Source organism: Ochotona curzoniae, unplaced genomic scaffold, assembly GCF_017591425.1.
Source record: "Ochotona curzoniae isolate NIBS_2020 unplaced genomic scaffold, NIBS_Ocur_1.0 scaffold_2453, whole genome shotgun sequence".
NCBI classification, from domain to species: Eukaryota; Metazoa; Chordata; class Mammalia; order Lagomorpha; family Ochotonidae; genus Ochotona; species Ochotona curzoniae.
Genome location: NW_024467094.1, coordinates 12764757 through 13892936, shown reverse-complemented (window position 1 = coordinate 13892936; position 1128180 = coordinate 12764757). Strand labels below are relative to the sequence as shown.

The following is a 1128180-nucleotide window of genomic DNA, read 5'->3' as shown; positions in this document are numbered from 1 at the left end:
ATAAAATAAATCTTTAAAAAACAAAAAAGAATTTACAGGAGTAGATCCCTGTGCATACAGCTTTGCATAGGCTGACCATTTGCAAACTGGTGACAAAAATCAAAACTTTAGCCTAGTGAGGCACAACTTTGAGCCCCAAGAGTCCAAGCTCAAGTCCTGGGACTTCAACATTGCAGACTTCAAAATAGCTGTCCATGCAATGCATTGCCACCAAACAGAAGAAGTACAGGATTAGGGACCTCAGCAACTTAGTTCATCTCACGTGCAAGGCAAGGACTTTAACTGCTAAGCTATCGTGTCGGCCTGAAGACATTTTTCTCTTGCTCTTTGTGTAACTACACCTTTCAAATAAATATTTTTTTAAAAGACTTATTTATTGGGCCTGGCTTGATAGTGTAGTGATTAATGTCCTTGCCCAGGATCCCATGTGCTTGCTGGTTCTAATTTCGACAGCCCCACTTCCTATCCAGCTCCCTTCCTGTGGCCTGGGAAAGCAGTAGAGGATGGCCCAAACCCTTGGGACCCTGCACCTGCTTGGGAGACCAGAAGAGCTCCTGGTTCCTGGCATCGGATTGTCTCATCAGATTGAATCATCGGATGGAAGATCTTATTCTTTGTCTGTCCTCTTCGTATATCCGCCTTTCCAATAAAAATAAATCAATCCTTAAAAAAAAAAAAAACTTAGTTATCTTTATTGGAAAGGCAAATATACAAAGAAGGGAGAGGATAGAGGAAGATGTCCCCAAGTGACTGCAATGGTCGGAGCTGAGCCAATCCGAAGTCAGGAGCCAGGAGCTTCTTCCAAGTTTCTCACACAGGTGCAGGGTCCCAAGGCTTAGGGCTGTCCTCGACTGCTTTCCCAGGCCACAAGCAGGGAGCTGGATGGGAAGTTGGGTCTCCAGGATTAGAACCAGCACCTATAAGGGATCCTGGTGCGTTCAAGGAAAGGACTTTAGCTCTAGGCTATTATGCTGTGCCCAAATAAATATTTTTTTTAAAGTACTTTTCCAAATTAGCTATTAATAACTAATTAATAAAGCTGTTATATGAACTACACACAATATTTCATTTGATTATTGTCTCCTCACAAAATACAAAATTTCCCCATGTTATCCTTCATGGGAAAATTCTTGAGAATTTAAAAATGCATTTTGACTGTTCTCCTTCAGTCCTATGTGCCATCCCTGGAATTCTTCCACAGTTTTATCCAAATCTAGCATAGCCATACTTTGTTGGAATTTCTTGGGTGATTTTGCATGTGTATATTTAAGTTCCTCATCTACCTGTTTACCCAGAACATCTTCCTTCACCCAAACTACAATTGAAATTGCATTTCCCCTCACTTTCCATCAGACTCACATTTTTCTGCTTATTGGCTGTCCCTCTTATTTGTTCTCTGGGTACCCATATGCCCAAAGAACATTCAGAATATCCTGTTCCTTCCATCAACAGAGCAGGCGGCCTGGAAGCTGGAGCCTGGCACCCTTTGCAAACCATCACTATGCGTGGCTCTGTCAATCCTGGCCATTCCAAAAGCCTCTGTTCCTGCTTCAGCAACCTGGCAGGGTGCATCTCTCCACTCCTCCAAGTTCACCCCTTTCTACACCATCAGTTTCTTTTTCTTTTTAATTTTTTCTTATTTTAAAAAGATCTACATATTTTTTATCATTTTTTTTATCACTTCTCAGCTGTTTGGCTAAGATAAAGTGACGATTTATGTATTTATATTTAAAAGTCAGATATATAGAGAGGAGGAGAGACAGAGAGGAAGAGCTTCCGTCCGATGATTCACTCCCCAAGTGGCCTCAACGGCTGGAGCTGAGCCAATCCAAAGGCAGGAGCCAGAAGCTTCTTCCAGGTATCCCACGTGGGTGCAGGGTCCCAAAGCTTTGTGCCATCTTCATCTGCTTTCTCAGGCCACAGGCAGGGAGTTGGATGGGGAGCGGGGATGCTGGAATTAGAACTGGTGCCCATATAGGATCCCATTGTGTTCAAAGCAAGGACTTTAGCCGCTAGGTCATGGCACTAGGCCTTTCTCATTCTCTTACACTCACTCTCCATTTAAGCTTTCCCCCAAACCACTGTACTGAAATGTCCTGTCACTAATCTCTCTCTCTCTTTCTCTCTCTCTCTCACACACACAGAGGTTCAAATGGCCCCAGGTCACCAGTGTATTAGTCCTATGACAGAAATTTTTGTCCAATTTGCTCAGTGCCTCAAACAAATGCACAGGATTTGCACACACTGCTTACTATATCCGCATATTGACAATTCCTGCAAGATTTTTGTTTCAAGAGTTTAAGAAGCTTCAGAAGGTGAAGAGACTCAAGGACACAAATGGCTCAAGATCCTTCCGGTTCCTAACAGCCAACTTGCAGGTTCCAGGTGGCTAAGCAGATTCCAGATTTTTCTCTAGATCAAAACAGGCTTAGAGAATATTAGAGGGTTACAAGGGGCCGGAGCTTCTGGGGGGCAGAGGGAGGAAGGGAGAATCAGAGTCTGTGGCTCACCCCAGCACCGATCTGGGCCCCCTCAGATGCAGGGCAGAGCAGTAGCCTAGAGGCTTTAGTCCTAGTCTTGTACACTCCGGTTCTAATACTGGTAGCTCCACTTCGCATCCAGCTCCCTGTTTATGGCCTGGGAAAGCAGTCGAGGATGGCCCACGGTCTTGGAATCCTGCACCCATGTGGGAGACCTGGAGGAAGTTCCTGGCTCCTGGCTTTGGATAGGCGCAGCACTGGCCGTTGTAGTCACTTGGGGAGTGAGTCATCGGACGGAAGGTCTTTCTCTCTGTCTCTCCTCCTCTCTGTATATCTGACTTTCCAATAATTTATTTTTATTTTTTAATTTTTAAAAAATTTATTTATTTTTATTGGAGGTGCAAAGCAGAGGTGAAACCGCTAGAGGCCGCGCGCCCAGATTGCCCAAGCTGGAACGGGACTAGGAGGGACCCCCCACTAGCCAGAAGTACTAAGGAACTTAAAAACAAAACAAAACAAAAAACAACCTGCCCACAGTCGCTTTACCCTCCCACTGCTCATGGGAGATGGAGTGCTTCAGGAGACGGCGCTATCAGGGTTTTTAATAGAATAGACAGAAGAAAGAACTATCACGCGTACGGAAAATCCTCTGCGTTCTGCAAACTCCCACAGACTCTAAGTTCTACACACGTTTCCCTTTCCTCCACCTCGGCCGTTCTGCAAAGCTGTTCCTCCTGACTAACTCCGGCATCCCGGGAGGCTCGGCTCTGCGTGGGCCTCTCTAGCTCTCTTCTCGTTAGTTCGTTGGCCTCTTTGTCCAATCGCAGTTGCGCTCCTGGTCGGCTGCTAGGGTGCATTGCGGCTGTCATGGCTGCCCCCAGCCGGCATGGGGTTGAGCTTGTTCGAGCGGCCTTAGGGTTCTGGCGGCTGAGCCCCCGCGCTGCGAGGGACTGGATGGCCCCGCTGCCCTCGCTAGTAACCAGCTGTCAATGGAGGCGCGTGTCCTGTGCCGTGGGCGCGGCTTCTTCTGGTCGCCGCCTTGCCCCAGACTCTGGCCGTTCCAGCCAGGTCTCAGCCCTGGACCGCTTACTCGGATTCCCTCAGCACGACAGTTCTCTCACTGCCTGCGTTCCCGCCGTATCCACGCATAGAGGTAAAGGATCCCGAGAGATTTTTCCCGCAACTGTCACGGTTCTCAGTACTCAGGAGTTTCGCGTCAAGGAAACCCCTGCCGTCTCCGGAAAGAGTCTGATCCTGTTTTAAGTTAGTTATTTTGACATCCTGAGAGAGGAATAGCACGGTGATATTAGTATCGGGCAGTTTGCAAGGGAAAGGCAGCCGACCTGACCATGAGCAGAAACACTAAGGACACGAAATTAAATCGTCACAGCCAGCCACGTGGAAAAGGATCCAATAAATGCTTGTAAGACAGTGAGTTACACCTTGGAAATAGCATGTCTTATTCTTCAATTAGCAAAGACTCGAATCAGGTGGGGAGGCTGGATAAGCAAACAGGCCATTACCGCACAATGTCAAGGAGCTGATGCAGAAGGATTGAGGAAACTAGGCAGCACTCTTAGCGGAGTGAGATGGCCAGGACCTGGGGGAAATTCTTCTAATCTTCCTGTCCTTTATGCCGGCACATACATTTCCCAGCTGCAGAGTAGAGATACCTACAGTAATTGAGTATAAAAGTGCCAACTACTGGGACTGGTGCAATAGCTCAACTGGCTAATGTTCTCATTACAAATACCTGGATCCCATATGGGCACAGGCTTGTGTCCTGGCTGCTCCACTTCCCATCCAGGTCTCTGCTTGTGGCCTGGGAAAGCAGTGGGGGATAGCCTAAGACCTTGAGGTCCTGCAACCACATGGCAGACCTGGAGGGCATCTTGGCTTCTAGCTTTGGATCAGCTCAGCTCCCACCATTGCAGCCATTTGGGGAATGAACCACTAACCAGATGGAATCTTTCTCCCTGTGTCTCTCCTTCTCTTTGTAAATTTGCCTTTCCAAAATAAATAAATAAATAAATCTAAAGGGGAAAAAAAGTAAGTACCAGCTACTATGCTGAATTGTTTTTAAACAAGTGCTTATTGTCAAGGGAAAGTTATAAAGAGGCAAGTTCGAACTGTTAATATCAACTCCATTTTGCAAATGAGGAAATTAAAGGTCTTAGGCTAGAAAAGTTAAGTTAGTCACATCAGCAAATTCTGGGCCAAACTAAGTCTCAGTGTCAGGGCTAGGTAGCCTCAAGTTGGTGCACTGATCTTGTGTCACTGCTTTCTTTGTGAGCGTGGAGACTGAGCACCTGAGAAGGAATGCAGATCCCACTGTGTCTCACTGTTCTCACCCACACACAGGTGAGCAGGATCTCCTGTTGAGCCACCCCCCCGACATGCCTGAGAATCCCCGGGTCCTACGAGTTGTCATTCTTGGAGCCCCAAACGCAGGAAAGTCGACACTCTCCAATCAATTGCTGGGCCGAAAAGTATGCTGCGCCTCTGTCACAATTCTCCCTTTCCATCCCATTTGTTTCTTTACCTTCATATGTGGTCCTGATGGGAATCTAGCATCTTACTGGGACTTCTTTGTTCCTGACAGGTATTCCCTGTCTCCAAGAAGGTACATACCACTCGATGTCAAGCTCTGGGAGTCATTACAGAGAAGGAGGCCCAGGTGGTGCGTACCTATAAAGGGGATTCTGGGAACAGGATGGAGGGTAATTCTTAGATTCACTTACCTGAGGGAAGGCTGGTTCTTCCCTGAGGCCTGTGTAGTTCTCTCTCCTTGCCTTTGACCTCTGCTCCAATAGATCCCATTTCTTTTTTGCTGCTTTCTAATCTCTCTTTTAGTCACAGCCATATTTTTTCTCCTGTCTGCTCTGGAACTCCAACAATGCTGAAATGTAAAAATTTAAAAGTCACCAACAGCTTGGCCAAGAAGGGAAGGCTAAGAAGAGATGGCCTCTCTCCCCAACTCTCCAGTCTCATCTTTTCTCCTGGCTCTGCGTGTCTCTCTTCCCTGTGCAGGTTCTGCTCGACACACCTGGCATCATCAGTCCTGCTAAACAGAAGAGGTAGTGGCTTTGGAAACAAATGGTGGTAGCAGGGAGGAACTGAAGCAGGGATGGGGAAATTCCATCACAGCAACTGGATACTCCCCTTTATCACATCCCATCATTCATTAGGGTTGCAACCGTCATCAAACCCTTTACTACCTCCTATCTGTTCCGTAGGCACCATCTGGAGCGCTCTTTGTTAGAAGATCCATGGAAAAGCATGGAATCTGCAGATCTTGGTTAGGTTTAAGAATATGATGCTTTTTATTCGTGGCAATGTGGAGGGAAGGAGGATGGCCAGAGCCTATGCCATGAAAGCTTTCATGGGGACAAGAGGAAGAGTGGTCATGTCCTTGTCCTTCTGCCTCCTGTTCCATCTTCTAGTTGTAGTCCTTGTGGACGTCTCGGACAAGTGGACTCGGAACCAGCTTAGCCCCCAAGTGTTGCAGTGCTTGACTCAGTTTGCCCAAGTCCCCAGCGTCCTTGTCCTGAACAAGGTGAGCACCGTCCACCCAAGGAAGGGATCTACCTCTCGCCAAAACAGCCATCTTGCTGACCTCAAACCCTTTGCTCTTCCTGCATGCCCAGGTAGATTGTCTGAAGCAAAAGTCAGTCCTCTTGGAGCTCACAGCAGCCCTCACTGAAGGTGTAGTCAATGGCAAGAAGATCCCGATGAAGCAGGCCTTCCGTTCAAGCCCCAACCCAGCAGCTAAGGGCTCCAGCACACAGTCCAGGGAAAACCCTCAGCGGACTGGCTGGCCCCACTTTCAAGAGATCTTCATGTTATCAGCCCTAAGCCAGGAGGACGTTAAGATGCTTAAGGTCAGTTAGCCTTGGTCATAGTCTAGCCCTTGGTTTTTCCCCTGTGGAGAGAGGCCTCAGATTTTCTCCTGAAAACCAGAGTAGGAAAGTTCTGGCTGGTGTGACATAACCACCCATTCTCTCTGGATCCACAGCAATACCTCCTGGCCAAGGCTCAGCCCGGACCCTGGGAGTTCCACAGTGGAGTCCTCACTAGCCAGACACCTGAAGAGATCTGTGCCAACATCATCCGAGAGAAGCTCCTCGAGTATCTGCCCCAGGAGGTGCCCTACAATGTGCAGCAGGTGTGGTCCGAGGGAAGGGATCAGGCAGCCTTTGGGCTGAGCAAACACCCAGAGCAGTACAGCTGATACCAGCGAGGCAAGGGGATGGGCTGATGTGCCTGATGTCCCCCTGTGCAGGAAACAATGGTATGGGAGGAAGGACCAACCGGGGAGCTGGTAATCCTACAGAAACTTCTGGTGCCTAAGGAATCCCATGTGGTAAGTGAGGGTAGGCCCAGGAGAGAGACAAAGACTTTCCGCAGGCAACCCTGTGAGCAAAACATGGCCTTCTCTTTGACCCACCCCCAGAAGCTCCTGATTGGTCAGAAGGGCCAGATGATCTCCCAGATTGCACAGGAGGTGGGCCACGACCTCATGAACATTTTCCTCTGTGATGTCCGGATCCGCCTCTCTGTAAAGCTCCTCAAATGACCATCCTCTACTGCCCCTCTCAAGGCTGACACAGGGGAAGTGCCGCTTTCCTGGAGGCCTGACAAAGACTTGTGAGAGTCCTAGGTGCTGGCTGGCGGGCCTGGCCTTGCCAGCCACTGCCCTGCCATGATGCCTGCTGGAGAAACCTCAGCTCACCACCAGGTTGTTCTGCCTGGTGCCACAGCTACTTTGGCCTCAGAAATTGGCCCCTTGGTGGGAGTGATGGCACCAATGGCATTGGGCCTGTGGTTTCTCCACCAGTTGCCAGGTGTTAACAGTGAAGATCTCTTCCCCCAGGAAGCTGTTGAAGGGTCCAGGTCCTGAGTGAGACAGCACCTTGCACCTGTTCCCAAGACTATAACTTCTCTTACCACTCCCTGTCCCCAATCTCAGATGCTAAATAAATAATAAATAAATGAATAAATAAAACAAGCATTGTGGTTCTCATATTTATTATTATTTTGGAATAGGAAAGAAAACATAACCTATCCTCCCCACCCTCGCCTCCCTCCCTTTCTGGCATTCTGTTGCAGAGTCTTGATCTCTCTTCCTGGCACCGTCATTGGGTACAGCAAGAGAACCGTTACCATTACTAAACTCAGTAATGGTAACGGTTTCCTCGCCATCCCCTAGTGCACCGGTGGTTGGCAGGCTGTGACAGGCTGAGCGGTGAGCCCCTTGGGTTTGCAGCACCTCCCCTGTGTCTTCAGCAGGCTTCAGAGATGGGGGTGCCCGGACTAGTACATCATCTATACTGTAGTGTCTCATCTCAAACTTACAGTATACGATGATATCCCAGCCAGGGCCCTGCCGGGGATGCAGGAAACAGGTCGTGGAGGGCGCTGCAGGCTGAGAGAGCCAGGGGGCTGGGTAGATCAGTCTGGGTCAGGGCTGGAAAAGGAGGTTTCCTCCCACCCCCCAACACCTAGGTCCATAGCTCCCTCCAGGGCCAGCATCTTGATTCTCTGCTCAGGAGATAAGGGTAAAGGGACTAACCCAATGAGGGCCCTGCAGAGCTAGGATCTGTTATTTCTTAGGGACCCAGGACCAGGTTAACAAGCCAGAGTTTAACGAAGCAGAAAATTCTAGTCAGACCAAGAAGCAGAGGGACACCCAGAGGAGGAGCACTTACCCTCAGCTGTGGCTGGTACCAAGCAGGCCCTACCTCTGCTCTCCAACTGCTGGCTTTTTAATCCACCAGCTCCTCCCCTTGGGTGGGGCACTTTTCCCGGGTTGTAGAAGGTCCTGCCTCTTAACTCTTCCCATGCTGGTAGCTATGGAACAAGGACCACTGTCCCTTCTCCCTATAGACCTTTACTATTACTTTGAGACTGCTGCCCACAATAGCAGCGGGTCTTCCACTGGGTGGCAAGCATTGAAAATTACTTGAGTCGCCACCTCTGCTTTCTAGAAGGATCTGCCTTAAGCCAGAATGATGGAATCACAAACCCAGGCACTTTGGGGTGGGATGTAGGTGTTCTGAGAGCTTAACCATTAAAACAAATCCCTGTCCATTTATTAGATCTACTTTCACACTTTTTAAATTTGAAAGGCAGAGAGACACAGATCCTCTATCTGCTGGCTCATTCCCCGGTGCCTGCAAGCATCAGAACTGAGCCAGGCGTCAACCTGCAGCTCCATCCAGTCTCCCACACGGGTGACCAGGAACTGTTGGATCAGAAGCAGGGACTTGTTGCTCCCATCTGGAGTGCCAGTGTGCCAAGTGGTGACTTACCCACCATTGTGGCTGTCGCCTTCATATGATTGTTGAGGGATATTATTAAATCTAATAGTCATCCTTAACTCCCATCCCCAATTTAGGGCTGAATTGCTGGTCCAGGGTTTTTGGGTTTTTGGCATTTTCTCCTGCTCCCATGTTTTGGATTTTCCTGGTGGATGAGGGAGGGTTAGCTGAATCTCTGCAGGGCGGGTAGGCTCCAGGCAGCCAGGTCTCCAGAATTTGTCCTCAGGGCAAGCTCATTGGACCCTTCAGTCTAACTCTCCTCAGGCCCTATCTGTGTTAAAGCTGAGCCTAAGGTGCCCAGAACTAGTCAGGCAGGGAGAGTCCTTGCCTCCCAGGCTGCTGGCAAGGTCTTCAGCATGGGGAGTGTTGTGCTGGGAGGTGTGAAGGTAGTGGGCACCCAGCTCTTGTGAGGTCAGCCTGAGAGATGGAGGGGGACCTGCTCTCCAGAGCCCAAAGTACTTACCAGGAGAATCCTGTCTCCAGGGTGGGCGGTCCTCTGGGGAGCACTCCCTGCTCTTCACCGGCGCTGCATTCCTGGAGGCAGTGGGTGTCCTCTTCTGCAGGAATGGACTAGACTCGATGTGAAGTAGAAGCACAGACCTCATCCAGTGTGGGTTCTTCAGAGGTGTTCTAGCTCCTTCTGCCACAGCACTGGAGCACATGCCTTCCTTTCACTCGGTGTTGTCTTCCCTCCTTCCTTGGCCAGTTAACCCTGTTGTCTTCAAATAGCCAGGGTCGATGTCGACAAGGAAGTCTTCCTTTGTGGCATAAATGATTACTCACTTTCAGCATATTTGATCTTGTACTCACTGAAGCCTCTCTTCTACACTGCTGTACAGTGACTAGCATCAGTTAGGCCTAATGTGATGTGAGGGAGAGAAACCTTGACTTGGGCAGGAAGGCACAGAGCTGTGGCTCTTACAGACAAACCACTTCTCTTAAACCCTTCCTGTTCTCCATGGTAAATAGGAATAATGACGTCCCTGATGTACAGTGTTACCACGCAGCCCGTGAAGCACTTAGCACAGGACCAGGGCTGGTCCATGGAAGTGGTTCAAGCAGATTAATTCTCATCCTTTCCCACCCTGACACCACAGGTGAGGCCAATTATGGACAGTTAAAAGCCATGGCATATTCTTTAAAAAAAAAAAAAGTTATTATTTGAGGGCCTGGCATGGTAGCCTAGTAGCTAAAGTCTTTCTTTGCCTTGCACACAGCTCCACTTCCCATCCAGCTCCCTACTTGTGGCTGGGAAAGTAGTAAAGGACGGTCCAAAGCCTTGGGACCTTGCACCCACATGAGAGACCCGGAAGAGGCTCCTGGCTTCAGATCGGCTCAGCTCTAGCTATTATGGCTGCTTGGGGAGTGAATCAACAGACAGAATATTTTCCTCTCTGTTTCTTCTCTTCTCTGTATATCTGACTTTCCAATAAAAATAAATAAATCTTTTAAAATTCTCTTTTTAAAAAAACCCCAAAACTGTATTATTTGAAAGGCAGAATGACAGAGAGAGGGGGAGAATTTCCATCTGCTAATTTACTGCCCCAATTTGCAACAGTCCAGATAGGGCCAGGCCAAATCCAGGGTCCAGGACTTCCATCCTGGAGCTGTCAACTGCTACCTCCCAGACATGTTAGCAAGAAGCTGAACCAGAAGCTGAGAACTCTGATATGGGATACAGGTGTCATGTGGCAACTTACCCACCGCACCACAATACCTGCCCTCATGGAATATCTTTTTTTTTCCCTTAAAAAAGGATGTATTTGTTCATATGAAAGGCAGAGTTACAGAGAGAGAAGGGGAGAGAGAAATCCTCCATTTGCTGGTTCACTCCCTAAATGGCCATAACAACAAGGACTAGTTTAAGCTAAAACTAGGAGTTTCATTGGGGGCCCCTGATGTGGGTGGCAGGGGCCCAAGAACCTTGGCGTTTTCCTCCTGTCCAGGCCGGATCTGAAATGGCACAACCATGATTAGAACAGGTACCTGTGTGGAATACTGGCATTGCAGACAGCAGCCTAACTCACTAAGCCACAAGGCCAGCCCCTTGAAGGGGGCTCAGAACTACTGAGAGCCAGATTTAGAAGAAAAGGGTCCTGACTGACAATCTCAATACCACCACATTCAGTTCTGTGACGCACCTATTTTGTTTGGAAGGAAGAAAGAGCTCATCCTTCTATTGGGCCACTCCCTGGGTGCACACAATAACTGGTCCTGGGTCAGGGCAAAGGCAGGAGCCTAGAACTAAATCCAGGTTTTCCATGTTGGTGGCAGGAGTCCAAATACATTGGCGATCACTGGCTGTCTCTCAGGGTGAACTCCAGCAGGGAGCTGGAGTGTCTGTGGAACCTGGGTTCAAGTGCAGACATTCTGATGTGGGATGCAGCATGTAGCTGCTCAGTATGCCCACCCACTGCAGCCCATGGCTTTACACCACATGCTTTCATACTCAGTCTCTCAAATGTATAATGTGAGTTAAAACTGCCTTATTTATCTGGTGATTGTGAGCACTAGGAGCACTCATCTCAGACCCCCAGAGCACAGCCAGCTCTCAGGATGCTGTTGGCCTCTCTCACTCCCTTCTGTCCATTTCACCACATGACAGTGCAAACTGTGCATGTCTGAGTCTCCCCACGTTGTAAAAACCAAGTAGGAAAACATGGGTGAGAAAGCATCAGGAACTAGGTGCTCTAACCAGGCAAGGAATCACCACTATGTCTGCTTCTGCCTCCCTACCACCCCCTTTCCTGTCCTGTCCCTAACTTGCAAGGCCACCCCTACTCAGAAACCCCATAAACAGTTCAGCCCCTTTACTGGTCTGAGAGAGCTTTATGCACTGAGCCCAATATTTATGTCACTCACTGTCTAGACCCCCACTCCAAAGGAAAACACAGGCAGAACCAAGGGGTTGTGGAGGTAGAAGAGGGAGTCCTCAGGCAGGTCCCGGCTGGGGGCCGGGGATGGGGCTGCTATGATCAGGGTGTGGGCTGGAGGAGTCTGGGCTTGAGGGGTAGTCTGGGGGCCCTGATAAGTGGACATAGGGCTATCAGGGTGGGGACCCAGAACCTTCTGCTTATCAGCAGGCTGCAGGTGCCAGAGCAGGACCTTAGATGCTTACCCCCCTCACACCCCAGGCAGCCTCATGGATAGCTGGTCTTCCATTCCTTTACCTTCCTAATGCTCCCCTTCCTGCCTCTGGACCCAGGAGCTCGAGTCCCTTGGTTTACTGTGGATCACCTGGAAAGCCTGGCCAGCATGGGGCTGGGGGAACACCACTTAAGTCCTTGGGCCTGACCTCAAATTTTGACAGCTTTTGTTTCAGACCAGGAGCACCTGAAGCCGATGCAGGCCACTCTGGGGCTTTTATCCTTTTGAAGTCTCTGACTCCAGGGCCTCCACTGTAGCTTTATGGAACTGACTCTTGCTTAGAACTTCTCAGTAAATGATGAAACCAGGACCAGACCAAATCCAGGAACTAGGACTTCCATCCAGGAGCCGTTCTGCTGCCTCCCAGGCACGTTAGCAAGAAGCAGAACCAGAAAACACTGATATGGGATGTAGGTGTCTCATGTGGCAACTTAACCTTGGGCATGTTTGCAAGAAACCTTCAAAATTTGGCAATCCAATCCTCCATGTGTGTAAGAGAAGACATTGAGGTCCAGGGAGGGAAAAAGAACCACCCAAATCCTGAGACTCCTCCACCTGCCAGCACCAGGGACTAAGGACAAAAGACAAACAGAAAGGGCAGTAACAGATATCCACAGGTACACAGAGGGACACACATAGTATGCTGACCTCACTCTCACACACATACACATATACACACATGCCCACACAGGTAGATACCCAGTACATAGAGAGACGACATACATACAAGATTTTTATTTATTTGAAAGGCAGAATGACAGGGAGAGGGTGAAATAGAGATTTTCTTCCATCTGATGGTTCCTTCCCCAAATGTTCCTAGCAGCTAGAGCTGGGTCAGGCCAAAGCCAGAGCTTGGAACTCCATCCAGTTTTCCTATGTGAGAGGACTTGGGCCATCTTCTGCTGCTTTCCCAGGCACATTAGCAGGGAACTGGGCCAGGGGCAGAGCAGGTGGGACTGGTGCTCTGATCTGGAATGATAGTGTTACAAGCTGCAATCAACCTGCTGGGCCGCAAGCAACAAACCCTGGAATCCCCAGCTTCTGAGTCCACTTCTGTCAACGCATCTTGGGTGGGAACACGTGATGACTCAAGTCCCTGGGCCACTGCCACGCATGTGGGGGACCTCTTTGCCCAAGCTGGGTCACCTTGATGTGTCTGTGACACTCCATCTGTCCCTCTCTGACTGGGTTTCAGAGTGACTCCTTCTGTATCCTTCATCCTATTCTGGCAACTTTCCTAATACTTTCAACTCCTCTGTGAATGGAACCCTTCGTTTCATTTTCCTCCTTGGCCCAGCACCCTTCCCAGGCTTTGTCCTTATACTTTACGCTGAGCAGATGCTGCTCCCTGGGGACAGCATGTGCTCATCACTAAGCATGTCCCACCATACCCCATGCAGCCCTCAGCCCCACAGGTGACACACATGTTCCCAGAGCCCTGAGGAAGGTCACAGGCATGGCTTCCCCGTGGGCTCTGCATGTAGCCATCAGTTTCCAAAAGACAGCTGCATGCCCAGTAGAGAGATTCAGGCTCAGGCAGGCTGTAGCAGAGCAGTAAGAGACGGGAACCCAGATTCCAGCCCCCAGGCTCTGTGCACAAACCTCCATGACTGTGTCTGTGGGATCCCTTTTGAGTTTTCAGAAGCAATGTGCTCCTTCCTCAGATGTGCCAGTGACAAGTAATGTGATTTTGAATATATCACTTACTTCTGCTCTGCAAGCCTCGGTATTTGAAACAGGGATAACAAAGACACCTATTTCCCAAGACCCTGGGGGAAGATTCAGTGGGTGGGAAAGCTGCTCAAGGACACTGGCATTTCCTCCTTATGTCCCCTTCCTGGGACTCCACCTACCCATCCCATCCCTTAAACATTTTTTCCCCCAGTTTATCCCAGTATTGCCTTTCTTGTTCACTTGACAAGTGCCCATGATGGCCAGGACTGAAGTTTCACGTGCCAGACTGAAGCCAGGAATGGGAAACTCAGTCCAGATCTCTGCTCGCATATGGGTGACAAAGACTTGACAATCTGAGATATTATCTGCTACCTCTCAAGGTCTGTTTTAGCAGGTAGTTGGAATCAGAAGTGAGAGCCAGGTATCAAACCTGGCACTACCATGTGGGACACACACACGCATCTTTAAAAAAATAAGGATTCATTAGATTTATTTAGGTAGAGTTACAGAAAGAATCTTCCTTCCCCTGGTTCACTCCCCAAACAGCTACAACGGCTAGGTGGCTGGGGCTGGGCCAGGACAATACCAGGAACTTCATCTTGGTCTTCTGCATGCATTCCCAGGCGCACTGATTGGATCAGAAGTGAAGCAGCTAGGACTCAAACAAGTACTCATAAGGAGTGATAGCATCACATGCAGCAGTTTAACCCACCATGCCATAGTGCCAGTCCCAGCACATGTATCTTAATTGTTGTGCCAAATGCCTGCCCCTTTAATCAACTGCTTAAGGGCCCAGCGCGGTGCCTTAGTGGCTAAATTCCTCGCCTTGAACGTGCTGGGATCCCATATGGGCGCTGGTTCTAATCCAGGCAGCTCCACTTCCCATCCAGCTCCCTTCTTGTGGCCTGGGAAAACAGTTGAGGACGGCCCAAAGCCTTGGGACCCTGCACCCGTGTGGGAGACCTGGAGGAAATTCCTGGCTCCTGGCTTCAGATCAGCACAGCACCGGCCATTGAGCTCACTTGGGGAGTGAATCATTGGACGGAAGATCTTCCTCTCTGTCTCTCCTCTCTGTATATCTGACTTTGCAATAAAAATAAAATAAATCTTTTATAAAAAAAATCACTTGTTTAAGCCTCTTTCACTGCTGCTCATGGTCAGCTTCAACCCAGCAATGGTTCCCTCTCCTTCCTCTGTCTTCCTATGCCCTGTGAGCCACTCACACTCATTCACAGTTCCGAGGCCCCATGCCTTGAAACACTTGCTCATTTCCCTGACTGCTCACAGCCGACAGGGCAAAGTCACAGTCTGGAATTTGTCAGAGACAAATGATGGTGGCCTCTGCCCAATCTTGGAGCCTTGGTTTCTCCATATATATTTTTTTCCCTCTGATGGCTTTGAAGAGTAGACAAGATAGAAAGGATGGAGATTTCTAACTCAGAGTCTGGCCCATAGACAGCAATTCAACAAATGCCATGCTCCTTCCCTTGAGGAATTGCAATGGACTTTCCTACCCAGTGGTGCGTATGCTCACACAGATACCTGTGTAGACGTATGTGACAGTGTGTCCCTTGCATACCTGCTGAGACATGAGTCAGAAATGGAAACTTTCCTGTTAACCCCTCCTTAAGTCCATGTTCATCAGTAACCGGTTCCTACTCTTTGGATTAACGGACCTCTCTCCTGCCCCACACCCAGATTTGGGTCATGTCCCCTCCAGTCTCCAGATACCCTCTTGAAGGAACTATTGGGTTGGAAGGACCCCCAGGGAGCCTGGATGTCCCTGTGTCCTCAAACCCTTCCCGCCATCAGCCAGTAACTTTGCCTCCATCCCTCCCTGCCAGGACGACCTGCCCATCTCACAGCTGCACTGGGAGAGATAATGTATCCTGGACAGCCTGGAGAGATAGGCAGCTAGACAAGGCCTCTTGGTGACAGTTCCACCCACTGTGGAGGCAAAGGCTCCAGGACCCTAGCCTTAACCCACTCTGTGCTGGCCCCTCAGATCTTGGGCCTCAGAGGGGCAGGGAAGGAGTAGGTCTGTGTCCCTTACTCCAATTCCTAAAGCTGGAACCATGAGAACCAGGAAGTAGGGAAGCACATCACCTGTGCCCTAAAGGAGCCCAGTCAGCATGCTGGGCCTGGGGAAGCCCCAGGTGAAGAGGGGTGACGAGGGCAGGTCTCTGATGGCGTATCATCCACTCACCTCTCCCCAAGATTGGCTCCAGGTACTGAGATGCAGGCCTGGTATTGCTGGTATTGAAGGCCTGGAAGTCCCTTGGTTACAGCACAGACACTGTTAAAGCCTCTGCCCCACACCTACATCACTTCCCTTCCTCCTCTCCAGCATCCTTCAAGATTCTTTCAGGGGTCAGCACCATGGCACAGTGAGCTAAGCCACCATCTACAATGCTGGGATGCCACACTTGAGTGATGGTTTGAGTCCCAGCTGTACTGCTTGCAATCCAGCTCCCTGTATATCTGCTGGGAAGGCAGTGAAAGATGGCCCAAAGTGCTTAGGCCCCTGCCACCAGGCTCCTGGGTTTGGCCTGGCACAACCCTAGCTATTCATTGTGGTTATTTAGAAATGAACTAGTGAATGAGGATCTGTCTCTCCCTGGGTTCCAGGTACTGCAACAGATATGGAACTATTATAAAACTCTCTCAGATAAATAAATACATTTTTGGACCTGGCGCGGTGGCCTAGTGACTAAAGCCCTATTCTTGAACACATCAGGATCCCATATCGGCGCTGGTTCTAATCCTGGCAGCTCCACTTCCGGTACAACTCCCTGCCCGTGGTCTGGGAAAGCAGTTGAGGATGGCCCAAGGCCTTGGGACCCTGCACCTGTGTGGGAGACCTGGAAGAAGTTCCTGAAACCTGACTTTGGGCCGGCATAGCATCGGCTGTTACAGCTACTTGGGGAGTGAATGAGTGGATGGAAGATCTTTTTGTCTCTGTTTCTTCCTGTATCTGCCTTTCCAATAAAAAATAAATAAATCTTAGAAAAAGAAGAACACACACACACAGAGATCTTTCATCTTTCACTGAGTCACTCCCCAGATGGCTGCAATGACTGGGACTAGGCCAGGAAGAAGCCAGGATCCCGGACTTCATCCATGTCTCCCACGTGGGTGCAGCATACTAAGCATTAGGAACATCATCCTCTGTCACCTTCCCAAAGTATTAGCAAAAAGCTGGACTGTAAGTGGAGTATCTGGGACTTGAATTGGCACCTATATGGAATACTGGGAGTGCAGGTAGCAGCTTAACTTGCTGTGCCAAGCACCTGTCCCCAAACTCAATAACCGAACCTCTTCTTTGATTAAGATTTATTATTTTTTTTAAAGATTTATTTTATTTTTATTGGAAAGGCAGATATACAGAGAGGAGAGAGACAGAGAGGAAGATCTTCCGTCCGATGACTCACTCCCCAAGTGAGCACAACGGCCGATGCTATGCTGATCTGAAGCCAGGAGCCTCCTCTGGGTCTCCCGCGCGGGTGCAGGGTCCCAAAGCCTTGGGCCGTCCTCGACTGCCTTCCCAGGCCACAAGCGGGAAGCTGGATGGGAAGCGGGGCCGCCGGGATTAGAACCGGCGCGCACATGGGATCCCGGGCATGCAAGGTGAGGACCTCAACCACTGCGCCACCCTGCCAGGCCCCAAGATTTATTATATTTTTTAAATATAATAAAATATATTTTTATTTTGGGACCTTGCACCCACATGGGAGACTCATAAGAAGCTCTTGGCTTTGGATCAGATCAGCTCTGGCCATTGAGGTCCCTTGGGGAGTGAATCACCTGATGGAAGATCTTCCTCTTTCTCTCTCCTCCTTTCTGTATATCTGACTTTCCGATAATAAATAAATAAATCTTTAAAAACAAAACAAAAGACCTTGAGCCACTACCTTTTACCTCTAAGTCAGTAAAAACAGCTAGATGGAAAGCAGTTTCCAGGACTTGAGTTTGCATTCCAGCAAGGTATGTGAATGACCCAAGCTAGAGCTTAACCTGATTACCACAGGACTGCTGCTAATTAACTTTTTATTGAAGTAGGAAGAGATTTTACAAAGATCATGAAAAAAAATGAAACTATAAAACAAGTTTATTTTGGTGCCCCAACTTTTGAAATCCGTGCATAGTTTTTTTCACAATATTTTCCCTAAACTTTTTGAAGACCCACTTGCAGTGTGCATTCCAAAAGTTTGTGCACCAAGATAAACTTTATCTCTTAATTCAATTTTCCATGAACTTTTTGACGTATCCTTGAACAAGATACTTGGGAGTCCAAGTGAATTATCACAAAGTGAACACACCCATGTAACCACCACCCAGAGCAAGAAACCAAACATTGTCAGCATTTTACGAAAATATTCTCTGTCACTCTTTTCTCCCCAATGGTGAATTCGATACTGACTTCTAATTTCATGAGTTGGTTTTGCTTACTTTTTGGATGTTCTGTAATGGAATTATACCATAAGTAACATTTTTGGTCTGTCTTCTTGCACTCAACATTATGCTTAAAGGTTTATTCAAGCAGTTATATGTAGCAGTAGCTGCATAATATGCCATTTCATGAGTAAAATATCAAACTTTTATTCTACTGTTGATGAATATTTTAGCTGTTTGATTTTGAGGGCCATGATTTGTAATGATGCTATGAATATTTCTGTATTACTTTTCTATATATGTTTCTGCACAGTGAAATGTTTTAGTTAAAGGGGATGTTCGGGCTCACTTTAGTGGATTATTTTTGTTTTCAGGTTTGGCATTGCAGTGCAGCATGTTAAGCCTCTGCTTGCAATCTAGTACCAGTTTGAGTCCCAGATGCTCTTCTCTGATCCAACTCCCTGCTAATGTACCTGGAGAGGCAGTGGAAGATGTAACAAATACTTGAGGGTTCCTGCCAATCACATGTAATAACAGAATGAAGTTCTTAGTTCTGAGCTTCAGCCTGGCCTATCCCTTGCCAGTGAAACCATTTGGGGGATCTGTCCAATAGATGGACACACTCTCTCTTTCCCTTTCTCCCTCTTTTTTTCTTTCAAGATTTATTTTTTTGGAAAGGCAGTTTTACAAAGAAGGAGAGCCAATGAGACCTCCCATCCACTGGTTCATTCCCTAAATGCCTACAACAGCTGAACAATCTGAAGCCAGAAGCCTCTTCTTGGTCTCCCATGCAAGTGCAGGGTCCCAAGGCCTGGACCATCTTTTGCTGCTTTCTCAGGCCACAGGCAGGGAGCTGGATGGAAAGTGGAGCATTGGAACACCCAGTGCCCACACTGGATGTCAGTTTTTGCAGGCAGAGGATTTGCCAAATAGGCCATTGTATCAGCCCCCAGTCTGCCTTTTGAATAAACAAATAAATCTTTAAAACATGATTATTTTAAAGGTACAGAGACATAGAGAAATAGATCTTTCATATACTGGTTCACTCCCCAGTACCCACAACAGTCAAGCAGAGGTGAGCTGGGAGCCCAGAATGCAGTCTAAGTCTCCCACTTATGCTGTAGGAAGTGGTTGGGCCATCAGCTACATTAGCTACTGCCTCCCAGAGTGTACACTAGAAGTAGAGACAGAACTTGAACCCAGACACTCTGATACAGGGTGTGGGCATCCTAAGCAGGATCTTAACCACCATGCCAACTGCCCATTTCTAGGTCTATTAGAATTTGCCACACAGACTTCCAGCACAGTTGCATGGAGACACATTCCTACCGGCAGTGTATGAGAGTTCAATCATTTCACATTTTGATTTGCACTTGGAGTTGTCAATTTCTTCCATTTTAGTCATTCTGGTGGATGTGAATTTGTATCTCATTTGGTTTTCACTTGCATTTCTCTGCTACCTAATGAAGTTATGCATGCTATTTACATTATTAATTACTATGTTACAAACCATCCCAAGTCTTAGAAGCTTAAAAAAATAAAGTCTCACACCGTTTCAGAGCTGTGGATTTTAGAACGTTGTCTGGGACTGAACTGGCTTGGGGTCTTTCTTGCCTATGCAATCATATGGAGGCTGCAGAAGCTGGGCCTGGCCAAGTATCACTCATCCTGGTCCTTGGATCTGGGTTTCCTCTTAGTACACACTGCTTCATGGTGGCTAAAGGTCTAAAGAGAAAGATTTCCAAGGGCCATTGTCTGGTCTAGCAGTTAAGACACTGGATGAAATGCCTGTGCCCCACATCTGAGTTCTGACGGTGGCTTCCTGCTGCTGCAGACTGTGGGAGGCAGCAGGTGATGGCTTGAGCAGTTGGGTCCCTGTCAGCCAGACAAGAAATCTTGATGGAGCTCAATGCTTTCAGCTTTAGTCTAACCCAGCCACAGAAGCTGTGGCATCTTGGGAGTGAATCAGTATAGGGGAGTTCTCTGGCTGGCTCTCTCTCCTTGCCTCTTAAACAAGAGAGTGGAGAGAGAGGGAAAAAGAGAGGAGGAAAGGGGAGGGGAGAGAAGAACAGATTGAGGGGAGGGAAAGGAAAAGGAGAAGAGAGGAGTGGTGGGAAGGGAGGAGAAGAGGAAAGGAGAGCAGGAGAGTAGAATATCCAGTAAACAAAGCAGAAGCTACAACACTCTTTATGATGTAGACTCAGAATTTAGTGTCACTTCTGTCCTGTTCTATTGACTTAAGTAATTAGAAAATGCATCCAGGGCCCGGTGCAGTGGCCTAGCGGCTAGAGCCCTTGCCTTGAATGTGCCGGCACCCCATATGGGTGCCAGTTTTAATCCCGGCAGCTCCACTTTCCATCCAGCTCCCTGTTTGTGGCCTGGGAAAGCCGTAGAGGACGGTCCAAAGCATTGGGACCCTGAACCCACGTGGGAGACCCAGAAGAAGTTCCTGGTTCCTTGCTGCTGTTGGTGCAGCACCGGCTGTTGTGGTCACTTGCGGAGTGAATCATCAGATGGAAGATCTTCTGTCTCTCCTCCTCTCTGTATATCTGACTTTGCAATAAAAATAGATCTTTAAAAAAGAAAATGCATCCAAGGGCCAGTAGTGTAGCACACCATATTATGCTTACGCCTGCAATGCTAACACCTCACATGGACACCTGGCTGCTTCACTTCAAACTCCCTGAATGCAACCAGGGAAGCAGAAGATGGACTCCCACCCATATGGGAGACCTTGAAGAAGCTCCTGGCTTAGGCCTGGCACAGCTCCAACCATTATGCCCATTTGAGATGTAGGAAAGCAGATGAATGATCTCTCTACCTGTAACTCTGCTTTTTCAAATAGATAAAGAATTTTAAAAAATCTTTTTAAAGAAAAATTAATCCAGTTTCAGGGGAAGAAGGCATGGGCTCTCCCCCAAGTGAAAGAACTGACAGAACTACAGTGTGAGACAATTATATGGAATGGATGGTACTGTCATCACTAACTTTGGAAAATACGCTTTGTCTTACATATCTACATCTAACAACTGGACATTCTGTGTACTAAGCCTGTCATTGGGCTATTTTTCTGCTTTTTAAAAAAGATGATTTTTTTTTTTTTAAATCGGAAAAGCAGATGTACAGAGAGGAGAGACAGAGACGGAGATCTTCCATCTGATGGTTCACTCCCCAAGCGGCAGCAACAGCTGGAGCTGAGCCAATCTGAAGCCAGGAGTGTCTTCTGGGTCTCCCTTGTGGGTGCAGGGTCCCAAGGCTTTGGGCCGTCTTCGACTGCTTTCCCAGCCCACAATCAGGGAGCTGGATGGGAAGTGGAGCTGCCAGGATTAGAACCGGCGATCGTGTGGGATCCTGGCACGTGCAAGGCAAGGACTTTAACTACTACGCTATGGTGCCAGGCCCCATAATTAGTTTTTCAATCAAGAACCTCTTTTAAAGAGAATTTTAACAAACATCACTTTAGGAGAATTGGTGTATTTGCAACAGCGAGTATTAAAATTCATGGGCATGGCATATTAAAGGATTTTTTAATATTTATTTATTCTTAATTGAAAGATTTACAGAGAGATGGAGAGATAGAAAGATCTTCCATCCAGTGATTCATTCCTCTAGTGGCTGCAATGACTAAAGCTCAGCCAATCTGAAGCCAGGGGCCAGGAGCTTCTTCTAGGTCTCCCATGCGGGTGCAGCGTCCCAAGACTTTGGGTCATCCTCTACTGCCTTTCTAGGCTACAAGCAGTGAGCCTGATGGGAAGTGGAGCTTTGGGGACATGACCCAGCACCCATATAGGATCCCAGTGTGTGCAAGGTGAAGAGTTAGCCACTGAGCCATTGTACTGGGTCCATAGAGGCGGTGTTCTCTTTTTTTTCTCATTCTTGATATCAGCACTTCCTGTTATAAACACATCTAGCACCTGAGTTCTACTCACCGCCTTCAGTGATCCCAGGGGCCTTGACATTTCATTGGCAACAGTGATGAAAAGCAACCAGATTTTCCACTGCCTTTGCCTCTCTTCCATTCTTTTTTTTTTTTCCTTTTAAGATTTATCTATTTTTTTTTTTTTTTTATTGGAGAGGCAGATATACAGAGAGGAGGATCTTCTGTCCGATGATTCATTCCTCAAATGACCATAACAGCTGGAGCTGAGCCAGTCCAAAGCCAGGAGCCTCTTCCGGATCTCTCACGTGATGCAGGGTCCCAAAGTTTTGGGCCATCCTTGACCACATTCCTAGGCCACAGGAACATAGCTGGATTGGAACCGGTGCCCATATGGGATCCTGGCACGTTCAAGGTGAGGACTTTAACCTCTACTCTATTGCGTCGGGCCCTTCCATTCTTTTTGTGGCTGGGCATTCAGAGTGATGTCCCTACTGAATTATTACTTCTTCGTAGCTCTTCTTATATATACTGAGAAGTTGTTTATTAGATATCTACAATGTAAACATTTTTTCTGATCATGTGTTATTATTATTATTAAAGACTTATTTTTCATTTGGAAGGCAGAGTTATATATAGAAGAGACAGAGATCTTCTATCCACAGATCCACTGGTTCACTTCCCAAATGGTTGCAAAGATCAGAATTGGGGTAGTCCCAAGTTGGGAGCCAAGAGCCTCCTCTAGGTCTCCCACATGTGTGTAGGTATCCAGCCAGTTGTGCCAAATTCTGCTGCCCTCCTAGGCACACCAAAGGGATCTATATTGGAAATAGAGCAGCCAGGACTCAAACCTGTGCTTATAAGGTATGCAGGTACTGCAGACATAGGATAAGCATAGTATGCCACAGAGGAATCAAAATGTAAATTCATTTTAGATATAAAGCAATTTTGAAACCTATAGTTTAGAAAGAAGGGTTTTGTGTGAACTTTCTGAAGGCTCTTCATATGGATTGAATTGCAAACTATCTTGCACAAAAATAACTTTCATTCTCACTTTAAGAGACCGAAAAACACAGGAGAGTGAGAGACACAGCGCTCCCATCCACTGGTTCACTATCCAAATGCCTACACTGGCTAGGGCTGGACCTGACCAATGGCAGTGGCCAGGAACTCAATCCAAATCTCCCACATGGACTGGATGGCAGGATCCTAATTACTTCAGCCATCACTGCTGCCTCTGAGGTCTGCATTAACTGTAATGATTCCAGGCATGCCAATGTAGAATGTGTGTCTTAACTCTTGGGCCTTCTTATTTTCCATAATTTTTTTGAAGTATTGTCATATTTTGTCCAATATGTTAACATATTTTATGCTTTTCTGAATTTGTATTTAGAGCAACAGCGAGATCTTCCAACTGCTGGTTCATTCTCCAAATGTCCCCAACAGCCAGGGCTAGGTCAGGCCAAGGCCAGGAGCCAAAAACTACAACTAGGACCCCTGTGGTTGGCAAGTAGCTTTCATCTACTGCCTCCCAGGGTGTACAATAGCAGGAAGCAGGATGAGAAGCAGAGCAATGGGGCCTTGAACCAGGTACTCCCAAGCAGAGGTTCAACCTGCAGTACCCCACACCCATTCCTTCTAGTTCTTGGCTAAGGACATCCTGCCTAGGTTAAGGTCATGAAAACACCCCGACTATCCTGCAACCCTTACAGTTTGTTTTTTGACATTAAGTTCATTATCCATCTCAAACTAGTTTGGTACATGAAAGGTACATGAAGGTAGGGTTTCTGATTTCATTTTCCTCTATATAAATCCAGGTGTTCCAGCACCAATTATTGTAGATTTTCTATTTTTGAATTGTCTCAGTGAAAAGCCCAAAATATGCTTCATTAACATTCTAAGGGGGTTGTGGTGTTACTGGCACCATGGTGTAACACGCTAATCTTCAACCAGTGGTGCTGGCATCCCATATGGATTCCAGTTTGAATCTCAGCTTCTGATCCAGGTACTCCCAAACAGAGGCTCCCTGTTAATGTACCTGGGAAAGCAGCAGAGGATGACTAAGTCCTTGGGGCCCCGTACTCATGTGGGGGATTTAGAAGCTCCAGATTCTTGGTTTTGGATCAGCCCACTGTGGCCATTTGGGTAGTTATCGGATTGAAGACCTCTACTCCTGTCTCTGTAAATCTGCTTTCCAAAGAAAACAAATAAGATTCTCCAGGATGACCTCAGTCCTGCTCCTGCTCTGCTGGAGGGGTCTCCATGTTCCCTCCTCATTGCTCTTCCCACCACCTCTGTCCTGTTCCTGCCCCACTAGAAAAAAAGGAATAATAATAATAATAAAAAGATTCTACCGGATGTGGAAACAAGTCTGTGTCCTAATGTCACCTACCAAGGTTCTTGCTCACTTAGCTGCTTGCTTCCTAGTACATAGATCCTGCTGTTCCTTTATCACACCAAACACTCTGGGTAGAAAGCCTACCCTTAGGCATGCTCATGACTCATCCCTGTACTTTCCTCAGCGCCACTATCTCAATGAGGCCTTCCTTGGAGCCCAATAGCTCAGTACCCTCCCTTCTGCTTCTTTCCCTGTTTTTTCTTTCCTCATTATTACTGAGCATTTTCTAGCACACTGTACATTCAATTTTTACAAATCTTTTTGATCTATAGGTAAGCTGCAGAATGCACTATACTGCTCATTGCAGTCTCCCCATCTAACACAATGCCTTGCACAGAGCAAGTATTTGACATGATTGTAAAATGAATAAAACTACTGACACCTATGGAGGTAAAACTGTCCAAAGTTAGATAGGTGATACCAACAGATCTGAGATTTAAACCAAGCAGAGTTCATGCCCTCAAGTCTTTGGAGGTGGCTCCAGCAACTAAGTAGCACACAAGTGCAGAGAGCCTGGTAGTCCCTGCCACCTTTTCCCCTTTAGACCAGCTTCTTGGTCAACCACCACCAAGTTCCAGGCTGCTCTTGGAGGGCAAGGCCAGTGTGCTAATGCCCCCCAGTGGCAAGGGTGGGAAAGGACAAGTTGAGGGCAGCCTTGAGACAGAGGAACCTGATTGGTTGTTGGTTCCCTGTTTCTCCTGTCCCAGAGATAGAGCATAGGAGGTAGGCAGAAGAGATTTTTATTGGACTAGAAAGGGCAGGCAGTGGGGCAGTGCAATATCCAAGCCCCAGACCAGACATGCAGCATCCACATGCAGGAAGAGCTACATAGGCTGGGGCAGGCCTGGGGGTTGGGGGTTAGGGCCCAGGACTGTGGGAAACCCACAGCATCCACACCAGAGTGCTTGAGCCCTGGGCTTTTCTGCCTCCACTGGAACAAGGAGACAAGACTGGGCTGTGTCCCCATGGCTGAAACCTTATCACTCTGGCCAGGAAGATGGCACATGGGGAATAAGGTCTGGCCAGTCTATAGCACTTGATTCTATACAGGGTTGTTACAGCCTTGCCCGTGAGAAGGGTCTGGCACCCAGGGCCATGCAGCCATAGCAGAAAGAGGATCTACACATATTCTTGTCCCCAACAGGGCTAGATCCTGATCCCAGAAAGGCTTAGTCCACGCCTCACCCCACCTAGCAGGGACATGCCCATGAGGAGGCTCTCCCTGAGCACAAGCAAGGACCTCCTAAGGCAGTAGTGGAGTGAGGGAGCTGTTAGACGGGAGGCCTTGCCCCTGTCCCTGGGGTAGGGAAGAGGGGGCAGAAGAGCAGGTCTAGGCCTCAGGAGAGATGATGGAAGACTGGGATCTGTAGCCATGGCTACCCAGGTCTAGAGGGGCAGGAGTGAGAGAGACTATGGGCTCCCCAGGGGAGGACTTAGGCTGGGAGGACCAGGCCAGGAGAAGGGAAGAGTGGTCAGCCCATCCAGAACTCCTGCTGAGCTCTGTCCAGGGCCACAAGAAATATAATCAGATGCACAAAGAACTTCAAGGCACCAGGATATGAGGAGCAGCAGGGCCACCCCGCCACAGACAGTGATTACAATAAACATCTTCAGCCTAGGCTACGTGATGTGCACAGTGAGGAAACAAACAGAGGAAGAGACCCATGGGGAAACTAGGTGGAAGACACATGAGATGAACATGGCAGTGAAAGTGAGAGTGTTGGAGAGCAGAGGAAGGGGAGACAGACAGGAAAGGCGGGAAGACAGTAGAGATGGCCTGAACACGCAGCACTTCTGGTCCCTACAAATAAGGCACCAGAGTCAGTAATGTTTCCGTTGTTCCTGTGGTGGTAAAACAGGCGCCGAAGGGGACAGGCCTGCGGGAGCCTCACACCTGTGCACCGGTGGCCTTCTTGATCAGGGGTATCTGCAAAGATGAGAGATGCCATGAAGCCTTGGTGCTGGGTCTCTGGGCCTCTCCACTGGGCCAGCAGGCATGTGGGCGGGCACGCACCTTAGACAGGTCCACACCCGTGAGGGCATGCACGGAGGCAGGTAGCTCGGCCAGCAGCCGGTTCACTTCTGACGTCACCTTGCTGTTGTCCCCGCTGAGGACTACAATCTCGTCGACTTTGGTTAGAGGAGCTGCGATTTTGGCGGCGATCTAGGAGGCAGGGTGGGGAGCAGAGCATGGTTGGTGCCAGGATACTGTCCACGCACTTTACCCATCTTCTCTCCATCCTTTCTCTGCCTCACCCAAACTGCTTATTTATAAGCTATGGTATGGGAGAGGCCTGTGGTCCAGGGGTACCGGGGCCTTCTGAGAGAGTTCTGTTTGCGCTGAGCATTTCCTGCCCCATTCAACCCTTCCAGTCTGTGACTGCTACAGACAAGGCCCATAGAAGCTCTGGCTCTTATCCAGCTAAACAAGTGAGGACACGCTGCTCCCAGGTCCCAGCCTGGAGCAGGAGCCTTACCTGGGGCAGGGCCTCCAACACCAAGGCCATCTTGGCTGCATCCCCATACTTCTGGTAGGCCTCTGCCTTCAGCCTCATCCGTTCGGCCTCAGCCTTGCCCATTGCCTCGATGACAGCTGCCTCCGCCTCTCCAATTTTGCGGATCTTCTCGGCCTCTGCCTGTGCCAAGAGGACCTGCTTCACCCTGAGGGAGCCCAGGCAGGCAGGTGAGTGGCAGGTGCTAGGCTTCCCTCCAGCCCTCTGGTCTGACAGCTGCCAGGAGTGGGAGACAACTGAAGGGGGTGCCCAAGGAGAGGCTATTGGCTCCCAGTTGCAAGGGGGAGAAGGACCTAAATAAGCTTTTGGTACCTCTCTCCCTGACTTGGTCATCCTGGCAATATTCTTCCAAATGGTGGCTGGTGAGGTGCAGGGGGTGTGCTGATGGCAGAGGAACCTAATGGGCCCTGCCTATAATCCCGCTCCCCATCCTCATGGCTCTCACTTTTCACCCTCAGCAATTTGCTGTATGCGATGGGCTTCAGCTTCGGCAGGCCGGCGAACAGTGGCGATGAGCTCTTTGTCTGTGCGCAGGATCTCTTGTGCCTCCACTGCGATCTGCTTCTTGCGCTGCACCACCTCAATCTCGATCTCTTCCTGTCGGATCTTCTGCTGCTCACGGGCCCCTTGCAGCTCATAAGCCAGCTGGGCTTCGGCAGTCTGTGGTGGGACAGCCAGCATGTCAGAGCCTGGCCATACAGTGCTGAGCCCTGAGTTCTAACCCAGGCTGCCTGGCATGGCTTCTCACCTTGATGTTGACCTCCTCACTGAAGGCTGACTTCTGTAACTCAAAGGCTCGCTTGGAGTCAGCAATCTTGGTGTCTGCCATGAATTTGACATCTAACATCTCTTTCTTGCACTCGGCTTCCTGGGGGCAAGAAGGGAAGGTACTAAGTGTCTCCCCAGGAACTACGGTCCCATGGTCCCCCAAGGCCCAGTCCCTGAGGGTGGGGAGAAAATCCCACATACCCGGATACCCGCATCCCGCTCAGCCTCGGCGACACCAATGTCAGCATCTCTTTGTACCACGGCGGTCTGTGTCTTGCCTAGTGAACTCAGGTAGTCTACTTTGTCATACACATCCTGGGGAGGGAAGGGGAGTTGTGGCAGGCAAGAGTTATAAGTCCAAAGAGGGCAAAACTCCCACATCCCAGATGCATGCTGGGGGACATGGCTCTCCTGGCACACATACCTTGATGGTGAAGCTGAGGATCTCAATGCCCATGCGGCCTACATCAGGTGCTGCCACCTCCCGCACCAGCTTGGCAAACTGGTCCCGGTCCTGATAGATCTGCTCCACGGTCAGGGTCCCTAGGGGTAGAAGGGTCACAGGCTGGCTCCACAGAACCCCCAGTCACCTGGGAAGGGAGATGGCATACAAGACCAAGTCTGGGCACATGCAGGGGTTGTGCAATTCTGGGCTGGGTTTTGTTGGGATCTTTTCAACAGGGTTTAGCACCCGAACAGCACAGACTGGGGAACTGGCAGAGAGTGCCAGTTGCCTGAGCACATGGGAGCCTCCAACTCCACCCCATTGCCCTTTCCTTCACTCAGGTCATCTGAATTTTTTTTTTTAAAGATTTACTTTATTTTGGGGTTGGCGCGGTAGCCTGCTAGCTAAAGTCCTCACCTGCATGTGCCGGGATCCTATATGGGTGCCCGTTCATGTCCCTGCTTGTGGTCTAAGAAAGCAGTAGAGGATGGCCCAAAGCCTTAGAATGCTGCACCCACATGGGAGACCCAGAAGAAGCTCCTAGACCCTGGCTTTGGATCAGCTCAGCTCCAGCTGTTCTGGCCATTTGGGGAATGAATCAGCAGAAGGAAGATCTCTGTCTCTCCTTTCTATAAATCTGCCTTTCCAATTAAAAAAAAAAGATCGACTTTATTTTTACTTGAAAGGCATAGTTATAAAGAGAAGGGGGGACAGAGAAAAAGAGAACTTTTCCATCTGCTGGTTTACCCCCTAAATGGCTGCAATGGAAAAGCTAGACTGGTTTGAAGCCAAGAGTCTGGGGTTTCTTCTGGTCTCCCACATGGGTGTAAGGGCCTAAAGACCTGAGCCATCCCTCTGCTGCTTTTTAAGGCCATAAGCAGAGGTGAATGGGAAGTAGAGCAGCTAGGACACAACCTAGAGCCCATATGGGAGTGGTTGATGTTTCAGGTTCAGAATTAGCCTGCTATGCCACAATGCCAGCCACAAATCATCTGAAGTATTGACATGAAGTACTAGCAGAAGGAGTGTTTCTACTTGACTCCTTGGTAGGACAGTTCCCCTGCCTGTCTCAGGACACCTCCATGGCCCTAGCCTGGGGACCCCTCAAGGCTCGTCCAAGGCTGGGCAGGACTCACCGAGGATGGACCGCAGATGTCCCTCCAGGGTCTGCAGGACGACGTTTTTGATGTCTTGCACATTCTTACCCAGGAATTGCTCACAGGCCACAGCTAGGAGCTCCTTCTCTGTCATGATCTTCACCTGCCAGGGTCACAAAGGTGCCTGAGCCAGGCTGTAGAGGAAGAGTGAGACCCCAGACCCAGAGGAGTGGAGGCTGGGGGCCACACCCCTGTCCTCCCTTCTCAGAATGGAAGGCCCAGGGGTCTATGAGAGTGGTCAGAGTTTATCTGAGGTCTCTCATGGGGAAGACAGGCAGTACCGGGAGTTCTCCTTACACTGTAAACTTGGCCTTCACTGGTGGCCCCAGGGCCTGACCTGGCCTCCCGGGCACCTGGGTCTCACCCCTCCACTGCTGCAGCCAATTGCTCCCTTACTAGCTGAATATAGGCTCCCCATGGATGGGAGACTTTCAGGCTGAGGAACAGGGTAGGAGATGGAGAATAAGCAAAGCAGGGCACAGCCACCAAGCCAGAGCAGGCGATGGGTCCAGGGAGCATCCTTCCCAAGATGCTCAGTCAAGGCCCTCACCAGAGGCTCACCTGACGCTTGAGCCTCGTTGCCCTGGGAAGTCGAGAGGGGGATTAGGGGAAGAACCCCTCACTGAGACCTCAGTCTGTGACTTACAGAGCCTAGCGTTTCCCTGCCTCACGTGGCCTCTCCCTCTGGACCCCTTCCACCCCCTTCCTGGGGAACAGGAGAATCTAGGCTTGGTATTTCCAACACCTGCAAAGAATGGGATGGGGTTAGTCAGACAGGAGCCCTCAGCACTGGTTCTGTCCCTCGTAGGCCGCTGAGGAGAGAAGGGGTGTCTGTTAGTCCTGCTGGGTGGCCAAGGGAGCTGAGTATGTTCCAGTAGCAACGACCCTCTCAGGAAGTGGGGGCAGGGGCAAGGGCTCCAGGGAGACTGCCCCTGGCTGCCATCCTTTCCTCCTCCCACCGACCCCAGCATGAGGACGAGGCAGCTCAATGGACATGCGCAGGGCTGCTGAGTTACTATACCTGGGCGACACCCGTCACAGTTAAAGCTACCCCCTCGGCCGTCTCTACGTCCTCGCAGCGGGGCTGCAACGTCATAATCTCTAGGGAAATCCTGCCAAGAAATGCAAAACAGGGGCATGGGTCTTGAGAGGCCCAGGGCCTGAGGGCCTGGGGACAGAGTCCAATGCCTCACTGTTCCAGCTGGGCTGGGCCAAGGGTCCTTGCGAGGGTCGTAGCTGGGAACGTGTGAGAAGCTGAAGAGCAGACAGAAGGTGCAGGTAGCACCAAGGGAAGGGGAAAAATGGGCTATGCATGGACATGTGTCCTCTGCTCCAGTCAGCCTGGCTTGAATGGCAAGGAAGAGGAAGGAGGAGGTAAGCAGCCATGGTGACGCAGGGCTGGGGACATCTAGGTATGTCCTAGGACAGCAAGCGAACGCTGGTGTTTCATGCTGTGTGTGAGGGGGCGATCCATGGGTGCTGTGTGAGCATCCCTCAAGGGCCCTTACTCCTTCCATGAGTCTTCCCTGGATCTTCTCCCCACCCCAGGCTGCTCCGGGAGGCTACCTAGAAAGCTCTGCCTGGTAGGCTGGTAGGCTGGTAGGCTGGGGGTCTGAGCATTCCTAGGTCAAGATGATTCTGTACCTGCCCTTGACCAAGGAAGCCTGTGTGATCTCTCCATTTGGCAACAGGCTATGATTACAAGTGTACTGTCTGACATAAGGCCCATTACAGTCCGTTTGGCAGTAAGTATTAGCTCTAGAAAGAGGGGCTCTAGCCAGTTTGACTCTTTAAAGGACCATAATCACTGTTTAACAGGACTCAGGCATCTGCAGATGGTTCTCCTAAGGGGAACACAAAGGGGGAGAAGGCCATTCCAGGGTATGGAAGGGGGCCTTGGCCCTGCCGTTCCATACAAGGGACCCCCTGAACTGGTTCTCAGGCCTACACAGTGATGCTGGCCCTCCCATGGCCACAGCACTGCTGAGACAGGGATGACCTCTTCTGATCAGAGCTGGCAGGATGGGAGACAGGGATAATGAGGCAGGACATTTTGCCTGAGAAGATGGAGGGGTAACTTAATGCACAGGGAGGAGGAGGGCTGGCCTGCATCCACTCCAGGGACAGAGGCCTTCTAAGGCTGACGGCTGTATTTCCAGGGCCTGAGATCAGGGAGGTGTTCAGCTGGAGAGCTGGTGAATGAAGAGAAGATGATGGAAACACGTACCTTACAGAGAAAACTGGGGTTGCCCAACCTAGCCCAGAACTAATCCACCAGCAGCGGCCACTTGATAATGAAGGCTTGGCATCCAAGGACAGTCCCTGGCCAACCAGAAGCCTCTGTTCTTTCCCCACTCACAGCCCTAGGGGACAAGGGCAAGAGATCTAAATGTCTGCAGGGATCTATCCTGACACCCAGAGCAACAGAGGTAGGAACAAAGGGAAAGGAAGTATGCTCTCCATCATCCAACTCCTGCCTTCTGGGCCCCACCGGGCAGCAAGACAAAAGGTTAGAAACAGAGGAGGAAGCAGGTGGGTTATTACCTGTGCAACCCCTGTTACGAATAGCGGGACCCCCTCCGACGTCTCAATATTCTCACAGCGACACAGGATGGTCATAACCTCCAGAGACAGTCTGAGGAGCATCCGGGGAATAGGGAGAGGTAGGGGCAGGAAGGGGTAGGAGGGGACACAGCAAACACACACAGTGGTTACCAGATAAGCACTGATGCCTGATGCCTGGGGGTGGGGTGGGGGTGCTCTCAGGACTTCAAACCCCCACTGCCAGTTCAGTGAGGGCCTAAACCCTTCCACCAAGCAGCTGCTGGGCCAGGGGGAGGATCCTGGGGCAGGAGGCTTGAGCGCAGGGAACCTGTGTTGCCTGTCTCCTCTCTTTCCCAGAAGACTCCTCTCACCCCCTGGGAGATACAGCCTCAGCTCCTACCATAGCATGCCAGCCCAGAGATTACTAAACCACAGGAAATACAGACTCCTGTTCAGAATACAAAGCCTGTGCCAGCAATACAAAAACCTCAGAGCTAGGGCAGGTACTGTGGCACAGTGGGTTAAGTTACCACTTGGGAGACCTGTATTCTATCATCAGGGTGCTGACTGAGTTCCTGCTCTTTTGTTGCTGATTCATCCTTTTGCTAATGTGCCTGGGAAAGAAGCCAAGCATTCAAATATACGGGTCCCTGGCAACCATGTGGGAGACCCAGATGGAGTTCCTGTTTCCTGGCATTAGCCTGCTCCAGCCTGGTTGTTGCGGGCATTTGGGGAGTGAACCAGTGGATGGAATATCTTTCCCTCCCTCTCCTTCTCCTTGTCACTCTGCCTTTCTAAATAAATAGATCTTTCAGGAAAAAAAAAAAAAAAAGAAAAGAAAAAACCCCAGAGTTTGTATTACACATGGCTCAGAAGGTGACAGACAACTTAAAGCCAAAAAAGTCCAGAGAAAATTTGAAATTTTCTGGCTTGGGCCTGGAGGCTTGGACAAAGATTGGGGAAGAGGGAATGCTCCTGCCAGGGTATTCACAGGGCCAACTGGAGATGACAGAGTAATCTGCTCTGGGATTTTTGAAGCTGGGCAGGGGCAGAGAAAGAGTACTGACGGGCCTGGCACAATGGCTAAATCCTTGCCTTATAAGCACTGGGATCCCTTATGGATGGTGGTTCTGGTTGCTCCACTTCCCATCTAGCTCTCTGATTGTGGCCTAAGAAAGCAGTCGAGGATGTTCCAAAGCCTTGGGACTCATCACTCAAGTGGGAGACCTGGAAGAGGCTTTTAGCTCCTGTGTCAGATCAGCTCAGCTCTGGCCACTGCAGCCACTTGTGAGTGAAACAATGGAGAGAAAATCTTTCTCTCTGTATCTCCTCCTCTATAAATCTGCCTTTCCAGTAACAATTACAAAAAATACTGGCAAAGAAAACAGGCACCCAGAAGTGACCTGACCTGGCCTGCGCTAGCTGTGTAACTGAGCATGTGTGGAGTGGTAGGTTAGGCAGAGGCCAGGCTGTGGACACAGCAGGTCTCCTTAAGGCAGGAGAAAGTAGGGAGGAGAAAAGGCTGAGGCTTAAGGGCCAGGACCAGGTGGATACAGGGATGGGAGAAGGAGGCATTGTGGAGTCCCCAACTCAACTCTGCAAGGGCTGCTCTCACAAACATGCAAACATGCAAAGATTGGTTAGTTTGAGCCCCAAACACTAGCACCCTTGGTCCTGCAAGGACTCTCGACCCAGCACATACAGGAACCCATCAAGCTCTCTTCTGGGGAAGGTGAAAAGGAGGCAAGGAGGGAAGGAAGATAGGAGGGTAGTGGAAGCCGCAGTTCAATGCCAGGGGTGGAAATGCACAGATAGCAGAGGGAAGGAGGCTCATGTCAGGGCCATGAGGTAGCACAAGAAGAAGCAGCCAAAAGCAGCAGGCTGGAGTTCACTGAGACTGAAGCCTGGCTGAGAAGGAGGGGTGAGTGACATGCCAAAGATGGTTGTTCAAAGTGCCTCAAAAGAGAGACTGAGCTTTCAGGCAGATCTAGAAGCTTCTATCCTGACTCGAGAGGCTCAGTCTATGTAGGAGAGGGGGAGGTAGACTACCCCCAGAAAAGGGAACAAGAAGGCTTGGGGTATAGGCTCTGACTACCCAGCAAGTAGGACCAGAGGGCAGTGCCAGAGTCTGGTCTGAGCATCTTCCTAGGGTGAGGTCAAAGTCTTCACCTCCACTTCTCAACTCCATCCCCACCATCGAGGAGGAATGACCCTGCTATTCCTGGAGCTCTGCCACCTTGGGCAAGAAGGGAGAAGGTGCAGCAGCGTGACCTCTTACCAGGCTGCCTGGGTCACTCCACAGTGTGATTCTCTCACGTGGAAGTCCACTACTGAGGACTCTGATTGACACCTCTCATCTTGGATGAGAAGAGCCCCTGAGACTGCTCAGCTCTGCTAGGGTAAATGGAGAGGAGGGGTGGGAGAGTGGAGGAGGTTCCTAGAAACCCAGGAAGTTACCAACCTGTGCTGTGCTTCCCACTTGCCACCTGCAGACACCCTCAGATCTCAGGGCACCTCTCTGCTGACTGCTGGGCTTAGAAAGGGGGATTTCCAGTGGAATCTTGAAAGCTTTTCCTCTGGGATAACCGATCTCCTTGCAACACACCCACAACTCCATAGCTCTGCTGTACTTGTTGCCTGGGTTCTGCAAGGATCTGCCCCAGGAATGGGGTGATAGTGGAGAGGTGGCTGGCCTGCCTCATCTCCTGGGGGGCAGTGAGGGTGCAGAAGAGGCCAGCCCACTGGTGGCACCAGCCAGTGGGACCAGAAGGCAGGCACTCTGGAAAGCAGAGTTTTCCTTCCTTGGTGAAGTCTTTCAAGTTGACTTAGGAGGTCCAAGGTGTTTGCCTAGCCCAGCATTGGTTCATCAGTTCCCATCCCCTTCTCCTCATCCTTAATCCACCCACTATTCAGCATCACAGAAGCCACTTCTGATGGTACGGTGTCCCCCACGTTCCACAGGGTCTGGTTCCAGCACCCTCATAGATACCGAAACCCCTGAATGCTCTAGTCCATTATGAAAAAATGGCACAGTATTTGCACATAACCTGTGACTATCATGTTGTCAGAGTTCTTTAAATCACCTCTAGATGATTTCTGATGGTTAACATGGTATAGTAAATGTTCTAGAGATTGCTGTACTGTGTGTGGGGGGAATAATGTCAAGAAATAAGTCTGCACATATCTGGCATGTCTGTGGTTTCTCCCAGTATTTCCCGTTGGTTTAATCTAGGGACGTGATACCTGCAGGATGGACACTGACAACATGTCCAATCCCTGCCACTTGGCCCAGGGTCTGCACTGGCAAGGCTCTGTGTATGCGGTGTCTTCAGCATTTCTAGAAGCTTCTATTCCTGGCAAACATCTACTCTAAAACAAGTGTACAGCTAAGAATTCCTTGATAACTTACAGCTGGAATTGGGAATCTGAGATTCTGCTAGGGCAAGACCTTGAATTCTCTGTGATGGAAATGATGTCACCTCTGGTGGAAGAAAGAGCACGCAGCAAGGGGAAGGGCCGACCGTGCTGCTGTGCACATCCCAGGTCAGAGTCAGCTGTTCCACCTGCTGCTTAGGAGACTTCCACTTCCGAATGGCAAGTGGTGAATGGCGGGGACTCCTGGTTGACTTGTGGGGTGGGTGGGTGCAGATGACGGAAACCCTTCTCTTTCACACTCACAATTATGACAGGTTTTGGGGATCCCAGGCTCTTACCTCTGAGTGTCGGAGATACACCACCAGGCCCAAGCCCAGCCGCCATAGACGTACTGTTTATAGTCGGAACCACAACAGCCCCCTGGAGAGCAAAGCAAACCACTGCTGGTGAGTTCTCAGGTCTTTCCCCCTCCCCAGTTCCCTGAAGGCAGCTTCCCAGTAACTCCTGAGGTGCTGAGTTATACATAAATGGGGGACAGAGGAGTTCCCTTGGCATTTAAAGGACTTACACTCTATCTGGCAGGCAATTTGCTTCAAAAGGCTATTTAACGAACACTTCCAGAGAAAGAACAGGAAAGTGGGTGGGGCTGGTCTGGGAAAGCATCCATTTTTCACTCAGCTCAGAGTGTTCTTTTGCACCAGATACAGAGCAAAAAGACAAAAGTCACATCCTGAAGGCGGGAAGATGAGGAGGAGGAACTGCTTCCTGATAGAATTACTGTAACACCAAGTGGTTCACCTGCTATCAGCTGGTGCAGTGGGAAGAAGGGTGGAGACTAAGAAAGGCACCTTGCTCCCCCTGGCAGCCACATCCAGGGAAGCTCCTGCCCCCAGGCATTCAGAGTGGCTCTGTTGCCCTTGTGGGAGTGAGTGGGAAGGCAAGGCCTCAAAAGGAAATGTTTCCTGTAAACTGGGTATCAGCCCGACAGAGCATGCCATGAAGCCAAGACCCTGATCCAGTGTGCTCTCTTTATAGAAATGGAAACAGACTGGAAGGATAGGATTTCAGCAGAAGCCCGAAGGTGTCATCACCTCTGTGTTCACAAGCTTGGGTTTTCCTGAAAGCCTCTGGTGCCTGCCTCCCAAGAGCAAGCTCTGGGACAGTTTTACGTAGCTGGGTTACAGTGCCTCTGAGGATTCTGGAAGACGTGGGTGGGGCAGCAGATGGCACATCACAGAGTGTGTGGGAGTGACTAGGTAAAAACTGCATGTTGGAAAAAAGAGGCTGAGGTCAGAGGGAATGGGCAGAAGGCTCCTACAGTAACCCAGGTGAGGCATGGCAGCTGATATGGGGTACCTTGTAGAGCAGGCTTACCCAAGAATGTGTCTCTCTGTGAAGACAGAATCTTCCAGACCCACACTGTGTGATACTGCAGTCACAAGTTACATGTGGTGTTTGTGCATTGTAAATATGGCTGGCTATGCCCAAGGAACTGAGTGACTAATTGAATTTAAATTGCCCTGTGTGGCTAATGGTGTACCACATTAGACAGTGCACTCTAGCACCTGGGTTTGGGTTGGGTGTTAAGGTCAGTGACCATAACAGGGATGATGGAGGGGAGAACCAAGTTGGGTGAGAGTGGGGATGGTGACACAGTAAGCCAAGCCACAGCCTGTGACACTGGTATCATATATGGGAGTGCTGATTGGAGTCCCAGCTGTTCTGCTTTAGAGCTTGTTCCCTATTAACACATCTGGGAAGGCAGCGGGAAATTGTCCAAGTACTTGGGCTACTACTACCCATGTGGAAGATCAGAGAGAAATTCAGGCTTCTGGCTTCAGCCTGGTTTTAGTACAGCTGTGACCATTTGGGGCAGAACTAGCAGATACAAGATCTCTCTCTATGTCATTCTTTCATTTATTGGAAAGGCAGATCAGATTTACAGTGAGTAGAGAAAGAAAGATCGTCCACCCACTGGTTCACTCCCTAAGTCGCTGCAACAGCCAGAGCTGAGCCAATCTGACGTCAGAAGCCCAAAGCTGCTTTTGGGTCCCCCATGTTGGTGCAGGGTTCCAAGGCTTTGGGCCTTTTTTAAGCAGGGAGCTGGATGAGAAATAGAGCAGCCAGGACATGAACCGGCGTCCACATGGGATCCTGTGCTTGTAAGGTGAGGATTGGCATCTCCACCTCCCTATTGAGTAGGGAGGGTTGACATCTGAGATTGCTCATAACCAGCCAACTCAGTGTCTTGGGTCTGCCATGATGCAGAGTGCTAGTGCAGGCTGAGCACCTCTAGCTGCCAAACCCCAAATCCAAAATGCTGTAAAATCCAACAAGAGCTGTAACAGAAGCTCCAACATGATGACACAAACAAGAATTCTGTATCTGCCTCAAGGAGGGTCACAGTGAGAACATAATCGCACCAGAAATATCATATAAAATTATGCTCAGGGTAGGTGTACAGGTATATACAAAACACACAGGAATTCTGTGTTTAGATTTGGGTTTCCTACCTAAAATATCTCCATCTGCATAAACAAGCATCCCCCAGGGTGACACATTCAAGATGCAGTGTGAAACGCCTCTGGCCCAGAGCAGTCGGATAAATGACACCCAAGCTGCAGGAAGCACCAGAGGCACAGGGATCTAAGAGTAGCCCCACCCAGTGGGGGCACAGGCACTAGGAGGCAGACTTCCGGTGTTTCTTTTGGGTGGAAACATCCGTTCAACATCCAGCATAAGCCATTACAGGCTTCTCTGGCCTGGGAGGCAGAGTAGGGAAAGCCTCTGGAGGACAAGCAATCTGAAACCCAAACCATCTCAGGATCAAGTGGGGAGGGAAGAGGGCCAACAAGCTCCGCTTTAGTCCACTTTCCAGGCCTGCTGGGGGTTGGGGCACGCTGTCTGCAGCCAGTGCCAGGAGATGGCTCACTGTGCTCTGGGAAGTTGTGAGGAGGGAAGGGGTAGCAGAACACTGCATGAGTCTACTCTTCACCTTTAGTCCTTGACCTTGGGAGCCGGCCACCTCCTCTCACATGGGGCCTCCCACATGGGGCCTCCGCCAGGGGCAACAAGGCCAGGTTTTCAAGGGCAGCAATACAGTAACAACAGCAAGTGGGACTGGTGGCCTGCCCCACCCCTAGAAGGCCTCATCCTCCAAGCTCCCTCTCCCAAGAGTACAGTTAGGTGCCTGTAGGTGGCTGTCTCCCATGATTGCTCCAGTTCTCACAGCTGCTGACCTGCAAGTCTCTCCTACTTTAATCTCCTGTTTAAACCCAACTCATTCTCCCCTGCTCTGCTCCCAGTCAAGTTGAAGAAACACAAGTACATCCAAAGCAACTTCTCAATCTCTCAGCCTTGCCCAGACACAATTTATACTCTGCTCTCCGAGTAACACCCTGACTTCCTGCCACCACACCCCCATCATCATCTTCTATTAGCAAGATCACACTTTGCAGGCGGGTTTCAGTCTTTTATCCACTAACCTTCTTCAGTGGTTTGGCAATCCCTAAGGATCCCTCCTCAGAAAGTTTAGATACAGGAAATAAAATTCCTAAGAAGGGCAGACATTTAGCCTAGCAATTAAGATGCCAGGGGGCCTTAGCTCAATTACCTGGTTATATATATACACATACATATATATTTACCTCATATATGTGTGTGTACATTTAAGGTTTGCAGGTTCATTTGAGACAGTAGTACTCAAGACAGATCAAGTCATTGGGTATCTACATTCCATATGGGAGACCAAGACTAAGCTCCCAGTTCCCAGCTTCAGCTAGCTCAGTCCAGGCCTGTGGGCTTTTGAGGGAGTGTGTACCAGTATGTAGGCACACACACTATTTCTTTCTACCTGTCAAAACAAAAACACACAAGAGGGGCTGCTGTTGTGCATAAGTTGGTTAGGCTACCACTTGTGACACAGGTATCCCAGATCAGAGGGCCGACTAAAGCCCTCCAGTCCAGCTTCATACTCTGGCACTGAGGAAGTCAGTAGAAGACAGCTTAAGTACTTGGGCCCCTCCACCCATGCGAAAGACCAGGATGGAGACTTCTGGCTCCTGCCTTGGGCCTGATCCAGCCCTGGCTGCTATGGATATTTGGGGAATAAACCAGTGGGTTGAAGATCTCTCTCTGTCTTCCTCCCCCCTCTGTTATTCTGTCTTTCAAACCAATTAATCTTATAAAACAAACAAGGCAGGCATTTGGCGTGGTTGTTAAGGTGCCTCTTAAAATGCTTGCATCCTACATTGAAGTACCTGGTCTCAAGTCCTGGCTATTCCACTTTCGATAGGGCTTCTGCTAAGGTGAATCCTGAAAGGGCAGTAGATGATGGCTCACATACTTGGATCCCACTACTCATGTGGGAGACTCATTGAGTTTCAGGTTCCAGCCCTGTTATAGTCATTTGAGAAGTGAAAAAGGTAGGTGGAAGAATCTCTTCCTCTCTCTCTGCCTTTCAAATAGAGAAAAGCTACTTTAAAAACAATAGAAACAGATATTAAAAGTTATCAAAATGTTAAGACAATCAAGAGTATTGTATAATATTATACATAATAAGCTGCAGCTGGAGATCTAATTACTACCTTAACCTCAAAGCAGCAATGAGCATAAATGATTTTCAAGGCACCTGCATCAACTGTAGTATATTAGGGAAAAACTTGCTAATGCTGCCAGGGATTGCTGTCAGCACTTACAAGAAACACTATATTTTAGCCACAGTTGGCAAAAATAACAACATACTCTCTTTCTCCCCCAACCTTAGGAAGACTTCCCCTGGCAAATGTTTCAAAGCAAGAGAAAACATTTTTTCTTTCTTTTCTTTTTCTTTAATTTTACAGAATGAAGGAGGGATGTTAGATACTGAGAGAAAGGAGATGAACATGAGTTTTCCGCAGAGGCTGGGCTGAGGTATAAATCGAACAGCAAGGGGTACATGGCTGTGCCTGGAGAGTCCATGACCAGTGCCTTGATTTCCATAAACCCCCAGGTCCTACTGTCAGACACTCCCTCTCTCCGCCTACCTTTTTTGGTTTTAGTGTCCTTAAATTTCGGCATGCTCCCTTTCCCATCTTTACAACAGCTTTCAAAGAATGTGAACATTTTAACAAATTTCTGAAAGTTGCATAGTTTTTTTCATAATATGTATTTTCTATAAGCTTTCTATTCAGCATCTCCTGGACCTCTGCCCCAAGCATTAAGTTTCCTGTAACCATAAGACAGACAGACAGACAGACAGACACACACACACACACACACACACACACAGCTAGTACAGTGGCTCAATGGCTAATATTCCACCCTGTGGTACCAGCATCCCATATATGCGCAGGTTTGTCCCAGCTGCACCACTTCCAATCCAGCTCTCTGCTTTTGGCCTAGGAAAGCAGTGGAGAATGAATCAAGTCCTTAGAACCCTGCACTTATGCAGGAGCAGAGAGATTGCTGATTCAGCTCTAAGTGTTGCGGCCACATGGGGGGATTGAACCAGCAGATGGAAGACCTTCTCTATATCTCCTTTTCCCTACAAACCTACATTTCAAATAAAAATAAATATTTAAACAAAAAGAAAAAAATGCTAAAAACAAACAGAAAAGCCAGGCACCGTGGCAGGTGGTTGGCACAGTGGTTAAGACACTGCAGCCTGGGACTCCCATATGCCATCTGAGCATGCCCAGGTTGGAGCTCTGGCTCTGGGTCCTGGCTCCAGTCTTCTGCCTTGGTTAGTAGTGGGGGTGCAGCTCAAGCACTGCGGTTCAGGCTGGAGTTCCCAGCTCCTGGCTTCCACCTGGCATAGTCCCAGTTCTTGTGGGTACTTGGGAGAATGGGTACCAAGGGATGGGAGATCTCGGTCTCTATGTTCTCAAAGAATTATTAAAAATATTCAAAAAAGTGTTGGGTAGAGTCCAGTTTTTACACGCCTTCTCTAGGTGTGAGGGTTGGTAAGCGGATCCCCGCCCTTGGTTTTCTCCCTCTTGATCTTCCACATGTGGGGTCTCTTCTTTCCCTCACATAGTACGACTTCGGTCAGGGATTGTGGGGAGATGATCAGGTGGAAAGAGTCAATTAAAAAAATTTTATTTGAAGGACAGAATGAAGACAGAAAGATAAGACAAACAAGATCTTCCATCAATTGCTTCACTCCCCCAGATCTTCATCCAGGCTGCCTCTATGGGTGGCAGGGGTCTAAGCAGGCCATCTTCTCTGCATTCTGACACATTGCCAGGAAGCTAGATTGAAAGCAAAGCAGCTCTGACTGGAACTCCCATTCCAAAAGGGGTTTCCCAACAAAGGGTCCAAGAGATTGAATTTTTGATTCAAACTGAGCCTGAGGCCCAGCTTTTGGGGTGAAAGCTTTTCAAGCATGTGCCAGTCTAACGGACAGACTCAGAGATTCTAACCCTCTCTACCCGCTTCAGCAGCCAGTCCTACCTGCTTCGCACACAGGCTGAAAAGCAGTAGAGGGAGGTCACACTTGAAGAGCTCCTATCGCCTCTCTGACAACACAGTCCCTTCCACAGAGCCCAGGGCGGGGGAGGGGGGCAGGCGCTACCCGACGCGGCAGCTAGAAAACACTGAGCCCCCTCCGAAGGGTTCCCAACGCGCAAGCTAACAGCAAGCTGAGGGCAGATCCAGTCTCGGCCCCTCACCTCTGCCACCCCACCCTTGGAGCGGCAGTCTCTGAGCCCCAAGGCATACATCCTAGTGTAACATTTTGCAACTGGAGCCTCACACTCCACAGCCGGATTTCCCAACCTGTAAGAAGCGGCGCCTGCAGGGCGGGCCGTGCCAGGAAGGCTCAGCAAGCCCCAGCTTGCTCGGAATTAACGGGTCTGACTGAACCCTGAGAAAAGGGCCCACGTCCCGGCCCCTCCCCCACAGGCACCTGCCGCTAGGGCTGCGCGCCCAGGAAGTCAAGCCCGACCTGCCCAGTTCTGGTCACTACTGACTCGTCGCCGCTCCCCTCCCCCGAGCCCACGGCTTCCAGGGCGGGACTCCCGTAAAGCCCACCGCGGAGCCTAAGGGAGGCCGTGCCTGAGGAAAAGGAGGCGGAGAAAAGAGGAAATAAATACGGGAAAACACGCAGCGGGCGGGCGGGGCAGCCTCCAGTGGGCGTCTGAGGGGCGCGGGGGGCTCTCCGGCCGGAGGATGAAGGGAAGCTCCCTTCTAGAAGGGTCTCAGGTGCGGCCGGCGTCCAGCGCAGCGCAGCGAGCTCGAGCCCAGCCCGCAGCGCCCCCACCCCTCCCCGCGGCCCTCCTCGGCACCGGGCGCCCCTCACCTGAAACCACCAGCGCCTCGTTGGGCCCCACCGTGTGGCAGTTGCCCATGGCGCGGGCGGGACGCAGGGCCCTGGGCCCGGCTCCGACGCGGACAGCAGCAGCGGGTCTGCAGCGCCCGGCCGCACCCAGCCTACGCCGCCACCCCCAGCACCGCCCGCTCGCGGCGCCCCTCCGTGGTCGCAGCCCCGCCGGAAGTGTGGCGCCGGAGGGCGGGGCCGGCCGGCCGAGAGAGGCAGGGACGAGCGCGAGCGTCGCGGCCAGCACGCTTTATTGCTTGGGACTCCGTGGCGATGGCGCTAGGTCGCTGCCTAATCGCACTCCGCGCCTACAGATTTCTTGGGGAATCACTGCCCAGAGAGCCGGTCAGTCGACGAAGCCCCGGGTTCGAAGCCCAGCGCCTGCTCTCAGCTGGCTGTGAGACCTGGAGCGGGAGTCCCATCCGGCCTCCAGAGAAGTGGAAGGTAGCTGAGCCAGCTAGCTGGTCTGCTGAAAGGGCTCTGTTATTGTCAGTGTCAGCAGGGCCACCCTGGCCCTGCTCCAGCTTCCAGCACAATCACTGAGGGTGGGGACTGGCAAACTGCCATTCAGGGTTAGCAGGCCTCCCACTCAGTCTGGGGTCCCTCTGTGGAAGAAATGTCAAATGGCACCCATTACTTGGAACAGAGCCATCTGGGACACACCTGGAGGACCCCACAAAGCAACCTTGGTGGCAAAGCCCTCAGTGCCTAGGGTCCATGTGGGTCTAGCTTTGGTGGGCAAAGGCCACCAAGTGCTATGGGAAGCATCCCAGCCTGGAGCCTAGAGGTCTTGGGACTGAGGTTCAGCTTTAACCGGAATTCGCTGGGTCACCTTAGCCCAGTCTGGTGAGCTCTTAGGGCTCGGGGAGGGTTCAGAACTGGTGGCCTCTTCTGTGTGGGGGCTGTTCCGAGATGATTGGGCCCCTGGGTCTTCAGACTGAGGCTCTTCTTGAGGTTCTTCATCCTCATCCCCAGGCCCAAGCCCTGCCAATCTTTTGCTGGCCTCCCACAGCCGGTGGGCTGCCCGGTCATCTCGGGCAGCTGGGGAGACCTCCTCCACGTGGCAGTTGGCAAAATATCTCCCAGTGAGGGGCTCAAGGCCCTCTTGCAGAGCACAGTACAGGGGAGTCTGAGCACCCCCTTTTGGTGCTCGGAGCACCAACCAAGCCACTGGACGCAAAAGTGGGCGCAGCCATCCAGGGACATGGCGCAAGAACAGGTCTGAGTTCACAGGGCCTGTGGGCAGGAAGAAAGACAGGAGTTGTCAGGATAAGGGTCAAAGGGACTGGGTGGGGAGTAGAGGACACAACTTTTTCTAGAGCAATATCCACCCCAGGCATGCAGGGTCCCTAAACCTAACATCACTCATTGCTAAAGGAAGCCTCCTTCCTTCAGGAAAACTGCTTGTCCATCCAGCTCTCCCAGATTTGCGTCATGCTGGGTCCCTGCTTCCATGGTTTTGTTTCTTTCCATATTTTCTTTTAGCTTGAGCCCTGTTCCTTTGTGTAAACAACATTTGTGAAGGTATAGCAACCACTGTTTGGACATTAGGAATGTGGACTTGTATTAAGGCCTAATGTTGCTGGCATCTTGTAATGAGCATTACACAGTGATTTCCTAAAATGCAGGAATGCTAACTCATATGGGTAGGGCAGATCTCATACAACCTGTAAGGAGTTATTCGAATATCCCACCCTGGACCCGGCGCCATTTCTTCTTCCTCACAGCTCAGGAAATTCGGCCAGTCCAGCCATCCACCAATCAGATGTAACCTGAGAATTCCACCTGAGAATCCCAACCCCAATCTTCCAGTCCCTTCCCCAACCCCGCCCACTCACCAATCATCCCTAGGCATTCAACTGCACTTGCCAATCCCCTGGGGCCTGCCCTCAATCCATCCCAAGCCCCACCCCCCACACCTGGCAGACAAAAAGGCCCCCAGGTACGGCTCCCTCTTCTTTGCTCTTCCCCTCTCTCCTCCTTCTGGCCTCCCTTCCCCCCTTCTCCTTTTCCTGCCCCGCTGGAATAAACCTCCTAAGATACCTAGTTGCGTCTGGTGTTTTCAGCTCATGGTAAAGAACCAGGTTGTGGGAATTAGCTGCGCGTAAAGTATCGTAATATTGTATGAACTAGATCTAGTACTCTAACCCTTTTTAAATAACTAACACAACCTATTTCCTAAAGGCAAAGAAGAGTCAGAGCACCAATGGTTTACTCAAAGAGTAAATACCACAATGCCTACAGCGGACTGCCAGCCCCTCATGACCCAGTCCCTCTCTGCAACACTATCTCTTGCCATTTTTCCCTTCTCTTTATCCACACAAGCCTCCCCTGAGAACACCAGAAACTTCTGCCCATAGAGCCTTTGCATTTACTCTTTATACTCAGCAAATGCTTCCTGAATGAATGTATGATTATTAGCTATCATTATCATCATCGTTATCATGTTCTTCCGGGGGAGAGCCTGGATCTGCATCTCATGGGAACCTGCCTTATACTCTACCGAAGCTGTGGTGTGAGAGGAAGAATTGGAAGACGATCTGACTGTAAGACCATCCCTCCCTGGACAGGGTCTTTTCTGCTCGAGATTCTGTGCCTTAGTGAGAGGAAGGGGGAAGCACAGGATGGGGCAAGGATAGGAGAGGGAGAGTCAGAAACAGCCAAAAAACCTGGCCTTACCTGGGTGAGCTGCATAGCAGGTGACACCAGTGCCCTCAAGCTGGTTGGCAAGCTCCCGGGCAAACAACACATTGGCCAGCTTACTGTCGGCGTATGCCCGCAGCTCCTGCTGCCAGCCTACAACGGGACGGTCCAGGCAGGTGAAGTCAAGACGTCCACGTCGGTGGGCAGCCGAGGATACTACCACCACACGGCTGGGTGCACATGTCTTCAGCCGGGGCAGCAGCAGGTGTGTCAGCAGGAAGGGGCCCACGTGGTTCACCCGCAGCAGCAGATTGAAGGTCTCCCGAGTCCGGCCACAGGAGCTGATCCCTGGGAGAGGAGCTGGCTGTGAGCTGCTCCACAAACAGCCATCAGTTTACCCACAGATCCCCAGAACGAACTGGCTGGGGGAGACAGTTGTCCTTGGTCATTCCCCACATCCCCCACAGGGATTGCTGCTCCTCACCGGCATTGTGGATGAGGATGTCCAGCCGTGGCTCTGAGCTCAGGAACGCAGTGGCAAAGGCCCGCACTGAGGCCAGACTGGCCAAGTCCAGGGCCATGAAGATAATCTCGTTGTTCCCACTCTCCTGTGGAGGACACAGGCTGGTTTGTCACCATGCAAATTCCCTCTTCTTCTTTCTCTCCAGGCCCCAAATTCTGAGTCTCCCTCCAAATATTAACATAGGCCCTAAGGGCATTAATGTAGTGGAAAAGCGTGTGGATTTAAATCCTGACGTTGCCTCTTAGATTGCAAACTAGGGCCAAGAAAGTTAGTCTCTGTGGGCCTCAGTTCTCTCACTGTAAAATGGTAATAATAATATTTAATAAAACTGAAAGGATTAAAAAGCTGATGTATGTAAGATACATGCAATGAGCATTATGTTGGAACTTGCCATTATTATTATTGTCATCCCCTTTCGCTATTGCTATTCACCCTGAAATCTGTAGCAGATTCTTACTGGTCTTCTCTTACCTTCTGACCCCTCCAGTCCAGGCATCACATAACTACCAAGGGGGTTTATTCCAAGAGGCCAATCTGACAGTCCAGGGCATGCCAGGGACCCGCTGCTGATCTTGCTGCCCACCTTTAAAATCCAAACTCTTCCCAGGATCTCTCAAGCCCTCCAGAAGTGGCCTTGGCTCACCCTTCCAGCCTCTTCATTCTGCTTCTCTGCCTCCTACTTCTTGTTTCTGCCTTGATAACTCCCCTCTCAGCCCCCAGTTTTTCTAATCAGGTCAGCTGTGCTGCCTCTGGGTCTTTGCATGTGCCATTCCCTCAGCAGTTCCCTTCCTTTTGTTTGCCTTAACTCCTACTGAGCCTTTGACGTCATAACTGCAGTTACTGCCTTCAGTCTTCTCCGCAGCTTGGCTCTGGCTCCCCTTCCTCGTGCAGAGCCCTTTGCACCCCGTCTTCTGGGTTTAAAGAGCTCCATTCGCCTCACCTGGATATTAAGACTGTGTCCCGATGTGGCCTGGGCTCACGGGCACCCCATCCCTCCCCCGCCGCCGCCTTCCCTCACCTGGCGGAGGTCGAAGGCGGCCGCCTCCCCGCGTTCCCGGCTGCGGCAGGCCAGCACCACGCGCGCTCCCCTGCGCGCCAGCTCCAGCGCTGTCATCTTCCCGATGCCGCTGTTGGCGCCTGTGGATGACGGGCTAGAGCTGAGCTGAGTCGGGTGGGCCGCTGCCCCCAGCCACCCTGACCGCCCCCGCAGCCCTCACCGGTCACCACGGCGGTGCGGCCCCGCAGGCTGCCGATGCCGCCGCACGGCGGAGCCTTTACCAGGTTGTAATAGATTAGCACGTAGGCGCCCAACAGCAAACCGGCGCCCAGCAACAGCGCCTCCATGCCGGCGGCGCTTCCTGGCTCCCGCCCGTGGCCCGCGCGGTCCTGGATCGTCGCCCAGAGGCTGCCGATCAGCCCGTTCGGGCCTGGAAAGTCAGGCGCGCCTGGGCCTTCCGAAGGCGGAGGTAGGCAGGAGTGTTTGTGTGTGCGTGCGTGTGCGTGGGTGCCCTGTGAGCGCCCCCTAGGCGTGCGGCCGCGTGGACCCTTTCAAGTGTGTGTGCTCATCACGGCCACCCCGGGAGGGCGCGCTAGGTCCTACGTGTCTGCGAGAAACCTCTGGGTGTGAATGACTTCCAGGTGTGGGTGTGTCCTCGGGCCCCAAGACACACTGCAGGCTGGTAATTCTGTGCTTGGGAGGTGAGGGAAGCCCTTTCAGGCGTAGGCGTGCTGTGTAGTCATCCCAGCGCCTTTGCTATTCTGGCCGAGAAACTTCTGGAGATGTGCGTGCATGTTCCTGTGTCTCTTCAAATATCACCAGTGCAGGTGCCATTTTTCTTAACACTTTAAAATAATGTATTTGAAGGGCAGGGAGAGGCCGTGAAAAAAGGTTTTGAGTTGCACAGTGGACTCAGGATTTAAATTTTATTTGCTATATAGCTTTCTCTGGAGAAGAAACTCAATTTCTTATCCTCACATCTAACCCTCAGCTTTTGATTCCCAGTTCTCCCCATACAGGCCAGAGGTGACTCTGTGCTCACAGTGGTATTGGCAGTTAACGACTATGAGGAATGGAAGGTTCACTCATTCCTTCTTTCCACTAGCCAGGTTCTGAGGGGAAACAGGAAGAAGTCTTTGTCTTTCAGGAGTGGAAAACAGGGAGATCCCATCACAATGGAAGAAACAACTATGATGCTGAGGAGGCATTCCTGACCAGGTGGGAGGAAATCACTGCTGCAGAAGTCATGATCCAGGACAGTTTCACAGCCAGTTGTTGCACTTTAGTTAGCCTCAGGAATACTGGGCATATGTGTATTTCTGCTGTTACCAGAAGCCCATCAGGCAGAACAGAATGACTGAGGCCAGACTGTCGGAGGAGTGGATGGAAGCTGGACAGCCCCAGTTCCAGGGTATGTTACCCCACTTAGCTGCACTCAGGGTTCAATTGTAGGTGCTGTGGGAAAAGGCCAGGGATAAACTGTTTCTTCTGTGTCACCAAGGCAAAATCCTGATACCCCAAGTATACCTGCTCACCCGAGGTTGTTCTGAGGAGACTGTCCTTAGGAAAAACTCCTGGGGAAGATTCTCAGGCCTGGGGGAGGGAAGGATGGAGGCTGGTTGATGAGGACTTCAGAATTAAGGTGAAACAGCAGACTCGGCTTCTGAAGAGGAACTGCCACTGTAGAGGAGTCAACATTGCAAGTCACTTAACTATGAGCGGTGTGTTTCTAAGGACTGGAGGGCTCTCCAGAGGATACCCCAACCCCACATTGAGTAGATGCACCCTGTAATTTTCCACTGTTCTCCACCCAGCTCGAGCTTCTTTTCCCCAATGCCTTCCCTCACTCTCCAATTTCCCACAGGGATGGAGACCTGTTCTAACAGTCTCCCACCTGCTGGACCCACACTGAAAGGAGGGTCCTCTAGAGGTGATGACAGGTAGGACAGACAGGCAGAAAACATAATTTGAAATCTTTTTGTTTTTTTTTTATATACAGAATACAGGAAAGTTTCTGTAAAGTCTAAAACATTACAATTACTATGTACATTGGTACTAGTTGTGGGGGTGGGAAGAGAGGGAGCCAGGGGTTGGAGGAAGAGGAGAGAACAAAAAAAGGAGACAAAACAGATTTACGACAAAACATTTTTGCTACAATAGACAATTTGAAAACGCTCTACCACATGTAGTACTGTACACAGTTTTTAAAAACATTGAAAAATGTCATCACTAGATGTATTTACACAAAATCCAAATACTTTTCCTTATTTGAAATAAAATAGATGGACAGCCAGAAAAAGAATCCATTTCTCATTTGTCCATAATACACAGTAGCTACCTGTAGTGCAACCGCTGCAGAAAGGGAAGTAACTCGGAGGGTGGGAACTGTGGAAGAGGGGTGGGTAGCGCTTTATATTAAATAAAACAATGATATTGTATAGATTTTGCTGTATGAAAACTGTATTTTTTTCTTTTAATATAAAACTATTGTCACTGCCACAAAATAGAACAAGTTTCTGATTATTTTACAACGGCGGGCGAGGGGGAGGGAGCAGAAGGTGGGTGGGGAAGGGCTTTGTGTCGGAGGAAGTGTCCAGGCCACAGGTCTTCCCCTCCCTGCCCACACTGTTCCTCAGCTCGGGTCTGCCGCTTTCCCATGAAATGTTGAGTACAAATATATGTGCAAATGCCCCCTAGAACTTGAGAAAAGAGAAAGTTTTTTTTTTCCCCTTAAAAAACAGTCAAAAGGTTTTCTTCATTTCATGCAAAGATTGTAGTTGAAGGGTTTCTGGTAGAGTCTAAAAAACACCGGGCTTGGTTTGTGTACATTTTTGCATTGCAGGAGTCTTGGGTGGATAGGCCAGTGGCGGGGTGGCCACTGCCCTAGGGAACAGAGTTGGAGCGCAGCACAGGGCCCTGGTGAGGCTTGAGAGAGAGTTTCTCTGCTAAGACCCCATCCTGCAGGAGGCTGGCATCGCCTTTGGGCTGTTTGGTCGCAAATTCAGTGATGCTGAAGACGAACTGCAGGCAGCCCAGCTTGATGTAGCTGCCATGGTGCAGCAAGGCCGTGCCCTCCCAGCCGGCCCCACTGCCCCCAATCAAGCTTGAGCTGCTGGCTTTGCAATTGCAGGGCCTCCGCTGCGGCCCCTGTGCCTGGGAACTCATCATGGCTGCCTCCTCACTTGGCTCTTCATCCTGTTTCTGGTGCCGGCGGCGCCCTGGGAAAAATGGGGATGGTCACAGGAAAGGAAAAATGTACAGCCAACCCATCTGGGCTGCTGGCCAAGGTGGGGCCCCCGCATCTCCCCACTCCAACTGTTGCGTGACTAGGGGTGAGGGATGCTCAGAAAGAGTCTGAAGTTCCCAAATAGGGTTGTAAACAGATGTGGGTGGCTCAGCACTTGCTTCTCTGTAGCCTTCCCTGGACCCACAAGCAAGGAGAGCTTAGCCAACAGGATAGGGAAGGCAGTGAGTCACAAACACCCTGCCTTAGCTTTGGGGCCACAGGCCTTTGCTCCAACTTACTGATGACACTCTGCACTTTGGCAACAATACTGCTTGGGGGGGTTGGCGGGGTCTTCTCAGAGAAGTCACAGGAATACAGCACATTGTCCACCGTTGTCCCGTGCTCACTGTAGTTTAACAGCTCATAATGTTTGGTATTCTGAGGAGGAGGAGGGGAGATAAGATGTGTGGTCGGCTGCGTGGGGCCTGGGGTTAGGGGAAGAGAGGACATATGGAGAAGGCTGTGCTGCTCTACCTAGGGAGCTCTCCCTATCTGCCCTCATCAGGTCCCTAGACCTGTAAGAAGGGAGCTTGGGTTATACCTCCTTGGGGAACCCCTCCTTCCCACTGTACCGCACCCCTTTTCCCCTACTGATCAGTCTCTTTCTTCCTCAGCACTGGCTCCATTGAGACGATGCACACTGGCACACACCAGAACATAACTCACAGGGCTTGGTCTTTCTGTGCTGGTCCCCTCCCCTGCTTTAGGATTGGCTGCCCATGATGCACCTGTGACCAGCGTCAGGCAAAATGGTAATAGCCCTGCTCCTAGAAAGCAGGCAGCACTGCAGGATGCCCTTCCACCCCCAGATTCTTCTCCAGGGAGGGAAGTGGGGACCCAACTCCCACCCACCCCAGAGCACTCAACAATAAATAAATAAACAAAATAAAGTAAAATAATAATCATAAAAAAATCCCAGTCTCTGAGAGAGGCCCTAGGTTGGAAGCACTCCCTCCCACCCCACGTCTGTCCTCACCTCATCGTAAAATATGCAGGCGTGTTTCCCGGACACGTAGTTACAGTGACCATAGTTTGTAAGGCACACATCCATGTCAGCTCCTACAAGGTGGCAAGAGTAGAGGAAAAGGAAGGCAGAGAACAGTCTGTAAGGTGTACGTGTGGGACAGGTGAGGGAGAGAGGAAGGTAACTTTTGTATAGGTACCAGTAGAGATGCCAAGGGGAGGAAAGGCTCAGGGCCCTCTCCTCATACTTTTGAACAAAACTGATGTCTCTTCCACTCTCCTGCCAGCGGATCTGCTTCTGAATATATGGCTGCTACCCAGAGGGGCAAAGTGAGCTACCGAAGAGAACACAACACGGGAGTATCATTTCTGTTTGGGGATTAGGGCTAATTTGTCTGCCTCGTGTGCCAGCTGTGGGGCCAGGTATGTGTGAGCTGATGGCTTCTGCAAAGACCCCAGGGACAGGCATTTGCCCTCTCCTCAGTCTCTTCCTATAGTGTTTATAGGAGATACTACACTGTACTCAGATAAAGCCAAAGAGCCTGAGCCAGGGAAGTGCTTTATTAGTCCTCTTATTTGGTCATCCATCGGGTTACACCAGTCACCTTGGCAAAGGGCTTCTCTCACCCTTTTCTAGGCGTGTCAATCTTTTAAAGGCCCAGACAAATTCAGGCCATAATCCCAGCTTCCTGGCTGGCTCACCTGTCCCGATGTAGAGGGTTCGATAGCACATGTTCACAGCTCCTCCCAGCCCCAAGAGGGGGTAGAACACAGCTCGGGCCTGTACCTCCTTTCTTTGTACTGTAAGACAAACACAGAGACAAAATAAGTCAGAAAGAAAGAACCTGTGATGCAAACAGTAATCAACAAAAGCTAGACCTTTGGTTCAGGGCCTGGGGAAAATCCCACTGAACGACTCATTTTTCCAAACTCATGCCTGACACAGAACCATTTTAAGGTAAGGTTCTTTCTCTTCCCACTCATGTCATTCCCAACATGGTTGTCGAGGGAATTATCTTTGAGGATGGTCATGCAATTCATGGACAGCAGTATTTAAGCTCCTAGGATATGGGTTGGCCATATCCTTTGGGATATGAGATATATGGGATATCTCAGTGGGCATTACACAGACAACACAGGGGAAGGCAAAGATTAGTAGTTCTCAAATTTAATGTGCAAAGAAACCACCTAGGGCTTGTTAAAATGCAGCTCCGAGTCAGCTAGTCTAGGTGGGCCTGCGTTCTGCATTATTAATAAGCTTTCAAATGATGCAAACGTTGCTGCTCTAATGATCAGGCTTTGAAGAAGCAAGGCTCTAGGAAACTAACGTTTAGAGATATCCACGCAGAGTTAATCATCTGGGAAGAATTTCTAGGAGCCTAGCCTGCTTGTTATTCTACTTGACCTTCTAAAGTTCCCTCTTGAGCAATCCTTCTAATTGAAATATTTGAAAGCAACTCATCAGAAAGCACACCACATATACCCAAAGGTATGGGCAGCTGCTCAGCTGTCTTGAAATGGACTCGTATGAAAGTAAGTTACTTTCCAGTGTGATCTGCCATCTTGTTCCTGCTCTGTGGGAGGTAGGATGGTGGGCTTTACTGAACCATTCCAAGGCACACAAAGAGATATGAGATACTAGAAGCTGAGTTTCTCTATGGAAGTAGGTGGCTAACCACACACAGAGGGGAGAGTTGGCAGTTTACTGGCAGGTGTGTGCATGCGCACCTTCTGTGTGGTGCCCTCCGGAAGCCAGTGGATGTGTTCCGACACTGCCTGGTGAAGTTTGGACCCGGGAAGGGAAAAGCTGATGTATTCTCTGCAAGGCCAGAAACTTGATCAGCTTCTCGTCCAGCATATTTATCTCGATTTCTATTAATCAAAGAAAAAGATTAAAAAGCAGCTGAGGTGGAAATGGAATATGGAAATAATTAAAAGTCACAGAGCAAACAGTTCAGCACTTCTGAAATTCAGCCACATGGCACTGAATACAGAGTCAGGCATCTCGCCACATGACTTCAAGTAAACTGGTCCTAGAAAGGCAGAGCAAAAGAAACCACTTGCCTGTCTAAAGGGACAGGCTGGTTGTCTGGCTTTGAGACTTGGGTTTCTATCCACTCTCCTCTGTTCACAGAGGTCAAGATCTGTCCCCGTTCTCCTTGACTTTGGGGGTTTCCCAGAGATGATTCCTCGACTTAGAGAAGGAAGCTCCTGGTTTTGTTCTGAAGGCCAGGCGATCTGCTAAAGTGACTTTGTTCTTTGTTTTCTGGTTCGTCTTGGCTCTGTTGACTCCCTTACAGATACATGCATGTGCAGAAGACAGAACTAGCTTTCTTAATCCAATTTTCTACCCAAAGTGATACTCCACACACAAGCCCCCATGCCCTAGTCCCTTGAGATCAGGTGTTCATCCCTTTCCTTCCTCTCTGAAATGAACCACCAGACAGACAGGGATGGCCCCGACACCACAGCAGCCGGCAGGACAGAAGCAGCTCACTTACTCACCTCCGTTGACATCCATAAATGCTCGAAGTGAGTTGGTGAGGTCCACCATGGCAGTAGAGTTGGCTGGGAAAGAGGGTACGGTTAAAGCGCTTCCTATGGATAACGTGCCGGGGCTGACCTTGCCATCTGGGGACGGAGCAGGAAAACTTGTTACTTACGTCGCCCGAGGGAAACCCACTGATCCAATCCCCCACTGCTGAGACAGGTCTGGATTTCGGACCAAAGGTGACGTTCCCTTCTTGATTCTCAACTCATAGGCTCTGGAACTCCTAGAGCTAAAAACGTGTGGTGAGGAAGGGCAGATGGAACGACAATGCACCTGGGCACGCAGCAGTCTCCAGAGCAGAGAGCCACTGCAATGCACTGTTCTGGGAAAGTGGTGGGGCAGCTTCATTTTCTGGGCCTGGTCACCTCCCTGCTGCCTCTATCTTATATCCTACCTATTGAAGAAGTCTGACTCAGTGTGCAAAATCTATCCATGGTGGTAGTAAAAGATATAGACAGGAAAATAGCCTGAGAGCAGGGCCATCCTGGGACCAGGAGACCCCATGCAGAGAAATCAGTCACCTGATTACCCAGACTCCCAGCTGACTAGGAGGCTGACTTCAGTTCAGATGGGAGACCACAGGGGATTTCAGCAGTATCTGAAACTTGGTTCAGACGCTGGGGGTCAGTAACTTTGGGGTCGCAAGAGGTTGCTAGGGGAAGGTAGGCAAGCAGGCCCCTATTCATCTAAGTACTTAACGGATGGCCCTTTGGGATGGAGTCTGAGAGCAAATTTCTAGGCCAGACCAACCCCAGTGGGCATCCCACTCAGCAGCTACTATATAAGACAGTGCTACTTGTTGTCCCCGTTTCCGATATGGTAGCTTCTCAAATGAGCTAGCTCCAGTCTTACGTGGAACATAAAATTGTAAGGCTGTCACTTAGACATTGGTGATCCAGAGAGCATGCACTACTTCTGAAGATGACATAACAAAACAAGTAGAAGCATATGGCCTGGAAGGTGGGAGGAATCAGGACATCCAGGTTGTAGTTCCAATCCTGCCGCTGACTTTGTAGGTCACAGTTAAGGAAATCATTTGAGCTCTCAGGGCCTAAGCACTCCCATCTTTAAATTGGGACAGGTTCACACATGCTTTCTCTTCTATTACACAAACAGGGTGGGGAGAACACAAACAATAGAGATCACAATCCTATACGGCCAGCACTGTGCCATAGAGGGTCAAGTCAGCATTTGTGATACTGGTGTCCTGTATTAGGAGTACTGATTTGAGTTCTGGCTACTCTCTTCCAAGCTAGCTTCCTACTAATGTGCCTGGGAAGGCAGTGGTGGATGGCCCAAGTATTTGGGTCCCTACCACCCATATGGGAAACCTGGACGGAATTTGTGGTTCTTAGCTTTGGCCTGGTCCACAGCAGGCTATTGTGGCCATTTGGGGAATGAACTAGCGGATGAAAACTATGTCTCTCCCTTTCTCTGATACTCTGCATTTAAAATAAATAAATAAATAAATCTCAAAAGAAAAAAAAAAAAGTCCTGTGCAATATTCACAGGAGTGTAAGTACTTTAGAAATTTTAAGTCTTACTTGCTGGGCAGAATGTAAAATATCAAAATCACCCCAGCCTAAGCAGCACTCACCTGATGATGGCGCTGGTGAGCAGAATCGCTGGTTGGCTCCTGTGGCCAAGATCCCATCTCCTGCTGCTTGAGGGGGAGTAAGCACCCGGGTGGCATTTTGGGGTGATCCCAGTGGCCTTGAATCTGTCAACGGAGGTCCTATCTGTGGTTGGACAGTCTTTCTTTGCAAAGTGCTGGTGTTCTCAATGCTGGCACAAGAGCTAGGAATGGAAGGGGGCAGGCTTGGGACAGGAACCAAACTCCTCTGGGGGCAAGAGCTAGGGCCAGTGGCATTCTCTGTCTTCACAATGATGCCGACGGTGTGGTTCGGAAGCCCCCCAGCCGCTGGTGGCGTGAGGGGCCGGGGCCAGCCTTGCCGGTGTGAGAAGCTTGGTAGGGGGGTGCTGGCGCCTGGAAGTCGCCGGGGGTCCGTGGAATCAGTGGGGCTGTTGTAGAGGTGAGGACCATTGGCTTTCACCTCTGTGTTCACTGGCCCATTGGCAGTCCCACAAGGGGCTTTCTTGGATTTTTCCGCACAAGAACTGCAGCTGATGTCCTCTAGGGCTGAGGGCTGGTGGGGTGGAGAGCAGCTCATGGAGTTTTGGGTGCTAAACCCTGAGGGGCAGGACAAAGGGTAGTGGGCAGCTGTAGGTGCCTTGTCAGCTGTTTGCAGGGAAGTGGTGATTGAGCTGTCAGTCACAATAACAGGCTTAATATCAGCCTTCTCTGTCTGTTCAGAGTCCCACTGCGAAGGCATCTGCTTAGCAGATAAATGTTTCAATATGCTGCACTGGAGCGCAACAACACTACAGAGCCACTGCAATGGAAGGAGAGGAGAGGATGGTGAGAGGCCTGGGAGGCGCTGATCCTTCCCGCCACAGCAGAGCCGACAAGCACTGTTTCCGAGGTCCCGTGGTCAATGCCCAGAAGGGGTGTGCTTGACTCCTGATAGGATTCCATTTCCTTTCCCAAGCAAGACTTGTTGGTACCGTCAGCAGGCAAACCTGGTCAGCAGAGCGTGGGATTTGCACTTGGGCTCTGTCCCTAAGGCTCACCTTGTGACCAATATTCAGCAAGAACCCTAGACACTTGTTGCGGTCCAGCATCATCGCCTCACCTATCTACAAGAGCTACTCGTCTCTTTCTACAACACAGATGTGCCCATCTGATAGTGTACTGGGACCGATGGAGAGAAGCAGACCGTTGACTGTAGTTCTGTCTTACTTGCCTTTGGGATCTGAGCCAGTGGTTGTCTGTGGAACATTTACTGGGGGATAAGGGCAGGGGTTGGAGGTATGGAGATGGGAACAATACTGAGGCTACTTTCAACACCAGCTGTGTGAGATGGCAGAAGACTGATTTGGAACCCAGCCCTGTCCTGTCTTCACTCACCTCTTGTTGCTCTGCCTGGGTAGCTAAGTGCTCAGAGTTCAAAAGGTGCGTCTGTGATTCCTCAGGGATCCCATTGCAGATCAGCTCCCCATCCCGAATGGCCGCGGGTGCAATGAGAGGGGGTGGAAACTGGTACTGAGATTTTATAGCATCAGGAACCTGTTTAGGATGGACAGAGGGAAGGAAGGAAGGATGAAATGCCAACATGTGCAGGTGCTTCTGCCCTACTACACTGCTCTGTGGTCCTGTACCCAAGGAACCATCTACTGAGGACAAGGAGGCCATGTATGCCACAGCTTGGCTGAGTCCCCTGTCTCTGTGACTGACACATGCACTGGACTGAAAAGGCACAGGCATGAAACTTGGAGCCCCCTAGTTTCTTTTTCAAGAACTAAGGACTGCAGACCCCAGACACCATTGTCACTTCTCTTCTGCATCAGCCTAAAAACATCTGACTGGACAGGGCTTCAGAGTGGTATTCTAGGTTCTTATTGCTTAGAGTCAGGTATGGGAGATGGGTAAGCAATCACTGAAAGAGATGCTAAATGAGGTCTATTCATGGTGAAATGCATGGCACGAGGTCTCACTCTAGCTATGCATGCAATCAAATGATAGCTTTCTTCATCATTCATTCAAGACGCATGAAACAACGGAAGACCTCTTTTTTGGACAGACAGAAGATCTTCTTTGAATCATAGCATGCAAGAATGAAAGAGTCACACAAGCCAAGAGTCATTCATACATTCGACCAACATTTATTGAACACCACTTCCTCAGTCGGGGCTCTGTTTCAAGTCCTAGAGATCCAGAGGTAAACAAAATTCAAGCCCTGCCCTCAAGGAGCTCACAGTCTAGTGGAGAGAAAATGGAAATACTGTTCTATTCTATAGCAATAGAGGAGCAGGTGCTTAGCCTACAAGTTAAGAAGTCTCACGAGTAGGAGTAGTCTAGGTTCCTGACTCCAGCTTTCTCCTATGAGGCTGTGTGCGGCAGTGCTGACTTAGGTAGTTGGGTTCCTATTACCCACATAGGAGATAAGCCTTAGCTCCTAGCTCCCAGTTTTATAATGACTTCATTCCTGCTATTATAGGCACTTGGGGAAACTGGACCAGCAGACCAGGGACTCTGTCACAAACAAACCCATAAAGGTGTGAGTGTTTATTTTAATTTGGCGGCCAGGAAATATGATTATAGAAGATTTTATAGGAAGTAATTATTTGAGCAAATCTTGGAGGTTGAAAAGGAAGCTGGCAGACATGGAAGAAACAAGAGAAGGAGAGGAAAACATACAGCCCAGCACTGTGAAGTAAGCGAATTTGGACAACATCCAGTGAACCAATAGATTTGGTGACCAGGTCCTTTTAGAAGAAAGGAGCTAAAAATGGTTTCTAAGATTTTAGACTTGTGGGACTGGGCAGAGATCACAGTCATTAACCGAAACAGCTAACATAGGAAGAACTAATATGGAAAGGTGGAAGACTTTTAGTCTTGGGCAGATTGATACTGAGGTAGCTGTAGGATAAGCACACCAGATATGAGGAGAAAACCACCGAATACAGAATTCAGAGTCATCTCCCTGCATTAGCCAGTGCAATGCTTTTTTGGAGATCACCAGGAATGCAGCAGTTGGCTAGTTTAAGGTTGTCCCCATGCCATTGCCTGACAAGAGTGAAGAAATAGGTGGAACAAAAATCTACAACACAGACATCAAGTTTTCAGCAAGGAAAAAGGTTAATGCTCTGGAGAGAGCTGGGGTTCACTGCTGTCCTATGGTGCTCCAGTTCTCATTTCAATCTCCAAGTGCAAAATGCTTTCCAGAGAGCTGATGCCCTTGGATTTTCCTCACAATAGCAAAAATACTTTACAAATGCGTGTTCCTGTTCTACATGGTACATGACACTCTGGGTTGCTTTTCAATCTGTTTGAGACAGGAGATATATCACCTCTAATATTCCTTACATTCAACTAAAAACACTTTACTTTTTAGAAGATCTGTGTTTCCACTGAAGTATAAATATTTACTCAGGAAAGAGTTTGTTATACAATTTTCAACAAATAGCATCTTGCTAGAGCCAACACCCTCTGGGGGTGATGGGAGTGGTGCGATTGATTTCATAGTGTGGCTGCCACCAAGTGGCCATATTTCAGAATTACTGATTTCTGTTGGCACAGAGGATTATCAGATCAATTAAGAGAAAAATGAGTTTATATTTGGGTACACAGTGATGGGCTAAATTAAATGAATGAGGCAACTGAACATCACCAAATGTGATCCTCAACATCACTAAGTTATTCAATGAAGGACATTTTTCTGTTAATTTTTGTGGCCACTCTCAAGCAACTATCATACACAAATGTTGGATATTATATCAACACTGCAATTTAGGCTACTGGTTATATAACATCATTTTGATGATGTAATTGGTTATAGTTTAAAAAATTTTTCCTTTAGATATTTTCCTCTTAAGCTATTTAGCTATGAGCAGCTCCTCATTTTTCATGTAGCACTCTCTGCTTAAGCAGTCCCATTTTTAGCTAACCAGATAGTTCTGAGACAGACATCTCACGAGCAGAGATGGGATGTGTCAGGCAGCAGGAGCAGCACTAACAGAGCACTTACCCTTCAGAGCACTAGAAACTGGCAGACTTTCAAGGCTGACTAGGGGCTGGCCTCCATAATCATCACCACTACCAGCTAGTACTAAAACATAAGTACTTGCCAAGGCACCACACACATCTCCAGGGGTTCAGTCTCTCCTTATCTATAAAACTGGGACAATTCTTTGTCTATCCCACAAAGGCCCAGTGACCACTATCCTTCCATTGGCACCAAGCTGTATCTCACCTTCAAACTTCTTCTTTTGACAGACTGGAGCACACGGCGATTAGGAGGGTGTTTCTTATGGATTCGGTTCAGGAAGTCCACTTTGACAACGTGCTGTGAAATGGTGTCCTGGAAACGATCAAATACCTGACACCGATTACTCAGTGTCATATTCTTCTGGTTCAGCTGGGGACAAAGCAAACACAACCATGTGATGAGGCTTGAAAGCCAACCCTATCTAGCTAACCCTATTCTCTGGGGTTAAAAAATATGCTTAGGGCAGTGCTGAGCTGGAGGAAATAAAGCTGGCACCTTCAGGGCAGCATCCCATATGGGTACCCAAATGGCTGTTCCACTTCTAATCCAGCTCCCTGCTAATGTGCTGGGAAAGCAGCAGAGGCTGGCCCAAGTGCTTGGGACTCTACACAGGAGATCTGGCAGAAACTCCAGGCTCCAGAATTTGGACTTGCCCAGCTCTGACTGTTGTAGCCACTTAGGGAATGAGCCAGTGATGGAAAATCTCTCTTTTCTCCCTTTCAATAGAAAAGCAAATAAATACTAAAAAAAAAAAAAAAAAAAAAAAAGAGAGAGAGAGAGAGAGAGAGAGAAAGAAAGCAGATGTCCTTTGCCAAATGGGTTCCAATCAGGGGACAGGATGTCAACACTCCTGTCAGAAGGCCAGGACCATGGCTGAGAATCTGTCCTCCCTATTCAGTGGAGTGGTTCACATTCCTGTTCCCTAGAGGGATTTGAGGGACAGAAATGAAATTCTGCTTTAGCACAGAGCATCCTTTGTCTGGGGACCCTAAGAGTAGCAAAAGTTTCAGAAGACACACACACATGCTTTGGCCCTCAAGAAACCCAGATTCCCTTTCAAACAAAAGGGACTCTGACAGGAAGCAGAACTGTGTTCTACACAGGGGCATAGCTGAGTGCTGGGTCAGCACTATCCTGTGTGTCCTGCCTTATTCGTAGTCTATGATACCCTGGCTTTTCAGTTAACACACTTTTTGTTGTTCATTTTTTTTTTTTAATTGGAAAGGCAGATCAGATTTAGAGAGAAAGAGAGATATTAAGAAATAACTTCCATCCGCTGGCTCACTCCCCAAGTGGCCATAACAGCTGGAGCTGAGCTGATCTGAAGCCAGGAGCCAGGAGCTTCTTCCAGGTCTCCCATGTAGATGCAGGGTCCTAAGGACTTGGCCCATTCTTTACTGCTTTCCCAGACCATAAGCAGGTAGCTGGATGGGAAGTGAAACTGTTGGGACATGAACCAGTGCCCAAATAGGATCCTGGCACTTGCTAGGCAAGGATTTAGCCATTGAGCCATTATACCAGGGCCCAGTGAATCCATCTTAATATCACAGTCTTCTATGGGGCAGTGTGGGGGAGTAGTGAGCTCGGAAGACTATTAGAGGCCAAATGGAGGGAAGTAAATAGAATTCCTGCAATTACATATGCAAGGCATATTGAAAATATGGCCCCTCTTCTCTTACATAGCTATCTATATACTTTCACCACCCACTCCAAAAAAATGTTTTACAGAGAGGGGAGGGAGGGAAGGAGGGAAGGAAGGAGAGATCTTCCCTTCACTGGTTCATTTCCCAAATGGCTACAACAGCTGGAGCTGGGCTGGTTCAAGTCAGGAGCCAAGAGCTTCTTCTGGGTCTCCCCTGTGGATGCCAGGTCCAAAGCACTTGGGCCATTCTCTGCTGCTTTCCAAGGCACATTAGCAGGGAGCTGGATCAGAAGTGGATCATCTAGGATTTGAATCAGTGCCCATGTGGAATGCCAGCACTGCAGGTGGAAGCTTAACCTATGCGATGATGCTGGCCTCGATCTACATATTTTAATTTAAAAGAAAAGAAGGATCTGTTGTGGTAGCTTCCTAATTAGTAAATTAGGTCAAACATTTAAATGGCTAGCAAAAAAAAAAAAAGCCAACTAATAATTTCTCAAAGCTGGAACAATGTAGTTTAAAACTTATATTTGGGGACTGTGATGCAATAGGGCTAAGCCTCTATTTGTACTACTATATGTCAGAGCGCAGGTTCAGGTTCTGGCTGCTCTACTTCTGATCCAGCTTTCTGCTAATGATCCTAGAAAGGCAGCAAATAATGGTCCAAGAGCTTGGGTTCCTGTTGCCTATGGTGAGATACAAGGATGGAACTTTCAGTTCCTTGCTTCAGCTAAGAACAGCCTTGGCTGTTGTGGCCATTAGGATAGTTGAGCAGTAAATGAATAGTTCTTTCTGTAACTGCCTGTCAAGTAAAAATAAAACCTGGGACCCAGTGCAGTAGCCTAGTGGCTAAAGTCCTCACCTTGCACACCTGGAATCCTATATTGGTGCTGGTTCGTGTCCCTGCTGCTCTACTTCCCATCCAGCCCCCCGCGTGTCGCCTGGAAAAGCAGCTGAGGATGGGCCAAGTCCTTGGGACCCTGTAACCGTGCGAGGACCTGGAAGAAGCTCCTGGCTCCTGGCTTTGAATTGGCTTAGCTCCGGCTGTTGGGGAGTGAGCCAGCAGATAGAAAATCTTTCTCTCTGTACTTCCCCCTCTCCGTGTATCTACCTTCCCAATAAAAATAAATACGTCTTTAAAAATAAATACATAAAGACAGCTAGTATTGTCGGCAACGGAGTTAAGATTCTACTTGGATGCTGGCATCCCCTGGTTGCTGTGCTTGGTTTAGCCCCCTCCCAACTTTCCTTAGAAGACAGCTGAGCATGGTTCAAGTGCTCAAGCGGATGCTACCTATATGGGAGCTCAGCCCGTAGTTCCTTACTCCTACCTTCAGCCTGCTCCAGCCCTGGTTTTTATTGGCACTCAGGGAGTGAGCTAGTGGATGGAAGACCCAGCTCTCCTAGTTTGTCTATAGTATTCTGCTTCTCAACCTAAAAAAAAAAAATCTTTCAAAACAAAACACTTCATATTTGAGTCAATTGCTACAATAACTTTCTTTCTGGCTCAGCAGGAAGCAAAACGAAACACTGAGTCTCAGAGAGAAGCTTCCTCCTAGATAACCTTTCTCAATGGCTGAGGCAAAATAATACTAGGTAACTTCTCTTTCAAGTGTGTGGAGTCAAATAACACTATGTAGCTCGTATGTTCCCTACATGTGTAACTTTTTTTTAAAAAAAAGATTTATTTTATTTTTATTGGAAAGGCGGATATACAGAAAGGAGAGAGACAGAGAGGAAGATCTTCCGTCCGATGATTCACTCCCCAAGTGAGAGCAATGGTCGATGCTATGCCGATCCGAAGCCAGGAGCCTCTTCCGGGTCTCCCACGCAGGTGCATGGGCCCAAAGCTTTGGGCCGTCCTCGACTGCTTTCCCAGGCCACAGGCAGGGAGCTGGATGGGAAGCGGGGCTGCTGGGATTAGAACCGGCGCCCATATGGGAACCTGGGCATGCAAGGTGAGGACCTTAACCACTGCGCCATCACGCCGGGCCCCATGTGTAACTTTTTAAACTGAGGATGGCCTGGGAATACACACAGTCATCCCACAGTGATCATTTTTGACAGATAATGCTGTAATCTTTTTCATTCAGAAAGGCTGTGCTTAGGAAGAAATGTCCCCAGAGCCTCTATTTTGGACCCTGTTAGAGAATAGCCTAATTGCCTCTAGCAGGGTTATAAACCTCCTCTGATGCTGGTAAATGATGCTTCCTTTTAGCCGTGGAAGCAGTCCCTGGACTGCCCAGAGAGAAGGCAACAGGACCCTCTCACAGCATCCACTGATGTAACTCTTACATGCCGCCATCCAAAGGTGGGACAGGGAACTGACATAGTCAACCATGTATTTACTCAAAAAGTTGGATCTAATAAGCTCTATTTAAGGGCTATATCATCAACTATCTAATATTCTGGGAGAAATTATTCAAAAACAAGTATTAGTGGTTATGTTTGCCTATGCAAGCTAATAGCACAAGGCATTATGGGGAAAGGCAAAATAAACAGCTGAGTTCTGTCAAAACAATCAGAACCGAGTAGGATGGTCTGCAGAAGTGGGCATCTGCGGGATTATCATGAACTCTGGCACAAGGCTGACCTTAATATTAAGCTTTCTACCTAGTCAGTTCATACTGCAGCTGAGCCTGCAGGGGACTGAATGGCCACTGCTGTGCTTACCACCACATGTTCGATGTGATTTGGACACATCCATCTGCCCAGGGGCATGGCAGTGAGCGGTGGCTCGAGGCAGTCCATGTGAAACAGGAGGGGGCAATAATCACACTGGATAAGAGGGGCCACACGGCAACTCCTGCAAAAAAGAGACGTAGGCCATTTCTGTGGCAAGATGGGAAAACACACACTCATTTCCCTCATTACTCTTAAAACACTGCATCATATCACACCCCCCAACCAACCATTCAGTTTCATTCACAATGAGGAAGGAGAGGAAGCTACCATAGCTCTCTTTTCTAGGCATGCCTCTGCAGAAGTGGATGTTTATTTGGAATATGGGAAAGTAGTTGTCAGAGCAGAATGATCAATGCCCAACAGAATGCTTTCCTGGGGGAAAGCAGATAACTCTATTCTGATCTATTTACTTAAGAGAGTGATTACCTTTCTTAAAAAAAAAATCACTAGAAAATTTCCACAATCTTAACTACAGGGGAGAAGAAAAATTCTGCCTGAAGCTATTGGAAGAGCTGACAAATACTTACAAGTGTGCTGGGAAAATGGTTTTGTAATGTATTCAAGTAAACATAGTTCAAGGGATGCTTAAACAGTATGATTTGCAACAATACTCCTTGGGTCCCTGAGGTGTATGTACTAAAGACACAGGGTTCTACTTTAGTTCTCTACAACTTCTGCCATATAAGATTTTTTTTGATGGCTCCTTTTTCCTGCTGTCTTGTTCTGACCAAAACACAGTCCTTCTACCACATCCAAGCCAACAAGTCCTGCTTTGGTAATTGAAGTGGCTGGTTTCTGTCACTGAGGAGATCCTATTTGAAGGAAACCAGTGTCCCAGGGAGGAAACAACTGGGGCAGTCCAGGAGCTTCTGGAAGGCGTCCAATGCTACACACACTGACTTCCATGGAAACTTGTACTACTTTTAAACTTATCTTCATGATTTGAAAATGTTTTCCTTTTTCCAAAGACTTATGTCCCTACTGACCAGAATCCTTCCTGCTAGCTAGTCTAAATATCTCATGCCTCAATCTGAATCTAATTCCTCTCTAGCTTTTATCATCAGAGTTAACACATGTCTTCTGCAGTTCTTTAGGGACTGTGTTGCTAACACAGGCAGTGAGTCAGTCTCTCAGGTGCTCATCAGAATGAATAGGAATGTCCAAATTTAACACATATGGTTTGGAAGAGTTAATGTAAAGAGAGAGAGAGACACACACAAGAGAGAAATGCCATTTGCCACATATGAGGAACAGTCCCTTGGTGCCAAAGAAAATACCTGTTACACGTGAAACAGACTTTGACCGGTAAAGGAACAAGACCATTGTGATCTAACTCATGCTGGGTCTTCTTAACATTTTTCCCTGTGGTTTCCTCTTTTCTTCTCCTCTTGCTAGAACCTGGAAGAGAAATCAGTGGTGCTGAATTATTCCTGGCTTCAGAGCTCCCAGCCTGGGATACAGAAACAGAATAAAAGGAACACACTATGGCCTAGACATGGAGTTTTTCCTGAGGCCTCTGGGGCTAGTTAAAGCAGGAGGTGGGGGTTGGGAGAGGAAGAGAGAGTGACTGAGAAGGGGTGGAGAGGAGTAGACTGAGACCAAAGTTAGAGCTGTGATAGGAAGTCACCTCTGAGGCAGAAACACTCCTCCCCGTTTCACGAACATTAAGCGGTCAGAATGTTAGGTTAGATCCTGGCAAATCAAGAACTGCAAATGTCCAGTTTAAAAGGTCCAAAGACTATCCTGTGGGGCTGGCTGGGGAAGAGGTCACAATTGCTTCTAAGTCAACCAATTTTTTAAAAACAGATTTATTTTATTTTCATTACAAAGTCAGATATACAGAGAGGAGGAGAGACAAAGAGGAAGATCTTCTGTCTGATGGTTCACTCCCCAAGTGAGCGCAACAGCTGGTGCTGCACTGATCTGAAGCCAGGAGCCAGGAATTTCCTCCAGGTCTCCCACACGGGTACAGGGTCCCGAGGCTTTTGGGCCGTCCTCAACTGCATTCCAAGGCCACAAGCAGGGAGCTGGATGGGAAGTGGAGCTGCCGGGATTAGAACCAGCGCCCATATGGGATCCCGGCACATTCAAGGCGAGGACTTTAGCCATGAGGCCACACTGCCGGGCCCAACCAATTTTTATCTAGCAATTCTAGTGGGAATTTAAACACACATCTATACATGTGTACAGTGATATATATATTCAGTTACTTGTTTAAGCACTTCTTATAGTAACAAAAAGATTAAATTATAGCACATCTGTATAATAGATTACTATGCAACCGTTAAATCACAACAACAAAACAGAACATTTCACACTGTTATGGAAATATCTGTAAAGCATATTATGAAGTAAAAAAAAAACCAAGATATAAAACAGTGTAGCTGGTATGTTGCACCAGGTTAAACTAAAAGCATGTCTTCATTTACTTATATAGGCACCAAAAAATTCTGGGAGGTTACAGAAACATAAACCAGTGGTTATCTGTGAAAGGCAGGATGGAAGAAATTAGGCAAGTGGCAGACAGAGATGGGAAGGAAAATTTTCCCTGTAAGGCTTTTTTATATTTTTAAACTTTTGAATCATTTGACTCTAGTACCTAGTTTAAGCAGAAAATATTAGGGTCTGGCACAGTAGCCTAGTGGTTAAAGTCCTTGCCTTGTACGTGCTGGTATCCCATATGGGTGCCAGTTCATGTTCAGTTTGCTCCATTTCCCATTCAGCTTCTTGCTGGTGACCTGGGAAAGCAGTGGAGGACAGCCCAAAGCCTTGGGACCCTAAACCTGCTAGGGAGACCTGGAAGAGCTCCTGGCTTCAGATTGGTTCAGCTTTAGTCATTGCTTGGGGAGTGAATCAACGGACGGAAGATCTTCCTCTCTACATATCTGACTTTCCAATTAAAAAAAAAGAAGAAGAAGAGGAAGAGGAATAATAATAACACACTAGAAAGGGGCAGGAATGGAGTTGAGACTCAGAAAATGGAAAAAATGAATATATGCTGCAGTAGTTGAAACTGTCAAAGATTTCTCCAGGCATAACTGGGAGCCTGAAACAGTGGCTCCACTAGTACTGCTCTTCTGCTAGACGGCAATCTTTGCGGGAGGCGAGTGGAAGGAAGAGATATGGTGATGTTTAGCTAACCTGGTAGCGCAGTGGTACAAGTCAGTTCATTGGGTAACTGAAACTGGGTGGGATTCCGCTCCATGGCGGCAGCAATCAGCAGCTCAAAAGGCCGCCTCAGCTGTGGCTGCACATAGTCTGGTTCTGCTGCAACTGGCTCCTCGTCCACATCAATGATGTCCTCATCAACGTCATTCTGCTCGGAGGTGGGGGTCTCTGTGCTGGCGTTGGATGTAGGCGTACCAGGCCGGCTGGCTCTTCTTTCCATGATCCGGGCATGTGCAATGGCCTTGAGTTCAGTTTTGCTAGCTGATCTGTCCAACAGGTCAGTATCACTGCTAGGGGATGTAGTCCGTTTGCCAGATTTGTCTACCAGTCCATTGACATGGCCTAGCTCCTTTTTCTGCTCTCGTTTCTGTGCAAATGAAAAGGCAAGTCCATCACAAAAAGTGCCACAAAATAGAAAGAGATGGCTACTACAAAATCCTGCTAGACCACTAGCCAAGATGACCTAAATCTCATACTTATCAGTCATCCATCTGGGGACTTGGAAAACTGGTTTGCTTAAGTTGACACAACTGCACTGAAATAAACCTAAGAAAACTTCTGAAGCAGGGAATCACCAAAAAGCATGGAAAATTAGGGATGATTATAAAGATTATACACCATTAACTTTTTACCACATGTCACACACCTTCTAAACACAAAATACAAGGCAAAGAACCAAAAAGTTAACACAGTGAGAATGAATTTAATGAGAAAACAGTAAAGTGAAAAACAGTAAGAGTACCATAGCGAGAATCAATAATTGCTGGGGTTTTCCTTAGAGCATCTTGACCTTCTGAATGATTTTAAAAAATTGGTTCAAAAGAAAAGAAGTTCATGAAAGCAACAGTAAAACGTAAAACAGGCTGAGAGCTACCTATTCAGGGAGGAAAGGAGAGTGCCAACATGTGAAGTGCATTTCAAGGTTGGAGGAGTGGTGTGTGGCAAGGTGCAGCTCTGCAATCATGGGATCAGAGGATAGCAGCTTTCAAAGTTTCAGTTTTAAGGGAACTTGGCAAGTGGCAATTCTTAGAAGGTGAGGAAATAGACTAAATATACTCAACAGTATATTTGGGTGACTGATAATATAATTTCCTATGGGACTCCAAATAGTGTTCAAGTGAAAGTTTAACACTGGTCTCCAGTCAGGAGATCTGTGACTTTGTCCCAGTTCTGTCACTGACTCCTTCTGACCCTGCGTAACTTTGGCCTGACGAGCTGAAATTTCTCTCTATATAATGTCAGACCAGTAAAATCCCATTTATTTTCCTTTTCTCAAAGACATGGTAGAAATAGACAGGTCCATATACATGAAAGCGAGGGTTCAAAATTGGGAGGAACACCTATCCTCCACTCAGAATCACAATAGACCTGAACATCAGTTTGGCCTGAGGATGCATCATTTCAATCCACTTTAGTGAAAATACAGGAGGCCAAAGGGGAGTAGAGGTACTGGTGGAAAAAGCAGATTTGGCACTGGTAGGCAAAGAGGTCCATGTGAAAGCAGGTCAGAGCAGCATCTCAGGAGAATCACCCTATGTTAGAACAAGGCATAGTATAATCCCAGTAAATAGCTCTGCTTCTAGAAAACTTATAACAGAGCTTTGGAATTAGTTCAAATCTTGGCTTTGTCAATGCCTCTGAATCCTTGGAGGAGTTGTTCTACACATCTGAGCCTTAGTCTCTTTCTAATTTGGAGATCTAGGGGTAGGCACTGGTGGAGTGTTTACCATACTGATTGGGATGCCTGCAGCCCACATCAGCTAGTGCGTGTAGGGCCTAGTCCAGCTCCCCTGCTGATGTGAAGGGAATAGGGTGACAACCTAAGTACTTGGGTCCTTGCTAAATCTGGATTGAGTCCCTTGACCCCAGCTTTGACCTAGTCTGGCAGCAGGGGTCCCATCATCTCTGCATTCCAAATAAATAAAAAACAAATAGGACAGAGATCCTGGACTGGCACACTCTGAAAGTTGCATGGATTAAACCTGGCATATGATGGGAACTAACCCAACATAAATTACATTTCTCTAGCTTCTTTTCCTGGTTTTACCACTTCTCCTTCCCCTCGTCTTGACCCTTTCAGGCCCAGTTTCTTTTGAGTGCCAAGTTTCTTAAAAGTCCATAACTGGCAGGTGCCTCTAACTGTCCTGTTCTAAACTAATTGGGAATATATAGTAATAATCTTGGAAAACATAACAACCTGGTTTGTGAACTTTAGGAGAAATCAAACTAAAGCTGTGATTAGGTGGCTGACTTGACTTTGGCTTGCTTTCTATTAGGAATCCTTGTGCATATATTTGAAATATGTCTAATTGTTTACCTTCTTCTCAAATGCCAAAAACTGTGCACACTCAAACCACAATCTCTGAATCATCTCATCCTGTTTCTGCAACCAAGGAAGTCATCATGCATTGTGACATCATGTTCTGGGGCCAGGAAACAGAGGTGATGTCACAAGAAAGGAGAGTGGGTTGGTGTGTAATTAGCAGGAGAAAGAAGAGAGTAGTTTACAATCTAGAGAAAATTCTAACCCACAGCTGATAATTTGAGGTCAATCATTACCTGAGTAGAAATAACCTTACTTCCTAAGAACTGAGCTCTTACACCCCACAGCAATTCTCAAAGTAGGAAATAATGAACAACATTCTTTAAAAAAAAAAAAAAAGTACAGAATTATCAAAGCTGAGGGAAAGGGAGCTAAAGTTTGATCAGGCTATTTGGGGTACAAAATGTGTTCAGAATCTTCTCTCCTTAATATATGTGGCCAAGTCTATCCAGTAACCTATATGCCTTGGAATGAGAGAAAAATTCTCTTCCTATCAATCTGGAGAAGCAATCTTCTTCTGCCATGAATAAGGCAAATACATGAAAACTCAGACTTCTTGTCACTAATAACTAAATGGAGGATTAAACTAGCACATCTCTTCTGTCTGTTTCAGCAGCCCATGTTCGAATTTTTAAGCCCTATTGGATCCCCAACTTCACAATGGTGAAGTGGAGGTGATTGCAGGGCTAAAAGAGACAGAAGAACTGAAAACACCTTCAGGGCCAGGCTGTCTTAGTTCTAGCATATCAGTGCTCTAGTTTTGACACTCTGAGCAAAGCTTTCAGAAAACAACATCATTACCTTTCGGCGAACAGTACACCGGTGACACATCCACTCTCCAGGCGGCAACATCTCTTCACTCAGTGGAGGGTTACTGCAGAGAAAGACAAGCGCAAGACTAAGAAACTAACCGTTTGATGCAGCATGAAAATGCCTAGCCAGGATTAGTACAAAACTCTGTCTCCAACTCCTGTTTTGACCAGTCTACAGTATTGGAAGGATTCTTTCATTCTTTTTTTCATTGGAAAGGCGGATATACAGAGAGGAGAGACAGAGAGGAAGATCTTCCCTCTGATGATTCATTCCCCAAGTGAGCGCAATGGGCTGATACTATGCCGATCCGAAGCCAGGAGCCTCTTCTGGGTCTCCCACGCGTGTGCAGGGTCCCAAAGCTTTGGGCCGTCCTAGACTGCTTTCCCGGGCCACAGGCAGGGAGCTGGAAGGGAAGCGGGGCTGCCGGGATAGAACCGGCACCCATATGGGATCCCGGGCGTGCAAGGTGAGGACCTTTAACCACTTGCGCCACCGTGCCGGGCCCCATTCTTTAAAATGTTTATTTGGCATCATTTATAATGGTCACAGCAACAAGCAGCATCCCTTTATCACACCCTAAAAAATAGGTCAATCCAGAACTACTATCACTGTACCTACAGGAAAAATTGCAAAGAATTTGAGTCTAGACAATCATTCGTAAATTCTGCATCACTGCTAAATCACATCACCAAAAAGTCCTTTGTATTGTGTTAGAGATAAAGTTCTTCATTTGCTAATCAAGTCAAGTCACAGATGCAAGTTCCCGGGTCCCTTTCAGGTAAGCATCCTCCTACTCAAATTGAGATGGCTATTTCTGGCCTGTCAAAACCTTACTATTCATCCTTTAAAGCCTGCCTCAGTCAGCCTGAGATGAATGAAAGATACCTGCAAATTCTTTGTTTTACCTCCCATCCACAACTGGGATTGCCATGTAGCTTATTTTCACCAACTCTGATAGCAGAGGTGACAGTGTTATAACTTCCAATGCTGGGTCTTAAGGTACCTGTTCATACTTTTCTATGCCCAGAATGTTTCTTCTCATAGCACAACTATAAGTGATGAAATGCCACAGGAGACTTGATTCACTCCAATACTCAGCTTCAGCTGAATTCCAAGCCAATGGACAGCACCAATTAAATACTGCCATGTAAGTCTTGGATACATCAGCTCAGTTGAACTTTCAAATAACAGCAGCTCCAGCCAAGAGCTTGTGGAGCAAAAAACCATCCAGCTGAGCCCTTACAACTGTGAGGTAATAATTAGTTTCTGTTCCAAGTTACTTCGTTTTAGGGAAGTTTGTCATACAGCAACAGAAAAACGAACACAGCCACTCTGTGAGGTCTTTCAAATTACTCATTTATCATAGACTTGTGTATGTTTCAATTCTCTTTTGGCACTTCTCAGGTTTTGCCTTATGAGTCACTTCCTGCATTTTTTTTTTTAAATTAGAGGAACAAAGACAATCATTGGGTCTCTTCCCTTTTTTTTTTTTTAAGATTTATTTATTTTTATTGCAAAGTCAGATAGCCTTAGCGTATCACCCATCCCAGGTCCCGAGGCATGCTCCGAGGGTTCTGCTGAAGCAGTTTTGATAGTTTAACAGTTCTGAATTGTTGCCAATCTCACTGTTCCAATCGCGATGAAATCTATTCAGAATCCACTGGCTGACATAGTCTCTTCATGGTTGGGGTTCTGAGATCAGCAGTTCAGTTGGGGGGCTCTCCAAAGAAACTTCATCTGAGCTAATCCCAGACCTGATTCTTGTGTGTGCTTGCCAGTACAGACAATTTTAATTAATCTGTCATTAATTGTATGGGTTCTCATTACTGAGTGTCCTTTGCACTTTGGCTCTAACCTGATTCCTGAAAAGAAGGAGCATGTCTGAAATCCCAGCATATCCTCTGTGTTAAAATAAGTGTCCCATAAATGTTGAATGAATGAAACACTGGTCTTTTCATCCAAGGTGCTGGGTTTTTGTTTTTGTTTTGTTTATGTGTTCCCTTCATGTAACAGATGATAAATTACTTGCTTTTTGTTTGTCCTCCAATGTGGTGTTCAGTGCATCTGTTAGCAAGCAATGGAAACAAAGTAAATACTCACTGATTTAGAATGAAATGCTTGACCTCAGGGTTAAAAAGAAAAAAAAAAAAGATACCAAATGGACACTGCTCTGTCCTACTTGAAAGGAAGAGCTAGAAGAGACAGAAAGCCACTGATTCATTCCACAAATGCCTACAATACCCAGGGCCATGTCAGGAGCCTAGAGTTCCACTTAGGTCTCCATCCTCGTGGATGATAAGGGCCCAAATACTTCAGTCATTATCTGCTGCTTCCCAGAATTCACTAGCAGGAAACTGGGTTGGGAATGTGATAGCTGAGACCCAAATTGGATCAAAACCCAAGGTAGGATCAAAACCCAATGCATGTCCTAAGCAGTAACCTAACGTGCTGTGTCACAGTGCATATCTCAGGGAACTGCTAAAGGTGCTTAGAAAATCGCTCACACTCAAGATTTGAAAGAACGAGGAAGCTTTAATTTGGATTCTGCTAATTGGCATAAAGTAAGCCTGTTTCTTCACCTGTATGATTTGAGTAAGAATTCATTATGTCTGTGTGATGGTGAAGATAAAACAAGAGCATCTGTTATAATATTTTTTGAACTGTGAAACACTACATGTAAGGGGAAGTCATCAATTTGCTCTTTCTAGGCTTAGGATTAGGAAGAATGTTGATGACAAACAGCATTGTCTCATTACAGTGTTTTCATGGTTTGCACTGATGCACAGCTGAAAATCTGATAGAGTAACCTTAGCATTACCTGGCTCTTTTAATGTTTTTTTCTTTTTGTCTCCCAGATTTATTTTTATTGACAAAGCAGATTTACAGAGACAAAGAGATCTTCCATCTGCTGGTTCATACCCCAAGTGGCCACAGTGGCCAGAGCTGAGCCAATTGAAGCCAGGAGTTTCTTTTAGGCCATCCACATGGGTGCAGAGTCCCAGGCTTGACACAAACCAGCACCCATGTGGGAGACTGTGCTTGGAGTTGGAAGACAAGCCAATTGAGCCATTGCACCCCTCAATGATTTCCTTCTGTAAGGAATGGCCTTTGGGACCAACATCATAGCAATAGCATGCTAAATATCTGCCTATGGAGCTGGCATTCCTTGTGGCTACCAGTTTAAGTCCCAGCTGCTCTATTTCCAGTCCAGCTCCCTGTTAATGTGCTTGGAAAGCAGTAAAACATGGCCAAAGTGCTTGGCCCACTGCACCCATGTGAAAGACCCAGAAAAAGCTCCTGGTTTTGGACTGATCCTGCTATAGCCATTATGGCCTTTTAGAGATTGAGCCAGTGATATCTATCCCTGTCTCTCTGTAAGTGCATTCCAAACAATTTTTTATATCCGCTAGCACCCTACCTTCAAATTGTTTAAAGAGAAATAAAAGAAATTATGGGCAGGGCAATTAAATAAGAAACTGAGGTCTGGGCCCAGTGTTATGGTCCAATTGGCTAATCCTCCTCTTACAAGTGGCAGGATACCATAAGGGTGTTCGTTGATGTCTCAGTTGCTCCAGTTCCCTGCTTACGGCCTGGGAAAGCAGTGGAGGATGGCCCAAAGCCTTGGGAACCTGTATCTGAGTGGGAGACTGGAGGAAGGTCCTGGCTCCAGGCTTTGGATCAATTCAACTCCAGCCATTCTGCCACTGGGGAATGAACCAGCAGATGGAAAATCTCTGTCTCTTTTGCTCCTTTCTGTAAATCTGCCTTTCCAAAAAAATAAATAAATCTTACAGAAAGAAAGAAAAAAAAAAGGAGCAGCAATTGAGGTCTGCAAGTACAAACTTTGATTCTTTCATTTCACTGTTTTGTGATTTAGTGTTTTTTGAGTTCCTTAAAAGCTTTTGAGTATCTAGCACAGGCTTTGTGAGTATCTACCAGGCTTTGTGCAGGGTGCAGAGTTACAGAGGTAAGTTAGGCACGGACAGGTGGATTCAGGGTTACAATGGTTTGGCACAGAAATGCTCCGGTGGAATCATGAGAAAGGTTCCTAGAGAGAACACCTGACTTGAGTCTCAAGTTGAAGGAATAGGGGAAGGGTTGCATGATTATGGGTACCAGCTCTGGAATGAATGAAGACATAGCACTAAAAAACAGTATGGGTAGGGTGGGGAGTCGGCAGACTGAGCTAGGGAGAGAGGCAAATTTCTGGTCACATAGATCTTATTTGCAATATAAAAAAGTTGGAACATAATTTTGTAATGGATACAGAAAGGGCTCCGTTGAAAGCTCTTTGTAGTCAAGAGTGATATAAAAAAACTCGCTCTACCACCAAGTTCAAAAACAGATGGGGTAAGGTCTGAAGGACAGCCCGAGAGACCAGTTACATCTTTTTTTTTTTTTAAGATTTATTTATTTATTGGAAAGTCAGATATACAGAGAGTAGGAGAGACAGAGAGGAAGATCTTCCGTCTGATGATTCACTCCCCAAGTGAGCGCAACGGCCGATGCTATGCCCATCCGAAGTCAGGATCCAGGAATTTCTTCCAGGTATCCCACACGTGGGTGAAGGGGCCCAAAACTTTGGGCCGTCCTCAACTGCTTTCCCATGCCACAAGCAGGGAGCTGGATGGGAAGTGGAACTGCCGGGATTAGAACTGGCGCCCATATGGGATCCCGGCACTCCTTAGGCGACAACTTTAGCTGCTAGGCCACGCTGCCGGGCCCCCATTAACATCTTGATGAAAGATCTCAGTCCATACCTCCCTGCCTTGCTCTTCTCTGCTCTACATGTTTGATGTTGGGTTTCTCAGCACAAAGCCAGAGGCAGAGGAAAAGAAATAAAGAGAAGCAAAATCAGAAGTGACAGCCTTTAAGGTTAATTGTGATTTGACAGCTGCTGAAGCATAGCAGAGTCTGTAGACCTTTGCAGATTACAGGCTTGTGTTTCATTAGGTTTGGTATTGCCTATTGCAGATATATAGTAGAGAAAACTCAGGAAGACTCTGCAGGTGACCATTCACTGGTGGTCCTCCAGAGCTTGGAGACCTGTCTCAGTAGACTGCTTGCTCCAATTTTCTGCTTCTTAATCGGCAACCTCCTAAGATTCCACTAAAGAAGCAAGTAGATGAGGAAGGGATGAACTGCGAAGGCTTGGTACATATCTGCTGTGTATGTGCCCCATGATCCAGAGAAACATGGCAATGTATAAACTAGGAAAATCTGCCATGTCAAGTACTACTTTAAGTAGAAACAATAAGAGTATAGCATTAAGCCCTGGAACTTAAAGCAAAATTCCTGCATAACTTGAAAATGCCCAGGAAATTTTTCTTTAAACTATTTGTCACATTTGTTTAAGGAGATTTTTATCCTTAACATTCTAAGTAAACGATGTCCAAGAATCAACAGTAAGAAAATATTGTTAATTTATTTGAAAGACAAAGAAACGGGCATAGTCTTGCATTTTTCTTTTAAAGATTTATTTATTTATTTTTTATTACAAAGTCAGACATACAGAGAGGAAGAGAGACAGAGGGGAAGATCTTTCGTCTGATGATTCACTCCCTAAGTGATCCCTACAGCCGGTGCTGCGCCTATCCGAAGCCGGGAACCAGAACCTGTTCCGGTCTCCCACGCGGGTGCAGGGTCCCAAAGCTTTGGGCCACCCTCGACTGCTTTCCCAGGCCACAAGCAGGGAGCTGGATGGGAAGCAGGGCCTCAGGGATTAGAACTGGCACCCCATATGGGATCCTGGCGCGTTCAAGGAGAGGACTTGAGCTGCTAAGCCACCACGCTGGGCCCCAGCCTTGCATTTTATTGTGATAGTTTGAGTCCCAGCTGCTCTTTATTTGATCCAGCTCCTTGATAATGCACCTGGGAAAGAAAGCCTATAGGATAGGTGGTACAAATGCCATTCACATAGAAGACCTGGATGGAGTTCCTGGCTCCCAGCTTCAGTCTAGCCTAGCCCTGGCTGTTTCAGTATGAATCAGCAGATGAAAGGTTGGTCAGTGTCTCTTACTCTAACTGCCATTCTGCTTTCAAAACCTTAAAAAGTCCTGGCCTTGGGCCCGGCGCGATGGCGCAGTGGTTAAGGTCCTTGCCTTGCATGCCCAGGATCCCATATGGGCGCCGGTTCTAATCCCAGCAGCCCCGCTTCCCTTCCAGCTCCCTGCCTGTGGCCCGGGAAAACAGTCTAGGATGCCCCAAAGCTTTGGGACCCTGCACCCGCGTGGGAGACTCGGAAGAGGCTCCTGGCTTCAGATTGGCTCAGCTCTAGCCATTGTGGCCGCCTGGGGAATGAATCATCAGAGGGAAGATCTTCCTCTCTGTATATCCGCCTTTCCAAAAAAAATAAAATAAATCTCGAAAAAAAAAAATTGCACTTGTCAGGATCCTGTATGGTTGTCGGTTCATGTCTTGGCTGCTCCACTTCCCATCCAGCTCCTTGCATGTGGTCTGGGAAAGCAGTCGAGGACGGCCCAAAGCCCTGGGACCCTGAACACATATGGGAGACCTGGAAGAGTTTCCAGGCTCCAGGCTTTGGATCAGCTTAACTCGGCTGTTGAGGCCAATGGGGAGTGAATCAACAGACGAAGACCTTCCTCTCTGTATACCTGCCTTTCCAATAACAAAATAAATCTTTTTTTTTTTTCTTAAAGTTTCTTAAACAGAAACTTCAGTTTACACCCAGTTGTAGGCAACTGCCTAGTTTGCCTTGTACCTGGGCAAGTGTTACACTGCTGGGAGAAAAGCAGCCAATAGCTGGCAGGCATTCTAAGCCTGGTTAATGCCAAATTTGTATTAACTATGCTAATATACCAGGATGGATGCTTATTCCTTCCTCTCTTCTTCTTCTTTTTTTGTAAAATAATCAGGGGAGGCAGGTAAGGAATGCCTTCTGAGATCTTCCAAATATCATACCACTGCACTCAAAAGTGGGCAGAGGAGCTGAGAAGAATTGGTTTAGAGGGAGGAAATCAGAGGGCATGTCTGGATCAGGCCAGGGTACCTGCACGTGTGGGAGACCTGGACTAGGCTCAGTAGCGTCACCTGCCACCCACTAGTGCTCACAAAAACTGCTACTGAGGGGCATGCCTGGCTAGGCTAGGCTGCAATACCCACCCTTGAGTGTCAGGGCAGGAGTTGGGCCACATCAAACTGGGCAATAGCACCCACCATAATATGAGAGAACCAGATCTGAGGGTGGATGCTGTAAAGGACTTGTGGACTTTTCTCTGTGGGACTATACCACCTGACAGTTTATGTGGAGAACTTGGGACTGTGATGGGTTAAGCCAGGCAGGACTACAGAATTCATGTGTCAAAAACCCACCTGACACTTGTGGGGCCTCGGGTTGGGAAAAGGCCAAATGGGATGAGTCTCTAACACACCCTGGCATATGTAGTTGCCAGAACTGGTCCATTAGGTCAGAAATTAGATTTCAGAATTAGTATTTCTAATAAATTTCCAGGTGCTGTTGACCTTGGGACCACACTTTAGTGTGGTCTGTACTGGCTGCCACATGTGAGTCAGGTCTGAGATTACCCCAGGTGAGGGTTTTTGGGGGACTCCCTAACTGGATCACTGGACTCAAATCTCCAGCCACAGGGAAGATGATAGAATTATGATCAAACCTTGGACCACATGCATGTGTCAGGACTGGGCTTCCTCAATTACTGATGCCTATGCAGTGGATAGCATGCACAGGTGCATATAGGAGACAAGAATGCCAGGTTGTTTAGGCCTGCGGAGGATGTTGAGTGCCATGTCAGAAGATGGAGTACAGAATGGGCTAGACAATTCTCCTAGCTGAGCTTTGGCAGGAGTGTCTGGGTGAATGGATGCACTCGGGTGGACTGTCAGCCAGTGGGGTGGACTATCAGCTGGGTGAGGCTCCCCCTTTGTTTCCCCCCGACCCCAGATACAGGGAAAAAAAGTGATAATATTAGTGTGGAAACAATGGCATTACCCACTTTCCTGTAGCCTTTGACCCTTTGTACCCTAATCAATTAAGTAAGATTATTAAAAAAAATGACAAATTAATTCTTGCTACACAGGTCCTCACGGGACTCAATCGCTCATGAATGCAAGATTCAAAGAGCCGCCCAAGAAGTCTGGTCATTTGGTACCTGAAGGTGACAAGAGTCTCTTTCCTAAATTTTTCTTCCAATTTCTTTTCACAACTCAGAGCTAGTCAACCAATGATAATTCAGTCAGTAACTTTGAAGACAATGAAATTAATCTTGAGGAATTTAGGAGGAAGCCATAGCTTCACAAACAGGCATCTCTGTATATTTCGATAAACTACCTTGGGAATGCATAGTTAAGTCCATCAAAAGCACAACACTGAAACTTCAGATTCTCTCTAGAAAACTGTGCAAGTCTTGGAAAGTTGGGTCGTGGAATGTTTGTCTTTCTGTATCTTTAGGTAACAGTGTGGGAGAGGCTCTCATTTACTTTCAGTCTTAAAGGAACTGTGTGGGGCCCAGCTCAATAGCATAGTGGTAAAAGCCCTCGCCTTGAATGCACTGGGATTCCATATGGGCGCCGGATTAGAACCACTTCCTATCCAGAGCCCTGCTTGTGGCCTGAGAAAGCAGTGGAGGATGGCCCAAAGCCTTGGGACCCTGCACCCACGTGGGAGACCTGGAGAAGCTCCTAGCTCCTGGCTTCAGACTGGCTCAGCTCCAGTTGTTGCAGCCGCTTGGGGAGTGAACCATCTGATGGAAGATCTTCCTCTCTGTCTCTCCTCCTCTCTGCATATGTGCCTTTCCAATAAAAATAAATAAATCTTTAAAAAACATGCCTTTAAAAAATAAAGATTTTGTGTGACAGGCACCCTTCTCCACAGCTGCAGGAGAGAACTTTGTAAAGGACTGCAGCTCTTGCACTCTTGCAGAGCACCTTCCCAATCCTGCTGTTGTGGAGCAATTTCCTTCCAGGTCATGTGTTTAAAAGCCCTGTCCTGCAACTCCTGGCTAGACAGCAGCAACTGTTCACCGCCTTCCAATTCACTGTTTATTTTAACCACTACTTGACCTTAAAGGCATTCTGTCAGCTGTAAAGTAGAACAACAAAGCTTTGAATCTTCAGAGATCATGTACAATTGAAGGACAAGCTTCCCAGAGTTCTGGGAGGCCCCATAGCCCACCAACCACTAACAGTAGTATTTACATACAAACTGCTTACAAAACTGGCTGAGGATAATTTCCTTTTTAAAGATTTATTTATTTGAAAGGCAGAGCTACAGATAGAGAAGGAGAGACAGAGCTCTAGCATCCATTGGGTGAAGCAGCTGGGTAGTGTCCCAGGCCAAAGTGAGCAGCCTGGAACTCCAACAGGGTTTTCCACATGGGTAGTGGGGGCTCAAGTACTTGGGCTATCTTTCACTGCTTTTTCCTGGCATGTTAGCAGGGCGTTGGATGAGAAGTGAAAGAGCCAACACTCAAACTGGCATTTAACATGGGATGTCAGTATTGCAGACAACAGCTTAACAAACTGTATCACACATTGTTGGCTCTGAGGCTATTAATTTTCCAAAATTAAACTTTAAAAAAAATTATATATATTTTTATTGCAAAGTCAGATATACAGAGAGGAGGAACTTTCATCTGATGATTCATTCCCCAAGTCACCACAACGATTGGTGCTATGCCAATCCGAAGCTGGGAACCAGGAACTTCTTCCAGGTCTCCCATGCAGGTGCAGGGTCCCAAGGCTTTGGGCCGTCCTCTATTGCTTTCCCAGGCCACAAGCAGGGAGCTGGGTGGGAAGTGGAGCTGCTGGGATTAGAATTCGTGTCCACCTGTGATTACGGTGCATTCAAAGTGAGGACTAGCATGTAGGCCACAGTGTCGGGCCCAAAATTAAAACTTCTTTAGGGCCTGAAGCAATGATCAATGGCTCAATCCTTACCTTGCAAGCACTTGCCAGGATCCCATATAAGTGCTGGTTTGTGTCATGGCTGTTCCTCTTGCCATCAGCTCCTTGCTCTTGGCCTGGGAAAGTAGTGGAAGCCTTGGGACACTACACCCACATGGGAGACCTGGAAGAAGCTCCTGGCTCCTGGCTCTGGACTGACTCAGCTCTGGCCATTGAGGCCAACGGGGAGTGATTCAGAGGATGGAAGATCTTTCTCTGTCTCTCCTCCTCTCTGTATTTCTTTCTAATAAAAACAAATACATCTTTTTTTTTAAGATTTATTTATCTATTGAAAGTCAGATATACAGAAAGGAGGAGAGACAGAGAGGAGGGTCTTCTGTCCGATGATTCACTCCCCAAGTGAGTGCAACAGCTGATGCTATGCCGATCCTAAGCCAGGAACCAGCAACTTCTTCCGGGTCTCCCATGTGGGTGAAGGGGCCCAAAGTCTTGGGCTATCCTTGACTGCTTTCCCATGCCACAAGCAGGGAGCTGGATGGGAAGTGGAGCTGCCGGGATTAGAACTGGTGCCAATACGGGATCCTGGCGCGTTCAAGGCGAGGACTTTAGCTGCTAGGCCATGCCGCCGGGCCCAAACAAAAACATCTTTAAAAAAATTTTAATGGGCCTGGCTTGGAAGCCTAGTGGCTAAAGTCCTTGCCTTGCAGGGTCCAGGATCCCATATGGGCACTGGTTTCGTGTCCTGGCAGCCCTGCTTCCCATCTATTTCACTGTTTGTGGCCTGGGAAAGCAGTCAAGGACCGACCAAAGCCTTGGGACCCTGCACCCACGTGGGAGACCCTGAAGCAGCTCCTGGCTCCTGGCTTTAGATTGGCTCAACTCCAGCCACTGTGGTCACTTGGGGAGTAAAGCAGTAAACGGATTTTTCTTTCTGTCTTTCCTTCTCTCTGTATATCTGAATTTCCAGTAAAAATAAATAATAAAATCTTAAAAAAAATTAACTTCTAGAATCCCATAAATAATCCCTAATCTAATAACTTTTTCTAGCAATGATCAGAATATCCAGATCAGTCTATTTCTGGAGTCATCCAAGAGAAAATGGCAAACCTTACCCCTCAGCTAGCTACAATGTCTATAGCCGCAGACCTGTATTTGTCAAACATTTAAAGCTCAGATCCAGATGATCCCAACTCATAGCCAAAGGACAGAGTCCAGTTTTAATGTAGAAGGCTTTTCTCGACAGGGCTGGAAACAGAATGGACCCAGCAATCGTAACGACCAGCATGTGCATAAGCTGATTGGTGTGATGGACGGTGTTGGAGTCTGTACTAGCAAACTCACTCAAGAATCATCTGGAATCATCTCAGATGAAGTTTCTTTGAAGATCCCTCCAACTAAACTGCTGATCTTAGAACCCCAACCATCAAGAGACTGTCAGCCAGTGGACTCTGAATAGGTTTCATTGCGATTGGAACTGTGAGATTGGCCGCAATCCCAAACTGATGAACTATCAAAATTGTTTGAGCAGGACCCTTGGAGTGTGCCTCCTATTGGGGATCGGGGATGGGTGGGAGGTTGGGTGGGGCTTTTCCCTTTGTTACTCCCCTATCCCCAGATATAGGGAAAATGATAATATTAGCGTGGAAACAATGGTATTATCCACTTTTACCCTGTAGCCCTTGATCCTTTGTACCCTAATCAACTAAGATTATATATATATATAAATGTAATCTCTCACCATCATTGTGTATTAGTGAATTCATTGAATTTATTGTCATTAATTTTTTTGTTTTGACAGTGTTAAAAAAAAAAAAAAAAGAAGGCTTCTCTCAGAGCTGGCATGATGGCTAATCCTTCACCTTCAAGTGCTGGCATCACATATGGTTGTGGGTTGATGTCCTGGCACCTCTACTTCCCAACCAGCTCCCTGTTTGTGGCTTGGGAAAGTGGTTGAGGATGGCTCAAAGCCTTGGGACCCTGCTGGGACACCTGGAAGAGGCTCCTGGCTTCAGATCGGCTCAGCTCCAGCTGTTCTGGTCATATGGTGAGTGAATTAGCAGATGCAAGATCTCTGTATCTCTCCTCTCTGTGAATCTGCCTTTTCAATAAAAAAATTTGAAGAAAAAAATAAAAAAGCTGCTCTCATTCACTAATGCACTAATGAGGCTGCAGCTCATCTCTGCAAGTAGAGGATGCTGGTAGTTGTCATGGTTCTTGGCTTTCTAATTAAGAGGATCTATTTCAAGTCATATACCAATGTGCTTGATCTGAGTCTAACCTCCCTCATCTTCCTTGCCTATTAATACATGTGAACCTGCACATTAACATTTACTTCAGATTTAGTCACCACCAGTGGGACCTGTTGCTCCATAGCACAGTGTTAATTACCCATCCAGCACAAGCAATTTTTCAAAATGGAACTGGGAGATAGACAGGGGAGGGTAAAAAGAGAACATAGGAAGGAGGGGAGCGGTGGAGGGAGAGAAGGAGACCATGAGGTAGAAAGGCTGCCTTCCGTTTCAGAGACCTCTGCTAATTTGTTTTACTGATTAAAAAAAACAAAAACAAAAACCTATGCTGGACTCCAGATGTTTTCTGTTTCAAATACTGATGTGTAGCTTGCACTGTCCAACCACCTAAGAGATTGTGACTTTTTTTTTTTTAAGATTTATTTTTAGGGCCCGGCGCGGTGGCGCAAGTGGTTAAGGTCCTCGCCTTGCACCCCCGGGATCCCATATGGGCGCCGGTTCTAATCCCGGCAGCCCCGCTTCCCTTCCAGCTCCCTGCTTGTGGCCTGGGAAAGCAGTCGAGGACAGCCCAGAGCTTTGGGAACCTGCACCCGCGTGGGAGCCCCCGAAGAGGCTCCTGGCTTCGGATCGGCATAGTATCGGCCCGTTGCGCTCACTTGGGGAGTGAATCATCGGACGGAAGATCTTCCTCTCTGTATATCCGCCTTTCCAATGAAAAAATAATAAAAATAAATCTTTAAAAAAAAAAAAGATTTATTTTTATTAGTTTTTATTGGAAAGGCAGATATACAGAGAGGAGAGAGAGAGGAAGATCTTCTATCCGATTATTCACTCCCCAAGTGAGCGCAACGGCCGATACTATGCCGATCCGAAGCCAAGAGCCTCTTCCGGGCCTCCCACGCGGGTGCAGGGTCCCAAAGCTTTGGGTCATCCTCGACTGCTTTCCTGGGCCACAGGCAGGGAGCTGGAAGGGAAGCTGGGCTGCTGGGATAGAACCGGCGCCCATATGGGATCCCAGGCGTGCAAGGTGAGGACCTTAACCACTGCGCCATCGCGCCGGGCCCGATTGTGACATTTTAAAAATAGAGCCAATGGCAGCCTGACACATAAAAGTTTCACTTAAAGGGGCCCGGCGCAGTGGCGCAAGTGGTTAAAGGTGCTCACCTTGCACGCCCGGGATCCCATATGGGTGCCGGTTCTAATCCCGGCAGCCCCGCTTCCCTTCCAGCTCCCTGCCTGTGGCCCGGGAAAGCAGTCGAGGACGGCCCAAAGCTTTGGGACCCTGCAACACGCGTGGGAGACCCGGAAGAGGCTCCTGGCTTCGGATCGGCATAGTATCAGCCCATTGCGCTCACTTGGGGAGTGAATCATCGGACGGAAGATCTTCCTCTCTGTCTCTCCTCTCTGTATATCCGCCTTTCCAATGAAAAAATAATAAAAATAAATCTTAAAAAAAAATTTCACTTAAAGTAAAACCTTTGATGTGTATCTTAGGACAAAAGGATGAGTGGCTAAAAATGTTTAAGAAAGAATACACTCCCTTTTCTCTTCCTAGACTGACAAAATATTCTATCTAATATAAATGCTTAACAGGAACAACATGCAAACAGCTTATCTATATACAATGCATCAACAGCCTTGTGTTCCGTTCTAAAAGAGGTCTTTCACATGAACTGGTAGGGGCCTTCCTGTCAGAACCCATCATTCTCCAGGAATCAGAAGCTCTCTAACCATTTATGGCAGTTTCCATTGAGATAAAATATCAGACTGACAAAGATTGTACTCCCCCCACCATCTTCTGTATGTCTCCTCGCCTGATTTTGGTAGAGGGAAGAGGTGTTCAGCAAGCAAACAGTAGCATTGAGCACTTTTGACTTTTAATTTCACAGTTCATGGGTCTCATCAATCCATCTGAGGTCCACTCTCAGATAAAATTCCTGCAACTATATTTAACAGCACTGCGTAAAACCAACTGCAAAAGATAATACATGCTTAGAACAGGCCTACTACTACCACTCAGAAGAGCCCTGCTCCCCTTACTCAGCTCGGAAAACAGGTTGGTAGTAGCCAAAATGGGGAGTAAGGGTGACTGCTGACAGGACCACAATTATGTCTCAGGCTCCCAGTGGCCATTTTGATCTAAAAGGGATCTTTTGATGCAGAGGAAAAAACCTTTCACAGACGAAAAAGAGAGGACCTGGAACAATGGCTTAATTGGATAATTCTCCCCTTGCAAGTGCCAGCATCTCATGTGAGGTGCCAGATCATGTCCTGGCTGCTTCACTTACGGGATTCTAGAAATTAATTTTTTTAAGATTTTATTATTTATTTTTACTGGAAATTCAGATATACAGAGAGAAGGAAAGACAGAAAGAAAAATCCGTTTGCTGCTTTACTCCCCAAGTGACCACAGTGGCTGGAGATGAGCCAATCTAAAGCCAGGAGCCAGGAGCTGCTTCAGGGTCTCCCACATGGGTGCAGGGTCCCAAGGCTTTGGTCGGTCCTTGACTGCTTTCCCAGGCCACAAACAGTGAAATAGATGGGAAGCAGGGCTGCCAGGACACGAAACCAGTGCCCATATGGGATCCTGGACCCTGCAAGGCAAGGACTTTAGCCACTAGGCTTCCAAGCCAGGCCCATTAAAATTTTTTTAAAGATGTTTTTGTTTGGGCCCGGCGGCATGGCCTAGCGACTAAAGTCCTCGCCTTGAACGTGCCAGGATCCCGTATTGGCACCAGTTCTAATCCCAGCAGCTCCACTTCGCATCCAGCTCCCTGCGTCTGTCCTGGGAGAGCAGTGGAGGATGGCCTAAAGCCTTAGGACTCTGCATTTTTGAGGGAGACTCAGAAAAAGCTCCTAGCGTTGGACTGACTCGTCTCTGGCCACCGAGGCAACTTGGGGAGTGAGCCAGAGGAGGAATATTTTTCTGTCTTTCCTTCTGTGTGAAAATCCGCCTTTCCAACAGAAATACATAAATCTTTAAAAAAACAAAACAAAACAAAACAAAACAAAACAAAACAAACAAAAAAAAGTAGTGGGAGGAGACGCTGCCTGATAGCCTAGCAGCTAAAGCCCTCGCCTTGAACGTGCCAGGATCCCATATGGGCGCTGGTTCCAATCCCAGCAGCTCCACTTCCTATCCAGCTCCCTGCCTATGGCCTGGGAAAGCAGTTGAGGACAGCCCAAAGCCTTGGGACCCTGCGCCCACGTGGGAGACCTGGAAAAGCTCCTGGCTTTGGATTGGCTCAGCTCTGGCCATTGCGGTCACTTGGGGAGCGAATCATCGGACAGAAGATCTTCCTCTTGGTCTCTCCTCCTCTCTGTAAATCTGTCTTTGCAATAAAAATAAATAAACCTTAAAAAAAAAAAAAGAAAAAAAAAAGGAACTGGTGCTTGGCATGGCAGTTGGGATACTGCTTGGGATGGCGGCATCCCAGATCAGAGTACTTGGATTCAAGAATCATCTCAGCTTCCAATTCCATCTTCCTACTAATGTGTACCCTGAGCAGGAGCAGGTGATGATCTAAATATTTTAGTGGCTGCCACCCACTTAAGAGACCCAGATGGAATTCTAGGATCTTGACTTGAGTGATCCAGTCCAAGTTATCACCAGTATTTGTTGAGTAAATCAAGACCTCTCTTTCAAATAAAAGTAAAAAAACAAGCAAAAAACCAAACCAAAACAAAAAGAAAACAAAACAAACAAAAAAACAGGAAAGAAGAAACAAAACTAAATGCAGCTTATGTTTTGAACAAGCTATGGGGTGCTGGGTAAGTTTAAGGTTAAAAAACAAAAACAAAAACAAAACAAAAACAGAAAAACAAAAAACAAAACTAAGGGGCTAGTATTATAGCATAGCAAAACAGCCAACACCTGCAAGACCAACATCTCAACGGTTCCAGTCCTGGCTGTTGACTTTCCCATCCAATTCCTTTTAGTGGAATGGGCAGACAGCAAAGGATAGCCCAAGTGCTTGAACTCCTGTACCCACGTGTGAGATTAGAGGAAGCTCCTGGTTCCTCGCTTTTACCTATCACAGTCCTAGTCATTGTAGCCATTTGGGGAGTGAGTTATCAGATGGAAGATCTCTGTCTTTCCTTCTCTCTGTAATAACTCTGCCTTTCAAATGAAAAACATTTAAAATTAAACACTGTACAAATACACTCAGATTTAACAGTATATACTTTCAGCCAGTTTTCCCTGGACACTTGTATGGACAGCTTTTATCTGCATGTATGGTCTAGTTTTCAAAGGCAGAAAAGATGGCCACATCGAAGGCTACTGAAGAGATGAAGCAGAACAGTTATGGGGTGCCTGAACCTTCAGCCCTTTCTGTTCTTCATCCTAGCTAGTGACTCTAATGTCTAATTACAGCTAATGTCCCAAAGTACAAGGAAAAGTACAAGGACCACTGTTTTTTTCATGCAAAGCCTCAGTGACAGTGTTAACAAGGAAACCAATGAAGTGCCAGGCCATTACAAACGCCCCATTGAGACTCTTAGTCAGTTGCATCACTTCCGCAGGCATACAGTCCTTTCAAACTAGCCGACTGTGCCCCTAAGTTTTATCGCCTTCTATGTAGAACTGGCTTGTGGTATCCTCCCAGCAAAGGACACCTGGAGGAGAGTGTTACAGGAAAGAAGGGAGGAACAGCAACAGTTACACCAGGTGTTTTCCTCTGCTAACTATTCTACAAGCTGAGTCCCAGTGCCGCAGAGCTTGATCTATTGCTGGCCTGGTTTCTTTTACAAACCTGGCTTCCCCACAATGGAAGACAGGCCTCCTGCAAACATTAAAAAAAAAAAAAAAGATTCCATGTATTCACTTCCTGGTAGATGATAGAGTCCAACTACTTAAAAAGGGTTGACATTCTGGCCTCAACAGTCATTCTCTAAAGTGCCTAGGTAAAGTTCTATTGGAAGAATCAACTACTGCAACTCTATTCCAGAAGAGTCTCAAAGGTATGGAAAACAGGGTATCAGTTCTGTTGCCAAACCTCAGTCAGCTACAAAGAGAAAGGAAACAGGTCACATTCCTCTAACAAACACGGCTCAGGATCTGGACTAGTTTATGATTTATAGATACTGTATGTAAAAGTCTATAGAGGCTCAGAAAACTAATAATCACACTAATAAATTCTTTATTTAAAGCCCAAGTGCATCTAGAGAACAGCTTCCTCTTAAGACCCAGCTGATTTTCCCTAAGGACAGATTTCTGCTTCGTTTACCCTCCCATGTTAGTGTCTATGAAAAAAGGAATGACAGAATCCCATATGGGCCATAACAGCAAGGACTGATTTCTAGCCTTTTACCCTTACCCTCTCCCATCCCCCAACACATAAACCTCAGCACCCGCCCTACAGTACTGTGGTAATCTCCTGGGCATGCTGTCAGACCATGCTGTCATGGTTTGATGCCACAGTTAACTGCTGACTTGGGTTTCTGAAGCCTTCCAGTTTATACCCCCAGTGACCTATTTAGGAGTTGAACATACTTCTCAGAGAAAGAGTGCCATGATTTTTCCCTTTAGTCCACTTTTCTCTCAAATAGTCCCTAACCAAAGAATGAGCACCCTGAAAGTCATCATTCATAGATATAAAAGGTAAGATTTGAGGTATGCCCATTGAGAAATGAATAAATCACTCAAGCCTTGGGCATAAGTTTTGCCAAGAAAAATTAAGTGCAGGTAGTGTTTTTTTAAAGATGTCAAAGGTGTCTGATATTATTGAATTAGGCTGTTCTTTTTGGCATGAGTTTGACACCTTAGAATGGCTAAGTGTCATCTATGCCACATAGAAACATGAAGTCCACAATGGAGGGATTCAGCAAAATAAAAATTAATGTAATATAATTTTCATAATGTATTCTGACCAATAACTGATGACTGTTAAATTAAAAAGCTCCCTCCCAGCTCATCATTCCAGGAGTACAGGGATAGTTGAAAGAAAACTATAAATTTGGGGAATGGCATGGTGGTAGAAGTATCCAATATGGGTGGCTGTTTGTGTCCCTGCTTATGGCCTGGCAAAGCAGTGGAGGATAGCCCAAGTTCTTGGGATCCTGCACCCACATGGTTAACCAAGAAGCTCCTGGCCCCAGCTTTGGATCAGCTCAGCTCTGGCCACTGCAGCCATTTACGGAGTGAACCAACAGATGGAAGACCTTTTCTCTATCTCTCTTGCTCTGTGTAAATAAAATAAAATTTTTAAAAAGACTTACTTTCATTGTAAAGTCAGATATAGAGACGGGAGGAGGAGATAGAGAGAAAAATCTTCCATCCAATGGTTCACTCCCCAAGCAGCCGCAACGGCTGCAGCTGAGCCAATCTGAAGCCAGGAGCCAGGAGCTTCTCCAGGTTTCCTACACGGGAAGCGGGGCTGCCAGGATTAGAACCAGCATGTACAAGGATCCCGGTGTGTACAAGGCGAGGACTTTAATCACTATGCTATCGTGCAGGGCCCACTTGGAATTTTCTCATTGGGGAATTCAACACTGGCTCTATGCTGTGGTGCTCCCCTTTCCTGATGGGTTAAATCAATGATTTATTCTTTTGTCAGCATTTATCATAACCTTCAGCTTTTGCCTCTCCACCACTGTGCTAAAACTTCATCTTTGTTTCAGCAATGATACCTAGATTTAGAAATATCCATGGATTAAAAGATGAAGACTTTGATCTCTGGAAATGGCAGACAGAGAAAGAGGTACCTTCTCATTCTTCTTAATTGCTCTCAAGTCATGGGAATGCAGACAGCTTTATGTCCTGGGCACAATGACAAATCTGAAATACCAAAGAGCCTTTCTGAAATTTTGTCTAAGACTTGTACTAAAAACAATGTCCTCCTCTTTCAGGAAGCTGGCAAGGGGACAGGCAAACCCTGTGCTGTGTCTTGTGGGGGGAAGCCAACATTATGCAGAAGTGCTCTTGTAAGTGTTACTCATTGAATGGCAACACACCTGGCCGTGTTGTACTCCCTGGGGCTTCTAGGTCAAAAGAGGAGATGGGGGGGAGGGTAGGTAAGAGGAGGGAGGAGGGGGTAGACATTTTGTTTTCTATTCTAATATCTACCATCTTAAAATAAAAATGCCATTTCCAGGAGACTGTGCTGCACTAACATAAGGGGGCCATCATAACACCAACCAGAATCTTTCACCAGGGTGGCTTACCTAACCACACACCAGAGGAACGACTGTCCCTGGGTCTCAGGTAAGACAACAAAGGTCAGAGATAGATTTCAACACTTTAACTCATGATCAAAAATGCCAATATTCAGCTTCATCTGCTTCCTACTATTCTCACTTGCAGGAAAAAAGATGTACTACTTCCACTAAGAAACAGGACACCTGTATTTCTAGGTGGCCAAAATCTGTGAGAGAATCAAAGCAGACTCTCTTTTTATGAGCTATGTAAAATTCGTAACCAAGTATTTTCTGTGCTGTCTCCCTGTTTACTAACCACCTAATATTTGCATTAAGATGATCAGGTGAATTTGCTGCAGGCAACACTTTCTTATTCTTGTTCACTGGACTTAAAAGACAGCACATTAACTGATCCAGAGTTATTTCTACCCCCAAGCTGTTAGCAATCAAACTGAGCCAATTAAAACTCCTTCTTAAGCCAAGGGCTTCCACATATGAGAAGTGTTCAGACACAGAAACTTTCTCTCATGGCTGGTGAGTACCAGGTGGGCATCTTGCCTGCAGCCAGGCGGTTGGTTTTGTATTTCCGCTAGGGTAATTTCTGGCCTCAGGCGTCTCTGCTAGGAAAGATCACCCAGAAAAGTTGAAGCAACAAAGTACCAGAACCCATTGTAACATTTTGCCTTTGAGATGTAGATCCTGACTGGAACTCAGAGGAAACTTTTTATTCAATTATTACATCAATAACACAGGTACAGATATTAGTGTGCCCTGAAATCAATAAACTTTATCTAGGTAAGACAAAATAAATATGTGTATGTGTAAAAAAATATCCCACAAAATAGCAGAACATTGCCAATTAAATATCTGACAAGGGATTTATAGTTAGTATGTACCAGAGCACTTCAAAGAATTTGTGTAAAATGGACTTAAAAGTTTATACTGTTGCAATATTTTTAAAGCCCATGCATATGAAGTCTTCTTAAAGCTCATAAAAATTGCTATAAAAAACTGCATGTAAAAAAAAACTGCATGTACTTCAAATTTCTGTACCAACATGAACTCATCCTTAATTCCATTTTACATGAACTTTTTGAAGAATTTTTTTAAAGATTTATTTTATTTTTATTGGAAAGTCAGATCTACAGAGAGGTAGAGACATAAAGAAGAGGATTTTCTGTCCATTGAGTCACTCCCTAAGTGGCTGCAACTATTGGAGCTGCACTGATCTGAAGCAAGGATCCCGGAGCCTCTTCCTGGTCTCTCATGCAGGTGCAGGGTTCCAAGGCTTTGGGCCATCCTCGACTGCTTTTCTAGGCCACAGGCAGGGAGCTGGATGGGAAGCGGGGCTGCCGGGATTAGAACCAGTGGCCATATGGGATCTCAGTGCGTGGAAGGCAAGGACTTAGGCCACTAGGCTATTACACCAGGCCCTTGAAGAACTCTTGTATAATGGACCCTCACAACTCAATAAAAAAACTAAGTAAAACGAACAGATTCTGGATATTTCTCCAAGCAAAAATATGCAAACAGAGAATAAAAACATGAAAAGAGGTTTAACTTCATTAGCTATCAAGGAAGTGCAATTCAAAACCACAAGGAGATCCTCCACATCCACTAGCATAGCTGTAACCAAGACAGTAACAAGCACTGCTGAGCATGTGCAGCTGGGAGGAAAGTAAGACGCTGCAACAGCTCTGGAAATCCCAGCAAGTTCACCTTTATTCATCTAAGATATGAAAATATGTCCACCCAAAAGTCACAACAGCAAAAAGTAGAAACAACCCAAGTGTTCACTGACAGCCGAACAGATAAAAGAATGTAAACAATGGAACATTGCTCAGCCAAAAAATGGAATGCTGTACAAATCAATGTTACAAACATGAGAGGTTCACTAAGTGCTTGTATATAATTTTTTACTTTTCACTTGTAGTTTTACTTACAATTGAATAAAAATTTATGTGTTTCACACAACACATACTAATGACTACCTGGATTCCTTTGCAGTTCAGATTCCTCTGATCTGACAAAAAAAAGAAAAAAAGAAAAACTCTTGCAGGCATATGTGACCAAGAATTTATCACAAACCAATAGGAATGCTATCTCCAGTATCTCCAAGTTCAAACAGAGAAGTACCTAAACATGTCTTTAGCACATTTTTTGGTTTGTAAGCACTCCAAACAGTCCATTTGTAAAATATTCAAGAGCCTTGAGGAACAGCAGAGGTTCATGAGATTATAACTCCATCCTGGTTTTTTTTTTTTGAAGGGAGGAGTTACAACAGAGATCTTCCACCCACTAGTTCATTCCCCAAATGGCTGCAGCAGCTGGAGCTGGATCAGTCCAAAATCAAGAGGCTCTTCCAGGTTTCCCATGTGGGCACAGGGGCCCAAGAACTGGGGCCATCTTCTGCTGTTTTCCCAGACTATTAACAGGAAGCTGGATCAGAAGTTGAGCAGTAAGAATTCAAATCAGCACCTTCACGATGCCAGCGCTGTAGGCAGAGCCTTATCATGCTATTCCATGGTGCTAGCTCCCGAATCCTACTTTGACTATCATAATTAACTCTGGGATAGAACCAAAACAAAACATTCCCCACAACCAATAGTTCTTGCTTTAAGTTCATCCAGCATTTCTGATACTTTCTTTTTCAAGCTAAGCTATTTGTGCCACACACATTTTTTTTCTTGTGACTGGCGAGCAGAGCCAGTAAGAAGGAAGCTAAAAACCTAGAACTTATCTGAGTCTCTCAAATGAGTGGCAAGGACCCAAGTACTTAAGCCACCACTGCTGCCTGACAGGGGACACACACAGGAAGCTGGAATCAGAAGTGGAGTCAGAACTCAAACCCATGTGAAACAAAATCTGGGTGCCATAGCAACTTCCTAAATGTTGTTCCAAATATCTGTCTTATTGCCTGTTTTTCACAGATTTGTCTATCTGAAAGGCAGAGCGAGAGCAAGAGCTATTTCATCTTGTTGGTTCTTTCCTCAGATGATCACAAAAGCCAGAACTGGGCCAGCTCAAGGTAGGAACCAAGAACTCCATATTAGCCTCCCACATGAACAGCACTTGGATCATCATCCACTGCCTTCACAGATGCATTAGCAGGGAGCTGGGAAGCAGGAATCACGACTCCAACAGGCACTTGCATGCATGTATTGCAAACAACAGCTTAACCTGCTATGTCTCAATGTCAGTATCCTATTCTTATATTTTTAAACAGTGACTACATTATTTAAAAGGCAGAATTAGAAAGAGAGGGAGAGACAGCGTTTCCTTTATTGGTTCACTGCCTAAATGCTTGCAATAGTTGGGTCTGGTCCAGGAGGAACCCAGAACTCCACCCAGGTCTCCTGCATGTATAAGGGCCCAGGCACATAGGCTATTTTCCATTACTTTTCCTTGCATATTACTAGGGAACTGGATTGGAAGCAGAGATACTGGAACTCAAGCCAGCATTCACACGGACTATTTGCATCACAGGCAGAAGGCCTAACTGCCAATGCCGGTTCCAGTGACTACCTTTTAGTTAACGCACTCGTAAGAATTAGTTCTTGAGCCACATTAAGCTTAAGAAATATGGGGCCAGGACTGTGGTGTAGTAAGCTAAGCCTCTGCATGTAGAGTTGACATCCCATAGGTGCCAGTTCATCCCCTAGCTGTTTCATTTCTTATCCAGATTCCTACTTAAGGCCTTGGAAAGCAGCTGAGGATGGCTTGAGTCCTTGGGCCCCTGTACCCATGTGGGAGAACCAGAAGAAGCTCTTTGACTCCTGGCTCAGCTCCAGCTGTTGCAGCCATTTGGGGAGTGAACCAGCTGATGGAAGATATTTCTGTCTCTCCTTTTCTCTGTAAATCTGCCTTTCTAATAAAAATAATGAATCTTAAAAAAAAAAAAAAAAATCCCGGGCCTGGTGCAATAGTGTAGTGGTTAAAGTCCTTGCTTTGAATGCCCGGGATCCCATATGGTTGCTGTTTCTAATCCTGGCATCCCTGCTTCCCATCCAGCTCCCTGCTTGTGGCCTGGGAAAGCAGTCGAGGACGGCCCAAAGCCTTGGAACCCTGCACCTGCACGGGGGGACCCAGAAGAAGCTCCGGGCTCTTGGCTTCAGATCATTTCAACTCTGGCCATTGTGACCATTTGAAGAACGAACCAGTGGATGGAGAGAGACCAGGCCAGCTGGATCCAACAGCAGGGAGTTCCATCTGGGTTTCCCAAGGAGGTGGCAGGGGCTCAAATGCTTCAGTCATTCTCCACTGACTCCTGGGCTCATTAGGGGTAAGCTGGATCCAAAGCCTAGAGTAGCCAGACTCTGATATGGGGTGTAGGAATCTCAAACAGCGGATTACTTGGCTGTGCCACCATAATGCCTGTCCCCAAGATACATTTAGCCAATGAATTTCTTAAAAAAAAAAAAAAAAAAAAAAGTATTTTTCTTTAGAAAGGCAGATCAGATTTATCGAAGGAAGAGAAACAGAGAGAAGGATCTTCAAACAGCAGGAATCAACAGGGTGGTCTGTGGCTCAGTCGATAAAGCCACCACCTGTGTTGCCTGCATGTCTTTTGAGTGCTATACTTCCGGTCCAACACCCTGCTTGTGGCCTGGCAAAGCAGCAGACGATGGCACAAAGCCTTGGGACCCTGCATTCGCATGGGAGACCCGGAACAAACTCCTTGCTCCTGGCCCTCAGCTACTGCAACTATCTGAGGAGTGAACAGGCAGATGGAAGGCCTCTCTATCTCTCCCTTTTCCTAACTCTGCCTTTCAAATAAACAAATAAACCTTAAAAAGAAAAAAAAAAAGTTTGAAAAGCAAAGATTTTCCATACTAAGTTTTATATCCTATGTGTGAAACCTTTGTTATGACTCACTGAAAATAAAATATGCAAAACTCCAAGCTGAGCTTAGTTTTGCTTGTGCACAGAGACCTTTTTACTCTCGTTCTTAGAAAACCTCATTTTGGATCTCACTGCCAATACCAGAGAGAGGAAAGCCAGCCAACAATTCCAAATATAACATGCGGAGGCAAATGCTACAGAAATCTGTCTGACGGGAAGGGACCATGCTGAGGTCTACTGAGGTAGATGCACTTCTCAATCAGACTGTTTTAGGTCCCTCAGTCTGAAGCAAAAATTTCATGAGAAAGCAATCAGAGGAAACCAGCCAGTTTCTAGTCAGCCTCATTACCAATGCTCTAGGATAATCACTCTTGCTAGCAACAACAACCCTCCCCATCTCAAACAGAAAGATGGGTCAGTAGCAGCTAAAGCTTTACCAGTTATTCTAATTTTAAATGGATTTTAGAGATCAGTTCACAGAAAACACAATTTTCTGAAAGCTCAACTTATGACTTAATTATGAAAAAGGTCAGGTTTGTAGGGGAAAACTTAAAAACCCATTTCTTCCCAATTCTCCCCTCTACTTTACTCTGATTAACTGAAACACCATTGAACTTGGATAAAATGATCACACCATCTTTTAAACAAATACAAAGCTAGCAGCTCTCTGAATTTAAGTCTTCAGTGAGGTCACAGTACCAAGCCCAGGACATCTTACTCCCTAACCTAGATCATTACAGAAAACTCGGAAACTATGCTCCCAGTCTAATTGGAAAGAGGCAATGTTCCTCCTGAAGAGTACTGGCCTCTGAGAAAAGACAGGACAATTAAACAGCTTATGTGCCAGTCATTTCCTCCGGTCGTTTATGTTAGAAAAATCCCCTGTGGTTTATGGCTATGTCATGAAGCCCAGGAGGTAACGCTGGCTTGAATCACTTCTGGAACATTTTACTAGATCCGGTTCACAGTGAAGGAGACTGGTGGAACAAGGACTGCCGCATGGAAGTCTGAATGCAGAACCATTGCAGCTGTAATGACGACCTACCGCACTCACAAAATTCCAGCTTCACTCTTAAACATTCTCTACATAAAGGAAATTATAATTACTGTGCTTATCTAAACAATTCAGTCTTAGCCAGCTGGAAAGCAAAACTACAGCTCTATGTCCTAACCTCACTCCCGTATGGTACACGGAAGTAGTAAAAGGACAACTAATGAAAACACACTCGGGAACCAAACATTTTTGGAGATGCTAACTGCTTGACCTACCTACTCTGGTTCAGTAGGTTAACAGAATATTTCACTCTTGAAGTGTGGGGTAAACCTCATTTATTGAAGGAAACTCATCTAGGAAATTCCTATTTTAAATGACTTTGATTCTGCCATCTAGAATGTTTCTGTGATTTAGGTAAAAACTCTGATAAAGTCAGTTCAGTCCACTGGTATCTTCAAAGGAAGAACTGGAGCTGTGAAACAAGTCCTGCCTCATTTACCACAGCTGTCAAATCTCTGCTTCCCAGTTCCCATTCATGAGCTCAAACGGGTGGGGGAGTTCAATGAAGCACTCAGCCTGGGTGAGCCCGAATCTCACCATCAGCTACCCTCCCTCCCTCTCCTTCCAGCTAGAAAGTGTTACAACGTGACAAAATACAAACCCATCTAATTAAAAAAACAAAACAGAAACAAAAACAAAAACCTCAGCTTAGCTTTCAGAATTAAAAAGCCTGATGTCAGGGTGGGCGATTGATGTGAAGGTTAAGATGCTTGGGATGCCTGCATCCTAAATCTGAGTACCTGGATCAAGTCCCAGCTCTGCTATTTTTTTTCTTCAATATTTATTTATTTGAAGTGCAGAATTAGGCAGAGAGAAAAAAAAAATCTTGCATCAACTGGGTCACTCCCTAAATGGCTATAACAACCAGGGCTGGGCCAGGTTGAAGCCAGTAGCCTCATTAGGATCTCCCATGAGTGGTGGCTGGGGACCAAGGGCTCGAACCATTTTTCCACTGCTTTCCTACACACATTAGCAGCAAGCTAGACCAGAAGTGCGCCAGCCTGGAATAGAATATGGGCCTACAAGAAACGCCAGTGTGCTACAGGCTGCAGCTTAACCCAATAAAGCATTTCACAGCTGCCACGGCACAGGCTGCCCAGCTCTGTTCTTGAACCAGCTTCCTGTTAATGCCTAGCCTGAGAAGCAGGAGGTAATGGCTCCAGTAGCTGGGGCTCTGCCACCTGCATAGCAGATCTAGACTAAGTTCCTGGTAGTTTTTGATGACATTTGGAGAATGATGTAAGAATTTCTCTGCCTTTTTAAAAATTAAAAAAAAAAAAGTGAGCCTTATCTTATGCAAATGGCATACTTTTTCCAATTCTGAAGTTTCCACTAATTCCAGCTTTATTAAAAAAAAATCAGATTGAATATAAAATTTATCAAATTAAAAAAAATTACTTTCAAGATTTATTTATTTGGAAAGGAAGACACACAGAGAGAAGGAGACACAGAAAGACCTTTCATCCACTGGCTCACTCCCCAAGTGACTCATTGGCCAGAGCTGAGCAGATCCAAAGCCAGGAGCCAGGAACCTCCTCCAGGTCTTCCATGCAGGTGCAGGGTCCCAAGGCCTTGGGCCATCCTTTACTGCTTTCCAAGCCATAAGCAGGGAGCTGGATGGGAAGTGGAGCTGCATCCATGAACCAGCACCCATACGGGATCCTGGCACCTACAAGGTGAGAATTTGGCCACCAGGCCATGGTGCTGGGCCCTATTTATTTTTATTGAAAGGCAAATTTACAGATAGAAGGAGAGACGCAGAAAAAGATCTTCCATCCATTGGTTCACTCCCCAAATGGCTGCAATTCTGGAGCTGAGCTAGAAGCTTCTTCTGGGTCTCCTGCATGAGTGCAGGATCCCAAGGCTTTGGGCCATCCTCCAGTGCTTTCCCAGGCCACTAGCAGGAAGGGGCAGCTGGGACACACACCAACCAGAGCCCATATGGGATCCCGGCACTTACAAGGAGAGGATTAGCCAATTGAGCCACTGCACCAAACCCTTATCAAATTCTTAATTAGCAATCATAGTTAACACCCACTTTACCTCAGAGATAAAACTGGCCGTCACATTGAGTCAAGGGGTCCACAATTCTAAGCTAGCACATATCTCAAGAAAAAATGTGCACGGCTGATACTAGTACAAGCAACCACAGTATGTCCGGGTCCAAATCTCTCCTGTGCTCAGGAATCGAGCAAGCAAAACTTCTTCAAGTCGATTACACCTTAGGGCAAGTAAAGGCTAAAAACCACAGGCCCTTCCTGCTATTAGTCATGTCATAAAAATTTTAAAGCCAACAGCAAAGCTTTCCCCAGGATAATCATTTTTGCCCATGCAACATAACAAGCCAAGAAGAGGTGCCCTCCTGGACAAAACAATCTTGGGCATCTCATAGGAGCTTCCTATCCAACTTCTGACCAGACTTCTTGGTCCACCATCAATCTTGCAATAAGTGCTTCAAACCTACAATTAAGTACGACTATCATCCACAATCAGAGAGCATAGGAATGGAACTGAGGAGAGAGGTAAGATTCCCTTTCGCCCCAAACAGGGCTTAAAAAAAAAAAAAAAGCAGCGTCAGAAAGCGGGCGAGAATACACAAGAACGGCCTGCTCCTCCCAAATGCACGCCTCAGTCCACTGCCCCTGAATCCACCAGAGCCCACGCACCCTAGGCTGGCCGCACAAAAGTGGAAAGCAGAGAGCTAGCTCTGTGTTCTCAGTAGTAGCTCAGGTTTTCAAAGCTCTTCTTCCCAGTACTGTTCTGACTGAGCTGCAGAAGGATCAAGCTGCCGGTGATCAACCTAGGTCCCTCCCTCTCTTCTCTCTGGTCTCTCCCCTCCCGCGTTCAGCGTGGGGAGGGGGCGAGAAGCGAACATCTCAGCTCCTTAAAAACCCCTTTTTGGATCCCCAGTACACAAGCCTGCCCCGGCAGCAAGGAATTTTGCAGCCAAGGGCTCACCAATCCGGGCAGGAGAAGTGAAATCGCAGCCCAAGGGCAATTTTAATTGTCTAACCCGGCCCGATTTCCTAAGAGGCAGCTGCGGGGGGGCGGGGGGGAGGACGCGGAGGGGAAGCAGCTCCGAGAGGCAACAGGGGGCAAAGCGAGGCAGAGAAAGGGTACCACGGCGGGATCCCAGCCCCAGCTCCCAAGGAGCTGGCGCAGAAAGGACTCCAGGCTTGCCCGGACTGTTCTCCAAGAGACGTTTGCAAATCATATATGCAGCCAAAATGGCGCTGAGAATAAAAATATAATTTAAAGGCAGGTCGCCATATTGTAAACACAGAGGCAAAGACGAGGCCGATTCGAGACAACCCTCCATTTCTTCCACAGCCGCAAACGCAGGGTCGCGAGGCCTGCACCAGGGCGGCGCGGGCCGCCAAGGGCTCGGCGCACCCACCCACCGGGAGGAGAGCCCGGCCGGCCAGGAGCCCCGAGGGCGGCGGGCACGCGGGCCGGCGAGCGGCACTGGACCCGGAGCTCCTCCCCTTCCTCCCCCGCCACCGCCGGCCGTGCCCAGCCGGCTCGGTCCCAGCTCCCCCGGCGACTTGCAATCCAGATGGGACTGTGCTCACTCCTCCCAACCCCCACCCCGGGGTCCGGACGCAACGCTGCTCCCCACCCCCAACCCCCGCCCCGAAACGGCCAGATCCCAGCAGACACCTGGGGGCGGGGAGGCGCTCGCCCAGCGGCTGCACGGCGCAGCTAGCGGCTGCAAGCGCCCGTTATTTCGGCAGGCAGGGGCAGGCCAGGTGAAGGAATGCGCGGAGAACGGTCCGCCGAGGGGCCCTGGAGCGGCGCCCAGACCTTACCAGCACTGGAGATGGAAGGCGGCCGGGCAGTGGTCACAACACAGGAGGTCTCCCCCTTCCTTGCAGCTATCGCAGCTGTCGTGGTTGGTGGCCCTGCCGCTTCTCCGCGGCTCCTTCTCGGGCTTGCGACTCCGCTTTTCCGCCTCATCCGTCTTGGGGGGAGCCAGCAGAGCTTGGATTTGCTGCACACACATACAAACGGCGTGTGTGCACACGCGGAGCTCCCGGGCGCTCCTCGGCCCCCCCGGCACGCCTTCGCCGTCACCCAGCCCTCTCCCCCCTTTTGTCCTTCTGCCTCCCATCCCGGCTGCTCCCAGAACCTCTCAGCACCCCCGGAACCAGGGGACGCCCACCCTAGCCGCGTCCCTGCAGCGCAACACAGCAGCTTCTTCCAAATGGGGAGGCTCAGGACCGGGGGATGGGGAGGAGGGTGCGCGGTTCCCTTCTCGCCACTTCCTTGTATGGACAGTGGGGGACTCCAAAGCCTGGCTCGGGAGAGGCCCGAAGCCCGGTGCCCGGACGTGCAGGGGGAAGCACAAAGGGGCCGACGAGAAGGGGGTGGGGAGACCCGCCGGTGCAAGGAGATGGAGTGGGCTGGCGCCTCCGGAAAGCGAATCGAGGGCGGCGGGTCGGTGAAAACTGCTGCAAACGTCCTCCAAGGCTGAGTTCAACCTCCCCCTCTGCCCCCCAAATCGCAAAGATGGGAGGGAGAGGCTGGGTGAGGAGGGCACCCCCCTCTCCTGGCCCTCTGGCGCTTCGAGCTTAGGGCCGGCTTTGTGGGGTGGAGGGCGGAGGTTCCCTCCCGGCGCCCGGGTGGGGGAGGAAAGGGGATGAGGAGGGCCACTCTTACCTCCATCAGCCCCCCCGACGTGTCCAAGTCGTACACGATCGTCTTGGTCTCCATTTTCTCCCACATTCATCCACCTCCCGGGCTGGGCGCTCTCGGCTCCGGTCCCCCCAGCCCCGCGGGGAGGGGGGAGGCGGGGGGAGGGGGTGCTCCTGACCCCGGCCCCTCTTCTTCTTCTTCCCCGACTTCCTCGCCCTGGCTCCCCCCCACCCCCCGGCCCCCAGTCCCTGGGACGGCAGCGTCCTCCCTGCGGGCCGCGAGGGGGGGAGCGGCCCCTCAGCCTCGGCCCGGTGGCTGGCTGCACGGTGGGTCCCGGCTCCGGGGGGCGGCCAGGCCTCGGCGGGGCCTAGTCCCACGGGCTAGAGCCGGTGCTGGAGACGGCCGGTCCGGCCAGGAGGGCTGACGGGCGCTGCCATTCCCGGGGCTGGGGGGGGGGTGGGGAGGACCGGAGGCGGGGTGGGGGGTGAGAGGTTAGGTGAGGTTGTGGTACGTGAGGTGACTCGGGGGGGAGGGTGATGGGGGGTGGTCCCCGGGCTCCGCCTCTCGCCGCCGCCGCCGTCTGCGTCCCGGCTGCCGCGCACTTGGCGCAAACTTACCGCGAGCGCCCGCAAAGCCACCCGCGCAGGCGCCCCGGGATCGCCGCTGGCCGCGCGCAACCGCAGTGACAGCCGGCGGCCAGGCTCCCGCGCAGCCGCGGTGAAGGGGCACCCCCCGGCGCGCAGCCGCGCTGGCATTCGCCCGGCGCTGCGGAGCCCCGCCCTCCTGCCCTGCGCCGGCGTACTGAGGGAGAGGGGCGGGGCCGCAGGTCGTGCGCAGGCGCCTGGGGACGCTCCGCGGGGTCACGGCGCAGCCGCAGGACCCCGAGGACGCTCCGTCCATTGGTGTTTGTGCGGGGACCTAGAGGCCTCTGCGCCCGCGCAGGCGTGCTGGGGAGGCTTCCCTCCCGCCCCGTACCGACGCCGCCGCCTCCCGCGCAGGCCCTAAACAAGGAGTCGGCTCCTTTCGCCATTTTGGTGCTGGAATCAGGGCTGCCATGTCTTTGCAGTCCCGAGACGACGCGGACGGGAAGGAGCAGGGGGTGTTGGGTGGAGCTGGCGGGCTGTGGGTGACGGCAGTGTTCATAGACACGGTGTGTGCACTGGACAGTCAGTTCCAGTGCCAGGTGTGGCTGGACCATGCCGCCATGTTGGTAAAGAGAGAAAAGAAAGGGCAGTGCGACGGTGCTGGCCTTGGGGATGGCGGGCTGGGAGGCTGCCGGCTCCGTGTCCCGCCCTGAGCGCTGGCGGCTCCTACCCGCTGCTGCCCCGCGCTTGGCCCCGTCCCCGGAACCTGAGCAAAACACGACTTTGTAATGCCTGACAACGCCCAGCCGCTGGCCCGCACAGGACTCCCACTCCCAGGGCGCCTTGCGCCATGCCTCGCGCGCCCGGCACCCTGGGAACACGCGTTGCGACGGGTCCGATGGATTGTGGGAGTTGTAGTTCGGAGTGCTTGAGACGTCCTGAACCATAGGCTGGAGGAAAGGAGTCATTTGCTTCTTGGGAAGGTATTCCGTGCTGCATGCTGGGATTTGTAGTCCTTGGAATGCTGGGTGGGGAGGCGCGCTCTCCTGAAGGGCTCTCGCCCTTCTGCCGCCTATGGTCACAGACCGTCGGTTACTGCTGCCCGACAGCGGATGAAGCATTGAAGAAGGAGCCACATCGTTGTGCCCAACAGTGGGCGTTTCAGCAGCATGACTGACAGCTGCGTCCTGCCCCACCTTTAATGGGGTGTCACACGGCATTTTTGAGTGTTACAACTGGAAAGTGCTAAAAGACCATCGGATTTAATTCCCTCGTTTCCAGATGCACAGAAATGCCACATAATGAATGTATGGAAGCTCTAGGAATGGTACTTGATTCAGCCCCAATTGTTCCTTCATGTGTATGAACACATCTCTTGATAACCAGGCCAGACACTGTTCACTCTAGGTATTCATTGTACCTGGAACACTCAGAAAAATGTGCTCCTGAAGGATGGGAATATTAGGGTCTCTTTTTCTGATGACGCCCCTAGTGGTTGGAATGAATGATAAAATCATGGAGGAGTGCTGGAGAACACAGGATCCAACAATAGACGGTATTAGCTGCGGGCCAGAGATGTGACCCTTAGAGGGGAGGACTGAGTTAAATTGCTTGTGTGGAAGGGATCAAACCACTAAACAACTGAAACTTCATGTATCGTCTCTGGTTCGTTCCTGCTACTCAGGGCCCAGCTGTGCTGCTGTGCCGGCTGCAGACATGCCAGGGCAGATAAACCATTGGCATACTTCACATAAAGCAAAGCTTTGCTCTGACCAACTTCAGGAGCAGCCACTGAACTAGTGGGGGGAGGCACGAAACCTGACTCTGTTGGCAAGTGCCAGGGGTAACTAAGCTCTCCACAAACCTTCCTCTTGGAACTTGAATGAGGTCAGGCCAGAGGGGGTCAGGAATCAGTGCCACCTTGGAGAGCTCTGGCCCTGGCCCTTCAAAGGGGATTGAAGAAAGCAGGTGGGATATAGACTGGCTTTGGAAGTGACCTCTGGTGGCTAATCTAGGCACTGCACTCTGCAGGATGGGAGTCCCCCCCCCCCCCTCCTTGAACGTGGCTTGAGAGCCAAGAAGTGGGCTGTGCCGGTGGTCATGGTCAGGATCTCGCTGTTGGAAGGCTGTAAGGTGCACGATGCAGGTTCTAGTATTGATTCAGGAGTTTCTGTCTTCGGGTTTCCTTGGATAGGCAGAGTGACAGAGAGAGAGATCCTTCCATGCAGCGGTTTACCACTCAAATGACCATGATGACCAGGGTGTGGCTGGATCAAGCGTCTCTCACATGGGTGGCAGAGGCCCGATTACTTGACCATCTTCACTGCCTTCACAGGAACATCAGTGGGACGCTGAACACAAAGTTGAATAGTCGGGACTCAAATTGGCATTTTGATATGAGATGATGGCTCTTCGGGCAGCAGCTTAATCCACACTGTGTGTCACAGTGCTGGTCCCTCCTCCAGAAGTCCCTGCTGCTTGCCTCCTGTCCTTATTCTGGATGATAGCTGCACTCGGCACACCTCAAAGTGTGGAATATCCACACTAGAAAACAAAGCTGGGCAAACACTTCTCATCTCAGAGTTTGCTAAGGACCATAGGGAAGGGCAGAAGTTCAGCAGATCTTTCCCAGACACCTCATAGAGCCAAGGGGGCAGAACTTCTGTCGAATTTAGGAGCTAAACTCCCAACAGCCTGGATTTTCACTTGAGACAAAGCCAGACCGAAGTCTCAAGTTCAGGTGTTCAGTCTCTAGTCCCTGTTCTCCCTTCCCAATCTTGCCTTATTAGGAAGAGAAGGAAGGAGAATGCGTCAGTGTTCGTGAGCCTTGTGAGCTAGCTGGTGGCATTGAGAGGTCCTGACCCAGCAACCAGGAGGAAGTGAGGGCTGCTTGAGCAGTTGGCTTCCTGGGTTCCCACGCATCTGCCATAGCAGCCATTGAGGCATCTCCTTTTGCTTGATAGCGATGCAGAGACCTTAATGAGGACAGTGGTGCCTGCCCACCCAGACATCACTGGAGGGTCCATGTCCCATCCATCTCCCACCTCCTTCCCCAGTAAGAAAGCAACATGCATCTGGCCATTGCTTGCTTTTCTCCAAAACACCATTTTAATAAGGAAAAGACAGAAATAAAAGATTGTTCTGTGGCTGGAGCCCAAACCCCATATAATACAGTGTATATACAAAGTGGCCTTCAGCCAGCTCCTGCGCCTCTCACTGAGGCTCTCTGACCCCCTGTTCATACCAAGTTCCTGATCCTCGCAGGAACATACCTGCCAGCTCCCCTTATCCCACAACACAGTGGCTAGGAGGGGAACCCAGGAACTGGCCAGGCCTGGAGGAGTAACTAGAGGGGAAGAGGATGTTTGTAACAGCCAGACAGATGTTACAGGATACTCTCCCTCTCTTCAGGGTGTGGACTGCCAGGGGAGCGATGATGGGGCATCCTGCTTTGGTGTGGAGCATGAGGGCCCAGGGAAGCCCAACCTGAGCTTGGGATAGGGTCCTTGATTGAGCTCCTGAAGTTCCTGGAGAATTAGTGCCTCCATGAGAGTGAGGCAGGAGGCAGAACTGTGTGTGCCCCAGGACTTTAGAGGAAGACTAAGGTCCCCCTCCCCACGACCGAGGGGCTACTGGTGGCATGCCTGGCCCACCCAGAGGTCATCCTTAGAATGTGAGCCCCTGGCAAAGGCCCCGTGAGGAGTGCTCTGGTGCAGTCTCCAACCCCGATACAGGATTCACGTGGAGAGGGGTGCTCCTGCTGGACCTGGGACTGCCAGACAGGAGCTCTGGGGCACAGGGAAGTCAGGAGGGTGCTGGCTGCTGCTGCATGTGCTCAGGAGGCAAACGCCCCCCATCACAGGCCCAAGGAAGGTCCCTAAGTGGGCAGCAGTGTTAAGAAAACAGGCCATGGTGGGCATTGCAGGTGGGGAAGGGCTGGCAGCATCTCTTCCCAGATGGTATATACAGCAGGCAGAGGGGCAGCAGGAAGCAAGGAGCCCTGCTGCTGGCCTGGGATGCAGGGAGCAGGCTCCCATGGGCTCCCCCTGCCTAGATGGAGACCTCATATTCTCTCAGCTCCTGCAAAGGAAAGAGACTGCTGGGAGTTGGAAACCTGAGTAAGATCTGCCAGACCATAATCCACCTGCATCAGGAAAAGGGGGGAAAGTGAGAGGGCTTAGCAGGAACCTCAGGGAGCAGGTAATGGGGACCCGTGGGGGGGGGATCGAGGCTGGCAAGGGTACTCACGCCAGTTTCATAGGTCGGATTGTCAAACGCTGACTCCACAGTGACGCGGCTATAAGGGCGGGGGCAGGGATGTGTTCCAGGAAGCTGCAGAGGGCTTTTTCCTTGGAGCCTGCGGGCCAGAGAAGTTTGACTGTGGTGTGCTGGGCAGGAGTGAGTCAGGTATGTGGAGCAGAAAGACAAGCCAGACTCACCTGGAGAAGTAGAGGTACACACCTCCCACCAACAGCACCATGGCCACCAGTGGTAAGAAGATAGCAGCAGCAATGTGGGCAGCATCCAGGGTGCTGGCGGCTGTGGGGGCCTTGGCAACTGGGAAATGGAGAGTGCCTTATTCTGAGCCCACTACCCCCCAACCTTGCCCTTGCCCCACCCCCAACCAGGGCATCTGGCTACCAGCTCTTCCCAGTGGGCTGGCACAAGGGAAGGCCCTTCTGGTCTCGGCAGGCCCTTTTCTTTCTCTGCCCTCTTTCCTTGAGATAACCACAGTCTGTGAACTGTGAGAACCAGGGGCAGGGAGACCACTTCCCTGGCCCTCCCGTGTGGGGACTCACCATCCAAGCTACGGCCACCGTAGAACCCATCCAGAGAGACTGGAACAAGAGGGGAGGATCAAGAGTGGGTGAGTCCACTGGACCAGACCACTCATACAGGGAGCAGAGGTGGTGGGCTGGTCAATTAGGGCAAGGACTGGTCCAGGGAGAGCCCTCTCCAGCGTTTGTCTTGGGGTAAAGCAGGGAGCATGGGCAGGTGGTCCTGGGTTGGGGCCTTGGATAGCTTTGCCAGAGCAGTTCCTGGGCTTGACAGGGTTTTGGGAGTGTGGGGGCTGGCAGAGCACTCACCAGCCCTACAGATGGGTGGGGAGTCACTCCAGTGTGAGGGGTGTCCGGGCACACACTTGATGCTGGCCTGGCCCTGGAGCACGTAGCCAGGGGCACAGGAAAAGTGGACGGTGGAGCCTGCTGGGTGTGCATGCTTCTCAGGACTGCGGGCACCATTCTTGGGGGCACTGAGCCCATGGCAGGGCTTGAGCTGTTCCACTATGAAGCAGGCAGAGGTCAGTGAAGGAGGCCAGGTTCCTGGGTGCTGGCAGCAACATCTTTTCTATTCTGCCAGAGGCCTTTCCCTCCTACCCATCTGGCACTTACGGAGACATTTGGGGGCTCGATCACTCCACTTGGGGCTGCCAGCCTGGCGGTCATGGCAGGTGAGGATGGCACTACCCGTCAACACAAAACCCTGGTCACAGATGTACTGCACGGTGGCTCCCACTGGAAAGTTGGGGCCGGACACGAGGCGTCGGCTGTGCTCCACATCCCCAGGGTCATGGCAAGAAGTCACTGAGCAGGGGGAGGGACAGAGGGGTGGTCTGAGGGGTACTCAGCCAGGTCCAGGCTGCTCTGGCTGTGTCACACGGCTCTACCCCCTATTTCTCTGCCCCTTCTATGTTGTGGCTGTGTCCCCTTTTCATCCACTACAATCAAGAAACCCTGACTGTCCATGTACCAGGAATGAAATAGTTACAGAGCACTGGGTTGGTAATCTCTTGAGAAGGTATTATGCCAACTTCACAAGTGAGGCAACTAAGCTTATTCCTAAATGCCAGAGGGAGCGGGGCAGGGAGCACGGGAGCTAGATACTCACCCCGCTGGCACGAGGGCAGATCCTCACTCCAGCTCAGGTCCCACTGGCACATGAGGACGCTGGGTCCCACCACCTGGTAGCCAGGGTAGCACTGGTAAGTGACCACAGTGCCGTGTACCAGCTCCGGCTGTGATGTGCTCTTCCAGCCATTGGGGATCTCCGGCAGCTCCGGACACGTGTCGTTGCGAGGCACCTCTGGGGGCACGAGAAAGCCAGATGTGGGTCGTCAAGCAGCACCAGGGAACCACGGTAGCCCCCTTGCCCTGAGTGCACTCCAGCTCTGTCCTGTTCAACCTGGACCCAGACCGGCCTGGGCAGGCTCAGGGCTCCATTCCTCGCTGTCCATTTCCAACATCACTCTGTCCCCTGCTCCTTTTAAGGTTGTCATCAAGGTCTTGGCACCTTGGCCAGTTCCTCAAGCCTGAGAGTCAGGGCCTGGTAGTGTGAGAGAAATTGTCACCTCTAGTACAGACTGCTGGGAGGCTAGCAACTACCTTCTTTAAATTCTCAACTTTTCTTGGGAAGTTCTTCCTGCTGTTTACCCTAAATCCCTCTTGCTGTAACAGAGGGTTCCCTGTCTCTTTATGCTGCTGCTCAGGGAAGATGGGGGACAGGACCAGCTTCCTTGAGGTGACACCTAGAGCCCTCCCTTGTTGAGAGGAGCAGCCGGACCCCTCTGGCTTCTGACCATGCCATGGTTCGGGTTCTGTGTTGTGTTCCAAGTAGGGTGGGAAAGGAACAGGGACAAGCTTACCAAAGAAGTGGATGACAAAGCCCTGCTGGTAGCCCAGGACCGAGGTCCCAGGGTCCGACTGGAACTGAATAGTGACATCAGCCATGGAAGTAAAGAGCTTGACATGGCCCCGGGGCCCTGAGTACTGGCCCAGGACCCGAGCTGTCAGGTCATCCCCGTCATAGAAGGTCAGAACATCGCCAGCACCTATGCGCAGCCTGTGGAGGAGGACAGTCGGGGTAGGCGGGTCTGGAGGTCCCAGGAGTGGCCAGGCAGGTGACATCCCAGACCATCCCCGGCCATCCCGGGTAGAGGCACTCACACTCGGATGTCCAGCATGATGCGCTTGTCCTCTTCCACATGCACACCCCAGATGCAGTCTTGCCCGCGGCCATAGGGCTCTGGCCAGTTGGGGGAGAGTACCACACCGGCTGAGTCTGTAATCTCCCCGCTGCACACAGCTGGAAGACAGGGGAGGCCCGGGGTGGAGGCAAGAGGGCTGGTGTATGTCCCCTCCATGTTCCCTCTCCCAGTACCATGTCCTGGGACTGCCCATCCTCTGCTGGGAGCCCCTGCCTGCTCCCCATCAGGGGAAAACCTGAGTCACCTTGTCCCAGGGCCCCTGTGGCCTCAGGCTCTGAGGCTGGCTCTCTGGTGCCCACACACCAGTGCTTACTGACCTCGGCAGGCAGGCTCTGTCTCATTCCACTGGGGATCATGGGGGTCCACGCACTCGATGATGATGGAGCCCTGCTCCAGTGTGTAGCCAGGGTCACAACTGAACTCCACAGTGGTGCCCACGGGGTAGGAGGGTGCGCTGCTGCTGAAGTTGCCGTATTTGACAAAAGGCTCATAGCAATGGCCCTGCTGGAAGGCTGTAAACCACAGGCCCCGCCTGGTTCAGCTCTCCTGGTCAACACAGGGCCCAGGTGTTCTACTTCCCTCCCTGGAGCCTTTCTGCCTCTGAGAACAAATGTCTACAGCTTGGAGTAGGAGTGAGGGGTGAGGGTGCAGGGACAGCTCACAGGGACACCCATGCCGGGAGGCTTAGGGACCTGGCTGATCACCTCGAGTACACAAAAGATGCTCAAGAAATGTTATTTATTTTTAATGAATGTTTGCATGTGTAAATGGTTCTAGATGGTCTCTTGCAGCCAATTATTCTTTCCTAGAAGGGCTTGGTGTTCTCATTTTCATTCCCTTAACCTACAGGGCCTGGATCCAGGCATGGGTTTCCTGCAAGGGGACAAAAGGGAGGGGCAGGCAGAGGGGTACCTAGGTGCCACATGCATAAGGACTGGTGTGGAAGGGGTGATGGAGATGGGGAGGGTGCAAAGGAAAGAGGCTAGTCCCAGATCTGCTTACTCCACCATATTGGGTCCCCACAAGCTCACCCTCATAGCGCAGGGCCATGCCTGCCGCTGCCCCACTGCTGTCAGTACTGAGCTCCACAAAGAAGTGTCTGTTAGAGCTGAGCAGGCCCTCAATGGGCAGGTATTCCACCTCGTAGGAGTCATACACAGGCGGGGCTTCCACGTTGTCTCCGTTACGAATGATGAGCCTGGGCCAGGAGGGTGGCAGCTGTGTGGCCGGTGGCAGGCCCAGGTGGGCTGTGGCCCGAGGCTCCGGTAAGGGTCCTTCCAACCAGTCGTCACCAAGCCAGGCATTACTCCCCTCCCTGCCAGGACAGCCCCTCACCTGTCATCATCCTCGGCCAGAGACACCTTCTCAAAGTGCAGGTGTAGCCGCTGGCCCTCGGGAGCCTCCAGCAGCCAGTGGCAGGTGAGATTGTTGCTGTAGTTGCCGGGGAAGCCGGGAGACACGATGCGGCCGGTGGTAGCATTGCGGATCACTCCACCACAGGCAGCTGGGACACAGGGACAGAATGTAGGGCACCTGGTCTGATTGTGGGTAGCCCCACAAGCCTCCCACTCTGTGCCCTCTGTGTGGGTGCAAACATCTTTGTTGTCGTGGGTCTGAGGTCATTCTTTTAGCCCTGAGAGCCTAAGCTCCAGGCAGAATCCCTCTTATTTCCCCCTGCTACCCGCATACAGCAACCCTGGCTGTAGGTAGAGGGGTTACTGCCTGGAAGGGCAAGTCACTTTCCATCTCTGCTGGCTCCCCTAGGAGGCCCTCCCCAGCCCATTGAAACCTGCTATTTGCCTAAAGCCGGTTGTTTGTTTGACTGTCCCTTGATCAAGACCCCCAGGGCAGGGATGGGGCAGGAAAGGTCTCTTCACCCCAGGCCCAGAGCTGGCATTCTGTGTTGGCTGAGTGAGACGAGTGACTACACTTTGGGTTAGGAGCAAATTGAGGACAAGGAGTGCCCAACGTGCATGCCATTATCCTAAAAGCTCACGCCCTTTACTGCTGCCCACGGGCACTTCCTGAAGAAGCTTTTCTGGGTGTTTTTAGACTGACCCTTTTTCAGCGTTGACCCCTGGGATTTTTTTTTTTAATTTATTTATTTTTATTGCAAAGTTAGATATACAGAGAAGAGGAAAGACAGAGAAGATCTGTCCGGTGATTCACTCCCCAAGTGATCCCTACAGCCGGTACTGCGCCGATCTGAAGCCAAGAGCCAGGAACCTCCTCCAGGTCTCCCACACGGGTGCAGGGTCCCAAGGCTTTGGGCCGTCCTCGACTGCTTTCCCAGGACACAAGCAGGGAGCTGGATGGGAAGTGGAGCTGCTGGGATTAGAACCAGCGCCCATATGGGGTCCCGGTGCGTTCAAGGTGAGAACTTTAGCTGCTGTGTGCGTTCAAGGCAAGGACTTTGCTTCGCCAGGCCCAATCCCTGGATTTGAGGCTGTCCTGTCGCTATGGAAGAGCTGACCTGGCAGTGAGGATTGAGGGTTACTCAGTCACAAGCTTCTGGCAGTTAAGTGCAGCCAGGAAAGAGGAGGGTGGCTGGTTGCAGGAAGGGCTTTCCTCTCCTGGTTTCAGCCAGCTCTCAGAGGCCACTGCCAGGAGTTGCTGCTGCTTCTCTGCATTCAGGGCAGACCTGCCATTGGAACTGCCTTTCAATTCTCCTGACCAACGCCCCATCCTTTGCTTCCAGTTCTTCAGTAGGTCTCTCTTACGATCAGGAGAGGGTTCAGGCTCAAGCTGACATTCAAGTCCTCCAGGAACCCCACTCTCCTGAGCACCCTCCCCCCCCCATGTCCACTCAGTAACTGTCCCACCTCTGCACCCCCCGCGGAGACAGCTCCTACTGGGGGGCAGCTCTCACTCCTCCCTCAGTCTCCAAGCCCCACAAGCTGACCCCACCACAGCCTCTCTTCCCATCATAGTTCCTTAGCACCAAGAATGTATCTGTCCAACATAGCTCTGGCTGTGACTGGCACCTTGGAAGAGATTACAGAATGAGAGAAGATTCTAGAACCCAAGCTTACTCACTCCTACCCTACAAAAGAAAAAAAGAAAACCCAACTTGCCTCTCTCAGTTCGTGCCATGTGCTCTGTCCTTCTTTCTCCTACAACCTGTTTTTCCGTCGGAGCAGTCTGGGCCTCCGGAGCACCCAGGACTGGTGGCAGGGAGTTGTGCCACTCGCCCCTTTTCCATGTTGGCGTCCCTGTAACTCCCCTCCTCTCCGTTCCCAAAGTCCCCCGTCTAATTTCAGCCCTCGTGGCTGGCTGGCCTCCCGGTCTGCAGATATCACCTGGCTGGCTCTCCTGAGCTCCTCGGCCTTCCTCTCAGAAACCTCCTTGTGGCGGCTTCCCCGCTGATGCTGCTGCCATTCAGGGTCTTCCCACTGCCCCCTCCACATTGTCTCAGACTTCAGCTGACCCTGGCTGTCTTCCATAGCCTGGAGCATCCTCATCTTCCATGTTGTTTAGGAAGCTTTCTGAAATGCTTCCCTGAAGAATGAATGCTTCCAGGACAGACATTTGGGCAGTGGCTGGGACACCACGTGGGGTGCCTGTGTTCTGTATCCCTCTCCACTCCAGCTCCCTGCTGATGTGAACCCTGGAAGTTGTCACCCAGGTGATGGTTCAAATAGCTGGGTCCCTACCACCCATGTGGGAGCCTGGACTGAGCTCTGGGCTGCTTGGCTTAGCCCTGGTTCTTGTGGGCATTTGAGAGATCAATTAGCAGGTAGAAGAATTCTGACTCAGTCTCTTTGCCTTCCAAATTAAGTGGAAGCAACTTTAAAGTATAATTTTTTAAAAGATTTATTTATTTTTATTGGGAAGGCAGATATACAGAGAAGAGGAGAGACAGAAAGAAAGATCTTCCATCTGATGGTTCACTCCCCAAGAGACTGCAATGGCTGGAGCTGAGCCAATCTGAAGCCAGGAGCCAGGAGCTCTTCTGGGTCTCCCATGTGGGAGGGTCCCAAGGCTTTGGGCAGTCTTTGACTGCTTTCCCAGGCCACAAGCAGGGAGCTGGATGGGAAGCGGGGATGCCATATGGGATTCTGGCACGTGCAAGGCAAGAACTTTAACCACTACGCTATCGCACTGGGCCCAAAGTATAATTTTTAAAAGGAATGATTGTGGGGCCAGCATGATAGCTCATTGACTAATCTTCCCACCTACTACAAGCACTTGTGTCTCATGTGGGTGCTGCTGGTTCACGTCCCACGTGTTTTACTTCCCATCCAGCTCCCTGCTTGTGACCTGGGAAAGTAGCAGAGAATGGCCCAGAGTCTTGGGACTCTGTACCCGTGTGGGAGACCTGGAGGAGATTCCAGGCTGCTGACTACAGATCAGCTCAGCTCAACCATTGTGGCCATCTGGGGAGTGAACCAACGGGTGGCAGATCTTTCTCTCTGTCCCTCCTTCTCTCTGTAAATCTGATCTGCATTGCCAATAATAAATAAATCTTCCAAAAAATAAATAAGAAGGTGTGATTGCCACCTCCCCTCCCAGGTCACTTTAGGTCTCTTCCTTGGTACTTTTTACTTCCTGTCCAGATGTCGGTGACCGACCTCTGGGTGTCCTTCTGCCCATTCCCCGTCTTCCAGGACCTGTGGGCGTTTGGATGACATAATCTCTGTGTAGTTCAGTCTGTGCCTCCACACAGCAGGTGCTCACTCAGTGCGTGGCAGGGGGATGGCACCAGGAGCTGTTACCATTGCCTGGCTTCCTTATAGGAGAACCAACGAAAGGGCCAGGCAACCACCGGGAGTGGGGTGAGTCTCCACTGCAGTCCTGCCTCCAGTCCTGAGCCCTGTCTCCTGGGGCCACTCACCGATGCAGACAGGCTCCCGGGAATCCCAGAAGGGCTGAGTGGCATTGAGACAGGTCATGAACCTGGCACCCTTCAGCTGGTAGCCGGTCGCACAGTGAAAGCGGGCGCTGCCCCCTGGGTGGAGACTGGTGACTGTCACATCCCCATAAGAGGGCCGTCGGGGAAAGCGGCAGCTCAGGAGATAGGCTGCAAAGAGAGAATGAGGGACACCGTTATGTGGGGTGGTTTCAGGACAGGAATTGTGGGGACGGTGGCGGGGGGGGGAGGCCTGTGGGAATTCCGCCAACCTGCCTAGAGGTGGTGCCATTTGGAGCCAGATCTCCATGCTTCGTTCATGCAGAACCCAAACGTAATCTCCTGTTAACATGCACCCTGGGAGACGACAGTTGTTGCCTAAGTGAGTGGGTGGGTCCCTACTAGCTGCATGTGCGGCCTGGATGGAGTTGCAGGCTTAACTTTAGCCCAACCCGGATCTAGCTGTCATGAACACTGGGGGAGTAAACCAGGGGGTGACAGTCTCTCTGTTTTTCAAATAAATGATTTGAAAAGAAGAAAAATTCTGTAATATTCATTGAGGTATGTTAAAGGCTCAATGTCTGGATCCAGTGCAATAGCCTGGTGGCTAAATCCTTGCCTTGCATGCACCAGGATCCCATTTAGGCACCAGCTTGTGTACTGGCTGATCCACTTCCTATCCAGCTCCCTGCTTGTGGCCTAGGAAAGCAGTGGAAGACGGCCTAAAGCGTTGGGACCCTGCACCCTTGTAGGGGACCTAGAAGAAGCTCCTGAGTTCTGGCTTCGGATTGGCTCAGCTTCAACTGTTGTGACCACTTGGAAAATGAACCAATGGACGGAAGATCTTTGCCTCTCCTCTCAAAATCTGCCTTCAATGAAAATGAATAAATTTTAGTAAAAAAAAAATTTTAAGCTTGATGTCCAAAGTTATGGACTACTTTTGCAAAGAGGGTGAGAAGGCAGAAGAAACTTCCTGGAAGCTGGGAAGTTGCCCTGGGGAACTGGTAGCTTTTGGAGTTGCTATACCAAGTATGACCACATGGTGGCAGCAAATCCTACAAAACTACCTGGAAAAATAAAAGCCTGAGGCTGAGCTGGTGAGGCAGTTAAAACCAAGAAATCCAGCCTGGGTTTGAGAGGTGGGAAAGAAGGCCTACAGAGGGTTAAGGAGAAATATTGGGAGAAATTTTGGGCTGCTGGACCTGACAACCCTTGGGATAATAGGAGAGATGGGGTTGAGACTAGGGATCAACCTCACAGAGCTCATCAGGTGTCCCAGCCAGCCTTCTCATGTATATGGCAAGGGGTGTCCTTGGGCAGACCAAAGTCCAGAAACTTAAGTTTTGTGACTTGCACCCACCCTGGCCTCAGCTTCATCTCTGTGATGGAGATGATTCCTGCTTCTCTGTCTCCCAGGAGGTCCTTGAGATGACGGCCACTTAAAGGGGAGCATGGCGACTGGCAGATGGCACTTGGACATGTTCAGGAGGTGGACTCTGGGCTTGAACAGAGCCTCCCCTCCTCGCCGTGCCACCTTGAGTAAGCCAGCCATATTCTCTGTGTCTCAGACTCCTGGTCTCCCCAGCCATTTAAAACACTGCACCCCATGTTTTAGAGGGTGGGTGAGAGGATGCCTGGGCAGCGCCTGGTACAGAGCAAGCACTCAACACATCAGCCTGCTGCTACTCTTGATGTTTTGGGCCCTAAAGGCCTCTCACAGCCTCATGTACTTTCTACCTCTAAAATGCCTTCACACGCTGCTACTTGGTGTCCACCATGTACTTGAGAGAAAGGCAGGGTGGGTTAGAAGTTGTTAGCCCGGGACCCGGCGCGGTGGCGCAGTGGTTAAGGTCCTTGCCTTGCACGCCCGGGATCCCATATGGGCACCGGTTCTAATCCCGGCGGCCCCGCTTCCCACCTAGCTCCCTGCCTGTGGCCCAGGAAGGCAGTCCGCGGGGGAGAGCTGGAAGAGGCTCCTGGCTTCGGATTGGCATAGCATCGGCCGTTGCGCTCACTTGGGGAGTGAATCATCAGATGGAAGATCTTCCTCTCTGTCTCTCCTCTCTGTATATCCGCCCGCCTTTCCAATAAAAAATAAAATAAATCTTAAAAAAAAAAAAAGAAGTTGTTAGCCCATTGTCAGATGAGGAAATCCGAGGTTCAGAGAGACCCTGCCTCACCACATGACAGAAAGTAAAGAGTTAGAACTTCTGGCTCTGAATCCTTCTCTACCTCCTCTGCCCTGGTTTAGGTAGCAGTTGGGGTTCAGGGACCGGCATCGTGGCCGCCTTCTGTGACATTAACTGCTCCACTTAGAACCCAGCTCCCTGCTAATGGCCTGGGAAAGCAGCAGAAGATGGCTCAGGTCCTTTGGCCCTGCATCTATGCAGTGACCTGGCTTTGGGCTTTGGTTTCAGCCTTGCCCGCAACAACCAGATAAAGAGGAATGGAAAATCTCTGTCTTTGTAACTCTGCCTTTCAAAGAAATAAGTAACTTTGAAAAAAAAAATCTCAATTCAGGGGTCAGAAAAACCTGAGAACAACTGCCAAGATTGCCCTGGGTGGTTGTCGCAGGTAGCTCTTCATGAGATTCTGGGGAGAATTCTCCATCAGGATGGGACAGGGTGGGGGAAAAGGGTACGGGCCAGAGTGGGAGGGGCTGGGAGCTCACTGACACCCCCGGAACTAGATACTAGCTTAGCACCTGCACCACCTGTGGGGTGAGGGCCCTGAGGGGTAGAGAGGTCCCCCATTTCACAGATGAGGAACCTGGGCTGAGATGGCTGCAGAGGATGAAGCCCCCAGACTCCATAGTGGGTAAAGTGCCACTTCCCAGGATGAGCTTCTCCCTGTTGCCATGACAACCATTCCCGGAGAGCCTGCTCCTCTGCAATCTGTCGAGTTATTTTCTCACTGGCGTCTGTTTCTGGGGCCAAGTTCAGTGCCAGGAATGTTGAGGATGGAGGAGCGGGGTGCCTGTCGGCTCCCCCCTTCCTCCTCACTCTCCCTGAGGCCGTGGGAGGGAAGCTGAAGATTAGCCCTGCCAGGAGACCCTTGTGTGTGTGGAGGGGGGCATCCTGGTGATGTCAATATCAGCTTGGACAGCTCCTGGCTGGCGTGGGTATGGAGCCCCTCTCCCTTCTCCTGGCACCCTCTTCTTCCAGCCCACAGAGATGCGCGTGTGAGCACACGCTCCTCCTGTTCCCATCTCTGGGATCAGGGCTAATTACAGCCTATAATTAGGGGAATTACACTCATTAAGGAAAGAGCTGATCATTGACAAAAACTGGGCCGAGGAGGGAGGGCTTCTGGGAGCCGAGAAAGAGGCAACACGGGCCAGTTCTCCCAGTCTCTCCTTGGGGTCCGCTCCCCCTTGCCGATCTCCAGCGCTGCCATTCAGCCACCTTTGTTTGCAGGCAGAGGGGAAGTCTAAAGTTCTGGGCAAAGGAATTTGTAGCAAGACAAAAGGTTTCTGTGGCGTGAAATCGTGCTGGCTGCCCGGGACGATTGATGAGGCTGTTCAGGAGGCTGGCCCAGCTGCCTAGATGCTCACCCTCTCCCAGAGGGTACCTTGCCTCTGCCAACCCTCTCCCGTGGCCAGGATCCCTGTTGCCTTGCCACGCTGCTCCCCGTGTGGGTGAAGAAGCCAGAATAGGGCAAGTGCTTCTTGGTGGGGGGCGACGGGAGGTAGGGTCTGAGGCTCCCCGTGGAGCTGCCAAAGTGGTCTGTGACAATGTGAGACAATCCCATGATTATTCACACCAATTATTTCCCTGTTAGCCCGCCCCAGTTAACCTGTGGAAGAACGCAAGCTGACTTTGTGCCAGGGATGGGAGTGAGCAGGAGGGAAACAAGAGGGCGAGCGGCAGAGTTCAAAGCTCTCCTCTCTGTCTCTGTCCTCATCCTGCCGGACGCTTCATGCCAGTGTCTTTAATGGAGCTTGTGCTAAGCACCGGACATGCAAGGCTTTGTTTAATTTTAACCTTGACCTTGTGGAACAGGCACTTTGCTTTCATCTTATGGCAGAGGAAAAGGTGGGCCAGAGAGGTCAAATGAACTGTTCAAGGTCAACAACCAAGGAGAAGGTGCAAAAGCAGTCAGTCTGTGATGTCCCTTCACAGGACGCCACCTTTCCGGAGGTGTGCTGAGCTGGCTGGAGCAGAGGCTGCTTCCAGGCTGGCAGCTGAAGACCTTGGTGGTCACTGTCTGACCCTTCTGACCTTGACACTCATACACTTGAGTAAAAGGGATTCTGAATTGTTATTGCCTGTTTCAATGTCTGCCTCCTCCCATGATTCTGAACTCACTGAGTGCAACGATCTTGGCTGGTTCATCTTGACATCGCTGATGATCAGCACACACCTGGCAAGGAACAGGTGCCTAGGTGAGTTTACTAAATGAATGAATGAGGTACAGTGTGCACGCCTTGGAGCTACCTGAGCCTGAGTCAACCCCAGCTCTCTGTAGGGTGGTGGATCCAGAGGTGTCAGCTGTGTGATAGTTCCCTTGGGTCTGAGCTTCACTGGACACCTGTGCTCTGTGGTGCTAGCTGCTGGCCCCTTCCTGCTCCCCTTCCCTCTCCCCCCCAGGAATGTGATGCACACCTGAGACCCCTCCCCTGCAGGAGGGAAGCCAGGCAGGTTGTTGTTCCTCAGCTGCCCTTACCTTGGTAGTGGAAATGGAAGGTACCAGGCCCAGCAGGTGATGGGAGGCTCTGAAACCTCAAGGCTGCTTGGTGGGTGGGGCTGCGGATGACTTGGCCTCGAAACAGGAAAGACTGGTTGGCCAGGGGTAGTGGGTCAGGCCCTCCCAGACCCTCCACGGTTAGGGTCTCCCCTTCCTGGAGGCTGATGTTCTGGACCTGCCAGGAGATTAGAGAGCAGTCAGATTTGCAGCCCCAGGATCAGAGGCTCCACAGGCCCCTGAGTTAGGCACTTCAGTGCAAGAGGAATTCATCTCAACAACTCTGTGAGCCACGAGCGGACCTTCAGAGAGATTTAGGAAACTACCCGAGGTCTCGTGGAGGTTCTTAGCAGAGCTGGGATTGGAAAGCACATCCTTCTGTGCGTCCAATACTTTTAACACACATCAGTTGCTTCCCATCCCCTCCCCTTCCCTGACTCTGTTTTCACATCTGTGAAGTAGGGACAGGATTGGGTGGCTGAGGGCCTGGTCACTCATGGGCAGTCTTGAGGCTCAGGCCCCTGTGCCCAGCTTCCTCTGGCTGCCCTCTCATGCCCAGCTGCCCTCCTCCTCCAGCTAGTAGCATCCTTGGCTTCTATTATCAGGGAATGTCCTCACTAGGCACCTGGCTCCTCACTGTCACGGCTGAAACAGGTACCAGGAGTGTTGCGGTGCTGCCCTGCCTACACGGCTCACTCGCTCTTTCCTCTACCCTGACATTGCCTGAGCTGCAGCTGGTTCTGACCAGTGTTGCATTTAATTCAAATTCCTTGTTTGTCCCTTGAGGCTTTGTCCTCTGTGGCCCCACACTATGCCCTTCTACACGGCAGGCATGATTCTCCTCTCTCGTCCTTCCCTTCACTCCAGTGCTTTCCTTTGGATGTCATGGACTCCTCCATCCTCAATTCCCACAGCATACTCCTGGGCTCCCAGTTTCCATGCAGTCTAACAAGATCTGGGCTCCTTCCAGAGGGGAAGGGGCAGTTTGGCTCAGTAGAAGCTGTCAGTACTGGGGTGGGGGCCTGATGCCAGGGGCTCCACCCTGACCACATGGTCTTGGGAGAAGTCTGCTTGCTATGTAAGTTTCTGTTTCCTCATTTGAGGAGACAGCCTTGAGTAGATCTTTGCAGCTTAGACTATAATCCGTGGGCCAGCAATATCAGCATCATGGGAAAAGCAGTCTTAGACCCCATCACCGAATGCCTAAGTCACAATCTGCATTTTAACAAGATCCCTGGGAAGCTCAAAGCCCCCATCTCCGATTTCTGTGTTCTGCAAGGTGTCCACCATGCTGCCCTGAGGCAGGGCCTTCAAGAGCCAACCCTGGGGCCAGCTTGGTGGGACCTAGTGAGTTACCAAATCCTCTCCAATCCTACCTCCCAAATGAGCCAGTTGGCTCCCTCTCCTTTTTTGTTCCCATCTTGGCTCAGGTCACTTCCTGCCCATTGTTCCTCTCCTGAGAATGGTCTTCCAGCCATCTGTCTCATCCCTCCTACCTTCTCCAACTCAGCTCCGGGCCCTGGCTGCCTCAGATAAAATCATGTCTGTCTCTCCTCCAAGCCCTGCTGGGGGCTTCAGTTTGCCCAGATGATGAGGACCAAACTCCCTGGCCCACAGCTGCCTCCAGGGGCTTTGCCAGTCTCACTCATTTGCCTGCTCTCCTTCCCCAGTCCCCTGGGGCCTTTGCACAGGGAACTCTACTCCTCTTCCGGTGATGCTGGTTATGCTTTGAGATCTCAGGGCCACTGTCTTCTGCTTCCCAGGCCAGATCTGTCAGTCCCTCTAGTTACGGCTGTCCCTGACAGGCAGTTTATTCATTAAAGCCTGCACTGGCATTTGAGGCCACAGGCTCTATCACTGTTTGGTCTGAATCAAGATGGGTAGAGAGTTCTAGCTGGCATTGAGGGTACAGGTCCTGTATTGAAGTTCTAATTTAAGTCCTAGCTACTGGGCCTGGGAAGGCAGCAAAAGGTGGCTTGGACCTGTGTACCCATGGATGAAGTTCCTGGCTCCTGGCTTCAGCCTGGCCCATCCCTGACCAACTGTCGTGGTCATTTGGGTAGTGACACAGCATATGGAAGACTTCTCTCTATCTTTCAAACAAATAAAATGAACATTTAAAAAATAAAATAAACAAATGAGTAGAGATCAAATGTGTGGCCACCATAGGCCAAGCCAAGTCCAAGGAGATGACCACTGCCAAGCTCAGAGTGGGTGCTGAGAACAGATGTACCCTGGGGTCTCCAGAGAGTGTAGCTGGGCAGGGAGGGGAGACTTGAGGAACCTTTGGGGCTGATGGGGAGGCTCAAAGAAGAGTGCTGGGGTCCCTTCTGAGCACTGCTGTCTGTGAGAAGTGCCCCGCCTGCCTGGCTGCTGGGGCCATTTGGGCGGGAGCTCCCTGACCATCTGCTGGGGACACTCCACAGGGAATCCCTGCAGCAGGCGGAGGCTGGATGAGGTCCCTTCAAACTTGGAGACTCTGATTCTAGAGTTGGGGAAACAAGACTCACACACGTGGAATCCGTAATTACCGAGAGATGCCAGGCAGCATATAATTCTGCTTTAAGTGGCACTGAATGCATGCAGCAGGAATTCTGCAGGGGAGAGCCCTGTGCTTGGAGGCTCTGGGAAAGCACATGGAACAAGCAGGTGGGGCTCAGAGCGACTTGGAGAAGAGGGGAATACTGGGGGAATGGGGAGTGGGGAGAACATTCATTGCAGGGAAATCCCTAGGAAAGCAAAGGCACAGAAGGAGAAAGGAATTTATTCTTTTCCTCCGAGGTGCTGGCTTAGTTTCCCTATATACCTCTAGCGTGGCCTCTAGCTTCTTGCTCCTGCTCCGGATCCTGCTGGCTTGCTGGAACCAAGGTCAGCGGCAGCAGTACTCATGATTGCTATTAGAGGAAAATTGCTGTAGTGTAGACACATCTACAATGTGTCAAGGCGTGTACTCCAGTACACCATGCTTTATGTATCTTCTTTCATCTTCCCCACAATTCCACAAGGTAGGTGCTAAAATCCTCTTAAGTCAACAGAGGCTCAGAGAAACTAAGGAACTTGTAAAAGGTCACACAGCTATTAAGAGACCACATCTTGCTTTGCCAGAAGCAAAGATAGCTTTCTCCCTTCTCAACCTCGTGGGCACATCATCTGCAGAAATAGATTCCTTGGATGTCTTAATTTCCAAGCTTCAGCACCCCCAACCCCAGGTTTAGCAGAGAGGATTACAGACTGGCCTAGTAAGATGTTGGGATTTGAATTCCCCCCTTTGCACCTTGTAAAGTTGGGAATACTGGGAATCGACATCTGTGGCTCCTTCCTGTCTGGGGGAGGCATGACCCACCCCCCCAGCTGGCCTGGCTCCTATCCATACAGTCCTGTGTGCTCTGCCAGAAGCTGCCCATAAAGCTCTGGCCCCTTGGGTTTTAAGCACCCACTTGCAGGCCTGCCGCAGTGGCTGCAGTGTGATTTGTCACTTGTTTGAGGGCCAGGCTGACAGGGGCCAGACAGGCCTGGGTGTCCGACAAGGGAGGGGATGAAGTCTTGATGCAATTTGCAGGCATCTGAAGCGCCTGGGAGACAGATTGAAACGTCAGCTCTCTTCATGAGGGCTGTCTTCCTGTACCCCCAGCCAGCCATAGCAGGGGGAAGACAGGAGCCGGATGATTCCCGCAGGACCCTGGACTATCTCATACTGCAGCCCATGGAAGGAAGCCAGTGCTTCTAAGGATAGGGAGTGGGGAGAATTCAGGTTGTTGTCTTGCCTGGCCCATTGTCTCTGTGGAAGCTGCCAGTCAGGCCTCCAGTACTACTCTCTCTGGAGTGACCCCTCAATGAGGTGATGCCAGTGACAGCACACAGTCATGCACAGGTAGGTGAGTGCCTGGTTGCTGTCCTCCCACCCCACCTAACCTGGGTGCTGGTCTGGCCACAGCCCTGCTAGGCTTTCTTGGTCACCAACTGCATGTATACTCTGATATAAGCTCATCTGCATACACACTGGCATGTGTGATATATTTGCCCCTCACACAAGGCCCTTGTAAGTTTTTGCAGCCCTTTCATATCCACTGTCCTCTGGTGGAGCCTTAGAGAGGGAGACAGGACAGGCTGCGTTCACCTACTTTGCAGCCAAGGGTCCCCTGTGACCCAAGATCAAAGATCACTTTTGGTTCCACAGTGAGCCCAAGGCAAAGCAGGACCCCTGGTTCCTGACCTAGTGCATGTGCCTGTTCCTGCTCAAAACTGGGAGAGCTCCAGCAGCAAATGGGGTTGGCTGAGAAAAGGGTCTGAGGAGGCCTCAGGACAGAAGGCTACCAGGCTCTGTTCTAGATCTGTCTAGTGCTACACCCAGGCCAGTCACCTAGGTCAGGCTGTTTGGTCCTGGGATGCAAGCCTGGCTCCATCACGGGCCAGTTAAGAACTTGTCCTTCGCAACAGACCTCAGGTTATCCCATGAAGTGGGGAGGATGCTCTAGCCATGTCATGGGCATAAAGAGGCAGATGCTGGTCATAAGAGACTCAGCACGGAAAGTCACAGAAGTCCGTCTGTGTCTCAGAGCTACCCAGGCCCCATGCTGAGGAAACGTTGCCATCTGCTGAGGTGATAATTGGCTTTGTAGTCACCTCACTCCAAGGTCTGCCAGGGCTCTGCCTGGGAGGCACTGTACCTGGAAGCCACCTCTCCCTGCCAGGGTCCAGGACTTGAGATGCCAGCACTCAGTCAGGCCCATGAGAACCCAGAGCAGAAGCCACAATCAGGGACTGGCTGGAAGGGGCTTTGTTCATCCTTGGGTTCAAACTTCTTTTATGGGGTATGGGGAGAACTGGGGCCCAGAGAAGGCCAGGAACTTAGCCAAGTCACTGAGAAGTGGGCTGTACAGTCAGGATGAAGCCCCAGGCTTATATGCCAGCTCCCTGCCCTTCTGAATGGGACTTCTGGAGCATCTCATGGGGTAAGATCTGTTATAGAGATTATGGGGAAGAAGCCGAAATTCAATGGGCCAGACCTATCTGTGCTGTCGCCAACCTCCTCAGATGGGCCTTTCTGGAGCCAGCAATTAGAACCTTGCCCAGAAACGCCACTCTACACGCCTACTGGCCAACCCTGGTGCCCATATCAGGCCTGGCCATGGCCCAGATGAGAAGGGCAGGGTGTTCTGGCCATCAGAGTGACAGCTGGCTTGGTGTAGGAAAGTTGTGTGCCAATGGGGCCACCTGGGGCATGAGGGTAGAGACTGTGGGCAGCTGTGTCCAGGCTCCAGATGGCACAGACAGCAACTAAGCCAAGATACAGTCTGGCAGTGGGAAGGCCCTTGGCATGCCAAATGCAGTAAGAGGCATTGAGCCCTCAGGGGGTGCCCGGCTGGCTGGGGAAAGGATAGGGTCTGCTTGGACCTCAGGCTGATGCTCACCCATCATGAAGGACTTTGCTTTCCTGGCCCTCCTCAACCAACTCCCAGGTAAAGAAGGTAGGCTTCTCTGATCATGGAGCCTGCCCTGCCACCTCTCTGAGGGCAGCTTGGAGCCTCAGCTTGAGAGGGCCCCAACCACTGTAGCCTCCTGAGGGGAGGTGGAGAAAGGGGAAGGAGCAGATTATGGGGGCTGTGGGCCAAGTTGTGCAGAACTGGGCTTTTTAGGGAATTCTGATCCCTCAGAGGCTGCTCTTCCACAAAAAAAGGGACTTGAGAGGATCTTGCCCAGGGCCCCAAACTTCAGGACAGCACTGTAGTCATAGGACAGGGGCTCAGCATAGTGTCTGGCTAACCTACTGAGGCATGTGGTCTGTGGGTCCTTGAGACAGTCCACTCTCATGGCTCCTCCCACGTCCTTACCAGACCCCCAGGCCCTGTCCTGACCACCCACCCTGTGCAGTGGGGGTGGACTCATGGAGCCCCAGGCAGGGATTTATCTGTGGTGGGGAGAAGCCATAGTCAGTCCCCTCTCCCCAGCACAGCCTGGTTCCACTGCCAGCTCGAACCAAGCTTCTGGCCAGAGCGAAATCTGCAAGTCTGACCCTCACCCCTATGCAGCAAAACTACTTGTCTGGAGCAGCCAGACCAGCCATACCCGCTGCTCCTTCGCCCAAGTGTGGGTGTTGATTGGCCTCCTGTGGGCCTCAGAGTGGGTATGTTGTGCTTCATGCTAAGGTGGGTGGGCTGCCTTTCTTGCAGTCCCCACACTCATGTGCTTCTCAACCCTATCCCCGTCTGTGGTCTTTGCTTCTGACCTCTGTCTTTCTGCACCCTGCATTGCCAGTCTGTGTCCTTGGTGGTCAGTGCACACTTAGAGCTCAATTTATATTTGTCAGACAGACAAATCCACTCATGCAAAACCACATAATAATAATTGAGAGTGACTTTATGCTAGTTCCTTTCCTTGACTGGGCCCCAGTTTCCCCAACTATCCAGTGAGACTGGTCTATAGTGTCAGTGAATCTTCAGGTCCCAAGCGGCCCTGCGGGGTGCGGCTAGGAGGCCTAAGTAGGGGCAGAAGTTGCTGGATCCTGTCCTGGGAAAAGAACCTTAGATCGTGCTGCAGTCCTGGCTGACTCTGTCTCTTGCTCCTCCCCTAAACTGGGCACTGATCCAGTTCTGGCGCCACCCTCTCAGGCCATCAGGAGTGACAAGGACCCCAATGGCGCTGCTTCTATGGTGCCAGGATAGAGGCTGGGGCCCACATCTGCTATGTTTCCCAACAGCAGGCTGGGGCTGTGGCAGGTCTTCCTCTCAAGGTTGCCTGGTAACGGCTTTTTCATTCTGATGAAAAAACTGTGGCAGAACCAGACAACGCACGGATCTACTGGGAGGGTAGGCATCCAGGGTGGGGCTTGTGTCTGGAACAGGGCAAAGATGGGCAGAGATAGCAGCTTCTGTTGCAGGGAGTACCAGAGCTGGTATCAGGGCTGGTACCAGGGCTGGGTCTAGTCGGACTCTGGAGGCTTCAATGGGTGTGGGAGGCTCGGGAGGCAGGTGGAACCAGTCTGGGCCTGCAGGGGGGCACGTAATCTGGCATCTGCCCCTCATCTCCTTCTCTACACCTGCAGCTGGCACCTTCCACCCTGTGAACCACAGCTGGTGCCACCTCTCATTAGGTGATGATTTTACATTAATTACCTTAATTAAGCGACACTGAGTGCTAATGGCTTGGAGGGGTGGCTGTTCCTAATTACCCTGCAGTCAGCCCAGAGTTGGGGGCACAGGGCTTGGCAGAGCAAGAGCAAACAGTTGCAGAAAGAAGGGGAGAGAGTCAGGAGGTCTAGGGGTTCCCTGTCTGCAGGCTTGGCCTAGGGACCCTGACCTGAGTCCCAGGGAGAGAGCAGAAAACACAGGTATAGCTAGCTCCTGGCCCAGTTACCGGGGCCTGTGTGGGCTGGGCTGGACTGGAGGAGAGGTCCTGCCCCACAGACTCTCCTCTGCTTCCTTCTCTGTGGCTCCTCAGTCCCTTGCCTGAGTCCCTCACCTGAGCATAATGCCCCTCCTGCCCATCCAGTCAATTTCCATAACCTAGGCGGAGGGAACATTTCCCTTCCTTCCTCCCAACCTTTCCATTCAGAGGGTCTGTGGAGAACCTGGTCTGGGCCCTGTCCAGCAAGGTATCTTCCAGGAGCTCACCATCTCTGGGAGTAAGTGGATGGCGATAAACAGATTGACAGAACACAGAGTTAAGATAAGGAGTGCCCTGGGACTGGAGATCAGGACAGAAATCCCAATGAAAGTGATGCCAGGTGTGAGTCCTAATAGCAGGTGAGGTGAGCTGAGGGAGCAGCAGGTGCAACTGGGACTCTTGGGGAAAGAAGGTTCAGCCCATTCAGCTGCAAGGTAGCATGCATGTGCGTGTGTGTGCATGTGTGTAAGTGTGTTTTCATGGTAGACCCAGGGAACTGTCTTTGAGCCAGAAGCTTCGTGGGAAATGCGAGGGACAGAATGCAGGTGCAGAGTTCATACTCACCCAATCCCCTCCCCAGTCAGGACTAGAGCTCCCTCCTCAGGCTCCCCTGGGCCCCTGACCAAACCCCTGGAGAAAGAGGATGGCCACATCTGTCCCTCCTGCAGCACCTCTGGGCACTGCTGGCCTGGAGTGTTGCCCACCCCACTCCCTGGTGCACACAGGAGAATCTAACTAGGCTTTAGGATCATGTCCCAGTCCCAGATGTGGGACTCCCTCCAACTGACATGTCCCCGACCCTGCAACATGTGCCTTTCTGGGAACCCAGAACACAGCAGCCCCCACTGGGGCCCCACGCAGAGCCAGGTCACTCACCTTGATTTCCACGCCATAGCCAGGGTAGACGGAGATGTAATAGAAACAGTCCAGGCTGACACCAGGGGGTGCACTGGGGGATCTGGGGGCATCCAGAGAGCCCTCTGGTCCTGAGAAATTCCAGTTACAAGGGCCTGGGAAATAGGAGGAGACACAAGGCTAGGCCAAGCTTCGGAGACAGGTCCAGCCAGGGCTGAACTTGTGTGTACATGTACATGTGTATTTATGTGTGTGTGCGTGTGTGCATATATGTGTGTAGTCTACCTCCTCACCCTGGGTGGAGCAATGGTAATTCTATTGAAAGAAAGGAATTGCTTTTTATTGAGCCCCTATAATGTGGGATCTCACCTCCCATTCACAGTGGTCCAGGGAGGTGGGTTTTCTTATCACTGCTTTACACACAAAGCTCAGGGAGAGTAAATAAATACCAGAGCTGGGGTCGGATCCCAGTACAAAGACTCTGACCTGGCGGCTGGACTGTGGTGATGGTGGTGGTGACGATGGTGGTGGTGGTGGTGGTCTCCTCATCGTCCCCTGAAGTGGTGGCTGTGGCAACTATCCCCTTGGTCCTGAGCCCCGTGGTCTGAGACACGGGTTCTGGAGCCCATGGCCTGCCCATATCTCCAGGACCCTCTTGGGTTGGGGTCCACGCTCGGCTGGGAGGTGTGGTATTGGGTCTTGCTCCTGGGCCCATTGTGGGCACTGCCATGCTGGGTCCTGGTGGGAGGGGAGCCGTGAGGTGAAGCTCAGGGAGTTCTGATTCCAGGCCCCAGGGTCCCTCCCTGGACTGTGGTGGAGTGGGAGCGGCAGCCACAGCTGGGGTGGGGCTGGTGAAGACAGGACGGTTGTCCTGGTTGGCCAGGCGGGGCAGGGGACTGGGAGTGAAGGGTGTAGGTGGGTCAGGCTGGAAGGGCAGTGCAGGCCTCAGCTCCTCCTCCCGGCCCTCCAGTCCATCTTGTAGGAATTCCTCCAGCAGCGGGTGGTGATTAAGTAGCTTCAAGGTTGGGGCCGTGGTGACAAAGTGGACCCCATGGTCTGGCTGCTCCGGTGTAGGGGCCACGGTCAGTTCCCCATCTGCCTCCTCCATGCCTGCAGCCTGCCCCTCCCCCAGAATCGGGGTCTGAGAGGAGAGTCCTGAAACGAGAATGGATTATCAGAAACTTCCCCGTTGCTTCACAGTGAGCAACAGCCAGCCCGGCCCAGGCGACTAGGAGATCCATCTCTCCGTTGACAGAGCACCATGGGGAGTGTGCTCACTGTTGAGAATCATGGTGCAATGGCATCTCAGAACAGGGAGTGAGATGACATGGCGTACTTCAAGCATGTCACCCTCTCTCCTTCAGCACTGGAGGCAGATATCATTAATGGATCATTGCATGAATTCCAGCTATCCTCAGATTTGGCCTCAGAATCCTTCTCAACACAAGATTCCAAGCTGCCATGCCTGGTACTGGAATTCAGTATTTACCAGTCCCAATGCTGCCTTATTTTACTAACGAAGGTAGGCCAGGGAAAGGAGGCATCTTACTCAAAGTCACACAGCCAAGAGCAGAACTGCGAACAGCACCAACCCTCACTCCACCGACTTTTCTGCCTGTGAGTACAGGGCTTCCAGCTCATTTCCCGATTTCAGTGAGCTGCTGGTCCTTAGTCCCAGAAGATGCCTCATGTATTTGGGATTTTATCTTAGATTTCCTTAGGAGTGCATGACCTCTATGTTAGGTCCCACTTCTTTTACTTCTCAGAGAAGCATGTCTTTCATCCACTTTCTGGTTTTGATGGTGCAGGCAGATGAACAGGGTGGGGAGCAGCCAGGAGCTACAATTAGGCAGATGTGGCAGGTACTGTGGCCCAGCTGCCTAGGTCACCACTTGGGATTAAGTTAAGTTGCTCAAATCCCACCTGGGATTGTTGGTTCCAGTTCCCATTGCACACAGCTTCCCATCCAGCTTCCTGCTAATGTACCTGGGAAGGCAGCAGAAGAGGTTCAAGTGCTTGATTCCCTGCCACCAACATGAGAGGCCTGGATGGAGTTCCTGGCTTCTGGCTTTGACCTGGTCCAGCCCCAGTTAGGAAGGGTTTCTGGGGAGTAAACCAGCAGACAAGCAGACAAAAGGTCTCTCACACTCTGCCTTTCAAATAAACAAATAGCTAAATAAATCAATCTACCTTTTAAAAAAAATCTATCTATGCTTTAGGGAGCTATGTGACCTCAGGTTAAAAAAAAAAATCTAAATTCTGCGGGCCAGTGCTGTGGCATAGTGTAGTATAAGCTGCTGCCTACAAGGCCAGCTGCCCCTAAGGAACACTGGTTCAAAGCTGGGCTGTTCCACTTCTGATCCAGCTCCTGGCTAATGTACCTAGAAAGCAGTAGAAGACAGACCAAGTCCTTGGGCCCCCTGCCTCCCATGAGGGAAACCCAGATGACGCTTCTGGCTGCTGGATTCATTCTGGCCCAAGCCTGCCCATTGTAGCCATTTGGGGAATGAATGAAATGTTCATCTGAGGATGAAATGTTCATTTGATTCATGAGGATGAAAGACCTCTTCCTTCTGATCCCTCTCTCTCTGTGACTCAAGTAAGTACAGGAAATCTTAAAAACAAACAAGCAGAAACAAAAGCCTCTAAATTCTCCCAACCTTAGTTTTCTCATCTGTAAAACAGGTTTTTCACTTAATATCATTTCCCTTCTCCATAGGATGTCTCCTTGAATTCCCTTTTTCCTTCTCCTATCACTACTAGTCAAGATCTATCTAGGACAGGGTCTAAAACAGGGTAAGGGACATCTGGGGGCCAGTGTTTGTGCTGGCTGCCCATGTGGGTGCTGGCTCATGTCCTGGCTGCTCCACTTTTGATCCAGGATTCTGTTAATTCTCCAGGGAAAAGCAGCAGTAGATGGGAGCGCCAGATGACACTTCTGGCTTCAGGCTGACCCAGCTCTGGCTGTTGTGATCATTTGGTGAGTGAACCAATGGATGGAAGATTTCTCCCTCTGTGCCTGCTTTCCCTCTCTCTAACTTTGCTTCTAATACTGAAAAAATATAAATCTTTAGAATTTTTTTCAAATGAATAAATCTTAAAAAAAAAAAAAGGAAGGGGAGGGGGACATTTGGTATGCTACCTACCACAATCTCCTCCCCTCATTCAAAATTAATCAATTTTGGTTATTTCTTGCTGAAGTCACATGGGACTTCAGAATCCTTCTCAACACAGTTATCCAGACAGCCACAATCAATCAGTCGGGCAATGGAGAATGAAACTTATGCTCTGCTCTTGACGATGTTGCTGTATTCAACCACAGAGCCAGAGAAATGATGCATACACTGCTTGTGGCCCACAGGTTCCCTAGATCCTTAACTGCCAAGAAAAGGTCAATGGATGCTGGCTCCAGATCCAGCCCACTCAGAACCTTGCCAGCTCTGAGACAGCTGGGAGGATGCTCCTAATCCTTATAGCTTTCAAAATGGCTGCACAAAGTCTGGAAGGGAAACACAGCCAGGGCGCAATCACAGAGTCTGCACGGAGAAGGTAGGTCCCTCCACACGTCTGGTGGGGGGTGGCTGTCATTCCACAGGCTCACATCCACCCTGTGGATTGGCAGGCGTGAGGAAGTGCCAGATGGCCGACATTCTGCTCAGAAGTCCACGGCAGCTCTGATGTGTCAGACAAATGGGAAGAGGGGAGAAGTTGAGGTGCGGGAGGCAAGTACAGGTTGGAGGGCCTTTAGTTCCTTTGGGTCTTAGAGGCCTGGGGACCCCCAAACCCTGGAAACTAGGCCCAACCTCACTCTCTCCTGTGATGCCTATGGAGGCAGCCCAACTGTGTCTTGGCAGTCCATGGCAGGCACTGATAACACAGTATCTAAACTAGATGCCCAGCCAGGCTCATGCGCCCGCTAGAGCAGATGGTCTGCCAGTGCCCTATGTCTTTTGTCTGAGTCAGTGATGGAGAGTCCAGGCAGTGCCTGCGACATGCCAGCCTGGGCTACTCTCTTTGCTCAAAATGCACTCCCCCGCCCCTAGATGTCACAGGGTCTTTGCCAGGTGATCTAAAACTGATCTCGGCACAGCACAAGGAAGAAAAGCCTTTCCTGCCACACAGACTGGAATCCCCTGGGCTATGTGCATTGCTCACATGTCCACCTCCAAAGCTGCCCAACAAGAGGTGTCACCCACGGCTCTCAGGGTGGGTACCTGTGGGATTCTTCCCTGGCGGAGGGAATGCACTGAGGTTCCCTGACTCAGGAAGTGACTGTGCCGAGCATTGCTCACCAGCCACTGCTGGCTGCTGAGTGGGTGCTGAGCAATGGAGCAGGGCTAATGGGCACCTCCCGTCACTGTTGAATGCACTGATTGTGTTATCTGGGGGGACCGAACACTTGCTTAAATGGAATCGAGATAGCGTATCAAGCAAGAAAATTGATTCTGAAATCAGCTGCCACTTGGTCCTGGCAGGTGCCACCCACAGTCAGTCAGAAAGGGTCAGATAACCTGAGGAAGATGAGCTAGGTCTGGGAAGGGTGTATCCAGATGCCTCAGGAATGCTGTTGGAACCCTCTAGGTTCCTGGAGTTATGGCCAGCCAGGTCAGAGGTTGCTGTCTGGTTGGCCTGAGGTCACGTGCAGGAGCTGACATAGAGGAAGAGTGGGATCCAGGGCCCTGTAGGAGACGTCAGGGGCCCACAGGCTGGTCTCATATACTCCTACTGTGTCAGCTTTCCTCCAACTGTATTCTTCAATTGGTACTGCAACTCTGAGAAATGGGACTCTCACTCCTGCCCAATAAAGAATCCAAAGCCTGGAGAGGTGAGACAGAGACTTGCCTGAAGTCTCACAGTGCTGGACCTGGAATTTAAACCCACTTGGGGGCTGGCACTGTGGCATATTAAACTAAGCCAGAGCTTAAAACCGACTCAGTTCAAATCCCAGCTACTCTACTTCCAATCTGATTCCTGCTCATGTATCTGGGACATCAGCAGAGGAAGATAGCCCATGTGGGAGATCCAGATGAGGCTCCTGGCTTTTGGCTTTGGCCTGGCTCAGCTCCAGCCTCTGTGGACATTTGGGGAGTGAACCAGCAAATGGAAGATCTCTTTCTGTCTCTCTTTCTTCCTCACTCTTCATTTCAAATAAGTAAGAAGTGGCAGTGGGGTCACTACTTCTGGCATCTGGGACTCAGGTTGAGCCTGAATGGGAACCACATCCTCCAGAGCCTTTCTGTCTAGGATACTGGAACTCCTATTCATTCCTGAAGCACCTGAGTGTGGAAACATGACAGAGACCATGGGACAGAGGGAGGCAGAACTGGGTTTCAGTGTCAGCTCTGCCACTTAAAAATCGGGTGTCTGGCGCAGTAGCCTAGCGGCTAAAGCCCTCGCCTTGAATGCTCCAGAATCCCACATGGATGCCGGTTCTAATTCCGGCAGCTCCACTTCCCATCCAGCTCCCTGCTTGTGGCCTGAGAAAGCAGTCGAGGATGGCTCAAAGCCTTGGGACCCTGCACCCAGGTGGGAGACCTGGAAGAGCTCCTGGCTTAGGATTGGTTCAACTCGGCCATTGAGCTCACTTGGGGAGTGAATCATCGGACGGGAGATCTTCTTTCTTTCCTCCTCTCTCTATATATCTGACTTTGCAATAAAAATAAATAAATCTTTTAAAAAATATATTAAAAATCAGGTGTCTGGCAAGTCATTGTTCAGGGCCTTCACCTCTTCCCTGAAAAATTGGGCACTTTGAGGGGTTTTCTGAGAATCAGAACGCTTTAGAACAGCAGTGTGTGTCTGAGGTATACAGAGACTGTCCCCATAAGTCAGATAATTTCCCACAATCCCATCCACAGGTCCCTCTGGTGCCACATACAGGGGGACATTCTCTGGGCAGCTCTGGGCTGCCTCGCCCAAGTAGACTGGCTGGGAAATCCCTCCCCACCCCCACCACCAGCATCACCACCCCACCACCATTGGCCATCCCTCCCATCTCCCACAGGAGGCAGCCCAGGGGTTTCCACGTAGCCCCTGCCTGCTTGGGCCCTCCCCCCACATTAGCTCTTAAGCTATGCAAATAGACATCAGAGGGAGCCCTGTTTAAAGAATTTAGACGCAATGAAAAAAGGCTTTCATCGGCACTAATGAGCCATTCAGGATGCCTCCCCAGTGGATTCTTTGCCGCACTGGCCTGTGCCGTCCCCCTGCAGCTCCTCTTGGGACAGGAGGTCCTCTTTGCCCTACTCCGGCCTGGGCCTCCAGGGGTGGAAGTGTAGAGCCCTATCCTGCAGCTGGGTGGGGCTAGAGATGAAGGTTCAGTGCCCCAACCCCACTAGATCTGGCCAGGATTGGAGAGTAGCACCCAGCCTCTGTCTAGCGGAACCTATAAGCTATCCGGCACCTGCTCACAGATGGACAAACTGAGGTTCAGTGACGCCCAGGGTAAAAAGCTGTGGGCAGTGGAGTCCCACCCCAAAGGTCCACAACTCCTACCCGCTGTCCTGCCAGGAGAGAGAGGTTCTGTCCAGGCCTGACTCCCAACTCATGGTACATACCTGCAGGTACATGGGGAGCATGGACATCACTCCTCCAAGTTCTGGAGGTGAAGCTGGCCCAGCCCTGAGAAATGAGATTTTAATGGGACCCATTTATTATCCCATTAAAATTAATGAGTTTATTCTGGAGGTTCCCTGGCCCCTTTCAAGTTTTAATAGGGGATCAGTGAGGGTTGGCCCCCAGCAGGTCCCTATTATCCCATAGTGCAAGAGAGGGAGAGGGACTCTGGGAGGAACAGTGCCTGGGCCCCCAGAGCCTGAGTTCCTCAGTGACAGTCTCATTAGGCCCAGCCTCACCCCTGTAGTGAGGGGTGCCAGCCAGAGGGCCCCTGAGGTCTCAGATGTGGTTCTAGAGGCTTCTAATTTCTTCTTTTTAAAAATTTCTTATTGGAAAGTCAGATATACAGAGACTAGGAGAGACAGAGAGGAAGATCTTCCCTCTGATGATTCACGCCCCAAATGGTCAAAGCTGTGCTAATCTGAAGCCAGGAGCCAGGAGCTTCTTTTGGGTCTCCCACTTGGGTGCAGGGTCCCAAGGCTTTAAGCCATCCTCAATTGCAGGCCAAAAGCTGGATGGGAAGTGTATCAGCTAGGACATCAACCAGTATTTATATGGGACACCCTAGAGGCTTCCAATTTCATGTGCTACTGAACTAATGACCCTTTGGCACTCACCCATGTTCAGCTTCTGGGGCCAGGTGGGAATTTGTTATTGACAAAGAAGTCAGCTTCACCAACAGAAAGGGAAACTGAGAACTACCACTGGGGTACAACTTCTCCAACATCACCCTGAAGCCATGGTAGAATCAGGCTGAAGAACACTGGACAGCTTGCTGCCTGTGGTCTCAAGCCAGGCAGCTGAGCTGGGAATAGCTGCCATCTACTGCCTCTGCATTCGCTGTGTGCCAGCCACATGTCGGGACCCCCTTGTGATTTCTCCTCCTCTCCTTGCTCCAGGGAGACTCATGATGGCAATAGAGGCAGATGATAGGGTCCAGTATGGTTAAGTTACTTGTTTACAATCACACAGACTATAAGTAGACCCTGGGACTGGAACCAAGGGCTGAGCAGCCCCACAGCTCAGCTTTGTCCCCACTGATTCCACTGGCTTTCAGCTCAGCCGGGGTGCTGCTGCCCTAGGGTTCTTGTACTAGGAGACCAGTAGCTTGTAGTAATGGGGAGGGAAGTTGTTAGGGTGGACACACAGAAAGGAAGGTTTTCAGGGCCAGAGCAGGTGCTGGTCCTCTTTAGTCTTGTGGTTCATATGATTCTGTCTTTCGCTTACTCAAACCCTACCCATCCTCCAGGGTCCAGCTCTTGACCCCCTGGGAAGCCATCCATGCTGGACATTCTGCTGACCATTTCCTGGTAACTCCTCAACCATACAGTTGGGCAAGAATCCAGCACCAGGCATCTTTCTCCCCATATATTCACCCATAAATATTGACATTTAGTTCTAGGTACAATGAAGAATGGGCTCAGGGTACAGTCTCCAAGACCAGATTCTGTCTGCATACTCAGCAAGTATGCTGCTCCCCAAAGCCCCTGGCCATGGGCCAGCAGGGATGGGCAGGGGTGGGTCCTGAAGGGAGCAGATGGGCAGCCAGCCCTTGGCAGTGCCCCAGTGCAGCCCCAACTGGCAATCGGTGGGGAGTGTCTGCTGGCAGCAGCTGGCAGGTCCCCTCTAGACTACCACCCTGTCATTGATCATCTTCATCACACTCTCTATTCATCCCATCCTTGCTTTTCTGGTCACCCCTCTAGGTCCAGTCAAATATGAGTTGCTTATGTGAATGGGTGGAGGTTGAGAGGTGGGCACCTCCTCTTGGCAAGGCTCCAGCTAAGGAAGTGGCTGTTTCCCAGAATATGAACCCTGTCACCTTTGCCAACATTTCCCACCTCCCTGACAGGCCCAGGAGGAAGCTGAGTCCATAGGGTTTGACCAGGTCCAGCAGCAAACCTGAGACAGGGCTGGCTGTTGGGATGTCAGAACTAGGGAGGCACCTGGCCTGCCTACATTGAAGAGTGGGCTCTCCATTGGGTATGTCTATCACCTTGGGCATGCTTCTGGGGACAGAGAACTCACTGCCTCCTGAGCTGCTGGAGTCAGTTATCTTACAGGTGGGTAACTCCTGGGCTTCAGCATCTTCAAGGTTAGGATCTTATCGACAGACACAAAAAGCATGGCTAGGACCTCAATGGGAGGTAGTGGGCATCGGCTAGGAATAGGGCCCCCTGTCCCACCTCTAACAGGCAAGTCCCTTGGGAAGGGCCATTGACAGATTGCCTACCACAGTGCCTGCCAGCATTCTGAATGTCCAACCAGAGTTAATTCACTGGGTCCCCCAGGAACTCTTGTGAGATTTGAGTTGTTACTATCATGTTTCACAGAACAGGAAACTGGAATCCAGACATGAATAGTTGCCAAGCTTGCCGTTTAGAATGTCTCAGACTCCCACCTGGCTTCTCTGGCACTGGAGAGGCACTGTCCAGTAGGACTTTTCCCAGTGATGGAAATGTTTGTATTTGCATCTCTAATATGGTAACCGGCAGCTGCGCTTGGCTGTGTAGCTCTGGAAATGAGGCTGGTGCAAGCGAAGAAAGTTTCAGTTTTCTTCTGTGTCAGCGAGTTTACATTTACACAGCCCACAGCAGGCAGCTACCATGACAAGAAGCACAGCCTCTGTTCCCTGGCTTCTCGGCTTCTGAAGTATCGGCCACCTGACAGGCAGAAAAGCCCAAGGTGGCACTTCTGAAAGAGACCTAAGACAGGATGTCTGCTTTCTTCCTTCTGGGTCTGGGGACCTGGGACTGACACTGGGCAGGGAGGGAGGTGACGGGGAACTTCAGGACCTTCTAAGATTTGTCCTAAGGATCTCAGGAGAGCTGGCCTACCAGTTGCTCACTGTCCCCCAAGGACCATACTGGTTCCCCGGCACTGGTGAGTGCCGGTGTCAAATGGGTAACTGTGAGAGCCCAGGTGGAGCCCGGTGAAGAGGATTTTGGATTTCATGGGTAGAAGGCACACAGAACATCTGCCCTCATATGGTCTGGCCCAGGACTGGGTATGTGCCTGTTCTTTGGAATGCCTTCTGTGTCCTCCTGACTCACCCTCATCTCACTATCCAGTTAGCAGCACAGAGAGTGGGGGGCCTCTGGGACGGTTCTGGAGCTGGCTTGAATGGCTGCTTGCCTTTGGGACTAAGGTAGAGCACCCCCATATGCCAAGCATGCTTTGGGTTATCATGCCTTGGAGAGCTGGCCTTGTTTGTGTAGAATCCACACTGTCCACTGTGCAGGTGAAGACACTGAGGACAAAAGGCAAAGCAAATCATCTTTGTTCATGTGAAGAAGCAGCAAATAAAGGGTTTGGCTAGGTCTGTCTATGCCCCAGCCTGAGATCAACAATTCTACTGCAGTTGTTGCTGTTTCTTAGAATCTATGTGCTCGTGTGCATGACTGGATGGTCATGTGTGTACATAAGGGTAGATGTGTGTGTAGGCATGTGTATATATGAGGGTAGATACATGTATAGGCATACATGTGTATATATGCATAAATGTGTATCTGTACATGTGTGCACGGGGGGAAATATGTGTATGTATACTTGAAGATAGATACATGTGTGTAGGCATATGTGTGCATATGAGGATAAATATGTGTGAATGTGCAAGTTCAAACACATGTTCAGGCTGCAAATCATTGTCATTTGTCCAGCCCATAATGCCACGTGGTGGAACCTGGTTTTGTTCAGGTTCTAAAAAGTCCTACCTCCCAGACAAAGGGGTGCACTTCTGCCCAACACATCTATTGGGTTTTCTCCTTTTCATTTTGTCCTTTTCTTGAATTTTAACCTGGGGTTATCTGTCTTGGACAATTCCTCAGGTCTTGAGTAAGTGGCAGGGGTGGGGGGACACTGGTCCTGGGCTGTGGCTGGACCAACCCTCCTGGCCTAACTGTTCCCTCCTTCCTCTGAGGCTGTGACGGGGGACCCAGAGTGGAGGGAGCTCCCAGCTAACTGCCACATTCTCTGCTTTCCAATTTAAAATCTAATATGGTCTTGCCACTGCAGAGCTGGGGGCTGGAGAGGTGATTAATGAGGCCTTGGCTGCGGTGTCACCTGCTGCGTTCAACACCTTCCCCTGCAGCCTGGTGTTCCCCACCTCTGTCTGCTGGCCCTAGGGACCTAGCCCTGTTTGCCACGGCTCCTGGGACTCTGCAGGTGACTCAGAAGCTGGCATTCTGTGATGGGGGAATTGGGAAATGAAGGGATGGGCCTGGGGATAGTCAGTAGAGCAGGCCCCTGCCCCTGGGTGGGTAGAAGGAATAGGAAGAACCACAGGGGCTCTAGGGTATCATCCCATCTAGCTGCCATACCACATCCTGATTATGCCAGGCTTGGTCATATGGCCAGGGCAGTGGTCTGGGTAGGGGAGGAGGCAGGTTCTAGTTTTTCATTATTCTTGGAGGGGTTTCTGTTCCTGGGTTCCTTTTGTCCATCTGCTACCCTCAGGCCCCTTCTGCTGCAGTGGCTCTGGATGGAATGAGGAGCCACTTGCTAGTTTCAAGGTGAATAGAGAGTGATGGGTAGAGGGACATGGCCTTGAGCTAGGTGCTCAGGGCACAAACCTCCCAAGTGCCAGCGGTTCCCACTATCACCACCATGTCAGTAGCAGAGACCGTATTTCTCTGAATGTGAAACCTTGGAAATGTCAGCTGGGATGAGGAAAGCTGCAGACAGGAACTGCATTCTCTCTGGAGCTATAGTGGCCAGCTCAGCTCAGCACAAAGGTAAAGTTAGGGCACAGGGCTCACTGAGGGAGAACAGGTATCCCCTCTACCCTGTCCTGCTGCCCAGCTGCAGACACCTGGCAAGGACAGTCTCTCCCAGCCACAGAGCAAGGCAAGGCAAGACCATGAGGTGCTAGGGTCCAAGAGCAGGTACCTTCCTGAACCTCTGCCAGCCTCGGGACTATTGCCCCCTCCTTGGTCCTACCCTAAGGTTTAACAGCCAGCATTACAGAGGCTGTTCCCAATAGTGAGTACTCCTCTGAGCTGACCACCAGCTGATAACCCCAAGATTGTGCAGTCTTGGGTAAGATGAAGGAGTTTGTTCTATACACGAGGACCAAACTGACCTCCTTCTGCCCTGTGGCTGCTCTTTGTTCTGCTGTATCTGGGAAGAAACGAATTATGGGAGCTTGACCAGGGAGGAACCTTGAGCCTAGGGCTGCTGGGGCTACGTTGGTTTTCAGTGCTGAAGTGGGTTCTGACCCACTTGCTCTAGAGATCCCTATGAGTCTGTTCTTAGCTGCAGGGATTAAGGAACCAGGCAAGGTCTTGTCACAACCGTAGTTCCAGTAGGGGACACAGCTGCCACTGGCTGGGTGACCTTGAGCTTGTTTAGCCCTCTCTGGGCCTGTCTGGTTATTCAGTTGCTGATTTTAATTTTAGCCAGTTTTTCACTAAGTGGGATAGTCATAACTTCTCTCTTATTGGTGGCCAACCTCAGGGTCTGATGGAGTTTGTAGATGGGCAGGGACAGAGTGGGAACTATGCTTTCCTTCCATGTGCACTGGAGCCCGTCTCCTCACCCCTATCTGTTGGTCAGTATTTGCTCAACATCCAGGTTAGGCTATGTGATGAGAACACACAGGTGTTGAGTGTGTATATGGCATGTGCATTCACACGAGTATGCATGTTCAAGTGTGTGCATACATGTAATTGTGTAAGTATAAACAAATACGATTGCATTTGAGTATGTGTGTATGTGGTATGTTAGTGTGAGTGTATGTGGTGCACAGATGGGTGTGGGGGACTCTGAGGGAGCACCGGCGTTTAGAGCATCTACTGTGTGCTAGGTCCTGGCCACCATTCACCCATATTATCTGATTGGTCTACCCCAGCCCACAGGGCCAGGAGCTGACACGACTTGCAGAGGTGCTAGCCAGGAGGCAAACCTTTCCCCACCTGCCTGCCCCCACCCGCCACAAGCCATTCCTTCTCTGTTGAGCTCAAGAGACAGACTGAAGGACAGATGGAGAAAAAAGGAGAGACAGCCTGAGGTCAGAGGACAGGCAGATCCTCAGGAAAGCCAGGACTGTCTTCCCTGGAGTCCCTTGGTTCAGGCCTCTTGAACTGCTCTTCCCTCTTCCCTGCCAACTGTTGCCAGCTCCCAGAGCAGCTGGGGCAGTGATGGGGGCGTCACCCTGGAGCCACAGGGGCCTGGTGTTTTGGCAGACCTGAGCAGAAGCAGGGCCTGATCTCCCTCTGGGAGCGTGAGGACAGCACCTGGAGCCCCTGCCTCTGCCTCGTCCCAAGCATTTCCCTCCTCCCCACTTCCTGGTGCACCAAGCCCCTCTGCTTCTTCTAGCTTCTATGATGGCACAAACCCTGGCCTTACTTCCAAATGGCCTAAGGAGGAGTCCCTAAAGGCCTGGGCTCTATCCTTAGGGATTTGGGGTTTTGGGGAGTAGAAAAGGTGGGGGGATGGCACAGAAGGAAAGCCATTTGATATTTTCTCTCAACCCTAGGCAGGTGGGCTAGAGTTTAGACTTTCTCAGGATGTGCACCATCCCCATCCCTCACCTGGGGCCTAGCCCAGGCTCTCCTTATCTCCATGGCCTTACATGAATAAGGGGAAGGGGACCTCACCTGCCTGGTACCATAGCCTAGAAGGCTGTCCAAGTCTGCCCTGTCCCTCCACTTCCCCAGCTAGCCTGAGTGGAGGAGGGGAAGGAAGGGGTGCAGGTTGCTAAAAATAGCAGCAGCTCCAGCTCCAGTCTCCTTGAGGGGTCAGCAGAGCCTAGGATTGGGGAGGAAGAGAGTGGCCTGGGCTGTAGGGGAGGCAGAGAGACCAGCCTGAGCCCCAGGTTGCAGCCACAGGACACTGGACAGAGGTCACAGATGCTAGAGACAGGTAGAAAAGACAGGCAGACGCCCAGAGACATGGCTACCTCCACACTGGGGCCTTCTCCCACAGAACCTCAGGAAAACAAGAAGGAGCCAGCTGAATATGCTCCAGCCCTCACACCTCTCCTTTACTGCAACCTTGCTTTGACCTCCAGTTTGCAAGGCCTCCACTGAGCTGGGTGTGTGGGCACCTTGAGTTGGGAGGACCAAGCTCTCCTCATCTGTGCCCATTTGGTTCCTCTGCTTAAGGCTCAGGGCAGGGAAGGACCAGAGAGATCAGAAGCAATCCTAAGAACTGACTAGACATGGGCACCAGCTAATGGCTGGGGGTATGGGAGCATCACCCTGATCAAGCAGGAGGCTTTTTTGTTCTCCGGCCTGGCAGGCAGAAGGGAGGAAGGAACAGAGGTGACATTGCAACCCCAGGGCAGGACCAGGGCTGTGTGACAGGATGGGTAAGCACTGAGTGGGCAGCAGGGCAGATGTGGGGGTGGTAGAGATGGAATCTGGATAAGTAAAGGCATGATCCACTTCTTCCATGCACCTTGTCAGGTGCCACCTTTGTACCTTTATCCAGAGGATCCAGGGGCTCTTTGATCCACACAAAGTGACTCCATCCCCACATTTCCTCTAACCAGGAAGAAATCAGGACCTCATAACAGCAGGGGACCTGCCAGCTGCCAGGCCAGATGTTCCCAGTCGCCAGCACATCTCCTGGATGTAAATGATCTCTGAGTCAAGTTCCCCCTCCCCTGCCCCCTGCAGTGAGTAGCGAGCCAGAGTGAAGCACCCTGGACCCAAATTTCATCCCTCTGCACTGCTGATCTCACCTTCCTGGACTGACAGGGCCAGACATGCGCTCACGTTTATGGCTGACACTTGCCTGCACAGTCCAGCTCGGGCTTTCCTGGGAACATGACCTTGCCCCTCAGTGGCCAAGTGACAAGCCCCTCCTGCTGGATAGTTCTGGCTGTCAGAGGATGCTTCTCAAGCAGGGTTTCTGGTTCCTTCTCTGTTGCTACCCTCTGTTTTTCTTTAATGCTGATGCCTCCATGAAAGATGTAGGACAGGGGCAGGTACCACAAATTCCCAAGGAAACTGAGGCACGGGAGGTGACCACAACTTATCCAAGGTCACAACACCAACAAGAGTTTGTACTAGATTCAAAATCTGCTATCCTGGCCCCCTGGCCAGCATTCTTTTGATTTAGGGTGTTTTGTTTGTTTGTTTTTATTTTTTCTCTCTAGGACTTTCCTCTCTCCCTGAAGCACAACTTGGCTCCCTACTCTGCCCGATCCCTCCCTCCCTCAGGCTCTGGGACTCCCTAGGCACCTGCTGGCTGGTGGGATCCAGGCCAGACACTCAGCAGGTGGCTGCTTGGGGGACAAAGGAGCTGGTGCTCAGCTGCTGAGCCTGGAGGGAGGGAACGAGGGGAAGCGAAGCGGGAGGGCTCTGGGCTGGTGTGGGGGGCAGCGTCTGTTTCAGTGCTTTTAACAAGGAGCCAGCAAGCAAAGAGGGGCAAAACGGTATGCAAATGAGCATCTGTGGGGCAGGGGAGAGACATGCAATGGTTCAGACCCGTTTCACAGTCTTCCTTCCCCCTTCCTGTGTTGACCAGCTGATGAGAGGGGCTGAGAGCAGAAAGGAGCTTGTGCAGAGGAGAGTAGAAGGGGTTGAGGGAGACGCTGAAGCCAATGCCAGGGTGTCAAGATTCTGGTTGGGGTGTGGGCTTTGGGCCTGGTGGGTAAGATGCTATCTGGGATGTCCATATCCCATATAGGAGTACCTAGGTTTAAGTCCAGGATTTGCTTCTGAGTCTAGCTTCCTGCCAATGTGCATTCTGCAGGCAGCAGGTGATGATGGTTCAAAGTAGTTGGAACCTTACTGCCCATGCGGGATACCTGGATTGAGTGCCCAGGTGTCTGGCTTAGGCCTGGCTGTTGCAGACATTTGAAAAATGACAAACAAAAGCACCCAGCTAGTCCCTTATGGAGTGCACTGGTGACAGAGGCCCGCTGTTTGAATTGTGCAGCACACAGGGATTGAGACCAGGAGGGGCTGTGCACCTGCTCTGCCATGGTAGGTATAAGGCAGTCAGGTTCAGCAGAGAGGGGAACAGTGGCATGGCCCAGGAGCCCCAGAGACTGTCTGGGCACTCCCTCATAGACCCAAACACTAGCCCCTTCTGCTACAGATGAGAAACAGAGGCCAGAGTTCCCTGTCCTTCTGAAGGTCCAAGTAGCTGTATTATATAATGTGCCATTTGGCATTTCTTCTGGACCTCAATTAAAATCACAAGGCACTGGTCTGACCAGAGAGATGGTCACAGCTGAGCTTATTACAGAAGCAGCCCTGCATCAAACAGGTAGACACTGTGCTGCATTGCTGCCTGTTAGAGCACCTGGTAGGTGCTGAGTTGGGGGTTATGGGTAGAGAAGGGGTAAGCAGATGAGGGAAGGAAAGACTAAGTTCTTGATGGGTGATGGGTGGCGTTTGGTGTTTGGGGAACACAGTGATCAGGAAAAGGAGGATGGGAGGACAGGAATTAGCAGCAGGACTCGGGATGGCATTCCGGGTATGTAGGCTGAGTAAAACAGCAGAGGTTGGGCTAAACAAGCGGTGAGCAGGGTCTAGGAGCCCCTGCCCCCAGTCATACTCACTGCATCTTCCCATTGCCCCCCCCTTCCTGCTCAGCCCCTGCTTACCTCTTGGCAGAGCCCCTTCTTCCTGCTGGGAGACCCAGTCAGGACCTTCTACCCCAGCCCCTCTCTTCCTGCCAGAGTGCCTGCCAGCAAGGCTGCAGATCTGCAGCCAGAGACCCGGATTGTTGTTGGAGAAGTGGCAGGTTTGTTTGCTCCTAAGCCCGCTGAGAAATCTCCACAATCAATGGCCAACAACACTCTGCCTGCGGCTGCAGCATCGATCCTCCCCTCCCAGGGCTGGCAGCTGGGGCGGCAGGTAGGCAAGTGGAAGGGAGAAGGGGCAGGCTTGGGCCTCCCACTTGGGGGCTGGCCCTCAGCAGAGGCCGAGATGGTGGGGGCAGGGCAGCCCAGGATGCCAGCACAGTTGAGACTGGTCCTCTCACATCCCCAAAGGATAGGGTAGTCACTCACCCAAGGCCTCAGAGCGCAGGTCCTCTGACTGCCTGGTTCCATGCTCTTTCCTGGCCTCCAAGTGCTGGGAAGAAGAGTTTGTTCCTTTGCCACCAAGGACCGAGCAAGCTAAAATATCCCTAACCTTCTGTCAGTAAGGTTGAGAGTAGACAGCAGCAGGAATGTGCTAGGATAAAGTTAGGGGCTATTTATGCCTTGAGTCTGTCTTACAACACAAGCTAGGACTTGGCCAATAAAAGGCAGATAATAGCTTCTATCTCATAGAGAGGATATGAGGGCTAAACGAGCTAATGTGTATACAGCACTTAGTGGAGGGCCTGGCACAGTTGGTACCTAATAAATGTTTGCTAACACGGTTGCTGCTATTATTATTGTTTGGCTAGTGACAGTCTCCTGGCTTCTGCCTGCCCGTTCTGAAGCTTTATGCTTGGCTGGACACCGTGTTGGTTGAAGCTGCATTTTACCAAATGAATAGACACTTGGGAGCAGCTCTGCTACTGACTGGTTGTGCTGCCCAGGGTAATTTCAAAACTCAGTTTTCCCATCTATGAAGTGGGAGATGATTAATCTTATCTCATGAGTATTAGGAAGAAAAGGCAGGTGCAAGGCTTGACCAGTGAAATCTGAGACCCTGGGGGTTCTGGGCCAGACTCCATAACTCAATACACAAATGGCAGATTGAAGCACACCAGAATCAGCCTTTTTTTTTTTTTTTTTTTTAAATAAAAGAGCTGAATTACTGAGGTCCTGGATGATTTGTAGTTGTGGGTTCCTACTCTCCACTCAAGATCATGCAAGATGCGCATGCTCTACTTCCAATCCAGCTACCTGCAATGTGCCTGAGAAAACAGTGGAAGGTGGTTTAAGTGCTAGAGTCCCTGCACCCAAGTAGGAGATCCTGATGGAATTCCAGTCTTCTGGCACAGGCCTGGCACAAGCCTGGCTCTTGTGGCCATTTAGGGAGTGAATCAATGGTAGAGTTCTGTGTGTGTGTGTGTGTGTGTGTGTGTGTGTGTGTGTGTGTGTGTGTCACTATGTCTTTCAAATAAATAAATCTTTAAAGAGCATACAAGCGCAGAGCTGCTCCCAAAGGTTCATATCAATCCCTTCCAGGAGCATGAGAGTGTCTAAAGCTGAGACAGACGAGAGAGCTAGAGTGACAGATGACAAGTAACTGTCCGTCCCTCACCTGGGGCCTGCAGTTCACCCGCGGCCTCCCTCTCAGCCAGCAGGGCTGGTGAGTGAGTGCTGTGAGTGGGACCCTGGTCCTAACCTCTACCAGTGTCTGCCTCACTAATTTATTCTTCCTTGTGACAGACTCTGTGCGGGTGGAGACACAAGCATTCACGCGGGACTGGGAGGGGGGCTTTGGCTTACTCAGAGTGGCCAGCATAACCCCACCCCCAAGCCACCTCAGGCTGATAGCATGACAGTTTAATTTGTAGAAGGAAAAAACTAAGTAAAGGCTATAATTTACAGTTGGGATAATTGGCCAACTGTTAGGAATAGAAAAAAAAAAAAAAACCAACACACAATCTATATAAAAATAGTATGCTTGCTACGCAAACTCAGCTTTAAGACACAGCCCAGCTGCCACGGTCCCACTTCTCTTCTAAACAGCCAGCTGACCCCACATTTCTTCCAGACAGGCACAGTGGAGCTGCCCCAAGATAAATAGGGTGGGCCAAACAGACTTGGGGTCTTTTCTGAGTTCAGTCCTTTTGCGGGGGAGTATCAAGCAACCAGGCACTTGTGACCTAACACAGGAGAAGCCAGGGCATGCTGGGAGAACAGACGTCCCACCTTTCCAGATCCAGGCTGTAGGCATATGAGCCTTTCCCTGCAGAATCATACGGTAGGTGCCCTTTAAATGCATGCTGAAGAGTTACTTGTGCCAGCTTAGCCGATACTTGAAGCATAAGGTAGAGTGAGCCAGGTTGGCCCAGGAGGGAAAAGAATTTCTAGCAGAAGAAATGCCAAGAGCTCAGAAGCTGTTGAGAACTTGGCTAGTTTGGGAAAGTGAAGCTGAAACTCCTTTCATTTGGTTGGCTGAGCAGGCTTCCCAGAACTGCTGCTTCCTGTGGGGATCTGGCTTGGGAGACCTCCTAGTCTGCTCTCTACCTCTCAGCTGCAGACCGGGGCTGGCAGCATTGCCTCCTCTGTTTGGGGAGGGCAGGGCATTGAGGACTCAAAATTACTCTGCATGATATGACAAGCTCTTTGAGGCCCCAGTGTGCTCCTGGACTTGGCCACCATGGGCTGGTACAGCCTTACATTCAAGGCTGCAGAGGGTGGAGGCCCAGAGAGGGCTGGGCTTGTAACCATCTGGGTTGAGAGGTTCCCTCACCCAAGTTAGCCCTGTCTATGGCCTTTCCCTTGCTGTTTAGGGATGGAGTTGGATGGAGTGAGCAGTGTGGAGGACTGAGGCTTCAGAATTCTGCCTGGGGTGAGGGTGCAGCATCCTGAGCAGAGCCCAACCAGGCAGAGGAGACCTGATAGGGCTGAAGTTGGGACAGAGATGGAGGGAGGAGGCTGCAGGACTTAGGACTGACCCGGAGGGAGGGGTTGAGGAGGCGGGCTATCTGATAGGCCCTCACCTATCAGGATGGAGGATGAAGGATGCTCAGTTCCTAATTAAGCCTAGTTTCTAATTAAGCCCAGCCCCTGTATCTCCTTGCTCCCCATTAGCACCCCACTGCGTCAGTCCCCAAGGCACTCTAAGTTGCCATCCCACTAAAGAATCCAGGATGGCCGCCAGAACCTGCCAATTCTGTCTTCCTCCTGCTGCTCCTGGCATTCTCGGCTCCTGGGGGATCCTTGGAAGCCTCCTGCCCACCTTGCCAGTCCCTATCTCTGAGTAGAATCTGGACTGTTCTCCCATAGGGCCTCTTTCATCACTTCTGGATCCCCACATACTAAGTGAGGACTGGAGGCAGGGTCTCCTGGTAGTTTTGGGAGCAGCCCCCAGACCCAGTGATGGGCTACCAGGCTGTTGGAAACCAGCACCTACCCAGGAGTCTGCATGAAGCAGTAATTACCATTTTAGGTTAAGGCAGGCCTAGTTTGTTAACTCTTGCAGTGCTGGCTCTCGGGGAAGCCAAGTCCTCCTTCCCCTTCTCCCCTACCTCCTCCGTCTCACCTCTGAGACACCATCCCTCGGTTTTGGGAAGATGAGCTACTGAACTAGCCACCCCACGCCCCTCTTCCTACCACATTCTCAAGCCAGCTCAGAGAGGTGGAGCAGCTTATCCAAGGTCACACAGCCATGGGGGGCAGCCACCATCTATGGAGACCCCACCTCAGTTGGTCTCAGCTGCTTCTACCTTCACAATCTCCCCAGGCCACATCCACACATGCAGAGTTTAATTAACTTTATTGATATTCAGAAATTAGGAGAATGACTAAAGGTAATTGCTCATTAAAAATCATTAAACTGACACAGCAGGCCTAGCACACACACACACATACACACACAGTCCCTCCCCTGCGGCCTCTTTCCTCCACTGTGGCAAGATCTCCTGGGCACCGCCTGCAGGTTGGGAGCCCACTGCATCCCTAAAGCCTGAGGCTGCAGAGACAATGGGGGACTAAACCTGGGGGTGGGGCCGGGCCAGCCGCCCCACCTCCCCACCTGGGCAGCTGCCGCCTCGCTGCCTCAGCTTCAGCAACTGGTCCTAGTCCCAGGTGTGAGCACAGCTCCAAGGGCTGTTTTGAGGCCCCAGGCTGTGAAGCTGGGGAACACGCCTCCCCGCAGCAATGGCTGACTGCCCGAGGCCTTTGCTCCGAGTGGCTTGCCTTGGCGCAGCTCAAGTCCTAGGAGCTCCCAGACGACCAAATGTACTGCTTCCTGGTGAGACGCCTTGGCAGCCCAGCTGGGAAGGCAGCAGCTTCTGGTCCAACCAGCTCCAGCCTCCATTTATGCCCTCTCACCCCTTAGGCTTGGCACTGTGGGCTGCTTCCTTGCCTCCCTGGTGGGGCAAAACGCCTTATCCTACACTGCCTTCTGCCTCACAGGTCTGTCCCTTCAACAGATCACCCCACAAGCACTGGAGATCCTGCCGGGTCAGAGAGGGGGACTTGGGAGAAAGACTCAAGGACTGCAGGGGATCTACACGCCTTCCAGCCCTCAAACCTACACCCGCAGCGTGGGAGTGTTCGGAGCTCCAGCCAAGCTAGCCTTCTTCCTGGGGATGGGCAGTCTCCCTTCAGCCCTGCAGGGTGCTCTCTGTTAGCTATTGCACCCCCACACAAGGGCCCCACCCCTACTCACTATTGAGCCTTCACTACCCCAGCATGCAGGCTTTGCAGGCAGACTCCACCCTCAGAGAACCCTGATTACATTCACTTGGAGACAGATCCATATAGCCAAACCCCAGGCTCCATGCCAGGGTCCTGAGCTCCCAGGGAGCTGCCCGGAGGGAGGACGTGGCCACCCTGAGACAGAATCCAGACGCTGAGGGACATCCTAGGGCAGCCTTCCTCCCTGTTCCCCTTCTCAGCGTGTGGCTTGCAGGATTCTGTCTCCTCCCCCAATCATGACCATATGGTCTAAGTTCCCTGTGAGCCTGAGGACTGGACTTGGCTTGGGCAGCCAGGTGGCAGGGTAGAAACACTGGGATGTCTGTGCCAGGGGAGCTAGAGGCTCAGAAACGGGCTTCCACGACACAAGAAAATTGTGCCACAGGAAAATTGTCATCCAGGGGCCAGCCCAGTCCAGTAGTGCTGCGCTGACCTCCAAACCTGCAGGGCAGGGGGATGGGTGGTGGGTGGAGATCCAGCACAGTGGCTGGAAACCCCCACCTTTCTCCCTTCCCACCAGGTGCTATCAACCATACGGCCAGAAATGGTATGTCTCACTCCAACTACAGTTCTGGCCACCTCATCCACTCATCCATAACGACTGGAGAAGGACATGGGTTTCTGTCGGTGTAGCCAAAGCTTGTCTGTGCTGGGACAGCGGATCCTGACACAATTCACACCCCTCACCCCCATCCTCTTCCCAGGCTCATTTGATCCCCACTCCAGGGCTGCGTCCCTCAACCCCAGACCGGTGAAGTTGGGCGCTGGACTCGGAACAGAGGGCTGGGAGCCGCAGGGTAGGGAACCGTTCCTTCCCCACGAGTCTGCTGCCGGGATGAATGGGGGCCAGAAAACAAGGGAGGCCCGGAAGGGAGGCAGAGCTCCAGGCGTGTGCGCTGTGTGTGCCGGCGCAAGGAAGGGACTTCGGGGAGGACGGACGAGCTCAGCTGCTGCAGCTCAGGACACAGAGAGGAGTTGGACGGGAGGCTCTGAGTTTCTCCCCAGAATTGTGCTCCAAGCTCTTTGGCTTTGCAGCGCCAAGGTACAGGGAGGTGAGCGACGTCTCAACCTCAACCTATTTGCTATGTGGTCCCTACCCTCTGCAGTGAAGATACGAGGGGCCCCAGAACCGGCGGCAAAGTCGAGCGAAGTTTGGAGGGCGGCCGGGAAGGCGCGATCACGGTTCGCCCAGCAGGACCGTCCCGACTCACCACCCTGCGTGCCCCCGCGTGCGCCCCGGCGCCCTTAGACGCCTGGAGTGTGGCGAGGTAGCGCGCGGGTGAGCGTGTGTGTGCGGGGAGGGGGGATGGCGTGATGAATTGCAGCAAAGAAATCCCATTAGATCCGGGGAGATGATTAAAGGCGAGGTCTCGGCCGGGCGCGAATGGCGGGAGCCGCGGCAGCTTCCCGCCCGCGGAGCCCTCGCCCCGCCCGGTTCGGCCGGCGCCGGGGGGCAGCGCAGCCGGCGGAGCTCTGTGCTTGGGCTGGGTCTCCCGGTCGCGCGGGGCTGGCTGCCAGAACAGTCCTCTCCGGACGCCCCCCCGGGACCCCACCCTCGCCTCCGTCCCGCCGCCGGACGCCCGGGGTCTCCTACCGTGAGCCAGGAGCGCCAGGAACGAGGGCAGGAGCAGCAGGGCTGCGGGGCGCATGGTGCCGGTGGCGGCCGCGCCCCGGGCGGGGGGCCGCGACTGGAGGGCGGGAGGCCCTGCGGGGCGCGGGCGCAGCGGGGCAGAGCCGGGCCGGTCGGGAAGAGGGAGCCGGGCCGCCGCCGCCAGCGCCTGACGGGATCAGCACCACGGCCAGCGCCTGGCGTCGGCGCCGGGGACCGCCGCGCGGGGCTGGGGGCGGGGGCGCGGGAGGAGCGGCTTACCGTAAAGTCGCAAGCAGAAGCGCAGCGGCCCCAGCGGCAAGGCGCACGGTCTCCCGCGTCCCCGCCAGCCCAGGGGAAACACTGCCCTAATAATGGGGGCACGTGGCCCCTGTCCTTCCGCGCCGCCCACGCTCAGCCGAGTCCCCCATCCTCTCCCCCATTAGCAGATGTGTTTGTCCAGGTATGGGTTTCGGGGATGCCGGGGATGGTTCTAGTCCGATTTTCCGTGAGTGAGAGCAATTTCTCCTCACCTTCCTCTACCCCATCCTGGTACCTGAGGGCGCCAAGGGCGACCTAGGAAGATATCCACGAGTGAGGCAGCTGATGAGGCCCGCGTGCCCTTGTGGCAACTCCGTCCCGGGCCGATAATGAAGATGGCTTTTGAGCGTACAAAGGACAATAAATTATTACTTTGCGCTCAATAAATGCCAGGGCTCCAGGCAGCTGCATCAGCAGCAAACTGTGCTCACAGAAAAGCTTAATTATCCTGATATTATAGTTAAAAGCCAGTGGCACTCGCGTCCTAGGGAGACATTCTTCATTTGGCAGGAGGCAACCTGGGCCAAGCTGTGGGCAGCTGCAGAGTGTCCCCGGGTCCCAGTGGCACGAATCTCCAGGATACTGCCCTGGCTCCTCTGCAAGGACCAGAGAAGCCCCGTTGACAGCTAGTCGGCACAGACTTTTTCTGCCAATCCCTGCTCAGGTCCTTGGAACTGGCAAAGAAAATGAGCCAGGTGTGGGGAGGGGGTCCCCAGGGCTGCTTTAGAAAGAGACTTGAGGGATGCTCAGGGGAGTAGCCAGGGAGGGTGAACCATTCCAAGGAGTGGGAAATAAGCTTCCAGGGCTCTCCACTTGGGACGAGGTGTCCTTGTGAGACAGTCACGGCTCTGCCATCCCTAAGGCCACTGCTAAGACAAGGGTATCCCTGATGAGGGATACCTCTGGGCTCATCAATGGATGCAGGAAGGTGTGGCCCTGTGGCTGATACTCCTAGCATCCTGGGAGACTCGCCCGGAGAAGGGCGGCTTGGGGCTTGATTTATTTCTGATGAACTTGGTTCTTCCTTGATGCTTCCAGTCCCCACTCATTGTCCACTGCCCTTCCTGACCTCACCACCCTCAAGAACCAGGGGGCACAACTTCTGCTGTTATTCGTCAGAGAACTTAAGCCCCCATGACACTCCCTTTCCTTTGGCTCTGCTTGTGGCATCCTTTCCAGAGCCACATTTCTGCAGTTCTGGGGTGCCACCTGAACTGACGTGCACAAAGCCAGGCAGCAGACAGGTGGCGTGCAGCATTAGCGCAGTAGAGACCCTCTGGACAGCTGTTTTGAGAAGCCGAGTACAGGAGGCCAATGGAGAAGGGTGGGTGGCAAGAAGGGTGGCGAATTGACAGAAGGAAGGATCAGAGGTGAGGAGAAGTCAGGAAAGAAGGGACTGTGGAGTGGGACAAAGCATTACCAACAGAGGAAGGGAACAGGCTCAGGGTAGAAGTTTCTGGGGCTGAGAGAAGTTTGGCTAATGTGATATTCCTCCTTTTCTCCTTGAAGCTATTCCTGGACTCTTCCCACACCCTGGGGTCCCTCAGGACTAGACATGGCCCATGGGTGGAACTTGCCAGAATGATTTTTTTTTTTCAGATTTGTATATTTTTATTGGAGAGTCAGGTACACAGAGAGGAGGAGAAGTAGAGGAAGATCTTCCGTCTGCTGATTCACTGCCCAAGTGGCTGCAACGCATGTGGGTGCAGGGTCCCAAGGCTTTGGACCATCTTTGACTGCTTTTCCAGGCCAGGGAGCTGGATGGGAAGTGGAACTGCCAGGATTAGAACTGGCGCCCATATGGGATCCAGGCACATTCAAGGCGAGGACTTTAACCGCCACGCTGTTGCACCAGGCCCACAGAATGATTCTTTTTAAGATTTATTTATTTGGGGCCCAGTGCAGTAGCTACAGCCCTCAACTTGCCTTGCCAGGATCCCATCTGGGCTCCAGTTTATATCCTGGCTACTCCATTTCCCTTTCTGCTCCTTGCTTGTGACCCGGGAAAGCAGTAGAGGTCGGTTCATAGCCTTGGGATCCCAAGTGGAAGACCCGGAAGAAGCTTCAGACTCCTGGCTTCTGATTGGTTCGGCTCCAGCCATTGCAGCTACTTTGGGGAGTGAAGCAGCGGATAGATCTTTCTATCTCTCTTTCTCTCTGTAAATCTGCCTTTCCAATAACACAAAAAATCTTTTAAAAATTTTTTAAAAAAGAAAAAAATGTTTGAAAGTCAAGTTACAGAAGAGAGATACAGAGATCTTCCACCCACTGGCTTACTCCCCAAATGATCTCAATAGCCAGGGCTGGGATAGGCCAAAACTCAGAGTCTGGAGCTTCATCCAGGTCTCCTGTAAGGGTGCGTGGGGCACAAGTACTTGGACCATACTCTGGCATATCAGCAGGGAGCAACCAGGATGTAAACCAAAACCTATATGGGATGCTAGTATTGCAGGCAGTGGGTGACTTTATTGTTTAATGTTATGATATCGGTCCCCACCTGGGTGATTATGGGAATTGTTTCCAATTTTTGTTTATTTGTTTAATTGAAAGGCAGGGTGAGATCAGTCTTCTATCTGCTGGTTCACTTTCCAAATCCCTGCCATATCCAGGGCTGGGTGAAGCAGAAGCCAGGTACCTAGAACTCAACCCATGTCTCTCACATGGGTGTCAGGGACCCAAATAATTGAGACAACAGCTGCTGTCTCCTGGGATACACATTAGCAGTAAGCTGGAATCAGGACCTAAGCTGGGGCTCCAAGTCAAGCACTCTGACGTGGGGAGCAGACATTCTAAGCATATTCTAACTGCTATGCCAAATGCTTGCTCTGGGAATTTGGAGGCTGATGGCAGGCTTATCTAATTCTGCCAACACCTGGGCAATTTGATGAGCTAGACACTAATCATAAGATGGAGGGGAGCAGAACTGGCCAGAAACTTGCCATGTCACCATCCCTACTGCCTGAACTAATTTACACGTGTGGGAATCAGTAGCTTGGGGGGTGGGGTGTAGTGGTGGTGATGGTGGTGGTGATGGTGGTGATGGTGTGTTTATAAGGCAGACTATGAATTCCAGGCAACAACATTCTGCCCTGAGCTCAAAGGATGGGTTCATACTGCCTGATAGGACTAATAATGCACCTGGGCTGTCCCTCCCTCCTAGTGATAGTCAGCGTTACACGTTAGGATGAGGCAGCGCCTGGACAGGTAGGAAAGTAGTGCAGTTTGTCAAATATCCTCCCTCATGCTTTTCAATGGATCATTCTGCCCAGATTTTGGCATTACCCACAAATTAAGAGCAATAAAATGCCCAAGAAGATTTAGCTGTATATAGGATTTGCAGGCTTATAGGCACATTGGGAAGTGGCATGTTGGGGGACTTGCCAGGGGTTCCCCCCTTGGTTTCCTTTTCCCATTTTCTTCATATACCTCAAATGTCTCTTTATCCCCTGTCTCTAGCTTAAATGTCTGTCTTCAAGCAGTTGTGACTCTGTGAGGATATGGGCCATGTTTGTTTTGTCTACCTCTAACCAAGTCTAGTTACCACAGTGTTGCAGATAATCAATATTTATGAATAAATGAGGAGGTGGGGAGCATCTACTGGCAGGTAATTGGTGCCAAATAAGTGCTGTGAAATAGTAAATAGGAGGCAAGTTCTTTTGGGAAGGTCAGTGAAGGCTTCACATAGCAGTTGGGTGAAATCAAGTGAAAAATATATTTAAAGTTATTTTCATTTTACTTGGCTAGTGTCTGTCTATGAGAGATACAGAGACAGAGGCAAAGAGATCTGTCATCCATTGGTACACTCCAAATGCCTGCAGCTGGCAGGGGAGCACCAGGCCAAAGCTGAGCACCTGGAGTTCAGTTTGGTTCTTCCATGTGGGCATGGTAAGGACTTGAGCCACGACTGCTGCCTCCCAGGGTGAGCATTATCAGGAAGCTGGATTAGAAGTGGAGAAGGTGGGGGCCAGTGTTGTGCCACAGTGAAGAAAGCCACTATTTAGGATACTGGCATCCCACTTCTCATCCAGCTCCCTACTAATGGCCTGGGGAAAGCAGCAGAGGATGGCTCAAGTACTTAGGCTGCTGCACTCATGTGGAAGATCTGGGTGAAGATGCCGGCTCCAGGTTTTGGCCTGGCAAAGCCCTGGCTAATGTGGCCATCTGGGAGTTAAAGCAGTATATAGAATCTCCTCTCTCTTGCCCTCCTTCCTCTCTCCCCTTGTCTCTTTGTTTCTGCAACTCTGACTTTCAAATCAAGAGGAAGGACATCAAAGATGAGGGCATGGCTTATGGAAAAGCAGTGGAAAATATTAGGCCTTTGGGGTCAAGGAGATTGGGTCTGGTGGAGCAGCAGGTCCCTGTGGGCAAGCAATAGGAAGGACTGGAACAGGCTGGGGCCAGGCTAGGAGAGGCTTTGTGTCCTCTGAGCTGCAGATATCCCTGGTGGCCCCCGTGAAGGGGTAACCCCACTGTGAAGACCTGTGCATGCAAACAGGGGACTATGAAATCCTTAAAATGGGGTTTGAAGCACCACGGCCAAGTGGGTAGGAACTGCAGAGTTTCCTGCCAACTCAGAAGAGGGGGCTGTCATTGCTGACCAATGGCTGTATTAAGACTGAAAGCAAGAGACAGGAAAGGAGGGTTCTTTAGTCCCTGTGACTCGTGAAGCCCCTGTCCAGGTAGTGCCAGACATCCCTAGAGAAGCCAGCCTTGCCTCAAAACAGCTCATCAATTTGCAGGATCACAGGCACATTGGTGACTTATTTTGAAGTCTCTGCTGGGATGACACTTGCTTTCTGAGCTAGAGAAGGAGAAAATTACTCTCCTCCCCAACAGCTTTCAAGCCAGAGCTCCATCTTCGGTGGAGCTAAAGGAGTTGTGGGGTTTCCGGGAAGCAGGGGCAGGGGCTGCCATCCCACTCCAGGGCTGCTTGCTCAGCTCGACCCACTTATTGGAGGGGACTCCCAGATTTTAAAGTGTGTGGAAAAGTCAAGGGCTCCTGCCAGGCTTGCTGGCTTCCCAGAAAGGAACAGTCTGAGGCTAGGGGCAGGAGCAGGGCCCTGCCCTGGTGATCATAGAGTCCTGGCTCCGGAACCTTTGCTCCCACTCCAGGAGTGGGACCAGTTGTAACAAGGGCCTAGGGTGGATGGAGACAGCAGCAGAAAGTGGTTTGAAGTGAACTAGTTTCCATCTCCAAACTGAAGCCTCCAGCCTGCCCACCACCCCCAGCAGAGGCCTTTGATTCTCCACAGCTCCATAAATGTTTAATGCCACCGGCTGGGCAGAAATGAGGCAGGTACTGGAACAGCAAGACTGGGGCTGGGAGTTAAAATCCACGATGCTAGCTAGATGGTTTTCATACAGAAGCCCTGGGATGGGTTGGAGGAGGCTTCTGCCCTTCCCATGAGGAGGGAGAAATCCCAGGGTTCAAGTTTGTGGCACCAATAAAGAAAAATCTTTGAAAAACACCAAGAGGCTGAGAATAAAACAAATAATCAATTGCAGAAACCCAATGCCTGGTTTGATTGAAGGAGAAAGATGGAAAGTTAAATGACAATCAAATGCAAATACAGCTCAACAAACACCACAGCAATTACCCAGCGCAGGAACCACATGGTGCTTGCAGGCAGCGGGGGTTGGCAATTTGGAAGCCTGGGTCTGTGCAGAGGTGATGGGCATGGGGCTATTTTAATGGACAGTTAAGTAGATGCAAAAAACACTGCATCTACTTTGCATACATTGCTGACAAGTGGGGAACTGAATCCTGGCATCCAGATGTAGGCTGTGCTACCTTCTGGGCTGCCCCTACCTCATTTCAGAGTGGAAGAGGCCCCGAGTGCCTAAAGGTAAGGACTGGTGTGAGCAGCAGATCAGAGCATCTGAGAGGTTCATGCTGGCCTCCAGGGAGGACTCTTGACACCAGCTGGTGCTGAAGATGCAAGGGCTATGGCTGAAGGGAGCCTGAGGATTCCTTCAGGAAAGGCTCAAGGCTCTGGCCTTTCAATAGTCCAAAGGCCTCCGTAAGGGTGGCCTTCTCCTCCAGATTTGCATAATGCTTTGCATCTCATTTGAATGCTATTAATTTGGTGTCAGACTAGGTTGGCACCAAGTAGGAAAGAGAACAGCTGGCCTTCTCCCTCCCTGCTGTACCTCTGGGGTTACTTTGAGTATAGCGCCTTCCCCAATTTAGTGGGAGGGGGGAATGTAAGGGGCTCCATCTCCACTATTCCTGTAATGGTGTGGTCATTTGGGAAGTCTCTTGGTGAAGCTGATTCCTAAAAGCCAAGGCTACTTGGGCAATGTGGCCACCTGCAGAGTTTTGCTGAAGGACACAGAAAAGGGCTCCCCAAGGTCATCTGTGTCAGACCCAGAGACACCACAGGAGGATACTGGGAGCCTTCCTAAGCAATCAAGGCAATGTGGCTTGGAGAGAGTCCAAACACAATAATCAGGAGAGGGAGGGCATGAAGACAGGTGATAATCCCAGAGAAATATAGAGGGCTCTGGAAATGAAAATACTCTTAACTCAATATTTCTCATGCTTGAACATACATAAAATACAGCTGTGGCATTGGGTCTAGGGTTTAGGGTGCTGCCATGAAACTGGGGCCCTGGTACCAGGCTCATGGCCATGTGATGAAAGTGGGTGTTCACGTAGGGTAAGCTTCTGAGAAAGGGGGGGCTGTGGGTCCCAGGTACATCTTGTGGACCACCCTGCCCCTGCTAGACACAAATCAGGGGCTACAGTGAACTAGGGGTAGGGTAGGTGGGAAAATTTTTACCAGGCTGGCTGGAATGCCCATCAAAGGTATGTGAGCTTTTTCCCACAGGAGTCTGCCTAGAAGATCCTGTGGTCTTGATCTGTAGCCTTGACTAATAGACTGGAGAACATTTACATATAGGATAAGGCAAGGAAAAGACTGGCGACAGAAACCTTGTCTCCCTTTGTCATCCCTTGACAGCATTCATCTGGGGTCAAATCATGGTTGGGGGCAAAAAACGCTCCCCCATTTTTTTCGTGCCTGAGCTAGGACTGGAGAGTTGCTTTGGATAACAGGAGAAGACAATTATGTTTTCTCCTTTTAAGAGCAAACTCAGGCACGAAGCTTTGCGGTTATGTAAGGGATGGACTTAGAGCCGATTCACATGTACAGAAGAGCTTTAAGCATTTCCTTTCCAAAACAATGACCACAAGCATTTAAAGCAAATTCACAGTAATTCTCTATATTCCCCATTTTTAAAAGGAAGTTGGCCCCTAAATCTGGTGAGCCTGTTCTGATCTCTAAAAATAAGCAAAACAGCACCATTTATTTGCTGTTGCTAGGCACTGAGCTGGAGAATTTAATTACATCCTTACAACAATCCTGTGAGCTACATATAGTACTGTTTTTATTCCCATTTTAGAGATGACAAAACTGAGGCCCTATGATTACTAACTAGTTAGTGGTAGATTCATGACACCCCACTAGGTCAGGGCAGAAGTTTGCAGGAGCAGGAGGGGGCAGGACCACAGGTTCCCTGGGCCTCTGGCCTTTGCCCTGGATTTACTTGCAGGAAGAGGAGGCCTGTACCAAAACGGATGGGTCCCTTGAAACTGGTAGGACAGGGCTCCTACTTTATCTGTTTGACAGATATTTATTGAACACTCACTCTCTGCACACTATCGTGAGTGAAAACCACACTATTCCTGCTTCCCCAGAGCTCATGGTGTAGCATGCCCACTGTGGAAAGCCTTCCCTGAAAAGGCAGTGATGTGACTAAGAGGGAAGGGAGGTGCACTGTGCAGAGGAAAGTGCATGTGCTCAGGCAGGGAGAACTAAGCAATGCTGAGTGTGGCACAAGTGTGGTGTAACATGCAGCTGCACAGGCAGACACGGCATGCCCACATTTGGGGAGAGGGGTTACATACAACCTTTAAGCGCCCTAGCTTCTCATTCAACTGTCCATCTCTAATCATTTTCCCACCCAAGTCATTCACTCATCCCTCTTTTTCACTGAACGAGAGAAAGTTAACCTAGTGCTTTGTGTGTGACAGGACTTAAGCTGGCTCCTGCAGTGGCTAGAGCTGTCCAGGACCCCTATGTCAGGGAGGGGCAACAGAGCCACAGCACTACAAAAGAAAAATGAGCCTCCTCTCCAGGGAGATCTTGCAGCTATAAGTCTCTTCCTGGTGTCTAACCCTTTTCCTTTCTGCTGCAATGGTAATGACTTTGGGCAGCCCCGGCAGTAGGGGGGAGGCGGGTAGTGCCCTTACTGTCTCTTTGCAATGACCCTTCCTTTGGGTCTCAGAGGCATCACAATCCCAGGAAAACCTAGGCAAATTGACATAAGATCTCCCTTGGGATCCTTCAGGATCTAGCTTCAGGTCTGCCCTTCACCATTTCCTTTGCTAGGCACCAAAATAGACTGAAACCTCGAGTGGCCCTCAATTCTAGCCATACATTCCCACCCCCAACTCCTCCTTGAACTACTTGTCCTCTGCTTGTGACATCACAATGGTATCTATGGCAACTGATTGTGAGGTCACCAGTCCTTAAAGCAACAGAGTCTGTGTGTCCGGACAATGGCCTGGAGGAGAGAGGGAGAACACAAAACAGAGGCTGAGAGCAAAGCCTCTCCCTCCCTCCTCCCTCCTGCTCTGGGGAAAATGAAAAGGCCACTTAGGAGCTATGGTGCAAGAAAGACACAAGCAGCAGGAAAAGCAAGGTCTATTAGAAAGGGAGAAGTAGGGAGAAGTGGAGGGGGTGAGGGGGTGGGCGCAGAGAACACCCTGTACAGTCCCTGCCCCCAAACACCCAGCCATGTGCTTGTCTTGGGTAAGTTCTGGAGCCTTTCTGAATGTCAGCTTCTTTATCTATCTATCTGTCTATCTATCTATCTATCTATCTATCTATCTATCTATCTATCCATCTAAACAGTGTTGCTTGTCTCGCAGATGTGTTCAATGATGTAACTGAAGGATAGCTTGGCACATAGCAGGTGCTTGATAGTTGCTTATTTCTGTTTTAAAGTTTATATTTTTGAAAGACAGTAACAGAGAGAGAGAACTTTCCAACTTCTGCTTCAGTTCCCAAATGGCTGCAACAGCCAGGGCTAAGCTAGGCTGCAGCCACAAGACTGGCCTCCCATGTGACGGTAATGGTCCGAGTACTTGGGCCATCTTCCATCTCTTTTCCAGAAGCATGAGCAGGGAGCCGGAACAGGAGTGGGACAGTTGGAACTCCAACTGGTACCCATCTGAGATAATGGCATTGTGAACAGCACCTTAACCTACTGTATGCACCACCACAGTACCGGCCCCTATAGTATCCATTTTTAAAATGAGGGGTCAAGGAAGCCATGTAATTTGCTCAAGATCACCCAGTGTACATGCATAGCCCCTATAATCTTTTTTTAAGGTTTGTCTATTTTTATTGGAAATTCAGATATATAGGGAGGAGGAGAGAGATAGGAAGATCTTCTGTCTGTTAATTCACTCCCCAAGCGGCCACAACAGCCAGAGCTATACTGATCTGAAGCCAGGAGCCCAGAGCATTTTCTGGGTCTCCCATAAGGTGCAAGGTCTGAGGCTTTGTGCCGTCCTTGACTGCTTTTCCAGACCACAAGCAGGGAGCTGGATGGGAAGTAGGCTTCCAGGGCCCGAACCAGCACCCATATGTGATCCTGGCGCATGCAAGATGAGGACCTTAACCACTAGGGTACCAAACCAGACCTGTCCCTACATTCTTAACTCCTCCATTACCCCTTAGCCCCATGGGCCCTGGTCCATCCGTCTGTGTAGCCTTGTCTGCCATCCTGATTTGCTTCCCCATTACTCCCTCCCACCCTCCCTATTCCTCCATCTTCCCACTGAGTCTGTGTCCACTGCAGCCCAAACAACGCATACTCTTTCCCTACCAGCCTCAGCCTCCTGCCTCCCCTTTTGCTGAATTAAAGCTGCGGCTGCTGCCGCCACAGCTGAAGCCACCACCGGATCCCTTGCTTATTTCAAGTCCTCTGAAAGCTTGTTGAGTTCTTAACTTATTAAAGATAAGCACATGGAAATAGGGAGCAAATCTCTTTATTTATGACATAATCTCCAGCCCAGAAAAGCGGCAGGAACAGTGTTGCCTATATTAGGGAACCAATAGGAAAAAAATCAATTAGATCCGCCAGAGTGTTTTGCTGTTAACTTTCTTCTGATGTGTCTCTTAAGGCTGGTGATGGGGGTGCCCACCAGCAGTGGCACTGGAGGACAGAGCGCTTGGTGGAAACAGGGAAGGCAAGGGGACCAGGCTCTCAGAGCAACATGGGAGCTGCTCCGCCTCTGGTCTCCTCTGCTGCAACTCAAACCTCAGGCAGGAAGTCCTGCTGCTGATTCAACCTCTAAGTCTCTTGCTGCGATGGCAGGTCCTATCTTCAGGGGTAGTGAAAGTGTGCTGTTGCTTCTGGTACACTTGAACCTCAAGACTGATCATGTCTTTTCTAGGTCTACTCGGGGGCAGAAACTTGTTCCTGCGAGAACAATATCCTGATTTCTGGTAGAATCTTCTTCTACCAGGTTAGTGCAGCATCAGATCTGCAGCCACTCCATCCTCATATCCACCTGCCTGCAGCAAGTCCTGGCCACCTTTCAGAGACATGGTCCACATCATCTCTGGGATGCTTCTATAGTAACTCCAGATTTCATCTCTTCCAAGGTTGGGCATTATGGCTTGGTTGGTAGTTTTCCCTCTGCAGGTGTTCAGTGAAGGTCCATTGACTCAATAATGATAATAGTGCCATTGCTTGGATGCCCACTCTATGCCAAGGCCATGAAGGGCAGATGTTTTGTTCCTCTGCTGTTCCCTGAGGCAGAAGAGTACAGAGAATTCTTCCAGTTTGGTTTGGCTTGGTCTGGTCTGGTCCGTCTTGGGGTCAGGAGCAGCAGCTGCAGTGCTAAATAGTGTTTGGCCTAGTGATTTCTAAGTCTCACGCTGAAGTGCTTGGGTTCAATTCTCAGTTCTGGATCCTGACTTCAGGATGCAGCTGGTGCAGTCTCTGGAAGGCAGCTGGTGATGGCTCAAGTGGCTCAAGGTTCCTGCTGCCCATGCAGGAAACCTGCGTTGAGTTCCTGGTTTTGTTAGTCTATCTTTCTCTGTCTCATCTTTCTGCCACCAGAGGAGGGAACAGACTCAGAAAAAAGGGGTAACTAGGTAAATCAGATACCCAGTGTTCCTCCACTTTTGATCACCAGGAAGTTCTTCTTGAGGTCTAAGCTCAGCCTCTCCTGTTCCAGCAGGTCCTGGTGCCCTCCTACTGTCACCCAAGCAGAGAACAGCATCCCAGTCCATCCAAACTTCTGTCAGAGCAGGAGTGTCCACCAGCTCTTTGCACGTTGCTGACTCAGAATGAATATTAAACACCAGACTTCACAGAGGCCAGCCCTGCAGGGCAGGCAATGAACCAACCCTGCTCATGCCTGTTCATTATTATAATTAATATTGAGCCAGAGTTGGTGGCAACCTCGCCCTCGCCAGGTATTTGGGCTATTTTAGAAGCTTATTCAGATCAATGTCAGGCAGCTCCGAATAGATAAACTCCCCGCCATCCAGACGAATCAATTGCAACACTGCCGTCACAACAAGCCCAAGAAATCAATCTGATTTCAGGCGACATGGTAACTCAGCACTGGGCAAGCGGGTTTTAATTTCCGCGTGGCTGAGACCCGGCTTCCTCCACTCGCTGCAGCTCCCCTCTTTCCCAAGAACACAGGTGCTCAGGGTCCTCAGAAGGTTCAGGCCAAAGGAAGCATCTGTATGGGGGACAGGGTGCCCAGGAGGCTGTGCGATTTGAGGAAGGCCCCCGAACCCCTAGACCCAGGAGAAGCTGACTTAGATCTGCTGCCAAGATCCTTGTCTTGCTAGTTTCAGCTCTGATTTTCCGCTGCCCTCTGCAAAAACCAAGCCTGGAGGCCCTTCTGGGCTGCTTCCCAAACCAGGGAGCTGCTGAGAGGTAGGTAGTCTGCCTCAGGCTCCAGGATGATAGCTCCCGTCCTGGTCTGGGGGATTGATCAGGAAGGGCAGGGCAGCAAAAAGCTCACTGGACAGACATAGCTGCTGACCTGGTGCTTGTTTTTATGCAGGTATGGTGCTAAGCAATGCACATGCATCATCTTCTAAACCCTCAACTGAAAGAGAAACAACTGAAAGAGACAGGTAGCCATGATCCTAATTTTGCAAGGCTGAAGGTGTGGGTGGGGTGGGGGTAAAGTTCAGAGGGGTTAGGTCACTTGTCCTGAATCACAGCCTATAAGGGGCAGAGAGAATTTTTTTTTTTTTTTCAGAGCAGAAATTTGAACCCTTATCTTTTAGGCCCCGTTGCCTAGGATCTAGCTGCCGCACAATGCTAAAGACATCTGAGGTGCAGTCATTCCCCTGCCTGGACGCAGCCAATTAACGGTAGCCAGGTTTTTCTTGCAGGCTGCCCAGGAAGGTGAGCCTGAATTTCATGTATTCTCACAATCATCAATTATTCTCTGACCTTTCTCCTTCTTTCTTCAGGCACTGAGCTGAGGGTGCTGAGGACATGAGAGGGTCAGGAGGCTGAGCTGGCCCACACTCCAGCCCTGTACTCCTCACCCTACTGGAGCAGAGAGGGCAGGAACAGGAAGCAGTGTGCTGAGGCTTTGGAGTCAGCAGGTCTGGGTCCAAATTCCAGCTCAATCACTTATTAATACTCTCCCCCAACACACACACTTCGCCTGGGGCTATTCTCAGCCTCTTGGACATCATTCCCTTGCAGGTCTGTTTGCTTGGGATGATGGGGCTGAGCCAGATGGGGAGGACTCTGGGATGCACACGCACGTCATTTGTGTTGGATTCCTTTCCCCCCTCATTCCCTGCGTGGCCAGTTCTCAGTGGCCCAGGTCAGGGCTTTTCAGACACTTTTTTTTAAAGAGTTATTTATTTGAAAGGCATAATGACAGAGAGGAAGGGGAAAATGGGAAAGAGGAGAGAGAGAGGGAGGGATAGAGGGAAGGAGAGAAAGAGGAGAGAGACAGAGAGAATCTTCCATCTGCTGCCTAACTCTCCAACTGGCCATTATGACCCGAGTAAAGCCAGGAACTCCATCCGGGTCTCCCCCGTGGGTGAAAGAGGCACAAGCATTTCAATACATCTTTTGCTGTCTTTCCAGGAACATCGGTAGGGAGCTGGATTGGAAATGGAGCATTCAGGCCTCAAGCTCCCAACCCCATGGCAGCCCCTCAGGGGCCTCCACAGAGCCCTGGCTGGGAGAGGGTGTGTGGTGGTGGTAATGATTTCCTGGCTGCAGGAATGCCACCACAAGCGTGTTCTGGGTTTGGAGTATGACACACAAGCACAGATTGGGTGAAGTGCCCCTGGCCATGGAGAGGCTACCTGTATAATGTCTGTTCCAGGTTTAGACATCACAGATGGGGAGGTGCAGATCTGGGGCCGGATGGACGGTCCTGGAGTGTAAAGGGGGAACTTCCACCTAGCCAGGGGAGAAATGGGCCTGCTGGCTCCTAGGAAGTCGATGCCTGTTCAACAGGCTGAGCACCGGTGTCCTCCCAGAGTGGAAGGGAGAGTAGCACAGGACAACACACAGCTACTAAGCTCCTGGGGGTGGTGGTGGAGAGAGGCTCCCTCTCCTCCCATCATTCCGTCTAATGTCCAGTCCAGAACAGGAGAGAAACCTACAGGACAGCAGGAGGGAATGGGATTAACTACTGGGAAGGACTTCATGACTCATTAGCTTTGTCTCTAGGCTGGGTTATGAGAGGCAGTGTGCTCTCTCCGGAGAGGCTTCCAAGTGGGGTCTTAGTTCAGTGTGGCCCCTGTGGCTTTCACCTCTTGAAAGCTCCTGAGAGCCAAGTCAAATTTGAGTGCGTGTGGCTTTGTCTTCTGTCACTTTTATATTCTGGGCAGGGTACAGAAGCTAACCAGTGTCCTAGTTCCCCTCCTCAGAGGCCAGCAATGAGACCTGTTTACAGGCTTGACACAGACAAGCAAATAGGGACACAGGTTCTCTTTCCCTCAGTCTTTTTTTTTTTTTTTAAGATTTATTTGTTGGAAAGTCAGATATACAGAGAGGAGAAGAGACAGAGAGGAAGATCTTCCGTCCAATGATTCACTCCCCAAGCGGCCACAACTGCTGGAGCTGAGCCAGTCTGAAGGCAGGAGCTTCTTCCAGGTCTCCCCCGTGGGTGCAGGTCCCAAAGCTTTGGGCCATCCTTGACTGCTTTCCCAGGCCACAGGCAGGGAGCTGGAAGGGAAGCGGTGCTGCTGGGATTAGAACCAGCACCCATATGGGATCCTGGCGTGTTCAAGGTGAGGATTTTAACTAGTACGCTATAGCGCTGGGCCCTTCCCTCAGTTTTAATACTCAAGCTGCAGCAGGCCCTGCATACTATTTGCTGCCTTGTTCTGTCACCTGACAATGTATCTTGGATTTAACTCTGAGTCAGTACATAAAGAGCTGCCTTACTGTCAGGTGTCAGGTTCACAGGGTTCGCAGGAGCTCAGAAGTAATCACTTCTGGTTAGATTAGCTCCACATTTCCGTTTATGACATCCCAGCCTATCAGAGAGGGCAGGCAACCTCTCCAAGGTCACTCAGCAAGGACCAGGGGTGCGCGTCCGGCTTCTCTCCCTCCTATGTCCCCAGCTTCTAACCCAAGCCATCTGGAGGCTGAGCGATGCCCAGACAACCCGTCCCTAATTGAAATGCTCTCCGCGCTGCGCGTTTGCGATCCGCATCTGGCGCTGAGCACGGACAGCGCGGGCAGCCGGCCGGGCGGTGGGGGCCAGCGGCGGCTGGGCGCACACGTGGGTGCGGGCGAGGCCGCTCTGATTCCCCGGGAAACCGCGCGCCGCGTGCTTCCCCGGTAATGAGCTCCCAAGGCCCGAGGTGAGCTTCCCCCGCTGCTCATACGGCAGTCGCGTGGCACCAAAGAACACGGGTACTTTTTTTTCTTCCGTGCCTGACAGCTCATTAGAAGAATTAATTTACTCCAGCGTTTGCAGTTTAAAGGACATTATTTACTGGTTAATTGTTGTTATTACAAAATGTTAAATATCATTATTTATTTCCTAGGCCCTGACAGCTTCGCTGACAGGAATGTATTAGGTGGGACTGTATTCCGGTGGGTGGGGTAAGTGTTAGGGGGCAGGTGCCCTAAGGCCTAGGTCTGCAGGCAGGGCTGGCACTTCAAGAGGCGGAGCAGAGGGGCTGCTCCCTGGCCCACCCCTCCTCATCTCCCATTTCCTCGCAAATTTAATGTGGGGTCTCAGAGAGGGGCTGTGGCTGCAGTTTGGGAAGTTGCTGCCAGAACTTTTTGGGTTTTTCTCTTGAAGGTTTCTTTTCAGAATGTGCTTCTTGGGACCACCTTCCCCATCTCACAGAATTTAAGAGCTGGGGGTGGGGTAGGGTGGGGAGCATAGTGGTCAGATTGGTAGTTGGTGGCCTTCAGGCTTGGCATCACCTAGGAACTTGAGCATGACATGTTCAGGAGCCTTCACACATGAACCCAGAGTTCTGGCTTCTCCTTAAAAATTATGTTGCCTTGGGCCCGGCGCGGTGGCGCAAGTGGTTAAAGGTCCTCGCCTTGCACGCCCCGGGATCCCATATGGGCGCTGGTTCTAATCCCAGCAGCCCCGCTTCCCTTCAAGCTCCCTGCCTGTGGCCTGGGAAAGCAGTCGAGGACGGCCCAAAGCTTTGGGAACCTGCACCCGCGTGGGAGACCCGGAAGAGGCTCCTGGCTTCAGATCGGCATAGTATCGGCCCATTGCGCTCACTTGGGGAGTGAATCATCGGATGGAAGATCTTCCTCTCTGTCTCTCCTCTCTGTATATCCGCCTTTCCAGTGAAAAAATAATAAAAATAAATCTTAAAAAAAAATTATGTTGCCAGACTTGACTCCCAGTCATGCTACCATGGGGGTTGATCAATGGTTTAGAAGGGGTCACACCTGCTCCTACCCTGTGCTTCCCACATTATGTTACTTGCCTGGCCCATGTGGACCCTTGTGCCTTCAAGCCCTGGCTGTGCTCATGAGCACCTAAAAGGAAGAACTTGAGCCCAGAGAGGTCGAGTGTGCCAGGCCAGAGCACCCTTCTCTGCTGCTCCCCCAGTGTCCCTGCCCTCCTCCTAAGGGTCTGGCTTCGAGTGAATTCTGGCAGCCTGAGGGCTTGAACAAGAGGCAGCCTAGTGGGAATTCACAGGGCTCATAGCTCTGTGCAGCATGTTTATTCACTCTGTAAGTGGTTTCTGAGGACCTACTGTGTGACATCTGAGAGCAGGTATTTGGCACAGGAGTTAAGATGTCTGTATTGGAGTGCCTGGGTCCAAGTCCCAGCCCTGCCCCTGATCCCAGCTTTCTGCTAATGTGCAACCCCGGAGGCAGCAGGTGATGGCTCAAGCAATTGGGACGCTGCCAGTCACATGGGAGACCTGGACAGGGGTCTAGACTCCTGGCTTCTACCTCAGCCAGCCCTGGCTATTGCTGGCATTTGGGGGAGTGCTTCTGTGAATGAAACGTCCCTCTCTTTCAAATAAAAACAAATAATTTAAAAACTGATTTGAGGGCTCAGTGTGGCAGCCTACAGCTAAAGTCCTTGCCATGCATGTGCTGGGATCCCATATGGTGCTGGTTCATGCACTGGCTGCTCCACTTCCCATCCAGCTCCCTGCTTGTGCCCTGGGAAAGCAGTCGAGGACGGCCCAAAGCCTTGGAACCCTGCACCCGTGTAGAAGACCTGGAAGAGGCTCCGGGCTCCTGGCTTTGGATCGGCTCAGCTCTGGCTGTTGTGGCCACTTGGGGAGTGAATAGGGACCCTGTGCTCTGACTGGGCAACAGTCCTATGGGCAATCTATGACCATCACCCATCTCTCATGGGCCATCTGTGGGCAAGGCTGGATCCCTTTCATTCAACAAGTGAGGAAACGGTGGCTCAGCAGCAGACAGCCAGAGCTGGGTGCTGATGGATGAGCTGAGCCCAGGAAGGAGAGGGAAGTCTTGTCTCAGACCAACACCGAGCCTAGGAAGTGTAGCTTTTGTGCACAGACTTCAAACAATGACCCCTTTAGACAAGGTCTTAGGTCCCACCCTTTCCTCCCCAGGAACCTGACAGCAGCAGGTAGCCTCAAGGAAAACCTGGAGAACCAAAGGGAGATTAAAAGTGCTTTGAAAAAGTACGAGAGAATGGGCTCAACGAAGCCATGACTGTTGTTGTAAATTATTATCAGGTTATTTCTGGCAGGCAGCCTGGTTTATTTTAGACCCACCTCATTTCTTCCTAGTTATAGGCCCCAATTCCTTGCCTGGTGAGACAGAAAGAGACGAGCGCCACCGGAGTGAATCCTGAGCAGATACAGAAACTGTAACCACAGCACAACGGATTTTACAGATTCTCAAAATATCAGGGCTTGCCGTCCTTCGGAGGTCTTCTCCACCAGCCCCCTCATTTCATTTTACTGCCATATTAAATTTTTAAAAATTTTATTCATTTTTGGAATAGGTACTACGTGCCCAAGGAGCAAAATTCTAAAGGCATAATAAGCGAGTGCACTGTGAATAAGTCTCTCCCACTCCTCAGAGCAGCCAGTGCCATCCATTGCTTGTGTTTCATTGTATTTAAAAATAGAATTGTTTCCCTTTTCTGTTCATGTAGGAAATACAATAATTCCTGCAGAAGAAAATCAAAAAATCATCTGCAATCCAGCTTTTAGAGCTGAGTACTGCTCACATTTTTGGCATATAATCAGCCAGCCTTTTCTCTTTGCACAGACACATGCATCTATATTTACAAACTTGCATAACCTGGTTTTGTCACTTGTTTACATTAAATATGATTCTTCAAAAACAAGGCTTGCAGAGGATACATGCTGAGATGATGACAGCGGGCACATTAGGGGTAGTAATGAGACGAGGTCAGGAGTAAGGGGAACTTGACTATTATTGGAAATTATTTTTAGAATGAATTTCTATTTATATGCTACTTCCTCCTGGTAATCTGCTAGAATCTAATTTTATTTATGTTAATCATTGTTATTTTTCAAACAATATCTTTTTTTATTTATTTCAAAGGCAGAGAGACCAAGAGGGATCTTCCAGCAACTGGTACAGCCTCCATGTGCCATATGCCTGGTATAGCCTCCATAACACCCAGGACTGGGCTGACCTGCACCAAGGACATGGGAGCTCACTCTGGCACTTGGCCTATCACCTGCTGCCTCCCAGGAAGCCCATTAGCAAGAAGCTGGATTAGGACAGAGGTGGTACTTGGATTTGAACCCCCCATACAAACACTGTGTCTTAACACTCAGCCTTAAAGTCTATTTTTTTTTTTAAAGAATTTTTGGTTTAAGTTATTTGAAAAGCAGAAGTGTCAGAGAAAGAGGAAAAGAGAGAAAGGTCTTTTATTTGCTGGCTTATGCTCCAAGTGCATTCAGCAACTGAGGATTGGCCAGGCTGAAGCCAGGAACTCCATCTGGGTCTCCCACGTGGGTGGTAAGGACTCAAATATTTTGGTTATCATCTGTTGCCTCCCAGGTACCTTAGCAGAATGTTGGATCCGAAGCCAAGGAGTTGGGTCTTAAGCTGAGGCACTCTGTTAGAGGATGCCAGCATCCCCAGTGGCGGCCCCAAGTGCTACAATGCTCACCCCTAGAATCCAGTTAGAGGGATACTATTTAACCAATCCTTTATTACTGTGATTTTTTTTTAAAGGATCTATTTATTTGAAAGACAGAGCACTAGCAACAGAGACCAAGATCTATCCTCCATCCACTGGATTTACTCCCCAAATGGCTGCAACAGCCAGGTCTGGGTTAGGGTAAAGTCAGAGCCAGGAATTCCACTTGGGTCTCTCACAGGATGCCAAGGGCCTAAGCACTTGGGCATCTTCTGCTGCCTTTCTAAGTGCATTCACAGGGAGCTGGATTCGTAGGGAGCAGAGCAGCCAAGATTTGGCATTGCTAACAGCAACTTAACTCACTGTATCACAACACTGGCTCCTATTGTGATTTAATTTTTAAATTTTTTGTTGGAAAAGCAGATATGGAGAAGGAGATACAGAGAGGAAGATCTTCTGTCCACTGCTTTACTCCCCAAGTGGCTGCAATGACTGGAGCTGAGCTGATGTGAAGCCAGGAGCCTGGAGCTTCTGCCAGGTCTCCCATGCGGGTTCAGGGTCCCAAGGCTTTGGGCCATCCTCGACTGCTTTCCCAGGCCACAAGCAGGGAGCTGAAAGGGAATGGGAGCAGCCGGGTTATGAACTGGTGCCTATATGGGATCCTAGCACATACAAGGTGAGGATTTAACCACTAGACTATTGCACTAGGACCCACCTATTGTGATTTTTAAGGTGTTGCACATTTTGCTGTTATAAGCAAAGCTGGGACAGACATTTTTGTACATCTTTGCATGCTTTTTCAGTGTCTCCTTGTTAGTCAAAGGGCAGGTTTACTTTAAAGCATTTTAATCTATCCTATGAAATCCCCTTGCTTTTAGGTAGTTCCCATCTCCCATTCCTCTAGCAGTGCTGGTTCCACAATCCCACACACACTTATGGTTTGTGGGACACAAAGGGGAACTGATGGGAAACTGACAGTTTCTTCTCTAGATATAGCCGTCTAGAATGCTGGCAGAAGCGTGGAGGGTACTAAGTGCCCAGAAGGAAATTGGGAAGATCAAGGATTGGGTGCAGAGCCCTCAGGCAGGTGGGGCAGGGGCCTTCACAAGTCCAAATCACAAGGCCAGAGTGTCCTGCAGCAAGCACTCTAACTCAACTCAGATCCTTCCCACAGGTACCCCAGGCATCAAGGTGAGGAATTCCTTTGCATCAGCAGCAGCAGCTTTGCGGAGCCAAAGGAACAGCTGAGTTGGTTCCTCTTGGAGCTCTCTCAGCCATGAGTTTCAACCCTGAAGCTCACATGACATATGGAGGACTTTCCAGGATCACCGTCTCAGCTCTTGCCTCCTCTAAGTGTCAGTCCTCTCTTTGATTCCAAGTGCCTGTCAATGTCCAATTCTTGTGGGCTTTACTCATAGCCTTTTCACCCTTTGATTCTCTGGGAAGTTGACCCATCTCATTTGGAAAGCTCTAGGAGAAACAAGATGGACACAAGATGGACTTGTTGATTCAGAAGATGGCTTTCAGGAAGCATCTGCTCCCCTTGGGAGCTTGGCTTCTCCTCAGTAGCTGAGGTTTCCTATTGATGGGGCGAAAAGAGAAAGCCCAAGATTGCATCTCATTGGTGAGATGAATAATACATTTGAAGCATCTCACAAACTGTGTTTGATCCGCCTAAAGCTTCAACCGTTAGCGTATTTCTCTTTATCCCCAGCAAGGGAGGGCTAGGAACTGTCAACATTTTCCTTTCTGCCTAATTTGTGCCTTCTCCATAAAAAGAAAAACAGGGCAGAAAAGGAGGCAGGGAAGGTGGGCGGTGACACACTCCACGGAACAATGCAATGAGCCACAGGACTGGAGGATGCTCTCATGCCTGGGAGCCCCCAGCATGGCCAGGACACAGCAAGAGGAAGAAGACTGGGCAGAGGGTCTGTGCAGTGTGTGATGAAGCTCTTCAGGGGTCTAGTTGCCCCTCAGAGGCTGGCCCCTGGAAGGGTTCATCTCCAGTGTGTCTGGTGGGAGGCCAGTGGGGGAAGTTGAGGTTTGTTAGTTGCTAAGCACCCATAGTGTTTCCTTGCTCTCTTGGGAGGCAGAGGATATGTGTCTTGCAAACTGCTGCTGACTGAGCTCAGGGGCCAGCGGTGACCTTGTGTTTCAGCCTACAGGTTTCCAGCCCCCTACTTGCCTGACCACCCTGGTGCTTAGGATCCTGCCCACAGTGCCAAGGAGGGGAAGGGTAGGGCTGCTGACTGCCAAGTCCATCTTCTTCATGGCAGTGCTGTTCTCCCTCAAAGCCTGCCATTCTTTGCCCAAGCTGTCTGCTGTTTTGCAGGGGAGCAGAGAGAGGTGGGTAAGAGCCTGGGCTCTGGAAGTGGGCTGCTGCCAAGGCTCAGAATCTTGGCTCCTCCACTGAGCTCCTCACCATGCCTCCATTTCTTCATGCATAAAATAGAGATGTTAGCAACAGTATCAACCTCAGGGTTGTAGCAAGGATCAAATATATAAAATACCATTAGGTTCTAGAGCTGCAACTGTTGGTGGGGCATACTCTGCTGAGGTATTAGCTCTTATTCCCAGCACAGCCCTCACTATAAACCTCAAATCTATTCTGTCTTCTCTTGTGAGACTGCCCATCTCTGTTCCTACCTTATTTCCTAGTCCCTTCCTTCTCTGCTCAACCTGGTTTAGGGCCCCCATTATTAGACCCTCCTTTCCTGATGCTCCCATTTCTGGAAGCTGCCCTCAGCCTCCCTATCGTGCCTGTCACATGCATCAGACTTCACCGAGCTTTTTGCTTGATTTCTAATCGGTTCTCTCATTCCCATGGACTTTGCCAGTTTTCATGCTTCTTTTGTCTCCTGCAATGGCCAGTTCAGAAAACACCCAATCTGTGGGGACCCAGCAGTCCATTTTGAGTGCACCAATAGCGATGCCTTCCCTGGAAGGGAGACAGAACAGATAACCCCCACAAGGGAGAGGGGCTAAGGGATGGAAGATCCAGAGTAATTCTCCTAATAACTGCCCATGTCTCTCCATCCTGAGCCAGGGATCCACTGTATTTCATAGGCTTCCCAGTCCAGTTCCCTGTGGAGAAGTCATGTATTGTGTCTTCATTGGCACTTATACACAGCTGCCCATTTGCAAAGGAACACCTTGGAATTCTCAAGTGTGGGACAGGGCGCAGAAGTCACCCACACAAATTGTGAAAGGAATAAACCTCTTAAAAGTGTGGGTGGTGAAAGCAAGGTCCTTGAGGGGTAGCACCTCTCCTGGCAGGGTAGAGCACTCCCATTGGTCCCCAGCAGCCTGTCCGTCTTGCCTGCCCAGTGCCCCCAAGCCCTTCTGTTCAGGCCTGGCATCGCACGCACAGAGGTGGCATTCCGCTCAGGAGCTCAGAGCACAGCCAGGGAGGCGGGCATTGCCGGAGAATCGATTTGCGGGAGCAGCGGGGGCTTTCTCTTCCTCCTTACTTCCCTGCTCTTTGATCTGCCCTCCCTCCATAGTCCCATTTCTTCCCTCCTCCTGCCCACAATTTCTCCCCATTTCTCTCCTTTAGCCTGATCCTAGCTGCTTCCAAGAATGGAAGCAGGCAGCCAGTTCTTTGTCTGCTTGCTTCATCTGGCGTTCGGGGTGGGGGAGGCAGTCCCAGCCTCCTACCCTAGTCATGAAGCACACCGAAGTCATGATGAAAGGACACACACACACACACACGTGGATTTGAAAAGCAAGAGCTAAACCAGAGAAAAACCAAGACAGAGGGGGAGAGGCAGAGAGAAAGACAAGATCAGAGCATCAGAGAGACAGTGAAAGACAGAGACGGGAGAGTCAGAGACGACAAAAAAAAAAAGGGGGAATTCAGCAAATTAAAAATTTTACAACCATCCAGCAAGTCTGCAAAAATGATCTTCCCTGCGGTCTTTCATTTATCTCATTATCTGACTCCTAATGTGCTTTTTCCCCCTTTTCTTTTCTCGCCACACTTGGTGCAAAATCTTATTAGCTTTTTTTTTCTTTTTTTTTTTTCCTGGCCGGGGCTTCATATAGTCTTTTTCATTACATTTCCTAATAAAAGCAATCACTGGGACAGCACGGCTGGAGGATTAAAAAGCTACCTCAGCAGCCTCCTGGCCAACAGAGCCATGGCTAACGGTGCCTTGTTCACACCGTGTGCTGGGGAGCTGGCTGGCCCAGGCAGGCAGGGTCAAAGGAGCAAACAGGCTGTGCCGTGGGAGGATCTGGGCTGGGGTCCCAGGCTCCAGCTGTCCCTCCAGCTTGTGAAGGGGTCCCTGCTTGGAGCTGTTAGGAGCATGCTGGACAGGAACACCTGTGGTCAGTCCACCTGGCTCCAGTCCTTTCGTTCCTATTGAGAAGAATTTTGGGTCTTTCTCTTCGGATTTGGGCCTTCCCTGTCATGAAGTCTTTTGAACAGTATCTGTGATATCAAATCTTCACCTTTCGAGGTTAGAGTTAGTTGGTTTTTTTTTTTTTATTAATAAAATTTATTTTGACATTCTTTACATAGTTAGTTAGAGTAAGAAGGTTCAAGGGCTACAGGAAAGTGGATAATACTAGCATGTTTTCTATATTGTTACCTTCATGTTTATTTTTTATTTTTTTTTATTAATAAAATTTATTTTGATATTCTTTACATACTTAGTTAGAGTAAGAAGGTTCAAGGGCTACAGGAAAGTGGATAATACTAGTATGTTTTCCATATTGTTACCTTCATGTTTAAAAGGGGGGTATTAAGGGAGAAGGCCCACCCAATTTCCCACCCTCCCCAGGTCCCGGATGTAGGGCATGCTCTGAGGTTCTTGCTCAAGTGGTTTTGATATTGCCACAGTTATGAATCGCTGTCAATCTTGCCACTCCAAGCACTATGAGGTCTTTGAAAAATCCACTGATTGACATAGTCCATCATAGCTGAGATGGTTGGTTGACCCGTTCTGTCTTCTCTCTTTTCTTCATTAGGGTTCTGACTCCAACATTTAGATTAGGAGGATCTCCAAAGAAACTTCTTGTATGTGCTAACAAGTACAGGGCCTGGCACCGTCCATCGCTCCAGTCGCTGGTGGTTGTAATTGCTGGGTTGGTTCTGTTTTCACTCCCGACTTCCACTGGAACCAATGGGTGTTGCAGTCCAGCCTGGTTCTGCCCCGCACATACTTGGCCCTCACATAAACCAGTGGGAGCTGCAGCCTAGTTGGAGCGACCCACAATAACCCCCACCAGGCCCGCCCCCTACCCTGGTTTGCCAGTAAGTGTAGCAGTAATCCAGTCTGTCCCACACCCCATTCCACCCCAGCCGCTGTCTTAGTTTTATGTCCTCCCGTGGAAGTGGTAACCCAAGAGGGATGAGCCCACTATTTCCCTCCCAGGCCTCTCCCACTCCCAGATTCCAGTTGATGCTGCCCAAACAAACCTCGCCCACTTTAATTTTGTTTGCACCAGTAGGAATAATCCGCCGAGCCCGGCTTTTCCCTGATCTAGTCCACATGAGGTGCACAGGTGTGGTAGCTCTGCCTAGTCGGGTCTGCCCCCATCCCAGCCCATGCTCTCCTGCGGAAGTAGCTGTCCTGCAAAGGAACCCTCCCTTATTCCCCTGCTGGCTCTGCCCACTTCCTTTCTTGTTCTCAGGCTGGTTGGACGCTGCGGTCCCTTCCGGTACAGGCAACCTCACCTCGGCATTCCATATTGTGCACTAGTCTTTGTTGCGACCGAACCTGGTTCGACCCACACTGGTGCCTGGATTTGCCAGTGGATGACGTGGACAGATTCAGCCTGATCTTGCCCCCACATCTGCCAATTGTATGCCAGTGGGTAGCTTTCCATGGCCTTTTCTGGGCTGTTTCCTATCATGTTTCTTGCGCTGACCTGCCGGGTCTGTGTCCTGCCAGAGGAGTTGCCCAGGCTCCTCCATCAGAACCTCTCCCAATGCCAGGTTTCACGCTTACCAGTGGGTCCATGAGCCAACCCTACTCAGTCCACCTCCTGTCATAGCAGGAACTGTGGCTTTTCCTGACTGGCCTTCCACCCAATCTGGTTCTTGCTGTTGGATGTTTCAGCCCAGCCATGGTTTGTCCTTACGCACGTATGGCTCACACATGGCTCAGTAGGGGTTTGAGACCTTGCCTAGTCCATTGCACATCTGCCCTGGTCCTCCGGAACACCAGGGGGAGTCAGGGTCCGGCCCGGTTCGGTGCATCCGATCGCAGTCCACACTTGTGCCAAGGGAGACTACAACTGTATCCAGATCAGAACGCAGCCCCCCTTCCAGGCCACGCGCCTCTTGGTGGGAACCTCAGCCCAGCTAGGGTTGTCCCCTTTGCTCCCCAACCAGGTCTGTTCCCAGCCATAGATCACTCGCATGCTAGTGGTTGCTGTGACTCAGCTTGGCACAGCTCCTCACCTGTCCCGACCTCTGCCTTAGACACTGTGGCTTCGCGTCCCAGGCTCCCACAGACCAGTAGGTACAAGAGCCTAGCTTGGAATGACCTTTGCTCCCTCCTGGTTTCTAGTTTTACTTGTGGGCTAAGGTTTGCTCAGTCATACCAGATCTACTCTGTTCCCTACCAGTTGACACATTAGCCAGCCGTTGGAGCTACTTTTGCAGGATAAGCCCCAAGCCCAGGCTTCTGCATGGACTGGTATTTGGTACTCAGCATTATTAGTGATTACAAGTTTTACAAAGGAAGAGTTACTGCCTGTTTCAGGTCCGAGAATCACAATGGGTTCAACCTGGAGCTAATTAAGCAGCGACTCAAAGAACCAAATCCCCAGAGCTCCCCAGCCGGGCAGCCAGCAGGCGGAGCCTGGCACCAATGGCGCACTGGCTGCCCGGGAACGGCTCACCATGTGCCCATGGCGGCCGTCCGGGATCCAAGCATGAGACGCCCCGTCCTGAGACCCACCTAGAGTTAGTTTTGTTATCAAGATGTTTTTAAAAAAAAAAAGAGTGGTAAAAATAAAATAATACCAAACTTACCAAATCGATTATTTGCAGAGTGCAGGTCAACAGTGTTAAAGGACAGTCACCCTGCTATGAAGCCATCATCACTTTCTGTGGCCAGGACTTTGTCATCGACCCAGAATGAAACTCTGGTCTCTCTAAGTGGTAACTTCCCGTTCCCTCTGTCCCCGGCCCCTGCAAATCACCATCACTTCCTGGTGTGTGAGGTTGCCTACTTTAGGGACCTCATTGTTGTGTCTGACCCTTAATTTTGTCTTTAAGGATCAACCATATTGTAATGTGTCAGAATGTCATGCCTACGGTGGGCATTGGTCTGGTGGCTCAGACACCTGCATTCTGTGTTGGAGTATCCAGGTTCTGTTCCTGACTCCAGCTCTTGATTTTAGCTTCCTGCTCTTGTGAAACCTGGGAGGCAGTGGTGATGGCTCAATTGGGCCCCTGCCACCCATGTGGGAGGACTTACTTGGGCTTCATTTCTGGCTCTCAACTTTGCTGTAGCCCAGCCCCAGCCCATGTCCAGCTGTTGCTGGAACTCTGCCTCCAATAAAAAGTTTTTTAAAAGGAGTGGAATATGGAATTAAAGTTTACAAATATATTTTAAAAACACTATTCCTTTTTAAGGTTGAATAATATTTCGTTGTATACATATACCACATTTTGTTTATTCTACACTTTGTGAAAACAAGAACGTTTCCACACTGGAAAAATGAATAGAAGACTCACCTGGATTCCTCTCCCTTTTGTGTGTTTTCATTCCTCTTTTGCTCCTCATTACTCATCCATTCCTTTGCCAAACAATCCCGTCCTCCGAGGGCTGCTCCGAACTGCTCCAAGAAGGCATTGGCTGAGCCTCTGGTATTTGGCAGAGCATAAGTCACAGGGAACAGACCTGATAAATCAAGGCAAAGGAAGGATGTTCCTATAAAGCAACAGGACGTTTTATAGCCTGGGCCATAAACAGGCCCTGGAGGAATTTCCCATGTCACCCTCTGAGATGACTGGGCCACACACAGAGCATCCCTGGATTAGCTACTCTGCTTCTCAGGGGGCCAACTTGGAGAACAGTAGTTGTTCAGAAATGTCTGGCTTGGTGTGTTCCAAAGCAGAGGTACAAACATCAGATTAAAACACACGTTTAAATGTCTGGTTGCACGGGGGCCATCCCTGGCTAACTGCTGCTTCCCTCAGGAATGTGGCCAGGGCTCTATGACTTGGCTGCAAGCAATATTTGTCAGGAACCAGAGAGCAAGGCAAAAGCAGGTGAGCCCAGTTGGCAGGGGTGCTTTACAGAGATTCAGGCATCTGTGCTCACTGCGCCTCAAGTTGCTCCATGGACTTGCCTTCATATCAGCCTCTGGTCTGATTAGTAAAGAAAAAGCTGTGACTCAGGGTGCCCCCCTCTTTTTTTTTTCTAGACTTACTTATTTGAAAACTAGAGTTAGAGAGAGATCTTTCATCTGCAGGTTGATTACCAAATGGCTACAATAGCTGGGACCTAACCAGGAACCTAGAACGCCATCTGGGTGCCCCAGTGGATACAGGCACTAGGCACTCAGGCCATCCTATGCTGCTTTGCTAGGTGCATCAGTAGGGAGATGGATTGGAAGTGCAGCCCTGACGTGGAACGCTGGCACCACACTTGATCAACTATGCCCCCACACAGCCCCTCGGATCCTTTCACCTCTCCTTTCTTTCTATTCTCCTCTAGGACCCATTTCCTCTAAGTATCTGCCAGCGTCTTCCTGCTCCTGGACCCCAAGAGGAGGCAGGGTCTGCTTAGACTGAATTTCTTTCTTTCCTTCACTTTGTGACACAATCCCTGAAGCGCAGACCTGGTTTTATCCCTTTTTCTCACTATGCAGACACAGGAAGTATTTCTTTACCAGGTGCCCTTTGTTGGTACACACACACACACACACACACACACACACACACACACACACACACACACACCTCTGCTCCACCAGCATCACCTTTGCTTGAACACTGCCTCTCTTTGGAGAAGCTGCCCCCTCCCTCCCTACAATGCTCCTGGGGGCTTTTATTTTTCTTTCATTTCCAGCTCCCTATCAATCAAGGAGCAGAGGAAACAGTGGATTGAGCTCTTGGTGAGCAGCAGCAGCAACCAGCAGCTGCCAGGGCTGTGGGAGCTCCATTGCTGGCACTGACGTTTACAAATGGAGCATAGAATTCCAGGAGGGACTGGAATCAATCACCCCTGCTCCTAAGCCCCCTGGGGCAGTTTTAGAATTGCTCCCCACTAGGGGCCATGCTCTTTTGCTCTCTTTCAGGAAGGGGAGAGAATGTTGCCTGGTGCATAGCACAAAATAAGCCACATTCTCGCTCATTTTTTCAAAGAACCAAGCCCAGGATGCAGGACCCAGGAGCAGAGTGTGCTGCGGTGAGAACCCTGGGTATGGGAAACACTGGGAAGTGCCGTGTTGGGCTTGCTGGCCCTGCGGCTTCTACTTTTTTTTATATAATATTTATTTATTTTTATTGGAAAGGCAGATTTACAGAGAGAAGGAGAGATAGAAAGATCTTCCATCTGTTGGTTCACTCCTAAAATGGCTGCAACGGCTGGGGCTGAGTTGATCCAAAGCCACTAGCCAGGAGCTTTTTCTGGGTCTCCCACATAGGTGCAGGGTTCCAAGAAGTTGGGTCATCCTTTACCTCCTTCCCAGGGCATAAGCAGAGAAGTAGATGGGAAATTGAGTAACCATGACATGAACCGGCATCCATTAAGGATGCTGGCACTTGAAGGTGGAGGATTAGGCTGTTGAGCCACATTGTCAGCCATGTGGCCATGAAGCTTCTGAGTGCTCAGTTCTTTCACCCACCAAATGGGGTTAAGGGAGCTGGTGCTATGGTGTAGTGAATTAAGTTGCTGCCTGTGAAGCCAGTATCTCATGTGAGCACTGATTTAAGCCCCAGTTGCTTTGCTTCTGATCCAGCTCCTGGCTAACGTGCCTGGGAAGGCAGCAAGGTTGCCATATGCCTGGGCCTCTGACATCCATGTGGAAGATCCAAATGGAGTTCTGAACTCCTGGTTTTGGCATGTACTATCCCCGCTCTTTGCAGTCATCTGAGGAGTAAATCAGTGGATAGGAAATTTCTGTCATTCCATCACTCTACCTTTCAAAGTGAACAACTCAAATCTTTGAAAAATGGACTGGAATGGGCATTTGGTTTAATAGTTGAGTTACCTACACCTTGTTTCAGAGCCTCTGGGTTGGAGTACCAACTCTGGTTCCAGATTCCAGCTTCCAGCTAATGCACATCCTAGGAGGCAGCAGGTGGAAAGTGCTCAGGTCCCTGATAACTATTTGGGGCACCTGGATTGAACTCCTGGCTCCTTGCTTCAACCTGGCCCTGTCCCAGCTGTTGTGCACATTTGGGGAGTGAACCCATACATGGGAACTTTGTCTCTCTGCCTCTCTATACAAAATAAGATGGGTATAAAAATAGAGTGCATGCCCACTCCTCAGAGCTGCTGTGCCAATGAATGAGACACATGTGAAGAGAGCTCCCATGATCCGGGACAAGCTCCTGTGGTGTGTGAGGGTTCTGTAAGTGCTTAGATGAGGAACAGGGCTGTTCAACCCCCAGGATGTCCAAATTGTTTTCTGGATGAGCTCCAGACAGCCCCTCCCTGGCCCATTCCAGGAACCTCTGCCTTCTCCCTTCCTTTAAAAATTCTGGGCAAGGAGCCCAAGGATCTGTTCCAAACACAGCTGGAACCTTCCCAATGTCTTTTCTAAATCTTTCTTGCTTCTGCCCCTTTAAGCAGCAAGAAATGAAAGGTGGACAAGTAAAAGAAGTGAGAGAGAGAAAATAAAGCCAAAATTCCACTCAGGAGGAACTGGCTGCCAAGGACAAGGAAGCGGGCAGCAGTTGGTTAATGTTCAGCATACCACTGAGAACTCGCCACAGTCCTCTCCAGGTTCTGCACCCTGCTTGGTGAGATGACACCCAGCATGGGACCAACAGCCCATTTCCTTTATGGTCTCTGCATTTCCAGACACTGCATCCCACTCCCCTCCTGCTCTCTGGCATGTCTGTGGATTTCAATCCCCACTCAGGCCAAAGCCTGTCTGTGTTTGGGAACGTGGGAGCAGGCAGGACACGGATGATATCCAGAGTCCACCCCTGAATCCCCTCGGGAGTGCACTCATCCATATGGTTTTCTGTTAAGCCTTTTTTTTTTTCTATACATGTATTCTGCCCAGCTTCATTCCCCAGAGGCAGCTGCTGTTGCCAGTTTCTTGCTATCCTTATGGAGAGAAAATGGATTTTCTTTACCTGTGTGTCCACCGTTTTTCTAAAGGAGGTGAGGTGCTGCAGAGGGCCAGGCTTCTTTGCTGTTCTGTGCAATTCAACTCTGGTAGGTAATTGCCTCCTCATTTCTCAAAACAAAACCATGCAGGAAGCAAGACCCTCTGTGAGCTCTAGGTGATCAACCCTGAGGTGATCACAGCCTGTACCTGCATCCACTTCATTAACACAGTCTTCTTTTTAAACATATATGGCGATTCCCTAAAAGGCGTTCTGGTCAACAACACACTCTTCTACCTCATCCCAGGTCCCCATGACACTGAAGGGTCCCATGTATACAAGCCCCTTCCGTCCAAGTCTGGATCTTGCTCCCATGCAGGCTGTTGTTAAGAGAGTAGCAGATGATGACTCAAGCATGTGGGATCTTGCCATCTACCTGGGAGACCCAGATGAAGTTCCTGGTTCCCATCTTGGGCTTGACCCAGCCTGGTTGTTGTGGGCATTTGGGGAGTAAACCAATGGATGGAAGGTATGTCTCTCCTGCCTCCTCTCTCTGTGACTCAGCAGAGAAGTCTTCTATTTGCTAGTTCACTCCCCAAATGGCCATAATGGCCAGAGTTGGCCCAGCCCAAAGTCAGGAGCTTTTTCTGAGTCTCCCATATGGGTGCAAGGGCCCAAGTATTTGGACTATCCTCCACAGCTTCTCGGTCACATTATCAGGGAGTTGTGTTGGAAGTGGAGCAACTAGGACTCAGAATGGCTTGCTCACATGCCACAGTGTTGGCCGCACAACTCTCAAAGAGAATCTGTTAATCCCAGCTACTTTGAACCTTAATTTTGCTGGTTTGGTGGAGGAACGGGAGTAGAAATTCAAATGCAGAGTCTGCACTTTGTGGAGAGTCTGCTATATTCTCCCCTCAACCTATCGAGGCCCCAAAGGGCTACACCACAAGGCTATAGTAAATTATAAACTGTCTTGTTCCCACTGCCAGGGCTGTTGGGAAGTTGGATTAGAGAGTTCTGGGCTGGTCATACCTCTGGTGAATACAATTCTCTCTAGGGGGAGATTCAACTTGGATTATCCCAATACATTCTGTTCAAGCAGTTGTTAGAGTATCATTAAAAATAGGCAAGTCTGCAAGAAAATAAAATTCAGGAGCAAGGATCATAGAAACAAGAGACAAATGAGGAACAGCTGTCTTAACACAATCATCTAACAGAAGCCCTAGCACAATCATCCAACACAGACTAAAATACCATCATGTTTAGTTACTGTGATCAAATCAACAAAACAAGCAGGTTAGGCTGCCATCTCTGATGTGATATGTCGTATGAGTGTGGCTCAAGCCTTAGCTATTCCATTTTCAATCTGGTTCCTTGCTAATGTGCCTTGGAAAGCAGCAGAAGATGGCTAAAGTACTTGGGATTCTTTACCCATATGGGAGACCTCATGAAACTCATAGTTTGTGGCTTTGGCCTGGCTGTTGTGGCCATTTGGGCAAGTGAACCAAAGGATGGAAAAGTCTCTGTAACTCTGCCTTTAAAATAAATGATTAAATCTTACTTTTATTTTAAAAATATTAATTTTTATTGGGAAGGTAGATCAGATTTATGGAGAGGAGGAGAGACAGAGAGAAAGGTGTTCTATCCACTGTCTCACTCTCTCAGTGGCCACAATGGCTGGAACTGAGCCATTCCATGAGCCAGGAGTTTCTTATAAGTCTCCCACATGTGTGTAAGGTCCCAAGGCTTTAGGCCATCTTCCTCTGCTTTCCTAGGCCAAAAGCAATGAGCTGGATTGGAAGTGCGGCAGCGAGGACACAAACTGGGATCCTAATACTTGAAGTCAAAGTTAGCCAAGTGAGCCACTGTGCTGGGCCCTAAGTCTTACTTTCAAAAAACCAACCAAACAAACAAACAAAAACTTCCATGGAAAAAATGATGCAATCAACAAAATGGACTTAAATGCAAAACTGCACAGAAATTCTCAAAAACGGAATCAATGGATTTCAATTAAAGCTCAACTTATTCATTTAAAAACATTTCAGATGAATTGGATCGTGGCGGTAGCAAAGAAGAAGGTAATAGGGATAAATTACCCAGAATGCAACATACAGGGGGAAAAAAGCAGCTTGAGGCTTGAGAAGACAGAAGACAGGAGATATATTGTGTCAAAGTCTAAAAGATGTTAATTAGTGTTCTAGAAACAGAAGAACAAATAGGGCAGAGGCAAGTAAGCTAGGAGATACTGGCTGGGAGTTTTCCAGAATTGATGAAAGGCACCAGTCCACAGAAGCCAGAGAATCTCAAGTCCCCCCTCAGCCAACAGACAGCAGAGGAGGCTGCAGTCTCAGAGTTGTTTTCCTAGCTGCCATAGGCGTGAAGTCTGATAACCCCAACCCAAACCTAATCAACTTCCCTTAGTCCTCTAATCACTATTCCCCAGCCTCCTAACCCCTAACTGGCCCTAACCAATCAGAAGAAAGAGCACTGAGGGCCCGGCGCGGTGGCACAAGTGGTTAAAGGTCCTCTCCTTGCACGCCCGGGATCCCATATGGGCGCCGGTTCTAATCCCGGCAGCCCTGCTTCCCTTCCAGCTCCCTGCCTGTGGCCTGGGAAAGCAGTCGAGGACGGCCCAAAGCTTTGGGAACCTGCACCCGCGTGGGAGACCCGGAAGAGGCTCCTGGCTTCGGATCGGCATAGTATCGGCCCGTTGCGCTCACTTGGGGAGTGAATCATTGGACGGAAGATCTTCCTCTCTGTCTCTCCTCTCTGTATATCCGCCTTTCCAATGAAAAAATAATAAAAATAAATCTTTAAAAAAAAAAAAGAAGAAGAAAGAGCACTGAGCTTCCCATCAACAGGCAAAGTCATGGCTTTGATGCTGGAGATTACAGGGTTCCTGGGGCCTTTTTTTTTTTTTCTTTTGCCTTGAGGCTTGCCAGGCTTTGGCACTCAATTCCATCTCTTAAACCTTTCTCTCTTGACCTGGATGGGAGGAATGAGGCTCATGAAAAAATAATAAAATAGTCTAGGATGGGCTTAGGAGAGCTCCAGGCATCATGACTCAGACTGGCTTTGGGATGAGGCTGGAGTCCATAAGAGACGGTGGGGACTGACAGTGACTTCCAAGCTGCTCTCAATTCCTGCTTTCCAACAAATCTTTCCTTTGATTCTCTGCCTCCATGACCTTCTGTTTGGCAGCACAGCATGGGCAAGACCTGAGCTGCCCTGTCTGTCTCCCTGCTCCTATAACAGCAACATCAGCAGGCTTAGCTAGAGAGGTGGCCAGGGAAGGCAGCATTTGCTTAGAAAGTACAGAGTTCTAGACAAATGGGTCCCTGGAGCCCTTCCTCCTGCTGAATTTTGGTTGCCACCTGGCACCTGTCAAACTAACCCAATCCATGCACATTTCCTGTTCCCAGCCCTCACTCTTCCCCCTTCTCCATACCTCAACGTGTAGGGACATCAGGCTGTGGAGCCTGGGAACGCCATGGATGGCAGTTGCTGCTCCAGAGTAGGGAAGGCATGTGTCCAATGTCTGTTGCAGACACTATGACCTGTATCTGGATGCCCATATGTGCAAAGACACCTGTTGTTAAGTGTATAACTACACATGTGCTTTACATAGGATAAGGATAGAGACCTGGAGATAGGTTGAAAAGATTGTAGTGTTTTCCCCAGGTAATTTTTTCCTTAAGACAAATGAAAACCACTGGCCCATTACTGAAGTTTCCCCTGCCTGTAGATCTGAGAGTGCCCTTTCATAGGAGTGTATCCCTCTTCAGGTTGAATATGAGGTTTGTTACAATTCTAAGGACTTTTCCTATTTTCCTCTCTTTCCTAGAGCCTGCCTAGCAACTGCACTTTCTAAAAAAAAAATTGAAAAGTAAAGACCCACTCACCTTTTCACTCCTCCTCTAGTGCCTGCAACTGCCAGCAGGTGCTTAGCTAAGTTGAAGCCAGGATCTGGGAATTCAATACAGATCTCCCCTATGGGTGGCATGAACCCAACTACTTGACCCATCACCCCTGCCACACAATGACAGCATTAGCAGAAAGTTGGAGTCAGAACAGAGCGGAGTGGGGGAATCTAGGCACTCTCAGGTACCTTTAACTGCTGAGCCACTAGCCTGTCCTTCACACGCTTAAAACTTTTTATTTATTTATTTATTTGAAAGGTAGAGAAACAAAGAGAAAAATCTTCCAATGCTGACTCATTCCCCAAAAGCCTGTTACAGCTGGGTCTGGATAAGCCTGAAGCCAGGAGCCTGGAACTTCATCCAGGTTTCCCAGGGAGGTGGCAGGGGTACAAGTATTGAGTCATCACTCTGCTTCCCAAGGTCTTCATAAACAGAAAGCTGGATTGGAAGTGGACCAGCAGTGGCATTCAGGGACTCTGTAGGGGATGTGGGCATTGAAGTGTTGTGATGTAAGCCCTCCACTAAACACCCATCACCACATTCACATCTTGAAGGAGCACAGTTGACTCATATTTCATATTGAACAAATGCAGAAACAAAGTCAGGACAGAAGCAGGCACCAATCTCTGGGTGCTCTCACCCCTCACCTCCTGGTCTGAAAGCATAATGGGCAGCTCACAGAAGGCACTGTTAGCTTTAGGTAAACATTGCTGTGCAGAACAGGTATCTGGCTCTCCCTGAATTCCAGTGGGACTACAGAGCCACCAAAGTCCAGGGCACCTGTATTAGTCACAGAAACCCACTATCCATCAGCCACTACATATGGATGCCCTCTCTGTCCCAAAGACACTCCTGCCCCGCCCCATGGAAGAACACCATGTCATTGGGAAGAACATGCCAACTCCTCCAGGTGATGTGGATTGCAGTCTAGATAAAGAAAAGGGAAATCTTGAGGTGTTGTAGACTATGCTACTTACTGAGATAAAAATAATAATAATAAAAAAAGGATAGATAGTGTAAGCATGTTTGCATACCCATAGAGCATCTCTGGAAATACACAAAAGAAAACAGTAACGGTGTCGCATCTGATCGGGAGAACTGAGCGCTGAGGCTGGGGTGGGAAGGAGACCTCCTTTTCACAGTGTTCTCTTTTGTACCCTGCATTGTTGTTCCATATGTATGTATTACCTAGGAAAGTGACAATAAAAGGAAGATGCCCCCCCTCCCTTAAGGCGCTTAGGGGAAGGCGACATGCAAACCATCACAATACAATGTGTTCATTGTTATCACGGAGACTCCCTCGGGTGGGAAAGGAGGATAAGGGAAGCCAGTGGCGGGAGGGAGTCTGGGCATTTGGAGTCACCATGGTGAGCCTGAAGCCAGGGCACAAAGAGCACAGTGAGCAGGGACCCATGCGGGAGCTTGCAAGAGCAAGCAGAAGCCAGAACACAAACTGCCGTGTGTGCTAAGGAGTTTAGATTTTATCCTAATAGCAAACGGGCAGCTACGAAAGAATTTTCAGCAGGAGTGCTCTGTTCAGATGTGCTGTTTGGAGAGATGACTGCAGCAGGAAATGTGGAGGCTGCATTAAGAGCTGCAGGGATGGAGTGGGGTGGGGGGAATCCCATGTGGGGTTGTTGCAACCGTGGAGGTGAGTGAAGGTGGATGGATAGCTCAGGGCAAAGGCAGCAGGGCTGGAGGAGGGATTCAGGCTGAGGCAGAAAATGGGGCAGCAGGTGTATGAAGAACGGTTGTTCTCAGTTGTTTGCTTGTGCTGGCATCCTCTGCACATTCAGTGCCCCAGACATCCCTGGCAGCTGGTGGGATGGGTCTGCAGGGGCCCTTCTCAGCCTGCCTGCCTGCCTCCTTGCCCCAGGCTTCAGCTCTTTGGCAAAACAGGGCAGAGAAAAGCGAACAGAAGCCGCTCCCTCGGCATTCAGTTCCTAGGTTTCTTTTCTCTCTCTCTTTTTCTGTCTCTCAATTTGGGTCCTCTCATTATTTCTGAGCTGTACAGCTTGCTGCTTCCCTGGCTCAGCTTCCCCCCTCCCACATCTGCAGAGTGTCAATCAAGCCATCAGATGAGCAGTTCAGCGTCACATCCCTGTGGCGTCTGTGCCCCAGGACACGCGCTGTGATTGCTGACACACAAGCAGCAAGGTGTAGGGCTGCTGGCTCTCCCTTTAATAGTCTTCCGATCCAGAATGGGTGTTAAAATGGAATTTGAGGGGATCACTTTTCCCTGCCTGCCCCTGTCAGGACATCGGCAAGGACGGGCAACCCTGAGAGACTGGGAAGCCTTCAGAAGTCGATTTGCTTTTCATTTCAAGGTTGGGCCGTGGCCAGTGTCTGCTTTCGGAGGAGCTGTTTGAAATTCTTAACAAGAAGCAGGATGCTTGAGTCCAGGAATCCAGGGCAGGCATGTGAAGTGGGATTGGGAAATGGAATTGTCATTTTATCTCTGAAGGGATATTATATTAAACAGGGGAAGGGGGTTGCACGCTGCTTCACTGCTTCCCTGGAGAACCAAACAATAAGAAATCTCGGGGGCAGCAGGAAGAACTGAGATGAGAACAAAGAACAAACTTCCCCAGGCTCTGGAACCCTGGCCAGGGAAATCTGAAGCATCTGCTTCCCTGGGGGAGTTGTTCTTTTACCAGTTGTGAATGGAAATACAGTTTTTATAGAGTATGGGAATTAATAAGCATTAAGCTCAACTACCTCACCAAATTCTCTTCCAATCTTTGATAATACACACACTCACACACACACACACCTCATACTTGGGATCCACATATCACTGTTTCTGGTCCTCAGGCTGGCCATTTGCAAACAGCCATGTGGCAGGTACCCCAGAGTGTCACTTGTAGAGTCTGTTTGACTATTCCCTGTGGTGAGGTTGCTTCCAATTTGTAAAATATGTATTATAAAAGCGGTGATACACGTGTCTTCCCATAAATGCCTTTTTATCCCCTTACATGATGGTTCCCCAAGCAAAATTTCTAGGTCAGAAGGTCTGAATCAGGGTGGGCATTCAGCCTAGGTTGAGATGCCAGTTAAGATGCCTTGGTACCTTGGGGTCAGTGATTCCATATTAGACGTGAGCATTCCATGTTAGAGTTACCCCTCAGAGTCCCAGCTGCTCTCCACATTACCACCCAGCTCCCTGGTAAATGCGCCTGAAGATGGCCCAAAGTACTTGGACCCCAAGCCACTTACATGGGAGACTGAGATGAAATTCCAGCCACCTAGCTTTGGCATGGCTCAGGCCTGGCTGTTATGTCATTCAGAGGAATGAACCAGCAGACAGTTGAATCTTTCTTGGTGTTACTTTGCCTTGTAAATCAAATAAATAATTTTTTTTTAAGTGAGACAGTCTGGTCCCATATCAAAATGTCTGGTGTTTGACACTAGTTGGCTCCTGACTTGCTAATGCAGACCATGAAAATCAGTGGCAGATGGCTCAAGTGACTGGGTTCCTGCGACTCACACGGAAGACCTGGAATGTGTTTCTGGCTCCCAACTTCAGCCCTATCCACTACAGGCATTAGGAGAATTAACCAGAAGACAGGAGCTCTCTTTCTTTTAATCTCTCTGCTGATTAAGTTAACATAAACTAAATTTGAACAGCAACATGCGAATGATCCACATTGTTTCCCTGCTCTATTTCTGTTGCTGCAGTACTGACAGCAAAAGATCTGGGCATTTTTATTTGTTTTTGCTCATCAAATAGGCACACAGTAGTACCTTTGTTATTTAACTCCCTTTCTTTCTCTGTTAGTGAGACTGGGCACAGGCTCATGTGAGGATTTATTATCTACTTTTTCTTGGGTGCAAACTGCTCTTCTTCTCTGACATCTCATCAAGAAAAACCCAGGGGCTGACCTTACAGATTTGTATCAAGTCTTTCTGTACTTAAATAGTGTATTTTTATTGCTGATATCTGCCTTTTTTTTTTTTTTTTTTTTTTTACTCTGGGAAGACATTTACACAGCTAGGGAGACAGATGCTTTCCTGTTCCTTACGGGGTGGGGATAACAGGGTGTTGACAAGACTTCTGGACTCCAACTTTTTTTTCAGAAGGAAGCACAAGCTAGTCAGATGGTATCCCTCCCTGGGTGTCTGTATTCCTGGGAAAGAGAAGAATGCTGAGGAAGCTAGTTGTCAAGGCCACTTTAGGGGATGCTTCCTGTTGTCACATGTGCTTCCCAGACCCTCCCACCTGCCATACGGCCATGTAAGAAACAGCAAATATTAAAATCAAGATCACTGTTATGAGTTTTTGACTAATCCTCACTATAGCACAGTGGTTAAAAGAGGGCTAGAGGCTGTGCTGCAACATAGCCAGCACAAACAACGGCTGTCACTGCGGAGCAGATTGCTGGCTAAGGGCCTAGCACTCGCTGGAATGTGTAAGATCTGGATCTGGGAGTGGGCCTGGTGGGGGAACTTGGGAAACTCCCCCTGGTGGACCGTTGCTCCCACTGGTGAGTATGTGAATCAGGACTGGGTGTTGGTCAGGCCAGGCAGGGCTGCCTCACTTGTCTGCAGGTGTGTGGATTGGCTCTGTAGGGGGCTGACCAAGCAGGGCCAGGTCAAACATAGCACACTGGCATTTGAGGGAGCCAGGATAGGGTAAGGGCCATTCCGAGTTAGCCTAGGCTAACATACCTACCAGTTTGCTTGAAAGCTAGGGATGGAGATAGGCTGGGCACGGCTAGGCTGCAGCACCCACCAGTGAGAGTTGGGACTGGAGGTGTGTCAGCCCAGGCTAAGCTGCAGCAGCAACTGATAGCAAAGGCCAAGCTGGGTGATGGGTTATATCAGGCTGGCCAGAGCAATCACTAGCATATACAACATTTGTGGCTGGGAGTAAGCTTGGTTGGGAGCTAAGGGTCTGTAGTTTCCACTAGTGAGCATGACAGCTAGAATGGTGGGTGGTGAACTGGGCTGGACATGGCTGCAGCATCCCTTGGCATCAGTGTGGACTGGGTCTGCAGTGTGCCAGACTGGGCTATACTCTAGCACTCACTGATGCTTGCAAGAGCCAGGGTAGGTATAGGACAGGCTGGGCTAGGTCTTTGAATACACTGAACACTGGACACGAGGGAAGACCAGGCATGGCTGGGCTGTAGCACCCCACAGTAAGAACCATAATGGGTATGGGCTGGTTGGGCAAGGCCACTGTTCTTGCCAGGACAAAGGGGGACCAAGTCAGGCTGGCCAAGCACCCATCAGAGTATGTGAGATCCACTACTGGGAGGTGACCTGATAGAGGAGCTTGGGTAACTCCTTTGTCAGGATGCAGTCTCTGCAGGTGAGTACAAGAACTAAGTCTGGGACAAGCCCAGACCAGGCCAGGTTATAGTACCTGCTGGTATACATGTGGCTCATGTCAAGGGGTGGGCCAGGCTGGGCTAGGCTGAGCTAGGCTGGGCTAGGCTGGGCTAGGCTGGGCTACTTCACAGTACCTGATGGCAGATGTGAGAACCAGGAGAGGGTGCAGGACAGGCTGGGTCAGGTTACAACATCAGCCAGTTCACATTAGGGCTAGAACTGGGGGGTTGGCTGGGCTGGGCTAGGCTGTAGCACCCACTGATGAATGCCAAGGTAAGGTGAGTTATGCTAGTCTGGGCTGCAGCACTCACCAGCATACATAAGACCCAGAATAGGGGTGAGGGGGAGCCTAGTAGAGGAGCTGCTGCTCCTGCTGGTGGGCATGAGAGCTGGGACTGGGGGTAGACCAGGTTGGGCAGGGCTGTAACACCCACTGGCTTGCGTGTGAACTCAGTTAGGGGGAGAGCCAGGCTGGGCTAACCAACTGTATCCACTGGTACATGCATGAGCCAGAGTAAGTACAGGCTGACTGGGCTTTGCGTCAACATCAGCTGGCAAATGCTGGTACTAGGGGCAAGTGCTATCAAGCTGGACTGCAGAACCACCCAGAAAATGCAAGATCTGGGACTGGAAGTGGGCCCAGAGGGGAAACTGTGGTATCTCTTGGATCGACTTCAACTCCCACTGGTGAGCACGTGATCCAGGATTAAGGGTAGGCATGGCTAGACAGGCAGTGGCACTCACTGGCATGAGTGTGGGCTGGATAGTTGTGCCGGTTGGGTTGAGCTAGGCTCCAATGTTCATTGTTGTGTATAAGAGCTGAATGGGATATGGGACAAAGGGGAACAATTTGCTGCATATATTGGCATGCACAGGAATCAGGGCTGAGGGTAGGCCTAGTGTGGGTTATTGGGGATTGCTCCGACTAGGCTGTTGTTGCTGCTGGTGTATGTGAGGGCCAAATGTGTAGTGGGCAGAGTTAGGCTGGGCCACAGCATCCATTGGTTTGCATATGAGATGGGGCTGGGAACAGAACTGACCAGGTGAATGCAATTACCAGTGTGTGTATAGGCTGATGTAGGTGTTGAACTAAGCTAGACCCCACACTGGCTAGTACACACAGGGGTCGGATTAGGGTCATGTCTGGCAAGGTTTCTTTAGGGACCCCTTCCAACTGGATCACTGGACTCAGAACTCCAACCACAGTGAAAATCACAGGATCTGTGGTCTGAACATGGACTGCTTGAGTCAGAACTGGGTCTCCACAGTTGTTGAGGCCTGTGCAGTGGATGGCATGCCCAGCTACTGATGGGGGACATGAAAATAGTTCATGAAGCCTGCAGAGGATGTCTAATACCATGGAGGGCAGTATAAATCAGACAGCTCTCCTGGACAAGTATCTGGGTGAATCAAGACTCTAAGGTGTACTATGTCAGCCAATAGACATTTCCTCAATAGAATTTCCTCAACCTTGGAAAAATGAAATCAACAGCATCTCAGAACTATCAAAACCACTTAAACCTCAGAACATGCTGCACATTGGGGACTCCAGGATGACATGGAGTGGCCTTCCCCCATTCCTAGGTCCTGATGGGGTTGAGTTACTGGGAGTGACCCTCTTCCCTTCTCTCTCCATTTTTCTTTTTTCCACAAGAAAAAAAGATTGAAGGCAGATGTCTCATTTACCTTCTCCCATTCTTTGCTCCTCCCCACCCTAATTGCAGGTCCACATGAGCATGCATCCCTCTCACCTATGTAAATATCATTAAAATAAAATGAACTTGTTATTAAAAAACAGAGAGAGGGATAGGAAGCAGACAGAGCTTTTCACCCTAGCGTCTATGGACACCAGGCAGGTTGCTCTAAGTTACAACCTCTCTAAGCATTTCTATCTGTGGCTGTTAAAAGGTGTTTTAGTTATGCATTTTTAAAAAAATATATCCCAAGTAGCCATTTTATAAGAACGCTGGCATGGGTCAGGAATTCAAAGGGACATGATTGGATAATTCTACCCCATGCAGCCCTTCCAGGGTCACTTAGCAATGGTCAGTGGGTGACCTCCCTGAGCTCCAGGGTCCTGGATGGCTTCATTCCTCTGCGTGCTTCCAGGGCCTCTCCACACAGTGTCTCCTACAGGGTAGCTGGATTTTCTTCTTCTTAAAAGATTTACTTATTTTTATTGGAAGGTCAGATTTATAGAGAGAAGGAGACATAGAGAGAAAGATTTCCATCCTCTGATTCACTCCTCAAATGGTCACAACTGGCACTGAGCTGACCTGAAGCCATGATCTAGGAGATTCTTCTGGATCTCCCACATTGGTGCAGGGTCCCAAGGCTTTGGGCCGTCCTCTACTGCTTTTCTAGGCCACAATCAGGGAACTGGAAGGGAAGTGGAGCAGCCAGAACATGAACTGGTGCTCATACAGGATTCAGGTGATTATAAGGTAAGGATTTTAGCCATTGAGCCATTGTGCTGGGCCTGGTGCTCTGAGACAGGAACTCAGTGCTCCAAAACTGGAAGAGGAGGCTGCCAGTCTCTTAGGGGTCAGAAAGACTCATGGTGTCACTTGTGCTGTATTCTGCAGGTTAAGCAGTCATAGAGCAAGTGAAAAGCCACAGAGAATCTGGAGACATCTCTCATCTGCCAGAAGTGGCGATGAATGTCCTCTACGGCTGTGAGAACTCAATGAGATAATGCACACAGAGGCAGATTTACAAGGAAGCTAATGAAATTTCAACCATGGGGCTTCCTAATTGAATGCTTCTCTTCCAAGTCTTGGCACCTCATTTTGTATTTGTAATTCTTCTTTCCTTTTCCTCCTTTAAGAGAACCTCCAGATTGTTTGCGCATCAGGTCCTTCCAATCCTGGCTCTGTCCTGAATGTCTGCTACAGCACTTAGCTTGGCCTGGTGGGAGGCTCAACCTGACAGTCCCTTCACACCCCAGGCTGTTACTCCCGTCTCCGTGCCTTAGGAGAGGGCTCCTCCTTTTTCTCCATCCTCTCCCATTTTTCAAAGGTCAGTTTTTTTTTTCCCCAAACCGAAAGTAAAGCACACTGAGAATAATTTCATAATCACAAAACTGCCCTCCCAATTGGCCCCTGAATCCACCCCCTGACCTCACCACCCACAAGAGAGGAGGGCCTTACACCGGGCAGCTTGCCAAGCTCTTTGCTGGGCCTGTAGAATCTCCAAAGGAAATCAGGCTGAAGAGAGGAAAACCAGCAGGGGGAGGCAGCATTCCCAGTGCCCAGCTTGGTCTAGGAGGCATTGAAATTCCAGGGCCGAAGTCCTGAGACAAAGATCATAATGAGACAGGAAGGTGGCATAGGAAGGAGCCCATTTGCATGACAATAATTGAGCCAAGAATAGAAAGCTAGAGGGATGCAAGGGTGAGGTTGGCAGCTGAGCTGGGCTAAACCTCACAAATCAGAATACCCAGCTCTGCTCTGCAGGGGAGGCGGAGGCTGAGCCCTGTGCCAAGCTGTGGGGGGAGGGTAAGTGAGGGCAGGACTGGCCCCAGGGGATTGTGGGAACACTGGTCAGGCTGGACTTTGCCTTCCTCGGCCTATTTGAGCGCAGAGCCTGCCATCTCTGTGGGAATTCTGCTCAGAGGCTGTAGAGCCAGCTAAGAGGGCAGCATGGCTGCTCAGAATGTTCTTTATGATGCCATTGTGATCGGGGCAGGCATCCAGGGCTGCTTCACTGCATACCACCTGGCAAAACACAGGAAGAGGGTCCTCTTGCTGGAGCAGGTACTGTGTCTCTTCTATATGCCTGACCCTAAGGCTTGTCTGCCTCTCCCCCCCTCCAGGCTATGGGGTGCTGCCAAAGGGCCTGAATAATCATGCATTCTGTGTAATTTGTAGCTGAGCTGTTTGTGGTGTTCCTGGGAATACAAAGCGAGTCTCCCTTTCCTTAGAGCCACATTAGATTTCCAGGTACTTCTATTCTTATACTGCACCGCCCCCCCAGCTCCTATCCAGATTGAGAAGCATTCTAGACCCTGTTCTCTTCTTTCTTGCCACCCTGATCCTTCTATGATCAAAAGGTAGATACAGCCCAGAAAAACAGCCAGTTCTGGGGCAGTCTTAAATAAAGATCACATTGCAAAAGGTGACATGTCAGCCTGTTGGGACTTTTCCCCTTGCTTTCCTGGTTTCTCACTCCAGCACCCAGCAAAAGTTTGTGTTTCCCACCACCTCTGGATAATAGCAGCTTCCCATTTGGCATACAGGAAGTAAGACTTACACCTTATGTGGCTGCAAAGGAAAGGTGATTCCAGACAGTGTAGTCTGTAGTGACTGCACATGTGTACATGGGCTTGAGATGTTTGCAGGGTTCTTCAGGTCCATCCCCCAGAGAGGCATCTGTCCTGGTGGACTCTCTCTTCCCATTCTGCCCAAGCTACCCATGCTGCTTATGGTTTACCCTGGCAATGAAATGGAATGGTTGGAAATTTTCGTGTTAATCCTCAAAGCCCAAGAGATCCCTGGTGCATCCTCTTAGGAAACTCAGTCTTTTGCTCTATTCCAAGGGGGTTCTTTCAGCCTCAGTGATCTGTAACCACAGACATACAGCCAGTATCAATTTCTTTATCTATAAAATGAAGGGACTAGACCAGAATGATCAGGAAAGTTCTTCTAGTTCACTTCTCTATGAAGTGGGGTGAGCTTAGAACAGATAAATGCAGACTAACTCGCACAGGGACTTGGGGTATGAGTGATGTTTGTAGAAAGGAAGTATAAGTTAACATGGCTATAGAACCTGTCTTGGTGGCTGTGTCAGCTGATTGGCCATAAAGAGAATCTGGAAAATCTGTATGGAATTATCTAGAGTAAGAAGCAGCTCTTGGTTGTGCCCCATGAGATGGAGGCTGTTAGGGGTGACGGCTTCCACTGTTTCTCTCATTCTCCAGTTCTTCCTGCCACACTCCAGAGGGAGCTCCCATGGACAGACCCGGATAATCCGAAAGGCGTACCCTGAAGACTTCTATGTCCACATGATGGATGAGTCCTACCAGCTATGGGCCCAGCTAGAGCAAGAAGTTGGAACCCAACTGCACAGGTGTGCAGCGGGAGGAAGTCCTTGAATATTGGGGTCCACACCTGCGGGAGCTTTTGGCACTTGGGGAGGCAGGGCCAGGCCCAGTTGAGATGGAATGGGAGGTTTCAAGGCCACGGAGGGGCCAGGCATATGGGAGACTTCTGCTTCCCTTGGTGATAACCACCCCTCAGGAAGCGAGGCTCCTGTGGAACTGTCTTCCACACTGGCTTAGAGCCTGTATGCAAGTCTAGCAGTGGCTGTACTGGGAGAGTATAGGACAGATGCCATGGGTGGCCACCCAAGGCAGAAAGGCCTGCATGGGATCTGTGAGATTTGCATCTGTGTCCTCTGCAGTGCCTTCAGAGACTCAGAATAGGGCTTGGGACAGAGCAGGAGGTTGCTTTGTATTCCTGGGAGTATCCTACCTTTTCATGCTGGGTCCTTTCCCTTCATCTCCATAGTGACCCTATTCAATCACATCCCATAAGAACAGCGCTCCTCAGGCTGCAGATAGGCAGTGAACCTGCACTTGGGGCCCCCCATAGACTGCTCCCTCTATCCCTTAACATCCCCCCCATTGACCTTTCAAGCAGAAAACTTGTGTTGCATCAGGAACTTTAACCACCCAGTCTCCTTTTTTTCCTCCTCTGTGACTCTTAACCGAACTTTCTTTACATAACCCTGGTTCTAGCCTTCAGGGTGGCAGTTGTTTTAATGGCCAAGAACCAAGAGGTTAGTGTTCTGTTGCAAAAACACCATTAACTTAAGAACAAAGTGAAATCCATTATGCAAATACAGTCAGGGCAGCTAATTACACATTTACTCAGAGGCAGCTAATGCACCCAGCACCTTAATAAAGAAGCGACTTGCCGAGGGGTGGCATGGCAAAGGGACCCCTCTTTGTGTATCTGTGGATACTGCTGAGTCTTCAGTGCTAAAAGAACTTCCCAAGACCTTGAAGAGCACACTTTTTCCCAGCAGACAGTGAAGCAGCTGTCAGCAAAGTGTTGGAATCTTCCAGAAGGAAGATGATGATGCTGTAATCACCAGACTTTGGTTTGACTTTGTGTTCTTTCCACTCTACAACCTTGGAGAAGTTTCTTTTTTTTAAGGTTTATTTTATTTATTTGGAAGGCAGAGTTACAGAGAAGGAGAGAGATCTTCCACACACTGGTTCATTCCCCAAACTGCTGCAATGGTTGGGGTTGAGCCAGGACAAAGCTAAAATCCTGAAACTCCAACCAAATTTGCCACGTGGGTGACAGGGGCCCAAGCACTTGGGTCATGTTGTTTTCCCAAGCCATTAACAGGGATATGGATAGGCAATGCAGCTGGGAAACGAATTTGTGCCTACATGGGATGCTGGCATTGCAGGCAGCAGCCAACTCATTGCACCACAATGGCATCCTGCAAGATGTTTCTTTATCTCTCTGCCCTTTTTTCTTTTTCAAAAGATTGACTTATTTTTTATTGGAAAGTCAGATATACAGAGAGGAGAAGAGACAGAGAGGAAGATCTTCCATCCAATGATTCACTCCCCAAGTGAATGCAACAGCTGGAGCTGAGCCAATCCGAAGCCAGGAGCCTCTTCTGGGTCTTCCAGGTCTCCCATGCGGGTGCAGGGTCTCAAAGCTTTAGGCCGTCCTCGACTGTTTTCCCAGGCCACAAGTAGGGAGCTGGATGGGAAGCGGGGTTGCCAGGATAAGAACTGGCGCCCATATGAAATCTCGGGGTATTTAAGGCAAGGACTAACTACTAGGCCATTGCGCCAGACCCTCTATTTGCCTCCTTTTCTCATAGGGCTCAGTGAGGTTAAATGAAACTTCGGTGAAATATTTGACAAAGTGCCTAGCACCTTTCAATAAGTGACAGTCATTCCCTGTTCTGATCATCATGTCTTGGATCACATGCAATGATTGTAGGACAGAAGGAATGGCAGCCTGAGGTGGGAGATCCCATAATCTCATAGTCCTCCTTTTTGGCAGCTCAGGAAGTGAGAAGTTTTGGGAAGCAGTTAGGCCTGGCCCTGACAATACTCAGCCGTGTGATATGTAGCTGTGAGTTACATATCCCCTGTGTGTTTAGACTCAATTTTCTCATGTACCAAGTAGGGGCTATTGTATGCGATGGGCCTAGAACAATGCTGGAAAGTCATTGTCACCTTCCATAGGAAACTAAGGGCTGTGGAAATAAGTATGGTACCGGTTGAGCATTCTTTTTTTTTTTTTTTTAAGATTTATTTATTTTTATTGCAAAGTCAGATATACAGAGAGTAGGAGAGACAGAGAGGAAGATCTTCCATCCTATGGTTCACTCCCCAAGTGGCCACAATGGTGGAGCTGAGCTGATCCAAAGCCAGGAGCCTGGAGCTTCTTCCAGGTCTCCCATGTGGATACAGGGTCCCAAGGCTTTGGGCCGCGCTCTGCTGCTTTCCCAGGCCACAAGCAGGGAGCTGGATGGGAAGTGGGGCTGCCGGGATTACAACCGGCACCCATATGGGATCCTGGACGTGCAAAGTGAGGACTTTCACCACTACGCTATTGCGCCAGGCCCAGGTTGAACATTCTTAATCCAAAATTCTAAAATCTGCCCAAATCCAGAACTTTTTGAGCACTGACATGACGCCACAAGTGGCATATGCCACACCTTGTATCAGGTGACTGATACGAGTCTAAATGTGTGTGCCTGTCTAAACTTCCCTTGAGGGTGAGTGTAAGGTGCACATGAAGCATAAATGAATTTAGACTTGGGTCCCATTCCCAGAATACCTCATTATATGTGGTATACTGGATAAGGTATATATGACTTGCATGATAGTACCTCAAATGTCCATGGAAAGGGCCAGGCGGCATGGTCTAGCAGCTGAAGTCCTCACCTTGAATGTGCCAGGATCCCATATGGGCGATGGTTCTAATCCCGGCAGCTCCACTTCCCATCCAGCTCCCTGCCTGTGGCCCTGGGAAAGCAGTCGAGGACGGCCCAAAGCCTTGGGACCTTGCACCCACATGGGAGACCTAAAAGAGGAAGTTCCTGGCTCCTGGCTTCAGATCGGCGCAGCACTGACCATTGCGGTCACTTGGGGAGTGAATCATTGGATGGAAGATCCTCCTCTCTGTCTCCTTCTCTCTGTATATCTGACTTTGCAATAAAAATAAATAGATCTTTTAAAAAAAGTTCATGGAAAAATGGAAATTTTATTTGCATGTAAAAATTTTGAAAGCTTTTTCACAATGCATGTTTTCCATACTTTTTAAAGATCCCATCCCCTCATATGCATGAACTCAACCTTTTGTACCAAAATAAACAGTTCTTGTATATTTTTCCATGAGCCTTTCAATGTACCCACATGTACATCTCATTTCTCCTCCCTGTACCTTTGGAGAGGGTTGCCACTGAGTCATCAATGTCAGCCATTCATGCATACAACAGCATGCCAAACTCCTAGTCAACCAGCAGAGGTTTCCTGTCTGTGGCCATACAGTATTTGAGGCTTCATGGCCCTGTGGTCCATTACAGCTGTTCAGCTCTGCCTTCATAGTGTAAAAGCAGCTACATACAAGGTATAAACAAACAAACCTGGAAGTGTTGCAATAGAACTATTTATAAGCATTGAAATTCGGATTTCACATAATTTTTCTGTGTTATGAAATAGTATTCTTTTTACCTTTTTATCAATCACTTAAATTATCAAAAAATATTGACTTTAGGTGAGAAAAAACACACAGAAAGCCCAATTTGGTCTCTGAATTGTAGCTTCCTGGCCCCTGATCTAGGAGATTCCACAAACTGGTGATCTCATCCCTTCTACTGTCGCTAAACAAGTTCCTGTCTGAATCATCTGGGGTCAGAAGACTGAACATCAGAACAAGAAATATCATAGGTCCCCTTTTTTCAGGGAAAGTGAGACTAAGCAACAGTCATGGGATATTGGGTGCCTGATGGGACAGCACCATAGGACATCTTAAAGGAACATTCTGGAACAGTTCTAGTGATTAGGAGGCTCCATATTCCACACAGGTATATCAGGATTCCGTTCTGCACTGACTCCAGCTTCTTGCCAGTGTGCATCTTGGGAGGCAGCAGGTGTTGCCTTACATAATTGAGTTCCTACCACTTATGTGGGAGACCTGGACTGCATTCCTGGTTCTTGGCTTTGATTCTTTTCCTATCTCCAGTCTGAGTCATTTGGACATTTAGCAAGTGGACCAGAAGATAGGAGCAGGCTTCTGTCATCGTTGTACCTCTCAAAAAACCCACAACACAACACAACACAACACAACACAACACAACACAACACAACATTTTGATGCCTCACAGCAATTATGAAAAATGAGGAGTGATGTGAACATAAACACCTTTCAGCGTGCGTAGTGTTGTTGCTGCTGCTATTCTGTTATTAACATGTCCTTTCTTGTAGTTAATCTGATTTACTGAGATGCACTAACTTTATTTTATTATTTTACTTAGTAGGGACACAGGGCAGAAGCTTCTCATATTGAGTGGCATTTGAATACATTTCTACCTTTGGGCCCAAAGCCATTTTACTGTCTTTCACTTTTACTCCTAAATCTGATTTTCTAAATGATTCATCATTTTTGTGGTTCTTCTCCCTAGGTTCTTCTGAAAAAAAAAAAAAAAACCCAGCACAATACTGTAACTAATAAATATGGGCATATTTCATGCTATTTGATGATGATTTCAAGGAAATCTTGAGGAGGTGCTACTTAAGGCAGCTCTTTTTATTCTGTTCTGCTGCGTCCTGTGACAGCAGCATACTAAACACAGGTGGGCTCAGACTATTTGCATATATTCTGGGAACAGACACTGACACATGTGTCAGATCACAAGGTCTGAATCTTTTGTGATGTGTACAGGCACAACGCAGACACCAACAGCAAAGCCCAGTGCTGTGGCCCCTCTCTCTCCTGCCCTGCCTTCTCCCTTTGAGTCCTACTATCCAGCTCCTGACCCAGGCTGCCCCTGCTTAGCTGACAATATCAGACAAGATCACAGCCGTAGGCAATACAGCTGCTGGCAGAACCTGGTGGCCCCCTCCGCAGCTGCTGCTTCCTGTGTCTGCGAAGTGTCTGGCTTGTCAGCCACATCCCCTCCCTGGAGCAGTCTCTGTTAACCAATTCCACCTCGGCCCACTGAGCGGAAGATGAAACGCAGGGAGTGCCTCCAAAACCAACAAAGACAGCAGCCATTACCAAGTCGCTTCCCCAAGGTGTCTCAGAGAAAGCTGGCTTGCCTGGTACTCTTAACCCAGACAGGGAAACACTGGAGCCTGGGGTGGGAGACAGCAGGTGCAGGGAGCCGTCTCCTCCCAAGTCCTCCCCACTGCATTGTGTACCCTGTCTGGCCTCAGTAACTGGTAGAAATCCATGATCACCAACTCCCTATATCACATCTGAGAAGTTAGGCTGTAGAGGAGTCAACAAGGCCCTGGGGAGGAATCTTCAATTACTTGCTCCTGGTGCTAGACCAAAGTGAAGTTGGGAGGAAGGAGCAGCGCATGCCTGTGCTCTTGACCCAGCTGATGGGCGGCCTGGGAGTTGGGAGCGGCAAATATGCCGGGGTTCTGACTACATGAACACTGGCTTTTAGCCCTCCTTTCCAGGCCAGCCCTGACCAGTCATTTTCTGATCTTGTCCCCTCACGCATAGCCCCATGTGGATGCCCTTGTCTCTTTTCACCCTTTTCCTTCCCAAATTTGTAGCTTTGGTCGGAGCACAGCAGAGAAAGAGGAGGGAGCATAGGGGTGAGAAATTGACACAGAATAAGCAGTCTATTTATTGGGATCTAGGAAAAGCCATTAAGAAAATAAGCACTTAAATGATTTTCAATCTGCCCATGGAAGTCATCTATCTTTATACTGGGGGAAAAGGCCCGTTCTCCGATCCTGGTTTTGATTGACTGATTTCCAATTCTCTAAGCATTTCCCATAGGAGCGTCTCACCTATCTCCCATAATGACAGGCCTTTGCATTTCCAGGCAGTGTTTTACATTTATTTCCGATTTGCTCATAATGGTCAAAAATCTCTCTCCAATCCACGGCATTTCTCTGGCAGTGCATGGTTTCCCTCAGGCCAAATAGCTCGGCTGTGATCCACGGAAAATGAGAATTTCCCAAACGCATCTTAGGACCAGGGGAGGGTCCGGCATCTCAGATTCAGATGGAAAATTTCCCACTGTTAGATCAATATCTGGGCTAAGAAATAAATGCCACCAGGGCAGAGAGCTGGAGCAAAATGATTACAATCGGCACAATTACATTCACCGGCAGAATCAGCTCGCTGATTACGCCCAGGGAAGGGGAGCTCCCGCTTCATCCGCCACAGGACGGCTGTGAATTAGAACGTCACTCAGCATTTCATCATCGGCCAGATTCACCCGTTACCTTGGCACGCGTTCATTTCCCCCGTTCAGTACAACCCTGTAAGAAGGCTTCTCTTTTTAAGCGAAGAAGGAAGGAAGGTAGAAGGACAGAAGGGAGGAGGAAAGGAATTATAAAAATACATATATGCATATATGTCTGTATGGGGTCGACATTGTGGTGTGTAGCAGGTAAAGCTGCTGTATGCTGGCATCCCATAGAGGAGCTGGCTGGAGTTCTACCTGCTCCACTTCCCCTCCAGCTCCCTGCTAGTACATCTGGGGGAGCAGTAGAGGGTGTTCAAGTGTTTGGGCCACTGCCACCAACCTGAGAGATCTAGCTGGAGTTCCTGGCTTCAGCCTGGCTCAGCCCTGGCAGTTACAGTCATCTGGGAAGTGAACCAGTGGGAGGCAGATTTCTGTCTCTCCCTCTCTGTGTAACTGTTTCAAATAAATACCTACTATTTTTAAGATTTATTTTTATGGGAAGTCAGATTTATAGACAGAGGAGAGACAGAGAGAAAAATCTTCTATCTGCTGGTTCACTCCCCAGGTGGCTGCAATGGCTGGAGCTGATCTAATCCAAAGCCAGGATTGGAAGCAGAGCAGCCAGGGCATGAACTGGTGCCTACATGGGATCCCAGTGCATGCAAGGTAAGGATGTAGCCACTCACTAGGCTACTATGCTGGAACCACATACTTTTCTTTAAAAAGAGATCCCATTTGGGTGCTGGTTCTCATTCTGGTGGCCACACTTCCCATCCAGCTTCCTGCTTGTGGCCTGAGAAAGCGGTAAAGAATGGCCCAAAGCCTTGGGACCCTGCACCCACGTGGGAGACCTGGAAGAAGCTCCAGGCTCCTGGCTTCGGATCAGCTCAGCTCTGACTGTTGTAGCCACTTGAGGAGTGAATAAATGGATGGAAGATTTTTCTCTCTGTCTCTCCTCCTCTATATATATCTGAATTTCCAATAAAAATAATTTTTTTAAAAAAGAGAGAATGTGTGTTTGTGTGTGTGTATGTGTGTGTGTGTGTGTAAATCTCAGAGAATATGAGAGACCCAGGATGCTATACATGCTATAGTGCAGGGAGGGGTCACAATACATTGCTTTGACATAAATTTCTAGGCCTGGGGTCAAACATGGCATCTGCTTAGGCAAGTAGGATTTCCTAGAATCCTACCCAGCTGGGACCCTATTGGCGAAAAGGGCTCAAGAACATGTACTAGGTGACTGTATCGCTTTAGGATCTTGTTGACCAAAGCATTTGCTAGGCAAGTTTGTATTACCTGAGAACCAATCACAAGTCCTTTAGGGGGCTACAGAGAAGAGGCTGTCAGCAAGCTGCTGGGGATCGCGTCAGCCTTGCCTCTGAGGAGCTCTGAAGAGCAGAGGCTCTCGCTGCTATCTCACTGTGCTGAGAGCTGGGGAGGCGGGGCCATGGCGAATGGATTGGGCACGCTGCGCTGCTCTGTGTACTGACACCAGCCCCAGGGCCCAATGTGTCCCTCCCACCTCCCAATCGTCTCTTTAATCCCCCCAACCAGATAATGTGGGATTTGGAAGCATGTAATATCCATGAGACTCCATTATAGGCTATTACGAGCTTTTCACGCAGCACCTGGGGATGTACCCGGCTGGTGCTGGTCAGTCCGAATGTGCAACCAGAAGGAGCCACAGGATCAGTTCTGGGGGTCAGAAGGACCCTGCCCTCTGCTTAGCTCATTTCCTGCCTAAAGGGAGCGTTGGTCTCTTGTGGCAGGGAGGCAAGAAGCATGCAAGAGAAACAGCTTTCACTGCTTTGGGAAGGATGGAGGGAGGTGCTGAGAGAGACATAATCACTCAGTTTATGTCCAAAGCCACAAGGGACCACCCAATGCCATTTAACTGTGAAGGTGCCTTTGGCATTTGGGGTGGAATTTTGAACGCTTAAGGTTTAGCATCCCTACATGTGAGTTGTAACTCCAGACACTGTAACAATTATAAAAATGACCCATGCCTTTCTACCTTTTGGGTAGAGGGGGTGGGTACTGCCCTGATGTGGAATCTGGGCCCAGAGATGGGGCAACCAGATTCAGGTCACATCAAAGTGATGCCAAGATCACAGCCCAAACTGGTTTAAGATCTTCCCACAAAAATCAGCCTCTGAGAAGAAACAGAGAGGCAGAGACAAACCAGGAGGAAACAGTGCATGGCATGACAAGAAGATGGGGGAGCTGTGTCCTGGGCTACATATAGAGTAGAGGGATGGGAATAATGAGGAAGGGGAAGACATCTCACCAGACTGGCTGAATGCACATCATCCTGAAGGGGTAAAGGTGAAAGGGATGTGGCATCTCTGTTTTCAGGTGCAGGACAGAGTAACAAGCAACCCAACAGTGAGAGACAAGACAGGCTTGCAAATGGGCTGGACAAGAGATGGAGAGTACTAGGACTCTTGTGCCCGAATCTGGGTGGCTTCATTTCTTCTCTCAGTGTGAGGGCTCATTCTCCTCAGTAGCTAGGCCTGGACCTGGTACCCTCGTAGATGGCCTTGGACCTTGACATACACCTTCATCCAGGTGGTCATTCTTTGTTTTTACAGGCACACTGGACTGCTGCTGCTTGGAATGGCAGGGAATCCAGAACTAAAGGCAATGCAGGCTACACTGTCGAGTCATGGGCTGGATCACCAGTATTTTTCATCTGAAGAACTGAAGCAGCATTTCCCAAATATTCGGGTCACCAAGGGAGAAGTAGGACTCTTGGACAAGTCTGGAGGAGTTCTTTATGCAGACAAGGCCCTCAGAGCCCTCCAGGTGACCTGTCCAGCCCTGGGACAATATATCTCCCTGCTCTTGGCATCCTGAATCCTAATTGGCCATCCCAGGATCTTCCTCCAGATGCCTGCAGGCTTCTGTCTTGATCTGCAGAGCCATTTTATGTGTCCTGTTGGTCTTTTTAGTTAGGGATAGGGATCCAGATTCTACACTCTGTTCTTTGCCCTAAGTGAGAGGCTCTTAGTTCACCAAGGCAAACACAAAGAGAAAAAATGTGCCTTTCCCTGTTCTTGTTCCTTCAGGATGTGCTTTGCCAGCTGGGAGGCATGGTATGTGATGGAGAGAAGGTTCTGGACATAAAACCAGGTCTGCCAGTCACGGTGACAACCACCTCCAGGAGCTATCAAGCCAAGAACTTGATCATCACAGCAGGTCCCTGGACCAACAGGCTGCTCCGTCCCCTGGGCATTGAGCTACCCCTCCAGGTGGGGAGAACTGAAAACCTGAGAGTAGATATTTAAGTAAAGAAGCCTGGGAGGCTGACAAACTCAAGTTTGAGTCCTGAACCTGCCATTTGCTATTGGTTGACCTTGAGAAAATTAGCTCACCTTGCTGAGTCAGTGGTTCTTCCAAATTGCACTCAAAGGCCAATGTTGGGCCAGGGCCAAAGTTGGGAGCCAGGAACTCGATCCAGATCTCCCACATGGGCTTCCTGAACCATCACTGCAGCCTCGAGGGTCTGCATTAGCAGGAACCTGGAGTCAGGAGCCAGAGTGGAGAACTGAACCCAGGTACTCTGATGTGTGGCACAGGCATCTTGGCCAGCATGCTAAACGCTAAACGCTATGCTAAACGCTCACTCCCTCCTTGAACTTCTTGAAGATCCTTTGTCAAACCTTTAGGAGATGGCCTGGCTTTAATAACTAGCTAGTGTCATGAACTCCTGCAAAGAGCAAGAAGAAGGGCTGGGGTGCAGGTAAGAGAGAAAACAAAGAACGGGGGGTGAGACAGAGAGTCCAGAGATCTTTGTGTATCATAAAAAAAGCAAGCCAAATGATGGGAGGATTGCTGAGCAAGGGTGGACAAGCAAAACTGGGTTTCTAAGCTTGTGGTTGTGCTGCAGCACCCCAGAAGGTGTTGTTCTCATGGTTTAGAGTATCTGTGGCTTCCCCTTCACTTCTCACTCCTGTCCCTTCTTCAAGACCCTGCGGATCAATGTGTGTTACTGGCGAGAGATGGTTCCTGGGAGCTATGGTGCTTCCCAGTCCTTTCCTTGTTTCTTGGAGCTGGGCCTGACTCCCCACCACATCTATGGGCTGCCCTCCAGAGAGTACCCAGGGCTCATGAAGGTAAGTAGAGGTGCCCACAAGATGGGACTCCTTCACAGATGCCTTCTAGGTCCCAGTGGGTAGTACCCCAGCTGTCCAAAGGCCCTACAAAGGGTATCCTTCCTATGCCAACACAGGGTAGGGTGGGACCAGGCAGCTGGGCAACTTCAGGTAGCAACAAGGAGCCTGTGTCAGACAGAGGATGGTGGGATGCTAACAGGGGCCATCCTGTGTAGGCTGCTGCCCCCTTGTTGATGTGTGTAAGTGGAAGGCTGGCTGTGTCACTCACATAGCTTTGATTTGGGGACAGATCTGCTATCACCACGGGGATGCCGTGGACCCCGAGGAGCGCGACTGTCCCACAGCATTGACAGACATCCAAGACGTCCAGATCCTGTGCCATTTTGTCCGAACTCACCTACCTGGCCTGAAGCCAGAGCCTGACATCCTGGAACACTGCATGTACACAGTAAGGGGCTGGTGGTCCCTGCAGCTCCCTAGCTCCTGCTACAGATCTGGAGATCAGTAGAGGAAGGCAGGTGGACCTCATGCTGGCTGGGCCTGACTCTGACCCCTGATACCACGAACAACTTTGCAACAAGCGAGCTGAGCTCTGTGGGTCGGCTTTCCTCTCCCAGACAGGGCCCATGAGGGATTATTCGTATTCTTTTTCATTAGGCAATGAGCTAGGCCTGGCAGTCCCTGACGATAGTCCCCAGAAGAGCTCTAAAAGGGTTTTTGGCAAGATGTGCCTGTTGAGCAGGCCTCAGGGACAAAGAGAAAAGACAGATGCCATCAGAGCCTGAGGCATCTTGGCTAGAGTGGGTTTGGGAGGATGAGCTGAGCACCTACTGTGTTCATTGCTCTGCAGGAGAGACAAGGACAGATGGACAGATGGGGAGACTGGCATCCAGAGGGGGCTGGCAGGTAGACAGCAACCCACTCTCTGTCCCTATTCTCCCTGGAAAGAAACCCAGTCCAAATCCCCTTCCCTCAGAGCCTGTGGTTTTTCTTCCTGCCTTTGTCCTGAAAGCATACAGGTGTGAATGTTTCTTTCTAGAACACCCCTGACAGACACTTTGTTCTTGATCGCCACCCAAAGTATGACAACATAGTCATTGGTGCTGGATTCTCTGGTGAGTTGAGGAGGAGGGGGATGTGGTGTTCTTAGAGTTGGCAGTTCTCAAGGCAGGGCCAGATGGGTTCTTCCTCATGCTCAGCTGTCCACACAGGTGCTAATGCCTGGCTCTGAGTAAATAAGGGGGTTGGAAAGTCAGAGGGGCTCTGGGACAGGACCAGGAGAGTCAGCCCTCAGTGTGGGTCAATGGGGAACTGGTCGGGAGTCCAGCCTGCCTGCCTCTGAATGCTTGACCATTTTCTTTTCTTTCCCTAGGGCATGGATTCAAGCTGTCCCCTGTTGTGGGGAAGATCTTGTGTGAACTAAGCATGAAATTAACCCCATCCTACGATTTGACACCTTTTCGAATCAGCCGCTTTCCTGGCCTGGGCAAGGCTCACCTTTGACCTCCTATCTTTGACCTCCCTTCTGTGCCCAGGATCCCTAGGCTGTGTGAGAGACCTTGCAGAGAAGTGGCCCTGACATGTCCCACTTTCCTCCTGCCTCTATTGGATCCTCAAATGGTTTAGTCAACCTACTTTTCCTGTCAAGATCCCCAATCCTAGTGACTTCCTTACTTCCGGAAGGTCAGTTCCATAGTCTATAATCACAGAGGAGCAACATCGAGATGAACATCGAGATGAACATCTCAAAGAAGGAGGGGGGCACAAAGACTGGCCTAGGGGACTAAAACAGTTTCTAAAAATTCTCTTCACTGGACATTCATGAACTTGGCACAAATTTGTCTAAGCCTGCTCGGGGGAGAGTAAATAAGATAACCTCTTATATTTCCCTACCACGTTCCTTTCCCTTAAACTACAGACAGTCTCCATCACAAACTCTTAAAAAAATTCAGCTGATCTTAAGTGCACCATAAATGTTTGTTGAAAAAGAATTGTGGAACAAACAAATAAATAGTTGCATTTCATTTAGGTCTGTGGTGGGCTTTCTGTTCCATACGACCTCATTTCTTGTGAGCTCTAATTGTCTAAATGAGCACCACGGAATGCTGAAAGTCTTTATCTCCTAGACTCACAGCACCCCCTTTCTCTGCAGCCTTTGTCTCATCTTCCTCCTCTCTCTGGTTCTATAAAGGTGCTCAGCTCCCCAGTCCCTCATTAAGGTGTATTGTCAGGTCCTTATGAAGATGGAGCTGTTATACCAGGAAGAAAGAGAGACACACTCGCTTAGAAACCCTGTTCAATGTTTGAATGTTAAATGTGCCATTTTATTATCATTAGGATTGCTCCCACTTAATGAAACAGCATTAGCACGGGTCGGCTGGCCTCCTTGCACTAATTGCTTTGCAAAGGAACAGGCTCATAACCACCCCAGGGTGGGTGGAGGGGTGAGAGGTGTAGGCAGGGGGTCCAGCAGGGTGGGGTTCACACAGATAATCCCTGAGCAGGAGGATGTCCAGGTGAGGCTGTCCCAGAGAATAGAACACACAGATACCCCAAGGAGTGAATGGCTGAGCCTGGGTGGGGTGGGTATGTCAGGAGGGCTCACTGAGGAGGTGGCAACAGGAGCATGAGTCAAAATATTCCCAAAGGAAAGACAACAGCGAGGAAATTACTCTGCAGCTGCTGGAGTCCTTAACAGCCTAGGCACATGTATTAGTACTGATTTCTCCAGCGAGGTATAAAAGGCAGCCAATCCTGTCAACCCCACGCCAAATCTGTTTTGTGTAATCTCAGATGGCTCTCTGAACCTCAGCCTCTGTAAAATGGGAGTAATCATTTATATAAAACGGACTAATCATGCTGGCCGCCTACACAGAGCTGTGTGAAGATCAAATGTGCCATTCCTCCTCTTGTCCAATGCACACACGTCTGTTGAGCCCCTCCGTATTCCAGGCACCGTGCTAGGGCATTGTCACAGCTACTGTCACTGCACCAGTGAACAAAGGAGACAAATCGCTGTTCTAAAACAGTACAGGTGTGCATTTGTTTATGCCACCACTTGCCACGCCAGCATCTGAAATGACTACTGGTTAAAGTCCTGGCTGTTACACTTCCTATCTGTGGCCAGAGTCATAGAGTTCTAGAGATGGGTTGCCTAATCATATAGATGTCCTTGAAGCTGTTACACTGTACACACAAATGACAAAGATGGCAAACTTTGTGTTTTGTGCAATCTACCACAATTTAAAACATTCCTGTTCTTGTGGTTCTTAGGACAGCGAGAAGACAGATAAGCAGTACACACAAGTGTCTACCATCATACAAAATGTGTTAAGAAGTTGATCTGGGGAAGGGCACAGTTGAGGGCTGAATCTGCCCTGGTAGCTAGGTGCTTAGGCCAGGATGCCCTGAGGAGGCAGCATAGCAGCAGAAGAGGAGGAGAAGCTGTGAACCATGTAGATGTTTGGTTGCATGCAGAAGAGTGTTACCAAGTGCAACACAAACTATTGTGTGATCACTGAGGGGGAGAGAAAAACGAGGCACCAAGAGTGAGCCACGTGAGATCCCACCAGCTCCTAAACTGACACGTTGGGGAAAGGGGTGTTGCGGACGTCCCCATTTGCTGTCTGCAGCTCTCTCTGTGTCTTTGCTCAGTGCCACCCTCCTCCCCCAGCCAGCTGCAGCTTCCCTTCCAAAATATCTAGCCTTGTTCAGCTTGCTGGTAACAGCTAAAGGAGGGGACCAAGTGTCTTGTGGAGGCTGGGAAAGGACAAGTGGGGGATGCTACCAAGCCGTGCCTGAGCTGGCGAAGGCCTTTACAAATGAGCCCTATGTGTCGCAGAAAAGGAAAGAAGGGGAGTGGCAGCACTGAGTGAGGCAGGGTAGTCTGAGACCAACAAGGAGCCAGGCAGCATGCAAGAAGGCAAGCCAGGACCTCCAAGGACACAAAGCCAAAGGAAATGGGCGTGGAGCTCCCAAGTGGGAAAAAGCAAGTTTTTAAAGGTTTATTATATTTGTAAGGCAGATAGCATGCAAAAGAACACTAACTCTCATCTGTTGTTTGACTTCCCAAATGCAGGCAATGACTGGTGGTGGGGAGGGGGAGCGGCTAGGCCAGGCTGAAACCAGGAGCTGGGAATTCAATCTAAGCCTCCCACAAGGGCAGCAGGGACCCCAGTATTTTGAACATCACTGCTGCCTCCCAAGGTCTAGCTTGAGTCAGGCACTAGAGCTGTGGACAGAACCCAGGCACTCCAATATAGGGTATGGGTATTTTCAGCCTGTGTCTTAACCACCAGGCCAAGCTCCTGCCTGCAATGTGCATGCTTCTTGGTTGGAGCAGGTGATGAATAGAAGAGAGAGGAGGTGCAGGGAATAGCCTATGGGTGAGGGGGAGAGCAAACGTCACTGTAGGAGGAGTTAGAGACACGTTGAGGGTTTCAGTAACATTGAGACTTTGCCCAGACAGACAGATCAGAGTCAGCTGGCTGTAACCCTTTTGCAGGAATGTGGCCAGCCACCCCCTGTCAGGCAGCCCGTATGTATCCTCAAGATGGAAGAAAATCAAAATCAATTGGGTAGACAGTAAGAGACCTCTGAAAGGTTAGCCAGGGTCTGCACAAGCTGTAGGGGAGAGATAAGGGCAATGAAGAGAAAGAGACCAGTGTGGTTGCCAGCCAGTCTAAGGAAAACAGAGGCAGGCTAAAAATAGAGTGGGGGCAGGGAGGGAGTGAGCCTGACCAGAAAGGCAGGGAGAGCTGAAGCAATCAATGCTTCGCAACACTGACCCAGTTCTTCATCTCGCAGCCTCATAAACCATGGTGGTGGGGAAACAGGGGAAATTGGTGGAGGGAGAAGGCAGGGAAGTCACTGAGGTTCTAAGGGGCAGGAGATGGTGGGGTGTAAGTCAGTGACCACAGTGAGGGAAGAGAGGATGGTGTGTTGGTGTTAGCATGAGCTAGTTATAATAGTGCCAAAGGAACAAGTTCAAGAGCTTAGGGAGGGTAAGGCTAATTTGGAACGAGGTTCAGCCATCTAGACAGGTAAAAGCTTGGGGCTGGTATTGTGGCTCAGTGTGCAAAGCTGCTGTCTAGAGCACAAGCATTCCATGAGAGTGCCAGTTGGAGTCCTGGCTGCTCCACTTCCAACTCAGTTCCCTGCTAATGTGCCTGGAAAAGCAGTGGAAGATGGCCCAGATGTGTGTGTCTCTGTCACCCATGTGGGTTTGGCCTGGCCTAGATCCAAACCTAATCCAACTGTTGTAGCTATTTGGAGAATGAACCAGTGGATAGAAGATTCTTCTCGTGCTCTCTTTCTCTCTGGTTTTCAAATGCATAAATTTCTTAAAAATGAAGAAAGGTAAAAGGAGGCAACAGGTGGAGTCAGTCTGGAACCAGTGGGCTGGAAAGTGACTTTATGCCCACATTTTATTCCTCAGGAGAGGATCAAGGTGAATTTGGCCATTACAGTGGAGGCATTTTCGCTGCAACAAGAAGGACTTAGCTTAGACATCAAGAAATCCTTCGCACTGGTAGATGTGTGAGATACTAAAACACGCATGTGAGCACTTTTATGACAGTCTCTCCTTGGAAACCTTAAAAAACGAGAGTCCATCTACAAAGAAAACTGTGGGGGTGGGAGTGTAGGACTTTTTGTTACTCTGGAGATGGAGATCATTTTTCTGCCAAGGGCCACGTGGGTATTTAAAACACCATTCGCAGGTTATACACAGTTACCAACTGAAAAATCAGCCTGCTACACATATATTGAATTTCTAATCCTGTCTACAGTTGCCTTCTTAGGCCATACCAAATGATTTCACAACCCAGATGCTCCCCACCCCTGCCTAAATAGGGTTCATTGGCAGGATCCTAAGACAAGGAGAAGGTGAGCATCCAGAAGAGCGGGTGTTCCAAAGTGGACGGGACATGTAGGCCTGGGACAAAGGGCTGGATTCCAGCAAACAGGACCTAGTGGCATGTACCCAACTTTGAATAATAAATAAGCTCAGCCCTGGGGTTCCTCGTAAGCACTGCTCATCTGCATCTTCATTAAGCTTTCTAAATGATTCCGCTCCCCCTACCCGCCTTCCCCAGCCCCTGCCCAGCCTGCCCCAAGCATCAGGGTAGCTGATTGCTCATTATTTTAAACTAGATTTGTTTCACCAACATTCAGTGAGGCATGGAGTGGGGGACACAGGAGGGAGGAATGAATCCAAAAGGCAAGTGCAGTGCAGGGGTGGGAAGCGAAGAGCAGAAACTGCCGTGAGCTTCATTTTCTACCATGTTCCCAGGGCCAGCATCTTAAGGCAAGAACGGTTTCCCAGATTTCCCCAAATGTGCTGGGTTCAAGTTGCACTCAAATCCCTGGGTTCCCTTACATCTGTTGCCAAGCCCCTGGCAGGCCCCTTGCTCAGCTCCAGCGCAGCCAGCCGGAGCCACTTGAGCAGCCAAACCGCCGAGTACAGCCCCCGGGGAAGTTCTCACTTTTTTCCTGAGGCAGGAATTTTGCTATTTTCAAGCAAAAGGAAAAAAAAGTCTGCTATGCTTGCAAGGCAAGAACGAGTACCAGGCATATTAGAGGAGCCAGAGCAAGGAAGAAGCAGCAAGTCTGAAGGGAGGGCAGCTGCTGTGTGCACAGAGATCCAGCCCACCTTGAAAGAAGAGCCCGGAGACAAGGCAGCCATCAACTTGTCCAAGCAGGCTTCTGGAGGCCGTGCCCTCAGGGCTGGTGGGAATGGGGAGAGGCTAACAGCTTGGTGCTGGAGGAGTTGGTAGAAAAAAAAAAAAAAAAAAAACCACCTGGTGAGCTTTGCAAATTATGAAGTTTGCCCCTAATAAATCAGTAAATCAGAATCCCCTGAGAAGAAGATCCCTTGGGCACAGAATTTTTTGAAAAGCTCTTCAATTTTGTTTGGCTCCTAGTTTGAACTTTTACATATTCCATTACTCATATCTATACAGTAAAATCAGAGAAATTAAAATACTGACTAGCTATTTGATATTAAGGAACTGGTGATTTTTTTCTTAAAGATCTATTTATTTTTATTGGAAAGTCAGATATACATAGAGAAGAAAAATCTTCCATCCTCTAATTCACTACCCAAGTGGCTGCAATGGCCAGAGTTGAACTGATCTGAAGCCAGGAGTCAGGGGCTTGTTCCCAGGGCCACTTGTGCAGGGTCTCAAGGCTTTGGGCCGTCCTCAACTGCTTTCCCAGGCCACAGGCAGGGAGCTGGATGGGAAGTGGAGCAGCCAGGACACAAACCGGTACCCATCTCGGATCCTGGCACATGCAAGGTGAGGACTTTCGCCACTAGGCTACTATACCAGGCCCTGTGATTTTTTTTTTTTAAGATTTTTAATTTTTATTGGAAAGTCAGATTTACAGAAAGACAGACAAAGATCTTCCATCCATTGATTCATTCCCCAAATGTTGTCACAACAGCTGGAGCTGAGCTGAGCTGATCTGAAGCCAGGAGCTTCTTTAGGAAGGTCTCCCACATGGATGCAGAGTCCCAAGGCTTTGAGCTGTCCTCTACTGCTTTCCTAGGCCATAAGCACAGAGCTGGATGGAAAGTAAAACAGTTGGTACACAAACTGGTATCCTGGCACTTGTAGGGTGAGGATTTAATCAATGAGCCATCATGCTGGGCTCTTATTTCAGTTTTCTAAGATTTATTTATTTGTAGGGCAGAGTAAGAGGGAGAGATTGTCTAGCCACTGGTTTGCTCCCCACAATGGTCAGTGCTGTACCAGGATGAAGCCAGGAGTTTCTTCCAAGTCTCCCACATGGATGCAGGAGCTCAAGCACTTGGGCCAGCTTGGCTTCCTTCCCAGGCCATTAGCAGGGAGCTAGACTGGAATCGAGTGGCTGGACTCTAACCAACAGGCATATGGAATGCTGGCTTCACAGGTGACAGCTTAACCCACTACGCAACAATACTGGTTCCCTGATTATTTAAAAGATTTTTATTGGAAAGGCAGATTTCTTCACTCAACCCAACAACACAGCCTCAGAGCCCCAGAAGAGTTCCCTGAGCATATTTCTCAGGGCTCTGCCCTCACCTTACCCATCTTTATCCTTAGCCCCGGGTGAGATACACATCCCAGCTCCAAGTTCTGGACCAAACCTTAGCTTTGACCTATGTCCTCCTTGGCCATGTGATTTAGGCAGTACCTAAAAATTTCCTTCTCCCCAGGTGAATAAGTACAAATTGATTTTTAAAAAAGATTTATTTTTATTATTTTTTTATTGGAAAGGCGGATATACAGAGAGGAGAGACAGAGAGGAAGATCTTCCGTCCGATGATTCATTCCCCAAGTGGCCACAACGGCCGATGCTATGCCGATCCGAAGCCAGGAGCCTCTTCCGGGTCTCCCCCGCGGGTGCAGGGTCCCAAAGCTTTGGGCCGTCCTCAACTGCTTTCCCAGGCCACAGGCAGGGAGCTGGAAGGGAAGCGGGGCTGCCGGGATAGACTGGCGCCCATATGGGATCCTGGGCGTGCAAGGCAAGGACTTTAACCACTTGTGCCACAGCGCCGGGCCCATAAATTGATTTTTTAAAGTTCTAGTATATTGTGAAACAGTTGTGTTTATCATTTGTGGGTACCTTTTATGATGTTGGCTTGAGGTTTTTTTTAAAGGCAGATTTATAGAGAGATGGAAAGACACACACACATAGAGAGAGAGAGAGAATCTTCCATCCACAGTAATGGCTAAGCTGAGCTGATTTCGATTTCAAAGCCAGGAGCCAGGAGTTTCTTCAGGTCCCCCACTTAGAGTCATCCTCTACTGCTTCCTAATGCCACAAGTGGAGTGCTGGATTGGAAGTGGAGTTGCTAAAACACAAATCAGTGGTAATACGGGATTTGACCCTAGCAGGCAGAGGATTAGCCTGTTGAGCCACAGTGCCTGCACATCCCTCTCCCAACTGTTTTTTTTTTTTTTAAAGAACAATTTAATTTTGTTTGAGGGACATATATTCAAGTATTTCCTCATGAAGTGATATCAGATCTAGGGTCAGCAAAAATAATCTGTCATAAAGAATGGGGAAATATGTTGGCAGCATGGATGAAGTGAGATTCACCTTGCTAACAACCAAGCCTGCATGGCGAGGAAACAGGCTCTTCAAGTATTCCTTTCATTTCCTGTACAGCAGCCCAAGCAACAGCTCCTAACAAGTGCTTGTAACAAGCAGCTAGGCAGAGCAGTCCTGAGCCAGGCATTAGGGAGGACAGGAGCCTCCTTGGAGCTGATCTCCATAACCTGCTCTGAGAACAGGTTTGCAGACCCAAAAATAAAGAGGGGTTGCCCTTGGCATCCTGGGCCCTGGGCTCAGGCAGCACAGCAGGGACCACTTAGGAGAAAATAAGCAGCAATTAGAGATGCAATTGGGGGCCTGAGGGCTGTGCTAGCTTCTTGCATGTATTCCACACAACCTCTGAGGACCCACACCCCCACTCTGTGCATCAAGCCTGGTACCCCAACTGAGATGAGCAGCCTGCTTGAGGCACCCAAAGCAAGCTATCAGCCCAGCCCTTCTCTCTCCCACCTGCCTGGCTCCACAGGGAGCCAGACTCCTATCTCAGCACCCCACTGCCATCACCACTGCTTCCCTAAGCTGTCCCTGCCCTAATAGGCTCATCTGCCTCTGCCAGGGAAAACTGGCCCAGCTGACCTCTTCAGGAAGGGGAGAGGAGGCCAAGTGCCAGGTCCCAGAATCACAGGCACCCCAGCACCCACTGACATTGTCAGGGAGAAAAGGCCTTGACCCTATTTGCTTGTCATACCTGTAATTAACAAATCCCGCATTCCCAAGTCTCCCCATATAGAATAAGGAGGGCGTCTCACGCATCCCCGTTGTCTCCGTGCGCTTTCAAGTAGAACTATTTGCGTAGTCCATGTAAACGCCCACCTCGCAGTGGACCGCAATCCCACACTGGGCACCACCAGCTGGGGCCTCTTGCTCCTTTGAGGCTCTATCAGCCTCCTCTGCTCCACTCCATCACCTCCCTCTGCTAGCCTCTGGGGGATGGGGGTTCAAGAGGGCTGGAGGGGATTGAGAGAGTTTTGGAATCAGTGCCTGCCATCACCCGCAGCCGTGAGTTATTTCAGCGCCAATGTTTGTCTCGAGCTGATTATTCCAGCCTGAGAACAGGTGGAGCAGCCTGCGGTGGCTTATTCGTCAGCCAAGGCCATCTGTTCCCAACAAGCTGAGATTTGTAGCTGATTTCTACTGGGGAGCAAGGAGTGGGGGTGGGGAAGGAGGTGGAGATCATGAGGGGTGGGGTGGGATGAGGACTGACTCCTTCCAGACTTTCCGGGGGTGCCCCCTGTGTTATGGATACCTCCTTCTGTGCTCAGAGAAGCTCACGGGTCACCTGACTTGGCAATAATCTGTTTTCCATGGGGGGTAAGGATGAAATGAAGTATTAGAAGCAGGAATCTGCCAGCCAGGTACAAACTTTGGCCACTGAGCCATGTCCTCTCTTACAGATCTTAGAGAAAATAAAATATAAAACCATGGCACCAATATTCTAAATGACACTCAATTCTTGGCTCCTCATTCTAGTTCTAGCATCAGCCCCTTCATCAACACAAACGGCCTTACCTGCGGGGCTCGGGCTGTGAGGGAAGGCAAGCTCTAGATGCTCACCCCCACCCCCACTACTCCACCTTCCAATCTGCTCCTCTTCCAGCTTTCACTTCCAGCCATGCCAACAAATGCCTGCTGCTTTAAGAATGGCTTTCCCTGAACAAGGCATCTAAGCAGTTTCTAAGCTGCTTTGCCACATGGTTTACCCCCCTCGGCTAAGATTTATATCTATGAAATTCCATGAAAGAAACGACTCATGCAGTCACACAAACATGACAGTTTGGGGCCTACTTTGGCACTGGTGCACACACCTGTATTGACTTAAGGAGAAAAATTTAAAAAAAGATTGGGTACCAGTGTTGCAATGCAGTAGGTTAAGCAATGGCCAGCACTGGTTCCAATTCTGGCTGCTCCATTTCCAATCCAGTTCTCTGCTAATACACTTGGAAAAGCAGTGAAGGATGGCCCAAGTGCTATGACAGATCTGGGCAGAGTTCCTGGCTCCTGGCTTTGGCCTGGCCAAGCCTAGTCTGAGGCAGCTGTTTGGGGATTGAACCAGCAGACGGAAGAACTCTCTGCTTCTCCTGCTAATAAATATTTCTTAAAAAGAGATTATGGGACCTAGTGTTACAGTTCAATGGCTAAATCCTTGCCTTGCAAGTGCCAGGATCCATATGGGTGCTGGTTCATGTTCTAGCTGCCCCACGTCCCATCTAGCTCTCCGTTTATAGTCTGGAAAAGAGGAGAATAGAGGATGGCCCAAAGCCTTGGGACTCTGTGCCTGCTTGGGAGACTCAGAAGAAGCTTCTATCTTCTAATCAAAGTTTCAACTATTGTGGCCACTTTGGGGAGTGAATGGATGGGAGATTTTTCTGTCTCTCCTTCTCTGTAAGTCCGCCTTTCCAATAAAAATAAATAAATCTTTAAAAGAAAAAAAAAGATGTAGCGACGTACATTAGAAGCACAGACTCTCCATCTATAACCCCGTACAGTTTTCAGAGGTCCCTAATTATGCAATGGTCACATTTTCCCAAGTACTTTTGTCACATGCATAGGTGATCTTAGAGGCTCAAGAACAGAGCTGGGAGACCACCTTCTGTTCTGGTTGGTTCTCTAGTCTTTGTTCACCAGTCCCTGGAAGCAGAACTTTTTGTCATTAAACCTGGCTCAGTGGTTGAGCTCATGGCTCACCAGAGAGAGCAGTCCACCATCCCCAAGTGAACTGTGGGACCCACAGAGGCAGTGCCAGACCCTTGTACGTCCAGTGTAGATGCCTTCAGGGAACAACCACTCACCAGGACCACTCCAATGCTCTCTGCAGCACAGCGGTCCCACTGGAGCCAGAACCAGCCCTCCAAAGGGGTGCCAACCTGCAAGTAATGCCTGGCCCCAGGGTCACAATATGCCAGGAGACCCATGTCATGCAGACACACATGTTAATATTTGCCTGGCTACTAGTCACTGACCTTTCAAAGATCAAATGTTTCTGAATCCATTGGCTGCTTCTTTCCCATAAGCAGAGTCTTTGTTTTGTTAAAAACCCTTTACAGGGGCCCGGCGCGGTGGCACAAGTGGTTAAGGTCCTCACCTTGCACGCCCCGGGATCCCATATGGCCGCCGGTTCTATCCCGGCAGCCCCACTTCCTTTCCAGCTCCCTGCCTGTGGCCCGGGACCCCGCTTCCCTTCCAGCTCCCTGCCTGTGGCCTGGGAAAGCAGTTGAGGACGGCCCAAGGCTTTGGGACCCTGCACCCACGTGGGAGGCCCCAAAGAGGCTCCTGGCTTCGGATCGGCATAGTATCAACCCGTTGCGGCTCTCTTGGGGAGTGAATCATCGGACGGAAGATCTTCCTCTCTGTCTCTCCTCTCTGTATATCCGCCTTTCCAATTAAAAAAAATAATAATAATAAAAATAAATCTTTAAAAAAAACCCTTTACAGAAAAAATCCTCCACTTTAAAATTCCCTTGAGTCCTCTCTTCCCAAATCCATTTGCTTCTTCTAATCTAGTCAGATCACAAATGTGGCACTGAACATATAAAAATTTACAAAATGTGGACGCTCTGACTTTTAAGCCACCTCAAATATAATTTGCCTCAATGGTGTCAAGACGTATGTCCTTTTAAAACTTTAAAAAAAATATATAAAACTGTCATAGCTGACTTTTGATATTGAAAGCAAATTCTATCTTCACATACAAGCATTCTGCCCAGGATAGCTATGTCACCAATTTCATTCACAAGGCACACACCCTTTTTTGGAATTTTCCCTATAAATGTGACCCATCCCTGGGACACGGGCTATAGAAAATTCAATTTCTCTGTCAAATTCCTTCTAAGCACATCTAGTATCCTTGTTAACACCAAGGTGGCTATTGCTTTGAAAATCTCTCCTCTCAGATCCAATTGCAGAGAAAGGCCTGAATCGTTCTGTTGTGGCTTCATGAAATGAGGCTGAAGTGAATATGGCTCAGAATATGCATTCTCGGCCATGTGGGAGCGTTATTCATATTGTTGGCAATGTGGGAGGGACGTGCCAATGCAATAATGTTTGAAGGCAAGATGCGCTGAAATTTGTAAAGAGCGTGGCGAATGTGTGGTAGGTTTCTCTCCTCAGCTGCCCAGAAGTGTTTCCTTCCTCAGGAATGTCAAGCACACAGCGACTTCGGACTCTCCGCCCCTCCCTGCCCAGTACGGGCGTGGACGCCTAGCCAGGGGCCAAAGCACTTACCTGGGAAGATGATGCCTCAAACGTTTCCTCAGAAGTCGACAGTTTCTGAACTTAGGATGGTGAGGAGGGTGACAAAGTCCCCATGCGTGTACACTCCTATCTGGCCTTCATCATGAGACCGAGCGGGCTCCTCCGGCCCCGTCATTGCCTCAGCCTCGACTCAGGACTTTCCAGAAGCCCTGAAAAAGGCGGGAAAAAGCACTACCCAGTTGCCTAGGGGGCAGGCGAATCCTCATTAAAAGGGCAACGGCCTGGGTAGGGCCCTTGGCTGCTATTTAAGACAGCTATTTATTGCCCCCTTAAGGGGCGTGGCTTCTAGGAAGTGTGGGTGGAACCTTCAGACGGGGAAGAGCCAAACACCCTCATATGCAAATAAATCTGAATATGGTAATAACTTGGTTCCCAGTGAACTGCAGGTGTCCAGGGCACCCGCCTGGAGAGACAAAGCAGGCAAGGAGGAAAGAAAATGAGAGGATGCCAGGAGGAAAAGGAGCAACTGGACAAGCAGACTGGGAGAAGACATCTCTCTGCCAGTCCCAGAACAGTGCAGTTCCACTGGCACCACCCGTGGGTCTCCTCAATAGGGGGTGGTTGAAGGGTCGGGACTGGAAGATCTCATTGACTGGAGTAAAGAGCTCTGAATTTAAGAGGCAAAAGGATCATGCTGGAAGATAGCTTTGAAAAGTGACGGAACTTGGTACATTACCAAGCACATTCCTGACTGCCCACCCAGCTGGAAGTTTTAGACAGGACTATGCCCTAGGGGAAGATGAAAGGAGTCAGGGTGGCCGCCAGTTATTAGGCAAGGACAAATCGCTGTGGACTGCCTTGGAATGGGTTGCCTTATAAAAGGTGGTGAAATGTCCCAGCTTCCCTGAGAACTGGCTCAGAGGAAGTAAAAGGGGTAGCAGATAAGACTAGGGTGAGATTTAAGACAGCACATTCTCCCAGGGATGACAATGGAACCCTATGGTCTCAGTCCCCTCCCTTCTGCTCCTGCAGCCTTTGAGGATCCATCTCCCTCAGGTTCCGCACAGCTTGCCTGGAGGACTGGGATGAAGGAGGTGATTTTAAAAAATCCCCGTATTTCAGGTGGGAGGTTCTTGACCTGGATGGGCCTCCTGGGCTGTCTGGTGAGGGTTAGGGCTGAGGACCACAACTGCTCTGGTTCCGAGGCCCTGGGGCTGGTGGTGGTGCAACAGTCATCGTGGCATCTCTTGCAACACACTCCCTGCCAAATTGATTCAAATTGGCTTGGATATGAACATATGATTAAAGGAGCGGCGCGATTCATTTATCAGGAGAGATTAAAGAGCAGCATCTGCGCAGCCTAGCTGGGGGACAATTAAGGAGCAAATCGCTAAGTGTCTGTGCCACCAGGCATGGGGGCAGGGGACGTGGTAGGGGGAAGACAACTGGGATCATCTACCAAGGGGACAAAGGACAAAAGGAGGCAGGTGGGGGTGGGGGGGTTCACTGCTTGCTGCTGTCTACTCTGGAGTCCCGCCGGGCCAGAGCTCCTGCCTATGTCCCACAGCGAGAAGTCGGAGCAATCCGGAAGGTCTACAATTAGAAGGGAATATCGAGCGAAGTGCCTCTTGAGCCTGGCACAGGGCAGATCTGCTGCTTCGTAAGAAGCCCATGCATTTTAGCAACCAGGACTGCTGCAAGGGTACAGGCAAGGGCAAGGGCACAGACGAAATGAAAATGCACTTTGGTGACCCTGTGGGTCCCAGGATGCCCGTGGAGAACTGACATCCACTCCTTTCAAGCATGGAGCTCAGCGCCCTGGCCAAGAGGCTTTGCTTAGAGAAGGACCTGGCTCATGGAGTGAAGTCCTCTGTCCTCCCCAGACGGCCTATGACACATTTGTATCACCATTTCCCCCTGCCTCAGGACCTTAAACTCTTTCTTCCTGGTATGGTTGTTCCCCAGAATGTCTGCCTGTGGAGGCATTATCCTTTGTTTTAGCCCTAGGTAAAAAAATCTTCCCCAGTCCCCTCCTTTTATCCAAAGAGAATACCTCCCTCCAAAACATGCCCAAAGTTACATCTTTGCTCTTCGATAGCATCTCATGCAATCACTCCACATGGCTCTGCTGCAGCTCTAGACCACAGCCCCTGAAGGACACGCACTGTTCTCCCTCATCCACCGGAAGCTGGCAAACACTGACAGGTGCAGTGTCTCTGTGTTGTGCCTGAACTTATCCATACCTAGGACCTAGACTGGTGCCTGGAGCCCAGCTGGCAGCCATGAAATACTTTTCCAAAGCTGAGCAAATGAACACATACATTTTTGGATGTGGACAAAGACCTCTCACCCTAGGTCAGGGTAGCAGAGGTTGGTGTTGGATTTTTCCCTCCTGTCCAGCGGAGGCCTGACTCATGTGGGTGCACAGAGCAAAGAAGCAGTCTGCAGACAGCAGGGAGTCAGTCCTGCTACTAGCATGACTAGTAGTGGAACTGAGGCTGGGCCAATCTGAACCACAGCTCGCACATCCCATCTCTCACCTCTACCTGCCCCGGAGGAGCTGCCAAGGCTCTCTGAGAAGCAGAGGGCAGAGTGAGCTCTCCACACTCTCAAGACCACAGTCCCCTGGCCTGAAGGAACAGCAGGAAACCGGCATCAGCAGGAGGAAAAGGACCTTTATTCCATACCTCAGAGAAGAGGGGGAGAGAGCACAGGCCAGGGAGTCCAAATCAATTGCAAGAGACAAGGAGACAGCAGATGGAAGCAGCACCAGACACTGCCCTTGGGCCCCTGGAGGAGCTGGTGGGACTACCTTTGGGGTGGGGGCTGGGCCATTCAGACTGCAGGTAGTCCAGTCTGGGAGGAGAACGTCGGGGCAGGGAGATGGGAAAAAGAAAACAAAGCAGGCTCAGGTCATAGGGCAGGAATTCATATCCAGTCCTCCTCTGCACTGGCCAATAAGCCCCCTTCAGTTCCTCCCTTGACCAGCCCTTAGCCCCAGACCTTCCCTCTCATGGGGAGCTTACAGCCCAGGCTATAAGCGGACAGGGGCAGGGAGGGAGGCAGTGCTAAGCCCCATGGTTCGCATAGGTGGAATGGGTTTTCTTTTAAATAGGTCATTGCACTTCACACACTGCTAAGCGGGGAGGGGCGAGGGGGGGGCTGGTGCACTGCTTCCCCTCTGCGTGTGGGGCTCGTTTGGCCCCAACCAGAAGCACCTGAGGGCTCTCCCCGAGCTGATTCTTGGATGCTAGTTCCTGGTTCTGCCTGGCAGCCTCTCCAGCTGCACAGAGAAAGGAGCCGCCTTCCCAGGAGTGAAGCCTGGAGAGGAGATTCCCCGGTGGTTCCCTGGGTGTGGGTGGGTGGGGGAGGCCCAGCTGCTGCCGTCGCCCCCTCCCACTCCCGAGGATGCAGCTGCTATGGAGAGGTTGGGGATTTAAATTAAAAAGTAAAAAGACAGCAGGCACTGAGAAAAGAAAGCCCTCGCCCTCGCCTCCGGGTGGACCCGGCAACTGAGACTGTCCCAGTCCTCCGTCCCTGAGCAGGAGGCCCCGAGCCGGAGGTCAGCGGGCCAACTCCATGAGGCGCCAGGCCACCTGCCACGGCGGCGCCATGGGCCAGGGTGCAAGCCAGCGGCGCTGCAGCTTTGAGGCAGGGAGGAGTCAACGGTTCTCTTTTCAGAAACTCTCTCCCACCTCTTCCATGTGGTGACGTCAGACACCCACAGCCTGGTGGAGAGCCATCCCACGCTGAAGAGGGTCAGCGTGTTCCGTGTAGAGCAGCAGTCAGCTGGGGGGTAGGGACTGATGCCCCTCACTGCCACCTCCTGGGCTGCAAACTGCTCCCCTGGGCTATGCATGGGTCTCCGTCAGCTTGGCTTCTGTGTCGCTGTCGCTGGTATAGTTATGGGAGTATTGTGCTCTGGAGGTGCTGTCGACAGGGTCAGGCTCATCATCTGACCGGTCGTGGGCAGGGGACTTCCAGTAGCCGGTGGGGCTGCAGGGCAAAAAATGTGAAAGACACCAGTGAGTATCCTTCCTCCCCTTCAAGTACCAAAGCCCCTGGCTCTGAGGAGACCAGCAGAGCCTATCACACCCCCAACCAGAGCCACAGGGCCAAGCAGAAACCAAGCCTGGCTTTACCTAGAAGGCATTGCAAACAGCACAAGAGGCAAGTGGTTTTAACCCCCGAAAGCTTAAAAAAGAAAATCCCAGGAAAGGGATGCTGATACACATGGGGCTAAGACATGAGTGAGCTTGGGGCGTCAGGATCCTCTGCCCTGGACATTTTGATCTAGCAGCTCCTGAGTGGAACTCGGGGATTCTGCATATCCAATACCCGAAGGTAGCATGACTTACCCAGGCCTTGGGGCAGGGGTCTATGACTAAGAGCTGTGGGGCTCCTGGACAAGTTAGTCCTAAAGAAGTTCTGGTTTTTCTGTGAAGGAGGTGTTTTCCTCCTTCCCCACGTCTTTCCTAGACCCTGACTTCGTAAGGCCTGTGAGAATTTCTGCTCACGAGGTATACAGGCTTAGGTAGTAGGGATGGCAAGGCTCATCTCAGGGTGGCCTAAAGGGAATGACCCCTTTTCTCGGCATGACCACCCAGCACTGTGGAACCTTCATCAGGCTCTGGGCACTGTGGCTCCAGCTGTCCTCTGTGTGGAGCAGCCCGGCCCACTGCAGAGAGTCAGATTATGACACCTGACAAAGGAACACAGGGTCACATCTTCTATGTATTTCTTGTACACAGGAATTCTGGGAGTCCAACTGCCTGCAATTCTGCCTTAAGAATGTGAGGAGAGGACCCAGTGCAATGGCTCAATGGCTAAATCCTCGCCTTGCAAGAAGTGGGATCACATATGGGAGCCGGCTCCCTGCTTGTGGCCTGGAAAAGCAGTAGAAGATGGCCCAAAGCCTTGGGACCTTTCACCCGTATAGGAGACTTGGAAGAAGTTCTTGGTTCCTAGCTTCAGATCAGCTCAGCTCCAGCCATTGCGGACACTTGAAGAGTGAACCAGCATCATTCTCTAAATCGCCTTCTCTCTGTAGATCTGTCTTTCCAATAAAAATGAACAAATCTTTAAACAGATGAGAAGAGTCCAGTTTCCTGGCCCTTTGAGAGTTTCAGCCCCAAACGCAAGGAGGAGGAAGGCGGGGCTTCACCAAGAAAGACACATTCTTGGTTTTCTCTAAGGTTTCCACGAGATCCAAAAGGCAACACAGAGTTCTGTGTAGGATCCATGAGCCTAGGCATCCTAGCTCTGCCATCTGGTTCTGTATCATGACCCTGGGAAGTATTACAAGGAAGCTGTTTCAGAAGACGAGGCATTGTGTCCAAGATCATAAGGCCTGGATGTGAACCTGAACGGGGACTCAGACCGCAAAGCCTCTGAGAGGGCACCCTACTGTCCTGCTGGATGGGGTGACCTTAGAAGGAAACAAGACGAAGGCTGAATTCTCTGCATCCCAGGGTGGGGAGGAAGAGGCAGACAGAATCCTTGTTCAAATTATGCAAAGTGGTTCAGGGATGGGGCCGCCTGGTTAATAGTTACCGTATTTCTCATGAATGAATTACCATTTTTAAAAGATCCGGAATAGCACAAAACACATTTCATACAAACCAGACTGAACATAAATGAGTCTCACTTGGATGGGCCAGAGGCACTTAAGGACTCTGGGGTGTCTCTGGGACAAAATTACGAAGCTCCGTGATGACTGTATAACATCAGAAAAAAAAAGTGGGGCTATTTTAGCTTTAGGGCTGTTTGAATTCTAAATTAGTGGGAGGCAGATCTTTTTTTTTTTAACGTCAACTTTCTGGGCACTTGGTGTGGAAGTCTGCTGATAGGCAGAGGGGTGCCTGGTGGAGGCAGGGCTCCAGATGCAGATGAGTCGGTGCTGAGAGCTGAACCTTTTCACCCAGGTCGCGTCCCCTTCTTCAAGGCTTGGATACACAGTTCTGGTAAGATGCTGGCAGTGGCCCAGGTGGCCAGGGCTGTGGAGCAATCAGATCATCTGGGTATGCCCCTGGGGCGCTCTCTGGCCAGTCTCCACAGTGGCTTCTACAGCCACAGGCACCAGAGAGCCCATGATCGGCAGCTCTTCTCCTCTCTAGGGTAGGAGCTGGTGCTGGCAATTTGAACATTTTAACCAAATTGTTTAAAAAGCTTTCCGCCCCACAAGCCGGTGTCTCCTTCTCAGCGCTGTCACAAACAATTTGGTAAATAAGCTAATTCCTGCTGGGAGAGCCTGGGGTGGCAGCTCCCCTCCCCTTGACTTTGCTATGGATGCTGTGTTTCAAATTCTAAATGCTCCCTGTTCCTGCTCACCAGATGGGAAGCTAAGCGACAGTTCTGCTTGCCCCACCCTCCAAATCAGTTAACGTGTTGGCAAGGACCTCCCTCCACAGACCCTTTTTCCCTGCTGGCTCTGTGTGTTACTGGCTGGGTTCTGCTGAAGTGTGCTTCTGCCCAGCTCAGCGCCATCCAGATCCTGCTCTTCAGAGGTGGTGGCTTCCTGGAGACCTGGTGGGATTGTGTGGCTGGCTGGTGGCAGGAGCAGGCTTCCTATCTTTTGTTGGAGCTGGGGTCAAGGGTTGCAGTGGGTTGAGGGCACTAGGGTCTGAAATCTGCCAGTCCTGCGTCGGGTGTGAGATAGCCCGGCTAGGGCTGTGTCTGCTTCTGGAGGGGAGGGCACAGCGCACAGAAGAGTCAGGCCCTCGGGGCTTGTAGACCTTTCCTTCCCTTGGTCCATCAGCTGACTTCCTGCCCGGGACTGGAAGGGAAAGGCTGAGATGCTAGAACAAATATTTTGATCCCTGTCTTTCTGCCTGTGGAGCGGACAATGGCTGGCTCTTAATGCAATGGTGATGCTTTTTTCTGGAGTATCCTGCAACTGGTGCAGGGGGGGAGTGACACAGCAGGGCTGAGCCCAGGGGTTGGTGTCTAAGCAGCTCAGGTTTGAAGAACAAGCTGGTCATGAGTCTGGTCTGGGTTTGAGTGCCACATCTTCCCACCCCACTAGCCATCTCCAAGCAGCTCTGATCCCATGCACTTCTTTACACATAGGTCTCTTGTGATAAAACACATCTAAAGAAGATCTAGCCGCTTCACAGCATAAGCATGCAATGGGTGTGTTAGTTCATGCACATGGGACACAAATAGTTATGCCCCAGGGGGGCTGCACTTGACTCCCAGCCCTGCCCTAGGAAGGGACTATGCCTGACATAACTGGGGTGAGCCAAAAGTCATCACCCACCAAGGGAACTGGCAACAATGGGCCCCCAGTGAGTCAGGCTCTGCCTTTCTTCCACGGTGGGGGTGTGTGCAGAAAGGGTCCTACTGCCAGGTCTCTCTCCCCATGGGAGGAGAGCCGGGGGAGGAAGGAGAGCTGGGAGGGGACTGTCACTCAGTAGGTGCTAATTTCTATTCATTAGAGCTTCACAAGATAAGCAGTGCCAAGGGGACGCCCACATGGGGGATGTGGGTAGCAGAGCTGGTGAGGGAATCAGGCGTCTCCAGGGCTGCCATGGGGTGCATGCGGTGACAACGTGGGCTGCAGCCTGTGAACCTTGTCCTCAGAATTTTACCAGGAAGGGAGACAGCTCTGCAGGGTGGCAGGTGAAGAACTGAGCAAAAGGTCCATAGTAGCTTATGGTCACTGACATACTAGCCTGAGGCCAGCCTGTTAGGGCCACGGACAAGCACCACCTGAAAGGGTGCTGCCTGGCATACAGTCACACCACAAACCCCATGGCCCCTGCACTGGGCCATGTGGAGACATCAGAGCAAGACTCCATTCATATCCTGGCCACTTCATTTCCCAGCTGTGTGACCTTGGCAAGTGATTTAACCGCTGTAAGCCTCAGATCTCTCATCTACGTAATGAACTAAGGAGATCTTTGGTATGAGCTTTTGAGGAGTAAGTGAATAAGGCGTGCTGGGGATCTAGACTGATCCCCTAACCCAGGGTAATTACCACTACCCGCAGGGAATTCAGCCAACTGGCTAACTACCTATCTTGACCCCTGGTCCCCATGGTACCTCTGAGGCCAGGCGGCCCAGGAGGAAGGCAGGAGTGGGGTCTGAGATAGTGGCCAGTGGGGGCAGGGAGCATTAGTTCACACTGGTGGGAGGGACACGCCATGCTGCACTCCGTGTCAGGTGCCACCTACTGCACTAGTCGCTCTCAGGCCGATACAGGTAGCGCATCATCAGGCTGTCCACCTCTTTCTTTCGCTTCTTCTCCTCCTTCCTCGATGGCCGCTGGGCCCGCCCAGCCTCCTCACTCTCCACTGCTGGGCCCTTCTTCACGCTTGAGCGGCTGTGGCTGGAGACAGTCGAGCCACTGGATGAGGAGGAGGAGGAGGAGGAGGAAGAGGAGGACTCGGACTCGGTTCTTTTCTTTCTCGACTTGGACTTTTTGCTCTTCCTGGAGCGCCCCTTCTTGTGCCGCTTGTGCTCTGAGGAGTCACCAGAGCTGGAGCTGGAGCTGCTCCTTCTGCTCCTGTGCTTGCTGCGGCTCTTGCGGCCACTGCGAGACCGGGACACGTCCGCCGCGGAGGCTGAACGGCGGATGCTGGTGGCTCGCTCAGGGGGGTCGAGCCGAGCGCTCCGGGCACTCTGGATGCTCTTCCGGTCATCATCCTCAGAGTCAGGCTCCAGGCTGCTCCGCTGGAACGGGACAGGTTTGTAGCTCAAGACCTCGTTGATGGCAGCCTCCAGGTCAGGGTCCAGGTAGGATCGGCGGCTCACCGGGCGGCTGCTGGTGCCCTGGGGCTCAGCAGTGGCAGAGGTCAAGCCGCGTGGCACAGACAGACTGCGGGCCAGTGATGGGTGGCTGTACTGGGAGTGCGCCTCGCTCAAGGCCACACTGGCTCCATCATCCCATTCATCCAGGCAGCTCCGGCCCAAGGACAGGCGTGAATCAGGGCTGTCACGGCCCAGGCCAGAGACCCGGCTTGAGGAAGGGCTGATGGTTCTGGGCAGGCTGTCAAGGCGGGAGGTGCTGCGACGGGCGCTCGGGGAGCCAGACAACGAGAAGCTCAGGGAGGAGCGGGCCCCTTCCTCACCAGAGCCCCGCCGAGTGGCCGAGGACGCCCGGCTCACCGGCGCAGAAACAACAGAAGCCCCATCCATGTCTGAACCCCAGCGCTTCTCCAGCCTGCGGCCGGCTCGGCTCCCGGCCTCGGAGGAGAACACGGAGCTGCACTCGTCAGGGTCTTCCCGGGGCCCAGAGGTGCGGGGCCTCCGAGGGGGCCTCTCAGGGGAGGCCGGCCGCTCGCTCAGCGTGGAGAAGAGCGAGTCCTCATCCCCCTTGCCCCCGATGGAGTCTTTCAGGGTGAGCCGTTTCCGGTAGCTCAGGGAACTCATCACAGAGGCCGGCCTATCCTCCACCCCCTTGCCCTCCTTAGGGAGGACGTTGAGGGCCGATCTGTGGGAGGGAAGGCCCAGCATGGGGGAGAGAGAGAGAGGAGAGAATGAAGAGAGAGAAAGAGAGAGAGCGAGAGAGGAGCAAACATTAAACCTGGAGAATCAAGACCAGGGGGCGGGAGGCAAAGGGGAGAGAAAACGCAGCAGCCTGGCAGAGTGGTGGAGAGAGCGTCGGAGGAAATGAAGCAAAATAATTTGCGTCAGTGAAAATAGCTTCATGGAGAATGTCATGTAAATTAGACTATTGTTCTATTTCATCACTTTTCCCCCTCTAAAACGTTTAGTTCAATTTATTTCATTGTCAACTACCTGGAGCCTCGTGCTATGCCGTGGTGAACGGCAGTGGGGCGGGGAAAGCGGCATTATCTGCAATAACAAAATGTTGTTTGGCCAAATAAATTAAACCAATTAGAGGGGGGTCTGCTGGCTGCTTGGGGTGAGTGGCTGGACTTGGGGAAGTGGCCTCTGGGGAGTTAGACAAGAGGGGAGCAGTAGTACCTGTTCTACCCAGTCTAAATGCTGTCTAGGGAAGGTGTGGGAAGGGTGCTTTGGAGGAGCAGAGTCAGCCTGAGGTGGGGGGGACGGGACCCTGTGTAAGGGGACAGCAGGAGAACGGCCAAGGACACTGCCAGCCTGGCCAGTGGCTAAGGATGGGGAAGGGGCACCCAGACCCAATATCCTAATACCACAACCATGTGGAAGGCAGGGCAGAAAGTTCTTCCAGTGAATGGGTGTTTGCAGGAAGTCTGGCGGGTAGGCGGCAATGAAAGACTGGAGGAAGAAGAGAATGGGCAGAGAAAGACAGCAGTGTGTGCCTGTGGCTGGAACCACAGTCAGGGGAACCAGTGTCTTTTTGCTGCTAGTCCTTCCTATTAAGTCAGCTGAGATTCAGCCAGGTAGTTCAACCAACATTTGTTGAGTGGGTATGTGGGAATGAAGATAAACTTGTACCAACCCAAGCCTCCTGCCTAGGAAGAAAACATTACCTGGCAAGAACAAGGGAGACACAGCCCCTGGCTAAGCAGTGGCCGAGCCTCTCCTATGAGGGGCACACACCCAGCCCTCACAGATGCCAGGTGAGCAGTGCGGATGGCATGAGGCCTGTCCTCTTGGCATCACAGTGCTGCCTGTCTATTTCTGGCAGCCTGAGATGGCTTTTTCCTCACAACACAAGACCACCCACTCACCTGGAGCTCTTCAAGCTGCCATCATCGGAGGCTGCCTTAGACAATCCTTTGTTTTTTGACAACCAAGACTTGACCCCATCGACCCGGTCCTCCAGCTCTGAGTCCACATCCGAGTCTCCCTCACTGTCAGGAGGAGAAAGCAGGAAAGTGGGCAAGGTTGGGTGGGAGGTGAGCCCTGGCTGCTCGGGAGGGAGAGCTGCAGGGGGACAAGGGCATAAAAAGGGCAGGGGCAGGTGGCATGCACGTTGTGAGATGGGGAGAAAACGAGAAGTTAGGTGAGCACATCATCCCTAGAAGCCTGCCCTGCTCAGTAGGTCACATGGTGGGTGCCCCCAATGACAAGCAGCCAACCACCCAATGAGGAGAGAAGACCACCCCGCTCATCAGCTACAGCCATTGATTTTTGGTTAAAAGGAGGTATCCTGGGCCATTCAGCTACTCTGCGAGGCTTCTTCTGAGGTTCCCCATCTGCCACTCCCCAAACTGGGGGGAGATGGCTGCTACCATTTTCCATGCCTTTGTTCCAAGATCCAGGCTACAAGCTGTACGTGACTTCCACTTAGTTTGCACTTGGTCTCCCTGGCTGATAGCATCAGCCATCTGGGCACTGGGTTAAGGAAGCCCAGGCCATGTCCTAGACCCACCCTGTAGCCTAGCCAACCTCCCTGGCCCTTAACAAACAGAAAAAGGATGGAGATTTGGGGGACGGGAACATTAGCATTTGCCAAGGAACTAAACAACAGATCTAAGACAGAATTGCCCCTAGAGACCCATGTGGGCTCATAAAGTCCCGTTTGGGGTTGTTTCTCCCAAATTTCTCTGTCTCCCGTCAGGTAGCCTGCATCCATGAGTCTCTAGCCCTTGCTCCCTGGTGCTGCTTCAGGCCACGCTGACCCTAGCACTTTCGGGAAACCCAAAGGAGTCAAAGAGAGCCTCATCACAAAGCAGGTGGGGTCTGGAGATAGCGTCTGTCTGCAGATGCTTCTAAAATCCTGCAAAATGCCTGCTCTCTAAGTTTGCCTGCCATTGATAGGCTAGTATTTCTCCTTGATGTAAATTTCCTTTCATCTGTGTCAACAGGAACAGCCCCATTCCTGAATTATGTTCTTGAATAAATAGCCACATAGGCACGCACGCGCGCATCCACACACAGAGGCACACACACACAGGGAAGCCACCAGACCTTGTTCTGGAACTGTGAGCGAGCCTGACTTCATGATGGCTGGATGTGTGGTGGTGGGGTATAGAGGAAGAATGCAGATAAATAGGCATATGCTATGAGCTTCCGTCACATATACAATGGTAACCAAGATGAGGCTGGCTGATGCCCTGGGCAACCAGGAGTTTACCAGACAGTCCCATATCCACTAATGCAAGCCGTGTGCCTGTGTGAGCCCAGCAGATTTACTGCAGTGTGCAAGCCCCCACGGAACGCCAATACCACCTGATTTATGCACCCATGCAAAAAACCTCCCTCTCTAGCTCCGGAACCTGTAATTTATCACCGCTGTTCATAACCATATTGATTGCCTTTAGAAAGGAGGTGCTGTATGCATCGCAAAATCTATGTCTACATGTTAAAAGCGTTTCTGTATAAATCTCCCTTAATACCGCGCTGTTTACTGCTTTCATTAAGGTTATGGCAATAACAACTGTATCTCTAAGTAAATCGAAACATTATTTTTCTGCCCGCCTTAGCACACTCGCTCGATAACTTGGAGCTGGGACCCAGGGTAACTAAGGAAGGAGCCACATCACTTCTCTACCATCAGGGTGAGCCGGCTCAAATATGGATGTCTTCATGTGCCTGTATGAGTGCAGGCTGAGGCATGTGTACATGTGTGTGCATGCGTACGCCTGACAGTGGTTTAAAATGGGCTCTTCATTGTACATTTTATCAGCCCTTGGAGCCCCTACTGCCCATGGATGGCAAGGCCAGAACACACTGGAGACTGATGGTTGTGGGTCCACAATACGAATTCTCATCCCTCCATTCAGAAGGGGTTAAGGAGCTGCCCTGCCTGCTCATGCCTTTCCTTCAGCTGTAGGCATCTGGACAATGTTTAGGTTCTTTTCCTTAAATAATCAGGCCCGTAAACAAACTCCAGGGGCAGACAGGCTCAGGGGGCAGTTGAAATTTTAAATGGCCGGAATTAAACCTCGCGTCAAATACAATTTATGTCCGGGCTCATGTGCTATTAGTTAACTGGGAGCCGAATCACAGGGGAACAAACAAACGGAGACAGAACGGCAGGGGATATTAATTGTGTGTGACAACCGGGCTCCAGCGGCCCTCTATCACTGTTACACACTATTACATTTATCATTAGCTCTCCTGGAGTCCCCTGCACTGGCGCCAACCCATCCTGACCAGGGGAGGAGGCATGCCAGGCAGGAGTGAGTGCTGGTGGGTGGGGGTGGGGGATGGGAGAATAATGCTACAAGAGAACAACCAGCTCCCCAAACCCACCCTGCCCACAGCCTTGTTCCCATGCACTTGCTGTTCAGCTCCCGCTCAGGGAGAAGGGGTGGGTGTCCCTGGCTTCCTGTTCCCTGACAGATAGTACCGACACGGTACCTTGGTCCCTCTACCCAAGGTGCCCGCAGAGAACAGAGCAGCAACAGCAGAGAAGCCCTGATGAGCTGCCTGAATGAGTCCTCCCAACAAAGTGACTGTCAGGGCTTTCTCCTCCCGCCCTTCATGAGAAGGCGGTGGACCTTTAAGACAAAGCACATTCTCTTCTTTATGGCAGTGCTGGCTGCACAGGAGCCCAGGGATGCTGATTAAGTCCTGCCCAGACCCAGACCAGGGAGGTGGATGAGGGTGCAGAGGGTTGGACTCAGCAAGGCAGGCTGGGTCCCACCAAATGGGGCTAAGCCCCCTTCTCTGACGGGGCCCTCCAATCCTGCCCACCAAGGGTAGAGTCCAGCAAGTCCTGGACTTCCAGAGGAGCACACTTCTGCCCTGGCTGGGGTCCAGCTTAAGGACAGAGTCTGCGGTGTTAGTATTAGAGACCAGCAAGGGACAGAGTGTGGGAGGCCGTGTGGCCATGCGTGCCGCATGCAGTGGGGGCCCAGCGGGGAGCCCAGGGTTAGGGGTGGTTAGACACCCGCGAGGAGAGGCAGAGAGCACATGCGCTCTGGTCCTCACAGTTTATTCTTTCTTTTCTGATACTTGGTCACCATGTCCTGCAAACTGGAAACAGAAAGAAAATGGTGGGCAAGGGGGCCGGAGGAAGCAGATGGGATCATCAATGGACAGGCCCAGGTGGACCCCTCAACTGAGGCCTCCTCTTTCCTCAGCAACAGCTGGCTCTGCCTGGCTGGGGGCAAAGGAGAAGGGGAGGAGTGACCATAGCCTGTGGCACTGATATCCTGTTTGCCCCCTCACATCAGAGTAGGTTCCCAGGATGGGTATAGGTCTTGAAAGCTTCTCCAGGGCCAGACCTGTTCCCTCCCACCTCCCCCTGCCACTCTGCTGCTCTTCTCAGCCCAAGACTTTGTCTGCAGCCTAAGACAGCAAATCTCTCTCTCTCTCCTAAACCATTCCCTGGGTGGGTTTTATGAGAGCAAATCTCTGGCATGGTAACAAGGCACCGTAGCCTTTAAATCTTGCTCTCCCCAGAGTGGACAGGCGCCACTGGAAACGTGGCTAAGCGGGGGGATAACTCATCTCAGACAGGCAGAGGCAGGGAGCTGGGTCCTCAGGAGGCAGTGGGGAGGGGATGGAGACAGCAGGGACAGTATCTGCCTTCTTTAGTCCCTGCCAGCTGGGCTCTGGCAGCCAGGGTAGAGTGGGGTGGTGGCTTGGTAATGGGGAGACAGGTGGGGGTTCTGCCTGGAGGCCTGGTCCCAGGGTGTCAACAGGCCTCTAGACAGGCTGCAGGTGCCATGGAGGGTGCCCCCACCTGTTGATGAGGTCCTCGTTCTCATCACTCTCCATCTCGTCCTCAATGGCAGCCTGCAGGTCACCGATGCGCTTGAATGCCAGTTTCAGGTCAGCCTGCAGGCTCTGATTGGCTGCCTCCAGGCTCTCCAAGTCCATCTCCTAGGAGGGAGGTGAACAATCTGGTGTGCATTGCTGGGGTGCCCCAGCCACCCAGGAAGAAACCTGCTCATGTGTCCCCTGGCTGGAGGAGCTGCCTGAGAGTTGCTTAAAACCCGCACAGCCTCCCTGCTCTGCTGTGCTGGGCTGTGGAGGACTGGCCCTACCTGCTGGAGACTCCGGGGTCATCCCTGAGCCGATCTCTGGTCATGCTCCTCCCTCCTCCAGTTCTCTAACAGAGAACTCCCTACCCCCTGCTCCCCACCAGCCTGCGAGGAGGTAGACGTCCAGTAGCTGCTCAGCGGGCTTCCTGAGACCCCACAGAGGTGTAGGGGTGGCAATACCAGTTCGTGCTTCTTGCGGCTCGCCTCGGCCTCCTTCCTGGCAAGCTCGCCCATCTCCTCCTTCGTGTCCCGGAGCTGCCGCTGAAGCCGCTTGTTCTGCTCCTTCTCCCGGTTTTCAGCTGCAATGCGCTGATCCCGCTCCTCGGTCAGCTTCTCCATGTTCTCCTTGAGCCGGCTGGCCAGGCCCTGGATCAACAGAAGGGGAAGATGGGTCCATCAATCAGGCAGAGAGAGAGGTGGGCTGAGGTAGGGTTCTGTGTCAGGAGCCCTGGGGCCCAGCTCTGGCTCCACCACTCATTGTCTGTGGCAGGAAAGAAGCTCAAATCCTCAGCAGCTTCCGTTGCTTTGCTGTAGGGAGAGGGGGTCCTTGAGGACCGAGTAAGGGAGAGAGAGATCTTGAACGCCCCTCAGCAGATGAGTGTGCTGTTCCTATCAGCAGCAGTACCCACATGGACGGTGGGCCTTGGGTGGGTCTGGGCCTGCCTGCTGCTGGGCCCTCCCTGCTCAGCAGGGCTTTTCTCTGAGACCCTGACCCCAAAAGATAGATGCTGTGCTGAGGGGTAAGGGGCCTCCATGAGGGCTCTAGGGTTAGAAGGTGACCAAGCAGGGGTGACTCCTGTGCCTTGCAGCAGGATAAAGAACAAAAAGTTGCCAGAAGACAGTGCAGAGGCAGGAGTGAGAGAAGGACCCTGCATCTAGCACTGACCCTCCTGTTACCTCTGTCTGCCCCCAAGCCTCCCTCCGCATATCTAAAATGCCAGACTCAGGCCATGTGTGGTTAACACTGACAAATCTGGGCTACAAGCTTGCCTTTCAGAGAAACAGAGTAGAAGGAAGGGACCAGGTCCCAGAGCAAAGGGTACAAGTCCAGTAGGGGGGCCCTGCAGCTGCTGGCCCAGGGGCTCATTTGCCTGCCCCCAGCTCCATGCCCTTGGACAGCCTGCTGAGACCTTAGTGTAAAGTGGGTTTCAAAATATGATCCTCACCCTGGGGTTGTGTGGGCAGAAAATGAACTACTGCGCCCCCATGTAGTCTAGTTTTCCTGGGTACTAGGGCTTCAACCAGAGGCTGTCACGCCTTCTGCTCACAGCAAGAACATCAACACCTTCCTGTTTCCACCCTTCCCTGCATCGATATGGAAGGCAGGAGGATGCTCGGCCTCCACAGTGCAACCACAGCACCCAGCCCTGACAGCTAGGATGTAGGCCAATGTGGGTGAGTCTAGAAGCACAAGGAAGAGGGGGTAAGCCAGGGAGAGTGCTTTGCTGCCTCCTGCCTCCTCTCTCAGCTGTGCTGGGGAAGTGTGAGGAAGAGAAAGCTTGGAAGTTGCAGGGCGGAGGGCTAGTAGGACTGAAGAGCATGGAGGTGAGCAGAAGGGAGAAGGGGAACAGACTGGGGAAGAGAGTCAGCCTGACAGGAACAACGTGCAAAGGGAAAGACAGTCAGGTGCAGATGGAGAAGAGGGAAAGGCAGAGGCAGGAAGGGTGGGAAGGAGTGAGGGAAAAAGGGCATCACCAGGCAGGGGAGAGGAGGTGCGGCAAGATGAGAGCAGAGACTTCAGCCCTCACACAAGTGCTGCCGCCCGCTGCATATTTATGACCCTGCCAGCGTGCAGGGGGATAGGCGGGGTGGGGGTGGGGGGAGCGTGTGTGCAGGAAAATATGAAGACGAAAAGCTAAGCTGCTCTGGTCCCTTGGCAGAAAGCAAGCACGGAAACGGAATATAAAGCAGGCCGGCTCCATGGCGCCCATGGAGGACCCCCGCTCCTGCAGCAAACCCAGCAGCTTGGCGGGGCCTCAGAGGGGCGCCCGGGGCCTGCCCAGCTCCATGGAGCAGAGCATGCAAGCCGAGCATGCGTGGCTCCTGGCTGCTCAGGTTACAGCTGGCTGTCAGGGACAGCCCTGGCTGGCTCGCTGCAGACCCACCTCCAGCCGTTTCACTTGGGTCCTTTCGAACTCCAGGCGGGTCTCCAGCTCCCGAATCTTGGCTTCCTGCCTGCTCACAAGGGACTTGTCCACCATGGACTGCTCCAGGAATTCCACCTGGCTCTGGAGAGCTTGTAGCTGGGGAAGAAGAGACGCCATGGGAAAAAAAGAACTGAGCCCAGGGAGGGAGGCGTAGGGAGTCGGGCCAGGGTGTCACCACAGTGGACCGGAGGGCTGGGATAGGGCAGGACACAGGGGCAGAGTGGAGGGAGGGGGCTTCTCAGCTGCCCCAGGGCTTGGCACAGATTCTGCCTTCTGAGAGAAAGGAGAAACCTAAGGCCCAAGGAGCCAACAGACACACAAACGAGGCACCAAAGCCAGAATGTCTGTTGTGGTAATGGAGCTCCAAGCCCAGCTCCTTCCATCAGCCTGTACTGCCTGTGGCAGAGAGAAGTGCTTGGTTTTCCATCCTGGGAATGTGGGGGCCCTCCCCATTTGTGGGGTCCCTCACCCTCTCTCTGTTAGGAGAGCCCGCTTCCCACCTTCTCCTGCAGCTCTTGCTTCTCCTTGTTGGACTCTTCGAGTTGAGCTTGGAGGTCATTCATCTGAGCCAGGTCCCGAGAGGCCTGGAGAAGGGGGTGAAGGCATTGGGGTGCAGGGACCTCTGTAAACAAATGCCCAGCCCCCAGCCCACACGGAGGATCCGGCGCCTACAGAGAAGTGGCTGCACTGGGGGCCGTGGGGGAGGTCCGCAGGATGGCCTCCACAGCTGTGGTACCTGTGCCACGGCCGCCTTGTGCTTCTTCATCAGTTCGTTCATGTCCTCCTGATCCTCCTCCAGCCGGTTCTGAATCTCATTCTTCTCACGCTGCAGGCGGCTCAGCTGCTCCTCCAGCTGGACGGAGGCAGAGGCGGATCAGAGGGCACGGGGGTCCAGAGTGCTAGCCCGAAGGCTCCTGGTGGCAGGATGGGGCCTCCTCCCACATCACTCCAATAGGTAGGAGAGCGGCCAGAGTTGGGGAGGACCATGGGAACCAGGCCCACCCTGGGGAGAGGGCTCCAGGACCAAGGCTGCTTAGAGAACTGTGTTGTGCTCTGGGCCAAGGGAATGACGACGGGAATGGCTGTCTCTGCAGCCTGGGCAGACCCTGGGCTTCTGGGCTAAGTGACAGCTGCTTTCTGGCAGCTCCTGGGAGGCTAATGAGAAGGCAGACAAAGCCTGCCCGGAACAAACGACCCATCAGCCCGGCACGGCCAGCCCAGGCCCTGACCCGCACACTCTGGCTGCCTCAGGCCCGGTAGGAGGACTCGGTAAGCTCCCTGGCTCCCTGGCTGGGATTCTCCCCTGGGACCGCCCACTCCCCTCAGCCCAACCCCCACAGCCAGGCCACTTCTGGGGTTGGGGGAGGGGAGGAGACAGCCAACAGCAGCTTCAGGAAATGAATGAATCTATTAGCCTGTAATTCCAAACCAGAATGACTGCGTTGGCTCCTTCTCGGCCCCATCCATCTTGTTACTGGGCTGTGGGGAACTGGGGGAAGCCTCTGCCAAGGAATTTATGAACTCGGATTTAAATAAAATGGTAATTTTATAACAGCCTTTTTTAACACAATTAAGGAATTTGAATTACTCACCTGAAAACTGCTGAGGGGAGCACGGATGTCACAGGAATAAGCCCAGCCCATGAGACTGGTATCGCTCAGCAGCTGAGGGACTGCGGCCAGTGGGCCGTGATGCCTACCGCCCAGCCTGGCCTCCTTCCCCGCCCTGAGCCCTGCCCAAGGAGCTACCAGTGGCTGCAGCGAGTGGGGGAGGTGGAAATTAAAAGGGAGGCATTAAATAAGAGCTCTAATTAGCTGCCGCCTGGGCTTGTCAGTGGGCCGGGCAGGGAAAGGGGAGGGCGGCCGAGCCATCCTGTCCTCTTATCGGTGCTTCTGCTAATCTCCAGGCACCTGTTTACATCCCTCAGCCACATTAGCTGCCTTTATTTATGGTGTCGGGGCCTGCAGCCAAGCTCCCACAGGCAGGTGGTTAAACGGGGAGACGGGCCCTGGCCGGCTCCCTCATCTACCCGCCCCTCTCCAAGGCCTGTGCTCAGAGTGGGAGAGACAGGGAATGGGAGGCCCGCTCTTCTGGCAGAGAGCCCTGTGGTGAAGGAACCTGTTCAGAGTGCATGGAGCCACCATCGCGGCTGCATTCTCCCTCAGCACCGCTCCCCCCGCCCGCCCCGGGCCCTGCCCTGCCTCCACTGCACCCTCACCGCAGTCTTGGCTTTGGCGATATCATCAATCTGTAGGTGCAGGTCTTCAATTTCCACCTCCATGGCTTTCCGCGCTTTGACAGCTGCTGCACAGGTGAACTCTGACTCTTCCAGCTGCACACAGGCCCCACCCCCGCCCCAGAGAGAGGCGTCAGCCATCCACTGCAGGCCGGAGGCTCTGCAAGCTGCTGGCAGGGCTGGAGGAGTCCAGTGGCTCTCCTCACCTTCCTCCTCAATGCATTTAGACCACAGGGCTGTGGCCGTGTTGTGATGCAATGGCATCCCCTCCTCTGACAGGGACAGGCAAGCATCGGGCCACACCCACACCACACACTACCACACTGCATGGCACACAGACCCTCGGGAACCTGCCTGCTGGGAGTGGATTCTTCCCACCACTCTCCTTCAAAAGCTGCTGAGAGGAGCGAGAGGGAGTGAAAGAGAGTGGGCACCTGGTTCTTCAGCTGGGCGATCTCCCGCTTGCTGGGCGCGTTGTTCTTCAGGTGGTCCAGCATGATCTGTGCATCAGCCAGCAGGGCCTTGGTGCGCTTCAAGTCTTTCCGCAGCCGCTTCTCTGACTCAACATCTCGCCGGCTCACCTGGGAAGGGAGAGGACTCCAGCGGTGGGGACTCTGGGCTGCACCACAGGAACTCCCTCCTGTCTACTGCAAGTCCACCCTCACCTCACCTCAATCCCATAGTCCCCATATGAGCAGTGACATGGGAAGTGCCAGGATCAGGCCAGCCAGTGAGAAAGACCTGGGGGTGCCAGTGCACAGGACTGCCCCACCCCTAGAGATGGTCATAGGTGCTGCAGAGCCCTCTCTGCTTACACTGGGCCCAGCTTCCCGTTGGCAGCCCCCCAAGTCACTGGCTGCAGGTGTTTACCTGATCGTTAAGTGCCGTGAGCTTGCCCTCCAGTTCCCGCTTATCCCGCAGCACCTTCTGCTTGTCTTCATACTCCTCCTCCAGCTGCACTTCCATCTGCTTCAACTGCCCAGGAGACACAGACCCATCTGCCCAGAGCCACACAGTCCCCTTCCCTTCTGGTCCCTCAGCCCAGGAAGCCAGTGGAATAGGGCTGAGCCTGGACTACCCCTGACCTCTGACCCTGGAGTTCAGAGCAGCCTACCAGGGGAGAGGTGCTGGCCAGCCACAGTAGGAGGTTTCATGGCAGGGTGAGCCTGTGGAGCGGCTAGCAAGGAGTGCTGGCATAGAAAGCTGGACACTCCCACTTCTCAAGGGCCCAAGCTTCTCTGGACTTGGAAGGAACACCACCCCAGCCAACACCAGCATCCCAAGACCCTTGGTCCGGCAAGATAATGGCAGACCACATGGCTAAGACAGGAAAAGCAAACCTCTTGCTGGGACGGATGCTTGTTCTAGCAGTTCAGACACTGGGATAAGATGCCCCTTCCCCTATTAGTGCTTGAGTTTGACACTTGACTCTGTTCCTGGCCCCAGCTTCCTGCTAAGGCAGATGCTGGGAAGCAGAGGTGACGGCTCAAGTAAATGGAAGACGCACATTGAGTTTCCAGTTCCTGACTTTGGCCCTCCAGGAGTGAGGGAACACCCTTTCTCATCCATCTTCCTTGGTTTCTCTCAAATGATCAGCATTGAATTTAAAAAGAAAGAAAGAGGGGAGGGAGGGCGGGAGGGAGATAGAGGAAGGAAGGAATGCCAGCCCTTACTTGGAAGCTGCTGTGGTGTAGGAGACAGATGAGTGCCCAGGTGCCTCACCTTCTTTTGACAGGACTGCCGGGCCTCCTCCACTTCCTCATCCCGGCTCTCCATCTCCTTGGTATGTGTCTGCCTCATCCGCTCCATCTCCATCTCAAGACGCAGCTTGGCCTGCAGTGGTTGAGAATGGGGTCAGAGTTCCATTCTCAGCAGCCTGCTGACTCTCTCCTGCCTCGCAGCCCTCTCAGATCTCAGAGCAGGTGCACCCAGCCAGGTTCCTTGACTTGCATCTTGCTTCCAAGGCAGCAAACTTCTCTAGAAATGCAACTCCCTTTACTAGGTGTCTGGCATTGGCCCACAGACAGGCTGTTGGGGTGGGGACAGCTCTGTAGCTTTTCCACTTGGCCTGCAGGCTCCAGCTCCCTCAACTGACTGGGGGATTTAGTGGTAGGCTGGTGGGGTGGCCCAGGGCCCTTTGGATCGTCCCACGCTCCTCACTCCTAGAGCTTGATCAAGTTGTGTTTTTGTAGAAATCTCTGTGAGAGCTTAATTGTCTTCATACTGTGGCTGGCACAGATCAGGTGCTCACTCAACATTCTGTTGAGTAGGTGAGTAAGAGAGCAAATGGAATAGATATGGGATCCTGCCCTCCTCTGGCCCTTACCCAGAGTTGGCTGTGGGGTTGCTGGCACCTCTGCAACACCTCATCCCTCCCTTGGCCAAGCCCTCCGGCACCTGTTCCAGCATCTGGATGGTCCCCGCCTGCTCATCTAGCTCCTCTTCCTGATCTTTGACCTTGGCCTCCAGGTCTCGAAGCTGTTTCTTGACCTTGGCCAGAGAGGCCTCATCCTTGGATTCTTGGGAAGAAATGTCCTGGAGCTCAGCCTCTAGAGAAACAACCTTCTGGGTAAACCCTGCAATGTCCATGTCTTTTTCCTGGGAGCAAATGAGAAGACAAGGTTGGGGCTGGATGGTGAGGCGGATGGGACAACGTGCAGATGGTGGAGGTTCCACCCACCTCCAGCTGCTGCTTCAGGCTGAAAGCCTCAGCTAAGAGCATGTCCTTCTCCCGCTGCAGCTTCTCCCGCTGTAGCTTCTCCCGCTGAGCCTCCTCGTGTGCCTGTGAGAGCTCGCTGTCAAACCTGCAAGGGTGCAGGGCAACTCTGTCATGTGCAGGGAAGACAGCCAAGAGTTCGTGTCACGGACATGCACAGGACACCTGCAAGGCTGAGGTGAGTGTGTGCTGTCTTCAGGCGGGAGTGCTGGTAAGGTCAGAGGTCACAGGTCAGGCTGGGGTTTGGAATGGGGGCCACTTCATTGAATGAGCCCTTTTATAAGATGGACTATGGGGACTCATAGCCTGGGAAAGGCAGAGGGGACCCTCTCCTTAGGACTCAGGTCTCTCCACCTTCTATTTCAATAGAACAGAATGAGGGGCCAGGGTGAGGGAGGAATGGGAACCAGAACGAGTACAAGTACCTCATCTCACTCACGCCATACAGGGTAACTTGGCAACTGCAGATAAAGCTGCTGGTTGCTGCGCCAGCCTCTGGGGTAGGCACTGGCCAGATCCACCTGCCCCAGCAGTCCCCTGTCCCTGACACTCCCTGCGTGGGTCCAGTAGTCCCCAGCTGGCCATGTGCTCCAGTGGGCACATAGCTCAGGGTCTCTGCTCCTTCATTTCCTAGACTTGGGTTTCCCGCCCATTGATTCTGAATAAGGAGTGAACCATGGCTGCAATTTCTCTTAACACTGTTCCTGAATAGTTAACAGGTTCCCATGGAGACTGAACAACTCCCCCCACTACTCCCACCCCACATCTGAAAAAAGTAAGAGAACCCCGGGTGGCTGAAAGCTAATAAGTTGCCCAGCGGGGAGTGTGGCAACATGGTAAGGAGGCTGGGCTGGCTCTGGCATCAGGGTGCTCAGAAGGGGGAGACCCACTGAAGGTGTCAGGCTTTGTGTAAGAGGGCAGGTGAGGTGTGAGAGGAGGAGAGAAGCAGATCCTGGGGTCCTTGGGTGCTGGAAGGAGCCCAAGGCCTTCCTGCTTCCCCTTGCCCTTCCCAGGGTGGATGGCTGCCCAGTGGGGAAGGTGGTGGTGTATCTGAGAAGCCGGGGGTGACCCAGTGTGGCTCGGAGAGCCATGGTTGGGAGGGCTGCCCCTTCCCAGAAGCAAGGGTGCCTCTGCTAAGAAGCCTTCCCCTTCAGTGGGGAGCCGGGGACCCCCACTGCTGCCAGGGTGTGTGGGCTCCTCCATGTTGCTAATAAAGGCACCCCATTCCCTTCCACAGTCAGGGAAATTAATTTAGATTGGATTTTCTCCTGTGAGGCTGCCCTCCCCCCCTCTGAGTCATTACCGTAATGAGATGGAAGTGGTGCGGTAGTTTAGCCACGACATGAGTCGTAAGAGTGTTTGTGTAGCTGAGGCAAGCAGGTCTGGGGCCAGGCTGGGTGGGGGTAGGGGGCAGGGATGGAGGCGGTGACAGGTGCACACCTGGGGAGCACATCTAAGAGTGGAGGCCTGTGCAGGCCTTTGATGGAGATCTGGTCTGCATTTCTCCTGGAGGTTGGGAGTGAACTTCTGTTAACCTGCCAAGACCTGTGACCACACCGGCAAGTCCACCAGTCAAATTGAGGTCCTCCTATGGAGGAGATAGAGGAAGCCCTGTCTGGCTGCTCTAGAACATTCTCTGGGCCTAGGGCAGGGGCCCACTCACCTCCTCTGTTTCTTCTCCAGCTCGTGGTTGCGGACCTGCTGGCCCTCCAGGTGTAGCTTGGTGTCTTGCAGCTCCCCAGTCAGCCGCTGGCATTTCTTCTTCAGCTGCTGCAGGGTCCGCTGGCTCTCATCACTGTCGGCTTGTAGGTCCCCAAGCTAGGGGGTCCAGAGGGGTACACAGTCAGCAGTATGGAGAGCAAGGGGACACCCAAAGGGGAGGCACAGAGTTGCGGTCATCCTGGGGACGTGAGGAGCTCTAATGGTGCCTGTACTGAGACTGGCTCCTTACAGCGTCTGCCTGCCTCCGGCCAGACAGCTGGGCAGCACATGGTCCCTCCCAGGCAGGGGCCCCGGCACTGCCCATTGCCTTACCCGCCTCTCCAGCTGCCTTTTGCTTTGCTGCTCCACCTCCAGCTTGTCTTCAAACTCCTGCTGCAGGTGCTTCTTGGTGAAGTCCACCTCTCGCACTGCTCGCTCATACTTCAGCCGCCACTCACCACCTGTGTGGTTGGGGGCAAACGTGGGAGGACAGAGGTGAGAACAGCCCCAAGAAAGGAGAAGGGTGGGGCAGTGGGAAACCACAGGTGGAGTCAGAGAGGTCCCTGGGTACGTGGCTGGGAAGCCCACTGGGAGAAGACTATTGGGAGGGTCCTTATTCTTCCCATGTACTACCAAGTCAGGACCCCGAACCCATACGTTGTCCCTATGGTGATAACTCCCTGCATTTCCTGGTGCCTCTTCTTTCTCATTTGTTCCTTGCACGTTAGTCTTAGAATGGTCCTCCCGGGAAGGGGAGGCAGGTGCGGGGCAGGTCATGAGGGCCTGAGGTAGGCTTCAGTTCAGGCCATTGCCGAGCTCCCCCTGCCTCAGACTCACCGGTGTCATCGTCGTCTACCTCACCATTGAGCTCGGCCGCCCGGATGAGCCGGGCCTCCATCACCTCCATTTCCATCACCTCCATCTGCTTTTTCAGGGCATCGTACTGGCCCTACAGGGGTGAGGATGAGAAGATGGCTATTTCACCCGTACTCAGAACCACCCAAAGGCCCTAGGCAGGCACAGGACCCCACTTTCCCTGGGAGGTCGGGCTAGTAGTGAAGCTGCCAAGTGTCTTTGGGGGATGCAGTCACAGCTGCTGTCCTCAGCCCGGCCCCGCACTCACCTGCAGTTCTTTCATCTCCTTCTCCGCTCGGAGCCTCTCAGCAGTCTCAGCGTCCAGCAGCTGGGAGGTGGACTCCCCAGTGTTCCGTTCATCTGTCAGTTCCGATGTCAGCTCTGAGATCTGGGGTTGGGGGGAGAGACATACCTCCAGCTGCAGCACCTGCCTTGCATAGCCAGAACCACTGGGCAGGGCAGGGGCGGATCACAATGATGGTGGGTCCATCTGCCTGGTGGCAGCCACCACTCACCCGGGTCTCTAGCCGGTCACTGTTGAGCCGCAGCTCATTCCGCTCCTTCTCCACCTTCTCAAGCTTCCCTCGCAGCTGCTGGATCTCCTCCTGGGGAAGTAAGGAGGGAAAGTGGCCTGGGGTATTTCAAGGAGTCAGGGCTCTGGGTCTGCACCCTCTGGCACAAAGCTGGGGCAGCTTGGGTCAGGACATCAACTGAGAGGCAAGTCCCCAGTAGAAGAGTAGCTGCTGCCCAGAACTCCTGTCCCTAGACCCTGAGGAAGTCCTAAATTGTATCCTCAGGGGTGCTAGCACCCCAGAGGGACCCTTGTCTGATGGGCAGGGCTCAAGAACACCCACTCTCTGGACTAAACCTGGGGTGCCTGGGAACCATGATATTCCTTACGTCCTTGCTCCGGATCTGCTCCTCCGACAGCTGCACTTCAATGAGGGGCCGCACGGTGGTGAAGAGCTTCCACCAGGGCCAGTCCTTCACTCCCCTGTTCTTCTTGATGTTCTTCTGCACACAGCGGATGGCCAGGTCCTGGATCTGCAGTTGGTGGGAGGGGCAGGGTGGAAGGCAGGGCTCTCAGCTGTCCCAGCTGAGCCTGGCAAGGATTCTCATCCCCTCGTGCCACCAGCATTGCCGTTGGGGGGCTGCTTATCTGGTCCCCAAACACTTCCCCACCCCCAGCCCACATTTCCCTCTCAGGGTAGGGAGCACGGCCCTGGGCACTAAGCGCCCCACCGTCATTAGGGATAATCTCATCTGCTTTATTTGCTGCCTGATTATTTCCAGCACCCTGGCCTAGCTGTGCTATAAAACCTAATCTTGCTGAAACACAAGAGGCGGCAATACTGGCTGGTTTATGGACTTGCTAATAAGAAAAGGAGTCGCTGACACAGCTCCTTAATCTTCATAGAGCAGCCTATGGTGCAGAGCCCACCTTAGTCTGGGCTCTGCTCCCCAACCCCTCCACCCAGCCCTCCCACCAGGCCAAAGGGCCTTGTGCTGCATACACTAGCCTCTGGGAGCTGCCTGCTCCCTGCCCTGGCCAGGGAATGGCATTCCAAGATTGCCCACCTCTTCTCCCTAGGTGGTAATTACCCAGCACCCCAAGCTCAGCCTCCCTGCCCTGTACTTGCGGGAGAGCCCAGCTAGGCTGGGCCAGGGTAAGGGCAGTCTTTAGAGCACCTTTCTCTTCTTGAAGTGCTGGCGGGCAAGGTAGCCCCTGCAGGCTGCCTGAAACAGGGTCAGATGCCTACTGGTCTGTTCATCCCGCTGCTCTTCCAGCCGTGCCAATGTGCCTGCCCGGAAGAACACCTGCAGAGAAGCAGTTTGGTGAAGGCCAGAGTCTGGACCGTGGATGGTTCTGCTGAGGGAAGGTGAGGAGCTGGAGGAGCAGGCAGGTCGGGGAGTGTGCCCGTGGGCTTGGCAAGAGCCTGAAAATCCACTTGTCCAGGAAAGGAGGGCGGAGTGAGAAGAGGCCCTGGGAAGGCTAAGCCAGAGGGAGGCTGGGATGGGAGGAGCAAGCCGGCAAATCTAACTTCCAGGCCAGAGGAGAGGAGAGACAAAGGAGAGACCCCTGGGGCAGGGGAGGACCCCCTTTGGTCAGGGCAGCCATGGCTTCTTCCCCTGAGGATTGCAACAGCATGGCCATGCCCTGTGCCACACCCCACTTAGGGCCCACCCACTGTACAGCCAACAGGAAGCAATAGGGAGTTGCTGTAGGGGAAGAGTGGGACAAATGGCGGCAGTGGTGGTAGGGGGCTTCTGCTCTTCGGATCCCCACCTGTGCTCAGCTTCATGTAAAGGCAGGCTCCTCTATCAGGTCCCAGCGCCCCACCTCCACCCACCCAGGTTTCAGCTTGTCATGAAGAAGTCAGTGAGGTGGGTGGAGTTGGCAGGGAAGGCGACCTGTCATACAGGTTTGGGGGGTGAGAGAGCTTGCAGCTGAGTGCCCAGCAGCTGAGCGCCCCCACACCCAGCCTTTCCTCACTACTCTCGCTGCCCTAGGATGGCGCCAAGTCAAGGTTCCCTGCTCACAGAAGAACAGTGAGGGGCTGGGGGCAGCCAGCCAGGGAGTAAAGCACTCTGGTATCCTGGAAGACACGTAAAGGCATGCTTGGGTACATACAAACCTCTACCTGGCACCTGGTGCCGAGAATGTGTGAATGCCAAGGGAAACAGGCAAGGCAAATGATCTCAGAGGCCCCTTTAAAGGCAGACATGAGAAGAGGGCTTAAGCTTTCTGCTGAGAAAGCCATGCTATGGGCCCATTCACACTCCCTGCTGACTCTGTGCCCGACAACACAGGACTAAGGGCAGTCTCCCAGGGCCATCTCCTTCACTCTAAACTCATTTTACAAAGTCAGAGGCCCTTAGCCCGTGCCTGCCCCTCCAGAGTCCTTTCCTGCACCCTCAAGATCCTGTGGTCATAAAAAAAAAAAATAAAGATCCTCTGGTCTCTGATAAAGGGCCCTCCCCATGCTGAGGCAAGGTGATGGACACAGGAGCCCGCCTTGCTCACCAGCTGCTGCAAACCCACAAGGCCTGTGTTTTCTTCCCCTGACCAGATGTGAGTAGCAAGCATCTGGCTTTGCACCTGGGACACCAGGAAACCCTGGGGCTCCTGGATGATGCAGGACACAGAGGAGCTGTGCTGGTAGCTAGGGAGAGGAACAGCCCAAACAGGCCCTTTCCTGTTCAAGTTGTGCCTGAGAAGCTGGGATCAGGCTTGGATGAGATGCCACCCCCAGTGCCAGCCAGCAGCAGCCCAGCCTGCTGGAGGGCAATAGCCTGGGGGAGAAGTCAGGTGTGAATGGAAGGAAATCCTTGATTGCAGGCAGTTCCAGTGAGGAAGCCAGTGGGCCAGCAGAGGCTGAGCTCACTGGGGAGGTTGGGGGAGGACAGAAGCCGGACTCAGAGGGTAGACGCAATAGGAAAGCATAAGCCATGACTCCTCAGGCAGGATGGACACAGAGCACGGGGAAGGCTTAGTAACCTTCGAGCCTGTTCGGCAAGATTCCACCTCACATACCCCATGGGGCCGAGGCCGAGTCCTGCCTTTCTGCTGCTGGGTGGCCAGGTCCAGACCCCTGTATCTCTGGTGCCCCACTGCTCTCCCACCCCCACCCTCGGAGCACACATGCAGGAAGCTACTTGTGCAGGGGCCCCAGTTCCATGCGGAGAGGCCCACACTCCACGCAAGACTCCCTGCCTGGGGGTGGGAAGCTCCTGCTGACATCCAGGCAGAGGTAGGCCTGCCTTTCCATCAGCATGTTCCATTCAGGTGAGGAGTCTGGCCTGGGCAGGTAGTGGCAGCAGAGCCTGCATAGCTGAGTCCTGTGTGCTCCTCTGGGAACCTGGCCGCTTCAGGCAACTTGCACAGGTGCTCTGCCCGTTTTACGGATGGCCTCTCTGCTCCTTTCCACTCCCCACGCCAAGATTTAGGCCAAGTTCAAGGCCACCTTCCAACACACACATACCCATTCCTAACATTACAGAGGGTGTTCATGGCACAGGAGCCCGTAATTCAGAGTGGGTGAGTCACATTTACTGCCCCCCTCTGCTTGCCCTGAACCAGAACATCTGCCTCCCTGGCCTCTGGCCTGGAGTGCGCAGCTTGAGTGGAGGGTAGAGGGAGGAGTGGGGCTCAAGACTCCGATCAAGGGGCCGTCAGGGAGGGCAGGCCTGGTTGTGCCTGGTGGGGTGGCTTACCCGGCTAAGCCCCGGGCAGCAGCTGCTCTTCTCCAGGTCCAAGGACTCTAGCAGCTCCTCCACGGCCTGTGGAAGAGAGACTTCTGTCAGGCAGCCCACGGGGGTGCCTCCTTTCCCCTTATCTCTCCCCTCCTCCTCCCAGAGCATCTGTTGTCTATTCCATGAGCCCTCCCACTGGGCTCTGTGGTGTCAGGCACTGTGCCAGACTTGGGACATAGGAGTGACCACCAGAGGAATGAGCTGTCTCGTTGGGGAGCAGAAGTTGGTGAGGAGGAGGCACCTCTGTCAGCCATGGGAACCCTGTGAGGTCCCCTGGAGGTGACGCTGTTGGTACTGAGTGTTTAGCTAGACAAAGTAGGGCAAGAGCATTCCAGGCCCAGGGACCAACATGAGCAGAGGCCTGGGGGCAAAGGAGCGGGAGGAATGGAGGAGACACGGAGCGGATCACCCTTAACTGCAGGCAGGGGTCAGGAGGGTTCAGGGGAAACTAGAGAGGCAGGCAGAGCCACTATGCTCCAGGAGCCCTGCAGGCTTCTCTCGGGCAAAGATGTGACCAGACTGGCGTTCTGTAATCCCATTGGCAAATGGGTGGAAGACAGGGAGCGACCCCACAGGGAGTTACGTCAGAGAAGCTGGAGTCAGAACAGAAAGGGGTGGCAATGCCAAAGGAGGAGGAACCCAGGGCCACCTGGAGACCCCTACCTTAGGGGTGAATGGACTAAGGTGACCCCAACCTTAGGGTGAATAGACCAAGGTGAGGAGCAGGAGAGAAAACAGAGCCTGCGCTATGTCTGTCGGCACCTGCTGAGAATGAGGTGCTTCCTCCGCCCAGGGCGAAAGGCCTGGCAGTGGCTGGATGGAACGCGTGCGCGAAGCTCAGAGAGAAGCCGGCAGAGGTATTGATTGGGAGCCGTCGATATATATGTGGTAATTGAAGTGATGGGTGTGAATGAGGCTGTGTGGGAAGAGGCAGAACAGGAAACACATTTGGCCAGGAAGAGTGTACTGAAGAGGGAGGCCTTGACTTCAGGGGTGAGTGCCGAAGGGCTCAGAGGAGGGAGCAGGGAACATGGAGAAGCTGAGCAGGGAATGTGGTGAAAAAAGGGGGGTGCAGCAAAGGCATGTGGTGCCAAGACTGAAGGTGAGAATGGAGAAGTGCCATGGGCAGGTTCAGGGGTTAGGCAGCCAGCCTCAGGCAGCTCTGGTGGAGGAATGGATGGCTGCCTGGTGCTGGGGACACATCAGGGTCCCCAGCAGGAGAGGTGGCACCACACGGCTGCCTTCTCTCAAAGAGCTGGGTTGGAGACTGTCCCCATGGAGAGAGAGCAGAGTTGGGGACCTCTGGGAGAGACGGGGGTGGGGGCGAGGAGGGGCCTAGTGGAAGGGGAAAGGAGAAAGCAGCTCAGGAGGAGGGCATCTGAAGAAGGCAGAAGGTAAAACCTCATTTTATCTGACTCTGGGGGCAAAGGCACCTGCTGGAAAGAAGACAGGATCACCGCAGTGGGGGAGACTCAGGAGAAAGAGAGAGAATGGAGTGTCTACAAGGGGAAAAGGCCACAGCAACCTTGCTGGGCTACCTCCTGGGCCTGCCTAAGGTTGAAGGCCAAGAGCCTGCAGGAACCCAAGGTACACAATCTCCACCCACTCCAAGCCCTGAGAAAGCCAAGAGGAGGAGCGCGGACCCCAAAGGCAGGTCCTGCAGGGTTGGGGGCAGATGGTGGCTGTGCAAGGAATCACAGGGATGTGGAGGGTAATGGAGTCCAAGCAGTTGTAGGGCTGGACAAGAAGATGATATCTAAGGGACAGGACAGAGCAGAGCAAACAGGCATCCTGCGAGAAGGGCAACAAGACATCCGGGCTCTAGGCTATGGTGAGGGAAGGCCATACCACAGCCTGGGACCTCCAGGTAAGGTGTTGGGTACAGCCCAGAATAGGAGGCTGGGAAGGAGGTGGTAGGTCAGTGAGAATCAGGTGTGAGATGGGTCGTCGGCCCCCACACCTATAGTGGGTCTGTCGGTGGACAGTGGGTCTCTGAGAGTCTCAGAGGAGTAGGCCTAGGACTTGTGGGCCAACAGAGAAAGGTTGGATGGATGGGGTGGGGGCAGGGGAGCTTCCTGCTCTGTCTTGCAGAAGAACTACCCTTGTAGAGGAACCTCCGCAGGGTTGAGGGGCACCAGGTTGGGTGCTGGTTGTGGTGCTCAGGGGAGAACAGGCTCCATTCAAGGATCCCTTTAGCTGCCTGGGCAGATGCTTCTGGGATAAAGGGCATGGCCTAGCATGTAGAGGTATTCCCTCTGCAGCTTGGCAGCCAAGGGGCCAGGGAACACTGCACTTGACCTGGCATCAAGGAAGGTATCTTGTCCCAGCCACGACAGTTTCCTGTGATGGGAAACCATCCTACCCCTGTCCTCCAGAGAGGGGGAGTGGATGCTCTAGTCCTGTGATCCATTCCCTTGGGTTCACCCTCCACAGGGCTATAGCTGGTGTCCCTGTACCAGTCTTGGGCACCTCAAACTGGGAGCCTAAGTGAGGCCAGCCTGCTTTCTCTGGGGAAGAGCAGCTGACGGGAGCAGTTTGGGAGGGGCAGTGGAGCAGGGGGACACTATAGACCCACACCTACCCGCCGTTCGTCCACCACGATGTAGTTACGGCCATGTTTCTTGGTGAGGTGTGGGGCCAGGACATCAAAGCGACGGCGGAACTCAGAAAACACCATGTGGTCAGGGTAACCTGGGCAAAGCGGCCAGAGTCATTGGGGACAACTCCCCATCTGCTCCTCTTACACCTGCCACCCACAGGTATGATGGACAGTGGGTGGGGAGGAGACTGTGGGGATGGGGGGATATGGGGGACAGACCTGCAGAGGAGAGCTGAGCAGGAGGAGGGTGGGGGACAAGGAGGGTGCTCCATGGTGGGACAGGTGCCTCTTTGTGCATAAGGCAGGGAGGGCAGGCTGTGGGGATTCTGGCTGGTCTCTAAGTGCTGTCTAGCCCCCAGTTCAGTGGCTCTGAAAGAACCCAGAGGGAGTGAGGCCTAGCCCGCATGCGCTATCTCTCAGGAAGCTGTGGCCTTGGGCCTCCAGCTCAGCCTCTGTGGGTCTTGGTTTCCTCCTGCACGGAAGGCGGGGGATCAAGTGGGAAGGTGCATGGAAGATCCAGCTCAGCTCACCTGGTGGGTACTTAGGGAGCTGTCCACAGAAGTAGAGGACTCAGGGCTCCTCTCCCTGGCCCACCTTGACCTAGAGCCCGAGGCCAGGCAACCAATAAGCTTGTGTAGATTATCATTCCCTAAGAGTGACTGGGCCCATTGTCAGAGTGACAGTATGGTTGGGAGCAGGAGGCGACCCAAGTCCCATAGATCTCACTGCTGCCCATGGTGAGGGACTCACAGCACCACTGCTATTTCAAACTGAATTTCAAACCAGAAAGGGGCTCTTAGGTCAGACCCAAGTCCTCTTTGAGACACAGAAACCCAGGCCTGTGAGGCAGAGTGGCTGTCCTGCCCAGGGCTACAAAGGCTGCAGCTAGAAGTGGAATTGAACTCCAGGTCCCGGGGCTCCCGTCGGCCGGCTGGGGCAAGGGGCTGGCTCCCAGATGTGGGGCCTCCTGGCTCTGGGAAAGCCTCCAAGTGGAAGATGAGGCTGATGCATGTGCCTGATAATTGAGACGGGAGGCGGGGGCTGCTGAAAGGCCAAGACAAAGTGAGCTATTGATTGTATCTGAATTGCAATTAAATTGATGGGCCAGGATAGCAGGTCCGGACGCCTGGCATCTTAATTAATCATCAGCGCTATCGATGGTGGCTGGGTGCGGGGGGAGGGGCGGCCACCGGCAGCCTCATCGATCTGCTTGTTTGAGTAAAGCACATTGATTTTGGTTCAGAGTGGTAACAGTCTGGTTTTGAAATAATAAACACCAACTCCATATCCCAACGTAGGGACAGATCGATGGTTTACTTAGAGCAGGACAGGGAACCCGTTTCCTGGCTTAGGCTGACTCTGGGGGATCTGGCTGGGGGTGGGTGGGTGCCTGCTTGCTTCTCAACTGAGGACAAAACCGCAAGTGCCCAGGAACTCAGTCCCAGGGCAAACAAACCCTCACAGGACAGGCCTGCCTGCCTGAGCCGAATCCAACAATGCTATCTATGTGTGAGTTGTGCGACCTCAGGTTAATGCCTTAATGTGTTGGAGCCTTGGTCCCCTCATCAGGGCAGGATAATGGGGGCCTGGCACAGGAGATGATGAGTGTGGAATGAGTTATGGACAGGGAAAGTTTAGAATCAATCGTGCGTAATGACCTTCATGTCCTCCTCCGGGCTCCCTCCCACAGAAGGGTCCACAAGAGATAAGTCTGTGTAACCTTTCTTGGGGAGCTTAAGCACTTGGGAGAAATTTAGCACCTCATGTTCACTGGGCAGGTAGCTCTGGGGTCTGCTGCTGCTTGGGGCAGAGCTGAGGTCAGACGATGTGTGGTGAGGTATTGCGGGGTTGGTTAGAAAGTGGCCACAGCGTGGAAAGCAACAGAGAAAAGGACGGGCTTTGGGCTGGCAGTTGTGGTGGAGGCCGGGGAAAAGACGGGAGCAAGAGGAAGAGGACCAAGCATCACTCCAGCAACCCCACGGTGCCCTCTGGGACAAGCAGCCAGGTTCAGAGAGAAGGCAGCCTCACCTTGGCGGTACATGCGCATGGCGTCTAGGAGACGGGAGCCACGGAGCTGGGCCCGCAGCAGGGGCACGTCAAGCTGCAGGGGCCCAGCCTCACAGGGGTCTCCCGGCGGCAGATCCAGCTCACTGCTGCTGCTGACCCGGCGGGATGAGGCTGACCGGGGCTCCCCGGCCCAGCCCTCAGCCACAGGCAGGAAGCAATGCACAAAATGCATCTTGGACTTCTTGATGGTATCAATGAGGGCGTCCTGCCGAGGGGGAGGGACCTGTCGTCAGTGGGCTGTGCAGGCTGAAGCATCTCCCCTCCTCACAGGACAGCAGGTGTCTCCACCACTGGCCAGGACGCATGAGCCTGGAAACCTCTGCCCCTGCCAGGTCTGGCTGGCTGTTCCCAGGCTGCAGCATGGAGTCAGGGCGGGCATGGATGAGCTGAGTATGTCTGTGCCACCCAGCCCGTGAACTTATTTGCCTGTGCTGCCCTGTGGGGACAACAGGGACCGGTGCTGGTTCACTCACCACCTGCAGCTTGATCTGAATGCACAGGGATTTCTTTTTGATTGCGGCCATGCCTGTGGTGAAGGTCTTGCGCACACTGGTGGCCCGGCGCAGTGCCAGCTGTGAGCCGCCCTCCAGCCCCGCGATGGAACCTGACAGCACGCTGGCGCCGCCCGCCCGGCCCAGGAACAGGCTGCTGATGAGCTTCCTGTCAGGGCAGGGAGGATGTGTAGGGAAGGGAGCAGAGAAAAAGGGCTTTTGCTTTGCTCAGTGTTGTCTGCCAAACTCCCTGAAGTCTCAGTCATCAACCGAATAAACGAATGAATGACGGTTTATGTCACTGAGGGGCCTCAAAGACTGCTGCTGCCTTGCTTGCAGAATGTGGGGCACTAATTAAAGGAAAAACTCCAGGCCCCTCCAGCCACGTCTGTCCCCCATTTCTACTCTATGAGCCACCCATGCACCCCCCAAGGCCTTCTGGCCTTGGGTCTCTCTCTTCCCTCTAGCTGTTTCTCTTGCAGGAGGGGACTTGGAGACAACTTTTCAGGACAGGGAACCCTGAAGGTGGTTGTGAGGGGAGTGGGGCTCTCACTTTTGGGAGTCCTGCAGGAGCCGGGGGGCATTCTGGGTGGCTGGGTTCTGCTTGGTGTAGCCCAGCCAGCCAGCCACATTGTACTCCACCCAGTTTGTGCCACGGCCGTGGCCCAGGAGGAAATGGTGTGGTTTGTTGCTGCGCAGAAGGGGACTTTGGCCTGAGGATGGGAGAAGCAAGATATTGATTGATTGATTGTCAGGGCACAGGATGTCCCCAGTGGCATCCCTCAGACCCTGACAGGACCCCCCCCTCTCCACGCATGCCTCCCACCTTTCTTGTCGCCTTCCTGGGGGCCATAATAGGAGAAGAGGCGCTCCAGGAGGGTGTCTTCCTTGGCCCCTGGCACCAGCGCCTCCTCTTCCAGCAGCCATAGCAGGCCCCTGGCCTCGTCCGTGCGAGCCAGTGAGCGTACCTGCAGAGAAGGCAGGAAATCCCAGCTTATCACATGGAGCCACAGGAAAGCAGCCAGATGAGGTCCCAGGTGCCATCAACATGCCACACACACACACCCACCCTGGCCACTCATTCACTGCTGACACCCTGGAGCAGGGAGGTGGCAGTGAATGGAAAGAGACTTGAGGTGAGAGTGAGACTCACAGCAACACAGGCTTCCTGTGATGACTTAGGCTGCTGACACCCAAATCCACATCTTGGGCCTCTCCATCCTCATGCCATCAGAGGTCACCAGGGGCTCAGATGTGCCCCATACTGCCTGCTCCACCCCGCACCCACCCCCGGCAGAGGCAGTGGCACAGGGCAGATCCTGCTGATACTTGGCAAGCCTACGTCCCCTGTCGGAGAGCCTGAGGCAGTTTCAGCTCCATGTCTGATCCAGCTTCCTTTGGATGTATTTCCTGGGAGGCAGCAGGTGGTGGCTCAAGGGCTTAGGTCCCTGCCATCTATATGTGGGAGACCCAGAGAGAGTCCCAGGCTCCTGGCCCCGAGAATAGTTGCGGGCATTTGAGGAATGAACCAACAGATGGAAGATCTCTCTGTCTTTCTCCCTCTCTGTCCATTTATTTTATTTTAAACAAACAAACAAACAAAAAATTCTAAGGAAAAAAGGGACAAACTCTGCAAGGCCCTGAGCAGGAACGTGGCATCATGGAAGTTCCCAGGGAGTGTCAATGTCTGTGGGACTAACAGGATTCCCTGTGAGGGGGCAGCCCAGGAGGCCCCAGGTCACTGCAGGTAAGACCCTTGCAAGACACGAGCTCAGGGACCAAAAGCATAAGATGGGTAGTTTCACAGGTGGTGGAAGCCAAAATGGGCAGAGTTCAGGCACCTGGAGAATGAGTGTCCTTCCCCAAAGGAACAAATACCACTCGGTAGCCACCAGTGTTGTCCTTGAAGAGCACTGTCCCTGCTCCCAGGTCCTGAGTTTTCAAGAGAAGGCGGACATCTTGGATTCTGGTTTCCAATACTCTGTGCAGGCCAAGCACACCAGGCCTGTGGCTATGCCTGGCCTGAAGGCGCCCATGCTGTGGGACTCCCATGGCGCCTCGGCAGCAAGGATGGAACTGCCCCCATCCCAGTCTTTTTTTCTTTTTAAGATGCTACTTATTTATTTGAAAGGTAGAGTTACAGGGAGTGGGTGAAGATAGATCTTCCATCCACTGGTTCACTCTCCTGATAGCCAGCTAGGGGAGGGGCCCAAGCCAGGAGCTTCCTCCAGGTCTTCCATGTGGGTGTAGTGTCCCAAGGACTTGTGACATCCTTTGCTGATTTTCCCAGGCCATTAACATGGAGATGGATCAGAAATGAAGCAGCTGGGACATGAACTGGTGCCCGTGTGGGATGCCGGTGCCACAGGTTGTTGCTTAACCCACTGCCCCATGCCTGCCCTCTTTTGACTTGGCTTTTATAGTGTAAGTATGCTTTTCTATGACCCCAGCTGCCTGTGTCAGCTCTCCCAGGGGATCAGCATGGTAACCACGGACAGCTGAGGGCAGGACTGAGTGGCAAAGCTGGCAGAGGGGACTCGGCAGGCAGGCTCACGGAGGTCCCTTCTTCAGAGGTGCAGCTGCCTGAACCCAAGGCTCACAAACAAGGGACACCCATATAGAGAGGGAGTGACCAAGCCTCATGCAAACACACCATCCAGCCCACTGCTGCCCGGAGTCCTGTGTACTGACATCCCCTGTCTTGAGGGAGGCCACCATAGGTAATCAGGTGTCAGAGAAAGCAAGCCCAGCCTCTCTGGGGAGACATGCCACTTAGGCACATTAAGCCTTTGTCGCCAGGGGACTCTTGCTGTCCTCAGAGCCCTGCCATTCAGTGTTGGCCAAGCGAGTTTCCATGTGAGGATGAGCAGCAGGGAAGCAGGCATCAAAGCAGAGGAGGAGAGCACCCAGTTCTCCCAGGCAGTGCCTGTATGTTTTCCCCAAGGTGGCCAGGCCCCCAGGGTACCAAGATGCTCAGGACACTCATACCCAGGGTGACAAAGCTGACACCCCAAGTTGAAAGGTATGGGTTTGCATCTATGCCCCTCCCGCCCCAGGCTGCATGACAATTTGGCACATCCCACAGAGTGAGACGCTGCCTCCCTGCCCACCTCCCCTCGCTGTATCCCTGCCCCTCATGGGACTGGGAGGAGGGGATAGCTATGTCCTCAGGACTCAGGCCCTCCTCACTGACAGCAGAACCCCGAGGTCTCAGACAGGTCCAGAACAGGGGTAAGAAAGGAGGCACGCCTTCCTGCTCAGCTGTAACACTGTGGGCAGGGCTTCCGTGGCACTTTCCCAGACAGACAGGAGTGTCACCAGGCCCTGCTGGCCACCGGGCCCTCCCTCATCTCTGATAATGGCTTAGGCAGGGAGAGGCCCTCTTAGGGGCAGGGTGGCAGGAATGAGAGATAAGGGGAGCTGGGTCCATTGACGTGCCTACCAGGGACTGATGGGAGGCCTGGTCCACAACAGCCACCGCGTCATCCGTGGTCGGCTCCGGGTCATCAAACGCCACCTCGATGTTCTCCTAGGGAGAGAGACAGGCAGATCAGTGCTGAGCATGGGTCTAGGGCAGGGGTGCACCCAGTGAGCAGGCCCGAGGAGCCTGGCAAGGTGCTCTAGCACCTCAAATACACGCTGCATGCTGCCTTCAGGCAGCTTGTCTCAGATCCAGTGCCCACCCTATGGTCTTGTCACTTGCATCAGACGGTTGGTAGTGCAACCAGCCTATGCCCAGTGTCACAGTTACTGGAGAACATGTAACAACAGTGGGCTGGCTCCTCTCCAATGCCCTCGCTGGGCAGGCAGCATTCCTAGCTCCTCCTCCTGCTGGGGACACCCTCTGATGGAAGGGAAGAGAGGGAGGGAGGGAGCGGTGAACACAGGCTGTGGCACACATCAGGCAGCAGCTGCGTACTGGCCATACAGAGCCCAGGGGTGCCTTGAGAGAGGGGACTCCAAATGCATGCCCAGCTTCCCTGAGAGTAAACATCCCATAAAGGTCAGAGGCCAGGCCCAAGGCGGGGGGGATGGGGACGTGCACCCAGAGATCACGGGCTGGGGTAGAAGAGGGCTCAGGGGAGTGGGCAGTGAGCAGCAGTGAGATGGGGGGGGGCTCCCTGCGGGGTCTGGGACAAGGGCTACCTCTTTATATCTCTCCAGCTCCTGAACGAAGGTGCGCTCGTGGAAGAGCCCATGTAGCCGGTCCTGGGCGTAGTTGTGACACAGTTCCTCAAAGCAGGCCCCCCGGGCTGAGCCCCCCTGCTCGGGGTTCTGGAATCCTGGTGTGTCCACGATCATCACAGAGCACAGCGAGTGCTGGCTGGACTTGAGGGCCCTTTGTGGAGACAGCTGGGGTCACAGCTGGCCAGTGGTCACCACCACCCAGGCAACCCTAAAACACCCCGAGCCAAATCCCCAGCCCGTGCGGGCGCCTGACCACGAGGACAAGTGAGTCCGATGCTGCATGCAGGATGCAGCTGGCCGGACCCCTCCTCTGCTGGGGCCCTGTCTGGCACACACCTGTTCACCAGGGAGACGAGGAGGGTGAAGAGCTCGCTGTAGAGGCCGGACGCCATGCCCTCCAAGCACTCCAGTGCACTCAGCTTGGAGCCTGTGGGGGAAGGGGACTGGTTCTAGCACCCTGTGCCCTGGAATGCTCCCCTTCCTACCCAGGGTCCTAAGTTGGGCTCTGCCCTCTCCCATGGGCAGAAGCAACTCCCATTATCTCCTGCAGTTTCCCAACCTCCAAGGGATGGTAGTGAGCCCAAGGGGAGCAGGGAGCCTGCCAATCATGTCTACCCGCAAGGGGTTCAGGGTACCAGTGCCATCTCCCAGGCTGCTCTCCTCTGGGCCCTGGCGGAAGGAGGTGGAGCGCTGCAGGCTGCTGCCCTTGTGCTGGTGCTTGAAGATGGCTGAGGACAGCTCCTCCAGGCCGCAGCCCAGCAGGTATGCGGCCTTCTGGGCCCACTCGTGGCGGGCAAACTGTTTGCGTCCGGCTGTGGGTTGGGGGGAAAAAAGGATCTGGCATCCTGGGTCTTTCTCCTTAGGGACCCTGATGGCCACCAAGCCCTTGTGCTCCCTCATTCCCACAGGACCGGGCATCGGGCATCTCCTGGAGGGAAAAATCAGCCCTGGGGACTTGGAGCTGACAGGGACAGCCAGCCACCATCAGCGAGCATTTCCTGGATCCCTAGGCAGAGTGGGAGAGGAAAGCAGTAATTCCACATGCTGCCACCGGAGGGCACTCAGCTGCAAGAATCCCTTCTCCAGGGCGTTCAACTAGGGAGGGGAAGGACAAAGTCAGGCTGAGGCAGCACAAACACCCAGATGCGGCTGCCTGGGGTGTGGAGGTATCATTCCAGCACCTCCCTTCCCTTTCTGGGACATGTGAGAACCCCCCCTCTTATTCTCCTCTTACTGCTAGGGCAGACCACAAACACCCACGTAGGCCCAACAGTGGGGAGGCAAAAAAGCCACAGGGCATAGGGTGCAGCCCACACAGAGCTATGTGAAGCAGCCAACCAGTATCTAATCACAGGAATTAGGGAAAGCTAACAAGAAACAATGGTTTACCTTCAGTGGCTTCTGTAAGGCAAAGGACCAGCATGCAGCATGCAAAGGAAAACAGTGTGTTAGCAAACGGACCTAACGGGTCACGGCCCAGGGGAGGACAGGAGGAGGCTGGGGCTTGTGAGGATTAGCGGGCAGGAAAACGAGGCCACATTCAGACCTGGGGATGCATAGAAAGATACGCACCCAGAGACACAGACACACACACAACCATACACGCGAGTGTGCACATTAACCACTCAGACCCCTCAATGTTCCCATACACACAAACACCTAACCCCACACAGACACACTCACACAGGGACAGGCATAAGGTTTCAAAGGGCTGGATATTACTGCAGTGACACATGCAGAGGGCACAAAGACACCGTAATATTCATTCTCTGTCTCTGTCTCTGTCTCTCTCTGGAAAACACAGGAAGCTCTGAGGCCGTGACCATGCTCAGCAGCAGGGCCCATGTCCACCTGTGCTCAGAGCTGAGGAGGGTGAGGGGACACCCCGGTTGTCATCTCCTCAGAGTCCATCCAAGGCTCTCCCTCAGGACTTGGTCATACGCCACCTGCCTGCCTCCCCTACAACCTGGGGATTCTTTTGGAAGGTTGCTTGCTAGGAATGCCACCCGCTGGCATCCTAACCTCCACGCACCACCACCAGGATTCCCACTCAGCAGCCCAGCCCCTTTGCAGCCCAAAGAGAGAAAACCAAAGCCCAGGGCGCCATGGAGGGCCAGCACTCCTTTCCCTAAACAGGAGAAAGGGGTGGAGAAGTGCTCAAACCACCGCAGGCTAGTGCAAGCTGCATGGGTACAGCAGGACAGGGTGGGGGAGTGGGGAGACCACAGGATTCTTCCAAGGTCCTGCCATTCAAAGTGCGAGCCAAGCCCCAGCAGCATTCATTTATTTCATGGTGCCTGCTGCCCCCTAGTGGTCTTCAACCCGGAATGCAAGAGGACAAGCAGCAATGGATCCCAGTGAACAGGAAAGATGACTCTGGGACAAACAGGCCTCAGAAAATCCCAGGAGACAGGCACCTCCACCTCAGCTAGGCGCCATGGAGGGTACCCCGACCGGCTCCAGGACCCGGGTGCAAAGCATGTAGGAGAAGCAGCAGCTACTGCCAGGCCCTTGAAAGAAGCCTCATGGACCACAGGCTCCCCTTGCACCTTCAGACCTGAGCTTCTCCCCAGATCAGTTCCCTCTGCTAGGACAGAAAAAGCCTCCAGCACCCGATCCGAAGAGAGCCAAAGCAAGCACCAAGACAGGGTCAGGCAGTCCCTATAGCCCCGGCAGGCTACGGTCAGTTACCCGTGTGCTCCTCGAGTTCCTCTGTCAGGAAGGGAATGAGAAGTCAGGACACTGCAGGGGTGCCTCGAGGAAGCCCACTTCCCTCCTCTCACCTTGGTGGTCCCCACCCTCTCTGCTCCTCCCAGGGCAACCGGTCCCTGCCAGCTAAGGCCACTATGGGCAGAGTCGTTTCCTCCAACCCAGGAAACCCCGAGGCTGTGGCAGGTGGGATCAGATGGGAACACAAGTAGAAGAGGGGCGTCTGGCTGCCAGGCTGCCAGGTAGCTGACCTTTGGTGGCGCCAGCAGCTCCCAGGTGGTAGATGGCAGCCAGGATGAGCCAGCAGGCCTTCTGTTCGTCAGCCGAGATGCCCAGTACCTTCATGGCTGTCTGCAGCTTACTGAACTGCTGTGCTGCCTTTTGCTTCTCCTCTGGCTGCAGAGACAGTTGGAGACATGGGCTCCACACTTCACAAGGGCTATCTCTCCCAGTAGACCTCCCCTCGTGCTGCAGGACCCTGGGGAAGGCCTGGCTTGGGTGCAGCCATCCACAGCCTACCACAGAACAACAGAGGTGTCTTTTGTGCCCAAGGCCTGGGACCAGGCCTGTCTCCCCAGTTGTCTCACCTTGGCCAGGGGTACAATTCCAAACACGTTGTTCTCTGCCAGGTGGTTCAGGTGGAGCTCTGTCCTAGGGGTATAAACGAAGCGTCAGCACAGGCTGGCACGTAGGCCAGCTGTTCTCCAGGCTGGAAATGGGAGGTTCAACTTCTGGACCCTGAACACCTCTGGCTCATCTCGTCTGATTGTCAGGCCAGCTGCTGTCACCTTTGCTAACTGACCTGGCTGCCCAGTCAGAGTGCCAGCCTCCTTAGGAGAGGTTTCCACCATTGAATTTATCTGGACAATAAGATGCTGGACTCTATGCTTGCAATGAAAGAATCTTAACTGATCTTTAACTGTAATACTGCAACAAGGTAGAGGAATCCACCATCGGGGGAGGGTATGGGGCGGACTTGGGGGAATCCCAGAGCCTATGAGACAGTGTCACATAATGCAATGTAATCAATAAAAAATAATATAACAAAAAAAAAAAAAAGGAGAGGTTTCCAGAGATGCCCTGGGGAGAGCAGAGCCCTGGTTAGAGCAGGGCACCTGCCTGAAGTGGGGGCAGTTGCTGCAACAGCAGGAGACGCAACACCTGGGGCTGCTCAGCCTTGATCAGCTTTTATCATTTCCAGGGTACACAAATGTTGGGTCCAAAGAGGACAGTATGGTGGGGGCAGCCCACAGCGGGCAGGAAGGATAGACGAAACCCTGGGCTTTGGGCCCTGATGTGGAACTGCAGAGGCTGTGTGAATGTGGGCAAGTCGGGGAGCAGCCACATCCCTTGAGGGCTCTCCTCTGACACCCAGCTCCTTGGAACACAATGATCCCACTGGTGCCTTGGGAGCGCCCGGGAGTCCCTGTGCTCCTCGTACACAGCAGCGAGGCCCCGGAACCTGGAGCCAGGAAGCTCTGGGGCAGGGGCTCCAAATCCTTTGCTTCATCATCCCCAGGGCAGAGCTCAGACGCACAGCAAACAAGCAGTCCAAGACACGATTGTGTGGTCAGGTTCCTCAGTGTTTCCTCTGCCCTAGCTTACCTGAGCGTGCTGTCCGCACAGGCCAGCAGGTAGTAGAAGACATTGAACGTGGCCTCGCTGGCAGGGCGTCGGGCCACACGTAGCTTCTCCAGAAGCATCGTCTGTGGCACAGGAAGAAGAGTGAGAGAGGATGGTGGTGGCACTGAGGGCTGGGAGCCAGCAGCTGACCCTGTTCCCAGGGTGAGCCCAGTCACCCACCCAATACCAAACAGGGCAAAGAGCCAGAGCTAGGTGGAAAACGAGAGCCCAGCTCATGAAGGAGTCCCTGGAAGACCTGCCCAGTGCCCAGAGGACAACCTTCCTGGGAGATAGGAGCCTGTGAGTGCAGGACTCTATCCTAGGCCTGACTTCACAGACAAGCTAATCCTCTGCTGGGTATCAGCCCCCAAGAGACATGGGTCTTTATGAGCATGGGTCTCAGAAAGTGGGTACTGCCGGGGCCCCAGCAGCGGGCCCCAAGCCAGGCCAGGGTCCCTCCAGGAGGTGTGGAGCACAGAGTGGTGAAGGCTTAGCTTGGAAGCCTGGTGCTGGGGACAGAACAGCAGGAAAGAGCCTGTCTCCCAGGGGAGGGCAGCCTGAAGCCTGGGTGGCATCCCCTCACCTGGATGGAGGCCGAGGCCACCTGGCCAGCTTGGTCAAAATCCAGGGAGAGGATCTGGGAGAAGCGCGTGGCATTGCTGTTCATGACAGAGGGGCTGTTCCCGAAGGCTTCCAGGAGTGTAAACAGAGCCTGCCACTTCTCCACTGCAGGACACAGGCTGGGGGTCAGTGCAGCCCAGGGATGGAAAGCTGGGAGCAACTCAGACCAGGTCTGCCCGGAGACAGGTGGCCGGGGGACGGAGGGGCCAGGCAGAGAAGGAGCTGGTGCCCAGGAGCGTCCCGCCTCCCCACTCCCTTCTCACCCATATGCAGTCTTCTCAGTTGTCCCTGCCTTACCAGAAAACACCTTGTTCCCGCTGCCCGCAATGGTGGCCAGGTACTGCACCAGGTGCTGGCAGTTGGTGGTCTTGCCACTGCCACTGCTGCCCAGCAGGATGATGGACTGATCCTGTCGGCTCATCAGCATTGTCCTGTATGCAGTCTGGGCCACGGCATAGATGTGGGGTGCCATGTCCTCTCGCCGACACCCCTTGAACATGTGCATCACCTTTGTGCAGGGGAGGGAGATGGAACAGGGAGGCTCTCAAGCAGTCCCTCTAGGACCACCCTGCAAACATAGGCACTCGCCCACTCCTGGGCTCCATCAAAAGTGGGGAGGCCCTTCCATCCCCTCTCTCCAGAAGTGACCTTCTGTCTAGGGTCAAACACAAAAGTAGTCAGGAGCCCAGTGGAACCCAAGGAGGGTGGGTAGATGGGGTCTGCAGGAGTGGGGACCCTACCTTCTCGGAGTACACAGCGGGGGCCCCGCGGGGGCTGAGGACCAGCAGGCTGGGCCCGGCATAGGTATGCTGCAGGCTGGCACCATAGCGCTGCCGCAGGGTGTGCAGCACGCTGGACTCATTGAGGTACACCAATGAGGCCAGGTCCTCCAGCCGGTCGCAGGAGGGAGCATTCGCCTGTGTGACAGGAACAGCGGGTGGGTGATAGCGGCGCAGAACCTCATCTCCACTGCCAGGGGCAGCAGAGCCCAGTCCAGCCCACCTCCAGCACCCTCCAGCAGCCTCCTGCGAACCTTCTCTATGTCATCTTCGTCCACGTCCAGGACTGTTCCGTCATGGTCTAGCTTCACGCGCACCTTCCCCTCGGGCAGGCTGAGTTCCTCCGATTTGAGCTGAGTGGCTGCAGAGCAGGGACCCACAGCTGGGTGCAGGCCTCCTCTTGGCCACACCGTAAGTCTCTTCCTGCTCATCTCCCCCCATCCCCCAGCCCTGACCTGACCCAGAAGGCCACAGTCACAGAGACTGGAATCCCAGGAAGTAGACATTGGCCCGGAGACTCACCCAGGGAGAAGCCGTCCTTATGGGCCAGCCACACCTTCTCTGTCTCACACCAGGCCTCCTCAGCTGCAATCTGCTCTTCCGTCTTTGCCTGTCGGTGGAGGGACACACACACAGACACACACACACAGACACACAGAGTGAGACCCTGCTGCGGAAGATGGGACAATCAAGGTAGCAGCAGAGAGGGGAAGGCAAAAGGGACAGCTCTGTGGCACGCACAGAATGTGGGGACATTAGAGGTGTCGGGGAAGCCAGGAGGCAATGGTGGTTCTTGAGGAGCCCTATGGACCAGGACCCCGAAACAGGGAACAGGAGCCCAGAAGGGAGAAGGCCCCAAAAGGCTCTGCTTCCACCACCTTCCTCCCTGTCAAGCCCAGTCCAGATCCCAAGCGCCAGTGACTGGGTCTGCCCCCTTATTACAAATAATAGGACCCGGTCAGCAAAGTGAAGAAAGGGCCATTCCTTAGACACCAGGGGCAGGTGACTCCCTGGTAACACAGAACAACAGGCCGGCCCTGAGCACTGGCCTCAACCCTGGCTTTCACCTGCCCGGGAGCATACATGGGGCTCCCAAATCCTCCTCCCCTGGCCAGGAGGTGACCGTCACACAGAACTAGTAGACATGGCAATGCAACACAAGGGCATGAGGCAGCACAGCCAAGATGGGGGCAGGATGGCACTGTTGTCTCACGCAGAGAGGGACCTGATGCTGCATGGATGGGCTTGGAAGGTGGCCCCTGACTAGAGACGAGCATTCACAGGCACTGGCAGGCCGGGGGGCTGACAGGGTACCCCTGTAAGTGGGACACCTGAGCTGGAGAGAGACACAGCTCATGTGGGGTGCACAGCAGGAGGTGGTCTGCCATGCACAGCCCATCAGCCCCTTTTGTTGGTGTGTGGACAGAAGAGCAGAAAGTAACCAACGGCTCAACTGGTGGCCAGGAGCAGTCCCCCATACTCTTGGAGGGTCTCAGCTAGGAGGTACATTCAGACCCCAAGAATCCCTCATCCCAGATATCCTCTCCTTGGTCAAGGTCAAGGCCTAGACACTGTTTTGTGATGGTGACCCGAGGGATGGGGTAAGAAAACACAACAGGAAGGGTGTTCGCTGTCCCATTTCTTGGAGTTGGAGGAAACTGAGGTCATGGTCCCAATCCCAGGTTGGACCCTGACCTGTTGGGCTGGGGCTGCCCTGCCCACATGGGGGTTTAGCTACACCAGCACCTGGGGACCCTCCCGCCACCACAGGCCAGGAAATCAGTGTGCAACTGCACGGTCACTAGGGGGCTGTCAACATTCTGTTCGTTAGATGGGAGCATTTTCTAGTCAGATACGAAGCTTCATTTTAAAGTTGTAACCACACTTCCCTTTTTTGAAGGCGCGTATAACCTTTGGATCAGGTACAACCTGATGCATAATAATGACATACCAGGACCAGGACCCACAACTGACAATGAACATGGTTTTCTCACATTGGCCAGGAGGTGGAGACAGAGACTAAAACATCTTTAAGCCTGGGCTGGGGAGGAGGCAGGGATCCAGGTTACTGGGTTTTCCCAAAAGAAGAAACAACCAGAACCCTCCTGGGCTCCAGTAGCTGAGAATCAGGTACACAGGGGCCACTGGAGCAGTGACGCTTAGATATGGCCTCCCCAGGGGGTCCCTGAAGAGGAAGGAGGCCTTACTCTCCAGCATGAGGCCCGGGCGCAGATGCCAGCCCAGGTACAGCCCGGGGGTGCTGGGTGGTCACTGGAAGAAGCAGAGGGCTCCGGGGTGGGGCAGGAGCACCCTACCTGGCTGTGGGCAGGAGGGGCAGCCTCAGAGTCCAGCTAACAGCAGCAAAAAGACAGAGAGAGAAAGAGAGAAGGAAGAGGGGTGAAGACAAGCAGACCACCATGTTCCCTTCAGCCAAACAGCCCTCTCCGCCGAGGAGCCAGCGCTCTCCGTGGCCAGGGTGCTTGGTGCCAGGACTAGCAGCTGGCCTGGGCAGCAGGGCTGCATCACATCAAGGAGAGGCCCTTGTGCGCATCTGACCTCATGCAAGATGCGGTCCTGAAGGCATTCGCTCCAGCCAGGGCAGGAGTCTGCCCTATGCGTCGAGCCAGGTTCTCCTGAGCAGGCCATTCTGTCTATGCTCAACCAGGCTTCTCTTCTATCTGCCTATCAAGCTTACCACACCCGCAGCCTGGTCCCTCGGGAACCCTCTGCCTTAGCACCAGGGCACTTACCAGTTTAGCTCCCTCCCAGTCACCAAACATCAGCATGGAGCTGTCCCCGGCCACCAAGCAGATGCCCAATGGTGCCACTCTGTGTCACGGCAGCCTTTCAGATATCACCCCCACACCTCTTACACCCCAAGGGCACCATCAGCCCAAGTGCAGGACCCCTTCCTCAAACCTCCACCTCACCCTGTATGAGGAGGATATCCTGACCCCACAGTCTTCAGGGATATCACCCATCTGGGCCCAATCTGGAGCCACCTGCCACCTGCCACCTGCCCAAGGCCTTTGCCAGGCAGAAGGGGATCCAGATGTCAGAAATGGACAAGGAGTTAACAGGTCCCACCTGGGCCTTGAGAGCCTGGGCATCGAACTTGGACATCATCAGCTTCCTGCCTTGCCACCCAGGAGGCACGGGCACTAAGACATGGCTTGGAGGTATGAGGACAAGGCCAGACAAGGAGGCTGAAGAGAGGCCATCCCCTGTGCATTGAACTGGGGGCTTCCTGAGGGATGACCCTCTGCCGACACAGCCCAAGTGGGGGCCCATGGATCACTGCAAACCTCCCTCCCACTGCTGGCCACTCCTATACACACACAGCCCGATCACCAGCCTCCAGACAGAAGGCCAGGGACCACACACACACAAACGACAGAGGTGGCATTACAGAAGCTGTGAAGATCCTCTCAAGCCGCTGGTGTGCCTCCTCGGCAGGGGTCAGCAGGACCTCTGGGGCAGCTTCCGCCTAAAGGTCAAACCGTTATCAGCCCCAGCCCAGGGGACAGTGGACGCTCAGCACACTGAGATAGCAGCCCAGGAGGATACAGCGGCCCAATGCGGGAGTAGAGCAGTGCTGAGGAGCCAAGCCAGGCGGCACCAGGGGTTTCTAAACCAGCAGACAGGGAGAAGGGATGGACACCTGGGAGTCCTGACTGCCTTGAGGGGCCCGTGATCCCACTTAACCTTTCTTGTCCCCGCCTTGGACTCAGGTGACCAGTAGCTAGGTTCCAGCTCGAGGCATGACTCATTCCCCAATTGCAGCAAGAGAAAGAGGGACAAGGAGACAGAGGGGGCTGGTGGCCAGCCAGAGGACAAACTGGCAACATTCCCACTACCTCTAGCATCTCCAGGGGGAAAAGGTGCCCCGGGCAACTGCCAGGGGACTATTTCCCTCGTGCCCTCTGAGCCAGAAGGACTGAGGGGAGCCGCACATGGCTTCCAAGTGCTGTAGTGCCTAAGGGAACCATGCCCAAGACTGATTCCACAAGCTGGGGAACTCAGGAGCTGACTGCTGGACAGCTGGGCTTGCAGCATTAGGCAAGGGGATTCTCATCTTCGCAGGGACTCTTCACACCCAGTACTACCCCCAGGTACAACTTTACAGTCTCCAGAGTGGCCCCCAAACAGAGGATTTTTGTGAACTATTTGGGTGACAAAAGCTATTTTTCTTCTGTTCTCATGCAGGTTTTGTTTAAAAGACGTGCAAATGTTTGTTCCGAGAGCTGCTATGTACCCAGTGGGACTATCCAGTACAACGGTCACTCCCTTCCAAGGACTTCCGAGAAGAGCAAGAAGGCAGACCCTGCTGGAGACGCAGACCCAGGCCATGCAATGGGAGCCAACATTGTCATTCTGCCCCGGCCCAGACCTGCTTAAGCCCTGACCCTCAGCTTGGGACCCCGGGCCTCCAGCTGGCACTGTGTGGCCAGAGACCAAATCCCTGAAGCTCAGTGTATCATCGCAACCCAGTAGCATGCTGGTTAGCAGTGCCCAGGCCACCATGGGGCCTGATGAGGATAGCCATGCAGCCTGGGGCCACTGCCACCTGCCCTTGGGCCAGCCTCTTAAGTCAGGCGGGATCTGCTCGGGTGTGGTGAAGCAGGTGTGAGGTTAGTGACACACTCGAGTACCTCCTGCCGGACACCAGGGGTCGGTGACTTGGACTTCGGCTCTTCGGGGAGGCTGGACTTGGGGTCAGCCAAGTCTGCTGGTGGGGCAGGGGAGCCTGGCTTGGCTGGGGAGGCCGGTGGCTCCTGGCTGGAAGGCTTCTCACCCTTCCCAGGAGATGGCTTGCTGCGGGGTTTTTGTTCCTTGCCTTTGCCCCGAGACATCAGGCTCCGCAGGCCCACTGACAGCTCATCCTTGGCCGCCTCCTTCTTGGCTTCAGACTTGGGCGGGACAGGGGGAGGAGGTGGAGGAGGAGGTGGTGGCGGCTTGGGACCAGGGGTTGTCTTCTCCCCTTTCTTGCCTCGAGCCGGGTGCTCAGGGGACTTGAGCCCCCTGCCTGGAGGCTCCTTGGCACTACCGGGCTCCTCACCTGGCAGCACCTTGCTCACCACCTTCCTCACTGCATTTGCCACCCGTTTCCGGGACAGGCCCTGGGCCTCCTCGCCTGGGCCCTCTGCCGAGGCAGCCCCCAGGCCGTTCATGGCAGGGGTGGGCATGGGACTCGTAGTTTTCTGGGGAGTTGTGGAGGGTACCGGGCTGATGGGGGGCTGAGGACTCTTAGATGGGCCTCCGCCGTCCTTGAAGCTGCCCTCGGGCTGTGGTCACAAAGACATGGGGAGACGTTAGCACCAGCCCCTGCACCCCTGCCCACCAGACACAGGAGAAGTAGGGAGGGAGATGGGGCCTCTTCTATCACCTGCCAGACAACACACAGCTTTGAGTCTACCCCCAGGAAGCCTCTTCCCGATTCCAGAGAATATATTTGAGTTTATCATTGGGTACAGGCGCCACCTGCTGTTTATCCCCAGGCTTAGCATGGGACTGTGAAATGGGAATGTGAGACACCATCCAGGGCCCCTGAGGCACCCCAGTCACTGGCTGGCACTGCGTTATGGTGGCAAGAAACTGCCTTCTCCTTTGCAGCCCAAACACAACCCGGGTCACAAAGAAAAGACAATATCAGGCCCAGGCCTGACTTGAACTGACTGCCTGTCTGTCTGCATGGGCCTCGCTCTTCCTGTCATCGCTTGGTTCTGGCAATCAGTCCCAGAGCCTGCCCATTCTGAAGACAGCAGTGGTCAGGGAGCTCCTCCTATCCCCGAGACACGCTCCAGCTCCTTGGACCTTTGGCCACGGTTCACCTTCACCCGCACTCCCAGCAGCTGCAGAGAGCAGGGCTGGCCACCGCGAAGCGCCCACTGCACCTGCCTTTCTCCAGCCAGGCTCTTTGCAGCATTCCTCCATTCCTCCCGCAAGCCTCTGCAGTGTTTAGAGCCCTCCAAGCTCCCAGGGTGTCCAGACACAATGGGCAGGAGAGGAGGTAGCTGCACCCCACATATGGTTACTCCCTGGAGGGATCAGAGCTCTATTCTGTCCTGAGTGGGGCTCCTGGCTCGACTGGGCTCTTCCTATGTGGGCCTGCAGTTGGAGCCAGTCCACTTGCTGCCAAACCTTCCCTCACACGCTGGCCAGGGACCGTCCCCAGGGACAGCCACTGGGAAGACCAGGCTGGCAAACGGCAGGGCAGGGTTTTTTGCAAAGCCAACCCCACGTTGCCCGAGGGACATTAGGTCAGCCTGGTGTGTAGGTTGTGACTGGCCAGGCAGCGACCTGCCACTCACAGAGTGATCACTCCTCACCATGATCTTGGTCCAGGCGCACCTGGGCATTGGGCTGCGTGGAGGTTGATGTTCATGCCTGCAGGGACTGTGGGGAGCTGCTCACAGAGTGCCACATGTGACTGCCACACAGAGAGCCTGCCCCAATCTCAGGGTGGAGCTGAGGCCTGGCCCTCAGTCCAGACATAGTGTTTAGGGTGGCTCTGCTGGAGGGGGTAGGAGGGAGGGCGGGCTTCAGAGTGCCTCTTCCTCCACCCCTTAGGCCAAGCGCTCTCACAGGCATGCCAGGGCACTATGGAGCCAACTGCTGGCCCTCCCTGCTGAATCCCCTCCCTTTCCTCCTTCCATGCCCCCATCCGAGGATGACGGCAGTGCCAATAACTAGCAGCACTTGCCCTGCACCTACTATGTGCAGACACTCCTTCAAGAGCTTTGTACATCATTCCTATATAGCTCAAACACCCAGTCCCACTTGTCTCAGACTCTTCCTCTGCTATTGCGGGCTGACCCGGCAGGGCTCTCCACACACCAGGAGGAGGTTGTGGTGCCTGACCAATGAAACCATCTAAGAAGTGGTGGCTGGTGCCGGGGTAGCTGGGACAGGGACCCTCTGGGCACAGAGGAATGAATCTGTTTTGTGACCTGGTCATGTTCCTGGGCATACCCACCCCCTTGTAGTAACTACACACTTCCAGACCCATCTATCCATCCAGGAATTAGACCTCCTCCTTTGTCTCAAAAGTCCATCTTTATTCAAGGTCTATCTCGGAGGGCAGTGCGCAGCTGCAGCCTGCTCGGGGTCACCCGTGCCCAGCAGCTGACAGGGCTTTGGAAGAGAGAGTGGCAGCTGCAGTGAGAGCCCTTGGAGCCCTGGGCTCAGGGCGTCCAACAGCTGTCATTCGACCTCCAAAGAGCTCGGGACGCCACAATAACTAAGGCGGGTGACTGCAGGGGGTTCGCAGGAGGTTAGGGGAGATCCCCACAGCACCTTCAACATCCCAGGCTGGGCCTGACACCATGCACTTTCTGCCCTTTCTAGTCAAACCACAGCAGGACTGGCAAGGATGGGGCAAGCCCAGCCCACCTGGGTACACACACACACAGAGGGTCTCGGCGCAGCACTTACAGCCCCTTCCTCCTTGCCAGGGGGGGCAGGCTTTGGCAGAGTCTTGTCCTCCTCTTTAACCTGGTTGGGGGGAGATAGATGAGGCAGTCACTGGCGGGTCAGAGCTGACAGACAGCACTCAAGTGACATGGCCTTACTGTCCCCAACAGCAAAAGCCACCTCTCCCCACCCCTGCCCTGTGGGCTTCAGCATGAGGGGTCCTAGGCAACAGTGGCCCCACCATGGGACCAGACCATCCACAGCGACTGCAAGAATGAAGAGCCTCTGTGGGGAGTGACAACCCCTACACTCTCCGTTGGTCCCAGTGACCTGCCCCCTTCGCCCACTGGGGTTGTTTCAGGAGGTCCACGCATGAGTGACATGGTGGCTTTGAGTACACAGTCACAAGAAGGACCCAGTGAGTTCAATAATGCTGAACTACAAGGCATTCAAAGCTCCGACTAGTAGGAGGGTACTTGAAAAAGCCCATGGAAAATGAAAGGGAGAGACATTTCAGGGAAAAACAAAAAACATTCACTTGAGGGGTTCTTAAGTGGGTCATTAAAAACAAGCATCATGGGGTCCAGCGAGGTAGCCTAGCACTTAAAGTCCTCGTCTTTAATTGGCCAGGATGCCATATGGGTGCCGGTTCTAATCCCGGTAGCCCCGCTTCGCACCCAGCTCCCTGATTGTAGCATGGGAAAGCAGTCAGGGACGACCCAAAGCCTTGGGAACCTGTGCCCATGTGGGAGACCTGGAAGAGGATCTGGGCTCCCAGCTTCGGATTGGTATAGCTTTGGCCATTGTGGCCACTTGGGGAGTGAATCATCGGATGGAAGATCTTCCTCTCTGTCTTTCTCCTCTCTGTATATCTGACTTTGTAATAAAAATAAAACAAATCTTAAAAAAAACATGCATCATGAAAAAATCATGCAAGGAGTTTCAATTTTCTCTTTCATTCTCTGTAAACGTTTTGAAATCCCCTGTGGTGGTGTGAACAAAGGTTGCTGATCCAGTGGCTGAGGGAGAGTGACTGAGGCCGGCATGGGTGCCCGCAGAAATGGGCGAAGAGGGTATGGGTGGCCCCCTCATGCTGGCACTGGCCAGGCCTTGTGCCTGGGGCCTGAGGGGATTTCCCTTGGCTCTTAATCCCTGCCAGACAGCTGAGCTTGGGCTGCAGGCAGGACACGGGGCATCGGGCACCGGCAGGCAGTCAGGAGGTCAGATATTCTCCCAGCCTCAGACCCGCAAAACTGCCAACCCTGCAGCCGAGGGAGGGAACCCCCAGGCTGGGGACAGGGTGCGGCAGGAGAGAAGCTGTGGTCCCAGGAACTGGCTGTCCAAGGCCAGAGAGAGGGGCAGAGTTGGGAAGAACAACAGACCCCTAACATGCCAGGTAAAGGGACGGACGATGTGGAAGCTCTGAGGGGCCTTCAGTTCCGACTGGCACGGAGGGCCTGGAGCTCGAGTTCCAAAGAGTCCTCTCTTCTCCTCACCAGCAAATCTGCTGCCAAGGCCCTGCCAGTCCTGTGGCAGTCTTTGGGGGTTTCATTTCTGTTCTTTCCCAGAGGTGGGCACGTGGAGGACAAGGCCTGTCACCAACCCCACCGGATCCTCTGCAGGCTTTTCTTTCCTGGCATGAGGGAGGAGTCCTAGAAGAACTCTTAAATTCCTAATGGATTGGAAACATCCAGAATCATTGACATTATCCACCTGGGGGTAGGAGAGTCTCTATTTTGGACCAGTGTCCCGTGGGAAATTTGAGCTCCAATTAGCTACCTTGGGGCACTGATCAACGGAAGAGGAAAAATGGCAAATATCCCCCAGAGAGGACTGGAGCAGAGAAGGGGGAAGGCGAGGTGCTGGTGCAAAGGGAACTGAGAGCAGCAGAGTGGGGGGCTGCACCTGCTGTCCCCTCCCCTCAGTCCTGCCCGCGGGTAGGCACACCATGCATTAGAGGTTAGAGGAAGAACGAGAAGCTCGCAAGCCACACACACACACTCATTACTGGATGCAGTGCTGCTAGCTCAGGCTCGGGAATGGCCCAGAATCCAAGTCCAATCCGCGTCCTTCAGGAGCTCCAAATGGGACCCCAAAGGGCCAGCCCCACGCAGGCAAGGCACTGGGGCAAACACAGCTGCCCCCAAAGTGTCTGGGACGCCACACCCAGCTCTGAGCTCAGCTCTGGATTTAGCCTCGGGTTGACTCATGGGTCCCTCCCTGTCCACAGGGTTCTGGCGGTGGTAGGTCATAGCCCAGCCAGGGACTGTACGCGAGCACAGAGGCACGCCCAGGGCTGCTGCAGCCTGGATCATCCTCTGCACCCAAGCGGCTGGCTCGCTCTTGGCTGACCCTGTCTTGGTCCCTTTTCCCGCTGCACACCTCACCTCCACAATCTTCTAGAGGTCTCAGAACCAAGTGGTGCCCAGCAGCCCCTACACAGCAGCCCACAACCCCGGGAGTACATCAGAGCAGCATACCGAGGGTGCAGGGTTAGCACAGAGGGGCACCAGAGGGACAAAAGGCGGCTCAGGTTACCCGAAGTGGGGAGGAGCGTGACTCAGCACTGGAGCCCATCAGGACAAAGGGGTGAGTTCACCAGCACCTAGTCATTCTCCAGCACCACACACATGCCCAAAAGCCTGTTTCTAGCTGCAAGCACACCATGCCAGATGCAGGGAAGACACAAAGATTCTGAAATCCAACTTTCCTTTTGCTCCCAGAAGGCGAACCTTGATGAAAAGGCCATGATGCCCAAGGTAGCCTGCACCCTGGGCCGGAGGAGACAAAGAGGGGCAGGGTTTCTCAGGGACTTGGTGTCTTCCTAAGGGCCGGGACCTCCCAGGGACAGACACTGTAGGAGAGAAGGAGAAAGGAGGGAGAAGGAATGGGAGAAGCAAGGTTACCAAACTCAAAAGGTCACATACAGGGTAGGGAAGTGATGGGGAAGGGGGCCACAGCACACAGAACTTCCTACCCTTGGAGGCTGTGTGTCCTTGAATAAGCCTATTTCCCTCTCTGGGTCTCTGTGGAGGTCGAGGGGCTGAACCAGTGCGGAAGATGGCTAACGTCCCTCCTAGGTCCAGTACTCAGGGAGGCTGGGAGAGACATTCCTGATCTTCAGACCACAAACCACATACCACAAAGGTTGAGGGACTGTGACCCTGGATGGGCCTAAGGCAGCTGTTATGCTGACCTGGCCACTCTGCTTTCTACCTGCAGGCCACAGTCATGTGCCTGTGACTGGGAGGCACAAAGGAGCCCCTCACGCAAGCTGGAACCCAGGGTTGCCCTCTTGAAAACCAGCCGTCAGAGTTCAACTCTGTTCATGAAATGGTCTCAGCTGTAAAACCAGTTCAGTTCAGTGGGCTTTAAGAACTGGTCCACTCGGGCCCAGCGGCGTGGTCTAGTGGCCAAAGTCCTCGCTTTGAATGCGCCGGGATCCCATATGGCGCCGGTTCTAATCCCGGCAGCCCCATTTCCCATCCAGCTCCCTGCTTGTGGCCTGGGAAAGCAGTCAAGGACGGCCCAAAGCCTTGGGACCCTGCACCTGCGCGGGAGACCCGGAAGAGGTTCCTGGTTCCCGGCTTCGGACCGGTGCAGCACCGGCCATTGTGGTCACTTAGGGAGTGAATTATCGGACGAAAGATCTTCCTCTCTGTCTCTCCTCCTCTCTGTATATCTGACTTTGAACTAAAAATAAAACAAATCTTAAAAAAAAAAAAAAGAACTGGTCCACTCAAGGTTGGTTTGTTCTTTTCATGGCAGAGAGAGCGAGTACTCCCTCCACTGGCTTACTTCCTAAATGCAGGTAACATCAGAACAGAGCAGCGGCTAAAGCCAGGAATTCAATCCATGCCTCCCTTGAGGGTGGCAGGAACCCAGTCAATGGGCAGGCGTTGCTGCCTACAGCCAGGCTCTGGTGCTGGCTGTGGAATCCAGGCCCTCCGAGGCGGGACACAGGCGTCTCAACTACTCGCCCACGCACCCTTTTTTATTATCCTAACAGTTAGCAATGGATTTAGAGTTTAAATTAGAAAATTTCTGGTTCCATCAATGTTACTAAGATTTATTTGAAAGAGTTACAAAGAGAGAGGGCAGGGGAGGAGAGACTGTCTATTCTCTGGTTCATTCTCTTGATGCCCACAGGGTCAGCACTGAACCAAACCAAAGGCAGAAGCATCTCCGGGTCTCCGAGCACTGGGCTAGGGAGCTGGATCAGAAGGGGAGCACCTGGGACTCGAATTGCCACTGACAGGATGGATGCTGGCATTACAAAACAGCTGCTCAATCATTTATTTTTAATTTGGTTGGCTGACTCTGCTTTGCTCTAGCTCCTTACTAATGCTCCTGGGAAAGCAGTGGCCCCACACCGCCCACAAAGGGACACAGTTGCAGTTCCACGCTCTTGGTTTCAACCTGGCCCAACCCTGGCTGGTACAGTCATTTGGGGAGTAAACCAACAGATAAAAAAGATTCTCTCTCTCTCTGAAATTTTGCCTTTCAAATAAATATGTCTCGAGTCTGGCACAGTAGCCTAGTGGCAAAGTCCTTGCCTTATACGCACTGGAATCCAAATGGGCACCAGTTCGAGTCTCGGCAGCCCTGCTTCCCACCCAGCTCCCTGCCTGTGGCCTGGGAAGGCAGGTGAGGACGTCCCCAAAGCGTTGGGACTCACGTGGGAGACATAGAAGAAACTCCAGGTTCCTGGCTTTGGATCGGCTCAGCTCTGTCCATTGTGGCCACATGTGGAATGAATCAGCGGACAGATCTTCCTCTCTGTCTCGCCTCGTCTCTGCATATCTCTCAATAAAAAGAAATAAATCTTTAAATAAATAAATAAACGTCTCTCTTTTTAAGTGTTCAATGAGCTCGTCTGCTCTATGATCTCTTGTTCACTTTTTCAGACTGTCCAGGGAGGTCCCACCTGCCCAGGGATAGTCAGCCCACTGCTTTGCATCAGCCGCTCCCTATGAACACGAATCCTTGGAACACGAATGTGGCCTTCTCCCCAGAAGAAACTCCCTCTGCAACTTTCGTGCAGAAGAGCCTGGATTTGCTCCTTTGCTTCCTTAACGCCAGATTTTAACTAAGATGGATGTGCTGAGGATCAAAAGCAAGTCACGGGGCCCGGCGCGGTGGCACAAGTGGTTAAGGTCCTCGCCTTGCACGCCCGGGATCCCATATGGGCGCCGGTTCTAATCCCAGCAGCCCCACTTCCCTTCCAGCTCCCGGCTTGTGGCCTGGGAAAGCAGTTGAGGATGGCTCAAACCTTTGGGACCCTGCACCCTTGTGGGAGACCCGGAAGAGACTCCTGGCTTCGGATCGGCATAGCATCGGCCGTTGCGCTCACTTGGGGAGTGAATCATCGGACGGAAGATCTTCCTCTGTCTCTCTTCTCTGTATATCCACCTTTCCAATAAAAATAAAATAAATCTTACAAAAAAAAAAAAAAAGCAAGTCACGAGGGCTGGTGTTGTGGTGTAGTGGATTAAGCTGCTTGCCTGTGATGCCGGCATGCCACATCAGAGCACTGGTTTGAGTCTCAGCTGTTCCACTTCCCATCCAGCTCCCTGCAAATGCACTTTGGGTGGCAGCAGGTAATGGCTCAAGCCTTTGGGTTTCCGCCATCTATGTGAGAGTCCTGGACGGAGTTCCGGACTCCTGCTTCCCACCTGGCCCAGCCATGGCCATTGTGACCATTTGTGGAGGGAACTGGATCATTCCCTTTCTGTCACTCTGCCTTTTAATCTTGTGATTATTTAAAAATGTATATGAATAAAGTGAACATCTTTTCACTGGATTATTGTTTATAGTCCTTGCCTATTTTCCTTCTGGATTGTGGTCTTTTTATTTTTTATTTGCTGAACTCTTTGTTTAGCAAAACCATAAAGCTTCTACTATAATGCAAGTTAAAAATATATTATCTTTAAAAAGTTAAAAATTAATGTCAAAAATGTTGAGAAAAAAAAAAAAGGAGCCATCTTTATCCAATGCAGTACAGCAAAGAACTCCCAAGATGGCAGCCACAGCTGTAACACAGCCCCTGCCCGAGCAGCAGGGCGTCCAGGGCCAAGATGTCTCTGATCAGTTCCCTTTTGATAAAGTCCAGCTATTTCCAAAATGAAGCTGGAATGAATGCCTACAACAGGATGGGCCTGGACAAGGTATTTAATGTTGATTTTCTAGGTACATCTGATAAGGTTCTCATAACATGGAAGTACACTCCATGATGAGAAAAAAAAAAGATTGAGAAAGAGATGAAGTCACAAAGTTAGTGAGTGGTTTGCATTTAAACCAAGCTGGTCTGACTTCAGGGCCTGTGCTCCGCCTCACTGGACTGTCCTTCCTGGTAGGTTCAGTGGGCATCAGAAGGACTGAGTCATCTTTCGCAGCCCAATCTGGCTGACACACTCGGTCAGCGGGTAGGGGTCAGCGCCAAGTCATGGCTAAGTGGGCAGTGCTTAGAAGTGGTTAACCTTCCACATAGAGTTTCCGGATGTGTGGAGGGAGAGCCCGCCATGCTCCCGTGCCTCCCTCAGTGCTGCTGCTGAGCTGCTCCCTTAGGGGGAAGGAGAAGCCAACAGCGGGGAACAGGAACGCTCAGGATGAGCCGGCTGCAGTGGCGATGGGCCCTCCCTGCTGAGTCCCCATGCCTTCCACGTAAAGACGCCAGCAAGGTGAGGCCACATGCTGGCAGACCGGGGTTCTCTGCACAAGCCCAGCCAGTCTCTTCCCCCAGCTGCAGGTTATTGAGAGTCATGCTCAACTGTCTCGACCCCTAAGGGTGCAGTCCAAACAAGCACAGGGGGGAATAATCTCTGAATTTAGCAACAATAAATAGATTGCACACTCAATGCCACGGCTTTAGGAGAGGGCAAGCACACTTTCAAAGAGCTTAGCAGCTCTGTGGATCAACAATAGCCACAAAACACAGCATCCCCCAGCGTGGCCATCCCAGCCTCAAGAATGGAGCTCTAATGAGCTGCCTTTAAAAAAGCAGGAAAAGGGCCTGGCATGATGGCTCAATTAGCTAACCCTCCTCTTTTAAGTACCAGGATCTCATATGGGCGCTGGTTTTTGTCCCAGCTGCTCCATTTCCCTTCCATCTCCCTGCTTGTGGCCTGGGAAAGCAGAGGAGGATGGCCCAAGCCTTGGGACTCTGCACCCATGCGGGAGATGCAGAAGAAGCTCCTATCAGATCAGCTCAGCTCCAGCGGTTGCAACCATTTGGGGAGTGAATCAACAGAAGGATGATCTTCCTCTGTCTTTCCTTCTCTCTGTAAATCTGCCTTACCAATAAAAATAAATCTCAAAAACAAACAAACAGACAACAAGAAAAAAACCTGTAAACCCAAACCCAGGCAGATGTTCGTGGACACATTCTAGATGACAACTCCAAATTGGAAACAACCCAAATGCCTAGAATCGGGTCACGGTTAGGTGAACCACAGTGCCAGTTCAACACACTATTACATCGCTGTTAAATGGTGACAAACTCACAGACAATGCAACCATATTGAAAATTCCACATAAAATCACATCAGTCAAAAAGCCTGGAACTTAAATGGTTCGCAAATAGTGTTCATAATATTCTTGCAAACTATTGAATTAGTCACAAAGGAGATACTTCGTGTTTATTTGGTTATGTGTTTGTTACTTACTGCTTATTTTTATTGTAAAGATTGCTAAGTAGTGAATAAAAAAGAAACCACCAAGGAGGCAATAGCTGCAAGCACTTGTTCTCAAAGATGAGAAACCCAAGAAGCAGGCTGAGGAACCATCCTTGGTGACCCCCAAAGACTCCTGTCTTTCAAGGAGGGAGCTGGGCTGGACTTCACCCCCACAGCTCCAGCGGGGGCTACACTCCATCGCTAACTTATTTCCTCTGTGACCCTCACAGAACAGCACCCCGTGCCAGGCAGCCTCTTAGGCCAGGCCAAGTGTCCAGGTCAGACCCTCCCACTGTGAGTCCAGGAGCAGCAGGCGATCCTGAGGGGTGGGGATGAGAGTCTCTCCCCTTCTGCCACAGTTCAAGCTCTGAGAGAGAGCAGCCTGGCCTTTTCCTCTCCCTCCTCTCTCCTTTCTCATTTGAGGCACAGAGACCAGCTCCCAGGGGACCCTTTCCCTGCCTGTCCCAGACTAGCACCAATTCATCTCAGGCACAGAGCAGAGGAATAATGGAGTAGGAGAAATCACCCCTGTGGTTATGGTACTGCACTGAGTCCTCCATGAGTATCACCCCATGGGAATCTCACAATACACCCCTGCAGATACACGCCAGTGTGACTCCTGCCTCACGGAGGAGCAAAGGGTGGCTTCGGAGGTCTAGTGTCCAAGCCCAGCCCTCGCCCTGCTTTATGCACCTGTGCTGTTGTTCGTCCATGGTGGTGGTCGCTGGACCACAGCTCCCCTCTGCCCATGACCTGAGTATGCTTTGCAAACAGAGGGGAACGCTATGGGGAGGGGCCTCAAGACCACGCTGCAGGCCCAGTATGATAGTGTAATGGTTAAGGTCCTTGCCTTGAACGCGCCAAGAGCCCATATGGGCGCCGGTTCTAATCCTGGCAGCTCCACTTCCCATCCAGCTCCCTGCTTGCGGCCTGGGAAAGCAGTCAAGGACGGCCCAAAGCCTTGAGAACCTGCACCCACGTGGGAGACCCGGGAAGAAATTCCTGGCTCCTGGATTCAGATTGGCGCAGCACCAGTCGTTGTGGCCACTTGGGGAGTGAGTCATCAGGCAGAAGATCTTCCTCTCTGTCTTTCCTCCTCTCTGTACATCCGCCTTTCCAATAAAATAAATAAATCTTTAAAAACAAATCTATATTAAAAAAAAAAAAAAGACCACACTGCAAGCCAGAGGGAGAGGTGAAAGAGTTTGACATGGACACCCATCGACACCCTGAGCCGTTTGTGGTCCAAACTGCAGCCAATCCCCATCCACCCCGCCCCCGCCCTCCGCTCCTGCCTGCCCTGCTCAGGGCGGAACAGAAAGCAGTCAAGTGTTGGTCGTTGTCACTGCCGGCCTGGAGGAAGCAGGTGCACTGAGACTGCTTCCTGCTGCCCCTGCAGTTGCAGAAGGGCCTGAGTTTCCTCCAACAGTGCAGCCTGCTGGAGTCCTCCCTTCCCTAGAGACCCTCACTACCCGCTCTTGTGTGCTCCTTGTCATCCACCTGGCCAGCGTTGTGTGCAGTCCTGAGTCTGTGACCCACCTGGTACTGATGTCCCTGGTAGTCCAGGGTGAGGAGGGTAGTGAGCCTGGCTAGGAAGCACCTGCCTCTTACGGTGGGAGCTCTCTCTGTGCAGCACCTCTGCCCACAGGCTCCTGGGCACTATAGCCAGTTGGTGCAATCTGTGGGCTCAGAGAGATCCAAATGGTCACAGGCACATCTTGAGCTCCTTCTAATGCACCTCCACTCCAGGCAGGCCTGGCCCACACACTCTGCCAAGTGCTGACACTACTGAAAACCTTACCCTTGGTGGCTAGGAGGGATTGAATGATTGGGGCCAAGGTGGGGGCAGGGGGAAGACAGAATGAACAGGGTGGCAGCTTAAGTCTCTGTTCACTTTCTTTTTAAAGGAACTTACTTCTCTGGAGTAATTGCTGCTAAAAGAGACTTACGGATGGCCAGGGAAGCCCGAGATGCCATCTATATGCACAGAAACGGAAGAGGCCATGCTGGGACGGTGAGGGGGTCTCTAATGGGCCCTCCAGTCAAGGCCCTTCTCCCCTGACTTACAGGAGTGGGGGTGGGGGAAGATGTAGCAGCAACACAACACAGCGACAAGATTTCTCAGGGCCTGACGGGGCTGGATTGAAGGACTGGGAAGAAAACAGCATTGCTAGGAACGAAGAACCCCCCCCAACAGCATTGCTAGGAACGAAGACCACCCCCCCACGCCCCACAAGCTCTGTGTTGAAGGCATGTCTCAGCCTGCAGACCTGTGGGTGCCACCCAGGGTTTAGAAGATAAAGCCCCTCTAAAGCTCCCAAACTTATGAGTCAGGCCCAGAGTGCTGGGTCCCAGTCTCTTCTTCTCTCCAAAGGCTTTTGAGTTGAGGCTGTTGGGGCTAGGTAAACCCCTTCCTCACCCAGAGGAGCCCTGAGCAGCCCCACCCCTTGCTCCCCACCCACTCCAGCCACATCTGGAAAAAAAGGCCCCTCCTTTCCTAAATCAGGAAAGAGCATGAGTGGGACGTTTCCGGGGTGGGGGTCAGAGGGACACTCACCCGCATGGCCTGGCCCAGAGCAGCCTGGAGCAAGCAGTCTCCTCTAGCGGCTGCTCCGTTAGAGCTCAAAATAGCTCGGCTGCAGCCCCGCCCCGGGCGCCGCCCTCGACGAGGCCCCTCCCGCCGCCAGAGCGGCCTGACCCTGGTGGGAGCCAGTGCAGAGAGCCCGCAGCCTGCAGGATGGCAGTGCGGACCAGGTACACAGGGCGGAGCAGGCGGCACAGCGTCCGGGGTGGCAGGGAAGAGGAGCAGGCTCCTGGGGTAAGGGTCAGTGGTGGAAGCAGGATGCATGGGAGTGTCAGGGAAAGCAACAGGGAGGGTGGCCTTTCCTACTGACACATATCCAAGCTCCCTGGACAGCTGGGCTGATAGGGTCCCTAAAAATAGCAGGGGAATTTGACACCTGCAGCCCCCCGGGTTCCACAGGCCAAAGCTGAGACAAGCACGGCACATGCACACACACACACACTCCCCTGCATGCAGGAATGCTCTATTGCTGCCCCCATGTTCTTGAGAACACATAAATCACAGGCCTGCTCCAGCCATCTAATTACTGTGGCAGAAGCCGAGACAGCCGCTAACATCACATCCAGTAGAACACACCGGCGCCCTCCCTCCACCCCCCAAACACACGCAGTGTGCCCAAATTGCAGCCGCACAGCCGGGTCCTTTGGAGTCCAGCCGGAGGGGAGCCGCACACGCCTTGCCGGAGGCTGCTCTCCCTGCCTGGCTGTCATAAACACACTGGGGCAGAGAATCAACTGTTCCCTCCTCACACAACACACCGGCCAGCCCCTCCAGACTGAGGCCAGTGAGAATCAACTGCCAGGGAAGAGCTGGCCTTGTGTCCTTCAGGGAGAGAAATCCTGGCTTGGCCTTCCGGTCAGCAACATGGGAAGCTCAGTCCGGAGCTAGGATGCACACAGACACACCCACATACACACACGCAGGTTGAAAAGAAAGCTGGGGGCAGGATGGGAAGAAGCCGAAAGACAGGCAGGGTGGATCTAGGAAGCCCTGGCTAGCTGTAAGATCCACTGGGTCCGGGGTCCATTCTACTTTCTCCAGGAAGACGGGTCAGTGCTGCCTCAGAGGACCAAGGCCAGCACTCCTCCCACCACACACGGCACACGAAGCCCAGGTCCAGTCATCTGGGCCACTAGGACAAAGCGCTCTCCTGCCTCCGCCTGCCAGGAGTGGGATGTCTTCCCAGGGGGATGCCTTGCTGTCACAGGTCTCCACATAGCTGCGGCCTTTTTAGTACAAAGGTGCCGCGTATACTGCTCACTGAAATATTGGAGGGGGAGAAGGGAGGATGGACATTGATCACAGGGTTTAAAATTGTTTGCCACAACCACATCTTATGTCAGAGTGCCCGGGTGCAAGTGTTGGCTCTGCTCTCAATCCCAGCTTCCTGCTTGTGTGAGCCCTGAGATGAGGCCATCATTGGCTTACCCCGTCCGCCATATAGGAGACCCAGAATGAACTCCAGGCTCCTGGCTTTGGTTCAGCTCAGCCCTAACTTCTGCAGACATTTGGGGAATGAACTAGCAGATGGAAGATCTCTGTCTATATCTCTCTGCCTTTCAAATAGAAATAATTAATTAACAACAACAACAATACAAACAAGGCCTACACGGTACCCCTTCTCCACCATTTGTTGATTTAATTGACCTGGGAGGGAGGCTTGAACACTGGATTTCCTACAAGCTCCCCAGGAAGGGCTAGTGTTATGGCATATCAGCTTAATCCTCCAGCTGAAGCACCAGCATATGAGCACCAGTTGAATCCTGGCTGCTCCACTTCTGATCCAGCTCCCTGCCAGGGAAAGCAGTGGAGGACGGCCCAAGACTTGGGACCCTGCACCTTTGTAGGAGACCCAGAAGAAGCTGCTGGATCTTGGCTTCAGACAAGGCCTGCTCTGGCCATGAAGGCCATTTGGGGAGTGAACCAGCAGATAGAAGAAGATTCTCTCCTTCTCTAATTCTGCCTTTTAAATAAAAAATATCTTTAGCTTCCCAGGTGATTCTTATGTGTAGCCAAGACTGCGAAGGGCTCAGTTCTAAGGTCAGCAGAGACAAGCCTCTTTGTTAAAATGAATGACTTAGTGGAGTGACCATGGGCAGGGAACTCACATGGCCCTGCTCTGTAAGACTGTGAGATTGCTCTATGAGAATGACTCTGCTTCTCGAAGGCTGGTCCCAGACCAGCAGCACCCATGGCACCTGGGAATATATTAGACCTGCAGATTCTCAGGTCCTACCCCATTCATGTTCTAACCAGGCTTCCAGGTGATTCTGCTGCACAGTACACACTGGGACCCACGGCTCGACGGGAGTTATCCACAGTGTATTTTGGTTGTGGCTGAGGCCCCCAGAGCAGACTGCCTCGCTCAACCTCAGCTTTTCCAGGTGGTATACTACAGAATGGCACCTCTCTGTGCTCCAGCTTCTTCACCTGTAAAAGGGGAGAACTACATCATCTACCACCTAGCTTTGGAGTAGAGCAAAAGGAACCACTCCAGGGACTGGCATTGTAACACAGTGAGTTAGCCATCATCTGAGATGTCTGCATTCCTTTTAAATGCACTGATTTGAGCCTTGGCTGCTCCATTTCTGATTCAGCTCCTTGCTAATGACCCTGTGAAAGGAAAAGAAGATGGTTCCTATACCTAGTGTGGGAAATGCAGATGGAATTCCTGACTCCTGGCCTAGCCCTGGCTGTTGCAGCTATTTGGGGAGCAAACCAGACAATGAAGACCTGTTTGTCTGTCACTCTGCCATTCAAATAAAATAAATCTTTAAAAACAAAATTGGAACTAACATGCAATGCTACAAGAACATTGTCCAGTATGTTGGTTTTCCATAAAATTCGTTTCTATCTAGTTCACTAGGGGGACACAATAAGAGAGGAATTGCTGTCACAATTTCCAGGTAGTTAAAGCCTATCCCCAGAGGACAAACTGTTTTCTATTTTAAGTGTCTTCTAAGCCCTATTACCGTGACCATAATAAAAATAACAAGCATTTTAGAGACATCTCATTAAGTAAGACCCTTTGAATTCCTCCCAAGGTCTTGATCCACCTCCATCCACGTCCCGTACCTACTGCCCCATGATGCCTCCCAGCCTCTCAGCAGCAGTCCAGGCCCTGCTCCACCAATGCTCCAGGCCTCTCGCCAAGGGCACCAGGCACTGCAGTCACCCTGACACCTCAGAAGTCCCCAAATCAGGAAGGCCAGATACCCTTTGTGGCTGTGTATCTGCTTTTTGGCTCTTTGTTGCCCATGCTGTTGAGCTGTCACATGCCTGTCTCCAGCAGTCCTGTTTCTTGTTGCTGGGAAGCCCCTTAACCAGGTCTGATAAGAGTGTTAAAAGCAGAATGAGTGGAGGCCAATGAGCCTGTGGGCTTTCCTGAGAGTGAGGGGTTTGGGGTTTCCATGAAGACTGGGAGCCCTCTATTGGCTGCCCGTGGGCCTTCGGGAAGGGGACACCTGGGTGAATGCAGCATCACTCTAACTGCATCTTCTGATTTGTTAGTAAACACATGCCTACTCGCACTGCCCTTTTACTTAAATAAGGCTTTTCTTAAGATTTACTTATTTTTATTGGGAAGGCAGATTTACAGAAAGATCTATCCGCTGTTTCACTCCCCAAATGGCCCCAATGACTGATTGGAGCTGAACCGATCCAAAGCCAGGAGCTTCTTTCAGGTCTCCCAACAAGTGCAAGGTCCCAAAGCTCTGCGCTGTCCTCTGTTGCTTTCCCAGGCCACAAGCAGGGAGCTGGATGGGAAGTGAAACAACCGGAACACAACCAGTGCCTATATAGGGATGCTGGATTAGCCAGTTAAGCCATCGCACTGGCCCCCAGTTTGCCTTTCAGATAAACAAATAAATCTTCAAAACATCTGTGTTTGAAAGGCAGAGACAGACATAGTTCTTTTATTTACTAGCCTATTCCCCAAGTGCCTGCAACACTTGGGCCAGGCCAAAGGCAGGAGCAGAGAACTCCATTTGGGTCTCCCACACGGTTTACAGGGACCCAAGTGCTGGAGCCATCACCTGCCCCTCCCAGCAGGAAGCAGGAATCAGAAGCTGAGCTGAGTCCTGACTGCAGGCTCTCAGATACGGGATGCAATTATCTCAAGTGATTTCTTTACTTAGCTAACATCTCTTTTGTGGCCAGATGACTGAACCCTGTCCATTCTGCCTCTTGAGGAGTTAGGTATTCCCGAGGGAGATTTATTTCAAGCAGGCTCATGCCTCCTTCCTCCCTACGCCCCACCCCAGTGGAAAGTGCAGGGAAGCCTGGGCTCAGGCAGCTCACTTACCTCCCTGCCTCCCACAAGCGGTCTCTCCCAAGCTGGGACATGGCCCAGGATTTAGGGACCCCAAGCCATGGCTCTAGGGGTGCCCCCATCGCTGGCCAGGTTGCCTTCAGGTCTCCTTGCCTGCCTCCAAGGATGGCCATCACCTTCAACCTGGCTCCTCCACTCTTCACAGCCCCTTGCCAGCTGCCTCTCCCTGAATCCTGTGCACTCTCGGTGATACTGCCCACCACCATTGCCTGCCAGCGCTGCCATCACAGCCTTTACCCACCAAGGCATCTCCACCGCCCCCTCTGCTCCCTGCCTGGATGAAGCCTTCACTAAAACCCAAGCCCCGCCAACAGCAGAGTCCTGGCAGACATACACACCTGCCTCCGAGTCCCAGTGTGGCCTCTTTCCTGTTGTCTGACCTAAGGGGAATGGACTCTGCTTCTTAGAGTTTCCATTTTTTATCCCTACCCCCCGCCACCCCCCATTAGTTAGACACTACTTAATGAGGTTGTGAGACTAGAAAAGACAGTACATGTCAAGCACCTGGCGTTAGGCTTGGCACTTTGTAGGCAGTGATTAAATGACTAATAATATCATTAAATCATCATCAAAAACCACAGCACTCGCTGTCTACACCTAAACGCAACACACACAGTGGTTTGCAATACACTGAGTATACTGCTGAGTTTCGTAGTGGGAGTCACCCACTATGTGGGCCTGGATAGTAACGTCAGGATACGAGGCAGAGACAGAATAATAATAATAATAATAATAATAACTCCTGAAAACCCCTCAAATTGCCCGCAAAGTACAACACACGTGGCTTTGTACACACAAGTCCCCTCTTTAACCAGTTTCACTTTCCAGTGGTCTTAGCTCCCCATTGTCAGCTGAGGTCCAAGAATATTAAGTGGAAAATTCCAGAAATAAGCAATGTGTAAGTTTTTTTTTTAAAGTGTATGCCATTCTGAGTATGGTAATGAAATCTTCCACCACCCTGCCCAGTCCTGCCCCTCTGTCCAGCATACCCACACTGGCCGTTAGCCACCTCAAGGATCACACGGGCTGTCGTGTGATTAGTGTGTTTGGGTCCAGGCAACACTTTTCCTACTTAATAATGATCCCAACATGCAAGAACAGTGATGTTAGCAATTTGTATGTAAAAGGGGAAGCCATAAGCTGCTTCCTTTGAAATGTGGAAAATAACAATATTCTGAGATGAGAACATATCCACAAGCTTTTACTATTACAATTATTATAATAATCGTTCTGGTTCATTTTTTTAAAAAATACGTATTTATTTATTTTTATTAGAAATGCAGATTCACAAAGAGAAGGAATGACAGAAAGATCCTTCGTCCTCTGGTTCACTCCCCAAGGTGCCACAACAGCCAGAGCTGAACTGATCTGAAGCCAGGAGCCAGGAGCTTTCTCTAGGTCTCCCACATGGGTGCAGAGTCCCAAGACTTTGGGCCATCTTTGACTGCTTTCCCAGGCCACAAGCAGGGAGCTGGATGGGAAGTGCAGCAGCTGGTACATGAACCAGTGCCCATATGGGATCTTGGTGTATGCAGAGCAAGGATTTAGCCACTGAGTCATTGCACTGGACTCCCTTTTTAATTATTAGTTATTGTTGTTAATCTCAATATGCCTGGTTGTTTTTTAAATAGCATTTTGCTACATATATATATATTTTTTAATTGAGTGGCAGAGAAACAGAGAAAGACAAAAAGTATCATTCTCTCACTCACTCCACAAATGTCTGCAAAAGCCAGGACTGGGCTAGGTTGAAGCTTGTAGCCAGGAACTCAATCTGTGTCTCTTTGTGAATGCCTGGGACCCAGTCTATGAGCCACTGCTTGCTACCTCTCAGGGTATGCATCAGCAGGAAGCTAGAACTGGAAGCATATCTGGGACTCCTGTCTAAGCCTGCTCTCCCCGAGGACAGGGGTCATATCCTGCTGCTTTTTTTTTTTTTTTTTGTATCCCATTCCATTGCCTACACTAGCACACAAACTGGCAATCAACCAAAGTCCACTAGATTTAAACAACCCACCCAAAAGTTGCAATCACAATTAGTGGAATAGGGCAGAATGGGGAACAAGAAGCTACCCACACCAGTCCACAGCTTCAACTACTCTGCCCTTCTCCAGGTTAGTGCAGAGGCTGAGCTAGGGGCAGGGCAGGGCAGAGAGGTCATACAGAACTGGAAGACAAGACCAGATGGGAGGTTCTGAGGGGGCTCAAGAAGTGGGGCACTATAGAGAAGCACCAAGCCAGCTTCTCAGCCTCCCCACACTGGATCCTGAGCTTCTTGAGCCCGAGGTCGCGCTGTTGGCTGTGAGATTCCTGCACCCGCTGAGCCTGGGGCCGCTGCCAGCACATGTCCGAGTGAAGCAAGACAAAGCAGACATGGTTCTTGGTTCCAACAAACACATGGAGGGAGAGGGCAGACAGGAGCCACAAATGTGCCCCGGTCACCAGAACACAGATGAGCGGGTGCTCCGCGCTCCCATGATGGGCAGCGGTAGTGTAAGGGCCAAGATCATTTCCACTTGTAGGTGGGAGGACAGGTTACAGATGGGCAGATGGCTAATGGTGTGGAGCAAGGTTGTAAAAGCTGGAGGAATGTGTAATGTGAGATATGGGATGAGGACAGGAGGGAATATCAACACAGGCAAAGGCAAGGGCAGGCTGCATGGACACAACCCCTGTAAGAGCACTGGACCCACATGCTACATACTGTCAGACTGCCTCTCTCTGCTACTACTGAAACCAGCTCACTGAATGTAGCATGGTGCAGTCAGTCCTCTGGGGTCCCCAAACACCAAAGCCGTGTGGTGATGTGCCTCCCCCGTACATAATAACACCTTGATGTTCACTCTTAAGGGGTTCTTTCCCAGGAACTGTAGGCCTGGAGGAAAAGAAACTTCCACCTGAGTGACAGGTATCTGCTTCGCCATCACAAAAATCCCCCCAAAGAACACAAGTAGCTGACAACAAAGGCTGGCAAAGGGTGCCACAGACCAACAAGGAGCCTGGATGTGAGCTGAGCAGGCCCCCTTCAAACTCAGCTTCAGTCTTCAACAACCCTTGCCTTTAGCCCAGGAACTCGGTAATGGCTCCCAGGCCCATGGCTCTGTGCTTTGTAATGAACACCTACTTTGTTCTGGGCTCTGACTGGCAGGTTGCGAGTCAGGCAGGTAAGCCTAGTCTGGGGGTTCTACAGCAATTCCTCAGACCAGTTCTGGGCTGTTCTATAACAGACAACAGAGAGAAAAACAATGAGAGAACAAGCTGGGGAGAGAGCTAACCACGTTGCTTTTGCTGCCTGCCTGCCAGGCCTCCATTCTCAAGTACCTAGTTCACCATGTGATTAGGGCTGGCCAATTGGAACATCACACTATGGTTCATGGCCAGCAGGGAACCCAATCAGCGTTAAGAACTTATTGGTATAGGGCCTGGTGTGGTAGCCTAGTGGCTAGAGTCCTCACCTTGCACGTGCCAGGATCCCATATGGGAGCTTTTCTAATTCGGGCGGCCCCATCCAGCTCCCTGCTTGTGGCCTGGGAAAGTAGTCAAGGACAGCCCAAAGCCTTGGGACTCTGCACCCGCATGGGAGACCTGGAAGAGCCTCCTGGCTCCTGGCTTTGAATAGGCTCAGCTCCAGCCGTTGCGGCCACTTGTGGAGTGAATCATCAGACGGAAGATCTTCCTGTTTGTCCCTCTTCCTCTCTATATCTGACTTTGCAATAAAAATAAGTAAATCTTTTTAAAAATCTTAAAAAAATAAAAACCAACCTATTGGTATAATGAAACTCTGGAATTACTGAAATGACAGTCACACTTCTCTTCCCACATGATTTATCTGAGAACACACCAGCCTGCAAGCAGAGCTGCGATACAGCAGAGGTCTGGAGCCTGGGTTCTCTGCTAAAACCTTTCAGAAAAAGCTCAGCTGCTGCCAGTTCTACCCCTGGACTTGTCAGATGTCTGAGCCAAGGCGGCCCTTATATTTGAGGTAGTTGTGCTATCATTTGCATCTGGAAGAGCTGTGCCTGGCACAAGAGCCTCAAAGCATATCCCAGGCAGCCCCTGGGGCGGGTACAGGATGGTTCCATTGGTTCACAAAGCCCTGGGCAGTAGGTGCTGGCAGCGGCAACTGTGGACCAGGAAGCTGAGGTGGACGCAGACTAAGTCACTGCCTGCGGCCACACAGACTGCAGCTGGCAAGGTTTAGACAGCCTGGGAAAGAGGGGGAGTGAGAGCAGGCAGCTGGAGGGCCTGAGTGAACCTGTGCTCTTGGGTGTCAATCCCACCAGAAAACCAAAGTGCATGGGGAAGCAGGTGGCGACAGCAAAGGATCTGTTGGACCCAGTGGCTCCAGGGGGAGGTGTGGAAAGGGGGCTGGGGCAAGGGAAGAGGAAGTGGAACTTTCAATTCATTGTGCAAAGCAGAGAGGCTGAGTCAGGGGGAAATGGGTAGTTTGGAAAACAGTGAAACCAAAGTGGTATTTCATATCTTCTTATTTTAAAGATTCATTCATTTTCATTGGAAAGTCAGATTTAGAGAGAAGGAGAGACAGAGAGAAAGATCCTCCATCCTCGGGTTCACAAAGGCCACAATGGCCAGAGCTGAGCCAATATGAAGCCTGGAGCCAGGAGCTTCTTCTGCGTCTCCCACGTGGGTGCAGGGTCCCAAGGCTTTGGGCCATCTTTGACTGCTTTCCCAGGCCACAAGCACGGAGCTGGATGGGAAGTGCAGCAACTATAATACAAACCGGCACCCATATAGGATCCCAGCAAGGCAAGGACTTCAGCCACTAGGCTACCATGCTGGGACCATATTTAATATCTTAACAGACAATTCCTCTGACCTGTTGGTCCCCCAAGTTCCCTTATAAGTGAAAACTTAATTTCTCAAAAAAAAAAAAAAAGAGTGGGGCGCTATAAATGCGGTCTCTGTAAACGGATGCTAATTGCATAATACTTGCACTACTAATTTGCAGGGTATAGGATCTCTCTGACGAACCCAGTGTTTAGAGAGCTTAGGGTGAGTCCTGTTTCAAGGGCTGGATATCAAGTCCTGTTTCAGTCCTCAGTGCCAGGTCAAATGAGCTCTCCCCAGTGGCCACCAGAGAGGCTCCTCAGCCAACCCCGGGCTATCACCCGTCCACCTGTCCTCCAAGGAGACGCTGGGGCAAGAAGGTTCAAGTTCCTGAGAGGGGGGAGTGGAGGGAGCTAGCTCTAATTCCCGTGTGTACGTGTGTATAAAGAAATACCTCCTCGGGCTGGCACGGTTGCCTAGTGGCTAAAGTCCTCACCTTGAACGTGCCAGGATCCCATATGGCCGCCAATTCTAATCCCAGCAGCTCCACATCCCATCCAGATCCCTGCTTGTGGCCTGGGAAAGCAGTCAAGGACAGTCCAAAGCCTTGGGACCCTGCACCCATGTGGGAGACCCGGATGAAATTTCTGGCTCCTGGCTTTGAATTGACACAGCTCCAGCCATTGTGGCCACTTGGGAGTGAGTCAACGAATGGATCTTTCTGCCTCTCTGTCTCTCTGTATATCTGACTTTGCAATAAAAATAAATAAATCTTTAGAAAGAAAGCAAGAAAGAAAGACAAGAAGCATCATTCTCTCACTCACTCCACAAATGTCTGCAAAAGCCAGGACTGGGCTAGGCTGAAATGGCCCAAGGTTGGATGCACTCAGTACCCTCGGAAAGTGCTCGGGGGTCCCGACTCAGTCCTTCCCATGCCCCATGCTGCCTGGGTGTGTGTGCACAGGGCCAGGCCTGGCACAGGCGCTGGGAGCCCGGGGACACGGCCTTGCGGCACCGCTCGGGACCAGCAGGGGGCAACCGCGCACTTCTCGTGGATTTCACCAGCCGGGCGGCCTCGGGCCCCGCCCCCAGGAGGCGTCCCCGGGGAGCCCGAGGCCCAAGGGGCTGCGGCCACAAGATGGCCTCCCGCCTCACACCCACTTTGTTTCCAGCAGCTCCCTGCCCCCAGAGCCTGGACATTCAATAAACGCCATTGATGGGGTATAATGAATGAAGGAATGCATGAAGCCTCGCAGAGGGACAAGCCATCATGACGGCCAGCAGGCATGGGGCATAGTCACAGATCACCGCCCCAGGGGTGCTCACTGGTGGCACAGCCCAAGGTTTGCTCTGAGCCTGGCGCCAAGTCACCCTACCTTGTGGGCAGAGTCCACACTCACGCAGGGCTGCCTGGTCTAGTCCTGGGCCAAGGCCAGGAGTCAGTCCCCAGATCCTAAGGTACTCGGAGCTGGCAGCAGCAAGGACCACCCGGCGGGGCTGCTCCCTGGCGCGGGGCTGCTCCCTGGCACTGGGCTGTGGGGTTTTTCCTCACAGCTCTGGGGATTTCCAAACTGGCCCTGCTGGCCAAGATCCTACAGGGCCCGGGGCCAGGAAGCAGCCTGAAGGGTGGCTGACCTGAGCCCTCCTGGCCCCTGTACCAAATCTCACTTCTGAGTCAGGCCCACACACCTCAGCTGCCACTGCCACAGTCAGACACTGAATGAGGAAGGATCGGTGGGCCACCGCTCCCCAACCCTGGCCACTCGGTGAATGAATTCCTCAAGACCTATGTGCTCATCCCGGGAAGCCCCTTGGCGGGCTTGTTTCCAGAAACTCTCTGGAGTGAAAAGTAAAGGCAAAGCCAGTCTCCTCAGCGGCAGGCAGGTGGGAGGGCACCACCTCCTTACCCAGCCTCGCAGCCCTCCGCCCCCGCGCCAATGGCTGCCAAGGCCGCCAGGCGTGTGCGCACCTGTGTGCTACAAAGCTGGGCACAAGCTACGCCAGGAGAGGAGGCAAGTACTGCCCGGCCTGGAGTGGCACATGGCCAGGGCCTGCTGGCCCTGGGCTGCACAATTCCAGAGCTGGTGAGGCAGAGAGACAGAGAGCACCTCGGAGGATTCAAGAGCTGGTGAGAGAGAGAAAGAGAGAGAGAGAGAACGAGCCAGGGAGGACAAACCTTCCTTCCCTGGCGGTTAGGGAAAGTGTCCTGGTGCCCAGCCCCAAGTCCTTCCTTGGGGCCTGTCTGGGCCTGCTCTGTTGAACACTGCAGCTGCTAGCCACATGTGGCTAGTGAAAGTGAAGTCAAAACGATGAGTTCAATTACAATAAGGTAAAATTAAGAATCCAGGAATTCTAGGATTCAATCTAGGGATTGAGATGCTACTTGGAACACCTGCAGTTGAAACTGGAGTCTTGGTTCTGTTCCCAATCCCAGCTTCATGGGATCAAGGGGTCAGTACTGAGGCTGCTGGTGGTTGAGTCCCTGTCACCTCATGGAGCCCTAGATGGGCCGCCTGGCCCCTAGACTCAGCATGGCCCAGCCGTGACTACTGCAGGCATATGGAGGGCGAACAGCAGATGAAAGACCTCTCTTTCTCTCTCTCTCTGCCTTTCAGATAAATATAGGTTAATAAATAAATACAGATAATACATTGTAATATGTAATATATAACATATAAGTTGTATAACATGTAATATATATTATATAGTATATAATGATATAAATAATAAAGATAATAAATAAATAAATATAGCACAGGGTCCAGTGCAAAAGCCTAGTGGCTGAAGGTCTTTCCTTGCATGTGCTGGGATCCCATATGGGTGCTGGTTCACATCCCAGTGGCCCCACTTCCCATCTAGCTCCCTGCTTGTAGCCTGGGAAAGCAGTTGAGGACGGCCCAAAGCCTTGGGACTCTGCACCCTTGTGCAAGACCCAGAAGAGGCTCCTGGCTCCTGGCTTTAGATTAGCTCAGCTCCAGCCGTTGCGGCCACTTGGGGAGTGAATCATTGGACAGAAGATCTTTCTGTCTCTCCTCCTTTCTGTATATCTGACTTTCCAATGGAAAAAAAAAATCTTTAAAACAAAAAGCAAGCACAAAACTCTGTTCCTCTTCATGCCAGTCTCATGTCTGGTGGTCAGTAGACACCTATGGCTGGTAACTATAGGAACATTTCCTTCTTTGCAGAGTATGCCACTGGGCAAGTGTGGTCTAGAAGTTTCCCCTTGCACTTGTCCTGGTCACACTTGCCAAAGCTGCCATCACGTGATGCCCCTGACAACCTGCTGCTCCCTCCCATCCCTGCCCCAGAGGAGGAGGGGCAGTCCCCTACCCCCAAGCATCCTGTCTCGTTCCCTAGGTCTCAAAGAGCAGTAGAGGAGGGGGGCCCTGTGGTCTGTCACAACCACTCCCTACCCGGGACTGGCCCTGGCCAGGCCTGAAAGCTGAAGCCAGATGCCTCAGGCTGAAAGGGAACTGGAATGGGATCTGCCCCCACCCAGGGTCCTGGGCTTGAGAGAAAGCCCCTCAGTGCCGCACAATGGTTCCTTGTTTTTGCAGTCTCTGGGCCACGCCTGGCTAAGACATCTGGAATGTGGTGGCCTTAGGGCTTCCCCACCAGGAGCAGCAGCACCCATCTGATTGTCAGTGTCCCAGAGAGAGAAGGCCCAAGGCAACCCTGAATTCTCAAGGGCAAATAAGGCCAAAGAAGCCTTGTCAAGGGCAGCAGGATATTGCTCCCATGGGGCCAGGCCCCTCTCCCTGCAGCATGAACCAAATGAGGAAGAGGGATCCAGGAGCACTGGGGGAGTGCACTCTGGCATGCATGGCCTGCCAGGTGTGCCCAGGTAAGCACCAGCAGCTTGGATCCACAGAGTACAATCACTGTGTGTGCCAGAAGGGCCCCCAAAAACCAGCAGTTAGGGCTGCTCTTCTGTTCCAAGCCACATTCAGCTCAGTCCTAACCCAGACAAGTCGTCAGGAGCAAGATGGACATGAGGAAACCGAGTAAGCTGCAGAACGACCCAAAACGACAGGCCGCCTGTTCAGCTGTTCAGGCAGGAAGGAAGAGACCCGGTGTGCCGAGACGACTGGCATCAGCTAAGACTCTAGCATGGGCTAAGGCACAAAAAAGGGCAGCTTTAAAACTGGATTGTGATGTTGCTGAAAAATTATTGTAAAAACTGGCATCAAAGTACAGATTGGCTTGGAAACTGGGGGAGAAAGCCACTTTCTCCCAACTCCCCACGTGGACAGGTGGCCGTGAGTAACCTTGGACCTGTCCGCTATCTCCATCTGAAAACCAGCCTGGGGACAACAGTCCAGCAGCTCCCTGCCTGGCCCCTGGGCAGAGCTGAGTCACCAACAGGAAGAGGACAGGTGTCCTTGCCCCCAGTGACAGGTGCGTCCCCAGCTAGCAAAGACAGCTCAATGATGCTGTGGATGCTCGCTTAGGAGCCTTCACGGTAATCCCTCCACCCGTCTTACCCACAGCATTCCTTTCCACCATTTCAACTACCCACAGTCAACCGCAGTCCAAAAACACTTAAATGGAGCTGCTGGCATCGTGGTGAGGTGGTGGGTTGGCTGTGGTTTGTGAAGCTGGTATTCCATATCAAAGTGCTGCATTGAGTCCCAGCTGCTCTGCTTCCAATCCAGCTCCCTATTTATGGCCTGGAAAAGCTCTAGAAGAGAGCTTAAGTCTTTGGGCACCTGCACCCAGTAGAAGACCTGGCTCCTGGCTTTGGATCAGCTCAGCCCTGGCAGTTAGGGTCATTTGGGTAGTGTACCCGTAGATGGAAGATCTTTCTCTTCCTCTTTCTCATGTAGCTCTGCCTTTCAGATCAATAAATCTTTAAAGAAAACCCATGCAAAGGAAGGACTCCTGTTGTTCCCATTTTATAGAAGGGGCGAATGAGGCACAGAAAACTTCTATCCTCTGCATGGGGCCACTGAGCCATCACTAGCAGAGCTGGGACACAGACCCAGGGAGTGTGGCGGGAGCCTGGGGCATGATAAAGCATTAACATTCCACACGTGTAATCACCTCTCCTGTCTCAGACGCCTTCTTCTCCTTCCTCTTCCCCAACAAGCCGAAAGCAGTTCTACAGCCAAATCCAGCCCTTCTACCCATCCACCCAGCTTCACATTTGCAAAGCATCTGTTTCTGCAGCAGAAGTTCTCAGATTTTGAAGAGAAAAGGTGGGAGATGAAAGGTCGAGGGTCCTTTATAGCCTAAGTCTCTCTTCCAGGGACAGAGAGACCTTCAAACCAGTAGCCTAAGAAATACAAAGTGGTGGGACAGTGAGTCCACAGCCCCAATTAAAGTAGCACCATTCCACCCTCCCCGGCCGCAGAGACCAAGTCCTCCGGTTTGATTATGACTTGTTCTAGATAGAGAAGGTGGGGGGTGGTTAGAAAGGCTGGAAGCTGATGGCAGAAATGCTAAGGCTCTGGGAGAAAAGGACAGCCCAGTCTAGATTCTCTGTGAGTGCATGTGTGTGCAACTGTATGGATATACACACGTGTGAGCCCTGTATCTGTATGTATGCTTAGCACACGTGTTAGTGTATTATGTGAGTACATGTATGTGTTATCGTGTGTGTGAGCTGAGTGTCTGTGGTGCCCAGGCTGGGTGTTCTACCACAGAACCCAGCTTTGTGATTCTCTTCCTCCAAATCAAGGCCAAGTAACAACATGTGGAGGCGGGAGCAGTGCAGAGCCCTAGCAGAAGCGTGCTGACAGGCATCTGTGCTGCCCAGGGCAGTTCCCCCTTCCACAGGGAAGTGAAGGCATTGTGGGTGGGGTAGTCGGGCTTGGCTGCAGCCTCACTCCTGCTTCTGTCCCCAGCCCCACCTAAACAAGAAACTCCTGCCACCATGCAGAAATGCTGAGGCTATTTCTTCTGGTTCCTGGGCCATCACGTCACGGGGACTCTGCTAGGCACAGCCAAGTGCTGAGGGAACAGGGATGTCTGCCAGATTCCAGGAAGTCGGGCCACAGCAGTCCCCAGGTTTCTCAGGCTCCAGGCCCAGTCTCCCTCTTGCCTCTATCGATCTTGACGCCAGGCCAAGCATGGGGGACTTGTCCTCACCCTGTGCCTGGGTCTTCAGGAAAACCTGCGTGCCTTCTGCAGAGGGTACAAGGCTGTGCCAGGCTCAGCACAGGCCAGTCCTGCCAGAGCCTGGAGCACCAGGCACACAGGCTGCCAGCCTGGGCAGCTCCGGGGAGGGCGAGGCAGCCGATGCCAGGGCTTCTACCATCAGCACGTCAGCCTCACTGCCCTGCCAAACCAGTCCACAAGTGCTGGAGGTGGGGCCATGGGGCAGCAGGATGCAGAGCCCCAGGAAACAGTCACATAGGAAACAGCATCACACTCCTCCCTCTACTGCGCCCCTGGAAGTTTCTGCTGGACTGTACAGATCCATACTCCCTGCAGGTGACGGGGCTGGACATGAAGCTGAGGAGGCCACAGGGAGCTCTGGCCATGGCATGCTGCTGACGGCGCTGTTGCTGTTGGCCTCCAGTGATGCCAGTCAAAGCACTGGCACAGGACCAAGCCCACAGGGAGGCATGAAGCAGAGGTGCTGCAAGGACAACACAACACCTGCCCCCGACATTGTCTACACCTGGGAGACATTCACACCAGGCCCTCCTTCCCCACTTATATTCAGCCTTCTCTTGCCCCAGAACCAGGGGAAGCCTCCTCGTCCTGCCACTCAAGAAGAGAGCCTGGGAGGTGCCCTGCGAAGAATCTCCTCCCTGTGTGTCTCCTGCTCGCCACAGGGCCTCGTAGTACGAGAAGCCAGAGAGAGAGGGAGGAAGTGAGTCAGCTTCTTGCAGAAATGGGAATGGGAAGGAGGGGCCAACAGAAAGGACATCAAGGGGCAAAGGGCACTGGGGCCAGAAAGGTCACCAAGAAAGAAGCAGGCTCTGGAGGTGCTGGGAGCCCACAGGGTAAAGGACAGCTAGCTACAGGTGACAAAATCGGCAGAGCTACTTCCTGCCAAGACTGGGGGGCCCCTGCGGGCCAGGGCTGGCCCCACCTGAGGATGGAATCCAAGGCACTCCCTTCCTGACTCACGCAGGACTAGAGGAAGTGAGGCCTTGCAGGCCACAGCCAGCCCTGTGCCCTCCTCACCCAGGTGGAGTCTCTGGTCTCCCAGGATTCCTCCTGCTGTGCCACCAACCCACCTTCCTGCCAACCTCCCAACCACAGGGAGGTGGAGGCTGAGTCTCCCAGAGGGACATGCACCTGGGGTCCGACCCCCCACATAAGCAGGAAAGCTGGGACTGCTGGGACTACCCAGCCCCTCCCCTAGCCCAGGGGAGCTGTCCCCCAGGCCTCAGCTGGAATCTGTGCAGACTCTCAGGCTGCTGACATTCCAGCACATTTCAGCCCCTGGAACGGAAGGCAGCAGAAGGGAAGAGAGAGCCTGGATCCCTGCTGGCCACACATCCGCCCCTCCAAGACCTGCAGCTAGACACCATGGTCCCCACGGGACCCTGTGTCTCCTTCCTACTCAAGTCTGTCACCCTCGCCAAGACTCCGGTGCAGGGTAGGGGGCAGGCTGTCCCTTGAGACCCTTTGCTCAGTCACCAGGATGCCTCCACAGCCCATTTCTCATCCATGCCTGTGAGATGCCAGTCCCTGAGCACACAGGAAAGTCTATGGGTGGAGACATGACAAGGTAATATCCTACAAACTAGTTACAAGGCCAGGAACCAAAATCATGCTAACAGTGGTAGACCAGGCAGAAAATGGGAAACCACCTTCCCTCCTTCATCAAGTATCCATGGCTCTCAGGCTGCCACATCGTGGAAGTAATCAGATAACTGGTTATAATTCCAAGGAGTAATTGGGAAGGAGAAGGGTGCAGTGCACAGCAGGAGGGTTGGGAAAGACTAACTGAGGATGTGCCAGAACAACTGGGGCCAAGGTGTGTGGGTAAACATGCCAGGTAGGGCCCAGCAGCACAGATGAGGTCAACAGCAAGGACTGCCCCGTGGCAGCAGCAGTAGCAGCAGCAACAGCAGCAGGAGCCCTGCCCTGCACACGCCCACCACCCACCAAGCCCTTGCCTCCCCGCCTCCATTCCTGCATGTATACAGAGGAAACCACAGTGCATAGACTCCCTGCCATGAGGAGGAGTCTACCCCAGGTCAGGGGTAACATCTGGTAGGAGTGGAAACCAGCTACCCTAAGTATTGCGGGGATCAGCAAAGGGCCAAAAAAGGCAGGAGGAAGAAAGTCCTTGCTTCCCAGCCCTGGATGAGTCGGGGCAGCAGTGCATCCAACTCTCCCTGGGGACCACACCCAGACGCTGCCAGGGCAGGTGTGCCTCCCTTCCTAAAGCTTCTCCACCACCTGCTTGGCCACTCCAGCCTGCAGAGATACTGAGTCCATGGCCACACCATCCGCAGAGCCCGAGGGGTACACCCATCCTGCCTTCCCCTCCCCTCGAGGGAAGACAAGGAAGCAGAAAGGTTTCAAGTGACGATGCAGCCAGGCTCGAACGGGCTGGGTTGGGCTGAGCAGTCAGCTGTACAAGGCTGTTCTGAGCCCACCTCCACTGCCCTTACTGAGCACGCTGGTCCAGAGCCAACAGCCCAGTGGCACACCTCACAGCTGTGCACCCCCCTACAGCTTGCTCACCTATAACCTGTGTTCTGGTTACCTATAGCCCAGTTCCCCCTTCCCCTGTGAAATAGTGCTCACGGCAATGCCCACTGCATTGTGTGTGTGTTTGTGTGTGTGTGTATGCACGTGCACGCATAGGGGGAAATCAACAAGTGAATACATGTGAAGCATCTAGAACCCTGCCTAACACACAGTGGATGGGCGCCGGCCAGCTACTTGCCCTACCATTCCTTCTCCTGCCTTCAATTGGGGCATGTATTCATCAGCCCAGCAGGACTTCTCTGAGGGACCCCACTGTGACCCACGGTGCAGAGTACCCTCCCTCCATTCTTCCTGGACGTCAGCTTCTGCCAGGGCAGTACAATGTGGCGGGACTGCAAACAGCGACAGAGGCAGAGGAAGGGAGCCAGAGCAATGGCCCAGGTCTAAGGAAATAGTTTCCCAACCAGCTGGGACCAGAAACTGAAGACAACAACAACTCAAGCTTTGCTGACCATCCCCTGGACTGAAGAGAACACAACAGAACCTACCCTAATGCCTCCCTCCCACCCCCAACTGCACGGCAGGGGACTGAGCACCCCCCCCCAAAACAAAACACCACTCCTCCGCCATTTTCATTTTGTTCCCCTCTATCTTCCCTATCATTTTCACACCAACCCCACTGACCATTTCCATACACTTATTCTCCAGTCTTCCTTCCCATCATCATTTTCTCCCTTCCCATATGTTCACTTTCCCCCACTTCTACCCCCCTCCTTTCCCCATCTTCATCACACCAGACCTTCTTTTTATTTACACCCTCCTCCTCTTCATGTCTTTATCCCATCATTCATTCTCTCTCTTTTTAATATTCAACTTTTCATCCCATACTATAATATCATCCACATAATAAACAACTATATCTCCCACCCCCCAACCCCCACTCCCCCCCACCCATCCTTTTATAAATCTCATCACAAACCCTCAAACATATCCTTACAAAAAAATATCTCATATTATTTTTCCTATGTTTTCATTCCCATTTTTCATTTTCCTATTTCCCCGCCATTTTGTTTTCTCATTCCCCACACATCCTTCCTTTGTCATGTAAATTCCCCAACCCCCTCCCATCCCTCCCCTCATCCATATCCACACCTCCCCAACACCCATTTAATCAAACCCATACTCTTCACCTATTTTTCCATTTCACCCATCCCCCTTCACCCCTCTTACTATTCCATGTTCCCCTCACCTCCTTTTCACCTACGTCATCAATATTCAACCTCTTCCTTCCGTTTTTTCCATTCACTTCTTCCCACATTCCATTACCAAGCCCATCTTAAAATTACCCATTTTACAAAACAATTCATTCATATATCCCCCCCCCCCCCCCACTCCCTCAATCATCCTACCATCTCCCCTTCCTAACCCACCCTCCTTCCCCAACACCTCCACACCACTCCCCCCCCGTCCATCTTTTTTATCCATCCCCTTCCCCTCCCCTTCACACCAGTATTATAGACTCTGAAGCCAGAGGTGCCTGAAGCTTTGGCATAAAATAAAGCAAAAATGTCCTGCTTACAACAAAAACAAAAAAACAACCCCCAAGCTCTCTAAGGATCATCTGGAGTAAAATTAGGAACAGAAGCATTCTAGAACACTGAGCCAGACAGCCCCCAGCTCCTCTGCCATTGCCAGCAGCCCCAGGAGGAGCCCCATGCACACACAGAGGTCCGACAGGCCTGGAAGCAGCATGGCGCCTGGGCTCCCCACGGACTGCCCCATGGCGCTGGGGGCAAGGTGCACTAGGCTCAAAGTCCAAGGGGGTTCTCCTGTCCCTCACGTCCAGTCTGGTCCCTGCAGGACCACAGGGGACCAGGGCTGCAGGCTTGAGAAGCAGAGAGAGGACAGGGAATAGCCTCCATCTCTCCCTCCTAGGGCCACCAAAGCAGCAGGAGGCCCAACAGGACAAACCCAGCCCAGGAGCAAGGATGGGGGACACTGCAAAATTACCGGCCCTGGTTGGCTTTAGAGATCGAGCAGAGGAAGGAACACTAAGTGTTCTTGAGTGTTAATCCCAGCCCAGATTTCACATCAGCGAGTGCACCCCAAATGCGCATATTGTGGGTGAGGACCCATGAAACACAGCATACAAAGTGAAGCCAAGGCTCTTCAGAGCCCCAGAGACGGCAGGAGTGAGGTCCCCTTCCTCAGCTCAGGGAGGAAAGCACGCATCCACACTCAACCTCCGCCAGCTTGCCTCCCCTTCCTCTTGGGCAGAACAAGCCACTTCCTCCTTCCCAGCCCACAGGGTCCCTCCTTCCTGCCCCACACCATGTGCCTGCACAGCCTCCTGTGACCACAGCCATGGCGATCCTTCTCTTCTCACAGGGGCTCAAGTTTCCCACCCAGCCTTCCTGCAAGTATCTTGGACCCAGCTGGGGTTTTCAGAGCCTCATTTTCACCTTCCCACTCAGGGAACCCTTGGCCTTCAGCAAACTTTACAGCAACCGATGGACTCCCCAGAAGAAAGGGAAGAATGAAGCCTCTTCCCTCAGTGTGGCAGTCGTGCTGGGTCCCTCCTCTCCTTCAGCTTCCACGCCAGTCAGTCGTCAAGGCTACAGCACCTGCCTCCATTGCTTGGGTTTGCCTCATCTCTCCAAATTCACAGCTTCTACCAAGTTCAGGGCTCTATGCGAGTCCTGGCAAGAGCTCTCTCACTTTTCTCACCACAGCTACCCTTAGTGTACCCTAAAGCACTTCCCACAAGGAGTCAGAGAGACTTTCTAAGATCTGCTTTCAATCACTCCCAGATTTAGAGGGCTTCCTGACCCTTCAGTCCAAGTTCCCACTGCCTGGCATGGCTCACAAGGGCCTGGGTGGCCTGGCTCCTGCATCCCTCTTTTATTTATTTATTTTTTAAGGCAGAGCAACAGAGAAGGACAGACATACAGAAAAAGAGAGAGAGAAAGAGAGAGAATCATCCTACCGCTGGTTCATTCCTGAAATGGCTATAATAGCCAGGTTTGGACTAGGCAAAAGCCAAGAGCCAAGAATTCCATCCTGGTCTCCTGCATGGGTGTCAGGAGCCCAGGGACTTGGGCCATTATTCACTGCCTTCCCAGGAATTATCAGGAAGATGAATTAGAAGCAGAGCAGCTGGGACTGCAACAGGCACTTGAAATGGAATGCTGGTGTCACAAGCTGCCCAATCTGCTGTGCCTCAAACACATCCTCTCCCCAGCCTCTAGGCAGTGTCTCTTATACATTTTCCCTTCCTCCTGCCTCCCAGCCATTCATTTCCTACCCAGTTATCTGCTTTTGCAGGCCCATGTCCTGAGACTCCGCTCAAAGCCCCTCTTCCATGTTGCCAAGAGCCCTGGCCTGGTTCCTGTCGCTGAGCTGCTCAAATACAGTGTTGCTCTCTGGTACTTGACCATCTCTCCACTCAACTGAGTTCCTCAGAGGTCAGGATGATGTGCTGCTCAGCACCAGACCCCATGACCGGGCACACAGCAAGTGCATAGCAAATGCTTGTGTCATGGGTGGGTGCCTGGAAGGATGAGCGGCAGAACAAAGAGCTGCTTCTCAGGCCTGCTGGCTGATCCACCAGACTTCACATCACTCCAACCACTGTGCTCATCCCTATTCCTCAAGGCACCCTCGTCCAGCAGCTACAGGGACACGTTAAAGAGGTGCGAGTCCAGCATTCTAGACCCACATCAGGTGAGAGGAAAGCCAGAGAGCTGTCTTTCCCTGGGGCTTTCTGAGGTGGCCTTGGAGGGAAGTCAGAGGCCCTGGCCCAGCCTGTGTGCAGACAGGGAACAGATGGTCACTCAGTGCCTTGGAGCTCCCCAGGGACAAGCAGCGTGTGGACACTGTTGATGGATGGCCTGACGGTCAGGGTGGCCACCGGAAACCGTCCCTCTGGGGCTACTGTCATGGGGTGTCCCGCCCAGCAGCCCGGAGGAGGCTAGAGGACACTTGTCTTGGCACAGTACCGGGAGCAGAAGTAAAGCCAAGAAAAGAGGCGGGAGTGGGAGGAAGAGGAGGAGGCAGAGGTTAAGGTTAAGGGCTGCTGAGCAGGCTGCAGCACTCCCACGTCAGCTCCTGGGGTCTGGCCCAGGAACCTGGAAATGCAGGCTTCACCCTGCCCACCATCTAGCGGGGAGGTGTAGGGGAGAGGGGGCTTTTCTCAGCCTGTGCCTCTTGTTCCCCAGGATACATGTGGGGACAGGACTGCCCCTGCTCCTTTGCCAGGTGATCCCTGGGATGCTACATGGGGAAGAAGTTCTCTGCGCACCTTGCCCCTTGGAGGCCTGAGTGAGCCAGCATTTCAGGGATGACAGCTGTAATGGGGAAACCTCACAGGCCACCTACCCACCTCCTCAAGGGATGGGAGAGCAGCCCCCAGCTAGAAAGAGAAATGTGAGATGCCAGGAGATGTGAGAAGACCTGACAGCAGCTGGGATGCCAGGCCCATGGAGCCCTGCTATGGTCCAGCTGGAGGCTGACAGTAATCCCCTGGGTGAGTCATTCCTGAAGAAGAAAATTCCATCCGTGTAATGGCAGTGCCAACCAGGGGAAAATGCAGAGGGCCACGATGACATGTTGGGGTCTTTGGTTCTGAGATAAAGGCCTCTCCTCCTCTGCTCCCACCTTAAGTCATGGCTCCCTGGGTTGAGCCTAGCTAGTAGATGGCACACAGGAGGTACCCAATGTGTGTTTCCAGAATGAACAAGTTTAGGTCCTTTCCTGGTTCCACATACGCTCCCTCCCAGTCATATCATGCCCTGATCAACAAAACTGCCTAGACCCAAATAACCACACAGTAAAGGAAGGCCTGGAGCCTCAACTAGCACTTCCTGGCAGGGACGACCCCGCCACTCCGAGCATCTAGAGGTCCAATGTGCTGCTAGGGTGAGCAGCCATCCTTTGCACTCAACTGCTTTCCCTGGGATTGGACCCTGTCAGCTTCCTCTGCACTTCCTTTCATTTCTGACATCTGGCTGGTTGGTCACTTAGTGCTGAAAAACCTTAGCCAGGCCACACCCATACTGGGCTACAGGGAGCAGACCTGGGCAAGTCTAAAATCATAGTTATGAGGAAGGAAGGCTAGAAGTCAGCTTGTCCTTCATGTGCTGTTTCCAGACAGGACATTCCAAACAAAAACAAAATGAACTTTCAAAAAAAAATTATTCATTTGCTTATCTGAGAAGCAGACAGGCAGGGAGAGCTTCCATCCACTGGTATACTCTCCAAATTGCCTGTAGCTGTGTTGGATCAGGTCAAAGCTGGGAGCCAGGAACTCAATCCAGGCCTCCCATAGGGTGATGGCAACTCAATTCCCTGAGCCATCACCTGCTACCTCCCAGGTAGCCGGAAATGGAAGCAGATCTAAGACCCAAATTCACCCACTTGGAAATGGGATGTGTGTGTCTTACCAGCAATTCAACTGTTAGGCCAAACACCATGAGCCCTGCTTCTCTGCTGCATGCTGCTGTGTTGTATAAGCAGGAGGAGGGGAAAGCCCATAAGAGACTTGTGCCCAGAGCTGGAGAGAGGAGGATACCTTTGAGCAGGGGGCACCAGGTGGTGTCTCAGCGATGGTCAGCACACATGTGGTGCCTGTGCATCAGATCCCTGACCTTCCCCAAGGCTCCGTTTTTCTTCTTCAGAGCACAGGGAGCCAAGCTATCCCTACACCAGTCCCATTTCATAGGAATAAAATCTAAGAGTCTAACCATGGTTTATAAGATTCTCCCTAGCCGGTTCTCTTCACCTAGCAGCCAGCTTCTCACACACATGGAAGCCACCCCTCTGGAAGCTGCAACCACAGCAGCTAGATGTCCCAAATGTCCACGTCAGCCCAAGATTGAAATCATTTACCTTTTTTTTTCCTTCTTTCACCTTGGAGACCTAAATAACATGGTGATTTTACATTCTAGTGTCCAGATTGTCTCTCCTAGCTGCAAGGGGCACATGTCAACCCACATAGCGCTACTGAAGCCTCAGCAAACACAGTGCCCAGGCCCCTGCTCCCTCTTTACATCAGGAAGCTGAACACTTGGCTGGCAATCTCCAACCCACATCAGACCCTTCTTGGGGACTCTGATATGCAGCTAAAGGTAAACCAGGATACAGCCCAGCCCCAACTGCTTATGAAAATCAGTCATCTCAAGCCAACAGACACACAACACTGGAGACAATCGGTAAACCATGAGGCCCAGCTCGGCCATGAGAAACTGACTCAACAGTAAGCTTCTGGGGACCCTCAGGCACTCGTCCTCAGACAAGGTACAGAGAGACACAGGTGGCCCAAGTGTGGCATGGCTTCCCTTACTTCCCCACAGACTACTTGAACCTCTGCACCTGGATACCCCCCAACAGCCACCCCGGCTCACCCTGGCTTCCCAAGGGAAACACTCACATCAGCTGGCTCCCTGCGCACTCCCTCGCCGCTCCGCAGCCAGCTCCGGCTGAGCTCACTGAGCTCTGGGATGGGCTGCACCTTGAGCCGCACGCTGTCCCCTGACTGCCGGATCATCTCCACAATCTCATCCCTGGACTTGTTCTCCACGTTGTTCCCATTAATCTCCACGAGGCGATCTCCTGGCACTAACCCCAGGGCCAGGTCCTTGGTGCCGGCACCAGGCTCAGCAAAGTGAACCACGCGCCTGTAGGCCTGGCCCTCCGGGCCCCGGTCCAGCATGGTCGTGCGCCGTAAGGAGAAGCCGAAGTCCCCAGTGGGCCGGCGCTGTAGCTCCAGCTCCCGGATGGCGGGGGGTGGTGGAGGCACCACGGGCGGCAGGCGCAGGTCAGCTGGAAACTTTTTGGTTACCAGTTCAGGGACACGAGTCCGGAGCCCCGACCGAGGGATACCTGGGCCGGGGTATTGCATCAGCTGTCCCTCTATTGTCCTCACCTCTACCTGAGGCGAAGGGGCAGCTGAGTGCTCTGAGGGGGTTGAGGTTTCTGACGCGCTCTCGTCCCGACTACGCTGGGAAAAGGAGAAGCGCTTGGCAATCATCTGTGAGTTCTGCTTGGCCAGTGAGCCAAACTTGGCCGCCCGCTGCAGCACAGAGCCCCGGAAGCTGCCCTCCTCTCCCTTGAGGTCGTCGCTCGAGCTGGCCGTGCTGAGGTGGCCCGAGTCCAGGATGATGCTGCCGCGATTGCTGTCAGAATCGATGTCGGTGAGGTGCAGGTCGGAGCCACTAGCCACCTTGATGGGGATGGGGTTGGAGATCTCCAGGCGCGTCTTGGACTCGCGCTTGGAGGAACGGTTCAGGTTGAAGAAGCCACGGCGCAGGCTCATCTCCTCCAGGCTCCTCAGCTCCGCTGCTGACATGCGCTCCTTTTTCTCCTTCTTCTCTTTCTTCTCCTTCCGCCCACCATCTTTGTCCTTGTCTTTCTTCATTAGGTGAAACATGGTGAAGGTGCTGGGCTAGGGGTGGTACCCCCAGAGAATTACAGGTGTTTGTCAGACGGCCTCTGTACCCCACCTTGCTGTTGCAAACAGAAGCACACAGAGACAGGTTAATTGAGCAGTCACTTCCGGTGTCTCCAGACCAGGCATAACCTACTAAATAGGCACAACCCCCACTCCCTGAGTGCTGGCCAGACGGATCTGTGTCACCCAATACCAGCCCAGCTGGAGCCAGCACCTTGACTCAATAGGCTAATCCTCCACCTGCTAACACCGACATGCCATATGGGCACCAGTTAGTGTCCTGGCTGCTTCACTTCTGATCCAGCTTTCTACTTTTGACCTGGGAAAGCAGCACAGAATGGCCCAAAGCCTTGGGAGGAAGCTCCAGGCTCCTGGCTTTGGCTCAGTTCAGTTCTGGCTGTTGCAGCCATCTGGGGGACTGGAAGATCTCTCTCTGCCTATCCTTCTCTCTGTAAATTTGTCTTTCAAATAAGAATAATTTTTTTTTAAAGATTTTATTTATTTATTGGAAAGTCAGATATAGAGAGAGGAGGAGAGACAGAGAGGAAGATATTCCGTCTGATGATTCACTCCCCAAGTGAGCGCGACGGTCGATGCTATGCTGATCCGAAGCCATGATTCAGGAACTTCTTTCAGGTCCCCCACATGGGTGCAGGGTCCCAAGGCTTTGGGCCGGCCTCAACTGCTTTCCCAGGCCACAAGCAGGGAGCTGGATGGGAAGTAGAGCTGCCGGGATTAGAACCGGCGCCCATATGGGATCCCGGCGCGTTCAAGGCGAGGACTTTAGCCACTAGGCCACACCGCCGGGCCCATCAAATAAGAATAATTTTTAAAAATCTAAAACCAAACAAACCAAAACTAAAACCAGCTAATTTAATCCCCATAATATTCTTAAAGTTGGGTGCTGTGATAACCCCACTTTACAAATGAAAGAAACTTGAGGTTTGGATACAGTAGTAAAAAAGTCCCAACTTCCAGGTGTGACTTTGCTCTCAGTCCCTGAAGGATCACAGCTCAAGGGTGTAGCTCTCAAGACACCTGGCCACCTAGCAAGAGAGTGCATCAAGTCAAACCTGGTTCTGGATTGAAGGAAAAAGGCCTGGGACTCTGACCCCCTCACCCCCTGCCCCCCCAGCCCCATTGCCAGGGTCCTGAAGTAACACATCCCACCTGCAACGGGACTCTGCTAAGCCTGTAATCCCTACAGCAGCATCCGCAGAAGCTGCCTAACAGGAGACCTCAGAAGAACCCACACTTACTCAACATCCAGTGTCAGACACCTGCCGTACACTCTCTGACCCTCACAGGCTTCCTAGCTCTCTCTGTTTCAGAAATTGACTTTGGATTCCTTGTCACCCAGCTCACCAGAACTGATGCTGAGCTTCTGGGAGCAAACGCTGTGTTCCATCTAGGCCCTGGGTGCCCAAAACAAAGCGGGGAGGAAAGGAAAGGGAAGTTCCAGACTATACAGCGGACAGGCAGCTGTGAAGTGGGGGAGGGGTGGGGTCTGCTGGATAAACAGGATCCTGAAAACCTCACATCCTTTTCCCCAGGCCAACACCTAAATATAGACTCGGTAAGAAAGTTGTGGCAATGCAAATTCCAACTCCGGGGCACATGCACACACGGTGCCAACCTACCCACAACCCACGCACACCCAGCTCAGGGACAGGACTGAGAAAAACCTGGTTGGAGTGCAATTTGGGAGTGCCTCTCTGGTTGTAAACAGCAGGAAACAACAAGTAGAAATAGGCTACACCATCTAATTCAGAATTAAATGTAATTTTTTTCTCTCTCTCCAGGAAAGCCTCCCCCCTTCAAGTTCCAGACACAGGATCTACTTGGAAGCGGAAGTGCTTCCAGCAGTGGCCTCAGGCCAGGCCCTGTGTGTCCTACTCCCAAAAGCAAGCATGGCTTTCCAGATCCTCATTCCACTAGGAGAGTACCCCCTCACCTACCCAGAAAAAAACCAGAAAAATCCTTAAGGCCAGGAACTCCCAAGGGCTAATTGCTTTCCCTTGCTAGCCCTGGCGGCTCCTGGCAGACCAACACATCTTCCCTGTAAAGCAGTACTATCCACAGAAACACAATTCAAGTCACAGAGGTAATTTGTAGTTTCCTAGAAGCCAGGCTATAAAAGGTACAAAGAAACAGGTGAAATTGACTTTGATTATATATTTGCTTAATGCAATAAATCCAAAATACCATCATCTCAATGTGGAACCTATATAAAAACATTGAGATGTTTGTCATTCTCACTTCCATTTAAAGTCTTTGAAATGTGGTATGCAGTTTATGGTTCGAGCACACCTCAGCTCAGACTAACCACAGCTCAAGTATTCAGTAGACCCATGGGGTTTGTGGTTATTGAATTAGACACTGCAATTCCAGAGAATTCTCCAAAGAGATGGAAATCTGGGCCAGTAACCAGTTCTCTATGGACTTAGCATGAACCCCTTTCCCTCTCTGACCTCCGTTTCTACTTGACAGAATGAAGTTCTCTCTAAATGTTTTGGTTCTAAACGCTCCCTACACAGTGCCTGGGAGCTGCAAGAAAGGAAAACCTGGGGCTCAAAAGACTTACAGGGGCAGGCCTTTGGCCAACAGTCAGGCTGCTGCCGTTACGGATGACCACATCGCAGATGTAGGTGCCTAGTTCAAGTCCTAGCTCCTCCACTTCTAATCATGCTTCCTGCTCAAGGTGAACCCTGGGAGGCAGCAAGTGATGGCTCAAGGATGGACCTAGATCCCTGCCAATCACATGGATGGTCAGGGTAGAACTCCAGAATTCTGGCTTGGGCTTGCCTGTTGTGGGTGTTTGTGGACAGAAGATCTTCTGTCAGTCTGTCTCTCTGCCGTTTAAATACACTGAAAATAAGTCCTTGAGGAAGAGGTATACAGTCTGGGTAGGCTTGCCCAGCTGAGTCTGTGCTAATTAAAGTGAGGCAGTATCTGACAAGTGGTACCTCTCTCCAGGGCTCCACTTGAACAGGCACAATCAATCTCTCTCCCTCTCTCTCTCTCTCTCTCTCTCTTTCTCTCCCCTGCATGTTGGACAGGAATGTGGCACAGACATGGGATCCCTGGCCGGTCACTACCCTCCTCACCCTTTGCCTACCACAACCCACATGGTCTTAAAGGACTTATTGAGAAGATGGCTCCAGGGGGACATAAGGAGCAAATACAGACAGAAACCTGCCTTTGAGACTTGGAGGAGACAGACAAGAATATCTCAGCCACAGCTCAACCACTGACTGAATGGGTAATCCTCACTCCACAAGCCTTACCCACTCCTGGCTTTTGGCTGGGGACAAGAAAGCTGAGTAGTATCAATGGAAAAGAGCCCCCAGAGTTCTGGAATCTTTGGGTTGAAAAGGTGTCTGAGGAGTCGTTACACATACAGCCCTGCTTCACTGCCACTGCAACAGCACAGGGAGCGCCCTGGCTAGAGAGCTTAGGGGATCTGGCATCTAGGTCTGGATCTGCCAACAAACTATCAGGGAACCTTGGGCCTGTCACTTTGCTCAAGGTTGAATGATATGACCCAGGCTTCTTCTAGCTCTCAGATTCCAAATATGTCAGTCTCCTGCGGATACAGGTCAGTGATTAGCCATCCCAACCCTGGAACTTTCCCTCACCATTCTGCCTACCACTGCCACCTGCACAGCTCACAAATCAGCCCTGATGAACAGCCATCCACAGTCTCCAGGCCTGGCTGGGGCCTGGTTCTTTCTTAAGCTCCATGGCTGGAGCCCCCTAGCTAATGGGAGTCCTTACTTGCAAGCCCAGATCTGTGATGCAACTGTGGTAAACAGCTGCTGTGCCTATGCTTCTCAACCCCTGATCTAATTGAGAACTGGGCTCCATCACCTTCGTGTAAACCTTAGACTTGCCAACATTGTCTGTCCTTGGCTCCAAAATCACCGACAGCTCTGACTCCACCACCTCCTCACCACTCCCTCCTCCAGGCTACAGTTTCACCCCTCCTCCCTTTCCTTGCTCACCCTCTCCCTTCATGCCCGTGAAGGTAACTTTTCCATTTTTTTAACCTCTTCCTCTGCCTTTTTTTCCTTACATCACTGTCGGGAGCCTTACCTAACTGAAAGTGGAGGAAAGGTATGTACATGAATTAGGATAGATACTTACATTAGTTTCACCCCCTCATCCCTAAAACCAAAGGCAAGGGTAACCTGTCAATTCAGCTGCTTTATCACTTTATAAGCATCTTGAAGCAAGGAATATTCAATTCAAAAGGGAATTGATGTGATGTGTCAGCAACAACAGGAGATAAACAACTTACACATTAATACAATGGAATACAACTCAGCAAGAAAAAGGAAATAGCTATTGACACACTCATCATCAGCAATCAGTCTTAATAACACGCTGGTAAATGAGAAGATGAAGCCAGGGACAAAAAGCAGATCTTGATAGGATTTCAGTTCTATGAAGTTCTAATGTAAGCAAAAGTAATCCAAGGTGAAAAGAAATCAGAACAGCAATTCCCTTCTGGGAACAGAGGTGAAGCCTGCCTGGGAACCAGATGAGGGAACTTTCTGGGGTACTGGCCATGTTCTGTATGTTGATAGCTCCAGGCATTTGTCAACTGTCATCAAACAGTGTACATAAGATGTGTGCATTTGTTGTGTGTACATACTTATTCAAAGGATCCAAAAACTGTAAACAAAATATTGAATTCCAGATCATGCTAAAACACTGACGGTGAAGTATGCAATTGACTTTCAGATGTGTCGAAAATTAGACATAACTTCATAGCTGAATCAAGGGATAAGTAAATGACAAATTGAAAATTTTTTTCAAAATTTATTTTTATTTATTTGAAAAACAGAGTTATAAGGTTGGGGGTGGAGGAGAAAGAGAGCTCTTCTATATGCTGGTTCATTCTCCAAATGGCCAACATAGCCAGGACTGGACAAAGCTGAAGCAAGCAGCCAGGAGCTTCATCCAGATCATCCATGTGGGTTTGAGGAGCCCAAGAACCCATTTTTCACTGCTTTTCCAGGCACCTCAGCAGAGATTAGAATTAGAAAAGGGCTTGGAGCAATGGTTCAATTGGCTAATCTCCCTCTTGCAAGCGCTGGAATCTCATATGGGAGCTGATTTGTACCCTGGCTGCTCCACTTCCCATCAAGCTCCCTGCTTATGACCAGGGAAAGCAGTCAAGGATGGCTCAAAACCTTGGGACCCTATACCAGAAGAGGCTCCTGGCTCCTGGGTTCTGATCAGCTCAGCTCTGGCCATTGCAGCAATTTGGGGAAAGAGCCAGTGGATGGAGAATCTTTCTCTCTGTCTCTCCTCTCTGTGATTCTGCTTTTCCAATAAAAATAGATTTTGAAAAAAAGTAGAGTAGCCTGGATTTGAACAGGGAGTCCTATAGGATGCTGGCACTGAAGATACGGCTTAACCTGTCAGCCACAACGCAGCCCCAAGAAAAGAGTAACTGCAGAATCTAGGAGGTGTGGGTGTGGGAGGTATTGACTGTAAAACTCCTTAACTTCTCAGAATGCTTAAAAATCTTTGTGATAAAACGTTGGGGGGAAATATGTATCTAACAAGCACCTAGAGAAGGTGAAAAAGCTAAAAGGAAGTAAGCCTAGTGAAAGAGCTCAGACTTCAGGTCAAAAACTTGAAAACAAAAAACAAGTCCATGACAAAGCAATCTAGGGCAAGCCACTTAAGTCCGCTATACCTCCATCTCCCTATCACATCATGAGTAATGTATATAAGACTTTAATACAAGGCCTAGCTCATGGAAGGTCTCAGGAATTATATCAACAGTCACACAGCACACTCTTCATCCAAACAGGATGGTGGAGAGGCTAACAAGAGTACACAAAGAAACATCAGCACAGATGCAACAAAAATGAGATAAGACCGTTACGGGGAGAAAGCAGAGCTCAAGGAAGTGAAGGCCACCCAGTAAGTGCAGGCCAAGCTGGGAACACACTGGTAAGAGCCATGTGGCTTCTGCCAATGATGCAGGTGGTTAACTCATAGAAGAGACACGACGGCCAACCAAACGTGAACAGGTACTCTGCCTCAGTACTATTCATAGACATGTGAAAGAGAAGCATACTGTGTCTTACTTGGCAGTTTAATAAAAACTATTAAGACTGATACCATCCAAAACTAGAATAGGAAGCAGAGAATTCCCTATATGTTGCTGTGAGTACACGTTGATACAATCTTTTGATATTTATGTATTTATTTCATCTATTTGAAAGGCAGAGTTACAGAGACACAAGAGATAGGGAGAGAGAGAATAGGAGGGGGAAACAAAGAGAGAGAGGAGACCTTCTATCTGCCAGTTTATTCCCTGAGTGTCCTGCAGTGGCTAGGCCAAAGGAACCTAGAACTCCATCCATGACTCCTACCCAGCTGGTAGGGCCCAAGTGCTTCAGCTATCATCTGCTGCCTCCAAGGATGCACAAGCTGGCAGCTGGATGAGAAGCACAATACCTGGAACTCCAACCAGCACTTCTATATGATACAGAGGGTCCCAAGTGGTGCTTAGCCTTCTGCATTATAGTGTTTATCCCAGTATAATTTTTAAAAAGATTTATCGATTTTTATTGGAAAGGCAGTTCAGATTTAAGGAGAGAAAGACAGAAAGATCCTCCACCTATTGACTCATTCTCCAAGTGGCTGCAACAGCCAGAGCAGAGCTGATCCAAAGCCAGGAGCTTTTTCTAAGGGTCTCCCACATGGGTACAGAGTTCCAAAGCTTTGAACCATACTCAACTGCTTTCCCAGACCACAAGCAGGGAGCTGGATGAGAAGTGGAGCAACCGGGACACAACCATCACACTGGGCCCAGTATAATTTTTCATGAGGGCAAGTTGGTGCTGTGTATGACAGTATTTATAGGGGCTGGCATCATGGTGTAACAGATTAAGCTGTCAACGGCAACACTGGCATCCCACACAGGTGCCAGTTTGAGTTAAAACTGCTCCTCTTCTGATACAGCCCCCTGCTAATGCACTGGGGAAAAAAGCAGAGGCTATCTCAAATCCTTGGGCCTCTGCATCCACATGAGAGACCCAGAAGAGCTCCTGGCTTTGAAGTGGCCCAACCCTACCCATTGTGGCCAATTGGAGAATGAAATAGCAGACAGAAGGTTATCTCTGTCCCTCCTCTCAGTGTAACTCTGCCTTTCAAATAAAAATAAATAAATCTTAAAAAAAAAAAAAGAGTTAGATTTGTATACCCCAACCTGGAAAGGTTCCATACTATAGTGTTATATAGAAAAAGCAATTTACAGGGTAGGATAGAACATCTAAAAACTACACATACATGTGGATATGTACAACATGTCTAGAAAAATAATGCTCTGGGAAGAGATCTGGTCAAAGCAAACTTGGGTAATGCATACATTGTTTCGTTTTTTTATAGTAAGATTATTATTTTGATTTTTTTATAGTAAGAATATTTAGCACTCTGTGTGTATGTGTGGCTTTAAATGCTTTGAGTACTGGGATTATGAGAAAATTTTTTCCTGCATGTTCTTTTCTTCCCACAGGAAATAATATTTACATTAATGATATTTTAACATAGCACACTAACCTATAAATATATGCCATCCACATGTAAGTCATACATAGGACAAGCCTTTCAAAAACAGTGTGTAAATATCTATTATGAAACTGTATCTGCTTATCTCTGGAGCACATGGGGCAGAGGGACTAATGCCTCAGCTTTCTACCCCATGAACTTCCTACAGACTGAACAGCTTTCAACACATGTTGTTTTCCTGTTTTTAAAGATAAAAAATTTAAAAAAAAAAAAGAGGAGAGGGTGCTGACAAAAGGAGTGAGCAGAGCCTTGGCCTCCAAGCTGTCCCAGGCTTTGCAGTGGTCACTTTCTGGCTTGTCTTGTAGTCTGGAAAGTTCCGGTAACTTGGGGGACTCAGTTAACATAGATTTCACTGTTGTCTTGTGGCTTTCAGTGGGGACAGATTTAAATGGGTCACTCTGCAAAGCAAAAGCCCCAGGAAAGGAAACTGCAAATGCTCACATCCAAGACAAGGGCGCCCGGACTCGCCCTTGGTGGGCAGATCCCCAGTCCCCCAGCCCCCACTCATAAATAAATACAAAGGAAATACTCTCCCCTGAGAGCCGTCCTCTTTCCCTCGGCCTCTGACCTCCCAGAGTGACCCGCTGCCTACAGCCCGGGGGCCCCAGGCAGGCACTACCGGCACCCAAGGAGTGCAGAAGCGACCCTAGGGCGTCCTGCAGCACCTGGCTTGGCCCGGCCCAGCCCCGAAGCAGCGGGCGGGTGGCGCCTGCCGAGCCTGCTCCCGCGGTTCTGCTGAGCTCCCGCTGAGCTCCGTGGCGCCCCATGACTCACCGCCAGGTCACACGGAGCTTATCTGGCTCCAGGTGTGCTCCCTAGCTCCCGACCGCCCGCCTCTCACATGACAGCAGCCGGCCCGCCCGATGCAGCACCAGGAGCCGGGTGGCAGGCGGACTCCCCAGCAGCCGCAGCCCGCAGTGCTTCCCGACACAATATGGTCTGGTCTCTCCTGGAACGCCAGGAGCCCGCGGGTCCCAGGAGAAACAGCGGTAGGAGAGGCGCCAGCAGCCCAAGCAGTCCCCTGCGGCCCTGCCGGTACACCGTGTGACCTTGAGCTAGTGGTGTCCAGGCTCCTGGCCTGAGCTCCTTCAACTATCAATCTCTGAGGGCCAAGGAACACAGACTTGGCCCAGAGCCTCTGCCCAGAGGTTTTCAGAGCAACCGCAAACTGCAGGTTCTAATCCCGCTCCGCCTCCACGCTGTGTGACCTTGAGTCCGTCATGCTAGTCTCTGAGAAGCCAGAGAATAATAAAAATAATCCCTCGTAAATGAAGATAAAGTGCCTGGAGGAGGGGAGGGGCTGTAGTCCCCATAACACCACCAGTCCAACAACCCCAGCCCCTTCCCTAAGTGGTTTGAAGCCTCCAGGGAAGGTGGATAATTTACAAGACACACAATTCCAGCCTTGAGACAAAGGGCAAGGAAGGTGGGGGGGGGGGGAGAGTGGGCCCTCCCTATCCCACTACTGTCTCTGCATACCACCTTCTCAGTCACCTCAAACACTGGTGATTGACACCTCAATAAAGGTGGAGGAATGATGGGGTGAGGGGTGGTGGGCATATCTTAAAATCCGCTCCAGGCCCAGCTTGAAGCAGAACTTAAATCTGCATGGAGCTGCATCCAGAGTCCAGGCAAAATCTGTCAATCATAGCACAGAGTGGGCTTGGCCCAACCACCCGCTGAAGAAAACAACCTTTAAGTCAGAGCCCCCAGCTTTAACCCACCTGGCTAATGGGAGGGTGGGGGAAATGGGAAGCCCAGGTCACATGGATGCTGTGGTTCCTGCCTGTGGCGCCCACAGCAGCTGAGGGAGTTTGTTTGCACAAATCTCTGGTCTGAGGGAACAAGAACAGCTTCACTGTCCTGGAGACCAGGTCTGGATCCAGGCGTCCTGGGTTCCAGCAACTCCCAGCTCCTGCGCTGCAGGTGGATGCCCCACCAGTCCACCTCAGAGTTCCTTCCAGGTCCAACTTCTGTAGGATACATGCAGCCCTCCCTGAGCAGCCCAAAGCAGGGCCATGAAGGAGCTGCAGACAACAGGCTGGCTGTCCACACTACCCAAGAGTGAGCTTGACAGCCCAGGTGGGAGGCAAGAGGGCTACTGGGAGAGCCCGGGGATGGGAGAGAAAGTCCTTGGCACAAGCCCAGGCACCTGAGCCAAACCATGGGAAAACAAACAAATTTGACACTGGCAGCTGCCAGGCACACTATCATCCACTGTCCCAAGTTCATAGCCCCTGAAAGAAGTGCCCCCCCCCCCCAGCCAACAACCCCTCCCCTGGCCACCCCCACCCATACTCCTTCTTACTCTCCTGGAAATGTCCTTCATATAGTAGCTTACCCCCAAAGCCATTGTCTTCCTGGAATCCAGGCCTCAAACTCCATGTCCTCAACCCCAGATGGACAAGCACACCTCCATCCACAGCTATATATAACCAGTCCTGTCACGTCCAGCAACCAGGAGCTGGTTTCCTGGAAAGTACTCATCACAAAAGGACAGAGGGGAAGCTACGGAGGTGGCAGGCCATGGATGAGGCTGGTCAGGAAGCCCAAGGCCTCAGGAGAGCAACTCTCAATAGCTGCCGAATAGAAAGGAACCTCTGGACCAAAAAAGGGTGAGAAATGGTGGGCCAGACTTGTTGCCATGACAACAGGACACGAACCAGCTCAGAAAAAGGTTTCCAGAACTGGTAAGCACCAGGAAAGGCAGCTGATTCAGTATCCTCCAGCATCAGTGTCCTGCTGTGGTGCTCTGTCACCCACAGTGACCTGCTATCCCTGCCAATGTGCACACACACACACACACACACACACACACACACACACAGAGGCCTCCATTTCCATCTCCATTCACAAGGCCTCCCCAGCTGCAGACATATCAGGGACTTTGAGAGACAAATCAAAACCAAACCCAAGAATCACAAGTCACTGACAAGGTGGAGTGGGGTCAGGGTCAGGGGGCCAGTTCTTAATTCTGGGGGACTAGCAGGGGCAGGAAGGCCCTGGCCAGGAAGATGCTTCCCAGCAAAGTGGTCTCCCAAACCTTGAGGCCAAGCCCACACCCCACAGGCCAAGTGAGTGACCAGGACAAATAAGCCCCAGTTCAAAACACAAACTGGCTGTCTTTCTCTCCACCACCACCCCCTCCAGCCCCCAACACACACACACTAGCTCATTCTGGCAGCAGCAGCCTTTCTCACTAATCAGCAAGACACATGTGTCTCCCTCCTGGGTGCCACCTCCAACCGCCCCCTCCACAAAGCCCTGCTCCCCCATGAATGTGTGTCCCCACAAGCCTTATCTCAACCGAGAGCATGACCCACTCCTCACCAGGCTTGGTACCCACCTCCCCTGGCACAGGGGCTGTTCACCCGCATGGCAGGCCGGCTGGCCCTACTACCTCCCCTTCCCATTGGTGAAGCAACTGGCATGACAGGTTCGCAGGGCGGGGCGTCAGGGCGGGCTCTCCCTGAGGCCTGGGCCGCCCCGGCAGCCTGACCTTCCCACACTCACCCCACCCCTCAGTCAGCAAGGTGAGGTGAGCAGCCAGTCACAGGGGAGCGCCCGTGCTCCCTGAGACACCCACCCCTCAGTCCGCCGTCCAGGCACCCACCCCACCCCCACCTCCTGTCCCAAGAGGAGGGGGCCGGCCGGGAAGCGGGGTCTCCATTGTTTTGCCAGCTGTCTAGCAGCTGCTCCTTTGAGTGGAGCCCGCTGGCGGCCTGGCAGTGAAAGGGTGAAGGCCGCTGGGAGGGATAAAGGGCTCGGTGGAGGTGCTCTCGGTCCCCACCGCCTTCCTCAACGCCTCGTTTTCTGGCTGTATTAGGGGTTCCCGGGCCTGGTCCTGGGAAGCCCCCCACCCCCGAGGCGACTGCCTGCACTCCGTAGCTCTGGGTCACCTGGGCTCCTCCAAACCCCAAATCCCCACCCCACCCCCAAAACTGAAGGCCACCCTATTCTGCCACCCTGCGTCCCTTAGGCTGGCCAAAGGGGACCGGCGCTGCCCTCTTTGCCCCTGCTAGTCGGCCCCAATCCCCGCGCGTCGAGCTCCGTGGCGCCGCCAGGGACGGGAGCCGGGAGTCCGGGCCACTGCTTCCAGCGAGCGGCCAGGGGGAGGAGGAGCCGGCGGGCCCCGCCGCCCGCCCGCCCGCCCGCTCGTCCAGAGCTCGCCCCGCCGCCCCACCGGGCAGGGCCCGCCGCCGACCGACCGCCCCCACCACCCCGCACTCACCGGCCGCCGGAGCCCGCCCGGCAGGCAGCAGGAGCGGAGACGCGGCATCCAGCGGCCCCGGCCCGGAGGGGCTGGAGCGCAGCGCGGCGCACCACAGCGCCGCCCCCCGCAACCGCGCGCGCGGAGCCGAAAGGGAGCTCCCTGCTGGCGGCTGCGGGGATAAACTCCCGGCAACCCGCGGGCGCGCCACCAGACGCGCGCGGTGCGCCCACTGCAAAGGCTCTGTCCGCTGGGGGCTCCGAAGCTCCGTTTGCTGAGCCCGTGAGGCCCCGCCTGGAGGTCCGGCCTGCGTGTGGGCCTCAAGGCTGCTGAATGGGCACAAGAGGTTCTGTCCAAGGCACACTCGGGTCTCTCTGCTGGCTGTGCCCAGGGTAAGTGTTGGCCAAAGCCAGCGACTTAGTCTAGCTGGCCACCTCTTCACAGGTTAAGGCACAGCTTTGCCTGGTGTCAGTGGACTCAGTCCAGGGCAGGTAGCCCTGCCCGGACACACTCCCTAAGATGACATCAAGCTCCTGGTGACCCTGTCTGACAACTCTGTTTCCCGTACAGCTGCTCAAAAGGTGTACCAAGGTCAAAGCATACGAGTGCCCAAGGTCGCAGTGTATCTGGGCTCAGGGGTAATGGTATACCAGGGCCCAGAGGTCACCGTGTGTCAGAGTTCAGAGGTCACGGTGTACCAGGGCTCAGAGGGCTCAAAGAGGTAGTCACTCCCTGAAGCAATCCAACAATGCCAAGATCAACACCCTTCAGAAGCTCTTTGGAATGAAGTCCCTCTCTGGGCTGGCCACATCCTGTACATATCAAGTGAGCTGCAGCACCCGGCAAGGAGAGATTTCAGACCTCCTGGGAGATCCCAAAGGACACTAAGAGACCAGACCTCCAAGACAGATGCCACATCCTGAGTTAAGAGAGAGAAAGAAGCAGATATTTCCCTGGGCAGTGTCTGGGATGGAGAGAAGGGAGGTACCCCAGAACGGGGAAGAAATCAGGTGGGGAAATACGGGACAGAAAGTATAACAGACAACAGCAGGTGGCTCTCATCATAGCCCAAACAGAAACTTTTCAGGCAAAGGTGGCCTGACCTGACAGATCAGGGAAGACCAGAGCAAGGTGGCACTGCGGTATGTGCATATTGGATGAGGGGAGGCCATGCTATTCAAGCTCAACTCAGCAAACATCCACTGCTGCTGAATGCCAAGTGCAGCTCCAGGCAGTGAGAGGGGCACAGAGAGAAATCAGACCTGCGTGGTGTCTTCAGACATTCACCTGGAAGCAGGTGGAGGGGAGCAGTGACAGCAATACGAGTCAGCAGGCTGTCACAGGTGCTGCAATGGCTGTGTGGCCTGGCAGGAAGAGTAAGGAAAACCCCTCGAGGACTCCGTATTCGGGCAAAACCTTGAGGGCCAGTGAGGATGACGACTATCACTACTGCTTCCTGAGCACCTACTAGGAGCCGGACACCATCCTTAATTCTTTGTAACACACTTGTCAAGAAGACATGAGTATAAATAGGAATTGAGTGCATGGACTCTGGAGCCGAGCTCAAATCTCAGTTTTCACATTTCTCAGTTCTGTGTTACTGGGCGGTTTATAAAAACCCTGTTTCTGCATCTGAAAAATGGGGTAATAGCAATGCCACCTTCCCTGTGTTTATTTTGAAAATGGCCCAGTCTACAGCAATCTGGAGAGCAAACCCATGGATAGAAGCTCTCCCTCTGTCTCCTCTCTCTGTAATTTATGTAGCCCTTGACCCTTTGTGTCCTAATCAACTATGTAAAGATTATCAAAATAAAATAACAATAAAAAATTTAAATAGTACAACGACACTGAAAGACACTTTCTTACAAAAACTAAACGTATTCTTCACCATCCAATCCAGCGACCAGACCACTAAGTATTTACCAAAATAAATTAAAAGTTTACATCCACACAAAAGCCTGCACACAATGTTTATAGCAAGTTCATTCATGAGTGCCAAAACTTGGAAGTAACTAAATGAAACTCAGTAGGTGACACGGTAAATAAACCATGGTGCAACCTGTTAACAGACTATTACTCAACACTAGAAAGAAATGCGCTTCCCAATCATGAAAAGAAGGAAAACCCAAATTCATATTTCTCATTAAAAGCCAATCTGAAAGCATCTCAGTGATTTCAATTACATGATATTGCAATAAAGGCAAAACCATGGAAACAGAGCCAGAAGTTAGCGGGAAAGAAGGGGAGATGGGACAGTACCCTGTAGGACACCAGAGGGGTGGATACAAGTCACTGTACATTTGTGGAAATCATGTGATATACGCCACCACAGCTCATGTAGACTCATAGACTGTGGGTACAGCGATGTGTCAGCGTAGGCTCACTGGCTGTAACATAAGGACAACTGGTATAGCATGAGGAAGAGGCGAGAGGACAGAGGAACTTTGCCCTTACCATTCAGTTATGCAGTGATGCTAAAAAGGCTTGAAAAGGCAGACACTGTGGTTGAGTCCGTTAAGCTGGTGCTTGGGACACCTGCAATCCATATCAGAGCGACTGTTTCTGATCCAGCCTCCTGCTAATGTCCTGGGAGGCAACAGATGAAGGCCCAAGTACTTTGAGCCCTACTACTCATCCAAATGAGAGTCCCAGAGTTTCTGGCTCCTGGTTTAGTCCTGTCCCAGTCCCAACTGTGGCAACAATTCAGAAAGTGAGCCAGCAGATGCTCTCTCTCCCCTTGACACTTTGACTTTCAAATAAACAATTTAAAAATAATAATAATAAATGTGGGGTCCGGCATGGTGGCCTGGTGGTTAGGGTCCCGTGTGGGTGCTGGTTCATGTCCCAGCAGCCCCACTTCCCATCCAGCTCCCTGCTTGTGACATGGGAAAGCAGTTGAGGACAGCCCAAAGTCTTGGGACCCTGCAACCATGTGGGAGACCCAAAGGAGGCTCCGGGCTCCTGACTTTTGATTGACGCAGCTTTGGCCATTGTGGTTGCTTTGTGGAGTGAATCAGCAGTAATAATAACAAATGTGGTAAGAAAAACCACTTTCATCAACGGAGCTGACAAAACTCTGGACCAGGTACTCGGTTGATCTCCATAATTACCCTACTGGAGAGACATTAGCATTAGCCCCATTTCACCAATTAGAAACAGGCTTAGATAGGGCCACCTGACTAATGGCCACACAGCCCACACACTTGCTGCATCTGAGCCACCCCACTGGGCTGCATCCTGAGAGTGGTGTGGAATGGAGAGTGCCAGAGGTGACGCAAAGAGGACGCCTGATTGGCAGCTGTCCACAGCTCCTTCACCTCTTGAAACCTTGATTTCCTCACCTATAAAGTATGGATAATAATAGTGCCTGCCTCGTAATAGTGTGAAGATAAAATAAGCAATTAACGCAGCACTTGCAACCTCCTAAGTGGTTAACAAATGTTAGCTATCATTAGTCTCTCTGGCCCTCTATTTCCTCATCGGTAAACTGGGGGCTGGTAATAATATGTATGTATGACAAAAAGTTCCTGTAAGGCTTGGGAGAAGCAGCAAACACAAAAGCATGTAAAATACTGTTTGTTATATGGTAAGCTGTCATAATAGGGTCTCCCAAAAGAATGGAAAATAAGCAATCCTACTTTTAAAAAGCCCACAGATCTGCCTATCAGCTGGTGTTGTTCAGATGACAAAAGAAAACCTTTATATTGTTCTTCAAAATGCAGTTATAAAAATGAAAAACAAAGGCCAAAAAAAATCAAAATGCAGTTATTAGCTTAAGATCTTTTACTACTTTGCACAAAAGGTTGGACTGTGAATAAACAACACTCTAAGGAACTTTAAGCTAAATTTTTATAAGACAATATCTGCTAAAACTCATTTCAGGGGTCAGTGTGGTGGCATGTCAGGCTAATCCTCTGCTCACACATACCATGTGGGCACCAGTTCATTCCCAGCTTGTCCACTTCCTATCCAGTTCCCTGCTTGTGGCCTGCGAAGGCAGTGGAGGACGGCCTAATCCCTTGGGACCCTGCATTTACATAGGAGGCCCGGAAGAAACTCCTGGCTCCTGACTTTGGAGCAGCCCAGATATGTATATTCTAAACAATATATGTTAACAACATATATATGTGTATGCATATATTAGTGCTGGTCAGGAGGTGCTGTAACTCAGTTAAATTGTACCCAGGTTAAGAAATGTTTTCTTTTGGGAAGTGTAGATACATATGAAAAGAAACCCCAGGAGCCAGCATCCTATGGACACTGGAGTCCGGGCAGCTCCACTTTTTATTTATTTATTTATTTTTTAAAATTCATTTTATTTATTTTTATTGGAAAGACAGAGAGAAAGATCCGTTTGCTGGTTCACTCCCTAAGCAGCTGCAGTGGCCGGAGCTGAGCTGTTTTGAAGCCAGGAGCCAGCAGCTTCTTCTGGGTCTCCCACATGGATGCAGGACCCAAGGCTTTGGGCTGCCTCGACTGCTTTCTCAGGTCACAAGCAGGAAGGGAAGTAGAGCAACTGGGATACAAACCGGTGCCAATATGGGATCCTAGTGTGTGCAAGGTGAGGACTTTAGCCACTAAACTGGGCCTAGTGACTGCTCCACTTTTAATTCAGCTCCATGATAATGGCTGGGGAAAGCAGTAGAGGATAACCCAGGTGTTTGGGCCCCTGCACCCACATGGCTCCTCATCTCAGTCTAGACAAGGCCTAGCCCCTAGGGCATTTGGGGAGTGAACCAACAAATGGATGATCTCTCTATCTCTCTGTCTGTCTCTGTCTCTCTCCCTCTTTCTCTGTTTTTCCTTCTCTCTGTTACTCTTTCACATTTAAAAAAAATTTTTTTTAAGTAAACCCCTGAATGCTGAATAATCCCCAAGTGTCTGCTACACAACTTCACTAGTTATCAACTCACAGAAATCTATTTTCAAGCATCTGCCATCTCTTGATACTAAGTAGAACTTGGCAGCAAATCCTAGATGGCACATTAGTTCATCTGAAAATATTTCAACAGGCTCTCCAGCCATGAGCCAGCACCGCAGCTATGGCTCAAGTCATGAGACAGTCAGAGAAAATGGTTCTGAAGACAAAAGACCTTAGTCAGGGCCCTGTTTCAACCATTTAAGTTCCCTTGGAGCTTAGTCAAATGACTTAACCTCTCAGTTTTCACTCCTGTAAAGTTGGTGCTATGAACTCCCAGCTCCCAAAGTTGTTGTAAAGATTGACTGGGGTTATATGATAATCAAGCACTCTATGGAGACAGAGCTTTTCACTACTGCTTGAGTAACTGCCAAAGGATCAGCCTAGGGCTTAGGCAATGAGCTCACTGGAAAAGCAATGCCTTCAAAGGGGAGTTACTGGGCCCAGTGCAATAGCCTGGTAGCTAAAATCTCACCTTGCATGTGCCAGGAACCCATATGGGCACCAGTTCAAGTCCTGGCAGCTCCACTTTTCATCCAGCTCCTTGCTTGTGGCCTGGGAAAGCAGTGGAGGACGGCCCAAAACCTTGGGACCTTGCACTGCGTGCAAGACCCGGAAGAAGCGCCTGGCTCTTGGCTTCAGATTGCCTCAGCTCCAGCCATGTGGCCACTTGGGGAGTGAGCCAACAGATGGAAGATCTTTCACTATGGCTCTCCTCTCTGTAAATCTAACTTTCCAATAATAATAAATAAATCTTAAAAGCAAAAACACAACAAAAAACAAAACGAAGTTACTGGGGCCGATATGGTGGCATTGCAAGCTAATCTCCCACCTGTGGTTTGTGTCCTGGCTGCTTCATTTCTGATCCAGTTCTATGCTAAGGGCTTGGGAAATCAGCAGAGGATGGGGACCCTGTACCCACATGGGAGACTAGAAGAAGCTCCTGGCTTCCAGCTTCAGATCAGCCCAACTTAGGTAGTAGCAGCCATTTGGGGAATGAGCCAATGGTTGGAAGATCCACTAGAAATTTTGCTTCTTTCTCTTTGTAATTCTTTCAATTTGATAATAAATCTTTTAATTAAAATAAATAAATCTTACAAAAATGCTAGTTACTCTGCACCTAAACTTTTCCTGACATCACCTTTAGTAAGGTAAGCTGGAGGGGAACCAACTGTCCCGGCCTGCCTAAGACTAAAAGAATTTGCCAGATGTAGATTTCTGGGCTAAAACTGAGGAAGTCCTAGGTAGGAGCTGGACACTCAGGCAGTAACACATCCCGGCCCACAGTTAACCAGTTCGAGGGACTGCCTCTCAGATCTGCAAATCATGGCCTATTTGATTTGCTTTCCTTCACAGAATGTGAAGAGCCACATCCTCAGGATCTCATTGCTGAATGTACTTCCCTCTTTGACCTTCAGTGCCATAATTTTTCAGTAATTTTCTTTATGCCCTCTGCTTTTACAATCCCTACAACCCCTCCTTGGGAGACCTTGTTCTTCCCAGGAGCCCCGACCACTTGCCACACAATAGTTATAATGTCCAAGCCGCCGTGCCTGGTATTTTCACCATCACTCACAAATATCCCAAATTAATTCTATCTAAGCCCACATAAATATGCAACTTTCTTTCCCCAACTTCTTTCTTTGGCTGGAAATCCACTCTCCCTGCCTCTTCCTACTCCTTCAGCCTCTACTCACTCAGGCACTAACCCCTATTCTTCCCTTCTCCCTGTCTGCATCATCTGTGCGTCCCCCATTGCTGCCACCTCGTTCAGCTCCTGGAGCTGGCCAACTGCCACAGTCTTCTCAGTGTCACCTGTTTCCACTTCATCCTTTCCAACCTGTTCACCATGTTCTCTCACCAGGATGATTAACCTAAAATATCAATATGATAATTTCATTCCCTAGTTTGAGATTCTTGAAAGACTCTGAATGGTCTAGCAGAGTGGTCAGCAAACTTTTTAAAGTGCCGGATAATAAAGAGCTTGAGCTCTGCTAATCAAGCGGCCTTTGTCTCCACACTTGGCTCTACTGTTGTAGCACAGAAGCAGTCACGGACCACACATAAAGGAATGAGCATGGATGTACTCCAAAACAATTTGATTTATAAAAACAGATGGTAGGACAGATTTGGCCCGAGGCTTTTAGTTTGCCAATCCCTGGCCCAAGGAATCCAAGCTTCTTGGCAACAGGCTCTTTACAACCAGCAGCCACGGGAAATAACTTACTCTTCCCTCTTCCTCTTCACTGTGCCTTTGTACCTGCTGCCCTTTCAATTCAAAACACCCTTTCCCAACTCCTGTGTCTAAGGAGTCCACTGATTCTTTAAGATCTGGTCTCCCTGTTGGCTCCTCTATGAAAATGCCTGGCAATAAATAAATCTTAAAAAGTGTTGGGGAGTTGGGGGCAGCATTGTAGTATAGTAGCTTAAGCCTCCATCTGTAGCCCCAGCATTTCTATGAGTGTCAGTTTGACTCCCAACTGCTTTTCTTTTGATCAGGCTCGCTAATAATGTGCCTGGTAAAGCAGTAGAGGAGTGCTTGGGCTCCTGCACCCACGTGGGAGACTGGGAAGAAGATCCAGCTCCTGCCTTCAACCTGGTCAAACTCTAGTCTTTGCAGCCATTTATGGGATGAACCAGTGGATGAAAAATCTCTATCTCTGTGTAACTCTGACTTTCAAGTAAAATAAACAAAGCTTCATGAATATATGCATCTTAAAAAAAATCCACCACTTCTTCAGAAAGAGCTGGCCCTCCCTCAACGCTTCAAGACCAGTCTTATTCATACTTCTACCTCCACTCAGTGTCACACACAGTGTGGGAGCTGTGAAGAATAGTCACAGCCCTCACTAAGCCATGCATGGGTTCTCATTTAACATTCTTTGTTACTCTAATGGGAGAAACCCTGTTGCTGCATTCATCTCATAGACAGATGAGAAAGGGAGGCTTAGACAGCTGAAATGACTTGCCCAGGCCATGCAGTTAGTATATGCAGAGCCAACAGAAGCTGGCCACTGAAGTCTATAATTCGATTATCAAACTCTACTGTTATTTGCTTAATGAATCAATATTCATGAGTAATATGCGCAATATCAATGAGTAATATGCTTAATGAAAATTTGCTTCCAGAGACTCAAGATGATGGCATAGGGTGTAGATACATTCAGGAAAATGGAGAATCATTAGACAGGGTGAAGCACAGGGAGCAAATTACAGGAAAAGATAGGGATGAGGCAGTGAACAGGGGGTACCTAGAGACTCCTTGGACAGAGGGAAGAGGAGGCGATGGCAGAGCAGTGTTACAGGGAGCAGAAAACTCACCAACCACGGCTGAGCAGCAGTCTGGACTACAGTGGAGAGTTTCAAAAACAGAGTGAATAAAGCGAAAGAAAGAATCTCAGAATTGGAAGATATTTCCTGTCACCAGGGGAAACAAAAAAAAACCCTGAAAACAGAGTTGGGTCAAGCTAAAGAAAGTATTCAAAATTTAAAAGATAGGATTAAAAGGCCCAACATAAGAATTATGGGATTTCTGGGCCCGGTGGCGTGGCCTAGCAGCTAAAGTCCTCACCTTGAATGCACCAGGATCCCATATGGGTGCCAGTTCTAATCCTGGCAGCTCCACTTCCCATCCAGCTCCCTGCTTGTGGCCTGGGAAAGCAGTCAAGGATGGCCCACTCTTTGGGACCCTGCACCCATGTGAGAGACCTGGAGAAGGTTCCTGGCTCCTGGCTTCGGATTGGCTCAGCTCCAGCAGTTGCGGCCGCCTGGGGAGTGAATCATCAGACGGAAGATCTTCCTCTCTGTCTCTTCTCCTCTCTGTATATCTGACTTTGTAATAAAAATAAATAAATCTTCAAAAAAAAAAATAAAAAGAATGAAATGATACCATTTGCAACTAGATGGTCCCGACTAGAGACTGTTATGCTCAGTGAAATAAGTCAATCCCAAAAAGACAAATATACATATATATTTATATTAGAGAGAATATATATATATATATATTCTCCCTAATATAAGAAAGCCATCATGCAAATTGGAATGTATAGTGATGGGATAATACAGACTACCATATCCAGATGTGAGGACACAATGCAACAGGCTTCCAAATCAAAGATGAACTCCTAATGAAACTGTTGGACACATCTAGACAAAGGGCACACTTAAAAAACAGACTGGTGGAATTATAACTCCTTATGAAGGACTATACTGATATAACAATAATGAGGAGAATCAGTCGGGTGGTGGGAACTGGATGGTGGTGGGGAATTCCAGACTCTACAGAATTGTACCATAAAATTCAAAATTTTAAATTTAAAAAAAAATGAAAAATTTACTTTCACAGCACAAGATGTCAGGATGTGACTTCCTCTCGGGAAGAGATCCCAGGTTCCAGCTGAGGAGAAACATGAGTCCTCTAACTAACAGCAAGAAGGGAAGCAGACATATGCCGCATTTCCGCTGTATGCCAAGCACAGGACAAGACACTCTAGGACCACTCCCATGGGAACCCTGCTGCTATGCCTGTGCTGTAGACCGGGCTAGAAGAAGGCAGAGAGTTTGGTCAGGACTGGTCAACTGAGTAGGGTCAGAGAAATTAAAACTCAGGGCTCAGTGGCTCCATAAGTGCACACTGTTGCAAACAAAGAGGCACCAGCAGAGTTTCCATATACCCCACACAGCGCCCAGCAGATCCTGTGGGCTGTAACGCACAACTGCCACTCACAAAAGGAAGGGAGTCCTCCCAGCAGGGAAAGGAGAAAAAGCAAATTATGTTTCTATTATTCTTTTCTTGGAGAATGACTTCATATAAAAATCGATTTAAACTGTTCGCTTTAAGATAGCTTTAAAAGTACATTTTATGTTATATAAGCTCATGTGTTATAACAACAATTAGCAAATGTAAATAGTCCATTTGGTGCTATTTGCTTTAAAACTTCAATGCAGTTTAGCACAATGCAATGTAAATAACAAAAAAAAAATCAGGAAGGAAGCTATGTGCTCTTCTGTTTACATAGCACGGTATCACTCAAACTCAGTCTAATCATATGGTAGAAATTCCTGCACAGCTCCCCCCTTCCCAGCGGCATTTCCATGCATTTTTACTATGTGTTTATGACATAGTGAAGGGCCTCATGTTGTTTTAAATTATTATTTTGCAACCTTATAAAAATAATGCTGCATTGTTTTTATTCTTCTGAAATTTGTCTTTTCTCTTCATTGAGAGATTCATATTAATACAATTTGGTTCTAATTTACCCCTTTTCACTATTGTATAATTTCCACTATGTGAATATACCACAATCTAATTATCCATTCTTCTGTTGATGGATGCTTTTGTTTTTTTCTGCTAATGCAAATGATACTGATGTGGGCATTTAAAAACATATCTTTGTCATAACTTTTAATTTGCTTTTATATATTGACAGACAGAGGGAAACTTCTCATGTTCTGATTAATTTCCTCAAATACCCATAAGAACCAGGACAAGATCGGGCTGAATCCAGGAGCCCAGAACTCCATCTGGGTCTCCCACATGCATGGCAGGGACCCAATTACTTGAGCCCTCACCTGTTGCTTTTGGAGGTATACATTAACAGTAAGCTGAAATCAGCAGCAGAACTGGGAATTCAGTCTATTATGCCAGTACGGAATGCAGGTGTCTCAAGTAACATCTTAGTTGCTACACTAAACACCTGTCTCTTAAAACATTTCTTTAGACCCTAACTGTGCAAGAGACCTTCTGTGGCATATACAAGGACACTTTAAATAATTGATGAAAGTGGAATTAAAATTAAGTTCATTTTGGTGCAAAAAAGTTGAAATTCATGTATATAGGAGGTTTTCAAAAAACCATTAAAAATGTATATTATAAGAGAATTGTGCATGGGTTTAGGAAAGAATTGCTGGGTCACAAGAGGTTCATAGCTTGAGTTACATTTGATATCATCACCTCCTCACACCATAGACATCAGTAACCCGAAGCCCTAGGAGGACAGCTTCAGCTGCAGCATGTAAGATGTGCATTAGACCTGGGCTGGGTGGGTAGGGGTGGGAGGGAGCTTCCTTGATAAAGGATTGTTAGAAATCTGTCCATGTTGCAGAAGGAGCTGGAAGATTGGCTGTGTCTTCTGGTCTCCCGACATGCTTTGGGTGTAGCCCTTTCAGGACTGAGTCTCTGGTTCTACCCTAAGGATATCAAAGATACTTAACTCTACATTTGTGAGGTGAGCTGTGTTCCACGAAAAGTACCAAGTCAGGGGTCAAAATGTGTATTCTTTTCCTGCAAAGCACATCCTTACCACCTTCTTCCTTGCAGACGAAGAGCAGAGACAGGCAAAGCTACACAGCTGGAGGGGTTTAAGCAGCTCTTCCAGGCTGCAGGGAAGAAGTCACTGTGCAACCAGCAGAGGCTGGAAGAGGCACTCATGCTATTTTGTGTAATTGTCACAACAACCTGTGAAGTGGATATCATTCATCCCTTTAGGCAAAGGGAAGCGATCCCCAGACACCAAGTAGCATACCCAAGTTCACTCAGCCAGTAACGGGCAGAAAAGGATTTGAACTTGTTTCAGTTCTGAAGATTCTCAAGTCAAAGATCTCCAGGAGGATACCCAGAAGATGGGTGGGTGATGAAGAAGCTAGGAAGCTTCAGGAGCTTATGGGAATCACTGGGTCCCAGGTTGAAGGACTTGGGAAGCAGTTAGTTGTAAGCTGGAACTGGGGGAGGGGACAGAGGAGGTGCAGTGCAGGCACAGAGGAGCTTGGCAGATTCAGGGCAACAAGACCAGAATCCTGAACAAGGGAGTTGACTCAGGTTTTGACCGGGAGGAGAAAGGTGTAGGAGAGCCCAAGAAGATGGATGTCAGGGCTTGGCTACAAAGCATGAAAGCAAGTGACAGAAAAATTAACAGCTGTTTCCCTATTTGCATTTTAACTTGAGTGACATAAACACACACACACAAGATAGGGAGCTCCAAACCTCTGATTCACCCCCAGAATGCTAAAGTAGTCAGGCCTGGGCCATGAGTCAGGAGCTGGAAAGTTGACCCAGGTCTCCCCTGTGGGCAGCAAGGACTCAAGGCCTTAAGCCATCACTCTTGCCTCCCCAAAATGTACATTAGCAAGAAGCTGGAATTCGAGTGGAGCCAGGAAATGAACCCAAGAACTCCAATATGGAATGCAGGCATCCCGTGTGTTATCTTAACCACTAGCCCAAACGCCTGTCTCTAATCTTGGATTCTCAGTGGACCAGGGAGCAAGACAAAATCAGGCCTTAGGTAGCAAAGGACAATACAATGGCTGATATTTATTGGTACCAGTAACTAACTAATCTTCACATCATTTTTAAGAGACAGATTATAATTCCCATTTTTCAGGTAAAGGAACTGGTTACAAAGAAGTTAAGCAATTTGTCAAACGGTACACAGCTAGTAAGTGGCACTGCTGGGACTTGAACCCAGTCTAATTCCAAGAGGTTCCATCTTTTTAGAAAATAATTTTAAATTATTTATTTATTTATTTATTTATTACTTTAAAAACAGAGCAACAGAGAGTGAGGGAGAGAAGAAAATTTTCCAGCTGCCAGTCCACTCTCCAAATGGCCAGGAGCTAGAAATTCCACCCTGTTTCCCACATGGGTGACAGGCACCCAAATATTTGGGCCATCATCAATTGTCTTCTGAGGCGTATTAGTGGTAGTTGGATCAGACAGAAGCAAAACAGACAGGACTTGAAGTGGTGCTCTAACACGGAATGCTGGTACCATAAATATCAATATAACATGGCGTGTCACAATGCTGGGCCCCAGAGGTTTCAGTCTTAATCATCCCTGGAATACCACGTCTGTTGAAATATTGGGTCCTTCAAAAAACTCATGGAAAATGGAGTTAAAATTTAAGTGCAAAATTAAGTAAATACAATCATATATAGTGCCTTTATAATATGAATTTTCATGAAGTTTTTAGAGATTTTTTTCAAATGCATGGATCACACTGCAATATTATTTGCACAAATATAAATGTACCTTTTAATTCCATTTTCCACCAACAATTTTTTTATTTAAAAAATCTTTTTATTATTTATTTTTGTTGGAAAGACATATCAGGTTTATGAAGAGAAGGAGAGACAGAAAGATCTTCTATCCACTGGTTCACTCCCCATATGGCCACAATAGCTAAGCACTGCAGACCCAGCCCAGTTACCAGATTTTCTATGCAAATCTTCATCTGCCTCAAGCCCGTCAAGGTCATCAAACAGGGGAGATGCCTGAGCAGTTCTCACAATCGGAGGGAGGCCGAGGACACAGAATCCCAATCCAAAAACAGAACCAGGAGCTTCTTCCAGGTCCCCCACTCATGTACAGGGTCCCAAGGCTTTGGGCCGTCCTTGACTGCTTTCCCAGGCCACAAGTAGAAGCTGGATGGGAAGTGGAGTAGCCGGGACATGAACCGGTGCCCATATAAAATCCTGGGCACTTGCAAGGTGAGGAATTAGCCATTGAGCCATCATGCCTGGTCTTCCACCAACAATTTGAAGTTCTTTTGAAATATCTCCTGGAGGAACCAGGATTCTCTACCTGCAGCCCTCATTCTCTCTTCTCCACCCCCTCCCTACACACATACTCCTCAAAGAGCAAGCAAGAGAGGTATGGGGAGGGCAGAATTGTGCTGGGAGGTGTTGCCTAGATAGAGCTCAGGTCTCTGCTGTTACCCTGAGCCAGTTGTGAGCCACGCTTTCTGGGCAATGACCATCAGGGAGACTGGCTGAGGAACAAGGCATGGAAACAGCACCTCCAAAATGAGTCTCAGGGTAACCCCAGAGCAACCAAGACCAGACACATGCTCTTATAATCAAACCTTTGTTCAAATAACTTTAACTAAATAGATTTGGGGGGCTTCCAGCTTTCCTGGGCTTTTTCTTCAGCTCTGAAGTGTTGTGGGCATATTTCTCCTAAGATACTCTAGCAGACACTCTGATTTTGGGTTATTTTTTGTCCAATTTCCCGGGTGATGCATAAATAGGGGTCACTGTATCAGAGTCTGAAAAAAAAAAAAACCAGATGTCACACATCCCTGTTCCTGTTCATTGCCTGCCCTTTAAAACTTCACATTGGGGGGAAAAAGTCATCTTCCTTTACATTTCTGCAGCTACTAAATGCTGGGCACGCACATCCCTCACCTCTATCACAACCTCCTGTGGGGCAGGTGTCTGGCACAGCACATTCCATATTGCAGTGCTTATGTTCAAGCCCTGGCTCCTCCACTTCTTGTTCTTTATTTAAAAATAATAAATTCATTTTATTTTTGATGATGTTTACATAGTTGAGAGGGATGCATGCCCATGTGGACCACCAACCAAGGTGGGGAGGTTCAAGGAATGGGGAAAAGTGGATGAGACAACTGCCTCCAATCTCCTTTCTTCTGGTATCTGAGGAAAGTGGAGAGAAGAGAGAGGACCGCCCTTGCAATCCAACTTCACCAACACCCAGGAACGGCGGAAGGCTACCTGATGTCATTCCAGGGTCCCCTGTGGAGTATTCTCCAAGGGCACTACTCAAGTAGTCTTAGTAGTTTTGAAATGCTGCTGATCTCGCCGCTACAAGGTTGAGGAAATCCCTTCAAAGTCCATTGACTGATACTCCCCCAGAGTTTCACTTCACCCAGATACTTGTCCCGAGAACTGTCCAATTTGTTCTGCCCTCCACAGTACTAGATGTCCTCTGCAGGTTTCAATGAACTGGCCATCACATCCCCCATGAGCATCTGGGCACATTGTCCACTCCACAGGCCGCAGCAACCGTGGAGACCCAGTTCTGACACATGCATTCCATGGCCAAACCACAGATTCTGTAATTTTAATCAGGATTGGAACTCCGAGTCCAGTGATTCAGCTGGGAACAGCCCCCAAAGAAACATTGCCAGAGGAGATCCCAGACCCATCTTTTGTGTGTGCCAGGCAGTGTGGGATCTGGCCCAGTCTACCACCCATGTCAGCCCCTACACACACTGGTGGTTGTAGTCACCCAGTCAGTTCTATCCCCAGCCCCATCTCATATACAAACCAATGGGTGCTGTGGGCTAGCCTAATCTTGTCCACCACACACTCTACCCTCAAATACACCAGTGGGAACTGCAGTTTAGTTGGAGAGACCCCCCAGCCCTGGTTCCTGTGCATTGCCAGTATGTGCAACAGACTGGTCTAGTCCGTCCCACTTCCTATTCAATTCACATATACGTTAACAGGTGTTTGAGCGTAGCTCAGCCTAACCAACACCACTATCTAGCCCATACACATGCCAGTGCCAACATCTGTCTAGCCAGGCCCACTCATAGCTCTGGTTCTCATGTTCACCAGCAGGAGTTGCAGCCCATCAGAGAGGTACCCACAGTTTCCCTACTGGGCCCACTCCCAGCCCCAGATCTTACACTTTCCAGGTGATTCTGAGGTCAAGTCTGACAGGATTTGCCCCAGTTCCAAGCACTTACCAGCTGATGCTATGGCACAGCCCAACCACTCTGCACTTATTCTGGCTCATACCTGCACCAGGTTAGCCCAGCCTGGCTCCCCCCACAACCTAACTCACATGCAGGCTGAAGGGCTTTATAGCCCAGCCTGATTTGCCCCTGATCCCAGCTCTCTCACTAACAGAAGCAGTGGTCCAGCAGGGGAGTCGCCACAACTCCCCAAACTGGGCTTGTCCCTATTCCAGGTCTCATGTGTGCTGGTAGGTACTGGGACCCAGTATGGCATACCTTGGATCATGTTGGTATCTACCAGTGGATGCTATAACCTGGCTCAGCCTGGCCTACCTTCAGTTCCAGCTCATGCTGGCAAGTGCTATAGTCCAGCCCAGCCAGCCCCCAGTCCTGGCCCTAATCTGGACTAGCTGGTGTTTCAGGCTGTCCCTCACTGTTTCCTGGACTCACATCTGCCAGAGGGTGTTATGAACTGGCCCAGCCTGGCCTGCCGCCAGACCTGACCCAGCCTGGCCTGCCCCCAGACCTAACCCACACATATGCTGGTGGGTAATATAACCTGACTTGGTCTGGGCTGCTCTCAGCCTTGGTTTTTGTGCTCACCTGCAAGGACTGCATCCTGACAGAGGAGTTACCCAAGCTCCTCTATCAAGTCACCTCCCAGTAGCAGATTTCACACACACCAGTGGGTCCTTGGCCCACCTCTGTCCTGGCAGGAACAATGGCCTTGTCCAACTGGCCCACACCCATTCCAGTTCTTACTGTTGGGTGCTACAACCTAACCATGCCTGGCCCACCACCAGACCCAACTCTGGTATGGTACACCAGGTCTAGACATCTACCTCAGCCTGTCCTACACTTACCCTGGCTCTTGTGATCATCAGCAGGTGCTGGAGCCTAGCCCTTTCTGGTGCACCCCAGATCCAGCCTATATCCATGCTGTGAGGGCTGCTGCAGCCATGTCCAGCCCAGTTTGCTACCCCATTTGAGTTGTTGTACTCATTAATGGGAACCACAGACCAGCAGGAGTGTCCCCTTAGCTCCTGACCAAGGTTACAACCAGCCACAGATATTGCACATGCCAATAGTTGCTCCGACCCAGCCCAGCATAGCCCATCACCCATCTTGGCCTTTTCCATCAGATACTGCAGCATGGCTTGGCCTAGCCCATTTGCAGTCCCAACTCTTGCTTATGAGTGCTATAGCCTAGCCCAGCCCAGCCTGCCCTCATCCCTGGCTTTCATGCATACTGGTAAGTATGATAACCTATCCTAGCTTGGCATGGCCTGTGCCCCCCGATCCTGACTCCTTCACATGCCAGTGTGCTATGGTTTGGCGTGGCCCTTCTTGGTCTACCTCCTATAGAGCCAGTCCACATGCTTACAGACAAGTGAGGCCCACCTTACCTGACCAACACCCAACCCTGACTCACATGTTCACTAGTGGGAGCTATTGCCCATCAAGGGAGTGCCCCAAGTTTCCCCACCAGACCCACTCCCAAACCCAGATCTCATGCATGCCAATGGTGTTGGGCCCTTACTTGGCTGTCTGCCCTCCAGTCTCAGCCTTCGTGTAAGCTGGTGGATGTTGCTGCCTGGTCTGCCTTATAGCCAATTCTTGAGTGTGTCTGTGAGTGCTACAGCCTGGAGCAGCCTGGCCTGTTCCCAACTCCAGCACCCATGAGTGTTGGTGAGTTCCATAGTCATGCCTAGCTCAACTCAGCACCACCCCAACCTGAAGCAAACCAGCAGTCACACAGGGGTGAGCCCACGATACCTACAGAATCGGCTTGCAGACCCGGCTCTCTTGAGTGCTGGTTAGTGTCACAGCACAGCCTAACATGGTCTACCTCCTGCCTCACTCCCACTGGCAAGTACTGTAGTCGAGACTTCCAGCCAGGTCCCTAGCCATGGCTTTTATGTGTACCAGATGGCAGTGGTTAATACCAACAATCCCAGCTCAGCTCTCCCACATGAGTGAATATATTGGTTTCGTCCCTAAGGTACTCTGGTTTTCCTCCACTAAACCACCCAGTTCAGCCCCTCATTTACCTGCAAGTAGAGTAGCCAGGTTGGTAGAAATCACCCAGAGTCCATTCCTTACCTGTCACATTCTCCGTCAGCAGTTCTCCCTCCCACACACCTTCAGATCTGCTCTCCTGAGCAATCCACAGTCCCCCATGCCTGTTCCTCTGGTGGTATGTTGTGCTAACCTGGGGGCTTGCCTGCTCACCCAGTCTATGCACACTTGTATGCGGGTCCCCAGACCCTGTCTGTTGGCATACTGGCGTCTGATGCCCACATATCTTAAAAAAAATAGAATAGGCACTATGCTGTCATACTGGTATAGTTCACACAAACTTGGCATTACCAGGTCCAGGATGCCCATCAGCTATTAGCTGTTTTTCTCCCAGCCTAGGTACAATGTAACCTAGGCTATTGCCTATAGCTGGTTGAGCGGGGTGGGGTGTTCCTCTATTTTTGATACAGCTTCCTGCTAATGAACACCCTTATAAACAGCAAGTGAATGCTCAAGTAGTTGGGTCCTTTTATGCCTACCACATAAAAGACTTGGGTTGAGTTCCTGGCCCTCAGTTTGAGTCCTGGCTCCTGCAGACATTCTGGGGAGTGAACCAGTGCACAGAAGATCTCTTTGTATCTTTTTCTCTGTGTGTCTTTTTCAAATAAAATGAAAAAACTATATATATATATATTTAAGTATTTTCCTTTCAGCCTCCCAAATAAATACATAAACACAAAATTACTTCAAAAAGTTTGTGGAAAGGTGAAGTGCAAAGACTCATTTTGCTGCAAAGCCTTATAAAATGCACACATATATTTTTCCCCCAACACTGATTTCCCATGCATTCTTTATGGGTGTCCTCCCGCAGCAGCAGGAGGTGTGTGGTGTGAGGTTAAAGTCCAGATGAGCCCTCAGCCTTCAAAGGCTCTCATTGCCCTCTCTAATCCCCTGCTACCAAGTCTGGCCTCTTTCCCTTAAGGTCAGGGAGCCACTGCCTCTGGGGTCTTACCTGTCGGCTGCTGCCTCTCAGTCTGTTCTCTGCTCCCTGAAAGCAACAGTGGTACTCAAGATACCTGGAACTTCCTGCTCCTCCTGGCAGATGCCAACTGTGGAGATATCCATGTGCAGCCTATGTTGGCTGCCTGTGGAAGTGGGCTAGCGGCTGGAAGCTGAGGTACAGACTTAGATGCCCAGCGTCTTTGAGCAGGTTCCTTTCTTCCTCTCTTAGAGGTGATAAAAACATTTACCTCAGGAGTTGTGCGGCTTACTTAATAGATATGAAAAACAGTGCCCACCCAACACGGCATAAATGCTTCATTCACCACAGACACCGAGATGCTCCGGAACCCTCTCCGTGTCATAAGGAGGGCACCACTGTCCAAGTTCCATCTCCACTGTTCCCCTCGAGGCCTTCCTTTTGCTTCGTTCCCTTCTGGAGTTGGTGACCAGGCCCGCTGGCGCTGCCTCCTCAGGCGGCACACCGCGACCCTCAACCAGCCGAGATGCTTTTTTTCTCTCCCTAAGGCAATCTCGCTGGTCTCCGGAGAAGCCGCTGAGCCGCCTCCGTGGCGGTTCCTCAAATCCAAGTCTGGCCATTTCTTTATTTCTATCAGTCTGACATCTCCCCGCTTAACAGCCCCCTCTGGCCCTCTCGCCCTCGTCCGGCCCTGCTGCCGCCTTGCACCCAGCGTCCTCTGCCTGGACAGCCCCCTCCAACCCCCCACCGGGGTCCGCTCATTGCACTCCCTCGGACCCCCTGCCCTTCCTCTCCTGTTCTCTGGGAGGCGGGCAGGGTTTCTTAAACAGCCAAGTTCTCCCTCAGCTCCCAATGTCCACCTCAAGCAGCTCACTGCAAGACGTTGCCCTGGCCCTGACCCTGACCCGGACAGAATGGGCCAGCCCCGCTGAGGTCTCCAGGTGGAGCGTCTGTCTGCTGAGCGCGGAGTCGGCCATCTCTATACTTCCCATACTAGATGATGGGGCATCTGATGGCAGGAGCTGTATCAGGCCTGTGGCTGGATTCTATTCCTGATAAACTCTATGCTTTAACAAGAACAGTAGTCGTTTGTTATGTGTGAATGAGTGACAGAATGAATGAGAAGATGACAGAATTCTGCCATCCTTGGGCAAGCTCCCAGAGCTACAGAGGGAGAGGTCCTTCAATAGTTCTGACCTATCCGCACTCCCAAAACCCTCTCAGCTTTTTCTTTCACCCCAGTCCTACTAGTCTTCTTGACACCCACTTCCTCTGGCAGGGATGGGGTCATTGGATATTTGTGACATCATTCCTAGGCCACATAGAATTCTCAATTTAAAATTGGCCTGCTACAGACTTAGGGGCTTTTGAACTCCACCTGCAGTTACCTGAACACATTCTCCACCTCTGCTTTGCAGTGTCTTCCCTGCCGATTCCAACCAACCTCCAAAGCCTCCTCCCCTACGCTCCTTGCCCTCACTGCTGTCCTGAACCACACTGGCTGGAGTGAAGCAGCACCGTAACGCCTTTGCCTACTGTTCTGTCCTACAAACCTGGGTAGAACCAGAAGAGCTCACCCACTGTCTCGTGACAGAAAGGCCAGAGGAGAGGGAGGTTCAGAAGGAAGACCTAGGACCCAGCACCATAATACAGTGGCTAAAATCCTTGCCCTGCAAGTGCTGGATTCCAAATGGGTATCAGTTTGTGTCCCAGATGCTCCACTTTCCTTCCAGTTCCCTGCTTGTGGCCTGGGAAAGCAGTAGAGGAAACCCAAAGCCTTGGGACCCTATCCCCGAGTCCAGACCCGGAAGAAACTCCTGGCTCCTGGATTTGGAACAGCTAAGTTTCAGCCATTACAGCCACTTGGGGGAAAGAACCAGTGGATGGAAGATGTTTCTGTCTCTCCTTCTCTGTAAACCTTTCAATTTAAAAAAATAGATAAATCTTTAAAAAGTAATTATAATGAAGTCCTGGCAGACTTTATGCAGAGCACACAATTCAGATTTCTACCACTGTGGCTCTGAAGAGGGGTTAGAAGAATTTGGGGAGTTAGAAGCACTGTGGGAGCCAAGTCTCATCCAAAGTCCAGGCTTGCACTAGGGAGATCAGCAACTAGCAAAGCAGTCACTGGACGTTAGGGGAATGGAGAGCTATCGTTTAGTGGGTACAGTTTCTGTTTGTGGTTTTGAAAAAGTTCTGGAAATGGTTGACAGTGATGGTTGCACAACACTGGTAATCTGCTTAAAGACACTGACTTGTATATGTGAAAATGAAGGAAGTATTGAATGTTAGATATGTCTTCTTTTTTAAGATTTATTTATTTATTTATTTATTTTTTTAGTGCAAAGTCAGGTAGGAGTCAGGAGGAGAGACAGAGAGGATGGTCTTCCATCCAATGATTCACTCCCCAAGTGATCATAATGGCCAGAAATGCGCCGATGTGAAGCCAAGGAGCTTCTTCTGGGTCTCCCATGCAGGTGCAGGGACCCAAAGTTTTGGGCCATCCTCAATTGCTTTCCCAGGCCACAAGCAGGGAGCTGGATGGGAAGCGGGGCTGCCAGGATTAGAACTAGTATCCATATGGGATCCCGGCAAGTTCAAACTGAGGACTTTAGCCACTAGGCCACCGCACCAGGCCCTAGATATGTCTTTTTAATCACACACACACAGAGTCTGGTAAACAAGGAATCTTACCCAGTAGCTGGCACCTGGTAGGAGCATGATGATAAACAAATGCTATTACCCTTATTCCTGGCTGCTTGTCTCACAGCGTACCCAATCCCAACCCATCTCCCTTAGCTCTTCAGGAAGAAGATACTGGGAACTCCTAGACAGATTGTTCAAATTCCTCTCACCTGAGGAATAGGAGCTACTATGGAGATGGCACCTTTGGGAGCCTTATTCTTGCCAAGCAAACACAAGAGAGTTAATGGAGGACAAAACCTCTTGTCCCTCATTATTCAAATAGTTATCAATCATCTGGAGGGGCAGTGGGCTCCTGGTTTATCCTGCCCCATTCTGGTCTCAGCTGTCTCGGACACTTGCCTTCTTACTCCCCGCTGCCGCTGCACAGAACCAAAGCTCTGGCTCCTTCTCAAGCCCAAGAAAACTATCCCTGAGTCCCAGCCCCTCCCCTTGACTGCAGCCCTGGCAGGAGAAAGGAATCAAGCAGACACAGGAATAGTGAGGAGGAGAAGCCAGTTGGCCCAAGAAGACAAAAGGGATTGAAGAATTCCTTTTCTACCTCCTTTGAGGCTAGAGGGTGAAACATTCTAGAATAACCTGAGGAGTGAATGAGGTTAGATGCTTCCAGTTGCCAGAGCCCTAAGGCAGTAGCAAAAAACACCATCTCCCAAGAGAACGTTGAAAATGGGGCATAGATCTATCTTTTCAGGCCAGTGTTTCTCAGCTGCAGTTTTGACCTCAGCACAGTGACACTATGGACAAGATCACTCCACTGTGCGGGGCACTGTACTGTGTCCTGCAGGTCCTGCAGCACCCCTGGCCTCTATCCACTCAACAGTAACACCTTCCCCACCCAAGCTGAGATGATCAGAAAGTCAGTCTAAAGGTTTCCACCTCTGAGAACTGCTGATGCAGGCACAAACTCCTGGAGGTAGGGAAATGAACAAGCTGACCTTTGGATCCAAAAACTAAAATGCCACAAGGAATAGGTGTTGTGACCAACTGAGCGCCACGGAGGGGAGCCTGGATCCCATATCAGGACATCGTGAGCTCCTGCCAGCTACCCACAGTCACAGCACCAGGGCCGTACAGTCAGGGGGGGTGGCTGCCTGGGTTTTTGGCAACTGTAAGCCTTTCCAGGCAAATCCCCTCCACATCAAGTGGGCAGATCCTTTTCCTCCTCCCAGCACAGACCTGGAGTTGGGGGCGGAGAGGCTGCTGGGAAGGCATTCTCAGGGCGTGCCTGGGAGTACCATAGAAAACAGAAACCAAGGCCTCGAGAGAAGTTTCTTAATTCTGAATCTTTGCATCTCTCTGCCCTCCTTCAACCGTAGAAAACTGGGCCAGAGCATGGCATTTCCCTAGCCCCAAATCTGTTATGGACTTCTCTGTTTGCCTTAGATTCCAGTGTGGCCTGGAACAATGCCTGATATTGTCTTTACTGAATCCTGTCTTTATTGAAAATGTTACTTTTGGGCCTGGTGCAGTAGCCTAGCAACTAAAGTATTTGCCTCGCACTTCGGGATCCTATATGGGCACCAGTTCTAATCCCGGTGGACTCACTTCCCACCCAGCTCCCTGTTTGTGGCCTGAAAAAGCAGTCAAGGACAGCCAAAAGCCTTGGGACCCTGTACCCACATGGGAGACCCAGAAGAGGTTCTTGGCTCCTGGCTTCGGATTGGCATAGATCTGGCTGTTGTGGTTACTTGGAGAGTGAATCAATGGATGGAAGATTTTCCTCTTTGTCTCTCCTCTCTGTATATCTGACTTTGCAATGAAAAATAAATAAATCTTAAAAAAAGAAAAAAAGATCTTCCATCTGCTGGCTCACTCCCCAAATAGCAACAATGATTGGAACTTAGCCAATCTGAAACCAGGAGCCACAAACCCCTTAGGGACTCCTGTATGGGTGCAGGGTTCAAAGCTTAAGCCATCCTCCACTGCTTTCCCAGGCAATAAGCAGGGAGCTGAATGTGGAGCAGCCAGGACACAAACCGGCACTCTTATGGAATGCTGGCACTGGCCAGTGGAGAATTAACCAGTTTAGCCATTGTACCAGCCCTCAGCAAAGAAGTTTTTAAATATGTGCCCATATGCATTGTCCATTGGCATCCACTTATGCTGCTGACATCACTACTGCCTATCCTATCAGACCTGCCATATTGGTTAAACCAGTCACAATCCCACCAAGATTCAAGGAAAAGCAACACAAACTCCTCAAAGGGACGATTATTAAAAATGAGAGGATCCTGGGGCCAGTGTTGTAATGTAGTGGGTGGGGCTCCACCACAATGCACCAGCATCCCATATGAGTGCTCATTCAAGTCTGGGCTACTCTACTTTCAATACAGCTCCTTGCTGATGTGCCTGGGAAAGCATCAGAAGATGGCCCACGTGCTTGTGTCCCTATAGCCACATGGGAGAACAGAAAGAAGCTCCTGGCTTCAGCCTAGCCCATCACTGACCATTGTAGCCATTTAGGGGAGTGAACCAGCAGATAGAAGATCTCTCTTTCTGTCCCCATGTCTCTTTTCCATCACCTTGCCATTCAAATAAATGAATCTTTTTCTTTTTTTTTTAATCTGAGTACTTACAGATCTATTCCTTTCTAGCACTCACATGGAATATTTGACAGCCTGCTATGTGTAGGTTACTTCCTACCTCCTCTAAAGCAAAAAACCAACAAAAAGGCAGTTGACTGCAAACAGGGCCCAGTGGAACATGCTGCCAGCTGCCTGGCAGCAGCCTTGACATCCTTCACCAATTACTGAACTTAGTTCTTTTTCCCTTCAACCTTCCAGAAAGCTCTCCTTCAGCGCCTCAAGCCACTCCTGGTCCAATCCACTTACCCACCAGTAGATCATTTTCTTAAAGAGCAACAAGAAATAAAAATGATCTGTACCCTTCCCTTTTGTGTGACATTTTATCTACTTTCTCCAATAGAAATGGCATTTATTGCACAAAAACCATGTGGTAGGCACTGAGCCAGGTTCTAAGGCCCTAGGACAAAAGCAGCCTGCCCTCCCCAGAAATGCAGGGAAGAGAGTGAACAATGGGATTTGAGATGCTAGACCCACACAGGAGCTGCAGGGACACAGGAAAAAGTGCATGAGTGGGGCCCGGCACGATGGTGCAGTGGTTAAGGTCCTTGCTTTGCACTCCCGGGATCCCATATGGGCACCGGTTCTAATCTCAGCAGCCCCACTTCTCATCCAGCTCCCTGCCTGTGGCCTGGGGACCCTGCACCCTCTTTGGAGGCCTGGAAGAGGCTCCTGGCTTCGAATTGGCTCAGTCAGCTCCAGCTGTTGTGGTCGCTTGGGGAGTGAATCATTGGACGGAAGCTCTTCCTCTCTGTCTCTCCTCTCTGTATATCCGCCTTTCCAATAAAAAATAAAATAAATCTTTTTAAAAAGTGCATGTGTGTGTGCATATGTTTGTGCATGCGTATACACATGTATGTGTATGTGCATAGGTGTGTTTTCAGGGAGACCTTGGACCCTGTGAAGTACTCATAAAGCATCAGCACTGGGAGGGATCTCACAGACCAGTTTATCCTGCTCTTTCATTTTAACTGTGTAGACTCTGAGGCTAAGAGAAGTTGATTGACTTGCCCAAAGTCACACAGTTGGTAAGAGTCACAAAGCCTAAACTGGAACAGAATGTCAAGCTTCCTCCAGTTTCTGTTCATTATTTTCTTGCTCTCTCACCCACTCTTCCTGCTAAGGTTATTCAATAATAGTGGTTTACTTACTTTTCTTCCTTTTTTTTCTTTTTTTTTTTGAGAGAGGGGGTGAGGGAGAGATGCTTCTATCTACTGGTTCACTTCTTAAATACCCAGGACAGCCTGAGCTGGGCCAGGGCCAGAACCCAAAGATGGGAATTCAAATCAAGTTTCACATGTGGGTAGCAGGAATCCAACTACATGAGCCATCACTGCTGCCTCCCAGGGTCTGTTCTAGTAGGAAGCCAGTGTCAGGAACAAAGCCAGGCGACCTGGCGTGGGTTGCAGGCATCATAACTACTAGGCCAAATGCTCACCACCCAGGAATGATATCTCAGGAGGTTTAAGTGCCAAGCTCTTTGCATGGATCGATGCGTAGATTACTCATAGCAACTTTGAGAGTTAAGGTCTGCTTTTATCTTCCCTTGAGGCCATACAATTAACATGCTAAAAGATCTAATTCAGAATTTAAGTCATCAGTATATACTGTTGTGTACACGGGTAAAAAAATAAAATTACTTAGTAGGGCTGGCATTGTGGCACAGTGGGTTAAGTTGCCTGAAATGTCAACATCCATATAAACACCAGTTCAAAAAGCAGCTGCTTGACTTCCAATCCAGCTCCCTGTTAATGAACCTGGGAAAGCAACCAAAAATGACCCAAGTGTTTGGATCCCTGCCATCCACATGGGAGGCTTGGATGGAGTTCATAGCTCCTGGCTTCAGCCTGGCCCAGACCCAGCTGTTGTGACTATCTGGAGAGTGAGCTAGCAATTAGAAGATTCTTACTCTCTCTCTCTTTCTCTCTTTCTCCCTCCCTCCACCCTTCCTTCCATCCCTCCCTCCCTCTGTGATCTCTATAACTCTGATTTTCAAATAAATAAATCCTTTTCAATAAAATCACTTAGTGGCTTTGTTTAGCATCCCAGACCTTACCCCCAAAATTGGATTATCCAGGTCTGGAATGAGTAAGCTGGAGTCTGTCTTTTCATCATGCACCCTAATTGAAGAGGACTTACCACCCCTTGAACCGTGCTCTGAAAAACCCAGTTCTGGTGGGACTTAGAGTCTTCTGGTCCTTCTCTGAGATGTCCTGGTCCCCAAGGAACTAGGACTCAGGAGTGGGGTGGGAATGAGGGTGTATGCCCCCTGGCGGCCAGAGACAAGAGGCCAGGAGCTGCAGTCCACAAGGTCCCTAGTCAAAAGCACAAATGTGAATTTTTCTAAAATTTAATTCTGTCAATATTCCTGAGATGCCACTGTGTGCCAGCACTGAGCCAGTGTAGCACACAATACACTCAACAGAAATAAGACGTTTCAGGGCAGTCTTCTCCCAGGTGATTGCTCTCTTGTTTTCACTCACTGATGCAAAGACCTCAAGTACCAAGTACAAGCTGCGGGATCTTGTTCAAGTATTTGTATCTGACAACACGTGGCTGTTCCTGTTAAGTTGTTGGGAAGGCAGCAAAAGAGTTTGCTGAAAACGACTGAAGCCATACTCTGGAGTGATACTACAAGAGAGTATGCATTTGCACACAGCACAAATGGCCCTGGCTTTGGTGTCATGCCGAACCTCCTCTTTGTTCAGTCTCTACAACCCTAGGATGTCCGTGCCACCTCTCTGAGCTGCAGCTGCCTCACCTGTTCCATGTGAATTATAATCCCTACTTTCTAGGGTGGGAAGAAAAATAGAATAGCCTCTTAGAACAGTACCTAGGGTCCGGTGTGGTAGTTTAGTGGCTAAAGTCCTCACCTTGAACGCACCGGGATCTCATATGGGTGCCGGTTCTAATCCCGGCGGCCTCACATCCCATCCAGCTCCCTTCTTGTGGCCTGGGAAAGCAATCGAGGCCAGCCCAAAGCCTTGGGACTCTGCACCCGTGTGGGAGACCTAGAAGAAGCTCCTGGCTCCTAGCTTTGGATTGGCTCAGCTCCGGGAGGATCTTCTTCTCTGTCTTTCCTCTTCTCTGTGTGTCTGATTTTCCAATAAAAAGAAAATAAAAATCTTTAGAGAAAGAAAGAAAAGAAAGGACAGCATTTACACAGGATAGGTTGGTGAATCAAATCTGTAGCAATTGGTATGTTCTTCCTAGTTCTAGCAGGAGATCATGTTTCCTAGTATCATGATATATAAAGGATACCTACATCGCTTTGAAAAACAACAGTAGTAATTCCCAATCCAGTATAACTGAGGGACAAGATCTTTTCTCATCCGGAATCTCCCAGGGGTAATCCATGGACATTAAAACTCTTCCTTCTGGATTGGAAGTGGTGTTGGGGGTAGAGTGGGATAAGCAGCACTGTGGTGCCAGCATCTCATATCAGAGGGCTAGTTTGAGTTCTGGCTGCTTTCATTCTTTATTCGGCTCCCTGCTAACGTACCTGGGAGAGTAGAAGAAGATGGTCCAAACACTTGGCCCTCCAGGTGAGAGACCAGCTTGGAGTGTCTGGCTTCTGGCATTGAACTAGTTCAGCCTAGGTTAACAAGGTCATTAGGGAAGTGAGCCCTGGGATAGGAAGATTCATTCTCATTCTATCTTTCTCTGCATTTCAAATAAATATTTTTAAAAAGCACTTCCTACCTTGTGGGTAGGAGTGTAAATTAATACATCTTTGGAAAATTTGTTTGATAGTATCTCCTAAAACTAAGCATATTTACGACCCAACAATTCCATTTCCATAAGGAATGCATATACCTGTTATCCAAAATACACATGTACGAGTGTTCATAGCAATACTATTTATAATAACCCTACAGTGGAAAAACACAAAGTGCCTAACAACAACAGAAAGGATGGAAATGTGATGTTTTTGTAATATAATATACAGTGATATTATACAGGATATTACACAGTGATGAGAATAAACAAACTACAGCTGCGTCCAATGACATGGGTGATGCTCCTGAACATGACATAAGCTGCCAGATTCTGAAGACTATGGATCCCACAACTCCTTGAAGCTAAAGCACAAAATGGTCAAAGTGTATCGCCACTGTAAGAAATCAGAACAGTTGCCTTTGGCGGATAGTGGGGATTAGAGGTGGCCTACAGAGGCATCCAGGAGGGAGTTACCAGCACTGCCATTTCTCCATCTTGGTAGCACTGGCACAGTAGATGCACTTTGCAAAGACTCCCTTGGGCAGAGCATTCAAAGCAGGGGTATGGAATTTGCTTGGGATGCCCACATCCCACATCTGAGTGCCTGGGTTCAAGTCCCAGCTTTGCTCCCAATTCCAGCACTTTGCTATGATGCACTCTGGAAGCCAGTGATGACTTACGTCAATGGGTCCCTGCCACTCATGTGAAACACCCTGATTGAGTTCTAGGCTCCTGGCTTCATCCTAGCCCAGTCCTGGCTGTTGTGGGTATTCAGGGAGAGGGTAGGAGATCATGTTTCTCTGTCTTTTCAATAAAAGGGCAGTGGGGGATGGGGGGAAGACAGAAAATGCTCTATGAAACCTCCCATTAAAAAAAAGTCATCAGATTGCTGGCCCATGTTTTGTGCACTTTTCTAAGCACTTCAGATTTCAAAAAACAGGTCCCTCATGACCTGTCACTGACTACCCTAGGACTCACTTATCACTAGAGCTCAAGTCCCACTGGACATTAGTAACAGGAATGCAATGCCCCTCTGGGGAGGGGAGATGTGGCCTCAGGCCCAGGAGTTGGATCCAGGTCTCTTGCTCAAAGACAAGAACAAAAGGGTTGCCTTGTAGATAAAACAGGTTCCAGAAACAACTGCACCATTAGCTGTGGGACTCAGCAGGAGAGCCAGATAGCTTCCTGGAGGTGATAGATGGAAAAATCAGACCCCCAACTCTGCCAGTCCCAGAGGTAGGACCTGAATACACCCACAGCTGCTATTCTTGGTTGTCTTTGTTTGTTTGTTATAGGTTTATTTATATTTATTGGACAGGCAGATTTTCAGAAAGGTCTTCTATCCACTAGTTAACTCTCTCAAGTGGCCACATTGGTGAAAGCTCAGACAATTCAAAGCCAGGAGCTTCTTCCGGGGCTCCCATGCAGGTGCAGGGTCCCAAGCTTTGGGCCATCCTCGACTGCTTTCCCAGGTCACAAGCAGGGATCTGGATGAGAACTGTAGCAGCTGGGACTCCAGTTGGCAACCATGTAGGATCCCAACATTCGCAAAGTGAGGGTGTAGCCACTGAGCCATTGCACTGGGCCCTCTTGGAAATTGGAAAGTACAGCCAGGACTTGAACTCAGGCACTCTGACACAGGATGCAGGAGTCTCACACAGCATCCTAATTATTGCAACAGACACCCCCAGACTTGCTGTTTGAGAACCCCAAACCAAGAAATTATAAAACCTGGGCCCAGCATGATAGTGTAATGGTTAATGTCCTCGCCTTGCATGCACCGGGATCCCATATGGGCACCAGTTCTAATCCTGGCAGCTCCCCTTCCCATCCAGCTCCCTGCTTGTGGCCTGGGAAAGCAGTTGAGGATGGCCCAAAGCCTTGGAACCCCGCACCCGCGTGGGAGACCCAGAAAGAAGTTGCTGGCTTGTTGCTTTGGATTGGCGCAGCACTGGCCGTTGCAGCCTCTTGGGGAGTGAATCATCAGATGGAAAATCTTCCTCTCTTTCTCTCCTCCTCTCTGTACATCTGCTTTTCCAATAAAATAAATAAATCTTAAAAAAAAAAAAAAAAAAGAAAAGAAATTGGGCCCGGCACGGTGGAGCAGTGGTTAAGGTCCTCGCCTTGCACGCCCGGGATCCCATATGGGTGCCGGTTCTAATCCCGGGAGCCCCGCTTCCCATCCAGCTCCCTGCTTGTGGCCTGGGAAAGCAGTCAAAGACGGCCCAAGGCTTTGGGACCCTGCACCTGCACGAGAGACCTGGAATGAAGTTCCTGGTATCCAGATTCGGATTGGCACAGCACCAGCCATTGCAGTCACTTGGGGAGTGAGTCATCGGACGGACGATCTTTCTCTCTATCTCTTCTCCTCTTTGTATATCTGACCTTGTAATAAAAGTAAATAAATCTTTGAAAAAAAAAAAAACAAGTTGGTGTCGTGGCTCAGTGTCTTAAGCTATCACCTGAGACACCAACAATCCATATGAGTGTTGTTTCAAGTCCCAGTTGTTCCATTTCTAATTCAGTTCCCTCCTAATGGGCCTAGGAAGACATCAGAAGATGGCCCGAGTACTGAGCTCCTGCTGCTCATGTGTGAGACCTGGATGAAGCTCCTGGCTTTACCTTGGCCCAGTTATTATAGTCATGTGGGGATTTGGATGTGGGAAAAAGAAAATTTTGAAATACTATGAAGAGGCAGCAATAGTGGAAATGAAGCATAAAAATTTATAACAAATAAAAGATTAAAAAAAGTAGGATGGCAAAACTGCTTTATCTTCATATTGTTCAATATATACAATTTATTATGTAAGTCAGCATTATTTACTTGTATGTATATAGGCAGATTTCAAATATACAATATTGAAAAAAAATGTGATCTTCAAAATCTGTGTCATTACATTAAAACTGGTCTGGAGGGCAGGTCTGGTGGGGTTATTGGGAGTCACTCTGACTAGGCCACAGCACCTGCTAACATGTGTGAAGACCAAATCTGTGGTGAGCTGGGCTGGGCTAGGCTGCAGTACCCAAAAGTTCATGTGAAAATTGAGGTTGGGGGTGGAATTGGCCAGGTAGTTGTATCCACTGGTATATACATTGGTTGGTACAGGTGACAAACCAAACCTGACCCTGCACTGGTGCATACAAGAGTCCAATCTGAGGGCATCCCAGGTGAAGTTTTTTGGAGAACCCCCAGCTAAAACACTGAATTTAAACCCAGGCAATAGGGAAAACCACAATACATGTGGTATGACCTTGGAGTGCATGTATCAGGCAGGACCAGGCCCCCTCAGTTGCTCATGCCTGAGGAGTGGACAACATGACCAGATGCATACGGGGGACATGACAACCAGCTCAACTAGACCAACAGAGGATGTTGAGTGCCTTGGAGGAGGAAAATCAGAACAGGTTGGACCACTCTCCTGGCCAAGTTCTGAAATATGGTTCTGGTCATGGGATGCACAAAGGTGGACCTGGACAGTCAACAGACCTTGGAAAGATTTTCTCAACTCTGTTGCAATGAAGCTAACAGCATCTCAGAACTATCAGAACCACTCGAGTAACATCCTTGGAACACTCTTCTCCACACTGGGGTCTCTATAGTGTCACCAAATGACTGTCCCACATCACTCAGTGCTGATGCAGTTTGACAACAAGGAGCAGTCCCCTCCCCTTCCCTTCCTTCAGACACAGGGAAAAAAAATTGAAACAATTTTCTCACCCACATTCCTCCAGATTTAGATTAAGAGGGGTATCCAATTAGGGCATGCATCACTCTTAATTATGTAAATAATATTAAAATTAAAATTAAACAAACCAAAAAATTGTGTTATGCATATGCCAAAGACCAAAGGAATCTTCCAATTTAAAATTTTAATTATTTAAAATTAAATTTAAAAATTAATTATTTGAGCCATGCTAGCAGTCATTAAGCTGTTGTGGGTGACTCACAGCAACCTAGTAGTACACTTGTAGGGATTGGGGAGTGTGGGCTTGCAGGGAGTGTCGGGGAATGGTGCTGGTGAGGGTATGCAGAGACCTGGGGGCTCATGATGAGGCAGGCAGAGCGAGCCTGGTGATTTCTCCACTTGGGTGGTCTGTGGATTGTTTAGGGAAGGGGATAAGAAGCTTTGTGAGAGGGAGGACCACCGGGAGAGTGTGTTGCAGTTGAGGAATGACTTCTGAGGGACTTCCATCAATAGGCCGCTGTATTTGCAGGTACGTAAGGGTACTGAGACCAAGCACTTTGGAGGGGGGATGCTGAAGCACCTCTATGGGTCACACCAAAGCACCAACCCACATGGGAAACCTGAGCTGAATTAGTTAGCATGGATCACCACTGATCACCACTCACCAGTGCACATTAAAGCTAGGGGAGGGAGGGATAGATCACAGCACCTGCCAATGAGAGTCAGAATATGGGATGGGTAATGTTAGGCTTGGCCATGACACTAACCAGCACTTGACAGAACCAGGTCTGGGGGTAGATTCTGTGGCAGATATGTAGGCCTGGCCTGTGGAACTACAATTTTCACTGGTTTGCTCAAGAGCAGGGGGTAGTGAAGGGCTGAGCTAGGCATGACCATTGAACCCTCCGACACTTATGGGTACATGGGCTAGTCCAGGCTGTAGCACCCAGAGGTGCATCCGAGAATGGGGTGTGGGGCAGACTGAGCTGCAACATCCACCAGCTCAAACGAAGGCCAGGACAGAGGGAGCAGCCTATGCCAAGCAAGGCCTTGCATCCACCAGCACATGTGAGATCTGGATCTGGGAGTGGGCCTGAAGGGGGAGCTTAGGAAACTCCCTTAGTGGGATGTAGTTCCCACTAGTGAGCATGTGATTCAGGACTGGGTGTTGGTCAGGTCAGGCAAGTTAGCTTCACCCACGTGGGTTGGTTCTGGAGGGTGGTGGACTAGGAAGGCCAAGCCAAATCTTAGTTCACCAGCATGTGCAGGAGCCAGCCTGGAATACAGGTCATGCTGAGCTAGGTTATCACATCTACTGGTCTGCATAAGTCATTATGGGAGCAGACTGGGCAGGGCTAGGCTGCAGCACCTGCCAGTGAGAGTTGGAACGGGGGCAGGCCAGGACAGGACAGGCTGAAGCATCCAATTGCAAAGGCCAGGATGAGGGGTGGATTATTCCCAGCTGGGTCAGAGCAACTACTGGCATGCACAAGATCTGTGGCTGGGAATAGGCCTGGTTGGGGTAAGGGGTGCCCTGCCTGGGTTATGGTTCCCATTGGTGAGTGTGAGGGCTGGAATAGGGGTGGTAATCTGGGATGAACATGACTACAATGTCCCTTGGCAAGGATGTGAACTGGGTCTGGGGAGTGCCAGACTGGGCTAGACTCCAGCACCCACTTGTGCTCGTGAAAGTCATGGTGGGTGTAGGACTGGCTGGGCTAGGTCTCAGCACCCACTGAACCATGCAAGAGCTGTGTCTGGGTATGGACTATGTGTGGCTAGGCTTTAGCACCCAACAGTAAGAACCTGAATGGATGTGGGCCAGATGGGCAAGGCCATTGTTTCTACTAGGACAGAGGTGGACTAAGTCAGGCTGGGCCCAGGACTCACTGGTGTGAGTGAATCTGCCACTGGGAGGAATTCTGATAGAGGAGTTTGGGTAACTTCTTTGTCAGGATGTAGTCCCTGCAGATGAGTGCAAGAACCAAGGCTGGGAGCAGCCCAGATCAAGCCAGGTTACAGTACCCCCCAGCATATGTATGAGTCAGGACTGGCACAGGCCAGGCTGGGCCAGTTCATAACATTCACTAGCATATGTGAGAAACAGGAAAGGGTGCAAGAAAGGCCAGGTTGTTCTGCAACACCTGTCAGTTCATACTAGGGCCAGGACTAGGGGTTGGCTGGGCTGGGCTGGCATAGGTAGCAGCACCTACCAGCATGAGCTGGAACTGGGGGCAGAGTGGGCTGGACCAGGCTACAGGACCCACCAGCATGAGCTGAGCTGAAGTAGGCCATGCCAGACTGGGTCCAAGCACCCGCCAGCACATGTGAGACTTGAGGGATAGGGTGCAGTGTGAGTTTGATAGGGAGGCAATAGGGAACTCTTCAGCTGGGCCACTGCTCCCACTGGTGAGTGTGAGTACTGGGACTGGGGGCAGACCAGGCAAGGCAGGACTACAACACCTGTTGGCCTGCATGTGAACTGAATTAGGGCAAGAGCTAGGCTGGGCTAACCAACTGCATCCATTGGTGTAGGCATGAGCCAGAATAAGTGCAGGCTGGCAACCAAACTTGGAGCAATTGGTGAAATGGAGTTGGAGAACTGAGGACCTATTTAAGTAGCACTGTTAGGGTGGCAGAATTAGAAATATTCAGCCTAAAGTTGGACACAGTAGTGAGAAAAAGAGGTGTTGATATTGATTCCTGAATTCCTGGCTTCAGCAGCACCGTCTCTGAGACAGGGAATGTCACAGGAATTCCAGGTTGGGCTCAGGAACAAGAGTGGAGATAATGTGGACAGCTTGTATTTTGGGTTTGAGGATTGCTGGAAGTCATCCAATTGGAGATATCCAGGAAATAGATGACGACTCATAGATGATGCTGGGCTGAATAGTGTCTCCCCAAAATTCATGTGCACTTGGAACCTCAGAACATGGCCATATTTGGAAATAAAGTCACTGCAGATGAAATAAGGTAAATGAAGATGAAGACATAGTGGATTAGAGTAAATGCAACAACTGATGTCCTTTTTAATAAGGTAATTGGAAGACACAGAAGGACACATCAAGAATGCATGTGTTGGGCAGACCTAAGAGTGGCAGCATCTCCTTTTTTTCTTAAATTTTATTTTTGATGATGTTTACAAAGATGATTAGGATGGGAAAGGTCAAGAGTTAGAGGAAAGTGGGTGAGATCATTGTTTTCACATTCTCTTTTTATTTTCCTGTATCTAGGGGACAGGGTGGGGGAGATAAGGGGAGAAACCACACCCAGCCTCCTAACCACCTCCTAACCTACCTGGGATGGGGGGCGGACACTTGATGTCATTCCAGGGTCCCCAATTTGGGGCATGCTCTAAGAGTCCTGCTTACGTGTTTTTGATAGTTCAGCAGGTCTGTATCGCTGCTGATCTCACTGCTCCAAGCACAATGAAATCCCTCCAGGATCCACTGTCTGACATAGTCCACCTTAGAGTCTCCGTTTACCCAGTTATTCACTGCCAACTCTTGACTGGAGTAGTTGATTAATTTGTTTGGTCTTCCGTCCTCTGTTATGGTACCAGGTGTCCTCTGAAGGCACCAATGACTGACATATCCTTCATTTGCATTTGGATATGCTTTCCACTGCTCTGCCTAAGCTACTGAGGGGATCTCTTCTAATCCAGTTTCCTGTTAATGTGTCTTGGGAGGCAGCAGATGACAGCCCATTTACAGGGACATCCAGATGGACTTTCTAACTCCTGCCTTTAGCCTGGCCTAGCCCCAGTTGCTATGGGCACTGGGGAGTCAACCAGCCAGTAGATGAAAGATACTCTATCACCTATCACTCGCCCTTTTAACTAAAATAAATAAACCTAAAAGAAGGAAGAAAGGATGGAAGGAAGGAAGACAGAAGGGGAGGGAGGGAGGAAAGAAAGAAAAAGAAAGAAAGCAGCAATGGGGAGAGGAGCAGCACTGTAACACAAGTTAAACTACCGTTTGGGATGCCTGCACCACATGTTAGAGTGTTTGAGATTGAGGTCCACCTCTCTTTCTGATCCAGTTTCTTATTTGTGTGCTGAGAGATGGAGCTGACTCAGATGCTTGGGTTTTTGTCACCTATGCAAGTGACCCTGATGGATGTTTTTATTCTTGACTTTGATCTGGCCAAGTCCTGGCATTTGCAGGGAGTGGGCAGACAGATGCAGGATCTGTCTCTGTCTCTGTCTTACTCTACCTTATAAATAAATGCATTTAAAAAAAAGTTGGGTTCAGCACTGTAGCCCAGTGGCTAAAGTCCTCGCCTTGCATGTGCCAGTATCCCATATGGTGCTGGTTCATGTCCTGGTGGCCCCACTTCTCATCCAGCTCCCTGCTTGTGGCCTGGGAGAGCAGCCGAGGATAGCCCAAAGCCTTGGGACCCTGCACTCATGTGGGAGACCCAGAAGAGCTCCTGGCTTCTGGTTTCGGATCAGCACAGCCCCAGCCGTTGCAGTCACTTGGGGAGTGAATCATCGGACAGAAGATTTTCCTCTCTGTCTCTCCTCCTATTTTTTCTGACTTTGTAATAAAAATAAATAATAAATCTTAAAAAAAAAAAAAAGAATCAGGTTTGGGATCATCTCAGATGAAGTTTCTTTCTGAAACCCCACAACTGAACTGCTGGACTCAACACTACAACCATGGAGGAAATTGCAGCTTCCATGGTCTGACCATGGAGTGCATGTATCAGAGCTGGGCCTCCTCAGTGGCTTAGAGCAGTGGAAAGCATATCCAAATGCACATGGTGGATATGGCAGTACACCGGAGCCTGCAGAGGACAACTGGTACCATAACAGAGGACAGAGGACTGAACAAATTGATCAATTACCCCAGCCAAGAGTTGGCAGTGAGTAACTGGGTAAACAGAAACTCTAAGGCGGACTATGTCAGCCAGTGGAGTCTGGAGAGATTTCATTGTGTGTGGAATGTCAAGACTGGCAGCAGTACAGAACTGCTGAACTATCAAAACCACTTAAGAAGGATCCATGGAGCATGCTCCACATTGGGGACCCTGGAACGGTTGGGAGGTTGGGTGTGTCTTCTCTCCTTATCTCTCCCATCCCCCTAGACACAGAAAGAAAAAACCAGAATGTCAAAACAATGGTCTCACCCACTTTCCTCTACCTCTTGACCCTTTGCACCCTAATCAAGTATGTAAAAAATATAAAAAATAAAATTTATACAATTAAAAATAGATAAATAAAACTGAAACTGTAAAAAGAAAGAAATCTGGTGAGATTGAATGAACTGCAATACTGCAGAAATAGAACCAGACAATGTGGGCTGTGGAAGACAGACCCTTAGGACATGGCCAGGAGCAGGTAACAGTTCATTTATGCCTGGAAACAGAGAACTGGGTGCCCTTAGAAAGGACTCAGGAGAACTGGAGGCTAAATTTACCTCCAGTATTCTACTGCAGAGCATGTGTCACTGCCTTTTTCAAGCATTTTCTTTCCTGTTGAAAGAGATGTCTGAGTCCCTGGGTCTAACTCGTGCCTTCTCCACTTGCCATTCAGCTTCCTGCTAATGCACACCCTAGGGAGGCAGCGGATGAGGGCTCAGTTGCTTGAGCCCCTGCCACCCATGTGGGAGACCCAGGCTGAATTCCAGACTTCAACCTGGACCAGCTCTGGCTGTTGCAAGCATTTGAGGACTGAACTAGCAAATGTGAGATTTCTATGTCTCTCTGCCTCTTAAATGAAATAAGAATAAATAAATGAAAGAAACAAAAATAAAGAGGTCAAAAGGCACAAAGTGAAGAGGAGCCCCCAAAGCAGCCCCTCATGGGGGTGGTGGGGACCCGCTGAACGCTGAGTATGCCCTTTGCTTTGTACTCAGCCTGCTTTTCCCAAACAACAAAAGTGCTGCTCAGCTGCCTGGCCAGCCCCTTTGTGTTCTTTGCACAAAGTGCTGAGTCCAGGGGCTTCCCTGGCCCCATGACCTCACTCCCTGCCTCACAGAGCCCAGAGGCAAGGCCAAGGGGCCCAAGCTTCCGTAGAGATCTGTTGACCACCTCCCATGCTTGCCACACAGTCCTAGGGTGAAGAAACCTAAGGTTCAGTTTTTCAAGGTGACACTTATGGGGCTGTCACAGATGCTCTTTGTCTAGCTCACTACCCCCAAATCAACAGCCCATCCTACCGAGCAGGCAGCTGTCCCACCTGTTTATGCCACCTGTGTGTGGGCTAAGAGCATATTTCACCAGCTGGGTCCCCAGTCCATAGTTGCCCTTCAGAACACCAGATTGGCAGAGCAGGCTGCTGGAAATACTAGAAAATAAGAAAACTGAAATTAATGTGATCTTCTCCAAATTCAAAGAGAACATCCTTTTTTTTTTTTCCTAATAAATGTTCCTCAAACTCCTGCTTGCTTCCTCTTGTCTATGAGAATCCAGCACTGCATGCTATCGAACTTGGCACAAGCCATAAAACAGCTTCCACTTAACAGTTCTGAGTACTTAATATGGCCCTCGACACCTTTACCTTCCTTCTGATAGTAAGTCAGGGATTACAATTCTACTTCATGACCCAAGAGGAAAATAAAAGAGGCTTTGGAGTTAGACACGCAATGAGGTTTCAGCTAGATTCCCTAGCCTGGAACTTGGCCTTTCAGAATCTCAGTCAACTCATGTATCTTTAAGATGGGTGTTATCACAAGCATCTCTACAGGGGTGCTGTGAGGATAAGACAGGCACTGTCTGGCTCACAGTCAATGCTCAATCAGTTCTTGTTACGATTATTACATATGGACACAGACCCAAGCCTATCTCGGAACAAGGGACTGCAAGCTGGCTGCTCCCTTTGCTCCCGCTCCTTGGATGGTGCTGCCTTAATTTCTCACAAACGGATAGGACTGAGGGCTGGAGCTCTGAGGTTCCAACCCAAGTGGAGTAGGAGAACAGCAGTTCCAGACAAAGCTAGAGAGGGGGATCCTCGAAGTTGGATGAGAACTATATTGAGTTAGATTCAGAAAGCTCGGAGGTTAGTGCTGAAGGTCTGTGAATTCTTCTGGAGCCTCTGGGACAGAAGGTAACAGAGGAAAAGAGGAGGACAGGCTACAGCTACTGGAGTCGGGGGCGGGGTACTTGATGAATATTTGGAAGTGGGTTTAAAAGTAATGGAGAACCTCCACCCTGAACAATGGTTTTTGAGCACAATGTTTTTGGGGCTTTTCAATAAGCAGCTTCATATTTCTGTAAAAGTAAAATTAGCTAAATCAATCCTCATTGTATTGACAGTTCAGTAGAGTGCATAGCTCCCCAGTAAGACACCAATAGTATATAAAGCACACTTTGCCTTAGGCCAGTTGTGGGAGAGGCTAGAGGGCCATGCTTTGCTGGCTGCTTCTAGCAGGAAGGACTATAGCATGATTGCTCTGGTGCCCCCAGAGTCACAAACCCAGACATTTGTTCATTCACTAAAAATATATTCATGGAGCCAGGGGCTCTGGGCTCAGAGCTGAAGATTTAACAAGAAAAGAGAGAAGCTCCCTGACCTCACAGGGCAGAGCTTAGTAAAAACAAACAAAACAAAACAAAACAAACAAAACTAATCAGCCTAGTGCTAGGCGGCTCAAGTCCTCACCTTGCATGCACTGGGATCCCATATGGGCGCCAGTTCTAATCCCAGCAGTCCCGCTTCCCATCCAGCTCCCTGCTTGTGACCTGGGAAAGCAGTTGAGGACGGCCCAAAACCTTGGGACCCTGCACCTGCATGAGAGACCCAGAAGAGGCTCCTGGCTTCTGGCTTTGGATTGGCTCAGCTCTGGCTATTGCAGTCACTTGGGGAATAAATCATCAGACGGAAGATTTTCCTCTCTGTCTCTTTTCCTCTCTGTATATTTGACTTCGCAATAAAAATAAATATTTTTGAAAAAGCAATCAGCTTTTTTATTTTTTTGTTGTTGTTGTTTTTCAAAGATTTTTTTAAATTATTTTTTTGGAAAGGCAGATATACAGAGAGGAGAGAGACAGAGAGGAAGATCTTCCGTCCAATGATTCACGCCCCAAGTGAGCGCAATGGCCGATGCTATGCCAATCCGAAGCCAGGAGCCTCTTCCGGGTCTCCCACATAGGTGCAGGGTCCCAAGACTTTGGGCTGTCCTCGACTGCTTTCCCCAGGCCACAGGCAGGGAGCTGGATGGGAAGTGGGGCTGCCGGGATTAGAACCGGCGCCCATATGGGATCCCGGGCGTGCAAGGCGAGGACCTTAACCACTTGTGCCACCGCGCCGGGCCCAGCTTGTTAATTTTCAAAAATCACTGACAGCAAATACGTTTACAACATTAAAATTCAAGGATGACAAGAAGAATGTCTTATGAGAAATTTTGGTCTGTACCTGAGCCTCAAAGGCCTCAATTCCCCTCTTGGAAGCCCAGTATTTCTGGTTTCTAAAGTAATTTCTACAGCATGGTCACCTTGATCACTGCAGAAGCACAGGATTTGAAGGAGGTTACTGAGCCAATCCAGGACTTAGGAATGAGGAAGTGAAGAAATGACCCCCAAGTGTTTTCCTAAGACCTCCCAAATCAGAGCAATCAGAGCATTGGTGTGAGTCCCAGCTGCTTCATTTACCCAGTTCGCTGCTAATGTTCCTGGGAAAGCAGTGGGTAATGGCCCAAGTCCTTGGGCCCCAGCAACACACTTGGGATACTGGAGCCCATTGTGATCCCCCAGTAACCCTGTCTCTTGCCAGCCTTTGGACCAGGCATCCCCAAGTTACCAAGGCAGCAGAAACAGCCCCGAGTCAGTGTATCTTACTTAACGTCAGATTGAAATGTCCACAATGTTTTTAGTTCTGAGAAACAATTATCTTTAATGAAATTTGAGGGACAGGCTTGAGAGATTAAAGGATTGTGACAACTTTCTATCTCCTTCCAAGTTAGGTGGGATTTTCTATGGTATCTGTCACCAGAAAGAGAGAGAAATAAGTAAGCATAAACCTGTAATACATAAGATAAAGATCACTTATTTAGGGTTGAGAGAGGCTTGGAAGGCTGTGTTACTTGAATCACACATCTTTCATTCCAAGGCTATGGGGAAGCCAAATTCCTATCTCTCTTCTTCACCAAGTCTCTGAACACTCAAGAAGGCATGCTATCCTGTAGGGTACTACAGGCACAGTACTTTGGGGTCACGAGAGCTTCAAAGACTTAACCATATGTGGGTTCAAATTTGTAAAAGAAAGCTACAGAATTAAAGTGAATATTGAGAGCCCAGCACAGTAGCCTAGTGGCTAACGTCTTTGCCTTACTTGCGCCATAATCCTTAATGGGTGCCAGTTTGTATTCCAGCTGCTGCACTTCCTTTCCAGATCCCTGCTTCTGGCCTGGGAAAGCAGTCAAGGTCGGCCCAAAGTCTTGGGACCCTGTACCCATGAGGGAAACCTGGAAGAAGCTCCTGGTTCCTGGCTTTGGATCGACTCAGCTCTGTTGCAGCCACTTGGGGAGTGAACCAGTGGATGGTAGATCTTTCTTTCTGTCTCTCCTCTCTGTAAATCTGACTTTCCAGTTAAAATGCATAAATACTTTTAAATGAATATTTTAAAAGGATAAACAGATTTGTGTCTACTACACCATAATAGAATCCAGCTCTTACATACTTATATAGTTAGAATAAAGATTCTCTACAACACCATAAATCATCCCCCGCCCCCAATAAAGTGCAGAATCATAGTCATCTTTTCATCGCTTTAGGCAACAAGACATGCATGTCCTGGAGGAGAGTGAGGTTCGTTTTGATGTGTATGATGTGGCATGGTGTCTGTTGAAAGAGGTCTTGGGAAAATCCTGGGGTGGTATGAGGCACATGGACAAGGAGAAGGACACTACAGAAACCCCACATCCTCACTTCCCAGCTCTGAGATGAAGGCCACAGCAGCCAGCCTGACCCACAGCAGTGGGGCCTCTCTAGGTTTCTGAATCCCCACTTGAAACAAAGGCCTGAGGGACGCCTACCCAGCAGGCTGACCCACCTAAGCTCTGGGGATCAGGGGGAACAAAGGCACAGAGAGTACAGAATGCTGACAGGGCCAGGGGCCGTTGGCCACAGGGCTATAAAGAGAGAGGCTGTGGAGGAAGTGACACCAGATGGAGACCCAGACTGTGCAGCAGGAGCTGGGTGAGTAAGGCCCTGTGGGTGCCCTTGTCCTTCCTTCCTTCCCCTGAAGAAATACGCCCAGGATACGGCCCAGCTTTTCTGCCTAGTGGTCTGCTAAAGGAGCTGGAGAAGAACAGGGCCGCCAGGGCGGGGGCGGGGGCGGGGGCGGGGGCGGGAGCCTTCACTTGTCACCCTATAAGGAGTTACTGGTTTGGCAACAACCACTGCTATAGCAAGTGTGGCTGGGTGCTCCAAAGGGATGGAGCCCGCAAGATATGAGCAGACTTCTGGGCACAGGGAGGAGGGACAGTGGGCAGGATCTGGGGAATGTTCCTTATTTAGAGATGTTGGGTGGCCACCAAGTTGACATGCACCAGTTGCTGGGCCTGATACCAGGCAAAGGGAAGGGCTCTGGGTGGCAGAGTCAGGAAACCTGATGCACACACAACTGGCTGTCTTCTTTTCTTCTACACTTCTTTCCTTGACTTGTCCTATTCACTGTCTACTGTCCTCTAGGAGCCTCAGTGCGCTCATCTCATCTGTAAGATGGAGATCATCATAGCATTTACTTCATATTCATGTTATGTAGATGAAGTACATTCATGCATGTAAACCATTTAAAGCAAACCTTGATATTAATGCCTGGAAGGTGTTTAGAACAGAGCCTGACAGAGGGAGCTACTGCTAAGCGTTCACTAGGGTGGTTACCCTCTTTTTCTCTTCTGCTTTCCTTGAAGACTTATTCAATGTCCCCCTTTGTCTCCAGTCACCCAGGAAACTCACACCATGCCTAAAGATGTCCATCCAGAACAAACTTATAAGAATCCAAATCAATACCATGATAAGGGCTAGTAATCAAAGGGTATAAGCAAGTGGCTGCAAGAGGGAGTACGCAGGAGGCTCCCATGAGACTGGGTCGAGGCCAGGTGCATGGAGGAGGTAGAGAAGCAGGGAGGGAATGAGATAGCCACACTGCAGCTGCTCAGTGTGAGTGCTGTGGGGAGCTAGGTGAGGAAGAGCACAAGAAGGCTCAGAGCCCAGGGTGCATACAGGGTGGAGATTCTTACCTTGCTGGGTGTGCGACAGACAGGTCATGGGTCTAGATCAGATGGGTGACAAGATATTTATATTGGGATGATTCAGAGCAAGGATATCACCTAGAGGCAAGCAGGACAGGTGCTCTACCTTTTAAAAAATTTACTTTTATTGGAAAGTCAGATACATAGAGAGGAGAAGAGACAGATAGGAAGATCTTTCATCCTATGATTCACTCCCCAAGTGGCTGCAATGGCCAGAGCTGAGCCAATCCACAGCCAGGAGCCAGGAGTCTCTTCCAGGTCTCCCATGTGGGTGCAGGGTCCTGAGGTTTTAGGCCATCCTCAACTGCTTTCCCAGGTCACAAGAGGGAGCTAGATGGGAAGCAGGACTGCTGGGATTAGAACTGGCACCCATATGGGATCCCAGTGTTGAAGGCGAGGACTTTAGCTGCCAGGCTAGCACGCCGAGCCCAGGTGCTGTACATTTAACACAAAGGTACAATCCCCTATGCAGTCTTTACGTAGGTGGTTGCTGCTAGTCTTTCTAATAATGTTGTATGCAGAAGTGGAAAAAAAGCTAGTAAGTGGGCAACAGAGCCATGACCTCAACCGAAGTGTGTCTATAGCTTTTCTTGTTTTCAATATTTATTGATTTATTGATTTAAAAGACAGAGTTACAGGGGACAGGGGACTTCTATCTGCTGGTTCACTACCCAAATGTGCACAATTGCTAGGGCTGGGCCAGGCTGAGGCAAGGAGACTGGAACTCCATCTATGTCCCCCACCCCATGCATGGCAAGGACCCAAGCATTTAGGCCATCTTCCACATTAGCAGGGAGCTGAACTAGAAATAGAGCATTCAGATCCTATCTAGTGCTCTTATGGGATGCTGGCATCACAGTGTGCAGCTTCATCTGTTGCACCACAACACTGGTCCTTGTCTAGGACTTTTCAAGCTTCTTTTAACTGCTTGCTGCCCGTACTCCCTCACCTCACTCCCACCCCAAAGGCCACAATGCTGATGTCTGTTCTGTTTTCTAGAAACCCTTCCAACCACCAAGATGGCTCAGACCAGCCCTATGCCAGGGTCTCTAGGACCGTGGAAGGTAAGCCCACACCCATGACACATGAAATGGAAAAATCCAAAAGGGTTACAGAGAATTAGGCACTGGGGCTGTGCTTGTCTTTGAGTGACCCACCAATGAGACATTGGTCTGTATGGGAAAATTCCACTCAATGGCAACATGCTGTTGAAAGCATATTTTCTTGGGGTGCCTGTTTGGACAGAGAAAGGATGACCCCGGAATCCGCTGATGAATGGGAGGCAACACCTAGTTCCTGAATCGATTTTCCTCTACACTGCTAAAACCATGTTTAAAAAGAGGAGTCCAGAGGCAGATCATGCCCATGGAGAAAATGAGGGGCCATTAAATATAGAGATTTGCCCACAAATGCCAAATAATTCACAGACCCCAGGTCTACTGATTCTCCCACCTGAGGGAACCATGGGCTGAAGTACCTGATCCCTGGGCCATTTAATTCTTTGTATCCTCCTCACTGGGCCAACTCTGAGACCAATTCACAGCTTGGGGAGCTTACCTCTGGCCAGGTATAAGAGCAGAGTTCTAGTTGAAGTTATGAACAGGGTTTATCACAACTCTCCTTTTGCATTTCAGATTCCTATAGCGGGTGTGGGGGAAAAACTAAGAAACAGTTGCTCCAGAATCCTGGCCCCTGTGCCACATTTATATTAGAAGCTTGTTGGAAAGAGTCTACAAGTTCTAGGTCTGCTGCCCATTGTGCTATCAGCCCTGGCAGACCATTCCTATCACAACCCAATCCCCTCACAATGCATCCCTAGTCTAAACCTCCAAACATCATCAAACAGTAGTGTTAATCTGAACCCCTCCCCTACCTCATCCATACTTGGAACCCCTCCCCTACCTCGTCCATACTTGAAGAGATCACATCAGGCATCTGGTGCCTGGTGTGATTCCTTAGGGTGACACACAAGTCAAGCCATTGGTCTGAGTCTGGTCTTCCTGATGTACCATGTTCTAGCTCATTTGCCCCACTTAATCCCTTTTCAGATAACCATCTATGATCAGGAAAACTTCCAGGGCAAGAGGATGGAGTTCACCAGCTCCTGCCCAAATGTTTCTGAGCGCAGCTTTGACAATGTCCGGTCTCTCAAAGTGGAATGTGGCGCGTGAGTATGAACCTCAGCGGAACTGAAGCCCCTTTGTTTTAGGTCCCTTCAGACATAGAGCCATGAGGGAGGTAGGAGTAGAAAAGAAAGATGCTCCCCCAGACTGCAATCTCTCTTCAGAGAGGCCTCCATAGTGAAGTAATTTTAAAAGCAAACAGCACCTGCACAATTTGGAAACCCAAAGCTTAGAAGGAACAAGAGGTCCTTAGTGGCTTCACATTGCATTTCAGGGGATTAAAGGGTTATAGTTTATTAATGGGTGGAGGCAGTGACAGTAATCAGTGCTGGGTGAGTGGAGCCCACAGTGGTGCTACCTAGGAGCTCTGAGCATACTCACAGGACTTGCTGAATAAAATAAGTAAACCGGGTACTGTCAATTTACAACCTCCTAGTGGGTAACTTTAGGCCTGAATGTCCCTGAGCTGAGGCATCAGAATGAAGCTCTTGGGTCCTTTAAAACAGTAACCCCTTAAGGCAACATCAATAATTGAGACCCACCCTGTGATAGACTCAGCTGAGCTGTTTCAAGAAAGCATATGCATTTGGAACCAGATCAACCCACAGCATGACAAGGAAATAAATGATAGCCCATCAGTTGGCTATTCATCCTTTAGCTTTCTTAGGAATAAAACAGGCTTTATTAGAGATGAAAAAATAGTTACTAATTCCAAAGCTGGGGTTTCTGATAGAGAACAGGAGACTTGGAGAAAAAGATTGGCCTTGCTAACACATCTTACTTAGACCAATGAAGTAATCCCAAAACAAATATATTTGCAAACCTGCTGGTGTATCTGCCAGCTTGTTCCCAACTTGTTGTGATCAGTTTATTATTTTGTGTGGTTCTGGTGGGATTGGCTTGATATTTTATCTCACTGTTATCTAAGCTGAGACCACAATGACTTTGGACACCATGAGCAAATACCATTTTATCTTTGGCAGCTGGATTGGTTATGAGCATACCAGCTTTTGTGGGCAACAGTTTATTCTGGAGAGAGGAGAATACCCTCGCTGGGATGCCTGGAGTGGCAGCAATGCCTACCACATTGAGCGTCTCATGTCCTTCCGCCCCATCTGTTCGGCTGTGAGTCCTTGAAATTTTTACTTCTGCCTATATGTGTGACAGATGGGACATGAGAGGAAGTGGACAGAGCAACATACATGTTACTTTCCATTGGTTATGCTGCATGTGGTGGGAAGGATTAAAGTAAAAACAGAAAAAAGTAAAATACTGCTCCTTCTTTCTGTGCAATTTTTTTCTAACAGGTGGCAAATTTCTTTAAAAGTATGATATTCTTACTGGTGGCATAAAATGGATATTCAAGAATCCAATTTAAAGTGCTTTAAGATGACAGTGAAAACAGTGTGGAGCATAAAGTAAATCCTTGGCCAACTCAATCTTAATCTGCACTAGCATTCGATTGCAAAAGCAGAGATAATTTAAGGAACTTTTCAGTGAGTGCCAAATGACTGCAGAAATGGGAGTCTTCCAGTATCTCTGGCCTGCATGATCTGTCAGTTTCTGACACTAAGATTAACCAAAAATACATCATACTGGGATAGTGCTTGGAGACTCTAAGCAGAAGCAGGGTGGCCTTCAGAGGTGTTCTGAAAAGGATCTCCATATTGTGAGCAAGGCTGGCTGGGCTAAAACTTTCCAAATTTTCAGTCTTTAGTAAGTAATTTTTCTGCTTATTTTAGTTGCTGATGATGCCACCTTAATTGTAAGTCCTACCAATATTCAATGATGATCTAAACAGCTCTAAACCTAAAAAAAAAAAAAGTTTCCCATCTGGAAATGATTACATACTTTTAAAAATTCTGCTTGAGAGAGACGACGATGGAGCAGGAGTAACCTCTACCAAAGCTTTGAAATACTCCATCACCGGCTTCACTCTCCAAATACTCACGATGGCCGTGAAGTCAAGAGTCAGAATGCAATATAGGACTTCCATGTGGGTGGAAAGAAAATGATTAACCAAGCCAATCCTGTTTCCCAGGTGTGTACCTGCAGGATGCTGCAGTCAGGCAGGGGAGCAGGAATTGACACTTCCAAAATGGGATGTCTAGATGAAGGCCATGGTGTGGTGTAGCAAGTTAACGCCACTCACTGCCTGCCACACCAGGATCAGAGTTTGAATCCTGGTTAATCCACTTCCAATCCAGCTTCATGCTAACAAGCTTGGGAAAAGCAGTGGAAGATGGCCCAATTTCTTGGATCCCCACACTCATGTGGCAGACCTGAAAGCCGCTCTGGGCTCCTAACTTTGACACAGTCTTGAACATAAAGGCCATTTGGAGAGTGAAAGCAGCAATGGATGGAAGATTTCTCTTGTGTGCTGTTTCTCCCTCCCTTGACGGCCTTTCAATTAACATAGTCTTTAAGAAAAAATGCTATAATACCTACTCTTCACCTCACTCTTTAAAATGTTCCATCTTCATTTTATTTGAAAAAGAGAGGAAGAGACATCTTCTATCTTCTAGTTTACTCCCCAAATGACTTAACCACTAAGGCTGAGAACTCAGTCTGGATCTCCCACGTGGGGTGCAGCCATCCAGGTATATGCTACAGGTATAAACTGCAAACTGCAGGAAGCCAGACAGGTAGACCCAAACCAGGCACTCCAATATGGAATGCCAGAAACCCAATGGCAGCTTCAACCACAGCACCAAGTATCTGTCCCTCACTTTTCCCTTAAACCACACTTTCTTCTCTCAGGCTCAGAAGACATACATTAAAATGTATAAACCCTAAATGCACATTTGGGATTTTAAACATGTACAAACAAACCATCATCAAACATGTTCATCCTCCCACTAAGTTCCTAAATGCCCATTTCCAGCCAATTGGTCCCTTACCACTACTACCGGGGTCAGTTTTGCACACTTGTCAACTTCATGCATGTTAGCCTTTGCTTTTCTACTGCCTTGTCATATTCATACCCCCTACTAGACAGACAGGCTATTTCCAAAGAAATGTGCATACCCATAAATTTGGTTCTATTGGGGCACCTTTATCCATGTTAAAGGATAATAATCTCGTGGCTGATTCTGTCACATCTTCTCTGGTCTTTCACTGTTTCAGTATTCTATCAGCTGCTTGACTCTTTAACTGTTATGGTATTTAAATTTAACAGGACTATGGCTAACGTTCCCCCTTATCTTTGTATTGCCTGAATCATTTTACATTTAATGACCATGTACTTCCTTTGTGTATCAGTTTTGCAAACTATTAAAAGAACTGGGATACTATAACAAAACTAATTACTAAACATTTTTAAACAATTTCTGGAATACAGAATCACAAGGAGTCTAAGATTACCATCTTTGAGAAAGAAAACTTCATTGGACGCCAGTGGGAGATCTGTGATGACTACCCCTCCTTGCAAGCCATGGGCTGGTTCAACAATGAAGTTGGTTCCATGAAGATACAATGTGGGGCGTAAGTGCAAAGACACAGTTGAAGTACACTTCAAAGTGACTACTTCAGGTGTAAACCCTGTGAACATTAATACAGCTAAGTCAGATTTCATATATTAGCCTGATAATAGTAGGTCATAGATTACTTATTGATATCCTATTTTTCTCTCCAGGGCACCACCACTATGAATATATTTATGTTGACCACTCACACCCTTTTTCACAACCAAGGTTCACTAACTAGTTGTAGCTCTATTACGCTTACGAGCAGTGTCAGACACATTTTGGATGGTCATTGTTTGCTAATCCTAAAAAGTATTCTGAACCATTGTGCAGCGTCCAGAATTAGGTTTGGAGTGCTGACCAACCAGGTTCCTACACTTTTAGTAATGTAATGTGTTTTTGCAATTCCCAGCTGGGTTTGCTACCAGTATCCTGGATATCGTGGCTATCAGTATATTTTGGAGTGCGATCATCACGGAGGAGACTATAAACACTGGAGAGAGTGGGGTTCCCATGCCCAGACTTCCCAGATCCAATCGATACGCCGTATCCAGCAGTAGTGGATTAAAAGCTCCGAGAGAGTTCTGCAAGCATGATACCTTGCTAATTACTCTAGAATGAAGTTTTATGTTCTGCTCACCAGACATTGCTTCCAAATGTTAGTTGCTGAAATCCACAATAAATGTCATTTAAAAAAAAAAACTGGTAGACTGAATTATGCGTTACACAAATCATACTTAAGTGATTATTTTTAAAACAAACTTTAATAAAAGAGCAAATTCCCTTTGTGTCCTTAGAGGTCACTTCGTAAGGACAGTTATTACTTCTTCTCTAAGGTCTGTAGTGACCGTTCTTTCCACCCCCTAACACTAACGTTGATGCCACCAGCACTGACTTTCTCCTCCAAGCTTTTCCAAATGTGTCCTGCTATGTATTCCTACATAATGTTTCAAGTAAATCCGTACTATCGGCAGCTTAATTCCTTAGCTCCATTTTGGTTTGCTATCCCAATTCAAAGAGCTTATAGTTAATGTGCTGCAAGTCTGTGCAGTTGCTTTAGCAGTTTGAACAACCCAATAAAAAACATGACTGTAGATTTAGGATCTAGATCAATTGCACTTCTGACCCTACGTGAAAAAAAGGAATTACTACCAATGTCACCATACATTCATTAAAAAATTTACTTTTAATAATTAAAGCACACCAAAATTAATACAAACACCTTAGAAACTTTAAAACTTTTTATTCAACAACATACACTTAGTCTCAATTTGAACTACAAATTTCTCAAGGTTTTTTTTTCTGATAGAATTAAATCTGGATATTTTGTAGTGTTGTCATTTTTACTTTTAAAACACTGAACATGAAGTAAGACATCAAAAGGAAGATTATCATGTAACTGACACTTCCTCAGAATCCATGACATCAAAAAAAAGCTGTGGCAAATCTCTAAGCATAATGGGTAAACTTCTGGCCATTTTTTCTATCTAGAAGTCTCCCCTTGACCCCTTAAACTGGGAAAAACGAACATTTACACTTTTTTTTTCTTTTGTTAGGGAATGGAAAATAGCCTCTAACATAACTACAGTTCACTATTCTTTCCCCTAAAATAAGAGGAAATAAAGCTAAATCCCTATGCACACAAAACACAAGCTATTCTGCTCCTCCAACATGTTTTAAGACTGAACGTTTAATATATTTGTTGGAGGAGCAGAATAGTTTGTGTTTTGTGTGCTCACACATAGTGAAATGCTAAGATGATGCCAGCTACACTCCTGCCTTCTAAGGCCTCAACATAATGGACCACCTCGAGTCCTCGCTATTAGACCATTATAAACTGTCATTATAAACAGATACCCAAAGTTTTGTTGTGTCTTTAAAGTCAACAACATACATCAAGAGCACACTTGATGTCTACACACACACAAAGTGTAAAATGGAGACATGGGGGGGGATGCTATTAGTATTACCTCCTACTTAAGCTTTTAGCTTCTCCCACAGGTCCTGAAAAAGATTTTTTTTAATAATCCAAAATGAATTGACAAAAACTGCCAGTTTAAACAACCAAATACGCATACATATGAAGTAAAGCTATTTAATACATGCAGACTGCAGCACCTGAAGCAAATGTGTCCAATCTCCAAACTTGTTCTAGTCAGGTTGGTTAGTTTTTCTAAAAAAAAATATACTTTTGAAGCAACCTGCTTTTTGAGTTGTAAATTATTCTAATCTCAGAGCAGCCATTCAGTATGTTTTGATGCTAAAGCAATAAAGGTAAAAATGCTATCCTACCTTTAAACCAGCTTTAAGACAAATCAAGAGTTCTATGTGGTAAAGGTCCTTCCTTCATTTCAGTCTGAACTACTTCTCATTTCTGTTCCATCAAATAAGCAAAAATTCCACTGAGGAACAGCATCCAATGGCTTGTAAAGCTGATGAAACTGTCCTGTTTCAAGAAAAGCCCTTTAGTAATACAAGTCAGGTTCCCATTTAAACTGAACTTTAATAAAACAGGAGCCAATTTACCTCTTTTCTAGTTTCACTGATGAGCTATCTCAGAACTGACTGAGCCATTTTCAAAGATGCTGAAGCTAACAGCAAAGTAACGAACAGTTAGGTCACTTTTGGTAATGACACACAAATTAAAACTTTCAAAACATGTGCATAGCTTTATTCATCTACTTAGATCTAACCTTTTCACGGAGCTTCGGCAAAATTCGAGTGTGCAAAATGCATTTCTAAAACGTAACGCAAGCAAAGCTTTTCACATTTACACTGGCAGAAAATACAGAGAAACTAACAAGTCACATTTGGGAGAGTTCAGATTTTCTTTTAATGACAAGAATTGCACAGTTTATTATTTTGAGACAGTTGTTGCAGACATAAATATTTAAAATCTTCTAAGCAAGGTGCTTTAACAATAAAAAATTTTAAAGTTGGTAAAAGCCGATAACTTGGTTCATAGCTCATACAGAATTCCAAATTAAAATGGACTTGATTATCTCCCTAAATTTTGAAAACAATGTTTATAACACTTTTTAAAGTAACACTAAAAGAGACAGCAAGCTGATACTTTTTTTCAAAGCACACAAGAAATGGTGTCATCACATTACTTGAAGGTGCTGGAGGTGGGGGGGAGAGAAAGAGCAAGAAATTCTTTTACTGTTTCCCACTACAGAACAGCCACTAACACACTAAAAACAAAAAAGAAACAACAACAAAAAAAACCACTTCCCCAGTTTATAAAATAGTTCCAGTTTGACAAGGTCTATAACTTTAAACAGAGAGCACCAGTTGGGCAATAGAATGAGCATTTCATACTGCATAAAGATCAGTGAGTGGTAAGAACCATCAACTATCTCAGGCATTACTACATGGCCTTTCCAAAAAATTTCAATATACATGCAAGGCACATTGATATAAAAATAGATCTCTGGCCAACAAATATATTAAATAAGCAAATTAAAATTTTGGCTTTACAATATTGGCAACATCAAAATATAACCAGATAGCTTTGGACCACACTCTTTATCATATTCTTCTATCCCATTTGGTGTTTTCCCCCCACTGTCTTGGGTTTCATCTCCTTCAAGTTCGAGTATGTGCTTGAGAAAGGATTTTTCCTCTTGTCAGGTAGCACTCCTATTCTACTTAAGTTTATCCTTCCTAAGTAATAGACTAGAGAAGCAGGATTAGTTGGGAGTTGTCATATCTGATTAGACTACATATGTGTGGATCATGGCAGCATTATTCCTCCTTTGTATGTAGAAAAAAAATACCCAGCTTATATATTAGGTAATTGTTTTCTTTCTAAAAGATCAGCAAAAACCAATGATGGTTCTTTTAAGCCATTCTTGCCAATTCCTTTCTGAGGCAGAGAGGGAGCAATGAACAAAGCTTAGAATCAAAATATTTTCAGTAGTAGAACACCTTAAGGCCAAAAAGTGTAGTATTAGCCGAACTTTTATTCCCTTAAGTTAATTGTCCTTCACCGGCCAATAGCAACTGTGGATTATTCGCTTGTACTGATTCCCTCTCAGAGAATATAATTCATTCACTTTTGTTAGTGGCTGTGCTATAGGAAATATCAAAGCAACCTATGGTATATATGTATATGTATGATATATAGAAATGTAGAAAGTGCATCACATTCTTGATTTTCAGTTTCTCATAGCAGCAGAATTAATCTAAGACAGAACAGTTGTATCTTCATCCTAAAAATGCAACTATACCTAATGAAATGTATTTGAGATCTTGAAAGATCCTTTATAAAGAATAAATGAAAACACACTAAGACACATGGACAAACTAATGGCATTCATTCATATTTACATATTATAACCATTGTTAATACCAATCTTTACATCCAGCAAAAGAAATACGCATTTAATAAAGCAATGTTACTAGAGCAGTATCCATTTTTGGAGCCTTTGTTTATTAGCACCTGAGGAAAAAAGGGTGTATGGAAAGCTGTACAAATTATCTCAAGTTGGTCTGTAGAATACACTTTATATACAGTGGAAGTAAAACTTAATTGGAAAATGTTCATAACTTTAGTAATTATAACGTTTGCAATTTTAATAAGGCTATAAAAAAGGGATACTGCAGTATTATAAAAATGGCTTTAGAACTCTGGACATAACTGAAATTTTATGAATAGTGAAATCTGAATCAACAACCAACATCACATTTGATGGCTGTTCCATAGTTCCTAACTGCTATTGATATTCTCAGCAATGCATCATCCTGGGTATTTTTTATTATGCAGGCAACTTAAAAAACTATTCCTTCTATTGTCTGCATTCTTTAACTACTTTGAGCAGCAAAATGGTGTGAATTTAGTGTAGAACCCTGTAGAGCAGTGCTTTTGAGAGGTAATGATTTACCATTTGTTAAACCAACCCAGGGTGCTCCTGGCTGTCACACATATGAACCAATTTTGAAAAGAAATATTTTAATATATCCAAAGCACAAGATCATCATTTTTCACCAAAGAATACTGCTACTGTCAATCACATTAATAATACCAACCTTAACCTATGTGCCTCTGGTCTAGTTCTCTGCCCATCCTTTCTAAACAAATTGGAAAGAAGGGAGATAAACCTGTCCTACCCTCTTTTAAAGACAGCAAAGTTACGAGTGTTCTAGCAAGTTCTACTTTGACTGACAAAGAGCATCAACAGATCTGATGACAAAAATTTACTCTCCATCACCTCTGTATCTGGTCCCTATACTGTATTTGTTCTTCAGTCAGCCAAAGTACTTAAGAGTGATCATCCTTTACTAAAGGACACAGCCTGGTGGCACAACCACAGTCCCTTAGCAATTGGACCATTATCCTATTTCTCTTTAGAAGAATGAGTCCCTCCTTATTCAGTGAAATTTTAAAAAGTAAAATCTTATTAATTTATTTGCCTGTGGTCATTTCATACATGATGAACAAGTTCACACTAAATGGCTTTTTTGTGTTTAAGTTTACAGCATGACAAAACATAAATCATTAAATGCTTCTGATGAGGGTTAGCAACCAGCTTAACAACCAGGTATGAAACTATCACTGCCATATACTATTCTGTGACACCATTTTGTTTTTTGGACAATTTCCATACTTGAGTTTTATCATATTCCAACTAAAAACTGTTATTTGAGAAAAACAATGCAGCATTTTTTTTCTGTATAGTTTTTGCAGGTTTTGAGCAATGACTAGGTAAGCAGATTAAATAGGACAGAAAAATTCAAAAGTGGAGAGAAGCTCCAGCCATTTATTTCAAGAAGGAAAAAAAGCGGTCATTAACAAAATATCTTATTACTGGCTATCCCCTCCTAGAAAGTAGGAGGAAAAAGAGCGACTACAGTTTCTGTAAATACACTTCATGTGCAGGCTCATCACTAAGAAGGTTATAGGAAAGGCTATGCAATTAACTTCAGTTCAGCAAAGTGGGAGTGAATAAAAAGATAAATACACCCTGTCTTTTGTGGGGAGGGGAGATTATTCAACACATCTACATGAGAGTGGTATGTGACACAGACACCTACAATCAGGACAAATTGTTAAAGAAATCTTCATCAATAATTAGTATCTTCATAGCTATTAAAAAAATAGGTCATGATTTCATTCTTAGTGCCATTTTTCAAATACTACCCTTTTAAAGAATTTAAACCACCTGACTGTGTAATGAAAACAAATGGCACAAAATAAATACAAGTTTCATCCTCTGAATACTAATATAACATCTTACACATATTCATTTACTAATTTTTAACATCTCCATCTTTCCCTCACATACAAGCACTCAACACACACACACACATACACACACACACACACCTTTTTCAGTCTTTATAATGGAGGGATTTTTTAAATAGTCCCTCTAGACTGTATTTGGTTTATGCTACAGTACTAATACTCTGAGTTGAAGGAAAATTCATTATGCCGAACAGTAACACATTAATGTTATTTAAATGTGCTAAATTAATCACAGCTGAAGTTTTAGAAGCTTACACAAAAATAATCAGAAAACAGATCAACTCTTAACATTTTTTTTAATAAGTGCTCTGTAAGGAATTGTGTGAGGACCTAAGGAGAAAGATTGCAACAAGTAGAATTAAAAGTGTTACCAATCAGCACAAAGGAGATTTGTCTCAAAGTCCTGCTTGAACCTAGGCAATTTAGTCCATTAAACCAAGTGCCCAGAAGATACTGATAGTTTATATGACAGGGCAACTAGGGTTCCCAGAAAGTTAACAGACGTTCTTAGCTACTGTATACCTCTAACTATATTATTAAGGAAATTTTAGTGGAAAAATCAAAAGTGAAATGTTGCATTGTTTCATTTAAAAGTGAGACTTTAAAAAACCTTTGGACAAAGAGAGAAGGGACACATTCTCGTTTTGGCTTCTCTGAACATGGAGGCCTAAGGGATATGGAAGGGAATTAGAAAAGTGACAGCAATAAAGATATTTAAGTGTTGCTTCTAAGTTAAAAAGCCCAATTCAGACAGGAGTTGGATCTTTTTTTTTTTTTTTTAAATAGACATATTCACTCAACCTCTATGTCACAAACCCAGAAAGTTTCGTGTGAGCTGTGGGACAGAATAACTTTAAAATCCCAGGCAAGCAAAATGGACATTTAAAAAAGGGAGGTGGAGGGTCGGGGATCTGGCCCTAAGGCGACAAGTGGTTACACAAGGCAATTGAACACACAGCAGAACTTTAAAACCTGTAAAACAAACTGGAGCCTTTTTTTTTTCTTTAATCAACCTTATGTATTTTTTAAAAACTTTTTGAAATTTTTTATTTAAAAAACACAAACACAGACTCTTCACTTCAATATGTGGTACGTTGCATTTTCCAGTTTGTTCAATGCTTTAAAGCTCAAGGATGCCTCTACTCTCAATTATACATGGGCCTGAAGCATCCTAGCTTTTGGCAAGCAGGCAGGAGACTTGAACAAAAAATAAGAACAAGGCAGACTAAAAGCAGGGCACATCTGTAAACATATTATACATTTGAAAATTACAATTACCAGTAAAAGTGATACAGCTTACAGGTGACATGAAACTATTTGGAACTGGCCTACCACAAGTTTCTGAACCTGGACTGATACAATAAGTTATTATATATATATATTATGTATAAAAAGTTTTGTTTACATCAAGTGGAATTGGCAATCCATGCTCATACTCTTAAAAAAAATTCTAAGCAGGGCAGAAATCCGGACTAAAAAGATATTTTTCCTATTCTATGTTGAGTCCAATGTCTTCTTTCATGAACTACTTGTTAGAAGTCTCAAATAATCAACAGAACAAGAAAACCCATTCACTCTACAGTTGCTCACAACTGGACATTTCTTAAGCAAAGGAGTAGAGCAAAAGTAGTTACCCTCTCCCAAATACCCCCAGGAGATCCAGTCTACTTTTATTAAAAGACTACAACTCTTTAAATAAATGCCCTGCTACTTTAATCTGTATTTAACATACATGGATATACTAATTTCTCTGTGTGTGTGAATGTGATGCTGTCAGGCCAGAGAACTTGTTATTATGCCACTAACAACACCCAATCTTAAATTGGACCTTTAATTTCTGCACACACACACAAATTTCTTTTAGCATGCTATACACAAGCTGCAGTCAAACAAGATGGCAATGTGATGGTAAGACAGGGCTAATACTTTTCTCTGCCCAAAAGATAATTTCCAGAATTTCACATTATTTTCCTTAAAAAAACCCATTTTGCTCTAGTAATAAAATATATTTATTAAGATACAATTAGAAGCTAATAAGCTTAGAAGTACGATTTGTACACCATCTACAGGCAGGATCTTATTATTTCCTCACTATCTAAAAACATGAAATTTTAATTTTCATGGGCATCCCCCTCTTTAGATTTTGCTTAGAAATTAAGAAATTTTACAGAAAGATACAAAAGTTTCTCTTAAATGTTTGATGAAAAACAGAAAACAGCACATTTAGTGTTAGTTGACAGAGAGCAAGTCTGGAGCACCTACAGATGAAAAGCAGAGTATTTTTGCTCCCAGTTACACAATTACATTAAAATATGGTCAAAGGGACTACTTTTTCCACATCTCAGCCAATTGCTTGTTCTGTAACTTTTCTATTAATGACAATCATGGATTTCTCAGTTGCTAAAGTCCAACATGCTATCAAGCCAAGTTAACCAGGTATCCACAAACTATTCCAGAACTGTAGCACTTCAATGCCCTCCCCTATTCCCATCCCTTAAAAAAAAAAAAAAAAAAAAGAAAGAAAAAGAAACAAATATCCCACCCCCCCCAACATCCTACAGAGGCTGCTTAACTTCTGGCAAGACATGCAAATTATATTCGCTAAAAAAAACAAAACACATATACCCCTGCAAACTTCAAGGCATTTATCCAGAACTGTTGCAGGGTTAAAGTAAAAACAAAGGATCAAGGGAGGAGTAGGGGAAATGTTGAATTATTCTGGGTTCCCCGTGATTAGTGTATCAATTCAGTCACAGAACAAGAATAGAGATCTTTTAAGTGGATTTGCCTTTCCAGTGGGTCATTTGTTGCCCAAGTTGATGACAGCAGGAACTTCAGAACCACGCTTGTTAAGTCTGTATTCATTAATCACTTGCATTCACACTTAAAAACAAAAACTAACAAAGAAGAAAAAACTATGCAGTACCGGAGATTAAATAACCATGTGTAGTCTCTTGAAATAAATTTGATTCCTTAAGAAGTCTAATTACTTTCAGTTGCCTTTTTTTTAAATAACTATATATATATGTATATATATATATATTTGTATATATTATCCTGTGATTCTACTTATGGTTCCTCTGCTGCGTTGAAGATCTAGGAGCATAAAAGCCTTGTGTCCCCCATGAACGGTGGCTCTAATGCTGCAGAAAGGTTACGATTAGGCAGTCGGGTCCTTCACTGATCTGGACTATCCATGGCTTCATTGTAAGTGATTATCCTTTTGGGATCTGGAGAATTAAACAAATAAATAAGGTTGAAATATTTTTGTTTCAACACATCCCAATCATTCAAATCGCCCTCTTTTTATAAAAACACAATCTAAAGGTCATTTATATTCTGCATTAACACACACAATCCAGTAGTTGTTTTGCATTTCAACAGAATTGTAGCAACAATGTCTTCAAGGTTTCAACTTCTAGACTAGTCATAATTCAGCACATTATTCCTAACTATAAAATTAGTGTATTTTTAAGTGGTTGGATGAAGAAAAAGGCTAAAGTCATTAATAATTCAATATGGAAATAACTGGATATGCATTTTTTCTAAGATTTGCTTCTTCATTTGAAAGATATCTTCCATCTACTGGTTCACTCTCAAAGTAACTGTAATGTTCAGATAGGAGCCAAGTTGGAGCCCAGAACTTCTTCTAGATCTCCCACTAGCCGTGACGGCGTGGCCTAGCAGCTAAAGTCCTCACTTTGACCGCTCCAGAATCCCATATGGGAGCTGGTTCTAATCCCAGCAGCTCCACTTTCCATCAGGCTCCCTGCTTGTGGCCTAGGAAAGTGGTCAAGGACGGCCTAATGCTTTGGGACCCTGCATCCGTGTGGGAGACAGATGGAACATCTTTCTCTGTCTCTCCTCCTCTGTTTTTCTGACTTTTCAATAAAAGCTTTTCAACGTATACATGCTTTAATAATGAAAGTAGAACTTGCAACTTATGAAAAAAATATATCTAGAAATTATACTCAAGAGTTCAATCTTAACTCAGCTTAAGACTCTAGTTTGGCTTGTCACATTTGGGTTGCAGGAAAGCAATTTGTATTTTCTTTTCAAAAAGTATATAGCCCAGATGTTTCTGTAACTATTATTTTTCTAAATTATCTCAATTTAATTTCTTCAGATAGCCCACATCTACACTAAAATACAGATAAAAAGTATCCAAAGATAGAAACACTCATTCATGCTAGTATCCCAGGGTTTCAGCCCTGGCCAGTGTGGGTATCTGGGAGTGAACCAGTAGATTTTACTTTGCTTTTTTTAGTCTCTGGCTCTCAAATAAAACTAACTACATTTATTAAATAACTTAAAAATACAAAATCTGTTTTTGGTAGGCCACTGTTTATTATTCCCAAACACAATGTCCTGTGATTATTAATTAGTTACGAATATACCAAGTCATCTATCTAAACATTCTTACCTTGCTTCTGTAAATTCCAAATAGATTCCATTTCTGCAAAGGAAAAAAAAACTGGTAAATGCTGGGTTAAAGTTATAGTTGAAAACAGAACAATTCTGTGACAAAGCACTTGTCATTTTAAGTTAATCACAAAAAAAGTTATTATCTGAAATTGGTATAACCACTTTATTTTCCAAATAGCAGATATGCAGAAGCATTTGTATAAATATTTTTCATAACACATAAAACATTTCTCATAACATTTCATAATTTTTTTTAAAAGAATCTATTTTTATTGGAAAGGCAGATTTACTGGGAGGAGACAGAAGGAAGATTTTCCATCTGATAGTTCACTCCCCAAGCAGCTAGAGCCGAGTCAACCCGAAGCCAGGAGCCAGGAGCTTCTTCCAGGTCTCCCACACGGGTGCAGGGTCCCAAGAGTGGGCCGTCCTCGACTGCTTTCCCAGGCCACAAGCAGGGAGCTGGATGGTAAGCGGGGCTGCCAGGTTTAGAACCGGTGCCCTTATGGGATCCTGGCATGTTCAAGGCAAGGACTTTAGCCACTAGGCTATCATACCAGGCCCAACATTTCATAATTAAGAACATCAAATGCTCCTTAGCAAAGAATCATTCCAAATATAGAGAATCATTCAGCAAATCTGGTTAATTAGACTTGATGGTTAGCTTATGCATTCAGCCAAGTTGCTTTAAAAACATCTTTAACCTTAAAGTCAAAATGTCAACAATTATGACGGCATTTAATCCTCATTTGGTCCAATTTCATTCAAAATGTCTAATGTATTTTCACACCTTAAAGATAGCCAAACAATGATGATACAGAGGGCAGCAGAACTGTAAAACAATGGATGACTACTGCACTACAACCTTCAAAGAACAAGTAATGGGGTCTGTGTTGTGGTGGAGCAGTTTAAGTTGCATCTTGGGACACACGTGTCTGGTATCAGAGTACTAGTTTAAGTCCTATTTCCTCTTAACAATGTGCCTGGGAAGGCAGACAATGGCCCAAGTAAATATAGGGACAGTCACATACGAGACCCAGACGGAGTTCTTGGTCCTGGCTTGGAGAGCAAATCTGCACATGGAAGCTCTTTCACCCTGATCCCAGACATGGGGGGCGGAGGGATATGATTATATTAGTATGGAAACAATGGTCTTACCCACTTTCCTATAGTTCTTGACTTTTAGTACCCTAATCAACTATGTGAATTATCCAAAAATAAATAAAATAGGTTAAAAAAATTTCAGACCAAGAGATTATTATTCAAATGATTCTCTTATCCAGTTAAATTCCATTCAATTTATTTCTGTGCAGCGATTTCTGGTTAAACTAAAGCTGGGAATAACATTCTGCCACCTGTCCAAGTTTAGTTGTACACCTAGGCCTTCAAAACTGAATAGATTCTATGCAGATAGGTAGGAAAATTCCTTGTCATTGGAGTTCTATAATCAATCTACTTGGAGGAAAAAAGGACATTTTCAGGAATCAAAATTTAGCCATCAAGATCACACCAATCACTAATACAATGCCCAATATCCCAATAAAATCCTCAATTTTTAGTTCCATACCATAAAAAATAGATGATGCCTGTCTTATATGGTCTAATAGGTTAAGCCACCTTTTGCAACCCCTAGGGACATCACTTTGTTCCTCATATCTCAGTTCCCTCCCTTCTAATGCACCTTGAAAAGCATTGGGAAGATGGCTCAAGAACCTGACATCTTACCATTCCACATGGGAAACCTGAATGGGACCTCTCGGTTCCCGATTGCAGATTGGCCCAGTTATTCAGAGTGAACCAGAGCATGGAAGGTATCTCCACACGCTTGTACCACGCCCAATTACAGCTTTCAAATAAAATAAAAAAATCCCAGAGCAACAGCCTGCAAACTGGGTGTCTACCCAACGCTGTGTATACAAATTAAGGTTTACTGCAAGTCACACCCACTGTTTACATACGACCTATGTTGGCTTTCACTCTACAAAGGAGAATCAAGTACTAAGTAGCTATCAATAAGATCCTATGATTCTCAGCACCTAAAATTATATTATTTAGCCCTTAATACAGCAAGGACATTAGTACTTGTAGCAGTAGTAGGGCTGAAAAAGTCCCAAAACTGCATGAGTCAGAGGAAGAACCAAATTTTATGAAAGATACACAGGTTCTGGCGTGCTGGCCTAGTGGTTAAAGTCCTCGCCTTACACACATAGGGATCCCATATGGGCGCTGGTTCCCATCCCAGCTGCTCCGTTTCCCTTTCAGCTCCTTGGTTGAGGCCCGGGAAAACAGCAGAGGATGGCCCAAAGCCATGGGACCCTGCACCCATGAGTGAGATATGGAACAAATCCCTGCCTCCTGACTGAATCGGCTCAGCTCCAGCCATTGTGGCAACTTGGGGAGTAAACCAACAGAGTTGTCCTTTTTCTTTGTAAATAGCCTTTCCAATTAAAAAAAAAAAAAAAGACATACAAACGGGCAGGTGCAACAACTCAATTGCCTACTTCCCCACCTTCAAGCACCAGGAATCCATATGGGAACTAGTTCATGGCCCAGCTGCTGTTTTCTATCCAGCTCCCTGACTACGGTCTAAGAAAGCAATGGAAGATGGGACCTTGCACGCACATGGGAGAACCAGAAGAGGCTCCTGGCTTCTGACTGGCTCAGCTCCAGCTACTGCAGCCATTTGCAGAGTCAACCAGTGGATTGATTATCTTTCTGTCTCTATAAAACTGCTTTTCCAATAAAAATAGATCAGTCTTTAAAAAAAGAAAGGAAGGAAAGAAAAGGAACAAATTAAGAAATCAGGACTCCAAGATAACCTTTGAGGAACAGAGGAAAGTCTCTCACCCAAGGTTATATTGACTAAGTCAAGGAAATTAAAAATATTTAGAAAGAAAGGTTTTAGATATCTTGTCATCTACCCTTCTCTCTAGTCCAATATTACTGCTGTGGATTCCTGAAATTGTCTCTAGTGGTCATTTTGTCATGTCTTGGTCTCTATTTTCTACAATACGACTAGCACTACCTTCCTTAAAAAACAATGTGGGGCCCGGGGCGATGGCACAGTGGTTAAGGCCTCGCCTTGCACGCCCGGGATCCCATATGGGCGCTGGTTCTAATCCCTGAAGCCCTGCTTCCCATCCAGCTCCCTGCCTGTGGCCTGGGAAAGCAGTCGAGTACGGCCCAAGGCTTTGGGACCCTGCACCCGCGTGGGAGACCTGGAAGAGGCTCCTGGCTTCGGATTGGCATAGCATCGGCCGTTGTGGTCACTTGGGGAGTGAATCATAGGACTGAAGATCTTCCTCTCTGTCTCTCCTCTCTGTATATCCACCTTTCCAATAAAAATAAATCTTAAAAAAAATATAAATAAATAAAATAAAAAAACAATGTGGGCTGGCATTGCAATATAATGGGTTAAGTAGCTACCTGCAATGCAGACATTGGATATAGGCACTAGCCCCACTGTTCCACTTCCCATCCAGTTTCCTGCTATATGGGCCTGGAAATGCAGTGGAAGAGGGCCAAAGTGCTTGGGTTCTGGCTTAGGAGACCTGAATGAAGCAACCAGTTGAGAAATAAACCAATGAATTGAGGATCAGTCTCAGGGGCCCAGCATGGTGGCCTAGTGGCTAAGGGTCTCGCCTTGCATGCGCCAGGATCCCATGTGTCCTGCTTCCCATCCTAGCTCCCTGGGATATTGGCACCACAGGGTGGACTAGCTTGCTGCACTACCATGCAGGTCCCACTTAAGTTTATTCTTTTCCAAATAGGCCTGTTAGAAACTTCTCCTGTCCTTTAGTTTTTCCAGTTTGACTATATTCAGCAAAAAGCACACCATAGTTAAGTAAATTTGAATTAAAGTTAACTAGAAATCATCTTAAGCAGACAATTATCTTTGATTTATTGGTTTTAATCCTACATCCCCAACTTCAAGTTATAAATCACAAAACGCCTATCTGTGTAAAATACCTCTAAATGCATACAAAAGAAATTTAGAAGCCAACTTGGCTTTGTTATTTTTCTTTTCTACTCCTATATTTATCCTAATTTAGTTTTTACTTCACAAAGGTAAAAACCTGGATGCTCAACTGACAGATTACTGGAGAAAGAGGATCTCAGAAGTCTTATATACATTTAGATGCATTCTATATTTAGAGAAAAACAGGGCCCCTTCCTAAACATATTTTTAAAAATTCACAAAATTGCAGCCAGTGTAGTGTAACAGGCTACTCCTTCACTTGCATGCATCAGCATCCCAAATGCATTTGGGTTCATGTCCTGGCTGCTCCACTCCTGACCCAGCTCCCATGGAGAGACCAGAAGTGCCTGGCTCTAGACTAGCTCAGCTCTGGCCACTGTAGAACCAGCATATAGAACATCTTTTTGTCTCTCCTCTCTGTAGATGTGTCTTTCTAATAAAAATACATCTTCAGAAAAATTAAAATTGCCAACATATGCAAATATATTATCAGAAAGATGTAACCCTGCAATCATTCATGAATCAAAAATATCTACTACATTAAAAGTCCAGACTCTTTTGTAAACATCCCTAGATAGCTTTGGCATTCAGTAGGCCATTATAGCTATTTGGGGAATGAACCCATGAAACAAAAAAAGTAAACCAGGACCAGCACGGTGGCTAAAGTCCTCACCTTGAACGTGCCAGGATCAAATATGGGCACTGGTTCTAATCCTGGTGGCCTTCCAGCTCCCTGCTTGTGGCCTGGTAAAGCAGTCGAGAACAGCCCAAATCTTTGGGACCCTGCACCCATGTGGGAGATTCAAAAGAAGTTCCCGACTCCTAGGTTTGGATTGGCGCAGCAGGAGCTGTTGTCTCCACTTAGGGAATGCATCATCGGATGTTAGATCTTTCTGTCTCCTCTCTGTATATCTCACTTTCCAATTAAAAAAAAAATCTTAAAAAAAAAAAAAGTAAAATTTGCTTTAAAAACTTTTGTGTCATTTCTTTTCTACTTAAAGTCTTTAAACAACTTATGATTTGGAACTGGAAGAGAGACAAATGTGAGTTTTACACAGTACGCACTGTTTAGGATGCTGCATTGGGAGGCTCACATCATGTGTAAGTGCTTGAGTTCAAATATTAGCTCCGTTCTCTATTTCACTTTCCTGCACATGTGAACTCTGAAAAGCAGTTTATGGCTCAAGTCATTGGGTTTCTGCCATCTACAAGACATATCCAGACTGAATTTTTGTCTTCTGGTTTCCACCTGACTCAGTCCCAGCTGTTGCAAGCATCTGGAGATTGAACCAAGACTTGGAGTGATTGCTCCCTGCCTTTCAAATAATTAATAAAGTCAGATTTTACAGACACTTTCCATCTGCTGGCTCACCCCCCAAATGGCTACAATGACCAGAGTAGAGATCATCTAAAAATACCCAATTTATACTAGCAAACAGTGACCAGTGCAGAAAACAGCGGCAAAGAAAGAAGGATTATGCCAACAAAGTAGTTTCTTATTCTCTAAATATATACAACGAAAGAACCCCTGTGCTGCAACGGGCTGGGCCTGCAGTGCGAGCATCCATTGTGCAGTTGTTCAAAGTTCAAGACCCAGTTGCTCCATTTCCCATCCAGCTCCCTGCTTGTGGCCTGGGGAAAGTAGCAGAGAATGGCTCAAGTCCTTGGGACCCTGCACCCATGTGAGAGACCTGGAGGAGTCTATTTGGGAAATGAACCAAAGCATGGAAGATCTTTCCTTCTGTAGCTCTGCCTTTCAAATACTAGAGAGCTGTTTAACATTTGCTGATGACGTTTTAAATGTCTAAGCTGGATAATGGAATGAACCAGCTACCTGGGTGCCTTATCACCCATACGGGAGACCTGGATAGAGCTCCTTGTCCCTAGAACTGGCCTGGCTCAGACCTAGCTGTTGCAGTCATTCTTTCCTCTTTGTTGCTTGGCCTTTCAAATCTGAAAAAGAACTTTAAAAAAAGTATCACAAGGTAGATCTTTCATTCACTGGTTCACTTCACAAATAGCTGCAATGGCTAGAGCTGGAGCTAGGCAGGTCTAAAGCCAAGAGCTTCAAGATTTTTCATACGGGTGCTGGGACCCACATATGTGGTCATCTTTCCTGTGCTTTCCCAGGTACATTAGCAGGGAACTGGATCAGAAACAGAATAGCCTGGACTGGAACCACTGCCCATGGGGTGCCAGTGTTGCACGTGGAAACTTAGCATGCTAAGTCACAGTGCCAATCCCTGAGACAGCCTTTCTTTTTTTTTATATATAATAAAAGCAAAATGTACCACCCGAGATACACATGATGCTCCTGACCCAGCTCTGGCTGTTGCAGTCATCTGGGAAGTCAGCCAGCAGATGTAAGATCCCTCTATCTCCTCTAACTTTGCCTTTCAAATAAATAAATGTTTAAAAACAAACAAGCAAGAAAGCAAACACCACTTTGGAACCAGTGTTTTTGGGTTAGCAAGTGAAGCTGCTGTGATGAGTGCATCCCACATACTAGTTCATCTACCAGCTGTCTACTTCTACTCCAGTTCCCTACCATCAGTTCAGATAAGCAGAAATGGCCCAGGCCCAAAGTTTAGGATCCTGTACCCACATGGAGATCCAGAGGAAGCTCTTGGATTTAGCTGGGCCCAGGTCTGGTCAATGCCTCCTCTGCGGAGTGAACAGGCAAGGACATCACTTGATAAGCGATTTTTCCACATAAACTTAAAAAAAAAAATCAAAATATACACCACTCCTAAAGTGACATAACTTACCGATAATTTCCAACCTAAATGCCTTAAGATTTTTTCTTTAAAGTTAAAAGACTGTATAGTTTTAGGCCTAATTTGCACTTAATAAGAGACTGCTACAAACAGGAGGTAAAAAAAAAGGCATGTAGTTAGTGGGTAAAACTATTGTCTGGGATACTGGCAGCCCCTATGAGTGCTGTTCCTGCTGTTGCACAATGCAACTGGGACAAGTAGAAGAGAATGGCTGAAGTACTTGTGCTTCTACTACTGCCCACATGAGACCTGCAAAGCTGGTCGCTTTGGCCTGGCCAGGTCACAGCCACTGAAGCTATCTGGGGAATAAATCTTTGGCCCTTCTTGTTTCACATATAAAGAAAGAATACTTTTACAGAAGAAATTCTGCTTTTACAAAAGAAATTCCAACAGGCCTAAATGATTATTACATCTTAGGACCTGAAAAAAAGTTCACGTATTAAAAAGATCTTCAGATCACCAAAAATGCTAGGATAGTAAACAGAAAACTAGTGAACAAATGGATCACCTAGTGGAACAATTTTACACCTGCCAAAAATTCAACCTGCTGGGCCCGGGACAGTAGCCTAGTGGTCAAATCCTCCCCTTGCATGTGTTGGGAATCTCATATGGGAACTAATTCCTGTCCCTGCTTGCTGGTCTGGGAAACTGTAGAGGATGGCCCAAAGCCTTGAGGCCACGTGGGAGACTCAGAAGAAGCTCCTGGCTCCTGATCGGCTCAGCTCCAGTTGCTGCAGCCACTTGGGGAGTGAACCAGAGGATGGAAGATCTTTTTGTCCTCTGTAAACCTGACTTTCCAATAAAAACAATACACACACACACACAAAACCTGAAAGAAAGGAAGAAAGAGCAAGGCATTTCTTTTCACCCTCACTGTCCTAAAAACAGCTAGTTCCAGGCTAAAACTGATTTAGCTCAAAAAAACAAAGCTGGAGAACAAGTAAAGATAGGTATATTTCCCCTGCCAGGAGTCATTTTAACTTCCATAAGGCAATTCTACTGTTTCCCCCTTTTTTCAAGGGAGAATATAAGGAAGACACTAGTTTATTGTACTAAATAAATGCTTTCCAGGTTGTAAATAAGGAAACCTATAAAGCATTAAATTTCTTCAAAAGTCACATAAAAATTTCATCATTCATCTCTGAGACAATGATTTCCATGGAAAATATTGTAATTATCTCACACCCACAATCTGATATGCTTATCACTCTCAGCAATTCCAAGTCATGCCTAAATGAGCCACTGTTAAAGTGGGAATGTGCAATTTATGTTAACTGTGTACATGCAAGCACATGGTTCAGATGCTACAAGGGGGCAGAGGTGGAAATGGTATAAGGACTTAAAAGCCCTATCCTCAAAAGCGATAATCATTAATTAAAATATCCTTACTTTTCATTAAGAATTTAAATTATAGCTATGCCGCATGGCAAATTTTAAGACACAAATAAATCACATTCTAAGAAAGTTATTGGTGTATTGAACATATCCCATCAAGGGCTTTCGAACTATAAAAATGACTGACTTTCAAAAGCCCAGTGCAATTGCGCTTGTCACTGTAACTTATTTTCTAAATTATATCCAAAATGCATTATTCCTTCTTAAAACAGAAGCAGGACAAAGCATGGTAACCTACTGGCTAAAGTCCTCAGCCTTGGATGCATAGGGATTCCATTATGTCCTGGCTGCTTCACATCCCATCCAGCCTGAGGCCTGGAAGAGCAGTTAAGGGCAGCCCAAAGCCCTGGGACACTGTACCCTAGTGGGAGACATAGTTCCTGGCTCTAGATCAGCTCAACCCTGGCCGTTGTGGCCATTTGTGGAGTAAATCAGCAGATGGAAGATCTTTGTCTCCGACACTCCTCTCTGTAATTCTGACTTTCCAATAAAGATACATCTTTAACAATAATAAAATCTTAAAAAATACAGGACAGGAAATAACTGCCCCCAAAACATAATTTTTGAAGAGCTCATGAGATAATACAAGGTCACTCCTCTGGGCAAGCACTACCTCTAATCCTCCAGCCACAAAGAAGGTAAATAATATCTGTCACATAAGCAATGTTTTTGAGTTGGAAAAATGAGCATTCCTTCTGAAGTTTTACCATACTATTGCCAAATACCCTGAATGAAGCATTTGAAGTTCTTATCCATACTGTCATTCTCAATAACCTCTGAAACAAATCTTCCAAAATTTACTCTTAATTCAAATCAAAATAAGTTAGCTGGTAAAAATTTTTGTATAAGAAACAAGTAATTACCTTTAGTGTGATATACAATAGCAGCCCTCAGGTCAAAAGAACCCCAGCTATCATTTCTTTCTAGGCCTCTCTGGTATCTTTGTTCTTTGGCGGAGCCTAATAAAGTGTTCGTAGGAGAGGCCAAAGGATTTTGATTTTCTATCTCGTAGTCCTTTGAGAGAAACACTAAAGCACCTTGACTACTGGTGTCTGCTTTTTGCAGGTCACCTATATGACTGGGTTCCAAGGATAAGGCTCCACTCTCATTAGTAGTCCCAGGTTTTAGAATGCTACTCAGAACTTGAGGACTAGTCCGTTTCTCCAGCTCATAAGCCTTGGGAAACACAGGATGCTCAGTTCCTGAGGGGATTATTTCAGCACCCTGTGAAACCAAAGTAGCAGGATATTCTCCTTGAAATGTCACTTCCATCACTTTATGATCTGATGACTTCCCAATAACAGTCTCAGGGCCAGCACTGGGCTCATTTATAAATGATAAGCCCCATTGATTTTGGAAGATATCCCCCAGGTTTTGCTGATCGGTCTGAGAGGGCAGATCCACTTGTGCAGTGCTCAAAAGCACAGTTTGCATACTGGAAGGATAAATAAAAAGGCTAGACTTAATTTGTTCAACAGCTGCTGAAGTTAGACTCATGTCCTGGAGAACTGAATCAGTCCCAGAAGAAATGGGTGTTAAAGTATTAGCAGCAGTAGTAAGCAGTGGCTGACCCCCTGGAGGATACACGCTTGCATCAGTTCCTGCTAAAACGGGCCCATTAGAAAAGTTGGCAGAAGTAACAGATTTCAGTGCCGACATAGGAACCTGGGATAACCGACTTGAAGAACATTGTGTCTGACTTTCTCCAGTAGATGATGACGAAGACGAGGATGAAGATGGTGACACAGAAGAGTTCTGTATGGTTTTGTTAAGGTTTTCCTTAACTTTGCTTGCATAACTTATTTTAGGAACAATTTTAGCACTGCTGTTGTCCACTGGGAAAACTGGAGGTGGTTTAAATAAGGTCCACGAGTCTTCTTTGGAAGCCACAGCTGAAGCATGCTTTCCTTTGGGCCGATCATCAAATTTTTTGCTGCTCACACCAGGTTTAATATCTGAGCTTTTCCGAAGCATATCACTCACAGGTTTTCCTCGACTTGCTCCTCCAGGCCCAGTTTCATACTTCCAAACGGGCTTTGAGCCATCTACTCGATTTCCCTTTTGTTCACTATAGTCAGGCTTGAAAGTTTCAAGTCCCTGTTTTAAGGTTGGGACACTGGTCTCTTGTTGCATTATTTTGTCCTGCACTAAATTAAGGTTTTCACAACCCTTGGCACTATTGCGCCTAGCTTTTCTTTTCTTAGGAGTAGTATATCCGCTCTCCGATCCACTACCATCATTATCTACGCCTTTGCCCATATAACCATTTGCAATATAGCCTGAATTATTTGTTACAACACCATTTGGAATTGCTACAGCATCAGTCTTATCTAGAGACTGGTTCTCTCCGGATTTGTTTTCATAAGACTTCCCATTCTTTCTGTCCATACTGTTCTTCTGAATGAAATTCTTGGTTTTAATTCCTGCCTTGCCAAAGGTGCTGGCCTTTAAAGTCTGCTTCAGGCTGGGATCTACAGCTTGCTGGTTGCCATTGAGGACCCTGGAGATAGGGTTGGTAACTTCATCAGAACCCAGACTCTTTAAAGATATTTCTCTTTCTCCAGCATTACCATTTAGTTCACCATAGCCTAGGAGGAAAACAAAGGTTTTTTTAAAAAAATAAAATCATTAAACACATAAATTATAGCACTACCTAACATTTAAGGACATACTTATTGTATGTTAGACCCTACCATGAGCTGTGGTTTTTTTATTTCACATCTCTGTAAGACAACTTGTGATTTTCACTCCGTGGATTGCAAAATGAAATCTACTGGTAAGCAAGAGGCAGAACTGTGTACTGTGTGACTCAAAACAGAGAACATGATCTCTTAAATTTATGCCATATCACCTCTCATCTAACAGAATCAACCTACCCATCATTCTCATAAGGCTGTTTAAAAAATTTCTTTATAGGGCCTGATGCGATAGCCTAGTGGCTAAAGTCCTCGAGTTGAACGTGCTGGGATCACATATGGGCACTGGTTCTAATCCCAGTGGCCCTGCTACCCATCCAGCTCTCTGTTTGCGGCCTGGGGAAGCAGTTGAGGACAGCCCAAAGCCTTGGGACCCTGCACCTGCTTGGGAGAGCAGGATGAAGCTCCTGGCTTTGGACTGGAGCAGCTCTGGCCTTTGTGGCTGCTTACGAACTAAACCATCAGAAAGATCTTCCTCTTTGTCTCGCCTCCCCTCTGTACATCTGCCTTTCAAATAAATAAATAAATCTTAGAAATTTCATTATATAGTTAGGAACAGAGCTACCCTCTGGGCAAAAATCAAGTTTTGTCGATACAATACTTATTAAGACTTAATTCCAATGAAACCACACATGGGCGGTGATCAGCACAAGCGGTTTCTATTATGTCAGTCAAAGATTCAACGTAGGGCCCAGCGCGGTGGCGCAGTGGTTAAGGTCTTCGCCTTGCACGCCCGGGATCCCATATGGGCGCCGGTTCTAATCCCAGGGGCCCCACTTCCCATCCAGCTCCCTGCCTGTGGCCCAGGAAAGCAGTTGAGGATGGCCTGAAGCTTTGGGATCCTACACCCGTGTAGGAGACCTGGAAGAGGCTCCTGGCTTCGGATTGGCATAGCATCGGCCATTGTGGTCACTTGGGGAATGAATCATTGGACAGAAGATCTTCCTCTTTCTCTCTCTCTCTCTCTCTCTCTGTCTCTCTTCTCTGTATATCCGCCTTTCCAATAAAAATTTAAAAATAAATCTTAAAAAAAATTTCAACGTTTGTGAGGTTTTTCTATAGTAGCAGAAGATCTTCCTCTTTGCATATCTGACTTTGTCATAAAAATAAATCTTTAAATTCATTTTGACACTAGACCATATTTTAACACATGAAACATACCTGCTGCTACTAATCCTTAATACATATTTTACTTTAGATAAACATTCTCACAGTGATGGAGTACCTTCTCCAGATCACAGAGTAGCACAATCTAGTCTGCCTGGAATACACTGTTTCCTACCACCATGCAACACTGCGTATTGAAGAGATTAGTGAAGAACCACTATGAAAGTTACTAGGTACTAACAAACCAAAGAGAAGGATATTTAATTCCAAAAAGTGTTAAAGAAAAATATCATTATAGACCTTCATACAAAGGCAGTTTATTACCATGGGAAACTTATTTGGGCAAACTTGTTCTATCTACATTTACCTGTTCCCAAAGCATCCTGAAACCAAACATTAGAAAGCAACATACAAGATAATACAAATATATTAATTTTATAATAGCTGTTTTGGGAAGAGTATTTCAATAGGAGTATTATTTACCTTTACCATTTTTATTAATTTTTTTTAATTCTTAAGATTTTTGGCCTGTTAAGGCTAAAAGGCATGTTTGCATATTCGTTGTAAACTTTTATGCTTATTACCTAAATGATAAATACCAATAGATTTAACCAACATCAAGAGTTCTCAGAATAAAAAAATAGAAGTCTGGTAACTGTTAAAATAACTTTTTGTGGATTTGGGAAGTCACACTAGACTTGCCTAAAATACATCCTTGGAAAAAGCTGGTATCGATAGACAAATAAAGGCATTTTCTTCTACTGTGTTGTAACTTTAAAAAACATATTCACTTCCCATCCAGCCCCCTGCCTGTGGCCTGGGAAAGCAGTCAAAGACGGCCCAATGCTTTGGTACCCTGCACCCACGTGGGATACCCGGAAGAAGCTCCTGGCTCCTAGTTTCGGATTGGCTCAGCTCTGGCCATGGTGGCCACTTGGGGAGTGAACCATCGAATGGAAGACCTTCCTCTCTGTCTCTCCTCCTCTCTGTACATCTGACTTTGTAATAAAAATAAATAAATCTCTAAAAAAAAATTTAGACATGAGAGAAGAGACTTGAAAAAGGTGAGTTATTTTCCCTTACAAAATAAAGTTCCTCACTATTTCACCCTTGGGCACTTCTGGATCAAAAAGATCTATACCATGTAATGTGCTAAACAAACATTTGTACCTTGAACCCATTAGTCATAACTTCAGATGTTAAAGATAAGCTATCTTAAATGCCAAAAAAATTCCAATGTCCAACCTAAGCTAAGCCAACACAAAGACCTATAATTAAATCTTATCAACCATTATCAATACTTAGAAACTACCAAAATAATGAACAGACCTCAGAAGCCACTTATACTCCCACCCTCAAGGTTTAAGGATAACATATAATTAGGCACAGTAGTTTAATGGTTAAGGTCCTCGCCTTGAATGTGCCAGGAACCCATATGGGGGCTGGTTCTAATCCCTGCTTGTGGCCTGGGAAAGCAGAAAAGGACAGCCCACAGCCTTGGGACCCTGCACCCGTGTGGGAGACCTGAAAAGCAGTTCCTGACTCCTGGCTTCGGATCGCCACAGCACTGGCCATTGCAGAGTGAATCAGCAGATGGAAGACCTTCCTCTGTTTCTCCTCCTCTGTGTACATCTGCCCTTAAATAAATAAATCTTTCGAAAAAAAAGTTTCCTTTTAAAACTTAGCTATTTTAGAAAAACAAACATTACAGATTTACTAAAATAAATGACTGCTAGCGTTTTTATTATGTAGGACTGCTGGAAATGAACTCAGCAAAACTTCAGTACTGATAAACCTAACATTTGGAGTATTAACTGAAATTACTCAACACATTTGATCTTCCGGTGCGCCCTCTTCTGGATAAAGAAAAACGGTTACTCTTTATAGGTTTGTGGGTAACGGGTCATAAAAGCCCACTCCTAACTTTTTATCAATGCATTTCAAAAAGTTTTTAGTTATTAGCATTACAGACATCAAAGCAACAGTACTAAATTGTTCACCTAACAATTTATATGTTCCCAAAATTGTTAACTTCATTCTTCCCTTTCAGGGTAAGACATTTTAAGGGATGACACCTTGGACAATTCAGGATGTTTCTCTATGTAGAAAGGAGTCCTACACAGGTATATTAACCTGATAAAATACATTTTTTAATTTGAAGAACATCATGTGTCAACATCACCATAATATGGCAATTCCACTACACAAGTTCCCACAACTCCTAAAAAGAAAAAAAAAAAAAGGGAAAAATCTGACAATCAAATTTCAGTGTTCCAAGTCTGCAACAGAAAAAGCAGGTAGTTTTCCCCAGCTCTTAACTGCTTAATTTTGACATGCTGGATTTGATATTTACTTTGACATCTACTTTACCGTTTTCATTTCTCCTCAATTTACAAAAGAACCCTTATCTATCTTTCGCTTTCCATGTAACGTTTGCTTAAAAAATTGACTTAAGTGATCGATACCACTGTTTAAATGTGAAAAACATTTTTTTTGCATTAACACGGAAAAAAGAACTCATCTAACTTCGGAGAGATCCAATCTCGTGGAGGGGCCACTTCAATTTACCCTTAAGGACGAGGAAAGAGGGGTCAAAAAACTCACCTTCTTACCAGTCCACTCATTTTCTTTTAAATCCTCCCCTTCAGACATGAATCATCCCAACCCTACAAGACTAAGTGTTGGATGAAGAGAATACAAGGTTTTTTTCGGGTTTTTTCCCCCCTTGGTAGAAAATGAACAGCTAAAAGCCAAGGGCCCAAGTGAAAACCTCAGAGGCGGAGTCATGAGCGAACCTGGCAGGAGAAGGTTCCTGTGGCAGAGAAACTCGTGACCGGGGAGCAGGGTTCCCGCTGGGTACCCCACCCGGCCTCAGGCACCGCCTCTACCCAAAATGAATCCCCCGCCGACCTCTCCCGGCCCTTGTGAACCAGAAACGCCGTGGCGGCCGCCGCCCGGGGCCTCCTTCCCTCTCGGCTCCGCTCCGGGGCGGACTCCCCGCCCCGACCGCCCGCGCCTCCCGCCGCACCCGGGAGCGGGAAACGCGGCCGCCGGCGCGCGGGGCCCGGCGCAGGCCGCTCCCCTCGTGGCGGCTTCCCTCCCCCACCTCAACCGCCCCCGCCCCTCACCCCAGGGACCCGCCCGGGGCCGCGCGGCCGCCACCGGGTTACACAACCCGGGCCGGGGGGAGGGGCGGCCGCGGGGCGGGGGGCTGCGCCAGCCTCCCGCAAGACTTGGGGTGCGAGGGGATGGCCAGCGGGGGGCCAGGGTCACCCGGCTGCGCTGCTCCGAGTGCCCCGAAGCACCCTTCCCCCTCCGCTCCTCAGTGGGCCAGAGTCGGTGACAGGAATCGGCTTCCAACATGGCGGACAGGAAGCGGCCCCGCGAGGAGGAGAGAACATTCCAGCCGCGCCGGCTCTGGGGGGGAGCGGGCCCGGGGCCTCAGGGGGAGCTGCGGGAGCACGTTGCGGGGGTCTGGCGCCTCAGAAGGACGCCTAGGGACGGAAATGACTCCGGAGAAGAGGGGTCCCAGCCGCCCCCCCAGACAGGGAACCCCAAGGCCACAGGTGGGCTTGCGGTGGCCGGTGAAGGAGGACACTTCCTCCTCCCAGCCCACCCACCCTTTCCTCGGCGCCTGCCCAGGGGTCTCGCGACACCACCCGAGTCAGGATTCGCTAGGCCTTCCCGAGTTACACACCTCGAGGGATTGGGGACGGGTGTGTGTGGCGGGGAGGAGGGGGAGAGGAGATTCAGCTCATCTCGGGGTACCCAAATGGAGGTAACTCTACGGCTGCAGGGAGGTGCACGGGAAGGAAAGGAGAAGGGGCTCCAGGGCCTGTCCTGCGGGTCTCCCTCCGGCAGGGGCGGGGGCCGGGAAGGTCACGCTGGCCTGGTTGGGCCTCTCCCTAAAGCCCGAAGGGAAGGGGAGCGAGCTGCAAGACCCCACTACCCGGCCGAGCCTCGCGGGGATGAAAAGGGGGCGCTAACCCACGCCCTGAGGGCGCGCGCACACTCCACACACCCCGACCCTGTCCGCGCTTTTCTGATCTAGCCCCACCCCCAGCTCCCCGTCCCCCACCCCCAACCCCTTCCCCCACCCGTCCTCTCTCCCGGACCTGTTTTCTTCTTCGGCGTTTCCTGGTGCTGGAGGGTGTGCTTCTGCTCATGTTTCAGCGGCTTTGGCTGGGCCTTGGGGCTGCCCTCGGCCCCATGCTGCAGGTACTGGTGAGGCTGCTGGTGGTGGTGGTGATGATGGTGGTTGTGGCTGTGGTTGTAGAAATAATAATGGTGGTGGTGGTGCGGCTGCTGTTGCTGTTGCTGCTGGGGATGATGGTGCGGGTGGTGGTGGCTGTGATGGTGTTGAGGCTGTGGCTGGCCGGGCTTCTCCTCCATTGAAAGCGGCTGGGACTCCCGGGCTGAGGCTGCAGGCTGCTGCACCGTCAGGATCTGAGACTGCTTCTCAGGGCTCACTCAGTATATCTGAGCGCGTCTCGCCAGCGCACTGGTTCAGAGAGCGAGTCTGCAAGATTGGCAGCCGCGCTCCAGCAATCAGGAGCCACGCTGTGCCGCAGGCCCCGCCCCCAGGCCAAATCCTCTTTCCTTCCTTTTCGCCTCTCTGCCTCCTGGCCAACGCCGCTTACCCTGTGCAACCTCACAGGGCCGGGCCTTCAACGTCAGCACTATGGCTCTCTCTTCGGTCGCTTTCTCTCTTTTCACCACGCAGTCTGCGAACAGCACTTTCTACACTCTTTGCCGGCAAGCAGTGTAGCAGATTCCACGGGCGATTCCACTGGCGCCGGGAGCCATCTGTTGGTTTTGCACCTCCTAGAATTTGTTGGCTTTTTTTTTTTTTGCATTTTTTTCCGAGTACCCAGAGAACAAGCTCAATTCCCTCAAACCTGAGACCACTAAAGGGGGAATGCAAAAAACAGGAAATTAATACATTTTTTTAAGAATACAAGAGCTTCACAATCCAGTAGATATTTTGTATTCTGGATTCATTTTGCTTTGTATTCATATGCTAATCTCTTCCTTTCCACGAAGGGATTATAGTGTTCCACAATGGGGTATCTGTGTAATTTTCTAAAAGGGCACAAAGGGTTTAAATCATTGTTTCTTTGTAGTTCGAGGCAAGGGAGAGCTGGAGGAATGAAAATCTATGCTGAACATTTTTAAAAAAAAATTAAACCCTGTAGGTGAGGTAAATTGCGGAATCAAAATAGATTTCTTAATGTTAACAATTTCAGGAGCAAAGGCAGTGAAAAGGAGACTAACTACTTAAAACTTATGAAGTTGTTTGGAGGTGTTTTTTGCGTTTATGGAAAATATTGGAATTCAAAGAACTATTCTTGCATGTTTGTACTATTGATAGAATTTTTCCTGTATTATCACTTCACAGTGTGTTTGCTTAAAAGCAAATGTTGAAGTCCTGATAGTGGTGTCTGGGGAGTGAACAGAGTTGTGATGGGGAGGAACATGGGGGTGTCCTCTGATTATGTATTTAGTTGAGTTAGGTAATGATTATGTATTTGCTTTGTAATTATTTCTTGAATATTCATTTCTAATATGCTTTTATATATACTTTATATTGATTTTTTACATTGTGGTAAAATATACATTACATAAAATTTACCATCTTAACCATTTTAAAACATGTAGTTCATGGGCATTAAGTTTCCATTTTTGTACAGCCACCATGCCTATCATCTCAAGAACTTTTTTCTTATTTTTTTAATTAGAGGTTTATTTATTTTCATTGGAAAGGCAGACTTACAGAAAAAAAAGAGAGAGGTCTTCCATCCACTGGTTCACTCTCTAAATGGCCGCAACGGCCAAAGTTGAACCCATCTGAAACTAGGAGCCAGGAGCTTCTTCCAGGTCTCCCACATGAGCTCAGGGTCTCAAGGACTCCAGCCATCCTCGGCTGCTTTCCCAGGACACAAGCAGGGAGCAGGATGGGAAGTTAAGCAGCTGGGGCAAGAGTCCACAACCATGTGAGATGCCAAGCTTGGAGATGGAGGATTAGCCATTGAGCCGTTGAGCTGACCCCCTCCAGAACTCCTCGTAACGTTTGAATTTATTCTAGGAACATCACATTAATGGGATCCTGCAGTATTTGTCTTTTGTAACTGCTTATTTTACTTACTATGCTCTCTTCAAGGATCATTAATGTTGAGCCTGATAACAATTTCCTCTTTAAGGCTGAATAAGATTCCATGTTATGTGTAATGCCTTTTGTTAACCCATTCATTCAACAGTGGGTTTTATATTGTTCCCTCAATAGCTGATATATTTTACATTTTTTTTTCTTTTGAGATTTTATTTGATTTTATTGGAAAAGCAGATCACATTAACAGAGAACAGGAAAGACAGAAAGATCTTCCCTCTACTGGTTCAATTCCCAAGTGGCTGCAAGTGGCAGGAGTTGAGCCCAGCTGAAGCCAGGAGCTTCTAGATCTTCCTCTCAGGTGCAGAGTCCCAAGGCTTTGGGCTGTCCTTTGCTGCTTTCCCAGGCCACAGGCAGGGAGCTGGATGGAAAGTGGAGTAGCAGGGATTAGAAGTGGATTCTAAATGGGATCCTGGCACCTGTGAGGCAAGGGTTTAGCCCATATTTTACAATTCTTTTTTTAAGAGTTATTTAATTTTTATTACAAAGTCAGATATACAGAGAGGAAGAGACATAGAGAGGAAGATCTTTCATCCGATGATTCACTCCCCAAGTGAGCGCAACGGCCAGTGCTGCGCCGCTCCAAAGCCGGGTACCAGGAACCTCCTCAAGGTCTCCCACACGGGTGCAGCGTCCCAAAGCATTGGGCCGTCCTCCTCCTCGACTGCTTCCCCAGGCCACAAGCAGGGAGCTGGATGGGAAATGGAGCTGCCGGGACCAGAACCGGTGCCCACATGGGATCCTGGCGCATTCAAGGCTAGGCCATGCCACTGGGCCCTATATTTTACAATTCTTAAAATGGGGTTGAAATTAGACAATAGAACATGAAAGGAACAAAGAGAGCTTGCAAGCAAAAAGAATGTGCTTTGGAATAATGAGTGTTAGCACAAAGGTGCATTTGAAATGTAAAAGCCTATTTTTAATAGCAGATGTTACTGAATCCAAAAAAACCAAGGGCAGAACTTGATGTGTTCTAAGGATTTGGATTTCCCATTGCTAAGTTTTAAAGAAAGGTCTCCTGGAGGTACATTTACCCAATTTAGAGAGCAAGACTCCAGTTATTGTGTGTCTTGGTAATTATATACGTATCTTTATCATTACATAATTATTTCATCATTTCTCCATAACTAAAAAGTGTACATGTAGTTTTTAGAATTCTTTTTAAATTTATTTGTTTGTTTTATTGGTAATGTAGATCAGAGAGGAGTCAGAAAGATCTTCCATCTGCTAATTCACTGTACAAATGGCTGCAGTGGCTAGAGCTGAGCTGATTTGAAGCCAAGAGCCAGGATCTTCTTCTGGACTCCCACACTCAGAGGGTCCCAAGGCTTTGAGCCTTTCCTCACTGCTTTCCCAGGCCACAAGCAGGGAACTGGAAGGGAAATGGAGCAGCCGGGATACAAACTGGTGTCCACATGGGATCCTGGTGATGCAAGGCAAGGATTTAGCCACTAGGCTATCTTGCTGGGCCCAAAATATGAATTAAAAAATAATAAAAATGTAAGTTAAACATATCTCTTTCCTTCTTCTTGATTTTCTGAAGTGCATTTTTGTGTTTGAGAGTTGCCATACATTTGAAATACCTTGCACGCCTGGAATCCCATATGGGCACCGGTTCATGTCCTGGCAGCTCCACTTCCCATCCAGCTCCCTCCCTGAGGCCTGGGAAAGCAGTAGAAGACAGCCCAAAGCCTTGGGACTCTGTACCGGCATGGGAGACCTGGAGGAAGTTCCTGGCTCCTGGCTTCGGATTGGCAAAGCACCGGCCATTGCGCTCACTTAGGGAGTGACTCATCGGACGGAAGATTTTCCACTCTGTCTCTCCTCCTCTCTGTATATCTGACTTTGTAATAAAAATAAAAATCTTTTTACAACATATTGTAATTCACGTATTGGCACTATGACATAGTAAGTTAAGCTTCCACCTGCAGTGCTGGCATCCCATATAGGCTATAGTTTGAGTCCCAGCTGCATCAGTTCTGATTCATCTCCCTGCTGATGTGCCCAGGTAAGCAGCAAAAGATGATCCAATCCGTGGGTCCCTGCACCCATGTGGGAGACCCAAAAGAAGCTCCCGTTTCCAAGCTTCAGACCAGCCCAGCCAGCCCTGGTGTAGGCCAATTGGGGAGTGTGCCAATGTCTATTCTCTCTTCTGTAGAAATGTTTTTCAAATAAAAATATTTTTTAAAGTAAGAAAAAAAATCTAATTTAGACAGGTGTTGTGGCTCAACAAGTTATGCTGCCCAATACTATACCTATATTGCATGTTAGTGTTGGTGCTAGCCCTGGCTTTTCCATTTCAGATCCAGCTTCCTACTAATGTTCCTGGGAAGACAGCAATGATGACCCAAGGGCTTAGGTCACTACATGGAAGAGCCAGATAGAGTGGTAGAGCTCCTGGATGCTGACTTTTTCCTGGACTAGTCACGGCTGTTGCAGGCATTTGAAAAGTGAATCAGTGGGTTGGACATTCACTCTGTCTTTTTTTTTTTATTAAGATTTTATTTATTTTTGTTGGAAAGGCAAATCAGATTTATGGAAAGAAAAAGATACAGAGAGAAAGATCTTCCATCTACTGGTTCACTGGACTGTGGAGGATTAGTTTCTGAGCCATCATGCCACCTCTATGTATGTATGTATGTGTATATGTATGTATGTATTGGAAGTCACAGAGAGAAAGAAACACCAAGAAAGAGATCTTCCATGCACTGACTGACTCCACAAATGGCTGCATTGTCCAGAGCTGAGCCTGTCCAAAGCTGGGAGCCAGGAGCTTGTTTTGGGTTTACCACATGGCAGTAGGTGCCCAATGCTTTGGGCCATCCTCTGCTGCTTCCCCAGGCCATTAGCAGGGAGCTGGATTGGGACTGGAGCACCCTGGAGTAGAACTGGTACCCATATAGGATGCTAGTGTCACAGGTGGAGGATTAGCCTGCAAGCGTCTATAAATGTAATTCTAGTATAAAATCTTACTTGCATAGTATTCACATTAGAATTACAATCCTAATAAGAAAATATCTCTCTCCTTGGGAACAAATTTTATTTTTATTTGAAAGGAAGAATGATTAAACAAAGCAAGAGACAGAGATTTTTCATCTATTGGTTCACTCCTCCCTCCAAGTGGCTGCAACAGCATAGGCTACACCAGGTCAAAGCCAGTAGCTAGGAGTTACATGGAAGTTTCCCACATGGAGTCCCCCTGTTTTGGGAAGTGAATCATTGGGTGGAAGATCTGTCTCTTTGTATCTCATTCTCTCTGTAAACCTGCCTTTCCAATGAAAATAAATACTAAAAAATAAAATAAAATGCAAAATGACAGAGAGAAAGATCTATTATCTGCTAATTCATTCCCCCAAGAACTCACAACCATCAGAGCTAGACCAAGCCAGGTCTCTCATGTGAGTGGAAGAGACCGTCACTTAAGCCATCATCTAGTGCTTCCCAAGGTGTGTGTGAACAGCAGGCTAGAAGTGGAGTAGAGGTGGGACTTGTACCAAGACACTTTGATAGGGGATGGGACAGTACAAGCAGCAGCTTTATTGCTTTGCCACAATGCTCACCCCTAGGCAGCTTTTAAAGATTTGTTTATTTGAAAGGCAGAGTGACATAAAAAGGCGAAGAAATACACACGCGTCTTCCATCTGTTGTTTCTTTCACCTAATACCTACAAGAGCAAGAGCTAGCCAGGCAAAAGCCAGGAATTCCATCTAGAGTTTCTGTGTGGGAAACAGGGACCCAAGTTCCTGAGCCATTATCTGCTACCAGGTGCAATATTAGGAAACCCACTATTAGATGAAAATTACCCAGCACCCAGGATTCCTTTTTTGTTTTTCTTTTAAAAATTTATGTTTATTATTATTATTACTCAATGGTAGATTTACAGTGAGAAGGAAACACAGAGAGAAAGATCCTCGGTCCACTGGCTCGCTCCCCAAGTGGCCACAACTGCTGGAACTAAGCCAATCCAAAGCCGGGAGCCAGGAGCTTCTTCTGAGTCTCCAATGAGAGTGCAGCATTCCAAAGCTTCGAGCCATCCTCCACTCCCTTCTCAGGCCACAAGCAGGGAGCTGGATGGGAAGTGGAGCAGCCAGGACACAAATCAACGCCCATGGAAGACCTAGAAGAAGCTCCTGGCTACTGGCTTTGGCCTGACCCACTCCTCATCATTGGGGCCATTAGAGTGAACCAGTGGGTGGAAGATCTCTGTGTCTCTCCCTATCTCTCTGTAACTCAGCCTTTCTAATTAATTAATTAATTTAAAAAATAAATGACATACTTATCTTGTTCTCTGAGATATCTCCAGAAATTAATAGTGTCTGGCATGTGCTAGAGACTCCTATGTAATGTGTTTTATTTAATATTTTATTTTTATTGGACAGCCAGATATACAGAGAGGAGAGATAGAGAAGATCCTCAGTCCCTTAATTCATTCCCTAAGTAGCTACAGTGGCTAGAGCTGAGCTGATCCAAAGCCAGGAGCCAGGAGATTCTTCTGGGTCTCCCACACGTTGATGTAGGGTCCCAAGGCTTTGAGCCATCCTCTACGGCTTTCCCAGGCCACCAGCAGGGAGCTGGAAGGAAAGCGGGGCTCCTGGGATGTGAACCGGTGACCATATGGGATCCTGGTGCATGCAAGATGAGGACTTTAGCCACTAGGCTACTGCACCAAGCATGCTCCTATGTGTGTTTTATCATCGTATTTTCCTCAGCTTATCTGTGCCAGCAAAATACAGCTAATATTGGACACATTTTTTTCTTCATCTCATATCCACTATTAAAAGCAAATAGCTACTTGTTGTGTAGGACTGATGACAGAGAGAGCCATTTAGCAACATTATCCAAAAGCAGCTGCCATGACAAGAATCTTAGTAAAGTCTCTTTTTTCATTCCAAATTCCAGCTCGGACAATGATGAGGAATGTCTGGTTCTGAAAATTCACAGAGATATCATGAAATCAACTCACAAGATAAAATGCAAATAGAAAATTAACATCACAAAGGGGGAAGCACACATTTTGCCTAGTCACCAGGCTAGAAATTACAGGAGCCAGTGAATATCCCACACTTACCAAGTTCTAAAAGTCATCTATTTCTTATCCAAACCACATGTTCCTTATAATCTCCTTCAGGGTTTCCATTAGTGAAACTCTTCACTGGCTAGTTCTCCAGGCCCAATCCTGAGTTCTCTTTTCTGTGTTACTCGGTCTTCCTAGGGCTCACCCATCTCCAAGGTTGGAATACTATCCCTCAGTGTTCACGCCCAACACATGTCCCTATGCCTCTCTTCTAAGCTCCAGATTAGGAGCTGCCTACGTGTCAAATTTATCAAGTATAAAATTGAACTCTTATTTCTTTTTTTTTTTCTCCAAATCTCCTTTTCCCTAATTTTCACCATCTCTAATCATACCATCACTGGTGAGCAGTTGAACCCAACAACCTGGGACTCATTCTTAATTTCTCTGTCTGTCTCACACAACCAGTTAATTCACAGTACTGTTATTTACTGTACCTACAAATATATTGGATTTATATCTTTCTACTTTTATTACTTACTAAACTATCGCCAATAGCCACCTAGCAATTTTCTCTACTTCCATCCTTAACTTCCTACCCGTTTCCCCACAAAACAGGTGGGATAATTTTAATATATGAATCTAGGGGCAGTTTTTGAGTTGCTGCTTGGGATGTCCTCATCCCATGTCAGAGTGGCTGGCTCCACTCCCAATCCAGATCCCTGCTGGTGTACGTTCTTGGAAGCCGCACATGATGGCTCAAATACTTATGTCCTTGTCATCCCTTTGGGAGATCCCGGCGGAATTCCAAGCTCCTGCCTTCAGGCTAGTCCTGCCCCCAAAATTGCAGGCATTTGGGGAGTGAGCCAGAGGATGGAGGATCTCTCTCTCTCTCTCTCTTTCTCTCTCTCTCTCTCTCTCTCATAAAAGTGGAAACAAAAATTTAAATATATAAGATCTAATCATAGCATTCTTCTCCAAACTCATGCACGGTCACCTAGGTCACTACATTATAATCATTTGTGGTAGCTTTCAGGTCTCTATGAATGTCAACAACTTTAAGAATTCTGCTTATTTCACTTAGAATGTCTCTCCCTTTGCTCTTTCTATAATAAATTCCTTCTTATCCTAACGCTTCATATAAATGTTACTCCAAAGAGCCTTTTCTTTTTTTTTTTTTCCCAAAGAGCCTTTTCCTCTCTCCACTTTATAAACAGATCTTTCCATTCTAACTCCTGTCTGCATTTATCATTTATCATGTATGTGTCCTTTACTGCATTACAAAGTCAGATATACAGAGAGGAGGAGAGACAGAGAGGAAGATCTTCTGTCCAATGATTCACTCCCCAAGTGACCACAATGGCCAGTGCTGTGCTGATCTGAAGCCAGGAGCCAGGAACTTCCTCTAGGTCTCCCACACGGGTGCAGGGTCCTGAGGCTTTGGGCTGTCCTTGACTGCTTTCCCAGGCTATAAGCATGGAGCTGGATGGGAAGTGGAGCTGCTGGAATTAGAACTGGTGCCCATATGGGCTCGCAGTGTCTTCAAGGCCAGGACTTTAGCTGCTAGGCCACGCCACCAGGCCCACAGATGGAATTTCTTTCCCAACCGGTTTTGACCCATGTTTTCTTGAATCTGCCAATTTAGAACCTTTGGCTACTGAGTGCTGATAGTATTTGACTAATATTCCTTACTGGATCTAAAGTCCCATGAGTATAGGAACCACTAGCTGCTAGTGCAGTGTCTGGTATACATCAAGTTTTTAACTAACTGTTGAGTAGTCAGGGTGCTCTGTTATGTTGGGGTTTGTGGGTTACAAGTGTGATGCATTCAGACAACATTGTACAGAGGAAAGCAACTCTTATTCCACTTACAAAAAAAAAGTTGCTATTCTAAGACTAATGGCATACAGAACTCCATATTTATCTCCATCGTGCAGAAACAGCTGCAGTGTCACAGATCTTAGTAAAAATAATATTTTCTCCATGATTAAGAAAATTTTGTAATTTACAGAAATTTCACAAAGAAAGTATAAAAAGGATTGATACTATAAAGAGGATAGAACCCGGAAAGTTTTACCATGAACAATAAGATAGTTTCTTTAAACTTCAGAAATAACTATAGCTTTTTTTTTTTTTTTTGGCCGCTTTCAAATCATCTCACAAAAATAGACAACATCTGCTGCTTGTGCTGGCCAGGGGACAAAAGCTGTTTATGCAAGCATAATTAACCCACCCAGAGGCCCCCATTTCCATGAAGAGGGGAGGTGGATGAATTTTAGATAAACCTAGCATTGATTGTAATTTGACCTAACAAAAAAGAGGGGTCATGTCTTCCACTCAAGTCTTACACAACATGGCAATATCCAAGGCCAGGTCCCTCTCTGACTGTTGCATATGTTTTGCATACCCAAATTTCTCAGCAACCAAGTCTCATTTGCTATCTTCAAGCAAACACTCCTTGAGTTAGCTTGAAAGTGCTCAAAGGTACAATAGCATTCAAACAATAACAAAGAAAGTCCTCGAATTTCCTTAGAACCTATGTTTGAACAGTTCAGGGAATTTCTACTTTTTTTTCTAGTGCTTTCCCTGTCACACTATGATGTAAGGAAATCTAAGTGTTAGAGAACCTGAAGTTCAAATAGTTTGTTCAAAGCCACAGTAAAATTACATATCCCTATCAGATTCTGTTCTTGCACTTCCCACTGGATATGTAGCTTCCCAAGGGGTTTGAGAACTTCTATGAAAAATTTTAAAGCTACATATAATTATGAGTCTTGAAATGTTTCTATCCCTCTTAATATAGAGAGGGATAGATGAAAAATGTTATTTTGTGGTTTTTAAATAAGAAGTCTTTGTGAGGACAGGCTTCTAAATTGTCTCATTCTAAATTCACATAGAAATGTTCAAAGGAATAAAAATAGAGGGAAAATATTCCCCATGCCAGAAACTTTGAGAACTTTCTGGTACTTAGAATGCAGGACCACACTAGAAGGAGGGATCATCTTAAGACTCTGCTTCTCAGGGCCTGGCACAGTGGCCTAGCAGCTGAAGTCCTCACCTTGAACGCGCCAGGATCCCATATGGGCGCCGGTTCTAATCCTGGCAGCTCCACTTCCCATCCAGCTCCCTGCTTGTAGCCTGGGAAAGCAGTCCAGGACAGCCTAGAGCCTTAGGGCCTTGCACCCGTGTGGGAGACCCAGAAGAGCTCCTGGCTCCTGGCTTCAGGCCGGCATAGCATTGGCCGTGTGCTCACATGGGGAGTGAATCATCGGATGGAAAATCTTCCTCTCTGTCTCTTCTTCTCTCTGTACATCTGCCTTTCCAATAAAATAAATAAATCTTAAAAAAAAAAACCCACTGTCAATCCTTAAGACGGGATGGACAAGTAGAGAATTCTATCTGCTAAGTTAGGCAAATGCAGAAAAATATCAGATATAAAAAAGCTGCTGTCATTCAAAGGATATAGTTCCCTTGGAAAAGTTGGAGAAAAGTGGCTAAAATAGCCGATTCAGAAGCTCCAATCACCAAAAGTAAGCATATCCCCTCCTGCGGAATATATTCCCAATTTCTTCATTGTTCAAAAAATGAACCAAAAGTTTCATGGAAAAATGGAACTAAAAGCTAAGTTTGGGGTGGGTAGTTGGCCTAGCAATTAATGTTGGGTCAATGCGATGGTCTAGTGGCTAAATCCTTGCCTTGCAAGCACCGGGATCCCATGTGGGCACTGGTTCGTGTCTCACTTGCTCAACTTCCCGTCTAATGCCCTCCTTGTGGCCTGGGAGGGCAGTGGAGGATTGCCTGAAGCCGTGGGATTCTGTACCCACATAAGAGACCCACAAGAAGCTCCTGGCTCCTGGTTTTGGATCAGCTCAGCTCTGCCTATTGCAGCCACTTGGGGAGTGAATCAGTAGATGGATAATCTTTCTCTCTGTCTCTCCTCTCTGTAATATCTGACTTTGCAATAAAAATAAATAATTCTTAAAAAAAAAAAATGTGGGCCCGGCGCGGTGGCGCAAGTGGTTAAAGGTCCTCGCCTTGCACGCCCGGGATCCCATATGGATGCCGGTTCTAATCCCGGCAGCCCCGCTTCCCTTCCAGCTCCCTGCCTGTGGCCTGGGAAAGCAGTCGAGGACGGCCCAAAGCTTTGGGAACCTGCACCCGCATGGGAGACCCGGAAGAGGCTCCTGGCTTCGGATCTGCATAGTATCAGCCCGTTGCGCTCACTTGGGGAGTGAATCATCGGACGGAAGATCTTCCTCTCTGTCTCTCCTCTCTGTATATCCGCCTTTCCAATAAAAAAAAAAAAAAATGTGTCCCAGGCCCAACATGGTACTAAGTCCTTGCCTTGTATGTACTGCAACTACATGTGGGATCCCATTCGTACCCCGATTGTTCCACTTCCCATCCAGCTCCCTGCTTGTGGCCTGGGAAAGCAATGGAGCCTTGGGATCCTGCACCTGCCTGGGGGACCTGGAAGAAGCTCCTGGCTCCTGGCTTTGGATTGGTTCAGCTCTAGCTGTTGTGGCCATCTGGGGAGTGAATCAATGAATGGAAGATCTTTCTCACAGTCTCTCATTCTGTCTATATATCTGACCTTCCAATAAAAATAAATGAATATTTAAAACAAAAGCTAGTGATATAAAAAACCAGTGATGACTCAAGTAATTGGTTTCCTTCCACCACAAGAAAACCTGAATTGAATTCCTGACTCAGCTTTGTACCTGGCTCAACATGGCTGCTTTGAGCATTTTACTTCTTTTAAGATTTATTTATTTATTTTTATTTTTATTTACTTTTAAAAAAATTATATATTTTTTATTACAAAGTCAGTTATACAGAGAGGAGGAGAGACTGAGGGGAAAATCTTCTGTCCAATGATTCACTCCCCAAGTGAGCCTCAACAGCCGGTGCTGTGCCGATTCGAAGCCAGGAACCAGGAACTTCTTCCAGGTCTCCCACATGGGTGCAGGGTCCCAAGGCTTTGGGCCGTCCTTGATTGCTTTCCCAGGCCACAGGCAGGGGGCTGGATGGGAAGTGGAGCTACCAGGATTAGAACCGGCGCCCACATGGGATCCTGGCGCGTTCAAGGCGAGGACTTCAGCTGCTAGGCCACTGTGCCAGGTCCAAGAATTATTTATCTTTATTAGAAAGAGAGATTTACAGAGAGAGGAGAGTCTGAAAGATGTTCAATCTGCTGTTTCACTCTCCAAGTGATGCAATAGCCAGAACTGAAGGATCTGAAGCCAGGAGCTTCTTCTGGATCTCCCATACGAGTGCAGAGTCCCAAGGAATTGGATCATCCTTCACTACTTTTCCAGGCCACAAGCAGGGAGCTGGATGAGAAGTGGAGCAACTGGAACAAAAACCAGTGCCTATATGGGATCACAGCAGTTGCAAGGTGAGGATTTATCCACTGAGCCATTGTGCCAGGCCCTGTTACAGGTATTTTTTGGAATACAAAGTAGGTCAGGGGAAGTACATTGCAGTGTAGCAGCTAAAGCTACCTCCTGCATGCTGGAATCCCGTATGGGCACTGATTAATGTCCCTGCCACTCCACTTCCCATCCAGTTCTCTGCTAATGCCTGGGAAAAGCAACTGAACCTGACCCAAGTGCTTGGAACTCTGCACCCCTGTGGGAGATCCAGAAGAAGCTCCTGGTTCCTGCTTTCATCCTGGCTCAACCTTGATTATTGCCCTTTCAATAAATAGTATATATTTTACAAAGTGCAAGTTGGGCCTGGCGTGCTAGTCTAGTTGCTAAAGTCTTCACCTTGCAAGCACTGGGATCCCATATAGGTGCCAGTTTGTTTCTCGATTGCTCCACTTCCCTTCCACCTCCCTGCCCTTGGCCTGGGAAAGCAGTAGAGAAAGGCCCAAAACCTTGGGATCTTACACCCACGTTGGAGACCCGGAGGAAGCTCCTGGCTCCTGGCTTCCAATCAGCTCAGTTCTGGCCGTTGCAGCCACTTGGGGAGTGAATCAGCAGATAGCAGATCTTCCTCTCTATCTATCCTCTTCTGTGCATATCTGACTTCCCAATAAAAACAAATAAATCCTTAATTTTTTTTCATTTTAACTTGTTTTTGGTGTTGTTTACATGGTTGACAGGGATGCACATGCATGAAGACCACTGATTCGGGTGGTAAGGATTGGGATCTGGGGAAAGGTGGGTGGGACAAATGCTTCCAATTTTCCTTTTCCTCCCTTTTCTCCTGTATTGGAGGAGGGGCTAGGAATGGGGAAGATGATCTTCCCAGCTGCCAAACTTCATCAGTACCCAGGATGGTATATGTCCATTTGAAGTGTTCTTAGAAATCTGATGTGAGGAATGTTCTGAGGGTATCACTTGAGGGGTTTTAATAGTTCTGAGAGTTGGTTGTGCTGCTCCACAGTGAAAAAATTCTTCCAAAATCCATCGGCTGACAGAGTCTACCCTAGTGCATTCACTTACCCAGATAATTACCGCTAAAGATTGGCCAGGAGAATTATTCAATCTATTCTGTTCTCTATCTTCTTACAGGACACTCAAAGTTCTCTGTAGGTTCAAATGTGCTGGTCATCATGTCCCCTTTATGCACCTGGGCATGCTGTGCACTGCATAGGTGTTAGCAATTCAGGAGGTCCAGTCATGATACATGCATTCCAAGGTGGAATCACATATCCTGTGATTTTCTTTGTGGCTGGAGTTCTGAGTTCAATGGTCCAGTTGGGTTGTGCCCCCAAGAGGATTCACCTGGAGTGATCCAAACGTAATTTTTGCATGTGTCGGACAGTACAGGGTGTGGTTTAATTTGTCACCCATATCAGCCTATGCATACAATGCAATACTAATTTTCTGTTAATTTTTTAAAGTCCTTCATGTTGAGTAATTCAAATTAAGACATTAGGACACTCAGAAGGGCAAAAGAAGTAGAAGCATAAGTAGCAATTAAGTAATTTTCCTGGGGCAGACCTTTTGGCCTGTAACACTGGAATATCTTGCAGGCACCAATTCAAGTCCTGGCTGCTCCATTTCCAGTCCAGCTCCCTGCTAATGTACATGAGAAGGAATGGAAGATGACCCAAGAATTTGGGCTCCTGCACTTATGTGGTAGACCCAAAGGAAGATCCTGGATCCTGCCTTTGGCATGTTCCACCCTAGCCATTGTGGTCATCTGGGTGTGAAGCAGAGAATGAAAGATCAATCTCTCTCCCTCTCCTTCTATGCCTTTCAAATAAAAATAAATCTTAAAGAAAAATAATTTCCCTAACACTTAAGCCTACTGGCCAAATGAATGAAATTAACAAGCATCTAGACTAACAGGTGATTTTTAAAAACATCTGAAGGATTAGGAGAAGAAAAGCCTTCAAGAATTTAGACAGGTGGGAGACTTCCGGCAGCCTGCAGGCTGCTGGGGGTTCTCAGGCTGGGGTGTCTTCATGCTCAGATCCCTGACTCCAGCCACCACGTGCACATGGTGAGCTGTCCTTGGGCCTGCCTGAGCTCCAGGGGCTGCTCCCTTTGGGGTGAGTACACCCAGTGGGGAAGTCTTGGGGACTGGACGGGCCCAGGGCCCACCCTCCGCTCTCATTGAGTGGTGGATGGGATTGGGGAGGTGTGCGACCTTGGGCCTAGGGGGCTGAAACTTCCGGCAGCCTGCAAGCTGCTAGGCGTTCTTCATGCTCAGATCCCTGACTCCAGCCACTGAGTACACATGATGAGCTGTTCCCGGGCGGCCAGCACATCATTTGGCATCAGGCTCTACCTGCTGGCTGCCTGGCAGCGAGCTCTGGGGTTTTGGTTCTTTGAATCACTGCTCATGTAGCTCCACGTCGAACCCACTGTGCTTCTGGGATGGGACTCAATCCTAAAGATTCCCAACGACAGAGTAACTTTTCCTTTGAAGAACTTGTAATCACTGAACAATGCTGACCACCAAACACCGGTCCATGCAAAACCTAAGACTCAGCATTTGTCTAGCAGGATCATATCCTATTACCTGACATGATGGTGGGTCAGGAGACAGGTCATATTAGACAGGGCCACGACATTAACTAGCACGCTAGAGAACCATATCTAGGGGTAGATTCTGTGGGGGATGTGTAGACCAAACCCTGTGGAAATTCTAGCCCCACTGGTTAGCTCAAAAGTTGGGGCGATACTGGACTAGGCTAGGTGTGACCAAGGAGCCTGCCATCAATCACAGGTTAAGGAACCGACAACAGTCTGGACTGGTCAAGGCAGCATCACCTGAATGTGCATCCTGAATAGGGTGTGAGGTGGGCCAGCCTGCAACGTTCACCAGCTCATACAAGGCCAAATGGAAGGCCAGACTACGCTGGCCACTGGCCTAAAACCCAATGGCATATATGAGAACTGGGTCTGGGAGGGGATCAAGTGGAGGAACTTGGGAAACTCCCCTGGTGAGTGATAGCTCCCGCTGGTGAACATGTGGTCCAGACCTGGGGGTCGGACAAGCTGGGCAAAGTAGCTCCAACAGCTGGCTGTTTGAAATGGTAATGGAACGGGGCATTCCAGGCAGGACTGAGCAAACCTTAGAACATAAGTAAAATTAGAAACCAGGATGGAGCACAGGTCATGCCAAACTATGCTCTTGCACTTACTGGTCTATGTGAGCCAGGGACACTAAGCCACAGTGTCTAAGGCAGGGGTCGGGATGGGTGAGGGGCTGTGCCAAGCTGAGTCAGAGCAACCACTGGCATGTACATGATCTATGGCTAGGAACAGGCCCGTGTTCTGATCAGGATACAGTTGTAGTCTCCCTTGGCACAAGTGTGGACTGGGACTGGACTCACCAAGCTGGGCCATACTCCAACACCGTCTGGTGTTCTGGAGGACCAGGCTAGATGTGGGACAGACTAGGCTAGGTCTCAACCTCTACTGAGCCATGTATTAGCTGTATGCGGGTATGGACCAGCCATGGCTGGGCTGAAACATCCAACAGCAAGAACCAGATTGGGTTGATGGCCAGCTAGGAAAAGCCATTGTTCCTGCTAGGACAGGAGGTGAACTGAGTAGTGCTGGCTCATGGACCCACTGGTATGCACAAAATCTGGCATTGGGAGAGGTTCTGATGGAAGAGCCTGGGCAACTCCTCTGGCAGGACACAGACCTGGCAGGTAAGCACAAAAAGCATTACAGGAAACAGCCCAGAACAGACCATGGAAAGTTTACCACTGGCATACATTTGGCATGGGTCAGGGGCAGACCAGCCTGAATCAGTTTACGTCATCCACTGGCAAATCCGAGCACTGGAACAAGGGGTATGGGTCGAGCCAAGATTGGTCACAACAAAAACCAGTGCACATTACAGAATGCCAAGGTGAGGTTACCTGTACCAGATGTGACCACAGCACCCAACCAGCATGCGTGAGAACCAGGAAGGGAGGGGGCGGAGCTGGCACAGGGACTAAGGGAGGGTTCCCTTGCTGGACAGCTACTCCCACAGGAGAACGTGAGCTGGGATGGGAGCAGACCAGACTTGGCAGGGCTATAACACCTGTGGACCTCATATGCCAGGCTGGGCAGATTGACCCTATTGATGCAAACTACAATTAGAGTAGGTGGGGGTTGGTTGGGCTTAGCCGCAGCATCAGCTGGCAGAAGTTGGCACTGGGGGCTAATTCTGTGGAGTTAAACCACAAGCAGCTGGAGAGTTCATAATCCGGGAATGGGAGAGCCCTGGCAGAGAAATAGTGGGCTCCTCCCTCTTGGGTTACCACTCCCACAGGAGGGCACGAAAACTAGGACAGGGGTTGAGGTGGCTAGATAGAGAGACACCCAACAACATCTGTGAGGGCTGGATAGTTGAGCTGGTTAGATGGAACTAGGCTTTAATACCCACTGACATGTACGAGAGCCGAATGGGATGTGGGACAGACTGGACTAGTCTGCTAAACATACTGGCAAACCAGGGTAGGGGGCAGGCCTGGTGAGGGTTATTGTGGGTCGCTCTGACTAGGCTGCAGCTCCCATTGGTTTATGTGAAGGCCGAGTATGTGCTGGGCAGAACCAGGCTGGACTGCAACACTCATTGGTTCCAGTGGGAGTCAGGGCTAAAAACGGAACCAACCCAGCAATTCCAACAACCAGCTGATAGGGGCAATGGACTGTGCAGGTCCCTGTACTTGCAAGTACATACAAGATCTGGTCTGGGAACACCTCAGACAGAGTTTCATTTGGGATCTCCCCAAGCAAACTGCTGGACTCAGAACCTTAACCATGAAGAGACAGAGGACAGAACAAGTTAATCAACCACCTCAGCCATCCGTTGGCAGTGAAAAACTAGGCAAATGGAGACTCTATGATGGACTATGTCAGTCAGTGGGTTCTTCAGCGATCCCATCGTGCTTGGAGTGGCAAGATTGGCAGCGGTTCATAACTGTTGAACTATCAAAACCTCTTGAGCAAGACCCTTGGAGCATGCCCTTGAACCTTTTTACCCTAATTAACTATGTAAAGATTGTCAAAAATATAATTTAAAAATGGGAAGAAAAAAAAAAAAGAATTTAGACAGGGAACCCAGTGCAGTAGCCTAGTGGCTAAAGTCCTTGTCTTACATGTGTCAGGATCTTATATGGGCACTGATTCTAATTCTGGCTGCCCCACTTCCCATCTAACTCCCTGCTTGTGGCCTGGGAAGGCAGTCAAGGGTTACCCAAAGCCTTGGGACCCTGCACCCATATGGGAGACCCAGAAGTTCCTCGCTCCTGGCTTCAGATCAGCCCAGCACCAGCCGTTGTGGCCATTTGGGGAGTGAATCAATGGACGGAAGATATTCCTCTTTGTCTCTCCTAAAATAAATGTTTTAAAAAATTGAAGAGATAAAAAAAAGTATTCAGACTGGAAAAGAAAGAAAGCTTATCTCCAGGGGACAAAAATCTAGTTGAGCTCAGAAATCTGCAATTTTGTAAGATACAAATCAATAAAACATATCTTACAGAATTCTGAAGGAGATGTTTGGAATTCAAGAATGCTACACTTACCCAAGTTATCACGCAAGTATGAGGGCCTAAAAAGTAAGTGCTTAGATATAAAAACTCAAAATGACACCAATCAGGTTATCTGTTATGAAAGTAAAACAGCTCAAAGATATGCTTCTGTGGAATGAAAAGCTAAGAATAAATGATATATGCATAATGGAACTTTATTTAAATGTCTAACGTTTTGTAAGAGAAATTGCATAATATTAAAAAAAAAGAAATGTCCTCTTCCAAAAAACAGACACAGTCTGAAAGGGCAGACCACACAAACCTAGCTGGGAGAACTGGGGACTGGAGATACAGAATGAGGGGAAATAAAAGTATGCTAATCATTCTGATAGTGCTCAAGAGAAATCAAGAGTCATTGTTTCATTGTGATGTTGAAAATAAGGGATGTTTATTCTATTTTAAGGTAGGCACTGGTTTTAGCACAATGGCTCAATTGGTTAATCCTCACCTTGCAAGCGCTAGCAACCCATATGGGTGCCAGTTTATCTCCTGTCTGCTTTATTTTCATTCTAGCTCACTGTCTGTGGCCTGGGAAAGCAGTGGGGGCTGGCCCAATGCCTTGTGACCCTGCATGTGTGTTTGTGAGACCCAGAAGATGCTCCTGGCTCCTGGCTTTGGATCAGCTCAACTCTGGCTATTGTGGCCATTTGGGGAGTAAACCAGTGGATGGAGGATCTTTCTGCTTCTCCTTTCTGTAAATCTGCCTTTTCAATTACAAAAAAAAAAAGAAAGAAAGAAAAAAGAAAAAAAAGGTAAGCACTTTTAGAATCTAAATAGGATCTATGATTTTCCAGGCTTTGAACATATTTTTTTTATTATTTGCACAGGGGAAAAAAAAAGATTTATTTATTTTTATTGAAAAGGCAGATCTAAAAAGAGAAGGAGAGCTAGAAATATCTTCTATCTGCTGGTTCACTTTCCAAATAGCCACAATGGCAGGAGTTGAGCTGATCCTAAGCCAGGATCCAGGAGCTTCCTTTGGGTCTCTCGTGGGTACAGGGGCCGAACACTTTGGGCCATCCTCTGTTGCTTTTCCAGGCAGTAAACAGGGAGCTGGATGGGAAGTGGAAAATCCAGGACATGACCTGGTGTCCATATGGAATCTGAGTTCTTGCAAGGTGAGGACTTTGCCATTGAGCCATTGTGCTGGGCACAAGACAATAGGATTTTTCAGTGATTTTGTTTGTTTTTATCTCCTTCATACTTTTCAGAAGTTTCCAAAATTCCTATGAAGAACATTATTATGCTTACAATTAGAACAGAATAGACCATTAATTAAAACTATTTTCCAAAGTTTGCCGAGATATCACTACAAATAGAATGAATGTATTATTATCACCCAAAAGCAATATCCATTCTTAGATACCTAAAATTCCCAACATTATCTATAAAGGCAGCAGTATTTTTTCATTTAGCTTGAGGTCAATTTTAGCAAAACAAATGTCTTTTTCTTTGAATGGTGAATGCCTTGGAGTCACTCCAGAATAATATTGAATTATTCACATTGAATAGTGAATGCCTGGAGTTACTCCAGCATAATATGAAATCAACTTCATTTCAGTGACAACTTTCAAGCCTAAAGTCCTGTAAGTTGAATCAGTTTGGCACATGTATCCGCTCCCAAAACAGCTCTCCAAATTTACAGATATTAAAGGGGTGACACTGGGAGATGAGACATCCCAGACAAAGGCTACCTCATCTTGAAGGTAGAAATTGGAGGTAGTAGAAGATAGGAACCCAACACTAATCCTTAAAACGTTGCTAGTAACATCCATTTTCCCTCCAGCTAACCTTTACTACAGTGTGCATGATAAATAGCATTTCATTCATTATTTTATTCCTCCAATTAAAATGTATTTACAAGCCTATCATAGAAATAGCACTGTTAGGCACTGCTTTTATTTATTTTTTTAAAGATATATTTGTCTTCATTTGAAAGGCAGATTTACAGAGAGATCTTTCATCTGTTAGCTCACTCCCCAAATGGCTGCAATGGTCAGCACTAGGTCAGGCTGAAACCAGGAGTCAGGAGCCAGAAGCTTCCTCCAAGTCTCCCACATGGGTTCAGGGGCCCAAAGACTTAAGCCAGCCTCCACTACTTCCCAGTCCATAAGCAGAGCGCTGGATCAGAAGCGGAGCTGCCAGGATTTAAATCAGTACCCGTTGTGGGATAAGGAGTTGATTAGCATTCCTTAAACTGCGCACCTGCAGGAAATGGGCTTGGAGCTAGGAGAACCTGGTCTAATCAGACTCAACAGCATCCTATTGTTCTGTTAAAGGGCTTGGGGGAAAAGTATAAAAGGCTTAATAAAGGGAGGCTTTGGGCCTGTGGGGTGGCCTGGTGGTGCCGGTTCTAATCCTGGCAGCTCCACTTCCCATTCAGCTCCCTGCCTGTGGCCTGGGAAAGCAGTTGAGGACAACCCAAAGCTTTGAGACCCTGCACCCACATGGGAGACCCGGAAGAGGTTCCTGGTTCCTGGCTTCGGATTGGTGCAGAACCAGCCGTTGCAGTGGGAGTGAATCATCGGATGGAAGATCTTCCTCTCTGTTTCTCCTCCTCTCTGTCTATCTGACTTTCCAATAAAAATAAATAAATCTTTAAAAAAAAAAAAAAGGGGGCAGGGAGGCTTCGGAGAGACTTCCACCATGACTGGTCTCCTGTCTCTGCTTCATCCCCAGACCCTCGCGTTGTCCACATTACTGGCTCTCCTGGCCGGAACAAGTACCCATATGGGATGCAGGCAGAGCATTAGCCTATACAGACCCCCCTTTTAAAAAATATTTATTTTATTTTTATTTATTGGAAAGTCAGATATGCAAATAGAAGGAGAGACAGAGAATATTTTCCATCTATTGATTCACTCCCTAAGCAGCTGCAACAGCTAGAGCTGCGCCAATCCGAAGCCAGAAGCCCAGAGCCTCTTCCAGGTCTCCCACACGGGTGCAGGGTCCCAAGGCTTTGTGCCATCCTCCACTGCTTTCCCAGGCCACAAGCAGGGAGCTGGATGGGAAGCAGAGCAACCGGGACATGAAGTGATGCCCATACGGAATCCCAGTGTGTGCAAGGCGAGGACTTCAGCCACTAGGCTACTGTGCCAAGCCCAAATGAAGCTTTTTTTTAAAAAAAAAATGGAGGCAGTGTTGTGGTGTAGCAAATATAGCTGTGGCCTGCAATATTGGCATCCCTAATGGGTACTGATTCAAGACTTGGCTGCTTCACTTCTGATCCAGCTCCATGCTACTGATCTGAGAAAGCAATACAGATGGTCCAGGTGCTTGGGCCACCTGATTATCCTGAGCTATAGCTAGTGTTGACTATTGAGGCCATCTGGGGGGTGAACCAGTGGTTAAAAGACCTCTCTCTGTGTCTCATATTTCCCTGGTAACGGACTTTTGGAATAAAATATGGGGCTGGCCCTGTAGTACGGCAGGTAAAGCCATTGCCTGCGGTACTGGCATCACATATAGACCTGGTTGCTCCACTTCTGATCCAGTTCCCTGCGATTGTGCCTACAAAAGCAACATTAGATGGTCTAAGTGCTTTGGCCCTTTGCCACCCATTTGGGACACCTGGAAGAAGCCCCTGTATATTGGATTCGGGACTGGCCTAGCTATAGCTGTTGTGACCATTTGGAGAGAGAACCAGTGGATAAAAGGTTCTCTCTTTCTCTGCCTCTATCTGTGTAACTGTGCCTTGCTAATAAATAAATAAACCTTAAAATAAATAAAATAAAATCTTTCAAAAACTTGAAAAAGAGCATAATATAATGATACAACAGATGACAACAGAACAGGTCTGTCACTTAACTGATAACACCCTTGCTGGGTCTTGCTGCAGCACCTTTCCAATTAGATGAATGAATGTCCTTCTCAAATTGCATGTGAAAATTCATTGTATTTTATCTATAAAATACTTGCTTTTTTGGTGATGTCTTTTTTTTTTTCTCTTAAAATACACTTTCTGAGACTGAAGAGCAGGAAGTTCCCACAAATTTAGGAAAGCTAGAGGAGAGAACTTAATTCTCTCATTTACAATTGTCACTCAGTTCCAGAAGGCTAATTATGATCATGAGCTAGGTCATCTATTTTTATTAAAGTAAACTGTTATTTTTCAAGGAAATGGTCTATTTGAGGCTTTCTCATGGGAAATCCAGTAACTTAGCCTAAGAGCTGCATTGAGAAGTTTCTAGATCTTTCTGGCTTTCATTAAAATATACTGCAACTTTGTACCTACAGCACCAAATAAGTGTTAGAATGCAATGGACAGGAATATACGCAGAGTCTCATCCTGACAGCACTCTGGACAGCACTAACTCCCTTGTCCAGGAACAATGCTGACCACTTACTTGCATGCAATGGCTCAGTTAAGCCCTGCAACATTCCTCTATGCTACAGTTAATTCTCTTTATTGATGGTAGTTGTGTTTCATAAAGGGTCATGAACACCTAACTAGTGAATACCAAACTTCTGTTCCTAAGAATAAATAAATCTAAAAAAAAAAAAGAATAGGGCCCAGCGCGGTGGCGCAAGTGGTTAAGGTCCTCGCCTTGCACCCCCGGGATCCCATATGGGCACCGGTTCTAATCCCGGCAGCTCCGCTTCCCTTCCAGCTCCCTGCCTGTGGCCCGGGAAAGCAGTCGAGGACGGCCCAAGGCTTTGGGACCCTGCACCCGCGTGGGAGACCCAGAAGAGGCTCCTGACTTCAGATCAGCATAGTATTGGCCGTTGCGCTCACTTGGGGAGTGAATCATCAGATGGAAGATCTTCCTCTCTGTCTCTCCTCTCTGTATATCCGCCTTTCAAATAATAAAAATAAAACTTAAAAAAAAAAAAAATAGTAGACAGGGGCCCGGTGGCACAGCCTAGCGACTAAAGTCCTCACTTTGAATGCTCCCGGCAGCTCCACTTCCCATCCAGCTCCCTGCTTGTGGCCTAGAAAGCAGTTGAGGAGGATGGCCCAAAGCCTTGAGACCCTGTACCCACATGAGAGACCTGGTAGAAGCTCCTGGCTCCTGGCTTCGGATTGGCATAGCATTGGCCGTTGCGCTCACTTGGGGAGTGAATCATCGGCTGGAAGATCTTCCTCTCTGTCTCTCCTCTCTGTATATCCACCTTTCCAATAAAAAGGAAAAAAATAAAAATCTTTAAAAGATTTATATATTTTTATTACAAAGTCAGAAATACAAAGAGGAGGAGAGACAGATAGGAAGATCTTCCGTCCGATGATTCACTCCCCAAGTGACCACAAGGGCCGATACTAGGCCGATCTGAAGCCAGGAGCCAGGAGCTTCCTCCAGGTCTCCCACGTGGGTGCAGGGTCCCAAGGCATTGGGCCGTCCTCAACTGCTTTCCCAGGCCACAGGCAGGGAGCTGGATGGGAAGCGGGGCTGCCGGGATTAGAACCAGTGCCCATATGGGATCCCCGGCATGCAATGCGAGGACCTTAACCACTTGTGCCATCGCGCCGGGCACTATAAATCTTTTAAAAATGCAATAAAACAAATGAAGATTTAAAGAAATAAGATAGAGACACTAAACTTCAAGTACATTTAGTATATGGCTAAGAAGGGGGATAAGACAGACATTGAGTCTACTCAGTGAGAATCTATTTAGCATGCAGTTGGCAGGGATGTTCACAAAATTTTTATTGCTAATGTTTCTGCTAAAGTTTGTCAGTAGATATAGAAATCAGAAAGAGTACATGGTAGCGTATATTTTTGGTATTATGCCAAAGAATGGAATGGTCATTATAAATCTTTTGGGAAAAGATTTTGTGGTGTATTAGGCAAAACAGTTCAAATGGTGAGAAGTGTCAAGTCAAGGCTTTTATTCCAGCCAGTGCACACCATTACATTTCAGGAAACAGTGTGTCAAGCTTCATGTATAAGCTGACTAAGCATTATTTATTTGTTTATGTGAAAAACAAAATTAAATGGAGAGAGGGAGGAAGAGAAAGAGAATCTTCCATCTGCTGGTTTACTCCCCAAATGCCCTCAACAGTCAGAACCAGGCCAGGTTGAAGCCAGGAGCCAGAAACTCCATCTGGATCTCTCACGTGGGTGGCAGAACCGAAATATTTCAGCCAGCATCTGCTGCTGGTGCACCAGGAAGAGGCTGGCTTGAAAACTCAGAGTAGCTAGGACTGGGTTGCATACAGAGTGGCAGCTTGATCATTATATCACAATGCCCATACTAGAGATCTAATTTTCTTTTTTTTTTCTAAGATTTCTTTTTATGATTATTTAAAAGACAGATTTGCAGACAGAAAGACAAATCTTTCATTTGCTGATTCATTCCTCAAATGATTCAACAGCCAGAGCTGAGCCATTCCAAAACCAGAACCAAGAGCTTCTTTGTGTCTTGCATGTGGATGCAGGGGGGTGAGAACTTGAGCCTTGCTTTGCTGCTTTCCCCACCTACAAACAGGGAGCTGGATTAGAGGTGGAGCAGCTGGGACACAAACTAGTGCACATATGGAATGTTAATGCTGCAGGCTGAGGTCTAACTGACTACCATGGCACAGTCCTCTAGAACTATTTGCCTTAGAGTAAGTATCTCAGAAAAACCTGTGAACTAAGAATTTCTCCTAACCTCTTTCTCAGGTTGATATTGTTTGCAAATAACAAAGCAAAAACTCCAAATCAACAGTAAGGAGAATGTATAATTACTTTACATGAAGGGTTGCAGGAAAGGTGGTTATTGGGTTGATTATTGTTGAAAAAAAAATGCCCTTGTCACAGCTCTATGTCTTTTTTCCATCATCTGCTCTGTCTTCTTTAGAGTGTTGCTTTTATCTTCAGGCTTGTCTCCTAGTGACTGCAGCTCCAAAGGTCACTTTTAGACACATCCACTCAGAAAAAAAAAAAAAAATGAGCCACTGTATGTATTCTCTTGGTGTCCTAACTTTGGCAAGGAAATTCATTCCCCAAAGGTACTTCCTCATTCCTCAGCAAATATGTTTTCATGTATCATTGGCTAGAATAATATCACATGCTCATGCCTAGACCATGGTTGGATTCATTCAATAAAAATTCACCTCCTAGGGGTTGGCATTGTGTGCTGGTGCCTGCAACACCAACCTCCCATATGGGCAGCAGTTTGAGTCCCAGTTACTTCACTTCCAATTCAGCTTCCTGCTAATGCTCCTGGGAAAGCAGCAGAAGATGGCAAATGCATCTGAATCTACATGGGCTACCACACTGGACCTTGACTTTCAACACCTTGCACTATGAAGGAGTATTTTGTAGAATATTTCTCAATTTTGGCTTATCCAATGACTCATTTTGATTAGAATTAGGTAACATAGGGCTAGCATGGTAGCCTAGTGGCTAAAGCCCTTGCCTTGCATATGCCAGGATCCCATATGGGTGCCAGTTCTAATCCTAACAGCCCCACTTCCCATCCAGTTCCCTCCTTGTGATCTGCGAAAACAGTTAAGGACGGCCCAAAGCTTTGGGAAGCTGCGCCTGCGTGGGAGACCTGGAAGAGGCTCCTGGCTTTGGATCAGCTCACCTCTGGCTGTTGTGGCTGCTTGAAGAAGGAATCAACGGATGGTAGATCTTCCTCTTTGTCTCTCCTCCTCTCTGTATATCTAACTTTGCAATAAAAATAAATCTTTAAAAAGATAATAATTATATAATGCATTTTGGCAAGATTACCACAGGCATGATGCTGTGCTTTTCCCATTGCATTTTTATCAGGTGCTACATAATTTCCATTTATCTGATCACTGATCATGTTAATATTGATCACTTGATTCAGGTTATATCTGCAAGGTTTCCCCACTGTAAATTTATTCTTTTATAAAATTTGTAACTATTAAGTAATTTGTGGAGAGATATTTTAAGACCAAGTAAATAGTCTGTTCCTCATGAAATTTTCATCTACCAGTTTTAACATCTATGTTTCTTGGCTGACTTCACAACTACTGTGATGATTGCCACATGCTGATTTTCTAATTCCAGGATTCCGTCTGCATTTATTGGTTGTATTTGGCTATAAAGAAAACCTTTCTAGTCTTCTCATTTGCTTACTCATTTATTTACTTATGTCAGTATGCACTCATGGAGTTCTATTTTATATAACCCACTGCTTTATTCTGATGTTCTTATTGTATCAGATTTAGGCTCTTAAGCTAGCTTCTGTGTCCTTTTTTGACATGTCTTAACCATTCTTTTAGTGGCACCTTATTAAATAACTAATTTATCTATTATTATTATAATTGTTAATAGATAAATTTTCCAAGGTCATCTTCTACTTCTTATAACTCAACCCTGCAATCAGTTACTTCTCCTTGCATCTCTTTTTTTATATTTTCTAAATTTATTTTTATTTGAAAAGTGGATTTTTTAAAAAAAATCTATTTTTATTGGAAAGACAGATTTACAGAGGGGAGATGTAGAGAGAAAGACCTTCCACCCAATGGTTCACTCCTCAAGTGGCCATAATAACCGAAGCTAAGCCGATCCAAAGTCAGGAGCCAGGAGCTTCTTCATGGTCCCCTACATGGGTGCAGGGTCCCAAAGCTTTGGATCATCCTTGATTGCTTTCCCAGGCCACGGGCAGAGAGCTGCAAGAGAAGCAGAGTAGCTGGGACACAAATGGGGACCATATGCGTTCCTGGCTCATGCAAGGTGAGGACTAGTAACTAAGCTACCACGCCAGACCCTGAAAGGTGGATTTTTACATAGAGTGCCTTCCATTCACTGCTTCATTCCCCCAAATGGCCATAATGGAGCTTCCTTCTAGCTTCCCACTTGGTGTGGGGGCCCAAGGCCTCGGGGCATACTCGGTTGTTTTCCCAGGTTATAGCAGAGAGCTGGATTTAAAGTAGAGCCACCAGGGCTCAAACTGGTGCCCATATGGGATGCTGTCACTCACCATGCCAGCCCTCTTCTTGTACCTATTAACAGAGAGTACTACTTAGAAACCAAGATATGGACATTTGTTGAACTCATTGCTATTAGGTTGTTGCTGCTGTCTCCTCAAAACATTTATTTTGAAACTCAACCCCTAATGTGATGATATTAAGACATTGAGCCATTGGTAAGTTTCTAGGTTCTAAGAGTCAAACTCTTGGGGATGGGATTAGGGCCCTGATAAGAGAAATCTGGGGGATATGTTTGCCCTTCTATGTGAGAGCACACAAAGGAATGGGGCCCCTATCAGATGCTGAATCTGCTAATAACTTGATCTTGAAATTTCCATAACTGAATAACACCTTTTGGTTGTGTATAAATCCCCTACTCTAAGGTATTTTGTTATAGCAGCTCAAAAGAATCAAGACAATATTTTACACATACACACACAAACACACAAACACACATATGAAAGGTCATCTAGAAGTTCATATAATGAAATGCTATGTATGGATTTCAAATGTTTTGAAATTCTATTTCTCCATGAAACTTTCAAGTCCTCCTTTATATGTGTGTATATGCACATATGACTTAACTACATATAAATTCACATTTATTTACTTTTTTAAAGATTTATTTTATTTTTGTTGGAAAGTCAGATATACAGAGAGGAGGAGAGACAAAGAGGAAAATCTTGGGCCCGGCGCGGTGGCGCAAGTGGTTAAAGGTCCTCGCCTTGCACGCCCAGGATCCCATATGGGCGCCGGTTCTAATCCCGGCAGCCCCGCTTCCCTTCCAGCTCCCTGCCTGTGGCCTGGGAAAGCAGTCGAGGACGGCCCAAAGCTTTGGGAACCTGCACCCGCGTGGGAGACCCGGAAGAGGCTCCTGGCTTCGGATCAGCATAGCATCGGCTCGTTGCGCTCACTTGGGGAGTGAATCATTGGACGGAAGATCTTCCTCTCTGTCTCTCCTCTCTGTATATCCGCCTTTCCAATGAAAAAATAATAAAAATAAATCTTTAAAAAAAAAAAGAGGAAAATCTTCTGTCCACTGATTCATTCCCCAAGTGAACGCAATGGCTGGTGCTGCACCAATCTGAAGCCAGGAGCCCAGAGCCTCTTCTGGGTCTCCCACGTGGGTACAGGGTCCCAAGGCTCTGGGCTGTCTTCTATAGCTTTCCCAGGCCTCACACAGGGAGCTGAATGGAAAGTGGAGCAGCCAGGACATGAACCATTACTCATATGGTATCCTGGTTTTTGCAAGGTAAGAATTTAGCCAGTTGATCCACCACACAGGGCCCCAACCCCTATATTTTAAAAATTATTTCTTTGGGCCCGGAGCAATAGTGTAGTAGTCAAAGTCCTCATCTTGAATGCCCAGGATCCCATATAGGCGCTGGTTCTTATCCGCTTCCCATCCAGCTCCCTGCTTGTGGCCTGGGAAAGCAGTCAAGGACAGCCCAAAGCCTTGGGACTGCGCCCGCCTGGGAGACCTGGAGGGAGCCTCCTGGCTCCTGGCTTTGAATTGGCTCAGCTCCAGCGTTGCGGCCACTTGGGGAATGAATCATCGGACAAAAGATCTTCTTCTCTGTCTCTCCTCCTCTCTGTATATCTGACTTTCCAAATAAATAAATAAATAAATCTTTTAAAAAATTATTTCTTTTCATTCTAGGGTCCAGCAATTGGACCACTGCTTGGGATGCCTGCATTCCATATTGGAGTTCCTGAGTTCAAGTCCTGACTGCACATTCCAATTCCAGATTCCTAATGATGCATGCTCTGGAAGGCAGTAGCTACTGGCTCAAGTAGTTAGATCCCTGCCACCCATGGGAAGGACTCAGACTGAGTCCTGTCTCTGGTTTCTACCATGCTGGTTGTTGCAGGTATACAAGGGAGCAAATCAGCAGATGACAGATCTCTGTGTTTGTCTTTCGAATTAATACCAGGACAGTGCAGTGCTGAAACAAAAAACCACGAACTCCATTCTGGTCTCCAGTGTGGGAGGCAGTGACCCAAACTGCTGCCTTCCCAGAAACATCAAAAAGAAGCTGGATGGGAAACAGACCAGGCAATACTCAAACCAGTATTCCAGTGTGGGACTATGCTACAATGCTGACCCCTGCTTCTGGCTCTTGACTCCAACTTCTAGTTAATGCAGACCTGGGGAGGCAGCGGTGATGGTTCAAACAACTGAGTGTCTGCTATCCTCATGGGAAACTGGAGGTTGTTATGGGCATTTGGGGAGTGACCTAGCAGATGGATATTCTTTCTGTCTCTTTCTGTTTCTAAGATAATGAAACGAAAATTGGTGTGGACAATTAGGGTTAAGCTGATGATTGGGATGTCTGCATCTCATGTTAGAGTGCTTGGATTTAGTGCTGGCTCCACTTCCTCTTCTAGCTTCCTGTTAATGCACACCTTGGATGGGAGCAAATGATGACATAATTCCATCAACTCATATGGAAAACACAAGTTCAGTTCCTGGCTTCAATGAGGCCCAGCTCTGGTTATTGTAAAGGGAATTGTATTGGGGAATAAATGAACAGATGGGCCCTCTCACCAAAAGTCTCTGTTTCTCTGTTTTCCAAATAAACAAATATTTTTTAAAAGGATCTAGAGAAAATTTAAAAAATTAATTGTCATAAAAATCAGATCATTGGGTGAGGGGGCAGTATTGCGGTTAGCAAGATAATCCTTTGCCCTGTAGTACCAGCATCCCATATGGGTGCAAAGTTGAGTCCCAGCTATTCCACTTCCAGTCCAGCTCCTTGCTGTGGCCTGGGAAAGCAGTCAATGGTTGCCTAAAGCCTTGGGACCCTGCATCTGCATGGGAGACCAGAAAGAAACTTCTGACTCCTAGCTTTAGATCAGCTCGCTCCAGCCATTGCAGCCACTTGGGGAGTGAATCAGCAGACAGGAGATCTTCCTCTCTGTCTCTCCTTCTCTCTGTATATATAACTTTCCAATAAAAATAAATGTTTAATAAAAAAGAAAAGAAGAAGTTTGGGGCTGACATTGTTGGATGGGAAGTGGGGCCACTGGGACTAGAATCTGCATCCAGATGGGATCCTAGCACGTGCAAGGTAAGGACTTCAGCCACCAGGCTACTGTGCTAAGTTCAAACTTCTCACTTTGTAAAAAAAAATTTGTTCAAAAGGCAGAGAAACAGACACAGAGATAGACAGACATCCTCTGTCTGCTGTTTCACTCTCCAAATGTCCACAACAGCCAAGATTGGACCAGGCCAAAGCCAAGAGTCCAGGATTCTAATTATCTCTGCCATGTGGATGACAGGAACTCAAGCACTTGAGCCATCATCCTAATCCTCCCAGAATTTACAATAGCAAGAAACTGGAACTGGAACCCAAGCTGGGACTCAAGCCCAGGCACTATCACACAGGATCCAGGCATGCTAGACAGTGTCTTGACCCCTATGCCAATAGCCTGCCCTTCATCCCTTATTTGTATATTGGAATGCTACAGTGACAGTATCTGGCATTTCGACTCAGCTCAGTTTTTTTTTCTTTTGAGATTTATTTATTTTTATTGGAAAGTCATATATACAGAGAGAATGAGAGACAGAGAAGATCTTCCGTCGTATGGTTCATTCCCCAAGTGACCGCAACAGCTGGAGCTGTGCAAATCTGAAGCCAGGAGCTTCTTCCGGGTCTCCCTCATGGGTGCAGGATCCCATTGCTTTGAGCCATCCTCGACTGCTTTCCCAGGTCACAAGCAGGGAGCTGGATGGGAAGTGGAGCTGCTGGGATTAGAACCAACGCCCATATGAGATCCTGGTGCGTTCAAGGCAAGGACTTAAGCCGTGTCCTTCCCTCAGCTCAGTTTTTTGTTTTTGTTTTTATATTTTAATTTCAAAAGCAGAGTTACAGACAGAAAGAGAAGTAGAGAGAGGCAGATAGAGATATTCTGTCTGCTGGTTCATACCTCAAATAACCACAACAGCCAGGGCTGGGCCAGTCCAAAGCTAAGAGTGAGATGCTTGTTCTGGGTCTCTCAAGTATAAACATGGATCACCACTCTCTGTTGCTTCCTCATTAGCAGGGAGTTGAATTGGAAGTGGAACATTTGGCACTTGAACTGATGCCATATGCTAGCACTGCAGGCAGCAGCTTAATCCCACTCTGCCACAGCACCAGTCATCCCAAATCCAGATTGTTAATACCCCTTGAATGTTAAGACAGTGCTGCTGCTGAAACAGCAGCACCATCCAGTTCTTCCCTGACAAGTGGCCGGATTTAGATTGTCAAAGCAGTAAAGCAAAAACAGGTGGAAAGAATGTTCCAAAAGTCTTCTTTAAGATAAATGGTAAGGATAATGTTTACCTAGGAGACGACTTTTTTTTTTCTAAAGGCCATGCAAAGGATAAAAGGAGGAACAGTGGAAAGAGCTGCATCCAATTGCTATGGCAACCAGAATTTTACAAATAAATACTTCAGCATAGCTTGTTTCTTGAACAAACTGACCTGTTCTTTCCATTTGTCAACCCCCTTCTTGTTTCTGCATCCTCTCTTCATTAGTTTACACCTATTTCTACCATTCTTCAAGACAAAGGGGAAGTACTCCCTTCTGAGGTATTTTCCAACCTGAATAAATCTAGCAGCATATTGTTTGTTCATCAACTGAGACAGGAAGTATCCCTATTTTGTATCAAGAACTGAGTGTTGTCATATGGAGCCCCTAGGAAGTATGGTAAGACAGGAACCTCGCCTCAAATCCTGACAGTCAAAACAACACGGATCTACTGATGATTTTCTTGACTCGCTGGTTTTTTCTAATATTCTCCTTCCTTGTATGCTTAAGAGAAATGCTGCTCTAAATTATAGGAAATATGGGCAACATTTGGGTCACTTGTATTCTTATTCAACTGACCCAGTTTGGACCCAGTCTCCTTTCCAGCCTAAGCTCTCATTGGTCTCCTGTGCTTTAGCCAAACACGTCTACTTGTTCCTGGCACACATACTTCTGTGCTGGCTCTTGCCTTTCTGCCTGGAATGCTCTCTTCCGTTGTCTCCATTTCTTCCTTCCATTGCATCAAACTCTCCTCTTTTCCTGTCTCAAGCCATATTGCACTTCTTCCACCAAAGCCTTCTCTAATTTCCATAGCTTTAGAGAGTGTGCTTTTTTGTGTTCTTTTCTAGTATTTGTACTTGTTCATGTGTATCTTCCAACACCCTTCCCCCGCATTGGCCCCTGCCACTCCCAGAACGGGATAAGCACAGGCCTTACATCTTCCATGATTTCCCACAGCATCCCAAGCTATATACAGTATTTTTAGTTACATGTTTTGTTTAGTTTTTGTTGATGTTGTTACTTTTAAAGATTTATTTATCTTTATTGGAAAGGCATATATACAGAGAGAAGGAGATACAGAAACAAAGATTTTCCATCCGCTGATTCACTCCTCAAGTGGTCACAATGGCTCGAGCTGAGCCGATCAGAATCTGGGAGTCAGAAACCTTCTCTGGGTCTCCCATGCAGATGCAGGGTCCTGAGGCTTTGGGCTGTCCTTGACTGCTTTCCCAGGCCACAAGCAGGGAGTTGGATGGGAAGTAAAAGAGTTGGGACATGAACCAGCACCCATATGGGATCTCAGCGCATGTAAGGTGAGGACTTCAGCCACTAGGCACCGTTTTGTTTTTTGAAAGATTTATATTATTTTTATTAGAAAGGCAGATATACAGAGAAAAGGAAGGACAGAGAGAAAGATTTTCTGTCCATTGGTTCACACCCCCAAGTGGCTGCATTACCTAAAGCTAAGCTCCAATCATAAGCCAGTGTCTTCTTCTGAGTCTCCTATGTGAGTGCAAGGTCCCAAGGTTTTGGGCCATTCCCTACTTCTTTCCCAGGCCACAAGCAGGGAGCAGGATGGGAAATGGAGCTGCTGGGACACAAACTGTTGTGCATCTGGAATCCCAGTGCATGCAACGCGAGAACTTTAGCCACAGACCCATCAGGCCCTCTTTCCTTTTTTTGTACCCAGCCTTTAGCTCGTAACTTGGTAAGTAGTGAATGCTCCAAAAATCGCGTATAAATAAATTTTTAAAAGATGTTTAATTTATAAGATAAGACTAACTTAACGTGAAAAGTATAGTGAGTAGTTACAGGTGCTTAGAATTCACTCATTCAGCAATGATAAAGGAAAATGAGAATTAAAAAAATTTTTTATTGTTGAAAATGAAAATATTTACAGAGTTCACTTTTATGGTGGTAAGAACAAAATTAACAAATATAAAAAAGAAATACAGTAAGCTCAGATAATGATAAGTACTATGAAGGAAGTAAGTGGGCAATGAAATAAAACTACTTAATGTAATGTGATACTCAACATATTATTTGTAGGGTTTCTGAACCTTTACACTGTTGACATTTTGAACTGAATAATTCTTTCTTGAAAGAGGCTGTCCTGTGTTTTAAGTCCCATCCCTGATCTCTACCCACAAGATGCCAATAATAGCCCTTCTGGCTGTGACAATGGAAAAAAATTTGCAGAGAGCAGGCATTGGGTTAAACAGTTAAGATGCCACATGTGTTTCAGTCTTGGCTCTGGCTTCTGAGTCAAACTTCTTGCTAATGTGGACCTTGGGAGGTAGCAGTGATGACTCAACTAATTGGGTTCCTGCCATGCTCATGGTAGACCTGAATTAAGTTTCTCATTCTCAGCATCAGACCCAGCCTAACCATAGCCATTGCAGGCACTTGGGGAGTGAATCAGAGGACAGAAGATCTTTCCTCTCTGTCTCTTCTCCTCCCTGTATGTTTGACTTTCCAACAATAAATAAAAAGATCTTTAAAAAATCTAGGAGCTTCTATACATCCATTTAACTTTAGCCTACATGTGGTTTTGATTTACCATGTTTAAACCATTACAGTACTTTTTCATTTAGTTTCTACCAGTTATAACCAAGCTCAATTCTTTGTTTTTCAACCCAAATTCCTTGGGATAGGGAATCTGAGTGGTCTAATTTATTTCAGATTTCCTGTTCTTCAGGAAGACACAGGAAGGCCAGGTTCACTAAAAATGGATATGGGTGAGAAGGTAATGACTAACACATCTACTGAAGCTGGAAAATTTCTTTGTTTTAATAATTTAATGCCAGTGTTGTGGTTACCCAGTGGTTATCATTGCTTATGATACCAGCATTCCATGTCAGAGCTTCTGTTTGAGTTCCTGCTGTTCCACTTCTGTTCCAGCTCCATACTAATGAGTCTGGGAAAACAGTGAATGTTGGCCCTGCCACACACATAGGAGACTTAGATGGAGTTCCAGGCTCTTGGCTTTGATCCAGGCCAGCCCCAGCCATTGCAGCTATTTGGGGAGTGACCCAGCAGATGAAAGTTATATTTCTCTGACTGTCCCTCTCTCTGTGTCACTCTGTCTTTCAAAAAATAAATAAATTATTTAAAAAATATATTTGAGAAGCTGGCACCATGGTGTATCAGCTAATCTCCTACTTGTGGCTCCAGCATTCCATATAAGCACTGCTTTGAGTCCACGCTGCTCCACTCCTGGTCCAGCTATATGAAAATGTGCCTGCAAAGCCAGCTAAAGATGTCCCACATCCTTGAGCTCCTGTACCCATGTGGAAGACCAGGAAAAAGCTCCTGGCTCCCAGCTTCAGATTGGCTTAGCTCTGGCCATTGATACCATTTAGGAAGTAAACCAGAAGATGGAATACCCCTCTCCTCTATGTGTGTCTGTAAAATCCACTTATCAAGTAAAAATAAATAGATCTTTAAAAAAATGTATTGGAAAGGGTTGGCATCATGGTATAGCAAGCTAATCCTCCACATGCAGCACCAACATCCCATATGGTGTGGGTTTGAGTCCTAACTACTCCACTTCCAATCCAGACACCTGAAAATGTGCCTGGGGAAGCAGTGGAAGATAGATGGCCCAAGTGCTTGGGCCCCTGAACTCACATTGGAAACCTGGAAAAGGTTTCAGTCAACTGGCTTAGGACCAGACCAGCTCTGGAGGTTGTGACCATTTGGGGAGTAAGCCAGTAGATGGAAGAGCTCTGTCGCTTCTCTCTGTGTAACTCTGCCTTTCAAGTAAAAAGTGAATTTTTTAAAAAACATTTATTTATTTATTTATTTATTTTGGAAAGTCATATTTACAGCGAGTAGAAGATACGAAGAGAAAGATCTTCCATTTGCTGGTTCAATCTCCCAAGTAGCCGCAAAGGTTGGAGCTGAGCTGATCTGAAGCCAGGAGTCAGGAGCTTCTTCCGGGTATCCCACATGGGTACAGGGTCCCAAGGCTTTGGGCCATCCTCGACTGCTTTCCCAGGTCACAAGCAGGGAGCTGGATGGGAAGTGGAGCTGCCGGGATTAGAACTGGCGCACATATGGGATCCTGGCGCGTTCAAGGTGAGGACTTTAGCCACTAGGCCACGCTGATGGGCCCAAAATAAGTAAAATATTTTAAAAAACGAAAAGTCACCTGCATCTCACCCCGGAGAATTTGAATTCAAGTCCTGGCTTTAACTCCTGAATTCAGTTTCCTGCTAATACATATCATGGTAGACAGTGACATCTTTTAATTTTATAAGCTATAAATACATTACATGTAAAGTATGAGTAGACATCATCTTTTTAAAAAAAGATTTATTTATTTGAGGATATGAGGGCGATATGGCTGTGACATCTGTCATCCCATTGATGACCAGTGTTGATTCAGCTGACCTGGCTAGACTTGTGTACCCCTCCTGCCTCAGTGACCCCTATACCTCTGTCCCAAAGCTGCATACTTGATATGAGAGGACGACAAGTTTCCCCACTGAGAAGGACTGGTCATGGTCAAGGGTATACAAATAGGCTGTGCTCCCCTGCTACAATCTCCAAACAACCAGTACCGAGCCAGAGCTAAGACAGTAGCCCTGCATTCCATCCAGGTCTGCTACATGTGTGATAGGGACCCAAGTACTTGAGCCAACATGTGCTCTGCTACCTCCAAGGATATGCATTATCAAGAAGCTGGAATGAAAAGGAAAGCCAGGACTCAAAGCCAGACTCCAATACAGGATACTGGTGTCTCAAGCAGAATCTTAACGTTTTGGCTTGGCCTAGCCCTAACTGTTGCTGGGAGCAGATAAATCTCTGTTCTCTTTTTTTCCACCATTCAAATAAATGAAAATAAAGAAAATAATTTTAAGAACAGAATTACATTATATATCTTATACAATTTATTTTTAAACTCAAACATGTACTAAAACCTAGGCTCAGCATGGTAGCCTGTGGCTAAAGTCCTCACCTTGCATGAGCCAGGATAGCATTTGGGTGCCAGTTCGTATTGAGGCTGCTCCACTTTCCTTCTAGTTCCCTGCTTGTAGCCTGGGAAAGCAGTTGAGGATAGCCCAAAGCCTTGAAGAAGCTCCTGGCTCCTGGCTTTTCAGCCATCGCAGCTACTTGAGGAGTGAAACAGAAATAGAAGTTTTTTCTCTCTGTCTCTCTTCGCTGTAGATCTGATTTTCTGATAAGAATAGACAAATCTTTTTAAAAAATGTACTAAAACCTTGTTATTTGAATGACTCTGTGATAGATTGGGTGGTTCAAAAGTAGATGAGGCACATGTCTGCCCTTGAGGAATCTCCTGTTCCACTGAAAATCAGACAATACTCAGAAGCAAGTATGCCACAATAACAGAAAGCTATAATCAGGCTAAGCATAGGCTACCATGGAGCAGAGAACAGGCACAAACTAATTCTTTTTGTAAGTGAGAGAAAGGAAAGCTGGAAAAGTTCCTGAGCTACTGCTTAAAAATAATTTTGTGGAGTGTGGTACTAGAATAAGGAGATGCATATAGATCAATGCAATAGAAATTAGAGTACAGAAATAAACCCTCACATTTATGATCAATTGATTTTCAACAAGAACGCCAAGATAATTCAATGGCAGAAAGAAAAGTTTTTTCAACAAAAGTTCTGGGACAAATGAGTATCCATCCATAAAAAACAAAATTTGATGCTTTTGCAGTATGATACACAAAAGTTATCTCAAAGAGAATGATAAATGTAAAAGTTAAATATATAAGAATGTTAGAACACATATTGAATATGTCGTTGTGGAATTAAAATATTATTATATAGAAAATTCAAAGTACAAGTAATACAATAAAATAGAGTAGTCTTCATAAAAATTAAAATCTTCTGTTCTACAGTGGAAAGTCATTCAGAAAGTAAAAGGATGCTTGCCAGAATGAGAGTTAAGATTTATAAATCATGGACCCATCACGATGGCTCACTTGGCTAAATCCTCACCTTGCAAACGCCAGGATCCCATATGGGACTGATTTATGTTCTTCCTATCCAGGTCTCTGTTTGTGGCTTGGGAAAGCAGTCAAGGACAGCCCAAAGCCTTGGGACCCTGCACCCGCGCAGGAGACATGGAAGAAGCTCCTGGCTCCTGGCTTTGGATTAGCTCAGCTCCAGTTGTTGTGGCCATTTGTGGAGTAAACCAGCAGATGGAAGATCTTTTTGTCTCTCCTTCTCTCTATGAGTCTGCCTTTCGAATAAAAATAAATAAATATGTTTTTAAAAATTTTTAATCGGGCCCAGTGGCGTGGCCTAGCAGCTAAAGTCCTCACCTTGAACGCGCCTGGGATCCCATATGGGTGCCAGTTCTAATCCTGGCAGCTCCACTTCCCATCCAGCTCCCTGCTTGTGGCCTGGGAAAGCAGTCGAAGACGACCCAAAGGTTTGGGACCCTGCACCTGTGTGGGATACCCGGAAGAAGTTCCTGGCTCCTGGCTTCAGATCGGCATAGCATCAGCCGTTGCTCTAACTTGGGGAGTGAATCATCGGACGGAAGATCTTTCTGTCTCTCCTCCTCTCTGTATATCTGACTTTCCAATAAATAAATAAATCTTTTAAAAAAAATTTTTTTAATCATGTGTCTCAAAAAAGAACTTATGCTGACAATAGGAAGAAAGGTGCAAGCGGACATTTTGCCTAGTGATAAGATCCTAATTACGATACTCATGTCCCGAGACTGGGGGCAGCCTAGGCTGGGCTCAGCTGTAGCACCCACCAGCATGAGCTGGGCCTGGGGGTAAACCAAGCTAGCCAAGCTGTTGAATGCTGAGGTGAGGCGAGCCATACCAGACTGGGCCACAGCACCCACCAGCATACATAAGACTGGTGGGGATCAACGAGGTAGGGATCTGTGAGAAATCCTATTCTGGGCCACTGCTTCCACTGGTGAGTATGAGACCCGGGCAGGCCAAACTGGGCAGGCTGGCATGTGAGCTGTGTTAGGGGGAGAGCCATACCGGGCTAAGTGACCATATACACTGGTGCATCATGAACCAGAAGAAGTGCTGGCTGGTTGGGTTTTATTGCAGCATTGGTTAGCAGGCGCTGAGACTGGGGCTAAGTCCTGTCTGGCTAGACCACAGAATCACCTGGAAAGTAGGAGATCTGGGTCTGGTAGTCAGCCTAGTGGGGAAACTGTGTGTACCCCTCTGATGTGCTGCAGCTCCCACTGGGGAGCATGAAAACTAGGACAGGGGTTGAGCCTGGCTGGACAGACCACCCACCTGCATGTGTGGGCTGGATAGTGGGGCTAGTTGGGTTGAGCTAATCTCCAACACTCATTCATGTGTATGGGAGCCAAATGGAATGTGTGGCCAACTGGAGCAATCTGCTGCACATACCTGCATGCACAGGAACTGGGAGTGGAGGAGGGCTTTGTGAGGAGTTTTTGGGATTGCTCAGATTAGGCTGCATTTCCCCATTGGCATGCATGAGGGTGAGTGTGTGGTGGGCAGGATTAGGTGGGGCTACAGCATCTACTGGTTTGCCTATGAGATGAGGCTAGGGACATAACTAAACAGACAAGTGCAACCACCAGTGTGTGTAGGCTGGTGTGGGTAAAGGAATGAGCCAGACCCCACACTGGCTGGCACATGCAGGAGTCAGGTCTGAGGTCACCTTTAGAGAAATTTCTTTAAAAAAAAAAAAAGATTTATTCTAGAATTTTTATTGAAAAGTCAGATTACAGAAAGAAGGAGAGACAGAAATATCTTCTGTCTGCTGGTTAACTCCCCCAAATGACTGCAACAGCCAAAGCTGAACGATCTGAAGCCAGGAGCCAGGAACCTCTCTGGGTCTCCCATGCAGGTGCGGGGTCCCAAGGCTTTGGGCCATTCTCAACTGCTTTCCCAAGCCACAAGCAGGGAGCTGGATGGGAAGTGGAGCAGCCAGGACACAGACCAGTGCCCAGATGCGATGCTGGCATATGTAAGGCGAGTATTTAGCCACTAGGTTATTGTGCCAGGCCCTCTGGTGAGGTTTCTTTGGTGACCTTCCGAACTGGACCACTGACTCAGAACTCCAACCACGGGGAAGATCACAGGATCTGTGGTCTAACTATGGAGTACCTGTGTCAGAACCAGATTTCCTCAGTTGTTGAGGGCTGTGCAGTGGACGGCAAGTCCAGATACACATAGGGGACATGACAATCATTGTGGCCTGTTAGAGGACATCTAGTACCATGGAGGGCAGAACAAATTGGAAAGCTCTCCTGGCCAAACTTTGACAGCAAATATCTGGGTGTGGAAACTCTTAAGGTGGACTCTATCAATCAATGGACCTTGGCAGGATTTCTTCAACCTTGGAGGCACAAAATCAACAGCATCTCAGAACTATTGAAACCACTTAAGCAGTATCCTTAGAACATGCTCCATATCAGAGACTCTGGAATGACACAGGGGGCAGTCCCCCAGGTACTGATGCTGTTGGGCTGCTGGGAGCTGCCTTCTCCTCTGTACTTTCCCCAGAAACAGGAAGAAAATAGGAGATTGGACGCAGTTGTCTCTTCCACTTTCCCCTATTCCTTTACCTTCCCACCCTCATCAATGGTCCACATAGTCATGCATCCTTCTTATCTATGTAAACATCACCGAAATAAAATAAATTTATTATTAAAAAACATGCTCATGGACTATGCTGAGGTACTTGGGTTCAATATCTGACTCTACTCCTGGCTCGCGGTTGGTTTCTTGCTAGCTTGCTTGCTTGCTTTCTCTCTTTTTTAACATTTATTTATTTTATTGCAATGTCACATATACAGAAAGGAGGAGAGATAGAAAGGAGGATCTTCCATTCAATGATTCACTCCTCAAGTGACTACCATGGCCAGTACTGCACCAATCCGAAGCCAGGAGCCAGGAACTTTCTCTAGGTCTCCCCTGTAGATGCAGGGTCCCAAGGCTTTGGGCCGTCCTCGACTGCTTTCCCAGGCCACAAGCAGGGAGCTGGATGGGAAGTAAAGCTACCGGGATTAGAACTGGCACCCATATGGGATCCCGTCGCTCCTTAGGCGACAACTTTAGCCGCTAGGCCACCATGTTGGGCTCTCGTGATTTCTACTAATGCAAACCCTGGGAGGCAACAGTGAAGGCTCAGATGATGGAATTCCTGTCACTCACACGGGAACACTGAATGGAATGTCACCTGACCCTTATCATTGTCGGCATCTGGAAGTGAACTAGCGGAGGGGTGCACTCTCTCTCTCTCTTTCTGTCCCCTCTGCCTGCAGCCTCTCTTCATTTTTTCCCTTTGTCTCTCCTTCTGCCAATAAATTAAAATAAACTATAAGTAACAATAAAAGGGACAAATAACCCAATTAAAGCATTGAAAAAGAAAGGAAGGAAAAAAATAACACCATCTTTGTCCACAGGTATGATTGTCTATGGAGAAAACCTGAGAAAATTGACCAAAAGGGTCCTGAAACTAATAAACAACTGCTCAGTTACAAGACACAAGACTAATGTACAAAACCTAATGACTTTCCTACATACCAACAAAATCAAAAGCATAATATCAATGCTGGCAAGCTGGTTAAGCTGATGATTACAAATTTGGTATCCCGTATTGGAGTGTTTGTGTTCTGATTATTCTACTCCCCATCACATTCCTGCTAATGCTACTGGGAAGACAGTGGAAAATGGTTCAAGCATTTGGACCCCTGGCATTCATGTGGGAGACCACCACGAGGTTCTGGCTATTGCTACCATTTGGGCCACCCAGCAAATAGGTGTGTGTGTATGTGTGTGTGTGTGTGTGTTTCCCTTTCTCTGTGTCAATCTTCTTTTCAAAAGATAAATTAATGGGGCGTGTACTATGGTATAGTGGATAATGCTGCTGCCCGCAACATAGGCATCCTAAATGGGCACTAGTTCAAGTCCCAACTGCTCCATTTCTGATCCAGTTCCTTGCTAACAATCTAGGAAAAGCTGCAGAAAATGACACAAGTTCTTGAACCCCTGCCATCCATGGAAGAAAACTGGATGAATCTCCTGGCTCTTGGCTTCAGCCTGGCTCAGCCCTGACTATTGCAACCACTTGGGGAGTAAACCAGTGGGTTAAAGATCTCTCTGTTTCTCTCCCTATTTCTGTAACTCTTCCTTTCAGATTAATAAATAAATCTTTTTTTTAAAAAAGAAGAAAGGAAGTGAGATGGTAGTATATTGGATGGATTATTACACATAGCAAGAAATGGCAACACCTTCCACTTAAGTATTTTCAAAGGCAGAGAGTTTAACATAAGTGCACTTAAATGGAGAGAGGAAGCCCCAGGAACTGACGCTGTACACAATGATACAACAAAATAAACAAACAAAAAAGAAAACTAGATTATAGTGGAACTTGCAACATCCTGGTACAAGCTCTGATCATGTGATTATTCTTTCAACCCTCTCTCTGTTTGCATTTTTTTTTCCTGTGGATCTCTGATGGTTAGACCCATCGGAAATGGACCACATTAAAAACTGCTGGTGGGGCCCGGCGCAGTGGCACAGTGGTTAAGGTCCTCGCCTTGCACCCCCGGGATCCCATATGGCCGCTGGTTCTAATCCTGGCGGCCCCTCTTCCCATCCAGCTCCCTGCTTGTGGCCTGGGAAAGCAATCGAGGACGGCCCAAGGCTTTGGGACCCTGCACCCGTGTGGGAGACCCAGAAGAGGCTCCTGGCTTCGGATCGGCATAGCATCGACTGTTGCGCTCACTTGGGGAATGAATCATCAGACGAAGGATCTTCCTCTCTGTCTCTCCTCTGTGTATATCCACCTTTCCAATAAAAATAAAATAAATCTTTAAAAAAAAAAACTGCTGGTGGGCTAACCTATCAGGATCATAACTGGTAACTCATAAACAACAGACTCAAATCAGCATTAGACAATAGCAAAACAACAAAGGCATATGGGGGAATCAGGAGCAATTCCAGCAACCTCTTAACAGGAGGTCATATGCACAGAGCCGGGGGTGGCGGGGACCCCAGAGTGGAGCAGGCAGACAGGAGGAGGCTTGTATCCCAACCCTGAAGACTCCCAGATCCTCACCAAGGACTATCAGTACGAGCTCCGAGGACTACATCCCAACCGCCAAGGAGACCACGGGGAATTGGAGTACCTTCGGAGGCCGAGAAATCTGAGGTCACCCACCTCCATTTGGATCTCCCACATGGGATGGAAGAAGCCCATACCCTGCCTTGCAGGATCCAAGGTCATTGGAAGGACAACCAGGAGCACTGAGCGGTCCGCAGAGACAAAACAGTAAACTTCCTTCGGGACTAGGGAGAGGAGCTTTCTCTGGTTCTTGCCTGGTTCTGACTTTGGGTCCCCACCCTCTCTCGTAATGACCATCAGGATCGCTCCAGAAACCCCCCAAAACAAACTAACAAATAAACAAATAAACAAACAAAAAACCCCTAGAATAGATAGAGAACAACAAGGAAAGCTTAGAAACAGGAAACGGGCAGTGGGAATGCACTTATAACTCACTGGGTGGGACACAAAGATTAGTTACTCCTCACTAGGGTTTTGAAGATTTCTCTGCACACCCCTCCTAAAACTGTTCACCTAAACTGTTGACATATGTCTTGTTAGAGTTATAGAATTAGACTACCTGAAAAACAGCCAGGTTCTGCAAAATCGTGCTTCAACGCTATAAACTGCTAAATACTAAAATTAAAATAGATATGAGACAGCTGAATAGCAATCTATAGCCATTTTAAGGTGTATAGAACCCAGTTGTATATAAACTAATAATTGTAATGTCAAGGTAGAAGTCATAGGATGTGGTTCAGAACTTGCACTCTTTTTTTTTTTTTCTCTCTCTAACATGCTGGTTACACAATACCATGTCAACTAATTCCATTACGTTATAAATTGTTACTGATGTAATGTCGGGGTTTTTAATTGATTGGGATGATACTCTGTCGGCTCTACCTTCAGACCAGAGACAGTCTCCCCAAGAAACTGCTGAACTTATCTGGACAATAAGATGCTGGACTCTATGCTTTGTAGATGCTTGCAGGGAAAGAATCTCAACTGAATCTGAACTGTAGTAATGCAACAAGAATCCACCATGGGGGGGGGGGGGAGAGCGGGTTTTGGGGAGGGAAGGGGGGAATTCCAGAGCCTATAAAACTGTGTCACATAATGCAATGTAATCAATAAAAAATAAATTAAAAAAATTTTTTACAGAAAACATGTATTATGAAAAAAAAAAAAACCTGCTGGTGGGCCCACCGTGGTAGCCTAATGGCTAAAGTCCTTCCCTTGCACATGCTGGGATCCCATATGGGCACTGGTTTGTGTCCTAGCTGCTCTGCTTCCCATCCAGCTCCCTGCTTGTAGCAGTCCAAGACAACCTTGGGATTCTGCACCTGCGTAGGTGACTCAGAAGAAGTCCCTGCTCCTGGCTTGGGATCAGTTCAGCTCTGACCATTGTGGCCACTTGGAGAGTAAACTAGCAGGTGGAAGATCTTTCTCTCTCTCTCTCTCTTCTGTATATCAGACTTTCCAATAAAAATAAATAATTTTTTTTAAACTGCTGGCATACTTTTTATTTAGCCCATAACTATTTACCTTTTGGGACAGGTGATTTGCCTAGCAGTTAATACCTGAGTTGGATTGATCACATTCCATATTGAAGTGTTTGGATTCAACTCCTATTACTATTGTGCACCCTGGGGAGATAGCAGGTGACAGCTCAAATTAGTTTGTTTCCTGTCACCCACATGGAAGACTTAGGTTGAGTTTTTAGCTCCAGCTTCAATCTGTAATGGCATATGGGGAGTGAAGATCCATGAGAGCTCTGTATGTCTGTCTTTATATCACTCAAAATGAATCCATAAATAAGATGGGTTTGTGTTAACGATTTATTTTACTTATTTTGAAAGTCAGAGTGTAGAAAGAGAGGGAGAGATAGAGATCTTCCACCCACTGGCTTAATCCCCAGATGGCCACAGCAGCCAACACTGGTCTAGGCCGAAGCCAGGAGCCTGAAGCTTCAGTCAGTGCTTCCTCATGGGTGGCAGCAGTCCAAACACTTGTACGATCTTCTGCTGCATTTCCTAGGCCATTAGCAGGAAGCTGAATTGGAAGTGGATCAGCTGAAACTCTAACTGGCATGTCTGTGGGAACTGGTGTCAACTTTATTCACTAAACCACCAAATGAATAAGATTTTAGATGTTTACCTTTTGCTTTTATGTAGAGTTATTATCTAATGAGCCATGATTAGGTTAACAAAATTACGTGACACAGTATTATCATCCCAGGTTACTTTTCTCAGAAGGAAATAAAGGTAGATGGGAACTAATTAGGAAAACATGAAGTTAATATATAAAGTGGGGCATGCTTTATTGTGCAGCAAATTAAGCCCCTGATTATTAGGACATTTCATGCCACATCTAATCTGTGGGATCAATCCAGCTTCCTACTAATGTGCCAAAGGAGCAGCAAATGACCCAATTACTTGGGTTACTAGACTCTTATCTATTTATTTTTTATCCCTTAATCAGTGGAATGTGTGTCCCCCAGTATTGTTGCAGGGGATAGTCTTCACTCTCTTTCTTTTTTAAGATTTATTTTATTTTTATTGGAAAGTCAGATACACAGACAGAACCAGAGACAGAGAGGAAGATTTTCCACCAATGAGCTCTGGGGAGTTGGGGTGATGAAATATTACCTAGGGACATCCATGGATACGGACACCATATGTGAAAGTGAGTAGTCCAACAACAGGGCCACAGTACTGGCTCATAAGTGAGGGGACTGAGACCTGGTGGTAGGGAGGGGAGAGATTGGAAGGTCTGTATGGGTCAGACTGATTCATCAGCCCAAATGGGAGTCCTGTGATGGGCTTGTTAGTGCAGCGCATCACTGACCACCACACGCCATACCACATGACAGCTATGGCTGGAAGCCAATCTGGCAGACTTAGATCCAAGTACTTGATTGAGTGTTGCAACAAGAGACAGGTCACATCAAGCAGGGCCATGACACTAATCAGCATGCCAGAGAACCAGGCTAGGGGGTAGATTCTGTGGGGGATAAGTGGGCCCAACTCTAGGGAACTACAAGTCCTGCTGGTTAGCCAATGATTGGCTGGGGTAGTTGGTTGGGGTAGTTGCTGTGACGGATGTTGGTCACCCTGTGAGGATCCGTATTAGGACCATCTGGAACGTGAAGACCCCTTGTGAAGTGTTCTCTCAATTGAGTCGAATCTTGTGCTAAGAACCAGAAGTCCTTCACGCACCATGTTGAGTACCAGGGAAAATGTTACCAGAAAAGTTTGGTGGGTTCTTTCCTCAGCTTAGCAAAGAAATAAAAAGCCAGGAACTGGGGAAAGCACTTATCGGAAAGGACTAGGAGATGGGATGCCTCTTAAAAGGGGAGAAGGATCTCCAAACACCATCACTTCTGCCATAGCCCATGCGTTAGAAACAAATCGTCACTCCTGGGCCCGGCACCATAGCCTAGCAGCTAAAGTCCTCACCTTGCACACACCAGGATCCCATATGGGCACCGATTCTAATCCAGGCAGCTCCACTTCCCATCCAGCTCCCTGCTTGTGGCCTGGAAAAGCAGTGGAGGACGGCCCAAAGCTTTGGGACCCTGCACCCGTGTGGGAGACCCGGAAGAAGTTCCTGGCTCCTAAGCTTTGGATCAGCGCAGCACCGGCCATTGCGGTCATTTGGGGAGTGAATCATCGAACGGAAGATCTTCTTCTCGTCTCTCCTCCGCTATGAATATCTCACTTTCCAATAAAAAACAAATAAATCTTTAAAAAACAAAAAGCTACATCTGATTTTCTAATAAAAATAAATAAATGGCCAGTGCTGCACCGATCCAAAGCCAGGAGCCCAGATCCTCCTCCAGTTCTCCCACGAAGGTGCAGGGTCTCAAGTCTTTGGGCCATCCTCGACTGCTTTCCCAGGCCACAAGCATGGAGCTGGATGGGAAGCAGGGTCACTGGGACACCAACTGATGTCCATATGGAATCCAGGTGCTTGTAAGGCAAGGACTGTAGCTGCTAGGCTACTGCGTTGGGCCCTATGTATTAATTATTATTTTTTAATTGGAAAGGAAAGTGACAGAGATCTTTCAAGTGCTGGTTTACTCCCTATATGGCTACAACAATTGAGGGCTGGGCCAGGCCAAAGCCAGTAGTAGGCAACTCCATTCTGGTCTGCCACATGCGTGACAGGGACTCAAACACTTGAGCCATCACCTCCTACCCCTGCTCGGCCCACCCCACAGTGCACATTATCAAGCAGTTGGAACAGGAGCAGAGCCACAACTCCCACACACAGGCACTCATATGGAATGTGAACACCTCAAGCAGCGGCTTAGCTGCTCTGCCAAACGCTAACCCTAAGGATGTGCTTAAATAAAATGGCATCCCTTATTTATCGTGAAAGTCAGGTTTGTTTTGCTCTATTTATTCATTTACTTATACATAGATGGCAGTAAAAAATGCCATGAGTGTATGTCTATGTCTACATCCTTTTTTCCTGAGAAGGCAGTAACGTTTTTACCTACTTCTGCTTCTCATCCAGCTCCTTGCTTGTGCTTTGAGAAAGCAGCTGAAGACGGCCCAAGTCCTTGGGATCCTGTATCCACATGGGAGACCCAGAAGAAGCTTCTGGCTCCTGGCTTCAGATCAGCTCAGCTCCAGCCTTTTCAGCTGCTTGGGGAGCGAATCAGTAAATGGAAGATCGTCCTCTCTGTCTTTCCTCCTCTCTGTATGTCTGACTTTCCAATAAATAAATAACTTTGAAAAAATATATAATGTTGGGCCCAGCATGGTGGCCTAATGGCTAAAGTCCTCACCTTGCAAGCATCGGAATCCCACATAAGTGCTGATTCGATTCCCAGCAGCCTGCTTCCCACTCAGCTCCCTGCTTTGTGGCGTGGGAAAGCAGTTGTGGATGGCCCAATGCCTTAGGACCCTGCACTGGCATGGGAGACCCAGAAGAAGCTCCTGGCTCCTGGCTTTGCATTGGCTCAGCTCCTGGTGTTGTGGCTGCTTGGGGAGTGAATCATTACTGCTCTCTGACTCTCCTCCTCTCTGTATTTCTGACTTTGCAATAAAAATAAACCTTTAATATATATATAAATAAATATATAAAAATAAACCTTTTATATATATATTATATATAATGTTATCAGGCCTGGCGTGATAGATAGCCTATTGGTTAAAGTCCTCATCTTGTAAGCACCAGGATCCCATGTGGGTTCCGGTTCATATCCTATCTGCTCCACTTCACTTCGCTCGGCTTGGTTTGTTGCGGTCGCTTGGGGATGAATGAGCAGATGGAATATCTTTTCTCTCCAACTCTCCTCTCTGTATGTCTGCCTTTCCAGTCAAAATAAAATAAATCTTTAAAAAAATAACGTTATTAGTGGAAGTCTACTATCCAATTAGTGATCACTTCTTTTCCTTAGTGTTTGTCTATCTGTAGTTTTCTTTGGTTTTTACATTGTCATTATTTTATGTCTTTAATAATATAAAACCTGACAGTTAATTTCTTATTGGAACTTGAAATCTTCTCATTTAAACTGCCATGCACTCTCTTCTTCACTCCGCCATCGTGATACGTGGCCTGGAGTCTTCCTCGCCATGTCTTCTCACAAAGACCTTCAGAATCAAGAGATTCCTGGCCAAAAAACAAAAACAAAATCGTCCCATTTCCCAATGGATTCAAATGAAATAACTCCAAGAGGAGACACTGGAGAAGGACCAAGCTGGGTCTGTGAGGAACATATTTTGTGCTGTATCAACATCACTATCCACTGTATCAAGCTAAGGATGCCACCATCGTATGGACAGCTGGACACGTTTGCTTGAGACCCCTTAGTAGTGGGTTGGTTCAGTAATAAATATATGAGACATTTTTAACTATAAATAAATAAATGAATAAATAAACTGCCATGTATCTTTTGGAATGAAATACAAATACCACAGTAACAACCGGTTTTACCTTGTTTATTGTACCCCAGCTTTCATGATCCATACTGGGATCACTGACATATTTAACAGGTAGTTTTTCTCACCATTTCCCAATTGCACTAATAATAAGAACTAATCTAGGCAAGCTGCTCTACTTCCCTTCCAGCTCCCTGTGTGTGGCCTGGGAAAGCAGTAGAAGACAGCCCAAAGGCTTGGGACTCTGCACCCGTGTGGGAGACCTGGAGGAAGTTTCTGGCTCCTGGCTTCGGATCGGCAAAATACCGGCCATTGCGGTCACTTGGGAGTGAATCATTGGACGGAAGATCTTCCTCTCTGCCTCTCCTCCTTTCTGTATATCTGACTTTGTAATAAAAATAAATAAATCTTTAAAAAAAAGAACTAATCTGCACTGAATAATTACTCTGACTTTACGGAGTCTCTATTGGTAGCCATGGTACTATGTTTAGCATCCCAGTATTACTGGGATGGGAAAAAATGAAGGCTAACAGAACTAAAATAACTTGTCCAAGACTCATGAGCTAGATATAGAAGAGCCAGATTTGACTTAAACCCGTGTCATTTTTAAAGACATACTTTATTTTATTTATGTCTTTGTTTAGGCAAAATTTACAGTCATAAAATTCACCTATTTTAAGCACACAATTGAATGGTTTTAGGTAAATTTGTAGAGTTGTGCAACCATCACTATAATTCAGGTTTTAGAATATTTTCCTCATGCCCCAACGTGCCCTTCTCATTTGCAGTCAATTCCTGCTCCTACCCCTAGTTCCAGACACCTACTAATCAGCTTTCTGTCTATAGAGGTGCCTTTTGTGGAACTTATATAAATGGATTCCTACACTGCATGTGAATAGAATCTTTTGTGTCTGGCTGTTTTTATTTAGCATGAAGTTTTCTGAAGTCCATCTGTGTTGTATGGCGTGTCTGCAGTTAATTACTTCTTATTGCTGAAGTAGTTTGTTACATCCATATACCATATTTTGTTTATGTATTCACCAGTTGACATACATTCACCTACAAACGTTTGTGGGGACATACATTTTCATTTCTCTTAAGCAGTTCTTAGGAGTGAAATTGCTGAATCATAAAGCAAGTTTATTCTACGCTTTTGGTTAAAAAAAAAAATTCCCAAACTGCTTTCTAAATGTCTGTATCATTTTATATTCTCATCAACAGTGTACAAGTATAAAGATCACTTTTTCACATAAAACTTGGCATTGTCACTCTCTTTTAGTATAACCACACTATTAAGTATGAAGTGGTATTTCATTGTGCCTTCTTTAAAAAATTGTTTATTTCATTTGAAAGAGAAAATGATAAAGGGAGATAGATACTTTTCATCAGTTGATTCACTCTGCAAATGCCAATAGCAACCAAGCTAAGCCAGACCAAAGCCAAGAGCTAGGAACTCCATGCAGATTCCCACCTGGGTGACAGGAACACAAGTATTTGGGCCATTATCTACTGCCCCCCAGACACATTAGCTGAACTGGAATCAGAGATTAGTCAAGGCTAAAACTCACACTGTGATATGGGATGTACTTCAATTTACTGTGCCACAATTCCTGTCCCTTGTTATGATTTAAATGGTTGTTGCTCTAAAGACAAACAATGTTAAGGGCTTTTAAAATTGTTTTGAAATTTATTTTTATTTATTTTGAAAAGCAGAGAGACAGAGAATCTTCCATTCCTTAGCTCATTTCCCAGATGCTTGCATTATCAGAGGCTGGACCAAGTTAAAGTCAGCAAACCAGAACTCAACTAGGTCTCCTATATGGGTGGCAGAGACCCAGATATGTGAGCCATCTCCTAATACTGCCCATGTGTATGTATACATATACAATGTATATACACATGCACATACATATATATGTGTGTGTTTATATATAAGGAGAGAGAGAACCTCTTTGGTGAGAACCAAATGTTTCCCAAACATACCATACATAGTATCGCTTCTCTTTTTTACTATTATATTCATAAAACCAAAAGTGTCAAGTTATTTCATTATTCCAAATTTACAATTTTAAAAAATCCAGCTCTAGCTTTGGATTCCCTATAAGGCTAATCCTAGCTCCATCTTTCTACATTCCCTATCCCTCATAGTCTTACGCATATAGTAGTAACTCAATAAACGCCTATGGATCTGTTTATGGATGGACTTTACCTTGGTTAAAACTTAATTATTCTAATCCCTTTCTGGAATGAAACACTCATGAGAACTCATCCTGAGATGCTACATTTGTTCTTAGCCAAAGGCTGAGAAGTAATTCATCCTGAGACGAGTAAAACAAAATAAAACATTAAAATACTTATCATTTAGAATAAGACACAGATACGGGCCCAAATAGTACACAAGTATATTATTTGCAATTGTATCATCATTTCAGGCACAAATATAACCCAAAGGCCTAGTATTCACTTATCTGCTAATTTCTTTAATAATTGTTGATTGAGATGGGTATCAACACAGCAGTTAGATGCTTGCATCCCATATCAAAGTGCATGAGTTGGAGTCCCAGTTCTGTTTCCACTGTTGCTCCCTGCTAATGTACTGTCTGAGAGGAAGCAGGTGCTGATGCAAGTATTTGGGAGACCCTGAGGGAATTCCAGATTTCAAAATAACCTCACCCAGTCTTGGCTGTTGTGGATACTATGGGACTGAATCAGTGAATGGAAGATTTTCTTTTTCTTTCTCAGTCATTTAGATAAAATGAAAATAGCCAATTATTGCCCATTGCCAAGGTATCAGCCAAGAAATAACTTATTGTTAGAGGGAAAATGGGTCCTTTTATCTATTCATAACAAGATAAGACAGAGCATAGGTCTAAATAATAAACTGGTAAATGCTACAACAAAAGTAACCAACAAAAGAAAATGATGTCAGGAAAGAAGTGACTTTGATTTGACTCTTTAAGAGAGAATAGTAACCAAATAAATTGTGGGCTTCCTAGTTGGAGTCTGGCCCAACTTTGGATTTTTTCTTTTTTTTCGTATCTTGGTCAGTCAAAACTCTGATCCAGTTTTGGACTCAGTAAAATAGTCAGGGCACAAAACAAACAAACAAACAAAAGGGGTCCTTGACTGACCTGATACTGGGAAATTATCAACAACATCACTTCCCTTCTCTACTTCCCTCTTCTGGACCAACTTCCAGTCATTACTCTAAGTTTTTAGGAAACATAGTTTTAGAAATCAACAATGGTGGAAAAGCATGAAGACTAGAAGGACGTGCACCTCTTGAAAAAGGCTCTCTTTAAGCAATCAGCTCTCTCAAGTCTAGAGAGCCCAATAGCCAGTGACTCTATAGTAAATAGTTCATTGTTCCCACCTGAAATTTAGGTTTTTAGAGCCAAAAGTCCTGCCCACTGGTATCACTTATTGGTTATTTGATTTTAGTCCAAAGTGACTTTTAGTTAAGCCTCTTTTTGAAGCCTTCATCTGGAAAAGGAAATGGCCAAGAAAACAGGGAAAATATGAAAAATAATATTCTTGAAAATTGTTACTCTGAGTAACTCTAAACAGGAAGCTATTTTTTTGCTACCACTAACCTAGTGTGATGAACCATTGTTGGAACCACTCATCATGCCAAAATCTTATTCTCTTTAACATAAAAATAAGTCATCTTTAATTCTACTATTCGTGTATATTTACTGAGTATTTTCTATGTGCCGGTAGTGTTTCCAAGTGCTTATTATAATAATGACTACTTGTAAATAACAGTTTCTGGGGCCTGATGAGATGGTTCAGTGGATAAATCCTTACCTTCCAAGTGCCAGTATCCCAAATGGGCACTGGATCATGTCCTGGCACTCCACTGCCCATCCAACTCCCTGATTGTAGCCTGGGAAAGCAATGAGAGATGGCCCAAAATCTGCATGGGAGACCCAGAAGCAGCTCCTGGCTCCTGGCTTTGGATCCACCCAGCTCTGGCCATTGTGGTCACTTGGGGAGTGAACTAGCAGACAAAACATCTTTCCTTCCTTCTGTGAATATAATACGCCTTTCCAATAAAAATAAATAAATCCTTAAAAAAATAAAAAAGTTTCTGGTTTAACTGTTTATCATTACATCCATAGGAAACACCAGTGGATTGCCATTTGTCTTAGCCTCTAGGGGCTGCTGAAACAACATATCATAGACCAGGGGACTTAAATACTACATACGTGTTTTTCACAGCTCTGGAGGCCAGGAACTTCAAGATCAGTGTCTGCAAGACCAGGTGAGGGCCTTGTTCCTGTCTTCACCTGGTAGAGAGAAAGACAGCAGTCTTGTCTTTTGTCCTTGTACGTGTGAGGACACTAATTCTAGCATGCTGCCCTACTCTCAAGATTCATCTAAACAATAACCTCCCCAAAGTCTCACCTCTCAAATACCATTACATGCGGGGTTGAAGTTTCAACATGAGTTTTGGGAGGACACAAACATTCAGCCCATAACACCATTTTAGGGTCCTAGCTGCACGTTAATCATGTAGAGCTTTCAAAAAAGATCAGGGCCAGTGCTGTGGCCTAACCAGTAAAAACGCTGCCTGAAGTGCCAACATCCTGCCTGTGAGTCCTGGTTGCTTCACTTCCAATCCAGCACACTGCCAACAGCCTGAGAAAGCAGCAGAAGGTGGTCCAGTTTCTTGGGGCCTGTGCACTCACATGGAGACCAGAAAAAGCTTCTAGATCCTGACAATGGCTTTGGATCAGCTGCAAAATCTGCCTCTCCCTTTTTTTCTCCCTTTATCTCTCTGTAACTCTGCTTTTCAAATAAATAAATCTTTAAAAAATGTATATTAATGGGTCCAACGTGATAGCCTAGTGGCTAAATCTTCGCCTTGCAACTGCCAGGATCCCATATGGACACTGGTTCATATCCTGGCTACTCCACTTCCTAACTAACTCCCTATTTGTGGCCTGAGAAAGCAGTAGAGGATGTCCCAAAGACTTGGGCCCCTACACTTGTGTGGGAGACCTGGAAGAGGTTCCTGGTTCCTGGCTTTAGATTGGCTCAGTTCCAGCCTTCAGGCCACTTGTGGAGTGATCTAGCGGATGGAAGATCTTCTCTCTGTATCTCCTTCTTACTGTATAATAAAAATAAGTATATATGTAAATGAATCTTTAAAAAATATATATTAGTAACAACACACTAGATCAGCTGACAATGGAGTGCATGTGTCAGAACTGGGCCTCCTTGGTTGCTGAAGCCTGTGTAGTACATGGCATGCTAATGCACATGGGGGACATGAAAGATCACTGAAGCCTGCAGAGGACATCTAATATCATGGAGGGCAAAACAAAACGGACACTTCTGGCCAAGCTTCAACAGCGGGTATCTGGGCAAGTTGAGACTCTGAGGTGTCAGTCAACAGACTTTGGAGGGATTTCCTCAACCTTGGAGCATCAAAATCAACAGCATCTCAGAACTATCTAAACCACTTAGGCAGTGCCCTCGGAATACGCTCCACACCAGGGAACCTAGAATGACATCAAGTGGCCATCACACATCCTTGGGTAGTGGTGTGTTTAGGCTGCTGGGAGCAGCTATCTGCTCCTTTTTCTCTCTCCCCCCAGAAAAAGGAAGAATAGAAGGGAAGATCAGGGGCCCAGCGTGATAGCCTAGCGGCTAAAGTCCTCGCCTTGTACACCTGGGAACCCATATGGGTGCCGGTTCTAGTCCCAGCAGCTTCACTTCCTATCCAGCTCCCTGCTTGTGGCCTGGGAAAGCAGCAGAGGACGGCCCAAAGCCTTGGGACCCTGCACCCATGTGGGAGACCCGGAAGAAGCTCCAGGCTCCTGTCTTCGGATCGGCTCAGCTCCAGCCGTTGCAGCCATTTGGGGAGTGAATCATCGAACAGAAGATCTTTTTCTCTGTCTCTTCTCCTCTCTGTTTATCTGACTTTCCAATAAGTAAATAAATCTTTAAAAAAATATGAAAGGAAGATCAGAAGCAGTTTCTCATCCACTTTTCCCATTCCTTGACCTTTCCTATCCTAATCAGTAGTTCACATGGGCATGCATCCTTCTCAGCTACATAGACATCAAGAATTAATCTATTATGAGAAAAATTTAAAAAGAGAAAAAGTTAGTATTCACATTTGTCCTAAGTAATAAACATTTGCGTTTCTTTTTTTTAAAGATTTATTTTTATTATTTTTTCATTGGAAAGGCGGATATACAGACAGGAGAGACAGAGAGGAAGATCTTCCATCCGATGATTCACTCCCCAAGTGAGCGCAACGGGCCGGTACTATGCCGATCTGAAGCCAGGAGCCTCTTCCAGGTCTCCCACGCGGGTGCAGGTTCCCAAAGCTTTGGGCCGTCCTCGACTGCTTTCCCAGGCCACAGGCAGGGAGCTGGAAGGGAAGCAGGGCTGCCGGGATTAGAACCGGCGCCCATATGGGATCCCGGGCGTGCAAGGCGAGGACCTTTTAACCACTTGCGCCACCGCGCCGGGCCCAACATTTGCGTTTCTTAAAAGTGCTAGTAGTCAGTCAAAGGAACTCTACTTCCTTCAGTTTTTTAGTCCATTTCTTCATTTATCCATTTTTTCATATGAGAAACATACAAATCAAAAATTCAAGGATTAGATTTTTAAAGGGTGTTATATGGCTTTTGAAGAATATACATATGAGTCATGATTAACTCATTTACCTTTGTTCTGAATCAATTGGATCTCATTACAAGTATTGGGAACAATCTCTGGATATTTTTCAAATAAATTCTCTAATAAATATGATAATTCAGTTTTGGATCCTGTTGACTTTGGAGTTCCAACCAGAGTTATTTATAGATTGACTCCAAGTGATTTTGAGCTAAGATCTACAGGGTCACTATAGAGAATTCCAGACTATGGATAGGTAATATAAGGGTAAGAGGGGTCAGAGAGAGAGTGCCAAGGCTGGAGTACACAGAAGACAAGGTACTTTCTTGCCCAAGAGCTATTATTACATGAGTTTCAGAGACAACATTCCATCAACAATTGAACTGGAGCTAAGGACAGATGCCTTACTGGACATATGAGATCCAGATTGTAACAAAAAATTAATTAATGTTTATCAAAGGAATAAGATTAATGTGGTAGCTATGTCCTTACAGCAGGAATGGTTAAAGGTGTAGAAAAATAGTGTTGAAGTAGATAAAATCACTGAAAGATAATAGGGGAAAGAAAAACAAGTCAAGAACAAGGACAGTCTGAGACTGATCTGATAGAAACTGAATGGAATGATTATAAGAGAAATTCAGGCTAAATTATGAAAGTTCTTAACTATTCTGGGAAAATATAAATTAAGGAAACGTGTTTAATGGCTGTTGCTCATGCCTGAGGAGATTCTGCAGGAGAGGCAGCCTGCAAGTTTCCCAAGCATTTGGTGATATGATTGCGCTTACATTGATATTTTCCCATGGGTCTCTTCAGGACTGGCTAGGAATTTCAAAACAATAAACTATCTAATAAAATGCCATTCAGTCATTGGGAAGGACTCTTGTACAAAATGGCCAGTTGGGTCTCTATTAAAAAAACTTTGAAAAGGGCAGACTTTTGGCCTTCAATTGAGACACCAGTTAGGATGGCTGTGTCCCATGTCAGAGCACACAGATTCAGTCCTCAGCTCCAGTTCATGGCTTCCTGCTGGTGCAGGTCCTGGGAGCCTCTCGCACGAGCTCTAGTGTTGCATTCCTATCATACACATCCATGTTTGAGCTTCTGGCTCCTTGCTTTGGTCCCACTGACTATTGTGTGCATTTGGAGAGCAAATTGGCAGATGGGAAAGCTCTAGCTTGCACTGCCTTTCAAAGAAATAAACAAATAAAATTAAAACCAAATTGTAATAAAAGAAGATGAAAATAAACTCTTTGCTTACAGTTTCTGTGGGTTTAATTAAAACATATTTCTATGGGTAAGCCAGGCCATTCCACAAGCAATATGGATAGAGTAAATCTGAAACAACAGAATGCTTATCCTCTACTTCCTAAAGGAGAGGTAGGACAATTTGATTGTAAGAATTTAGGCATGGGCCCGGCGTGGTGGCGCAAGTGGTTAAAAGTCCTCGCCTTGCACGGCCGGGATCCCATATGGGCGCCGGTTCTATCCCCGGCAGCCCCACTTCCCACCCAGCTCCCTGCCTGTGGCCTGGGAAAGCAGTCGAGGACGGCCCAAAGCTTTGGGAACCTGCACCCGCGTGGGAGACCCAGAAGAGGCTCCTGGCTTCGGATCGGCATAGCATCAGCCCGTTGCGCTCACTTGGGGAGTGAATCATGGGACGGAAGATCTTCCTCTCTGTCTCTCCTCTCTGTATATCCACCTTTCCAATGAAAAAATAATAAAAATAAATCTTTAAAAAAAAAAAAAAAAGAATTTAGGCATGCAGGACCTGGCACGATAGCGTAGTGGCTAAAGTCCTCGCCTTGAACACACCAGGATCACTTATGGGATCCCATAGTAGCGCCAGTTCTGATTCACTTCCCAAGTGACCACAACGGCTGGAGCTGAGCCAATCCAAAACCAGCAGCCAGTAGCCAGGATTCTCATTGGGTCTCCCACAGTGTTGCAGGATCCCAAGGTTTTGGGCCACCCTCTACTGTTATCCCATGCCACAAGCAGGGAGCTGGATGGGAAGTGGACCTGCTGGGACGCGAACCAGCACCCATATGGGATCCCCACACATGCAAAGCAAGGACTTTAGCCACTAGGCTATTGTGCTAGGCCAAATCTTTTCTTTTTAAAAGATTGTTCATTTATTAGAAAGGCAGAGGGGCTGGCACTGTCACGTTGCAGGTTCAGCTGTAGCCTGAAGGGCTGGGATATCGTGAGCATCAGTTTAGTTCATTCCTACCTGCTCCGTAGGGACACAACATCCTGGGTCCCTGGGCCCATGTGGGAGGCCTGGATGAGTCTCCTTGCCTCTACCCGCTCAACCTCAGCCTTGTTTTGGGGAGTAAGCCTATAGATGAAAGATCTTTCTCCCTTCTCTTTCTGAAGGAAACTGTTGTAGGGTTTTTTGACCACAAATATGGCAGCAACCTCAATTCTTGTCTCGCAGGAAAGAAGAATCTTCGTGCAGACACAGTTTTAAAGCAAGATTTATTAGAAATGTTGAGAAGAGAGACTCATGTCCTAGTGACGATGAGACCATCCACGTCCTCTGAGGTCTTGGCCACACCTTCAGGTGGGCGGCACCAGCATTGCCCACCCATTTCTTAACTAATTAGGAGACCACCAATGGGAAACATCTTAGCTGTTAGGCTCCCGCCCAACAAGGAGGAGTCAGAAAATGCTTAAAATCCCAAGACCCTTCCAAAGCACCCTTTGGTGTCTCTCTCTCCCTCCTCTTTCTAGAGGCACCCCACCTTCCGACTTCCTTTCCGGGGGGGTGCTTCCCCTTCCTTCCCTTCCCTGCTCCCTGGTCCCTTCACAAATAAACTTTTCTGTTTGCAACAGGTTCCCGGCTTTTTATTTCTATACTAAGCTGAGGAAAGAACCCACCGGGCATTTCTGGTAACAACAGGAGGGGACTCTGAGATAGGAAGGACCCTTACCCCCTGCCATAGTGGCAGAAGGAAAAGTGGAAAAAAGAGACCCTAGTCCTCTGCCATAGTGGCAGGAGGAAAAGGAAGAAAAGAAAGTCTGTATTAATGGTGGAGAATGCATCTTTTAAAGGTTCCCCTCAAAGATGTTTCTCCATAAACAAAGAAAATTGCTGGTTTCCATGGTACCTGGCCTTGGGACAAAAGGCCAGAAAGGTGTCACTGGCCAACTTCCTTGGTCCCTTTCTAATGATAAAGAGACCAGTCTGAAGCCTCCCCCTTGGCAATGGCCGGAAGACAGAATGGGGCTGAGGCTTCAGAAAGGGAACAGATATGTTAATGTCGCCCTTAGGGAAGCATTCCTGATAAGATATGCACTTGTCTCAGGAGAGATGTGCTCTGGTGAATCCAAGACATGGTAGGGAAAATATCCCTTTATATTTGAGAAAATAACAATGACTCGGGGACCCAGAAAGGCCTAAATGCCTACTACCCAGTGTAACTCCTCTCACAAAAGGAAGGAAGGGAGGAAGGAAGAAAGGGGAGAGAAGGAAAGTAAGACAAGAAAAGAGAGGAAAGAAGAAAAGAAAGTCAGGCAGAGTTACTAGAGGGGAAAGCACAAATTTTTTTCTCTGGGAGAGAGATCTTCCATCCACTGGTTCACTCCTCAAATGGCCATAATCGCTGAGGCTGAGCAAGACCAAAGCCAGAAGCCTGGCTCTCTGGATCTCCCATGTATTGTATGTGCCAGTGTGACAGTGGCCTAGGCACTTGAGTCATCTGCTTTTTTTAAGATTTACTTTTTTTTTTTAATTAGAAAGTCAGATTTACAGAGTGAAGGAGAAACAGAAAGATCTTCCATCCTCTGGTTATTTCCCCAGGTATCCACAAAGGCTGGAGCTAAGTTGTTCTAAAGCCAGGAACCAGGAGCTGCTTCTGGATCTCCCATGTGGGTGCAGGGTTTCAAGGCTTTGGACCATCCTCCACTGCTTTCCTAGGCCACAGGCAGAGAGCCAGATGGAAAATAGAGCACCCTGGACATGAATCAGTGTTTATATGGAATCCCGATGCATGCAAGGTGAAGATTTTAGCCACAAGGCTGCCATGCAGGGCCCAAGCCATCTGCTTTCTCAGGCACATTAACAGGGAGATGGATCAGAAATGGTCTAGATTGGCAGCCAAGAACAAGTTCTCAGAGGGGATGCTGGCACTGCAGGTGATGATTTAAACCATTGTTCCACAACAATGGACACCTCGTTTGAATATTTGAGGCATTGTTTCTTATTTGAATTTTATTCCTGAGGAAACTGAGGTCTAACGAATTTCAGTGTTATACAAATTATCCACTTAGCACGATACAATCACCCTCAAGTGCACACCTGTAATTTGATGCAAACACAGGCATGCATACAAATGCAAATATATTTACAAGTCTAATGTTGCCAGTCTCACATTTCCTGGCTCTTATACCTGGCTTTGATGACTCTGGAACGGCACTGTGGCTTTAGCAGAACTGGCTGGAGAAGCATTTGTTTTGCTAGAACCATTGGGCTGTTTGACCCAAGAAGTTGATGCATTGCAAGTGGCAGAACACTGCCTCTAGAGCCTCATGCAAGCCATTTAACAGTCTTTGGGCCTCAGTCTCCTCATCTGTACAAAGAGGGGGCTAGGTTACTTCTCTATTCTGCTCTGAATCTAAACAACCCTTGGGCCTACTGCCTGCCTACTACCTCATATAGGCCTTCCTCTACAAACACTCTCGGCCCCATGGCAACGGCCACTCAGCTCTCAGCAGCTTTGGTATGCGGCTCTACTCCAGCCTGCACTACTATTTCCATCCCAAATTCCTGGATGAATAGAGGGCTTGGATGGGGGAGGGATCTGTTGGTCAGAAATCTTAGAGCCCCTGGCTTTAAAAGAAGTTCTAGAATAAACCGTCTGTGGGTGGTGTGTATGTGTGAAATTGAAAAAAAAAAAAAACAGCATCAATGTTTAATTCACAAAATCACCCTCTTAGGTGATACAGAAGCCTTCTCAGTGCAGATGAAATTTAAAGGGTCACTTTGCCACTAAGTGCTGAGTCAATGAGTGAAGGAGACAATGACCCAAGTTCTTTAAAACTGGAGCGGATGCCAAAGAAATGTTGCCAGAGGATGTTTAAATCAATCTGGACATTGGAGAAGCAATTCTAGTATGTGTTACTAAGCTGTATAGGTTAGTAAGACTTATTAGAGCTCAATCTTAGAACCTGAGGACTCTGGGGCAAAGGGACTAAGGGTAAAAGAGTGAAAGAGAATATATCTTTTTAAAGAAAACAGGAAACATTCTTGCAAAGGCTGCCCGAAATAAAGGTATATCAAAAACACTGCAGAACATGGAATGAAAGGCTTAGGGGAAGGCATTTAACATAGCACTTAGGATTCCCACATCGCACATCACAGTGCCGGGTTCTAGTTGGAGCTTTGCTGCAGATTCTAGCTTCCTGCTAGTGTATGCTCTTGAAGGCAACGGGTGATGGACTTGGGTCCTTGACACCCACGTGTGAGAGAAACGGACTTTGGGCTCCTGGCTTTGGACTGGCCCAGCCTCTGCTGTTGCAGGCATTTGGAAGTGAAGCAGTGGATGGAAGATCTCTGTCTGCCTGTCTCCGTCTCTGCTTTTTAAATAAAATGAAAATAAAAATTTAAAAATATGTTTATTTTGCTGAGGCAAAAAATTGAAATCCAGAGCAGGTGTTGTGGCACAGTGGGTTGGGCTGCCTCTTGAGACAGCTGAATCCTGTGTTGAAGTGCCTGGTTCAAGTCCCAGATACTCCCAATCCAATACAGCTTATTGATAAATTTGTGTAGGAAGCAGAAGACATGGCTCAAGTACTTGAATCCCTATCACCTGTGAGAGTTAGATAGCATGTCTGGCTGTTGCGGGATTTGGAGAACAAACAAGTGGATGAGAAAATCTCTTTTCCCTGTGTTACCATCTCACTGTCACTCTGACCTTCAAATAAATAAATCATTTTTAAAAGCTGAAATCCACACATACCTGTACATGCCCTGCCATCTATTTTCAAGCCTTTGCAAAACTGTTTTCAGAGTCTGATGCTCTAAACAGTGCAAGAGTGAAGGTGAGAATGAAATTCACAGAGAGCTGGAGCTTCTGCTTCTTCTCTCTTATCCTTTTCTTTTCTTTTCTTTTCTTTTTTTTTAACAACTCAGATGTGAAGGAAGTCAATGCTCACTAGGATACTATATATATATTTGTGATTTATTTATTTTTACTGCAAAGTCATATATACAGAGAGGAGGAGAGACAGAGAGGAAGATCTTCCGTCCAATGATTCACTCCCCAAGTGAGCGCAACTACCGGAGCTGAGCCAATCCGAAGCCAGGAGCCAGGAGTTTCCTCTGAGTCTCCCATGCCGGTGCAGGGTCCCAAGGCCATGGGCAGTCCTGGGATACTACTGTATTTGAAGAAACGCCCGAGAGGGAAAGAAACACAATGCACACTTCACCAAGTTCCCACCTGAGGGCAGCAGTGTCAGCTTTTGCTGACTCGTCATGGCTGCCGACTGGGAGATCTGCACCGCAAAGGCACAGGAGAGCGACTCAGAACGCGGATGTGGGATGTGGGCTAGGAGGTTGCGAACCAGGCTAATGAGAGTTCCCGGAAGAGAGTTGTCATGGCTGTGTCTGTGAGCTGGAGAAAATCAGAATGAATGGAGAGTCCACCAGAAACTAGCAACAAACTTCCTGTGCGATACCGGAGCTACGACGCGCAGGACACATCAAAGCTGACTGGTCCTTTATTGACCTGCTGGAACTTGCTGTTTTTCATCTGGCCGCTAGAGGGCAGAATATGAAAAGATGAGGACACTCATTCTCAAACTGCTTTGCAGTATATTCTTCACCGTAGAGAAGTGATCTTGCTAAACTGCCAGTCAGTCTAGTTCCCTGCTTGCACATTTTCAATGGCTCCAAGAAGATTTCAGAACAAAGTCTGAACTGATGAGAACAGCATACAAGGTTCATCTCAAAATTCCCTGATCTTCCCTACAAACTCCATCCTTTAGCTTCCTGCTCCCTAGCTAACATATAAATCCTTGGTAGATGTAATACAAAGAGTCTTCAAAATGTTTAAGAAAATGATATGAAAAGGTAAGTTTACTTCGGTGCAAAAGGGTTCTGAACTCCATGTACGTGCTGGGTGTTCACAGAGGTACAGGCACTCAGTGACGCTGCCACTCAGGATGCCCACACCTCATTCTGGAGTGCCAAGGTTCAGGTCCCAGTTCCACTTCTTAGCCCAGCTTCCTGCTCACACAAACTCTGAAATCAGCAGCTGAGAGCTTAAGTGGCTGGGTTTCTGCCACCCACATGGGAGACCTCCTGACCACCCACAAGGACCTCCTGACTTTGACCTGTCCAGTCTCTGGTTGTTACAGGTATTTGAAGGAGTGAACTAGGTAGTGGGTGGACTATAGCACTCTCTTTCCTTCTGTCTGTCACTTTCCAAGAAATAACCAAAATTGAAAAGATAAAAAGTGTCATGAAGGGCCCGGCTCAGTAGCCTTAGTGGTTCAAGTCCTTACCTTGCATGTGCCAGAATCCCATATGGGCACTGGTTCATTTCCCAGCCGTTCCATTTACCATCCAGCTCCCTGCTTGTGGCCCGGGAAAGCAGTCCAGGACGGCCCAAAGCCTTGGGACCCTGCACCTGCATGGGAGACCTGGAAGAAAACTCCAAGCTCCTGGCTTCAGGTCAGCTCAGCTCTGGACATTGCGGCCACTTGGGGAGTGAACTAAGTAGACAGAAGATTTTTCTCTCTGTATCTCCTCCCTGTAGATCTGCCTTTCCAATAAATAATTCTTTAAATAAATAAATCCATGATATCCTTAATGTGACCCACACAATAAGCATAATTTAGCTGTCGTTTGGTAGTTACATGATTATAAGGTTATTAGCTCTCACTGAGGTTTGATTCCTCATCTGAAAATGTAAACAGTAATTATTTGTACCTCTTAGAGTTGTGGGCAGGATTCAATAAGCTAATATACATCAAATGACTAGCATAGTGTTCAGTTCTGTGTTCAGTAATTGGTAGCTATAACTGTTAGATCCTTAACAAGGTAGTCCTTGCCTACCTCTTGGGTTTCCCCTAAAACGTCTTCCAGATCCTGGAATGTGCCATCTCCCTTTTTATTCCTAGTCCTCTTTGTGGTTGGAATGTGGAATTTCTTTCCTTTGAGCATCCCTTCTTGATACCCCATGTCAAAGAGGTCTTGTATGGGCGCACACAGCATTGTCTGACATTTATCATAGCATTGGTTACCCGTTCCTGACATAAGGACTGACATTGAGTAATCCCTCCCTGTGCTCTCTTCTTTCTGTTCCACACAGAACATCATGACTGCTACTTCCAGATTTCCTTTCCCAGGGAAGTGTTTCTAGCTACAATTTCTGTGGAAGAGTTGACCCTGGGTAGCTATGGCCATGGTCCACGGAGATCCTTTTACTTTGGTGAACTGGCCCAGAATTGGCATTTGATACCATGATGGCCAATTCATTACCTGGGTAGCAACTGACAACATGTCTGGCAACAAACAAACAAAAAGGGTCAGTTGACTAAATTCTCTCTTTCTTGTTTGATTAAGATGAAAACAAGAGCTAACACAGCAGCTGAAGAAAAGCCATAGGATAAACTCAGAGCCTTGAGGGGTGAAGGCAAGTGATGAGCTAGCAGAAACCGCAAGGAGGAGCATCCATATCATGTGGAGAATGAGGCATCAATCACCAGTGGTAAAGAGCTCCTGCCAGGAGGAAAATGGCCGAGTCATGCTAATGACTAAGCATCAGGGCAGAAATACCAACAATGCTTACTATTGCTTTTCTGCACTGTTAGCTTTCCTGAGTTTTCTCTTTACATACACCTTTTTTTTGATTTTTTTATTTCAATTATTTGAGAGGTAGAGAAGGAAAAATAAATCTCCCATTCTTAGTTCTTTCTCTCTCTCACTCTTTCAAATAATAAATCTTTAAAAAGAAAAGAAAAAGAAGGCCTAAGTACCTACATGGAAAACCTAAATGGAGTTCTTAGCCCCGGCTTTGGCCTAGCCTAGGTCTGCTGTTGCAGATACGTGAAGAGTGAATCTGTGGATGGAAGATGTCTATTCCTCTGTCTGCATCATTCTACCTTTCAAATCTTTTTTTTTTTTTATTTTTATTATTTTTTTATTGGAAAGGCGGATATATAGAGAGGAGAGATAGAGAGGAAGATCTTCCATTCAATGATTCACTCCCCAGGAAGCCGCAACGGCCAATGCTATGCCGATCCGAAGCCAGGAGCTCCTTCCAGGTCTCCCACGCGGGTGCAGGGTCCCAGAGCTTTGGGCTGTCCGGGCCACAGGCAGGGAGCTGGAAGGGAAGTGGGGCTGCCGGGATAGAACCGGCGCCCATATGGGATCCCGGACGTGCAAGGCAAGGACCTTAACCGCTTGCGCCACTGCGCCAGGCCCAAATCTTTTTTTTTTTTTAAGATTTATTTATTTTTATTGGAAAGTCAGATATACAGAGAAGAGGAGAGACAGTGAGAAAGATCTTCTGTCCGATGATTCGCTCCCCAAGTGAGCGCAATGGCCAATACTATGCTGGTCTGAAGCCAGGAGCCTCTTCCAGGTCTCCCACACTGGCGCAGGGTCCCAAAGCTTTGGGCTGTCCTTGGCTGCTAGGCCACGCCGCCGGGCCCTACCTTTCAAATCTTAAAAAAAAAATTTTTCACCAAAGTCGTTCTAAGTTGATGCTATTTACTCACATTTTACAGATGGGAGAAGTGAAGCACAAAGCCTTGACAAAAATTTCAAAGTACTTAAGGTTAAGTCCCTGCCTGGGTCATCAGATTCTCATATGAGCACCAGCTTGATTGTGAAGGTTCTTCTTCTTAACTAGCTCTCTGCTAATGCTCCTGGGAAAGCAATGGAAGACAGAGCAAATGCTTGCATCCTTGCTACCTTTGTGGGAGACTTGGTGTTCAGGCTTCAGCCTTGTCAGCCCAGGCTGTTGTGACCACTGGAGGAGGGAACCAGTACATGAAAGATTTCTCTGTGTCTCTCTCTCTCAATCTCTATGGCTCTGACCCATAAATAAGTGGATAAGTAAATACATAAACAGCAAAGTAAAGGGTATAGAGAATATTCACGTCAAGAAGTTTGACTGCCGAGACCTGAGCTGCAGGGGAATGCAAACATAGGGCAGTAGCTGCTATGAATATTTGTGTACCTCCTTCACACATTGTGTGAGGACATCAAGGTGGCCTTTGCCGGGGGACGTGTTGAGTCTGGTGGTTAGGAGGCTCACATCCTCTATCAGAGCGTCCAAGCTCAAGACTCTGCTTTCTACTACCAGTTACTGCTGGTGCAGACCCAGGAGGGCAGCCAGGAGTGGCTTGTACTTTGGTCCCTGCCGCTCACGGGAGACTTGTAGGAAGTTTCTCCCTCCTGGCTTTAGCCTGACCCAGCCCAGTCCGAGCTGTTGCAAGCATTTGGGGAGGGAGGGAGGGAACCAGTGTACGGGAATTCTCTTTGTCAGTTTCTCAAGTAGAAAAAAAAAAGCAAAAAACCAGAAACCTGCAGACAAACCAATGGATCCTCATGCACTTTGTGAGAAATCAGCTCGCAGTCCTACCCCTGAAATATCAAATACCCAGATTCTTCCTACAGACACAGAAAAATGAAATTTAAATGAAAAAGAACATGCAGATCTATTTTGCAATTCTTTGAATCCTTAGAGGTGCTAATGCCTGATGTGTGGGTCATATTTTCAGTCTAGGTTTAAAAATATTTATATATTGTATTAGAGCACGAAAATCTTTCATCAGGGCAAAGCAGCAACTCTCAGTTATTTCAAACACTGACAGTTTCTCCATAAAACCAACAATCGAGAGGGTAGGGAGGCAGGGGAGGGGTGGGTATAGAGTGACTCCACTTTGTACTATGGTTTTTAAAGGAGTTTGGCTTTAGGGAGCTCTTGCAGATGCCTTTATTGGCAGCGACAGCCCATTTCTTTTGGGTTGCCATGGAAACAGGAAGCCAAACCAGAGGGTGGGGGTGGGGGTGCTGATTAGTGGTGAGTGACAAGAAATCAACTGAAAGGAAAGCTTTTTGAGGGAAGCCTGGCTGGTTGTGGTGTGGGGGTGCTGCAGGATGTTTCTGTATTGATAGAAGGTAAATAATGCCTGTTAGCAGGATGAATACCTAAGCAGCAACACCCCAAAGAATCAGGAAGGCTACCTTAGGGCTTCTTAGCATGGCTTCTTCCTCCTAACTGCTTGTATCTCTGAGCCAATGACCAGAGGAGAGGTCTGCAGCTGGCAACAGTTTGGTATTAAAGCATTCTCAAGTATTAACGGAGCTCTGTAGGAACAAGAACAGTCTGTGGATTCCTCAGAGTGAGTGAACTGCTGAAGCTGCCTGCACCTGAGTAACATTCACCAGGGAGGTGAATACGATTTGTGTTAGGGCTGAATTCCTGGTGACACAACCATATGGCTTCTGCTGACTGCCATTCTCGAGTGTGCTCCTTTTTGGGGAGCAGCTAAGTGAATAGAGGATTCTGCTTTCTTTACTGTCAATGTTAATCCTGCCCCTATCATCAGCTGCCACTCTTAAGTGACCTCTCAAGGTGTCCCAACCTATCCTGCCAGCTTGAAACCCTGCCTGAGATGAAGGGCCTCCTTCCCCTTCTCCAAGTCATTTTCCCACATCTCTGATTTTTTTTTCTCCCTAGAGCAGGAGGCTCCAGGGGACCCACAGCTGACTCTGCCAGGCACAGAGGGTTGAGTCATCCTGCAGGCGTCAGAGCTGTTAGCAACAGCTCTGCTGATCTGTATGCAGCTCCAACTCCCTCTCCAGCTCAGAGTTTTGGAGCCGTCTTGTTCAAAAGTAGAGAACAGAACACAGATGGCTGGTAACAGGATCCCACAGGGGCCTCCTTTCCCACTGAGCCCATCCTGCTAATCCTTTTACAGAAGAGAAAATAAATGGTGAATGGAGAAAAAAAAAAAAAAAGGAGGGGGATGGAATATCGGCCTTTACAGGCTCAGTGGCCTTGATGGAAGATCTCTAGCAACCCCAGCTATCCTTGAAATTTCTCAGACATGTTCTTTTTCAGGTCCTTTTCCTCCTCTTCTACTTTCCTTTCATTTTTCATCTTTTATTTCCTCTTCTCTGTAGTATCGTTGAATTCTTTGGTTAAAAAAATCTGTAGTAAAGTTGAATCCTTTAGTAATACTTTTTCTGAATGCTTTCTCTTCCCATGAGGCAATTCTAATGCATATATGTACTAGAAAACCAAAAGCACTGGAAGTTAAGAGTGGCTGATTTCATCAGCTTTATCTCTTAGAAGTCCCCTTACAAGACCCAGCATTGTAGCGTAATGGAATTGTAAAAAAAAAAAAAAAAAAAAAAGCCACTGCCTTCAACACTGGCATTCCATAGGGTCGCTAGTTCAAGACTCTGACCATTCAACTTCTGATCCAGCTCTCTGCTAATTCTCCTGAGAAAATAGCAAAGGACAGCCCGAGTGCTTGGGTCCCTGCACCCATGCAGGAGATTTGGAAAAGGTCCCAGGATCTTGGCTTCAGTCTGGTCCAGCTCCAGCAATTGCAACCATTTGGGGATTGAAACAGTGGATGATACATCTCTCTCTCTCTCTTTCTGAAATATTAGCTGACAATAGCCAACCAATCAATTGTAATAACAAAGTTCCCTTAGAGCCTTTTCTTCCACAAAGAAGCACAATGTACTGCAAAGAAACCTGCCTTTTGAGCCAGCAAGAGGTATGTTTCAAAGACTGCTCTTAAAAATAAACAAATGAATATAAAATATAAAGTTCTGCTCTGAGGGGAGGGCATTGTATTACAGGGGTTAAGTCACTTGGGACATCTGCTTTCCATACTAAAGTGCCAGGGGTTGCGTTCTACCTCCACTTCCAATCTGGCTTCTTGCTGTTGTGCTTGGAGGCAGCAAAAGATGGCTCAAGAACTTGAGACCCTGCCAAATATGTGAGAGACCTGGATAGAGCTCTAGATTTATCTTATTTTCAAGTCCAAGGAACAGAAAGGGAGGGAGAGAAAAATAGAGAACAGGGACAGGATCTTCCATCCACTGGTTCACTCCTCAAAAGGCCGTTATGGGCTAGATCAGGCTGACATCAAGAGCCTGCACTCCCACTGGGTGGCAAGAGCCCAAGCACTTGGGACTTCTTCAATTGATTTTTCAGGAGCATTAGCAGGGAGGTGGATTGGAAACAGAACAGTTGAGACTGGAGCAAGCTCCCATATGGTATGCTAGTGTTGCAGGCAACAGTTTAACCTGCAATGTCACAAACTCAGACCCACCAATAAATAAATCTTTAAAAAGAAATTCTGCTTCAGGAGGTGGGTATTAGCTACAGCTCCTAAGTAGCTGCTTGGGATGCCCACATCCCTGGTTCTGCCCCTGATTCTAGTTTCCTGCTAATGTGCACCCTGATAGGTAGCAGGTGATAGCTCAAGTAGTTGAGTCTCTGCCCACTGCATGGCAAGGAGTTTCTAGATTCCTGGTTTCATCCTGGCTCAGCCTCAGCTGTTGCAGGCTTGGAAAGTAAATCAGCAAATGGAAGATCTCTATATCTGCCTTTCAAATTAATTAATTAGTTAATTAATTAGAAAACAATTCTTTTTTTAAAAAACAATTCTTTTTAAGAAATATTTATTTTTATTGCAAAGTCAGATATACAGAGAAAAGGAGAGACAGAGAGGAAGATCTTCCATCCAATGATTCACTCCCCAAGTGACCGCAACAGTTGGTGCTTTGCCGATCCGAAGCCAGGAGCCAGAAGCTCTTCCGGGTCTCCCATGAGGGTACAGGGTCCCAAAGCTTTGGGCCGTCCTCAACTGCTTTCCCAGACCACAAGCAGGGAGCTGGATGGGAAGCAGGGCCTCAGGGATTAGAGCTGGTGCCCATATGGGATCCCAGGCGTTCAAGGCGAAGACTTTAGCCACTAGGCCACGGCACCGGGCCCTAGAAAACAATTCTTACTGAGTGTGTAAGGTTGGCATTGTACCTAATCTCTCTGAGTTCCTGGTATGTCATCTAACTATGCATGAGTAAACAGGAGTCGAAACTTTGCCAGTTGACTTACAGATTAAATTAGATTAAGGTAAGACTTACATAGTATCTGCAACGTAACAGGCACCCAATGAATAGTAATTCTCTCTTTTCTATCTGATGTTTTGAGTATAAGTCCCTGTTTTTAGGAAACTGAAGAAAAAGAACTATCCCACTGAAAAAGGTAGCATTTATGCACTGCTGATAGAATTGTGGAAAGGAGAGTGGGAAATGTGTATGTGATTTGCTAAATGACTTTTGTAAAAACTATCAAGTAAGTACAGTAATGCTGCTTTTCCATAATTTAGGGGTTCTGGTAAAGACTGCTGGCCTCAAGCTGCTGTAAAAATAGTTTTATAGTATTTTCTTTAGAAGAAAAGATGCTTGGGTTGTGGGTCCAACATTGTGAGATAACAGCTTAAGCACTGCCTGTGGCAGTGACATTCCATAGCAGAGTGCCATTTTGAATACTGAATCAAGGAAAGCAGTGGAAGATGGCCCAAGTGCTTGGACCCCTACCGTCTATGCAGGAGACATGGATGGAGTTCCAGGCACAGCCTAAGTAGCCATTTGGGGAGTGAAGCAACCACGAAGATCTCTTTCTGTCTTTCCATCTTGCCCTGCCCCCTACCTTATGAATAAATAAATAAATAAATATTTTCACTTGATCTTAGCCAAAAGGCCAAGAAGCGATAAATATAAATCTTAAAAAAAAAAAAAGATGCTGTGTTGCTGATTGACTGTGTGACTTGAGGTAAGTTATTTTTCCTTTCTGGGTTTTACCTGAACAAAAGATCATCATTCTTTTTCACTTCAGGAAAAGGAGGAGAATGGGCTAAATTTGTGTAAGTCTGGAAGAAAAGTTAACTAAAGGATGATATTATCCTTGGTACTAAGGAGATCCGAAGTGTTTGTGCAATCAGGTCAAATGCCACTGTTCAATTTATGTGATTACCAAAGACTCAGCTGACACAGGTTTGTGGTTTGACATGGCTCCTTTGTTCTGGATAATAAACATGTGTAATGTCAATTACACTAATGTGTTTTGCTCTAGTTGAAACAAGGAGGCTGATGATGAGGCCGGGACACCATACCTCATTCTCTCTGACCAGGCACTCTCTGACAACACGTTTTTCCTGTCTCTCTTTGTAACTGGTAATTAGGTTCTCAGCTGAGCTGTCAGGAATCTTGACAGCCGTCATAGGCAGTCATCACCTGACAATTTACAACTTCGGGCTTTTCACAGCTGGCGTATTCCTTCCCAAGAAACCAAAATTTCTCAGTAGGATGCCCCTCTTACCATTTGAAGAGTGTTATCTGAGCAATGATAGCTTCCTTAATATATATTATATAAGTCCAAATCAGACCATTGAGTTTCATGGTGATAAAGTGATAAGTATAAGTATAAACTGACTCTATGGTTTGGTGATAGAATGGGAGTCATCAAAGCCTTAAGTGATATAGAGCATGAGAATTCAGCCTCTCAGAAAGGAACAAAATTAGTTAATAAAGCTGCTTATTTTTTTTTTAAAGTCCAACTCCTCTACACATAAGAAAATTGAAAGAAATGGACTCAAATAGATATTTGTTTAGCTATGTCCATAGGGAAAATATTCACACACACACACACAAAACAAGGTAGCCTGGTGGCTAAAGTCCTTGCCTTGATCCACTGGGATCCATCCCAAATGGGCATTGGTGCTAATACTAGCTGCTGCACTTCCCAGCCAGCTCCCTGCTTGTGGCCTGGGAAAGCAGCAGAGGATGGCCCAAAGCCTTGGGACTCTGCACCCATGAGGGAGACCCTAAAGAAGTTCCTGGCTTCAGATAGGCTCAGCTCCAGCCATTGTGGCCACCTGGGTGATCTTGTGGCCACCGAAGATCTTTCCTGTCCCTCCTTCTCTCTGTAAATCTGACTTTCCAATAAAAATAATTAAATCTTTAAGAAAAAAAAACAAAAGAAAATATTTACAATATCAGAGATGGAGACAATCCAAGTTGTCTATTCATCTATCAACAGATGAACAAATATACAGAATGAATTTTATACATACTATGGAATATTATTCAGCCTTGAAGAGACATATACTGCAACATGGTTGAACCTTGAAGCCACTACATTAAATGAAATAAGTCACCAAAGGACAAATTGTGTGTGCTTCCAATTAAATAAGATCCCTAAAATGGTCAAATTCTTTTTCTTTTCTTTCTTTTTTTTATTGGAAAGGCATATATACAAAGAGGAGGAGAGACAGAAAGGAAGATTTTCCGTGTCCGATGGTTCATTCCCCAAGCAGCTGCAATGGCTGGAGCTGAGCCAATCTGAAGTCAGGAGCCTGGAACTCTTCTGGGTCTCTCACACAGGCACAGGATCCCAAGGCTTTGGGCCGTCTTCAAATGCTTTCCCAGGCCACAAGTGGGGAGCTAAATTGGAAGTGGGGATACCGGGATTAGAACCGACGCCCATATAGGATCCCGGGTGTGCAAGGTGAGCACTTTAACCACTACACTATTGCACCGGGCCCTAATGGTCAAATTCTTACAGAAAGAAAGAATGCTGGCTTTGTAGCCCGGGACAGATAAAATGGCAAGATAGTATTTACTGGGTACAGTGTTTCAATTTTGGAAGAGGAAAAAAGTTCTGCAGAAAGGTTTGTGATGATTGTACAACAATGTGAATATACTTAGTGCCACTAAACCGTTTATTTTAAAAATGGTTAAACTGGTTAATTTTATTATATATAATACACATATATTTATTTTATATATTATAATATATGTATATACGAAATACATATTTATTATATATTATAATACACATATATTATATACATATATGTAAAATACTGCAATTATACTACAATTTCTTTTAAATCTCATCCTTTTGGGACCAGCGCAATAACTTAGTGGCTAAATCTTTAACTTGGAACTGTCAGGATATCATATGGACACTGGTTTGTGTCCTGGCTACTCCCTGCTTGTGCCTGGGAAAGCAGTCAAGGATGACTCAAAGTCTTGGGTTCCTGCACCTGCATGGGGGACCCAGAAGAAGCTCCTGGCTTCTAGCTTCAGATCAGCTCAGTTCTGGCCATTGCAGCCACTTGAGAAGTGAACCAGTGAGAAGTGAACATCTTCCTCTCTCTCTCCTTCTCTGTAAATCTGACTTTCCAATAAAAATAAATAAATATTTTTTAAAATCTCAATTTTGGGGGGTTTAAATGATGTAGGTGATAGATGAGAAAAAAGTCAGTTCTTCAGCTGGGTTAGAAGTGTCTTAGATTGGCTCTCATAATGACTAATTGTGGTAGTGCACTGCGAAGGATGCTACACTGTTCATCTTACCGCTGCTGGCTAACAGATAGTGCAACTTTGTCTGGTAATTGTGCCTCGACATTTTGCAGAAAGCCAGTTTCCCTGCTCTTGACAGTCCGTGGGTCCTTTGTGTCCCTTTACCCCACATCCCAAGGATGATGCACCTTTATCAGTCCTAAACCAATGTACACAGCGCACAGCATTCCCCAAGTCAGGTTTGAAGATGGGCATGCGATTCCACCAGAGCAAATAAGTGCAATAGCATTTTCTCTGGTATTTTGGGGAATAAAATTCTCTTCTCCTCCCAACCCTGAAATTTGATGATGATACCAATAGCAATGATATAATAGTTAATACTTATTGAGTACTTGTCCTATGCCAGGGAGAGTTCTAAGCACTGAATTTATTTACTCTTCACAATAATTGTGTTAGGTATATATGATTATTATTTTCCTTTTACAAGTGGTCTCACAGGCAGTGGGTAGTGAAGCCAAGTGTTGCATTTAATTTTCACTCTGAGCTACTATATTTTATTGCCATATGAGAATGTAAGGATTGTAAACGCTGTTGAATCTTCCTATGAGGCACCAGACTACCAGAAGCAATGTCCTGGAGATTTATGTGTTTGAACAGCAAAGCTACAGAGAGAAGGAGAGACAGAGAGTGACATCTTCCATTCATTGTTCATCCCCCAAATGGCCACAAGAGCTGGGGGTTCAAGAGCCTAGAATTCCATCCAGGTCTCTCATGGAGGGGCACAGCCACAAGCACTTGGGCCATCTTCTGCTGCTTTCTCCAACGCATTAGCAAGGAAAGAGATGAGAAATGGAGCAGCTGGAATTTAAACTGGTGCTCATATTGGATGCTAGTGCTGCAGGCTTAATTTACTGTGTCACATTGCTGGTCCCAAAACCAGAACATTTGAACCCTGGAATTAACTCTTCCTGAAGCCATTCTTAATACTGGACTGTGTGCTATTGTGCAACAGAGAAAGAAAAAGAATTCTTTTTTTTTTTTTTTGGTTAAGATATATTTGTTTTTATTGAAAAGGCAGATATACAGAAACAGACACAGAGAGAAAGATGTTCTGTCTGCTGGTTCACTCCCCAAGTGGCAGCAATGGCCAGAGCTGAGTTGATCCAAAGCTAGGAGGCAGGAACTTCCTTGGGATCTTCCACACGGGTACAGGGTCCGAAGGCTTTGGGCCATCCTCTACTGCTTTCCCAGGCCACAAGCAGGGAGCTGGATGGGAAATAGCTGGTACACAAACCAGCGCCCATATGGGATCCCAGGTGTGCAAGTTCGGGATTTAGCCACTAGACTATTGTGCTGGGCCCAGAATTCTAATTTTTCTTGAGCTTCTTTTGGTCTTCGTTCTCTGTCATTTACAACCAGAGTCCTAAGGGATAGAATTGTTTATGTGTTGGCTTTTTCTGAAATTCTGAGCTTCTCAAAGTAGGAAGCTCTTTGTTCATCTCTATGCCCACAGAGCCTATCATAATATATCATATATAAATATATTATAGTACATATGGCCCAGCACAGTAGCCTAGTGGCTAAAGCCCCTCCCTTGCATGCACCAGGATCCCACATGGGTGCCAGTTCTAATTCCAAGCAGCTCTGCTTCCCATTTAACTCTCTACTTGCAACAGGAGAAAGCAGTTGAGGACCGCCCAAAGCCTTGGGACCCTGCACCTGTGTGGGAGACCTGGAAGAGGCTCCAGGCTCCTGGTTTCAGTTCCCCTCTGGCCTCTGTGGCTGCTTAGGGAGTGAATCAGCAGACAGAAAATCGTCTTCTCTGTATATCTGACTTTCCAATAAAAATAAAATAAATTTTTATGTATATAATATACACATACTATACACAAACATGGTAGTACCCTGTGGAAGTCACTGTCTCGGTACTATTGTCTGGCTGATGAGTATGTCTAGGATCCTGCATATGTTCCATGTTTTCTGTATTTCTAAAGTTATGAGAGTATTTGGAAGGCACCCATCTCTCCAACGGATGGACACCAGAATTTCACCTAATTTGGTCCTGTGAACATATTTTATTTTTTTTTAACTTTTTCCATTTTTTTAGATTATATTTTTAACAATCTTTACATAGTTAATTAGGGTAAAAAGTTTCAAGGGCTACAGGAAAGTGGGCAAGACCATCATTTCCACATTGTTTCCTTCATGTATCTAATGTAAAGGGGGATTTTAAGGGAGAAGCCCCACCCAGTCTCCCACCTGCCCCAGGTCCCCGATGTGGGGCATGCTCCAAGGGTCTTGCTTAAGTGGTTTTTATAGTTTAACAGTTATGAATCACTGCCAATCTTGCCACTTCAAGCACGATGAGGTCATTGAAGAATCCACTGATTGACATAGTCAATCTAAGAGTCTCCATTTGCCTAGTTTTTCACTGCCAACAGATGGCTGAGGTGGTTGATTAACTTGTTCTGTCCTCTGTCTCTTCATGGTTAAGGTTCTGAGTCCAGCAGTTTGCTTGGGGAGATCCCAAATGAAACTTTGTCTGAGGTGTTCCCAGACCAGATCTTGTATGTACTTGCAAGTACAGGGACCTGCACAGTCCATTGCCCCTATCAGCTGGTTGTTGAAATTGCTGGGTTGGTTCCGTTTTTAGCCCTGACTCCCACTGGAACCAATGAGTGTTGCAGTCCAGCCTGGTTCTGCCCAGCACATACTCGGCCTTCACATAAACCAATGGGAGCTGCAGCCTAGTCAGAGCGACCCACAATAACCCGCACCAGGCCTGCCCCCTACCCTGGTTTGCCAGTATGTTTAGCAGACTAGTCCAGTCTGTCCCACATCCCATTCGGCTTTCATACATGTCAATGGGTATTAAAGCCTGTGAACATATTTTGAGCTATACTTCTGTGTGTCAATTCCAACTTACAAGTACATATTACAAAATGAATGTGCCCTGCCTGTGTTTCAGAGTTGTATTGTAGTAAAGATCAAGATATCACAGAAATCGGGCCCGGCGCGGTGGCGCAAGTGGTTAAGGTCCTCGCCTTGCACGCCTGGGATCCCATATGGGCGCCGGTTCTAATCCCGGCAGCCCCACTTCCCTTCCAGCTCCCTGCCTGTGGCCCAGGAAAGCAGTCGAGGACGACCCAAAGCTTTGGAACCCTGCACCCACGCAGGAGACCCAGAAGAGGCTCCTGGCTTCGGATTGGCATAGCATTGGCCGTTGTACTCACTTGGGGAGTGAATCATCGGATGGAAGATCTTCCTCTCTGTCTCTCCTCTCTGTATATCCGCCTTTCCAATAAAAAATAATAAAAATTAAAAAAAAAAGATATCACAGAAATGAAAATTCTCTACTATATCCAAATGACAGTGACTTTTATTAAGCTGACTACAAGAACTAATATATTCTACTTTAGCTTAGCATTCCTTCAAAATCATGTCATTTGACATCAACAGAATATTTCTATTGGGTCCGGTGCAATAGATCACTAGGCTAATCCTCCATCTCCAAAAGCCCAGCATCCCATATGGGTGCTAGTTTGTGTTCCAACTGCTCCACCTCTGAGCCAGCTCCCTGCTCTTGGCCTGCTCTTGGCCTGCTCTTGGCCTGGGAAAACAGCAAAAGATTGCTCAAAGCCTTGGGTTCTGACACCCATGTTGGGGACCCAGAAGAAGCTCCTGGCTTTAGATTGGCTCAGCTACAGCTGTTGTGATCATTTAGGGAATAAACCAATGGATAATAGATCTTTCGCTCTTTCCTTCTCTCTGTAAACCTGCCTTTTCAATATAAGTAGATAAATCTTAAAAATATATTCCTATTCTACTGGGAATAGTTCTATTCTACTTGTGGTGAGCATCTGTTGTACTTGTCTGTTCAGAATGTCTCCCTCTTGCTCTGGGAAAAAGTACCTTACATTCCTTTTGGGATTTTCCTCTTCAGGATTCTATGTCGTTCTTGTGGGGGTGTGACTCTGAGCCTCTTGTCACAGGATGGGCACACAATCAGAGCTGGGGAATTCAAAGTATCTCACCCCTTAGTGAAGCAACTGCATATGATACAGGGTCCAAGCTGGGTCACACGGAGACATCTCTTTGGATTTTATATACTATTAAGCGAGAATTAGGGACCCAGCTGCTCTACTTCCGATCCAGCTTCCTGCCAATGCGTCTAGAGAAGCAGCAGAAAATGGCCCAAGTGCTTGGGTCCCTGCACCAATGTAGGCGATCTGGATAAATTTCCTAACTGCTGGCTTAGCCTGGTCCAGCCCTGGGCCATTATTGCCATTTTCAGAGTGGACCAGTGGGATGGAAGATTTCTCTGTGTCTGTCTTTCTCTTTCTGTAACCCTAACTTTAAAAAAAATAAAAAATAAGTTTCAAAAAAAGCTGCTCCATTTCCAACCTAATTCCCCCCCCCCTTTTTTTAAGATTTATTTATTTATTGGAAAGTCAGATATACAGAGAGGAGGAGAGACAGAGAGAACAGAGAGAAAGCTCTTCCATCCGATGATTCACTCCCCAAGTGAGCGCAATGGCCGATGATATGCCGATCCGAAGCCAGGAGCCAGGAACTTCTTCCGGGTGTCCCACACGGGTGCAGGGTCTTAAAGCTTTGGGCAGTCCTCCACTGCTTTTCCAGGCCACAAGCAGGGAGCTGGATGGGAAGTGGAGCTGCCGGGATTAGAACCAGCGGCCATATGGGATCTTGGCGCTTTCAAGGCGAGGACTTTAGCTGCTAGGCCACGCCACCGGGCCCCAACCTAGTTCCCTTTTACTGGATGGGAAAGTAGTAGAAGACTGCCCAAGAGTATGGGCCCTCCACCCACAGGGGAGATTCAGATAGAGCTCCTGGATCCTGACTTTGACCTGGCCCAGCCCTGATCCTTTGCGGAGTGAACCAGTGGGTAGAAGATTGATCTCTCTCTCTTCTGTCTTTTCCTCTCTAAATCTGCCTTTGAAATAAATAAAATAGATATATATTTTAAAAATGCCTGCATTCCATCTAGGAGTACCTGGTTTTGCCCCTTATCTCTGGCTCCTACCAATGTAGATCCTGGGAAACAACATGTGATGACTCAAGTGGCTTTGTTCCTTCCAGGTATGTGAAAGACTTGGATTGAGTTCCTGGTTCCCACCTCCCACTCCAGCCCATTGCTGGCCATTGCTAGTACTGCCAGAGTCAACCAGTAGACGGGAGTATTCTTATTACATTTCGCTCTGCTTCTTAAATAAAGATAAATAAATTTCAAAATTAAAAAATTCTACTGTGTGTAGACAGCATTCAGTTTTAGAGTATATAAACTAGATAGCAGCAGTGGGAAGCACATGAGAATTCAGATTTACCAGTTATATTCTCCTCCTCAGTGCTGACACATGCAACTTGATCACAATATATAATCTATAGGGAAATATCCCTATAGATTTGGGAGCTGATATGGTATGTGCTGAGATGGATAAAGGAGAGATTGAAATAAGCACCCAACAAAATTCTTTCAGTTCCTTTCCAGTTGCAGAGTCTAATAACTTTTTTCTTTTTTCTTAAGCTGATTTAAATGTTAACTGTCATCTGAATGACTTCTTGCTAATACAGTATTACTACTTAACAAACTAAAGTCCAAAGAGGATGCCCTGAGGCAAGTCCAGGCCAATAAAACAACAACTTATTTTATGCTTCGATTTCCAGCTGTTTATATTTCATATTCTACATGACAGAAATCTGGTAGGAATTTGTGAAGATTTAAAAAAAATTCTAGCAGATGTCAGCCAAAGAGAAGTGTGTGACAAAATCACCGATTGGTCCTGAAGATACATTCCAAAAACCTCTCAGTCCACAAACATGCTGCCCAACCCTTCCCACAGTCACAGATGTTGCCGACAATCACAACTGTGATGCATCAATTATGAGGGCTGCCAGGGCGTAGTGTCAGAGCAGTGGGATGAATATTTACCTCCTTACACATACACAATAGTAGCGAATCCCTTAAAACATTTCTCATAGGCCAAGCACAGGGCCAACCACTTTTCTTGTTATCTTTTTGATTCCTCATAAAATCCTCTGATGGGAGTAATGTAGGCCCCATTTTACAGATAAAGAAAGACATCTCAGTATGGTTGTGACAATGACACCAACTAAACACACCCATGACATTAGTAAGTGATGGAGGTGGAGCTCTAAAGCCAATGTTTGTTGCTATTGCTGTGTATTTCCATCCACTGCTCGAGTTCTTCAGGGCTAGATTTCTTTTAGACTCCAGAGTGGCTACTTTAATTTATTGATGGCTTGCTGCACATGCTTATCTGATAGATACTTGAGACTGAAAGGTTTCTGGGTCAGGACTTTCTTAATCTGAACTGAATTCTACTGTCCTTCCAGTACTTTGGTTTCCTATTGATCTATTCCTATGAGTTAAAATGAAATAATTTGGGGCTGGTACAATACCTCAACTGGCTAATCCTTCGTCCTCAAGTGCCAATATCCTATATAAGAACCCAGTTCATGTCCTGGGCTGCTCCACTTCCCATCCAGCTCCTGGCTTGTGGCCTGAAAAGGCAATAGAGGATGGCCTCAAGTCATGGGACCCTGTACCTGCATGGGAAACCCAGAAGAAGCTCCTGGCTTCAGCTCTGAGTGTTGAAGTCATCTGGGGTGTGAACCAGCAGATTGAAGATCTCACTCCATCACTGCTTCTCTCTGTAAATCTGCCATTTCAATAAAAATAAATTTTAAAAAATGAAAAAAAAAAGGAAAACATTTCTGTTTTCAGTATAGGGTAAAAAAATGACAATTATAAAGATGTTTATAAAATGTATCCTATTAATATGAAAGTCAGAACTTGCAAGGAATTCCTCACATGACCATCTTAATTTTCCAGCCCATGAGACCATTATTCATAGCAGACATTCTTCTGTAGATACACCTGTGCAAGATGTGCCAGCAAGATTGCAACTTGCTTTAGATGGTTGGTCCTGGCAACTTAAAGATAAAAAACTATTGAGGCACTGATTACACGCTAGGATATACTGAATGGACTTTCAGCAATATATTTATCTGACAAGGAAGGACTCATTCTTAATTTTTTAAATTGGTAATTCTAAGACACCTCCTTCTCATTTACTGTTCACTGATATACTCACATTTATTGATTTTTGCCTTAACTCTTTTTTTTTTTTTAAAGATTTATTTTTATTATTTTTTTTTTTTTGGAAAGGCGGATATACAGAGAGGAGAGACAGAGAGGAAGATCTTCCGTCCGATGATTCACTCCCCAAGTGAGCACAACAGGCCGATACTATGCTGATCCGAAGCCAGGAGCCTCTTCCGGGTCTCCTGCATGGGTGCAGGGTCCCAAAGCTTTGGGCCGTCCTCGACTGCTTTCCCAGGCCACAGGCAGGGAGCTGGATGGGAAGTGGGGCTGCCGGGATTAGAACCGGCACCCATATGGGATCCCGGGCGTGCAAGGTGAGGACCTTTAACCACTTGCGCCATCGCGCCGGGCCCGAAATGATATTTAAAAGGTATGATATTGGCACTGTGGCACTGTGGTTATGTTATAATAAAAATCCTTGTTAGAGGCTTTATGCTATACACATTGAGCTATATATTAAAAAATAATCAAGGGAGCGGTTGGTTTTGTGAAATAGAAAGTTAAACAGCTTTCTTTGACATTGGTTTCACACAAGGGTGGCAGTTTGAGTCCCAGTGACTCCACTTCCAATTTAGTTCCCTGCTAAAGCACCTGGGAAAGCAGCAGGAAGTGGGTAAATACTTGAGTCCTCTCATCCATGTGGGAAACTTGGATGAAACTCTTGGCTTCAGCCTGACCCAGTCCTGGCCACTGTAGCCATTTGGGTAGTAAATCAGCAGACAGAAGATCTCTGTCTCTCCTCTCTCTCTGAAACTATAAATTTCAAATAAATACATGAAAAAAAAAAAGTACTCCAGGTAGGGGTTGGGCATGTTATAGCATCTGCTTTCCTGATTGCAATATCTACTTCCATGGTACTCAGCCACTTTGCTTTTGATCAGCTTCCTGCTTACAAACACCATAGGAGGCAGGAGATGACAACTCAAGTACTTGAGTTTCTGAAACCTGTATGAGAGACCAGGATCAAGTTATTTGTTTCTGGCTTTAGTCAGGCCTACTTCTTGCTGTTACCAGCTTTTGGGAGAGGGAGGGAAAGGTGAGCTAGCAAATGGAAGACCTCTCTGTTTCTCTGTTTACCTTTCAAATGGGGGGAAAAAAAACAGAGAAGAAGAAAAAGAAATGTGTTTAAAAAAATACGGTTGGGGCCCGGCGCGGTGGCGCAAGTGATTAAAGGTCTTCGCCTTGCACGCCCGGGATCCCATATGGGCGCCGGTTCTAATCCCGGCAGCCCTACTTCCCTTCCAGCTCCCTGCCTGTGGCCTGGGAAAGCAGTCGAGGACGGCCCAAAGCTTTGGGACCCTGCACCCGCGTGGGAGACCCAGAAGAGGTTCCTGGCTTCGGATCGGCATAGTATCGGCCTGTTGCGCTCACTTGGGGAGTGAATCATCGGACGGAAGATCTTCCTCTCTGTCTCTCCTCTCTGTATATCCGCCTTTCCAATGAAAAAAATAATAAAAAAAAAAATAAATCTTTAAAAAAAAAAATAAAATAAAAAAATAAAAAAATACGGTTGTGGGGCCTAGCGTGATGGCCTAGCAGCTAAAGTCCTCGCCTTGAATGCTCCAGGATCCCATAAGGGTGCTGGCTCTAATCCCAGCAGCTCCACTTCCCATCCAGCTCCCTGCTTGCGGCCTGGGAAAGCAGTCCAGGATGGCCCAAGCTTTGGGACCCTGCACCCACGTGGCAGACCCAGAAAAGGCTCTGGACTCCTGGCTTTGGATCAGCTCAGCTATGGTAGTTGTGATTGCTTGGGAAGTGAATCATTGGATGGAAGATCTTCCTCTCTATCTCTCCTCCTCTCTGTATATATGACTTATTTTTAAATATTTATTTATTTTTATTGCAAAGTCAGATATAGTTTTCATCATAGTGTTCTTCCACATATTTAGTTAAATTCCTAGATATTTAAGATTTCTCTCCTTTATTTTAAAAGGGACTACACTTAACAATTTCTTTCTCAGCCATGGAATTATTTGAGTGCACAAGCACCATAGACTTGTGTTCATTAATTTTATATTCTGCTCCTCTGCCAAAGTCTCTTATGAGTTCCAACAGTCTCTAGACTGTGTTTTTTGGTTCTCCTGTAGTGTCACAGAAACAGAGAAGATCAAATGAACAGAATAGAAACACCAGAAGGGAGTCCACACATGTATAGCCAACTAATCTTTGACAGGAAACCTGAAAACAATCCAGGGGAAAAGCTGGTCTCTTCAACAAATTTTGTTGGGACAAATGGATAGCAGTCTGCAGAGGTAAGAAGCAAGATCTGCATCTGTAGCATTATACAAAAATCAGCTCTAAATGGATCAAGGACCTAAGTCTACACCCAGAAATCATCAAATCATTAGAGGAAAACATAGGAAGCACTCTCCAAGATATAAGAAATGGAAAAGACTTTTTGGAAAAGACTCAAATAACTTATTTGGCAGTCAAAGCCAAAATAAACAAATGGGACTACATCAAACTAAAAAACTTCTGTACAGCAAAGGAAACAGTTAACAAAGTGAAGAAGCAACCAACGGAATGGGAGAAAATCTGCACACTATACAAGTGACAGGGGACTAATATCCAGGATTTACAGAGAGCTTCAGAAACCCAGGGAAGGTTAAAAAAAAAATCAACAAAAACTTGTGAAGAAATAGGCGAAGGGAATGAACAGACATTTTTCAAAAGAACAAATGCAAATGGCTAACAGACATATGAAAAGATGCTCAGGCTCCCTAGCCATTAAGGATGTACACACGAAAATCACATTGAGGTTCCACTTAACTCCAGTGAGAGTGGCCTATACTCAGAACTCTAATAACAACAACTGCTGGTGTGGATGTAGGGAGAAAGGTACTCTCCTTCACTGCTGATGGGAGTGTAGGCTAGTACACCACTATGGAAATCAGTATGGAGAGTGCTTAGAGAATTGAAAATAAACCTGCCTGGCCCGGCTGCGAGGCCTAGCGGCTAAAGTCCTTGCCTTGAATGCGCCGGGATCCATTTGGGTGCCGGTTCTAGTCCGCCAGCTCCACTTCCCATCCAGCTCCCTGCTTGTGGCCTGGGAAACCAACGCCCAAAGCGTGGGAGACCTGGAGGAGGTTCCTGGCTCCTTGGTTTGGATCAGCACAGCTCTAGTTGTTGCAGTCACTTGGAGAGTGAACCACCAGACGGAAGATCTTCCTCTCTGTCTTTCCTCCTCTCTGTATATCCAACTTTGCAATAAAAATAAATAAATCTTTTTTAAAAAATATGAGGACACCGGTTCAAGGTTACTTTTAAACTTGGCAAGATCAATCCTAGTGGAGGTGGAAGGACACACAATTTTTCCAAGAAGTTTGGCTGTGAAGGGGAAGAGAGATGTAGGTAGTCATCTTTTTGGTTCCCATCTCAAGAAGAAGGGGAAGTTGCCATTGGGCGGTGGTTGATGATATAGGTGAAAAGAGGAATGACAGGCATAGGGGAAGGACCTTTACTACAAAAGAGAGTATTCAGAACAAGTCATAGCTACATTCCATTGAAAGAAGCAGGAACCTTTTTATTTTTTAATCCCACCTTACTTACTTGGTTTACTATAAGTTGCAATCATTGTTTCAAAGTAAACTTTTGTTTGTAAAATTCACACATGGGGCCAGCATTAAGACACAGTGAGTCAAGTTGTTGCCTCCATGCTGGCATCCCAATAAGTGTGCCTATTAGAGTCCTTGCTGCTCCAGTTCAGATTCAGCTTCCTGCTAAAGCACGTGAGAAAGCCACAAAACACGGCCCAAGTGCTTGGGTCCCTCACCCATGTGGGAGTCCTGGATGATGTTCCTGACCCGTTTTCAGCCCCAGTCACTGTAGTTATTTGGGGAATAAACTAGCAGATGGAAGATCTTTCTCTCCCTGTCCCTCTCTCTCTTTCAAATAAATAAATAAATAAACAAATAATAAACAAACAAATAAGTCTTAACGAAACACTTTCATAACACAGTTCCATTTCTTTCTACTCTATTTATCATTGTTTGGTTGTTTGAAGAGCCATCATTTAAAAGGTCACATTTTACTTACAAGACAGAGGAGAAGGAGCTCTCTCACCCAACCACTTCTTCCCTCCAGGCCTCCAGTGACTGCGTAGCAAGGAGCAGGAGCTGTAGCAGGGCATATGTGCATGTGGCACAAAAGCTGGCCCAGGACCACAATTGTTTATTGTTTAGAACTAAATTTTAGTCACCCTCCCCCTTTTTTTTTTCAATATTTATTTATTTGAAAGGCAGATTTACAGAGACAGGGAGAGAGAGAAAACAGACAGCTCCCCCATTGGCTGGTTCATCTCCCAAATGGCCCCAACAGCCAGGCCTGGGCCAGGCAGAGCCTGGACACTGGAAGTCCATCAAGGTCTCCCACGGGGGTGGCAGGGACCTTAAGCATTCAGGCCATCTTCTGCTGTCTACCCAAGATGGAAGTGGGAGCAATTTAATGTGCTATGCCACAACCACCCTTGACCCCCTAGGCGTACTTGTCCATTCATTCTTCAGCAATTAAGAACCACTGAGGAAATGTTTCCCTAAAAAAAGTTTCTCTCTGAAAATTGAGGTAGGCTATACCTCTGTCCTGCAAAAGTCCCTGGGACCCTTTAGTTTTTGCACGGTTCTTGTTTTCAAAAGTCTCTCATTGATCTACTGAATCCACAAAAGTATTCCAGGAAGTTTCTGGCTATCACCACAATAACAGGGTTTTTTTTTTTTTAAGATTTATTTATTTTTATTACAAAGCCAGATACACAGAGAGAAGGAGAGACAAAGAGGAAGATCTTCCATTCGATGGTTCACTCCCCAAGTGAGCACAACGGCTGGTGCTGTGCCGATCCAAAGCCAGGAGCCAGGAACTTCTTCCATGTCTCCCACACGGGTGCAGGTTCCCAAAGCATTGGGTTGTCCTCAAATGCTTTCCCAGGCTACAAGCAGGGAGCTGGATGGGAAGTGGAGCTGCCAAGATTAGAACCAGCACCCTTATGGGATCCTGGTGCGTTCAAGGCAAGGACTTTAGCAGCTAGACCACGCCGCCAAGCCCCAATAACAGGGGTTAAGATTCGCATTCCAAAGTCTTACTGCTGTTCCAAAACTATAAAGTATTAGGATCTTAAAAATTTAACTTCATACTGATTTTACCTCAGAATTCCATGAAGGGTCCAACTGAGGTGTGGGAATAGGATATTAAACACGTCAAGGTGAACTTCTCATTCGCATTCAATGAGAGGCGGATGCCTTGAGAGGGGGAATTCAAACTCTTTTCTCTCACGTTTGCGGGTGGAAATAAACGTATCTGATGTCCGCGTGGCCTAGGAACTCCCGGAGAGGACTGAGGCGGGGAGAGCTGGACAGAGGCAGGGAGCCCAGGGCCGCCACGGTGACTCCGCCCAGCGCAAGCCTTTGCGCGTTCTCGTGAGAGAGGGCTCGTGCGCGCGCGCGTGTACGTAGTCGTGCCTCGCGCAGGGTCGGGCCTGTCAGGCGGGAAATCTCGCGAGATCGGAGACTGGGATGACTGTCGGGAGGAGGGGAGTGGTGTCGGGGAAGGGGGGGGAACCTGGGCAGCGGCCGAGCTCTGTGGCTTCAGGGCTCGGAGAGAGGGAGGGTGGCAAAGAGAGTGAGTCGGTGCCGCTGCCTGCCTGAGGAGAGAGGAGGGGTCCCGCCTGCCCTGCGCACTTCGCAGGCCCAGAGCGTGAGGCACCCGCGAATCTCTGAGGCCCCGCGGCCCCTGGGGACCCCGCCCCGCCGCCCGCTGGCCGGCCCGCGGCCTCTCTTCCCTTTGTGAGCGCCCCCTTCCCAGGGGTGGTGGTGTTGGCCGAGGACTGCGCGTGGGCCCGCCCGCCGAGGGGCCGCCGCGGGGAACCGAGAGGGCCTCGGCTGTGTGAGGACTGGAGGCGGCCGAGGCCCGGGACGGTTCCCCCGAGGCGGCGGCGGCGGCGGCGGTGGCGGTGGCGGCGGCTGCGGCGGCAGCTCCCGGCACTTCCCCGCGCCATCTTAGCTGAGCCCCAGGGCTGAGGGCGCCTCTTCGACCCCGGTCGTTCCCTCGCCCCCCCCCACCCCCTTGCCCCTAGTCGCAGAGCTTGGGCTGGGCGGCTCGCTGGGGCTCCGGGGTGTGGGGGGGGTGCGGCGGTCTGTCGCCGGGCCCCCTCCTCCTCCTCCTCCTCTTCACTCCTTGCCCTCCAGCGTAGCGGCCACCAGAGCGCTGCAGGGGGCTGTGCCTGCCTTCCCCACCCCAGACCTGTTGGCGAAAGGGTAAGGGCACCTCTGGTTTGGGTAAGGGAGACATGGAGGGGGCGGGGAATTCGGCCCACTCAGGCCTCAGTGTGGGAGTGAGGGTGGGGGAGGGAGACAAGGAGGGTCTGTGATTCCGTGGGTGGGGTAAAGAAGCTGGTGAGCTGGGCGCCCTCCAGTTTGGAGGGGCAAGAGCAATTACATTTCTTTTTCCTGAGGGTCACCGGAAGGGGCTGTTTCCAGGAAGGTGTGGCCCTCCTAGGGAGACTGGGTTAATGTGCACCCCAATTTAAAGGCGCGAGGTTCCTTTCTCTTCTGGTCCCTTTTTTTTTTTTTCTTTTTGCCCCCGCGCCTTCTTTGTAGTGTCTGTAGGTTCTTGGGAAGGGAGATTGCTCTGGATGTGCTCTTGGGTGGGTTCCACCCCCCTCCCCAAAATCTCAACTCCTCCTGAAGGGGTGACAGGATCGTTTTTCCCCCCTACCCTTCCCCCTTCCCCATCCGCTAGCCTACTGCAATGCTGCAGAAGTCAAAGGCAGTTTCTTCATACACAGATCCATGTATACACTCAAGGGAGGGGGAGCAAGAGAGGGAAGTAATGGCGGTTTGCTCGGAAAGGTTACCCTTTCCCTCGGTTCCCTAACAGTACCGTCTGTAGTACCATTCCTGTGCAATCGGCCTGTGAGAGGTCCAGATATGTGTTTCTGTTATTGTTAGGGGATCTAGCCTCTTAAGGGGACCCTTGTTACATTGGAACAGTTGGAGATTTCTCTTGCTCTCTTTTTTTGAGAGATGTCTGATTTGACATGTTTTTGGTGAGCAGGTTAGGTTTTTATTAGCATTCCAGTAAAATTTTCTACTGCTCCTTTCTCTTTTTCCTTCCTGCGAGTTTTGTTGCACTTGAAGAGTTACTAAGATTATTTCTTACATACAAGCCATGTGATGGACGTATCCGCTGAGTTGTATATCTCTAAGGTTAATATTTTGTGTAATTAAAATAGGAATCTTCTGAAAATAATTAGGTTGAAAGCCTTTCTATAGTAAATGCTTTAAAGCAATGAAAAATAATAAGCATTACCTAATTATGTGAAGGTGGGTCTGTATTCTGTCATTTTTTGGTTTTCTTTGCTTTCTATTTGTTTTAAAACAGATACTTGTTGGTTTTGTCCTTAGAGTAGAAATAAGTAAAAATGTTTACATTCTGGAAGTGTGTTGCCAAGTGCTGTTTTTGAACAAAAAGTGGTCTTCATGTTTTGAAATAGTTTCGATACACTCTCGATACATTTTTCTTTGAGTGTTTCAATTTGCAGGTGAAACTGCTCTGAAACAGTCCATCTATGAATCTAGAATCAAATGAGTTTTTTCATGATGTTATGAAGTGATTAAAGTACATGTGGATTGTGTCTTGATATTTTACCTACAAGATGGATTTTGGATTTTGTCTTAGATTTTGAACTTAGTTGGGTGACTTATGTTTAAATACCTCCAAATGCCACCTACATTTATGTTGTCATTAAACAACGTTCATGACAACTTTCTTGTTGTCTGAGCATTGCTATTTCAATACAGGGGTTTAAAGATGTTAATAGTAGTGCTAGGCACAAATTTATTTTCATCATATTTTCTGATTGTGGTGTAGTAGATGTGTTAAATACATTTTTTTCCTTAACAATGGAACTCTCTTTGCCTTATTTTCTTTAGCTGTTTATCTCAATTCATTTAAATGAAACAGTACTATTTATTTTGGATATTTCATTGCAGAAAGCTGCAGTTGTGATATGTGGATGTATAAAACTATACCATAGAACCTAATTGGTTTGTTTTTGATAATGTGTATATGGTAACATATAAATTGCATATATATTCTCAGTAAAGAGTGCTTTTACATTGGAAAGATGCAGGAAGAGTTTATTCATAAAAGCTACAAAAGTTACAGACCTTTACATGATATAGGTTAACTACGTGCAATATTTTAGTATGTTAGTAGAACTAAGAGCATTCTTTAAGAGACTGCAAAAGAAATCCTTTTTTCTGTAGCTATAGGAACTGTTTGTGAAAGTGATAAAAGCATGTTCTTCATCAATTAGGTAAATTTATTGTTAAGGAAAAACTGCTCGAAGGTTATTTCAGATGACTACCGATGCCACTGTCAGAAAGAGTATATGGAGCTATTCATCTGAGTTGATTCCAGATTAGTATGGCACTTCTTATGTTTCTAAATAGTTCATCTACAAAATGGCAGTATACATCACTTCCTGTTCTTTCACAACTGGCTCTTTCTCTGGATTCTCTTTTAATGACTTAATTTTTGGCATTCTGATATCTGATTTGTTAATTTGGTTCTAATTCTCATGTTTTATAGATGGGAGAATTTCTAAGAATCAACTGGGTTTAGAGAGGCTTTATGTAGTCTAAAATTACCTTGACAGTAACAAAACATTTCTTCCAAACTAAAGAATAGTATCAAACAAGTATAAACTTTGGGAAGTTTTAAAGGAACACAGAAGTGTTTGAGACCAAAAGTTGGAATAGAAAGTAATTACTATATTTTTTTTAAGATTTCATATTTAGATTAAAGTCTTTTCATTTTTATTTGAAAAGCAGAGACATATCCTCATCTGCTCGCTTACTCCCCTACCTGCAGCAGCCAGCACTGGGCTAAGCTGAAGCCAGGAGCCCAAACTCAGTTCAGTTCAGTTCAGTTCAGTTCAGGGACACAAGTAGTTGAGTATCATCTGCTACATTAGAAGTGCACATTAGCATGAAGCTGGAAATAAAGTAGACTTGGGGGCCTGATTAGATGGTTCAGAGGCTAAATCCTCACTCTGTATGCACCGGGATCTTATATGGGTGCAGGCTCGTGTTCCAGCAGCTCCACTTCCATTCTAGCTCCCTGCTTGTGGCCTGGGGAAGCAATAGAGGATGGCCCAAAGATTGAGACCCTACACCCATGTGGCAAACCTGGAAGAGACTCCTGACTTTAGATAGGCTCAGCTCTGGCTTTTGTGGCCACTTGGGAAGTGAACTCGCAGGCAGATCTTTCTTTCTGTCTCAGGCACTGTGGTACACTAAATGCTCACCCCATTTTTTTTAATATAATGCAGATTTTTGAGGAACAGTGTGTCTGCTAATTAAAAAGATTTATTTACTTTTATTGGAAAGACAGATATACAGAGAGGAGAGACAGAGAGGAATCTCTTCCATCCGATGATTCACTCCCCAAGTGAGTGCAACGGCCAGTGCTATGCCGATCCGAAGCCAGGATCTAGGAACTTCTTCCGGGTCTCCCACACGGGTGCAGGGTCCCAAAGCTTTGGGCCGTCCTCGACTGCTTTCCCAGCCACAAGCAGGGAGCTGAATGGGAAGCGGGGCCGCTGGTATTAGAACCGGTGCCCATATGGGATCCTTGCGTGTTCAAGGTGAGGACTTTAACCACTACACTATCGCTTTGGGACCCTGCTAATTTTAAAAAGTTTATTATTATTATTGAACTAGTATGTGGAAGATCTCTTTGTATTTTCTGTATCTTTTTAAATTTATTTTTATTGGAAAGGCAGATTCACAGAGAGGACAGAGAGAAAGATCTTCTATTTACTCCCCAAATGGCTACAATGGCCAGAGCTGAGCCGATTCATAGTCAGAAGCCAGGAGCCTCTTCCAGGTCTCCCACACGGGTGCAGGGTCCCAAGGCTTTGAGCTGTCCTCTACTGCTTTCCCAGGCCATAGCAGAAAATTGGATCAGAAGTGGACATGAACTGGCTCCCATATGGGATGTCAGTGTTGGAATGCAAAAGATTAACCAATTGAGCAAGTGTGCTGGTTCCCAAATTAATCTTAAAAAGATTTCACTGGATATTTGTAGATATGACTGTTTAGTGAGTGTGGAAGTTAACTAGTGCCTACTTGTCGCCCTTGCAATTAAAGTTAAGATTAGTGTGTTTTTTCCTGAAAGTAAGTTCTGTGTTTTACATTTGGCTCATTTGTATATTAAAGTCAGTTTCTCATTTGTATCTCTCTCTGTTAGGAGTCTCTACTAGTACCACTCATACTGATTTAGCTTTTTAGGAATTGGGGCTTTTTTAGACAATATGTGGATGAATTTCTTCTAAAGTGTTATTTCTGCAGTCAAATACTGCATAAAATTTAGATTGTTTTATTAAAACCATGTGCCAGATATTTGTTCATCTGCTTTTAGGTACTGCTTTTCTGTTCTTGCTCATGGGTAGAGACTTTTTTAAGTTATCTTCACAATTTCCTATTGTAAAACATGAAAAGATGAAACCTATATCTATATTTATACTTATGCCTATATATCTTTATCTATTTAAAGATTTATTTATTTGAAAGACAAAATTACAATGAGAGAAAGAGAGAAAGATTTGTATATCTACTTTTACACTCTCTGAATGACCATAATACCAGGTCTTGGCCAGGTTGAAGCCTAGAACCTGGAATTCCATCCAGGTCCTCCATATAGGTGGCAGGGGCCATCTTCCCTTGCTTTTCATATGCCTTTAGCAGGGAGCTGGATCAGAACTGGAGGAACAGTGACTTTCTTTGGTATGTGCAATGCCAGCTTTCCCAGCCTATATTATTTCATTCTCTTATTAAGTTAAAGTGTTCCATTTTTTCCTGGTTAAGAATGGATGGCTGAGGTGGGCATCATGATGTAGTTGATAGTGTTGCTTTCTGTGTTGCCTGACATCTCAGGGATGCCTAGCAATTCAATGCATATTATATATATATATATTTATTTTTATTGGAAAGTCGGAGAGGAAGAGAGACAGAGAGGAAGAACTTCCATCCACTGATTCACTCTTCAAGCGGCAGCAATGGCCAGAGCTGAGCTCATCTGAAGCCAGGAGCCTGGAGCCTCTTCTGGGTCTCCCACATGGGTGCAGGGTCCCAAAGCTTTGGGCCATCCTTGACTGCTTTCCCAGGCCACAAGCAGGGAGCTGGATGGGAAGCAGGAGCTGCTGGGATTAGAACCAGCACCCATATGGGATCCCGATGCATGCAAGGCAAGGACTTTAGGCACCAGGCTTCTTTTTTTTTGTAAATATTTATTTTGTTTTATTTAAAGTCAGATATATATAGAGAGGGAGAGACAGAGAATAAGATCTGTTCATTGACTCACTCTGCAAGTGGCCATAACGGCTGGAGCTGAAATCCAAAGCCAGGAGCCAGGAGCCTCTTCTGTGTCTCCCATGCAGGTGCAGGAGCCCAAAGCTTTGAGTCATCCTCCATGCTTTGCCATGCCATGACACAGGCAGGGAGCTGGATGGGAAACGGGTTTGCTGGGGCACAAACCTGCACCCATATGGAATCCCAGCATGTGCGAGTTGAGGACTTTAGCCACTAGGCTACCGTGTTGGGCCCGTGGGCTGCATTCTTAATGACAAAATTAAGTGACCTGTTAAAGGAGAGTTTCTTAAAATATAAGTTAACTGAGAAGTGAATAAAGTATGTAAGAATATAGGGTACTTGCATAATTAATATAAACAGCCTGCTGAAATTGCCGGTGTCAGTTGTGTGTTGTTATTTTAAATATTTATTTTCTGTTTATTTGAAAGGCAAAGAAAAAAAGATCTGCATCTACTGGTTCACTTCTCACATCACCACAGTGGCCAGGGCTGAGACCCATCAAAGCCATAAGCTTGAAATTCTACCTGGATCTCCTATGCGTATAGCAGGGGCCTAAGCATTTTTGTCATCTTCTGCAGTTTTTCCAGGCACATTAGTGAGGAGTAGTTTTGGAAGTGGAGTAGCCTAGACCCAAACCAGCTCTCATGTGGGATTCAAAAGTGACAGCTTAACCAGCTGTGTCACAACACTGATCTTGAGTTTTTTCTTCTCATAAATTATTGGATTAAGTATTTCATGCATATTTAGAAGTAGCTGGCCTGCAGTATTTAGAATGACATGCAAGATTTAGTTTTTGAGAAGAAATTGTCATAATGGAATGGAACCAAACTCTCATTTGCAACCACCAATTCTAATAATAGAATTGGTACTTAGTATGTTGTTGATATTGTTATTGCAATTATGATTTGAGAAACAGTTTTCATCTACTGGTTTACTTTCCAAATGTCCATGGTGGTTGGAATTGAGCTCAGGTTGAGCTGGAGCCAGAGTCAGGAACCAAGAACCAGGAATGTATCCAGGTCTCCCATGTGGATGGCAGGGACCCAACTATTGAAGTTATCACCTGCTAGAGTTTGCATTATTAGCAGGAAGCTAGAATCTGGAACAGAGCCAGAACTGAAACCCAGACATTCTGATAGGAAACAAAGAATTCCCAACTGGGAACTTAACTACTAGGCCAAACATCTGTCCGTTCCTAATATATGTGTTTTTTTTTTTTTTTTTAAGATTTAATTTTAAATTTTTATTGGAAAGGCAGATATACAGGAGAGGAAGATCTTCCCTCCGATGATTCTCTCCCCAGCCGGCTGCAACAGCTAGAGCTGAGCCTGTCTGAAGCCAGGAGCCTCTTTTGGGTCTCCCACCAGGGTGCAGGGTCCCAATGCTTTGGGCCATTCTCGACTGCTTTCTACGCCACAGGCAGAGAGCTGGAAGGGAAGCGGGGCCGCTGGGACTAGAACCGGCACCCACATGGGATCCTGGGCGTGCAAGGCGAGGACCTTAACCACTTGCGCTACCGTGCTGGGCCCAATGTATGTTCTTTTTAACCCTTTTTAAAAGTAATTTTTGTAAACATGTGGAATACATAATTTTATTTTATTTAAAGATTGATTTATTTTATTACAAAGTCAGATATACAGAGAGGAGAAGAGACAGAGAGGAAGATCTTCCGTCTGATGATTCACTGCCCAAGTGAGCGCAACGGCAGGTGCTGTGCCGATCCGAAGCCGGGAACCAGGAACTTCTTCCGGGTATCCCACACGGGTGCAGGGTCCCAAAGCTTTGGGCTGTCCTGGACTGCCTTCCCAGGCTACAAGCAGGGAGCTGGATGGGAAATGGAGCTGCCAAGATTAGAACTGGCGCCCATATGGGATCCCGGGGCGTTCAAGGTGAGGACTTTAGCTGCTAGGCCACACCGCCAGGCCCTAATACTTTTTTTTTTTTAAAGGTTTATTTTTGAAAGAACAAAATGATGAACAGGGACAGATACCTTTCATGTGTTGTTGGTTCATTACCTCCTAGCATCCACATCAGTGGTGGCTCAATGGGCCAAAGGCAGGAACCAGCTAGGTCTCCCACATATGTGATAGAATCCAGATACTTGGGTCTTGATCTGCTGCCTGACTAGGTACTTTAGCAGGAAGCTGGATAGGAGGTGGATGTCAGACTTCGTCTCAGACACTCAGATATGGAATACTGGCGTACCAGGTGGCTACTTAGTTTACTGTATCATAAAGCCTGGCCACTGATTTATCAATTTAAAAAATATTTATTTGACAGGCAGAGTAACAGAATGAGAGGCAGAGAGAGATCTTCTATCCATTAGTTAACTTTCGCTTGGTAACAGAGCCTGGGCTCCATCAGGCTGAAGCCAGGAGGCAAGAACTCCAGCCAGCTCTTCCATGTAGGTGATGGGGACTCAAGTGCTTGAGCCATTATCCTGCTGCTTTCTGGTAGAGAACTGGAAGTGGAGCAGCTAGGACACAAACTGAGACCCATTTGGGATACTGGCATTATGAGCTGTGTTTTCACCCAGTATGCCGCAACAGTGTTTCCCTTTCACTGTATCTTATTAACTGTGCAACTTATCTAATTTTTTAAGTTTCAGTTTTTCTTTTTATAACCATGTGTACTTTATTGAGTTATCCAATTTACATGTGAGGATACCTCAAAAAGTTAATAGAAAATAGAATTGAAAGATGCACGCATTGTGCAAAATGTTTTTGTAATTCGTGCTTAGTTTCTTCAGGGTATATACTTTCAATGAATTTTTAAAGCCCCCTGGTAGAATAATTGTTACTTATTGCTTGATGCATAGTAAGCACACAAATTGTTGACTGTCACATACTAGCTACTTAAAAAATGTTTATGAATGGATACAGACACTCTAATATTTTGTCATGAACTGCATACATAATTTTGAATTTAAGTTGGATTTATACTTTTGAAGTTTGACAACTTTTGAGAAACATCATTAGGATATCAGAATAGTTTACTTGCTGCTTGCTATTTATTACTTAATACTAGTGTGAATTTTTAATCTAGAGGTTTCTTTTTCATTTGCTAGATTTAAAGCCTGTCCTCCATCATTTCCTTTATTACTTTATTTTCTTGTTTAAGAAAAATTTGGAAGCTGGCATGATGGCTCAGCTCTGTAATCCTCTCCTTGAAAGTGCTGGCATCCTATATGGGCACCAGTTCTTGTTTTGACTGCTTCACTTCCCATCCAGCTCCCTGCTTGTGGCTTGGGAAAGCAGTGGAGGAGGGCCTAAAACCTTGGGACCCTGCACCCATGTGTGAGACCTGGAGGAGGCTCCTGGCTCCTGGCTTCAGATGGCCCAGTTTCAGGAGTATAACCATTTGGAGAGGAGTGAACCAGTGGATAGATAGAAGGTCTTTTTGTCTCTCTTGTCTGTAAGTCTGCCTTTCCAATAAAATAAATACATTTAAAAATTTTGATATCACACGACTTCTATCTGGAACTCTTTTTTTCCATCCTGGCCTTTGAAGGTGTTCAAAGTATTCACGTTCTTCTAAGCTTTTTAATTTAAGTGTCATTTGTAGATGTATTCATCTTAAAAGTGGTTTATGCTCTAAAGTGTACGGATTCAGCAACCTTTGATTCTTATGTGTTGCCAAGACACTGTCCCTGCTGTGGTGGAATTAATTTTACCTTCTAAATTTTTCTATCTTCTAAATAGTTTTCTCAAGGTAGTTTTTCATAGGAAAGGAGTTTCTTTATGATTGTCAGTTCTTATAAGTTAATGCTTTCTAATAACTTGTGAATTCAATTTAGTGAGTCATAATAACAGTTAAAAAAATAATAGGGATATCAGAATGTAGCACATAGGTAAATGGAATGGTAAGCATTATTAAGAAGATGCTGCCAGGGCTTGAGCCTCTGTCACCTGTTGTGGGAAATCAGGAAGAAGCTCCTGGTTCCTGACTTTGCCCTGGTCCAGCTCTATGGTTGAGGCTGTTTGGCAAGTGAACCAGTAGTTGAAAGATATCTCTTCTTTTCTGTCACTATACTTTCCCATAAAAAAATAAATCCTTAATTTATTAATCACTTTAAAGATTTATGTGTTAGAAAAGTAGAGTAGCAGAAAGCAGGAGAGACAGCTTTATTTGCTGATTCATTTCTGAGATAGCCACAAAGACCAGGGCTGGGCCAGGCCAGTCAGGAGCTGGAATTCCATCTGAGTCTTCCACATGGGTTGCCAGGGCCCCGGTATTTGGACCATCTCTTGCTGCTTTCCCAGGTGCATTAGGGAGCTAGATTGTAAGCGGAACAACCAAGATTCAAACTTGAACTCTGATATGGGGTGCTTGTGTTATAGGTTGCAGTTTATCCTGCTGTATGACACTGGCCATTGCCACTGATTTTTGGAATTTTTTTTTTTTTTTCAAAAGCATCTGTGTTCCCACTTTCTCTTATTTTATATTTGTAGAATTGGATCTACTGGACTGAGTACCATTAAATGGATATTTGTTCACAGTAAAACTAATCTTAGTAGGTTAACTCATTATTTCAACCTATTGAATTATCCTAGGAGTCTAATTAATGCCCACTAAGTTTGTGATCTTTTTTAAGTTGAGAACATTTACAGTTGGCTACTATTCTGTACTTTTTCATGTTTTCTTCAGTTGACTTGCATGAATATACCTTGGCATTTAATTTTTCCTGTTCCAATTTCTGTTTTTCTCTGTCAAATAAATATGTAAATCTTTAAAAAAAAAAAGCATTTGCCTTCCTTCCTTGTGCAGGAAGCAGAATTTTTATTTATTTATTTAAAAGGCAGATTTGGAGAGACAGAGAAAGATCTCCTATCTGTTGATTGGCTTCCCAAAAGGTTACAACAACCGAAGCTGAGCCAGCCAGAAGCCAGGAGCCTCTCCCGGACTGCAGCGTCTCAAGGCTTTGGGCTTTCCCAGGCCTCAAATAGGGAGCTTTCCTTTTCTCCTTCCTGTTTTTCTCTTTTCCTTTTCTTTCTGGCTTTTTTTTTTTTTTTAAAGTTTGAAAGGCAGAGTTTGAGAAGAACAGAGAAATATTCTATTTGTTGGTTCACTCTTCAAATGGTCCTAAGAGCTAGGATTGGGCCAGGCTGAAGCCAGAAGCCAGGAACTTCTTCCAGATGTCCCACATGGGTGCAAGTGCCCAAGCATATTGGCCGCCTTCAGCTGCTTTTGCAGGCACATTAGTAAGAAGCTGGATCAGAAGTGGAGCAGTAAAAATTTGAACTGGTGATGATATGGGATGCCAACACTGCAGGCAATGGCTCAACCTGTTACACTGTAACACCATCCCCATGCATCTGTATTCTTTACTATTAGCGTATAATTGTGCTGTGTCCCTTTTCGGAGTGTCTGGTTATAATGCACAGCTATGGCTGTTAACTCTAACTTCCTGTCACTGCAGACCTGGAGAGAGATGGGTGATGGCTTTAAGTAATTGGATTTCTGCTACCCTCCTGGAAGACTTAGGTTGAATTTCTGGTTCCTGGCTTTGGCTTTGTACAGTCTTAGCTTTTACAGGCATTTGAGGATTGAAACAAATAGACAAGAGTGTATGCATGCATGCTATCTCTGAAATTAAAAAAAAAAATTTTTAGTGGCTTTTTAAAATTTTATTTTTATTTTTATTGGAAAGGCAGATATACAGAGAGGAGGAGAGACAGAGAGGAAGATCTTCCATCCGTTGGTTCACTCCCCAAGCAGCTGCAACTGCTGGTGCTGAGCCAGTCTGAAACCCGAAGCCAGGAGTTCTTCCGGGTCTCTCCCACAGTGCAGGGTTCCAAAGCTTTGGGCCGTTCTTGACTGCTTTCCCAGGCCACAAGCAGGGAGCTGGATGGGAAGCAGGGCCGCCATGATTGGAACCAGCATCTGTATGGGATCCTGGTGTGTTCAAGGCGAGGACTTTAACCACTATGCTATCGTGCCGAACCTGTTTAGTGGCTTTTAACAAGGCAGTATTTGTTAGGGTGCAATTTTATGTTAGGCAATGTGAGGGCATAATTTTTTTTTAAAGATTTATTTATTTTTATTAGAAAGGCAGATATACAGAGGAGGAAAGACAGAGAGGAAGATCATCCGTCCGATGGTTCACTCCCCAAGTGGCTGCAGCAGCTGGTGCTGTGCCTATCCGAAGCCAGGAGAAGGAACCTCTTCCTGTTCTCCCATGTGGGTGCGGAGTCTCAAAGCTTTGGGCTGTCCTCGACTGCTTTCCCAGGCCATAAGCAGGGAGCTGGGCGGGAAGTAGGGCCGCTGGGATTAGAATTGGCGCCTCTACGGGATCTCAGCATGTGCAAGGTGAGGACTAACCACTATGTTCTTGCGCCAGGCCCAGCATGATTTTTTTAAGGTTTATTATTTTTACTAGAGTTAGAGAGGGAGAAACAACTGACAGAAAAAGAGAGAGAAGAATGAATGAATGGGTGAATGTGAATCTTTCATGCGCTGGCTCTCTCCCCAAATGGCCACAATGGCCAGAGCTCGGTGGGTCTGAACCCAGGAGCCAGTAGCTTCTTAGAGGTCTCCCATGTGGGTGCAAAGGCTCAAGGGTTTGAGCCATTCTCTTTTGCTTTCCCAGAGCTTTAGCTGGGAGCTGGATTGAAAATGGTTCAGCTGGGACTTGAGCTGGCGTCCATATTGGATGCTCCCACTGCAGGTGGATGATTAGCCTGCTGTGTCATGGCACCAGCCCCAAGGTATGATATTTTTTGTTCTTGATACACAAGCTGTTTTAATACACAGGTTTTGGACCCAACACGGACGCCTAGCAGCTAAAGTCCTTACCTTGAACCCCTCACAGCTGAGACAGGACAGGCTGTCAGTACCAGAAACTTGGCACTCAATCCAGTTCTTCCAATTGGGTGACAGGGACCCAAGTACTTGAGCCATTATTTACTTGCAAAAAGCTGGAATTGGAAGTAAAGCAGAGATTTTATTTCAGGCACTCACATATGGGGATGTGAGTGTCTCAAGTGGGTGCTTAACCTCTGTGATAAACACTTACCCATTTGTGGTTCCTTATGTCCTCTACTTCCTTGTAATACTTGGCAGTATCATTTCCTTCCTCCTTAAAGTGTTTTACTGGTGGTTCTTTCTGACTATCCTTAACTGTAGATGACTGTAACAGTTGGTATTTTCCACCACTTTGTGCATCATAATTTTTTTTTAAGATTTATTTTTATTTGGAAAGTCATATTTACAGAGAGGAGAGACAGAGACAAAGATCTTCTGTCCAATGATTCACTCCCCACGTGGCCGCAGTGGCTGGAGCTAAGCAAATCTGGAGCCAGGAGCCAGGAGCCTCTTCTTGGTCTCCCACATGGGTGCAGAGTCCCAAGACTTTGTGCTGTCCTTGACTGCTTTCCCAGGCCACAAGCAGGGAGCTGGATGGGAAGTGGAGCAGTTGAGATACAAACCAGTGCCCATATGGGATGCCAGCATGCGCAAGGCGAGGACTTTAGCTACTAGGCACCTCCCCACCTTTCCCTCGAACCCCCCATAATCTTTTATACATACTCAAGCCTATCTGAGATGTTTTGGATATTTTATAGGTGTATCAGATTCAAAACATTTAAACTCCTCTTGTTCATCTCTTTCTGACGAAGGTAACATTTATTTACATACCCATTTCAGTGTTAATAATAGAGCAGTTTAAAAAAAGTCAATGTTACCAGGATATAATTTATTAATAGTACCTAGGTTAATGGATGTAATGATCACCATAATGTCGATACAGAATGCTTGCGCTTCTTCCAAATTCCCTAAGCCCGTTTGCAATCTGTGTGTTTGTGTGTGTATACATATATATATTAGTATAAATGAGTTTTGTTTTTTCTAGAATTCCATAGACATTGAATTATGCAGCATGTCTTTTGGAGAATTATTTTTGATTCTTTTCTTTTATGTTCAATGACTACATTATGAAATCATGAGGTTTCCTATTTTGAACTGTGTTTCATTCTTTGTTTTCTTTTCCAGAGATTTGTAACATACTTAGGAAAAATTACTTTTTACTGTTGCAAAGCCTTATTCAGGTGCAAGAGATATAAAAATGATTGTGTAGATGGTGTACTTGTGAGTGAGGTAAAATAGAGGTGCTGACACTGGTGAGAAAATAGTGTAGCCACTGAAGTTACAAAGTGGAGAGAAAGACTTGCTCCTAGATGCCTTCTGTCCTTATCAGCTCCATTTTATTTAATTTTACATTGGCATCAATTTTATTTCTCTTATTTTTAGTATCGTTTCCATAGTTGAGAGGGAAACATCTAAATGAAATGTATAGAGATGAAAATTAGCAAACAGTTATTTTCAAGATATTTTCAGGTTTTGTTCCATTTCTTGAAATGTATGTGCCATATGCAATTGCATTTCTTGTTGCCAAGAACTAATAGAACTCCTTTTTTTCGTTTTCTTAACTGTTTTTTTAAAAATGTGAATGATTATAGTTTATGCCTCTGACCTTACTGATGAATTCTATCTTAGTTGTTTTTAACAGACAACTGCAGTTCCTTTAATGCAAAATACCCAAAACTATTTGAATTAAATCATGTCCTGAGTGGGAAATATATAGTTTTCCCATTATCCTGCTGTGTGTGTTAAAACATATTTTATTTTTGCTCCAATGGCTTAATGTGAAAAGCTCTTACAGATATAGTAGATCTGTCATGTGGTTAATCTTGTTTAAGCCAATTCATTAACTGTGTACTGATACTGATACTGTTTTTTTTTTAATGGATTTTATTCTAGGTGAGTTTTTTACAATAATGTTCATCTAAAATAAAAACTACATAATGAAAATAATTTAAAAATAGCCTCATGTGGGCCTCTGGTTAGGGTGAGAAGGTTCATGTGCTAAGGAAGGTGTGTATTACAAATCTGAGGGTTTTTTTTATTGTTGTTTTTGTTTTGTTTTGTTTTGTTTTTTTCCCTCGATTGTCCACAGGGGAGGAAAGTTGGGGAACAGTCATTTGAAGATGTTTTAGAGACCCTAGTGTAGGGTAGAGTACTCCAGGGATGTTGCTGGAATGATTTTGATAGTTTTGAGACATTGTTGGTTTCTGTGCTCCAGGATTGAGAACATCTTTCCAAGACTAAGGTTACCTTAGTGCATCCACAGACCAAGACTGCAAAATCTTGCTGCAAAGCTTGTTCAGGAGAACTGTCCACCTTGTTCTGCTTTGCATCCTGTGACAAGGCAGTTAACATCCCCTGCTGGCCTAGATAAACTGGCCATCATGTCCCCTGTGTGCATCTACACATGCTGTCCACCACACGGGCAACAACAGCAGCTAAGGAGTCCCAGTCCTGTGACACACACTTAAAGGTTGGATCCCGCATCTTTTAATTTTCCTGTGTTCAGGATGAGTCCAGTGGTCTAGTTGGGAAGTTCCCCAAGAAACCTCACCTGGACTTCAGACTTCATTCACTTCAGACCTCAGACTTCATTCATGTGTGTGCCAGTCAGTGCAGCGTCAGGTTCAGTTTCGCGCACCAGCCGATGCACATATCAGTGGATGCAAATGCCTAGTTAGTTCCACATCAGCCCCATATCTCCTGTGAACCAATGGGTGCTGCAGCCCTGCCCAGCAACCCCCACCACAGTCCTCATATATACCAGTGCATGCCGCAGCCCGGTTGAGGCGATCTCCAATAACTAGACTTACTCCCTGCTCCAGTTTAGTGCATGCCAGCTTCTGCTGTGGCCAGGCTCACCCCATTCCATATCCCATCCTGCTCTCATGCACACCCATATGTGTTGTGGCTTACCTCAACCCACTGTGCCCCACAGCCCAAGCCCTCGTGTTTGCCAACAGGGGACGTCACCTCATCCAGCTTGGCCTGCCCCTAGCCTTGGGTCTTGTGCTCACCAGCAGTAGGTACAGCCTAGCAGGGGTGTGCCCTCAGTTCCCCTACCAGGCATGTTCCCAGCCCTGGATCTTGCTCTAGACTGACATGACTTGTGTGCAGTCCTGGCACTTGCCAGCTGGTATTACAACCTAACCCTGCTGTCCTGTACCCATTCTGGCCCTTGTTTTCATGTGTGCTGGTGGGTATGACAGCAAGCCCAGTCTGGTGTGCCTCCAGTCCCATTTCACCAGTGGAAATAGCATCTCAGCAAAGCAGTCCCCAAAGCTCCTTTGCCAGGTCCGCTCTCAGCCCTGGGTCTTGTGTGTACCAGCAGGTGCTACAGCCCAGTCTGAAATGGCCTGCCCTCCATCCCAGCTCACTGTGAACTGGCGGGTGTTATGGTCCAACTTGGCCTGGCCTGCACCCTGTCCTGGCTTTCACTCATGTTAGCGAGTGCTGTGCATGGACACTATCCAGCCTGTCCCCAGACCCCATTCACACATTTGCCAGTGGGTGCTGTAGCCCAGCCTGCTCTAGCCTGCTCGCAACCCCAACTCTCATACTCCTGGCCCTGAGCTTCATTTCAGTCCCTGCTGCTATAGGCAGTTTATATTCTTGTTGCTGGCTTTAGTTTGTATTTGTTTTATTAAGTACTCATAGATATTTTGTGCTGTGTATGGAGTGGTGAAAAAGTTTGTCATGAATACTCTTTTTTTAAAAAGCTATTTGTTTTAAAGAGACACAGATATTTTGTGCACTGTTTCACTTTTCAAATGTCTGCAGAAGCCCAGAATGCAATCTCCTGCCTGGGTCTCCTGTATGAGTGGCAAGGACCCAGCTACTTGAGGCATCATCTGTTGCTCTGTAGAGTTCTTATTGGTAGGAAGCTAGAATTGGAAGCAAAGCTGGAACTTGAAGTCAGAAATTCTGATTTAGCAGTTGTGTATCCCAAGTGTTGTGTTAACCACTGTACCCAATATCTGCATCGTGAGTGAATGTTCCTGTTGCTCTATAAACTAGTGCAAGTTTCTTAAGCTCCCTGGACTTCAGTTTTATTATCTGTAAAGTAGGAATAATAATTTCACTTATAGTTATTTAAAATTTTTTGTTGATGTACTAAGATGGAGGGTGGCAGTGAGGAAGGGATATATATATATATATATATATATATAATGTATATATATAGACTACAACAGACCAGCACCAGGATTGAAACAAGCCAAAGCCAGAAACTAGGAACTCCATTTTGATCTTCTCAGTTGTTGGTAAGGGCCAAACACTCTGCTGCTTTTAAAGGCACATTAGCAGGAAGCTAGATCAGAAGCTGCAAAGCTGAAAATTGAACTGGCACTCTGATATAGGATGACAGCATTGCAGTGATGGCTTGACCTGATGTATCACATTGCTTACTCCTAAATAGTTTTTATTTTTAAAGATTTATTTATTTTTATTGGAAAGTCATATATAGAGAGAGGAAGAGAGACAGAGAGGAAGATCTTCCCTCTGATGATTCACTCCCCAAGTGACCACAATGGCCGGTCCTGTGCTGATCTGAAACCAGGAGCCAGGAACCTCCTCTGTCGCCGTCCTGCAGTGATGGACTTGGTGCATGGAGCCGATAATAACGTGTGGACCCTGACTGATGGTCAAAGCCGAAGTTTATTAGTGTCATCAGACTTTATATAGTCAGGGTCATATGGGATAAGGGAGGAAGTATTGAGCTCATCAACAAAAGCCAGTAACAGTTTCTGTGCTTGTGTTTGGAACTCTTTTTATCTTGTATATTCCACCAAGTGTTCTCACACACATACTGTCCATTCAACTGTTCTTATACAAATGATATCCAATCAGGTATACAAAAGGTAGCCATTCGGTTGTTCTCATGCAAATATTATCCAATCAACTGTAATCCTGTGCTTGCTGACCCTCTAGGGTCACAATGTCCTCCTATACTCCTCCAGGTCTCCAACACAGGTACAGGGTCCCAAGGCTTTGGGCCATCCTCCACTGTTTTCCCAGGTCACAAGCAGGGATCTGGATGGGAATTGGAGCTGCCAGGATTAGAACCGGCGCCCATATGGGATCCTAGCACATTCAGGGAGAGGACTCTAGCTGCAGGGCCACTGTGCCGGACCCAATAGTTTTTTTTTTTTTTTAAAGATTTATTTATTTATTGGAAACTCAGATATACAGAGGGAAGGAGAGACAGAGAGGAAGATCTTCCATTCGATGATTCACTCCCCAAGTGAGTGCGACAGCCGGTGCTGTGCCAATCTGAAGTCAGGAGCCAGGAACTTCTTCCAGATCTCCCACGTGGGTGCAGGGTCCCAAGGCTTTGGGCCATCCTCAACTGCTTTCCCAGGCCTCAGGGAGGAGGCTGGATGGGAAGTGGAGCTGCTGGGATTAGAACCGGCGCCCATATGGGATCCTAGCGTGTTCAAGGCGAGGACTTTAGCCGCTAGGCTATGCCGCTGGGCCCCCAATAGTTTTTAAAAAAATACTTATTTTATTATTTGAGAAGTAGAGTTACACAGAGAGGTAAAGACAAACATGTGCTAGTTTACTCCCCCAAAATGGCTCCAGTGGCTGGGACTGGGCCAGGCCAAAGCAAAAGCTAGGAGCTTCTTCCTGGTCCACTCGGTTCCAGAAACTGAAGCACTTGGGTCATCCTCCACTGCTCTCCTCGGCACATTAGCAGAGGAGCTTGATTAGAAGTGGACCAGCTAGTACTTTTACTGGCATCCATATGGAATGTTAGCCCTGTAGGTAGAAGCTTAACATGGTTTGCCACAGTGCCATTCCACAATGGCCAAGCTGAACTGCCTCCAAAGCTGGGAGGCCCAAGGCTTTGAGCTGTCCTTGACTGCTTTCCCCAGGTCACAAGCAAGGAGCTGGAAGGAAAGTGGGACTGCCAGGATACGAACCAGTGCCCATATGGGACCCCAGTGCATTCAAGGTGAGAACTTTAGCTGCTGGGCCACCGAGCCGGGCCCTCTTTTAGGTATTCTTGGTGAATGCCGGGACCCAAGCACTTTGGCCTTCCTCTGATGCTTTTCCCAGGCCAGTAGCAAGGAGATGGATCAAAAGTGGAGCAACTGCAACACGAACTGATGCCCATATGAAATGCCACAGTGCTAGCTGCAACTATGTGATTTTTTTTTTAATTAGAATTTACGGGCCCAGCGCGGTGGCGCAAGTGGTTAAAGGTCCTCGCCCTGCACGCCCGGGATCCCATATGGGTGCCGGTTCTAATCCCGGCAGCCCCGCTTCCCTTCCAGCTCCCTGCCTGTGGCCTGGGAAAGCAGTCGAGGACGGCCCAAAGCTTTGGGAACCTGCACCCGCGTGGGAGACCCGGAAGAGGCTCCTGGCTTCGGATCGGCATAGTATCGGCCCGTTGCGCTCACTTGGGGAGTGAATCATCGGACGGAAGATCTTCCTCTCTGTCTCTCCTCTCTGTATATCCGCCTTTCCAATACAAAATAATAAAAAATAAATCTTAAAAAAAAAATTAGAATTTACTTATTTTAAAAACAGTGATAGGGCCCGGTGCTGTGGCCTAGTGGCTAAAGTCCTTGCCTTGAACACGCCAGGGATCCCATATGGGTGCCAATTCTAGTCCCGGCAGCTCTACTTCCCATCCAGCTCCCTACTTGTGGCCTGGGAAAGCAGTCGCGGATGGCCCAAAGCCTTGGGACCCTGCACCCACATGGGAGACCTGGAGGAGGTTCCTGGTTCACGGCTTTGGATCGACACAGCACCGGCCGTTGCGCTCACTTGGGGAGTGAATCATTGGATAGAAGATCTTCCTCTCTGTCTCTCCTCCTCTCTGTATATATGACTTTGTAATAAAAATAAATAAATCTTAACAACAACAACAAAACAAACAAATGGAGTGATATAGAAACAGAATTTTTCCATCCACTGAATCAGTCCCCCAATGATTGAAACAGCTTGAATTGGGAAGACTGTAGGAACCATCTTTGTCTATTAAGTAGGCAAAGATAGGATTACACCCACTGAGTCATCACGCTGGGCTCTTTTTCTTACCCTCCCTAGATAAACACCCACAATGGTGAAGGCTGGCCCACACTGAGCTAAGAGGTTCATGTAGATTGCAGGTGTTGGGTTAGGCCTGTCAACAGTTTGCCACCTATCTTCTGGTGCTTTTCCTAGGTGACTGGGATGTTGGAATTGTAGCCTGGTTCTATACACATTACATGGTTAGTAAATACATAAATATCGTGGTAGTTTTTGAGCTTTAATTTGAAGAAATGAATATAAGAAGAATTACGTAGTCAGTGCCTCTGAAATAGTGGACGGGAGGTGATTTGAAATCAAGGAAAACTGTAAGATGTGATGAATTTAATACAGATTGAACTGAAGTGAAGTAGCTCATACGTGTATGTTGTTATTATCAGAAATGATGAGTTTTGATGTTGTCCTGAAAAAATTCAACAGTTCCAAGAGGAAGGTACATGCTATTTCGGGAGGAAATTATGGTTTCTGTGAAAAGGAATAGGCGACACAGGTTAAACAGATTAGGATTAGCTTTTCAATAATTTCAGTGGATACTAAGGTACAGGTGCTGTTTGGCATTCTTCAGTTGCTGGCAAAGAGTTACATGATTAAAACAAAGAACACTGGTATAGAGTTTGGAGCTAAAAAAGGAGATAATTGAGGAATATAGGCTTTGTATTATTTGGTTTACATGCGAAAGATGTGTTCCTAGTGAACTCTGTTCTGTCTCTAAGAACTGGCTAGTCCTGGGATGAAGTTTTCCAGTTTCAGAATTGCTCCATGTGCTAGAGCATCAAGAAAACAGAAGGGCCATGTGTGGTTTCCTAGTGATTAAAGTCCTCACCTTGCATGCTCTAGCATCCCACCTGGGTGCCAGTTCTAATTCCAGCTGCTCCACTTCCCATCCAGCTCCCTGCTTGTGGTCTGGGAAAGCAGTTGCGGATGGCTCAAAGCCTTGGGACTCTGCATCCATGTGAGAGACTTGGAAGAGGCTCCTGGCTCCTGGCTTCAGGTCAGCTCAGCTCTGGCTGTTGTGGCCACTTGGGGAGTGAATCAGTGGATGGAAGATCTTTCTGTCTCCCTCCTCTGTAAGTCTGACTTTCCAATAAAGATAAATCTTTAAAAAAAAAAAAAAGAAAAACAAGATATAGCTAATATACTTGGTTCAGCTGGGTATAGTTTTCTGTATGATAGTGTTTGTTGAGAATAAAATTGAACTTAAATGAATGTTTGGTGACAGACACAAATTTGGCATGAAGCAGGCTTAGAATGTCTGCCAGACGTTGGCTGCTTTTTTCCCATCAGTGTAATACTTGCCTTAGGTTCGGGGAAACCTAGGTAGTTACCTGCATCTGGGGGAAACTGTTAGGTTTTATAGAAGAGATCCAAAACTTTATAAACTGGTGTACAGATGTAGAAATGACTAGTACAACAAGAATTTAAAAATGTTAAAATATTTACTGTAGAAGAAAAATCACATTTTTGAAAGCTTCATGGGCTTAGCATTGAAGTCAGATTTGAAAAAAAGATATTGTAGGTTGTTTAACAAAGTAGAAAGTTGTGGTTGGCATTTTGTTTGGCAGTTAAGCTACTGCTTGTGATGTCTGTGTGCCATGTTGGAGTCACTGGGTTGGAGTCCTTGATGTGCTGTCTGTTCCAGCATCCTACTGATGTGTACCTTAGGGGGCAGCAGGTAATGGTTCAAATATAGATCTTTGGCACCTACGTTGGAAGACCCAGATTGAATTCTGTGTTCCTTCAGCTCTGTGGACATTTTGATGGGAGAACCAGCAGATGGGATCTCGCTATGCTTTTCAAAAAGAATATGTGAAGTAGAATATGGTGTGAAAGGCTTTAATAAACATTTGTATCAGTTAGGGACAGATACATGGAAAGTAAGGACAGGAAAGGAAGGATGTAATCAGATTTTGGCATTGTGAAATGTTGTGTTTAATGATTTAAATTTTACTCTATAGGCATTACTGTATTGAGTTATATTTTCTTTTTTTATTTTAAGATTTTTTATTTTTAATTGAAAGTCAAATTTACGGGATAAAGGAAAGACAGAAAGATCTTAAATCCACTGGTTCATTCCCCAAATAGCTGCAGAGCTGGAGCTGAGCCAATCTGAAACCAGGAGAAGGAACCTCTTCCAGGTCTCCCCTGGGGGAGCAGGGTCCAAGGCTTTGGGCCGTCCTCAACTGCTTTCCCAGGCCACAAGCAGGGAGCTGGAAGGGAAGTGGAGCAGCAGGGATATGAACTGGCACCCATATGGGATCCTGGCACACACAAGGTGAGGATTTTAAGCACTAGACTACTGCTCAGGGCCCTACCTTTTTGAAAAAGGTAAGATGAAAATTGTGCCCTAAAATCACTTAGCTTTGAAAAATAAAAACATGGGCCCGGCGTGATAGCATAGTGGTTAAAGTCCTTGCCTTACACGTACCAGCATCCCATATGACCGTCCGTTCGAATCCCGGCTGACCCACTTCCCATCCAGTTCCCTGCTTGTGCAGTCGAGGACAGCCCAGAGCTTTGGGACCCTACACCCACATCGGAGACCCAAAAGAAGCCTCTGGCATCAGATCGCCTTCAAATCGGCTTCAGATTGGCTAAGCTCCAGCCATTGCGGCCGCTTGGGGAGTGAACCATCAGATGAAGATCTTCTCTGTTTCTCCTCCTCTCTATATATGACTTTGCAACAAAAAAGAATAAATTTTTAAAAAACTATTAGCAAATTGTTCATCTTACTGCATGTATAAGCCCCTCATTTCATTCTTTCCACTTGATTATTCTGTGTGAATCTCAGGTACAGTATAATTTTATATTTAAAATTATTTCCAGATATACCGCAGGGCCAGTTTTCATGTGGCCTTCAAATTAAAAATATCCTTTTTTTTTAATTTTAAAATATTCATTTATTTTATTGGAAAGGCAGATATACACGGAGAAGGAGGCATAGAGAAAAATATCTTCCATCCTGTGGTTCACTCCCCAAGTGGCCATAACGGCCAGAGCTAAGCTGATCCGTAGCCAGGAGCCAGGTGCTTCTTCCAAGTGTTCCACATGGATGCAGGGTTTTAGGACTTTGAGCCATTCTCTGATGCTCTCCCAGGCCAGAAGCAGGATAGGAAGTGGAGTAGCTGGGAAATGAACTGTTGCTCATATGGGATCCTGAGTGTTGCAAGGTGAGGATTTAGCCAAGAGAGTATTAACCCTTCCTCCCCCCCACCCCCCGCCGCCTCTTTTTTTAATATGCTGCATAGCAGCCAGTCTTGTCTCTCTGAGGATGAGATATTATACATATTTTTGAAGCATTCTCTAGGCACCCCACCTGGATATTGTAATTTTTTAAAAAGATTCATTTTTTTTTAATTGGAAGATTTACACTAAGGAGAGAAAGAGAGAAAGATCTTGTGTCTGCTGGTTCACTCCCCAAATGGCGACAATGGCTGCAGCCAGGCCAGTTCAAAGCCTGGAGACTGAAGCTTCTTGCAGGTCTCCTAGTTTGATTCAGGAACCCAGGACATTGAGCCATCCTCCATCACTTTTCCTAGATCACATGCAGGGAGCTGGATGGGTAGTGGCGTAGCCAGGACACTACCATTGCCCATATGGTATACCAGTGCTGGCAGATAGAGGATTAGCAAGTTGAGCTGTTGTACCAGCCCCAAGAATATCTAATAATTTGTTAATTATTTGAGAGGAAGAGAGATCTTCCAACCTCTAATTCATTCTACAAGTGCCTGTAATAGCCTGGTTAGGCCACATGGAAGCCAGAAGCCAGGAAGTCATTCTGAGATTCAAATTTGGGCACTGTGAAATAGACGTAGGCATCCCAAGGAGTAAGATTTCGACCTTTTCTTAACTTTCTTTTTTTCCTTTTAACAGCTTCTTGTTTGAATCATCCATGCCAAACACAGTTTTATGTAATTTTAAAAATTTAAATCTCTTTTTTTCTCTCCTTTTTTTTTTTCTTTGCTTAACAAATATTCTGCTTTAGCACTTTAATATTTTGGGGTTTATAATTGCATCCTGATCCTGAAGTTGTCAATTAATGTGTTGCTCTGATCTGAGCATTATATTCCATGTTAATTAGTGGTTAGATAAGGAAGACTTGTTAAGGTGACACCTGATCTTTTTCTCAGTTTTGGCAAGAACATGAAGTATTTTGCACTTTCCCTTATATTTCATGGGGAGCCCTTGATGTCTTGAATTTTTTGGTATATGATATGAAACTTGATTAGTAGGTTCTGGTTTTGTTTTTTTCCATAGCTTTTCAAATAAAGGCATAAGTAGCCATGGGTAATGATTTAGACGATATGTTGTTTTGTTAGTGGTATAATGATGATTTGTTCATTTTATAAAGATTATTTCCAGCAAAAAAAACCCTGCTGTTTTCAGAAAATGGCAAGTCAATGTTGATTATTTCCTCTGAGTGACTTGCTAGCATCTCCAGAAATCATCAGAATATACTTTCTTTTAAAGGCTTATTTTATTTTTATTGGAAAGTCATATAGAGAGGAAGATCTTCCATCCCCTGATTTCACTCCCCACATGGTCACAACAGCCAGTGCTGAACCAATCCAAAGCCTGGAGCCAGGAGCTTCTTCTGGGTCTCCCACTTGGGTATAGAGTCTCAAGGCTTTGGGCCGTCCTCGACTGCTTTCCCAGGCCACAAGCAGGGAGCTGGATGGGAAGTAGAGCAGCTGAGGTTAGAACTGGCACCCATATGGAATCCTGGCACATGTAAGGGTGAGGGTTGTAGTTGCTAGGCTACCTCACTGGCTGCAAAATAAACTTTCTTTAAACTAATCTGTACTGGTAGATCGTAGTATGCTTGATACTTCATTTTAGTTTTATTCCAGTGTGATTCCCAAATTGCTTTATTTTTGACAGTGGAAACTTCAACGTGGCTTAGGAGTCTTATTTTGCATGCTTTTAAAGTATTCTTTCATAGCTTTTTTTCCCCCTTTCATTTCTAGTTTTTTCTTTCACTTATCTATACATTTCCTTTCCAAACTCTTAAATCCATTGCCACCAATTCCTTGGTTTGGTTGTTTTAGTGGGTAGATCTAGGAGTTAAATGTTATGCTTTAGTGTAAATTAAATGATTCAGGCTGATGCCTTAAATTCAAATTATGGATGGAACAGTTGTTTTCAAGATTTGTTTGTGTTTATTGGATAGGCAGAACAGATTCACAGAGAGAAGGAGAGAGAAAGATCTGTGTTGGCCACAACAGCCAGGGCTGAACCAATCTAAAGCCAGGAGCCAGGAGCTTTTTCCTAGTTTTCCATGCGGTTGCAAGGGCCCATGGCTGTGGGTCATCCTCTATTGTTTTCCCAGGCCATAAGCAGTTGAGCTGGGTGGGAAGTAGAGTAGTCAAGATATGAACTGGCTCTCGTTTGGAACCCTGGTGCTTGCAAGGGAAAGGTTTAGCCTCTGATCCATCGCACTGGGCCAGGAAGGAAAGTTGTGTTTTTTTGTTTGTTTTTGTCTTTTAAGATTTATTTACTTTTATTGGAAAGGCATATATACAGAGAAGAGGAGAGACAGAGAGGAAGATCTTCTGTCCGATGGTTCACTCCCCCAAGTGACCACAATAGCTGGAGCCAAGCCAATCTGAAGCCAGGAGCTTCTTCCAGGTCTCCCACGCGGGTGCAGGATCCCAAGGCTTTGGGCCGTTGTCAACTGCTTTCCCAGGCCACAAACGGAGCTGGATGGGAAGGGCCGCCGGGATTAGAACCAGCTACTATATGGGATTCCGGCAGTGCAAGGCGAGGACTTTAGCCACTATGTGCTGAGCCCAGAAAGGTTTTTACTTTGTTTTTTATGTTAATGTTTTTTTCATCTTGGTTTCTCATGACATTAATGCAGTTACTCATGTGTTGTATCTCATAATTATGTACATAATGGTTGCAGAATAAAAATTCTAATATGATAATAACTACAACAGTTTAATAAGTGTAATTTTTTACCTGTTGAGATTCTTCAAAGTAGCAAATGCAATGTTAAAAGTTGAGGTAATTTCCAGGGCTGGTGCTGTAGTATAGCAAGTAAAGCCTTTGCCTACAATGCTGGAATCCGGTATTGGGTCGGTTCAATATCAGGCTGCTCTAGTTCCCTTCTGCCTCCCTGCTAATATGCTTGGGAAAACAGCAGAGGATACCTCAAGTGCTTGAGTCCCTGTACCTATGTGGGAGACCTGGAAGAAGCTCCCAGCTCCTGACTTTGGACCGGCCCAGCTCTGACATTTTTTGAGTGAACCTGCAGCCATTTGGGAATAAGCCTCTTTCTCCCCTCCCCCACATTGTTTTACCTTTCAAAAAATATAAAATTCTCTTTAAAAAGAAGAAATTATTTCATTCTATATAGTTATACCATCTATGTAGGCATAGTTAGGGGAATCTGTTTTAAATTGACTCTGACTTAACCACTGTTAATTTTCTTTTTATTCTGAATTAAATCTGAGTTTATTATGGTATAAAATATTTACAACATCAAACTCAAATTTGTAAAACAGAGTACATTCAGAGAAATGTTGCTTAGATTCCCATCCTCTCCACCTCATCTCTTTTCTTTTCCTGTAGGTAACCATTTGAAATAGATTTTTACTTACTTTTCATTGTTTTTGATGTCATTTTCATATTCTTTCTCCTTCAGTGAAAAGTTGCACATTATATACACTGTTCTGCATTATTTCTTACAAAAAACATAATTTGAGAGTTACTCTAGCATATGTGGAATTATTCCTCATTCCATTTATTTATTTCTTTATTTAGAAGGTAAATGACCAGAGAGGAGAGAGAGATAAATAATCTATCCCTTGATTCACTCAGTCCAAATGTCCACAACAGCTGATGCTTGACAGAGCTAAAGCTAGGAGGTAGGCGCTCCATTGGGTGTGTGGGTTGCAGGGTTTCAAGTATTTAAACCATCATAAGCTGCCTCTCTGGTGCATTAGCTGCAAGCTGGATTGAGAGTAGAGTAGCCAGGATTTGAACTTGCACTCTGATATGGATGTTGAAACAGGTGTTTTCGTCTGCTGCCTCAATGCCTGCCACATCTTTCATTCCCTTTTGTTGCTACATAAATCTCTGTTGTATGGGTCAGGATTTGTCATATTGGCCCAAGGGACATATTTGCTTTAATGCTATGTGTGTGTATGAATATATCTGAGAGGCAGAGAGAGCAGGCATGTGTGAGAGCTCCTATTTGCTTCTATTTACTTCTCAGGCCTAAAGTGATGGCTACTGGAGCATGTCCAGCACTGGGAGCTGGACTAGTCTAGGCCTCTCATGTGTTAGGAATCCACTCACTTGAGCTGTTACTGTTGCTTACCAGGAAGCTGAAGTGAGGAACCACAGTTAGGAATCAAACTTGTACATTCTGGTGTGTACTTTGTTGTCTTAACTACTATAGTAAATATGACACACCGCCATATAACTACTTTATTTCTTCTTGTCTCTGGGGGAAGGAGAGAGATAAAAGGGAAGCCATATCAGCCTTTCAAATGTCCCAGTACTCGCGGATGGGGAATTGCCAGTATCAAACCATGGTCCGAATGTGGTATATATTACAAGGGTTCTGCCTGAGTGGTTTGGATTGTTGCTGATCCAAGGATGAGGCATCCCTCCCAATGTCCATTGGCTGACATAATCAACCTCAAGTCTCTTTTCACCCACACTTTTGCTGTCTTCGTTTAGCTGGGGTAGCTGTCCAATCTATTTTGTTCTCCTTCCTCTGCTGTGGTACCCAGTGTGCTACCATATTCTCCATATGCATCAGGGTTTGTGTCCACTTCTTCACCTTTTTCACTTGGAGGTAAACTCGAGGATCTGGGTCAGGAGACCCGAGCACCACTGGATCTCCTGCTCCAGGGTTCATAACCCTGATACCTCAATCAAAGGCAGGCCCCAGGACCAGCAGGTGACCCAAGTCCTGCTGGATTCCCCACCCCCTGGTGCTCACAAATCTGACACCCACCTCACTATTGGGCCCCTGGCCCCAGGCCAGGCAACCCAAGCCCCTCCAGATCTCCTGCCTCGGGGCTCATATACCCACCACCCACTGACCCCAGGTTGTCATAATTTGCCTCACTTCAGCATCCACTATTGTGTTGCACAGCCTGGCTCAGTCCAGCTTTCCCCCAGTTACAGCTCCTCCTGGTGGGTGCTGCCGCCTAGCCCAGTCCAGCCAGATCCCTGTCCCAGACCCAGTTTGAACTGGCTGGTGTTGCAGCTCAAATCGATCTGGCTCCTTCTGCACCCTATCCTGATTCTCAGATTTACCAGTGGATGTTATGAATTGGTCAAGCCTGGTCTGTCCCCAGACCTGATCCATATGTATGCTGGCGGGCTGGGATGCTCCTTGCATTAGTTATTGTAATCATCTGTAGGGACTGCATCCTCACGAAGGTGTTCCCCAAACTCCTGCATCGGATCTCCTCTTAGTGGCAGATCCTTGTGCACACTAATGGGTCCTTGGCCCAGGTTGACTTTGTCTACCTCTTGTTCTGGCAGGAATAGTGGTCTTGCTCAACTGGCCCACACCCATTCTGGTTCTTACTGTTGGGTGCTGCAGCCCAGCCACACCTGGTCCATGCCCAAACACAGCTTTTGCATGGTTTAGTGGGAGTCAGTACCTAGCCCAGCCTGTTTTACACCCACTCTGGCTCTCGCGATAACCCTTGGGTGCTGGAGTCTAGCCGTCTGTCACTTCCCAGACCCAGTCAGCACCTGCACCAAGGAAGGCTATAGCTATGTCCAGTCCAGCACACTGCTCTCAATTTAGCTCTTGTGCTCACCAGTGGGAAACCCAAACAGCTGGAGCATAACCTTAGCTCCCCAGCTGTACCTGTTCACATCCACAGCTCTTGGGTGTGCTACCGGAAATTGCAGTTCCACAGGTGTGAGACCACATATCCCCAACAGATTCTGGTACCAGACCTGATTCTTTCACATGTTAATTATTGTCATGATCCATGCTAAGTTCACCCTTCCCCTGTTCTGACTGTCCTTGTTTGGTACTGTGATCTTGCCCTGCCAAGTAGTTCCCAGCCTTAGCTTTAGTGTGTGTCAGTGAGTGGTGCTTGGTGATGGTCAGTGCTAGCTAGCCCAGCTCAGAACTCCCCCATATGCTGGTACTTGGATCTGACCGTTAAAGGCCCTCCTGTTTCCCCTCTCCAAACTGTTTGTCTCAGTCCCCTCACTTACCTGTAGGTACAGTGGCCTTGTCCATGGAAGTCCCTAAGCAGTAATTCCTCACCCAGGCATGAACACTCAGATCATGCTGTGTTACTGGTTGTCCTGAGGGCTTGATTCAGCGTCGTTGGTGGCCAGGGCCTCCCACCTGACTCCTTTCTTAAATTTTTTTGGGGGAGGAAGCTCCCAATGCGATGGCACAGTGGCTAAATTCTTGCCTTGATTACTCCAGATCTAATATGGGCACTGGCTTGTGTCCTGGCTGTTCCACTTCCCATCCAACTCCCTGCTTGTGGCCTGGGAAAGCAGCAGAGGACAGCCCAAGACCTTGGGACCCTGCACCCATGTGGGAGACCTGGAGGAGACTCATGGCTTCAGATTGGCTCAGCTCCAGCCATTGCAACCACTTGGAGAGTGAACCAGCAAATGGAAGTTACTTCTCTCTCCTTTTCTCTGTAAATCTGCCTTTCCAATACAAATAGATAGATCTTTAAAAAAAATTTTTTTTTGAGAGACAAAGAAAGCTCTGATTTGTTGCTTTACTTTCTGAATTCTAGCATTGCCAATGCTGAATCAAGCTGAAATTGGGAGTGGTTACCAAATTACTTCAGCATTACTTATTATTTCCCTTGTTGCACTTTGCAAAACTAGAAGCAAAACCAGGATGAAATTCAGGCATCATGATGTGAAATGTGGGCTGCCATCTGACAACCTCCACCACAGGTCAAATATCTGACCCCTGAATTAAATGTTTTTTTTTTCTTACATTTGAGGATCATTGAGAGATGGAAATTGTCGTCTTGTTAGAAACAGACTGTTTTGGGGCCCGTCACCTTGGCCTAGCAGCTAAAATCCTCCCCTTGAATGCACCGGGATCCCTCATGGGTGCCGGTTCTAATCCTGGCTGCCCCATTTTCATCCAACTCCCTGCTTGTGGCCTGGGAAAGCATTCGAAGACGGCCCAAGGCTTTGGGACCCTGCACCCGCTTTGGAGACCCTTGAAGGATCTGGGCTCCTGCTTTGGGTCAGCACAGCACTGGCTGTTGTGATCACTTAGGGAGTGAATCAGTGGACAGAAGATCTTCCTCTCTGTCTCTCCTCCTCTCTATATCTGATGTTCCAATAAAAATAAAAAAGTCTTAAAGAAAAAGAAATACTGTTTTTAATACTCGTTGTTTCTTGCTGACTGCATCAGATTAAATACTCATTAAGGATTAATGTAAAGGTCTCCCAAGATTTAAAAAAATTTGAAGTTTTATACTTTAGTAGGTGGGGGAGGTTTTTTGTTTTTTTAAGATGTATTTATTTATTTGAAAGGCAGGGCTAAAAAAAAAGAGGAAGATACAGAGATCTTACATGTATGTGCTGGTTTACTGCCCCAAATGGCTGCAATAGCCAGAGCTGGGTCAAGCCAAAGCTAAATGCCAAAAGCTTCATGTGTATCTCACATGAGTGTAGGGGCCCAAACACTGGGGCCATCTTCTGCTCTTTTCCCAGATATATTAGCAGGGAGCTACGAAGTGAAGCAGTTGGGATTCATTAGTTGGCAGCTTTATCCACTAAGCCATAATATTGTTCATAATATTGTTCCAGGGGAAAAAATTTTTTTTAAAGATTTATTTATTTTTATTGAAAAAGGCAGATACACAGAGAGAAGAAGAGACAGACGATTGTTCAATAATTCACTCCTCAAGTGGCCACAACAATTCGAGCTGAGCCAATCTGAAGCCAGGAACTTCCTCCAGGTCTTCCACGCGGATGCAGGGTCCTAAGGCTTAGGGCTGTCCTACACTACATTCCCAGGGAATGCACCCATATGGGATCCTGGCACCTTCAAGGCGAGGACTTTAACTGTTATGCTATCACTCCGGGCCCCCAGGAAAACATTTTTAAGTGTCATAGATTATGCTAATCTTCAGTCGGATTTAGGAACCATTGTAGATGATCACATTGTGTTTACAATGAAGTTCTAGCCCTGAGAATTTTGTAGGGCTTGTCAGTAAATTATATCAATTACTCTTAATAACTTCTGGTTTTCTTTACTGTTTTCTTATTTTGCTACAGTAGTTTATGTCAGCGTGGCTTCATTCACACAGATGAACCAAGGATTGGGATAGGAGTATAAAATTAGAATCAGACAGCTGACTGCCCAGCAGGATGCCATCAACCAACAGAGCGGGCAGCCTAAAGGACCCTGAAATTGCAGAACTCTTTTTCAAAGAAGATCCAGAGAAGCTCTTCACAGATCTCAGAGAAATTGGCCATGGAAGCTTTGGAGCAGTGTATTTTGTAAGTATCAAAAGCTTGATGTCAGTAATGTCAGAGCAAGATCAATAATGTGAAGAGATACAGACTGAAGATTTTTTTAAAATTATACTCTGAAAATACTATTTTGACACCAAGTATGTTCCTTTATACATCAAGAAAACAGTGGATTGTGTGGCAGGTACCAACTGTGTATCCTTTAATTAAATACTGACAGAGTATATACCAGTAGATTGCACAGGTTGAGAGCTTAATTCCCTTAAGACTCTTTGTCCCCATATGATGTAACATTCACAAGCTCCAGGTTGTATCACCAGTACTTCTTACAGATCAGCTAAAATCTTGAGGTTCTCTACTTTTTATTCTTTATAAGCTAGCTTATAGACTTTAGGGAACCATAGTTACTACTGTAAAGCATATAGACATACAGGTCTGGAAATATCCATAATATAGGACCTTTTGCCCTGTTATACCATGTATATACTGGGCTATACCATCCTCACAGCTTGTTAATGTGTTCTTATTTGCCTTGCAGGAAGTCCCTGAATTCAGTGCTTTGGGTTTTTATGGAGGCTTTAATTACATTATAGTAACTAGTTGATTAAATAATTAACCATTGGTTATGAATTCAGTCTTTTGCTCTTCCTCCCGGGCGTGGGATGGAACTGTAAGTTCTAACCCCCTGAAATTAGTTGTTTTCTCCTGGCAACCAATCCACCATACTGTGGTTATCCATGGGTTTTCCAGAATTCATTTCATTAACATAAGCTCAGATATGGCTGAAATTTGTTTGTTATAACTGACAAAGGACTGTCCCTGTTACTACTCTGGCAGCTCTGGAGTAATTTCAGAAACCAAGAACAAAAGGTTATATATTTTAACAGAAGATATTGTTGTAGGAGATCAAAATATCCCACCCAAAATATATTTCTTTGATGCATATGAGTTGGGTATTTAGAGAAACTGCAGACCTCTTCAGACACAGAAAAGGTTCTGAAAAGCTGTCCTTTTAAAAAGTAATTTATGTCATTTTACATTAGTAAGATAAATAACAGATAAAGGCAGAGCCTTTTTTATTTGATAGTTCACTGCCTTCAGGTTTTTTTGAAATATCTTCCCACTGGAGTAAAAGATTTGGGGTCTGATATCTGGTCAATAAGTTACCACAGATGGATTTTATTGGGAGTGTTACTTGGGAGGCTCTATGTACATAAACAGAATAATAGAACAACTTTTGTTCACTTAGCCCCCTGTATATATTGCTCCCACCACCACCCAACAGCTTCAATTCCCTATTCTATCTGAAGCTCAATGCTGCTTAAACTTTCACTGTCTATCCCTTTGTTGAGACTCCTATTTTGTAAACAGCTCCTGGGTTTTTGCACATTAATAAATTTGTATGCTTTCTCTCCACTTATCTGCCTATTGCTAATTCATTTTGTAGACAAATACTGTTAAACATTCCAAAGGAAAAAAATCAGAACCTTTTTACATAGTAGTTCCTACCTTATCTTCAGAGGATATATATTTTTTTTAAGATTTGTTTTTATTAAAGAGATAGATTTACAGGCAGAAGAGACAGTGAGAAAGAGCTTCCATCCACTGGTTCACTCCCTAAATGGTTGCAACAGCAGCCATTTAACAGTGTCCATGCCTGCATTGTTGGAAAACGCTTCAACAACAATACAGTCAACTTGTGACTGTTCATGCAGGACATCCATTGTAAAACTAGAGGGAAATCAATGTGGAGGGGGGAGGAACCTTGTGGAAGGGCACGGGCAACCCCGGAACCTATAGAACCATATCATAAAACAAACCAAAAAAACTAAGAAAAAGGAAAACTAAGGGATTCAAGGAACAAAAAATTGGTTCTATCAACTAACTGTTTGGCATACTCAGACTTGAGCTTCAGATACCGATACCTCACTGGGGAAAAAATGACAATAATTGTTTAATTCCTGCAGGAATTACCACAGTAATTCAATGAAAATGCATGCAAAGCAATTAAAACATCCACATGGTATACATACGTAATATTCAAGAAATTATTATTCATTTTGCAAGGAACCAATTGAGGATCAATTCTTTTTTTTTTTCATTTTTTATTATATTTTTGACAATCTTTACATAGTTAATTAGGGTAAAAAGGCTCAAGGGCTACAGGAAAGTGGGTAAGACTATTATTTCCACATTGTTTCCTTTATGTATCTGAGGTAAAGGGGGATATTGAAGGAGAAGCCCCATCCAGTCTCCCACCCGCCCCAGATCCTGGATGTGGGGCATGCTCTGAGATACTTGCTCACGTGGTTTTAATAGTTCACCAGTTATGAATCGCTGTCTAACTCGCCACTTCAAGCACGATGAGGTCGTTGAAGAATCCACTGATTGACATAGTTCATCATAGAATCTTCATTTGCCCAGCATTTCGCTGCCAACATATAGCTGAAGTGGTTGATTGACTTGTTCTGTCCTCTGTCTTTTCTTGGTTAGGGTTCTGAGTTCAGCATTTCGATTGGGGAGATCACCAAAGAAACTTTGTCTGAAGTGTTCCCAGACCAGATCTTGTATGTACTTGCAAGTAAAGGGCCCAGCACAGTCTATCACCTCGATTAGCTGCTGGTTGCAATTGCTGGGTTGGTTCTGCTTTTAGCCCTGCCTCCCACTGGAAACAATGGGTATTGCAGTCCAACCTGATTCTGCCCAGCTCATACTCATACCTTGCATAAACCAGCAGGAGCTGCAGCCTAGTGAGACCGACCCACAATCACCCCCACCAGGCCCACCCCCTGTCCCGTTTGCCAGTATGTGCAGCAGACTAGTCCAGTCTGTCCCACATCCCATTCAGTTCTTGTACATGTTGATTGGTATTGAAGCCTAGTTCCATCTAACCAGCTCAACTATCCAACCCACACACATGCTGTGCTTGCGGGTGCTTTTCTGTCTAGCCACCCCAGCCCCTGTTCTGGTTTTTGTGCCCTCCCGTGGGAGTGGTAAACCAAGAGGGAGGAGCCCACTGTTTCCCTCCCAGGTCTCTCTCACTCCCGGATTATGACTCTCCAGGTGGTTCTGTGGTTTGACTTGACAGGATTAGCCCCCAGTGCCAACTTCTGCCAGCTGATGCTGTGGCTAAGCCCAAGCAACGCTTACCCACTCTAATTTTGTTTGCAGCAGTAGGAATAATCAGCGCAGCCTGGCTTTTCCCTGATCTAGTCCACATGAGGTGCACCGGTGTTGTAGCCCTGCTTAGTCTGGTCTGCCCCCATCCCATCTCGCATTCTCCAGTGGGAGTAGCTGTCCAGCAAGGGAAACCCCCCGTATTCCCCTTTTTGAGGACCAATTCTATGACAGGTTGAGGACTTTATCTAGACCTGGACTCAGCAAATGGTTCATGGGCCAATTCCAGCCCATTCAAGCCCCTCACATATATCCATTTTTGTACCATCTGGGGTTGCTTTTGCATTAAAATGGCAGAGCTGAATCCTTGCAGCTGAGACTATGTTGCTAAAAAATTCTAAAATATTGGGGCCAGCGTGGTGACTCAGCAGGCTAAATCTCTGCCTTGCAGTGCTGGAATCCCATACGAACCGCTTTACTTCTCATTCAGCTTCCTCCATATGTCCTGGGAAAACAAGGCCCAAAGCCTTGGGACCCTGCACCTGCATGAGAGACCTAGAAGCTCCTGGCTACTGGTTTTGGATTAGCTCAGCTCCAACCATTGAGGTCATCTGGAGGAAAAACCAGTCTATATAAGATCCTCTCTGACTCTCTTTAGCTCTGTAAATCTGACTTTCAAACAATAAATAAGTCCTAAAAATTTAATTTTTATTGGAAAGACAGATATACAGAGAGGAGAGACAGAGAGGAAGATCGTGTATCCAATGTATCACTCCCAAATGGCCTCAACAGCAGGAGCTGAGCCAATCCAAAGCCAGGAGCTAGGAGCTTCTTCTGGGTCTCCCTTGTGGATGCATGGGCTCAAGGCTTTGGGCCATCCTCTACTGCCTTCCCAGGCCACAAGCAGGGAGGTGGATGGGAAGTGGAGCATTCGGGACACCCTTATGGGATGCTGAAACATGCAAGGTGAGGGTTTAGCCACCTAACCATCATATTGGGCCCTAGTCATTTTTCTAATAGGTACAGTGCATATCCAGTTGGCAAAAGGATAGTTTTTAATAGATAGTACCAGAGTAGCTGGACATTCCTATATGAAAATTAACTCATACTTCATGCCTTATGCTGAAAGTAATTTGAATCGATCATAGAGTGAAATATAAAAAATAGCTATGTAAAACTTCTAGGATTCAACACCAAAGAAAATCTTTGTTACCTTTGGTTATGTAGAGTTCACAGACATGACACCAAAATCATGATCCATGAAAGACAAATTTATAAATAGAAGTTTATTAAAATTTAAAACTTTGCTAACCATCCATAATATGAGTGAAACCTAAGTGGAATACAAACAGTAACAAGTGCCTTCAATGTAAGATTGTTATTTATTTGGTGAACGAACTTTGTTTATTTGGTGAACAAACAATCCTTGTAGGCAGTTAACCTGAATAAGATGTCCGTTAAGATTCTCACATCAGAGATCCTGGGTTCAGTGCCCAGCTACAGCTCCTGATACTAGTTTCCTGCTGATGTAGACATACTTGTAACTCATGTAACTGGGTTTCTACCACTTACTTAAAAAACCTGGACTGAGTTCTGAGTTACAGCTTCCAGCTTCAGCCCAGCTCACTGTTACTGCAGACGTTTGAAGAGTATATTGTTGGGTGGGATTTGTCTCTCTCTCCTTCTCTGCTTCTCAAACGAACAACAAAAAAAAATTGTTTTTTTCAGTATGCTGTTATAGGATACTATAGGCAATAACATTGTTTCTGCAGTAAATTAGATCAATACATCTGTCATCTCCCTCAGTAAGAAGCAGCTGAAAAGTTCCTAATAGCATAGAATTTTATTAACTTTATAATACCGTAAAATTTTATTAACTTTAATCTTAATACTTTTTCATCCTACATGTCTGATATCTTGTGTCTACATTTCTGTGTTTTCTCTTCCCCCTCAAAGCAGTTTTTGTCTCCTTTTTGACATGATAGCTCACTGGTGCTTTTATTCTTAAAGAAGTAATTACCCCCAATTTAATCTGTTAAACTTGTCCCTCCCCACTTTTTATTTTAGGCACGAGATGTGCGTACAAATGAAGTGGTGGCCATCAAGAAAATGTCATATAGTGGAAAGCAGTCTACTGAGGTAGGTTAAATATATATGTTCTTATGTTCTTACTGTCACGTTAGAAAAAAAGACACCGTTTTCAACTGCAGAGAACGATAGGATTTATTATTTTCTTTGACATGCAACATACAGAAAGAAATGTATACAAGTGTTACATATGTCTCATTTGTATACTATGTTACCTAGAACTAACTATAGGATCTATGTATCACTAGGTGTCAGCATCACTGGCATCCCCAAAGATTACCATTTATGCTCTTGATTTTAACTCTTTTCAAGTTTTGTACATGATATTCTATGTTCATTGTATTTTTCCATATTGGAAATAATTTTTGTAGATGTTTAAAAGTTATTTAGGGCTGGTCTTGTGGCACGGCAAGTTGAGCTGCTATATTAAAAACTGATAACCTATGTCAGAGTGTCTATATGAATCCCAGCTGCTCCCTGCCAATGCACCTGGGAATATAGAGGAAGATGGCTTAAGTGCTTAGGTCGCTGCATTTCATTTGGGTGACCAGAATGGAGTTCCTGGCTCCTAACTTTGGTCTGGTCCAGGCCTGGCTCTTATAGCCATCTGGTGAGAAAATGAGAGAATGGAAGATCTCTGTTTCTTCTCTCTGTGTCACTGTATCTATATATATATATATTTATAGATAAATAGATACAACATTTTAAAATGTAAATATTTTATTATTATTTTTTTAAGATTTATTTATTTAATGGAAAGTCAGATATACGGAGAGGAGGAGAGACAGAGAGGAAGATCTTCCATCCAATGATTCACTCCCGAAGTGAGCGCAACGGTTGATGCTATGCCGATCCGAAGCCAGGATCCAGGAACTTCTTCCGGGTGTCCCACACAGGTGCAGGTTCCCAAGTTTTGGGCCGTCCTTGACTGCTTTCCCAGACCACATGCAGGGAGCTGGATGGGAAGTGGAGCTGCCAGGATTAGAACCAGCGCCCATATGGGATCCCAGGTGTGTTCAAGGCGAGGACTTTAGCCACTAGGCCATGCCGCCAGGCCCTAAAATGTAAATATTATTTAATGTCTTTAAAATAAGTTTTAATAGAAAGTAGAACAATCTGAAAAAATACATTATTGCTACTATATTGAAAGGCTTTATTTTAAGATTTTATCAGAAAAATAAAAGGACAGAGATTTCGTCTATCTACTGGCATTCTTTCCAAATGTTTGACGCAGCCAGGATCCAGGAACTCAGTCTAGGTTTCCCTTGTGAGTGGCAGGATCTGAGTTACTTGAGCCATCACCCATTCCCTCCTACAGTGCATATTAGGAGGAAACTGAAATCTGAAATGGAACTGGCAGTGAAACCCAGGTACTCCAGTATGGAATGTAAGCATCCCAAGTGGCACCTTAACCAGTTTAATCATTGTGCCAAAAGCCCACGTCAGAAGGACTTTCAATTTATTAATATCCTAGGCTTTTTCTCCAGATTGCATTTATTCTACTTAATTAAGAAAGCTTATTGATGGAATTTTATTTTATTAAGATTTATTCACTTTTATTGGAAAGTCAGATATACAGAGAGGAGGAAACACAGAGAGGAAGATCTTATATCTGCTGATCCACTTCCCAGGTGGCCACAACGGCTGGAGCCAGAAGCCTCCTTCCAGGTCTCCCACATGGATGCAGGGTCCCAAAGCTTTGGGCCTTCCTCGACTGCTTTCCCAGGACATAAGCAGAGAGCTGAATGGAAAGAGGGGTCACTAGGATTCGAACCAGCACCCATGTGCATGCAAGACGAGGACACCAGCCACTAGGCTACTGCGGCCATACTTACAGATTTTAATCTTTTAAAAATCTGTCTTTCTGGGCCCAATCGCTAAATGGCTCAAAGGCTAAATCCTCACCTTGTGAGCACCGAGATCCCATATGGGTGGTTGTTTATGTTCTGGCTGGTTGAATTCCTAACCAGCTCCCTTCTTGTGTCCTGGGAAATCAGTGGTGGAGGCTCTAAACTTTGGGACACTGCACCTGTGTGGGAGACTTAAAAGCTCCTGACTTCTAATCAGCTCAGCTTGGGCATTTGTGGCCATTTTGGGAATGAACCTGCAGATGGAAGATCTTTTTCTGTCTGTTATATGTAAATCTGACCTGCCGTTCTAATAAAAACAAATAAATCATTAAAAAAAATAACGATGGGGCCTGGTGGCATGGCCTAGTGGCTAAAGTCCTCACCTTGGACGCCTGGTATCCCATATGGGTGCTGGTTCTAATCCCAGCAGCTCCACTTCCCATCCAGCTCTCTGCTTGTGGCCTGGGAAATCAGTCGAGGACAGCCCAAAGCCTTGGGACCCTGCACCCGTGTGGGAGACCTGGAAGAAGTTCCTGGATCCTGGCTTCAGATTGGCATAGCACCGGCCATTGTGCTCATTTGGGGAGTGAATCATCGGATGGAAGATCTTCCTCTCTGTCTCCTCCTCTCTGTATATCTGACATTCCAATAAAAATAAAATAAATCTTAAAAAAAAAGAAATAAAGATGGTAATCTTCATAATATGCATATCTTACAATTAAATTTTAAAATTCTTAAAATTGTAGATTGAAACAAAAATTGTTAAAATTTATTTATTTTTATTGAAAAGACAGATCAGATTTACGGAAAAAAGCATCAGAGAGAAAGATCTTCCATTCAGTGGTTAACTCCCCAACTGGCCAAAACCACCAGAGCCAAGTGGATCAGAATCCAGGAGCCAGGAACAACTTCTGGATTTCCCATGTGGGTGCTGGGTCCCCAGGCTTTGGACCATCCTCTAGTATACATATAACCTGTCAGTGGACATTTGAGTTTCTTTCATCTCTTTCCTTAATTAGGAATTACATTGCTTGAAACATAGTAAACATATTTTAGGGTTTCTGCTGTCATTTCTTTTTGGTGTATGCCCAGAAACAAAATTGCTGGATCATTTTTAAAAGTTTTTTTTTTTTCCCTACTAATTTTTGGACTCTATTTAAGTCCCGGTCAAAGATCCAGTGTGGTAGCCTAGCAGCTAAACTCCTTGCCTTGAATGTGCTGGGATCCCATTTGGGTGCTGGTTCTAATTCCAGCTGCCCCGCTTCCCATCCAGCTCTCTGCTTGTCGCCTGGGAAAGCAGTTGAGTACGGCCCAATGCTTTGGTACCCTGCACCCGTGTAGGAGACCTGGAGGAAGCTCCAGGCTCCTGGCTTCCAATTTGTTCAGCTCCAGCTGATGCAGCCGCTTGGAGAATGAATCATTGGATGCAAGATCTTCCTCTCTGTCTCTCTTCTCTGTATGTCTGTCTTTTCAATAAAAGTTTTTGAAAAAATCAATCTTTAAATAAAATGCATGGAAATTATAAAATTACAGAATTTATTTCTCAACATAAGCCCTGAGCCATTTATACGTAATGATACCAGCCAGTTCGGTCATTGATAAATATAATCATGTTAGAACAGTGTATTATTAAGAAAAATGGGTTACCATTAAAGATTTATTGTGATTGAAAAGCAAAAATAAGTTAATAGGTGCCAAATCCAAACTCCAGGGTGGATTGCTAATGAGTTCGTATACAGAGTTACAGAATTATTACTGTTCAGGACAAGAACTTTATGCAGTGGTTAAAGTGATTCTTGGATTGCCCACATTCCATATCAGAGTTGAATTCAAGTCCTCACTCCACTTTGGATTCCAGCTTTCTGCTGATGCACATGTGGAGCAGTCCATGATGGTTCAGATAGTTGGTCCTGCCTCTGTATAAGGGACCTGTTTGACTTCAGGTCTCCTGGTTTAGGCCTGCTCCAACTTCTGCTGTTGCTGGCATTTGAGGAACAAGCTAGTGAGTGGGATATCTCTGTCTGTCTCTCTGTTCTTGTACATTTCAAGTAGGTCAACTTTAAAGCCGTGAAACATTTTCTGAATTTAGCATTTTATAGTATGAGTTATGCATTTTATATAAGGCACTGAGAACATGTTTTATTGTATTCTGTTTGAGGAATTGTGAAGTAATATAGGAGGCATTGTAATAGTTAAACTTCCTTTTATGCTACTCTGCTCTGATTTAATCATGGTGAAACTTTAAAAATGAGAATAAAAGCAAAAAATAGGAACTTACTTATTTAAGATTCATTTATTTTTACTTAAGAAAACTTATTTACAGAGAGATAGAGAAACAGAAAGGGAGAGGTCTTCTGTCCACTAGTTCACCTCCCAAATGCTGCAAGAGTCAGAGCTGAGCCGATCTGAAACCAGGAGATAGAAGCCAGAAACCTCTTTCTAGTCTCCTACAAGGGGACAAGGACCAAAGAACTTGTGACATGCTCCGGTGCTTTCCCAGTCCATTGGCCTGGAGCTGACTGAGATGTGGAGCATCTGGGACACAATCCAGTGCCTACATGGGTTGTGGCACTTGTGGGTGGAGGAATATCCTGTTGAGCCACAGCACTGCCCTCTCTCCCCCACCCCGTTTGCTTCTTAAGATAAATTGGTTAGAATACATCCTCCATTTAAAAAAACTATATTTATTTGAAATACAAACAGAGAGGGAAGGAGAGACCAACAGAAAGAAAGAACAGAAGAGATCTTCAAACCACTGTTCACTGCCTAAATAGGCATAATGACTGGACTGGGCCAAGCCATGGATGGCAAAAGAACTGATGCCCTTATAGAATGCTTGCACTGCAGGCTGTTGTTTATCTTGTTGAAGCGCAGACTGGAACCTTTTTTTAAAAAAAAAAAAAAAACCAACAAAACTAAGTTTTATTTATTGAAATTGACAGAGTAACATAGTGGGTAAAGCCACCATCTGAGGCACTCTCATCCCATAACTTCCTGTTCAGGTCCTGGCTGCTCTGTTTCTACTCCAACTTCCTACTGAAGTCCTGGGAAAAGCAGTGGAAGATAGCCTAAGTCTTTGTGTCTCTGCACCCATGTGGGAAACCTGGAAGAAGCTCCTGTCTTCTGGCTCCAGGCTAGCCCAGCTGCAATTGTTGAGGCTGTTTGGGGAATAAATCAGTGGATGGGAAATATCACTGTCTGAATGACACTCTCTTCTCCCTTCTTCCCTCCCTCCCTCCTCTTTCTGCCTTTCCAATAAAAGAACTCTTAAGAAACTTTTCTGGGCCCGGCGCAGTGGCCTAGCAGCTAAAGTCCTCACCTTGAACACGCCGGGATTCCATATGGGTGCCAGTTCTAATCCTGGCAGCCCCACTTCCCATCCAGCTCCCTGCTTGTGGCCTGGGAAAGCAGTCGAGGATGGCCCAAAGCCTTGGGACCCTGCAACCGTGTGGGAGACCTGGAAGGAGCTCCTGGCTCCTGGCTTTGAATCAGCACAACATTGGCCGTTGTGATCACTTGGGGAGTGAATCATTGGATGGAAGATCTTCCTCTCTGTCTCTCTTCCTCTCTCTATTTATATATTTGACTTTGCAATAAAAATAAATCTTAAAAAAAATTTTTTTCCCCCTTGGGACCAGTATGACAGCTCAGCAGGCTAATCCTTCAGTTGCAAGTTCTGGTGCCCATGTGGGTGCCAGTTTTTATCCTGGCTGCTCTATATCTGATCCATGGGAGACTGGAAGATTTCTGGTTCTTGGCTTTGGATCAGCTCTGCTGCAGCCATGGTGACCACTTGGGGAGTAAACTGGCAGATGGAATATCTTTTTATCTTTCCTTCTCTCTGTAAATCTTTTTTTTAAATATTTGTTTATATTTATTGCAAAGTCGGATATACAGAAAGGAGGAAAGACAGATTCTCTGTAAATCTGCCTTTAAAAAAAAAGATAATAAAAAGTAATGGTTTCTTTTTTATGGTTTCTTTTTTAAAGATTTTTTTTTACACACAGGCACACACACACACAGATTTAATCCTCTGGTTTATTCACCAAATGACTGTAGCAGCTCGCGCTGAGCCTGACCAAAGCCAGGAGCCAGAACTTCTTCTAAGTGTCCACAGCATAGCATGGACCCAAGCACTTTGAGCAATCCTCTGTTTCTTAACCAGGCACAAAGCAGGTAGCTGGATGGGAGGTGGAGAAACTGGGACTCAAACCAGCACCCTTTAGAATACTGGCATCACAAATGGTGGCTTAACGAGCTTTACCACAATGCTGGCACCAGCCTAACTCTTTAAGGTTGTCCCAGAGTAGTTTAAAACAGAAAGTGTGTCTGGATTTCCTGATAATATCTGTGAGTAAATCTCTTTGTAAATTAAAAAACAAACAAAAAAATCTCTTAGTAAATGGTAGAAGAAAAGGATTTTATACTACTTTTTTTTTTTTTTTTAAGATTTATTTGTTTTTACTGGGCCCAGTGTGATAACGTAGCAGTTAAGGTTCTTGCCTTCAACGCGCTGGGATCCCATATGGACGCCGGTTCTAATCCCGGCAGCCCTGCTTCCCATCCAGCTCCCTGCTTGTGGCCTGGGAAAGCAGTTGAGGATGGCTCAAAGCCTTGAGACCCTGTACCATGTGGGAGACGCAGAAGAACCTCCTGGCTCCTGGCTTTGGATTGGCTCAGCTCCAGCTGATATGGCCACTTTAAAAAAAAAAATTTTGTTTTTATTGGAAAGTCAGAGAGACAACAAGGAGGATCTTCCTTCCGATTATTCACTTCCCAAATCAGCGCAAAGGCCAGTCCTGTGCCAATCCAGAGCCAGGAGCTGGGAACTTCCTCCAGGTCTCCCACACAGGTGCAGGGTCCCAAGGCTTTGGGGCGTCCTCCTAGGCCACAAGCAGGGAGCTAGATGGGAAGCAGGGCTGCCAGGATTAGAACTGGCACCCATATGGGATCCTGGTGTGTTCAAGGCAAAGATTTTAGCCACTAGGTCATCACACCGGTCCCACTACTTTTATTTTGTGTGTGTGTCTGTGTGTGAACTTTTATAGTAACTAGTTAGTTGTTCACTAGCATTTCAAACTCTGCATATAGGAACTTAATATGTGCATACATTTAAGTTTTATTTTATTTTTTGAAAGGCAGAGCTGCAGAGAAAGAAACAAAAAGAAATAGGACTCTTCTATCTGCTGCCTTATTCCTCAAGTTTTGAAAACAGTTTTCCCACATGGTTACCCATGGACTTAGGCGATTTTCCACTGCCATCCCAGGCTCATTAGGAGGAAGGAGGCTCAGAAAAGGCGAAGCCAGGACTCAGACTGTGACTTATATGGGATGCCAGCTGTGTGAGCAGCTGCTTTACTGGCTGTACCACAACACCAGTCCCAGGAACTTAAATTTCAGAGGAGTTTCTTTATTTGAATTAGCAGCATAAACACACTGTAACATTTGGTAGATGAAAAAAGCCAAAACCACAGTAGGTAAACTTCATAGCTTTTAGGTTGTTCTCTTATAGAATTGTAAATTAATAGAGAAATGTTAGACTGAAGAAAAATCACTAAATATGGTATATGTAAATTTCAGCAGCAAGCTTCATATGTTGTGATTGTGAAATTTTACAAGGTTCCTTGCTGATAAATTTCATCAAAATCTAATCTGTTGTAATTCAAAAGCATTTTGTAAATCAAATAATTAAATTGTAAACTATGAATATAATTACTTTTTAAAAAAATTATTTTTACTTGATTGGCAGATTTTGCAAAGAGAATTAGAAAGGTCTTCCATCCTCTGGATCACTTCTCAAATGGCCATAATGATCAGAGCTTGAGCTGATTCAAAGCCCGGAACCAGGAGATTCTCTAAGTCTCCCACATAGGTGCAGGATTCCAGTAGTTTGGACTATCCTCCACTGCTTTCTCATAGAACAGAATCATAAGTGGAGCAGCCAGGACATAGACTGGTGCCCGTATGGGGTTGCAGTGCCACCATTCTCTGGCAACACCAACCCCTAATAAGTTATTTTTTTTTTTTATCAAAAAAAAATTTGACATTTCATCTAAGAATTACAAATTAGGGTGTAGTGTGTTAAACTGCTGCCTGCAACAACAACATTTTGTATGAACAAGTTTTCAGGTTGACTACTTCACTTCTCCCCCAGCCTGGGAAATCAGAGGATGACCCAGAGGCATAGACCTATGCTCCATATGGGAGACCTGAATGGAGTTTCAGGCTCCTGACATCTAATTCTGCCTTCCAAATAAATAAATCTTTAAAAAATTAAAACTAGAGTCCAGCGCAGTAGCCTAGCAGCTAAATCCCATATGGTTGCTGGTTTATGTCCTGGCTGCTCCACTTCCCATCCAGCTCCCTGCTTGTGGCCTGGGAAAGTAGTGAAGGACAGCCCAAAGCCTTGGGACCCTGTACCCTCATGGAAGACCCAGAAGAGGCTCCGGGCTCCTGGTTCCTTGCTTCAGATTGGCTCAGCTCCAATCATTGCAGCCACTTTGGGAGTGAATCAATGGATGCAAGATCTTCCTCTCTGTCTCTTCTCTTCTCTGTATGTCTGACTTTCCAATAAAAGAGAAATAAACAAAAAATTCAAACCAAGCAAACGTTTATTTTGTATCCTTAATTAGGTTGGCTTGTTTTATAGCTTTCTTAGAAAATCCCAATTGATAATTTTTCATTCTTTTTCTCCCCACAGAAATGGCAGGATATTATTAAGGAAGTCAAGTTTCTACAAAGAATAAAACATCCCAATAGTATAGAATACAAAGGCTGCTATTTACGTGAACACACAGCATGGGTTTGTATCTCTTCTGTCTTTGCAATTTTAGTTATAAATTTGGAATGACCTAATTCAGACTGTCTCAGACTGATTGTGTAAGACGTGTGAAGATACCTGAAATATTTTTTTATACTGAAAGAGCAAGGGCACCATTTCCTAGATATCCTATGATCTCCATGTAAAAGGCCTTCCATGAATTTTTGTGGTTGCACTCAGTATTGTGAAAACAATTTTACTCATTGATCTTTTTTGTAGGAATACACTGTAATCTGTTATACCAGGAACAACTTGTAATTCTAAAAATATAAAATTAAGATGCTATTGTGTACGAAGTACAGATTAATTTTGTCCTGTTGTTACTGTTGACATGATGTGGTAGTAATCATATATTGTTTTGTGCAAAATAAGTTGCATCTTTAGGACAAAGATTAAATTTCTTTCAATAGGAATTATCTCTTATTTTGAAAAATAAATAAGTCACAACTAATTATTTTAATATTCTCAACTTACTGTTAGATTTCTAATATTTGGTAAATTTTAATTCAGTTTAATTTCAGTAATAGAGGCTGTGATGTGTCATAATTCAGACTAAAGTTGAAGCAAAAGCAGTGACATTGGCGAGGTTACTACTCTGTGATGGGTCTTCATTTATGAAACAAGGATAGATGTGCGATTTTCCTTGTAAGGTTATTGCAAGGATGTAGTTGGTTATTAATTGTGTTAAGTACCTGGCACATAGGTGATACTTTGTGTTTATTTTATATATTGATTTACCAAATTTCTGAATATATTACTTTCTCAGGTAAATGATGACTAGAGTTTGTTTTACCTTAATTTTCTTGACTTCCAATTAATATTACTTAATCTTAATTAGAGCCTTTATAATAATGTATATTAATGTTTTTATGGCTTTTCTTTCCATATAGCTTGTAATGGAATATTGTTTAGGATCTGCCTCAGATTTACTAGAAGGTATGTTTCCTTTGATAACTAAGAAAGTGTTTTGGCAGGCATTTGACATAGTGGTTAAGATTCCCACACCTCACACTGGAGTGTCTAGTTTTGATTCCTTCCTCAGTTTATGCTAGTATAAGCACTGACAGGCAATGATGATGGTTGTATTAATTGAATTCTTGCCTTTTGTGTGTGAATTCTGGCTTGGATTCCCAGTTCTTGGCTTCCTCCCAGCCCAGTTATAACCATTGAAGGCATTTGAAAAGTGAACCATTGAATGGGAACTTTTCTGTATCTGTCTGTGTCCTTCTGCCTCTGCAATTAAAAAGGATTTTTAAATATGTTAATAAAATAATTTTGCTAGAAATTGTCTAATGTTTAATAACTACTAATAACAAAATTAGAGAAATACAATTTTTCACCTTTTTTAGATTGTGAGCATAGTAGTATGTGCTGTCCTTATTGAATACTATACAGTCAGTAGCATAAAGAGGCAAGCTATCTCTTATGACTTTACAGGCATTTTTCTGGATTCTTTATCATACAATTTGTTCTCTTTCTGTATAAGATCAAGATAGAGAAATGAGAATAAAGGGAGAACATGTGGTAGCTGTCTTTCATAACAGCTGGGATGGTCACATTCCATTTGGAGCAGACGGGTTTGAGTTCCATCTCTGTTTGCCCTTCCAGATGCAGACACCCATTGATGGCTCAAATTGTTACGTCTGTACTACCTACATGGGAGACCTGGATAGAATAGAATTCTGAGTTCTGTTTCCCAGTCTACTTGACAATTGCACACATTCATTTGGGAAATGAATTAGCAGCTAGGAAATTTCTGTCTCTCTTTTTCCTTTTTCCCCCTCTGCTGCTCAAATAATTTTTTAAATGCACGCTGTAGATTTTTTTTTAGACTTACTTGTTTTTTATTGCAAAGTCAGATATATATAGAGGAGGAGAGACAGAGAGGAAGATCCATTCAATGATTCATTCCCCAAGTGACCGCAACGGCCGGAGCAGAGCCAATTCAAAACCAGGAGCACAGGAGTTCTTCCAGGTCTCCCATGTGGGTACAGGGTCCCAAGTCTTTGGGCTGTCCTTGACTGCTTTCCCAGACCCAGCAGGGAGCTGGATCGAAAGCGTAGCAGCCAGGATTAGAACCAGTTTGCATATGGGATCCCAGTGGTGTGTACAAGGTGAGGACTTCAGTTGCTAGGCCACCAAATGGGGCCCAGATCAAATAATTTTTTTAAAAATAATTTCTTTTTTATTTTTGTTTATATCATCATCAAATAATTGTTACGTACTATCTAAAAGAAGAATTGAGATTTACACTTTAACAACTGGTACAACTGTATAATAATTAGAAATTTCAAGAATTTTATCATTTTGTTATAGAAGTTTTTCCTTTCTAAATGTCAGCTTTTCAAAATTGCCCACATATTAGGGAAGTAAATTTATAGGGCAAAGATGTTCTATGTAGTAATTATTTTTTAAATACACTCTTATTTTAAGTTCACAAAAAGCCATTACAAGAAGTGGAAATAGCAGCAATTACACATGGTGCTCTTCAGGGACTAGCCTATTTACATTCTCATACCATGATCCATAGGTAAGTGCTTTGATAATTATTACATATTGACAAACAAATGACTTATATCTATCTGTTCTAGAATTTGTTAACTCTGAAGTTTCTATTGACTACAACCAATTAGAATTATAAGAAATCATATTGTTTTTGGATTGTCGGTGCTTTAAAAAGAACATCCTGATGTGTTTGATCTCTGTTTAAGATACATCTTAATTTATTTACATGTGCTGCTGGATCTTCTCAAATATGTTCACTTCATGGGTTTGTGATAGAAATTGAGTTGTAGAGTCATTTAATTTGCAATCTGGAAGAGGTGTTAAGAATCAGTCTTTTTTTTTTTTTCTTACTTTACATTTGAAGAAATGGGTGCCCCAATTTGTGACTATAATTTCCCAAAGTTTATGTAGATAAGTGGATTAGAGCTAGATGTAATGGTCAGCCTTTTGTCTTCCTGGTAACTTGTAATACCAGATTTGTTCCATTGATTCCAATCAGAGTAAACAAAAGCTACTTAAAACTGTGCCTTTGAGAATTAATCTTTAGTAATCTTTGATGAAAAAAAAATTAGTAACTTTGAGGTTGTCACATTTTGTAATGCTTTTATGTCACTGGTATTGATTTTGGCTGATTTAGAAGAAAATACTACTTTGAAACTATAAGTGAAGCAGTAAAATATGAACCAGTCGGTATTAAACTATGTGATAGGGCCATTGTGAATTAATGGGCTGTCATTTTTTTTTAGAGGAATTATTAAAGCCCAATGGAAATCTATACATAGTAAATAAGTGAATGACAACATTGGGACTTTAACTGAGGGCTGTTTGAATCACAAAATATTTCTAATTTTTTTTTTTACAAAAGAAAGGAAAATAGATTAATTTAGTGTTTGTGTGTAGGACAATACTACAGTAAGAATTGACAGTCAGGAAATTTAGTTTTTCTCTTTAATTTTTGATACATTTAGATACATATAATAGTGCATATTAGACATAGAATCCCATTATAAAAATACTCATAATTTTATTAGATTGGAAATATAATACTTATGTTGTTTCAGAAAGTTGAGTTTCAAACTAAGTCTGAGATTGCTAATATTATCTGTATGTTTTAGAGTTTCTTTTTCTTATGTCTTAAAAACCGTGCTAAGGCTTGAAGATGATACAGTCCTTTTTTAGAAAACCAGCTTTATAGAGGAAATTTCTTTGTTCTTGTTTTATATTTTCCTTTAAAGTGGAGTCTCAAGAATTCTTCACATTATGACATTGTTGTTAGGTAATTAAAGTATATTTTAAAAGCCATGGTTTGTATAAATAAACATTTAAATGTAGGTTATATGCTGTGATCACCTAATTTTCTGTTTATTATTTTTTAGTGGTATTTCTCTTCACTTTCAGAAAATCATTACTCTGTCAGTATGCACACTTGTGTTCTATCTCTTTTATCAACCCTTTATCACAGTTGTTAGATTCTCACATAATTATTTTGATTTCTCTTTCCCTGTCTTGTGAATTTACTTTTTGTCAATTTTACACACAGTCTAATAAAGGAAGATAAGTAATTTTCTGTTTTTAATTCCAGAGATATCAAAGCAGGAAATATTCTTCTGACAGAACCAGGCCAAGTGAAACTTGCTGACTTTGGATCTGCTTCCATGGCATCTCCTGCCAATTCTTTTGTGGGAACACCTTATTGGTAAGCATATTCCTATCTGGTGTTAATCCATCTGACTGAAATAGTGAAACATGGTTGTATTTATTTTAGATGTGGGTTTTTTTTTTTTTCCTTAAAAGCACAATGTTGTTTTTAGATATTTTTATTTTAAACATTATACTTAGTTTTAAATATAGATTTAGTATGCTGCTGCATTTTTTTTTCATGTTGTCCTTGCAATATTTACTTTCCTAATACCTTTTGTATCATAAATTGGGTGTGGGAAGGACAAATTTGAAACAATCATATGGGGGAAGAGATAGACATGGTAAGTGGTAATTTGGGTCTTTTATTTATATTGACAGTATATAACTGTTCTTTAGACAAAGAATATTTAAATACTGAGGTCTGGAGATTTCCCAGTTTTGTTTTTAATATTTTAATGTCAGGAATATCAAACATACTTGAAAATAGATTTTGTATGTACTTATCACCCAGCCCAACAACATCCATTGATGGCCAGGACTGTCTTATGTATTCTCTTCCCTTCATTCCCATCCCATTATTTTGAAGCAAATCCAGACATTATCTGATTCCATTCATAAATAAGTAGGGCCAGACATTATGGCATAAAGGGAAATGCCCCTACTCTGACATTAGCGTTCTATACTCTGCTTGTTCTCATCCTAGCTGTCCTACTTCCAAACCAGCACCCTGCTGCTGGTCTGGGAAAATCAACAGAAGGTGACCCAAGCGTTTGGTCCCTCCTATCCCTGTGTGAGACCTGGATGAAGCTCTATTTGCTGATTTACTCCCCAAAAGATTGAACAGCCAGAGTTGAGCCTATCAATAGCCAGGAGCCAGAAGCTTCTTCCAAGTCTCCACATGTGTTTGCAGGGTCCCAAATTTTTGGCCATCCTGCACTGATTTCCAAGGCCATAAGCAGGGAGGTGGATAGGGAGTGGAGGAGTAGGACCAGCTCCCCTAAGGGATGCTGGTGCTTGCAGGGTGAAGATTTAGCCATTGAGTCATCATGTCAGGCCCACAAGCTATGATTATTTATTTAGTTCTTATTATTGTGGGCAGTATTTTTTCAAGTTGATGAAAGAGGTGGTAACATTAAGGTAAACTTCAATTTTTCAATTTTTTTTTTCAAAAAAATTGATTTTCATAAAGAGATGCTATGACCAAAATATTTGAGAATTGCTTGCTTATAAGATACTAGACTGCAGTTTTGAACAGATGCAGAATACAGCCCTACTTCTTTTTTTTTTTTTTTAAAGATTTATTTATTTATTGGAAAGTCAGATATACAGAGAGGAGGAGAGACAGAGAGGAAGATCTTCCATCCGATGATTCACTCCCCAAGTGAGCGCAACAGCTGATGCTATGCCAATCCGAAGCCAGGATCCAGGAACTTCTTCCAGGTCTCCCACGCAGGTGCAGGTTCCCAAAGCATTGGGCCATCCTCGACTGCTTTCCCAGGCCACAAGCAGGGAGCTGGATGGGAAGCAGCGCTGCTGGGATTAGAACTGGTGCCCATATGGGATCCAGGCGCGTTCAGGGCGAGGACTTTAGCCGCTAAGCCATGCCGCCCGGCCAAGCCCTACTTCTTTGAGATGGTTTTGAATGAGCATGTCAGATGGTGAGAATGCATATAATATTTTTAAAGATTGTTTAATTTGTATGATATTCATAGTTAGATAAGGGGAAAAAGTGAGAGAGATCTTCCATTTGCTGGTTCACTTCCCAAATGGCTGCAGTAACTGAAACTGGGTTGATGCGAATTCAGGGGCCAGGAGTCTGGCCCTATGAGTCTCCCATATGAGTGCAGTGGTTTAAGGACATAGGCCATGCATGCTCTGCTATTTTCCCAGCCACGTTAGCAGGGAGCAGGGTGGGAAAATGTGACATCTGAAACTTGAATTGACACTAAATGGGATGCTGGCCCCATCCATAGGTAATAGATTTACCACTTTTCCACAGTGCCAGTCTCAATATCATATTTTTATTAGTGTTACTGAATGTTACCTCCTAGGTGGACCTTTAGCCTGGTGGTGAAGATAGAGGTTAAAATATCCATGTCCATATCTGAGTATTTAGATTCAATTCTTGGCTACTGTTCCTCATTCCAGATTCCTGCTTGTACAGACCCTGGGAGATAGTAATGATGGTTCAAGTAATTGGCTTCTTCTGACCCACATCTGATACTTGAACTGCTCTTGGATATAACCCTGGCCCATTCCTACCATGTGGGCATTTGGGGAGTGAGCGTACATATGGGAGTTTTCTTTCATTTGTCTGTCTCTCTGAAGCAAGTAAAAGTTGTTAAGATATTTACATACAACCTCTGATGTGCTTATTTCTCATTTTAAAGCTTTTTATGTCGATATATTGACTAGAATTCAAGCTATGTTCTCCATGTTGATGGTTACTAATTTTCAAAGAATTATACATTTTTAAATTTTAAATGAACATTTGATTATTTTTAGGATGGCCCCAGAAGTAATTTTAGCCATGGATGAAGGGCAATATGATGGCAAAGTAGATGTATGGTCTCTTGGAATAACATGCATTGAACTAGGTAAGTATTGTTTCCTATGAATTATGTTTTAAACAAAAGAGAATCCAAGCACTCTGGCCATCCTCTGCTGCCTTCCCAGGCATGTTAGCAGAGAGCTGGATCAGGAGCAGCTAGGACTTGAACCCATCCCAGGTGAGATACTAGGCCACAAGGGAATAGGCTACTAGGCCATAGTGCCAGCTCTGGGGGTAGTAAAGACCAAAGCAGAGATCACTTGGATAGGAAATTGGAAAATGTTCAAGAAAATCAGTGAAATTAAATTTGAGAAGATTGATGAAATGTGGTAAATCTCCTATATAGATCAGGGAAGAAGGAAATCTAAATTGCCATGGTCAGGAAGAAGAAATGATAGTCACTATAGATTTTACAGGCATTAAAGACAATAGAGAAATAATTACATGTCAGTTTCATAATTCAGATAAAATAAACATGTATCAGTATTAAATGACTGCTTTAATAGATGTAGTGTGTTTTCTTAGGAAAATGTTCTTGTTTATAGAAAAATACATATTCATATGTAGAAATAGTGCAGTATCAGGTTAGAAATTTATTCTCAGTTAATTCATTTGAGATAGTTCTTGACGTCTACTCACAGTTTTTGGATTTTTTTTTTGTGTTAAGCTTAATATTAGTTCAAAATGAGAACTATAACATATTTGTCTGCCAGGATTTCATCCTGTATAACTGTTCTTTGTATCAGTGGGCTCCTGTCTCTGTCTACTACCTCGCCATGGAAGATTTGATAAACATGAGCATGAACCTCCTGAGGCCCCAAAACTATCATTTTTGTTGGTAATGGTTATTATTTTAAAGCAGTCAGTGATGGAAATGAGCACTAGTTCTCTTAAATGGTCCATGTAAGTGCTAGTTCAAGGAATGAATCACACATTATTGAAGGCAGTTCAATTTAAAGTAACTTTAGCAACTTTGAAATAACATCACCTGTGATCTTAAGGTTGAAATATTCTTGAGGGCCTGTGTATGCTAGTATACTGCTCTGAGTAGCTGTGTAGCTGTGAGCAAGGTGCAAAGTCAGAAAGAAAAGGAAGAGAATATGAAATCCTCATCCCAAAGTAAAATCCAGTTTCATCCATTTTTATTGTGAATAATTGCTTCCTGATGACTGATCAGGCTAACCAAGATCTTTGGCAGTGGAGAGAAGTCTAAGAAAATAATTTCAATGGTGTGGTGAAAATTTCTGTCTTATTCTGTAATATTGGTATCTGACTATCCTTGTTTTTTTTTTTTAAGATTTATTCATTTATTGGAAAGTCAGATATACAGAGAGGAGGAGAGACAGAGAGGAAGATCTTCCATCCGATGATTCACTCCCCAAGTGAGCGCAACGGCTGATGCTATGCCAATCCAAAGCCAGGATCCAGGAACTTCTTCTGGGTTTCCCACACAGGTGCAGGGCCCCAAGGCTTTGGACTGTCCTCGACTGCTTTCCCAGGCCACAAGCAGGGAGCTGGATGGGAAGTGGGACTGCTGGGATTAGAACCAGCGCCCATATGGGATCCTGGCGTGTTCAAGGCGAGGATTCTAGCCACTAGGCCATACTGCCAGGCGCTTGACTATCCTTTTTATAATGTACAATTAAGCACTTTCCCTACCATGATTAATAAATGTTATCCAGGCTCCATTGCCAAGATTGTTACTCAAGATGCCAGTTTAGGTTTTAAAGATGGAATTCTGCCTTTTGGTTTTTGAGTATATATAGAATGTTGATAGGATACTTTACTAATATTGATCAGACATGGAAATTTTAGAAATCCAAAAATACACATATGGTATAAACCCAGTAATTTAACTAATTAAAAAATAATAAAATTAACAGTTGAGTGCATTTCTGTAACAAGCACAGATTGTAATAGGAAACTTATTTCTTTTACAGCGGAAAGAAAACCTCCTTTATTTAATATGAATGCAATGAGTGCCTTATATCACATAGCCCAAAATGAATCCCCTACACTACAGTCTAATGAATGGTGAGTATTGCTAAGAGGTATATTGCTCAGTATTATATTAATGAAAAGCTGTTCATACTCTGGAATCAATTTTTTTTGTTTTAGTTAGGCAAAATGCGTTACCTGAAAAGACATAGTTTTAATTTCCTGTTTTTTTTTTTTTCCAAAGATCTGTTTCTTTTTATTGGAAAGGCAGATTTACAGAGAGAGATACATAAGGAAAGGTTTTCCATCTGCTGGTTGAAAAGATTTTCAAATAGGCAACAACTGGAGCCAAGCAGATCTGAAACCAGGAGCAAAGAGGTTCCTTTGGGTCTCCCACATGGGTGCAGAATCCGAAGGCTAAAGTAGAATCATCTCCAAGTCTCCCATGCAGGTGCAGCGTCCCAAGGCTTTGGGCCATCTTCTACTGCTTTCCCAGGCCACAAGCAGGGAGCAGGATGGGAAGTGAAACAGCCAGTATATGAACTGACACCCATATGGGATGCTGGCACTTAAAGGTGAAGGATTAGTCTGTTAGCCGCAGTGCTGTCCCTCTTTTCTTGTGATGTCTATATTTCATACACTGTAGCAGTATATGAGTCAGTTTTAGAAAAAAAGATCATAAAATGAATACAAAAATACTAAATTTTGTGGAAAGCTAAATTTTACTTTTCCTTTGAATTTATGATCATGTACAGTCCTGATAATATTGCTAGCAGCATAACATTTTTACATTGTTTTAGTTGAAAGGCAAATCTCTCCTCAACAGGTTGACTCCCCAACTACCCACAATAATCAGGCCTTGGCCAGGATTAATCTGTGAGCTAGGAGTTCAATGCAAGTCTCCCAAGTGGGTGGCAAGAACCCAGCTACTTGAGCCATCACCTACTGCTTCTAAGAGTATATAGTAACACAAACCTGGAATTGAGTGCAGAGACAGGTTTTGAACCCAAGACTCTAATTTGGAATGTGGTATAACTGCTATGTCAAATGCTTACTCCATGATTAACATTTTAAGCATTCTTTTATTACTCAAATGTATAGATTATCATAACCTGTAGTGATAATTAATTATGGAATGGTTTATAGTTAGATATACTTAGCCTTTGAAAATCACTTGAGGAATTTTTTAAGTATTTATTTAAAGCACATTAGCTATTTTTAAATTGAAATATGAAAATGCTTAAAAGTTGATACAAAACCAAATTAAAAGATATTATAAATTTTGCGTGAACTCTTTGAAGATATTAAGACAGTCAAGAGTCTACTACTTACATAAATGTAAGAGATATATAGGGTAGAAGGACTTTTTGGAATGGTTTAATATTATTATATGTTTTTGTTTCATGCTGCTATAATAAAATATCTAAGCCTGGATAATTTATATATATAAAGAACAAAAATTTATTTCTCACAGTTTTGGAAAATGGAAAGATACTGGTAGTTTAGGACATAATGTCGTTGGTTCCGCCATGATGCCTTAAACACTGCATCCTCTGGAGAGGAGGAGTTGTGTTATCCTCTCACGGCCAAGGAGCCAGAGAATGGGAACCTATTGTTGCAGCCGTTCTTACATGTAGTGCCTCCGTGACCAGAAAACCTCCTAATACTTGGTTATATCGGAGACTTATGTTTTAACAAGAATTCTAGAGAGGACAAAAGCATTCAAATATAACTTGGTACATCTAACTAATGTGCTACATTATAAGTATAGTGAATTAGCAGATGATGGAATCTCTGTTTCTGTCTTTACCCTCCAAAAAAAAAATAATAGAATTGTTAACATTTAAATATGGGAGTATAATTTTCTAAAAACTGTTTAAGCTTTTCTTTGGAGAATACTAAATATACACTGATTACCTTAGATGGCTTTTCATAAACTTCTATAAAAATCTTTAATCTTTGCTTTTATTACTCCTTTGATTTGTAGGTGTATTTTTAAAAGAAATAGCAATATGTTCACTTGATACTTTCCTTTACAATAGGTCTGATTATTTTCGCAACTTTGTAGATTCTTGCCTCCAGAAAATCCCTCAAGATCGTCCTACATCAGAGGAACTTTTAAAGGTCAGTTTTTTTTTTTTGAAGATTTATTTTTATTATTTTTTTATTGGAAAGGCGGATATACAGAGAGGAGAGACAGAGAGGAAGATCTTCCGTCCGATGATTCACTCCCCAAGTGAGCGCAACGGGCCGATACTATGCCGATCCGAAGCCAGGAGCCTCTTCCAGGTCTCCCACGCAGGTGCAGGTTCCCAAAGCTTTGGGCCGTCCTCGACTGCTTTCCCAGGCCACAGGCAGGGAGCTGGAAGGGAAGCGGGGCTGCCGGGATTAGAACCGGCGCCCATATGGGATCCCGGGCGTGCAAGGCGAGGACCTTTAACCACTTGCGCCACTGCGCCGGGCCCCCCAGTTTTGTTTTTGTTTCAGAAGTTATTAACTGCTTTTATCATGTCGGAATAGAATATATAGCTAAATATTTAAAATAGTATCCCATATGGGCGCTGGTTCTAATTCTGGATGCCCCACTTCCCATCCAGCTCCCTGCCTGTAGCATGGGAAAGCAGTCAAAGACAGCCGAAGGCCTTGGGATTCTGCACCTAGGTTGGAGACCTGGAAAAGGCTCCTGGTTCCTGGCTCCTGGCTTCAGATCAGCTCAGCTCTGGCTGCACAACCACTTGGGGAGTGAATCAGCGGATGGAAGATCTTCCTCTGTGTCTTTCCTCCTCTTTGTGTATCTGAGTTTCTAATAAATATAAAATAAATCTTTTTAAAAAATGAGAATTTGAATAAATATGCACACACAGTAGCAACAAACTTTTATAATATAGCTAGGAATTATGTTTGTAAAATGTAAGCTATGTATAAAAGCTTAGAATGCAAAATATATTTTGGTATGCAAACTGAATATTATAAATAATGTACATATTAAAGAAAAAACAAAATGGGACTGGATGTTTTTAAAGATTTATTTATTTATTTAAAAGGTAGAGTTAGAGGGGAAGAGAGAGAATTTTTTTCAGCCCCTATGTCTAACCCATTTTGCCACAACACCAGCCCTCTAACTCTGTCTTTCAAAGATTTATTTTTATTATTTTTTTATTGGAAAGGCAGATATACAGAGAGGAGAGACAGAGAGGAAGATCCTCCGTCCGATGATTCACTCCCCAAGTGAGCGCAACGGGCCGATACTATGCCGATCCGAAGCCAGGAGCCTCTTCCGGGTCTCCCACGCGGGTGCAGGGTCCCAAAGCTTTGGGCTGTCCTCGACTGCTTTCCCAGGCCACAGGCAGGGAGCTGGAAAGGAAGCGGGGCTGCCGGGATTAGAACCAGCGCCCATATGGGATCCCGGGCGTGCAAGGCGAGGACCTTTAACCACTTGCGCCACCGCGCCGGGCCCTAACTCTGTCTTTCAAATAAATTGTATAAATGAAAAGGAAATTCCAGGCTGACTTATACTCTCTTTCTCCAGCACATGTTTGTTCTTCGGGAGCGTCCTGAAACAGTGTTAATAGATCTTATTCAAAGGACAAAGGATGCAGTAAGAGAACTGGACAATCTGCAGTATCGAAAGATGAAAAAACTCCTTTTCCAGGAGGCACATAATGGACCAGCAGTAGAAGCACAGGAAGAAGAAGAGGTAATACCTAAAGAATTACTCATATACTAAGTCCTATTTATCAACTTTTCTTATGCAGTGTGCTTTTTCAGGCATTTACCTTTTATTTTATTAGTATGTGTCACAGATTGTATTTTCTTTCTTTTTTTTTTTAAGATTTATTGTATTTTTATTGGAAAGTCAGATATACAGAGAGGAAGATCTTCTGTCCGATGATTCACTTCCCAAGTGAGCGCAATGGCTAGTGCTGAGCCAATCCAGAGCCAGGAGCTTCCTCCAAGTCTCTCATTTGGATGCAGGGTCCCAAGGCTTTGAGCCATCCTCACTGCTTTCCCAGGCCATAAGCAGGGAGCTGGATGGGAAGTGGAGCTGCCAGGATTAGAACCGGCAGCCATATGGGCTCCTGGCACATTCAAGGCTAGAACTTTAGCTGCTAGGCCACCGTCCCGAGCCGAGTGTATTTTCTTAACCTTGGTCTTATATCATCCCAGTTAGGAAGAAATGTTTTTATCTTAGGTTGCAAGGTGTAAACTGAATGCCTTTTTGATGCACCCCAATGTAGGAAAGGCCCTGAGAAGCCATTTTTTGAAGAAACGTGATTCAGCTACTTAGTCTGACCCTCTCAAATTTCTTGGCCACTGAGTCATTTTTAAGCGAATTGTCTAGTTCCTTAGCACGTATTTTTGGAAGTTGTTGAAATTATGAATTCTGAAAATTGACTTTACTTGCAGAGAAGTCAGTAGAAATTTACCAGGCAAGTGCCTTCAGGACAACTTGATTCCTTTTCTTTTAGTTCTACATAATTTAATCCATCTATACTATTATAAAATACCCATGTTACAAATGAGGAAAATACTCTATTTCATTAATAAATAGAAACACATGGGTTCCAAGTTCTATTTATGGATCTGCAGACCAAGTTACTTCTTTCTTGTCTTTTAGGCAGAGTGATAGTAAGAATTTGCAAAAGAAGTGTTAATGTTATTTCCTCACTTAAAATAAACAAACCAAATATATTACATTGTTCTCCTACATAGTTTCTTTTCTTCTTTGCTCTATCATATCTTTCAAGTTTTTGATTAGCCTAGTATATTACATGAGGAATCATCTTATATTCTCCTAAATAGGTTTTCTTCTTTGTGCTATCAGAATTTTACAGAGTTCTGCATCTTTCACGTTTTTGTTTTGTTTTGCATTCCAGTGAGAGATCACTTTGTATCCATTTACATATGTATATATTTTAATTTTGATAATCTTACATAGTTGATTAGGGCACAACGGGTCAAGGGCTACAGGAAAGTAGGTAAGACCATTGTTTCCACAGTAATATCGTTTTTTCCCCTGTATCTGGGGTTAGGGGAGAAACAAAGGGAGAAGCCCCATCACTTTGTGTTCTGAAACAATACATAATAGGTACTTAAAAATGTTCTGGTTAGGCCCTGGATATGAAGCTAAAATAAAAAGGAAAAGTCCCTTTAAAACATACATCATATATTTGTATTTATTATAAATTCTGTGTATATTACACATGTCTGATATGGTAAGACATATTAATTAGAATGTTGGCACTCAGATATCATGTCTGCCTGGTTACTTCAGAAGATTGCTCCTTTTCCTCCTTCTCAAAAAAGCATTTATTTAATGTATTTTAAAAAGCAGAGGTGCAGAGTGAGGGAAATACCTGGTTGAATCCCCAAATGGCTGCATCAGCAGGAGCTGGTGCTGAAAGTGACATTTATTGTTTTTTTGTTTGTTTGTTTCTAAAGGATGAGGAATTTGTTTTAATTGAGAATCATTAGCAATGATCAGAATCTGTATATTCTATGAGATATGTTGTGGATTAACCATTGGATGAGCTTATTTATTATGTATTTGTTCGTCATTTTTATTTGTTTTTCTTTGAATTTCTTGGTCTTAGAAAAATAAAAGGAGTTTTTAATGATCTCAGGCTTTTAAATGATTTTGTGCCATATGGTATTCTAGGTGTTTATATAATCATTATTTCAGAAGATAATACGGATAGTGTCTGAATATATTGCTCTTTTCTGTTAGGAGCAAGATCATGGTGTTGGCCGAACAGGAACAGTGAATAGTGTTGGAAGTAATCAATCTATTCCCAGTATGTCCATCAGCGCCAGCAGCCAGAGCAGTAGTGTTAATAGTCTTCCAGATGCCTCAGATGACAAGAGTGAGCTGGACATGATGGAAGGAGACCACACGGTGATGTCTAATAGTTCTGTCATCCATTTAAAACCTGTGAGTATTTTGATTTCAGTAGAAAGATTTAAACTTTCATTAATAAATTTTCTAACACTGTAAGAGATGGTGCTTTACTTTGAAGGATTTTTTGTTTCGTTTTGGGGGCTTGTTGTCATTAAGTTTTTTTTATTTGAAAGAATTGGCACGTGGCAGACCAAACTCTTGTTTATTCACTACACCACAACACCAGTGACCCAAGCTATGTTTGTTTTCATATTTTTAATTTGTATACTATTTAAGAACTGGAAATAGTCTTTGTAGTTCTAATTACAAGTGACAGCATTCACATGTTTTATTTTTGCTTTTTAAAATTATATCTTTAAGATTTATTGATCAAGCAAGCTGTTTAAATTTTTCTGAAGGTTTGAACAAACTTTTTTTTTACTCCATATAATATTATCTCTTTCTTTGCAAAGGAGGAGGAAAATTACAGAGAAGAAGGAGATCCTAGAACAAGAGCGTCAGATCCACAATCTCCACCCCAAGTATCTCGTCACAAATCACACTATCGTAACAGAGAACATTTTGCTACTATACGGACAGCATCACTGGTATGTACATCCTCTGAATTAGAGAGAATTGTAGTTTTTATGTTGGACTTAGATATATTCCCATAGAAAGACAAAGCTCAGAATCTAGGAATACTAATTCCAAGTTATAGAGACTAGAATGATACTTACCAGGAGCTGCAGGGGGTGGTAAGATAAGATGGGACTAACAGGTTTTGAGGTCTGTTGTATGAAAGAGTAACTGAAATTAATAATAGAATATGTATAATGTACTGATAACTAAATTTCAAATATTAAAAATAAGGCATTAAATCTGTTAAATAATTTAATCATTTTTCATGGCATTCTGTTTTTTTGTTTGTTTTGTTTTGTTTTAAGTTGGTAAAGGCAAATGTTTGGTCTAGTTGTTGAGAAACTCATATTTCATGTTTAGGTTCCTAGGGTCAAAGCCTGTCTCTAGCTCCTGATTCCAGTTTTCTATCAGTGCCAACCCTCGAAAGGATGATGATTGTTCAAGTAGTTCTCCCATCTGCATGGGAGACATTGAATTCTCAGCTCCTTGCTTTAGCCTCAGCCAAAAGCTTTTGGGGACATTTCAAATCAGAATATCAGACATAGAGCATTCTCTATGTCTGTTTCTCTGTCTCTCTGCCTATGAAGTAACAAACAATTACAAAACATGTACCCAGGGCCTGGCAGGATGACTCTAATGGCTATTCCTCCACCTCCAAGTGCCAGCATCCCTTATGGATTCCAATTCATGTCCCAGCTGTTCTGCCTCCCATCCAGCTTCCTGCTTATGGCCTGGGAAAGCAGCAGAAAATAGCCCAAAGTATTTGGCCTCTGTACCATTTTGGGAGACCCAGAATAAACTACCAACTCCTGACTTAGGGTCTGCTCAACTATGACTATTGCAGTCATCTGGGGAGTGACCCAGATCTTTCTGTCTCTCCTCTTTGTAAATCTGCCATTCTAATAGAAATGAATCAGTCTTTAAATTTAAAGTAAAAGAAAACACATACCCAGACAACAGCATGTATGCTCTTGTGCTTAGCAATACTTCTCACAGCCTTCAAAATAGTACAGTTGGGTATTAGTATTCCAAAAATTGCACAGACAATGGAATATTATTATTTAACTGTAAAAAGAAATGATATATTGATAAATATTATATAGTATGGATGAACCTTGAAAACATGCTAAATAAAAGAAGCTGGATACATGTAAAATGACTGTCTTGAATGAAATATCTCTCCATAATGGATACATTCTTAGAGACAGAAAATCAATTGGTAGCTTGGGAATGAATGCTTAACAGGTGTGGACTGAGGTGGTAGATATGTTGTAAATCAGTAAAGGCACTGTAACATAACATAGCAAATGTACTGACACTAAAATATTTATTTAATGAATTACATTAAATGAATTTTATTTCACTTTAAAGATTCAGTTTGTTTGTGAATTTTGTATGTGTTTTCTTTATGGTCATTATTTTTTCTTTTCAAAAAATGCTTGCCTGCCCCAGTGTCATATAAGTTTTATATTTTCCCCTACTTTATGATTCTGCATTTTGCGATATTTAGTTAAAATGATTGTTTTCATTAATTTTTATATACACAGTAAGTGATACTGGCCATCAAGGTTGTTTTGTGTGTGTGTGTGTAAAGCAAATCTAAACAGGATTTGTTTAAAACAGTTTCCTATGAATGAGTTTGAGTTTTTGGTAGCAAATTATTTGAATACACTTGTGTGTGCTCTGGTTTTTACCTCTTCCTTTAATCTGCCTAGCCTGTTCTTGACACCAATGTACTGTCTTGACTGCAGCAGTGCACATTATTGTTTCTGAAGGTTGTTTTTGGTTTTTTTTGGTTCTTGTAAGTCTTTTACATTCCCACGTAAAATTTTATAACCAAATTGTCTAGTCTGTTTCTTTGAAAATCCTCCTGGAAATTTACTTGGAAACTGCTAACATTGAATTATTTTACGTTAGTTACCTTCTTAGTTAAAATTATCATGTTCTAAAATGCTTTTGAAAAAATAAATTTTGTTTTATTTTCTTTTTTATCATCATTATTTTGTTTCTAGGTTACAAGGCAGATGCAAGAACATGAACAGGACTCTGAGCTTAGAGAACAGATGTCTGGTTATAAGCGAATGAGGCGTCAACATCAAAAGCAACTGATGACACTAGAAAATAAACTAAAGGCTGAGATGGATGAACATCGCCTCAGATTAGACAAAGATCTTGAAACTCAGAGAAATAATTTTGCTGCAGAAATGGAAAAACTTATTAAAAAACACCAGGCTGCTATGGAAAAAGAGGTGGCTGATTTAGTTCTATTAATTTACTTATGTTAGCTTGTGACTCTGAAAATTATTCAACATGGCATTTGGTGTTAGGATATGTGTTTCTAGGAACCAAGTTATCTGAGGAAAGGAAAAAGCATTTATGTAACTTGCATAAAGCTTTCTCTTGATTGATGAGAAATCTCACACAAGAAAGATGACTCCTATGCATTTTTTTCTTTCACTAATTTTATGTGTGTGCATACACATGCGTTTTGAGTTTGAAAAGCTAATTTTTTTAAACTAATAGACATAGAGTTGTTTCTTCGTAGTTTTTTAGTGTCTGAATGGAATTTGTCGTACAGTTATTCTTAGGTTTTGGTACCTTGGTTACTGAGGAATTTTTTTTTAATTGTGTTTTATGACACGGTTTCATAGGCTCTGGGATTCCTCAACCCCTTCCCATATCCTCCCCCCATGTTGGATTCCTTCACATTGTTGCAGTAGTACAGTTCAAATCCAGTCATGATTCCTTCATTACAAGCATGTTCCAAGCATATAGAGTTCAGCATCTTATTGTCCAGATAAATTCAACAGTTTCTTGGGGAGACCATCCCTAGTCTGAAAGTAGAGCTGGCAAAATATCATCCTGTCCAATGAAAAGCCACAACATAACATCAACAACAGTTTACAACATTATGGAGTTAATTGACATGGTATTGAGTGACCAATAGGTTAGAAAATGCAAGTTCTTAACCACATCCTGTGACTACTTCATTGACTTTTGAATTTTAGTTTATACACAACTGGCTGCTATACGCCTTAGAATGGTTATAGGGTATTATTCAGCTGTCTTGTGTCAATCTTCATTTTTATATTTAGCAGTTTATAGTATTAAAGCATAAGAGGAATTTCATAAAATTGTCACTAAATGTTTTAGATCTCAAAAGGTTGTTCATTATTCTTTTCTCTGTTTGGAAGCCATCCTTACATTTTTAGTAGCATTTTCATACCAGAGAATAGGTGAGATTAATACATACATAAAATGCTATATATTATAAATTAAGATTCAGATTAAAATGTAACCCAGGACTGGCATTGTGGCATAGCAAGTAAAGCCACAACTTGCAATACAGCCATTCCATATGTGTAATGGTTCGTGTCACAGCTATTCTCCTTTCTGTCCACCTTCCTGCTAATGCCTGGGAAAGCAGCAAATAATAATGCAAGTGTTTGGGGCCCTGCTACCTATGTGGGAGCCTCGGAAGAAAACTTTCCAATGAATAAAAATATTTTTTTAAAAAAGTGGAATATCTAGCACTGAAAACTGTATCTTCGGCTTACCCTGCTACTTTGAACTTATCCACATAATTAATATGATTCATTTTCAAATTTTGTATAGGCTAAAGTGATGGCCAATGAGGAAAAGAAATTTCAGCAACATATTCAAGCCCAACAGAAGAAGGAACTGAATAGCTTTTTGGAGTCTCAGAAAAGAGAATATAAACTTCGAAAAGAGCAGCTTAAGGAGGTATTTATTCTCTAAACATTTACCTCGTGGTAACTCTTTATTACTTATATTTAATGTTACTCAACTCACAGAATTGGTTGTGGTTTTTAAATGAAGGCATTGTTATCAGTTACGCTTAACTGAGCTTTCTAGTCAAGTAGTATCTAAACATAATCAGGTGCTTGCATATACAGTTTTTATTTCTTTTTTTAAATAAAGATTTATTTTTATTGGAAAGTCAGATATACACAGAGGAGCAAAGACAGAGAGGAAGACCTTCTATGTGATGATTCACTCCCTGTGTCCACAACTGTCAGCTGAACCAATCCAAAGCCAGGAGCTTCTTCTGGTTCTTCCACGCTGGTGCAGTGTTCCAAGCCTTCGGGCTGTCCTCACTGCTTTCCCAGGCTACAGCAGGGAGCTGGATGGGGAGTGGAGCCGCCAGGATTAGAACCGGTGTCCATATGGGATCCTGGTGGTGCATGCAAGGCGAGGACTTTGACCACTAGGCTACCATGCCAGGCCCACATTTACAGTTTTAATTGTAGCTTAGTTACATGTTTATTAAGTGAGTCATTAAGAATAAAAATGTGTGAGCTGTGAAACCTAACATTTTGCACTTTAGAAATAAAATAAATGTTATAGGGTTGGCATTGTAAATGAAGCTACTATCTCTGGCACCGACACTCTATATGGCAACAATTTAAGTCAAGCCAGTCTGCTTCCTGTCAAGCTCCCTGATAATGTACCTTAGAAAGCAGTGGAGGGTGGTCTAGTTCTTAACCCATGTGGGAGATCCAGAAAAATCTTCTGGCTCCTGCCTTCAAACCCATACAACTCTGGCCATTGTGGTCATTTAGAGAGTGGACCACATGTTGCAAAACCTCTTTTACTGTCTCTCTTCTCTGTAATTCTGCCTTTCAAATAAACATAAAGGCATCTTTAAAAAATTTAAAATTTACTTTAGAAGAATTATAACAATTTAATTTTATGACAGTTACCATGTAATAACACAGCACCAACTACTATCACATTTTTTTTAATAGGACAATGTGCTGATTATTACTTTTTGTAACTATTTAAAATTTATCTTAAAATTTTTGTTTATATACTTGAGAGGGATGCATGCCATTGTGGGCCTCTTTTTAGGGTGGAGATAGATATGGAGGAAAGTGGGTGGAATAAATGTTTGTTTTTTGTTTTTTGGTTTTTTTTCTCCTGTGTCTACAAGATACAGAGGGGATGGGGAATAGTTGCCCAGTGATGTCTTAGAGACACCCATGTGAGGAACAGTGTTCCAAGGGTGTTACTTGTGTGGTTTTGATAGTTCTGGAATGTTGTTGGCTTTGTTCCACTGTGGTTCAGAAAATCTTTCCCAGGTCTGTTGGCTGACCAGTCTACCTTAATGCATCCACAAATTGTGACACTTGCTGTAAAACTTGGCCAAGAGAGTTGTCCAACCTAGTCTGCTTTCCATCTTCTAATGAGGCAGTTGATGTGCCCTACCGGCCTTGATGAGCTGGCTTCATGTCCCATGTGTTCATCTGGACATGCTCTCTATCTCATGATCATCAGCAGCTGAGGAGGCCCAAGGAGGCCCAGTCCCAATACATGTACCTCATGGTTGGGCCACATATCCTGTGATTTTCCCTGTGACTATGGTTTGTGTCCAGCAGTCTACCTGGGGAGTCCCCCAAGAAACTTTGCCGGAGGTAACTTCAGATTTTACTGTTATACATTTACCAACCAGTACAGGGTTGGTTTCAGTCCATTACCTGCCCCATCCAGTGTGTACATACCAGTGGATACAGTTGCCTGGTCAGTTCCATGCAAAACTGCATATCACCTTTAAACCAACAGATTCTGTGGCTTAGTCTAGCACAGCCTGTCACAGGCCTGGCTCTCATGCACACCAGCCTAGTCAGGGCATCCCCCAATAATCTCGACCAGTTTTTGCATTTGCTGCGGCCTAACCTGTCCCATCCTGCATCCCATCTGGCTTTTATGCACAGCCTGGGTGCCAAGGCTTATCTCAGCCCAACCTGGCCTACACATATACCAGTGGGTGCTATCTTGTCCAGCCTGGTCCACCCCTAGCCCTGGGTTTCATTGTCACCAGCAGGAGGTCCAGCCCAGCAGGAAAGTGCCCATAGTTCTCATACTATGCCCATATCCAGCCCCAAATCTTTCACTTGCTAGGGAGTACTGTAGTACAGCCTGGCATGACTTGCATCCATTTTCAGCACTTGCCAGTAGGTGCTGTGACCTAGCTCAGCTGTCCTGTACCAATTCTAGCTCTTGCTTGTACCAGCGGGTGCTGGGGCCTGGCCCAGTCCTCAGTCCCAGTTCTCATACTCACCCATGTAAGCAGTGGCCTAGCCTCGGAGTCCCCAGTGTTCCCCTATCAGTGCCAGATCTTGCATCTGCTGGCTAGTGCCTATATCCAGACTGGAATGGTCAGGCCCATGGTTTGGTACTTGTCAGAGGATGCTACAGCCTGGCCTAGTGCAACGTGCCCTAGTCCCAACTCTTGCTTGTAGTTACTGCAGTCCTAGCCCAAGTTCAGCTTGCAGTTCACACCCCTTCCTGGCTCCTGTGCATGGCAGTTGATACTTAGCCTGGCCCAGCCCAGCTGCCCCCAGACCTGACCCACACATATGCTAATGAGTGCTACAGCCTTCCCTGGCCTGGCCCATATCCAACCCCAGGTTGCTCTCCCCAGCGGGAGCTGTGGCCTAGTAGAGAAGTTCCCCATGTTTCCCTGCCAGTCCCAGCTCTCTCACATGCTGGTGGGTGCTGCAACCCTGCCCAACATGGTCTGCTCTCACAATCCCTGCCCCTTCCCAACTTTTATGTGTGCTGGTAGGTGCTGTGGTCTAGCCCACCCTGTTACAACCCTGGCTCTCTTGAGTGTTGGTGAGTTCCGTGGTCATATCTGGCTTGGCGCATCACCACTGCCAGCTCTTATGCAAGCCAGTAGATGCTACAGTCCCACCAGGGTGAGCCCACAAATTCCCTACTGCATCTGCTCGCGACAATGTTCTCTCATGTATCTATGCGTGCTGCAGCCCAGCCCCTGCACTTCCAGCAGTTATTCAGCCAAGCCCTTCCAGGCAGACTTCCCAGCCCTAGCTTACATGTGCTGGTAGGTAGCAGGTGATGATGCTTAGCCCAGTACACAAGCACATGTAGGTCGGTTCCTTGGCCTGACCCAGACATGCTCTCCGTCCTCCAGTTTCCCTTTTTATTAAAAAAATAATAAGATTTATTCATTTTTACTTGAAAGGCTGATTTACAAAAAGAAAAAGAGACAGAGAAATCTTCCATCCACTGGTCACTCACCAAATGGCTGCAACAGCTGGAATTGAACTGATCTAAAGCCAGGATTCTCTTCTGGGTGTTGCTCGTTGGTACAGAGTCCCAAGGACTTTAGCCATCCTCCACTTTTTTCCCAGGTCATATGTGGGAGCTGATCGGAAGTGGAGCAGCCAAGACTCAAACTGGCGCTCAGATGTAATGCCAGTGCCACATTTGGGAGATTAACATGTTAAGCCACAGCACCAGCCCCTTTCTAAACCAACCCATTTCATCTTCTTTGTTTACCTACAAGAGTAGTGGCCTTGTTATGGAAGCCCAGAGTTACTCCTTACCCACAAGTGAAGTGGCTGAGTCCATGGAATCCCCTGGAAGTCATTTTGCAAATGTCAAACATTAACTTGGCAGCCCCTACTCTCATATATTCCCCCAGACCCACTTCCCTAAACAGTCTGCGCCGCGCCCCCCCCCCACTGTCACCATTGTGGACCACGTGGTTTGGGAGTGTCTGGAACATTCCCCCACTTGGGCCACGGCAGGCTCCCACTGACATGGTTTCATATCTAGTTGCTTAAACATGTACTGCTTTTGAACTTTTTAAAATAGTTAGCATTAACTTTGAAGAAAACCTTAGATCCAGTTGTATCTATGACCAACTGAAATGTTTAGTTCATATAATTAATTATATGTGACAAATTAATTAATCTTGATAAAGTAAGAGTAATTCTTAAATAGAACAAATACTTTGTTGTGTAAGAATTAGCCTTCTGGGCCTTGCACAAGGACCTAGTGGCTGAATCCTCAACTTGCACCCACCAGGATCACATATGGGTGCTGGTTCATGTCCTGGCTGGTCCACTTCCCATCTGTCTCCCTGCTTGTGGCCAAGATAAATCTTGTTTTAAAAACTAGCCTTGTTGATGTGTGTCGGGGGAGGTTCGTGCTTTACTCTAATGTAGTAAGGTAAGCTTGCACGTGCAGCACTGGCACCCCATATGGGCATTGAGTTAAGTCTCAACAGCTCTGCTTCAATTCACCTCTCTGCTAATGGCCTGGGAAAGCAGTGAAAGATGCCCGAAATATTTGAGCAGCTATATTCGTGTGGGAAAACTGGAAGAAGCTCTGGCGCCTGGCTCCTTACTGGTCCACCTCCAATTTAAAAGATTTATTTTGTTTTTATTAGAAAGTCAGATATACAGAGAGGAGGAGAGACGGAGAGAAAGCTCCTCTGTCCGCTGATTCACTCACCACGTGGCCGCAAAGACCGGAGCTGTGCCAATCCAAAGCTGGGAGCCAGGAACTTCTGGGTCTCCCACGCAGGTGCAGGATCCCAAGGCCTTGGGCTGTCCTCCACTATTTTCCTGGGTCACAAGCAGGGATCTGGATGAGAAGTGGTACTGCCAGGATTAGGACTGGAACCCATATGAGATCCAGGCATATGCAAGGCAAGGACTTTAGCCACTAGGCTTACGCTCCAGGCCTGTGTTTTACTTTTTTTAACAAATTATTGTGTGCTTTGAAGCTAGGAGCCATCAGAAATGTAGAAAGGTATGTGTTTTTTCTAGGTATATGTCTCTTTCCCTGCCTATTAAATGGATAACTCAGCCTTACCCTCTCTATCTAAACATTAGAGAGAAAATGTAATTACCGCTTTAAGTTCACCAGATGTTTTTCTAGCTTTTGTATTAAATTTGTTTATATGTTTGCAGGAGTTGAATGAAAACCAGAGTACTCCCAAAAAAGAAAAGCAAGAGTGGCTTTCCAAACAGAAGGAGAATATACAGCATTTCCAAGCAGAAGAAGAAGCTAACCTTCTTCGACGTCAGCGGCAATATCTAGAGCTGGAATGCCGTCGCTTCAAAAGAAGAATGTTACTTGGGCGTCATAACTTAGAGCAAGACCTTGTCAGGGAGGTATGTTTGAATGACTTGAAATTTTAAATGTTTCATCAATGTAATTTTTTTAAAAACTTTGAATTTTATGGTACAGCTGCATAGGGTCTAGAATTTCTCTATCCCCTCCCCAAATTCCTTCCTTCTGGCTAATTTTTCCCCATATTATTACAGTAATGTAGTCCTACATAAGCAGTCCTAAGTCCTTCATTCTGTTACTTAAGTATGTCCTGACATTGCTGGTACAGACAGTCCAGCATCCTATTATCAAGATATATCCAACAGTTTCATTGGCAGTCCTTTTCTTTGATTTGGAAGTAGAGATACATACTTTGGGTTTGGCGCCATGGCCTAGAGGCTAAAAGTCCTCACCTTGAACACGCCGGGATCCCATATGCACGCCGGTTCTAATCCTGGCAGCCCCACTTCCCACCCAGCTCCCTGCTTGTGTCCCGGGAAAGCAGTCAAGGACAGCCCAAAGCCTTGGGATCCTGCAGCCACGTGGGAGACCTGGGGGAATTTCCTAGTTTCAAATAAATCTTTAAAAAAAAGAGAGAGAGAGAGATATACTTCATTGTATTTTCATATCTGGATATGGTAGTCTCTATTACTCCATCACTATATATTCCCTTAAATGAAAAGCCATGAAACAAAGTCAGCAGCAGGAATGAAGTTAAAAGAAAAATTTTACAGCACCATGAATTTAAGTAACATGCTACTGAATAGCCAATGTGTCAATGAAGAAATGATAAAACACAAAAGCTTTTGGGTGAAATGATGCCACAGTGAAGAATTTGATAAGAGAAAGCAACTATTTCTAAAAAATGAAAATAAAAGCAAAAATATCAAAACACATGGGTTGCAGCAAAAATCATATGGAAAGCATTTTTAATTTTAGAATTTTCATGAAGGCTGCTTTATATCAGAGAGAACATATGGTATTTGTCCTTTTGGGATTGACTTACTTCACTGAGTATACTGGTTTCTAGTTGGGACCATCTAGTTGCCAATCATATTATAAAGTCTTTTTAATGGCTGAGTTATCAATGTAGTCTTTGTTGAAAATATGCCAGTCATGTTATAGTCTATCTTATTTTTATTCCAATGTCGCCTCCTCAGAAATTCCTTTCCTGACTTCCAGATGCTTTTGCTTTCAAATATTCTTTGGGCTTTCTCAAATACAATTACAGATATAATTTTGTCACAATATAATGGAAGTTGTATAAGGTTGGAGACAATGAGGTTTTTTTATATCCCTACTCTCTGACTTGTCATATATTCAGTAAATATTTACCAAATATCTATGAGTGGAAAAAAATAATTTTTAATATAACAAAGTCAATTGGGCAAACTTTGCTTCATTGAACTGCAGTTTGTTCCATGAGACAGGTGTTGCCATTTGACATATTTTTATAACTATATTGTGTAATTAAGCAAATGTAGAAATTGTCATACCAGTGAATGTAATTTTCTTTATAATCTGGATACGTTTGAGCATAGATAATTTTATTATCAACTTGAGGTTAAAATAAGTTTGCAATATGGCATAATTATGGAAATTATTAGTAAAAAAAATTCAGATTGGAATTTTTTTTTAATTTGTTGAATTTTATTGCAAAGTCAGATTTACAGAGAGAGAGCCAGGAGCCAGGTACTTCCTCCAGGTCTCCCACGCGGGTGCAGGATCCCAAGGCTTTGGGCTGTCGTCAGCTGCTTTCCCAGGCCACAAGCAGGGAGCTGGATGGGAAGCGGGCCCAGAGCGATTAGAACTGGCATGTATATGGGATTCTGGCATGTTCAAGGCAAGGACTTTAGTCGCTAGGCCACTGCACCGGGGCCCAGATTGGAATTTGTATCAATTAGAAACATCAGTTTGATAATATCCAGATAACATGCCATGTTAATGGCATGGGTTAATTTATACTGTTGCAAAGAATATAAATTGATATTCCACATTGGGAGTGTGAATTAGCAGCAGCTTTTATAATGTAATATGCTGTTATGCTTTTAACACCAAATCCATTTTTTGACTCCTGTACTGCAGAAATAACATGTTCATATGATTTCATCCAAATAACATGAGTGTGGATAGATATGTATTTATGTAATGTGGGTATGTATTTATTTTCCTTGTATAAGTAAATAATGGATGGCAGGGAAAGGAAGGAGGTGAAGTAGAAAAACCTCTGGCAGGGGCCCAGTGCAATAGCCTAGCAGCTAAAGTCCTCGCGTTGCATGCCCCGAGATCCCATATGGGCGCTGGTTCTAATTCCAGCAGCTCCGCTTCCCATCCAGCTCCCTGCTTATAGCCTGGGAAAGCAGTCGAGAATGGCCCAAAGCCTTGGGACCCTGCACCCGAGTGGGAGACCTGGAAGAAGCTCCGGGCTTCATATTGGCTCAGCTCCAACTGTTGCGGTCACTTGGTCTCTCCTCCTCTCGGTATATCTGACTGTCCAATAAAAATAAATCTTAAAAAATCTCTGGCAGAACTACTCCAAGAGAATAATGAAGGGAAGGGGCTTCTAAAAACAAACCGTAGAAGATGCTGCTGTTGGTAAATATTTCAGATCTGAAGGCCACCCTGTAAAAAATAATGCTAGTACGGTCCGGTGCAATGATTCAGTTGGCTAAGTCTTCACCTTGAAAGCACTCAGATCCCATATGTCCTCCAGTTTGTGTCCCGGCTGCTCCACTTCTCATCCAGCTCTCTGCTTGTGACCTGGGAAAGCAATAAAGGATGGCCCAAAGCCTTGGGACCCTACACTTACTTGGGAGACATGGAAGATGCTCCTGGCTTCAGATTGGCTCATTGAGTGCCCATATGAAGTACTAGTACTTGCAACTAGAGGATTAGCTTAATGAGCCATGATATCTGCCTTTAATATATACTATTGAATCAAGGAATTAATTACATATGTCTTCTCATTATTCTGTTACCTAGGATTTTTTTTGTTTCTAGCATTATATAGCAATTAATTATATCCTTGTTTTTTGTGATATGGTTTAGGAGTTAAATAAAAGACAGACTCAGAAGGACTTAGAGCATGCCATGCTTCTGCGACAACATGAATCAATGCAAGAACTGGAGTTTCGCCACCTCAATACAATTCAGAAGATGCGCTGTGAGTTGATCAGATTGCAACATCAGACTGAGCTCACTAACCAGCTGGAATATAATAAACGAAGGGAAAGAGAACTAAGGCGGAAACATGTCATGGAGGTTCGACAACAGCCTAAGAGTTTGAAGGTATGTTTTGCCTGAGGTGCTTGTTTACTTGTTTTAGCTTAAAGGGCAAAGAGAATGAGCAACAGTTTGTTTTGTTTTGTTTTGTCTGGTCTGGTAATTCACTTCCCCAAAAAGCCACAATAGAAAGAGTTAGACCAGATCAAAGCCAGGAGCCTAGAATTCCATCTCGGTATCCCAAGGGGTGACAGGGTCTAACCACTTGCACCTTCACTGCTGCCTATCTGAACATGCATTAGCAGGAAGCTGGAATTGGAAGCAGAGCTAAGACTTGAATTCAGGCACTTGATAAGAGATATTTGGCACCATTGTGCCAAATCCCACACCAATCTTAAGCTTCTTTACAGGGGGGAAAACAATCAAAAGACATTCATGCTAGCAGGAAATGTCTAGGATATATGTCTAATTATGAAAAATTTGAGAGACTGTTTTATTTGGTTGGTTCTAAGGTGGAATACTTGTCATTGCAATTTTGCTTATGTATTTTTCATCATCATGCAATGAAATAGCAAAAATTTAACTACAAGGAGTGCTGTTAAATGATCATAATTTTTATTTTTGAGTTTCCATTGTCCAGTGTTAATAATATAATTTATGAGTCAACATTGCTAATTTGACGGTTTCTCCCTGTATTTCGGGTAATCCAATTTTAAAACTTAATTTGTTCTAAATATGATTTGTACCTTATATAAAAGTGCATCACCAATAAAAGAATTCCCTTTTCCCTTCAACTACCTGATCTGTTCCCCTTCACAGAAGTCAGCCAGTGTTAAAAAATCTAAGAAATCTGTAATGTAAATATTTGAAGTGAAATCACATGAGTATTAATAAGCAAAAACAAAAATACTGAATATATATATATATAGGCTGTCATTAGTGACAGGACCTCATTGATCCATACATGTCTATACATTTTATTCCTCTTTAATTCAATAAGGTCCACATCCCACAATATTAATTAAACCCCTCTCTGTCCCTGCCAATCCTTTTCAAATTGATATTCAAACTATAAAATTGCTCTTTTTTAAGCCCAGTGGGATGACTCAATGGCTAAATCCTTACATTACAAGTGTTGGGATCCCACATGGCCACCAGTTTGTGTACTAGCTGTTCCACTTGTGTAGGAAATCGGGAAGAAGCTCCTGGCTCCTGGTTTCAGATTGGCTCAGCTCTGGGCACTGCATCCATTTGGCGAGTGAACCAGCTGGTGGAAGATATTTCTGTTTCTCAGTTCTCTATAAAATCTGTTCTGCCTTTTCATTAAAAAAATATATATATTCCTTTTAAAAATGCTCTTTGTTTTTTTCTGGAAAGCTATGTGGGAGTAAAGAGCAATTCATATGTGTATTATATATATGTGACCAAACCTGTAAGATACAGTACATGTGATGTTATTGTTTTGCCAGGACACCAATCCCTACAAAGCTTTAAATTGGGGAAGAAGCTTTCAATTTATATACTTAAATGTTTTGATTAATGTTTGGCATGGGGCTTGCTTTTTCTGTGGAATGAATTGTGTAAGACTGCCTTCAGCTGCCATCCACTTGGAGCTTTGTCCATGTTAAATAAGTGGAAATAATTGTAGCTTATTTACATCTTGCTTTCACTTAAGTCAGACGTTGAGAGGTATAGTTTATTATTGGCAAAAGTGTTCATCTTATTAAATAATTTCTCGTAAGTTTCTTTGTCATTGGGCAGTAATAGGAAATCATTACAGTTTTCTTGGCATACGTGAAAACAGTCATTGGCTGGCATTGTGTAGCAGTGTCCTGCCAGTGCTGCACCTGGTATTGGAATGCCTGTTCAGATCCCAGTAGCTCCATGTCCAGTCTAGCTCACTGCTAGCATACCTGGGAAGGCAGTGGAAGATGGCCTGAGTGCTTAGACCCAAATGGAGTTGCCAGTTGCTAGCTTCAGCCAGGCCCAAAACTGATCAGCTTGGCCATTTCGGAGTGAGTCAGCAGGTAGAAGATTTGCCTTCTCGCCTCTTAACTTTGCCTTTTAAATAATTTTTTTAAACAAGTACTGACATTTAATTTTTTTTATTGTTAATAACATTGTATTATGTGAAATGACATTTGAATTTACAAGCAGGGAACTGGATGGGAACTGGGGCTGCCAGGATTAGTACTGGCACCCATATGGGATCCTGGTACGGTCAAGGCAAGGACTTCAGCTGCTAGGCTACCGAACTGGGCCTTGATTATTTTAAAAGAAAAATTGTCAGTATTTCAGATAAAAAGCAAAGGTGCTTGCTTTTTCTTTTTCTTCCTTAAGATATATTTGTTTACTTGAAAGACAGTAAAGAGTAGAGATCTTCTTTTCTGCTAGTTCATTCCCCAAATCGTACCATGAGCCATCTGGAGCTCAGCCATCCTTTAGCCAGGAGCTAGGAACTCCATCCTGGTCTTCCTCAAGGGTGGTAGGCCCAAGCTTTTGAGCCATCCTCCACTTCCTTCACAGACACATTAGAGAGAGATCGAGGATATAAGCAAATCCAGCTTTCTGTCTATGGCCTGGGAACGCAGTAGAGGATGGACCACATATTTGGAACCCTGCACCCGAAAAGGAGACCCAGAAGAAGGTCCTAGCTCCCAGCTTCGGGTCTGGTCAGTTCTGTTCATTGCAGCCATTTGAGAAGTGGACCAGCAGATGGGAGATCTTTCTGTCTCTCCTTCTGTCTGTAAATCTGCCTTGCAAATAAAATCTGTAAAGAAGTCTTGTGATACATTTTTTTTTCTATGACGTGTATGGATATTAAACTCATATCTCTTTTCCCTAGTCTAAAGAACTCCAAATAAAAAAGCAGTTTCAGGATACCTGCAAAATCCAAACCAGACAGTACAAAGCGTTAAGAAATCATCTGCTGGAGACTACACCAAAGAGTGAGCACAAAGCTGTTCTAAAGAGGCTCAAGGAGGAGCAGACCCGGAAGTTAGCCATCTTGGCTGAGCAGTATGATCACAGCATTAATGAAATGCTGTCTACACAAGCTGTGAGTTTGCTTTATTCAAACGGAACAAACTTAATGTCCTTTTACTTCAATCACCTGAATGAAATCCAAGTAAAATGTTTAGTTGTAAGTGCCATCTCTGTTACAGCTTTGGATGTAGTGGTTCAGTGTTCCTTCTCTCAGCATTGCCTGGAATTGTCATGCAACATGCAGAGTTCTTACTACTGTATTCACATAGGAGGTTCTGAATTGACTCTCTGCTAATACAGATCTTAATTTTTTTTTAAGACTGGAGCAACAAATTTGGTAAGCGGTAGTCAAAAATGAGTACTACAGTTGGGAACTCAAGTGATTTTGTTTAAATACAATTATGGGGCCCAGCACTATAGTATAATGGTTAAAGTTCTCACCTTGCACGAGCCAGGATCCCATGTAGGCGCCAGTTCTAATCCAGTGGCCCCACTTCTCATCCAGCTCCCTGCTTGTGGCCTGGAAAAGCAGTTGAGGATGGCCCAAAGCCTTGGGACCCTGCACCTACATGGGAGACCTGCAAGGGCTCCTGGCTCCTGGCTTTGAATCAGCTCAGCTCCAGCTGTTGCGGCCGCTTGAGAAGTGAACCATCGGACAGAGGATCTTCCTCTCTGTCTCTCCTTCTCTCTGTATATTCGCTTTTTCAATAAAAATAAATAAATCATAAAGTAAATGCAAATATGAAATATTTTGTATATACAAGTTGTATAAACTTTTTTTTTAAACAACAAAAAAATAAATACTTCAGGCATTGCAGGCCAGGCGGCAAAAAAAAAAAAAAAAAGAAAGAAAGAAAGGGCTGCACAGATTTGGTCTCTAAACTTGAGTTTTGTTGTTGCTGTTCTATAGTTATTTCTACTAGGAAAGAAAGGAGATATTTAGAGTTCTGTGTTACCTAACCATAATCTAGGATTTCCTTAGGAAAAGTGTGGTTATTCATGTTTGCTCCAAAGCATGTTAGCTTTGTCTTCATAATGCTATCATTGAATTTGTATCCTCTACTGTCACTGGTCCCTGTTTCTATTGTTCCTGAATAGAGAACTCACAGTGGAATATCTTTTTCTTTGTCTCTCAGCTACGTTTGGACGAAGCACAGGAAGCAGAGTGCCAGGTTTTGAAGATGCAGCTGCAGCAGGAACTGGAGCTGTTGAATGCATATCAGAGCAAAATCAAGATGCAAGCTGAGGCACAACATGATCGAGAACTTCGGGAGCTTGAACAGAGGGTCTCCCTCCGCAGGGCACTCTTAGAACAAAAGGTATACATAAGAGAAGGAAGATCATTGTTCTAATAGTTGCTGCCATTAAAACAATTTATAATCTGTTTTATATGGACGGGTTACATTAGATTACTGTTTACTGTGTTTCATTAATATCAGTTTGGTAGAGAGTTTTTTATCCCCCTCTTAAAATTATTGGCTCGTTATGAGCCTTACAATTATTGAGTTCTAAAAATGAAGGGGATATAAATAAGTAGCAATTGTTAAAGACACAATGTGATTATGTGAATTGTGAAAGTAGCAGATCTGATTCTGTGTTCTTCACTTTTTTGTTTACCTAACTCTGTGTAAGGAGTTTGAAGAAAGATTTGAAAGTGAAGAAAAAGAATTGCAGCAATACCTGGGAGAGGCAGGGACAAAAGATCAGGAATATCTGAAGCTGTACAGATAGGTGGAAGATTACTGAGGCACACAGGGTAGAACTGGTGCCAAACAGATGAAAAGTCAGGCTGAAATAATTGTTACTTCTACAAGCATTTTTACTTCTTTGTCAGACATATTAGAGAATAGAACTGAAAACCACAAATTCATTTCCATTCTTCAGAATGCTGAAGCAAGAAAAAGAAATAGAGAATTTGTATGGCACACTTGAATCTGAGTTGGGGAAAGAGTGAAGGAAAAGATATTACAAGGCTATAGGCCTATAGATTTTCCTCTGTTTCCATAGCTTTTGCAATAAAAATAGAAGATATTATCAAATTTCAAAGTGTGTTTTTTTAAAAAAAAAAAAATCCATATAGAGTCTGACACAGTGACTCAAACAGGCTGGTCAGCCTATGGCTCCTGCCACATCCTGGATGGGTACTGGTTCAAGTCCCAGCTGCTCCTCTTCAGATCCAGCTCTCTACTTACAGTCTGGAAAAGCAGCAGAGGATGGCTCAAGTCCTTGGTCTTCTGCACCCTCATGGGAGATGTGTATGAGACTGTTGGCTCCCGGCTCCAAATCAGCTCGGCTCTGGCTGTTGGAACCGTTTGAGAAGTGAACCAACAGATGAAAGATCTCGCTCCCCTTCTTTCTCTGTAACTCTGTATTTCAAGTAATTAATAAATCTTTAAAAAAAGAAAAGATTGGCAGAGTTATAGAGACTCAGAAATTGTCCATCTGCTGGTTCACTCCCCAAATGACCGCAACAGTCATAACTGAGCTAAGCCAAAGCTGGGAGCCAGGAGGTTCCTAAATATCTTCCATATGGAGCCTGAGACCCAAGGATTTGGACCATCTTCCATGTCCACTGCCTTCCTAGGCCATAGCAGAAATGGAGTAGCCAGACATGAACAGGAGCCCTTTAATACTTTTTTCTTTCTGTCTTTAATACTTTCTCATTTGCCTGTAAAAAGCTATGTTAAGTGTATTTCTCATTTAAGATGGCAAGTATGGAAATATTTACATTTTAGGAAATATGTGTATTTTGTCCCTAGATTTTCTGAGTTGTTTGATTCCAACTTTTGTATTTAAAATTCAATCTGAAGTCTTTCTTTTGCGTCCATATCACCACTGGAATAAGAATTTACATTAATATTTCAGGAGTAGTACTGAGAGAGAAATATTGGTATCATTAGGAGCCAGCATTGTGTCACAGCACGTTAAGCAACTGCGTCTGATGCTGACCACCCATTATGAGTTCAGGTTTGAGCCCTGGCTGCTCTGCTTACCATCCAACTCTTTGCTGATGAAACCTTAGGCCCCTGTTACTAATGTGGGAGACCAGAATGGAGTTGCAGGCTCCTGGCTTCAGCCTTACCCAGCCCTGGACATTTTGTGACCATTTGAAGAGTGAATCAGCACATGGAATCTCTCTGTCACCCTTTTTCTCTGTAACTGCCCTTCGAACAAATGATGTAAATGTGTGTGTGTGTGTGTGTGTGTGTGTGTGTGTGTGTGTGTGTGTGTAAGTGAAGGATGATTATTATTTTAGCTCCATCTAGTGGTTCAGAGTTAAATAGTGCTAATTAGCATACTTGCTCTTGATGTATGAACCAAAGCCTACATATTTCATAAAGCCTGGTAAAGTATAGAAGTGAAGCCAATTCCCACTGTGAAGTTGCACTGCTAGCCTTCTTGAAAAGCAATCAGAAGAGAAATATATTGAACAATAAAAGTGTTAATTATTGTGGCTAGGATGATGGTATAACAAGTTAATCCTCCACCTGTAGTGCCAGCATCCCACATGGGCACCATTTCGTGTCTTGGGTTCTCCACTTCCCATCCATCTCTCTTTTTATATAAATCTGGGAAAGCAGCAAAGGATGGTCCAGATCCTTGGGTCCCTGGTCCCATGTGGGAGACCCAGAAGAAGTTCCTGGCTGCTGTTGTATCCATTTTGGGAGTGAACCACCAGATGGAAGATCTCTGTCTCTCCTCTGTAACTTTTCCTTTTAACTAAAAATAAGTAAATCTTTAAAAAAGAAAGATCAATAATGTATGATTCCTACCGTGTATCACTTTTGATTTTAAATGTATATCCATACAATAGCCACTTTAAAGCTGAATAATTGTTACTTCCTCAGTTTATAACTTCTAAAAAGTAATTGTGCTTTCTTTTTCCTTGTCACACCTAATCCCCAACAGATTGAAGAAGAAATGTTGGCTTTGCAGAATGAACGCACAGAAAGAATACGAAGCTTGTTAGAACGTCAAGCCAGAGAAATTGAAGCTTTTGACTCTGAAAGCATGAGACTAGGTTTTAGTAACATGGTTCTCTCTAATCTCTCTCCTGAGGCATTCAGCCACAGCTACCCTGGAGCTTCTAGTTGGTCTCATAATCCTACTGGGGGTCCAGGACCTCATTGGGGTCATCCCATGGGTGGCCCACCACAAGCTTGGGGGCATCCAATGCAAGGTGGACCCCAGCCATGGGGTCACCCCTCGGGGCCAATTCAAGGGGTACCTCGAGGTAGCAGTATGGGAGTCCGCAATAGCCCCCAGGCTCTGAGGCGGACAGCTTCTGGGGGACGGACAGAGCAGGGCATGAGCAGAAGCACGAGTGTCACTTCACAAATATCCAATGGGTCACATATGTCTTATACATAACTTAATAATTGAGTGGCAATTCCGCTGGAGCTGTCTGCCAAAAGAAACTGCCTACAGACATCGTCACAGCAGCCTCCTCACTTGGGTACTGCAGTGAGGAGCTGAGTGCATATGGTATATTTTATTCATTTTTGTAAAACATTCTGTTTTTGTGTTTACTAATTGGGATGTCATAGTATTTGGCTGCCGGTTTTTGTTTTGGTTTTTAAGCTTTTGGGGAAATTTTGGAAGGGGGAATTAATATTAAATATGTAAGTGTGTGTGTGAGTATGTTTACACACACACACATACACACGTCTCATGCATGTGGTAAAAAGAAATTGGCTACATAGGGGTTATTTTCTGAATACTGCAAAAAGTGAACTATGGCAAAAGGAAATTTATGATAATATCTTAAAGCCTTTCTATTTATCCCAAGTTCTTATGAGCCACTCAACAGCAGGCAGCAGTTGCTGAATAATTTATTATGGAACACCTCTGCATCCCCTCACCAGTGTAATTTCTTTGTTAAATTGACTTGACTTCTCAGCCTCATTTGGAGTTAAAAAAGAAAAAGAAAAGAAATCCATGAACACTAAAGGATTGCACTGACTTTTTCAGATGGTGGAAACAACTTAGTTCCTTTTTGAATGCTTTATAGATGTGTCAGTGGTTTTTGACCATTCAGTTGTTCCTTTTTTTGTGTTACAGTAAGATGTGAGTGATTAAGGAGATCACAAGTTGCATGAAAAGTATGTTAGCAAACCAGTGAACTTTCAAGGGGAAAGACCAGAAAGGTGGTAAGAGGGGTTTTGGAAACTTCATATGTGGAAATGTCTGATGTCTGAGTGACAATATGAAACCTAATATCCTGACATTTTGTTGCTTATACTGTGATGTGTCATCCTAGCTAAGCTCTATAACCCCCAAGACCCCAGACAGAACTTTTGCTTTGTAAGAAACAAAGACACACAGCCAATATAAATCAAATGCCAGAGGCATTTGAATGATGCCATATTTGCAGACTGCCATGTATTGAAATTTTCATCACACTACTTCAATGTAATTTGTTTATCCCTTTTGGCTTATGGGATTTCCTGTTTACAAGTAGAATAGCCAATTATTTAAATGTTTAGTTGCCATAGTGAACCAGGAGTCACTGAGCCAATGACTTTACCAGCTGCTGACTAATCTTCATCACCACTGTAGATTTTTGCTGCATGTGCAGGTCCTCTTTTTTGTTTGTTGGTTTTTTTGTTGTTTCTTTTTCTTCTTCTTCTTCTTTTTGCTATTTTTGTTGCTGCAGTACTTTACAAACTTCTAGTTCATCGAGACTTAGTGACCATTTGGCACCATATTAACATCATACAAGAGGAAACACCACTTCCAAAAAGTCTCAAGCCTAAGTGTTAAAGTACTACTGAAAAGGAACTAGGAAGTTTGGCAAATCAAAAAGAGGCAGGGTGATGGTGGTTATCGGGATCAGGGAATCTCTTGACAAAAACTAGCATTACTTTGAGTGGGAAGGCAGCATATTTTGTTTAGTTTTGTTTTGTTTTGCAATGAAGGATCAACCCAATGTTGAAAGCCAGTGTTATTTGGTATTCCATTACTTGTATGGAAATAGAATTGGAGGTGGGTGGGTGGCGTGCTGTGAATATGACTTGAAGAAAAGGATATCCTTTCCAGTGACATATCAGAATTTCTTGTATGTTGTTTTTCTATTCCCTGCCCAATTGTCTTGAAGAGTCCTTGCTGCTATCTCTGGATCCTGTTTTTTTATAGTCAGAGAGCTCCAAGGTTCCTCTCAATGATATTATTTACTTAGACCAGACTAATGACCAAATAATAATCTATCATTCTTAAAGTCTTGGTTTTTCTTAAACAAACTGTTTCCCAGGGATGTCAGTCTACTCTATGAATTCTCCCCTTTAAGTTTCTGGCATTTGATTTGAAGGTAACTGGAAGAAATATTAATATTTTAATGTAAATATTTTGAAAGCCAAGATTACAGTGGAATTCACACAGTTTTAGAATGTTTCCAGTAACTTCCAAATGTCTTATCTTGATGGTCATCATTCAGGTTGCCACTCTTGAAGTGTACTTGAGTTAGTGAAAGAAATGGGATTTTAGTTTTTTCCCTGTCTGCCTTGCATTCAAAAACAAGTTAATATACAGTATTTGAAACAAATTGAGTAATCTACCTATTAGGAACAAAATATGAGAGAGCTTCACAATTTAATAAAATCGTAAAATGTCCACAAGTATGATGGAATTTGATACCTTTAAAATAATTCCTCATATATTTTGTCCCTCTGTACTAAATTAATAAAAGAGAAGCAGATCAGTGTTACATGCAGAACTCTTAAATCCTAAATATTACCAATAATAAATTTTAAAATCCAGTTGTGAACTTAAGTTAGTCAAATTGAATTACCGAGCTCATTCAGAATAGTATGTATTTATATAAAAATGTGATTGAATCTTTGACTCTGGATCTGTCCAGGACAGTTTTGTATCTAATTGTGTGGCAACCAGTTTTTACATAGGTCATGACTTAATATAGATTTATACTATTAAATTTTAATTAAAATATGTAGTGTTTGCATAAAATGATTTAAATTAATTGGTTTGCGTGTGTTTGTAAGCTCTAACTTTTTAAGGACTCTCATATGCTAAAGATCATCACAGAGTAATGCTCATAGCAGGAAATTGGAAAGGTTTGAGATTCCCTCAAGAAAGAGTGACCATTTTGTTAAGTATGCAAATGTCAATGTTTGATCAAATAACACTACCTCCTCCTCAGTGTTGGTTTTCACTCATTATATGTATGGTTAAGAAAACTAAAAATATGGGAAATATGTTTAGCATAAGTTATAAATGCTATATCTGGTATCCAGAGCCTGGCAGTAAAAATTTCTTAATGTTTCCCCCTCTTCCCTCCCCTCCCCATTTTTTTAAGTTAGCATTTTAAAAATGCAAATCCTGTCTTGAAATAAATTATCTCTAATTGGATTCTCTTCCCTTTGAATGTGTTTTTCCTTTTTATTTGAAATCAGTTCTGATTCCAAATTATAATTATATTGCCATTACATCCATCATGTTAGCTGAAAGCTGTGTTTTCCTTATTTTTATTCAGAATTTCCATTTCTGTACCTAGAGATGAATAGTCCTCTGTTTGAATCAGCACCCGCGGAGGTAATATGCTTAGTATTCTCGGTCGAAGATTTATTGATGAATTGTAGTGTTTCACATAGTCATTAATTTTGGCTGCCTCGACATCAGGTAGATACCACTCAATCCACTGAAGCTGTCTGGATATTCCCTTCCACTCCACCAGTTTTCCCTTATCCTCTTTTGAAAAACTGAAAACTTTAGGAGCATATTTTTCAGAACATAAGGCAGACTTTTGTTACTTTCTGCTTCTGTAAGTACTAAATGTCTAGCATTTTAAACTTTTAGAAAATACATTGTGTTGGACACTGGAATAATACTATTTATTTTCACCTGTGAAAAACAACTTCATTATACTTGAAACACCTCCTTTGCATTTCTCCATTTGTGCCATTCACTAGTGGAAATAAATTGTATTATACCATGATCTACTGGCTTTTTAAAACTGTTTAATATGCACATTTTTGGTATAGCTGTTATCATTTGTATGTATATATTGTATATACATATGAGTGTCTATATGTGTGTAAAGATAGATGGTGTAACTCATACTGTACATTTCTATCAGGGCACTTAAGATTCTGGTTTTGTTTGGTTTTGTTATTTCAGTCCTCAGTTAAGGCAAGAATGCCTGAGTTTCTTAGAAATGAATGTTCTGGGTTGATATTTATGAGAAGGTGGTCATTGATTACAATCTTCCCTTTTTTAATCTCCGCTTAACACTTGTGTGAGTGGAGAGAAAAGTTTAGCAAAATGTGGAACCATAATTTGCAATTAAGTAATAATTTGCTGAGGAAGGAGCTATTATTAAGTGTTGTGATTTAGTAAAAGACAAGTGATGCGGAGAGAAATGAACCATGACAAGTTCAGAACTCTGGTGGTGATTCCTCTGCACAGATGGTTTAGAAAAGAGTTGGTATTAGTGTGAGGGGCTTTCTCCTTATAGCTATCTTTCTTGCTTGCTAACAGTAAGTTCTTTCTGCACCTTCTACCCATTCTGAGCCACTACTATTAAAGCAGAGATTTGGCCCAACACAGCAGCCAGCCTTTCCTTGGAGGTTTGTATAGTCCTGTGTTTTGTCCCATGCTCACAAATGTGAAGTGTTTTAGTGTGTAGTGAAATCAGAAAATAATGTAGATAAGATATAGAAGTGTGAACCTCCTATATTAACGGAAGAAAAGTGTCTCATTTTTTAGATAGAGCCTTTTCTAAGGAACAGATCAAACCTTGGGCTATCATCTTTGAGCTGCTTACCAAAATACAGATTATTGTAAAGAAGCAAATTCTATTTTGTTTCTCCCATCTAACATAATTGTATCCCTAACCAGGTTGTAGCATTTCCTTTTAAAAGGTCATTACACACTCCTAGTTGTTAAGAACTGGACATTTCCCATCTTCAGATTCCTTTCAGATTGAAGTGTGTGCTCTACACTTAGCAGACTTGCCTCCTGTATGCAAGGACTACTGATTGAAGTCTGTTTTGCTGTGTCTGGTTATGTTGTCTGCACTTTGATGAAATCTACGAATAGGTCTACATTGGAAATGATTATTAGTAAACACTGTCTGGAAAAAGAAAGTGAAGCTGAGAACTCTTCCTTTAGTGTGCATTTGTATTTTCTACTGAATTCTGGTCCCTATAAAATCATATTGAGTGATTTTTTTTCCCCTCATTTTTTTATATTTAGACTTCAAAATTTCATTTTGAAATTGGAAACAGAACCTCTTTGGCCTAAGGGTAGCTTTCAGATCATAAGAAATTTTATAAATTAGTATGCACCTTATCTGCCTACTGTGGGTTTGTTAAACTTGCACTTCCACCCACCCAAAGATAGAAAAAAATCTTTAGAGAGAATAAAGGCAGAGGATTACTGGGGAGCCATTTACTATGTCAGTGTCACTGTTAGCTGTTTCCCAGCTATCCAAAATTTTTGAAGCTTCCGAGATGTGTGTGTGTATGTGTGTGTTGGAGTGTATTTGTTTTGTTTCGTTTTTAAATATGCAAAGCATTCTTCATTATATAGAAAAAAAGGGTTATATTCTCTTTGAAATGGCAGGAAGCCCACACAACATAGAAATCTGAACATATATAGGTAGTTTACCATGAAAAAGTGGAGAGAAAATGAGATGTCTTGAGTGAATGAAATAGGGTATGTTGATGCCCAAGAATTTCCCCTCACAGTACGGGTAATTCAACCTGCACAGTTTTCTTTCACTCGTAGTTTTTACTAATTATGAGTGAAATATCATGTAATTATCTGTAAATATGTAGCTAACAAATTGACCTAGTTTCTGTATTTTTTTGTTTTTGTACTAAAGTTTATAGCTCTGTAACCGCTAGAGAGGAGTTGCTGTCATTGCCAGTGTGGTCCTAGCATCTAATCCTGAAACCATCCTCGGTGACATTTTTAGAATTAATGCGTAAGTGTTGTTAAACAGGGAGAAGTAAAGCTTAATCACTGGTCAGGTTTGAAATCTTTTGAAGTGAAATAATTTTATTTAACATACTGATTACATGTCCTCAGTCATGAATGAGATAAGAAACTGCCCTTCCCCAATGGCCATGTTTACAGAAGTGTGTTTTGTCTGTGAAGTACAAGTGTTTTAATGTTGATGTACATTATGCAGGTGGTAATATTATGGTTTGGGACTGTTTGTTGGGCTCTTTCACTGAATTTTCAAATGAAATGAACTATACTTAATGCTGGCGCATAGATCCCATTTCTGGAACATTTTCCCTATTTCCACAACCACTTATGTTCCTTTTGCAATACCCCTGCATAACCTCCCTTTCTGATATGCCTATAGCCAAGGCATTAAAGACCGGTAAACATGGATGAAAGAAATACATTTCTTAAAAATCCATAAACCCTCAATGGTATGCTTCAGTACTTGTGTTACACGTTTCTATGGCAACTCTGAGGTCAGTGGTTTAGAAATGAGATACCAGTGTTAATGAAAAGTGTGCACTCTTTGCTTTTGCATGGCTTGGCTTAGTATCCAAGGTATATTAGGGCCACTTAAAAATATGATAATCAGTAATATGGAACAGGTTTCTCTCAGTGGCATATTTTCATTTTTGTGAGCCCTAAAAAACACTGCCTAGGCATGAACATTACTGTTACTATAAATTGTACATTTATGGGTAATGGGGTAGATAAAAAAGATAAAGGATATAACTGCCTGACATTTACAAATTCTGGCTGGTCTACGTAGCCATTTGGCACATATCGAAAGACCTGGGGGTATTAGAACTCGAACTTGTCTGGGTTTTTTTGGTCATAGTCAAGTATATCTAGTTTATAGAAATATTGGTTGTCCCTGGTGTATATTGCCAGACAACTTACTTTCTGTTGCAGCCCATTCCAAATATGCTCTTGTCCTTCCTTGCATTTCATAATATCTAAAGAAACCACCACTTCTTTGTAATAGCTTTTTGTAATTCTCATTCCACGTTAAATGGGAATTGTGCCTATTTAGAATGCTTCTCCAGTTAATCACAGATGTCCCAAAATCATCCAAGTCAGCGATGTAAGGTAGGAAAACATTTCAAGAAAGAAAAACATCTACTTGAGGCCAGTAATTTTTCTCACAAGGTATTTTACTCCCACTAACTTGATCCTGATGAATGAGCCTATCACGAGTTACCCAAATAAAGAGGGAAATGTGGGGTTACTATGAAGATACAAATCTGTTTCTTATTTTACATTTTCTTTCATGATCCTTTCCCTAGAACTAGGCTAGAATTTGTCAATTCTTCCAATTTCTTTCATTTTGGTTATTTTTTAGGGAAATTTTTACAAAAGCAATGGTCTGATGTAAATAACATTTTGAAGTATAGTGCACATAACTTCCCGGACTGTTCCAACCTGATGATTTGCAAATGCTTTAGAGTTTTTTAAATTAACACTTGTGTTGCTAAATCCTATTTATATATGTCTGCTAAGATTTTTAACCCACTTAAAAATTCAAACATCTAATGGATGGGTTACTATGAGTAATTTAGCTTTCAGAATCCCCGTGTTTAAGTATATGAAAAGTTGTAATGCGCATTAATGAGGTGGGAGAGACTATGAGAAATATGTATAGTGTATATTTTAAAACAGCTTTGCTTGTATTGTGAAGAATTTAAAGCAAACTTGAGATTTTTAACGTAACTATTAACACAGTTTTAACATAAGTTATCCCACTGGGTTTAAGAGCATCTTGAATGTATAATCCTTTTTGTAACCCAGGTTGGTTTCTGCTTTTACCAGTCATCCAATATTATTTATGTTTTTAGTTTTATGTACTCATTTCCCTTTGTTTTTCTCAAACCGCATGATTTTTCTTTTTGCACATGTAGAAATTTTTAAAAAGAAAAATGAATATATAGTTTCCTCTGGGTTTTCTTCACTTCTTTCCTTCTACTAATCCCTCCTGAAAGGCCATATCACTCCATTTGCATCATTGTGCAAATGCCAGGGTTGGTTTTTATTTTTATTTTTGCTATTTACCTTAAAAAATGCTTCAGTCAGTTGCTTTTTTATTTAAAAAAAAAAAGAAGAAAAAGAAAAAAAGCTGTAACCTTATCATTTCTGAGTAGACCATTGAGAAATGAATGCACACCTGTAATAGCCCAGGACCAGCTTTGGTGGCTAAAGGGAATATTTTAAGCAAAAGGTTCTTTTCTTTAAAAAGTGGTATATTTATATTATCCACAGTCTACTTTGGTTATTCCCACAAGTCGGGTACAAGTAAAATGAGGGTTATCAGCTAACTGATGCTATCATTGAGGTTCATCAATGAATTTGTACATTTCTAGTTCCCTTTGGTGAAGGGAAAAATGATGATTTTGCAAGACCTAGATTTTTTTGGCTTGGTTTCTTGCCTCCTTTTTAGGCAGCCTTCATCTTCTCATCTCCCAAAGCCCTTGATCCTGTAGGGTTTTCATAATGGACGAAGGACTTGTGGTCATTTAAAACTGGGACTGATTATTTTGGGTGAGAGATTATCATGTTGAAAGTATGATGTTCTACCACTTTACCAATGGGTGATTTTAAATATATGCAGTCCTCTCGATTCTTTTGGACCAAACAGATGCCCACAGTGGAGGCTTGGCAAGGCTTGCAATGGGGAAGAAGTCTCCCTCCCTGTCAGCGCCAGCTGGTAAAGGCGGCTGTACAGATGTGCATTTCCCTTTGGTAGAAATGGTCCACGGCACTAACTGGTAAGGCTCATTGTACAGCATATTGTCAGTGTTCTTCTGGTTCAGCATACCTGATAGTTCATATATAACCTGTATTAATTGTATAGATTGTGCATTTAAAGCTGTTACCAAGTTGTCAGAACATAAGAGCGAAAACAAGGTCATATGTAATATTTTGTTTGTAAGTATCCTTTGTATCATAGCAAAGGAAATGTTTAAAAAAAATCAACTGTAATAAAGTAATTTTAGTACACAGAGTGTCGGCTCAATTTTTAAAGATAATTTTGTTCTCCTAAAGTATAGTTTAATTCAGTGACTATTATATTACTATTTTTTAATATAACATTTGTTTTTATTGCAAAGTCAGATATACAGAGAGGAGAGACAGAGAGGAAGATCTTTCATCTGATGAGTCACTCCCCAAGTGAGCGCAATGGCTGGAGCTGAGCTGATCCGAAGCCAGGAGCCAGGAATTTCTTCCAGGTCTCCCACACAGGTGCTGAGTCCAAAAGCTTTGAGCTGTCCTCAACTGCTTCCCCTGGCCACAAGCAGGGAGCCGGATGGGAAGTGAGGCTGCTGGGATTAGAACCAGCGCCCATATGGGAGCCTGGCATGCGCAAGGTGAGAACTGTAGCCACTGGGCTACCATGCCAGGCTCTCAATGGTTTACTTCCCATATGTGCTCCGTGGCGAGGACTATACTGAGCCAAACTGGGAGCAGGGAAATCAATCTGGGTTTCATGGTTGGTTGATAAGAGCCTAATTATTTGAGCTGTTTCCTGCTGCCTCCCTGTATGCATTCATTGGGCCTAGTGTGATGACTCGATTGGCTAATCCTTCACCTTCAAGCACTGGAGACTCATGTGGGTGCCAGTTCATGTCCTGGCTGTTCCACTTTCCTTACAACTCCCTACTTGTGACCTATGAAAGCAGTGGAGGATGGCCCAAAGCCTTGGGACCCTGCATCTGCACGAGAGACCAGGAAGAAGCTTCTACTTTAGATTCTGACTAGAATAGGTTCTTAATATTTTTTTCTAAGTTATAGCTGATATAATTACAACACTTTGCATGCACATAGACACAAGTGTGGGTAGCTCTCTTGGAATTTATGTGAAGCTGAAAAGGTGGTCTTGACCCACAGTTTTGTTCTTTAAAATGCTGTTAGGAGCTGACACTAGCTTCCATTGTGCATGCCAATTTGAATCCTAGCAGCTCCACTTTTGTTCTAGCTCCCTGCTTATGTCCTGGGAAGGCAGTGGAAGATGACTCAAGTCCTTGGGACCGTGTCACCACGTGGGTGACCTTGAAGAAGCCCTTGGCTTCAGATTGGCTCAACTTGGCATTGTGGCCATTTGGAGTATGAACCAGCAGATGGAAGATCAGTATCTCTCTCCTTCTACCCTTCTCTCTGTAGATCTGCCTTTCAAATTAAAAAGAACTGTTAATACATAATTCATCAAGAGAAATGTTCATGGGCCTTGGGATGATCATTATTTTAATGTTTGTTTACTTTTATCTATCTGTGACCACAACAGCCAGGGGCTTGGTCAAGTTAAACCTAGAAACCAGGAATTTCATCCTGGATTCTCACAGGAGTCGCAGGGGCCCAAGCATTTGAGCCATCATCTTCAGTCTTAAAATGTGCTAGCAGGAAGTTGGAAGGAAAGTGGAGGTGCCAGAACCCAAACCTGCACTCCAATGTGGGATTCTGGTTTATGCTTCAAATTGAATTGTCTGGGCTCTGTGCAGTAGCCTAGTTGTTGAAATCTTCACGTTACACATGCTGGGATCCCATATGGGTGCCGATTTATGTCCCAGCTGCTCCACTTCTCAACCAGCTCTCTGCTTGTGGTCTGGGAAAGCAGTCAAGGATGGCTCAAAGCCTTTGGACTCTGCACCCATGTGGAAGACCTAAAAAAGCTGACTTCCTGGCTTCAGATCAGCTCAGCTCTGGCCATTGCAGCCACTTCGGGAGTGAACCAGCAGATGGACAATCTGTCTGTCTCTCCTTTCTGTAAATCTTCCCAATAAAAATAAATCTTTTCCTAAAAGTCTATTTTAAAAAGAATGGCAGTATCTTACCTGACAGTAAAAGAGATCTAAAAATAAAATTAGCCACAGTGACCATAGCTCCACAATTCTAAGGCTACCTCCCACAGCTGGGTGATGCTAATAGCACATGTTCTTCTAGTATGTGTCCTGGACAGATAATGAGTTTGTCTTAATTGCTACTTTGTTTTCATGTACTTCTTTAAAGAAAAAAAAGGGGGGGCCTGGCCCAGTAGCCTAGTGGCTAAATCCTCACCTTGCATGTGCCAGGATCCCTTATGGACCCAGATTCATGTCCTAGCTGCTCCGCTTCCCTTCCAGCAACCTGCTTGTGACCTGGGAAGGCAATAGAAGATGGCCCAACGCTTTGGGATCCTGCACCCATGTGAGAGACCTGGAAGAGATTCCTGGCTCCTGGCTTTGGATCGGCTCAGCTCTGGCCATGTGTGCATTTATGGATTGAACCAGCAGATAGAAGATATTTCTGTCTCTGTAAATCTGCCTTTCCAAAATAATAATAATATATTTTTTTAATAAAATGATTTGTTTATTTGAAAGCATTACAGAGAGAGGGATAGATATATCTTCCATCTGTTCTTTCACTACTCTTTTTTTTTTTATAGGTTTTTTTTTTTCCAAGATTTATTTTTATTATTTTTTCATTGGAAAGGCGGATATACAGAGAGGAGAGACAGAGAGGAAGATCTTCCGTCCAATGAGTCACTCCCCAAGTGAGTGCAACGGGCCGATGCTATGCCGATCCGAAGCCAGGAGCCTCTTCCGGGTCTCCCACGCGGGTGCAGGTTCCCAAAGCTTTGGGCCATCCTCGACTGCTTTCCCAGGCCACAGGCAGGGAGCTGGATGGGAAGCGGGGCTCTGGGATTAGAACCGGCGCCCATATGGGAACCCGGGCGTGCAAGGCGAGGACCTTAACCACTGCGCCACCGCGCCGGGCCCACTAATGGCTTTCTACTGGAAAGGCAGTAGAAGATGGCCCAAGTGCTTGGACCCTTGCACCCACATGGGAGACCAAGAAAAGGCTCCTGGCTTTAGCCTGGTCCAGCCCCAGCCAAGACCTCCATTTGAGGAGTGAGCCAATGGACAGATGGTCTCTCCATGTGTATATTTCTCCTATGTAATTCTTGCCTTTCAATTTTAAAGATTTATTTTTATCCGAAATGCAGATTTACAGAGAAAAGGAGAGACAGAAAGATCTGCAATCTGCTGGCTTACTCCCCAAGCTGCTGCAACAGCCAGAGCTGAGCCGATCCAAAGCCAGGAGCTTCTTACAGGTCTCCCACGTAGGTGCAGAATCCCAAGGCTTTGGTCTGTCATCAACTGCTTTCCCAGGCCACAAACAGGGAGCTGGATGCAAATTGGAGCATCCAGGATGTGAACTGTTGCCCATACGGGAGCCAAGTGCATGCAAAGCAAGGAAAGGTTTAGCTACTGAGCCATTGTACCAGGCCCTCAAGAGGTTTCTTTTTTTTTTTTTTTTTCCCTTAGGACCACTAAGTCATACATGAATCAGAATCTGGAACCTATATCTCCAAGCTACTTTAGTACTGTTTCAACAGCCAAATGTGAATTTCCCACTGAAAAACATGCATTTCTAGGTAGATACCATTGATTATCAGAGTATTTTGAGCCTGCTGGGAAATTATTAGCCCAGAACGGAAGGTCTGGTTGCTGATTAAACAGAGCTGCCACTGGTTAGTGGTACAGGACACAATGCAACAACTGGTGAATGCAGGATGTGCGGGAGGCTGTTGAACCCCACAGTAGGTAAGCATGGCTGAGTACATAGGTCAGTCTGAAGACAAACACGCATATTTGTTTCTGGAGACATAAAAAATGTAAACATTCCAGTGTTGCAGAGAGCACAGTCTGCTCACTACTTGGAGATAAGATGAAAGGACATTTTTGTTGAACTATACTACTGACCACTACTACTAGAGCAAGGGGTTGGTTACCTCATTGCACAGCAAGGCTACAGAGGCTAGAGGGTTTTTGTATTAATGTTACCGATCCCAAGAAACTTTGTTGTTTTTGAAACTTTATCTTTCCTTAAAACTTTAACTCTTCCTCAGCACTTGAAATGTAGGGCGTAATTAGTGGATATCCTAAAAACATACTTGGTCATTTAGGTAGGTTTATTTCATATATATATGAAATATCTATATGATATATAGGTTTATTTCATATATGTGTATATATATAGAGAGAGAGTCTCCCTGCTCCCAGTGTGTCCTGGTCAGGAAATCCCATTGAGCTCATATGTGTGATTTCAGTTCACAAAGTCTACCATGATCTAAGCTACCGTCACTTTCACACATGCCTTCTCTAGTGTGCCGAGGCATAGTCTATTTTGGCGATCCCACCAAAGGCCTGGGACTTCTGAGGCATTCATTCCATTTCCTAGCATTCCGACTCTCCTTGTGTTGGACTTTTCCCGGCCTCCCTCTGTCATCTCTGTGTCATCTCTGCACACCAAGACAACTGGTAAGGCCCGTTTCTGATACCATCCTTTATTTTAGACTTACCAATATTCTTTTTGGCATGGCTACCAAGTTCTGCCAAATTGTCCAACTGTGTGTGTGTGTTTAAGCAGGGAGATGAATTCATGCTAAAGTTCATGTGTAAAGGAGGAGAACTTATCTGACAAAGGATCTTGTGGTTTGGGTGGAAGATGAGTTCAGAGGAGCTTCAGACTCAGGTGGTTTTGAGGTTATGTGCAAGCCCAAGATGGTATTTCCTGCCTCGAGACCCTTTTTCTGATGGATGTCAAAACACCATCTTCACTCAACATTGAGCTGATGGCTTCTCTAAACCAGAATTGGGTGATTTATTTTTCAAACTGTTGTCTCCACCAAGCCACCCTGGAAACCTTTTTTTTAAATACATAAAACACTAAGTCTTCATGAGAATCAACGTGCAGTTGAGCCTACTTTTTAAAATTATTTATTTTATCCCTGGCACAGTGGCCTAGCGGCTAAAGTCCTCACCTTGAACGCGCCAGGAGCCCATATGGTTGCCGGTTCTAATCCCAGTGGCCCTGCTTTCCATCCAGCTCCCTGCTTGTGGCCTGGGAAAGCAGTCGAGGATGGCCCAAAGTCTTAGGACCCTGCACCCACAGGGGAGACCCTGAGGAGGCTCCTGGCTCCTGGCTTCGGATCAGCTCTGCTCCGGCTGTTGTGGTCACTTGGGGAGTAAATCATCAGACGGAGCATCTTCCTCTTTGTCTTGCCTCCTCTCTATCTGACTTTCCAATAAAAATAAATTTTTTATCTTTAAACTTTTATTGGAAAGTCAGATATAGAGAGGGGAGGGGGGCAAGATAGAAAAGAAGATCTTAGTCACTAAGCTACCATGCAGGGACACCCAAAACCTAGTCTTGATCTAAGAGCCCAGAACTGAGCAGTCATCTGTTTTCTGCATTCTTGATCCACTGTTGGAGACAGAGGACTGGTCTCTACTAATGTGACTAGTCATTAGGTTATTGATTTTGTTTTTCTTCTCCTTGCCATTTGCAGGTGTTTGTCAAGAGACCAAAAGAAAGGCAGACAAGTAACAGGACTCTACCTGGTAACAACTTGGGGCATTGCTTAAGGGCATGTTCTGATTCTTCCTTCCTCAGACTCACACTTGCCATTTTGCTCAAACAGCTGCACCTTCTTAGAACAGTGTGCCTGGGGCTCCTCCAACTGAGTTCACATGATTTGCTGCTCACTAGTGCACAACCAGTCCGGGCAGTTCTTTTATCCTTAGGCTAAGGACAGGGTCACCCAAACCTTTTCCTGCCTTGAACAGGAATTTTACCTCTTTGGCTGTACTCTTCAAGCAGTGATGGGAAGATAAGGGGATATGCAGTATGTTTCTCTGGCAGGAGGGGCATGGAGAAAGAATGCAGCAGGGTTTAGATACCTGGGACTCAAAGTCCAAGGGATTAGTGGAAGCTGAACAAGGCTGTTCTGCCATTCTGAGAATTCTTTTTTTTTTTTCAAAGATTTATTTGTATGTATTGCAAAGTCAGATATATAGAGAGGAAGAGAGACAGAGAGAAATACCTTCTGTATAATGATTCACTCACCAAGTGACCGCAACAGCTGTTGCTGTGCTGATCTGAAGCCAGGAGCCAGGAACCAGGAGCCTCTTCCAGGTCTCCCATGCAGGTGCAGGGTCCCACGGCTTTGGGCAGTCCTCAACTGCTTTCCCAAGCCACAAGCAGGGAGCTGGATGGGAAGCAGGACTGCTGGGATTAGAACTGGTGCTCATATGGGATCCTGGTGCATTTAAGGTGAGGACTTTAGCTGCTACGCCACCATCCCACACCCTCTCTAAGTTTTTAATGTTAAAATCCATGTGGTTGGTTGGTTGCTTTTTTCTTTTTCTTTTCTTTCTTTTTTTCCAATCAGGGCATGAAGGACTGCAGGACCCTAATTAGCTGAAATTCTTACTCTATAGGATATTGACCAGAGAGGCCCACCTCAGTCTTTCCCTCTCCCAAAACCTTACAACAAAGTGTTTAACCAGCTAGAGCGACTTCAGATTTCAGTTCCTTTGTATTTCTCCTCAGAAATGTTGAAAGTATGTCAGGTGAGAAATGTGGAGGAGAAGTAGGGAAGTGAGAATTTTTTTCACAACAGGATAACTCATTAGATGTTCTCAAACGTCGTCTGTTTTTCGGTTTAGTTTCCTGGAATTAGTTCAGAGATTCTTACTTTTTACAAAGGAATACAACCAGGGCAACGTTATCCAAATATGAAATCATGGCCATGCCAAGCTTTGGGAGGTGGCCTTTGACACAGACATCGCTCCTCTTCAAAACTGAGATGCTGTTCTGAGGTCAGTACAAGTGCCCTCTTAATGACAAATTTAAAGTAAAACTTGAATTTTAGCAACACATGAAACAAGAACTCCTCCTCCCAAAATAACAACAGCCCAATACAGAGCAGGATATATAGACTGGATCTTACTTCAGTCTTCAGCATTTTCCCTCATAAAACCAACCAGCCACTGAGCAGCCCAGTCCTGAAAGCAGCTTCTCTCCTTGAGCAGACAAAGCGGGGTTACAGGAGACTTGTTAGTCATGGAGTCCACTCCAAGCACTTCTTGATGCTTTGGTCCTCTCTGGCCCCAGATGTTGTTTCTGGAAAGGGAGAGGCTAGTGGCCCCATCAGGAAGGAAACAACTATCCAGAAAAACCTAGATTACAAGAACTGGACTTTTCACATGTCGGGAGAAAATCTACTCTGGGAATTGCAGGAGGGAGCCCCTGAAATACATTTGAACCAGCATCTTGGGGTGCTTGGAGATTTGGCCGAGTCCTCAGGCCGTGTATGAGAGCCCTTGGTCTTCAGGCAATGTCCTTGGGCTGTCCAATGAAGCTTGAGGGCCCCAGTCCAGCCTTGCAGAGCTCCTCTGAGGGATGCCCTTTAGCAGTCCAGACATAGGCACTCACATTCTCTACCAAGCCAGACTCAGCACCCCACTTCCTGCCTCTGCTGCCCTCCTCTAAAGCAGTCACGCAACTGGGGGAGCTGCTACCACAGCTGCCAGTGCAGTAAGTCACAGCTGCACACCATAACCACAGAGCAAATGAAGGAAGTGGGACCGAGACACACACATCCTGCTCTTTCTATATCAAGCAGCTCCAGCTCAACAGTCAGGGTCACTGAGCTATTTATGTGGCACACGGCCTTGCTGTGGCATGCATAAGCCCATCTTCCCTGTAGTCACTCGCCCCTCTAGGCCCATGAATTTGGAAGGTGCTATTCTTTGGCTTATTGAGCCAGTGACTGGTGACAGTGGCCAGCAATGCTCTGCTGTTGACCATGTTGAACAAGAACATGGCAGTTCTGAACAGGGTACAGAGATAGCAGGCTTTCTGGAGGATCCACTCTGAGACCACAATAGGTCAGCAACACAGAGCTGGAGTTCCTTTCCATCCAGTCCTGGCTGTCTTCCTACCTGCCCAGCTCTGCTCTTCCATGTAGTATTCAGGGTGTTTCAGGCCTGGTCTCACCTTGTATATGATCGTTTCCAACTAAAGCTCTCCTCCAAATTCAAAGTGGGATAAACCTCCCGCTTTGGCGGGGTTCCCCAGCACCGCCGGCCCCCTAGGAAGGAAGCCCGGCGCCTGCTCAGCCCTTTCAGCTTCTCTTCCATCCGAAAGAATTCAGCTAAAGCCCGGAAGGACTCCAAGATGACCTCGTGGCTCCAGGCAGGCAAGGGCTCAGGACGCAGGAAGCCGCAATGGCCTCCCTGTGGACTAAGCAGCAGGAAGAAGTAGGGGTTGCTGTGAAAAAGTTCGGTGGGCAGTGTGTGGTGAGGGGGCCCGCACACCGGGTCGTCAGCGCTACACACACACAGCACAGGTACAGCAGCCTCATCCACATCCCGGAGGGGATCGTTGCGGTCCCAGTAGGTGTCCCAGCTGATGGGGAAAGTCTTGGTGTGGCAGAAGAGGGTCTCCTCAAACTCACGCAGAGAACGGCTCCTGAATAGCCTGCTGGTGTCCACCGTATCCTCCAGGGCCGTGGCATACCTGACAGCAAGAGGAAGTTGAGTGGGGGGTGTCCGAGAGGAAGGAAGAACCAGAATTCCAGCTGACAGCAGAACTTATAGCAGAACAGCAGGCAAGGCCATCCATTGGCTTCTTGGGGGAAATGGGAAGGCCTAGCCATGTACACTGTCATTCTTTGGAAGCAAAAACCAGTTCCTCCTTCTTTTCTATGTCACAGGGCCCAGCAAGGGCTGTTATTTGTAGCATTACCCACCCAGCCTTGGGGATGCCATCTGACCCCACAGATGCTGCTTTACACAAAGAACCCTCCCCCTCATCTCAACTTCTGGCCCTCTCTAGGGTACCTGCTAGAAGCCTACCTAGGACAAACTCCAGTCTGTCACTGTGATGTTGTGGGTTAAGTGGCCATTTGGAATGCTGGCATCCCATATCAGACTGGTTTCAGTCTTGGGTACTCTACTCCCAATCCAGCTTCCTGCTGATGCACCCGGAAGGTAGTCCCCATCATGGGAGGCCTGGATGGAGTACCTAGCTTCTGGCTTCAACCATGGCCCCGTCCGACTGTTGTGCCATATGGGGAGTGAAGCAGATGCAGTAGATGAAAGATAATCTCAGTCTCTATTTTTCTTTTATCTCTCGCTTAATCTCTCTCTCACTCTGGCTTTCAAATACATTGATATTTATGAACAACAATAAAAAACAACTCATGGGCTCAGGAGATCCACACCAGCAGAAGCCCCTCCCTCTCAATCATTCACAGTTTTTTTTGAATGAATGAATGTTGTTTTTGTTGTAATTCTATTCACTTATTTTAAAGCAAATGTGCTGTCTTGCAAACAAGACAAGGGCCTTGCTTAGGTGCCCCTGGGGCAGGCATTGCTGGTGGGGTCTCAGATGGCAGGCTGGTGTCAACTGGTTTGAAAAAGCTTTACTATTCCTCACTCCCTGGAGACAGCCTGGCACTGGGACAAGGCAGGTTGGATGGCAGACCAGATGCTGGCCCCTCAGCCAGTTGAATTTAGATGGGAGTCTCCTGCAAACATTCAAACATATCCCGATTTTTCAGTCCCTGGGCAATTGCTACAGGCACAGATTTCTTCCTTGCTTGTCACTTTGCTTCCCCTTACCTCCGGCTGCCAGGGTCGGTGCTGGTGGCGGCCATGTAGGGATGGAAACTATGGAAATGAAGCCAGATGAGGGCACCTTGCTCCAGGACTGTGCCAGCCCTCTGGGTGCCATGGCAGTGCTCTAGCCTATTGGCGAGTGTGGGGTTTGGTTTTTTCAGAGCAGGAGGCAAAATGGAGTCAGGAAAGAAGGAGCAGGAGGGTATGCAGCCTTGTGGGTAAGAACTTCCTCGTCTCACACTGGAGTGCCTGGGTTCTATTCCCAGCACTGGTTCCTGAATCCAGTCTCCTGTTGACGCAGACCCTGGAGACAGCCATCAAGTCTCAAATAATTGGGTCCCACAGTGTGAGAGAGTCAGCTGGAGCAGATGTCCAGCATCCAGCACCAACTCAACCTTCATGGGCATGTACGTGGCAGAGAATATCAATGGGCCAGGCTGCTCTCCATCTTTCTCCCTCTCAAACAGATTTTGTAAAATTTCATTTAAAATTTTAAATCTTTTAAAAAGATTCAGAGAGGGCCCAGGGCTGTGGCCTAGCGGCTAAAGTCCTTACCTTGAAAGCGCCAGGATCCCATATGGGTGCCAGTTCTAATGCCGGCAGCTCCACTTCCCTTCCAGCTCCCTGCTTGTGGCCTAGGAGGACAGCACAAAGCCTTGGGACTGCACCCGTGTGGGAGACCTGGAGGAAGTTCCTGGCTCCTGACTTCAGATCGGCTCAGCACCGGCTATAGGGGTCACTTGGGGAGTGAATCATTGGACAGAAGATATTTCACTCTGTCTCTCCTCCTCTCTGTATATCTGACTTTGTAATAAACATAAATAAATCTTTAAAAAAAAAAAAAGATTCAGAGAAAGAAATCACAATTGCCACCATTTTTGTGCCAGGTTCTCCCTTTCTGTTTTCTCACATAACAATCCTTTCAAAAAGTGAATTACTGTTAACTTCATTTAATTGAAGAGAGAAGTAAGGCCTGCAGGGAGTTGGCTAAATTGCTGGAAGTTCAGGATCTGAATCCAGTGGAGTGTGATCCCAGAACCCGTCTCCGTCTCCTCCTGCCTAGTCACCATTTGTGACTTCTCCTAGGAAGGGCTGGGAGTGTCACTCCCAGCTTTCCTGTTGACATAGTCTTGTTTGTCAACATGATTTCTAAAAAAGAGTCTGTTTAAATATTTTGTACTAATTGTGTTGAAGACCTATCTAGGATATGCAAAAATCTTTGTTAGGCCCAAAGAATTCAAATCAATCTTGATGGCCTCAGGCCCAGAGACTGTAGATAAACACTCTGGATAAATCATCTGCGGCAATTGCTTCCGTGGCCCTCTTGGCTGCTTTGTCAGCTACCGACCCAGTGCCAGCTGTGCTCCACTGCTGGCAGGCCAGGTGAGGCAGTTGCTAGGACACCAGAGGCCAGGCTGCCCTCTCCGCCCCATTACCCCGCCCAGCCGCAGCCCTTGCTCATGGACGGCAATGATGACCAAACCCGCCACCTGCTTCCTCTTTAGAAGAGGAATGAGAAGAAATGGCTCAAACCTCCCACACCTGCTGGCAGCCGCACCAGGCGCGGGCTCCGGGTCGCCCACAACCCCCGAGACCCACCTGCTGAGGGCAATCTTCTGCTGCAGCAGAAAGCCGCGCTCATAGAGCCAGGGGAGGCCGGCTTCGAACCATTCGCGGCAGCGCAGCACCGGCGAGATGCAGGCGGCGCTAGTTACGTAGCTGGAGGAGCCGCACTCGCCCAGGTAGGAGAGCAGAAGTGCAGAGCCCGAACCTTCGCTCACGGCGAACAGCGGCGCCGCCGGGTGTCGGAAGCGGATGTAGGTGACCGCTTCCTTGAGGTCCGACGGGTCCCCGAAAGCCTGCAGCCGGGGGCTGACTAGCGGGCATCCGTGGTGGCCGCGGCGGTGGAAGATGACCGGGTAGTAGCCCCGCTCCAGAGCCAGCAAGCAGAGGCCCAACACGTTGCGGGTGAGGCGTCCCCACGCGCTGGGGATCACTAGCAGTACCGCAGGAAGGCTCCCGGCGCCAGTGACCCTGCGACCCCGGGCGCAAGGTCCTACGACCCAGTCCAGGGCCACCAGCCCATCGTCTGCCAACTGCAAGTACTCTCGGGCCAGCTCCGGCCCCGGCCCAACGGGCAGCACGAAGTGGAGAAGGGTCTGCAGGTGGGGCCCGGAGAGCCAGGAGCGAGGGCCCGGCTCCAGAGCCGCCGAGCGCCGCAGCGCGCGCAGCAGGCACTGGGCCAGCGCCGACGGCTTACAGAGGAGGCTGCACCCACCGGGCAGCGGCTGGCTCCCGACGCTGAACTGGTCGGCAGGGCCTCCGCCGTCCACCTCTTCCTCGCTGTCTCGGTCCTGGGACTCCGGCAGGGTCTCTGCTCCGACGGCGCGCCTGCAAAGGCACCCGAGCCGCGGGGCGAGCAGGAGGAGCAGCGCGAGCAGGGCCAGGAACAGCGCCAGGGCAGCCCCCCACGGCGGCATGGTGAGGCCGGGAGCCCCCGGCAGGCAGCGGGCAGTCCCCTGGGCGAGCTCCCCACTCTGCCCGCGGCTGCGCCTGGCGACCCAGAGCCCTTCAGCGCCGGCGGGCGGGCGGGCGGGCACCCTTCGGATTGGCTGCAGCCCCGCGGAGGCAGCCAGTTCAGGCCCGCTATCCTCGCCCGCCCCTCTCTTCCCTAACTCCCTTCCCGGCCCTTTGTACAGCGATTGCGACAAGCAGGAGCAGAGGGTAAAAGGGGCCAGGTCCACCGGGAGGGAGAGAGGACGTGCCAGCGAGCCCGAGGCGGGGAGTGGGGAGACCCCCGAGACCAGGCTCGCGCCATCAGAGGCCCGCACCTCTCTGCCCTAAGCGGGCCGGTGGCTGGCGGGACCCTGCGTCGCTGCTCCCGGCTGCTCCGAAGCAGAAGGCAGAGGTGAACAAAACGCAGCTCCCAGCTCCGCTTCTCGGGCTTCCGCGAGGCGACTGCTGCTCGGTCACGTTTTCAGCCCTCCGTGCGGATCTCGTAGGCTCCGCCAGCCCCCTCCACGGCCCGGTCTCGCGGGGGCGGTGTGGGCCAAGAAAGGAATCGTGGGCGGAGGCAAGGGTCTCCGGTCCCGACCTCGGGTTTGAGGGTGCCAGCACCCGGGCCATGTCCCGCTGGCTCCAAGAGGAGGCGATCCCCCTCCGGGAAGGCCTCCCTCGAAGAAGTGGCCCCCGAGAACGAGTGGAGGGAAAAGACGCCCTCGGGTGCCCTGTGGTAGAGAAGGATGGCGCGTCTGCCAGCGGCGAGGTAGGGGCAGACACATACCCAGCCTCTTCCTCCGCTCCACTATTGGGATGGGGGTGAGAGAAGGGCAGGTGACCCCTGCGGGCCGGCGGCAGACGGGCCCTTGCGGCATTCTGGAGTTTGGGGCTGGACTCTCCACCCACGTCCCCCGTCTTCCTTCAAAATCCTGGAGAGGGCACCAGAGCCGCCGCCCCACTGGTGTGGGGGAAGCCCAGCCAGTGCATCCCTTTAGGGCGCAGCCTTGGCGCTTCGCCACCACTATCTGTGAGCCACCTCTGGGAGAGCGACGAGAGCAGGGTGTTGGGGGTTCAGACTGACCGAGGTGAGGAGCAAAGCACTCCTCAGGCCAGCTCGGGCCTCCTCTGGACCAGGGACGTGGGCAGCCCGATTTGCAAGTGTGGGAGCCTGGTGGGCTGGAAAGTGAAGCCCTGGAGTCGGGACCCTCTTCCCTGGGGCAGGTCGAACTTGGTGCTCCTGCTCCTCTGCCGGCTGCAGGTCACAGACGTGTGAGCGGGTGAGCCAGGGGTGCACGCTAGTCTCCTCGCCTGGACCGCCCAGTCCCCAAGGATCCCGCTTCTCCCCCTCTGCCCCGCTCCAGAAATCCCACCCAGGCACTGCTGCTGCGCCTTGCAGACCATGGGGCCACCCGTGCTGGCACGAACCCTCAGGCCAGGGAGTGAGCACCTGCCTTGTCCCGCTGCCCCTTCAGCCTCCCCAGACACAGCACCGAACTTTTCCAACTTCGGCCTTAGGACGCGTGCGCGCACACTCGGCTGCTGGGGGCGGGCCGGGGGCGGGGCGAACGCAGCCCGGGGCGCGCGACCAGGGTCTACGTGGGCGCGCGGGCGGCGCAGGGGCACAGGGGCGCAGGGGCAGGGCGGGGCGGCGCGCGCTCCCTCGCGGGCCCCGGGGTGGGCTGGGATGGCGGCCGCGGCTCCTCCTCCTCCGCCCCAGCTGCTTCTCCTGGCAGCCCTGGCGGGACTCTTGGGTCCCAGTGAGGTAAGGCAATCTGCTCCCGGGAAGCCTTCGGTTCGGGATCTCAAAGCGCTCTGCCAAAAGTTCGCCATGGATGGAGTGGTGCGCCGGCAGGGGACGCGGAGCTCCCAGGCTGGCAGGCTGGGCCTGGAGAGGGGAGAGGGCAGGGGCCTCGCTGAGGGCAGCGCCCTAACTTTGCGCTTTGGACCCACAGGTGGTGACCGGGCCGGCGGAGGAGGCGGGAGCCGATTGTCCCGAAGGCCTGTGGCCTCTGCCCCCACAGGTAAGAGTCCTGGAAGGCAGAGGGTCAGAGGGGCGTGAAGAACCGGGTCCTGCGCGCCCCTCGCCTCGGGCGACCCCTGCTGGTTCCTCCTGCCCCTCCCCCTGCCAACTTTTTCATCCTGGCGTGGCCCTTGGAGCCTCCTGTCCCTGAATCACACAGCTTCCTGAGAGCCCAGCAGTTCTAAGCTGTCTTCTTTGTCCCTGTATAGGTGTCCCCCAGGGTGATCTACACACGTGTGAGCCCGGTGCAGGTGAGTCAGTCCACACCCACCCACAGTGTCCACACTTGCCCCCACGGCCCCAGCTCCTTGCGGGCTTCCCCTGCCGGCCCTGGCATTAGCTCCCTGGTTTCCACTTGCCTCAGGAAGAGGCATGGTTCCTAGTTGCCTGCGCAGCACAGGGAGCCCAGGCCCTGGTAGTCCACAGAGCTGTATGAGCTACTGTATTTTTACAATAAAGATTTATTTGAAGAGGGAGAGAGAGCTCTTCCATCCACTGGTTCTGTCCCCAGCTGGCTACAAGAGACAGGCCCAGGCCAGGTACAAACCAAGAGTCAGGTACTCCATCTTGGTCTCTGACGTGAGTGTCAGGGGCCTGAGCCCTTGGGCCGTCGTTAGTAGGATTGGACTTGAACCGGCCTGCTGATGCGGGTGGACGTGGTGTCCTGTGAGAAGATATGTGAGCAGGAAATGAAGCGTTTCACAGCTGCTGGTCAGGCATGGGCTGTGTGCGCTCAGGAGTGTGACCTAAGTTTCACACCCCCAAACCGTGGGGTCAGCTCGCACTCCTCCTGAGGATTTTTTGGGAAAGATTTATTTTTATTAGAAAGTCAGACTTATAGAGAGGAGAGACAGGGATCTTCTATCCACTGGCTCACTCCCCAAGTGGCTGCAATGGCTAGAGCTGAGCACATCTGAAGCCAGGAGCCAGGAACTTCTGGGTCTCCCGTGTGGGTGCAGGGTCTCAAGGTTTTGGGTCGTCCTTGACTGCTTTCCCAGGCCACAAGCAGGGAGCTCGATGGGAAGTGGAGCAGCTGGGACACTAACTGGTGCCCATATGGGATTCTAGAACTTGGAGGTAGAGGATTAGCTTGTTGAGCCATCGTGTCAGCCACTCTGAGGATCTTTTCTACCCGAGGTCAGAAAGCTGCTTCGGCCCAATGAGTTTTCCCTCACAGTAGCTCAGGTCTTGGGATCCCGTCTTCACTTCCAGAGATGCTGCCTTGTGCCAACCCCTTCAACTCCTTCCCTCCAACAACCCTGTCTCCTATTCCCCACCTTCTTGTGTCATATGCCCCCTTGCCTGTCTTTGTAGGCCTTAAAGTGGCCTTTTCTGACCTCTCTGAACCTTCGGTTCCTCTTGGTCGTGCTGGCTTGCTGGGCGTGCAGGTGAGCACCATGTTTCCTGCTGCCACCACAGCCGTGCGCCTCTTCACTGCCTGCACCTGTCCTACCTTGGGCTGAGGCCTGCAGTTCCCTCCCCTCCTGGCAGCCATCCCTGTCCACCCTCTCAGCTCAGCGACATCACTTGCTCCCAATGGCCTTTCTTCACACCTCCTGAATTCCCAAAATGCTCATAACCTCCTCTTACAATTTCTCAGCTGCCTTTTGTCAGTTTCCTCTTTGTGCAGTGCTGGGACCCTAAGTGTCTTGCACCTTTGGTCAGCCAGCAGAGCCAGTTTTCTTGGGTATCTGCCATGGCGTGTGACAGTGGTACCCAGGTTCCTTCGTCCTTTCTTGGGCCATCCTGGGACTCCTTAGGAGAGGAGCACTTGGGCTTGTCTGGGAGGGACTTGGGCCTGAATTCACATCTCTGCCTTTCGTGCAGCCGGAGGCGATTGCCTTCCTCTACCACCCCTGTGCCCATCCCTGGCTAAAGCTGCAGCTCGCCCTCCTGGCCCATGCTTCTGTGCCCAAACCATGGCTCGTCCCTGACTCCAGCCTCCCACGGAACCGGGTGAGTGGCTGGTGAAAGATGGGGCAGGAGGAGAAGTATCAGGGCCTTTCTCCCCTCATCTTCCCCCATCCCATCCACTTCTCCTTTCATAGCCTGTGGTACTGAGAGCCTGGGGGCTGGCTCTGGAGATGGCATGGATACAGCCATCCTGGGCTGCCCACTGGCTGAAGAGGAGGCGGTGGAGGAAACAGACGAAGAAGAAAGTGTGGTTCCATTCTGAGGAGCTTCCTGGGCCTTTCCCCCCAGGCCCCGGGAGGCCATGTGTGAGCAGGTGTACAACACAGGTGAGGCATGCTGGCCATGCTGCTCAGACGGCTGGGTTCCCTGAGCAGAGCAGGGGTGGTCACCACTGGCTTTTCTCCTCACAGGCTCTGACGCTGGCTCCCAGCTGGTCACCTCCTCATGCAGAGGTGACATGGAGAGGGCCCAGGCGGCCCTCACGCAGTGAAGCCAAGAGGCGGGGGCTGCGGGCAGCCCTTGGTCCCCAGCCCACTCCTCCTTCAGGCTTGAGATTTCGCTCCCCTTCCCCGAAGACCTGGAAGCTCCAGCAACCAGAGACGCTGGGGGCCTTGGCTAAGGGGAGCAGAGCTCCTGGGGTGCCTGCTGTTCCCTCGCTGCATGGGGAACCCAGCAGCAACGCCAGCTCGGGGACAGGGGTTCAGGAGCCTACTGGGAAGGGCAATCCCAGGGGCTGTGCCTGTCCCACCCAGGCATCCCTGGCCCCTCGGGCAGCGGCACCTCCGCGGGCAGCTCAGGTTCCCACCCCACGCACTGAAGAGGCCGCGTGGGCAGCCATGGCCCTGACCTTCCTTTTGGTGCTGCTCACCTTGGCCACACTGTGTACACGGCTGCACCGGAACTTCCGCCGGGGGGAGAGCATCTACTGGGGGCCTGCCGCTGACAGCCAGGACACGGTAGCCGGTGAGAAGCCCCTCCTTGCCCAGCCTCTTCCCTCCCTATCACCCTGTGGTGGCCATGGGCCTGGCCATGACCGCTCCCCATCCTGCCCCTGCAGCGGTGCTGAAGCGGAGGCTACTGATGCCCCCGCGCCGGAGCAAGCGCTCACGACGGAGACCTTTACTCCCGCCCACACCGGACAGCGGCCCGGATGGGGACAGCTCTGACTGACCTGCCCCAGCCCCGCCACTGGCCACTGCAGCGTCCTGGGCTCCTCTGCTGGGAGGCTGCGATCTCGGCCACGTGGACGGCACGCGGCAGCGCCCCCTGGCGGCGGACTAGACCGCTCCTCCTGGAGTGTTTTTACTGCACCCCGCCCCCATACTCCCATTTCTAATTAAATTATTTTAGTAGAGTCTGGAGTCGGGCTTGCACCTTCCCCGCACTCTCCCATCCGATGCAGTAGATTTTTGTTGGGTGTGGGGTGCGATGGAGGTGCCAGTTGCTCAGACATTGCTTGCTCCAAGCTTTTTTCTAAAAGGCAGATGTTCCCCGCGCGGCAACAGTCCCTGCATGGAGCCTCGGCAACTGGCTTCCGGCTATCAGGTTGGTGTCTGACTTCCCCCACAACCTCCCACTCCCATCCTAAGCTGTCAGGAGCAGCACATGGTCACTTATTTATTTTTTGATACAAATGTACATGACACACGTCTTGACAGTCAGCCCACCACCACACAGGTAGGGCCTGGCCCCCAGGGGAGAAGAGGCAGGATAGGACAAGAGCTGCTGGGCGCTGTCAGCCTCTGCAGGCTGCAGTGGTGGTGGTGGGGACCCAGGCCTCTGGAGAGTGGGAGCACAGGAGGTGCAGGTGGTGATGGTGAGTGCTGGCCTCCAGAAGGTTCTGGGCAGGGGCTCTCAGCTCCACAGGCACCAGCTGCATTAGGGACCCCGGGGAGCCAGCCCCAGGCTCAAGTCCTCCGCTCCAACCTGTGCACCTCCCGCTCCATAGGGAGGGGGAGGTGGAGGGAGGGAAGTGGTTTTCTTGTTCTCACTTCATGGAGAAAAGGGGGCAGTGGGGGCAGCAGTGAGAAGAGGCATAGGGCAGGACTGCAGCTGGAAAGCCTTTCAGTCCCAGTGCTGACCCCCTCAGTGCCCCCCAGCTCCAAGTGGGCCAGGCCTCCGGAACGGCACTGCCGCCCGCACACTCACACGCAGGCACGCAGGGACACTCGGTTACCACAAAGTTAAAATTAAGGGAAAGAGAGAGGAGAGAGAAAAAGGTTTCCAGTGTTTGCTGCTTGGGTCCCCGGCACACAAGCTGGGAGCCTGTGCCCTTGGCAGGGGCCGTATGGCATGGAAGGGAGAGCAGCAAGGGAGCTGGTGGCTACAGGGCAGGGACATCCAGAGAGGTTATGTACAGAGGAGGGGATGCCCCCGCTCAGCCCCCCGCAGGGCTGAACTGGCTCATGGGGGTGGGTCGGTACAGGGGGAGCTGCCCCCTTGGAGTGTCCACCTGACCCTCAGCTGAGGGGCTGGGAATGATACCTGGTGGGCCCCTGCACACTAGAGGGGAGGGGCTATGTACAGGGGAGAGGTACATGGAATGTGGGGGACAGAGGTCCTGCCACCTCACCTCCCTATCGTGGGGGCTCGAGGGTGGGCACCAGGGCGCCTGGCTGCCAGTGGAGGGGGGCAGCGCTAAGGGCACTTGTGCCAGTGGCTCTGTTGAGGGGGTAGGATTAGAGTCTGGAGTGGCCTAGCTCCCGTGGCCAATGAGGTCCCAGGGTGCAGGTACAGGTGTTGGGAGTGGTCACTGCTTCTTCTCTCGGGTGGTGATGGTAACCAGCTGCTTGGCAGCCTTGGCAATGTCATAGGCGCACTGGATCACCTGCTGAGTCAGCAGCTGGAAGTCCACAGGGACGCCAGGCTCTGGTGGCACCGTCTTCCGGCACTCACTCTGCAGCCGGTATGCACTGGCGTTGAGCAGCCGGAGCGAGCTGCGCACAGGCTCCAGGGCTGGCCTCTGCAGGGAGACAAGAGGCCCGGCTTTGGACTTCCCACCCAGTGTGTCTGTGGCTGTACCCCAGCAGGTGCTGCATCCTCCCGGCCTGCCCTTTACCCCAGGGCGCTTGTACCTTTGGGAAGAGAGAGGCCATCTCAGTCACAGCCAAATGGATCTTCTCTGAGCAGGGCACAAAGCTAGGGGCAGGGAAGAGACTCGTGGGGTCTCGGAGGTTTCCAGGCACAGTGGGAGCTGCCTACTCCCTGTAGCCCAGCAGGAGCCCACAGGCCTGGCCTACCTGTCATGCTTAAACTCCTGGGCCGCGCGCAGCAGCTCCTGGATGTTCTTGGTGACCTGCTCCGTCTTGAGGATTACGTCCTCTGTGCTGGGCAGCCCAGGCTCCAGGTCCCCGTCCAGGCTCTCGAGCTCTGGATGCAGGTCGTCCTCCTTGCCGAGCTCTACAAACCTCTTCCCTTCCAACCTGTCCCGGAGCCACATAGCAGAGATGGTCAGCCCCAGGGCTGCTCACCTCCACAGACCTAGGCAGGATGGGGGTGCTGCTGGGAACCCCAGTGCCTCACCCCAGAAGTGGGTCCCCGCTTTGCGTGTTCTCATAGTCGCTGTCGGCGCCGCTGCCATGGCGTGAAAGCTTGCTCTGGGGGCATGAGGAGTGGGCATTGAGTGAACATGCCAGGGTCCCCTCCCATTGTCACCCTCAGCCTCTGCCTCGGGGCACTGGTCAAGCATGCCTTACCGCATGGCGGCTTCCTTCCTGGGAGCTGGACAGCAGTGGGGAGGAGGGAGTGAAGGGCACAGCCGAGGTGGATACCCCCTTCCGGATCTGAAAGTCAAGGCCGGGCTGGAATCGGCATCTCCGCCTGCTTCCAGCTAGGGTGGGGATCAAGGCCACTAACCATCTTCAAATTTGGGTGTCCACCTGAGAGCCTGATTCCCCCTGGGGCACAGGACCTGGCTGTACCCACCTTGCCCAAGCTCCACTTACTCGATAAGGGCCAGCAGGGACGTGGACTGAGTACATGGCGTCCTCCTCGAGTTCCTGGTGGGGTCAGCACAGTGGACATCACGGCCAGGCCCTGGGGTGGGCAGGTCCCCCTCCCCACTTCTCCCCATGCAGACTGGAGGCACCTACAGTGCTGTGGAAAGGCTGCAACCGGCTGGAGAGTTCGTCCCCAGGTGGACCGCCGAAGGGCTTTAGGGCAGAGCCGGGTTCGTACATGGAGAAAGCCTGGCGGTCCCTGCGGTGAGTGCTACCGCCAGGCCCCATGGGTGTGTGTTCTGCCCGGTCGGTGGGGAGCGGGGGTGTGGGTGCTGGCCCAGGAGGCTGCCGGAGCTGCAGGTTCTCTGCCTGCAGCTTGTGGATCTAGGGGCAGATACAGGAACATCATACATGGGGTCCTGGCAGAGGATGGGGTGCCCGCCCCTGTGGCTGTGGTCCTGACCTCTCTTTGCAGCCGCCGTAGCTCCTCACTTAGGCTGCTGTTAACCTTCATGAGCTGTTGCACCTTGGCCTCTGAGGTGGCCAGAGCTTTCTTCAGCTCCAGGTACTCCTGCAGCGTCACAGCCCCGTCGGACAGGTCTGAGGAGTCCATGCTCTGTAGGGGTGGTGGGACCAGTCAGTGGGTAGTGCACCGGGTACCCCTGGGCTGGGTCAGGGTTGGGAGTTGGGTGGGGGGTAGTGCTCAGACCCGGGCGCGGTTGTTGCGGGCGGCACCGGTACTACGCAGGGGTTCCTGGTCCGTGTCCTCATCCGAGGCCACGCTGTCATAGTCATGCTGGTCGTCGAGGTCACTCTGACTCCGGGCGGAGAGCTCGAGGTTGTCTGTGGGAGCAGGGTCAGTCACTAGAGGTGCCCCACCCTGCCATGCCACACCTGCCAAGGGAGCCCAGCCTACCTGTGGGGCTGCTGAGGCTCTTGCCCTGCTGCCTGCGCTTGGCCTCGCTGAGGATGTCAATGATCAAGGTGGCAAACTCCCGTGCATTGAAGCGGGCCAGCTTCTGTCGCCCCTGGGAGGCAGAGAGGCCCAAGCTGGCACCCAAGGGACAGGGGGAGGGGGACATGACCACGAAGCTGTGCCCTGTTCTCGGGCAGAACCCCAGCTGGCTTAGAATGCCACAGGGAGCTCCTTGGGAAGACACAGGGATCCCCAGTGGAGGCTGCTCCCCATACCACCCCCTCTCCCAGTCCACCCTCAACCCCCTGACCTGGTTCCGGGTAGCTGAGTACTCGGGGTTAACAGGCAGGAAGGGCACGGCACTGCGTTCTGTCACCAGCGTGCTGTGGTTCTGGGTAGCCAGCCACACTGAGGGGGAAGGACACTGTGCCATCATCCAGGGTGCAAAGTTAAGGCTCCCCCTGTCCTCCAAGCCTGAACACAGGTGGGGGGCTCTAGGCCCAAACAGGGCAGGGCAGGGCAGACTAGTCGAGAGGACACAACAATACCTTGCCAGGAAGGAGCAAAGTGGGGGCAGCCAGACAAGGAGGGGCTGGCCAGGGGAGGGAGGAGCAGGTTGCCTTGTTGCCAGGCCTGCACTGGGCCCCTCTGGGAAGCTGCCCAACCTGGTGGGCTCACTCATGGGCCTCTAAGCAGCCCCCGTCCCAACACTGCCCAGCTTACCGGCATCATTCTCTCTCCGGTCCACTTCATCATAGACGTCCATTGCAAGTTCCTCAAAAAGCCGGTTGCTAAGCTGCAGGCCAGGGCAGTGGGGACCAAGTTTTGTCAGATGGGGGACCCCAGGACTGGTAGGACCAGTTCCCTGGGGGAAAGGCTTGAACCCCTGCTGCCACCCAGTCCCTGTAGCCTGAGACCTGGGAGTGGAGGTAGGGGCCGTGTACCAAGCTCCAAGGAGGGAGAGGACAGAGGGAGGCAGAGCAGTCAGTTCTTTGCAGGACAAAGGTGGGGACAAGGCCCGGGAAGCCCTGGTGCTGGAAGGCAGAGCTGGGGAGAGCGGAGGTCTGGAGAGACCTCGTGGGCTGGGGTGGGGCTCACTCATCAGGGTACTCACTGCCTGCAGCTTCTTCTTTGCAGCTTTGGCCAACTCAGACAGGTCCAGGCTAGGGACGAGGGGGGGAGATAGAAGGGAAAGACAGAGTGAGAGGTGACCAGGCCAGATGGCAGCCTCCTTCTAGACATGCAGGAATCCCACGGGGATAAGACCCCAGCCGCAGTGCTGCACGCCCGCCCCCCACCCCAGCCTCCACGGCCCACATGCTGGCGGGCTCAGTGTACCTCTGAGACATGCACTTTTGCCGAGATCTAAGTCCAGAGGAAGGCAGCAGAGGGAAGAACAGGACAGAGGCAGCAATTACGCCTCAGGTGGCGCTCACACAGCGCTGCGCACACGCACAGCCTCGACTCTGCACCACCCACGCTCGGGGCCCATTCATCTGCTCTTGAAACACCCAGAGTGTGTCTCATTCCCTCTGTGGCTCTAACTCCCCCTCCCCGTGGGGGCCAGCCTAGTGTTTCTCTGACTCATCTGGCTGTACTGCCTTCAGCATGACCATCAGCCATCAGGATAGCCAGTGCACAGGGATCACTCCAGCTCTGTCTAAACAGGAAGCATGCCTCACAATGCAGGCTCAAAGCCTCATGTTTGTCATTTAATCTTCCTCAGAGTTTATCAACCCTGCATCTAGAGAAGGTGACAAAATTCAGGTTGAGCAGCCTGCCTCAAGCCATAAAGCCATGGCCTAGAACATTCCACGCTGGGAGTTATCCCAGCTCCTGCTGAGGTGTGTGGGGTGGGCGGGCTGGTCTCTGGCCATCTCCTAGTGCTGAGCCAAGGACACCTGACTTGGTGTGCATTTCTGACCCCCCACTGCCCCTGCCTTCCCGCCTGTGGTGGGCAGTGACCACTGGGACTGGCTACCTCCCTATCATGACCTCAGGAGCATGGATCGAGTCTGTCTGTGGTGCCCAGAGATGGCATACAGCTAGCATTTGAGTGTGTGCCCAAATGTGGGGTATCTGTGCCCCGTCCCCAACAGAATCAGAGCAGAGGAAAGGGGGAAGGGGGCCTTGGGGTCTTAAAGAGGAGGTCTGGGTTGAGGGATTCCTGCTGCCCAGGCCTGACCATCAGCACCTGTCCACACCAACTTACAGCCATGGGAGCAAGTATCTGGGAATACTGGCCCCCAGCACAGCCTGACAGCGAGAAAAGCAGAGATTGGAGTTGGCCACCAGGTGGCGCCAGCTACATCTCGTGAGCTGGATGAGTGCCTGGGGTGTCCCCACCAATGGGGCTGTCTGTCCCTGCTTCTCAAGTTAGAGGCAGAGACACCTCACTGGAGCCCTGGCCCCTGAGTGTACCACCAGGGCCTGGCTGGCAGACCCTGAGAGGGTCAGGCCCTCAGAGCCGGCCACCTTGTCATTGCAGAGGCTTGCCTAATACAGGTTTTGGGGTAGGGTTGGCACCCAGCAGTCAATCCACCCTCCTGGCACAGGGGTCTTTCCTAGCACCCTGGACAGGCACAAGGCTTAGGCAGTGCCGGCCAGGTGCCAAGCTGACAGTCCTTACCTGACTGGGCTCAGTATCAGGAGTGAGGACCAGGCTGTGAAATACCTCTGCCTCTCATCCTGGGGCAGATGTATATGTGGTTGGGGGGTAAAGGGGAGTCCCAGGCCCTGGCATTGTGGAGAGGAAAGGGGGGAGCCTTACCTGTCAGCCATCTGTGGGATGATGTAATGCCCATTCTTGTGATCTGAACAAAAATAAAAATGCCAAGTCACTGATGCTAGGTGGCCTCAGTGGCTGGGAGCTCACCCCAGCACCCAAGCAGGGCTTGGCACCCAAAAGTGGCAGTGGGAAGGCGGCAGGGGCACCCCAAGAGTCCTGGAAGCTGGCTGGATATTGGGCCCAGGCCCACCCCCACTCCCCATTGCAGCCCAGAGCCTGCAGCAATTTCACAGGAGCCAGTTGCCTAGCAACACTGTTCCCCAGCCGGCTTTGTCACCATGGCACCTGCTGCTGGGGTGTGTCTGGGTCCCACCTGCCTGGCCCAGAGAGACCTGCCCTGCCCCATGCTCTGCTCACCCGGCTTGCGTCCACAGAGGTAGAAGGCCAGTCGGTCAGTGAGCTCATACTGACACTCAACTAGCCTTTCTGCCAGCTCATGGTGCCCCGCCTGCCTGTGGGGAGAGGTGTGGCTCAGCCCTGCACTAGTAGCACGCTGCCCCCCACCATGCAGGCCTCACCTTCGACTGACCCTCTCACCTGGCATAGTCAATGGGCGTGCGGCCGTTGACATCGGGGGAGCCAGGATCAGCCCCGTACACCACCAGCAGCTCGGCCTGCAGTGTCTGCCCAGCCTTGGCAGCCACGTGCAGAGGGGTGGTGCCCTTTTCTGGGTGGAAGAAGTTGGCCTGGGCGCCCAGGGAGAGCAGGCGCAGACACGTCTCCAGGTTGCCGGTCCGCACACTTGAATGCAGTTGCTGTGAGGAATGGAGTGTGCAATAACCGCACGTGTGTGCATGAGGCCTACCCAGTTGTTCCCTGCACATCTCCCTGCTCTGAGGGGCTGGTATGTCTGGGGGACAGAGGGCATCCCACTAGGAATTAATGCCCATGACTGCCTTCGGGGCAAGCCAGGTGCAGGAGCTCCCTTCCCGCATCAGAGTCCCTGGTCTGAGGTCCAGCTCTCCCCTTTCCCCTCCAGCTTCCTGCTAATGCACCCTGGGAGGCCTGCCTCAGGGAGCGGCTGATGTGCTTGGGTCTGCTTGGGTTGGTCACCGTGTGGGATGCCTGACTTGAGTTCTGTTAGTTCTTTTTTTTTTCTTAGCCCTGGCTGTTGTGGGCATTTGGGGCATGAACCAGCAGATGGAGGATCACTGTCTACCTGGAAAAAATAAATATCTTTTAAAAATAATTAACTGCCACCAGTCACCATCTGCTGTGTGCTCACATGCTGTGTCCAGGAAGACACATCACTCATGGGCTGGATGCTCTTGTTGCTTCCCCATTTCACAGATGGACATATCAAGGGTCTTCTCTGAGAGGCAGTCCATGGGTTTTAGTGGCCTCATAGGCCCACTTGGGAGCTAGGGCACCTTGGTCACATACCTTGGCACAGAAATTGCCCTACCTACCCTATCAGGGATTGGGCTGGCCAAGGTGTGCCCACCCGCTTCATGGCAGAGCCCCTCGAACCTTGCTGAGGTCTTTGGCGGTGACTCCATCGTCGTCCCGGCAGGGGAGCTTGTGCACAAATGCCAACATCTGGTACTTGGCCCTGATGAACTCGGACTTGATGGGGCTGTATGGCACACACACGGCATGTGGGCGGTGGAATGGAAGGTGGTGACCCGACTCTGCATCCCAAACCCATGCACCCTGCCCACTGCCCCTCTGGCCACACTCACTGGACTTTGTCCTGTGGGTTGGCTTTGCGCCGGCCACTCTGCACTTGTGCGGGGTCCAGCAGGGAGTGCTCCCAGATGGAGTTGGCCCCGTTGCTGGCAAGCGTGTGCACCATCTGTGGGGAAAGGATGGATGCCAAGTGAGTGAGCGCCCACTGTGTGCTGGGCATGGGGGACACAGCCCCAGTGCCTGCTGGGGCTGCACACAGCACCCTACTGCTCTACCAAGTAGGGCACCTCAAGCACTTCAGGTGGCACCCAGCTGGGCCACACGACTGAGCACCTGGATGGGCCAGGAAGCAGGTGAGAGCTGGCTTTCGTGTGGGTAAGGAGAGTCAGTGTTAGCTCTGCCCAGGGGGTTGCTACCCCCTGCAAGCTGAAGATTCCAGAGTGTATTGGGGGTTGTAGGTAGGGGAGGGGATCCTGAGCCAGTACCAGGTACCCCACATCTTCAGGGAAGGAGAAGTTAGCTGGCCCAAGTGCATACCTGCAGCAGCGTGGGGGGCCAGGCGCTGTGGCGAAGGTGCTTGACAATGGAGATGTGGCGTCCCAGGCTCCGGTGCACACTGCAGCACTCGTCACACACCAGCACACCCCTGCTGATGGATGCCCAGCCAGGGTCTGCTGGTGCAGGGGCAAGGGTTAACCAGAGCCAGAGGGCAGCAAGCCCGTCTCCCCCGCTTGGTACTTCCCACACTCACTTGCCCTGCCCTCAGCAGCGAGGAGCTGGGAGCACCAAGCAGGCCCAGGGTGACCACTGAGGGCTTGCTCCTAGGGCTCACAGGCAGGAATGAGAGGACTTCACCCCTCTGGGGACATGTGCTCCCTAGGGCCCATTTAGTGGTCACAGCTGTTTGTCCTATAGCCACTGCTAGCAGTCTCCCAGCCTTTCCCGAAGGAGCAAACCTGCCGTCTTATGCCTGTGCTTACAGGGAGGCAGGAAGGCCTTGGTCTGACGGTCAGCCCCTCCATAGCCTCCTACCCCCAGCCCGATGTGGGTAGCTGAGACGGTGTGTCAGGTGGTCTCCCGCCACAGCACTGATGGGGGGGGGGGGGAGCTGGAGCTCCTTCCAAGAAGGATGAGCAGGGTGAAAGAACCGACCTGTGCCCACCAGGTGGCTTTACACATGACAGCTAGGTGGGAGATGCTGTACCTGCCTCCCAAGTAAGGAGATGGGGCTCTCAGAGAGGTCAGAGGGCTGGCTCAAGGTTACAAGGCCAAAGTTTAGAAGGGGCATGAAGCAGGGCTGGGTCTTTGTAAATGGCAGAGCTCGCCATGCTGTGCTGGACCCCAGAGGAGCTCGGTTCCTCTGGGGAGAAGTGAACCCTGGCGACAAGGAGGCCAGGGTGGGTGGGAGCACCCAAGATCCTCCCAAGGGCAGCAGAGATACCACCCAGCCAGGGCCCCTGGGACAGGGGAGGAGGCGGCTGCCTATAACTCGGGCTGCGGAAAGGTCATGGGGGAGAAAGCTGCCATTGTGTGCTGCTGGCCTGTGGGGGTGGGGAGCCACTCTCCCAGGACAGTGTGCTCTGCCCAGGCCCCCACCCGCCTGCTCAGGAAGCCTAGGCCTGGGGGTGTGTGGGGGTGTGGTGGGGGACAGCTGGCTCTCTGCCTTTCCCCATGGTGCTCAGGATGTCCAGAGTGGGTGGCCCTGGGGGCAGGGACAGGCTTGGGTGACGAGGGCCCCTCCTAAGCATAGGGTGACTGTAGGGTCCTTGTTCCCAAGGACTCCCACCAGTGTCCCTGGGAACCACGAGACCGAGTTAGGGGTCCAGCCACAGAAGATAGGAAGTGAATGAGAGGGTTCATTCTTGGGTACAGGCTGCTTTAGGGACTCCCCAAAACAGGGCAGGAAAGGGATGGCAAAGTGCTACTATATGCCTTCCTTGGGCCGCAAAGCTGGACCAGCCACCTGCAGAAGGCAGGGAGCCTGGGGCATGTTGGCGTCAAACAGTAAGGCTCCCATGCAGGGAAGGCCACCTCCCCCACCCCAAACACCACTGGGTCAGGGGTCTGCCTGCCAGCTACCTCCGGCAGTGCAGGCAGGAAGCCGGAAATGATGCAGCCTACATTCCTCTAGTTGAAATGGTGGGGTTTCCTGTAAGTGGGGAGCCGCCCAGGCCAGGATCATAAATGGGCTGCCCTGAGGCCTCCTCCCTAGGCCTGTGGACCAACAGAGCAGCAGCCTAGAGCAGCCAGCTTCATGGCTCCTGAAGGCCCCAGGTGATGGACACACAGAGAGCTCCTGGATGTGTGGCAGAGACCGTGGGACCAGGCTTGGTCCCCTCTCCCAGCCTGTGGGGGTAACCCTCCCAGTCCTCCACGATGACCTGAAACAGGAGAGTACCAGGGCCTGGATGTTGGAGACCGAAATGCACCCTGATGTCCCACCTACCATGTCTACCCATGTAGCCTTGGGTTTACTTGGGGATAAGGAGCCCCCAAGCTCCTCATGTGTCAGTCCCTAAGGGAAGGACACATGGGGTTTCAAGTCTACCAGCTGCTGTGGTTGAGGGTTAAAGCACCTTTGCCCCTAAGAGCCTCTGTGGCCCTTACTTGGGGCAGAAGGGATGGACACTGCATAAGACCCATAAGCTGACCCCAGGCCCTGGCTCTGCAGTTGCTGTGGTCTGGTCTATGTGGCAGGCTGCAGGCATCTCCAGATAGAGCTTGCCAGGGCAGAGCCCACAGTGACCTCTATCATAGCGACTTCCTGCCACTGCAGAAGCGACAGTGGCCTCAAGGGCCCGCAGATGTGCTTATCAACACCAGGCTCTGGCCTCTCTCCTAAAGACCCAATCATCACCAGACAAGAGGGAAAAGTGGGCCGTCCCGAAGCAGGTGAGGGCGACCTTCTGTTGGGGGAGGGAGTCAGAGACGGGGCGGGCACACCTAGGCAGGATTTTGTCCCAGCCCCCGATCTCCATTACCAAGGGGTCAGTGAGTCTGTGGGTCCTTCCACACATAGTCCCCCGTCCCATCAGTGGCCAGTCTTGCTCATCAGGACAGCTATGTCGAGGGCTCCCTCCTGTGCCCTGGGCTGTGGAAAGGCTGCCTTGGAGATGAGAGGGGTGGGCAGCAGGCAGCATTCTCCAGGGAGAGACCCAACTCCTGCCTCCCTGGCATTTAGGCAGACGGGGCACAGAAGCCACCTGACGAGGTGGCACAAGTTGTCATAGTCGCCATGCCTTGCCACATACTCCTGCCCTCTGTAGGTTGTGAGGGCTGGCTGTACTTACATCACCCCCCAAGTGAACCATCTAAAAGGGGGCCTTGGCCCACTCCTGGGACTGGGGAATCTTGGGGATCCTGCAAGAAAGCCTATTCTGCTGGGTGGCAGCCTCACTGAGGTGGGTAGCCTGGGTTTGGACCCCACACTGCTGCATCCCTCAGGCCTCAGACCTGTGCGTTCACCGGTCCCAGGACACGAATACTGCTCCATGCCATGGGCCAGTGGCCCAAGAAAGTCCCAAGCAGTCAGCAGGAGGTCGGCTTTGTGACCACACCCTTGGGAACAGCCGCCAGGTCCCAGACAGATGTGAGGATCAATAAGACTTTGCCAATCTCGGGTCCACCTCCCCACCTGCACCTTCTCCCTATCTTCCTGGTTGGGGAAAAGGAGGTGCGTAGGGAGCTGCAGTTTGTACTGGGGCAGATGGCAGCTCCCACATCTGACGCACGGGCTTTGGGCACCAGGAACGGGGACGGCAGGAGGCCTTCTCCTCCTTCAGAGTCCGCCCTAACTTCTGGGCCTCACAACTGGGGAAGCAGAGATCCAGAGGGAGCAAAGCCTTGCCATGGGTCACTGGGGGCGCAGGAAGCAAAGTCAACATTAAAACCCAGGCGGCCCACACCTCCCCTGCTCTCCCAGACCATGTTACACCCAGCCCTGTGCAGGGCCCATACAAGACAAGGTCTCTCCTTCACCCTTCCACGCCCACTCCTGCCTGCCAGAGGGGGAAGGGTGTGATATTTCCCAGGTAATTAGGGGTATGGACACCCCTCCCTCCGCCAACAGGGCCCTCCAAGCCACTCACAAAGCACTTTGTGACTATTGCCTTGGCCAGGTAACCCATTTCCAAGCCCCCAGCCTGGGGAACAGAGCCAATGGGAGGGCATCTGATGGGCTCCCGTTCAAAGAGGTGGCACACAGAGCAGCACCTCACATTCACAGACCCCCCCAAAAGCCTGCCCAAGCATCTCCAGGGGAGACGGCTCCTTGTCTAAGCTTCCCACAAGCCAGCTTCTTCCCAGCCCCTTGGGCAGGCTGAGTCCATTCCCATCAGACAGGGGCAGCCCCTCAGGTCATCGTCCCTCAGTTCCTTTGTAGGCCTGGGACTGCTGGTGCGAAGAAACCTACCACGTAAACGTAGGGAGCAGGCCGAGTGGGGAATCCAGACAGCCCTTTGCCACTGTCCCCTAACCAGCCTGGCTAGACCGGGCTAGGGGAGCAGATCGAGGCCGCCTTAGGAGCAGGCTTCACCAGGGGAATTAGGCAAAGGCGAGCTCAGCTGTTCCCAGTCGGCAAGCAGGCCTGGGGATGAGGATGCCCAGGCGTGGCCTCTCCCTGAACCAGGCCCTGCCAGGGGCCTCAGCCTCGGGAGCCAGGGGCAAGGAGCCCTAGGAGGAGCCACCCCCTCCTGTGCTCCCCAGGAAACTGTATCCAAGCCCTAGGACCCTAGATGCCCCCTGCCCTCCCTCTGGCCAGCCCAGCGGTCGCGCCGACCATGAGAGCAGCAGGTGCAAGACGCGGGGGCGGCACCGAGACGACACAAAAACCACATTTGCCCCTTACCTCCTCAGGCCCTGCCGGCCTCCGCCACAACCCTCCGGCCAAGCCAGGATGGCGCTTCCGTCTGGACACCGCCATGGGGAGGTGGGGAGGTGGGGAGGCAGCAAGCTGCCCGCCTCCCTCTGGCTGAGGGGTGGGAGGCGGCGCCGGCAACGTCTTTGCTCGCCAGCCCCCGGACTTGGCGGGGTGGGGGGTCGGCAGGGAGGGAACGAGCGGCCCCCTCGGGCCGGCCCTCCACCCAAGGACACGACTGCACGGCGGCCCGGCCTCGGGGGCCGGAGGAGGCCGGAGGCCGCAGCCCCCCGCCCCGCCCCGTCCTCCGGCCGCGCACCGCGCTCCCGCCAGGCCCCGGCGCCCGCCCGGCGGCGGGCCTGGGTGCGCGGTCCCGCCCCTGGCCCGGCCCGGCCCGGCCCCGCTTACCCGGGGCGCTGCAGTCCGCACACACCTCCGCTCGCGGCCCCTTCCGGGACATCCTCAGCGGCGACGCGGCCGCAGCCCTCTGGGCCAGCGTGGGGGGCGCGGGCGGCGGGCCCGGGCGGCGGCGGCGGCGGTGGTGGCGGCGGCGACCCCTTGCTGCCCGGCCCGGCTCCGGCAAGGCCCCGGCGAGGCTCCGCGCGCCCGGCCAACCGTCCGCGCCCGGGGCTGGCCCGGAACCCGCCGTGCCCGCCCGCCCCGCTCGCCCTCGGGCGCCCTCCGCCCCGCGCGCCCCGCGCCGCCCCGCGCCGCCCCGCCGCCGCGCGCCGCGCGCTCTCCCCGCCCCCTCCTGCAGGAAGCGGCGCAGACCCCGCCCCCCGGAGGAGGGGCCGCCCCCGTCCCCCGACCCGGAGAGAGGAAGCCGGGAGCGCGGCCGGCGGGGGGCGGGGGCGCTTAAAGGGGCCGCGGCGGCGCGGGGCGCGGACAGGCGGCGTGGCCTGCAGCCCGGGGACCCTCCGCTGCCGCGCTCGCCGAGCCCCCCGCCGCCACCACCTGCGGTCCCCAAAGCCTTCAGGGAAGCGGGAGCTGGAGTCGCCAAGGGGGTGTGCTTTAGGGGGTCATCCCTGTACCCCTAGGTGGGGTGACCTGGGCGTCTGAATCCGTCCCCGACACCCCTGCTCCCCTCAGGGAGCCACAGCTCCGTGTCCAGGTGCGCGCGTGTGTGTGTGGTCACACCCTTGGCCACAACCTGGACGCCCAGGTGTGAGGGAGGTCAGGCAGTATCTATGCGCCCCCCTTGCCTCTCCCCGCGTGGAGCGCAGAGGGGGTCGACGCGGAGCAGGCCTCGACGCCCTGCCGAGGGTCCACCGCGCCCGCTTCTGCCCAAGGTCCCGGGGACCTCCCCGAGGGGTGTGCATCCCCGAGCGGGGGCTTCTACCCTGCTGGAAAACCTGTTTCAAACGGAGGTGGGGGGAGGGCAGACTGCACGTGGGTGCACCCCCTACACTGAGCATGCTCCCCCATTCACGTGTGCCCGGCGTGCACCCAGCTCCGCAACGCAGGCCACCCTGGACAGGGGTCAGGTCAGCGGTGGCACGGTGAGGACAGGGTCTCCCCAGCCCAGGGCATCGGGCAGGGGTGCGCGCCCCAGCAGTGCAGGGGTGGGCAGCCTCCCTTCCCTAGGGGCGCCAAGTGCTGCTCATGAGTCACACCGCCCGAAATACACGCAGAGCTGCCTCCATCGCCTTTCGCTGCAGCCCAGATTGACAAGTTTGTTTGAAATAGCAATCCACGGGATATATTTATAATCGCACCTTAAAAAAAAAAAAAAGAAAACACCTCTGGCCTCTGGCAGTCCTCCCCTCCCCCCCCCCACGTTGGTGAGGGCCCGTGCCAGCTCAGATTCCGCCTCTGGGGGTGTCGGGTTTGGGGTTCAATGGTGTCCCACCTGCACCCCAACCCGGGCTGCACCCGCACCGGGGAGCTCCGGGGGCTGTGACTGAGGGGGGGTAAGCAGGAGTGGCTGGACAGCCCCGTCCCGGGGGCGCAGCCCACCCGCCTGCTCACACTCTCCCCATCGACACCCTCCTTCCCCCAGCTACGGAATTTCATTTATTCGCAGTCGAGGCGGCCGCTGGCAGCCGGGCGGCTGGGCTGGTCTTTGTTGCTCTGCCGTGTGGGCGCGTCCGGAGCACGTGGCAGCCCGGGCGTTCCGGGCGAAGGCACAGGTACCTGGGTGGAGCTGTCACCTGGCCGCCCGGCGACCCGAGCGCCTGGCTGACCCACTGGGAGGTGGGGGCGGGGACCCGAGTCCCCGAATCCGGGCGCCCCCCGCCCCTCAGCTCCCGCCCTGCCCTTTGGGCTGTCGGGCGAGGAAGGGTGAGTCACCACGCTGCCCCGTCCCCAGCTCCAGGCGGCCCCGGGGACTACCTGGGCGTGGTCCTGGCGCGGACTCCGCGTCCACAAACTTTTTGCCAGCAGCATCCCCCTGGTCCCCACCCCCAGCGCTGTCGCAACGGAGCTGAGGGAAATAAAAGGGGGCGACTGGGCTTCCCCGGCAACGTGTGCACACCCAAAGGCGCGGGACAGCTGAGGCGGAATCACACACAAGGCTCCAGAAAAAAAAATTTTTTTAATGAGGAAATGTATCCAGCGGTCACTCCTGGACGCCCCCCACCCCCGCGCTCGAGCCCCCTCCCCAGCTCCGGGGCAGCCGCAACCATCTGCTGACCCCTGGTGGCCGCGGCTAGCGGCGACGCCCGGCTGGCTCCTCCTCCCCGGCTGGAGAACCGGGCGCGGCGGTGCGCTCCGCCCTCGTCCCTTCCCGCCCGGGCCTGGCACCGCAGGGTGTGGAGGAGGCAGGAGGGGAGACCACACAAAGAAACCCGAGAGAGGCTCGGGGAGTTTGCAAGCTTCTGCTGGCACCTCCCACACAAAACACGCCTGGGGGTTGTCACTCCAAGCAGGGCTGCGGTGGAATCCCTTTTCCCTGCCTTCGTCTCAGGTGGGCCCTGGAGGGCACTGCGCGCCTCCCGTCCAGCCACCTGTCTCGGGGTGAAAGAGGGCGGCGCCGCTTCCAGGGCAGCTACTGTCCTCAGCTCACCCCCTCGCCGCCTCTGGACATTTGAATGTCCAAAATGTCGTCTCATTTTATAGGTGCGTGGACTGAGTTTAAGTTTCCCGACCCTGCGGGGAAGGGGGTGCCTGAGCAGTCATTCCCGGCGGCCCCAGAAAGGCCAGTTCCGCTCTGACCACGCCCTGTGCAGGGGCCACTCTGGGCGACCTCTGCGTCCTGGGGTGACTCGGGCAGCTGGCACGTTCTGCAGCCAGGAGTGACGAGGGTGCAGCTGCCACCTGCTAGCTCCTCCGCCCCACCTCACGCTGGTCCTGGCCGAGGACAGTGTGTGGAGGGGGCGGGGGCCGGGCTCTGTTCTGCTGGCCGTCGGGACAGCCTCTGTTTCCTGCCTTGTGTGGACATCGAGCTGAGGGCAGGCGGAGGAGACGCCTAAGCCCTGGCGGCTACATGCCCCGCACACATTCCCAGGGGTCCACAGCAGTCACCCCCCTGCCGCCAATCTGGTAGTCCAGCTCGGTTACCAAGGCCGCAACGCTGACCCCATCCCCACCCCCACCCACCTGCAAGCTCCAGCAAGGCCTAGAGCCCCTTCCCTCTCTAGCACAGAGAAAAATGCCAGCGAGGGGCGATGCGCCCCAGCCCACTCGAGTTAGGGCACTGTCTTCGTTTTGGCCAGGTCGGATCCTCTGCTCACCCTTCCCGTGGGACTGGGGGTCGGTGCGGGACCTTCTCCAGCCACCTGCCACCGTCAGTGCCACGAGGCGAACTACAAGCCCCATGATGCCACGGGGCCGAGCTATAAGCAGCCCTGCCGGGGACATTCGGGGATCCCCCCTCCTCTCCCCTGCATCCCCGCGTCCCTCGCCGGCCGCTCGGGCTGAGGGCCGGGCTATGCGGCTGCGGGGAGCCGGGGGCTGCGGGCGCACGTCCCTGCCGCGGCGTCCCCGGGGCCCGCACCCCGTGCGCCCCCGCTGCGGGTGCCTGCTCCCTCCGCCGAGCAGACTCTTTGTGTGCGGGGGTGTGGGAGGCGAGGCGCGACTCCGCGCCGCGCCGCCGAGTGCCCGCTCCCTCCCCGGGCGGGTGGGGGCCTCTCCGCGCCGCCCGCCGCCTCGCGAGGACGCCCGCCGCCCGCGCCGCCCGCACCGCGCCGGGCGCGCCGCCCCCGCCCGCCGCCGCGCGCACATGCCCGAGCTGCAGCCCTGCGAGCAGCCAGCGCCCGCCGCCCGCCCCGCGGCCCCGGGCCCCGGCTCCGGCACCGGCACCGGCGCGGTCCCTGCTCCCGGGCCGGGCGCGGCGGCCCCGGCATGAGGAACGGGCGATGATCCCCGCCAACGCCTCAGCCAGGAAGGGGCCCGAGGGCAAGTACCCGCTGCACTACCTCGTGTGGCACAACCGCCACCGCGAGCTGGAGAAGGAGGTCCGCGCCGGCCAGGTAGGAGCGCCGTCGAGGCGCCGGGCCCCCCGCAGCCCGGCACGCCCGTCCGGCAGGGGGACGGGGCGCGGCGCGGGCCATCCCGCCTCTCCTGGCGAGTTTGCGGCGCTTCTTTGTTTGCAGCCGCGGCTTTTGTGTTTGTTGACTGGGAGAGGGTGATGGGAGCGGCCCCTGCCCGCTCCCTCCGGCCGAGGCTGGCGGCCCGCACGTGCTCCCGACCCTCCCGGGGCCGTGCGTGGGGCCGCTGTGCCCCTCCTGGGTCCCGGGCAGTGAGCGCTGCGGGGAGAGCAGCGGCTCGGAGGATGTTAGGGTGGTGGGAGGGTCCGCCCCGCTCCGTGGAGCAGTGACACCTCCCGGGTGAGTGTGTGGAGGTGGGCCAGGTCCGCGTAGGGAGGGGGCCGGTGGGTTGGGGCGCAGGGACCAGGCTGTGGGACACTCCCAGGCACCATGGCCCCACCCAGTGCCCTTTCCCTTCGTGGTTTCTTTAGCTCTCCGTTCCTGTGACCCAAGACCCCAGGTTAGGCTCGGGAGCAGGCGAGGAGAGCGACCCTCTCCGGGAGTCCCCGCAAGCCCTTGTCCAGGTGCTGAAAGGCGCTCTCCTGCCCTCTGGTGCTGGTGCCCGGCTTCTAGGCGCCCGGGAAGGCGGAGTGGGGGGGGGGGTGGACAGGGCAGGGCAAGGCAGGGCAGGGACAGCATCGGCTGCCGGCAGCATCGAGCTTCTGCAGAGTGAGTCCTCTGATTCTGGCTGCTGGGCAGTGGACACCCGTGGCTCAGCCAGCTTTAGGCTGAGCAGTGGTCTCCAAGCAAAGAGGGAAGGGGTTGGATCCCTTGGTCATCTTTGAAGACAGAGGCAAGCTCAGGTCACACAGGGAGTTTTCAACTCTGTCCTGGCACCCAGACCACAGGCAGAGAGCAGGGGACACAGCTGTCCCCAGCCTGCCCTCACTCTCAGCCCCAGCCAGTCCAGGGGGAGGCCTCCAGGCTTGGGCTGGAACTGGGAAGCTCAGGGTTGCAGGGTCAGCTCAGGCACCCTGCGACAGGGTACAACTCCCATGGGATGTGTGGGGCAGAGGGCAGGGCAGTAGGCTGTGTTTCTGAGGCTCATCTCCTAGTCCCTAGGCTGGGTGAGCTGAGACCAGCAAGCAGCTGGATTTACTTGGCTGTCCCCCTCCTTCCCACCTCTGTTAAGTTGGGGGCTCCCTGGGTTGACTCTGTTTACCCCCTCATAAAGGAGGTGACTTCTGACCAGAGTAGCCAAGAGCCAAGATAGAAAAGCAAGGCACTCGTCTTGCCCTGGGGGAGATAGTGTGTGTATCCCAAGGTTACAGAGTGAGGAGCTGGGTGCTGAGACACACACCCAGGCCAGCCTCCTGGCTGCGCTCTGCTCCTCCCCGGAGGGCAAGAGGCGAATCCCTGAGTGAGGTTATAGCTGGTGGGGTTTAGGTCTCACCTGCCAGCAACATCCCAAAGGTCCCAGCATTCTCAGGGTGGAGTCGGCATCTCCAGGGTGCCTCCAGGCCACTGCTGGGTCCTAGAGGAGGGAGCTGCTTTTCCTGCAGACAGTGGAGAAGCCCAAGCACCCTGGATGCCCACATGGGCTATCGCCCGGGCTGCTCTGTCGGGAGGCCTGAAGGCAGCAGCCATCTTGTTGGGGTGAGGTCGGGCTGGGGAGCAGGAGTGGCTGCAGGTGGGGACAGCTGGGAGCTGCTGGGTGTGCCCATTTCCCTTGTCCTAGGCTGCCCCCTAAACCAGGGCCCAGGCGCACCCTCTCCCTGCCCAGCTGTGACAGCACCAACTCCTTGAACTGAAAATGGTTTGCCACCTTCCATCCAAGCCAGGGGACTATAGGGCGCCAGTGGAAGTCTGCTCACAGTCCCTCACAGGCGGGGGGAGGGAAGGGCCAGGCTGTGCTCCAGCCCCAGGACAGACACCTGCACCCTAGTCCTCAGGGCCTCAGGGTCTGCTTCCTGCAGAGGGTGACCTCAGGGGAGGCAACTCCCTGACAAATCCCCTGGCATCCCAGCAGGGAGGCCCTGGCCTCTGATCCTGCTGGCACTGGCTGCCACCCAAGCAGGCAGGCTTTCCTCAGACATGCCGAGACCGGGTCTTCCTGTGCTCGACATAGCTGCCTCTGCTGCACGCCATGAGGCCCTCCCGTGGGCAGGCTTGGCAATGCCGACGGACCGAGGAGGGGGCATGCACAGCAGCCTGCATGACAGGGCAGCAAGCTTGGTCAGCTCCCCTGCCTCCTAGCTTCGCTGAGGGAGGAGGCCCAGAGTGGTTTGAAGTCGGGGGGGCGGGGGGGAAGCGGTGCAGCTGGTGCCCTGCTTCCTGCTGTGTTGCATTCCCTGCCAGGTTAGAAGAGGCAGGAGTTGTAGCCTTTGGATGTGCCAGTTCCCCCTTGCCTGGCATGGCTGTGAGGTTGGCACAGACATCTGGGCAAGGCTCTGGAGTCACAAGTCCCTGGGGTTATTGTGAGTGTGGGAGGAGGGTGAGGGCATAGCTCCCTGTGTGGACAGCAGGCGTCCGAAGGGGGCCAGACCGTGCCCCTTGGGAAGCATTTGCTTTCCTCCTGGGGCTGCTGCTGCCATGGTCCTCCTTCCTGCTCTCCCTGCTCATCCTTCTGACCTAGAGGCAGGAGAGGTGTGGCCCCGGATGCTCAGACAGCTGCTGTCCTGCTGAAGGTGCAGGTTGGGTCCAGGACCTTGGGAGGCACCCGTGAGCTCTCCCTCTCCCAAAGCGGACAGTCCTGGGTGTGGAGTGTCGCCACAGCTGGTAAGCTAGGAGGCTCAGCAAAGAGAGCCGCAAACCCCAGGAACCAAAAATCAATGTGTTCTGGAAGGAGTGGGAGGGGCTGCAGAGGACATGACAGAAGGGGCCTTAGAGTCAGCAGGTGCTGCCCTCAACGACTGGTGTAGCTGCTCACCCACTAGCATCATCTCCCCCTCAACATGAGGAAGTGCGCCCCTCTCCTCCCACCTGCACACCTGTCCCTACACCCCAGTCAGGTGACACAGCTCAGACACCAGGACCAAACCAGACTCCTGGGGCTTGGGGGAGGGGACAAGGAAAGCACCCAGAGGCGTGGTGGGTGAGTCCCTGGGGATGCTCCGGGCCCAGTGCCCCTCTCCAGCACCCATGTCTAGCCTGCACACTTGGTGTGTGTTTTTTAACACTGCACTTCACAACAGGATTCTGCTAATGCTACTGGAGTTAGGAAAACGCCCTGTTCTGGCATGGGGGTGTGAGGACAGATGTGGGGGTGTGCAAATGAGACACCTGCAGAGCCGGAGGGCAGCCTGTGCATGCACACGGAGAGGGTGTGCATGCATGGCGTGGGGGTTGGCAGAAGCAGGTGTGAGCGCACCCTGTGGTGTCCATGGCATGTGTGCACCTGCCAGCCTGGAGAGCCTCAGCTCTGACCCAGCAGCTTCTGCCAGGGTGAGAAGTCTCTGTTCTCTCGGGGGGAGGACTGGGTGTTGGGTTTCACCGGGAAACCTTTTCATTCCAGCAATTAAATAGCTGTAGGCCTGTGCTGAGATGAATGAATTCTTCCACCTGGGCCTAGGGCAAGGTGCCACCTGCCCAGCAGGCCCTGTTTTGGCCAGGTGAGGAGAACAGCTTTGGGGCCTGGCTGGGGTCCACATCTGCCCCAAAACACTGGTGCCCGAGGAGGATTGGCAAGGGGAGAGTGGGTGTGGGGAGGGACGCCGTGCTTGGTAGTGGTGCCAGCTTCCCTCTGGGGCCTGGAGCTGAGGCACCTGACGGGGTGGGGGGAGGGTGCGACGGGCAGCATCTGGGGCCCTGGGCAGGGCACCCCGCCAGCTCCCTGAGGTCTTGTTAGCAGCCACAGAAGCATCTGGCACACAGCGTAGCGACTTGGCTACATAGAGCCTGACTTGCCACCAGTTTAGGGGCTGTGGGGCCTCCACCACCCCCACCTTGGAGCTGGGGACCTCACTCAGACTGGGTTTCTGGGACCAAGGGGAGCTGAAGCCACAGCAGGCAGAGTGTTCACAGTGCTGGCCGCACCCCGCATGTGGGAAGCTGGGGCAGCCGAGCAGCGGGAGTGCCTTTACCCCGACATTTCCAGGTCACAGCGCTGGGGCTGGCAGGGGTCAGGCCACTTTTGTTTGAGGCTCTCAGTACATTTAAAAGTGAAGACATGCAATGGAGAGTCATGAAAGTTATGTAAACAATTTTTAATGCCTTGATTTTGATGAAGGTGTTCACACCTGTGTTGTAAAATATTTGTTGGGAGAAGGTGCCTGGTGACAGTGGCTGTGTCGCTGCATGGCTCCCTGCCTGTGACTGCGGTACCTCTGCCATTCCAGATGACACTGCCGGCTTGTCACCACTACAGCTTCTGACCTCCCCATGCTGCCCTCACATCTCCCCAGTACAGGCGGCCCTGCTTGTAGACCGAGAGGTGATGGTTAGGATGAGAGGTGCGTGTAGGGTTTGGGGGGTGGGCGTCGAGGCGAGCAGCCGGACAGGTGGCTTTCCGAGAAACGGGGTGGGGAGGATGGCGGTGAGAAAGGCCACGAACAAAAGGCAGGAGAACTAGGGCAGCAGAAGGGCCGGGGGTGAGTGGCAGCTGTCAGCTCCGTGCTTCTCGAAACAGACCTTGGCAGAGGACATGGGGTGGGGGTGCAGGTGAAGCCTGACGTGAGGGTGAAGGCTTTGTGGCTCGCTAGATGCGGTGGCCCTCGTGGGACTGCTGGCCACAGCACACTGAGACAGAGAACCGCACAAGTCCAGCAGCAGCGCACCGCCGCTGTTCGCCGATGGGAGGCGCAGGTGAGCGCGGGAGGCCCTTCCTCAGGACCCGAGCCAGAGCCAGGAAGGCCCACTGGCTTTTATCAGCAAGTCATTTTCACGGAAACGAATTGCCCCCCAGCGAGACCTGACCCACTCTCGTCAGAGGCTGGGGCCCCGGTGACGCAGTCAGCTTCCACTAGGCCCACGTCTGGTAAAGACCCAACAGTCCTTAACATTACGGTGCTTGAGGCTTCCAAGAGAAGGCCAGGCCACGTGGCTTTACGCTAAACGGGGATGGGGTGGGTGGGAAGTGGCAGACCTGGGTGACATTTCTCAGGGTGCATTTGGCTGTCATGGGTGATGGGGAGAACAGACAGCAGATGGGAGGAGAGCAGGGAGAGAGGGCATGGCCGTGACCGGGATGGCAGCGTGCCAGTGGAGAGGGCTGTGGGTCCACTTGGAAGGCAGCCTCTGGAGGTTTTGCTGATGCGTTAGATGAGGAGGCTGAGGGAGAGAGGCGAGAACGTGGGTGCCAGAGCATTTTCTTTTCCCTTGATGTGGAAGTGCAGTAAGGTGAAGAGAAAGTGCCTACTGTGATGGGAGAACTGGGGCTGGGGCAGGTGCAGCTGTCCAGGGCAGTGAAAAAGGCCACTGTGAGAGTGAAGGAGAGAGGAGAGAGCGTGCAAGCTCTAGGAGGACAGGAGGGCCCATTTTATCTCACAGATTCAATGATCTTTTTGTATTTTTCCTGAGCACTCAAGTTGCTGTTCCTCCTCCCCCCCACACACATATACAGTTTGTATGTGTGTGCGTGTGTGTTTAATTCTCTGTGCTGACAGTTTGTTTTTCCTTAATCCTTTCTTTGTGTTGGAGTTTACTTCCTCTTGGAAGCTGTCTTCCTGGGTCCACTCCTCTTTGGCTGGTGGGGCAAATAGCAGAGTGGGGGTGTGACGCTTACCGTGCCTCTGGAAGCACTCTGGCCTCTCGTGGAAGCACCCCCTAATGCATAGTCAAGGTCTTTGGGGCTTTAAGGTTCTCCAAGAAGTAATTCTCCCCTCTCCTGCTTGGGTGGGATGGTGGTGGGATCCAAGGTAGGGATCCAAGCTAGGGCCTCACTGGTCACCCCCAAACCCCGTCCATGGCGGAGGCCAGTGTCTCCATTTAATCAATTGGTCAAAGATCCAGGGACTTTTGAATTGTAGCTGGCTCCTTGCCTTTGTTTGGAGACTCATCCCACCTCTGCTGACCCCTGCCCACAGCTCCTGCCTCTTTTGGGGGTGCTGGGGCTCCCTCCATGACTGCCCAGGCTCTGGCTTCCTCTGCCCGTCCCCGCTCCCAGAATCGCTTGTAAAGACTCCGCCACTTCCCGTGTTCTGAGGATGTGTCGGGATCTCTCATCCGCTGACATTTCTTCTCTTTATTCTTGCAGGTTTTAAATATTTTACTGACATTCTTACACTTATGAATTTAACATTTTTGGCACTCTTCATGCCTTTGTATAGATCCAGGTTTCCATCTGGCATCATTTTCTTTCTACCTGAAGAACTCCTCTTAACATTTCATGCACATCTTTTGGTGAGACATTCTCTAAGCTTTGGTTTATCTGCAGACGTCTTTATTTCCCTTTCATTATTTGAAGAATATTTTCACTGGAGATAGAATTTTAAATTGGAAGTTTCTTTCCCCCCTCTCCTCAAGCACTTTAAATATTTAATTACATTGTCTTCTGGCTTGCATAGTTTCCGAGGAGATGTAGAGTTTCCTGTGTTGGTCTCCCTCTAGTTTTCAGGTTTTGATTATAATGGATCTTGGTGCAGTATCTGTGTGTTTCTTTGTTGGAGTTTGCTGAGTTTCTTGGGTCTGGGTTTGTATTAGTTTCCACAACAAATTGTCACAAGTTGAATAGAGTAAAATAACAAAATCTTGTGGAGGGCATTTGGCATAGTGGTAAAAAATGCTTCATGGGGTGGGAGGGCAGCACTGTGGTGTAGGAAGTAAGGCCACCTGCAATTCTAGCATCGCATCCCATGGGCATGGGCTCGAGTGGTTACTCCACTTCCGGTCTAGCTCCCTATATAACGTGTATAGGAGAGCAGTGGAGGATGACCCAAGTGCTTGGGTCCCTGCATCCACATGAGAGACCTGCCTAGAATGAGATCCGGCCTCCTGGCTTTGGACCGGCCCAGATCCAGCCACAGTGGTCACTTGAGGAGTGAACCATTGGATGGAAGATCCCTCTGTCTCTTTGAAATAAATAAAAGAGTTGTTGGGATGTAATAAGGACATATCCTTTGGGGAGGAGCACTACCGTTTCACCCACTACTGTAGTTTTAATCAAACTTGGACAATGTTTGGTCAGTTGTTTTAACTGTCCTAGTTGTCTGCCATCCGCGTCCTGCCGTCTGGCGGCCCAGCTCCGCACATTAAAACTCCTGACACTGTCCCACCGACTTCTGGGGCTCTGACTTCCCAGCATTCCCCCACCCCGCCCTGCTCCTGTGCTCCAGTTTGTATAGTTTCATTGCCTTGTCTTCAAAGTCAGTGAATGTTTTATTCTGTTTAATCTGCTGCCAGTTCCACCCTGTGAACTTTTCATTTCAGACACTGAGCTTGTTGTCTTTGGGTGGCCCTTTTCGTCCCTGAGAAGCACCATGTTTATGTTTTTCCTTAAGCCACTCATCATCTTTAACACTCCCAAGTCTGTTTTCTTCTGATTTGGGGTCATGCTTTCCTGCTTCTGGGTATGTCTAGTAATTTCTAACTGCACGTTGGGCATTATAAATATTATGATGAGCTTTATGGTCCTCCTTTAAAGAGGATTAGGCTTTGTTCTGGTAGTTAATTAACTTGATCCTTTTGAGGCTCATTTTTAAAAGATCTTATTATTTATTTTTATTGGAAAGGCAGATATACAGAGAGGAGGAGAGACAGAGAGGAAGGTCCTCCATCTGATGGTTCATTCCCCAAGTGGCCACAATAGCTGGAGCTGAACCAATCCAAAGCCAGGAGCCTCTTCCAGATCTCCCATACGGGTGCAGGGTCCCAAGGCTTTGGGCCGTCCTCGACTGCCTTCCCAGGCCACAAGCAGGGAGCTGGATGGGAAGTAAGGCCGCCGGGATTAGAATCAGTGCCCATATGGGATCCCGGCGTGTGCAGGGTGAGGACTTTTAGCCACTACACTATCACACCAGGCCCTCAAATGAATAAATCTTTGAAAAGGAAAAGACTGTGGGCCTGTGTTGTGATGCACTGGGCTAAGCCACCAAATGTGATGTCAGCATCGCATACGGGTGCTGGTGAAATCCGCTTGCCCACTTCCATCCAGCTCTGTTACATGGGTCTGCAAAAGCAGCAGATGTAATGAGTGCTGGGGCTCCTGCCACACAGACGGGACACCTGGAGGGAGTGACTGGCCTGGCTTAACCTGAAATGCAGCCATTTCAGGGGTAAATCAGCAGATGGAAGATCTCTATTTTTTGTTCTCTCCTACCTAACTTTGCCTTTTAGGTACATACAATAAAAAAGGCTTACGCCCAGGCACTGCAGTGTAGGACACGGGCATCTCCGGTGGCGTCGTAGCCGCTGTGCACTGGGCCTGCCCTGCAGGCTGTTTTTGCTCATTCTTTCCCACAACTCGTCCTGACAGCTTCTCATCTCAGCTTCCCTAAACTGGCTCTGTCTCCTGAAGCCACTGAGACCACCGCATGGTGCCGGGGACTACCCGCCCCCCCACTGACGTGCAGTCTGGAATGTTCTTTCAGGTAGAAATCCAGGGATACCCCAGGGTTCCCCTTGTTTCTTTCCCTTAGAGTTCAGTGATCATGCATGGTTCTGGGCTTCCTGTTGCCTAAAAACAGTCATTTCATCTACATCCATTCAGTGTAGATAACTAGAAGTCCTAGACTCCCAAGATAAACATTTATATGTAACACCTATATGCTCTTGTCATACAACAGAAGTCTCACGCAACAGAAAAATAAATATGGAATTTATCCAGAATACTGATGCACAGGTAAAGGACACGGACTGGCAGTTGTAGCGGGAACCTGTTCTTTAGTGTAGCCTTGTGACTGCTGGCAGGAGCCTGACCAGCAGCCTTGCCAGTTGAGGACAGAACCTCCCTGGCCCATGAGGAGGGAACACAGCTGGACAGGCAGGGAAGTCGCTCTGCTCCAGCCATTTTCTGCCATGGCTTCCATGCTCCTGGTCCCAGCTTAGTGCCATTGTCACTGCCCTGTGACAGAGGGGAATCAGGGCAACATGGAGGTGGCTGCCTGTCTCTGGAGTGATCTGAGCTGCATCTTCCACTTTTCCAGGTGGACATCGAACAGCTAGACCCCCGGGGCCGGACTCCGCTGCACCTGGCCACCACACTGGGACACCTCGAGTGTGCCCGTGTGCTCCTGGCACACGGCGCAGACGTGGGCAGGGAGAATCGCAGTGGCTGGACGGGTGGGTACCCTGCATCATGGAATCACCTGGGGCTGGTCGAGGGGTCTTGCCATCTGACACTGCCTCCCCTCCCGCAGTGCTGCAGGAGGCTGTGAGCACCCGGGACCTGGAGCTGGTGCAGCTGGTGCTGCGGTACCGGGACTACCAGCGGGTGGTGAAGCGGCTGGCGGGAATTCCCGTGCTCCTGGAGAAGCTGCGCAAGGTCAGGCCCAGCCTGCCTGCCTCCCGGGGCAGCCTGGACCTCAGTGTGCAGCCCAGGCTCAGCTAGTGTCCTTTGTGTTCTCCAGGCCCAGGACTTCTACGTGGAGATGAAGTGGGAGTTCACCAGTTGGGGTAAGAGGAAATGGACGGGGCCTTGCTGGGTACCCTACCATCCCAAGACTGGGCACTCACTGCTTCCCCGCCAGGAGCCTTCTAGGCGGTCGCTCCCCATGCAGAGCCCTCTCATCTTTAAGCTCCCAGCTCAGTGCCCACTGCTCTGCCAGTTGCCCTGGGTACTGTCTCGATTCCATGATTACGTTCTTGTTTGCTTGGTGATTTATTACCCATAACCCCCCCTGGTTAGAAGGTCAGGTCTGAGAAGGCAGGAATCCTGTCTTGTCCAATTTCCAGTGACTGGGATAGTGCTGGGTGTGCAGGAGTGCGCAACAAAGCTTTGTTAGCAGAATGTGTGAAAGACCGAATGTATGAAGTAACACATGCAGGTCCCCGACCTCAGGTGGCACATGTCTAAGTGAAGCGGTCTACACTGGCAGTTGGAGGGTGAACCACAGACTGCTCTCCCACTAGTTCCCGCTCCCTTTCCTGGCCACACCGCTGCCTTCAACCCCCCAGGCCTTGAGCCCTGGGCTGGGTTGGCCAGGCAAATAGAAGCTGCCTCTGATCTCTGCTTCCATCCAGTGCCCCTAGTGTCCAAGATCTGCCCGAGCGACACCTACAAAGTATGGAAGAGCGGGCAGAACTTGAGGGTAGACACCACCCTCCTGGGCTTTGACCACATGACCTGGCAGCGAGGGAACCGCAGCTTCGTCTTCAGGGGCCAAGGTCAGGCCTGCAGGAGGTGGGGCAGGCTGGGGAGGACAAGAGACAGCCCCACACCAGCTCTGATTACATGTGCTATTCTTCGGCTGGCAGATTCGAGTGCTGTGGTCATGGAGATTGACCATGACCGCCGGGTGGTATACACAGAGACTCTGGCACTGGCCGGGCAGGACCGGGAGCTGCTGCTGGCGGCCTCCCAGCCTACCGAGGAGCAGGTGTTGAGCCGGCTCACTGCACCTGTAGTCACCACACAGCTTGATACCAAGAACATTTCCTTTGAGAGGTGAGTGGGCCTGATTGGCCAGCCTTGAGCCAGCTGGGTGGGGTGCCCACCTCACCTCAACTGCCCTGCTTCCCCAGGAACAAGACGGGCATCCTGGGCTGGCGCAGTGAGAAAACCGAGATGGTGAACGGGTATGAAGCCAAGGTGAGGCACCAGTTCCTGGGTCCCAAACCCAGCCACCCTCTTGCCCACAGCAAGCTGGGCAGGGGCTTCTGACCAGCCCGGCCTGGCCTTGGCAGAACAGAAGGGACATCAGACTCACAGCTGACCCATGAGGATGGCATCTGCTGAGCCCTTATCATATTTGCATTCAAGGCACTGTTCTGCCATTTTAGATGCAGGCATGGACAGATGACACATGTGGGCTTGCCCACTCACTTGTCACAAATGTCACTGGCCAGCAAGGTGTTGTTATTCTCACAGATGCTTATGGAGCCCTTTCCATGGTGTCCTGTTTGATCTCCACAACCCCACTAAGGAGAGATTATGCGTCCATTTTATGGGGAGGAAGTGGAAGCTTGCACGAGGTGGCCCAGTTGGAAGGGGGTGAGGTGTGGCAAGGACATGAATTGACTCCAGAGCCAGGCCCTTACCCTGGAGGCTGTTTCAATCCCTCAGGAACTCCTATATCAGTCACACGTGGTACCACAGATGATCTCACTATGGTGGCCAGGTGCTGTGCATGCCGCCTCCCCAGGAAGCCTGCTGCACTTCTGCAGGCTGCGTTAAGGGCCGTGCTGCCCTTCCAGGGCTTGGGTCACAGTTATAACCGCCAATAAGTGAACAGATGACAGAGATAGGAGCTACGAGCTCCTGCAGGACCCGGTACAGCAGAGTGTGTTCAGAATAGCCACGGGGACAGGCAGTGGTGGTGCCGTCTCTGAGCCCTCCCCTCATCTGACCCCAGGTGTACGGGGCATCCAACGTGGAGCTCATCACTCGCACTCGGACAGAGCATCTTTCAGAACAGCACAAGGGCAAGGTCAAAGGTAATGAGGCAGAGGCAGACGGCGGGTGTGGGGGATGGGGGAGCGTTGTAGGACTGGACAGGCAGCTCCCACTTCAATATCTCTGTCAGGTTTTCTCAGGGAAACCGACTTCAAGTGCTGAGCCCTAATGGTTAGTGGCGGCTGCCTAGAGTCTTGCTCAGAAGACTGTAGGAGTGACAGCTGACTGCTGATGTCTGCTCTGGAGTTGGGAGAGGAGAAATGACAGGTCTGCCACTTACTGGCCATGCTAGTCTAATGGGACATACCCTAGATACAAAGTCAGGGAGCTGCGACGGACTGAGTGTGCCCCTTAAATACCACCCTCTGGCCTGTCTGAAGTAGAATGATATAATTCCCGAGGGGGAGCAAACTATCATAAGTGAGGGACTTGCAGGGACATCTGATATCGTGCATCTTCCTGAAGCACTGACCAAAAGCAGGTGCCTCAACCTGGAGAGTGACACCCCAGAAAGTATTTCCTGAGCCCTAGGCCGCTGTCATTCTGATAATCGTACTTGGGCCTGTGGTGTGGGTGAGCATACTGGCACCTTAGGAACCATCCACCAGGTCACAGGAGTCCTCTCTTCAGCAAGGTCCCCAGGTGTGTGTGTGTGTGTGTGTTGGGGAGCATGCCCTGCAAGCTCTGAGATACCACATTTCTTGTAGGCTGCAAGACCCCTCTACAGTCCTTCCTGGGAATTGCTGAGCAGCATGGAGGCCCCCAGAACGGAGTGAGTGTGTGCCATGGGTGCCCCTTGAGGAGAGGGGTGGGTGTGGCTTAGCAGGAGGCTTGGGAGGTGTCCTGCTTAGCATGGCCAATGCAGATATCCTTTCCCCAACACCCAAGGCGTGTCTGCCCCGCACCGGCAGGGGGCCAGCCTGGAGGCTCGGTGGCACAGGATGGCTGACCTGGCCTCACGCCCCCCCCTCTCCCCATGTGGCGCAGACCCTAATCACTCAGACTCTGAGCCAAGCCAACCCCACTGCCATCACTGCGGAAGAATACTTCAACCCCAACTTTGAGCTTGGAAACCGTGACATGGGCCGCCCCATGGAACTGACCACCAAGACACAGAAGTGAGGCCCTTTGGTCCTGCTGGGGAGGCTGGGTGGGCAAGGGCCAGGCTCCAGGAAGTGCTGGGAGGCCACGGCTTCCTGCAGTGGCCCTCACCCCTTGGGATCTGGGGGGGGCAGGTTCAAGGCCAAGCTGTGGCTGTGTGAGGAGCATCCCCTGTCCCTGTGTGAGCAGGTGGCCCCCATCATCGACCTCATGGCCGTCAGCAACGCGCTTTTCGCCAAGCTCCGGGATTTCATCACGCTCCGCCTGCCCCCCGGCTTCCCTGTCAAGATTGGTGAGACCCCCCAACGCATTTTCACCTTTTGGGAGGTCAGCTGAGGTAAGGGAGCAGGGCTGAGGTGTGAGGCTGGGTGAGGGTGGCGCCCAACCGTGTCCCTCTCCATAGAAATCCCGATCTTCCACATCCTCAATGCTCGCATCACCTTCGGGAATCTCAACGGCTGCGACGAGCCCGTGCCCTCCGTGCGAGGCAGCCCCAGCAGCGAGACACCCTCCCCCGGCAGCGATTCCTCCAGCGTCAGCAGCTCCAGCTCCAGCAGTGAGCGCCCCTCGCCCCCTTGCCAACTCTCTGCCACCCATCAGGCCCTTCCCAGCCCCCCAGGCCCTTCCCAGCCCCCCAGGCCCTTCCCAGCCCCGTGCCTGACCCCCACCCTGCGTTCCCAGCCTCGTGTCGCGGCTGTGAGATCTCCCCCGCGCTGTTCGAGGCCCCGCGCGGCTACAGCGTGCTGGGCGGCCAGCGGGAGGCGGCACCCCGCGACGAAGACGACGACCTGCTGCAGTTTGCCATCCAGCAGAGCCTGCTAGAGGCGGGCAGTGAGTACGATCAGGTGTGTCCCCGCGCGCAGCCGCGACGGGCCTCGGTGGCCCCCAGCCACCACTGACCCCAGCCCTTTCTCCCTCCCTGCAGGTCACCATCTGGGAGGCGCTGACCAACAGCAAGCCCGGCACCCACCCCATGTCCTACGAGGGCCGCCGACACGACAGGTCAGTGCCTCCCCCAGCCCGCAGAGCCTGGGCGACGCTGTCCGCAAGGTGGCAGCTGGGGACGCGACCCAGGCCGCCTGGCGTTGCGACTCACCGGACAGAAGGCTGGAGCTGTGGTCCTGAGGCCCCTCAGGCCGCGGGCTGGGGTTGTGGGGCGCGGCGCGGCAGCTCCCCGGTCGGACGCGGCTCCCTCGCCCGCAGGAGCGCCCCGCCCACGCCGCAGCGTCAGCCCGCTTCCTCGGCCGCGGCGTCGGGCTCCAGCCCTCGGCCCAGCCCCGGGCCGCGCGCGCACGTGTTCCGGAGCTACGACGAACAGCTGCGGCTGGCGATGGAGCTGTCGGCGCAGGAGCAGGAGGAGCGGCGGCGGCGCGCGCGCCAGGAGGAGGAGGAGCTGGAGCGCATCCTGAGGCTCTCGCTGACCGAGCAGTAGCGCCCCTTGCCGCGACCCTCGCGCCCACCCATCTCCCGCGGAGACGCTCCCCCGCCGCGCACCTGCAGGGCGGTCGGCTGGAGACGAGCCACGGCCTCGAGGCGGAGCTGCGCGCCCGGCCGAGACCAGGACAGGCTAGCGTGGGCGCGGGGTGACTTGCCAGGCCAGGGCCCTGGAGGCAGCAGTCACCTGGCTTTGTTGTATCTTGACTCCTAAGGGGCTCCCCGCGGCTCGGATCTGCCTGAGCGAGGAGCCAGGCAGGCCCAAGGGGGAGACGAAGCCTTTGAGGAGCCTTGTCCCCATTCCCTTGCTCCTTTCTGCTCACCGACCCAACTCCAGGACACTGCCCCTGAAGCCTTTGCATCACTGTCCTTCTACCCCCTGTCCCTGGGAGGCAGCTGAGTTCCCCGCGTGCTGTCGCTGCTTTGTCCCAGACACAAACCAGCACGTCTAGGGTCCAGCCCCTCCCCTCACCCCGGCATTTCAGCGTCAAGTGCACTTAGCGGGGTGCCCGGCTCCTCCAGCCCCCACACCCGTCCTGGGTCTCAGGGTGGTCCCAGCTTCTCCTTGGGCAGCCAGAAGTTGGAGTACTCATCGCCAAGGCACGTTATTTTTGTTGTTGTTTTTTTTTTTTTTTTCCTTTGTGACACAGAGAGCTTGTCCAAGGTAGCCCTCCTGGCCTATGTAAGGCCTGACTCCCTTATGGTGCCTTGGAGAGTGGGGGGAGGGGAGCACCTGGAGCTGGGGGCAAGCACTAGATCTGACACTAGACCGAATGCAAAGGGGTCACCCAGGGCCCTGGCACCACCACCTACCCCTTCCCACCAGCTGCTGCTAGCCCTCTGTGGTTGTGTGTCCCACCTGCCCCCACCAGGGGCCGGTCTAAAGCCCTTCATCCAATGGTGCTAACCCCAGGCTCTTCCCTTGCCCCACCTCACTAACTCCCCGGCCCCCAGAGAAGCACAGACCCCGAGGGGGGCAGGGGCCACTGCACACCCTCATCCAGGGCCTCTCAGACTGGCCTTCCCGGCTCAGCCACCGAGGCTTGGAGGGGACACAACAGAAGGGGACCGAAGAAAAGAACGACAAAGAGAAGCTGTTCTTCCCACCCCTCTCCCTGATGCCAGGGGCACCAGACTGATTGTGAGGCACAAATAAAAGAGGCTTCAAATGGGGGAGTGCTTTTCTGGGGACTTTACTGGGGAGGCAGCACCTGCTGTGTGGGGAAGTGGGGAAGGGCTCCGGGTATAAGGGACTATGGGGGCAGGGCAGGATCCCATGTGCCAAGTGCCCCCAAGACACTGGCAGGAGCTATGGCTCTCAGCCCATCCTTCCTCCCCACCCCCATGCGGAGGCCCAAGTGAACACTTAGCCATGGACTTCATTCAATGGATCTTGTTTTCCTGATAGTCAAGGCCAAAGCAGAGAGCCGGGGTATACTTCGGGGGTGAACCTGCTCACCCTTGCCAGTTCTCCAGAGAGTTCTTTGGCAGAGACTGCCCACTCCACTGCCAATGGAACGGAAGAGAACCCCCTGGGACAGCCCATGGGGTGTAGCATCCACAAATCACAGGTTGTGTCTGTGTATGTAGAACTGGGGTGCTCCTGTCTGGGTAACCACTCGTTCATTTGTGAGGATCAAAGGAGCTGATGAGGCAAAGCGCTGTAACTCTGCCCAGTCTGAAGGGGTGAGGAACCTGATGAACTGCCACTCCCTTTGAGGTCAGGCCCAAGCTCCCCCAAATCTCCCAAGCGTAGCGCTAATACTAAACACTTCCCTGGATTTCTGCATGTGAGATCAAAGGGGGATACCACCACGCCCTGCAGCACCATTGGTGAGGCCCCCTGACCCCTGGGCGGCCTAGGCCAGCTCTTGCGAGTCCCGGACCAAGTGTGCAGCCCAGCGCAAGTCAGACGTGGAGGTTGCTCGCCTCCATCCCGCCAGGGAGGCGGTGTTCCGCCCACCCCGGCCCCAGCTAAAGGAGGCAGGCTTTGGAGTCCAGAGCGGGCGCAGGGCTAGTCCGTGCCGTCCACCAGCTCGCACAGCATGTTCTCCAGCGCCGTGATGCGCTGCTCCTGTGCCTGCACCCGCTCACGGAGGGCCTTGATCTCCTCCAGCAGCGTCTCCAGGGTGTGCTGCTGCTAGGGCACCCAGGACACAAATGTCCAGGTTAGACCACGGGCAGTGGGGACACGCATGAGCTGGGACTGGGTGGAGTGAGGTTGGGTCTTACCGCCAAGGGGGTGTCACTGGCCGACTGGCTGCGGCGGGGCCCGGCAGGAGGGCGGGCGTCCAGGATGTTGCGCTTGCTGACCCTGAGCTCGCGGTGCTTGGGAGGCACGTAGCCATCCCTTAGCGAAATGAGCACGGGTTCAGCGTCCTGGCCTGACAGCCATTCGTCTGCTTCCAGCGCTGGCTCCGGGCCCGGGGTGTCCGGGTAGAGGTCGTCTTGGAACAGGTCTGACTGCGGGGGTGGGGGGTGGGGGTGGGGAAGGATGTATGCGGGAGGGCAGGAGGATGTGTGTGAGTGGAGGCGCCGGCCAAGCCCCCTCTGTTGCCTCGAAGTCCCGCCCAGCCTCCTTCTCTGACCCTCACCTTGCGGGGCACCGTCATGACGATGGGTTCACATTTTCTCTCATGCAGCTTGTAGAACCTGTGAGAGAGCGGGGGTTTGGCACCACCGAGGCGGTGTGATGGCGGGGGGGGGGGGTTGGAGCCCAACCCTTGCTGAGCTTCCACTGTGCTCACTGCGGGTCTGGTGTGACCACCATCCTTACACTGCACAGACCAAAGCACCGAGAACCACAGACCACTGACCACGGCACCGGAACGCAGAACGCACCTGTCTGACCCCTCACTCCCCTTTTCTAAAGCCTGGCAGGGGCAGGGGAGGGAGTAAGCCACAGTGGCCAACAGGAGGCAGGGACAGAAGCATGCAGGGGCCGAGGCTCCCAACCTGGCGATCTCGCACTTGCTGACGTCCAGGCCCCGCTTGGGCATGAAACCCATGCCTCGCTGTGGCTCTTTGCTGCTGAACGTGTTCAGGTAGTGCACAAAAGGTGGCTCATCGGTAATCTCAAAGTAGCGAATGCTGCTGTCGCCCTGCAAAACCCTCTGGTTCAGAGGTGCACCTGCGTGGGGCCCTCTGCACTTCCACCCTGCCTTCCGGTTCTCTCCGCTGTCTCAGTCACCTTGCCACACAGGTAGACGATGCTGGAGTCAGGATCGTAGAATGGCAGGAGGACCCCGTTGCTTGTGTCCATCTCCTGTAGTGCCACGGGCTCTTCGAAGTTGTTCTGCCCAAGGACAGGGTAGGTGGGTGGGCGGGATCAGCCTTGCCCCGCCCTCCCGTGCTAGCTCGGAACCCCCAGGAGCCCCTTCAGATTTTCCACCCTCCCAAGCCCCATGCACATCCAAAGACAGCTCTGATCTGCAGAGCAGCAGCCCCCTCCCCTGGACATGACTCCTCCTCTCCCGCGCACTTATACCCCCAGTGCCGCTGCATGCAGTCACAGCAAACCACCCCCAGGGACTCGGCATCATCAGGCGGGGGCGCCAGCGTGGGGCTTCTTCAGGCGATGCGGCAAAAACTGGGCAGAGGGGTGAGTGGGGGGGTGGGGGTGGCAGGCGCTGCAGAGGGGACAGCAGCCTCCAACCCTGTCCAGGTGGGCAGGCCCTGCGGGAGGGGGGCGCCTGGCCCCTCCCCCGTGATGCCAGTCCCCGGGGCACACCCCCCCACAAGCCTCCAGCTGTGTTACCGGGTCCCACAGGCCCAGCTCTCGCTGGCTCATGCGGGTGAAGCCCGTGGTGAAGATATGGCCCTGGCGCGTGAAGACGGCCCGCATGGGTCTCATCCCCTCGTGGGCCGCAAACCTCTCCTGGGGGTAGGGGGAAGACACGGAGGGGCATCACTGGACTGCCTGCCCTAGGGGGCCATGGAGGGCGGAGCAACCAGCTGGATAGCTCAGATGTGGGTGGCAGAGAAGGAGACACGGAAGGGGCCTGAGAACTCAACTTCCAGCGGCGTGAGGGACCCCGGGGTTTGCAGAGCCGCTGGGACTGGAGAGGGCAAGATGTGCGCAGTTCTCAGCTGATCCCAAGCCCTTAAGCGCCCAAGAGCTGAGGGGGATGTCTGCTGGTTCCCGGTGTCAGCGCGAAGCTTTTCCCGGAACGCAAGCTCTCCGCCCAGCTCGGGGGTCTCTTGGGCGCGGGCCGCCGCCCCGGAGAGCGCGCCCCTGGCCGACACGGTGGAGGAACGAGCGCGCGAGCGCGCCCGGCGCGGCCTGGCCTACCGGGTCCCACAGCGCGAGTTGCCGCTCACTCATCCTGCTGAAGCCGGTGCTGAGCAACTTGCCGTCTGCGGTGAAGACGGCCCGCAGCGGGCGGGCGCCCTCGTGAGGCCGGGCTCGCTCCTGCTCGCAGGGTTAGTGGGTTAGAGCACCCGCCCGCCCCGCCGACGCTCGACGCGCGTGCTCCACGCACACATGCATGCGCCACGCGCCCCAGGGTTAGACTGGAGCTGCTGAGGCCGGGCCCCCCAACCGTGCCCAGCCCTCGCTCTCCCAGGTTGCCCCCACGCCCTGCTTCGCCTTGCAGAAGGGGTGGGGCTGGGGCCCCAGGCCCTGGAAGGTGGGTTGCCCCTGCTGTCTGGCGCAGAGAGAGGGCCCGGAGCTCAGGTTTCATGCAGGCTCTGCTGGGAGGATGGAGTTTCCAGCTGGTCCCCTCCTCCATCCCAAAGTGAGGGGGCTTCCTCTAAACTCCTGGGATGCTGGGGAGGGGAAGGGGAGCAGGGTGGAGGGCTGCAGGTTGCTCATCTCGTTAAGGGCAGGAAGCAGCCTGGGGAAAACACCGTGCGGAAGGAGGCCTGGGGCAGGGGCAGGTGAAAGGCTGCGCCTGGACGGCAGCGCTGGTCACTGGGCAGGGGCTGCTGGTGGGGGGCTGGGCCAGGAACTCACCGCCACCACTTGGCCCTTCCGCGGGTCGATGATGCGCAGGGTCTTGTCCTTGCAGGTGGTGGCTAGGAGGCTGCCGTTGTTGTTCCAGCACACGCTGTGGATGACGTCGGGGTGCATGTCGTCCAGGCTCAGGAGCACCTCGCCGGTGCCCACATTCCAGATGATGATCACGTTGTCACCACCTTCCCAGACAGGGCAAGATACGGTCCTCACCTGGGGCCTGGCTTTGCTCTCTCACTCTCCCATTAACTGACCACAGCAGGGCTGACTCCTCCCCGGGCCCCCAGACCTGCGCTGAGCAGAACGTTCCTGGCCGTAGGGTGCCAGGACAGAATGCCCACGCGCTTGGAGTGGCCCTCCAGCGTGATGACAGGTTCCGTGATGTTGCGCACCGGGGTGTAGTCCGGGATCTGCCACACCTGGGTGTGAGGAAAAGCACAGACAGGGTAGGCTGGGTCAGCAGCCCCCGTCCTGCCGCTCCCCGCCTTCCCTTCACCCTACCGATTCCCTTGAACCTAAGGGTCAAACACAGGTCCTGATTCTAGGCTTGCCCAGGCCAGAAACAGCTGGAAGCCAGAAGGGGGCGCTGCTAGCGCTCCCAGAGATCTCTTCATTTACCCCAGTAAGGAGACTTTAGACCAATGCCCCCTGTTCTTCCGGCCCCAAGTTGTCCATGGCTATAATTAGCACTAAGCAGTGCATCCTGGGAGGGAGTGGGCATATGCCTAAAAATAGCCAGGAGCCAGGCAGGGCAGGGCAGGGCTCTGGGGCTCAGCACCCCCTCCCACCTTCCCCAGCCCAGGTGATGCTGCCCTGCCTGCTTCCCACGCCCAGCCCTGAAGGGTCTGCCAAGTTCCTACCATGATGGTGGTGTCATCTGAGGCACTGGCAATGACGTTGTCATTGTGTGGGCACCAATCGATGTCCAGCACAGGAGCAGTGTGCCCAGTGACCAGTGGGTAGTTCTTATCCACTCGTCCTGTCTGAAGAGATTGGAGAGGAAGGTGAGGGGCACTGTGTGTGTGTGTGTGTGTTTGCGAGTGGGGTGCGTGAGCAGCAGATTTATGACTCAATGCTTGATCTGTTTTTCTCTGCAGGCTCCTCTCTACATCTCTAATCTCATCCTGAAGTTGGCTGAAGGCACAATGAGTTGAAATGATTTACAATTAGGGGACGTTAGAGAGGGACGATGACTCTGCTGAGGACACTCAGCAAGACACTGGTGGGGCGAGACTGGAGCCCTCAGTCCGGTGTTCTGAAGGCAGTTCCCAAGCCTCTTCTTCCAGCTGCAGAGACTGGGGAAGCCCCCAGTGGAAAAGGTCAAGGTGAGATGCCCAACAGCACTTCCGCAGCCATACCCTTAGCATACGACTTCACCTTGGAACCACAGCAGTGGGTGATCCTGGCACCTGGGCTCCCCAAACTGGAGCTGGACACCCACCTATGTTTGGTCTTCACGGGCTGCTTGTGGAGGTTTGGGGCCAGCTGCACTGGCACTGGCCCAGCCTCACTAGCGGTGGACAGCTGTGGCTGGGTGGCACTAAGATGGTAGTTATACAGGCAGAGGAGGCAGCTCCAGCTGAAATTTGAGCCCTGGGTACGGTGTCCCTGGATGGTGTCTGCATTATCTGGAGTGACTCACCAGCTATTGTCAGGCCTCTTCCTGACCCTATCACCTGTGGGCCTCCCCTAACAAGGTGCAGGGGTCAGAATCTGGGTTAAGGTCATGCCTTACAGTGGCCCTCCTGGGGAGGAAGATGGCCAAGGGGTTTGAGATTTCTCAGCAAAGGTGGCAAGCACTGCCTGGCACCCCATCCCCAAGGCACGGGGGCCTCTGGCTTTGTGTGTGATGTTTCCCTGCAGCAGCATGGCAGTGCAATGACTCACCGTGTAGAGCGGGACTCCCACCCCGCAGTGTGCCGTTTTGGGGTGTGAGGTGATCGGGTGGTTATCCTGGGCTGGGGAGGGGGGGTGTGGCACTGGGAGGGACAGGGAACGCATTGCTAGGCCATGGTTCCACTGCAGCCCAGCCATCAGTCATTCAACGCTCCCTAACTGGGGACACTGCACACACAGGTGGATGGACTGGGTGTTGGCATCTGAGGTATTGCTGTTTTGGGTGGGGTGAGGGAGCACCCCAATAGTCCCTGAGGGCTTGGGGGACAAAGAACAGTCAGTGCACACAAACTGGCCTTTGGAGGAATGGAACACAGCAGCACAGACAGCCACGGTAGTCCCCAGGGGGCCCAGACGGTGCCCTCCCACTCGCTTCCTTCCCCTCATTCCTCACCTTGGCCAGGGGCAGCACAATGAAGGCACCCCCACCTCCAGCCTCCACGATAATGGCCAGGAACTTGGGGTTGACGGCACAGAAGGAGCTGTCCCACGTGACCTTGGACACACGTATGTCTTCGTAGGCCTGGTCGGCCTTTGCTGCCTGCCCAAACACATGGCGGAACTTACTCTGCCGCACGACGCGACGGCTCATGGCTGGGGACGGAGGTGGGAGACTTCAAACGCCAGAGATGTTTTTGGTCCTTCGTCCAGTGAGCTGCAGCAGGAGGACGAAGCAGAGGGAAGGAGGACAGCAGGAGGAGCGGGTGTGAGGGACTACCCAGGCACGTCTGGTGCAGCCCTGGGAGCTTTCCTCCTGGCAGTCCAAGCAGGAGGCAGTTCTTTGCCACCTGTGAGGCGCTAGGACTGGGGGGGTCTGACTTCTCAGAGATTTAGGGAGTTCTGTGGACCCTAAGGAGCTGAAAGCTTCCTGGTAGCTGGAATGTTCTAGGGGAAGAACTTCCATGTCAGGTGGGCTGTGTCCGTCTGCTTCAAACAAGCATCGCTTCCTGGAAGTCTTTGCATCTCCAAGAAGCATCTCTAGGCTCTGGCCACTGGCTCGAGGCTGGAGGCCAGGAACGGGGTGAGGCATCCCTCCCCACCCCACTGTTCCCAAATTGTATAGCATCGTTCAGGCACAAGCAGTTCTGCCTTTCTCTAAAAAAAAAAAAAAAATCTGACCACTGACCTGAGTCCTTATTGCTACTGTTCTCATCACTTCTGTGCCGTGGGGGGCCGCGACGGGGGCGGGATTTCTCTCCTGCTTCTACTTTTCCCAACACTGGCTTCTGCCTGAGGCCCTAACCCTGGCCTCCTGGTTTCTGCCTACCACGCTTCTGTCCAGCATCTCCTCTGGCTTCTCAGCCCCAGTGGAGGGGGGCCTGTTCCCTGCTACACTCTCTTGGGGATGGGGTCCACGACCTCCAAGGCCAGGGCCAGAATGGGAGACACTCTCCCGCAACCGTGGCCTGCTGCGCCGCGGCTGTCCTCCCCAGGAGACATTCCCGGTGCTGCCAAAGGGGCACGGGCTCCTGCCCCTCCCCAGTCCCGGGCATCCCTGTGCCCTTCAAGCTGCTTCTGCGGCCCCAGCTTGAGGCCCGGCCTCCCCGCACCCTTCCGACCTCCTGCCCCCAGCACTGCGTTCCTGCGGGACGAGGTGTCTGCGCTCCGGCCGCTGTCCGGCCAAATATAGACACCAAGTCCGCCCTGCCCCGGGACCGAATTTGGCTGCGGGGGGAGGGGGCGCAGACCTCTGCCCGCTCCAGGAGACCCAGCGCGCTCAGCTGGCTGCGGCGGTGGCTGCGGAGGGGGTGGGCTGCCCGGGGAGAGGGAAGGGAAGGTGTACCTGGTCCTGAGCGGGCCGAGGGGGTGCTCACGCAGCGACTCCTTCGCCGGGGGACCGCGGTGCGCTGCGGGGCCGAGGAAGGCGTCCGGGCACTGCCTCTCCGGGTGTCCGCGGCGTGGGGCTGCGCGCTCCGGCCGCTGCCTGCGGTTCTCCGGGGCCCCGAGCCGCTGCAGTCCCAGCTGCCGCTGCCATCAACCTGAGGGGGCGGGCCGGGGCGGGGCCGCGGCCGTCCCGCCCTCTCCAGCGGCGGGAAAGCCGAGCGTCTCCGGGCGCGAGGCGGCCGGCCTTAGCCGACCGTCTGTCCGAAGGGCTCCCGTGCGCCGGGTGCGCACCCTCCGGCCCGGCTCGGCGCCCCTCAGGCAGGCTCGGGAAGGCCCAGGTCCCCGGAGAGGGGAGGCGGCCGCGGGACGCGAGTCCCTGGAGCGGACGGCCGCGCCACTTCAGGTGGTTTTCCGCGATTTTCGCCTCAGACATTCGCTTCCAGCTGAACCCGGCCGGCGACGTCTCTTCTGATCCAGGGCCGCGGCCCCGGTGCTTGCCTGGGAACTGTGGCTTAGTTGCAGGAGTCGCCTGGGCGAGCGCGGAGGACGCAGAGAAGCGCCAGGCCTGTCGTGCCTTGAGAGACGATCCCCGGGCGGGGGGCTAAGTGAACGTTCCTTAGCTCCCCACTCCCTTCCCGGCTCTCAGCATCAGGATCAGAGGGAAGAGGCTGGTACAAGGCTTCGGCCATTTTTAGGGGTGAGAGCAGCCAGCTCAGAAGACCATTGCTAACTAGACTCACATCGTTTCCAGAGCTTGTGGTGCCTATGTTCTAAAGAAGCAGACCTGACTTGAGGAAGATCAAGAAGATAATGTCACCGCTGGTACAGCAGTTAAAGATACTACTGGGGCAGCCACATCCCATATAGTTGGAGTGTAGGAGTTTCAGCCCTGTCTCGACTCCAGCTCCCTGCTGGTGTGCACCCGCGGGTGATGCCTCAAGTACTTGGGTCAGGGGGCTCCTGGTTGATATTTCCCACTCTGGGAGGCTAGCGACCAGCATTGGAGAAGAGGAGGTGGGAAAGTGGTGGAAACCAGGAAGGTCCCCACAAGGCTGCTTCATTCTCAGGAGGATCCAGGTGGCACTTAGAGACTGTCACAAGTGCTCAAGAACTAATTCATGGCACCGGGGGTCCCGAGGACAGATTCCAAGCATTAGGAGAAAAGAGGGACTCACTTGTTCCTACCTAGCAGTCATATTCCTACTTCATGTCCTAAAGACTTCACATAACATTAACTCCTTTCTGGTAACCACTTGCAGAGATGGGTACTGCTATTATTCCTATTTTACATGCGAGGAGAGTGAGGGACAAAAATGGTAGGCAGCTTACCCATTACTCAGCTGGTAGCTGGTGGAGCCCTGGGAGGCTGTCGTTTGTGCCCACGCTTTTCAGCAGCCTGCATTTCTTCTGCCCGTCCTTGAAGGGCAGTGCCACTGTTATCTCCCAAGAACTGACCCTGAGAGGCTGCGTGGCACAGAGTGCCTGGGCGCATTAGGAAGTTGAGATTGCAGTCCCAGCTCAGACAACCCTATTTTTATAGTTTCTTTGGCTGTAAAATGGAGCAGCTGGGGTCAAGCCCCTTCCCACTCCACTTCTTGGCAGAGAAGGTGTTTGCTGTACTGCCAATTCTACAACAGTGCTGTTTGTTTCCCATCTCTTTAAGGGCAGCAGGGCACTGTCTTGTACAAGGTGTGGGTTTGGGACTAGGGAGCAGCAGTTTTGCAATCTGCCCAGTCTTCAGTTACATCACCTGGGGGAGGAGCAGGGACTCCCAGCTATCTGCTTGAGCTGGGTGTGGCTCAGCCCTGCCCTCCAGCCTTCTCCTGGGCTCCAAGGCCTGGCAGAGCTGTGGGCCGGCAGAGGCAAGCCACAAAAAGCCATTCGGGGAATGAAGCCACTTCCTCTCTTCACTGTTAATCTGGGTTCTGTACGGCAGTCTATAGGACCCAGACACAGATTTCACCTTTCCTGACGCCATTTTCTGGAAGAGGGAGTCTGGCTGCTTCTGGCTGTGATTTGATCTGTTTTGGTTAGAAGGTCGAAAGGTTATCTAGATTGGTCAGACCTCAAGCACTCCCAGAATATTTTAAGAAATGATCTGCCCCTTATGATCCTGCACTGCAGTTCGGGATGTGTGTGCTGCTCCCTGCACGAGACCTGGGCAATTCATAACGAACTGGAGTTCAAGGAAATGTGTTCTCCGTAAGTCTTAGCAAATTTTATTAGTAATTGGGAAACTAGACATGGAGCTCTCCCTGGATAGTTGCCTGATCTGAGGTAAGTGGCACCACTCTGAATCTTGTGATCGGGCCTGGGGTGGGCGCAGTGGCTCAGATTCCTGTCTCAGAGAAGGGCCTGCTCTGTGGCCCTGTGTCCTTGCAGCACAACTGAGGCTCTTCTCTCCTAACAGTGGGAAGTTAAAGCTGTCACTCAAAGTCCTTGGTCCCCTCTGGAGACCCTTCAGGGAGCTGAGGTGCCTTAGGCTGCGGTTATTACCCTTCCCTTGCTAATGTGCAGAGGTCACCGTTCCAGGAAGTCCTGTCTGCTGGGGCAGGTCACAGCAGCTGTTCAGGACATCACTCTGCACCACAGAGGGTGGAGGAATTTGGGTCTCTTTGCTTATTCATTCTCCTAACCTTCAGGTGGTGGCTTGGGCAAATGCTACATTGACTGGGTGAGTTCCCAGTTTGGTCACTTGATTCTAAAGCCATGCTGCCTGAAATAATTTTAGTGATCCTATCTCCTATCAGGTCTTTCATTTGTGTGGAAGGAACAAGTGATGCTTTTCTCCAGAGCTCAGCTCTCTGGTCAAGATGTGCCTGGTTGGGCTTAGTTGACACAAAAGGCTGTCACCACTGTTCTCCACCACTCCCTTCACTTTCTTCAGCAGCCCCCTCTGTGACACTTAACAGAAGTACACATTTCATCGTCAAAATAAAAATTTATTCAATCTGTAACAAGAACATTGAATCTGCACATTTGCGCACAAGTTCACATTTAAAAACAGCGGAGCACATCAGTAATAAAAAAAAATCTATGATACAAGTGGAACATCCCAACCACCAGGAAGATTAAGGAAGGAGATGGGACCACTCTATTTTCTGCTTCAAATGCCTCAAAAAGGTCCCAGAGGTTCCAGGGAGCACCTGCTTTAATAAAAGTGAGCATAAAAGTTTGGGGGTGGCCCGGGGCAAAGGTAACAGTCAGTGACAGAGTCTTTTGTACTTGTTTCCTATATTGAGAACAAGTCTTACAAAATAAAAAGGAAGGAAGGAAGGAAAGAAGAAAGAAAAGGCACCTTTAGTTATGCCAAGCAAACCAAAATCCAGTGAAACAGAAACCAAACAATTCCCTGTGGACCTTCTGATTGGGAAACACTTCAGGGCCAGTTACCCAGTTTTCAGCTTGAGGTAAGCTCCAGGTTATTAGCTCTGCAGGTGCACAAGGGATGCTGCTTGGCATCGTTGAAAGCACAAGTGGTGGCACCTGCCCTATACCTCTTAGGGGATTCTTCAAGCTGCTGCAGGGTGGTTCCAGTTTAGAAATCCTGTCCCAGGTCTCTGGGCTACTGAGAAAATGAGGCTAAACTTCATAGCAGAAGCCAGGCTCAGTCACCTTCCACCTCTAGGCTGGAGAAGTACAGAAGCACCTTGCAATTGCTTGCCCTGGCGTCAAGGGACCCGGAGCCCTGGGAGAAGGGTTAGGAGTGTGAGGTTTCCTGCATTGCTGGCAGGCCTCTTCCTAATATGGGTGCTGGGTGAGTTGAGGCAGCAAATACACTTATGTCTAACACATGCCTTCATCTTTTAGTTTGGAAGGGAAAATAAAGTCCAAGATGCTTTTAAGTTGGGTTGCTGCCGAAACATCTACCATCAAAAAGCAAAAGAAAATAACAAACAACACTGACCATTCACCACTACAACCATCACTACAAGACACACCAGCACTGAGCCAATGACTATTTCCACAGAGTGTTAGCTGGGAGTGCAAGATATGAGTGGAAGTCAGCTCCAGGCCACACCCACTGATTGCCAAGGGCTGACTGTTATGGCATTGCTCTGCAGGAGGGCTTACAGGGCAGCCAGGGCTTGGATGCCTGCAGGACTAATGGCCAACAAGATGATGTATATTTTAACACTCACAATGTAAACAAAGTATCCACAAATAGTTTTCCAAAAAGCCAAAGAATGGCTTTATTTAAAAATTTTAAAATGCCCTTATAAATGACTTTTTGCATAATGTTTAAAAAAAAGAAGAAAAGAAAAAAAAAAACCCAACTTCCACAAAAACATCTTTACCAAACATGCCTAGATCACGTCACAACTGAAATCCTCAGATGAAACAAGTGAAGATTTCTGTAAGCTGCTAAGTCTAGGAAGCTCTGCCTCGACCTAACAGCATTTGTCTGGGGCCTGTGAGCTCAGAGCCTGGGCTGTCATCTTCAGTCTGATCTTGGAGCCTTAGGTAGTTTCCAAAATGAGAAGAGGAAATACCAGCACAGGAACCAGGAAAACCCTAGATAAAGAGCCTGAAGAGGCTGAGATGCCAAGAATGACCCTAAACATTAAGAATCTGAAAGGCAACCCAAACAAGGAGAGATGGACATCACTGCACTACGGCACTACATGTCTACTAGAGAATACTCCTAAATGTCTGCAAAAACTAAGGAAGGATTGGGGCTTCTCTCCTACTGACCAGGCAACCATCTAGATTACAGCTAAAATTCTGTGTGCTCCCAGGGCTTTGGCCCCAGGCACTGAAACACGCATGCATGCACACACACACACTCACATACACACATTTTCCAGAGTAATTAAAAATCAGATTATGGTAGTTTTCACAGAAGAAAACAAAAAGGCGGCTGGGAAAAGGTCAAGGCTTTTTTCTGCTTATCTATCAAACTGGTACTCCAGGTCTGAGCTTCCTGTGAACAGGAAAGAAAAACAGGCCAACCAAAAATTATGTATAACTGAAGAAAGTATGAAAAGCCCTTAACATCTCATTAGCTACCTCTCCTGGACGTCACTCAGTTATGTAAATAAACCAAGAACATCCAATTGTGGGGGGTTCTGAGAGGACTGGCAAAAACCCCTTGACATGGTTCAATTATAGACCCTGTGTAGATGCTTATTCAGAAAGGTGAAGGAAATGATTTAAAAAATTAATTTAAAAAAAGGCAAGACAAAACAAGACTGTTTCATCAATGCTCTATTTTTTTTCTTCACAGCATTAGGTTTCTTTCCCATCTCTGTTCTATCTGATGCAGTGGGAGGGCCAGAAGACAGGACAGTGCAGCACTGTCGAGACTGTCTGTCCTCTGTGTGTGGCATGTCACCCTCATGGGGCTTACCATCAGTAGATGCCACTTCCTTATCTCCACATAAATTCTCCTCTCCCCAGCTCTGCCTTTTCTTACTCTTTCCCCCATCACATTGGTGGTGGCATTGCTTCAATAAGACAGAGCAGTTTAGATGGATGAGTCCTGGAATTCATAACCCTGTCTCTCAGGCCTCCTCACAATGGCACACACCAGCTAACAATGTAACACATAAATATCCCAGAAGCACACAGTGGTGTGGAAGATACGTTTGAACATTTCAGCAGACAACTGAGGGTTAGCACAGGTACACACAATCACTATATTTTAAGGACACTCTTAGCAGGTGGTTTCTGATCCAACCTGCCTCCTGGCAGTGATGTTAGACCCAACCACAACTTCAGTATGGCAACTAGATTCACAGCTCCTGTCAAGCACCTGCAAAAGGCCCCAGTTCACCTTTTCTGTGTACTCTGGGTCACCCTGTTCTCTGCCCCCACTGAATTCTGGCCTCTGAAATGACCTTGAAGGTCTGTACCATCTCCAGTGCTACCATGAACCAAAGCCCAAGTCTCCAGTCTGAACTGCTTGTCAATCCTTAGCAACGTGGACCAAGGCAAACAGGAAGCAAATCTGCAAACCTCTTTAGTTTTGATGAGCTGCAGAGAGCACATCGCATTCGGGGCTAAATTAGCTTTCTGCAAGATGCTGAAAGAGGCTTGTTTATGGCAAATGCTCCTGTGTTAAGGATCTCCGCGACAGCAGCAAAGCAACAGCATTCTAAATGGAGTCATTAGCTTGGTCAGGGCCTCCCCTGTGGCCGCTCAGCCTCCATTAGGAGCTTCCAGCTTAGGCAACTCACGCACACTCCCTGGCTGTGGTTTCAGCTACTGGCAGTGTCCTGGGACTCAGGGCTCACAGAGAAGCCAACTGTCAGTCAACGCTGTGAGCCAATGGGAGCTTCCAGGAGTTTTTTTGAGGAGGAAGTTACTAATATATAATTTGGCAGGAGCTAATTAGACCACTCCATTTAAACAGTTAAAACAGTCAATATACTGTGCAGATTCCTATCAAAGCCTATCGGTTTTACTTCCGGTGTCTTTGTGTGTTTTCCAGTTGCAACACTACTTCTTAAAAATAATCAATGAAAAAGACTCCATAACATCAACAAAACATCATAAAAAAGTGACATTATGTACATAAATACTGTGTATGAACTTTACAGAAATGACAAACTCCCCAGGAAAAAGAAAAAAAAAAACTTATGTCAAGTGTTAACAGTGATAATATAGAAAACTTTGCATTTAATGGAAATTATACACATGTAACAATTCAAATATAATCTATGAAATTAAAAAAATTAGGCAGCATGGGGGAAGAAAATTAATTGAAAAAACAAAAAACAAAACATGGTCATTAAACTCAGAAGGCCTGCAGTATAATTCAAGTAATGGAAGGGTTACAACCCCGCAGACATATTCACTTGACAAGAACACACCGACTTTTGATTGCTGTTTTTCAAACTCGTCACTGCTGTGTTTTAGGGGAGAGGATGCTACAGAGCACAGCTTCCGGCAGGAAGGGCCAAGAAAACCACCCGTGTGGCTCTCCCCAAATCTAAGAGTAACTGGGCAGTGGCCTCTCCACTCCCGACTTTCTATCTAGAGAAGAACTCTTGAATTTCATTTTGGGGTTCTTTTAAACTTTAATAGACCATTTTCTTGGTGAAGTTTGCTTGATAAATCTACAAAGCCCATCATTATCATGCTTTTTCTGTAATGACATGCTCTAGAATGCCAGAAGCAGTAGATTCCAAAAGGCCTCACTTTTAGAGTAAAACAAAGCATGCCCCAGGTTAGGGCCTCCCCAGGCTGAGGACCCCCTGATGTCCACTTGCTCTTCAGTCCATCCACTAGGGCCTCAGGTCTGGAAGGCATTTCATGTTCATCCGGAGACTAGTTTCCAGCTTGGACTCTACCCTTGGCATCCGCCTCCTTCCCTCAAGCAATCAAGCACATATTCTCTCACGGTAAGATGAGGAGCAGGTGGCAGGTGATTGAAAAACAGCAATTTACCACACACACACACACACAGACAGGTATTCTTCAAAAATGAGTTTTTTTTTTTAAAACAAAAAGTGATAAAATGGTCTTGTCATCCAAATCATCTCTCTCCCCTGCCACACACACACACACACACAGACACACACACACTGAAAAAACCCAAACCCTGCATGCGCTAGGAACAGTAAAATGACCAAAATAGTATAAAATTAACCAATAAAGTGCATGTTCCTTACATATTACACCTGCCCCTTTTACAAATATTTCTATTAGAAAGTCACGCGTATAGGCTCAGAATCACATGGTGTTATAGAAGGGGTTGGTTGTCCGTTTTTTGTCATTTGCTTTTTTCAGTCTCCTAAGGGGATGAGTTCGGCCATGTTGCTGACGGGGAGCCATAGCCAGCACTGGGGCTGGGCCCGTACATTGCAGACCCTGGGTCTGTAGCCAAGGAAGGCCTCCTTCAGAACTAGTCAATTCCGGTCCTGCCCTGGGGAGCAAACACTGCTGACTGAACCCAAATTCTTTGGCATACTGTACAAGGGGCCTCTCCACCGGCTTGCTCTGTGCGATACACTCTGTTGTTCTGAGTTGCTCTACAAAATACTTGGTGGGCTCTGGGTTCTGGGGGGCATCTGGAGTTTTTGGGGACTCCTGGGACCCCAGGGCATGCATGCCTGAGTCTGTTCTGAGGAAGGGCTGAAGCAGTTTGACAGGAGGGGTTGCAGAGGAGTCAGGCTCCCCCTCAGGGAAACAGTCTTTACAGAGGTCCAAGTAGCCTAACTTGGCGAGAGAAGCTGAGCGCCTCATTTGAGGTGGTTTGGTGCGCCCTGCCTGGAAAGTCACTCGAGACTCAATCTCCTGAGTGCGCTCCCTTACCAAGCCAGGGCTGCTGCTGCTGCGACCTGCTATGTTTTCCCCACCAGAGCTCGGTGGGAGCTGACAGGACTCAGGGGACAGGTCCAGTTTGTCCCCTAACTCCCCACTGTTGTCACCCAGCTTGCCCCTTAAATTGAGGTCCTCACTGCTTAACTGGGAGCCCCGGTGTGGCACTGGACCACCACCAGACAGGGGGACCTGTGGACTTCCTTCCCAGCTAAGCTGTGCTGTAGAGGGCTCGTGGTCTGTGGTGCTGGAGTGCTCTGTGACATCTTTCAGGTGTACCACCATTTGGGGATGCAGGAAATCCAATGTGGCAGAGGGTATATGGGTTGTGTGGCTGAAGAAAGGCGCTGCTGCCTCTGGGACTGTTGGTGGGCTGCTGTCCCTGACTTCAGGACTGCTCAGTGTGGAGGTTGGATCAGCAGGCCTGTCATGCCCCGAGGATGAAGAAAGAGGCAGAGGTAGCGTTTGGGGTTGCAGAGAAAACTGGTTGGGGCCCAGGGTCCTGTTCAGATTTTCATCGAGCGCGCAGAACACAGTGACAGACTTCTCCACTTTGATGTGCCTCAGCCTTTGCTCCCCACTTTCTTTGCCAGTGGCTGCCTCCCTTCCTGGCCCAGTGTGACTGGACAGCGTTGCTGTGTGGGTATACTCAATGATTTCTATCCTCTTGGGGAGGGGAATGGGGGCGGCCTGTGTGTCAGATCCCTGGTGGCTACCTATAGTCCTCTGCTCCTTTAGGACGGTTTCCTGTTTGGCTCGAGTGTCTGACTCGGGGCACTCCCGAGGAGTGGGCCAGGGCTGAAGCTCCAGTGGCTTGAATGCCGGAATAATGGCATTCTGCTCACAATGGGACAGAGAGCTGGCCTCAGACCCACCGCACTTCCCTTTGTCCTTGTTCACCTCTGGCTCCTTGGGGGCCAAGGAATGCTCTGGGGTGGTTTCATCACTTCTCCCTTTGGGTGCTAGGTCTGCCACAGAAAAATCGTTCTTGGAGTTCTTGCGCGTGGACAACGAGGGACATGCAGGGGCAGCACCATGCTGCTCTTGTTCTTGCCGTAAGCGCTCCTCAAATTCCAAGGTGGCTCGCCTCACAGACCCAGGGTACCACTTGGCACCAGGATGCGTTCCTGAGCCCCTGTGTTCTTGTTCTCCTTCAACTGGTTCCTCTTCTTCCAGGTAGGCTGCGGATGAGCGAGTGGCTGGACAGCCTTCTGGGTTGCACTTCCCTGAGTCTTTGGCTGGTTCAGACTGGGCTTCGCAGAGGCCCTCGTCCTGCTCCACGTGTCCAGGTTTATTCTCTGGGGCCGGGGCCCTCTCATGGGTGTTGTTCTTCTTTGGCGTATGGCATGTGTTGGATAGGATGTCTCCTTTCAGTTGAATCTGTCCAGCTCCTTGACTGATGGATTCAATTTCAGTGACAATTTCTTTGACTGAAATTGCATTTTCTGAGTGAGATGGCATGAAGATGTCTGGACTGACCAGTTCTGAGATTGCCTAAGAAGAAAAAGTGGTGAGATGATTATGGCAAATTGTAGTCTGACTGAGACCACAAACCATGGAGTGCCTGGGACCATACTTTGTCCACCTGTTTTGTCAACCTATAGGAAATAACAACAACAACAACAACAACAAAGAAAAACCAAAACTCAAAAAAGCAGATTCATCACCGCAGATATAAAAAAGTCATTACAGTTGGTTTACTAATAACTTTTATATTCTGTAAACTCAAGCAAGAATCTAATGTAAGACCTTGCTCCAAAATGAACAGTAAATAGCTTTGGAGTCTCCCTATAACCCATTATTTCCTAGAGCCATGAGCCTCTAAGTCCTAGGATCTAAGCCATATTTGAGTAAATGAAACCTTTCCCCTATGACCTGTCAACTTTCAGGTTGATGCCCACCTATTCAAAGGCTCAGTGGTCATCCGGGATATGTCTAGTGTGATGCACAGCAAGAGAGGTGAGGCTGTCACCTGATGTCTGACGTGGACACTCACCGCCCTCTTCTCTCCTCTGTCTTTCTAGTAGTTTCTCCACCTCCCCACACCGCTCCCTCCAACAGCAGTATCCCAGCCTTCAATGGAGGATGGAGAATGTACTCTATAGCTGCCGGCACAATTCCCAAGTTTCACATGGCCGCTCCTGGGAAAGGCTGACTTGACTTACGCAGCCATGTACCTCTGTAAACTTGGAAATCATGACTCTTGTTAAAAATTCCAGATGGGGCCCGGCATGATAGCATAGTGGTTAAAGTCCATACGGGTGCCGGTTCTAATCCTGGCAGCCCTGCTTCCCAGCCAGCTCCCTGCTCATGGCCTGGGAAAGCAGTAGAGGACGGCCCAAAGCTTTGGGACCCTGCACCTGCGTGGGAGACATGGAAGAGCTCCTGGCTCCTGATTGGCTCAGCTCCAGCCATTGCGGCCGCTTGGGGAGTGAACCATTAGACGGAAGATCTTCCTCTCTGTATATCCACCTTCCCAATAAAAATAAAATAAATCTTAAAAAAAGATGTGTCCCAATTTTAGAAGAGTTAACTTGAGAATAAATTTGAGTCTTAGGACTGATGATGTACAGTAATTCCTTCTCAGGTTCTGTAAGACCTTGCAAGAGTTAACATGCCACAAAGAAGAATCTTAGGATTGATTGTTCTGCTCTCAAATTCGTTTCCCTAAACCAGTTGTTGATTCTTGAGTACCATGACATTGGAGAGCAAAATCCAGACATTACTAACAGCAAAAATTTGGCATTAAGAATCAGTTACTATGCCAGTGACTATTCACATGCATTTTGTGTTTAAATTTTCAGTCAAAAAGAACTTTCCTAAAAATGGGCCCTTCTCAGAGAGATGCAGGTAGGTCTCACTCTACCTCAGGTGGCACTGAACCCTCCAGTACTTCACTGCTGGGGAGGCATGATGTGACTGCACGGGCCCAGGGTGGGGGACCTCTATGGACAGCCAGGTAATCAGTTTGACAAGTCTCTTCCTCTACCATCCCCTCTCTGGGAAGGTTATTACCACACCAAAAGCTTAAAGAAGTCAGTTCCTCCAAAAGCAACTGATTTAAAAAACAAATATAAAAAGAAACCACTTGACACGCCAAGTTTTCTAGGAGCACCTCAGTCAATCTCTCTTGCATTGCCTTTTAAAATTTTTAGTAACATCAAAACCAGTGGGAATAAAACAAAAACCCCAGTATTTTGCCTATGGAGATAATTTTATAAGGTGGAGAACTATAAAGATAGTTTTTACCTTTGACTGTTCTTCATCCATCGAAGATTCTTCAGAGGCGTGGGGAGTATTACTCAAGGAGCTGCTTCTCTGGTCGTCCGTGGTCACCTCAGAAGAGGGCACTTCGACCATGGACAGTCGGCAGCTTTCACCCCTTCCTCCGGCCAGTTCTTCCATTCTCGAGTGGGAAAAGGACCGGCACCGGGTTTCTTGCGAGAGCTCTACAAACTTCTCTAGGGCGCTAAAAAAGTCAATGCGATCAGTACTGAAATCTGAGATTTCAGCCTGGCCTCTGGGCTGAGGGCTTGGTGACTCGGGGTCAGGGGACATGGGGAGGTCTTTCAGGCGAGATGTCAATTCTTCCATAGGTAGTAAGTGGACACTCAGACCTGCTTTCAGTGCATCTGTCTCCAGATCTTCGACTGTGAGGTCTGGAAACTTGTTGGCCATTTCTGGAGCCTGTCCAGGCTGGATTAAGGCTTTGGATGCAGGGCAGTTGTCAAGAGGGAATTTTGATTCATTCAGACAACACCCGGATGAGCATCCATTGATGTCATTTAAGTTTAATTCATCTTCAATCTGTCCAGGATGGAATTCCCTAGAAGCAAACTCCAAGCAGATCATTCTCTCTTTGGTACACAGACCTTTTTGATTCACATCTTGTGGGGGGACATGTTCCACGAAGACAGGAGGTATGGGTGGGTGACCCTCCACAGCCTTCACCTCAGCTATGTGGTCTGCGGAGGTGGTGACCTCCTTCCGGTTGAGTTCCAGCCCGGGCTTGCACATGGGCTCGTGGTGGTCTGAGAGGTCGCTGTCAGAATGAGATCTCCAGAGTTTGTTATGCCGCTGTTTGCTGTGAAGGAAATATATACCAGAAATGCCTACTCTGGGTTTGTGAAAATAACACCCTCCCAGAAAACCTCTCCAGATAAATTAAAATATATATTTTTAAATTTTAGGAAGTTATTCATTTACTTGTTTATTTCAGAGGCAGAGCAAGAAAAATAAATAAACCTCCCCCGCTACTGATTCCCTCCCCAAAAGCCTACAACCACAAGGGCTGGACCAGGCTGGGGTCAGGCACCTGGAATACCATCCAGGTCTCCCGTGGAGGTGGTAGCAACCCAAATACTGGTGCCATCACCTGGTGAACATCAGCAGGAAGCTGGAATCAGAGTAGAGCCAGGACTTGAAGGTAGGGATTCTCACATGGGATATGGGCTAGAGCAAATGCTTGCTCTTAAACTTGAATATTGTCCTACAGAACACTTTGCTACTGCTCAACAAAACCAGGCAACAAACATTTACAAAGATACCTAATTTAACTGATAAGAGCCAAAAGCAAAGTAAAATACAAGCAACAAATGAATTTGAGATGATTTTTACCAATTAGACTGATGAGAGACAAAAGAGGTAGGAACAGCCAGTGTAATGATGGTATGACCAAATATGCCCTCTCACTCACTGTTGGTAGGTGTGTGAATTATAGAATTTTTGAGAGCGATCTGGCAATAGCCTTTCAGATCTACCCCTTTTACCCTCAACTCTTCATTTCTTTATTCTTCATTTTCTTCCCACCCAAAGATGTTTATTTATTTATTTATTTATTGAAAGGCAGAGTTACAGAGAGAAGTAGACACAGACAGATCTTCCATCTGTTGGTTCATTTCCCAAATGGCTACAATGGCAGAAGCTGGGCCAGTCTGAAGCCAGGAACCATGATCCTCTTCTGTGTGGGATCTCTTCCCATGTGGGCATGGGACTCAAGGTCTTAGACCTTCCTCTGCTGTTTTCACAGGGCATAAACAGGGAGCTGGCAGAGGGTTAGGCTGTTACAACATGGTGCTGGCACCATCAGCAATTCTTTTAAGAATTTTTTTGGGAGGCCAGGTGTTTGGCCAAGCAGGCAAGATGTTGGTTAGGCTACCCATATCTCATATAGGATGGCCTGGGTTCAAACCACATCTCTGCTTCAGATTCCAGCTTCTTGCTAATGCACAGTGATGGCTGAACTCACTGAGTTCCTCACACTCAACCGGCAGACCTGAATGGAATTAACAGCTCCAGTCTTCATCCTCAGCAGGGGCCATTACGAGCATTTGGGAAGCGAGCCAGTGGATGAGAACTCTGTCTATCAAGCAAATAAACTTAAAAAAAAAAAAAAACTCTACAGATTTTAAAAGAAATGTTACAAATGCACAAAGATATACATGTAAGGATATTTACTATCATAATGTGATAGTAAAATTATATGTCAAAATTTAATTACACACAAATTATGCTACAAAGTTGTTAAAAATGATCATACTTTATATGATGTGCGATATATACTATCTAAAGGAAAATAAATATTAAACATTTGGAATGGTTGGGTTTTTTTTTTTTTTTTTAGATTTATTTTATTTTTATTGGAAAGGTGGATATACAGAGAGGAGAGAGAGGAAGATCTCTCTGATGGTTCACTCCCCAGGTGGCCACAACGGCTGGAGCTGAGCCAATCCAAAGCCAGGAGCCTCTTCCGGGTCTCCCACATGGATGTAGGGTCCCAAAGCTTTGGGCCGTCCTCAACTGCTTTCCCGGACCACAGGCAGGGAGCTGGATGGGAAGCGGGGCTGCTGGGATTAGAACCGGCACCCATATGGGATCCCGGGTGTGCAAGGCGAGGACCTTAACCACTGCGCCATTGCGCCGGGCCCGGAATGGTTAGTTTTTATGTTAAAAATTATAGAAAAACACTTAAAGGAATATCAGGTGACTGAGAACAGATACTTCTGGGGGAGGCTTTTGTTTTCTATATTTCATATTTCTATACATTTTTATTTTTAAAAATGAGCCATGCTTGGTAACTACAACCAGGAGTGGGGGGAAACCCAAACCAAAATAACATACAAAGTCTATTGGAGCCCATTTCGAAGCCCTCAGTAACGGGATGGGCAGCTGACAGTGCTCATGCTTGAACTGGAACACAAAGACAAGGCTTGTATACTAGGATAAAAGCTCAGTAACAGAAAAAGAGGAGAGGCTTAAAGCACTGGCTCTTTTTATTAGAATCTCTGGATAAAAACCATTAAGGTAACACCTGAAAAGGCAGTTAAGGCAAAGAAGACCCCTCACACACATATTCACTCTTTGGCCTATTTGATGGAGAAAAGGTCTCAGGTTGGGGATGAGATTTAATCAGATATTCCAACAGGAAGCCTCAGGCAAAGGCACAGAGCTGATGGTGGTTGGTCAGACCACTTGACCAAGGAACTGGTCACAAAGTGTGGTGCTTGGGGGTATGGTCTCCATGACTTACAAGCTGAAGAAGTTACTTAACCGCAGGGTGGAATGGGAAACTGCCCAAAACAACTTGCCCTGGGCTCAGGGCCACGCCTGGGTTCTGCCCAGTCATGCGCCTGCACTAATGTGACCTTCTGTTTGTTCTCAGCTCTGCACCTGCTTTTAGCTCCCTTTGCCTGTCTGCTGCTTGGGTGAGGCTGTGACTCAGGCTTGCCAGGTCCAGGGTGCTTTCCTGGGTAAGAGGCGGGTCAGGCTGTTTATGAAGACTAGCCGTAATCAATTAGCTGAGTCCCAAGTTGGGTTTTCTCCCTTTCCAAGCTGCATGAACTCTCATCACCCCTAGGAGGAGACAACATATCACAGATCTCAAACAAGTGAGTGGCTCTGGGGAGGGATAAGCTGACTGCTTGGTTAAGTTGCACAATTTGAAAAACTTTTTTTTTTTTTTTAAGATTTATTTATTTTAAAGGCAGAGTTACAGAGAGAGTGAGGTTTACAGAGAGACATTTATCCACTGGTTTGCTCTCCAAATGGATGCAATGGCTGGGGCTGGGCCAGGCAGAGGCCAGGAGCTGGATGGGAGGTGGAGCAGCCGGGACTTGAATTGGCACTCATCTGACATGCTCGCATCACAGGCAGTAGCTTAACCCACTATGCCAAAATGTTGGCCCCTAAACTGCACACCATTACCGAGCCAATGCACTTCCTTTTTAAAGTTTAGTCTCTTAGATTCAGATGCCTTTGTTTCCTGCTTAACTGTAGCCTGTGCTCTCCAATTTCTGCCCCTTACCCGTCCTGATGACCAACTTTCTTCACCCACCATGACAGGATGACACCCACAGTGCACAGGACTAGGAGGACCTCTCAGAGAGAAGCTGTTGTAGCTCTTTTATTAACACACAACAGCTGATCTTATCAGTTGACAGGCTAAAGAGAAGACTTCATGGTCCCAAGAAACTTCCAAAGTTGTTTCTTAAACTGCTTGAAAGTCATGGATCGGGAGGGAGAGACTGAAGTTACACCAATGGGCACAGCAGCGCATACTTCAGATATCACACCTGTGCCTCCCTTCTCTTCCTGGGAGACAGAATTCTCAGAAAATGTGGATTGGGGCTCTGGAATTAAATGGAGATCTATTTTTAAGGGAGAAAGATAAACCTCAATCCAAAGATTTTTTTTTCTTTTTACTTTCTGCAACAAAATGTGCAGGAGAGGCAGGCAGCTCCCTGACCCAGATGTTCATTACCAGCGCCTTGGGGGCACTGCCACTCTGGATGCCCTGCCCTCATCTCCTTCCTCCTCCCTACTCAGGGGTAACCCAAGTCCTCAATCTGGGGGCTACTATTCACTTTCCTTTCTTCACTGTATCAACATGCTTTGTTCCTAATGCTACACTGGTTAGTTTTGAATGTTCTGAACTTTACATAAAGAAAATTATATTGTATATATTCTGCAACTTCCTCTTCTGCTTAACATTAATGTTTTCATGATTCATCACTATGCATAGAATTCATAGAGCATAATAAATGTGTCACTATTTATTCATCTTCTTGATTAATGGTCTTGGTTATTACAAATAATGGGCATTCCTGTGTCGGGTTTACACCCAGGTTACTCAAACGTGTTTATATAGAGAGTGGAAAAGGTGGCTCATAGGAGATGCATGCATCACTAGTGTTATTCCCAGGAATACTAGATTGATTTCCCGTGACGCTTTGTCCCAAGCCAGTTAGCCTTAATGCTGCGTGACTGGTAGGGATAATTTGTATGACATTAGATCACATCTATCAGATCAAACTGTTAACTTTTAAACCCAGCTAACTCTCCATTCCCCTACACCTATTTGAGGCAGGCAACAAATAAACAAGCTGCCAAAACAGAACTTCTGAGTTGGTCTGTGGCCAAGGTGATGCAACCAAGTGTCAGGTCCTTTTTCCCTTGAGCAGCCTCTGACCTGAATTTGGATTCATATAAACACATAAACACATATGAGATAACTGGGCCATTTTTGATAAGAATCTGGCCTGTTAGTAAATGAACAAGAAGGATATTTACATAACAGGATACATAAGGCATCATATTCTTTTGCCTGCTTGCTTGCTTTGGTAAAGCATCCACTTTGAGAAAGCCATGCAGAGGAAGGTACTGCAGTAAAACCAGGCTGCTTCTGGTTACTTTTAGGATATTAGTCTGCAGAAAGCAAGGGATAAAACACCAACTCAGCATTGTCGCTGTGTGTGGTCCTAGGTCCTTGAGATCATTTAACTGCAGGCCTAACTTGCAAGTAAATTGCTTGAAACCTGAATCCACTTACTGGAATAAATATCTGTCAATACCTGCATTATCAGAACGGAGAATAACAAAATGTGCCACAAGCAATGTAATGTCAAATTTTAATACACAGAACACCATTACCCTCGCACTTATCTCACTCCCATCCCAACCATAAATATTGAAAATAAAACCAGACATGAATAGTATCTTCATTTTTCAATTTATAGGGAATATTAAACATTAGCTCTAAATGATATACTTAAAGATGCAAAGACTTCTTTGTATTTTACATGGATTATCACTGTTTTATCCATATCCTTACACTCTGATGAAGGCTACAACCAATTTATACATCACTACAGGAATCTAACATCACTTTCTCATCTATTCAGAGGTCAAAGCACTAAGCTAACGCTCTCAAGAATTCCATCTTTTTAAAAATTTTTATTGCAAGGTCAGATATGTAGAGAGCAGGAGAGACAGAGAGGAAGATCTTCCGTCCAATTATTCACTCCCCAAGTGACCACAATGGCCAGTGCTGCACTGAGCTGAAGCCAGGAGCCAGGAGCTTCCTCCAGGTCTCCCACACGGGTACAGAAACCCAAGGCTTTGGGCTGTCCTCCACTGCTTTCCCAGGCCACAAACAGGGATCTGGATGGGAAGTGGAGCTGCCAGGATTAGAACTGGCATCTATATGGGATTCCGGCATGTTCAAGGCGAGGACTTTAGCCATTAGGCCATGGTGCTGGACCCAGGAATTCACTTTAAGTTAAGCATCCTGTGTCACTTGGACAACCATGGAGCTATTGTATGTAGGACAAAGCCACGGGCTCTTAGAGAAAACCATCATGAACCTTCTGGGAGAAGAAACATGCACAAGATGCAAACATCTGTGCAGGAAGTGGAACTGCTTTGCAAAACGAGATAAATAGGATTTCTCTAAGGACTTGGTTTTCCTGATTACCTACACTGCAAGGTTTGATAGGACTTCAGTCACAGGAGCCTGCGGACCCTCTTCTTCTCACTCTGCTAAGTAGGCAGGTTCTTTTCACTTTGCAACTGGCAGGAGTCTGTGGGGCTCAATTCACTTGGCAGTCCACCTGTAAAGTGCCAGGGTTTCCTAACAACACTTTTTAACGACTACAGATGCCACAGTGACTGGTCTTACCACCAGAGGCCTGATTTGACTGCAGGGTTCCCCATCCCAAAGGTTCAGGGAATGTAGCATTTCTCTAGCTCTAAAAGATAAATGTGGATATGTTTTACTTGTTCCTAGAAATTTTATTTTATTGTTCCAGTGAATGGTTTTAGACATAAAATCAATTGTTAGCCAACAGTCTTGAGGGGAAGTCTACAGGGAACTTCTGAGAAAGGTCTAATTTAAATGCCTCCTTTCCATCAGATGTTGTGTAATTATTTGTAGATACTGAGAAGTATGAAAAACATCTGGCAATTATGAGGCGACAATCTTAAGGACCAGATCATTAATTAAAGCTGGTAGAGGATAAAGATGGGCACATCAAAGTCTGGTTACATCACCACAAAGCAAATGATAAATGGTTCAACTTCCTTTTTTCTTTTAAAGATTTACTTATTTTTATTGGAAAGGCAGATAAGAATTTTGGAGAGAAGATGGGACAGAGAGACAGCTGGTTCACTCCCAAAATGGCTACAATGGCCAAACTGAGCCGATCTGAAGCCAGGAGCCAGCAGCTTCTTCCAGGTCTTCCATGTGGATGCAGGGTCCCAAGACTTTGGCCCATTCTCTACTGTCTTCCCAGGCCACAGCCAGGAAGCTGGATGTAAGTGGAGCAACCAGGACATGAACTGGTGTCTATATGGGATCTGACACTTGCAAGGTGAGGGAGTAGCCATTGAACTTTGTGCTAGGCCTGGTTCAACTTTCTTTATTAGTTTTATTCATTTATTTAAGAGATAGGACCAGCACAGTGGCTCAACAGATTAATTTTCCACCATGCAGTGCAAGCATCCCATATGAATACCAGTTTATATCATGGCTGCTCCATTCCTATCCAGTACCCTGCTTACAGCCTAGGAAGGCAGTGGAGGATGGCTCAAGTACTTGGGGACACTGCTACCACATGGGAAATCTGGATGGAGCTCTAGACTCCTGGCTTTAGCTTGGGCAAACCCCAACCATCACAGCTACTTGGGGAGTGAACCAATAGATGGAAGGTCCATCTCTGTAATTCTGCCTTTCAAATAAGCAATACATTTTCAATCAGTCAATAAAACTTGGTGTGTCGGGCTGGATATGTTTGATTTGTCTCTGAAGGTCCATTCTTCAGCTTCTCCATCCTACTCTCTGATCTCTTACTTTTTCACTTCTACAGGTTCGGTTGATGGGGAGCCCTTGCAAGAGACTGGGAATGGGATCGGGGCTGGGGGGCGGGGAGACTGAGGGCATGTGTTTTTTGTTTCTTGTTTTTTTCTGAGCCGTGTCCTTCTGACTTAAGGCTACTGCTCATTTTTGAAGGTGCTTTCTCTGCCCTTCCAGGATCTAGAACTGTTTTCTTCCTCTTTGGGAACCAAATCCAAACAGCCCTGCTGATAGGAATCCCTTAATTCTGTTATACAGTCACACTTTGGTAAAGAGTCCCTTTATCAAAACCCCCTCAAATAATCCTGGCCTGGATGTGGGCAGTTAGCCCAACGGTTAAGATGTTTCCTGAAGCTCCCCGCTCCCATCTTGGAGTGCCTCGGCTTGCCAACTGCCTTGGGCTCCTGAGCCCAGCTTCCTGCCAGGGAAGACCCTGGGAATGGGCAGTGACAGCTCATGAGAGACCTGTATGGGGTTTCTGGCTCCCGACTTACTGGCCCAATCCCAGCATTGAGGGTATTATGGGAGCAAACCAGGTGGGAGGAGATCTCTTTGTATTTCAAATAAACAAATATTTAAAAAATATCTGAACCTGAGTATGTTCTTTCTTGTTGAGATCTTTGTTGATGTAGGTTTCCTACTACTTGCAGGCAAAAGCAATTCAGTTAATATTCCTGGCACTTCAGTGCTTAAAACTCAGGAAATACCACGAGAGAGGAAAACCCACGTTTCTAATAGTGGGTGGTGGGAGGCAGTGGTTGATCTGAAGGAGGAAGAAATAAAGAGCACATACACGTATTTATTTCCTGGAGAGCCCCGGAGGAAGGAGACAAGACTAAATCTGAAGAACCCTTGGTCACTCATCATGTGCATCTACACGTATCCTGTGGTACAGAGCCCTTGATTTTTGTTTTACAGGGTCAGAAATGGAAGGCAGGTCCTCCAGGTTGCCGTGAGGGTTCAGTGAACCAGGGATGGAAACCAGATCTACGGACTTTAATTTTGTGGATTTTCCTCTTTCCAGTGCTTGCCCTTTCCTCCACAAATCAAGCCCAGGAAATCACAAAGGAATGAGACAAGCAAGGGCAAGAGGAAGAGGAAGGGTGACTGTTAGGATTCTGCTTTTCCTATCCTCATTTATGACGTTTCTGAAATTTCTCTAACATTTAAGAAAAATCACACATGATTTAAAAAAAAAATCCAAACAGCTTGCAGTAGCCTGGGATTCCAGAATAAATACTGAAATTGGCAGGACACATAGTATCCTTCCTCTCAGTGGGTCACGTGAGGACACTGCCTAACATCCACCATGTGTGTATTTGGAGAGACAATAGTTATGTCCCCACAAACCCTTGCATGTCTCTTGTGCCAGAAGGAACTGCTGTGTCCTACCTTCTGATCCAATCCAAAATGTCATCAAAATCTGTCTCCAAAGACCTGTACATTTTTTTGTTTTTGGACAGAGGAGTGTCCTCCCAGCCTCCTAAGAGAATGGCTCCAATGAAGTCATGCCAAATGCTGAGTAAATGGGAGTGTTTTTTTTTTTTTTAAGTGGAAACTGTAATGCTATGCTGTGGCCACATTTTCACAATACTTCGGGGGTGGGGAGGGCTGTTCTGCTCCCGGGATAGGCTGGAAGGTTACTTAACATTTTGTTCAGAGGAAACACGTCTCAGATGCAAGAGTCAAGACCCAAGTCATGAGACCCACTGCAGTCAAACCCTGGCACCGGTCCCAAGTGCTTCCACACAGCTGTGCCTGTACCCAAACAAAACGACCTAGAACAAGCCTACAGGGAAAAAAATGAAGCAAAATCTAGCAATCTTCGGAATTTCAGCACGTGGCATTTCAGGAAGCTGATCCTTGAGTTGTTTTATTTCTAAACTTGTCCCAAGTGCAGCTGAAGGTGGTAGCTCTCAACATCAAAGGGGTAATAAGGCAGAGGAATTACTTACTCATTTTATAGCCAATTATTACTGAGAGCAACTGGGTCTTATATTGATACAGGAAGCTGTTAAAGAACTAGTACTGGGCGGAGAGGCAGACTGCAGGACAATTTTTGTGGAAAAACATGTAATAGATTAAAACACAGCAAAATAAGTAAAATAATGCTAACTGTGGTTTGTAGGTATACAGCTTTTATGTTATTTTTTCCTTTTGTAACCTTCTATATTTTTGCAAATACAGAAAAAATGTAAAAAATGTAAAAAAATGGATTAAAACATTTTTCAAAAAGAAAAATAAGAAAGCTATGTTTGGAAGCGCCTTCATATCTTAAGTTAGTTCGAAACATCCTAAGAAAGAGCTGGGAACAGTGCTGTGGCACAGCAGGTAAAACTACTAGTTACAGTACCAGAATCTGATGTGAGCACCTGTTCAAGTCCTAGCTGCTCTATTTTGGTCTAGATTCTCATTAATGATGTGGAAAGGCAGCACAAGATGGTCCAGGTGCTTGGGCTCTGCTACCTGCATGGGAGACTGGGAAGAAATTCCTGGCTCCTGGCTCCTGGATTTAGACTGGCTTAGCTCCAGGTGTTGTGGCCATTTGGGGAGGGAATCAGTGGATGGAAGATTCTCTCTCTCTCTCTGTAACTCTACCTTTCAAACAAACAAATGAATTAAAAAAAAAAAAGAATTTTTTTTTTTAAAAAGTTCTTCTAGAATCTCAGCTAAACTGTACATTATCTTGGGGATAATGACATCCATTTTGATAAGACAGCTGGACTTCACCTCACAAAGATGCTGAAGAGTGCTTATTGAAATCAAGAACCAAAATAAGGGCACAGTATTTCCATTCTTTAATTTTGTCAATTTGAGAGATTAAATGCCTAATATCTTCCATGAAAATCTTAAATGCTTATTTTTGAAAAATAGGATTAATAGAGAAAGAAATCTTTTTTTTCAAAAAGTATCATCACTTAGAAATCAGGCTGAGAATTAGCTGCGAAGAAGTGTATTTCATACACACACACACACACACGTCTGAAGGAGGGAGAATCCAAGAAAATCACGTCAGGACTCACCTTGCCAGCAAGATCCCTTGATATTCTTCCAGTTGTCTCATGAAGCTGGGGTTGGGTTTGGTCACTGTTCGTCTTTCCTTTACGTAGTCATAGGCTCGGTCCAGATTCCAGCCATATTCCTTCATTGCATAGGCAATTACAGTGGAGGCTGAGCGACTCACCCCCATCTTACAGTGTACAAGACATTTAGATCCATGTTTCCTAGTTTACAAAATTGAGGTAAAGGAAAGAGAACAACAGTGAGTACATTTTAAAAGCCTGCTTCTAGATTTTTCTATGTCTCCTTGCTTACCCTTCCATTTTCTTGCTATGTAATTCTTCCACCTGCTACACTTTTGCAAGTCTATAATCAAATGTGTGGGTAGGACAGGCAGCTCTAGTGTAATTTTAAATACTATTCAACGTTAATAATAACTTTCTTTAATTCATTCAGGAAACATTTGCCAAAAATTTATCATGTGTTAGACAATGTGCAAGGTGCTGGGCTGCAAACCTAAGTAACATACAGTCTTTTATCTTTAAAGGACAGGATTCAATGGGAGAAAAAGAAAAGCTTTCCAAATGGTGCGAATGATGACAGGCACAGAGGGAACACTCATGGATTTAGGGACTGGAGTGTGTGACAGAGGTCAATCTCCTCAAAGCCTCAGGGGGCATGCTTCACGGCAGGTACTCCCACGGGGTACACGTGTGGCAGGCATTCATCTAATTTATTCAAACAGCATGAGTTATTTCCAGTTTAAAATCCAAGAAGGGTTCTGGCTCTGCAGGAGAGCACAAAGCAAATGGAACCAGCCTTTCTCTCTGCTTCCCCAAAAGCTCTTGGTATCGCTGTCCATGACAGCCTGTCCAGGGCTGCATGGGATGCATCACTCAGCTTTCTTGGTGGTGAGGGATAAATGAGAATTACCTTTTTGCTCTTTTTATTTTTTAACAGGAGAAAATTAAGTTATCATAAGGGTATACCAACAAATTATCCCTGTCTTAACATGTTTAGCATGTCAGAACTTACTACTTGGATAAGACTATTATTTGGTTACACCAATTTCTTCTAGTAGCATATTACCATATTTGGCACACAGTAACCTTCAAATATTTTTCAAATGTGCAAACAAGTGTGGGGATCTACTGATCAGATTTGCCAGCTGTTTAAGTAGGTGCATTTTAATATCTGGGAAAAAAAGATTATTACTTGTCACTCATGCACGTGGAATCTATCCCAAGTGTCTATTCTAATAAGTCAACTATATACCTATGAACCTAAAGGGAGACAACTACTCATTCACTCATTCACTCACTCACTCATTCACTCACTCACCTGAAGGAGGTAGAAAAGCCCTTTTCCAGAAACTTACAAAACTGCCTCTGGAAACAGAGCCAGAGCCACATGAAAGAGTTAAGCATCGATGCAAGGAGGTATGCAGTCAGGTGCCAAAATGAGGGAGCCAGATAAGTTACAGGAATGCAGAAAATGTTCCAGAATAATTGAAACAGTCTCAAAGGTAAGATTAACCTTCTACTAGCTAATCAGGAACAAAATTTTGGGGTCTCAAGATTGGTGCAAGGCTGTGTCAATGTGCTTATGTTATTCAAAATGACAAGGAAATACTGGTTTCACTTATGGCAACATTTAGGCTTACAGATAGGAAACCAATGCACAGTGAGTAACTCGGAAGATTAGATACATGCTCTGTATTTCCTCATCAAACTCTGACAACTTTAATGCATCAATTTCAGGCCCATGGAAAGTAACCAAACTTGGACAGAGTCGAGTAAAAGACAACTATAAAATCCATTTCTACGAACACATCTGTTTGGCACATTTTCAACTGGGCTTTTTCAGTGGTTAGACTCAACTTACGTAATGAAGGATATGAACTCAGTTCCCATCATCCCAGTCCTATTCTCTGGAACTGCTCTCTACCCAATATCAAACATCTAGATTAAGCACAGCATCCCATTAGGAATTGGGATCCTGATTCGGGTGAGACAGAGGGCACACTCAGGAGAGGAATTCTCTCAGGCAGAAAAGCAGGTGCCTCCATTTGTGCCCTGGAAGCCCCTGGAATCTTTCCCTTACCCCAGCTGGAATTAGGCCTTTTCACTGGGACAGGGGCTTCGCTTTGCATGTTAGCTTCTGTGGCTGAGATTCCAACTACTTGCCTAGTCTTTTTTTGTTGTTGTTGTTAAAAATTTATTCATTTTTAATGGAAAGTCAGATTTACAGAGAGGAGGAGACACACAGAGAAAGGTTTTCCATCCATTGGTTCACTCCCTAAGTAGCCACAATGGCTGCAGCTGAGCCAATCTGAAGCCAGGAGCTTCCTCCAGGTCCCTAAGGATCCCAAGGCCTTAGGCCATCCTCGACTGATTTCCCAGGTCTTAAGCAGGGAGCTGGATGGGAAGCAGGGCTGCTGGGATTAGAACCAGTGCCCCTGTGGGATCCCAGTACGTGCTAGGCAAGGACTTTAGCCACTAGGCTACCACGTGGGGCCCAGGAAGGTTCTTTTGAGAGGTGTGGAATCATTCTTAAAGGAGACTTTAATTTTGTTACAAAGACCAATTTATTTAAGGAAGACATCATAAGGGCCATACTGTACTATAAAAATAAAAGGAATCAAAGAACAGGAAAGGCTTCTAAAGCTCATTGTATTTCTCCCCTTATCTTCAGTGGGGAAGACAAGCATTCTTTTTTTTTTTTTTTTTAGAGGCCATTGCTACAACACTGTACTTACCAGCACAAATATAATCCTGCTATCGGCACTGTTACAGTGTTGCAATTTACCAGGCTGTTTAGAACATTAGACAGACAATGCTATTTCATCTGCTTTTGCTTTCAAAAGACAACCTACCAAGGTCCAAGTGTTTGTAACACACACAAATTGCAAACAGACCTTTAACAACCAGACTGCCAACAACATGGCCAAGCCATAAACAAGTAAAAAAAATCACAAGTTGTGGGTGTAGGAAACCAAAGCCCATCTCCAGGAGAATGTAATGGCCCTTTTTCAGCTCCCAGTCCCCCTTGCTCACTGCCAAATAGAGAAGGAATGTTCAGTGATACCTGTGGAAGGCACTGCAACTTTCTAGATCATGTCCAAACATAGCAGACAGAAATCTAGTCACAGATCCCCTAAGCAGAAGTGTAAAATAGTGGTCTAGATGATGCCCAGGGTCAGCTTGGGTTGCTATTTGTAATGTCATTATTGAAAATATTCATTAGCTTCATCTGCAAGTACAGTGGCCCTGTCCTTCGGTGTCCCTCAGGATTCATTCCTCATCTGCATGTACAGTGGCCTTATCCACGGATGTCCCTAGGCAGTAATTCCATACCCCCAAGACCGCAGAGCTCGCTGCTGAGCAGCCAGCGGGTAGAGCCCAGCACTAGCTGGTGCTCTGGCCGCTTACAAGCCTAGGACCTTCCCCCACCATGTGGCCAGGAGAGTCAAGACAAGTATTCTCATCTGAGAGAATTTCTACTCTGCCTTCAAAATCTTCTCATTGGCAATTTGAGAAGCATTTCATTCATAAATTCTTCTATTTTTCATTTCTATTTCTTTTGTTGCAGTGTTAAGTCTATCTTACTTATTCTTCTTCTTCTTATTGCTAATGGAAACTATCAATATGAAGCTACTTTCTCCTAGAGATTCCATTTACTTAAAGGAAAAACATTAAATCACTAAAAAGAAAAGAAAACTCATAGGCCAGTATCTCATAGGCCAGTATTTTTATTTCCTGAGCACCAGCTGTAAGTTATCTGCAGCCCTCATAGACCCAGCCATGTGTGGCACAGGAGGAAGTTTGTTAGAGCATGAATGTGGGATTACCACTCACTTTGCTTTAGAGATGAATTTGTAAGTGTCATTCCAGTAAGCCAGGAGGTCTGTTGCCTCTTCATCATACACCCGGATGTTGTGATATTCAAAGACTCCTGGGAAGAAGTTATCTATTTCTCGAGTGACATTCAAGATATACCGTACCCTGTGAGGAAATCAAGAGAGAACATGTGTACAATCCAATCTACTCAGGCAAAATCCAATTTCCAGCACTATTTTTGTTACCTAAAATTGGCCTAATAGCTGCACTTTCAGACCAGAGATGGTCTCCCCAAGAAACTGTTGAATTTATCTGGACAATAAGATTCTGGACTCTATGCATGGTACATGCTTGCAATGAAGGAACCATGACTGGATTTGAATGGTACTACTGCAACAATGTGGAAGAATCCATAATGTGGGGGAAGGGCATAGGGAGGGGATGGAGGAATCCCAGAGCTTATGAAACTGTGCATAAAACGAAATTAAATAAATGAAAAAAAATTGGCTTAATGCACATGCTGAAGTGAAACACACAAAAAAATGATGATGAAAGCTCAAAAAGAGGAGGCTACATTTATATAGTAGAGAAACTGAGTCCTTGTCTGGGCATACCTGGGCACAGTTATATCCCATGTTCAACATCTGAATATTATTTCAGATTATGTAGAGTTACACAGCCTTATCAATATGATATAAACTTCATATTTTACTCTGAAAAATCGATCTGTGGCCCATAATCTGACAACTTCAGTTACTAAAATAACCAGCAATTTGTTATTTGGAAGTCATTTGTATGAAGTCATTCTTCTGAAACCTCAATATAAAGACAAGGAAGAGAATTTATTCCTATTTTACTTTTTTCTGGTAGTGAGCAAAGAGATTTATTGAACAGAAAAACAGAGAAAACAGTGGAAGTGGTGTCTTAAGCACAATTTTGATGAACAGAGCAAAACTAACAGTCACAGAGTGGGGACACAAGACTTAAAAGACCAGAATTGTAATCCTGTCTAGCTGTTCAAAACAAAAAGCCATCAAAGGTGCCAGCACAATGGCGCAGTTGGCTGATCTCTACCTGTAAGCACCAGCACCTAACTGGGTGCTGTTTCATGTCCCAGCTGCTCCACTTTCCAACCGGATCCCTGATTTTGGCCAGAGAAAGCTTCAGGAAGATGGCCCAAGTTTTTGGGACCCTGTACCCTTGTGGGAGATCTAGAGGAGGCTCCTTGCTCCAGACTTCCGATCACCTCAGCTCTGGTCATTGTGGCTATTTGGGGAGTGAACCAACAGATGGAAAAATCTTTCCCACTCTCCTCCTCTCTGTAAAATCTACTTTTCCAATTAAAAAATAAAAAAAGCTGAGTCCAGTGCGGTAGCTTAACAGCTAAAGTCCTTGCCTTACATACACCAGGATCCCATGTGGGCGCCAGTTCTAATCCTGGCTTCTCTGCTTCCCATCCAGCTCCCTGCTTGTGGCCTGGAAAAGCAGTGGAGGGCAGCCCAAAGCCTTGAGACCCTGCACCCATGTGGGAGACCTGGAAGAGGCTCTGGACTCCTGGCTTTGGATTGGCACAGCTCTGGCCATTGTGGACACTTGAGGAGTAAATCATCAGATGGAATATGTTTCTCTCTCTCTCTCCTCCTCTCTGTATATCTATCTGACTTTCCAATACAAATAAAAAATTAATCTTCAAAAATAAAAAGCCATAATAAGGGTGTGATTTCAGAAGGGTGTGACTGGTAATTTCTTCTGAACGCCAGATTGTTAGACTTTGCTCTATTATTCCGTTTAAACTACACAACAGGCAAATGAGGCCAAGGCTCAACTGGTCAGAGACTGTTGGACTTAAACCTTCCTCAACTCCATCTGGCTGCATTCTTGGCTGTAGCATTCCTGACTGGTGTAGCCAAAGGTCCTCTCCTACTGATATGCTAACAGAAAAGGGTTTCTCTTTCAAAAGTTTCTTCTTTTTCTCATTATCTAATCAATCAATAAATGCTTAAACTCACTTTATTAAAGGTTATCATCTCTCAGCGTTGTGCAGCCTTAGGTATCGCTGGAGTTTACTCCAACAGCAGAATATAGATTCACTATTTTTCTTTCTGCAGAAGCTGCTTCCTACTTAGAAACAAATGTAAGATTCCAGAAACTCAATCCATGAAGTCAAAGAAATGAGTACAGCAAGCAGGAATCATAGCTAATCGAAGTTAAACTGAAGTGGCTCATTTTTTTTCTGGGATATGAACTGAATCTGCTTTAAACTGACAAAAAATAAACTGGCATCAAAGTTCAATTCCAAAAAAGAACTGTATTTTTTCATTTATAAAGCAAGGAAACAGTAGGAATGCAAAATGGTGTGACTGCTGCAGAAAACAGTCTAGCAGATTCCCAAAAACTTAGTCATAAGGTTACTGTATGACTCAAAAATCCCTTCCTTAAGTATAAATTAAGGATAAATGAAAATGCAGTCCACTCAAAAACTTGTGTAGGAAAAAACCACAGCAGCCTTATCTGTAACAGCCAAAAAACAGCCTTTACAGCTGATGGGCATTAGTTGTTTTTATAGGATAGGGGGAGAAAGGGAAAGGAAATGACTGCTAAAGGGTACGGGCTTTCTCTTTGGGTTGAAAAAAAAGTTTAAAATTGTTTGTGGTAATAACTGCACAATGCTGTGAATATGCTAAAAATGACTGAACTGTGTATCTTAAATGGCTGAGCTGTACAGAATCTGAATGATACTTCAACACAACTGTCAGAAAGAGGCAAGCATACTCCCTTGTTTAGTTTCAAATAAAGATGAACAGCTTTTCACTTCAGTCCTTGGCCTTGGTAATGCTGTTCTCTAGATGCCTAAGCCTTTTCATTTCAGAGCTGTAAAGCAGCACCTGCTCACTGAGACTGACAATCTTTGAAACTTCTTTGCCGTCTTACTATGAAGTGGTGACTACATGGAACAGCTTTGTACTTGGAATAAAACTATAAAGCCAACAGATGGGGTGAATGTGGCCCTACTGTCAAAGTCACACTTGAAAATTCCAGAAATTATACACATGGAATTGAACATACAGCTTCATGTATGTACTGCTGAACATCTTTGATTCTTCATGTGTTAAAGTTTTTATGAACCACCCTGAACTTACGAAACATGATCCAAGCAGATGATTGGGCATCTCAGCGTAAGTATTTTAAGGCAGCTGGACAGAGTTACATTTTATAGGTTAACCTTATAGGACACAAATGAGATACATGGGTTATGTTTTAAAGTCAGAGTGTATATGTATACAATGTGGTTACAATGCATGTTACAAAAATTGCTATATTATTATTAATGTTTTTTGCACTGCTATATTAAAACTCACTCTTCATATTAAACACTGGTTTAGGTTTAATTTTTAATGGTTGAGGACTGATTGGCTTTGCCCAGTCTTGGATGTTGTGGCTATTTTGGGGGAGTAAACCAGTGGATGGTAACTGTTTCTGTGTTACCCTCTGTCACTCTGTCTTTCAAATAAATACATAATTTTTTAAAAGGTCAAGGATTTACATAGCTGTCAAAATTTCTGCTCCACTCTCAATTTTTAAAAGATTTATTGATTTGAAAAGGCAAAGTTACAGAGGGAAGAGGGAGAGATCTAACTCATCTTAAAGTGCCAGTGGACAACTGCTGGGGCTTGGGCCAGACTGAAGCCAGGACCCAGGCACTTCATCTAAGTCTCCCACATGGATGCAGAGATCTAAGCACTGCTCTGCTTTGCTGCTTTCGCAGGTATATTAGCAGGGAGTTCAATTGGAAGTGGAGCAGCTGAAACTCAAATCACAGACGGTTGATTCATCACCTTCGCCATAACACCAAGCCATTAAAGAAATCTTAAACAGATTCCTGTATATGTAGCAGACAGGATATTAATATTTGGTTGAATCAGGGGCCCTCACCCTTTTGGGGGCTGTTTCAAGGATCTTAATCAGTAAGTAATTTATGTAGATTTAGGCTTTCTAAGCACAAACAGGGAAACTGACAGATATATCATTAGGATTAGAAGCCAGGTCTTTCAGTTCCAGGCTGCTTTACAAAATTGATTTTCTGGGCCTGGTACGGTAGCCCAGTGGCTAAAGTCCTCACTTTGCATGCGCCGGGAACCCATATGGATGCTGGTTTGTTTCCCGGCTGCCTCACTTCCCTTCCAGCTCTCTGCTTGTGGCCTGGGAAAGCAGTCAAGGATGGCCCAAAGCCTTGGGGCCCTGCACCCACGTGGGAGACCTGGAAGAGGCTCTGGGCTCCTGGCTTAGTATTGGCTTAGCTCGGGCAGTTGCAGCTACTTGGGGAGTGAATCATTAGATAGAAGATCTCTGTCTCTCCTCATCTTCGCATATCTGCCTTTCCAATAAAAATAAATAAATCTTAAAAAAAAAGAAAAAAAGGGGAAATTGATTTATTTCCTGTGAATGGCTAGTACATAGCACTGTGCTTACCCCACCAAAGATACTCAGTAAATGTTGAATGAAAAGCCCTGTGAACCCAACATGTAATTCTATGAATGCTGACATATAAGCAGAAGCCAAAAATTACATTTGATGATGAACAGCACTAAAGGTACGCACAAATGTTTTTGAAAGCCCATCCATTAAAGCAGCTGATCCTTCTTGGGAGGTAGGGGTTGGGCAGTGAGAAAATAGTTGTTTAAATTTTTATTAATTACACTTGATTATACTCAATTGGAAGCAACTCAAAAGATTACAGTTCTCCACTAATATTCCCTTGTGGGAAACTTAAAGCAGGGACTCTTGTCACTCTAACAGAGCATGTGTATGCACTTACCCTCGGTTCTGTAAGTCTTCTAGGTTTGAGGCATTCCACTCTGAGCCCTGTGGAATCAAAAAGACAAAGTCAGGAAGAAACTAGCAAGCCACTCAAATGTAATACTGGAAAAGCAGTCTTTTGAGGGAAGAAGCAGTTTCTTTTTAGAAACAGCCAGTACCATGTACCCAGTGTCCTTTAAGTGTCAGGCACTTCATATGCTATCACATTTAGCTTTCACAAATGGCAGACTGGGACAGCTATCTTCAAGGGCCAGTGCTGAGCTACAGCAAGTTAAGCTGCTGCCTGAGATGCCAGCCTCTCCAAGCTGCTCCATTTCTGATCCAGCTCCCAGGTGCTACCTCTGGGAAAGTAGCAGAGGTTATTCTAAGTACTTGGGCCCCTGGCACTCACACGGGAGGTCTTGATGGAGTTCCAGGCTCCTGGTCTTGGCCTGGCTCGGTCTTGGCTGTAGTGGCCATTTGGGGAGTGAATTATCAATTGAGGATCTCTCTGTCCCCTGCCTCTCTCTCTCTCTAACTCTTCCTTTCAGATAAATCTCTTAAAAACTATCTTCATTTTCTTAGACAAGAAAACCAATATTGATAGAAATCAAATAATTTTTGCTTAAAATCCAAAAGCAGCAGATGGCTTGGATTATCATCCAATCTAAAATATTTTCTATTATTCTCACCTATAGTAATCTGATTACTAGAGCCTAGTGGTCACCTATACAGCATCTATGCTAATTCGTAATGTGACATTCCTAATTCTTGGTGCTCCAAAAACTCATCTATTTTACTAACAGAATAGATTCAGTATTATTATATCAGTAAGACTGCCAACAATAAACTCATTAAGTTCAAATTTTATCTGTATTTTCCTCATTCTATCTCCCTTAGCAATATAATTAAAGGATCATGCTTAGAAATTATTTGAATTAATATTTCTTTCTGTGAGATTATGAATGTGATGTGCATTTGGGTCAAATCTGCCCATTTGCACTCAATTTTAAAATATGCTTTTTCCATTCTTTTCTATTCAACTTGAATATGCAAAATTTCTACATGGTTACAAGTTTTAGGCTCACCTTTATCTCATCAATTCCCATGGGTAACCATTTCCAAGAATTTCAGTTTTATTAAGCTGTATTTTGAAAAGAAAAAAAAATCTGCAAAAATGTACTTACTGACACTTCCAATTACATTACCACTTCTTATACACAAAGTAGTATGGTACATAGTTCTCTTTGCTTTCTTCACTTTAAAATTTATTAATTTAAAGATTTATCTATATTTGTGAAAAGCCAGAATTATAGAGAGAGAGAGAGAGAGAGAAAGAGAGAGAGAGAGAGAGAGAGAGAGAGAGAGAGAGAGAGAGAGAGAGAGAGAAACAGAGAGAGAGAGAGCAGGGAGCTGCACCGGAAGTGTAGCAAATGGGACATGAACTGGTGCCCCTCTGGGATGCCTGTGCCATAGGTGGAGGATTATTTCACTATACCACTGTGCCAGCTTTTGCAACGTATCTTTAAAATGATTCCATAGACTATTTCATAGAGATCTTCCTCATTTTTGTCTTATATTTGTACAGTACTTGACTGGGCAGTGATACATACTGGCTTAAACAGTCTCCTATGGATGCATGTTTCCGTATTTATAGAGGTTGAACTGCTGGGCCAAAGGCTAAATGCAGTTTTTTTAGACACTGCTAAATCCCACTCAGCAGGGCTTGAGGTAAGTCTGCATTCCTATCAGCAAATGCATTAGAGTAGCACTTTCTCCACAGCCTTGCCAACAAAAGGTGTGGCTAAACTTCTGAAATTTTGTCGGAGAAGAAACATTATTTCAGCTTGGTTTCAATCTGTATTTCTCCTATGAGTAAAAGTGAGCGATCTTTCAATGTTTTGGTCCATTTTTTATCTTTGTGCTGTCTCTATCTTTTGAGAAGGCAAATAATTAAAAGTGTTTATCTCAGAGTCAGATACACCAAATGGTATTTAGCAATAGAAGAACTAGGTTCAAGCACTGACTTCCCTCCTGTGGAACATAAGGAAAACTGCTGAGTCTCTCTGCCTTCATTTTCCTTATCTGTAAAATGGAACACGCTTCCTATTCTACTCCTATATATTTAAATATTGATTTATTTATTCATATTGGAAAGTCAGATATATAGAGAGAAGGAGAGACAGAGTTCTTCTGTCTGTTGATTCACTCCTCAAGCAGCCATGATAGTCGGAGCTGCGCCAATCTGAGCCAGGAACCAGAAGCCAGGCGCCTCCTCCAGGTCTCCTGCGTGGGTGCAGGGTCCCAAGGCTTTGGGCCGTCCTTGACTGCTTCCCCAGGACACAAGCAGGGAGCTGGTTGGGAAGTGGGGCTGCTGGGATTAGAATTGGCACCCATATGGGATCCTGGCGCGTGCAAGGTGAGGACTTTAGCTGTTAAGCTACTGCATGAGGCTCACTTCTAAATATTTAACAGGAATCTTTTTCTTAAAGTTACGCAAATAAAATTTCCTTCATATTCCAATGGAAAAATCCTCTCTCCATGGCCAAGATTCAAACACAGTCTAACACTTCCCCTCTTTTCTCATCATCCATGTGTCTGCTGCTTGTGTTCCTGGTGATGTCTCCTAATTGTCTGGTCAGGTGTTAGCTATGTTCCTTCATTCCAGTAGTCTTTTCTGAGTATCTGTCTCATACGGTTCATCACTTTTTCCTCTGAAATGAGATCAGACCATACAAATGCCAGTCTCATGCCTGGCACAATAAAGAGGATCATGCTCACTAATGCAAGATCAACTAAGTGCATGAAACACTTTGAAGAGTGTCAAGTGTTATATAAGTACTATCATCATATTACAAATAATCTGGAATCTGGCTGCTGAACTGAGATATTACAAGGACACTGTGCCAAAGTTCCTTTTAGGAAAAGGTCATAAGCCATGGACAACAGATCTTTTCTACAGAACACAGCTTGGCTGACTTGTTTTAAAAAAATAAAAGGGGGGGGGGAGGTTTGGTTCCAAAGGCACTGTGCTCAAGCTCAGAAAACTAGCCCTTGCACTTAAGACACAGGCAAGAACCATAAAGAAGTTCAAGGAGATGGAAACTAAATAGGGCTGAATGGCTAAACTGGAGGGAGCCAGGGAAATGTGAGCGCATCACTTCTTATTTTAGAAATCTAAATCCTCTTTAGAACTATGTCCAGTTAGATGGAAATATTCCTGACGTGATGGGAAGATTCCATGGCTTTTATCTATCTGTCCAAAGAGACTTGAATCAGTGAATCCCACAGAAAGTGACTGGGCTTGTGGTTAGGGCTAGTATAGGTTTAACCTGAAAGAACTGCGGTCAACTCGGTGTAACTACTCCACAGACGCAATGCCCACCCATAGCCCTTCAGGCTTACAATGACAATTCCATGGAATATGGCCATGTTCTACATAACAATAAAGAACACATCCTAATAAATTAAAAATGAAACCTTAGGTGTATATAATATATTCTCAAGTAAATTCTCTTGCATCTTTCAGTCTGGTTCTTTTTTAATAGACCCATGTAACTGATTTTTTTTTTAAAATGTTATGCTCAGAAAAATAGCCTTGCCAATTGTTTCAAGCAAACTAAAAAAGAACACATTTATAGCAAATAAGGATTGTATTGGGGGGATTATGTTAAAATAAAATCTTCAAGGATGGGCAAGCCTGTCGATAACTTTTTCTAAATTACATCACAACCTATAGCCTCAATATTGTTAGGCCATATTATGTGTAACCAGACAGAACTTCTCTAAAAACTTTCTCTTCTAAAGGAGCAGTTCATGCCATATATCTGGATCAGAGAGAAAAATTACAAGTGTATAATATGATTAAAACTACCCCTTTGATTACTGTCTCATCTATTCATACACCCTCCATTGTTCTGTACCTACAGTAAGAGTAACCAGTTTCAGGCTGGATTTTTCCTTGACAATGAAACTATTCTAAAAGTGTTTATAATGTCAAGCCCTAAAGAAGACTGGCAGTAAAAATCTGACTACTTTTTAAATTTGGGAGTAAAATTACCAGTTGTGTGTTCAATATTTTTGTGTTTCTCTTGTTTAACTAAGAAAGCTGCCTGCTCTTCTGCCAAGGGTCTCTAGTCACATCTGGTGTTTTCTCAGCCAAGTCGGACAGCCTCCAGGAGAGCTGTTAATACTGAAATCTGGCTGGGCACAAGCTTCCAGTTCAGAGAAACAGAGCACTTACAAGGGCGTGGAAGAACCTCTTTTTCTAGAAACAATACCCTGGTTTCCCACTAATCAGTTCTCTCTTCTCACTGAGGATTTACTTAAAATTATGTTCTACACTGTCCCTCTCCATACAGTTTACAAATAAGCAGATCTCTGTGCAGTGCACCACAGAGCTCTTTTCTGACAGAGGTGAAAAATCTTGCCTCTCCTCACACAATCTGGTTGAGCTCCAGGCATGGCAGTTATGCACAAGATGAGATAACTTTGCAGAAAATTAACACCACCGCCTGCAGCTGGGAGATCTCTTTTTGTGTGTCAACAGCTGGGAAAGCGAACAGCACACAGCCTCACTGGAGAAGACATACAGGCTTGGATACAGAATGCGGGGTGTGAAGGCAGGAAGCCACCGAGGAACAAGCATAGGAAGATGTTCAGACAAGATGTTTGTGCAATCATTAACTTTGATAAGAGATACATTTTAGGATGGAAGTTATTTCTCCAATAAAATCCTCACAATGGGAAGACAATGTTCATTCCCTAGAAAACAGATTTTTCCTTTGTTCAAAAATATGTACATAGATACAGATTTAAAGACTAGAAAACTATGATACTGTATCAGTGGGTACAGATAATAAATCTAAGGCAGTATAAAGTGCAGTATCAAGAGTGAAGCCAAAGGCCTGGTGTGGTAGCCTAGTGGTTGAAGTCCTCGCCTTGCATGTGTCAGGATACCATGTGGGCGCTGGTTCATGTCGCTGTGATCCCGCTTCCCATCCAGCTCCCTGCTAGTGGCCTGGACAAGCAGTCAAGGACTGCCCAAAGCCTTGGGTCCCCGCACCCACGTGGGAGACCCAGGAGAAGCTCCTGGCTCTTGATTCATTCAGCTCTGGCTGTTGCAGCCACTTGTGGAGTGAACCAGTGGATGGAAGATGTTTATATCTCCTTCTCCTCTGTATATATGCCTGTCCAATAAGTATAAATACATCTTAAAAAAAAGAGTGTAGCCAAATGTATATTGCAGACTTTGGCTGATAACAAGGTATTCAAATGGGTTCACCAATGATACTACAGGTACCACGCTGATGTAGGACGCGCAGAGGAGGGAAGCTGTGTGTGTTTGTGGGCAAGGCATTATGTGAACAATCTGTTTTGCTGTGAATCTAAAACTTAATAAAGTACATATGTCATACATATATGCTTTTATAACAAATACAAACTTTAAGGTATATAACAAAAGGTAGAAATGATTGCTGTTGGGATAATTAAAAGTGATTTACTGTCTTGTAAAATTTTCTAGAACAAACATCTATTATTTTTAAAAGTAAAGAACTCAAGACAGAAAATGCCTGACAATCATGGAACCATACTATGAATCTACTGGTAAAAATATTGAAATGCATTAGAAGTAGCCTAGGGAAATGTAATGTTTGGGAGGGGTGTATTAAGATTATTCTTTCTGTTTATGGTACCATTAACATTTGCTTGAGTGTCTTAAGTCAAACAAGTTAACTAGTCAGAAGTTGACTATCGATATTCAAAAGTCTATTGACATGATGAATATCGAGCTATATAATAGCTCAATGAGAAAGGGACTTCCATGTTTGCAGCTTTGGCTACATGGAGACAGTTTAGGGCGGGACCCACTTAAATAAGCGAGTTCTAAGTTTTCTATAGAATACACAAAAATTCTTTCCAACAACGTAAGAGCTGGATATGCTCAAAATCTCATGGAAAGATACAAAAAAGAAAACCCAGCCAGGGGCTGTATCAATGGAAAGGCTGATGATAGTCCACGGTACGACACACATCCAGAAATGGCAACACACACTGAGGGTTACCGTAATGGAGAAGTTGTTCTCTTCCTAGCTCAGCCTTTCATGAGTAACTTCATAGCTATACTCTACTATGACTCACTGAGAGACACACATACTCTAGAGTTTCAGCAAGTTAAATCAGGGCACAAGCCGCCAATGGCACCACGTCCGATTGCCTGGTGAAAGAAACTCCTGAATACTGAGGGGAAGTGATGTAGTTTGGTCAGTTCTTGTGCATTTATTTTTCCTGTTTCTTGGCTTCTAATCATAGGAAGTGGAATCTAAGCTGGCTTAATTCTTTGTTAGTATTTTTGTTCAAAGTGTGCGGGAAGTAGAACCAAAAACGTTTTGACACTCCTTTACTGATTCTGATTATCCTCTGTTCCCACTATTGTATACAGACAAAAACCAGAATTTCTTTTCTAAAAAAATATGATTCACTTATTGTTATTATTTTAGAGATTTATCAATTTGTTTGAAAAGCAGAATTACAGAGAGAGAAGGAGAGACAGAGATCTCCCATCAGCTAGTCCACTCTCTAAATGGCTTCAACAGCCAGTAGGGAGCAGGGTTGGAAGCAGCGTAGCTGGGACTTGAACTGGCACCATATGGGATGCTGGTGCTGCACATGGAGACTTAGCTTACTGTTCCACACCACCAGTCCTTAAAATTCTTTAACATTGGAGGCATACAGGTCTTAGGCTGTTAGAAGTTTTATGAGCCTGTTAATGAGGTCTCTTTGAGTTAACAACAGGTTTCTGTTCAAGAACCACAAATAACTTTTAGTATATGTGCTGCCAAAGTGAGTACATGAACCACAAAAAACTTTTAGTCACTCACTTTTTGTTCATTATAAAAGGACCTGGGGGAGTCAAAATTTAGCTTACAGGGTTTCATATGTTTAAATGCCAATAACCTCTTAGTTACAAGTAGTTTCTAGACACAGCTGTACCAGACTTCAGATAAATCTGACATATTTGAGAGAATGATGATAAAGAATCATCCTATTTGGATATATTTTATAAATCTGTAACGGAGTATTCTGGAAAGCAGATGAAACATTTGACAACCTCAGGGGGGAAAAGCCTGATCAGCATTTGCACATTTCCTTGGTGTAAATGGCCCACCACAGTCAATCTAAATCCACCAGCATGATGTTACCACTGAAAGAGGAACGGGGGGAAGACATACACACACAACGTCATGCTGCACATGCAAATAATCTTAAGAACACAAATAATATGGAAGTGATGAGTACTTACAACCTTTATCATATAACTGAACAATTTCCCATTATGGGTCTAAATGAACCACCTTTAGCATACTAGTTAAAATGGTTCTAAAACTTACCAGGAATACATGCTCAAATATCTGTGTAGGGCTATCCATCTGACCAAGGATCACTATCATTTCATTATCTATAAATTCCTTAAATTCCCGCAAATTGCACACCATCTGCATCTCCAACTCCGTTCGTATCTGAAACAAAGATGGCATTTTGTACTAGTATTCTCTTTATGTCTGTGTGTATGTATATATATTTTTCTGTATGCATGTATGTCTTAAATCTTTTTAAAAGTTCTTAGATTAACATGTAATTCTTGTACAGTGCTACAGGATATCATGCAATATTTCAACACACTTATACAGCATAAATTCAAAAAATCAGGCAATTTATATTTGCTTTCCCCATATTTTTAAATCATATTCCATTTTTAATCTTCTACCTCCTTTTTATCCCACTCCTTGCCTTGGGCCAGTGAGGATTCAAGCTATCTTACCTCTTTGGATGTGATATTCTCCAAATCTTTTTGCATCATAATCTCTCTTAATTTGGTTTTAATTAGCCTTTCTGTTCGCTCACGCTCAGTTGGTCTGAGAAGAGAGAAGTAGAAAATTTAACCAAGTTAATGAATATATCATTTGCTTATCTTTGCAAATTAGCAATTCTACTTCTATTATTCTCAAATTTACACTGAGGAGGCAAAGCAAAGGAAAATTAAGATTTCTGAAAGTTTATTTTCAGGATGTACAAAATCATAAACATGTAGAAGCTATTACTTTAAGAGGTTATATTTATATGTGTTTAAAGGTCTTTAAATATTCATATATTCAGATTTGCAAAGGAGTGAAGACAAGCTGGATGGAGGCTGGGGTTCTGGTGCAGTGAGTTATGTTGTGGTACTGGCACCCCATACTGGAGGAGCAGTTCGAGTCCCAGCTGATCTGCTATTTTTTTTTTTTAAAGATTTATCCATTTTTGGGTCCTGTGCACTGGTCTTGAACGCATTGGGATCCCATATGGGTACCGGTTCTAATCCCAGCAGCTAAATAAAAAAATGTTTTTGGAAAGTCATATATACAGAGAGGAGGTGAGACAGAGAGGAAGATCTTCTGTCTGATGGTTCACTCCCCAAGTGGCTGCAATGGCTGGAGCTGAGCCAATCAAAAGCCAGGAGCCAGGAGCCTCTTTCGGGTCTCCCATGCAGGTGCAGATTCCAAGGCTTTGGGCCATCCTCTACTCTTATCCCAGGCCACAAGCAGTGAGCTGGTAGGAAAATGGGACTGCCAGGACATGAACCGGTGCCCATATGGGATCCTAGCTGTGCATGCAAGGTGAGGACTCCAGCCACCAGGCTACCATGCTGGGCCCTAGTCCCGGCTGCTCTGCTTCTAATCCAGCTCCCTGTGAATGTGCCTGGGAAGGCATCAGAAGATTCCCTAAGTACCTGGGCCACTGGTTTTGGTTTCAGACTTGGCTCCTGCAGACATCTGAGAAGTAAATCAGAGGATGGAAGATCTCTGCTTTTTTCTCTGTAACTTTGCCTTTCAAATAACTAAAATAAAATCTTTTTTTTTTTTGAAGATTTATTTTTATTATTTTTTCATTGGAAAGGCGGATATACAGAGAGGAGAGACAGAGACAAAGATCTTCCGTCCGATGATTCACTCCCCAAGTGAGCGCAACGGGCCGATACTGTGCCGATCCGAAGCCAGGAGCCAAAGCTTTGGGCCGTGCCGGGCCCAATAAAATCTTTTAAAAAAGATAAACTGGTATGGGCCCGGCGTGGTGGCGCAGTGGTTAAGGTCCTCGCCTTGTACGCCCGGGATACCATATGGGCGCCGGTTCTATCCCGGCAGCCCTGCTTCCCTTCCAGCTCCCTGCCTGTGGCCTGGGAAAGCAGTCAAGGACAGCACAAAGCTTTGGGAACCTGTACCCGCATGGGAGACCCGGAAGAGGCTCCTGGCTTTGGATCGGCGTAGCATCGACCATTGCACTCACTTGGGGAGTGAATCTTTGGATGGAAGATCTTCCTCTCTGTCTCTCCTCTCTGTATATCCACCTTTCCAATCAAGACATTATAAAAATAAATTTTTTTTAAAAAAAGATAAACTGGTAATATACTGAATGTAATGCCTTAATCATCACATCTGTACTTTCCCATCAAATACCCTGAATATCACTTTCTGAGCTAGAATACTAAGGTGCGTCACCAGTGATGTGACCCACTAAACAACTGGGTATTTCAAAGCTTCAAATGCCAGCCTATGCTGATGACTCATTGCTGTGATTCTAGAAAATAGGAAAGTGGGAAGACTGACTTTGTCTTTTTATTTTTTTTTTAAAAAAGGATTTATTTATTTTATTCCCACAATAATCAAGGTTTGGGCCAGGATGAAGATAGAAGCCAGAAACTCCAACTTGGTTCGCACATGGGTGGCAGGAGCGCCAGTACTTAGGCCATCACCTGCGGCTTGCCCAGGCACATTAGCAGGACGCTGGACCAGAAGTAGAGCAGCTGGCACTTGAGCCAGCAGTATAGTGGCGCAAGCAGTGGTTTAACCTGCTGCATAGTGGTGCTGGCTGGCTGTCTTCTTCAGTAAGGCAAATTCGGTCCTAAGGTGGGCTGCAGGACCAGCTACCTAAAATACTTGCATCCAAAATGCTTTCTGTTTCATGAAATCACTCATAATATCTCTGTGAAGTTGTAATTCTTATTTTATAGAAAAAGGAAACAAACACCTGGAAAGTTATAGTGTATGATCACACATATACCAGCAGGGACTCAGAACTCAGCCCTGCCCAACATTCGGCTTGCTAAGCTGTGTTGCTTCCCTTAGCTTTCTAACGCTCCTAAAATTATCCCTGAAATTTTAACGTTGGTTCAATGTAACCGGAAACATCTCTCTAAAAGCATTATTTAACATGATACATAATTTGGGTGAGGCTGACAGTACTTTCTGTGACATCTTTCCCTCCATCTACTCAAGAAAGGTATGTGCACTGCCTCCCCTTATTTGGAGATGAAATGGACTATGCCTTTAGGCATCCTGCCTGCCCTTGATGCCTGCCGCCTTATCACTGACTGCAAAAATAGCTTCAGTCTTCTCCAAAGATGGATTCCCCAACACCACGGCCTCAGGATTCCCCAAATCTTGTTCTTACTTCTCATAAACCCTGAAGAATATAACCAATACTTCTACCATGTCCCTGTCAATTAGCCAATCTTGACTAGGTTTTTTTTTTTCCCCTTTCTTTGACCAGGTTTACAATTCTTACCCATTCTTCATTTTTCCCAGACATAGCTAATGATAAAAGTAAATGTATACTTTAAGTCTTCCATTTCAAAGAAATAATAGTAAAAAAATTAAGCACCTCTGAGTATGGGTTAGAGTGCCTAGTTTAGCAATCTTTCTCTCAATCCCTCATACTTGTTTGAACACAGTGATTTGGGAGCAGACAGATCTAGTTTCAACCCCAGCTTGGCTATTTACTGCTGGTAGGATCTTGAGAAGCGTTCTTTGCTTCCCTGAGCTGCTGTTTCCTTTTAACGAGGATGGCAACAATGCCTGTCCTATGATATTAAATGAGACACCATACATGCAGTGTCCTGTGCAGCACGTGATGCACACTGGGATCACACATGTACGTTCCATGTATTTTCAGTGTTCTTTTCTAGGTTTCTCAAGTCAAACTAGGGAAGAAAAAGGAGTGAAAAAAAAAAACTATAACACACAGTTTTCCTTCTTTAATTTCACTTGCAAAATAATTTAGAAAACATAAAAAAATACTAAGAGAGGAAAAAAGCTACAGAAATTCCTCTATCTTGAGATAATTACTAATACTCTGACCTAGAGCTTACATGTATCCTTCCATGAACAGACATTTGGTTACTAAACATATCTTAAATTTGGGGTTACATCATATATATACTAAGAACTAACATTTAAGAAACCACTGCCATGTGGTTTGGGACCACCTTTTATAGATCTTTTCGGCTTATGACTATAGAGATAGTATGAGCAACTACATTTTTTCCCTTTACGTTATAATGTCTAAATCTTGGCTAACAAAAATCAGGCATAGGACAAAGCATTTTTGTCTCTCATGTAAGTCTGGTTTAGAATATACTTTCTTGAAATCTGAGATATTTCTCGCAATTATTATCCCAGGGTACAACAGACTCTTAAAAAAAAAAAGAAAGAAAAAAACCTTATGTATTTGGGAGTGAGAAAGTTCAATCTACCCAGTGGTTCACTATCCAAATAACCACGGTGGCTGGGCTGGGCATCCAGGAGGGAAGGCGATGGAAATCTCCCACATGGATGACAGGAACATGAGGACTTCCTGCCACTACCACTGCCTCCCACAGCATACATTGGCAGGAAGTTTTAGTATGCAGCCAGAACTGGGAACTGAATCCAAGCACTCCGAGCTCGGATAAATGCCTGCTTTCCTAAGGGATTTTACAAAGACCAGGGCTGCTAAAAAGGAGGTTCTAAACAGTAATACCCTAGGCAAAAAACAAACAAACAAAACAACTATTTTATTTTTTCCCCTTTATTAACTGCCATTATTTAAACGAAATCTTAAAAATTATCATGAATTGGGGCCGGCACCATGGTTCAATTGGCTAATCCTCTGATTACAGGTGCTGACATCCCATATGGGCACCTGTTCATGCCCTGGTTGCCCCAGTTTCCATCCAGCTTCCTGCTTGTGGCCTGGGAAAGCAGTGGAGGACGGCAGAAGTCCTTGGGAGTCTGCACCCAAGTGGGAGACCTGGAAGAGGCTCCTGGCTCTGGATTGGCTAGTTTTGGCTGTTGTGGCTATTTGTGGAGTGAATCAGTGGATTGGAAGATTTTTCTGTCTCTTCTTGTCTTTGTAAAATCTATCTTTCCAGCAAAAATAAATAAATCTTTTAAAAAATCATGAATTGTTTTGGAATTACTTTAGGAATCTAAAGGTGAATCCTATTGGTAAGGTTAGAGTAAGGAGCTACTTTTCTTTCCTAGCTATAACACAGTCTGAAAGTGCAGAAAAATTCCGAGCAAAATAAACATCTTTATTAATTCTAAAGCAGAAATTAAGTGTAAAAAATTTCCAAGGTAGTCATGAATTTTTCAATACATTAACCTGAAAAGGAAATTAATGGAAATGAACATCAGCTCTACCTTACACCTTTATGCAAATTATAATATATCAGGAAGACATAAGAAATCTTACTGACAAGGACTTAAGGCAAAGGATGAGGGTAAGAGGGTCAGATTTTGGGGGGAAAGGAAGAGTAGGAAGTTTAAATGATAAAGACATTTGAACGGTAGGTTTAAAATTAGCTTAAAAATCTAGGCATTCTTTTAAACTGACCAAAAATAATCTTGCATTCTTAAGTAATGCACAAATCCTTCTAAAAGCTTATATCATTAGTTACTTAGCAAATACTTTTTCACATATAAACTTTTAGTCTAATTTGTTAATTGAAATTTCAAAGTAGTGGAATCTGAATAGCATAATTTTGATAACACAGGTTCTTTTTAATCAGTACTTTCAAAAATTTTATATATTTGAAAGGCAGAGTTAGCGACAGGAAGGAAAAAAGGTCCTTCAACTGCTGGTTCACTCCCTAAAAGGCCACAATGGCAAGGGCTGAACCAGGCTATAGCCGGGAGCCAGCAGCTTCTTCTGCATCCCCTGCATAAGTATCAGGAGCCCAAGAACTTGGCCATCCTCTACTGTTTTCTCAGATACATTAGCAGGGAGCTGGATTGGAAGGCAAGCAGCTGAAACTGGAAATGGCACCTGTATCAGATGCTGGCACAGCAGGTTGTGCCATTATCCACTATACCACAACACAGGCCCAGATACTGCAGTTCTTGGCTACGGGAGCTCCATTGTGTCCTAAAGTCAGAGTCCACAGACCTTTGCAAGCAACACCAAGAACAGGTTTCCTGATGTGTGGAACAAGCGTGATAAAGATAGTGTCACTCAATAAGACTAATTGCCCAAGAGAAGAGATCAGGGAGGAACATGTTGCCCATGACCTCCCCAGAAAATAAGAGAGGACGACCAGAATCCTTGCAAACTGACTTACATGTCTGTGAAAAGAGCTGGAGAGTCGGGTCGGTGAGACTGCACATCCTGCATGGCGTTCCACTCATTGACAGAAGACTGATCTGAGTTGATGTGGCTCTCATAGTAACTCACCCAGGTGAGAAACAGGCTCCCTGGGTAATAGTTATGCATTCTGGCCACTTCACAGGCTTTGTGCAAACTCTGCAGTGCAGACCTGAAATACATGAGCACTGTAGAATCGTGGGGGTACCAAAAGGCCAACAACCCGTGACGTCCCCCAGACTCTGAATCTCTTGATTTTATAGAATTTGGCCCCCAGGAAATAAATAATGTTCAATTCCTATTGTACCATATTACCCAGCCATACCCAAAGCACATGACGAAAATAAGGAGTCAAGGAGGAGAACTGGCAACTTGGCAGTGAAAAAGATCTAGGACCCTACTGCACTCATGACCCTACAGTTGTGGCTGTGCAATATCAGCAGGAAACCAAAGATCTCAATTTACTATACAAGGATATATTTTCTTAGGCACAGAATCATATCATAGCATATATTCTCTGTGATAATTAGAATCTCCAAAACGTCACAGAGATAGATGTGTCTATGCCCTGATACCTGTCCTTTAATGTCCCACAAATACTGATTTGATGTCACCATCCTTGCTGCCTTAGCCTCCTACCACTGATTCACACACATGAGCTACTTTCTAAGAACAGCTCTGGTTACTCTGAGATAACTAAACATTCTGAATTCAGGAGCTCAAGAAGGGTAAACGAAACTGAAAAGTTCCTTTTCAGTTATACACTAGGGAAAGGCTTAAGCCAGAAACACTAGCAAGAAGAGCTATACACGAGCAAGGACTTCTCTATGACTGGTTTACTAATGCATCTCAATGGTCAGAGTGCCTACTTAGTTGGAAGCTCATTTAGTATTTTTGAATTGAAATGTTCTCCTATTTATACATATACATTACTAAGGGAAAAAGCGTAAGAGCTATGGCTAATGCACTGCTGCTTTTATCTTAAAAATTCCTTATAAATCTGTTCTCCCCTCATAACAAAAGCGATCCATGCTCAGATCAGAAAATTTAGGAACTTCAGATAAAAAAAAAAATCCTGTAATTCCAGAACCAAACACCGTTAGGGCTTCAGGATAGGTATTTTTAGTCTTTCTATGTATAGAGATACAATTAAAAAAAATGAATATATTCTACAAATAATTTATAAGTCATTCTTTTACTTTTCAGCTTGTCATCAGTATCATTCTATGTCAATGTATATTCAACTAGATAATTTAAAATATTTGCATAATTAGTAACATGCTTTAATTCCAATTTTTCAGATATTTATTTTCTACTTTTCTGATATTCATGGAACACTATAAGCATTCTCACAGCTAAAACCTCTGACTATTAACTTGGGGTAAATTCCTGTTAGCATTATTAAGTCAAACAACAGCCAAAACGATAGGGCACACTGGCAAACCACTCTGCAGAAATCTTGCCCTGGTTCATTCTCCCACCAAAACTAAAGGGCCGTGTCTGTTTCTCGAATCCTTGTCCACCCCACGTTAGGCAAACTAAGAAAAAAACTTTTTTATGACCAAATTAATAGGAGAATAACGCATCAAGCAATTTTTATTAGGGAAACAGATTTTTCCCTTAAAAACAAAGTTGCAGAACCTTTTGAAAATGTTATTATTCGAAGCAAGCCAAATTCTCAGAGAGAATTTCAGTCAAAAATCCCGGGGTCAAAGGTAAGAGCCAACTCAGTACAGTGTACAGAATAATCACCAAATGCTTCCCTTCATCCAGGAAACCATGCTTCCAAAGCTTGCAACACTGCAGGGTCTGCAGCAACTGCTGTGGAACATACTTCTGGCCTCCTTAGGCGCTTTTGTTGCCTATAGGAGTGTAAGGGCTGCAGCAACTACCTTCCTGTCAAGGAAACACCTGGTCTAAATTCTGTTTTGATTCACAAAGTATCTGTGCTTTTTTTTTTTTTTCTTTGATTTTCAATTCACTGTTCTCCATGTGGTACAACAGAAAACGTTAATTGTGAAGTGAGTTGAAAGAGATAGGAGTAGCCAATCTAATTTAGAACATGAAAACTTGATCTAAGGTTGTTGTTACTTGAATCAAGGCTGCTTTGTCCTGCTCTACAAAATACACCTAAAATAGTCATTTACAGTACTGTGCTTACTGCTGTATGCTTTTGCATGGTATACGGGAACACAGTTATCTTTAATTGATCCTTTGTTAAAGAAAGGAAGTCTTAAATTATCCATGAGAAATTCACCTGGGAAACAGGCCCTAAATCTAAAATTCTGGTTTAAAAACAAAGCTGAAACTGTCCTACCTCAGTAACTACACTCAATGATAAAAATGTCACTTGTTTATTGACTCTTAGAACTCCACCTACTTCAAACCTACGAATTTTATTATTTAAGGGGTAAGATTATCAATCAGGAGTCCTTTCCAGGCTTCTTTATTTCTTGTTTTTGTTTGCCGTCTGCCCATTCCACTCCTCACTAGGACCTCTAATACAGAGCATGAAGCTAAATGAGAAACTGAAATTTAAAAACCTGAGTAGTGGATGGACTTCAAAGCTTAAAGTCACATAATTTTCTGGTTATATTTGACTGTTCTTTAGATAATCTAACAAGAGAATAAGAACCTGTTCTGTCTAAATGTATGAGACACTCAGCCCAGTTACAAAACCTTTCTAAGGCCTCAGTTTTCTCAACTATATAAGAGGCCAATAATGTTATTTTTAGGGATTGATGACTAAATATAATCTAGGTAATGTACTTGGCATATAGTAAATAATATAAAAGTGTCAGTACACCAGCTGATAGTTATTAACAATTATAAGGGTTTCCTCAACCTTTATTTGCATTATGCAAACAACCAGTAGTGTTAATGAAAATTTATCAGTGTTAGCACACTCAGCAGTGTGATGTTCTAAGACTTGATTCTGAGGCTAAGTAACTTAGTCATTGGATAGTCCTGTAAAACTCAGTTCCAATAGGTGTCAGATCCATTACGAATTTTCTAGAGCCAAAAAATATTTCTGATCTTTACTATTTGCCAGTGCTCAAGGCCTTCCACGCTAACAATTCAGAAACTGCATTTCTAGGTTACCTTTATCATGGCCCAAGAGACAGATAACATAAAATCCTATAAACAGATAATATATTAAATAATATTAAAAAAAACAAGAAAACAATATTTCAACAACATACCAAACATTTTTACTTGTAGAGATATAAAATTCATCTTACCACATTGCCTGTACAGAAACAGGTTTGAATATATGAACTCTGTTATCTGTTGACACGCTGAACCCACTGATGACAGAAGAGAATAAGACAAAAATTCATTAATGAGGACAGGTTATTTCAGCTGTGAGTTGTCAAGGCTGCTTCCCAGGTTAGTAACACCTGGCTCAGTAGAAGGAAATCATGTAAGACTAGAATATAGAAGCTGACTAAAAAGCGCCAACAAATTGATTTTTTTTTTTCTATCAGGAAAAACAAATGGAATCCTGGGTTGGAATTGGGGAACTACATGCAGTTTCCCAGCCGTAGCTATGAACAAACTATTCTGTATATTTCTATTTGGAAGACTTATGAGTTCGTTGCAAACTTGATCTGGTTTTATAAACTGTAGCAAACATCTTAGTCTCTTGGGGACATTCTAAAAACACGAGGAGGTGGGGGTGGGTTGGTCACTGGAAGGAACTGGCACAGGAAAGGGGTTACACTGCAGGCCGACAGCTGGCAGAGGTTATTTGAAACAGAACATAGCATCCTCTGGGAGAGCATTGCAACAGCCCCGCATGCTCAGATTAAAGAGTGAGCCAACAAACAAGTTCTTTGTTTGGATTCCTACCAGAGACAGCCTTAAAGAACAGAAATGAAAAACCCTGGCGAGTCGTAATTTTTACTCCCCCTTACAAAACAGGAGTTTAAAAGAACTCACTGAACTGGTGATATGACAGTTTGGTTACACACATGGGCTTTCCACTCAGGTGAATGAATGGGCACTAAGATGGAACCATATACCCTGGCTTTAAGTAGAATAGAAAGGGAAAACTCTTACCCATCACCATCCAAATGAATTAGGGTGTCACTCCAGAGAGGAAGGACTAAGCCCATAGTACAAGTGCTACTGCAAGAGAAGAAATTATCTATGTTACCTCTTATTCCACTTGGAAGCAATTTTATTTACTCTTTCAACACCAAGGATAAACATCTACATTCTGGTCTAAGTGTAGTTACAGTGAAGAAATTTCCATTATTTTACTATCAATCCCACCCATGGAGTCAGAAGCTGTTTAAAGTTATATGTTTACCGAAGAACTTATTGGCTGAGCTCCCTGTATTACTGCCTTGCAAATGGCCATTATCTAAAAATTCTAGGCAATTAATACTGGCTTCCATTTAGCAGGTATAAATCCAGGGTACAAAACCCAACTCAACTCCAAGGATTCATTAATCCTTTCTCTTGAGAAAAAGAGAAAGAGATAGAGGCAGAGAGAGAGAGCGCGAGAAAGGGAGGGGGAGAATGGGAGAGAGAGAGAGATCTTTCATCCACTGGTTTACTAATCAAATAGTTACATTGGCCATGGCTATGCACAGAGCCTGGTGCCTCTTCCAGGTCTCCCATGTTGGTGCACAGGACCCAAACACTTGGATCATCTTTGGCCTCTTTCCCAGGTCCACTAGCAAGGAGCTGGATATGAAGTGGAGCAGCTGGGTCTTGAATCAGCACCCATATGGCATGCTGGTATCATAGGCAGTAGCTCAACCCAGTATACTACAATACTAGTCCCTAATTTCTTCATCCTAAAATGCAGATAACAAAACCTATCCTCATAAAGTTAACATAAATATGTAAAATATTTAAAGTAAGACAATATATACGAATGCACTGTCCTGCAAAACAAATGCTGACCATGGATCTGAAGTGGGTTTTCTAACACATCTGAAATGACTAAAGGAGTGGGGAGATAAAGGGATTATATGCAGAAAAATCTCTTTCCTTCTCTCTCTTTGCTCTGTCTCTCCTCTCTCTGTAACTCTGCCATCAGGATCGCTCCAGAAACCCCTCAAAACAAACTAACAAATAAACAAATAAACAAGCAAACAAAAAGACTAGAAGAGACAGAAAACAGCAAGGAAAGCTTAGAATCAGGAAACGGGCAGTGGGAATGCACTTATAACTCACTGGGTGGGACACAAAAATTAGTTACTCCTCACTCGGGTATTGAAGATTTCTCTGCACACCCCTCCTAAAACTGTTCACCTAAACTGTTGACATATGTCTTGTTAGAGTTATAGAGTTAGACTACCCAAAAAACAGCCAGGTTCTGCAAAATCGTGCTTCAACGCTATAAACTGCTAAATACTAAAATTAAAATAGACATGATATAGCTGAATAGTAATCTATAGCCATTTTAAGGTGTATAGAACCTGGTTGAATATAAACTAATAATTGTAATGTCAATGCAGAAGTCATAGGATGTGGTTCAGAACTTGCACTCTTTTTTTTTTTTTCTCTCTCTCTCTCTAACATGCTGGTTACACAATACCATGTCAACTGATTCCATTACGTTATAAATTGTTACTGATGTAATGTCGGGGCTTTTAATTGATTAGGATGATACTCTGTTGGCTCTACCTTCAGACCAGAGACGGTCTCCCCAAGAAACTGTTGAACTTATCTGGACAATAAGATGCTGGACTCTATGCTTTGTAGATGCTTGCAAGGAAAGAATCTCAACTGAATTTGAACTGTGGTAATGCAACAAGGTGGAAGAATCCACCGTGGGGGGGGGGGCTGGTTTTGGGGAGAGGATGGGGGAATCCCAGTGCCTATAAAACTGTGTCACATAATGCAAGGTAATCAATTAAAAAAAATAAAAAAAATCAGTTTTCTTTACAATTTATAATATATTCAATTCATTTTGAAAACCACAGAATATCTTGCCCACTTTCCTGTAGCCCTTGAATCTTTTTACCCTAATTAACTATGTAAAGATTGTCAAAAATATAATAAAAAATGGAAAAAGTAAAAAAAAAAACAGAATAAAAATTAGTTGCTAGTTTTCCATAGCTCAATTTTCCTTCTACAAACTAAAATTTTCTTTTGTTAGTGGTTCTTGGCAGATAGATACATTTGAAGCAGGACTTATTATAGAAGACAGATGTAGTTCACCAAGGATAAATTATTGGGTACATACATTAAGAAATATTCTTTTTGGTAAAGTTTAGGACAAAATTAAACAGATAAGATTAGACCTGCCCTAGGGTATAGCAAGTAAAGCTGCCTGGAGTGCCAGCATCCCATATAAATGCCGATTTGAGTTCCTGCTGCTTCACTTCTGATCCAGGTCCCTGCTGATGTGCCTGAGAAAGCAGTAGAGGATGCTTCAAGTGCATGGGCCCTGCACCCATGTGGGAGACCTGGATGAAACTCTCCTCTCTCTAACTCTGCCTTTCAAGCAAACGTCAGGAGAATCTGCAGTCTATAACTTCTGCCTTGAGAGGAAGACTGCTGAAGTTTCCATGCCACCTCAGTTCCTGTTTTGTATGTTTTTCAAGCTACGAAGAACTGAACAAAGGAAATATGAGCAGAACTGTTGTCTAACTGAACTTTCTACAATAGTGAAAATATTTTATATGTCTTGCCTAATATGGGAGCTACCAGCTACACAAGTTGCTTAGTACTTGAACTGTGGTTAGCTATCATTAAACACTGAAAATTTTCTTTAAGTAGCCACATGCAGTTACTGGGCACCAAACTGGAACATACAGATTTAAAGAGATAAAAAAAAACCCCAAAAGGTCCTAAAATCCTAATGAATACAGACAAGGTTGGTACTCTTAAAGGAAGATGCTTACTGAAGGTTCTCTGTTGTTTAGGTAACACTAGAAGTTAAAACCATGTAGGAGAAAACCTCTTAAACATAGTTTACCAGCCCGTGTAAAACCAAAGAGCACAATGATATGCTATAAGCGGAGTTCGAGCTAACAACTCTGCCTTTGTGATTCCTGTAAACCCACAAGTCATTTTCAAGTTGACTTCTGTGTAATAAGCTCGGATAAAGACTAGTTTGAGAAATCTTCTAGCGATGATGTGATCCTCCTCCCCACAATATTGGGGCGATTAGAATCCTTCTCTTTCTCCTCCTAACTTTGTGGCTGAATTCCCCCAGGGCTGGGTCACACCCCTAGTTATTCCACAGTTCCATTCTAGTCCTGAACCAGGAAGTCAATGCTTTCAGACATCTGGCAGGATTTCCGGAGGCTTATTATCTGCAGTGTAAAGATCTGCTTAGCAGCCACATTCCACAGTCTTCCCAAGATTTCTCAAGAAAAAAGGGAAAATAAAAAGGAAAATACTAAGAATTAAGGACACAAAAGTCAGGTTCTATACCAATGTATAATATTTTAAGTTATGAAAAATGTAGCTAAAGCCAAAGGCAGATGATCAAAAAAGGTTCTGCTCCAGAATTAAGGACTACTGTCCTATCCTCCCATTATTTAATTAGAAGAAGGAAAAAAAGGAGGCATAAGATTGGTAAAAGCAAGGTTTAAAGCCATGGATAACTATGTAAGAGGCAGGAGTTTAAGTGGGATCTCTTTGAAGTCAGGTCCATTGGTGTACTACCACAGAGGGTATGTGCCTAGCCATTTTAGTTTATACAGAAATGAAGGAAAGGAAAAGAACAGAGGTAAACTAGGAATACAAAATTAAAGACACCCTTGTCTCTCAAGACCACAGCTGACACTTCTATGTTTTCTAGTTTTATATCTTGACCTTTGATGACAGGAACGCAAGTGGAGATGACCTAACACGCTGTTCTCTCTTTGACACAAGCGCATGCATGTGTATACACACACACACTTTGGTGGTACCATACCTGTCATTAGAGGAGAAATCCATTCCTAGGACAATGCTTTCTTCAGTGTCTTGTCTACCATTAGTTGAAACCACTACCATATACCGTGTTCGATTCTGGTAAGTACTTTCCAGTCTTACAGCCTAGGGGTTAAAAAACAACAGAGATATTGAGATAGTCAGAAGGATAATTCCAGAGCATGAAGCCTTTTACATCAGCATCATGCTACACCACACTCAGGGAAACAGTGGAGCCAGTAATTAGGAGATTTGAAGGCAAATCCCAACCCATCTGAATGCTAACTAAAAAATCATTGTTAAGTTATTTACTAAATCATTTTCATGGAGATTTAAATGGTAACTACCTCTTAGAATTTCTTTTCTTTCCTTTTTTTTTTTTGAGCATTTTTTTTCAAGATTTATTTTTGCTTGAAAGGCAGATTTACAGGAAAAGAAAGAGAGTGATCGAGAGAGAGAGAAAGGAGAGAGAGAGAGAGAGAGAGAGAGAGAGATCTTCCACTGATTGGTTCACTCCCCAAATGACCACAAGGCCTAGAGCTAATTCGATCCAAAGCCAGGAGTCAGGAGCTTCCTCTGGGTCTTCAGGTGCATGCAGAGGCTCAAGGACTTGAGCCATCATCTGCTGCCTTTCCAGGACATAAGCAGGGAGCTGGATTGAAAATGCAGCAATGGGGCCAGCACCATGGCCTAGCGGCTGAAGTCCTCTCCTTGAATGCGCCAGGATCCCATATGGGTGCCGGTTCTAATCCCGGCAGCTCCACTTCCCATCCAGCTCCCTGCTTGTGTCCTGGGAAAGCAGTGGAGGATGGCCCAAAGCTTTGGGATCCTGCACCCACATGGGAGACCCGAAAGAGGTTCCTGGTCCCTGGCTTCAGATCGGCACTGCACTGGCCATTGCGCTCCCCTGGGGAGTGAACCATTGGATGGAAGATCTTCCTCTCTGTATATCTGACTTTGCAATAAAAATAAATTAATCTTTAAAAAAAAAGAAAAGTAAATCAGAGGATGGAAGACCATCCTCTCTGTCTCTCCTTTCTGTAAATCTGCCTTTCCAATAAAAATAAACATATCTTTTTTTTTTTTTTAAATTAAAGCCAAATAATGAGTCTATGAGGATATATTTCCACCCTAAAATGTTTGGAATTTTCTTAAGAAGAGGTTCAAAAGGACACTTTACAAGGCTTAAAAGTAAAGTTTGTAGGTAATAAAATAATGATTTATAGGTAATATTCATTAAAGCATTTCCATATTCAGTGTACACAAGGCATAGGTGCTGAAGACCCAAAAAGTGGAGGAGAAAGACATGGTTTTACCTGCAGGGACTGAACTGTCTGTTCATTCTGTAATTGTTGATCATAATAAAAATAGTAATGCAATGACAAGATCCTTTGAAGCCAGGAAAATGTACTCTGGAGGCAATTTCCTTTGTATAAAATAACTCTTGCTCCTCATCTCAGAAAAGAAACAGTTTTAGAACTCTGCTTAAAGTCCCCTTAACTTTGTCACTATTCCAAGATGGCCAGGGAAAGAGAAGGCCAGGCACTGCTACAGCTCAAATGACCTGATTAGCAAATGACCTGCCATCTTTCTGTACCTATTCCGACACTCTTGGGAAAAGGTAGTGATGCAAACAGCAGTCGAAATGGCTACACTAAAGCTTGTATGGAATAACAGTTGACAGAACAAGAATATGATGTCCGCCATTCGGATGCCAAGTACACAAGATAGACAGCCATGCTGCTAACTTTACATGCCATGAAGAAACACAGACTTCAAAAACCAAATCCTCTTAGAAGCCAAGGGAAGCTAACATTTAAACAGAGTAAGGTATAGACCAGGGGTAACAGCCTGTTATAGATTTATGGAACCTCAAGTCCTGCCTGCAGTTGCCTTGGTGGGGCCACGCTGCATGATTTTAAGGGAATAGTACAATGCACCTACAGCTATTGTCAGGAATAAATGCATGCGAACTGGACTGGGAAGTAGCACTTACTTTTTCTCTCTTTGTAGAAACAACCTACAACATGCTAAGTTAACTAGAAAACATACACCAGAATTTCTTATAAGCAAGACTTCAGATACTATTACATATTTAAACTTGAGCTTGTCTTGGTAAGCTCTGACCTAACCGTTTAGTTTTCTGAATGGTTAAGGGCTCTTTATCCAGTCAAACCGCTGAGAATGTCTGGCAAGGCTCAAATACAAATGGCTTGAGAACAACTAAAGTGTGCTTATAATCATTTATCTACAGCAACTGGGGATTGGCTAAATCAAAGCTGATAAAAGGAGAAAAAAATTAATAATGTCCATAAATATTACTTATAATGAAAGTCATCAGGCCAAGTCAGAAGATAACATACAAAAGTTTCCAAGTGATAATCAGTGCAATCATTAAGTGGCTCTTAAAAAATGGTGTATTTACTTATATATTTATAATAGCAGCATTTTAAATGTTCGGCTCCTCCTTGCTTAATCTTATTTTCAGATGACATTTCTGTCTTCCCCATCCCTTCCAAACTAATGGGAAAAGGCTAGTCACTTTACACTGACTTAGGTTTGAAGAAGAGGTGCATGTTAGATACACTCAATTTCTAAGCTTGTTAGATGGGAGAACAGCACTTAGAATTTTAGGATTTGATCACAGGCCTCAAGACAATGTTTACAACAGTTAACAACTTCTTACCAATCAGAGGCCAGCAGCTAAAGTATTATTTTAATAGCTACCTCCTAATTAAAACAATTAGATTAAATCTTTATAAAACAATTCTGAAATGACAGGGAAGAGGACCTGAGACTCTTCAGTTCCTTTTAAGCTTGAAGATTTTAAGTTAAAACAGTTAACTAAACTTCCATTACCCACAAGCAGAACAAAAAATATAGTAACCATCTTGGTTTAAAGTGTATTTCATGGTCCTCTCCTAGGCAAGATTGGAAAACCATATATATAATGTATAATAAAATATACATATATTATATATAATTCATTATACATATATTCATTATATTATATACATATTATATATAATTCAAAGGCAGATCTTACAGACAGAAGGAGAGAAAAACCTTCCATCCACTGGTGTATCCCCCAAATGGCAGCAATGGCCAGAACTGAACTGATCCGAGGCTTTCAAGGTTTTACGTCATCCTCCGCTGCTTTCCCAGGACATAAGCAGGGAGGTAGACAGGAAGCAGAGCAGCCAGAACACAACATAAGGATCCCGGCATTTACAGGTGGAGGATTAGCAGGTTGAGCTATCATGCTGGCCCCCCAGGATTTACAAAATCTAGCTTAATAATCTAATTTATCAAGTCAATCAGAAAAAATACAACTTACAAGGGTAAGTTCGTGTATAACAAACTGAATTGAAAATGACAACATTTCCAGTACTTCCTCTGTCTCCAGAGCTTATATGGAATAATCAGCTGGAATAAACAATAATTGAGATCCTTTCTGGATTTTGAAACCCAGCAGCAATAACAACTGAGATTTTTTTACAAGTTCATGTATTGACTAAATTCAAAATCTGGTTACAAGTGCCATATGATCTGGATCCGACCATCTTAGAACTCTTGTAGGTCTGAGAAGCACCTCTGTCTTGGCTTCATTCCTGAAGAATCCAAACTGTTTTCAAAGCTCAACTAGTAAAGAATACTATTAAAGTTATCCTCTGTGTTTCCTTTAGATGCTTTACCCAACTACAGGCAATTTATAAACAGTACATGATATAAAAGCTTCTCTCTTTGGCATCAACATTAGGAAATACCACTTTATGCTTATAACACACCTCTGCCTTTCATTTCTTTTCAACAAGAGACTTACATCATGCCCCTGCATGCAATGTTTACCCTCGTTGAAGTCACCTTATAAAGACTCAAAGTCTAGACAAGCAGCTCACTCAATCCATCAGAGGGAAAGGTTTCAAAAGTATATAAATATTAATTTCTAGCCAAAAGAACAAAGCAATATCCATAGCAAAAATTAAAATAGGTTTCAGATGTGAGAATAATGAACCAAAGAACAAATCAAAAGATTAGAACCTGAAGTCTCTGAACTAAAACAATCTATATAGTTCTCAAAATAAAAAAAAACTTATAAATTATATTGTTATTAAAAACCATGATTCATTCACTGACATGGAAAGATATCCATAATAAACTGTGAAGGAAGCAACTACAGAGCAGTATGCATTATGTTTGCTTACATATGGAGGTGTGTGTTCTCTACATGCAATCGCATACACATGCACACACAAGACTGGAAGGTATATTATCCAAATCACTAAGAATGGTTCTCGCAGAGAGCGGGACACAAGGAGCCTTCAGAGAGTTCACAGAAATTGTGTAGCATGAAAAAAAATACGAATTTAAAAATGTTTTTGCACCAAAAATAAACTTATCTTTTACTTTCATTTTTTTCACAAATGTTTTGAAGTACTCTTGTACCTACTTATTCTGTCTGATTTAGCAAAAAGCAGCTCAAATAATATAATTACAGTTAGAAAAAAATAAACTTGATTTTATTTTGGCGGAAAAAACCCACATATTATAAAAATCTAAACAAAAAATCTAATTTTCTTGAGTTATCCTGCAAAGTTCTTATCAGCTTTTTTTGTATCATATTAGTACCTCAGCTCTAGTTAAGATCATCAATTAAAATTATTTCAAATGTCCTGAAAAATAGTAATTTCCCAATATTTTAAAATTAAATGCAGATTTGATAATGTGCATGAGTATCATAAAACCACTTCCTTTATTTTACCAGCTACAGTTTCTGTAACTATGAAAATTAATGCTCAACACCCACACTTGGAACTCAGACCTTCCCTGGAAGAAAAGCTTGGCTTTCATCTTTTTGTCAATGCTAAAACAAAATATAGGATTTGACTGAGTTATTAAAAATATAAAGACAAGGCTTCCAGTTGACCATGAAACTTTTAACCTTATGCACAAATCCCAAGATAAGAGTTTTAGCATTCCAAATTTAACTCCAAACAAAAGCCTTTGCTTTGAGTCTACAAATGCCCCTTTCAGTTAGAAAAGTGCTAATTTGTCCGAAGCAATACAATGTGTTCACTCATTTTCTTGAAGATGACTCACTCAATAATCTCAAACATAATGACTATGTGTTTGCAACAATTCAAAACAACTGTAAAATGGTTTGTCAGTTGAACTCTGAATTAACTCAGAGGCATCAGTTACATTTTCTGAATTTATACTTTGTAAAATAAAGGTGCAAAAGCTGCTGAAGTTATAATTCTATTAGGAAAACAAAAGATTTCAATGCAAACTTGGTCTTCCTATCTGCTTTCTTCATATTCTCCCAAGTTTCATATGGTTAAATTTATTTTAATGAATTTAGAGGTCCAAACTCCAGAAGTTTATCACTTACAAGATAAGGTGAGTGAAGTGAGTGGTGACAGACTCTGACTTTAGTTTTACTAAATCATACACTTTTCAGAAGCAACCATTCTCTGGAGCAGCTAGTGTGGACAATTAATCACTGTCACGGGTTTTAGAGGATCTGTATGGTACTAGTAGTGTCAGCATCACTTGGCAACACATATTATCACCGATTCCCTATGGTCAATCAAACTCTGCAGGTGGAACTCACTATTGGTGGGTTAAAAGAAGCTGCTCCCGGCGATTCCCAAGGATTCTAAAGTCCAAGAATTGCTACGTTAGAATAGTAAGAACTACACTCTTTAAGCTCTGTTCACTTTTAAAGAACTGTTTAAGAAAAAAAGTAAATCTATAAAAACAGACAAAAATTAACAAAGAGTTTGAGAGAAAAATGACAGAATTCAAATGCAGAGTGACTAAATTAAGCAAGAACTGGTGATCACTGAGGAGTTCAGAGATTTGATCACCAGCTTTCCACAATCTTGTATTTCACTTATCATCTCTGTCCTTGAACAAAATGTAGGCATTCACCACCTGAGATCATTGTGTTTGTGGTTCTCATTCCATATCCAAGTAAACACTGTATCCTGGAAGAGGGCATTACACACACCTGGATTATTACAGTAATTACCAAGCAGACCTCCTTGGCTTAAAATAGTCTCCCTCTCTCCATTCTGAGCTTCTGAGGAATGTTCCTTATAATTCTGTAGCTACCTAATGTCACTGCTTGGATAAATAGCCTACAGAAGAGAGAGGGGATATTAACTCTAGTTGGCAAATTAGAAGGCCAGATAAGCAAGGCAAATGAGTGAAGTAAACCACTGGAGTACTAAATGGACGGAAATACTTTCTAGTTTTTCCACAAAGCAACATCTTTTGTTTTTCTTATAAGAAAACTAACAATGCAGTTTCACCTATGGTGAGACTTTTAGTTTCCAAGAACCTATGACACACTTCTCCCCATTTCAGTCTATTCATGTTTTGCCACGTGAGAATAAAATCCCAGTACTTCCAGAAATATTTTCAATTGTGAAGAACAATGTCTGGATTTTAAAAATTCTTATTTAAAAAATGTTCACTTAGTTGGGGATGTATGCCTATGTGGGCCTTGGACTAGGGTGGGAAGGATCAGGTCTGGTGGAAGGGGAGGAGTTCTCTCCCTGCTGTCAAACTATGTCAGTAACTGGGGATGGGGGACAGTCATGTGATGATGCCTTAGAGATCCTGATGTGACGAAGAGTGTTCTGAAGGTGTTACCGGAGTGGTTTTGATAGTTCTGAGACACCACTGGCTTAGTTGTTCCAGGGTTGAGAAAATCTTTCCAAGGTCTGCTGGATGACCAAGTCCACTTTAGCACATCCACAGACCCAGAATGTCTGATTTTTTCTATGAAATCATCCAATTAAAACATTCTACATTTAAAAAAAACACTATATAACCCAAACAATGGCCTGTAGGTAGCCAATGTGAGACCTTCAATTTAGATCATTATATCCATATTTGCCGTCCTCATTTTTCTAGTTTCTATTTTCCCTGTAGCAGTAATAGTTCCCATATTTGGGTGGAATTTCACATTCTTAAATGTTTTCATGTTAATTCAATTTTCTCAAATGTAACAGGTAGTGAGGAGACTACTGAGGCTCTGTACCTAGGTCTCCTGATTCATTTCGGGCCATTTCACGCCTTCCTGACCCTCTTTACCTACTGTGAACAATTTATGCCATTAAAAATCTAATTTTTCAAAGATTCACTCAGCTCCATTGCCTTCATAAAATCGTCATCAACTTCCCAAGTTTTCTTTGCTTTTTCTGAACCTTAGGATAATGATAGTCAGTCTTACAAACTGGCACTTACCAACAGTCTTGGAGAATCAGGCTATTTCAAACCAGTTTACATTAGGTTATACCCCCAATTAAATTCTGACATCCTGGATGATGTGGACATATCATTCCTCTTTCTAGTTCTACACTATTCCTTGTATTGTAATGGGACATACAAATGACTATATTAGACAATCATTTAAGGAAAAGCTATGATGCTACCACTCACCAGCCTGATGTTGTCTTCTGGGCGGAGTAATATGAACATTGCTTGGAGATGCTGTTGGAGATCGCCTGGTAAAATTTACAAGCCAAAGAATAGTTATTCTTCATTCTAATGTGAACAGAGAGGATTTCTTCTACCTTAGTGACTTGTACAAGGAATTTCTACTTCATTGAAGGACTGTAGTTAGACATAGAAATTAAATGATACAATGACTAACTTGGAAGTGGAAAGAAGAAAAACTGCATTTTTACACATTCTCCATTAGCCTGTACTACACTGAGGCTTGTGTCTGTAGTACGGAAGGTACGCTTGAGACCAATTTCGGTTTTGTACGATGGCTGATATTGATGAGCGATCTGTTGGGCAGACAGCGCCAGCTGTGCCTTCAGCTCACTGAAGGTAGTGATGACAGCACTTTGAAAATGGGCGTAAGGGTTGGGGTTTGATACAGTGTCAGAAGAATTATTACTAACTTTTAAAAAGTTATTTTCTCATTTCTATTTCTATAATCACAGCTTTCAGATACACTTAAGGTTTTTGTTTTTTAAAAGTTTTATTTATTTATTTGAAATAATGACAGGGAATGATAAAAGGAGAAAGGGAGAGAGGAATGGTGGGGAGAGAGAGATAGAATCTTCTATCTGCTGGTTTACTCCCACAGGCCTATGACAACCAGGATTGGGCCAGGCTGGTACCAGAACTCCAATCATGTTTCCCTAGAGGGTAGAAGAATTTAAATACTTGTATCAACATCAGATGCCTTCCAGACACATTAGCAGGAAAAAGTGGAGGTGAGATGGGATTCTAGGCCCTCTGATACATAATGTGGTCATCCCAAATACCTTGATTTGGGTCTCACAGGATCCTAAGACTTTGGGCCGTCCTTGACTGCTTTCCCAGGCCACAAGGAGGGAGCTGGATGGGAAGTGGGGCTGCCGGGATTAGAACCGGTGCCCATATGGTATCCCGGGCGCGTTCAATGCAAGGACTTCAGCCGCTAGCTAGGACACCATGCCGGGCCCAGAACTTATATGTTAATATGTGTTATAATAATTCCTGTTATACAGTAATGACAGTGAATTTATTTACGTTAGTAACAAATCATATCCTTTTCCTTGGGCTACTACAGAACACAGAGAAATTAACAATTTAATCTTTGGTTAGTTGAAATGATTTCTGCATAAGTTACAAGGGAATATCTGAACACTGTTAGCCATTAAAGTATTAGCTGAGAATACACTTATGATTCTGTTAGAGTATTTAAACGTATAAAAAAAATTATTTTTATCTTATCCGGAAAGGAAAGGCAGATGGGGGACTCTTCCATTTGCTGGTTCCCTCTCCAGATGCTCACAAAATCTAGGGCTGGGTCAGGCCAAAACTAGGAAATTGGAACCCAATCTGTGTTACTGACAGGGCCCCAAACCCTTGAGTCGTCATCTGCTGCCTCCCAGGTCATGCATCATAGGGAGCTGGCATCTGAGGCAGAGTTGGGACACAAATCCAAGCACTCTGTTATGGGATGTGGGCATCCCAAGCACTCTTTTCAATGCTGCCCAAAATGCTCACCCCTCAAAGGAGAGGAGTTGTTTTCCTTATAATTATTCTTTTAAAAACTTTAATTGAGCAATTATTCTGTACGAAAGGCAATCTGGTAAAAGCTAGAAAAATGATCTGTGTCAGTGAAAGAAAAGTGAGGACAGCACAGCAGAATGCTTTCTTTCACTGTTCAAACAATTTTGGGAGGAATGGTGAGAAGGTGGTCAGAATTTGAAGGACAAAAGGCAAGACAAACCAAGAAGGGAATGGTATGTACACAACTTTACCTGCATGCTTGTTGCGTCTGTGGCTGATTCTTGGTGTGGATGAGCCATTTCCCCGTGGCAGAAAAAGAGCAGCACCTTTGACAGTTAGGAAGCTCTCGCTGATGCTGTAAGGGGGAGAAAAAATGCAAAGAAAGTAACTTACTTAAGGAGAGGAATCCAAGAGGAGAATGCAGATTCACTTTACAACTATTCTTTTTTCTCAAGTACAAAATTTCAACCTCATGGGATAAAGTAAAACAAATCAAGAAAGCGCCTGGTTACATACACTGGCCTGTGTACACAAAACATTCTATTTGCAATAAGACCTAGCCTAACAGTCTATATACACATTACAAGATAGCAGTTAAGAGTGAAGTTTCTGGTAAGAAAATAAATGGACAAGCATTCTGAGTTTGAATCCTTTGCTCTGCTATTTCCTACCTGAGTGGGATTTTTCAGACCTAAACGATCTCACTGCTAAACAGTGATAATGAAATGAAGTTGTGATGACTCAAAGAAAACATAACATTTTCTTCTAAATGTACTTATTTTACTTAAAAGGCATAGAGAGAGAGAGAGAGAGGAAGGGAGGCAGAGGCAGACAGACAATGAGAGATCCTTTATCCACTGGTTCACTCCTAAAATGCCTGCATAGCTGGGGCTAGGCCAGGCCAAAGTCAATCCAGGTCTCCAGCACTGACTTGGCAGGAATCCAATTATCTGAGCCATCATCTGCTGCCTCACAAGATGTGCATTAGCAGGAAAATGATGGATACTGGAGGAGCGAAGCTACAGACCAGACACTTCAATATGGGATGCGTAACTGCTGCACCAAATGCCTATTCCTGAGAACACAGCTTTGCAAAGTGGTGCTAGAAGAGCATTAAGCCTTTAACAAATATTCATTAGCATATCTATGGTGATCAATAGTGGTATTAGTAGTGTCCTGATTAGATGTGAAATATTTTGATACTTAACTACTAGTAACAGATTTAAAGCATGTTAAAAAAAATTCATGTTTAAAATATCCATACACTAAACACTAGCTAAAAATTTGATTCTCAGCAATTTGCTTCCCCACAGGCATCGAAAAAGCGTAGTGCACAGGAAGTGTGTTAAGCCCACTGGAGTTAGTCCTACATTTAAATATTATTATCTATGTAGGTAATAAACTACTGCTCAACCAGGGCATTTTAAAATATAAGCATATCCACAGGAAGCCAACATGTTTAAATTATTTTATATCAAGAGACTAATGCATATACATAATGGAGTGTTCCAAATCGGCTTAGGAGTTTGGTACTACCACGTAGGACTAGCTAAGGTATTGTAAGTCACACTGCCCACTAAATATTAAAACTTGGAAATCTAACTGGCATCCTAAACTTTTCAGTGTCAAAATTAAACTTTTCCGTCCCATCTCCTTGGACCCCCATACTCTCTTCCCCAACCCATGCCAGCTGATCTCCATCCTTATATACTCAGTTGCTGGGGTAGAAAACATAAAACATTCACTACTGCTTTCTATCTTTCCCTCCTGCAATATATAGAGAATATATCAAGTCACAAGATTTTGAAAGTCTTTCATTATAGCAAAATTTCAAATATACACAAAAGTAGATACAGAAAAATATCTGCTTTTTAATTTCTATCACATCCTAGCTTTAATTCATCACCAATTTTATTTTACTTTTATTATTTTTTGGTATACTTATCCCTTTTACCTTGCCCCTAAAGTGAAACAAATACCAGACATTCATCAGCAAAGGTCTCTTAACAGATTGGCCTAAAACCACTTCTGCCCCCTTATTATCCACTCACCAAACAGCAACCAGAGAGACTTTGAAATACATGTATGAAGAACAAATAATGACACTTCCCTGCGTAAACTCCTCTAAAGGCTTCCTACCCTGCTCTGTTTGCTGTGACCTGGCAGCACTGCCCTCCTTTTCGCTTCTGCAGTATCTCAGGCCCCTCAAAGGGGCTTTGTGCTTTCTGCTCTCTACTGGGAACACTCTTCTTCTGGCCTGTCACTAAATTCTCAGCTCTAGCATCACCCCCTGTTCCTCCATCCCAGTCATATTCTATCCTGTTGTTCATTTCCTTCAGGATATGTACCACAAACTGAAATGCATTCATTCACTTGTATACCTGATCAGGGATGACTCCACGTACAAGAAGACAGGGTCCATGAGGGCAAGGATGTTGTTTTGTTCCCCACTGTATCCTTAGCAATACAAACAGTGCCAGGCTATTTTAGGTGCTCTAAAGCTATGTAATGGATGAATGAATTAATCCCAGGGTCTTTTTTCCCCCTACCCTATCACTCCAGCTTGTAAAAATAATTATTGTAGAACTGAACGTATGTGGCAGACCAATGAACTGCAAAACAAAAATGCCTGATGATGAATTAACTGGCATACTTAAATCACCTCTGTTATGTTATCAATTGCTGATCCAATTTTACTATTTATTAACACGGCTTGAAGCTGACAAAACCTTTGAGGTAACTTGCCAAGTAGACTGGAACATATCTTTAAAAACAAAATATGAGAATTCACAGATGTCACTTTAAGAATTTGCATTCTGGCTAGGAGGGGCTGTCTCAATGTTGTTTTGTCTTCATCTTCAAATGAGGCATTGCTCTCTTGTGGTCTGTTGCACAAGCCTTGTCTCTGGTGACATCTGCGGTGTGCACATGCTGCCCTGCTGTGGGTCACTCTGTGTCACTCACATTACAGGAACAACGAAACACAAAATGTCTTAGTGACAGGATGGCTGGGGCACACCACAGACAGGAAATGAAATTCACACTTTTGCCAACACAGCAACTGGCTGCTTTACTGAAAGAAAATATTTTAAAAATAAAGTCTAATAGTCTACCTCTTCACAGGGCAAAGTAACAGCCCGGGCACTCTGGAGTTTCCAGTAAACAAAGTAGTTCTCCACACCTACAAAAGAAAGCTATTTGCCAGAGAGCTTAAAACAGCTGAGTATACTCCAGCCATTCCTTTTGTGAGACAAAGATAGTTTCCCTTCGACAAACATTAAGAACTCACTTCCTGGTTTCAGGAGTTCTATAATACTGTTCTTAGAACATTTGCTGCTAATGCTTGAAAACATCTAGCAAAGTGGTTTTTAAAAATGGATTTACTGCTTTTATAAAGATGAGGCCCAGGGGTGGTAAACAAGGCGCACAGGGTTAATTCCCAACAGTGGAAAATCCTCATTATAAAAGATCAGGGGTCAAGCTCATGTGTACTATACAGGGAAAAGAAAGTCTTTTCAACTAAAATGATTTACATAAACCTCAATGAACTTTTCTGATTGAATAACATACTCAGAACAGCTAGGTGGGTCGGGTGTGGGAGGAGGCATGAGGAAACTGCTGTTAGTTGCCACACAGGCCTCCCAGAGAAGTCCTGCAGACATCTTTTCTTCTGTGCCTCCAGACTATGAACTCTGTTACCAAAAAAGGGACATTCTGTGGATCACAAGGGGACTGGGATGAAAATTATCCCAAGCTCTATAAATGCTATCTATCAAAGGTGGGAGGAAAATATGGTGGCATGAAAGTGAAAAAAAAAATTCATAACCATTAGAGTTTATATGGCTTGAACTCAACTTGACAATTAAATGCTTTATTTACATGTCAAAAAAGTTACATATAATTTTTTTAAAAAAATTATTTAATAGGCAGAGATACAGAAACAAAGAGGGAGAAAGAGATCGTCCATCTACTGGTTTGCTCCCCAAATGGCTGCAATGGCCAGAGCAGGGCCTATCTGGAGCCAGGATCCAGGAATTTCTTCCTGGTCATCCATATGGCTACCGCACTTGGGCCATCCTCAACTGTAATTCTAGGCCATTAACATGGAGCTGGTTAGACAGTGGAGCATCCGGGACACAAACCAGCATCCATATGGGATGCTAGCACCACAGGCAGAGACTTAGCCTACTATGCCATGGTGCCAGCCTCAAATTACATATAATTACATATACTTCAGGATAAGATAAGCCTTAAGTTTTGTCTTGCTAGAAAAGTGAACTTGTTTGTGTACATGTCAGTCTTCCTGAAACAGCTGCCTGTAGATTCAACTGACAGGTTGGTCTTTATAATCAGGCTGCTTTACAAAGGCAGGCGAAAACATTTTTCATGCTGCCTGAATTGATTAGTTCTTGAGAGTCTGGTCTGGAAACAAGCTTCCCCAATAAACTCTATGGAGTTGAATGTATGTGATTATAGATGTCTAAGTTAACTACAAATTCAAAAGGACTTCAGAACCTCTATATTAAATGAGACAACATAAAAAGAATACCACTCTGTGGATCTGAAGGCAGAGAATAATTATCTGCATGATAAGAAAACGACACTTAGAGGATCACTTTCCTCACAGCGAGTGACAGTGAAGTTCTCCAGAGTCTTTATCAGAAAACAACTGAAGAGTATCTCCCCCTCTCCTTGTCACAGTACTACTTGCTCAGCATGGGAAAAGTCATCCCAGGGTAGATATATGAAATGAGCTAATAATAGAGTTGACCGGATGCCTACTGAATTCTAACCAGGCACTGAACTACTTTACATTACTTGGTTTAACCTTCATAACGATCCAATGAAGTAGGTACTATTTTTGTTTCCCCAATTTACATGTAAAAGGCTGAGGACTTAAGAGACTGTGGTATAAATTACTAGTATTTGCCCAAAATCATACAGCTAGTGAACCTCAGAGTAAGGATACTATCCAAGGCCTGGCTTGAAAACTCAATGCTTTCAAGATTTCAGTATTTCTCATCCACACTACCTCCATTCAACAAGGCCAGGAACAAAAAGACTATACTCAGGGGATAAAGAACATCTAGCTGAGAGATGCATCCAATTGGGCAGGACAGTAGGGAAAAGAAAAAAAAAAAAGACCTGTAATTTATACAAGGAAATAGTAGTATTTCAGTCTCAAAAATGAAAGCAAAGACACTCTGCTTTAAATATATTTGAGGAAGTACTCTGTGCTATTCCCTTCTGATCAAAATCACTTCCTAAAGCATGGCATTTATTAACTGGCAATTTCTTCTCAAGCAAGGCAGAGAAGGTCAATTAAGGGAAGAAAACACTTAACTGTTCCGTGGTTGAAATAATCTTCAGGAATGTGACCAGGGTGATCATCCATGACCAGTAGGGAGCTCAAGGAAGCAAAACAAAGCAAAACTACACCTGGCTAACTGCTGAATGTCCATTGGAGAGGAATTCTATTTTACATCACACACACACACACACACACACACACACACACACACACACACACACACGAAATGGGTCATTTCCTATAAGAAATCAAGTTTCAGCAAGTGGATATAAAACCTTTATTTTATAAGAAAAATTAACTAATTTTTCATGTTGATAATGTTTGGTAATGCCAAACTACTCAGTTTCTTTGGTATGTATGACCTGACACTGAAATTTATAAATATATTATTCTATGACACTTTAATGTATATGATATTATTGTACAAGATGAGTTGGTTGGTATTTATATTAAAAAGTAACCTGAATGGTTACAATTTTGTCTTAAGGAATATTCATGTAGTGGAAATTTTCAAATACATTTCACCCCACACCCCCAATATTTCCCTTCTGGTAAGCTTTGTTTTTTCACTTGTTGAATTTTCAAATTCAAGGTTCCCGGATGGCTACATCTATCCCACGAGATGAAGAGTTCATGTTCCCATTTAGTATGAACAGTTTTAAATACCAGATGAAAGATCAAGGGGAATAGAGTTACTAATGCTAGAATCTGCTGAAAATTTTGAAAATCTAGAAAAACAGGAGGAAAATAGTCATTATGCCCTAATAGAAAACTGCTGCAAAAGGCAAAAACAAACCTCTAGGTAGTAAGAAAAATTAGGTTATGTAATCCTAAAGGAATTTAGATTATAAAGAAAATCCAAACATGAAGATCATACTATTTTCTGTAACTAACCATTCGTCACTCCCACCACACATTGCCAGCTCTTCCGGGTCTCCCACGTGGGTGCAGGGTCTCTAAGCTTTGGGCCATCCTCGACTGCTTTCCCAGGCCATCAGTAGGGAGTTGGATGGGAAGTGGAGCTGCTGGAATTAGAAACCGAGCCATATGGCATCCTGGCACATTCAAGGCGAGGACTTTAGCTGCTAGGCCACCATGCGGGCTCCCAGCTCCCCGCTTACAGCCAGGGAAGGCAGTGGAGGATGGCCCAAAGCCTTGGAACCATTCATCCACCTAAGAGATACAGAAAAAGCTCCTGGCTCCTGGTTTTGGATCTGTTCTGCTCTGGCCATTGCGGCCATTTGGGGAGTGAACCAGTGAATGGAAGTTTCTTGTCTTTCTTTCTGTAATTTTGCTTTTCCAATCAAAATAAGTAAATCTTAAAAAAAAAAATAGGTGTTTCTACTGCTTGGGCTTGATCTGGCCACTACTGTTCTCCCCACAGAAGTGATCATCCTCTCAAAAGAAAGACAAAAAGGAAAAAAAACCCGAAACAACAAAAAATCCGAAACTTTCAGGCACTGGTGCCATGGTGTAGCTGGCTAATCCTTTGCATGTAGCACCAGCATCTCATCTGGCCGTTGTTTTGAGTCCTGGTTATTACATTTCCAACTCAGCTCCCTATCAATGGCCTGAGAAAGCAGCTAAGGATGGCCCAAGGCCTTGGGTTCCTGCACCTAGGTAGCAGGCCCAGAAGTTGTTCTAGGCTCCTGGTTTCAAACCAGCCTTTGGGGAGTGAACAAGCAGATGTAAGATCTCTCATTCTGTTTCCTTCTTTTCGTAATTCTGCCTCTCAAAAATAAATACATCTTTTAGAAAAAGAGAAGTACTATGAAATAATGGGAGATCAGAAACAGAGGGCCTTGACAGACGATCGAAACTGCACTCCACATGGCAGGAAGAGTGCCACAGAACAAATAAACAAACCAACTTTTTTTTTCTTTCTTAAATAAAATGCTAGATGTGCATTTTAAGAGTCATGGCCAATATAATTGGCACCAAATTTAAAATAGTCAATGGGTATAAATAAAACAAAATGAGATTAACTTCAGAAAAACTATTCAGCACTTGAGAAACCATTTCATTTGCATGATTCAACAAATGCCTAAGCAGGTATTTAAACACACCTGCAGAAGGAATGCAAGTCAGACTTCCAAGCATTTGGCCAAAAATGCCAAGCCCCGGTTTCAGAAAATTTCTCTTTAACCCTTGATAAAACCTCTACTGAGGCTTAGTTCATCTTCTCACATCCTTGGCATCATCTTATATTTACCTCTTTATTCAATTTTCTCTCACCCTGATTCCTATATAATCTTAAGAGATTCTGAGGTTCATCCAGATGCCTTTGTTCTCAAATTGCTCACCTTCCTGTTCTTCTGAGACCACTACTGAAACTGTCCTGGACTTTTCCTTCCCAGCGTCCCTCTGGAAGACATACGATATTGATCGACTTGATCTCAGAAATTAAATTCCTATTTCCTGACAATAATCCCCTCTTGTGACTCTGTGTTCACTCCTTCAACTCAAAGGAGACTTGTAGGCCCTTCATTCCTCCAGCTTTTTCCAGGCCACTGACTTATTTTTGCCTTTGTTTTCTCCACAGTCTATTCCCATGCTCTGTTTCCTAACAGGTTTCCCTACAATCAATTCCCTTTGCTCCTGCTACCCCCTTCATAATACTAAAGGATTTGCTGAGTTATCTATGACTTGCCTGAGCCATGAGTTCCATGACAGCAGAAACTTTTACCTTGTCTAACTTTCTCCTTGTAACAGTGAGCATGGCGTCTGATGCTAAATGATCGTCCAACAAAGACATACTGAGTAAATAATAGATGAGAGATGTCAACAATGGCAGCAAGAACAATGAGTTGACTCAGCTGGGTGCTTACAAGATGGACAGCTTCCCTACATTCCCTCCCACTTTATACTAAACCTTTCCCACTCTCAAGTCCCATAGCAACTCCTGCAGTCTTCAATCCTCCAGCTGTCCTGGTCTTCCATAATACAGGACATACATAGTGCAGACTAGCTGGTGGGATTTCTCCTACCACTTTTTTCTCACCTGCAGACTTACCTCCTTTCCCCTATCTGACAGAATGATGCACCTAGCTGTCTGAGAGTTTATTAACCTGCGAACCTGTGTCCTTGATCTCATTCTCTCTCATCTTCCTACTTTCTATCTCTTTTGTTATTGCATCTCCTGAGCTCTTGTCTGGTCTCTTGTGTTTTAAAATAAAATATAAAACCCCCTTAAGTTGATCCTGTGTTCCTTTTTAAGCTCTCTTTATAACTGAAATTGTTTAAAAGCCAACACTTTGCACTCCAATTTTCTTCCCCTGTCAGTTTCTTCTACCTGCAGTCATTTGCTTCTGCTGTTTCATTTTTCTGAATCTCCTCTTCGCCCTTTCCATCAATGACTTCCCAAGTGATAGGCCCAAAGGACAAAGACCTTCTATCTGCAGCTTATCATCTATGTCTACTCTTCACGTAATGCCTGATGTGCTCCTTCTTATGGATTACCTTCTAAGCTTCTGGTACCTCTCTGAGACCACCAATGTCACAATCCAATCCTAATCTACTTGCTCTGTGCTCTTAACACAGACATGCTATCTGATCTTCACAAAGCTGTATAAATTCATTGTCAATTTAATTGTACTAAAAAAATGAAACTTTTCAGCCTCTCTTGAAACGTCTGAACATGTGACGTACACATTTACATCATTTAGCAACCACTGATCAGGGATGAACAGCAGCTGCTACTCTAGTTACCAAATGTTTGTGAATGTTATGGTGAAAAGTGCGAAAGAAACAGTGACACAGCCTGCTGCTGTATGTCCATGTTACAAGGTCAGGGCAAGTCTAATAAGGTAATATCTACAGAAGGAGCAGAGGAAGCTACGTGTTGTTTGGGGAAAGAACATTAAAGGTAGAGATAGCGCCAAATGCAAAGGTTCTGAGAAGTGTGTCGTTTGGGAAACAGCAAGGAGGCCAGTAGTGCTGCAATGTAGTTAGCCAACAAGGAGTGGTAAAAGGTAAATATAAAGAGGTGGGAAATGACAGATGTTGCCTCATCTGTAATTCATTTTACCAGTACACTGCTATTAGGATTTCCTTCTGCATATAGTATTCAACAGACTTTTTGTTTTCATTCAGATTTTTTTTTCAGTCCTTATTTTGCTTATACATGTGACCATTTGATATGATTAAAAACTTTCTACCCTTCTCAGAATGTTACTATTCTTGCTCTGACTGTTCCTTTCATTCTGATTTGTGGGTTCTTATTCTTTTGCCAATTTCTTCAGTAAGGATGGTTTCCATGATTTTGTCATTAGTTGTCTTCTCTACACATGTTCCTACATGCCTTCATCCACACTTGTGGGCATCAGGAAGTATCCTATATTCAGATGACTCCTGACTGGTTATCTACTGATGCACAGCAGAATCCCCTAAAACTTACAAGACTAAAAACAAAACAAAAAAAATATCTAGCTTCATGCACAGCTTCCAGGAGTGAGAAACCCAGGAGCAGCTTAGTTGTGTGATTCTGGCTTAGGGTCTCTTGTAAAAGTTAAGAGTTATGTGAAACCCTGACGAAGGCTGGAGGATTTGTTAAGAAGCCTGGCTCACTCACAGGGCTGCTCACAGGTGGTCTCAGTATTCTGTCATATAAATTTATTCACTGTGCTGCTTAAGTGTCTTTATGGCATAGAAACTGGCTTTCCTCTGAGTGAGTGATCCCAGGGAGAACGAAGACATGCAGTATTTTACAACTTAGTCTTAGAAGACACATACTGCAATTTCTGCAATATCCTACTGGTTACATAGGTCAGCCATATTTAATGTGGGAGGAGACCACAATAAGGATGTAAATACTGGAAGGTTACAATCACTACTATCTTGGACGCTGACTCTCAAATTGGTTCTCTAGCTCAGGTCTACCAGAGCCCAACTTGTAAAACTGGCTGCCTACGGAATAACTATTGTTTACTGACAAAAATGGCAACAACCTTACTGTTATTTTATACATTCTTATTTGTCAAAACCTGCAATCTGGCAAAATGGCAAGTCCATCAAAATGTTATCTTTTGGAATTCTGTGATGTTACCAGGGGTTGGGTTCTGGCTCTAAGCTCTGCTGAAACAAGCTTAGAGGACTTTGTAACTATCATTTATTGAGTACACACCCTGTGTTAGGGATTATGCCTGGTGCTCTACAATCACAATTTTGCAGTGACTCTGAACAGAAGTCATCCTTCTCATTTCATAGACAAAAACACAAAGATTTTGAAAGTAACTTGCTTAAGCTTACCAATTACACAATCACTGAATGACAGAGCATAGAGCAGAATTGAGGCCTATTTTCAGGGCTTTTCTCCCTCTTTAAACTTTACTCTAGCTTCTTTTGCTTTGTGAATTATTTTTGTTCTTGTTGATTTGTATAGTGACAGCACTGAAGCCCCTCTGTTAGCTTAGCCACCCAAGTGTCAACAGGGTACTAAAAGGGAATTCGCAAAAATCAGTCAGTTCAGTTACTATGGCCTTTCAAAAAATTCTCTAAATTCACTGCCACAAAAATCTAATACAGTCTGTAAAACACTAGTTCTATAAATTTTCCCTACCAACCTTCTCTTCCACAGTTGTTCTCTACCCTATTAGGCTTAGGAAATAAGTTGTCTCTCAAAGATTTAGCCACAGGAAAAAGAGAAAGGTATTGCAGAATACGCTGATTCTCTTTAAATCTACTGCCTGGTTTCTTTTATTGTCATTGTATTGCCTGGATTTTTAAAGGCCATGGCAAATTTCTACTTTTATAACTATTTCAATGAATATTATAGATCCCTTTGGCCATGCACTAATGCATAATGAAATACTATAGACCATCACTGCTTAGGTAGTTAAGTTTACAAAATATTAAGGAAGACACTGATGCTAGACTAGGAGGAAGGAAAGAAAAAAAAAAAAAAACAAACAGCAAAAGGCCAAATCCAAAGAACAAGTTTTTAAAAATGATTTATTTACCTGAAAGGCAGAATTACCGAGAGAGAGAGACATACACATAGAGACAGTTCATTCATCCTCGAGTTCTCTCCAAATGGCTGCACTGGCCAAATTTGGGTGGGGCTGAAACCAGGAGCTTCTTCCTGGTCTCCCACATGGGTACAGGGGCCCAAACACTTCGGCCATACTCCACTGCTTTCTCAGACACATTAGTAGGAAGGTGGATGGGAACTAGGGCAGTGAGGACTTGAGCTGATGTCCACATGGGATGCCAACATAAAAGCAGGCAGTTTAGCCCCCTGTAATAGCCCCTAAAAGACAATTTAAGTTGTCAAAGAAAAAACAAGTAGCAATTGTTATCATCCTTAACTGGGTCAGTTTTTAACTTATTTGATATTCCTTGCTTAGAGAAGCACTACAGAATTGTACCATCATTATAGATGAAAAATTTATTCCACTGGCCCCTTGTACATTTAACTTACTGGGCTTTCTTAATGCCCAGTGTTTCACAGTTAATTTACTTTTCAAATTCAGTACATGCACACTCACTTACATGGTGGTAGGAACCCAACTACTTGTGCCATCACTGCTGCCTCCCAGGATCTGTGCTGGCTAGAAGCTGGAATCCACATCATGAGCCAGGCACTAAACCCTATTGTGGGTTGACCCATGGGTGTCCTAAGAGCTAGGCCACAGATATGTCTCCTAAATATATATTTTAAAGTAACTATATGAAGAAGCAATGACGTATAGCATGTTCTTCCCTATTTCCCAGATACAAGCAATTCGAGGGCTGGAGACAAAGGGACCTAACAGTAATATTTCACAGTATTCTAGAATACATGTTAAATAATGAGAATCACATGTTTCTATTAGGACTAAGGAGAAAACTTCAAAATTGTGCAGGAATAAATTTTTTTTAAAGATTTATTTTATTTTTATTGGAAAGGCGGATATACAGAGAGGAGAGACAGAGAGGAAGATCTTCCGTTCGATGATTCACTCCCCAGGCGGCCGCAATGGCTGGAGCTGAGCCAATCCGAAGCCAGGAGCCTCTTCCGGGTCTCCCATGCGGATGCAGGGTCCCACAAGGAGGGAGCTGGATGGGAAGCAGGGCTGCTGGGATTAGAACCGGCGCCCATATGGGATCCCGGGCGTGCAAGGCGAGGACCTTAACCACTAGCGCCATCACGCCGGGCCCGAGCAGGAATAAATTTAACCTTCATATGATTTAAATGTGTAAGAGGGAAAAAAGTTTAAGGATCAAAGGATATGACTGAAAATACTAGATTTTCTATCAAAAGTAAAATGCATCTGCAGTGCTTGTTAGGTAAGTCACGACCCTAAGGATGGCCTTGGTTTTCTCATGTAAGAAAAAGGTTACATGCAAATGATCTCATGTAAGGTTGCATGCAAGTCCTGCAGAGCTCCTAAGTCATCTGGTCACACTCCGTTCCACAGGTCTATCTTTTAACTGCTGAGGCAGAGAGGATCACATCTTCTAAAGACAGTCTACATTTAATCTTTCTACCTAAATGAGGAGACATGCTCCATTTTGGTTTTCCTTTTTGTAAAGCTTAAGAAAGAGGGATAAATGAGAGATGCTCATATGGCTTTATTTACCATTAAGGATGATGGGTAATAGATGCAGAAAGCACTGATAAGGTGGACAACCAGTTACACTTGAAGCACCTGATACCAACAAGCTTAGTCAGCTATTGAGAGAGTGGACACTTGCAACATTACAAAGGACAGAAAAGTACAAACTGGTTTTTCTTTTTTAACTAAATAATGTTAGCCTAAGCTGTGGAAAGTACTACATCTTGAAAGTCAATGAAACTTTAAAAAAATCCAATTTATTCATTTTTAAGGCAACATAACTTAAAGGCAACGTTTAAATGTTAAGAAAACAATAAGCTCTCTACACATACATATATTCTTGTTAAAAATAAAAGTTGTGTCTCAATCATATTCTAATAACTAGAATAACCTGGATCTAAAAAACTTAAAAAGAAATAAAGATAAAAATGAGGGTTCACTGACAACATATAGATAAACTGAAAGCTCTCTTCAGTAATTCTAGACCACAAAACCGAAAGATAGGAGCAGAATTAGAAAAAAAAAAAAAAAAAAGGGAAGCGGCTCCATGACAAAAGATCTGAACTTGTGTTTAACAAACAAAACTTGCAATGTGAAGAATGGGAAGGTAACGTGGAAGGGATGGAAATGGCTATCAGTAAGGATAGTGGTATTGTAAGGTGATTTTTTTTTCTTTTTGCATAATTTTCTAAATGATGTATTATACTGTGCTTTCAATTTTTCAAAAGAACAAAATAGGGGAGGGAGGGTTAGTACAGGAAAACACACCGTGGGAACAGAGTCAAGCACACAGATGTTTTGCGTAAGCTCCATTTTCAGAGACATCTGTCTTTGTGCAAGACTTGAAAAAGTGGAGTCAACAAGTTCTTCTTTGCAAGTGAGGGGTGGGGCCGGAGGGAAAGTGAGCTGTGAAGAAACCGACAATTAGAACCCACAGGGCTGGGGAACATATCCTTTCCTTAGGTTAAGTTCTTTATTTACAAGCTACTCCTCTGTCCAAAATGTTTTGCCATCAGCAATGACTACCATTCAAAGAAGGAGGAATCAAGCTGCCTGTTAGATTCGCCGACCTTTGGTATTCTTACTCTGCCCACGTATCTGCTCAAGTGGTTGACATTCTCTGAGAAGCAGCATCAGTTAGCTCTTTGCAGAGGCATTCCAGTCCCGTGGGAGAAGAGATAATGAGGGTCCAATTTCTGGTATAAAAATCTGGTGGGATGTAAGATGCCTGACTCCTCCCTTTTTTCCAGTTCCAAATAAAAATTTTACTGTGCATAGGAAAATTCACATAAAAGTACAACCAATACAGTGGTTCATCAGCTCTACTGCCTTTGGCATGTACTAAACTGTTTTGTTAGATGAATACTTCCAGGTCTACATTATTTGCGTTTGCATGTAAGAGAGTGAAAGCAGACTGCCATTCTAGCACCTAGTGTAATGACATGTACAGAATGCTTAATCAAGGTGATTTGAAAATGGTAACAGGGATGCTGAATATTCAAGCACATGTTGGAAGATAATGAAGTTGGACAATAATGAAATATGAAAGCCACTGTGTTTACCTGGTAAATGAGAAAGTCCATGTTTACAACACAAACCACAGGAGAAGCTGCCTGTTCTTGTTTGTAGCCTTCAACCATGCCACAGGGGGAACTTCTTTACTTGGAAGAAAACTTTCAATTGACTTGCAAATTTCTATCTGGTGTTCCCTCTTTAACTTCCCTCTTCTGGGAAGAAGGTACATTGCATGGGTTAGCCCTACATCTGACCCTCTAGGTCACTGGATTACAAAACCCTTGTTCAGGAAGAGGGCCCGCTCCTAGGTCCTATAAAGTTCCTTTCCTTGCTAACATGACCACATGTAGATTTATACAACTCTGTTAGACTAAAACTCCAAAATGTTAATCTAATCTCTCAGTGAATTCCACCTAGTTCACAAAATCTACATTATCCAATGAGGAAAGCTATTAGCAAAAGCTGAAAGTTATAAGAAGGGGTCAGTACTGTGGCACAGTGGACTAAGCTACTGCCTTGGACAACAGCATGCCATACGTGTCTCAGTCCTGGATGCTCTGCTTCCAATCCAGCTTCCTGCTAATGCATCTGGAAAAGCAACAACAGAAGGCCCAAGTGCTTGAGCTCCTGCTTCCCATGTGAGATACCCAGATGGAGTTTGGGGTACCAGCTTCAGCCTGGTCCAGATGTGGCCACTGCAGCTATTTGGGGGAGTGAACAAATGGATGGAAGATCTCGCTATGTCTCTTCCTCTAACTCTGCCTTTCCAATAAGTTTAAAATATATATACATATATACACAGACATTATATATATACACATACATACACACGTATAAAGCCTTATATATATCTTAAATATATATAAAACTTAAATATTCATATATTTAAGTTACAATGAGAAACAGAATGATAGTTACCATTTCACAATGAGACTAGCAATGAAATTTTTAAATCAAGGAGCCAACAAATATATGCGAGGGTAAGTAGGAGGTAAATATGTAAAATGTCAGGTGGTGATAAATTTTATGAGGAAAAGAGTAAGCGAGAGGCTAAAACATGATAAGGACAACTGCTTTCTTTATGTAAGGGGCTCAGGAAAGCCTCTCTAATACTGGAGCTATTAGAGCAGGGGGCTAAATAAACAGCCCAAACATGCTTGCTGTTTCCTCCAGAACAGAGGGGAAGCAGAACATTTTGCCCTCAAGTTATCTTTGCAGTCTATCTTGGAGCCTAGGTAGGCATTAGTAGATAAGAGGAAGTAGGGAGGGAAAGAAAGTATCTGACAAAAGCAGTTGCATGTGCAAAGACCTCGTGGGAGGAAGAGACGGGTAACAGCTTCAATCCTATCATCTGATGGGGAAAAAAAAATTGAGGAAGGAATACAGTAAAGATGGAGAGTGGGAAGTAGAGCACAGATCTTCAAGGATATTAAACAATTTGCCAAAAAAATGTGAACATTCTCCTAAGGATAACACAGAGCCACAGTATGCCTTTCCAGAGAAATTTCTCCCAACTACCGTAAAAAGATTAGTCTGGAGGGTAGGAGAGATTTACAAACAGAGGGATGGGGTCCAGCACGGTAGTCTAGTGGCTAAAGTCCTCACCTTGCACATGCTGGGATACCATAGGGCGGCTGGGTCTAATTTCGGTGGCCCTGCTTCCCATCCAGCTTCTTGCTTGTGGCCTGGGAAAGCAGTGGAGGACAGCCCGAAGCTTTGGAACCCTGCACCCCTGTGGGAGGCCCATAAGAGACTCCGGGCTCTTGGCTTCAGATCAACACAACTCTGGCCGTTGCAGCTACTTGGGGAGTGAATCATCAGATGGAAGATCTTTCTCTCTGTCTCTCCTCCTCTCTGTATATCTGACATTACAATAAAAACAAATACATCTTAAAAAAAAAATCTAAGGAAAAAAAAAAAGAAAAGAAAGAAACAGGGTTACTTTGGTATTTTATGTGAAAGAAGGGAGATGTGACTTAAGGTAATGGGAACAAAAAGAAGAGGGACATAACAGGAAGCTCCTTGTCTAGTCTACTTTCTGGTGCAATGGAAAATTTACTACATGAAGAAAAGTTCAAATTGTAACAAAACTCAGTGAGAAAAATGCTTTGCTATGTGTGAATTTCTTACACTCATTAAGAATGGTTTTTTTTCCTATGTACCTCCTGACTGTTGCCTTCAAGAAATAACGATGCTTTAAGATTCTTAACCAGGAGTTTTTTTTTTTTAAGCCTATTTACAGAGCTATTAACTTTCATACCACCTACCCTTGACTTTTCTGAGGCTATTTTTTTTTCTCTCACCATCTCAATTTTGCTTTAAACTATATTTTGCTAATCCTCAGATTTAGATATCAAATCAGCCCAATTTATCTGGCAAGAGTCAATCATCCTGAACAAGCCAAGGAAACTTACAGGCTATTACTCTTCCCGTCATTTTGTTATCACCCACTGCTATATCATTTCCTGCCAGGCACCAAACTTACAGCATCAAGGAGGTACAACTAAGGAGAATGTTTTTACACAAAGGACTTCCCTCCTTCCTTATTCTTCATTTAACAGATGCAACAGTACACAAATGGGCTCTAGTTAAATGAATAATGCAGTTAAATTCTGAAGCCACCATTTTAAACCAGTAATAGAGAAAGCTTAGTTTTCTGCTTTTGTATTAACAACATTAGAATAGGATGTTAAGAGAACTGGTAAGCAGGTAAGGCGAAATCTTTTAGGCTCTCAGCAAAATCAAATAACTCATTGTTAAAGAATATCTGTGAGAAGAAGATTTGCAGGAATTTAATTTTGTAAAAGACAGGAGAATGAGATTTTTTATATTAAAGCCCAACCACAAGTTATCTGCTGAAAGGACTGATAGAGTAAGTCTGGGGAGTGAGACTTGATCCAATACATCTCATAATTGCAGAAGAGTTGCCATGTGGTATTATAGGCAATTAATTTTGTTTCTGATCTCTCTTCTACAAACAGGACTGTAATCTAACAAGACAGCAGAGTAAAATTTGATGAAAAATATGATTAAATGGGTACACATCCAGAGTGAAGCCATTTGTGAAGAGGCTCAAAGCCAAAATTCAAAATATGTACACATCAAATCTTACAAATGCATGTACAGGTTTCATTTCAGGGAGGCAGTAAACAAGTAAGTATAAACTTGGCCAGGGCTCAATTTTACCTTTCACCCATTCCTGTGAGTCTGTTTAGATACTTCCCCCATTTACAGAGGAGGTTGGTATCTCATCCATCTTAGAGAAACAGAGAGGAAAAACCATTGAACTGACAGTTAGGTGACCTGGAGTACTTGTTCTGTCACTAATGAACTGTTTAGAATGTTAGTATTCCAAAAAGTTTGTGGAAAATGGAATTAAAAGCAAATTTTATTCTAGTATCAAAAAATTGGAAACCCATGCATTTTTTTTTCTTAACACATATCCTCCATGAACTTTTTGGAGACTCTTTGTATAAAGTGAAAAAATGTAGATCTCAGTTTTCTCAGATAACATTAACAGCTAGACTTTTCATAACAGAAGCAGCAACTCTTTTATTCTTTTTTTTTTAATTTCTTTATTTGAAAGGAAGAATTACAGACAGCAAAGACAGAAAGGAAGCTCTTCCACCCATTGGTTCACTTCTCAAATGGCAGCAATGCCAAGTTAGGCCAGGCTGAAGCTAGCAGCCAAAAGCTTCATCTTCATCTGTCACGTGGGTGGCAGAGGCCTAAGCCTGGGCCATCTTTTGTTGCTTCCCAAGGAGCTTTAGCAGGGAGCTGGGTCTAAAGCAGAGCAGTTAGGACTTAACTGGCATCAACATGAGATAGTGGTGTTGCCGGTACAAGCTTATCCTGTTGGGCCACAACACTGGTCCCATACATGGTAACTCTTAAAAGAATACCACTAAAGATTACAAAGGCCTGGGCTTCTATGCAGATGTGACTTCTCAAATTCTGCAGGTAATCATATGGTTAATTCATTTCTTGAATGTTAAGCTACTTAGAAAATTATTTTCTGCAAATGGAAACCCATTCCTTCAGCATGCCAGTGCCGTTCAAAAAACAGAATGGGCTGACATTGTGGCTGAGTGCAATGCTGGCATCCCATATGGATGTCAACTTGTGTTATGGCTGTTCTGCTTCTGACCTGGATGAAGCTCCTGGTTACTGAATTTGGCTTGGCATTGAATTTGTGCTGGCCATTGTGGCCACCTGGGAAATGGACCAGCAGATGGAAGATCTCTCTGTCATTCTCCCTCTCTCTGTGACTACTGAAAATAAATAAATTTATTATTCTTTTAAATAACAGGAAGGGTGGACTTTAGTTTAGGACAACTTTTGTAAGATCCTGCTTGTGTAGCTCATATTCATAAAAGAGAGTACAGGATGGTTGCTTGAACAAAATCATGCACTCATTTATATGGAACCCATCAAGACCCCTTTATGTCTCTGTATATTGAGTTTCTTCATCTGTCAAACAGCATTAGTGACATCTACTCTATGTTTTACATACTTTCTTCTAACAAGAAAAATATTTGTAGGAGCTTTCTAAAAGTTCCAAGTGGCAGTATGGGCTTAGTTTATCAGTTAAGATGCATGCATCCCACATTTAAGTCCCTGTATTTAACTCTCAGATCTGGATCCTGACTGCAGCTTCCTGCTAATGCAAGCCCCTGAAGGCAGTAGTGATGGCTCATGGGGAAGATTTGGACTGCTTTTGCAGCCCTGGATTTTGGCTTGACAAGCTCCAGTCCTGTAGGCATCTGGGAAGTGAGCCAGCCAGCAAGAGCCCTGTCCCTAGCTCTGTCTCTCAAATACCTACACGCATGCATACAAAAGCAGCAAGTCCCAGGATCACATATATCCAAGTCACTATTCTAAAGCATATAAGGTATGTTTCTACATGAAACTTGATTTTATCTTTTATATTCTGAATAAGTGTTAATTTTTGAGGCTTTATTTTTATTTGAAAGGCAGAGTTACAAAGAGGGAAGATAGAGATATCTTCCATCTACCAGATCCCTCTCCAAATGGCCACAATAGCCAGAGCTGAGCCAAACGAAGCTAGGAGCTAGGAGCCAGGAGCCTCTTCAAGGTCTCCTACATGGGTGCAGAGGTCTGAGCCATCCTCTGCCGTTTTCCCAGACCACAAGCAGGAAGCTAGATAGGAAGTGGAGTAGCCAGGACTCCAACTGGTGTCCATATAGGATACTGGCGCCAAAGACAGAAGCTTACCCTAATGCAGCACAGCACTGGCCCCAAGTGTTAACTCTTGGTGAATGAAATAGGAAAAGGAACCATCTCTTTTTTCACATAGAATTATCCCCTTACTTCTTTCTGAGGTAATTTTCTTCAACCATTAACATAATTTTGGTGGCTAGTACAGAAAATTTGACTTAAGGAAGCTGTGCAGCTGATCAGAGTTGTACCGCTAATAAGCAGGCTTAAAGTGTTATTTTTATTTCTTTAAATATAATTGTAACACTAGTAATGAAGACCAGCCAGGGTCATCCTACTATCTCTCCACATTAGCCAAGTCCATACCTTGCTATATTTAGACTCAATCCTAGGCTTAGGTTCACCGAGTGGAATTACTACTTCAGCTGAAGGGAAAACACTTAACAGAAGCACTGCGTTGGTGCATTCTTTAGTAACCAACATAAAAACTAACGCTGGGATAGGTGTATGATTCCTAACAGGCACAGAGCAGTCTACCACACATAACTACGGTACAGTCAAATCATGTCCAGAGCAAGTCACCAAATACCTTTCAGGTACTCACTTGCCAATACTGCCTGCCACACCTTAGTCAGAGACAAAAAACTGCCCAAGTCAACAGGGTAAAATGTTCAGCACTTAATTCTCCTGGGAATTAGAGCAAAACAGGTTTTCAATATGGAAATCACCACTCAATCAAAAAACAACAGAATCCGGAGTCTGGCTGGGAAGAATCCTCTCACAATCTTTGAGCTCTGACAAACTCCCGGTTCCAGCATCCATCAAAGGAACAACCAACCAAAACAGATTTATTTATTTATTTACCAAGCAACGACCCCAAAACTCATGGAACACAGGTTTTATAATAATGCAATGAAGTGAGTAAGGTACATGGTATGGTAGCACATTTAATGAGGGAAACCTGTTTTGGTGAACATAGGTCTGAAGTGACTCCTAAATCTGAAATTCAAAAGACACAGCATCAGAAAAAGAACCTGAAAAATACAACTGCCCTTAAGAGAAAGCTATGAAAACCCTAACAACAGCCAGATATTTTTTGGAACCTTCCCAACTGTCGGGGGAGGGGGATTAAATACATTTAAAGAATGCAGTAAACATACTTCTAAAACGTAAGTATAACAAATAGAACTCTTTATCTTCATTCAAAGGAAACTACACATTGAAATCATGAACATTTCCACTGCAGGAAAGATAAGCACATGTTGGCTATTTTCCCAAAGTTATTCTAGTATTGCTGAAGAGGCTGTGATGGAATCTGGCATACATTTTTTCAGATGAACATAAAAATGTATAAAAAGCAAAATTTTGGAAGTTCTTTTTCCTCTTTATAATATATATGAACATCTCTAGAGTAACTTATTTCAACAGTAGTTACTGAACACAAAATAGTTTATACATTATGCTTCTATATTTATTTTCTAATATTCACAACTAAGTTACATAAATAATTCAATATTTTCAAAAGGATGAGTATTTTAAAACCCCATTTTCTCCTACTGTTGCATTATAAACCATTCTTAGTGAAGACTATTCATATCTAAATATTCTTACTTGATAGAGAAAGGCTAAAATAATTCCTCCGGAGGAAAAAATTCCAAGATGTTTCTTTTTCATAGAATGTTTCACTTCTTTGTAAAAGATTTCTTTATTTGAAAGAGTTACAGACAGAAAGTTTATTCACCAAATGGCTGTTATTCTTGGGCTGGGCCAGACCAAAACCAGGGACAAGGAACTTCTTTCAGGTCTCCCACATGTGTGCAGTAGGCCAAGCACTTGGGCCATCTCCTGCTGCTTTCTTAGGCACATTAGCAGGGAACTGGATCAGAAGTGTAGCAGCTGGGATCTGAGCCAGAACCCATGTGAGATGCTGGTGTCACAGGTGGCAGTTTTACCTGGTATGCCACAGTGCAGGACACAGAATGCATAATTTCTAAGAAGGATAGATCAGTTTGAGTTCTCAAGGTTTCTGGCAAAACTCAGATATTTTTGCCAGAGTAAACAGGCACAAGATTAGGGCTTAAATATTGTAACATGGCAGGAAATGCCACCCCCACCTCTATACACATCCAGCAAATAAAGGAGAGTAGGCATTGTGGCATAGCAAGTTAGGCCGCATGTGACATCAGCGCCCATTTTGGAGTTCTGGTTTCAGTTCTGTCTGTTCTGTTTCTGATCCAGCAGAAAGCAGTGGATGACGGCTCAGGTACTTGGGTCCTGGTTGCCCACATGATCAACTTGGACACAACCTAGTTGTGGCCTGGTCCAGTCCTAATTGTTCTGGCCACTAACCAGCAGATGAAAGATCTCTCTCTCTCTGCCTTTTAAATGAGTATTTTTTAAAGTGATGGTATTTAAAAAAAGTTTGTAAAATGTGCTTTCCCATACTTCCAAAAATTCATAACTATACTCCTACGTGGTAGACTGCAGAAACTGGGTTTAGCAGCAAAAAAAAAGACTTAATGGCTTAGAGAACTCTTGACCCTTGGTCCACAGAGCAGTTAAATAGTATACATCCTTCCATTAAACATCTAAGCCTAGGGTGGAGGTTGGATTTTACCCCTAAGCTTTTTATAATTAATTCAATAATCATATGTATGAAGTACAATTAGAAATTCTACTTCCTTTCACAACTTTTTCTTCAAAGCAGCAACTTTAAAACATTTTTGCCTCCCTATAAATAGCTCGAAGTAGCAGAAACACTGTTCTCAAACTGTGCTGCTTCTCTTTATCACTTACAACATGGGTTATAACTTTTTGGCTGAGGAACACATTTAAATTTTATTGTTCACATTCTAGGTTTTCTTGTGGCTGGGATAGTGGTATAGCCAGCTAATCCTCTACCTATGATGCCAATATCCCATATGGACACTAGTTTGCATCTCAGCTGCTCCACTTCTGGTCCAGGGAGCTGGATTACACTTATGGCTCAGCACCTTGGGACCCCACGCCTGTGTGGGAGACCCAGGAGAACCTTCTGGCCTCCAGTTTTGGATCAGTTTTGCTCTGGTTGTTGTGGATATTTAGGGTATGAATCAGCAGATGGAAGACCTCTCTATCGCTCCTTCTCTCTCTTTCAAGTATAAATAAATACATCTTTTTTAAAAAAAACTCTAGATTTTCTTAAAGCAAATATCATTTATGGAATAGGTATTCCAACATTAAAGGGAAGCATATTCAAGATGCTATATAATCCTTCCTAATAGAAAATATTATCTCAAATTCTTTCAGCTTGGAGAAACCATGTGTGATTCTTTACAAATGAATAAATTGTTCTCATATGCTTCAAAAGCTTAACAATTTTCCTGGTTTCTAAAAATCACAAATTGGGCTTTTACTGGGGCCAGGGAAACACGTAGGTGTTGCAGGGAGGTTATTAGATTCCTTTGGGAAATTGAGAAAGCCATGGCCTTTTTCTCTAGGAAATTTATTTGCTAATCATATATAGTTCCATATATAGTTTTGCATATATACCTGAGTGTATTTATATATTTCTTAAGTCTAATGCTCTAGGCTAAAGGAACTTGGTAATTGCTCTAGAAACTAAAAGCATCTGAGATTTAACACCCTTCCCATTGCTCTCAGTAATCAGTGAGTGACAGCTAACTTCAATCAGAGGCAAACACTGAGTGAGACACTCTTGGACTTCATTTTGAAACCTGAGAAAACACACATATATAATATACAAAAGGTACGAGAGTTTCTAAGAGGCTTTTGAAAATGTTCTGGACGCTCTCATTTTAAAGTATACAACAGGCAAACTACACAAAAATCCCAGATGTCCCATTATGCTGCCTACTCTTTCAACGTCTGGAAATGTCTTTTGCAACTAACATATTTAAATTAAGAGGACTTTCAAGCCGTAAGTGAAAGTTCATTTACCGAAGTTCTACAGCACTAGGTATTGTAGGATTTCAGTACCAAATAGGACTTTGAACAAGATTTAGAAATTCACTAAAACTTAAAACCACTGGTGAATGAAGTTTTACATTCCCTGAACCTGTTTGGATACTCTGGAAATGCTAACGGCTATCCAGAACATGTCATGTAAATTACAGTACTTATTTTCTAACAGTGTGAGAAATTTGAGATGATTAATACATTAAACACTGTTTTAGGTGGTGACTCAGCATGAAAGGAAATGACTAGGTTTAGAGCTTCACTAACAGTAAGATTTTATAATCTGTGCTACAGAAAGGAGATAAACATATAGCAGAGTGGTTGCTATAAAAGTTAATGTTTATAACAGTTAACAATCTTCACCTATTACCATTGTGCCCTTAAGTGTTTCATACTATTTATTTCAATCTAAAAAATCTTTTAAAAATACATTTACATTAAACATTTACACTCCAGTGTGTGGCTCAAACAACATTTTACCAGCTTCACATTTTCTCTAAAATGGGATGCTCCCCCCACACACAGCTTTTATATTTCTTTACATTTTTTTCTTTACAGGTCTATCATCAGCTGATTATTTTATTCATAATTATTTAGACTTCTATAAGTTCTAAAAGCTAAGACTTGGTCTTTCTTGTTCTGTAGATGATTAAAAATGATGCATCTGTAGGTGATTAAAAGTGAATACTTACTAAGCACAGATATGAAATTAACCAAATGTTTTGTATATGCATGGGAAATAAAATTAGAAGACTTTTAGATTTCAATCACTTCCTTTCCACTTACTTAATAACTCTGATGACTCATCTAATCTTGAATCTTCAGCCTCAACCTTGTTTGTTCCTTTACAATGATGCAAATACCATTACAGAGTTATCACAATGGTTAAAGCAAAGAACAGAAGTGAAAACTTGTTGCAGTTATTAATTCTTATTACATTGCAGTAGCTGTTCTTGGAAAACTGGCAAAAATTCTGTATCATGAATCTTGAGCAGGTAAGATATTCTGCCATTTTACCTTTGGTCTTGCAGAAATAGACAAGCAGGATCAAGTAGTGAGAAAAGACACAGACTTGAACTTTTTTTTATATATAAAGATATACTTATTTTTATTTGAAAGGCAGATTCATAGAGAGGCAAAGAGAAAGATGTTCCATCCACTGGTTCACTCCCTCAAATGGTCACAACAGCTGGAGCTGAGCAGATCAGGAGCCAAGAGGAGCCAGGAGCTTTTGGTCTCCCACCTGGGTATAGAGTTCCAAGACTTTGGTCCATCCTCCTCCACTTTCCCAGGCTACAAGCAGAGAGCTGGATGGAAGCGAGCAGCTGGGATATGAACTGGCACCATATGGGCATCCATATAGGATGCTGGCACAAGTAGGCAGAGGATTAGTCAACTGAGCTATTGTGCCAGTCCCTAGATTTTTAAAAAAGATTTATTTGTTTTTTATTGCAAAGTCAGATATACAGAAAGGAGGAGAGACAGAGAGAAAGATCTTCCGTCCAATGATTCACTTCCCAAGTGACTGCAACCAGCCCCTAGATTTGAACTTCAATTAACTTGGCTGAGGAAACCTTAATCGCACTGGGGCTTTTTTATTTATGAAAATAGAGGAAAAAATATAAACTATGTAAAAAGCATAAATAAATCAAATTTTAGACCAATTCTGTATTTCAACCACCTTTCCTAAAACAAGATCCTAATTTTGACTGTACTGCTGTCTAAACACCAAGAAGTATTACTCTAGGAGTTTTCATAGAGACTAAAAGAAAATGCATACATACTCCTAATTCCTGTCACGGGAGGATGGAGCAGAACAGGTAAAGCTTTACAGCAAGATAGACTAGGAAAACAGGTTCAGAAAGACACACTCTAGGAGGTAGCAGTGTAGTGATCAACTCCAGATATATTTAATCTCACGTTCCAACACCAGAGTCAGTTTCAAGGGCTTAGGAAGTACACAGGATCTGGTGCTTCAGAGGTCCCAGCATTTGGCTTAATGTCTTACAGTTCCTGTCTCAGAATTCTGATTTTTGAACAAGAGGCTCTACGTTTTCATTATGCACTAGGAGCTGTAAATGAAGGATCTCCCCATGCTTCCAATCCTTTTACTAGAAGGCAACAGTTACAAATTCAATGACTATACACAAGCACTACAGGTAACTAATCAATCTAGCAGTTAAAATGCCCACGTCTCACACTGGAATACCTGCGTGTGACTCCTCATTCTAGATTCCACCAATGCAGCCCCTAGGAAGACAGTGGAGATGGCATAAATGACTGGGGTTTTGCTATTCATGTGAATTCCACGCTCCAGGAGTCAGCCTTGGCCCAGCTCCGGCTGTTCCAGGCAGCTCCGGCTGTTCCAGGAGCTTGGGGAGGAAAATAGCATCTAGGAGGTCTTTGTCCCTTTTGGCCATGAATGAGTGAATTAATCAATGATTGTTACTTAAAAAGCTGGGAATCACATATTGTAGGATCAAAATTGTGAATTCAGCAAAAATTCCTAGTAAATGCCAATTTAATGAAAAAGTATTAGTCCTTACAAGAAATGTAAATAGCTCCTGGGGTGCCAACCATTTGTGGGGGTGGGGAAGTGGGGTGAGGTATTCTAAGAAATGTGAATATAAATACTATTTGCTTCCCCTAACTTTTTTTCTTCTTCTTTTTTTTTGCTCCATCACATTCTAGTTACAGCCCAAAATGCAGTGTTAGCAACTGAAATACCTGAATCTGACTTTCTGTTCTGAAACATAAGGAAAACCTTAGTGATTCTGGCTAACCTCTTGGTTTTTATTTGAAACCTGCCATTTCAGAGCAAGCAAAGCAATATTGCCCCAGAAATCATTCTTGGAGTGAAATCTCCAATACAACCCAATTCCCTTAAATCATGCCCTTTAAGAATGGCTGTTTCTTCTCTACTACTGCTTAGTGTAGAAACAGCTAATGTTTTTTTCTTTCACCAGAACTGACAAATTGAACATTTCCTACAATGCAATTCAGTTTTGTATGCCTGCAGGCCAGAAAGATGATTTGTCCCCCTAAAACCTGACTGACCCCACACTATCCATTTTGACCTGTGACCTCTTTATCAGTAACCCCTGGTCTCTGATAGTAGCTGGACGACAGGCCAACCACAGAAGTCCACTCTCCAGTGAACAAAGGCTTGCTATGTAAGAGAGGAGCTGTGGGCAGAGATACAATCTGAGGAGAAGGTGCTGAACTCCTCCTCTGTTCCAACAGCATGTCCGGGACTGCTGCCATTACAAGAAGTGAAACTTCACCTGAAAGCACTTTCTCTGCCCGTGATTTAAACACACACCTTCATTAAGGAAGCAGCTCAGTTTTCCAGGCAGGCAACCAATGCTACTGAAGCCAGTATACCACTGTGGCCTGCATTCCTTTCTCATTCCCATTTTGTTTTTTCTTTATCCTTTTATCCTGTATTTGCTATAGGCCTTATACTGTTTAGATACACTGATAACATTTGACTAAGAGTATTTAAGAAATTTTCACACTCTTTGTTCTCCTATATTTAATACACAGCCTCAAAGACTAACACTTTTGATTTAAGCATGTAAATGGCTTGTTCTCTAAAAGTTTCATTAAGTCCATTGCTTCCTATAAACAATATCAGGAAACTATATAGTCAGAACATTAACAAACTTACGTATTTTATTAGCTTTCAAGATTTCAGTATCATGAGTAAGTAAGCAGAATGGAAAATAACAATGATGCATAATATTTCCTAAGAAGAGTGCAATGAAATGTTGTTCAAAGTCTGAGTTAGTTTGCTGAAGGGCCACACACAAGCCTGTTTGGTAATCTCTGCCTCTAAAAGTCTGTCCAAAAAGGTGATGATTCTTGGGACTGGCCCTGTGGCACAGTTCTACAACACCAGCGTCCCACATAGAAGTTAGGTTGAATCTCACCTGCTTCACTGTCAATTCAGCTCCCTGCCAATATGCCTGGGAAAAGTAATGGAAGACAGACCAATTGCTTGGGCTCCTGCACCAATGAGGGAGACTGGTTAAAGCTACCTAGCTTTAGCTTGGTCCAACCCCAGCCATCATAACTATTTGGGGAATGAATCAGAGGATGGAAGACCTCTCTCTCTCTCTCTTTCTTACCCTTGTAACTCTGCCTTTCAAATAAGCAAAATAAATCTTTAAAAAAATAAAGCAAAAATGTGAAGAGAGGGAGCAAACCTAAATTCACCAATACTATACTTAATCTCAACACAACAACTCAGACAACTAGTTTCTTTATTTAAGCTGTTAATGTATTTCTATTTCATCTTTCCATTAGGTCTTCTCAAATAGCTTATAAATTAAAGTATTTTCATCCATGCTTCAGCATGAAGTTGGGGAGAGGTCCTGAGAGCAAAGACAAGTGAGGACCAACTTTTCTGCATTCTTAAGTAGCTCTGACAAAATGAAAGGTTAAAGTCATACTTCCCTTTTTATCATTTCAGCTAAAATACAAAAATAAATTACTAAAGAGGACAGTAGGAGCATGGACTAGCACAAATGGATAGCAAATTAGCTATGTGATCAAAAATCCTAGAAAAAATATATAGCCTTTGGCATGGTGATTTAGAAAATAAGTTTTGGGCTAGTTCCTTTACAGACAAATTGGAAGCTCTGGGCACAAGGATGTTCATTCAGTGTGGGCAGAATATGAATCACTGTTATGGAAAACAAATAACCAATAAAAAGAATATGAAAAAATATATTTCCGGACAATGGCAGGTTATTCTAAATATGCCAAAGTGGGGAAAAAAAAAAGGTTACAAAGCAACAGATCCAGAACATCCCATTTTAAGAAATATACACATACACAGAAACAGCCTGAATGATATTAGCAGCAAACATGTTTAGGGCAAGTTCATTTTTAAGATGAGTGGGTGGTAAAGAATGAAGACATTATCAACCTAATTGATATATAAAGGTAGATAGGCTTTTAAAAATGGGATTCTACATTTGGAAACTCCCAAACTTACTGACAGCACTGCCATAATGCAGAGCACATTCAATATTTTTGGTATATTTTCATTTTAATTGAGAAAAGGACTTGATTTTATTTCTTTAGAAACATTTTCTTGACTTGAAATTATTATTGTTATTGACTATGAAACACGTGGTTTTTTGTGGACTATGAAACAAGTGGCTGTTCCACTTCCAAACCAGCTCCCTGTTAATGCACCTGAGAAAGAAGTGGAGAATGGTCTAAGCCCTTGGGCCCTTGCACCCACGTAGGAGACCTGGAAGAAGCTCCTGGCTTCAGTCTGGCCCAGCTCTGACCTTTGGGCCATGTGGAGAGTAGGTGAACCAGTGGATGAAAGATTCTCTGTCTGGCTGTCTCTCCTCTGTAGGTAATTCTGCTCTTTCAAAAAAAAAAAAACAAAACAAAACAAAAAAAAACTTTAAAATCTAGGGGAAAAAAAAAGAAGAAGAAACTAGGAGTAGAATATTGCTCATACAGGATACTAAATAACAGGCCATTAATTGGTCATTAAACTGGTAACCAAGGCAGCGAGAACAAGGAAAAATAGCAGTCAGTGCCCTCTTCCCTTTGTAGTTCATGTTACTATGAGTGTTTTAAAAGATCTATTTATTTATTAATTTAAAACCAGAGCAACAGAAGGAGAGACAGCAAGAGAAACAGACACACTTTTCTCAGCTGATTTATCCCTGTATGGCCACAACAGCAGGTCTGGGCCAGCTGGAAGCCCAGAGCCAGGAACTCCATCCTGGCCTTCTACCCGAATGACAGTGGAACAAGGATGTGGGTCATCTTCTCTGCCTTCCTAGGCGTATCAGCAAGTACATGGATCTGAAGCAGAGCAGCTGTGACTCAAGCCAGCACTCAGAACAAGATGGCTGTGTAGTAAGCCATGGCTTAACACTCTGTGTCTGAAGGCCTGTCCCGTTTGTACACATTATAAGCCCTCTGTGCCATGGGAATTACCTTCCTTACCACAAGATCCTGATGCAATAATGTTTAGAGCTAAGTACCTGGAGGAAGCAGAGAAAAGAGGTTTTGCACTTTGGATTACCTGAATGTGTTTAAAAACAGTCATTAATACATAGTTTAATGATTTTTGTACTCATGCTGCCTGTGGGGATTTCACACTGTTCTCCAAGTCACTGGTATTGATTGAATAAAAACAGTTTTGCAAAATTAGCAGCCATCCTAAATAAGCTAGTTACTGAGCTGTATACCTCCAATGGATACCTGATAAAACAAACAAAACAGACAGAACAAAAACAAAAAAAGCAAAACAAAACAACACAAAACCCCCGCCCATTTCAATATCCAAATTGTTCATTGCAATTTTCAAAAGAACACTATCTGACAAGACAAAAGCCCTTCTGCATGATCCTTTTTCCAACAAATCAGTAACAGCAGTCATTCAATGAAAATGATTATTAATAGGACCATATTATTTGTTACAAAAGTCTTCCTTCTTATTTTTCTCTCACCACACAAGTAACCTTTATCTCTGTTTATTCAAAATAAGACACTGAAAAAGCCCAGAAACAAAGGTCTAAATCCTAAGTCAGATTCTGCTACAATAGAGATTTCCTAAATGGCTCATTTACGAGAATGCATTGCTGTCCTCGGAATTCCTTAAGTGCCAATTGCACCTTTCATTTGATACACAGGGGCCATTCAAGTGTGCTCTTATTAAAAAAAAATATTTATTTATTTCATATAAGATTTACTTATTTTCATGGGAAGGCAGATTTACACAGAAAAGGAGAGACAGGGAAAGATCTTCCATCTACTGGTTCACTCCAAAATGGCTGTAACAGCCAAGTAGTGTAGACAGTCTGAAGCCATGAGGCAGGAGCTTTTTCTGGCTCTCCCACAATGGTTCAGGGGCCTAAGGAATGGGACATCCTCCACTATTTTCCCAGGCGTAGTAGCAAGGAACTTGATAGAAAGTGGAATAGCTGGGACTCAAACCAGTGTTCCTATGGAATGCCAGCACTACGGGCAGAAGCTTAGCATGCCATACCATGGCACTGGACCCCCAAAGCGTACTCATATTTATTATACATTTTCTGATATGTCCTGGTTCCTCAGTATCCTGACTGCAGGAACTATAATTTACAGTTATGTTATTTTATTTATCTGAAAGCTGGAGAAAGAGAAAGAAGGAAGGAATCTTCACCCACAGCTTCACTCCCCACATGCTCACCACAGCTGCAGCTGGGTTAGGCAGAACCCAGGAAACTAGAACTCATTTGGATATCCCATATGGGTGGCAGGGAGCCAAGTACTTGAGCTATTATTTACCGTCTTCCAGGGTGCACATTAACTGAAAGCTCGATTAGAAATGGAACCTTCCTTCGGGTACGACACAATGGCCTAATGGCTAAATCCTTGCCTTGCATATGCTGGGATCCCATATGGACGCTGGGTCATGTGTTAGCTGCTCCACTTCCCATCCAGCTCCCTGCTTGTGGCCTGGGAAAACATTAGAGGACAGCCCAAAGTCTTGGGACCCTGCACCCGCATGGGAGACCCAGAAGAAGCTCCTGGCTCCTGGCTTCAGATCAGCTCAGCTCCAGCCATTGCAGCCACTTGGGGAGTGAAACAGCAGATGGAAAAATCTGATTTTCCAACAAAAATACATAAATCTTTAGGGGAAAAAAGAAAGAAAGAAACAAACAAAATCTTCACTATAACCCATGGACTCCAATATGGGTTGCAGGTGTTCTAAGCATGACCAAATATTTGTCCCCAGCATTTCAATTTATCTCTTATTCTTTACACAGAATGAGTGGAAGTATGCTAGCAATGTAAATGACAGAATTTTCACCATCAGCTGAAGGGGTCTCTCTGTATTCTAGTTCTTTTATAATATGACTTCAGATTATATTAAACCATTTACTGATTACTAATATTTTTATTTCCACAAATTCTATATTTTTAATCCTATGGGTGATATAGATATAGTTTCACTGCTGAAGAAGTCAAGGCTTAAAATGATTATATAGTATGTCTAAGGTCACTGGACTAAATTGGTCAAATTCTGACAGGAACTGAAGTCTATTTCATTCTACACACCAGACTGGTACTATTAGGTGTAAACAGTTACTCTGTATCTGACTCAAGAGGCACAGCATGTTAAGCTGCCAGCTGTGATAGCGACATCTCATATTCCAGCCCTGGGTTGATTCCCCGACAGTCTGCTTCTTATTCAGCTCCCTGCTAATGTGCCTGGGAAAACAGTGGAAGATGGCCCAGGTATTTAGACCATTGCACAGGGTACCTTGGATGGAGTTTCTGGCTCCTGGTTTTATCTTGATCCACCTATGACCCTAGCACCATATTGGCAGTGAATTAACAATTGGAAGATCTCTTCTCTGCCACTCTGCTTTTCAAATAAACAATTTTTTAAAAAACGTGTTTAAGGAGAATATTTAAGGAGCATAATACTCTTAAGAATTAAGTGGAGATTTTATTGGTGAGGGATGAACTGATATCAAATCCGGTCAAGGAGATTTCAAAGAGGTTCATTTCCACTCACTGTTTGAATCTATTCATTTCATTTGCAATTAAATTCACACTCTCCCCTTCACCAACTCACCACCTTCTCAAATGAAAGCTTCTCAACAAAAAATAAAGATGACATGATAAGAAGTTTAAATTTAGATGTTCTTGAGAACTGAGCATGTTATCTTTAAGGGAAATTTAGTGATTACAAGGGCTATAGGAGAAATGAAGGTTCTGAGGAAATGGCTTCTGTCTTAATCCATTAAGTCCCAAGTTTTCAACTCTGAATGATTTAATGATATTAGATGTATTTCAATGTTGCCAGTGTTATTTATTTTTAAGCTCAATTTAGGATTTTATAGGTGCCCTGCATAAAGGAAGATGGCACACAATGGGTTAAGAGCTCTAGGTTAAAAATGATGACAATTTTAAAATTTACAATCAGTAAAATCAAGTCAGAAACACTTTCACTCAGATTAGTCCTCTTGGAGATCAACTTGCTTTCATTACACAAAATCAGAGTAGCAGAGAGGAGATGCGAAGACAAGCGGCTGAGCTCATAAACCCGCAAGGCTTCTGCTAGGGCAGTGAGGGATACTTCCAGCGTTTCCTGAATTGCAAATAAATAAAGCCATTTCAGTTTCCTCAGAAGGCGACAATCAATTGAAAGTCCATGATGAGAATGCTCACGCTCCATGTACGCTGTACTCCTCCAAGTACTCTATACTAATCTGTAGATGAATGGCACATCAATATTAAAAACTGATTATAAAAGTAACAATTCAATATAAACAGTTTTATTGTTCTTACAAATTATCTCATTTGATCTCCAAGTCCTCCCACCAAATGAGGCAGATATTATTTGCAAATTAACATAAGCAACCATTTGAATCATTTAGCTCATTCTCCTCTCCAAAATAATTTTCTTCTATACCTGAAAACTTAATCTGTTCTGACTAAAAACAAAAATAAAAACAAACAAAAACCAGGCCTAGAACTGGCTAACACTGAATTTTTCTTTGAGAGAGGCAGAAAGTGTGTCAACCCTACAGATTTTGTTTTATCAGACACAAACAGCTAAACCCCTCAGATTACTAAACATAGGATCACACTTTTCTTAAAAACAGATTAATGAAGAAAACAAAACTTACTACATTCACATAACATGTAAAAAAGGAAGTGAACCTAAATGTGCCCTTTGGTGTACAACACCAGAATCTATTTATAAACTGGCTACATCCTTTCCAAATCACAGGAACACACCTAAAAAGGCCTTGATGTTCTTAGCACATTTCTTCAGCTTAAATTTGATTATGATAGTGACGGCAGCATCCTGCATTATTCAACAATGCAAAGCTAATTCCAACTCTATGTGAAAGTAATTAGGATATCTTTTTTTTTTTTTTTGCTTTATCTTGGGACATTCAGAAACTATGTGAGAATTTCAGAAACTGAGTTTAACAAATGGTAATTAAGAGGACTCAACATTTACGCAATGACCCAAGAAGAGATGTGAGCCAAATCTGTAGAGGTTTGAGGTCCTCTGTTACTCAAAGACCCAACAGTTCTTGGAAACAGAGAATGATGACAACTTGCAACATGTGGCTTTAGGCAATGGCTTCTTAGTGCAGTCTAGAGAAACTGCTCAGTTTCAGAAGTGAATACAGACAGGTAGGTACACAGCAAGAGCTCTAATTTAGGAGATGGGAATCCCATTCTTGATTTATCAAAAAAGCAATCTTGAACACACCTCACCCTTCCTGTTCATCTTCATTCTACAGATTTAGTTTACAGTTAAGTTGGTTAAACATGATTTCAAAAAGGCCAAAGTTGAGAGCTCTTCCCCCTGCTCTCAGTACCTGGCCAATCAGTAACTTCAAACAAGCACAGGTTTGGATAAGGTCATACAGATACCACCAGTAATAAAAACACAAATGTACCTTTATACTCTGACAGTGGATCATTAACCTAGCCTTCATATCTTAACATCCAGAATATTAACTAGATGAACTAAATTGATTACTCTTTTTAAAATATTTCAAGTTTTGGGGTCTGTGCTGTGGCACAGCAGCTAAAGCTGCCACCTGGGATGCTGATACCCTATGAGCACCAGCCTGGGCCCTGGCTGCTTTACTTCCAGTTCAGCTCCCACGAATGGCCTGGGAAAGGCGGCCTAAGTGTTTGGGCCCCTGCCATGCATGTGAGACATGGATGATCTCCTGGATCCTGGCTTCAGCTTGGTCTGGTGCCACCACTGGTACCTTTAAGAACTAATTTGTGAATAGAAGATCTCTTTCTCTCTCCCTCTTTCCGAAATTCTGACTTTCAAGATAGAAAAATAAATCTAAATTCCACTTCTTAAGACTATTTTGTATTCAAGGATCAGATATAACTACAAAAATTCAGGACTCATTTAAAAATCAAGGAGACACATAATGCTTTTTAAAGTATTTATATCAGCTTTTTCCTCCACCAGAGAAACCAGTCTATAAATCGTAAGAAAAGGAGATAGCATTGTGGAGGTAGAACTACCACCTGCAGGACCAGTATCTCATATGGACACCAGTTCGCATCCCAAATACTGCACTTCTGATCCAGTTCCCTAATGCTCCCAGCAGGCAGCTGAGGACACCCCTGGAGCTTAGGCCCCTGCACCAACGTGGGAGACCTGAGGGGAGCTCCTGGCTTCGGAATGGCCCAGTCTCTCTGTATTTCTCCCTCTCTTTCTGCAATTCTGTCTTCAAATAGATAGAAAGATAGATAAGTAAATCTTTTTAAAAAATAATAAATGAATGCCTGGTTTCAATTGCTAATTATCAATTGCTCTCATTATATTTTCCCATTTCTACAGATGATCTAGATTTAAAAAGCACCGTGGGTGATAACCTTCATTATCAACAAAGTAAAAGTTTTAAAGAAAAAGAATTCTAACATTACAACATTTGTTAGTTCTTGGTTTGCAGACTTTATAGTACAGATAATCCTGCTCTAGAACCATTTTAAATCAAAAGGGGGGAAGGGGAAAGGAAGGTGACAAAAACAGTGCCAAAGACCCAATATAAATTTGAATCCTTAAATGCAAAATACTAAATATTAGTAAAACAAATCTGGCAATATATCAAATGAATAATGCAAATACGTAGCTCAATTATGTAAAGATAATTAAACTTCAGCTACTCAAAATTTCATCATATAACCAGTGCAAGGGAAAAACCATTATTCCAATAAATGTCAAAAAATGTCTAATAGAATTCAATAACTATATCAAATTAAAAATCTTTGCAAATTCATGGTAGTAAGCCATTACCTAGATAAGTAGTCTTTGACAGAACCTATGGCATGCTCTATAGCATGCAATATAACTTCTTTACAAAACATAGTAAGTATTCCTTTTACCACAGAAAACAGGACAAGCCCAACAGCACTGTACTACAGATCCTAGCCAAAACAATGAGTTACACATACTCAAACAAAACTCAGTTTCAGTTAATAATCACTGGCTCAGAAAAGTCATGAAAATCAACTGAAAAAATCTAGCAGGTATTAGAACCACATAAGAGTTCAGCAAGGGGGTATGATATAAAAGCAGATGTTTTATCACAAACCTATAGTGACTAATACAGACAACATTTTTTGTGACAGCACTGCACAAAAGCAACAAAAACTTTAGGGAACACCTATGAATACACCTACTCGGAATTGCGTACTACTCCCAAAGAAAACTATAAAATTTAAATGAAGATCATTTAAAAACTTAGCACACATACTAACCACATTCCTCACTGTGAAGGGTCATTTTCTAAAGCTATTAACTCCCCACAAAATTAATTTCAGTTAAATATCAATCAGAATTCCAATAAGAGTTTTTCAAAGTTGGGAACTGACAACCTGATTCTAAAATAGACAATAGTGAAGAGATTTAAAAAAAGAGCAGCTAGATAAGCCTTGCTATAAGATGCCAAAATATCCACTAAATCTGTAATAAATAAAAACAGCATAGAAAAACAAAGGAATTGAAAGTAGATTTCAACTATCTACAATATAAGAATTTAATGCGAGGCATTTCAAATCAGTGAAGAAAGAATGGATTAAATATTATTTGAATAACTGACTATATATACATTTGAAATAAAGTTTAGATTCCTACCTCATATTATAAATAAACTCCAGATGTTTCAAAGAGTTAAATACTTAAGGGAAATACATAATTCACAGGGAAAAAATGGTGCTAAGCCTTTCTAGCAAAAAGGAAATCATAAAAAGAGAAGTATTTAAGACCAGAGGTGGAGTCAGACTGCATGCATGTGTAAAATGGCTGAATAAACTTACTTAACCCTCTGTGTATCATCTGTAAGACACAACACAGAGCTCAAAACAAGCAGAGAGTAAGAACTCAGTAAAAAAAATTACTGTTTAATGCTCTTAATACTACTGTGGTTGGTAAAACAGGAGATGACACGGGTAAAAGAAAATTGGCAAAGGTTTTATTTTTTTATCTTTTTTTTTTCTCCCCAGAAAGCAGTTTGGCAGCATTTACTAAATTTTTAACACATTCTAAGACCCTGAAATTTTACTGTGAGGAATTTATCCACAGCAATGTTGACATGTGTACACAAAGACCTTTATCTTCAGGACTTTGAGGGCAGAGCTGTAAGAGCTCTGGATTCAGACAGGAAATGCTGCTTCTAGCTGCAGTTCCACCAGCAACAAGTCATGTAGCAAATAAAGTCACCATTTTGGTTTCTTCAGTTTGCTACACTACAAAACATGGATGGCGACTTGCTTAATCTGCCCCAGGGGAATTCTTTAAAATAGTGGATCCCAAGTGTGGGCATTGGACTAGCAACATCAATATGATTCAGTTACTTAACAGAAATGCAAACTCTGTAGCCACAACCAGAACTACAGAATTAGAAATTCCGGGAGGTGTGAGCAGCAACTTGTGTTTCTAACAAGCCCTTCAGGGGATACTGATGTAAACTTAAGGTTTGGTAAAGAAGCATATGAAATCACTTGGATAACTACCAAGTTACCCAGTTATCCAAGAAAGCATTAAAACTAATACTAGTACCAAAGTGCTTCTACTTTTCAATTTTATGAAAAAATGCATTTTGAGTAAGTAACTCTCAATGTTTCTCTTATTGTTGAGCTTGAGCTTTAGAAAATGCTGATGTGCAGCCAAGAAATCAAATGCATATGAAACCAAGTAAATAAATACTTTAGGCAAGAAGAAAAAGTTTACGATAAACTCATCAACAAAATCTGCATGCCTGCAAACAAGCTGGGTGGAGGCGGAACAGGGGATGGGAGCGGCTGGGAAATCAATCTGGATCTCCCTTACAAAGAGGAAATAATTTAATTTTGAGCCATCATTACTTCCTCTGGGAGACTGCACTAGCAGGAAGTGGGAGCTAGAAACCAGAGCTGGGAATTGAACACAGGTCCTTTGATGTGAGATATGGGTAGCTTAACTACTAGGCTAAAGGTCTGCCTCTGAAGAATTTCAATGAGAAGTTTCTCAGAGTGGCAACATTTTCAAGGCAGTTTTTGTCAGTATTTTATTTAAAAATTTCGACCTTTCCCTGAACTTGTTAGAACATGGCCACTTATTTCCCAAAGCATTTACTGTTTTTGTTTTGTTTTGAATTTACTTCCTTGAAAGACAGAGTTGAAAGAGATCAAGACAATCATCTGCTGGTTCACAAACCAACAGGTTACAACATGCAGGAGCAGGCCAGGCACAAGGCAGGAACCACATCTAGGTTGTCCATGTGGGTGGCAGGAAGCAAATGCTTGAGCCTTCAGCTGCAGCTTTCCAGGTGCACTAGCAGCAAGCTGGATCAGGAGCTCCAACAAGTCAGTCTGGAACCAAGCATTCAAAAATGGGTTGCGGGCCTCCTAAGCTGTGGGTCAACCCACTGTGCCGAAATTCTTGCCTCTCAGATTTTTGCTTTATTAAAAAATATGTGCAGAGGTTGGCTTTGTGGAGCAGCAGGTGGAGCTCTGCTTGCAATTCTGGGATTCCCACATACAAGTGCCAGTTTGAATCCAGCTGCTTTTCCACCCAGCATCTTACCAAAGGAACTGGGAAAGCAGCAGATGAGGGCTCAAGTACTATGGTCCCTGCCACCCATATGCAGGAGACACGGATGGAGTTCCTGACACACCTGACGGCTGTTACCATTGGGCAGTCAGAGGATGGACAGCCTCTGTCTTTCCCTCCCACTCTGTCATTCTGCCTTTCAAATAAATCCTTTTCTTTTTTTAATGCATGTATATTTTCATAAAAGGCATGGGGAACTTTTCATGACCATTTTTTAAAGAGATTTATTTTTTTAAATTGGAAAGTCAGATATATAGAGAGAGGAGGAGAAACAAAGAGGAAGATCTTCTTTTTGACGATTCACTCCCCAAGGAGTTGCAACGGCCAGAGCTAAGCTGATCTGAAGCCAGGAGCCTGGAGCCTCCTCTGGGTCACCCACATGGGTGCAGGCTCCCAAGCTTTGGACCATCCTCCATTGCTTTCCCAGGCCAAAAGCAGGGAGCTGGATGGGAAGCAGGGCAGCTGGGATGAGAACCGGTGCCCATACGGGATCCCAGCGCATTCAAGGTGAGGACTGTAGCTGCTAGGCTGCCGCACTGGACCTTCATGACCATTCTGATGACTCTCATCTAGGACTCCTGAAATTTGGTCAGATGATCCTATGGGTTTGTAACATCTCTTTCCCTGGTAGGATCAGTGTTTATTATAGTAACTATTCTTTGTTTCTGGGATGAAGCTGATTATTACTTTATTTTTTTTTTTGAGAGAGAGAAGCAGGCAGCTTGTGTCACTGATAACTCCTTAAGTGCTCACAACAGTCAGGCTAGCTAGCCTGTGCTGAAGCCAGGAGCCCAGAACCCCAGCCAGACCTCCCCAGGGAGGAAACTGATTAGCTGAGATATTACCTGCTGCCAACAACTCTTCAGAACTATCAAAACTATTCAAGCAACACTTTCGGAACACTCTTCACCACATCATCATATGACTGCACCCCTTCTCTAGGTGCTGATGTAGTGTGACAGCAAGGAGCAGCCCTCTCCCCATGCTCCCCTGTGGACACAGAAGAAGAAACCAAATCTGAACCATTTGTCCCACCCATCTTCTTGTACCTGACCCTCCCCACCCTAATCACATGCCAACATGCATGTGTATCCCGCTCAACTATGAAAACAACATTAAAAAAAATTTTTTTTTAAAGAAGTAAGCTGGAATTGGGGAGCTGGAGGTAGGATTCAAACCCACGTATTCTGATAAGGGAAATGGGCATCCTAACCACTAGGCGTAACACTTGAGCTTCATCGTTTCTTAATGTTCACTGAAGCACCTGTGTTGCTGGCATCCCATATAGGCACCGGTCCCAATCCTAGGCTTCCACTTCCAGTTGAGTTCCCTGCTGTACATCTGGGAGGGCAGAAGGTGCCTGGGCCCCTGGCACCCACGTGGAAGACCTGGAGAATTAGTGGGTCCTGGTTTTCGCCTATCTCAGCTCTGGCTGGCCAGGTGGGGAGTAAACCAGTGGAGAGAAACTCTGCTGGTTTGCTCTAACTCTGCCTTTCAGATAAACAAATACATCTTTAAAAAAATTCACATTGGTGAATGTTTTTCCTGGCAAGAGTAAACTTCAATCTAATAATGATAATGTGATAATCAATAAAATGCAGCAATATCTCAGCTAAGCTATAATTTTACCTTATATATACCACAGACAAAAATGAAAAGATCAGAAACAAAGAAGAGGTTGTGGTGTAGTATGCTAAGCCTCTGCCTGAGCTCCTGGTTCAAGTCCCAGCTACTCCATTTAATGCAGCTTCCTGCTTACTGCCTGGAAAAGCAGGGTAAGATGGCTCAATTCATTGGGTCCCTGTACTCATGTGGGAGACCTGGAAGAGGCACTTGGCTCCTGGTTTCTGACCTGCTCAGCTACAGCTGTTGCAGCAGTTTGGGGAGTGAACTAGCAGATGGAAAATCTCTCTGTCTCTCCTTCTCTCTTGGTAATTCTGTCTTTTCAATAAAAATACACAAATCTTTTCTTTGTTTTTTTACAACTCTCATTATGAATCTTTTAAGTTAATCCTGCTAGTTTTTGCTATCTATATTTTAGGCACCATAGGAAAATGTTCACAGTGACTGAAATTTATAGTACCAATCCTAGAACAAACAGTGTTCGGGGCTGGTGCTGTGGCATAGCAAATTAAGTCAGTGCCTATGGCATGGACATGCCATATGGGTGCCAGTTCCAGCCCCAGCTGCTCCATTTCCCATCCAGCTCCCTGCTAATAATGTACCTGGGGGAGCAGCAGAGGGTGACCTAAGTGCTTGAACCTCTATACCTACACACACGAGAACCACCCTAGCTCCTAGCTTCAGCCTGACCCAACCCCAGCCATCACAGCTGTCTGGGGAGTAAACCAGTAGACGGGTGATGTTTCTCTCTTCCTCTGTTTCTCCCTCTCTATAACTCTGCCTTTCAAGTAAATAAATTATGTATTCCATTTTTTTTTTTAGGAAAGTGTTCCTTAACCTTTTCTGAGGTCACATTACTTGCAAAATAAGATTTAAAAAGTGTATTTATCTACCCAACATTTTCATAGACCTCAAGTTGACCATGGACCCCAAACTAAAAAGTTCTGTAACAGGTACCAATAATGGATATTTTAAGTCACAAAACTTCAGATTTTATTAGGTGTTTCTCCAATGATTTTTTAAAATGATCAGCTGGGCAATATTATAAGTGATTTAAGAAGATCTTTAAAGCAATATTAACAGCTGCAGTTCAGAAGTAAAAATTCTTGCAAATTTCTTCCCTTGATTTTAGCCAAAAGTCAGATAAGTAAACCACAAGTCTCTTTAACTAACAAAAGACAAAAAATAAAAAATATTCTACAAATTCTTTAATGTTTGTCTAAGCAATAAAACTCAGGATAGCAAATACACTTTCACTAAGTTTAAGATGTAAGCAAAGTCTCAAAAATGACCTTGGTACTACAGAGAGGAAACATCATTTTTATAGTGGTTATCAGTATTACTCAAGGAAGTGGACCTGGACCCTATGGATGGTTTTGTCATTTACCAGCTTTATAGCCTTGTGTAATCACTTAACTTTTCTCTTAGCTTTACTACCTACAAATAGAACAAATTAGTTCACAGAGCTGCAGTGAGGATTAGATGAGATAGTATATATTACACTCTTTTATCTCAGTGACAACTGGTAGACAAATGGCAGCTACTAGTTAAATTTTAAACACGAATTTCTCACTCAACTTAAAGTAACTGGCATGCTACCGGCTGCTTCTGTATCCAATTACTCTACATACCTGTCAATATCTCCTTTTTAAGGCTGAAATATCCCACTACATGTACAAATAGCATTTTTAAGTACTATTAACACCATTCATTTGAGATGGCTATCCTTTCTCTTCCATTCCATTCTCCTGCTTCCCTGGCTTTTAAAGGAAAACTGGAAGTAAAGCAGTCTATTTAATTGTGTAGAATCATACTACATGGCAGTCACAACACTTTTCTTTTTTCCTTCCCCCTCCTTTTTTTTTTTGGTAAACATTTTTACGGTGTTAGATCACGAACCAACACAAAAGAAAAAACTGAAACTCAAGTTTAATTTGATTGCGGGAACAAATACCTTTCCTGTAAAATTAAAATAATAAATTAAGTGTAAGATCACATATAGATTACATGCTATTCTCTGGACCTTTAACAAGAGATAACGGAAAGTTTCAGCCGCTGGACATTAAAGAAGTTCTTGAAGGGCTGGACTGGGAGGGAGGCGGCAGCTTTGCTTAAGTGCTGGGAGTCTGGTAAAACCTCAGCAGATGACTGCTCGGAAAACACTGCTGCGGGAGCGCCAGCACAGTACGGCACACTGCTGCTATCTCAGGTAACCTTAAACCACTCCAGTGGTTCTAGGATAAGGCTTCAATAGGTGGAGCTCCCCTCCTCTGAGCTTTCCAACTGTGAGGTGAGATGAACCACAAGCTTCAGCAACACAGCGCTTAGGGATAGCTAAACCACTGTGGAAGGGAATGGCAATTCTAGAGATTTCAAAAAACGGTGACGATAAAAGGAAGCGTTTCAATCCTGCACTACAGTCAATGAAGGAGTGCATGCAAGCATAGCGGTGAGCGCGCAGTAAGTAAGGTGGAGATAAAAGGGAAACAGCTAAATCGCTCTCAAGTCTAGTTCTCCGAAAAATTCCCGTGAGGAACGGACTGCTATTCTTTGTGTGAACGACTTCCAACTTAAGGTCACGCACAAAATTCCCTCGAAACAAACAAACAAACCCCTGCACACACAACAAAGAAGGAGCAGCAGGAGCCACAGGGCGTCCCTCGCGTTTCCGGCCGGTTGCCCGACTCCACCGACCACCTTTCACCCGGGTCTCGAGCTGTCACCCGGTCACCACAGACTTCTCGCGGACAACGCCACTTTCAGAGTCTCTCAAAGTTTACCAGGCGTTCTCCACTCCCATCCTTCCACCCCGGGCGGCACCTTCTGCTCCCACCCGATCTCTCACCCCCCACCCCGGTCGCCGCGAGACTCCAAGCACAAGGCTGCACTTTCGGCCCCGCCGGCTGGGCTCGCTCCACCAGGATGCTGGGGAAAAGCAAACTTTCCCGGCGTTCGCGTAGGCGGGAGGGCGCCCAGCGGACTCACAGCTGGTTGATGGCGTTCTGCGAGATCACCGCGTTGGCAGAGAAGTAAGGGATCATTTCGGGGTCACGGGGACTACAGGTGCAGGACGGGGCGCCTTGGTCTCGCGGGTCAACGTGCTCAGGGTCATGGAGGCGGCTCAGGGCGCCCAGCGCGGCATGCTGGCCCCGGTCCGGCTCGGGCACCGAGCGCTGGCTGGGAAGTCGGCGGGCCGGACGCGCGGGCTCCCGGCGGCCGAGCGGAGCCGCCGAAGCCCCGGCCTTGGGCTGTGCAGTCTGAGCCCGGCGCCGGCAGCAGCCCTCCTCCGCCCGCGTCCGGGGCGGGGCGCCGGGGCCAGGGCGGAGCGCTGAGGCGCGAGGGAGGGGTCGGCCGAGGGTGAGCCGCAACCCCAAAACACCTTTGTTTGGGTGAGCGAGTGAAGCCAGTAGGAAGTGGGCGAATGAGGTGGGCATTGCCCAAAGGAGGACTATTTCAGCTGAAGAGTTCTTGCCTGTTAAACGGCTCCATACATTGTGCTTTGAACCAACCCCCTTTAAAAGGCGGTCTATTCCCAAACGCAACAAATACTAGCCGCTTCCTTTGTGCTGGAGGAATTTAAGCATTAGCTAATATAAAACATATATAACTACATATATATTAAAGATTTTTTTTTTAAATTGAAAGACGGAGTTAGAGAGATCTTCCATCTGCTGGTTCACTTCCCCAATGACCTCAATGGCTATGACAGGAGCTAGGAGGTTCTTCCCGGTCTCCCACGTGATTTCAGGGGCCCAAGCACTTGAGTCATCCAATGGTGCTCTCCCAGGTGCATTATCAGGGAGCGGAATTGGAACTGGACTCCGATGGCATGGCACTGTTGGGCAGTGGCGTAATGGCAAGGTCAAGGTATAGGCCCCTAGTTTTTGTCTTAACAGTTGAAGATATGAATGGGGGTATAAACCCCTCCTATTTACATCATCAGTAACATCTCCCAGCCTTTGTAAATCAGTTTTTAGAGGCTTTCCTATCATCCTCCAGATCAAGGATTCACAGCCTTAGCTGCCTATAGGAATTACTTTAAAAGCCCAATCCCCTCTCAAGGGCAGGATTTAGACCTGAGTGTTTTTTTTCCCCCTTCACCAGATGTATTTATTTGAAAGGCAGAGTAACAGAGAAGGAACATCAGCAAGAGAGAGAGAAGAGTGACAGATCTGCTGGTTCATTCCTCAAATGGCAGCAACTAGGTGTGTGCTAAGTATAAGCCAGCAGCCAGTAGCAGGGACCCAAGTACCTGGGCCATCCTTTGATGCCTTCCGGGAACACAGCAGGTATGCTGGATGGGAAGTGGGGCAGCTGGGACTCAAACCAGCACTGGGATAAGGGATGCCGACAGTCCAGGCAGCAGCTTAAGGTATTACTGTACCATAACACTGGCTGATTCGAGACTCCCCAGGTTGAGGATACAGGGTAGAGATTATATTCTCACTTTACACTTGTGGAAATGGTTATGGTCTAGGGAATTATGTCATCCAGACAGGGACTGACTCCTGACCCAAGTACCAACTGGTATTCCCTTATCTTCTGCTGACTTAATTTACCATATTGCTTCCAACTCACCTGAGCAATGCCTTTCACCTGAACAGGAACCAGCGCTTGGTGAAAAAGAGATTTTTTCCTGTGTTTTTTTTTCTTTTAAGATTTATTTATTTTTATTGGAAATGCAGATTTACAGAGAGAAGGAAAGACAGAGAGAAAGATTTTCATCTGCTGGCCCACTCCCCAAGTGGCCATAACAGCTATCTGAAGTCAGAAGCCAGGAACTTCTGGGTCTCCACGTGGGTGCAGGGTCCCAAGGCTTTGGGCCACCTTCTGCTGCTTTCCCAGGCCACAAGCAGGTAGCTGGATGGGAAGCGGGGCTGCCGGGATTAGAACTGGCACCATATGATATCCAAGTGCCTGCAAAGTGAGGATTTAGCCATAGCACCAGGCCCTCCTAATTTTTTCCCCCTTGTATAATGTGTAGTGGTGTACAAAAGGGCTGTCAGGATGCAGACACTCCATTAAAATCAGCTTCCTTATCTCCTGTCCTTCCAGCCTCATGATGCAAGGAATTCCTATTTTTAGCCATTTCTGACTACTGGTCTAAAATGAATGACTCTTTTTAAGAATTCTAGAGCCAGAAATGGAATACTCATCAATTTAAAAAAGGTACTCCACTGACCAATCAGCAGAGAAAACAGACTGAAATTAAGGAGTCACTTTAAGACTCAGCATGCTGGAATCAAGAAAAAAAAAGGGAAGTTTCCAGATTTTAAGTCTGTTGGGAACGTTGGCAATTTTCAAAATACCAGTAATAAAATAATCAATTCAAATGATAAATTCTGTGTCTAAAATCAGAATCACATTTTGTTGGTGCTGTTGTTATTAGCTGATCCTCCCATAAAGCTGTTGCCAAAACACTGATGAACTTGAAATGTTGAAACTCATGCTGGGGGAAGATTTTAAGTTTCCTGGAGATCTAGTATCAGGAAGGAACCAGGGGGCAAGTGAAGAGTTAATGGAAACATTGATCTAAGGGTTCATCATCTTCATCTGTCTCGAGGAAGGAAAATGTTTGAAAGATTTATTCAGGCTGTGTCAGCAAATGGCAGTGTGAGAAAAAAAAAATTTGCTGATACACCCCAAAATAAATTGCTTAAAATATCTGGCAAACTTGCCAGTTTGGAACTCCTTCCAGGCTGTAATTTATTACAGCCTCCTGCTGTGATCAAAAATGGCAATAGACACTTTAGGATAGTGCTATTAAGGTGAGTCCAGTTCCTTTCAAGACACTGCAGAGATGGGATCTTATTGAAGTCAACACTAAATGATACAGTTAGGAAAGATTATGGCAGTGGTAATCTTTTGTGTCTGTCTGAAAGTCAGCAGGAAATGTATCTTAATTCAAACTTAATATCTCTTGTAGTTAAAGACACTAGAGGTAAAGATTTTGTAAGTGTGTATACTTGTCTTTTATAAAAGTTTCTTGGGGCTTGGGTTAAGTGGCCATGTGCCACATGGTGGCATCCCATAAGAGCCAGCTGCCCACTAAGGAGCCTGGGGAAGCAAAAAAAAAAAGAAGAAGATGGCCCAAAGTACTTTGTCCCCTGCCACCTGTGTGGACAACCAGGATGGAGTTCATAGCTTTTGCCTGGCTCAGGTGGTGCTGTTGTGTATATTTTGGGGAGTAAAACAGGGGATGGAAGCTTTTGATTTCTCTCTGACTTACAAACAAAATAAAAGCTTAAAGAAATAAATAGTTAAGTTCCTATAGTGATGCTCCAAAGTATATAATCTTTTGGTTTCCTCTCAAAATGATCTCATTCAGCAATGTGCCCACTCAGCCCAGGAAACTGTGTAATCACCCACATCCACATCTTTTAAAAAGCCTTACAAATTCAAATTTTTCCTTTCCACTGTAATATAGGAAAGTGCTAAAATATGCTTCTCTTAATATTTCATTTTTCTAATTGTATAAATTTTATTTTTGATAATTTTTACATATTTGATTAATGTGCAAAGGGTCAAGGGCTAGAGGAAAGTGGGTAAAACCATTGTTTTGACATTCTGTTTTTTCCTTCCTATAACTGGGGACAGGAGGGAGATAAGGGGAGAAACCACACCTAACCTCCCAACCATCCAGGGTCCCCAAGTTGGGGCATGCTCCAAGGGCACTGCTCAAGTGGTTTTGATAGCTCAACAACTCTGTATTGCTGCCAGTCTTGCCATTCCAGTCACGATGAAATCTCTCCAGACTCCACTGGCTGACATAGTCACCTTACAGTCTCTGTTTGCCCAGGTATTCACTGCCAATTGTTTGCTGAGGTAGTTGAACAATTTGTTTTGTCCTCCATCTTCTATTATGGTACCAGGTGTCCTCAACAGGCTCTAATGTATTGCCATATCCTCCATGTGCATTTGGATATGCTGTCCACTGCTCTAAGACACTGAAGAGGCCCAGCTCTTTCACATGTATTCCATGGTCAGGCCATGGAACATGCAATTTCCTCCATGGTTGAAGTTCTAAGTGCAGCAGTTCAGTTGGCAGGGGAGATTCTCAAAGAAACTTATCTGAAGTGATCCCAGATCTGATTATTGCTGTGAATGCCAATACAGGGTCCAGCACCGTCCGTTGCCCAAATCGGCCTATGCGCACACTGTTAGTTCTAATTGCTGCGTCAGTTCTGTTTCCAGCTCTGTCTCCTATGCAAACTAATGGGTGTTGCAGTCCAGCCTGATCCTGCCCACCACACATTCAACCCCCACACAAACCAGTGGGAGCTGAAGCCTAGCTGAAGCAACACACAATAACCCCTACCAGGCCCATCTCCTGCCCTGGTTCCCGAGCTTACCAGTATGTACTCTTTTTTTTTTTTTTTAAACAAACAAACAAAAAAAGTAAATCACTTTTGTAAACTGGGATAGTTTCAAGGAAATGATCATTTCTTTGTTTTTAAAAGTTGAGCCAAATTCCCTCTTCTTTTCAGAGTATCAAAATGTCAATCAATGTAGTTTTAGCTCAATTTAATTCTTTATTCTCCATTGTCAGGAAATAAGGGTCTAGGGAGCAAGCTTTCTGCACTGAAGCGTCCAGGAATTTAAAACTGATTCTAAACTAAATTGAGCAGAATTCGATAAAGTAAGCTTTGTACTCCACCTGAAATCAGAGCGGCCTTTCTCTTAAAACTGCACAAAGACCTTCAAGAAAAATAACTATTTCTTTGCATTCTCACTTGAGTTGGAAGATTTGACATGTCTTTTGCTGACCACTTCAAGACTCAAATATATGACTGATCTAAAATATTGGCTGTTGACAACATTAACTGTGATTAGGTTAATCTGCTTATAGAATTAGTGATCAGCATTGTGGGTAAAGCAAGTAAACTGCTGCCTGTGACACTACCATCCCCTATGGGCATTGGTTTGAGTCCTAATTGTTTCACTTCCAATCCAGCTCCTTGTTAACTGTCCCAGAAAAGCAGTGGAAGATGCCCCCAGTGCTTGGGCCCCTGTGCCCACATGGGAGACCTGGATGAAACTCCTGGCTGGCTCCTGATTTTGGTCTGGCCAAGCACTAGCTATTGGGGCGATTTAAGGAGTGAACTAACACATGGAAAATCTCTCTCTCTGCCCCCTCTCTCTAAGTCAGCCTTTCAAATAAAAAAAAAATCTTTAAAACAGTTTTATGTGCTCAAATATTAACAGTCTTAAAAAACATTAAGTACCAGATGTTATTGTATCTGTAGAGTGCTTGCATTACTATGCATTTGTGCATCCCTCCATAAGATAAAACCATTACAAAACAGTGAACACTGGAGACTTACATGCTGACTTAATTGTATTGCAGGACAAACCCGAAGGTACACAAAAATGTGAAGAATGTGGACATGCTGTTATGAAATTTCAGTATTGTAGATCACTTGAACTGAGGCCAAAAGCAGTGAGTTAGAAGCCAGGGGACCTGAATTTATTTATTTATTTGAAATGTAGAGACAGAGATCTCCTATCAGTTTGTTCTTTTCCCTAAAAGTTACCAAAAGCTGATCCGGGCCAGAAGAAGCCAAAAGCACAGAACTCAATCCAGCTCTGTGGTGTGTGTGACACTGGAAGGCTTTGAGCCATCACCCACTACCTGCCAGGGCATGTACCAGCATGAAGCTGAACTTAGGAGCAGAGCCGGGATTTCGACCCAGGCACTCTGAGTTGGGATGCAGGAATCTCAAGCAGTGTCTAAAGCACTATGCCAAACACCTACCTCAAAATTCTGGTTCTAACATGATCACTTAAACTACATCTTGGGCTTAGTCACTCAACTTCATCTGTAAAATGGGATAATAAAACCAAGCAAATGTCTCAGGCTTTGTTCTTAGGAAAGTCAGGAGGCTTAGAGAAAGGAATCTCTTACAATTTGTAGATCCTGAGGAATGCCTGTAATCCACTTAAGATAAACAGTCACCTAGTTCAAAGCATTAGCACTCTAGTTAAAAAGGACCAGGGATTAGTAGGTTGGGTTTGAATCCTAGTAACTATTAGCTGTGATTTTTTGAGAGTTACTTAATCTGTGATTCAACGTCAGCACTAAATCCATGAAGTTATTCTGAAAATTAATTATACCAATATATGGAAAGCATTTCAATGAGTACCTGGCACATCTACTCTCTGGCCTTAATGTCTGGCAACATAAAGGTAAACTCCTAAGCCATGAGCCTTCATTTATTCACCGAGAAAATGAACATGTTGAGCAAGAAGTGATCCCTCTTAACCTCCTTTCTAATAATCAATCTGGAAACAGTGAAAGAAGACAACATTACAAAGTGGCAGTGAAGGGCTGGTGTTGTGATGTAGTAACTTAAGCCTCTGCCTGAGGTGCTGGCATCCTCATTTGGGCACCAGGTAAAGTTCCATCTGCTCCATTTCCGAGCCAGCTCCCTGCTAATGACCTTGGAAAGCAGTGGAGAATGGCCCATGCACTAGGACCCCTGCACCTTCACGGGAGACCCAGATGTAGCTCCAACCATTGCAGGCATTTGGGGAACGAATCAATGGTGGGAAATCTCTCTCTGTCACAACTTTGCCTTTCAAATTAAATAAATAAGTCTTAAAAACTATAACAGTGGGCCCAGCGCAGTAGCCTAGCAGCTAAAGTCCTCACCTTGAATGTGCCGAGATCTCATATGGGCACCAGTTCTAATCCCAGCGGCCCCACTTCCCACCCAGCTCCCTGCCTGTAGCCTGGAAATGCAGTCGAGGATGGCCCAAAGCCTTGGGACCCTGCACCCACATGGGATACCTGGAAGAAGTTTCTGGATCCTGGCTTCGGATCAGCTCAACTGTGGCCATTTTGGTCACTTGGGGAGTGAATCATCAGACAAAAGATCTTCCTCTCTGTTTCTCCTTCTCTTTCTATATATCTGACTTTGCAATAAAAATTAATAAATCTTAAAAAATTAAATATAAATTAAATATAAATTAAATATAAAACAGTGTCCCTGAGGGCACGTACTGGATCTAATTGTTAAAATGCCAGGTTGAGGGCCCAGTGTGGCCCTCATGCAAGGCCCAGTGTGGCCTTGCATGCACCATAACCCCATGTGGGCACCGGTTCGTGCTCCTCCCATGAACAGGTAGCAGGTGATGGCTCAGGCAGCTGGGCCCCTGCCACCCATCTGAGAAATGTGGATTGAGTTCCCAGTTCCCAGCTTTACTCTGGCTCAGCCTCAGCCATTGCAGGCATTTGGCGAGTAAGGGAGTGGATCAAGCTCCTGTGCCTATGTATTCTCTTCAAATACATATATATTTAGATACTTTATCTGTAGGCAAATCTTAACCTTTCCCAGATATAGTTTCTTTAATCTTTAATTGAGGTTGGTAATATTTACTTAACAGGTTCATTAAGATACACGGACAAGGGCCTGGAATGATAGCCTAGCAGCTAAAGTCCTTGCCTTGCACGCACCAGGATCCCATATGGACGTTGGTTCATGTCCTGGTTGCTCCACTCCCTTTCCACCTCCTTGCTTATAGCCTGGGAAAGCAGTTGAGGACGGCCCAAAGCCTTGGGACCCTGCACCCGTATGGGAGACCTAGAAGAGGTTCTCAGCTCCTGGTTTTGGATCGGCTCAGCTCTGGCTATTGGGACCACTTGTGGAGTGAACCATTGGACAAAAGATCTTCCTCTCTGTCTCTCCTCCTTTGTATATCTGACCTCCCAATTAAAAAAAAACTCTTAAAAAAAAAAAGATACATGGACAAAAGTGCTGTTTGGACAATATACCACTATTATTATTATTATCATCATCCATAAATTGGCCAGTCAATTTTCAGCAATAGAAGCTGTAATAGAAATCTGATGGTTTGGGATGTGGCCAAAGTCCTCACCTTGCATGTGCTGGGACCCCATAGAGCCACCAATGTTTCATATCCCAGCAGCCCTGCTTCTATCCAGCTCCCTGCTTGTGGTCTGGGAAAGCAGTCAAGGATGACACAGTGCTTTGGGATCCTGCACCTGTGTGGGAGATCTGGAAGAAGTTCTTGGCTCCTGGCTTTAGATTAGTGCAGCACTGGCCATTGCGGTCACTTGGGGAGTGAATCATTAGATGGAAGATCCTCCTCTCTGTCTCTCCTCCTCTATGTATATCTGGCTTTCCCATAAAAATAAATACATCTTAAAAAAAAAAAACGGAAATCTGCTGGTTCATTTTACAAATGGCAGCAATGACTGGACTGGAGTCAGGCTGAAGGCAGGAGCCTAAAGCTTCTTCCAGACCCCCCTTGTGCATGCACTGGCCCAGGACTTGGGCCATGGCCCACTGCTTTTCCCAGGCATGTTAGCAAGGATTTGGATCAGAATTGGAGCAGCCAGGATTAGCACTGGCACTGGCACTACAGGTGCTTTGCCATAGTGCCAGCCACACTGCTGTGATTTATAATTTTATGAGATTTTCATTGTTTACTTGGTGTTTATATTTTTTAAGTTTCCAAATAATAGAATTAGTTTATATAGCTTTGCTTTAAGTAGTTGGGCCTAAGGGAAAAAATAACTACACCAATCAGGATTCATTTGCATTTCTGTGTTTTCTCAAAGGGCTTGAGCTACAGAAATAAATATCAAATTAATCCCCTGAGTATCAAAAAGGGAAAAAAAGAAACCCTCTTATAAAGTTACAAAACAAAAGGCCTGTTGCTGAAGTAACATAACATTCTGTCTCCTGTTAATCTGGAAAGTGATAGGATACAATTCTCCAGATAATAACTGAATCTTCCAATCTGTGGCCCAGACAGTACCGAAAGGTATCTCAGTGCATGGAGTCAAAGGCACAGTAAACAAAACTCTGGAAACAAAGACTGGTAAAAGCATTCATGGTTTTTGTATTTTTGTTTGCATTCACCATGTGGCTAATAGTTTTGTTTTGTTTTTCAAAGAATATCTGACAATAGTTTCAAACATTGGGTTGATCAATGTCATTGAGCCTTTTATAGTCCTTTCCATGCAGCTATTCCACCGAAAGAGAAACAGGGAACATTGAAAAGATCTGCCGATCAGCTCCACAAGGAGTCCATCTCAGGCATTCACGCTCTGCGATCTTAACCACCATATGCTCCTGTAGGAAGAGATGCTGAAATGCTGCTTTCTTCAGGTTACAGAGGCCCTACACTCTATTGTTTAGTAAAAATAATAGGTATTTATAGATCACTTTTCACGTTCCAACTGCTTTACAAAACATTTAACCATTTACTCTCCATGCCAAGTCTTTAAACATCTTATTGTTTAATTAGTTTTAAAAGGAAATTATATATATATATGTTGAATAACTAAATCTTTTTTTTTAGAATTCATAAAGGTAAAATAAAACCCACCCTTCCCATTCCCATCATCCTACTTAGAGTGCTTACTGTTTATATTTCTACAAGTTTTCCTTGCATATGCAAACATTGGTATGTTACAATTGTCTTTAAAGAAGCATACACGTGGGGCTGGCATTGTGGGATAAAGCCACTACCAGCAATGACACTGGTAATTCCATATGGGTGCTGGTTCATGTCCCAGCTGCTCCACTTCCCATTCAACTCCCTGCTAATGACCTGGGAAAAGCCCTGGAAGATGGTTCAGGTGGGAGCCCCGGTTGATGCTCCTGGCTCCAGTGCTGGTGGTTGTGGCCATCTGGGGAAGGAACCAGCAGAAGGGAAATAGCTCTCTAACTTTGACTTTCAAAATGAATTTAAAAAGCATACATATACACAGAATTGTTATAGATATTCTGCTACTTGCTTTTTCTCACCACTTACTACATTTTAGACATTTCCCATGTTTATATAAAGCTACCTCATCTTTAAAAAAAGTATACAGTACGCTCTAAAACCATGTATGATTTATTTTAACGGTCCTCTACTGGTAAGCATTTATTTCTAGCCTTTACTGTTGTATACAACAGGGACACGAAATCTTTCCTTTCTGCCAAGGACCATTTGGATACTCATAACATCATTCATATGTCATGCAAAATTATCCACTTACAGATTAGCCTATTACAGATTTATTGAATTTTGAGTTTCCCTGTGGCTGCTTGGCAGGGCCAGACCTTATACAGCCCATGGAACAGGCATTCCCTACTCTTAGTACACAGTATCATCTAGGAACATGCTTTTCTGCACACATTTTGTTTGCACAAATATATTTTTATTTGTATGTCAGTACATTTTTTGGATGGAATCTTAAGGGGAGAATTGGTAGTTCAGAATATTTTAAATATTTTAGGATTTGAAAGGCAATTATCAAATTACTCTTTCTCCAGAAGGTTTGGTTTTTTTACTTTTTTGTGGAATGTTAGTGTCTTCTCCTACCTCACAATCTATTAAATGGGCTCCAGATTCTCTTCTATACCCTAACATTAAAAATCACATTAAAAACTTACACACACAGACACACAGAAGTTGGAAACAGTCCTGACTGTTGCAGCCATTTGGGGAGTTAACAAGTACATGGAAAATGTTGATATGTCTCTTTGCCTTTTAAATAAATAAATCTTTAAAAAATGAAAGGAACTTGCTGTAATATACATAAATGTCAGAGGCAGGATGTGGATCTGGATCTTCTGATTAATTCCATGATCAATTCTTTATAACTATAATATAGTAAATGCACGTTTTTATATGATACATATTTCTAACTTGCATGTCAGACTTATCTGTCAGAACAAATCTGGGTAAGTCACAAGCACTGGATGACTGATCCTTTATACCACATCCCACTCCTTCTTAAGACTATTGTTTTTTTAAAAAAATTCTTTTTTTTTAACATAGATATTGGGCTTGAATTGCAATACACTAATGAGGAAGGCTCTTTTTTCTGAGCACACACTTCCTCACATTTGGTATAGGAAGGCCCCTCAGACTCCATCTCACCACCTCATCTTTCTTTTGCTGCCTTTTGTTATTTGGATAGATACCTCTGTGCAAAGAATTTATCAGAGGACCTGGAACACAACCCAGTAGGTAGGGCTTTATTTTTTATTTTCAAGCCTGCTCTAGACTTTCAGGAGCCAAAAGTTCAAATTGCAGCAGGATTTATTCAGGCCTTTCACGAGCAGTTTAGTAGCGTGTGGTTTGTTTAGAATGGTCAAGTTTCCAGGCCCTGGCGGAGCAACATCATTATCTCCCTAAGCCTTCGTGTATCAGTTTCCCTGACCATATTTCACTTTCCATGTCTTTCTTCTCTGAAGTCAAACGAACATGCAAAATCACATACTCACACAATTAAAATACTTTTCAATAACCATGTTATGAATTATATTAAAAGAATTTAAATGCAATATTGGAAGATTTTTTTTTTCTCTCTGGGTCAGGCAAAACCAACAAATATGCAAAAGCTATGCTCTACAATCCTAAGTAAAAGATGGCACTTTGTATCATTCTTCAGTCAGTGCATCAATCAACAGAAAAGATGCAGTTTTGTCCAATTCTATTCAATTCACATCAGCTAGAAGGCCAGCTAGACAATGAATCTTAAGTGAAGTGAAAAATACTTGGTTGGGAGGAGGTGGGAGGAGACGGAGAGAAGATTAAATGGCAAATGTTTCTATTCATTTCTAATTGTGAAATGTTTCCAACACTCAGCAAAGAAGAGATAGCCATACATTCCATGTCATACTCTCATGTTCTAACATTTTACTATTTAACTTTTTTTTAAAGATTTTTATTTTTATTGGAAAGTTGTTAAAAATGATCATACTTTATATGATGTGCAATATATACTATCTCAAGGAAAATAAATATTAAATATATTTGGAATGGTTGGTTTTTTTTTTTAGACTTATTTTATTTTTATTGGAAAGGTGGATATACAGAGAGGAGAGACAGAGAGGAAGATCTTCCGTCCGATGGTTCACTCCCCAGGTGGCCACAACGGCTGGAGCTGAGCCAATCCGAAGCCAGGAGCCTCTTCTGGGTCTCTGACGCGGGTGCAGGGTCCCAAAGCTTTGGGCCATCCTCGACTGCTTTCCCAGGCCACAAGCAGGGAGCTGGATGGGAAGCAGGGCTGCCGGGATTAGAACTGGCGCCCATATGGGATCCCGGGTGTGCAAGGCGAGGACCTTAACCACTGCGCCATTGCGCTGGGCCCTATTATTTAACTTTTAAGAAAAAAAATCTTAGCATATAGAAGAGCCTTTTGTCCCCTTCTTTTAAACAAGTGACTGTGGGTGCTTATCTGTCTATTCCTATTTTTATATTGTTACTAACATGATAATCCTCTTTAAAGTAAAATTCGTTCAGAAACCTATACCTTATAATGTGTGAAAATAATAAAAAAAAATTTCTTGTGGTTAGGCCAGCACAATAGCTCAACTGACTAATCCTCCACTCACAAGTGCCAGCATACCATATGAGTGCTGGGTTGTGTCCTATCTCCTCCACTTCCAATCAGCTTCCTTGCTCATGGCCTGGGAAAGCAACAAAGGATGGCTTAAAGCCGTCAACTTTGAACCCACATGGAAGACCTGGAAGAAGTTCCTGGCTTTGGGCTGGCTCAGCTCCAGCCATTGTGGCCATTTAGGGAGTGAACCAATGGAAGGAAGATCTTTCTGTTTCATCTTCTCTCTGTAAATCTGCCTTTCCAATAAAAATAATAAATCTCTTAAAAATAATGTCTTGTAGTTGATATATGAAATACATGTAAGAATAAATAAAAACTATTTTTCTGCTTAAAAACTTCTGGTTTGGGAATGGATAGATAGGTAAGCCCAGCAGAGCAAAATGTTATAGAGTTCAGAGGGGCATATATTTGGGTGTTACTGTATAATTTTTCCAGTGTGTTTGCATATTTTAAATTTCTTGTAATAAAATGCTAGAAATCCAGAACTTCTAATTCATATTTTGCCTAAACATCTCAGTAAGAAGTGATATTAACTAGCTTTAGATACTTAAGGATCTGGTATACTAACAGAAAACAATAATTAGGCTTGATAGTCTAATTACTGCTTAGGCTCTTGCCTTATATTATTTGTCAAAAAAAGACCAGTTCCTTTAAGATTTATCTTTACTCTAATAATTTCCTGGAAGGCAGATATTTCAGCTTTCACTATACTAGTCTTCTCTGGAGTAGTCCTGAAATGCTTTATGATCTCCTTTTCACTGTGATTTAAACTCAAAGAAGGAAAACTGTCTATAGTATGAGCATCTTGAATAAACTGAGTATATTAAATAGTTAAAAGAGAAACACTTGTAAAAGTTTTAAGTAGAGTGTGGGTTGGACAGGGTATGGTCACAACACATACCAGTGCACACTACAGCTGGGATTGGATGCCTGCTGAGCTGAGCTAGGCTATAACCCTCAACAGCGTCAGCTGAAATTGGGGGGTGGGCAGGGCCAGGCTGGGCCGGGCCAGGCTATAAGACTCACTGGCAAATGCCACGGTGAGGTGGACCGTACCAAACTGTGCTGCAGAACCCAATCAGCACATGTGAGAATCAGAGAGGGAGGGGAAAAAGCTGGTAGGGCGAATATGGAGGGCTCCCCTGCTGAACAGCCACTCCCACTGAGCTGGGATGGGGGCAGACCAGACCAGGCAGGGCTACAACACCTGTGGGCCTCATGTGAGCTAAGTCAGGGAAAAGCCAGGCTGGGCTGATTGTTCCTACTGGTGGAAGCATAAATCAGAGTGGGTGAGGGTTGGTTGGGCTTTGTCACAGCATTAGCTGGCAGAAGCTGGCATGGGGGCTAATTCCATCAAGTTAAACTGCAGGACCAACTGAAGACTGTATAATCTGGGAGTGGGAGTGGCCTAGTAGGAAAATAGTGGGCTCCTCCCTCTTGGGTTACCACTCCCATTGGAGAGCATGAAAACCAGGACTGGGGCAGGGGTTGCTAGACAGAAGAGCACCTGCCACTATGTGTGGGCTGGATAATAGTGCAGGTTTGGTTACACTGGGCTTCAAAGCACATTGATACATACAAGAGCTAAGTGGGATTTGGGACAGACTGAACAAGTCTGCGGTACATACTGGCAAACAGAGGAACCAGGGTAGGGGGCAGGCCTGGTGGGGGTTATGGGGAATCACCCCAACTGATTTGCGTGAGGGCTGAGTATGAAGTAGGCAGGATCGGGCTGGTCTGCAACAACCATTGGTTTGTGTGGAAGACTGGGTAGAAACACAATTGACCCAGCAATTGCAATGACCAGCATATGCATAAGCTAACGATGGACTGTGCTGCACCCTGTATTGGCAAGCACATACAAGAATCTGGTCTGGGATCACCTCAGATAAAGTTTCTCTGGGGATCCCTCCAACTGAACTGCTGATTTCAGAACCCCAACTATGAAGAGACTATGTCAGCCAGTGGATTCTGAAGAGATTTCATCGTGCTTGGAGGGACGAGATTGGCAACAATCCAGAACTGATAAACTATCAAAACTGCATGAGCAGGACCCTCGGAGCGTGCCTCATGTCGGGGACCTGGGATGGGTAGGAGGCTGGGTGGGGCCTTTCCCTTTATCTCTTCCCTTACCCCGATACAGAAAAAAATAATAATGTTAATGTGGAAACAATGGTCTTACCCACTTTCCTGTAACCCTTGACCCTTGCGCCCTAATCAACTATGTAAAGATTACCAGAATAAAAGAATTAAAAAAAAAATGACAGACATAAGATTGACTGAATGAGGTAGGGAGAACCAGGGGTGAATATGAAGTTTCTAGCTTAACACTAAGTCAGTGGAAATCATTAAAAGGAAAAGGAAGAGAAATATACTTTCAAAATTTGTATTTATTTGAAGGGTAGCAAGATATTCCGTCTACTGGTTCACTTGCCATATATCTGTGTCAGCCAGAGGCAGGCCACGCTGAAGCCAGGGACTAAATGGGAGCCTCTCGCATGGGAGGCAGGGATACAAGCATCTGAGCCATAACCTGCTGCTTTCCTGAGTGGGCACCAGCAAGAAGCTGAAATTGGGATCCAGTGTGATGGCCTAGTAGCTATAACTTTGCTCAACCACTTTTTAAGTTATAGATTAAAATCTTTATATTAAAAAAAAACACACCCATAAGCTCCATTTAGGATAAAGATTGTAGGTGTTATTATTTGTAATCTTCCCAAATATGCCTTTCCTATCATCTATATAGTCTGTATTTTCATGCTGCAAAAGATGTTAGCTACAAAGGTTTGATCTGGGTACCAGTATTATGGTATAGTGGGTTAAACTACCGCATGGGTTCAAGTCCCAGCTGCTCTAAATCTGTTCAGCTCCCTGCTAATGCACCCAGAAAACTGTAAATGATGGCTAAGTGCTGGGATGCCTAATGCTCACGTGGAGACCTGAGTGGAGTTCCTTATCTCAGTCTGATACAGCCCCACCTGCTGTGTCATTAGGGGAGTCAAGCAGTTGGTAGGAAATCTGTCTCCTTCTGTCACTCTACCTTTCAAATAAAACAAACCTTTTAAAATATTTCATCTGGCTAAGGATATAACAGCAGCAAAAGAGGGAAGAAGGGAGAAGAGAGAGAGGGAGAGGAAAGGAGAAGCAGAGAGAGATGTGTAAGCATATATGTGTATAGCAATACAGCACCCTGGTAGAAAGCTCAAGAGTTTTATTTCTTTAAAATGAAGAATCATTCAGTATTCTATAGACCTCATATTTCTTTTTATTCTATTTTTATTGGATAGTCAGATAAACAGAGAGGAAGAGAGACAGAAAGGAAGATCCTTCACCCATTGATTCACTCCCCAAGCTGCCACAATGGCTGGAGCTCTGCCCATCCAAAGCCAGGAGCCCAGAGCCTCTTTCAGGTCTCCCACACAGGTGCAGGACCACACAGGTCCTTGACAGCCCACCAGGCCACAAGCGGGGAGCTGGATGGGAAGCGGGGTCGCTGGGACCAGAACTGGTACCCGTATGGGATCCTGAAGTATACAAGGTGAGGACCCCAGCCACCAGGCTTCCTGCTGGGACCCTAGATCTCACATTTCAACTTACCTAAAGCAATCATCATCTAACTCAGTTGAATATTAAGAATGATTTCACTAGTTACATGTCCTAGATTTTAAGAAAAGGTACAATTTAAACAAAACAGAAAAAAATGGATTAGCTGACCACTTAACATACTTGAAAATGGTTTTAATCTTATCACTAACTGCTTTTTAAAAAAGAACTAGGCGGGCCCGGCGCGGTGGCGCAAGTGGTTAAGTCCTCGCCTTGCACGCCCGGGATCCCATATGGGCGCCGGTTCTAGTCCCGGCAGCCCCGCTTCCCTTCCAGCTCCCTGCCTGTGGCCTGGGAAAGCAGTCGAGGACGGCCCAAAAAGCTTTGGGAACCTGCACCCGCGTGGGAGACCCGGAAGAGGCTCCTGGCTTCGGATCGGCATAGTATCGGCCCGTTGCGCTCACTTGGGGAGTGAATCATCGGATGGAAGATCTTCCTCTCTGTCTCTCCTCTCTGTATATCCGCCTTTCCAATGAAAAAATAATAAAAAATAAATCTTTAAAAAAAAAAAAGAACTAGGCTACAGCAATTTTGAAAGTTTCTGAAATATGTATTGTGAAGATTTATTATTTATTATGGACATGAAATTATGACCTTTATCTTAGAACAGGGGTAGGGAATGTTTGGCCCATGAAATCATTTGGCTGGATCTTTTCAAGGCACCTGTAGGTGGAACTCAGATTCAATAAATTTATATCAAGCTAATTTTTAAGTTTATAATCTCACATGTCCTGGATATAATGTTATTAAATATCCAAATGGTCTCTGGCAGAAAAAGTTTTCCACCCCCAGTAAAACTCAGTTTATAATTACAAGCAGGAATAATGATAATAGTTGTTCAGTGCCTATTACTACGACAAGCATTTTACCTTTATAGCTCAAATCCTCATGAAAAAGTATACAGGTAAGGAAATGGACTCAAAGAGGCTATCTTTTCCTAATGCCTGAAAACAGATGAAAACTACAATTCTTTATTCAGTCCTTTTACAATTACTGAGTGCTGTCTATGTGCCAGAATTCAAGGACATATTCAGGAACAAGGCAGAGAACATCCCTGCAATCACAGTTTTATGCTGAAAGAACAAACGTGTTAACGGTAGTGTTGGGAGTGCTGTGAAAAAGAGTTCTGTCATCACAAGGTGAGGTTTGTTTTTTTTTTTTCCCACTGAAGGGTAAGGATTGTTGTGACTCAAGGTGGCTCATAACCAATTATGTGCTTCAAGTAGTTTCTGAATTCTGTTTATTTCATCAGAACAGTTGTTTCGGGGCTGGGTTAGGTCATCAATAACAGGTCTTTCCTTCTCTGCCCAGGTGGCTGCTTGGTTTGGGGAAATTCCCAGTGATTAACAAGCAGTCTGCCAGTTACCGTATAAATATATGTGTCTGCCTCAGGATGACGGAATAGTAGTGAGTCAGCGAAGCAAGCACATGAGTCTTTGCCTAATATTCGCTGGATGAGTGAATCAACACAATCAGTACCTTTAAACAGGGTTTCCCAAGTGGTATCCATTGGTTAGGACTTCACATAATCATACTCAGGCTGAATCATATTTGACCTACTAAGGCAGAAAGGAAGCTTCCATTTCTAATTAATATGCTGAAGTGTGATAATTTCTTTTATAGTTTTCCTTAGTAAGTGATCCTAATATGTAAAGGATTTCAGTCACAATACAAAATCACACAAATCAGGTGTGAGTTTGTGAAGTTAGGTGGAAAATAATTTAGACAGATAACAATGTAAGCACAATCATTTTAATTCTTTGCTTGATATTTTTTGCTTAATGCCTTCTAAAGGTTTCCTATGTTTTATTTCACAGCAGTCATATTGGATGTATGGGTGTGGATCTTCACATTCTACCTCATGAAAATATGGCAAACATTTTTCCTATCGTTTTTGCAGACCAGTATTCTATACATAATATAAGCATTCAACATTCTAGTTTTATTACATATTCATTAATTCCACTTGATAAAATTTCTCTATCAGATGGCTATTCATCTCTATCTTTCTTGAAGATTTGTTTTATTTTTACTTGCAAGGCAGAGTTACAGACAGGAGAGAGAGAGAGAGAGAGAGAGAGAGAGTGTGTGTGTGTGTGTGTGTGTGTGTGTGTGTGTGTGTTTCTATCTGCGGGTTCACTCCCCACAGGGCTACTATGGCCAGAGCTAAGCTGATCCAAAACCAGGAGTAGTCAGGGGCTTCTTCCAAGTCTCCCATGTGAGATCAGGGGCCCAAGAACTTGAGCTGTTTTCTGCTGTTTTCCCTGCCCATAAGCATGGAACAGGATAAGAACTGGAGCAGCTGGCACATGAACCAGCACACATATGGGATGCTGGTGCCATAGGCAGAAGCTTATCCCACTATGCCATGCTGCCAATCCTTTTATTTATTTGTTTGAAAGGCAAAGCTACAGAAAGGGAGGGAAGAAGCGAGAGAGAGAGAGAGAAATCTATGCTCTGCCTCACATCCCAAATGGCCAGGATGCAGGAGCTCCATCTGGGCCTCCCACTTGAGCCATCCTCTATTGCCTTTGTAGGAGAACCAACACGGACAGAAGTAGAGCAGCCACAACTCAGCTGGTACCCATAAAGGTGCTAAAGGTAGTGGCTCATCTCTCTGTGCCTCAGCACCAGCTCTAGTTACTCACCTTTTGAGATAACTAAATATGAATGTTAAAGTGATGTGAAGACCCCGACAATCTAAGGGTTCATATGAGTTATAACAGGAAACCTTTCTGAAGTGTCTGTTTCCTTTAAAATATATTTAAAACATAAACATATCCCTAGAGGGATACAAATGAAATGTGTGTGTATATATGCATACATTTCAGGGTAAGAAAAATATATCAGCACTTCCTGAAGTTCATACTGTTTACATCCACAAACGTAAGGGTTTCAGAAGAAAAACAAAATCTTGACCTTATACTGAACTCAGTTCTGAATTAAGTGCTTACAATAAGTCTTCCTAACAATCTCTTACTCTTTCCTTCACAACAAAAAAAAATCTGTAGTGTACCAGGAAAGTATATTAACTTCATTAACTTTTCTTTTTCAGTTACCTCTCCAGGAGGAAGGTGAGATTCAAATTTTTGTGAAGGAGAGTTAGAAGTGAGCCAGAAGGATGAGCAAAGCTTTGCACCTTACTTGAATGCTACTTTCTAAGAGATGAGATTACTTTTTATTCAACTGGAAAAATCATGCTGAGAAAGGGCAATAGAAGTATAAAAATTTATCATTCAGGGACAAACTTTTAGCTTAATTGTTAAGCTACATTTATCCCTCATTGCAGTTGCTTGGGTTCAACACCTAGCTCCCGATTCCTGTTCCGTGATAATATAGAAACTGGGAGGCAGCAGTGATGGCTCAGTAATTGGGTTTCTGTCACCCATATTAGACACAAGATGTTGCAAGCATTTGGGGAGCAAGGCAGGTAATGGGAGCTCTCTCTGCTCTCAAATCAAGAAAAAAAAAAAGTTATCATCTAGTCATGAATGACCCTGAAAGCTGCAAAGGGCCTATTGCTACGCTTCCCTAAATTCGATTCATAAAGTTCTCATGCAGCAATTACAATTAATTAATTTATGCCTGTTAATTTCTGAGATTCGTCCTGGGACTAGAAACTACAAAAACAAAGACTGCCTGGGAGTTGGCAGCCTACAGAAAAAGTAACAGTACTGAAAATGCTGATGCCCTCCTTAAAAGGAGATCTATGAATTATTATGAATTTATCATTGCTAATTCTAAAGATTTGTTTGTTTATTTTTCATTGTAAGGGCAGATATACAGAGAGAAGGCCATAGAGAGAAAGATCTTCCATCCACTGGTTCTCTCCCCAAATGGCCACAATGGCCAGAGTCTGGAGCCAAAGCCTCTTCCAGGTCTCCTCCCTGGGTACAAAGTCCCAAAGCACTGGGTCATCCTCGACTGCTTTCCCAGGCCACAAGCAGGGAGCTAGATGAGAAGTAGAGCAGCCAAGACATGAACCAGTATCCACATGGGATCTTGGTGGTTGCAAGGTGAGGATTTAGCCACTAGGCTATTGCACCAGGCCTGTCATTGCTAATTTTATTTACCAAATTAATATATAACATACTTGCAAAAATAGAAATAATTTAAAAATAGAATAGCAAATTCACTGGTGCTGAAAATTCCAGTGATGAAATTATCTTGTGAACATGTGTTTTTTTTACAGATCTATAACTATCCTTTATTTGTTTACTTTGACCTTTTTTGTGTGTGATAGAAAATAAAATCTTTTCCTTTCCTGTATGTATGCATTCAAGCTCATTCGTTGGGTTTTCTTGGCTGTGTTATTTAGACTACAGGGCAAGGGCTTATTCTGGTACAAAGTGGGTAGGGCTTATCACAAATCATCAGTATTCTACCCCTCGCTGCTTTTGGGTTCATCCTAACAGCCTGGCTTTAATTTTAGATATCATATAGAAAAAAAAAACTCCATATGCCTCAAAAACTCCATATTAGGGGTGAGTACTTATAGTCTAGTGGTTAAGATGATCACGTGTTACAATGAAGTGCTTGGGTTTGATACCCAGCTCTTGTTCTGGACTCCGGTCTCCTGGTAATGTAGACCCTGGGGGACAGCAATAACGGGTAAGTACTGGATTTCTGTGACCCATGTGGGAGACCTGGATGAATGCCAGGTTCCCAGGTGTGGCCTAGGGCCAGTTCTAGCCTTTACAAGCAGCTGGGGAGTGAATCAGCAGACAGCATTTCTTTTTCTGCCTCTCAAATAAATTAATTTAAAAAACAACAATAACAACAATATCAACAATCTATTTGTTAAGAAGAAGAGAGAGGCCAATCTTTAGATAATAAGCCGCTTCTTTAGTCCACATATTTGCCTGTACAGACTCCTTCTAGCACCAGCTTGCCTAGTTCTTGCCAAATACAGTTACTCCCTGTCTCCAAAGTTTGAAGATCAGTTGAACACTAAGAAAGGTATTTTTGGTTTTCTCAGCAAAGGTAATAGGCCAAAGACTAGAGACTTGTTAGGGCTGGCCCCTTTGTTTGCTGTGAGTAAATAAAGTAAGAACTTACTGAGCATGCTCTCTGAAAGTACCACAGTTTAATGAGCTATCTGAGGGTAGAGATAAACCCATGGAATATGCTATTCCTATAGTAATCTTTTTAAATTAAAAAATATTTAGAATTTATTTTTAATTTTATTTGAAAGACACACACATACACACACACACACACACACACACACACACACACACACACACACAGAGTAAGACAGCAAGAGAGGAGTGGGATTTTTCATCTGCTGCCTTACTCCCCAGATGCCCACAGCAGCTGGGGCTGGGCCAGGATGAAGTCAGGAACCTGGAACTTGGGAGCTTGGACCAAAGGTATTGTCAACTGCTTCCACACCAGCAGAAAGTGGATTGGAAGCAAAGCAGCCAATACTTAATCAGGGCAAATAAGGGATGTGTCCAGAGTGACCCAAATTGCTAAATGTCTGTCCCTCCCCCAGTACTTTTGACTTATTTAGGTTATATGAGTTAAACAAGTTTCAAGATCTTCCATATAGGGTGTGAGAAAAATATTTTTATCACCTTTAGGAGGCAGGCCTTTGCACAGTCTTTAGCTGAAAGGATTGAACAACAGTCTTAAACTGTTTCAGCAGCAAGCTGTGGCCATAAAGAGCCAAGCTGAAAAAGCTCTCAGATTATTAGCCACTGCTGTGATGGACACTTTGGCTATGTTCCACAGATTTATCATTCAAAGGCCTAGTTGATCATAATAAAAAGTTGTTCCTATTTGGTTTATTTCAACTTGAGAATAACCAACTGTTTTTTCCTCCAGTCTTAAGAGTTGGCTTCAAAAATCTTTGAGCTCAGAATTTTGGATCTGGGTTGGATCTTTTGGACCTTGATGAGGTGACAGACACTGATGCATAAAGCCATAGCTGAAGAAAGGCGTCAGGACTGCCACGTGGCGAGGCATGGCTGCCAAAGGCGATAGCTGTGGCTGCAGTTCTCTGACAGCACTTTTTAAAAGCACTGACTTTTAAAACATCGTACAGCACTTTCCATTTACTTAAAGTACACTTTTCTAAATCACAAAGTGTGGGAAGCATCATTTTATATTGTGGCTAAAATTGTAAGCTCATTGTTGCTATAATCAGCCAGTTAATTATTAGATCTTACACCTTTTAATATCTATCTGGTTCTTACATAGGGGGATACCTCTTTGGTTGCAGTGTTTAACATGTACATATTTATCAATAATCAATTAATGAGGATTATTTATTTTGCTGCAGGAAAAACCATACACATTTTTAACCACTAGATTTTCCTATTTAAGGGTTCACACTTTATGGAGAAAGTGTTCAAGGTAGAACACTGAGATAATGAAAAAGCACAACTCCCTGGCATGTACCTTCATTCTATAAAGGGGAAAGATGGAAAGATAGTCTAATCTCTGATCCTTGTCTATAGAACACTTCAGCATTACTATAAATAGTTCCTTATGTAACTAGCTACGGGTTGATCGCAAATCTTGATCTGAAAGGTCTTTAAGGTGTAGACCTCTGTTGCCACAGACCTCACTGCTCTGCAGTCTGCCAGCTTGCCAGCAGTGAGGTGACAACAATATCCTCTCTTCGTGACTGTCATCTCTTTTCCTTCTCCTGAAGGGAACTTTTCCCTTTTTGGATGTGATTGTACTGTTGTTGTCATTTTCCCACCAGGAAAAAAAAAAAATACTTGGGTAATGAATGTGAGATCAATGAACACCACCTTTCAATACAACTTGAATTATGGAATGCACAAAATTTCTGCATGGTGGAATCAGAGAAAAAGGCCACAGTGCCAAAGCTGTCCATGTCCCAAACACCTCTTCCTAGTAGGGAAATTTCTGCCTTAGACCTTTTCATTTTAGAATAGATCCTTCCTGTTAAAAACACTAACATTAGTGATGGGAGATGAAATTTGGCTGAAAAAACAGCATCATCCTCTCTTTTGGTCTTTGGACATTTTATTAGTTTTGGAATTTTCACAATATGGAAAAACCGCTTTTCCAAATGTTACCTTGGCAAAAACTGAGGAAAAATGAGAAGAAATTAACTTCAGTTTTTAAAAACTTATACTTTGAAGAATAACATTTGGGGAAAAATAAATTATTTGCCTATATTTAAAAGATATACCTAATTTAATTATGACTACCATAAGTAAATCTGCTTTATAAACCAGACTTAAGCATGACTTTTGGGCCCAGCGTGGTAGCCTAGTGGATAAAGTCCTCACCTTGCACGCACCTGGATCCCATATGGGCGCGGGTTTGTGTCTCAGCAGCCCCATTTCCCATGTAGCTCCCTGCTTGTGGCCTGGGAAAACAGGGCAGGAAGACCCAATGCTTTGGGACCCTGTACTCGCATGGGAGACCTGGAAGAAGCTCCTGGCTTCTGGCTTTGGATCGGCTCAACTTTGGCTATTGCAGCTACTTGGGGAGTGAATTAGTGGATGGAAGATCTTTCTCTCTGTCTCTCCTCCTCTCTGTATATCTGACTTTCCAATAAAAAAAAAAGCTTTATAAAAGAAGCATACCTTTCAGTTTTACCAAATACAGAACATGTCAGGTAAGTGTAAAATAAAGATCTGCGAATACACTGCTCAGAAACAAAAGGTACTTCAGTGAAATGAAAATTTTTAGTGCCATCAAGCAGCTAGGGAAAAGTCTTTTAAAATGAGCACTCAACCATTTAACTCAAATCTGCCACTTTATAGACGAACTCAAGAATGAATGGACAGCTCACTGCACCCCCTGGTGGCCACAAGCAAACATTTCTAAAGAGCAAATGATTCTCCACTGTGGATGGAAACATAATTTACTGGGTAGGAGATGAAGATTCAAGATGCAGAAAGGCCAACAACAAAAGATGCACAGATGCACAGTTTCTATGTGATTGGTTAGAGTGTGTTTTTAAGAATTAACTTCTTTTCTTTTTCATTTGGCAACTGTTTATTGTTCAACAGTGAAGCTGAGTTAAATGTCCAGGCCCTTACCAACTGCTATGACAATGGAGGCCCTGGCCTTCTGACCCTCAGCTTTCCTGTGGGGTTCAGACAGTAGCTGACGCTGACAGAATGTACTTAGGGTAAACAGCGCACAGGAGGGAGCAAGGGGGCACACTGAATCAGTACTGCATGGTGGTGGTGCAGCTCATGTTTGTTCATGCCACAGAATAAATGGCACTCAGGTGAGCTGATGGAGCACACTGCTGCCCAACAGCACGATCACAGGCAGATGGATGTGTCCTCTCACACGCGCTCCTAGCAGAGCTGGCTCATCATGGCCGTGAGCAGGACCGGGACCTTTCCAAGCCTTACTTTATCAGCGCTCCTGGTTTTATGCATGATGAAGCTCATCAGCCCTGTTCCTACCCAGATTTCCAGGTAAGCCTGGATTTAGTAGGGATCCAGACATTTTTAATAATTCTTTGAAGTACCTAGGCATAGGCAACTGCCAAGCCTGTACCACAAACCCCCAATACCTCTTTAAATATGTTTCCTCTTCTATTTGCTGGTTTACTCCTCAATGCCTACAACAGCCATAGTGAGGACAGAGGAAGGCAGGTGTGAGAAACTCCTGGTCAGCCTATGCACATGCCAGTGGAGGCAAGCTGCCTGGTCAGTTGTGCACAAGCCCTAGTTCACTTGAATCAATAGATCCTCCAGCCCAGCCCAAGCAGCCTGCCACAGACCCAGTCCTCACGCATACCAGTAGGTGTTTTGATCTAGTTGGGACGACCCCTCCCATTAAGCACCAACAGGCCCGTCCTCAGTTCTGGTTTTGAGCCTCTGCCTTGGCCTAACCTGGCCCAGCTTGCATCCCATCTGGCTCTTGTGCACACCCAAGGGTGCTATGGCTTAACTCACCCTAAACAGCCCCTAGACCTGGCCCTCACATATGCCAAAGGGTCCCACTGCTTTGTCTAACCTGGTTGGTCCCCAGCCCTGGTTTCAATGTTTCCTAGTGGTAGGTTCAACTTAGCAGGGGAGTGCCCACAGTTCTTCTGCCGGGCATGCTCTCAGCCTGATCTTGCACCTGGCCAGGGGGTACTGTGGTCTGGCTTGACATGACTTGCACTCAGTCCTGGCACTTGCCAGCTGGGGCTGCAGCATAGCCTGGCTGACCCCTTACACATTCTGGCTCTCAAGCGAGTGTGGCACGATCTGCCCCTAGTACCAGATCTCACACTCTCTCATGGAAACAGCACCCTAGCAGGGCAGTCCCAGAAGCTCCCCTACAAAGCCCATTCCCAGCCCTGGGTGTTGCGAATGCCAGAAGGAGCTGTGGCCTAGCAGGGCAATTCCCCAAGTTTCCCTCCAGGCCTGCTCTCAGCAACAGATCTCGCATGTGTTGCAACCCAGCTTGACATGGCCAACCCTTAAAACTGGCACTCACCAGCAGGTACTATGGCTTAATCCGATTTACCTCCACCCATTCCAGCTTTCACCAGTGGGGGCTACAGCCTATCACAGCCTGGCCCACTCCCAGAGCTCGCTCTCATAAGAATACCATTTGAATGGCTAGATATCCACATACCAACTCACTTTTACAAGAGCTACAGACACCAGATAAGAGACCACAGTGCCTGGTTTTACTCCAGTAACAGAGAAAGTCATAATGCAGAAAGCAAGAGGGAGAGAACTGCCCTTATCATATCTCCTCCAGCTCCAAGCAGTGCAGCATAGAGTTAGATGTCTTGCATTGTGCTTGGAAGAGGGAAAGGGAACCAAGCCCGTCCTTAGACTTAAATCCCAAAGCCAAATCCATCACAAGAAAATTCAGAAATGTCCATGGCCCCAGAGCCCCTGCCTCCAGGCCAATAACTGCAGACTAAGTATTGTACCCTCCACAGCCAGGCAGTTAGGGTACTGCCTCTGCCCTGCTTTCTGGCTGCTGTGAAGCAGGGCAGGAGAAGGAGCTTGGGACTTGGAGCTCAGAGCTTGCTGTCACTCGGAGTCCCAGCACATGATAAAGCTCAAAGACCTCTGTTAGACCAGGCTCACAGATGGAGCCTCTAGACTCCTCCTAGCATCAGGTGGAATCTTTTGCTTTAGTAGGATGGAAGCTTCCTTCAGTTTGTCATTGCCATCCTCAAGTGGAGCTGATGTGTATACCATAACTTCTCAGGGTACGGTGCCTGCGTAACCCAGGTATGCCTGTTTGGGGAGTTGAGGAGTTTTCTATCACCTCTCCAATTTTGAACAAGGAGTAAGAAACCACTGGGCTATATTGGGACTCAGCATCAGGCAGACTGAGCAGACTGTAAAATTCCTTGCCCTCAAACTAGTGCCTTTAGCTAGTGCTTCTAGACCTGTTCCAGTATCAAATGGAATCCTGCTGATCAATTTTCTATCCTGATCTGTATCATTAGTGGCTGCGGGAGCAGTCTTGAACTTTGGGTCCACCTGCAGGACAAACCATAACAGGGTGGGTTTCAGTCCTACTTGTTGGCGACACTTGTCTGAGTGGGCTATGGGCTCTGAGTGTGATCCAGTACCATGGCACTGCAGACCACAGGTACCTGGTAGGTACCTGTGGTCCTAACCTAGGTACCTGGTCCTAACTAGGTACCTGGTCCTAACCTAGCAGCAGAAACAGGTGGGTAGGGACAGATAACCCCTTTTGAGACATTTCCCAGTTCTTTCTGAACAACATGTCAACTATGGATTTGGAGAAAACCTTGCCTGGGCCATATGTTAGGATTAAACCAGTGAAAATACTGTTAACAGCACCTGCACTAAATCTTGACTTAGGGCACCATCTAGTGCTGAAACAGCAAAGATGTCCACAGGCTAGAACTTCTGTACGGCCACAAGGGAAGCCTAATGAATGTAACACACAAGCTTTCAGGATTACAATCAAATACTTTCAGGACCCCATGATCTCACCTAATGAATGAAATAAGATGCTAGAAATAGACTTTAACCCTAATACACACACACACACACACACACACACACACACACACACACACACAACCAATATTAATAATAAGAAATAAGCTGTCTAGGATCAAGATTTTCAAAAGCTTACAAAGATTTCAAAATAAGCGTATTGGGCCCGGCGCGGTGGCGCAAGTGGTTAAGGTCCTTGCCTTGCACACCCGGGATCCCATATGGGCGCTGGTTCTATCCCAGCAGCCCCGCTTCCCTTCCAGCTCCCTGCCTGTGGCCCGGGAAAGCAGTCGAGGATGGCCCAAAGCTTTGGGACCCTGCACCCGCGTGGGAGACCCGGAAGAGGCTCTTGGCTTCGGATCGGCATAGCATCGGTGCGCTCACTTGGGGAGTGAATCATCGGACAGAGGATCTTCCTCTCTGTCTCTCCTCTCTGTATATCTGCCTTTCCAATAAAAAAAATAATAATAAAAATAAATCTTAAAAAAAAAGTGTATTAAGAAAACTCAGTGAACCTCAAGACAACACATAGATTTAATATTCTAACAGACTTGACAGAGAAATGGAAATAATTTTTAAAAATCCAACAGCAATGTTTCAACTGAAAACTACACATGGAAAACACAGCAGGAGGCATCATAGAGCAGAAGAGACCAAACAGAAAAACAGGCTATTTTGAAAATACAGTTGGAGAACAGAAAGGAATCAGGAAGAATGAAGGAAATGTAAAGGAATAATATGCAACGTGCAACTTGTTTGCTATTGGGGTTCAAAAGGGACTTGTGAACACCAAAGGAGGGAAAGTACGTCCAAAGAGACAATAAAAAACTGTTCCAAACTTAGACAAAGATAGGACTAACCAGATACAAGAAGGTTGAAGGTCGCCGTTTAGGCTCAACGTAACCACTCCCACCCCAAGACATATAATCAAACTTTCCAAAGTTAGAGATAGAAAGGATTCTCAACACTGTAAGAGAACGAAACCGAGTAAGAGAACGAAATACATAAAGTACGCTCTTGTTTGACTGGAGTGTGCAACATAACTAGGAATCAGTAAGGAAAAAATCTTTGGAAACTACACAATGCATGGAAATTAATATACTCCTGAACAACTAAAGAAATTAAGACATTTAAAAAACTCTTCAAATGAATATAAGTAGAAATACAACATGAAAAGCTATGGGGTACAGCAAAAGGAGTATGTAGTGGGAACTTTACAGTGATCAATGCCTGCATCAAAACAGCAGGAAGAGCTCAGAGAAATGACTTATTGCTGCATGTCCAGGAGCTAGAACAACTAGGAAAACAAGAGCAACCCAAATCCAGAGCACAAATAAATTATATGGATTAAAAAAAACCATGAACTGTAGAGCTGTTTCTAAAATATATTATTTATTTATTTGAAAGGCAGAGAGGGGGAGATCTTCCACTGGCTGGCTCACTCCTATGTGAGTGGTAGGGGCCATCTTCCACTAATTTCTTATGCACATTTGCAGGGAGCTGGACTGCAAGTGGAGCAGTCAGGACTATAACTAATGCTCATATAGGATGTTGGCATCGTAGACAAAGGGTTTAACTGCCTGTACTACAATGCCAGGCCCCAAAGTGCTGGTCTTTTGAAAAGATAAACAAATTGATAGTCCCTTAGCCAAGTGAAGAAAAAAAATAAGATTCAAATATATAAAATCAGAGGTGAAGAAGGGCACATCACATCTGACACCACAGAAAAGTGAAGGATTATTAGAGATGACTATGAACAATGTTACAAATTTGATTATCTAAAAGAAATGGGCAAGTTCCTAGACACACACATCTTACCAAGAGAATCAGGAAGAAACAGAGTAACTTAGTAGACCAATAACAAGAAGCAAGTGTGAATCAGCAATTAAGTTTAAAAAAAAAAATCTCAGGACCAGATGGCTTCACTACTAAACATTTAAAGAGGTAACCCCAAGTCTTATAAATTATTCCAAACCAGAGGAGATAATTCTTTCCAATCTGAAAGACCTGCCATACTCTATCAACATGAATGACAAACCCAAGCACAAAATGGACAGCTAACACGTTCTTTAATTGACATTTTCCTAAATGGTAAGGAAATTCTTTATTACCCAAGAGAGTTCCTTAGAGATCTGGGCGAAAATTGAGCCAAATTAGCATTTCATTCAACCTATTATTGAAAGTACCATCTACTATCTTTCTGAGTCATAACTAGATTCTTAATGTAATGTCAGCTTTGAATGTCATGGAAAACCGGGATAAGTGGATCCAAACCAGACTGAAAAAATGATTTAGAGGAAAAAAAAACTACAAAAAAATTATACAATGTAATGAACAAATACACAATGAGCAACATACCTCCTGGGTTGTGATCGGCATTCTTCCTCCCCACTGTCTGCCTCCTATACAGATAGAAAATGAAAAAACAAAATTAAAATCTCTCATATCACAATATGCAAGTTCCACTTCATTAAGCTTTAAATGTGAGAATGTGTCATTCTTGTGTGCACTTGACTGAATTTTCTTCATAAAATATGACTTCAATCAACATAGGCAGCTGATTCCAATAGAACTTATTCCTGGAGGAAGCATTCTGCTCCCTGAATACCTTCTCTGTGGTTTCTAACATGCGCTTTGAGGGTGTGTTGCTTAGCATCTACCTTTTAGCACTATATAAAATGATGAACATAGAGAAAAAAGAAAATCTTAAGAACAAGACTGAGCCAATAGATGGCTGACACCTTGGCTAGGGCAGCCCCAGATAGATGAGCTCTGATAAAAGGATTCTTTAATCTTTTATTATTGACACATATATTTATACATAGTTACAGGGTACAGTGTGATAAATACATGTATGTAATACACAATGATAAGATCAGAGGAATAATTAAATACATGTATATAATGTACAAGTGATAAAATCAGAGCAGTTAGCATTTCCATTTCTTCAAAGCTAGAAAACAGTGCACTCTTTTCTAGTTATTTTGAAATACAGAGTGTTGTAGACTACAGTTACCCTGCTAGGCAAAACAATGCTAGAACTGATTCCTCCTATTTAATTCTATTTTGGTGTCCTTTATCAAATAAATTCCTTCTTCCATCCCTTACCCTACACTTCTCATTCTCTCCTGACCAGTGTCCCTCTGTCTTTTTTTGTAATATCAATTTCTTTTTAAAAACTTTTTAATTTATTATTATCATTTTATGATACAGTTCCATAGGCTCCTGGGATTTCCCTTATTCTCTCCCCTATCCCTTCCCCCCGCTGTAATATCAATTTCTACGTTTATAGAAATGAGCAACAATACATGGCATTTGCCTTTCCCTGGGCAAAATTTAACAACAGTCCACAAATAAGCTTCATTGATAAAATGCTTCTTGTGAAACAAATCACTTCTGAAAACCAACTGCTACTTCAGCTTTGAAGTGAGTAGACATTCTGTTACCACCAATTCTCATGAATCTAACCTATTAATGGTTATGATCTTTGAAGAACGAACTGAGTAGAAGTTATCACTTTAAAATTTTTTTTAAATTTATTTTAACCTATTTCTTTATTTCTTTATTTCTTTATTTCTTTATTTATGTTTTTGAAAGAGTGACAATGAGAGGAGAAGAGATAGAGAAAGAGAGAATCTTCCAGCTGCTGGTTCACTCTCCAGATGGCACCAACAGATGGGGCTGGGCCAGGCCAAAGGCAAGAACCAAGAGCTGCTCCTAGATTTCCCACGCAGGTGCAGGGGCCCAGGCAGTTGGGCCATCTTTGCCGCTTTCCCAGACACATTAGCAGAGAGCTGGACTGCAAGTGGAGCAGCCAGAACCCAAACCAGAAACCTCTATTTCTCTTCTCTCTGGTTTCAAATAAACAAATGAAAATAATAACTAGGCTGTCTTGCTTCAAGTCCTGCACCACTGAGATGCTGAATCTCATACAGAAACATGAGTACATTGATTAGGTATTCAGATCCAATAATGGGCGCAGTACTGATACAGCCAAAGGTGAAGCTAAAAAATGTAAAAAGAAAGAAATACAGTATTTTTAGGCAACAGGATGACTTCATAGGATTTTAGTAAGGGTGTTAAGTCAAAACAGAAAAAGAGAGGCTTTGAATTGTCTGACAGTGAGAAACAGCCTGCTAAATGTAAGGAATAGTCAGCAGCTTGGATTACGGGGACAAAGTGGAGGTTGACAAGTGATATTTCTGTTGTGAGGAGTTCTAAGATAACAATCCTATGGAGTGTGGATTAATCATTAAATGGATATCAGATTATCCATTAGTCATTTCTGTCCTTGGAAATGCACTAGCAGCAGGAAGTGTCTGTTGGGCAGGAAAAGGGAGTCTAGTAGTCTATGGGTGTGCACAGGTGACAGGGATGCACGAGAGAGCTATCACTAAAAGTCCCTTGGAGTAAGTGGGCTTTGAGTTCAGTCTTGAAGAGACACGGGGAGTGGCAGGACATTTCAGTTAGGAGAACAAGGAAGGAACAGCAGAAAAACATTTGTTATCTTGGCATGGCAAAGCACTGACTTGCTTAGTTAACACCCAGAGCTTACACCGAGAGAGGCTGCAAAGTTAAGTTGCAGGGGCCCCTATGAGGAAAGCCAAAGAAAGCTTCTGAGAAAACAGAGCAAAGCTGTAATTATGTTTCTTAGATGTAAATATAACAATTATCTAGAGAAACAAAAGCTAAGATTTGGAAATCCACCCAATAAAAATGAGCTATTTTTTCCTAAAGCTGGAAGACACTGGTTCATTTAACTACTGATTTCCACTAGAGGGCAGACAAGCCAAAGCTTACTCTGTGGCTGACCTGAAAAAAGCAGTGTATACACAGAAAACAATTGGAAAAAAAAAAAAGAAAGAAAGAAAACAATTGAGAAAAATGAGGTTCCTGCTGTTGAAAGATCATTGCCATTGTCTTCAACTCTGAGCAAGCTCTTAGCTAGCAAACCAATCTTTCACAGAAATACTTTTAACTTTTTTTTTTTTTTTGTACAAAATGCTTCTAAACTGAAGACTGGACCAGTGGAAAGCTAGGCACATGGCAGGTGTGGAACTGCCAATAGCAGACCACATTTGTGGCTAGCTTATCTTTCGCATCCATCTCAGGTTCATTCTCAAAACTGCCCAGAGCCAGTGCCTAACCACGTGTGAAGTCTGGACAAGCATCTCGGGCTAGGCACCCCTTCTCCTTTTGGTCAGCTGAGAAAGTGCTTGTTCTTGACTAACTCAGATTCCTTCAGAGTCAGAGGTGAGGTGAGGCCCCAGAGAGAGCTTCTGACAAACGCTCTTGTCTTAGAAGGCTGGGGAGCTGTCCTATAGTGGGGTTGGTAGAAGTCTTCAGTTCTGTCTAGGGACAAGGTATGGTTGCTAATGTCTAAATGAAAGGGTAGCCTTTTTAAAGGCTACTGCTAGAAACTTCTGCTTTGATCTCTTGCCAAATGTCTGTCATTAAAGTTGCAACCTATTTAGTAGGTTGATTTTCTTACAACTGTGGAAAGTAGTCTTCCTTCATGCTAATCAGTGCTAGTACCATAAGTATTTTCTTTATCACTTAAGTTTCATATATCAGGTACTTCAACTGCAAGTTAATTTTCTTATATTGAAATTCTTGATAGCATATACTCATTAATCATCTTCCCTATTCTCTCTTTTCCTCCCCATTCTACAGAAATTTGTGAAGTTTCTTCCCTTGGTCTTTCTTGAACTTCATATCTTGAAAAAAATCTAATGTTCTAGGGGCCAGTGCTGTTACACAGCAGGTTAAATCCTGCCTGCAGCATGGGCATCCCGCATGGGCACCAGTTTGAGTCCTGGATGCTCTGTTTCCAATCAGCTTCTTGCTAATGTGCCTGGGGAAGCAGATGAGGATGGCCCAGGTGTTTGGACCCCTGCTCCCACATGGGAGACACAGAAGCTCCATTTGGGAAACAAACCAGCAGATGGAAGATAGATCTCTCTCTCTGTCCATCACTCTGCCTTTGGAATAAATCAATGTGTAGATTAAAAAAAAAAGTTTAAGGGAGTTCCATATAACTAAGATGTAAAAAAAAAATATTCAGAAATATATTGGAGGCAGGTGTTCAGCACAATGGTTAAGATAATGCCATCTGTAAGTGCCTGGGTTTGAGTCTGGGCTCTTCTGATACTATTTTCCGTAAATGCGCACCTTGCGAGGCAACAACTGATGGCTCGATTACTTGGGTCCCTGTCACCCATATGAGAGACCTGACTTTAGTCCCTAACTCCTGGCTCTGAACTGGCCCAGCCCTGGCTGCTACAGGCATTCGGGGAATGAACCAGCTGTGGAAGATCTGTCTCTGTGCCTCCAAAATAAAATGAAAATAATAACAATTAAATAATTAAAAACCCACTTCTGTAGTAAAGTCAAACAAAAAATTGTTTTAGAGCACTGTATTATACATATACTAATGCCATGATATTTTCATACCTGGAAAGTTGTACAGGAAATTCACAAGATATGGTTTTTGCTCTCAAATTGGTTAAAAATAAAGTGATAATAATGGTTAGATGTGTAATGTAAAGAAATAAAATAAAGGGGGCAGCACTGTGGCATAATAAGCAAACCTACCACCTGTGACACTGGCATCCCATATGGATGCCAGTTTGTTTTCCTGTTGTGCTTCCAGTCCAGCTCCCTGATAATGGCCTGGGAAAAAGCAGCCTACGATGGCTAAGATGGCAAGTGCTTTGGCCCCTGCTACTGCTGATGAACCCTGATGAAGTTTCTTGCTCCTGGTTTTAGCATGGCGCAGATCTTTGTTTTGTGCTTTAAAAAAAAAATGATTATTTGAAAAGCAGAGATGACAAAGAAGAGGGTGGGAAACCTGTTGGTTCACTCCTCAAATGTCTGTAACAGCTGGCGGAGGGCCGGACAAAGCCAAGAACCCAGGATTTCAGCTGGGTCTCCCATGTGGATGACAAGGACCCTTTTACTTGAGCTATCACCTATTGTACTCCCAAGCACATGAGCAGGAAACTGGATCTGAAGCTGAGTATCAGGGACTCCAGCAAGCATTCCGATATGGTATGTGAGCATCCATGCAATGGCTTAATCTGTTGCAGCACGACACCCACCTGTTCCTGTTTTATACTTTAAAAAGCTTGTGTGAGAAAATCAAGATTGTTTCTGTATGGCTGTTAGCACTCTTAAAATTACTTCAAATGAATATCCCACAGAAAGATGGGACATTCTTCTGTAGAATTACATGCACATTCATTCAAAGTTATTTCTTAAGTGTTTCTGGGCACTGTGCTGTACATAGGAGATAAAATGAATCCAGCCATCAACCTGAGTCTGATGAAAGAGGCAACCAAATAACCACAGGAAAAATGAAACTACACCCCTGATCTGTCAAGATGTACCACAGTGCTATAGTGTCTACTATGTGTACACAATGGCAGCATGGCCCTGGCCTAGCTCTTATGCCGTCTGCAGTAAAAACCCTCATTTCCCACTAGAAAGTATTCCTCACGGATTCCTTTCACTCATCGTTGGATCACTAAATGCTTGATAAAGCGTTTCCATTGGATTTCTGCCACAAAGAGGGCTGTGCTAGAGATGACCTCAAACAGAGGCTATTAATGTTGACTCTAGATTTTAAATCATAAACAAGCCTACTGCTAAACTAGTGAGAGAAGAAGAGGGTTTCAGCAGATGTGAAAGGGACGACATTAAACCTGCTCCTTGCAGCTCCTTGTTACCCAAGGGTCCCTGGACTGCACAGCAGTTTCTGATTCTGCAGTTAGGGGAGTCAACACCAAGAACTTTTTTTTTTTTTTTTGCATATACTGTTTACAAGCATCTGAGCACTCAATTCAAAATTCCTAACATTTCAAATAATTTTTCTTGGCACCACATCTCAGAGAAGTGCCTCAGTGAAAAAAAAAATTTTTTTTTTTTTGTTTTGACCCTCTTCCTCAGTGACTTGGTTATAGGAAAGGTATCATCCGAGGTCTCACATCTTCCTCAACTGGACTTTCCTGAAGTCTTGCCACAATTACTTTCTTCCTTATATTATAATCCCATTTATTCACATTTTACTCTAATTTACCCTAATTTACTAATAGTACAGCATCTAATAGATTCTTTTTTAAAGATTTGTTTTTTATTGGAAAAGCAGATTTACAGAAAGCAGAGACAAAGATCTTCTGTCCACCTGCTCACTCCCCAAATGGCCACAGTTGAGCAACTGCCAGGCTCTAATAGATTCTTTACAATGGTATTTGAACAAATGAGTCCTTGAAGCAAAGAGATCATCAAGAATGTTTCTAAGTAAAGTAAGGAAAACATGAGTAAGCACTTAAAAAAATTTTTTTTGAAACTATAGAGGAAGAAAACCTCTTATATATTACATGGTATTTAAGAACTTAAACACAGGGCCCGGCGGGCTGGCCTAGCAGCTAAAGTCCTCACCTTGAATGTGTGGGGATCCCATATGGGCACCGGTTCTAATCCCGGAGGCCCTGCTTCGATCTAGCTCCGTGCTTGTGGCCTGGGAAAGCAGTAGAGTATAGTCCAAAGTCTTAGGACCCTGTACTTGCACATGGGAGACCAGGAAAAAGCTCCAGGCTCCTGGCTTCAGACTGGCTCAGCTCCAGGCGTTGTGGCCACTTGCGGAGTGAATGATCAGATGGAATATCTTCCTCTGTCTCTCCTCCTCCCTGTATATCATTTTTTCCAATAAAAATAAATAAATCTTAAAAAGGAACTTAAAAACAAACTAGCCAAGGGCCCAGCGCGGTGGCGCAGTGGTTAAGGTCCTCGCCTTGCACATTCGGGATCCCATATGGACTGGGTCACATGTCCATGCGTGAGCCACCCCAACCACTAGGTGTAATTAGCTTTCAGTGGTTGAGGTTGGGCCAGTTTTCTTTGAGGTATGTGGCTATTGTATCTCTAGTCATGCCATGGTATACAACTTTGAATTGACATGCAAGGAACATTTTTTTTTTTTTGCCTGTGCTCCGTTAATTCCTTTTCTGTTGATGATAATAATATGTGGATTTTCTTGTAGGAAGCCATCTTTTCCTAGTCTTCTATTAGAACTACTGAAGAAAAGGTATCTCTTTTAGCAATGTTAATGAACAGCTAGAGTTGTAGATGTGTGCTTTCATTGCTTCCTAGGGAGATTTTTCACAAGAATAAAACCAACACAGAAAAAAAAAGCAGAAGCACCTGGTAAAGAGAGATTATGCCTACGAAATAATTTGAGGCAATGAATCCAATTATACTTAAACCAAGTCCCTTATACTTGCCAGTTACATGAGCGAGCAAATAATTTTTATTTTCCTACTTAGCCAGTTCCTATTACTCTCAACCAAAAGTCCTGACAAATACACTGGGTACCTCATTTTTCTATCTGCATAATCACGAAGGAGAATCAAAGAAATGTGCTTCCATTTTACAGGTAGGAGAAATTAAAATATCTAAAGGTTAAATTGACAGCTTGTATGGTTGACCCTTAAGAATATTTTGTTCTTTTTGTAAACTAAAAAATCCAACACAGATTAAAGAAAAATACTTATACACACTTAGCAAAATGTTCCTAAATACTCCAGAATTCAGTCGCAGGTGAAAAGATTAGATGACATGTTTTAAGTGATGAGCAAGTTGCATTGCCTCTAATACTCTAACATGACTCAAACGTTCACACACAGAGAATGTACAGCTTTCTGTATTATATACTAACTTTTTGCCCTACAAGTATCTTCCTTGTTGGTTATCTGTCAGGGGCTCTGTTCAATTCAAGGGGTCAAGATTGACACTGCATGGCTGCAAATCAGGTTTTTGTTCAACCTGTCCTTGAATCATTTCCTCCTACTGATCTGGCTTTTCTGTTTTCAGATAGTAAGTCCTGGTCAGAGAGACGTCATCATTGTCCTGCCCACATAAGAGGAACTGTCATGGGCAAGGTCACAGTACTTACATGGTGTCTGAGTTTCAAACATCTATTATTATAGACTTTGTTCTGCCACAGGATATGAATGAAACAAGGAAATTATAATTGGTCAGAGGTCATAGTCCCAAAGTCAGGTTTAGTTCCTATCTAATAAACCAGGAAATACTGCTGTTTACCTCTACCCTGTAACTTTTAAAACACGGAACCAGAGTAATTATGTATGCCAAATATTTTAATAATCCCTTTCTGTATACATTAGTTTTTTTTTTTAAAAAAGATTTATTTTTATTATTTTTTATTGGAAAGGCAGATATACAGAGAGGAGAGACAGAGAGGAAGATCTTCCATCCAATGATTCACTCCCCAAGTGAGTGCAACGGCCGATACTATGCCGATCCGAAGCCAGGAGCCTCTTCCGGGTCTCCCACGTGGGTGCAGGGTCCCAAAGCTTTGGGCCGTCCTCGACTGCTTTCCCGGGCCACAGGCAGGGAGCTGGATGGGAAGCGGGGTTGCCAGGATAAGAACCAGCGCCCATATGGGATCCCGGGCGTGCAAGGCGAGGACCTTAACCACTGCGCCATCGTGCCGGGCCCCACACATTAGTTTTTTAGATGTTATCTTAAAACATTTTCTGAATTGAAACATTTGAAAAGTTTAATAAAAAATACATTTGTGGAGCTGGTGTGGTGGCTTATCTAGCTTATCCTCTGCCTGTAGTACCAGCATCACTATGGGCACTAGTTTGAGTTCCAGCAGCTCCATAAATCTTTTTTTAAAAAAAGATTTATTTATTTTAAGTGGAAAGCAAGATTCACAGAGAGGCACAGAGACAAAGATCTTCTGTCCACTAATTCACTCCCCAAGTGGCCATGATGGCCAGAACTGAGCTGACCCAAAGCCAGGAGCCAGGAGCTTCTTTCACGTTCCCATACGGATACAAACGGAATTAGAACTGGTGCTCATATGGGATCCTGGTGTGTGCAAGGTGAGGATTTAGCCACTAGGCTACTGTGCCAGGTCCAATGAGTAAACCTTTAAAAGAAAAAAAAAAGATTAAAAGACTCTTGGGGACAACACAATGGCTCAACTGGTTAATCCTCCAAGCAGCAGCATCCAATATGGGTACCAGTTCATCTCCCAGCTGCTCTCCTTAGTGGAGGCAGATCCAAGGTGCAGCTATTTGGGGAGTGAACCAGTGGATGGAAGATCTTTGTCTCTCCTTCTCTTTGTAAATCTGCTTTTCTAATGAAAATAAATAGATCTTAAAATTAAAAAAAAAGACTTAAGGACTCTCCACCTAGAAATGACAAACATCACTACTATTTCACTTGCCTAAACAGTCACATGACCATTTCCAATTCTCAAGTATGTCATTCCACAAAAATGTAGGAGAAGGCCAACCAGAACCAGAAATATTGGTAAACATAAATGATTATCACTGTCATCAAGAAGGACAGCATATTAAATAAGGTGTTGCTGTCAGCAATTAAGAAAAAACAAAATGTTCAGCGTTATTATTACTAGTAAATTCAAGGCGGATTCAGAAATGCAATGGTGTTGAAGCTTTTTTTTAGTTTCTCCCTTTTGACTCTGCCTTTCTGTTACTCTTAGGCAGAGAGTCTCCATGTAGTAAGAAGACCAGCAAACACACCAAGCAGTATCATCATCTTGATCAGAGTGCAGAAAGGAAACAATCCTGTTTGCTGCCAGCATCTGTATCAATCCCTTAAACTGATATTGACTGGTTCTACTTGGGTCCTGTTACCATGGTATCCAGAGAAAAGGGGCACTTTGATTTATCAGCTTGACACAGATCAACTTGGATAGGAACAGCCAGCTGCAGAAAAGCAGGCCCAAGTGATTTTCATCCCTGTCAGAACCACATGGAGTAAAGCAAATACAGCTTCCAAAAGAGATACAGACTGTACCAAAAAAGTAGCAGCTATCTAATCAAAGCACCCTATTTTTCCACTTCCTCCATCATTCCCTTTAACTCTGATGACATGTGTGAGAGTTAATTCTATAAATATAAGCCCATGTGGATTTCATACTACAAACTGCTGCTGATGTTAAGCCATATATATTGTAAAAGCATGCTAGAGAATGCATATGGGTAAATCGTAGGACAAAATTCCCTTAAATTCTTTTGTATAAGACATTTTTGAGTACAAATCCAGGTAGTTTACAAGGAAATTCCTTTTTTACAGAATCAATGATCTTTTAGACACCTAAATAAATAATAATAGAAAAACATGATTGTTAGGTTTTTCAGAGGGAAGCAGTCCAAAGAGAAGTGACTTGCCAAGATCAGACAATATGTTATAATGCTAGGATCTGAATTCAGGTCTGATTCTTTTCTGAGTAGAGAAAGAGGATGAAATGGGAGCAGGCACTGGTCGGCTACCTTGTAAGGGCAGCAGTCTTTGTTCACAGGTGTAACTCAAGCAACTCGCACAGTGTTTGGTACATGCTTATTAAGTGGGTGTTGACGAAGCCCAAGGATTAAGCTTTTGTGTTGTAAGTAATAGTTAGCAATAATAAAATAAATTTGGTTTTTCCACTTTGTCCAACTTCTAAAATTTGGGTAAACACAATCCTAGAAGAATGAAATGATCCGCTTCCAGGAAGATCCAGGAAACACACACTGTGATTTGGTACATTTCTCAATTTAGTTTTTTCAAGCTATCAGGTAAAATAAAAAACAATGAGGGGCCCAGCAGTGTGGTCTAGCAGCTAAAATCCTCACCTTGAACACGCCAGGATCCCATATGGGCGCTGGTTCTAATCCCGGCAGCTCCACTTCTCATCAAGTTCCCTGCTTATGGCTTGGGAAAGCAGTCGAGGACAGCCCAAAGCCTTGGGACCCTGCACCCATGTGGGAGACCTGGAGGAAGTTTCTGGCTCCTGGCTCCTGGCTCCGGATTGGCACACCACAGGCCGTTGCGCTCACTTGGGGAGTGAATCAGCGGATGGAAGATCTTCCTCTCTGTCTCTCCTCCTCTCTATATCTGACTTTGTAATAAAAATAAATAAATCTTTAAAAAAAAACAATGAGAGAAAGAACACAGGCTTAAAAAACAAAATAAATATACAAAAGGCAGTTATAACTATGGCTATTTTTCTAGCTCAACTTGAGTCTATATCAGTTAGCTTTTTAGTAGTGCTTACAACACATAAATCACTTTAAAGAAGATAGTTACATATGGTAGATTTCTGCTTATCTTCCTCAATGAATGGATAAAGCCTTATTTCTAGTTGCTTCTTTATTCACCTAACACTTTGTTCCTTCCACCAGAACCATTTAGTTCGGGACTTCACTTAGAGCATTAAGTGACAGAAAAGACAGCATGCTGGACAAGAGATAAGCTAAGATACAACACTTGATTTATCAGAGTGGAATTCACTACCTGTGAATCATTTCACTCCAGAAGTCTTTGATAAATTCAGTAGGTGAACTTAAATCCTACTGACTACGTAAGAAACTTTTAATTTTCCTTTTTTTTTTTTTTTAAAAAAAAAAAAACAATCTCAGCCTCAGGGCTAGCACTGTAGTGCAACAGTTTAAGCTGCCTCCTGCAAGGCCCAGGCCATATATTGGTGCCAGTTCAGGTCCCTGTTGTTCCACTTCTGACCCAGCTCCCTGCTAATGGCCTAGGCGAGCAACAAAAGATGGCTCAGTGCTTGGGCCCTGCATCCATCTGGGAGGCCCAGAAGCAGCTTTGAGCTGCTCCTGGGCCTTGTGTTCATACTAACACAATCCCTGCTATTTTAGTTATTTTGGGAGTGAACCAGTTGATAAAAGGTCTTTCTCCTCTCTGCCTTTCAGACAAGTATATAAATAAACCTCTCTTTTTTAAAATATTTATTTTATTTTTATTGGAAAGCCAAATATACAGAGACAAGGAGAGACAGAGAGGAAGATCTTCCATCTGATGATTCACTCCCCAAGCAGCCGCAATGGTCGGACCTGAGCTGTGCCTATCTGAAGCCAGGAACCTTCCGGGTCTCCTACGTGGGTTCAGGGTCCCAAGGCTTTGGGCTGTTCTCAACTGTTTTCTCAGGCCACAAGCAGAGAGCTAGATGGGAAGTGGGGCTGCAGGGATAGAACCGGCGCCCATATGGTATCCTAACTGTGCATGCAAGGCGAGGACTTTAACCACTATGCTATTGTGCCAGGCCCATAAATAAATCTTAAAACAAAAACCACAGCCTCTTATATTATTAATCTACACTAAAAAGTGAAACACAAAGCAAAGACTTTCCAAATAGGGTCTGAATCCACACTGTATATTTTTAGAATAGATTCCCACCCACTCAGAACTCCCCGGGGCACTCATAGGCTTTAGTCCCTCTTTCTGGTTCCACAAAAAGAATCAACAGAAATGTATGTTTTAAAGAAGTTAAAAAATAAAAACTGGTGTGGTAGCCAAGCAACTAAAGCTCTTGCCTTGCACCCGCCAGGATCCCACATGGGCGCTGGTTCGTGTAGGGTGGCCCCTCTTTCCATCCAGCTCCCTGCTTGTGGCCTGGGAAAGCAATAGAGGATGGTCCAAAGCCTTGGGACCCTGCACCTGTGTGGGAAATCCAGAAGAGGCTTTGGACTCTTGGCTTCATTGTGGCCGTTTGAGGAGTGAATCAGCAGACGGAAGAACTTCCTCTCTGTCTCTTCTCCTCCATGTTTATCTTACTTCCCAATAAAATATAAATCTTTAAAAAAATAAAAATAGAAAAAATAAAAACCAAGTAGTGAGCATCCCTATATGCTAATAATGTGACCAACTCTAAAGTAGAAGAGACAATACATTTTCTGTATATAAATTATTAAAAAAATCTTAAATCAGAAGATTCTGGTTTCTAGGTCTAGGAAATACATCACCGTATGAAGAAATTCATGGTATTTAACTCTTTTATGAAGATAGAACAATCTATTTTAGAAAAGCCGTTTTGAGGAAAACATTATTAACATTTCAAATACTGGCAACAACTAAGCTTGATCAACCTGAAGCTTTGCTTGGCAGTATAATTACATACATTAGTTACCTCGCACTGTGGGAAACAGACACACAGACATTTCCAAGCAACTGACTACACTCTGTGGAGTTTCCTGCTAGTGATAAAATGCTCTCACTGGCATATGTAAAAAGTCAGCTTCAAAGCAAAACCACAGCTAAGGTGAAAACAAGAAGCCCTTCCTCAGCTTCCATTTCTATTTACAAATGACGCTGGTAAGATTAGCCCTTCAGAACAATGTTTCTCTACCAGTTGACATGGCTAGATTTTTAAAGTCCAGTAGTGGTGGCTAGGTAAGTAATGCTCATGTGACTTACAGGTTCTTGCAATTTTAGTGTATGTGCTGCCGAAGTAAGCACTCAGGTGACTTGCAGATGAGAGCGCTACTTCATGGGCCATAAGGAGTGGGCGGGTCTTAATAGAACGTCTGAACCCTTCAGATTGTTAAGACTTTAATAGTAGGGAACATTTAATTAAACATTACAATATGCCATGCCTTAACCTAAGCTGTGTAGGTATTATCTAAGCATTTGCTCTTCTTGAAAACCACACAAAATAGATACATTACTCATTTCCATTGGTGTGTGTGTGAAGTAAATAAGACAGAAAAGAGAACTCACCCAGAGCCACACATCCTTTACCACTGCATCACACTGCCTTTTTGTTAATTTCTCTTTTCATTATGTGCTCCATTCCCTGATGAGTGACTTACCCAAATGAAATCACAGGAATATATAGCCCTATCTATAGCTAAAACAGGTAAATTTAACAATAAATATGCCAGAGACCATTCTCTATAATAAAGCCATGTTGTTCTTTTCAAAATGTCAACCTGGTCATTTCTAGTCAAAAACTCTTCAATGGTTTCTTTATTCTCTAAAAAATAAAGACAAAGATTCTTAATCTAGCTTAGGAGATTCTCTACCATCTATACTTTGCTGACTACCCAGTACTCTCTTCTTTCCTTACTTTTTTTGCTCTAGCCTTACCAGCCGCCTTTCAGTTGCTCAATCACACCAGTTTCCTGACCTCTAAGACTTTCCTTCCCTAGGTTCCCCACCCACCTTGTCCCTGGTTGACTCTGAGGAATCATGCAGAATACAAATCAAAACATTATTTCCCCAAGGTAGCTTTGCTTATTGATCACTAACATTTTCCTCTTCCTCCCCTAAACCAAGTCAAGTCCCTTCTTGCTTTATCCTCACAGTATGGTATATATCTCTTTGAAGAATTTATCATAGTTTTAAAATTTACTACAAAATTAGCTATTTAATGCCAGCAATCTCCACTGGAACACAAGTTTCAAAGAGAAGAATCTTGTCTGTCATCTGCACCACTATACCTCCAACAAAGAGTTCAATGTCTAGAATATAGGAGGTACTCTGCACATATTTAATTTAAAAGATTTATTTATTTGAAAAGTCATAGGGAGATCTTCCTTCTGCTGATTTAATCTCCAGATGGATATAAATGGCCAAGGCTTGGTAAAGCTGAAGCCAGGATCCTGGAGCTAGTTTTTCCAATGTGTGTCAAGGGGACTAACTACTTTTGGGCTGCCTTCCCGGGCACATCAGCAGGCAGCTGTAATGGAAACAGAGAAGCCAAGACTCTGGTATGGAAGCCAGCATTGCAGGTAGCCTAACCTGTTGTGCTACAACACCAGCTCCCTCTACATAATGGTAACCTCATAAACAAGAAGTGGAAGCTACGACCTTAAGATATAGGGGTCAGGTGAGGAGGTAATGAATACACCAGGTGAAGGAACTGCCTAGGTCAGTTATGCTTGGTGTAACTGCTCCAGATTGAGTCAGTTTGTGTAGTTCAATACAGGGGTGTAGAATCAGACCACTGGAAACCAACAATGGAAAAGGAAATGAAGCAGCAGTGCTTTAAAGTATGAGTTAATGGGAGGTGGCTGCTCATCATAAGCAGTGAACATAGCCTTACATGGTAGAATTTAAATTATTACTCTACAGCAACATCACATTTAATATTTCAGTGAACTTTAATTAGTATTTACTTTAAATGGAGCTTGTAACAGGAAGAGCCAGCTATTCTGAATGCTTAATATAGTCCTGGCTGCTCTGCAGCTCACTTTCAAGTGACCAAGCGATTTTAAAAATGACCAAGGTGAACATCTGCTGGTGTTAAACTCCTTGAGAAAGAAAAAGGTAATTAAATATCAAAAATGTGGAAAGATACTTTATCTGAAAATCACTGAACACTCTAGCTATAGCCTGTACACTAATCAGCTTCAAGGTTCTTCACAGTGCCTTGCAGAGATTCAAACTTAAATGGTTGGGGAACAGGTACAGAGGGGTAGGTGATAACAGCTTCTTCTCCCTTGTATAAACTTGGGTTAATACTTGGGTTAAACTTGGTTTCCTATACCATCACCTTTAGGACTACAAATGACAGAGCTAAAATCATGCAGAAACCTGGTTTACTTTATTTATCTTTCTCAAAAACTTCTTATTTATTAATTTGAAAGGCAGAGAGAAAGAGAGGGGAAAGGAGGGAGGGAAAAAGGAAGGGAGGGAGAGAGCCCTTCTAGCCTTTCCATCCACTGATTCACTCCTCAAATGGCTGCTATGGCTGGGGCTGGGCCATCCTGGAGCTAGGAGCTAGAAGATTCTTCCAGATCTCCCATGTGGGTACAAGGCCCCAAACACTTGGGCCATCTTCCACTGTGATGAACATTAAAAATAAGTTTTCTCCTCACATCTACTTTCTATCAATTAATCCTTCTTCCCAAAAACAATCACTACATGAAATGTATTATGTTTAATGCCAGATATAGTCCAAACATATTTAAGCCTCGTTCTCTACTTCTTCTTTATTTTTTTTTTTTTGCACAAATGATAAATACACTGATTTGTAGCTTGATGCTTTCCTTAAACACTATCTCTAGGACATAATATGAAAACACCTTGATGAGAAAGCTTTAAAACTTGGGGCAGCACTGTAGCATAGTAGATAAAGCTGCTGTCTGCAGTACTGTCATCCCATATAGGAGTCAGTTCAAGCCCTGGCTGCTCCACTTCCCTGTTACTATGCCTGGGAAAGAAGCAAAAGATGGCTCAAGTGTAAAAAAAAAATTAAACAATATTATAACTTTTGTTGTCCTACTGAAGTCAAGTGTGAAGAGGTGAGATGGAGGTAAAACTGCCCTCTGATTGTCCCCAAATAACCCCAGCCATTGCCTATGAATGAATAGTTTTTGTAGGATGACACTATAAAACTAGAGGAGTTGAGAAAAACTATTGATGTTCTGACTTTTGAAACTAAAGACAATAGTTTGAGAGAATGTTTTGAGAAGTGGGACATACTTACAGGTTGTATGGTAATGAAACAAACACTTCCCACCTCACTCCTAGCCTCAATGTTCTAGGAGCTTTGGTTTTGTGATTTGCTTTTGTGTTCAAAAAGCGTATGCATCAGGGTGTGCTAGGCCACACAACGTTGATGGACATGTAGTGGAATTAAAGAGATATGTTTTTTTTAAAAAAGTATTATTTTATTTTTATTGCAAAGTCAGATATACAGAGAAAAGGAGAGACAGAGAGGAAGATCTTTGTCCAATCATTCGCTCCCCAAGTGACTGCAATAGCCGGTGCTGCGCTGATCTGGAGCCAGGAGCCAGGAACTTCCTCCAGGTCTCCCACACAGGTTCAGGATCCCAAGGCTTTAGTCCATCCTCGACTGCTCTCCCAGACCACAAGAAGGGAGCTAGATGGGGGTTGGAGCTGCCAGGATTAGAACTGGTGCCCATATGAGATCCTGGCACATTCAAGGCAAGGACTTAAGCCACCAGGCCACCGCATTGGGCCCAAAGAGATATGTTCTTAAAGAGGATTTAATAATGCCTAACCTTAAAGGAGATTTTTTTTCACTAAATAATATTAAAGAAGATACAGAAGAATATAATCTGGGAGACTACTTCGAAAAGCATGGCAAGCTTGAAACCACAGAGGTTATGGAAGACAGAATGGAAAAACAAAAGATTTGTTTTTTAAAAAAACTTTTGATGATTATAATATGGTTAATAAAATTGTTTTTAGAAATAATACACTATTTGGCAGGCACTGTGGCATAACACATTACTGACAACCAATATAGGAACCAGTTCAGGTTCTAACTGTTCCACTTACAATCTAGCTCCCTACTAGTAGACAGCAGAAGATGGTCCAAGCGGTTGGATGCCTGCACTCATGTGAGAGACTCAGAAGAAGCTCCTAGGTCCTGTCTTCAGAATGGCCCAGCTGCTTTCATTGCAGCCATTTTGGAAATGAACCAGCAGCTGAAAAGATCTCTTTCCCTCTCTCTATAAACTTGTGTTCCAAATATATTTTAAAAATAAATATTATAAAAGAAATAACACACTACTACTAATGTGGATAGTTGTAAAGTGAAAAGGTCCTTTCTAAACAAAAGAGGCATCTGTGTGTGATTACCAAAGGGCCATAGAGGTGGATTTAGTAACTTTATGAGTCAGAGAGAAACATTACAAGTTGTAGCAAACAGGGGCTGTGATGGGAATTTTGCAGGAGAGATTATAGTAGTGGAGGTTGTGGCAGCAGAGGATGTTATAGAGATGATGGATACAGTGGATTTGAAACTGATGGTAGAAACCATGGTTGAGTCCTGATTACAGTAGCAGAAGAGGCTATGGTGGTGGTAGACTAGGACATGGAAACCAAAGGTGATGTGGTGGAGAAGAAGACTTGATAACTCAATGAATGAAAAAAATTCTGGAGGTAAACTATGATGGTGATAGAAACTACAATAGATTTTGAAAATTATAGTGGACAACAGAAATAGAATTATGAGCCCATGACTGCCCCAAATGGGAAATTTTTGGCAGGAGAGGTTGGGGCACTCCCTGTGTTAAGGGTAATGCTTATTTCATGTCTTCTAATTGAGAATATTTTATTGCAAATGGCAGAACTTCATTCTTTTTAATGGCTGAATAGTTTTCCATAGAGTAGATAAACCACAGCTTCTGTACCCATTCCTCTTTTGACAGGCATCTGGGTTGTTTCCATTGCTTCATTATTATAGATTGTGCTGCTGTGAATATCGGATTATAGATCACTTTCTAATATGCAGATTAATTTCCTTTGCATTATTCCCAGAAGTGGTATAGCTGGGTCATATGGCAGGCCACTTTTCAGTTGCCTTAGCACTTTCCATACTGACTTCTATAGTGGCTGTACTAGCCTACATTCCTACCAATAGTGAAGTAGGATACCTTTCTCCCCATATCCACACCAGCAGGTACTGTTTACTCAGTATTGTTAGCCAATTTCCATGTAAAATATAAGATCAACAGATATATAGGGGTAAACATGTATATACATTTATTCATCTAGAGGAACTGTATAAGGGAGACTAGCATACTGAGAAATGAAATACATTGCAGTATGCATCTCTACTCCTGAATAATATGGGCCCTCAATGAAACTGTCAAATATTTCTTGATGACAGGATGCTGGACTCACTACCATTATGTATACCTACAATGTCATGATACACTTACATAGCAGAATGATGGACTTGTGACTGCTGCTGAAGGACTATACTATTGTAATATATAGAGGAAAATTGTGTGTGTGGGGGGCGGTAAACGGGGTTGTTGGAAGAGGAAAACCCTGAGGCAATGGAACTGTATCATGAAAAGAAAAAAAAAGAAAGAAAGAAAAGGGTAGAAGTGGTAGATATGGTAGCAGAAGGTTCTAAAAGCAACTAAAATGCTCATCAGAGAAGAATGAGTTGTCGGTGAAGCTGCTGGTTACTTTGAGATAGTCAACCCAAGCACATTAAAGGAATTGTACAAATATGCCAAGGAAGGAACAATAATCCAGAGTCAGAAAAGTGACTGCAACTTAAACAGGAAAGACTTCTTGTTTAGGGTGTGACAGTCACAGATTACAACTAGTATAGATAATGATTAATTCAATGTAGCATCACCTAGAGATGCATTGCTGAGGTCTTTTTATATGTTGTTGCTTCATCTTTTCTTCTTACCATATCAAGTTTATTGCCTTGAACATTTTGGGAATGATATCAGGAATGAAAATTAAGGAATTTTTAATTTAAAAAACCATAGTATAGAAATTTATCCTGATTTATATGTAATTATTGAAAAACTTTCCCATAATCTACTAACTGTGTTTTCACTTTATCTGCAAGACTTTTTAATACAGTTTTACCACTGGTTTACTCCTCAAGTGTCTGCAAAATCCAGGCCTGAAAAAAGCATGGAGGCTTGAACTAGGAGCTTGGAGCTCCAGGCAGGTGTTCCATGTGAAATGACAAGAACCTCATCACTACCATTGCCACCACCTCTGAAAGTGTTAGCAGGAAGCTGGAGTAAAGAGCCAGAGCCAAGCAGTAAGCCCAGGCACTCTAAAAGGGGACACATGTATCTCAACAGTTGGGTCAAACATCTACCTAGATGTCTTGACTAAACTGTCAGCCAGGATGAAACCGATTTATAATCTCTATCAATACAATCACCGAATAAGATGCTTACATTAATATAAGAACCGTTTCCAAACAAATTTATACCAGGCATCACTCAAATCTAAACAGAAAACCTGCATCATATTTTTCACAGGATTTGACCAGTCCAGTGATTGCTTCTATTTCCTTGGAGAAAAAAGAACATGTGAACAGAATCTTCTGGAGCAATGGGCAGTTCAAAGGAACTCCTGCAAAATCCTAAAAAGAGTAACTTAGCTAAACAAGCATCACACTGGAGTCAAATATCATAGCATTTAAATTCAAGGTGGTATTTCACTGTTCACCTTGGTCCTTTCCTTCCCCTAAGTTTAGTCTCCCTTCTTCCATGTTCTTTCAAACCACATACAGATGCCAGACACCACCTAACACCTTCTAGTCTGCTTCTTCCATGAACTGCCTTCTGCTTAGCTTCTAGAGCATGTCCTACAAACTAGATTCAAGAATGGCTAGGAAATGAAATGTTGGTCTAGAGTAGAATTTCCAGTCCCAGTTCATGAGTGCCAGGAGGAGAGCACTTACGCACCTGTGCCTTAATGTTGTTAAAGTAGATTTTCAGCTTCTTTGGAACTGTCTCTAATTTGCTGAAATGCATGTAACACAAACTTTTCAGCCTTTTTTTTCCTTCTTACCGCCGGTTAGAATCCTATTTATTTATTTAAATTGGAAAGTCAGATATATGGAGAGGAGGAGAGACAGAGAGAAGATCTTCCGTTCGTTGATTCACTCCCCAAGAGGCCACAATGGCTGGAGCTGAGCTGCACCAAGCCGAAGCCAGGAGCCTGGAGCTTCTTCCAGGTCCCCCACATGGATGCAGGGTTCCAAGGCTTTGGGCCGTCCTCTAATGTTTTTCCCAGGCCACAAGCAGGGAGCTAGATGGGAAGTGGGGTCACCAGGACATGAACAGGTGCCCATATGGGATCCCAGCTCATGCAAGGCGAGGAATTTAGCTAGGCTAAAGCACCAGGCCCTAGAATTCTCCTTAAACAAGCATTTCAGGACACATAATTCTTTCAAAAATTTTTTCTTATCATATATTTTTATACAATTTATTATACTCCTTATGAAAATCTGGTATGAATGCAGCTATGATTAAAGAAGAAAATCACAAGCCTGAAACAGGTTCCAAGTACATGTCTGGCAAGCAGTACAACAGAGAGTACAGTCTTGGAATCACACTTGAATCACACCATTTGCTAGATGTATAACTCTAAGGAAATCCTCAACTATTCTTAGCTAAAATACTACCATATTGGAGAGGCCCCTTTCTTTAAAAAAAAAAAAAAGATTTATTTTTATTTGAAAGCAGATTTTACAGAAAGATGAAAAGAGAGATCTTCCATCCATTGGCTCATTCTCCAATGGCTGCAACCACCAGAAGTGAGCCACACCAGCATGGTGACATACTTCAGGCTAGACTGGTCCTTCATCATCAATAGTTCCTCAGTACCAAAAACATTTTTTCTTAACAATTTGGATTCAACTCTATATTATATGAAACCCATTCAGAACAACATCTGTTACTCAGTAAGACTCAATATGTAGTTTTGCTCAACCTTATCGCTTCCAGAGTACACTGTTCCAAAACTGGGTCTAAAAAAAGGTCTGTACAATTTTACTAATGAAAAACCATACAAATCCTAACAACTTGTATTTCTTGCTTTTCTAAACCAAAATAAGTGACAATTATACCTTAGGAGACCCTACCTCAGACTATAACTTTTATTTGATTATTTTACAAATTACGCCGAGCTCCTGGTTCTGCCTAAAATTGTTTCACTACCACATCCCTTGTTCTTGCATATCAGGTGCGTAAAAAATATGATTCTGGGCAAAAGAGCAGAAATAATGCAAATTCAGCATTGGAAAGAATATTGTGCCTGAAGCATCATTTTTAGATTCCTCAGCTGAGACATTAACTATGTGCAGTTTGAAAATCACTATGCTGGGGCTGTGAACATATAAAGATGTATAATAGGTATTTCTGGTCTCACAATAGCCATTTCATGCATTTAAAGAACATGTGTTTCTAAAAGTTTCCATAATTTAAGTCATGTCAAAGCCAATTTAGGGATAGTGAAGAAAAAGGAAGATAGTTAAAAAGTCCACTTTTCCTCCTCCTTACCTCCAGAGCTGAAGTGTAAATGTAATTGTGCCCATAGATACCAGTGACATTGCTCTGACCTGTTAAAAGCATGGTGACTCAAGAGACTCCTGCTCTTTACTCAGTACAGATAATGTGCTTAACATAAATTATCTCATTTAATTTTAACAACTCATGGAACAGGCACTATTATTATCTCCATTTTACAGATGGAGGAAATGAGGCTTAGAATGGTGGAGTCACACAGCCAGGAAGTGCTAGAACTGGGACTGTAACCGAGGCTGACTGAATCCTGAACCTGAATTCATTACTGCATGATTCCAGAAGTCAGAGAGAGTCCTATAAGGAACACAGCCTGATGCCCACATCGGAATTATTTGTTTAAGAAGCCAGAGACTGAGACTGGAGGGAACACAAAGGAGGCTGAGAGAGGACTGGTTGAGAGAAGTGTTATGTTTCAATTCTTGATGTAGGTATAGGTTACAGAATTTCCCAATACATGTTTATGAAAACCTGTGAAAATTTACCACACTTTACTTTTAGTGCTTTTAGTACTTTTTTTTTTTTTTTACATTTAGTGCTTAGTCTAATGGTTAAATAGCCCTATCCTGTATCAGATTACATGGGTGTGAGTTCCAGATCTGCACATAATTCAATTTTCCTGCCAGTATAGACCCTGAAAGGCAATAATCATGGCTCAAGTAACTGGGTCCTTCCTTGTTAACCCATGTGGGAGAAATGGATTGAGTTCCTAGCTCCTGGCCCCAGCTACTGTAGATATTTGCTTGCTTGCTCCTTTCATCTTTCTCTGCTTCTTAAAAAAGAGATAAGCACCTTTTGTAAGTTTATTTTATATTTTAAAAGTATAACAAAGAATAGCATGGTGATTAATTTTATCTTTAGCACCCCAGCAGTACTGCACATGAAGAATAAATATATTCTTTCATGGAAACTCTGCCCTTCACGAATACAGGTTTTTGCTGGGTTTGGATCACCAAATTTAGGTATCTTTCTCTGCTTTTAACAAAAATCTAGCCAAGAATCTTTACATTCTGAATAGATGTTAATTGTGTTGAACCTGAATAATCAAAAGCAAATAACCAAATCTTAAGATTCTAGTCTATCTTACATTTCATCTGCCTTTCAAAGAAGCAGGTGTTACAAATGTTGTAGATTGGACCTCCAATTTGGAGATGAAAATTAGCATAGCTAGAATTAAACCAGTGATTTTTAACCTTGATTAGAACAATCATGGGAGCATTTTAAAATCAGCAATACCTTGTGTTCACTAACAGAAATCATAATTTTAAAAAAAGATTTTTGTTTATTTTTATTGGAAAGTCAGATTTACTGAGAGACAGATCTTTCTGTTCTCTAGTTCACTCCTCAAGTGGCTGCAACAGCTGGAGCTGAGCTGATCTGGAAGAAGCCAGGAGCTTCTTCCGGGTCTCCTACACGGGTTCCCAAGGCTTTGGGCCGTCCTCTACTGCTTTCCCAGGTCACAAGCAGGGAGCTGGAAGGGAAGCGAAGAAGCCGGGATACAAAGATAGAGGATCCTGGCATATGCCAGGCAAGAACTTTACCCACTAGGGTGCCATGCTGGGTCTAGAGATCATGATTAAACTGGTCTTTAAGACTCTTATTATGCATTTAATTTGTTGCATTTGCTGCAACAGTTTAGATGTTGTCTGGGACTCCTGCATCCCACATGAAGCCTGTGTTTCAGTCCTTGCTCCAGACCTGAGTCGAGTTTCCAATGCCCCCTGCGAGGTAGCAGATGATGGCTAAAGAACTCCCATCCATTTTGGAAACCTGGGCCGAGTTTCAGGCTCCTGGATGTTTGTAGGCATTTGGGAACTAAACCAGGGAATCAAAGACCTGTCTGCTGCTTTGCCTTTTAAATAAAAACAAGTAAAAATCTAAAGCTTACCAAGTAATTCTGATTTGCAGCTACAATGAGAAGCACTGAGTTAAAAGCAACTAATTTTAAAAGCAGCCTTTGTAACCCAAGATTAATACAAATCTCATCTCCTCTCAAATAAATCAGTCAAGAGGCTTAGATAAAAGAAGAAAAACATACTATTTTCTTAATGATTATACAAAGAGAGTTGAGACATGCTTTCTTACATATTATTCTGTAACAAAGTAAAAATCACTTTGCTATTACAACAGGCTCCCAGCCAGTGTAATCCCCTGGATCAGATCTCCTCCATAGGAAAGAGAATGGAATAGTACTCGTGGAGAAACTGTTTTTGCCACCAGCAACACTGTTTTCCTCTCTTTTCTGACCATATGCCCTAATGAGTAGTCTCTCCACCATGCAGCAGAAATGATGCAGAAACAATTAAAATAATCCTGAATCCCTGTTTTGCTGTTTGCTATCTGGCCATTTGAAATTAACATTAAAACTCATCTCCTTAGGAGAAAGTTTTCCTTATTTCTTCCCTTTCATATTTGTGTATACTGGCTAGTAAAAGTTGTTCCTGCAAACAAGATTTAAAAAGAAGAAGAAATAGAAAATATACCGATAGGGAGAGCAGAAAGGAAGAGGATGAATACAAATAATCAGAAATAGCTCGATGTGCTTATTGCTGGCCTACATACCATCACCACACTCCAGCCAACCAATCTGTTATCACTGTATCTGTAAGCTGCCCCATGAGAATCTTATTTGTGTTTACAATCTCTGGAGACTTACAGAAATAGAATTAATGACTACAGTAGCTCTCCTATCCTGAGTATAGTTTTTTTTTACTGAGCTAATAAATTTTTGATTATTTTGATCATTTTATAGACCATATCTCAAGACTTAAAACATGTAAAAAAATAGTATGTTTTAGAAGAATCTTGAAGATTACTGGATCTTAGATTTTCAATTAATATGGACTGGCTACCCAACAGCCAGCCTTCAATAAGGGTTTACCTTAATGCTGATAACACTGAAAATAGGCATAAAGCCTTCCATTTAAACTACCAGTTTAAGTATTCTTTCAGTCTTACAGTTGTTCTTCTATTCACAAAATGACTCCATATGAAAAATCCTAAAGAAGTTGATATCTAAAAGAATAATGCAGTATTCTGAGAGCCTGTCTTGTTCTAGAAGAGAAAGTAAAACTACTGCATAAAAACGTTAAGAGAGGTTAGGGTTGTAGAGCATCAGGTTAAGTCACTGCTTCAGCTTCTTTCGAATGTGCCTGGGAAACTACATGATTTGGTCCAAGTACTTGGGTTCCTGCCACCCATATGGGAGACCCAGACTGAGTCCTAAGGTCCTGGCTTCAGTATGGCCCAGCCCCAGCTTTTGTGGACATTTGGGGAGTGAACCAGTGGATGCAAAATTAATCTCTCTCTGTGGAAGGAAGGAAGGAAGCAAGGAAGGAAGGAAGGAAGGAAGGAAGGAAGGAAAAAATGGAAGGTGGAAAGTAGGGAAAGAAGGAGGGGAGGAGGGAGGGAGGAAGAAACCTTTTAAAAAAGTAAAAATTAAGTGTATTCTAAACCAAATAATTCAAATTTTTAAAATATTTTTCCTTTTTTCAGTCAGCTTAATCTTTAAATCTAGAGATTGACTTAAAAAAATCTTTTAATAACTCAAAAGCTAATCTTTCTTTCTCAGGGCTGTTCAAACATAAAAGTTTTTCTCATTACACAGAAGGAAAAATGCATTCTGTATAATGATACAGTAAAATCAAGCAAAGAAATGAAGCAGATCATAAACTGGAGTCTAGATCTGGTCTGCTTTCTATTTGGTTTCGTTCTATATTATATGCTAAACCTTCATGGCTTTGGGTCCAGTGATTTAACGTGAGAGCCCATCAATGCTCACTGAGTTCATGAACGTATGCAAGACTGACTGACTGAATATAACTAGCTAATTTGGTTATCCCAGCATTGAAGAGAAAGTTCTTCAATGACTGATTTTCTCTTTTACTCGTTTTTTTTTTTTAAATAAATGTACATCTACTTCAAATAGTCATCAAGATCATATTACTTTCTTGAAGAAAACCAATAGGTGTTTCAATCTATTTGCTCTATAAATAACACTTCCTTTTCCTAAAGTTTTCAAATTAGGAAAAAGCTTTTCAATCTATTTTGATCAGAGAGCAGGAATGGGAAGGTGAGAAAAAGGAAAACAAGTGTGCAAAAGTCTCCTAGAACAGGCAAAATGGGAAGGGGATCTAATACTGTGCCTTTAAAAAGCCAGCCAAACACACATAACCAGCCTTGCTTCTTGAACACAACGAAACTGACTTAAATGAAAGTTCTGGCAACAAAATAAAGCAACCCAGAGTAATCTGTAAATGGACACATCAAGGAAGTAATCTGCTTTAAAGGGAGAAAAAAACATTAAAACTAGTGTCAATTTTCCCCCATATGTGTTCAACTTCATGATAAAAAATTCTTTATGTGGATTCTCACGCAGTGGTCTCCAAGACAAAATAAATGTAAACAACAAGCCAGTGCAAGTCCAGAAGACCCACTGCAAACTGCAAATAATCTTGTAGGCACTATATTATATAAGGGCTTGATCCGCATTCCATTAATGATGTTGCTTGCTGGTAATGAGCTCACCGTTGCTGTCAGCTGAGATCTGATGTCAGTGCTGTCCCTGCTTACCACACAGCACTGGGCAATGAATGCAACCTTTCCACTTTTTTTTTTTTTAGCCATTTGCAAAATGTTGATAATGAAGGAATGTTCATGTGGATTCATCATTCCATTTCGCAAATGGAAGAGCTTAGGAATTGCCATCTCAAATTATGCTGATTTGATTTTGGAGGGGAGGGATGTCCTTCTCCATATCAAGGTTGAAAAACAAAATTCCTGACCACTTGATGCTACTATTTGAGACTGCGATGAATAAACAAACTCATTTAGGTAATCCTTATCTTCCAGTTTTTACATTCTCCATACACATTTCTCAGGAATATTCCTAGAATTTACTACCAATTTTGTCATTTCTTCACAAATTTATTGTTCTTTGTCTACAAAGCAGAAAAACATCACTATGTTGTGAAGATCCTTATGTACATATAAGTTAAAGTGATGTGTTTCTCTTGTTAACAGCACTTGCATGATTTGGGTTCCTGGATATAGCTCAAAAACCCAGATAAAATGAGGAGGAAAGAGGGAATCTTTTCCCCCCTATAGAATGATCATGTGGATTTGTCATTTAATGTTTGCAAACAAGAGGGAAAAGAGCGCCACTCTAGACTCTCACCAACACCGACAAAGAACAGCCATGTAAACCAATATAATAGGTGAATGAGATTCTAAAACGGATCAGTCATTGTGCCATGGAGATGAAGTAATGAAGACAGCTAAGAGAAGGCGGGGTTATGGTGATAATTTGAAGAGACACAAATTATTTTGACAGATTAAGTTTCCACTGGTGAAACCTCTACAAAATTCACTGAGTGCTACTCTACACAATAAACATCCTGATATGGACAAAAAGCAGATTTTATCATGCTAATTTTAGTTTTGGTTGCCTATTGGAAGAGGTCAAGTCTAACACAATTACAGAAAAAAAGATCAAATTTGTCAAAACCCAATTCAATTTTTAAAAAGTGTGCTTATACTAACTGTACTATTCAGAATTTGTGCAGGATTCAGTACATAGTATGATGCAGAATTAATCTCCAAGTGGAAAAAAATGTTTTGCAGTATTTCCAAACTTAAGTTTTTTTTTTCATTGGAAAGGCGGATATACAGAGAGGAGAGACAGAGAGGAAGATCTTCTGTCCGATGATTCACTCCCCAAGTGAGCTCAATGGTCGATGCTATGCCGATCCAAAGCCAGGAGCCTCTTCTAGGTCTCCCACGCGGGTGCAGGGTCTCAAAGCTTTGGGCTGTCCTCGACTGCTTTCCCGGGCCACAGGCAGGGAGCTGGATGGGAAGCGGGGCTGCCGGGATTAGAACCGGTGCCCATATGAGATCCTGGGCAGGCAAGGTGAGGACCTTAACCACTGCGCCATCGCGCCGGGCCCCCAAACTTTAGTTTGATGCAAGGCCATCACGATTCTCCTCTAAAACAGGAGTATAAAAGCAGTTCAGTTTCCCATGGATGTGATAATCCAAAAATATATTTGAACAACTATTTCTTCACAGTGCCATTTTAAATATATTGCATAAGCTTCCTCATAAACAGCAGCATGTAAAATTGGGGTATCATCAACTAGGGGTCAACCCCCCTCCCTACCACCGTCCTTCCTTCCTTTCCCTCTTTCATCCTTTTCTCTCTCCCTTCTTCCCATCTCCCCGCCAGTTTCAGAGCTCATTTTTCTTCTTCATAGCTCTTTCTTTCCCTTAAAGATAATTTCAGCACTCCTTTAATCGAATTTTCTAACTTTAGTGTGACTACATGGGTAAAAATATGCTAGGGATCAGATGGGATAAATAAAATGTATCACATCTAATGAAACATAGCTTCATGTTCTACAATCTTTCTTATTGTTGAAACTTCTTTAAAATGTATTAACTTATTTTTATTTATATGAAAGAGACAGCTAGAGATAGATCTTCCATCTACTGGTTCATCTCCCAAATATCTACAACAGCTGGGGCTTGGACAGATTGAAGTCAGGAGCTCAGAACTCAATCTGGACCTCCAGTGCCCAGGGCCTCGGTGCTTAAGTCGTCATCATTTGCTGCCTTCTGTGGTATGCATTATTAAGAAGCTGAAGTAAAAAATTCAAGCACTTCCAAATGGGATGTGTGTCCCAAGAGACCCCTTAATTTCACTGCCCATAACAATGTTCTTTATTTCAGCCATCAGAATGACTCCCCAGTATAGTAATTATAACACCATTTGGCTTAACAATATCAGTAATTATGACATATCATGCATCAATACCAAGCAGTGTCACAGGGAAGAGGACACCGTCGAGCTTTTTTTTTTCTTTTTTAAATGCGTGGGGCCAGTGCAATGACTCAACTGTCTAATCCTCTACTGCCAAGCACCAGTATGCCATATGGGCACCGTCTCATGTCCTCGCTGCTCAACTCCCAACAGCTCCCTGTCTATAGCCTGAAGAAGCGCAGAGGATGCTTCCATGGGAGACTGAGGAAGAAGTTCCTGGCTTTGGATTGGCTCAGTTCCAACTGTTGCAGCCATCTGGGAAGTGGACCAGGAATGGAAGATCTTTCTCTTTCTCTATCAATCACCCTTTCTAATGAAACCAAATACTTTTTTTTAAGCATGCATAAGGGAAAAAAACTCCACAAGGAATCATCTTTTTAGAAGGATACACAAACAATGTTTCAAGATGCAACATTTTTTTTCTGTTTTGATAGATACACTTTGAGTGGAGATTATCGTGCACATGAATACACCATATTGTTTATATATGCTCACTCATTCCAAATCACCGATTGCCTTCCCAGACTATTTGGCTGCATGGAGCCAAGCAGATGAAATACAGGCACAATGCCAATTGCATTTATGAGTCAAATGTAACCTCAAACACTTTTACTTGAGTCACTAAAGGCTGTATTAAAAAAAGGCATACCCACGTACATTGGAATCACTAAAGATTTCTGACTCTTCAAATTCACAGCAAAGTAACGCTGCTGATTCACTGTCTTCTAAATGAGAGCTCTGCAATACAAACAAGGTTATGTCAGAGATCCAGACACAGGAGCCCACAGGTGTGAGGGAAAAGCCAGCTGAAATCACCAAGGTAGTGTTAGCTCATTGGTGAGAAGCTGCAGCGGCTGGTTAGTGATGGTTTTTTTGGGACAGACTATAGCCAGCAAAGTGACTAGTTAATTGAGTAATGTCTGATTAGCTGAAGTGTTTTCTATAATTTCCCTGTTTAGCCAACGAGATATCCTTTTTCTGTAAAGAAAGTACTACTAACCCTTCAGAGTAGGCACACTGAACTTTTCTTAGACTGCAGATAATGTAGGTTCATGTATCATCATATCCAAAGATACACATTTCTCATGTCTGTTTAGATTAAGATGCAGAGACCCATTAGTGAATCAAACCACCAGACTACTTTCATTGACCTTCTGCAAGTAAGAGTTTTATAAAAAGAGCCAAAAGATAAGCCCTATATGTGTTCTCCAACAGGAGTAAGAAAACAAAAACCTTTTCTACCATTTCCAACTTCTTTCGCAAAACCTGCTTAGAAGACAGATAAGGAAAATGAGACAAATGAGTGGCACCACTACACAGTACTGTCAGAGTATTTTCCCCTATGATGAATACTACACAGAACACAAAAGGCCCCAACTTTGATCTATTAGATTCCATTCAAATGCTTTTTGTTTGGTAACAGCTGCTGGAAACTGAGTCATCTCCAGACAAAACTCTGATGCCCCTACGCTGATATCATCAAAATCTCTCATACTAGTGTTTGGAATTTAGTCATATATAATCACTCAATGGCTATTCTAGTTGGTGCCTATTTTGATTTTTGTTGTTGTTGTTGTTCAAACTGAGGCTGTATTTTAAGTATCAAGAATATCTCTAGAGATCAAGAGCAAATTAACTGAGAAAGAATTTTGTAAAACTCAATGTTACCATTTCTGATTCTAGTTCCTGGTTACTTTTTACTGTTTTTTTTTTTTTTCTTATTCTGATCCTTTGCATACTTTTGATTTTCTTTCTTATAACCATGCTTCATCTACCATTATCCATCTATCTTTTTCTTTAAGAAAATCATCAGAAATAATAAAATATTTAACCTTCATGCAAAATATAAGATAAATAGCCCTTTCAATACTATTTTGCTACATCCCATGAGTTTTGATATTTTTGTTTATATTTTCATTTCTTTTAAATAGATTCTTTTATTAAATTATTTGCTGACTCACAGGTTACATAGTAACATAATTTTATCCAGGAAGGTTTTTTATTTTCTTTTTCCTTTCTTCACCAACACATTGATCATTCAGTAGCATGTTATTTAACTTCGTGGCACTGTAAATTTTTTTTTAAAGATTTATTTTTATTATTTTTTATTGGAAAGGCGGATATACAGAGAGGAGAGACAGAGAGGAAGATCTTCCATCCGATGATTCACTCCCCCAAGTGAGCTGCAGCGGCCGATGCTATGCCAGTCCGAAGCCAGGAGCCTCTTCCGGGTCTCCCACGCGGGTGCAGGGTCCCAAAGCTTTGGGCCATCCTCAACTGCTTTCCTGGGCCACAGGCAGGGAGCTGGAAGGGAAGCGGGGCTGCTGGGATAGAACCGGCGCCCATATGGGATCCCGGGTGTGCAAGGTAAGGACCTTAACCACTTGCGCCATCGCACCGGGCCCAGCACTATAAATTTTTTAACTTTCTTCCTGCTGTTGATTTTGTTTTATGGCTTTTTGCTTAAGGGACTGTATAGTAACTGTAATAGAGACGATCATATTCAGATGTGAAGATACAATGCTGTATGTATCTCTATTTCCAAATCAAAGATGAACTCCCAAATGAAGCTGTTAAGTACATCTTGACAATAGGATGCTGGACTCTCTGCCATTGTCCATATCAGCAATGTCAGTCTCACTCATACAAAAAAGAACTAAAATTTTAAATTTTAAACCACTTTTAAGGTCTGTGTTGTTACTATCTAAAATACTGACATTCCACAGGAGTGCCAGTTCATGACCCTGGTTGCTCTACTTCCAGTCCAGCTCCCTGCGAATAGCCTGAGAAAAGCAGCAGAAGCTGGCACAAGTGGTTGGGACCCTGCCAACCATATGGGAAACCATATAGATGAAGCTCTTGACTCTTGACTTCAACCTGATCCATTCTTGGCAGTGGCAGCCTTCTGGAAAGTGAACCAGAAGTCTCTGTCTCCCTATCTCTCTCTGTAACTCTAATTAAAAAAAAAATTACATCTTTTTATAAAAATAAAAATTGTTAATTCTTAGTATACAAAGACTTTATTCCTCACTCCCATGCCTTATAAAGCAGAAAAGATAAGAGTATTTACTGTCATTCTGGTTTTTTAATCAATCTACTGACTCTAGAAGTCATGTATAGAAGTTAAATGCTTAAAAAATAACATTAGTATTTCATTTTTTAAATTTAATTTTATTTAAAAGGCAGAGAGAGAGAGGAAAAGATAGAGGAAGAGAGTCCTTACATTTGCTGGTTTTGCTGGTTCCCTCCCTAAATACTCACAACAGCCAGAGCTGGCCAGCCTTAAGTCAGCAGTCAAGAATTTTATTCTGTCTCCCACACTAGAGGCAGGGACCCAAGCACTTGGAGCCTTCATCTGCTGCTTCCAGTATGTAGTAGCTGAAAGCTAGACTGGAAGCAAGACAGATGGGATTCAAACCAGAAACCTTGATATTGGATGTTGATTTAACTGTTAACTTAAGTGGTGACTTAATTGTTGTGCCAAGTGTCTCCAAAAATAAAGAAATTAATAGAAATTGGAGCAGTCTTCAGTTTTCCCAAACTCATAACATAATCAAATAGTAACACAGATAATATTAAAACATATCAAAACTATTTTGTCATTGCCACAGTATATACAGACAAGAGAAAAGTATAATTAGTCCAAATTTCAGTAGGAAAGATTGTTTATAATTCTCATGCTTGTAAATATTTCAACATGTTCAAACACTAGCTCTTTTAAAATGACCTTTCAAAAAAAGGCCCTGTAAGCACACTTGCATTCCTGAAGTTATTTTAAGACATTACTGTACACTATTAATTGAAATAATTAAGACATAAGATATCTATTTAAGTGTGTTGATAGCATTAGAACATAATTGGTTCATGAAACAAGTAGTTGCTTGCAACCTATTTCTAAATTAAAGTCTAAGAGTACTAAAGGAAGACAAAACACATTTCAAAATCTTTGCCTTGTAATTCAAATTCCCAAGTTCTTCCAGGATTTTGTAGAATGAACTGTCTTGCTTATTACTATCTAAGACTTGGTATTCCAAGAATATAAGGATGAGTAGCTAGAAACTCTTATCAATGCAATTTAGCATATTAAGTCAAATAAGAAAAACTACATGATTTAAACTGATGTTAAAAGTTATTTTAGGGGGCTAGCATGGTGGTGTAGTGCTGGCATCCCAAAGGATCGCTGGGATTGTGCCCTTGTTGCTCTACTTCCAACACAGTTCCCTGCCTATGGACTGGGAAAGCAGTGGAGAATGGCTTAAGTCCTTGGGCCCTTTCACCCATGTGGGATGTCTGGAGGAAACTGCTGGCTCCTTGCTTTAGACAGACTCAGCTCCAGCCCTTGTGACTAGTCATCCAGGGACTGAACCAGTGGCTTAAAGATCTTTCCTTTTCTGTTTGTCTGCCTTTCAAATAAAATAAATCTTTTTAAAAAGTTATTTGATAAGATTAATAGTCATTTCTGATTTCAGACATTATTAATAAGCTAATATTTCCTTTTTTCATTTCCTAGATAAGGTATTATAGAAGGACAAAACTTACAAATACAAAGGTACAGCTTTGTTTTGTTTGGAGAAAAACAGGGGTGAAGGGTGTTTATAAGAAAAACACATCCATGTATAACAAGAAGTCTCAATCCAGAACAGCTTCTAAACAACAATTATAATAATAAAATGTTGCAATCTTTATATGGAATGTATGTTGCAAGAACTCAAATTAAGAAGGATGTTTTGAAGAGTACTAAAATCTTACTTGCAAGATTACCTAACAATTGCAAGCCAAAGTCTTGAGAAATAATACCACAAATGTCAAAACCTGTTGCTGCTGTTAAGTCTCTTTTATTCTATTTCATTATAGGTTAAACAGATTTTTTTTTCTTTTTCCCTCCTTTGTATTATTCTTCGTGATACAGTTTTATTGGCATAGAGATTCTCCCCTCACCTCCCTTCCTCTCTCCCTATTCTTGCCCTCCACTGTTCCCCCCCCCCCATATTATTACAATAGTACAGTTCCTCAGCAATAGTTACCAGTGCAACATTCTGTTATTCAAGCGTATCATGGCATTGTAGGCATAGGCAATGGTTTTTTTGTTGGTGGTATCCATTTTTTCCCTTTTCTATTCCATTTTTTTCCTTTTCCCTCCCTCTCTTATTCACTGTTTCCTGTTCCCATTCCCCACTTCTGGTTCTAAAAGAATTCACTGCAGTTGTATTCAAGAAAAGTAAGAATTTCCATATATATTATCAGACATCAAACAGTAAAATATATGTATATGCTAAAACATTTTTTAAGTGTTTTTCTTCCTCCAAAGATTTATTTATTTTGAAAGGCATAGTTACACAAAGAGTTTAACCCAGGAGTTTCATCCAGGTCTCCCAGGTGGGTGGCAGGGGCCATCTTACATGTTGGGCCATCTTATACTGCGTTCCCACATGCGTTAGCAGGAACCTGGATTGAAAATGGATGAGCCAGGGTGTAAACCAGCACACATAAGGGATGCTGGCATTACAGGCAGCAGCTTCACCCTTATGCTACAATGCCAGCCCCAGGACTAAGCGTTTTTTAATACTTCAAGGCAAAACATGTCATAGCACTTAGGTGTAACTACATTAACAAGATAACTTCATAGCTTAGAGTGACCTGAGAAAACTTCCTCCAAAGTCCTTACCTCTCTCTGAATTATACATTTAAAAACAATTAACTCAGTATGAAATATGTGTAACAATAAACAAATTTCAGAAGGTGCCAAAGAGTATTTATGTCTTCCTCCCATCCTTCTCCTCATACTTCCTAGTCCTTTACAACCCATTTTCTGAAGTAATCACTATGCTAATTTCTTCAATATCCTTTTAGATATATATTCTGTGTTCATACAAGCATTATGTGTGTATGCTGAACCTTCAAAAAACTTATGGAACATGAAGAAGTTCATTTTTGTGAGAGACCCATGAGTATACAGTCTTCAAAAAGTTTATTGAAAACATGTATAATGAAAAACCCAAGCATTATAAAAATCTGCATTTTAATTAAGGGTGGGTATTGTGACACAGCAGGTGAAGCCACTGCTTGGGATACCTGCATCCCATATCAGAGTGTCTGTTCATGTCCTGGACACTCTGCTGCCAGTCCAGCTTCCTGCTAATGCGTTCGAGAAGCAGCAGATGATTTATTCAAGTGCCTGAGACCCAGATGGATTCCAGGATCCAGGTGGGCTACTATGGGCAATTAGGAGTGAAGGAATAAATGGAAGATCTCCTTCTTTCCATTTACAAATAAATGAAAACAAGTGTCTGAAGAATTTTGGTTTAGTGCATTGGAAATACACTGATCTATAGGCCAATGTGTAAAACCAGTATACACACAGATATGTAAAGCAGCAGCACTGTGTTTGAAATTTTTTTTATCTGGAAACACCACAAGTTACATTTGACCCAACCACAATATTTTTACATGGGCCCTTTTTTTGTGTGTGTGACCAATGCTACAGATCTACTAGATAATTGCCTAGTATTAAGGATGTAATATATTAACATCTATTTATTGAAAGATGGCAATAAATAGACTGAGTGAATGTAACAATTTAAATCAGGACTAAGTGGTTCCTTTGGCATTTCCTTTGAAACATCCAGATTCTTACACATACACTTTTAACCCTTATCTCACTCTCCCATAATTATTCCTATTCATATTCCTTCTCCCTCTCTAGACTGTAAGCTTCTCAACTTGAACCTCTAGAGATTGGTACACAGTAAGCTTTCAATGTCACTGAATAAGTAAGGAACTTAGCATTAGTTGTTGCAATTCTGCCTTGCTGCCAACAAGTACAACAACCCCCCATATCTGTGGTTTTTCTTTCTGTGGTTTCAGTTATTTGCAGTCAACTGCAACTCAAAGTCTTAAGTGGAAAATTCCAAAAATAATTTACAAATCTTAAAAAGTTTTTGTAATGGAGTATTTTAACTGTCCTGCCTTATTATTAGTTATTGTCAATCTCTTATTGTGTTGTGTCTAATTTACAAATTAACTTTTATCTTGGGTATGAATGTACAGCATAGTTGTATTATCTGTGCTTTCAGGCATTTATGGGGGTCTTGGAACATATTTCCCACAAATACTTGGATCCTGTCACCCTTGAGGGAGACCCAGATTAAGTTCTGGGCTCCTAGCCTTAGTCTGACCTCACTCTGGCTATTGTGGACACTTGGGAGCGAACCTGCAGAGGAAAGATCTCATTCTCTCTCTCTCCCTCTCACTCACTCACTCACTCTCTCTCTCTCTCCCTCCCTCCTTCTCTCTTTCAAATAGAGTAGATAGATATATTTAAACGAGGAAACTACTGTATACAGACTGAAGATGAGTTACAATCCTTTTTATATATGTATGATTAAGAAATCAACAGTTTTCACCTACCCCCGCAAAGACATAATGTTTCTGGTTTAATCAGTCATAGTAGTTCCTATTAGAAGAGCCAATTGCTAGACAAGATACTATCCCTTGGGCTCAAAGACAGCATCGAGGCTTTTAGCTAAAAGAACATTTCCATTTCTCAGCTGGTTGGCCTGTAAACAAACGGCTGGGGCACTTAAAGCATTTACGCTGCGCAACTCCCCAACTCTGAGCAGTCCATCTCATTTGCAAAGGTATTGCTGCTCCCTACTTTGCATGTGTTATGGTAAGTTACAAAGACTTGTTTCTAGATTCACTGTTTCCTACAGAAGGAACATCTTTCAATCCTACATTTGCCTATCTTTAAGGCACCACTTAAATCCCAGAATTTCAGGAAACTGAAAAATGATAACTTCAAGCTCAGTGAAGTAAGTGCTCTCTTCTGAGCCTTCAATGTAGAGCCAACTACAGCTTGTGGGCCAAATTTGGCCCAATAACTGTTTTATGTGGCCAGCAAGCTATGAATGGTTTTCTCAATTTTTAGTTTTTTGTTTTTTAAGTGAAGAAAAATATGCAACAGGACCACACGTAGTGAGCAAAGACCAAAATATTTACTATCTGGCCCTCAACAAGAAGTTTGCCAACCCCTGGCCTATAGTACACAATTCAACCTAGTGATGAATTGTCTAGAACTATTCTCTTGTTGGCACATGTTCTAGTCTGCATGAATAACAGAATCAAAAACAATAAATTTATGAAGACTGGAAGTAAGGAAGCAAATACACTATGCTAGAAGAGTTGAGGTCAAATGATATCAAACAGTAGACTTTAGTTTATACAAACATTATTCCAAAATATTTGTAAAAGTCTTGAATTATGTATTCTCACAGAAACATTCTTAACTGATGCTTAAATTTCTATACTAACAATTGATAGCAAAAACTTCAAAGGCAAAATTTGTGAGATGTAAAATCATTTATATGAACAGATCAATTCAGTATGCACAGAGGGTATGCCTATATTTGATGAGTGCCTACACAGTGGAAAACAAACAGTTAAGTGTCACGTGTCAGGTTCTGAAAAGGCCACAAAAGAAAGAACAAATTAATAAATAAGTAATAAGCTCATAAAGGCAAGGAAAAGCAAAGAAGCCACTGGGAAATGTTCAATTCCAGCTGAAAGCCATAAAAATAACAAAGAAGAAAAAAAAAAGACAACTCAGAACTTCTAGACCTGGAATCAAGATAGTAAAGAGAAACTTTTAGATTTGTGTTTCAAGTCATTAACTAGTGGCTCATAACTGAAATATAATCCATAGAAAGGCTTGCTTGTGTTCTACTTAGACAAACCAAAACTGAAATTTTCCATTTCTGGTTAGGTTTCTGCTATTAAAAGTTAGCTGCTTATTTCCCTCCTGTTCTGTGTAGGAGGCTAAAAAAAAAAAAAATCAGTTCTGTCAACTTCATGAGGTGACAGCAGGCTAGCAAAATAAGCATCAGTGCAAGCTTAACTCCGTATGTTACTGAAAGCGTATAATCCTTGTTCACCCTTTAAAGCCTTAGAATTCTAGCTTTTCATTTTTCTTCTCAGACCAATATACAGAAGCTATCTATTTGAATACAGTCATCAACTTCTCCCAACCCTTGCCACATAAACACCTTTCAAAACAGTCTGTGGAACCTGGCCTGAGATGTAGGCTACGAAAATGAGTTATATTTTGGAAATGCCAATATGTTTACCATGTAATATGAACACCATATGGGTGATGCTCTGATATTCTTGGAGTAATAGAGGTTTGAACAGCAAAGAAGGCTACTTTAGAAAAAGTTTTAAAAACAAGGGGAATTTGAAGCTAAAAAGATAGTAAGAAAGGGGGGAGGGGAAGTGTCCCTCAGATATTCATCTGGGGATATAAGTCAGGAAAGAAAGACAAGTGAAGGGCCTGGCACGGTGGCACAGTTAGTAAGGTCCACGCCTTGCATGCCCAGGATCCCATATGGGCGCCGGTTCTTATCCCGGTTTCCCATCCAGCTCCCTGCCTGTGGTCCAGAAAAGCAGTCAAAGATGGCCCAAAGCTTTGGGAACCTACACCCACGTGGGAGACCCGGAAAAGGCTCCTGGCTTCAGACTGGCATAGCATCGGCCGTTGCACTCACTTGGGGAGTGAATCATCGGACAGAAGATCTTCCTCTCTGTCTCTCCTCTCTGTATATCTGCCTTTCCAATAAAAATAAAATAAATCTTAAAAAAAAAAAAAAGACAAGTGAAGAGAGACTGCTGTCACTCAGAATTCTTACAGCCCACCAAGTCATGTCTCAGATGGCCAGGAAAAGAATAGTTTTCACTTAGAACCAAAGGCTAGGTCTATTTCTCTGTATTTAAGCATTGTGTCCTCCTTCTTCTTTTATAAAGACTTATTTATTTAATTTGTTATGTAGAATGTGTATGTGTGTGTGTGTGTGAGAGAGAGAGAGAGAGAATAACTTCTGTTCACTCATTCAGGTCTCAAATAGTTACACTGGTTAAGGTTAGGCCGGGCTAAAGCGAGCAGCTTCATCACTATAACCACCAAGGGACTTGGGTCATCTGCTGCTGCTTTTCCCAGTGCATTAGCAAAGAGCTGGATTGAAAGTGAAGCAGCTAGAACTTGAAAGGGTATTTATATGTGCCAGTACTGCAAGTGATGGTTTAATCCACTATACCCCAATGCCAGCTCCATGATTCCTCCCTTAAACAAATAACAAGCAGTAAAAGATTAGGTTCTAGCACTAGAAGATAAAAACTAAGTAACAAGTAAGGCTAAATATGACTAAGATGATGGAGAGTGACATGAACTGTGAGTAAAGTAAGTGCTGATTTTGTGTGTTAACGGATTTCCACAGTAGCATTTCTGCATTCTAATTAATGAGACTTAACAGCCTAGAAACAGCTGCACGAAAGGTTTAAACCTCCGGTACAAACTTTCAAAGAGATTCATTCTCTGTTCTTTGAAGAAGCTCACACACCAACCACTAAACCTACGTGAGGGGACTATCGCCTGACTCTTCAGAACACTGCTCTAACCCAAACCCTGACATGTACTAAAATCTTGTAATCTGGGGAACAGCAGAGACACAATTTTCAGACCCTCTTATCCAGCATTCTAAAATAACCTGTTAAAATAGGACTTCATGGGGGGGTGGCGAATAACAGAGGTAATCCAGAGTTCACTACACACTGAGCAGTGCCAAGACACAACAAAGCAATGGCAGTAGAACTGTCTCAACAACAGATCATGGCCACACACACACACACAAATCAATGCCCCAGAGTCAGAGCACAGAAGAGCGAGAGGGTCTGAAGAGAAGGAGTTAATCAAACAAAGAGGAAATTTCTCTCAAGTTTCCACTTGAGGAAAATGTTTTTGGAGATGAATTCAGAACTTGCCCAAGAACCAAAGGTTCCAGATGGTCACTACTGAGGGATTAGTGAATCAATATTTGTAAATACACACCAACTGACATAATATCCACACGATTTTTATACTCTGACATATTAACTACCACAAATAAAAGAAAATGTATTATTTGTCTTTTTAGGGCCTGGCTTATTTCACTTAGCATAAAGATCTCCAGTTGTATCCATTTTGTTGCAAATATCAGTGATTTCATTCTTTTTCTTTTTTGGCTGAGTAATATCCTGTTTTGAATATATATGCCACATTTTCTTTATCCAGTCATCAATTGTAAGACATCTAGGTTGATTTCATATATTGGCCATTGAATTAAGCTGCTATAAACATAAGAGTTTAGGTCATTCACATATCAGTTACATTTCCTTTGGATATATCCCAAGAGTAGAACAGACGGGTCATATGGTAGATCCACTTTCAGTTTTCTAAATAGTTGTACCAATTTGCATCCCCATCAATAGTTTATTAGGGATAGGGAATGATGAGGCCTCTTGAGGTACTGGTATTGTTTGATTCTTCTAAAAATATTTTTTTCTTTATTTGAAAGATAGAATTACAGAGAGAGGGACACACACACACATACTGCGAGAAAGAAAGAGACAGAACAAATTTCCATCTGCTGGTTTACACATAGCCAGGATTGAGCCAGGGTGAAGCCAGGAGCCTAACAATCAAGCCGTCTCCCCTGTGGGTGGTGGGGGCCCGTTATCTTCTGCTGCCTTTCCAGCACATTAGCAGATGGGACCTGAACTGGTAGTCATATGAGATGCTGTCATCACAGGCAGTGGCTTACCTACTGTGTCACAATGTTTTGTTCTTTGTGTCGTGAATGTGATCAGAGAGTAAAATCACATTTATCTGTATTCTTAATGTGCATTTCTTGGTATGCACATAATAACTTAATAAAATGTTTTTAAAAATACCAAGGGATCTTATTTCTTAAACTATAATTGGGATATGCAATGAAAGCCACTATAGTGAAAAACTTAAAAAAAAACTGAAGGAAATCTTCATAGTCTAGGGGATCCATTGATCAAATAGTATCTTCCACAAGCATTTGGTTGCCCCAAATCTATGCCAGCCCTGCTGGTGAATCAAAGCTCAAATATGAGTTGAGGCTTTTGAAGGTAGTCACAGAACTGTACCCTTGCAGTGCCCCTTGATCGATCCAGCTTGGCTTCTAAGGTAACATAAAGGTAACTTCCAGAATGTTTCCACTGGGCTTTTGTGTCTTCATGGAAACACTTTGGATTCCTAAGCTTTAGGCCAAAAGGAAGAGGCAGCACAAGAATTGATCCTTAACTTACAAGAGCAAGGAATTTAGAGAGTCAAAATGGAATCAAGAAGGCACAAAGGATCAGGGAGCTCTCAAGAAAGTTGTGGTAAAGAGTTACTCCACCCAGCTGTGGTGACTAACAGAAACCCTCATGAACAAGCTCTCCTTATCACTGCCATGGGGAGGAATGACTGAGCAGAAACTCGTAGAACAGAATGAGTTGCTTTCGACTGTCTCTTTCTCAGGAGCAGAGATAAAGCACAGGATTATCCTCTACAATCACCAAAGTATGTGTCAACATCTGCACAGAGCCCAGGAACAGCTGAAAACAGAATTCCCTTCACAAGCAGTGGCAACAGACATTAAAGCATAGGAGTTTGAACAATTACTGATCTGATCCTAGAATTTAGCTATGGGTTCTTGATTGGAACATCAGTCAGCACTATAAGAGAGAGGGACTATAAGAATTCCAGACCCAGGTTAAGCTCTGGAACAAAACAAAGGAGCAAATTTTACATCCTGCCAGCATCAGTCAGGTTCTGAGAGCTAGTTTTCTAAGCCCAGGTAGGGCTGTCAGGAGGTGGGATAGTTAGCAATAACATTGCCTCTTTAGAGGCAAGTTCTCAGGAGGAAAATGTTCACTCCAGGTAAAATCTCTTAGCCATGTCAGCACATCCTGTGAAGAGAATGGTCCCTATTTTTCATAAGTAAGGAACATTTCTTCAAATGTACTGGTTTCTTCCAAGTGAGATTCTAATACTTATTTTAGAGTGGGGATTATTTTATCAGGGAATTTAATGAAACCCAGCACTCCCCAGGTTTTAATTAGGGACCATATGTTCTGTAAGTTCTCAGATCAAGGATTAGCTCATGTGGATTCCAAAGGAAGGTGGGTGTTTAGAAAGATTCAAAGTAAAAATCATCCTATTTTCATAGTTATACTCTCACCGGGAGTTAAAAACCAAAAGCCTTAACTACCCAAGCCCAACATTTAGGTTCAACAGGAACAGTAATCAAATCAAACAGTGTCACAGAACAAAACTTCCTCCAGTTAAAAACTCTAATTTCAAAAGCAATATTATTCTCCAATTCTCAAAGAACAGCAAGCTGAGATAAATGGATAGGCCCCTATTGTATTTTGAAGGTTTTAATTATCTGCTTAATGGATCTGAAATAATTTCACATTTTGATTTAAAAAAAGTCACTTGTGGTCAGGAGTTAAGGTTCATAATGTTGTTTCCAGGGACTGCTCATAATTCACATCTAACGAAATAGTACCACTCAGTAAACCAGGCTCTCTCAATTCCAGTCAATCACATAAGGAAAGCTATTTTTTTCATTTTTTGCCTGAAACGGTTTCTTTGGTTTTCCATATGAGTGTTTCAGTACTAGAGGACATGATGACTAAATGTCTATAGCTAATTACTACCTACTTACTGCTAAATCATTTGTTTCATGAACCTGCTGTTATAGGTACATGTGAAAGAGAGCAAGACAGAACACAGTCATTCAGACATATAAGTCAAAACATAAAATGCCACTTTTACTATGACTCTCAATCACAAAAATTTGAAAGCAATATCTCTGAACTACAAGTTTCATGAGAAAAAAAAATCAAATATGCCTACTTTACTCATTACTGCAGACCCAGCAACTATGTCCAGTACCTAGCATTTATAATAGAAATTCAATAAATATTTTTTTGGTTGACTAGTCAATAAACATGCTATTATTTGTAATGTATAAAAATATTTTTGAATCAAAATAAATAAAACATCTTTTTAAATAAGAGCCTCTTCTGGGTCTCACGCGCCAGTATAGGGTCCCAAAGCTTCGGGCCGTCCACAACTGCTTCCCCAGGCCACAAGCAGGGAGCTGGATGGGAAGTGGAGCATCCAGGATTAGAACCGGTGCCCAAATGGGATGCCGGCGCATTCAAGGAGAGGACTTTAACCACTACGCCATCACGCTAGGCCCTATAAAAAGCTTTGGGTAGTAAATTTCCTTCCTTACTTGCCCTCTAATTGGTGCTCAAAGCAAATGGTGGATTCTAACAAGTAAAAAAGAGAAAGTTTTGAGGATTGACAAATAGTCACCTTTAGAAAATACTAGACCAACTTAGACCTTCCTACCACATGATCTTATTACTTATATACGCTAACATGCACAGACTTGAACAGGGGCAATGTCCAGAATCTTGAATCAGAACACAGAGTAAAAACTTACAGCTAAAAGAACTTGAGCAAATTGTTTTAACCTCTGAGATAGTTATCTCAATTGGTAAGACTGATTGTGACAACTGTAAAGACTGATTTTAAAAAGATGTAACTTCTAGGAAAAAAAAAACTTTGCTGTACTGGGTTACATAAGATTTCTTTAAAAGCATATAGCAAAAACACCAAAGCATAAAAATATTTTCAGGTGCATTTCAACAATTTAAAAACTTTCGTTCTTTGAAAGAGACACTGCAGAAGCAAAAATGGGGAAATCTTTTTAACTATATCTGACAAAGTACATGCATGCAGAATATAGAGTTTTTACAACAAAAACATCTCAATTTTTTAAAAGGAGATTTATTTATTTATTTGTTTATTTGCTTATTTGTTAGGCAAAGCGACCCAGAGAACAAGGGTGGGGGTGCTTCCATCTGCTGATTCACTACTAAAACGTCCAGAATACCAGGCTGGACCAGGATAAAGTGAAGAGAAAGGAACTCCATTTGGTTTCCCATGTAGGGGGCAAGAATTCAAGTACTTGAGCCATCGTTTGCTTCCCAAGTATATCACCAGGAGTAATGAGCTTTGTGTATGTATTATCAGCTGGATCAGTAATGGGGTAACAGATTCAAACTGGCACTAAGAAATAGGATCCAAGTGCTTCAAGTGGTAGTTTAATACACTGTGCTGTAACACCCAACCGACAACTCAATTTTTTTAAATAGGCAAAATATTTCAATAGAACCTTCACGAAAAAGTTACAGAAAATAAATGAGCATATTAAAAGATTCAAGTCAAATGTCCAGTTTACAGGAGGACAAAAAATAAGTAAGAAAATGAGGTATAGGTCATGCTGTTACATTAAAGGATTAGAAGAATTTTTTTCAAAATTTCCATTACAAATTTGAAATTTGCTCCTTAAAGGCATCATATCATACATGTCATCATGCAAATGTTTATACTCACTGCAGTATGAATGAGTTTAAAGTCAGAATGTGGGGCAGGCTTTGTGGTAGAGCAGGTTAAGCTGACTCTGCTTTCGATGCCTTTATCCCATGTTGGAAGGCTAGTTCAAGTCCCACCTGTTCTGCTTCTAATTCAGCTTCATGCTAATATATCCTGGGAGATAGCAGATAAAGAACAAGTGCTTGAGTCCTTGCCAAGGACATGGGTGATGTAGATGTGGGCTCCTTGCTTTGGCCTAGTCCCACCCTATTATAGGCATGTGGGGAGCTGATGGAAGATCTCCTTTGTTTTTGTCTATGTCACTCTTGCAAAAAGATGGAAATAAATAAAATCAGGATATTTAAAATGCCAATTACTAATTTTTTTAAAAAATTGCATAGCAGCATTAAGGATGGTAACAAGATGAATAAATGAACCTCTTTAATTATGAAACAGCTTTGAGCCCTCTATGGTAATTAAAAATAATTTAAGGTGTTAAAGTAGTTATCAAACTGAAAATATTACTTAGTATTTAACTAGAAAAAAAATTTTTTTATGACAGAGTTCCACAGGCTCAGGGATGGGAAATCCCTGATTGCCTCCCCTAACTCCCAAAGCCATTACCATTCTTCCCCACCCCCCACTGATTTCCCATATATTATTACAACACCATCGTCCTTCAACAACAGTCATAAGTCCATCATTCTGCTATTTAAGTGTATCCTGAGATTGTAGGCATAGACAATGGTAGAGAATCCAGCATCCTACTGTCAAGACATATTTATTCAGGAGTAGAGATGGATACTGCAATGTATCTTCACTTCTCTTGATGCTAGTCTCCATTATACAGCTCCTCTTGATGAACATATGTACATATCATGTTTATCTTTAGAGAGATATATCATATTTTGCATGAAAGTTGTCTTATTAAATCAGAGAGAACCTACAATATTTAGTTTTTTAATTTCCATTTTTATTTACTTGAAAATATTTAAAAATCACCTTATTCATTACACAGATAAGAATCTCTGATCTGTTTCATATGACCTTTAGCTCTCTCTTTTCGAAGATTTATTTATTTATTTGAAAGGCAGAGTGACAGGGAGAGATCTTCCATTTGCTGGTTCTCTCCCCAAATGGCCACAATGCCCAGGGTTAAGCCAGGCTGGGCATTTCCTATATGGGTATCAGGGGCACAAATACTTGGGGTACCTTCCAATGTTTTTCCCAGGCCATTACAAGAGAGCTGGGTCAGAAATGGAACAGGAAGGACACTATCAGCACCCATACTGCAGGCAGGGGCTTCACCTAGTATAACACATTTTTTCCACAAACTATCCATCTGTACAATGGAATCCTATTTATGATTAATTACAAAAGTTTTTTAATGTAAAAATATGGAAATATTTCTAAGAGAAAAAATAAGGTAAGAATATTGCAAGTTACATGCTGTTGGTAGCGTGAAAGAAAGGAACAGCATACACATAAATGTCTATGAATGCTTGTAGAAAGAGGCACAAACTAGCAATAAAGGAAAAATGCATGGTCAGGGACAGGGGTAAGAGAAAACCTTTACAATAAACTCTTAAAACTTTTTGGTTTTTGAACTTCATATATGTATTATCTTGTTTAGTAAAAAATAAACACATCAAATAACATGGGCCAGTGCTGTGATACAACATGTTAAGCTGCTGCCTGTGATTTTAAAATCCTATAAAAGTACCAATTCAACTCCCAGCTGTTCTACTTCTAGTCCAGAGCCCTAAAAACATGCCTGGAAAAAGAGCAGAAGATGATCCAAGTGTTTGGACTCCTAACACCCACATTAGGGGACTGAATAGAGTTCTGGGCTTCTGGCTTCAGCCTGGACCAGCCCTGTTTGTTGCACCCATATTTGAAGGGTAAATCAGCAGATGGAAGATGTCCCCTCTCTCATTCTGCCTTTCAAAAACACAAAGAAGTATTTTTTAAAAAACCAAATAACAATTTATTTGGTCTTTTGACAATGAGCCATGCAAGAAAGAATCAGATTTGATTAAACTCTTAGCATGTAAATAAGAATACTGCCAAATATCATTCAGAGCCAGTTCAAACTCCTTTGGTGACCTGATAATAAACCTCAGATGTGTATGTGGCATCCAGGCATTGCTTCAGCAAAGATCTAATAGAATCACCAAGAACTCATTGTCTAAAGTTTCTCCTTGTTACCTGTAACTTTTATCTTACTACAAAATGAGGAAACAGATTTTCTTTTAGACAACTATGACACAAAGTCTGGGTACCCCAAAGGTCAGAATCTTACATGTGTAACTATGTCACAGAAAACCAAGAAGCAGTACTAAGACTTCCTGAAGTTTTTGGATTCCCATAAGTTTTTGTGAAACTTCTCACATGAGAAGCAAAGAAAAAAAAATATATGGTATTTTAGGAATGAAACTGTGGCTGACAGGGTTAAGGGGCAGCTGAGAAGTCACAGGATAAGTCTGATTTTCTCAGAGGGGAGGCTGTAGTATTTTTTAAAAATATTTTCAACATCTGCTATTAAAATTAGTTCTGCACTAATGTTTGCAGATGCAGAGCAGCTGGCAGTCCTGCTTTCATTTTGCCTCCTGGGTAGACTATAAGCAAATCACTGAGGTTGAGCTGAGGAATTTTGCATTTGAATTTCAGTGTTATCAGAGAACTAGCAAGTTTATGTTCTGGAGCACTGGGCTCTGAATGTTAATATCCTCTTGAATGCTAGTTAGAACTTGAGATAGTCATTGCAGAATTCAAAGTCTACATCCGGTTTCTCCAGACAGCAAAATGTGAAAATATACTCTATTGTAGCCAATTGTACTCAGTTCTTTTTCATGACTATAGGATATATTGCTCTGCCTATTGCTTTGCCTACTATGTTAAGGCTTTCTGGTTTTTTTTAAGCAATCGAAAATACGTATGTTCCATTTAATTAAAAAAAAAAAAAGGCCTTGCATACGAGCCTAACAAATAAATCCTCGTCTTCATGCACTGGAATCCCATATGGGCACCAGTCCGTGTTTTGCTACTTCACATCCCTTCCAGCTCCCTGCTTGTGCCCTGGGAAAGCAGTGGAGGACGGCTCAAAGTCTTGGGACCCTGCTCCCATGAGGGAGACCTGGAGGAGGCTCCTGGCTCTTGACTTCAGATTGGCTGAGCTTCAATCTTTGGGGCTACTTGGGGAGTGAACCAGTGAATGATATATCTTTCTGTCTCTCCTCTCTGTATATCTGCCTTTCTAATCAAAATAAATCTTTTAATAATGCAAAATAAAACAAAATATTATTTTCTACTTTCAAACTGGCTCAGACTATAAGTGTTTTCAAAGCTAGGAAGTGAAAGGAACTATTGGTGTCTGCACAATGGCATAGCAAGCTAAGCTTCTGCCTTCAAGTGCCAGCATCCCACATGAGCACTGATTTGAGTCCTGGCTGCTCTCCTTTTGATCAGCTTATTGTGTATGCCTGGGAAAGCAGCAGTCAGTGGCCTAAGCCCTTGGACCTCTGTACCCACATGGGAGACTCTGAGGAAACTCCTGGCTTTGAACCAGCCCAGTTTTGATTATTGTAGCCACTCCAGGAAATGAACCAGCAGATAAGACAAATCTCTTTGCCCCTCCTCCTCCATAACTCTTTCTTTCCATTTATTTACAAAAATAAATAGCTATTTTTTTAAAAGGAGGGTGGAGAAAGAGAAAGGAACTGTCAAAAACTAAGAGCTTTGAGCCCGGCGGTGTGGCCTGGAGGCAAAAGTCCTCGCCTTGAATGCACCGGGATCCCATATGAGCGCCAGTTCTAATCCCGGCAGCTCCCACTTCCCATCCAGCTCCCTGCTTGTGGCCTGGGAAAACAGTCAAGGACGGCCCAAAGCTTCGGCACACTGCACCCGCGTGGGAGACCCAGAAGAGGTTCCCGGCTTCGGATCAGCGCAGAACCGGCCATTGTGCTTACTTGGAGAGTGAATCATCAGAGGAATATCTTCCTCTCTGTCTCTCCTCCTCTATGTATATCTGACTTTATAATAAAAAAATAAATAAATCTTTTTTTAAAAAAACCTAACAGCTATGAGCATAAAATGACAATATTTTTCTGCAAAGCAATATGATACGATATTGAAAGATTTACAGGTGTTCATTAGGAAGTAGGTAGTTAGCTGAGATATCAGGCACTAGTTTAAATGCCTGTCTCCCATATCAGATACCCAGGTATGGCTCATGACTTTAGCTTCATGCCAATGCAGATCCTGAGAGGCAGTCATGATGGGTCAAATAATCAGGTTCCTGCTCCATGTGGAAGGCCTGAATCGAGCTCCTGGCTCTCACCATCCCCCACCATCCCTGTCCTAGCAGGCATTTGAGGAGTAAACCAGCAGATGGAAGTTCTCACTCATATTCTGTTTCTGCCTCTGCTTCTTACATAAGTTAACTTAAATACTTTTAAAAAGATATTCATCATGGGGAGAGGATTCAGGGAGGGGTGGGGGAATTCCAGTGCCTATAACACCGTGTCACATAATGCAATGCAATTAATAATAAAAAAAAGATATTCATCACATTGGACTCTGTACGTTCTATACTTTGAGTCAGAGAGGTGTACAAAGATTTGCATAGGAAGAATTCCCTACAAAACACATACACAGCACCTCAAAATCCAACAAGAGGTGAACAGAAAAACTGAATTACTTAGTAAAACATAGGAAAGATTGTTATTCGGCTAAATTCTTTAGTAAACCTAATTTTCAAAAGCTTTATTATTATTTTTTATTTGAAAGGCAGATATACAGATAAGGAAACCCAGAAAGATCTTCCATGTGCTGGTTCACTCCCCAAATGGCCACAGTAATCAGAGCTGAGCTGATCCAAAGCCAGGAGCCAGGAGCTTCCTGGTCTCTCACAGGGGTGCAGGATCCCAAGGACTTGGGCTATCCTCTGCTACTGGTTTCTCAGAAATCACCTGTTCCTTTTCAGTCTCTTTTCACATATTCTTTTCCAAGTTTTATCTACAACATAGCGTATTTCTCCTTGGCATCTATAGCCAGGGGAATTTATTTCTTCAATGATCTCGACTTTCTCAGAATCTTAAGAAATCCCTATATCATACTTCCTAAATTGACATTCCCAGTCCCCCTGGATCACCTACTAATTGGGACCACCACTTTTAATTAGATTTTCCATAAAATTACATGCTCAACAAGTTCACAAATAAACTCATCTTACCACCAAAGCTTTACTTTCATCTATGTTAATGGCATTCACCATCTACTCAGTCCAATGAAGTTCAGTCTTCAAGAGTTAACTAGTCTTCCTCTACTGTCCAACTCATAATCTATCATCAAGCCACTGCCGTTTTACTTTTTATATATTTTCTCCAATCTCTCTCATCCTTCTTAATTCCAAACACATTCATGTTCATTTGGATCCTTGTTAGTTCTAATGCTTGGTGACTCCAACAATCCTCTTTGAACTCTCATTCTGATTTATTTATCTGCATTAAATCTTTCACGTTTCTCATTGCCAAAAGCAGTGTTTATTGTGTCAGAGCTACTTGAGAATACCTGTAAAAATAAATATCCCTAGGTCACATTTTTTAGATTTATTTATTTTTACTGGAAAGACAGATTTTACAGAGAGAAAGACAAAGATCTTCTACTCATTGGCTCACTCCCCACATGGCTGCAATGGCCAGAGCTGAGCTGATCTGAAGCCAGGAGTTTTTGTTTTCTGTTTCTCCCATGCAGACACAGGGTCCCAAATCTTTGGGCCATCCTCCACTGCTTTCCCAGGGAGCTGGATGGGAAATGGAGTAGTCAGGATACAAACCGGCACCCATATGGATGCCAGTGCTTGTAGGTGGAGAAATGACCGATTGAGTCATCGTGCCAGCCCCTCCCCGAGTCCTTATGCATTTTTTACATACATTCCCAGTAATCTGATGCACTCTAATTCTCCGTAATACAGGCTGAAGTCCAATTCTTCACTAAAGTGTAATAGGCTCGCTAGGAAAAGATCCTCATCTGCGAAGCTCTCTAATCTAGCATTTCCCTCTTTTATCAAGTGCTTTATTAACTAGAATATTAAATCTTTTTACGATATTCATTTTAAAGGTGGAGTTAGAAAGAGGGGGTGAATCTTCCACCTGCTGATTCACTCCTCAAATGGCCATAATGGTCAGGGCTGTGCCAGGCTGTCAGCAGCCAGGAGCTTCATCTGGATCTCTGCGTAAGTGCAGGCACTCAACTGCTTGGGCCATCCTGGGCAGCCTTCCCCAGGTGCATTAGCAGGGAGCTGGATTAGAAGTGGACCAACTGAGATTTGGGCCAGTGCCCATGTGGTTGACAGTGCTACAGTTGGCAGCTTAACCCAGGCCTTAGAATATTGAATTTAACTGAACTTATCCCAGTGTCGTCGGCTTCTACGCCTTTGCTGGTCTTTTACTTTCTTCAAATGTCTTACTCAATCTTTAAGGAATTAAGAAAAAATTTTCACCGCTAAACTGCTTGTTTTCTATCAAGTAGTCACTAGCTCCCAACTCTTTTAAACCAAAAACCAGGCTTTCTTCCTGTGGCAACATCAAAAGATACTTGATCTTTCTCCCAGTTCTTGACCTAGAGTTCCCAAAACCTTTGAATTTTCTGAATGGTAAAGATGACAGGAGCATCTTCTGCTCTAATGAGGCAACTCTTGACTGGCTCCTAGATAACTTCAGATGGGAACTGGCCAGCAGAAAGACAAAAGCCTTGATTGGAAGCTTCGAGCATAACCTAGGTTGGGGGTCTGAAAATTGAGTTAATTATAGACAATGATTTAATCAGACATGCTTGCATAAGAAACTTCCAATAAAAAGGCCATAAAAGAAGGGGCGCAGAGAGCTTCCAGTTTGGTGAACTCACGGAGGAGCTGGGAAGATGGGACATTGGAAGAAGACAGAGAAGTTCTGTCCCCCAGCCCCAGACATTCCTATGCTTCTCTCTCATTTGGTTGCTCCTGATTGTATCTTTCATAATAAACCAGTATCATTAAACATAACACTTTACTGAATTCTGTGAAATGCTCTGGTAACTTATAGACCTGAGGATGAAGGTTTATGGGAAACCCTCACTTTCAGCCCATTCAGAAATGTTTCCTAGCCTGGGAATCCAGTAATTGCCAGTGGTGGGACTGAGCCCTCAAACCTGTGGATTCAAATTCTAACTCTGGTAGTCAGTGTCAGAACAAAATCAGATTGTAGGAATTTGGTCAGAGTTCACAGAGAACCAGGGCATTAACTGGTGTCTGGAGGAAAAAAAAACACTCTCACTTGTCTTTAAAGACTATGCATTCTCTCAAAATTAAAGAATACACAAAATCACTTTCATTCTTTCTTTAAGAATCTATTGTAAAACTAACGGCATTCCACACTAAAACAACCACAAAGAGTGAAAGAAGACTCTGGTAATTTCTTTTGACACATTGAAGCACTCCATTTGGTCTGTTAAAATTGCTGTTAGGAAACTAAAAGGTATTATGACAAAAATTGGATAATGAGTTTCATGGCATTAAGGTGCTTTAATTTCTAATTCTGTAGCTTCCTAAAAAGTTTTTGTTGGGCCTGGCATGATTGCTCAATGTATAAATCCTCACCCTGCAAGCACTGGGATCACCAAATGACACCAATTTTTGTCCTAGCTTTTCCACTTCCCATCCAGCTCCTTGATTGTGGCCTGGAAAAACATCAGAGGATGGCCCAAGGCCTTGGGACCCTGGACCGGTTTGGGAGACCCAGAAGAAGCTCTTGGCTTTAAATTGGATCAGTTCCAGCCATTGTGGATATTTAGGGAGTGAATCAATGGATGGAAGATATTTTTTTTCTTCCTTCTCCACAAATCTGATCTGTCGTTCCAACAAAAATAAATTAATAAATCTTTTTTAAAAAAGTTTGTTTATATACATACTACTATTACTCTCTAAACTTACACCAATAGATGGTAGGCTTGATTAACAATAGCTTTCATGGAAAGTTAAACATCATATAATTCAACTGAATATTTGAAAGAGGTTCAACATTCATATCATATTATCATATCACATATCATATCATCTCATATCCATATCACCTGAAGCTGGGAGCCAGCAGCTTCCTCTAGGTCTTTCATATGCGTACAGAGGCCCAAGGGGTTTCGATTGTTTCATTGATCACTGTTGTGTGTCAGTACAAGACTGTTTTGATTACCACTGCCCTGTAGTATGTCTTAAAATCTGGAACTGTGATTCATCCAGCTTTATTTTTATTCTTCAAGATAGCCTGGACTATCCAGATGAATTTTTGTGTAATCTTTTTCAGCTCTGAGAAAACAATGTTGGTATTTTTATTGAGATCACACTGATTTTGTATGTGACTTTCAGTAATACTGACATTCTGATGATGTTGATTGTAGCAATCCAAGAACATGATATATTTCTCCATCTTTTAATGTTTCCTATTTATTTTTTAATGCTTTGTAATTTTTATCATAGTGGTCTTTCACATCTGTGGTTAGGTTTATTTCAAGGTATTTAAGGTTCTTCTCTGCTATTTTGAAAGGGATTGTTCTTACAAGTTCTCTCTCAGCCATGGAGTTGTTTGTGTACACTAAGGCCACAAGCTTATGTTCATCAATTTTGTACCCTGCTACTTTGCCCAACTCTCTTACGAGTTCCAATAGTCTCTTTATTGAGTCTCTTGGCTCTACTCTGGGCCATTCTAGTTATAAATTAATTTGGGTAAAAATGGCATTTGTGTATTATTAAGTCTTTCCTTTAAGGAACAAACACAAAAGTTCACTTGTTCAGGGTTTCTTTTTCATCATTCCAATAGTCTTCATACAGATTTTGTAAACTGCTTGCTAAAGTGCTGCCATGAACAGCAGGCACTAAGATGGAAACTACTACTATTTTTAAGCATACAGTAGTTACAGAACAGCAAAAATTAAACAAGAATATATGAGTCTTTTAAAAAATCCACAGATATGCATATGATAAAAAGTATAAATTTCAATTTTTCTGAATCAAAAATAAACTCACCTTTTAATTAAAATTTTCTATGAACATTCTGAAGTCTCCTCTTGTGAGAAACTAGTCAGTTTCCCTGGCCAAATCTAAATTGTTCTTCAGTTCTCATCACTCTTTTTATTCCTACCTCTGTAGCAAAAGGTCCATTTTTAAGTTATTTTAAAATCAAGTCTCTCTAAACCCTATTTAAGTCATTAATGTAATCACTTATTAGAGAATATATTTAAAGCTTCAACAGCCTATGGGCAGAACCTTAATAAAACAGTAAGAGCACCTAAAAATACATTTCCAATACACTGCATGTAAACTGCATTTCCTGTGTTGGGGACAGAGGTTTTTAATACATGGATCCAGAGTTCAGTTAACAGAATTATCTCTCTGCCTGTCCTGCATGTCTGCCAAGAATCTCATAAATTCCAAGGAATAAAAACCAGTTACCGTTCTCCTTCAAGTTCCATTTCAGAGTCCTGAAAGATAGTTTACTAAGAGCTTATAGTATATCTCTAAACTCTGAGGTTGAACAGGACCTTGGATATTCAACTCTTATATCTCAGATCAGAAAACCAGGACTACATAAATGAAGAGACTGGTTGGGGCCAGAGTTAAAAAGTAGCAAAGTCAGATGAATGGCTCTATGACTAGGCAATGCTATTATACTACTTTGGAACTTATTATGCAACTTACACCACTTTGGGACTATTTTATTAATAACCCTATGGGAAATATTTTGCTGAAAACGTAATATCTGGAATCAGCAACTAATTAGTGTCATAAAAACAACCAATTATCATAGAATATACTTAACATTTAAAAAGTCTTGGGGGTAGGTGTTTAGCCTAATGGTTAAGATGTCCACAGCCCACATTCAGAGTGTTTAGAGTTGATCATTGGCTCTGTATTCTGATTCTAACTTCTTCCTAATGCAGCCTCTGAGAGACAGTAGGTGACGGCTCAAGTAATTATGTTCCTGCCATCCATGTGGGAAGCCTACTGAGTTCGCAACTCCCATTTTCAGGCCTGATCCAGCCCTAGCAACTGTAGGCAGTTGGGAAGCAAATCAAAAGATAGAAGCTCTTTCTCACTCTTTGTCTTTATGTGTGTCCTCTCTCTGTTTCCCTCTCAAAAATTAAATTTGGGATCAGCGTGATGGCCTAGCAATTAAAGTCCTTGCCTTGCGCAAGTCAGAATCCCTTATGGGTGCCGATTCTAATCCTGGCAGTCCCACTTCCCATCCAGCTCCCTGCTTGTGGCCTGGGAAAGCAGTCATCGAGGACAGCCCAAAGTCTTGGGATCCTGCACCCGTGTGGAATACCTGAAGGAAGTTCCTGGCCCCTGGCTTCAGATCGGTGGTGCAGAACCAGCTGTTGCAGTCACTTAGGGAGTGAATCATCAGAAGATTTTCCTCTATCCTCTCCTTCTCTCTGTACATGATTTTGCAATAAAAGTAAAATAAATATTTATAAAAAAAATCTTACAGGGGCCAGAATCATGATGTAGTACATGAAGCCTGAGCTTGTGGCATCAGCATCCTATATGGACACCAGTTTGATTCTTGGTGGCTCCATTTCCGATCAAGCTCCCTGCTAATGGCTTGAAGAGAAAGGCAGCAGAGGAGGGCTTAAGACTCGGGGCTCCTGCACTCAAGCAGGAGAGTCAGAAAAAGCTTCTGGCTCCTGGCTTTGGACTGACTCAGCTCTGGCTGTTTTGGCTATTTGGGTAGTGGATCAGAAGATGAAAGATCTCGTTGTGTAACTCTTTCAAATAAAAATAAAATAAATAGTTAAAATGAAGCAAAACAGCAGATTCAAGATGGCAGAATAGAGTAAGGACATTTCATCAGGATGAAGCAGAGATGACACATTCCAGAAAATAGGAGAGGACAGAACAACAGCAGAGGGGTACCTGGAGACTGACAGACCCAGGAAAGCAGCAGACACAATGGTGTGGTGTTTCAGTGACTGATACTTCAGTGGCATTCAGCTAACGGCGATCTGAACTCCACCAGCAACCAGGTGGGAAGGGACTTTCGCTGGAAGCTTGGGAGGTGAACCCAGACAAAGAACTGTCTGTCCTGCTGGTCTGTTTGATTTGACCAAGAGCAGAGACAGAGCAACAGATCCCAGATGGGCAGTGCAAGAACAGCGTGGATTTCACAGCCCAGTCAGGCCCCTAGAGCCAAATTGGGCGCCATTTTGCTTAAGGAGGAAAGGCAAGGGAAAGGACTGAGCATACGATGAGCTGGGAGTGAACTCATTTCTGACTCAGTGAACTGCAGCAACATGGCATTCTACAGGTTCCACCCAAGACAGGTCTGGGTAGCACTCAGACCTGATGGCCAGCAGATCAAGAACTCTTGTAGTGGTACGTCAGGCACCACTTTGTATAGTGTGGCAAAAGCTTTAGGACTGCAGGGGACAACAGTGAACTGCGCATGTGCTTATCTTGCAGAACTCACTGAGTTCCGTAGATTGCACTGGTCCCACAGGAAAATAATACTGATTGTGACATCATACGGGTCAAAATAGGTCCGTGTGGCACCTAGACCTAACGTCCAACAGGTTCTGGCAAGATCAGTGCCACCAACAACCTAGCTCTATAGGACACCTGGTGTCTCCCTAATCCTGGGACCTGTTCCAACCTGAAGTGGGAGAAAGGTTGTACAGACAACAGTGTAGCCTCAGCACGGTATCAGAGGAGTTAGATATTGGTGATCCAGAAGTTGGGGCTACAGAGTTCTTGGTGGAAATCTGACATAAGAACCCAGACCTGGAACTCGCTGGAAGGAGTGGCACAATTGGCTGTAAGCAAAGAGTTGTGTACCAACTGCAATAAGTAAAATCAAACTGTAGCCCTGGGGGTGACACAGCTTAGAGAACTGCCCAAGGAGAAGACTCTGCTAACCAGAAGTACAATGACCAGGAGCAAAAGAAGAGATAAAGGCACAATGAATATGACTGAAAATTCCCCTGCAAAGGAGCAAAACCCTTTGCCAACCTCAGAGTTAACTGAGGAAGACATCGAGAACATGGGGCACACAGAATTCAGAAAACTCATTTTTAAGCTTCGATCAACAATGAGAAACACATACAAGAGTACAAAGAATTTAAGGACTATTTTACACAAGCAATAACAGCAATAAAGCAAATCAAGAAATTAAGCAAATCAGAAATTAAGAACACAGTAGAGCAAATTAAAAGTCCAGTGGAGAGTCTCCAAAATAGAATGAAGCAAACAGAAGAAAAAATCTCAGAATTGAAAGATATTTCCTGTCATCAGGGGGAAGCAAAGAAAAAGCTGGAAGCAGAGCTGAATCAGGCCAAAAAAAAAATTCAAGAATTGACAGACACTATTAAGAGGCCCAATATAAGAGTTATAGGAGGGCCCGGCACAGTGGCACAGTGGTGCAGTGGTTAAGGTCCACGCCTTGCATGCCCGGGATCCCATATGGGCGCCGGTTCTTATCCTGGTTTCCCTTCCAGCTCCCTGCCTGTGGTCCAGGAAAGCAGTTGAGGATGGCCCAAAGCTTTGGGACCCTGCACCCGCGTGGGAGACCCGGAAGAGGCTCCTGGCTTCGGACTGGCATAGCATCCAGCTGTTGCGCTCACTTGGGGAGTGAATCATTGGACGGAAGATCTTCCTCTGTCTCTCCTCTCTGTATATCCGCCTTTCCAATAAAAATAAAATAAATCTTAAAAAAAACAGTTATAGGAGTCCCAGAAGGTGCAGAAAGAGAAACTGGTTTTACAAATATATTTAATGAAATAATAAAGGAAAATTTCCCTAGTCTGGAGAAAGAATTGAGAAACAAGATCCAGGAGGGACACAGAACTCCTAACAGTTCTGATCAAAACGATCTTTATCAAGACACATGATCATCAAGCTCTCTTCAATTGAACTTAAGGAAAAGATCCTTAAATGTGCACGTGAAAAAAAACAATTGACATGTAAAGGAATGCCGATTAAACTCACAGGAGATCTCTCACAGGAAACTACAGGAAAGAAGAGAATGGAATGACATATTCCAGATTCTGAAACAAAAAAATTGTCGGCCTAGGATAACATATCTAGCAAAGCTTTCTTTTGTCTTAGAAAATGAAATAAAATTCTTCCACAGTAAAGAAAAGTTAAAAGAATTTGCCTCTTCCAAGCCTGCCCCACAAATGATACTTCAAGATGTTCTCTTCACAGAGAAGAGAAATAGCACCGAACAAAACCAAAGGCAAATGTGAACAACATCCCAGTAAAATGACAACAGAAGACTAAACCAATGAACAACCCATTCCTAAAATGACAGGACCAAAATACCACCCATACATATTAACCCTGAATGTAAATGGTTTAAACTCAATCAAATGTCATCGATTAGTAGACTGGATTAAAAAACAAAACCCATCTATTTGTTGTCTAAAAGAGACACATTTCACCAACAAAGATCAGCGGAAACTATATCACATGAGTTTTGATGTTTTCTGTTAGTTTCATCTCTTCAAAACACTTTCTTCTGATTAAATCATTCAATGACTCATAGATCATAGAGTAACATTTTCTGCAAGAAGGTTCTTGATTTTCATTTCTTCAGCTACACGTTAGTCATTTAGTAGCATGTTATTTAACTTCATGGTGCTGTTAACTTCTTTTTTCTTCCTGATGTTGATTTTGTTTTGTGGCTTTTCCTTTAAGGGGTTGTATAGTAGCTGTGTAATGGAGACTGTCATATCTAGTAACATGTCATTTAACTTCATGGCACTATAAATTTCTATTTTCCTTTCTATTGTTGATTTTGTACTATGACTTTTCACTTGAGGGGATGTACAGTAGCTGTGAAATGGAGACTAACATATGCAGACGTGAGGATACAATGTAGTATGCATTCCTACTTCCAGACAAAGATGGACTTACAATGAAACTGTTTACTATCTATTCACAATAGGATGCTGGACTCTCTGCCATTGCTCATGCCTGCAATGACAGACATATGACTGTGTATGAAGGACTATACTTTAGGAACTAGGTAGAGGGAGGAAATTGGGGCTGGGATAAGGGAAATACCAGGAGCCTATGGAACTGTATCATAAAATGATAATTTGCTGCCTCTCAGGTTATTCATTAGCAGGAAGCTGGATCAGGAGAGGAACCAGAACTCAAACTCAGGCAATCTGATAAGGAATATAGATGTCCAAGTGGCATCTCAAAGGATGAACGAAACAGCCACTCCTGGAATTGCTTAGTGAGAACAACAGAAGACAAGCTTGAGCTTTCATAGAAAAACAACAGGGTACTTCAGGTATATTTTCCCAGTTCTTCTTTCCTAGAAATACCAAAAATTCACACAGAATTTAAAACCAAAGGCAAGGATGAAGGAGGCCAATCTTTGGCATCTGCTGTTAAGAAGACAGTGGGCTCTGAAGTTAGACTGCCTAGATTGTAAACCTGTTCTCCTGGAATTGTCCTTCAGTTTCCTCATCTGTAAAATGGGGGTAACCACAGTGCAGATCCTCAGAGGATGGATGTAAGGAGGACTGAGTGTGATTATAGCTATAAAGAGCTCTGAATGCTGTCTGTACAGAAGAAGAAACTCCCTGGTCAACATAGCACAAAGAGCAGATCTACTTCTAAGTAATTCTGTGCAGTAGAGGTTAGTGATGTTAATTTTAGGAAAGAAAGAAGTATGTTCAGCATTGAAACTTTGAATACATTCCATCCTTATCTTTTACAAAAACTAATATGATCTTACAAGTCGGGTTTATAGACTGGCATATATTAAGATAAAGAAAATGTGCTTCAAGATTGTACTTAACCTTACCATGGAAACTGACAGATAACAGCAAGAAGTCTAAAATCACGAAGCTCAAGACTGGGGAGCCTCAAGGGTCCCATGAGATGGCTAGAAAAAGATCTGGAGAGAGACTGACATTAAGTGTATTTCTTTCCCACAAAAATCTACTAAAACAGAGTTTAAGTTGTAGGCATAAAGCAGTATGATGGCGTAGACACATCATAAATTCACGGGCATTTCAGATATTGGGAGAACTCAATGGGATAGGATCTTTATGCACATGAAGTAAAATCCTAGCAATATTACAAACCAAACATCTTGATGGTCATATTCCTACTGTCTTAATAGTAAACTTAGGGGCCAGTTCCACCTGCAGTGCTAGCATCCCATACGGGCACCAGTTGGAAGTCCCGGCCACTCAACGTGCAATCCAGCTCTCTGCCTAAGATAGTGGCAGAGGGTAGCCCAAGTACTTGGGACCCTGCACCCATGTGAGAGCCCCAGAAGAAGCTCTTGGCTCTTGGCTTCTGGCCGGTCCAGCTCTGGCAGTTGCACGCATTTGGAGAGTGAATCAGCAGATGGAACATTCATTCTCTTCTGTGTCTCTCCCCATCTCTGTACCTCTGTTTCTTTATTTATTATTTCAAATAAGTAAATCTTTTAAAAATATTAAATGTAAGCACACAAATAGAAAAACATTGTAAAGGAAAAATAACTCAATATCTTTCATAGACAATTTACTATCCTACAATTTTAAAATTATGAAAGAAATTTTAAGTAAAACTGGAGTTCAGTATTTTTGAAAACAAATGGTGTTGAATCAGTTAAATATGAAGTTGGACTGGGACCGGTACGATGGCTCAGTTAGCTTATCCTACACCTTCAAGCACCAGCATCCCATATGGGTTTTGGCTCATGTACCACTGTTCCACTTCCATCCAGCTCCCTGTCTGTGGCCTGAGAAAACAGCAGAGGATGGCCAAAACCCTTGAGACCCTGTACCACGTGGGAGACATGGATGAGTCTCCTAGCTCAGATCAGCTCAGCTCTGGCTGTTGTAGCCTTCTGGGGGAGTGAATCATCAGGTGGAAGATCTTTCTATCCCTCTCAGTAAATATGCCCTTCCAACAAAAATATACAAATCTTACAAAAAATAAAAAAGGGAGGTAAAAAGACAATGAAAGAGTCAGAGACAGCATTCACAAATCAGGAGTCTTACACGGGACTTGCATTAGAATATATAAAGAACTATGACAACTTCATAATAATTTAAACAATTTAAAATTAAAAATGAGCAAACATTTCTCCAAGGAAGATCAACAGACAGCCAACAGCATATGAAAAAAATGTTCTACGTCATAATCCATTAGAGAAATGCAAACCAAAGCTATTAACGAGATGATAATTCATACCCACATACATGTTTAGAATTACCCTCAAACACTGCTGGTGGGAATGTGAAATGGTACAGTTGCTCAGGAAAAAGCCCGACAGCTACTACAACTTATTGATCTAGCAATCCTATTCCCAGGTGTATACTCAAGAAAAACATGCCCACACAGTAAGTTGTATCCAGATGTTTACAGATCATTCATGGTAATGAAATGGTGGTGAAAAATCTAAATGTAATTATTGGGGAAAAAAGAGTAAACAAAAGGTGATATATCTACACAAAAAGGAATTATCTGGCCACACAAAAGGAATGTGGTCCTAATATAGATTACAACACAGATGAACCTTGAAAACATTATGCTAACTAAAGGAAGTGAGTCACAAAAGATAATATACCACATGATTCCACTCATGGAATTCCAGACTAGGGAGCCATCAATGTGAGCTTTTAGTGAGGTGAGAGGTGATAATTAAAGGATAGAAGGTTTCTTTCTGAAGTGATAAAAATGTTCAAAAATTCAATATTTGTATTAGTTGTATACATCTATGAATATGCCAAAAATGCTTCAGATGTATTAACTATATGGCATACAAATATTTGTTATTTTCAAAGAGATGTATTTATTTATTTATTTGAAAGAGAGGAAGAGGGAGAGCCACAGACAGATCTTCCATCCACTGTCTCACTTCCCAAAAGCTGAGCCTGGGCAAGGCTGAAGCCAGGAACTAGGAATTTCACCTAAATATCCCATGCAAGTGGCAGGGACTCAAGTATCTGAGACATATTCAGCTCTCTCCTAGAAGTATTAGCAGAGAGTTGAAATGGGAGGAGAATAACCGGGACACAAATTGACACTGGTTTGAAATGTGGGCATACCAACTGGCAGCTTAATCTGCTTCTCCACAAAACCAGCCCTTGAATTAGGTTTCTATAAAATTGTTTAAAAAAAAAGTCTGAGAAAAATTAAAAGGCCCATTTCTTTTTTAACCTACCTGGGCTTGTATCTATCCAATTTAGGTACTTTTGGTAGAGTGGAAGAACCAAGGTGGGTCAGAATTAATCATAGGCTGGGTTCACTATCTCAGTTGTTTTCATAGGTTGGTGCCTACTAGAATTATCCAAGAATCTGTTAAAAACACATAGTCCTGGAGTCAGTGCAGCAGTGCAGTAGGCTAAACCTCTGTCTGCAGTGTCAGCATCCCTTAGGGTACTGATTTGAGTCCTGACATCTCCATTTCTAATGACTCCACTACTTTGGGCCCCTGCACCCATGTGGGACACCCAGAGGAAGCTCCTGGTTTTGAATTGGCTGAGCTCCAGACATTGTACCTACTTGGGGAGTAAACCAGGGAACAGTTCACTTTCTCTGTCTTTTCTTCTCTCTGTATAACTCTGCCTTGCAAATAAACAAATACTTCCCTGCCATACTTTATTTGTATGGAACCAGATCTAATCTATACTTCTAAATAAATTCTAACATGTTGAACATAAACCTTCATTGTAAAAAGGAAGGAGGGAAGGAATAAAGGTAAGAAGGAAGGGAGAGAGACAGAGACAGAGAGAAAGTAAAGAAAACAGTTTCTCAACTTTTGAATTGTGAAGAGCAGTCAAAAGCAACTGCAAACTTCACACTTCTCATTTGATCGAAATGGCTACTCAGCTGCAGACAAAAAAATTATTATCCATAAAAGCACACAGCAGACCTGCATCATTATTAGTGACACACTGAAGTCAAAAGGCTTCAGTATAAGTCACACTTCAATTCATGGTACCACTAACTATAGAAGATTTAATCTTCTACAATTTTACAATTATAATTCAGAACCCTATATCCTACCCATGCTATTAATATCCCAGATTTTAATTAAAACTTAACTTTAAATTGAAGAGAGTTTACATAAATATATGAATTATCTATTAACAGCAAGCTTTTTTGAAATGATAGTATCTTTTAGAATAAAAAGTAGAGAAATAAAGTGATGGTAGTCATTCTCAATACAGAATATATATATAAAACTAAAACGCCCAAAAGTTTTCCAAACAACTCTTTTCTACCACCTCACTTTAAAAAGAGGATTCCAGGTACAAAAAAGAAATGTCCCAAAACTTAAGAACTCCTTCCCTTGGTGGGTCCGGGGCAGGCAGAATGCCTTTTAGATCTTCAGTCTATTTAGTCTTAATTCCTGAAAAGCTTGCTTTTCTGGTTTTCTAGTTAGAAGCAGATGTGAAGCAGCAAGTCAGTGAAAGCAGAGTTGCAAGAGGAAGACAGAATGACAATAGGAAGTGAGGCCACCACTACACTGGAGAGGAAGATTCAGAAGAGATATAAAAAGCAGACCCAAACTGCTAACATCAAAGGCACATCCTACTTTGGGAAGAGGCCCCTAAGGGCATTACTCTGAGGGCTCATTGTGATATTTCACACTCCTCCAAAGTTAATCTAGCCCCTAAATTCTCTTTTCCCTCTTCCTTCAAAATTTTACTCTACAACTCATTTTTCTCTTTCCTACCTTAATTTTACCCTTAATGCTTTTCTTTCTTTATTATTTCTAAATTATCCAGTGTGTCGTATTTTGTTACAATAGTAGAAATGAACTAAGATGAAGTTTTGTGATCAGATAGATTTCAGAAATGAGGTATTAAGCAGGATTGTTTAGATCTTTAATATACTGATGGGCAATGTGACTTGACAAGATGGGAGAGGCGGTTCTGTAATATTTTCCAAAGTTACTTGACACGGACCCTTCCTTTTCTTTTAGAAAATTATCTTATGTGATAAATGAGTTGAGAAATGCTACTCTTAATGCTCTTTTTCAGTCTTATTTATAGATCTCCTTTTCCCAATGCCTCTCAAATGTCCAATTCCCCCAAGGTCTCTTATCTTATACTTTAGCTACTCTTTAGTTTTCTGCTTGCCTCATCCCATGTGTTTTCCACAGACGACTGCATCCAAATCTTCATGTCTTCAGACCAGCTTTAGAGTCAAGAAATGACTCCGCCAATTACTAACTGTGCATCCCTGGGCCTTAGACTCCTAATCTAGAAAATGGTATTGGATAATAATTTACTAAGAACTAAATGATATTACCACTTCGCCTATAAAAGTGCCCGATACACTTAAACAAAAACTCAAGAACTGTTCCAGCTATTTTCTGTCCCCTAGCCTAAATCATCTTGCAGAACAGCAGATTCATCTCTTCAACTTTGAACTTTCTCTTGGTTATTTCATAAGTACCTCAAACTCAAGGTACCCACCTGCTATTCCACCACTTAAACGGTTTCTCTGTCTCAGAAAATGACATATCTCTCTACTGATCCACCTGTATCTGGAAAATGGGAACCATATTCTAGATTCTTCTCAGCTGTCCTTCTCCCCTGTCCTCCCCTCCCCCTGCCGCCTTCAATTTAGTAACTAAGTATATCTTGTTCCCGTTGGATTCAGTTAGATAGCTAAATTTCTGATGCACAGATATGATTATAGTTTTAGACAGTTATCTTTCTTAAAGCACAAATATTCTTCAATATTTACAAATGGTTTTCTGGGAAAAATTCAATCTGTAACATATCACATGTGGTTCCTCATTATCTGGCTTCTACAACTCACTTCCTACTATGTCCCGAACCCAACATATACTTTCTACCCAACCAAATAAATGTATATGCGTTTTGTTTGTTTATTGGTTTTACCACTGGCTGGACTGTCATGTCTTTACACATCTTATTCTGTCTGTAAAGCCCATTCAATCCTATTTCCACCTACCTTATTGCAAGCTAAATCCAACTAGTCTTTTTTCAATAATTTAATTGTTATCCCATTCCTATTCTTTAAATTTAGATGATAAATATTCAATCTATTTAACACTATGAAATTTAAGCATTTAATTCAATATGCTTAGGTAAAATTATCAGCCCCAGAATTGTTTTGTTTTTAGTAATGAGGAAATCTACAACAATGAGTTAAGATTTTTATACTGATATCTCTTCATTATACATTAATTCTATTGCAGACACTAATGAAGTTACAAAATGAAGATTAAATGTTCCTGACTACAATCTAATGGAGGAGGCTGAGTTTTAAAAATAACAAAGAGGCCAGCAGCAAGTGAAGCTGCCGCTGACAATGCTTCAATCCCTTAAGAGTGCCAGTTCTAGTCCCGGCAGTTCTGCTTCTGAATCAACTCTCTGCCAATGTGATAGGGAAAGCAGAGGAGGACAGCCCCAGTTGTTGGGCCCCTGCACCCATGAGGGAGATCCATAAGAAGCTCCTGGCTCCAGGCTTCAGCCTGGCTAAGCACTAGCTGTTGCTGACCATTTGAGGAATAAAACCTATGGGTGAAGATCTCTGTGTATCTCCCTCTTTGTAAATCTACTTTTTAAATAAATAAATAAGCCTTTAAAATAATAATAACAGAAAATTCTGACATAATTCTATAAAAATACATATACATATACAAAATATCTCTAAGAAAACAAATACTGAATAAATAAATACTAAGTGGCTACAAAAGAATATAATTGTAAGAAAAACCTTTTGAAACATCATACCATAATTTCCTTTTACTGGAATTCAAACATTGGAAAACCAAAATATCTAATTATTTGCCCTGATTATTATACTCTAGACAAAACATTCAATGTTTCCTTCACATTCTTTATATTCACAAGTTACTTTGCACATTGGTTTTAGTACTGGGTTTCATCTCATTGACTTCAGTCCTAAAACACATGGGACATACTTGAAAATTATTGGCTTCTCTGGGTCCAATAAAAACAGACAAAAAAAAAAGGAATTAAAGTATTCTGGAAGTTATTTAAATACATTCAATCTACAGATTCCATATAAATTACTGGCATATATCTCCTGAATGTAGGTACAAGGAGACACCTAATGTCAACAGAACCAACATCACAGGTTATCAAAATTATTGGTGTACAAATCTACCTAAGTATAGAATAGCTTTCTTTATTACATAAAATTGCTAGCAAGAACAGTAAAATAAGGATTTTGTCTAAATAGACTCTATTGTTATAATCCATTCCTATCCAATCCTATCAAAGGATTCCATCCATGATATAGACAGTAACTGCCACTATTTGGCTCACTTGATTGACTGAACTATTAAGATCACGTCTGTTAAGTCTCTGTACTGTCTTTCAAACTGAGACTATCTGTATGTTAACAGGTATTTCAGCTTGGCCAGTCCTTCTTTTGGCTCAGATGTCCCTACCTCTTCCTTTCTGGATTACCATCTTTACACCTCTGTCAGGCTGTTGAAGTGGATCTACTGGTCCAGAGGAAGGGACTTTGGTAATAGGCTTGATTCAGCAGTACTTTAGTAGAGTCCTTTGTTACCATGTCTGAATCCCCAGAACTTTCTCCCATGAATATCCAAAAAGACTCTCGGGGTTAAGGTTGGGTTGTCCTTTTGGGGTGGGTCCATAGCAATCTAGGTGTTTGGATCTCAAGTAAAGGCAGTGCTGGACTTTCTAGTTACCCCAGGGTAGCCTAAGAAAATCTAAACAGTCCAAGAAAGACACAGAAAATGTAGCCTCCAACAGAGAGAGGTAAAATGAGCCAACCTCTGAAACAAACTCTTAACTTAGATTAGAAATTTTCTACTTAGATTGGCTATTAAAATTCACCCAATAAGTATAAATTCCAGTTTCTCCAGTTTTCACTCTTAACAAATTTTCTGTATTCATTTGTTGCAAAGCCTCACAGGATGACAGGATGTGGGCAGACTTAAGATGAGCTTCTAAGAAGCCAAAAGGCAAACTGTTTTCAGGAAAACTTAGCAATAGATATTCATAAGTACAGTGTAGCTTGGAGGTTTTAACCATTCCATTTCAGAGTTCTTTGATCTCTGATAAATAAGAAATAGTTCTCTAAGCCATTACATTAAAGAGAAATGAACTTTGTCTTACTAATATGTCCCAGTATATTATAATTGCTTTTAAAAACAACCTGGTCTCTTCCTGAACTAACACAAGCAGAAATGGCAATCAATATACCCTGGAATACATGAAATAAAATAACTTTAATTATAAATTTACACAGTAGTGTAAGACCAGTCTTTATTTTCATAACCATTATGGGGTTTGGGAAAGAAACTGTGAATGATCACTTGAAGGTATTTTCTAGAATCCACATCGTGAAAGTTGCTAAATGCTCTGGCTTGGCCCACCCCGTTAACACCTGTTAAACAGTGAAATGTTTGCTAGCATTCTTTTCTTCCTCACTATTCTTAGGGCTTGAATAATAAATTAAAGTCATTGTAACTATCATCCACTTTCTATTCCACTAAAATTTTACTACTGCTAACTCTGATTTTCTTCCTCGTATTTGCTAAGAAAGGACACGTTTCATTAATTCAAAAATTTATTTTTAAAAATGTAACAAAGTTGGACAAGAATGTAGGTTAAGTCAGAAGAAAATGGTGAACATCTGTATTAATTTTCTACAGTGAAGATTTTTAAAAATCATATGTCAAGGTAAAAAAAAATAGAAAATTAAAGTTTACAAAATAATGGTTTCTTTTTAGCCAACACCAAAGAATATATACTTCTAAATGAATTTTATCTGTATATAGTCAATTTAAGGAGTTCCATGACATTGGATCACTTGGAACATTTTCAGAATCGTTACTTGGAAACCCCATAAGCAAGGTTCTTTCTAGTATATAAGTGCTGTTATTTTTGTTAGAAATAGTCACTAATCTGGCTACCTTATAGCCTAGAAATCCTTAACTAAATGAAATTTACTCAATAACAAAATAAATAAAGATCCAGAGCCAATTTGGTGACTCATCAGCATTTGACTCTAAATATTTCTAAAAAGACTAAAAAAAAAAGTTTCTAATTCCCTCAGATAAAATCGTCAATCAGTGTCAAAATGCATGAACCTAACAAAATCTCAACTGCTTTATAATCACTTTCCTATTTCATTAAGTTTCTCTAAATCTTAGCTTTATAAGATTATAAAAGAAACTACATTCTGTAATTACAAAAGTGGCTTCATCTTAATAATCTCTTATAAAAATTATCAAAATATAATAAGAATAAACAGCATATGTCTGTCCTTTTCACTAACAAACTCTACTTCCGAGTTTCATGGCAATGTCCATGTATCTATAAAAATGTCAAAATCAAGTCTCCATTACATAAGTTCCAATCCCAAAGTAAGATTTTTTAAAGCCACGAAGACTCAGTAGCTGAATTTAATTAACTTTAAATGAATAAATCATCCAACCACAGATAAGTGGGTCTCAAGGGACGGTAGGAGAAAAATAATCACAGGTAAGGGAGGTTGCTGTATATTAAAGGACTTAAAAGCATAAGCTAATTATGAGTCACATAGTCTAAACACCATACATTAAATTCCTATGATCACAGAGTAGTGAGATTTAACCATTCTTGCAATTAATATCATTATAGAGTCATATGCACAGATTTCTCAAACTTCTCAAATATAAAAGTTAAAAGACTATTGGAAAATTAAGAGAATCTGTTCTTTACAGTGTTCATATTAAGCTAAGACACACCACCCTCATACTAATCTATGTCATTCTGAGTCACTTTAAAACAAGATTTTCTTCTTTTGTTTGAAAACAAGACAACTCTGTATCATGTAATAAATGATAACATACAAGTTTAGACTACTTCCAGCAAAAATCACCTGACAGCACCTGAATAAAAAGATGTTATTGCTCTTGAAGAATTTTACTGTCTACCACTGTTATTCTTCCTTTCAGATTTTGGATCTTCATGTACTCCCTTCTGTTGCAACCAGCAAAATACACGTTTCCTCTAAGAAACCTGGTTTCTCTTGCTGTAACACAATTCTGGGGATACCAGAGTTCTCTGTATGCCTCTATCTACATATGATTATTTATACTTAAGCACTACTGTCTGACTCAAGCAACTCAAGTCCCATTTTAATCAACAAATACATGTTACAATTCAGATAATAAGAATACAAAACTATCGTATTGTTGTGCACATAATACATATTTTTGTGAGTAGTTTAAGATCCTGTTAGACATATGTATCATCATCACAAAACAGATCATTTGTAACTGTCTACGGCTCTTATTAGCTTTAGTTGACCATGGTTAACTTCCTTGATGAGACTCCATAGTATTACTTTGCTTTTTGAAAATCTTTATACTCCAGGGCTGCTGCGATGGTTCAGCCAGCTAACATTCCACCTGCAAGTGCCCATATCCCATGTGGGCCCCAGTTCGTGTGCTGGCTGCTCCACTTCCCAGCCAAGCTACCTGTTTATGGCCCAGGAAAGCAGCGGAGGATAGCGTAGGTCCTGGGGACTCTGCACCCATGTTAGACACCCAGAAGAAGATCATGAATCTTGCCTTCAGATAGGGTCGTCTCCAGCCATTGTGGCAGTTTTAGGAGTGAACCAGCATATGAAAAACCTTTCTTTCTTTGTCTCTCCTTCACTTTGTAAAATCTATCCTCCCAATAAAAATAAATAAATCTTAAAAAAAAAACTGTTACAAAAGAAAACATTTACATCATAAATTTGAAAGGAAGCAATGTTTTTTGTTTGTGTTTAAAAATGGAATATTCTTCTAGGGCCAGGCACGTGAGTCAAGCACTTAAGTCACAGCATCTGATGTTGAGTGTCTAGTAGAGTCCTAGCTGCATTACTTCCAGTATAATTTCCTGACAGTGTGCACCATGGGAGGCAGCAGGCATGGCTATAGTACTTCCCAAGTGGGAAACAGGATGGGGTTCCTGATTTTGGTTTGGTTCATTCTTGGCTTTTACAAGCATCTTGGAAGTGAACCAGCAGATAAAGATTCCTCTTTCCAAATGAAGAAGTAAGCATTTTTAATACAAAAGTATTACTCCATTTGAATAATATATTTCACAATTTAAACAATTACAGAAGTGCTTATTATTTTAGGAATTATTAATTTTGTCTATAATTTTATTTTCATTTTAATTTAAAAGTAAAAGAAAGAAAAAGTGATCTTCTATTGTTGATTCACTTTTCACATGCCTTTAATACTGAGAGCTGGTTCAAAGCAAAGCCCAGGTCTCCTACGTGGGTAACTGGGGTCATATATGTGGTGCACATTAATAGAAAGTTAGAATCAGAAAAGCAGGGGTAGGGTTCAAACTCAGACACTCCATGGGCTAGGGATCAGGTTTTCCAAATGATGTCTTAACAGCTGTGCCAAACACCTGCCCCTAGTCTATAAATTTAAGCATTTATGTCAGAGCTTTTTCGATAACCTTATCTCTAAAATACTGATATTCCTCTTTCATCTATATTCATCTCTTCCAAACACTGAATGATGTGGAAGGGGAAAAAAATCATTCCTCCATGTTACATAGTGACAAGCTGAACCTGAACAACCTCAATTTCCCCATCTCCAAACATTACATGCTATATCTACAGTAAAAATAACAGCTATCATTTACTGAAAACTTAAAAGAGCCAATTCAGAGTGGGTGTGCCTAGTGCTTAAGAAACCTGGGTACTATGCTGGAGTGCCTGGGTTTGATTCCCAACTCTGGCTCCTGAGTCCAGCTTCACGTGAACAGAAATGGCTTAAGTAATTGAGTTTCTGACACTCACCTGGGAGACTTGAACTGAGTTCATGATTCTGATCCTGGCCCCGGCCATTGCCCTGCCCAAGCTGTAGGGATTTGGGGAATGAACCAACAGATGTGAACTCAGTTTTTTAAAGGGTCAACTTCTATGCTTAGCATCTCATCAATAAAAACTCTGAAACTGAATGAAAGATACATTCAGTTTACGCTAGTTTGATCGTATGTCCTAAGTAGAGGATAAATGTGCATAAAAATGTTATTATGTATTTTTTTTACCAGCCATTTCTTTTTTAAAAAGATTTATTTTATTTGAAAGGCAGATACAGAGAAAGAGAGAGAGAAAGACAGACACAGAGAGATCCCATTCACTGGTTCTTTCTCCAAATGCCCACACTGCTGGGCATCACTGAACCAAGGCCAGGAGCCAGATACAAGATTCAATTTTACCACGCAGATGGTAGGAACCTAGTTACTTGGGCTGGCAACACTGCATCCTGGATCTATAGTGACAGCAAACTGGGGTCAGGAACTGGAGCAGGAAATTGAGCCCAGGTATTCTAACATGGGATGCAGGAGTCTTAATCACCAGACTAAATGCTTCCTCCTGTAATTTTTCTTCATTGGTGATTTAAAGAATTTTTTTTCAAGGATAATTTTTACTATATCTGATTTTCAGCTCTTATACTCACTTTAGTGCTATATTAAGGTGGGACTTCTGTGTACTTTCCATACTCATCAAGATTCTGTGAGCAGGGAACAAATTAGCTCCAATTTACAGTGGAAGAAACTCACACAGAGAGCATGTAAGCTACTTGGCAGAAAGGGAAACCCAACTCAGGCTCATCTGATGCCAAAATCTCTACATCTTACTATGATGCATTGCAACGTTATATGCTTGTTTTACAGATGAGGAATGGGAGGGAAGCTTGCAAAAATTAAGCTGACTCACCCAATATTACACTGCCAACAATCCCTGTACCAGAATTTAAACTCAAGTTTAAGTTTCTTGGAAATCTAAAAAAATGACTGATAGAAATAAATATTGGAGTACTGAAATGAGACTCAAAATATGTTATGACGTTTCCACAAATTGGTGATAGATAAATCTGGACCTCTAGATAAATCTGGACAACAGACATGTTCTGTTAGGATCCTAAGGCATATATTTTTTAGGATTTTTATTTTATTTTTATTGCAAAGCTAGATACACAGAGAGGAGAAGAGACAGAGAAGAAGATCTTCTGTCCAGTGGTTTACACCCCAAGTGGCCGCAATGGCTGGAACTGAGCCAATCCGAAGCAAGGAGCCAGAAGCTCTTCTGGGTCTCCCACACGGGTGCAGAGTCCCAAGGCTTTGAGCCATCTTTGACTGCTTTCCCAGGCCACAAGCAGGGAGCTGGATGGGAAGTAGAGCTGTACAGATTAGAACCAGTGCCCATATGGGATCCCGGTGCATGCAAGGCAAGGACTTAAGCCACTATGCTATGATGCCGGGCCCCTTAAGGCACATTTTTTTAAAAAAAATCTGCATTGATTGCTATGTCAAAGTTTGAAAAAAATCCATTCCAAACATCCTTTTCCCTTGCCACCCAACATGCAACGATTAAGATGGAAAGTCATACACTTTATTTTTTCCAGATTACTATCTTGCAACTAGAGGTGCCCATATAACCTAGTTCTGGTCAGAGTCTTAAAGAGAAGTCTGCTAGAAATGGGGTACTGGTTTCTGGGAAAACTTCTGATTTCTTAATAATAGGCACAGTCAGTGCTGGTAGTGTTATCTTTTTACCACTTCCAGCAACAAGCACAGATGTAATGCAAAAAATCATAAAATCATCTTTTGTGTGGAGACAAGTATTGGACAGAAGTCTGACACACCAACAATGTCAAACAGAAATAAAGAACCTGGATCCTTATGGTGCTGCTGAATATTTCAATTAGCTTAGATCCCAGGTGGCCATTTAAGTATTTAGCATTCTATAGAGAATCAATTAATTCCTACTAAAGAAATAGTAGAATAAGGTTTCCACACTAACCAAAAACTGCCCAAGAGATGAGCTATTCAGACATTTATTCCTAACTCCAAAAAATATTTAACAGTAAAAGAGTAAATTTCTAGTTTCAAAATTTTGTGGAACTACCGCAAAGCAATATTCATAGATAAACCCCAAATTCCAAAAATAATCAAAAGTCCAAGACATTTCAAGGAGGCTCTCATTTAGAACAGTTAAATGATAGATTTTGACTACAAGCACTTTCAAAAAATGCCATACTTAACTCCAAAGTATAAATATTTCTTGTCGGGCCCAGCACGGTGGCGCAGTGGTTAAGGTCCTCGCCTTGCACGCCCGGGATCCCATATGGGCGCCGGTTCTATCCCGGCAGCTCCGCTTCCCTTCCAGCTCCCTGCCTGTGGCCTGGGAAAGCAGTCGAGGATGGCCCAAAGCTTTGGGAACCTGCACCCGCGTGGGAGACCCGGAAGAGGCTCCTGGCTTCGGATCGGCATAGTATCGGCCCGTTGCGCTCACTTGGGGAGGGAATCATTGGACGGAAGATCTTCCTCTCTGTCTCTCCTCTCTGTATATCCGCATTTCCAATGAAAAAATAATAAAAATAAAAATCTTTACAAGCACTTTCAAAAAATGCCATACTTAACTCCAAAGTATAAATATTTCTTGTCAGTTACACAGATAATATAAGCCAAGAGTTAAATTATTTTAAAGATGACTCAATTGTGCCCAACTGAACTTTAAACTGTGACAAAAAGTTTACTGCATCTATCTAAAAAGAATTTTACTGATAGCAAGCTGTAGATTGCCACAAAAAAAGTTGCTACCATTTTCAAATGTAACTCATAGACAGTCATGCTGATTCCCAGCGAGGTGTATAACTTTTTAGAAAGTGGTATGTTTCAGGCAAATATTTGACATAATTCAGTACATACCAAAATATACCATCTACAATGGCACTGAAAGTTAAACCATCATTTTTTTTTAATTAAGTATTCTACATAATACTGCACAGAATGCAAAGAATTCATCTAGGAATCACTGAACATTTACTATGCAACAGAGCCACTCACTTTACTAAGCATGCATTCTGTTCTTTCACAGGAAATAACACTAATCTCATAAGATAGGTATTACAACCAGCCCCACTTTACAGATAAGAAAACTGAAACTTAGCAAGGCTAATATGCCCAAAGTCAAATGCCAAGCAATTGACAGAGCTAGTTCAACTTCAGAATCTGGCTCCAGAGCCTAAAGCCAATTTAACCACTATGCCAGAATGTGCTTATGCCCCTGCATCCATGTGAGAGACCTAAAAGAAGTTCCTTGGCTCCAGCCCCCAATTTCGTCCAGACCTGGCCATTGTGGCTTTTTGGGAATTGACCCAGAAGATGGAGGAACTTTCTCTCTCCCTCTCTCTCTCTCTTACTCTCTCACTCCATTTCTCTTCCTCCTCCTCTTCCCCTCTCTGCAACTCTAACAATCTTTTAAAAATTCTACCATATAGCTTGAATTTAAAAAAAATACTTTAAATAACAAAGAATATTTTCTTCTCATAAAATTTAAAATTTAAATGTTTGGTTCTGTATCATACAAGAGTGTTTAAAGGCAAATGCTTGAGTTCCTAGATTTTTCAGCTGCCTAACCAGGCTTCCTCTAGTCAATAGCTTTCTTTGAAGTTTAATCAAAAACCACACAATCAGATTTAAAATGCTCAGAGTTGAGAAAGTTGCAATTTGTAGAGACAGATCTTGAATGCTAATAAAAATACTGTCTTTACAAAGATCTTAGTATAAACTTTTAAAAACACTGATTCTAGGAATAAACTAATTATTTCTGTTTTCCAACAGGATTCTGTAACATAAACTATAACAAACACAACCAAACACCTTGTTATGTCATTCATGTGTTCATTCAGTTGCTTTGGAAATGCATATTCTTAGAGTTGCATTCAATTTCAAGTGCCAACTGCTTGGAATGGCTGGGTTACACAGATTTTTCCTCCCACCTACTATTTCCTTGTACAAAGATACTTTTAAGTCTGTGAATACATTCAGTCTCTTTGGATTCTCCAAATTAAAAAAAAAATTACCTATTTTGCCACAAGATTTGTAGCCTTAATAATTAAAAACACCATCGTGAGTATACCATCTAAGGTGACCATTTGCAAAACCTTGTCCTGTTATATTGCAAAATATGCAGTAGACTAAAATGCTGCTAAGCATGGCCTATTAAATCAATAAACTCTGAGAGGAAGGAGAATTTCAGAGACTACATTTACATTAATCATTCTGCATGGTTCTCCAGGGTCATTACAAAGTCACACACAACATACTTAGCTGTGGAAATCTACAACCTGGGACAAAGATTCTCTAGTTTTAAAAAATGAAGCCATTATCAAGTCAAAGTTTAAAAGTAAGAAATAAAGAGTAACTAAGTTCTAAAATAGGCCACCCATCATAATTATTTTGTGATTGCTACTTGTAATCTAATTGCTTACTGAATGCCATTCTTCCCACTTGGAGCTTCCTGAGGACAGGGACTAAACCAGCTGCAGGAACCCCACTGGCAGTATAAATGAGTCAATAAATAAATATCCTCAGACTCAGAAGTACAGTGTTAAATAACTTTCACAAAGTGAACCAAACAGCTCCATAAAATCTAGAGTGGGACACAGTATTACTTCTTCCCATTTGTTTCTAAGCACATCCTCTCCCACTCAATAAATGAAGTATTCCGCCCCCCTATTTTTCAGGAAGTCTAGGGAACCACCGAATCTTTCACTCTTTCAGAGTCAGAGAACCTCATCAAACTTTCCCCTGACAAACAGGAAACTGAGGGGCACTGTGATTAGTACTTGTGTTGCTCAGATAAGCAAGAAGCAGAGCCGGCTGTAAAAGTTATCTGAGGGCTTGTGGCTGAAGTCCTGGCCTTGAATGCGCCGGGATCCCATATGGGCACCAGTTCTAATCCCTTCTATCTTTGAGCTCTTGGGGATAGCTTAGTATGTTTAAAAACATTGTAAGGCCTGAAAATGTATAAAAATCATTAAATATGTTCATATCCACTGTTCTATCCATTGATCAATACATTAAATACCTGTAAACCCTGATGATACAAAAATATGCAAACAGATCCAGCCTCTAGTTTAAAGGATAGGGAGATAAGCAATCCAAAGACCAAGTGCAATAAAGAGTCATGTCCCATCACAGGGAAGTACGGGGTGCCATGGTGCACGTAGAAGGAGCACCTACCATCATCTGGGAGGTGGAATCAAGGAAGCTTCCCAGAAGTGAAACTTAAACTGAGACCTGAAGGATGAGTAGGAGTTAGTTAGGTAAAGAGATGGAGAAGCGTTCTAGGAAGAGGGAACAGCATGTGCAAAAGCCTAGGGTTCAAAGGAAGCACAGCATGTCAGCTTAACTGTGAGCGGTGTGCAAGGCGGGGGGGAATTGGGAAGACAAGCTCGAAGAAGTAAGCAAAGATGGCTCATTCAAGGTCTCACTAGCAACTTGTAGAATTTATTTCAAGGATGATACAAATTAATTTAAAGAGAAACTTTACAATAAATAAAGGATTATTCATAATATATCAAGGAGGTGCACAGCACAAAAAATGAACAATGGCAAGTTTATGAAGAGAGAATATATAACTGAAGTGAGGATTACACAGCTCTGTAAGTTTACTAGAAGTCACTGAATTGCATACTTGTTAAAACAGTTATGTTTTAAAGTCTTCAGGTTATATCTCAATACATCTACTTTTAAATTTCTAATATAAATGTCAGATAGACATATTAAAATGTTCAAAATGGGACCAGCACAACGGTTTAACCAGCTAATCCTCCACCTGCAAGTACCAGCATCCCATATGGGCTCCAGTTCCGGTCCGAACTGCTTCACTACCAATCCACCTCCCTGTTTATGGTCTGGGAAAGCAGCAGAGGATGGCTCAAATCTTTGAGCTCCTGCACCCAGATGGGAGACCCAGAGGAAGCTCGTGGCTCCTGGCTTGAGACAGGCTTAGCTCCAGCTGTTGTAGCCATTTGGGGAATGAACCAGAAGATGAAAGACCTTTCTATCTCTCCTTCTTACTGTAAATCTGCCTTTCCAATAAAAATAAATAGATCTTTAAATAAATAAGATGTTCAAAATGTCTAATAACAAAATAAAATCAAACCAACAAGGCTCCTCAGTCTCAAAATCAGTAAATGTTTAAAAACAAAATGAGAAGATTCAGTATTAATTAGGTTAAGAGTAATAAACATTCTTATAATGTGCTGGCTGGAATAAACATTAATTGAAATAACCTTTCTAAAAAGCATAAATAGGCAACAGGCGCTTAAAAACTGTTTATATTTTATGATCCCCTAACTGTGTTTTTTAGAATCCTAACAATTTTAGTCAAGTACTTTTGCCCAGTGATGCTCCTCACAATGTCATTTATGGTAGAAACAGACAGAAAAATCTGTATGTTCATCAATAATGGAATGGTCAGCATGAGTTATATCCATTTAAATAGTATTGCAACATATCTCTGATATATACCAAACTTAAAAATTAGGATGCAAAATTATATATACATCAGCACTTCATTTTTACAAAACACAATACTAACATGTATTTGCTGTACTTTTCTTTGCTGTACTTTTCTCTATCTTCAAATTCCCTACAATAGTCATGTGATGGATTCTAGAGCTCATGAAAGTCATTTTAGAATTTCTTAAGACTTTTTTTTCAAAAACTCAAATGCAACACTTTAAAGTATTTATATCGCATAGAAATCAATTTATAAAATTGCCTTGGCTTTGTTTTCTCTGTTTAGGGAGAGAGAAGTGGCTGTATTTGAATATGTATAACTCTACAATATCTTATATATTTATCCAGCAACAACAGAAAATAAGATATACATAAAAGAATCTGCCAATTAATTAAAACATACATCTTACATGTCAAAATCTCTGAAATTTGTATCAGTATCTATCTAAAAACCACCACACTAAATCTGATTGATTCAATCAAGACAAGAAAAAGAGATTAAGCCTTCTTAGATGACATAGAGTCATCACTATGAACATATGAGGGTTTTTCAAAACATCAGTGCACATTATAAAAAATACGAACAGATTTAATTTTTCTGCAACAAAATAAACTTGGACTAACTCATAGTAAAAGAACTCAGCAGGATCTAGTTTAAGGCACTAAGGTTAAAAAAATAAACCTACAACAGCATTAGAAATCCTGTTCAAATTTAAGCAACACCACTATCAAATCTATGGTGAAAAGTGGTGAAAGCACTGATGCTTTACAAAAAGTTGATGGGAACAATGCCGATAAAGAAATCAGTAGCTTTTATAATGGATCACTTGTTTAAGAGATGAGAAGATGTTAATGACGAAGGCCACAGTGGAAGACCACCTGCATCAAATTACCAGGAAAAAATTAATACTGTTCATGTCTTAACCAAAAGGAATGAATATTAACAGAAACAACAGCCAACCAGGGGCAGGTTTTTGGTTTATTGGGTAAGATGATGATTAGGATACTTGACTTTCATATCACAGTTTGAGGTTTGAACTCCATCTCTGGCTCTGAATTCCAGCTTCCTGCCCGTGCAGACCCTGGGAGGCCAGAAGGTGACATCTCAAGTAGTGAGGACCCTGCTTCTTACAGGGGAGAGCTGATGGAGTTCTCAGCTCCTGGCTCTAACTCTGGCCCAGCACTAGTTGCTGCGAATATTTGGGAAGTGAATCAGCAGGTAGGACTTCTACCTGCTCTCTCATAAAGTGTGTGTTTGTTTGTTTTATTGGCAAGTTAGCTATACAGAGACACAGAGGAAGATTTTTTTTTTCCATTTAATTCACTCCCTAAGTGGCCGCAATGGCCAGAGCTGAGCCAGTCCCAAGCTAGGAGCTTCTTCCAGGTCTCCCATGTGGGTACAAGGTCCCAAGGCCTTGGGCCGTCCTCGACTGATTTCCCAGGCCACAAGCAGGGAGCTAGATGGGAAGTGGGGCTGCCGGGACACTAACAGTGCCCATATGGAATCCCAGCGCATGCAAGGTGATAACTTTAGCCATCAGGCTACGGTGCCAGGCCCATAGAGTTTTAAAAGAAACAATGGACAATACCATGAACACATCAACTGGTTTCAGTTCATGCAATTCTGATAAAAAAAAAATTAAAGTGCAGCAAACTTTCTGCTCCATGGGTACCAAAACTGTTGCACTCCAACTGCAGACAACAGAAGAACTTTCAATGGGAATTTTAAACAAGTGTGGTCAAATTCCTGAACTACAACTTTACAGGATTTGTAACAAGAGCTTTTTCAGTACATTTTGGAAAGCAAAGCACAACCAAGTAATGGCTACCAAAGGCTAAAGTGCTTCAGTCAAAACAATAGTGGATCAGTCAAGAGTAAATATCACAGCAACAATTTTTCTAGATGCTGAAGGGATATGCTTGTTGACTTACTGGTAGGTCAAAGAAAGGTATTATAAGAGTGTTTTGAGAAAGTTAGTTAAAGCTTCATCAGAAAAACACCTGGGAAAGTTTTACCAAAGAGTCCTTCTCTACCATGACAATGATCTTGCTCATTCTGTCCCTCGACACTTGTGTGAATTTCAGTGGGAAATGATTAGGCATTTAAAGTCCTGACATCTCTTCTTCTGACTTGTTTTCTAATATTTAAACAGGTTTAGAGGCTAGTACAGTGGCAGAGCAAGCTAATCCTCCAAATGTGGTACAACCTAAATGGATACCAGTTTCTGTCCTGGCTGCTCCACTTCTGATCCAGCTCCTGGCTAATGGCCTGTGTAAGCAGTGGAGTATGATCCAAGCCCTTTGGCCCTGAACCCACATGGCAGACCAGAAGAATCTCCTGGCTCCCAGCTTTTGACTGGGCCGACTCTGGCCCATAGTTGCCATTTGAGGAGTGAACAAGTGGATGCATGACCACCTCTCTCTCTGTAATTAGGACTTTCAAGCAAAATAAACAGATCTTTAAAAAAAATCTTTAAAGGGCATCTACTTTCCTCCAGCTAATATTAAAAAAGACTACAGTGACATGGTTAAATTTCTAGGACCTTCAGTTCTTTAGAGATGAACTAAACATCTGGAGACATCAGTTATAAAACAGCGTTCAAGCTGACAGTTTATGTTGGATTTATGTTTTAATTCTATTTCGTAGGAACTTTTTGGAATCCTCTCATGTAACACTTCTCATGAACGAATAGGCTATTTGTCCCTGTGGTTACAGCTGAGAATTGTTTCTTTCTTACACCAGCTATCTTCTTGTGCTATGAAACCAACAGCTGAAGACAATGGCCTTTCCTCAGCAGAGCCTGCAACTTTCTATTCCTACTTTGTTGTTGGTAATCTATGTAGAGGTTGGGAAATGAAACATCCAAGTTTTTAAAGCCTGTAGAAATGAAACGCTAACAGGTGTCAAATAAAGGTACCACCTAAAAATGCTTTACACACAACTGGATAATTTTGTTCTGCATACTAAAGATTGCTGAAGATAAATGGGCTCCAATGAAAGTATAAGTTCTTGATTATACCTCAAATATTGTTCCTTTACTCAATGACAGGTGTTTGTACTGGAAATGCCTGTGCTGCTTCACTTTTAATATAAGAGGAAGATACAGAGGAAGAATAAAGGAATTTAATTCTAGTGCATTTCCTGCATCCACCAGTTATGTAATCTTCAGGAAGTCTCTTAATCTTGATACTTGTCCTATACAATCATATCAAAAAAATTTAGGAAGAAATGATTTTTTAAATTATTCCCTATTAATTAAAAGACATCTAGTATTTAGAACTGTGTCCCACTAAGCTGGCATTTCAGATTCCTTCTCTTCTATATGCAATCAGTTTTTCATTTCTTTGAGCCTTCACAAGCCCTCACATTCTTACAATCTCAAAATCAGTTCAGGCCTTTATCTCACATCTGGTGCAGTACAACTGGCCTCTAACTGGCTCTGCTTACAGCTCTCTCTCTTTCTGAAATCCCTCTGCTTATAGTGACTGGACCCATTTCTCAGAACACCACTGTGATCTTATCTGCTCAAAATCTCTGCGGACTCTCCATTATCTTCTCTATCAAGTTCAAACTTGTAAGCCTGACAGTCGCTGTATGGCCCCAGCAGCAACTTACCTTTAGCCCTTCCTATTTTAATGAACAAATTCTCTAACTGGTTTATATAACTCCTTCAGATATGCCTTGCATTTTTTGCTTCTAAATCTTGGAGTACATGGGTTCTTTACACTTGGAATACCATTTTCTCCCTAGCTCTATTTTAGCCTATAAAAATTCAACTGACCCTTTAAGAACTAGTGAGAGCCACCTTGCCCATATTATTCAAGAACTAATTTGACAGCCATTGTAAGGAGGAAAAGATCACAGGTTCTAATGCTCAAAGCATCTGCTTTTGAATTACAACCTCAACCACTCACAGGCTATGCAACATTCTTTAATACCTATGACCTTTAATTCCTGGCACAATGAAGATGTCAGATATAGTTAGTACTCATTTGGATACCATTGCCATGAGTGAGTTTATCTTAACTGGTATTCAGAAAATACTAATAGCCATTACAAACTGACTATTCATGTCCAGGTAGCATCACTGCCCCCAACTCTCCTCTCTCTCTACTTCTTCACTTCTTATCTCTTTTTCCTTCACTGCTGACAGCCCCAGATAATATGATCCCGACGGACAGGTCAATGTATCCATAATTATTATCCATAATGGTTATTCACAATTAGTAGATGATGAATCAATTGTTTAATACCTAAAAAAATGCTGTGGAGCTGGCAGTATTAAAGTATTCTGCATCCTATAGTGGAAAATCATAATAGAATGCTTTAAGTGCTTACCAAAAATAATTTTAAGTTTCCCAACTCACAAAACAATTGTCTTTATGGTACTATTTCTCTCATACTTTCTCTCCCTTTCTCAAAGCAATGCAACCTATTAACACAACAAGAGATAGAAAAGCAAAATATATGCAGGTCAGATGGCAGTGAAATACTGCAGCACAAGGACCATGAGACAACTCAGATGAACCCAGTGCTGGATGAAGTCACATAGGAATACGATGTAAAGTGCAGGGTAACTAGCTCACCTGTCATGCTAACAATGCTGACTGTTCTTCACACACACCAGTCCTAGGATTCCTTTGCACGCAGGGCCAAGAACGAGAATAAATCACTGACACAAGCAGCCTAGTAGGACAGATGTACCAATTATTGAGCTCAACAATTTGGCTTACCAAATGATCAATTTAATTATCTATGCTAAAGTAACTATCGGGGGCCTGTCTGTGGCACAGCAGCTTAAGCCATCACCTGTGGTGCTAGGATCCCATATAGGTGTCAGTTCGTGCCCCAGCTGCTGCACTTCCCAATCCAGCTCCCTGGCTAATGTGCCTGGGAAAAGAAGCAGAAGACGGCCCAAGTACATAGGCCCCAGCCACCCATGTGGGAGACTCAGATGAAGCCCTTGTCTCCTGACCAAACTGCCTCATCCCTGGCCTTGCAGCCACTTGGGGAATGAATGGCAATGAGCCAGTGTATGAAGATCTCTCTCTCAATCTGCTTTTCAAATAAATAAATTGTTCTTAAAACAAACAACTGATAACATATGTCAGGATTCTAAACGTATGCCAAATTATGACTAATGAAGTCATATGAAGTAGACTTGGCCTTACTGTATACTACTCATTCACCTAAACAAGTCTTCAGAGGGTCCTAAAATGTTTTACCAACTTTTTAAGTCCATTTATTCTTAAATCACAGAACCATAAAGACTTAGAAAGAACCTGACGTGCCCCTATTTGCAGGAATTCTCTATAACACTTTCTCCAGGCTTTGCCCGAGTTCCTCCAGCAATGAGCACCACCTATGTTGCAAAGCTGTGCCCTCCAGTATCAGAAAACTCTTCCTTACAATCACTGCACACTGCCTCCCTGAACTTCTCCCCAAGAATCCCAGCTTTTCTTTCTGAAAAAAAAAAAAATCACAAGATAAATTAACCTCTGAAATATCATCACTTCTTAAATGGGAATCTACCTGTCCATTACTTCACACAAATTGCAAAAACAAGTTCAGAAGGGAAGAAACCACAACAGTACACAACAGAATTTTGAAATCCAGGGAACTACATCGAAATCATGATCCAGCATGCTTTCAAGATACCACGGCTTCCACTTCAGTTGCACATAAAGATTAGGAGCAACCCAATTTCTCTCACAGTAGAAGGTGGTTCAATGTTTATTGGATACGTTTTTGCAACATGATACTATTAAATCTACCATCACAGTTTTAAGAGCCTGTAAGAAGTTCAAAGATAAGTTCCTAGTGGTTCATATTTTCATGCTATTTCTCACTAACACATGTCTGTTTTTTTTTTCTCTTTTAGTCCATTTTGTTCCATTGGTGCAATATTTTAATTCCTTTAAAAAATAATAAGTCTTTCCAATAATGAACACTAAGGGACTAGAGTGTAAAGGAGTGGGGGTGGGGCTAGGAGCAAAGGCAAAGATGGACCCAGCAGGAAAAGGCTGGTTCCTGGGTATTTGCCTTCTGGTAGCACGCTTCATGGGCACAGCCATCTGAAGTAAGGAGATGTATCAACAAGACCCACCAACAAGAGCCATCACGAGCCATGAAGGTAAGGCATAAATGTCCCCAAGATGGAAATGAATCGGCATCAGACCTCAAGCAGCACCAGCTGCTTTCGGAGCTCGCGGAGGAGAGGTACGGGGCTCAAGAAGCAGAGACGACGGTTACCCTTCAGGGGAAGGAAGAAAACCAGAAGTAACTGCCGCTCAGCAGTCTGATGAAGGCTCAGCAGCACTGAACCCCAAAAGGACAGCAAGTGACTGACAGGGGTGGGGTGCGGGAGGCACACACCCCGGCGGGTCCCAAGAAAGGTGTGCAGAGTGCAAAGACTGGACCAGGTTCAGAAACGAGGATGGAGGGCGGTGGGGGGAAGGGGATGCGTCTGTGGTTAAAGGGGTCCCCTCCCTGCAGCACGGCAACAGAAGGTGTGAGAAGGGGGAGGGTGAAAAAGCAAGAATGACTCATTCCCGAAAGGAAGTGCTCAAGCCAAAGGAAGACATGCCACAGGAGATTCCGGGGCGAGGACCGTGAGGAGCTAGGCGCTCTGGGTGATGGAGAACCCAGCCCCACGTCCCGCACTTCCCGCCGCTCGGCTCTCCCAGCAGGGTGTGGGGGGGTTCGCGGCAGCCGAGTGCCAAGGCCTGGGAAGCGGCACGGCGCGTGCGCAGTGGCGTTCGGCGGGACCCGCTGAGGCAAAGCGGAGCCGCAGTGACAGAAGCAAGCGGAGCGGCGGCCGGGAGGGACTCACCGAGGCGCAGGGGCTGGAGGTGGTGCTGGGGGTAGGCGACCGCTGGACCGTGACCAAAGCCATCTAGGCGCTGCTGGGCTGTTCCGGGCAGGGCATTCTTGTCCCGAGTGTGGGGGGCGGGAGGGTGACGGAGCCGGGATGCGGAAAGGAGGAGCGGGGTGAGGGGTGAGGGAACGAGGAAGAGGAGGAGGACGAGGCCGCTGGAACGGCTGCAGGCTCCGCGCACACCCGCGGACTCTGGCCGACTGACGCGCCGAACGGGCGGCGGGCGGACGGACGGGCGGGCGCTTCGGCAGCTGCGGGGCACAATGAGCGCTCCCAGTGCGCAGGCGCCACCTGTCAGCAACCGCCTCTCCCCTCGGCGCGCGCCGCCGCCTCGCCGTAACCCTTGAGTTGCCGGAAGCCGGCCGAGAGCGTGCTCCTCGGGCCGCGCCCCCTCGCGCGCTTCCTCCTGCAGCCTGAGGCGGCGCGCTGCTGCGGGCTGGGGTCCCAGGAGAGCCCGGCGCCGGAGGGAGGCGCAGCGTAGGGGGCCCGTGGGTGTCCTCGCTCTGGAGAGACAACCATTTTATCAGGTGGGGCGCTCCGCTGAACTAACGTTGGAGAAAAAGAACCGAGGTGATAATTGAGGAAGGACGTTTTCAGATCCTCTGTCTGGGCATGGATCGGGCTGGCCTAAGCTAGGGCACCTTTGACCCAGCGCTGGGGGTCTGGGGGAAGGAGGGCTGCTTCTGAGCTTCCAATCCCCTTCTTCTAGTGTTTTAAGAGAGTTTATGAAAGAAGGATTTTCATCTTTATGCCGTGGAGAGCTTCCTGGTACCCTCATGCTTCCTCTATTACCTGAGTCTAAAGCCTCACTCATTATTCCTGAGGCGACTGTGGCTGAGGGTGCCTGGGAGGCTTACAGAACTGCTAAGGGTCCCATCTGTTATTTATCTCCCACTTGCTTCGTGACATGAAGATGTATCTTAAACAGGATTTGCCCCTTCTAGATTCTTCTTCAGCCTTAGCTTACATTATTTAGTAAACATGTGAATTATAGATTTAAAATGTATTTTTAAAAGAATCATTTTTCTGGAAGATAAACTTTCACTAGAACACAAACCAAGAATACAATGGGGAAAAAAATCAAGATTAAAAGGAGGAAAACCCCACACAATGCAAATACCATTGGTTATTTACACAAAGAAAGAGAACTGGCAAAGCTATTCCTTTGAGTAGATGAGCTGGTGAATACCACCGTACATTTCAAAGCTGTAGGGAGCGCAGGCAAGCTCCGCCAGAGTCTGCAGTTATTCAAGCCTTCCTCCTCCTGTTTGTCACTCAAACACTCTGGGATCTCATTGCTGCTTTTAAACTGACAGGACCGTCAGGAGTTCTTTCTGGCTGCTGTACGGTTAAGGACCACAAGAGCCCTCTGTGCTAAGCCTTTGTTCTCTGGGGCCCTGTGGTTGAAATAATTAGCAGGGAGGTTCCATCACGAGACACTGAGGGTCCCTGTACTGTACAGTCCTATGGGGTATTGCAGCGAAAGCTGCTGGTAGGCTTTTGCCCCCTGGCGGTGATGAAGAGTGCCTGCGAGATGAAACAAAGCTGGATGGTTCAACAGATTAAACAGTCTGTTTTTTCCCAGAGCTACACAGTAAACAGGAAAAGAGAAGGCAAGGTTCAGAGCTAAGTACTTTGATCCAATGCCTAAGAAACCAAACAGAAAGCTTACTGCTTGGCCAAGAAATTGAATGAACTGAAAATTGACTGAGCTCAAATGAATATATATGATTTATAAACCAAAGTATGGTTCTAGGAACAGAAATTATTCAAATCAGTAGGTCTTAATAAATACACTTTTCTGTTGGCATATGACATAAAAACGTGATTACTTATGTAGAGAAATATACTCTTGAGGAATTTTTCTGGAACGTAAGAGGCTTCATTCCATTAACCTTATGTGGGGAATGAGAACTACCACTGGAGTCAGAAGACCTAGTTTCTGGTTCTAGCTCTGAAAAATTTTAGGCAAATAATTTGTTCTTGTGGTTCCTTCATCCGTACAGCGGACCCCTAACCTATAGAATTCGTGTGATCAAATAAAATAATTATGGTAAAGTTCAGTATAAACTACAAAGTCCTCTATGTAACCAGGACATCTTGTTTTATTCACTTTTTTTATTTGAAGAGCATTCACTCACCAAATGTCTACAATAACCACGGCTGGATGAGACTGAAACCAGGAGACAGAAACTCATTCTGTGTCTTCCATATATAAGTGGCAGTGACTCGACTACTTGGCTATCACCAGCTACCTGACACAGTGAGAATCAGCAGGAAACTGCAGTCAGTAGCAGAACTGGGATTGGAAGCCAAGCCATCTGATATGGGATGCAGAATCTCAAGAAGCATCTTAACCACTGTGCTGTATGCCCACCCCAGGACAGCTTTCTTATTCTCTAAAGTTTGTTCCAAGTCAACTTTTTGTTGACCATAGCCCATGTGTATAAAACAGATCCGGGCAAAATGAAGTAAAAAGAACAAGGAAACATAACTCATGCCTTTTCAAAACAGGAGTAAACTAGTGATCAAGATATGTCTCATCTATAGGTAAGTATGCAAAATTTCTGTTCAACATATCTAAAGTGATAAAAGTCTAGTCAAAATTGGATTATATGTGGTACTCAAATTCACATTAGGCTTGTTTGCAACCAGAACTTAAGTTACAAGTTTGCAGAGGAAATTATTTTCCTGGTATATTACTTTTTTAAAAAGGGATTTGTTTATTTGTTTTGATTGGAAAGGCAGATTTTACAGACAGAGAAGGAGATACAGAGAGAAAAAATATTACATCTGCTAGTACACTTCCCAAGAGGCTACAATGGTCAGGGCTGAGATAGTCCAAAGCCAGAAGCTAGTAGCTTCTTCTGGGTCTTCCAGAGTCCCAAGGATTTGGGCCATCCTCTACTGCTTTCCCAGGCCACAAGCAGGGTCACTGGATGGGAAGTAGAACAGCTGGAACACAAACTGGCACCCATATGAGGTCCTAGGGGTACAAGGTGAGGATTTGGCTCCATCGGACCCTGTATATTATCTTTTAAGGACACTACTGGTATGGATTTATTAATTTATTTACTAGTAAAAAAGAAAATGTTTGTGTTATATGATATACACTGTCTTGAGAACAAAATAAATATTTATCTACCTCTCAGGTGTTCACAGCCTAAAAGTAGGAAAAAAAACACATATCAACAAATAATTGCTGGGTAGTTTATTGGTACCTTGATTTTAGTTACCTCTAGGAAGCTTAAGTGAAATATAGAGATATAAGAAAATGTCTGGGTATTTACCAAGTTCTACAGCAACACAGATGAGATCTAAGGAAATGTAATCATAATGATATTGGTTTTCAGGTTTTGGTTACAGATCCCAATATAGTTATTTCCTGAAGTGAGCTAGATCACATGTGAGCATTTGAAATATACATTGTCTGTTTCATTTTTCCATATTCTTCCCTGGGTCTCGCCTTGGTTTCTTCTTGGTCTTCTGATGACCTGAGAGAGCAGGTGCCTACTGCTATAGAGGGAAGATCCTAAGATCCTCCATTCTACTAGCTGAATGTAAGAAGAGAGAAGCCAAGAGCTGGCTTCCTGAAAGAGGAAGCTTAAAACAAAAGTCCTAGCTCCATTTGTAGTACCTTTTTTCTTCTTACTTGTGATAGTAATATCCTTTTCATCTTTAGCTACTTCAGAGGTTAAATCATAGGGCCAGTTTGGCTGGTCCTGTTTGGCAAAGCTGATGAAAGTTTTTCACCTCTCCAGAAAGATGTAGTTGCATATTTAGGAAACACCCCCAAATCTATAAAGAGACTCCAGGTTAAGAATCCTAATCCAAAGACTAAAGCAAGGGTTCTCAATCTTTTTTTTTTCCCACATTATGACATTCCTAGAAATTTTGTACAGCACACTGGGATAAACTAAAGGAGATTTTGAGACAGTTATATGGGGCTTGCTGAAACGTTTGCTTTCTTTATATTACATGTTTGTGATGAAAAAATAAACCTATTAAGAATGATATTAAATTTGAATTTGTGTAAGTTTTCAAATAAAATCTTAAAAACAATGGAAAATCTAGGATTGCTTTGGTGAATGTATAATTTTTAATATATGATTCTACTATTGAAATGACTATATGCCATTCCTAAAGAAGGCAGTTTGGCAGTGATTTCTTCAGAGTCCTGGTAGTCACTACCAATAAGAACTTAATTTCTACAATTAGGTGATGAAATTTATAAAACAATTTTAACACCAATTAAAATGTACATGTAAAAATTATAGTTGACTTTTTATTTTTGATAATTTTTACATAGTTGATTAAGGTGCAAAGAGTCAAGGGCTAGATGAAGGTGGATGAGACCATTATTTCTACATTCTCTTTTTTGCCTTCCTGTATCTGGGGGAAAGAGGGAGATAGGGAAAGAAACCATACCCATACTCCCTAAGATGGGGGACAGCCACCCAGTGCCATCCCAGAGTCCCCAGCATGGGGCATGCTTCGAGGATCCTGCTCAAGAGGTTTTTGATAGTTCAGCAGTTTTTTATTGCTGCCAATCTCAGCACTCCAAGCATGATGAAATCTCTCCAGACTCCACTGACTGACATAGTCCACCTTAGACTCTCTGTTTGCCCACATATTCACTGCCAATGCTTGGCTGGGGTAGTTGATTAATTTGGTCTCTCCTCCGTCCTCTATTATGGTACCAGGTGTCTTCTGCAGGCTCCAATGTATTGCCATATCCTCCGTGTGCAGCTGGATATGCTGTCCACTGCTTCTTCTAGCCACTGAGAAGGCCCAACTCTGACACATGAACATGGATCCTGCAATTCTCTGCATGGCTGGAATTCTGAGTCCAGTGGTTCAGTTGGAGGGATCCCCAAAGAAACTTCATCTGAGATGATCCCAGACCAGATTCTTGTATGTGCTTGCCAGTACAGGGTCCAGCACATTCTGTCGCATCAGCTTGTGCACATGCTGATGGTTGCAATTGCTGGGTCAATTCTGTCTCCAGCCCTGTCTTCTACACAATTTAGTTGACTTTAATAGGTCTGTTTTCTCATTGGGAAATGTAATATAGAAATACCTTGGGATAACATGACTAGATTCAGAATCTACTCAAATTCTTTTGGTGTTCTGTCTATTGTAAATAAGTGACAATATTCTAATATGCAGAATATCTGAAGTAATGATTCTACAGATTATTTGGACATAACTAAGACAACATAAAGGAAAGAATCCAGTATATATAAAGAGATACATTGATAATTAAATCCATCAGGACATCTGATAGGCCTCTTGACCTTTCTTGGCCACACCTAAGGCTGCCTGGACCTGGGGATGTGCACGCCTCCAGCATCTTTAAGATTCAGTATTTATGATGGGCAACAAGATACACCACGGCATCTTCCTTAACATGATGCTCTGGTGGAAGAACACACTTAGGCTTTTATTGACAACCCTGTCACCCTACTTGCCATTAGGGAGCTCACGGACAGGCTTGCATGAGACATCAGCTCCTGACTCTTTTCACATGCACTCTGAGAATCCCTAGAATGCTGCCTCTGGCCAGGGATGAATTACCTGCAAGTACCAACTGCTCTAGTTCTTCCAGGCCACTCCTAGAACTGACTAGATTACTATCTTAGAGTGTATCTGTAACTCATTCTTTGCACACCAAATGAAGGGTATCACTTCAAAGACTACAGTTTATATCATTAAGTGTATTGCTGGAGAAAAAAAAAAAAAAGAAAGCAAAGAGGTCTGGTTGAACGAAATGAAATAATGATCCTATCCTTTAAAATCCAATCCCTTACATCTGAAATGATCTGGAAATAGTTACAAATATGTTAGGGATAATATCTAAGAGCTGAAAGTCACTCAAGTATGATTCTGTCATACATTTCCTGGTGTAGGAAAGTCTGTTAATATTGCCTTTTCCCTGTAAAAAAGCATTTTATGTTCTGGGGATCGCCTCTGGGATAACCAGTTTCCACACATACTCCCAATCAAATATCTTAAGTCAAATCTGTTGGGGAAGAACAAAGTGAACCCAATACAGCTGCAGCTTGTTAAAAAAAAAAAAAAAGCTGGGGAATACACAGCTGTTTTGACTACAAATTAATTGTGCTAGTTTATTCAAAACTGTAACATTGTATACATAGACTGTGTGACCAGTCAGCTGCCATCAGTCACTTCTGTAAGTAGTGTCTATGTCTTGGGAGCAACTAATACCACTTTAACTGTTGAAAAAAAGATAGCAAAGGAAAACTTTAGAAACTTACAGAAGCTTCACAAAACTAAACATTCAGGTCTCTAAGGAGAAGGTGTTACTCAGCTGTTAGTAGCGTGTCTGAGCTTAGAGGAGGGACTGTCTAGGACCCAAACTTCTAAGATAAGAACACTGGCTGGCAAGTGTGTTGGTGTATTGGCGTCAATGAAAGTTACAGAACTATAGGAAAACTACAAACTGCCTTTCACTGTTGCTACACGACAGAAACATTTCTACCAAAAAGACATTACTCAAGTCAATTGCACATGAACCTGAGGCTACAAGAAATCAGGAGGTAGACCAGAAAGAGCAGCCTCTTGTTCTTCCTTTAGCATTAGGATCCTCTTCAGGTGCCCCCAGTTAGCAAAGTGTAACAGAGTCACTGGTAAGGCAAAGATATGAGATTTTTCAGAGTCTCAATTCAAAAAGGAGTAAAAATGAGTAGTCTGGAGAAGAGACAATAATGTAATAACTGACACTTTACTGATAGGGAAGTTGATACGAGGAATGGAAGCCATCTCCCACTACTTTGCATGTATTTCATGAAGACTGTTAAAAACACCTTGTTATTTCCTCCTCTTCAAATACAGTTACCATAACTGTCACCAATGTATTGAATTTATGTAAGGCTGACTGTTTACTATCCTGGTCACAAGGGTCAGTTGCACATTACAATCCAAGGGTTTCATTGGGGCTCTTCATACCGTAATGATCCTTTTTCTATAATCAGAGAGCCAACATGGAGATTCTGCCACTCATATCTATGATTCAGGAACTGATGAAATCATTACAAGCTTATTCTGTGGCCCTACTCAGCTCATGGTAATCTAAACCTATTATGACTCTACCTCATATAGCTACTACACAATTCTACTTGAGCTGAAAAATCTCTGTGTTTCTTTTCATCAGCAGGTAATCATTTTAGAAAATGGCCATAGGTCCCTGTGGAGAAGACTTGGAAGATTTTCAATGTAAACTAGTGGCAGCATGCAGTGAGTGAATGCTTCTCAAAAGTACCTGACCTTCCCTTCAGTTGAAGAGCTGGGTAAGAAGTCAGAACTTCCCATTGTGGTGACCACAGTCATATTTTTGGCTACTATATATGTTTATTTAAAAATATCACATGTAAATGATTGCCATTTTAGTTAGCTGGCCATCTATTTTGTTCCTCAAAACACCATAGCCACAATCAAAGAGCCTTGAGGGTCAAAAACATTACTACTGTTTCCTTACTTCCCTTTATGATGATTGCGCCCAACTTCCCTATTGCTCAAACTCTGACATTTGGCTTCTATTACTATGAAATGCATCATCCTCATGGATGTTAAGCAATCTGCCTCAATACTAGTATCTTCTACTATCATGCACAGCGTACAGAAAGCTACAACATAGCTCTTCAAGAATAGAGATATTACCACTCATTAGTATTTCTCAATGCCATAGTAAAGGAGCTTTATGCAAACAAGTATTTCATCGTGCCACAAGTCTTCTTGGTGATTGTACTTGAGGGGGAAGCAGATGTTCAGATCACACATCGTAAGTTTATTCCAACGTTTCTCTTTCCCTAAACCTTTGGGTTCTTTCTCTACATTATGTCAAGGAAGTCCTGCTATCTCCATTTAATTAAGCATAAATCATTGTAGAACTTAACTAAGTGGTTAGTGTCTCTTATAACTGTTTAATTAAATCCAGAATTTGATAGGTTATATCAATAAATTCTTCCTAATTCAGTCCTCCTTGTTTTAACTTCCATAAAATGTGCTTTCACACATATTCCTTGTGTTTCTGTCAATAAATATATAAACCGTGATATACCTTTTATGTACAAGCTATTTTATCCCAGGTAGAGTTTGCATTTTGCCTGTTGGAGTTGATTTTATTTTTGATGATTTTTTGTTTGAAAGATGGAAGACAGAGTGCAGGGAGCTCTAATCTTCTAGTTCACTCCTCAAAGGACTGCAGCAGCCAACACCAGACCAGGATGAAGCCAGTAGCCTGTAATTCTATCTGGATCTACCACATCAGTGGCAGAAAACCAAGTTCTTGAGCTGCCACTTACTGCCTCCCAGGCATTAACAGAAAATTGAATCAGAAATGGAGGGGGAACTTAATCCCAGGTGCCTCAATATGGATGTGGGTGTCACAAGTGACAGATTAACCCACTGCAACACAGTACCTGTCCCCTACTAAATAGAAGATTTTAAGAACAGATATTAGTTTTGGATTTACTACCAGTGAAATGTCATTGGGGTAGGTCTTGAGGAAAATGAACATCCCCTTGCAGGACAGTTACCCAGATGAGATTATCACAAGACTTTTTTTCTTTCTTTTATCCAAGCGAGAGAAGTCTAGAATCTTCAAGTACAGGAGGAAAAGCTGTTTCTTTATTTTCTAAAAGATTTGCTTATTTTATTTTTATTTATTTTTTTTAAAGATTTATTTTATTTTTATTGGAAAGGTGGATATACAGAGAGGAGGAGAGTCAGAGGAAGATCTTCCGTCCGATGATTCACAACCCAAGTGAGCGCAACGGCAGATGCTATGCCGATCCGAAGCCAGGAGCCTCTTCCAGGTCTCCCACGCAGGTGCAGGGTCCCAAAGCTTTGGGCCGTCCTCAACTGCTTTCCCGGGCCACAGGCAGGGAGCTGGAAGGGAAGCGGGGCTGCCGGGATTAGAACCGGCGCCCATATGGGATCCCGGGCGTGCAAGGCAAGGACCTTAACCACTTGCGCCACCGTGCCAGGCCCTATCAATATTTTTTATTGACATTTTTTCTCACTACTTTTAGCTGCTCATCATCAAGGGCTTATCATTAGCCTTTGTGTTATTTTTTTTTCCTTGCTATCCTTTGGTGAACTCAACTAACATCACCTTATAAATATATTCTTTTATCACCACCAGGTATTCAAGATTCACTAAAAGTATCTGAGTAAAAGTCAGTTATTAGCTTCCATGAGAAACCAAGTGATTTATTCTATTATACTTGGAAGCCCTTTCTGAAGGCTAATTGTCTACTTTCTCATGTATGATTGGGAATCTTACAAACCAAGATGTCAAATGCTGCAATTCACCAAGTTACAAATCTGCTGGGAATGAATGTGGAGGGTTCTTAAACTAGATTTACTGAAGCTCTGTCTTGTAGCCATAGCTGCCTGCTAATACTCTATGGCACATTTCAGTGCTTTTCAGACTTCTAGAAGATTCTAGCAGCTGATCCAGCAGATAGCTTAAACGTGACACTTTGAAACTCAATCTCATTCCATCTGTCTTCAAAACTGTTTTGCTTTCTCTTTATTTCACTTAATGAAAGTAAAAGAAACCAAATATATTATTGTTGTGTTACACTCAGAGCAACTGAGGCACAGTACTATTGGGAACCTCCAGGAGACAGTGTAGACCATATCTCATTGGAACTACATGCAAATCCCTATTCATCATTGACTGAGTGCTTTTCTCCATAGATACTACCTTCCAAGCACCTTGGACCTTCCAAGCACCTTGGATCTGCCCCTAATGACAGCCCTTAGAATTGCAAGTGCTTGTGGTTAGAGGTCAGCTTTATATGTTGAAAAGGTGAACCTGAATGGAGAGAATTAGGGTACCAAACACATTGAGGTATATACTTCAGATGCAAACACTTCAGGTGCAAAATTTATCTTCATTCTCTTTTCTCTCAGTCCTTCACACAACAGTCCATTCTCTGTGCTACTGGAGGACATTTGGTTTTGGTTTTGCATTTTTTTTAAAGATTTATGTTTTATTGGAAAGGCAGATTTTACAGAGAGAAGGACAAATAGAAGAATCTTCCTCTTGCTGGTTCACTCCCCTGAATGGCCACAGTGGCCAAAGCTGAGCCAATCTGAAGCCAGGACCTAGGAGCTTCTTTCAGGTCTCCTGTGTGGGTGCAGGGTCCCAAGCCTTTGGGCCATCCTCCGCTGCTTTCCCAGACCATCATCAGGGAGCTGGATCATAAGTGGAGCAACTGGGACTAGAACCAACACCTATATGGGATGCTGAGCTGCAGACAGAGAATTAACTTGCTACACCACTGCACTGACACCAACACACCAATTTTTAACAACTATCCTACACAAAGAAAGCACCAAGCCTAAATTAATTAATATGAAGAACTCACCGTAGTGTTGATATGTAACTTTTTAGCCTCATCTTCTGCCACTGTCTCCTATACAACTCTGTTTAGGACATTAATGCTTCACATTTTGAACTTTCATGTTGTGGAGTTGTTGTTCCCTCTGCTTCAAATACATGCTCCCTCTGCTTTACACAAAAATTTATTAATCTTTTAAATTTCAACTTTGAGATGTCTCTCTGAGAGAACTGCCCTGGCTCCCTTGGAAAAAAAAATGAGTTGCTTATTCCTCTGTTCCTTAACACATTGTATATGCTTCCACTTCTGTACTTTGCAGATTCAATTGCATCTTTTCTTCCCTTCACTGACCTGGGAACTTGTCAAAGGTAGACTTAACCTTGTTAAAGGGAGGTTTGACAGGCCAGCTGGAGAAGCCTCACTTTTACCAGCCTTTTTTTTTTTTTAAGATTTTTCAGAGTTAAGGAGAAAAAGGGAGAAACAAGGCAAGAGAAATTCAAGAAAAAGAGAGACTGAGAGCTTCCATCTGCTGGTTCACGCCACAGTTGGCTGCATTGACCAGAGCTGGACTAAACTGAAACCAGAAGCCAGGGACCCTTACAACATGGATAATGGGGACCTAACACTTGTACCATCTTCTGCTACTTTTCCCAGGCCTTTATAGAGGAGCTGGATTGAAAGTGGAGCAGCTAGGACATGAACTAGAGCCCATATGGGCTGCCAGCAGCATCACAGGTAGCTGCTTAACTCACTCTGCTACAACACTAGCCTGAAAGGTCTTAGTTTTTAACCCCAACATCTTCCAGCATTTGGAGGCACCCCTGAAAGTTACTGAGTTGAATATATCTGGTGCGTCCAAATGTAGCTGATTACAAAAGAAATGGAAGGAAAATCTTGAGCAATTTCAGGAGACAGACATCCTAGGCAAAAAAAAGAGCAGACTGTAGATATACAATTGAGACCTATCACAGAAACGTATTCTGTTTTACATCATTTATTTATGAACTGCTTCAAAAAGGCTTTGAGGCAGTTATTTGCATTGGAATCTAGTGTTTCCAAAGGCAGTGATTTTGGCCTATTCAAGTAAAATATATGCTATATTGAAAACAGATATTCCAGAATATCTTTTGTATGTACAACTTCCCTAGACTATGACTGTCCTTGAGTTAAAGGCCATGTGTACAGAAAACTACTTTTTGAGCAGCACCTAGTATATAAGTGCTCAACCCCCAAATGTTGTTTGGTATGGTAGTGCTAAACTCTGTGACTGAATATACAATCATTTTCAATGAAGTAGGCATCTATTGATTATTTTAACTCTTGTGTATGAATCAATAAAGCAGATAAATAACAGTCATTCCAGAACTTTACCCCACCAAAATAAAAATCCTCTTAGAAATCTTTTCTGTTAGCCTTTCCTGAATGAGTTAGGTGGCCATCAAAGCTTCATTTTCCCTTACTTTGGTTGTTATTTCAAAAATCAATGAGGTTGACAATCATGTTATAAAGTTTAATTGTATTACTGTTGCTGTTTTATCATTTTTTTTTTTTTTTTTTTTTTTTTTCCATTTTTTTTTTTTTTATTATTGTTGCTTACATTGTATTGTGTAGTACAGTTTCATAGGCACTGGGGATTCCCCCCACCCCTCCCATACCCCTCCCCCCATGGTGGATTCCTCCACCTTGTTGCATAACCATAGTTCAAGTTCGGTTGAGATTCATTGCTTGCAGACACATGCCTAGCATAAAGTTCAGCGTCTTATTGTCCAGATAAGTTCAGTGGCCTCTTGGGGAGACCTTCTATGGTCTGAAAATAGGTCTAACAGAGTAAAGGCGAGGATGCGGGGAAAAGGGAACCCTACTCCACTGCTGGTGGAGCTGCAAATTGGTACAGCCTTTATGGAAATCAGTCTGGAGAACACTCAAACAACTCAAAATCTGCATACCATATGACCCAGCAATAGCACTCCTAGGAATATATCCAAAACACCTGTTTTACGACAAACCAACATGCATCCCTATGTTCATTGCAGCACAATCAGTAATTGCAAAAACATGGAAGCAACCGAAATGCCCATCAGCAGAAGATTGGATAAGAAAGCTTTGGTTCATCTACTCCATGGAATACTACTCAGCTATTAAAAAAAACAAAATGCAGTTCTTTGTGGCTAAATGGGTACAACTGGAAACTATAATGCTAAGGGAAATGAGCGAATCCCAAAAGATTAGATACCACATGTTTGCCTTGATTTAACCTGTAATTTTTTGTTTGGTTGTTTGTTATTTTTTTTTTTGAACCTGTCATTGATACTGTCTCAACCCAGATGTTTCGAAGAAGGGAACTTGCATTATTTTTAACATATTGTTTACCCAATACTATGTCAATTAATTCCATAATGTTGTATATTGATACTGTGGCCTCGTTGGGGCTTTTAACTGTTTTATCATTTTTTAAATAGTGCTGGTAACTACCATGCTCTCTGTGAGAGCAAGCCTAGCAGCAATCTGGCTTTGACTGGTCAGTAGCAACAGTAATAACAGAAGCACCGTTGAAAGAGTTCAGCAGTTGAGAACTTACCACCGTTCAATAGAATGCTGGAGTTGGTTGGGGGTGAGGGCGAGAGAGATTTTAATCTTCCAGAGTACTTTTCAGTGTTTATTAAATTTACTTCCTCTCTTTTTGTTACAGATGCTGGCCAAGTCTGCTGTGTTTTCGTGATCTCTCTTAACAATCCAGATGAGTGAATCAACATCCCAAGAGGAACCCAAGCCTGCTCAGGTTTCTTGTCTTCATAACTTCTTAAGCATTTAAGAAAGCATTTAAGATTTGCAACTCTTGGAAAATTTGAGAAGCAATATCACATTCTATCACATATTTGTTTTTTAGTTGAAGTAGAGTTTGACAGGAAAGCTGGAAAGAGGGTGATAAAAATGACAGTTGGCTTATAGTGAATTGCTTCTAACAGGGACGATGGTATACTTTAATCATAAGTGTTACTGTTTGGTGATAAAACTAATTTTTGTAACTTTTCTTAAAAACCAACATATTTGTTCATATAAAATTTGTTATAATTTTTTTCTTTTGAAAAACTCCTTCTTTTTTATTTATTATTATTATTTTTTTATTTATTTTTTGTTGTTGAAAAACTCTTTCTTTTCTGGAATTTAAAGTGTTAATCTGTAGCTCCTTTGGGATACCATTACTAACACTATTTCCATTTCAGAAAAATGAAAAAGAAGACAATGAAAGGCAACAGAACTCAGCTGAAATGAAAAATCCTGCTGAGGTAGAGTTGTCATGCATAATCAGATTACAATATTACAGAATATAAACTAGATAAATTTTCATATGAAGAAGGAAGAGGAAAGATGAGTGCTCAAAATGATTACAAATATGACAAATGGAAAAGGATGAAATTGTATTGATTGTTTAGATGACTCATCTGAGTCTGAATCTTCCTAGACAAGTGAATCATTTGTGAAGAGCTGTTGAAAATTAGCTATTAACACAGATGCTTTCCAAAATGACAACTACTGCCCTGTGGATTGTAAATTCATCATCATGCTGTAAAGTAAAATTTCCATTTTGATTATTTAAGTAACTTTGTGTTTAAATAATTACAAGGCTACCAATAGGAAGGAACATTTTATCTAAAAGGAAGCAATTAAAATAATTATATGGATTCACATTGAGTAACTAAAAGTGTCCTATTCCTCAGTTAAGAGGAATTAAGTCTTAAAAGTGTTCTGTTCCTCAGTAGTACACCAGTAATAGTAGTAGTCCAATCAGTATGGGCACCAAGGACTATATCCCAACTGCCAAGTTGATCACAGGAAATTGAGTGCCCTCGTAGCCCAAGGACTCTGAGGTCAACCATTCCCTATTGGATCTCCCACACAGGATGGAAGAAGCCCAGATCCTTCCTCACAAGATCTAAGGTCATTGGAACAACAGCCAGGAGCCCTGAGCAGTCCTCAGAAACAGAATAATAAACTTCCTTCGTGACTCAGAAGAGAAGCTTTCTCTGGTCCTTACTTAGTTCCAACTTCGGCTCCCCACCCTCTGTTGCAATGACCATCAGGGTTGCTCTGGAGCCCCAAAATTAGATCAGATAGACAGACAGAGACCAATAAGGAAAGCTTAGAAAAGACAGGAAAAAGTCAGCTTGGAATGCCCCACATGCGAGACTTGGGGTGGGTGGGAAACCGGGTGGGGCTTCTCCCTCAATATCCCCCTCTACCTCAGATATATGAAGGAAACAATATGGAAATAATAGTCTTACCCATTTTCCTGTAGCCCTTGACCCTTTTTGCCCAAACTAACTATGTAAAGATTGACGAAATTTTAAAAAAATTATATTTAAAAAAAAGTCAGCTTGGATTACCATATACCTTACTAGGTGGAACACAAAGATCAGTTACTCCTCACTAAGGTATTAAAGATTTCTCTGCACATCCCTCCTAAAACTGCTCTGCTCCTCAATCATTAACATATAGTTTGTTAGAGTTATAAGCCTGATTGGACTATCCTAAAATTCATGAAGTACAGTAAAAATCACGCTTGAATACTATAAGATGCTAAATATAAAAATGAAAATAGACACGAGACAGCTGAATAGTACCCTATAACCATTTTGAAGTTTATAGCAGCCGGTAGTGTATATACTAAAATTGAGATGTCAAGGAAGTAGTTACAGGATGTGGTTAAGAATTTGCATGTTGTAACATATTTGTCACTCAATACCATGCTAATTAACTTCATGATGTTGTTAATTTCCATGTTTCTTCCTGTTGTTGAAGTTGTGTAGTGGCATCTCATTGGAGGGGATGATATTCTGCCAGTTCTACTTTCAGACCAAGGATGGTCTCCCAATGAAACTGTTGACTTTATCTGGACAATAAGATGCTGGGCTCTCTGCATGGTCCATGCCTGCAATGAAGGATCATGACTGGTTTTGAACTATTCTACTGTAACAATATGGAGGAATTCAATATGAGGGGAGAGTTTGGGGAGGGGTTGGGGGAAATCATTGTCATAAAATGAAATAAAAAAAGAGTAGTAGTCCAAAAATTCATTCTGCCACCTTTATTCATAGAATCAATCTTTACTTTTCTCAATTAAAATAGACTGTTTTTCTTTCCACCACAAACATGGAAGGTGATTCTAGAAGTAAAAAAAAAAAAAATTAGCATTTTCAAAGGCATTCATTATGCAGTGGTATGAAATCATGATTCCATAATGAATTTTATAATTTGAGGATTAAACTGTACATCTGGGTTGTTATTTCTAGCATCTTTGTAACAGTAATAGGAAGATATGATGACATGTGGTATATACCTTGTTGAGTGCAGTAAATAAACTGTGACTACTGCTTTGCTTCTAAGACGCAGAATTAAATCCTAGAAAAAGTAAATAGAAGTGGTTAGTAACTCCTACAAAGCAATGAACCCTCTGTTACTTGGAAAAAGTGATCGAACTTTGAAGAAAAGCACCCTGTTTTAAAATTCGTGTTTCTTTTCTCTTTTCAAAGAGTTCACAGAGTGTACCAGATGTTTCTGTAACAGAGACCAGCAACAATGTGGGGAAAGAAGCAGCAGATGAAATCAAACCCCAAGGTAGAGAATTGGCCTTCGCTTTATACCACAGATTCTAAAACTACCACTACATTTTCACTGGGAATGCATTTTTTTCAAAAGTTCACATCTTAAAAATGTAATCTTTGGGAATATTTTAAATGTAATTTGGGACTTAGAGTATATTCTCTTCACTTTCTATTAACACTTTTTGTGTTGACTTTATGACTATCTTGCATTACCTAGGAAATTTAGTTGTGACACTGATTGATGCCTTGTAGAAAACTACAATATAAAAATGAAATGAAGGATTTTGGCAGATATGATGGGCTGTCATAATTCTTCTTCCTATTTGTTCTTTTCACTCTGGTACTTGACCGCTCATTTATCCTGTTTGATCCACGGGATGAATCCTCATCCCATTCTTAAAGCAAATTCCCCAGGATTATGCAGACTGGACAGGTGTTAACGCACAGAGAGTTAAGCTGCTGCTTGGGAACCTACATCCCCTGTTGGAGGGCCAGTGTTGAGTCCCAGCTACTTCACATTTCAATCCAGCTTTCTGCTGATGTGTCTGGAGGACAGCAAATGGTAGCCCCACATATGTGGGTTCCTGTTTCCCATTTAGGAGCCCCATTTCAAGTTCCTGACTCTTGGCTTTAGCCTGACTCAGTGCCAGCCCTTATAGACATTTAGGAATGGCAATAGTGATGGAAGATTTCTCTGTGTGAATAGATCTCTCCTTCTGCCTTTTAAATACACACATCCTTAAAAACATTTTTTTGCAGTATCAAAAAAGCAACAAAAAAATAAAAAGGTACTTCTATGCCTTTCACTACAAGCATTTGTTCTTGCTCATACAAGACACTAGTGTAATAATGTGCTATCAGAAATGTTTGCAATACTTCAAGCATCTTAAATTTAATTGTAAATTCCCTTCAATTCAGTTTACAAGTATTGGGAGTTCAATATGTACTAGATGGGTCTAGGCTGAATTACAGTAATAATTATTGAAATATTTTCTAAACTGAAAATTGTTCTGCAGATGTTATTTATAACTTTGAGGAGCTAAATTTTTCCAAAGCGATTTTTTATCTTTTTTTTTAAAGATTTATTTATTTATTGGCAAGTCAGATATACAGAGAGGAGGAGAGACAGAGAGGAAGATCTTCTATCCGATGATTCACTCCCCAAGTGAGCACAATGCCAGATGCTATGCTGGTCCGAAGCCAGGATCCAGAAACTTCTTCTGGGTATCCCACATGGGTGCAGGGTCCTAAAGCTTTGGGCCATCCTCAACTGCTTTCCCAGGCCACAAGCAGGGAGTTGGATGGGAAGTGGAGCTACTGGGATTAGAACCGGCGCCCATGTAGGATCCCATGCGCATTCAAGGCGAGGACTTTAGCTGCTAGGCCCCGCCACTGGGCCAGATTTTTTATCTTTTAAATCAATTCAGTTATTATTTAGTATTTCTTATTCATATACATTAAAATACATACATGAAGAACTAAGCTTATTTTGTCCTTATTGTAAACTTAGTTTTATTTGTGCAACTTCACTAACTTTTAGAACTTTTTCTGCTGGCTAGTCTTTATCTGTTTTGCTTCACCTGTCCCCGCTCTCCAGTTTCCTGATTTTCCTTCCTCCTCACTCCAACCGTCTACCACTAGTACCCCATACATGTATTTTGCCTTCAGTTATTTGGGCCAGGTTATGAATGAACTCTTTCATTTTAAACACGCCAAACAGAATTGTGTTTGTAATTTGTTAAAAGTTTTATCAGGCTTTGGCTTTATTTATGGCCAAATTTGTGCTTGCATATCTTTACACATGGGTTCTATTATGTAATTTATTGATTTTCCAGAATATGTGTCAGTGAAGAATTTGTGGACTTTCTTTTCTCTTTTATTTGGAAGGCACGCATTGGGGGAGAGGAAGGAGGGGAGAGAAAAAGAGAGATAGAGGGAGAGGAAGAAAGAGAGAGAGAGAGAAGAGGGAGAGATATCTTTAATCTTTTGGCTCATTTTCCAAATACCAACAGCAGCCTGGGCTGAGCTAGGCTGAAGCCAGAAGCCCTGAGCTCAACATGCATATCCCTCCCAGGTGGCATGGATCCAATTACTTGAATCATCATCTGCTTTTCTGTAAGGTGTGCATTTGTGGAAGCTGGAATAGGGAGCTGGGACTGGAGCAGAGGCTCTCTTGTATGGGATGTAGGCATCTCAAGTGGTGTTTTAACCACTGCCCCAAACACTGCCTGACTTTGCTACTCCTATACTTTGAATTTCTCTTATGGCTTTTCAAGATATTGGAGAGAAGTGTGTTCTGTGAAATTCTATTCACCACAGCAGATATGTTCTGAAAATATTACAATTGCTTACTGTGATATCAAATGAATTGCAATGTACCTATTTATTCAGTGATCAGTCTCTACTAAATCTTACACCTGAATGAATTCTCCCTCTGTGTGTGTGTATGTGTGTGTGTGTGTGTGTGTGTATACTCACATACATATCATGATGTAAAGAGGAACTGTTACTGCAATTACCACATGTCAAAGGAAGTGTCATTATCTTTGTTATGTAATTGTAAAGTGATGTTACCTTGCCAAACAGCTCTCAATACACTCAAATACTTGTTGTCTTCACAGTTAAATGCATCGTGTCAGTCTTTTACCCAGGTTATTCTTTTCAGGATCAAAATTACATTTTGAGAGGTTTTTTTTTTTAAGTTATTGATTTGCTCGGTTCTATTCTAATCAGAACCTTAAGACTAGCAAAGTTTGATAAGAAGTTGACTTTTCCTGTGGCTAATGTAATTCCAGTAAAGTCCAGTGGCGTTTCTTTCTTCCTTCATTCGTAACAATCATTCTACACTGTGTACATATTTAAGAAATCCTAATAATGACAACAAAGCAGCTGAATTTAAGTCAGGACTTGAATTTAAAGAGAAAATCATGCACATGTTGGGTGGCCCTGAGGATCAAATTTCATCACTTTCAGCAGCAGTAGTTCCACTAATGTTACATGCCTCCTTGTTGAAGACAGATTGCTAAAATTTATTCTAATATGGATTGTAATTCATTTCCATTTGTGTCCTTAAATGGATTTTGTGCAGAGGCTATGCCCAGCAGCAGATCATGCACTAAGTACAGGAAATGGAGGGCAGGATACTGAGTGGTGGAATTCATTTATAAGGCTAGACCTTTCAAAAATATGAATGAGGAATTCTTTTGTGTTCCTACTTAATTGAAGGCATTCATGCCAATTGTGCTGGGATGGATCTTTGCATGTTAGGAGGTGTGGCAGCTGAGGCGGAAGGTGTGCCTATGAAGGGAGACCTTGACAGGCTCTTATTTCTCCAAAGAATTTAGTGTGTCAGTCCCAAGAAAGAATTCCATATTTCTGGCACATGGAGCAAAATCAATAATTATGTTAGTGATTATATAAATGAATCAGTTAACTTGTATGTAAAAGGTTTAAGAATGTTTAAACACAAACTGATTTTAAGGAAAAACCCAGTAAATATCTGAAAGTATCTTTAATTCAGTTTGTGAATTAATTTGCCCTTGGGGTAGTGTGATAATCTGTGATCCTTGAATTAGGAGATCATTCAGACAAAAGACAGCCTCAGACCGGCTTGTTCAGGATCCGGACTCATTGATCCTGCTATTGTGTGTCTTTTTCTTTTCTTGGTTTTATGGCTGTAAGAGGGGAGTGTTTGACTACAGTTGAAGCTAAACCCATGTCTATTTCCATTCTGCGTATCAGTGAGGACAATAAAAACATTAGGATTATTGCTTAGCAACCTATAATAGCCAAGCACACTACAGGAGCTCTGTGAGACTGTGGTGAATATAGGCAATGCTCTAGTTAATGTGAGAGTTCACTGACAAAGGCAGATGGGTAGATGATAAGTTAATAGACATTCTTAAAGCAAGAGAAGTAATATCTGCCGCTTTGAGCTGGATGGGTTAAGAGGAAAGAATACATTAGAACCTGCAGATTCAAAAGAATTTTTCTCTTTCATATTTATTTTTTTAAATAAAAATTATTGGAGCAATAGTATAGTGGTTAAGGTCCTTGCCTTGCATGCCCGGGACCCCATATGGGCACCGAATCTAATCCCGGTAGCCTTGCTTCCCATCCAGCTCCCTGCCTGTGGCCTGGGAAAGCTGTCGAGGATGGCCCAAAGCTTTGGGACCCTGCACCCGCGTGGGAGACCTGGAGGAAGCTCCTGGCTCCTGGCTTCGGATTGGCTTAGCTCCAACCATTGTGGCTGCTTGTGGAGCGAATCATCAGACAGAAGATCTTCTTCTCTGTCTCTCCTCCTCTCTGTATATCTGACTTTGCAATAAAAATAAATAAATCTTTAAAAAAATAAAAATAAAAATTATGGCCTGGCATGATGGCCCAGTGGCTAATTTGTCACCTTGCACCTGCCGGGATCCCATATGGCCACCAGTTTGTGTCCCAACTACTCCACTTTCCATCAAGCTCCCTGCCTGTGCACCCACGTGGGAGACCCAGAGAAAGCCCCTGGCTCCTGGCTTCAGATTGGCTTAGCTCCAGCCATTGCAGCCGCTTAGGGAGTGAAGCAGTGGAGAGAAGATCTTTCCCTCAGTCTCTGCTTCTCTTTGTATATCTGTCTTTCCGATAGATAAAAGCATGTCTATTAATGATCATGATGACAAACCAGAATGGAGACAAACCCTTCCCACTACTCACCACCCTTGCCTTAATTGATTAACTTGTTTCTAAATCCAACTAAGAAACGAGAGGGGACTACCATTCTCATGTTCCTCTTATAGAAATAATGGAATTGGTCAAGGAGGAAAAAAAACTTGGAAGGAAGATATTGTAGATGAACTGTTGGCTTTTCAAGGGTTTCCTCATATATGTTTCTTTTTTTAAAAAAAGACTTATTTATTTTATTATAAGGTTAGATATATACAGAGAGAAGGCGGACAGAGAGGGAGATCTTCCATTGTTCATTCACTTCCCAAGTGACCACACAGTTGGAGCTGTGCTATGCCAAATTTGAAGCCAGGAGCCAGGAACCTCCTCCAGGTCTCCCATGCGGGTGCGGGGTTCCAAGGTTTTGGGTCGTCCTCAACTGCTTTCCCAGGCCACATGCAGGAAACTGGATGGGAAATGGGGCCGTTGGGATTAGAACCCATGCCCATATGGGATACCAGTGCGTTCAAGGAGAGGACTTTTGCTGCTAGGCCACTGTGCCGGGCCTCCTCATATGTATTTCTTAATTTTTCTCCCAGGCATTAAAAAGGATACTGTCTAGTTAGGTTTTTATTGTTTTTATCGGCAAAACTTTTTGAAAATAAAATTTTATGATGTTCTCTAATTGTGTAAATAAATTGAAGCATGGATGCTCCCACCACCAAGGGTGCAAGAGGCTATGGTCCTATGGCTTTGACACTGCCTCAGAACTCAGAGACACATATTTCAAAATGTTTTGCTCAAAACATAGACTTTCACTACCCAGTTCGGAAAATAACTTAATAATGTGTCATCAAGTAGAAGCATGCATGCAAGTGACCCAGTGTTTTAATCCTATAACATAGTATTGTAGACTAGGTAATTGAGAACCAGCTTAAGTCTGCTGCTGCAGTTAGGGAGGCTGAAAATTCCAAGATCAAGGTTTCAATAGGTTTGGTATCTAGTAAGAGCTCAGTCTCTGCTTCCAAGACAGTATTTTGAAGGTTATGCGTGCTGTGCTCTCATATAAAAGAAGAAATAGAAGAGGCAGGGGAGGAGGGGGGCCTGGATAGTTCCTAATAAGCATACTGATCTGTCCATGTCCGCCAGAGGACAGGTTATCATGTGACATTTCAGTATATGTATACACTGTAATGTTCAAATCATAGTAAACACTGTTATCTGCTCACCACTTCTTTATGGTAAAAACATAAACATTTAAAACATAGAGTGCATCATTGTTATTCTAGTCACCCCGTTGAGCAACTGGACACTAGAACTTCTTTCTCCTATCTAATTATAGCTTAGATTTGTATTTTTAAAATGGGAGTTTGACAAATCTTTTTTTTAAATCAACAACTATAAGGATTATATAAATCTAAAGTTGATGGCGGTCATTTTTTATTCATTCAGCAGAGCAAAGCAAATGCTAAAAGTGGATTTCAGCTATGCCCCAAAGCAGTTTTGTTCCTGAACTTTCCAGCTACATGAGCTAATATATATTCCATTTTTAATTTAAACTAGGTGAAATGGATTTCTTTTGCTCAGAAATGGGAGGCCTTTCACAATACTGCTTGTGTTCCAGGAGAATGTTCCAGATACAGCCCACACTTAGGGACAGGGGAGTGAAGAGTTGTCACCTTGGGGGCAGAAGAGCTACATAAATTACTTGGAATCTTTCTACACAGATTTGTCAGTTCTCTCCCATTTATTTATTTATCACAGGTTTTTTTTTTTTGCGTGCTTGTTTGTTTACTTGTGTGTTTTTTTTTTTTTTGAGTATTTGCTTTATGTCACTATAAGATATATCAGGCTTATCTTGTATCTTCTAATATCAATCCTAGTCTCAGTCATTTTGTACTATTTTTTTTTCTTTTTAAACTGGATAAGAAAACTGATAACTAAAACTGGAGCCCCAGGCTTCCAAGTTTTCTCATTAAAAAAAATTATCCCTAGCATTCTTTAAATTTCTTCCATTTTCTATGCTTCAAGGATGTCAGTGCTAATTCTTTAGTAATTCCTTACATTTATTCTATTAATGACATTTCCCTGGATGCTATTAGTTACTGCATTTGTTGAATTTAGTAATGGAGACAGGGTTCCTTCAACAACCCTTGAGTCTTATTTGTGTATGCTTACATGTGCATTTGTGATTGCCTATCTGCTTGCTTGTGGACAGTTTCTGTTTTTGTAGGCTGCAGCCAATGTGAAGGAGAGATGAGATGTGCAGTGATGGTAATTCATTTTCTGTATCTTGACTTGTATTTCTTTAGGCCAAAAATCTATACCATCTTATCCCTACAAAGAAGTGAATGTTTCTTGGTTTTAAAAATATATATTAATTTATTTATTTGATACATTGAGAGAGAGACAAAAACAGAGAGATCTTCCTTCTGTTCATTCCCTAGATGGCTGTGATGGTCAGTGCCAAGCCAACCAGAAACCAGGAGCCAGGAACTTTATTTGGGTCTCCCACATAAATGGTGGGGACCCCAGCATTTGGACCATGTGCTGCTGCTTTTCCCAGGCCACTAGTAGGGACTGGATCAGAAGTAGAGCAGCCAAAACAGGAACCAGTTCTCATAATTGATGCCAGTGTTACAAGAGGAAGATTTACTTGCTATGCTACAATGCTGAATGGTTCTTGTGTCTTATGGTTAGCTCAAAAACAGATGAAGATACACAAAAAGGTCAATAATTTTTGTGCTGTACATATTTTTATCCTCTAAACTTGAGGTACCTTCAAAACTATTTCTAAATTTCACAGTGATTTTTTCTTGTATCTTTTTAATCTTATATATAGTTTCTTCAATCAGTTGACTTACATGAACCTTAGTTTTCAGAAATTCTCAAAATTTCTGACTATTAAAGGCCCCCCACTTTATTATTGTGAGAATTCTTTTTCTACTTTTAAGTATTATTTATTTTAAAAAATATTTTATTTATTCATTTTCTCTGATCTCTTTTATGTATTTATTTTAGAAACCCTTGTGGGCAAGAACTGACATCCAATAGATTGCAGTGAGGGAATTGGTGTCCTATGTACAAATCTCTTATTATTTTCATCTTACTAGAAAGGTGGAGTGACACAGTCAAATGCTTGGCACACACAGGGTTGTTTCAGGTCAAAGTCAATAGTCCACAACTCTATATAGAGCTCCCATATAGCTGGCAGCTGCCAAGTACTTGGGCTGTCATCCACTGACTCCCAGGATATGTTAGCAGGAATCTGGAAGTCAGAAGCCAAGCTGAAACTTGACCTGAAGTACTGTATATAGGAAATGTTCCAAGAAAAGGCTTAACATGTTACATCACAATGGGCATCCCTGCCAGAATTACCTTTTTTTTTTAAAGGTGTTTATTTATTTGAAAGATAGAGTGACACACACACAGAGGAGTGGAAATCTGCTGATTCACTTCCAAAATGACTGCAGTAACGCAGGGTTAGATCAAGTAGAAGCCAGGGCCCTTCACCCAAATTTCTCACATGAGTAGTGGGGGGCCAGATACTTTACCCACTATCTGTTGCCTTCACAGGTGCATAAGCAGCAAGTGGAGCCACCAGGATGTGAATCAGAGCCCCTATATGGGATATGGCACAGCAAGTGGCAGGTTAACTCATCTCATCATAACTGGTTCTTCTGCCAGAATTCTAGTGCTTATGTTCTCTCTCACACACACATATCCCTTTTCTCTCATTTCCAAAGATTGTGTTAGAGAGTCTATAGGTACCCGTTCACAGCCCACCATCTTAGTCTGATACCTCCATCCTGCATTTTAAAATTATTATTTTCCATAATATGGTTTTATAGGTATAAGGATCCCCAATCTGCCTCTCCTCCCTCCCCCCAATTTTTTCCTCCCATATTATTACAATAGAATAATCTTTCAGCAACAGTCAGAAGCCCAGCCTGCAATTTAAAAATGTTGACATGAAAGAGGCTGGAAATATATTTTAAAAAAGAAATATATTTAAATACACATACATGATAGATTCTTTTTTCTTTTATTAATTACATTGCATTATGTGACACAGCTTTATAGGTACTGGGATTCCCTCCACCCGTCCCCAGACCCTCCCCCCATGGTGGATTCCTCCACCTTGTTGCATTACCACAGTTCAAATTCGTGATAGATTCTTTCCAATGCTTACTCAATACACATTTCTCCACCATTTGCCTGCCAAATACACTAAAGTTTTGCAGCAGATTGAAATCACTTCACATCATAGAAGTTTGATCCAAACCTTGGGCATCAAGGAATAAATCATGACTGTGCAAAACTATTTATAGTAATCTTACCATTGATCAGTGTAAGGATTGATGTGGCACCCCAGTTAGGGCCATTGAAATGGAAAGGGAAGTCTTAGAGCAGAGAGTCTGGGATCTTTCTCTTGGATAATAAAATAGGGCCTCAGGAGGAGAATATTCTTCTGTCCTCAGTCCTTTATTTCCTATGGGGAGGTGATGCATGGAGCTGGATAGCCATCATGTTGATCATGAGGTACAAGCAAGAAAAGTAATGAAGTGAAGGAACAGTAGAATCAGTCTTGGTACTAAATGAAATGATTCTGATTAGGTCAACAGTAAGTACTGTTATGGTTAAAGGGATTCTTGTGTGATTTTCAGCTGGCAGTTTTATAACATACTAGTTATTTTTATATAAAATTTAATATATATACTAAACATGTATATTCATATTTAGTTTGAATATTTCTTTCATCTTGCATCTCTTATCTCTCTCTCTCTCTCTACCCTCCCCCCTTGCCCTCAATTTCAGAATTAACCATGGAGGAGCAGCCAACAGCTTCAACTCATTCTGACCCTAGAACCTCAGGGAATATTGTGATTAGAAAACCTGCAAAAGTGATTTTGGATTTAGATGAAAGTGAACTGAAATCAAAGCTGGAACAACCATGGAAGAAAAATCTTTTTGCAAGAGTGGAAGCAAGGGCCCAGGCGATGCAACAAAAAATAATAGATAAGGATAATATGAAGAAGGAACTAGAAAAAAAGACTGAGAAGATACTTCCTAAGGATGATTTGGCCAAAGAGTGGTTTAATACCGAAAGCCAGACACTGAATACTCGTGTATATTTGCTCGATAAGCTTCTACCCACCTTGGTTCCTGCAGCGGAACAAATGTTAATGCAGATGGAAAAGAAACAGTTTTCAACAGAAACTGACATTGTAACCAAGTTTGATCCAATTAATCATTTGGGAGAATATTTAATGAGAAACAATCCTTTTTATATCAAAGACCCAGGCATGTCTGGTTACCAGAGGGTGATGAGAGATGTCACAGAAGACCTGAAGATTCATGTTCCTGACACTATCTGCAACAGGTACAATTTGTCATATTTTCAATTGACGATCTGTTTCCTTACACGGGAAAGCTAGAACAATAATGTAGTCACACAAACAAGACAAAAATGAAGTGATTTCATAGTTATTCAAAAAATGTTTTTAATGAGCTACCTACCACTTTGTGCTTTATGGTTTTTGTTTTGTTTTTGAGATACTGTGAAGAGTGAAGTTATGTTAAACAAGTTCCGAATATTTGTGAATTTAACTATCTCACCAGGGTTCTAATTATGTTGTGGTGCAGTGAGTTAATTTGCCAGTTGGAACACCAATATCCCATCTCAGAATGCCTGGGATTGAATCTCACCTCTGCTTTCAATCCCATTCCTATCGATGGATACCCTAGGAAGCAATCGATGATGGTTCTCCCTACCACTGCTATGAGAGACCTGGGTGGAGTTACATGCTCCCAGCTTGGGCCTGGCCCAGCCCCAGCTATGACAGGGCACTTGGAGAATGAACTGATAGAGAGAAAATCGTTCTCACTGCTGCTCTACCTTTCAAATAAATAAACTTTTTAAAAAAGTATTAACTTGTCTATGTGGGGAGGAAAATTGAGAGGGAAAACTAAAGCAAACCTTAGAATAATTTGAATTGAAATCTAATATTTATGAATTCAGAAAATGAGCATCTGCAATATATGCCCAGTGCTTCTTTGTTATTTTAAATGTCAGTTTATTTTAATTGTATTTGAAAGACAGAAAGAGAAAGAGAAAGAGGACAGAGAAGTACCTTCCATCTACTGAGTCTCTCCCCAAATGTCTGCAATAGCCAGGGCTGGGTCATACCAACGCAAAGGGCTAAAGCTCACCTGGGTCTCCTACTTGGGTGACAGGGACATCTAAGCCATCATCTACTTCCCAGAATGCACATTAGCAGGAAGCTGGATTATGAGTAGCTAGAACTCAAATCAGACACCCAAATATGTAGGTCCCCATGGTGCACCTTAACCCTTGTGTCAAATGTGTTTCTGAGAATGCCTTCCCATTTATTCACTGCATTTTTTATCCATTAGTGTTGTCTTTAAGTTTTTTTTTAATATAGGTTTTACATCTTTTTTTTGTAGATTTATTGCTAGTTGCTTCATTATTTTCTTTTTGTTGCTATTATAAGGGATCTCCTTTCATTGCATTTTCTATTGATATAGTCTGAACACACGAGAACTATTAATCTCTGTATGTTTTATATTGTGTTACCTTACTGATTTAAAAAAAAGAATTATTTGTTTTTATTGGAAAGTCAGATATACAGAAGAGGAGAGACAGAGAAGAAGATCTTCCCTCTGTTGATTCACTTCCCGAGCAGTTGCAATAGCCGGAGCTGAGGCAATCTGAAGCCTGGAGCCTGGCGCCTCTTCCAGGGTCTCCCACGCGGGTACAGGGTCCCAAGGCTTTGGGCCATCCTTGACTGCTTTCCCAGGCCACAAGCAGGGAGCTGGGATTAGATCCGGTGCTCATATGGGATCCTGATGCATGCAAGGTAGGGACTTTAGCTGCTAGGCTACAGGACCAGGCCCAATTTTTCCTTTAAAGTTTGATAGAATTCAGCAGTGAAATAATCTGGTCCTAGACTTTTACTTGTATTTCATTTTTCACCCTTTTGATAAGCATTTAAAAAATATTATTATGGATGCATGGATTTTAATACATATTCAATGTATTCTAATTGGTTATAAGTATTTAAGTATGTAATTATTTATTTCAAAAGACAGACAGAGAGCTCTGATCTGTTGGTTCACTGCCCAAAAACCTGCAGCAGGTGCAGCTGGGCTAAGTTAAAACCAGGAGGCTGCACTAGCCAATGTTGAATCAAAGCCAGGAGTCAGGAGCTTCTTACAGGTTTGCCACACGGATGTAGGGTCCCAAGGACTTGGGCCATTCTTCACTGCTTTCGTATAAGCAGGGTGCTAAACCAGACATGGAACAGCCAGGACACCAATTGGCACTCATTTGGGATGTCAGGTAGGCAGACTGAAGCTTAGCCTACTATGCCACAGTGCTGGCCCCCAAGAAAATTCATTTTAGTTATGAGTCAAAAATCGTGAAAATACTGATGAATTTGATTACATAAAATGTGAAAGGTTTGTGTTTGGCAAAATTGCGTCACAATTACTTCATATCTGCTATTGCAGTATAAAAACAGACAATATGTAAATGAGTAGCATGGCTGTGTTCCAGTGAAACTTTATAGACAGAAAAATATGAGTTCCTTATAACCTTTACATGACGGAAATGTTATTCTTGTTTCAATTTGAATAGCAAATCAGGTGGTGAGCAAGATATGACCCACCCCTTTGCCCAGAGGCTTTGATATGCTGTTCCTTGGTTTAAATGACATCCGTTAGGTCTCTTCCAGATTTAAAAGATAAATAACACTTTTAGTCTCCAAACCCCTTTCTGAGCCTCCATGTTTTCCTTGAATATCTACTATCTGTGGAGACCTTAATAAAATTTACAGGGAAGTATAGTCCTTTGTCACTTGTCCTCATGTTCTTCCTATAAGGTAAATGACTAATTAGAACCTTTAACTAGTACTATTTTAGAATTAGGTAAATATTATAATCCTCTAAAGTAAAGTAAGATTTATGTACGGAATTTTTTTGTGCAGACATATACTTTTTTTTTAGTTGAAGAATAGACAATAGAATGCTGGATTCTCTGCCATCATCTATACCTACAGTGTCATGACACATTTAAATAGCAGAATAATGGACTTAGGACTGTTGCTGAACAATATACTGTTGTAATGATATAGCGGGTAAAAGCGACAGGAGGGCGTAAGGGCATGGGAGGGGATATCCCTGTGCCTATGGAACCTTATTATGAAAAAAAGAATTAGCAAACAAACAAGCAAACAAAAAGAAATTATACTTTTAAGAGTATAGTATAGCCTACGAATGATAGCAGAACTACCTGAGGTGTTTGGTTAAAAATCTAATAGGGGCTGACATTGTGATGTAGTGGTTTAGGCATCCACTAGCATTCCATATGGGTGCCAATTCTGGTCCCAACTGCTCTGCTTGTGGTCCAGCTCCCTATTATGCACCTGGGAAAGCAGCAGAATGTGACCCAAGTGCTCGGGACCCTTCACCCACATGGGAAGCCCACATGAAGCTCTGGGCTCCAGACTTCAGCCTGGCACAGCCCCTGCCATTGTGACCATTTGAAGAGTGAACCAGTTGCTGGAAGATTCTATCTCTCCTCCTCGCTCTCTAATTCTACCTTTCAAATATGAAAAAAAAACCTTAAAAAATGCTAGATTCTTCCTCAGGTCTTCTGCATCTGAAACTTTAGAAATTGCAGCACTTGCAAGAAGTTCCACAGATTAATACACATATTAAAATTTCAACACCAGATTAAAGAGAAACCAAATTAAGGATATTTTAGTGTTAGTGACGTTTCAACTACACACAGGAAGCAGTATCATTAAATTTAACAACAGCTTAAAGAACATTTGCACTCACTATTCTGACAGAGCAATAAATTAGATTTATTTAGATCTATTTCCCTAAAAATATGAGGGCCTGGCAGTGTGGCCTAGCAGCTAAAGTCCTTGCCTTGAATGCCTGGGATCCCATATGGGCACTGGTTCTAGTCCCGGCAGCTCCACTTCCCATCCAGCTCCCTGCTTGTGGCCTGGGAAGGCAGTCAGGGACAGCCTGGGGCCTTGGGGCCCTGCGCCCATGTGGGAGACCAGGAGGAGGTTCCTGGTTCCCGGCTTCGGAACAGCACAGCACCGACTGTTGCGGCTCGCTTGGGGAGTGAATCATCGGACGGAAGATCTTTCTCTCTGTCTCTCCTCCTCTCTGTATATCTGACTTTGTAATAAAAATAAATAAATCTTTAAAAATATATATGTACTGTTTGGGGACTGGTGTCAAGACTGTATTTATATAGACAGATTTGTCCTCCAGTTACAGTTATGTAAATTTCTAACAGTACACAAACATCTAGGTATTTATCATAACTATAATAATAATATTATGTAATAATAATCTATAATTATGGACAAACTAAGACTGCTATCCAGGGTCTATTCATTCCCAATCAATGACATGATACTTGTAGATTGACCTTTCTTGAAATGAGAGTTTGAGTATGTAGAATCATTTGAAGATTGTTAACAGCTTTATTTTTTACTGAAGCACTCAATGGTAAGAATTTCATGAAAGAGTTAAAGCAATCAAAGATGCTTTGTTTGCCGGATTGTTAGGATTAGGGCTTTATCCCCTTCTGGCAAAACTCCAAGATCTGCTTGTCAACAGATGACAGTGTCAGGCTTGTGTAGACTATTCAGAAATCCTAAGGATGCCTTACAGTGGTGCATTCTACTCTCAATGTCTACTGACTTCATGTTTTGATATGCGGCAATCTTAGTGAACACAGTGCTTCTTTAAATTCTCAGGAATATACATTTCATTGCTGTGTTGTCCTCAATCCACTACAGAACCTTGGAGAACAGTACTTTTTAGGAATAAGATTTTTTTTTCCTTATTTATATTCAAGAAAAAGAGACAAAATAATTTTTATTGTTTCATTTTCTCCTGGGTGACAGGTGTTTGGCGTAGTGGTTCAGATGCTGCTGGGAATGCCTCTATCCCATGTTGGAGTGCTAGGTTTCAAGGACTAGCTCCACTGCCAATTCAAATGTTCCTGCTAATGAGCACTCTGGGAGGCAGCAGGTGATGGCTCAAGTGTTGTTGGGTCCCTGCCATCCTGTGGGAAGAGCTGGATTGAGTTTCTGGCTCCTGGTTTAAGCCTGGCTCAGTTGTGGCTGTTGGCAGGCATTTGAGGAGTGAAACTGTGGATGGCAGATATCTATTTGGCTGGCTCTGTCCCTCTCCCATCACCACTTACTCTCAGGATCTGCCTGAACAGCAAGTGGGAGAGAAGAGCCAGGTCCAGGAATCAAACCCAGGTAATACAGCGTGAGACATAGGCAATTTAGCTAGCAACTTAACCATTAGACTGAATGCCTGCCCCTAGAAGTGCACTGTCATTCTTCCAAACAGCTTTTGTGAAACTGTAAAGAATATTAGATTAATCTATTTTACCTTCCTTTGTATTTTCTTTTAGGCTTTGTATTTTGCTTATTGGGGTTTTTTTTGGGGGGGGGGTGCATTTTGTTGTTTTGTTTTGTTTTATTTGTCTTTGTTTTAGTAATTTTACCCTTTGACTTGATTTCTCCAGTACTTGGAAATGCTTATTTGATAGATCATGACTACTTTATTGTGAACTTACAATGAAAAATATTTGCTCTTAAGATCATGACTTGACTATAATGGCAATTACATATGTATATATGTTAAAGTCATATAGCCATGTGCCAGAAAGATCAATTTTTTATTTGATATTTTTAAAATTAAAAACAGTTTAGCATTGTGGCACAGTTACTTAAACTACCACTTACACAATCAGCATCCACATCAGAATATTGGTTAGAATACTGACTCCTTCCAATCCAGCCCCCTGCTAAGATGCCTAGGTAGGCAGCAGTCAAAGACCTGACTATTTGGGACTTGTCATCTACGTAAGACACCGTGAGGGAGTTCCAGCTCCTAGCTTTGAGCTGGCCCAGAACCGGCTGGTGTGATCATCTGGGGAGTGGACTGGTGTATGAAAGATCTCTCTGTTCCTCTACCCCCATCCCCCAACTCCCTGTCACTTTTTCAATAAATAAATCTTTCAAAAATGCTTAGACAGTGAAGCTAAAAATATTATTAATGTCAGAATTTTCAGATACTCTATTCCAGGGAAGCATAGCCTGTTATACTACAAATTTTCTTTCTTTTCTACCATCAGTCCTGGTACATAAAGCTCCTAGAATAATAGCTCAAATGAGCCAAAACATCTAAGAAATGGAAAACAAAAACTTGGGTTTTTTCCTCTGTGATGCATACTTACTTCTCGTGTGGTATTGGTTCCTGATCCTTATAGCTATTGGTTACTTCATAGTCACAGAGTCTGTGCTATATCTTGAGTTACAATTTAGGCATTTTTTCCCAGCGATTTTTTTTCTTCTTATTATTAATGTCTTCTGCCTTTCTGCATTAAGAGAAAGAATCACAAAGACATAATCAAAGACCTACTTTTCTCTAACATAGCTACATGGAAGACCACCAGTATAGACACTCAAGCGTCAAGGGTGCACAAGCAAAATAGAATTTAAAGTAGATAGAGATGTGCAGCTTGATTTATTATCATTCCTTACAGCCTAACTCCCTTGTAATGTTCAAGGAACTTATGTGGTCTTTGTGCCAAATTCATTGTGCATGTTTTTTTTATCAGAATGTAGTTTCTGCAAAGGATTCTCTCAAATTTGCTCCAGAGTGCTTACGTTTTATATATTTTTAAAAGAGCTTCAAACTGTCTCACTCATCCTAACAAAATGCCAGCACTAGATTTGGCAAGCCAAAAGGAATGTTTCATTTTTGATATGGGTCTTCCTCAGTTGCCAGGAGACAGGCTTCCTAGACAGCTGTGGGCTCATACTCCACACCAGCTGCCACCCCTTTCCTGAGCCAAACCCTGGTGCTTATATTTGCTAGGAAATCTTGCAGGTGCCTCTCCACAGGTGGTATTAGTAATATTAGTCCTCTTGTCAGTGTGTGCTGAATAGCAGGTTTTCCTCAGCCTAGCAAACCAAATTATGTCAAAAGTGAGGAAATAAATCAGGAAAATATTATTGTTGTGTTTAAATGACTATTATGCCTAATGGTGCATGGTAAGACTTTAACCAAACATGTTCTACTTCTGTTTAACCTGAAGCGTGATTATGTTCATATCCATGTCTAAAGCATACTATGGTGCGTGTGTGTGTGTGTGTGTGTGTGTGTGTGTGTATTCTGTTATTGAATAGAGGTTCAGCCACTTAAAGGCTAGGAAATCAGGATCTGCCTCGTAGCCTACACTCTACTTTGCAACTTGACGCCAAATGAATCTCTGATCTACCTCAGTAGCATAAAACATTCGTAGAGACCCAGAGGAAGCTTCTGGCTCCTGGCTTCGGATTGGCTTAGCTCTGGCTGTAGAGGCCTCTTGGGAAATGAACCAGCGGACCTTCTCTCTGTAAATCTGCCTTTCCGATTATATACATATATATACATATATACATATTTTTTACATTATATAAATATACATATTTTTAAAAAATAAAAGACACCACTTGAGATGCCCACATAACATTGGAGTGCTTTAGTTTAGTCCTGACTCCTCTCCATATTCTAGTTTCCTGCTAATGCATATCCTTGGAGGCAGCAGGTGATGGCCTCAAGTGCTGAGATCCCTGACACCCTGAGGGAGACCTTGCTGGAGTTCTGAACTCCTGGCTTCAGTTTGGTCCCGCTTTGCCCACTGTAGACATATGAGGAGTGAGCCAACAGATAGGAGACCTCAGTATTCCCTTCTCTTGATCTCAATCTGGTTGCTGCCTTTCAAGAATATGAAAATAAATAAACATTTTTTAAAGAGCAAAGTAAAATCTGAAATGCCATGTCTACATTTAAATATTCCCTTTTCTCAATTTTCTATGTGGCTATTTATTCTCTGCTTGTCCTTTTATTTCCTCTGGGTTACCTCCTGTTGCGTTTGTTCCAACTCAGGTATGCTTTGTATTTCTGAAGCACATGTAGACTCATGTCAGCCCTTAGCACACATTTGGTATTTACTGCCCCAGAGTCCCAGGAAGACAGGGATTAATTTCTGTCATACCTGTATTTGGACACTGATCACAGTGGTTGCATGAGTTGGGGTTCAAAAAATGACTGTTAGCTGAATGAATGATCATTTAAATGTGTTGAGAAATTTTTGTTCTGTTAGTGTTTGCCAGATGACTATTGACTGGTCAGTGTTGAGCTATACCTTATAGGGAAAAATACAAAATTTAATTTTTCTCATGAAGAATTTACATAACCTAGCTGGAGAATATAATTGAAACATAGTCAACTTTATCCCAATAATTATTCACCTACACTTTCCCCACTTTTCACATACTTCTCAGTTTGTTCTATCTGGCTCTCATACCTTGCTTTCCTCAATAAACGGCACTTTGGAAGATCACAGTGATGACATCCACACTGCTAGAGCTCAGGACAAAGTCTGCATTCCTTATCTTGTGTCCTCTTAGCAGTATCCCATGATGCCGACCATTTTCCTATTTTCTCTTTATTTCCACGGTATCATACTTTCTAATTTGCCTTTTACTTTGGTGTTCAGTCCATTTCAGTGTCCTTTCCTAGTTCACTTTTCTGCTACCTGGCCTTAAAATGTAAGTTTTCTACCCTTGGGCATTCTCATTTTAAATCCTGACCTCAGTTCCCATCTACAACTGAGGTCACATCTGTACTCACAACTTCAGATGTGTATCTGAAGGCCAAATGCCTTCTTTGAGATCTGTAGTTCATACAAATCATCCATTCAGCACTTGCATATTTCACAAGTGCCTCAATTTCAACATGTCATTGTCTTTATGTGGTTTTCCATCCGTCCATGTCTTTGGATGAAAACAGAGGGATCAACCTTTGACACCTTTCTACTTCTGCTCAATGCATTTCCAGTCCATTATTAAGTCTTAATGATTTTATCTTCTTTTTCTCAAATTTGCTCTTTTTTTTTTTGCCTTCTCCCACTCTTCTCATCCTAATCCTAGCTACCTTGCAGCTTGCTATTGTAGCATTACCATTGTAGTATTGTCACTTGCACTGTTGCAGTATTCTAATTGATTTGTACAACTATCTTACAGTTATTCTTACTGTCTTTCAATTCTTTATTTGTAGTGATAAATATCTGGAGTAATTTTATAGGGCTGATTTTCCCTTGTTGTCCCCCAGTGTGAAAACTTTCATCCCTTTATAATTAAAGACCAAATTGCTGAACTAGAACTGTATGTATGATCTGTTCCTGGCCTTTTTGTTTTTGTTTTTGTTCTGTCTCCTGGTTCTCTCCTCACACTTTACACTTCAGGCCCGCCAGGCTGTAGGATTTCTTTCAGTTCTTCAAGCATGTTATGCTTTCTTCTTCTTCTCCTTCTTTTTTTTTTTCTTCAGCGTCTACATACACCTTTCCCTCTGTGTATCATTCTTCATGTTTATCTTATTCTACCAAACCTGGAGAGTGCGGCTCAAATACTACTTCAGTGTGAAATTAGGCCAAGATTTTCTTTGTATGCTCTCAGAGCATCTTATGTCTTTCTTTCTTTGCTTTTATTGCAGTTGTAATGGCTAAATTATGACAGGTTTATCAATGAATCCCCAACATCAAGCACTGTATGTTGTGAATAATGTTCATGTGTTTAAATAAATCAATTAACCATCCTTACCTAACTTCTACCTTCAGGATGAAAGTTTTCTTCTTGCCTTTTTGTTTTTCATTTTAAATACATAAGTTATGTCTTAATGCCTGATGACTGTAGAAAGGTTATCTCATTTTTATACTTTCCTTAATTTGGAGTAATTTGATGGTTAAGTGTGAAATCTCTAGAATTAATCATTAGTATTTAATGCAGATGTTATGATAAATGCTCTTCATTATTTTATAAAATTTAAAATAGGCCCAATTACTATTTATCTATTCAAACATTACTGATTAATGACTTTGATTTTTCTTAAGTCATTAAATGTTGTTGGTTGGCTATTTCCAACAAAAGCAGAGGTAATTGGATTACCATGCAGCAGGCTAAGCTTAAATCTAAGGTGGTGATGGAAAGGCTTCCAAGCCCAAAGCTTGAAAGCTTGAAAGCAAGTTCCAGTGTTCAAGAACTTTCCAACATTCTGCATGTACCCTCTATGTTACTGGCAAATCCCATGGCCACAGGAGGACAGAAAGGATGCAGAAATAGGCTCCACTTCTTCATAAAAGAAACTGAAAAGTCACCCTGCAAAGCAACATGTATATAGGAATGGGAATAATCTGTAAATTTTTTTTTCAATTTACCGCACCACAACTTTCCTTCCTTCCAGTCCCCTTAAACATGGACTTACATTTAGAATATGTTTGTATATTTAGAATATGTCCACTGTATGCTACCCAAAGTTGAGACTTTGGGATGAACAGAATTCTGCTGAATGAGATAAGCATCCTCATTTGTGAGTCAGTGCAGGCTAAAAAAGAGAAAATTATTCATTACCTGAATGGGTGACACAATCAATTTAAAACCCATTTGGATTACATTTGGATCTCATGTACAGTGGCCCTGAAGCACAAAACTAGATTTAGTTTCTAAATGTAGGCTTCAGTAAGTGGGAGGAAATGATGTCTGAGCTGAAACCTAAAGTATGCAGAGGATCTAGTCAGGAAAAGACAGGGAAAAAAAACATTTCAAGCAGATGGAAATATGACAGAAAACCAGTTTTGTGAATCTATTTTTGGGTCACTTTAAATACTGGAGCTACTCAGTACTTATCACACCATAGCATTTACTTACTTTTTGACATAGGATCTTAAGATTTATCATGACAGAATCTGTGGATCTGTAGTCAATGCCCAGTAATTTTTATAATGAGTGAATGACATATTTAATGAGTAGGTGAGTGAAAAATGAGAAATAGGAGAGTGAAAGACCCAGATACAGAATGGAGATCCACTGCAGAAGGAAGGTGGATATTGAGGAGATTGTCACACAGAGAGAGGGAGGTAAGACAGTTGGGAGAAACACTAGGGGAAGAGCAGAATGAAAGACAAAAGAAGGGTTGCTTAGCTATTGCATGGGGACTTAGCACTCCTTTACAATACTAATTAGTCCTTTAGCAGTCCAAATACAGGCCCTTCTGCACTATTAAACTGCTTTTATTTTCAAACTTCAAAGTTTATTTTTATTTTTGAAGGCCTTTTTTTCCTAAAGAAATTTTGAAGACCATATGTAAGCATAAAATAATAAGATTTTAGCACTTTGTTCAGATCATTAAAAACACCCAATTTACACCTAAAAGTTCTGAAGATCTTTTGTTTCAAAATATATGTCCAATAGTCTTTTTGCTTTGAAAGGCAAAAGCTTGCATCAAATATTGTTAGAAAAAAGAATTGCACTTGAAACCAGTAGCTATTTTTATTGTTCCATGCCATTTGATTTCGTTTTGATCAAAACCGGTTATGGGATTTTGAAGTCCTAATAGGACTGTTGTGGATAGGAACAGCTCACATCTTAGTCCTTCGCTCATTCTCAGTTTAGAAATTCTTTCTCTGAGTACAGGGTAACTGTTATGCTCAGGACCCCAGCATGTGACTGGCTAAAGGCAGTAGACCAAGATATACACTAGACAGATATCTGTAAAATTTGATGCAAGACATCAGAATCATTGAATTTACTTGTTATAAATTCATCCTCCAGTCTTCCACTAGCTGGGATCAGAATCCTTCCATTAGATTTTTGGGTCCGGGGAAGAGACAATTCTACCTTAAGGCCTAAGTGTGTCCACCCTTGCTTTTAGCATATAGATGACAGCTTCTAGGGTTGTTCTTGCTACTTCTTTTTTGAAATTGCAAAATAACCATTTATGGTTGTCTGTCATACTGATAGGGCACAAAGTTCAAAGACTAATGAACTCTTTGTAGACTAATTACATCAAACTAATTAACTTACTTACCACCTCAAATATCATATTTTTATGGTGATAACATTTAAAATTTAATCTTAGAAAATTTTAAATACATAGCAAGAGTTGATGCTACTGGAAAAACAGAATTAAGAGATAAGCTTGCTATGGAGCAAATGTTTTTTAAAAATATTTTTTAATTTACCTGAAAAGCAGAGTTTACAGAAAGAATGAAGGACAGAGAGAGAATCTTCCAACTGTTGGTTCACTGCCCAAATGGCTGCAAAGGTAGGAGCTGGGTTAGTCAAAAGCTGACAGCCAGGAGCTTCTAAGTCTCCCATGTAGGAACAGGGACCCAAGCACTTGAATCATTTCACTGCTTTCCCTAGCACATCAGCAGTGAGCAGGATTGGAAGTTGAACAGCCAGGGCATGAGCTATCTTCCATAGGGGATGACTGCATTATAGGCAGTGGTTTTATGCATTATAATACAACACCAGCTCCAGGTACAAAATATTTGAATCTATGCTTAATTTTTTAATAATATATTTGCATGGCATTCAAAACCATTTTGAGATGTAGAAAGAGAGAAGATGAAAAAGAGAGAGAGAAAAAAAACACTTCTGTCTGCTGATTCAGTACTCAACTGTCTTTCACAGGGCTAGGCTGGTCAAAGCTGGAAGGCAGGAACTCAATCTAGGCGATGGCAGAAACCTAACTACTTGACTCATCAGATATTTCCCTCATCATCCCCACTCCCACACACGCAGTATCTGCATTAATAGGCAACTGAGGCAGGGGCTAAGAGTCAAGCAATGGGGCTGGCACAGTAGCCTAGCGGCTAAAGTCCTTGCTTTGAATGCGCCACGATCCCATATGGGCACTGGTTCACATCCTGGCGGCCGCCTCTTCCCATCCAGCTCCCTGCTTATGGCCTGGGAAAGCAGTCAAGGACGGTCCAAAGCCTTGGGACCCTTCACCTCCATAGAAAACCCGGAAGAAGCTCCTGGATTCTGGATTAGGACGCTCAGCACCGGTCGTTGCAACCACTTGGGGAGAAAATCATCAGTGGGAAGATCTTCCTCATGTCTCTCCTCCTCAGTAAAAACGAATAAATCTTTAAAAAAAAAAAAAAAAAAGGTCTGGCGTGGTGGCCTAGCAGCTAAGCTAAAATCCTTGCCTTGTAAGTGCCAGGATCCAATATGGATGCTGGTTCTAATCCTGGCAGCCCCGCTACCCATACAACTCCCTGCTTGTGGCCTGGAAAAGCCGTAGAAGATGGTAGAAGATGGCCCCAAGCTTTGGGTTCCTGCACCCACGTGGAAGACCTGGTTGCCTTGGAATCATGCACCGTGTGGGAGGCCTGGAGGAAGTTCCTGGCTCCTGGCTTCAAATTGATGCAACTTCGACTGCTGTGGTCACAAGATCTTCCTCTCTATCTCTCCTCCTCTCTATTTATCTGACTTTCCAATAAAAATAAGTAAATCTTAAAAAAAAAAAAAAGAGTCAAGCAGTGAATGAAAGAGCGTTGTTATGGAATTTTAACCAATATCTTTTTTCCTGCTGTTCTGTGCCAATAACCTATGAACAGAAGCCAGGCAATAGTTTGGGACCACAGAGTTCTGTTTTGGAGCACTACGAGAGACTCAGGGCAATGGAAACATCCTAAATCCAAACTCATGTTGTTTTTTTTTTTTTTTTAAAGTATTCATCTATATATTTGAAAGGTAGAGTTACAGAGAGAGAGAATGGAATATTCAGTCAGCTGGTTTACTCCCCAGATGGGTGCCGTGGGCCCCAGCTGGGCCAAGGCCAGGAAGCTAGCGCTCTATGCAAATCTCCCAAGTGAGTAGTAGGAACCCAAGCACTCAGACCATCTGCTGCTTTCCCAGGTGCATTGGCAGGGAACTTGAATCAGCGATATACCTGCTGAGCTAAGCACTTGCCTCTCCATCAGCTTTTTGAAAATCTTACATATGAATGGATCTAAAAAAATGCTTATACAATGTTTACAAAAAAGTTTACATTTCACAATATAAACTTATCTTTTAGTTACATTTTCCTTCCATGTTTTCGAAATACCCATATACAACATACTATTAACTGTACTCCCCATTCTGTTCAATACATTAAAAAAAATCATTTATTCCTGCTTCTGAAATTTTGTACCATTTGACCATCATGTCCAAAATCTTTACCCCAATACTTTATTCTCAATTTTCATGAGTCATATTATTTTAGATTCCACAGTTAAGTAAGTATATTTAAATAAGATAAGTATATGATTTTTGACTTTTCATGCCTGACTTATTTTACTTAGCATAATGTTTTCTAGTTCATGTTGTTACAAATGACAGAATTTCTTTCTTCTTAAAATTGTGGATAACATTCCATTGTATATATACATATTTCACATCAGTATCTTTTCATTATTTGTTCATCTGCTGATAGACGTTTAGATTCCGTAGTAATAGATAAATGTGACAGTGCAGATACACTTTCAATACCGTGATTTCAAATCTTTTGGGTAACCACTTAAATTCAATACACTGATTTTCAATATACTAAATTCAAATATTTTGGGCAAAGATAGATTGCTGGATCATATGATGATTCTGTTATTAGTCTTTTAAGAACTCTTTATATAGTTTTCTATAGTGAGCATACTAATTCACATTTCACAGTACTTATTATTAAATGTAGTATTTGTCTGATCAGAATAAGACCTATCGGTATAATAAGACAAATAATAGTAGAAAACAGCTAATGACTAATGTCAAATTCAGTTGCAGGATCAATCTCAATGCAGGGTGGAATCAAGGAAGAATTCAGGGAAAAAGGAGAGGTACAGGGTTTCAATGAGGTTCTGAACTTCTGCACTCTGCCATTTGAACAATCTGAACTTAATTCAAGGGGTTTAACTTATGTTTTACGTCCATATCCTCCAGAGTGTCCAAGATGAAGGAGAAAGTTAAGCAGAAACGAGAAAAAAGAGAACGCATAAGTCTAGTCAAAGCCAAGGTGGCCAACATGCGTAAAGAAGCCCTGCAAGAGCAGTTCAATGAATGGATTCTAGACCCCAAAGGAATGATTCCTTTGGTAGTGGTAAGAATAAGAGCTATGTGGGAAAGGTAAGGGGGTTGGGTGATGAATGGGCAGTTGCCTGAATCTTGACTGAAATGCTAGGAGTCACCATCAGTATTTTGAGTACTGCTGAATTAAGTCAGTTCTTGACCTGGTTGTTCTCAAGATTTGATTCCTTTTATTTGGGGGGTGGCATCAAAAGTAAAATCTAGCTATATTTCTAAAATCTGGTTCTGGCAGTGTTTCCAAACACAAGGCTACTAAGAGACACAAATTTTATTTGCTTGTTGTGTATTTGACCTTTCCTGTGAGACCTAAGAGACAAAGTCTCTTGCTACAGGGAGCAATCATACTCTAAAAGTTAAATATTTACTTTTGAGTGTGTGCAGATTTGAAAATAATTATTGATTTGATGTTGTACCAAGCATACTTTAATGAGAATAATAAAAATAGATTAATAAAGACAGCCACAGATTGGGAGAACATATTAGAAAAATACAAAACCAGTAAAAGACAATAGTATACTAGTATACAAGGAACAACTTAGACATCATGATAATAAATCAAACAAATAAAAGATGAGCAAAAGATGTGATTTAGCACTTCACTAAAGAAAATATGTAGATGCCAAATAAGCATATAAAAATATGCCCAACATCATATATCATTAAGGAATTATACATTAAAACAGTAATGAGATACTACTGCTCGACTAGCGAAACAGTGAAAATCCAACACCAGATGCTGCCAAGGAGACTAAGCAGTAAGAATTTTCACCCATTGCTGGTAAGAATGCAAAATTGTTCAGTCACTCTGAAAATGTTGTAGTTCCTTCTAAGACTAACATTTTACTTAAGACAAATACTGGATGATTCTACTTATACTTATGAGGCATCTGGATTAGTCAAATAGAGCACATAGAATGATGGTTACCAGAGGATAGGGGCAAAATAAGAGGAGTTGTTTAAATGGATAGAGGGTTTTAGATTTGCAAGATGGAAAAAATTCTGGGAGATCTGTTTCATACTGATTTGAATATGCTTACACATATATAGTACATTTTTAGATGGATGAGTTGATAACTCTTATTACGTGATTTTTGTTTGTAATTCGCACAACTGAACCAAACCTACTCTAAACACGATCTGATAGTATCTCTCCTTGATATTTAACCAAATGAATTGAAAACTTATGTTCACACATACAAAAAAAACTGCATGCATGTATTTATAGAAGCTTTATTTATAATTGATGAAACTTGGAAGCAAGCAAGATATCCTTCACTAAACAAATGGATATTAAATTATGATGCATTAATGAAATGGAATATTATCAGTGATGAAAAGAAATGAGCTCTCAAGACACTGAAAAACATAGGGAAATTTTTTGTGTAAGTTACCAAGTCACAGAATCTGAAAAGCCAGTCTGAAAGACTACATCCTGTATGATGCCAACTGTGATATTCGGGAAAAGGCAAAACAATGAAGATAGTAAAAAGATCAGAGGTTAACAGGAGTGAGAAAGGAAGAAAGGATCAAGGTAGCAAAGACAATTCTGTTGATTCAGCAATGGTAGATATCTGTCATTATACATTTATCAAAATGTGTAATGCACCACCAAAAATGACATAAACTAGGGACTCTGAAGTGACAATGCTAGTCAGTGCAGATTCACTGTCTGTAATAAACACACCACTGGTGGGGGATCCGGATAGTAGAGAAGGTTATCCTTGTGTAGGGAGAAGGGGTAGTTTCTCCTTAATTTTGCTATGAACCTAAAGTTTCTCCAAAAAAAGTAAGATCTATTTTTAAAAATGGAATAGGAAGAACTGTGGAATTTTATTTTTAGTTATTGAAGAACGAGGAAGTAGGGAGGATTCTTTAAACTGCCAAAGGTGCCTTTGCTCCATTGCACACAGTGTTGGAAGGTTACTAGAAATATTTCTGGAGGGGCAAAATGAGGTCACTCAGCATCTCAGCTCTTCTGTTGGGAAGTTTCAGAAACATTGAGGACACATATGTGAAAGCACTTTATATACTTTGAAATAATTCTGTACAACTAAGTTTGAAATGTTATTATTTCTGTCCTAAGTTCATAAAGACCATTCAGCACTTAAATAGAAAGACAATATATGAATTTTTTAAATGATTTATTTATTTTTATTGGAAAGGCAGATATACAGAGAGGAGGAGACACAGAGAGGAAGATCCTCTGTCCGATGGTTCACTCCCTAAGTGGCCACAGTGCTTTGAGCTGAGCCATTCCGAAGCCAGGAGCCTCCGGGTCTCCCACGTGGGTGCAGGGTCCCAAAGCTCTGGGCTGTCCTCTGCTGTTTCCCCAGGCCACAAGCAGGGAGCTAGATGGGAAGTGGAGGCATCAGGATTAGACTGGTGCCCATATGGGATCCTGGTGCATTCAAGGCAAGGACTTATACAAGGCATTCATGCTGGGCCCTGAATTTTAATCTAAAATACTAAATATGTGGTAAATGGAGAGTAACATATCGTTTCTTTTCCCTCCTCCTTTTTTTCTTTCCCCTTTTGTTTTTATTCATAGGTTCAGAATGTTCTTCACGAATTTTTTCAGAAGCCAGAAGTTGAACTTGGTAAGTTGTACCTCTTGTTGTTGTGTTTTAATTTTCCTTCCTTCCTTCTTTTCCTTTCTTTCTCTTTTTCTTTTTTTTTCTTTTTGTTTGTTTGTTTGTTTCTTTCTTTCTTTCTTTCTTTCTTCCTTTCTTTCTCTTTTTCTTTCTTCCCTTCATGCCTGCCTGCCTTCCTTCCTTCCTTCCCTTCTTTAAGGAAAAGCATTGAATTCAGATACAGAGGAAACATTGAGACATATGTTATTCAGTGGTCTAATAGATGAACGTAGTCACTCTCGCTTTTTCCAGGTAGAAAATATAGAAAAGCAGAGGAGCAATCAGTAACCCTCTTTCCTTCAGGCCAATGGTTCATCTTATTACAAATAACCTATAATGCTTCCTTATTATCCCAGAATATATTACACAATTTCAAAAGAAAGACATTATCTTAGCTGTAACTTAAGGCACAAACTCAAGGGAAGACATAAAATTATATGCACTGTATTGCAGTATATGAATGGCTTGGTTACAACTTCACTAGACAACAGTGGAGTCGTTAAACATTTCTACCTACATATAATGAATGTTTAGATATAAGAAAAGCAAAAGCATTTTCAACTGACAGTTTTCAACTGACGGTGTTTCAAAATAAATGCAGAATGAATTAATTTGTATACATGTATATATACATACAGATGCAAAATTATACAAGTATGCTATATTAAAGTTCAAATTCAATCTATGAGATCATCTCTTATTACATAAATATCTGACACAGTAAACAACTTGAACTCTTGGTGAAGTTTCTTCCTCAAATTTTCATGGTAGTTACATTCTTAAAAATTTTAACAACAAAAATATACTTGGTGCTCATATGTAGAGTTAGATTCTTGATTCAAAAGTATTATAAACAGGTTTTTCATCTACTTAAATGTCTAGCAGGAGGAGGGAGCCTAGGATTGTACAAGAACCACAGGAATTCTGCCTCTACACCCACTCCACATTACTGCAGCAACAGAACTCACCCACAGATTTCCACCGTGCTCTGTAGGGGGAAGGAGGATAGCACCACCCCCAAGGAGAACCACAGAGCTTGCTGCTTTGATTTTCAAAGATTTCCTTGTATGAAATTAGGCAAGAAAATCTGACTTTTCATTTAAGATGCTAGAGTTTTAGGCACTGAGACTTGCATATCTGATATCCAATTGACTTTCTCTAATTGATTTGTTTGACCATTTGTGCTCCATGAATAGCAATGGATTATTTGAGATCTATTCTCATTTTTCAATGAGATTCTCCCCATCCTCCTGATCACTGTTACCCCAAGTTAGCAATTACAAAGTGGAAGAATGACTGTAAACTCTTTTTATGTCCTTGTGATAGCATAGGATAGGCAAGAAGAGTTACTGATAGGAATAAAAGCAGAAGCCAGTACATTGGCTCTTCCATCATGAACTTTAATACAATCTGTGTTTGCTTGGTAGAATCAGTAATGATTACATAATTGCCCTATAGAATGGTAGATTATATATTTTTATTTGGACTACTGCCCCCTTTACCATTATTATTATTATTATTATTATTATTATCAAAATTTTTATGTGAATGGCAGAGTCACACAGAGAGCAGGGGGGAGAGAGAGGGCGAAGGAGAGAAAGGGGGAAAAAGAGAGATCTTCCATTTACTGGCTCACTCCCCAAATGGCTAAAATGGCTGGGGCTGGCTCAGGCAGAAGCCAAGAGCTCATAATTCCAGCATGAATTTCACATTTTTTGCACCAAACTGACCTTATTCTTTTGATTCCACATGTATGTTTTGTTCACAATATCAATGAACTTTCTGAAGAGCCTTTATATGTAATTTATTTTAACTACAGATAGTCATTATAAATAATATCAGGGAGCCCAGCACAATAGCCTAGTGGCTAAATTCTCGCCTTGCATGTGCAGACATCCCATATGGGCATGGTTTGTAGCCCAGCTGCTCCACTTCCCATCTAGCTCCCTGCTTGTGGCCTTGGAAACTACTTAAGGACCACCCAAAGCCTTGGGACCCTGAACCCACATGGGAGACCCAGAAGAAGCTCCTGGCTCCTTGCTTCAGACCAGCTCAGCTCTAGCCATTGCAGACACTTGGGGAGTGAATCAGTGGGCAAAGATCTTTCTCTCTGTCTCTCTTCTCTATATGTCTGACTTTCCAACAAAAATAAATATTTTAAAAATGAAAGAGAAAGAAAGTAAGAAAGAGAGAGAGAAAGAAAGGAAGTAAGGGAGGAAGGAAGGAAGGAAGGAAGGAAGGAAAGAGGAAAGGAAGGAAGGAAGAAAGGAAGGGAGGAAGGAGGAGAAGAAGGAAGTCAGGCTAATGTGGCATGACAGGTAGACCCACTACCCGTGACACCACATCACTTATGGGCACTGCTTCATGTCCCAGCTGTTCCACTTCCAATCCAGCTCAATGCTAATGGCCTGAAAAAGAGGAAGATGTGACAAATGTTTGGGCCCTTGTCACCAACATGGAAGATCTAAATGAAGCTCCTGGTTTCTGATATCAATATGGTCCTACCCTGGCTATTGTGGCCTTCTGAGGAAGAACCAGTAGATGGAAGATATCTCTCTTTCGCTCTCTGAAACTGACTTTCAAATAAGCAAATAAATATTTAAAAAAATAATGTCAAGCTCAGGCATTTCTTATTGTTTTAAGAAACAGTAGGGACAAAACAAAGAAACCAATTATATATTCTTTTAAAAGCACTATAATATAAATATAAAATATAAATGCATTACAATCAAACTAACTAGCAAATAACCTTTATTTCAGAATCATGTTGTCAACAATTGGATATTATTAGCTCAATGGAACCTGGATTGAACAAAATGGAATTTACAGAAGTAAGAAGTTATATAATATTTGGGTCAAACAATAATGCCTGTTTTTTTGCTGCATGTTGTAGATTAAATAGAATTAACAAAATGAAATGAAACATAAAATGTTTTATAAATTGTCAGGTATATTTTGAAATATTTTAACTCGCTGAAATTTATGTTAGATCTTAGAATCAAAGGCATCTTACAATTTCTCTTCATCAATGGCTCCCATGAGGTGAGAGTGTGAAAAACTTCCCACTTCACCTTATGGGAAAATCAAGAAAAATCAATACTTTATACTCAGTGAAATCTGTCTACAGAAATAATAATAATAACATCTAATACTTTCAAAGCATTTCCTATGGGCTAAGCACAGTTCTAAAATACCCATTTATGCTGTTGTACAATCCTTCAGGTACATTGTCCTCTACTTTTCTTTTGTTGTTCATCTTTTACTTTTATAGATGAAAACACTGAGGTACAGAAAGGGTAAAGTACCTGCAGATTGTCTACCAACTTGTGGAACATATGAAATTTGATTCAGATAATTTGATTCCCAAGTCTATATATATTATAACTCTGAGAAAATATGAATCAGTTGTGGTAGAGAGACTGAATACAGCTATTGATACCGGAGTCTGACATCTTTGGTGGCCTGTTTTATAATATTTCACATTTCCTCTATGTCCCTTTGTTTTTCGGTAATGAGTCCCAAAGTACAGATAACATTTTCTTTTTCTTTTCACACACTTATTTCATTGAATGTACAGATTATATACTGTATGCAGTTTTTAGCTTCTGTATGAAGGATTTCTTTTTTGGAATGTTCATTGTACAAATAAGAATTGATATCTCAGTTGTGTTCTGTATTTTTTTTAGATTATCTGTCTGTCTGTCTGTCGTCTGACATCCATCAGGCACATGGCTAAACTAATAGCCAAAGTTGCTTATATGCTCCCTACAGTGCAGAATCCATAATCGGAGTCACCTCCTTTGCTGGTTCTCACACACAAAGCCAGTGTTTCTCCTACACTACATCAGCCCAGACCCAGTTCCAGACAAACGGGGATGGCTCCTATACCTCCACAGTTTGCCAGAGTTACTCAAGCTAGTCAGTCTGTGGCTATTTACCTTGCCTTGTGTTTCCTGGGTGAACCCAGAAAGGATTCTGACTTGGGCATTCCGTTTGCTCTTTCCTGCTTCTGCCTCTTGACCAACATCTGATTATTTTTCTGTGGCTTTTGGGTAATGGATTTCTCTTGGAAATTCTAAGTAACAAAAATGCTGCAGGTCAGGAGTTTACTCTAGCGGGTGAGACGTCAAGTAGAATGTCCCTATCCCCTCATTAATGTGTCTGGATTCTATCCCTGATCCTAGCTCCTGACTCCAGGGTTCTAATAATTCAAAATAAAATTTTTATGCAATATAAAAACTAGGAAGCTAACACTGACACAATGCATGAATGTGCTATGTTGCTTTATCACATGTATAGATTGGTGTAACCACCCCTGAAGCTAAGATACCACAGCACCACTTCATGAGTTCAAGTGAAATGTGGACATCATACCTCCTTTGAAGTCTCTTTAGACTTTTCGATCTATGTGATTCTCTTCAATATTCTTGTGCATATGTCATATGGATAAATTTTGCTTCAATTATTACATTCAAGAATGTGTAAAATGTGAGGAAAAAAAGGCTATTAAATATATTTGTATTTTTTGCTCTGTTCTTTCTTGATGTTTCACAACTCCTTCTTTTATCCATTCTGTCTCAAGGACTTTCTTTATGCATTCTCTTAGAACATGTCTTCAGACAACTAATTCTATGCAGAATAGGTCTTCAAGTGACCAAGACTTTCAGGAAATATTTTCCCCCCTTTATTCTTGAAGGATAATTTCACTGGAAATAGAACTTTGAGTTGGCAGGCTTTGCTTTGAGTGCTTGAAGAGCATGCTTTGTCTGGCCTGCAGGGTTGCTGTTGAGAAATCCACTGTGATTTGAACTGTTTTTCATTAAAAGGCAAGGATGCCGTTTTTCTCTCACTGGTTTGTCTTTACTTTTCTCAAGATTGGTTATGATGTCTCCTGTCATCAGTCCCTGAGTCTGTACTGTTGAGATTTGCTCAGCTTCTTGTAGCTGTAGGCTTATGTTTTGACAAACATGGGAAATATTAAACCATTATTTCTTTGGAGTTTATTTTTTTAGCTCCACTCTTTTTTTCTCTTTCTAGAACTTAGCTGGCACAAAAGTTAAATCTTTGTTGCTTTCCCATTTTCTTGGCATCCTGTGAAAAATAAAAGGTTTTTAATGAAGCCCATTTTTTTTCTTTTATTGCTTTGACTTTTGGTGTCCTATCTGAGAGACCACTATCTCATTCAAGGTCATTGCCCAATTGGATAGATATTCTTTAATTGACTAATTTTTTAAAGATAAATTTATTTTTTATTTGAAAGGCAGCTTTTAATCCACTGGCATGGGCAGGAACTGGGAACAGACAGGGCCGGGCCAGGCTACAGAACCCACTGACATGCTGAGTTGAGGTCAGCCATGCCAGACTGGGCCACAGCACCCATAAGCACACGTGAGATCTGAGGTAGGCGGGGTGTGAGCCCAATAGGAGGGGCTGCAGGGGGTTCCCCTGCTGGGCCACTACTCCCATTGGTGAGTATGAGAACTGGGACCAGGGGCAAACCAGATCGGGCAGGGCTATAATACCTGTTGGCCTGCATGTGAACTGGGTTAGGGGGAGAGCCAGGCTGGACTAACTTGACTGTATCTATTGGTGCAGGCATAGACCAGAATAAGAGCAGGTTGGCTGGACTTTACTCCAGCATTAGCTAGCAAGTGTTGGGACTGGGGGCAAATCCTGTCAAGCTAGACTGCAGAACTGCCTGGAGAGTGCAAGATCCAGAAGTGGGAGTGAGCCCAGTGGGGAAACTGGACACCTCTCTCATGGGCTCCAATTCCCACTGGTGAGCCCTCCCATGGGACTGGGGAGGACCTGGCTACACAGGCAGTGGCACTTGCTAGCATGAGTTTGGGCTGGATAGTGGAGTTGGTTGGGTTGAACCAGGCTCCAATGCCCATTGACATGTACGAGAACTGAATGAGATGTGGGACAGACTGGACCAGTCTGCTGTACATACTAGCAAGCACGGGAACCAGGGCTCGGGGCAAACCTAGTGGGAGTGCTTGGGAGACACTCTGATTAGGCTGCAGTTCCTATTGGTGTACATGAGGACCAAGTATGTAGTTGGCAGGGTTGGGCTGGGCCACAGCACCCATTGGTTTACATAAGAAATAGGACTAGAGACAAAACTAACCCAGCAATTCCAACTACCAGTGTGTGCGTAGGCTGATGTGGGTGATGTATTGGCAAGCACAACCAAGAGTCAGATCTGGAATCACTTCAGATGAGGTTTTTTGAATCGCAGGATGCAGAACTCCAACCATGGGGAGAATTGCAGGATCTACAGTCTGACCATGGAGTACATGTGTCAGAACTCAGTGGCTAAGACAGAACAGTAGACAGCATGCTCAGATGCACATAGAGGACATGGCAGTCCATTGGGGCCTGCAGAGGACATCTGGTACCATAGCAGAGGAAGGAGGGCAGAAAAAATTGGTCAATGACTCCAGCCAAGCACTGACAGAAAATGTCTGGGGAAATGAAGACTCTAAGGAGTACTATGTTAGCAAATGAGATCGGCAAGATTGACAGCATTTCAGAACTATCAAAACCAATTGGGTAGAACTCTTGGAGTATGGCCCGAACCACTGGGACTCTGGGTTGCTATCGGGTGGCCATTCTCCATCCCTGGGTACCAGAGTGGTTGGGAAACTGTATATGGCCTCTCTCCTTATCTTTTGCATTTCCCCCCAAAAAAGGATGACATCTTACACTACTATTCTGCTTTATGGGAGGCAGAAAAGAACTTAACTGTGCTCAAATTTCTACCAAAAAGACTGACGATTAGGTTGTTGAGGCAGGTAGGGAATTCAGTATTCGGAAAAGCTCTTTGGTTCTGCTGTAAATTTTATTCTTTATAAAGTTGTGTGCCAGTTGAATAATAACTTATGAGTCTTTCACATGGATTCAATCCTAGCATATCTCTTACATAATATATTCTAAATTTACCTAGTTGATATTGGTAAGAAAATGAAATGTCAATTTCAGAAATTATGTGTTAATGAAAAAAATTATTATTCTTTAGTAACAGATTATTAAATTGGATTTTTAAGAAATAAAACATGTTGATTACACATAAGTTACAAGCACTAAGAACCAACTTGACCTGGTGTAGCTTAAGATGAAATGCACATAAATTCAAGGACTCCAGGAAGAGAAAAACTTCAAGTGTGTTTCTCTATGCTGTTTCATCTGTCTCTCTGTGGATGAACTCTTAGCATTCATGGCTGGAAGAGGACTATGGCCACCTCATAATTCTCACATTTGCATTTTCAGGGTAGCAGAGTATGTCATACCTGGCACTAAAATTACTTTAAAGGCCCCTGAGAAACAGCAAATGCAGAAAAAGTATTGTAGTCTTTCTTTCCTTCCTCAAAATAGGATACTAAATTGCCATGTGAAAGATATCCTCTCTGTACCAGGAAACAGCAAGCATTCTACACCTGGGATTCTTGGCCCGGAGAATTCTGTACAAACAGACCTTGTTTTTTAAAAATCTTATCTTCCTTAAGCTTCTGCATAATTTAGTTACTTTCCCACAATTGTCTCTCTTTCTTCAAAAGGCATGTTTTACCACTTTAGGTCTTCATTTCTTTCATTTATTTTTTTAATCCCCTGGAAAGACCCAGAGCAAAGTTAATATTTTTGTCTTTTTTTTTAATTTACATTTTTAATATAAAGAGAATAGATTTACTGTAATTCATAGAGTTCTAAGAATATAGTGTCTCTTTATTCCTACCTTCTTAATGCTTTTCTTTCCTTTATTCCATTTTGTATTAGCTTTGGAGATAACATATTTTTAATTTACTTTATAGCCCAAGGTTTAAGCTCTAGTTACATTAAAAAATCAAACAACTAAAAAGAAAAAGAACAGTATTCAACAGAAATGTAGATAATGGCTATGAACAATAATCAATTGAGATGGCATCAGTTTCACCTGTGATCAGTATATTTTTGTACTCTATAAACTACAACAAATCATAGAAAATGTGATATTTACATTTTGGGGGTTTGGCTTATTTAACTAAGCGCAATAATCTTTGTTTGTGAGCATGAGAACCAGGACTGGGGGCAGGGCTAGCTGGACAAGCAGTGGCACCTGCCAGCAAGAGTGTGGTCTGGCCAGCAGGATAGGTTGGGCTGAGCTAGGCTCCAACACCCATTGATGTGTACAAAAGCCAAATGGAATGCAGGGCACTGGACCAGTCTTGCTGCACAATCTGGCATGTGCAGAACTGGGGCTGGGGGCAGACCTGTTAGGGATTATTGGGGGTCTCTCTGACTAGGTTACAGTTCCTGCTGGTGTGTGTGAGGGCCAAGTAGGTGATGGATAGAGTTTAGCTGTGCTGCAGCATCCATTGGTTTACATATGAGATGAGGCTGGAGACAGAACTAACTAGGTGACTACCACCACCACTATGTGTGTAGATTGATGTGGACAATGGACTGAGCTGGATCTCGCATGGACTGGCATACACAGGAGTCAGGTTGGGGGTCACCTCTGGTGAGATTTCTTTGGGGACCCTCCAACTGGATCACTGGTCTCAGAATTCTAACCATGGGGAGAATCACAGGATCATGGAGTGCATGTGTCAGAACCTAAGGCCTGTGCAGTGCATGATATACCCAGATGCTCATGAAACATGACAAACACTTCTTTGGGGTCAGCAGAATACATATAGTACCATGGAAGGCAGAACAAATTGGACAACTCTCCCAATCAAGCTTTGACAGCAAGTATCTGGGCAAAACAGGACACTAAGTGGACTATGTCAGCAAATGGGTCTTGGAAAGATTTCCTCAACCTTGGAGCAATGACACCAGCAACATCTCAGAATTATCGAAACCACTTAAGCAGTACCCTCAGAACATGCTCCACAACTAGGACCTGGGATGACATCTGGTGGCCATCACCCATTCCCAGGTACTGATGCAGTTGGAGCGCTAGGAGCGGCCCTCTCACCTTTCTCTCCACTTTCCCCAGACACAGGAAGAAAAAAGGAGATTGGAGGCATAGCATCAACCGTTGCGCTCACTTGGGGAACGAATCATCGGACGGAAGATCTTCCTCTCTGTCTCTCCTCTGTGTATATCCACCTTTCTAATAAAAAATAAAATAAACCTTTAAAAAAATATATAAGGGGTCTGCATTGGTCACATCTCTCTACAGCACAGCCTATAGAGCAGTACCAGCATGAAAATACTTAAAATACTAAGCAGATGATGTAGAAACATTTTGTAGACCATTTAATGCATGCACCTGGCCTGAATTATTGGGAAAATGCAAAATAAAGTACACAGTTTTAAGTTAATTATTTATCATCTTTTCTTTTTTTTTTTCTATAGTACATCTCCTCACACATTGCAGACTTTAAAAGTGAAATGTTTGAAGAACTCCTTAAACACCTTTGCCACTGTGCAGATGAATTCAGAGAGGTCATAAAAGCCGACATGCGGAGACAGATATTTGCAGAACTCTTCCTTTACTGCGATCGAGGGAAGGTAGGTCAAGACTCTTGGAGCATTGCTCTCATAAAATGTGTTGTAATGAATCACTGCTGCACTGACTCTCAAAGAGAATGGATTTCAGCAGGTGGAGAAATGACATACAAAATAGAATCCACCTTTTTAGTTAAATTCAGCAGCACCTACTGTCATGTGCTTTCTCAAGCTACTGTAAAAAACAAATGGCAAACTCAATCATAGTGATACTAGTTTACTCCTACAATAGCCAGGGCTGGTCCATGCTAAAGCCAGAAGACTTCGCTAGAAACTAGAAACTTGACTAGAGCTAGAAACTTCACTCAGCTCTCCCACCTGGATGTTAGGGCCCCAAACACTTGAATCATCTTATGTTTCACCAGGCACATTAACAAGGAGTTGAAAAGTGGAGAAGCTGGGACTTGAACTAGTGACCATATGTGATACTGGCTGCTGCCCCTGCAGGTGGCAGCTTATCCTGCCATACCCCAGAGCTGGCCTCTGGAGTCTTTAAAAATAAAGAAGCAGGGGTCATTGCAATAACTTGCTGTAATCACATTTGCTTGGTTTTAGTTTTATTGTCTGTGCATTTGGGGCCTTTTTCAAGAAGTCTTTGCCTATGTCAGTATCTTACAGAGTTTCTCTGATGTTTTTCTCCAGTAATGTTAGAGTATGAGGTTGTAGAACTAAATCCTTGATCCATTCAAGCTAATTTTTGTATCAGATGTAGAGGTCTTGTTTCATATTTCCACATGTGTAGATTTAGTTTTGGTAGCATGTTTTATTGGAGACTATTTTCTCCAGACATAGCTTTTAGCTTGTTGGTCAAAAATTAGTTGGTCGTAGATGTGTGGATTCATTTCTGGGATTTCTATTCTGTTCCATTGGTCTTCAGGTCTATTTTTGTCACAGTACCAGGCTGTTTTGTTTATAACTGCCATTTAGTATGTCTTGAAATCTGTTGTGATGCCTCCAACTTTGTGTTGTTTAATATTGCTTTAACTCTTCAGGGTCTCTTGTGTTTCCATATGAATTTTAGTATTTTTTTCTAGTTCTGAGAAGACTATCTTTGGTATTTGGATCAGAATCTCACTGAGTCTGCGTTTATATACACAAAGGCTATAGATTGTTGTGTGTTGATTTTATGTGCTACAAATTTACTGAAGTCTCTTATGAGTTCTAATAGTCTGTGATGAATCATTTGATTCCCCAATATATAGAATCATGTAATCACTTGATTTCTTTTTCGTTTCTGATGGCTCTGGCTAAAACTTTCATAACTGTATTGAATATCAATGGTGAAAATGGACATCCTTGTCTGGTTCTAGATCTTAGTAGTAATGTTTCCAACTTTTCCCCATTCAATATGATGCTGGCTCTGGGTTTACATATATTGCCTTGATTGTGTTGTGGAATGTTTCATTTGCCAATTTTCTTGAGGTTTTTATCACGAAAAGAGTTGTATTTTATCAAATGCTTTCTCTGTATCTATTAAGATAATCATATTATAATATCCAGTAATTTCATTTAGTTAGAGAAATGTTGCAGATATATATGATGTATATAAGGATGTCCAATGTAGCATTATTTTGAGATCACAATGCCACACAGAGTATAAATGTCCATCACTGGAGCAATGTAAAATAGATTATGGGAACTGATATTACAGCACACTGAGCTGAGTAGCTTATGGTGCCAGCATCCCATATTAGATGGCTAGTTTGTGTTCTGGTTGTTGTTTCTGATCCAGCTTCCTGCTAATGTGCCTTGGGAAAGCAGCAGCAGAAGTCCAAAACGTTAGGGTCCCTGCCATCCATGTGGGAAACCTGCATAGAATTTCAGTCTCCTGACTTCGCCCTGGCCCAACTCAGGCTATGGTAGCCATCTGGGGAATAAATGAGGGGGATGGAAGGTTCTCTCCTTCCCTCCCTCCCTTTATTCTACCCCCATCTTCTTCTCTTTCCTTCTCTGTCACTTTTTAAAAAGTATATATAGGGCCCGGCACGGTGGCGCAAGTGGTTAAGGTCCTCGCCTTGCACGCCCGGGATCCCATATGGGCGCCGGTTCTAATCCCAGCAGCCCCGCTTCCCTTCCAGCTCCCTGCCTGTGGCCCGGGAAAGCAGTCGAGGACGGCCCAAAGCTTTGGGACCCTGCACCCACGTGGGAGACCCGGAAGAGGCTCCTGGCTTTGGATCGGCATGGCATCGGCCGTTGCGCTCACTTGGGGAGTGAATCATCGGATGGAAGATCTTCCTCTCTGTCTCTCCTCTCTGTATATCCGCCTTTCCAATGAAAAAATAATAAAAATAAATCTTTAAAAAAAAGTATATATAGATATATATATAATATAAAAGTATTTATAATATAAAGTTTATATAATATAAAAGTATATATTACATAAAGTATATGTATTATATAAAGTGTATGTATTACATAAAGTATATATTATAGAAAAAATATATATATTAGGAAGGGCAGATTTAAAAGAGAGAGAAGGAGAGACAGAGAGGATCTTCCATCTGCTGGTTCACTCCCCAAATGGCCACAATGACCAGAGCTGAGTCAATCTGAAGCCAGGAGCCTCTTATGGGTCTCCCATGTAGATGCCGGGTCCCAAGGTTTTGGGCCATCCTCCACTGCTTTCCCAGGCCACAAACAGGGAGCTGGATGGGAAGTGGAGCAGCCAGGACACAAACTGGCACCCATATGGAATCCCAGTGCTTTCAAGGGAGAGGTTTAGCCAGTTGAGCTGCTGCACCAGGCCCTCTGTTACTATTTAAAATAAATATATATTTTAATGTAATGTGTTTATATTATTTAGTAGCATATAACAGGTTAAAAGAATAAAAGCTTTCTTATGCCTGAAGCTCAATGTTGATTAAATAAAAGCAATTTTATGAGTGAATCATCAGTTATTTTTTAAAGTATATACACAAATGTTAATAGTCATTTCTGAGTATTAGGAACATATATTTGAGTTTTATCATTTTTTGCTTTCTCTGTAATTAAATTTTTCCTCATAATAGTTCAAAAAATTATTTGGAGCTGGTGCATACATAGTAGGTTACACCTCTGGTGCCAGCATCCCATGTGGGCACCAGTTTGTGTCCCAGCTGCTCCACTTCTGATCTGCCTCCCTGTTTATGGCATGAGAAGGCAGTGGAAAATGGCCCAAGTGCTTGGGACCCTACAGCCATGTGGCAGATCCAGAAGAAGTTCTTGACTCCTGGCTCTGGATTGGCTCAGCTCCAGCAGTTGTAGGCATTTGGGAAGTGACCCACCAGATGGAAGATCTTTGTCTCTGTCTCTCCTCTCTGTAAATCTGCCTTTCAAATAACAATAAATAAATCTTTAAAAATAAAGTTAGAAAGGATACTTTAAAATCAGTGTAAAAAAAAAAGGTTTAAAAAATAATTCAGAAAAGAATTGTTTCAGGTGACAGGTCAGGTTAGATAAGAATTGGACATTGTACATTTAGTTTAGCAACGAATAAATCAATAACAACAAATATTTAGTAAACATCTATGTTTAAGGCATTTTGACATGAGACAGAATGAAGTATAAGCCTAAAGACAAGAGGACCACTTTTCTAATTTCTTCTATATAAAAGTCATAAAAGTCCCCTGCAATAACTAATTACAGATTGTTTGCTTAGGTAGGAATTTTGGATCGGCAGAGAACACTGACCTTGCTGGAAATGTTCTATGACCAAAGTCCACGGATGCTTAGGAGTTTACTCCGAAACCCAAGACAATGTAAGTGCCACTCAGAGTATGTCCAAATTGGAGTGACAGAGTACACTGATGGGGTAATGCAAAATCATTCTACTGCCAAGGAATCCTTCCATCTATCATCTCCCTTACAGCGTGATGTCTGTAGCTGTTAGCTAGTTATTCATTTCCCACAAAATCACTGTTTGTCAAAACTAGATCCATTTTTCACTGAAGTACAGTACTCAAAATTGTCGTATCAGAGCTCAGTTTTAAAATCATTTGAGTGGAAGCGCTTTGATAATAATCAGTATGTTTTGAAACTTTTGCTTTTGTTTTGATTTTATAACTAAAAAAAATATTTACAGATATAAGAATTGTATATTACATTAGAGATATAAGAAATGTACATTACATTACCATTATCTCAAGTCACCCTACTGTGCAAGAACCCCAGACTTCTTACTCTTACCCAGCTATATAGCCAAGTACACATTAATCAACTTTCCCTCAACTCTCCCCCACCAAGTCCTTCCCCAGTCTCTGGTGCCCAGCATTGTACAAGATCAGTTATTTTTTTTGTTTTCAGAATCCACATGTGAAGTCATGCAATGTTTCTTTCTGGAAATTAACTTGGTAATGGTAATTCCACTCTCAATGCCAACCTAGAATATTAAGATATATAAGAAAATTATTTCCTTCTTAAAAAAAAAAGATGTATTACTTTTTATTGGAAAGTCAGATTTATAGAGAGAAGGAGAGACAGAGAGAAAGATCTTCTGTCCATTGGTTCACTCCCAAAGTGGCCACAATGGCCAGAACTGAGCAGATCTGAAGCCAGAAGCTTCCTCTGGGTCTCCCATGCAGGTGCAGGGTCCCAAAGACTTTGGTCCATCCTCTACTGCTTTCCCAGGCCACAAGCAGGGAGCTGGTTGGGAAGCAGAACAGTCAGGATACAAACTGATGCCCATATGGGATCCCAGGCTTATAAGGTGGGGATTTAGCAACTTAGAAAACCTTAATACTGAGAAACAACCAACATGGATAACAGATGGGCAAAGGATCTCAAAAAATACAGATGGCCATCGGGGAAATGCAAATCAAACCCAGAACGAGATATCAGCTTGCTCCCATCTAAATGGCTAAAATCCAAAACACAGACAGAGTCAAATACTGGTGAGAAAATGGAGAAAGTCTTTGTAACTCTGTCAAGTCAAGTAAATAAATCTCTGGGCAGAAAAAGAATGTTATACTATTATGGTTATAGTAATTTGTGATGATCTCAAAATTTACTGTATGTGGGTAAAATGTTCATATTTTCATTCAATTATTGTATATAGCCATTGTCTATATTTCCACTAAAACAAGGGTCTTTTTGTTTTTTACTTGTTATACTTCTTTTCCGGTGAGATGTTAAGCCTGTTTACTGTAATGTAAATTTTAAATTATGTAACTGAAAAAGAAAGAAAAAGAAAGGTGGTGGGGAGGGAGGAAGGAAGAGAATATCATTATATTCTTAGAATTATATCTACAAACTATACTGAATTTGTTAATAATAATAATAAGTTTTAAATCTTTTTATAAAAAGAACTGGGATGCAAGCTCAGGGACTCGGATCTGGGATGAAGGCATCCCAAGCAGCAACCTCAGGATTAGTGTGCCAGAGGCCCGCTCCTGTTGTTGCTTTTTTAAGAGTGGGATTCTGGTGAATCCTATCTTGTATTTCCTTAGAATTCTGAAGCAGCTGTCTGCACAAGTTTAAGAGGAAAGTAGTTAAGTAATGAATAAGAAAGAGAGGGAAAGAGAAATAGAAAAAAAGTGAGCCTTTTAAAAACAACATGAATTGAAGATTGTCATGGGTCTTGATTTGGTCTTACTTTTATACTGAAAAGACATTGGAAATGTAAGGTGTGTCCTTTCCCCCACTCCTGTGCTCAGTTCATTGTGAGAGAAACAAAGGTGGAAAAATAAATTCTATTTGTCTTGGCCATGTAAGCCAAGGCATAGAGAAAGAAACACGTTCATTTGAAAAGCCATGCCTTTAGAGAAGAATGAGCTCTAATCACTGAAAAGTAGTTTTTATACTCCTTTAATAGCTCTGATTCTGTATTTTATCATCATTTGCTTGGGTAAATGTTCTGCTTTCTGTTTTAGGGCCATTCATTGAATTTGAAGAGATAGTCCTGCCTGAGTTCTGGGGAGACATGGATAATCAGAAGCACATTTATGAAGATTTCGACAAAGTGCTCTTAGAGATGAATGCATCACTTTCTGAAAGAAATGACAGCAAAAGCCAAAGTAAATTGTTAGAAAATTCAGAAGAGAAGCATACGCCCAATGAACAGGTAGAATCAGCCCCGTCGTCCAACCCACCAGAACAGCAGAAAGGAACAACTGCTGAAGAAGGATCACATAGAATCTCAACTGAAGAACAAAGCAGAGATCCAACTACAGAACCAGAACTGTACGGGGAATCAGCAACAGAAGAAGGAATCTATTCAGCGTCAACTCCAGAAAAAGGATCAAGCATAGAGTTAATAGAACAAGACCCACACAGAGAGTCTAATATAGAACAAGAACTACACAAAGGGTCAATAGCAGGACAAACACCAGACAGACCCTTGGCTGCAGAGCAAGGATCACACAGAGGTTCCTCAGTAGAACTAGAACCAGATAAAGTGTCAGTTGAAGAACCAGGGTACCACGGAGAGTCAGTGGTAGAACCAGAGCCACACAGAGGATCAAGTCCAGAACCAGGGTCCCAGAGAGAGTCCATTGGAGAACAAGCACAGTTAAGAATGCCAACAACAGAACCAGGATCCCGCAGAGCATCAGCTGTAGAACCAGGATCCCGCAGAGCATCAGCTGTAGAACCAGGATCCCGCAGAGCATCAATTGCAACAGCAGGGTCCCGGAGAAAGTCAACTGCAGAATCAGAGTCCCAAATAGAATCAATATCAGGGCAAGTTCAACATGAAGGGTCGACAGAGGAACAAGGATCACAAAGAGAAGCGCTTTCGGAACCTGAACTACACGCAGAATCAGTAATACAAGGATCACACAAAGAATCAGAGGAAGGACCCTTCAGAGAAGCAACTCCAGAAGAACAACAGGACATAAACCCAACTTCACAACCAAGAAAAGGAACTAACATAAAAGAAAGTACAAAATCTAAGGCAACCATTCCATCTGTGCGCATTGAAATCCCTTTACAGGAAAAGCGTTCTTTGGAGCAATCATATGAAAACTACATACCTGTGAGGTCTGAAATGCAAGAACAAGTTCCAACATCAAGTAGAAAAGATCCTATTTCAGGTAGCCATGCAGGTCTCTTGCAATATCAGTTCCTGTTTTGTGCTGTGGTTTTAGAATCTTTTCAGAAATGCTCACTTAAATTAAAATCTTGTCTAGCCTATAGGATCATGTCTACCTTAGACACATGTTGCTATTCAACACGAGTCTAGCTTGAACAATTAATTAAATCCGAACCAATGTCTCCATGTCAACTTACCTAGAAATCCTTTTGTATTAAATTCCATTTGCAAGGAAAAGATATAGTAATGCTGCATATAGAAGTAGTTTTTATTTTATTTTTACTTGAAAGATGGAGTTACAGAGAGGAGAGAGAGAAATCTTCCATCTGTGGGTTCACACCCTAAATGGCCACAATGGACAGAGCTGAGTTGATCTGAAATCATGAATCAAGATCTTCTCCTGGCTCTCCCATGTGGGTACAGGAGCCCAAAGAATTGAGCTGTCCTCAGCTACCTTCCCAGGTCATAACCAGGAAGCTGACTTAGAAGTGAAGAAGCCAGAATGCAAACCAGCATATGTATGGGATGCTGCCACTTGCAGGCAAAGCAAAAGTCTGTTAAGCCACCATGTTGGCCTTACAAAAGTGTTGTGATAGGATATCTGAAATGACAGAAGAACCCCTTTTGTTTTAAGTATCTGGTTTTTAAAAAGATTTATTTATTTTTATTGCAATGTCAGATATATACAGAAAGGAGGAGAGACAGAAAGATCTTTCATCCAATGATTCACTCCCCAAGTGACTGCAATGGCCGGTGCTACACCGATCTGAAGCCAGGAGCCCAGAGCCTCTTCCAGGTCTCCCACGCAGGTGAGGGTCCCAAGGCTTTGGGCCGTCCTCGACTGCTTTCCCAGGCCACAAGCAGGGAGTTGGATGGGAAGCAGGGCAGCCATGATTAGAATTGGCACCCATAAGGGATCCTGGCGCGTTCAAGGCGAGGACTTCAGCTGCTTAAGCCACTGTGCCAGACCCTAATTGTCTGATCTTAGAAAGCACATCTTAAAATTCTATTTCAACTTTAAAACTGATCTTGGCTTTTCTGTTATAACTATATTCTAGGAGAATCTCTGAAAGACATACTTAACACAGAAAGCATCTTGCATTTAAAACATTTACTTATAGATCATTGGTCAAAGTTTAGGCATACCTAAATTTGTATCTAACTAAAAAGGAGAAGGGGAAATTTATCCCTCATTTTGCATGGTTGTATTGAGATATGACAAATAACTTTGGATCCAGAACTTCTCTTAAAAATTAAAGTTAAGGGCCCAGCATGGTAGCTTAGCAGATCGGGCTCCCATTAGGGGCACCGCTTCTAATCCCAATGGCCCCCATTCAGCTCCCTGCTTGAGGCCTGGGAAAGCAGTCAAGGACGGCCCAAGGCCTTGGGACCCTGCACCCACATGGGAGACCTGGAAGAGGTTTCAGGCTACTGGCTTCAGATCGGCTCAACTCCAGCCGTTGTGGCCGTTTGGGGAGTGAATCATCTGACGGAAGATCTTCCTCTCCGTCTCTTCTCCTCTGTGTATATCTGACTTTCCAATAAAATTAAAAGAGATCTTTAAGAAAAATTAAAGTTATTAAATAGCATAATGCGTTTTGTTGTGACACAGCATGAGAAAGCATTTAAGTTTTTTGTGTTTTATATTCAAAGCATTTCTCACTTGTTAGACCATCTAGTAGAATACATAATGTTCAATTCACAGGGATTTTCTTTTACACATCTTAGGAACTGCAAGAAAGGAAAGTCAGAAAGACAAATCCTGTGAACCTAAATCCCCAAAAATAGAAGGAAAGCTCTGGTCAGGTAACTCCTCATTTAATCCCTTTAATTTCAAGTTTTCAATTAATTAGATTCTTTTATTTAATATCCTAGAACAAAATCACTGTGAAAATGAAGTTAACCTAATCGTGCTTTTGGAATGTGTATTTTACAGGTGAATTTTTGACGTGTAACTGGGGAATGAAGTATGTCAAATTTGAAGATGAGGAACAGGCAAATATAATCTATGGCAACTCGAGGTTCACAGGTACATATTAACAACAAAACTAGGAAATATAGCTGATGATCAATAGATGGACTTAATTTGCCATGGACTCCACGATAAAGACTGGCTTTCCCTAAGACACACCCGGACAGTGTGCCCCATTAGTTGTCCCCAAGAGCTGACGGATCTGTACATAGATTCAGCGACAGAATGAGCAAACATAGATGGATATTTCTGGTGATAGTATACTATTGATGGTGGCATATACTATTGATGAATGACCTGCTTTCAAACATACAGCATTAGTATACATTTTTTAGCCATCATGTAGCTCTTCAAGTGCTTTCAGCATATAATCCTTACATATCTGATTCCAAAACACAAAAGGAAACAGATATTAAATAGAATTCAACAGAAATCATTCCATTTATTCTTCTTCCTTGTATGCCCATACAAATATAACTATTGTTTTTGAAACTTGTGAAGAAATACCTATTCAACAGAGTAAGTGGGAATTTTTGGCTTTTGGATAAACCGTGTACTTAATGATTATTCTAAAAATTGCCCAAGTTTTACTGAAATTCTATGAGTAACAATAATTCGATGAAGAATTATCGCTTGCTATCTGTGATCATTTTAAGACCGGACGAGGTAACAAACTTTCTATTCTGGTGAAAAAGTATGGCATTGGTCAGACTCTTGTGGCCTACTACCTTGTATTTGTCTTTCTAATCTTTATTTAATATTGTTTATCATTTTTAAAACTTGCACGGATGATCATTTTAAATCATATCAAGTTTCATATAGAAAGCATAAGGGCATGATGTATGAATCAATGAATAAATCAAACTGGGCCCAGCACAGTAGCCTAGTGGCTCAAGTCCTCGCCTAGCACTTGCCAGGATCCCATATGGGCACCAATTTAATCCTGGTGGCCCCATTTCCCATCCAGTTTCCTGCTTGTGGCCTGGAAAAGTAGTTGAATATGACCTAAAGCCTTGGAACCTTGAACCTGCAGAGGAGACCTGGAAAAGGCTCCAGGTTCCTGGCTTCAGATGGGCTCAGCTCCAGCCATTGCAGCCATGTGGAGAGTGAATGAGCAGACAGAAGATCTTCCTCTCTGTCACTCCTTCTCTCTGTATATCTAACTTTTCAATAGAAATAAATAACAAATCTTTTAAAGCAAATGAGTAAATAAATAAAACCTAAGGCACTGACTAGACATTTTATGAAATATGAATATATGAAATACAACTTCATGATATGCCATTGAATCTTAAGATGAGCATATAAGTCCACACTCTTGATGGAAAGGTATTGCGGTAGTATTTACTGGAAAGTCCAGAGTGTAGCTGGCTTCATTAAAAAACTGGACGCAGGAGCTCAAACTTGGCTTCAAGATACTGTCTATCTTTCATCCCTGTTCTCGATATTGTGGCAAAAATGTCCACAAGAACATTTCTGTTTACATCCTGCTAGTTCAGCAATCAGAGTACACCAAGGATGACTCTTTCCTAATGGTTCCTTTAGAACTAATTTCCATTGACCCATAGTAGTTAGCATTGTTGTTGTATATGAATTGTTGGCCAGGCCTGTATCACATGGTCACACATGGCTAAAGGGTGGGAAGGCTTAATATAACCTCATTTGTCTGAATTGACATTGGAGAAGTTTTCCCAAAGAAGAAAAGGAGCAAACATTCCTGATATGCAAAAATAGCAGCTGACTATTATGATAGGCACTCATTTATTTTCCCTAGGATTTGAGAGAATTGTTGACTTAACTGCTTGATATTTGTTTCCTGCCTCACAGACCTACACTCAATTGTAAGAAATATTCAGTCTCACAAGGAAGTAAAAGGTAGGAGTGCCTTCAATGCAGTTTCCTTCAACCTGCTCCAGTTTGTGCAACTCCTGGAGACATTTGTCGGTGAGGATACCTCCTTGAATGTCAGCGAGACCCTTGCCTCATTTTTTAAGAGGGGCTACGTTGAGAGGAAAGAAGAGAAAATGAGTGCTTTAGAACAGGTGGGTAATATTCATCAATGAAACAAGAAAATCACAAAGTGCTGAACACTTTTTTGGAATAAATACAGAGTTCCAAGTGGCATGATGAACACCATATCCTCTGTGCTTTGATTTTCCATTTGTATCCTAGGTAAGACAAAATGCTTTCCGAGTCCGACGGGGGCTTCTCCTAGAAGCCCTCTTTCAGAAGTGGGACAGTGATGGCTCAGGCTTCCTGAATGTGAAGGAAGTTGATGAACTCTTGTATACATACAAGCAGGGAATGGAAAAAGAATCTATGAAGAAAGGTAAATAAAACATACAACTTAGCTTCAGGTTTTCCAGTACTATAATATGCAACAGTGAATATATCACCTACTCTAAAATCATGAGATATTATTTCATACTCACTAGTAATAATGTAATTTTTAAAATAGAAAAATAACAATGTTACCAAAACAGAGAAAATTGAGAACCCTCATATATTTTTTTCAGCACAGTCAGGAATAAAATATGTTGTAGAATGCTTTGTCCAGGGTTGGCACTGTAGCATAATATCCTGCCATCTGCGATGCCAGTATCAATTGTGGATGCCAGTTTCAGTCCCAGCTGCTCCACTTCCAATCCATCTCTATGCTCTGCATCTAGGAAAGAAGTGGAAAATAGGCTAGTCCCTGGACCTCTGCATCCATGTAGGAAACCCAGATGAAGTTTCTGGCTTCTGGCTTCTGCCTGACCCAGCTCTGTTGCAGCCATTTAGGGAGTGAACCAGTAGATGAAAGATCATTCTCTCTGTCTCTCCTTCTCCTTTTTCCCTTTCTCTCTGTAACTCTTTCAAATAAATACATTTTTTAAAAAGATGTTTTATCCAAGACTTTAAGTCTATATGGCTAGATTCCTTCTGTGTGCCTAACTACCTTCACTCCAAGTTATAAGAACCCAAACTGTAGCCTGGTACTGGTACAAAGAGAGAGGAAGATAATGGAGTAGAATAGAAGCAACAGAAGGTACACAGGTACAGTCAAATAATCTTCATCAAGAAAACAGACAACAATCCATTCAATAAATGCTGTTGGGACAATTGTTTGATAGCCTGCAGAAATAAGAAACCAAACCCATACCTTTCACCATACACAAAGATCGAATCTAAGTGGATAAAAGATCTAAACCTGATCTGGTTTGAGAACACCTCAGACAAAATTTCTTTGGAGATCTTCCCAATCAAAATGCTAGACTCAGAACCCTAACCAAGAAAAGAGAGAAGACAGAACAGGCCAACCAACCAACTCAGCTATATGTTGGCATCGAAATACAAGGCAAACGGAGACTCTATGATGGACTATGTCAATCAGTGGATTCTTCAACGACCTCATAGTGCTTGGAGTGGCAAGATTGGTAGCGATTCATAACTATTGAAATATCAAGGGCCCGGCGTGAAGGCGCCGTGGTTAAGGTCCTCGCCTTGCACTCCTGGGACTCCAGACTCTTGCAGATATTTTGTGGATGATGTGTTTTGAGAAAGATTACCAATGCCAGCCCTCAGAGGGCTTGATAAGCAGCAAACCATCTGCCTACTGTTTGCAAATACCATCAGAAGAGTTACTGTGCTTATTGGATTCCTTGTAGATATTGTAACTTGAGGCCCTTTGCTATGGCAGATATTGCCATGACAACCCTCCCCTACAGTGGGGTCTCCTGAGGCTTCCACAGTCCTCACCTCCTCTATTGTGAAAACCCAGTCACACAGTCTATGATAAGAGAGCATTAGTACTTAGAGACTGAAATGCCTTTTGGCTGGCTAATGAAAAGGTTTCTCCAGCATGGTAAGTAATCCAGGCCACTGCAGTCAGACCACCCTGCAGCCACACCAGACTGAGTTGGAGCTGCATTCCTACCTGGATGACAGCAGGAGTGGCCTTGACAGCCTGCAAGTCAGCAGCACCTATAACATTGAGCAGCAGGTATGCCCCTACTCAGGAGCCAACACGGAGTATCAGTTTGGGGATGCCTGTGTCTACTTGAGCTGAGAAGTATGTGAGATCTGTTGGCTGCGAGTCCCACATCCCTTTCATCCCTTTTATATTAGGAGATCTGTATACTGAAAAACCTTCAAAGAAAGCTGGGACAAAATGTGCAATGATCCTTGACAAGGCCACTGCTTCTGAAAGAAAAGTTGGGATTCCCTCCAGCTGCAGTCACTTGCACTGCCTGTCCTGCATCCAAAGGTTGAGATGTGCCAAGCAACTTGAAAACCCAGTCGTTGAATCTTGTCCAGAATGCTGTGTGATTTCAGAACTAGTAACTTCAAGTGTGTGTTGGGTGAAAGCTCAAAATAAAAAGAATAAGTTGACTGACATTTTCAAACAGGAAGCATGGGGAGAGGGAGTGTATAAGTACATCGAGCAAGGTAGCAGGATTGGCGAAGCTGGCCCATTGGAATGCCCATATCCTCATCACCCTCACCACCATGCTTGTCCTGATGGACAGTTAGCAGCTTGTCCTGGGAACCTTTAGAAACAGCTCTGTTCTGAGGGCACTGGGAGTTTCTGTAATTTGCTGTAGCTTTGGGATTTAATCAATAGAAAACCAAGATGTCTCCAAATTGAAGATGTAAACATGAGATATCTGGGGGGCCTGTTCATGCATCCTTCTGGAGTGGAGTTCCCAAAACGCTAAAGAATCAATGGCTAACCCTGCATCTCTGGGCCTTACTAGATAAAAATTTACTGCATCAGGATGTGCAAAGCTCCTCACCTAGCTTGGGCTCTGACATTCCAACTTAAACCATCTCTCTATAGGGCCACCATCTTCATTCTTATGGACTGAAGTTTGATCTTCCACAAGGGTAACTTCTTCACCCTTCTCAGGCGCTTACAAACCATAGGACACTGTTCCCCTGCCCTCTTTAATCCTGTGCCACTTGGGTTTCCCTGAGCCAGAACTGGCACTCACATTGGTCTGTTCTGCTTGAAGGCTTTAGGACCAAATTGTTCTAGAAAGCAAAGGAATGAAAGGATAATGGGAAGAAATAGAAGAGGAAGAACTCCCAAGTTACTTTTCATCAGAGGACTGTATCAGTTAGAACTCTTTTGGCTCAAGAAGTTTAAAAAAAAAAGTAGTTAAATGAAAAATAAAGTAGTTTATTCATTCATGTAACAGAGAAGTTCAGAACTGCTTCAAGACACAACAGTTCCAACAATTACTTCAGGGAAGAGATGTCTAGCTCTTTCTCTTGCTTTTGCTTCAGCCCTGCTCTCCTCTAGGATTTAGCTCCTTGTCTTCATTGCTCCCCTTTTGCTGACCAGGATGAGTCTCACATCCTCACATTCATTCAAGTTCAATGAGAGCAAAACGGAAAATGTCTTTTTTCTAATAATTTTAGCAAAAAGACTGACATTAGGGGCCAGTATTGTAGCAGAGAGGATTAATATATTACTAAAATGGATAATTTAATAATAAGCATATTGAGCACTAATTACTGGCTAAGAATTTATAAAGTAGCAAAAGCAAGCATGGCACTAGGAAAGTAAGATTGGGAAACAGTGGCTATAAGATATGTTGCCAGGGTCTGGCGTGATGGCTCAAATCGTCCATCTTAAGCACTGGAATCCCATATGGGTGCCAGTTTATGTCCCAGCTGTTTCACTTCCCATCCAGCTCCCTGCTTACGGCCTGGGAAAGCAGTGGAGGATGGCCCAAAGCTTTGGGACCCTGTACTCACATAGGAGACCCAGAAGAAACTCCTGGCTTCTGGCTTCAGATGGGCTCAGCTCCAGTCATTGCAGCTATTTGGGGGAGTGAACCAGTGGATCAAAGATCTTTCTCTCTCTCAGTATCTCCTTTTCTCTGTAAACCTGCCTTTCCAATAAAAATAAATCAATATATTTAAAAAAAAAACAACAGAGGTAGTTTGAGAGGCAAGTGAGTGAAAGGAGGCCAAGGGAATTTCCTGGATAATAAAACTGTGCTACGTTTTGTTTAGGGTGTCAATTATGTATGTTGCCAGAGAGTAACAGGATAAGATAAGTGGTTCGTTGAATAAAGAAAGCAAAATTTAGGCAGAAGTCAAAGAAGATCCTGGGGTTTCACAAAGCTGAATAGTAAAATTAAAACAAAACAGGAAAAGAGAAAAGCAAAAGATGACACAAGAGTCTCACTGAGTTTGGCACAGGATGTCACTATGCGTTATTCTGTTGGAATCAGAAATGCCTTTGATATACCTGGCTTTTCAAGGACAGCAGATTGGAGAGCTTCATCTTGTAAGAATAGAATGAAAATTCTTTCGTACTTCTGGTTAGTTCTTAATTTTGTGTTTATATATTTTAGCTAAACTACACATCCAATTTGCAAAGCCACATCCTGGTCATGAAGTAAGGTTGTCATCAAAACAATTTCAGAAATACATAGAATTGGTTGTGTCTGAACTCAGGGGCAACGAAGACCAAGTTCTGGAAAGCATTGTGGAATTTCTAATGAACGCTTTAGAGAGGAGTCACATTGAGTGTCTGAGGAATTGTGCCAGACGGAAGTGGCTGCATCAAATCCAGCGTGCTGCAGAGATGAGTGGCGTGTCCCTGGAGCCGGTGTACACTGAGACCTTTAAGGCCTTGACCCAGGTACGTTGTCTGAAGTGACAGTAAGTAATGTTCAATGGGTGAAAATACAGAGCACACTGAATTCTCTTGAAAAATCACTAGGCGTGATTACAAATGGTTTAGTCATTCATTTATTCATTTCAACAGTACAAATGACCCAAACTCTGGAATGCATGTTGATTGGCAAGATATAAAAAGAACAGTAGGGGAGTGAACCGGAAGATGGGAGAGCTCAGTCTCTTGCTCTCCCACTGTGTCTCAGTAACTCTGTCTTTCAAATAAAAATAAAATATTTTAAAAGAGAGAGAGATAAACATAGAGAAGACAGATGTAGGTACCTTGGGATTCCTACTTTCATTTTTGCTAACAGTCCAATAAGCCTAGAATAGACAAAGTATCAGGAAATGTGCTAGAAGTTCGAGCTCTGTTTCTCTTCAGTGATGTTTTGAGAGTCACTTTTAAAATGAACTATTTAAATGATAAATTCATTGTCAAGTAGACTCTAGCATCACACAGTATTTCACTACACTGCCTAGAAGCAAGCTGAGACTATTGCAGAATCCTGTCCCACAGAACACTAGACACAGAGGGGGCACTAACCAGTCTTTCCACATTCTCAGAGATTGCTATTTCTCTGAGAAAGAAACAGCACAGTTGTCTTCTACAAATATCACAGATTCCAACTCTTCTAGGGAACGTGTACTAAACAGCAACCCTTGCGCATCAGTATCATCTACAGAATGATCCCGTTTTCTAGTGCAGTCGGAAATGGTGCAATTAGAATCAGAAGACTACTGAGGAAAAAGGGATATCACCCCAACTTGTTCCAGAGATCTGTGGCACACTAAGATAATCTTAGAAAACATTCCCATGGAGCAATAAGCAATAAAGGCAGGAGAAAATAAAATCATGAAAAGTAAAACTTTCAGATATATACAAAGAGTAGAGAAATGTCAAGGAAAGTGTCTCCCATGTCTCCAATATGATATACATCTATTTTTTTCAACATATATGCTAACGTATGTTAAAAATTTCATAGACATTCATATTATGAAAAAAACCACACATGGATTTCAAGTTCTTTTTGAACCAAAATAAACTTATGCTGACTTATGTTTTAATATGTCTGAGCAGGATTTAGTGTGATGAGGGACTAAGGCTAGCACATCAGTTTGCAAAGAGTCTCTGTCAGAGCAACTTGACTCTGCTAAAACTGAAGCAAAAACCAGCATCCAGTTTGGTGAAACTTGGATTGGGAGGATGGCAGAAATCCGACATTTTGTAAGTCAGATAGTCCTTAAGCATGACAGTGTTCCTGCTCATTCCTCTCATCAAGCAAGAGCAATTTGGTGAGGATTTCAGGAGCAGATTGCTAGGCATCCACATATACAATCCTTCGACTCCTGGTTTCTGACTTCTTTTTTTATTTCCTAATCTTAAAAAAAAAAGTCTAAAAGATACACAGCTGTCTTACATTAATAATATAAAAAGAATTGCATTTACATGGTTCAGTTCCTAAGACCTTCAGGATGGACCAACCAGTATCACCACTTACAAAATGACCTGAACTTGTTGGCACTTGTATTGAGGAATATATCTTATCCTTCAAAATTTGTATCTTTTGGAGCTGGCACCATGGCCACCTAAGCACCAGCATTTTATTTGGGCACAATTTGAGTTCCAGCTGTTCCACTTTCAATCCAGCTCCCTGCTTATGGCCTGGGAGAGCGGCAGAGGATGGCTCAAATCACTGAGCCTATACACTGACATGGGAGAAATGGAGGAAGCTCCTGGCTTCGGATTGGCTCGGTTCTCCCTGTTGTGGCCCTTTCAGGGAGTGCACCAGTAGGTGAAAGATTTCTCCATCTCTTGCACTCTCCCTGTAACTCCACTTTTAAAATAAAAATAATTTTTAAAAATTCAAAATCTAATAATAAATTTTTATTTTTAACTAATTTATCCTGAGACATTTGGAAGTCACTCTGTAATAGTGTTACTAATATTTAAAAATTTTTAGGTACATAAAATTTTCTCATATTTTGACTAGAAAAATAGTAATTATAGAAAGTCTGCTTTCTTAAGCTCCAAAAAATCCTTTCCAAAATGATGCAGATCAAATACCCAAACTATGTTAAGAATTCCTGGGACAGATGCTGTGGCACAGTAGGATGAGCCACTGCTAGGGAGGCCTGCATCCTCTGCTGCAAAGCAGGAATGAATCCCAGTTACTCCACTTCTGATCCAGTTCCCTGTTGATGTGCCTAGGAAAGCAGCAAATGTGGTTCAAGTACTTGAGTTCTGCCACCCAAGTGGAAGACTCAAATAGAATTGCTGGCTCCTGGCATCAGCTTTGACCACTGTTGTGGCCACTTAGGAAGTGAATCAGTGGATAAAAGATCTCTCTCTCTCTCTCTCTCATTCTACCTTTCAAGTACCTAAATAAATAAATCTCCTTAAAAAGTGAGAAATCCTTGAAATTGTTTTTTCCCACATTTACATCGTCAAAGTTTATGAAGAGATAAATGTGAAAGGAAGGGCTGGAAACAGAACCGACCCAGCAATTACAACCACCAGCTGATTGGGGTGATGGACCATGCCGGGCCCTATACTTGCAAGTACACACAAGAACCTGTTCTGGGTTCACCTCAGACAGTTTCTTTAGGGATCCCCCAAATCAAACTGCCTGACTCAGATCCCTAACCATGAAAAGACAGAGGACAGAACAAATCAATCAACTACCCCAGCCATATGCTGGCAGTGAAAAACAGGGCAAATGGAGACTCTAAGATGGAATATGTCAATCAGAGGATTCCTCAGCGACTTCATCGTGCTTGGAATGGCGAGACTGGCAGCAGTTCATGACTGTTGAACTATCAAAACCACTTGAGCAAGACCCTCGGAGCATGCCCCATATCGGGGACCTGGGATGGGTGGGGTTTCACCCTTTACCTCCCCTTTTACCCCAGATAAAGGAAAAAATGTAGAAATGATAATCTTACCCACTTTCCTGTAGCCCTTGAACCTTTCTGCCATAATTAACTATGTAAAGATTGTCAAAAATAATGGGAAAAAGTTTTAAATTTAAAAAATGTGAAAGGAAAGCATCTTCTTGTGTCAGCTCTCTCAAATAATACTTTTTAAATTAGTTTATTCTTATTTGCTTGAAAAGCAGAATGACACACACAGATAAGTAGATGGGGAGAGATGAAAGGGAAGAGAGAAGAGAGAATGAGATCTTCCATCTGCTGGTTCACTCATCAAATGCCTGCAAAAGCCACACTTAGGCCAGGCTGAAGCTAGGAGCTGGGAACACCATCCACGTGGGTGGCAGGGACCCAAGCGTTTGAACCATCATTTGCTGTCCTGAGGTGTGCACCTTAGAAGGAAGCTGCATTGAAAGCACAGCCAGAACCGTTTCCAAGATGCTTCAGTTTGGTATGCAGACATCCCAAAGTGACTCCCACTGCGCCACAATGCCCACTGCTTAAACAGGTACTTTTAACTGAAGCCCAGATAGTATGTCCATGTTCAAAAAGAACAAAGCTTTGTGCCTCCAAACTTGAATGAACTTGAGAGTTTGCTGTTCTTTCTCATTGACACAGAGGCTAGCTGTGATGTCAGCCTTTTCATCCATGTGAAGACTAATATGTGCATCATCTATTCAGGGAACTAAAACTATAGGGACCCAGTGAAGGCAGATTGACTCATGAGAGGAAACGTGAGTGGGGTAGTTTTTTGGCTATTTGGCAAATAGATGATCAGAAACATTTTTGCCACAGGATGCTGAAACCCATGGAAATAAGAAGATAAGTGCTCACATTTCCCTCTTAGAAGAAAACGTCCTTCTGCCACACAGAGGGAGTGTTGTGTTAAGGAATGTGGCTTGTACCGTAGATGATGCTCCATTTGTTCTGAATAAAGTACTCTACCGGGACATGAAAGGAATAAGGTAATTGCTTCCTGGAGAGGTTGACTTTATTTTTAAAAAAAATAATCAAATCTTTTCTGCTAGCATCAAAATCCTAGCTAGCTACCCAAGGAAGTAATGTTTCTAAGAGAAGAGGTGACAGTTCCCACTCCTGGATGCTTTTCCTGGATCACTTCTAGAGCTCCCTCTATAACAATGACTTGCAGCGTAAGGGCCCTACTTCACAATATCAGCTCGATTAATTCTGCCTGCTTCTGTAAGTTAATTGTGTCCCCGGTATCCTATTTATGTAAGTTTTCTCTGTTACAACTAAACTTGTTTTTTAAAATCTTTCCCTGAAGTCAGTCAGATTCCCCAAACTGGCAATCTTACCTGAATCCCTTTCTCTGACATATAACGACTATAACTGTGGGTGAGAAATTGATTTAGTTTTCCCCATGCTTTAGTCCGAAGCCTCCCGCTGTGCCTTTCTCTCATTCTCCTGTTGCTTTTCCTCAGCTTTACAGTCGTGGATGAAGGGAAGCCAATCCATGTCCCCCAAGTTCAGCACCACGGGAACATCTTCTTCTGGAACCAGTCTCGCAATAAGGAGGATTATAACGGCTCCTTCCTGGCACTGCCTCTTCAGGATGCACACATGAGGATCTTTGGGGTCTTGGCTGTTGACACGCTTAGAGATCCTCACAAAATAAACATCTTCCTTCCACATGAGATCAGATTCTACCAGGTAAGTTACAAAAGTGTCTAAGATTGATGATAGGATGGCCTCTCCTAGACCTTTCACAAAGAGAAACTTGAAACTAAGTGAATTAAAGCTATGTATCCTTACAATGACATCCTACTTGCTCCTGTTCCTTCTCTCTGTCTTTGGAGAAATACTCTTATGGGAAAATTGAGCACCTCGGTAGCATATACAATCCTCCCTAGGGAGATTTTTAATGTGTATCCCATAGCATTGATCATAGGAGTAGAAGTTATATGGTAGAACATAAACCCACTGACTAGATCACTAAGACCTACAAAGCACTTTATTAACAGGGGTACCGAGGAATCCTTATTTATTTCCACAAAGGGTACTAAATGTGGAATGCATCCCCATAGCTATTGATTTCAGTGCTAACATTTTTGAGGATAAAGTATAGAGAATAAAGCCCAAATATTTCATCAATGTCATGTTTTCAAGTTAGATCACAAAAAAATTAAGTTCCTCTTGAGACAATTAAGTAGCTAGGCCATTTCCACAAGCATTTTCATTTAATTTTGTAGATGGAAATAGCAATAAATGAAGAATGAAAGCCTCTAAATGGACTGGGGTAGGCAGCAGAACTTTGCTATCCCATATCATTTGTACCCTGTAAACCTCTGATCTTTTATGTTATTGATTTCTTGACCATTATTTTTTCATTTTTAGCACCTGTTTGCTGAGTGGGTAGCTGAGGAAAGTAACATAATCTCTTCATGTGTCTTTTTAACACTATTTATTCTGGGCAGATGTTGTGGCATAACAGGTTAGACTACCACTTGGAATGTGTATGTGCCGTATCAGAGTGCATGGATGAAGTGTCGCCTCCACTTCCATCCTAGCTTCCTGGTTTAGCACACCCTGGGAGGCAACAGATGATGGCACAAGTACGTGGGTCCCTGCCACTTATGTGAGAGACAGGGGTAGAATTGCTAGCTCCCAACCCAACTTCAACCTTGGTTATTATGGCTATCTGGGGAATACACCAGCAAACTGAAAATCTGTCTCTCTGTTTCTCTCTATCTCTATCTCTCTCAGTCTATTGCTCCACTTTCCAAATAAAATAAACAAATATTTTAAAATAAGATTCATTTGCATCTGAAATAATAAGCACACAAAGATATTAAGAAGGAAAATTGAGGAATATGAAATTAATCAGATAGTGAATTATATATTGTCTTGCTGGAGAGCATGTTAAAATGAATCATGTCCCTTGGACATGAAGACTGCTGTGTAATACCTTTAATACCTTGAATCACGATATAAAATGCACATGATTTTGAAGAAATTGTGATTCTTGGAGTTTCTTCACAACAGGCTTACAGATGGATACTTAAGGAGCTCCCATCTCTTCTCTGTGAAGCAAGGTCTCACTGCGCCTATGAAAGTACTGCATAATCTAGTATGTTGCAGACCTTGGAACCCAGCAAGTCCTGTGCTGGTGATACAATCAAGAGTAACCATGTATAAATGCAGACATTAAAATGGGCATCAGTTCAGGGCACCTTCTAACCATTTGCTCAATGTTCTTTGTTTCTAAACTTTTTTCCTCATTTCAAAGTTTATCTTGTTTAAGATGTTTTCGATTCTCTAATAGTACATATCACAAATTTCACTGATGATTTTCAGAAAACATAAAAGGGAATATAGAGTTGTCTATACCCTTTGAGTAAAAAAATACATATATTTGTTATGATAGGCAGAATCACAGAGACAGAGAGAAGGAGAGAATCTTTGATCCACCGAGTCACTTCCCAAATGTTTAAACACCTAGAGCTGGGCCAGGCTGAAACCAAGATCCAGGCTGAAGCCAAGATCCACGTGGTGGGTTCCTCAAACTCCCATCTGAGTTTCCCACAGGGGCCCAAGTACTTGGGCCATCTTCTGCTACTTTCATAGGTACATTAGCAAGAGGCTAGATGGGAAGTGGAGCAGCCAGGACTGGACACATACTCATATGGAGACCAGTATAGCAGGAGGCAGTTCAACCCACTGTGCCACAATGCTGACGCCATCTTTGATTTTTTTTTTTAATTCTTATTTCCCTGCATAATTTGAATTCTACCTTTTGAGAACTGATGATTAAGTTATACAAATTTGATTGTTATTTATTAAAGAGATAACACAATTAATGTGTTACTAATTATTTTAAAGAGAAAAAGGAGGGACCAGCATTATGATATAGTAGGTTAAGCAGCTGCCTGCAATGCCACATCCCATAAGGGCACTGTGTGGAATCCAGACTGCTGTACTTCTCATCTAGTTCCCTACTAATGTACCTGGGAAAGCAATGGGGAATGATCCAAACGCTCAGGCCCCCGGTGCCCACGTAGGAGATCTGGATGAAGCTTCTGGTTTTGGCTTGGCCCAGTTCTAGCTGTTGTAACCTTTAGGCGGATGAACCATGAGATGGAAAAACTCTCTCTCCCTCTTTTTCTCTTTATAACTCTACCTTTCAAATATATTAAAATTAACCTTTAAAAGCCCACTTATTAAAAACAAAAAGGAAACTTACTTTTCTCTCTGTGTAGGGTGTCGCCAATGTCTTTAGCTCTGCCTATCACTACATCCACAGCCGCGAGCACATCCTGCATATAGTGATCACTGGCATTGGCTGGCTCTCCAACATCACATCTGGCATCGCCTCCATCACTACATTCTTTGTTGAGCCTAGCCCAAACCAGGTAGGCAAGATGGGAACTCTGCCCTCAAATGATTATATTAGATGTCTTCAGTGTAACAGCATCTGTAGATGTTATTGTCCTGTTCATGTTTTTTTCTTTTTTTTTTTTTAATTTTTATTTTGATGATCTTTACATAGCTGATTAGGGCTCAAAGGATCAAGGGCTACAGGAAAGTGGATAAAACCATTGTTTCTACATTCTCTTTTTTCCTTCCTGTATCCTGCTAATATTTTTAAGCCATGCTTATTAGCTGTATGCTAACTGGGGACATATTTCCTGTCACCTCAAATCAAGCCATTGATGATGAATGACAAGAATCCATCTCAGATTGCCTTAGGCAAAAGAGAAAAATTACTAACTCATGACCAACGTGAAGAAAGGGCAGGAGACAAGTTGGCTCCCAGGATGACCAGATCCTGGGATTTCATACCCTTGGGACTATCTCGTGCTGCTCATCTTTCCATTTCTCATGTTTGCTTCTTTCTGCGTGTTGACTTTGTTCTTCCAGCTGAAGCTGGACTTTCAAATGTTGACTAACAAAGCAAAAACTTCTAATTTGGGAAATTAGAAAACAAAGCTGTCTTTGACCTATCCAGAGATCTAATTCCTTGTTCAAGTAAGGCAATCCACAGGAAACGGCCACGCTGACCAGAATCCAATATTGGGTAAAATGTAAAGTGTGAAGGGGCGAGGTGAGGGACTGCTGCTTCAGAAAAACACAATTATATCACACCAATTAAAAGAAAAACCCTTATATGTAACTTGATGAATTTTAGATGAACATTTGTTTTAGTTATTTGCATATAACTTTAATGTTATGATTTTCCACATGATGAGAATGAATAGAGGGACCAGCATTGTGGTGTAGTTGATTAAGCCACTTCCAGTGGTGCAAGCTCCAATTGAGTCGTGGCTGGTCCACTTTCAATCCACTCCTCTGTTAGAGAGCCTGGGAAAGCCACAGACGATGACCCATGTGCTTGGGTCCCTGCCACTCTTGTGGAAGACCTGGATAGAATTCCTGGCTGCTGGCTTCAGTAAGATCCAGCCTTAGCAGTTTAGCCATTTGAGGAGTAAATCAAAATTCTCTCTCTCTCTTTCTCTCTAGCTCACCTTTTCAAATAAATTAACAAGTTAAATCACAGGCAGGAAGGAAAACCTGGGGCATGGAGACAAGACACAGTTTCATCTCCCAAGCAGCATTCAGCATGCGAGACACTATGGATCCTCTTTATCCAGAGTGTTCCTTTTTACTCTAAGAATCATTTTTAAAAGGAGGGGACACAAAAAATACTTCTTTACTTCTAATTAAGTCTGTCTTTCCTCAAGCTTAGAGGACTTTATTGATATGTTAGTATTGCTGTCTTGTAAATAAACTAGTTTCTCCATAAAAAAAATGCTGATAAATTCTCATTAAAATATTTACATAATCCACTTGTGGATGAGGATCTATAGTTTGAAAACCTCTTGGAATTGAGAAAAATAGGGCCGGGCATTGTAGCACTGTAGGTTAAGCCACTGTTTGGGACACCTGCATCTCATGTTGGTGTTCCTGAGTTTGTGTTAGGATCTGCTTCTGACTCCAGCTTCCTGCTAATGTCACCCTAGGAGGCGACAGCTCAAGTTATTGGGTCCCTGCCACCCAAGTAGGAGAATCAGGTGGAGTTTCTGGCTTCTGTCTCCTGGCTTGGTCCAGTCCCAGCTGCTGGAGGAATTTGGAGAGTAAAACAGAAGATGGACCATCTCTCTTTTCCCCCCAAATTCCTACCACTTTCGAACAGAATGAAAATATAAAGAAAGAGGAGGAGAAAAGCTAGGGGTCATCATAATTTTGTAATTTTTCTACTTAGCTGTCTCCACAAGCAGTGAGACTAGGAGGTTTAATTATTCCTCTCTAATGAAATCTCTTCCTCTTTTCTAGGATTCAGACTATGTTTTACGCAATATGATGGTTACAGGGCAGCTGGGTCTGACAGAAATCCACACGAATCCCCCTATCATCACAAGGAAGTCATGTGTCTTCAGGTATGAGACATGTCTGTTTTGCTTGGCCACAGTGCAACTGCCGGTCTAAAAGTAGATCTGGAAGACACAGCTTCTGCATTGTAGCACACTTTAACTTTTATTCTGAATGCCTTCAAAATAATTTCTATAGAATATTATTTTTCTTGGAAAGGAAAGGAAGAGAAGGGAAGGGAAGGAAGAGGAAAGGAAAGGAAAATGCATTTTGAAATACTAACATTTTGTAAATACTTTATTATTTTTAAAAGATTTGCTTTTATTTGAAAGGCAGAGTTAAAAAGAGAAGGAAAGAGAGGGTAGGGAGAATCTTCTCTCCACTACCAGTTCACTCCCCAAATGGCCACAGTGGCCAGAGTAGAGCTGATCCAAAGCCAGGAGCCTCCTCCAGATCTCCCACATGGATGCCACATCTCAAGGAACTGAGCCATGCTCCACTACTTTCTCAGGCCATAAACATAGAGAACATTGGAAGTGGAGCAGCCAAGACTTGAACCAGCACCTACATTGGGATGCTGGCACCAAAATAGGAAGCTTAACTCACTACACCATGGCACTGGCCACTTTACAAAAACTTTAATAGTGTCTCCCTATCAACATGGACAGGAGACGGGGAAAGAGATATATGCCCTACTAGAGAGAGCAGTGACCACCACACAACATGACCACAAAAATCTGTCACTGAGGCAGATGCTGTAAAGGCCTGGCCAGACCCCCATTGTGTTCTGCCAGTTGCCACAGGCTCTGCTGCAGGTAACCAGCCTTACCTTCTGTGGAGGAGTTCCCGTAAGTGACTGGAGCCCCTCACCAGGAGGGGTCCAGGTAATAGGTAAACATCCCTCACCCTATACCACCAACATACCCGGAGCTTTTTAGAGCAATAGTGCTAGGATACAAATGACACCTGCCTTGCTTTAAAGTGGGAGGACAGAGTCTTTGGTACAGTGTACCTCCCGCTTCTGTAAGGACACCGAGGTTAGACTTCACCTGAAGCTACCTTCTGCTTAGCTCCTCTCTCTGCTAGCCTGCTTTCCTCAGTCCCTCACACATCTCTTCTTCATCCAACCAACACATGCCTGACAGCAAGTAAACAAAAGGACAAACACCCTCTAGGACAAGCAGTAAAAGATGCCGATCTTTCATAGGAGAGCGCCTGAGGTCAAGTCCCAGCCCCAGCGTCTGACTCCAGCTTGCTGCAATAGATCCTGGGAGGCAGAAAATGATCAATTAAATGATTGGGTTCCTACCACTCATGTGGGAGACCCAGCTCCTGACTTCCAGTTGGCTCAGCCCTGGCCGTTGTGGACATTCGGGAGAGCTCTCTCACTCCCATGTGCGCTCTTGCTCTTGCTCTCTCACTTCTCTTTGCCCCTTTATAAAACCGAACCTCCGGAACTGGCATGACATGGGCACCAGTTCTAGTCCCAGCTGCTCCCTGCCAATCCATCTCCCTGCTTATAGCTTGGACAAGCAAAGGAGTATGACTCAAGTGCTTGAGCCCCCATACACCTATGTGGGCAACCTGGAGCAGGCTCCTGGCTCCTGGCTCCTGACTTCAGACCAGCTTAGCTCAGGCCTTGCGGCCATTTAGGGAGTGAAGCAGGAGGTGCGAAATCTCTTTCTCCATCTCCTTTCTGTAACTCTGCCTTTCAAATAAATAAATCAAAAAAAAAATTCACATGAACACTAACATCTGCATAGTGAAGCCAGTGAGGTGGAACATCATGATGGAGAAGGGCTTGGATGCGTGTGCTTAGGTTAGGTGCCAAGAAAAGACTTCAGTGCAGAGGGGATGCGAGGAGAGGGCTGAGCGGAGGGCTACAGCCCTGTGAAATCAAGGGGTGGAGTGTCCCAGGCAGACAACAGCAAGATTGGTAGAAGTGAAGCAGATACAAGCGAGTGATTCGGTATGCTCAAATGGAACGTCATGAACAGGCTGATGCTTAATATCCTTGTGCTTATGTGCTTTGGATTTCAGAGATTTCCTCTTTAAGTGCTCAGACAGTTCCCAGGTGGTTTTGGCTTCTGTCTGTGGAGAAACCCACATAGTAATTCCACTTCGTGAGAGAACAGGGGAGGCCCTGGGAGTCCTCGATTTTAACATTGGCCAGATGAGGATGCTACTATATCAAGAATATAAAGATCTGCAGAAAATGGTGAAGGTGGTCCAGGCTGCCTGCTATGAAATACTGGATGAATTATCTGGCGAGATAAAGAAAAAATGTGTCTTAGGTATTGTGGATGTGGATTTATGGGTTTGATAAATTTGGGTAACATCAAGATAGTGAAAGAAGGGCTATGTTTTCTAAAATGGACTATTGCAATATGTGTACCTCTGTATGTGAAAAGAACTCCCTGTGTGGCCTTGAGCTCATAAACATGATCTGCGAATGGAAGCAAAGGGGCTAAGGTCGTATTTTCTTAGTCAGACCTGTAATTTTATACCTGGAAGAACTTATCAAAGCAGGATAGAAGTAGCATACATGTAATGTCCCACCGTGTGTCAGTGAATGGTGGTTTCCTATAATGCAGATGAGGAAAGTGATGTTCAGAGACAGTCAACAAGTGGCCCCCCCAACAGCTGAATTTGAACCCATATTTGGGGGGCTCTTTTTTGCTTTATCACACAGCATTAATTCCTCAGGATTTCTCATCTTGCAGAGAAAGAAACCAGAGCTTTACAAAGTAAAGCGGGTTTCTCCAAAGTCCAACGCAAACTAATGGCAAAGGCTAGCCCCCAGTTCTTATGCCCCTGTATCTCCTAGGCTGCTCTCAGCACAGCTGCAGCTCAAAAAGAGAGAGGGCAGAAGAAGACATAAAAACCTTTGGCCACCAGGAATAGAGAACCATATATATATACATATATATATATATTTTTCTCTCTTGAAAAAATGGTTACTACAATCCACTCTAAATCCTATGGAAAAGTATTGTATGTGATCGCACAGCAACCTGCGATGTCTTTCCATCATTACAGAGATTGAAAACGTAGGGGAAGTTCGGCGGGCAGGGATCCTCTTCTTCCGCACCATGCTGCAGGAGCTGCAGGAGTGCCTCCAGCTGCTCAGCTCCATGAGCTTCGTCTCCCTGCTGCTCTATGACCACAGCACCCAGGTACAGCCGGTGTCTCCCCAAGACAGCAAGGCCCGGGACCTGCGAGCCAACATAAACCTCGTGCAGGACATCCTGAGAGGCATCATCTTGTTCCTTCACCCAGAGTTGGAATTTTCCAGCGACCTTCAAAACTGGGATAAGTGTAAATTTGTAAGTTTTCTAAAGTACTCTTTTAAACATCCTTAATTTTTCTTTGCAGACACAGAATGTGACAAAGCCGAAATCTTCCATCCTTGGTTTCACCTAACCATAGCAGGCAGGCCTCAGAGCCAGGCTGGGGCAAGGAGCTGAGTGCTCAACCCAGACCTTCCACCTGGGGGCGGGGCAAACCCAACAACTTGACCCGAGGCCTGCTGCCTCCCGGAAGCTGCAACCGGAAGCAGAGACAGAACCCTGACGCGCTGAGACATCAATGTCCCCAGGGGTGTCTTAGCCACTGTGCCAAACCTCTAAACAAATCATAGGAGTATACATGCAAGCATTTTCACACAATAAACACATCCATATAACCAGTCCCTAGGCCAGAAAACGAAACAGCTTATCCAAGGCCCACCTTTGTGCTGTGTCCCATGACCACCCACATACTCCAAAAGTAACCATTTTCTAGTTTTCTAACACCATAGATTGGTTTTGCCTGCTCTGAAATTTATAGAAACATTATTTATACTATATCCACTTGCTAATGATCCCACAACTTTTCTTCTTTGTTCGCAGTATGTTAACAAATACCTAGTCAAGAACATCTGTGCCTTTGATCCAACTGCTAGCGATTTGGAAATTAATTCAGAATTCATTGCTGACTATTTCAAAGGTAAGTTTCCACTTAATTATAGTCTAAATCTGTACCAATAGCAATTAAACCATAGTTGTGATTTTTAGGATTACAACATATGGCTTTTAAATTCCATTTTTAGGAGAAAACAGTTATGGCTAAATATCTTCTGAAGGAGGACATACAGTGTATAATGTAAGCATCCCCTGAAGACACTGTCTATGCTGTACGTTAGAGAATTCAGAGTGTCCTCTCTCTCCCATTTTAGGGCTACGGGTGTATTAATCATTAAAAAATATGAGGGGCTGTTGTGATTGGGCCGCAACCTGCAGCTCAGGCATCTCCTATGGATGCCTGTTTGAGTCCCGGCTGCTCCACTTCTGACCCAGCTCCCTGCGAATGCACCGGGAAAGCAGCAGAGGAGTGCCCAAGCGCCTGGGTCCCTGCACCCGTGTGGGGGATGCAGGACGCTTTAAGATCTTGGCTTCCTCTTGGCCCATCCCTGGCTGTGGCGGTCATTTGCAGAGTGAACTGTGGGATGCAAGATTTCTCTCTCTCAGTCTCTCCCTCTCCTTCTCTCTATAACTCTGCCTTTCAAATAAATAAAATAAATCATTTTTTAAGAGACAGGGAAAAGAAAAAAAAAAAAACAAAAAAGAAGAAGAAAAGGTGTGAGGCTGGTATTGTCATAGTAAGTTAAGCCACTGTCCACAATGCTGGTCCCCATATGAGCACCAGTTCAAGTCCTGGCTGCTCCACTTCCAATCTAGATCCCTTTTGATGCACCTATGAAAGCAGCAGAGGGAACCCCAAGCACTTGGGCCCCTGCCATTCCCTTTGGAGACTGGGGTGAAGTTCCAGGGCCCTGGCTGCAGAGTCTATTTGCAGGGTGAACCAGCAGATGAAAGGTCAATTTCTCTCTCTCTCTCTCTCTCTCTGTCTCTCTCATTCTAACTGTGCCTCTCTAACTGTGCCTTTCAAATAAAGAAATCTTTAAATATAAAGGAAAAATAAAATAAATGAGTAGCCTTGCAGTGAGAACAGGCCCGTTAAGCAAAGACCTAATATCTGCAGCTTCAATAAAGAACTGAACAGAACAGATCCATGGTCTGAAGCCTGGCGAGGCAGGCTGCGGGAGAACCAGTGGGAATGGAGAGCTGCAAAGCTCCGGGGTCAAGACAATGTAAGGAACCCCTCAGCCTAGTGAGCAGACACATGTAGGAGGGACTCCACACACACACACCTCATCAGGGCCGCTCCCAGTCCAGCAAGAAGGCATGGGAGCTGGCTGCTCCTGTAATCTTTAAGAAACACTCACACCAAATTCAGAAAATCTTACCCCTCTCACTCTCTGTGTAGACTCCAGATAGACCTAGTCAGAAGAGTTTTCAGATTTCTGTGACAAAACCCCAGGCCCAGAATCTCAGAACAAGAGAGTCTTCTAAGACAAGAGAAAGGAAAGAAGCTCTGGTATGGTGGTTCATCGGGCTAATCCTCTGCCTGTGATGCTGACATCCCATTTGGGCACTGGTTCTAGGCTCCCTTCCTTGACTTTTGGTGCAGCTGCCTGCTGATGGCCTGGAAAAAGCAGCAGATGATGGTCCAGTCCTTGGGTCCCTGCACCCACATGGCAGACCCAGAAGAAGCTTCTGGCTCCCATCTTTGGTCTGGCCCGGCTCTGGCGCCTGTTGCAGCCATTTGGGGCGTTAACTAGAGCTATATTCCCTCCTTGGGGGAGGACTCAGGCACCCACCATGTCTAATCCAGTTCCCTTGCCAGACAGGGGCTTGGAGGCCAGGCAGGGCAGCAGGCCCTGCATGCTCCACTTCACAGGTGTGCACAGGAATCCACTTTTGGTTCCTCACAGTCCCATTCCCAATCACACAAGAAGACACAGGCATGTCTGGGGACATCGTGCCAATGCCACAGTGGAGTCTCTGGAATCCACTCCCGGTTTGCCTGTAAGAACGACCTCCTGTTGCCTAGCACCGCGCTTTTGTTTCAGAACACCGTGAATTTCTCTGCTTGCTCCTGTACTGAAGCGTGGAGCTGAGCCCTGCGCTGCTTGACAGCCGTGTTCCCCACGACTTTTGCTTGCCAACAGTGCCCTCCGGTGGCAGAAATTCTAACTGCAGTCCATGCAGCAAGATTTCATCCCAACACGCCCGGGAGCCTTTAGGGTGTTAACTAACCCTGCCTCCTTCAGATGCAAGTACATTAGAGAATTCTAAGCTCCCTGTTTGAGGTGACGGAGGGTAAATCTGATGGTTACCTTTCCGTTTGTTCCAGGAAAGGGATGGAATCTTCTGGCAGCGCAATGTGTCTTTAACTAAGATCCCTTTTTTGAAACCCCACCTAGTAGAAAATACCACCAGTAGTAGCCATAGGTTCCACTTAGCACAGGAAGGGATTTTAGATCATAGCTTTCCAGGCTACTGATTACATCAAGAGAGTAGAATTAGGACTACTGAAGCACTCACAGTGTGCTGCCACACACTCGCACCCCACTTTGTTCTAGTTCCAGCCAAAGGGTATCTGGTGGAACCCCAGGCAGCTGTGCCCTGCCCGTAGACAGAGGAATTCACTCTCCTTCGCGGGAGCTTTGGGCCACTTTGACCAGCTGGCCAGGCCTCCCGTGGCTGCGCCACTGCGTATGAAGGCTGCAGACACACAGGCCTGTGTATCCAGTGACCGTTCCCAGAGAGCTATGGCAATAGAGCATCAAGAGCTCCCCACCCCGCCGCCTGCCATCCTGCCTACAGAAGTTCCCTTCTCCTGCCTGGAGACTCGGGACCAGCCTGTCTTTGCAACGATATGTTCTCCTCAGTCTACTCCCCCAGTCTTTCTACCAGAGGTGGCAGGGGCAGACCTATTCCAGGTCCCCATCCCAAGATGTCTGGTTAGATATTATATTCCAAAAAATAATCACAGATCTGGAAGGGGAAAAAAATCTGTTCCCTGGTGTATTATCAGAATGACTTCAACGCCTAAACCGTGTGGCTGTGCCAACTGACCCAATACCTTCTTCCCGAGTCCAAGTCCAAGGGTCTACAAGTCCACAGCCACTCCTCTTGGCTTCTCTCGAGGCATTCCTGGGGCTCTTCCCCTGCCCTTAGAGGCTGACAGGAGCTTCAGCTCCACCACCCAGCAGCTTCCTCTGCACAAAGCCATGGACCATGCAGTGCAGGGAAAGCCCCTGCCACCAGGGGGAAGGGAGTCCTTTCCTGGGAGGTCTTGCCCTGCTGATTTCTGTCACCATGGTCTTCCTCCACTGTACAAGTGAGACACTATCATGGCCAACGACCTAAGGGGAACCTCCTGCCAACCCTTCAGAAATAGCAAATAGGTTTATAGCGCTCAACTGAATCTGTAGCGCTCGCAGCCTGATTTTTTTGAGATGAGTCCAAGCGAGATGGACCAAGCGTCACCAGACAGTGTTATGTCACTCTGCCCTGTTAGTAGGAATCTGCTGTCTGCTAACTCTGGCGTGGATTCTGTGACGGTTCCCCACCACCTTTGTGGACCCAGTCGTCTTGGACGGTCGCCCCCGAGGGGAGTTCTTGGCTCCGACTTGCCAGGCCAGGGTTTCACAGAGTCCGGGGCGCCATCTCCGAGTGGCTCATGGATTTCAGACAGCGGAGGAGGAAACATCAGTTAAGCCTTAGAACAGATTCTCTTTGTCCTGGCCAGAACCTCTTAAAGGGCTCTTTCAGTTAAGATAGGAGACAGATGCTCTGTTCAGGGAGGAGAGAACAGACTGTTTTAGGGACTCGGTGGGGGGACCCAGGGCCCTGAGGTCTGGCCCGTTTGCCATGCATGCATATCTCTTCTATGTTCAGGTCTAAGTTATTCAGAAGAGAAAAGAAAGAAATCAAACCAGCAATTTTCTTTCGTGTCTTTCACCTACGCTTTTGATTTTAAATTTTGAAGTTTTCTGATGGCGGTTACTGAATTAACAGAAACGACAAAAAATGCTTTTACTCACATAGGAACATCATTGTCACTTGGATACCTGACTAAAGATTTTTAAAGATCAGTTTAGTAAGAACGTTTTTCTATTTAACTTGATATGAAATTTTTTCCTTTTAGTGGATGTTATTAAAAAGCTTTTTATATTTAAAACCCTTTTTATATTATAATTTTAAAGTAATTAGAAGGTCAGGTAGAACTAAAAACAGTCACTTGTTCTGTGCCTTGTCTTACTACTCATTGTCTCCGGCTCCAATCGGGCAGGTCATTCTTTTTAACTCTTTCTGTTTCCTCTGGTATCTGCATTATGTCTATTTCTAATATTCTGCACATGTTGCTATCTTTCACTTCATCAAATTTAAACTTTACCCATTGATTTCCTCTTGTTACAGCTGAAGATTTAGTTTAGTTCTGTTACACCCCCCCATCCTCCCAATGTTGTTATATTATAATTTGGGGCTTAAGAAAAGGCAATGTTTGTACAGTTTTTCCTATGCAAACACTATACACAGCTGGGTATTATGGCATTTTGAAGTTTTTGTTTGTTTGTATTTATTTGAAAATCAGACACTCAGGGAAACCAGCTCCCATCTGCTTGTTCGCTCCCCTGTTGCCCACGGTAACTGGGCCTGAGGCAGGCCAGAGCTGGGGACTGGAAATTCAATTCTGATCTTCCAAGTGCGTGGCTGGACCCCGATTTCTTTCTTTTTTAATTATTTTATTTTTTATGTTGTTTACATATTTGACAAGGATGTACACTCGTGTGAATCACTGATTAGTGTGGGGAGAGCCAGGGCTAGTGGGGTTGTCAGGCTGAGCTAGGCTACAGCACCCGTGGGTGTGTATCAGAGCTGAATGGGATGCAGGACGTACTGGCTCAGTCTCTTGCACGTACTGCATGTGCAGGAAATGGGCCAGGGGGCTGGCCTAGCAGGGGTTATTGGTGATCACCCTGACTAAACTGTAGTTCCCACTGGTGTGCTGCTGTGTTGTCCAGCCAGGCCCGACCTCAGCCGTGGTTCTCATGCTCACCGGTGGGAGCTGCAGCCCAGCAGACGTGTGCACACAGCTTCCTTACTAAACCCACTCCCAGCCCTGGATCTTGTATTTGTCCAGGTGGTACTGTGTGAACCCCGATTTCTTGGGCCATTTCATTGCTGCCTCCCAATGTAGATATTAGCAGAAAGTGGGAGTGAGAAGTGAAGGCAGCATGCATTCCCTATGGGGTGCAGGTGCCTGATAAGTGTGTTAACCTCCAACCCAATTGCCCCTTCCTGTGGCATATTTTGATGTCTTGTTTTGTTTTATTTTTTACTTTTTTGTTTTTCTTAAAAAGTGTAACTGCATTTTATTTTTAAATGTCTTAATTCTCTTCACACAGTACTTCCCACCTCCACCATTTGTCTCTACATATTTTTAATTTTTTTTAATATTTAAGATTTTTTTATTGGAAAGTCAGATTTTGCAAAGAGAAGGAGATACAGAGAGAAAAATTTTTCCATCCACTGGTTCACTCCCACGTGGCTGCAATGGCTAGAACTGAGCCAATCCAAAGCTAGGAGTCAGGAACCTTTTCCAGGTCTCCCACGTGGACGCAGAGTCCCAAGGCTTTGGGCTGTCCTCAACTGCTTTGCCAGGCCACAACAGGGAGCTGGAAGGGAAGTAGAGCAGCCAGAACACAGACTGGTGCCCACATGGGATCCCAGCTCATGCAAGGCGAGGACTTCAGTCAATAGGCTACCCCGCTGGGCCCCCCACTTTTTTTTTTTTTTAAGATTTGGTTATTTATTTGAAAGACAGAGTTTCAGGGTAGGGGGAGAGAGAGGAAAAAAGATCAATCTCCCATCTGCTGTTTTACTCCCCCAAATGACACGATCATTATTCAGGGCTGGACCAGGGTGAAGTTAGAATCCTGGCACTGTACCTGAGTCTCTCATCTGAGGGGCAGGGGTCCAAGCCCTTGGGCCAAGTTCCTCTGCTTTCCCAGGTGCATTAGTAGGGAGCTGGATCAAAAGCAAAGCGGCTGGAACTTGAAACAACCTTCTTATAGGAAATTGGCATCACAAGTGGTGGCTTAATCCACCGGGACTCAACACCAGTCGCTCTCCATAGAATTCCGCATAAGATGATCCTATTGGATAATTTCATGTTCCAATTTGTTTTCTCCCAAAGCCGTCACTTCCAGCAAGGCCAATTCTTCTGCTCCCAGAGTCTCCCCCCACCTGCCCAGGCCTTCCTGAAATTCACTTTGTCCCTCTCATAGCTGTTTTCTTTGTCATTCCCTTGGTTCCTTTCTGGTCTGTTCATTGTTTTGAATCTTTAGTAGATATGTGAGAAAGTGTATGATTGGTAAGGTGATTTTTTTGTTTGTTTTTGGCATGTTAAGCTTGAAGAACAAAAATCCTTTCATCTAATGTTTTTATTTAGCCCTCGTACTTGATTTGTTCTTTGCCAGGAACTGTAATTTTGATGACATTGCTCCATTGTCTGTTGAAAATTGAGATATAACCATGTGTCATACAATCCATGATTTTAAAGCATACAATCCACCGTTCTGAGTACTCACAGCAGGTTGTATAATCATTACCACTACCTACTTGGAGAACGCTCTCATCACTGCAAAAGAATCCCTGTTCTCCACTAGTGCTCCCTCCCCGAAGCTCCTCCTCCGGCCATCCGGCTACCGATCTGCTTTCTGTCTCCGTGGCTTTGCCTGTTCTGCAGGTTTCACATAAGTGGACATGTGTAAGAGGTGGCCTGGCTTCTTTCAGTGAGCATAATGTTATCAGCACTTCATTCCTTTCTTATGACTGAAAAAAAATCCCATTCCATGTCTGTAGTGCATTCTGTCCGTTTATCAGTCCGTGGCTCGCTGGGTTGTCTCTGCTTCTTGGCTATTGTGTTTATGCTGCTGTGAGCATTGGTTTACAGGCTTCTGTGTGAACATAAGTTTGTGATCCTTTTGGGTCTACACTTCAGGAGGGGAAATGGCTAGATCACATGGTATCTCCGTGTTTCACTTGTCATGGAGATGGCTCTGTTGTCTTCCAACGTCCAACACCGCTGGTGGTGAGCAGTGTGGAGCCTTTCTGGCTGCTGAGTCTGGGTCCATGTGCTTTGGTTTTGTGTCTCTCCAGAATCGATCGGGTCAGCCCTTTACCCCTGAGGTTGTAAGACAGGCATTGATCTGGTCCGTTTTCATCCATCGGTCTGGGTACCTATCAGCTACCTCCAGCTGTGAAACTCCTCTGGGTCACCATGGCTGCTGCCACTGGTTGTGCGGGTCACGCCCTGCACAGAAGTGCCCTGCCAAGGAGAGTAGGGCTCACATCTGACCTGGATTCCATTCTTTAACACAAGTGTGTCTCCAGCAGCCATGTCGGCTCCAAGGACAGCATTGGAACAGCATTTTATTATTTTTCCTTTTTTAAAATAAATTTCATTTTTTATAATGATTGCATGGTGGATCAGGGTGGGAAGGATCGAAGTTTAGGGAAAATTGGGTGTATTCATTGCTTCCAAATTTGCTATTTCTATGTGTTGTTTCTGAGGGAAGGGAAGAGACAAACAGGGAACCATTCACAACTTTGTGCAAGTCCCAGTACCCAGGGATGAGGAACCGCCACCTGGTAGCAACCCAGAGACTCAAAGTGTACCTATTCTGAGGATTCTGTCCAAGTGGCTTGGACAGTTCTGAAATGGGAACAGCATTTTCTTACATGTCTCTCCTTTTGCTCGCCAAGCTCTACTCCCACCCAGTGCACTTAGCCACAGTAGATATCTCATTTACACTGTCACCTGCAGGCTTCTGGCAGCCTGCCTCCCCTTCATTGTGTCCAGAATTCTCAACAATCAGACACTGGCTCTCCTACATTTAATCTCCAAAATCCCCACTTTTATTTATTTGAAAGGCAGAATTTTGGAGAGGGACCATGGAAGAGATATTGTCCCTCCCCTGGTTCACTACCCATATGGTCTCAACAGCTGTGTTTGGGACAGGCTAAATTAGAACTCCGGGTTGGCATGATAGTGTAGTGGTTAAGGTCCTCGCCTTGCATGCACTGAAATCCCATGTGGATGCTGGTTCTAATTCCAGTGGCCCTGCTTCCCATCCAGCTCCCTGCTTGTGGTCTGGGAAGGCAGTGGAGGACAGCCCAAGGCCTTGGGACCCTGCACCCACATGGGAGACCTAGAAGAGCTCCTGGCTCCTAACTTCAGATTGGCTCAGCTCCAGCTGTTATGGTCACAGGGAGCTGGATGAGAAGTGAAGATCTTCTGTCCATTTATTCGCTCCCCAAGTGGTCACAACGGCTGGAGCTGAGCGAGGAGCCAGGAACCTTTTCTGGGTTTTCCATGTGGGTGCAGGGCCCCAAGGCTTTGGACTGTCCTCCACTGCTTTCCCAGGCCACAAAGAAGGAGCTGGATGGCAAAGGGTGCCACCAGGATTAGAACCAACACCTGGGTCCAACATGGTGACTAGTGGCTAAAGTCTTCACCTTGAAAGCACTGGGATCCCGTATGAGTGCCGGTTCTAATCTGGGTAGCCCCACTTGCCATCCAGTTCCCTGTTTGTGGCCTGGGTAAGCAATGGTAAGCCTTCGGACTCTGCACCCATGTGGGAGACCTGGAGGAAATTCCTGACTCCTGGCTTCATATTGGTACAGCACCAGCCATTGCAGCCACTTGGGTAGTGAATCATCAGATGGAAGATCTTCCTTTCTGTATATCTGACTTGGCGATAAAAATAAATCTTTAAAAAAAAGAAAGAAAGAAAGAAAGAAAGAAAGAAACTGACTCCCATATGGGATCCTGGCACCTGCAAGGCAAGGACTTTAGCTACTAGGCCACCGCACTGGGCCCAAATCATGAGGCTTTTAATCACAATGGATTTATCTCATAACTGTCTAACCTGCATTCCATTTTTTAGAACACTTTAAATAATTTATAAGCAAATCTATATTCACTGGGGCACACTATCAGCATCTGTTACTGATAGCCACACATAATCAAATGAATTTAGAGGCCCTTGCTTTAAGCTATGAATATTTGTGACAGTCAACTGCATTGGTTCCAGTTCACACATCTGGTTTATTGCTCCATCATTTAAAAAGCAATGCATGTAAAACTGTTTAGACACTACGAAACAAACTTACCCCTAAGAAGTCACCCTGGGGCCCAGCGGCGTGGCCTAGCGGCTAAAGTTCTTGCCTTGAACACGTCCGGGATCCCATATGGGCGCCGGTTCTAATCCCTGCAGCTCCACTTCCCTTCCAGCTCCCTGCTTGTGGCTGGAAGGGCAGTTGAGGACGGCCCAAAGCTTTAGGACCCTGCACCCGTGTGGGATGCCCGGAAGAGGCTCCTGGATCCTGGCTTTGGATCGGCATAGCATCGGCCGTCGCGCTCCCTTGGGGAGTGAATCATCGGACAGAGGATCTTCCTCTCTGTGTCTCCTCCTCTCTGTATATCTGACTTTCCAATAAATAAATAAATCTTAAAAAAAAAAAAGTCATCCTGAAACAAGTTTCCACCCACTTGTTGGTCCCACTCTCCCCCATTTAACACTGACCCACAGCATGGGCCTCAGGGACCATGTTAAGTTACCAGTGACATACCGAGTGCCTGACTGCCATGCTAAAGGTGAGCGTTCTGCCAGCATAAACATTGATAGAAATGTACACACACTTCCAGCACATGCTCACTGTGCATGACAGGATTGGCGAGGTGTGTGAAAAAAACTGAAAGAGGAAGAAAGCTAGGAGGACTAATGATGAAGGAGAGGAGAATTCAAGAAACGCTGCTGATCCAGTCCAAAAGCAACAGTTACATTTTAGCTTTTGGACTCTTGAAGTTTAAGTACCTCAATTCTTTCTGTATTGCCCGTCTTCATTAATTGTCTGTGATTCCTAAAGGGCTTAACTTAATTAATCCAGTGCTAAAGCAGGGACTCACAAGTGAAGTTTTAATTTAGTAACACCCTGTTGCAGCCCATTGCAGCATGATGGATTCCCAAATGTCATTAAAACTGTGATTAAACTAGAGCCTACAAAACTACCATAATAAAGTGTTTCTGAATAGAACCATATGCAGATTCAAAGATTGATCGTGCAACATTTACAGCTTAGAGCTATTCAAATCATATATGTTAGCCTTTTCCAAGGCAAAGGTAAAAAAGCAGAATTCCTAATGGTTACAACAGCACCGCATCCGCAGGGGAGAACCTCCAATAAGCTGCGTGAGGCGCTCGGTCGTCGGCCACCCACCACAAGAGGGCAGCAGCGTCCAGCCGCTTCCTGGGCGCCCAGCTGGGTGTACACTGGCTGGGTTGGAACCTGCAGCTAAAGCTTCAGTCTTAGGAAAGGACAGGGAAAGGCACTGCCTGCCCAGGCAGGTTCTCCACTTCTGTCCTCTCCAACAAAAAGACAGGAGAAACTAAGCAAGAGGGGCTTGTGGAAAGGAATGACCTCTGCCTCCTTGCCCGTGTTTTTGAATCACCATGGAGATGGCACCTGGCTTACTGACAGCAGGAGAAAGGGGTCTGTTGATAGCGGGATGCAGTGATAAGAGCACCATAGCAGGAGTTAGGCAGAATAAAGCTGTGGGAGCTGCAGAGCCGTTTTATCTTAGAAAATTACCTAGGACCAGTTTTAAGAGTGTCCTGGGATGAACTTCGGTTTTATTTAATTTACAGTCACAATATTGGAACATTAAGATAAAGTAATCTTTGGAAACCTTATAAATTTTCCAGGAAATTAATTAGTGCAGAGGGATCAATTACAATGACATTTCAAGAATGTATGTTGATTGGGCTAGTGTTGCCCGTGAAATGAGATGAAGCAGGTACGTTTAACGTGCTCCTGTTACCAGCATCTGTTTTTTGGCTTTAATCTATAATGATCATTGATGTTACTGAGCCATTATCTAGAGAAGATTTCAGCAACTGAAAAAAATTAAATTACCCCTTAATTTAATTTATTTAATTCAGCATTTATTGAATACTTACAATTGACTAAGACAGTGCCTCTGTTTATGTGTTTGTTAATAGAGACAAGCTTAGAAAATTAATTGTTTCCATGCATTTCAAAGACAGCATCAAATAAAAGCAGGGTCTGGGGAGTTTTTCTTCAGTGTGCCTTCTCTGTCCCTTGTACTTTGTGTTGTTGCCTTCACAACAATAGGAGAGTTCAACCTGATTCAGTGATCCCTGTTCCTTGTGGCAACAGAAACCAGAGAAGTTAGTTGCAAGAGACAGTCGCCACTGCTGATAAGCTTTTGGCTGTAAGATTGACTATTTAGGCTCTGTTTTTCAGTTATGCTTAATGATGTGTTTGGTTCAAGTTAGCAGATGGGTTAGGCACTGACTTAAGACACTGAGGACCAGGAAAATGAATAGAAGGTGGTGGGGAGGGGAGGGAATGGCCGCACCTTACAGAAACAGTGTCCTTAATAGTCTGTACCGTGACAGGTCTTTGCATGCATGTATTTTCTTATAACGCTCAAAACCAGCCCATGGTTTTAATCCCTAGTTTATGGGAGGAAAAACAAGCTCAGTGCAATGAAGTAACCAGCTCAGTCACAAAATTAATTAGGGTAGAGCCAACAGTGGAAGCCAGATCTGCTTGGCTCTAACGAATGTATTCTTTCTATTAAGCCATTCTATCTGAATATAAGTCATTGATTGCTGGTAAAAAAAATAATACTAATAATGATTGTTATGAATGGTAGCTTAATAGTTCAAGTTAGCAAAGTTAAATGTATGATGGTGTGCAGTGACAATGTATTTTACTGTAATTTTAATTGGAAGATCTTCCTAACGTATGGACTGGAACACCTATGTAGTCACTAAAAAGCTATATTCAATATGCAAAGTCAACATCACTCCAAGTTTCAAATTCTTTTTAAAAGATTTATTTTTATTAAAAAGTCTGAATTACAGAGAGGAGAGACAAAGATTCTCCATCCATTGGTTCAATCCCAGAGCAGCCACAACAGCTGAAGCTGAGCTGATCCGAAGCCAGGAGCTTCCTTGGGGTCTCCCATGCGGGTGCAGGGTCCCAACGCTTTGGGCCATTCTCGACTGCCTTCCTAGGCCACAAGCAGGGAGCTGGATGGGAAGCGGGGCTGCTGGGATTAGAACTAGTGCCCATATGGGATGCCAGTGTGTGCAAGGCAAGGACTTTAGCCACTAGGCTACCGTAACAGCCCAAGTCCAACTTTTTAAATCACTAAAACATTGGGGCTGGCCTTGGAGTGCAGTGGCCCACTTGCTTCCGAGCTATTCCATTTCTGATTCACCTCCTTGCCAGTGTGCCTGGGAAAGCAACAGAAGGTGGTGGAATCTTGGGCCCTTGCCACCCATGTGGGAGACCTGGATGGAGTCCCAGGCTCCTGGCTTCGGCCTGGCCCTGCCCTGGCAGTTGTGGTCATTTGGGGAGTGAGCCAAGAGGTAGAAAACCTGTCCCCCTACTCTACCACCTCCAACTCTCTTCTCTCTCCCTCTGTAACTCTGCCTTTCAAATAAATAAATCTTTAAAGATTTATTTTTATTATTATTTTTAATTGGAAAGGCGGATATACAGAGAGGAGGAGAGACAGAGAGGAAGATCTTCCTTCCGATGATTCACTCCCCAAGTGAGCGCAACGGGCCGATGCTATGCTGATCCAAAGCCAGGAGCCTCTTCTAGGTCTCCCACGCGGATGCAGGGGCCCAAAGCTTTGGGCCATCCTCAACTGCTTTCCTGGGCCACAGGCAGGGAGCTGGAAGGGAAGCGGGGCTGCCGGGATAGAACCAGCGCCCATATGGGATCCTGGGCGTGCAAGGCGAGGACCTTAACCACTGCGCCACCGCGCCGGGCCCAAATAAATAAATCTTTAAAAAGAGACAGAAAGAAGGACAGAAAAAAAAGTCATCACAGGAACAGCTGAGGTTTCTGACCCCTTGAAGGTGCTGTCTTTGTTCTTCCCTAGAGAATCACTATGCACTTGGCATCTATCAGTTTCATGCATGATTCCTTCCTTTTATTCTGTGCTTATTAACTTATAAACAATATAGTGCTATTTTGCAGGGCTTTAAATTGTACTCAAAAGCGTATATCACTCCACAAACGATTAATTTACTTTCAATGTGTTTTTGTGATTTATGTATGGTTACATATAACTTTAATCCTGCAGCTGTTGTGTAGTATTCTATTATATGAACATATCAGATTTATCATTGTATTTTCTGATAATTCATAAGATTCTGCTATGGATTTGACTCAAAACAAAGCTACTGCACTTTAACTGTGCATTGGAACTTTTAATAATGAAAGTACAAAATTATTTACAGTAACATGTGTTTTCTTGACACAGATCATTCCAGAACGGAAGTATGGAAATTTGGTGATATTGTCATTGAACTACTATACCACTGGGGACACATCTGTTTAGCTCTCATAAACAAAAAGCAAAACAGTGCAATTATACCACCGTTGCCCTCCAAGACAGACAACTATATTTGCGCAAAAATGCCAGGTGCAACTTTGCCAGGAAAATGTTAGTAGAATTGGTACTGTATTTAGGATGTTTGGTCACCTTCAGTTTTGTTTGTTAACATGAAATGGTCTTGACAGGAAAGGAGTGCAACATGGACACCGTCTGTTCAAACACATTTCCTTCAGTGTGCGCTTCACTTCAAGAGAAATTTTACCTAAAAAATCTTCAGTTAATGTCATTATAACTAAGTGCATCTCGAGTGTATTACAGATTATAAGGAAAAGTTCCTGTTATTTGGAGCTGAGCATCTGTTGCAAGACTGTTGTGGTTAGTTGGGTACATAGTTTTCATTCTTTAAAGACACAAAGTAAGACTGAGGATTTACAAAAAAAAAAAAAAAGGTTGCAACTTTTACAGCAATGGAGTACCAAATAATAAAGATTTTAAAGAAGTTAGGAATTCTTTTTCTTTTTTTTTTTTTCAGGGACTTCTCTTTATACCACCTCTTCCTTCGTCCTGCCCTAACCATCCCAACCAGCCCCTTATGTAACAACTTAAAATTCATCTTAATGAACAGAAAATCATTTGGGGAAATGGTTGCCCATGACTCATGGAAAAAAGATAATTTTTTTTTTAGTGACCAAAACTCTTAAGTTCAAGAACTACCAAAAAAAAAAATTATACTTCTTTAAAGCTTGTTATTGTGGCAAACTTTACTTCCTTGTTGTGAGATTTCATCTTTCCAATAAGATATCTGATGACAGAGTCCATTTTTTAATAAAATTTGGGGAAATTAAAATTTATTTTCTTTATTACTTTGACAAAATGTGATGTGTTGCAAACATCTTCAAATTCAAGATTTGAGGTCCCTTTTTAACCTCTCCTGATAAGATGCCAGTGTTATTACCAGCCTCAGCTCTTTCACGATCCCCTACCCACTGCTAACCTATGAGCCTGCTTCATGTTTGGAAGAGGAGTTTTAGCACATTTGGGACATTTCTAGAAACAATGTTCTTGAAGATATTAAACTGATAGCCACATAACCTAATGGCTTCAGAGCTAGCATACGGAAGAGCTCTCTGTGAATACAAGTGGCATTTTAAGTAGCATGGAAAGATTTGGCCAAATGCTGTGTTTTTAACCAGTGCATGGGAATCAAGTTAACTAAATGGTTTCCAGCTTAATAACAAATATGCATTTGCATGGCACTTGAACTTGTTTAAACTGTTTTCACACTGTTGATCCTCCCAACAATCTACAAGGTTAGTGGTCCAGATGCTGCCTCTATTCACAAATGAGAAGACAGATTCAAGGAGTGTGAGTTTGGACACTGCTCAGGACGCTGCCTGGGACACATACACCTCATTCACAGTACCTGGTTCCTGTTCTGGCTCCTCCACTGAGCCAGCTTCCTGTTGTCTCAAGTTCTTGGGTTCCTACCTACCACCTGGGAGACTTGGATGGAATTCTGGGGGCTCTTGGGATTGGCCCAGCTGCATTTGGGGAATGAACCTGTGGATAGATCTCTCTTCTCTCTTTTTCTGCCTGTTTCTCCAATGAAATGAAAATAAATTTCAACACATTAAAGTGAATGAGATGTCCATGAGGGCTACAAACAGCCACCCCGAATCAGGATGGACCTAGACATCGAACACGTTCTGAAGTTACTAATGACCATGCAATCAGGCTTTCAGAAGCTACTTTATAATCAACCAATCAACACGCTAGATGGGTTGAATTTGTTTAACCATAATTCAAGTAAAAATCTATCCTCCTTTGGTGAATATTTAGCTTATTGGCTAAGATGGCAATTAGAGGGTACAACATTGTGGTACTGTGGTTAAGCTGCTAAGACACATACATCCCAAAAAAGCACTGGGACTGGACCCGCTAACGAGCCTGGGAAAGCAGCAGCAGATATGCTGAGACCAACGTGACTCCCAGCCCCAGCCGCATCCATATCTTCCTGGTTAGTAAATCAATTCAGTTCTTTTGGCTCAGGAGCTGGTAACAGTCAAATCTAGATAGCTGCTCATTCTGTTAAATAAAATTAGCCTGCAACAGCCCATCCCATATCATCCGTGGTTGCTTTCACACTACACAGGTAGAGAAGAGTAACCGACAGAGATGAGATGCCCACAGAGTCTAAAATACTTGGTTACTTGCAGAAAAGGTTTGCCTGCCCCTACTTTGGCTATAGTTTTGAAACTTTGTGTTGCTAAATAATGTGATTTTTTTTTCCCCAAATGCAATGTAATGATGTGAATCCTTTCTCAACAGGCACACAAGCACACACACTTTCTTCCCATCCAAACTTTCACCAATGTTACTACGTGGTCTTAAACGAGGTCAATATTGTGTTTTATCAATGCTATTTAGGATATAGCAATGTGGCAAGCTACAATTGTTTTCCATTCCTACACATATTTTACTGCCACCTGGAGTTAATGTTAAAAGAAAACTAAAATAGCTCTAGTACCATACAAGCAGATTTCAAAGGAAAAACACTATGCTGATAAGTTATTTCATAATGCAAAATGGTCGATTAACTAAGACACAACAATCTTATGTAGTAATGGGATTTAAAATATATAAAGTGGGACCCAGCATGATGGCTCAACTGGTTAGTTAATCTTCCTTGTTGCAAGTGCCCGAATCCTATATGGGTGCCAGTTGGCCTTCCTCTTCCCATTCTGCTCTCTGTTTCTGGCCTGGAAAGCAGTTGAGGACAGTACAAAGCCTTGAGACCATGCACCTGTGTGGGAGACCTGAAAGAGGCTCCTGGCTCTTGGCTGTGGATCGGCTCAGCTCCAGCAATGGTGGCCATTTGGGGAGTGAACCAGCGGGTGCAAGAGCTTTCTCCCTACAAGTCTGACTTTCCAATAAAAAAAAAAATAACTTACTAAAAACAAACACTTCTTGGGGGTGTGTGTTATGGTGTAGTGGATGACACCACTGCCCAGGATTCTCACATCCCACATTTAGGTACCAACTTCCACTTCCAGTCCAGCCCCTTGTTACTATGAGGCAGCAAGTGCTGTCCCAGGTACTTGGGTCCCTGCCACCTACCTGTCTGACTCCAGGTTTCTGGTCTCTGCCTGGCCCGTCCTCAATTCTGGCTGTTGCAGCCATTTGCGGAATGGGTTAAACCTTGGAAAATCTGTTTCAAAACAACAAAACTGAAACAACTCAGTCCTATGGGAGCCACTATCGGCATATGGATGTTCATTTCTACATAATTGACTTGAATTAGTCATCCATACACTGAACACTTCAGAGAGAGGAAAGCCAAAAATCAAGAGGGTTTCACTAAATCTGAGTATCAGAATTACTAAAATTCAGATTGTTAGGCACCATTCCCTAGTTCCAATTCCGCAGGTTGGGGTAGGGCTCAAGAACTGGCAACCCCAACATCTCAGACTGACACCGCCGGTCCAGGCCCACACTGAGCTAACCACCGGCCCAGAATCATGTTTTCCCTTTTTCATTCCGCTTTGCCCAGACAGCCCGAAATGCGCTTCCAAAATGCGAGAAAAATGACTCCGAGATACGCGAAAAGTGACTCCGACCGGCGAGACAACTCGCGCACAGCTTCCGGGCCGCCCCAAACCGCGCGAGAGTTCACGTGCCGGCGCGGCGTTAGCGTCACGTCGGCGACGGCCACGTCCGGTGTTCCGCGGAGCAAGATGGCGATTCCGGGCAGGCAGTGAGTGATGGGGAGTCAGGCGGGGCACGGAGCATTGAGGAGAACCGTGTTTGTGGCACTCGCTGCTCTAAACTGAGTGAAAGTGCGCCGAAGTCAAGGGGCTGTGTCGTCCTCATTAAAGACGGGAAACCCCGAGGAGTTTTGAGGCACATATCCCCTCCCCCAGAGATGTTCCAGGCTGGCAGCCCCAAGTTTGAGAGGGAGAGAAACTTGTGAGGAAATACAGGAAGTGAGGCTGAGGGGCAGAGAGCGAGACTTTTCTATCTTCCCAAAGCTCGGTCTGAGGCCCCTCAGTCTTGCTTCCTACCCCGCGCTTGAGTTTCTCCCCGCTTGGCTGCGCTCGGGATGGTGGTGGGGGATGGTTGGGGGAAGAGAATGTTCCCGGCTTCCCTGAGGGGACCTTGCCCCTGGCAGGGCCTCGGACGCCAGGGTCGGCACGCAGGATTGGGCCGTACGTCCGTGGGGGCGATGCTTTGGCGTGTAACCCTTACTTAGGACGCGGCTTTTCGCTCTTCATAGACACCAAGGGAGACTTGGGGGAGTCGGGGCTGTGGGCGAGGGTCAGGTGTCCCCACACAAGACAGCTGAGCCTAATGGGGGAATGGGGTTCGGGCTTGGGTCAGGTGTTCCCAAGTGAGCCTAATGCAGGAAAATGGGGTGGGGGCGTGGGGCAGGTGTTCCAAGGCAGGTGAGCCTAAAGAAAGATAACTGGAACTTGTCAGGATGATGTGGGTTTCTTAGATGAACTCCGCCTCCCCCCTTGCTTTTCGATTACATTATTCAGTAACTTCTTAAAAAGTAACAGCACAGCCGGGAGGCGTGGGGCGAGCTGGCCATTTTCTTGAGAAGTCCAACCACAGGATTTTTCACAACATGAACTGAGTTTTTGCACTGCCGTGTTTTTGTAAAACGCTTACTGACCATCTATAACATTTCTCAACTCTTCGCTCATTCTTTGATGAAAATGAGCCGGGCCTATACCCGAAATCACAGGGGTAATTATGAAAACCTGTGATGTAGTGAATGTAAGCTCGTTGCAAATCAAACAGCTGGTTGAGTGTAGCCCGTCTCACTTTGGCAGCTTCCCCTGGAACAGGCAGTATGGTTTTTAATTTTGTTGTAAATAACACTTCATGGTATAATCTCTGTTTCGAAAAAAAAAAATGCAGGTATGGGCTTATTTTGCCAAAGAAAACACAGCAGTTGCACCCCGTTCTACAAAAACCTTCAGTGTTTGGAAATGATTCTGATGAGGACGAGGAGGTAAGGGAATTTACGCTTAACTCCTGCATTGTTGGGAATGTGAATTGTAAAAAAAACAACAAAAAATGACTTTGTGTGTATGTTCTTGCCTTCTTGCAGTGTTTATAGAGTATCATTTAGAGAAATAACAAAAGGAGAGTTTAAAGAAAAACTCTGCTGGTTTTTATATATAGTTTTTTAAAGCTCTGAATTTCAGTTACATTGAATCAGTTGCTGTTTTTTCACAGAACTAAAATTAATGCAAGAAAATTATTGGTGTTAAGATTCCTAGAAAATTATCTATTAGGATGTGCCTAGTTTCGTTAGAAGTTGTTACTAGCCACACGGTTCCAGCTTTGTTAGGTTCCAGCTTTGTTAACCGTGCTGCGGGATGGCGCTTGCGCCCTTCTCAGGGGCCTGCCTTCTGTTACTTCGGCTTGTGCTGAAGTTGCTGAGTAATGACAACGGTCATGATGGTTGTGGACAAGTTACCGTAGAGGGTCCTCCAATAATACCTACTATGAATGTTTTCTATCTTGGCAACCAAAACAGTGTTTCCTATGAAATCTACACTCCACCCCACCCCACCCCACCCCCAGTTTAGAGCAGCGACAAACCCAACTATGAGCGTATCTAACACTTCAGACTTTCTAAAAAAGTTTTTTTAATGAATTTTATTTTTTAGAATGATTACATGGTGGATCAGGTGGGAGTGATGTAGGTGTAGGGAAAATTGGGTATACTCATTGCTTTCAGATGTACTGTTTCTTCTTGTTTCTGAGGGAAGAAGAGAGACAAAGGGGGAACCCACTCATGACTTTCCACACATCCCAGTACCAATTGCCTTTCCTACCAATTTCCCTGGTACTACCTCTTCTGTGACAGGAAAGGAGCTTCTCTTTTATGGAAGTTTTTACTGATTATCTACAGGTTCAGCACCCCAAATCCAAAATTCCAAATGCTCCCAAATGCAAAGGTTTTTAAGTACCAACATGACTTCACAAGTGGAAAATTCCACATCTGACCTCATGTGACGAGCCATAGGTGGAACAGGTGCATTATAAGTACTGTACAAAGTACCCTTAGACTGGGTGTGCAAAGTATGTATAAAATACACGAGTTTTTTGTTTAGTCTTGGATTCTGTCCTCAAAACTCATTATGTATGCCAAAATATGAAACTTAAAATCTGAACTTTTCGTTCCAAACATTTTGGATCGGAGGTACTTGTAATAGCTAGGCAAGTAATTGCATGTATTTGATATTTCTTTACTTTTGATGAAATTGGCTTTATAGGGCTTTAAAAATTAGATATTATTTGCATAAAATAAAACTTATAGATGCTGAGTGTATAGGTTGCTGATTGGTGACAGACATCTTGGTCCTCATCTTGGTGTAGAGAACCTTTTTGCCCTGAAGGTGCTTCTGGGTCTTCCCCTAGGCAAAAATAATTGCCCATGCATTCTCTTAGGGAGATTAGTTTTACTCTTTGTAGAAGTTCTTATGAAAAAGATCGTGCATACTATCAATCTGATCTGGTTGTAGAATCATGTTTTCTTTAAAATTTTATTTATATTTATTGGAAAGGTTTACAGAGAGAAGGACAGAGAAAGATCTTCCTTCTGGTTCACTTCCCTAATGGCCACAATGACCAAAGCTGAGCTGATCTTAAGCCAGGAATTAGGAGCTGCTTCGGGTCTCTCACATGCTGCTGTTGGGTCCCAAGGCTTTGGGCCATTCACTGCTTTCCCAGGCCTCAGGCAGGGAGCTGGATGGGAAGTGACGCAGCCAGGACACAAACTTGGGCCCATATGGGATGCTGGTGCTTGAAGGTGGAGGTTGAGTCACAATGTTGGCCCCAAATCCTATTTTTCTTAAAGTAGATATTTTTCCTTAAGAGTGGCTTGACGTTTTTCAGTTTTGTTTTTACCTCTTTTTTAAAATTTAAGACTAATTGTTCATAAGAAAAATTAAAGTCACTGATGAAGTTCCTACTTCTGTGTAGCCAACTACATTAATTTCGGATAAGGTGTTGGGGAAGGTACCAGTTACAACTCTTGAATTACTTTCCCAAAATATTTTGTTTTTGTCAATATGTAATACCTGGCTAAGGCTAAGAGTTGATCAGTCTGTCGTCGTGGCCTGTATGTTTTATCCTCTGTAGTAGCCTCCTAGCACAGTCTTTCGGGGACTGTATACGGACGGTTAGGATGTTGTGAAGTGTTCAGCTCTCACTGGAACTGTGCAGTGGATATCTTGGGGTCTTGGTGTTTACCTGAGCTGGTGATTTGTGATGTGGTTCGGTGTTTCCTCGTTGCTGGGTAGCAGCATGAACAGGGTTCCATTTTCTGTATGTGTTCACGCGTTAGCTTCTTGTTTATCTTTGCTGTTGTGGACAGTGCCGCACTAAGTACAAGAACAATGACACCTCTTCGATGTACTGCTTCATTTCCTTTGGATATATAAATATACACACATATATAGTTTTTCTTTATACTGTTTTCCATAGTAGCTGTACTAGTTTACATGCTCACCAGCTGTGTGAATAGTTTTGTTTGACCAGCACTTATCTTTTGCTTTCTAGTATCAGCCATTCTAATAAGGGTGATTGACATTGTCTTGCATTTCCCTCATGATAAATGATACTGTGCATGTTTTTACAACCTGCTGACCACCTAACATGTTTTTGAGAAATGTGTATTGTGTTTATTCCCCATTTAAAAAAATACTTATTTTTATTGCAAAGCCAGATATATATATAAAGGAGGGGATACAGAGAGGAAGATTTTCTGACTGATGATTCACTCCTCAAATGGCCGCAACGGCTGGAGCTGAGATGATCCAGAGCCAGGCGCCAGGGACTTCCTCCGGGTCTCCCACATGGGTGCAGGGTCCCAAGGCTTTAGGCCGTCCTCGACTGCTTTCCCAGGACATAGGCAGGGAGCTGGATGGGAAGCGGGGCTGCTGGGATTAGAACCGGTGCCCATGTGAGATCTTGGCATGCTCAAGGTGAGGACCTTAACCACTAGGCCATGGCACCGGGCCCAATTCTCATTTGTAATCAGATTTTTTTGTTGAGTTGTTCCATCCATGTTCCTAATATTAATCCCTTATCAGATACATAGTTGGCAAATATTTTCTCTCATTCTGGAGATTCTGTTCACTCTTGTTTGTTTCCTTTGTTAAATACATTTTTGAATTAAAATGTTTTCAACTTAGCTTGATAGGTTCACCTAGACAAGTCTGTCGTAAGTTAAGGAATGAGTATGCAGTGTTGCTTTGAACCAATGTGTAGTTTACTGAAATAGACAGACTTGTAAATGTTAATATAATGAAGACTGAAATTTGGAAAGGAAATACTTCTGAGGATTCCTGTGTGCCCTTTGCACTTCATTTGATCTTTATGATTATCCTGTAATAGGTTATTGTTATTCTCATTTTATAGACAAGGAAATTGTTTATAATTTCCTTGGTTAATTAATTTATCCAAGGTTAATTAATTTATCCAGGGCCATGCAGGTAATAAGTGGCAACATTTGGATTTGAACACAGGCCTCTTTGACCGTAAATCTGTACCTTTTCCATTCACTCTGTGTGTGTGTGTGTGTGTGTGTGTGTGTGTGTGTGTGTGTGTAAGATTTTACTTATTGGGAATGTAGAGCAACAGAGATCCATTTTCTGTCTGCTGGTTCATTCCCTAAACAGCCATAGTAGCCACATCTGTGCCAGATTGAAGCGAGGAACCAGGAATCCCTTCCTGGACTGCTGAGAAGAATTGCAGGTACTTAGGCCGTCCTCCGCTGCTTTCCCGGGTCCCTTAGAGAGCTGGATTGGAAGTGGAGTGGACTGAAGCATGAGGAGGACCAGTGGCAGCATGTAGTGCAGCCGGCTAGAAGGCAGCCTGCAACTTTGGTTTGAGTCCTGGTTGCTTTGCTTGCTATCCAGCTCTCTGTTGATTCACCTGGAAAGCAGCTGATGGCCCAAGTAGCCTATGTAGAAAACCAGGATGGGGTTACAGGTTCCTGGGTTTGCACTAGTCCTGCTCCAAACACTCCTCCATCCTGTTTGAATAATAGTTAGAAAATGTAAATGAAATGTGAAAGATAAAGTGATTCACTTTTCTGTAGGAATAGGCATTTACACAGCATTTAAGGTTGTGTTAAAATGAATAAAAAATTGGGTTGGGAGAGAATAGTGAATAATATAGTAAAAATACAAGGCAATTTTCATGGAATAATGTGACTCAAGGAGGGAGTTAAGGGAAAAGTTGTAGATTTTACTGGTGGTTTATATTTGTGAGTAGCTTTTGAGTTCAGAAATGTGATCACACTTTTGTCCTGGGAAGGAACTTGAGTTGTGAAACATAAACAGGAAGAAATGAGAAATGAAGACCAAGGTTTCTGTTAGAAGGGCTCTATAGTAGTTCAGGTGAGAGATGAAGACCTTAATAAAGACAAAATCAGTGGGAATAAACCAGGTCAAATATGAGGTACAGAGAAATAAACCATGAAATTGAGTAAGTAGAAGCATGATGACTCAAACTGCCTGTTCTGGGGCTGGTGCAGTGGCTTAGCAAGCTAATCTTCAGTCTGCAGTTCATGTCCTGGCTGCTCCACCTCAATCCAGCTCCCTGTTTATGGCCTGGCAGTGGAAAACAGCCCAGTTCCCAAGCCCTTGTGGCCACTGGGTAGTGAACCAGCAGGTGGAGGAGCTCTCTGTCCTCTTCATAGATCTGTCTCTCAAATAAAAGGAAATCATTAAAAATGTTTTCTTTTGTGGGTAGCTAAGAAGGTTAATACAAGAGGAAGGAGAAATTGGATGCATAAATTCTGTGTTTTACAGTAAGGTAGAAAAACAAATGCCTTTTGATATTTATTTACAACTTAAAAATATATTTATAAATGAGTTATTGTATTTATTTGAAAGCAGAAAGAGACACATCCATCTTCCATTGACTGGTTCATCTCTCAAATGCCTGTGGTAGCCAGGGGTGGACCAGGCCAGAACCAGTAACCAAGCGCTCAGTCCGGGTCTCCTGATAGCCCTGGCCTGGGTAACCATCTGGGGCATGAACTGACGGATGGAAGATCTCTCCCTCCATCTCTCCTCTCTGTCACTGTGACTCTCTCAGATGAATAAACTTTTTTTTTTTTTTTAAGATTTTATTTTTATTGGAAAGGCAGATATACAGACAGGAGGAGAGACAGAGAGGAAGATCTTCCGTCCGATGATTCACTCCCCAAGTGAGCGCAACAGCTGATGCTATGCCGATCCGAAGCCAGGAGCCTCTTCCGGGTCTCCCACGCGGGTGCAGGTTCCCAAAGGCTTTGGGCTGTCCTCGACTGCTTTCCCGGGCCACAGGCAGGGAGCTGGAGGAGAAGCAGGGCTGCCGGGATTAGAACCGGTGCCCATATGGGATCCCGGGCGTGCAAGGCGAGGACCTTAACCATTTGCGCCACCGCGCTGGGCCCAGTGAATAAACTTTAAAAAAAAAAAAAAGCTGAGCTCTAAATTGCATAGCATATATTCTTCATTTTAAGGTGTACAATTTGAAAAGTTGTGGAACTATCTAATTTTAGAATGTTTTTATAACCCAGATAGAAATGTGTGCCATTATTATTCATTCCATGTTCTCATACCCCTCAACCCTGGGGACTGTCAGTGTGCGTTGTGTTTCATTCAGTAAGTAAAGAGAATCATGCAGTAGGGGGCCATTGGCTTAGTGTGATTCTCAAGGTTATAACGTGCATCAGTACTTTGATTACAGAATAACGTCCCATTTATGTAGGTACCACATATGACTTATCCATTCGTCACCTACTGGACATTTGTGTCTCCAGTTTCTGGCTATTATAAATAATGCTGCTAGGAATGTTTGCATATAGGTTTTTGTGTGGGCTTGTGTTCTCACTTCCATTAGACTGATATGCACAAAAGAATGAAGTCTAGTCCCCAGAAGAACATTTTTTTAGTGTTCAGCTGTATGTGAATAATATATTAATATACTATTTATATATTTGTGAAGGTTTAGTGTATATTAACTAATATATATTAAATAGTAAATTATTATTAAAATCTTTTTTTGGACAGCTAGTCAACAAATTAGGCAACAAGTAAAACTGAGTACTTTGGAAAATGTACCTTTTGATTGCTCTCCTAGAGCATTTGATACGCTTGGAGAGGGGCTGTTGCAAGCAAAGCTGCAATTCTTTGCAATTCAGCAGGAACAGTTAGGTCTCTCAAGATCCTGGTTTTTCTGCAGTGGTCCAGTAGAGGGGGCCCTAGCACACAGATTGTCTTTGATTATCTGCTTATTTTCAGGGTCACTTTAAAAGTGGAAAAGCGATGGAGTCCAGCACTTATAATTATTGAGTAGCTGCTTTTGAAACTATCAGAACTGATTAGGAATTACCATTTGGGACAAAGGTGGAAGGGTAGCAAGGGGAGGGAGTTTTCAGCTCATGAGTAAGAAGGTGAATTCTGTTAGCTGCTGGCAAATCCTAACTGTTGGGGAGGCTTTGCTACCACATTAATGTTCCATTTTTTCCAGCTCATCCACTCTTTTTCAGTCTTGTTTTTAACCACGTCCCTTTCATCTCTGGAGTTATGTTAATGATTTTAATTTCCTTGCTCCCCTTTAAATACGCTTCAAATACAGTTGTCAGATTAATATACCTAAAAGCACAGTTCTAACCACGGTTGCTCCCTTGCTCTGGAGCTAATTGTATTTTAAATGTAATTTGTTAGGCCTAATTGAAAGCCATCCCCGTTCTCTGACCTCACCATGTTTATTATCACTTTCTCCTAACTGCTGCTCCTTGCAGAGTACACTAGCATGGTTGGAGTTTTTCACGACTCCACTTTCCTTTAGAAAGAGTAGTCTCCTCATCTCCATGTCAAGATTGTAATCATCCGGGCCCAGTGTAGTAGCCTAGTGGCTAAAGTCCTCACATTTCATGTGCTGGGATCCCATATGGGTGCTGGTTCTTCCCATCCAGCTCCCTGCTAAAAAGTGGCCTGGGAAAGAGGACAGCCAAGGCCTTGGGACCCTGCACCCAAATGGGAAGCCAGGAAGAAGCTGCTGGCTCCTGGCTTCGGATCAACTCAGCTCGGGCTGTTGGGGCCACTTGGGGAGTGAATCAGCAGATGAAAGCTCTTCCTTTCTGTCTTTCGTCCTCTCTGTATATGTGGCTTGCCAGCAAAAATAAATGAATCGTAAAAAAAAAAAGTTTGTAGTCATCCATCAAACTCCAGTGTGAATGATACAGCTCAAGATGCTTTTTCTCCACTGGAAATGCTGTTTTTCATTTTCTAATGCTTTTTATCTTTCTTAAAGCACTCAACTTTTTAGACCTTATGCTGTACATTGTTTGTATATATGTCTTGTCACTGTTGAATAATTATTTTTTTAAGATTTAGAGAGACACAGAGAGATCTTGCTTCCTCCGATTCACTCCTCAGATAGCTGCAACAGCCAGGGCTGGGCCATTCCAAAGCAAGAAGCTTATCTGGCTCTCCACATGGTGACTGTGACCCAAACACTGGGACTGACTTTGACTGCTTTCTGAGGTGCGTTAATGGGGAGCTGGATCAGAAGTGGGCCAGTGAAACTCAAGCCAGCACCCAAATGGGATATCTGCCTTGCAGGCTGTGACTTAACCTGTTATGCCACAGTGTACAAAGAAACTAGTTCCACAAGATAAGATTTTAATGTCTAGGCTGGTTTCCAAGTATGAATAAGTTTATTTATTGAGTTGTTTTAGCTGTTTGTATTGTAAAAAGCCAGGTAGTGAATGTTTTAAGGTTTTTAGATCAGCTACTAATTTTATTCCCAGTGTGAAAGTAGCTTTTAGACAGTATATAAATGATAAGCATGAGTAATGAATGTGAATAATATTTCAGCAACAGAAACAGATGTGAGTTAGATTTGGCCCATATCCTATAACTTGGTGGGTCCTGACCTATGTAACTATTCCCAAAAGCACTTGTGGAAACATATTTCACTCATATTAGAAGCTGGTTGATGACTGAGATAGTTGGATATTGCATGACAAATTAAACTTAAGAAACACTTATGATAAATATTTGTTATTTTTTCGGCACATGGTGAATTTTTCTCAGTCTTGGCAATCAAAATGCTTATTTCTAGACAGTAGTGTGCTTGTGAAATCCAATTTTCCAACATAGTTCATATGCCATGAGGAAATGTGATGATAAGAAAATTGTTGCTTTGACCCTGTACTAGCAAACTCATGCAAGAATCAGGTCTGTGACCATCTCAGATGAAGTTTCTTTGGAGATCCCTCCAGCTGAACTGCTGAGCTTAGAACCACAACCATGAAGAGACTGTCAGCCAGGGGACTCTGAATAGATTTCTTTGCGATTGGAACTGTGAGATTGGCAGCAATCCAGAACTGATGAACTATCAAAACTGCTTGAGCAGGACCCTCGGAATGTGCCTCCCGTTGGGCATCGGGGATGGGTGGGAGATTGGGTGGGGCTTTTCCCTTTGTAACTCCCCTAACTCCAGATACAGGAAAAATGATAATATAGTGTGGAAACTATGGTATTACCCACTTTCACCCTGTAGCCTTTGACCCTTTGTACCCTAATCAATTAAGTAAGATTATTAAAAAAAATAACTTCTAAAAAAAATTGTTGCTTTGGATGCTATCTAGCTGTTTGACCTCTTTGAAACAAAGTGTTAAGTTGAACTAAATAGATAAAATTACAAACTTAATTTTTGTATGCGTGTGACAGAGATTCAAAAGTAATATTCAGATTGAACATTAATTTTCATGATCTACAGAGAGTGAAGAAAAACATTAAAACCCTGGCAGAGAAATGGCTAGTACAGGTTTGTGGACAGGTATAGCAGAATTAGAGATAACTGAGGGACATTAGGAAAACAACTGTCATTTTTTACTGTCATGTTTGCAACTACTGTTGATAATGATAATGATGGGCATAGCGAGGTAACGTAGTGGCTAAAGTCCTCGCCTTGCATACACCGTGATCCCATATGGGTGCCAGTTCATGTCTCAGTGGCCCCACTTCCCATCCAGCTCCCTGCTTGTGGCCTGGAAGAGCACGGAGGACAGCCCAAAGCCTTGGGACCCTGCACCCACCTGGGAGATCCAGAAGCTCCTGGCTCCTGGCTTTGGATTGGCTTAGCTCTGGCTGTTTTAGCCACTTGAGAAGTGAATGAAAGGAAGATCTTTTACTTTGAATCTCCTTTCTCTTTGTAAATTTGCCTTTCCAATAAAATTAATCTTTTAAACAGAAGATTATCAATGTAGAAAACAGCTGCAGATTTTTATAGGAATTGGTTTCAGTTTTATGGATTAATTAACGGGTAGGATAGTGTTTTGGAAATATTTTAAACTTTCCATTTATAAAAACTGTCCTGTTTATTCTTTATTCTTTAGCAAATTGTTAGAGCAATTTAATATTTTTTTTTTAATCGAGGTCACCCTCAGGTTTGGTGTTGTTTTATTTCTAAGTACCTTAGAACCCTTGTTATTATTGCATTTTTAACAATTTTTAAAGATGTGTATATGTATATACAAATGTACATACATATACATATGTATATACAAATGTATATACATATACACATATAATTTTTTATATATGTAATTTTGTTTTTTTTTTTACTTAAGTCAGAGAGGAGAAATATAGCCATCTTCCATCCATTGGTTCACTCCCCAGATGATCAAAATGACCAGAGTTGACCTGGTTGGAAACTGGGAACCAGGAGCTTCTTCCAGGTCTCCTACATGAGTGGCAGGGCCCTAACCACTTGGGTCTTCCTGTGCTGCTTTCCCAGGCACATTAGCAGGGAGCTGGATTAGAACTGGAGTGGCCAGGATCAGTGCCTCCGTGGGATGCCAACATAGAGGATTAGAATGCTATGCCACCACACCAGTCCTCGTTGTATTCTGGTTTGTTATTACAAAGTATGAATGCTTTTCTCTTTCTTTTCTCTGTCACCTTTTGTTAATTCTAGCATGTATATGGTTCTAATAATTTGGCCACTTTATGTAGATAATTACATAGCTTGTAGTCAGATTTTGTCTCAGTTCTTTTATTTCGTGGCATTCTTTTCATTGTGCTTCTCTGTTTAATGATTTGAAGCTACAATAACGAGAGTGATAGAAACATTCTTGTCATATTTAATGGAAGTAGCTTACAAAATTTCAAGTATGATGTCTGCCCCAAGTTTGAGTTAAACATTTTTTATCATGAAAGTATTTTAATGATTTGTGGAATCTAATAATTAATTTTCTGAAGTTAAATCCTCTTTGTATTTCTGTGATGATGTGCTCCAGTAATCCTGCCACTTCTTTAGGTCTAAGGTGTTTGGCTTAATTGTGGTTGTTCAACATGTACTCTATTTTCCAAATCCTTGATTGTTGAAAGGCTGCTTGCCTGTTATTTTTCTTAGTTAAATATTTACTTGATGGTATATTTTCCAAATAAAGATATATTTCAATACCCATAATCACAGGTCATTTTCTCTTCTATTGTTGAGAAATTCAATGCTGGTTTGTTTTAATCACAGTTCTAAATGTTTTTCTTAATGGCCTGAGACTACTGGATCAGGTTTATTTATGTCCTTTAAACTCTGTGTTTTGGTGCAAATAATTCTGAACTTTTCCTGGAATATATTGTTCCTTTCTTATATATTTATCTTTTGTTTCCTAGAAATTTCCTGTAGTATCAAATACTTTTTTCTCTGATTTGTTTGCTAGGTTATCTTTTAGGAGGAACATCTTTGTCTTCATGTCACCATCCATTCATCTATTCGTTCGCATAACAGATGCTTAATTGATCCCTTGCTCAGTGCCGCTGAAATACAGCTAAAAGCATTATTGCCTTGATTCTGACCTTATGAAAATATTAATGGGCCCAGCATGATAGTGTAGTGACTGAAGTCCTCACCTTGCAACTGCTGAGATACCGTATGGGTACTGGTTTGATCTTGGCTTTTCCACTTCCCATCCAGCTCCTTGCTTGTGGCCTGGGAAATCAATAGAGGACGGCCTAAAGCCTTGGGAACCTGCACCCATGTGGGAGACCCAGAAGACACTCCTGGTTCCTGGCTTCAGATCAGCTCAGTTCCAGCTGTTGTGGTCACTTGGGGAGTGAGCAGGTGGATGGGAAGTCTTCCTCTCTAGATATGCCTTTCCAATAAAAATAAATAAATCTTTAAAAAAAATACTCCTGATTTCATTAGGTATGCTATTCATTTCAGGTTCATGGTAAATAACCTTTTTCAGATGAAGACCATAGACATAATCTTTCCTAAATCTTTTTGTTTTTAAAGATTTGTTTTTATTGGAAAGTCAGATATACAGAGAGGAGGAGAGAGAGGAAGATCTTCCGTCTGATGGTTCACTCCCCAAGTGACCGTAATGGCTGGAGCTGAGACAATCTGAAGCCAGGAGCCAGAAGCCTCTTCTGGGTCTCCCACATGGGTGCAGGATCCCAAGGCCCTGGGCCATCCTCCACTGCTTTCCCAGGCCACAAGCAGGGAGCTGGATGGAAAGTGGAGCAGCTGGGATCAGAACCAGCACCAATATGGGATCCAAGCGCATTCAAGGCGAGGATCTTAGCCACTAGGCTACTCCGCCAGGCCAAGGATACTTTTTTAAAAAAAGATATTTATTTGAAAGAGTGACAGAGGATAGATGGAAAACTTCCATCTTCTGGTTCACTTTCTGAATTGCTGCAACAGTGAGACTCCATCCAGATCTCACAGATGAGTGGCAGAACCATCTCTTGGTGCCACCCAGGTGCATTAGTGAAAAACCACTCATCTGGTGCCGTCACCTAGAGTGATGGGCCATCACCAAGTATGTTAGCAAAAAAACCTGAATCAGAAGCAATAGGAGGATTCCATCCCAGGCACCGTGTAATTACAAGAACAGAAGTTAAATGTCTGTTAGTTTCCTTTCCCAAAAAAGATAACGTGTAATGAACCACCTGGGTGCTGCTGGTAATTCAGAATTCCCAATTAATTTGTTTTATCTTAAAATTTTTTTTGAAGATGCATTTGTTTGAAAGAGCGACAGAATAGGAAAGGGGGCCAGGAGAGCTTCCAAGAACGAGAACTTGAACATTTATGTCCTCCATTTCTCTCTTTAAATGGACACAGGAGCCAAATCTGGGCCAAGCTGAAGCCAGGAGTGAGGAATTTCATCCTGATTTCCCACTAGTGTGGTGGGGCAAGTCCTTGAGCCTACCTTTGGCTAGACACATGAACTTGAAACAGAATCTGATGTGAGCAGCACTAGCCTATTTATTTGAAAGGCAGAGACAGAGATCTTTTATCTGCTAGTTGTGGTTCTCCAAATGCCCCCAGGGCCACACCAAAGCCAGTGGGAATCCAGTGTGGATCTGCTAGAGTGGTGGCAAGGACTCAACCTCAGGCCATTGCCTATAGACTCCCATGGTGTGCATCAGCATGAACCTGGAATTGGGGCCAGAGCCGGAACTCAGAGCCAGGCCCTCCAAATACAGGCACCCCAAATCCCAAGCCCCCCTTTTTTTTAAAACTACGCCATATACCCACCCTTCTTTTCCTCTTTGTGCCTTGTACTTCAGAACATGTTCCTTGGAACCATCCTCTTTTTATAGTCCCTCCACCTCTGTGGATCGTTTTTCTGCCTCAGGTTTCCAGTCCACAAAGGGCACTCCTTGTTTTCTAGCCTGATGAGAAGGTTTATGCCTGTCATCAAGTTTGGCCTAGGAACAAGAGAAGGCTGTAGCATGTTTTAATTTGCTAACTTGAAAGGAAGAGAACTTTGAGTTGCTTTCCTAGATTTAAGATCTTGGGCAGTTTGTTTAATCTCTCTTGATTTCATTTCCTGTATTAAATCTCTCTAATATTACTGACTTTTAATTTGTATTTCAAGGATTAGAGTTAGTGTGTCTAGTACAGTACGTGACACATACTAGAAATACAGTAAGTGGTAGCTTGCTGCAATAATAATGTCTTCTGTGCGTGCAATAATTATTTATCACCGCTGCCTGAGAGTTCTCTGTGCTCCACATCCCACTCTGGTTTGACAGTCATACTTGTCATCCTGGCTTTTTTGTGTGCAATCTTTTAATTGACTCTTGATCTGCAGTTGGGATTGTGGCTGTTAGCTAAGAACTGTCATGTAAGACATGTTCTGCAAATAAGGTAATAATACCTACATGATTACTAAATTTGTTATTTTTATTATTGAATTTGGTTTGCATGCAATTGTATTATGCCCTTTTTACTCATCCTGTTTCACTGATAATGTCTAATTAAAAGATAGCAACATTTTTACTTTCAAATTTGCTAAATTAGCAAATTCTATTTTTCAGAACCTTATACATCATTATAAACATGCTCTGATATTGACTGATTTTAAAACAAAATTCATTTCTGAAAGTATTCACTCTTATTTTCATGTTGTTTCACTGTGTATGGTCAGACAAAAAGCAATAATCCTCCATCTCTTAGATTTATCAAAAGCTGAAAATAAAATAGATCACATCACTTTCTGAAACAAAATTACTTTATTAGTTTAGTAATAATTTGAGGTTACTTTAAAGATAAGAGGCAGCATTTGGAAGAAGATTCATTTCCTGCCTTTCAGCTTTATCTGCAAGAACTACATCTTCAGTGTCAAGAGATTGTGTATTTATAACTGAACTCTAATAAAGTCTGTACTGGGGATGCTGCCCACCTGACTTGGTCATTGTGATTATATATGAGGTGCCAAACTATTGCTTGTTTTTTTTTTGAAAATTTATCAAGCATATTTCATTAAATTTTGCCCCAAACATAGACTACAAGAATTTTGACTATTGTAATGTTATACCTATACTGTTAGTGATATTTCTTTTGAAGACAAGGTTGTATTTATAAATAATCTTGTTCTTTCCTTTAATTGATGATTAAGAATAATTGAAAGAGGTACTATTACTAGTACATGTTTTCACTGATTTTATAACTGCTACCATTTTGGGCTGGTGTAACAGAATATTGACAACCAGGTGCTGATCCCCGCCCATGGATTTAAGCCTACACCACATGTGACAGAACAATATACTCTCTTTCCTATGAACAATCTTAAATTACACTATATTGTATATTTCCTTCCTAGTTGTACTCCTTTTTGCAATATCCTTTTGTCTCAGACATTACCACATAAAGCAGGCATATTAGCAGGGAACTAGATTGGAAGTTGAGTGGACAACACTAACTAGTGTCAGTATGGAATGCCAGTGCTTAAGGTGGTGGTTTGCCTGATGTCACAGTTCTGACTGCCATTTGGGTTTACCGGATGCAATATACTTCTATGTGTAAAAAAAAAAAAAATTCTGCAATAAATCTTTAAAAAAGTTTTTTTTTTTTTCTGGTGTGGTCCCTAGGCAGAGTAGTGTTGCTTTCTGGAGTATTAATGCTGGATACAGGAGGTGGGATGGGCTCTGAATTGGCTCATTTATATGTGAAAGCTGCTCCCGGGTGAGCCCTTTACTTTCTCTGAGAATTGACCATTCCTTAGAGGGGGGAGTAGGTGTCAAATAGACAAATAGAGAATCTAAGAAGATCTGGCCAGCCTGTGACCCAGTGGCTTAAACTGCTTCTTGGATACACACAATGCCAATTAGAGTGGCAGCTCCCAACTGATACACCTGGGAATGTAGCAGATCATGGCCCAAGAATTTGGACTTCTTATAATGCACTTGGGAGACCCAGTAGAGGTTCTGGCTCCTGATTTCAGCCTGGCCCAGCACTGGCTGTTAATAGACATTTGGGAAGTGAATCATCAGATAGAACATCTCTTTCAAATAAACATCTTTAAATGGAAACAAAATTTAGAAAGCAAAGGATGAAATACTTATTCTTCCATACTTTTTTATACTTATGTTTGTATTTATTCTAAAATTTATTTTGCAATGCAGGCTAGCAAAATAAGTTTTCACTTTGGATTTCTACCAACTGGACCAGTTTATCAAATATGGGGATTATTTTCTTTTGAAATTTTTGGTACAGTCAGCTGTACTAAGAGTCTATGGAAGTTGTTTAACTAGTTTTATGAAAATGCATTCTGCCTAAATTTTCAGATTATTAGCAAATTGTTCATAGTAGCATTTTAAAATCTTTTGTTCATTACTTGGGTCTCCTCATTTTTCTTTTGAAAGAACCAGCTTTTGATTTTATTATTTTGCTTTCTGTTGATTCACCCTACATTGGGTAGATTTTTGCTTATTTTTATTTTTGTTACTCTGCAAATCTATCAGTCTTTTTGGTGTAAACTTAATCTTTTTTATGTTCATATCCTTTTATTTAAAAGCAATCTTTATTTGAAAAGCAAAGTGCTGTTGTATTGCTCCAAATGACCACACCTGGGCCAGGCTGAAATCAAATTTCCATCCAGGTCTCCCACATGGGTTGCAGGACCAAAGTACTTGGACCATTTTTGACTGCTCTTCCAGATGCATTTTCAGAAAAGCTGTATTGGAAGTGGAAGAACTCGGACTTGAACCAGCATTGCAGCATGTGATGCTGGCTTCGCAAGTGGTAACCTAACCCAGTTGTACCATAGTGTTGTCCTTAGTTCATTTTATGAAAAGGTTAAGAAACAAATAGAGGTTTTCCACCCACTGGTTCATTCCCCAAACTGGTTGCTATAGGCAAGGCTGAGTCAGGTCAAAACTAGCAGCCCAGAACTGCATCCAGGTCTTGTGTGTGGATGGCAGGGACTGTGGGGACCCAGGCTCCGGCACTTCATCTGCTGCTTCCCCAGGGCTGGAAGCAAGGTTGGAAACAGTGCCTCACAGTGGAACCAGGCACTCAGATGGGATGTGCTCATGTCCCAGATGGTGACTTGGCTGCTTTAATCTTACATTCCCCCAGACACACAGAAATATGTGAACATATTTTTGAATGCTATTTTAACCATATCAGAAATTTTCTAGTATAGATATTTTTATATTTTATAAATACTTAGTAATTTCATCTGAAATTTTAAAAAATATATTTATTTTTATTGGAAAGGCAGATATACAGAGAGAACGAGAGGCAGAAAACTATCTTCCGTCCACTGGTCACTCCCCAAGTGGCTGCTACAGCCAGAGCTGAGCTGATCTGGAGCCATGAACCAGAAGCCAGGAGCTTCTTCTGGATCTCCCATGCAGGTGCAGGGTCTCAAGGCCTTTGGCTGACCTCTGCTGCTTTCCCAAACTATAAGCAGAGCGCTGTGTGGGAAGTGGAGTGGCCAGGGCACAAACTAGATCCCATATGGGATCCTTGCGCAAGCAGGGCAAGGCTTTAGCCACATACCAGGACCCCCATCTTTTAATTAATTAATTATTTATTTAAAGATTTATTTTTACTGGAAAGTTGGATATAAAGAGACAAGGAGAGACAGGAAGATTTTCATTCGCTGAGTCACCCCCTAAGCGTCTGCAATGCCCTGAGCTGCTCTGATCTGAAGCCAGGAGCCTGGAGCCTCTTCTGGGTCTCCCATGCAGGTACAAGATCCCAAGGCTTTGGGCCATCCTCAACTGCTTTCCAGGCCACAAGCCGGGAGCTGGATGGGAAGCAGGGCTGCTGGTACACAAATCAGCACCCATATAGGATCTTGGTTTGTTCGAGGCAAGGACTTCAGCCACTGGGCTACCGCACAGGGCCCAGTTCCATTGTTTTTTATGACTGAGTAGTATTCTATGGTGTACATGTGTTTACTTACCACATTTTGTTGTCCAAACATCTGTTGATGGGCATCTGGGTTTATTTCACATCTTAGCTGTTGTGAACTGAGCTGTTACAAGCATACTGATTTTATCTTAGATAAATTCCTAGGAGTGGGATGTCTGGGTCATATGGTAGATCTATTTTCAGATGTCTGAGGAACTTCATATTGCCTTCCATAATTACTTACTGGTTCACATTTCCACCAACAGCGTGTTAGGGAATCTTTTCCCCCGCGTGCTAGCTAGGTATTTTCTGAGTTGTGTGTTAACAGGCATTGTAACTGGGGTGCAGTGAAACCTCATTGTGGCTTTTGTGTTTATCTGACGGCTAGTGAATCTGTTCATTTTGATAAATGCTGTTCAGAATGTTTGCTCCCATTCTGTTGTATGTTTTTTAACTTTGCTGGTGTTTTCTTTTATAATGCAGAAGCTTCTTAGCTTGATGTAATCTTGTTTATTTTTCTTGGGCCTTTCCGAGAGGCCTTTGCCTGTGCCTGTGTGTTGCTGAATGTAAATAGTGCTTTCTTCCAGTTAGCTGAGGGTGGCAGGCCACAGAGTCATATCCTTGATCCACTGAGAGTTAATTTTTTTAAAAGTTGTAGGATTTTTGTTTCTTATTTCTGCACATGGAGATCCGATTTTCCCTGCTCCTATTGCAGAGACTGTCCATTCTTCCTGGTTGAATCTGGTTCACATCTCAACAGTTGGCTGTAGATGTGTGGATTCATTTCTGGGATTTCTGTTCTTTACCGTTGATCTTCAGGTCTTTTGTGCCAATACCAGGATGTTTTGGTTACAGCTGCCATGTAGTTCATTTTGAAGCTTGGTATTTTGATGCCTTTAGATATTTTTGTTGTTGTTTAAGATTGTTTTAGTTATTTGGAGGCTCTTGTGTTTTGCCTTTTTTTTTTTTAACCTGAAAATGTCATAGATGTTTTGATTGGGATTACATTGAATCTAAATTGCTTTCAGTAATGTGGACATTTTGATGTTATTAATTCTACCAATACTTCTTTTCAGTTTGTATCGGTTTAATTTCCTTTTCTTGCCTATTTGCTCTGCCCAAACTTCTAGGACTATATTGAATGTAGTGAGAGTGGACATCGTTGTCTGGTGGAAATGCCTCCAACTTTTCCCCATACAATATGATGCTGCTGGCAGTGGGTTTTTCATATATTGCCTGAAATGTGTTGAGAAATAATTCTTCTATATCCGATTTGCTTAAAGTTTTTTTTTTTATCATGAAAGGATGTTGTATTTTATCAGATGCTTTCTCTGCATCTGTTGGATAATCATGATTTTTATTTTTGAACTTAATGTGATGTATCATATTTATTGGTTTGCAAATGTTATACCATCCCTGCATATCAAAGATACATCCCACTTAGTCCAGGTGAATAATATTTCTGATGTGTTCTTGGACTCAGTTGGGTAGTATTTTCTCGAGGATTTTTGCATCTATGCTCATCAGGGACACTGGTCTATAGTCCTCTTTCACTTGTATTTTTTTTTCTGGTTTGGGAATTAAGGTGATACTGGCTTCATAAAAATGTTTGGGAGAATTCCCTCCCTTTCAGTTGTTTGGAATAGCTTGAAAAGAATTGGAATTAATTCTTAAAATGTTTGGTAGAATTCAACACTGAACTGAGGGACTTTGTTGCTGATGGACTCTCCGTCTTGCTTATCGGCTTATTTAGGTTTTCTGTGTGGTCATGACTCAATTTAGGTAGATTGTGTGTTTCCATACATCAGTCAATTTCTAGATTTTTGATTTGTTGGCATATAGCTATATATATCAATTCCTGATGATTCTTGGTATTTGTGAGGTGTCATTATTTCTGTTTTATTCTCTAATTTTATTAATTTGGGTCTTCTCCCACTCATTTTGTTGGACCAGAGTATATTGATTTCATCTGCTTTTTCAAAAACCAGCTCTTCAATTCATTGACCTTATGTATTACTTTTTGTTGATTTTGCTACAATTATCTTCTCTAAATTTTTTAAAAAGTTATTTATTCGAAAGGCAAATTAAGAGAGAGCAGGAGACACAGAGAAAGATCTTCCATCCTCTGGTTCATTCCCTAAGTGGCCACAATAGCTAGAGAAGAGCCGATCCAACACCAGGAGCATCCTCTAGGTTTCCTGCATGGGTGCAGGGATCGAAGGCTTTGAGCCATCTTTGATGGCCTTCCCAGGCCACAAGCAGGGAGCTGGAAGGGAAGCATGGCTGCCAGGACAGGATCCAACTCCCATGTGGGATCCTGGTGAATTCAAGAGAAGGACTTTAGCTACTAGGCTTTCGTGCTGGGCCTGAGCTTAACTCTTAATATTGTCTTTGCTGTAACCCTTACTTTTCCTTTTTTTTTTTTTTAAGATTTATTTTTTATTATTGGAAAGCCAGATTTATAGAGTAAAGGAGAGACAGAAACATCTTCTATCTGTTGATTTCCTCCCCAAGTAGCCACAGCAGGCTGAGCTGAGCTGATCTGAAGCCAGGAGCCAGGAACTTCTTCCAGGTCTCCCAAGTGGGTGCAGGGTCTAAAGGCCTTGGGTGTCCCCTACTGCTCTCACAGACCACAAGCAGGGAGCTGGAAAGCAGGTGGAGCAGACTGGGCACGAACTGGCACCCATTTGGGATCCCAGTGCATGCAAGATGAGGACTTTAGCCACTAGGCCACTGTGCTGGACCCATGCCTTAACTGTAGATATGTTGTGCTGTCATCTGCATTCATTTCCAGAAGTCTTTGCATTTCAGTTTTGTTATTTTTCATGACCCGCTGTTCAGTAGCCTGGGCAGGTGATGATTAAGTTTTCAATTTCTATTTGGTTTAGAAGGCCATTATTTCACCTTCTTAAAAATCGAACTGGGAGGGCACTGTGATTCAGTGAGCTAATTCTCCACCTGCTAGAATCGGCCTCCCATATTGGCACCAGTTTGTGCCCCAAGTGCTCCACTTCCCATCCAGCTCCATGCTTGTGTCTTAGCAAAGCAGTAGAGGATGGCCCAAAGCCTTGGAACCCTGCGCCCATATGGGAGACCCAAAAGAAGCTCCTGACTTCTGGCTTTAGATCAGCTCAGCTCTGGCTGTTGTGGCCATTTGGGGAGTGAACCAGCAGTTGGAAGATCTCTCTCTGTGTCTCTTCTCTCTGGTAACTATGTCTTTCCAATAAAAATAAATATATTTTAAAAAAACCAGTTGTTCATATCCTTTGTCCTTTTCTCTGTTTATGTTGGATTTTAAGAATTCTTTGAGTTATAAGTCCCATAACAGATAAATGATTTCAAATATATTTTCCCATCTGTATGTGTTCATTTTCTGGATGATGCCTTTTAGAAGATGACAATTTAAAATTTTGGTGGATACTATTTATTTTTTATTTGTGCTTTTGGTTTTAACTACACACACACGTTGTCTTGTATCTGATTATAGGTGAAAAAGATGTATTTGATTTTCTGTACAAGCTGCATGATTTTAGCTCTTTCATTTTGTTTATGATTTTGAGTTTTTTGTTGTGTATGGTATGAACTTAGGGACAACCTTTATTCTTTTGCGTATGGATCCGTGTTTGTCCCAGCAACATTTGTTGAAGAGATTTTTCTTTTCCTGTTGGATTGTCATATCGTTACTTTGTTTATTTAAAAGGGATTGCTGGAAGCACAAATGTTTATGATAGCCATTTCTTTCCGATTCACGTAACCTTCCTTCAGGATCACACCCCACTTCGCATTTTGTATTTGTTTCAAGCTTTTGATTTACATTTGCCCTTTATATTTTTCCTATTCAGTCCTTTTTAATATTTCTTTATCCTTGTAATTTTCCATGTTGAAATTAAGATGTTGGTGTGGGTGTTTAGTTAGAACACTGATTCTGTCTCAGAGTGCCTTGGCTTTAGCTTCCTGCTGATGTGGACACTGGGAGGCTGTGCAGGGTGAGTAGAGGATGAGAAGGAAAGCAGAAGGCAGGGCCAGTGTGCAGTGATGCTTTCTCTGAAGGCAGGAGTTGATACAATGATGCATATAAGAACAAGAGAAACAACACATAAATGTGAATCTCAGCTTGTTTGGAACTTAATTAAAACTTAAACTGGGCCTGGTGGATGGCATAGTAACTTAAGTTCTCCCCATGAACATGTTGGGATCCCATATGGGTGCCAGTTCTAATCCTGATGGCCCCTGCTTCCCTTCCAGTTCCCTGCTTGTGGCCTGGAAAAGCAGTAAAGGATGGCCCAAAGACTTGGGACCCTGCACCCATGTGGGAAACCTGGAAAAGGTTCCTGGCTCCTAGCTTCAGATTGGCTCAGCTCCAACCATTGTGACTGTTTGGGGAGTGAACCATCAGACAGATCTTCTCTGTCTCTCCTTCTTTCTGTATATCTGCCTTTCTAATTAAAAAATATATATACTTAAACTAACACTTAAAATGTACGAAGTTTGTTCTGTCTCTGAAAATTATAACATGACTTTGATCAAAGACCAAGGCTTGTACTGTTTGTTTCACTTGCATAGCACCTTCAGAGGGAGGTATTCTGACTTAATGGCTTATCTGAGACTTGCCAGCTGCAAATGGCTAATTCTCACGAGTATGCACTATAGCCACTAGGCTACCACACCGGGCCCAGGATTTAGACCTTTTTAGATAATTGTGCATGGCCTCCTATTTTTCTTTCTTTTCTTTTCTTCCCTCCTTCCTTTTTTTTTTTTTTTAAATTTGGAAAACAGATTTACAGTGTGAAGGAGAGATACAGATCTTCCATCCACTGGTTCACTCCCCAAGTGGCCATAATGGATAGAGCTGAGTGGGTCTGAAGCCAGGAGCTTCTTCCTCTGAGTCTCCATTGTCAGTGCAGGATCCCAAGGCTTTGGGCCATCCTCTACTACTTCCCAGACCACAAACAGGGAGCTGGATGGGAAGTGAAGCAGCCAGGCTATGAACTGGTGCCCCTATGGGATCCCAGCACTTGTAAGGCTAGGTCTTTGGACACTGGACTGTTTCCGGCCTTGTCTCCTATTCTTGTGAGCAACTTTGCTTTTGTTTGTTCTTTTATTCATTCTTCTTGTTGACTTGCTTTTGGCTACACATTATCTAACTTCACCTGTTTTTGGCTAAATGCTTTCTGTTCTTTAAGTTAGCCTATACTAAAATAAGTATTTAAAACATTATTTGCTTTACGTACAGTATTTGAACTTTCCTCTTTGGTTTGGCTCTATCAGTCTGTTCATTTGTTGCACCATGTTTTGACTTTGTTACACGATTCCTACTTCTGAACTTGCTTTTGCATGTCCTTATTTCTGTTCTACCTGGGGTTGATTCATGGTGGCTTCCTTGGGCCTTAGTATCTGTTATTCACCAGAGATAAATAGATCGATACGTTTTCTGTAACCTGACCTAATACTGATATTTTACACTCTATCAATGTGGTGTTGTGGCACAACAGATTTAGCTGCTTCTCGTGAAACCTGCGTGCCATGCCACAGCGAAACCTGCGTGCCATGCCACAGTGCCCGGGATCAAGGCCTGCATCTGTGTCTACACCAGCACTTGTTATGCTTACCCTGGGAGGCAGCCCATGATGGCTGTGTAGTTGGGTTCATGCCAATGGGTGTAACTGCCTTTCAAATTAATAATAAAATTTTACCAGTAGATACGCGGTAAAAGTTAGTATTTTCAACTCTTGATTCTGAAGTTGAATGTTTTTCTATAGCTATGTCATTTATATTTTCTCTGTTCTAAATTTTCTGAACATAGCCATGTCTGTTTTTTTCTGTTAGTGTCTTAAGTTTGTGCTTACATAGTAAAATTTCATGTACTCTTCATAACACTGACTCAGGCTGTACTTAAGAGTTGTGTGGATGTGAACAAATAAAGTCCATAATAAAGATTGCTTAGTTGTAAGAACTTTAATAAATAATCTGTTGCTAAGTTATAAAAAGAACAGGAAGTTCTCTTTGAGTTCCTAGCACAACATGAAATTGTGTCTTGGACTGTTTTTCTTTAGCTAGAAGCTGTTTTAGGTTAGTGACTAGGTAAACCTCTTTAGGAAGAGCACAGTTTTCCATAGTGCTTTGTTAATGTTTGTTTAAAAAGGGCCAGGCACTGTAGTCTAGTGGCTAAAGTCTTTGTCTTCCATCCACTGGGATCTCATATGGGTACCAGTTCTAATCCCAGCAGCCCTGCCTCTGAACCAGCTCCCTGCTTGTGGCCTGGGAAAGCGGTCAAGGACAGCCCAGGGCTTTGGGACCTTCACCTGCAGGGGAGACCCGGAAGAGGCTCCAGGCTCCTGGCTCTTGGCTTCAGATTGTCACAGTTCTGGACGTTGCAGCTACTTAGGGAGATCTTCCTCTCCTCTCTGTATGTCTGACTTTCCAATAAAAATAAATCTTTAAAATATATATATATATGTTTAAAAATTGACATTTTCTAATTGTTTTTCTTCTATTAAAAACTATTACTGATAAAGAGTGACTTAATACATAGTCTTTTGGGGTTTTTTGTTTGTTTGCTTAGGATCAGAGTACATTCTGCTTATTAGTGAAGAAGTTCTAACACTTATAGTACTCTGTCTCCTGGTAGTATTAGCTAAAGCCCGAGAGGTAACTAAATATGTATGGCGACATAAGAAAGGAGCTTAACCTAATGATAGGCCTTCTTTTTCATTTACATGAGCTAATTGAGAAGGTTAAAATTCCCATTTACTCAGATCAAATTGATTAAATAGTTTTTATTCTCTACACAAAACAATACAGGGAGAAGAGACTAAAGAAATTTTTAGTTGCAATATGTTTCTGAATTCTGCAGTTTATGGTTTCTATACTTGACCGTGTTTTAACCCATAAAGTTCATGTGAGTGTTTTTATAAAGATACAAAGGGAATTGCTTCATATATATACATATAATATATATAGTTATATATATAAAGTTGACCCTGCATTTTCTTTTTTTAACTTTTCACTTCTCATTTGAAATTAAAGCTGATAGGAACCAACAAACTCTCTGACAAATATTGTTGACTATATGTGGCTCCTTTCTCACTAGACTAAACCTTTTGTAGCACTTATTCTAAGGAAAACAAACATTATAGGCTTTTAGAACCTGTTTGCTAAATTAAGTTAAAGCATTTGAAACAACTACTTGAAAAAATTGTTGAACTTTTAAAATATATAATTAGATATAATATGTAAATGTATATAATTATTTATTTTATATTACAGATAGGCTGTTCTGACATTCAGTCAGGTACTTGGGTCTAGCTCTGCCAGACAGGTCTGCAGCTCTAGCTTTCGTATTGACTGGTGTGTGGTGGTCTGCAGTATTCCATGATAGCAAGCCCTACTCAGGACTCGCATTATACTGGTGATCAGTCTGACCCATACAGATCATCCGGACTCTGCCCTCCAAACCATCAGGTCTGAATCCCCTTGGAAGTACAGTGACCCTGTCATTGAGAGTCGCTTGGAATTTATTCCTCACCAACATGGACAGTGGCCTTATCCATGGATATTCCTTTTGTACTTTTGGGTCAATTTAAATGTTTGCATTTGAACCTCTTTATGAACTGAAATATTTTTCTTCGATTTCAGGGAATAATTTTTATCTTAAATATAAAAGTGATAATAAATTGTGACTTTATTAAGAGTCACTGTTAATAAAATCCTCTTGATTTATACTGTGAACTGTTCTTCAGATAGAAAATAATGCTTGCTTAATTTGGGAGTTAATTAATGACCTTGTGTGGTTTGTTTATATTCGACTTCAGTTACTCTTCAGTAGTCATTTATCATTAGGTAACTTACAGGGTAGGAGATTGTTTATGGCAAGAACTGAAGTGTTTTGCAATATCTGTGCTAAGAAAATTTTGTTTTTTGAAAACTGCTGAGTGGGAAAAAAATCTTAAAAGGATATTTGCGTGATTTCATTTGACATTTGTGAGACAAAATTTTAGAAACAGAGCTGACTGGTGATTGGGGAAGCAGAGAAGGGAGGCTGTGGCAATAAAGGAGAAGGGCAAAGAGTGTTGTGATAGGATAATATCTTGATGGTGTTGATAGTTACGTGAAACCATATGAGTGTTACAGTGGAGAGCTGTACTCCTACACATGCACACCAGTGTGTGGGGGATAGCTGACAGAATCCCAGGATGCACCTGTCCACCGGAGTTCCTAATGACACTGGAGGAAGCCTGCACTGTATCGTCTTGTATATTTGCAACTTCATGTGAATTCATAATTACTTCAAATAAAGTTTAAAAAGTATAATAACTACTCCCCTTTTGCTCAAAGCCAGAAAATTATAATTCCTAAAAAGCTACTATCAGCTCTAGAAAACCCATTTCTAATTATAGTTTTCATGCTTAGTGAAGGAATAAATGTATCCATCTTTTATTTCCTGTTTTATTGATGTAAATGTAAAATCTTAATTTTTACATAATAGAAGACATGAGCAACCTTTTAAATAGTCAACATTTTTATATTTTAATAGATGAAAATATTATTATTATAGCTTCATATAAATGCCACACATTTTATTAGGCACATTTGCACATAAAGTACAATGTTATTTTCATGCTTTTCTAGTGAACTGTTTGTATATTATATTTCATCACTTAATTTTTATTTATGTAAATTTAAACATTTCTCAAGCCCAGGTTTGTCCTTTGCTTTTTTTAAAGACTTAGTTATTTGGAAACTGTGGGGCTGGCATTGTGTCATACTGGGTTAAGCAGTTGCTTGTGACATTCTCATCCCATATGAGTGCTGGTTCAAATCCTGGTTGCTCCACTTCTGATACAGCTCCCTGCTACTGCTGGGCAAGCAGCAGAAGATGGTGCAAGTGCTTGCACCCCTGTACCCATGTGGAAGAGCAGGAAGAAGCTCTGGTCTTCTGGCTTTGGCCTGGCCATGCCCAGCCATTGTGGCCATTTAGAGTAAACCAGCAGATAAGTGGAATCAATATCAATCTATCTCTCTCTTTCCTTCTCTGTCTCTGTTTCCTGACTCCCTGTTTCTCTGACTTTTCTTCTCTCCTTCTTTCCTCTTCCTCCTCTATGACTTTCAAACAGATAAAAAAATAAATCTTAGAAAAAAACAGAATAAAAGGACAAAGTATCTGTTGATACAGAGGGAGAGAGAAGGAGAGCTTCCATCTGCTGGTTCACTCTCCAAATGGCTCCAATGGCTGGGTTGGACAGGCCGCTGGATCTCCCACATGGTTGCAGGGTCCCAAGCACTTGGTACACCCTCTACAGCTTTCCCAGGTTCACTACCGGGTAGCTGAATTGGAAGTGGAGCAGACAGGACTCAAGCAAGCACGCATATGGGATGCTGGCACCACAGGCGGTCACTTAACTTGCTGTGCTACAGTGCAGGCCCCAAGCCCTCTGTTCCTAAGTACAAACATTGTAACGATGGCAAAAATTATAGCTGATCCTTACTAAGCATTTCTGTGAGTCAGATTCTAAGCACTGTCTATGTAATATTAGGGATCTTTAAAAAGTTCATGCAAAATGTAGTATGAAAAAATTATATGTAAATTTCAGAAGTTTTTGCAAAATAACCTTTTAATTCCATCTCCCATGAACTTTTTGAAGTCTCCTTAAATTTCATGTACTCCTCTGAAGACAGTGAAGCAAGAAAGTTGACCTTCCTTGGAATAGTATTGGTAGTAAGAAATTGAAACTCCAGAATCTTGAAATTACACATGTGACCATTCCTCTGTATTTCCTCCTAAAAATTTATAACACAACTCTGAAGTTAGAGGCTCATATATGGATAGTTACACATAAGCTTTGTTTTACTCAAATGATGCATAATATGAAACCTAATTTCTTCTCTTTCTGAATTCAGCCAAATAAGCTCTCTAATTTGACAGTAGGAGTGAAGAAAATATACATTCACATTGATAAAGCATAAAAATACATTGGACCATTGTTTCCACACTAATACCATTTTTCTTCCCTGTATCTGGCTGGGGTCAGGGGAGAAACCACTCAGCCTGCCACACATCCAGGTCCCTGATATGGGGCATGCTCTGAAGTTCCTGCTCAAGCAGTTTTGATAGTTTTGATAGTTCAGCAGTTTTGAATTGCTGCCATTCTCGCCATTCCAGTCAAAATGAAATCTATTCAGAATCCACTGGCTGACATAGTCTCTTCATGGTTGAGGTTCTGAGATCAGCAGTTCAGTTGGAGGGATCTGCAAGGAAACTTCATCTGAGGTGATCCTAGACCTGATTCTTGTGTGTGCTTGCCAGTACAGGGTCTGGCACCGTCTGTCGCCCCAGTCAGCTTATGTACATGCTGGTTGTTGCAATTGCACATGTTATATATGTTTAATAAAGGAAATTAACATTTGTCTCAGTTACCATTTTTTGTTTTTTGTGACTTGCAGCTACAATCTCACTTATTATGAAGTATATTTTTATACCCTGTTCCATGCCCTGTAACCACTGTTTTGTTCATCATCTCTGTATAGTTGAAAGTATTTTTAAGATTTAGCTATACATGAAATTATGCAACATTTTTATTTTAATTTCAGGCATTTCTTTTTTTTTTTTTTTATTTCAGACATTTCACTTAACACATATTCCCCAGTCTCAACTGTGTTGTGGCAGACATCAGAATTTCCTGTCTAAAAAATGGTTTTCCTTGTATTTGAAAGGCAGAGATCAATTCTCTGATTTCAGTCTCCAAATGCCTGCCACAGCTGTGGCAGGGCCAAGGTGAAGCAAGGAGCCAGGAGCCCCATCCAGGTCTCCCCTGTGCACAGCAGGAATGCAGGCATTGAGTCCTCACCTGCTGCCTCTGGATTGAAGGCTGGGTAGCCAGGAGGCTGAAAGCAGGCATTCCGCAGACATGACAAGTGGCATTGTAGGCTGTGGTACCAAATCCTTGCAGTGGATTTCCCTTTTTTAGACTAATAGACTATAATTCATCCATTTGTCATTAATAGATACTTAGGATGTTTTCCTCCTGACTTCTCCTCCATACTTCTCCCCTCCCCTCCCCTTTTTTTTTGCCTCTTTTCAAGTTTTTATTTTTACTGGAAATGCAGTTACAGAGAGAATGCGCACGTTTCCATCCACTGGTTCACATCCCAAGTGACTACAGTGTCCAGTGCTGGGGGTACTCTAAATTTGGGAGCCAGGAACAACTTATGGTCTCCCATATGGGTGCAGGTGTCCAAGAACTTGGCTCGCCCTCTGCTGCTTTCCCAGGCCACAAAGAGCTACATTGGAAGTGGAACACCTGAAATTTGAACCTGCACCCATATGAATGCTGGGACTGCAGGCAGAAGATTATCAAGATAGGCCTCTGGGGCCCGGCACGGTGGCCTAGCAGCTAAAGTCCTCATCTTAAAAGCACTGGGAGCCCACATAGTCGCCAGTTCTAATCCCGGCGGCTCCACTTCCCATCTAGCTCCCTGTTTGTGGCCTGGGAAAGCAGTCAAGAACAGCCCAAAGCCTTGGGATCCTGCACCCATGTGGGAGACCTGGAGGAGGCTCCTGACTCCTGGCTTTGGATTGGTGCAGCACTGACCGTTGTGTTTACTTTGGAAATGAATCATCTCCTCTCTGTCTCTCCTCCTCTCTGTGTATCTGACTTTGTAATAAAAATAAATAAATCTTTAAAAAAAAAAGATATGCCTCTGTACCAGCCTTGGGTTGTTTGCTTTTCTTAGCTGTTATTTTTTCATTAAAGATACATTTATTTTTATTTGAAAGTCAGTTACAGAGGAGACAGATCTGCCATTAATGGTAATTTATTCCATAATATCCAGTACAGCTAGAGCTGTGTCTGTCTGTAGCCACAGGTTCCATCAGGGTCTCCCACATTAAACAGGAGCTAGATTGGAAGTGGAATGGCCAGGACTGGAACCAGGAGCAATATGAGGTGCCTCAGGCATAGGCTTAACGTACTACACCATGGCGGTAGCCAAAGAACATTTATGAGGTGGTGATTTCATTTCCTTTGGGGAATATGCCCAGGTGATTGTTGAATAATACAGTAGTTGTTTTTAGTTTCTTTGTAAGTCTTCATACTATCTGCCACAATGGCTCTACCGATCTACATCACCACCGACAGTCTACAAGTTAGTGTTCCCTCTTGTCTACATCTGCACTGACCAGCATGTGTTGTCTTTGAATTTCTCATAATAGCCATCCTAATATGTATGAGGTGGTCTCTCATAGTAATTTTATTTTGTACTTTCTTAAATAATCCTGATGCTTCTAAAAATACTTCCAAAAATGTTTTAACTTTCTTTTCTTAGCTGTAAGGCTTTACTCATAACAACTGCTTCCTGTCTTCCACTTTGTATTCTCTCAGATTTTTTGGCGGGAGGGGGTTAGGTGTACTACCATATCTCTTTTAGAAAGATTTCATTCCAAAATCTCTTTTATTTTCTCATGCGTAAATACTTGACTTCTTTGCTCTGGACTCCTTTGTTTATTCTTTTATTATATTGCTTTATTGTATCACATTTACATTGCACTTTTAAAGGATTTATATACTTAAAGTTACATGCAGCACATGTGAATTGGGGGAAATCTTCTGCCTACAGATTCAATGCACCAAATACTGGTAACAATTGCAGCTGGGCCAGGCTGAACCCTGGAACCTGGAATTTATTCAGGTCTCTTCAGTGGGTATCATCCATTGCCTTCCCAGGTGTATTAGCAGGAAATTGGGTTGGAAGCAGAGGAGCTAAGAATCAAACCAGCGATCCCAGCACCATGGCCTAGCAGCTAAAGTACTTGCCTTGAATGCACTGGGATTCCATATGGGCGCTGGTTCTAGTCCTGGCGGCCCCTCTTCCCATCTAGCTCCCTGCTTGTGGCCTGGGAAAGCAGTGGAGTATGGCCCAAAGTGTTGGGACCCTGAACCAATGTGGGAGACCTGAAAGAGGCTCCTGGCTTTGGATCAACTCAGATCCAGTTGTTGCGGCTACTTGGGGAGTGAGTCATCAGACGGCCCATGCTTCCTCTCTCCTCTTCTCTGTATATTTGATTTTCCAACAAAAATAATTAAATCTTTAAAAAAGAAAAAAGAATCAAACCAGCTCTCGAAGCAGTGGCTTAACGCACTGTACCACAATGTTCAACCCACATTTATAATGCAATTGTCTCCTTGGTTATTTATCTTCCCTTCAGATTATTTTTGTTTATGGATAGACTGTTCTTGCTTTCACATTGTGCTCAGGCCCTAAAGCAATGTCTGCTGTGGAAGACTTTTCTTTATGTGTTTCTGAAATGGTTATAAGCACAGATAGTTCTTGCTGCCCATAGACCTTAAATATAAGCCACATTTTTTTAAAATCAGATGTTTGATAGATTATATTCTTACAAAGTTACGTGTTGAAATAATGTGCTTTTTGTTGCTTGGGGTCATACAACATTGCAGTGCTTGAAAGCACTGAAGATGACCTAATCCAATCTTTACCCTCTTAATGCAGTCAGTCAGTCACATACACACACACTCACTCTCTCTCTTACTCATGTGCATACACAGCAAATGAAATCCCCAGAGACTTGAGTGACATATATAATGAAATTAGAACTAAAAGCCCACATTCCCCCATTTCTTTCCTGTACCATTTTCTTATATCTTGCACAGTCTTTTAAGATTCTGTGAAAGTTGATGTGCTACCTGAAGTTTATGAAGACATTGAAAATGTTAATTTGTATTGTTTTCTTTTCACCTTTAACTAAAAATAAGGAACCATCTAATACTAGAAAATGAATTTTAAGTTGATGTAAACAGTGCCTTATGTTTTGTTTCGTAGACCTCCGTGAGTGAAAGCCTTCAAAGGGAAGCTGCTAAAAAACAGGCCATGAAACAGGTAAGGCAGAAGAGTGATGTAATGTCCTCAGTGAAGTCTTTCCACTTAAAAGATGTACGTATTTGTAGATCTTCTGTCCTTGGATTCATTCCCAAATGCCTGCAATGGCTGAATCTGGATTAGACTAAAACCAAGAGCCAGGAATTCTGTCTGAGCCTCCAGCATGGTGACAGGGGCCCAAAACCTTGGGCCTTTATCTGCCGCCTTCCAGGCAGGGAGCTAGGTTAGAAATGGAGCAGTCAGCACTTAACCAATACTCATATGAGATGCTCACATCAAAGGCAGAGACTTGAACCCTTCATTGTGCCACAATGCCACCCCCTCAGCTCACATTTTTGATTGTCAGTGTCTAGATGCTGAGGCTGAAGCAGAGCAGTATATGTAATGAAAATGATTTTATAGTGACTCTTGTTTTCTAAAAATATATAATTTTCCTAATTTATATAAACCATCGTTTTCCTGTGTAAATTTTAAAGGAAAAGTTATTTAAATGAAGAATTAGCTTTTCATTTCTGTGCTATAGATAAACCAGATTAACTTTCAAATGACTTCGGTAATCTTCACAGTAGATTATTTGGCTTCCCTTAACACTTCCAAGCACTTATTAAATATATATTACCTTTTAAAAACTGCCACTAATCTTAAGAACTATTCCATACTCAGCCTCCCCCATCTCCCCTCTAGAAACATTTATTTTAAAGGTAGAGTTTTAGAGAGAGGGAGAGAGAGCGCTCTTGCAACCACTGGTTCACTTACTGAACGACCACAACAGCCGTGACTAGATTAGACAGAAACAAGGAGCCTGGAACTCCATCTGGGTCTCCTAGGTGGGTTGTGGGGACCCAAGAACTCAGTGTGTTCCTGTGCTTTCCCAGGCACATTAAACAGAGAGCTAGATCAGAAGCGGAGCATCCAGAACTTGAACCAGTGCTTTGTTGGATACTGGTATCCAAGGCAGTGGCTTAACTCGCTCTGCCAAAATGCTGGCGCCTGATTAAGAATTCTGAATCTGAAAAAGGAATTAGCCCCTTATGCTAATTTTTAAATGTGCCAAATGTCATGGGAACTGCTTTTGAATAATTATCTTTAATTCTTTAAAAACAATCCTGAGGTATATGCTCTTAGAATCTTTAATTTATAGTCAAGGAATTTAAAGCAAGTACATTTATGTGAGTTGCAGCAGATCACATTAGTAAATCTTAGAGTTCAGTTCAGATCTACACAGTAGCAGAAATTATAGAGCCCAAGCTTTTAGCCAGTGTGTTTTACTGACTTCCTGGGGAATTAGTAAAGATTATGTAGTTAAATTGTTTTAATGTTAATGTTTTAGTTTCAAAGTACAGTCTAACATGTAGTCAGTGATCTCAGAATAGTTTAATATATATATACAGAAACATTGAAAAATGATTCCTTAACAAATGCTAGACTGCTGTGAATCAGAATTTTATAGATTGGAGAATTTTAAGAGACCAGAATTCCAGGAAAAAAAGGGGGTTCAGTTGCATGTATGTTATTCTATAGAGTCTAAATGTTGGTATGTAAATAGTGGGGATATCAGATAATTATCAAATAATTATGATATAATCCTGTCACTTTAAAAAGGTTCTTCTTGTGTTTCATGTTGCATTAGGCAATATAGCAATTAAAAACAAAAGGTGTAGACTCTACCTCTGAAAACTCAGTCTGGGTCAAGAGGCTGAGGTTAGCAAAACAACCGGAATGAAATAACAACGCATGTAGTATTAAGAATTAAATATTTTATGGAGGTGTTCTACTAGAGTTCAAAAGGAAATGATTGTTGGGAATTAAAATTTTCTTGGAAGTGGCCCGATTTAGCTGGTAGGAGTTGAGCTGACGCTGACCGTCTGGATAAGATGTTGATGACCTGTAAAGGTACTTCATGTGATAAATGATTTGCAAAAATTCTCAGTTGGGTTTTTAAAAATTGTTTTTTATTTATTTGAAAAAGATCTTCCAACTGATGGTTCATTTCCCAAATATTTTGAACAGCAGGCTGGGCCAGGCTAAAACCCGGAGCCTGGAACTCAGTCTGGGTCTCTGACATTGGGTGGAGGAGACCCAAGTACTTGAGCCGTCAAGCCATCCTCTGCTGCCTCCCAGAGTGCACTTGAACCCAAGCTTTCTGAAAGGAGATTCAGGCATTCTAAACAGGGTCTTACCTGCTGTGCCAGATGACTGTCCCAAAAACTTACCAACGATAAAATGTGTCTGTTTTTCTATTATTGGGGAGTTTTGAAGTAGTTTTATTTAGTTAGTTTTTAGAGAGACTGAGTACAGAAAGTGATCCTCTGCTTATTGTTTCACTCTGCTGATACCCAGAAACTCAGGCTCTCACAGAAGTGACAGGAACCCAGCTCCCCAAGCAAATGACTTCTTTGGGAATTTTCCTTTTTGAAAAGTTGTACTGTTTTACTTGAAAGGCAAAGAGAGAACAAGCAGTGTCTTCATCTGCTGGTTCAGTCCAAATGAGTGACACAGACCCAGCTGCCTGAGCCCCTGCTTCCTAGGCACACTTGGGGAGCAGGATCAGAAACAGGGTACCAGGGACTTAGACTGTGTCTCCAGTAAGGGATGCCAGCATCCCAAGCATTGGCTTAGCCCATTGACTACAACACCCACTCCTGGAAACTACTTACTTCTACTGTTATACATTTGAAGACATTGTATTTAGAAACTCACCAGAAGTTATTTTGAAATATGTATAATATAGGCATTTCAAAATAAGGTTGAAGTGTTTCTCAATTAAACCTTGGACTTCTGACCTTTTGATATGAATAATTATATACAAATGAATCTGATAGTAATAGTTAATGTTTATTGAATGCTTAACTCCTTATTAGGCCATATCTTAGGTATTTTACATTTATTAGGTCATTATATTATCACAATTTGCTAGAATTACTATACTTACTTTTACAGATGATAAAGGTTTAAGGCACAAAAAGACAAACGTGAGCAAAAGTATTAAGAAAGCATAAAAATCAAGCCTAGGGAATCCTCCAGAACTTTTCATATTTTTTATCTGAAATGTGACTGAAGCAACTTTTACAATGTATTTCCAATATATGAACCATTATAAGAAATACATAGAACTTTTTGTGGTATCTGTTACCTGGCTCATATTTCTGAAACTTATTTTTAAGACCAAACTGGAAATTCAGAAGGCCCTTGCTGAAGATTCCACTGTGTATGAATATGACAGCATTTATGATGAAATGCAGAAAAAGAAGGAAGAAAGTAATCCCAGATTGCTCCTCAGTAAAGATCGAAAGGTTGGTAACTTGAAATACAAGCTTTCTTTGACCTTGACTTGCATTAGTAGCTTAATCTTATCTTAAAATATGTGAATTGGGGCCTGGCACAGTAGCCTAGTGTGCCAGGATCCCACAAGGACACACCCTTCCCGCTCCCCCCATCCCCTGTGGGAAACCCAGAGGAACTCCTGGCTTCAGATTGGCTCAACTCCAGCTGTTGCAGCCACTTGTAATGAATCAACGGATGAAAAATCTGTCTCTCCTTCACTCTGTATATCTGATTTTCCAATAAAAAAATTAAAAAAAATTTTTTTTCCAGTGTTAATCTTCCTAGTAAATTTAGATTAATTTTTTAAAAGATTTGTTTACTTTTATTGGAAAGTCAGATTTACAGAGAGGAGGAGAGACAGGAAGATCTTCCTTCTGTCCGGTGGCTCATTCCCCAAGTGGCCCCAATGGCCGGAGCTGAGCCAATCTGAAGCCAGGAGCCCGAAGAACTTCTGTTGGATCTCCCACACGGGTGTAGGGTCCCAAGACCCCAGGCTGTCCTTGACTGCTTTCTCAGGCCACAAGCAGGGAGCCGGAAAAGAAGTGGAGGAGCTGGGATTAGAACTGGTACCCATATGGGATCCTAGCACATGCAAGGCAAGGACTTTAGTCACTAGGCTACCGCACTGAGCCCAATTTATTTTGAATTTTAAGGAGATAGTTCTATTTGAACTAATTGTTCTGACTTTAATTATTGAGAAATTGTTACAGGATGTTATTATATATATATTTTTTGCTCTTTCCTAATTTTATTTTTCCCTTAGCCCAAATATATTCACAACTTGCTAAAAGCAGTTGAAATCAGAAAGAAGGAACAGGAAAAAAGAATGGAAAAGAAAATACAGAGAGAGCGAGAAATGGAAAAGGGAGAATTTGATGATAAAGAGGCCTTTGTGACGTCTGCTTATAAGAAAAAGCTACAAGAGAGAGCTGAAGAAGAAGAAAGAGAAAAGAGAGCTGCTGCCCTGGAAGGTAAAATGGGAGAGGGAGTAGAGACCGTGGGACACGGGCGGCTGTGGGGTGAGCAGTACACTGTGTCATTGAACTCTGGTTCTCCTCCTGTCTGTATATCTGACCTTCCAGTAAAAATAAAAAAGAATAATCTTAATTAATCAGAGTAAAAATGTGGAGAACGTAAGAAGTATCTTAGTGCTTTACTTGAGCATTCTGCTCATGGTCATTCCTCAAGAGCCAAGTAAAATTTATTGGCAAGTGCTCTACAGCTTTAAGTAGAAGCAAGCCACATCTGTGAGATTCTTTCTTTCTAAGCATATATTTACCAATCATGTTGTGTATAAGGTATCTGATAATAGGATATTTGTCTTTTTGTGTGTATGAACTGTATGATTACTGAGTTCTACTTTTGTAGTACCAAAGCAGCCATGGATGCTACGTGAACAACTGAGCAGGACTGTGTTCCAGTGAAAATTTATTTCTAAAAATAAGCAGCATGCCATAGCTTGCCACCTCTTAGAGAATAGTTTGTCTAACACAGATGTTAAGGGTAGGACTGTGCAAACAAAACAAAGTGTTGTTTTTGCTTTATTTAATGCTGATTTCTCACTTGGCTTTCTCTTAGCTCGCCTGGATGTAACCAAGCAGAAGGATCTCAGTGGATTTTACAGGCACCTGTTAAATCAAGCAGTTGGGGAAGAAGAGGTACCAGAATGTAGCTTTCGCGAAGCCAGGTAAGAGATCACATACAGAATATGTGCAAGAAAGTTAATAATCTGTAGTTACTTCTAACCCCATGAAAAATGGAAGATTGCAGCGTTGTGCTTTATGTTGTCAGCCAAACTAACCTTATTGAACCAGGAAATCCCAATCTTAAATTAGATGCCTAGATTAAGATGGGCATTTGGCTTGATAGTTAAGAAGCATCCGTTTGGAGTGTTTGAATGAGGGTTCTCACTCCACACTCACTTCTAGCTTCCTGTTGATGAATGCTATGGGGACAGCAACTGATGGCTCAGGTGGATGGGCTCCTGCCCCCACTTTGGGACACCTGGATTAAGTTCTCAGCTCTTGGTTCGCTTTGGAGCACTTGGGGAATGAGTTAGCACATGAGAATGTGTGTTCTCAGTCTGCTTCTCAAATAAATTAATTAAAAATTTAAAAAATAAAACCTATGGATTTAAAGATAATTTTTCTGTAGCTTCCAAAACCTATCATATTTTACATCAAAATAACATCAGTGATTCAATTTAGCACTTCAAAACCAAGGACTTTGAACATATAAAACTTTCAATGTACAAAATTTGTGATTAGCTGTGTTTTGTGGCTCTCAAAAATGACCCTTTAAAGGGAAGCATATCTAAATTATGAGTCTTTTTTGTTTTGTTTTTACCTAAAAGGACAGGTATACCTTATGGTCCTGGTGTCTTACAGTGATTGCTATCAGAATTAAGCGGAAATTTAGAAAGAATTGTGTGTCATACAACATAGTCTGTGCTCACTTTGACAGCACATATGTTAACATTGGAGTCAGCTTATTCTACATTCATGTTCTATTAGTGTATAAAAGGAAAGCAGTTATTTTTTTACAAATAGAATCCAGCCTTCATAAAATGTAAGATTATCATATTAAAATCTGAAGCTGCTTTGTCCAATATGTAGCCATTACTTATGGCTATTTCAGTTAATTAAAAATAGGTAAAAACTAAAATTTAAGTCATGAAAACCACATTTAATATACTGATTTTTACTGTGTAGCTACCTGGCTACTATACAAGAATATAGACTTAACTGATCCACAAAGCAAAAGGCTGGAAGATTTTAAGTAAAACTGTGGGATATTACAGGAACGGTGAGAAGGTTTTGCCATAGTGTATAGCTGATAAAGAGAAAAAGAGATTGATCTTCCATCTGCTGATTCATTCCCCAGATTGCCACAGTGGCCAGAAATGGGCCTGGCTAAGCCAGAAACTTCTTCCAGCTCTCCCACATTGGCTGCAGGGTTCCAAACACTTGGACTGGGCCCGGTGCAGTGGCCTAACAGCTGAAGTCCTTGCCTTGACTGCACTGGGATCCCATATAGGTGCCGGTTCTAATCTTGGCAGCCCCACTTCCCACCCTGCTCCCTGTTTGTGGCCTGGGAGAGCAGTCAAGGACGGCCCAAAGCCTTGGGACCCTGCACCTGCGTGGGAGACCCAGAAGAGGCTTTGAGCTCCTGGCTTCAGATCAGTTCAGGTCGAGCTATTGTGGCCACTTGGGAAGTGAATCTGTGGATAGAAGATCTTCCTCTGTGTCACTCCTCCTCTCTGTATATCTGACTTTCCAGCAAAAATAAATAAATCTTTAAAAAAATACAAACCCTCGGACCATTTTCCACTGGTTTCCCAGGTATATTGTCAGGAACCTGGGTTGCAAGCTGGATTGCAAGCAGAACAGCCAGGGCATGAACTAGCATCCAAATAGGAAGCTGGAGTCTTGGGATTGTCTTCTCCCTACATCATAATGCCAGTCAACATCATGTAATTTAAATGCCTGTATTTCTCAGTCTGATAAAGTCATTACTATTAGTGGTTTCTTTATCTAAGATAGTTCTTCCAGCAGTTCTAAAAACCAAAGATGTTGGACTGTTAGTGTGATTAATAAAAATGAAAATGTAAACATTGTAAATTAACCACTTATCAGTTATGAAAGTATAGATATAAATAGTGTTTGATTCTGATAGCTGGCACATTGCTGTATGAGGGTACTCCAGAAGATTTTTTTAGAAAAATGGAGTTAAAAGGTAAGTTCAGTTTGTTTCCAAAAATTTTGAAAACCATGTATGATTTTTTTCATGACACATGTTCTATGGGCTTAGGAACACTTCTTGTTTCTATATTGTTGTGATAAGTTCCAAGGCTTATCAAGAAGTTAGAGCCGTTTAAATTTAGAATAATGATTGTTTAGAATTAGTTACCACTATTTTGCGGTGAAAAAAAGATCATGTCTTTGTAGGAGTATTGCTATAATATTCTTAGAAGGAAACAAAAAATTCAGCAGTCACAGGTAAAGGTAGAGCTGAGATCCAGCACTTAACTTACTTTTCTTGATTATTATTTATTTATTTATCCAAGCTTAGCAGAAATGAAGATCTTATACAGACTCTAGGCTGAGGTTGTAATGGTCTGATAAAGAAAGGACAGTTTTATCCACATCGTTTCCACAAATATTGGAATTACTCTGAAAGATTTGAAAATACTGCTTTGTAGATATGTACAAGGTAGACACTGGCCCCCTTTTACATTTGAATAATCAAAGGTGTATATAATTATAGGGGCTTTTTTGTGTATTTTAGTCATCTTTCTTCATAGGCTCTGAGATTCCCCCAACCCCTCCCCATACTCTCCTTCAATGTCGGATTCCTCCACATGGTTGCAGTAGTAATAATTATAGTATTATTGTGTAGTTTTAAGTACTGAAAAAAAGTGAACATTTGCTTATTCAATTCATAATGTGACACTTTGTGTTTATATTCCTATTTTAAAGGTCTGGGATAAAGGAAGAGAAGTCAAGGGGTTACTCTGATGAAGTAAGTGCAGAGGACAAAACAGCACAGAAGAAATGCAGTCTCCAGAGTGATGTGAAAGTAGAGGAGAACCCAGATGCGGACAGTGACTTTGATGCTCAGAGCAGTGAGGATGACAACATTGAAGAAAATGATGTGAAGCACAGAAGGGAAAAGGTGACACAGGCCTCAGAGAATGATTGCAAGCGTCACAGGACCCACTCCAGGTCATCTAGTGAAGAAAGAGGGCATAGCTCCAGATACCACACAAAAAGTTACAAATCAAGAGGACATGATAAAAGGGAAGATCATCACAGAAGGCAGCCTAGAGACGAGGAGAATTATTGTATTGACTCTGATTACCGAAAAGAGAGAGAGTCTCACAGACACAGAGATTCCCATTGGAAGAGGTATGAACATGAAGACAAGCTGAAGGAGACAGACCAAAGAGAAAGAAATGACAGAGAATGGAAAAGAGGGAAAGACAGGGAGAAACACTCCTCAAGAGAACAAGAAAGAGATAGACATCGCAACGGTCATGACCGACACAGTGAGCGGGAAGAGAAAAACAAGGCGAAAGAAGATGCAAAAATAAGGAAGGAAAAATATGAAAGTAATGATAAATACAGAGACAGGGAAAAACAAGATGTAAGTGTTGAGTCTTCAGAAAGAAATCAAGACAGAAAGGATAACAACCCAAAATCTAGGGCAAGGAATGAATTTCTTGATGAGGAAAGATCTGGTAAAATGAGAAACCTGGAAAAGGACAAAGAAAGAAACCCGGAGAAGCCCTCTGGTTCTGACACATCACTGGGAATAAAACACAGACTCAGAGAGGAAAAGCAAGAGAAAGACAGAGAACAGGAGAAACCACCCGAGTCTATGAACAAATTTGCAAAACGAAGCACTGAAGAAACTGTTATTTCAGCCAGAGACAGGTACTTAGCAAGACAAATGGCTCGGGTTAACGCAAAGACCTACATTGAAAAAGAGGAGGATTGAGAGCCGTCCCGACGTTAAAACCTATGGAAAAAGAAAAGTTTCTCCTGGAACTTGTGTGTGAAAGCATATAGGAATGTGTTCACAGTGTTTGAGAGGATTTTTTAAAATGTTTTTTCAAAGCTCACTGTTGGTTTAGATTTAAATTAAAATCATTCCTTTAGTCTTGAATGTTTGGTCAGCTTTATGTATAACATTTATTTACCAGTATCACAGGCTGAATTCCGGTAGGTACTTGAGGAAAATTGGCGGCATTGCAACCATTTTGCTCTTCTAATATGTTGGTTTTGTTACAGAAACTGTTTTGTTATGTAAATCACTGTATTTCAGAGAAAACATGTGGATTTGAAGCAGAATGTTGTTAAGTTTGTGCTCTGAAATGCATTAAAATACAGATCATGCGTTTTGTCTCAAACTTTTTTTTAAAAAGATTTATTTATTTTTATTGGAAAGTCAGACATAGAGCGGGAGAGGCAGAGAGGAAGATCTTCCATCCCGTGATTCATTCCCCAAGTGGCCACAACATCTGGAGCTGAACTGATCCAAAGCCAGGAACCAGGAGTTTCTTCCGGGTCTCCCACGTGGGTGCAGGGTCCCAAAGCTTTGGGCTGTCCTCGACTGTTTTCCCAGGACACAAGCAGGGAGCTGGATGGGAAGCAGGGCTGTTGGGATTAGATCCGGCGCCCATACGGGATCCCCGGCGTGCAAAGCAAGTACTTTAACCACTACACTATCACGCTGGGCCCCTCAATTAACTTTTTATCTATCCCATAGTATGCTTGGCTTAAATGGAAGTAAAATAATAGTATGCTTGTACATTTAATTTGTTTTATCTTACCAGTAATTTTACTCATAATTCCTTGTTTTAGTAAAGAGCACTTTTAATTTGTAATTCTGTGCTGAATTAGTAAAGTTGCTATATAGGTAACCCATTAAGCCTATTTAGGTAAGACATTTAGCCTAACTGAAATTATCTAAAGATGCAGATGGCTTATTTCTAACAGAGCTTACCTTATTTACTCTAAAACAGACCTATTTCAGGTTTTATTTGTGCATTAAAATAAAACTAGAATTTCTAAGTCTTTGGAACTTGCTGTTTGAAATTGTATGTTGTAAGTAATGCACTCAAGGGATAAGGATGGGTACTATGAAAGCATGTTTTTATGTTTAAAGTTAAGCTTATTTTAATAAGAGCATTGACTTTTATTTAAAAGATGTTATAAAGTGTGGATCAGATTTCATGGAATCAAATCTTTTTTTTATGCCTTGAAAACTAGAAAAGAACTGAAATGGGGGCTAATGCCAGGATCTCTGACTTACTAGATCTTAATTTTTTTAGGTCAGTAACAATGACAAGACTCTGACGAGAGGGACAGCATTAAATGAGGGACCAACACAGTGAGTTAGTGGGCTAATTCTCTGCTTGGGGCTCCAGCACCCATGTGTGATGTTCCTTTTCAGATTCAGCTGCCCGCTAATGGCCTCGAAAGCAGCAGACAATGTTTGGGTCCCTGCACCCATGTGTGAAACCCAGAGAAGGTTCCTGGCTCTTGGCTTTGGACCAGCCCAACTCTGTTGCAACCATTTAAGACGTGAATTGGCAAGTAGAGGGTCTCTCTCAATCAATCACTCACTCTGACTTTCAAGTAAGGATGAATATATATTAAGAAGGAGAAAGAGTGATTTCATGAAGGCCCATGACTACCAAACTAAAACATCTTCAACATTGGTAGAGGAGGGTTGCTTTGTTAGGCTTGTTTTACAACTGGAACTGTACATTGCTTCTGGTGTATAAAATAGTGTAAAGAGATGTGTCCGAGATCTGCTAAGAACCTCAATTTCCATTCTCCTAGCAGTTCAAGAGGCTTTTATCAAACAGCTTAGATACTCTAGAGAGGAAAGAACTGTAGATTACTTTTACTAACATATTAGTTTGACGTAGATAGATAGGAAGCTGCAAGTTAAGGCTTCTTTCATTTTCAGTTGATTAATTGTGTTCATTGAAAAGCTGAGTTTACAGAGAAAAAGATTCCATCTGCTCTTTCACTCCTCAAAAAGCCACTGTTGGCTGAGGCTGGACCAGACTGAAACCAGGAACCAGTAAGCATGCGGTCTCCCAAACCCTCGGGTTATGCTGTGCTGCTTTTGCCAGGTGCGTTAGCTGGAGCTGGATGGGAAGTGGAGCAGCTGGAACCAAAACCAGTGCATTGATATGGTATGCACATTTTGTCCCTGAATGGTGCATGGATGTTTTTTCCCTCTGGAATTCTGTCACTCCCCCTACACCTCCTCCCCAAACAAACACCTTTTCTGGTAACAATTTTGGTTTTTCTTTGGGAAAGCATGTTTTCACTACTCCTAGACCAGAAATACAAGTAGGCAAAAGAGCCTCAACTAAGCATGTATAAATTAAGTTGGGCTGATTCTGAAAATACTGTTAGGAATGAATAGTTCTCACTAACATTGCCTGGCTGCCTGACAGAATCAAGCTCACACAGAAGAATGAAGAAATTAAGATGAAGAGAAGAAAGACCAAGACCTGATGATTGCTGTGAGTCTGGGGCTCTAGTGTAACATGTTTTAATTTATGTAACTAAGATATTTAAGCCAGTACTTTTCTTTTTCTCTTATATTTCTGTTGTTGCAACCAGAAAAAAAAAGCCCTACTTAGGGTTATAATCCATTTGTGATTGATCCACAGTTTTAAGTTTTACTATTATTATTATTTTAATTGGAAAGGCAGATTTGCAGAGAGGAGATACCAAGAGAAAGATCTTCCATCTGCTGGTTCTCTTCCCCAATAGCCACAATAACCAGAACTGCATAGATACGAAGCCAGGAGCCAGTAGATTCTGCATCTCCCATGTGGGTGCAGGGTCCCAAGGCTTTGGGCCATCCTTAACTGCGTTCCCAGGCCATAGGCAGGGAGCTGCATGCGAAGTGGAGTAGCTGGGATATGAATTGGCACCATATAGGTTCCTGGCGCATGCAAGGCGAGGACTTTAGCCAGTAGGCTACCACACCAGACCTGAAAGTTTGCTTTTTACAAATGTCTTCTTGCTCCTTTGGCTTATCTTTTCATCTGTCCTGTTTTTGTTTTAATCAGTTTTTCACTTTCCTAATGGTATCATTTAATGAACCAAATTTTATTTTTATATGATAAAAGTAAATTTTGTGATTCCTTTTTATATAATTTATTTTGGTTTGATGTTCATATAGTTAATGACGCACACCCACATGGACCACTAATTAGGATGGAAAGGGTCGAGGAATGGGAGAAAGTGGATGAGACAGTTGCTTCCAATTTTTTTTCTCTTCCTGTGTCGGGGAATAGAGGAGAGGGCCACTTCCAGCAGCATTGGCACCTATGGATGGAGAACAGGCACTCAGTGTTATCCTAGGGTCCCCAATGTGGAGCATGTTCTGAGGGTACTGCTTAAGTGATTTCGATAGTTCTGAGATGCTGTTGATTTCATTGCTCCAAGGTTGAAGAAATCCTTCCAAGGTCTGTTGTCTTACATAATCCAGCTTAGCGTCTCTACCAGCTTAGAGTCTCTCTTGGCCCAGGTACTTGCTGTCAAAACTGGGCCAAGATGCAATTTGTTGTGCAATTTGTTCTGCGCTCCATTTTATGCCATGCTACCAAATAGATGTCCTCTGCAATCCCCAATGAGGTGCTTGAGCTGTCATGTCCTCCATAAACACTTGGACATATTGTCCACTGCATAGGCTTAAGCAACCAAGGAGGCCCATTCTGACACATGGACTCCAGAGTCAGACCATAGATCCTGTGATTGGAGTTGTAAGTCCGGTGATCTAGTTAGGAGGCCCCCAAAGAGCCTTCACCTTAGGTGACCCCAGGCTTGACTCCTGTGTATGCCAGTGAGTGTGAGATCTGGCTTAATCTGTCACCCACATCAACCTACACACATGCTGGTGGTTGCAGTCGCATGGTCAGTTCTGTCCCCAGCCCCATCTCATATGAAAACCATCTGCTTTTCACATTTAAATTTACACTGCACCTGGGATTACCATCCAGCTGTGGTGTTAAGGATTAAGATTCTCTTTTGTCCCATATAAAAAGAATCTTCAAAACTTCCATGGGAAATGTGTACTATGAATTTTTGCACCAAAATTTAGCATTTTGTTTTCCACAGACTTTTTGAAATTTTTGTAGAAACCAAATGGACTGAAATGGAAAGGTTCAGATTGAAACCTCTATGAATGCAATTACACATCCATAAGGATCGCAGAAATGTTGGAGCCTTAACAATACCTAGTGTTGAAACTGAAGCAACAAATTTGTGTGCTGCAGTGTAACTGAACTGGTACAACAATTTTAGAAGATAGCTTTGCTTTACCTAGAAGCTAATTTTTTTTTTTTAAAGATTTATTTTTATTATTTTTTCATTGGAAAGGCGGATATACAGAGAGGAGAGACAGAGAGGAAGATCTTCCGTCCGATGATTCACTCCCCAAGTGAGCGCAACGGGCCGATACTATGCCGATCCGAAGCCAGGAGCCTCTTCCGGGCCTCCCACACGGGTGCAGGGTCCCAAAGCTTTGGGCCGTCCTCGACTGCTTTCCCAGGCCACAGGCAGGGAGCTGGAAGGGAAGCGGGGCTGCCGGGATTAGAACCGGCGCCCATATGGGATCCCGGGCGTGCAAGGCGAGGACTTAACCACTTGCGCCACCGCGCCGGGCCCTAGAAGCTAATTTTAAAAGTAAATTTACCTTATGAAAATCAGATTTCTCACTAAAATATGTAATTCAGGGCTGGCATTGTAGTGTAGTGGTTAAAGTTGCCATCTGTCCTGTCAGCATCCCATATTGGCACTAGTTCTTGTCTCAGTGACACCACTTCAGATCCAACTCCTTGCTAATGGACCATCTTCTGCTGCTTTTCCCAGCCAAGTATTTGGGCTGCTGCCACCCATATGGGAGACCTGGATGAAGCTCCTGGCTCCTGATTCTCTCCTGGTCATTAAGGCCATCTGGGGAGTGGAGCGAGCATTGTGGTGCAGAAAGTTAAGCCGCTGCTTGCCACACCAGCATCCCTTGTCAGAATGCCTGCTCAATCCTGGCTGCTTTGCTTCCAATCCATCTTTCTATAGTAGATGATGGTACAAGTCCTTAGGTCACTGCTACCCCTGTAGGAGACCCATGGAATTCCTGACTTCAGCCTGGCACAGAATTAAATGTTGCGGTCATTTGGAGAATAAATCAGTATACAAAAAAAATCTGTCTGCCTTTCAAGTAAGTAAGTAACTTACATATATATTCACACCTACTGGCTATGTTATATGGTTATTCATGTTTATATATATATAACCATTTATTTTTGTATTGCATTTCATTTTATGACATCGTTTCATAGGCTCTGAGGTTCCTCCAACCCCTTCCCGTACCCTCCCCCCATGGTGGATTACTCCACTCTATTGCAGTATTACAGTTCAAATCCAGTTGTGCTTCTTTCATTGCAAGCATGTACATGCATAGAGTCCAGCATCTTATTGTCCAGATAAATTCAACAGTTTCTTCGGGAGACCATCTCTGGTCTAAAAGCAGAGCTGGCAGAATAGTCCCGACCAATTAAAAGCCATAACATAGCATTGATAACAGTTTACAACATTATGGACTTAATTGACATGGTATGGAGTGACTGATATGTTAAAAAATGCAAGTTCTTAACTACATGCTGTGACTACTTCATGGACATTTCAATTTTAGTTTATATACAACTGGCTTCTATCCACCTTAAAATGGCTGTAGATTACTGTTCAGCTGTCTCATGTCTATTTTCAATTTTGTATTTAGCAGTTTATTGTATTGAAGCTAATTTTTACTGAATTTGGCAGATTTTAGGATAGTCCAAACTGGCTTATAACTAACAAGGCATATGTCAACAGTTAAGGCACAGAACAGGTTTAGGAGGGATGTGCAGAGAAATCTTCAATTCCCCAGTGAGGAGTAACTTATCTTCGTGTCCTACCTAGTAAGGTATATGTGAGTCCTTGCTGACTGTTTCCTGTCTGGTTCTAAGCTTTCTTTGTTCTCTGTCTATTCTAATTTTTGTTGTTGTTTTGTTTTGTTTTGTTTTTAGGGGGAGCCTCTGGGGCGACCCTGATGGTCATTGCAGGAGAGGGTGGGTATCCAAAGTTGGAACTAAGGACCAGAGAAATCTCCTCACCCTAGTCCGGAAGAGATATAACCATTTATTTTTTACAAATGTAGCCATAAGAGAGTTAGAGGTGAATGCTGTACACTTCTGTAATTCAATGTGTTGTTCAGATACACCAAGAATATTCAAGTGTTTTCATCAAACTGAATGCAACAATTTAAATATTCATCAAGTAGATTTACACCCATGTGTACACACTGGAGCTACACAAAGCAACTTGGATGCATTTTACAGCCTTGTGAGGAAAAAGTAAGTTGTGTATGTGGAAAAGACAAACACTGTACAGAAATGTATTGGTAGGAGAAAAAGTAAAAGAAAAGCAAGGAAATGATAACAAAAGTGAAGACAGAGCCTGCTTCAGTAGCGTAGCAGCTGAAGTCCTCACCTTGCATGAGCTAGGATCCCATGTGGGTACCGATTCATATCCTGGCCATGCTACTTCCCTTCCAGCTTGCTGCTTGTGGCCTGGGGAAGCAGTTGAGGACCCAAGACCTTGGGATCCTGTGCCTACATGGGAGACCCGGAAGAGACTCATGGCTTCGGATTGGCTCATCTCTGGTCGTTGTGGCTGCTTGGGGAGTGAACCAGAAGATGGAAGATGTCTCTCCTCTCTGTAAAGCTGACTTTCCAGTAGGAAATAAACCATGGAAAATAGCGCAGTTCTTCCAGAGAGAGGCGTATATTTTTTGATATGGATATTGAGCCTGTTTTTTTTTTTTTTCAGGAGGAAGAGTTTTATTTCGTTTTTTGTTTGTTTTTTATTGGAAAAGTAGTTTTATAGCTAGAAAGGGACACTGATAGACAGATTTTTCATCTGATTCATTCCCCAAATGTTCTCCATGGCCGGAGCTGAGCTGATCCAAGGCTGAGAACCACGTGGGTGCAGGATCCCAAGGGCTGCAGCCGTCCTCTGCTTTTCCAGGTCACAAGCAGGGAGCTGTATTGGAAGTGGAGCAGCTGAGACATGAACCACAAAGCGGCACTCCTTTGGGATGCTGGTGCTTATAAGTTGAGGATTAGCCTGTTGAGCCACATTGCCAGCCCCAAGGCTAACGTTTTTGTTCTTGTTTGTTTGTTTAATTTTTATTTATTTGAGAGGTAGAAAAATAGAGCAGGCTCCCATTGACTGGCCCAACCCCCTGAGCTGGGTGGGTCCAAACTCCGTGGGTGGCAGGGACCCAGCTGCTGCCTTGGTGGGTCTGTGCTCTCAGGAAGCTAGAATCAGGGGCTGGTCCGGGGATCAAACCCAGGCACTCCAGATAGGAACTCGGGGTGTCTTAACCACTGGGCCAAATCCTGCCCAAACTATGCACACTTAAGGTGTGTGATCAGGTGCACTTGGTGCCTGTGCATCCAGCTGTGAAACCATCATGGCCATGAAGATACTGACCTCCCCGTCAGCCGTGGGTGGTTTTCCTGAAGGAGCTGTTACTGCAGAAGAGTTGCAGGGTGGCCTGGACACCTGCGCATCTCTCCGTTCTCTGCAATGATACTCTGCTTTATGGTACCACTCGACTCCAACCAGGAGGCTAATCTGAACCCACTGCTGTTATTAAAACTTCAGACCTCATCTGCACCCGAAACATTCCCGCTGATGCCTTTTTTTTTCTGTTGGAACATTCAACCCTTTGTCCTATACTGCATTTGACCAAACGGAGTCTCCAAGACTCAGTTTTAACCTAGTTTTAAACTGTAAATGGGTGATATTATTTTACTTACACAATTTGTCATATTTAAAAGTTTTTAATTGATGAATTGATATGACTATTAGCCATCCTGGTTAATCTCAATTATTTCTATAGGAAGAATGTTTTTATCAAGTTGCTGAATGGCCTATACATAACTACAGTTCTTTGATAATGTTTTATTTTGGGCCAGTATAAATAGAGACTCATTAAATTCGTTTCTAGATATGTATTTAAACACAAAATTTTATAATTTTATTCTTAGAATTTCAGGAGAGATTCCAGAAAATTTATGAATTTCTAAATAGCTGTTCCTTTGAATTCTCAATGAGAGATGAATGACACAAAATATCTTGAGTTTTCACCTTTCCTCTTTTCCTTGTTAACTCTGACTTAATACATAATGCTGCTTCACATGCACTATTCCTTCTCACCTGCTGCTTTGCCTGGAATGCCATGTTTCTGCTTGACACCTCTTTTTTTTTTTTTTTTTTTTTTTTTTGGATTGCAAAGTCAGATATACAGAGAGAAGGAGAGACAGAGAGGAAGATCTTGCATCCGATGGTTCACTCCCCAAGTGGCTACAACGGCTGAAGCTAAGCCAGTCCAAAGCCAGGAGCTTTTTTCGGGTCTCCCAGATGGTGCAGGGTCCCAAAGCTTTGGGCCATCCTCAACTGCTTTTCCAGGTCACAAGCAGGGAGCTGGAAGGGAAGTGGAGCCACCAGGATTAGAACTGGCACCCATATGGGATCCTGGCACATTCAAGGTGAGGACTTTAACCACTGCGCTATCACTCCAGGCCTGACACCTCATTTTAAAAACTGATGGAAGTATTGTTGATTCCAGAAAGCCTCTCTTAATACTGCTCTCTTTCAACATTCCTCCCTGCCGAGTTCCCTGTGTGTGCCCTGCATAATGCTATCACAGCCTTAGAGTGTAACCATAGTGTGCCAGTTGTTTAAAGGGCCAGGATCCAGCTCTGTTCAGCATGGTATGGCCAGTGCCTGCTGCAGATAGTAACACTGCAATGAGTGAAGATCAAGAAAAGTTTTTTCTGGCTTTGAACTCATTTGTCTTGATAATCTCTGAAGTATTTCTTAAAATCAGCATTTGAAAACTGGAATAACCATAGACAAGGTCTGGTATCCATATGCTATTGTTTAAATATGGTTTGTCCTCCTAAAGCATGTTGAAATTTAATACCCACTAAAAGATATTAAGAGGTGATTAGGCCTTTACCTTCATGCATAGATAAGTCTGTTCATATAGTTAGTGGGTTATTTCAAGAGTAGGTCTACCTTGAGAGCTAATTTAGTGTTTCTCACCATGAGGTGCCCTTTCTGCAGTACCTCAGGATTGTGAGATGCAGCCCCTTGACTTTGGACCAGAACTGTGAGTCAAAACTTCACTTTATCACTAACATTGTGTTAGTGGCAATAGAAAATGGACTAAGAAAATTAGTGTTGAGAGGTGGAACTATTGCTTCTAATGCATGTTTTGTATTGGAAGCAGGCTGCAAACTAGATAACTAGGGTGCAGACTGGGACGGTTCTGAAGTGACTATGACTAGAGTGCTGTTAGAAATGTGGACGGTAAAGGCCATGCCAATGAGTTTTTGGATGGAAATGAGGACTATTTCATAGGAAATTGTAAAAGGAGCCATCCCCTTGTTAGGGAGTAACCAAGACCTGCATTATGTCCACTCCCTGGGGTTCGATGGAAGGCTGAAATGAAAAGGTGTGAATCTGGTGGAAAAGATAACTGAGCAGCAAGTCATTCAGGTTGCTTCCTGGTGGCGTTTGGTTACTTTCTGTGGGATTCAAGGACCAAGGGGAGACAGAATGGGAAGATCTGGAAAAAGTGCAGCCTGCCTGTGTAAAGAGAAGGAATAAATATGTAACCTGGCCAGTTCTTGCTAAAAGCATCAACAAAGATAGAAATCCAGGCGAGTGCATCACAACAGTGCACAGAAGGGCATCTCAGGTCCAGAGGCCTACATTTGTTTCAGGAAACTGGCCCAGCCAAGGTCCCTGAATTCATTCCTTGTCCAGGGCTTGTGTTTTTGCTGCCCTCAACCCAGAGTAACGTTCCCTGGTCATTTCAAGTATAACTTGTGTTGTCATCCTTGAAGTAGCTGACCGTGGTGGTATCCATGGGGTGCTAATACAGCAAGCCCACAGAATTTAAGAACAACAGCATCATGGCAGTTTTCAGTCATTTAAAGGAAGTTCCGAGAGGCCAGACAGAAGCCCTCATTGGAGGTGGAGTTGCCACAGAGTGTAGTGGGATAATGCTGGATGAAGCCATAGGAACGGGACTGACAGAGATCCCTGAACTCCCAGTGTGTAATGCCAGCATGGGAGAGCAGCAGCCATGCAACTCTGAAATATCGACTAAGCCCAGCAAATCCATGGTGTTAATCTGCGCCAGGTCTTGGGGACCCGATCCCTACCCACGCTTGTACCCAGGTTGCTAGATAACTTTCAGATTTAATGTCTGCCCTGCTCAGCTTTGGACTTGATTTGCTTCAGTTACTCTTCTCTACTTGACTATTCCTCCTTTTTCAAATGGGAATGTGCTCCCTGTACCCATTGCACCATTGTATATTGGGTATAGATGATTTGTTTTGATTTTATAGGTTCACAGCAAGAGGGAATTCTCGAGTCTCAGGTGAGACTTAGAACTTTTTTAAGATTGATTTATTTTTATTCAAAGGCGGATATACAGAGAGGAGGAGAGACAGAGAGGAAGATCTTCCGTCTGATGGTTCACTCCCCAAGTGATCACAGTGGCTGGAGCTGAGCCAATCTGAAGCCAGGAGCCAGGAGCTCTTCTGGGTCTCCCATACAGGTGCAGGGTCCAAAGGCTTTGGCTGTCCTTTACTGCTTTCCCAGACCACAAGCGGGGAGCTGGATAGGAAGTGGGGCTGCTGGGATTGGAACCGGTGCCCATATGGGATCCCAGGCATGCAAGGCGAGGGCTTTAACCACTAAACTATCGCGCTGGGCCCAAGACTTGGGACTTTTGAAGTTGCTTCTTTGACTGTTGGGGAAGAATGATTGTAGATTTGTGGCAAAGACATACGTTTGAGGAATTCATGGGGAAGATTTTTTTTTTAATTAATTTATTTATTTCAAACGTAGAGTTACAAGGAGAGAGAAAGATCTCCCATTTGCTGGTTCACTCTCCAAATGGCTGCAGTGGTCAGCACTGGAGCCAGCCAAACCCAGGAGAATGCAGCTTCTTCCAGGTCTCCCATGTGGGTACAAGCACTTGGGCCATGACCCACTTCTTTCTCAAGTGCATTGGCAGAGAACTAAATAGGAAGTGGAGCTGAGGGACTCAAATCACCACCTAGCTGGGACAACGCCATCACAAGTGGCGGCTCTGCCAGCTACGTCACATTGCCACATCAGTATGCTTTGTCTTCCATTAGATGCATGCTGAAATTTAACCTCCATTATGAAGTAATAGAGGATGGGACCTTTAAGAAATTATTAGGGCTGTGCCTTCATAAATGAATTGATTCATGTAATAAATGGATTAATAATGTTTGTCTCAAGTGGATCTGCTGTATAAGTCAGCTTTCCTAGGTCTCTTGTGTTCTGCCCTACCATGTGGTGCCCTGCAACACCTCAAGTCATGTGACACCACTTAAGATCAGCAAAAGAATTTCCTGAGATGGCATGTGTCACGCTGTGCCTGATCTTATAAACACACAAGTATTAGTATTTACCATCATGATTAGCTTACCTTTAGTACTACCCATGAGGAAATGAGTAGTTGAGTGAATTATCATCCAAGCTTACTTAGCTTGCTAGTCACTGAGAAAGGACTGGAATTAGTCTTCTCCATACTACTTGGTTTTTCTTTGCATGCATACAAAACCTTTTTAAATTTTTGGCTATAAGTGTGATGTTAATCATATGTAGGATGGAGTAAAACTAGACAAGTGACATGAGATTTGTAACATTCAGATATTCAGCAAATTGCTAGTTATATGCCAGGAGTTAAGCTAAGTATTCATTTATTGGGTTGATATATCTTAATTCCTTTTGTGCTACTCTACTATGCCTTAGTAATTTTTCCAGGATTTTATTTCTCATAGTTTTGGGAGACTGGGCTCAAAATGCTGGAGAGGGGCTTTTTCCATTGATGGTGTTTTCTGGGCAGGAGGATGAAAGAGGTAAAAAACAGGCCTAAACTAACTTCCTCCAGCCATTTTTTTAATAGTACTAATCCTGCGGCCAGGCGTTTGGCACAGTGATTAGGTCATCAGTTGGCATCTGCACCCCATATTGCAGTGCCTGATTTGAGTCCCAGACACCTTCCAACCCAGCTGTCTGCTGATGCATATCCTTGGGTCCCTGCCACCCCAGTGGAGAACAGAGCTGGAGTTCCAGCCTCATGGTTTTCACCTGACTCAGTACTGGCATTTGGGGAGTAAACCAGCAGGTGGAAAATCTCGTTGTATCCTTCTGCTTTTCATGGAGAATGGAAATGAATAAAATCGAAAAGGCACTGATCCTTTTATGAGGACAGAGACCTCATGACTTAATTCCCCTGAGGGCCTCATCTTTTAGTACCACTTTGATGAAGATTAAGTTTCAATATGAATTCTGAAGTGGGTGGGTGGGGAGCAAATTAAATCTGTAGAAGGCAAAGGCTTAAAGAAGAATTAAAGGAGTAGTTAGTGACAAGGTTGAGGGTTTCAGAGAAAGAGTTTAGAAATGTACTTAATTACAGAAGTTTCTCCCCTAGTAGGGACTTTATTCAAGGCCCACCCATCCTCTTCCCCTCTGTGCTGCTTGAGAAAATAGGATGTTTTTCTTCCTTTTCAGTAACAGTTTTCTTGCCTTGTCCCCTAGGGTTGGGCTGAGCTGAGCGAGATAATTCTATTATGGTCAGATGTCATAAACACACCGGAAGAGTGTTGTGTAGGAGAGGTCTACGTAGTGCTTCGGCCCAAGTATGTCCATATAGGGTGTAAACTCAGTGGGGTAGGGAAGTCCCCCAGGCAGTGGGTGGTATGGGGACTAACCAACAAGAGCAAGCGACAGAATGAGAAGAGTGTGTATGTTTGGGATGGGGATCAGGGCAGCCGTCCCAGCATAAGGATCAGAATCTAAACAGGGTTCCAGGTGCTTCTGTGCAGAGGGCGTTGGCAGCAGCACTGGAACAGTGCTTACGTACAGGACTACTGATCAAGTGAGAGGCACTAGGGATGGTGGGAGCCACGCTTCTCTCATTGTCGTGGAAGGGAAAGTGAAGCATGGAAAATACTAGAACCAACTTTGTAGGGTTGGAATTGAAGGTGCTGGTATGAACTCAGTTTTCAAGGGAGAGAAGTAATTACTGATGTATGTGTGTGTACCCACATGCCTGAGTTATGTTCACTGAGAGACCTCGGGGATCAGTGACACCTGAGGAGTGATGAGCACAACTTGCATTTAAATCTTGGTCTTTAAAAACATTAGTGTCTGAGGAGTGGAAAGAATCCATATCCAATTTGCTACTGAATACACTTGCAACTTGTTTCTTTTCAGCATGCTTGAAAGCAGAGAATGGAAATCAGGTAGCAAGAGGAATGAAGACAGTGAAGGTAAGTCTGTAAAGGGAGATTTTTAAATTTCCTCTGCCTGATCTCAAGAAACTTCTCAACAGCTAGCATCTATAAGGACATTTTTATGCTAAGGAAAGAAAAAAACTTAGAAAAAGTAGAATACAGGAAGCTGACTGGGGAAGACAATTTGGGTAAGGAAGCCACAGGAAGACAGCCTATAATTAGAGGAATCCAGAATTTTGCTATTGGTCCTTTTGACAAGGTTGTTAGAATCGAATTTGACTTATGTGGAAGGCTGCAGTTATGATTCAAATTCCTTTTATTCCTGAGGAGACTCTTCCCTTCGAGGTTTTGGTAAGGAAATTCCACACTACAAGGCAAATTTTGCTTCTCTGCTCATGAATCTGAATCACAAGCCGCCAAGGGCCAAATTCTCATTCATATTTTAGGATTTTACAAGGAAGAAAAGGCCTTTCGCTTAACTGGCCATTTCCCAATCAGCTTTATGTAGACTCAATTTTGAAAGCTAACTGGAGAACTTCTTAAATCATAACCACCAGGAGGGACTAAGACAGAGGCCGAGGTCCCTTGAAGGCTAACCCAGATTCTTCAATGCTGTTACATTGGGGATGCCTCGACAGTTAAGGTGGCAGATCAGTTACAGCCTGAAAGTTAGATGAAAATAGCATGTCTCCTCTCTTCACCAGTCATTGGAAGTGGATGGAGTTTAAACCAGATGGCAAGCAGAATGCTGAAGGTTTTCGTGTCAGCATCCATCTTCAAAGTAGTTCACAGCCAAGCCACAGTGACTGTTGAACTGTGGACTTACCCAAGTGTTCAACAAAGAGGAAGAGGGCAGTGAAGTGCAGCAAAGCCAAAGGCTGGCCCCCACAGGCAGGTGTGTGGGCTTAACTAGTGTCACTGAAACAGATGACTGAGCATTCTGTAGTCACTGTATACTTAAAATAATAACAAACAAGCACATTTGAGTAGGTAGAAGTTGTTATTGTTAAAAAAAAATTAGAGGAAGTTCATATACTTTATAATGGGCCCAAAGTCTTAGAATAAAGAATACACACAAACAATACACACAGACAGGCATTCTAACATGTACACATTATGTTTAGTTTTTACATCTTCCTTTCCTGACTTCACAGCTGCAAGTGGATCAGAGGATTCTAGTAGATTCCAGCTATAGAATTCTATGCTACTCAGAAAACATGTAGTTAACAAGGCAACATCCCTGTTTCCTCCTACATGGCTTGTGCACTCAAGAACAGTGAAATCTCTTGGAAGCAGATACCAGTGACCGTAACAACAAATGATACAGGAAACTTTTACAGACTTGATTCTAAACCTAAGCCTAACTGATGATAGGATGATTCTCATCACTTCCATATACATTCTCACACACCTGCAATGGGCCAGTTCTCTTTGTGACACAGTCTAATGTGACAGTATGTCCAGAAGATTCCATGGAAAGAAGTGGCTGAAAGCCACAAGAGTCTGGGCACCATAGTCTTCTAGGACCGTGTCTCTAGGGGCCCTTCTGTCTGCAAGTTTAGCTGGAAACTCTTTCATTCCAAGGGGAGAAGGTGAGGTGTGACTTGTCAGAATGGGGAGAAGTTGAGACGCCATCATGCTCCTACAGCAGTGTGCTACACGGCGTTCAAGCGGATGTCTCCACAGGGAATTTCTGTTGGTGTTTCTGGAGTGATACTTTTGATGATACGCTGTTGGAAAGAAAATGAAAGAAATTGTCAATTCTGTGCCTGGTGTAGTAGCTTAGTGGCTAAAGTCCTTGCCTTGAATGCACCAGGATCCCATATGGCTGGTGGTTCTAATCCCGACAGCCCCACTTCCTTCCAGCTCCCTGCTGGTGGCCTGGGAAGGCAGTCAAGGAAGGCCCAAGCCCTTGGGACCCTGTCCCCACGTGGGGGGACCCAAAAAAGGCTCCTGGCTTCAGATCGGCTCAGCTCTGGCTATTGCAGCCACTTGGGGAGTGAATCAACCGATGGAAGATCTTCTACTCTGTCTCTTTTCCTTTCTGTATACCTGAATTTCCAATAGAAAAAAAAATCCTAAAAAAAATTCTCAATTCTTAAATATGGATAAATTGATACATTCAGAAATTATTAAGAAAATTGTTACAATGCTGTTGATGAGCCTATAACATGCTTTTGAATGACTTGGGAAAGGACACCTTTCTCTTGACAGGGAAGGCTTCCCATGGTCACAGAAGGCTTGAGGTGCAGAGTGAGTGCTAGATTTTGATTTTCCCTGTCCCCAGTTAGGCTTCTTGTGCCCAGCATACACATTACAGCCAAAGGGCATGAAGCCTGGAGCCTCCTGTGAAGCAAAATGGGACAGTAATGCATGACTACCAGTCATCTCCTAATTAAGTATTTTTAATTAAAAAAATATATATTTAATGCCAGAGTTCTAGGGATAGAAGGAGTGGCAGAGAAAAAGAGGTCTTTCATCTACTCCCTCAATGGCTGCAATGGTTAGAGCTGGGCCAGGCTGAAGCCAGGAGCTTCAGTCAGGCCTCCCTTGTAGGTACAGGGACCCAAACATTTAGACCATGTTTTGCTGCTTTCCCAAGCATGTTAGCAGGGAGCTGGATTAGAAATGGAATAGCTGGGACACAGACTGGCAGCCATATGGGAGGCAAGCATCCTCAGCCTCATCATTAAATTTTAAGAGACATGACTACTTGAAACCTCAGTTTTATAGAGCAGCCTTGGTTTGATACAGTACTTGTCACAAGGAGGCGGCTGAGAATTCCTACTATGGAATTACTACTATGTGATGCATAGAAGCATTAAGACAGGTCTGAAATGTATTTGGGTTTGCATATGAATATACAGCCCACTTTGTAAAGCTTAGCATCACAGTGACATGGAGCAGCTCAAGGACGCAGAAGGGGGAAAGGCAGCACTGAAGAGACTTAGAAAAATCTTTATTAAGTCGATTAGTAAACTCTGATGTATGGTAAGTGGGCAAAATTGGATCTGAAGGAAAGCATCTTTGTATTTATTCTGTTAGGTGAAGCATTCCTACTGTCTTTCTTTATTCTGAATTGAAAAAGTTTGTAGTTCCCTTTACACATCTATGAATTTTTTGATTCTGGGAATTTGCTATCCTATAAGAAGCAGGATCTATTGAATTCAGCAGAGTTCATTGCCATAGTCAATAACATCTCAAAAACTTTTTTTCACAACACAAACCCATTTAAAAAGAAGTTGTAGTCTCGCTAGCCAGCATGGCATGCCACAGCTTTGAAAGTAACATTTCCAAAATCACCTATAACCCTAGGTGAATATATTAATTCTGACTATACAGAATGATGTCTTGCTAGTTGAGAAGTGGACCCACATCTCAACCAGTCTCATGAGCCTATGACATAGATCACTGAGAGATACACTGCAGGCAAGGCTGGCAATGAACATGAGAAAGTAAAATTGCTGGCTTTTGTGTCCTCACTCCTACCCACATGTGCTGGCTGCTAATCTTCCCAAGTATCAGGCCCAGCTTGTAGTCCATTTTTGGAAGCATTCTGTTGCCGAATTACTGTTTGACTATTCAAATTTGCTAGGCCTTGGCCTTCAGCAAATTAGAAACTAGCTAATTAAGAAATGATTTATAGCTGACTTGTTTTTTAAATTTTATTGGAAAGTCAGATATACAGAGAGGAGGAGAGACAGAGAAGATGATCTTCCATCCATTGATTCACACTCCCCAAGCAGCCACAATGGCTGGAGCTGAGCCAATCTGAAGCCAAGAGCCCAGAACTTCTTCAGGTCTCCCACATGGGTGCAGGCTCCCAAGGTTTTGGGCTGTCCTCAACTGCTTTTCCAGGCTACAAGCAGGGAGCTGGATTGAAAGCAAGGCTGCCAGGATTGGAATCATTACCCATATAGGATTCCAGTGCATGCAAGGTGAGGACTTTAGCCACTAGACTCCCGTGGCAGCCCCGCTCCACTTTAACATTTTATTTTTTATATTTACATAGTTGAGAAGGATGTATGCCCATGTGGACCACCGATTCAGGTGGGAAGGGTCAAGGAATGTGGGAAAGTGGTTGAGACAGTTGCTTCCAATTTTTCTCCTTCAGCTGACCCTTTATTATCTTATATTGATTAGAATCTATAGGGCGTCGGGATTTTTTTGCAACAGTGACCTGAGCCTGTAGGTAACTTCAACCTGACACTTCTAGGATGCAGGTGCATGTGACAGTCTCCACGGGAGGTGTGGCGGCACACCTCCAGCACCTGGCTTACACATGCCTGGGCTTCAGAATTTCACTTTATTATGGTGTAAAAACAATATGCATTCAGCAGAACTATATTTTTGAAGTTTGCGATGTTCCTGGAGTTAGTAGATACCATTCTTTCTCACAATGTTGGACACTGCATGCAATTCCCAGTCAACCATATGCTTATGAGGGTGAACAGCCCATATAGAGCATTCATGTTGCTAAAGTAAGGTGTTCAAGAGGTTTATGTGTGTGAAACATTTGGGGGGTTATTTTTTCTTTGAGTCATCTGCTACTTCACTTCCAAAATTTCAGCAGTGGCTGGATCAGGAATGGTCAAAGCCTGAAGTACAATCCATGTCTCCTACATGCTTGGCTATAACCCAACCAAGGGAATCGTCACCACTGCCTGCTCTGGAGAAAGCTGGAGTCCAAAGCTGGGAATGGATCCTTGGTGCTCTCAGGTGAATGTGAGTGTCTTAGCCATTAGGCGAAATGCTTCACCTTAAATGTATTTCCGACTCAAAGTTTTCTTTTAAAGTTTATTTTCTGGGTGGGCCAGCACTGTAGCACAGCAAGTAAAACTGCCACCTGTGGTGTCAGCATGCTATATGGTGCTGGTTCAAGTTCCAGCTACTGCACTTCTGATCCAGCTCCCTGCTATGTGAGAAAGCATCAGAGGGTGGGCCAAGTGCTTAGGTTGCTGCACCCACCCGGAAGACCTGGAAGAAACTCCTGGCTTTGGATGGGCCCAATTCCAGCTATTAGGGCCATCTAGGGGAATGAACCAGCACATGGAAGATCTGCCTCTCCCTAACCCTAGCCCCTAGAACTCTGCTGCCTTTCAAATAGACATAATCCTTTTCTATTTCCATTTTACTTGAAAGGCAGAGAAAGATCTTTCATCTGCTAGTTCACTCCCCCAAATGCCTGCAAGAGCCAGAGCCTGGGCTAGGCTGAAGTCAGGAGTCCAGAATTCCAACTGCCTGCAGTGGAGGGACTTAAGTACCTGAACCATCGTCTTTTGGTTCCCGGGGTGTGTACTAGCAAGAGGCTGCTTTGATCTTAAGCAAAGCAGCCAGGACTGGATACAGGCACTGCAGTTTGGGAGGGGACATCCCAGGCAGCAATTCAACTGCTGTGCCAGATACTTGTCTCCTTAGGATATTTTTGACGATCTATTCCTTAAAGATTTTATTTGAAAAGCAGAGTGACAGAGGTAGAAAAAGATTTTCCACTTCTCAGGCATCATAGCAGGGAGTTGGGGCTCAAACCAGCAATGGAATGCTAACATCATAGCTGCCGTTGAACCTGCTGTGCAACACTGGCTGTGGGATTTCAACTGAAATGAATTTACTGAGAGCTTATGTGGCCAGGGCTCAACGAGTTAAAAAAAAGGGTGAATTTCTTAACAGACCAAACTTTTATGAGGGTTGCTTTCTTTATAGATTACAGACCATCAAGCTTAGTAGTCAGAGAATAATGAAGGTACCTCAGGGTACCTGGCAAAACCCACAAAATGCTTTTCCCTCAAAGAACTTAAGCAGACATTTGGGCCTGTTAAAAGTTTCAGGGAAGTCTTGTAGTAAAGAAAACTCAGGTATTCTCCATAAATTAACCTAATCTTTTCCTTCAGCAGTGTCAGTTCTTTGGGGAATGTTCATCTCATCTGAGCACATCTGGAAGATGCAGGTAAGTGAAGCACCATAGCTGAGTGGGTCTCTTCCTCCCCCTACTCTGACAGGCTGAGTCAGGCTGCTTCCTGGAAGCCCAGTGCCCTCCCCCTGGCCTGCAGCCAGGCTTCACCATCAGGAGCTCTGTGATTTACATACTTTGGGAGGCATTGCCCTGTGAGGAACTGGTAGAATTCTCAAGAAAGAGGTCTAGGATTTGAGGTGCAGTCTATAAAGAACCCTGACATTTATTAACTAGGTTTCCCATCCCTCACCTGAGACTCTGATTTGAAACAGCCTAGCTGTTGCGTCATCACCACTGCCATAAAGGATAACAGGACAGGATGCGCTTAGTTCCCTTAGCTCTGAGAATATGTTGTAGGAACATCAGAGTCCAAGGCTCTTTGGGAGGAATAAGGCCCTAAGAGGACTAGTTTGGGTGAGGAAATCAGTCATTTCAAAACTCTGTCCACTGAGGATTCAGTTTTCCTTTTTAGAAAAAGAAATTTTAAAGTTCTTTTTTATTTGAAAGGCAAAATTAGAGATCTTCCATCCACTGGTTTGCTCTCCAAATGGCTGCAAAGGCCAGAACTGGCCCAGTCCAAAGCCAGGAGCTTCTTGATCTCCCGTGTGGTGCAAGGTCTCAAGAACTTGGGCAATTAGCAGGGAGCTGTATCAGAAGTGGAATAGCTAGGACACAGGTGAGCAGCCATATGGGATGCTGGTGCTGCAAGCAGAGGCTTAACTTGCTGTGCCATGGCACCAACCTTTGTAATAAAAATAATTCTTAAAAAAAAACTATCAAAGTCAGACATACAGAGAGGAGGAGAGGAAGATCCTCCATCCGATGATTCACTCCCCAAGTGAGCACAACTGCCGGGGCTGTGCCGATCCAAAGCCGGGAGCCAGGAACCTGGAACCTCTTCGGGTGCAGGGTCCCAAAGCTTTGGGCCGTCCTCAACCCCCCCCCACCCCCAAGCCACAAGCAGGAAGCTGGACTGGAAGCAGAGCTGCCAGGATTAGAACCGGCACCCATATGGGATCCTAGTGCATTCAAGGCGAGGACTTTAGCCACTAGGCCACACTGCCAGACCCTGATACATTTTTTAAATGTTTATTTTTATTTGAAAGATGAGAGAGAGACAAAGATTTTCTGTCTGCTGGATCCCTCCCCAAAGTGGCTGCAACCATCCAGTGCAGGTTGAAGTAAGAGCCACGTACTCCATGCAGGACTCCCAGGAAGGTAGCAGGAACGCAGTCCCTGGCTCTGATGTGGGACATGGATGTCCTAGGCATCAGCTTACCCTGCAGTACCACAACAGTATTTCTTAGGAAATATTCTAGGAAGATCAGGTGATGGCCTCCTGTCTGACTCTTGCTGTAAGAGACAGTAGTGTAACCCAGCTCAGTTTTTGGGTCACTGTAGACTATAGTCCATTTAGCTGCCCCCAGATCCCACCCTTTACCTCTGAGCTCATCCACTGTCAAGGCACTCAACTTCAGGCTTGTAAGGGATCCTTGCTTCAGGCTCCAGTGCCAGTGGCAGCAATCTTACTGTGGCAATGAATGCAACCCAGGTCATAACAAGTCATTTTAATTTGGGTCATGTCCAATTCAGTACTGCTGGGATCCTGATGGCTAAGCCACAGAATCTGGCAGCACCATTAGCACTAATTTCTGTATTAACTCTCCATTAACCCTGACAAAGGGGAAGCTCCCCTAAAATGTGAGAAGACCACAACTCACAAGGCCCGGGTTCTGAGCCTCCTTGTACTATGTATTCTTGTTCCAGCCACTTGAATGAACATTTGAATAGCATTATTCCCAACCCCTGTGTCCTTGCCTGTTGATAGTATCTACACATCTGTCCCACAGGTGTTTGGATATCAAAATGAGATCCTCGGCATGCAGACACTTGGGGCAGTGTGCCCTGCTACAGGTCATAAGGTACTACTCTTAGAATGTGTGTAGCACTTTACCAAATTGCGTCTTAACATGGCAAGTTCTTTTAATTATCATTGTTTGAACTAAAACTATAATACTGTTGGAATACCATTATCTTGTGATGATTTTCATCACAAGATATAGAATACTACTGGTCACATGGACATTTTCCATCATAATCTTGGCTTAAAATTTGTATCACACCAGAGACCACAGATCAGATGTCCAGGCCCAGCGGCAAGGGGACACAGCCATTGAATGTGGAAAGCTATAGCCAACCCAGGATGACTGCTATGGGGCACCCAAATCCCACTGTATGCAGACTTTGGGTGATGTCTTAAGATGGCAGGGGTCACAGGTTTACACCATGGGATAGGTACTTAAGAATATAAAGTTGGAAGCTTCTTGGCAAATTGCATGCCATCAAAATGATACTTTTGAATATAGTATTAGAATCTCTTTGTGCCACAATTACCGACAGAGGTACCTACCTCTTTAAATGTCCCTGGAGTGACAATCAGCCGGTAAATGATATACACAGGGATGCAGATGATAGACGAAGTCCCTATGCAGTAACCCAGGATGATACTCCAGTGGGGATAATTATACTGGAAGAGTCGTAGCTGTGGTGGACTCATCAGAAAACTGCCAATGATAAACTGAAGCAAATTCCAAGAAACATGAAGAACCACAATGATTTCCATAAAGATAACAGCTTTGATAACAAAAATATCAAGTACTTGTAATGCTAAGATACTTTGTTAATTCCCAAGACGTGCCATATTTCCAAACTGGCACACACAAAATTACTGACTTCTGTGCAAGGTTACCTTAAAATTTGTTCCTAAAGTAGCTTCATTCTGCACCCAGCAGAGTGAACAACAGAAGGGTCTGGGGACGTCTCCAAGCGAGGCTTATAGATTCCTACCTAGATTTCTGTTGTATTTTCATTTCCCTACAATTTTCAGCTGTCATTCCTTTTTTTTTTTGTTTGTTTTTTTGTTTTATTGCAAGGTCAGATATATAGAGAGGAGAAGAGACAGAGAAGATCTCTGAAGATGCACTCCCCAAGTGACCGCAACGGCCAATTCGAAGCCAGGACCCAAGAACTTCCTCCAGGTCTCCCACACGGGTGCAGGGTCCCAAGGCTTTGGGCCGTCCTTGACTGCTTCCCCAGGCCACAAGCAGGGAGCTGGATGGGAAGTAGAGCCGCCGGGATTAGAACCGACACCCATATGGGATCCCAGTGCATTCAAGGTGAGGACTTTAGCCGCTAGGCCACTGTGCCAGGCCCTCAGCCGTTATTCTTTTGGGTCAGAATTAAGTTACCTGACATTTAGAGAAGATTTAAAGGTTTAAGACCCAGTGAGAACTTGGGCTTCTGGGGCTGTCCCTTCACCTGGCTACCCGGAAGCTCTAATGCCTGTGGTTTCCTTGTGGAAAATGAAGGACTGCAGGCCATGAGCCTGCATAATGAAAGAAATTATAGAAGGGAAAGTCAGCTTAACAAACTTTTCACTTTAATTTTGACCAAAAAAAAAAAAAAAACCGACACAGTGTGTTCCCAGCTCCTCCTCTATGAGTTCTCTTACTGCAGCTTGGCTCCCAGAGTGCAGATATCAGTTTTTGCCTAGTAACCATGTGCCGAAATGGTTATTGTTTAATTTTATTATTTCATAGTGAAAGACAGATGTTCAACCACACAAATAATTCACATTACTATTTATATACTTTTCTCTTTGTCTCCAAGTAATAAAATGGGAAGTGGTTAAACATGCATCTATCGTCTAAGCAGTGTTATCCAAGAGGAACCTTCGAAACAACAGCCCGATCCACTGCAACCCATTCTCAGACCTGCAACTGGAAAATCATCCTGGGCAAGGAAGTGGTGGGACTGATAAGCAGCCATCTCAGCCACAGCTCTGCTCACCCCTGGGAGGTAGGCCCCACCCAGCCTGGTCAGGCGGGGAACGTTCGCACTGCTGCTCGCAGACACTCACATGCATCCCAGCCTCTCCTTGCTCATACACGGTATTTTCTTCTCTTGGAACTTGGCTTTGGTGAGAATGAATATTTTAAGCAAGTTACTTGTTGTTTACCGAAAGTAGCCTTAGAAAGCCAGAGCCGGGGATCTGTTAACTCTGACGTGGAAGACAAGATCGGCCTTCTCTTAACAGTACTAGAGCACTTGGCCTCAGAGGTGGTGAGTAAAACTGACATCATGAGAATTCTGAGTAATAGACCTGACCGTGTTTCCATCTGGGTGTTGCTGGGCAAAGGAACTCAGTCCATACTCCGACTTTGCCCTCTCTGCCAGACAACTGGCAATTCGTTTTCGTTCCAGACAACAGGAACGAAAATCCTAAAAGCCTGAGGGTAAGACCAAGAGATTCTCACCTTGGGTTCAATATTGCAGCAACAGCCACCGCTTCAGTAATCACGATAAATACTATTTTAAGGCAATTTTAAAATGACAGGCTCCAGAGTAGGGTAAGACAGTGAGGTGAGCACAGAAGTGAAGCATTGGATCCTGTGCTTAGTTAAAATGTTATTTTTGCATGGAGTTCAGATATTGCTTTAAAATAATATTTTTTAATGAGGATCATTTTGATGCCCTCTTTAAATTTATATCCATGGTAAATGTTTCACTGCCTGCTCCAGGCCTGGGCTGTGGACATGTGCAAATCCACAAACATTTTCCCACAATCGAGGAATTATTTTAGTTTCTCTTCTCCCTTTGAAAGACAGGTGGAAGGATTACAGTAGATAATGGTAAACATTATAGTGCTTGTTTCTCATACTCTCACTGAAAGCAACCAAAACATCTACATATAAAAATGTGCCTTCACTTTTCCTAACAGCATCAGCAAGCTAATCAAACAATAAGGAACCACGAGGCAAAGATGCAAGGGCATGAAAGGGAGGGATTTTACAGATTATAGATGAGAATACACCTGTTATCCATCATCTACATGTACAGAAAGGACCAAGACTATCAACTACTTACAGTAGTTAAGAAGTTTAAGTGAACAGTGGATGAAAGTTTAATACAGCACTTATTAGTCTTGTTATTTATCATTATTGTTAGTCACTTGTTATTTATCATTATTGTTGAGCAAGGGAGTGATGCACGAAGTTGTTGAAGAACAAGCTACTCCAGGTGTTAGGAGTCAGAAGGGGTTTGGGGAAGCATGCTGGGCACAGTGACTGGGGGTGCTTACTAGAGGAGCTTCTGAAAGCTGGTTATGTTTTTCTTGAAATAGTCTTATCTACACAGATATGCTCAATTTATAACATGTTGAGATGCACTTTTCTGTCTTTTAAAATACTTTTGATCAGTTTTTAAAATGGAATTGACAAATTATTTTGGTGCAAAAAAATGTGGTACACTTGTTCCATAATATGTAGTTTCATGAGCTTTTTGGAAACCCCCTCATATGCACAGATTTTTTAAAAATTATATCAAAATACATGTACTTGAGGGGTAGGGAAAGAGCTCCTATCCATTGGTTCCCTTCCCAAATGATGCTCATAGGCAGGGCTGGACCTCAGAGCCAAAAGCCAGAAATTTAGTCTAGGCCACCCACCCGAAAGGCAGAACCCAGGGACTTGAACTATCCCCTCTGCCTCCCAGGCTCTGCTTTAGCAAGGAGCTGGAACCAGGAAATGTGGACGACTAGGCTGGGGCCGGGGCTGTGGAGTAGCAGTAGGCTAAGCCTCCACCCGCAGTATCTGAATACTGGGAAGTACAGGTCCATGTCCTGGCTGCCCCACTTCCCATCCAGCTCTCTTTCAATAGCCTGGGAAAACAGCAGAAGATGGCTACTGCACCTATGAGGGAGACCCAGAAGAAGCTCTGGCTTCCAATCAGCTCAGCTGCAGCCATTTGGGAAGTAGAACCAGCAAATAGGAGCTTTCACTCCTCTATAACTTCTAGGCTAAGTATCTGCTCTCTAAACTTTTAAAAGCTCATTTCCACATACCTTTTGAAGTACTCTCATGTGTTACACTTCAATAAAATTGATTTCTGGTAAGCGTGTAGGGCTTTATGCCAAGAAAGGCAATGACAACTCACCAAGAGGAAGACAGGGCTGATGGCAACCCAGCAGACTCTCCAGAACCATCCGGGGCTGAAGCCCAGCATCTCCTTCACGTCGCTGCAGAACTGACTGATGCCTGAAACAGCCAGAAGAGCGAGCGCTTGAGTGAGCACATGAATTGTTCCCAGTCCCCCGCCTCTCAGGGCGAGTTGGAAGTAACCAGGAGGAAGGGAGCTGGAATTCTTCTGCAGGAACACCCACCTGGTCCAAAATAAGACTGCAGGACTTGTCACCACATTGATTTTAAAATATTTTTTTTCATTTGAAAGGTTTCTCTGTGTAACTCTGCCTTTCATCCTCTGGTTCACTCCCCAAATGGTACAACAGCTGAAGTCAGGGGCCTGGAACTCCATCCAGCAAGCAGGCACACTTGAGCCATCCTCTGCTGTTCTCTCAGGGGTATTAGCAAGGGAGCCGGGTTATAAATGACTCAAACTGGTGCCCACATAGGAAGCTGGAGCTATAGGTGGCAGCATAATCTACTATGCTACAACACTGGCCCCTAAAACTACATATTTTTTTATAACAAGCTAAGCCTGTTGCAAAGAACCAGCAGCCTAATTATGAACATTTGCAGAGAGCTAATGCTTCATCTGATGCCCATATTGCCTTCCTAGAATGTCTGCATACATTTGGTTTCATTGTTCACCTAGAGAAAAGGTGAACCCTCCTCAGGAACTGGCCCTTGTATGTGCAGGGTTGTGGTTAAAGTTTCCAGTAGTCAGTCAGTCTCTGAGTAAGAAATTTTGAAAAGGGAAGGATTTCTGCTGACAGAAGGAAGCCTCTTACCATAGAACCAGGACACAGCAACCGCTTCGATGAGTGCGACGGTGAGCACCGCAGGCCCTGTGGCATACTCCTCCAGCAGCTTCACCACGTAGGCCCCTCCCTGAAAAGGAGCCCACAAACCTGGTGAAGGGCCCTCTCGTGCATGGCCCAGAAACTGCTTCCCTTACGAGGTCCATGCTGGGAACTTCAGAGCCTGCCTCTAGCGCTGACCTTTGCTGTGTGGGCCAGATTTCAAGGTGAAACCTGTCAGCTGTACCTGCCCTACAGGGCACGTGAGGGCCTAGGAGCTGTTCTTCTAGAGTACCTCCCGTGTGCCTTTATCCTGGAGACTTTCCTCTTCTGAAGAGACAGGAAGACATGACACCAGACACACGGAGTGCCTTGGTCACAGTTCGTCTGTCCTAACCCTGTCCCGATTTCTACAATTCTCCACCCTGTTGAAGCCCCAGAGCTGTTGGCGCCATGGCCCGAGATGCCCAGGAGGACACAGCACAGGACATCTGGTGCTCACTGTACAGGATTCATCCCAGCTAGTACTACACAAGCCATCACCGAGGAGGTGTGACTCCTTTGTCCTTGCCATCCCTTGAGGAGACAGACGCATCGCCTGCGAGAGTCCGGCCATCACAGCAGCACTCCTGTGAAAGCCACCCTGTGGAGTGGGAAGAGACTGGACAAACAAGTCCCACTGTTTCTACACATGTGTTGGCATACCTGACATCTAGCTGGGTCTACTGTACACCTGCTGAGAGCCTCTGACGACCACAAAGAATTCAAAACATTCTGCTTGTTGATGCAAAACTTAATGTAAATGGCAGAAACAGCTGCCCAAGGGCAGGGCATCATCTCGGAGAGGATTGCTATGGTACTCACAAAAGTCAGGGTCATCAGGGATCCGAAGAAGCAGACAACGACCACTAGGAGCACAAACCACTCCCGGCGCTTGGCCCAGATGTGTGGAAACTCATCCAGCACTGCCGTGATCACCCCTTCCAGGCCTGCAAACTGAGGGACCCACGGATGGTGACCGCGGAGGCTTCGCAGCAGTGCACAGGGGGGAGGTGTATGGTCACTGAATGAGCGCTCAAGTGCATGGTGACCAGTTGGCCAGACTCGCCGGCCCATGCAAATATCTGTAAGGGCACCTCCCTGCATTTCTGAGCCAGTTAGAATCCATCACTAGGAACATACAGGAAAAAAAAGTTGGTGGGAATCTGAGGTGGCCTGGGAGCCAGGTCATACCCGCAGGCCAGCTCAGTGCTGAGACACGCTGTCAACACGCTGAGCTGCAATGCTGGAGGGGACGGACTCGAGGGGGACGGGCCTTGAGGTGTCAGCACAAAACACCAGGCCACATATGCTTTCCCCACGTCACCCCGTTCGTTTTTAATGATACAGTTCCATAGGCTGAGATTTCCTCTCCCCACCCCCATTAGTATCTTAACCCCTTAAATCTCAAGCTGTCAGTTCAGCAAATCTTTATATGCTATAATACTTACTTTAGTGATGCAATATATGAAACATTTGTTTATTTGAAAGGCAGAGTTACAGAGAAGGAAAGATCTCCTATCCTTTTGTTCACTCCCCAGATGGCCGTTACAGCCAGGAGCCAGGAACTCCACCCTGGACTCTCCCGTGGGTCTCAGGGGCCCAAGTTCTTGGACCATCTTTTTCTTTCCCAGGAAAGTGGATCAGAAGCAGAACAGTAAGGACTCAAACCAGCACTTCAGTATGGAATGCCAGCTGCAAATAGTGGCTTAACTTGCTGTACCACAATGCAGGTAGTCTCATTTTAAGTTTTTATAGGTGTCCTATATAGACATAGGACAATAGGATGTAACGGGTTCGGATACTTAGAGGTGTTGGGCTCGGTGCGGTAGCCTAGTGGCTAAAGTCCTCACCTTGCAAGTGCCAGGATTCCATATGGGCACTGATTCTAATCCCAGCAGCCCTGCTTTCCCATCCAGCTTTCCTGCTTCTGGCCTGGGAAAGCAGTCAAAGACAGCCCAAAGCCTTGGGACCTGCACCCATGTGGGGAACCTGAAAGAGGCTTCGGATCAGCTCAGCTCTGGCCATTGTGGCCATTTGGGGAGTGAATCATCAGATGGAAAATCTTCCTCTCTCTCCTCCTCTGTTTATCTGACTTTCCAGTAAAATACACTAGAGGTGAAAGTGTCATTACCAATCATACAAGATAGCTGTCAAGTGCCAGAAGCAGCAGCCAGCAGTGCCTGGGGTGGCTCAGAAGGAGGGCATGGGGACCCTCCCTTCCCAGAGTCCACTTCCCTCCTCATGCACTCACCGTGCTGTCCAGGCCCAGAGTGATCAACATGAGGAAGAAGATGATGGCGAAGAAAGTGGATGCTGGCATGTTGGCGATGGCTTCCGCGTATGTGATGAAGAGGAGACTGGGGCCTGTGACGGGGGAAGGGAACACGTGGATGCCTGGACCCGTCTGCCAAACTACAAGACTTAGCCACCCCAACGGTACAGGTGAGGCTTTCATGGGAACCTAGCACTTTGCCTCCTCACACCCCACACACATTTACCTGGCCACCCCAACATCCTCAAAATTGTGTGCCCTCAACCAGGGGGTGTTCAGGACACATCCCCAGGGACCCTCCGACTAGCAAGGCTGTGCCCAGGGACGAGTTCCCACTACCCCACCACTGCTCTTTGTAAGGTTGCCCAGCCTTCAGCAGGCTTTGAGACCTTTTGATTCAGAGGAGGAGGAGGTGTTGTTTCTTTTCCTAGTGGGGAAGGGGACTTTGTTACAGTGACCTCCTGCTAACATACAGTCCCAGTGGGTAGTATGAGAGACATGTCCTCTGCCTCTTACAGGCCAGCCAGGAGTGCTGCTGTTAGGGATACAGGGCTGGTCAAGTCAGCACCACAGCAGGCCAAAGGCACCAGTGTGTTTGCAACAGCACCCTGGGCTCCAGGCAGTAGGTCTCCTCCCCACTTTCTCAGCCTTTGTTGCCCTTTTTTTTTTCATGGAAACCTTCCAGGACAGAACAGCAGCCACACCAGCTGCCTGCTCTATTTCCACAAGGGCAGCTCTGAGGACTCACCTTGTTTGGCCAGTAGACTGCACCCATCCCAGGACCCTACCCCGCTGGATTCAAAGCCATCAACCAAGTCATTTTCAGGCCCAAGAGCCATGGAAAGCCCCATCGAGTCCTGGGTGTGCCAGGAAGCTGCCTCACCTACCCTTCCCGCTCGCATGGCCTGACCACATGGAAGGGACAAGATGTCCAAGGCGTGTGTGTCTCCCAAACCTTTGGATAATGTTAAGGGGACATTTAGAAATGATTCAATAGTGAGATATCTGTGTAGACCCTGAGGCCCTACCTGCATCTTTGGCCACCTCAGACACATCTTCATTCCTCATCTCTGCCATGTACCCCAGCACCGTGAAGATGACGAATCCTGAAACAAAACTTGTCCCGCAGTTCACCACGCTGGTAACTAGGGCATCTCTGCAGCAGAAAATGGAAAGGGTGAGACAGTTCCGAGGTGGGGAACCTGTAAAGTGTGTGTGTGTGTGTGTGTGTGTCTGTCTGTCTGTCTGCCCTGCTAAGCTGGCCTGGCCTGGCTGGGCCAGAGACTGTGCTTGGAGAGTCCCAAGCCTGTTCCCTCCCTGCCTTCCGAAGTCCAGCCTCGTGGGTTGGAAGCACCAATTGCTGTGATCACACACATACCTGGGGACAAGGACAGGTTGATGTGGGCAGGGGGAGTGTGCTGTGGCCATGGGTGAACTGTCCAGGAGCCCATGACACCCTTGATGGGCAGTTATCATCTGAGCCCAGCCAGCTTGGAGACCGGGGTCAGAGGTAGCCTTCCTCCACACTGACGGAATTGTACTCACTCTTTTAGGCTTTGCTCAGGCCAGGGTGGGGGAGGCTCTTGATACTCACTGATAGCAGTTGTTGTTGAATTTATTGTAGCTTGCAAAAGCCAACAGGACCCCAAAGCCTGGGCCTAGAGAGAAGAAGATCTGAGCAGCGGCATCCACCCACACCTGGAAGAAAGCAGTGGGGAAGGGCATAGGCATGGGGGTGAGAGGACTGCACTGGGCACTGCCAGCCCAGCACACCTCAGCACTGAAGTGGCTGTTCAGAGAGAAGGAAAACTAGCTTTGGAGGCTCAGTCCAGGGATGGCCACATGGCAAGTGCAAATACATGCAATTTCTCTCCCTTTAGTCATCAACCCATCCTGTGGACTCAGCTGTAGTGTTTACACTTGTCTTTCTGGTGTAAAGCATGAGCACAGGTTGCACACTGACACTGCATTTCATGTATCCCTACTGTCCTATTCAGAGAAGGACTAGCTTCATTCAGTAAAATGACACCCCCAACCCCCTTTTTGTCTTACCCCCGTCTCCAGGAGCTTCTGCCAGTTGGGCTTCAGGTAAAAGAGAACACCTCTCCAGGCTCCTGGGAGAGTGGCGCCCCTCACCAACAGGATGGACAGGATGATGTATGGGAAGGTGGCTGTCACCCACACCACCTGGAAGCACAGTGGAAACAGGTCATCCACACACAAGGGTAGAGATGGGCGGGGGTCAGCGTCATGCTGAAGCTCTGTGCCTTCCTGTCGCTGTAGGGTTAAAGGTGTCATGGAAGAAAGACCACAGGCTTCAGAGAGGGACAGAGCGCTGACAGTGTGGCCAGCGTTGAGCCAGCAGCAGGTCTAGGAAATGGGGAAAAGATCTTGGGGGAAGCAAAAGAATGAGCCATGCCTAGGTCAGTGACCACTGCTGCTACTGTGACAGTAGTGTATAGGAACAAGCTATAGGAACTTTGAAGAATAAATGAGGTCATGGCTCTTGAGATAAACCCATTTCCAGAACTTCCTAACATGTAAACTGAGCATCACAGAATATGTGTGGTGTTAAAGGACACCACGCCTGTCTGCCAGGCTCACCTTGCCGGAGCTTTTGACACCTTTCCAGATGCTGAAGTAAATCACGGTGAAGATGAGCAGGATGCAGAGAGCCAGCTGCCAGCTGATGCCGCCCAGGGCCTGGAGGCCCTTTGACCGGTGGATCTGCAGGACATGGCGCCTGCAGGGGAAGACCCAGACAACGGCCTGAGCACCCACACAGCAACACCTCCAGGAGGTGCCTGCAGGTAAAGGACTCTGCACCACAGGGACCAAATGGCCAGTGTTTTAGGAAGGACTGGCACCAGCCCTGCCCACACTGGACCAACTGCCCTGCAACAGTGTTTGGCCCAAAGTTGACTTCCCAAGTGTTCCTTTGCTGGCTGTGAGCTGGGTCCCCATGGCCACCATGATGGTTAGTCTTTGCCTGCACGAAGATTTGTATGTAGGGGTTGCAGATGTACTCCCATACCCCAACGTAGCTCCCGTACCTGAACTTCCAGCATTAAAAAATATTTTATTCAAGTATGTGACTTCTTCAAGTGTGACTTTATGCCCTTGGATAGAGCCAACACATTAAACCAGAAACTACTCAAATAGTTTCAAACTATTCAAGAAGCATGGACACATTACTTCCATGGCAGCTGGCTGAAAGAAGAACCCAGCGAGACTTTCTGCATTGTGAAGGAGGGGAGGGGATCATATTGAGCATGTTGGCGCACAAGGACAGACCAGGGAAGCCAAATTATGAAGCACAGTTGGGGAAAGCTCCCCAACTGTGGGGCAGGCATAGTGTCAGGGCAGTCAAAGCCACCCCTGTGGTGCTAGCTTCCTATATAGACACCGGTTCATGTCCCAGCTGCTCCACTTCCCATCAAGCTCCCTGCTTATGGACTAAGAAAGCAGTGGAAAATAGCCCAAGTCCTTGGGCCCCTGCACATATGTAGGAGATCCTGAAGAAGCTCCTGGCTTCAGATCAGCCCAGCTCTGGCCCTCACAATCAGTTGAGGACTGAACCAGCAGGTAAAATATTTGTCTTTCAAATTAGAAAAAGAAAACATTTATTTTTATTGGAAAGGCAAATCAGATTTACAAAGACAAGGAGTGAGAGAACAATTTTCCATCTGCTGGTTCACTCCCCAAATGACCAGAACAACCAGAGTTGAAATCGATCAGGACCCAGGAGCTGCTGCTGCTCAACTGCTTTCCCAGGCCACAAGCAGGGAGCTGGACGGGAAGTGGGGCAGCTGGGACATGAACCAGCGCCCATATGGGATCCCAGCTTTTGCAAGGTGAGGATTTAGCCATTGAGCCTTCGCCCAAGGCCCTCAAGTGAAAAAAAATTTAAATGCTTCCCAACTCCCTATCCTGCCTGGGGACCAGCCCCACCACTTCTTCACTCCTGTTAGTTCCCCTAACACTGGATGGCCTCATCTTTCAAAAGCCTGCTGGAAGAGAGTTGACCAGCCCTTCTAGGAACTGAATCCCAGGGGTGTGGTCTGCCCTTAGCAGAGCGCTCCTCGCTTACGTGTAGAACTCCTCTGCTGGGGACGTGGAGTGGAGCGTCCAGGTGACGTTGTCCTCTGAGAAGTAGTTGGTGCAGTTGGCAGTGTTCCAGGCGTTCTGGCAGCTAGTCCAGGGCAGCTGGTCCGTGAAGGAGGAGATGAGGTAGTAGAGTGCCCAGGCCATGATGGTGTTGTAGTAGGAGGCGATGTAAAAGGCAATGATGCAGATGGCAAACCCGATCCCTGGGGAGGTGGGGGAGGAAGGCCAAGTTCAGTGGGCAGCCCGACAGGGAGAGGGTAAGACAGGGCACAGAACTCCACACACTGTGGGAGGGGCAAGAGTGGGAGCCACCATCACTCCATTGCCCCCAAGGACCCCAGGAGCTGGAAAGTGGCAATGCAGTCTGTTACCCATGTGTGTTTGTGAGGTTTCCTGCTTTAGTATGTGAATTCACTTCAGCTTACTTTTATTGCCACCTACTGACAACTTCATATTACTTGAGGAGTCAAAAACTTGCTCAGGTTCTCTGACAGATGCCTCCAAGGCCTGACAGATTCTGGGGGAGGGTACCCAGCTCCCACCCAGGGATGAACATCAGGTCCACCCAACACCCTCAGGTACCTTTGAAAATTGGGCAGATTTTCCTCCATATGGAAATGCATCCATTCCGGTGGTACTGGCCCAGCGCAAGCTCCATGTAGAACAGTGGGATCCCCCCAAAAATGGCCATGATGGTGTAAGGGATGAGGAACGCGCCTGCGGCAGACAAAAGGCAATCTCAGTACCTACCCATGCCCATCCTAAGACAGCTCTGGACACAGCCACTTGCGGGGTCATAAAGCCACCTGCTGTGTCAGCCACCCTGCCGGCCAGCCCTGTTGCCCACCTTGCTTCCTGGTCTTGGTGCTTTGCCTCAAGCTATGGTATTGTGACATCCAGAGAAGCTCAAGATAACTTCTCTCTGATCTCCGACATGCTCCCATAGCAGGATAAGGCTCAGAGCCAAGGTTCTTTGACTGGTCACACACTATGGTCACTGGTGAGTGGAAAAATTCAAACCCAGGGGCCACTGCTCTGGCTCAACAGGCTAATCCTCTACCTTGCAGCACCAGCCTCCCAGATAGGTGCTGGTTCTAGTCCTGGCTGTTCCACTTCTGATTCAGTTCCCTGCTTATGTCCTGAGAAAGCAACAGAGGATGGCTCAGGACCTCGGGACCCTGCACCCATGTAGGAGACACAGAAGAAGCTCCTGGCTTTGGATCAGCTCAGCTCCAGATATTGTGGCTGTTTGGGGAGTAAACCAGTGGATGGTCTCCAGCTCTCTGTAAATCTGTCTTTTTTTTTTATAAAGATTTATTTTTATTATTTTTTTATTGGAAAGGAAGATATACAGAGAGGAAGATCTTCCATCCGATGATTCACTCCCCAAGTGAGCGCAACGGGCCGATACTATGCAGATCCGAAGCCAGGAGCCTCTTCCGGGCCTCCCACGTGGGTGCAGGGTCCCAAAGCTTCGGGCCATCCTCGACTGCTTTCCCGGGCCACAGGCAGGGAGCTGGAAGGGAAGCGGGGCTGCCGGGATTAGAACCGGCGCCCACATGGGATCTCGGGCATGCAAGGCGAGGACTTTAACCACTGTGCCACCGCGCCGGGCCCTGTAAATCTGTCTTTCAAAGAACACATACATACACACCTCAAACCCAGATTCCTGGGCCCCCCCCCCCAGACCAGGAGCCCAGTCTTCCAAATGGGGTAACTTAGCTTTATTACCCTCATGCCAGCAGGCCAGAACAATCCTGTGCAAGCCACCTTTGCAGGTGTGGCTACGAGGATTGTTTCCACCTGGCTGCTGGATGGAAACTGAGGAACCATCCAGCGGTCAGCTGAGGGGGAACCTGCCCTGGACCCAGACATCCTGTGATGCTCAAAGGTGGATCCTCCCAGCCTGGAGATAACGTGATTCTGGCCCCGAGTCCTCCCAGGCAGGAAACTGGGCTTCCCAAGGGCCATATCAGAGATGCAGGTGCAGCTACAAGAAATGAGGGTGACACAAATGACTTATCCTTAAGTCTGTTTGCTAGCCTGCCCGAATCTATTGTTGAAACTGTCCAAAAATAAATAGGCTGATTTGACACTCAGTGTGACAGACAGGTACAGTTTTATCACAGAAGCCATTCCCACTCTCTACTCCTGCCCCGTTCAGCTGCCACCTGCTTCCCACTCAGGCCTACAAATCCACCATCCACAGCTCTGAAGGCTTTCGGAGTACAAAGAGGGGCAAGATCTGGTCTCTGACCCCAAAAATCCAATCCCATGCATGCCATGCTAGGTTTGCGCTCAGATTGGTAACTGCAGGCTTGGGGCCTGCGTCCATGTCCGTCTCTGTCCTCCTCCAGCTCAGTAGGGTCTGGGAGCCCGCAGCTCCTCCCCAGTCTTCCTCATGCAGTTTTCACCCCTCAGGACTCCCTACCAGGAGAGAAGGGACTCACTGCAGTGCTGGTGGGCCCTTACTTCTGGCAGACAGGAGGGCATCACCCAGGGACACAGGATGCCTGAGGCAGCACTAGTGATGCTAAGAACGCATGAGGTCAGGTCTGGGACGTTCTCATCCAGCCGACAGAGCCCAGGAAACCTCAGCCATGCCGACTGTGGCTCTTGGATTTCTAGACATTTGTCTAACCTCAGTGGTCATGCTCCCAGGCTCATCACTTAAACTACTCAGGGGACGAAAAAACCCTACAATCCACTTGCTGGTCTTGCAATGACTTCCAGCCCACCCGGGGTCCCAGTCCGTGATACTGACCTCCTCCATTCTGGTAACATATGTAGGGAAAGCGCCACACATTGCCCAGGTCCACGGCATAACCAATGACCGAGAGGAGGAAATCCACCTTCTTGCTCCAGGTCTCCCGTTCTCCTTGAGCCTCAGCCACCAAGGTGGTGGTGGCACCCAAGATGGCACGCCCAGTGTCATCTCCTGCCCCGGGGCTGGGAACCCCTGAGTACCCATTGGACATGTGGCTTGACTCTGCTTTGTCTGCAGGCACACCCTTGTGCAGCACAGCATCTTCTCGACAGTCCTCTCTGTCTTGGCCCACCGGGCACGCCGTCTGGGAATTCAGGGGTGTGGTCTCCATCCTGCCGGCTAGTGAGCGGTGCTGATGCCCATCTGCCAAGGGCCTGAATGGAGTTCCCGGCACGTGGGACCAAGAATCCTGTCAGAGGTTCCTGTCAGGGGCCCGGGAGCGCTGTTGGAAAGGCACATGGACAAAGCAGAGTCAACAGAGGCATGTCCCTTGAGTTGGGTGTCAGTCAGCCTCTCGTAGGTCTTTTCCACCAGGTAGAGGATTATAAATGCATGTTACATGTGAGTCAATAAAATTTTACTTAGCCAGGTTCACTTAAAAAGAAAACAATACAACCAGAACAAACAGCAGATCACCAAGGTTTGCACAGGCTGCCAGACCCCCGCACCTGCCCCCTGTGAGGACAAGCTCGTCATGCAGTTTACCAGCAGCCCAGCAGAGGGGAGACAGTGGCCAACTGCAAAGCCCTATGGAGTACCTGCCTTGTCCTGGCTGCTGTGCTGGGGACACATGGGCAGCAGCTTGTGTCGGCAAGGCAGGAGGGGGTCTCTCCAGCCAAAACTGGATCTATCAACTATGGACAGGATTTTAAAAGAATGAAGGATAGAGGTGAAAAGGCTGCCCGATGCCCGGGTCTGGGGAGCCCTGGGAAGGCACCAGCCCGTCTGTGCACAGCCATTCTGCCCCAGCCAGTCCCACTAGGCCCTAGACTCCACCTCAGCCCCTCCCCAGCGACCTGGAGCCAAAACCACTTGTTCCTCTAGCAGGCTGCAGGCAGGGAGAGCCAGAGAGCAGAGTGTGGGTCCCTGAGCCTGGCTTGGGGAGGTGTGGGAGTGCTCAGCCAGGGTTCTATGCCTTTATCTCCCTGCCATGGCCTGGGAGGCAAGGGCAGCGAGTCAGCAAGATTGTGGTCCAAGCCATCCAACGCGGAGCAGAGATGTGCGCCCTTTAAGACTTTAAACCGGCACAGTGGCCTAGCGGCTAAAGTCCTCACCTTGAACGTGCCCGAATCCCATATGGGCGCCGGTTCTAATCCCGGCAGCTCCACTTTCCATCCAGCTCCCTGCTTGTGGCCTGGGAAAGCAGTTGAGGACAGCCCAAAGCTTTGGGACCTTGCACCCGTGCGGGAGACCGGGAAGAAGTTCCTGGATCCTGGCTTCGGATCGGCATAGCATTGGCTGTTGCACTCACTTGGGGAGTGAATCATCAGACGGAAGATCTTCCTCTCTGTCTCTCCTCCTCTCTGTATATCTGCCTTTCCAATAAATAAATAAACCTTAAAAAAAAAAAGACTTTAAACCTAAGCATGACCAGGAAGCCACAAGCAGTGCAGAGTCTCTGCTCACTTTCTTGTGGGCTTCAGTTTTGCCAACTCCCAATCCAGTCTGGGAATTACATTTTCGGGTGCCTGGATCACCTCGCACCTACTGGTGGATAGCAGAGGTGGACCGCGTGGCCACACAGCCAGCAGGACAGCAGGGGTGGGGGGAGCAGGAAACTGGCAGCTGCCAAGGACAGCCTGGCAATTCCTTCCACGTGGTTGAGGATGTCGGCAGCTCCTGCCTCAACGAACAAGTGAACGTATACACACCACCACCACCACAAGCAGCAGTTTATGCCCGTAGCTGCAGACTACAGTATGAACACCAGCAAAGAACAGACAGGAGCCCTCAGCAAGCAGAGTTTTGTGTTTCTTCAGTCTGTTTTCTCTATAAAGTAAAAATTTTAAAGGCATCAATTATTATCAAAAATAGCTATGATGACGAGAGAGGACAGCTTCAAGGAATAAGGGTGGGGATGGGGAGACTGAGTTCTACCCTTGCCAGCTGATGTCCCCTGTCTCTGGCTCAAGCAAGAATGAGATTCAGAAGAGGAGAGAGTCAGATGAACCCTCACCGTCTCACCGTCACCTGCCTCCCCCGCTCTCCTCTTCCTGGGGACCAGACTTGGGGGGCTGTCATACAACCACCATTCCCGCACCTGCCCTAGGGAACCAATCATCAAACAGAGAGGGAGATGACCTATCAGTGTATACAGGACAACAGTGCACCTGATCTGGGGACGCTCCGGGCATGCAGCCTGCTGAGCCCCACGCTCAACTCGGCCTGCACATCATGTTTTCCACATTCAAACACCCACGAACTGCAAACACAGACGGGCCCGCCACGGGGGCCAGAGCCCAAAGGGACCCGGGCCCCTTCCCTTGGGCGCCCCTCCTCCTTCCCAGCAACCCCATTTCCCACAGGAACCTTGTGTCTTCCATGTTGCCACCTTCCTCATTGAAATCACAGCTCTCAGCCAGCCGCATCACCCAACCTTCGTCCACCCTGTGGGGCCAGCCCTGGGGGGACAGGGCGCTGCAGAGGCCACCTGGGCGCCCAGGCAAGGGGGCCTCAGCCACAGGACTTTACACCATCTCCCCCAGGCGTCCTGCAGGGCAGACGGGAGGTGTGTGTGAGTTGGTGGGTTGGGGGAGGGGAGATTTTCCCAGAGTCCTCCTTGCCGGCTCCCCTAGACATCTGACCTTGACTTGCTGGCGATCATGATGAGCAGCTCCTGGAAGCACCTACACATCGCTGTGCTATTTTTGTTCTGAGCAAATACAGATCTCTTGTTTCCTGAAATATCCCCTAGTATTTTTAACGTTAAATATATATATATACATGTATCAAGGAGCCGAAATGGCCCAGAGGTAAGAACATCCATGAGGAATGTCCCTCAGATAACTTGGTCTCTCCTAGCAGCTCTGCTTTCTGGCATTCTTTATGTCCCCACTCTTGATCATAAAATTCAGGGTTAAAAAAGGGGGCATGGGGGCACTAGCACTGTGGTATAGCTAATTAACCCTCCACTTGCAGTGCTGGCATCCTATATGGGCTCTGGTTTGAGTCTCAGCTGCTTCACTTCCAATCCAGTTCCCTGATAGTTCGCCTGGGAAAGCAATGAAGGATGGCCCATGTTTGGGCCCCTGCACCCACATGGAAGACAGAAGTTCCTGGGTCTGATCAATGCAGATCTGGCATGGTAGCCATTTGGGGATTAATCAGTGGATGGAAGACCTCTCTCTCCTTGTCTCTGTGTGATTCTGAGTTCCAAGTGAAAATAAGTGAATTTTTATAAAGGTCCCAGCCTTCAAAGCCATCAGCATACAGGGTATACATGGCCCCATTTCTTCATCTCACTCCTCTGTCCCTGCCCATTAGAGCAGAGTAACTGCCCCCTCCGAGCCCCTGGGCCAGAGGCCAAGCCCCCCAACCTCTTCTCCCTGCAGGCTCCTGCCTGTGGGGCCAGGACTCCCTCCCCACTCTGTCCAGAGCCCTCACAAGCGTGCTCCACCGAGATCAGCAGCTAACAAGTGCTGAGAGCCAGCGGGCCCACAGACACTCAAGAGCGAGCATTTCAGGCGGCTGGGTTCCCAGGATGCTCTCGAGAGGTCTTTTTCAAAAGCTATTTTTATCCTGCTGGATAGGAAGACGGCAAAGGAGGTCAGTGTTACAGCTGTGATCTCCAGGAAGCCACTCTGCCGCTCCAGGGCCAGAGAAGTCCCCCGAGGCCCTCTGTTGCACCTTGAACGTGTGCTGCCGTCTCAGGCAGAGCAGCTAGCATGCTGAGGGATGACAACCTGACATACTCCAGGGCCCCGCAGCCAGGGCTGGCACGGTGCTGCAATGGCCACAGATGGCCACGCTGGTCCCTCCGTGCACACCCTTGCTTGCTCTGGGCCCTGGGGATGAATTCACTCATTCCACCTCCTCTTCCCCAACTAAGAAAGGACTATCTCTATGTAAACTTCTCCTGGTCAGGTCTCCATTGATCCTTCCACAACTCTGCAGCCAGGAGAGCCAGTGCAAGAAGCAGCAGGCCACTGCAGCCCCAGCCTGGCTCCTTGAGGCTGGGGGCTCAACCTCGCTCAAACCAAGAATCTCCCGAGCAATTCTGGGCTTTGACACTACATGTCAAACTCCCAAGGGAGTTCACAGCTCAGAATGCCCCATTTTCATTTTCAAAGACAAAACAAAAATCGGCCTGCATTATGGGTTGGACGTGGAGATAAGATTAATTACAGGTCATATAGCCGAGCGGCAGTTTGTGCTGTGTGTTCAGAGCAAGTCTAAAGTTCCCAAGGCACCTAGCATAGATGATAGGAATGATAGCACCTTCCAGCATGGTGGTGACATTAAACCTGGCCCTATGCCACGGCAAGCACTCAGCAGAAGCCACTGAGCAACAGGGCACTTCTCCAAGCCTCTGGGGAAATGGGATTAGAGATATTTGGGTGCCAACCAACAAATTGCAATCAACAACTCTAAGGGATCTTCAAAAAGTCTGTCTCATCCGAAAACCATGCACAATTTCAAATGTGTTTGGACCAAAATAAACTTGGGGTTTTTTTTAAAGATTTATTTTTATTATTTTTTATTGGAAAGGCAGATATACAGAGAGGAAGATCTTCCGTCCGATGATTCACTCCCCAAGTGAGCGCAACGGGCCGATACTATGCCGATCCGAAGCCAGGAGCCTCTTCCGGGTCTCCCACGCAGGTGCAGGGTCCCAAAGCTTTGGGCCGTCCTCGACTGCTTTCCCAGGCCACAGGCAGGGAGCTGGAAGGGAAGCGGGGCTGCCGGGATTAGAACCGGCGCCCACATGGGATCCCGGGTGTGCAAGGCGAGGACTTAACCACTTGCGCCACCGCGCCGGGCCCTAAACTTGGGTTTTAATTCCATCTCAGAAACCTTGCAAAGTACCTGTGTGCACCTGCCCTGTGCTCTGTTCCCTCCGGGACAAGACAGGCACAGCCCTGTCTACATAGAGTTCGTGGTACAAGATCATACTCTGACAAAGAAGACGGAATGAAAGAAAAACCACACGGAGCTTCAACAAGGGAGCTGCGGCTTCACGGAGTGCCTGCTGCTCATCCCAACAGAGCCTCAGGTGGACGGGCTGCGGGCAGCAAACTGGTCCCTCATTTCCGGCTCCAAAGCTGCCCTCAGGTGTGTCTGTCTCAGAATTTTTTTTTTTTCAGACAGAAAAGTTTATTTGCGAAAGGACTAGGTGAGCAGGGAAGGAGAAAGCACCTCCCGAGAGAGAGCTGGGAGGTGGGGAGCCTCTCAAAAGGAGACACACCCATAACATTCTTATTTACCTGGAAGACAGAACTCTTCCACCTACTGCTTCCCTCCCCGAAAGCCTGCCAGCAGCGCACAGGGCTGAAGCCAGCAGCCTGGAATCCCAGGAGCCAGATCTCCCACAGCGGTGGCAGGGACCAAAGGACTTGAACCATCACCTGTTGCCTTCCTGCTTATACATAACTGGAAGCTGGATCAGAAACAGAGCAACGGGCAGCTAAGGCTCCCCCTGCATCACCAGCATCCCATATGGGCACTGGTTTGAGCCCCAGCTGCTTCACTCCCCACCCAGCTCCCTGCTAATGTGTCTGAGAAAGCAGCAGAGGACGGCCCAAGTCCTTGGAACCCCAAACTCATGTGGGAGATGTGGAAGAAGCTCCTGGCTTCAGATTGGCTCAGCTCTGGTGACTGCAGCCACTTAGAGAGTGAACAGCAGATAGAAGCCCTTTCTGCTTTTCTAACTCTGCCTTTCAAATATAATATATATTTTAAAAGATTTATTTTTATTGTAAAGTCAGACATACAGAAGGAGGAGAGACAGAGAGGAAGATCTATCCATTGCTGGTTCACTCCAAGTGGTTGCAATGGATGCAGCTGAGCTAATCTGAAGCCAGGAGCCTCTTCCAGGTCTCCCACATGGATGCAGGGTCCCAAGGCTTTGGGCCATACTCCACTGCTTTCCCAGGCCACAAGCAGGGAGCTGGATGGGAAGTGGGGACACAGGGATTAGAGCCAGCACCCATATGGGATCCCAGTGCATGCAAGGCAAGCACTTTAGCCACTAGGCTACCATGCCAGACCCCTAAAAGAAAACTTTTAAAAATTAACACACATGGGCCCAGCGTGGTGGCGCAAGTGGTTAAGGTCCTCGCCTTGCACGCCCAGGATCCCATATGGGCGCCGGTTCTATCCCAGCGGCCCCGCTTCCCTTCCAGCTCCCTGCCTGTGGCCTGGGAAAGCAGCAGAGGACGGCCCAAAGCTTTGGGAACCTGCACCTGCTTGGGAAACCCGCAAGAGGCTCCTGGCTTCGGATCTGCATAGCATTGGCTGTTGCGCTCACTTGGGGAGTGAATCATTGGATGGAAGATCCTCCTCTCTGTCTCTCTTCTCTGTATATCTGCCTTTCCAATAAAAAAATAATAAAAATAAATCTTTATAAAAAAAATTAACACACCTCTCTTGTTCTGCTGTTGCCCTTTTGCCACAGGGCCCCCACTCGCTCCTCACAGGCCTGAGTGGGGAGCGCTGGTTCACGTGTGGCCAGGCTACAGGGTGCCCTAGCATACTGTGTCACAGGTCAGAAGCCACAGGGACTCCCAATGGGCCTTTGAAGCAGATAACTTCAGGGTCTAAGTGAAGGGGGCTGAGAAAATGTGCTTGTATGGGGGTACGCCAAGGCTACAAATGAAGTCCTCCATTGCTTTACCCAAATGATTGTTTTTAGGAAAAAATGATCCGGAGGGGCGTGAAATGGTCTGGCATCCTTGGGACCACTTGGGACAGGTGGCATCATAAAGAGTAAAAGCCTCAGGCCCGAGTGTCCCCTGCCTGGGCTGGCGACAGCCCCGAGCTCAAACCTAAGGCCCTGCCAGCTGGGACAGGCAGGATCGCCCACGGTTGGCCCGATGCACTGTTCATTCTGGTTTCAGTAAGCAAAAATGGACTTGGGTTAGGAAGGCGTGGATGGCATGCCTGGGCTCCTGCCCCTTCCTGGGTCACCAGCCCACAGCTCTTACTCTGTCCCTCATTTACACTGGGACCACGGGGTTCAGCACCGACTGGCCAGCGGCCTGGCTAGGTCACGTGAGCTCTTAGAGCCCTTGTTTCCTCCTGTGTGAGAGTATACATTGTTATTCCTGCTCAGGGGCCTGTGGCAGAGCAGGTCATACCACCGTTAGCAAGGGCGGCATACCCGATCAATGCACTGGTTCCAGTGCAAGTCCTGGGGGCTCCACTTCCCATCCAGCTCCCTGCTTGTGGCCTGGGAAGGCAGTAGAGGACAGCCCCCTGCTTTCCTGCCTCCCTCTGTCGAGGACAAGGAAGCCTGCCAGCCTCACAGCCCGAGTGCCACGCGGCCCACAGCTCTGGGCTCCCCGGGACCTGCCTGAGCCTCCCCACGAGCAGCCTGAAGGCCCACAGCTTCTAACTCAGCGCCATGAAATCATCACTGAAAATAAACATTTTTATTTGAATGGCAGAGTTAGAGATAAGGAGGGACAGAGATCTTCCAGCCTCAGCTAACACTCCCAAATGACAACAGCATTCACACCTGGGCCAGGAGTTTCTTCTGGTTCTTCCTCCTGAGTTCAGGGGTCCAAGGCCTTGGGTCATCCTCTGCTGCTTTCCAAGTTGCTCTAGCAGGATCCCGGATGGAAAGTGGAGTGGCCGGACCAGGCACGGTGGCTCAATGGCTAAATCCTCACCTTGCAGATACTGCGATCCCATGTGGTATCAGCTCATGGCCTGGCTGCTCCACTTCCCATCCAGCTCCCTGCTTGTGGCCTGGGAAAGCAGTGGAGGACGGCCCAAAGCCTCGGGACCCTGCACCCATGTGGGAGACCTGGAGGAAGTTCCTGGCTTCAGATTGGCTCAGTTCTGGCCAGTGAGGACCTTTGGGGAGTGAGCCAGTGGATGGGAAATCTTATTCTTTCTCTTCATAAATCTGATCCGCATTTCCAATAAAAATAAATCTTAAAGAAAATGAAACAGCCAGGACTCAAACAGGATGCCTGTGTGCCATGTATTATGCCACAAAACCAACCCACAGGAATCCACATTGCCAACAAGCACCCAACAGTTATTCAGGGGCAGGGGGCCACCAAACACATGACACACGTCCCTGCTCTGTGCCTCCCATCCCTCCCATTCCCCGTTCCCTTCGAGGCCTGGACTGAGTTTCCATGAGCTTCCCCATATTCCTCTCTACTCCATGATCACTCGCTGATCATCACACATCACTAATGACCCTGCACGCAGGGCTGCACCTTGGGCCAGGACTCAGACTCGCTGGCTGGCATGGCTGGTGTGGCTGGCGTGGGCTCTGCGTGGCTCTCAGCCCACGCATTCTCCTCTGGCTTTGCTGGATGGGACCACAGGCACCCAACCTGCAGTGTTGGCCGACCCCCAGGACAGGAGGCTCAGGTCAGATGGGGCCAGGCTTCCAGTGAGGGGCAAGGCCCTCCCGCCTCACCCACCAGGAATGCCTGCTGTACACAGGGAAGAGCTCAACAGCAGCCGCAGACTAGAACGGCAGAGTTCAAGAAGCCTCCCCGAGCCAGTGTGCTCAGCTCCCAACCCCACTCCCTGCTAACACCCCTGCCAAGGTGCTTGGAACCCTACCATGTAGGAGACCCAGGCGGGGTTCCAGGCCTGCTGTGGCCGTTTGTAGAGTAAACCAGGACAGAAGACCTCTGTCCCTCTGCCTTTCAAATCAACCCGTCCTTCTTAAGAAAAAAAAAAAAAGCCATTGTGGCCACTTGGGAAGTGAACCAGTGCATGGAAGATCTCTGTCTCCCTCTCCTTGTAAAATCTACCTTTCCACTAAAAATAAAATCTTAAAACATAAAAAGAAAAAAGGCAAAGAAGAATGCACCACGTGATGTTGGGTTTAGACACTCACCTGCAGGCTGGGCCTTAGCTACACCTGACTCCACTCACTGCTGGTAAGTGAACTAGACACAGCACCAGAGACGAACGAGCCATCCGCACGCTGCACAGCCCAGCACTGTCATGCTAGCTGCCGCAGGCAGGAGGAGGGGCTGACCACAAGTCACGTGTTCATCTGCACTGTCTGGCTCCTGAGGAAGGCTAAGCCTGAGCGGAGCAGGACAAGGGAGCCGACTGGCCCAGGCTCTTAGTAACAACGTGCATGTCAGGACCGGCACTGCGGCTTAGCAAGCTAGCTCTGCCTGCTGCACCGTTGTCCCATACAGACGCCAGTTTGTATTCCAGCTGCTCCAGTTTCCAACCAGCTCCCTGCTTGTGGCCTGGGAAAGTAGTCAAGGATGGCTCAAAGGATGACTCGCACCCGTGTGGGTGACCTAGAAGAGGCTCCTGGTTCCTGGCTTTGGATTGGCTCAGTTATGGCTGTTGTGGTCATTTGGGACATGAACCAGGACGGAAGCTAGCTTGCTCTCACTTGCTCCTTCTCATTCTGTTTTTCCGCTTTTCAAATTAAAAAAAAAATTTTTTTTTAAGTCCCTACTTCATGGCACTGGAGTTTGGGGGAAAGCTGCATTCTGCGGTGGAGACCCAGCTCCTGACTGCACTTCCTGCCGGGCAGACCGTGGGAGGCAGCCGATGACAACACAGCATTGGCTTCCAGTGACTGAGTGTTGGCTCCCAGCTGGAGTAGTCACAGGAATCTGAAAAGTGAACCAGTTACGGGTGTGTACACACACACACACACACACTAGCTCCTACGGACTGCTGGGAAGGAAAGCATGACAAATACCTCACTCTGGCCCGTGGACAGCATCAGCCAGTCATTTCTTTCAGCTTTCTGGCTCCTGAGGAAGACTAAGCCTAAGCAGAGCAGGACTTGGAAGCCGACTCACCCAGCGCTCTCAGGGAGGCGTCTTTCAGGGCTTAGTAACAACATGCATGTCAGGGCCAGCGCTGTGGCTTAGCAAGCTGGCTCTGCCTGCTGCACCGTCATCCATATGGGGGCTGGTCTGAGTCCCAGCTGCTCCACTTCTGACCCAGCTTCCTGCCTGGAGCATGGGAAAGCAGAGGATGGCTCAAGGCCTTGGGCTCTGCACCTACATGGGAGACCTGCAGGAAGCTCCTGGCTGGTAGCCACATGGGGAGTGAACCAGCGGGTGGAAGATCTTTTTCTGTCCCTCCTCCCTGTAAATATGCCTCTCAAATAAAAAGAAACAAATCTTCAAAACAACAAATTCCATGCCATGTTTTTCCTAACTTCACAACCTATTACCATCGGGTGCTCCACTTCGTTGCTGTGACATCCATCCAAGGGGACTTCAAAAGCTTTATGAAAAATGCACATGATGAAGAAGCCACATGTATTGCAGAAGTGTCTTGAATCAATTCATCTTTTTACTGTTTACTGTTATTTCTTATTTTCAGCTACAAGAAGCAGAGTAGCAGAGTAAGAGAGATCTTCCATCCCAAATGCCCACAGTAGCAGGGGCTGGGCTGAGCTAATGCTCAGAGCACGAAGCCATATGCAGTCTCCCGTGTGCTGATAGGAGCCTGGGTTCCTGGCTGTCATCCATTGCACTCCAGGACGCACCAGCAGGAAGCTGGGTCAAAAGTGGAGCAGCCAAGACTTGAACTACAGCTCCTATCCACATTAAGGGTGTCCCAAGCAACATCTTAACCACCTGAACTGCATGTTCCCACAAACCTTCGTAAGCAGCCTCATATCCAGGCAGGTACAAGCCGGGAGAGCGACTGGGAACACAGGGCAGGGGATGTGCTAGGCCAGGCAGGGGCTTAGGAGGGTCATGTCTCCTAACCCCTCCTGCGGCACGGTGCTCGTCTGTTAAACAAAGCACGGATCAAGAACAGACCCACAGGAGCATGTCCAAACACAGCTTGTCACAGTCTCATTCACAGGACTATCCTAAGATGGCATGCGTGTGAAAAAGACATGATTAGGCCTCCAGCGTGGGATGGCAGGGGGAGGGGTGGGAACAGAGGAGAAGGAACACACCCCAGTGCAAGGATGAAGGGGAGAGCTGGGTCCACCTGCGGGGACTGGACATGGGGGGAGAGAGGAGGGGAGAAAGGGATCGTGGTGGAATTGGAGAGGCAGCAGGAAGTTGCGGAGGTGGGTGGGAGGCCACGTGGCTGTGATGGTCACAAGGGGACCCTGCTCTTACATCAGGACTAGGGAGCCTTTCTCTACCCAGAGCCATGTGGATTTTTATTTTATTACTATTTTTTAATTTATTTTTAGGGCCTGGCGTGGTAGCCTAGTGGCTAAAGTCCTTGCCTTGCATGTGCCAGCATCCATATGGGGACTGGTTCGTTATCCTAGCTGATCCACTTCCCTTCCAGCTCCCTGTTTGTGGTACGGGAAAGCAGTGGAGGATGGCTCAAAGCCTTAGACCCTGTACCTGCACAGAAGACCCGGAAGAAGCTCCTGGCTCCTGGTTTCAGATTGTCTCAGTTCCAGCCATTGAGACTACTTGGGGAGTGAACTAAACTCTTACAGAGCCCATGGAAAAAATTACACATAAGTTGTATCCTTCTACTAAGTGCACAGTAAATCCAATTCTGTAGGACAGATCTTCAAAAAGTTCAAGGAAAATGAATATTATCGAAAAACTATGCATGGATTTCAAAACATCTCCAGACCAAAATAAACTTATCTTTTAATTCTACATCCCACGAACTTTTGGAAGTACCCACAAAAGCATGAAGAAAAAAAAACAGAGCTAAATATTGAAAGTCCAACAGGAGGAGGCTTGTATCCCAAACCTGAAGACTCCCGGATCCTCACCAAGGACTATCAGTACGGGCACCAAGGACTACATCCCAACCGCCAAGGAGACCACGGGGAATTGGTGTGCCTTCGGAGGCCGAGAACTCTGAGGTCATCCACTCCCGGTTGGATCTACCACGTGGAATGGAAGAAGCCCAAATCCTCCCTTGCAGGATCCAAGGGCATCAGAACAACAGCCAGGAGCCCCGAGCAGTCCGCAGAAACAGAACAGTAAACTTCCTTCGGGACTAGGGAGAGGAGCTCTGTCTGGTCCTCACTTGGTTCCAACTTGGGGTCCCCACCCTCTCTTGCAATGACCATCAGGGTTGCTTTGGACACCCCTCAAAACAAACAAATAACCAACCAAACAAAAATCTAGAATCAGACAGAACAACAAGGAAGGCTTAGAATCAGACAGGAAATGGTCAGCGTGAATTCACTTATACCTTACTAGGTAGGACACGAAGATAAGTTACTCCTCACTAGGGTATTGAAGATTTCTCTACACATCCCTCCTAAAACTGTTCTGCACCTAAACTGTTGACATATGCCTTGTTAGAGTTATAAGCCAGTCTAGACTGCCCAAAAAACAGCCAGGTTCAGCAAAATTATGCTTCAACGCTATATAATGCTAAATATGATCATGAAAATAGACACAAGACAGCTGAACAGTAATCTATAGCCATTTTAAGATGTATAGAACCCCGTTGTATATAAACTAAAATTGAAATGTCAATGAAGCAGTCACAGGATATGGTTAAGAACATGCTTTTTTTTTAACACATTGGTTACTCAATACTATGTCAATTAATTCCATAACGTTATAAATTGTTGCTGATGTTAATTGATCGGGATGATACTCTGCTGGCTCTACCTGCAGACCAGAGATGGTCTCCCCAACAAGCCGTTGTACTTATCTGGACAATAAGATGCTGGACTCTATGCTTGGTACATGCTTGCAATGAAAGAATCTCAACTGGGCTTGAACTGCGGTAGGTAATGCAACAAGGTGGAGGAATCCACCATGGGGGGAGGGTTTGGGGAGGGAGGGGAAATCCCAGTACCTATAAAACTGTGTCACATAATGCAATGTAATAATAATAAAAAATTGGAAGTCCAAGTGTGTCTGTATGCATATGTAAGAATTAGACGCATCTAGAGACAGCAACCTTGTGCACAAATAGGACAAAACTTTAACATCTGCCGAACTGGAGCTCTGACTTTGTAAAGTTGTTCAGAAACTGGGGGAAAGAAAAACTGTCAGCCCCCAGATCCAGATAGGTGTTGGGTGACCCCAAATCAGCCCAGCCACCTGGGAGGGTGCCCTCCCCTCCAGTCCTTCCCCGTCCGCAGCCCAGGTCCTGTCCTCTGAGCCCAGGGCCAGCTCATTCGCTTGGCATTTGAAAGGTGACTCACCTTGCCCTTAACAGGGGAAAGAAAGGAACTGCACTGTGAAGCTCAAGGTCTGGGTCTGGCTGTGCCGTGAGAGCCCCAGGCGAGCCCTGCTGAGCCCCTGGGCTGCACAGGTCACCCCTCAGGCCCTTCCACATCCCCCACAGCCAAGGGACCCAGAGTGAGGCAAATTCCAGTTTCAGCTGACAACTTTTTCCTTAAGTCGCTTGGTGCACTCCAGCAGCTCAGTAACCAAGGCAATGCACACCTTGCTCCTCGAAGACGCCCAGAAAGACCACACGAAAACACAGCAAGGTGGGGGGGCCGCGGCAGGTCCCCAGCCCAGGGACCAGGGATCCTCCCAGAGCACACAGCCGGCTCTTGACCCAGCTGCTCTCGGTGCCGCCCTTCTCTCAGGTATCCTTCCTGTCTTGAATGACGACAGGAAGAACTGGACCTCAGGCAGGAGACCTCCCTGGCCAGTGCCTGCGGGCCCGGGGCTGGCATCACAGACCTGTGAACCTGACTTGGGGTAGCAGCTCAGCCCAGCCTGGCCGTGCTGTCCCTGGGAGGGCTCATGCCTTGCCCAAGGGTAACTCATCTCTGGGCTCATTACCTGAGGCCTGCCTGGAGAGAGAGCTGTCAGGTCTTCAAATTTCTTCCAGCTGTGGTTTAGCCGGGTGAGACCCAGGAACTGGTTCCTCAGGAGAAGGGGTGGAACCTCAGCCTTGGCAGACACGGCCTTGGGGACGCTGCTGGATTATGCAGCCATGCGGTCAACATCCCACCTCTTGGGGCAGTGAAGGCCAGCTGAGCCCAGCACTGCCTTGAGGTCACTTCTGTCAGCACAAGGCCAGGCATGAGCAGGGAACAGCCCGTGCTGGCTGGATCAGGGGAGGCACAGTCGAGCTTGGCATCCAGCAGACGAGACCCTGACCTGACAGCCACATCGGGGCTCAGCCTCGCTGCCAGGACTTTTCTGCACCATCATTTTGACTTGTGTTTTTTTTTTAACACAGCTTTGATCTGCGCCTATAGGATACATCAGCAGGGACCCAGGGATCAGGCTAAGCAGGCCAGCCTGGCCTCCTTCAGGGACTGCTAGAGAGAGGGGTTAGCCAACGTGTTGGGGATTGGGAAGTTCCCAGTTCCCTCTCCCACAGCAGCAAAGACAACCATATTGTCATTCCTCTAGGCCCCCCAACTCCTAGAGGAAAAGTCAAGTCATCACCATATCCTGTTGATTCATTGGGGCCAAAGTAAAATTAACTTCTGCAGGCCGCCCTGCCCCTGTTCTTTCCAGCCATGACAGTGGACAAAGACAGCGTGGAGGGGGCAGCCACGTCCTGGCTCACCTGCAGGCATCAGCTGCCTCTCTCTGATGGGAGGTGTGGAGGGTGGCAGCCAAGTCCTCCACAGGGCAGTGTCCCGCGCACCTCCTAAACCCTCATCTCTTTGGAAACTCCCCAGCCTGCCTCTCCAGGTTTTGTCAAGGTACTTGCATGACTCTGAAAGTTCCCCCCCACACACACACACACACAAGCGGATTCTCAGATGCCTCGCCAATTCTGTGAAACTCTCCCTACCATGCCACTCCCACCCCACCCTGTGGTCCTTGCATTTCTTCAAGGAGAAGGTAGGAATGAGCTTAAACATCCAAGCCAAAGCCTTTGGTTACTTGTGAAGAAATCTGCTTTTACTCAGGCTCAGTGACAGAGACAAAACCCCAGGCCACCAGGACTAGCTCAGTTTGCAAGAGCCTGCCCTGGGTGGGGCAGCCACGCCCGCCCACCACACCGCAAGGAAATGTGTACACCGAACCAAGTGTCCAGGCTTTAAGCAGCCTGAGCTCCTAAAGCCCCAAACTCTGTCTCACTCAACACAAATGCCAAGGCTGCCTTCTTAAACATTTTTCCAGAGTAACTGAAGGCAAAACACATTAAATATTTGATCTCATCTTACTATGATGAGAGCTAGCAGGTTCATAAATAATCCATCGACCTGGTTCATTTTTCTGGATAAAGTTGCACACACACACAAAACCTTTATGATGTCCCAGACTCCCAGACAGGCTACTCCTCCCAGTTTTTCAGAACTCCTACTGGGAGAAGGCACAATTCCATATGCAAAAGACCCAGCAGCCGAACCAGATGCACTCCCCAGCGAGGGCTTCACAGGGTTCGTGCCAAGCCAGTTTGAGCAAGTTCATTTCTCCAGATACGCACGCACACCAGGAGCACCGCAGTCCTGCGGAGTGGGGATTCCCCTGCAGTTCTGCGCGCTCCTCCACTCTGCCCACGAACGCTCCCATGCGCACCGAGCCTCACCCACTTAGGCGTCCCTCCGAGATCTCCCCGGCCATCTGTGCCAACCCCGGCACCCGCCAAAGCGCCCCTTCCTACAGCCACTTGGTGCTTGCCAGTCACCAAGATCCAATCCAAAACGCGGGCTGCAACTCCAGCAACTTTGCGCACTCAAGACCTCGCGCGCCTCGTGAACAAAGGACTCCCCGACCGAGACCATCCCCGTGCCCTGCTCAGCCCCGCCCGGCCGCGGTGGGCACCTGCTCTTGCAGGGAGCGGAGGGTGCAGGCGGCAAAATCCGCAGCCCAGTCCCCGGGCACGCGGCCCCTCTCTCCGGGGCCCCGGGGGCTCGAGGCTGGGTTGCACCGAGGATCGCCTGAGGAACCGGTGGAGAAGTTGTACAAAGTAAGCGTGGGCTGGAGGCGGCCAGGAGCGCGGACCCACCTGGCCGAGGGCGTGCGGAGGCCGGTCCCCGTCCCGCACGCCGGGAGGCGGGGTTCCTCTGGCGCCCTCGAGGCACCCGGGCGGCCACCGCCTGTGCCGAGCTGCGCCCGTGCCAGCCCTATTTGTACTCACAGCCCCTCACATGGTCTGATCTCCTGATAGCCGCCACCGCGCCCCAGCGTCACGTGCCGGCGAATAAACTTGAGTTTCCCTGCAGCGGGGAGGGGGAGGCGTGCCCCGCACTCGCGGACGGGGCCTTACGCATGTCCCGCCAGCGGTCCCCACGCGCGTGCACGCTTGCCCACACTCGCACTCGAAGCTACAACTCTCACTCAGACCCACGCACCGCTCGCTCTGCACACTCGCGCGCAGCTCGCTCACGCCCCTTCTTACCCCATCCACACGTCGTCTCCCTCCCGCTCGCGGGGAGCAGCCGTGCCCCGGCCCTGAGCTCCGCTCCCTCCCGCACCAGGCGTCGGCGCCGGCGGGGTCCGGTTGCTCTCGCAGCCACGGATTTCGCTAACCACGGACACCTGGCCAGACCCCCGCGGCCAGCGCCGCTGGCTCTTTCCCCGGGCATCCTTTGCGTGTTCCCTCAGCCCGGGAACGCTCCCCTGGCCGCCCCCAGCCTGCGGGACGCCGGGGCGCGGTTCCTCTCATCCTGGGTCCCCCTGGGTGCGCCGGGCGCCTCAGCTCGGAGCGCGCACTGTGCCCAGCCAAGCGGCCCCACAGGCGCCCGTTGTTTAGGAACCCATAACCACCTTGTTGTCCCATAGTTTTAAACTTGGGTTTTAAAAAGCACGTCCCGTTAACGTTTCACCAAAATAACTTTGAAATGCTCAGAAAACCAGATGCCTCACTTGGCTCAGGGACCGGCCTTGGGGCAGGAACCGGAGGGAGGCTTGGGGTCACCGACCTACCTCTCCCGGTGGGAGGCCAGAAGCAGGAGCAACATCGGAGACGCGGAGGGAACAGCAACTCCGGCAGCAGCTCTGGGGCAGCTGCAGCCGTTTTTGTACGGGGAGGAGTTGGTCCCAGGAAGCCGCGCGGGCCCCGGGCGGGACGCAGGTGAAGGCGCGTCCGCAGGTGTGGCAGGTGAGCGCCGCGGGCAGCGCGTGGGGACCTGGCGCCATCTCGTGGTCGTGATGGAGACTGCAGCGGCGGGAGCCGCAGCCCCGGGGATCCGGGACCACTCACTGCCCGGCCTGTGGGGGCTGCGTCGACCCCACTGCAGCCTGCCCTCGACTCCTCGGCACCATTCTGCAGTCCCGCGAGCTTTCTACACCAACACCCAGGCCCGCCCCGCCCCGTCTGTGTGCGGTGCCCGGGGTGAGAGGGCATCGCGTGGACCCGGCCAACTCCCTGCGGGTGTGGCCGCCAGTCTTTGATCTGTGAACATCCCAGCTCCCGGAGGGTGAGGTGGGGACACGCATCACTGCGCCCCTTCCTCCAGGGCCGCGGGGTGGATCGAGTCCCGCCTGCACCTGGCCGCTTCCTCCGCCTGCCTTGGAGAGATCCCTGTTCTTATCCCAGGTCTCTCTGCGCGAGTCTCTTCAAGGGACCGTGCATGCCTGTCCTGGCTTCTTCCTGGCCTGGGTCCACCCCAAGCCCACACCCCCAGGACCTGGAGGTGCAGCTGGACCGGGCCAAGCCTGCAGGGGCAGGCAGGGCACGTGAGGGAGCTAGGATTGAGCCAGCCGGTGCAGATCGGGAGGGATGCTAGCCAGGCTCCCTCAGAGGAAGCCCTGGGCTGGGTGCTGGATGGCGCTTGCAGAGGCCAAAGGTCACGGACCCCTCGGGGTAGGAGGAGCCGGTCCAGGTCCCCAGCCTGATACTTTATCCCAGTTCCACCAGCATTAGCTGGGAAATCTAGCAGAGCTCAGGGTCTGCTGTGTAGCTTTGCAATCAACAGCGTTTCCCTTAAGAAGCAAGGAACATGTTTAAATGTCTACAACCCTCCCACACTGCACACATGTACACTCATACCCAGGGACATATACATACTAGCACACATACCCATGGACATTCGTATGCAAACACACACACGCCCAGCCATTCACATATGCATGCAAGCACACACACACAGAAAACTCCAGGAAGCCAGCGACCAGGTTTGGTTGAGCTGGGCCGCTCCGGGCCTGGCCCTCTAGATGCCCTGGGTGCCATCAGTCCCTGCTGCCTCTGCTCTGTTTACACAGTGAAGGGCACAGAGCCCCACCCCTCCTTGTGGGCTCTCTCTAGGGTCCATTCCCGGTCACTACCATCCCTGCCTTCACCTGGGATCTGGCTTCGTTTCATTGACAGCATGCATATCTATTGACCTCACCAACAAGGAAAGGGAATTCCAGGGAAGGTCCCACAGGGTGCCACCAGGGTGTGACTGTGCTGTGGGCGCGTGGGATGGAAGGCAAAGTTTCAGTCTTGAGGAGACAGGTGGAAGGAGATAGACTTTGCCCTGGGCTGCCAAAGAGCTCTGCAGGAGCTGTTTGCTGGGCAAAGGCTACAGCCTGGAGTTCCTGGCCCAGCCCTGCAGCCCCGGGGAGTGCACGCAGTGCAATTCTGCAGCAGTTTCCTGAAGCAGACAGAATCACTGCCCCAGCAGGCCTTAGCAGACTCCACCTGGGAGACAGGACGTTGGAATCCAAACCATATTCCCCACCTACTCCCGCTGTTCTGACCATGCCACACCCACCTCTCTCAGCCCCTTCCCCTCCATGGGTTCCCAGAGTTCCCCCCGTTTGGGGTGAGCCATGCCCCGGGTCCTGGACAGCCCCGTTTGCTGAGGTTAGACGTCAGTCAGCATCAGTCGGTGGTTCCCTCTGACAGCCAGCATGGCAGGTGGTGGAGGCCCTCATTTAAAACCATGCCACCTTGGTCACCTGGCTCACGGTGTGCACCCTGCTTTCCAGATGAGAGCACGGGCCTGTTCCCACTCAGGGCCGGGGGAACTGGAGGAGGCACTCCATGAGCTGCCACTGAGCTGCCTCGACAGCCCCACTGTCCTTGTTTACCACTTGGCTAATACAACATAGAAATCTTTGGCCATACTTTTTATGTATGTTGTAAAAAGTAAAATAGCTTTTCTTGCTTTTAAATGTTTTCCTTAAAAAAAAAATTTTTTTTTAAAGAGATTTGAGTTACAGAGAAGCAGAAAGAGAAGTATCTTCCATCTGCTGGTTCACTTCCCAAGTGGCTGCAAAGACCAGGGCTGAGCTGATCCAAAACCAGGAGCCAGGATGTGGATGCACAATCCCAAGGCTTTGGGCCATCCTCCACTGCTTTCCCAGATGGTAGGCAGGGAGCTGGATGGGAAGCAGGGCTGCCGGGATACAAGCAGGAGCCCATCGAGGATGCTGGCACTCCAAGCAGTGACTTAATTCACTATGCCACAGCACAGACCCCCTCCTTTTAATTTTTAAAATGTATTTGAGAGGGAGGCAGATATCTCCCATCTGGTGGCTCGCTCACTCCCCAAATGTCTACCCATGGCAGGAGCCAGGAGCTCCAGCCCCATCTCCCAAGTGGGTGGCAGGGGCCCAAGCACTTGGCTTTTTTTTTTTTAAAGACAGCACTTAGACTGCTGTCTTAACTGCCAAGCCAGAAGCCTGTGCCTCCCACCCTTATTTAACCTACAAGCAGGATTTCCATTAGGAAGCCTGTACGCGGAGGCTCCCCAGGGATGAGTTCTGTGCCCTGAGGCGGATGCCAGCCCCTGCAAGGCCACAGACAGCCACCCCCCCCAACACACACACACACTGCTCTCCCTGGGTCTGGTTAATCTGAGGTCTGCAAAGGTCCCGCTGTGGGAGGGCAGAGGGACACCTCTGTGGCTTTCTCTCCAGGCATCTGCTACCTCAACACCAGTTACCTGCGAGGAACCTTGCCCTGCAGGTTGAGCACTGAAATGGCAAGATCCGCAGGGCTCTCTGCTCAGAGCACGTCTAGGGAAGCCAAACTCGGATCTATGTACAAACCTCTAACTGATGACGGCTGTCAGAGCGTGGGGCAGGCTCCATCAGTCAGCCCGACAACTGACTCGGACACCCAGAGGGCACGGGTGAGCAAGTCGAAGCTCCTGCTCTTGGGAAGCGGACAGAGGGTGCACTGGGAGAAACAGTGAGTGTATGAATATAGAAGGCAGCCTAGGCAGCGGCGGGTGTGGAGTGGGTGGGGAGCGTGGGGATGTCTACGGAGAAGAGGTGATGAGGTACGGCCTCGTCCTCAGGGAGGAGCTTTGGGAAGTGGGGATGGCGAGGAGGCGGAGATGAGCCAGGGACACGGAAGGGGCTGGAGGTGGGCAGAGCCCCGGTGAGGAGGCCGTGTGTTCTTGTGGCTGCCTGTGTCCTGGCAGGTGCTGGAGACCTGCTTGCCTGATCAGCCCCTGGTGGTGCAGGGGACCCCCCCCCCTTTGGGATCCTGTTCATGAGTCTGCCTCAGGTGGACAGCTGCAGAGCCCAGAGCATCCACTGAACTGGGGTTCTCAGGAGAAACAGAGAAGTGGCACTCGTTCATGCCATCCCCAGAAAGGAGGGTGCCAGGCCCAGGTGTAAAGGATATGGGGTTTACGAAAGAGGAGAAGGGCCACGCTGACCAGTGGGTTCCTCACTTCCCATCATTCAAGCCATGGAGCCTGAAGAAGCAGCCGGTGGCTCTGGGCTGGTTGTGGCCTGGATGCCCACTTGGAATTACCCACGCAAAGAGCCAGCCTCATGAATGACAGTGGACAGCCAATGTAGCACCTTGCTGCCGAGGCCCAGCAATTACAACACAGGGGAAGTGGGGTCATGCCACATCCTGCAGGCATTCTCCTTATCAGAGCTCAGCTTCCTGGACCAGTGTGACTCAGAGGAGGCCTGGGGCTGGCAGGGGCCTCCCAGAGGGCCAAGTCATCAACCGTGCCTCCTGGTGACCTCGTCATTAGGAGCTAAGAGGGAGGCCAGTTTGCTGCTCAAGATCGTGTTTTCCCAGTCCAGCCCTCTGGTGGAAACTTTGGCTCTATCCCCCCCACAACCTGCGTTTATCTGGATCGCATCTGCCTCCCAGGACGCCGAGTTTGAAATCGGCTTTGGTGAAGTTTGCTGTGAGGACGGCCTTTGCTACAGATTGCGGTGCTGGCTCTAGCTGAGGACTTTTGTGTCTGTTTTGAGTGAGATCAACAGGTGTTTTTTTCGTTGTTTGTTTTGGTTTTGTTTTTTAAACCTATCCTCAAGGTTATGTCAGCCTCATGAAATAATTCTTTCGGCTGTACCAACGTTCTCTTCTAAATTCTCTTTTTAGACCACTTAAGATTCTGCAGGGAAGAGCTCTAGCCTCCTCGTCCCAGGGCTCCGGGAGCCCGTGCTGGCCAAGGACACACTCAGTATAAAGGCCACTTACATCTTCCTGCAATACTTCCACCCTCATCTCTCCCTACTCTCTACCAGAAACTGGCTCCTCCTGCTGTGATGGACGCGTGTTCACCAGCTGTTTGGAGCAGGGAAACAATCCAAGGCCGATTCAGTACTCACCCCTTCAGTATTCCTTCCTTCCTTCCTTCCCCCCAAGGCCGTGCTGTCCAGTCTTCCCACATCTGGACTTGGTGGGGGCCTTGAGGTGGGATTGACCGGCTTTTCACTGACTTGCGCCACCACCGGCTCATGACTCGAATTTCCATCTCTGCAGCATTTTCCAGTGACTCCCTACCCCTGCTTTCCAGCTTCAAATATTGCTCTCTCCCTTTCTGTCCCTTCTGAGCTTGCGTGTTCATGGCTCCTAAATAATCTTGTTTCTGTTGCTTTTAGTAGTTAGGAGTATCTGCAGCATCTATAACATCCTCTTTTAAATCTTGTGTGTGTTTTATGTGATGCCAGAGATTTGCTTCATTTGGGACCCTGGTGCAATGGTTCAATGGCTAAAACCTCACCTGGCAAGTGCCAGAATCTCATATGGGTGCCTATTAGATTACCAGCTGCTTCACTTCCCATCCAACTCCTTGCGCATGGCCTGGGCAAGCAGCACAGAACATGGCCTGAAGCCCTGGGACCCTGCAAGCTTGTGGGAGACCTGGAAGAAGCTCCTGGCTTCTGGCTGTGCATCAGCTCAGCTGCGGCCACTGTGATCATTTGGGGAGTGGACCAGCTAATACAAGATCTTTCTCTTGGTCTCTCCTTTCCTCCGTAAATCTTAGCTGCCTTTCCAACAACAACAACAGATAATAATAATCTTGAAATGAACACTTATTTTGGGGTAGATGTAATGGCCCAAGAGATTAAGGAGCCACTTATAATACCTGCATCCTGTACTGGAGTTTCACTTCAAGCACCAGCTTTTCTGCTTTTGTCTTAGCTAACGCACCTGGGCAGGCAGAGAATGAAGACTCGAACATCTGGGACCCTGTCACCCAAGCAGGTCGCTCTGGTGGAGTTCCTTGCTTCTAGCTTTTGCGTGGCCCACTCCTGGCTGAGGTGGCTGGTGAATCAGAGGATGGAAGATCTTTGTCTCTTCCTCTGTCACTCGCCTTTCAAAAAATGTTGAAAGTAACTGCGCTGAGGTGTAGTGCTTCTGGCCTCTGCCTGTAGGGCTGGCATCTTGTACAGGAACAGGTTTGAGTCCTGGCTGCCCCACTTCCGATCAAGCTCTCTGCTAAAGGCCTGGCAACAGTAGCAGAGGAAGGCTTAAATGCTGGAATTCCTGGAGACCTGGAAGAAGCTCCAGGCTTCTGAGAAGCCCAGCTCTGGCTGTGGTGGCCATTTGGGGAGTGAACCAGCCAATGGAGGATCAACCTTTCCTTCTCTCTCTGTAACTCTGCCTTTTCACATAAAAGTAGATCCTTAAAAAAATGTTAAAACAGGGCTTACCACGGTAGCCTAGTGGCTAAAGTCCTCGCCTTGTACGTACCGGGATCCTATATGGGCGCCAGTTCATATCCTGGCTGCTCTGCTTCTCATCCAGAAAGCAGTCGAGGATGGCCCAAAGCCCTGGGACCCTGCACCCGTGTGGGAGATCCAGAAAAGCTCCTGGCTCCTTGGCTTTGGATTGGCTCAGCTCTAGCCACTGCAGCCACGTGAGGAGTGAACAAGTGGGAGGAAGATCAAGTTTTAAAAACAATTTAAAAAATTAAAACAATTTGGAAAAAGTTGCATATATACTCAGTGGGTACACGTTCCCCTTTGGCACGACACGACTGATTTCCTGGTACGCAGTACAGTGTCAACCAGGTATTTTAAGTAACTGGCTATAAAGGTACAGGCAGAGACTATGCTGTTTTAAATGACAGATCTGAGTATCCGTGCATTTTGGCCTCCTCAGAAGGTTCTAGAATCAACCCATGGAGATATATACATTGAGGAGCCAGAAATATTTCCACTTGGTCATGTACAGATACATACACTTTCCAAGAAGTTTATTTTTTCTTTCCTGGTTTCGGAGAATTCTCAGATAAGACCTGTCTTCATTCATTCACACAGCTGCTCTGTTTTGTTTTGCTGTAGAACTTTTCACCCCTCCAGCTCGCTATGTAATTTGCTTATCTTGCATGTGAGCCCAATGAAGCCAGCTGGGCTAGATTCCTGGGGTGCTGCACTAGAGGGGTCACAGATGCTGATGGGTGCATGGGACCAGGGTGCTCCACACATCTGCTTTCAGTGTAATGAGGCCCAGTCTCATACCCGACATGTCCTCGGCCCCAGGGCCCCTGGCTCTGCCAGCATGATGCCATGGGAGGCCCAGGTCCGGTGAGCTGTGGCGCTGGGTGCTGCGCGGGGAGTGCCCTGTGGAGGGTGAAAACAGGCAAGCCCTGGTATTTCAACCCAGCTGCTCCCATTCACAGCGAAACAAGCTCTTCCCAGATCGAGCCAACGTGCTCTCATTTAACAAAGTGTTTTATTCAAAAGCTTCTCAGCACCATCTAGTTGTCAGAAAGAACGGATAACACATTTTTCTGCCCACCCGACCCCCATCCGACAGAGAGGCAGAAGTTCAGCCACTTGGCTACAGCTCCCCTAAGAATTACAATTGAGATCATGATAAGGTTTCAGCTGTTGTCTCACCCAGCTTTCTCTAAGCTTCTGCTTGAACCCAAGTAGAGCTGAGCTCCCCGCGCTTCAGGACAACAGGAAGGAATCGTGTCAGGCCTGGTCAACCTCCTATTCTGGGGCTGTGAGAGGCACGCGAAGTCACCTGGAGACAGCGAGGTCAGTGACTGCCTCCTGGGAGGACGGCGTTGCTGGCGGGCAGCAGGAAGCGCTGTGAGCTCGGTTATGGGGAACCCTTCCCCCGCTCTACGCTAAGAACAAGGAGCCTTAGGCGTTTCCTCCCCATACACTTCATCCTCTCCTGTCGCAGTAGAACCCAGACACTGGATCAAACCGTTGTGCCAAGTGAAGACAAACATTCACATGTGATTAAAATGCTAAGAGATCCTGAGCTGCTGGGGATGAGAAAATAGACAGTGACCTGATAGTCCCGTTTTTTTTTTTTCCCTTTTTATGAATATTTTGTTTCAGCATAAAGCACACTTTCCCGAAGAGATTCCTGGAGGAGACTGGAAATCCCAAAGTCTGACCGTGTCCTGTGGGGAAACAGTCACCTCTGTAACTTTGGCTTCAGTCCCTGGATCTGTCCTTTGCAGCAACTTCAGGTCCCACGGGAGGAGGACAGCACTGGGCAGAATCACTCGGCCAAGGCCCCCATCGGGTCCCAGGCCGGCAGGACGATGGGCTCCTGCTCCAACACAGCCAGCACCTCTTCCGGCACGTGCTTCCTGTCCACCACCACTTCGTAGACGTACTCGGAGAACCACTCATCGGTCATGCACAGGTAACCTGGGGGGAGAACACAAAACTCCTGAGGTCAGAGGGCAAAGGGCGGGGACAGCCCTTCCTGCTGCTCTCAAGCAGTCTTACAGCGGGGTGTGCCTGGCAGAATGTTGCATAGGGTGCCCACACCCTGTAGCCACCTCCCAGCTCTGCTCCCGGTTCCAGCTTCCTGCTGCATGTGCACCCAGGAAGGCACCAGGTGCTGGGTCAACCAGCTGGGGCCCTTCCATCCACACGGGAGACCTAGACTGAGTTCTTGGCTCCTGGCTTCAGCCTGGGCCAGTTCCTAAACTGGTAGACATATGGGGTGTGAAGCAGTGGATGGGAGAGTCCCATCTTTTTCTGCTTTCCAAATAAATTAAAATGTGGGGGGAAAAAATCCAAAAGGGAACCTTTTACAAAATCAACATTTAGACATGTTTTTCGGCTTGTTCGTCTGTAATCTCATCCAATCCAGGGGCAGCGTCACCAAAGGACGAGCCCAGGCACTCAGGTGAGGTTCCCAGGTGGCCTTGCTGACCGTGACCCAATGTTCACACAGACACACCCAGGGATGAATCTCACAGGTTCTTAGCCTGTCCCCAGCTGTGCTCCATCCTCCTCTCCGCCCCACGTCCCTGTGACAACCAGCTGTAGCTGCCACAGCCGTCCCGATGGGGAGAGTCAACATGCCCAGGTAAACACGCAAGGTCCAGATGGGACTGGGTGAGTCAGATGGTCCCACCATCCCTGAGCTCCCAGGATGGAGTCTGTGAGGAGGACCAGGTCCAACTGGAAGATGCGACAAGCTGTTCATGTTACCCCTTCTAGTATGGGCCTGGGATTCAGGGGGGTTGCTCCAGCTGTACCCAGAAACTCCTGCCAACACCCCAAGTGAGAACTGGGCTGGGAGGGCACGATGTGGGGGTCGTGAGGGGGCCATCTGAGTAGCCTGACTCTTCCCATCACAAGATTCACCCGTGTCTTGGGCTTCATGCTGACCACACAGGCTCGCTTCTGACAAGCGCTCTGAATAAACTCACACGGCAAGAATGCTTCACCTAAGTCCTTGCTAATACGAAGAGCAAAATTAACATTCAAGAGTGTAAATACTGAGCATATGTGAAACAAGGATGGGTTATTGTGCCAGGGAGGGGACACAGCACAGAACTGTGCTTCACAGGAGCCCTGCACTTACATCACAGAACTGACAGGACCCAGCATCCTCCCACCCCCACCACCTTACCGTATCTGGCACCTGCTACCTATTAGCCACTGTCTGTATAAACCTAGGCCTGCCCATTCCCTATCCCAGAAGACTAAGAGAAGGGGAGAGGATGTAGCTATCTGTCCCCAGAGGGTGCAGCTGTACAGCGTTCTCCAGCTTCTGGACCTCTTTATACTGAGGCTCCCAAAACATTGGTTAGGCACGCCGTATCTACTGATGTTCACTGTACTAGAAATTACAGCAGGAAGTAGAACCTACTATCTCAGGAAGAAGATCAGCTGGTCCTGATCCTACATTGGAGTGCCCGGGTCCAGGGACCGGCTCTGGCTCTCTGGTCAAGCTTCCTGCCAGTGCACACCCTGGGAGGCAATGGGGGATGACCAAGTCCTGGGACCCCTGCCACCCATGTGGGAGATCTGGATCAAGTTCCTGGTTCCAGTCTTTGGCTTGGTTCAGCCCTGGCCACTGTGGGCAACTAGGGAGTGAAATCAAGGGGTAGACCGGTTTCTCTGCCTTTGAAATAAACAGTTCTAAATTTTAAAACAAAAATTAAAAAAAATTTTAATGTAAGTAATACATTTTTAGGAAAATGATTATATTTTCTAAAACTAAAGTTTTTCAGTCACACAAGTGATCTTTGTTTCTGCCCCATGTCTGGCTTGTGTCCGGTGTTCAGTGCGCTGCAGTAGGCTGTTCTGGTTGAAGCTGATGACGACAGCCTGGCCTCAGACAAGCTGCTGAGGGGAAGACCTTGCATAGCCCACAACAGAACCCCGAGAATCCCGAGAATCCCGGGGGCCTCAGTCCATACCTTGAAAATCTCTGCTCTCAAAACTAAAGACAACATAGTGGTACAGCTAACCTGGTTTCCTAAAAGATGTGGCACAGGACGGTACCTAGCCAGAAGACTCGACTGCCTGGGTGAGGCCACCTGTGCCCAGTGCAGCTGGGCAGCTGACCCTTGTCCTGAGGTGGCAGTGCGTGTACACACCAAACACTAGTGCCCTGGGAGCTGCCCTGTGGCCTCTGTCGGCACAGGCTCTTCTGGGAGGGAGGATACAGCTGACGCTGGGACTGTGGTGTTCTGCTCGCTGTCCTGACTACCCACCCAAGTCCCTCACCCAGCCCTGCCAGGTTCCCATCAGTTGAAGGGTTGGACAATAACTTTTCCCACTGTACCCCAAGAAAGTACTTTCTGGGGACCTTGACATCTTCTCTCAGAAGGCGCCTCCAGTGAGCAAGTGACCAGATGGCCACACACCACACCATCTGAGGCCTCAGCCTTCCTGCCCTCCCCACAGCACAGGCTGGATGCAGCTGCCCTCGCAGGGGCTGTGGGCAGCAAGGCCAGCAGAGAGGCAGACTCATGTAATAAAGTTCTATGTCCTCCTAACAATACTATCACCAACCAATCAAATGAATCTTCAAAGTCTGTCCAGAGAAAATGGACAACCAGTGCATCTACACTATCTTGTTCCACAAGCAGATCAGATTAAGTCCTCACAAATGAAAACTCCTATCAGTCGTAACCCACCCTTTTCAATGTCCCTGCTGCGAAGCGCGCTGCCTGGATGAGTCTCCCTCTCTTCAGGATATGAGTTCTTTGGGGCCCACAAATACCTCCCTGGCCAGGTGGCTGCTGAGTAATTGCACCCTGAGTAGATAATGGCCTTGAGGCAGCTGTAACTGTTGACACGGCACAGAGTTTGGGAAGATTAGTATCTGCGTGCCTGAGCCCGAGGGAGTGCGGCGGGAGATGGAAGCTGGCAACCCACTCCGTGGCTGCCGGGATCTGAGGGAGGCTGCAGCCCCTGGCCCTCAAGTTCACGGACTGTAGAGAAAGGGCCATCCCAGCAGACCAAGGAAAAGAAAACACACACCTGCTCCCAAGGACCCCAGGTCACACTTGGAGAAACAGACTCATGGATAAACAAAGCCAACTTCAGAAAGAATACAGTGGAATTCAATTTTGCTTAAGTTTTACTGTCTTCTGTATATGCAGTGAGACAAAGCAAGTGGAGGGCCCTTAGAGACGTCAGCAGTGACTCCACAGAGGGAGGGCAGAGGCAGGCCAGCATGGAGCAGCCGTGTCTGTGGACGTGGCCGCAGACAGCGTGGGCGAGACACGCTCCAAACAGTTTAGGGAAGGGAAACCCTGACTGGGGGAAACAGTTTCCCGAAATTCTACAGAAATCTAACATTCAGACCGCTCAGACCAGATGACGGTGACAAACAGACTGTGATTCATGAACTTGAAAGTTTGTATTTTTGTTGTCTTTGTTCTGCGCAGCACACTACCTCACTAACAAACTATTTGTGGTTACTCTGTGCGTGCCTGCATGTTTGGAATTTTTCAAAAGGCCCTCCAAGACGAGCTCTGTGAGCTGCTCTAACGCCTCCTCCCAGCAGCATGGACCTAAGGCGGCTGGATTCCTGAGGCCTCATTCAGACACTGGCCATCTTTCACTTTTGTCCATGAGAAGAAAGCATGGTTCAGGCTGCAAAAAGCTCCCAGGAAAGAAAGCGAAAACCACCTGGTGCTTAGCTTGTGTTCATTTACTCATTTAACTGAGATTGCACAGCCCATGCAGCAACTTGAAAGAATGTCCACCTGACACCATCCTGTCCAGCTGTGCCCGACACAGGTGCACTTGGACAGTGGTAAAAAGCAGTAACAAATGAGAATCCTGAGATTTTTTTTTCCCCCTCAGATTTCTGAAATGTTACAGTGGTTTTTTTTTTTTTTTTTTTTTAAGTATATTTTTATTTGAAGGGCAGAAGAGACGGGGAGGGAGAGGACCTACCACCTTCTGAATCACTTTCCAAATCCCTGCAACAGCCAGGCTGACGCCAGGAGCCCCGAGCTCCGTCCTCATCTCCCAAGCAGGTGTCAGCATCCCCAGCATTCCGGCCATTGCCCATCTCTCGGGGTATCCATGGCAGGAAGCCGGATCAGAAACAGACATGGGGTTCTCTGATATGCGACGTGGGCTTCTGGGGAAGAGGGGGCACTAACTTGACCTGACCACAACATTATTTACCTTTATTTATTTAAATACCTTAAACACTATCCACATAATTTGTGATTATAAAGATTTTGCAAACTTGGGAGGAGGAGGAGGAGACGACAATTTTAAAATCTCTTACAATTCCACCACCTTGGGATAAGCTCTATTCAAATTTATATGTATGTATTGTTTGATAAAGCAACTATATAGATTCTATGTATTTCATAAAAATGAGACATAAAACTCATTTATGTACAGCATATGCAGCTTTCCCAATTCACTTCTTTCCATACTGTTTAAAATCTTTAATTTTTAAATACTTAATTTTTGGGTCCAGCACTGCAGCCTAGTGGCTAAAGTCCTCACCTTGCATGTGCTGGGCCCTATCACGCTGGGCCCTATGCCTATCTTGCTGTATTTACTTTTCTCATACTGATCAATAACAGCATATTATATATTTGTATTGGTTGTATGTTTCCTATTATGTAATTTTCTAGTTTAGTTTATATTTCCTAGACTACTAACATTTTTTGTTTTTGCGAAGTCAGAATTTATCAATCTTTTCCTTATTGGTTTCTACCCTTTGAACTACATATACAAACATTTTTATGCGTTTAATGAAAAATGAAAAAAAAAAGGAACACGTGATAAAAATGTAAAAAAACACTGTCTCAATGAGAAACTTCACCGTTCACTACTGCATCGGCATTAGCCAGCTTTCAACACAGGCAAATCCAACAGATAATTAAACAGTGACACTTTAGAAGACAGAGTTACAGAGAGAGAAAGGTCCAGGTCTCCCATGTGGGTGCACAGGCCCACTTCTTTTCTGAAATGTCATTCTTTTAGTACATAATAAAATTATTTTGGATGCTTTCCCAGGCACCTTAGCAGTGAGCTGGAATGCAAACTGATCAGCCAGGACTTGAACTGGTGTCCACATGGCAGCCAGCACTGCAGGAGGCAGCTTAACGCACTATGCCACAGTTGATATATTGTAAATGTGCAAAATGACACAACCCTAAGGAAGCAGAATTTGGTAATATTGGTGAAAATCATAAACACGTTCGGCCCCCTTCACCAGCCACGGTCCTTTGTGACAGCTACAGCTGCACAGCACCTGCGCGGACACTACTGAGTCATGCGCTGTCTGATCACCTCTTCTCCACCGAAATCAAGAGGCGCATGTGTTCTAACTGAACGCATGTATTTATTATTTTTAAAACAATATTAATTTACTTGAAAGGCAGAGTTACAGAGATGGAGGGACAAAAACAAGCTGGAGGTCTTCCATCCAAGGGCTCCCTCCCCAAAATGGCCACAATGGCTGGGGCTGAAGCCAGGCACCGGGAGCTCTTTCCATGTGGCTGCACAGGGGGCTCAAGCACCTCAGCCACCCTGTCGCCTTCCCAGGCACATCAGCAGGGAGCTGGGTCAGAAAAGGGACAGCAGGACACTAGCCGGCACTCAGCTGAGATGCTGGCGGCACAGACAGTGGCTTGGCCCCTTTATCTACTGTTTTGTGGACTTATTTAATCGAAAGCCAGAGTGATAGAAGAAGGGGAGAGTGATCAATCTTCCATCCACTGGTTCACTCCCCAAATGACTGCCAACAGCCAGGGATGGGCCAGGCCACCCAAAGCCAAGTCAGGAACCTGAAACTGCCTCGGAATCTCCAATACAGGTGGTAGGAACTTAACTCCGTGGGCCGTCATTCACTGCCTGCCAGGGCCACCAGCAGGAAGTTGGACTGGGAGTGGAGGCAGGACTTGTTCCCAGGCACTCTGATAAAAGATGCCGGGAGTCCTAAGCGACAGCTCAGTTCCCCGGGGCCATACTGCCTTCCCCAGCATGTAGGTGTTTTGAAGGATGAGTAACAGGATGTCCTAAGGGCTGCACAGATATAATAATTCAGTGTAACATGGTCTGTCATAGCAAAAGACTGGAAATGACCCAAGTACCATTAGCAAAAGGAACTAACTAGATGAACCATGGTCAGGTCCAGACAATGGGAGACAGTGAAACTGGACAGATGTGGGAACGTCCTGCTAGGGAAATGCCTCCTAACGTGAGCCACAACCAAGTCCCAGAACTGCTGCTACATGCGACAAGGAGGTTACATATTATTTGTACTAATAAAGGCAATTATAATCCAGAAACTGAAAGAAATGGTGACTTGAACAGGGAGGAGAAACACAGCAGAGGGTGACACGTGGAAACAATATCCCTCTCTGTGCACCTTTTGGAAAAGGTGATTTTATAATTTACTAGAAGAATGGCACTTCAGAAAAGATATACATACACACAAATCTACCAGTGCCATGGGGAGCTTATACTTGACAATGCAATTTCACAGGTCTTACCTGTTTAGATCTGAATCCACACAGCACACTGGGGCAGGCAGGGTGGGCCGTCACTGCTAGGGTCACTCAGTCAGCCATGTTCTTGGCTGCTCAGTGGCAGAGGCTTGGCTGGGAGTGATGGCGGCAACAGGTAGGAGTAGTGCATCTAGCTCCAGTGCCCCAGTGTCTGCAACTGACTGCATCAACTCACAGATCCCACATGAACAGCCAGGCTCCCAGGCGCTGCAAGGTCCATTTATGAGGTATTCAGGAGATGCCATGTGCCCTAAGCACAGGTCATGGGTGACAGCAGGAACAGCACAGGAAGCCAGGGAAGGGACCCAAAACTCTCTTGGGACCATGACAGATGGGGCACAGGGACTGAGAAAGGCTTCTCTTCCCTTCCTGAGTAAACACCAAAGCCAGTTCCTGCTCAGAACTGCTTGCTGATAAGAGATACTCCTGAGGCCGGATATTACTTGAGGCCAGAGAACATGCTGTCTCCTGGGTCAGTACAAAGCAGACATGTGGGGGACAGGAGCTGGCTGTGGGTGTGGCTTGTATTTTTCCTCCCATCAACCCCCAGCAAGGTTGAGACAGAAGTGTACCTGACTCAAGGACACATCCCTAGACTGAGCCTGTGCGTGCTGGGCTGAGTCCTTCTCTCCCTGGACCAGTGAGCACAGCCTACGCAAACCCCAGAACACACAACTCTGCCAGGATCTTTGATGTGGGACTAAGGGGAGGAGAGCACAAACTGGGATGTTATCCAAGGCTCTGCCTGGTGCCCACTTGAACCCAATGACTTCTCTCTGACTCCTGAATCGTCACTACTCCAGTTTCATGCCAAGCCATCCTCCTGCAGGAGCTCCACAGATGGAGGCCACGCTGCTTCTCAGCCTGTCTTCTGTGCCCTATCCAAAGTGTGCTCCAAATGGCACATTCATGCCCAGGTCCCTGGTGACCTCTGTCCCATCTGAAAGATGCCACAGCCTAAAATTCCATTCACCCTTGGAGAACCCCCAAAGAGCCCTTACAGTTCAGTCCCTCAGCATTGGCCTTGTGGTCTCACCTTAACATTGTTCTGCACTCCGTCTTTGTTCATTTCTTTTACCTTCTGCTCTTGGCAATGTACTACAGGTAGCAGCATTTAAAGCCTTCAGTGTCCCAGCATGTTTCCTGCCCACTTCCAGCCCCTGACCCCTAGCACCCAGCAGCAAAAGGGACTGAGTATTAATGTGCTGTGATGCCACACCCTGTAGGATACTGTGCTTGAGCCGTTTCCCCTTTCAAAGTTCCCAGTTTCAAACCCTTTTCCAATGGACCCTGTTTCCACCTGTCTGCTCTCCCAACACCACTCAGTCCCTGGTTCCAGAGGAGCTCTCTCCACCCCTCACCCTCATCTATAAGCGCAGCTTCTTTGTCTTCTTGTCTCTCCCTCAGAGAGGGCCCTCCCTGATTTTGTTTGCCCTCTTTCTCTGTCAGCTGCCTTCTTTGAGAAATTATCCCTTTGCTTTTCTCGGTCTATTTATTCTGAATCTTACAGTCCGAGGAGCACACCATGAATACCACTTCTGTCACATCTCAGCCCTTCTCAAATCCCCATTTCGTGTCTCAAGTGTACAAGGTAAGTCTCTCCAAGGCGCAGAGACCCTCAGTGCACCACGGCCTGTGCACGGTTCCCTGCATCCCATCAATAAATGGGAGTGGATGTTACTGCTAATGGTTTTTCCTCAGCACTAGTCCCAGCCACCTACACTGCTTTCTCTCACAGAATTCAGTCCACACTACAGGTCATCTAGCCAGGAAGCCTGCAGCATGGTAGCACACATAGGGAACTGAATTCTTAAGAGTTCCGGGGCTGGAACAATGGGACGTGTAAGACAGCTCTTCTTGGGTCGTCACATGATGACTCAATTGGCTAATCCTCTGCCTATAAGCAGCAGTTCATATCCTGGCTGCTCCACTTCCCATCCAGCACCCTGCTTGTAGACTGGGAAAGCAGCAAAAGACGGCCCAAAGTTTTGGGAGCCTGCAACTCTATGAGAGACCTGGAAGAAACTCCTGGCTTCATGTGAGCTCAGCTCCAGCTGTGGCAGCCATTTGGGGAGTGGGGAGTTAAACCAGAAGATGGAAAATCTTTCTTTCTGTCTCTCCTTCTCTCTGTACCTCTGCCTTTCCAATTAAAATGAACAAAAATTATAAATTAAAAAGACAGCTCTTCCCCAGAAGGGGAAGTAGGGAGTCTCACATGTTGGGAACAGCTTGGGGAGAACTGAGGGTCCTCTCCATAGCGGAATGCATGTGTGGGTGCTTGCACACACACACATCGCCCTCATACACACCCTTCTACAATAAAGATAAGGGGATTTCTCCCTGCAGCCGAAGCCTCAGAGGTTTCTGATTTCCTGGAAAAGGACAAGATAATTTATCATGTCACCTCTGAGAGTTTTCATGTCTCTCCAGGCTGGGGAAAAGAGTGGATATCTGAATATTTTCAAGATGACTCTTCTTGAGCTTCTTTATTAACCAAATAGCTTGCAAGACTTGGGTGAAAACACAGTGCTTGTGAGTGGACTGAAGGAAGAAGCCCATGTTCTCCAGTACCACTGCACTCCCTTAGCAAAGTGACTTAGATAATTTACTCTTGTTTTAGTAAATTCAGCTAAATACCACCTATGACTTAAATATCCATATTGCAAATACAAGCCTAAATCTCAGATTTGCAAAATAACTGACTTTTATAAGACAGACTCTGTCAAACTAAGACACCTGAATTCTCTCTGATTTGAATAAGTTAAACTGAATAAGCAACCCCCCAAATTTGTCTTGCACATAAAACAAGGGTGTCATTAACAAGTATATATCCTAAGTGATTTTAATGCTGTGAGGTGGAGTAAACGCGCACACACATTAAATGCTGGATTTTTATGAGGCAAGATGCTAGGCAGCCGCATGTGTGGAGTTACCTCTGCCAGAAACATGAAATAGTCAACACACTCCTTGATTTGGGGCATTTCCTACTGCAGTCAGGCTGCTGCCTGGGACACCCACACCCCATATCAGTGTGCCTGGTTTGAGTCCAACACTTTCGAAACCATTTCTTGCTAACTGTACACCTGAGTCCCAGACTGAGTACCAGCCTCCCAGCTTTGGCCAGATCCAGTCCTGGCTGTCGCTGGCCTCCCAGCTTTGGTCAGACCCAGTCCTGGCTGTCATTGGCAACCGGTCAGTGAATAAGGATGGAAGAACACTTTCCGTATTTCTCTTTGTCTTTCAAATAAAATAGAAAGCAAAAAACCCAAAAACAAACAAAAAATACAATTTTTCATTTGTTGGACAGTATATAGTCTGAAAATGCTTCCATACATTTGACAAGTATATTTAGACAAACTGCAGAACCTCATAAGTTAGTTGTCCATTATAGTGATTCACAGAAATGTGAAATCTAGGGAAGAAATTACTGTCCAAGATACATAACCAATAACACCTATTGACTGTCTCTTCACCCACCTAGTTTTGCAAAATAGCATTTGTTTGAGGGATACGATGAGTCTTTTATTCACTTAAGAGGAAGGAAGAAAAGGAAAAAGGAAGGAAGGAAAGCAAGCTCCTGCCTGCTGATTAACTCCTCAAATACCTGCAACAGCCAGGGTGGAACCTGGGAGCCAGGAGCTCCATCCAGGTCTCCAATGGCTTGAGCAACCACTGCCGCCTCTCAGGGTTTGTACTGTAGGCAGCTGGGCTGAGGAACTGAAGCCAAGGACTCTGAGTGAGCTGTGGCATCCTGCCAGGCTAGAAGCCTGCACTATGTAACGACTCATGTGGCTAAGCTTTGTACATACCATGGCCCAAATCACAGTGCTGATGCTTAGGGAGCGACAGAAGCCCAGAAATGACACAAGATGCTCACCATACTTGTTTCTAGATTAACAGCTAATGCTCTATACATTTTTTTCTGAAATCAGCAAAAGCCCATTTTTACAAAGATTTCTGGAAACATTACTAAAACAAAATCAAGAACAAAGAGTATTTTATAAGAAAACAAGACAACAAGAAAAAAAAATGTAGGTTAAAAAATTTCCAATGTTAGAGTATCTGAAATGTAGAAAGGCAATTTGAAAAATGAAAAACTCATCTTGATCCAAAATGGAAATAAGCAGAGAAAACTTTTACTTATTTTTTGAAAGATTTATTTATTTTTATTGCAAAGTCACATATACAGAGAGGAGGAGAGACAGAGAGGAAGATCCTCTGTCTGATGATTCACTCCCCAAGTGACCGCCATGGCCAGTGTTGTGCCGATCCAAAGCCAGGAGCCAGGCACTTCCCCCCCAGGTCTCTCATGTGGGTGCAGGGTCCCAATGCTTTGGGCCGTCCTCTACTGCTTTCCCAGGCCACAAGCAGGGAGCTGGATGGGAAACGGAGCTGCTGGGACCAGAACCGGCGGCCACATGGGATCCTGGCGCATTTAAGGTGAGGACTCCAGGTGCTAGCCACCATGCCGGGCCCCATCCTTTTTTTTTTTTTTGAAAGATATGTATTTTTTTTTTTTAATTGCAAAGTCAGACATACAGAGAGCAGGAGAGACAGCAAAGAAGAAGAAAAATTTTAAACACATAAAGATTTGCCTTTGGTAAACACTTCAGAGGTGAAAAACAGTGTCAACAACTGCTCTCACTTAAAAGTTGTGTTACTCAGCATCCTGAGAAACTGAGGCAGCATTAAAAGATGGACTGAGGCTGGTTTTGTGGCACAGATGACTAACACACCGTGTGCTGGTAAACCTGCATCCCGTATGATTTTCTAGTCACTGCTTCTGGTCATACTGAACTGGCGCTAACAGAAGGGCTAAGAGAAACCACAGCACAGTGGTTAAGAAAACCGGCTCTCGTGTCAGACTCTCCAGATTGTAACTGTGAGCCTGTCACTTAGTGGGGAAAGCTGCAGGTATCTTTGGCTTAAAGATTATGATCTTTTCAGATTAATTTCTGACTAAGAATGAAAGGAATCAAACTATGTTCTATATTTTAATTTATTAAATATTACACAAAATATTTGCTCAATTTTTTCAAATGAAGATAGCATATTAAGTTCCAAGATGAGCTACTTCATCTACTCAAGTAACCCAATTCTGATATGATTCATAAATAAGGCACAAAATTCAAGCATCTCAAGAAGCAAGGGAAAAGAGAAAGCCATGTTGTTACACTTGGGAGCTACACATTCGGTTTTCAGTACCTCGGTTATAAATTCCAGAATTCACTGATGAGGGCAACCTACTTGGTGCATTTGCTTTCCTATTTATGTTTCTCCTGATCAGAGCGCAATTTCTGCCCATTTTGTGAAACAGGTGATTTGATTTACCTAACAGGAGGGGCCACAGACATGACTAACAGGGAAGACTACATCCAGAACTGGACAGAGGGCAAGGGGCAGGAGGACCATGCATCTCCACTCTATTTACCTCCAGCCTGTAAAATTGGCACTGCCTTTCCAGAAATAACAGTTTCAACAGACAGAAATCCCAAAGAGAATAGTAACAAACTGTTAACAATGTTATCTACAGAAACAAAATCCCAGCATGCTGTTGAGGGTAGTCCTGTCTCCTGGGCGAGCACACACAGGAGTCCTGCCTGCCGAAGCCCACTGAGATGACAGCTAGAGGGCCCAGCAGCTGGACACACAGATGACCAACACAGAGCAGCACACTACCGGCTCTCCTAAGGGCAGGCCAACTGAGCCAATTAAATTAGATCATGTTTTCTTTCCTTCCTTCCTGTTAAGTCAGAAAGAACATTACCAAGATATACAGGAGAATAATTTATTTTGGCTTTGAATGGACTATTCCCTGCCCCCACTCCAGTTCAATGTCTTATCTTTTGGCTCTACTGAAATGCCCTGCTCTGTATAATCTCAGGCATTTCAGTAATCTGGGAACAGTAAAAACATCAGCTTAATCTTGACTAGATAGTTATGGGATTCACCAAGAATTACAGGCGGTTTGTAAGGACCAAGACCCAGTTCTCTCAACATGAAGATGCAGTGAGCAAGTCGGCAGAAGCAACTCCACTGAGTAGTACAGGACTGTGGAATGGAGAAAAAATAGCAGAGAGGCCCAGAACCCCCTCAAAGAGCAGGTATTTGGATCAGAGTAATGAGGACTCATGACACACAACAAATTCCTGTGTTTTCAAGTGTTTACACTACCTTAAACAGGCATTACAACATTACACACTCAGTGGTTTTTGCAGATGAAAAACACATTATAAAAAAAAAAAAGCAGATGGGTTCAAGTTTGTCTAGATAAACTGTATTCTTAGCCCTCTTACTAGATGCTAATCTGAGTGATACACACAATTACAGGAACTACATTTGACCAGAAATTAAAGATAAGTCACAGAGATTGGTCTGAAGCCACAGAAAAACTTTTACAATTCAGCATCTTAAGGTTACTACAAATAATATTTCTTAGACTTAACTAAACTGCGAGTTATTTTTAATCCTTCTGCTAGCTTTGTTGAGATTTAAACTCTTCTCTATCGAATCACAACATATATCTGTCTAAAAACAAAATCTACCGTCTAAAAAGATCACTAACTTGAACACTTTTGCTCTGATTCGTAACACTTATCAAGTACCTCTGTAATCCCAGAGCAAGTTTAGAAATACCCGGAGGAAGACATGTAACCATGTGGTGATGAAGAAAATGCAGTCAGGGCACCAGTGTGTGTCTGCATATGAACACCCAGCTGGCCAAGTTCACAGTGGCTCCCAGGGCAGTTGGCCAAAACCCACCCATAGTCATCCCCATGGATAGATGCAAAGATCAGCAACGACATATCTGGCCATCATGTAAGCGCTTGTGCTTTTCAATCAGCATATTAGCATCCTGCTAAGTTCAAAGCTCAGACTAACAGGAGTTAAACAAGAGTTTTTAAAAACGAGTAACAGAGGCCTGGTATGATGGCTCAGTGGCTGAAGCCTCGCCTTGCATGTGCTGGAATCCCATATGGGCGTCGGTTCATATCCCTGCTGCTCCACTTTCCATCCAGCTCCCTGCTTGTGGCCTGGGAAAACAGTGGAGGACAGCCCAAAGCCTTGGGATCCTGCACCTACATGGGAGACCTGGGGGAAGTTCCTGGCTCCTGGCTTTGGATCAGCACAACACTGGCCGTGGTGGTCACTTGGGAGTGAATCATCGGACAGAGGATCTTCCTCTCTGTCTCTCCTCTTCTCTGTGTCTGATTTTGCAATAAAAATAAATCAATTAAAACAAAAAAATAATTTGTTTAAAAAAAAGTTTTAAATTTTTAAATGTTATCTATAGCTTTAATCTTTCTATAATTCATATATGTCTGACTTTAGCCTAATTACTATAATCTGTTTTTAAAATGGTTATTTATTTGTTTAAAAAGCAGAGTTAGAGGGAGAGATATTCCGTCCACTCTCCAAATGGCCACAATAGCCACAGCAGGATAGGCTGAAGCCAGGAGCCAGCAGCCAGCAATTCTACCCTGGTCTCATGCGTGTATGCAGAGGCTCAAGCACTTGGGCCACCTCCTACTGCCTTCCCACATACATTAGCAGGATGCTGGAGAGGAGTCGGAGCAGCTGGGACTGACACCTGCACTCTGAAATGGGATTCAGCATCGGAGGCGGCACCCTAACCAGACTGTGCCACATGCCAGCATGCATTACTATAGTGCACTCGTAATTTTGCTAGAGGTTTGACTTACTAGCACAAAAACATTCTAAATAATAACTAGATCATTCTTCTCTTCATACTTCACAGCTTCTAAAAGATCTCTAATAAATGCCTAAAGAAATTGCCTTGCAAATTCTGTTCTGCTCAGCAGGGTTCTCATCCTTTAGAACTCTGCAATAGCAGGAAGAAGTTTACCTGACAGTGCTAAATACCGAGCAACCTCCTGGCACCCGAATCACAGCCAGGTGGCTCTGGCACAAGGAAGGCGAGGAACGCCAGCACAGTCTGGAGGAATGCTAGCACACAGGTCTGTCAACCTGGGAATTCAAGCACACTGAACTCCTGGGGCAACCCAGATGCTCATTTTTTTTTTTTTTCTCTGTCAAAAACCCTAGTGAAAGGAATCAATTACTGATTAATCGTGCACACTGTACAGGAGGGTGTTAGAGCTGATCCAAGTCATATCAAGTCAGTGTTATTAAATTAAGCTCACCTTTGTGGCCATGGTCTTCACCCCACGAATTCTCCACTCTCCATTTCACAAATACACCGTCCCGATCATCCTGCAAAAGATTGGACAGGGCACAGTCGGAAGCTGGAGTCTCCCTGAGGGGGTACCAGGGATCCTTCAGCAGAAGCAGTCTGCATTCCCGGAGGTAAAACACAGTAGCAGATGCTCTTTCCCTTTACATTCTAAACAGAAAATAAGCATGCAAAATGCTACCTAGTGAAGGAACACAAAATCTTTGAAATTACCAAAGGCAGTGAATGCCATCTGAAGCCAAGAGTCTGTTTTTAATCAGTTGGTATTCTTCACAAAGGAATCCCACCATATTTATGGGTCAAAGATCTGGTCTGAGTTTTTAAAAACAGAAGTAAAACAAAGCAAATACATTCTCATCATACTTAGGGAAACCAAGTCTGATACAATGCAAATGCGTTCTTTTACTTAGTTACACAAATACTGAATTTAATATATGACAAACTGAATGGCAACACAAAAGCAAAAAGACCATTTCAAAACAAAGACTTGCAAGTTCTGCATTCCTTTTTCTACCTTCATTGATTTAACTTAAAACAACAACAACAATTTTCAGGCATGGGGCAATGGCCAGTGGCTACGTCCTCGCTTTGCACGCGCCTGCATTAATATGAACATTGGTTTGTGTCCCAGCTGCTCCACGTCCCTTCCAGCTCTGTACTTGTGGCCTAAGAGAGCAGCACAAGATGGCCCAAATCCTTGGGACCCTGCATCTGTGTGGGGGATCCAGAAGAAGCTCCTGACTCCTGGCTTCAGACTGACTCAGCTCTGGCTGTTTATACCAGCTTGGGGAGTGAGCCAAAGGACAGAGTATCTTTGTTTCTGTAAATCTGTCTTCCCAATTAAAAAAGCAACCAAACAAAAAGAACCAAAAATCTCAATTTTCACTGCTGAAAGGGGCAGTGAGGACCAGGCACTTGGTTTAGTGTTTAACACATGGATTAGCCTACCCCTACCACACAGTATCTGGACTCAATGCTTGGCTCCACGCCCGCTAATGCAGATTCTGAAACGCAGCAGTGACGGTTCAAGTACTTGGTCTCCTGTCACCCACGTGGGAGAACCGACTTCAGGGCAGCCTGAAGTGCTGACAGCAGTTGGGAGCGCATTCTCTCTCTCTCAAATACATAATAAAGTTCTTTATAAAAAAGAGTGATATTTGTCATGATGGCCTTCACTACAACGACACAGACAGTTACGAGAGGAAGGCTCCATTTGGGAAAAGACTGTCCTCTTTTATGTTTACCCAGGACGTTGTCGAATGTCAAAACAACTTTGCAGCATTAGAGTGCTGACTCCTGCATCATCTCCTAATGATTTCATCTGTCAACTTGCATGTCGCGGCACGGCATGTTTCACCTGCACGGGCTGAGGGCCCTGTCGGCTCTGCTGGCCTGAACATTACACTCGGGGCAGGTTGTTGAATCATGGCAATTTCCAGTCTCAAAAATCACAGGCAAAGAAAGCCCCCCAGTTTCAAGCACCCTTGCCTCTGCAAACCACGTTACGCTATATATTTCATTATAGTCTGTCTTTATTGTCTTTAAAAAATTTTATTTTTATTGGAAAGTCAGATATACAGAGAGGAGGAGAGATAGAGAGGAAGATCTTCTGTCTCCTGGTTCATCCCCAAGTGGCCTCAATGGCCAAAGCTGCACCGATCTGAAGCCAGGAACCAGGTGTCTCTTCCGGGTCTCCAACGGAGCATGACCCACACTGGGGACCCTAGGATGGTTGGGAGGCTTGGTATGGCTTCTCTCCTAGTCTCTCCCCTCCCCCCAGATACAGGGTCTAGCCCTTGACCCTTTGCACTCTAACCAAATATGTCAAAATTATCAAAACTAAAATTTACACAATTAAAGAAAAAAAGATTCGGTATTTCATGCTGCCCCATAAGGCCTACTATCTATAAGGTGATAAAATTTTTTCTTTAAGATGTTCGGTGCTATAACCTAGTGGCTAAAGTCATCACCTTGCATATACCAGGATCCCATACGGGTGCCAGTTTGTGTCCTGGCTGCTCTACTTTCCATCCACTTCCCTGCTTACGGCCTGGCAAAGCAGTAGTGGGTGGCCCAAGGCCTTGGGACCTTGCACCAGTGTGGGAAACCCAGAAGAAACTCCTGGCTTCGGATTGGCTTAGCACTGACTGTTGTGACCACCTGGGTAGTGAAATAGTGGATAGAAGACCTCTCTCCGTCTTTCTGTATATCTGACTTTCCAATAAAAATAAATAAATCTTTAAAAAATAGACTATTCACTTGTTTGAAAGATATTGGGAAAACAGAGAACTATAACACACTAGTTCAGTCCTCAAATGCCTACAGGCTGAAGTCAGAAGCCAGGAAATCTATCCTGAGCTCCTATGTAGGTTGCAGAAGCCCAAGTTCTTGGGCCATCCACCACTACCTTCCCAGAAGCATTAACAAGAAGCTGGATTATGTAGATCATCCAGCAAGAATACCTACACTCCAAAATGGAATGTCAGTGACTAAAGCAGAGGCTTATCCTGCTGCGCCTCAAGACTGGTCTCTGAAATCATCTTCCACTATCACACAATGGCTTTTCCTAATCTACACAGCTAACGTCAATAAAACTTCAGACATTCTTCTGTTTCTTGGTGTGGGGGTCTCATGAAGAAGTACAATAATGAGGAAAAGAGCTCACTGGATTACAAAACGTCAGCCTTTACATTTATATATGAAAATTACCTGAGAATCAGGAATACCAGATACTTTAGGATACTATCTGTGTTTGTTCCCTGATCAAGCAATTTCCTCCTCCAGGTTCTAACACTTAAAGACCCAGCTTCGGGATGAGCTTTCAGGATAATGGTGATGATGCCCATGTCCCACACTGGAGGGCCTAGGTTCAATGCCAGCTTTGGCTCATGATTCCATCTTCCTGGCACTGAAGACTCTGGGTGGCAGCAAGTGATAGTTCAAGCAGCTGGCTCCTCACAACCCATGCAGGAAACCTGGACTGGGTTTCCAGGTCCTCGTTCCAGCCCAGCCCTGGGCACCGAAGGCATTTGGAAAGGAGACCGGCAGATGGGAGCTTTTTTGGCAAACTGACAAAGCCATTTCCAAACATTCTCATGATCATAAATCTGGTATGTAGGATAGCAAAAAGAACTCTAACAAATCATTGTCTAAAACAATTCATACAGGGCAGCTGTTCTGTGACTTTCCAGTAATTAGGCAGGAGGAGCAATAACGAATCAAAGTAGTTCAAAGGTCTGATGAAGTGCCCTTTTCTACAACCTGGAGGTGGGCCGCCTATTTGTGAAACATAAAATTTCAGTTTTTGCATCCAACACCAGGTCCTAACAATAGCGTTCTTACTAGTCAAAGCATTTCATAGCAAATACAAAACACTTTATATCAGGCATTGTCTGAATCCAGCAACGAGCACGCAATCTGCAAACTACCAATACTTCACGACAGAACAATCTGTTGGCAATAAAAGGATCAGGGGAGTATAGACACCCCGTGTCAAGATGGGCACTCTTTCACTGTTAATAAAACAGAAGTCATCTTCTGTGCCCGTGCTGACCTCTCTTCCCACTATACTTTCCAAAGTTAGCAGAAAAGCAGTCACTTCTTTATACTCCCTGCTCTTTATGAGAAGTTCCTATTTTGATTTCCTCTGAACACGCAACCAAACCCCCAGTGATGCAGACCTGATGTCTTACACAGAAGCTAACTTTGAGCAGAAAGCATGGACACTGGGCATCCAGCCCTGCTGTGGTAAACACCTGCAGGAGACAGGAGAGAGATCACCTGTGCAAACACTGTGGCAGGCACACTAGGACGGGGGGAGGTGAGGAGTCATACCTTCTCCGAGACAGCAGTGAAGGTCATGGCGTGGGTCATAAGTGACTCACCAAAAGTCAATCTCTCAGCTTTATTCATGTTCTTCAAGGAGACACCGAACACCAACTCGTGATCATAGCTGCAAAAAAGGACGGCACAAAATCAAGGAGGAACACTGCATTCTGGGAATGAAAGGAACACAGAACAAACCGGAGAGGCTCAACAATGCCAACTGTGGGCTGTGGATTGTGGCTGTGGCTCTTAAGAGAGTATGGCTCATACAGAACTCAGTCTCTCCAGGGGATTCCATTCTCTACGTACAAGAGCACTTGGGGAAATGTAAAATGGCTACATATAAATTCTCATTATTCGAAGCTGATGAACTTGCAATGTCATCTGGCACCCTTAAAAAAACTTTCTGAAGTAACTTCTCACAAAAGATGGGCTATTTTCGGCTGGTAGAAACACTCAGTTTCTGAATTAATCTAAATCACTGCTGACTAGTAAATTTAATTTATTTTTTTTGTAAGTCAATAAGTAAATCTTTTTTTAAAAAGACTGATTTATATTTTTATTGGAAAGGCAGATATACAGAGAGAAGGAGAGGCAGAGAGGAAGATCTTCCGTCCGATGATTCACTCCCCAAGTGAGAGCAATGGCCAATACTATGCCGATCCAAAGCCAGGAGCCAGGAACTTCTTCCAGGTCTCCCATGTAGGTGCAGGGCCCCAAGGCTTTGGCCTGTCCTCTATTGCTTTCCCAGGCCACAAGCAGGGAGCTGAATGGGAAGAGGAGCTGCTGGGATTAGAACCAGGGCCCATATGGAATCCAGGCGCATTCAAGGTAAGGACCTTAACCACTGCGCTATCATGCTGAGCCCTGACTAGTAAATTTAAACAAACAAACAAAAACCTGGAGAACATTAAAAAAAATTTTTTTTTAAGATTTACTTATTTTTATTGGGAAGGCAGATTCACAAACAGAAAGATCTTCCATCTACTGTTTCACTCCCCAGATGACTATAACAGCTAGAGCTGAGCCATCCTAAGCCAGGAGCATGTGGACAGGATCCCAAAGGCTTTGGGCCAGCTTCTACTACATCTTTCAGACTACAAGCAGGGATTTAGATGGGAAATGAAGCAGCCAGGACACAAATCTGTGCCCATACAGAATACCAGCACTTTCAGGTGGAGGATTATCAATTGAGCCATAATACAAGCCCTTATTCTAAAATTTTTAAAAATAATTCATTAATTCTTTCCGTAAATTTCTTTTATTCTGTAAAATATCAAAATATTTACACAGTTGCCTACAGCAGTAATTACTTACAAGCTACCATAATACAGTATATTTTAAAAGTTGGTGTGTGGGGCAGTAAGGTAGCCTCGTGGCTAATGTCCACGCCCCGTATGCATAAGGATCCCATACAGGCACTGGTTTGTGTCTCAGATGCTCCATTTCCTTTCCACCTCCCTGCATGTGGCCTGGGAAAGCAGTAGAGGACGGCCCAAAGACTTGGGACCCTGCACCCGTATGGGAGACCCAGAAGAAGCTCCTAGCTTTGGATCAGCTCAGCTCTGGTTGTTGTGGTCACTTGGGGAGTTAACCAGCAGATGGAAGATCTTCCTCTCTGTCTCTCCTTCTCTCTATAAACCTTACTTTCCAATAAAAACAAATAAATCTTAAAAAAAGAAAAAAAAAAAAAAGCTGGTATGTGGGTGTAAAACAATGCGTTAAGCCATGGCTGTAATACAACCATCCCACATCAGAGTCCAAGTCTGGATGCTCTGCTCCCTGCTAACGCATCTGGGAAAGAAGATGGTGAGCCTCTTGGGCCCCTGGCACTCATGTGCAAAACACGATGGAGTTCCAAGTTCCTGGCTCTGGTCTAGTCTAGCCGCTGTGGCCACTTGAGGAGTAGACCATTGGGTGGAAGTTCATTCTCACCTGTTTGTTTTCCTTAAAGATGATTTATTTGAAGTTAGAGTTACAGAGAGGAAGAAACACAGAGAAATATGTTCCACATGCTAGTTTATTCTTCAGATATCTGCAATGGCCATGATCAAGCCAGGTGAAGGTAGGAGAAAGGAGCTTCTCAAATGTGTGACAGAAGCCCAAACACTTGGACCATGTTCTGCTGCTTTCAACAAGCCATTAGCTGGGAGCTGGATTAGAAGTGGAGCAGTGAAGACATAAAACAGTGATCACGCGGGATGCCAGTGTTGCAGGCGGCAGCGCTATCTGCTATGCTATAATGTCGGCCCCTGTCTTGTCTTTCAATAAATAAACAAATAAATCGTCAAAAGTTCAGGGCTCATTCAATATATTGTGCAAATGACCCTTCACTATCATAAAATAGTCAAGAGTATGCATGCAAATCAGTCCTACTTGCCATAAAGTTAAAACACACAAGGCAATAAAGTTAAGACAACGCAGTTCAAGAAAGGTCAACTGGCCAATAAGAGTTTTGGATAACTCTTCATGGCACTCCCAAATGCACTGGGTAAATTTCCACCTTGACTCATTATTTTTTAAGTATCTTTCTCACACAGCATGACTTCTTAGGAATATTCAACAATTTTTATTCAGACATGAAGGATGATCTTGATTTCTGGGGTTAGAATAAACTACATTCTGCAAAGAGATCTACTCTTGTCGGCCTCAGCCTTCTGATGAGCCTCAACAGCATAATTTCACACCGAGAGTGCAATCAACAGCATCAACCCATAAACGACTTTCTATTTAAAGTTTCTGACACTCACACATTCATGTCACTGAGGCCCAGCTTGCCATTGAAGTGTTTTCCTACATCACAGCCAAACCACACAGCCTAGAAATAAAAAGGAAAAGAGAAAAATCAACATAAACCCTATTTTCCTGTTACACCATAGAAATAAAAAAGGATATTTTAACCCCACGGTGGAAGACACAAAAATAATACCAACCTCTCCATCTTTGATGGAAGCAGCAACCATTTTTTTCAAGAACTCGATGGGTTGGTTGTTATACAGAGTTTTTCTCCCACCCACCATATTGCTTAAGTACTCTACTGTATAAAGCCTGTTGTACTTGTGCTGGGGCCGAGGGTCATTCACAAAACAAATCTGTTGAGATCAAGAACATTCTGGTCAAAACACAAAAACCACGATTGTCAGAATACACACCTCTGCTCAGGGTTCCTATGTTTGCATTAAGCTTATCAAGCTATCAGAATGAGCACTACTGGGGCCCAAAATATGGCTCAACTGGCTAATCCTCCACGTGCAAGTGCCAGCATCCCCTAAGGGCATAAATTTGTGTCCTGGCTGCTCCAATTCTCACTCAGCTCCCTGTTTGTGGCCTGGGAAAGCAGTGGAGTATGGCCCAAAGCCCTGGGATCCTACACCCAGAAAAAAAGGCTCCTGGCTTTGCATCAGCTCAGATTTGGGCTATTGCATCCATTTGGGAAATGAACCAGCAGATGAAAACATCTTTCTGTCTCTCCTCTCTGTAAATGTGCCTTTCAAATAAAAAAAGTAACACCACAGCCACATAGGCAACTAGAAATGAGAGGGGCTAGTGCTGTGGCAGAATGGATAAAGCGGCCACCTGCAGTGTCAGCATGCCATACAGGCATTGGCTCAAGTCCTGGCTGTTTCACTTCCAATCCAGCTCCCTGCTAAGGCACCTGGGAAAGCAGTGAAGGATGGCTCAATTGCTTGGGGCCCTGTACCCATATAGGGACCCCAAGGAGGCTCCTGGATCCTGGCTTTCAACTGGCCCAGCTGCAGTTGTTGCAGCCATTTGGGGAGTGAACCAGTGTATGGAAAACCTCTCTGTCTTGACCTTAGTCTCTACTACTCTATCTTTCAAATAAATAGATAATTTTTTTAAAAAATCAAGAGGTAGCAAAATACCCATGAGAAGAGATCCTTAATCCTTCATTCTCTCACCTGGCAAGGCTACCACCCATTTTTCCTACTAGTAAGGACTGTCCCAAAACTAATTCTGAAAAAGTATACTCACTGAGTCTAGTAAGACAGAAAGCACCTCACAAGAATCCTATTTTCAAGTTACAAAACAGTCTCAACATCTGACAATGCCATTTCTTTGGAAAAGTCAGTAAGCCAACAAAGCAAAGAGCTCTTGATATCTGGCCAGGCAGATGGAAAAGCCAGATGGGACACAACCAAGTCCTCAAAGAAGCACACAGCATGAAGCTGTCTTGAATCCATAAGAAATCCACAATAGGCTTTCCTTTCCTTTGTACCTGAAAATGGTTCTGGGCCCAAATGAGGAGAGCATGTAGGAAAGAGAACTGATAGCTGGAGGCCAGCTTTGTGGCACAGCACACAAAAACACCACCTGAGAAGCTGGCATCCCATACAAGTACCAGTTCAAGTCCCAGCTGCTCCACTTCCAATCCACCTCCCTTGGCAATGGCCTGAAAAAAAACAGAAGATGGCCCAAGTGCTAGGGGGGCATCTGCAGTCAAGTGGAAGACCTGGAAGAAGCTCCTGGGTTTGGCCTGGCTTAGTCCTGCCATTGTGACTATCTGGGGAGTAAATCAGTGAGATTTTCTGATTCCTTCTCTGACTTCCTCTCTCTTTCTGTAGCTCTTTCAAATAAATTTTTAAAATGTGTTTTTTAAAATTACATATATATATATAAAAAGCAAAAACAAAAACAAAAACAAAAAAACCTGACTGCTGGTCAGAAATCCCTCAAGAGGAACACTTGGGAAAAGGTGGATCCTGGCTTGATGAATCAAGAAAACAACTGAGGAGGGGGAAAATCAAAGTTGGTTTAGTGTCAGTCTAGTTTGATGACCACGCATGCTAACCCAGGAATCTCTTGCCCTCTGCCACAATTAACAAGCATTTTAAAGTAAACACCCAGTGGCTGACCACACAATCTCCAACCTTATCTTCCATGTTGAAGAGTGGCTTGACATGTTGCCTGTAAAACTCCAAGGGTGTTATAGGGCCAATCTTCTGATAATTTTTATCTTTGTCTCGATACTCCCAGGTGAACGTCTCTGGTGGATTGCCCAAACAGATGCACACCACCCGGAATATCTGCAAAGAGGAGGACAGATGAGCAAGGGCTGAGCGGAATGCTGTGTTTTCACCTCTTCGTTTCACCCAAGTTTAAGAAACGTAAGACATGATTGGTTGACTTCAATCCAGCAATTTCAAAAGAATCTAATGTGGTTCCAAACACTGGAAAGCTGTTCAGGATCTGATACCAGTTAGCTGTGAGTTCTCAAATAAACATTCTGAACAATGCAACTCTATTCATATTTAACCACTGGGACCTGTCCTGCGATTCAAAACTTCCTCAGTCCAGACTGCCCACCACTGATACCCAATGAGATCTGGGTTGCACGTAGCTGGTTATTTTTCAAGTGACAAAGGACAAATAATTTTATATATGGATTTTCTTCCCTTTGTGTATTGAGGTTTTCCTTCTATTGTGACAAGAGTTTCTACATAAAATGTTTTTTATATAAACTATCATTAAGTAAAAGTACTATTTCAAGAATATTAGTAATAAGCTACTAATTTTTAAGCTGTAAAATGAAACCAACCTATTTTTTAATGAAGTCACAACATTCTCATGTTATCATCATAATCCAAGAATATTTTCTATTTTTATCTTTCCATAAAAGTACAAGACATACTTATCAGATCAGAAAACAAAAGCACGACTCGCCCATATTTCATTTCTCCCGCCTGCAGCCACTATCCTGACTTCATCGCATCACCCAGTACCCACATCACGTATTTGGATACTGTTACATTCACAACAACAGACAGATCTTACACTTATTATGGTGTTTACTGTTTTTAAGATTTTTTTTATTATTTTTATTGGAAAGTCAGATATATAGAGAGGAGGAGAAACAGAGAGAAAGATCTTCCATCTTCTAGACACTTCCACGAGGCCCCAATTGCTGGAGCTGAGCTGATCTGAAGCTAGGAGCCAGAAACCACTTCTGAGTCTCCACATGGGTGCAGGGTCTGAAGGCCCTGGGCCATACTCCACTGCCCTCCCAAGCCACAAGCAGGGAGCTGGATGGGAAGTGGATGCCAGGACAGGAACCAGCGCTCATATGGGATCCTGACATGTGCAAATCAAGGACCCAGCCACTAAGCCATTGTGTCGGGTCCTAAGGTGCTTATTTTATGCTTGGTACCACAGATCTGCTAGGTTTACTTCTCAAAATACTCCCTCAAGATAAAGTGCCCGTGTCCCTGGTCTTTTCTTTTTTAGAAGAAGGGCCAAAGAAATTAAACAATCTACTTAAGATCACATGCAAGTCTACCTTCAGGCCAGAGATGGTCTTCCCAAGAAACTGTTGAACTTATCTGGACAATAAGATGCTGGACTTTATGTTTGGCAAATGCCTGCAATGAAAGAATCTCAACGGAATCTGAACTGTGGTAAAGCAACAAGGTGGAGGAATCCACCACCGGGGGAGGGCTTGGGGAGGGGTGGAGGGAATCCCAGAGCCTATAAAACTGTGTCACATAATGCAATGTAATCAAAAGAAAAAAAAATTACAATAAAAAAAAAAAAAGATCCCATGCCAGTAACTGACAGAATATATCTGAATTGAGGTCACATGTTGTGGAGAAAAGAAAAAGTGCCCCTTGGCTACAGGATTTAAAAAAGGAACGTTCAGGGCCCAGCATGGTAGCCTAGTGGCTAAAGTCCTCTCCATGCATGTACTGGAATCCCATATGGGTGCCCGTTCTAACCCCAGCAGCCTCGCTTCCCATCCAGTTCCCTGCTTATGCCACTGTACCTGCGCAGGAGACTCTGAAGAGGCTCTGGGCCCCTGGCTTTGGATTGGCTCAGCTCTGGCCATGGCGGCCACCTGGAGAGTGAATCAGCACATCTTCCTTTCCATCTCTCCTCCTCTCTCTATATCTGACTTTCCAATAATTATAAATAATAAAATCTTTTTTTAAAAAAAGGAAAGCTTACTGTTTACTAGACGCTCCCTCACATGCTAATCTTGTTCACACCTTATATCCACTTAACAGGTAAGAAAAACAACCATGAGGGAAACTGAGGACCTGTGTGAAGTCCTAAGACCTGAACGCAGGCCTAACTTCAACACTGCTTAAAAGCCCCTTCATTTTCTAGTTTCATATAACATGTCCCCTGCGACAAACTGTAAGCTTGTTCAGGGTAAGGCCCCTTGAAGTCCCCAAGGTGATGGCCATCTTGACGTCTACAGTCCTCGGGGATCAGTTTATCGTGTTATTTAACTTTGTAACAAAGAATTCTGAAGCATATTCTCTTTTGTATCTGGCTCCCTTTTGCTGACACAAAACCTGTGAGATTCAGAGATGCTGCTGTGGGTATAAACTATTCTTTCCTCACTGTCTGGAATCCATTCTGTTAACATAAGGTTAAGTTACAAAACAAGTTATGCCTGCCTTTAATTTCCTGTTATTTTCTAGGACAGCCTCTTTATGAGAATTTACTGTGTATTATACGAGCCGACATAGCCGGTCCTGAAGCAGCTCTGTGTTGACTGACACTGTACCACTGGCAGGTACAGACCCTGACAAGAGGCAAGACATCATACGAGCGACCTTAACCGGGTTGCTCCAGCCTCAGATGAATGAGCTTCGATTATGAACACAGATCCATGAGTTTGAGATTCACATGCACCACAGGCATTTTTTCTTTGGTTGGCACCAAGGCCACAAACAGTAACTTCAGGTATCTGTCATTATTACAAGGATATGGCGACTGGTAACTGTGGTCAAAACAATCAGAGTAAAGCAGTGTGAATATGACTACAGGATACTTAGATAAGGTTTTATAGCTTTGAATAATGTGTATTTTCAACTAGTAACTGTTGTCACTAGCGGAGACACACGCTGATGAATTCTGTTATCCCAAGGTGGTGTATGCAGCATGGGCAGGCTCTAGATGAAAAAGGAGGCAGTTAGGGCTGGGCCCACGCAGAGTACGACAAGCAGATGGATTTCTGATTACATTAAAGCATATTCCAGAGATAAATACAAACGTTTTATACTCTAATCTGCACAGTACCTACTTTGTAATTTATTCTCTAACTGAAATAAAAACATTGAGCTACTCACTCCTTCACCCAAAATATACATTGGAATAAGTCTACATTTTTAATATCTGTTTTTAAGATTTATTTATTTTTATTGAAAAGGCAGATATACAGAGAGAAGGAGAGACAGAGAGGAAGATCTTTCATCCGCTGGGTCACTCTCCAAGTAGCTGCAACAGCCAGAGCTGAGCCAACCTGAAACCAGGAGCCAGAACCTCCCTCTGTGTCTTGCAAGCAGAGTCCAAACACCCTGGGACATCCTCTGCTGCTTTCTCAGGACACAAACAGGGAGTTGGATGGGAAGTGGGGTGGCCAGGATTACAACTGGCACTCACATGGTATCCCAACGGGTGCAAGGTGAGAACTTTAGTTGCTAGGCCCCATTTTCAGTATCTAAATGAATTGTGTCATCACTCTTCTTTTTAAAAACAATACTTAAGGGGTCCAGTGCCATAGCCTAATGGCTGAAGTCCTTCCCTTGCATGCACCAGGATCCGATACGTGCAATGGTTTGTATTCCGGCTGCTCTACTTCCCATTCAGCTCCCTGCTTTTATGGCCTGGGAAAGCAGCAGAGGGTGGCCCAGGTGTTTGGACCCTGTGTGCAAGACGAGAAGGAAGCTCTTGACTGTAGATCAGGTAAGCTCCAGCCATTGTGGCCACCTGGGCATGAGCCAGCAGACAGAGGATCTTTCTGTCTCTCCTCTCTGTAAGTCTGCCTTTCCAATAAAAATAAATAAATCTTGAAAAAAAAATACTTGTCTTTCTGTATGTCTTATAAACTTAATTAAATATACATTTAAGACAAATGAAGCACGTGTTAGATTTAAATAAAATTCTAATTTGAGTCACGTTTCAGCTATTTGTTTACTATAATTATAATTTTCCAAATTCATTCACATTCTAAAATGTGGTAACATTTTGGAAGGAATATTTTGTTCTGAGCCAAATAACTTTAGTTAAATGAGCTGTAACTGGGAAAAAATTCTCCAAAGCAGAGTCCCTGGTATGGTACATCCCTGTTCTCCAGGGCACAAAAACTGGCAGCCAGCGTTAGACAAGTCTGCCCTCTGGTGGGCCAGGCAGGTGGTGTCACCTGCTTCTGACAAAATGCACTCTGCATTCAGGATTGAAGGAGATTAAGGACCTTTTGTATGTGTCATACAGAACCAAACAAAACAATAGTACTACCATAACCGTCAGGATATAATTACAAAGGGAAACACACAGTTCTTTCAGGAAAATGTATTTCTGATTGATTTAAAATCTCATCTCAGTTCTGCTCTTTCTCTCCCCCTATTTTTCTTCACAGCATTTAAACGCTGGAATATTATACTTCTTACATATTTTACTACCTTTCCTTATAAGACAGTGAACTGTATCAAAGTAAGGATTCTTACCTATTTTGTTAATGCTGAATTCTTAATAGCTAGAACCGTGCTAGGTTTATATAGATTAAATAATTATTTATTCAACACAGAAATTGAAATTGTGATTTTAGACCAAATTGTCTCATTTCTGACCATTGCGGCCACTTGGGGAGTGAAACAGCAGATGGAAGATCTTTCTCTCTCTGTCTTTCCTTATCTCTGAAAATCTGCCTTTCCAATATAAATACAATTTTTAAATTAAATCTTTCAATCTTAAAAGTCTTCAAATCTTAAAAAAAACAAAAACAAACAAATAGCGGAAGTTGAGACTGGCACTGTGATGCAGCACGTTAGGCTTCTGACTGTGACCCCAGCATCCCGCATGGATAAAGTTCAAGTCCCACCTGCTCCACTTTTCATCCAGCTCCCTCTCAATGTGTCTGGGAAAGCAGTGCAAGATGGCCCAAGTTCTTGGCTCCTTGCATCCATGTGAGAGACTCGGACGGAGTTACAGGTTTCTGGCTTTGGCTTGGCCCAGTACTGGCCACTGTGGCCATCTAGGCAGTGAACCAGCAGATACAAATGCTCTCTCTCTCTAAAACTGCATTTCAAATAAACAAATGAATAAATAAATATTTTTACGGAAAGGAATAAAAGAAAAGCAACTGAAATGAATAAAGCCCTTACGTAAGCCCAGGACTCATCAAAACATCGTTATAAAGATGCTGGATCATAAAGGTGACCCTTCAGAATTAAGATAAGCTAACGAGTGAAGGAGTCTGTGAGAATACACAAAACTCTGCTGACCAAAGTGGTACCTCTACATGAATTTATTACAGAATACCTTAATTTAGCAGAGCTGTCTTAAATGAGTGACAGATCCAGGGCTGGTAATGTGGCATAGTGAATAAAGCAGCTCCCTGCAAAGCTGGCATCCCATTAGCGCTGGTTCGAGTCTGGGCTGCTCCACTTCCAAATCTGCTTTCTGACAGTGAGTCTGGGAAAGCAGTGGAGGGTGGCCCAATTGAACCCCTGCACCCATGTGGGAGACTCAAATGAAGCTCCTGGTTCCTGGCTCCAGACTGGCCCAGCTACATGCAATGGGGCCATTTAGAGGGTGAACCAGTAGATGAAGAGCTCTCTTTCTCTGTAATTCTGCCTTTCAAATAAATAATTTAAAAAATGAGTAACAAATGACTTAAAATAACATCTTTCAGCAATGTCGGTGGGAAAAGATACTACCTTGAACCCTGCTACAGAAAGAAAATAACCTGTGATTTTCACACTAGGTTTTGGGTGGTAGTATTCAGAACACATGAAATTATCTGCAGTGAAATCCTGTTATATAAATAATGTAATTCAAGAATAACATTGTTATCTTAAGCCTTATGCAACATTGTAACTTGCTTACATCAATCCCTGGATTAGGGCCAAATTATGTAATGATCTTTCCACTGGAAATAATGAAATACAGAAGTTTTTGTTACTTGTGCAGTGTCAGATAAAGAACAATACTATCTTAAATTTGGTAATATACTTTATTCCCTGTGTTGTTTTTTAATATTTATTTGTTTTTATTGGAAAGGCAGATATACAGAGAGGAGGAGAGACAGAGAGGATCATTCTTCCATTGATTCACTCCCCAAATGACCACAACGGCTGCAGCTCAGCCAATCCAAAGCCAGGAGCCAGGAGCCTCTTCCGGGTCTCCCACACTGGTGCAGGGTCCCAAGGCTTTGGGCCGTCCTCTACTGCTTTCCCAGGCCACAAGCAGGAAGTTGGATGGGAAGCAGGACCACTGGGATTAGAACCAGCAGCCATATGGGATCCCGGTGCAAGGCAAGGACTTAAGCCACTAGTGCTACTTTATACAGTAAAGCTACAACTTTTAAACTTTTTCATTAAAAAACAAAACAAACTAACAAAACACATTTTAAAGCTAGCTACAACTAGTTACAGAATGAACAAAAGGTTAAGGAATGGAAAGCAGTTCAAAGACAACAATCAAGCTACTCGGGGCACAACTGGTCTGGCTAAAAGACTCCAGTTCTCAGAACTGCTACAGGAAGGCCCAGTGCAGTAGCCTAATGGCTAAAGTCTTCAGATGGAAGATCCTTCTGTCTCTTCTCTCTGTGAATCTGACTTTCCAATAAAAAAATAAATAACTATTAAAAAAAAACTACCGCAGGAGTGAAACAATATTAGGATCTTCATCTGCGCATATTAGTATCTGCATTAGTTGCTGACAGAATGCAAAGTAACAAAGTACCACACCATAAAAAAGGCTAGTTACGGGCCCACTGTGGCGGCCTAGCAGCTAAAGTCCTCGCCTTGAACACACTGGGATCTCATATGGTCACTGGTTCTAATCCTGGCTGCTCCACTTCCCATAAGCTCCCTGCTTGTGGCCTGGGAAGGCAGTGGAGGACGGCCCAAAGCCTTGGGACCCTGCACCTGTGTGGGAGACCTGGAAGAGGTTCCTGGTTCCTGGCTCCGGATCAGCGCAGCACCGGCCATTGCAGCCACTTGGGGAGTGAATCATCGGACGGAAGATCTTCCTCTGTCTCTCTTTCTCTCTGTATATTTGACTTTGCAATAAAAATAATCTTAAAAAAAATAAAAGGCTAGTCACTTGTATTTTTACAAAACTGCAAAGCTACAATGCCCTTAAGATATCATTTACTCCCACTTTTTAGTTTTACTGAAGAAGACACTAGGCCCAAGATAAAATGGACAAGAAAAGTGGCCCCTGGATCCCTTAAGTAGTAACAGAACAGATGAACATGACAGGAAGTTCTGGGCTGCAGGAGGTGGAGGGGCCGGACGATCTGCGGAGGAAGGGGAGAAGACAACCCTCTACTGCTCCCTGCTACAGAATACAAGACAAGGGTGTCTCATTTTTTTTTTTTTTAAGATTTATTGATTTTTTTTGTTGGAAAGTCAGATTTGCAGAGGAGAGACAGAGAGATCTTCTACCGCTAGTTCACTCCCCAAATAGTTGCAACAGCTGGAGCTGAGCCGGTCTAGAGCCAGGAATCAGGAACTTCTTTCCAGGTCTCCCACACGGGTGCAGGGTCCCAAGGCTTTGGGCCGTCCTCCACTGCTTTCCCAGGCCACAAGCAGGGAGCCGGGTGGGAAGTGGAGCAGCTGGGATACAAACCGGTGCCCACATGGAGTGCTGGCACATGCAAGGTAAGGATTTACCCACTAGGCTACCATGCCAGGCCCAAGGCTCTGTCTTAAATGAAAAAGAAACCCAGTCTGAAAAAGCAGACAGAGGACTGAACAATTTCAAGGGGATAGTAAGTGTATTTTCTGGTAGAGAAAGACATAAAAAGGAACATATAAAGTATGCACCCTCTGTGATGTTAAGGGAAAATGAGCTCACGTAGATAATAGTCAATAACGATCTCTAGACCATTCTGGGAGCAGAGTTCGAATGAGACATAGAAAGGAAGGCTCCATCTTAGACCTACTAGATCACTGCGCATTCCAACAAGCTCTCCCAGTGATCATACACACATGAAAGCCAGGAAAAAAAGAGACCAGGGCCCGGCTCTAATCCCGGCAGCTCCCCTTCCCACCCAGCTCCCTGCTTGTGGCCTGGGAAAGCAATAGAGGACGGCCCAAAGCCTTGGGACCCTGCACCCTCATGGGAGACCCGGAAGAAGTTCCTGGCTCCTGGCTTTGGATTGGCATAGTATCAGCCGTTGCGCTCACTTGGGGAGTGAATCATTGGACAGAAAATCTTCCTCTCTGTCTCTCCTCCTCTCTGTATATCTGCCTTTCCATTAAAAATAAAATAAGTCTTAAAAAAAAAAAAGAACCAAGAGCCACTACAATTTACCATCTCCTAAGCCAATTAGAACAGTATCCTGTCTTTTTACACACCAAAAAAATACCGGCTTCCATCTTTGTTTTGTTCTGGTAGAAAATACATGACTTTGAAAAGCATCTACAGGATAAAGGAAGAACAGTCACATTGAGAAAACATCTGAACAGAGGTCACTACACATTCCCAAAACAAATCTGCCTCAACTTTCAAGCCAACAAACTACAATTCCCTTCTCTTACAAAGAAGCCTTTGGCATCATATCTTTCGTTCAAAGCACTTGAGGTTCATGGCTGCTCATTTAACTCATTATTTTGTCTTGCCTACAAGGCTAGGCAAAACACAGGTACTAATTTGTGGCTTTAAAACCACAGCTAGACTCTCCATTACCAAAGAGTCAGGTCCAATAAAGAGGAGTCATTTGGGAGACTGCAAAACTTTAAAAACCTGCCACACAGAATTCCGTAGTGAGCAGTTTTAGGCAGACTTCTTAGGTAAATAATCCTATAAAACCACCATATTCGAAACTTGGTAGCATCTTAATAGTTCTACTAGGTAGAGGAGTAGGAAGGAAGAAGAAAAAAAAAATGCAATGTTTTGGCCTAAATTCTCACTACCACCTAAAATCCCCTACCAATTTCAAAATCCTCTACCAATTTCCCGGTCAGTACTTAGACTTTAGACCTATCATTAACCACAAGATCCTGAAGGCAGACATCAGAAGCCTACAGGATGCCTGTGATCAGTTATAACCAGGACTGCAGAACCTTCTCACACCACACCATCTAATCACAAATGAAGGCAAATTACAAGCAAGATGGGAAAAGAATCAACATTTACTGGAGACCTGCTACATTAAAGGCACTGTGCCTTGCAGCATCACACTTAGCATCTTACTGGACATCCAAAAAAAAAAAGGAGGAAGTAGTTTAAATCTCAAACTGAATTTCCTGTTACATCCTACCCCAAACCACAGGCTAATAGATAATACAGACAGAATGTACGCCCGCACAAAGGTGACTCTATAAAGTTTGTGTTTCCAGCTGCAATAAGACAACTATCTTCAACATGAACATCTAAAATGAAAGGTAAATATGAGACAATCCAAATATATTCATCTACTCAACAGCTAACATGTCAAGCCCTGAGCCAGACACGTCGCACATAAACAGACTGAGAATTTTAGGAACTTGTCACAGGTCACATGGCTCTTTAAGTTATGAGAAAGCTAAGATGACTTGATTCCACAAGCTATGCTCCAAGCAACTCCATTTACTGCCTCTAAAATGTAAAGAAAACACGAAAGTGTAGTAAAGAACAAAATAAAACCAATTAGGCCAGTTTCACTCTACAAGAGGCCTCTAACGACCCAGAGGCTGAAAAAGAGGCATGTTTCTTCTCTTCTGAAGCATGTCCACAGTTATGCGCATATTAATTCTAAATACAGATCATATTAGATTCATTACCACTTTGATAATAAATACTATTACCACCTCATTCAGTGCTTTCAAGTTTTCCAAATGTTTTCAGCTACATTATTTTAACAATAGCTTCCCCATCATCATTCCTATAGGATGAAGCCAAAAGTTCTGGCATTCACCAACACCCCTGCATCTCTCTCTAACTTATAACATGCCCAGCCACACCGTATGAAGGATCCTGTGTGTTTCATGTCACTGCACATGCAGTTCCTTTTGCCTGGAATGGTCTTGTTTTCTACAGAGTAGGTGCCTGCTGCTCTCAGGAGCTGGTCCTTATTTCTTCCCTCTGCAACTGTCAGCATACTAACTTAGTCACCCCTCCTCTAGGACCACCAACTCCTTTTTCACACATCCAGCACAGGATTTATTGTCATTCTTCATGGTTTCTCTTTTTCCAAGCAGAGACTGAGCTCCTTGACAACAGATTCTTTCTCTTGGTTGTCCTGGTGCCAAATTCACAGAAAGTACTCAATATTTATGAAAGAAATCAAAGGAGAAATTACATACGAAAAACTCGAAATCAGAAACTCAACCTGAGTCCCATGTTAAAATGCAAAATTAAGTTTAAGCCTCTGCTTTCTCAGTTTCACCATCAATAATTTCCACTCAATTTAATACTGATTGCAATGACTATGCTTCTTAATATGTTTAATAGACAGAATATTCTGAGTGCTTTAGCGGGGTCATACAAAAAACAAACAAACAAATCAGATAACTGTCATTACCTCCTCCATCATGGAGTCCTGCGTGGCCGAGATTTCTGCCTTGGTTGCTCCACTGTGTACCAGGTTCCGTAGTCGTATACAGAATTCTCTCATCTAGGGGAGAAACTTAATTCAGTACTCCAATAGTTACACAAACTATTCATGACACTTGCAGACCAATGCTAGTTCTATTCTTCGCCTTAACTCCACCAGGACCAAGGACTGAGTTTATAAAAGCAGATGTGTTTCTTCCATCAGTCCACTTAAATACACATAGAAAAATATGTGAGCAAAGACATGGCTTACTACTGAAGAGCACTAGACAGAACTGCTGCTGCTCTCCAACAGACAGCATCCTCCGTGACAGTACTTCCAACTCCACAATGCCTGTCACCCTCGGAAAAAGCAGGAGACAAGGTGACTGGCACTCTGTCACTCGAAATAGATTTTTTTTTAAAAGATTTATTTATTTATTGGAAAGTCAGATATACAGAGAGGAGGAGAGACAGAGAGGAAGATCTTCTGTCCGATAATTCACTCCCCAAGCGGCCGCAACAACTGAAGCTGAGCCAATCTGAAGCCAGGAACTTCTTCCGGGTCTCCCATGCGGGTGCAGGGTCCCAAAGGCTTTGGGCCGTCCTTGACTGTTTTCCCGGGCCACAAGCAGGGAGCTGGATGGGAAGCAGGGCCTCTGGGATTAGAACCAGCACCCATATGGGATCCCGGGCGTTCAAGGTAAGGACTTTAACTTCTACGCTATTGCACTGGGCCCTAGTCTTCATTTCTATTGATTTCAATTTTGAGATGTCCAGTATTCAGGTGAATCTGAAGTTTCATCAAGGCACTGAAAAGGATCGCGCTCCCACACAAAATGGAATTTAATGCTATACTATCAACGAGCACTTAGTCTTTGGATAATAAAGAGTAGACAAGGTGAAAAATAACCTACTCGTACTACTGAAGAAATACATCTCCATCTTCTTTAATGTTTCCTCCCAGGGATGACAGATCAATTTCAGCCTTATGGGTAAGGACAGCAGGTTCTACCAGCTCCCAGGTCCCTCTCCCCACCTCCCTGAAAAAAGGTATCTGGGTAACAGAGCAGCATCCTTGCAAGATTTATACTCCTCTTTGGGAAAATGGGCTATGTACAGAAAAGATGATTCATTAAGACAACTAAAGCAATCAAAAGAGCTCAGTGACTAAATGAAGTATCCTGTGGGTGGATGAGGCATACTGATGTGGTCTCAAGAAGGCTCAGAACTCAGCAAACTCTTCAAGGAAGTCTTCCAAGCAGGTCTGTCTGCTGTGTGTCACTCGTACATAAAGCCATTCCAGCCCACCACTAAGAGAACCACTCAAGAGGCAAAGCATCTGGTGTGTTTTCAGTCCATGCTGAAGACAGGACATTTTCCCCAAATACACATAAGAAAACAGCAATATCAACAGAAATACAAGAGGGAGATTTTTTTAGGGGTGGTGTTGTGGTATGTAGTAGATTAAGCTGTCTCTTGGATACCCACACTCCATATTGCCTGCCTGAGTCCTGGCTACTTAATTTCCCATCTAGCCTTCTGCTCCAAACAAATGGTGGTTTAAGGAGCCTGCACCCCTAACCTCTGTGGGAGACCTGGCTGGAGTATTAAGCACGTGACTTTGGCCTGGCCCAGTCCTGGCTATTGTGGACACTCAGGGTGAACCAGCAAATGAAAGGTCTCTTGTACTTCTTCTCTCTTTTGCTCTGCCTTCCAAGTGTATGAAAATAAGTCTTTTTTTTTTTTTAAAGCAAGAAATTGTAAGAAGAAAAAAAAATGACAAGAAAAACTACCTAAATTCAATTATTTTTAAAGTTATTATACAACTATGCTGCTTATAATAAGACACTGGATTCAGCAGCTGTCTCATACATAATCTGTCTGCATTCTCTTTAAAAATCCTACTGGAAGTTTCCAGACAAGTACCGTGAACTCAGTTGCACCCTGCTCCATCTATGTACCTTGTGATTCAGAATATCGTTCATCCTTCTGCTTGCCTCTGTCGTGTGTGATTCAGGGAAGCATTTCTTAGGGACAACACCATACTTCTCTAGAAGAAAATCAATTTCAGCATTCATTAAGGTAAAGTAGACTTTGGAATTAACTATTTCTTTTATAGACAGGTTAAATTTTGCTGGCTTTAATCCAAAAAATATCTTGGGCTTTGTATTACTAAACAGATTTTAAACCTGTGAATTTACCTACCTCTCCCAGCATTAATTCTATTCTTTACACATATTGTAAGTGTTCTACATGATTCGTTTTAAACAGCTGTAATTTTAACGTTTTCTAACTACTTCAATGATGGAAAATTAGCTCTACTTAACACTTTCCCAACCCACCCTTCACAATACCTAGCTCCATATCCCTTGAGAAAAGCAATTCATTGGTGAAAATGAAAAATAAATGTTCTTTACCTAACTATATCAACTTCCTGGAGACAAACTCTACTTTAGACTGACCTACCAAAGAAATGGCCTGCTGCTAACTACAGCACCAAGCCCGGTCATGCTGCTTCAGTCCTAGTACAGAAGCGCTTACCGATAATGTTGACAAGCATATCCCACTGCCCACCGTCATTTGTGGGGTTCGTAAGCAAATACTGCACCAGCCTCCCATCCTCGGGCTCGTTTTTCTGAGCTGTGTCCACAAAAGCATTCAAGAAGAAATAACAGCGTTCAACCTAGAACAAAAGAAGTCAGATAAAACTAAAAGAGAATAGAGCCAACAGTGTAACCGGCACTATCAAGGGGACAGAGATCTTGGAACTACATAGGGGACCCAATATAACATGGTTCTAAAACTAACGTTGCTAAGTATCAATAATTGGCTTCCCAGGACTATCTGAAGTCTATTATACCTGTGTGTACACATCCCCACATGGTGTATATATGCAAGTGTGTACACACTCCAATACTGAAACAAAACATATTTCAAGACATCAACAAATATCAAATGGACACTCACATAATTTTCAATATTCTAAAATGGAATAAAATCATTACTTCCAAGGAAGGGAAATTAGGTCCCAGAACCTAAATAAAATGTTAAAAGGGAAATTATAGAAACCAAAATTTAAAAACATATAAGAAAATGAATCAGTAGTTATTATTTCATTGTAATGAACAGCCATCTACCAACTAAAAGCAATTCTACCTTCGAAAAGTGACAAGATCTGATCCTTTGAAAATCAGTATAAATGGTGTCCCAGCTATAATGCAAGGGTAGACTAGAGATGAAAAAACAAGAAAACTAGAGGTAGTCCCTACCAAGATTGATACCAAAAATAAAGTTTTGCAAGATCAGGTCCATACCTTGTCCCAGAAAAACACATAAGACTGACTAAACTCAAATTCTTCGATATTTAACTTTTTCATAAATGGAAGTCGCATAACATTTAGACAAGAAAAGATCCAGCATCGCCCTGAAACAAGAAAGCAAAGTAACAAATTATAAATTACACGAGATCAACTGATCCAATCATATTTCCCCAAAACTGAAGCCAAGACAAGATTTGGACAATCAAGACTAACTCAAAGAGCCCAGTGCAATGGCTCAGTGCCTAAATCCTTGCCTTGGAAGTGCAGGGATCCCATTTGGCACTGGTTCTCGCCCCGACTGCTCTATTTCCTTCCCATCTAGCTCACTGATTGTGGCCTGGGAAGGCAGTAGAAGATGGCCCAAGGCCTTGGGACCCTGTATTCATGTGGAAGATTCAGAATAGGGTCCTGGCCCCTGGCTTCAGATCAGCTTAGCTTCAGCCATTGCGGCCATTTGGGAAATGAACCAGAGGATGGAAGATCCATCTCTGTCTCTCCTTTTCTCTATAAATCCACTTTTCCAATTAAAAATAAACAAATATTAAATTTTAAAAAAAAAAGAGTAACTCAGAAAGAGCACCTGGGTGGGTGCTGGGGGTAGCATGCTGGTTAGGAAGCCTATATCCTACTCTGGAAAGCTTGGACTGCATCCCAGCTTAGGCTTCCAATTCTAGCTTCCTGCTAATGTGGATATCCAGTTATGACGGCTTAAACAGATAGGTTTCCAATATCAACTTAATAGACATGATCCGAATTACAAGCTTCGGCTTTTTTTTTAAGATTTATTTTATTTTTACTGGAAAGGCAGAGTTACTGAGAAAACAGAAAGATCTTTCTTCTGCTGGCTCACTCCCCAAATGGCTGCAATGGCCAGAGCTGAGCCAATTCAAAGGCAGGAGCTAGCTTCTTCCAGGTTTCCCATGTGGGTGCAGGGGCCCAAGGCTTTGGGCCATTCTCTGCTCCTTTTTCAGATCATAGCAGGGAACTGGATCATAAATGAAGCACATGGGACTTGAGCCAGCACCATTTAGCATGCTGGGTCCACAGGTACAAATTTAACTCGTTCTTTCTCTCTCTCTTTAAATTGTCATACTGGTTTAAAACAACAACAACAACAAAAAAAACGATTTATTTTTATTGGAAAGTCATATATATAGAGAGGAAAGACAGAAAGGAAAATCTTTCATCTGTTGATTCACTCCCCAAGGGGCCACAACGGCTGAAATTTAGCTGATCCAAAAGCAGGAGCCAGGAGCTTTCTCCAGGTCTCCCACGTAGATGCAGGGTCCCAAGGTCTTAGTCATCCTTGACTGCTTTCCCAGGCCAAAAGCAGGAAGCTGGATGAGAAGCAGGGCCACCAGGGCACAAATCAGCATCCATATAGGATTCCGGCATGTGCAAAGTGAGGACTTCAGCCAGTTGGCTACCGCACAGGGACCTGTTTATTTGTTTGTTTAAGCTTAGCCTTCTACACCATGGCACCAGCACCAGCTCCTGGCTTTTTTAAGGCATCTGGGGAAGGAACCAGAGGACAGGCTCTTTCTGCCTCTCAAATAATAATATGTAATAATAAAGTGACCTCAATGTAAATCACTCCCTTACTCTCCCTGAAATAACATGGACCTCTTTCAGGATTCAAAATTGGGAGGTATCTGGTTTGTTGCATAATACCAACATTTAGAGATACAGATGAAACTCAAAGTTATTCATGCTAACATAGGACACGGACTGAAGCATCGCTTTTCCCATTGCCACAGTGATCCGTACTCTTCACATGTATGTGGTCATCACTGCCTTTCCCAGCATCAAACCCACATCACCTTTCTTCCATCTAGTGTGCTTCAGTCACAGCAAGGTTTTCAGTTTGTGCGTGATGTTGTCTCTGAAAACTTCATGCCAACCATCACCTGTACATACTAGTCACTGACTCTGCAAGTATATAATCACAAATTCCACAATATCCCCACTTCCTGTGTTAAGTGCTCTACTAATGACCTGTTTATAATGATATACAACATCTCAACATTATGTCATGTCTTAGGAATATACTGTGTTAATTCTGGCCTCAGAAGGAAAAAAAAAACTGATGCAATTAAGTGATCACCGTAAGTACTTAAAACTAGCACGGACCACGTTATTTCAGAGTCATGTCTTTGCCAATGTACTATTCTTCAAGGTAATTAACAGAGCGCGCCCCTTTTCAAAGTTTCAGTAAGGCCATGCAGACAGCAACTCTGTTTTCAAGGAAAAGTCAAAGGGACAAACCATAACCTGTATTTGGATATTTCTCTTTTAACTGATATGAAAATCAGTACACAATATAGACTCTAAGAGAAAAAAGGTAGGTTACCCATTAACATATAAGCTATCCACAAACATACACACCTAACAGATTAATAAAAGATAAACAAACAAATCAATAAAGACCTGAAGGGTACACAGAAAAAATATTCTCATGCTGGTACTGGGAAAATTTTCTATGCTATACAAGAACAATTTTATAACAAGAAAAACTACTTCAAATAGTGTTTACTAAAATTACCAGTGCCTTAGTGTAACTCATCTTGAGATTTATCTGCATGCCTTTCTCTCACATACTATGTGTTTTCAGCAGAAGGAATCTGGACGAACTATTAATACAAAAAGAACTCCACAGTTCATGTGCTATTTATATCCTCTGTAAATAAAAGTGACACTACAGAACTGCCAGCAGAAGACCTAACCTGTTCTAAGATACGCATTTCCAAACTTCTCCCCAGCTCACTGCCCTCTCAACTACTCAGAGGACCACTGGGACAAGACGAAGTGGATCAGCAGTCACAAAGTGGCTCTGAGCAAGCATTAACCCACTTTGCCAACACACCCGGATGCAGAGCAGCTCCTAAAGGGGAAGAAACCTCCCTGTAAATCCTCTCAACACACTTGTGATAACATTCTCCTTAGCTAGCTTCCTGGATGTTCTCCCTCAAGGTAAGGCAACCAAAGGCATTACAAACTGCTCGATCCACGGGGACCCAGCTCACAAGCACATCAGCTCTAGCATGTTCTAAAACGTAACATCTGTGTGTAAGTATGTGATGTCTTTTCTATTTCACAAATTTGACTCCGAGCAATCTGGGGGTGAGGGGAATGGTCCTGCAGGGCACCGCCATCTTTCCCATGTTCTGTTTTGTGCCCAAGAGCACATGGGCAGCGATCACATCTAGACCTTCAGAAAGCAAGAGAGTCTCACACTCAGGCATGGGACCACAAACTCGTCTGTGCCCCAGCCACAGGTGCCACCAACTCTCAGAGGGCACCAGAAGAAGCCACCACACGGGTCCACTCCTGGCACCTGCCTGGGCTCTAAGCACAGCAACAAGGTCCGTGCGTGCAAATCTCTGCTCCCCTAAGCTCAGGGCAGAGAAGGAGACGGGGAGTGTGTAACCCTCACCTGAGCTCTTCTGGTTGGTGACGGGCTTGCCCTCCAGGGGCACAACGTGCTGGAAAACATGCTGGGCGCCCTGCACCGTGGCCCTCTTCAAGCAGATGTCCAGCAGGTCGTGGGTGGTGCCCACATTCTGGGCCAGGACGAACTGGGGGTCGGAATTCAGCTTCTGGATGAGCGCCGATACCCTCTCCACATTCAGTCCTGTGGAGAGACCAATCGGGATCTAAAGGCCAGGAAGATGCAGAAAGAGGGCACGTCTCGGGCTCTCACATCCCCGCTACAACTTGGCGAGCGCATCCCGAGGGCGCCACGGCGGCGCGCTCCCCCGAGATGCCGCCTGGCTGCAGGCCGCTCCAGGCCCTCCATGGCCCCGAGCCCCCGGCCTTCCCCCGCCGCCGCCGCCGCCGGGCCTCCCTCGGAGCCGTCGCCCCATTCCCGCCCCTAGCCCTCCCTAACCCTCCTCAGGGAATCGCGGCAGCCCTCGGCGGGCACCAGCGGCCGCCTCACCCGCGTTGCTCATGGCGCCTCAGCTGCCCTGGCGGGGTAAACGCGAGCGTTCGGGGTCCTCGGGCGAGTGCCGGGCTTGCTCGGTGGCTCAACGCCGAGCTGGCCGGACCAGCCTCTCGCAACCCGGAGCGCCGGAAAAAGGAAACCGGTTCGCTGGCGGCAGGGAGGCTGAGGCCCTGGGAAACGGGGTCCGCGGAGGGACAAAACTTCCCCCTCGCGTTGCTGAGTCAGCACCGTCGGGGCTGGCCCCGCCCGGGGGAAGGGCCGACGAGGGCGGCCCCCGGCTGACGCGCGCCCGGCGGCGGGCACCCCCGCCCAGCCCAGTCCGAAGGCCGCTCGGGCGCCCCGGGCGCTCTGGGTCGCCCTTGTCGCTCTCGCTTCCCGGCCTCAGGGCCGTCTGCTTGGGACAGAGCTTTCTCTGGAGGAGGGACGATGTGAGGGGCTTGGACGCCTGGGCGCAGACCCCTTAGCATGGGAGAACTGACCTCATTCAGACTTTTGGGGAGCCTGAAGGGCACTGCTGGCTCCAAGGAGAAGCTGAGCAGCCCCAAAACACACAGAGTGAGTGGGTGGACGAGCACCACAGGGGCTTTCTCTAGGCATCCTTTGTTAGCTGGCATTGTAAGAATGAAGTTCTTTGTTAGCAAGTTGTAAAAACTGAGTGGAAAATGAAAATCAAAGATACATCACTTTGGGTGCAACAAAAAAATGAAAATAAAAACCGTACATGATTTATTATTTGAGGGGAAGATAGAATCACGCTCCTTGCCACCCCCTGACAAGCAACTACCCTGGTTCTGCAAGCATGTATCTGCCCATTTAAAAAAAAAAAAAAAAAGAAAGAAAAAAAAGGAAAACCTATATCTTGTGGGTTTAAGGAGTCCAAATGTGTCCCCTGGACGTGCAGGCCAGCATGTACAGTGGGGCTAGCAGTCCCTGGCCTCAGGACAGCTTTGTGCAGCAGACAGGGGTATATGGCCTATGACCTCATTTGATCTGGCCTTGCCAGAGGCAACTGCAGGCAGGATTCAAAATTCGGTAAATCTATACAGGCTAATTTTTAAATTGATTTTGTTGTGTGGCCCACAAATGACGTGGTAGGTATTCCAAAAGTCCTGGACAGAATAAAGATTTCCCGTTCCTGCGTGTTCACCCTCTAGGTTTTCCAAGGTTTTGATGTGAACACTTGGTTTTTGTTTATACTGCTTCTCAAGTTCTCAGATCTCAACCCTTTCTGTGTTTGCAAGGACCCAGGGAACATAAACGTTCATGAGTGAGCATGTGGCATAGCAAGTTAAGCTGCTGCATGGCACTGTATCCCCTACTGGAATGCCTGGACTGAGTTCTGCATCTGTGTAGGATCCGGCTTCCTCCTCATGCTCTCTCTGGGAGGCAGCAGGCAATAGCTCAAGTACCTGGGTCCCTGGCACCCATTTGGACAAGACCTAGCTTGAGTTTCCCACTCCCGGCTTCATCCTGGCTCACACATGATCACATCTACATCTGCCTTAATACTGAAACTCTGAGTTAGCTATTCAAAACTGTATTTTCTCAAAAAAAAAAAAAAAAAACACTGTATTTTCTATGGGAAGCCAAGATGTAGGTCGGAGGTTGAAAATTATCACTGGCTCTAAGAAACACTGACGTTGGTAAATATCCACACTTGGATATCAGTCCATTGTTAGAGAAGTTGCACTCTTCTGTCCCTAGGGAGACTTAGCCAAAAACTGGGGATGTGATACCCCGACTAACTCCAGCAGGGTTCATCACCTGTTCTACCCTGAGCTGCATCTGACTTTGAAGAAAAGGAGTAGACTAAAAATTCCATGGAAAGAAATCATCAATCCTTTCACATAACTATGTCCAAACATCCTGAGACATTCCATCATACAGTTTTTTCAAAATATACAATGTACCAGGCACTCGACAAGTTGCTGACAATATGGAGACCAACAAACCTTCATGCCACACGTGAGAAAGTAAGAATGTATGAAAAAGTAAGAATGTAACAGCAAAGAGGGGTAAAACAAAGTTTAGACAATCCACAGTAGATTATTATACGGAGAAACATGAAACAAGCTTTTCATTAAAGTCAGAGGCACCTCAAAAAAAGAGGTGAAAAGTTGGCATCATCTTAAAGAGTGGAGGGGATGTCACACAGTATTTAAGTCATCAGCAAAGACGCAGACATGAAAGCCTATAGCAAAGTTGTGTTCAAGAAACTGGCATCACAGTGTGATGTGGTTAAGAGCAACAACTGTGTGAGGTTCCGAGGCAAGGTGTAGGACTGTAAAAGTAGGTTTAGTCCAGAATATGGAGGGTTTTATGTGCCGCCTCTGAACATCTGGATGACTTTCTTGTTAATTAGAAACAAAGCAGATTTTTAAAGAAAGCAGTAAAGTGCTCACATCTACGTGAAGAAAGGAATCAGGTAGCCATGAGGAGGCGGGAGACCCTGGGGGTGAGGAAGCTAGTAAGAAGGCTCTTCCAGTTGTGCACTTGGGAGATGATGAAAGTGTTCAGATCCATGAGAAGATGAAAGATGTCATAACCAAGAGAGAAATTTTTTTTAAATAAGCATGTTTTGAAATAACAGTTCTCAGGTCTGAAATCCGTTTGAACCATGACAAATTGAGAGTACCCATAGACACCCAGCAAAAGTCCAGTAGATAGGTGAAAAATGTCCAGAGATGAGGTAAGACACATAGGTTAGAGTTGGAAGCATGAAAGTCGTGATGTTGCAGAAGGAAAGAGAGTAGAACAAGCAGTTGGAGAAACCCAAGGGTACTACCTGAGGCTGCATTGGGCACTTGCACAAAGTATTCACAGTACTGGGCACAGACATGCTGGCCCATGGCTGTGCCCAAAGTGTGATGTGCCTATTCTAATTTGTACAACGGGGTTGTACTAGACCTGGAAGCATTTTAAGTATGGGTGAAGGGTGCGATGTGATATTCTAGTAGCTAAATTTTCACCTTGCATGCTTAGGATCCCATATGGGTGCCGATTCAAGTGCCAGCTGCTCTACTTCCCTTCCAGCTCCCTGCCTGTGGCCTGGGAAAGCAGTCAAGGATGGCCCAAAGCCTTGGGACTCTGCACCCATTGGGACACCCAGAAGAAGCTCCTGGTTCCTGGCTCACATTGACAATAAAAATAAGTAAATATTTCAAAAAAGAAAGTGTGGGTGAAGATGGAGGAGCCAGGAGCCACAAAGGAGCCAGAGATGTAGAGGGAGACTGGAGGGAGTGTCCCGAATCTCCAGAGAGTAAGGAGAAGAGGGGGAAAGGGGCTTCACACCTCAGAAAAACTGAGATTGGCAACTGAGTTAGGAGCAACTTTTTAAACAATTTTTTAAATTTATTTTTATTTGCAGATTTCCAGAGAGAAGGAGAGATAAAGAGAAAGATCTTCCATCCGCTGGTTTATTCCCAAAGTGGCCTCAACAGCCAGAACTGAGCCAATCTGAAATCAGGAGCCAGGTGCTTACACCAGGTCTCCCACGAAGGTTCAAGGTCCTCCACCACTTTCCCCGGTCACATGCAGGAAGCTGGAAGGGAAGTGAAGCAGCCAGGATATGAACTGATGCCCATATGGGATGCTGGTACATGCACGGCGAGAACTTTAGCCACTAGGCTACGGTGCCAGCCTCATCAGGGGCAACTTTAGAGAGGACCAGTTTCAGTGGGAGGCAGGGTGGGCTGACATTACACTGACCGTGGCCGAGAGGAAGGTAAGCACCAGCAAGGCTCTTTGAGAGGGAAGACTGCTATCTACTGGTGGATAAGAGAAGGAGCCAATGTAGGTAAGAGATTACATGTATGTCAAAGAGGGTATCATGGTTTGAATGTGGGCTCAGGAAAACAGGAGGAGATGGAAATCGCTGAGGAAGGTGGAGGGGACCAGTTTTACAACTAGTGCCACCCTTTTTATGCTGATTATTATTATTTCCCACCCATGCCCAGAGATTCCTATCATCATCTCTTTGCCACATCTCCTGCTGTGCCCTCATTGTCAGGGTGGCACCCTGAGTACCAGCTTTCCACCCAGCAACTCACACCCATACAGTCAAACCCCATGTGGGCCCCAGAAGAAGTACTGGTTTCCCAGCAGGTCCATCCTAAATGACCCAGGAAGATGTTTCCCCCAAGAGTAGAAGTCTTAGGACCTTCCCCTTGAATGCCAGCCAGAAGGCCCAGGGACAGCTTCTGGGACGAGGCAACCAGAAGCACATTTCTGATGGGAAGTGCTGCAAAGAGGCACCACCTGCCATTGAAAACATGTCTCCTGCAGGTTGTGTCCAGGAGGCACCACCCAATTAAAGCAAATGGGAGGTCAGTGGGCCAGGAGGTCAGGAGGGTCAGGCTCAAAGCAAATTCCTTACCCTCTGGTCCCTCCTTTGTTATTGACCTATCTTTGATAGGTGTTGATTAACTCTTCCTACGTGGATGGAAAAGACCAGATGTTTATGTTGGATCAAGGTCTAGAATCTGCATTATACATGAGGCAATGCTGTGGAACTCAGTTACATTAAGTGTTGCTCCAACTGAGATTAGCTTTGGTCAGAAAGCTGCTGATATTTCACCAGAGTGGAGAGTGTAAAATTTGCTGACCGCCAGGGAAAGAATACATGAGCCAATTATATAAAAAGAAATTAAATGGCTTTTATTCCAGGAAACCGCAGTTGTTGACTTTATTTCCCCATGCAGTGGAAAGGCAGACATGTAAAAGGGAAGAAAAGTCAGGCAGAGCCATTCAAGGGGATTTTAAGCTCCTCCACACAGAATCTGGAGCAGGGTCGCTTAGTCCTTCATTGGTGCAGCAGCGATCTCACTGCCTCAGGGGCGAACCAGAATTTCGCCATCGGTTCTGGGCTGCAGCCTGGGATCTGCTGGAAGCAAGCTCTGGCCTTCGCTGGTTACTGGGGCAACCATCAGATAGTCAATTGTGGAGTTCAAGCTTTGGTAGACCAATTTTGGAACAAATGCTGCTCCTACAGGTTTTGGTTGGCCTGCGCGATGATTTCAATTTTTCCAACCAATATTTAGAATTGGGAATTTTTTGTTAGTTTTAAATATATATTTATTTTTGGGCCCAGCGCAATAGCTTAGTAGCTAAAGTCCTCACCTTGCACCTGCTGGGATCTCATATGGTTGCCAGTTTGTATTCTGGCTGCTCTACTTTCCATCCAGATCCCTGCTTGTGGCTTAGGAAAGCAGTTGAGGACGGCCCAAAGCCTTGGGACCCTGCACCCACATGGGAGACCCAGAACAAGCTCCTGGTTCCTGGCTCCTGGCTTCAGGCTGGTACAGCTATGACCACTGCGGCTGCTTGGGGAGTGAGAATCAATGGATGAAAGATCTTCCTCTCTGTCTCTCCTCCTCTCTGTATTTCTGACTTCCCAATAAAAGTAAATACATCTTTTAAAAGAGATATATGTTTCTTTTTATTTGAGAAGCAGATTCATATAGAGAGAAGGAGAAACAAGAGAAAAAGAGATCTTTCATCCACTGATTACTCCCCTAATAGCTCAAAGACCAGAGATGAACTGAACCAAAGCCAGGCGCTTTCTCCAGATCTCTCATGGGAATACAGAGGCCAAAGTACTTCAATCATCTTTTGCTGCCTTCTCAGGCCATCGGCAGGAAGTTGCGTTAGAAGTAACGTTGTGGGCCTGTAGCAGTAGCCTAGTGGCTACCTCGTACGCACCAGGATCCCATATGGGCACCGGTTCTAATCCTGGTGGCCCTTCTTCCCATCCAGCTCCCTGCCTGCAACCTGGGAAAGCAGTCAAGGACAGCCCAAAGCCTTGGGATCCTGCACCCGTGTGGGAGACCTGGAAGAAGTTCTTGGCTCCTGGCTTTGGATCAGCGCAGCTCCAGCAGTTGCCGCTACTTGGGGAGTGAATCAATGGAAGGAAGATCTTCCTCTCTGTCTCTCCTCCTCTCTGTATATCTGACTTTCCAATAAAAATAAATAAATCTTAAAAAAAAAAAGTGAAGTCATAAAGTCCTTGGGACTTGGACTAACACTCCTATGGGATGTCAGTGCTGCAGGCAAATGATGCGCTTGCTCAGTCGCTGTGCCCGCCCAAGAATTGGGAAACTTTGCTTGCAAGTTTGAGTAGCTGGTTCCTCTAGAAAATATTGTTGTTTTCCATGACATAGTCATTTTTCCAACCAAAGGAAAGAAACAAAAGACATGTCAAAAAGGCCTGCCTCCTTGCTGCTTTCTGTCTCATACGCTTCACTCATTTACATTAATTGCCTATGGCTATTTCAGTTTTGCAATCCCTGAAGTAGAGTAACTAGGGGTGAGGGGGTGACACCTCTCCCTCCATCCACATCCTCACTCTGACCCTCTTAATTCCTGCCTTCCTGGGGTGAGTGGACTTGCTAAGTCTCCTAGGTACTTGATCTGGAACTTTCTGAGCCCAAAGGAGCCTCTAGTCCTTCAAGATGTTTTTGATGTTTTTCTTCCTCACTGTGACCTGCACGCATCGAAACACAGGTGAACAGGTGGCTTTAGGGCTTACCTTCCCTGTCAGTCCTAAATCCAGCCAGGGATAACACAACCCCCGTTTACCCTCCCTTGGTTCAAAGCAACTTCAGATTCAGATTTTAAATGTTTTAACACCGTTAACATTGGCTATAAATTATTTCTGGTTTTTGTATGTTGTTAAGTGTGACCCAATGTTCTCACGGTTGTTAGACCTGCAGCACTGTTCCTGCATCTGGTGTGATGCTTTTGCCCTACACGATGTCTGAGGAACTAATAGTTCGCATGTGCACAGGCAGGATGCAAAAGAGCTGAAATGTGATTTGCGAACAAAGGGAAAGTCTGGTTAGCTTTTCTAATTACGGTCTACTCTCAGTCTCCAAGGGAGAGTGGCTCCAGGACCACTGGAAGATGCTCAAGTTCTTTACACTAACTGGTGTTGTCTTTGCCTTGCTTATATGCATCCTCCCATGTATTTTAAATTATCTTTAGATTACTTAGAGTACCTAGTACAATGTAAGTACTGTGTGAATAGCTGTAACATCAAATGTTTAGGGAGTAATGATAAAAAGAAAGGCTTATGTGTTCTTTACAGATGCAATTTTTTCGTAGTAATTTTAAATCTTGTTGTATTTTCCATTTGAAAGGCAGAGTGACAAACAGAGGGGAGACAGAAGAGTTAAAGAGATCTTCCATTCACAAGTTCACTCCCCAGATGCCTGGAACAGTTGGGGCTGGGCCAAATCAAAGACAGGAGCCAGGAACCTCATCAGAATCTCTGACATAGGTGGCAGGAAACCAAGTACTTTACCCCATCATCAGCTGCCTATGTAGGCTTGCCAAGGAGGGACTTACCCAGCTGTATCATTATTTTTCCCATTATTTTTGACCTGCAGTTGATTGAATATGGAATGCAGAGCTCATGAACAATTGCATTGGTGTCACATACACTTGAAATGGTTTATTACAAACTACTAGTAACTCCTCACTATATGCAGAAAATGTTAAGTCTGCACAAGATTTAATGTTTGTCAGGAACTTCATACTTTGAGAGCTAAAGGTAGTTAGGTGAATTGAAAACTGTTTACGCTATCGCCACATGGCGGAGCCATTTCAGCCAGAAAAAAAAAATAGTATCTTTCCTTCAATGAATGTACATTTTGTGTTATGAGAAAAATAATGCTAAATTTTAGAGGTTTTTAATTTTGTGCAAAGGTTTCAGAATTATATTTTGGTCATAAAATTCAATTGTTCTAGACACTACTGTGGTAGGAGTATAGAATAAATGGAAGGAATGAGATCTACCCATTGATTCATTTCCCAAAGTCTTGCAACATTTGGGGTGAGAAGTGTTGTACATGGGGGCTGCCATTGTGGCATTATGGGTAAAGCTATCACCTGTGATGCTGCAATCTATAGGCTCTGGTTTTTTGGCTGCTTCACTGGCTGTTTAAAAAAAGATTTATTTTCTTTTCATTGGAAAGTCAGATTTGCAGAGAGAACAAGAGACCGAGAGAACGATCTTCTGTCTGCCATTTCACTGCCCGGTAGCCGCAACAATTGGTGCTGAGCTAATCAGAAGCCAGGAACCAGGAGCCAGGAGCTTCTTCCACGTCTCTCAGGTGGGTGCAGGGTCCCAAGGCTTTGGGCCGTCCTCTACTGCTTTCCCAGGCCACAGGCAGGGAGCTGGATGGGAAGGGGAGCAGTTGGGATACAAACTGGCACCCATATAGCATCCCTGTGTGTGTCAGGTGAAGACTCCAGCCACTAGGCTATCATATCCGGTCCAGGCTGCTTCACTTCTAATATAGTTCCCTGATAATGGCCTGGGAAGAACAGTGGAAGACTGGGCAAGTGAAGTGTGTGGGCCCTTGTAACCCACAAAGGGAACCAGGATGTAACTCCTGGCTTTTAGCTTCATGGTAGCTTTTAGCTTCCAGCCCTAGCTATTGTGTTTGGTGAGTGTACTAGCACATGGAATATGCCCCATTTGCTGTAACTCTGACTTCCAAAATAAATAAATCTATTTTTGAAAAGAAATATTATAGATTTAGGAGATGAGTTACGAGGTTGGAAATATGGGTAACATCTGAAACTACTTCTGAGGACATATATTTATTTATGGAGATACTTCTATGCTCAAAATGGGAAAAATTAAAGAGAATTGTCTTTAAATGATATTGCCCAAAGGCAATATACTGGAATTCTATTCCTCCTCATTATCTCCCCCTTTCTTTACTAACTCCATCATTGACCAGTTTCTGAACACCTACTGTCTGGAACCAAATATTTGAAATACAAAAATCAATAACACTTTGAAGAAGCTGAAATCTGCTACCGAAAGTAACAAAATTAATCCTTTTTATTGATTTTTTTAGAATAATTTATTGGAAAGGCATATTTTATTGAGAGAGGGAGAGACAGAAAGATCTTTCATCCACTGGTTCACTTTCCAAATGGCCGCAATAGCTGGAGCTGAGCCGATCCAAAGCCAGGAGCCAGGATCTGCTTCTGGATCTCCCACACAGGTGCAGGGTCCCAAGGCTTTTGGACCATCTTCCTTTGCTTTCCCAGGCCACCGGCAGGTAGCTCGATGAGAAGCAGAGCAACTGGGACATAAACGAGCACCCATATGGGATGCTGGTGCTTCCAAGGTAAGAATTTAGCTACTGAGTCACTACACTGGGTCCAAAATTCATCCTTTTTGAAATTACTGTGAAAGTATTTATTGGGTCTGGCACAATGACTCAGTGTCTAAAATCTTTTTCTTGTACACCTTGGGTTCCATGTGGGCACCGGTTTGTGTCTTGGCAGCTGTACTTGCCATCCGGCTTCCTGCTGGTGGTCTAAGGCCTTGGAATCCTGTGTGGGAGAGCTGGAGGAGGCTCCTGGCTCCTGGCTTCTGGCTTTGGATCAGCTCAGCTCCAGCTGTTGTGGCCACTTAGGGAATGAACCTGTGGACGGGGAATCTGTCTGTCTGTGAATCTACCTTCCCAAGAAAAATAAATAAATCTTATTTAAAAAATGAAAACAACTATTGATTAAGCATTACCATGTGTCAGCCACTATACTGAACGATGAAATACACAGGAAAAGCAGATAAGGTCCCACCTACTGATGCTTATGTTCTACTAGACAAACACAATAAACAATACATGCAGATAATTTTAAGTACCAACGTAGAAAGAAATAGAACAAGTGACAGTGACTGGCAGGGGTAGCAGTGGCATCAAAACTATTGGAAGGAGGTAACTATTTAGACCGAGAATAAATTCAGTAAAGAGCCAAGCCTGAGGTGGGTGTTTGGCCTAGTGGTTTAGATACCAGTTAGGAAATACTGCATCTCTTATCAGACACATGGTTTTGATACCCAGCTCTGGCTCCTGATACCAGTTTTCCTAATGCAGGCCCTGGGAGGCAGCAGGTGACAGACAGCTCAAGTAACTGGATTCCTGCCTGCTCCTTGGGAGATCTAGATTGAGTTCCTAGGTTCTGACTCCTGGCTTTGTCCTGGCCAGGTTCCAGGAATTGTAGGCATTTGAGGGGTGAAGTAGCAGATAGAATGTAGGGTGTGGTGTGTGTGTGTTTGTGTGTGTGTATGTGTGCCTGCCTGTCAAGTAAATAAGCATTTAAAAATATTTTTAGAGAAAAGATCCAAGAAGAAAAAGCAGCAAGAAGTAGGGCCAGCGAGTTCAATGGCCTTCACATAGAAACATGCAGTACACACCAAGATGGGGAAGAAGGCATTTTCTTCCCAGCATCCAGACTCTGTCTCCCATAGCATCACCCTTGGACGATCCTCAAGCTTTCTCTTTCAAGTCCAATGGAAAAAGTCTAGTGTTTTCTGTCTCTCCTAAGAGTATGAACAACTTTCTGAGAAGTTCTTGGCTACTCTAAACTGTATTGTCCAAAATGAGGTCATATGACTTTTCCTGGCCAGTCATTGGCAACAATAATGCAATAACTCTTATTTCAATCAGGCCTTGCCTGGTGGGATGGGCAATATCCCAACCTGCATTGCTGCTTCCCAGTCCATGCTGACTACTGCATCACTGTAAGACATTCAGAGTTTATTCTTAGTTACTGTAGATTTTCAAGGAGTGAAAAGACGAGATTCAATTTATATTTTTAAGAATATTGTGAATGTACCTGGTGTGATGGCTCAATAGCTAAATCCTTGCCTTACAAGTGCCAGGATCACGAAAAGGTGTTGATTTAAGTCCTGGCTGTTCTACTTCCCATCCAGTTCTCTGTTTGTGGCCTGGGAAAGCAGTTGAGGATGGCCCAAAGTCTTGTCTCCCACATGGGAGACGAGGAAGAAACTCCTGGCTCCTGGCTTCGGATCAGCCCAATTCTGGCCATTGTGGCCACTTGGGAATTGAATCAGATCTTTCTCTCTGTTTCTTCTTCTCTCTGTAAATCTTCCTTTCCAATAAAAATAAATAATTTTTTAAAAAAAGAATATTGTGAAGATACTTAATTTTTAAAATATACTTTTAAATTCCTAAATAATTACAGGAGAGAAATAATGCAATAGAAAAGGAACAGAAGACAAAACAGATATCTTACCAAAAATGGGGCATGAATAGCAAATAAATCATCACGATGAAAATGCAAAGTAAAACTGAAATAAGGGATCAGAGTTGTGGCAAAGTGGTCAAGCCATTGCCTGCAACTCTGGCATCAGTCTGTGTCCTAGCTGCTCCACTTCTGATTCAGATGCCTTCTAAGAGCCAGGGAAAGCAGCAAAAGATGGTTTAAGTATTTGGGCCCCTGCTGAGACATGGGAGACCTGGATGAAGCTCTCCTGGTTTCGGGCTGTTACAGTCATCTGGGAAGTGAATGAGTGGATGGAAGATCTCTATATACATATCTCCCTCTCTTTCTGTAACTTGTTCAAATAAATAAATCTAAAAAAAAAAACAACTGAAATAGATGCCACTTTATACCTACATAGGCAAAAACGTGAAAGTCTTTTAAAACATTGCTCACAATTGCTGTATATTCCTAATGAGCATATATGTTAATTTTTCCACTTTTGAAAATTCTTGTCAATATTCTAAAATGTTGAAGATACACATACTCTGTAATCCAGAAACTCTCTTTTACTCTCTGTCAGGAATAAAGGATGCGCCTTCTTCAAAGAAGGAACTGATCCTTATTGTTGCCTGGATGTAGCTGTCAGGTGGTCCTGGCTGGGCTACTCAGAAAACACAACCACCCACAAGCACTCAAAATTAAGTGTTGTGAAACACAGAAAAGTTGGAAGGATGATGAAAAGGGGAAAGAAAGGCAAAAAGAAGAGGAAATCACAGAGATTGGACTGAGAAATGTAAATAATTAAATACCATTAGAGATCATAGACCCTGGTCTTCACTTAGGAATGCTGCTAGACTGGCTGGTTTACAACTGCAGAACCAGAGCTTTCTTCAAGTTTCCTTTTGTTCAAAAATTGAATTCTTAGCTATCTAAAATGCACTTTGAAGAAGAGTAATTATAAAGTTGCTATCCTCTTTTCCAGGGCTTTTTTCAGACTATAAAAATATCAAAAGTAAATGTAATACGTTGGAGTTGTTGACTTAGTTCCACTTTTTCCAATGTGTATCTTTCATGATTATTCTCATCAATTTACACTTTTATAAACATTGAAAAAACATTTCTTTTCAAGAGACTGAGGCCATTGTGGTGGCTCAACTGGCTAATCTTCCACTTCCAAGCACCAGGATCCCATATGTTCATGTCCGTGCTGCATCACTTCCCAACCAGCTCCCTGCTTATGGCTTGGGAAGACAGCAGAGAATGGCCTAAATCCTTGGACCCTGCATCTATGTGGGAGACCTGGAAGAAGCTCCTGGCCATTTGGGAAATAAACCAGCAAATGGAAAATCTCCTTCTCTCCTTCTCTCTGTAAATCTGCCTTTCCAACATAAATAAGTCAAAAAAAAAAAAAAAAGAGAGAGAGAGAGAGACAGAGATAGAGCTCCCATCTGCTGGCTCACCCCCAAGATGCCTACAGGCACCAGGACTGATACTTGCCAGGCCCCCAGAAGGGCCTCAATCCAATTTCCCCCTCACAAATGGCTGGGTCCAAGCACTGAGAGCCATTACCTGGTGCCTCCGAGCGTCTGCACTAACAACAAGCTGGACTTGGCAGGTGGAGAATCGCAGCACTCTGACATAGGTCAAATGTCTGCCTCTCATTTTGCATATCTGATTCTCACTTTCTTTTTCTTTTCCTTTTTCTTCCTTATTCCAAGGAGAATGATTCACCCGTAAGACATATGACACATTCTCACAGTGCTGATGACAATTAGGGAAAAAAAAGGAGAATACACATCCTGTCCTGAAAAAGTGGCTGAAAAAAATTAGCCTTTAATTTTAGGTCTTAGGAAAAGAATTTGTCTCCTAAAAACCACAAGTTAGAAAAAGTGATTAGGGGCCCGGCGCAATAGTGTAGTGGTTAAAGTCCTCGGCTTGCACTCCCAGGATCCCACATGGGCACCGATTCTAATCCCAGTAGCCCGCACTTCCCATCCAGCTCCTAGCTTGTGGCCTGGGAAAGCAGTTAAGGACGACCCAAAGCCTTGGGACCCTGCACCCGTGTGGGAGATCTGGAAGAGCTCCTGGCTCCTGGCTTCGGATTGGCTCAGCTCCGGCCGTTGGGACCATTTGGGGAGTGAATCATCGGACAGAAGATCTTCCTCTCTGTCTCTCCTCCTCTCTGTGAATCTGACTTTCCAATAAAAATAAATAAATCTTAAAAAAAAAAAAAAAGAAAAGAAAAAGTGATTAGGTTTTTAAAAGCATGACTTGGAGCTGGCAGAGAAGGTTGTGGCTGTGGACTCTAGCCACCATCAACACTGCTGTTCAAGAAACCACAACTTCCATCTACTCCAACTTCTAAATAATAATAAAAAGACCACTAACATAAAAAACAGGTCAAAGTTTGAAGTTTATGAGGCCTTGTTTTAAGTCTGTTAGTCACAGATATACAGAGCCATTTAATCTCTGAATGTTCCCTCCACTGAAAAGGAGAGGTCAAGGGCCAAACATGAAAGACCAACTGTACCCACTAGCTCTGACACCTAAAACTTGTGAGTGCTCATCCTGCCACGGGCATTTTCCTACAGTCTGTACAAATTTTAGCTCACTGCATCCTCCCAATAGCACTGAGTTGAGAGACAGGTTCTGTTATTAGCTCCATTTTACGAGTGAGGACATGCAAGAACAGAAAGGCTGGATAAATAGGGCATCATCACACAGCTAGTAATGTGGAAGAGTCCGGATTAAAACCGAGGTTGTCTGATTCTAGAGAATTCTCCAAGGGAGAGAGCTTTGAAACTCAAGTACATTAGACAGGACAGTTTCAACAACTAAGTCTGCAGAGTTAAACTTGCCAATGTTGGCACATGTCATTTTTAAAATCAACACAAAGCAAGCTTTTATGGACAGTTTAGGTTTACAGGCACTTTCCCCCTAGATTTCGACAAATAGAACCTAAATGTGAAGTTTTTCTCTGGCACACGTTTGCAGCTAAATATTCACGTTGGCTCATTTTCAGCTTCTTACACATAGATATAAAATAATAACAGCCACTCAACATGACAAGCAAGGAGTCAATGACTGAAGCCTTATTCGATGATTAATAGAATTATGGGATCATAAAAGCATTATCCCTACATTAGAGCAATCAATAGGGATTGTGGACACTTAGCAGAAATATGAACTTGTTAATAAATCACTAAATATTTTCTTAAAAGTAGCTATGACTCAAATTGGAGCAAAGTCCTACAGACTGGTTATTTCTAAGTAAGCCAAGTTTGTTATCCAACACTTTTATGAAGTACTAGAACTGTAAAACCATTTCAATAACAAAGTTGACATCTTCTTTGTGGAATTGTTTAATGATGCACTTGAACTGCCTATAAAATCTACAAATAACATGAAAATGATCATTGGAACATGTAATTTCCAAAAAGGTCATGGAAAATGCATATTTTTAAAAGAACTCACATGGATTAAGTCTCTATCTGTGTGTTCCCGGTATAGGGAGAGAACCATATAAATGTTCATTTTCATTTTTTAAAGATTTATTTTTTATGAAAAAGGAAGATTTATAGAGTGAAATATCTTCCGTCCCCTGGTTTATTCCCCAAGTGACCACAGTGAGCTGAGCTGATCTGAGGCTGATCTGAGCTGATCAGCTGAGCTGATCTGAAGCCAGGAGCCAGGAGCCTACCCTGGGTCTCCCACATGGGTGCAGGGTCCCAAGATTTTAGAACATCTTCCTTTGCTTCCTTGCTTTCCCAGGCCACAAACAGGGAGCTGGAAGAGAAGGGGAGCAATTAGGACCTGAACCATACGTGACCCTGGCAAGGTGAGGATTTAGCCATAGATTGAATCATCATGCTGGGTCCTAAATACTGATTCTTAATGGAAGAGGCAATTTGACCCAGCGGTTAAGATATGTCACAGTAATATGTTTCATATTCTTCAGTATTATGTAAGTGAAAATGATGCACCATATGTTACTTGCTATGTAACAATCTTGACATTGTCAAGATGAATTATTGAGAAAAGATAAACTGAATGGCTTCAAAAATGTGATTAGCACATAGATTTTGTTCTCCAGGTTTTTGAATTTTTAAAAACCTCTAACAGACCCCATGCCAATGTTACCTGGGCCCAGCATGATAGCGTAGTGGTTAAAATTCTTGCCTTGAACATGCCGGGATTCCATATGGTCACCGGTTCTAATTGCAGTGGCCTGCACTTCCCATCCAGCTCCCTGCTTGTGGCCTGGGAATGCAGCATAGGATGAACTAAGTCCTTGGAACCCTTCACCCACATGGGAGACCTAGAAGAAGCTCCTGGTTCCTGGCTTCAGATTGGCTCAGTGCTAGCCGTTGTGGCCACTGGGAGAGTGAACCAGCAGATAGGATATCTTCCCCTCTGTGTCTCTCCTTCTCTCTGTAAATATGCCTTTCCAATGAAAAGAAATAAATCTTTAATAAAAGTTTTTTTCAGAAGATATACAGTAACTCCATGTGCCATAGCATAGTGTGGAAGAAAGTGGAGGATGCCAGCCAGGCATATTTTGTGCCACTATTTGGCAAAGCAGGGGCACAGGCGGGGTTCACTGCAGACTGTCCAAAGAAGGGTGTCTAGGGACACGGTGGAGTAGGGACCACTAAGAGATTGTTTAACAAGTGACTTCTGAGGGCTTCCAAAAAGCAGGCAATTGTGCTTGCAGGTAGGCGAGAGCTAATTGCATAGATTGGAGTGGGGAAACTGGAGGGCCTGTCTGAGTGAGGCCAAGACACTTGCCCACCTGGGAGACCTTGGCAGGACTTAGTAGCATAGCCTGCCTGCCAACACACACAGAAACTGGGGCTAGGAGGCATGCCTGGCTGGGTTAAGTTGTAGTACCTGCCCACAAGTGTCAAGGCAAGGGGTGGGTCATATCAGACTGGGTTACAGCACCCACCTGAATGTGAAAGAGACAGATCTGGGGGCAGATTCGGTAGGGAACTTGTGGACTTACCACTGTGAAGTTGCACACCTGCTGGTTTGTTCAAGAGCTGGGGGTGGTGATGGCCCAAGCCAGGCTGGACTGCGGAACTCACCAACAATCATGGGAGCCAGAGATGGGAGGAGGTTGTGCAGGGCCTAGCTGTAGTATCTACCAGCACATATAAAGACCAGGATAGAGGGTAGACCGTGCCAAGCAGGGTCATGGCACCTGTTGGCACTCATGAGATCTGGGGCTCAGAGTTGGCCTGGTGGAGAAACTTGGGGAACCTCTCTGTTGGGCTGCAGCTCCTGCTGGTGAGAGCAAGATCCAGTGATGGGGCATGCCCAGGGTGGGTTGGTCTGGGCAGGGCTGTAGTACCTGTCGGCTGGCATGTGAGCTGAGTCTGAGGGTGGGCCAGGCTGGGCTAGGTTGCCATATCCATTGGTATGCACGAGAGCCAGAATGGGTGCAAGCTGATTGGGTTAGGTTGCAGTACCTACTGGCATGTCCTGGGGCTGGAGACAAGTCATGTGACACTGGAACTCAGTACCCTCTGGCAAGCAGAAGACCTGGGACTGGGAGAGCAGGCCTGGCAGAGAAACTGTGGACATTCACCTGCTAGTCTGTAGCTTCCCCTGATAAGAGTCAGGATTGAGGTTGGGCTGGGCTGGACAAGGTAGCAGCACCCCTGGGTAGGCACAAGGGCATGACAGATTGTGGGAAGGTGTGGGCTAGGCACAGGTCAGCATGTGCAAAAACTGAAGCTGGGGGCAGGTCTGGTAAGGGTTATTTGGGGTTGCCCCAACTAGGCCACAGCACCTACTGGCATGTATGAGAACTGGGCTTGTGGCAGACTGGAATGGGCTAGGATACTGTACCCATAGGTTCACCTGAGAGATGGGGCTGGGAGCAAAACTGACCAGAGAGCTGCATCCACCAGTGTATGTATTGGTTGTTGCAGGTGACAGACCAAGCCTAACGCTGCACTGGTTGGCACACGTAAGAGTCAAGTCTGAGGTCACTCCAGGCTAGCTCACTGGACTCAAACACTCTGACCTTGGAGTACACGTGTCGGAACGGGGCCTTCTCAGTTGCTGATGCCTTTGTAGTGGACATCATCCCCAGATGCGCATGGAGGAATGACAACCAGATCATCCAGGCCAGCAGGGGACAGAGAGCAGGATAGGTTGGACAGTTCTCTTGCAAAGCTTTGCAGCAAGTGTCGGGGTCTGTGGATGCATTAAGGTGGATTAGGTCAGTCAATAAACCTTGAAAAGATTTTTTTTCAATTCTGGTGCGATGAAACCAACAATGTGTCAGAACTACCAAAGCAGCTTGAGTAATACTTGGAACATTCTTTCCCATGTCGGGGTCTTTAAGGTATCATCAAATGACCAACCTCATCACTGGATGCTGATGTAGTTTGACAGCAAGGACATCCTTCCTCTCACAGACATAGGGAAAAAAAAAAAAAAAAGAGCTGACACATTTGTCCTACTCACCTTCCTCCATACATCAAACTTCCTCACCCTAATTAGAGGTCCACATGGATGTACATCCCTCTCAACTACATAAACAATATTGAAGGGCCCTGCGTGGTAGCCTAATGGCTAAGTCCTCTCGCCTTGCATGTGCCAGGATCCCATAAGGACGCTGGTTCTAATCCCAGCATCTCTGCTTTCCATCTAGCTCCCTGCTTGTGGCCTGGGAAAGTAGTCAAGGATGGCCCAAAGCCTTGGGATCCTGTACCTATGTGGGAGACCCAAAAGAAGCTCCGGGCTCCTAGCTTCAGACTGGGGCAGCTATGGCCATTGTGGCTGCTTGGGGAGTGTGAATTAATGGATGGAAGATCTTCCTCTCTGTATCTGCTCCTCTCTGTATATCTGACTTTCCAATAAAAATAAAATAAATCTTCCCCAAAAAAAGAAAAAAACATTAAAATAAAAATAATTTTAAAAAACAAAAACAAACAAACAAAAAAACAGAGCCTGGCAGTGTGGCCTAGAGGCTAAAGTCCATACCAGGATCCCATTTGGCTGCCGGTTCTAATCCTGGCAGCCCTACTTCCCATCCAGCTCCCTGCTTGTGGCCTGGGAAAGCAGTTGAGGACGGCCCAAAGCCTTGGGACCCTGCACCCGTGCGGGAGACCTGGAATAGGCTGCTGGTTTCAAATCGACTTAGTTCTGGCCACTTGGAGAGTGAATCATCGGACGAAAGATCTTCCTCTTTTTCTCTCCTCCTCTCTGTAAATCTAATTTTCCAATAAAAAGAAATAAATCATTTTTTAAAAAATATTGAAAATAAATTTAAAAATTTTAAATTTAAAAAAGGAAAAGTTTCAGGCACAATTTCAAAATTCAGGCTCTGTTTTTCCTAACCCTAAAGGCAAACTGAACTGCAATCAGCATTTATGACACAGTTTTGCTCTGTTCAAGTTAGTTCATGTTCAATGTCAGTGCTGATGTACAAGGCCATTGCAATTTATAAGGGTGAAGAAACTCTACTGATGACCTGTAATTCTCAAAGATTGTTCCATGTCCTTGAATAAAGCTGATTCATGATTCTGCTAGGTGGGGCACAGATAGGACACTGTCAACCTTGCCAACACCTCTCTGTGCTCAAATCAACTACTGGAGAATGATTTGAGAATCAGAGAACTTCCAAGCTACTAGGTACTTTGTAGCTCTCCAACCTCCAGTTCCAAGGGAATGAGGAAGTCTCACTCAAGGCAGCACATCCACCAGTGGAACTTGGGTCTCCGGATTCCAAGTCTGGTGTGACCTGTGTACTTTTTTGTGTGTTACCTTTTCCATTTTAAACTGTTTTTCCTTTGCAGCCTCCTGACTTCTACTTGATTACAATGCTCCAACTTCATCTTCACTGGACAGAACTCCCAGGTTCTACTTTGAGATCTTTGCATCAAGAGATATGGCTGGAGATTTTTCCACAAACCTCTGCTGGAGTTTGTGTGAAGACAGAGAAATCTGAGAGTTGCAGTCAGTGGTGGTCTCTCTTACTCCTGTCTCACCTGTCCCAGGCTGGGGTTTCTGAACAAGCCAGGAGAGCCTAATGGGAGGACTGTGCCTACTCTTTCTAGAAACAAGTCTATTGAAATCTCATGCATTCTGCTCATTTTTTCTTTTGGCTTTGATGTCAATCAAGGGCTTTTAACTACCTGCCTGGCCGCAGGTCTTCCGTTGGCTGGGGCACCTTTAGCTAAGGCAGTACTAGAGGAGCAATATTTTTATAAAGCTGACGATAGAGGAACAAAGCATCAAAAGTAGTTCTGGCTGCAGCTACCTCTCTCCTAACCCACCCAGTTTGTGTGGGAAAGAAAAGCATGGGCTCTTACAGGAGGTGGAGGGAGGCAGAAAGAATGGAGAGAAGGAGCTGCAGTTTAGTGCTGACATCCTTGAGAAGAGAAGAAACTGATTCATAACTGACACAGAAAGACCTATGCAAGTGGCTGTGCAAACACAGGCAAAGGCTGTTCCTAATGAAGGCCCCGGCCAGCTCACCTCCCCTGCTCCCTGCACGCTCACCACACACGGAGCTGACAAATCTGCAAAAAAATGCCAGCCACGATGAGAGGAGAAAAATAAGGACATATGTGGAGCTTTTCATAACATCAAATTTATTCCAAAGAAGCATCTTATATCCTGAGTCTCTATCCTTCGTTCTTTTTTTAGGCGTAGAACATTTCTTTTATGAAATGACAGTGGAAATAGAGGATAATTGATGTGTGTTTTCTTTGTTGGCAGCTTAAAAAATTGATCACTAAAGATTGTCCCCCTCCTTCTCTTACTGGAGAGAAATGCAATGATTAGTAAAACCCAAAAGCCTGAATTTTCTGCTGAGAGAAATCCATACTAAACAGTAAATGGCATATATTTGGCATATATCTCAACTCATTAATAGAAATTTCAAGAAAGAGAGGTAACAAAATCTTCATTCTGAGCAGCTCTCTGCATAAAAACGTTCCATGAGTATGCCAAGTTAGCCATAACAACTACTGCTGAGTGATTAGTGGAACACGTCTTGGTAATCTCTGACAGTGACAGGAGTGAATTTAATAATAGCAATAAATACAGATGGGACTGCACAGATTGAGGAGGTCCTGGTGCAACAGTCTTCCTGTATTAGTTGACATTTCAACCTTCTCATCTGAAATGAACCAAGAAATTAATTATAACGATGATCCTAGCAATAAGGAAAAATTTTAGAACAAGCTCCAGGCAGGACGCCTTTGTTTTTACTTTGCTGCTACTAAGCGCTGTGGTTAGCAGACTCCAATGTCTTCTTGGAGGCTCCAGCAGGGTGCACCTCCCACATGCTGGAACCCACAGATTAAAGGAAGCTCCAGAGATAAGGCGGGGTTTCAGATGAGGAATGTGGCTCTTGACCTTGTTGTGGAGGAGTGTGCTGTGTGGCCACCCCCAGGGCACGCTCTCTCAGTCATTTGCATTTTTTTTTAATCTTCAGTCATTTGCAATTGTGTGGCAATGCAGTTGCACAAACAGGGGCCAAACTTGCTTAGAGAGTGGGCAAAGGACCAAAGGTGTTCTCAGCTCTGGGCAACCTTCCAATCTGTGTTCCTCTAATGTGGAGACAGATTTTCCTCTGCCTTGTGTTCTCTGAACCCCTTCACCTTCTAGTACCTCCCATCTCTGGAGGAGCTGGGCTGAAACTGGCCCTAGAATGTTCACCATTGCTCCCTGTTGTTTAGAGGTTAGAATAACCCCCGCCCAGAGTACTCACAGAGCTGTTTCCTTCCGAGAATCTTTCTCCTTTAGGCAGAGCTGAAAACAAACAAAACAAGGACAATGAATTTGTGTGGCTTTCTGAGGCCTGTGGATAGACATTCTGAGTGTATCAAGGTAGCTCAGGACAGGTGCTGCGGGAGTGGAACCCCCTGGGGAACTGGCTTAGATCACATTTCTTTGATCACATTCATACTTTTCACTCAATCTTAGAGAAGATGTGACTCTTAATCAGCATGTTTCTAGGAGTCAAACACAAATATAACACTTTGTACAGAAAACGAAGGTGGAATAAATTTCTTCTTGCGAGATTGTGTTGTCCCGAAGAACACTTGGTTAATGTGTCTTAAGGTAAATGCCCCTTGCTGAATGATGGCCTCAGCCTAGGACCTACTGACCTTTCCTTAGAGGCTTCCTGCCACTGTTGTCCTCACTTTGCCCTGGATGAACTGGCACCATCAAAAGCATGACATTAACCTAAGCTAACCAACAAGGATAGCCACTCAGCAATTCCAACTCCAGCCCTTTGCATCTGGGGCATGTGGCCGCATCAGCAGGAAAGCATGTAGATCTCTAATGTCCTTCCGCTTATCTATTTATTGTTCCGCCAGCACCAGAGGGAAATTTAGAAGGAATTAAAAATCAACCTCTAACCCCCTAATATTACAACCACAGCTATTTTCCAAAGGGTCTTAACCATAGGAACTTGTCTTCTTTGTAAAACCATCCTCATGATACATATGTACAACTTTTACTCCTTTGAATAATTTCATTTTAGTTCCCACCATAGAGATCAGGCTCAACTTTACCTGAGAATTACTCCTAAATAAATAATTTCTACAGCAGTCATCTTCGATTTAGAGTTTTAACCTGTTAGCTTTTAACCTAAATAGCTTAGAACACCCCAATACCTTCAGTATCTTCTGTCTTCTGGCAATCAACCCAAAGCACACGGTCAGAAAGACCACAACACAGGCTGCAATAATGGCTTCTATTGGTGTTTTCAGTGTCTGATCTGTTGGAAATGACACAGAGAATAAGGACTAATATTTCTATGCTATAACTAGTGTTTCTAGTGTGTATCCAGTTTCAGAGAGAGAGAGCCTTGCATTTTACATATATTTGTGTCACTTTCTTTAGTTAGATCCTCCCAACAATCCTGAAAAGTAAATATGACTGTCTCATTTTACAGGTGACAAACTAGGGAGCTCTGAAAGCTTAGGTTACTTCTTCAAAATTACAGAACCAGTCATTGGCAGAGGCAGAGCTTTAATCTATTCTTTTGTGGAAGATGAAGTTATTACCACTGCCCAAACAAGTCATGGAACCATTTTAGCATATGTGCTGTCAAAATGAGCATGGGACCATTTTGTGCTGTCTTCATCCAGAATTTTCATGGCCCTTAAAGCAGAAGTAGGTTGGAATCAGTGTTTTGTTTTGTTTTATCTTGTGAAAAGCCTGGGGCCCAACACAATGGCTCAATGACTAAATTCTTGCCTTGAATGTACTGGGATCCTATATGGGTGCCAGTTTGTGCCCTAGCTACTCCATTTTTCCATCCATCTCCCTGCTTATGGTCTGATAAAGCAGTAGAGGATGGTTGAAAGCCTTGGGACCCTTCACCCAGGTGGAAGACCTAGAAGAAGCTCCTGGCTTCGGATCTGCTCAGCTCTGGCCGAAGGGCCATCCGAGGAATGAACCAGCAAATAGATCTTTCTGTCTTATCTCTGCAAATCTGCCTTTCCAATATAAATAAATAACTCTCTAAAGAAAAGTCTAAAAGGTATTAAGAGCCCAAGCAAAGAAAGACAGGGAACAAGGCTTTGAGGGCAGCAATAGAAAGGGAGCAGAGCTTTAGAGACCAGAAGGAACGAGATATATATGGGCCTCAGGAACAGGGGGAACACTTGTACCTGTCTTGTGATAGTGCCTTGAGCAGGTGAGAGGACATTAAAGAAGGTGACTGCATGACAGGTAGCTTAGCAGAGAGCCTGGACCCAAACCAGCATGGGATTCAAGGTATAGACCTGTTAGCAGCAGCTTAACATGCTGTGTCATGACACTTAGCCCACACCAAGGGATTCATAATGCCTTAGTCTGAATCCCTGGGATCTGATGTCACTGAAGCAAGGGAGTGGTCCAGTCCTGGCTTGGATACCCTTTAAGAATTTAAAGGCTGTAAGGAGTGTAGAGCCAAATCTGCATATTGAAATTCAGACAATAAATGTTTACTGAGTGACCAATGGATGTTAGGCACTGTGTTCAAAATTAGGAATGACACGGCCAGCTCCTCTGCCTTCATGGGGTTGATGTTCTAGTGTCTGAGACAGATATGAAACATACAAAATCCAAACAGCGAGATAAATCCTTACAGGAGACCAGGCCATACTAGGGACAAATGACTAAGAGAAACCTATTATAATCTCATTTTAAAACTCAAGCCCTGCTATGCCTTAAGCTATAAAATAGGATTTATGAGCCCAGCACAGTAGCCTATTAGTTAAAGTCCTTGCCTTCAAACACTGGCATCCCATATGGGAGTTGTTCTGTATCCCAATTGCTCCACTTCCCATCCAGCTTCCTGCTTGTGGCCTGGGAAAGCAGTTGAGGATGGCCCCAAACCTTGAGACCCTGTACCCGCATGGGTGACCCATAAGAAGCTCCTGGCTCCTGGCTTCATATTGGCTCAAATGGAATATTTCTACTGACCTGGAAAAAAAAAATGAAGCTATGTGTGATAGCTCTTATTCTATCAATAGGAGAAAAATAAGCTGTCTGAGCCACTGGCTCATTTGGAGCCCAAATTTATTTTGAAAGTGACTGACAACTACATCGCTCCCTCAGTCCTGCCTAGTGCTCTTATTTTTAAACAGATCTGGTACATAGCCCCCACTCCCACTACTACCTTATTTTATCTCAGTAAAATAATTCCAATGAGTTGGCTAGATCATGCGCCCAGGCAAAGGCCCGTGACGTCACTCCCAGCTTTGTAGGGCCTGATTTGGATGGAGACTATGGTGCTGAGTGGTAAGGTTAGAGAAAGCTTGGCATGTGGCCTGAGTACTGGCAGCAGAGTGCTGATGTCACGAAGGCAGCCAACAGTCCAGGAAGTAACAAAGCAAGAAGAAATGAAAAAGAAAAACAAGTTGGTTTGGATGAGCTCCACCCAAAACAAGTTTCTGCCCACCCAACAGGAAATTTGTTCATTGCCACACAAACCGTCTGCTTTCTTTGTGTGACAGAGTGCAATTACAATTCCTCCTTAAAAGAAAGAGGGATGACATCACTCCCCAGTCTCCAAATGGACTCTTCCAGCCAATTGAGATGCCAGGGCCTGGAGGGGCCACTCTACCACATTTTTCTGGTCCTGGGGCAAGTGAAAAGCCACAGGTGGCACTAGGGTGTACCTTCCATCGTTCCCAGGCACTTAGGCTATCTATAGGTCCCCAGTTTTAAGGCAAATAGCCCCTGGACAAGTTGTCACTTGCTCTGCAAGACAAATTATGGAATAAGCCAGAAATCACAACAACGGACTTTCAAGCAGCAGTAGCTCTTCCTCCCCCTCAAGATGCTCTCTTGGTGTCCCAGACCCCTCCACAGGGGAGAAAACAGGACAGCCATGGTTACATCATCCAGCACTTCTGGCAGGGGTTCAGTTGGCTTCCCAGGGACTGGCAAGCATGGCAATGAGTGGGTACAGAAGGCAATGACAAAGTGAGTACTGTTCTAACAAGACACAGGAGCCTCAGCTTGTTTGGCTGCTCCTCCAGGACTGGCCCAAGACCAGCAAATGTGTACATGAGTGGTTTCTGTATCCGCTCCCCCAGGTATCTTGCCTTTCTCTTTGTGTATGAACAGGAAATGTGAGAAGGGAAAAACATTTAGAGCCGCATTTGTTTTCTGTCTTTGCAGAGGTGTTGAGTTTGGAGTGAGGAAACATGAAGCCAAGGAAAAGATCTTGTTTTGCTCATTTTCTTCAACTCCCTCCTCTGATTATGTGACAGGTTAGACTTTCAGAATCCAGAGAAACTTTCATGATCCATTTTTGCATTAACTCTGCATTTTTATTTCCTAACATCTGACTGCTGCTTGCCATGAAGCTGTGAACACTGAAATTCTGTTCTCCACCTTGTTGCCCAGGAGAATTCATGCATACACTCCGCCCTCAAAGCCAGCAGAGTTGTTTTCTACACTGGTAGAAAAGAATCTTGGCACAAAAAGCAAGGCCCTGGGGCTGCAGCAGTGAATGCCACAGGTTAGGCTCCCACTTGGCAATGTTGATACCCCATATCTGAAGACTGGCTGGGGTCCCAGCCCCCCTCTGCTTCTGATCTGCCTTCCTGCAGCTCTGCCAAGGAAAGCAGTTGAAGACAGCCCATATCCTTGAGTCCCTAAACCCATGTGGGAGAACCAGATGGAGTTTTTGGCTCCTGGCTTCAGTTCAGTCTGGACCAGCCCTGGCTGTTGCAGTCATTTAGGCAATGAACCAGCAGATGGAAGCTCTCTCTGTTCCTCTCTGTTAACTCTGCTTTTCAAAACAGTTTTGTAAGCCTTAAGAAAAAAAGGAGACTATCCTATGTGGACTAAGTTTATTTCTCCAAAAGGTAGGATTATAGTGGAACTATATTTGAATTCTTCTAGGAAATGCCCAGCTACCCATCATAATAGTCATTATCATTGTCACTGAAAATAAATGGAGCCTCTATCCTAAGGTTTGCACTGTGCTAATTATGAGAGAGAGAATTACCTTTAATGACCAGGTGGAACTCTTTGGTCTCTCTTCCGAGAGGTGAGTCAGCAACACAGTGGTAGGTTCCATTGTCAGATTTCTTGACTTTGCTGATGGATAACTGCAGAGATTCACTCGTCTGCTTGATTTGGTGATGGTCTTTCTCTAAAATTATGAGGCTGTCATCCTTGTACCACATCATTTGGGCCTGGGGGTTGGATTTCACATTACAAACCAAGTTCACATCACTGTTCTCTTCAACTGTTTGGAATTCATTTCCACTTAGGAGAGGAGGAACTGCAAGAGTCAAAGATTCAGGCTTAGCTAGAAGACAAGCAGTTGTCCACTGACAGCATTTGAGAGCTTCCTTCAGGCTACTTCGCTTAGGAGTGTCATTTCACAAATTTGTGGTTACATTGAGTCTTGCATTCATTTAAAAGACTGTATTGAGTGCCTCCTAGGTGCCAGGCTCTGTGTTAAGAGCTAGGCATGTGCAATTTTCAGTGTAGTGTTGAATATAAACCAGGAAGCAACACATGATTGTCAATCTAATAGACACAACAATGAATGCATACCAAGCAGACAATGGGTAATATTTCCCAAGGCTATGAGCCTTGGGTCTGTGTTTTCTGAGAACTAATAAAACTAAATAGAAGAGTGAAAAGTCAGGAAGACAGACACTACAGCCTCTTTCCCTCTACAACACTTACCGGTGACTTACAGACTGATAACTATGTGCGAAGTGCTCAATATCTTAACCCTCCAATATGGGATAATATCTACTTCATGAGAGGTGGTGAAGATGAACCCAAATAAGTCTGGTAAAGCATTTATAAAGATAATAGCTACTATTATCCTCGTGCTAGTGGTTTTCGAGAGCTGCTCACACCCTCTCTTTGAGCATTTTATATAACCATATTTTCCCTGGCCACGTATTTACTGAGGCACACCATTTCTCCAGTTAATTTCCTTGCAGAGGGTATTCCAATTGTAGCGACTTGCACCTTTGAAAATGAGTCCTTGCATTGCTTCACGCAAGGAGCTTCTTATTCTCTCCTCGATAAACAGTTGTGAACCCAGAGATGGTCAAACACGATGTTTCTCACCAACTAAGTGTAACCCTCAGCCTCCACCAAGGCCTCCCAGCATGTGATGGGGCGAAATCACTGAGCTGACTTTCTTCTTCTCAACATCCATTGTGTTTTCTAGCAAAGGTGCAGGAGGGCAGTAAGATGGTTGCCAAGTTAGGGCAGGCAGAAGTAGCAGAGGAGGGGGCAGGAAGGAAGAGCTGGTGTAATCTGCACACTGAATATTTAGACCCTGAGTAGGCTGTGCTATTAATAACTTTCCCCAAAGAATGACATTTGTTGTTGCTCTTTGGAATGAGCTTGCATTCTGCAACCACATCCAACAAGGAAGGATGCTCTGTGGTGTGTAGATGCGTAGGAAGTTGCTCGAAGACAACACAATCGCCAAACACAACAATTTCACTTGTGGACAGATTCTAGTCATTGTTTGTGTAACTATTTAAATTAATGCTTAATTGAATCCAGTGGCCCTGAATATTCCCTTTTAAAAAAATCAGAAACACTCAAATGAAGTTTTTTTTTATTCCAGCCTGGTCTTTTCCTGGCTTCGTATGACTTTGGTGCAAATCCTTCTAAGTCTTTTTTTTTTTGTTTTAGCTTTCTATATAGAGCCTGTTTACTCTCCATTAGAAATACATAGTATCAGGCCCAGTGGCATGGCCTAGTGGCTAAAGTCCTCACCTTGAACGCGCTGGGGTCCTATAAAGGCGCCGGTTCTAATCCCAGCAGTTCCACTTCCCATCCAGCTCCCTGCTTGTGGCCTGGGAAAGCAGTCGAGGATGGCCCAGAGCATTGGGACCCTGCAACCATGTGGGATACCTGGAAGAACTTCCTGTATCCTGGCTTCAGATCGGCATAACATCGGCTGTTGCGGTCACTTGGGGAGTAAATCATCAGACGGAAGATCTTCCTCTCTGCCTCTCCTCCTCTCTGTGTATCTCCCTTTCCAATAAAAATAAATAAATCTTAAAAAAAAAAAAAAGAGGGCCTGGCGCGGTGGCGCAAGTGGTTAAGTCCTCGCCTTGCACGCCCAGGATCCCATATGGGCGCCGGTTCTAATCCCGGCAGCCCCGCTTCCCTTCCAGCTCCCTGCTTGTGGCCTGGGAAAGCAGTCGAGGACGGCCCAAAGCTTTGGGAACCTGCACCCGCGTGGGAGACCCAGAAGAGGCTCCTGGCTTCGGATTGGCATAGCATCGGCCCGTTGCGGCTCACTTGGGGAGTGAATCATCGAAGGGAAGATCTTCCTCTCTGTCTCTCCTCTCTGTATATCCGCCTTTCCAATGAAAAAATAATAAAAATAAATCTTTAAAAAAAAAAAAGAAATACGTAGTATTGTTTTCAGAGTACAGGGAGGGTTTAAATAAAAGGCTTAATGCCTTCAATAATCTGCATATTTTTAAAAGACCTTATTACTTATTTTTATTGCAAAGTCAGATATACAGAGAGGAGGAGAGACAGAGAGGAAGATCTTCCATCTGTTGTTTGACAAGCAGCCACAATGGCTGGAGCTGCAACAATATGAAGCCAGGAGTCAGGAGCTCTTCCAGGTCTCCCACATGGGTGCAGGGTCCCAAGGCTTTGGGCCGTCCTCAACTGCTTTCCCAGGCCACAAGCAGGGAGCTTGATGGAAAGCAGGGCTGCTGGGATTAGAACCGGCATCCATATGGGATCCTGGCGTGTTCAACGCAAGGCCTAGCCACTAAGCCACAGCACTGGGCCTAATAATCTGCATATTTTTTAGATATATCTACATTGAACTATAAATATCTACTCATTATCTAGAATGCTATCAAATATGACTCTGATCATATTTGTTTTCTGGGCATCCTGTTGTTTTATCTTAAAAATAGTAAGCACTGCTAAAGTAAGCATCCTTACAGGTACATACACTGGGCATGTGATTTTCCAAGACTGACATCTAAATGGAAAAAATGAGGGGTCCTGGGATGGGCACACTTTAGCTTGGATAGGTCTTTCAAAACACATGACTCAGTCTATAAACTTTAGCAAGAGTAAACACAAGAACCAGCTTTTCCATATCCTATCCCAAGCGACCAAGCCATTAAGATTCTATTTAGCTTATTCTTGCCCTGCTATTTACAACAGTACTAATAATCCCTTTGGATTGTGCCTATTATTCCTATCCCTTTTATAAGCTAACTTTGTGTATTCGTTGATGTGTCCGTCAGCTGTCTTTACTAAGAATCACTAATTAATTCATGCCCTTGAGTATGTGTTTAGCAAGAATGATACACAAAAGCTTGTTATAAAGATGGTTTTTAACGGTGGATTGAGACTGGAAAACAAAACAACTCCTTTAAGCCACCCAATCACATTATTGGCATCTCTGCCATGTTTCTCTTTAGAAGATACTGCATGAAGAGCCCTCAGGAGCCTGGGGATGGGAGCTTCAGCTTCCTTATTGGCCATTTCACAACACCTCTATGGGAGTCTGTCTCTTATTAAAGTTGTCAGTGGGAACTTGCTAAAACACATAGTATAAAGTTGTTGAAAATAACAAAGTTCCTTTGCTTAGGAACATGCAGATGATTCACTCTAGAAACTCCTATCTTTGATCTGGGGCAGTTCTGATTATTGCAGACATCTGGGGAGAGAACCAGCAGACAGTAGAGCTCTCTCTCTGTTTCTCTCTCACTCAAATAAATGGCCAAACAAATAAAAAATTGAGCAAATATTTAAGAACTCTTTAAAACTAAGGAGTAAAACATATATTGGAGGAATATTTAGAATCCTAAATAACAGCTACTTCCTCAACTTGTAAACTCTTTACACAAATGAACCCCCCCAAAATAAAAAGGCAAATAACCCAATAGAAAATTTGATAAAAGGACCCAGTATGATGGCCCAATTGGTTAATCCTTGCCTGGCAAGCACCAGGATCCCATAAAGGCACTGGTTCATGCCTTTGCTGCTCCACTTCCCATCCAGCTTCCTGCCTGTGGCCTGGGAAAGCAATAGAGGATGGCCTAAGTTCTTGGGACCTTACACCCACATGTAAGACCCAGAAATGGCTCCTGGCTTCAGATTGCCTCAGCTCCAGCTGTTGTTGCCACTTAAGGAGTGAACCAGCAAATGGAAGACCTTTCTGTTTCCTTCTCTCTGTAAATCTGCCTTTCCAATAAGAACAAATTTTTTTCTTAAAGAAAATTTAATAAAGAACATGAACATGTATTTTACAAGAATGGAAACAAATAGCCAATTCGTTCAGGAAAAAATGAACACCTTCCTTCTTAATCTTAAAAACAAAAATCAAATTTCAAATGAGGCTGGCCATATCTCAGAGTCTGAGGATATCCTGTGTTCACAGTGTGGGGACACTAGCACTTTTGTGCTTTGTTGAGCAGCTTGTCAATATGAGAGCTAGATGTCAACGATCACCGAACATAGTGCCGATAGCACAGGGTGACCAGCAGTCTTTTTTCCCTCTTACTTACAAGTTACATTCAGCATCACTGAGATGGATACGGTCTGATTGCTTTGCAGTCTGCAGATAAAGCTGACTCCGTTGTCGTTTTCAGTGATGGAAGAGACACATACAGAGCTAGAGTTGATTTTGTTTTCAGATGGCAAATTCACTCTCCTTTTGTCTCGGTACCAGAGAAGTTCTTCGTCCTTAACGTGATTTTGGACCGCACATTCCAAAGACTCTTGGGCACCAGGCTGAGTGTCCAGAGTGTAGTCCTCAGTGTTACCATTCACAGTTAATACAGAACCTGAGAGTATGAAGAGAAACTATTGAGCAACACAGAGGGAATAACCTAGATGTCCATCAACAAGGTTTTGGTTAAATGAATTATGTTACATAAATAAATCAGAATATATATGTAACAATTAAAAGTTATATTTATCTATAGGATTTTATGAGGAAAAGACTCCATAATTATTAACTTTTAACAGATTAAAGTAAAGGTTACTAAAATTTGTTGTACATTGGAATCCCTTGGGTGTCTTTCAGAAATAAATGATGCCTGGTTGTCATCCGTCATGCTCATTGATTTGTTAACATGAGTGAAACTTGGCCATTGCCTTTTTTTTTTTAAAAGCCTCTAGGTTGAACCCAGTGCAATGGCTTAGTGGCTAAATTCTAGCCTTGCATGCCCAGGATCCCATATGTGAGTCAGCTCATTTCCCAGCTGCTCCACTTCCCATCCAGCTCCCTGATTCCAGCTTGGCAAACCAGTGGAGGATGGCCCAAAGTCTTGGGACCCTGCACCTGCATGGGAGACCCAGAAGAAGCTCCTGGTTCCTGGTTTCAAATCAGCTCAGCTCTGGCCACTGCAGCCACCCGGGGAGTGTACCTGAGAATGGAGGATCTTTCTCTATATTTCCTTCTCTTTGCAAATCTATCTTTATGATAAAACAAACAAATCTTTAAATAAAAAACTCTTTAGGTTGTTTGAATACATATGCTGAAAGAAAGGCTTAAGCCAAAATATACTGAATAATATTTCTAAAAATAAACTGGTATGCATTTGACTACACTGCTAGTTCAGATGTCTGCTGCCCATATTGGGGTACATAAGTCTAACTACAGGATCTATTTCCAATTAGATTCCTGCTAATGCTCACCTGCGGACAGCAGATGGTGGCTAAAACAGTTGAGTCCTTGCCACTCATGAAGGAAAAATCTGAATTGAGATACTTGCTCTTGGATTCATCCTGGTCAAGCCCTGGCTGCTGTATGCATTTTTTTAGAGGCAGAAAATAGGTGTTCTCTCTCTCTGCCTCTTAAATAGATAAATAAAAATGCCAAAGTAGGGGGAAAGAAAGGTGAAAAATATTTGCCAAACATGATGTGTTTTTCTTAAGAGGTTGGAAGTAGGAATGTCGGGGAATGAGAATGGAGAAATAAAATGGACCATAGCAATATGGGAAAATATTTAAAATATAACATTAAGTGAAAAGGCAGAAAATAAATTATATCTTGTTAATTTAATCTAGATCAGAACTGAATAACAGTAACAAAATTGAATAATAATGATAATTATCCAATGGGCAAAAATCTGAGAACATTTTTCTTGTTAAATGATAGAGTTTTAGACAAACTGTATTGCATTCTGATGTTTTGTCAGTGAAGCAAAATAAAGAAATGTTTAACTTGTTGCAGCTTATAAAGAAAACAAGATTTTGTGGCACAGTTAAGATACATAGCAGGATTTTTTTCTACCTCTGACTTTTGGAAATCTTGTTTGTTGTAATATTCTGGAATTCCAGTTTTTCTTTCTCTAATTCAAATAATGAACAATGCAAAAGAACTTTAGCTGCCAAAAACCTGCCTCCCATATAGCATTTGCAAATGCTTGTATGTTCTGTAATCCATTGCTTTTTTATAAGTATAAACTACCAGAAAAGATAACAGAATTGCCTAGCATTAAAAAAAAAAAATCTGGAAGGCTACATACTGAAATGTTGATAGCCGTCTATGACTGAGGGCATTTTGGAGAGGGTTGTTGCTCTTTTATTTTTAAAGATTTATTTATTTTATCCAAGAGACAGATTTATATAAAGAGATCCTCCATGCGCTTGTTTACTCTTCAAATGGCCACAGTGGCTGGAGTTGAGCTGATCCAAAGCCAGGAGCCAGAAAGCCTTTCTGGGTCTCCCACTTGGTTGCAGGGAACCAAGCACTTGGCCATCTTTTGCTTTCCCAGGCCAGAGGCAGAGAGCTGGGCTGGAAGTGGAAAAGCTGAAACTCAAGCCAGTGTCCATACAAGATGCTGGCACTGAAGGCAGAGGATTATCTTGCTAAGCCACTCCCTGGCCCCAAGGAAGGGGTTACTCTCTTTCTTGGAATCTTTTAGATGACCTAACTGCTCAATGACCATGCATAACTTTTCAGTCTGGGACTCGAGGGAGGTTGGGGGAACCACTCCTCGGCAGGAGTGGGAGCAAAGCTGGAAAGACTTTCATGTAGGTGCTCTGTTCCAATAGGCAGAGATCATCTGGGGGTGAGATTCATAGTGGAAGGCACTAAAACATGGGAAATGCCTGCCTGTGGCTCTGGAAAAAACAGATTTGACCTACTTTGTCCTATCAGAACCATAAAACCAGTATTTTCTCATCAAATAGTTCATTTGGTTTTCTGATTTCCATCCGCTGAATCACACCAACCATGTGGAACTTAAGAATGTACCCAGGGCCCGCTGATTATATTTTTTAATTCAAAGTTTATCTAAAAAAAGAAACCAAAAAGGATATTCACTTACTCATTGTCTCACGTGGCAAAAATAAAATCACGAAGAGGAGAAATCTGCACACTTGCAGTAGACCGTTGCTCTTCCAAGTCATCATGAATGAATTTAAATTGATCTACTGGGGGAAAAACATATAATTGCTTCTGCACTTTGTTCTATGATGATCTTATGAACATTCCTCCTGTCTATTATGCATTTAAAATAAAGTCCCACATGAATCATTGCAGCTGTAACTGTACTGCTTCTAGTTTTTAATTAAACAACCCTGATCTGACCATGTTCAAAGTACCTTTAGCCTTAAGGAATGTTTTGAAGTCAACAAAAAGGAAACCACAAGAAAACAGGTTGTGAGGCACAGGGCAGCGTTAGGGCAGCCCCAGAGAAGGCAAAAGCAATCTTCCTTAGAGAAACTGATAAAATGTCATTTTAGACAAAAAGAGAAATGGAATTTTCTTCACGGTTCTTACTGAACAAAAGTAATCCTTGTTTGGAATGTCTCTTGGGTCCTTTTTGTACAGTTGTTCTCTAATAGCAGAGTTCTTGAGACTATTCCAAATCCCACGGATTCAAATAATGCATACTTAAAACTAAGACTCAATTTAAAACCAGCCTCTAGTTTTAAAAGCTAATCTCTGCTTTTCCCCAACCCTTTTATTTCTTTCCACATTCTAACAGTCCTCCCAGTCGATCCAGCATGGACTAAAACCAGTAAATGAGAAAGGCTCCTGTCTTTGGTCAGGCTTTGGTTCTTGCCCTCTATCTCCTTTAAGATACCCTCTATTTTCAATTGTGGCAAGCATATATTCAGGATTGCTTTTCTTTTTTTTTTTTAAAGATTTATTTTTATTATTTTTTCATTGGAAAGGCGGATATACAGAGAGGAGAGACAGAGAGGAAGATCTTCCGTCCGATGATTCACTCCCCAAGTGAGCCGCAACGGGCCGATACTATGCCGATCCGAAGCCAGGAGCCTCTTCTGGGTCTCCCACGCGGGTGCAGGTTCCCAAAGCTTTGGGCCGTCCTCGACTGCTTTCCCAGGCCACAAGCAGGGAGCTGGAAGGGAAGCGGGGCTGCCGGGATTAGAACCGGCGCCCATATGGGATCCCGGGCGTGCAAGGCGAGGACTTAACCACTTGCACCACCGCGCCGGGCCCCAGGATTGCTTTTCAAAAGTAGTATTATAAATAGGGTCGAAACACATACAGTATGTTTTCTAGGCAGCGGGCACTGTGCTGCACACTTTCCCACTATTTCTGTCACAGAAATAACTTCTCTCTGAGGTGGCTTATGGAGGTTTAAAGTGATGATGCCATTCATCAAAGATCCCACAGACAGTCAATGCCAGGGCTAGGATCTGAATCCAGGATTCCTAAGACTTGCTCTTAACCACACTACAGACTGGATTCATGTTTTTATTCTTTTTTTTTTTAAAAGGATTTATTTATTTTTATTGGAAAGGGAGATACACAGAGAGGAGGAGAGGCAGAGAGGAAGATCTTCTGTCCGATGATTCACTCCCCAAGTGACCGCAACGGCTGGTGCTGCACCAATCCGAAGCCAGGAGCCAGGAAGTTCTTCCAGGTCTCCTACACGGGTGCAGGGTCCCAATGCTCTGGGCTGTCCTCGACTGCTTTCCCAGGCCACAAGCAGGGAGCTGATGGGAAGTGGAGCTGCTGGGATTAGAACCGGCGCCTTTATAGGATCCCAGCGCGTTCAAGGCTAGGACTTAATCACTACGCTATCACGCCAGGCCCCATGTTTTTATTCTTTTAAAACATATTGGGACAGGCATTTAGTTCAGTAATGAGGAAAGCTGTGAACCATGGTATAATAGTCTTAAGCTTTTGCTGGTGATACTGACATCCCATATGGCCACCAGTTCAAGTCCTGGCTGCTCTACTTCTAATCCAGCTCCCTGCTTATGGCCTGGGAAAGCAGCAGAGGATGACTCAAGCCCTTGGGCCCCTGAACCTTCATGAGAGACCTGGAAGAAGTTCTTAGCTCCTGGCTTCAGTTCAGTTCTGGTCATTTGGTGAGTGAACCAGTAGATGGAAGATCTGCCTCTCCTCTCTGTAACTCTGTCTTTAAAATAAAAAGAAAGTAAGTCTTTAAAAAATACACCTGCAGCCTGTATCAGAGTGCCTGGCTTTAATGCTCAGCTCTGGCTTCTAGGTCCAGATTCCTGGGAAGCAAGTTGCTGGGTCCCTGCCACAGCAAGGGAAATGTAGATTGATTTCCCAGCTTTCAGCCTTAGCCGTGCTTCACTTTCCACTGTTGCACTGGGGGGCATGGACGAGAGGTCCTCACCATCCTGCTCTCTTTCCTTCTCTCTTTTTCTCTCCTTCTACTTCTCCCTCTTAATCTCTCTGCCTGTGAAATCAGAATAATAACAAATAAATTTTAAAAAGCCTCTATAATCCCTTCAGTCTCTGGATACTCTGTTGATTTTAGCCACCTGGATTTTTGTCCACTTAACACAAATGCTAACCATTAAGAGTTGGAACATGTTTATGCCGTCTTTGGGCCTCTCTTTCTCTCCTGTCCCGAGGCTGTCCTGACAAGAGCAGGTTTTCATTCCTGCCTAACTCAGCCTTTCATATTGGTAATTTTGCATCACTTTTTAAAAATAAGATGTAATTAGTATAAATACTGATTCTTTCATGATTTGTAAAATTCTTGCCCAAAAGGTTTTTATAGCTCACATTGCTAACAGGGATGGTTTCAGAATTCATCACCAGCAGAGTCTTTTCAAGTACTTTCCCCCTGTAGATGCTTAATAGATGCAGGGTGGGTCTCTTAGCAGACTTCACACTGCCTTACTAAAGGGAAGAACTGAGTTCTTTCTTTTCACTTTCTTTTCAATGCAGAAATTTTCCCAAAAGAAATATCCCTTGCTTGGCCTGACCATGGTTGCCATGACTCTCTATCTGCTGTAGGAGACAGTTGACACGTACCTGCAGAGCTCTGAAGAGCTGAGTTCCTTAGCCCACTGTTCGTCGGTCTGGAAGTCCTGAAGCTTTCCCTGGTACTTTCCTTTATAACGCTCAAATTTGAGCACTTTATGACCATAAGATCATGTCAGTGAAGTAAATTGGGTTCAAAGTCTGTTTCTCTTTATGGATTCCTAGAGAAGACATCACTGAGAAGGACATCCTCCTCCAATCTAAGCATTCATGTGTACTCAGGTTGCTGGGTGGGGCCAGAGGTTACTAACAAGGATGTATTGTTCCCAGGAAATGTGAATGTGTGCCAAGTTTGTAGCATATCTCATTGAACATCACCATTCTCAAGTTAGATGACTGGGAGTATGTGGATTACGATCGGACACTTCCAAGGAGGGGTTTGACTTTCACAATAGTCAAAAGCACTGGAGGATTCCACACAACTGAAATAATGCTGGAAAAGGATTGCCAACAACTTGTAACACAAGTCCAGGGAGTAGGCTATGCCAACCAAGCACAGCAGGGAAAATCTGATCCTCTTGAGGCTCCCATTTGTTCAACATCTTTGACTACTTTCAGGAATTAACTATTGAGGATAGCCCTTTTTATTGATAAAAACAAACACAAAAAGCTATGTTATTGTTAACTGTAAATTTATCTGCCAAAGGAATATTATCATACCCCCTTTTATACCAAACTAGAATACATGGATAGCTATGGTTATGTACACACAACACATTGGTTAGGCTTAACAGAGACCTGCCTCTATGAGACTCAAGTGCTTCTCTAATACAATGGAAACAATAATGGCCTCCTCCTTAGGGAGTCATTGTGAGGGTGAAATGAAGCGACCACACAGCAAGCTGTTACAAAGTAATAGCTATGACTATTAACATAGGCTGGGCAGGTATAACATTGTTTAAGAATCATAACTAAAAGCAGCTCCTGTTGGCTGGATCGTTAGCATCTGCAAAGTAGGTTGTGAGTTTACTGTACAGGTGCAAGAGCAGTGTGTTCTACAGTTATCATTTCTGAATGGGTTGATCAAGCCATTGATGTCTTGGTTCTCAGTCTCTCCACAACAGACCTTGAAACAAAACTTTGGGAGCAACTATTTTATTTAAAGGTGATCCCCAGAATCACAATAAGGAAGCAGGAGTGAGAAGGGAGGAAAACTAATAACGAATGTGTTAATGAACAAGCATCTGCTGTAGGCAAATGTTACTGTGGAATGGACCCTTTGACAAGTTCTGCGGAACACTCCTTACAATTAACTCATGGTGTGTGTGTTTTGGGGACGGGGGATAGTGGAGAAGAGCAGGAAGCTTGACTATTGACTCACCAAATTCTCTCCAAACTTGGTTGAGGAAATTCTTGAGGTGTTGTCTCTCTCAGAATGGCCAAGAATGTCCAGGCATAGACAGTTAGGAAGTCACCTGCTTTATGGTGGCTATTTGTGGGCAATCTCTATATAGGCCAAAGGGATGTGGGCAGTGCACAAACAGCAAGTGCTACAGGTGGAGATCAGACAATATTAGGAAATAATGGCTAATTGTCCTTGGGTGTGATAATGGTATTGCAGTTATGTAGGGGAGTGTCTTCATACTTGGAGGAGGCCTATAGAAATATTTGGGCATTAAGTGTCACTGTGGTTACAAGTTACTTTCAAAAGCTGTAGCAAAACTAACTGCACACACACGTATACAAACCAAATACAGTAAGCATTAACATTTACTCAACCTAAAAAGGTATAAAGAGATCTTCATCATGCTATTCCAATATTTCTATATATTTGTTACCATTCATGACTAAAATGTGGTTGGTAGATGCTTAATGAGTAACTACCACGTGCTAAGTATTCTAAATGTTGGGAATACCAGTTCCATCCAAGCCAAGGTGGTGACTGTTTTCAATTAGGAATAATGATGGCTTTTCAAGTCACTCTACTGCCATCTGTGGACAGCTGTTGTAATAACTCTACAAACCTATGAGGTTTGCAAGATGAATGGTGTCCCCTGATTTCCACATTAAGTGGCTCCCTGGGAGACACACAGACAAGTCAAACAGAGTTCCTGACTTTCACGGAATTTTGCATTCTAGAATGGAGAATTAAAAACGACAGCTAGGAGCCCTGCAGAGCGCCTTCTGGGGCTGAGGAGGTCATTCAGATGAAAGTGGTACCATGGCACCTCCTCTGGAGAGTTGAGGAAATTATATGACTTGTCCAAGCATCTGTCAATCTCTGGAACATTCCTCTTTGCCACCACAGAAAGATGGGCGAAATCATTTTCCCATATGCATTTTATCCTAGAAAGTTAACCATTAAGCCTAATTAGACTGATGGATTATCATAGTCCCAAGAGTCCAACATTCCCAAGTGTCCACACAGGAACTTAGGCCCAGAAGCAGAGAAGACAGGCAACCTTGAGTCTGAAAATCTCTAGGAGTTCCCATTCGCTCTACGTCTTCCAGGCCCAAGCACTTCTGAAAAGGAAACAGAAGGCTGACTCAGTGGAAAAGTCTTCAGGCACTTTTTAAATCAGTTTTTATGAAATGCAGAAATCTCATCTTTACCAAACTTTTGGGTTGGGTGTTGTGGTGCAGAGAATCAAGCCACTTGCATTAGAATGCTGGTTTGTGTCCTGGCCCTTCCGCTTGGGATCCAGCTCCCTGTTAACACACCTGAGACTGCAGCAGGTAATGGTCCAAGAACATGGGTCCTTATCACTCATGTGGGAGACCCTAAGGGAGTTCTGGGCTACTTAGGCAGCCCTGCTGTTGCAGGTATCTGGGGAGTGAACCAGTAGATGGGAGATCTCTGTTTTTCCCTTTGTCTGTCATTCTGCCTCTCAAATAAGTAAATAAAACTTCAAAAACAGCAACACCAGTCTTCCCAATTAACACTGACAGCGGTTGGAGACCTCCCTTTGCAAACCACAGTCAGCACAACTTCACATTGGCCAAAGTAATGAAGGTGGGAGGAATCCTGCTGAAGACTGAGTGCATGATGGGCACTTAAGAAACTTAGATGGAAGGAGAAATGAACAGAATGCCACTTAGATATAAATTCCAGGTGCAAGCTGGGAGCACCATCTCAAAAGGAGATGAGTGGCCAGGGTTGCCAGTGAGGGACTAGCTCTGTGGGTACACAGGCTTCAAGAAACTGTCTACTGTGGGAACAAAGAACAAGTGTGAGAAACAACTAGAGTGTAGGAAGGGCTACACTGTCCTTACAGACCTTTGTGTTAACAGACTCACACCAACTGTGACTACACAATGGGGCAGGGATTGCAACTCAGCAGATGGCTTGAGGGTAGCAGGCCATCAGGGTCATGTGGCCTTGTCCCTGGGAATTCCATAGAAGGTTTTAGAGTGACAGAAAAAGCTAGAAGTTTGGCAGTTAGAGCCTAGCGTTATAACCAATACAGATGCAGTGAGTTGCCTTTTCCATCCAGAATTCAAAACAGCATCATCCAAACTGATTAAAATCGTTCACAGAACGATTTTTCATCTTAAGCACAGTTTTCCATCTTAAGCAACAAGCAGCAATTCTTTTATTTCAGATCTTCTTGTATTAGGATTCCTCCATCACCAAATCTTTAAAACTCAAGATTTGAAAAGCTCCTACCTGTCTAAGGTTGCCAGACTTATCCAATAAGAATATAGGTGTCCCAGCTTGAATTTCAGCTAAATAATGAATCTTTTTTTTTAAGTGTAAGCATACCTTATGTTAGTTAGTGATAATGCCAGTATTTGGGCAATATTGATATTAAAACAAATAATTGTTTCTCTGAAATTCAAATTTAAAGAGGCGTCTTGCCTTGCATTTGACAAGTCTCCATCTATCTAACCCTTGCTTTTTATTTACTTTTAAGAGTTATTTAGTTGAGGACCCAACACAGTAACCCTTGCCTTGCACACACTGGGATTCCTTACGGGCGCCGGTTCTAATCCCAGCAACCCCACTTCCCATCCAGCTCACTGTTTGTGGCCTGGGGAAGTAATTGAGAACTGCCCAAAACCTTGGGACCCTGCACCCACGTGGGAGACCTGGGAGAGGCTCCTGGCTCCTGGCTTCGGATGGGCGTAGCTCCGGCTGTTGCAGACTCTTGCTGAATGAATCAATGGATGAAAGATCTTCTCTGTATATATGACTTTCCAATAAAAATAAATAAATCTTTTTTAAAAAGTTATCTGAGAGATAGTGCAGGGTAGAGGGATGCAGAGATTGTTCATTGTCAGATTTAATCCCAAATGACCAAAACAGCCAGGATTGGGAGGCAGAAATCATGGACCTCATTTAGGTCTCCCATATCGCTCATCTCCTACTGCTTTCCCAGGTATATTAGCAGGAGCTGGATTGGACTTGAACCAGTGTTCAAATGGGATACCAGTGATGCCAGGGGTGGCAGCTTAACTCACTGCACCACAATGCTGGCTCCTAACCTTTGCGTTTTAAAATAGATGAACAGTGCTTGCTTCAGCAGCACATATGCTAAAATTGGAATGATACAGAGAAGATTAGCATGGCCCTTGCATAAGAATGACACAGATTCTTGAAATATTCCACATTGAAAAAAAAACACGCAGATGAACGGATGAAGTTCAGAGAGGTAAAGGGAGTTTCCAAAGGGAAACAACCATTTAGTGACAGAGCAGGGATCAGGATTTGTACAAGATTCTTGGCTGCCATACAGCAAGTGTCCTTTTCCAAATGTCATTCTTAATTTAGCTTCTTGAACCACCATGAACAATCTTTAAATTTCAGATAATCTGCTGAAAATATTTATTCCTGCACTTTTCCTGAGAAGATGGCTTCCCATCTTTTTTTTTTTAAGATTTATTTATTTATTCGAAAGTCAGATATACAGAGAGGAGGAGAGACAGAGAGGAAGATCTTCCATTCGATGATTCACTCCCCAAGTGAGCACAACAGCCAATGCTATGTCGATCCAAAGCCAGGATCCAGGAACTTCTTCCAGGTCTCCCATGAGGGTGCAGGGTCCCAAAGCTTTGGGCCATCCTCGACTGCTTTCCCAGACCACAAGCAGGGAGCTGGGTGGGAAGTGGAGCTGCCGGGATTAGAACCGGCGCCCATATGGGATCCCGGCGCTTTCAAGGCGAGGACTTTTAGCTGCTAGGCCACGCCGCCGGGTCCGATGGTTTCCCATCTTAACCTGAACAGACCAAGATATCATTCTTGCCTCCACAATCTATCTACATCAAAAGCAAAAATCCCTCTGATTTAGCCTACAGTCTCCTTCCTTCTTTGCTGGGATGAATTTTTGGCTGAAAGGAAAGAGTAAGAGAACTTTTTCTGAGTCTCTATCATCTATAGGTTCTGCCACTCCAACCCCACATACACCTAGCAATGCCTATGAGAATCACTTAGAGACCTTGGAATGAAGATGATAAAGTGAGGTGGTAACCCAAGTGTATGAGCTTCCAAAACCTCAAAGTCCCTGCCTCTTCATTGAGAGCATAATGGAGACAGCCAGTGGGTTTTCATGTGCTTAATTTTCTCTACTTCTCGGAACAGTTGGCCTAGAGTTAACCTTTCAGAGAATGGGTAGAAGGTGGCAGCGATGTGGCCTGTACAGTTGCCACTAGAGGTCCCTTCTCATCTGTGGTGCTTCTGGTGTGAGGCTTTGCTAGGGCTTGGAGGAAGTCCTCCTGGGAGCAGTCTTGGCCTGTTCTGGGCCTCATTGGCTTATTCCGCACCATGTGCCAACAGCAGGAATGAGGTGGGATGAGATGATTTATTTACACCCCATCAGCCTTGGAAGCAAAATGTTTAAACAGGAACAGGAGACTAGAGCTTCCTCTTCAACACACACACACACACACACACACACACACACACACACACACACACACACACACGACATTCCACTGCCTGCAGGCAAACAGCCAGTTTCCTTCTGAGTGTGTAGTCTGGCTCCAGGGGTATATTTACTGGAAGCTAATGAAGCTCCAGCTTCACGGACCCTCTGCTTAGTAGGCCCCCTTCTAAAGACCTTGGCCCCTTCACATTATCATTGTAATTTTGCATGCATTTCCTGAAAGAAGTTCTGCTTGTCCCCTCTCAAGTACAAAAGACTCAAGCCCCAAAGGGCTTGGATCGGCTTGGCCTGGCCAGGCCAAACCCAGAGACACAGGATGTCACAGGAGAAGCAGCTAGGGATGTTATTTTCATAAGGAAACTCTCTCAATAGGCTAATGCATAAGGGTTTCCAATGGGAAGGGGAGAAGGGTCACATACATGCCAAAGAGCAGGGCAGCCGCTTGCCTTGCAAAGGGCATGGGAACTGCCAGGGCCACCAAAGGTGAGGGGGCCTCTCCTCTTTCCAGCTTGATGCATTGCTTTGGCAAGAGTTTGCCAAGCCTGTAGGGGCAAGGTGGCTTCCTGACAAACCCATTGCATCCTGCTGGTGCCTTCTGAATAAACAAATGATCTTGCCAACCATTGTGTAGAGTCAGTGGAGAATGGCGACAACTACAGTTCCAGCATTGCTGTGAGTTGCGATGACCTACAAATTTTCAAAGGAATAAATAATCTGGGTGGAATGACTACTTCTGTTTGCAGAATACAAGTGGATTCTGGGATGAAAGCAAAAATACACAATGTTAGAAGATGAGTGCAAAGAGCTGGCAGCTTTGAAAGCGAGCATTATTGGAAGCCTGCTGGCACTGACTGGTGAGACCTGACTGTAGCTCCTCCAACTCTGCATTCACTGACCTCAACTTAGTAGCTTGCAGACAGGTAGGAGTATTTATATTATTGAAATTGTCAATCGCCACCAATCAGGGCTATGCTGTTCAGAACGGTTGTTAAACATTTATCAGCCATTCAGTTGCAAGGACCACACACACACACACACACAAACAGCTGGCTCTTTTCCTGTGTATGTGTGTTTGCATAAACATGTAGGGAGCACATGTACACCCTTCCCTCTTTGTGGCTGGTTTGTATATTTCAGCACACATCTCCTTGCTCTGTCATACAGTTACAGTTAGTGTTTTTTTAGTGAACAAAACCTGGTCCCAGACGTTGCTCTCTCTCTCTCTCTTGAATTCACAATTGTTCTCTCCCTTACATCCTGAGGTCTTCAGTGACTCGGGGATTAGGTAACTAGTTGTGCAACCTTCTGAAGCAATTCCACAGTGAGCAGCAGGTTGCCCTGCCTGTCCGCAAATGAGCAGTAAACATGGTATCACAAACAGGGTAGTGCCACTCAAATGGAAAGTGTGTTAAGATTTGATTGTGTTTTTTTCATATTTTTGTTCAAGATGCAAAGACAAAGGCAAACAGCTTCCAAATACTGATTTACTCCCTAGTGCCTGCAATGATCAGAGATGGCCAGGCTGAAGCTGGGAACCCAGGCAAGTCTCTCACTTGGGTGACAGGATCCCAAACACTTGAGCCATCATCTCTGTATGCCAGGGTCTTCAGTCACAGGAGCCAGAGTTGAGTATCAAACTTACTCTGGTGTTGGCTGCAGTTATTTCAACCACCCTTCAATACGCTTCTTGTCATATTTTTGTAGGAAAACTCAACATTTTGAGTCATATCCAAGTATCTTTTTCTGCTAGCACAGGAAGAAACTTGACTATCTTCGTGTAAGATGGGTAGAAATGGACAAAGAAGTCATGTGACCCACCTGGGCCAGACCCAACAATGGCCCAGGTGCATAATATTGCATGGGAGAAACCAGTATAATGGCTTAGCAGGTAATGCGATCACCTGTGACATTGGTATCTCACATGGGAGGTGGTTTGAGTCCTGGCTGCTCCATTTCTGATCTAGCTCCTTTCTAAGGTTCCTGGGAAGGCATAAGAGGATAGCCCAAGTGTTTGGGTTCCTGGACATGCACATGGAAGACTTGGAAGAAGCTCCTGGCATCTCCTAGGTTAAGATGGCCCCAGCCATTGTGACCATTTGGGGAGTGAAACAACTGATGGAAGAATATCTTTCTCTTTGTCTCTTCTGTCTTTCTTAACTGTGTCCTTCAGATAAATTTATCTTTTTCAAAAGTCTAAAAATTAAAATGTATATTATGTAAGAGACATCAGAAGGTGACTGGCATTTGCATGCCTTCTTCATGCTATGCCTGTAACAAATAGCCATAATAAGCCAGGAAACAGTCTTACCTATAAATACCAGAAGGGAGAGCTGAGGTCTAAGGAATTTAAGTACTCTGAAACCTTTGTGGTGGCAAAGAAAGCGAACCCTAGGCCTATGGCACTAACATCCCATATGGGAGCAAGTTCACGTTCCAGCTCCCTGCTTATGGCCTGGGAGAGTAGCAGAGTATGGCTCAAGTGCTGGGGTCTCTGTCCCCACGCGGGAAACCTGGAAGAAACTCAGGACTCTTGGCTTTGGATCAACTATGTTCTTGCCATTTTGGCCATTAGAGGAGTAAAGCAGCAGATGGAAGGCTCCTCTCTTTGTCTCTCCTTCTCTCTGTGCAATTCTGACTTTCAATTAAAAATAAAAAGTTAGTTCTATTTTTTTTTAAGATTTATTTATTTTTCTTACAAAGTCAGATATACAGAGAGGAGGAGAGACAGAGAGGAAGATCTTCCGTCCGCTGATTCACTTCCCAAGTGACCGCAACGGCAAATGCTATGCCGATCCGAAACCAGGAACCAGGAACATCTTCCGGGTATCCCACATGGGTGCAGAGTTCCCAGGCTTTGGGCCGTCCTCGACTACTTTCCCAGACCACAAGCAGGGAGCTGGATGGGAAGTGGGGTTGCCGGGATTAGAACCGGCGACCATTTGGGATCCCAGCGAGTTCAAGGCAAGAACTTTAGCCACTAGGCCACGCCGCTGGGCCCGAAAAGTTAGTTCCTTAAAAAAATTATGTGCCCTGCTTAAAAATTATACCTAGTACAATAGGGACACATTTTGTCAATAATTTAAAGCAAAACCTCTTAGAAAAATCAAATACAGGCTTGTCAGAAAAAACAAACCACAACCCTATGCCTCTCTACCTCTCCTTTGTTTAATACTATTGTCCAAGACAACTCTGAATTTTTAATTCAGGTAGTCACAGTAAATTTATTATTATAATAATGAGTGTAATGATTTTGCATTATTTATATTATGCTTGTATCTTTAATGCCTAGGACAGTACCTGGTACATCATAATTATTTGTTAAAAAAATACTGACTTTTCCTGATGTATTAATTGATCAAATGCATTGTGATGAGGCTCTAGTGTGCTAACAACCTTGTCCCTTTACCTCCCCAACTGCTTCTCATTCAGCTTCCATCAATATTTCTAGTTTCTTTAAAAACTTAAGGAGCACTCTGAATTGTCCTTCCATAGCCACAGATATTATCTCTTTCTCCACCATGAGGGAATCTTGGTTTCAATGCAGGAGCTGACCGGAGGACCCAAACCATTCCTCTCCAGACTGGTGACTTCTGGACTTAGGTCCCTCCACCTAATTTAGGGAAATATATTCTAAAATTATAGGTACTGGGACATAGATTTGGAACTAGAGGCCTAGAGACCAGGGGAGAACAGCTAATAAAGGAGTGGGTCTTACCTTGTTTTCAGATTAAAGCCAAGTTTAGCTTAGAAGTGTTTGGGAAAAATATTCAGGCTGGATTCCTGCTGGAGTTTGAATTTCTGCCCTTCCCACAGAACAGGACTTCACATTTCCAGACTGGGACACTTTGGATCTAAGAACTGTGGATACTCTGGGTTCTCCACTGCTATAATTTCCTCAAATATTCCAGAACCGGCTTCTCCTGTATGTGCCCTGAAACAAGTTAACTTCCTGGACAGGCTGTGAAGGGGAGAGGGAAGCTAAGCACCATGGCATTAGTGGGGGAAAATCACTAACACCAGGGGCGGAGGCCATGAAAAGAAAACAGCCACGGGCTTTGTCTTCTAGAATTCTCTGGCTGGCATTGCACACACAACACAAACACTGTCCACGTCGGTGCCTTATACAGACTTTCTGTTGTGCCTTTTCCCTGCCTACTTCCAGAAAACAGCTTCGTTTGTTTTTTATCTGTACTTCCTCCTCCCTGGTGACACCCATTCCTTGTTCTTAAAGGTACCTGCTGGATCTATGGATCTAAGTTAAACCGGAATTTGATCTACAAGCCTTGCACCTGTCAGGCCTCTGGACTTGGACAAAATCCAGGATAGATGACAGGGCAACCTGGTTCAGAGTCCCACAACCTTTCGGGGGCCCTGCTAAATGCCAGAATCCCAAGGAATAGGCAAAGCCCTGCTCTAACCAGCGTTATGATTCAGCACCAAGCTTTCTGTAGACTGCCCCCATCCTGGACACAGCCAGCCAGTTAGCACATTCTAGGTTCTTACCCCCTCGCACACTAGAACCTGGTGTCACTTACAAGCAATATCTCCCACTGAAAGCATTGTCCAGTAGGAAGTAGTGAGGCAGTCAGATTATAGCAGGATTAGAATTAAATTTCATATGCTTAGGTTTTGGATTAAAATAAAGCTGCATCATTAGTTGGGATCAGATCCAATTAGGAATAACAGAAGAATCTAGAATGCTTTAAAATACAGATTTATTTTCTTGCACATCCTTAAGAAGCCCAGAGATAGTTCAGGACTGATAATAGCAGCCTTTGTTCCTGCCATGGGAAAGAACAAAAATGAGCTTATACTGGTCCTACCATGGAATCACACCAGATCAAGGCAACAGCAGGAAATCTACCAGCCTGTGTAATAGACACGTACCTGAGGACACCAGACTTTCTTTAAAAAAAAAAAAGATTTATTTATTTTTATTGGAAAGTCATATATACAGAGAGGAGAGACAGGGAGAAAGATCTTCCATCCGATGATTCACTCCCCAAGTGAGCACAACGGCCGATGCTACGCAGATCCAAAGCCAGGAGCCAGCCACTTGAGAAAAGAATCAGCAGACGGAAGATCTTCCTCTCCATCTCTTCTTCTCTCTCTATATATATATATATCTGACTTTCTAAAAAAAGAAAGAATATAGACTACATCTGATTAGGTCTAATGGAAGATCCCCAGCGAGCTTCACTGAACAACAAAGATGAATCATGTTAATTTGCACATCTCTGTATTCCTCCTCCTCTCCCTCCCACCCCCACCATCATCCCCACACACCACCCTGCAGGAACTTCCACTGCAGCAGAAATGGGTAGGAAAGAGAACACCATCAATTAACATTGAGGGCCATAATCAGGAAGATCAAGTTCCAAATCTATTCCAGCACTTAGTATTAATGCAACTGAGGAGATTACATGACTCTTCTAAGGATTAGGGTCCCCATTATATATATATAAACTTAAAATATATACATTGATTTGAAAGGCAGAGAGAGAGAATGAGAGTGAATGAGAGCAAGAGGAATCTCCCTTCTTCAAATGCTCACAACTTCCGGGCTAAGCTTGGCCTGAGGTAGTAGTGCAGGCCAGGTCTCCCACATGAGTACCAAGGACCCTAGTACTAGAGCCATCCTCTGCTGCCTCACCGAGTGTAATTACCTGGAAGCTGAAATCAAGTGGAGCCAGGGCTTGACCTCAAGCTCACACTGAGTGGCATCTTAACTGCTGAACTAAATGCCTGCCCTCTTCAAATAGTCTTCAGTTTTCATTTGGGGCCAGTGCCAAGGCGAAGTAGTCTAATCCTCTGGATGCAGTGCTGGCATCCCATATGGATGCTGATTTGAGTCCCGGCAGATCCACTTTTGATCCAGTTCCTTACTTATGGCCCATGTCCTTAAGACTCTGCACCCGCTTGGCAGACCCAGAAGATGCTCCTGGCTCCTGGCTTCAGATTGACTCAGCAATGGCAGTGGCGGACATCTAGACAATAAATCAGCAGTTGAAAGATCTCTCTCCTTTCCTCTGTAAAATTCACATTTCCAATAAAAGTAAATATTTTTGTAAAAAAAAAAAGAGTTATTCTATGTAAGTACATACAGATGTTAGGAATGTCATATTAATTGCACAAAACATGAATCAAGCCAGTTGTCTCGCTTTTCTGATTAATAAGTTTGGATAAAACATTTAGGAACTTTGTCATGCTAATTTAATAAAGTTTTTTAAAACACTTATTTGAGGGGATGTTATGGTGCAATGGTATAAAATGCCTGGTGGGATGTTGGTCTATCATATCAGAGTGCCTGGGATTGAGTCTTGCCTTCACTCCCTGCCACCCACCATTTTTTTTTTTAAGAAGCATAGTGCTGGACAATAAGACGCTGGACTTTATGCTAGGTATATGCTTACAATGAAGGAATTTCAACTGAACTTGAACCGCGGTTATGCAGCAAGGTGGAGCAATCCACTATGGGAGGAGGGGTGTGGGAGGGGTGGGGGGACTCCCCAATGCTTATAAAACTGTATCACATAATACAATGTTAATAACAAATAAAAAAATTTTTAAAAAAGCATAGTGTTTCTTTCTTTCCTCTTTTCTTGTATTTTTATTGTTGTTTACATAGCTGAAAGGGATGAAGGCCCATGTAGGCCTCTGATTAGGGTGCAGAGGATTGGGATATAGAGGTAGGACAAATGTGTCCATTATTTTTTTTTTTCTCCTGTGTCTGCTAGGGGGGAAGGAGAGGGGCCATGCCTTGCTGTCAAGTACATCAGCAGCTGGGAATGAAGGACGGTCATTTGATGGCGTCTTAGAGACCCTGGTATGGGGAAGAGTGTTCTGAGAGCGTCACTTGAGTGATTTTAATAGTTCTGAGACATCTTCGGCTTCGTTGCACCAGGGTTGAGAAAGCCTTTCCTGCCTCCACTTCCAACACAACTTTCCTGCTAATGTGCCTACGAGGAAATAGATGATGGCCCACATATTTGAGGGTCTGCCAATGATGTGGGAGATCCAGATGGAATTCATGACTCACATCTTCAGCCTAGCCCAACCCTGGCTATTGTGAAATTTTGGTGAGTAAACCAGTATAAAAGATCTCTCTCTCCCCTATTCTCATCTCTGTGCCTTTCAAACAAACAAATACATCTTTTAAAAAAAAATGTATCTAAGAGACAGAGCAAGCTTCTACTTACTGGTTCAATTTTCAGATGCCAAAGCTGGTCCAGGCTTCCCTTGCATGGCAGTGATGTTACTACGTAAGTTGTAACTTGCTGCCTCCCAGGCTCTACATTAAGAAGGAAGCTGGAATCTGAAGTCAGAGCCAGATACAAAACCTAGGCTTCTAACTCAGGACATGGAACCCTGACACCTGAACTCCTAGACTAAACCCCTGCACTAAACAGCATTTAAAGCTAAAGACATTAAGGGAAATTATCTGAGTGTAGATCCTGAGAACTCTCAGATTATGTTTATTTACAATGCCCTTCTTTCTCTTTCCACACCACATCCTAAGTGGCGACACAAAGCTTAATCACTGAATAGATCTAGAATTTTTTCCCGGGGCTCTGCTGTGAAGGTTTAACCTCAACAACAGCTCTAAATTTCTTTGTGGTTTCACCCTTGTGACATTTTCATCTCACCTTGCTAACACCTACCAGACTCAGCCTCCTGGCTGCACCAAGCTTGGGTTTCTTCATTTCCTGCCTTCCGAGAAGCCACAGAGGCAAGACTTAGAGCTGCGGAAGTTGACACTCCATTCAAAGGCACACATAAAACATAGCACAGGAGAGCCCCAAGAGCTTTGTGTTAGTGTGAGAACATCATATCTTCCCAGCTCCCACTCATCCTCAGGTGAAGAGGCCTCTCTGGTCCTCAGTCCCCCAGGAGCTGTTTTGGAACAATTTTGCATGATTTTCTTCTGCATGTCAATGAAAGCATATTCTCAGAGAATAAGAAATGTCTTGTTGCATCAGCACCATGGCTTACTAGGCTAAAGATTTTATCAATATGGTCCTGTTAACTCAGTTTGGATTGCTTATTTTTAAAGATTTATTTATTTATTTGAAAGGCATAGGTCCAGAGAGAGAGAGATTTTCTATCACTCTCCAAAGCTCTACAACAGCCAGGGTTGGGTCAGATCAAAGCCAGGAGCCTAGAATCCCAGGTGGATCTCCCACATGGGCTTAGGGACTCAAGTACTTAGGCCACCTTCTGCTGCTTTCTCATTAGAAGAGAGCCAGATCGAAAGTAGAAGAATCAGAACTCCAACTGACCAGCATATGGGATACAACTGTGATGCTGGCATCACAGGTGGCAGTTTAATACACTTGCCACAATGCTAACCCCTGTTTGTGATTCTACATTCTGTCTATAAACTAGTGCTGCTATGGAAAGAATGTTTTTTTCTATTTATATATACTATGATAAGGCAGAACGAAAAGGCTAACGTGGGAGAACACATTAAAATGTCATTTTTGAGGAAGTAACTGCTCTTTATTTTAAGACCATGTCCTTTTTATACTTAGGCCTCAAAATTTTCCCTCCTGAGGCAGATTATATCATAGCACGTTAAATGAGCACAACGGACACCATGTCCCATCTTGGAGTGCCAGTCCAAGTCCTGGCTGCACTGTGCTTCCAATCCAGCTCCCTGCTATTGTGTCTGGGAAGCAGCAGATAATACTTCTGTTATACAAGTATACAAGTACCTTGTATACAAGATAATACTTGTGTTCCTGGTACCCATGTAAGAGATTTGGATGGCTTCTGGCTTTGATCTGATCCAATACTGCATGATGACAGCTTTTGACGAATGAGCCAGTGAATGAGAAAAGCAATTAGGTTGTTTAAAATCTATGTTTTTGGGCCCGGCACAATGGCGCAGCGGTTAAGGTCCTTGCCTTGCATGCCTGAGATCCCATATGGGTGCCGGTTCTAATCCCGGCGGCCCCACTTCCCACCCAGCTCCCTGCCTGTGGCCCGGGAAAGCAGTTGAGGACAGCCCAAAGCTTTGGGACCCTGCACCCGCGTGGGAGACCTGGAAGAGGTTCCTGGCTTTGGATCGGCATAGCATGGGCCGTTGCGGTCACTTGGGGAGTGAATCATCAGACGGAAGATCTTCCTCTCTGTCTCTCCTCTCTGTATATCCGCCTTTCCAATAAAAATAAAATAAATCTTTAAAAAAAAAAGTGACCACTAATGTTCAAGACTATAGTGTGGGAATAGGTATTGTGGCACTGTGAGTTAAGCTACCAATCTGTAGGCCTGTATCCCATACCAAAGTGCCAGACTCAAGTTCTGGCTGCTCTGTTTGTAATGCAGCTTCCTGCTAATGCACAGAAAGCAGCACATTACATATGCCTCAACAACTTGAGTCCCTACCACTCATGCAGGAAACCTGAGTTTCTGGATGTGGCCTGGCCTAGTCTCAGCTGCTGTGACCATTTGGGGAATATGGAAGATCTGCTCCACTCTCTTTGTTCTACCCTCCAAATAAAATATGGTGAACAAGGCTGCCTTTGTGGGAGTCACACCTTTACAGTTGGAATGACATCCCTTTTCAACTTCTATATTTTTATATAATGCTACATGTATGAATTAATTTATTCTAAGATGAAAATCATTATGTTCCAAGAAGATTTGGAAAGGTTGGAAGAAGGCAGATGGGCTGCAGACCCCAGGATGTGGAGAATAGCATGAAAGTGATTTTTCCGGGGCTCTCTCTTTGCTTCCTGTACCCCACAACAGGTGCCATAGAAACTGCAAACTCACTCAGGTATTCTGTGTCTCTGGCACTCAAGGCCTCCTAGGGAGTTTGGGTCCTGTGGGCTGCAGTTTTTCAGTAGCTGCTTTCTTCAATGCTATAATTCATTTTTCACCCAGACCTATGAGAGAGAGAGAGCGAGCTGCAGATTCTTACCATAAATAGCAGCACTTTCACCACCTTCTGGAGCTGCAGCTTGTATTTTTGAGATGGAATCCAGCTGGTTGGGTGTGAACGTGCTTTGTTTATGCTAGTGCACTAGCAGCAAGTGTTTTCATTAAAATCAGAGGCGGAATTGCTAGCTATCAGACCAGCCTGGGAGCTGTTTTTCCTAGTGAGCTGAACTTGGAAGAGTTCAGAGTACAGAGGAAACCATTTCAACAGGAGGAAATCTTTGGATGTAAGAATATCCGATGACATCTGGATAAAAGAGTACTTTGTGCCATTCAAATTTGCTGTTAAAATCCAGAGCCAGGGCCCAGTGCAGTGGCCTAGCGGCTAAAGTCCTCACCTTGAAAGCACTGGGATCCCATTTAGACGCCAGTTCTAATCCTGATGGCCCCACTTCCCATCCAGCTCCCTGCTTGTGGCCTGGGAAAGCTGTCCAGGGAGGCCCAAAGCCTTGGAATCCTGGAGGAGCCGCCAGGCTTCTGGATTTGGATCAGCGCAGCACCAACCGTTGCAGCCACTTGAGGAATGAATCCGACAGAATATCTTCCTCTCTGTCTCTCCTATTCTCTGTATATCTGACTTTGCAACAAAAATAAATAAATCTTTAAAAAAAATCCAGAGTCAGCTTGGGCAAGTCAGTAATATTGGTATGAGGTATAACCCAAGTGAAACTAAGCTTTATTTAGTCCTGTCTCAGTCCAGAGTCACATGCAAAAGAAACCCATAACTAACTCTGTACAAGCTTTGAAAAGTCACGCGTGGGAACTGATTGCTGAAGTTATCTTGAGGGCATCTTGAAGAAAATTACTGGGCCCATCACAGAGCTGTCCTACTGAAGTCTCATCTTTCTCAAGAGCTGCTTCCATTGTTTCAGGAAGACTCCCCCTCCCCCATGCATGTTCTTCATTATTCTATTGCCTCTCCAAGAATGCAGGGAGCTGGTATTTTGTTTGCTTGTCTATAGTAAAATTCACATTACATGAAAGATAAATATCACATGGTCTTTGTGCATGAGGGAGCTAAAATTAAAAAAAAAGTTCATGAGTGTCAATTTTATAAGTAAATACA

General features: G+C 45.7%; 21 protein-coding genes, 3 long non-coding RNA genes and 1 other non-coding gene across 44 annotated transcripts; 12 read left to right on the top strand and 13 right to left on the bottom strand.

Moving 5' to 3' along the window:
• The first annotated feature begins 3347 nt into the window (after window positions 1-3347).
• On the top strand, window positions 3348-7488 carry ERAL1 (Era like 12S mitochondrial rRNA chaperone 1). Of its 3 annotated transcripts, none has more exons than XM_041001751.1 (10): window positions 3348-3633; window positions 4842-4969; window positions 5083-5157; window positions 5511-5557; window positions 5717-5778; window positions 5924-6036; window positions 6128-6361; window positions 6496-6645; window positions 6763-6843; window positions 6934-7488. In XM_041001751.1, exons 1-10 carry the CDS (start codon window positions 3348-3350, stop codon window positions 7054-7056), a joined length of 1299 nt encoding a protein of 432 aa, XP_040857685.1. In that variant the 3' UTR covers window positions 7057-7488. The 3 variants fall into 3 exon arrangements, with proteins under 3 accessions (XP_040857685.1, XP_040857684.1, XP_040857686.1); XM_041001750.1 differs by having other exon boundaries at window positions 5083-5160; XM_041001752.1 differs by lacking the exon at window positions 6128-6361 and having other exon boundaries at window positions 5083-5160.
• Window positions 7489-24565: 17077 nt separating this feature from the next.
• Window positions 24566-42452, bottom strand: FLOT2 (flotillin 2). Of its 4 annotated transcripts, none has more exons than XM_041000264.1 (11): window positions 42370-42452; window positions 35429-35510; window positions 31716-31806; window positions 29151-29274; window positions 27994-28112; window positions 27771-27884; window positions 27550-27669; window positions 27247-27461; window positions 26766-26949; window positions 26303-26452; window positions 24566-26215 (listed from the first exon to the last, which is right to left on the bottom strand). In XM_041000264.1, the coding sequence occupies exons 1-11, from the start codon at window positions 42416-42418 to the stop codon at window positions 26177-26179; spliced, it is 1287 nt and encodes a 428-aa protein (XP_040856198.1). In that variant the 5' UTR covers window positions 42419-42452; the 3' UTR covers window positions 24566-26176. The 4 variants fall into 4 exon arrangements, with proteins under 4 accessions (XP_040856198.1, XP_040856197.1, XP_040856199.1 ...); XM_041000263.1 differs by lacking the exon at window positions 31716-31806 and adding an exon at window positions 30193-30283; XM_041000265.1 differs by lacking the exons at window positions 35429-35510; window positions 42370-42452 and adding an exon at window positions 30193-30283 and having other exon boundaries at window positions 31716-31780.
• Window positions 42453-43168: 716 nt separating this feature from the next.
• On the bottom strand, window positions 43169-47014 carry DHRS13 (dehydrogenase/reductase 13). Its single transcript, XM_041000267.1, has 5 exons — window positions 46771-47014; window positions 46572-46690; window positions 45515-45638; window positions 45067-45378; window positions 43169-43623 (listed from the first exon to the last, which is right to left on the bottom strand). Exons 1-5 carry the CDS (start codon window positions 46895-46897, stop codon window positions 43169-43171), a joined length of 1137 nt encoding a protein of 378 aa, XP_040856201.1. The 5' UTR covers window positions 46898-47014.
• Window positions 47015-48516: 1502 nt separating this feature from the next.
• Window positions 48517-100058, bottom strand: PHF12 (PHD finger protein 12). 2 transcript variants are annotated; one of them, XM_041001641.1, is made up of 15 exons: window positions 99414-100058; window positions 98564-98745; window positions 69579-69651; window positions 66428-66821; window positions 64564-64684; window positions 63275-63407; window positions 59164-59328; window positions 56319-56477; window positions 54948-55743; window positions 53305-53430; window positions 52528-52671; window positions 51502-51600; window positions 50813-50895; window positions 50076-50214; window positions 48517-49768 (listed from the first exon to the last, which is right to left on the bottom strand). In XM_041001641.1, the coding sequence occupies exons 1-15, from the start codon at window positions 99477-99479 to the stop codon at window positions 49434-49436; spliced, it is 3015 nt and encodes a 1004-aa protein (XP_040857575.1). In that variant the 5' UTR covers window positions 99480-100058; the 3' UTR covers window positions 48517-49433. The 2 variants fall into 2 exon arrangements, with proteins under 2 accessions (XP_040857575.1, XP_040857574.1); XM_041001640.1 differs by having other exon boundaries at window positions 98564-99483.
• A 3965-nt stretch (window positions 100059-104023) lies between these two features.
• SEZ6 (seizure related 6 homolog) lies at window positions 104024-147406 on the bottom strand. Its single transcript, XM_041000584.1, has 17 exons — window positions 147204-147406; window positions 125215-125883; window positions 124750-124883; window positions 116473-116668; window positions 111793-111978; window positions 108294-108462; window positions 107990-108156; window positions 107276-107470; window positions 106918-107056; window positions 106617-106813; window positions 105863-106057; window positions 105367-105558; window positions 105061-105258; window positions 104773-104811; window positions 104413-104530; window positions 104222-104330; window positions 104024-104053 (listed from the first exon to the last, which is right to left on the bottom strand). Exons 1-17 carry the CDS (start codon window positions 147256-147258, stop codon window positions 104024-104026), a joined length of 2988 nt encoding a protein of 995 aa, XP_040856518.1. The 5' UTR covers window positions 147259-147406.
• A 42871-nt stretch (window positions 147407-190277) lies between these two features.
• On the top strand, window positions 190278-204181 carry PIPOX (pipecolic acid and sarcosine oxidase). The gene is made up of 8 exons (XM_041000800.1): window positions 190278-190391; window positions 191555-191703; window positions 200640-200853; window positions 201117-201299; window positions 202017-202163; window positions 202453-202611; window positions 203203-203278; window positions 203536-204181. The coding sequence occupies exons 1-8, from the start codon at window positions 190278-190280 to the stop codon at window positions 203664-203666; spliced, it is 1173 nt and encodes a 390-aa protein (XP_040856734.1). The 3' UTR covers window positions 203667-204181.
• Window positions 204182-218111: 13930 nt separating this feature from the next.
• On the bottom strand, window positions 218112-314030 carry MYO18A (myosin XVIIIA). Its single transcript, XM_041001754.1, has 42 exons — window positions 313949-314030; window positions 301105-302180; window positions 266705-266764; window positions 259793-259880; window positions 259525-259631; window positions 259232-259408; window positions 258789-258999; window positions 258454-258596; window positions 257853-257953; window positions 256835-256898; window positions 256499-256643; window positions 254928-254939; window positions 254174-254350; window positions 253875-253965; window positions 253497-253689; window positions 252793-252879; window positions 250177-250318; window positions 249904-250063; window positions 249333-249519; window positions 248821-249064; window positions 246775-246884; window positions 244155-244220; window positions 241629-241757; window positions 240840-240983; window positions 240455-240544; window positions 240208-240327; window positions 239922-240033; window positions 239418-239545; window positions 239047-239201; window positions 237348-237471; window positions 237065-237265; window positions 236390-236500; window positions 235538-235642; window positions 235102-235248; window positions 234650-234763; window positions 233168-233284; window positions 232932-233015; window positions 232390-232527; window positions 230465-230650; window positions 229984-230123; window positions 226076-226198; window positions 218112-219452 (listed from the first exon to the last, which is right to left on the bottom strand). Exons 2-42 carry the CDS (start codon window positions 302101-302103, stop codon window positions 219308-219310), a joined length of 6177 nt encoding a protein of 2058 aa, XP_040857688.1. The 5' UTR covers window positions 302104-302180; window positions 313949-314030; the 3' UTR covers window positions 218112-219307.
• A 41082-nt stretch (window positions 314031-355112) lies between these two features.
• Window positions 355113-362496, top strand: CRYBA1 (crystallin beta A1). Of its 2 annotated transcripts, XM_041001412.1 has the most exons (6): window positions 355113-355149; window positions 357207-357271; window positions 358256-358374; window positions 359314-359455; window positions 361671-361813; window positions 362207-362496. In XM_041001412.1, the coding sequence occupies exons 1-6, from the start codon at window positions 355119-355121 to the stop codon at window positions 362352-362354; spliced, it is 648 nt and encodes a 215-aa protein (XP_040857346.1). In that variant the 5' UTR covers window positions 355113-355118; the 3' UTR covers window positions 362355-362496. The 2 variants fall into 2 exon arrangements, with proteins under 2 accessions (XP_040857346.1, XP_040857347.1); XM_041001413.1 differs by lacking the exons at window positions 359314-359455; window positions 362207-362496 and having other exon boundaries at window positions 355119-355149; window positions 361671-361797.
• Window positions 362497-364449: 1953 nt separating this feature from the next.
• Window positions 364450-388898, bottom strand: NUFIP2 (nuclear FMR1 interacting protein 2). Its single transcript, XM_041001411.1, has 4 exons — window positions 388533-388898; window positions 381478-383202; window positions 372465-372497; window positions 364450-371271 (listed from the first exon to the last, which is right to left on the bottom strand). Exons 1-4 carry the CDS (start codon window positions 388807-388809, stop codon window positions 371219-371221), a joined length of 2088 nt encoding a protein of 695 aa, XP_040857345.1. The 5' UTR covers window positions 388810-388898; the 3' UTR covers window positions 364450-371218.
• Window positions 388899-473400: 84502 nt separating this feature from the next.
• On the top strand, window positions 473401-561600 carry TAOK1 (TAO kinase 1). 4 transcript variants are annotated; one of them, XM_041001277.1, is made up of 20 exons: window positions 473401-474048; window positions 504313-504537; window positions 509695-509766; window positions 518266-518367; window positions 519276-519321; window positions 520819-520915; window positions 522473-522586; window positions 525037-525128; window positions 527023-527116; window positions 529063-529144; window positions 530550-530717; window positions 532749-532952; window positions 533372-533506; window positions 535550-535786; window positions 537153-537281; window positions 542285-542488; window positions 545475-545714; window positions 548494-548706; window positions 549770-549952; window positions 552543-561600. In XM_041001277.1, the coding sequence occupies exons 2-20, from the start codon at window positions 504406-504408 to the stop codon at window positions 553002-553004; spliced, it is 3006 nt and encodes a 1001-aa protein (XP_040857211.1). In that variant the 5' UTR covers window positions 473401-474048; window positions 504313-504405; the 3' UTR covers window positions 553005-561600. The 4 variants fall into 4 exon arrangements, with proteins under 4 accessions (XP_040857211.1, XP_040857213.1, XP_040857212.1 ...); XM_041001279.1 differs by lacking the exon at window positions 473401-474048 and having other exon boundaries at window positions 504072-504537; window positions 533375-533506; XM_041001278.1 differs by lacking the exon at window positions 473401-474048 and having other exon boundaries at window positions 504072-504537; window positions 532749-532970.
• A 7687-nt stretch (window positions 561601-569287) lies between these two features.
• Window positions 569288-573645, bottom strand: ABHD15 (abhydrolase domain containing 15). The gene is made up of 2 exons (XM_041001403.1): window positions 572642-573645; window positions 569288-569939 (listed from the first exon to the last, which is right to left on the bottom strand). The coding sequence occupies exons 1-2, from the start codon at window positions 573520-573522 to the stop codon at window positions 569414-569416; spliced, it is 1407 nt and encodes a 468-aa protein (XP_040857337.1). The 5' UTR covers window positions 573523-573645; the 3' UTR covers window positions 569288-569413.
• A 1580-nt stretch (window positions 573646-575225) lies between these two features.
• On the top strand, window positions 575226-578796 carry TP53I13 (tumor protein p53 inducible protein 13). Its single transcript, XM_041000882.1, has 7 exons — window positions 575226-575303; window positions 575494-575562; window positions 575771-575812; window positions 577389-577517; window positions 577610-577801; window positions 577886-578438; window positions 578533-578796. Exons 1-7 carry the CDS (start codon window positions 575226-575228, stop codon window positions 578643-578645), a joined length of 1176 nt encoding a protein of 391 aa, XP_040856816.1. The 3' UTR covers window positions 578646-578796.
• A 283-nt stretch (window positions 578797-579079) lies between these two features.
• Window positions 579080-592351, bottom strand: GIT1 (GIT ArfGAP 1). Of its 3 annotated transcripts, none has more exons than XM_041000752.1 (21): window positions 592010-592351; window positions 587284-587417; window positions 586800-586912; window positions 586588-586693; window positions 585655-585872; window positions 585475-585569; window positions 585100-585142; window positions 583668-583694; window positions 583444-583492; window positions 583053-583125; window positions 582640-582737; window positions 582330-582441; window positions 582123-582256; window positions 581877-582029; window positions 581567-581797; window positions 581420-581473; window positions 581171-581257; window positions 580998-581071; window positions 580715-580897; window positions 580550-580613; window positions 579080-580437 (listed from the first exon to the last, which is right to left on the bottom strand). In XM_041000752.1, exons 1-21 carry the CDS (start codon window positions 592059-592061, stop codon window positions 580225-580227), a joined length of 2313 nt encoding a protein of 770 aa, XP_040856686.1. In that variant the 5' UTR covers window positions 592062-592351; the 3' UTR covers window positions 579080-580224. The 3 variants fall into 3 exon arrangements, with proteins under 3 accessions (XP_040856686.1, XP_040856688.1, XP_040856687.1); XM_041000754.1 differs by having other exon boundaries at window positions 581171-581188; window positions 592010-592111; XM_041000753.1 differs by lacking the exon at window positions 583668-583694.
• Window positions 592352-595425: 3074 nt separating this feature from the next.
• Window positions 595426-611199, top strand: ANKRD13B (ankyrin repeat domain 13B). The gene is made up of 15 exons (XM_041000681.1): window positions 595426-596010; window positions 605088-605223; window positions 605301-605425; window positions 605511-605556; window positions 606124-606267; window positions 606358-606547; window positions 606625-606691; window positions 607455-607536; window positions 608203-608267; window positions 608483-608613; window positions 608731-608888; window positions 609000-609152; window positions 609278-609441; window positions 609522-609598; window positions 609800-611199. Exons 1-15 carry the CDS (start codon window positions 595897-595899, stop codon window positions 610026-610028), a joined length of 1881 nt encoding a protein of 626 aa, XP_040856615.1. The 5' UTR covers window positions 595426-595896; the 3' UTR covers window positions 610029-611199.
• A 264-nt stretch (window positions 611200-611463) lies between these two features.
• On the bottom strand, window positions 611464-620026 carry CORO6 (coronin 6). Of its 4 annotated transcripts, XM_041000227.1 has the most exons (11): window positions 618664-620026; window positions 617275-617535; window positions 615845-615967; window positions 615274-615403; window positions 614985-615166; window positions 613788-613907; window positions 613221-613325; window positions 612986-613131; window positions 612625-612682; window positions 612263-612493; window positions 611464-612170 (listed from the first exon to the last, which is right to left on the bottom strand). In XM_041000227.1, exons 2-11 carry the CDS (start codon window positions 617470-617472, stop codon window positions 612045-612047), a joined length of 1419 nt encoding a protein of 472 aa, XP_040856161.1. In that variant the 5' UTR covers window positions 617473-617535; window positions 618664-620026; the 3' UTR covers window positions 611464-612044. The 4 variants fall into 4 exon arrangements, with proteins under 4 accessions (XP_040856161.1, XP_040856162.1, XP_040856163.1 ...); XM_041000228.1 differs by lacking the exon at window positions 618664-620026 and having other exon boundaries at window positions 611464-612167; window positions 617275-617841; XM_041000229.1 differs by lacking the exons at window positions 613788-613907; window positions 618664-620026 and having other exon boundaries at window positions 617275-617841.
• Window positions 620027-621630: 1604 nt separating this feature from the next.
• Window positions 621631-834790, bottom strand: SSH2 (slingshot protein phosphatase 2). 4 transcript variants are annotated; one of them, XM_041000223.1, is made up of 16 exons: window positions 834574-834725; window positions 780790-780870; window positions 752071-752114; window positions 680330-680433; window positions 678507-678571; window positions 671059-671180; window positions 667233-667301; window positions 666413-666478; window positions 663148-663342; window positions 657556-657649; window positions 657125-657253; window positions 649753-649799; window positions 644955-645101; window positions 641121-641321; window positions 630219-631053; window positions 621631-628463 (listed from the first exon to the last, which is right to left on the bottom strand). In XM_041000223.1, the coding sequence occupies exons 1-16, from the start codon at window positions 834634-834636 to the stop codon at window positions 626382-626384; spliced, it is 4344 nt and encodes a 1447-aa protein (XP_040856157.1). In that variant the 5' UTR covers window positions 834637-834725; the 3' UTR covers window positions 621631-626381. The 4 variants fall into 4 exon arrangements, with proteins under 4 accessions (XP_040856157.1, XP_040856158.1, XP_040856156.1 ...); XM_041000224.1 differs by lacking the exon at window positions 780790-780870 and having other exon boundaries at window positions 834574-834790; XM_041000222.1 differs by lacking the exons at window positions 752071-752114; window positions 780790-780870; window positions 834574-834725 and adding an exon at window positions 722794-723421.
• A 1856-nt stretch (window positions 834791-836646) lies between these two features.
• Window positions 836647-930123, top strand: EFCAB5 (EF-hand calcium binding domain 5). The gene is made up of 26 exons (XM_041000233.1): window positions 836647-837168; window positions 841793-841928; window positions 847681-847770; window positions 848216-848278; window positions 850523-850607; window positions 860060-860624; window positions 875119-875275; window positions 877811-877859; window positions 880653-880723; window positions 887235-887390; window positions 891025-891124; window positions 893234-893728; window positions 893969-894394; window positions 896122-896199; window positions 896330-896422; window positions 898193-898407; window positions 898538-898694; window positions 902713-903002; window positions 906761-906930; window positions 907408-907636; window positions 910183-910335; window positions 912257-912360; window positions 914333-914586; window positions 915332-915618; window positions 916183-916279; window positions 929558-930123. Exons 3-26 carry the CDS (start codon window positions 847729-847731, stop codon window positions 929743-929745), a joined length of 4524 nt encoding a protein of 1507 aa, XP_040856167.1. The 5' UTR covers window positions 836647-837168; window positions 841793-841928; window positions 847681-847728; the 3' UTR covers window positions 929746-930123.
• Window positions 930124-933298: 3175 nt separating this feature from the next.
• On the top strand, window positions 933299-974424 carry NSRP1 (nuclear speckle splicing regulatory protein 1). Its single transcript, XM_041000234.1, has 7 exons — window positions 933299-933386; window positions 934556-934649; window positions 965147-965203; window positions 968368-968496; window positions 969291-969498; window positions 970106-970214; window positions 973006-974424. Exons 1-7 carry the CDS (start codon window positions 933367-933369, stop codon window positions 974024-974026), a joined length of 1638 nt encoding a protein of 545 aa, XP_040856168.1. The 5' UTR covers window positions 933299-933366; the 3' UTR covers window positions 974027-974424.
• Window positions 974425-975650: 1226 nt separating this feature from the next.
• Window positions 975651-992257, top strand: LOC121169675. Its single transcript, XR_005885905.1, has 3 exons — window positions 975651-976574; window positions 987436-987491; window positions 992026-992257. It is a non-coding gene; the product is annotated as an uncharacterized LOC121169675 (long non-coding RNA).
• Window positions 988437-1025515, bottom strand: SLC6A4 (solute carrier family 6 member 4). 2 transcript variants are annotated; one of them, XM_041000276.1, is made up of 15 exons: window positions 1025410-1025514; window positions 1011943-1012123; window positions 1009411-1009855; window positions 1007229-1007363; window positions 1006630-1006849; window positions 1005144-1005282; window positions 1004592-1004726; window positions 1004134-1004237; window positions 1003568-1003695; window positions 1002519-1002631; window positions 1001090-1001221; window positions 1000217-1000316; window positions 999403-999503; window positions 995819-995986; window positions 988437-989185 (listed from the first exon to the last, which is right to left on the bottom strand). In XM_041000276.1, the coding sequence occupies exons 3-15, from the start codon at window positions 1009742-1009744 to the stop codon at window positions 989111-989113; spliced, it is 1884 nt and encodes a 627-aa protein (XP_040856210.1). In that variant the 5' UTR covers window positions 1009745-1009855; window positions 1011943-1012123; window positions 1025410-1025514; the 3' UTR covers window positions 988437-989110. The 2 variants fall into 2 exon arrangements, with proteins under 2 accessions (XP_040856210.1, XP_040856209.1); XM_041000275.1 differs by lacking the exon at window positions 1011943-1012123 and having other exon boundaries at window positions 1025410-1025515.
• On the top strand, window positions 993358-1001824 carry LOC121169674. Its single transcript, XR_005885904.1, has 4 exons — window positions 993358-993402; window positions 995259-995330; window positions 997078-997266; window positions 1001806-1001824. It is a non-coding gene; the product is annotated as an uncharacterized LOC121169674 (long non-coding RNA).
• LOC121169676 lies at window positions 1002677-1008485 on the top strand. The gene is made up of 3 exons (XR_005885906.1): window positions 1002677-1002709; window positions 1003225-1005349; window positions 1008389-1008485. It is a non-coding gene; the product is annotated as an uncharacterized LOC121169676 (long non-coding RNA).
• A 7735-nt stretch (window positions 1025516-1033250) lies between the features above and the next one.
• On the bottom strand, window positions 1033251-1075761 carry BLMH (bleomycin hydrolase). The gene is made up of 12 exons (XM_041000375.1): window positions 1075587-1075761; window positions 1075083-1075280; window positions 1071644-1071753; window positions 1070871-1071012; window positions 1070291-1070379; window positions 1068316-1068408; window positions 1057727-1057882; window positions 1055771-1055929; window positions 1055588-1055655; window positions 1052847-1052964; window positions 1048963-1049032; window positions 1033251-1034210 (listed from the first exon to the last, which is right to left on the bottom strand). Exons 1-12 carry the CDS (start codon window positions 1075597-1075599, stop codon window positions 1034059-1034061), a joined length of 1368 nt encoding a protein of 455 aa, XP_040856309.1. The 5' UTR covers window positions 1075600-1075761; the 3' UTR covers window positions 1033251-1034058.
• A 19564-nt stretch (window positions 1075762-1095325) lies between these two features.
• On the bottom strand, window positions 1095326-1124387 carry TMIGD1 (transmembrane and immunoglobulin domain containing 1). Its single transcript, XM_041000981.1, has 8 exons — window positions 1124372-1124387; window positions 1111342-1111576; window positions 1108400-1108505; window positions 1105628-1105906; window positions 1101103-1101381; window positions 1097267-1097370; window positions 1096354-1096394; window positions 1095326-1095759 (listed from the first exon to the last, which is right to left on the bottom strand). The coding sequence occupies exons 3-8, from the start codon at window positions 1108482-1108484 to the stop codon at window positions 1095756-1095758; spliced, it is 792 nt and encodes a 263-aa protein (XP_040856915.1). The 5' UTR covers window positions 1108485-1108505; window positions 1111342-1111576; window positions 1124372-1124387; the 3' UTR covers window positions 1095326-1095755.
• Window positions 1115801-1115905, top strand: LOC121170626. Its single transcript, XR_005886043.1, has one exon. It is a non-coding gene; the product is annotated as a U6 spliceosomal RNA (small nuclear RNA).
• Window positions 1124388-1128180: the final 3793 nt, after the last annotated feature.

Excerpts from the sequence above, each read along its gene's own strand:
- ERAL1 (XM_041001750.1), top strand. The coding sequence starts at position 3,348 with ATGGCTGCCCCCAGCCGGCATGGGGTTGAGCTTGTTCGAGCGGCCTTA. Across the intron at positions 5,161-5,510 it reads CAGAGAAGGAGGCCCAGGTG|GTTCTGCTCGACACACCTGG; the intron begins GTGCGTACCTAT and ends TTCCCTGTGCAG. Across the intron at positions 6,646-6,762 it reads TGCCCTACAATGTGCAGCAG|GAAACAATGGTATGGGAGGA; the intron begins GTGTGGTCCGAG and ends CCCCCTGTGCAG.
- FLOT2 (XM_041000264.1), bottom strand. The coding sequence starts at position 42,418 with ATGGGCAACTGCCACACGGTGGGGCCCAACGAGGCGCTGGTGGTTTCA. Across the intron at positions 31,807-35,428 it reads TGTATCTCCGACACTCAGAG|ACTGTCTCTGGAGGTTATGA; the intron begins GTAAGAGCCTGG and ends GATGCTCCTCAG. Across the intron at positions 26,453-26,765 it reads TGTTGGAGGCCCTGCCCCAG|ATCGCCGCCAAAATCGCAGC; the intron begins GTAAGGCTCCTG and ends CCTGCCTCCTAG.
- DHRS13 (XM_041000267.1), bottom strand. The coding sequence starts at position 46,897 with ATGGAGGCGCTGTTGCTGGGCGCCGGTTTGCTGTTGGGCGCCTACGTG. Across the intron at positions 46,691-46,770 it reads CCGCACCGCCGTGGTGACCG|GCGCCAACAGCGGCATCGGG; the intron begins GTGAGGGCTGCG and ends CGTCATCCACAG. Across the intron at positions 45,379-45,514 it reads CATCCTCATCCACAATGCCG|GGATCAGCTCCTGTGGCCGG; the intron begins GTGAGGAGCAGC and ends CTCCTCTCCCAG.
- PHF12 (XM_041001640.1), bottom strand. The coding sequence starts at position 98,865 with ATGGGAGGCAGAAGGACAAAAGGGGGGAGAGGGCTGGGTGACGGCGAA. Across the intron at positions 63,408-64,563 it reads GTCTGTTTCACGTGTAACAG|GAGTTGCCGTGTGGCCCCTC; the intron begins GTATTTTCTTTG and ends TCTTTTTTGCAG. Across the intron at positions 51,601-52,527 it reads CGGAGGGCACCACACAGAAG|TACAAAGAAAGGAGGTACAG; the intron begins GTGCGCATGCAC and ends TTTGTCTTACAG.
- SEZ6 (XM_041000584.1), bottom strand. The coding sequence starts at position 147,258 with ATGCGCCCCGCAGCCCTGCTGCTCCTGCCCTCGTTCCTGGCGCTCCTG. Across the intron at positions 111,979-116,472 it reads CTTCCATTTCCACTACCAAG|CCTATCTCCTGAGCTGCCGC; the intron begins GTAAGGGCAGCT and ends CTCTCTTTGCAG. Across the intron at positions 105,559-105,862 it reads TCTGCCCTCGTGCCAGCGGG|TGACTTCTTGCCATGACCCT; the intron begins GTGAGTATCTAG and ends CCCCCTGCTCAG.
- PIPOX (XM_041000800.1), top strand. The coding sequence starts at position 190,278 with ATGGCTGCTCAGAATGTTCTTTATGATGCCATTGTGATCGGGGCAGGC. Across the intron at positions 191,704-200,639 it reads GTTGGAACCCAACTGCACAG|GCACACTGGACTGCTGCTGC; the intron begins GTGTGCAGCGGG and ends TTGTTTTTACAG. Across the intron at positions 202,164-202,452 it reads AGTACCCAGGGCTCATGAAG|ATCTGCTATCACCACGGGGA; the intron begins GTAAGTAGAGGT and ends ATTTGGGGACAG.
- MYO18A (XM_041001754.1), bottom strand. The coding sequence starts at position 302,103 with ATGTTTCACCTAATGAAGAAAGACAAGGACAAAGATGGTGGGCGGAAG. Across the intron at positions 259,000-259,231 it reads CCGCTGTGTACTCCGAGAAG|GTGATGCACATGTTCAAGGG; the intron begins GTAGGGTCCCCA and ends CCCTGCACAAAG. Across the intron at positions 240,984-241,628 it reads AGCACTTCAAGAAGAGAAAG|ATCCAGGACCTGGCCATCCG; the intron begins GTGCTCTAAAGA and ends CACCAACTGCAG.
- CRYBA1 (XM_041001412.1), top strand. The coding sequence starts at position 355,119 with ATGGAGACCCAGACTGTGCAGCAGGAGCTGG. Across the intron at positions 357,272-358,255 it reads GGTCTCTAGGACCGTGGAAG|ATAACCATCTATGATCAGGA; the intron begins GTAAGCCCACAC and ends ATCCCTTTTCAG. Across the intron at positions 358,375-359,313 it reads CTCAAAGTGGAATGTGGCGC|CTGGATTGGTTATGAGCATA; the intron begins GTGAGTATGAAC and ends TATCTTTGGCAG.
- NUFIP2 (XM_041001411.1), bottom strand. The coding sequence starts at position 388,809 with ATGGAGGAGAAGCCCGGCCAGCCACAGCCTCAACACCATCACAGCCAC. Across the intron at positions 372,498-381,477 it reads TATTGTATATCACACTAAAG|AAATGGAATCTATTTGGAAT; the intron begins GTAATTACTTGT and ends TTTCCTTTGCAG. Across the intron at positions 371,272-372,464 it reads TTGGAATTTACAGAAGCAAG|ATCCCAAAAGGATAATCACT; the intron begins GTAAGAATGTTT and ends TTAATTCTCCAG.
- TAOK1 (XM_041001278.1), top strand. The coding sequence starts at position 504,406 with ATGCCATCAACCAACAGAGCGGGCAGCCTAAAGGACCCTGAAATTGCA. Across the intron at positions 527,117-529,062 it reads ACACTACAGTCTAATGAATG|GTCTGATTATTTTCGCAACT; the intron begins GTGAGTATTGCT and ends CCTTTACAATAG. Across the intron at positions 548,707-549,769 it reads AAATGCTGTCTACACAAGCT|CTACGTTTGGACGAAGCACA; the intron begins GTGAGTTTGCTT and ends TTTGTCTCTCAG.
- ABHD15 (XM_041001403.1), bottom strand. The coding sequence starts at position 573,522 with ATGCCGCCGTGGGGGGCTGCCCTGGCGCTGTTCCTGGCCCTGCTCGCG. Across the intron at positions 569,940-572,641 it reads CAGAAGATTGCCCTCAGCAG|GTATGCCACGGCCCTGGAGG; the intron begins GTGGGTCTCGGG and ends TCTTGCTGTCAG.
- TP53I13 (XM_041000882.1), top strand. The coding sequence starts at position 575,226 with ATGGCGGCCGCGGCTCCTCCTCCTCCGCCCCAGCTGCTTCTCCTGGCA. Across the intron at positions 577,802-577,885 it reads TGAGCAGGTGTACAACACAG|GCTCTGACGCTGGCTCCCAG; the intron begins GTGAGGCATGCT and ends TTCTCCTCACAG. Across the intron at positions 578,439-578,532 it reads CAGCCAGGACACGGTAGCCG|CGGTGCTGAAGCGGAGGCTA; the intron begins GTGAGAAGCCCC and ends CTGCCCCTGCAG.
- GIT1 (XM_041000752.1), bottom strand. The coding sequence starts at position 592,061 with ATGTCCCGGAAGGGGCCGCGAGCGGAGGTGTGTGCGGACTGCAGCGCC. Across the intron at positions 586,913-587,283 it reads GGCCCCCCACGCTGCTGCAG|ATGGTGCACACGCTTGCCAG; the intron begins GTATGCACTTGG and ends CTTTCCCCACAG. Across the intron at positions 582,738-583,052 it reads CCGGAGAGAGAATGATGCCG|TGTGGCTGGCTACCCAGAAC; the intron begins GTAAGCTGGGCA and ends CTTCCCCCTCAG.
- ANKRD13B (XM_041000681.1), top strand. The coding sequence starts at position 595,897 with ATGATCCCCGCCAACGCCTCAGCCAGGAAGGGGCCCGAGGGCAAGTAC. Across the intron at positions 607,537-608,202 it reads GCACAAGGGCAAGGTCAAAG|GCTGCAAGACCCCTCTACAG; the intron begins GTAATGAGGCAG and ends CATTTCTTGTAG. Across the intron at positions 609,153-609,277 it reads CAGCAGCTCCAGCTCCAGCA|CCTCGTGTCGCGGCTGTGAG; the intron begins GTGAGCGCCCCT and ends CTGCGTTCCCAG.
- CORO6 (XM_041000227.1), bottom strand. The coding sequence starts at position 617,472 with ATGAGCCGTCGCGTCGTGCGGCAGAGTAAGTTCCGCCATGTGTTTGGG. Across the intron at positions 612,683-612,985 it reads AGCAAGTGCGAGATCGCCAG|GTTCTACAAGCTGCATGAGA; the intron begins GTTGGGAGCCTC and ends GCTCTCTCACAG. Across the intron at positions 612,171-612,262 it reads CCAGTGACACCCCCTTGGCG|CAGCAGCACACCCTGGAGAC; the intron begins GTAAGACCCAAC and ends TGGGTGCCCTAG.
- SSH2 (XM_041000222.1), bottom strand. The coding sequence starts at position 723,242 with ATGCCCACCTCATTCGCCCACTTCCTACTGGCTTCACTCGCTCACCCA. Across the intron at positions 680,434-722,793 it reads CAGAACGCCATCAACCAGCT|CATCAGCGAGAGCTTCCTAA; the intron begins GTGAGTCCGCTG and ends TCCCCCTTACAG. Across the intron at positions 657,650-663,147 it reads CCAGCTCTTTTCACAGACAT|ACCAACTGAGCGTGAGCGAA; the intron begins GTAAGTCAGTTT and ends CTCTCTTCTCAG.
- EFCAB5 (XM_041000233.1), top strand. The coding sequence starts at position 847,729 with ATGAGTGAATCAACATCCCAAGAGGAACCCAAGCCTGCTCAG. Across the intron at positions 907,637-910,182 it reads ATGAGATCAGATTCTACCAG|GGTGTCGCCAATGTCTTTAG; the intron begins GTAAGTTACAAA and ends CTCTCTGTGTAG. Across the intron at positions 912,361-914,332 it reads AGGAAGTCATGTGTCTTCAG|AGATTTCCTCTTTAAGTGCT; the intron begins GTATGAGACATG and ends TTTGGATTTCAG.
- NSRP1 (XM_041000234.1), top strand. The coding sequence starts at position 933,367 with ATGGCGATTCCGGGCAGGCA. Across the intron at positions 934,650-965,146 it reads ATTCTGATGAGGACGAGGAG|ACCTCCGTGAGTGAAAGCCT; the intron begins GTAAGGGAATTT and ends TTTGTTTCGTAG. Across the intron at positions 965,204-968,367 it reads AAAAACAGGCCATGAAACAG|ACCAAACTGGAAATTCAGAA; the intron begins GTAAGGCAGAAG and ends CTTATTTTTAAG.
- SLC6A4 (XM_041000275.1), bottom strand. The coding sequence starts at position 1,009,744 with ATGGAGACCACACCCCTGAATTCCCAGACGGCGTGCCCGGTGGGCCAA. Across the intron at positions 999,504-1,000,216 it reads TGCTGTGTCCTGGTTCTATG|GCATCAGTCAGTTCTGCAGC; the intron begins GTAAGAGGCTTC and ends TGGCTGTTTCAG. Across the intron at positions 989,186-995,818 it reads CTCCAGGGACATTTAAAGAG|CGTATCATCAAAAGTATCAC; the intron begins GTAGGTACCTCT and ends TCTTTCCAACAG.
- BLMH (XM_041000375.1), bottom strand. Across the intron at positions 1,068,409-1,070,290 it reads ACGATATTCTGAATCACAAG|ATGAGAGAATTCTGTATACG; the intron begins GTACATAGATGG and ends TTTCTCCCCTAG. Across the intron at positions 1,052,965-1,055,587 it reads GGCCTCAGTGACATGAATGT|CTATGATCACGAGTTGGTGT; the intron begins GTGAGTGTCAGA and ends CCTTTTTTGCAG.
- TMIGD1 (XM_041000981.1), bottom strand. The coding sequence starts at position 1,108,484 with ATGATGACTTGGAAGAGCAACGGTCTACTGCAAGTGTGCAGATTTCTC. Across the intron at positions 1,101,382-1,105,627 it reads AGTGATGCTGAATGTAACTT|TTCCTCCTCTCCTAAGTGGA; the intron begins GTAAGTAAGAGG and ends TGACTCTTGCAG. Across the intron at positions 1,097,371-1,101,102 it reads GTTCCACCTGGTCATTAAAG|ATCAGACACTGAAAACACCA; the intron begins GTAATTCTCTCT and ends CATTTCCAACAG.